General features: G+C 36.3%; 2 protein-coding genes and 4 pseudogenes across 5 annotated transcripts; 1 reads left to right on the forward strand and 5 right to left on the reverse strand.

The window, feature by feature from the left end:
* Nucleotides 1–51,502: 51,502 nt before the first annotated feature.
* NAV3 (neuron navigator 3) lies at nucleotides 51,503–907,070 on the reverse strand. Of its 4 annotated transcripts, XM_037846473.1 has the most exons (40): nucleotides 907,008–907,070; nucleotides 657,670–658,076; nucleotides 299,279–299,396; nucleotides 298,577–298,629; nucleotides 282,359–282,431; nucleotides 279,401–279,578; nucleotides 258,195–258,263; nucleotides 254,970–255,109; nucleotides 243,834–244,860; nucleotides 230,679–230,794; nucleotides 211,031–211,139; nucleotides 209,934–210,317; nucleotides 200,954–201,073; nucleotides 151,962–152,094; nucleotides 150,939–151,209; nucleotides 149,295–150,003; nucleotides 147,195–147,325; nucleotides 146,837–147,050; nucleotides 142,354–142,395; nucleotides 140,785–140,945; nucleotides 133,067–133,255; nucleotides 129,118–129,170; nucleotides 122,624–122,647; nucleotides 119,882–119,959; nucleotides 107,284–107,367; nucleotides 98,639–98,750; nucleotides 92,314–92,435; nucleotides 90,539–90,711; nucleotides 89,072–89,225; nucleotides 87,804–87,978; nucleotides 83,034–83,131; nucleotides 80,815–80,910; nucleotides 80,371–80,539; nucleotides 78,925–79,160; nucleotides 71,183–71,337; nucleotides 70,054–70,125; nucleotides 69,290–69,486; nucleotides 68,234–68,352; nucleotides 60,870–61,073; nucleotides 51,503–54,120 (listed from the first exon to the last, which is right to left on the reverse strand). In XM_037846473.1, exons 2-40 carry the CDS (start codon nucleotides 657,739–657,741, stop codon nucleotides 54,001–54,003), a joined length of 6,750 nt encoding a protein of 2,249 aa, XP_037702401.1. In that variant the 5' UTR covers nucleotides 657,742–658,076; nucleotides 907,008–907,070; the 3' UTR covers nucleotides 51,503–54,000. The 4 variants fall into 4 exon arrangements, with proteins under 4 accessions (XP_037702401.1, XP_037702400.1, XP_037702403.1 ...); XM_037846472.1 differs by having other exon boundaries at nucleotides 146,837–147,325; XM_037846475.1 differs by lacking the exons at nucleotides 657,670–658,076; nucleotides 907,008–907,070 and adding an exon at nucleotides 409,614–409,856 and having other exon boundaries at nucleotides 146,837–147,325.
* Nucleotides 213,959–215,933, reverse strand: LOC119541555 (annotated as a pseudogene).
* LOC119541556 lies at nucleotides 287,004–295,419 on the reverse strand (annotated as a pseudogene).
* Nucleotides 382,794–383,807, reverse strand: LOC119542019 (annotated as a pseudogene).
* Nucleotides 760,742–761,570, reverse strand: LOC119542631 (annotated as a pseudogene).
* Nucleotides 907,071–1,050,641: 143,571 nt separating the features above from the next.
* Nucleotides 1,050,642–1,050,920, forward strand: LOC119543375 (60S ribosomal protein L37a-like). The gene has a single exon (XM_037848187.1). It carries the CDS (start codon nucleotides 1,050,642–1,050,644, stop codon nucleotides 1,050,918–1,050,920), a length of 279 nt encoding a protein of 92 aa, XP_037704115.1.
* Nucleotides 1,050,921–1,153,433: the final 102,513 nt, after the last annotated feature.

The raw sequence follows: 1,153,433 nt of genomic DNA on the forward strand, positions 1-1,153,433 counted from the left end.
CAGCAAAGGGAGGGGAAAGTAGAAAGGGAAGGAAAAACGGCCATCTAGCCATCCAGAACTTTAGGTGTAAAGGCCCTGAGGAAGAATGTATCAGAAAACACTTGAAAAACAGAAGGAAGGTCACTGTGACTAAGCTGGACAGAGCAAGGGCAAAGAAAATAATTAAATGGGGCTGGTGGATTAGGTAGGAGCCAGATCAATCAGAGACTTGTCAGCCATATTAGACATTTTGGACTGTACCTGTTACGACTTAACTTGTGCCCTCCCCCCCAATAAAATATATTGAAATCTAATTCTTAGTACCTCGGAATGTGACTTTATTTGGAAATAAAATCATCACAGTCAGAATTAGTTAAAATAAAATGAGGTCATACTGGGAAGGGTGGGCCCCTAATCCAGTATGGTGTCTTTGTAAGAAGAAGAGGCAGACATGGTAGAGAGAAGATGGCCATGTGAAGACAGAGTCTGAGACTCGAATTATGTTGTGAAAAAGCTAAGGATTGTTGGCCACAGCCAGAAGCCAAGGGAGAGGCATGGAACAGATTCTTCCCTAGGGACTTCAGAGGAAGCATGGCCCTTCTGACACCTTGATTTCAGGCTTCTAGCCTCCAGCAGTGTGAGGCATTAAATGTCTCTTGTTCTATGTCACCAAGTTTGTGGCACTTTGCTATGGCAGCCCTAGGGAACACAGAGAATTCCCTGAGAGAAAGAGAGAGGATCAGTGTATTATTACTGTATTTTTGATTTGTAACTCTACTGTTTACTTCCTACAGTATCTAAAAGACAAAGTATAATGATAAATCAGTGGTTTTGGACTCAATATAAAATATGTAATTTTTGACAAGAACTACATAATGGTGGGAGAATGGAGGAGTGTAAGAACATAGTTTATGTGTCTTATTGAAGTTTAGTTGGTATCAAAGAAAAGATTATTATAGATTTAAGATGTTAAATTTAAGCCCCATGGTAAATACAAAGAAAGTTATCAGAGAATATGATCATAGAGATGAAAAGTAGGGTATGAGTTATGAGAAGTGGGGGAAGGAGCATTGGGGAGTTAATAAGAAATGAGCATAGGGTTTCTGTTTGGGGTGAGGGGAAATTTCTAGTAATGGATGGTAGGAAGGTGATGGCATTGCAACATTGTGAATGTGATTAATCCCACTAATGGAATGCTAGGGAGGGGTTGGAATGGGAAGATTTATGCAGAATATGTTTCCACAACTGAAAAAAAAAAAGACAGTCTAAATAGATAATGACAATTAAATGCCAAGGATGATCCTGGATGGGATCTGAGGATGGAGAAGAGGAGGCTCAAAGGAACACAGTTGGGACATAAGAAAAAAATGAAATATAGAATATAAGCTTTGTATCAATATTGAATTTCTTGAACGTCTTAGCTGTGCTTAACATGATTGCATAAATGAATGTTCTTGTTCATGGGAAATGTATATGTTAATTATATTGTTTTTTCAATGTGTGCACTTACTCTCATGTTCAGAAGACAGAGCAATAGATGATGGACGATAGGGAGGGAGGGAGGGAAAAAAGAAATGGTAGAGTGAGAGGATGTTAAAGTTGGTGGCTCTGGGGTATCAGTGGAGGGGGTTGGGGTATGCAAGAATTCTGTGTATGGGGTTTATATTGTTTTTGCAACTGTTCCTGTACATTTGAATTTATTTCAAAATAAAATTCAACAACAACAAAAAAAGACACAAACACACATGCACACACACAGAGGTGTATGAGCAAGCCCACAGGCCATCTCTCAGTATTTCTGAATGCTCTCTTCTCTATCTGATGTCTGTTAATCAACCCCAATGACCTACACAGTAGAGAGTGATGAAGCACTGCCACCGTGGATCTGTGCCACAGATGTAATAATGCAGACCCAGGAATGGGGCAGGGCATAGAAGTGGCACAAGTGGCAAAAGCATTTTCTGACCCAAGGACGCTGGTCCGTGACAACTCAGCAAGAGTAGCTGAGAGATGAGAAGAGCAGGACTAAGGAAAGTCACCATGGTTTGTTTTTTTTCCCCTGTTGACATTTAATTTAATACAATGAGAAAGACAGTAAAACCAAACCAGCCACTCTGATGCAGCTTGAGCATCAATGTCTCCTCAGTCCTTCAGATTTCTGACCTCACATAAAGTCACATAAATTAACGGTACACCCAAGGAAGGAGGGAATGGGTGGTTAGCAATACCAGTAGTTTGAAATTAAACAGCAAGACTTAGGGAAATAAACCCAAATGCAATTATCATTTTTACTTAAGATCTGACAGGCACCGAGCCAGATTTCTGTTTACCGGTATCTGGTCACTGAACAGAAACAAAGTTCCTCTTTAGCTTTGAATTCTTCCCAGGCTTTGTTAGCCAATCTTGCTCATGGGCTATGCTTTTTTCTTAAAATTTAAATACACTTTTCCTCCCACCCCTAAGATAGAATGCCAAATTCTATTCTCTGATCAGCTATTGATTTTGTGCCATCTGTCACCCATGAAGCATGGCATCTCTCAGCTTAAATTGTTCTAGGCAACCACCTCTTCCAAAGTGCTAGACACGAACCTGTTTATTCCCTGTCGCCATGATTTGTTTGTGATTTTTTCATTATTTATAATTTACATCTAAATGGATTCATAAAATATAATGGAAATTTGCATTTGAGCTGATAGGTTGAACAGACGGTTTTTAAGCTATTATTTTCCTCAATTGGGAGGTTCTAATGGACCTGCCAGTCGCCCAAGTGAGCTATCCAATAAAACATCATTTCCCACAAGTTTTCTCTCCTTCCTTCTGGCAAATCTAACCCTACAGTTTTGCTTCTTTAGGGAAAAAATGTCAACGAAGAAAATCTACAGCATTCTTCAATTTGAACTTTGCCACTTATTAAAAATAGTGCAGTGTCAAAGGATACTCTAACAACTCATGGTCAAAATAGAAGCTTGATATAAAATTATCATAGAATTATAATTATATTCATTTTAAGATCATGTAGCAATGAATGAATGGAACATTTGCTATATTTCACATATATAATTTCTATTTCCCTAATTCTTTGGCCTTTCCCTTTTCTGTTCAGCTAACCATCTATTTTACATACATTCTCTTCTCATTAAGTGTCCTTTGTCTTCAGTGAGAATAAATATATTCAAGCTGAATCAAGAAAGAAAAAATTGGGGTCATTATAATAATAAGCCTGGTAGATGCAGAAATAGAAACCAAAGTACCATTGAATCTAAATGGGGCCACGGCAGGAATGTCAAGGATGAAGACTACTATCTCTTTCTCTCAGGTCATGGAGTTTACCATACATAGATACTGAGTAACCTCTCTGTGCCAGGCACTGTCTCAACAGCAGAAACTAAATGAGAAATGATCTCTGCCCTCTTGGCACTTATAGTTTAGTAGAAAATGGAGACATTAAACCAAGTTTGAAAAAAAAATTTTTAATAGTAAAATTGTACAAAGTAGAAATACTAGATGCAGAGCTCAACTAAGTTTGAGAGACTAGGAAAGGGTTTAGGTTGAAATTTGAGGAATAAACAGAAGGCAACAAGGCAAGTAGTACTGTGAACTTTTAGTACAACCATGTGTTGTCTAAATCCCTTCTTTTTATGTACCTGTTTCATTCTTCTACTTATGCAACTTCATATGCCTACTTGCAAGTTTTTCTACATACCAAAAATATTGATAACTTCAGCTCTGGATATTTATACACTCATGGGCTACTATAGGCAGACTATGGTCTCTATTGTTAAAATGGAGGATCTGATTGGCTTAGCCTGGCTTATGGAAGGGATTGGCTTATATTAGAGATAGCCAATGGACTAATCAGCTGAGTAGGGGGAGGGCAAAATGGAGAGACTCAAAGTAAATGGCTGTGGTTGTGGTCAGGAAACATAAGCAAGAGGGAAAAGTGGATTGTCATCCAGCAAGCTGACTGGCATGTCTAAGATATTAATAAGTGCACACACATATGTCGTGACTTACGGGCAGTGCTCTATGTTGTTTATAATTGGTAGCAGGAGTTGGATCACCTTCTCCCTGTGCGATTACTGGATAGCACATGGCTGGAGTTGAGCAATGACCACAGGCAACAGCAGACTATGGCCGTAGAAAAAATCTAATCTCCATGGGAAAAGTGTTCATAGCCTTGGCTCGAATAGCTATGGATTCTAACCCTTATGAATTACTATAGATGTTTTGAAAGGAATTATATTGAATGTTATATGATTTTGATACCCACAATAAAATTACTCTATTAGTATTAATCTAGTAATAAATTATTGGGTTCTAGAACCAGAAGCATTAATCTAGCAATAAATTATTGGGTTCTAGAATCAGACCCCAGTTTGAATCCAAACATGATTAATTACTAGTTGTGGGATTTTATAAAGGTTGCCTAACATTTTTAAGATGCAAGGTTCTTCATCCATAAAACTGAGATTATAGCAATACCTAAGCACCCGTTAAGAATTCCATGGTATTAGCATATAATAGACTATTTTTAAAAAAGAATGGCTCAAATGCATATGGTTTAATCTCTCTCCTAAAAGATCCAGGCAGTCCAAAGCTGGTATAGTAACTCCAGGAGGTCATCCAGGATCCAGGTTTCTTCTATCTTTCCACTCCACTATGCTTATCACTAGCTTTCATCCTTAAGCCACCATGGTCCAAGCCAGCTGTTGAATCATTAGGCATTATCTATGCCTTGCAGACTATGTAAAGGAGAAAGCAGAGAAGGAGGGGTATTCAAAAGGAAGCACCTCCCAAAAGAGTAAGTTACACTCAACAGTTCTGTGTACATCTCATTGGCCAGTACTCAGTCAGATGGCTGCATGACACTATAAAGTAGGCTTGGAAACAGAGTCTTTTAGCTGGCACTTGGTTGCATTAGGTATAATGTATGTACTAAGAAGGAACGAAAAATAGATTGGTAGGCAACCAGCAGTCTCTGCAGTAACATTCCTTACAGGATTATTGTGAGGATTAAATGAGCAAATGCATGTTAAATTTTTAGCATAGTGCCTGATCCATTGTCAGTACTCAGAGGTTACCATTATTACTGTTAGCTGACTGCCAGAAACCTATGTTCCTATTATTTAAAGCTCATTAGAAATATGCAATCAGATTAAAAAGGAAATTCTATTCAGAACTGATTAAATTTTAAAGGAAATGAATCTAAAAACCTCAAGGGCAAAATATGAAGGAAAAACAGTTTAAGCCAACAGGCAAAAATCTATAGTTTGGAGAATGTATCAGTAAATTTTAAAAAAATATTAACCTAAAGATCCAAAGCAGGAAACTGCAGAAAACTAGTTATAGGGAAGGAAAATGGTTTCCTTTAATTCTAGAATAATTCTCAATAAACTACTTAGAAGAGAGGATAATAGAATGGGGGCACTTCCTCAGTTCTTCACAGATTTTCACATAGTTCAGTACAAGTGCTTATGTGGGTGGAGAACGGAGGGTGGCGGGGAAGCAGTGTTCCTGTTCTTCCTTAGAAGGCTTTAGGCTTTGCTCTCTCACTTTCCTTTTTCTATTTCTGCCAGCCTTTTTTTCCCTCCTCTCTTTTCCACTAAATCTCTACCTCTCTGTTCCCTGTCTCTTTCCCTTTGCATTTTTCTCTTATAGTGTTCTACCAGGCAACTTTGCTTTTTTGTTTGTTTCATGCAATCGTGATTTTTTTTAATTCCCTTTTAGAATGCACACTATCCTGAGTCACTGCTTTCAGGCAAGAGATGCTGCCGTGTTCTCTTAATGCTAATCTGGTTGTCTGAGAACTAAGATGGAAGTATACTGGTAGAAATATGGTATGGTGCTAAGGAGACTGGGTTTCAGTATCACACAGACCTAGGTGTGTTTTCACCTTAGGCAAGTGAATAAACTGTTCTCAGCCTCAGTTTCCTTTTCTCTAAAACTAGTATAACATTAGCACATATTATAAGGATTTTAAAAAACTGATTAAATCTGGCAATGAATGTAAACTTCCTAGGACTTTAAAAAACACAGAGCAAATTTAGCTCTAATAATAATGATGATGTTGATAAAACGAGATGCAATAATTTCCCAGTTAAGCTTCTAGCATCTACAAAATATTGTCATTAAACAAATAACAGACTTGTACTATATACTTTAAGGTCAATGAGAAATTTCTATATGAAGCAAAACAAACAAAACCCAGAAAAAAATATGCTCTGTTTTATTCAATTATTATGTAAGTTCAATTCCCTGATAAGATACTGCAAATTGTCCAAAGCCCTGTTCCTGTGGTTCTAGTCCAATAGACCATTCTGTTATGCATTTTCTGTATGATGAAACATGACGTCTTCCTCGCAACTTTTCTTCATTTGGACTAACTCAGAAATACATCATTTCTGTGATTAATTTTTTTTTCTTGTAGCTTGAAGTTATTTCTTCATCATTCATAATTCTCCAGACAGAACAGTCCAGACTTTATCAGGCAATCTATACAATATTAGTCCTTGCTGATACCACCTTTAGTCTAATTAGTTTGGGTATGTTTACTTTTTGCCTGACCATCTGACATAAATGTGCCCACTTATTCCCTGCCTTCCAAAGCCCATATGTTGTTTTTCTAATAGTCCTTTTCCCAAGGCACTAACTTGTATCTTGTCAGACTTTCCCTACATCTATCAAAAGTAAAGTTTCTTAAACTGTGTTGCCTGATGGATCTTTTTGAGAATCTGATGAAAGTGATGAACACATTCTCTGAAAGATAAAACACACATGTACATTCAGCACACAAGTTCAAGAGATTCAAAGACCTCTTACTACCCATCAGTGAACTACTCAGTATCCACTCAGAGAAAATTTTATTTTGTCAGTAAATCTGAATGTCTGTATAAAATCCCTATTAAATTTTATCACATAAACGAAACACATGAAAGCATAAACAAAATTCAGTTTTGCCATAAACCCCAACTCAAACTGGCAATTTGGTTCGAACAATATTTTTCTCCTCACTTCCAGTTTTGTTATCACCTTTTATCTTAGAAGGCCACTTATACCTCTCAAAATCTTGATCTTCACAAATGATTTACAAATAAATGCAGTGATTATCTTTATGCTACAGGACTAAAATAGAAAAAAAAATTACGGTAAATCTGAGTCACACAGTGAATGCCCATCTCATTACCAACTCTTATAAAGCCAAATCCATTTTTCAATTTCTAATTGAATTAATATATTATCCCTATCCATGAAAAAAATTATAATTTCCTTTATACTACCATTATAATCACTAGAAAACTGAGAATAACATCTTCTCTGACAGACTGTTAATTCCTGAAGGACAAGGATAATAGTAGCCAATTACTGCTACCATTTGTGAAACTTAATATTTGCCACTGTGTCCAAAATAGTGTTATCCTGCTTTACAGACACTTAAGATTTTTTCAGGGACTTAAGATCCATGTAGTTAGTCAGTGGTGGTAAACCTGAACCTGCAATCCAGTTCCATCTAAATCCAAAGTCCAGCTTAATTCCACCGCGCACTTCCACCAGAGAACACATCTAGATACCCCCATCTGTCTGTTTATTCATCCTTTCAGCCAACATTTTATTGAATAACTACAGACATAATTAGTCTAATTAGTGATTTTAGCTAAGGAAATATATACCTGATTATAGCTTATGTGCTTTAAACTTATGCAAATTCAACTATATTCCCTTGGTGAAAAATGAAAAAAGAAAAAGACATAGAGAATAATTTAAATAGTTCAAGTGGTTCTGTTCACCATTATCCTCAGTGAGTGTGTGCCCAGAGTGGGCCCGCGGGGGAGACATGGATCTGCAGAATGCTCAACAGGTCACAGTCCCAACATGCTTCTCATAGCAAGTCCAACAAAGTGGGGTTTGAATCATCAGTATATGGTATTGCAAATTTATATTTTGTACATATATTCTTTACTATGTACTTTACTGTATACAGTAATGTTTACATATAAATATATCCAAAATCATTGTACTCTGAGCTCTTTTGCAAATCATAGGGGTAATTTTTGCTATATATAAAGTCCTGACTTTAAAATCTAACCCCCAGGTAAAACAGAACTCTACCATTCTCATATTGTATTCTAGGTGAAGAAAGGATGCACCAACAGTAAGAAGACAGTCTCCATGACAGCTCTAAAATGGGAATCCAGAGAGAAAATGTTGAGAGGTCTTAAACTGTATCTGGAGCAGAGGATGTCCTGGGCATGAACACAAGCATCCAGTTAATTTTGCAGTATTAGAGGTGGATGAATTAGAGATGAATCTGATCACACCATAAATTAACAATACAAAAATGATTGAGATCATCCAAGCAAATCTCCCCTTACACTGTTTTCATCTTTTCTATATGCAACTCTATAATTATAATTTAGTTTTCTTATAGATCTGCCCAAAAAGAGAATGCAATTTGCTGCATTTGTGATTACATTTCTCCTTTCATGTAACTGTTTGTAATTCTCTTTTTTTGTTTACCAGTATTTTATGAGCTTGAATTGACTCAGTACCCTGGCATCTACTCATAGTGAGGCCTAAAATCTAACTTCTGAGCCTTCTAAGGATAAGACCCTGGAATGTGGGAATCCCACCAAGATACTATATGTGCAAAAACCTGAAAAGTTTCACGTGGCATGGAAGAAGTAGGAGATGATGGAGGAAGAGTGAGTTATGACAGGTTGTGAAGGGTTTTGAATGCCATGTCAGAAGTTAACTTGCAGGCAAATGGTGAGTCTTCGATGACTTATAAGCAGGGAAGGAACATGTTTTTTGGTGAAATTTTTTGTTTCTCTTCTTTGGCGGGAGAGCAAGGTTGTGTGTCCTCTGATACATTAGTTCTCTCTTGTCTTGCAACACCATGTGTCCCTCTTCTACTTCTTTTCCCTTCATTCAAAATGTCAAGCATTTTTCCCTTCCCTTTTGCCTCCCCCACCCCACTTACAAATACTGCCCCTTCAAATTCTACCTACTTGTAAATCCATCCCCAGGGTCCATGTTCTGATGATCAGGACATATTTTTAGTATTTGCAGACCTAATGACTTCGTCTTTCTTATGGTTGTTTATATGGAAGCCAACTGTGCCCTGTAGCCTTTCCCTGTGACTCACAAATACACCCTGTGCTCAGCATTAGATGTGTTAGTCTGACTTCTAGGACAGGATGATAAATGTGGGCTGACTCCCATCCTAGGGGCATCTTGATATTAAACGCATCCCACTGCAGATAATGATCTGCCCATCCATTGCTCCCCCTTTTGCCCTGAACACATATAAACATTCCTAGACTAGGTATGTAAGCTTTATGGCACTTGGCCCACCCTGCTGCTGTATTTGTCCCTGAAAATGAATGTTCCTCTATAGCGCATAAACAAGAGAGGTGTCCATAGACCATCTCCCTGTGATGACAGTGGAGCAAGACCCACTTGCCATGGGGTCCAGTGCCCACTAGTGAAGTTGTTCTTGCTTTGTCTCTTTTCTATGTGATCTACATTAGTTCTGTTGTCTGACTGGCCCACCTTCCTCCCCCATCAGGCAATAGAAGATGGGTGATTCTGCCTGGGAGGACAATCATGCCAATCCCCAGTGGGCAGTGAGTAACCATGGTTCTATCCAGTGCCTGGGTGAGTCATTCTTTTGTTGGTGACCCTGACACCTGCAGATCACAGAATAGGTCGGGATCCCAGGACTGCTATTTCTGGTGGTGAGACCCTGGTAACAGATGTCTCTCTTCTGACCAACAGTTTTGGACAAACTTGGTCAGTCCTACCTTCCCTCTACTTTCTCCCATCATGGTTTTCAACCTTCTTTGCTCACTGCAAGGCAGTGTGACAGACTCCAGGCTGAGTTTTGCTTTTTCTGCTATTTTTCTTAGAATTAGTGTGACGATGAGTGTTTTTTGTCTCTAAATGATGATGAAGGTGTGGTTTTTGTGTAGTTCCACTTTTTCTTCCTTGTTCTTTATGGTTTTGGAGGAGATATTGGGAGATGCAGACCTAGGCAGTCCTTATTGCCTTCCACTACCCAGAATTTGTCAGAGATAATTTTGCTACTAATGTGGAGGATGGATTGGAAAAGGGTTAAAAAGGGAGAAATTAAATAGTATGCTATTTTAATAATATAAGTAAAATACAGTGAAGGCCATTGATAACTTTGTAATGAAGAGAATATGGAGTGTTCAGATGATATTAAGAAGGTAAATGTAGGGCAGAAGAAGGAGAGAAGGGTGACCCCTAGGTTTCTGGCCTGAGCCACTGAACACTACTATGGAAGAACCATCCTGAGATAAGGAAAACAGGATGAGGACTGATTTGGGGAAAAGGGAGTATATGTAATGGGGATTTAATAAATTAAATTTCAGAAATATGAGTTTGGGATGCCTGAAAAATATCTTGCTCTTGCTCACTGGGAATTTAGAAATAGAGAACAAAAATACGTTGGAGCTAAAGACAGAAATCTGGGAGTCAATAGCAGAAAGCTGCTGGTAGAACCTGTGTTCATGTGTAAGATTTTTCAGGGAAAAGATGGGAGAGAGAAAAGAATAGAGGAGAGAATGCTAGGATAAAACCTTGGGAAACACCGTCATTGGAGGTATAAGTAAAGGAAGAGGAACCACTGGAGAAGTCGGGAAAAGAGAAGTCAGCAGGACATGGGAGAACCAGGAGAAAAGCCTGTTCTAGAAATGGAGGGAGAAATAAGTTTAGATGGAACTATTGGTCCATCTTGTGAATACTGAACAGGGATGAAGGAAGGGACATTGCAGGAACATTAAGTTCCTCTAAGAGTGAAAGTCTATTGAATCTTTTGAGCACTTAGGAGGTCATTGGTGATTTTGCAAAGAACATTTTTTATATGTTGGCAAGGGTGAATATCACATTATAGTGGGTTGAGCAGTGAGTAATAAGTAAAGAATTGGAGGCAGAAAGTAAGACCTTTTATCCGTAGTGCCTTATTCATTGCATCCCTGAAGAACAAAAAAGACTAATAGTTAAAAGTAACACATATACAAGATTTCTGTAACATTTCAATGTACCTGACCCAGTGATACTTTTGACTCTACGTGCACATGCCTTCTCTCCCCTGTTAAATGGAAACTACATGTGAAGACATGTAACTAATCATCTTTGCATCGTGCAGGTACTGCATACCTACAATGAATTTTAAGAATCTGTTGACCAAATGAAAAAACCAATGAAACACATGAAGAGCCAATAAACCCTCTGTTCCAAATTCCAGGCAAAATATTTTGTCCCTGTTTCCAGGTGCCTCTTCCCGTAAAAATGTTTAGTCTCCTATTTGAAGCAATGAAGAGATGCCAAATCTTAGCTTAATTTATAATCTCTGAATGATAGTCACTGGCAGCCACAGCAGAGGAGCAATTAGGAGACACAGAAGACTCTGACAACCAGCTGAGGTATGTAAATGGTGGCTCGGACAGTCTTCTTCCAAAACCGGCTTTGAAACGTAAATGTGCTTCACCATTTGTCTGTCATCTTACAAGTAAGGAGACATTTTTTTCCTATGTAACTACCCACAGGCACTTATTTAATTTTATTACTGCTCTCTGCAGTGCTGCCAGGAAAATCTCCTTTGAGCCCATTTTGATTAATAGTATGGTTTGCACTTATTGTTTGATTTCCAAGCTCATCTCAAAATGAGACTCCAGTGTGGACTTCGAGATCTTCTCCACCTCAGCTCTGTTTTGAAAGGAAGATTCTGATTGATGTGGGTCTCAGAGAACACACCACTGAGCACGAATACAAAAGCAACAGCATGTACACAGAGCCACAGAAAAGAAGAGCAAACAACCCAGAACAAATGTACCAGAGCTTAGTTTCTAAGAGAAAAGATCCAAAGGACAAATGCAGACCAAAATATCCAACACAAGATTTTAGAAGCCTTTTGACTTTCACTCCAGGTGTGGCTTCCTATATAGGCCAATAATTTTTTTTGGAAATTGAGTAAAAAGGTACAATAGGAAGGTTTCCTGTTAGACTTGTATCCAAACATCTGCCTCCTGGACATCCTGAATTTCTCCAGCTGGCTATGATGAATGTACATTTAATATTTGCATGAAATTGGCTTGAATTCCCCAAATCACTTACAATTATTTGGGTAGAGTTGGGGCAGGCAAGTTTGCATTTCTCCACATTATTTTGGCTGAATTCCAGATTTCCATTTCAACTCACACTCCTATGTGTATGTCCCTTGTTCTACAGCTCACTGCCTCACTGAGAAATACTCAAATGTCTTTACCCTCACAAAATCCTCCAACCTGAAGCTTCATGCATTTCAGACTCTACTTGAGAATTTGGAGGTGAGGGGTAGTTACACGGCTACACTGCAGGACACATGACTTAATGCTGATTATCAGACATCCCTAGCCTTAAAAATCCTTGAACTACCCCAGAGAATTTGTAGTGGTCATTATTTCTACCAGGATTTTAGTCTTGCACCATGTGGCTGTCCCTCTTTCTCCCCAGACCAAGCTCACTCACCCGTAGCTCCCACCAAAGGTTTCAGATAATTTCTCTGGCAGATAAGTTTAGCTAGCCCTTTGTTTTATCACAAACCATCTGCTCTTTCCCAAAGGGCCACATCCTCATATTTATGACCGAATCTGACTCTTTTTTCCTTGGGAAAAATTCTCTGCCAACAGTTAAAATAATATATTTTTTCCTCCCTCTGCTTCTTCAAAATAAGAACTTGTGTGCTTATATCATCACATTCTCATGAAAAATAGAAATTTAGAGATATCAGGATTTATCTTCTTATGTTCCCACCCACCCATCCCCCACCCCCCACCCCCCACCAAGGATTTATCCTACTCCTCCACCGCATTGGAGTATTTTCTCTTCCAGAAAGCTCAGCAAACTAGGAAGGGAAAGTGTAAACCTTTAGTTTTGAGCACCTCTCCTCCATTCCCCCACCCTCATTTTGTTTCACTAGGTCCAGAAGTCTGTTCTCCTGCAGACAAGTCTTTGATTTCAGGATATTCAAGACATCCACACTCTCAAGCTTTTCCTCAGAGTCCATTATATCCTACATAAACTTCCTGTCTTACATGCCTTTCCTTTCACTCACTCCTTGAATTAATAGGTACCCATTTGTTTTACTTTATTTCCTGAATGAGCTACTGCTATTTCCTAAACACTCCCAGGTGCTCCGTATAAAGCAGTGAACAGAACAGACAAAAAAAGTCTACCCTCATACAATATACATTCACTGGGGAAAGACAGAAACAAACAAAATAACAGGGAACTTATTAAATATGATGAAAGACATAGAGAAAAATTAAAAATAGGGAAAGGGGATGGAGAGTATGGGGTGGGGGTTGCAATTTTAAATAAGGTTGTCAGAGAACAGCTCACTTGAACGAGTATTAGTATATTAGTTTTTTAATGCTGCCTTAACAAATTACCACAATTGAGTTATATGAAACTACAACATTTATTCTTCTACAATTCTGGAGGTCAGAAGTCTGAAATCACTTTCAATGGGCAGAAATCAAACTGCCGGCAGGGATACACTCCCTCTGGAGTCTCTAAGGGAGAATCTGCTTCTTTGTCTTGTCCAGGTTCTAGAGTTCCATTCCTTGCATTTCTTGGCTCATGGCCACTTTTTCCTCCTTTAAATCCAGCAGTGTAGCATCTTGCTTCAGTGGTCACATTGCCATCTTCTTTTGAGTCAAATCCCTCTCTTCCACCCTCTTAAAGGACACATAATCCAGGATAATCTCCACCTCTTGAGGTCCTTAACTGAATTCACATCTGAAAAATACCTTTTGCCTTATAATACAACATTCACAGGTTTCAGGGTTTAGAACCTGGATATCTTTGAGGACTATTATAGAGCCTACCACAGGAGGTAAAAGAGCAAGCCATGAAAACGTGTGTGGGTGGTGGTAATGGTGGTGGAGTGGGGGATCTTTCCATGCAGATGAATGGTGACTACAGGAGCCATGAGACAGACATGTGCTGATGTATTCCATGAGCAGCAAGGTGGTCGGTGTGGCTAGAGAGCAGTGAGCAAGCAGAGTAGCAGATGAAGTTAGAGAAACCAGGTGGAGGGTCTGGTGACAGAGTAGATTGGGAAACTGGGTTATAGCGTTACAGTCCATTGAGAGGATGTTGGTTTTACTCTGAGGTGGGAGACAGCTAATAAGAAGAATCCTTCCTGGTGAATATATTAGATAATGCTGAAATGCGTGACTCATTTTCCAACCATTGGCACAACCTCATGACAGAGTTATATTTTTCAACATTTCTCTTTACTCCTACTCAAATTGCACATATACACTCAAAAGTTTGCCTATTCTGAATTCTCAGAAGTTGAAGGAGAGCCAAGCTTCCCAGAATCATTCAAATGTGTCTTCCTCTGAAAGCATTTAAAAGCTGTCTATAAAAATTGAAGGTTTCACCACTTCTTAATTTTCCACAAGGAATGCACCAGGGGCTTTTTCTTTATGACATAATATATTAATTCTTGGCATTTCAAGACCCCTGCATCATGTTTTGAGCATTTGACTTACAAGGACCATAGGTGTTTGAAAAGCGGAGTGAGAGTGGGGAAAATGAATGAGAGGTGAGAGTAAGAAGATTCATTTGCACAGCTTTCTCTGTATATAATCTCTTGCATTATCCTTAGAACAAACTGGTGATGGTTTTTAAGCTTTTATATTATGTACTTATAACCCACCTCTTAGGAAAATAAATGAAACCAAGAATTATTCCTAATATGTATATTAACATAAGTATCAGAAAAGACTCTGAGCACAAGTGGGCATCACTTGAACATGTTAAGGTAGTCATTGATGGAAAACTCACCAAACATAGAAAAGAACTTCTAATGAGGCTCCCCATCACTGAGAACACAATGAGCTTGTTCAGATGGCACTGTGGCCTGCAAACATTGGCTTGTCTCCCATGTTGCTCCCTGGCACAGGAGACTGACAGTGTTTAGTGTCGCTTGGTGCTGACTATTGTTTCTTATGTGTGGTAGGAGAGCCAATTTGGAAGTCAAAAACTGAACCTTGTCTCTTTCTCTTTGCATTTCTGCCACAACAGCCCAATTCTCCAGGCAATGTGCATGCCTCTGAATGCCTGGGGGAAAGATCATAAGCAAGGCAGTTTAGTTTCAATATTTTAATGTATTATCTCACTGCACAAAGCATCTAAATTTCCAGTTGCATACACTTCCCAGTAAGCAATGAACAAGTGAATGACCAAGCAAGTGAAAAGAAAATTTAGAAACTGGAGAGTGGCCACATAGATCTGTATGCTTAATGAGGTCTTTAAAAACTCAGAAGGGAATAGAAAATGTGTAAATTTTAAATATCTCGATTTATTTGGATATTTCCAACCCTATGTATTCTCTTTGGAGGTACAGATAAATCCACACATAATCTTAGATACTTTTGTTGCAGGGTCTAAACCTGGGATCTTTTTAGAAGAGTTTTTTCTCTGTCCAGTAACTATTCAAAACTACCCATGGAGCAAATGACAAACCACTTATCTGGTTAGTGATCTTAGTCCTAATACTAAATTTCCAACAGAGCTTTAGTTACATTTGGCAGGGAGAAATGTATCTTCTGGGGCACAGTTGATGTAATTGAATGGCAGTGAAGAGAACTAGGTGGGGCAATGGGGAAGCCATTTGCCCAGTCAGAACAGATATCAACCACCAAGAGAGGTAATGGTCTGCAATCTCCACCTGTTCTTTGGGGTCCTGAAGAGCAGGTGTTTCACAGTTTCAATATGAACATGAATCATTCAATATGAATTGAACAACTATTTTCTAGCACCTATTATTATGCCAGCCTCTAATTTAGGTATTGGCGTTCACATTCTAATGTTTGTGTACACGTCTAGTGACTCTATTATGCTGATATTTCTCTTTTGCATTAGCATAGAAGATAACAACCTGGTGTGCAAAGATTATTGTTCACTAGGACATGAGCTTCCGTTTAAGCAAGTTATTCAATGGATGGAATCCCAGTTTCCTCATCTGTAAAATGTGGATATTAGTTCAGCAGCCTAGCACTTAAGTCCTTACGAAGATTAAACACAATAATGCATTAACATGCCCACAGAAGAATAGATTCAAATAAAAAATTAATAATGGCCATTGAAGAAAGGCAGGAAAACAGCCAAGAGAATGAAAGTAACATAAACATAGAAAAAGCATCGGAGAGAAAGTTGTCCAATGGAATAATATCCATATTATCAGAGGCTCTAAAGAAGAAAATAAAACAATGGAAAAGAGTTAATATTCAAAACTGCAATCCCAGAAAGCATTCTAGAAGTAGAAAGGTACCTGAACCTACACATTGAAAGGGCTCAAAAATTACCCAGAAAAATTTATTCAGTGCAATCAACTTTGAGACATATCCTAGTAGAAGTATTAGAATTCAAAGGTAAAAATAAAATCCTCAAGGCATGCAGGTAAAAAAATCAAACAACTTATAAGACAAAGGAATTAGACTAGCATTTGACTCTTGAAAAGGAACATACAAAACAAGGCAACAATGAGACTTCATTTAAAAAAAAATTAATAAAGAAAGTGTGAACCAAGGATTTTATTTCCAGCTAAGTTATCCTTTAAATATCAAAGCCGTATAACAAAACAAACCAACAAGCCACACACACACACACACACACACACACCAGTTTTCAATACACAAGTATTTAGGGAATTCTGTACCCATCAGTCCTTTTCATAAAAGCTACCATAACACTATTTGCCAAACTCTGGCCCAAGGGCCTATTTTGCTGGGAATACAGCCATGCTCATTCCTTTATGTAGTGCCTCTGGGCTACTTTTGCACTACAATGACAGACTAGAGTAGTTGTGACAGAAACAGTATGTGAATTCTTGGCCTACAAAGCCTAAAATATTTACTTTCTGGCCCTTTACACACAAAAAGTTTGCCAACTCCTGCCTGCTAGAGAATAAACTCCATCTAAACAAATAATGACCAGGAAAACTTCTGCAAAAGGGCCAGTGGGAAGCATTTTAAAACATAAGAATACATATTTAAGACTATAACAAAGGTTGGAATGAGAAAGGAAGACTGTTATATGTGTGACAAAGTAGAAATGCTGTGACTAAAAATGGAGAAGAAAGGAAAGAAGAAAATAGAAAAAGCTCATTGTACTATAGGCAACCTGTGAGTGCTGAAGGATACTGATAAAACAAAAATGGATAAACCAGATGGTAAAATGATAAACAAGACGAAAAAAGGCATTCAAAAGGTTTGTGTTAAAATGTGCCAACCTTCCTAAGTAATCATACCCAAAAGTTCTTAAATAAAAGAGCAAACTATATGCAACTCATAGACTAATAATCTCAGAGAGCAACACATTTCCTAGCCACATCTCAGTGACTTGATACTAAACATATCAATCAGTCTTAACAGTAATTGTGATTGTACTTAATACACAAATCGAAAAAGATTTTCAGTTTGGCTCACAAAACAAACCTAGCTTTATGATGTATGAAAGATGCTGCTACACAAAGCAGTCTCACTGCTGAAACAAAGTGATGCAGAAAGGCTAAAAATAAACGGAGGGGTAAAAGTATTTCAAACTGATGAGAGCAAAGCGAGAGCAGGGAATAGCAAAGATCTTGTTTCTGGCATCAGAGTAGAATTCAAGCCTTGAAGCGCTACATGTGACAAAGAATGAGATGTGTTAATGCTAAAAAACACAATCTGCAAGGATGCTATATCACATATGGATATTTTTGTTCAAAATATACCACTGATCATCTTTATTAAAAAAAAACACACACACATTACAAATGCAACAAGACATAGAAAGAAGCACACTAGTGATAGGAGACTTTAATACATCACTTTTAGTACAAGACACATCAAATGGACAACAAATAAGTAAAGAGGGATCTAAATAACATATTCAATATGGAAGATCTAATAAATATGTATCAAATTCTACTCCCTGATAATAGAGAATATACATTTTCCTCTAGTGTCCATGGAATCAAATAAAATAAAAATTGGTCATTTATTAGTTCACAAAGAAAACATCAGTAACTTCCATAAAGCAGGTATATTATAAAACACACTCTCTGATTCTGTGATCACAATGCAAAATTAGAATTTGCTAACAACAACAACAAACAAAAACAACATCAAAAAAAATCCCTTCTACCTGGGGATTATAAAACAAACAAACAACTTCTAAACAACTCCTGAGTGAAAGAGCAAACACGACTGAAACTACAGATTAAAAAAATAATAATGACAATGAAAACATATGAGAATCTATGGACACATTTTAAAGTATTCAGAGGAAAACTCATTGCACTAAATAACTCTCAATAAAAATGAAAGAATAAAATTAAACAAATTAAATTCCCAGCTCATAAAAAAAGAAAAATAACAATAAACTAAATGAATGCATAAGGAAAGAAATAATACAGACTACAGCAAAAATTAATGAAGAAGAGAACAGAAATAAGTAGATCTAATTAATAAATCAAAATCCTAGATTTTTGAAAAAGTTAACAAAATAGACAAAACACCAGCTAACCTGATAAATAAAAAAGACAGAAAATACAAATATAAAAATAAATGACAAGGGGAAAAAACAATCATTGAAACAGACAAATTTTTAAAATCATGAGACACTTTGCAGACTTTTATAAAATTAAATTTGATAATCTAAATGAAGCAAATAATTTCCTAGGGAAAGATATGTTTTCAAAATTGGCCATGTTCAAGTTAGAAATCTTAAACCAACCAAATTCTTTAAAAGAAATAGCGAAAGTTAGTAAATAACTAAACAACCAAAAAGCACTAGGCCTAATGTTTCATGAGGGAATTCCATCAAACCTTCAAAAACCAAATAGTCCCAATGCTCTATGAATTATTCCAAAGCAACACAAAAATTGTTTTCTAATTCCTTTTATGAAGCAAGTAGAATACTTCTATTTAAAACAAATAGACATACAAAGAAAGAAAATTATAGATCAATAGTACTCATAAACATTGATGAAAAACTTTTAAACAAAATATTAGTAAGCAGATTCCAAAACCCAAGAAAATAATAGAAATGCCCAAGTGGGATTTATTCCAAGAATTTAATTTTGTTTTAATATTAGGAAATATATTAATATAATGTGCCATATTACTAAATCTGAGGGAAACATTGTTATTATCTCCATGGATTCTGAGAATGCCTTTGACAAAATTCAACACACATTCATGATTAAAAAAAGAAAACACTCAAGAAAATAGAAATTGAGAGATAGAAATACTTTCTTAATACGTGTAGTACATGCATATGTGTGTGTGTACACCTTACTCCTTCAACTAGTATCTGGTAATTTTCAGGGGAATCACTACAGGCATTTCTAATACCTCTTTTATTGTAAATATTATATTAGAAATATTAGCCAATGCAATTTAAAAAGAGGAATGAACAAGAAAGTAACAATGGGTAAGAAGTGCAACCATCTCTATTTGCGGATGATATGACATCATTTCTGAATAAGCCCCAGAGAATTAGTGACAGACCTACTTTGAAAACAGAAGAATTCAGTGAAGTAACAAGATATAACATTACCATCCCAAATCAATATCTTTCATATACACATATAATAAAGAGTTAAAGGATAGATGTAATGCTAGAGAAAAACCCATTTAAAATAGCATCAAAGAATAGTGAATATTTAAGAATAAATTTAGTGAGAAACACAAGAGCTTTATCAGGGAAATTTTAAAACACTCCCCAAAGATAATACAGATAAAACACTCCCAAAATATACAATTGAAAAAATAGAAATTCATCCTTTCTTTGTAAATAGAATGCCTTATCATAAATGTATAATGTATTAATTTATAAATTTAATGCACTTTAAATTGAAATATAAACAAGCTATTTTTTGCAGTTAAAAAAATTAATACTAAAGTTCATATGGAAAACAAACATGCCAAAAGAGCCAGGAAAACATGACTAAAGAAAATTTATTTGGAGCGATCTGACCTTAATAGTATTCAAACTTTATAAGTCTCTAAAAGTGTGGTATTGGTGCATTAATAAACACATATATAAATAAAAGGATTAGAATGGAATATCCATAATTGGATCCAAATGTGTATGGGAAACTAATATATGAAAAGTTAGCACCTCAAATCCCTGGAGTCTTTTAAAATAAATGGTGCTGGGATAACTGAGGAGCCTTTTGGGAAAAAGATAAAATTATATACATATCTCACACTTAAACGAGAATAAACTCCAAATGGATTAGGGAGCTAAATGTCAAAATTGAAAACATATAAATAATAGTAGGAAACGTGTTTCTTTTTAACCTCAGTATAGGGAAAGGCAATAAGAAATATACTGGCAAATATGACTATATAATTTTTTTTTTAATTTACATGCCAGAAACCACAATATGCAAATTTTAAAGGAAATGAGCAAACTGGAAAAAAAAAATTAGCAACATATGCCACAGAGGAAGGGTTAAATAGCCCTAATATATAAACAAATAACCCTTAAAATTAAGGGAAGACCAAAAACCCAATAAAAATGTCAAAAAGATCTGAACACACAATTCTTTAAAAATAATGCAAAAATGACCCTCAAACTTAGGGAAAAAATGTTGAAACTCAGTCATAATTTGATTATCTTAGATTTTCTGAGCTGCTATCACAAATACCACACAGTGTGTTCACTTAAACAAATGGAATTTACTGACTCACCGTTTTGAGGCTAGAAGTCCAAAATCATGGCATCAGCAAGGCAGTGCTTTTTTGCCAAAGACTTCGGTGTTCTGGTGCTGGCTGTCAGCGATAATCACGGTTCCCTAGCGTCATCCCTGCCTCGTGTAACATGGCCATGCCCTCATTTCTCTTCCGGGTTTGTTGACTTCCGGTTGACAGCTTCTTCCTCTGGATTTGTCTGACAACCTCTGAATGTTTTCTGCTTATAAACAACTCCAGTAATTCATGTTAATATCCAACCTTATTCAGTTGGGCCACACCAAAGTTAAAATAACATCTTCAAGAGATCTTATTTACCATATGCTCATAGCCACAAGAATGGGATTAAGATTAAGGACGTGTAGAAATTTGGGTCCATAATTTGGTCTACCACATAGAAAAATGCAAATTAAGATGACACTAAGCTACTGTTTTTTTCACTTATCAGATTGGAAAAAATATATTAAAATACATCAGTATATTCTGTTCATGAGGCTATGGTGAAAAAGGCTCTCTCACATACTGCTGGTAGGAATAAAAATTGGTACAACCCTTTGGGAAGAAAATTCAACAATAACTAACAAAACTGCATTTGCACTTATTTTTCAACCCAATATTCTCACTTTTAGGACACTACCTTGAAGCTACACCTCCAACAATACAAAAATATATACTCACTAATTCATTCATTGCAGCATTGTTTGTAATTGCAAAATATTTTTAAAACTCTAAATGTTCATACATAGGTGAGTGGTGGAGCAAACTCTAATATATCCACACAGCAGAGTATTATGCAACTGTAAAAAGAAGAATGAAGAGGAGCTCTAAGAACTCATACAGAATGACTTTGAGAATATACTAAGTGAAAAAAACACAAATAACAAAAGAATATATGTAGTATGCTACCTTCGTGTAAAAAGAAGATGATATAAGAAAATACAGGTGAATCTGCTCATTATGGAAAAGAAATACTGGAAGGATAAACCAGAAATTCAAATGATTGGTTACCTATAAAGTGTAGGTGAAAAGGGGGGCAAGAATGGGAAGGAATGGGGTAGCAGGAATGGGAGAGGGTGACTGTTTTTTGAGTATAACTTTTTGTATTGTTCTGATTCATAGGACTATAGTATTGTTTCACATACTCAAAAAATAAAATAAAATAAAATAAAACCAACAGGATGGGGGAAACACAAAATGGAACACAAATAACAACAAATGAACCTTAAATGTATAACAAATGAATACCAACCACAGTGAAGGGGATGAAGAAGATAAGAATTAACCTAAGTAATTTTGGAAAAGATTATCTATACTGAATACTGAAAGGCTAAAAAACAATTTATCTAAATATTTCTCAAAAGGGTGTTGGTTAGGAATCCTGAAACTATTTTTTGTGTATACTAGAATTGAACAATTAAGTAAATGTATAAATATATTTTAGATCTCACTGTTGGAGAAAGAAATTAAAAATAAGGAAAGAGTGAAAGCTCAATAATGAACCATTAGTATTGGATTAGAATCTAATGTATAAGTAAAAATTCCTGGTTCGAAGACCCCCATTTCCTATTAAGGTCACATTTACAGTTCCAGAAATTACGACTTGAACATGTCTTTTAGGGGGACACCAATCTACAAAAGTTTCTAAACATTATTCTCCAGTAAACTGAAACCATGGCTTCTTGGTGAAATATTTTCTTCCAGGACCAGGGCAATGAAAACATATGATCAACCTGAACATCATGTGGTATCAGATTGCAAGGAATTGCTAAAACGTAATAATAATAATAATAAGATGGGGCCTTGTCAAAAGAACACAAGCTCCAATCTGAAAGAGTTCCTAATAGCTAAAGCTGGAATAATTGGAGCAAAAAATAAATAAATAAAAATACAGTATTAGATTATAACCCATACAAATAAATATCCATAAAACCATATTAATACAAATAATATATTAAGTAAATTGGAAGAAAAAACAGCTCTTCTCTATAGTAGAATACCAATTAATAACATATAGAGAAAATCACAAGACAAACACAGTAGTAATAATTGTGGCTGACAAGATCAACTGATACACCCTAAAATTAGTGAAAAGTTGCAAGAGAGGATTTGCATAGGCTCAAAGTAGTCCCCCAGAGATCCAAAGATATTTATTAGCTACAAAGGGAAAGATAGTAAATTTACAGTGGAGGGATCTTGCAGAAATCACCTTGAGCAAGTGGTCAAGGTCAACATCACTGGTAAGAGGACATATCACCATCATGAATCTCATGATACAATGCAATGAGAAGGACACAAGATTGTTTCTATGGCATTCTTGCCAAAAATGTATACCTTCATCCCAATCATGAGAAAACATCACACACACATAAATTGAAGAATAACTTTCAACAAAATTACTGATCAATACTCTTCAAAGATTTCAAGGTCACGATCAAAGATTTCAAGTTCACGAAAGACAAGGAAAGTCTGTGGAGCTGTTATAAACTACAAGAGACTAAGGAGAAATTACAATCACATACAAAATGCAATCCTGATGGAATCCTGGAACATATGACATTAGTGGGAAAACTGGCCAAATTTGAATTAAATCTTTAGTTTACTTTATAGTATCATCTCATGTTAATTTCCTCATTTTGATTGTTGCAACATGGTTGAGGGTTACTGGTAAGGGGTATATGGGAACTCGGTACTATTTTTGCACATTTTCTGTAAGTCTAAAATTACTTCAAAATAAAAAGCTAATATATATATATATATATATATATATATATATATATATATATGTTTGGAGTCTGACTTACCCCAACAACAACATCCTGAAAAGGCTGTTTCTCCTCCCAACCCTAAGTTTTGGAACTACCCTATTATCTACCTTTTAAGAGTTGTGGTTTGTTCAGCTTTTCCACTGAGTGTATAAGCAGCTATTCCATAGCTATCCAATAAATCCATTTTTGATTCAAGACAAAGTCAAGTTCTGTTTGCTCGTAATCAAAGAAACATAACTGGTACTGGCTAGTTTATAGGACAGACTTTTCAGCTGTATTGTCGAGGTTTATTTTATCCATGTACAAATGGAAGATTTACTGAGGGAAACAATTTAAGGAGGATTCCATGTGAGCTTTCTCTTTTTTTTTTTCTTTTAATATAAAATGCTAATATCCTGTAATCTTATGAATTAAAATGTCTTGAAATTTAAGGAAATTCTTAATTTCAAATAGAAGGATGAAAGTAGAAGAAATGGTAAAAGAAGACAAAAATGACTTCTGGTCTCAATTTTAAAATATCATGACTCACCTTCCTTTCGCTCTGCCTGAGAGCCACTTCTGCACTGTGCTATATAAACCTAGGAGTGACATCAAACAGAGTGGGAGGTGTTCTCACTAGCAAATATCTATTTTCTCACTGTGAAATTCCAACTCCAACTTTCTAGCCTATTTCTCTCTTCATCTCTCGGTGTCTCTCTCCATCTATTGTGGCCCTTCATTTTTCTAACTACCTCCACCAGGGATTAAATAGCATTCCTTTGAACAAGTAAATATTACAATGCCTTCTTGCTCTCTGAGTTTCCAATAAACACTCCCTGATTCTGACGTGGGTCAATGTTAGAATGCAAATACACTTTGTGATAGTTAGGGCTAGCTTCAGAACTATGCAAAATTGTGAAGGAACTGAAATTTGTCCATACTTTATTCTCAGCCTCATTTTTTTCTTTTTTTTTGCTCAGACATGCATTTATATATTCATTTAAAAATTTTAAAATGTGGGTAGGCAAATGTGAATACATCTTCTAGGATCCTGTAATTTGGTAGGAAGACAGATATGCAAGCAAATACAGTGTTATATAAGGGCTATAATATTTGTGTGAAGCTTCTTTGGTTTAAAAACAACAACAATCTAAATAAAGTATGGGATTTAGTTAAAACAACAACCAACACCACCAAAGAAATGATGGTATAGACCTAGCACTCATTTACATAAATTCTTCATTAATCTAGTTATGGTTTATCAGTTTCTCCCCTATACTCCCACAGCATTAGTTTTTTGTTTTTTTTTTCTTTCTTTCTTGTGCTAACTGTAGCTGTCTGCTTTATCCAAAAGTTATCTTCAAATATCTGTTTCTTCCAGTACTTTAGTGGCATTTTAAGGGTGAGGAATTTGCTATATATATCCTTGTATCTCTAACACCTCTAATGTACCATCTACATTGAGGATTTGTGATTACCCACTAAAAATTTCACAACTAAAGTTAAAAACCTTATTTGGCAAAATAGTTTTGGTTGGTTTTTGTGAATCTAGTCAAGCAAAAATATTGGATCCTATGTTGCCTGTCATTGTGTGCTGAAGGGCAGAGGAATAAGCATATTTATTTATTCATTTCTTTCTACCTGACATCTCTGTGATGGTTAGGTTCATGTGTGAACTTGGCCAGGTGATGGTGCCCAGTTGTCTGATCAAGCAAGCACTGGCCTATCTATTACTACAAGGACATTTGTGGCTGGTTTATTAAATCATCAGTCCATTGATTGCATCTGTGGTTGATTACGTCAACAAAGGGAGTGTCTTCCTCAATGAGAAAATTCAATCAACTGGATTTAATCCAATCAGTTGAAGACTTTTAAGGGAGAAGAGACAGAACCTTCACTTCTTCTTCAGTCAGCCAGAGACTTCTGGGGAGTTCATTGAAGACCTTCATCAGAGTTGCCAGCTCGCTGCCTGCCCTACAGAATTTGGACTCCTGCATCCCCACAGTTGTGTGAGATACTTTTACAAAATCTCATATTTACAGATATCTCCCATTGAGATACTGACATCTTCTGTTTCTCCAGAGAACCATAACTAATACACTCACTCACTTTGCTTTCAGTGTTTAGTCTAGAGTAGTCTAGAAGTCTAGAGTAACTCCTAAACTTTTTTCCTTTGGTTTAACTGTTCCTTGGAACCTTTAATTCTCTAAGCCTTGGTTTTGCATTCCTCTTTTTGGACACATATTGAAGTGTTATCTGTTGGAGATGGTCACAAGTCATTAAATCTTTGAGGCACTAAATTAGCGAGAGTCATCCCTAGATTAAAATTCAGATAAAGAATTCATTCTTTCCTGATTTGTCATGTAATTTCCTTATTTCTGGTCAGTGTATATGCTGGATGCTACACGTGATAGTCCTTAGTATTATCTACATTTCCAGTTCTCCCCATTTTGGACAAATAGTAGAATTATATTTTCCTCTTTCACTTAGATGTGGTTAAATGAATTGATTTGACTGATGAAATATAGAAAGAAGGATGTACAACACTTCTAGGAAGAAGCTTGGAGTACTGGTACTCAAATGTCCACATTCCTTTCCATGGCTGTGATGATAGTGGGAGCATATCAGTGCATACTCCATCAACCTGGATGTCTGAGCGTCTGTTTTGAACAGAGCACCCTGCTGACTGACACTGGACATGTAGCATAAACGAGAAATAAACTTTTGTTGTCTTAAGCTCTAACATTCTAAGGTTGTTTACTATGGCATCAGAACCTGGCCTAATCTGATTGGCTTATTACCTGACTAACATGACTAAATACTATGCACATAATGATGTTCCCTCCAGGAATGTAAGGTATGGCTGCAAAAAAGAAGAGAAAATAGACAATTACAGTCCTGGATGAAATAAGCATTCAATCATTATTCACTCAACAAATATTTAAGTGCCTACTATGTACCACTGACAATAATGGAGAGCAAAAAGGTTGTGACCTTGTCTTTATTGATCTTATGTAAAGTGTTATGAAGAAATGGTAACGGTTAAGGACTGGTTGGGGAACTCAAAAATGAAGAAGGGAGCTTTAAGCTGAAATACGAACAATGAAAAGGAATTAACAAGATAAGGACATGTGAGAAGAGTGTTCCTAATGGAGGGAGAAGCATGTGCAAAGGCCCAGTGTCAAAAGGGAATTGGTGAATAGGAAGAACTTAAACTAGGTTAGTGTGACTAGAGCTGAGTGGACAAGGAAAGGGGTGTTATAAAATGAGGCTGGAGTATATGTAGCCCATGTTAAAGAGTTTGACATAATCTTAAAAGCATTGCAGAAGCTATTGAAAGGTCATTGAGAGGTCATTTGGGAGCCAATTTGGTGTTGAGTCAAAATGGCTATTAATAGATCATAGATTTTTACAGTAATTTATGTAGAAATAGAGAGAAGTGGGAGGATTCAGGAGAAATCTAGCAGGCAAAATCAGCAGAACTCAGTACTGGACAGGAATTGAAGTTAGAAAGAAGTAGGAATCAAGAATGATTCCTAGACTTCTGTTCTGAGTAACTAAATTACTGGTGTTCCCCTTCACAGAGGACAGTAAAAAAGCAATGAACTTAAGAGAGTAAATCATGAATTTCAATTACCATTGAGACATGCAAGAAAAAAATGTATGGGAGGCATAAAGCCACACAGAGGAGGAACAGTTAAGGTACACTTTGGAGCAACAGAAAGTTTCCTGGATGAAAGGGAAAGGAAAACACTCAATTTGTTCACTAGAACCCATGCTCCTTTTCTACTTCTTTGGACTTGGCTCCAGCAATTCTCCTATTTCTCTTGATCTGCATATATACATGTTCTAATTTTTTCCATCTAAATAAAGTTCTCTTTTGACTCCACTTTCTCCTCCAACTACTATCCACTTGTCTTCAATTTCTTTCCTCTCACTATATATTAAGCCCACTTTGATCAGGTTTTACCCCACCACAACTGCATTCCTCAAGGTTCTGAATCATGTCCACAGTCCCAAATCCAATGAATATGTCTTATTGTTGACTCATGTGACCTATCAACAACATTCAATACTATTGATAACTTTTTATGTAAAATACTTTCTTCTTTTGCTAACCTGGTACTCTTTCTACCTTCCTCTACTCTCCTATTAATTATCTTTTGCAAGTCTCTGATGAACTCTAAATTTTGGACTATCTCATTCACTTTCTCCATGATTTCATTCAGAAGCATGGTTTCACATACCATCTACATTGTGACAACACCCAAGTTTGGATCTACATCTCAAGCCTTTTATTAGCTAGAAGCTAGTGTCTACTTCACACAAAAATCTTATAGGTTCTATTTCTTGCGTAAGATCTCACCACCAACACCACTTCCACACACCTGGGATTGCTTTGTGAAGCACAGAGGATGGAGGGCCTTGAACTCACAAATATACTTTAAAAGGCTATTGGAAAGGAAGGAATGATTTGAAAAGAAATCAAATATACATTTGAAAATAAGGGGGAAATCACAGTATTTTTTCAGAATATCAAAGAAGAGTATGTACTTGAACATTATTTAAAGGCTCTAGGGGTCCAAGTAAATAAAAGAGAGGATCTTTTTGTTATTTGAGAATGTTTTATTGTTTAGACTTGGTTACCTGAAGGTTTGTTGATTAAAGAGGGCCAAACTTCATAATCTCCACCCAGACTTCTCCCTGGAACTGCAGACTCATGTACACAACCTCTCACTGAAATCTCCCCTTGGATGTCAAATAGACACTGCGAAGTGTAAAAAGAAATAAAGCAAAATAGTTTCTATGGCTAAGAGATTTAAAATGGAGTCAGGAAGTCACTCTGGAGGTTGTTCTTATGCAAATCTCAGCTAGATATCACAAACTGCCAAAGTATGCATAGCCACAAGCAACAATGTACCTCAAAACCCTAAGGACATCTGGACACCAGAAACAAACCAGAAGATAAAGAACTTAGTAAACTGTCTAACCTCAAAGCTCTGAATATCCACCAATCACAAATAATTTATGTAAACTTTTTCTTTTTCTTGAAATACCCTTGCCCCGAAGCACCAAGAGGGGACACAATTTGGGTTGCTACCTGAATCTGTACTCCCCAAAATGCAATTCTAAGACCCCAAATAAATGCCTTTGATGCCTTGCAGCTTAATTTGTTATCTCTTGGTCAACAGCGGTTAACATGTTAAACTTGAGCTCCTGGACTATCCACTAACTAACTGCCTCCTGCCTTCCCCATCTCAGTTAATAGCAGCTTCATCATTTCAGCTTCACAGGCCAGAGCCTTTGAGGTCATCTTTGAATCCTCTCTTTCTCTCACAGCCCTCTTTACCCAGAATCCCACCATCCTCCACCCTGTTCACTACTTCCACCACCCTGGTCCAACTTATCACCATCTATTGCCTGGAATATTACAACGGCCTCCTACCAAGTTTCCCTGTTTTTAGCATTTGCATGCTCCATGCCTGCTCCACACCTTGGGGTCTTTGCCCTTGCTCCTCTCTGCCTGAAAGGATCTTCCTTCAAGTATTCATATGACTGATTGAATCACTTCCTTCTGGTCCTAAGCGAAAGTTACCATCTCAGCCCAACTTTCCCTGGTCCTGTCTATCACCTGTCACAACACATGCCTCCTCACTTCCTCCTTCCCTGGCTTTTTGTTTAACCCAGTTGTAACGTTTACTTGTTGTCTTTTTCCCACTAAAATATAAATTCCACAAGGTAAGCAATTGTGTGTGTGTGTGTGTGTGTGTGTTTGGTGAGGCTGCAAGTGGGAAGTTTCTCACTGTCTCTTAGGACCCAGCCCAGAACACTGCCTGGTACATAGTAGATACTCAACAATATTAGTATAATGACTAAAAGTGACTTAGATGGAAAGAAAGTTTTATATTTTGGGGTGTCAGCAATATGAGTGCATTAGGGATTATTCAAGACAAAGGGAAGAACAAATGCAGAAGCCTTGGGCTAAAACAAATTGCACATTAAGGAGACAATAAAAATTCACTTAGACTGAAATGTAAAGTTCAAGGTTAGGGCAATTAGTGTAAGATGAATGTGGATTAGTTATTCCCATAAGGAATTTTATACTAGATAAAGGGGAACCATTGAAAGATTTTTAAGAAGGGGAAAGACAAAGTTATATTTTCACTCAGAAAAATCAGAGACTGGAGTTTAGATAATGTATTAGAGAGAGACTAGGAAAAGGAGTGGTTATTTCTAAAATGATCTTGCCTATGATAAGAATACTCCCAGGGTTGCAACATCTTCTTAAGGAGAAGGAGCAGAGGGGTAACAAAATTACTAAAGATGGGAATATATCTCCTACATTACATACAAACAAAAATTGTTAGAAAAAAGGTGATGTGATTATAGGTTTTTAAGTCTATGTGTTGCACTGAAATGAAAAATCATTTTGAAGTAATAAACAAATATAATTGTAACAATGATTTCAGTACACATGGGGGCTGAGGAACTAATTATTTCTACCCTCTAAAGTGCCTAGTGCTGTTTATCAAGTTTGCAAGATAAATGCTTTAATTCATTACATTTACATAAATCCTCCTGCAGCACCCTTTTTATCAGTGCTCTAACAAAATGAATTGATTTCCTAACACTTTCTAACTTTTTTCAGTTAGAATACTTAGATTTGCACTTTATTAAATTTAGCTTTTTTCAGGTAGAGTATCTTATCAACTTATCACCAAAAAAATGTGGATTCAAGAATCAATCAAAATTTGAAAATATAATTTCTGTCTTTATGAATAGAGTCTGCCTCTTATAACCTTCTGCATGATACCCACTGCTTTCATTAAATCAAAACTAGTAACCCCAGTAGGTTTAGCTGTGGAGCCTTAGAAATAACTGAAAAATTAAATAGCAAGTTGGTACAAAACCTCAGCACATCATGAGGAGGATTACTAAATAAATATGGGTGGTTTTTTTTTCTCTAAAAAATGAAAATCTCCTAGCATGAGTTTTCCTAAATGTAAATTGGTCATGATCATCCTTTTACTTAGAGCATAATGCTTACTAAGTTGAATCACAATACCACTCTGAAATCAAGGAGAAAAATTCCACCCTTTATAATGCTCACTAAAAATGTCAAAGTAACAATTAATACACATTTCTGCGCTTTTACTTTCTTTAAGTACCTCCTATAAGAGAACGATGTAGCATTTGGGAGATGGTAGTGTTAGAAACAAGCATTACACTTTAAAAATGCTCACCTGGTTGTGGAGGAGAAAAGAATTTATTCACGATCTTGCAAGAACAGAAGCACAGCCACACACATGGCACACACATGGTGACAGTTATATCCTACCCCTAATACGCAGGTCCCTCCCCTGTTTCCCCATTGGCTGGGTACTCCAGAGGTTACAGACTATCCAAGAGAGCTAACTAGCCTGTCTTTGAGATTTTGAATTGTACAGCCTATCCAAGAGAGCTCATTCAGTTTAAATTTCCTGCTGAGAGATCCCACTTTTGACCATACCCCCACCTTCTTTTACATTCCAGTAACCCCTGGTTATCTTTCTCATAAAAGGAACTAGCACTGATTCTAGACTTACCTCATGGTGCTCTCTCTCTTTTTTTCCTTCCCTTCACTATGAGGCTAGTTTAAGCCAGCTCTTCTGCCCAATCTCCATTTCCTCTATTCCATGTAATCTCTATGTGAAAGCTAAACTTAACCCTTTCTTACAGTAGGAAAAAGCAGAAGGATATAATTATTCCTTTAAGTACATTAAAAAATAGAATAGAATAAATCCAAGACTGATCTACAAACAAGCAGCCCTTAGATAATCCCAAATATTAGCCTGGCTAAGAGATTGTCTGCTTCTCCCTCTTCCTTTCATCCTTGGGTACGGAATGGTTCACATTTGATTTATTAGGCTATGTTTTACCCATTTCTGAACCTTTCTGGTACAAAATCGACACCACTCACTTTAAGTCCCAGGACAATGTGGTGGAGTTCCGTGCTCTCTGCTGATCTCCTCCACTGACAGGCACCATGTATCACTGTCTGACCATAGTTTTAAAGGTTAAACCCAAAGGATAACAAGAAGGCAAACCTGAAGGGTGTGCATATGTGCATGTGTGTGTGCGTGTATGTTGGCTGAGTGAGTTAGGGAATGTCTTCTCTTGGTTTCACTTTCTCTTTGGAGGAAGTCCAATAGATAACGTTTCTGACCCCCACCTCTTCCCTATGGGAAGAGTGAATTGTCTTCCTGGTAAACTTGGGAACAGATCTGTCTGGCTTTGTGGGCAGGGCAACCGGGCACAGAGTAAGCATTCTGTTTGTAAAATTAACTAATCTCACAAGAAATAAACTAGATACTTTCCAAATTTAGGTGAGGAGCAGGTAGATTATTTTTGACCATCTTAAATGCTAACAGTTTGTCAGGTCAGTTTTTTAAAAATTGAAGACACTTAATTTATAAATCCATTAAAAATATTTAAAGGGGATTTAATTGACTAAGTTCCTCAAGGAATTAAGAGAGTTTAAACCATCGAATATTAAAAACTAATTGAATATTAAAAACTAATTGAATATTAAAAACTAACTAAAAGAGTAACAGTGAGTTCATTTTCAAATAAAATGTATTAGATTTATAAATGACATGATACAATTTGTAAAAAGATCTTTCAGTTCTGAGCACAATGTGATTTTTGAATTTGTAACCCTAATGAACTGATTGTGAATTTAAATGCAAAATGTAAAAGTCTATTCATCGCTAAAAGGCATTCTAAAAATTCACATTACCTGTTAAAATACTTCACTGATTAATCAAAACTTCCAGAGATTATCTTAAAAAGCATGACCATAGATGTGAATGTCTATGATAGGACTTTGAACATTGACTATGGGGAAATCTATCAATGCAAACTTCCCTGGATAGTTTCTTTTTCTTTCTTTCTTTTATTTTTTAAGAAATCAACAATCAAAATATATGGCCTCTTTCAGCCCTGAGAACAGAAAGCCAGAACTCTGAGCCTGAGTGTGCACTGAGCCTCCAGGGGGGCGAGGCCTCTCCAAAGCCCTATTGGCCGCCCCTGACCAGGACTAAAGGGGCCGAGACAAATGGCTTCCTAGATCTCACCAAAGAACATCGAGATGGTCGAGCCCTGGGTGTCTCTTGACATGGTGAATAAGACCGTTAATTTTTTTCAATTAATATGAGAGCCATCTATTCCGTCTTAACCTGTCACTCTGGCCCTCTCTCCTCTAAAACCTATCCCATAGTGGGAGTAGATAAAAATCTCGAGCTCGAGCCTTTACCCCACCTCTCTCTTGCCATATTGGGAAAAACCTGAACTTTGCTTAATGATTGAAAGCTTAAAAACTTTACAAGCTAAAGAAAATGCAGCTAACCACACATTCTAGCTTAGCTCTCTCCTATCCAACTTCCCATCTCTTCTGCATTCATTCTGGGACCTTGTTTCCTGCAACTTCTAACCAGGTTTATTAGCAGAACTGTTCCAGCTGTGACAAACCAGGCTCCTCCTCCAACGAAAACACCCTCACCAGCTACTACCCCACAATGAACCTTAGGGACAACTCTATGCCCCCAGTCAACTGGAAGCAGATACAGCAGCACTGATCTGTGTCCTTCAGCATCCCTAGGGAAAAAAAAAAAAAAAAAAAGCCTGGAAAGTTAGGTTTAGGCCCAGGGCCCTTACCTCACCCCCACCCTTAGGAATTTTGCAATAAAATCACTGCCCCCCACCCCACCCCCTAGGAACCCTGCAGGTCTTCAATAAGCCACCACCCCAGCCCTTAGGAATCCTGAATATTTAAAATTTTAAACTTTCCTGCTCCCAAGACCCCACTCTCAAACCAGCCAATGGAAACCTGCCAATTACCCCCTTTCCCAAAAGCAGCCACTGAAAGAGTGCAAACCTAAACCTGCCAGCCTCCCCTTTCCTGGACAAAGAACTTCCCACGAACCCTCCTTTATAAGCACTACTGTCCCTTTGCTCGGGGCTGTCACCATTTTCTTAGGCTTTGGCTCACCTGCGCAGGCCAGACAATAAAGCTCCTTTTGATCGGGAAAAAGAAAAAAAGGAAAAAGGATACGGCCCCTTTAAAAATAAACTTTCTGTATTTTAAAATGTCAAGAAAAATATTATTTGCTCATTTTTAAATTGGTATTTCTTTTAGCTAGCATATTCGATTAAAATAGTTCATTCATTACTCAATGACCCAATTCTACGCATGGGTAGAATTTTATTTTTGAATGTTTTCAGGAATATGAGACAACTTTACCCAGAAGCAAGCATGATAATTGTGCCTATATAGAGCATTGGCCCCTAACTTTACTATTTTAAATTATTATAGAGGTAGAAGGCACTGTGCTTAATACCTTAATCTAATCCACTAGGAGTGTTCCTATTCCACTATGAGTGTTGAGACACGCATATAAAGTACTATTATAAACAAAAAGCTGAACTGAGAGACATAATAAATAATATGCTATAAGATTTCATTTCTTGCTAGAGCTCCCAAAGGTATATTTGCTTACTCTCATAGTGTAAGTAGGAATTTGACAGTGGATGTGATGCAAATGTGTTATACATAACCAAATGTTCATTTTCAGATATGTGACTTCCCAGTCATAAAGTTGTTCCTATGGAAAATACAATATGCTTCAAGGCAATCTAATTTATTCTGTGGGTTTCAGGAAATAATTTAGTGAGAAAATGGAAACGTCCTTTATTCAGACATATGAAGGCACGCTACCCCTCCTCTTTGAATATTGCATAGATAATATTGCCATTTAAATAGATATCATTGACGGGAAATCAGGAGCAATTAATTTAAAAAAAAAATAGCTAATTGCAACATATTGAAGAGGAAAAACCTGGGACTATTCTCAGAAGGCTAAGTGAAAAATAGTTGCAGGGAAAGTGTAGTTAAAGAAAGATATAAACTAAACAAGGAAAAAGAATACAGGAAGGTGGGAAGGTGAGAAGACAGAGTGGAAAGATATACAGAGGACTTCTGTAGATGGTTTTAAGGGAGAAGAGGAAGAAAACAGTGAGCAAGAGCACTTAGATTCAGATTGGCAGGTAGTAATGAGTTTGGTTTCTCCCATCACTAACAGGGGGAGACATTTCTCTAGGCCACTTCATGGGGTAGGGAAAGAGGGCATTAGAGAAAACAGCATGCCCCAGGGCTAAGCTGTTGTACCCAGAAAGAGTTGACCTAGCTCTGCTAGCTGTTGAAAAAAATTTCACATGCATAGCTGAGGAAGAAATACAGACCTTTCTATCTTTTATCCAGTTCAAATAAAAGCCAGGACACAACAAACATAACAAAAGACGTGCCATGCAGATTACTTAATATAATTCTGCATTCATCAAAAGCCTTTCTCTCTTTAGAAGTCTGTTCTCCACAAACAGTTTAGGTGTCTCACAGAGCTAATGAAATGTATCATCAAAGAAGTATTTGTATTCACATACATTAGCAAAAGCATAGGCAGGGCCACCTACTGGGTATGCTGTAAAGTGTAAGTAGAGGTCCCCCTACTTACTTAGAGCTTGCTACTGTGTGAGCAATTCCTTCCAGCAGGGTCATTCAGGTTTAGCCATTCTATTCTTTGAAGGTCCAGGTTAAAATGTAAGTCTGTTACCTGAAAAGAAAACTAGACTCTTTTGTAGGAATGGTCCTCATCTGTAATGGTTAATAATAACACTAGCTGGCAACTTCTGTGTTTCTCGTCAGCTTCTCTTCTTTGAAAAGCACCTGTTTTAGTTTTCCTTCACTGTTCAAGCAAATACCATATACAATGGGTTGGCTTAGACAACAAGAGTTTATTCTCTCACAGTTTTGAGGCAAGGAAAAGTCCAAACCAAGACATTGTCGAGGTGATGATTTCTTCCCAGAGACTGTGACGTTCTGGGGCTGACCACCCATGATCCGTGGTCCTTAGCTTTTTCTGTCACATGGCAGTGCACTTGGTAGGCTCTCCTCCCGTCTTCCTTCTCTTCCAGATTGGGTTGATTTCAGCTTTTGGCTGTTCACTGTGTAACTTCTCTCTGTGACTGAATTTCTTTCTGCTTATAAAGGACTCCAGTAGTAGGATTAAGACCCATCCTGATTGATTTGGGCCACAACTTAATCAAATAACCTCATGAAAAGTTCCTACACCCACAGGAATGGATTAAGTTTAAAAGCATGTTTTTTTTGGGGTACATAGCTTCAAACCACCACATACCACATTCATATGTGCTGGCCCTAGACAATTATATTTTACTAATACCACATATGTGAACCTGCTGTACTGATCATAGCTCATTGGACAAGCAGGGACACATGACTGAAGCTGGGCCAATCAGTATCTTTTGCTCAAGAATGGAAAAGGAGATACACAGAAATTAGGAACTGCAAATTGAGATTAATGGCATAGCCCTAAGATTTTTTTTTCCTCAAAACAGAAATAGGTAGGCATTGCTTTTAGAGAAAAATATCATGGAAACCAAGTATGAGCATACTAATTTATTACAGTGTTACTTGATCAGGAGCATACACATATACAACACATATACTTATAATCCATACACATTGATAAGATGACAGAAAATTACAAATATAAGCAAAATAATATAATTGATAATAGTCAAATTAATGGCATAAATTTAATATGAAAGGTGTGTTGTTTTGCTTAAAGTAAATTGCTGAATGCTTAATGTGCCATGTGATGAACTTATTTTCCCTTGACTGAACTTTCATTCAGATAGCAGGTTGTAACTGTATGGGTAGAATGTATCACAGGTATCTTAAGTGCCCATGGCTTATACAATGATTTTGACTCTGTTCTTTTATCACTAGACCTTACATTAAACATTTGAGTAATATTGCTCTAAACTAATAGAAATTTCTGCAATGATAAAAATGTTCCATATCTGCACTGTCAGATATAGTAGCCACTAGCCACATATAACTGTCATACTATTTGAAATGTGGCTAATGTGAATGAAATATTGGATTTTAAATCTTTTTAAATTTTTATTAATTTACATTTAAATAGCTACAAGTGGCTAGTGGCTATTGTAATGGGTAGCACAACTCTACATTTTTCAGAACCTCCTTTCAAATGCTGGCTCTCCAAAATACCACTAAAACAACTTGTTGTATAGTAAATTAGCCCACAATTTAGTGGCTTAAAATTACAAACCTTTACTAGTGCACACAGTTTTTGTGGGTCAGGGATTTGGGAGCAGGTTAGCTGAGTGATTCTGGCTCGTGTATATCATGAAGGTGCAATCAACTTGTTCACTGGGGCTGCAGTCATCTGAAAGCTTGACTGGGGCTGAAGGATCTGTTTCCAGGATGAAAGTTGGCAGGAAGTTGGCAGGATGGTTGATGGCAGGAAGTTAGAGGGTGTTACCTGGTTGTTGGCAGGAGGCCTCAGTTCCTTGCCAGGTGGGCCTCTCCATAGGTCTGCTTAATGTGTCCTCACAACATGGTAGCTGGCTTCCCACAAGAGAGAGGAAGGCAGAGTGTTTTTCATGATCTAGTTTCCAAAGCTGCACACTGTCACTTTCTCTTTATCCCATTTATTAGAAGGCAGATACTACATATAGCCAACACTGAAAAGGAGGGGAAATAGGCCCTAACTCTTGAAGTGAAGAGCATCAAATAATTTGTGTACATAATTTAAATCTACCATAGACTTTTAACTTATCTTAAGCAATGTAGTTAAAAAAGTAGAAAAGACTTTATTTGAATTTATGTCATTCTCTGGACCCAATATTTTAATTACAGTTTTCCACTGCCTAGAACAACCATTCCTTCAAACACATGATTTCTTAAAGGGGCATTTAGAAACCAACTGCATCTAAATGCAAGTCTCTGGGTTAATTATTGATTAAATAACTATCAAATAATTGTAAATATTTTAAAAATTATGTGCATTCAAAAATTCCTTTGTAAGTTCTGAAATGCTAATTTGCATTATATTTTCATCTTTAAAAAATTTTCCTCTTTCCTAAGTAATTGGGTATATATCATGCTTTTGGGGAAAGGTAGAGCAATCAACAAGGAATTGGAATATCAAGAGTCATTGCCATATTGCAAAGCCCAGGTAAACCTCCTCTTCCAGGAAGCCTCAGAGCGACAGCTATGCACAACCTCCTATTTTAGGCTCTCTTTTACAGACCTACTAAAGTTGTGTTTCAGGGAAGTGTCACAATCAAAGAAGTGTAGGCTGAAGGATATTTCCAATCATTACCTGTTCGCTCAGAGAACAAACAAAGTATCCAAGTACATAGTTGACAAGAATTTTACTAAAATCCTGGTCTTCTTTTATTCTCCAGTACAACTATTCAGTCCAGAGTCTCTCATTATTCTGACCGAGAAGAATTCTTTGTCTTCTATACCATTCCATTCCCCCTTTCTCTTACTCTGCCATTCCACCCATAATGTGCCCTTTCACAAGATTCTTTCTTTAGGCCTATCATTACTAAGGAGTATATTAGCTCTTTTTTTTTTTCTCAATGCTTTTGCTGAGAAAAATTGTCAGTGAGGCTATGTTCCATTTGCTTCTTTTTTACTCATAGACTGAAAGGACCAAGGACACTGGGGTAGAAGAGATGGCAAAATAATGTATTCATCTAGAAACTTCCTTTGCATATAGGGAGAAGCAGGAAACACACACACATGAGCATTTTCTCTGCCACTCTGTACACAGCTTCCTGGACCAGGACCCAAAGGTAGCCATCTATAGGTCAGACAGAAATCCAAGAAGTGGCTTGGCAGGAAAATGCCCAGACTGAGAGAGCCACATTTAGTGGTGGTTGGGTAAACCACTCTTTTACCTTTCTTTCACATAATTTGAATGTGAAATACTTCAAAAGGAAGTAAGTTAGTAGAAAGAGCAGAGCAGAGAGATCAAATGCTGTAAGGCAGTGTGGTAGGTTGAATAATGTACCCCACATTATTGGATTCAGATTAAGAACATATGTTTGTTGGGGTACATTATTCAACCTACTGTCTCTATAGGTGTGAACCCACTGCAAATAGGATCTTTTGAAAGTATTATTTCTAGTTAATGTGTGGCCAACTGAAGCACGGTGGGCCTTATTCTGATTTACTGGAGGCCTTAAAAAGAGAACACAGAAGTGGCGCAAGCAAGAAATGAGAGGACACCACCATGTCATGGGAGGCAGAAATACAAGCCAAAGAACCCCAAGGATTGCTGGCAGACAGCAACAGAACGCTACAGTCTTTGGGGAGAAACTATGCCTTGCTAATATCTTGATTTGGAATTTTTTTCTAGCCTCAAAACCATGAGCCAATAAATTCCTGTTGTTTAAGCAACTCATTGAGTAGTATTTGTCATAGCAGCTTTGCAAACCAACGTAGTCAGTAAGCCTCGCACAAACATTAGATGTGAGGCAGAGAGAAGGAAAATAGATTTGTGATAAAGTCCAGTTAACTGAGATGAGTCAAGTGTGCTTCCTCTTTGCAACCCAGAGGAAGGTAATGCACTTATTAAATAGGATAAAACTGTGTTTTCTATTTTGATACATCATTTATTTGGGGTTTATTATTTACTTTTTTTTCACATCAATGTGAGCACCATCCTGGATTATAAGTATAATAATAATGATTGACATTTATTGGCTATTTACTATTTATTAAGCACTGTTCTAAATGCTGTGAATATATTAACACATCTCCATATTATCCCCATTTTACATGAAGAATTTGAGACATAGAGTATCTAAATTTCTAGTCACATAGCTTGTAAAAGGCAGAGGTGGGATTTGATTCCACACAGACTGGCTCCAAAGACTGTGCTTCTAAATGGTATACTCATCTACTGCTGTAAATGAAATGGTTCCCTGTTCAATATAGGATAATTTTGACACTTCCTACCCTGACATGCAAGGCTCTCCACAGCCCAGATCACAACAAACTTTTCATCTTTATCTGATTCCATTACTTGAACCCTTGTAAATCCCAGCCTCACCTCATCCAAGCCCCCCAAGCAAGTAGCCCACAGGTGTTGCATTTGTCTCTCTCTATACCTTTATGTCTTCTGAAACTGGGAAACATTTTATGAGAGTGTGAGCATGGAGAACCAGCACATGGGTAGCAGCAGGCCTCCCAACTGCCACAGTTTCATACATCTGAATTCTGAAGCTGTAGAATCCAACTCTGATGAACAATGTGATCTTTCAGACTATTTTATGTGTTTGTTTAGGATCTTAGCTGAAGAACAAGGAAAATGAAATTTAGTGCTAAGCTGGGTGAACATGGTCTGACTTGTGGATAATTTATTTTTTATGACAGATTCCATTTTCTGTTGCTGGCATGATTACAAAAGAATATATTTGTCCACTAAGAGTACCTTTATGTTTTTTTGCACATGCTTACTCAGTGGTAGCATTTAATTTGTAATATTATTCACTTATCAGACCAAAAGACAGTACATGCTCAGAATTATTAAGTTTATTGAAATGTTATTATAAGAATCAGTCTTCAGAGGCAAAAGAAATATCACTGCTTAGCTGGAGATTGTCTCATTATCTTCAAAGTGCAGATATCATTGAGATGATTAGTTTCCTGGACAAATTTAGATTTGAAGAGGTGTGAATATGTGCTCTGTCAGAAATGTTGTGTCACAGAATTGTTTGTGTGCAAGGCAGTTGTTGAAAACTGAAGTACTTATAGAGTGAAACTGCCTAAGTTAATAAGGTTGAGTAAGTAAGGTGGAGAGAGTGGTGAACTTGATTAGAGAATGCTCATCTGAAAGAGTCCAGCCAGTTTTTAGATCTGGCCAACTGTTAGGTCTGGCCAATTATGGAATGGTGAAATGTACCCTAATGTTGCTGATATTCTGATTTTTAAGAGAAACCAGATAGCTGGATATCTGTACAAAAGATCCTGATGTTTAAATGAGACAGAATTCTAAGAATGACCACCAATGACCTTCTGTGATAGATTGAATTATCTACCCCAATTTAGACAAGTTCTTAATCTGCATTCCTGTGGATATAAATCTACTATAAAGAGGTCCTCTTGAACATGTTGTTTTTACTTAAGATATAGCTCAAATGAATGAGGTTGGATTTTAATTCAGATTAATGGAGTCCTTTATAAGCAGCAGAAATGCAGATTGTCAGAGAAAGCCAAGGAAGAAGCTGGAAGCCAGATGTCAGCAGGAAACTGGAAGAAAAAAGAGAGGACATCGCCATGTGGTGGGAAAGCCAAGGAACCCAAGTACTGCTGGCCAATCAGAATGCTACCATCCCTGGGAGGAAGAAAGCCTTCTTGCCAATGCCTTGATTTGGACTTCTGGCCTTTGAAACTGTGAGCTAATAAATTCCTGTTGTTAAGCCAATTCACTGTGTGGTATTTGTTATAGCAGCCTGACAAACAAGGACATCCTTTTCCTTGCATAATCCTCTCCCTTTTGAGTGTGGGTGGAAACTGTGAATATGATGAGATATTATCCCTGAGGTTATGTTATGTTATATGGTGAAGGGTGAATATTTAGGTGGGTCTAATCTAATAACATGTGCCATCTGGTATCAGAAGGGTAAGTCAGAAAGAATCATAGGACAAAAATGATACAAAAAGCCATTGTTGGCTTTGAAATGGAGGGAACCATGTGTAAGGACCTGGGAGCAGATTCTAGGAGATGACAGGACAGCCAGCCAGATAATCGTGGCTACAGTTCCACAACTATAAAGAACTGAATTCTTCTAATAAACTGAATGAGCTTGGAAGTAGAATGTTCCCCAGAGCCTCCAGATAAGAGCTTATCCTAGCCAATACCTTGATTTTGATCTTGTGAGACTCTGAGCAGAGAACCCAATTGCACTCACCTTAACTTATGACCTACAGAACTGTGAGCTAATAAATGGGTGTTGTTTTAGGTCAGGAAGGATGTGATTATTTGTTACCCAGCAATAGAAAACTAATACAGTAAGTGCAGTGAGTTAGGCCACTATAGAGTTAGAGAGACCACAGTCTGTACAAGATGGCCCTCACCTCTGAACAACAATTGTAATTTTGGAGAGTTCCTAAAACTTCTCAAGTTCAGTAATTCACTGCAAGGACTCACAGGACTCACTAAAAGCTGTTACACTAAAATTTACATATTATTACAGGGAAAGGATACAGCTTAAAATCAGTCAAGGAAAGCAGCAGAGTCCAGGAGAAATACCAAATACAGAGCTTCTGTTGTTCTCTCCTGGGGAGTCATGGACAGCGTTATTCTCCTTTTATCCATGCATGACAAGACTTGAGTGTTGCCAATCATGGAAGCTCACCTGATCCTCAGTCTCCAGAGTTTCTATTGGGGATCCATCATGTAGGCATAATTGACTGATTGATTGCTCACATGGTTAGTTTCAGTCTCCAGTTTGATTGATATAACCCAAAGCCCTACCCTAAATTGCATTTTCACCATCTGATTTGGCACAAGGTCTCTACCTAAATTACATGGTTATTATCGAGTATGGCCAGCCCCGTTCTACGACGATCCAGTGGGGACAGCCTCCACCCTAAATCTCACTGTTAGACTTTCTGGCATAACCCAAGGTCCCCAGACAAACAAAGACACTTCTATCAGGCATGCCATTCCAAGGGCTTAGACATTATCTCCCTGAAGCTGAGGGTAAAGATCAGACATGTTTTGGGTAAGGTTAAATTTTTTACTACGTCATGCTACTAAAATTATTTTTACATCTGGAGTAGGCCAATTAGTACATCAGCCACTGAGATATAAATTTGCAACCTCTGCTACAACTATCGTGTTGTGAGAGAGTTCATATGGAAGGGATTCTGAGCATTTCTTTACTTCCAATGTAATAACTATACAGTGTGCTTCTGCTTGTCATCACTTAAAGCTGCTCTCAAAAGAAATAATCTTTTGATTGAAATGCAAATAAAAATCATCCACAAAGTGATGATGGGTGAAAGTATAAAATGATGAAATGCTTAGAAACATCAGTAGAGACAACTTATTGGCTTTGCAGACATTTTCTGCATTTGGTGATTTGAGGGAAATGGCATTACTCAAGAAAAAAAGAAATTTTCATATGCATTTTTTCCCTAAAAATGATTTGAGGGTAATTGTTTCTTTAAAACTCTTCATTGTATCCCTCCACAAATCTGCTCCATTTATTCTTGATTAGAGATGTATCTTAAAAATAGAGGGCATACATTTGCATTTCCAAAGATTCCTTTGCTTGAACAGCATGCAGTAAATGCAGGGAAATTTCAGAAATTCCACAAGATGCAGTTTCCCTTTTGGGAAACAAGTTATGGAAGATTATTCCTAAAGACCCTGGAAATAAATTTATTCTCATCATTTCAAGGCCAAAGTGCTTTTTAAAACATCAAGACAATTTATCAGTAAGTACCTTCTCTTGCAGCCCTCACAAGACTCTATTTATAAATTCAATTCAACAACATTAATTGAATTTCTATTTTTTCAAGGCATTGTTTTGAACTGAATGATAAGAATAAAGATGAAGATGACTAGTAAAAATGCAGTAGCTAGCTAGTTTTAAGTACATTACTATCTCCGCTTTTTCAGTCTCTCTGTTACAGTTAGAAAGTGAGCATGTATGAGTTCTATTGATGATGCTTCCAAAATTTCCTAGCTCCACTCTCCTGTGCCCCAAATACCAAAACCAGTTGAAGACAAAAATCAGTTAGACTCATACACCTGCAGGTAGAGAAAATGGAGAATGTCAGGCTCTCCAACATCCTGTCCTTCTGCTTACAGCAATCCAACCCAGGGCTACTTACTGCATAAAAACCTTTAAGCTGGGTCTGAACACAAGCAGATTTAAGAGGCCATTCTGCCCTGCTTGGCAGAGAAATGTGGCTGCTACATGTCTCACCGTTCACATAAGCCACTTCCCCTGCTCTAGGAAGGTTCTAGGAAGGGGTAGGACTTTCAAGAGCAAATCTGGAAAATTTGGGGAAGAACCCTGGCTAAAAATCTTTACAAGGATTTTTTTTGTTCCTTGATCTCCCTTACCCCCACCCTACCCTTAGGGGTGGGGATGAAGAGAGATTCCTTCCATGGCTCTTCCCTGGTGAAAATTCTCTTTCCTAGGGCTCAAGGTCTAAATGTGGAGAGAAGAGAAACATTTTTCCTTTCATTAGCACTTTATTATGTTTTTAAAATCAGCCACTTGTTTATTCAAATTCAGAAGATAATGTATGTTCAATAAATAAAAAAATGCCTTATCTTTAGAGGCCACAGATCGCTATTAACCATCTGTTGAGAAATACTAAAATTTATATTAAAATATAATTAACACTGTCATTTCCTTTGGAAATTTCCAACTGAGATTCCGTACATATTTGATTAAATAAGGCATCATTAAACTATCTTGTTACCCTTTGATTGCAAAGTAGTATTTACTCTGAGTTTTACTTATTCTTTGGCTTAGGTCTCATGTTCTATATGAAGAGTAATATGAAGTAATTTAATAGATACTTTAAAATATCTTCTAGAAATTGCACTATTTGTAACTATATCTCTACGGAATTATTAACACATCATGTGATGCTAGGAGTTACAATTGTTTGGCAACAAAATATATTTTTTTCCCAATGCAACACTTGGGTTGATTTCCAAATGAAAAAGGTGATGATGTAAAATTGTTTGAAGCATTTTCCTATGATTTTTTTCAAACTCCTATTCCTTTCTTGCTTTCCTGACATTGTTGAAATCTGCAACTTGACCTTTCTTTGCAATTAATGGCCACACAGTAACTGTAGGTCTGATTCTAGCAGTATCAATATTTGCTTGGCTGGAGAAATGTTTTCATCTGTTTGCACATGATCTCTTCTCCAGTTCTCTGAAGGTCTTGCATATCTTTTGCAATTCATTCTGTCATAAGGAAATTTGCAGAGCAGACTGCAAATCCATGGTGTCCTGCCGGAGTAATGTGGAAAGCTTCTCTCATGGAGTTAGCACACCAGCTGGGAATGCAAAACTTTTCTCCACTCTTGTTCTATGCTAAGGGCATTTGGAAATTTTATTTTCAATTTGATAATTCAGGTAACAGTAGTATCAGTTATAATTTTGTTCTATAGGAGAATTAATTCATTTTATTTAAATCCCAATGTGTTGGTTGGTCTTTGGGATATTAATAATTTCAGATTTTGGAATGTGCCCCAGTATGACTTTTTTTCTCAAACCAGTTACTAGAACTATTCATTGATCCTGAAAAAAAGCAAACAGTTAAAGGGCATAATAATTTCTTTAAAAAGGCTAACTACTGTGTTGTGTTTCCTGGGGACTACTTATAGCATATTCCCTATAGTCAGGCTAGTGGTTTCTGCAGACAGACTAAATTTCGAGTAACAGATCTTCAACAAAATATACATAGCCTAGGAAATATGGTGTTTCTGAGAGTGCAAAGAGATCGTCACTGAACTTTAAAATAAAACAAACAAAATCTTTACATTTGAAAAGGACTTTTACAAGTTTTGGGATTTCTTGGAAGCCAGATTAGTAATCACAATATTGTTTGGTGAGCAGAGAATGTGGACAAAAGAGATGGAGAGCCCTGAGGGATGTTTTGTCCAGATCAGGAAAAGTACTGCTTTAGACTGTTTCTTTTCCCTTATATTTAGTGTATTGATTGTATGTTGGAATAATGATCTTTTTTATTATAATTAATTTCACTTATCTCTTTTTAGTGGTGACTGGAAAATTTAAAATTACATATGGGGATTGCATTATATTTCTTCTGGAAGCACCGCTCTAGTGTAAAGGGCACAAAGTCACATGTGAGCACAGAAGAGGTGAATTTACTGCCTCCATTGAGAAGCCATGAAATTGGAAAAGGCTCTCCACTAACTTCCGGACAGTGGCCAGATTAGAGGATTTATCTTCAACCACTGTGAGTCTAACTCTGGCTCTTCGTAGTGTTTGCTTTCTGCCTCTGAAGTTCAACCACTACCAGCTTTCTGGGCAGCACTGCTCCATCACTGTCTGTGTCTCTAGCCCCACCAGCAACTGGCTAAAGAGTCCACCCAGCCCTTACACCCTGAAGCAACCCAAGGAAGGGCTAGACAAGAGAATTTAAGGAGCTTATCATGGAAGTCATTTTTGGTCCGGCTTCTACTCTCTACAACACCATTCTCTGAAGCCTGATTATATTCAGCTGCCTCTGCCACAGCTGGCACACCAAGTTAGGACCAAAGCAGACTGAACACAACCACTGAAGATACTCATAAGCATTCCAGTGTTCTTGGATGGCCTATGACCAGATTTCTTGACTTTCTGTTATCCCTTGGGAATAAGGTTCACTGAGAATTGAAAAGTGCACATTCTTTGTATAACAAGTTAAGAATAAAGCCACTTCAGTGCCATTGGGTGCATTTTATTATCCATCACCTGCTTCAAGCTATAAAGACTATTTGAATACACTGAATACAGATAATGGATCAATTGATTCTTCCTGGAGAAATCACAAAACATGAATAGGATACAGATTTTCTGACTCTTAATTCAATGTTTTTTTCCTTATATTATACTGACTCCTTTATAAATGTCACATTAAATGGGCATAAATGTATTTTGCATATCGAAAAATTAAACTCAATGGACTATAAAGAGGTCTAAATTCAGTGGACAATAGAGTGCTCTACCGTGTCCATTAAGTTCTCTTCTCAGTCTTCTCTACTTGGTCAAGATTTTTCATGTTGGGAAACATCACAAGGCAAAATTCACATCTTCACTTCTTGTTTCTATGCAAATGATTCCTATTTTGATCTTTTAGTCCCCATCAGTTTTCAAGGCTTTAGCCTTATATTTCCGACTGCTTCTTGTATTTTCTCTGTTCCCCTCAAGCTCACATTTAAACTATATATAATTAAGCATGATAAAAAGACTTGAAATGCAGAAATAAAAATAAAAGTTTATAGAAAGTGTCTAGCACATTAAATTTAAAGGAAAAATATACCAAGTGTTATGCAGCACGTTGCCTGATCTGGATGGTAAAGTCCTCAGGCTATCCACTTCCTTCCCTGATCACCAAACAGCCTTTTCTACTCATTTGGCTTCCCAGAAAGCGCCACACCTGTAAAAGTAGTTCTCAAATTTCATGCTTTTGCCTAACGTACATTAAAGTTCAGTTGCTGTCTCCATGTTCAGGAATATTTTTATTTGATATGTATTTATTGAGAATGTACTATAGGCTAGGCCCTGAGATTGCAACTTAATAAGTGGGACACCATATATGTGTGGTTTTAGAGGAGCAAATAACTCAGATTCTTGACCTCATCTGAGGATTCAGAAAGGCTTGTTTGAGGAAAGGCATCTCAGAACATGTAAGGTCCTTGTGATAAGGGAATGCAAATTACTCTAAAGGAAATATTGTTCCCAGCCTCATGTGGGATAAAATGTTATTCTTTTATAATACTAGTTATCTCCTTCTTTGAATAAATTAAGATTCTGATAAAATGGTTAGCAATTTTCAATAGTTGCTCAATTATTTATGGGATTAATATTTATTAATATCAATATCATATAGTTATCTATATGCTAATTGACATAATATATTAATTAAATTAATTCTGTAGGGAAATTGGCCCCCCACCCATCTACCTGACAGTCAAGAATCTGAGGATCTTTAAATGAATAGTCTTTTCTTTTTGAATCTAATCTACATTTCCTTTGTCTGTGCTAGAAAATAAACTTTTAAACTGGCCAACTAGAGGTTTTTCCCATGCAGCAAGATTATAATAAAACTTTGATACATGCTCATAGCTAAATTGTCTGACAAATTGTTATTATTTTAACTATAACTTCTAGGTTCTGTAATTAGGCTAGTGTCATAGAAAACAGAAGGGAAATGGGAGCAGTAGACATGATAAAAAAGGAAGCTGAGGGGTAAGCAAGCTCCAGATTGAGCAAGGAATTGTAGGTCTTCAGTATTTGAATCCTATCCTTTAAAAAAATATATATATAAAAGAGGTGAGGTAATACTCATGTTTACATTTTGTAAAGATCAGTCTATAGCAGTCCTATCCAGTAGAAATATCAAGCAAGCCGCTAATATGAACCACATATCTAATTTTAAATTTTCTAGAAAAGTAAAAAGAATCATAGGATAGAAATTATAATAATTATCACTCTGATATGTTGAAAATATTATCCTTTTAACATGCAATCAACAAAATTACATTATTCTTTTTTCATACAAAATCTTTGAAACTGGTATATATTTTACATTGTACAGCCCTCTCAATTTGTGTAGCTACATTTAAAGTGCTCAATAGCCATATATATCTAGTGGCACAGGTCTATAATATGGAGAATTGATGGGAGAAGACAAAATTTGTGTCAGGAGACAGTTTAGGAGACTGCATTAGTTTCCCATGGCTGTTGTGACAAATTATCACAAACTTGCTGGCTTAAAGCAACAGAGATTTATTCTTTCATGTTTCCTTAAATGGCGGAAGAAAAGAGGGCCTGAGGTTAAAGCAGGGGAAGGCTGAAGTTTAATGACCTGGTTGAGGAGAAGCCTATAGAGAAGTTGGAGTAAAAGAAGAAAAAAAAAAAAGATGAATGATATGATATGGAATTCTTGTAAGAATTTTGAAAAGGAAGGCCTGAAGAAAACCACAAAGGAAGGATGAGGGAAGATAGGCAAAAGTTATAAGAAGGAAGGCATCATCGATAATTTGAATGCCATTAAGAAGTTAAGTGAGGTGAGGCTGAACAATGCTGATTGGATTTAGTCATTGAGAATCTGTCAAAAACTGTTTTTCTGGAGTGATGTGTGGGGTGAGGGAGAGCAAACAGAATTATAATCTTATTAGAGAAAGCTGATTTTATTCCTTCCTTGGAGTTTTTTCAAAACTCTGATTTGAGTGCAATATGGGTAAATGTTTGAGATAGATAATATAGAGATGATAGAAAGACAGAGAGATAGGTTAGTCGAGATAGATATAATTAATAGTGATAATTGTGGGTTATCTGTAAATAACAATCTTGCAAGATTGTGTTATTTCTGTATTAGACAAGTATGTCCTTAGAAAGATCACTAGATGCCCTCTCTTCAAGTTGATATTGAGTCTTTTAATCAATACTCAGGCTAGAATTGTTTGATCCCCTATGTGACCTTTAAATATCTTGACCCTTTTCCCAGGGATATCATGTGACTTTGCCAAAGGCCCTTGCTATTGTCTTCCTATATTTCAGTTATTTTCAAAAATATGTATCTAAAAATAGATACTACATAGCAATATATTAAGTGAACATATGATTAGGATGGTTGATACATGTTTACATACAATTTGTATATATCCCTACATAAAATTTCTCTTAAGATGGAAATGCTTATGTAAAAAGAATAACTAAATAAATAATAAGATAGAAAAGAAAACAAATAATATGGGAGTTTTTGTGATCATAGTAATATTATATGATAATACTATTTTCCTATTTCTTAGTAAGAAAAAATAGATATTTTTATGATAAAGTTTCCAACAAAATAGCAGAAAGCAGAATATGTTCAAAGGTTTAAAAGGAGGAGCTTTAAAATTTTATCACATAAGTAAGAATATCTGCTCTGTTCTGTAGAACATCTGAAATTTGTATACTGAAATTTGAAATACAATAATTTTAAGAATGTCAAGCCTTCAAATCGAATTATTATTTGTTTAGATTAATCTTATTCTGGCCACCAGGATTTTGCAGAGAAGTTCTGATGACTAAAGACTGCAAATTCCAAACCACATTTGTGCCAACTCAGTTTTATCCAAATCCAAAATTATTTACTCAGTTGTTCATCAGCTTCAACTCTACCATGCCCTCCTAAAATATTGAAGTAAAGGTTAAAAATTTCAATGATACAGGCAAGGTTTCTTTTTGTTTCTGTTTTTGATTTTTTTACAATTTCATTTTGTAATAAAAAAATAACTTGGAAAACAACTTGAGAACTTTGATTTTTCCTCTAATTAAATTCTAATTCAGCATGTGCTGTTATGTTTAATGTCCCTGAATATGTTTTCTTACTGATGAACTCCTGGGTAACTGGAGAGATAATGTATAGTTCACGCAGAGAAGAGATACTCATATTATTTTCATTGAACTAAAAAAAAATACTGAATTCAGTAATGCAATATTTTACCTATTACGTGGTACCAAAACAAGCAAACAAAATAAACACAATTGAATTAAGGCCACAGAAATAGACATTGTTTACAGTGATCCATTTCTTATAAAAATAATATATTTTAATGTGAAATGCCAAAAGTCTGAAATAAAAGTATTTGAATTTTTCTAATTTCAACCATAATTCACTGGCATCCTTCATTTTATTGGTGTCTGAAAACATATCCTGAAGCTACCATTCACTGGACTGTTCAATGGACTTCTCACCGCTACCCTTACAATAGTCAACTAGGTACCCATCAATTAAGAAGCCTAACAAAGTTTCTTGGCTTTATTATTCACAGTTTATGTGAATAACAAACTTTTATTGAAAAAATATTAGCAGCTAGCCCATTTATAGCACTTACGATGTGCCAGATATTTTTCTGAGTGCTTTACATATTTTAGAACATTCAGTCTTCAAAACAATGTTGTGAGCAGATAGTACTATCATCCCATTTTGTAGATGAGGAAACTGAATGAAAGATATACTATTAATAAGACTCTAATATTAGAGTGAATTCATTTACAAACTGAATCCTGAGAATATTTGCAATTTCACTGAAATTGATCATTTCTTATAATGGCAATGTTAATACAGCAGCTAACTTTTATGAAAAATGTCCTGAATGCTATGCGTTGTTCTAAGTGCTTTACAGATCTAACTTCAATCCTTGCAACAGCCTGACAGAGTAGGTATTATTACTACTCCCATTTTACAGAAGTGGAAATTGAATTAAAAGATAACATTCTATTTTTTTTAAACTATTTTAAAGAATATTTAGAAATTTCTAAATTTCTTTACACATTGTTAGAATTATTGAAAAAAGAATAAAAATTAGTTATAACTATTATTTAATAATAATAATGGTTGTTAAAGCAACTAAATTTTATGAGAGAACTTTTGTGTTAGGCATTACTCAAAGTGTTTTGCATGAATAACCTATTTGATCCTTACAGTGTAAGAGCTGGATACTACTATTATAACCGTTTTATTGGTGAGGAAATTGAGGCACATGGAGTTTGAGTAAATTGGCTAAAGTCACACAGAGAAGAATGACAGGGTTGGGATTCTCATCTGTGTAGTCTGATTCTGCATGTGTCATAACTGTATTCAAGTTTAGAATTAATTAAGTTTTTTATATGGGAAAAAAATGAACTGTGAAAATTTCCTGCATCTGCCAAAGGCACTGATTTTAATCTATTATTGATAACTAATCCATTTTATCTAATACTCTTTTATAGTTTATGACTATTTTAATTCTAAAGGTAGAATTTAACCAAATATACAGTCAAATAAATTGGGATTCAGAAGATGCCCAAGGTACTTTGAAAAAAAAAAAAGAAAAGAATAATTCTAGAGGGTGTTCCTTTTTATTTTCGTAATCTTCTCTCTCAAAAAATAACCAAGCACCAAAAGAATGATTCCGCTTTAAAGTCATCTTTAGAGCTAAAAGGTCAAAAAATGACTTTATGGAATAAAAACAATGAAATACTTAATAAGTTGATTCGACTAAGTGAATATTAACATTTTTCTTAATACCAATTCTTATTTTATAATCAGACATTTAGGTAGTCTATTCAGATTTTTATAAAAAATATTCACTAACTTTCATTTTAAAAGATATATGTGTGTGTGTGTGTGTGTATACACACACACACACACACACATATATATTGTCTTCAGTTTACTTATTTACTTAAAAGCTATGATGCCGTTTTCAGGTATATATGACAAAATTCACATCCATCTCTATTGAAGGCATATTAACAGTGCAGGTCACATTTTAGAACCTGACACTCCCTTAGTGCATAATTACTCAATGTTTCTTCATATACAGACGCTACACATTGTTGTCAATAAATAATTCCACTTTAATGGCAAAGTAATAATTTAGACAGATACAGGGTGCACATTTGCAAAAAAATATATGCAAGCTGGTTTACAAGCTAGAGGAACAATAAACCAATAGAAAATACATCATCCAGTTAAGTCCATTGACACCAAGAACTTATTATCAGGGCTTTACAAAGACTACAAAACTTTTCAGATGATTTAGTTCACTGTTTCTGTCTATTTACATGTTATGTTACATCAAAAATGTACAAAATATAAAATGTATACAGACAAATGTTTCATAAACTAGTTTAAGTTGTAAACTAGGTTGACCTACTGGGATGTATTGCAGGAAGTTCTGTTTATGCTCATGTTTGGACCATGTTTCTCGAAATGGCAGGGAAAGATTAGCAATTTTCTTAGATCACATATTATACAAGGGCGACTAGTCACTCATCCAGCTACATATATCGATGTTCCACAACAAATTTCATCCATGTTTGAGGCTTCAAAGTCAGGATGGCAATCCTATCTGCATAAATTTCGGTTCAGATTTCCCTTAGGGCAATAGCACCATATAAGAACCTATAGATTCAGTGACACTCTGAAAACTGCACAAATGTCTTGTGGTTTTGTTTTTGTTGTTCTTCTACAGCAACTGACCCACGGGTGGTCACAGAGAATAGCACCAATTACACATCCTAAAGGTAACACATTTTCACATGCATAGAACAAGTCTACACGATGGCCTAGCCCTTGGGTTTTAGAAGTTTAAAACCTGTCTTTTGTGTGTGGTGGTAAGTTCTCCAATGACTCAGATCAGTTTTCATGCACTCTCTTTAAAGCCTGCCACGGCAGATGCACTTTCAGACAGTTTTACTTTTCCAAAAATGTATTAGCTTCATGTACAGTTTTGAAGCATGCTCACTCTAGCACTGATAGCTCCTGCATAGTTATAACAACTGTAAATACAGGACAAACACGCCAGATAATTATAGCTTTGAGGGTTTGCATTCTGTATTTGTTTGCAATGTACAGGAAATCTCAGCAAGTGAAACACCTCTTAACACCAACAGGATAAAATACAATTTGTGTGTGTGTTTATTTTCATTTGTGCAAGTTTTAAAAATTATTTACAATACCCACCCAGTAGACTGTGCAAATCTAACCTTCTTTTACAGTATAAACGCTTCCTCTTCCACAGTGGCTTCACTGCATCAGTGTTCTTTAATGCTGAATTTCTCATGTACAACAATAGCAATCAAAACAACATGCGTCAAAACTATTGGAAAAAAAAAAAAAGAATAGGGAAGGAAAGCCAAATAGTTGTGCTCATGCTGCATCTAGTGCTTCCAGCTCTGCTGGATAAGAATTCAAAATCTTCTGCCTTCTAAAACTCTTTCTCCTAGAACTGGATGGAATTTAGCCACCTGTCTCAGCTTTTAAGTGACGGTGAAAGTGGATTTCTGGATTACTTGAATATGTTGGAGGATAGGCAAAGCAACCTATTCACAAGGTAAAAATACTGATCTTTCTCCTATCCATTTCTTCAGAAAGAAAAAAAAAAGATATACAGAGATGAGGCTACTGTGTTAACTGGTGTTGCTTGTTGGTAAATGAAAAGACAGCAGAAATTACCAATGGTTTAGGATTTAAACCAACTGTTAAACTGATGTAGAAATCTGTTTTAAGGCAGTGAGACAGCACCATAGGAAAATGTTCCTTCTTTCACTGAAAAGGCTCAAACAAATAAAGCCCTAAAAAGCCTTTTGTCAGTGTTGACTAATAATTGGTATAAAACTCTTGTTAAGGGAGTGGGCAGGTGGCTTAAAAAGACCACTGGGGTAAAAACAACTTTATAAAACCTGTGACTCATACACTAAAAAGTTGGTGGAGCACATCATGTGAACATGGCAGTTAGGAATTAAATTGGCACTTCTCCAGCTTGTCACAGTAGTGTTTTTCTGGTGGTTGCACAATTCCATTTGTGCTTATGGAGGACTGGCCTCTTGGGTTCGTTTCAGAATTGGGGGGAGCGCACAACACAAACACTACTGGGGCCTTGTGACCAGCACCATGTGGCACAAAGGAGGTGGGACGGATCAGAAGAATGGGCCCTGCCTGGGGAGTACAGCCCCTCAGAGGAAATGAAAGGAAGGGACAAAAAAAGGCTGGCATTGTAAACTTTTAAAGAGGAGAAAAATAAATTCCAGTTTGGCTATCTCGTGTGCAATCTATTCAGTTGCCCTGTCGTTAGGGTCCTTTCCAGTTGAGTAATGGAGCCTTATATCATTCCACTGATATAAAAATGCCTAGAAATAAAATAAAGTTAAGCATCCATTTCAATTTAGCGTCTTGGCAGTTCAGACTTAGTTCTCCTGCCTCCTGGTAGACAACAACTCTGGGTCAGGGACCTTGACAGGGTGTTTTCATATTGGCAGTGGCTTATTGAAAATGCCTTTCTTTTTAAACATTTTTAAAAAGTATATAGTCTTTTTCCTTAACTTTTTTTTTCACCATCTCTAGAGCGTAGATTCAAGAGCTGAATCCAAAACGTCTTCATGGTGGCTGGTGCTATCACTGTCGCAGCTTTGTGTGCCCGAGTAATTGGCTGCTTCTTGGAGTTTCATTAGCATATTCATCTGAAGAAAGAAAAAAAGAGACATTCTGGTAGACAATGATGCATTAAGCAAGCTAGCCCCATAAGAAATAAGACCCTCAGCCACACTGAGGCACCGTCGCATCATATCCAAGTGAAATGTGAAAACAATTTCAGATTTCCACTCACTGCCCTTGGCTCCTACACTATTTTTCCCAAACGTGACAAATACCAAACCAGAAGGACAAAATAAGGCCACTAGGTAACTCTTTTATTTAGGGCTATGAATGTATACTGCTCCGGCAGGGAGGCTGGAAAAGATGCTGTATCACAGCTGGACATCTGGGCTCGTTGCTGGAGAATATGCCAAGCTTCCCAGCTTTTTGGCTAAGAGTAGCAGAAAGCATTGAATGGCAAGTGAAAGTGGTGAATGTTCATGCACACACAGATGCACACAAAGGCACACATACACGTTCCCTTGAGAGAAGGAGGGGATGGGATGGAATGAAGCCAGCTGCAGCACACAAGCACACCATGTGCTGTTTAGGAACCGACCTCGAGAAGAGGTGACTGAATGAAGTGGAGCAAGGGTGCTTAAAGAGTGAGAGGGAAAAAATCACTGTCAAGTTTTTGTTGTTGTTGAATTTCGGGTTAAAATATGATTGATATATCACTGATAAGAAAATCACCTACTGGAACGGTAGCAGCTGTCTCGAGTTCCCAGCCTTATAGGAGAATGGTAATGTTTGTTCTAGTAAATGGGACATATGCATGAAAGCACCTGGGAAGAAAGGCAGCCAGCATTTCCAGGTAAGATAAAATACAATGCAGGCACATGGCTTGGATTTTTATATATATGCAGCTTCAATTCTAGGGATGGAAGTCAAAAAAATTATTTAAAAGCAAATTGTGGATAAATGGTTCAACAATTTTAGGAAGCACAGAAAAATTGGCATGTGTCTTCATGAGGGAAATGGAGTTTTTTTTTTTCATTGAGAAACTGAGAAATTCTTATAATTCTATAAATTATAATAATCTTGATATTGCTTCATGCATACTGACTTTATTTTATAAAGTAATCAAAATTGTCCTTTTTCCCAACTTAAAGAAACAGGGACTCTGATCCAATAGAAATGAGAAATCTAAAAAAGATTCCTTGGTCATATGTTAAGCTATGTATATTTATATATGCTCACTCTAAAATGTATTCAATAAATGTTTGTGAAATGAATTATAAACTGGTAATCACCAGTTTCAGTGAGGCTGCCTTTCTGACAAAGAGACTACAGTTACACATATTTTAAAGTCTTTTTAATATTCCTCAAGATAATATTTTTCAACAGATTTTTGGTAAAAGCTCTCTGAGTTTATTAAATCAGCTATATAAGAATATGAAAGTGGCTGGTGATAACTTCCCAACCCTAGTAAGCCAAATGTCTCTGTGACACAAAAGCCCCCCACCTTGTGCACACACACACGTACATACACTCTTACATACTTTCATGTGTATTCTCATTCCCTCCCTCCTTTCTTTTGTCCATTCGTTCCTTATACTCTCATTAGTAGCTGTCTGTGTATTCAAGCATTTCGTTAAGATTATTTTTAAAACAGAACTGTGATTTTAACACACTCATGATTTACAAAGAGCAGAAATGCTACATGAAGTCTGTTTAAAGGATTATGATGCTGTCTCAGTCACAAATGTCTGAAATCACTTGAATGCTGAATAGAAGTTCTGCAGTGTAATAATGGTATTATTAAAGTCTTAATTTTTTTAAAAAAAGGGTGAAATATAATATGTATGTTCCATTAGAAGAAGTTCCAAATCTTGGATTTTTAATAACAACATAAAACGGGATTTACTTTGCCTTCTCACAGTGTCCTTTGTACCTTCAAGTCAAAGGAGATGACAAGAAAGAGGTAAGGGTATACAATTCAAAGGTCACTGTGACAGATCATAATCCATAATGTGTAAGAAAAGCATTACTTTCTTCCTTCCTCCCTACATCCATAGTCATAAATATCTCTACATCATTTCTAACACCTATGTCAGATCCTTGTCTACCCTGGGATTACAGTTCAACCAGTTTCCCAGCCGCCATTCTCTCTCCTCCAATCTGTCTTCTACTCTGTTACCAAAGTGATCTTTACAAACGGCAACTCTAACAAGGAATCTCACTGCCCAAATCCTTTGGTGGCTCTGCATTGTCCGTGTGATAAAGTTTTAACTTCTCACAAAGATAAACAGGCCTTGACATGATCTTAGCAATTGCAGATTTCTGGAGCCTCAATTCCTTCCATCTCTATAGTTCTCGTCACACCAAACATGTATACAGATCCCTAAATTTATCATTTGATTTTACTGTTCCATAATGATTCACATGCTGTTTGCTAAACTTTGTTGTCCTCCATCCAAACCACTTGATGAATCCCTTTTCCTCCTTCAAGATGCAGCTAAAGTATTTCCTCCTCTGTGATGCTCTCTCCAAATCACTTCCTCAGTTGACTCAAAACTTTACTTAGCATGTACCTCAATCATTATTTTCCTGCAATTTGTATATGTAGATGTCTGTCTCCCTTATTGGACTGTGAGTTCCTTGAGATTTGAAAATGTGTCTTATTTACATCCCGATTGCCAAGTCTTAGCTCCAAGTACATACTCAATAATGGGTGTTGAAAGAATGAACCTGTACTTTGTGCTTTTTAAATAATGTGTAATGTCCTAAAAACTTGCAAGCTTATTCAGATTCAATAACAGATTTCAGACATTAAATAGATTTTACCCCTCAGATTTCTATTTTAGATTAAACTGTAAATATATTTCATGTTATATCAGTAATTATAGAAGTATAGATAGATAAAAGTAAATACAGAGAGTTTATTTGTTTACCAGAACGTGTGCGCCTAATCCAAAGATTTATTTTTAGATGATAAGACTTTTGCCATTTACCATGTCAGATTTCTAAGGTGTTTGGTAGAGTAGAAAATTAGGAACCAAGGTTTTTTAAAATCCTGATTCTCTTGATAGAACAGGATACCTAGATCTCTTTCTTATACTATTTGGCAAGAGCACTCAGGAAACAAAGTGCTTAGTAGATATAGCTGACCTGGACTGAGATCATGAGAAAGGTGAGGGTGTCATCTAAGGGTCCCATACTCTACAGAGTAACCATGGAAACAAACCTTATGAACTCCTGTCTTTACAGAATATCAAATCTCCGCAGAGATGGGGCCAGGATTCATGAAAAACTCAGATGAAATAATCCATCATTCTGCATTAAATGTTATATTTATTTTATTAAATTTTAGCCATTCTACTAGCAATTATTCCATATAAGCTCACAATTGTGCTAGATTCAAACCAATTCCACCACCACTGTTGATTTCTAATTATAAAGGGTCAGGTTCCTGTTATAAAATCAGGCACTTAGGAGGTTATAGTGTAGATCAGAAGTTCTAACCAGGGGGCCCGTGGACTCTAAAGGGGTCTATGTTTACACTTCTAATACTTCAATGAAACACCATGAAATAGTATGCAAAATTTTCTGAGTGTATGTGCATTTTTCTGGGGAGAGGATCTTGAAAATTTATCAGATTTTTCAAATGTAACCCTTACATGTTAAGAATGGTCAGTTTAGATGAAGATGATGATATGTGTGTATTGGGGATGTTGGTGTAAGGCCATTCCATAAAATGCCAAGTTAGTTTATTTCCTTGGGTATAGTCATAGGTTATTACTTTTAATCATTTTTTCTTTAAGATTTAAGTAACAGAATAAAATTTATCTCAGTATCTTTTGTATCTGTATTGGTTGTGCACGTCCAATGATCTTTTTAGTCACAGAATGGTAAGTAACAAACACATTACATTTGATACCAATTTATAGAAAGTAATCTACAAAAATAAAATAAACATATAAAAATAAAGCATTTTTCTGAAGAATGACATATACTTAATATTTTCAGAGTATTTATATCCTAGACCTTTATAGAGTTTATTCAAAATACTTTAGTATTTTCAAAAGTAAATAAATCACACACAACTGCAGAGAGCAAGGCAGGGAGAATAACTTTCCTTTGACTTCCAAATCAGTTTCTCCTTATCTAATGTAGGAAACAGAAGAATAATTCTAAGTTTAGTCAGAGTAGTTTATACTTATAAAATATTTTTTAGTTCTCCAAGTGTGTATTACAGTATATTCTTTACATCCTTTCTTTTAAGAACAAAACTCAGTTTTTTCTCAACTACCTAATAAATTAAGTCATATTGTCATACTTATGTATTTTTTAACAAGTTTTATGCATAACAAACGGAACTTTCCTATTAATCTCATACATCTATTTTTTTCATATATTTTCTTTGTGATTACCCTGGGGCTTAAATTTAACATACTAGAGCTATAACAAACACGTTTGATTTGATACCAACTAAACTTCAATAGTATACACAAATACTGCTCCTATACCCCTCCATCCCTCCACCTTTTAGTTGTATGTGTTACAAATCATATCTTCATACATTGTATATACAAAACCATAGATTTATTTTTTAAGCATTTTATTTTAGAACTTGTAAGAAGTAAAAATTAGGTTACATACCAAAAAATATATTTAAAAAATAGTACTGGCATTTATAATTACTCATATGCTTACCTTTACCAAAATTCTTTATTTCTTTATGCCACTTTGATCCACTGTCTAGTGTCCTTTCCTTTCAGTCTGAAGAGTTCCCTGTAGTGTTGCTCATAAGGCAGTTCTGGTGGTGATGAACTCCCACAGGTTTTATGTACCTTGGAATTGTTAATCTCTTCCTAATTTTTGAAAAATAGTTTCACCAGATATAAAGTACTTGGCTGGCAATTATTTTCTTTCAGCACTTTAAATATTTCATCCCTACCTTCTAGCCACCATGGTTTCTGATGAGAAATCAACACTTAATTTTATTGGTACTTCTCTGTATATAACATGCTGCTTTTCTTTAGTAGCTTTCAGAACTCTCTTTTTGTCCTTGACATTTTGACTACTATATGTTTAGGCATAGCTCTCTTTGAGTTTATCCTATTCAGGGTTTGTTAGGGTCCCTGGATGTGCATATTCATGTCTTAGGTTAGATTTCAGAAGTTTTCTGTCATTATTTCTTTGAATATTCTTTGCTTTATTCTCTCTTCTCCTTCTGGGGCTTCCATAATGCATATATTGGCACACTTGATGGTGTCTCACAGTTCATTTAGGCTCTGTTCACTTTTTTCCATTCTTTTTTGTCTCTGATGTTCAGCCCAAATCATTTCAATTGCTTGACTTTGAGTTCACCAATTCTTTCTTCTACCAATTGCTATCTGCTGCTGAAACCCTCTAGGGGATTTTTCATTTCAGTTATTGTGGTCTTCAACTCCAGTATTTCTGATTGTTTCATTTCAAAAATTTCTCTCTCTTTATTGAGACTCTCATATTATTCATTCATCATTTTTCTGAAATCCTTTAGTCCTTTTTCTATATTTTCCTTGATCTCCTTGCACATACTGAGAATCATTTTTTAAAATCTTTGGTATATCAAAAGTCTGGTCTTCTTTGTTGATGGTGTATGGATTTTTACTTTTTTACTTTGGATGTGCAATTATTCCCTGTTTATTTGTCTTGTAATTTATTTATTTATTTTTTTTGCACACTGAACTTTTAACACTTTAAGTGTTAACTCTGGAATTTTGTCCCTGAGCTGTCTGCTCCTTAAGTTTGTATGCAGTTAGTGCTATGACAGAGATTTTTATTGAGTGTTAGGAGCTAAAAACAAAAAACAAAGAACAACAAATATACCAAATGCAAAAACTACTTTTCACAGTCTTCACAAATTGGCTCTTCATCAGCTAGTGTTCTCCTTCAAAGTTTAGCTTCCCTATCAAGATCAGGCTGAGGCAAATGTGAAGTGCAGGGTCCACTCAGTCTTTTCTGAGCCCAAGTCTTGTCTTCTCCTGTTCTGGTGCTTGCTCACAGTCTTGGGAATTCCTCTGTTTACAGGAATTCGAATTGCCCCTCTACTCCTTATGAAATAAGACTTTTTTCCCCTCCAGGGTGGTCTATTATATGGCTTAAAGCAGGTGATCCTTTGCCCCAGGATGCTTTGCCTTAATTGTTTCTTATACTGCCTTAGCTGTCTACAAGCTACTTCTGCCTGCAAGACAAGTTCTGGGAGGGTTAACTGGAGGTGAGTTTCCTGATTCAGTCTTTCAGGCTGCAGCCAGATAGACTGGCACCTACATAAAGGCATCACAATATGCACACAAAGGTTACTCGGCTCCATCTGGAGCAGGGCCTGGGATCCACAATGGGAGTGCATGCTGGCTCTACACTGCACAGAGGAGTGGTTGAGGGAAGGGCCTGGAAGGGTGCCATGAGCTTCTCCTACCATTTTTTAAGCTGTGTTTTCTTGCTTTGGTACTGAACTAGTTATTGCAACCCTCTAACTGTTTGTCCAGAGTATCGAGGAAGATGGCTCTGCCAGTTACTGTTAGCTGTTCAAAGATCCTGTGGGTGAAGGGCACCCCAGAACATCTTACACAACCATCTTGATTGATCGGAAGCTCTTGACTACTTTTAAGCATATGTGTTTGGTCTTTTGTTTAAGAATTTCACCCAGTGAAAGTAAGCCAAAGGTAAAAGTGTTAAAACTGAGTACCCAAATTAGGAAAATCCCAACTATTATGTAGGATAACTAATATCTTTGTTACAAATGACTGAATACTAATGAGCACACACTGTGGTCAAGATTGTACAGGAAGAATAAAACACAGCTTCTTACCAGGGGATCCCCTTCTGTGTCAGTTTGTGGAATGTGCTTTGAGGTTGTGGCTTCCTTAGTGGATGTACAGCCCTCATACCCAACATCTTCTGGTCGCAACTGAAGTAATGCTGGGCCCTCCTGAGGCAGAGATGCTGAGCTCCATGGGTATGTGTCCAGCACCCATTTTGCAGGATCTTCCCATGGTGCACGTTTCCCATACATCTAAAAGTTGACCACATATTTAGCATATATAAAATGCATTTCTATTCATTAAAAATGGTCACTGCAAAATGAGTGATTCCTTTGCTCTTTGATCTCTCATGGGACTGGCAAGTGAATTATTTCCCAGATTTTAAACATGTATCTGTCTAAAGAGCTCACTTTAAATGCAAAGTCTAGCCAAAACAAAGTTGAACATCTGGGATAAATATTGCATTTGGAGAGGCAGGGGAGTTTATTTTAAATACTCATAGATATGACTGCCAGCATTTATCTTTGTTAGTAATTTTACAAACCGAGACAAAACACAACATTGAGGAAGAATAGCTCCAGTTATGGAGGACTGAACAAAAAACTGATTCAAGACACTAACTAGAGTGGTCTACTAAAGTGCACTTTGGAAAGATAAAGGATCAAAGAAAAAAAATATTTCTTCCTTTGTCCTGTTCACTCTACTCAAACATTCTTTAAGAATGAGAATATTTTTTCTGATAACTGTTTTTCTTCAGATTAAATTTCTGTAAGAATCCTATTGCTTTCTTGAAAGACTTTTTTTTAGGTGTTTATTTATAAGACCATTAGTAAAAGAGGAGAAAAATGGGAAACTTATGCCTCAACTTTGCAAGAACTCATACGGAGACAGAATCCCCATAAGAAAGAGATGATATGCTCTGGTAAGGTCCTTGCAGTGGAGTAGAGAGGAGAATATAAATTCAAGAGATTAAAAAATTTTTAAACTGGAACCAAAGCCAAAACCAACCGGGAAAGGGCACATTGAGGAAACAGAGGTTGATGGGACTTTTTAGAGGAGGATAAGGCCATAGAAAAGTTAGAATTAAGAAAAGAGGGCAGTATCTTAGGCACTCTAGTTCTTTAATGTACATCCTCTCCCCACCTAGCCTGCTCCACCAAGGACAGTCCTGGTTGCGCATGGTTGTTCCCAATGGAATGCTATGGGGCTGTTCTATGTGGTTTGTTGTGGTTCAGGGTGACAAATGCAAAATGATGAACTCTGACATCAGGAAAGGGCTGTGGCCTGCCTTGGAGTTGTGTTTTGGGTTTCTCCCAGAGGAGTTGTTTGAGGCTATGGCACCCTTGCCTAAAAAATATGAATCCAGATCCTGATATCTGCATATTTCCATAGGTGATTGGTGTTATATCCATTGCATGGGTAGCAAACATTAGATTTCTTTATTTCAATAATTTTCTTGTTTTGAAGTGGATGGTTTCTCTCAACTGATAACCTACTTTCAGAGGATGCAAAAAATAACTTGCTATATAACTAAAGCTGAAGAGAAATTTTTAATGCTTGAAAAGCTTAACTATGCTAAAATAAGATTATGAGAGTCTAAAATCAATCTTAAATGCCACCAGCATTTTGTAGAATCATCAGTAACAGAAAAATTGGAGGTGAGCAATAAAAAGCTAACTAGATCCAAGTCTATATTTCAGGGTAAAATAGACAAAGAAAAAGTATTTACAGAAGAGAAATCTACATATCCAGAATGAGATGACTTAATTAATGAACTTTCAAGAAGGATAGAATTACTAGAATAAAAATGGCAATCCATTTCCTCAAAATATCATTTCCAACAGCAGCGTCTTGTAGAAAGTGTTCCCTGTATGGTTCTTTACCAAAGCATCAGCCTTCATCTGAAAATAGATCTTTCTATTCCTCCTCAATCAGATTTTCACCTTTGCTACCAGGCTTTGTTTCACCACCTGTTCCACCAATTCAAGATTCTTTGTTGCCAATGGACCCAATGGGATAGTTCATGACACAAGTGCTTCTTTTCCTCCTGCTGCTCCTGAAAGCATATATGGACCACCAAGAATACCTTCCACCAATGGATTTTCCTGGCTTAGAATATCTTTCAATGGAAATGGGAACTGTCTGTCCATAAAAGGGTTTTCCTTTCCCATATATTAGATTTCCCCTCCTACATTTTGGATTTCAACCTACATTAGGGTTGATTCAGTTTTCATCTAACCTACTACTAAACATCCAGAACCACAGAAAGAAAGTTGAGATATTTTTATCCCTGTTCAAAAGTAATTTTTAAGTATCTCTGTTTTTGTTTGGGAAACTGGTATTTCTTAAGTGATTATACTTTTGCCCAAATGGAAGCTTTACAGAATTATAATTCTCAGATCCTATTTCATAAATAATAATGATTTAAATATTAAAAAAGAACTCATTCACTTTTTAATGAGATCTAAGAAAGCTGAGCATTCTTAGGTATTACTGATTGTGGGTTTTAAAAAACTTTCTATGTATTAGCAAACAAATATGAAGTAAGGAGAATTTCATGTATAATTAATTGGATCACAGTTTATTAATATTGAAACTGTAGCCAGAGAACAAACAATTCACTTAAATAGTAATTTTAACTTAAGCTTTTTAGAATATTGAAGAAAAATTTTCATCCAGTTTTTTTTTTTTTTTTTTTTTTTTTTTTTTTAGTATAAATGATAAAAACTGGCAGACTTCCATCCTAGGCAGCAAACAGTTTAAAAGGAATCATGGAAAGTGACAAGATATACTTTAATTAAAAACAAACCAAAATGAGAGTCGGAAGAAGATGGCAGCATACATAGAGAGGAGTGGAAGCTAGTTAGTCCCCCTGGAACAACTAATAAACAACCAGGAACAACTAGTAAATAATCTGGAAAAACTGCTGGGGGAAAAATGTGACTGTCCACACATCATACACCAACCTGGATTTGGAGGAATGCCCATGATCACAGCATAAAATCTGTAAGTAAAAACTGTGGACCCGAGCTGAGATCCCCTCCCCCAAACTGCAAGGCCTCACTGTGCTAGAGAGCAGCACTCTCTGAACAAGTGAATATACCTCAGTCCAGCTCCAACTGAGGTTTTAATTAACAAATGTGGACTGTTCAATACAGGCTATGAATCCCCAACAGGCAGACAGAGGCTTTTGGTGACAACTGACCTTGGAGAGCCAGAGGACCTCTCTGGGAGGGAGGGGGAGCCCAGAGGACTGGGTGTTATCTCTGGCTGATGGGTGAAACTGAGGGTGGCCACAGACTGGCCCTGAAGGGGGGCTTTCTGACCGTTTTTCGGCTCAGTGGAGAAAGCCGCAGCCATTTTCAGTTCCCGGTACTCTGACCCAGACAAGGGTGGAGATAGCAGGATCAGAGAGACTATTTGAATGCAAATGATATCTCCCCAGGGGGTGTATCTTCCCTAAGAGAAAAAAAGTGATGCCAAGCTCTACTACCTGCCTTCCATTCAGAACCAGACCCCAGAGCCTGGGGGAAAACAACCATGGGCCACAACTCCTTACACCAGTCTGGAGTGACAGGCTGACAGGTGCCACCTGCTGGGCAGAAAAGCACAGTGGCTTGAGGCCTCAAAGGGTGTATCAGTCTTCTAAGACACACCCTTAGGGAGACCTGATACTGAATATTGCCCCCTTCTGAGATCTGAACCCATTCTGGTCTGGGAAAATCTGATTGGGGTAAACAAGGAAACCAGATGCCTAGACAACAGAAAACTACAACCTACACTAAGAAAAACAAAGTTAAGGCCCAGTCAAAGGACCAAATTTACACTTCAACTGAGATACAGGAATTTAAACAACTAATGCTAAATCGGTTCAAAAAGTTTAGGGAAGATATGGCCAAAGAGGTGAAGCGTATAATGAAAACACTGGGTGTACACAAGGTAGAAATCAAAAGTTTGAAAATACAATGGGCAGAATCAAAGGAAATGAAAGGCACAACACAAGAGATGAAAGACACAATGGAGACATACAACAGCAGATCTCAAGAGGCAGAAGAAAACACTAAGGAACTGGAGAACATGACACCTGAAAGCCTACACACAAAAGAACAGATAGAGAAAATAATGGGAAAATATGAGCAACGTCTCTGGGAATTGAATGACAACAAGAAATGCAGGAATGTATGTGTCATTGGTGTTCCAGAAAGAGAAGAGAAGAGAAAAGGGGCAGAAGCAATAATAGAGGAAATAATCAATGAAAACTTCCCATCTCTTAGGAAAGACATAAAATTATAGATCCAAGAAGCTCAGCATACCCCAAACAGAATAGATCTGAATAGGCCTACAGCAACACACTTAATAATCAGATTATCAAAAGTCAAAGATAAAGAGAGATTCCTGAAAGCAGCAAGAGAAAAGCAATCCATCACATACAAAGGAAGCTTGATAGGACTAAGTGTGGATTTCTCAACAGAAACCATGGAGGCAAGAGGGAAGTGGGGTGATACATTTAAGATACTGAAAGAGAAAAACCACCAACCAAGAATCCTGTATCTGGCAAAACTGTCCCTCAAATATGAGGGAGAGCTTAAAATACTCTCTGACAAACAGACAATGACAGAGTTTGTGAACAAGATACCTGCTCTACAGGGAGCACTACAGACAGAAAGGAAAAAAACAGGAGTTAGAGGTTTGGAACACAATTTTGGGAGATAGTAGCACAGCAATGGAAGTATACTGAACAAAGAAGACTGTGAATATGGTTGAAAGAGGAGGGTTAGGAGCATGTGGGACACCAGAAGGAAGGAGGAAAGATAGAGACTGAGACTGTATAATTCAGTAAAACCTAGGGTGCTCAATGATTTTGATAAAATGTACAAATTTGTTTTTGCATGAGGGAGAACAAATGAATGTCAACACTGCAAGGTGTTAAAAATAGGGTGGGATGGGGGGAAAATACAATCAATGCAAACTAGAGACTATAATTAACAGAAACATTGTATTATCCTTCCTTGAACATAACAAAGACAATATACCAAAGCTAAATGCCTATGGGGGGGTGGCGCACAAGGGAAGGGTATGGGACTCTTGGCATTGGTGATGTGGTCTGATTCTTTATTATACTTTGATTTGATGCTATCTTTCCTTTTGTTGCTTCCTAGCTGTCATATTTTTTTTCCTTTCTTTTTTTTGCTTTTGTCTCTCTACCTTCTTTGACTCTTCCTCCTTCTTTGTGGAAGAAATGGAGATGTCCTTATATAGATAGTGGTGATAGTGGTGAATACATAAATATGTGACTATACAGGGAAACATCAATTGTTTACTTAGGATGGAATGTATGGTATGTGAATAAAACCATCTTAAAAAATATGGGTTGATGAAGAAAACTTGAGGGCACTATATTGAGTGAAATAAGACAGACACAGAAGGACAAATATTGCAGGGTCTCACTGATATGAACTAGTCATAATATGTAAACTCATAGACATGAAATATAAGTTACCAGGATATAGAAAGGGGTTAAAGAATGGGGAGTGGTTGCTTATTATGAGCAGAATGTTCAACTAGGGTGAACTTAAACATTTAGACATGGACAGAGGTAATGGTTGTACATTGTGAGAATGACTAACAGTGCTGAATGTCTGTGAATGTGGTGGAAAGGGTAAGCTCAGAGTCACATATGTCACCAGAAGGAAAGTTGAAGGTTAAAAGATGGGAATGTATAAACAGTGAATCTTGTGGTAGACAATACCTGTGCTTAACTGTACAAATATTAGAAATCTCTCTCATGAACTAGAGCAAATGTATGACACTATAACTAGAAATTAATAATAGAGGGGCATATAGGAAAAAAATTTACGTATTGCAAACTACATACTACGGTTAGTAGTATTTTAACATTCTTTCATCAACAGTAACAAATGTACTATACCAATACTATGATTCAATAATGGAGGGGGTTGGTTAGTGGTATGGGAGGATTTGAGTTTCCTTTTTTGTCTTTATTTCTTTTCTGGAGCAATGAAAATGTTCTAAAAATTGAAAAAAATTAATTGTGGGATGGATGCAAAGCTGTATGATGATACTGTGGGCAGCTGATTGTACATTTTGGATCTTTGGATAATTGTATGGTTTGTGAACAATCTCAATTTAAAAAAAAACAAAAACAAAAACAAACAAACAAACAAACAAAAACAACCAAAACCACTACAAAAAATAGTGGTATAATCTATTTTCTTGGAGCCACTTTCTGGGGCTGGGTTGACTTCTACCTATGAAATTTTGCTATTTAAATCTAAAGTAACTGATCAACAGTCTTCTTTAGGATCTTAGCTTTTATCTCTGACACTTTAGAACATCCTTATAAGATTTATTACACTCACTGGGATAATAGTGACGTTTCTAAAGTACTTCCAAGCCACTCAATTAGATTAGGAGAGCATGATGGTAAAAGGAAGTGAAAGGAAGAAAAATAGATGACCAAGGATTTGCATAGAGTAAAATAAAGACTTAAAACTGCATTAAAGATGGCAAAAACATGAAAAATATAAACTATATCTTATTTCTTATAGCAGTTGTGATAACCAGAACTACAGGTTCTTAAGCAAAAACTGCCTAAACCTGGGATAAGTTATTGAAAATGGGACTGGATTCTTTCATGATAAGTTGAGTGACTATGTGGTACAATTCTTAAACATTTAACATTGCATTTTATAATTCTACAATTTCTTAAACTTCAACTCCAATGTATGGAAATACCTAGAGACTGATGGAAAAGGGATTATGTAACTTATTGAAGACAAGGTTTTGTGTTTAGTGAGGTATTTTGACTTTTTAATCAAGACTAAACAGAAGTCCTGGTTGCAGGGCCTCATGATGTAAGATAGGTGAGAGGAACAGCAGACACGCTGCCAAATCACTTGTCAGATAAAAGAACCAAAAATCTTAAAATTTAGAATGTACCCTCAAAAATGGTAAAGAATATTGGCAAGTAATGTAAAAGGATTTCAAACAACAAAACATACTAAAAACAGGGAACCTATAAGAAAAACTACTTGGTGCAAATTATGTGATTAGCTTATAAATGGCCAAGGACCATGTAAATCACGGCTCTCTCCTAAGATTAAGAGCTGTGCTATCTAATGAGAACAATCTGCAAACAGTCATGGCAATAAATTTGGCCTTGAATGTGGAGCTGTTGGAATAATTTTGCTTTCTTCTTTCCCTATATATCTGTTCTCAGATCAGGTGAAAGTAGTATACATTTTGATCTTTAAAATTTTACCACTATATTTGTATAGCTTATGCCTTTAGTTTTGCAATCATGAACAGATGACTTTTTTTTTGCTTTTTAATAAATTTAGGGTTTTTTTTTTTATTTGTTTTTAATAGTAAAGAAAATTGAGTCTTATACCTGAATACCTTCTCTCACTGCCTCCAGAATATAAGGTACCAAAGAATAATTCCAGAGATCCATGAACCACACTCTAGAACCTTCTACATCCATGGGGCAAGGAAGGAAAAGTCGGGGGCCTGAGAAAAAACAAATAACAACATATTTTTGAGAAGCATTGTATTTAACTGTCCATATACTTATTTAGACCCTATTTTGGGAGCCTTATATTTCCTGCAGGATTTTTAGAAAATTATGAGCTTGGCCAGTTTCATTATCATTAAAGTATGTTTTACTGAAGATCCAATCTCCCAGCCCTTTCTTTCTTTTTACAATAAGATCCTAATCTGAAGAACAACATATTAGAGTTAGGAGAGATCTTCAATGTTAACATCCAGTCAACACACCTCATTTTACAAATGAGGAAATGGTACTGAAATGAATTGTGCAATACAAAATATGTCATTATTTGTACAAGTGGTTAACAGCCTGGATAGTCTGACCTGAAATCTAGATATCTTTTTTCTAATTCTGTCTTTAGTGAGTATATTAGTATATCTATAACAATGGGAAAGGGACTTCTATATGTGTAACTTAAGAAGGATACAAAAATGAATGAATTTGTGCCAATTAAAGAGAAATAAACTACTTTGTCTTCACGAAAAATAGAGAACACCTAAATTATCTATAAAACATCTAAATTATCTCTAATTAAAATCTTCTCTCAGAACTGTATTTGATGAGCCATAGCTATAATTTGTTTTTAGCATAACAATGATACCCTAAAAGAGATGTTGTTTATTTCAAATCATCTGACTTTTACATATTTTTCTGAATTAGACTTATTTGATTTCAGTAATAACTTTGTAAATCATAATTGTCTGATAAAATGAATCTGTGATTAGAAATAAAAGTTTAGAAGAAAGCGAACTTTCAGAAGGGAAAAAAAGTAAACTTGAATCTTTGGAAGCTTGAAAAAGATCAGTTTGACTTGTTATTTTCAACCATCCAATCTGGACATCTTTACTGAGTACTCTTAGTTCCTGGAGAATGGCATATTGTAATTTTGGAACTCACCAATGGTAACATCAGAAGAACTGTGTGTTTCCAAAAAACTGTTCAGATGATGCCACGTCTTAGGAATCCAGTCTATAATTTTGACTAGGTCATTATTGCGTATGTTCCTTTCAATTTCTATCTCAATCAGTTTCCTTCGAAGATATCTGCCTAGAAAGCCTTTCACCGGTTCTGTATGGTTTGCACATAGTACCCACCTACAAAAACAGTGCAAACAGACAAAAATACCACAAGTCAACACCAGAAATCTTTATATAAATTAAATTTTAAGTCCACAGTGATTCCCTTTCCAATATAAAGTACAATATAAAGTAACAGTGTTCCTATTTCAATTGGTGACCATATTCTAATGATCAAAGGGCTTAAGAGATTTAGTATTAAGGCTTGAATGCAGCTAGCTCTTCTTTATGAGCTAAAGAGAAGCTCAGTGCATCAGAGATGCGTGGGAGTAATCATGAGCTCTCTCCTGGAAGAGAATCAAAAATCCTGAAATAGGAATTCTCTTCATATTCCTCATACTTAGAAGAAGAGCATTCTACATTAGCTGGTGACATAGTGAGCAGAAAAACTTTCTCTTTTTTTTTAAGAAATACTTCTGATTACAAAGAGAGGACCACAAAATGTCTACTTGAGAAAGAGTATCTGAAGAAGAGGGAATTACTTTCACACAACAGGTCACCACTGGCAGAAATTGTCAATGTAAAAATGGAAAAATAACTCAAAACAAACAAAAAGACACAATAAAAACCACAATTTATCTTTACCTGAAATTGTGATGCAGCTCTAGATTTGGCGATGAAGAAACTCCCTGATTCATTGTTCCAATAATATAGGGACTGGAAAAAAAAAAAAAAAAAAAAGAACAAAAAGAAAGGAAAAGAAAGGAAATTTACATGTTTTGGGGGTAAATGAGATTAATCCATACAAACTGCCTTAGAAAACAATTTAGATAAATATGGATTATCCTATTTTAAAATGGACTTAAAAGGGTACTTTTGTAATGTCAGGTTGGAAAAGGACAAAGATCATTTGGCTGGAAATTAAGATTTTAAGTTATAATTTCAGCTCTGGCATCCCCTCTCTGGGCCAGAGTTTACTCGGCAATAAAATGAAGAGGTTAGAATGTTACAAACACAACCATTTCATCCACTTTAGCATCTTATGAGTCTAATAAACTCCATTAATTTTCATATCTCAATATCTTTAGTTATTTTTTAAAGGTTCTTAATAACATGAGAAAATTTGTATTTTTGCTTCAACCCTTATTTTATGCCAATCTGGTTTCAATAGCTTTAATCTCTAGCATAGACTGATTGAGATATTTGGCATCACTATAACTAACATTACTTATTTTGATGTTCTTATATGCCCTTTCTTTAGGGGCGGGGCTGCAATTAATCTCTAGTGGGTGTTCAGATTTTTATACCATTCCTTTCAAAGTAAATATATAAAAATTAGATTCATTAATGGAGGGAGCTACATTTAAATATATTACATTCTTCTCTATAGAAAGGTTGTATTTAAACTTTGATATGGATTGGACATGAAACCAGAGCTCTAAAAGCTCCTCCTGGTTCTTAATTTCCTTGATTAAAACTAGTCCATCATAGATAGTTCTCATCCCCCAGACTTTTAGGATGTCTGTAGAAGCTCACTTAATCAAGGAAATAATGATTCCAGCCTTCACAAAAGTGTCTTGGATATAGTTGTTGAATGAATAAATAAATATTTTAAGGAATATGTATGATGCTTTAGAAACATGCTATGATTTTAATGAGGATTTATCAAATTATTGGCATCCATGATAGGTGTGAAAAGGGAGACTGGCATAAGAAAGCAAATTTGACCATCATTTTTTCATATTTTATCATTAAAATTTTTTGATAAGCATACCATTTGTTGTATTTACAGTTGAGAAAACCATTGAAGATGTCACTCAGAGAGCCCACATGGTGAAGATTATCAAGAATTATTACAACTGGGAGCTCTACACCATTATTATCAGCACTGCACTGTTCAGCCAGATTAGCTAAATACTGTTGCAATTCCTTTAAAAAAAAAATAAAGAAAACAAGTATGGCAATAATAAATTTATACTAATGGCAAACAATTCATATTTTAGGAATAACACTCTTTATATTCCATCTAGTACCTTTCATTAAAAACAGAGTGTTCACTGATATAAAACCTTAATCTACAAAGCAAAGAACATATACTGCTGAAAGAATAAATTGTTTAAAGCAAAGAGACAAGAGAAGAAGAGAAGCAAGCACAGAAGAGCCAACAGAGACACCTGCAGTAAGTGTAAAACTGTGAACACAAAGACATGTCCTTTGTTGTTTTTTTTCACTACAAAGAGGGAAAAAGAAAAACTTTTATGAAAAAACACAAATACGGAGACCTGATTCTTATTTTTGGTATCTCAATGATAAAACTGAATTTAGCAAACCTTATACTTCCAAGAATAGACTAAATCCAAAAATGTTTTAATTCCAATTTGTTTAGATGGGGTGCATAAAAAATGCAGTCCCAGGACTTGGATAAAAGTGTGGTTCCTTAATCCCTCTCCTCCCTCTCTTTCTCCTTCTCTTTTTCCTCCTCTCTCTCTCTCTTTTCCCCTGCCCACCATGTCCCCCACTCTCGCTCTCTATCGCTCTCTCCATGGAAGGAATGCTATGATTTTAAACAACCACATTTTTTTCCCCATGGGATAATTTGATGTTAGTATTTAGCATTTGGTGAGCATTGTGGTTCTTTTACAGGTATTATTCCTGTCTAAGTAGCTTTTACTCTAAATATGATAACCAGTTGGCTGATTGACTGCTCTCACAGATGGGTAGGCCAGACATATAATTAGGTTTCTTAGAGTTATCCTAATCAGTAAAAGCATTTCCATAATATTTGCATATTTACAATGACATTTTCAATTTGTAAATCTTGCTGAGGGTTAAAAACAATTCCACTATCCCATTTTCTGGCAGCTAGGTAAATATGTGGACCATTTACTTTAGATGCAACTTCCCTATAACATCACTTTTAGAATTAAAAGTAGAATTAAAAGTAGGAAAGGATAAAGCAACAATGTCCAGGATTTTAAGACATTTAGCAATATATTCATGCAAGACTGAATATAAAATGTATTAAAGAACTATTATACTAGTTGTCTTACATAGAGCAATTCATATTGAGTAAATGTCATCTAAATCAGAAAATACAGAAAACTATTTTTTAAACTGGTAAATAGTCTGGGCAATTTCATTTACCTTAAAAGAGAAAATGGAATTTATATCACTGATCTAGCTATATTTTGTCATTTATTCATTCATAAAATATTCACTATCTATCTACCATGTTTAGAGCCCTAGATCAAGCCCGGGGGCTGTACAAAAATAACAAAGCATTTTACTGCTATAATGGTGTTCAAATAAGTTTAATATTTATTAAGAACTGCATCTGAGGGTTAAAAAGGGTAACCGGATAAATAAAATGTGGTAAATACATACAATGGACTATTATTCAGCCATAGAAAGGAATGAAGTCTTGGTACATGCAACAAACGACATGGATGAACCTTGAAGACATCACCTTGAGTGAAATATGCCAGACACAAAAGGACAAATATTGTATGATCTCACTGATTTGAAATAGAATAAGCAAACTAGGCAGAACCTAGAATAAAAGTTGCTAGGGGATGGGGTGGGGATAAGGAATGGGAAGTTCCTATTCAGAACAGGGTTCCAAAACAGAAGTGTTTTGGTAATGGGTGGTGGTGATGGTAGAACAACATTGGGAATATAATTAATGGCACTGAAATATATATCTGAATGTATTAAAATGGGAAATGTTAGAGTACATGATAACAGAATCAAATTTTTTTAAAAAATCCATGGAAGTACACTAGACAGTGAAGCCTAAGTTAAACCATGGACTAGAGTTAATAGCACAATTATAAAAATGTGCTATCATCAATTATAACACATGTTCAGCACCAATGCAAGGTGTGGTATAGGGAATCCTGTATTTTTATGTATGCTTTTTCTGTAAACCTACCACTTCCTTAATAACGAAAAAAAAAAAAAAAAAATAGAACCCCTACACACACACACACACACACACACAAAGGTAATCAGACTATCTTACCCTGTAGGCTCTAAGAATTTCTACATAAAGGACTGAAATTTAAATATTATAAATCATTTCAGTATAATGTCTTAAGTGTATGAATTATGGAGGAGATTTAGGATAGCTGGTGGCTGTCAAGGAAACCTTTTAGTAGGAGGTAACCCTGGAGCATAGTGAGGGCAGCAGAAACACACATGAGTAATGAACTTAAAAAAGACTATGTGAAACATTCCATGAGAGAGGTTAAAGCAGGAATGCAGCCTGTAGGAGGAAGAGGGATTAATTCCAATTGGGGATCCTGATCGGTTTCATAGGGAGAGCACTGGAGATGGCTGTTAAATAATGAGTAGAATTCCAATAGCAAGTTTGCAGTTATTCATTCCTTTAATACACATTTAGCAAGCACCTATGATGGGCTAGGTACTCTGGCACCAAGGATTCAGAGCTAAAGCATAATTCAGTATTACAGGAATTTAGAGTTAATAAGCAAAGAGACAGGTCAACAAGAGAATTACAATACAGTATAAGTGCACAAAACACTATAGTGTGACTGAATAGAGGCCTCTAACCTAGCCTTGAGGTTGAGAGAACAATGGGCATACAAGGGGGGAGACCAATGAAGTCTAAAGAATAAAAAAGGAAATCTAGAAGATATGAGCATGTGATGTTTTTGGGAAATAATAAGTATTCTGTTGTTGCAGAAGAATATGGCACACCGTGGTAGTGACAGAGATGCGGAAAGAGAAAATCAAAAGATTTTAAACCACGCAGAGGAATTTGGATTTTACTATGTAAGCAACAGTAGAACCACAGATTTTTTTTTTTAAGTAATGGAGAGTGATTTACTCAAACAGTATTTAAGAAGGGAAATGGAAATGTTAAGGATATGATGATTAATTAGAAATGGAAAAAGCATTCAAGAAATTTATGGCCCAGAATAGAAGGTTATGCATGTACACATATAACAATAATTCACAGTTTAAAAGAATACAATATTTAAAAATATATAGACCAATATTTTATTTAGAGCATATAAAGATTACTTAAGGAAAGCTGCTGGGAAAGAGTTTTTGATGGTGGTATCATTTGCTATTAATCCCTTATCCTTATGATTGAGTACTATTTTGATGTTTAAAAATGGGAGAGGAGCTTTCCAAATAGAAGTAAAGAAATAATCCATGTCAAAAGCATCTATATAGGAAAGACCTAGTAGTATATGGTTTGCAAAAGCAAATATTGGCGAATAAATTGGAGAGAAAAGTTTGCAACCTTGAACGACTGGTAAGATTACTGGACTTTTCCTGTAGGCAATGAAGAAACAGTGATTGTTCTGGGGATCTGAGGAACACAGTCAGAATCATGATATAAGAGTGTGGCAAGGAGGAAGAGAAACCAGTCAAGAGAATATTGAAATAGTTGAAGACCAGAGATACTATCAGACTGAAGAGTAATAGTAGAAGTGTGGGAAGGTTTTTGATCATATGCAAATAGCAATGGGAAATCGGAGAATTTTAATGTGGTAAGATTATAATTGTGAAAAGATATTCTATTTGCCATGTGGTGAATGAATAAGGCCAAAAAGGGAGTGAAGGGAAATTTAATGGAGGATTTGGATCAAACTGTTAGGAAGCTATTGAGGTAGTGAGGTGATAGAGAGTGCTAGTTTGGGTGGGAGGGTAGTGGTGGTGGAGATGAACTGAAGAGGTAATTTATGATATTTTCCCAGAGCTGAAATTTGTATTCCTAGACATGTGCATGTAGCAGGCTAATAGAAACATTTTTGTAAGCTAATAGAAACATAGGCCTACTATTTGGGAGAGCTAAAAGGGTCCTTTTGGAGTCAACTACGCAGGTGGTAGTTGAAGCCTTGGGAGTCATCCAGATGAGAAGATAGAAGAGAACGTTGGGAAATATTTTCATTTAACTGGTAGGTTAAGAAAGAATAGTTGGTGAAAGAAACTGAGAAGGAGCTTACTGCAGGGTAAGAAGAAAACAAGGTGAGAATGATCATCATGAAGGTTGGAAGAATTTCTAGATGGAAGAGGTCAACTGCAGCAATGTTTTCTTCTTAACTTCTTTAAATAGAAAACAGAAAAAAGACATTGTATTTGGTATCTAGGAAATTACTGGGTGATTATTGGAGAAGCAAGGCTATAAGACTCTAATATGGCTCTCTTTCATCTTGGGTGGGGTAGTAGATCCCTTTTGGAATCCAATTAAAGCTATTGAACAATTGTATGTACATATAGGCATGCACACAGAAGTTTGTCAGTTAACTTAAGGGCTTTTCACAGAAGTCTCTGAAATCACTTCATGATTCTGAAATCACCTGCTTGATTGAGGTAAAATCTTAGACTGAGGTACTGATGCATTAGCAGCACAAGTTTTATGTCCAAGATCTAGTCCGGCAGAAGAAGAAAATAGGTATATCTACCCGATGGGCATTGATAATATTAATCCCATACTTAGAAAGATATACACGGAACACAGCAGTTATATAAAAATTGTTGATGACTGCTTCCTTTGATTTCAACTTTAGATAACACTAAAAATGAATCTGCCAAGTCAAGTTTTCTGATCTTTTCCCACCTAACATTCCAAGCGGCTTTAGCTGACTATGTATTCTTCACTAAATCCATCTCTAGCCTTCTGGGCCTGCTATATAAAATGTCACAAAATATAATTGTTTATGTGTACTGCTCTCAATCAAAATACTCCAGCTGGCAGCTTGAGAGAAGGTTTGAAGAGTGGGAAGAGGGACAGAATGTAAAATGCAGAGGTACCAGAAACATGAAAAGATTTTTTTTTTTCATTTGATGGTTCACTGTTTGATTTTTTGGAATCATGCAAATGCTTTTTAGCTTTTTCTTTCCATTCCTACCTATGGCATAGCATAAAGCATGCCAGAAATTACACAGCTTCATTTGAATTGTTCTAGGGAAAGAATTTATTATTTTATGCCTCATTCACATTGTACTTTGGTAATTCTATGTGTTGGCAGCTATCCCTAATACAACCTGCTGGTCATCCCTCCCTTTCTTTATACCACCTTCACTTACCCATACCCCCTCTACCCCCCCAAAATAACAGTGTGGATTGTCTGAAAATTTGGCAAGAATTAGCCAAATTCTCTGGCAATGACTCCATCTAGCATTACTGACAGTCCATTCATATCTTACAGACATAAAAGAAACGATAACCCTTTGTTGTATTTTGTACGTTCGTGATGCTGAATCCCATGTGGTTTTGTTCCATGGGTTTCTTCCTATTACTGTTTCTTAGCATCATTAGCTCTGTTCAAATGCTCTTGGCAATGCTTTATTTCTCATTATTTTGCAATAACAAAATTGAACTGACCAAATAATGGCACAAATGTTTTTCTTCTGAAAAAGTAGAAAATAAGTATTTTGGAAATATTTTATCACAATTCTTAAAAGCACAGTCAACATTATACTGACAAAGAATATCTCCAAGCACTATAGTGATATAAAAGAAATGAATGTAACAATCGATTTGGAGGGAGGCAAATTTTATAATTAAAATAAATTATCCTACTTTATTTTAATATATCAAACTACATCCTTAAAAATGAGCCTTTAACATATATACGGAGGTTTTTTTCCACAATGAAGCTGAAAGTTAATCTATTTGATTCAAAACTTAATATTAAGTGATCTCAAAAACTATCACAATGCCTTGGTCTGATCCAATATATCTCTTTTACTCTTATTTTCTAACCACTCTTTTTTCATAAAGAAAGTAACTTCTAAAGAGTTCTCTCATATCAACATTGAAGAAGAAACCAAAGAGAACACTGAGGATGACTAAGAGACCTCAGTCATCCTTTTCATCTGTTTGGTGGAACAGAAAAAAAAAGTTAAAAGCTTTTATTTAAAGATATGAAGAGACACAAAATTCGCAGGAGACATTAAACATGTAGGCTGAAGCAAACAGTCATGCCCTTTCTACTGGTGCCTAGAGGAGTCAAAAACTCGGCCTCAGGTGCGATGCCTCTCTTCACTTGACATGACAATGGGTGGTTCCACCAGGACTTGAATAGAGCTGGGTTCCAAGGAAGTATTTAGAATTTAGGTATTGTATTTACTTAACCTGAAGAGATTCCATTTTCCTTTATGTACATCATTGCTCTCCTCAAAGAATACATATAAGACAATTTTAAACAAAGGCATGTAGTATCTGTGTGTGTGTGTGTGTATTCATGTGTAAGAAACACTCACTGGGAGCCAAGGGCTGTAAATAACAATGGCAGGCAAGCCCTGCATTGTGCTCACTTCTGTTCTCTTTCTCCCTTTCCCTTTCTCTCTCTCTCTCTGTCTCTCTTTCACACACACACACACACACACACACACACACACACACACTCATTTAGTCCTTACCACAACCCTACTATTATCTCCATTTTACAGCTGAGGAAACAAAAGCACAAAGAAATTTAGTGAGCTGCCAAGATCCCACAGCTGGTCAGTGTTAAGGATTTAATAAGCTATTCCATCAAGAATTTTACGTTTACTACGTTATATGTCTGGTTTATTTCAAGAATCTAATGGGTTTGTGTTGCTTCAGAAATTAGATTTGTTTCTGATAATTTGCAGGCCTGGGGTGTCTGAGAGACTGTGTCAGTTTAGATCACTTAACCAAGTTATGTTTAGAAAAATTTATGGCTCCCATATCATCTGGATCCTCTTAAGTCATACCTTTTAACAGTTGTAGTTTCACAAGAGAAGCTTAGGTTGAATTGATTCAGAATGTAATAAATAAGTACATGTAAAAATGGTCTACTGCTAGAAATATGTTAGGAATCAACCATTTCCTTTTTAGAGTATTTTATTCAGAAGATATAAAAGTACTGGCTAAGTCTAATAGTCTTTCATGCCTACTTAATAGGTGACCGTGTTGAGGCTTACCTATGGTACATTTTAGACATTACTTGATGGTGAAACAGACCATTGTTCAGTTTCCTAAGATTCCTAAGCAAAAATTCTACAGAGATATGACATAAGCACATATGTTCCCGGATATCTGCCTGGAACATTCTAATTATCCCCAAATTGCCATACCTGCAGCACCAAAGTCAACTCCCACTTATCTGTTAAAACTCAGAGCAAGTATTGCCTTCTAAGTAAAGCTCTGATTCCTCCAGGAAGAGGTATCCTTCCCTTTTGCATCCATCATAGTTTTCACAGACTTTTTTCTATTCAAACACTTCCTAAGTTTCTAAAATAAATCAGACAATAGGGACCCTCTCATTTTTTCTGTACATCCCCAATGTCTTGTGTAATGCCTAATAGCCAGTTGAACCTGGAAATATTATTGAAGAACAGTCTAGTTCAAATTCAAGAAACAGGGTTTGGTCATCTACCAGATTCTAGTTTTATTCAAAGAGATGGATATTTTTCCCACATACAATATGGAAGTTCCCCACAATCTTAACAGTTAATTGCATAAGACTTCAGAGTATAAACAAAAGCCATTCTCAGGATTTTGCGACTTACCTTACTAGACTTGTGGTCCACATTAAAAGTAGCAATTGCATCCTCTGTTTTTTTTCTCCCTGATTTGGATATTACATATTCAGCAAGTTTGTTTGCTAAATAAGTCTTTCCAGTGCCACTTGGTCCTGAGAGAATAATTCTGTGATGCTCCATCAATAAGTTAAAGTACCTTTGGGTAATTGGTTTAGGAATCAGGGTATCAAAAACAAAACTGTCCAAACTGTTTTCTTCTACCCCTGAAGGAAGAAACGAAGGGGAGAACATACCTTATTGTGGTACATATACCAGAATGCTAAATATTGGGTCAACCATCAACAGAGTTTTGTTAACTGTAGGAATACAGTGTTTGCAAACTATTTCCAAAATATTTCCCACAAATATATGTTCCCATTCGAAGACAGATGCATATCAGTAATAAGGCACAGTAAACATCCAAAGGAAGGAAACTATTTCCTTTTGTTCAAGCTTCCCCTCCATTGTCTACTTTATGTTCTCTACTTCTGTTTCCAGAGAGCTCTTCCATTATTGTTAATTTTATCGTAAACTCTTCTCTTTGGAGGTGGTAGTTCTGTTAAGAATAAATATTAAGATTATATACATACACATATATGTATGCATATCTTTCCTTTTTCTTACTCTTTTTCCTTTCTTTCTATTTCCTTCCATCTCTCATTTCATATCCCAGATGGACCCCTAAGCTTTTGAAGAATACAAATTTTGATGTTTGGCAGGCAATTAGGAATGGGAACAAGAGTATCTCCTTTTACTAACCCAATTACCACAATAAAAAAATCAAATGTTGGCATATTTCTCTATTAACATCTGTTTATATAGATGTGTTCTGATTCTTTAACATCTATAAGCAAAGAAATAGTGAGCAAAATATGCTTAAGTTATCATATTTGCCTATGTTTAATCATATCACCCACAGCAAAGAAAAGAGAGTTTCTCATCCCTGGTTCTCTATCCCAAGGAAATATTTATCGGGCAGACATTTTAAAATCAAATGCTGAATGCATTATTTTGGGATATAAAATAAATTTTTGAACCCCCCCTAAGTGGAAAATGCTAATGAAGAAAACCTAGAAATTTGAAATTCTCTAAATAACATTCCTTTTCTTGAGTCTCAGGGAATCTTTAACATTATTTTCTAAGTTTTACATCCCAGGACTCAAAGAAATTCATTTATTTGGATTTTAGTGTTAATAGGATTTTAGTGTTTTAAAACATCAATCCAGGATGATTGTATGGTGTGTGAATGTATTTCAATAAAACTGAATTTAATAAAAAAAGAAAAAAATCAATCCAGTTCTTTACTAACCAAAACTATTAAATAGTGGTTAATGCAGTTTTTAAATATGAAAATTTGAAGGGAAACTGCAAAAAAGGGAAATTCTGGTTAAAAAAAAAGGATAATTGTGCTCATCTTTTCTTTTTTATTTTTACCTTTTAGGTTCACAGTGATGATGTTATTATCTCCAACAAGATATCCACAAGGCAGCAGTTCAGGCACTTCTAGGCTATGGGATCTAATTAAATCTCCTATACAGTAGTTAGCAATGCAGTCCGAGCTCAGACCAAGGCTAGAGGATGTATCAATTCGGAACACATATTCCTAAAATGGCATACACCAAAACGGAAGGTCACAACAGAGGTTCAACTCATACACAACAAATACAAAACTCATGGGGTATGAAGTTAGCTGTCAAAAAATTTTTAAATGGGTAATATAAGAACTGTTAATATCAAATAGCACAAGGAGGGAGAGTTTTTCTTAATATCTGAATTAGAGGAGAGGAGATTAGATATGTCTAAGCCAGGAGAATCAAGGGAAGCATCTAAAATGAGACACGTTTAAAAATTAATATCAGGCCATCTTTTCCAACTCACCTTAAAGAGACGTCTAATTACACCGTCTAAGACATCCCACTTGGTTTTTCCACTAACACCAATAGCTCCTATCAAATATGCCTGAGACTTCTGATCCTAAATAAGAACAAAATAAAACAAGATAAGATCCGACTGTGTCTCACGTTTTGTTACTACATTTTCTAACAAAATTTATTAATATAGTTGGTAGTTAAGACTAGAATATTTATTAAGCTTATGGGTTTTGTAGTAACATACATATGAAGGACTATATAAAATAAAACACAGCCCAATGAACTAACCAATCCACCAACCAACAGGGGGAAAAAGACAATGAAAACAAAGTAACAGTAACAACAAGACTGTATGAAGTGGTATGCCAAGGAAAACTAATTCATGAACCGGCTCAATAGAAGGGAAAGGGAAAAGGGACAGGAAGAAATAGTTTTCTGTTTTAATGCAGTGAGTGCTAAAAAGCAGCAGCCTGGTGGGAGGGAAATGGTGATGGAGGCAGAACAGAACTATATCATATGAGTTCTAGCCCTTCATCCCACTATTTTTGTGAAATTATCTGTGATAAGCCAAAGACTCAGTTTTCTCATTTATTAATTTAGGTTATCTCTAAAATCCAGTCCAGTTTTTAAAAACAACATAACCATGGATATATAATAACATACATATTTCAAAGCAGGTCCCATTTTGAATTTATCAGAAAATTCACTATTTTAATCAACTTGCCAGGGAATTCTACAGGACTTATTTTGTCAAGCAAAGAATCCTTTTCCAATACAAATACTGTTCCCCAATTAATCTTTTTTTGAGGAATTTCTACATATATTGGAAAAGTAAACAATTCAGGTTTTAAATTCTAACTGGAGCTTTTACAATGATTGGAAATAGCAGTAAAGGTATCAGTAGATATAATTTGATTGTTTACATATTACAATCCTGGTTCCAGCCATCAACTGTGTGGTGCTTAAGGGGTGGTAGAATAATTACTGAGCCAGGTGTAAGAAGACATGGATTTTACAAAGTACAAACTTTACCATTTAATTAAGAAGTGTGACCTTAGATCAGTCACTTAGCTGACTGAGAGCCTCCATTTTTTCATCTTCAATTTATAACCCTATAAGTGTAAATTACTATCCAATTATTTATACATAGACTCACAATCCAATATGTTTCTCAGAAACAGCTGAGACATTCATAGTGGAATCATTGCGATATTTTTTACTACTTTCTTGGGGCTTTATTAGAAACAGTATTCAAACACACTGTCTTTTAGAATTATTTGGAAAAGGAAAACTTGTTTTCCAGTATGATTAGAACCCAGTAAAAATGGACACTTATATAATACTTTATAAGGAGTTGCTTTTAAATTAGAAATGGTTTAGGTTTCAGGGAGACTATTACAGTGTCTCCAGTAAGAACCCGCCTGGGAAAAGCAGGCACAAATCTACAGTTGAAGCAGAAAGTTTATGGCATTGAAACCCTTGGAAGGCACATTTGTTTAGTGTAGAAATTCACAAGTGTTATCTCACTTATCAAACATAAATACTTTAATGCTTTAAAATTTCAAAGGATATTTGTTTTGTTTTTATATTTGTTAGAAAAAAATTAGACATAATTGGATCAGCATAGAGGAATCTTTTTAGTTCTAAGAAAGGACTAGAGTCACAGTGACATTACCAATTTGAAGGCAATATTTGATGCCAGAAAATAAAATGCTTGCTTGATCAGCTAGGTCCTTGTTTAAAAATGATTCAGACAAGTAGCCTCAATGGGACTTCTCATCCTGAGTGAGTTCAGTAGAAAGTGTCTTCCTGGAGTCTAGAATGCTCACATAGCTTATAGTCTTTTCTTTGTACAAAGACCATATTGACAGTGCAAGTGACATTCAATACACACCATAAATGTTATACAGAATCCTGCAAGTGACACTGAAAGAATATGTTAGACAACATGCTTCTGTCAAAGAAGCTGACCTTTTTTTTAAAGTTCTGGAACCAAAGGTGATGTGGGGTGGGCAATCAATATTACATGTGGACCACATTTCTACCTATATGATGATGTCATTTCTTTACTGTCCTTAATTTTTATGCTTATATAACATATTTAGCTAATGCCAAGGAAAACATCTTTGATTTTATATTTACTAGAACAAATATGCAAACATAAATACATTTGGCTCATCTAATCCTCAGCCTTTTGGAATAAAGAATTTAAGATTAAAAAAATACCTTTGCTCGACCATAGCCTTTGCTTATGGAGACTATAATTTTCACACTGCGGCCGTCTTTATGTCCAGCTGCATCACCAGCATCATCTAGCAAAATATCTGCCCAAATATAAAAGAAACACACACAATAGGGCAACATTAGCACTGTTTTGATTCCTGTTACTGTCTTCTCCCTCATTATTTTATATAATTCAATGGGAATATTTAGCCTCTTTGCTTCTCATTGTAGTCTTACTGGGTTGAAAAACCTGAGCTTTCAAGAAGATGGATTACTGTAGTTGTACTAAAGTTTCTACCTAGGAATTTATTTCTGCTTCCACAGATCTTCACTCAAGTGTTGGACTACTGCCTTTATTTGAGGAAATAAGAGGTTTCTTCTTCTTTCACACAAAGTTTGAGTAATATGTGAGTAATATTCAGTCATCATTGTAATGGTGACAGACAAAAAAGCAATCTGATTTTTCTATCCAACCTAAAACATCCAAGCTCAATACCCATGTAATTTATGAATGCAAAGGTGCTGAGATTGGCTGCCAACTCAGATTATTTTCAAGCATTTGGCACATCCAACTATATTACTGCTTACCTTGTATCTATAATTAACAGGTACTGTTAGTGAATTTCAACCATGGCATTATATAGTTCTTTACAGAAATATATTATTATCACTCTCCTATGCCCTTTATGATTATAGTTTTAAAACCAAAATAGCATCTCTAATAATCAGCTAAGAGTTACAGAAGCAAGATAAAGCTAGCTAACCTTTAAAATATTGGCCTTCAAATGTGATTAAAGATTAATTTTCAAAATATATTATGCCAGATCTATGGCTAATTTGGGGAATTATTAAGGTGTCATGAATATATTTTTTCATTTGACAATGATGTTATTATAGCATCATGCGTAATATGAAGATAGTGTTCTGTGGACAAAGGAAACTTGGTTACGTGCTGAAGAGAACACGTGCTTGGTAAAGAGAAGACTCAACTGCTCTGATTCTAAATTTATATAGACAAGTGCTGTGACTGTAACATCATAGAAACAACAATTTAACAGAATAGCTTCTGAAAATGCAATGGAAAATAAAATTCTATTATAAGAATATGAATTTTGCAAAGGAAGGATTAAAAAATTGCTTTAAAACCATAACAAGTAAAAAACAACTTTTAGAGCTTGAAGAATATGGAGAGTTCAGCTAGAAATTTTTAAATCATCAGAGGATCTCCCTTACTATAATTTAATTGTTTGACCAGATTAACATCCTCATAGTCTCTCACTTTTTCCTCTATCCCACTGAAAAATCAAAGTCTTCCTGAAGTGTCACTTTAATTCTATTACTCCTTTCCTCAGAAGTTTAGAGTGGCTTGCCATTGATTATTCATATCTAAACAACTTGTAGTTCATGACCAAATTACCTCTGGGGTACTTTGCTTAATTATTCATAAAGGTTCATAAATATTCAACAAGTATTTATTAAGCATAAAAGATATCAGGAACTGTACTGGGTACTGGGAATGAACACTATGGTAAGAATAAAAATGAGTTCTCTGCTCTTTTGGAGTATATATTCTAAACAAGATAATTTCAGAATGTGTTTAGTGCTTTGCAAGAAAAAGCAGAGCAGGGAAATAGAAGAGAATTGAAGGGAGCCTGCACTAGATAGGGAGGTGGTCCTGGAAGGCTTCCCTGAGGAGGTGGCATTTTGGAGCAAGATCAGAAGGCGTGTGAAGAGTTATGGAAAGAAAAGTTGAGTCATCAAGAAAAAGACTTAATGTCAGAGCTGGGTGTGTAAGGAACACATTAGCATTCAGAGTGGCAGGAGCATGGAGAACAAGGCAAGGGGTGGTGTGAAATGAAGTTAAGGTGGGTAAGGACCAGATCAGAGATGACCAGTAGTCCATGGTAAGGGGTGTAATCTGGTTGCTAATCCACATATCTGCTCAACTTTGCCTTGGATCATGCTATTTATCTCATGTCATTCTTACTCCTAAAAACTAAGCTTAAAATATGAAATTCTACCCAGCAGAAGTGGAGTAAATATTTACCAATGAATGTGTGAATGAGTGCCCTTGGCTTTCGTAATTTAAGCTAAATTAATACAGAGGTTATAAGGTGAGCAGTGGATTCACCCAGACACGAGTTCAAATGCTAACTCTTTCTAATACTAGTTGTGTGACCATGGGCAAATTATTATGGGAACTTTCCTAAGCCTTGGTTTCTTCATCGGTAAAATAGGGCTAAAACAGCACCTGCTTTACAGGCTTACTAAGAGCAGGGAAGAGATGCTTTTAAAGCACTTCTCTCGGTATTTAGTGAGTTTACTGTTCTGATCATCATTCCTTGTCTCTGTGTTTATTTTAACGCCTTCTCTGGGCAGTGGGAGGATCACATCATGAATCATTCTGGGTCTCCCCCTGTGCACAGGATATTGAAAGGAGCTAATGGTTACCTGAAGAAACCACTCCAGGACAAAAAGGTATGAAATGAGGGCCCTCATGGGGCCCATATTTTTTAATGGAAACTAAATTAGAATCTAATGACAAAATTTTAAAGGAAGAATAAAAAGATCTGTCATTTTGATAACAACCAAGTGAAATTCTGACAAAACCTGAATGATTTTCAGACTTTTGTCTACTGGATGTATGGCATATGCCATTATATCTCAAGAACTAGACATTTGTCAATTATCCTTTCTCCTTCCTACTTCTTCCTTTTCTTTGTTTATCATGAACCCTAGAAAGTTTTTCTGTTAAAAAGCTCAATCACAAAGGTACTTCCAATTACTAGATTTTTAATCCACCATATAAGAATGAAGGAAAATGAGAACAGTATTCTATTCACCTGATTTCATTTTTTTGTTAGTTCAGACATGAGTATCACTAATAAAAAAAGAATTAAATAATTCATATAAGACTAAAATGATGAAATGGACAATTAAGTACTCTTTAGAAAAAAAATCTTAATCCCCCAATTACCCCATATTCTCAACCATAGCCATAAGTGGGGTAAGTCTGATGAACACAGCATTTATAAATTTAATTTACTTGATATATTTACCTTTATGATTTCTAGTCTTTCTAAGATATTAATTCATTTTCAATTCTATATGTCTCTCCTTTCTAAATGGCTTCTAATATTACTCTTTCCTCCTCCAAATCGCATCATATTTCCACAGAGAATAAAACAAAATCATGTAACACAGGCAGTGAAATGCTGCCATTACAAATGGTTCTTCAGGGTGTCTGGTAAGGCACGATCCCTCATCTCTCTTTTGGAGTCAAGCCTGAGGACACAAATGAACTGGTCACCATCAGATGTGGATCCTACTTCACTTCTTTGTTAGGTTTATCACAGAAAAGACAATATATAGAATATTGCTCAGGACTTGTATATTACATACATCTTAATTTTTTGTTCTTTTTTTTTAGCATCTTCTGAAGAATGTGGATAATAACACTTTACATACTATTTATGCATTCAAGTTATTTCTGTTGAATTCCATAGTCTTATTTTACCTAATGATCTAAAGTTTGTTTAATTTAGAAATATCTCTGTTCTTTCTTGGACAATACCAGTAGCTTTACCTGATGCTTATTCCCACAACTTACTTCCTTTCTCAAATGACATGCTGGAAATGTTGTTTACGTGAATTACATACAGTTCCCATTAGCCTTTAGGTATAAGATTTTGAAGGGAAGACAAATAAAGAAGAAAAAACACGTTCTTAATACTTTGCATGTGTTTCTATAAAGCCAGATTAATAATTAGAGCATGATAATTCTGACTTTTTAGAAGCAAGATATGAGATTGTTTAAAAATGTAATCAATATCAGTATGCTGTGTCATTTCAGTCGTCATCCTTGTCGTCATTACCGTCGTTGTAGTCTTCTTCTTGCTCTTCTGCTTCTTCCTCCTTTTTTAATTCTATATTTTAGTGTATTAAGGTAAGCAGTGAAGGGTCTGGGTTCTGTAATGGACCTGGGAACATTTATTCTATTGGTTTCCAAGCGTCATCTGCTGGCTGTGCCTTGTAATTACCACAAATTCTCACTTAAACCTTTTCCAAACTAAATCCCATCCATAATTCAATGCCATAGGAGCAGTTTTATTTCACAATTGAGTAGTTCATTCGATATTAAGATGGCATTATGTCACATGACTCTATTTTCAATTGAATCAAAACCGTACCATCTTCCATCATTAGTACCATTGATGCAATAACAGAATCCAGTGTGCTCTTCTTGTTTGTTGAAAATTTAATAGACTTGCAGACTGAGTAATGTAGTAGCTTTATGTTCTCTCTGGGAAACATCATGCAGGATGATCTAGCCAAATATAGGAATAGGTCCTGGTACACTTGTAAATGGGCTTTTTACACTTAAAAAACTATAAAATTTGCATGGGGTGTTATTATGTTTATATTCATGAGTACTAATGATCATCACTAAGACTATTTATTATTCCTTCATCCTATTCATAATCATGGTGAAAGAGCATTCTCAACCACATGTGATTTTAAGAAAATTCTTATGAAATCCATATCTCTAAGACTTCCCTTCATTCTGTCACAAGAATATTCTTTTAAAGTTACAACTAGGCAGAATAAATGTAAGAGATAACTTGGACTATCTTTGAGAATTAGAAGTGTTAACATTTTTAAGGGGATGTGGGTGAGCACTGTAGTGGTTAAGGTTCTCAAAACTCCAGGCTGTCCTCTTTTTCTTAAACCATGGTCATGCTTTGATTCAGGCAGACATAAGCATAAAATCACCTGAGGTAACAGACTCTGTGATGTTCAAATTGTTCAGAGAAAGTCCTAACGACTGCCGTGAAGATGAAGAGGAGGTGCTGCTAGAGGATTCTGATGGTGGCCGAGCAGGCTTAGCTGTGTTACCAGTTTCTGCCTTCAGCCGGTCATTTTCAGCCTTCAGAATTTCAATTTCATTCTGTTGTGAAGATGGAAAACATGAAATAAATAGAGCTAGTTTGACTGAGAAACATGGTACTGCCTCTTTCATCAGAGTTAGTTTATTAAACAGAGCATGAGGTAAGATGCTAAATGAACACATGTAAATTGTGAAAATAGAATTATTTCCTTCAAAAGAAGAAAAATAAACTTTTCTGTTTCTCACATAAATGTATTCATATATTCACAAATAGAGATCCCTTAACCATTAGATTTTAAAAATTATTCCTTGAATAGATCATCTATTTGAGGGGTTTCTCAGAATTTGGTCTCATTTCAATTTAGAATAATATAATTGGATAACCCATAACATTTCTCATTTTAAAAGTAATACCAAAATCTCATAGATTTGACATGAATTTCTGAATCATGGAGAGTTGAAAACAGAGCAAGACAAAAGCAACCTAAATAAGGCAATTTAGAATTACTTCAGAACCCTCTCTAATATCTGAAGAAAGTTCTTCTTTCTTTGAAATGGTGCACTAAGCTCAGAAAAACAAAAGCCTTTTGATGAAGATATGCAGTGGCAGATGAGCTTTTCAGCAATGAGCTTTTCTTATTTCAGTCTTCTGTGGTACCAAGTGATTACTGGATTACAATAATAAAATGAAAACAGTCTGAGCACAGCCTGGCTCTGAATTTAGCCTTCAGATGCTTCCAAGAAATATGAAAGCTTTACATTTACAGATGGCATTCTACATCACTTTTACTTCCATATTCAGAAACCCTGTGTTATATTTTTATAGTTTCCTCATTACTTTTGTTTTCCAACAGAAAATAGGTAAAGGTATTTGAAAGTCAGATTTCAAAGGAACAGAAAGAAGCAAACATAAAGGTAAATCATAGAAAAATGAAGAAGCAAGAATTGTAGTAGCTTCTGTAAAAGTTAAGCACTCAACCTGAATATAATCATTAGGACATGCATCTTGAGTGGTCTCAGAGTGCAACTGGCCAGTTTTCACTCCCACATTTCAACCTCTGGATTTGAAAAACTTTTTATAATAATGAAGAGAAGAAAATAGACAGCATTTTTATCTCTCCTGTTTGCTCCTTGAAGGTGCTTCAGCTCTGACCTGCATCCGGTTCATGGCTTCCCGGATCTGGTCTAGATGATGAGCAGAGCTGAGGGCCTCTAGCCGAATATCCGTTAATTTTAGTTCCTTTTCTCTAAGCTCGCTCTTCAGCTGCAGAATTATCTCTGCCTCAGCCTCTGTGCATTCACAGATCCTGAAGAAGGAAACAAACATAAATCAGTGGACAGGGAAAGCCAGAGGATTAGGAAAAGCAATGTGTCTTTTAAAGGCCCATCTGCATTATTATCCAGCAGTTACAGAAATTATTTGCTGCTGCAAAACCTAAAGAAACAGAGAAAGAGTTTGCAGAGAATAATCTTATTTGACTGCCACAGCACCTTCTTCAAGTTACTATGAAAATCTAATATAAATATTGTGGAAAATAAATCAGAGAGATTAGTTTTGGGCATTTAAATAATGGATGAGTATTAAATAATCTTGGTAGGCTCGGCTGATTTAGGAGTTCACAGCTAATGAAGCTAAATCACAGGTTTCAAAGCACATAAGTAGGCTAGCTGGGGGCCATTCGAAGGACATGCATACTATATCTTTTGTTTTGTTCTGTTTTGTTTGTTTTGTGGACAGATTTGCAGAAAATCTGTAAAAAAAGACTTTGCTTCATATGAACAAATATCTTTTCCACTTAAAATGTGAGCACTAGGTTGCTAGTCACAAAATGATAGTGCTATGCTCTTTCTTCCTATACAGTGATGAAATTATGTAACCAAAGCATAGTAGCCCCTGTTCTGCTTGACAGTCCTATGCTAGCAACTGCTGGGGGCATACAAGGAAATCTGAATTAAACAGTGTACAAAACCAATAGAATTATCTCATCAGAGCATTTTTTTCACATTCTAAGTGTCGTATTCTTCCTTGTACTTTCAAATAGTGGGCTATCACAAAGTTGTTATGTAGATTATCTCATGGAATTAAAGAAAAACGATTTGCAGTTGGATCTTAAGGAACTAAATTCTACTTGAAAAACAGCAAGACAGAGATTTTTATTGTTGAAATGCATGCAAGTGATATTTTAAAAAATGCAAAAGCAAACACCACATAGGTTAGATCCTAGGTCTTTGCAGGTTTCATGCATCACACTCCATTTTACCGGGATCTATGCTTGTAGATCACAGGGCCATTTTGCCGTTTCTTGGGTGGCCAGACAAGCGGTGACCTGCATTTGTGCACAGTTAGACAGACACATGGACAAATGCAAGTGGAAAGAGGTGAGAATAATGATTTAGAAAACTGGAGAATGAGATCAAGAACTACCAGAATTCTAACATATGAAAAGTGAAAGAAAAACAAGTGCTGTCCAACATTCTAAGCAAGGTCTGAAAATGACTGGTATGGATTCGGTGCTGCAGTTGTGAAAGCACAACCTGATAATATTTAGAGCACAAAAACGGGCTGGCTTGAAGTAGTTTTTAAAAAATACTTCAGCATTCTGAGGCAGGAGAGACTTACGCTGAAGCAGACTGTGAGGGCTTCATGGATGTTGAACCACAGTCACCGGCACTATGGGGCAACTTGGGGGATGCTGGAAGGGATGAGTCAGTGAGCTCTTCAATGTCCGAATGTGAGGAAGGAGGCTTGGTGGACTTTTTCTTACCAAAGGCTTGTTTGAATGAGCTTCTCAGCTGAAAGAAGGACAGAAATTACCTTTCTTGTCTTTTTGTACTTGGAGAGCTTTGGCTTTGGGGGTTAGTTTGCAGATGCCATCCTAGCCACTGCCTGGGGTCAGTACGTAAAAGCAGAGTATTAAAAGTTGCAGCACAGTATCTCTAAAAAAATTATTGTGTCTTGTGTTTTTGCTATATTCTTGTATTAATCCAGCGCAGCGCAAACATGGAAGGCTTGTACATAGTGCAGGGTCAGGTCATTTAAAACTAAGTACCTTGGAGGGATGTCCATTCCTGAGGTTTTTCCCTTCAAGGCAATTTGTTTTAAATGGCCACTTTAGAGCTACAATCATGTCATATCCTGCTGGCAGTATAAACTTAAAAAGCAAAATGAAATCAAATTCACCTAACACTTCATTAATTGTGATTTTCTATTCAAATTTTCAATTCCCATACTATTCAAAACCAGAATTGGTATCCCCTACAGCTCTATTCAGAAAGTGGTTTTACGTCTCTTTAAAATTTGAGATTAAAATGAAAAGACACAAAGAAAAGACATACAAGGTAATCTGGTTTTAAAAGGTATAAAAGCCTACTGCCAAAATGAATAGCATTCATGCCAAGGTAGGGTTTTTTTTATAGATGCATGCCAAATTGCCCACAGTTTATATTCACCTCACTTCCTCTAGAGTTCACCTTGCAGAAACATGAAAGAGTGTGGAATTACAAATCAAGGGAATGAAGGCTGATCAGTATTTTAAAATATTACCTGCATAAACATTTTTTTTTAAAAAAACAAAAGAGATATTTCTTTCATTATTCATAGAAGGCACTCCAGTAAAATCCTCTGATAGTTATATTTTGGGTTTTATCAAGAGTTGTACTTATTTAAAATCAAACTTTATGGTAGTACAAGAAACATTTACAGGGGCAGCATCTTCCCCTCATTAGTTTTCAGCAATTGCTTAATATGATCATAAATTATATCTCTATTAAACCTAAGGCACAGTTCTGTTAAAATGCAGTTCTATATTTCTGCTATATTCCTTTGATGAAAAAAAAAATCAACCAGTTACTAACGTTAACCTATTATGTGGGAGAAACTTTATCCACAGTGGAAGCTCTTTTGATGCGAGGACATTAGGGACTCCTTCCCTTTTCCCAGCTCCAATTCTCCTCATCTTCCCCCATCACCACTACCACTATCATTGTCACCGCTATCTTCTTTTTCTTCCGTGTCTTCATCTCCACTCTCACAACAAACCTCTGCTCTAAGTCATTTGTTTATAGATATCATCTAATTTTTCCTCATATCTCAATAAAATCATTATTAATTATCCTATTTTGAGAGATGAGACCATGTAGGGCTCCAAAGTTGAAGTAACCTGCTCAATATCAAAATAATAATTCTCAGAGTGAAATTTCAGACCCAACTTTACTCCCAACTCCAAAATGTCTGCTATTCAGCACACTGTCACCCTGATCTTGGTGACATATGTAGAATTGGAGGTGCTGAATAGGACTCTTTATAAACGTGCAGCTCTCTAAAGCCCCAAAGGAAAAAGCCTGATTCACTGTGCAGTAATAAACTTCTGAATTAGATTAATGATGATGGCTTACCCAGTTTTTCTTCTTCTTTTTCTTAGAGTCAGCATCATTACCACTGCCAATGCTGGAATGGCTTGTGGCACTGTTGATACTAGAAACACTTTCAGAGGAATGCTGTCTTCTGATGCGGAGATCTAGCAACAGATAGAGAGCATCATGTCTGCTCATAAAGACTCTAAGCTGAACAAATGTAACTTTTAGAGGAAATTCTCGAATAAAGGTCAACAAGGCTTTGAACAGATCATTTGGATGCAGTTTTGGTTTTATAGGGTTAATGAAGTGCAACAGTGTTTGCTTTACTTAACTGCAGTATCTGCATTAAGAGTCAATGGGAATCTGATATGTCTTTAGCACTGGTGGATTAATGAGCTCCGAGTTTTGCCAAAAATGAAATGCTATGCTAGTGATTTCTACTGAACACCTGGATCAAACAGCACTTCCAAATGGCTTTTTCAAAATGATTAGTTTCATGGAGTAAATGGAATCTCATAAAACAATGAGAATTAATTGTGTCTTTTAATATTTGTGCTTTGAATAAAGTTACTGAAGCCAAATATATTAATTTTCCATTTCATAGAATCATGCCATGTTAGAGCCAAAACAAACCTTGGAAGTCGTCTAACAAGCCACTTAATCTCACAGATGAGAAAACTGAAGTGCGTGGAAGTTAAGTAACTTGACAAAGGTCAAAGAGCTAATGAGGGAAAGATCCTCGAGAGAGACTCTTGGTAGAAAGGGTTTGTGAATTAAACAGAGAAAAGATTTAAGACAGTGTCATTCTTCCATACTGCCCATGGTTCCTGCCCATGACTTGGAATAGTCACAGAAGTAATAACAACAAATAATAGTAATAGAGCTGGCTTTTATCATGGGGTTATTCTACCCCTGGAGTACGTAATTTTATTCTTAAAACCAACCACTGAAATGAATTTAATTACTAAAGGCGATTTACCCCTAGTCATGTAGCTGAAAAGCAGTGGAGCCAACCTCAGACCTAGGTGATTCCAACATCTGTTGTTGCTAACTGCTAAACTTCTAGAAAACATGCAGTGCTTTTCTACTTACACAAGATATTTTTAAGAGTATTGAATTTGATATTGATCACTTTTTGAAGGTATCCACTCAGTCCATACAATTGGGCTGTAAGATTTTTTCCATACTTATTTCAATTAGAACTTTATTTGAAATTTTATCTACTTATTGAACTCATGCTAAGTGTTAGTGAAAACACTAGGAGAATTCAAAGATTATTTCTAAGGTCAAATTTGCTTTTTGTCATTGCTATTACTATATTTAATTGGCATCAAAGGAGACCAGCCAATCAAAAAATCTCAGTGGAATCTGTAAGATGTCAAAGGGTTTCTATAGAAATAATAGTGTAACATCAACACTTTTTCGGTTGACTGGTTTATTTAATAGTGAAAATACCCATGGCAATGACACTGTAACTATTTACATTCAAAGATATAATAAATGACTGTATGTGTGGGTTTTATATGTATCCTCACATGCATATACACATATATCAGTTAGTATCTTAATTTTTCAATTAAGGTAATAACAATGCCAACAAATTTAAGAGGAAAGAAAATAATAAATAGCTACTTTTCAGAATCCCTAGGTTTGGTCTGTTAAAAATATTTCACATTTTTAAAAAATGATGATGAGAACATTTATTATTTTTGCAAGCCGGGATATTACAAACACCAAAATATAAATCAAAGCATTTCTATAGGATGTTTTTATTCAGTAATATCAAATAAACAATTAAATAATAAATCTAGTATCCCTTAATCAACTAATATGGAAATTAAATTAATTGAAAATAGAAGAATATGAATAGGTATTTTTTTCATATTTTCGTTGATTAATCCCGAAGAAAGTGAAATAGATAAACCACTGGTCTGGTATATTATTAATATAATCATAGGGTCAAAAGTAGTCTTTGGGGGTATTAGTTTCTTTCTGTTATGATTACATTTACCAGTAAAGATTAGCAAAGGCATAATTTCAATAATAATATGGAATGAAAGGAAGGCATGTTATTTTTCTCTACCAGTTCCTTCCTGGTGTGTATAAGTCATTTAGTAAATGGAACATCACAGAGGTCATTAAAGAAATATCAACAATCTGAAAGAATGGAGAAGCCTATATGAAAATTACATGTTTCAGTTATGTGCTTGTTCATTAATTTCCACTTCTCATTTTCTCCATCACCACCACCTCCATTCAAGCTTCCCCCATCACTAGCCTGTGCTACAGCAAGAATAGCTGCCCAACTTACCCACCTTCAAACCATTCTACAAACTGTGGCTAACCTTTTTAAAAGAAAGACATGATCACTCCCTTACTTAAGACCTTTCAATAGACTCCCATTTTACTAAGAATAGAAAAAATTCCAACTCTCAAGTAGGGTCTAAAAGTCCCAGAGTAATCTATTCTCTACTAATCTTTCCAACCTTGTCCTACTTATTTCACCTCTGCTCATTATCTTCATTTTATCAGTTCCATAAATGCACAAGGGACTAATCTATTTTCTACTCAGGGCCTTCCTGGAATGCTCTTTTGCCAATATTTAGAATATGACTCCAAAATTATACCTTGGGTCTCCTCTTAAATACAAGTTGCTATCTTGGAAAGCCCTTCTTGACTATGCAACCTCTTGTAGGTTCCCTGGTTCTCTCTCTATAGAATCTATTCTTGTCCCTCTCAGAACTGAGATAACTATTTATGTACACATGCCCAGCTACTCCAACAATCACAAACAATAATGTATTTTTTGCTTTCCCACTCAACTGTAAGTTCAGCAGAAACAAAGGCCATGTCTGTTTTGTTTATCATTGTATATCCAGGGCCTTGTATGAAGCATAGCAAGTGGTAGGTAATCAGTAAGCACTTGTTGAATAAATTTATTCTTTCTTATTATTCTTTCAACACAATTAATGTTTGCATAATATTATTCCAAAAAATATTTACTGTTTACCACAATTTAATGTATGTTTTGCTGAATTATACTTGGTACATCTTAAGGAAAAAATATTCCATATTGACTTAAAAAGCAAAAGCATATTTTGTAAAAGTAAAAGTAAAATTTTCCATTACATTCAACTTTCAGGACTATAACAATTATGCTTTAAAAAACAGCCTAAGAATAGTTTATCTTACTTTGTAGTGCACTTGAGTGTACTTGAGCATAAACAGCATCCTTTTTATTTTTGTCTTTCAAGATCTGATAGAGTACCTAGCACACAGCAAGTGCTTAGATAATGTTTTTGAATAAATAAATAAATTTGTTGTAGTATGGTATTACTTATCAGGCTTTGTTAAGAAATATGATGTGTAATCATGATGCATTACTATATAGAAAACAGAAGAGTACATTAATAAGTTGATAGGTGATTTTGCCACAGTTTGACCTGATTTTAACAGTACTGTCTCCTCCAAATATTTATCTTAAGATCTTATGTTAAAAATTTACCTGAAAAAAAATTTAAGGTCCCAAATTTCAATATGACCTCAGAATAAAAATGTATAGGCTACACAATCACTTTAACAAAGATATAAAGATAAATATTTAGATGAAATGACTTTTTTCTCCATGTAATAATAATGTTCAATGTGTTAAGAATCACTTTGCACTGAATTGAAAACTGAGTTTTAATATTACAGAAACACAATTTAAATATCCTGTATACATTCAACCCTTTAAAACTATTTGCTTTTGTTAGTTTTAAATCTTGGTGAATTATTTTTTATAATCATTTGGATATTAACTTTATTATTTTATTCACTTTAGTCTCTCCTCCCTCACTGCTGAGCAAAGGAATTCCTAGTTTTTCAATTCTGGTAGATATATCAAACTACCTGTTACCTAAGATAAAAGGAATCCTTCCAGAAAGTTTCATTTCAGTGACTTGTGCTGTGTTAAAGAAAGGATTAAGCTTCTTTAAATCTCTCTGGACCTATTTATGACATGAAGATTTAGAACATAGGCTGCTTTATTATAGCTCTAAGATGAGCTTTAACTATGCAGTAATTTTCCATATAAATTTCCATATAAATCAACTGTCCCAGCATGGAGAGTTGCTACATTCTGAACAGAAGTTGCCCCTAGAGAACTAGTTTGTCCTTCAATTTAAGTCTACCTCAGCTTATGTTATTGTTTTCCCAAAATTTAAATTAAAAAAAAAATGTCAAATTAAATTATTTTTTCTACAAAATTTGATTAAACCCCTTTTATGTGCAAGCCATCATCAACAGGCACTAGGATTAACAGAACAAAGCACACTGCCAACAATGAGGAAAGACAGACCAAAACTAAATTAAGGCAATGAAGTATCATGTAAATTTTGACAGGGGAACTATGGTTATTTCGAGAAGTATACAACAGGGAACCCTGTCCAGTTTAGGGACAAGGAAGGATATTGAAGCCAACTTTTAGAGGATCTAAATGAGTTTTTATGGTGAACAAACAGGGTAGAATGTTCCAAGTGGATTACACAGGAGGTGTGAAGGACTTCTTAAAAAAATTGAAAGAAGTTCAGAGTAGCTGAAATATGCAGTATTTCAAATGTGCATTAATTCAAGACGACAAAAGAGCCAAGAGATAAAATCTAGAACAGTATATTAATCAATAAATATTCACTGAATGAATGAGGCTAGTGGAGAGAGACCATGTCATGCTATGGAATTTGTATTTCACCAAAACCTGTGGGATACCTGTAAACATATGATTTTAGATGGTGGTTCTGGTTTCAACAAGAAGCCTGGTATATAGTGGGTAAGATTAAGAGCAGGAAGGCTATTTAGGAGGCTGTGATCACAGTTCAGAGGAGAAATGAGGGATGACAATAGCTGCGAACAGAGAAAACTGAGCAGATCCAGGAGGAATTTAAGGGGCAGGATTAATAGAATTTGGTGGTCTTTTGAATCAGGAAAGGAGGAATAATGAATGACACCTAGATTTCTGGCTATATGGAAGGATGGTGGTGCTGTTTGCTGAGAAACGAAACACTGATGGAGAAACAGGTCTGAGAGGGAGGATGATGAGCCCATCTTTGCAGACATTGAATATAAGGTGCCAAACAGACATCTAAAGATATCCAAACAGAGTTCTCAACTTGGCAGTTCAGATCTGTAACTCAAGAGATGAGCCTGGCCTAGAGAGAGAGATTTGACAGTTATCAGAACATGGGTAACAACTATAGCTAGAGTATCAGATGAGGCAGTATAGAATTTTAGATAGGATTATAGAACCATAATGTATAGAATTGTAATGGAAAAGAGCTTAGGACTGGATCCCAGGGAATATCAACAATTAAGGAATGGATACCAAAGAATTGAAACTATAAAAGAAAATAAGAGATTTCAAAGAGGTAAAAGGAAAACTAAGACGGCATGATGTCAAGGACATTAAAGAAAATAATGTTTCAAGTAGGAGTGAATGGGCATCACTATCAAATGCTGTTTCCAAGTCAACATAAGAATTTTAAATGTTTTATTGGATTCAGTGTCATACAAGTCACTGTTTATCTTGGAACAAATAGTCCTGGTGGAGTGGCGGGAAGAGAATCCAGACTCCAATGGGCTGACAGGTGATTGGTGACTGAAGATACTGAGAAATTCCATTAAATTTTCCAGAATTAATCTGGAAATAGAAAGAGAGCTGGTAGGACATTTGAGATTTAGAAAGGGATTTTTAGGATGAGAGAGACTTGTGCATATTAAATACCAGTGAAAAGAGTAAGGTTATGAATAAATAGATCCTATATAAAGAAAAAAAAAAACCGACATGAAGTTCTTTAGTAAAGAGTATTTCTTCAGTGATAAACCAAGGAGTGGAAGGTAGTGCCAGAGAAGAGTATGTTATCATTGTTTAGAATTACTGGGTCACACTATTCTTATTGTTTTTTAATTATCCACAAGATACATACCTTTTCTGATCCCAACCCAGGATGAGTTGCTTCCCTCAACAATTATTTGGCCAATCACCACATTGATAATTTTATTTTTGTGTACGGACCTGTATTTTCATACTGGGTTTGTTTTGCTTGAAGCCAGATAGGCATGTACTAACCAACCTCCCCATCCCCAGCTTCCCCAAAGCATATGGAGAGAAATGCAAATATAAATACAGAAGCAAATTATTTAAGGTCAATTTAATACCTATTTGCTAATGAAAGCGAAAATTCCCAAATTCTGGAATTCTAAACTCATTGGTATCATGTTACCCATTATAAAAGACAATGTCACTAAGTAAAAGTAGCTTTATTCTAATTAATGAATAAAATAGATGCTTATTATATTAGATGAAAAATGGCAGTGTATCTAATTATACCTTTGGGAGGGTGATCTGGACCATTTAGTGCTCCCTGAATGGCTGCCTGGGCAGCAGAGTTCTGGGCCTTCAGCATTTCGATGGTTTCTCTTAGTTCTATAAGTTCAGACTCCTGTGGAATAAACAGAGTTTGCAAGCTTTAATACCTAGAGGAAAAAATAAAATGCCCTTGCTCATAATTCACCATCAAATTGTTTCAGTTTTACATAGTGCTAATCTCCTAGGAGATCTGGATGCTTGGCTGACCTTGTCAAGTTATATCTAACAACTTCTCACTTTGCTAAAATAAAGGGGATCCCCCCCCTCAATTTCTTGGTTATTCTTTTAAATGCGTGATCTGAATAATCTCTACTCCTTTCAAAGGGTGGCACCCAGAGCTGGCCAGAACAAATTAAAACAAGATAGCATAACACTCATTTTAGATACTAAACATATTAATTGGCTTAAGATAGACATCTAGATATCATTATTGCACTGTTGCATCATATTGTATTCACTGCAACTGGAAACCCTGAATTTTAGTCAAATGAGTGAATTTAGATTTGTTTCATTTATTTTCCACTTAGCCAACTGAATCTTTGTATTCAAGTGTAACTCCTGGAACTCCTCTTGATCTATTAAATGGCATCTTATTAAATTCAAGTCAGTCTGCTGCATAACAAGGTCATCTTAGATTCGGAAGCTTCTCATCCAATAACATATTTTGATTTCTGGTATGGAGACCCAAACTCACTAAGCCAAAGCAACACGGAAATTACAAAAATAAGTGAACGGACATATATAAAATAAACTGCCCTTAAATGATAGTTAAATTATAACAGCAAAAAAAGATAGCTTGCTAGGCAAACTTTAGAAAACATATATTTTCTTGATGAACATAGAGTAATTTTAGGATATATTCCAACAAAAACCATTAACTCTGATCCTTTACAGAAGTGAACTATTTCACCAGAAATGAGGACTTTGAGATAGATAAGATAACCAAACCAAACCAAACCAAACGAACAAACAAAAAGGAACTGGACTGCCCTTTAAGATTAGTTTATTTCCATCAGAAGACCAATTACAAGGGTAGGTGACGGCAATCATAAAAATTAGATCCCTTTTAGCCTGTTAGAGTGTGAATTTCTCAGTAACGATTTGTCATTCATCATTTTCTTCAGCATTGTGGGCAGAAAGCCAGAATCAGGCTGATTTCTTCAGTCCATGGTATCCTCATTCAGTGTCTCCCAGAATATATGAAAAATGGCAAGGATTGTTGACAGCTACCTTTGCAGGAAACTGTTTCGTGCCTGGGAATGTCAAGTAACTATTCTAACCTTAGATTAAAAAAAAAAAGATGATGCTGATTTAAATGATATCCAAGTTTGAAATAGATACCTGGCATCTCATGTATGGATATCTGACATATTCCTGATGGAGGACAATTAGATTTTCTTAAAAACAAACCATTTTATAGAATTTTAATAGCTTATAAGTCAAAGAATCCCATAATGAGCAAGCAATAGCAACTTCCTAGATTTATAGATAGGTCTTTTCATACTTGACCGTGATCCCATTTCCATTTATTTATCACAAAGGGAAAAGAACATATCGTGGAAAATTTCCAGTGTCATGTCAAAAAAATCAGACCCAATTTGTTATAATTTTTCAGTTTCTTCAAGTTCTGTATTCTGTGCCTTGACAACTAGTAATAGATAAGTTTAACAAAATTTAATGTATTTTTCCATTTAAGTTAAATCTCCCTAGAGATAAAATATTTACTGGAAATTCATTTTACCATAAATGTATTTGCAAAAAGACTACGTATGGTATATATTTAATGAATCACATGACTGAAATATTAATTTTATAACATATATAATAGGATGTCTGTTAAATTTTTATTAAAATCAGATTTGCATTCTTAAATTTAAAATCAACAATTATTTTATGGTGAACTAAAATCTGCTAAATCATTTGGCTTTAGCTTTAAATGAGAAAAAAGGAAATAAAAGTGTCTTATGCAAATGTCTAAGAAATTGAACTTAATGATTTAGCTAACTTATTTCAATGTGAAAACTTTAAGCTTTTCTAGAGAAAACTGTTCTAGGGAATGTTGCTATTTCAGATAACTGCAATTAATATGTTACAAAATGATCACTTTCTAATAATTAGTATCTTCATGGAAACAACAGACCTTAACAGGCTGCTTGTTACTCAGTGTGACACACTAAACCCAAAGGAAGAATAACTAGGTAAGAATTATATTCATTGTATAGTTTGGGAAGACTACATCCATGAAAAAATTAGTTTAGGCAAATTCATATTAGCAGTTCCTTAGGACTTTGTAAGTGCAAGCAAGCACCTACAAAATAGTCCAATAGTCTTCAATTAAAAAGCAAAATTCTACATTTATGTAATCTGTTCAAACCTAAATTATAACTCCTTTCCTGCAAAAAAAATCTTTCCTCCTTTCTTATTTCAGTTAATGAGATCTTGCCTCACGTTGTTACTCAAGCTACAACCATTTCTTTTCCTTGAATCTTTGCAAATGATTTTCCCTTTGCTTTAAATATTCTTCTTCAGTCTTAAAAGCCATGGTGAAAAGCCATGGTAAAAGCCTCCATACACGTAAAATTTTTTAATTTTCCTCCCAGGAAAAATGAAAAGATACCTTCTCCATGCTTCCAGAGCATTTCATGCATTAGCTTATTTAGTTGCTGTGGTGTTTATCTTTTCTGCTGATTTATGATCTTAGTAAATGTTGGGATATTTTTTTGAAAAGTGCTGTTTTATGTAAAACAAATGTTTCTCCCCTCCAAACAATAATATAAAATCTCAACTTTACCATGTACATTTTTCTTATAAGAGGATGTTTGATCACCAAGGGAATGAAGTGCCGTATCAAAATGTCAATTACTTTATCATTCACAGTCAACAGAGGGTCTTAATATGACTAGACAGTGAAATAATCTTCCTTGGATGGCAAGGAAAACAGGTTTTCCTTTCTATCTTTTCCAATAGAATCATAAAGATGCACTCGAAGCATTTAAAAATAAAAACTTGGTTGAGAAATAGAAATTGTTTTTCAATAGTTTATTTCCAGCCATTCGTTTTTTCCCCTTCTAAATTATAGTTAGTTGTTCATATTTATTTTTTAAGCTATATTTTCCTAAGATTTCTATAATGCATGGAAACTGAAACATTGCCTCCATGCAGAGCAATGCACTCCCCTCTCTCCCACTTTTTTTTTTCTTGGCCATGGTGGGGAGTGTGGATCAGGAGTATGATTAGAAATGAGTTCCAGAGTAAAATGAATACCAAATCATTAGATATTTGAAATATTTTCTGCATAGGCTCTTTTTAGAGGGCAGCCTAATAGAAGATACTTAAACTTTAAGAATCCCTATTAAACCTTCAGAAAAACCCTGAAAAAAAATGTATACACCATCAGAATATGGATTTAAAGTCTAATCCTCCAATTCAGTAGTTTCCAATTTCATTCTCTCCTCGTTAATTACGGAAAAGAATATCTGAGACTGGATAATTTCACAAAGGGTCTTGGAACTAAGTTGATCAGATCATGTATTGTTGGTACTTCCCACTTTTCAAAAGTAATATTTTAAAACTGGAGAGCCAAACTAAAATACCACTGCCCTTCAATGAGCTATTAAAATAATGTTGCCACAAACACCTGCTGACCATGTAAGATTCTAGTTTTCCAGGAACAATTTTCTTGTGTAAAAGAAGCTGGATGGGGTCAATATCCTTTTAGCTGTTTAGCTATTTTGTATGTCTCTGAGGCTAAAAATTTAAGGTCAGATTTGAAAAGCTTCAAAATACAATCACGAAATTTTGTGTCTTAATACCAACTTTCCTCAGCATCCTTTCCAAGCTAATTTCCTAACTATATCTGACCTCTTTCCAAATTTCTCCTGGGTGCAAGCCTTATTGAGAATCCCAGCACTAAATCTTGGCCACAAATATTGTCAACCAACTTGACCTTCTAGGAAAGACAAAAAATTCCACTAACACTGTATTTTGCTTCCTCACATTCACACCCAATCTCACAATACCTTTGAACACATTTCACCCCTTAGTATTTACCTTGAAATCTTGTAAAGTTTGCTACTGAAAGAACCTGGCAGGCTCTACTGCATCTTGGTTCAGATGATCTAAATTCACCAATTTCCAGTAGTAGAAGCAATTTGGAAATTATGTATTCACATTATTGTATGCTCTAAGAGGCTACTGGGTGTATTTTTCCTGACTCTCATGGTATAGTTTTAGAAATATTTCTAGACAATTAAGTATGTTAACCTAAACTGGGGAAAATTTAATGTAAAGTCTCAGCTCAACTAATTTTTAAATTTTTTATATTATTTTCAAAAGAACTCACTTTGAATTTCCTCATTTTTGATGCTAAATAACTGTTCATTTAGTCATCCAGAAAAGTAGTTTCATAGCAGCAAGAATGAAAAAATCTTAGGCTTTACAGTTGAGTCAATATCTGAGCTCCCTCACTCAAATAAAAAAGACACTACTCTGACCTCTTAAGACAGCTAACCTATTATACCTTCAAATGTGTTTTATTTGCCTGGTATCACAGCTATACAGAACTGATTTGAAAGTCTTCCAAATTTTAAATTTCTAAATATTTATCAGTGAGTATAGCTTTAGTAAATTTGAAACAGGATTTAACAGTAGTTCTGTATAATTTTCTCCCGTAAAAATACAGATTTGCACAATTCTTGTCAATTTTATGATTTCTATTGTAACCTTTCTCAACTGGGGTTCCATGAGATTAAACCCTTTAAAATGATTTGAGTGACTATTTTCTCAATTTTTGCAGAGATGGTACATAGCTAGTACCATTCTAGACAAAAGGAAGAGAGGTTAGTTCATTACACATCATGTATATAATGGATGCCTTAGAGCATTAAGAATTCTGGTAGAGAAACTCCATGAAAATTTACCTGTAAATAGGGTAAAATTCCTGATCAAACTATTACACTGTCACTGTATTAAAATATTAGGACATAAGTTAGGAATAGAGCAATACTTAGAGATAATGTCACCCTCCAGCCATTATTAAAAATTATCTTATTTCTTCCATATCTATAGATTTTCTATTATATGTCATGGTTTTCTAGTGGCTATTAGGAAATGCTACTAGATCAATCTTCGTTAAATAATCTTCATCATGTGAATCTGTTGTCAAAACCTTTGAATGGCTCTTTGCTGTCCAAGACTAGATTTCTAGATTCTTTTCCAGCCTTGGCTCCAAGTTGCCCCTACAATGCTCATTTTTTCCCTTAACGTTGCTCGTAATTTCCCTCTTTGCTGCTCACACTCATGTTCCTTCCTCTGTGACATACTTTCCTACATTTCTCACTTAATAAATCCTCTCCAAACTCCCCAAACCTGAGGGGGTTCTTGTTTGCTCCCTCCACTCTGAAACCAGCTTGAAGATGTGACAGTTCTCTGTAAGAACATTCATTACATTGTACTTTTATATTTCTAATGGCACCTATAATTTTCTGCCTTCGGAATTACTCATACATATCTTTTCTTTCTTACCAGGCAGAAAGTGGTCTGACAGACAAATTTGGCAAAAGAAGTAGTGTGATTTGGCATCTGGATACAATGAAAATTGTTAGGTGTTCAAGGGAGTGATTCTGGTCTATAGCCAAATTAAAATTTCAATGCAGTTTTCAGTTGAATAATACCATGTGATTGTTGAAAATAACACACTTTGAAGTCAGAAGAAGGCAGAAAGCTATGATTTGCATCTTAGGTAGGGTAATCTATTTTTTAAGTATGTAACCAAGATCACGCAACCACCTTGACTTTGGTTATCTCACGCATTAATGTCCCACCCTACTCCCCAACTTCCTCAATCTCAGCTTTACTTTTTTCAATGGCATCACCTAAAATAGCCTATGTTTTAATTATATTTTTAAATCATCATTTGCTGCCTACTAGATGGACATACATTCTGTTTTGTTGCTTGCTGTATTCTCAGCAGTGAAATAGTATCTCATAGACAGTAGGCATTCAATATAAATTTGATGAATGACCAAATGGATAAATGAACCTTGGGACTCCAGGAACAGAGTTTGAAAACCTCTAGTCTATATTCTCTAAGATTTTACCCAGGACTTTCAGATCGCCAGAGAATAATATACCCTTTTTATCTCAATTCCTCGAAGAAATGCCTTTACTGAAAATATGATTACATGTTATGCCCTCAGCTTTTAGGAAATGTCCATTTGTACAGTGATTTTGTCTGTTGTTATTCCATGACCCAATTTAAGCACTCTTGCAATAAATTCCTCCGTGAATTCAGTGCCCAAATTTTCCGACTCTTCAATCTAAATTATTCTCTTCTGGTCAGAAAATGGGAACTAAACATGCCAAGCAATCTCCCTTTGTGCCCTAGCCTCCTTAACATTCAATTAAGTTCAGTGCTTTGCAGAAGCAATTGTCTAGACTCAGGCATCAAGTTGGATACATTCCTCTACCCCTTTTTGTTAGATTCTGTCATTTTTATTTGAATTTTGTAATTTCATAGGCCACTCAAAACCACTTTGGAAATAAGCAAGCTATAAAACTCAGATTAATAAATAAAATAAAATAGTTACTAACATTGTTGCATGTGTACAGCTTTTATTTAGAATGGGTGTCACTTTATTTTCAGTTAAACAAATGTTAAGGACAATCTCAGACTGTGGTATTGTCTGAGAAAATTTCATAATTTTGACAATGTTATTTTAAAGATGTGAGCACACAATTATGAAACTCCTTTGAGTGTAGAAGTGCATTTTAAAATATTCAGACATTATTCATAGGCATTATAAATTAATCTACCTGTATATTTTTCCAACATCTATGAGAATATTTACTTATAAATATACAAGAGTTGAAAGTAAAAATCTACCAATTTTGTCTTAAAAATTATTGAGACCTCAATAATAACCTTGCTTTCCAATATATCTTGCATTTGACCAATGATGAATTTAGTTTATCTTATATTTTTCAAGGGAAAAAAAGAGAAATTTCAAGGAAGATATTTGTTGATTGTCTACTGTGTGTCATGTTATCAAGTATCTCACTCAATTCTCCTAATGATTTTACAAGGTAGTTATTATAATCCTCATCCTTTAAATGATGAATTGGAGTTTCAGAAAGATTAGATAATCTTGGTCAAGATTACACAGCTCTTAAGAAAATACGGCCAGGATTCATACTCAGGTTTACTGAGTGCCAATGCCTATATTCTTTTCTACCTGGCTACCCTAAATGGTCTAGTAATCCTACTTGCTGGGTTGTCATGTCACATATTGAGGTGGCAAACTGCACACACAAAAAATAATAAAATAAAATAAAATAAAATAAAATAAAATAAAATAAAATAAAATATCTAAGCTCAAAAGGAGTTTGTCAGCTGCCCTTCTAGTAAAGGTTTGACAGGGATGGATAGTGTTTTCTTTACAGGCAGGGAGTATCTATGAAATAGAAGAATTGGAGATAAGAGGAAAATAGAATGCAGCATGCTAATTAAATCAGACAATTATAGGAATTTTAAATTTTCTCCTTTGATTTAATTGGACTATTTCATTTTTTAACGCTTTTTATAAAAATCGTGAACTTTCAAAATTTAGTAATACATGCTAGTTCTATAAAGCTAGTAGCATACTTTACAGAAGCTAAAGACAAAATTGAAGTCATCCCTATGGATAGATATAGGAATTGATTAGGAAAATATGCAAAAAATTTAGGTTATGGATCTCTTCATAATTAGATGAAAACCGTGGGCAATACCCACATTGTGTACCTGTGTGGTCTTTACAAACAATTTTAAACAATTCCAGAGGCTTTGCCTGTTTGACACCCATCCAAGGACCCAGGTTAAAACCACCTGAACTAAATGGCAGAAAGATAAGTTACTGTGATCAGAAGGAAAGTGATCAGATTATTTCATGGCAGCTTCAGCATTTCTGATGCATCTGCCTTTGTGAACTAAATTCTTTGTTCTTTGTCTTTTCATATTCCTGTTTCCACACCATAAAATCCTTTGAGTTTACTTTAAAGCTTTTGATATAACTTAAATAACTCTATTTCAAAGGCAGCATGCTCCAGACGCCAACTCATCCTTTTCATTCCAAAATTACACAGGACTGTACCCTGTCCCATGGCTGCTGAAACTGAAAGCTCCTTAGTTTGTAGAGTCCTTAATATTTATTCCAGGCCTCTTTCCTGGTCTCTCATTCTATGACCATGATCTATAACTGGGCTTATAGAAAATGCATCTGTGAAAATTCTTATCACAGTGGAATTTTTGTCAACTGCATAACAAATTGTTCCTAGAATATTCTAACTCTTCTCCCATACAACTGTCTCTTAACATTTGGTATTCTTTTAATAGTTTCAGTGTGAAGCAAAAGAATAGACTGCCTAGGAAAAACTTCATGTGTGTTTTCCAATATGGATTACCTGAATCATAAATCTTTAAAATTAAAATTTAAAAAGTAAAGGTATTATCATCTCATTTTTTCCAATTTTGTGTAGAATGGATGCTTAATAGCATCTCAGGTATTGTTTAAACATCCTATGCAAATTGCCATATTCTCTCAAGCCCCAGTAACAATTCCTGAGCATACCTTCTGTTCCGCTGTCATAGTTAGACTTTGCAACCGGCCAGTCATATTCCCTAAACTCTTTTCAAAAGCTGCAACGAGGTGAGCCTGTGAACAAAAAGATAAGAGTACATTTTAAATGTCAGAATCTTCTGTGGATGGATGAAAACCTAAATTTCACAAAATGTTTAATTTCAGGTATTCTAACTCTTTAAATACCATGACCATCCTGGTTTGCTCTCAGATGATGACTCTCCTTTAACACAAACCTCCATTTACTATTTCTAAACTTCAGCTTTTTAAACTCAGTGTTTCAGTCTCTTGACATTTCAAGCTGAAAGGCTTTTGCAAATAAAATACCTTATGATTTGCACGTCATGGAAGGATTTGACACTCAAAATTCTGAATTAAATTCTGAGTTGACATATTTTTTTAGACTTAAAGCTCAGAAGGAGGCCACTGTAATAGTTGACGGGTAAATGTTCATCATTTTGAATCTTCCATGATGACCTTTGAAGATATTGTTAGCTATTCTATTGCAATAATATTCTCCTTCAAGTGTGAGACATTTGCTGACAGCACTAACATTATTCTTCCTCTTTTTCTACTTACAAAGACTTGAATCAAAAAGAGTTGTCTTCATTTTCCAAGCTCTTTTCAATATATGGGCTTTTCTCTCTACTTTATTCCCTTTAACTAAGGAAGTACAGGTAGGCCAGCTAGAAATAATACTCAGTCATATTTTATTTAACATTAAGCTTTTGTGGCTTTGGGTTTTATTTTAAATTTCAGAAAATTATATATATTGCAGACTATAACCATAGCTTGTATGATTAGGTAGTGTTTGACCGTCTTAGCACAGCTCTAAAATAGGACAATTACTATTGACTTGCCATTATGCAACACAACTTGAATCACAGAATGTTAAGCACAATGAAGTGTTTCCATCTTTCACCGTCACTTTGGGTAGAAATACAGATATGCTATCTCAGATTGTTAAAACTTTCTTGGACCCTAAAAGGATATGATGATAGAATATTTACAACCCATAATCTAATGAATTACCTGTGGGGCAGAATTTGGCAATCTTTGGCAAAAGAGACTTTTTTTAGAGAATGAGTAAGAGGACTCCAATAAATCATACAATAAATACACCTCCTTGTAGCTATAGCAGAGCAGGAAGAATGAAGCACTCACATACTATTAGACGGATCACAAGAGTTGAAGAATTAGGGCATTAGAAGTTTATTGCATGATTATTAATGGCCAGTATGTACAAGTCCCTTATTTTAGCATCATAATACGAAGTTATCTTTGTTCCTAGCTCATCCTGGTTGCCTTTCTTTACCTGACACTGCAATACAGGGAAGCATCATTTGTAGAAAATACTTCCAGTACTCTTCAGTCCATCAAGACAACTTATGTTCTCATTCTCTCTCTATCTCTCAGAATTAGACTCCAAGGTTTGTTAGCAGATTTAATTGGATAAATAGCACTCTAAGAAAAAAGAGGAATAACATCTTGTAGTTTAAAATTTCTCAATGATAAGGAATGTCAGAATATTGGAATTACTACCACCAGAAATTAGCATAAGGATAATTTTTTTTAAGTTTCTCTCTCTCTTTTTTTAAAATTGTGAGTGAAATCCCAAACATATAGAAATGTGAACAAAATGAAAAAATATATCTCAGTGATTAATTACATAGTCAACATTCAGGTACCTACCAGCCAGGTCAAGAAATAGGACATTTCAAGACTCCATGAGCCCTCTATCACTTTCCAATCCTGTTTCCTCCCAAAGATAACCACTATGTGACTTTTGTGGTAATTCTTTTCTTGATTTTCTTTATAGTTTCACCACCTAAGCCTGCATTCCCAAACCCTATATTCTAGTTTTGCCTATTAAAATGTTATCTAGCAGAGAACCTAAGATGGCGGCTAGGACAGACAGGGCAAAAAAACACTGCCATGAAAAATACTAGATAAAAGCCAGAAAGTGACCCAGAACACCAGTTCCAGCAATGCGCCAGCTGGACAAGGTCTGCTAAATCCACAAGGACCATGCAATTGATGAAACAGGGAGTCTGAGTTCTGAAACGAGTTAGTAAGACTGCTGAATATCCAGCAGCCATGCTGCGGTGTGGGGAAACCATGGGTTGGCATTTGGAGGTGGACTAGTTCTTTTTTAAAAAACCCAAAAGTGGCTGCTGATACAGCAGCGAGAACCACACAGTGAAGCGTGGCAGGAACAGGCTGTGCGAATGCTTCAATATCTGGCATGGAAGATGGCCTTTCATGCACCCACTGCTAATTGTCTCAGAGTGAGGCAGGCAGAAGTGAGCCAAAAGGGGAAAACAACCATGCCCCTTGCAGCCATCTTCCTGGTGGGCTGGGAGCACTCCTGCCCGGCGCCAGAGCCATAGCCCAGAGCTGTGCCAAAAAACCCAGTGTGACAGGAAGTGTTTCCAGCAACACACGCACACGCCACAATATCGGGAGTGGACAATAGCCTTTCGTGCACCCACAGTTAATTGTCCCAGAGTTGGGAAGGCGGAGCTCTGCAAAAAGGGGGAAATTAACAAGCCTCATACGGTCATCCTTACAGCAGGCTGGGAACGCACCTACACGGCCTGGCGGCCCAGAACTTCCCTTGAGGGACAGCGTGCATTTGTGATGTAGCACAACCTTCCCTCAGCAGAGGCCCTAGAAGGGCATGGCTTGGAAGAGGGACCCACTCAGAAATCCCAGGGATCTACGCTAATACCAAGGACTTGTGGGTCAGCAGCAGAGACAATCTGTGGTGAGACTGAAATGAAGGTTTAGACTCTTGCAACAGCCTTAAATCTCTAGGAACACCTGGGAGGTTTGATTATCAAAGCTGCCCTCCCTCCCTAACCACTCCGACACGTGTCCCACATTCAGGGTGGACATCATCAACAACACACCCAAACTTGGTGCACCAATTGGACCCCATAAGAATCAGACCCCTACACATCACAAAGACAAAGTTGGGGAGAACTGACTTGAGGGGAACAGGTTACCCACAGCTGGTTAATTAGAGAAAGTGTACGCCACCAAGCTGTAGATCTGACAAATTAGAGATTAGGCTTTGAATAATCCTGCACATCCTAAAAGAACACTATCAAGTAAAGCAAATGCCACAGAGGCGAAAAACAACAGAAAATCTTAAAGCATATGAAAAAACCAGATGATATGGATAACCCAAACCCAAACACCCAAAACAAAAGATCAGAGGAGATACAGTACTTGGAGCAATTAATCAAAGAACTAAAGACAAACAACGAGAGCATGGCACAGGATATAAAGGACATGAAGTAGAGCATGGCACAGGATATAAAGAACATGAAGAAGACTCTAGAAGAGCATAAAGAAGAAATTGCAAGAGTAAATAAAAAAATAGATGATCTTATGGAAATAAAAGAAACTATTGACCAAATTAAAAAGATTCTGGATACTCACAGTACAAGACTAGAGGAAGCTGAACAACGAATCAGCAACCTCGAGGACCACAGAACAGAAAATGAAAGAACAAAAGAAAGAATGGGGAAAAAAATCAAAAAAATTGAAACGGACCTCAGGGATATAATAGATAAAATAAAACGTCCAAATATAAGACTCATTGGTGTCCCGGAAGGTGAAGAGAAGGGTAAAGGTCTAGAAAGAGTATTCAAAGAAATTGTTGGGGAAAACTTCCAAACCTTCTACACAGTATAAATACACAAAGCATAAATGCCCAGAGAACTCCAAATAGAAAAAATCCAAATAAACCCATTCCAAGACATATTTGGATCATACTGTCAAATACTGAGGAGAAGGAGCAAGTTCTGAAAACAGCAAGAGAAAAGCAATTCACCACATACAAAGAAAACAACGTAAGACTAAGTAGTGACTACTCAGCAGCCACCATTGAGGTGAGAAGGCAATGTCATGACATATTTAAAATTCTGAGTGAGAAAAATTTCCAACCAAGAATACTTTATCCAGAAAAGCTCTCCTTCAAATTTGAGGGAGAGCGTAAATTTTTCACAGACAAACAAATGCTGAGAGATTTTGCTAATAAAAGACATGCCCTACTTCAGATACTAAAGAGAGCCCTACCAACAGAGAAACAAAGAAAGGAGAGAGAGAGATGGAGAAAGGTTTAGTACTAAAGAGATTCAATACTGGTTCATTAAAGGACAATAAGAGAGAGAGGGAAAAAATATATCTGACAAACATAAACCAAAGGATAGGATGGCTGATTCAAGAAATGCCTTCACAGTAATAACGTTGAGTGTAAATGGATTAAACTCCCCAATTAAAAGATATAGATTGGCAGAATGGATCAAAAAATATGAACCATCAATATGTTGCATACAAGAGACTCATCTTAGACACACGGACACAAAGAAATTGAAAGTGAAAGGATGGAAAAAATATTTCATGTAAGCTACAGCCAAAAGAAAGCAGGAGTAGCAATATTAAGCTCAGATAAAATAGACTTTAAATGCAAGGATGTTATGAGAGACAAAGAAGGCCACTACATACTAATATAAGGCGCAATTCAACAAGAAGAAATAACAATCATAAACGTTTATGCACCCAATCATGGTGCCACAAAATACATGAGACAAACACTGGCAAAACTAAAGGATGCAATGGATGTTTCCACAATAATTGTGGGAGACTTCAACACATCACTCTCTCCTACAGATAGATCAACCACACAGAAGACCAATAAGAAAACTGAAAACCTAAACAATCAGATAAATGAATTTGATTTAACAGACATATATAGAACATTACATCCCAAATCACCAGGATACACATTCTCCTCTGGTGATCACGGGACTTTCTCCAGAATAGTCCATATGCTGGGACATAAACCAAGCCTCAATAAATTTTCAAATAAAACTGAAATTATTCAAAGCACATTCTCTGACCACAATGAAATATAATTAGAAGGCAATAACCACCAGAGACTTAGAAAATTCACAAACACCTGGAGGTTAAACAATATACTCCTAAAGTAAATGGTTTATAATGTAGAATGTAGGGGAACTAGTGATAGAGAGCAATTAATGAAGGGAGAACAACAACCCAATAAGAACAGATAAGTTATCATGGGTAAATTTAACGTTCTGGGAATGCCCAGGAATGACTATGGTTTGCTAATTTCTTATGGGTATGGTAAGAACAAGTTCACAGAAATGTTGCTATATTAGGTTATTTTCTTGGGGTAGAATAGGAACATGTTGGACTCCCTTGTTATGGTTTGTTTGAAAATTTTTTTTATTGTAAGTTTTTTTAATTTTATTTTTTGATATAGTTGATTTAAAAAAAAAAGTTAATTAAAAAAAATGAAAAAAATATGCAGAGCCCCCTTGAAGAGCTGGTGGAGAATGCAGGGGTGTTGGGCTCCCCCACCTTGATGGTTGCTGATGTGCTCACAGACATAGGGGACTGGTGGTTTGATGGGCTGAGCCCTCTATCACAGGATTTGCCCTTGGGAAGACTGTTGCTGCAAAGGAGAGGCTAGGCCTCCCTATTATTATGCCTAAGAGCCTCCTTCTGAATGCCTCTTTGTTGCTCAGAGGTGGTCCTCTCTCTCCAGCTAAGACAACTTGGCAGGTGAAATCACTGCCCTCCCCCCCATGTGGGATAGGACACCCAGGGTAGTGAATCCCCCTGGCAACATGGAATATGACTCCCGGCGAGGAATGCAGACCCGGCATCATGGGATGGAGAACATCTTCTTGACCAAAAGGGGGATGTGAAAGGAAATGAAATAAGCTTCAGTGGCAGAGAGATTCCAAAAGGAGCCGAGAGGTCACTCTGGTGGGGACTCTTACGTACACTTTAGACAACCCTTTTTAGGTTCTAATGAATTGGAATAGCTAGCAGTAAATACCTGAAACTATCAAACTACAATCCAGAACTCGTGAATCTTGAAGACGATTGTATAAAAATGTAGCTTATGAGGGGTGACAATGTGATTAAGAAAGCCATATGGACCACACGCCCTCTATCTTGTTTATGGATGGATGAGTGAACAAATGGGGGAAGGGGGGAAAAAAGGGAAAAGAGGCACCCAGTGTTCTTTTTTGCTTTGATTTTTTTTTTTCACTTTGATTTTTATTCTTATTGTTTTTCTGTGTGTGGTAATGAAGGTGCCAGGAATTAATTTTGGTGATGGATGCACAGCTGTGTGGTGGTGCTGTAAACAGTTGAATGTAGGCTTTGTTTTGTATGACTGCATGGTGTGTGAACATGTCTTGGTAGATATGAATTAAAAAAAAAATGTTACCTAAGTGGAATCATATGCTATGATTATTTTGTTACTTTTCTTTTTGCTTAATATTATGTTTATGAGATTCATCTATGTTATGAGCACCAGGAGTTAACTTTTTGGTAAAGCATCCCTACTTCTGAATTTACCATAGCTTATTTGCCCATGATGGCAATTTTTGTTGATTCTAGTTCAGGCTATTAGATATACCACTGTAAACATACAATGAATTATTAAGATCTAAAACTAAACTAGCTTGTTTTCTTTTAAGTCAGAAAAATTCTAGTAGAAAGCCTTTGCTAGTATTTACTAAATGAAATGCAACATTCTACTCAATTTTGCAAATTTTAAATCTCTCAAAGTGGTGTATTGTAAAGTTTTATTGTTGAATTGTGAGTCCTTGAATATATAAACTTGAAGAAACTTGTCACTTTACCTTTTGGCCATGTTTTACCAGTTTAATAGGAGCTTAAAAACTGACAAGTTTTTAAACTGTATAAAATAGATTGCTTAAATTTTGAGGCTACAATTAAATAGAAAATATTTACCATTAGAATGTCAGTTTTCAATCCCTGGAAAAGTTGCTTTTCATTAATTATTCACAAAAATATCTTATAACTGGTTACAAAAGAACATTTCAATTTGAGCTATATTCTTCTCAATTTAAAGTATGTTAAGAGTATGTTTGTAGAATACTGCTTTGAATTTATGCCACTTTGGCTTAATTAATCAGATTAATTCTGCTATTTTTGAAGTAATAAAATGTTAGGTTTCTCACCAAATGGGATAGATGGTAAGGGAGTAATAGAGGGAAATAACGGGAAAATTTTTTCTACCAATGATAATGAGGTGAAAATAGAAAGTAAAATTTAAAAATATTGGACAATATATCTTGTCTGAAAAATATGAGGCTTTTCAAAAAGTATAGATTTTTAGGGGGGTTATTAATCATAGTTTACTTGGTTCTGACTTCTCTTTTAGCAGTTGCATAATTTTCAGGCCAAAGTAAAATTGTATCCATAAGATGATGAATAGTCCCTGACTTTTGTCAGTTGCAGTCCGTCAAGGTAATGAAACAGAGAATACTATTACATTACTTAAGGGAAGATATTTTAAATATATACTATTTTAAATTTTGGAATCACACAAAGTGATCTGAGTAGACATGTAAAGAGAGTTATTGCTATGCTAAATAATAAGATGACATCATTTTGCATAACTGCATTGCATTTTTTTTCCACAGATAATTGACTAACAGTCCATCTACCAAATAAAAAATAGTCCAAAATTTAAATCCATGTTTATCTTTAGATAGAAATATATAAATACATAAAATAAGACTTCACATATGAAAATCAGCAGTTAGATGAACCAAGAATGATTCTGGAACTCTATCATAAATAAGGTTTCATATTTCTTTTACACTGTTTAAAATTGTCTTTTCAATGTTTGTCACAGTTGGCATGCACAAAATAGTTTTCTCTTAGAAGAGATGCAGGAGAGCAAGAGTAACTGCCCGGTTATATAAAAATATTAAGTAGGGCAAAGAAGTAGGACATAGTCCCAAGTGAAATAACACTTGAGAGACTTTTGGTTAAAAGATGTATGAGCTGAAAGGCAAAAAAGTACCTTTTGTTTGGTGACATATTCAGTGATATTTTTGAAAAATGTTAGTAATAACCCTTTTAGTGTCCATTTCCAAATTATCTAAGAGACGAGATTTGTAATGATAAAGTATATGTAAAAACAGAACAAAACAAAACAAGTAAAGGTATCCCTCCTGTCTTGGCTGCAGGAAAGTATGGGGGCGAGGCCCCAGGGTACCTGCTGATTGTACGAGGTGAGATGTGGAGGTGAGATGTGAGCTGCCATCTGTTACTGCCTATTGAGGAGGAGATCTGTTTTCTTGCTGTTCGTTGGTGGGGTATTGATTCAGAGGAGGCAGCTAATAGCCCTTGCCCACATACACTGTCTCCTTTCTAAAGACATCCTGATAGAATAGTGTTACAATCTTCCTGCATCTTTATGGAGCTTTGATCAGGGCAATTTTACAATTGGGAGGGAAAGGTTCATTCTGTCAGTCAAATGAGAGGCTGATATGACCGGACATTTTTCTGTCTTAAAACTCCCTACTTTTAACAAAGAAAAAAAAAGCATTTTATCAGAGCAGCAGATGAGGTTGATTTTAAAATTAAAATACAGATTGTGGTGAGAATTCCATATAAATATACTCATATCAGATCAAACTTATCAGCTGCAAGAAATACCCAAAATTAAGGGAAAGCATTTAAGTCCTGATAGAATTATTCATATTATTATTACGTAAAAATGAATACTGGACACAAAAATGATTATTAAACAAAAATTAACAGATAATGATATTCTCCCCCAAACCAAACTCATTGTAATTAGTCATTATAAATTATGGCTATTACATTTCTATGCAACAACCCTCATTGCAAATATCTCAGTCACATTTAACCAAAAGGTAAAATGTTTACTTGTAAGCTGAAAAAACTAATAAATAAATAAAAGGCTTCATCCTAATTCCAAATAGGAACTGTAAATTTAAAAATAAATCTTGATTTATATTGAAAAAATTTTATACAGAAATAATTTTATATATAGTCCCGATGACTAATTTAATTTATAGACATGTATGTTTAAAAACACACATACACACACATACATATATATATATATATATTTAAAAGATCAACAGAAATTAACCCAGAGGAAATGAAATGAAAAACACTACGAAAGAAGTTTAAGCACTGTATTTCTCAGAACCAAGAAAAAGTCAAGTGTTAAATAATTTTTTATGGTTCACTATGGTCCTTGAAACCACATGATAAAAAGAATGATTAAGAGAAGTAGTACAAGATGATCTGTAGTTAATACTGGACTTATGAGTAATTCAAATTCCAGTATGAGTGAAGGAGATTTTCCCTTAAAAACACAAATGGACGTTAAGTATACAAGACTCCATCCTTGTAGCTGGAATACCATAAAAATGTTTAAAATAAGAATAACATTCAACTCATTTTATGAAAATTTATACATGCATCCATTTGTATTATTTCTCTTTATATTTTTTACTCTAATATTTAATCTTAGAGTGAATTTTAATAAACTGCTTTATTTACAGAAGATAATCCATATCCTCATTATCTGAATCTTTTGACTTTTATCTTTTCACATAATCAGCAAATAACTTTATCTTATGATAAAAAGCTTCATGGTGATTAAGGTTAAAACTCCCTGGAAATTAAAAACCATACATCTTTTTGAAAAATTGTGGTAGATCTTCAAGGTGATTTTTAGTTTAAATTTTTACTTTTTTGTTTTGAAATGATTCACAAGAAGTTTGAAAGACAGAAGAGAGAGTTCCCTTATATGCTTCATCTAGTTTTTCCCAGTGGTTACATCTTATAATATGATAGTACAATATAAAAACCAGGAATTTAATGTAGTACACATATGTGGAATCACATATGTATATTCAAGTAACCAACACTTCAATCAAGATACAAAATCATTCCATCACCACAAATATCTCCCTCTTCCTGCCCCTTTATAGTCACACACAGCACTCACAATCCCACCATCCTCATCCTAATCCCTGGCAACAACTAATCTGTTCTCCTTTTCTATAATTTTGGTATTTTGAAGTATTATATAAATGGAATTACACAATATGTGACCTTTTGAAAGTGGTTCTCTTCACTCAGCATATTGCCTTTGATATACATTTAAATTCTAAGTATCAATAATCATTTATTTTTAATGTTGATTAGTATTCCATGCGATGGATATATCTCAGCATGTTTATCTTTTTACCCATTAAGAGACATTTTGGTTCTTTCCAGTCTGTTGACTATCAAAATAAAGCTGTTATAAAAAGTTATATTTAGGTTTTTGTGTGAATCTGAAGTGATTTGAGAAGAATTACAAAATACATTCCAAAGTTAAAAAAAAAATGAAAAAAGATGTATATTTGCTCACTTCTATGTGCAAACTTTATGTCAGATATGGCTGGGGAAAGTTGGGGATATTTGGTCATCTTCTCTGAGGCTAGTACTTTTTTAAACAAAAGCATGTATTTATGTATTTGACACTGCTTCCTCTAATTGTGTTTCTTACCCTCCTTTTTTTTTACTCATCATTATTCCCCTAGGGAGACATCATAGATATTTTTTTCCTAATGAGTCCCTTCTCCCATGTGATTTTAATATCACAAATGTTCTACAGATCTGCTTAAGTACTATATGTATATCTATGTGTTATATATAAAAAGTATAAGATTGTTTTTCACTACCCAAGAACCAATTTTCACCCTGTTGGTTTTAACATCAACCTTTAGCTGGGCATGCATCTTGTAAGATCATAAAAACATAGCAATGGAAATAGTGAGGCATGCATGATTAGAGCAGTAATGGTAGGTAGCCAGTGGGTTGGTTACCATCTTTTTAAAGTGCTTTTTCCCCTTTCTAACAATGGCACAGAGTTGACCCCAAGGGCTGTCTCCCTATGTTAGAATCTGGTTCCTCTTCTCTATGTGTGTGTGTACAAGCCTTCTCAAGGATATATCATATGCATACATACAGGGTCATATGATAGAAAAATGTTGAAAAGACATGCAGGAAACCCACTGACCATGATTGGGAATGGGAGTCTCAGAGGAGAAAACAAGCATATATTCTTATTAAACACTCTTTATAATCTGGGTTTTGTTTTAGTTTTGATGGTATGCATGTATTACACTTTAGTTGGAAATAGTTAAAACTTACTGGTATATCAGCCCAAATTACATTATGCAGAGTAGCTATATATTTGCAATATCTGAGTTATGTGACTAAGCTCACCTAAGAGATATTCAAAAAATAAAATAAAACACTGAACAATAGTTCAAGGCATTTTTAAGTGGCTGAACAACCCAATTCATGGAATCTATCACCGAGCCTTTCTCACTGCAGATAAACACAATCCAGCATATTTTTGGCAAATATATCATTTTATGTAATCTTGGTACAAATCCCCCTACTTAGACAGGAATGTTTTATGCTACCACACATCTAGCCCAAATTATAAAATTCACAGCTGCCTCTGAACGATTTCTTTAAGAGTTACTCTTAGAAATACAATATGGCTTAAATAATACTATTATCTTTCAGTATCATCAAAAATTTTTCTAAAACAGCTATTATTTTTAGGTATTTTGTAACAACTTCTATTAAAAAATACAATCTGAAATAATTTTATTTTTCCCAAAGTTGAAAAGATAAAATCAATTCAAGTCCACTGCTTAAATGAATACATTGTGAGTGAAATAACTTGCTTATAATTTAAGGTACACAATGAAAAGGAAAAAAGAAAATGCAAGCTTTTTACCATTAAAACGTCTCCTGTTCTAATTATACAGAGCCAGCCTACACCTGCTCATTCTTGAGAGGTCATCCTTTGTCTAAGAGAAAACAAAACTTAATAGAATTGTCTTGTTGAGAGGAGGGGTAGTTGGCAGGGAACAGGCCCAACGCAAAGCAGCACAGCAGAACCAAGCAGACTAATGAAGCTGAGGGTACAGGACATAAGGCAAAATAGAGGTAGCTTCCTTACTCTTCACCGTAGCTTCTAACTCTATTGTTCCCTAGGTCAAGGCACAATACCACACATTGCCTTTTATTATTCTGCACCCACTCTGAGAACTCCCTGGCACATGGAAGAATATTCAATATATGTTAATGTAATAGATGGTCTCCATTGTGATCATTTTTGCCATTCCGGGCTTCTCTGGAGCTGGTACAAGTGTATCCGTTTAGATGGCTCTAAGATGTCTGCCAAGGTGTTTTGAGAGAACTATATCTCATGTAAAATGTAGCTAAGCTACCCAAATTTAGACCTCAGTTATTTTTTTAATTACTTGGATGCTTAACTTATTGGTCAATAAATTGAGTTGAAGGAGGTGAGGAATATGAATATTTTATTTTCCAAAGGCAAACACTATCAACCCCTATCATACTGTGGTTTCAGAGAGACTCATGTATCGTGAGTGATTAAAAATAAGAAATAAGAAAAGAAACAACTCTTACAGCTGTTATTGGTTCCATTATTATAAGAAATAAGAATTCATTTGAACCACAATATTATTCTCATCAATTTGGGCTTACATTTTATTACGTATTGCAAAGAAAAGTTTACATGGGCCTCACTCTTCAGTGAATTAAATCTGTAGTATTCTGGACATTTAAAATTTTTAAGTCTGTTACTAAAATTATCCCATTTTACCATAAAAAAATCTGTTTTAATATATTTAAAAAATCAAAACTGACTTACATTTGCTGAAAGTTGAGATGTGAGGGTAGCAACTTTTTCTTGTGATGCAACCAGCTCTCTCCGCAGTTTATGGATTTGCTTAAGATACATTTTAAAAAAAAAAGCAATTCAATATGCTAGCAAATTTTAACTTACAACTAAGAATACAATCCAATAAAGCAAATATTACACTTAGTTTATTCTGTCCCCATTGCATCAGCACCAATTCCTGAAAATAAATGTGAATACTGGTTATATAGTAACAGTCAAAGGCCACTTACAAGGAGAAGGACAAGTGCCTAAATTCAAAATTGGGACCCAGATTTGCAAATCAATGGATGTTTGCTTGTTTCATTTTCCATCTCTGCCTGACTCAAGAGACAGTTTACTGTCTCTTGTCAATGTGTTGTAAAAAAAAAGTCAATGTGTTGCAATAAAACTCAGGTAGAAATAGAAAAAGATCTTTTCTTCTTAAAAATTAAACATATATAGTTTGGTATCTTCTGAGAGTCTGTAAAATATCATTCAACCACTGAAATGTGGACTAAATTTAACATTTAATTTTTAGTCTATTTTTGAAAATAATTAAATTAGCTGGAATTTTAATGATTAACACTCAGAGAAGTCTTCCCAATCTTTATTACAGTATTTTTTTTTCAATGAGTTATTAGTTCAGAACAAAAAGGCTTTAGAGATTATCTGTATTTTCTTAAATAAGGAAAAAAAATACTGTTCAACTAACTAGATAAACCAATAAAATAAATATTCTAAAATGTTTTAGTTAAGTTTGAACTCCAATAAAAAAAACAAAAAAGGTAAGGGTGTATCATATTATTTTAGAATTTTAGTTTAAGCACCTCCACAATTTAATCTGCATGCTTTATGCTGCCATGAAATATAAACAGTGATTAGAAAAAGTATAAGATTTACAATCCTCTGAAACTAGATTCTACAAGTATACTTCTGGTCACAAGGGATATTAGATACGCAGGATGCCAAATATTCTATTCTGATGTGTCTTATTTCTTCACCAACAAGTCCTCTATTGCAGTTTGAATTTTGGAATGCTGTCTCAGTTTGAATGAACATTCTTAACAGAGTTCATTAACTGTCTTTTTTTTTTTTTTTTTTCCCTGCACATTAGAATCTATGAAGATGAAATGGTGTTTAATACTGAAAACCCAAAAAAGGAGAGATCTTTAAGCTGGAATGAGAGATAGTGGACATTAACATAATTTCAGTAAATGTGCTTTCATTTCACATCTGTTTTTTCAGGGATATACCCAGCTCAAAATCTCCTTTGAGTTACATTCATAGGATAATGATTACAACTAGTCCCAGAAAGCAGAACATTTATTTTTATTCTTAAATCAAGACAAGCTTAAAAAGCCTTCCCCCACGTAATAGTCTCTATTACATGTTACAATTTCCTTTAAAATGTAATTCAGGAAAACTTAAATTAATGTAAATTATTTTTAAAAAACGTGACCCATTATGGGGCATGAATGATAGAAGGGGAGTTGAATACCTACTAATAAGGCAAATTGATGTGGCGTTTCTTACATCTCAGAAGCTACATGTGACCAATGTTAGGAGCTTTGCCAAGTTCATGTGATGTATGTAAAAATAGCTTAAGTTTTTAAAATTCATATTCATTTATATCATATAGCAATTATAAAGACCAAATTGGTATAATCAAAACTTTTTCAGTAATTTTTACAATAAAATTAAAAATAGCATGGATTTTACTTAAAGAGACTAATGAAGTAAGACTTCAAAGGAAAGAGTTCATCTGCAAAGGCTATTGCCAAAGCATTTATTTTCTCTGTGGTCTGGATGCTTCAGGGTAAACCAATCAAATAGTCATTACTTCATCTTGAATAAAGTCCTAATTAAAGTCCTCCTGCTCTCCTTGGCCAGGACACCTCTTACACAAAGGGAAGTAAAAGAATAATCCCTCCAGGTTGCAATTTAGTCTGTACATGATTGAAATGAAACATGTATTTGTGAAATGAGTGTGATTAGAACAATATACCACACTAGACTTATGAAATAGCCATCAAAGTCAGTGAGGTCTTGGCATGGAATTGATGGGTTGGAATACTGGTATCTATGTTATGGAGGCCTGGCACCTAAGAATCAAGTTCCATTAATCCTGTGCAGATGGTATAACAGTGGGGAAAAGAGACTCTAATAAAATAGAAAGAGCACACATTCATTCAATCATCAAAGATTTAACAAGTGCCAACTTCTAGAGACATGTTATTAGGTGTTGAGCTAAGCCTCCAATCTCATATCACAGAGCTGAGTTTGCTTCCAAAAACTTGCTTTCATTTTATCTTTTTCTCTTTATTTTTTTCATGAGAGAAGTTGTAGGTTTACAGAAAAATCATGCAGAAAATAGAATTCCTATATATCTCCCCTTACACACACACAGTTATTCCTATTGTTAATAACTTGCACTGTAGTGTAGTACCTTTGTGACAATTGATGAAACAATGTTATGATTATGCTATTAACTATTAACTATAGTCCGTAGTTTACATTATGGTTCACTGTTTGTGTTGCACAGTCCTATTTTTTGTTTCGTTTTGTTTTAAGAGGAAGTAACCAAGACTATTTTTCACCTTGCATAGTCAATTCTATCAGCAATCCTGGAGAGTTGTGCTATTGTGTCACAGTGTCCCCTAGTGGTAACAACACTAATTTCCTCATACATGTAAATCAAAATAGTTGAATATAAAATGCTACAAGGAGTTTTACCTCTGAATGAGCCTTTTCTTCAGCCTGTAAAAAAGAAAAGAAAAAAAAAGGTCACTGTAACAAAATAATATCAATTCATTCCATAAGTATAAATGAACAAAAAAATTATTTTGTGTATTTAAAATATGACCTAGCATAAGAATATAATAAAATGTATAAAATTATAAAACTAAAATAGTAAAAGAGGAAACTTTAGGATTTCAAACAAACATTTCTTTATATATATACCATATGGTATTTTTAAAATATAGGTTATTTGATTCATGGATATATAATATGCCTTAAATGTAAAGGATAAAATTAATGAAGTGTTAAGATCCAGACCATAAGCAACCAAAACATAATAGTTTTGAAATGGCTATCTAAAAAAGATAGGTGAAGGAAAAAATGGAATCTTGGATTTTATTTTATTTGTATAGACTCTAGAAAATGGATTCTTAAGAAATCTCATGAGATCTCCATCTGAGAGAGGGTTAGAATTAGGGAGGGCCTTGGCTGAGCAAAGCGCAAATTCCCAAAAGCAGGCAGGCCTCAAGGAGAATGATATCACCTGGAGCCAAATAACCCACCCAAATGCACTATCCACCACCAGGTACCATCCTGGAGAGAAGCGAGGGAAAGAGAAAGCTCTGAACAAGTAAAGGGGAGGGGGGAGTAAGTAAAGCTAATCTGTAAAAGCAACTGGGCTCCGCCTTTCTCACCACTGTCTTTTGCGAGAGGGCCTGTGTGTTCCTCTCACATGCGTACCTAATAAATTTTCTGCCTGCTTACACTATGCTGTGCTGTGCCCTTGAATTCTTTCTTGTAGCATGGCCAAGAACCTGGAAGCTGAAATCTGGCAACACATCAAGTCTTAGGAGTCAGAATTTTATTCTGTGATTTACAGATCAGAAAGAACAACAAAGCTGGGGGACATGTTGACTTCTACTGCTACGAACAGAAAATCAAGATAATTAGTTACCATTTTCGTTTCCCTAATGATGACTAAGTTAATTGGGCTGCAAGTCAGTGAAATATTGAAACATCAAGTGCTAAGGTGGTGATAAAAGTAGCTGATAAACATTTTCGGCTATGTAGTTTATGGAAATGAGAACTGCTGTAGGAACTTGCATGGTGTTTCTGGCCTCGGTTGTAGAAAGCTTGTAGCTCTGGTTTTCTTCTTCACGCTGGGCTAAAACATGTCAGAAAATGAGCTATGGGAGTCATTATGCTTGGGAAGCTCCTACATTCTGGAAAAAGCTGGGAAATGAAAAATATCACTGACTAGTACAATTCTGCTCATTGACTTGAGAAGATTCCAAACTCAAACTCATATCTCCTATCTACTTTACGGACATTTCCTGATTAACTGATGTAAAAGTAGCAGAGCTGCTTTTTATCTCTTCATTTCCTACAGAAAATAAAGTAAAATAAAACAAAGTAAAATAATCATAAGGATATATTTTATGCATAAGCATCTGCTTTAACTCAAGTTTTTGTTTTTCTATATTTTTCCATCTTAAAAAAATTAAATGTATAGCTAGTGATATATTGATTAAATAATATAGTGGTTAACTAGTAGACTCTTAATAGAATTAAAAGTAAACTTTAAGTTTCAGAAAGAAATGCTGACATAAATCTTGTACATCTCGAATTTGGCTTTTAAGTAAAGATTTATTTTTTTTTTTAATTGTGAGCACTTCAATGTGTTATATATATTTAGCTTTTTGAGTCAGAAGTAGGGAAGGAATTTTAAGAGATAAATTTCATAAAATCATAAGAAAGCTGGAGGTTGGCTGCCTTAAGATATGTGGCACAATTAACTATGTACCTTAGTTTTCCCTGATGTTTAAACGATTCTTTGCATATTTCATTCCCAGTTTATTCTGCCCAAATCCTGTTTCTAGGTTTGCTAGGATGTATAAAACTGGCCAATAATAAAAATTTGTATTTTTGTGTTAAGTAAAATAAAACGGCTGCTGGCATTGCAAGTTGCCCAGAGAAAATGCTTTCCAAAAAGGGCTTGTCCAGAAGACCAAAAAAAAAAAAAAAAAGATTATCTGCAGGGGTTTTCCATGTAACACACCCTACAAGATTGCTGATAAGCAACTGCTGGTGATAAAACTACTTTTGGTCCAGTAGAGACAGCTTAACAGAATGGACAAGCATACCATATTAATCAATGTATATTTGCTCTGCACTATGTAAAATGGAAACTTAACATCAGCCAATCAGAACATATCCTTACTTGCTTCTGCATTCACCCTGTATAAGCTTCCCTTTTCCACCCCTTGGAGGAATGCCCTTCTACTTTCTGAATGGGATACTGCTCTATTCATGAATTGTTGGATAAAGACATCAGACCTTGAATTGTGTGAAAAATTTTTCTTTTATCATTTGAAAAAAGCAATTTATTACACATTTTAAAAACCCAAGAAAAACACTCATATTTTTTCATTTAAAAACATCCCAGTATGTTACATATTCTAGTAGTAAGCACAGCCATTATTTATTAATTCTATATACATTGTGCATAAGGATCTTTCTCTTTGCAGATTTTTTCAAAACTAATATTTTCTTTCTTCCTTGTCTTCTTTCATACCCTCTGGTTATTAATAGCAGGTAAGTATTGCTATAAAGTTGAAATAGCCAGAATACAAATATTATATGTCTTTCAGTGGCTTAGGCACTGGGATTAATAATGTTATATTGGAATTTGATTACTTGCCATTTTTCTATGATGGTTTCAAAACAGGCCCAATTCCTGAAGGATGGTAAATAATATAAAACACCTTGCCAAAATAAACATATATCGGTCTGACTTTTGATTCTCTAAACCATTCACTGGCTACTCATCATACAAACTTAATAGTTTAAAAATATTTCTTTAGTATCAGCTATGTGTTAGGCAATATGTCAAGCACCAAAGGGATACACAATAAGCCAAACATGGGCCTTGCTCTCATTAAACCTAAAAAAATTAGACTGCAAGTACATAAGAGGTTCAATATATTTTTAAATAACAAATATATTCAGCCAACAAAAATTCAAATGTATTTAACAGGACCAGGCATATGAAGAGTAAAAAGGACCCTAGGTATTAAAAAAAAGTCACACAGCCTTCTTAGGCTTTTATTTTCCCACTTTTGATAGAGATGTGGCTACTGAGGAGTATTTCTCCATGAGAGCAACAATGAAATGGTAACTATAACAATTTAACCTCAGATTTAGTGTCAGAAAGAAAAGAAGAGGTGATGGAGGCTGCAGCTTGCCCGAGAGCCAACACCTAACAGGGTCAATGCAAGAAGATGGTAATCCTGGAGGAATTTAGTTTCAGTGTTGCTAGATATTCTGATTTTTTAAAAAGGAATTTGGAAACTTGGGTTTTTAGGTAAAAACTCCAGATTTCACAGTATTGGCTTAGATTAAGACTAATTCTAAGTTTGCCATAGGTAACACCCTGTCGATTCAGACTGGTTTTGTAGTTTCCAACCTCTCTGACTCTTTCAGCTCAGACATTCTCAACTTTATAATAAGATACTTTTGGAAAATTAATCAAATTGTCATGTTTCAAGAATTTAAAAGAGTTATTCATGAAGAAAGAATCCTTCCTATGAGATTTGTTAAGACTGGAGATTTTATAGGTAAATATTTTTGCAATAAGCTATCTGTTACTATATGTTTTACTATTTTCAAGCTCTGTAAGTTGCCTACTCTCACAATATTAGAGCATAACATGGTTTATGCGCAAGTTTAATTAAGAACATTATTTTGTATTTCATAGTGCCTAATATTTTCCCCCCAAAATAATCTCTTTTGCTTCTGAGTTCTTTAGTTATATTATGGACTACCATGCACCGCTTTGTGGGTTGTGCATTGCAAAGCAACAAAATTCTGACCTAAAGTTACCTACACCTAATTATAATAGTAAAAATCATGCCCACTCAACATGATAAGTCAACATTTTTGAATTTGTGATGTATGAATAAGTATGATTTGAAACAGTGCATGCTCCATTTAACCCAGCCTCCTGACCTATGTAATCTCACCCCTTCCTATCTCATTTCCCTAAGCTAACCTCTTCCAAATCACAACAAAGTCACAAGCTTCTGTAGCTTGAGGACACAGGTCCATGCCATGTAATAAAACTCTTTGTTTTCTCGAAATCCTGGTGTCATGGCACTGACTTCTGTGTGCATCAGGTCACAAGCCCCTTGGTTGATAACACCTAGAACTGTGAAGTTTACAACTTCCTCTATGGTATACAATGTCCGTGGTCTTCTCTAATTATCTCAGAAAATGCACTTGACAGATGTGATGGATCTAGCCATTGTTCTCTAATTTTATTTACTAGATGTAGTCCAAAGAAGAGTAGCAACTTGCCTGATGTCATAAAATAGTTACTGGTAGAGCCAGGCAATAACGCAAATTACCTGAATCCTTACCCAGAGTTAAGAAGGCATGAAAACTAACAATCAATTGCTTTTGCATTTCATAGCTTGAAAAGCATTCACAGATATTTTCTTATTGCCAATTAAATCTCAATGCATGATCATGGAAATATGAGGGTGAGGGGAATGCCTCCTCACCATGTTTGATTCTTCTCTGAATTAGTCCTTCAGAATGTATTTATTTGAACTGTTTCACAACTTATTTGTTAACAAATATATAATATACAGTACATGTATAAATATATATATATATATATATATAATTTTCATAATTTCAAATGCAACTATTTAAATTTCCCAATTACCTAGAAATATTACTTTCTCATATGGCTCTGATCAGCTAATCCCTTCTTTTCACCCTTAACATCAGGGGCCTTATTTCACCTCTAAATGTTGGCCTATAGACATATGTACATATTATCTTTATTTTAATTTGTTTCCATTTCATATGGTACTCTTAATCCAATACCTCTCATGTATGGCTCTAATTGCCTTTATTGTTTGATATACCACTCCCATCTATCTGCAATATTTTAAATTACCCCCCTTTCTTCCCTTCAGACCTGCACTCTCGAGTTTGTGGCCACTAGCCCCATGTGGCTATTTAAATTTTAATTAATTAAAATAAAAAATCCAGTTCTTCAATCACATCAGGCACATTTGAAGCATTCAGTAATCATGTGGGTCTAGTGGCTAATATATTAGATAGTGTAAATATAGAATTTTTTATCATCACAGAAAATTCTTTGGTCAACACTGATTTAGACAAAACAAAATTCTTCTGTTTTCATCCAAATCTATGCTTGGTTTCTTCTTGAGTCTTTCTCGGTCTTTGCAAAAGTAATTTTATGCAAATATCTTTATGTATCTTTAAAATATGATTATAACAATGCTGCATATTTTGATGTAATATAGCAACTTCAATCGCAACCATTTAAGTCAGAATACATTTCTCCAAGAAGTGGCAGAATTGGCCCAAGTAGGAGCCAATGGACTCACAGCATTTCTTTTACATATTTTTCCCAATGAATGTTCACATTTCTCACTTCTTTATCCATTTGCCTAAAACTATAGATTTACCAAAATATTAATAGTGGTTTCTTCATTTATAGAATCTACTGTCAATTTTAACATTAATAAGAGAGTAAGAAAAATCTTGCTTCTGCCAATGATACACTGATCTTGAGTGACTATCTAAAGTAGTAAATATCAAAGATTAACTTATAGAGAGGCCCATAACGTTTGAAACTTATGAAACTGAGCAGAAAATTAGCATTGCTATTAATGCTGACCTGCTCAGTGACAGTGGGGGCTGTGCATTTTTCATGAATCTTTCAATATAGGATTGAGGATTATTAATAGTATTCAACACTCATAGAGATTCAGCAAGCTGCCTTTAAACCATACTTCACTTGTACCTCGACATTAAGGAACTCTCTTGTAAAATGTGACTTCCTGTATAATTTTCATTTGATAAAGATGAAATGATATCAAGTGGACAGAAAAATTCAATTTGGGAAAAAGAGAGTATAATTTCATACATTGGGAAAGGAAGCTAAACCATTAGCATTTCTCCCTAAGGCATAAAGAATTTTAAAAAATCACAGTATTTCAAAAGATCTATTACAAAACATTTCTAGCCCTTTTAGATTTTTATCCTTTGGCACAATTTTCTCAAAAGGTGAACTTTAAAACTAACATAGAGAAAATACCAAAGAACATCAATTACCAGTCATGGCTCAAAGAACTGAACAAGGAAAAAGTTAATATTATGAAATTATACTAGAATATAGTAGATGGTCTCAGGACTCTGGGTCAGACTACAATAGGTTTTATTAAATTCATCTTTTCCATCTACTTATTAATTATAGTGAGTACATAAAAGTTACGTAAAAGGACACACAATTTTCCACAGAAGGGCTGGTAGACCATTTGCCAACTTATTGTATGTGCAGTAGCTTAGAGGGTGCCTTTATTCCACTGTGCAACTTCTGTGTGTCAGTCTGTTTAATAATCTGTGTGCCTGGCAATGGCAGAAGCTGTATCTCAACAGACAATACTTACGGTAGAGTAAAGAGAAGAAGTGCTGGAGACCAGTGATAATGAGGAGCCATGGACTAGAGAAAACAAAAAGAACAAAAGAGGTAAAAATAATAAAGTACACTCATAAACTCCAGGCCTTTACTAAAAATATAAAGAACTGGTAGCTAGCGAATAAAATAATAACAACTATCAAAAAGAATCTGAGGACAAAAATAATTAGACATATAAAGATCCCATATCTATCCCCCAAAGTAACTCATTCACCATGTTATAGGGAAGAGTTGATAAGCATGAGCTCTACAAGCATGTTTTCCACATATTGAAAACAATAGTAATAATAGTAATAATGATAATAATTATAATAATAGTAAACTTCCAATAGACAATAGTCAGAAAATCACGGAAACCCAAACTAAAATTGCCATAAACCAAAATAACTTTCTAATGTATTTTATTTGTTTTCATTTGTATACAATGAAGATCCATTTTTTAAATTTTGCTACATATACTTTCAGGGAAATAAGCATTTTATAAATTTGCTATTTCAGCAATGCCTGTGATGAGTTGATAATGCCCTTTTACAGTCAAGATTATTGTTATTTTAGTAATTTTAGTAATAGAAAATTACTTCTTATTTCAATGTGGTGTCTCACAGAAATCCAAAATGGAAATGGCAATTGCATCCTGTCTTTTATCTGCAAGCATCAAAATACCATTTTTAAACAATTAACAGCCTGTGTTATACTCCTGTAGTTCCAATTTATTAAACCAAAAAGATGGATAAAATTGTGTACGATAATATCTGGAGAAAGGGTATTCCTCTTTTCATTATAGTATAGTAGAGAATTATATCTCTGTATCCATCCATTAAACAAACATTCGTTGAGCACACACAATGTGGCAGGCCCTTGCTAGATTCTGGGGCAAAAAAAAAAAAAAAGAGAATAAGGCACAAACCTAAGGAGCTTAAAAAGTAGAAAGATATATAACCAAAAAGATAACCAAAATGGAGTAAGATAAATGCTATTGAGAAGAACGTGCTGGTTACTACAAGAACATGTGGGTCATCTATTCCTGAATTGTAATGGCTATCTCCAGATTCTGAGATGCTGATCCCTTTGTGTATAACCTGATCAATCCCTGGAACTTTGGGATTGAAACTCAGAGCTAGAACTCGGCAGATATGAATGTCAGTATTAGCATTTATAGCAACTGTTAAAAAAGCTGAAAAAGAGTCCAGACTTCAACTAGAGATAGGAATGAAGCAGATGTGGTTAGGACTAGGGCAAATCGGGCCAAAGGGTAAAGGACAACATTGATTGTGTTTTAAAACTTCAAATTCCATGTGAGCCCAAGGGAAGAGATGTTTAGTTGGTGCAAGATCTATATTTCCTAAACAATTTAACTTGTAGAGTTTGTTCAAATACCGTAACATGGAACTTTCAATAGGAAGTGAGACCTGGTAGGTTTGCATAGGATAGTGTGAAATAGTGACACATCCCAAAGTAATTTGGACAGAGAATAAAAATATATATGCAGGGTCCCCTGAGGAGCTGGGGGAAAATGCAGAGGTGTTGGACTTCCTCACCTGGACTGTTGCTGATACTCTCACAAACATTGAGGACTGGCGGTTTGATGTGCTGAGTCCTCTGTCATGGGACTTGCCCTTATGAGGCTCGTTACTGCAAAGGAGAGGCTAAACCTGCTTATAATTGTGCCTAAGAGTCTCCCCTGGCGTACCTCTTTGTTGCTCAGATGTGGCCCTCTCTCTAGCTAAGCCAACTCAGCAGTGAACTCACTGCCCTCCCCCTTACATGATATCTGGCTCCCAGGGATGTAAATCTCCCTGGCAATGTGGGATATGACTCCCTGGCAATGTGAGATATGACTCCCAGCACTGTGGGATTGAGAACATCTTGATCAAAAGGGGAAGTGAAATAAAATGAAACAAGGTTTCAGTGGCTGAGAGATTCCAAATGGAGTCAAGAGGTCACTCTGGTGGGCATTCTTATGCACTATATAGATAACACTTTTTAGGTTTTAATGCATTGGAATAGCAAGTTAATACCTGAAACTATCAAACTACAACCCAGTAGCCTTGACTCTTGAAAACCATTGTATAGTAATTTAGCTTACAAGGGGTGACAGTGTGATTGTGAAAGCCTTGTGGATCACAGTCCTTTTATCCAGTGTGCAGAAGGGTGAGTAGAAACATGGGGACACAAAACTAAATGAAAACTAGGGAGGGGGGTGGTGGTGGATGATGAACACACAACCCAGTCTGGGGAGGGCTGGGAAAAGGGCACTGGATTAGTAGCAATGAGAATGGAAAGAAGGGGATGCATCTGAGAGAAATGAGGAAGTAACTCTTTAAAACCTATAGCGTGTAGAGATGTGGGTCCAAAGAGGAATGAAGCACAAATCCTCCAGATTTCTAGCCTGGACAAACACCATTCTATGAGACATGCAAAATGTTAGTTTCAACTCAAGTATTTAAAAAGAAAAACACATTCTTTCAACCTCCAATGACACATGAACTAAGAGTATTAGCCTGGTATATCAGAAGGAATGGGGACAAAGAATCAAGAGTTCTACTGCTATGTATAGGTCTCTAAGCTTATGGCTCAGTCTCCTCAGAAGTTACTGTGAGCTTTGGGTGGACATTACTAAGGTCCTTCCATCTTTCTAATTCAATAATTCCTTGATTCTAGAGCATAATGGAAGAATCATAATAGTTCTGTGTTCAATGAATGGGCATCAAAAGGCTGTCGGCAATTCAGATTATTCAATCCTCATTCATGGAAGTCCAAATTTCCCAGGACATAACCAGCATTATATTTGGAAATGAGGCACTCTAGAAAGCAATCAGTATGCTTAAAAGTTATTTTTATAGTGTTGTAAGGGTTCTGTCAACAGAGGGAGTGACAGAACCATTTTGAAACAGCAATGGCCTTAAATTTCAGATTAGTTCTACTTTGTCTATCTACACTGCAGAAATTAGCAAACTCTTGGAGAGTAATTTGCTGTCACAGTATACACAGTGATTTGGTTAATATTCTAAATGAAAGTGACAACTGTGGTCGACTAATTTAGTGCCAAAATGTTAAATGCACATTGATGACCAGAAAAACGTGAGGCAATTTTCATAGCCACTTAAACTTTTAATCAGAAGAAGATACTTTAAATAAAATGGTGGGAAGAAGGAAGATGTAAAAAGATATAACTATCTTTTACTCTAATTTCATCCACATAACAAATTTTTGAGATTATGTATGCAGAAACTAGGGATCATCAAGTTAAGAAACTTGCCCCAAATCATACCACAAACAAATGGCTAGAAAGAGGCTTAAATCTTAGTTTGTTTCAAGATTTGGAGTTCCTTCTCTTATAGATAATTATTCAGGACCAGGATAGTAGGGCTGATTTCTTGTCTGATTTTACTGTGCTCAGTTTGAATTTTTACTTCTAGTTCCATTCTATTAGGCCAGATCACAATTTTATTGTCAGTGGATAAAGAAATGTAACTTATAAAGCAAAGAGGAGATACAATATGAATTCGTAAAAACAAGACTAATACCAGAAGGAGTTTTTGAGAACAAAAGTAGCTAACATATAATAGTTTCCTAACCGAATTTTTCTGGTTTATGCATCTCTATGTTACTTCAAATGATGTATCAAACAAAACATTGGGTAATATTCTCTAAAATTACGTTGTTTCTGCTTGAGAACATTGAAATTATCCTGAAATGTTCCACAGCCAATTATTAAATCTAAATAATTTCTGGTGTATTTCCAAATGCATAAAGAAACAGAAGGTAATGAAGAGGAACTTCTTCAAGCTTCAGGGCTCTCCAAATGAAAGTTATACTTATTCAGTTATTTATTTTTCAGAAGTCCTTTTATGTTAGTAATTTTAATAATTTTCATTTCAGAATTAAAGTCATTCCATCCCTCTCTCCCCCACACTTACCTTCTTCCATGCTGTCTCTGAATGATCCTGAATGGCTGATAGCACGTGGCCTCTCCTCTAGAGACGTCGCACTCCCACAAAGCTGCGAGTCATCATAGAGATCAAAGGAAGAGTCTTGGGCTGGGATGCTGTTTGAGCGCATCATGCTGGGCCCAGAAAGGTTAAATTGAGACAGATTGGTTGGGCTTACTGAAAAACAAAGCACATACAGTCTATTTTGGGAGGCTTGAATGATGAAAGTAGTAGACTATAGAAAGTGAGAATGTGATCCCAATGCTTATGGAAACATGAATTCATATGGTATCCTTCATCAAGGTATGTCGAGAGCCTGCCTCTGAAATGTTCAGTTATAGCTACAGTACAGTCCCTCTTTTCTTCTAGCATTTTCATGGCAAGCAGTATATCAATTTCTAAAACAACATTAAACCAAACCACCAAGTCTCCTCTACATTTCATGTTAGAAATGTAATAAGATGGGATTTTCTGCTGCCTGTGATAAAGCAAAGATTGTCTTTTTGAAGTCTGAAAGTTTCTTTTACAGAAGAGTATGTTATTTTAACACATAAGATACTGAAGTTTTTAAAAAGGGCCTTTAGACTTTTCCAGGCAAAGAATTTTTAATGCTGAATTTATGTAAGTTCACAGATGGACTTATTGCCAATGTCACTATTATCAGAGTTAGTTTTTAAAAGAGAAAAAGTAAAATAATCTTCTTTAAATGAAACACCACATAAAGTACTTGGTTTTAGTAGCCTGTCATAGGTTTAATCACACAAAACTTTTCTACCAGAATGCCACTGTGAGACTGTTGAAAGTCACAACATGCTGTGCTTCAAAAGTTTTATCTTAAGTCTGTAATTCAAATTAAAAATTAATTTGCCCATTGCCAAAAAGATCTAATGGCATTCAGCTTTTTAGGTCAGCTTATAATCATCAATTTAAACAAAGATGGGGTTGACTGAATGTACAGTTGCTTTGGAATATACAGTTTAATACATGAAATAGAGTAAAGCAGAAAACAAATTGAGAAATATATTTATCATAAATGGTCATATTTAAAAAAAGTAAATTTGTTATAAGTATATGAGGAAGCAGGCAGGAATCTCTTAAGATATGAAGGGAACTACTGAGTACTTTCAAAACTTTGAGGAATTTATATTATTGGTTTGTAATTGGTCTGTATCATTTCAAAATTTGCTATGATTGTTTTTCTTTGACAGAGCACAACACACCTTAATATAATGTAAGGTACTGGCTCTCAAAATATTGTAAAATAGGGGGGAGATTTCTTAGGGTAACTTAAAGGGAGTATTTCCTATTTGCTAGGCATTGTGCTGCATACTTTATAGGTATTAATTGAATTAATCCACACAATAACTGTCTGAGATAGCTAGTTATGGAATGGGATGAAAGAGGAAGAAAAGGGAAGGAAACATGGAAATAAAAACTGTATCTATGTGTCCATGGATGTACAACTGTACAAAGCCATCCTTAGGAAGGCAAGATGTGAGGGAGGAGGAGAAGGATATGGGGAGGGAGGAAGGAAAGAAAAAAAGAGAGAAGCAAGCAGAAGAGAAAAGGGGAGACAGAAGAAATCTTTCAGGCACATCCCTTCACCCAGCACCATCTATTAGTTCCAGTTTGATTTAATCGCTGACAACAGCCAGTAGGTACACTGAAGGACATTTAAGACTTGAATGTTTGCCTTTAAGGTACCTGGATCGGGGTAAATAATCCTATTCTATAAATACAGAATGAACTGACTCTTTGATAGATGAATGAGGTATTCACCATATTTACAAGTGTACCATTTTAAAAAATAGATAGATTGATAGATAAATAAATGGAGGGAGGGACAGAGGCAATGAGGGAGTAGGGAAGGGATTAGAAGGACATTTCATTCACTGTTTGGCTTTGCATAATTCTAACCAATAAAATTGGAGAGATATCCAAGTAAAGTACTCTTCTTTAATGTAAAAACATAACACTTAATTCTTCCAAGATGAAATATTAATGTGGACTAAGATGGATTAAAAAGAGAATAGTTGGTATTTACAAACATTTTTTGATAGCCTCTCCACTGGAAGTGTACCTATGTTATTTTAAAATGTTCAATTACATTAATATCTATGAAGGATCTGCTTTGTTGATGTTGTAGCAAAGAGAAAGATAAATATGACATTGCCCCTGATTTCAAGAGGCTCATAATTTAGTGGGAGTAACTGAAAGGTAGAAAAGTAAATAGGTAACAAAGACCAAGAAAATGTATATAATAGAAGACAAAGGTAAGACAGACAAACTTTCTAGAACAGAACACAGATTGCTCAGGGCTTCTAGTGGTGGCTTTGCTTTCCATCTGACTGCAGGCAAATTTTAGAGTTTTAACCCCGCAATTTCTTTATGATTAAAAAAAAAAAAAAAAAAACAAAGAATAAATTAACTCTAAGATCCATTCAAAGCCAGGGAAGACACCAGGATTTCTAAATAGTAGAGATACATATGGGCAATCAACTAGGGGGAAGAGGACTATTGACCTTGTCTTAAATTGTATTTGCACAGCAGTCACTGTTTTTATTAAGATTGTATGTTTATTTGTGGTGATTTAAGGAGAACAGGGAATGATAGAAATGCGGCATGGGTTTTTACATACCAACAATTACTTCCTGATTTTGCTAATATATTAGCCAATGATCTTAGGATACTGTTTTAAATAAGAAAAGAGTTGTCATATGGAATCAATTTTTAAATTATTTTGTAGGATCAGAGTGTAGAGTTAGGAAAAACAGGTGGAGATTCCAAAAAATTTTATTTGACCTGTTAAAGGGAGAACATAAAAATTGTGTTATTTCTAGATTTAGGTAATTTCCTTCTGTTGTTGGTTTTAAAGTAGAAGACAGAGAAGTCATAAAAATTTACATAATAGGTGAGTGATAAAACTAGATGTGGGTATTTTCCAACTTTGAGATTTTATGCTTCTACAAGGATAGAAAAAAATGGATTATTTCTGAATAGGTGAGGGGGGAAATATGGAGGAGAGAAATAGAAAGGCATTCAAGATAGAGGGATCTTGGAAGCAAAAGCATAGAAACTATTCCCATGCAAAGGTGTTTAATCAGCACCCTATATGCAAGGTACATCAAATACATAGAAACTCTGAGTGGTGGGTTGATATTAATGCTTCTGCATGGTAACCGTTGGCGTGAGGTGAAAAATGAATCTAAGCAATTGTTCTCACTCATGGAAACACTATAAGGATTCTCACCAGGTTATGATATACCTTACAAAGACTTTGTGACCAGTAGTAAATGATGTTTCATTTACAGATTGCTTTTGTTATATTCTGATAAGCTTTCTTTGTGTGGGAATGGTTTCTTGTTATAGCCAGCATGTCAGGAAATATAAATCATAGCTGACTTTTGCAGTAGCTCATAGTAATCTACTGAAGAATGGTATAAATGTGGTGATTTAAAATTCCTAGTGTTTATTACATGATTTTTACTACATTTTTTTCTAAAAATGTTATGCATTAATATATTTTAATAAAGTAAAAAGTAAGAATAAAGAAAACATAGGTACTGCAACCACTGAATATTCATAATAGTCATGTACCTTACTGATCACTCAGAAAAGATAAATATCTAATTGAAAACAAGTGATGACTAAAATAAAATGTGGGGTAATGCTAACCAAATTAATAAGTTAAATAGTTACATTTCATGTATTTATAATATACTAATAAAATAAATTTATGAATTTATGATTACATTTTAATAGTCCCCATTTTTTTTGCCTTATAAATATAAGCTCAGGTTATCCAAAAATAAAATAGAAACTATTTAAAATAACTTCCATATTTCAAAAATTAGACTCTGGGTAGGCACATGAGAGTAGGTCTTAGGGAATGGGGAGATCTTTCTATACATGTCCCAGTGGGTGAAAATTTTGAGAGCTATATGGAAGTGAAGGCAGTAAGATTAAGTAGATATCAACTGCAATTGTCTGGGTGAGAAGTAAAAAAACTTGAGCAAGAAAAATGCCATTTAAAAAGAGAGTTGGTTATGAGACATTTTGGAAATAAACTGACAGGTTTTGGTCTATTGAAAATGTACCATATATGAAGATGTGAATGGTGAAGATTCAACTAAGATTCAAGTGTTGAATATATTGAAATTCTGCACTGGTGTGGTTGAGGCGAGGGGTAATACTGTGAAATGGTAAGGGAAATAGAATGATACGCTTTAAGATTGACTTTGGTTGGAGGTAGCTATGTAGTTTATCACACTGATGGGATTTTCACTTTAAGGCTCAAAAAGAACCAAGGGAAAGGGATGTTGAATGAATTGTGTTACCTTATGTCCCAGTTTTTGCCCAGGGTTTACAGCTAATACCTGGCACCTTTATTAATAGTGTCCCCTTTCACTCTCAAAAGAATGAAAAGATGTTTGGACAATAAATGATACAGCTATGCTAAGATGGGAACATCCTTGGAAGAATGAATCATAGTTGGCAAAGCACTAAGGAAGTCAAGAGCATAGCATCAGAGAAGTCAAGGCCTGAAGGTGCTTTAGTAGGAGAACTGGCAGCACCATCTGATGTTGCTGAGAAAGGATCTCTAGTAGAAGGCACAATGGGCTAAGCCAGGAAGACCCTATCTTAGGCAGGTAAACTTGACCTTTCTGACTCCCAGTTTCTATAAAAACAAAACAAAAGGGATGTATTTGTTAAGTGGTTTTCAAACTTAAATCCTTAGACCATCAAAATATCACAGAGGCACTGTTATCAGTAAAAGTATAATTCACATTTCCTCAATTAATTATACTTCAACTCTTTTAAAACTCTATAATAAAACACATTCTCAGCTGTGCCACACATTGTGACCATGGACATATTGGCTTCAGTTGCCATGTTCACTTTGATTTATGCAACTTTGGAATAAACTCATTTATCTGCAAATATCTACCAATCTTGTAAATGAATCCTTGATTCAGAATCCTCTACTAGTCCTTTAAAAATCTAGGCTGTGCATGTCCCTCACATAAGACTGTGTTGTTACTATCTTGTGGATTACACCCAATTAAATGTAAAGTTCAGATATATCTGCTGAGAGCTGTTCTTAATAGTGTAAAGCATACTTTCTAATAAAAACGATGGTGTAGCAGAGATAAACTTAAGTGTTATACAATTCATATACACTATTTCATTCACTCCTTACAATATAATTTATGTCTTACGTATGTATCCAACAGGTAATAAATTTGAAGTCAAGTGACTTCACCAAAGTTAGACACAGTAGGTGGCAGATCTGATCCTCAAACTCAAGTCTGTCTACTCCTGAGGCCTGTGTTTATAACCAGAAAGCATCCCTGCTTTCTAGCAAACAAACCTTTCATCAGTCCCATTCCAGTTTTAAAAGATAAATAATGATTTAAGAGTTTCTATAAAGTTTTGGAACCTTCCTGTCTGTCTTTTCTATGCATCCTAAGAAATGTGAGTAGTTGTTAGATATTGTTAGAAATTCATCTCCAGAAGACCATTTTCCTAAAATTTCTTATTTTGACATTATGAATCAATGTAATTAAAGAACACCCAAGATTTCCAGCTAAGCAGTTTTAAAAAAATTTACCACATACAATAATTTATCTGTATGAATGTATATTTTCTCTATACTCCCTAAATACTTTAATCTGTAGTCTCAGATTTCAAACCAATGTCTGTTAACAGCTAAATTGTTTATACTTGAACTTTATAATATTATAAATTTGAACTCATATAATCAATTTGAACTAATAAACCTTTGATTTATATGTTTGTAGTATTGGGGTCTTACATTAGATTTCATTTGAAAGAACAATAATTTGTAAAAGCAGGAAATAGAAAGATTGCATATAGACTGACAGTGAAGATAATACTTTGAATTCTTCCTTGAGAGTAAATTAAGGTCAAGGGAGGGAATTATTTAAGTGGGGAGAGATTTGAACTTGATAGTGGATTAAAGAGGAAGGAATATCAGTATGTGGAATGTAGAAGGTGCTTTAAAATATTGATTGAATGAATGCACTAGTGAGTGAATAGGAATGCCTGTGAAGAATCAAGAGGTAGAGGACATTTGTGAATCAAAGTCCTGAGGAAAATGAGAATGGAAGGATTATAACCATGGGTAAAAGGTATCACTTTGCAATTTTCAGCACTGCTTCATTAATATCGATGAAAAGGATTCATGATGCAGAGACCATTTGGTAAGAATGGGCAAGTGTTAGGAAAAGTCATGTTGGAAGACTCCAATCTTCTCAGAAAAGTGATGAGTTTGTGTGTGTGTGTGTGTGTGTGTGTGTGTGTGTGTGAAGAATGGAGTAGATGGATTTAATCAGGATAATTAAAATGAGAAAGTAGTAGAGTCAGGAGCCAACTAATCAAATAAACATCTATTAGGTTAAATGAAATGAATGACAAAAGATATGAGGGAAGTAGCAAACTCATAGCATTTTTGGTAGATTTGGGTTTACGATGTTACATAAAATTAGATTTCATTTATTATCACTATGTCTCTGTAAAAAACATTTTCAACACATATTTTGAGGATAAAGTATTACACCTTTTGCTGAATTTTCTAACTATAAATCAAAGTAAAAGCTACACACCATTTGGCATTATGGGGCAAATAAGTCTCATCGCTGTGTAGGTTTAGCAAAAAAGAAGTTTGGTGCTTGATATGAATTTTATTAGCTCATATGGAACCATGACCAAAATAATTGCTTTCCATTGCTTAAAGCCCTACTAAGTATATCTGGAAGTGTTATCATTGGAAAGACATCCCCTTGAGTGTCCCGACAGGGCTGAAAGTCCAAATTATTAAAGTGGTTGGACATTTTGTGAGTCCATTACTAGGGAGAACATTTTTTTTTCAAGTTTAAAGAAAAAAAAATAATGATACTACTTTACATGTGACTTTATGGAAGATAAATCTATTTTTAAAAGTACTGACTCCCTTAAATGATACCTGATAATTTAGATTTTTTTCATTAATTTTTCATGTTTCCCTGTGTTTTCTTTGACATTTATGCAAATGATTTTATATTTCATCCAAATGATCCTATACAGAAGTAATCCAGTGGCGAAACTAGTTGGTGATGTATTTTTCTTTGCATTTATCTAACACAGAAAATCAACATGGGGTATTTTCTTAGAAATTCTTATGTGCATTTTAGGGAGAGTTTTAATTAAAAATGTTAAAAAGACGTGCTCTTGAGTCATGGAAATACATATTTTTTCTTCTTCTTAATCATTTCTGTTTTCTCTGAAAATATTAATTTCATTATAAAAAGATTTTAACATAAAAATAAGATATTTTCCTGGCTTTTAAGAGAAAGTTATGGTAGAATGGAGAGGGTTTTAGGCTTGAAGCCAGGTGTTCTGGGGTTAATTCCCATCTCTGCCCCTTACTAGTGGTGACACTTCAGTCAATTCAGAGGACCTCTGCAAGCCCCAGGAGCCTCGTTTGTAAAATGACAATATTACTTAAGTCAAGCAGTTGACACGAGCAACAAATGGCATAATGTTTGAAAATTACTCTGTAAACAGTAAATACCCATACAAATAAAAAGCACTGTTAATGTGCCTTTATCACCTTTTGTTGGACAATTTTTATGCAGATACCAGGGCTCATATGAGGGTGGGTAGTGAAAGGAGAAAAATGGACTGGATATTTTGGAATATTTTACCCAAGTTGGAAAAGTGGTATTTTCCTGTTGCAGAAGATGACATGGCAGAAGGTGAGACCAGTGGCGACTGGTTACCAGTATCCTGCAGCCCTCCAGTAGAATGGGAACGCAACCATTCTTTGCCTTCTTCTTGACTGGCCTGCCGAGATGATGGGGTATATCTGCAAAACAACACAGCTAAGACACTTAAGCACATCTACAAGGGCAAGGCAACACCAGGCCAGGAAAACAATTGAAAGAAGCTTATTATTCAAACTGAACAACATTCTCAAACAGATTGAATCTAATTATAATTGCTCAGTTCTTCCAGATGATTTGATACCATCTGTTTGAAGCTCACAGGAAAAAAGAAAGAATTTTTGAGAAGAAAATTATGCTTCTGTGAGATATGAAGTTGAAAAATCACGAACAATGAGCAGACAGCCAAGTTAATTGAGGACTCAAAAGCACAGTGCTTAGAAAGATATGAAGAGGATGAACATAGATTAAAAATGGTGGAGAGGGTAGGACAGAAGTCAAGGAAAGTGGAATGATGGTCACAGAAAGTCATGGGAAATGGAATACAAATTAACAGTTATTTTTTAAAAAAGGAAAAACATTTTTGTTAAAATGCCACTGGTCATCATGTTTGGATTAAAAAAAAAAATAGAGGGATATATGTGCTCACTTTACTGGAAAATAAATTCTAGAACAAAATATTTGGAAATGGAGTTATTGCCAGCTGTTTGCTATTGATTGCTAATTGGAGAAGAGAAGGATAATAGGGAAAGACCTATTTTGGCCAGTTCTCACTATTTCACTAGAGTAAGGAAATTTTTTGCACCAAAGAGCAGTCAATCTATTTGCACCTCTTTTAGGAGTTCACTCTAATGTGTGTATGGTAAAGAATGGCCATGAATTCGATTTTCATTTTCTTTTCTATCATTCACTGAATAATTATTTTGAGATTACATGATACTAGACTAATTTAGATTCAAATTGATCTGATAGATCACCCTGATGAATAGAAATTACTCTAAAACTATTTTGAGCCTTCACCAAAATGATTCTTTAAAAATCATAATTTAATTACATTATTTAGCCCCTCTGATGATGAAGATATGTATTCTTTGATTCAAATTAAAGCAACTTTCAACCTTCTAACATTAACTGGCCTTATCTGTAGCCTATATGGGTTTTGAAGTTTTGCAAGTATATGCCTCCAAGATGCAAAATTCAGGGAAGTTAATTTCATTTTAACATCTGAGAGTGACTTCTGCATTCTACCAAAACTTGCTGTCCCCCAAACATGAAAGCCTGGGACAAGTCTTTTGAAAAGACTTATTGTTTCCAAATAGTGGTATTTATATGGGGTTTATTTGTTCTGAGTCTTGGCCTCTACTAACATCTCTACCTGAGCACTCTCTCACCAGATTCCTCAGGACAAAGAAAGTATCAAGATTGAAAGTGATTTCACCCTCAATGCCAGGTGCTATATTTCAAACAAAGAAGGAAAGGGGAAGAGAGACAGCACATAAAGTTTACATAACAACAGAAAAAAGCAGCAATTGTGCTGAAAGAAATATATACCTTAGTCCCTTTTTGGGTAGTGTATTTCTGTCAAGCTGCATGCTGTTAAAACAAAGAAAACCCCTAAGGACATAATGTAAACAAAACTTCCAAATTACACATCTGACAAAAATGGTTCTCTGAATTGCACAAAACAATTTTTGTAACACATTTAATGTCTAACCCATTGGAAAAGTCTAAGCCAAGGGTGACCAGATGTCCATTTCTATAACATATTTGAGTTTCTTTCTAAGTACCATCTAAAGATAATTTAGTCATAGGATTGTTAGAAGACAGATTAAATCATATGTTAGCACAATTCCATTCTGGATTCTATTTACCTAATGCTATGGCAGACTAGTCTTCTGCTATAGTTTCACACGCAGGAGAATCATAGAGGTGGACATGAGATATATCTGCTCTGCCTAAGTTAGAATGACAAGCTCCCATGGGCAGAGAATAAGTAAAACACTGATAATTTTTATATTTTGTCTTTTCAAATATTTTAAATAAAAATAAAGGCATATATTTCCCATTTATATGCAAGAGAAGAAAAATAACGTATGATGAGTGTTGAAACTCAATGTTTCTGTATCATTAAATAAAAATTAAATGAAAATAAAGTATAGAATCTTTTGGAAATTATAAAACAGATACTCAAAAGATATGTTTCATCAGTCTCTATTTTAAGGAATTCTTAAGCCATCATAGGAAGCAATAAAAGAATGTGTTCAGAGAAAATGAGAAATAGCCTCTCTAAGGGAAAGAGTGTCTGTTAACAATTAATTGGAAGAAGCCTAGGAATTTCTGTTACACTCTCTGGTGTGTGGATAACGAGGTCTAAAATTAATTTAGATTTGCAGAATTTTATCTCTCTTTCATTAGACTCTAAAATGATCAAAATTAAATACATAGGATATGCATAATGGAGATGATATAACATGAATGCAGACATGTTGAGGTGAAATTTAAGCACTCAAAATCAAAGCTAAAATGTTTTCTTCAGTACGTACTCCATAATTTAGCACTACAATAGAAAGCATCCAAAGTCATCATACAACTTCAATTTTATTTATTGAGAATATTCAAATAATATAATTACTATATAATGGAGAGGGCAATTTCAGTATTAATCCATGACTATAGAAGATTTCATAGCAGTGTGGACAAAAAAAAAAACAAAAAAACAAAAAACAAAAGTGTGTGTGTGTTGGGGTTGGGGGGGATATCATATTGAAGAAATATTAGAAATTTCAAAATCTGAACTACATTGTGCTAAAGCATCAACGTGTTCATAAGCCATTTCCTGTGTGCAAATTTATTATTGTATTAAAGGAAACTGGAACTAGGCATTTTCTTCAATGCTACCCAATTGTTTAAAAAATAATGTTTATGTGGTACTGAACAATTTAATGTAAGAAAAATCAGGAAAATACATTTAACATCTTAAAGTAAAAGCCTTAAATAGAAATATCCATTGAAGCTGAATACTAATGATTTTATAATGTAGATTTTTTCCATAATCCTCAAAGGTTACAAACTCATATGTCTGCACAGGCCAGGCAGGTAGTAAATACGAGTGAAGTGGAGATCCAACATGGTCTGAAGGGGACAGGTGTTGTTTGGCTAAAGCCAATAGTGCCTGTGCAGGAATGTGAAAACAAGGTTGCCAGATTTGACTTTTAAAGACAAGCCAGAAAACTGGGTTCTTACGAAAAATACCTAAATATGTAAAGCTGGTTACTACTTTAAAAAAGAATTTTAGCTTTGGTTAGGTTGCAAACACACACAAAAATAAATGTGGATTAGTTATAGCCCAAGGGCGAGCAATGAGCTAGAACAGTTACAGAGGGAAAATTGCTATTTATTTATTATTTTATTAATTTTTAATGAAGAACAATTTGAACAAACATTAAAATATTTATGTAAAACTACTGACTTAATAGCACTAGGGTATACAAATCAATAATCTATTCTAAAATTATAGATTAACAGGTAAGTCATGAATTTATATACATTATTATGTATCTCTAATTCACTTGCCTTAGACATTTACACTCTAACACACTTTATCTCAGGTATTGCTTTTAGTTTCCTTAGCATTCCCAACATTCTGTGGAACACTTATTTAAAATTAAGCCAGGATCACCTACATATCTAATTTTTTTTCAATAGATCATAAACTTTAAGGATCATATTAAACTGCCATTGCTTGGAATTCTGCTCCAAAAAGAGAAAAAGCACAATTTCTAACATCAAAAATAATTTCAATCCTGTAATTTACTAGGAGGAACAGACTAATATTTGTATTATCTACTTTAGCTATGAAGATACTAAAATTTACTCTTTACAATTTAATATTCATCAATAACATTTTATTAAGAGTCAAGGGAAAACATTTTAATGTGTTAAAATTATTTTACTTAAGGTGCAATTTTGAAAAATTGTTTACCTTCCTTTTTTAACATTTAGGCCATCCCCATTTGAAAAATTTGCCTATTACAAAGAATGAACATCAACAAAAATCATCTGCATATTTGCTAGCATATTTCTATAATGAGACTATATTGACTTCTGCCAAAATATAGGTCAAAATCAAGTATCAAAATTGTATGTGTGTGTGTGTATATATATATATATATATATGTATATATAACTCAACAGTCTGACCAGCTGATTTTGAGGGCTACTTGATTATAAATAGTTACATGGCTATTTTTCTGAGTCTTTACTGTTTGAATGCCAAAGGAATAAGTTGATGGCCAAATGGTCAATCTGCTACAGTCATCTTTATAATTAAAAAACAAATATCAGTAGTTTGGAGGATGTCTTTTTAATAAATGATTACCCATTTGCAATCTGATTTAGAATTTGCTTACCAAATTGTTATTTGCATTTTTCACATACCTGTAGGCCATCTAAGCTACGTTCATTAAAACTCTAGGTTGCTAATAACATATTCTCAAGATACTGTGATTTACTTGTCAGATGTTTATAAAATGACATATGGGGATGCCTGTTTACCTTAAATGCACTGAAACTAGAATCTAAGGAAGTATAGGAAGCCTGTCTTCTTAGGATCAAAATCAAATGAAACAAGACATTGGTTTTCATATATGTTGTTTATGATAGCAGAACCAGAGGAGAGACAGGATACAAATACCTACATTTTAGTTTCTGTCACCCAGCTGTTTGTCACATCTCTTTTGACCCAGTTTTTTTAAGAGGAAAATGAATGTTTTAAGTAGCTGCTCATCATGGCAAGGATCAAGGAAGGATCAATGTTTCAGTTCTAAAATTCTTTTCTCAAGGGAAAGTCCCACCAGAATAACTGTCCATGTACTCTTGTCAAGGACAGTGGAAGTAACATGGGATGGAACCAACAGGAAGAAAGAACATTTTGTTCTGGGTTTTTATTTCACAAAGGCAAGAGAAACAAGGGAGAGTAGAATGGGAAAGATTAAGGCCCAGCTGCTGTACCCTGCATAGAGTCAAGGTAAGGGACATAGTTGGTCAACAAAAATGATTTTGGGAATAAGTCTGGAAGTCTGCAGAAGAGGATATATGTCAGCATCAATATCAGAGTAAAAAAGAGTTTAGAAAAAGGTATCAAGCATTTTCAATGATCAATATTGCCTCTATAAAATAACACAATTAAGATAAGTAACCAAGATAGTTTTTGAAAGCCTTAGGTATGCCAAAAAACAAACAACATTAAGTTCATTTAGGGAGAGCATGGCAGTTTTAAGACATTTTCCTGGGAATAAGAGACCAAAAAAATTGAGAAAGAATTTCTTGGAGGAAGAATCTACAGCTATTTGGGTCAACAGCGATGCTTTCTAGTTAGTATAGAACTATGTTGGGTAAGGAATACTTTCAGTTAAAAAGAAAAAAAAGCAACTCATAAAACAGATCAGAAACACTCTGTCATATGATTTATTTTTAAAGGGTCTATTCAAAAATGTCACTGGGATTATACTTTTCTCTAAGAATTCATGGCTGACAATTGTTTTTTCCAATTCTATTTAGAATTCCCCCAGGGATCCATTTGCTATTTTTCCAGAGAAGTGCTAATAAGGTAAATTTAACAGATTGCTCAGATCATAATTGTAGAATCCATTTAAACATGGTTTTTCAAAATGCTTAAACTATGAGGGGGAGCTTGTGTTGTCCTGGAGCTGAAGCCAAATCATTCAAATGTCTTGAGTAGACATCATTTAATACATAAATATATGCCTTGAATTTTATTTGACTTTCATACTGAGTACATATGTGTGCATTGATATAAAGAAACTTAATTATCTGATCATCTTACATTTAATGGTTTTATTCTTCTGCAAATTTAGTAATGAGAGCAAACGAAAAGCTACTCGTATCAATCTTATATCCCTCTGTACTAAACAAGGCACTCTCACTGAAATCAAGGGGATTTAAATGTGGGGGTGGGGTGGGGTGGGCACCGGGGGGTGGTGAGGACTTCAGCAATGCCTCCAGGAAAGCTCACCTTTCTGAGAGAGTAGATCTCACACTACCCGTTCTCATGAGCAGGCTCTGAACCTCGTGAGTGCCTGTGGTCAGTCCAGACAAGGAGCCATGGTGGCTGAGGGGGAGGTCAATGGACTCAGAGCTCGTATGGAGGCTAGTCATAGACTGGTAACTCGGAGTGTCCTTGCTGCCAGCAGAGGAACTGCTCAGATTGGCAGCCCACACGAGACCACCTGATGTGAAAGAGTGAACCGATGCTGGGCTGGAGGCCAACGAGTGACTTAAGCTTATCACATCTGTAGTTAAGTCTGAGGGTTTATTGAAGAGAGGGCTGCTGCTGCCACTCAGCCCACCAGCACTGCCCATGCTGCCCGTACCAGACGACGGTGACTCCAGACTGCCTTGCCGCGCTAATGTGGTACTAGGGCTGGGCATTACTGAGGAGGATTTCACACCCTCAGTATTAGGTGCAGAGGCAGATTTGCCACCTGCCTTGGCACCAAACAACCTAAAAGAAAAACAAATAACAACTTCAGTTGTTCCGAGAAACTAATATCCACATTTAATAGTTAGGGTTACAGTACACAGAGCCAAGTGTGCTTGGGTGTACTGAGCTACCAAGCACTTCCTGTCTCTATGTTAGTGAACTTTATAAGCTTGGATTTGTTAATCAAGTGCGGAAAAATTTCATTATCACCAGAGGTGTGAGTCAGTACTGGGCTGCTACTCAGGGGGTAGGAGAAAGAGGGCAAAACAGAAGTAAGTCAAACATGAAATCCCTGGCTTTTACAATTTATAATGATCATGAGAATCATTCACACAAATTTAATAGTTTGACCATACTTTCTGTTACCTATTTACAGAACCATTATAATGAAACAACTTCTACGCATTCAGTATAGAACACTTATAAAGGTTTTCTTTTTCCATTTTTTTTTCCTTTTTAACAGTTTATTCAAAATTTAAAAGGGATGCTTAAGGCGGGTTTTGGAGATTATGTTACATATCTGGTGATTTGAGGGACTGTCAGGGAGCAATTGGTTAGAAACAATATAGGACACTGTTGGCAACATGTCAGTTTATCTGCATATCCCCCAGGAAACACCGAAGGGTTTTTATGTCAGTTGCCAGTGGTATTCAAATATATATTTATAGTAGTGATGTGAAGCGTAGTTGGTGCTCAGTTAAATGGTGGAGTCCCCTTAAGAAAACATTTTAGTTTTGTAAATGAAGCAAATGACATAATTAATTTATGTAAATATGGAAATAAAGTGATATGAAGTAATGGCATAATGATTACTATTAAGTTGCAATGAAATCCATATTTCTATAGCGAAATATTTTATGACGAATATGAGAAATTGTTTCATAGGTAATGGGCCACTGGAGGGCACTATGAGCTCTCACTTCAGCATTGGAAATACTTACTCTATCAGTCATAATTAATTTTTTCCAATCAAAATCAACATTTCAAAAAGCCAGTTCTTTTGGATTAATATTTCTACTGAGAAATAGGCTTTCAAACAATCATGTATTTGAAATTGCCTGAAATGTAAAAGTAAATGTTTAAAAGCCCTTTATTTCCAAGGTTCTTGGTTTAGTCAGTAGAATAAACACAAACATTAAAAAGGTATTTAACATGTAATGGACTAGAGGTCATACTCTATCATTTTGCAGATGAGAAAACACACCCAGAGAGGTTTAGCTATTTGTCCCAAGCCTCTAACTGTATCTATTTTCCTGCCATTTAAAACACATTGGTACTTAGAAACAGTGATCTCTCAGAGCGGAACTTCACATAATCAATACCCAATATAGTGCTGCAGAAACGTAGTCATACTGCTTATCAGAGTCATGTCAAAGAAAGCTGGTGAAAGGCTGGAAAACTTAATCCAGTCTTATTTTTTATCCCATACCAAATCTCTGAAAGTTGTCAAATTCTCTCAGTCTTAACTTTGACTTTCTTTAACAGTCAAGATATGGTACTATACAAATATGTCCAATGTAATCTGTTAACAAGAGTATAACTTCAGCTACATTCATGATCATCAACTCATTAATAGCCAGTAAAGTAATAAACACTGGAAATGAATACCAATAGTCATAAAGACCTATTTGGCTTTGTTTGGTTTTAATTGTGGAAAGGTGGAATGGAAATCTATGCAAATTTTACAAGCTATTACATTACGCTTTATTACTACCCCTGGGTCTTGTCATCTGCTTTTACATCTCATACAAATGTTGTTTGTGTAGCTAAAATCAAAACGACGGTGAAACCAGGAAGTATGACCATTTTTTCAAACTGAGTGCCATCTTTTGTTAGCTATTTATATGACCAGTTTTTTAGAACTCACTGTACCTCAGAAACTGAGTAAAATATTCTGAGACATACATACCATTACACACACACACACACACACACACACACACACACACAGCCTTTTGTATTTTCCCAGCATCATTTTATGCATCCTTACCTTCGAAATGTAGGTGAGGCAATATCAGGATACTTGGAACCTGGCTGCCTAAGGCCTTGTGTCCCACAGGCATTAGCAGAGGTGGGGCTGGATTTGGGGGAACCTGACAAAGAAACACTCTCTGAATCTGAGACTGCGACTTTTTCCTTTTCCTTGTCTGTCTGATTGGTGGTGACGGGACTGGAGCGCCCTGACCCAATCTTAGTTGGCTCCCTCAGTTTCGAGGTGGTGGCACCAGCTGATTTGCTGCTGACATTAGAATCAATACTGCTGGTGCTGGATCTGTGGCCCCCTCGGCCGGGAATGCCACTGGTACTGGATTTTGAAGGGCGGGGCAAACTGCGGTATTGTAGTGTGCTCTTTGAGCTAATGTGCAGCACAACGTCATCCTGATTCTGCGAACCGTCCAAACTGGTTTTTCTCCCAGCATTTGACTTCCCACCGATGGCGGCAGATTTGGGAATTTTACCCAGTGTTGCTGAGCCACTTGTTATGGTTGCTCCACTGGAAGTGATCATGGTAGATGACCCTACTGCACTTGGCTTCTTAAATCCAAATGAGCTGATGGCAGTTGATCTTCCAATGCCTGAGGGGGGCTTTTTCCCCTCATCGCCACTGCTTTTTCCTGCATCTGAAGGAGACCTCTGAAGAGATGACCCTTTCAGGGGAGTTTTCCCTTTCTCAGAAGCTTTGGCATCATCAGTTTTCCCTGATTAATGAGAAACACACAAATACACATGTCTGCACATTTTAATTTCATAATAAAATTCCTTTAACTACTGTGTAAAATGTGAATGCTTCTTTATATTACCTCACTTCTAAAAAGCTTATTTAAATTGAATAGGCAAATTCTGAGTGTGCAGTTACAAAAATGTGGCTGTCAGAGGAAATGCGATAAGAAATCAAGGAGCTAAAATGGAAATGTATTTTTTGTCATTTATTAACATACTATATCTTGCAACTTTCTTACTTTATAAGAATCGCACCCAATCCTATCAAACTAACTGCTACAAAAAATTCATTTGAATATCTGTGAGATGATTATATTTGGAATGTCACGTTATGTCTGTACTTCAGGTGGCACTATTTAAAATTAGGCACTATTTATGCGGTAGTGAGACAGTCTTCAAAAAAAAAAAAAAAACAGTGCCATTTGGCAGATCTCTCTCTCTTCTTTTATAAAGCTTTTTTTTACAAAGTTTATTTTATGAACTTGGTTTCAAATCTCTAGCATTCCAACCCATTAGATTAGGTTGACTGCTTTTGCCTCTAAGATTGTGTAGTAAAACTCAGTGGCATACTTAACATGAATACTCCAAACTTTCAAAGAAGTTGGAACAAAAGCAACCTTATTATTCATTAAACAGTCTTACTTTATTTCCACATGACCATAAATGACTATGGCAAAATAAGAAGACACCCAATGATCAGAAATCTTGAGGGTATCCTTTACAGAATACCTAAATTGTTACATTCATGTGGGCTTACATGACAAAGTAGGTAAAATCTAAGGAGGAAAATTTTTTACCTGGAAGGAGAAGAATCTCATTTTAAAAAGAAGGCTCTTTTTAAAAAGAACAAAGACTGAATGGAAACAATATATTAAAACAATTTTACGTAACAGCTGCAAAACGACAAACCTACCAGGAGTCTTGAGTGCACCTGTTCCAGCCTTCCGCCTCGAGGGTGACCCTCCTTGGGCAGACATGCCTCTTCTCCAAGAACCTGTCTGTGAAACAGACAACGAAGCTTTCTGCCCTGCCTTCTCAGGGTCTTCTGGAAGCCCTGAGGAAACACCCTTCCACTTGCCACCATCATCCCCATGGCACTCAAAGTCCTCTTCTGTTTTTTTCAGCTCCTCAGTACTATCCCAGGTCTCATCTGTGGTGGAGCGTTTCTCTGAATCTGTCTTCAGCTATAAAGAAGATATTACGGAAAAGCTTTATGCTGAAAATCTATTAATTAAGAAATCAGAATCTACTCTCAGACAACTGTGAAAAAATAAGCATTGATTTATATTTCTAAAGAATTCCAGAGATTCCTCTATTTCTATCTATGTCTTCACTCAAGTTTCATTAATTTTAGATATCATAATTTTCACTTGCACATACTAAAGAATGTCAGACTAAATGTGTGCAGGAAACCCCTAATTAAAACTCCAGAGGAAGGAATTGTCTATGTCAAAGACAACAAGGAAACATAAGACAAGATAAAACTTTATTTAATATTCATTATTGACTTAACACTCACAAGAGACCCAGTAATTTTTTCAGAGATCAATATAAAATTAATCAAGAACCTACTCAAAATTAGACTACTAAAACACTGATTAGATTTTTAAACAAATCTTTCAATATTACAAAGAGAGATATGGCAACGTTGGTTGTTCTGGACTATACTGTAATCAATAGAAAATACATGTAAGCTAATTTAGATGATTAAAAACAGGTTCTGGTCCACATGGCACTTCCCGAGTATTGCAGGTGTAAGGGACCCTAAGATAAACGCATTTCAAGATCCAAGGGTGCCAACTGAGTCCATGTTCCATGTTTTCTCTGCCTTATTAAGAATATGCAATTATGTCAGATTTAATTATCATTAAGTAATTTGGAGAAAAAACCTGGCAGGAGCCGAGCACTTGGAAACAAAACAAGAGGACATTCTCACCTGCATATTCTTCCTCGAAGGGACCGTGATGTTGGAGTACGAGCTGACTGAGGATGTCGTGTTCAGGTCATCTGTGCTGATGTTGTCAAGGGTGTCACTGAGACCACTGCTCACGGAACTGCTGTCATCCCAGCTAAACGCAAGACACGCAGCAGCAATTAGCTAAGCACAGGAGGCACAATGCCCGTCAGCTACATTTCCATGCAACATTTATCATGCAGTAGAAAGGCAAAGACAATCCCTTTTTTTTTTCCTATCTTATGATGAAAAATTATTCATTTGCCATCTTGGGAACACCACATTTATAAGAATTGAGTGCATACCTCAGAATAATCTTATCAGGTATTTCAACAGATTAGCATCAAGAGCAGATCTGTGTTCTGGGAGAATGTACATGGAATGAATGAAAACTGCTACAAATATCGCATGATATCAAGAATGAATAACATTATGGCTAACATTTTTTTTTCCTGAATAAGTAACCAGGAGTCACAAAACATGTAAGAATTCATCCTTTATTCTAAGACTCAAAAAAACCTTTGCTTTAGTCAAGAACCAGAAAGTAATTTTTCATTCTTCCTTCTACCTTAGCGGCTGCTTCCAATCATTCTTGAATATTGAGATTTTTTCAGTTATAGCATCTCTCCTTCCATCCCTTGTAATTCAGTCTTGGACAATATGTAATAACTTCTGCCTTTCTCCCTTTGCCTTACCCAATACAATTTCATCTCCTAAACCCTGTTAATGATCAAAAATTCATATCTGGCTAAGTCATTCCTCTGCTTAACTTCTTTCTTTGCCAAAGACTTACCTTAGCCAAGGCAGCAGATTCCAAAATGGAATGTACCTGCCTAACAGGGTGTGGAAGACAGTCCACTGGTGTATGAGAAACATATCTGGAATTCTGCATATTTTGTTTTGATATAAAGATTAATAAATAAAATAGGCCTCATTAATATTCATGTGTAGACTAACATGGGCACCCTCAGTCAGCGTGTCAGATACAGCAGTCATAAGAAGGGGTAAGCAAGGACCCTGAAGGACAGTGGGAGAAGCACAACGAGAAGGGGGCATCTCAGGTGTCTATTTATCGGCTGGCTCTTAGTCTATTGTGATGTTTTGCAGGTTATTTGTGCTCTGTTAAAGGAATTCATACACACTGAATGCAGATATTAGAAATAGATAAGAGCTAAGCCTCACAAAATGGACAAGAGGCTTCAAAAGCCTCCAGCAAATAATCTACACATTGAAGAAAAGATTAATAATGAAAATGCAACTGGATATGGCAGGCAGTTCAGGCATATGCACTCACAGAGGCAAAATGAGGGAAACAATCTTCTGGCAAGTGTGGTAGCAGAGCTGATTCTTCTCTGGCAGCTCTGGTATCTACCTGGCCTCTACTTCCGGTGTCAGCAGTGCCCAGTGGGGGTAGCAATGATGCCCTGGTGCTGTGGTTGGCTAAGAGCCTGCATAAAATCTGGTTCTCTTTGTACTAGATGTTTCTTAAGACCTTTAATCCAGGGAGCCTCCTTTAATGTTTTAATTCTTCAAACTAGTCTGTAGTTTGAAACTAAGAACCCCAATCAATATGTTAATAATTTTTAAAAATTTACTTATTTGTTCTTCACTATATCCTTAAAATTTTTTCATATTTTTATATGTTTTATAGTATATATATATATAATGTCTCCTCACAAGAATACATGCATATAAATGATAAAAATATAAATATATACACTTAAGAGACCACTGTTCTAAAGCAAGTTTCAAGCTTCTTAAAAAGATACACAAGGCCGGTTATTATCTGCCCCAAGCCAACTTTGTCAGCTTAAACTTTTGTATCCCCCTTCTTCACATTCTGTATGTTGACTTGGAACTGCATTCACTTCCTATTGTCATCAGATTATTTCCAACCTCTTGGGTCAAGCTACCCTCTCTGTCTCACTTACACATATTTACCATTTATGACTCAGTTTCAGTATAGTATCTTCTAGGAAGCCCTTTTCTATTCTCTGCTCTCAGAATGGAATAAGTAGCCCTCTGCTACACTGCCAAAATCCCATGTACATACCTCTAGGACTAGATTTTGCACATTATTTTATAAATCTATAAAAAGGTCTAAATGGACCATTAGCCTGTTAGTTTTCTAAGTGCAGAGCAATGCATTACTTTTCTTTGAATCTCTACTCTTTAGGCAGTGTCTAACACATAAATGTTGAATAAAATTCTCACGTTATTGAGATAAAGACAATTACTGAGGTAATCTCATACTTACATGAATTTCTAAGGAACATGTTGCTCAATATATTCTGTCTTCAAAGACTAAACTTAAACACAAAGGTTTCTAATTATTATATTTAAAGGGACCCTCCTCTGTAAAAGATGATAGATGGGAAAATTTATAATAACACTTTCTACCAATATAAACCCTACAGTCATTGAATATAAAGTTAAATTCAGCAACTAACACTGGAATCACAGCAACCACTTAAGTATTGTTTAAAACCATCAAATGTCTCAAAGGAACATAATTCCTTTTTTGGTTAAAATGGCACAATTGAAAGATCTTAAAATGTTATAGAGTCTCTATCTCTCAGTAGAAAAATTAAAATATAATAATATAATTTATTAGACATGAAGAAGAAATTTCAAAATTTAGACTAGTGAAATGGAAAGAATGATGGATTCACAGGATTAAGATCATGGACTTGATACTTTTTTAGATGTGCATATTTAGTATATGTACTTAAATTTGCCATTTTGACTTTGCTACCTCACGAGGTTGTTTGGGGAAACAAATGAACCACTTAAATGAATCATTTCTTATGTCTTACATTTTACCATTTCCTCAAACCACTTTAAATATAAATTCTCAAACAATGAAATCTCACTTTTTGACCACAATCTTCCATACTTTTAGCAACTCAAAATCTACCAATTCCTAATTTTTATATCCGGTTTTGTAACTACTTCCTATTTTCCCCTTTTAACAACCCTCCTGCATTTTTTATTCCACTAATCTCTTTACCAAATTATGCAGGATCCAAAGATTCTGGAGCAAACAGACTACTTTAGTGATGGTTTAAAGTGTGTTCCACTCTAGTTCTCCTTAATAGTCTTCCATATTTGCCCTGACCCTATATATAATTATACAACAATATTATTATTATATAATATTTTATGTAATTATATATAATCAAAACATATATTTTTCCATTTCCATTTTTTTAAAATGACAAAAAAGTCAACTAATATTAATGATTGAATCTCCACAACTTAATTTTCCTAACCTCAAGTGATTTCTCAGTGCTACTCAAAAACTCTAGTCTAGACTTCATTCCTGACTACTAGTCTGCATTTCCTGATGTCTTTGGGACAGCATCTCCAAGAAGTCCTATAAACATCTTAAATTCACTCTGCCTAGATTGCATCATTTCCTTTAAAAATTCTTTCCCCTAACTTATTGATAGTACTTTTCAAACCCTCAGCCTTTAAACATAGCTGTTATTATCTTTCTTCTCTCGCCAACTCCATTCTAAGTCAAGTGGTCTCTACTTCTGTAAAACCCTTTTCAATTATATGTATCATGGCTTTCCTTTTGTTCACATCTCCACTGCCCATACCCTTTCTTCTTCTATCAAATCCATTACTGAGAATCTTATTTTGTTCATCAAATGATGACTAATCCATAGCTCCTTTCCGTGTTTACCAGGAAGAACAACAATATAAACAAATCGTTATAATATAAAATGGTAAGTGCTGTAATGGAGGTGAATGCAAAGTGTGTAGCAGGAGAGAGACATTATCTCTTCTTCAAAAGTTGAGGAATTTCTTCATGATAGAGATGTTGTAGGAGGAAGGAATGAGCAGAAGATGAAATACTATGTGAATCACTATATTGTAACATTTAACACGTTATAATTTTTTTTTTTCTCTTTTGCTTGTCCACCTTCTTGGTCATTATATGAATTCCCTGAAATCAAGGACCGCCTTTTACTTATTACTATAACCCTACTGATGAATAGATGGCTCATACATGTTAGTTAAATGAATAGAACACTTTTACCTTTAAAAATGCTGCTTCTATCCAATGCTATATTGGTGTGAATCAAAAAATAAATGCAGATTTTGAGACATATTTGCTCAACATATGTCTTTTCTAAGCAGTCTTGAAGGAAAAAATTTTGATTGATAGCAACATTATTTTCCTAATCTTAAAATTCTGTGACTTTCATCTTGATTTCATAGATACAAAACCTCTCCCTAGCTAGGAAAAAATTAATCCAGTTTATTATGGTACATTTAAGGTGATAAAGCTTCACAGAAAATATGTTTTACTGAAAAAAAATAATCTACTGACATAATTAGCTCTGAGTAGTAGGTCTCAAATCTCATCAAAATATTCTTCATTTTTTCATTTAATTTTATTAATAAGATGTGCTGAGTTCTTAACTATATTCATTATAAAACGGCAACTGTGCACCTCCTCCAAGTTATAGATCTATCATTCTGCTGAACTTTTCCTTCAACAATCTATGACACCTTGATAAATTACAAATCTACATATCTTTTCCAAATAGTTTGCAGTTGCACAGGCAACTTTAAGGCCAAATAATCAGCTATTGTATTTTGTACAAAAGAACAAAAATAGCTAAGAATTTTTCAGTAGTTTTTTCCCGAGTAGCGTTCCATTATATGGATATACCACAAGTTGTTTATCCACTGCTTGTTGATAGACATTTGGACATTTTGTAGTTTTGAAATACTACGAATAAAGCAGCTAAGAACATTTGCATACAAGTCTTTGCATGAACATATGCTTTCATTTTTCTCTTGGGAAAATACCTAGGAGGCAATTGTTGGTTTATATGATGAGTGTATGTAAGAAACTGAAAACTCTTTTCCAAAGTGGTTATACAATTTTGTACTCTCACCAACAAGGTATGAGAATTCCATTTTTCTGATAACTAATGGCATTGAGCATCTTCACAGGTGTTATTAGGAATTAGAATATTTTTGGTGTCTGTTCAAATCTTCTGCCTACTTTTTTTGGGGTCACTGTATCCTTATTGTTGAGTTGTAAGAGTTCTTTCCATATTTTTGATCCAAGTTCTTGTCAGATACATGTATTATGGATATTTCCTCTCAGTCTGGCTGTGGCTTGACTTTTAATTTTTAATGCTGATTTTCAAAGACCATAAGTTTATAATTTTGATAAAGTTAAAGGATTCATTTTTTAAAAAAATATAGTTCATGTATTTTTTTCCTTATTGGGAAATCATTGCCTACCACAAAGATTTTCTCTTGTTTGCTTCCAGAATTCTACATTAGTTTTGGCTTTTAGATTTAGGTCTAGTTTATGTTTTGTGTTAATTTTGTATACAACATAAGGTATAGGTTATTGTTCATTTTTTTTTTTTTTACATATGGATAACTGGTTTTTCTAACACCATTTGTTGAAAAGACTATTCTTTCTCATATTTAATTACCTTGGCCGCTTTGCAAAAAATTAAATGATCATATATGTTTGGATCTTTTTAAAGATTTTCTGTTCTGTTCTATTGATATATATGTGTATCTTTTGGCCAACATCACACTCTCTTGGGTAATATAACTTTGCAATACGTCTTGAATTGGATAGTATCACTCCTTCAGTTTTGTTCTCCTTTTTTAAGTTGCTTTGGCTATACTAGTCATTTGCATTTCTATTTAAATTTTAGAATTATCTTGTTAATTTCTACATAAAGGCTGCTGGTGTTCTGAATGGGATTATAATGAATGTATAAATCAATTTGAGAAATATTGGTATTTTAATAAGATTGAGTCAATATACAAACAAGAAGTAGCTCTCTATGTATTTTGGTCTTCTTTATTATCTCTCAGCAAAGTTTTGTAGCTCTCAGTATAGAATACTTTTATTTTTTTTAAATTCCTAAATATTTTATAGTTTGATGCTACTGTAAAGGGTATATTTAAAAATTCATTTTCCAATTCTTTGTTTCTACTCTATAAAACACAATTGATTTTTGAATCTTGCCTTTGTATACCATGAACTTGCTAAATTCATGAATTAGTTCTAGTAGTTTTATTTTTTTATCAATTAATTTGTTTTTTCTTTATGCACAATAAAGTCATTTGTGAATAAAGGCAGTTTTAATATTTTTCACTTCAAATCTGTATGTCCACTTGCTTTACATACTTAAATATTTTGAAGCATCAAAAAAATTCAAGCCTTTTTCTCATAACTACCAGAAATATACTTTTCCTCTATGATAATACCATTTTCCTAAGAGTTAAGTCCAAGAGAGAATTCAAGAAACAATTGATAATGCATCATACAGGAAACATAACAACTAATGGAAAATGGGATAGATTAGTTAGTAAACATTATTTTGATAAAATTTGTAATGTTGAATATATAAAATTTGGATTTATATCATAATCCAAAATAATCTCAAACAACTTCAGAATGAAAAAAATGTAAAGGACTATTTGGCAAAAATACATTTCTGTTTTGTATATGAAGAAGAATATTCAAAATGTAAAGCAAGGGACAGGACCATAAAGAAACAGACGACTTAAACAATGATTCTTCTACATGTTAAAAGCATGAGATTAAAGTTAAAAGGTAAAACACAGAAAAAGTTTGCCAACACATGATAGGAAATGCTCACAAGTCTTAACATCTGAAGCACAAACAAACCAATAAGAAAAATACCATGTTGACTGAAAAATGGATGGAGAAAATTAATAGAAAATTCACAAAAGAAAAATTTCAAATATCACAAAGCACATAACAAAATTTAACTTCATTAATAAGTAAAGATGCACGCTAAATAAATAGTAATTAATACTATTTTGAGCATTTTTATACAGTAACTCAGTTAATCCTCACAATGACCCAGTGAGATTGACACTATTATCATTCCCACTTTATGATAAGGAAACTGAGGTTAAGTAATTCACCCAAATTTCTGCACATAGTAAACAGTGGAACTAGGTTTTGAATCAAATCAATCTGACACTGTAGTCTAGTCACTAAACTACCGTAGTAATAAGCTAATAAGGATATACTATTTTTGTTTCATAAAATCAGAAAAGATTATTTTAAATATTATTGCTCAATGTTGCCAAGGTTGATGTGACAGATACATTTATTAAATACTAATAAATCTAAACTGTTGTAATAAGTTTAGAATAGTCTGGCAAAATATATCAGCTATCCTGAATTTATTCAAAATGTGCTTTACTAAAATCATTTCTAGGAATCTATTCTAAGTAAATAATCAGAGATGTGAACAAAGATTCAAGTAAAAAAAAAACAACTTCATCCCAGCAGTCATTTTTCTTTGCAGTGAAAAAGATAAATGAATAAAATAGATAAAATTTAAATGTGTTATACTAAGTGGAATAACCCAGATTCACAAGGTTACATACTACATGATTGCATTTATGTGACATTTTGGGAAAGACAGAACTATAGAGATCAGGTCATAACAGCGATTTCCGGTGGCTAAGAGTGGGGGAGGATTTGACCACAAAGGGACAAGACGTGGGAATATTTTGGGGTGATGGAACTGTTTAGAATCTTGATTGTGGTGTTGGTTATAAGACTCAATGCACATGTCAAAACTCAGAACTCTACAAAACAAAAAAGCAAATTTTACTGTCTGTAAATTTTCATAAATGTAGCCAATTAACCTGTTGGCCAATTACTATTTGGATGTACACTAGATTACTAACTATTCTAAGAAGAAAATTATTTGGGCCATGTGTTTTAGTGTTTGTATTGTCAATGCTCAACAACTCCACAGGGCCAGGGGTCTATTTTAGTTATCTGGTAGTACATGTGTAGCTCTAACCCCCGTGTTCACTGCTGGATTCACCCTTGGAAGCAGACCTGCTTGAAAACAAATGTGTTATATGTTCTTCTGTGGGACAGGCAGCCTGCTTCCGAACCTTAAAGACTAGGGTCATTTTTTCTTCTTTTTATGATGAGGAACTCTGGAATATTAAATAATTGTTAAAATATTTTTGCAGATTTAAAACTGATCCCAGAGGAAAATACTAGTCTTGTCTGCAGGTACTTTTGCAACAGACTTCTGTTTTTGGTGTAGTAGCACTTCATATGGCAGGTATTCATATCAGGCTCTTTGACATTTCATATTGCCAGGTCCAATCTCCTACATATACATGTGCTCATAAAACATTGAGATTTCCTTTCAGTAAACAACTACCCTCTATGCTTCAGGCATTTAACAATGACATCAATCTCAATTTACCAGTTTATTCAATTTATCCATTACTAAAGGAATATGATTACTACTGATTCCTTTAGATTTGCTCAGCTCCAAACCTAATTCAGCTACAATCATGAGAAAGCCATCATCTAAGGTGACATTATTTCTGATTTCTATAAAAACACCTTCACAGCACTAAACTGTTAACAGCGTATCTTTTTGTCTGTTTTATTAAAAGTTGGACTAATACTCATATAAACAATGTTTCTGCACATTTTGAATGTTTCAATTACATATGCCTGCTTATTTAGAAAATATGATTCTGGATATTATAGTATTTGCCAGAATCCGAGTGTTCTTAAGTGACTGCTATCAGAAAATTATGGAACAAGTACTTGATGCGTGCCGTAGTGTTTTGACAACCTGAAATTCTTCCTCCCAGAGGTACCAGCATGTCTCACTGCCTCATTCACTCAACTCCTTGCTAATAGATCACCTTCTTAGAGAAGCATTCCTTGGACACCAAATCTAAAATTCCCCATTGATGTACTTCCTATCTTCTCACTGTATGCTTTCCTTTTACCATTACACCATCCAATCTACTCCATATTTAACCAATTCATCTTTATATTGTCAGACAACAATGGCCCTTGCCCACCTAATATTAATGTTGACAGTACTCTACCTGATTGGACTCTAGATGTCCAGGCATGAATAAACCTTTGTATACTGGGCTTGAAATCCTGGATGCAACTCCCAGTCATGATTAGTCTTCCAGCTGTCACACAGATTTAGATCAGCCTTAAGCCAGGTCCTAATTCCTCACTCCACCCCACTCTGAATTTTAAATTAAAGCCCATACATCCCTGGTTCCATTTACAAGCACTATGAGAATACAAATAGTTTAAAATTATTCAGTAAATTCGCTATTTTTATACCCAACTTAAACACAAATTCTGGACTCAAGTTTGTCATTGGTAAACAAATGTAATTTAAGTGCCCATTTACATGCTTGAGTCCTGTGGTCATTTAATAAATATGTATGATTTTATGCTAGATGTATTTAGGCAGAATCAGACATTTAGATAAGAGTAGGGAATCCCCTTTATTCCACAACTGTCTATCATAAAATGTGGATTCTTTAGGTGTAAGTGAGGTAGCAGAGGTCCAATGTCAATTTCTCATGAAATACACATATTGAGAAAAATAATCTGCTCTCTCCCAACCTATAATTAGCAAAGAGTATAATAATATATAACAAGAGTTCTAAGGATTCTACTATTTCTTAAAACTAAAAATAATTGCTTTATGAGAAGGAAAATAAAGTAACCTTAGCTATCTGTGAGACTATTTTGTCACAACCTTCTGGATATGTTTCTTATTGTCGAGAGAAAAGCAGATATGACAATTGCATAACAAAACGAAGGCAACCAATAAAAAAACTTCCTATCGCATCCAGGTTAGCTTTGTTTTCCATTGTTTACAGAAATTTAAATAATATTCATAATTCATACAGATCTCTTTTAAAAAAATTTAGACATAATGACTTTTGTACTTAATAATAAAAAGATGCTGAGAATTAACTAACTTACCAAGTCTGGGTTTTGGTAGCAATATGTTAAATCAATGAACTCCTCAAAGCTAAATGAACACAAAACTACTTGGGCCTACACCATACATTCTTTATCAGCGAACATAATACATAATCCGTCAAGTCTGAGCATTGAATCCACTGAAGTGTAAATTCTGTTTTATTTCAGGGCCATTGATAGAAAGCAATGTAGTATATTTCAACAAAGATTTATTCAGCATTTCCTTAGTAAAATCTTTTATTGCCAAGAAGAAAAGAACAAGTCTTTAAAAGAGAATTTTGAATTGGTTAAAAAAAACCCTCATTATATATAAACATTAATATACTAAAATGATATTATATTAAATTCCTTTCAACCTATAAAATGTACATTTATATGGCAGGTATTAATATTTTTTTTTCTGTCTTTAAAGGTGCTTCAGCCTGTCACAGCTCATCAATTGTTTAATCCGTTATAGATTGAGTAACTGGTTTATAATCCAATTGAAATGTTATTTCCTTGATGAATCCTTCCGTGATTTCCAAGGATAATTAATTCCTCCACTTCTTTGATTTTTCTAGTGTGCTTCCATGTATTGTAATTTATCTGCTCACAGAGCTGTTTCAGCCACAGAACAGTGGTTGAGGTCAAGGACAGTGGCTTCTCTCTCTTGTAGTCTCAATGCCCAGTTTGGGATCTGACCCACGAAAGGTTCTTAATATTTGTAGAATCAACCAATCAATGATCTAGTCCTACATAGTCACAAACTACAGCCTTAATCTGTTATTCACTCATTCATTCTAACAAGAAAACACACATGTAATTATAAATCATGGTAAAAACCCCAAGAGATGCGATGAGAGGAAAACCAATAAGAGAGACTTAGTAAGTTTGGGTGAATAAAGAACAGTCTCTGATGAGATAACATCAAATAGATATGAAGTACACAACAGAAAGGTACAGAGAAGCCACCTCTGGAAGGAGTGCAGTAAAAAGTAATAAAGGAAGAGGGTATAGCAAGGGCAAAGATCTAGGAGCAACAAAAACCTTGGCATATTTAAGGAACTGAAAAGAGAACACTGGGACTTGTGCAGAGTGGGCAAGGAGAAATGTGTCAGCACTGAGACTGGAGAGGTAGGCAGGCCCGGTCCTTGGATGATCTTATAGACAATGGTAAGAAATAGGAATTTCTTAGGAAAAAAAACCACCAACTGGACTAAAAACATAATTCTAAGCCCCTGTTCTGTTTGCACTTAGTACTACTATTTTCATACATCAAGAGCAGCAAGGATGAATTTACTATATCATAGCTTAACTGTATAATACTTGATAAACTAGCAATCCATGTAAACATAAGGCTAAAGTCTTTCCATTTTCATTATATTTAGTGTGCATAAAATGCTCTGTGCATTCATAAAATATTTATAGAGGCTAGTATTAGTATTGTGTGAGCTTTGTGTAAGGGAAGCAATCAATAAATTCTTTTTCCAGATCTTTTCATTCCCTTTTCTTTTCTCTAGAAAACAAATAATGAAGATTACGGTTATTCTATTATCAGATAGCGGTAGACAAACGAACAATGAAAACTCTTGTTCTTTATAAAAGAGAGCACTAGGTAGACTTGGTTAAACATTATGAATGATGTTAGTTTAAAATGAATTATGTAGTCAGGCAAATTTTTATGTTTTAATGGTACCTGAGGCAGATAAGGAATATCTATTTTTTATTACATGGGCTGAAATAACAGGACATAAAATAATCTTATTAAAAATTCACTTGTTTAAACACATTCTTAGAAAAATGTTCATGATGGTTTTGCTAGTTTATGCCAAAGTTCATTTTTAAGATGCTGTTATGAGTGAAATAAGTGAGTCTATTAAAAAAAAAACTATTGGCAATAAGTTGCAAATATAATATATAATACATATGAAAATTAACTAAAAAATCATTAAAGAACATTTTGTATCTTTTTATATCTTGTATAGATTAAAAAACCAATACATGCTCATTGTTGAAGACTGAGCAATTCAGAAATAGATGAGACAAAGTTTAAATCATCTATAATCACACCCAAATTAAATGACCTGTAATCACACCCAGATTAAATCACCTGTAATCATACTACTAATCCTCAGCTAAATTGTCTCCCCTCTTAAAAACCTTTATCACTTGAAATACTTTTGGCATTAGCTATCTCTTTCAGAAGAATGGAAGTGTCCAAATTACTATAATTTCAAGGTTGAATGAGAAGGGAAACATTATGTAGAAATAAAAGAGCTCAGATAAAGCTCAATAGCTACACAGCTGTGAACAGGATTGAAAATAGAAATATGTCCTGTTTATCTTATATTAAACATTATATGCTAAAGTAACAAGGATGCAACAAATAAAACATTTTTATTTTTAAGAGGAAAATATTATTAACAATGAAGAAATATATTTGCTCAGATAGATATAAAATGTATTATAACAAAAACGTTCCAGATTCTTCCATTTAAAAACATTCATAACATTGACTTGGTAAAGAACATTCCTTAAAAAAGCCACTCCAGTGACTGAGTATCTCTAGCAGGGGGTGAAAGATAATAGTTCAGAATTAGAGAGATGCTTGCCAGGAAATTGACATCCCAGCACTGAAGAACAGATGGCAGCAGTAACAATGAAAATGTGCAGCAGATACTGTCTGGCACGTTTTCAAAATGGCCATTTATATTTCCTAGCACAAACAGCCAACTGCTGTCTCCTTAGATTGTCTATCTGAATGGATGCAGAAGAGAAGGAAAAAGTGCAAGAATGACACGTGAATATCATAACAGATGAACAGGCCCGAAAAGCAAGGGTGAGCTGATGACACAACCGTGGCCGGGTGTGCTCGTTTCCAGAGCTCTCCCGAGTGGTCTCCTCATTGCCGATGCTTGGTTTAGCACATGTCCATGTCTAAGCCCCTGGCAGCTGCCCCTGGTCCACTGCCTCATTTCCCACATGCTGATGTCTGTATTCCTGAGCCCTGTTTAGTAACTTCCATTTGATTTCTGTTTCCTGACAGAGGAGTATTTGATTCCATAGATTTTTGTAACAAATCCTAGACTATTATACCTGATCCAGATTTTCCCTGGGTTCCAGCCAGCGGGAAATGAGGATTCACAAAAGGTGAGGTTTAAAAGATGAGGCTCTGGTTGGTAAACAGGTGCTCTCTCACCTGAGGCAGGCGAACTGGGGTCAGGGCCTACACAGCAAGCCAAGAGAAAGGCCCTGCGTCCTGGCACGGTAAGGAAGAGGGGATTTACGAGAGCAGACAATGAGCAGACCATAAATAGGAGAAGAGATATGAGACCCAGGATCAGAGTAAGATTTTGATGCATGGAGCAGCCCTTTCCTCTCAAACAGCGAGCTTTTATTCTATTAGCAGAAATCAATTTCCCAGGATTTGCTGAAGGCAAACAGAAGGGCCTGCCAGAGAGAATGATATAAAGACTTGGAGAAAAGCAGCTCCTTTTCAGGCAGTTTGTGATATAAGCTGTGTTGTCATTCCCTGCTCCTCTCAAGAGAGGAGAACTAGGTTTCATTCTATATGCCTGGGGGAAGTCAGGCAATTGACTGGGGCATATTCTATAAGGTGCTGATTCATAGAATTGATTTTGAAGGATATAATCATACTCTCTTTACCAAATAGTGACTCTACTACCACCATTTCTTAGCTTCAGGGATATGATATATTGAATGCTCTTCTTAGGTGGGTATAAGTTGAAATTTTAGGATCATAATTTTATACCAAACCTCCATCTCCTATATTACACATGGGTTACTTCTAGGACAGCCACTAGTTTGTGTAGCAAGCACTTTGTACAGTTCCATGGGGGCAGGGCTTGGTAAGGTGAGTGTGGTTTGGATTATAGCTATTCAGTCACTGAGCTTTACATAAGTGGGGAGTGTACAACCAGTACAAACAGTCATGACCATTCTGAGAACAATCATGAAAGCATCTGCCCAAGACAGAAACAGATTGCTCCATCTTGCATAACCTTAACTGAAATCTAATTGGTCACCAAGCTCAATCAGATCTATATTTGCCTTATTTGCTTAATGACCTTACCATTTCTCAGTAGACTCTTACTATAATCTGATCATTGGTATCTCTGCCTCTGGTCTGGGTTTCCAAAGAATCCTCCAAAGAGGTGGAATAAATTACCAAAGACTCTTCAAAATCTTCTGTCTGCCTACTTTTTAGCCTAGGGTCCCATCACTTTCCTTCACAGAACCACACTGAGCTACTCCACATTTCTTCAAGTATTCACTATGTTTCATCAATTCATACATTCCTTAACACATTTCTCTTCCCAGAGAAGCTCCTACACATCCTCAGCTAAATTATCTTCCCTCTCAAAAACCTTCTTCAAACAGCCAAGGTTCTTAAATGACCTTCTCCTGTATTCTTCGAAGGCCCAACATGAATATTTACAATCCTCATTATAGCACTTATCTTACCAAATAGATATTGCTTATTTTGTCTATTTTTTCATTGAATGTGATCTGCTTGAAGATAGTTTTGAACAGATTCATAGTTACATATATAACGTATTTTGTAAAAATGTACAAAAAGTACACACTGAAAGTAACAACAGAACATGTAATTGGGCGATTTCATTCCCAGAGAGCTAAAAGATTACAGATCCCCAAATCACTCCTTGTCTTTTAGGTATAATATTTGAAAAAGAATCCCAGAAATTTCATTATATTTTCTTCTTCAAATGTTAACACACACAGACTGGCTTAAGTCCAATGAGAATTAAAATGAGGCCCAAGCTGGACCAAATTTGACATTCCTAAATTTGAGTCTTTACATTGATCTTCCTTTTCTTTATCAATATTTACTCCTCAGGAGATCTCATTCAGTCTCATTAGACACACTGCGATTTCTTCAGTTAAACTCTATATGAAGTAGCTAATTCATATCGAGGAGGCAAGATGTATGAAAGAAACATATCTTAGACATTAGAATCATTGCTTATCTCACTCTACAAATGGCACATATAAACTAAGACCAAGAGAACAGCAAATGTAACTCTCCCATCTGTGCTTAATCTGGGCATAGGTTCTTTGTGTAAAATTGTTAAATGAAACACCCAGATTACTTCAATTGTATTTATATTAATATTCACTCATATTTGTTCTCTTCTTCTTTCTTTGCTTTTCCTTCACAAGTTCAGTTTGATTGATTAAGGATGTTTATAGATGTTGCTTCTAGCAATTGGAAGATCGTGTGGTGCTTACGTGACTTGCAAGGCACCCTGGTACTGAGTTCTCATGCTGTGCTGAGGTAGTGTACTGATAAAGTACATGCATTACATGAAATATCAGATATATTCTACATCAAATCAAGAAATAGTTTCTTCATATCTTTTATCTGCAAGGCATTGTACTAGTCATTCTATGATTCAGATTTATAACTTGGCAATTAAAAACACTACTACATTTCTTCAATTTTTATCATATTCTTAAGTTTTTTAGTATAACTAAAATATTACACATTTATAATGGTGCATTTATAAAGTATTCTAATTATGACCTCAAAAGATCAAATGCTTTAGGATATTATAAAAATAAAGCATAATGATAAGAGTGTTAATGTCATCCTCGAAGTTTAAATATTCAATTTGAAATCATTTTAGTAATTACTTTATCAAGTACAATTTTTAGTTTGGAAAATAATTTTCTTTTCATTAAAATGTTATGCCATTACATCCACTGAATCATTTCAATTAAAAATAAACAGTCCATTACTATAAAACCTGAACAAAACGTTAAACCTCAGGCATTTGAAGTTTATATTTTCTATATTGCTTTTTGAATAAGGGACAAGCAGACTCCACAGCAGCATGCTAGTAGGAAATTCCCAATTGGCTCAAGACTTCACAAACAATTTTTTGTACAGTATTTTAATATAAATTCTTAAATGAAGAGACACCTAGCATGAATGCCTAATCCTCAGATAGTATTCAAAATTGGTACTTTGGAAATTCTCCAAAAAACAAGACAGGAATAAAATAAAATAATTCTTATTTTTAAGACATCTCTGTAAATAGCAGTCTTTTGAGTATGCTCTGGGGTTAAAACATCTCCTAAATGTAAAAGTATAGATGACTTGGGATAAGATGCGACATTTATAGGAAAGCAAGAAGCTTGTACACTTTAGTTCTATTTCTCTAAGGGTTTGATTTTTTACTTAATGCACTGCTGGCTTTTATTTTCTTCTTCTTTTAATCCCCAGAGTCTCTTTGTTTTGGCAAACTGAAGCTCAGGGTTTATGGCTTCTGTCCCTATGGCTTTTCCATTGCTCTGGCAAATCTCTACCATAGTGATGCGTTTTTACTTTCCAAAAACAATGTTTGGATTTTGTTGTATTACTTCCATCACAACTTTATATCCCATGGGATTTAAGGGTACTTTGGATTTCCTAACCACAACTTAAAATGCCCTCTCTCTTCATTTATACCATAATCGATTTATTGAACACCTTCTATATTCTGGCTACTGCATTAAATGTTGATTACTAAAGGGCAACAGAAAGTTAATTAATTTCTATCCTCAATAAACATACACAATGCAGAAAAAGAAATATGGGGAAACTGAGACCCTGAATGCTAGTCTATTTTCAGCCAAATAACAGAAGAAATAAACATACATTGTGTAAATCCCATATCTGAATTTCCTTATTCCCACACAAGGCAGCCAGACAAATTTAGCCACCACAACTTGAAAATGATACTGAATGAATCACATGCATTGTTTACTCTTGAATTATTTCTTCTTTTATTTATTCATTCATCCCCCAGGGATTTGAAGGGTGCTTACTGGGGCTATGAGGATGAACAGAACCACAAATTCAACCAACCATGATTTGATAAAATGAAAATTAATGAAGGAAGCAGAAATGATTTAGCAAGTTTCCTTAGGGAATTCAACCAACCAACTAACTCTTAATCAATATGTGAAAGTCATATATATACCTTGCTTTGTGCTCAGTAACAGGGAAAAACCAAAGCCTACGGCCTCTAACATGAAACAGCCTTAGAATTTGGCTTAAGTCCCACATTAATATGGATGAAATGGTTTGAAGAATAAAGAATACTCTCAAAGGGTGAAATTAATTTCTCTTCGGCATTAAAACAATCTTACCATACTGAGGGTAATTGAGTGTTCAAAGACATATTTATTTAACCGGCCCTCCATCAATATAATGCAACTATTTCATATGGGGCTCAACTGACCTCTCCTTGCCCTGCCCCTCCTTTGCCCTCTCAGGTACTAATTTGCAATGTAATTTAAAAAGCCCTTAACTTGAATGTGCATTGTCTAAGAATTCAAGAAATTCAGCAAAACTCTAGGGTCTATGGAATCTGTATTCTGGTTTATCTTGTGCATTACTGTTTCCCCAGGGCTTCATAAGGAGTAGGTGTGGATATTTGCTGGATGAATAAGGAATAAATGCTACAGGCTGAAAAAATACTAGGAAAACTAAATCGTCATTTTCTTTCTTAGCATTATCGGCTACTCTTTAATTTGGGGCGAGTGTTGTTTTGAGAATGGACTGAGCATGATTACATGTATCAGTCTAGGTTTCAAATTGAAAATATCAAAGGGAAGAAAAGGAGAAACTGCACAAGACATTGCAGCCCATTAACAGATGAATTACATGCAAGACCCTGATTAACACTGTCTTCAGTTAACATTTATTTTGAATTGCAATTTGGTTAACTGAACATGCTGAACAATGGGGATTTATCATAAGGGCAATTCCTGAATCACTAATTTTCTACAGTTAAACACTGTCAACATTTATCAAAAAATGGTGCATTTTAGTAGGACAGGGCCAGTAATGCACCTTCAAGGAATCCATTATGATCCTCTTCTGAAGCCAACATTAGGTTTAAAAAACCAAGATTATCAATAAATGTTACATTTTCAATTGAGCATCTCAATTCCAAAACATCAATAAGAATCAATAGGTACTGTTTCTATGATGTTAAACACTTCAAGCACACACTCTAAACAAAGTCTCACTAATTAATTATGTTAGCAATCAGTTGTATTTCAAAAAGCCCTTTTAAATGTAACTACATAGTTTTCATTTATATTATGCAATTTTCCTGGATAAGAGTTGAGTAAAAAGCTGAAATTTATAACTCTTTGGATATGTTCCTTGACACATTCACACACGCAAAGCACAGAAATAGCAACGACACTTGGCAAGATACCATTCATCTTGCACTTTTTATTGTTAGAGTTTGGAAGTAAAAGAGCAGATTCCATGAAAAGACTGTTAACGGAATTTTCACATCTTTTTTCCTCTTATCTCTGAAATCAATGAAGTTTAGAAATATAAAAGCAACTATTATAGGATCTGTTTTATCACTTTAAAGATAGGTCATAAAGACTGTTATATGATGTGTCAACCATAGCAGTTTTTGTTCTAGAGAAACTAAAAATATGTGGTGGTGATTTAAAGCAGAGCCTACAGAAGAAGGATTGACCCTGGGTTACTTTGTAATAAAGTTCACAATATGATGGACACAGAGCTCTTTTAAGGGGTCATTGGTACCATGATCACTGGGAAAATATTCCAAAACCTCATCAGACATTTTATATTAATCTAATGATTTGGAATCATGTAAGACAAGATTCCTGGGATGACATCTAACAAGTGTCTTCAGACAATGTTGTTAGTCTTAATAGCAGAGGGTTAAAATTCAGAGAAGCTTAAATTAGAATTTTGGACAAATACCTTAACACCCTTGGGTTTTCTATTGCTTAGTATTACAGCATCCACATTAATTTGCAGACCTGGATCCAAAGAACTATGGTTATAGAAACATTTGCGTTCAATTCAATTTTGAAAATATTTTTGGCTGGGAGCCTGTACACAAAGTATGGTACCAATCACTTGATGCAGGGCGTGGTAGAGATAACAAGATACGCAGAAACTTAGATAATGATTCTGTTACAAAAAGCAGAGTGGGGGACTGACAAAATAAGCAAATGAGATCATATAGGACACAGACCAGAGGAAAAGACAGAGAGAGCTTGAATCAGGGCTTGAGAAAAGATAAACTTGAATAGATGTCGAGTAGAGGGATTGAGGAGAACAGCTCAGCTGGAAGTCAAGAGCTAAGTTGAAGAAGAATGGAATAGGAGGTTGGAGACATACACTGGAATATCTGGGATGTGAAGTTGTTCTTTATTATATGAGTTGGTACAGTGGGAGGAAGAATTGTCAAGTAGGATAGTTGTATAGTGTTCATGACAGGAATCAGCCTCCACATGGTGATGAGTGAAAAAGAAACCAACTTCATCCTAAAGTGCCTAGTATCTCATCATAACTCCAGAGTACTAATTTCCATTCTTGACCCTGTCACTATGCATCCACTCAAACTGGATAAAAATTTCAAAAAATCATTCATGGTAGTAAACCAAAAATTCATCATCTACGCTAATAAACATAACTAAAATGAAGTTCTATTTCCACTTAAAATTAGGATGGAAAAATAGAGAAAAGAATTCTTGGAAAGCCAAATATACTATGTTTTTGACAAGACTGAGTATCAGGGGATTTAAGGATTTGTTTTTGACAAACCAGAAACCCCAATATGCCTGTTTAACCAAGTAAAGTGCCTTGGTTCTTTTAATAAGTTAAATGGTGTTTTTAATACGTTAAAATGTCCATCTGAATGCTTTATTAATAATTACAGCTTCACAATATGGTTAAGTATTTGTCTATTGTTTCTTTCACCTGTATTATTTTAATTTCTCTACTTGAGTTAAAACTTCAGAGAGCAGAAATATGAGACTATAAATGGGTTGAATGCCATAAACTATTTTGTGTGTGTGAGTGAGTGGGGAGTGGTTGTACTTATGGGACGCCTTCTGGATGTATAAAATAACTTCCAAACTCATCAGTGCAGTACAGGACAGAATATACATGAGAAGAACAACATAATCTTTAATCCTCCTTGAGTCTGGTGGTTTTCAGCTAGAAGTTTGATTTCTAAAATTAGATCATAAGTGTCAATGTCTGTTACAAAATCAGCTCTCATAGAAGATTTATGTATCTTGGCAGTTTAGCAAAGAAATCCTCGATTTCAGTGAGATCAACAGAACCATTTTTAGAAAATCACTGCTGGACCTGAAGCTAATTTTCTCTAATTCTACAACATCTGTAAGCCTTCTATGGGAGTCTGGGTTTTAATCAGCCCTGCAGCCTAACAAATGACTAGTGATACTTAAAAATAAATAAATACCAAAACCCATTTGACAGGAAAACCACAGTATGGCACAAAATAACAATATGGGTTACAGGCCCCAAAGTACATATTGTTTCACTGACAACTTTTAAGATTTAATAGGCAATTAGTACAAAAATAGGAAAAAATGTTTGTGCCATAAAGGGACTCTTCCTCACTAAAGATTATTAGAATCTTTTTTTCACTAATATGAAAGAAACCCAGTGAAACCACTACTATCCCAATTTACAGTTTGTGATGTATCTCAATAGAAAGAATTAATAGGAGAAAATGCAAAGTGAATCTGGGCCACAATGGGCTGCAGAAATGCTGCCAGTAGAGTGGATATCTTTCCAAATTGTTAATTGTAGCCAAATTCCAGGGTTTATCTTCTTTTATTACTTCAGACTAAATGGAATGGTCCCTCCACAATGTTTAAGCCCTTGAAAAATTTTCATTACTATCTGACTTCTCATTACATATAACAAAAGTTTAAGAGGTTAAATGTAAATTGTATCAACATGGTAAAAATAGCCCCTGATAATTTTACTGTGATAAAAATACTGATAGCAATAAACATTCATGCTGTTCAGCCACACTTTTGCAAGGAACAGGAGTGAGCATCTGGGCATAATGAATTTATAAATAAATATGTAAGTACTCAAAGTGCTGCATACATTTTATAATTGAATTTAATCTTATTTGCATTTTCATGTAATTGACTGATAATACACATCTCAGATATTCTTGTTAATTTGTCAAAAGAAATTTTAACACTAGTAAATAAAGAAAATATGCATCAAGAAAAGACTTCAAGTAAAGCAAAGGTAAATAAAGCCAGGGTTAATGGTTTATTTTATGTAATTCTGTTAATACAACTAATACCAATTCAGTCTTTAAAATGTGTCGGAGCTGTCTTAACATTTTGCAGGCATAATCTTATTTAAGCCTTTTAACAATCTCATAAGGTAAATGCTATTGTTATCATTTTGCTGAGAAGGAAACAGGCTTAGAGAGAAGCAACTTGCTTGGTCTCAAAGAGTAACAAAATGGCTGAGAAGGAACATAAACCCAGATTTTGGGCTCCTGAGCCTGTGCTTTTGATATTTATGTCGTATTTTCTCTCCAGTAAATTCACAGGACTCTGAACTCCCTGCTCATGAGTCTGGACAACTTAATAGTGGACCATAATCTACATTTTGGCAGGATGCATTTTACTCAATATTTGAGTTTGGAATTTTTGTAATTTGTGAATAGCTACTCTGGTTCCTATAGTTATATGTCTTTATCTTCCTTTGCCAAAATGTAGGTGTTCCCAAATGATCTGTTCTTGGCTCTGTTCAAAATCTCCAGCCCTGACCTTTTACCCAAGTGCCAGTTTTCCATTTCAAATTGCCTGCTTTATATCTCCGTATGGATGTACAGCCCCCACACAATATGCTCCTTACTGAATTCATCTTATTCCTTCCCAAACTCACCCTTTCTACTAGACTTTCTATTTCTGCCCATCATTCCCACAGTACTTCAGAGGATGGAAACTACTTTGAATCCTCCCTCTCATAAATTATATCATTGTTCAGAAATATTCTATCCCCCTTTCTTTTTTTGTGGATTACACATGTCTGTCCCATTGATTTTGATCTTGGCCATGCAATGTGCTTTGGCCAACAGAACATGAGTAGATTCAGCATATGGCCCATCCTTTAAGAGGCATGTACATTTCTGCCAGGTCTCTTGCCCTTCCCTCTGCTTCAAGAACAGATATCTCAACAGGGGCTGCTCTTCAGCCTGTGCACAGGAATGAAAACTCAAGTAAAGAAGGGTCTCAGCAGCCTCTCCACAGTTCTGACATGTATGAAAAAGGAATAAATGTTTTTGTATTGTCAGACACTGATGTTTGGCATTATTTGGCATTACTGCAAAACTAGCTCTTCTTTTTACCTTCAACAGGACATCAAATCAGTTGTCAATTTGCATTCATTTTACATCTGTAAATGCCTTCTACCCCTTCCTTTCTCTCTTTTGATACCACCACCGCCCTAATTATGTTAAACATTGCCATCCCTTTGATGATTGTAATTCCTAATGCATCTAGTTTCTATTTTATCTTTAATGTAGTTTCTCTTCTATAAAGATGACTTTACCTCAAGTGAAATGTGATCAACTCATTCCCCCACTCAAACAACATAAATGATTCTACAAGGGGAAAATGTAATCAACTGTATTAAATAGTGCTGGTAGGTCAAGTCAGAAAATGAATGAGAATTGACTGCTAGATTTAGCAACGTGTTTGATATTAATGAGAGTCACTGGTAATCTTTATGAGAAAGTCTTTGACGACCTTAGTAAGAACAATTTTGAAAGAGCAATGGGGTGAAAGTTTGAATGAAAGGATTCAAGGTAGAACAGAAACAGAGGAATTGGATATAGCAAGAGAATTTTAAAAATATCTTTTCAAGGGTTTTGATATAAAGGAGAGCAGAGAAATAGGTTCATGTCTCAAAGGGAATATGGAATTAAGGGGGTTTGTTTCGTTGTGTCTTATTTTGTTTATGGCGAGAGAAACTTCAACATGTTGGTGTACTGATGGGAATGATTTAGTGGAGACAAACAAAACAAAACAAAACAAAACAAAACGATAATGCAGGACAGCTTGGGGATAACTGAAGCTATAAGCTTGAGCAGGAGAGAGGTTATGGGATCCAGAGCCTAGGTGGAGTGTTTGGCCTTGGACAGTAGTTGAGTTAGTTCCTACACTGTAACAGGGGATAAGGCAAACATGAGTATTAGCTAGGTGGCAGAGGTACATTTGTATTGCTTCTGTTTCTCAGTGAAATGGGAAGCATGCGAACTGTGAATGAGGATGAGAGGAAGGGATTAGAATCTAGAGAAGACAGAAGACTCCGTGTATTGGTTAAGAGAATGGAGGAGGGAGAGGACTAGGGGAAATGTAGGATTACTGGGTACTCTAGGAGCCTACTTGAGATTTCTGGTCCTGAATGTACCATGAAATCATTCTTCATGGATTTTGAATTTTCTTCCAGTCATATTCAACTGAGCAGCTGCAGAGTAAGTAGAATATTGGATTTAAATATGGTTCCAGTTTGGCTAGTCAAATAGGCAAAGGGAGAAAGGGGCAGTGGAGTAGAGGAGATATGTATGGAAGTAATTTTTTGATGGCCGTGGAATCTATAAATATATAAATAAGAATATCAGGACACAGGGAGGGTGTGGGATATCGACAAGTTGAGGATCAATGAACTGTAAGTATCAGTAGGATTATATTGCTGTTGGACCTAGGATAATAAAGGGAATGAATTGGAACAAGAGGAATGGTTATAAGAGTGTGGAATGTTCAAATTTGTTTCAATGGGAATGATGAAATTTTTATTAATGACAAGTTCTAGGGTATGACCTCAGGGGTGTGGCTAAGGAAGAATGGAGGGCAAAATTATTGGAGGGTAAAGTATCAAGGTCTGAGAACCTAGGCTATTGGAAAGAATATGCAGATACTGATTTCCTAATGAATTCTGATAGGAGAGGTGTTAGAGAGAGTGGCACAAAAACAAGAGTTAAAAACTTGAATACATGAGCAATAGTGACTTAAGTTTCTTGGAATTACAAGAGCAAGGAATGGCATGTGGTCTAGATTGACTTTGGAACTTCAAAACTGGGTATCCTAGGGAGGGTGGAATGAAAACAGTTTAGAGAAAGGAGCATGCGTAACCCACCTCCAGGCCCAGCAGGAGTGATATGGGACAGGACTGCAGGGGAAGGGAGTCCTTGGGGAGAGTCAGCTTTCAGTGAAAGGAAAAAGGTGAAAGGCATGTTTCAAGCAGTGGTTAATGAAAGAGGTGACTTAACTGACAGTGGATCTTGAATTCTAAGAACATAGTGGGAGACGTTCAGGAATTGGGAAGATGTGGAAAATGGAGTTTATGAAAGAGGATTTCCAGAACTATATGGTTATGAGGATATGGGAATGACATCATATTGCTGTGGCAACATTAAATGTATTAGTATAAAAGTGTGATACATGTCACAACACAGTTTATAAATCGAGCATCTTCTGTTAACATGCTAACAGTAGAAGAACTATATCACATATTGCTTTTGCTTAATAAATAGATGAACAGAAATCACACACAGCATGCCTAGAAAGCAAACACAATTCCAAAGCATTGAACACATAACTTGTCACCCCCAAGTTAAAACTCAGAAAAATAAAAAAGTTAACTGATATGAAAAAACAGGTTGTTCTTAAAATATATGTACAAATATATTTTTAAAATGACCATTAATTTGATAAAACAATTCATCAGCTTATACATTTATATTTGAACATGTGCTTGTATAAGGGAATGAGATGAATTAAATAGCACTCAGGAAAACATCTAATTAACAGTCTGGTCTACAGGACGGTTAGCATTTTTCGATGAAAAATGATCTTTGTGGTGTAGTAAGTGACAGAAATTAACAGTGTAAGTTACAAAGGGGAAGATACAGGGGACTGTGGAAGGCCCATCACCAAGGATGCCTCACTTCGGGCAGATAAACAAAGGCTAGGTTTTTCTCTTGGGTAGGGAGAAACATCATCATTTCCACATAGAAACAACATAGCACCTCAGACAAGTCTCTTTCCCACTTCCAGACCTGCCCCTACCAGATTCCCCACCTGGCCAAATAGGTCTAGACCAGGATTCTGTAGGTGGAGCAGTAAGACATACAAAATTTAGGGGCAAAAAGAGCCCAGTTCAGAATCACAAAGGTTTTAGAGAAAAAACAGCAAGATAGATGACGTGAGTAAATGCTGGCGGTGAGCAAGAGATTATCAACAAGAAAGACAGCTGACATCAGCTGAGGGATGAATCAAAGGAGAGACATTTTCCCTGCTCTTCTCCGGCCATTCCTATCCTGTAAAGGGTTACAATCACCACTTTGTAACCCTCAAGCTCTGCTGAGGACCAAGGTCTGCGTTCTGCAGTAGGCTCCCTGTGAAACTTGCAGTGCTGAGTTAACAGGCTGATTAGTTGTACCTATGCATGGGGAATATAAATGCCATGAGAGTGTCTGCTAACTCTGACCAATACAGACCCTTTCAAGAAAAGAACACTGCTGTGAGTCTGAAAAATCAACCTCATTCTTTCTGAATTTATTATAATTCCATACAGTTCATAATACATTAGAGATTTTATAGCAATATAAATAACTGAATGTTTGATATGCACATTAAACAAAGTCATACACCCTGATAGGTTTTCCTCCTACAGAAAAATCAAATTCTGACTCCTTTATTTCTGGTTTTATTGCTTTTCCTCTGCTTATTTGCTAGCTTCTTATATGGATACAGTCTTGAAAACATATTAGACTCCATTTGTGATTGCTAAATTGTCTGTGGTTGACAGGATTTTGAATTAGCCTATGTGTTATTATTGGGCACATGTGCTCAGCTAAATAAAGTCATAAGTCAAGTTTAGGATAATTAGACGGTGCTGATTGAACCTGCAGTATGCACTTGACTTCCATGATTAATTCTGCATTGAAGACCACATAGACTATTGTATTTTTCATAACAGAGCATCATAGCAGAGAAGAGAGTCCAGGGTACCTAGCGACCTCCATTATCAACTTCAACACTATTATCTTACCAGGAATAATTGGTTCAGTATCTTGGAAAAACTCCAAGCAGCAGCTGATCAAGCATTATGAACTATTTTAGATAGAAATTGAATTGTACTAGGAAAAAAGTGAAATCTAAAAGTCATAATCAATACTGACACCCACTGTGTTAATGAGTTCCTGTCATGGCAATAACAATGGAATCAGGATTGTAAGACAAGCACCTCTTAAAAGAGTGATGATTAAGCCTTTGTCCAAAAAAGAACATTTATGCATGTGGAAATTTATTTTAAAAGGCACATTTCAAGGTAGAAAACATTTAAAAGTCAATTTAAGGCTCACTTTATATAGCACACACAATTTTTCAAAGGGTTTCCTATAGATCTTCAGATAATGTGAGTATCCTACTCTGTTCATGTGGTTCACTTGCCAAGGGGATATGATATTCTCATTTTCTACATTCTACTGGGTTTTTGCACCTTTATACTGAGCCCACACTAAGAGAATACTGATTATATGAGAGGTATTTTTAATTGAGAAAAATTAACTATACTCTTCCTCAAAATATTCTACTCTGAAATGAGAGTTTCAAGAAAGCCCATGAGCATACAGTTTGAGATTCTATAGCCAACATTATACGAAAAAAAAGGTCCATAGACTTAAAACCTAAACAAAACACATTTAGTATAGCAACTTCATTAGCTCTGCATGCTTCAGTTGTCTCATTTGCAAAATGTGGTATACAGTATCTTCAAATAAGATCCTTGGCACAGCGTTGGGCATATGGTTAGTTAAAGAAATATAAGTCAGCTTCCCCCCTGCTGGCTGGTAGGGGAGAGAACAGCCATCACTTACATGCATGAAGTGATGGAAACTCGATCTAGAGGACAGATCTAATCACTTCTCCAGCGTTCTTTGGAGATGGTTTCATTCTGGATTTAAGAATACAGAGTATCTAGCCATTCTCTAACTAATTAAAGAAGTCTCATGTTCACTTTCTTACATGTAAAGAAGTGAGAGTTTTTTAAAGTTACCTCAACGCTTTCTTTTGTGAAGGAAAGGAAAAAGGAGAATTGTACCTAGAACTGTTTAAGATACTTTTTATATATTCTTTTATTTATTCTTTATGATAGCTTTAGTAAAGAAGATCTGTGACTATAAAATAGATATCAAATATCAAATAACAAATAGTAAAAAATACTCCCTCCCTTTGCTCATAAAAATATCATCAGCCTTGAAAATATTGGATGATTCAGTGTCAGGCTAAATAAAACCTCAAAGAGATAAGGCAATGCATGCTTTTAAAAACACATTTCTTTCAAAATTTGATGATATGGACTAATTTTTCCCAAGGACAGTTTCAGGTAATCAAGCCATAAATCTAAGTTTTTATACATGAAAACCTCAACCACCCTTCATTTTCATTTAAAAATAAATCTTTACAATTCCTGTGCTAACCTATCCTCTCAGTATGTCACCTCTGCATGCTGTAACAGTTGAATAAAGGTATGACACTTCCTAATACCAAGGCACAAAAGCTGGGGATTTCAAATGACAGTTTTATTTCAGAGTTCAATCTGACTACTCTTTGGACACAGGAGGGTGTTATTTGTGTGTGAGCCTTTTTAAAAAAAAAAAAAAAAAAATATATATATATATATATATATATATATAGGGAATCACAGAATTGAAGGCTGTTACAATCCAGCAGAACATTTATTAGAAATATGATCAAAATTATTTTTTCCTTATAATCAAATTTTTCTAAATCGCTGCCCAGTTGGTTGTTAAATATTCAGGTGATTGGTGCTATTTCACAATTCCTTCTAGGCATTTTGTAGGTTTGGGACAGTGAGTTTTATAGGGTCATTATTCTATTGTCTCAGTATTATCCTCTTCATCTATTATCATGCTTCACGGTTATAGAGAGAGAAGCCAAAGCTTTCAGTTTAGAAGGATAGAAATAGTTAGATACAGCTCTCATATTTTTTACTTTACCTCCTAGTAGCAATAGAGTTTGATGTAGTAGAAAGAAAACTAGGATAGACGTCAGGCCTAAGAAAGGGCTAGAATAGGAGTCCACAAACTGTCACCAAACTATGGGTCAAAATCCACAAGCTAAGAATGTTGTTTGTATACCCTGTGACACTAAGAACAGTTTTCAGATTTTTAAATAGTTGAAAAAAAATTGTGCCAATTTGCTTTCTCTCTTATTATATAACTGCCTACTTAATAGCCTTAATTTCGCCTCATCCCACAAAACCAAATATATTTATATCTGGTACTTTATAGAAAATGTTTCCTGACACCTGGCCTAGACAAAAATCAAGCTATGTTCAGTACCAACTGCATCACTGAATTATTGGCAGTTCAGTTAACTTCTTCAAGCTTTCATATTTTTATTTGTTGGAATAGGTTTTTAAACAACTTGCCTGGCTTCAGAGAATTCGTATCAAGCTGTAAACAAGAAATGAATGTGAAAAGAACTTAAGAGAAGTCTAAAGGTCTATACAAATATAACTGTAGTGTTTCTAAAAGAAATATTAAGTTAAAATAGATAACAGATTTTAGAAATCTAGTTTCATAATTTTTTTTTAAAATCAGAGATGAGAATTGTGATGTTTTAGATGCAAGTCTAAACATACCAAAAGCAGAATTTCTGAAAGGAAATGCCATGAGATCTCCTAGTATTCTACTTTGTAATTTGATGTCTTGGTCAAAATAGTTTTTAACAGATCACAAGCTAGATGCAGATCATCACCACCCAGACCTGACCTAAAAGCAATGCTAAAGGGAGTTCTTCATACTGAAAGGAACGGACACTAGACAGTGGTTCAAAGTGGCATAAAGAGATAAAACCTGCAGTAAAGGTAACCATTTGGGTAATTATATATACCAGTATCATTATAGTGTATTATTTGGTATGTAACTCTTCTTCTTACTTCCTATAAGTGCAAAAATGCAAATGCATAAAAACTAATGATAAATATGTTTTTGCATTACAATATACAAAAATATAAGTGGTAAAAACTACAAAAAAAGGTGGGGGGACACAGCAGTATAGGAAAAGTATGTGTGTATGCTATTCAAGTTAGGTTGGTATCAAACCAAATATGATTGTTCTGTATTTAGGATGTTAAATTTGAACCACATGGTAACCACAGGGAAAACATATGAAAATATATCAAGATAAAAATGAGAAGGCACTCAATATGGTATAACACAAAAAATCAAATAAAAAATAAAAGTAAGCACTAATGGAAGAACTGAGGCATAACAAAAGTATAAGACACAAAAAGACTAAACAGCAAAACAGCAGAAGAAAGTCTTGTATTATCCACAGTGACTTTAAATGAAAATGCATTAAACTCTCCAGTCAAAAGGCAGACATTGGCAGAAGGGATAAAAAAGCATGACACATTGTTCAAATACCATAATTACGTGGAATTTTTAATAGGAAGTGAGACCTGGTAGGTTTGCATAAGTTAGCGTGAAATACCGACACATCCCAAAGTAATTTGGATAGAGAATAAAAATATATATGCAGGGGCCCCCTGAGGAGTTGGAGGAAAATGCTGAGGCGATGGGCTTCCTCACCTGGATTGTTGCTGATGTTCTCACAAACACTGAGGACTGGTGGTTTGATGTGCCAAGCCCTCTATCATGGGACTTGCACTTATGAAGCTCATTATTGCAAAGGAGAGGCTAAATCTGCTTATAATTGTGCCTAAGAGTCTCCCCCTGAGAACCTCTTTGTTGCTCAGATGTGGCCCTCTCTCTCTAGCTAAGCCAACTTGGCAGGTAAACTCACTGCCCTTCCCCCCTAGGTGGGTTCTGACTCCCAGGGGTATAAATCTCGCTGGCAACGTGGGATATGACACCCGGGGATGTATCTGGACCCAACATCATGGGATTGAGAACATCTTCTTGACCAAAAGGGAGATGTGAAATGAAACAAAATAAAGTTTCAGTGGCTGTGAGATTCCAAATGGAGTCAAGAGGTCAGTCTGGTGGGCATTCTTATGCACTATATAGATAACCCTTTTTAGGTTTTAATGCATTGGAATAGCTAGAAATAAATACCCAAAACTATCACACTACAACCCAGTAGCCTTGACTCTTGAAGACGATTATATAGCAACATAGCTTACAAGGGGTGACAGTGTGATTGTGAAAGCCTTGTGGATCACACTTCCTTTATCCAGTGTATGGATGGATAAGTAGAAAAATGGGGAAAAAAAATTAAATGAAAAATAGAGTGTGTGTAGGGGGGTGATTTGGGTGTTCTTCTTTACTTTTATTTTTTATTCTTATTTTTACTTTTTCTGGTACAAGGAAAATGTTCAAAAAATAGATTGGGGTGATGAATGCACAACTATATGATGGTACTGGGAACAACTGATTGTACCCTTTGGATGATTGTATGGTATGTGAATATACCTCAATAAAATTGAATTTAAAAATAAAAAAGAAAAGAAAATCAGAAAAAAAAAGCATGACACAACCACATACTGTCTGCAACAGACTCACTTTAAATTCAAAGATCAAGTAAGTTGAAAGTGAAGGGATAGAAAAAATATATATCATGCAAGTAGTAACCAAAAGAGAGCTGAGAAAGCTATACAAATATGAGATAAAATAGACTTTAAGTCAAAAACAGCCACAAGGGACAAAGATGAGCATAATATAGTGATAAAGGGACAATTCAACAGGAAGATCCAAACAATTATAAATATATATGCCACAGTACAGCAGATCCCCAAAATATATGAAGCAAATACTAACAGATCTGAAGGGAGAGATTGATGATTCATTAACAGCAGGAGACTTTAATACACCACTCTCAATAATGGCTAGAACATCTAGTCAGAAGATCAGTAAGGAAATACGAGACTTGAATGGAATTCTAGAACTAGACCTAACTGGCATATACAGAATACTTCACCCAAGAAAAACAGAATGCACATTCTTGCCAAGTACACATGGATCATTCTCCAGGATAGACCATATGTGGGGTCATAAAACAAGTCTCAATAACATTAAAAAATACTGAAATAATACAATGTGTATTCTCCAACCACAACAGAATGAAGCTAGAAATCAATAACGGGGAAATGGAAAACTTGCAAATATGTGGAAATTGAACAACATACTTTTAAACAACCAGTGGGTTGAAGAGGAAATCACAAGTGAAATTAGGAAATATCTTGAGGTAAATGAAAATGAAAATACAACATATGAAAACTTACGGGATGCAGCAAAGGCAGTGCTGAGAGGGAAATTTATAACTCTAAATGCTTACATTAAGAGAAGAAGAAAAACTTCATATCAGAGACCTAACCTCAAAACTGGAAGAACTAGAAAAAGAGGAGCAAATTAACCCAAAACAAGCAGAAGGAAGGAAATAATCAAGATTAGAGTGGAGATAAATGAAATAGAAAACAAAAAATCAATAGAGAGACTCAACAAAGCCAAAGGTTGGTTCTTTGAAAAGATCAATAAAATCAACAAATCCTTACTTAGAATGACCAAAAAAAAAGACAGGATATAAATAACTAAAATCAGAAATGTAAATGGGGACTTTACTACTGACCCTTCTGAAATAAAAAGCACTGTAAGAGGATATACAAACAACTGTATGCCAATAAATTGGATAACCTAGATGAAATGGACAAATTATTAGAAACAGACAAACTGTCTACATTGACTCAGGAAGAAACAGAAGCTCTCAAAAAAGCAATTATTAATAAAGGGATTGAATCATTAATCAAAAACCTCCCAATGATGAAAAGCCCAGGACCAGAAGGCTTCAAAGGGGAATTTTACCAAACAGTCTAAGAAGACTTAACTCCAATTCTGCTCAAATCCTTTCAAAAAATTAAAAAGGTGGGAACAGTCCCTAATTTACCATATGGGGTCAACATCACCTTCATATGAAAGCCAGATAAAGGTACCACAAGAAAAGAAAACTACAGACCTATGTCTCTTATGAATATAAATCCAAAATCCTCACCTAAATACTAGCAAACTGAATCCAAGCATATTGAAAGTTTCATATACCATGACCAAGTGGGATTTATCCCTGGTATGCAAGGTTGGATCAACATAAGGAAAGCAATCAGTATAATACCACCACATTAACAGAATGAAGGAAAAAAACCACATGATCCTCTCAATTGATGCAGAAAAGACATTTGACAAAATTCAGCACTGCTTCTCGAGAAAAAAACACTTAGAACACTAGGAATAGAAGGAAATTTCCTCAAACTGATAAAGGGGATATTTGAAAAGTCCACAGCTAACATCCTACTTAATGGTCAAAAACCAAAAGCTTTCCCTCTCAGATCAGGAACAAGATGAGGATGCCCACTCTTACCACTGTTATTCAACGTTGTTCTGGAAGTTCTTGCCAGAGCCATTAGGCAAATAAGTAGGTAAGTAAATAAGTGAAATCCAGATTCAAAAGGAAGAAGTAAAACTTTCCCTCTTTGCAGTCGATATGATGCTATATACAGAAAATCCTGAAAAATCCACAATAAATCTCTTAGAGCTAATAAATGAATTCAGCAAAGTGGCTGGGTACAAGATTAAAATCCCAAATTTAGTAGATTTCTATACATAAGCAATGAATACTGGAAGGAGAAATAAAAAGAAAAATTCCAATCACAATAACAACTGAAAGAATCAAATATCTAAGAATAAATCTAATCAAGGGTGTAAAGTACTTGTACACATAAAACTCAAACACATTGCTAAAAGAAATCAAAGATAACCTAAATAAATGGAAAGGCATTCTGTTTTCATGAATTGGAAGACTAAATACCCATAAGATGTCAAAACTACCCAAAGCAATTTATAGATTCAATGCAATCTCTATCAAAATTCCAAAAACTTTCTTTGCAGAAATGGAAAAGCCAAACATCAGCTTTATATGGAAGAGTAAGGGGACCCGAATAGTTCAAGCCATTTTGAAAAAGAAGAATGAAGTTGGAGGGCTCAGACTTCTTGATCTTAAAACTTATTACTAAGCCACAGTAATTAAAACAACATGGTAATCGTATAAGGACAAACATGTAGACCAATGGAGTCAAATTGAGAGCTCAGAAATCAACCCTTCAAATTTATGGCCAACTGATTTTTGACAAGGGGGCAAAGACCACTTAGTTGGGGAAAAATAGTCTCTTCAACAAATTGTGCCAGGAAAACTGGCTCTTCATTTGCAGGGGAAAAAAAAGAAGAAGAGGACCCTACCTCATACTACATACAAAAATCAACTTAAGATGGATCAAAGACCTAAATATAAGAGTTGGAACTATGAAAATTCTAGAAGAAAATGTAGGGAATCATCTTCAGGACCCTGCATTAGGCAATGGATTCTTATACTTTTCACCCAAAGCACAAGCAACAAAAGAAAAAACAGATAAATAGGACCTCATCAAAATTAAAAACTTTGGTGCCTCAAAGGACTTTATCATGAAAGTAAAATGACAACCTACACAGTGGGAGGAAATATTTGGAATCCACATATCCAATAAAGGTTTAACATCCAGAATATATAAGGACATCCTTCAACTTAACAACAAAAAGACAACCCAATTCTAAAATGGGCAAAAGAATTAAGTAGACATCTCTCCAAAGAAGACAGACAAATGGCAAGGAAGCATGTGAAAAGATGATCAACATCATTGGTCATCAGGGAAATGCAAATAAAAACCACCATGAGATATTATTTCACGCACATTAGAATGGCTGCTATCAAGAGAAACAGAAAATAACAAATCTAGGAGAGAATGCAGAGAAATAGAAACACTCATTTAATTGCTGGTGGCAATGTAAAATGGGGCAGCCACTGTGGAAGACACTTTGTTGGTTCCTTAGAAGGCTACGTATAAAAATACCATATGACCAAGCAATCCCACTACTCGGCATCTACCCAAAAGAACTGAAAGCAGAGACTCAAACAGGTATTTTCACACCAACTTTCATGACAGCCTTATTCACAATTGCCAAAAGATGGAAGTGACCACAGTGTCCATCAACAGATGAGTGGATAAATAAAATGTGGTATATACACATAATGGAATATTATTCAGCCATAGAAAGCAATGAAGTCTTGATACATGTGATAACATGGATAAATCTTGAAGACATGGTGTTAAGTGAAATAAGCCAGACACAAAAGGACAAATAATGTATGAGCTCACTGATTTGAAATAATTAGAATAAGCAAATCCTTAGAGTCAGAATCTAGAATATAGATTACCAGGAGACAGGGTGAGGATAGGAAAGGGAAAATTAAAGCTTAAAATGTACAGAATTCCTATTTGGAATGATGGCAAAGTTTTGGTAATGGATGGTGGTGACCATAGCATGACACTGTGAACATTATTAACAGTATTGAAATATATATTGTGATGAAAAGGAGAAATGTTAGATTGCATACACGGTAACAGAATAAAAATTTTAAAAAAGAAACCATGGAACTGCACTACACAAACAGGGGACCCTATATTAAACCATGGGATTTAATAGCACAATTATAAAAATATGCTCTCATTAATTGTAACAAATATTCTACACTAGCGCAAGGTGCTGGTGGTGGGGTAATGTGCAGGAATCTTGTATTTTAGGCATGATTGTTCTGTAAACCTAAAACTTCTCTAATAAAAAACAATTTAAAACCACACACACACACACTCATACACCTATGAATATACAATGTTCCATAATTTACCTATTGAGAAAGAGGTGAAAAATAAGCACTTCACTCAGTGAAACTTTTTTTTTCAACTGGTGGTCTACAAACTTTTGGGGCTGTTAGGGAGTGTTCATGGTTAAAGAGTGTTTATGGTTTTAATTTCTACTGTTTAAATCAACAATAAATAAATAATTGAACTGAAAAAAAAAAGATCACCAGTAGAAATCCTTGAATTTCTTAAACCAACAAAAAACAAGCAGCAATGTTCCAGATGGAATGGTTTTGAGATACATTCACACTTAATAAATTCTCCTCTGTAATGCCTTCTAAGGTCAACACTCCTACCTACAGATTCCTTTTTATCCAAGTGCTAAAAAATTTCAGTAAGATAAAGCATTTCATTAACTTATTCATTCATTGCTTCATTCTTTCATTTAGTAAACATGTATTGAGCATTAACAGTTTATCAGGCTTTGTGTTAGGTGCTAACAATATAAAGCTAGTTCAGACATGGAATAAACACTTTCGATACAATGTGGAGAGCATTATAATACAAGGAAATACGTGATGCAATTGGATTTCAGGACCACAGATACATATTTTGTGCTAAGAACTGCCTTTGGCACTGGAGGTACAGGGATGAATAGGACACAGTCCTTGCCCTTGGAAATTTTATAGGCTTCTGGGATACAAAGGCACATAAAGAGATTCCCAAAATAATATGGTAAATTATGACTGAAATACACCTAGTGCAGTGAGAAGGAACACTGAGCTCATTGTAATGTTTTAAGAAAGCTCACAAAAGAGACAACATCTGAGCTGAGTCTTAGAGGATGAATAAGTTATGATTGGAAGGCCGAATGGGTGTTCCAGGGATGAGTAAAGGCACAGAACAGCTGGTTTCTGGGGGGAGGAACTAGTAGTACAACATTGTCACAGCATAAACCATAGGTCAGGTCAGGCAAGCTATGAGATAAAGTGGTGGGTCAGGGGCCAGAATTCCCAGGCTTAGAACAGAAGACACGAAGAGGTAGAGGCAAATGCATTGGAATTCCAGGGTTTGAGCATGTTAAGATTTAAGGATGGATTCAGGCGATGTTTCTTTGGCCACGGTGACTGGTTCAGAAAAGGGCAAATTATCTATACTATCCAATCCTAGTGACTCTTAGGAACCTAAAAGGAGCTTGCTTTTGCCCACTGGTCTTGAATTGTGAATTATGTAGTGCTGGGAGTGTGTGGTAATAATGAGAGGAGACTCTCTCTGATATTCAAGCCATTTCATGCAAAATATCACAGCCAAGGCAAAAGATAAAGGGAAATGGATACTGTTATCTCCAGCCACATCCAAAGTCAGACCTATGAACTTATTTGTTATGGGAACAATGCATACCTTTGTTTCCTTAAGCCAGTTTTAATATGACTTTCTGCAACTTACAATCAAAAGAGGCCTGGTATTGTAACCAGCAATTTTCTTCATTTTAGAAGTATGAAAATGAGGTTAAGAGAGGTAAATAATTTTCCAGAGTAAAAAAGACAATGAGTAGCTTAGCTAGGATCAGAAGCCAGAGATCCAAACTCCAAAACCCTTTTATTCCAATTATGCTAAATTCTATCTTACTATACTACATTTTCTCCAAATGTATACTGCTGATAGTAATTTCAGGACTTGTAATTAAGCAGCACATTGCAGATATGTGGAGAAAGTAGACAGTAAATGATGATCTTGATGAGATGGACTCGCATGGCTGCCAGGGTTATGGAATCCAACTAGGGGGAAAAAGCTGGGAATCTCAGTGTTTATTATGCAATATTCATTTAATTATCATGTTTTCAGCCCTCACCTGTGCCATCTGGATTCCCTTTCTCTTACCCTCCCCAGAGAATAATTCTCCAGTCTTTTGCTAGGGTGGAAAAGGGTCAGTTGCCCAGTTTGTACAGTTGGGCTGGGAATCTGAGGGGCTAACTGCTTCTTAAAAAGCCTTTGATGCGACTCCTTCTGTTTTTATTTCACACTCATTTCTACATCCCAAGGCAACTGATCCTAAAGTTCCCGAACCTTTTGGAGTTCTTGTGGTGTAAATTAGATTGCTTCTTGGCTTCTCCCACTATATGCTGAGTGCTCTCTTGGGGCTGCCAAATCAGCTACCATGTTCACTCTGTCTTGTCAGTTTCACAGCTTTGTAGCTATTGCCTCCTCTTCTGTACCTTGGCCCTTGTGAGCTTACATATTTTAGAAAATTTTTTCACTAATATATTTGTAGGGTTTCATGAATCAGTAGAGCTGGTAACATAATTGAAAATTGAAATATCTCTGCCATAAAAATCAACTATGCAAACATACAATATTTAATAGTCAATTGGAATTTGAACCGTGTCTCTCTCAGTTTTTATTGTGACTAAACAGTTCTAACCACTAGCCAGTCAAACTGGAGAGAGGTCAGGGGACAATCAAGTCACTTTAGTCAAAACTGAGATTGAAAAAGATTTCAAAATAAACAAAATATTTTTGATGCCATTATTTGCATCCACTTGTTTTTATTTTACTTGGATTTAAATCTGAGCTCTGACATTTAATGAGGGTGTGACCTTGAGTAAGCTGCTCGATTCTTTGTGCCTTGGATACCTCATTTGTGAAAAGTAGATAATTATAATTCCAAACTTAGAAGATTGTTATGAAGAATTAAATTAGCTAATATATGTAAAATAGTTAGAACTATGCCTGGCACCATCTAGGCACTCAATAGGGAGACTATCATTATAATTATTTTTATTTTTACTTTGTGACTATTTGGGCTATGAAGTGGAAATGGCTAGTACAAACTTTCTGGGGATGGAGTAAAATATAATGCTCTAGAAACAAATGTTAAACATGAAAGAAACAAATGATAGTTTTGTTCTTTAAGAAATAAGGAACCTCCAGATATTTAATTAAACTGGAAGAGGAAGCAGAGTTTTAGTCAATAGGGTTTATCATCTATCTTGTCAGCAGGAAACGATGACTGAGAGATGAGAATATTTTTAAACGACAGCAAATTCATGAATGGTAACAGCTTACAAATACCTCTACACATAAAGAAAAAATCTTAAATTCTAAAATTTTATCTTAAAGAATGAAATTTACATGGAAAAATAAAATAAAATTCCAAATGTACATATGTATATCCTTACACACACATATACACACAGAAACATTGCACAAGTGTATACGTGGAGCTCTTTCTCCTAGTAGATTCAAAATCCTATCTTTTTTTTTTTATTTTTAGAAATAAATACCTGGATATAAGCACACAGCCAGAGCAGGTAAGTTCTGCTAAAGATTTTGCCAATAAAATCAGACACTTGATGGATGTCTTAAATGGTTGACTGTACTAACTACTCAGTAATATTTATTCTATATGATAGAACAGTATACAATCATTAAAAATCATATGTAAGATAATATTTAATGTGATGTGGTAATATACCATTAAGTGAAGAAAGCAGGATAAAAAATTGTAATTGTACTGTGTAAACAGGGAGGCCGGAAAAGCCCGATGGGAAATATATCAAAGCAATCACTGGCTGTTTTAGGGTGGGAGGATTATAGATTATTTTTATATTCTTCTTTATACTTTTGTGCATTATGGGAATTTTTCTCAATAATCACAATTTTTAAAATAATAACAAAATAACTAATTTGGAAAATAAACATTTGTTTGTAAGGAAAGCAATTTCATTTATAGCTTATTAAAAAAAAAAAAACAACATATGGAAGCTCTGTTGACACTTAAAAATATCCAGCCTATTACACATGATTTTAACTGTTTCAAACACAAATTAAGTCAAGCAAGAAAAATAGTATGTAAATGGAGCACACATGACTCTAATAAATAAATCCATGCCACCTACTCTCTGTATAGCCAGAGTGGGGAAGATGCAGAATCTAACAGCTGCCAGGCAGAAGCCCTCAATTTAATGATCTTAAATTCAATGTCTCACCCCATTAGTTAGTCTATTAAAAAAGAATTCATCCCCAGTTCTTGAAGTGAAAGAAAACAAGTGTTTCAAAGTCATCTTCTTAAATCAAATTAAACCATTAAATTAACTGACACAATCTCTCCTGCTTTATTGCTCTTTAAGAAAAAATACGATATAATCAGAGATTCAAATTGCTTTTCCCTCCACATAAGTATTATTTTAGTATTTTTCTGTATATCAACTGAACATAGCTCCACCTTTTGTTTTTCTATTTCTTCTAGTCTATTAGAAATAGATATTTCAACAGATACTAGATTTAAGATCGTGAGGTATTCACATCTAAAAAAAGAACAAAACTGCTAAATTGACTTACTGATATTAACAAGTTGGCAAGCCTTTTAGAAGCTCTAAAACATGTGGGGAGATTGTTCTGTCATTTGTGTTTTAGATCTATTGACAATGTGCAGTAGAAATAGAATATGATTTCATGCTGAAGTAACTTACCAACCTTTCTGAAGCTCAATTTTAAAAATCTGCTCATATTTCATTAGATATATTTAGGCCAAAAGGGAAAATTGAAATAAATTTACAAAATTAGAAAATGTCATCCAAGGATGATAAAAACCAATTTGAAATTAAAAATTGTGTGCATAATAGTAAGAGCATAGGTCCTGGATTCAAATCCTGTCACTACCTTTCAATAAGTGTCTATAGGCAAGTTACTCGATCTAAGAGCTCATTGCCTCACTTATAAAATAGAAGTAATAAAGCCCATTTCATCGGGCTGTTATAAAAATGAAATAAAATAATGTATTTAAATAATCTGGAATGTTGGCTACACATATTATGCCCTCAATACTGATAGTTCATACTGCCATTGTTATTATCAAGCTTGAATCATCATCATCATTACCATCACCAGCAACATCATCATCATCTTTATCTGATTCATTAACAAATTATCCTGGAAGGCAATAAGGTAAAATACTGAATAAATAAGAGTGCAGGAGTTATCTCTTTCATTGGGAACTTCATTCTATAAAGTTAAAGTTTAGTTTGGTCAAGTTTAATTTCAGGATCAGACTGACAAAGAGGTGGTAAGATATCTATGTACCTGTATGTATGCTTTGAAAGACATAAAACTATCTCAACCAAAAATATCTAAACGTGGGTAATAAGTGTCCTTTGGCTTTTAGGTTTTAACAATTCCCTATGCTCATTCTAATGTAAGACCCTTGACTGAATACAAAGCCTGGCAGAGAGTATGTTCTCAAGGTATGTTTGTGGTGTGGATTATTTCTAGGATGGGAAGCTTATCAGGTCATTCACAACGATGTCTGCTAATTCTGAGTATTGGGACACAGGAGAGAAACCCAGCACGAATTCCTAAGCCTGAAATGGTGAAAAGATGTCAAAAGGGAAGTTGAGAGGGCAATAAAAAACACTTTTTCTACTTTCCCATGTTTTGCATTAGACTCTGTTTACCGTAAGGAAAACTTAGGCAAAAAGGCCATTGACTATGAAATGAAAATAATTATATTTACTTTTTCTATTTCCATCTTAACCTAATCTTTTCTGTATTTGCTTTTAATTAATATTGAAAGCTGGCAAACTAATGAAGGAAATACTTTAAATGTGGGAGTATTACTGATTCAATGATTATGCTGGAACAAATCACCACAGAACAGAATGAATTTTAGAGTGTATACAGACTAGTGACAAGCATCATGAATCTGACCTTGGAGATACTTGCTTGGTGGCTTAGGATAAATGTCTGTTGCCTTTATTATTCCTATTCAGGGGAGGCATAGAACTATCAGAGGCCTCCTAACCTTAGAAACAACTGCCCATCTGATTTATGAGAATTTTTCATGACCACATTTATATAGAGTTAGTACAATTTTCTGCAGGTTGATAAAAATTGTTGATTTAGGTATTCAGAGTTTTGATGTTTGATAACCCAAAAGGCATGAAAAATCATGAGGGCCCTTAATGCTTTCTGTAAACTCTTTCTTCATCTGTGGTTTCATCATCTGAATTGTAGGTTCACAAATCAAGCCAACCCCTGAGTTACTATGGTAGAAGAATAGTAATTTCATAACTTCTATGGTATAATAAGCTTTTATATTTTCAAAGGGTCATTATTAAACATGTAAAAATCAGTAAATAAAGGATGAATACCTACAATTTGTGAGTTTATAATTGTAATTAACAATCACTATATTTAGGAATACAGTTTAGATAATAATATAATAGGCAATTCAGAATGAACCTGGGAAAGTCATCTTTGTTACCACAATTTGCAGAACTTTGCTCCATATTCAGTGAGGACTTTGGTACCTGGAGCTTTGTCTTCCTTTCTTGTGAGACGCATTCTATCATCAGGTTGAATTTAATGGTCATCTGGATGAATGAATCATCTAAATAACCAAATTTGGACATCTATGACCATTCTACTTTAGTAAGTCAGGCTATAACTTGGAACTTGCCCAATCATCCAGGAAACTTCTACCAAGCAAATGTTAGACTGTATTTTATTTTATTTTTGAGCAAAACTCTTCTATTAACCAATCCCTTTCATTCCCTTGCTTTTATTAAATATGCTTGCAGACCACTTCCAAACTTCTAATCCCCTTAGAAATAATTTTTCTCACAGTCTAACAGCATCTTCTGCTTCATTGCTATCACAACTCAGCTTGAACTCAATAGTGAGTCATTTAAACCACACTCTTAGCACACTTTATCACTTTCAATCTGTCAATTCTCAATTCCTGATCAATGCAATATCTCCCTTTTTATTCTTGCACCCAAGCTGCTGAGTTAAAAGTACACAAAATGCATACTGATAGAATCTATTATAAATTTATGGATTTAGATTTTAACTAGGTGATTTTGTCACAATTCCTAAAAAAAAAAAATGGACAAACTGGACTTCATTAATATGAAAACTTTTGCTTTATAAGATAGCATTAAGAAGATGAAATGATAAGCTACACACTAAGTGAAAATATTTACAAATCATATTTCTGATAATGGACTTGTACCTAGAATATATTAAAACTCTTACAACTCAACAATTACAACAAACAACTCAATTAAATGCACAAAAGATTTGAAAAGATATTTCTCCAAAGAAGTGGCATATAATAAACTTACTGACAATAACAACTGCTGATGAGGATGAGGAATCCTTGAACTTTGCTAGTGGAATGTAAAATCTTACAGCAACTTCGGAAAACAGGCCATTTCATAAAAAAATTAAACCCAATTTTACCTTACAACCCAGCAATTCAATTCCTATGTATCTGCTTAAAAGAAACAAAACACATCTCCACACTGAGACTTATTTATGAATGTTTATAGAAACATTATTTATAATAGCCAAGAGTAAAAAAAAAAAATCCAACATCCATCAGCTAGTGAAGGGATAAACAAAATATGGTATTTCCATATAATAGTATTCCATGCAGCAAAAAAAAAGGAACAAACTAATGAAATAGCTACAACATCTATGGCACTCAAAAACATTTTCCTAAATGAAAAGAGCCAGACGAAACAGACCATATATTGTATTATTCCATTTATATGAAATGTCAAGAAAAAACAAATCTTTATGCAGATAAAAAGCCGATTGATAGTTGCCTGGGGCTGGGGGTTGGAGTGGAGATTCACTGCTTATGGGCATAACGGATCTTTTTGAGGATGATGAGAATGTTCTAAAATTGATCATGGTGATGGTTGCACAACTATGAATTTAAAAATCATAACTAATACATTTAAAATGGATTGATTTTATGATTCGTAAATCTAACAGCCAATAAAGCTGTTAATTTTGGGGGCATCTTCAACACTTCTCAGTAATGCTTTTAGTTTGTCGGAAATTTTAAGCCATAGTCAGTGTTTATCTCAAATTTCCGTAAGATTCTAAACATCTCATCCTGCATATGTGTATTTTTCACATTCTCAGCAATGAATCAGCCTCTTGTTTTAAAGAAAAAATAATATCTAGAATTTATAAACTCCAGATATGTTCCCGCAATTTAATTTTTCTACAAATTAATGTTAATGACCTCCTTTTTTGTTTCAAAGGGAGACATATCCTCCTCTAAGCTATCTTCTCTCTGCTTGTGTTCTTGGTCCTATTCCTCTTTCTAGATTCTTCCAACATCTTACTTAATAATTATTGCCTTATTTGGTCTAGGAATTTACTCTCTTCTCTATGCCAGCTCAAGTTCTTTCATCCCCCAAACAAAACAGATCAGCAAGAAAGTTAATCTTTATTCTGTCCCTTGTGTTCAATTTTCTTTGACTTTTCCTTTTACCTTTACTGCTACTTTTCTTGAAGGAGACCTCTCCCTTCATTGTATCAACCTCCTATTTTCCTATTTTCTCCTCAACCTTTTATACTCTAGTATGTTCCCTCATGACTTGAGTGAAACTAACTTTGATGAGGTCACCAGTCAAAACTAGTTGCCAAACCACATCACCATGGGATTTAATAGTGTTGCCCATTCCCTCCTCTCTCCATTTCAAAAATACCAGTAACCCTATTTGTTGTTCGGCCTTTTTCTTAGTGTTCATTTCTCTAACTGCCTTTTTAATGGCTGCTCATTCCAGAGTCACTCTTTAGATGCCAAGGGTTCACTTTCAGGATTTATTTTCTCTAATCCAGAGATATAAATGTGTTTTTAGCCTGCATAGTATTGATTTTCAGTGTTTTAAAACAAAATTTAATTAGTTTTGCAAACAAAGGCTTCAGGCAGGCCTGATGCTGGCTCCACTGAGGGATGCTATGGCTGGGAAACAGACCTTCGATTTGTTCTGCCTTGCAATAAAAACTCGGAAATATGCCTAGATTGTTTTGCCTACATGCACCTGCGGGGCAGTCTGCTCATGATTGGTAGCCTTCTCATTTCTTTGCAGGTGTTATCACCAGCTGTGTCTCTGTGGGAATCTTTAAGAGGCCTAGGAAGTTAACACAACCATATGCGAGAATATCACTGTTCCCTGTTTCTCTGTGATTTACTAGATTATCTGGCATTAAAAAAACTTTATATCTTTGTATCTATTGATCTCACAGGTCTGTTATAACAGTTACCAGTATTTAACAATTGGAGGACTTCTCACAAAAGTGCAGATTCTTGGCTTCATTTGAAAAATCAAATAGTTTTGGCAACACTTGGTCTCCTTTCCATGTTTGTGCATTTCCACATGGCAGCAACCTCTGGAGCTGATAGTGGCTTTCCTCTTTAGATAGTGGCTTTCCTCTTTAGACAGGCCATGCTCACCAAGGCCTTCCTATTTCACTCATTTCCTGTGATCTACCTGATCCCCGTATGATTTGAATTTATGATGTGTACACTATGAGTACCCACTACACTTTAATCAAGCATATACACAGTGGCTGAACCCATATTTCCAAGGATCTATCCACCTGGGAGTTACACACACAAAATCCAAGCTCCTCTCCCTCTTGACTTATATAATTTCCTCCTAACCAGTCTCCTTGCCTGTGTGTCATCCTGCCTCTATATTCTTCTCTGCTCTGAGGGGATTCTTTTTAAGATACAATGATTATAGCATGTGCTTTTGCTTTGAATTAAAAAAAAAAACTAATTAGAAATAATAAACTACTCCTTATCACTACATTTCCAAATGCACTAGCAGAATACCATTAGAAACGGCTCCTTAACCCAAATTCTTCCATTCCTCTATGCTTTCACTCCCAAGGGTCCTTCTGATCTTCCCTAGGCTATATGTCAAGGAGTCTTATGCCTTCTTTAAGATTTCATTTAAACAATACTGCTACTTGAAGTCTTTCCTTATACTCCCAGGTAGAAATAAATATTTCACTTTGATGCTTCTAAAGCACTTTGGATATACACCTATTGTGACCTGGCCTATTTTATCATCACATAAATTTTGGGTTTCCATTTTTCTCTATCCAACCATTAAACTCAGGGCCTTTCACCTTTCTTATTTTGTTTTATTTTTGCCCATGGCACTATTACAAGAGAAGGCATGTAGAAGGTAATTTTATATTTGTTAATGCCCTTACAGAAGCTAGTGTAAAGACAGCTATAGGAGTTAATAAAGACCAAAACAACAACCAACTCTTGGCCACCCCACCCCCTCAATTTACCTTTTATATAACAAAACACAAATTGTATAAAATTATATGTGAATTAGGATTGGCCTCATTATACCAGAGCCATATGAAGAAAGCCTATATCTTTGAATTTATTTGTGAAGTGTTGGGAGAGTCTCCGACATTTCTACAAGAATTATATGCATTCTGTGATCTTTTCTTAGTCAGTTTGATAAGGAAATGGGGTTGGGTACAATCACTGGTGTTGGAATGATATAGAAAGTAAAGGGATTGGAGTATTTTTGATCAACAAAATACTTAAAATATGCTACAGTTGGCTGTTGAAAGCACTCCTCTTTTCTTTGAGGTCTTTTTCAGTCTGCTTGTAAGAGCAATTCAGTTCTCTATTGTCCATCCATGTTTTTACTACAAGTTGATCAAAGGGGAATTTATAACCTTCATACAGCAACACAAACAAATCAAGTCCATTGGTATGCTAGCCAACCTGCTACTTTGGTGTTATGTAAGCACGTTTTCATTTATAAAGCTTTAAAAAGGAATAGCTAAGAAATAAGAAAAAAAAATAGTAAAACACCATTGATTTTTTAGGCTTATTTTTAAGCTTTCATATCAATGAACTAGACTTGATATTTAACAATTTGTTAAAATGAATCAATCAGTAATACATTTCATAATATCTGAAAGAACCTTGACTAATGTAATTGGGAAACTATAAGGATAGGAGGTAAAAGACCTGACTCCTTGTAATAGTAGCCAGGTGCTCTTGGGTAAATCACTTAAAATCTCTGAATTTTCATTATTATATCACTAAATGAGGACTTAGACTAAATCAGCATTTCTTAAAATGTTGGAGGAATAATTACAATCACTATACAGAAAAAAAATGGGGGAATCAACGATAAGGGGGAAAAACAACTTAAGGCACACTGAATAAAATAAAGTTAAGCAGGATTTATTTTGAACTACAGGACTTCTCAATACTTTGATATGTTAACGTACCCTGTGATTCTCCAAGAAGGGATATGGTTCTCAATGCATCTGACCCCAGAAAACTGATTTTTGATTTGGAACATCATTGTCATCTCATGGGACAAAAAAACACTATTTGGAAAACACCAAACTATATGAAATTTGAAAGGTGTTTAATCAGTGTGATTAATCTTTTGCTATCCTTAGTTGTTTGTTATTCACCTCACATTTCTCTATTTATAAGCTAACATGGTTATTTCAGTGATTTACATGGCAGATATTTATTTAGGCATTGGGAGTTCAAAGATGAATTAGACACTGTCCCTACATTCAAGTGTCTCATGTTGTATGAGTGAAGTACACATATAAACATGCAATTACAGATGTGACTGCATAACAGACAAAAGAACACAGAGTAGGTGTCTTTTTAACATTATCAAAAGATGGTGATAGAAAACATGTTTTGGCTTTTAAAAATGCTATCTGCTATATTGTGTTTACATTTACTAGTAGGATAAAATTTTCCTGACTTGGCATTTTCTTCTGATTTAATGACTTGTACTTAATGTAATATGTTTAAACGTACTTGTCATTGTCTTCTGACATGTAGGATAAAAGATGCCAGGATTAACAGGTTAAAGCAAATCAGTTAAGAACAAGTTTTTCTATGACCCTAATGACAGCAATTTCCTTTCTTTGTTGAAGAAAAACAAAGTATTACCTTACAGGTGCTGCTGTTTACCCTACTTGGAATAAATATCAGAATTAAGAAAATTTTATGAGACAACATCCAATATAAGGTGTTTTAAGTTAACAGAAAGACTTAGACAACTACAATATTCAAGACCATGTATTTTTAAACTATATACATTCTGAATCACTTCCCAGATAAAACAGGATATTATGAGATATTCAGTCTCTTGTGTATAATATAAAGGAAACTCCTATCTCTGTTGAGAAGAGGGTTTGCACTCTAAACTTTTTCCTATTTAAATTATACAAGTGACTAAAGTGATTTTTTTATATAATTCTCAAAAAGTTGAATCTATCAAACATAACTTATTTTAGGTGTAACATGCCATTATTTGGGTTAATTTAAAGAATAGTATATTTTTGGTATATTTTAGCATTTTGATATTCTCTTTCTCTTGTAGAACACAACTTGCAGAGTAAACAAAAACTCCAAAATTTCTTTTTATGTTTACGTGTTTACACCAAGTGTTTATGATTTCATAGGTCTGACATCTGTAAGACAGCAGTTCTCAAACTTCAGTGTGCATCGAATCACCTGGAGGGTTTATTAAAGCTCAGATGACTGGGCCCCACCTCCAGAGCTTCTGATGCCGTAGGTCTTGGATGGAGCTGAGAATCTGCATTTGTAATAAGTTCCCAAGTGATGCTGATGCTCCCAGTCCAGGTAACACACTTTACGAACCATTGCTTTTGCAAGCCCTAATTTATTAAATCCCATCTGAGTCTTTTTGAAGTTGGTCTGAGGTCCTTCAGTTAGGCCCCAATCTGGAATCTGAAAGATCAGGGAGTGCTGGTTATTCTAATCCTCTCCAAATTAATGCCATCCTTGTGTTAATTCCTAGGTTTTACCACTGCAAGTTCATTTTCCAAAGATCAGCAGTTTATCCCTCCTTTGTTATTTTCCACTGTCAGCTAACAATGTCTAGGTTGTTAGTTTGCAATGTGTGGTCTAAGCTTCAGATTTCTTCTCTTCTAACTATTCTCTCCTATTTTTTCTACATAATCCATTCCCTCTCTCTGATGGTTTATTTGTAGTACGTGGTTCTTTCCTGGCCACATTTGCCTCTCTACACAATTGGACCCTACTGCCAGACATATTCATTTATGACTTGTGATTCATTAACTCCACAAGCATTTGTTTAAAGGCTCAGTATGTATAGAATATGACAAAAATTTTTAACTCATGAAGTTACATTATAATGGGGAAGACAGAAAATAAATATATAAACACATAAATAAGTATGATACATTCAGGGAGTGATATTACCCTAAAGAAAATAATATAAGGTGATCAGTAAAAAAGTGACTGGAAAGGAGATATATCTTATCTACCCAAGTAGTGAGGAAACACTTCTTTAAGAGGGTAACATTAAGCTCAAACTGAAATTATGGGATGAAGGCAACAATGCAATGAGCATGGAAAAGGGTGTTCCAGGTAGAGGAAAAATAAATCCCAAAGCTCTTAGACGGAAGTGAGCTCAGACTGTTCAAGAGATCCAGAGTGGTTAAAAGTTAGTGAAGGAGCCAGGGAGGAAAAATGTTTGAGGAGGAGTTTAGGTCAGCAGGCAGGAGCAAATTTTTCATGATTTATATTTTTTTTAATTTTTATTGTGGTAATATATATAAAACTCACAACTTTCCATTTTAACCATTTTCATGTTTACAGTTCAGTGGTAGTAATTACACTGACAATATTGTGCTAGTGTCATCAAAATCCATTACTCCAATTTTTCATCATCTCAACCAGAAACTCTTTACCTATTAAACAATAACATCCTCTTATACTTATCCCAACCCTTGGTAACCTGCAATTTACTATATGTCTCTATGAATTTATGTATTTCAAGATTTCATATAAGTGAGATCATGAGCTATTTCTGGGATGAGAGCTGAGGCTATTCCTCTGGCCAACATGAGTTAAGATATCAAAAGAATTTGAGTGAGAAGAAATGGAATGTCAGAATTCATTGTTGTTGGTTGTATACAAATATGAATCATAAGTCATACACGGTTCTTTTTTCAGAATGTGAGTATCATAAGTCTTAACCTTTTGTCCTCTTCATAAATGCTGGATTAAAGAACCACTCCAGGTACTGATCTCTAGTAGTACCAGAAATGGAAAATCTCTTCCTGCTCAAGATTCTGACTGAAGAGGGGCCAAAATCAGGTCAGGAATATATCTTGCGACACTATTTTACAAAGGCAATGTTTTCAAACGATGATTTTGATAAAATTGGCAAAACAATTTTCAGCCAAAAAAAAAGAACTAGTATACTAGTATATGAACACACACACACACACACACATGCACACACACACACCTTTAAGCAATTTGAGACAACAGAGAAGCAGAAATTAGCCCAAAGCAAGAATTGCTCTGTATTTTCAACAATTCCCTCAAGAAATTCATCAAGCCTATTGTACCTGATAATTTCAAGTATGTTTGAATCATTTGATCATTAGCCTCCAGGTAAATCTAAGGGTATCTGAGCTGAAAGGAATTCATCAGCCAGAGTTCATTTCAAGTAAGGCAAATAAGTACACGTTTAAATTTTGGTTTTACAGATACTAAATTTTGTCGTTACATAACCTGAACTTTTAAAAATATTGTTATCGGCAACACAATTTTTTCAGTGATACAGAGAGAAAAAAGTCTTGCAAATGAAACCACCTAGTTTTTAAATATTCCCAAGAACTTATATCATAATAAAAAATTGTATTATATTGTATAACTCTTATGGTCTGATTTATAAAACTGTTTTACTCACTCCTCGACATCACATATATTGAAAACATTACCTGTCTGCATCCACTGTCACATCATGAACCCCTCTCTGGATGACATCCCTAGAAGTTACTGTGTCTGGTATCCGGTTCAGACTTCTGGTATACAGGTTGAGCCCTCCATCTGTCATGTATCTGAAAATAAATGCCCACTTAATCAATAGAAAATTATATGACCGCATCTGTATAACACAGCAAAAAGTTCACAATCATTACTTAAATATGCTCTCTCCTAGTTTCTTCTATATAAACATTCTACTGACCAGGAAGCATTAAAATGTCTCCAAGTTTGTTAGAAAATTAACCTTCATTATTGTAAAAGTAACTTGTCTACAAACCTTCCTTTTTTATTCTCTTTTGTTATCAATATTTTGAACAGGCTTGTAGATAATAAAACTCAAAATAAAAGCAAGATGATTTTATTTTGTAAATACCATTTTAGAAGAGGTGAAAGTTATAGGAGTAATGGAACATTACTAAACTTAACATTAGGTTAATTTATTTGATAAATAAGAATTAGACCATAATTGATCACTAGCTTAAAATAATAACCAAGAGGCATTAAATGTTTAAGATGTTCCAGGAACTATTCTAAATAATTTACATGTAATATCAATACCTCACTTTAAAGAAGATAATAAACATGCATCGAAAGATTAACTACTTGCCCAAGGTCACTCAACCAGCCATGGCAGGGCTTAGAGATGAATGTAGAAATCTATTCCAGAAACCATGATCTTAACTACCATGCAATGCTGTCTGAGCTGAAGGACACGGTCTGCCCCACCCCTTTTCTCTGAGAATTACCACCTTGCCATCTTCAACCACCACCATCATTCAAGGTTTGGTAGATCCCGATAGTCATGTTACTACTAAGTAATCCTTCTTCCTTGGCCATGGAAGATTAGTATCCTATCCCATTCCGGGCAAATCAGACTTTCATCTCTTGAGAATTGGGCTTAAGAGATAACTTAACAATCTTTCTATGTGGATAGAGTTGATAATAATGGAAACTGGGAGTCCCAAATATCTACCTTCTATCAGGCACAAAGATCCACAGAGAAAGTTGGTCAGCAAAGTAAGTCTAATGAAGCAGAGGCACTTGGTTGTGTGGATTTTACTTTATGACCTGCCTTTGGGTTCTAATGGACATCCCTACTTCCCTATAATTAAGTCCCCTAGTTGCTCAAGCTAACACGAGTTGATTTCATTTTTTGGAAACAAAATAATTTATCAAGACAATCATGGCCTTTCAATCCCATATTTAATTGGAGATTCACCAAATAATGTAAAGTCAGGATTACAGAGTTGAACCAATTACTTACATAATTAATAAGTTCTGTAATTATTCTGAAATTCTTCTTTCTGAAGAAGTATATAAAGCCTAAGAGTCAAAACACTATAAATAGTATTTATTGCTCACAAATTTTTCTCTACATTTTGAAAAGGAATTACAAGAATTTTACATAGAAAACAATAACACTAAGTTTTACTGCATTATTTTTATAAGATGCTCTACATGGTTGATTTTCTTGATAACTGAAGAATTTAATACCACTAAAATAAAATGTAAAAACAGAACTTTGGCTCTAAAATGTACATAACATTAACATGTCTTTTTAAACAGGGAAGACGAGTTATAATTTAACTTTTTCTTTGGATGACTAATTTATGGTTATAAGCATCAATTCCTGTATTGTGGACAGTGATATTTAATTTGGCAATAGAAGTGAATGGCTACTTGTCCTCCCTAATTTTTAGTTTGTCAGCTGCCACTTCTTGGTGTTGTCAGCGTTTCAGTATTTATTCTTACTTCAATTTCTTATCTTATTTTCCACACAGTTCTCAAACCAATGTGTCTGTCAGCTTTTAATTGTCTCTTTTCCTAAGGTGACATCTCTGAAATTCCTGATAAAGTAAAAGAGTTTAGTGACAAATCTTTTCCTAATTCACTTTTCCTTTTGAACTTGTGTTTAAAAAGGTTGAGGTGGTAGAAATTTCTGAGATAAGTACGTGAAATACTTTTTTTTTTTTTTTTTTAACCTATTAACATGCTTAATCCTCAATCTAAACTCTGGAGAAAGAGTCAACTTCCACCTCAATGGTTTGTTTTATTCTTCTGTATACCTACAAAGATATTTAGCAAAGTGCTTTGTTTCTAGTTTGAAATCAGTAAATATGCTAAATATTTGTTCAACTGAATTTAGAAGGTTGCTATTTTCTAGTGTTTAAAAACATGATTACTTGTTCTCTGAGATTTTCAGGCTTTGTTCCCCTCTTCCACCTTTATCTAGACCTTCTCTACCTTTATTTCTATTCCAATGATTTATTCAATTTTGATTCCATTCCCAGAGTTTTAACTCAGTGTGGGGCCCTGTCCAGAATGGGAACTGTGGCTGATACATTTAGCAAGTTCATAGGGACTAGACTCCTTCAGCCCCTTCCTACCTGACATTTATACTCACTGACCAGGGGAGGAGAGCTGCAGCCCTGTGGGTTTTCTCGTCAGAGTCGATTGGCTATTTTGTGGGTTTTTTGTCCTCAGCATTATCAGATGCCCTTTGTTTCTCTCTGTTTCTTCTCACACAGATGCTGATATCGTGCAGGTCATTTGGCTGTTGATGGACTGTCCCCAGTTGCTTGGGGTTTGAGAAGATATGTTGTCACCATCTTTTTGTAAATACTGCTCATGGGTTTTCGGTTTTGCCATGTAGTTACTCTGTTGTTTTTATGTGGGGATCTGAGAAGATTCAAACCTATGCTTCCAGCACATTTGCCATCTTTCTAGAAGACTATGTGTTTATATTCAATATAATATAGCTGCTATATGTGACAATGAGTTACTTTTTAATCACATGTACACACAGGGAATCTAAATGGTTTTCTACTCAAAAGAATTCCCCTTTCAGCATATTCCTTTAGACAAGCATAGAGATATACTACTGAGAATTGTCCACAGATCAAATGTGCTAGCTAAGAAAACTATGATCGTAATGAACGGCTGCTATGAACTTTGGTATGCTTTTTGTAAAAAATCAAGCTCCTAGGATTGAAACACATGGGTATAGACATGTAGACAATCTCACAGATTACTCTGTCTTGATGGTTAAGGATACAGGCTAGAGCCAGAATGCTTAGGTTCAAGCCCCAGTGCTGCTACTTACTAGAAGTGTGGACTTGGGCAAGTCACTTAAACTAGCCATGCCTCAGATGCTTTATTTGTAAAATGGGAGTAGTAATGATATACTTACTTCTTAGGGTTGTGTGCCGGTTTGAATGTATTATGTCCCCCAGAAAAAGCCATATTCTTTGATACAATCTTGTGGGACAGACATAATAGTGGGGATTAAGTTGGAACATTTGGATTAGGTTGTTTGCATGGAGATGCGCCCCACCCAACTGTAGATGACTCTGATGAGACATTCCCATGGAGGCATGGCCCCACCCATTCAGGGTGGGCCTTGATCAGTAGAGTCATATAAATGAGCTGACTCAAAGAGAAGGAACTCAGTGCAGCTGTGAGTGACATTTTGAAGAGGAGCAAGCTTGTTAGAGAGGAACTTCCTGGGAGGAAGCCATTTTGAAATCAGAACTTTGGAGCAGATGCCAGCCACGTGCCTTCCCAGCTAACAGAGGTTTTCTGGATGTCATTGGCCATCCTCCAGTGAAGGTACCCGAGTACTGATGTGTTACCTTGGACACTTTATGGCCTTAAGACTGTAACTGTGTAGCCAAATAAACCCCGTTTTTATAAAACCCAATCCATCCCTGGTGTTTTGCATTCTGCAGCATTAGCAAACTACAACAGGTTGTAAATGAGGATCTAAATGACTTATATATAAAATGTTTAGAACATTGCCTGGCACATAGTAAGTGTTAAATAAATGTTGGCTAGTATTATCAGCCATTGTCCCATCAAAATTTTTACATTCACCAAAAATAACTCTCATATCTTGAATATGAAATTAGTAGAAGCTTTAAGATTTGGACTGTTTTTGGTTCACAAGAAAGATCTTTTCACCAGTTTAGGCCACCTTGCCTTTTCCACTATTATACATTATTAGCTATCACAAAGTTTACTAATGGAGGATGGAAGAAAGACAAAGGCAAAAAAAGGAATACAATATTACCCCTCTTTTTTTGTTATTTCAATCCCTAGATTTTAAAAATTACTTTGTGTTTTGGTTATGTGGCTTAAAGTGGAATTTTAGGTTATATTCTTGCCCAAACTAATTATCACTGTGACAATTGCAGATAATGTCAAGTTCACTCAGTTAAAATATGTAACTTTCTTTCCATTTTTTTCAGGGTGTTTCTTTTTTGTTTCCTAAAGAGACTTTTTCAAAGAAGCTCATTATGAGTAAGAGAACTTTCTCTGACTAATTCCTAATTACTGGCAGATTCATATCCCCAAGTGTTTAAAGTAATTTTAAAAAGAGAAGAAAGTGATAAGCCTTTACAAGCTTCAAAAATTTTGAATTCTCAAAATGCCTATTACCTAATTTTCTAAGTTCTACCTAGAGTACACACAAAAAATGAAATTTCATCCCTGTTAACTCCTTGACATTCCTTGTGGTTATATGAGAAAAATCGTATATTGAACATCACCAATTACTACTAAATCTTTGAGCATTTTGTAACTTTAATCAGTATGATTTTTATAAATTGGGAAAAGAAAGCTAACCTTGCATTTCAATTCTTTATAAGTTGTAGCACAGACCTTTTTATGCCCTTTCTTCTTACTGAAATTAATCAAATCAATTTAAATTAATTAATTGAATCAAATTAAAATTCTCCTTGGATGTCTAGGGTCCTCTTTTTTTCCAATTATTTTAATCCTAGGCTGTGACATTGGACTGTCTCCTACAATGCCAGCAATGACACACTGTGTGCACTGGGCGATGAGCACTGAATAAGAACAGCACATTCAGGATATTGTCCACACAATATCCCCCAACTACCCCTGAACTGAGATAAGCCACATCCTCTGCTGACCATGTCTCATCTTCCTCCACACAGAACAGAACTCTTAGACATTAAATTTCAGTTTCCTGTATTATACCATAGGGCATAGAAAATTAATAAGTTTTAGCAAGTTACTATTACCAAAGGAAGTTTTCATAAAGAATTTGTAGTATTTTTACTTAGTTTTATTTTTTTCCTTCCACTTTGGCCACTGAATATGGAAGTCTTTGTTGGTCAACCATGTAGACCACTGATGCATATTTCAAGAGAATCATTTGAGGAGCTACCCAAGAACTCCTTTGAAAGACTATGGAAGAAAAATGGAGGATACCAGAAGTTCGAATCAGGTTGCAACAGAGGAACGAAACAAGTAGTATGCCAAAGGATATAACAGTTTTTTCTCTCAGTAGTAAGATCAGCAGAAACTAGCCACTTTCTTGTTAATCCTGTTTCCTCCTTGTCTTGAACACAGCTGTACCATATTTCCTGCCCTCTCTTACAACTAGTTGTGTCCATGTGGCTGTTCTGTATAAGGCAATGAGAGTATCAGTGATGTAAAACAGTTCTAGGCCTGGTAAATGCAGAACATTTTCACATGATAATTCTTTGTCTCTTTTTCCTTCTGTCTGTTGAATGTCAATGCCCAAGGAGACATTGCAAACTAGGTTGCATGATAGCTAAATGACCACCTGTTTTAGTCTCAGAATGACTGCATGACATGCATTCTTAAACTGAAGAGCAGAAACACCAGTGACAATTTTATGAGAGTGAGAAATGCACTTCTTTGTCACACTACTGAGATTTTAATATTGTCTGTTACATAGTTTATTGCTAACTAATACAACTACAGTCTTGGAAAACACAAAATGCTTTTAAGCATAGTGTATGCCTAAAATATGTATTATTACATGCAGAACTCAGTTGCAAAAAACATTGCCTTAGGAAAACTACTTATCTCAGAATATATGTATATAAATGTGTGTGTATATTTTCATTCATATTAAGTGACCATCTAAAAATATAAAAACACTATCATGTAAATCACATGTGGGCAGACAATCTGTGCAGCGTTCACCACTGCACACCTAGTTCCTAGAATGTTGCTTGACACATAGGAGGAGCTCAATAAATATTTCTTGAATACATACATACATGATTCAGCTCATAATCCCTATTTCTCCTCATTCTTTGTGCATGAGTCCTTATGCCTTCTACAGTTTCCACTTTCTTCTATATGAGATGACTCCCTACATTATACCTCTACCTAGGGCATTTTTTTTTTCTGTTTTTTCAACCATAAGCCTTTATATTAGACTGTCTCAAACTCCACATTTTTAACTCTACACTTATCTCTCCTCTGATTTCTCACCAAACAAATAAGTTCTCACTGCCTATTTTCTCCAATGGTATCATAATTACCCTGTCTTCGATCTGATAATCTGAGCACCTTGTCCGAATGCTTTCCCTATCTTACACCCTCATGAGTAGTCCATCATTGTTTATGTAAATTTTTCCTTTGCAGTTCCTCCCTCATCAATTTTTTTCCCTCATTCCATCCCTATCAATGCCTCCATCATCATGCCCTGTCTGTGACTAGTAGGTAATCTCTAAATTAAAGTAAGAGTGCTTTCCATTGCCTACTGTCCTCAGTTAAACTTCTAAGCCTAATAATATTGAGGCCTGTAACAACAGTCCCTCTCTCAAATCTTATCTTTGTATTTGTCTTCCACGAATCTCCATTAAGGGGAATGGCACTGAATACCATCTTATCCAACTATTCCTCTGATCTTGAAAATTATGTTTCAGTCAAGTTTATTGAATTACTTATATATTTCACAATATTTATACTTCACTTACACATTTTCTCTTTTTAAAAATAATATTCCTTGCCTCTACAGCTATTTTAATCAGGGAACATAACTCAAATATTTCCTTTTTTTAAATTCCCTCCTTCATTTTTCATGCCAGATTTAGAGTTTTCTCCTTATTCTGAACTCTTAACTCATTTTAATCTACATGAACCTTTGAAATTACTAACATTTACAGCTTTCTCCTTATTCTGAACTCTCAACTCATTTTAATCTCCATGAACCTTTTGAAATTACTAACACATTGCATTGTGTATGTCCGTTCATTTTTGACTTAAACTGCTCTCTGGATATGCCTTCCCTCTCCAGCTAAGTATTCATATGTGTTTCTGTGTGGGTGTATAAATAAACAAATAAATAATATGTGTATAAAACTAAACCTTGATCCAAATGCCTTCCAGTAGTGAACATAAAATGAGCACACATATGTGTGTACCTTTAAAGAGACAGTGAAAGAAAAGAAGGGTAGTGATAGGAGGGGCAGTGGCAAAAAAGGAGAAGACGGGTGAGATGGGGGAGAAAAAATTTTGTGCCTTCAATATTCCTTTGCTGCCATTAGATTTTCTGAACTGCTGGATATTCCCTCTTAGGCAATGTTAAACAAATACAAAAATGAAAAAGATAATACAAAACAACAGAAATTAATCTTATTGACAATAAATGACATGATGACGATGATGATGATACATTTATTGAGCACTTCTAACGTACCAGGTATAGTGCAAAGTACAATTTTATATATTACTTCCTTCATTCCTAACAACTTGCTGAAAATTCTTCAATTATGTCCTTATTACAGATGATAATAAAAAAGTCTGGTTAAGATCCCAATTGTTCCCATCATAGCAAAGGGCAAAGAGGTAGTGAAATTAGACACCGACCTCAGTGGCAACTCAATTACTTCCTATTTTAATTAATCCTAATTTTCTCCATAGTTCTAAATCTGTTTGAAACTGACATAGGTTGGAGACCAGGAATGGACTGGGGGGCATCAGATTATCAGGGCAGAACTATTGATGAAAAGCTAACATGGACTTTTGGGTCTTTTCACAAAATCAACTATTGAACACCAGCTTTTCATGAATTAAGTCAGGAAAGGTAACATAGAAAAATGATATTCTGCACTGGTCCTATCAGAAGCATAAGGACAAGGAATAAGTCAAAGTCCAGACACATATGAAAATTATAGGTAAAGTAATTGGGAAGTATGTCCATGTGTTACAGAGCATGGGTTTTGAATTCAGACATAGTTGGGTTCTAATGCAAAAGTCTGAACTTTCCCTAAACTTACGCAATTGGGGCCAAATAGCCTCAGTTTCCTTACTCATAAAACAGATATCCACTTCATCATGGTTATTGAGGGTTAGGTAATTAAATGAAAGAAAATCTTCAAAGAACTTAACAGAAGTGTAGTCAGTAATAGGAAATACTCAAAATGGCAATTAAAATTCTTAACAGAAGTAGTTTTAATAGACTATCTCATTGCTTCCCTTGGGGATCATCCTTTGAGTCAGTAAAAATAACCCAAATTACTAAAATACGCTGAGTTTTATCATCACAATTTTTTTTTGGAGGGGGGAGGTAGCATAATAGGAAACAGAAGAAAAATGGTGACAAAGTTTTTTTCTTTAAATCTGATAACACCAAAAGAGAATAAATAGATTGAAACATTCAACTCTGAAATGATTTTTCCCTCAAGTTAAATTAGAGGTGCATAACTGAGGAATGTTAGAAAATATTTATTCCTCAAAGCAGTAACAGGCAGCTTCTGAAAAGCCACACACACACACACACACACACACACACACACACACACAAAAACAAAAAAAACCCAAGCATCTCAGTAATTCTTCCTGTCTCCTTCTCACATTATTTGCTACAAAATCTTATTTAAGAAGCATGTGAAAATCACTCTTTGAAAAACACAGGCCACAGGCTTTTCTCTAAACTAACAATGGAAAAACTTCCTGGCTTATTATGAAAAGAAAATACAAAAATGTTGGATACTTTATTTTTATTGAACGAGCATAAGAGAAGGCCTGAAACACCCAAAACAACCTCAAATATCTCACATTTTTAATAATATTGCGAGCTAACCTACATACCCTGGTAATGAATCCCACTCTCTTCACCCAGTGCTGTTAGAGACAAGGGCCACTTACCCACTGTTGATGTCATCAGTCCTGAGACTTTTCCCGAGGATATCCCCATCACTCATATATCCACCAACATCAACTTCAGAAGACATATCCAGGTCACTGCTTGCTTTCTCGCTCATGTCAATTTGTGACATGTTTCCCAGCCGGGAGACAGCAGCTCGACGGAGAGGCGTTGTATACATGAACCTGGAGGGGTCTGTGTGGATGAATCGACTGGTGCTGCTGCGAGGGTAGCCAGCACCCAGGGAGGGGGCATCTCCCGCCTGGAGTCTAGGACAAGCCTGGCCCAACCTCCAGGTCATGGGAGTGGGTCGACTTGTCAAGCTGGGTATGGTCCTTCCATTCACTTCTGTCGTCACAGTGCTGTCAAATGTTGTCTCTAGAGTGCTGTCAAATAAAATAGGGAAATTACTCTACTGAAGTTCACCAGGGGCATAGACCAAGAATGCATGAAGATAGGAAAGGCTAGAGTGGAGAGCTGGTTCTTAGAATATGTCATTTTCCTGAAAACCAAATTATATGTTCATTTTGAGAGGCTAATTATCTCTGCAGATGTCAAAATGGGGAAAGGGACATTTGTTCTCAGTTTTTGTGCGTTTGTTGGTTTTTGCTTTGTTTCCAGAAGAAAGGCTATAATTACATTTCTGATAAAACAAAATTTCATTTCACGTTCTCAACAAACCCTTAAACTCAAACCACTGTGACCTTTGCAGAACTATACGAGGCTAACTACAATTAACGTTTGAAAATCTCCCTACAAGGCTTCCCTAGATGCATTTGAACAGTAACCTCTGCCACTCTTCTCTAGGGCAGGCATGAAAATCCATTTAATGCTGATGGTGGTAGCTGCAGTAGCTAATTCAGTTTGAAAGGGGAATTATAACAAAGAAAAGATGGATGGGAGGAAAAAAAAAATCCCTGGGTATATGCTAAGAATTATGTGCTAATCAGTGTAAGGACAGCAGTTGATTGCCATGTAAAATTTAAGTGAGAAAATAGGAAGGAATAACTGAAAATCCTTTTTGATCACTATAAGAAGTTAAGCTTTCTATTACATTTTTTTTTTTATTGGCACAAAGATAAGCAGAATTGAGAAAAACCTGTGGCTTATCTGGGTCCCACGAAGACTAGACATAGTCTCTTCTAAATTCTGCCTCAAATCTGCTATGTTTTTAACTGTTCTCATTCTTCTTGTTTCAGGATCTTCACCTAGAAAAGCAACATAATAATAAATTTGTTATTCATGACATTACTGTCCTCAGAATAATTTTAGACATAGATAACATAAATTGTCTTCTTAAAAGTAAAGCCATAGAAAATTCCAAATAACTGTTATCATCTGAAAATCATAATTCTCCTTCCCCCAAATTAATTATGAATAGAAACAAATATAGTATTTATAGTATTAAAATGAATAATATTAAAGTGATGATAATACAATAATACTTTATAGGACAAATGGTTTTCTTAATCATGGCAGAGTGAGATGGTAACTTGGAAATAAACTGTATAGTATTCAATGTTACTAAGCTTAATTTTAAAACCTGAAATTATTAGAATCTTAATTACTTTAATAATTATCCATTTCTAGGAATACTTAATAGTTGAGATAAACTGGCCCTATATAGCAAGTTTGGACTTTGGGGAATAACATGGAGAACACTTCTTATAGAAATAGTTATTTTTTAAGCATTTTATTTCATTGGATTCATGCACCAAGATTTGCATTGTCAGGTGGCTTTATTTTTAATTATATCTCCATTTTCTATAGGGTACCAAAACTTCCACACTGTGACACTAGAGTTCAAGTAACATCAGGCATCTAAACCCAAAATGTGTCTAATGGGTATGACACAAAAACTCACCAGCCTGATCAATGCTGGCCTTCTATAACCACCACCTATCATCTAGTGGCAGTCGTGCCATTGAACCATTTTGCTTATGTCCATGTACTACTTCCTGGGTCAGTGACCAATGAGTCTGTGACCCAGGAACCTAGTGAGTCTGGGTAATAAGAACACAGGAAGAGAGTAGGGTAAGCATGGTTTTTATTCTTTTCATCTCAGAAGGATTCCCAGTGATGAGAAGTCTAATAAGAAAGAGAAAGAAGGAAGGAGAGAAGGAGGGAAGGGATGGAGAGAGGAAGAGAATAGAAGAGGGGAGGAGAGGAGAGGACAGAAGAGGAGAGGAGGGAAGAGGAGAAGAGGAGAGAAAAGGGAGAGAAGGAAGGAAGAAGGGAGAAAGGGGGAGGGGAAGGGGAGATAGGTAAAGGAAGGGAAGGGAATGGAAAATTAGAGAAGAAGTAGAAGGGAAGGGAAAGGGGTGGAAAGAAAAAGAAAGGGAGAGGAAAATGGAAGGGAGAAAAGAACAGCATATGTTAAATTGCACTTGGAACACTGTCACATAAGTCAATATGTAGCTATTACATATATACTATGTGTGTGTGTATATATAGATATATATAATATTGATAATATGTTGTAAGAGTATAGGTAGATATACAACCTGTTAATTTTCTTCCTTACCATTCATGCCGATTTTTAAAAATACACAAAAGAGTGTCCATTTAACATTTCTAATCATAATCGTAAAGTTGGTAGGATTTCAGCCATTGTCTTGTCTTACCTCTCAATAAGTAAACTCCTTGCCATCTCACTTAGGATGTGTCCATCTGCCTCTGCCTGAAAACCTCCAATGCTAAAAAGGCCTCCTCATCTCCAGACAGAGATGGCGCCTTCCAATATTGGACAGTCTAATTGTGAAAACATTTCTTAGGATTAGCCACAATACACTTCCCTTTAACTTCCATCTACTTTCTTCTAGTGCTCCCTGGTTTTGGCCTCTGATACCAGCTGAACAACTTTACAACATCTTTACCATGGCAGCCATTCAAATAATGGAAGTCAATGGATGCTAACTTCTCTGCTATTTCTTCAGCTAAACATTACTACTTTGTTTACTTATCCTAATCCTGGATGGTTGCCAAAACAACCACCATTCTGCTGCCAATATGTCAACCTTTACTTTTTAATTCACAAATTATTTGAAACATTAAAATATGCTTAGTAAAATCATTATTAGTTCAAATTTAGAAAATACTGAAATACTGCCCTATGGGGAAAAATATATATATATATTTTGAAATGCAAAGAATTTACTTACATTTGGTATTTTATATTATAGCCAATATTAAAGACTATTATCAGTATGAACCATAACACACTATTGTGGCTCCCTGTAAGCTCTTAATTATATCTAATACTGACAGGACACTAAGAACCAGCAAGATGAAGATGAAAAAGATGGTTTGGTTATTAAGAATGTTTATCAGTAGATATGTCATAGAAATAGCAGCAAAAATATAAGGCCAAAAGATACAGTTACACTTTTTGTCTATATTAGTGAACTGAGTTATAGAGGAATTAAAAAAAACTAAGCTCTCTAATTCTATGAAGCAGTCATGTACACTCAAACTTGTAAAGAAAGATTCAAGCAAAGAGGTCATGGTGTACAACCATTCTGCTGTATCTTGTAAACTAAGGTGCCTCACCCCAGCCTGACCTCAGCCAAGGGCATATGCATTAATAACTTACATGAGTATATAGTGCCTTTAGATCCTTTCACATCTATTAGCCATTTGATCCTCAAAACAACCCTGTGATAAAGGCAGGTCAGGGATTATAATCTCTTCCCCATTTTGCAGATGAGGAAACTGTTGTAAGAGAGGTAAACTAAATTGCATCACACCACATGGGGAATCAGTGACAGAGCCAAGTACTAACGAGCTCCCTGGACTTGGCTCCATCCTTTCTCCATTGGGCCACCCCTCCCGCTTCTGGAAGGTCTCTCAGTTGGTGGAGGACTTGGGGAAGGAGCATGTACACGTCTATTACTCTGCATATTTGTGGTCCATCCACTCCTTCTTTTCTGAGACTATGTGCATAGGAAAAGGAGCCAGGGAACCAGAAGGTGGGTGTTGGAACTAGATTTTTAACAGTTTAGGAAATATACCCTTCTGTAATTAATATCTAACTTTTGGTATTAGAAATTAACCTTTGAAGCAATTTTTCCAGTCCTAGCTGGAAAGCACCAGTTGCCTCTTCCACTGCTTTTGCCAAGCAACTGACTGTGATCACAATGTCCCTGTGCAGCACATTGGCAGTGTCTTCCTGAGCACTGGCCTCCTCACCAATAGCAATCAGCCTGTCCAATTTCTCTTCCTCACACTTTAAGAGTTCTCATGCCAATCTTCTGTTTTCTGCCAACTCAGCAGCAATAGTCCTGGCCACAGAAAGCCTTCTTCTCCTTGCCCACCTTGGAGGTGGCTCAGTGGACAAAAGCCTATCTCCATCAGAAACCAAACGGACTCTGGATGAGGAGACCGGAGGCCACTGTGCAGAGGCTACACCAGGAGGGTTCGGCAGGGACTGGGCTCACAGGACACACCCAGTCTGGTCATGGTGTTGCTCTGACAGGGAGCAACTGCACCTCTGAAAGGGTGATGGGAGCTGCTGTAGCTGGGGGTCCCTTGAGAGCACCCTGTATCTGAGGATTCATCTCTGGAGTCCTCAAGGTCACTGGTTTCTCGCATCTGGTCACTGATTTTCAGCTGACAATCCACATCTGATTTCTTAATTGTTTTCAAGATGGGCTGATGATCTGTTATGTCGTTTTTTCTTTCAGAATGCTGGTCCCCTCTTCCCCTGGGTTCTTAGAGGCCACTAAATTCTGATCACAGTGCTTGGCCCAAGCAGCATCCTCCATTAAGTTGTCTGGGTCAGTCACTATCTGGTTCTGGAGAAGCTGATCCAAAGTGTCATAAAGTGGACAGTGTGGTGGGTCACCCACACTGGTGGCCTGGGCAACGTACAGCTTTAAATATAGTGCCTTCAGAACTTTAAACTTGGAACAGCACTGATGTTTGGTGCAGCGGAAGCCTTCCTGTTGCATTTGCTTAATCACAGCCTGATAGACATCTGCGTTATGATGTACAGCCTGAAGGCACTGAATATACTCTGCCTTGCCCAGTATGGAGAGAAGAGTTCATATATCCTGTCTGGACCACCGGATGCCCGCACCTGCTATTGGTACTGGCCCTGGTGGATGGGAAGGAAGGCTAGCTGAAGGAAGCTCCTGGACAGCAACATGCAAATCGGAAGGTGTGGTGTGGGGAAGCTCTATGTGCTCTCAGTTTATTCCCAGGAGCCAGCTGATTCTTCCCTATCAGGGCTAACTGCTGAGAAGCCAGGTCCAAGGACCACATTTCTGGTTTCTGCCAAGGATTTGCTTTACTTTCATTACTGTATTTGAAATATTTCTTATTCTTCTTTGTTTTGCTGCTAGTCCAACAACCTCTTCATTTTCTGAATAAGCAATAATTGCTTAATGGCCTTAAGACTATAACTGTGTAACCAAATAAACCCCCTTCAAAAAAGCCAATCCTCTCTGGTGTTTTGCAAACAGCAGCGTTAGCAAACCAGAACAGCCCTAAACCCGTGGTTTAATGTATCTAATTTCATTTAGTATAGAAGTCTTAGATCCTAAGGGATGGGAAGAAAGAGATGAGAAACTGCAAGAGGAAGAGAGTGTGGAGATGATCCTTTGGGGAGTGGAGAAAGGGTATGCAAGTCATTGTCCTATGCAAGTTCCTAGAATATATATTTTCCCTATCTCTGATCTCCTTCCTTCTGGGAGAACTTTTCAGTTTTACTCTAGCTGTATCTCAACCACTTGCCAGCTGACATACTATCAATAATAGTAATATTTGAATTATTTTTAGTATCTTTCCTTTATATTATCTTTAAGAACACTGTCTTTCAGACATTCTGTTTCACTAAATATTTTTTTCATATTCACTTCATCTCCTCTTAAATGTCCTTCTTTCAATCCTACAAGAATCTTAGATCCTTGGATTCTTCCAGTTGAATACATTGTTTGTTTATATAACTTCTCTCCTGTTTTAGAACCATAGGCAGCCTCCTGCTCTCCTTTGGCTTTTCTCATCATGACATCCACTCATGGCAATGCACCACTCACAGCAATCAGACAAATGGGGCTTTTCCTCCCAACACTTTTGATAAAATCACAGTTGTCACCTCAGTCATGTTGTGAATGATAATAACCAACTCAAAATTTACTTCAGGAAATGTTTTCAGTGGCTCACAAAAGGCAAGATAAAACTGAATGCACTTACAAAACCCCTAAGGACTGCACAGTCTGAAATATCCTGTAAATCTGTATCCAAAAGATGTTAAGAGGCTTTTAGCAAAAAAAAAAAAAAAAAAAAAAAAATCATAATTGAAAAATTCAAATGTAAAAGCATGAATAAAATTAAATGTTTAGTAATGTTTAGTAACATTTGAAATTTAGCAGAAAAACACTCATGAGAAATTTATTTAATCATAAAAATGTTGTATCTCCTCAATTGTATAATCTCAAAGTCAACTATTATTTCTGAAAGAGGCTTCCTTGTGTCAGACTTTATAATGATAGGGGTTTGCACACATTTTCCACAACAGTGTATTGTGAAATTCACTTGAGGTTTTAACATTGGTGCAAACTGCCTTCTTACTGCTTGAAGGTCTTCTCTGTGAGTAGAACACAGAATAATCAGCTCAGTTTTGTGCCTCTGCATTATTACTTAGTGGCTGATGGACCATTTAATCTATGTGGTCCAGCTTCTACTTCGTAGGCCCTAATCATGCACATTGTAATTAACACTGCCAGCTCTGTCATCTTGTAATAGGAATTCAAATTATATATGGATGAACCTGATTTATAGAAATTTTTCTCCTCTATGCCACCTACATTATAAATGGTATTATCAAGAGTAGAGATGCCTAATTTATTTTGAGAAATAATCCAGTTTTGTGGCTGATCCCAACAGTTACATGGTTGAAAAACGTTAAACTAATCTGGTTAATCCAGATATCTTAGGGAAAAACAGCAAATATGGCTTTATAAACAGCTTTATAGTTACCTTTGAAGCACTCTCCAGTATGGTTATAGTACATACCCTAGGCTGTCTGAATTATTAGGATATCCTAGAGTAAAGAGTTGAACTCAAAGAACCCTGCCTTAAAACTAACTTGGAAGAGGCCATTTTGAGTTAGAAACAGAACCTAGGCAAGCACTTGGCAGGGATCCTATAATTCCTATGTACTGTGGGCTGGGATACACTCACCAAATTTTACATGCATCATCATTTTAGGAAATTGTCCTGAGTTACGATTATTAATAACAAAGCTAGTTGAACAAACTCATCCTCTTACTTTCTCACTTGCATTTTTGAATTCTGGCTTAAGAAAAAGAAAAAAAAGGGGAAAAAATCCCCTTAAAGAAAATAACAATCGCATAAACTACAAAAAGAAGATGCTCAATTAAAAAAAAAAAAACACACACACAACATACACAGACCTCTTTGAGAGATTACTGTCTGACAGTCATGCCCCAAGTTATTTGTGCACAAAAAGGCATGTGTTATGTATATACCCACCCACAGCATGCTATAATTTAACAGAGCAACTGGCAAATACTGTCAGGGAACTGCACTCTATTCATGTCTTTGAAAATACTTACGTAAGATGCACTTAGAATAAGATAAATTCTACTAAGGGCAAAATATGAATATTATTTGATTTTACAGTTCCAGAGGATCAAATAAAAAAGATTCATAAGGATTAGGATTCCCTCTTGCCTTTGTACTATATACAGCTTTTATGAGAAAAGCAGTTCATCACAGAAATCACACAATAGCAAAGAAGTACATCTTCAGTAGCTGAGCACCTGGTGTATTCAGATTCAGAAATCATTATTCCAACAACTGTGGAAACATTACTCTTTTAAAGCCAAACTGACATGAAAAAATTGAGCAATATTTGCCTCTGCTGTCTCTCTAAGCTTCCTTCTTCTAAAGCTGGTTCACTAAAAGACTCTGGAAAACCCCATAAAGCATCTAACAGGAGGGTCTACATAGAGAATAAAAACAATCAGGAATTTAGCATCAGTTATATGGATAAGAAACAAAAGATCACTATCCAGGTTTAATTCTTTTGAATTTATGGAATTCTATATAGAATCTTTTATGGAAATAAACACTGACATAAAGAGGGGACTGTACCATGTAAATATACTTTGGCAGAGAATTACATTTCAAATAACAATTAAAATGTATCCATTTTAGCTGTTTAAGCAGGTTTCAGAATTGACATTTAAAGTGTAATCACAAAGCTACTTATTTCAGACATCTTCATATTTAGTTACAAAAGATTATGTCAGAAGTTACTGCCGAAACTCATGTCATCAAAAAGGCCGAGTGTGTAAAGCAGGCAAACAGTTCACAGACATCTACATAGTAGTTTAGTTATAATGTACAAAATAAGTAGCATTTTTTGTTAAACACAACCACACACAAGGAAGTGACTGAAGCTGGCAGAAGAGGTATCTGCATTTCTGAAAGTGTTACTAGAATGCATTGTGCTTGTCACTGAGGTATAACTACGGGCCGTATCTGCAGATACCACCAAGGCAGCAGCAGAAACTTGAGTATATGGAAAATATACTCACAAGGCCCTTCATTCTTTATTCCACATTTCTGGTGAGGTCACCCTGAAGGAAGCTGAATTAATAGGCCCTATTAATGACAAAGATAACAAACACAGTCTGGAATTTTAAAATGTTAATATTTTTTATGGTTGTTTAGAATGCATAGGCTGGTAGGACAATAACCCAGGCAGATCACTGCTATTTACTTTCAACAAATAGACTTTGTAACTGGTCCTCAAAACTCAGCTTCACAAGGAAAACAATTTGAAGAAACAAGCAATTTTTAAAAAAATTATACATAAAGCATTCTGAACAAATGAAAGATATTAAGCTAATGCAAATGTGCAGTTTCTTAAAATGTCATAGTTATTTTAGGAGTAAACCAACTTACCTAATATGTCAGTGTAAAGTGCCTGTTCCAGATCCCCCAGCATTGTGAGGATAACATCCTCATCCAGGTGAGCAGTGCCTTCTCGCAGGCAGCTTTCTCCCTCCTCTTCCGCCCAGCTTCTGCTGATGCTGCTTGGCTTGGAGGACCCATTTTCATCCTCGGACCTGCTATCTTCATCACTCTCCCCTTCCAAGTCTGTTTTTGCAGACCAGTCCTCCAAGCCCTCACCACCTGACTGGATGCGCCCAGCAGGCAGGAGGTTCCAGGCTCCTGAGCTGCCGGTGTGGTACAGGGACTGCACAGATCGTGAGAGAAATCTGGACAGCGAGCGCCTCTCTGCATAGTCGGATTCTCTCTGGCTCGCCTTTGCAGCATTTCCGAACCAGTTGGAAATGCGCACAGTGGGTCTCCTCTCCCCCTCACTGGTGAGGGAAAGATTGGTCAGAGACTTCTGCTTCTGAAGGCAAGCTCTCGTTCTCCTTACTTCTTTGCTGCTAAATACAGAGAGTTCAGTGGGGCGCTGCATGGTCCTTCAGTGGCTTTGCCTTTTCAATTGGACTTCATATTCTTTTCTTGCACAGAGATCTTTACTGGCCCTTTTGGTTTCAATTAATACTTGCAGCTCAATAAAAGCCCAAGCTCAAACATTCACATAAGATTCCACAGGTATAATACATATACTGATTTGCCCACATCATTTCACTAATCAGCAGTACTTACAAACATTTTGCTTGAATATATCTGAAGCAGAAAAGAGTTCGCCAAATACTCTGATCCAGCTTAAAAGTAACACAGGAAGCCAACTACATTTTCCCTTCTTCATCCAATCGCATGTCTCAGCAGGACGATGGGTCCACATTTCCCTCTACTGCTTCTGTGTTCCGAAACGCAAGGTAGTGGAATACAAATGATGTCTCGCCCATTTTTTTTTCCTCTGTTCTCACCAGCAATTGACTGATCTATGTCTGCAGCCCTTTACTCTCGATGAGCTGACACAGTGCAGCAAGTACAGCCTCTGCATCAGAGCCCAATAAGAGTAGAAATTAAGCACTGACGCCCAGCCCTGCACGAGCCTCTCCTGTTTTAGCATTCCACCTGCATTCTCAGATCTATGGCTCTTCCTTACTGCTGCAGTGGATGCTGCTGGCTGCCATGGCAGCAAACATCCTGCTAAATTAAAACAGAGGCACGGAGCGGCTGTGAAGCCTAGAATGCCACAGGTTTCAGAGCCATGCTGAACGAGATGCTATACTATTAACCCTATGCACATTTAAATCGCTCTCAGCCACCAATCCTCAGACACAGACACACACCCACACACACAAAGATGCCGAGAATGACAGACTAATTCTCCATAGCTGCAGGCAGCTGAAGCAGACAGATCTGCCTTCTGAATGTTGGGATTTATGCTGTAAAAGCAAAAATCAAATTCAAGGGTGTAAAGGACCTAAAAAATGGAACATGACACTCTTCACCCACTGACAGATAATGCTTTCAAGGGAAACACTTCATCTCATCTTTTAAAGAATAAATCCAAGGACTTTTTTTTCTGAAGCTATTTAGTAAAACCTTCATGTGACAATAAAAATCAAGATTTTTTTCCTACCCTTTTGTAAAGCATAGCAAAAAATAATACAAAATATTTTCCCCTATATTTTGACTCAAAGCAATGATTGAAAGTTTATGGCCAAGTGTGTAGAACATAATGATGTCACTGAAAACATAAAATTTGCCCTAAGTCTTTTGAAATTGAGCATTTTTCCAAAGCTATCCCATAAACCTATTATGGCACAATCAGCTTTTAAATTTTAAAATTGTGATTAAACAAAAAACCCCAAAAATTCACGGCACCACCACCTTGAAACTCTGACATTATAAAAACTTTTAAAAAATAAGTATTAGGTATGGTAGAGGTAATATGCACCATTGACAGCTAAAGAGATGAGAATTAAAGATAAACTTATGTTTGTACCCACAAACATCCCTTATTAAAAAGGGAAACATGGAGAAATATATAGAAATATCAAATTGTTTCATTCAAATTGGCATATAAATCCTTATCATTTTTAGAGCTAATACGGTGAAATTAATTCTGACTTTCTACCTCATACTGCTAATGTTTGTTAAAGGAAATGCCTAGTCTCTAAATATATAAATTAGCATTACAATATGCATAGCCTATACCTTTATATATGTTAGCCTAATTTTCAAAGGTAATTATTCCATATGTCCTGGCTTAAGGGAAATCATACCCAGATCCATTTTACAAATATTTAAAAGTAATTAGAGCGATTTACCAAAGAACAGCAATTATCAGTGACAGAATTTTGCAATTAATGAACAAACCTGTGAATGGTGAATACTGATTCTCAGTTCTTCACTCTTTAAAAATAAATTGTGTTCTCTTAAAATAAATGACACAAATGTTGAGTCATAGAAACTGACAATTTGTTTCCAAAAACATACTTTTTACATATTTTTTTAAAATACAGAAACGCCTCTCTCTTGGAATTCTTAAACAGAATTTTTTTTTCTTTCTTTTGGTTTATCATGGCCCAGTGAATTGCCAGGTTATGATACCACGTGAAATGCGGTGGAGTTATGAAACTTCAATTTGTTTGATATGTGTTACTGATAGACGGTAGTATACATGAAAGCCTTGCAGATTCACAAAACCCTAACGCTACTACAAATGTTGCAAGAGTTACCCTTATCCATCAATAAATGAAAGCAATAATTATGCTTCTCCTTATACAAGGGTGTGTGTACCAGTCAGCTAGGCTAGCAGTTCTCAAACTTCAGGTGAACAATTCAAGGTCTCATTAAATAAAACAGATTGCTGGACTCTACGCTCACCCTACTGATTCTGAAAAGGGAATTGACAACTTATATTTCCTATATATTCCCAGATAATGTGGATATTGCTGACTTTAGAATCCCACTTTGATAACTACGCTTGGAATAGAGGGTTTCAACTGGGAGTGATTTTGCTTCCCAGGGGACATTTGGTAATGTCTGGAGACATTTCTGATTGTCTCAACGCAGAGATGGGGCGGGGGGGGGAGTGCTCCTGGCATGCAGTGGGTAGAGGCTATGATGCTGCTGTATATTCCAAAGTGCACAGGACAGCCTCCACAGTAAAGAATTGTGCATCCCTCAATGTCAATAGTGCTAAGGTTGAAGAATCCTGACTTTAGAATAAATTATGCTGCATCTACAAACAACTTCAAAATGTCAGTGGCTTATTAAAACAAAGACACATTTTTGCTTCTATTCATGTCCACTCTGAGCTGACTGTAGCTCTGGTCCATGTCCTCTTTCTTCTAGGATCCAGGACGAGAGAGCAACCCCAGTCCAGGTTATGTGGGTCCCATGACAGAAGGAAAAGAGAGATGATAGAACCAAGCAATGGCCTTAAAACTTCTGCTCAGAAATGACCCATGACATAATTCCACCAACATTTCATTGTCAAAGCAAATCTCATGACCCAGACTGATTCAGTCGTGTAGGAAATATAAACCTTCTGCAGAGGTGAATCCAGGAATAGGTGGGTCAAGTACTTTGGAGCCAGTAAGGAGAGACTAATAGAAAGGGATTGCAAATATTTTGAGAAACATGCCCACAGAAAATATATCTTTGTTTAAAGATAACATTGTCAACTTGTAGTTACAGCATTTTTGCCTCTAGAAGTACATCTGTCCATAGCTTTATCCTGAACGACAGCAGGGAACCCTTTTATTGCCACTCGAGAGAGAGCTATCACTGGTTGCCTTGGGTGTGCATTCACACATGGGTATAGTCATACTTATGTATATTCACAGATACAAATAAATGTTATAAAAAAGGTGGGGAAGAAGGCCTCAGTTCAAAGCAGACAGATCTGTCCAATCAATACTCAAAATGAGAATCACTCTAATTTTGTTAAAACCTAACAAAGTATAGCTACTATAATACTGTGAAAAGGAATGTTTTTGAACTCTTTTATGTGATTATAAAATGGCTATTTAAGTAAAAGATCCAAACTTATTTGAGTTTCATCTTCTTGATCTTTATAAACATTCAAGAAAAAAGGCAATTTAAGTGATCAACTACAAAGGTCTTAAATGTCAGATATTTCCCATTATTCAACATGAAATCTGGTAAGTGAGAAAAAAGCACATGTAACCATTAGCTTATTCCTCTGTTTATCCTAAATTCTCACTTATAAAATAATTTCCTGAATTCATCCAATTATTTTGATATTACTTTTTTACAAATGAAATGTCAGCTTCACTGATACTGAATCAGTCTGCCATCTACCAGCATTTCTCAGTTGAATACAAATTCTAGATAAAGGTTAAAAAGTGCATTAAACAGATGTTATACATGTTGGTAGATAGCCTTATGCAAAAGAAGGGCAAGTATGAACCTACATAGAAAAAGAAGAAAAAAAAATCTAAAAACTTTCTTGAATGGTACCAGTGGAAAAAATCTTAAGCACACTTGAATTTGGAAGTATTTCTGAGCACTTGATAGAAGAGATGGGCTCCGAGGCCAAACTTCTTTTTGTCAATGAATGTGAGAATGAAGTCAAAACCAAAGCCTGTACTATCAATCCAGCCATTTAATCACAAAGGTTTTATAACTTAAGTGAATTATTGAATAGATGGAAATTTACAAACTAAGCTTCTTGACTAACTTAGTGAATTCCTTTAGCAAATCTACTTTGCAGTATGAACTATTTAAGTTTGTTCCTTAACAATAGTATCTCAAATCTTTACAGGTCACAGATTTTGGTGTACTATAAGTAGGGATAATTTTCACATTTGCTTAAGCACAAAAGGGGTTTTGTTCCTCTTGTAACATAATTGAAAAGTGCACGGAAGAGGGGAGAGAGAGATTCGGACACGAGTTGTTCAGGGGCTCAGACTTTTCCTATAACGGCCCTGGGCTCATTCTCTCTTTCTCTAGGTACTGTTTAACCGATGTTTGTTTCACTTGAGGGTAAAGAGAGCTTCCAAGAGCTACAAGCTTTCTTTAATTAGCTTTAGGTCTTGTGGAAAAAGAGAGCTTCTCTTTCCCGATGCTCTCAGGAAGTGTTCTGAGACTGAATCTCATTGGTGCTGAATGAACTAGACTGGGTCAGATGTGCATTCCTAAAATGGTCATTGTGAACCAAGGATACGGGTTGTTCTGATTGATTGTGCCTTGATCCATTTCACCTGAATCTCAAGGATAGAAAATGATTGTTACTGTCATAATACAGGGTCCTAAATAGTCAGGCCAGCCTGATCCGGCATCAAACAGAGAATCAAGTTTCTTCGTTTTGGTGAGAAGGTGAGTTTATTGAAGATGCATCAACAAGAAACTGGAGGAAACAAAAGCCTTTCAAGTCCAGTTCAGAGTGAGAAGAGTGGTTTGGGCTCTTATAACCCCAAACAGACAAAGAAAAGGCCAGAACCCAGAAGAAAGCAGAAAGGGAAAAAAAAAAATAGAAGAGAGAACGCTGTTTTGTCAGAATCTCCTGTTATCTTGAAGTCCTCCCCTCATTCAGGTTTGTTTTTAAAAAAGATAGTTCTTATCAGAACATATGGCAGTTTCCTCCTGTGTGCAATGCTGGGGAAGTCCCTGGGAGCAAAGAGCAAGTTTTGTTGTTGTTGAGATTAGAGAAATAACAAGTTATTTTAACAAGGGCTTTTTAAGGTCAGAATAACTTAAGGCTGCTTGAATGAAGTGATCTTAATAAACAGTTTTTTTTTTTCCTATTGGCTATTGAAGACTATACCATCTATTGGATATTGAAGACTATACTAAGCATTTTCCAGCTAAAGAATTATATTGAGTATTTTCTACTTATCCAGCCATCATCATCAGAAAGGAAATCAAGGTGCTATTATCTGAAGTTGGGGCAATGGATACTGGCTAGGCAAAGCTATATCAGGACTCCAAGGAATATTGTGAAGTCAATGACACCTAAGCTATAGAACCCCTTATGTACCTGGTCCCTTCCAATGCCTTATATGTAATTTCCGTATTTTAATTTTTGTTACTTTTTTAAGCCAGGATCCCTTGCATTGTATAGGCTTCAAAATTCCCAAAGCCTGGATCTGACCTTGCCAAGACTAACTCCATCAGAGTTCTGTATCACAAAAGGCAACTTCACTTGGGAAGCAGGACAGAATTACTCCAGACGGAGGCCCCAACACCAGTCATTAGCAGTAGGGGTTAAGCAATAACAATGCACTGAAAGTTTGGGTGATAGAAAACCAGCGAGCTACCAGATCCTAAAATGAATTTAGGAAAGAAATGCCCAGTTTTACAAAAGGAAACTAATGAAAATAATAAGGTAGGTAGAAATTTTTTCAAATTGCTATCACTAAAGGTGTTTCTTCCTGAAATGATATTCCCTGTTATTAGAGATTAAATTGTGCCCCTGCCCTACCAAGGCATGTTCATGTCCTAAACCCAGTCCTGTGAATTTGAACTCATTTGTAAATAGGGTTCAAAGATGTTATTAGCTTAGATGAGACCAAACTGGATTAGGGTGGACCCCAACCAAGATGCCTGGTGTCCTTTTAAGGAAAGGAGAGCTGGACACAGAAGGAGGCAGCCACGTGGAGACTGAGGAAGAGATCATCATGGAGTGCTGGCAAGACACTGCCCGAAGCCAGGAGAGAGGCATAGAATAGATTCTTTCCCACAGACTTCAGAGGAAGCAAAGCCTTGTCAACACCTTGATTTTGGACTTCTGGCCTCCAGAATTTAAGACAATAAATTTCTGGTTTTTTAAGCCATCCAGATTGTGGCATTTTGTTACAGCAGCCCTAGGAAACTAAAACACCTGAATTCATTGCCCATAGAATGCCACAAATCTTGTTTGACAGCACCCTTGTCTGATCTTCTTTTAAGCCCTTTTCAACTCTTTACAGCTAAATTAGTTGCTTCCTAGTGTCTATTAATTCCCTTCCTTGTGGTGGTAAAATTTATCTGTCTCTTGTTCTTAAAGATGAAGACTTATATCTTAGTCATGTTTGTTTTCCCAACTCTTGGGCTGCCTGGCATGTATAAGGTGCTTAGTGATGATTACTGAAAGGATAGAGGAGTGAATAAAACCATATCTTACAACAAGCCTGTGAGTTTATCAGGCATCATCACAGTCACCTAACAGATAAGGGAACCAAGGAATGATTCAATCAGCTAAATAATGGCAATGCAGAGGACAGTAGCAATTTTTAATTCCTAGAACATCTCCCATTGTACATCTTATGCTGAATTTGAAGGAATAGTCTGTGGGCCTAAGTTAGGGCTTGGCAATAAATTCAAGTGCTTATGTGGTTTTTGGTTTATCAAGTAGCCAGGATGTAGTAGCAACAGAAGAATAAGAAAGAGAATGAGAGCTGTGGCAGGAAGGCCTGAAAAATGAATGGAAAGAGACTCTGAGAAAGGAAAGTAATTGTTGAAGTGAGAAACTGGTGATACAGACTTCTGAAAGATTCATTCTTCTATGGGTTTATTACATATTCATCCTTTCTCTTTCTTTTTTTTTTTAACAAAAGGACTTGTTCTTTTAAAAATCACAGCTCATTAGAGAACATTTCTGGACTATTATGCTGCTTCTTTAGAATAACTAAAACTTTTCTTCCACATATTCTTTGATTTTTCAGTTATGGTGTAATAAAATTAAATATTGTAGATAGTCTCTTTTCAACTCATGCCAATCTCTTCAGTTGAGTACTTTTCAACCTTTCCCCGTTATTTAACACAGTGTTCTTTCCCATTGGCTTCTATCATGTAGTTTTATCACAGCGAGCTTTAACAATACCTCTGAGATCATATTTACCTTTGCATGTCAAAAAGTCAGGCTCAGTGTGACTATTTCCTGAATGCTCTATACTATCATATTGCTTTCTATAGCCAAAGGAATCATTCCTACCTTTCCACAAATTATTAGGCTCCTTCCCTATTTTAGTTCTCATTGCTATGATATTCCCATGACATTTATTTTGTTTTGCAAACATTTATTGAGCAGTTACCATGTACCAGCCACTATTCTCAATATTGGGTATATCAGTTAATAAAACAGACAAAATGGAGATGGAGAGTAATTGAACTCTGAATATATTTTAAAAACCCAATTATTCCTTATCTTAATCTATCTGCATCTGGTATCTTCTGATAGCAAATCAGGATGGTAAGGGATCATGTGGCATCTGAAATTATTTTGTTTCTGAATCTCTGAGAAAATAGAAAAGGTTCAAATAGTAAGAAATATTTCAAAAAGTTGATTCAAATATACTACTCTGTTCAAATAGCAAACAATATTCATGGAGCTGCAGGTTTTCCAATGGATTGGGTGTCAGGTATAAAAGAAGGGAAGGAATCAAGGATGATATACTAAGGTTTCAGGACTGACCAACTGGAATGACAGACTTATCATTAACCCAAATCAAGAAAACTGAAGGTCAAAAAAATTTGATGGATAAAATTTTGAGGGATAATATCAGTTCAGTTTTGGACATATTTTTGAGGTGTCTAAAGGATATTTGAGTGGAGAGGTTGTGTAGGCAGTTAGATATGAGAGTCTGCAATGCAGGGGAGAGGACACAGGTAGGGAGAGACATTTGTGAGCCATCAGTGTACAGATGTAATTTAAAGCCATGAGACACTCCCAAGTCATCAAGGGAGTAGAGAAGTCCAAGGACTGAGACCTGGATCATTTCAATCATGAGGGCAAGTTAAAAAAAATGAAGAAGAAGAAGAACTAGAATAGGAGACCTAGAAAGAACAAAGAGTGACACTGGAGGAAAACCAAGAGAATGTGGTACCCTGGAAGCCAAGGAAGATATTTTCCCAGAGTAGGACAAATACTACTGAGAGGTGAAATATGATGAGGGCTGAGACTCAATCCTTGGATTTGATCAGGTGGTCATTATTGGCAACCTTAAAAAGAGCAGTTTCAGTGGAGAAATGAAGCTGAAAGCCTAATTGGAATAGGCTTATGAGAGAATGAGAGGAGAGAAATTAGAAACAGTGATTGGAGGCTGCTCTTTGTACAAGCATGTCACAAAGAGGAAGAGATAAATGTGGATAGTACTTGGAGGGCAAACTGGGGTCAAGAGAATTTTTTAAATTATAAGTGGAGAATTGGTATCAACCTATGGGCTAAAAGGAATGATTTGTGGAGAGGGGCTATTCAAGAGGTAGAAGAGAGAATAATTCAAGGAAAGTCAGAGTATATGGATATAAATGTGGGTACAGGAATAGATGTAGTGGCAGGGATGTGTGAAGCTCTTTTCTGCCTGCTTTAATTTTTTCAGTGAAGTAAGCAACACATTCATCAGTTAAGATAAAGGATGGGAGAGGTGGTATTGTAAATTTAAGAAGAAAAGAAAAGGTATACGAGGTATATGATTGCCGTTTAAAGCAGACTAGAGAAATACGGAATGGTTGGTAGGTAGCATTAAGTATTCACTTGACATCTGTGGTCATGAATTTTAAAGTGAGTCAAATCAACATGTGGTGTGTTTTTCCCCAGGTTCATTTGATGAAATCGTTTGATGAAATCAAATGAATATAATAAAGGGAAAGGGGGCAAGAGAGTTAAAGGTATATGCTAAAGTGAAACTACATTCAGTAACCATAGGGATTCAACTGACGGAGAACAAAGAAAGAGTTTGTTTGAGGGACAGTAAAAGGAAATGAAATCAACAAATTGGAAATCCTGATAGAGAATGATGAAGTCAGGATACAAAAGGAAGAGGGATGAAAAGACAGGAGGATGTAGTCAGTGATAGTGGGATGCAAGAGTATTGAAAGGATCAATTATGTGGATATTAAAGCCACCAAAAATTAAGGCAGAACTCATAATGGAGACAGTGATAATGATCTAGAAGCTAAAAAAAAGGAAGTATATTCAATCCCATTTCTTTATGACAGTCATCCTCTTATCAATGTCCTACTGAAAACTCTCATCAAGATTACTCCAATTATAGTAATTGATTTATAACTAACTATCCATAAATAAAGATCATCTTCTTTCACATAATCTCAAGTTTGCATTAAGGGACATTTTTCACTATCCACCACAAGCTAATTTTAATCAGATAAACTTAGGTAAGATAAGCTTCATTTCTGCATTTTTGATTTTCTTTTGTTATAATTCTATCTAAATCAAATCTATGATTCTATATAAACATTTTATTATTACTGCAGAATAATATTATGCCTTCTAATAAATCCATTAAATTGCTATATTAAAGTCTAGTTTATATTCTACTTTCAAGTATTCTAATAAAATATCAGAACATTAAATGGAAATATTAACTGGGAATATGAAAAAATGATCAGATGGCAGACAAAATAAGAAACTGGAGAATGAAATAAATACGGATTATTGGTTCAGAGATACTCAGTGATACATTGATTTCAGAAAAACAGTGTTCCTTGTTGAAATTTGCATGAAAATTACACATCAAACTGTACAACAAATTCATTTTCTCCTATAGATCTGCACCGTAGTATTTCTTAGGCATATTGATACTAATTGAAGGCTTTCATATATAAAGATATCTGTGAAGCATAAGTTTCCTCAGGCCATACTATGTTTACAAAAAATCTGGTCACAACAAAGACACACAGCATTATATTGGCCATGTGACTACTTGGAATTATGGAATGTTTCCCCAATATTTAGAAGAATATATAAATACCATCCCCACAGACATGTCATGACATTATCATTTCGACACCTTCCCTGCACTGGCCCTTTGTTGTCATCTTCATATGAAACCTCTGCTGCTAAATGATGTTGCTGGTGTTAATTCTCTAAAGTACCCTTGGGATGCTATCTGTCATTATCAATATCCACTGGTGAGCACTACAGTATTGGCTAATGCTTCCCAGAGAGTGCGTCAGGTCTGCCAAAGTGGGGGAGCTTTTCCACTCCAAAATCTGTCATATTGTTACCTCCATGAATTTCTGAGTAATACCTCAAGTAGTCCTTGGAGTACTACCATAATTTTTAAATTAAATAATCCTTTTGTTTTTTTCCAGCCTCATGACTACACAAGGCTGGTTTACCCAAACAACAGGCACACCTCTATTTCCATGCATTCTTATCCTTAGAAAAAGATAAAATGTCCTTAAATGCTCTCTCTCCTTAGGAACAGTATATTCTTCTAAGAGGCTGCTTTGCTCCTGATGAAAACAGACCCACATAAACAAAATTACTCCAAAGGCCTTCCATATGTCCAGACTTGTCTCAAGTCCATATGTCAGACTGGGGCTCAAGCTGAGAATCCTATTGTACATATTCAAAAATCTGACAAACTGTACACATATGTGGTTTTTGTTCCTTATGTTACTTATATAAAATGCAATATTTTCCTAATTAGAACTTTTTTTTCCAGAATGAAAATTTGGAGCCAATATGCAGAAATGATTCTAAATAATTCAGAATTGAAAACAGAACAGGTTTGGATTGGACATGGAAAATTTACATTGACACCAGATCTTCAATATCTTTTCAATCTCCAATAGTATCTAAGGACCACCTTATTGACAATAGAAGATTATCCAGTTTTCTTTTATTATAATCAACTTGACTGAGGGACTAATGGACTTGTAAAAGCTCGGGCTTCTAAAATACTATTGTTCTTTACAGAACAATAAAGAGATCATCCTAAACAGAGTAGTCAAATAGTTTTAACAACATCTGTTGAATGAGATGTACATAGTCCATTTTTGCATAAGAAAAAACAGTATTTAGTACAAAGATTTACAGAGATATTACAAAAATTGTGAAATCTGACCTACCCATTAATCAGATCACTTACCAGATATCTCCTCTAGGCATTGCTTAGCAGTCTTACTATATGATAAATCCATTTTAGTAGGACTGGTACAGGAGTCAGCAGATGATAAAGAGGTACCTTCATTTTCTGAATGTGCTCTGAAATTAACCAAGAAGACAGAAACAAACAGCAATTGTAGTCACCAGTGACTCATCAAAGTGGAAGTTCTCTCACACAAGAAGAAACCAACATATTAAAAGTTTTCTATCAAAGAAAGTAAGATTTTCTTTATGGCTGGGACCTTCCAAGCTTGTCTATTTATAGGAGAATTTCTTTTTTTTTTTTTTTTTTTTGCACGTGATCCAAGACGGAGTGAGATATTAAAACAGATTTCTTAGATTTTTCTGAATTTGGGAGCTTGTTACTACCAATAGATGATTATATTTTGGGGGCTAAAGACTTGAAAAGATCCCACTTTTTTTTTTTTTTTTTTTTTTTGCTGATTTAGACACTGGTGAAACTGTGTTCTTGGGAGAATAACTAATAAAAACTGAAAAAACCTCTAAAATTTTTTTCCCATGAAAATCCTTTTATGAATTATGTTTTTTTGTGTATTGCTCATAGTTATTTACCTGATAACATCTTCAATAGCATACTTTCCAGAAGAAACACTAACTATATATGCATGTTCACAAGTCTGACCAATTGGTTTAAGCTCAGACCAATATTGAACATATGTTTTAAACATTATTAAATATGCAAAGTAAAAATAATTATTGAAGTTGTTCTGGGCCATAAAAGCGATTATGATGGTTCAGTTACCAAAGATTGCAGAAACATCAGTCAATCAAAATCAAATTCTCATTCTTACAACTAACTACCTTTTGCATTACATGTTTTATATTTGTGTGTTATGTGCATGGATGTTTATTTGTGTGTGGTTCATCTATAAAGGGTAGATCCAATCAAATGGAAAAGTACTCAACTGAGTGTCTTTATACTTTTTGATATTCCAGTCTTCACGTATTGTTTCTTCCTCTTATGCACAGACAACTATTTTAATGCAGATTCTCAATGCAGATTCAAAATCTATATATATTTGATACCAACCGCCACATTTTAAAAAATTCACAGCACAAACTGCTAAGACATAGGAGGCAAGCCAAAAAAAGTATTGTATGCCGGACTGTGTTCTTTGTATACTTCCTGTTTGCTTTGGAGTCCCAAATTTCTAGTACTGGGTTTGGCCCATGTAATGTGATCACTAAATATTTCTTACTTTAAAAACATATATAGAGAATATTATCTTTGAAATAAAATTTTAGTATTATTTTTATGAATCAGTTTTTTATTAGTATTTTACTTTTATTTTAAATTGTTTTTTTCTTGAGAGGAAATAAAGGGTAATCACTACGGCCAGAAATATTTGATATTTATCTGATAATTCTAGAAACTCTGAGAAATTCATTAGGATTTTAAGAAATCATGGAAAACTTCATGCTATATGTATGGGTATATGTGTACATATATGAATTTGTATATAAAAGAAAAAGCCATGCAAGAATTCCTTTCAAACTTGTGTCTTGGCCTCCAGTGGCTTCTGGCTGACTGATCCTATTTTATCCCAACTGAAAACTGAATGTAAGAAGCATGAGGAAAACAAGAACGAGGATATATTATTGAGTAAAGATATCAATGTCACTTAAATCAACAGAAATGTTTAGCCTTTACTTTACTTGGATATCTTGGCAGCATTCAATGCAACTGACAAGCCTTCTTCCATGAAACTATCCTCCTTCCTTGGCTTCCATGATAAAAATTCTTTAGTTGTTTCTATTTTCTATTGATGCTACTTTGTTCCTCTTTTGTTCTCCTCTACCTAATTGTTAAATGTTGTGGTTCTGGGTAGTAAATAGGAGATACAAGAAGCAAAACTGTTGGGGATCCTCAACACAAGCTCATATGCTTCTTTCAGTTTTCATTCTATGGTCTCTCTAGATGATCTAATCATATCATTGTTTTAATTATTACCTATGCACATATGAATTTCAAATTTATAACTCTAACTTAGTACTTTCCTCTGAATTCCAGATGTGTGTAATAACTGCCTAATTGATTTTCCTCTTTGTTGTAACAAAGATACCTCAACCCCATCACATACAGAATTGAACTCATGCACTTTTCTCAACAAACCTGGTCCTTGTTCATTGTATGCCTGTACAAAACCCCTAACGGGGCCTTTAAGTTGGACAAAGTCTGGTCTTTGACTCTCCAGCATTACCTTGCAGTCTCCCCTTCATTCTCTCCATTGCGGCCAGTCTTTTCTCCACTTCTCATAGCTCTCTGGCTCATCAAGACCTTTGCACTTGATATTCCCTTTGTCAATAATTTATTTTCTTCTCCACTTCATCCAATTAACACTTTTCCTTCAAGTCTTAGTTCAAGTTTCTCTTTCTTACGGAATCCTTCCTAATTTCACTGATCAGAATTCCCCAATTATTAATACTTATAATTCTCTGTACCTTCCTTTACAGTACTTTACACACTTGTAATTTGACATCTGTGCAATTATTTGATTAATGTTTACCTCCCAAACTAGACTTCATTCTCTAGGTTTAAGCTCACCATCATATCCCAACATCTCATTCCACATCTGATAAATAGGCTGCGTGCAACAATATTTGATAAACTAATAAATAAATCATCTCATTACTGATAACCAAACTGGATTATTGGGTAAAGTATTTGGAAGGAAGCATAATAGAATGGTGCATGCACTGGGTTTAGATGTAAAACTTGACTCTATCACTAAATAGTTATTAACTCATATGACCTCAGGGAAATTACTTAACCTCTCTGAACCTGTTTGCTCATCTGCAAAGGCAGAGAAAAATACGTACCTTGCAAAATAATTGTGAAAAGTATTATTATTACTAAAGCTCTGAGAAAGCATTCTCTTGAGACTTGTGGGCCATGGGAAATATATCTGGCTCTCTGTGCAGCCCTTTTCTTTTCTTCTCTGGACTCCAGGTTCTCCCATATCCCTTGTCTAGCCATAGTTGCCCTTCCCCACCCCCCTAACTTCTGAAGTTACTATAGTCTGTTCTTCCCCTTGGGCTCCTTTCTCCAGGCCACTGTAAGGGTCTTACCTCTTCCTCGGTCTGCTGTCTCTGAACCCAAGGAAAAAAATATCCTCTGAAGTTTTCTAAAGATTTTTATTTCTTGCTAAAGAAGTTTAAATGGAAAGCATGTAGTGAGACTGGGGACTCCAGGGAAGCCTGGCTACCAGCCAAAATGCCTCACAGAGGCACAGTGCTTTCACGAACTGGCTGAGAGCCAGGGTCGGGCTACAGTTCTGCAGGCTCAGTATTCACATATTGATCTCTCAGAAGCTGAGTCACACTGAGTAGTTCACAGAGATGCCTGTTTAAAGCTCAGTGCCAATTGCTCTTCTTAGAACAAGACCAACAACTGTCGCAGGAGCCAGAATGTCTGTGGCCATGCGTTATACAGACTCGGTATCTCCCTGTAGGAAAATCTATACAAACAAAAAATTATTCAGAGTGTGCTTTGGAAGGAGACTACTTCAATACAAACAGATCTTAGAAGTATTCCTCAGGAACACTCTTCTCAAGATAGCTTATAGCTATCTTCCTCCATATATGAGATAACACTCAACTTTGTTGGCTAAGTCCCCATTCTGTTTCTCTGAGACACTCTTTTATAAAATATATTTATATTTCAGACAGCTCAATCTTGTCTTAGAATCTTTATTTTATTTTATTTTTTTAAGGTGGCAGTGTGTATTTCTGGATGAGTCACTCTTTATTGACTTGTTAATTTAAATCACAAGGGATAATCTACTTCAATTTATTTGTAAGTTCTTTGGTGAGTTTCTCACAGTATTTCCTATATGAATTATCTACATTAGTAATGATAGGAAAACAGATTGATAAAGGAAAGGATTATGGAGAAGTTAAAGTTTGAATAATAGTAAATAGGACTTAGAAGCTCTCCTTGCTTTGCATTCATATGTAAATAGTCCAGATCCCTCTGTTTTACATAGGTTAAAGCCCCAACATTTCTCCAGGACTTCCACCACAACCTTTGTTAGAGTGGAATTAGATTCAGTCTACAGAAGGGCAACCAGTGCTGACTGGCAAGAACTTAACTTATATACCAGTGATCAAAGAAGTTCAGTTAAATCTCTGGAGACTCCCAACATGGACTCTCTGTTTCTGAATGCTTCATAGTAGTAAAACAAAAAAAAGATTAGGGTTGATATCATGAAACAATTCATGAAGACATCAGAATCAGTAGTGTTCTCTAATTGGAAGCTACATTTTGAAAGATACAGAGAATATTGCAGTGGGATCACTCACTGTTCCCACAAAAACTGACAATAGATATCCCTCATGTGATGGGGAAAATTAGTGAGTACCATACTGTTTCTTCAAAGTATTAGGAGGCAGAGTCCTATGTAGACTATCTTCCTAAGAAACTGACAACATGGCCATCATTTTAGAAATATCTATTGAACCTAAAAAATATTGCATTGTAAAAACACCACTTAATTTATTTAGAATTCTTATAAGCCAGGTATCCTAGTGCTAGTGTCTGTTGCTAAGAGACACAGTAGTTAAAAGTCTACCAGCTATTAGCCTCAAAGCTATTTTCTGTTTATGTGCACTTACTTAGTCAGGTACTGTGCCTGGTGTTTCACCTTTAGCACATTCCTTAAAATTCACAATTATCCTGTAATATAGATGCTACAAGTAAAGAAATTAAGGCTCCTAGAATTTAAATAATTTGTCCTAGGTCACAATCTGGTCAAGACTTAATCCACACTTGAAGATGGCTACCTGTAAATCTTGATCTATTAACCACTACCCTATAGTTTCAATTCAAAGCCTCTGGACTCTGAGTATTTTATTGCATATTTCAGGTGCCCTCAGCTGACAAATAGCTCAGTCACTAAATAATGAACAGAAAATATTTGAATGCAAGCATAGCTATGGTATGCTTAAATTTTACTCTTCAAGAAAAAGGAGGAACTATGTTTATTATTTAAAAGAACTCAGCAATAAATCCTGGATACTAATTATCAAGCTTCAAATATTCAATTTCATAAATATGGTGTTTACATATTGGTTGATATTCAAGAAAGGAAGAAACCTATTTGTTTATATTAAATTTATCTTGATATGGTTTAATCACAAATGTCAACATAAAAGAACTGCTTTGAGTAAACAAAATTAATTAATGGTATTGTGATTCCTAAAGGAAATGATAAGCAGTTATCTTTCAAAAACCAGCAGTAGGCTTACTTTCTTCTTTCCTTCCCCGTGGGAAGGCAGCCTGGTGTCAGCCAGATCCCAGACCAGGTAAGTGTCAGAGTAAAGAGTAGTTCAGTGTGAATGAGAGCTTTGTTAAATATAGGGATGATGAGAAAATAAGAAAACATATTGAGGATAACAGGGATCAAGTTTTTCATGACTGATGCAAAGAAAATACAGATATGAAAAGGGTAAAGCTAGAATAAATCCTATGATTTGGGGTTGGAATTAGAAGTGTCAATGTGAACTCATGGTTTTCAACATACTGTCAATTCTCATTATTAGCGGTAGTTATGTTCTATAAAGTTGCCACGACACAGAATTAGTGAATTTTAAGCCATTGTCCTTAGGAGAAATACAAGGTTGGATGCCTATGAGCCTCTGGTCACAATATTTTCCTCAACTGATCAATACATAAACCTGTTTTATGTGGATTTCTGTTTAAAGACACCTTATTTAATATATATTGTTGATTTATTAGTATGGGATTCATGGTTAACAATACTATAACCCATGCTTGAGCAAAGCTTATCTAATACATGTATTTTCTCCATAAGGCACATTGTGGCCTTTTTTGCATAGGAACACTAGACAGTACTTCAACACTACATTTGGGGGCCATTTTAAACAGCAAAATCACCAAAAAAGGCACAAAAATGTAAAAAAAAAAAAAAAAAAGCATGGCACCAAATATACCATGAAAAGGATGCTTGTTTCAGTATGAGAGCTACAACAAAAGAAGGCAGAGTATTGCTTTGTTCAACCTCAGCTGGGAATGTGCATGTTAAGCAACTTGAATTTTTCAACACTTTGCTCATATCCCTGAAAGTGTTATGAGTACTGATTTTGGGATTACAACTAAATGTTAGTGAGTAGGTGAATCTGAGTCTGTGAATAATGATGACCAACTATATTTCCTAACTTTGACCTCTGATAAAACCTAGAAGCAGTAAGAACTTGGTTTCTAAACATCATTAAAACAAGTCAGGATAAAGGCTATTTCCAAGGCTGGGACAGAGAAAGGACAAGATGAAACTGGAAGATCCTGTGCCAGAAAGAAAGGAAGTTCTCAGAGTTATGTGGTGTGTTAAAAGGACACAGGATCCAGATTAAATAGGCTCTCAGTGGTCAAATGTAGGAAAATATTAAACAAAATAAATAATGACAACAATAGATTGTAACTCATTGAATAAAATAGGAATTTTAGTCCAGATAATACAAATAAATAAATGAATAAATAATGGAGAGAAGAAAAAATATCTTTCTTAAGGGAAAATGCCAACTAGTAAAAGCAGAAGGAATGATGGAATTAGAAAATTATCATTTGGCAAACATCAGAGTAAATAATTCAGGCAAGAAATCACAATGTATGCTAAAATTTGTGGGTGAAAGTAGATTGAGGAGTAGGATTTTTACACAGTCTCATACTTCACACAAATAAGCTTATTAAATACAAATGGGTACAAAGTAACTTTAGATTTGAAAATTCTGGCAGACATCATCTTAATCAAATAACAAAATTTAACAATAACCAAAATGGGCATTATAGATATTGTATGACATCTGATAGGATGCAATGGTAGAACACAACACCATTTCTGTGAAAGAATATATAAATATATTCATTCTAATCACAAGGGAATATCAGACAAACACAAATTAAGAAACATTCTACAAAATGCCTGGCCTTTCAATTGTCAATGTCATGAAAGTCAAGGAAATGCTAAAGATCTGTTCCAGACTGAGGGAGATTAGCACGAGATGACAACTGTTTGCAACGTATCATCCTGGATTATATCCTTTTGCTAAAAGTGATAACTTTAGGGCAATTGGTGAAATTGAATAATATCTCAGGATGCTCTAGATGAAGGGTACATGGGAGTTCCTTGTACTATTCTTGTACATTTTCTGCAAGTTTAAAATCATTTCCAATTAAAATATATATATATATGAAAAGAAGAAACAGCAACGGTTTGCTGAAGCAGCCTGGCAGCAAAGTACTTCTTAGAAAAGGCAGTTTCTAAAACAAGACACTGAGAGAATGCCATCTCTTAGCAGTATTATACAGAAAATTTCCTCTTCTAGCAGTGTCTGCATAGTTCATCTTTAAAATACTGCATGTGGGAGAGTTTAAACAGCTGCAGAATGCATGTATATATGTGTGTGTGTGTGTGTGTATATATATATATATATATATGTATCAAACCTAGCAAAAGACAAGCTTGCAAGGTAGGAATTAATAAACTCTAGCCTGTGCTGATGACCAATTATGCACAGTTCACAGAAAACCACAATTGCAATAGAATTCGTAATAGTAGCTAGAGGGCTTTAAAAGCTTTATCTGCATGACAGTTATATGTTCTACATTTCAAACTTTCTAAACACACAGCTCCTCCTATTCAATCTTCTGGTTTAACAGATAAACCAAACTTAAAACCATGTGAGTACGCATTTTCAAAAGTCATGTTTTATATACTTTGTCATTCAGAAGACAGCATATTCAACCATCACTTTCCCATTTCACTTCCTAGGCAAATGTGAAATCTCAGAAAACCTGTTATGACAAAAATCTCTTCTAAGAACCCATGATGCTGTTGTATAAAATACACTATATTATAGTAAAAGAAAGAAAACCTTTAAATTCAGACTACTTTCAACTAATTTTATATATCAAGTATGTAGAGAGGTTCTCCCACTTATATTTAAGTTAGGGGTTTAAGAAGCATGATTATTTTCTCCTCTTTATACTCTTTATACTAGTGTCTTGCCTTATCTAGAGTTTGTTATCCTTTCTTTACTTTTTCTTAATTACTCATAGTCCTTTTTCTGCTCCCTTTCCCCCTAGGGGTTTGCTTTATGGCCAATGTATCGTTTTCTCGGCATTTACTACAAATGGTTAGAAAATAAGGAAAATCACGAAGACCTCAAAAAAGCAAGTGACAATCTGGTCAATAGCTATTTTGAAATGGCTTTGGAAGGCTCCTGTTAAAAAGTCAGAGTTTCAGGGAAAATGTACAGGTCTCTCTTTCGTCCTTAGTTAGCTAATTACTTTACCATTTTACTTCACATACCCTTACAGCCTTGGGGAATATGGCTCTAAAGTGACGAATTCAAAAACAATGGAAGGATAAGACATATGGGAAGACAGGAGGCAATGAAAACCTCACCCATTTTTGATGCTTCCAGGGAACTAATGTTACACTTTTTGGACACCAGTGAAGGAAAAACAAATTCTAAGAATACAGCATAAAGTGTAACACCAAGGAAGAAGAGGAACAATGAAAAGGAGCCTTTTATTCTTACTATGCACTGTTCCCCTTTCCTTTATCTCCTATAATTGGGAACTTCAATTCAGGTCTAAACAAAGCTACCTCTGTCAGTTTGTAAATTTCCCCTTCATCTATCCACCAAACCTGGTTTACACCCACTGACCTCTTGTACAACGCATCTAGTTTACACACTGAAGACATAGTGATTTTCCTGATTATGCTGCACACATGCAGACACACACACTTACACACACACTGCAAGTTTCTGACATTTAAGGCTTTCTACTACGATAGGACTCCAATCAATCCTTTTTTTTTTTTTAAATCTCCCACTGCCCTTACTCATACAATTCATTTTCTAGAAAACCTGGCCTACTTGCTGAACACCCATGCATTTTAATTTGTTTATATGGTTATATGACACCTTCATCCTTACATTTAAATTCCTGTCCCTTTCATATCTGCACTCCCAAATCCTACCTATCTTTTAGGAGTCAGGGCAAGTGCCACTCTTCTTGATTTCAATACCTAGAAGTAATTTTCCACTTTTTGAAATTTCAATGTACCAAATCTGTTTCATTTCTTAGAAGTTTTACACTTCCTGCCTCATTTTGTAGTTATGATTGAGCTGGTCTCTTGCCTTTTATACTGTGGGCAATGGAAAGAAAATGATATATGGGTATGAGATATTTCCTTTATCCTTGATGCTTCATGCATAATAGATATTCAGTAGGCATTTGTAAAAGAAGAAAGAAAATAGGTGAGTGAATGTCCTGAAGAGTAGGTATGGTTTTATTCTTTAATATTTTAAAGCTGTTCATATTTTAATTAAACCCTACCACTTATAGGAAGTAAGGTACTTCAGAGTGTTTCTATTCCATTGTATATTTTATGGAGTGTCTACTGTGGGTAAGCTTTGTCCTTGGCAATTATACTACCAAATAAGAAAGACAAGACTCCAGCACTCAAAGAGCTTGCATAGCAGATAACAATTGAGGTGGCTGAAATAATGCTTGTTAATAAGTAAACAAGAAAGTATCAAATAATAATAAATACTATTAAGAAAATATAAGAGGATGATGGGATGGAATGCAGGCATGGGGCATGGTAGATGTTCCTTTAGACTAAATGTTTGGAGAAGGCTTCTGTGATGAGGCAGCATTTAAGCAGAGTTCTGGATGATGAGAAGGAGTACTGCCAGGATCTGGAGACTGTCAGTACAGGCGGAGGGAACCTCCATGACAAAGGCACTATTCAGGATGAAGTTTGGTTTGTTGAGAAATGGAATGAAGGCTAGGGGAAGCATGGTGAGGTTTGGCTTGAGGATTAGGCAGAGGCCAGATTAGGTAGAGCCTCGTAGATCAGGGTAAACTGATTGTATTCTATTTTTTTAAGTGTAATGGAAATCCAATAGATGGTTTCATGAATTGAGATGACATACATGATTTATAATTTTAGAAGGCCAGTGTGCCTTCTGTGGGAAGGACGTTATTGCATAGGGCCAAGAGTGGAAGCTTGAAACCCGGTGACAAATGGTGGTGACTTGGCTTGGGCCAGGACAGGGGGACTAGAAGCAGAAAAAGAATAACTGATTCATGTTGTATTTTGGAGGAAGAGTCAATAGGAGTAACTGAAGATGAGATGTGTGGGGAGGAGGTGATTGAAAGAGAACCATATATGAATTCTTTCCAAATTGTTCCCTTAGTCTGTCATTCCAATAACCATGAATCCTAATACCTAGTCTCTGTGGCACTTTTGGTGACTAACATTTGAATAGCACTTCACAGTTCACCTTTTATTTTTTTGCACAATGAATGGGTTATAACATCATAGAATGTTAAATGGATGATGATGCAAAATTCTTCCTTCCACCAGGCAATTCCAATTCATCCTTTAAGTCTCAATTCTTATTTTATCTCCCTTTATAAAGCATTCGTTGACTCCACTTCCACATGAGACTAAGGAAAACTCTATCTTCTACAGTATTTTATATGTTGTATATATTTCCACAATAGCAATGATTTTATATTTTCAACTATAGTCTCACCATTGTCCCCAATACACTGAGTTCACAGCGGGCAGAGACTTTTTTTTAAAGTCATTGCATTCCCTACTACATAGTATTTGCAGATCAGATCGGTGATGGGTACCTAAATGAAAAAGTATTTGGTGATTACCCTTATGCTAAACCATTATCATTCTGACACTTCCTTAATATCTCCAGTGGTTACCTTAACACTTAAAAAGGCAGCCTATTCCAATTTCAGACAGCTCTAATTATTGGAAATTTCTAAAACTGAGATAAAACTTAAAAAAAAAAAATTGCCTTTTTATCTTAGTTCTATCCACTTATTAAATAAAGAGAACAAATTCAAAACTACATTTATCACATTATAATGAATAATAATTGAGTTACAAACACAAAGAATATTCTTATTTGGATAGGAATGTGACTAATATGAAATCCATTAACTTCCCAAACCCAGCATTATTTCACAAGGCTCTGAATAATCAATTTGTAAGAATGAATATTGTGAAGCATATATTAAAGTACCAGAATGAATAATTAATAACCTAGCATGACCTAGAAATGGGCTATAAGAGGAAAAAATCACCCCATATATACAGGTTATTGAATTATCTATAAATATCCCATACATATAACATAAAATATGTATATGAATTTTAATTTATACTGGTTAATAGCAATTAAGCACTTCACATTAAAAATGAGCTCTGAGATAATTTTCCAAATTTACTATTGACATTTTCCCAGCAAGAATTTTCTCAGTATCAAGACCAATTATTTCTATACATGCAGAAAGAATCAATAACTGATTAAAAGGAAAATATTTTGGAGTCAGTCAGACTTGGTTTCAAAGGCCAACTCTGGCTAGCTCTGTGGCCTTAAGAAGGTATTAGTATTATTATTTAAAATCTCTGCTTCTTCATTTCTATCAAATGGGGGAGAAAATTCCTTTTGAGGGTTTGTGATGAAATTTAAATGAATAAATTCATTATAAAGCTTGTAATACTGAGACTTTCACCAAGTAAACACTCTATATATAAACATCTTTCATTGGCAGTTGAAAAGCCTGAATATTGACTACTCTACCTTGAGGGTACTTATAATATATGAAAATATAACATCAAATTATAAAATAATTTATGAAATTATTCTGAATTGAAAAGGACTTCAAGCAACTTTTACCTCACTTGTAGACTGTAATGTGAAGTTTTCTTACTACATGGTTTTATTTATTTTCAACTATTTTATACTACTGACAATAATAAATGCAACAACTAACATTCATAAGTCATTTATTCCCAATTTGAGTCTGTGCTAAAAATTGCATGTGGATTATTGTCTTTAATCTTTAAAATATCACAATGAGATGGAGCTATTCACCAGCCACACTTTAAAGGCATAGAATACTGAAGCTTGGAGAAGGCCATTCACGCTGGCATATTTAACAACACTTAAATAGGGTTTACCATGTGGCAGGTACTGTTTTAAGCCCTTTATAAATATTAACTCATTTAATCTTAAAAATAAGTAAAATAAGTTCTATTATTATCATCCACATTTTACAGATTGGGAAATCAAGGATTAAAGTCTTTAGATATGACCAGAAGAATTGAAAAAGCGGCAGATATTACTCTTCCTAGCCATCTCCTCGCTGACCAGCTAGTGAATAAAACTGGAGACACAACAGTAACTGAAATATTTATAATTGATTAAAACAAATCATAGACCAAAAGGTAAAGTGTGCTGCTTTTATAACTATGTAAGTAGGATACTTATTTTTAAAGGTAGCAAAAATTACATATGTCAATAAATACATATAAAATTAAAATGCAAAATAGTTAAAAAATAATAAATAATATACAAAAATAAAAATTATACAGGGTATCAATTTTACCTGGCAACATATGCCTAGCTATAGACAATGCAAATTTTATGCTGAGAAAGCAATGCCTCATAAGCAACATTTAATGAAGATTTACAATGTGCCAGGATATATATTAAATGCTTTAAGTACATTATCTCTGTTAATCCTCCCAACTCTATGAGATAGATACTATTATTCCCAGTTGACAGTTCAGGAAAATGAAGATAAGAGCTGTGAAGAACTTATCCAAATTCGTATAGCTGGGAAATGTCAGGGTTGGGAATTAAATCCAGATCTGTCTAATAGTAGAGCCCGAGTCCTTAACCACTAGGCTACACTCTCTGCTAAGGGGGACAAAAACAACAAAAAATCTGTATACTCTATAAAATAGAGAATTACTTCAAGAGACTAATAGTAATAAACAGAAGAGAAAGTCACGGCAGCCAGGATCTATCTTGTCTCTGACAACAAGTAGTTTAATTTTTGAGGGTCTCAATTTCTTAAAAAAAACAAATGACAATAGGAATAGATCATATTGAAGGTCTTTTTCCACACTAAAATTCCATATTAAATTCTAGGACTCTAGCTTCAGAACAAAACACTGCTCCAAAACGATTACAAAACCTGACTCTTGCAACCTTTTGTTATCACACTGTGAGAATGCAGACCTGGCAATGTGCTTACAGCTATGGACCTTACCTATAAATGAATGGAGCCACAGTGGCAGTATTCGGGTGGCTGTGCTGCTGCTGCTGAGGGAGTTGGACAGCACCATTTCCCGTGTTCTGTCCACTGCTTTGTGCCACAGGTAGGGTACAGGAACCAGAAGGAGAACCTTGGCCAGTTTCCTTCCCTTCCAAAGGAGCAGGGCAATTGGATGTGCTTGCTTTCTCAGTGGTTATGGGCTTAGTTAAAGACTGGGAAGGGCTTCCCTTGGTAGTCCTGAATTTTTCAGACTCTTTGCTTGCTGCACTGCTGGGTGATGTGGTTTGCTTGGCTGTTGGTACCTTTGAGCCTGGTTTTGGAATCCCACTGGAAGATGGGATTAAGCTTTCCTTCTTGCCTGCTGTTGTCTTGCTACCTTTTGGGATCAAGCTTGCAATTTTAGAGGTCTTTTTTGGAGCTGTCTCCATCACCTGATCCTTCTCTTCCTTGACTGATTTTTCAGTGCAAACTTTATTTTTGTCCCTGCTCTTTTCCTCTTTTTCCTTTGGCTGTAGCAAAGACTTTTTATTGCTGAGATTTTTGCTTCCAGCTTTTGGAGGAGCCAATTTAGGTGACACTTTGGGGCTGCTATTTGTCGAGCCACCACTATTCAGACCGCTGGTAATACCTTCCATTTCACCAGATTCAGAAAAGGCATCATCATCCTTCCCACCATCACTTAGTCCTGAACTGGGAGACTGTGGGGGCCGTAAAGCAGTCCGGGAATTGACCAGCTTGAATTTTTCAAGCATGGATTTCTGTCCCGAGGTTGCTGTTTTGGCCCCTTCTGAGACAGGTGGCTTGAGTCTGTCTGAAGATGGTGTGGGAGAGGTGGCTGGGCTTGACTGCTTTACAGCCAGCATGGTGGAGGTTGCGCTGTGCTTGACATTCATGGACTTGCTGCGCCAGGGCTTGCTGGCACTCGGAGAAGGGATGGCGGAGGCAGGGGGCTGCCCAGCAGTGCTGGAGGGCTGCATGTTGCCATTTACACCTGAAGATGGTTGAGGTCCTTTGGAGAAATCTGGACATTGTTCGAAAAATAAAAATGAAAAGAATGATTAGCTTTGATCATTTATGTCAAATCATTAAATATTTGCTAAATACAGATGCATGGAAGCATCCCTCCTCTGAACTGAAAACAGACCTCCTCGGTGGCATCAATCACTTCTGTGATGTGGCCGTTTTTGCATCATATATCAAAAGTGAAGAGTGCTTGACTGACATTGATTTCTGGAAATAGTTGCTTTTGTTTCCCCTCTGAAATTACTTACATTCAGATGGATTTTGCTAGCCACAGATATCTAAAGATGAATAAAGCAATATTCTCTACTTTTTCCAACCACCACTGTAGCTCATACTAGTAAATGGATATTCCACATAGACTTGTAAAAATGTTTTATAATGAATATTGAGAAACTGCTTTTAGCTACAGAAAGCTTAGTTTATTTTTATCTGATTAAATATGCTTATGAATCATCAGTTAGTTTTTGCTAACTGTCTGTATTTTTATTTGTATAAAAGCAGCTTTGGAATTTATGAATCTATGTGTCAGATAATCTAGTAAGCACTGTTATAAAGTTAATCATTACAACAGCCCTGCAAGGTATATATAACTATCATCATCCCCATTTTACAGATGAAGAACCTGAGGCAAAGAGGGACTAAATAACACAGCTTGGGTTTGAACTGATTTCAGAGTCTTTGCTTAACTGGCACAGCTATGGCATACTGTAGTGATGTGAACAAATCTTAAATTCTAATAGAAAATCAAGCTACTTTTTGAAAGCTAAAGGAAAATAAGTTCTCCATCACATAAATTCTTTACAGTACACTAGTGTTTGCCTAACTTCCAGAGGTTACATTATGACATGAATTTTTTTTATAATTATTCTCACAATGATTAATGCCTGATTATAGGTCTTAGATTTAAGCATGAAAAACTAAAGCAAAGTAGGAAATTTATAACATGGTATAAAATAAAAAAGAACTGAGCCTGGAGTTAGGAGATCTCAATTTGAATGTTAACATTTAGGTACCATGTAATTTTGGTCAAGACACTTAACCTAATCAAGAATTTCATTTACCCATGAATGCCTCCGTCTTCATCTTCTGTATGTGTGTGTACACATGTGTGTGTACTCATGTGGCAGGGGGGATTAAGTGAGATACTGCATGTAAGAGTGCCACAATTTGGCACCGTTAACATACTAGATATTGGCAAATTGAAACAAAGCTATTTTGATGAAATGCTCAATTGGAAGTATTTTATAAAGAATATCCATTTTCATAATATTTAGGAACTGGAGTTGATTAAATTTCATAAAATATTCATAAAGGTAAACCTGAAATGCTTTTACTTTAAAATGTTTTCTTCAAAGATGTCAAAACGTAGGATACACAACACATAATCTGATCAATTGGTATGGAATAATAGGTCTTACTCATTTCTCAGTACAGAAAATTGAGCCACACCAAAAGAGGAAATAATAAAGAAGTTAAAGACAGGTAGAGAGGTCAAATTGATAGGTGATTCTTTTGTGTGAGTGAGGCAGGTTTTACCTGTAAAAAATAATTTTGCCTTAAATAATATAGTCTGTGAAATTTATATAACTATAATATCATAAATGTATTTTATATAAAATGTTCTCATACAACTCGGTATATAGACATTGACTTCTAATTCTCACTACACTTCTATAACTCTTCATTCCGACTGGAAAAAAATGAATACAAGACTGAACATATGTACTCTAGATTAAAATGTAAAAATTCAGTAACTCAAAATGCTTCATTTAAAATTGTAAAGCATCTTATGAAAAATTGTTTTTTCCAATATGCATGTAAAGTATGTAATTATGTCCATGTCTGGAATATCTGTAGAAATTCATTGGTTTCATACACAAACAATACAGAGCTCTGAAAAACAATAGTTGTGTTGACTATTTCAAGAAAAACAAATCCAACCAGCTTAAAACCTCCAGTTTCACATAACATTTCACTTCCCATGAGTGGCTTTCAATCCTTTGTTAATTATCTGGGTTATAACTATGGATAATTCCAAACTTGTTTCACTCACAGATCCATTTCAAGTGTTATCATCGCACCAGAATCTGAACGGTTCTCACAGTGGACAGAACACCTGACAGGTAGGAATGCCTATCAAATATTTCCCCAGACTAATTGCTACTTATTGGCCAAGTCTCGGCTTTGACCTCACTTCCCCTGAGGGAAACATTACCTTACCCTTATCTTTGACCACTGTATCAAAAAACCTGGATTAGGTGGCTTTTCTACATTTTTTCCATAGTTTATTCTTTCCTCTGTTATAGCTATTACCACTCTGCTGAAATGCCTGTTCCCTCCACTACACTGTACATTCCATAAAAGCAAAGAGCTTGCCTGTTTTCACAGTTTTATACTGTGCCTATTTCCCTCACTATATGCCAGGCACTGAACTAAGTATTTGAAATGTATTAATTCAATGAATCCTCCCAACAACTGCATGAAGTTTTCAATATTAACCCCATTTTACACATGAAGAAACTGAGGTATAAAGAACTTAAATAACTTGGACACATTACATAATTTGTGACAAAATTGATAGCTCAGATACTAAGTTAATTCTTTCAACCATTCTGTTACACTGTTTTCTCAAAAGTAGTAGAGTAAGTTCAATGGCTTATCAGTTGCAACAATTAATCCTTGAATATGGAAAAATAGGGCCCAACAAAAATAGTAATTGTTAAATTAATGCTTCTAATAGGATTATAGCAGTGAACTTTATTTCTTAAGTACCCAGATTCAGCTGGGAACTATGAACGCCTCCAATCAAAATGAATGTCATCAACTGCAGTGAATAGTGAATATGCCCATGCATTTTACACAGTGACCTCACTGTTTTACTGATTCTTGTCTGTCATATATCTCTCTATTTTTCTATATATTTCCAGCAACACTAATCAACACTATTTAGTTCCTTCTATTTATAGGACTCTAATCCAGGCATAACATCCGAGTGGCTACTTCAAAACACACCCCAAAACACAAAATAATCTAGTTGGGGAAAATAAAACAGACTCATAGAAGATAAAGGCCACTACATGCCAAATGAGTGGAAGGTGTGTAAGAAAGCGGTAGAGAAGATCAGAGTTGAAAAGGGTCACAGAGAGCTGCATAATCTTGAATAAGAGCAAGATGATGAGATAAAGGCGACTGAAGGCATTCAAGGCAGGAGAAACATTAATAAAACTTTTTTAAGGAGCTATGTAAAATTTTATTCTCTTTATTTACTTTTAAAAATAGGCATACACATATACTGGGATAAAAATTTGGAGAGACAGTCAAAAAATCTGAGGCTATTTTGCTAGGAATGTTGTTAAGAGATACATGATGACATCACATTGAATTAATCTTTAGTTCTTACACTAATTTCAAAAATTGTTTGCCATATTTCATATCATATAATGAAGAAAATTATATTAATAATTATTACAACCATAATAACACTAATTGACATTTTATTAAAGGCTCTTTAACTGAACTATTTCACATCAGTGTTCACAGCAACCTTACAAGGGGGAAAGTGCTCATATTTCTAATTCACATTTGTGGAAACCAAGGCTTGGAGAGACGAGGCAACCCATTCAATGCTGCCCAACTAGTGAGGGGTATGTGGTGGAGTTAGGATTTGATCCCACATTGTGTGACTCTAGATCCCATGCTCTAATTGTCTTAGAACGATGGACATTCCAAGTGTTGAACACAGTGGTTCTCAAATTTTAATGTGCAGGGATCCTATTAGATGTGTGATTCAGCAGGTCTGCAGTGGGCCCTGAGATTCTGTATTTCTAACCAGCTTCCAGATGATGTCAATGCTGCTGGTGACAGATCATGATTTCAGTAGCAAGGGTTGAACCGACTCACAAACCATGACAATTGCCAACATCTTCAGTTTTAAAGGGTCATTTCTTGTGACAGTGCCCTTAATTGACTAAAATCTTGAAATGTCCCAAAGCTGCACAGCATTAATATTACCCATTCTTTGAACTTTCAGAATCTTGGCGAGCTCTAAATTCACTTGGGAGCTTGGCAGTTTGGGGTAGGAATTGCTAAAAACAAAATGAGCCCATCAGGTTTTCCCAGTAACCTTTTTTTAAATTGTCACTTTAGCCACACATTTAGCATTCTTGCAAACTATGGATCTGCAAGGAGATAAGAATCAGGAGACTCCTACCCCTATGTGCCTGGGAGCTAAGGTGGGGATGAGAGGAGGGTATAGAAGGGAATCAGTCAGGATGCTTTTTAAGCATGCTGATGAGCAAGAAAGTGGGAGAGGGAGCTCTTTCCTCAGAAAGATAGAATGTTACAGAAGTTCCAGTAGAGAAGAGGAATTTCCAATAACACTACATCCAAAAATGAGGCAAGAGAGAACTCAAAATTATGGCATTCACATAAAATCCACTGCCATAGCTGTAGAATGGTTCTCAAACACTTCTCAAAGCTCAGTTAAAAATCTATGTCCAGCTCGTCTCTATAGAGTAGCAGTGAGGTGCTTCAGGTTTCATTAAGAGGGTAAGTCATAGGTCATTGTGCATCAGGAATGCAACGGACAGTACACTTCTCTGAATTCCTTACAATGCAAGTTGCAAAACAACAGCAGCTGAAAGGTGCAAAACAGCAGCAACTGAAATAGCAGTATCTGTAGCATCTACAGAATGAGTGCAGCCACAAATTCTAGTCTCTCTGATAATTTATTTAGTCAATATACAATACCTTGGTCTTGCTGATATTTTTTTGAATGTTGATAACTAATTTTCTCATTATGTATGAGTTGTTACCTGGGTATAGGGAAAAAAAACACAGGTATTTAATGTGTGCCCTTAAAAATGTTCCTGAAATGGATTTGTATCCCTGCTTACAGCCCTGCCTCTTGTCTCTGGACCCCAAGTAGCAATTTTCCACTCCCCATCCTCTCCTTCTCCTTCTTCTTCCACTAATACCTCCACTAGATCTAAATAATATCGTTTATCAACTGCTTACTTTATTCCAAGTAGCTTATAAGCTCTTCATGCATGATTTCTCATTTAAATCCACAATAATCTTCAATATATTAGGATTTCTCTTGTTAGATATGAGAAAACTGAGGCTTACAGAAAGAAAGTAACTTGTTACAAATTACAAATATAGTAAACTTAGAAAAGACAAAGTCCAGTTTGGCACTCAGGTTTATTCGGCTCCCAAATTTGGGGGCTTTCAATCATCTCTTCCTGCTACCTGTTTGCTGCAGAAATTATGATAATAAACTATAGGTTTGTTATAAAGGGGGCAGTTAATTGGGAAACTCCTGAAAGCATGTTTTCCTTCTTCTTCAGAGGGCAGAATATAGATGCACAGAACATCACACAAAACACTCAGTAGATTACATATTGTCTTCTTTTGCATCCTACTTTCATTCATTCTTATGAGTTGATATGAGAACAGATTTTAATTCATGCTCAGAAGACATCTAAACTTACAGTTACTTTTTATTATCTCATCCTGCAATTAAATTACATTTACAGCTTGAAAACAGGCCAATCCAATTCTAAAGTTTATACATTAAGTCCAAGTGGGGCAACAAGCATATAGGAAGCTTAGGCTGTGACATTTCTCCACATAACTTCAGCTAGCATTGGACTTAGTGGACATAGGAAATAATTTAGACTCTCATTTCACAATAACATACCAGAATCTTTTGCAATGCTTAAGAAGTTGAAAAAAAAACAGCATCCAATTCCAAACATGACTTGCTCCCAAGTGGTGCCTCTTAAACTTTACCCAACTGCCTTCCATAAATGATTACTTGTGAGATGCCTCATCCATCAGTTTCACAATGACTCGACAGAAACATGGGATGGCCTCATAGGGATCTGGAGGGGCTGTCCATTCTGCACAGGCTTGCCTTGCCGTTTGCAATGTTAGAGTGCCACTTTGTGGAGTGTCGTGAAATCAAGGGATGCCTCCATTCACCAGCCGGTTTCAGAAATGTGTGTAATCTAGGTATGTATAATATGTATACATCTCAACATGCGTGCATGTATATAAAAACAAACATATACAATCAACTGTATTTAATTATATTGCATGATATATGTGCCTAATTATGTTATCTCATGAAAATCCCTAAGAATAACCTGAAATTATGATAAATTGACATTATATTTTAAGCTTGTACAGGTAGTAAGGAAATGAAGCAAAAGCTCAATACATAATTAAACCACCAGTAAAATAATATAACTCTTGCCTTGAAAATAAAACAGTATAGTCCTTTGACCTTGAAGTAATTTCAGAGTAAGTTAAAAAAAATACAAAACAGAGAACGTGCTTAAGAATTATACACCTATGTTTTAGCTGACAATAAACAGCTAAAATTTTATGACTAATGCAAAATTCACAGTAGACCTTACTGTTTTACAAAGTACAACTAAAATGCTGGTAAATTCTTGGCATCAATACTATTACATTGAGTGTAAATGAAAGTAAACTCTTCTATACCAGCAGCCGTTTTATCAGAATCCATGATAATAGAAAGAAACCCCCTTTTCCTCTAGATACCCTTGTACATTGTAAGAATCACATGGGAAAAACAGTAAAAGGGTGTCCTCTGGTGCCATGGCATGTTTCTTAGCAACATGAAAAACACCTCTCTTCTAACAAACTGTGTTGAGACACAAGTGTTCACAGATCATAATTCAGAAACTGTATTCCAAATAAAGCCAAAGATATTTCCATTTCTAATAATACTAAACTTCTAACATCTTTCAGACTTACTACCCAGATTTTACAAAACAAGTATGATGTACATATGAAAATAATTTGCTGCAAGCATACAAAGGTTATGTGCCAGAGCATAGTTTTTATGTGATCCCTGATTTCCAGTAAACAGGTATTTCTTTTCTTTACAGCATGTATCTGTCAAGAGTATTCTCATAGGGTATATAGGCAAATTGATAAATGCTGGTGTCAGAACATATTATTCATTGTCAGTTTCTGAATGGCAGGTCATCAAGAGGAGAAACTGAAGAACTTTAACCAAATGCTTCTCTAAAAATTATGCTGTCTTCATTTCACCTTGTGTTCTGAGATATTTGTCCCCACATTCCACTTCAACAAAATAGAGGAATGGCATAGCATTCTATTGCAACATTTCTCTTTCAGCCTTCTCTGCGTGTGATAATCTATGATGAAGTTTAATGATATTTTAATTCATTTGGTGAAATGAGCACACTGTTTTTTGAATTGCATCATTATTAAAATTATATTAGATATATCTTTTGAAGTAAGCTTTGTGATTCTCTTCTGGTTTCCTTTCATTAGAAAAATCCCACAATTTGCAAATAAGCTATTTTTTAAAAAAGCATACATGTGAAAAGTTACTGCATTTACAACAGTGTTTTTTTTTTTTAAATAGTGGAGTGAAGTTGCTTTGGTTGTGAATATACTTTTATAATCTATTATAAATTGGAGATATTCCAAAATTGATTGATACAACTCATCAGCCAAGACTTGTTAAAGAGAGTGAAAATATCTTTCCTCTCAGAAGCATTCAGAGAACAGATTACAGAGGATTTGTTAATCCTTCAAGGAAAAATTCTTAACTTTTTAAATTTAAATGTTACCGATTTCTAATAACTGAAAGAGAATAGGAGTTAGATTAGAATATCCAAACCATTGTTTTCTGAATTCCCTTATTCTAATATTGTAACCTTTGAAAATTCTTAAGTTTCCAATTTAATTGGTCATATCCAGGATATGTATGCAAACTAGTTTGTGACAGAGATCAACTTGCCAGCAGATAGAATCTTGTATTTTAGACAAGTTGTCCTACCACTACAAATATTAATGTCAAAAAAGTTAAATCAAACATTTTTTATCAAAAAAGACATAGTGTCTCAAATAGTCTAAAGAAAAAATTACAAAAGGTTTTATATATAAGGTTTATTACTGTTTTGCTTGTTCTTATAATTTCATATTTTGGAACTATAAAACAGCATGATACAATGATGAATTTAGAAACATTAAAATTGTTGTATTGACATAGCATTGTAACCCTATGAGACAAATGCTACATTGTATATAAAACTAATACCAGATGGCTATATCATATCATACACAATTTAAGCAAAAGACATTTAATGCCTACACTTAATGTATTTTAAAATAGCCGTGAATGTGAGATACCACACTATAAGCATTTTAGAATTTTACATTCGTTGGAGTTAAAAGCGATGGCTAATTTACCATGAAAAATCTTGTATTCTGCTGTAGATATGTATGTACTTAAGAAAATCTGCTTTATATGGTCAAAGACATCATAATGCATGACATCTATCTCCACCTTGTGGTTATTGTAAATATTGCTAACGTTCTAGTTTTGTACCATTTCCTAGACAGAGGTTGAATGGCCATGGAAAAATACTAATACTTGTTTATCTTTGGATTTTCTTTTAGACATCAGAAATAAAAAAAGTATTACATATGACAGAAAAATTCATATACATTATGTTTCAAAGTCTTAGGTCTTCTAACTTATTTCTAGGTTTCTTTGCCAATGTTATTAGTAATTTCCTACAAAAATATCATATAACTCTGATATCATGTATCAAAATTAGACACCCGAACAGCCCATTAAACACTTCTCTACTTATAAGCATGTTTAACTTCCCCAGAGTTCCATAACATATATAGGAAGTATTAGCCTAAACCCTGTTTCTAGGAAAGTCAGAAAACTAGGGAACATGTTTTGCTAACAGAAAATTATCATTTCCCATCTTCTCATGGACAGTATAAATCTTCAATAATGTTTCTTAGGATTTTAAATCAGAGGCTTTATTGTATATTTTCATGAAAAATTCTTAATTTCCAAATACAGATTTTTTTTTTTTTTCATTTAATTCAGGAGCTGGGGATACTGCATGGATCAAGACAGGTAGCTCTGCTATTAAGTGCCTAAAATCTTATCAGTTTTGCTTTAAATGGGGGGGGGGGAATAAAATTTCACAAGAGTCTAATTTATAGATTAACCCTCCATCATTTGTAAGGTAATTTACGTCTGAGAAAGAGAAAGTTGCCAATCAGATTATCTCTCTAAAGCTATTTGAAAATATCTAATCTGAGCAAAAAATTCCCTACGTGGTCAGACCAAATTTGCCATCTCTTCTACTAACTAAAGATAAATTCATCACTTTTTAAACTTCATGTCTGGTTCTATGTATTGTCAAATATCATGAAGAGAAGTTTAACGTTCTACTGATTTGAAAACACTACCTCAAAATCCTTTGGAATGCCCTAGCCCCCACCCAGCCACCTACTTAAAGCTGTATAAGTTTTTGATTTCCCCATGGATTAAATGTGAATTGCACACCCTCTTCCCGCAGTGATCTGCAGCAAGCCAGCGCCTCCTTAAATGCACACCTTGCATGTTACAGAGAACCGTATGGCATATAGCTAATTTATAATCTATATTTAACACAGATTTCCATTTAGCATCCTTTCTATCTAATGATTTTGTGATTTGATATGTTTAATATGCACTATTACAAGAAAATAAAACAAGCATGAATAATTTGTCTCTTTGGAGAAAAACAAGGCCATATTATTTCTGTGTCCTGCTGTTTTCAAAGAGAAATACCCATCATAATTATTTCCCGACTTCTGATATTCCAACCTTAATTGCCCAAAACACTTATGGCACTTATGCTATGTTAACTGAAGCTATGTATTTGAACAGATTTAATATAGACTTATGATTTCAGGATAAATTTTCATAATATATGAAAAGACATATGAAAATGTTATCTTATATGAGTCTTGGGAGGAACTGTTTTGTGAAACAGATTTTATTTTTGGCTATGTAATTAACCACTTTAAAATAAATGATTTCATTTCCTTAAAATGTTTTTCAGATGAGAAAAGCCCTGAAGAAAAGTGGCATTTAGAAGGCGGCAATTAGAAAACCTAAGGAAACTCCACTGATAGGTAACATTCCTATTCCAAAAGCTGTTATGCTGCTCAACTATTAGATTTAACATGTAATTTAAGAGATTTGTTGGTTACATATGTGCTGTAATGATGTAACAGGCAAACACTTACCTTTTTCATTTCCATTTGCATAATTTGGAGGCTTGTTTTTGTCAATGCTGTTAAAGCTTTGACTTCTTCTATTTAAATTAGAGGCTCCCTGTACCTTGCTGCTGCTGCCTGCAGCCGGCACCCTAGAGGGCCCTGGAAGCCTGAAATAGTATAAGAAAAATTACATCATTATTGTACATTATGGAAAGACAGGGAGCAGGAGGTTCTGAGCAGGAAAGGGTTAAAGGGGAAGTCACAGTATAGGATATTCTAAATTTACTCAGCAGACAATGATGGTTTAAGTGACAAATAAATTACCCACACAAGGTTAGATAATCTTCAGAGAAGTCTTGTTTCATTTGCCAATAAACATGTCCCAAAGTATATTAACAATTTGGAAAAACTAGAAATAAAGTAACCTTTAACTGGAAAAGTTATACTTACCCCACTGCCCCAATGAACAAAACTTTGCCTTAATAGGAGCATAACAAATACATGAAAAATGAGGGAAACAATAACACAACTTTATTATGTTCTCAGGGTATGCTGTCTGTAATTGTTGCTATATTGTTCTCTTCAATGTAGGGGACATTTGTTTTTAACTTTAGGTAGCTGTATCCTAAGTCAGCCTGTACATTAATAATAAGAATGAAGATACTAAACAAATTGAAAGAGCAAGTGCTTATTGGATACCTAAGCTAGTTGGCTCCTTGAATTAAAGCATGGTGTGGAGACCAAGGGTTGATTCCTAGTTGACCAACCTGCATCACAAAAAGACTCTTTCATTCTCTTACCAAACATAAGAACCTAGATTTTAGCTAGTTGTTTGTAAGTGTGGCCAAAACTGATCACAGAGGCGATATGACAAGAAAGGATCCTGGTCTCAGAAGAATGACAATTTAAAATACACCTAGAGTAATAGTAGCTTCAGCTACTCTAGGTATGAAGAACAAGATATGAGAAAATAGGCATACACTATCATTAGGGGCAGCTGGACAGGAGGTTATGATCTACAGGCATTTTATTGGGACTATAATTAAATATCAGTTTGGATCATTCACTTCACTGTCTAAGCAGTTTCCATGTTAAAATGTCAAGTATTAATTATTTCATGAACTGTGCCTAAAATGCACAATTAATAAATTTCAATTTTATACTACCATATATTGTATACATACAATAAACTCAATCTACATAAATTAAAAACCAGAATTATCCACATCAAGAATAAAGCATGGTATTGAAGTTTGCCAATGTCTTTGTCAGTATTTGCTGCCACCATGTGAGTGTCATTATGTACTACTCTAAAATTTGTTTTAAATAAAATCGAACATAAGCAATCCAGAAACTATAAATGAAGCACTGCATTTTTTAGAGTTTTCTTCTACGAAATGTTTAAACAAAAGAATGCTTACATCTGTAAAATTAGTGCCAATATACCAAAATTTCACAATCTGCTTGCCATAATACTCAAATTTTAACTCACCTCTATAATACTACTGGACTATATTCTGTCCACAGATTATTAGAAAATCAAGACTGTAGATAATGGAAACACTTTTCTAATAGTAAAAGGTATTGTGAAATGGAGTGAACATCAGGAAAACACAAATACCAGCTTAAAAACAGAAGTGCTGATCTCTGGGAATAGTTAATAGCTTCAGAATGTTGACTGTGTTTTATAGTTTAAATACATATGGCTAAAAAACAGTTCTTTCAGCTATTTTGCTAATTAGAGGTTGTGTCATACACAAAATTGGAATATTTTCCAAATGATTCCAGCATTTCACTTTTGGTCATATGGATCTACAAGAGTTTGTAAGTATAACACATAACCACAGACACTAGAAATTTACAGTACCAGTGACTGAACTCTGCACAAAGAACTCAACTAATTAATTTGGCCAAATGTCCCAATCATAATAAAGCTGAGATCTGTTCCTGTACACATACCCATAGACTTGGAAAGTTCACTCCAATTATGAACAAATATTGTCACAAAACTCTGCCCTGTTTGCAGTGAAACTTTTCTAGTAAGCAATTAAAATGCATTTTAACCTTTCCTGTGACCCATGAAGCCAAGTGCTCTTCAATCCTTCGAAGAACAAATTAAAACAAATTAAAAACTCCAGTTTTCTTTTCATTATTCTAATTTGACAGGAAGCCAGAGCCTCCAGATCATTCATCAGAGTAATAAAAAGAGAAATGAGACTGAAGAAAAAAAAAAAAAAAAAAAGTTCTATTAAAACGAAGTACTAAAAATATATTTTACATATACAAGTCTAACAAGAGGTAATAAAAAAAAGGTTCATTGAACAAGATTAGGTCACTGTTTTTGCACATCCCAATTTATATCATTTATTCTAACTTTTAATTAATTACCTTTTTAAATTTTTTATCTCCAGAATCATTTTAACTACTATGGAAATGGCAAGGGGAAAAGCAAATACCTCAAGTAAGGTCATCGGAAGCAGTCCTTGTGTCACACATTACGTAATATGATTCATTAATGCAGTAATGACAGTAAGCCACCACTGAGATGCTTCCCCAGTGAGTGAGATGGCACATGTAATCACATAATAATCAAGGGTGCAAAACATTTGCTGTGGCTTTACTCAGCTGTTCCATGCCTTCAGCAATTTAACATTTAAAAAATAAACTCTTGAAACACGTTTACATGTATTTTCCAAACATTGCATAACGCACTGCCACTTAATATAACAAACTCTCTTTAAAATACTAACGTCACAGAGAAGCAAAAATTTCAACTATTATAGTTAGAAAAAATAGTCCAGGCTCACCTGGTGCTAACTTCCCTACCAAAACTGGCCAGTGTTTTTCAATTCTCTTTTAAAACATATAATAATTAATGCATGTCCATCTCAAAAAGTAATTACAATTTTGTTATGAAACACCCAAATTTTGTGGCCTGGAAAAACCAGGGCCTTCAAAGAATTTTTTTTAACTTTCTCTAGTTTAGCACCTAGACTTCAGCTCAGACACTGTACTGTGTTAACTGAACTAAGATTAAGGTAGCTAAAACCCATTTAGTGATCTCACAAAACATACCCATTCCTGAGGTATGTGTGGAAATCCACTATGGAAGAATTCAGTGCTCTAAACTTTTCATCCAGAAGTGTGCCCCCCCCGCCCTTTTTTTTTTTAAATTTAGAGTGACAGAACAAAATCTCACTGGTCATTTACGTGAAATCACTAGAAAGCAATAAATTAGAGATATTAACTGACCTAGTAGGCTTTTTTTGACTGGTTGCAATTCCACTGTGATTAGACTGAGTTGCATATCTGGCTGCCAGACTGTATGAGGAGAAACAGAGAAATTGAATTAAAGAGATTCTTTGAACATGGGAAGAAAGCACAAACTTACAAGAAAACTATGAGTTCATGAAATACAACTGGAACATGTATAAACATGTGAAAAGAACAAATTAATCAGAAAATTATGATAATGCAACATATACACCATGAACTTCAGTTATGAACGCGCTATGAAATAATGCAGTGCACCACTTGTAATAAAATGTGTCATCATTGACTTTGAAATTATATTATTTTATTACTATTATTTAATCTTATAACAATTCAATCTTTGTAGATGACTGAAAACTTCAGGAAGTTAAAGTCTGACTTATGTGACAGAAAGACCTCTTTCTCAGAAAGGTTAAAGTGAAAAGAAGAATATGAGATGAGAGTAATTAGCTTATTTAGTAAACTCTTCTAATTTGTTTTTAATTTAAATTTATTTTTAAAACTAAATATTTTTAAAAATCTGGTTTCTGTCTAATAAGTTGTTGATCTCTAGCATTAGGTAGACTATCTTCAGGAAGTAAACAAAAATGCTTTGTGTAAAGGAAGATCTATACAAAAAACTGAAATTAAAGTGGAGTTAAAATATTCCTCAAAAACAAACTTAATACTTAATGCCAATTTCTGGACATCCTTGAATTAAATTTCTTCATGATTTTTAAAATCAAAAGCTTTGATGAAAGATGTTAAGAAAGCAATCCTTAAACCAAGTTATAAGAACAATAAAAATCTCAAAATCTGTGCTTCCAATTAGTTATATCAAAGAGTTCAATGGTATACTGATAGAATAGTGTCTTGTTCTTGTATTCATTTAAAAAGTTTAGAAAAACAGTTGAGAAACAAAACAAAAAATTGAACTTTAAGCTAAACTGATTTTGGAGTTACCTAAGAATTCTGAAAGATATAGTGATAATAACAAGAACCAAGACTTGTTGACATATCCTGTGACAGAAATGGGTTGATGCCTGAGTGGAGAATCCTTCTCAGGTGAATTGCAGATGATTCTATATGAGTCTGATTGCTGTGCATATACAGTCTCCCAGGCCCCACATGCAGAAAACAGGAGCAACATGGGGGTGTTGCCATCAGGGTGGAAGAGGTCGCTTGGAACCCAGTTGTAGTTGATCATTTTCTTGCTGCTAAGCAGAGTGTACTGTAGCCAAGGGAAGGATTCCTTAAGATGATCACACTTCCCACATTAACTATTACTCTACTGAGCCAGTCTGTGGTGGGAGCATATAGGTCCTTAAGACTGCTTGGCTTGAGGAAAACTGTGCCCAGGTTCCTCATATGTATGGCGCTCTCCAGGTTCACAGAGCACTTGTTTTTCACAATTGATATGTGATGTATTGTTATTTGAATATGCTGTGTTTTGTATTCTAACTATACTGGGCACTGAGACAATCACCCAAACTACCTCAGTAAAATAATGTGAGAGAGTAATTAAAAAATAAAAACCAAACTGTCTCAATGCAATATCAGATATTAATTTAAAAATAAAAGCACCCATAACGAAGAAAAGTCTTTTGTGAACTTCTCTGTCATACTCTGCAGGGTATGAGTAAAAGAACCTCCAAAAGGATTTTACCACTATGTCTTATCCTGTACCCTCCAAATTGAAGACATGTCTAAGCAAATAGAGACAAGAATAAAACAACAATGTACTTTCAGGGAATAGAAGCCATCTCATTGATTTTTCTTCCATGATTTTAAAGTACCATAATATAGTTTCTACTATAGAAATGGGGGAAGGGAGGACATCAACAAAGTCCAGAAAAGGTAAGTGAATTCGCCAAAATCAATTTTGTTTTATAGCCTGTGTGCATTTTGTGATTTATTATTGGAATAAGATACTTATTCTAATAATATATACTTGCTGCCTATATTTTTGTACCAAGTCTTCACACTTTAGTCCCTTGAAACTTGTCTTCTGCCCTGCTTCTCTAGCACTTGCAAAACTGTTATCTTGCAGAACATAAGAGTTATACTCAGTTCTCATCACACTCTAATAGCATTATGTTTGACCATGTGGCTTGCTCCACCTTTTTGAATCTCTTTCATAGACTACCATTCCGATTTGCTCACCTAGTTTGCCCACCATCAATCTTGTCCATTTTCTCTTTCCTTCACTGGGCCCTGTTCCCTTTCCCATGTCTTAAAGGCAGGCTTTTAATCCCATCCCATGGCTATGTCCTCTTTCCTCAAACATTTTTAGGTATACTTTCACTTAGCAATTTATTTCTTACTTAAGATTTCAACTGAAATTCTATCCCCTAGCACTAATGTCTGCTTCATACCCCCAGCCATCAATATAAACTGAATAAAAGACTTGTCCACTTGCATGATCTTCAGTCTCACCATTTTCCTTCTCTTAACCCCCAAGTTCAAATATGTTTCTTCATTTTGCTTTATTTCTGTTCACAACCACCACCATTTTCTTCAGTCATGGTGGCTTTAAACATCAATAGTTTACTCTCCCCTTTCTCAATTATTGCAGATGTGCAATAGCTACATAGTCATGCTGATTCAACCTCTACAAATTCATTTGCTTCTATGTCCTCCTTCAATCCACATGTTCAACATACTAACTCAAGTCCTCAACACCTCCTACAATACCTCTGGCCTAGAGAAGTTCAAATGCTGCCTGTTATCTAATTCATTCTCTAGAATGTACTTGTCCAGAATGGAATATTAGGACCAGAAGAGACCACAAAATTATGTAGGCCTGTTTCTTGGTATTATAGTTAAAGGGGAAAAAAACCCCAAAGAGATTTAATAAATTTCCTCAAACCATGAAATCGATCAGTGGACACTGAAAGCAAACAGTGACAAAGACCTCTATAGCATAGTTCTTATGTTTCTACCCTTATGTTCTACTGTCTGTCATCTAACACATCTTCAAACCCAAATAAATTCTTACCATTACTACATAATAGTTCAAAAAGCACCAAATCACCAAATCAATAGCATAAGTGTAGAAATAGGGAGTGGGTCACAAATACAATTATTGATTGGACAACAGAGAGAATTTTTCAAAGACCTCTGTGCCAGGAACAAAATAATAAAAACTTGGATTGTGGTGCACTTTACAGGACAAATGATCTAATTTCTTTAACAAATAAATATCAAGAAAAAATGTGTGGAGGAAAAATATATAAAGAGATAAGAAATTAAAAACAATTGTAACATATAGAACCTTATCTGGATCCTGATTCAAACAAACATTGTAAAAATTTATGAGAAATTGGGATAATTTTAACAACTGATATTGAATGACATTAAGTAAATATAAATTATTAATGTGTGATAATGGTATTGTGACTATATTAAAAATAAACTTCATTTTTAGAAATATTTTGAATATTGATTTATGAAATGAATAATGAATAGCTGATTCAAAATAAATCAATAGTGGAAGTAGGCTTTTGGAATGGTTGGGTATAAATGAAACGTGATTGGCTGTAAGTTGGTAATAGTTGATGCTGAATGATGAGTCCATGTAGGTGTATTACTTTTTTTTTTTTTACTTTTATGTTTGATATTATCCACAGAACAAAATAATAAGAATAATAAAACCTGTGATTTTGCCTATGTGTGAATTTGGAAAATCCATTGTCCCTCTACAAGCCACATGTTTTTAATTTGTAAATAAGGCTGTTAATTAGATGATCTCTAAGCTATATCTTCCAGTCCCTGCATTTCATAATTCTATAAAATTAAATTTGTTTTTTTAATAGCAAATTGATTCTGATTATGAAATGCATATAAGATTCTCTCTAATCTGTGCATAGAATTTAGTATGTTAAAAAATAAAAGCTAGTTGTGCTATTCTCATCGATTATTAATATCATCCTCAAGGAAAATGTACTCACTTTGCTGAAGGTAAGATAGTATCACTGACATAAATGCTTAACATCTTTAAAAGCTAGTAGATGTATCGATAGGAGAACCTCACCATTCCATAAAGTCTATTTCCAGAATAGAGAATAAAGAAAATATTATTTCAAAATTAACTCATTCTCATCACCAATATCATGAGTCTTTCTTTTATTTTTCATGATCCCCAGCTACTATCAGATCATGTTGTACAATATACATTTCTAACAGCTGCCATTATGAAAAACCATTGGCTTGGAACTATTTAGGTCTCTACCATTTTTAGATGTTAACAAACCAAGCATAAACTTCTTGGAATAGTAATTTCTCTACAGCTTCCACCTGGAACCCAATGGATAAAGGCATAGGTTGTCATAACACCTAATAATTCCACAGTATTTTATAATGTTCAAGGCAATTGTGCATATGCATATGCATGTAGGTGCAATTTAGTTAGAAATTTGTTACTGCTGGTTCTAATTATGTTTTACTTCCGACTTGCTCTTGCATTCACGTCTTTGATAATGTCACTTAAGTATGTTACCTCTCCCTATGTTTCTTCGTGAAAAGAAGACAAGAAGACATGAAAGGAAGCTTAGATGAAAATTTTCATTCAGTTCTCTAAAAATTAAGCTATTACTTCAGTCTTAAAATCACCTGTAATCTGGGGTGCACTGGACTATCAAACTCTCAGTCTCAATATTCCTTTCCCTTTCTTTCTTTCAGGTTTTATATTTCAAACTTTTAGATGGTTAATCTCTCTCATATCTCTTTTGATCACTGCCTCGACAAGTTCTCTTTTTAAACAGATACTTTTACTTTTCTTAACAGTTTTCTCTGTCTCTGCCTGCCTAAGCAGCAGAAAAGCATTTTTTTTTTCACAGTGCTTAACACCATTTCCCAATTTTCAGATTTACAGTACAGACTCGTGCACACAGTGGGTGAGTAGACACAGCTAAACTTGCAGTTTATTAGTAAAACAGACACAAGGGACATGTAGACACAGCTCTGAAGAGAGAAGTTGGGATATAATAGGCGTCAGAACACCAGTAAACCAAAGATTTTCAGACATCTAAAGTAAAGATTGCATATTATTTTTCTGAAATGTCAAATGAAACTCCTTCTAGCTAATGAGTGGGCAAAAAATGTTAAAAACAGAAGCACAGAAGAAATAAAAGTGCTGGAACTCACTGTTGTTCTACTAAAGCAATTATCTGCTCATCTTTCTGGTAAAGTAGAATATCAAGAGAATGTGGTGTGTGTTTTTTTTCCTTCCCATCTTAACATGGAATGAAAGAAGAGGAGACTATATGTAGTCAATAAAAGAATAAGACAGAATTCATCTGGTGTTCAATACACAGCAGGAATCAAATTGTAAGACTTTTTTATTCCAACTTCAGTGTAAATCCCAGTGTTGAATTGTAATATGAATTGATTATAAGGAAGGAAAGCTTTTCAAGCACACAGGTCCTGAACTGCAGTTACCCATTTTTACTCATCACTAGACCCTCGCTACTCGAAGTGTGGTCTGTGATCCAACACCACTGGCATCACCTGGGACTCCAGACCTGCTGAATCAGAATCTGTAGTTTAAAGGGATCCCCAGCTAATTCCTATGCATAATAAAATTGGAGATTCCATGCTCTATAGAATATCCAACCTTATAAGGATAAAATTTGTGGTTTCTGAAGTCAAACAGCAAAATCTAAACACTCCAGGACATGCTGCTTCTTAAATCCTCATTTTCCATCATGCTGCTGCTTTAGACACTGTTGAAAGCCCCCTTCCACCAGAAATACTCCCCTTGCTTATTTTTCCTGACTCAACATCTAACTCTCCAGCTAGTCCTCCTACTTCCCCAATACAGGTCCATTCACTGTTCCTAACCACCCAAATTTTCTGCTATGACCATGGATATTTTCAAGATCATAATCCTAGGCATCAGCTAATCCACTCCTCCATTCCTTTTATAGAAAATCTATACTTTGAAGTCTAATCTCAATCCTAAACTTCAGAGCTTCTTTTAAAAATATCTCCTTGATATCTACTAGGTAGTCCACCTAGATTTCTTACTTGGTTCTCTCCCAAATATCCCAATAATGTTTAAAATTTAACTGACTCTTTTTCTTTACAAAGAAGCCTGTCTCTCTGACTTGGCTTTTCAGATTTAGCATCACCCAAATTTTCCCCATTGACCAATATGGAAAACTTGGAGTTATCCTAATCTTTTCCCTCTCCTTTGACCTCTTGTCATCTCTTTAATGGACTCTAAAAATACCTCTTCACCAGATTCCTTGTTATCAGTTGCTTGTTATATCCAGCAAAATCAAATCATTTTTCTCACAGACAACAGAATTAACTTCTCTAACATAGAAAGGATGTTAGTCTCTCTCTGAAATTGCTGTTGCCTTCTCATTATCTGCAGGATAAAACCCAAGCCCTGGGATTTGATTTATAAAGCTCTTCATTATATTTCCTCAACCTAATTTACAGCTTTATCCTCTGCACCTTCTCTACCCAATTTTCTGCACTGTGACCACATCTCTCCCACTTGCCATTTGATATTTGAGTTGTCTCAACTGGTGTTCAATTGCCATGATCAATTTTAAATATATTTTTCTTTTCTTATTCATTCTAAAAATATTCTTTTATTTTTAATTAAAAATATTTTTACTTTTTTAAAATACTTTTTTATTGTGAAATTCACCATACATCCAGAACAGTGACAGACATTCTTTTAACACCTACTGTTTGCCCATGGAGAACCATGGAGAGCCATGTCAACTTGCTAAGGAATTTGGCTTTTCTTCTGGTTGTAGTGGGAAATTGCCAAAAGCTCTTATTGCAGAATAAATAATACATTTTCAGACTACATAGATCCCTCTCTTAGATATGTAAAGGAGAAATTAAAGAGAGAAGGAGGTTGGGAGATTTAGCAAGACTGGAAAAAGGAAGACCAAATAGGAAATCACTGTTTTAATCCAGGCAAGATTTGTAAGGGCCTAAATGAAGGCAGAGGCACAGGAAACATAAGTAAAGGATTACGAGGGAAGTTATTATTGTGGACATAAGAACTGATGGAGAGGAAAATCTAAGATGACTCCTGAACCTCTGTCTTGAGTAGAAGAATAAAATTACCTAGGAAGTAGAGTGTAGGGAGGTTGAGCATCCCCCATAATGAATGTAAAGAAAAAACAAAAAGGGGGAAAAAAAAGAAAAAAAACAAGACTCCAACTGTAAATTACGTCAATATGCAAGTGGTAGAGGGTAAATATTCAGGAGTAAGTAACTCATCTTCACATTAAAGATAAAGATCACTTTATGCTCTTATATTAGTGATTCTATTACAAAGTACATAAATACTTTTGGATGTTGAATTAATGAATAAATAAGATATCAACCTATGATGGTTATTTTTATGTCTCATCTTGGCTAGGCTATAGTGCCCAGTTATTCACTCAATTACTAATCTAGGTGCTGCTGTGCAGGTAAATTGTAGAAGTGGTTAGCATCGACAATCGGTTGATTTTAGATACTAGAGATTACCCTTAATAAGGTGGGTGGGACTCATCCAATTAGTTGAAAACCTCAAAAGCAAAAGGTGAGGTTTCCCAGAGAAGTAGAAATTCTGCCTCAAGACTGTTTCATCAAATTCTGACTGAGTTTCCAATCTGCTGGCCTGCCCTACAGATTTTTAACCTTTTTGTCAAAATCAGACAACCGTGTGTGCCAATATGTACATGATCTCCTACTGGCTCTGTTTCTCTGGAGAAACTCTCACTGATATACATCTCAAAGGTTTTTAAATTTGCAAGTAGACATTGATATTTGACATTTTGATTTAATTCTGTGTTCTTCTTATTCTAATAAACATGTTTTCCTTTATGCAATCAATCAGTTCATCAATCATTAAAAAGACTTCTATTGAGACCCTACAACATATTGGCACTGTGCTAGAAAGATTTAATTTATAAAAGTAGGTTTAAGTGTGCAGATACTGCTTTTTCACTCTGAGAAGTATAACCCCTAGAACCATGCATAGAAACCCAAATACCCTTCATGAAAGTATAATTTGATATTTATTTGAAATGGAAGTCACTTCAAGCTTGGAAGGAGAAACAAAATATATTAGGCAGAAATGCAAAAATAGCTACATTAAAATATTGCTTTTCTGCATATCATTAAGTAGAAATGCCACTAGTAAAAAATCTAGTGTATTGGTTAATGGCATAGAATACAGAGCCAAATTACTAGCCTGAATCCCAGCTCAGCTGCTCTTTCTCTGCCTGTTGCCTCATTTGTTAAATGAGGATAATAACTTTATAGACCTAAAGGCATTTAATGAAGATTAACTTATAAAGTATTTAGAAGAAGGTCTGGCACAAATAAGTGTTATAACAGTGCAAAATAAAATACAGTGTACATTTGAGAGTCCCTTGATACACTAAGTCTCCACAGGAGGCTCTGTAAACATTCTGGTAAATCCAGTACTTTTTTTAATATAACATCTGGTATTTCACAATCCCTACAATTGCCCTGCCCACCTATGCATGATAGTCTTCCAAATACCACATTCTTTGGTCCTCACCTATTGTTTTCTATGTAACTATAGTCTTACTTAAAGCCCACAGCACATACCTGTCAGTAGAGTGGATGACATTTCATCTGTGGCTTTCAGTCTCCAGGTTTATAATTACTTTGAGAGCTTGGTTTCTTGAAAGCAAATACAACCAAGTCTTAGTCTCCCTCAAATCTCCCTGGATACCACTTACCCTTCTTGTTTCTTGAACTCAACAATATAAATCAATGTAGATCCTAACCCTATAAAGAATCATCAGAAACTGTCATAATAGGACATCCAAGAGCCACCATTTCCAAAACATGAAGCAAAAGATGGACCTTCCATAAGCCATACTTCTCAACACTGAACATAATCCAGAAAAGTGGATTAAATACATGGTTGAATAATGGTTTTGTTCTGTGATATAGTGATTAGATGAAAACACGGCTTTGATATACTTACAATATTTGGTATATTGATTATAATACTCCAACACGAATTTTGAGTGTTTTGTAGTCTAGATTTCACAAATAATTTGAAAGACAAGGATAACAAGTCTTATTAGATGAGACACTCCTTAACTGAAAAACAATTTGTTTTTAAGAAGATACCAAAAAACAGCTACCGTAACTGAATATATTGCAAAACAAAAAGAACATTCTCCTTGTTTGTTAATTATCATGTCACCCATAAAGGTTTGTGTTCCCCAGAGTTTTATGATCATCCTTCCATTTCGTCCTTAACTTTATACTTCTGAATAATCTTCATTTCTACTGTTTCAATCAATAAAACACTACTAAGCTTTGTTCCAGGTCTCTCCTGGGCTTCAGATCCATGCATTAACTGCCACCATCTAGAAATCCCATTGGAATTTCAAACTCGTGAACTTTTTTCTCCTCCACTTCCTTTCTCTTGCCTCCTTTACTATTTTATTATCATCTTTCTTATTTGAATGCATCACCATCCAATGAGTCAATTAGAAAAGAAACTTACAATTTTCTTTCCCCCTTACTTCTACTCAATCGCCAAATCTGATCAATTGTAACTCAGACATTTATTTTCCAATCAGACCACTTTCTCATCACTATAGCTGCAATGTTCTCTCCACTCCCCTCCCTAAAACAGTAAGGACCTATGTAAACTGATCTGTACCAACTTCTCTAGTCTTATCCCTCATCATACCCTATGGCAATTTAAACGCATGGCTACAATAAATTCTTTGACATTCCTCCCACTGAAAAGTGTAGTGTTTGCTCTTTCCTCTTGATCTAGGTAGGTTTATGACTGCTTCAATCGAGTACAGTGGATGTGGCACTATATTAAGATAATAGCCCATAAACCATGCAGTTTCTACTTGTTTGCTGAAATACTGAGTCACCAGGTAAAAATAATAACATCCCTGAGACTGCCATGCTGGAGAAGACATGTGTAGGTGCCACTCCAGCTAACACATGTCTACCAGGCATGTGAGTGAAGAACTCATCTTGAAAGTGTATTCTCTAGACACAGATGTTCTGACTTCCAACAGTTTGCATCACACATACCTTTTCATCCTTCCCAGTTGAGGCCCCAGACACAGTAGAACAGAGATAAGCCATCTCCACTGAACATTGTCTGATTCCTTGATTGATAAAATCCATAAGCATAATGAAATATTATGCCGTCAGACTTGGGGTAGTTTATTAAGTAGCAATAGATACTCAGAACACACTTCTACTTAAACTTTCTCCTTAGCCATACTTACAGAAATTAGTTACATTTTTCTGAATGTGACATGACCTTTCATTCTTCAGTACCTTTGTGTGGGCTCTTTCCTCTAACTGTGGTCACTGAGAAACTTGTACTTAGCTAGATCATTTAACACACCTTATTAAACCATCTGTTTAAATGTCTATTTCTATTAGTTAGTAGGCAATTTGAAGGTAAAAGCATTGCCATAGCTCAACCTCGCGTGTAGCATATCCTTGGCACGTGGTGGAGGGTGAATCTTTCTTTGTTGAAAGATCACATTTGAACTTCAAATCACCAATGAAAAAGAACACTGGGCTCTGATGACACATGTAAAGGATCACTAGCAATAATATCATCTTTCAGTATGCCATGTGGTGTTCATTGACTGTGCCAAACTGGACTGTAGTTGATTCATCAAAACATAAAATTCAGGAACAAAACAGTGATTTTTAAAATGGATGTACTTAATACAAAAAGTTGAATAAAGTGTATTTATAGGGCAAGGCAGGCTGTAGAGTAAAGACAATCTTTCTCATTATTTAGGCTTTTTATCTCCTTATCTATATTAATTATTTTAGAACCATAGTTGTTTCCTTTCCTATTTAACTTCAGCTTGGAATCATAAAAGCTCATCATAAGAGTAGCAGTCCTATACAGAATAAGTCAGACACTTAGTTCTCCTGATTCGCAAAGAAGGAGAAAAACATGATTAATCCTAACATCACATTTGCCTTCAGCAGCACTATTCCCAAGGAGAAAAGGAGGAATACAAAGAAACAAATCTCAGAATATGAAGTAAGAAATTTCTCAGGCTTGAGTTTCAAATGGCAGTTTTACCTCTCAATGTTATTTTTATTTCTTTTGTACAAAATGGTATTTTGTTCAAAAGGCAGGAATTATTTCCTTTTAAATCTACAGAAATGGTTTAAGAGAAAATTGGGAATAAACTACCCAAGATAAGGAATAATTAACTATCCAGGAAGAAGGCCTTAAACTAAGGATTTTTAGACAAAATAACAAACATTGAAGACAGTAAAGCACATTCACTAAAGATTTTTAAGACTGTGATAGAATGAAAAATGTTGCCTTATAAATTATGGGATTATATGATTGCTCAGGGTACAAATGAAAAAGTAGTTTCAGGATTAAGATTAAAAGAGTTCCTAAATCCAAAATCTTCTTTGACTTATAAAGATTTTCCCTTCTGCCAAGTCCCTTGTGAAATGCTATTAAAATAATAACAAATTAATAGGTCTAAAGAAGAAGGAGGTGTTTGGTCACTTCTGCAAATGTCCCTTTTGTAGCTCAAAACCATATATGTCCCTTCAAAAAACATTTAAAACTTTTTGCAACAACTGTCCTTACATCAGAGTATGTGATAAAAATACTTAGTCCTGATACTTAAATTTTTCAGAGTTCACTGAAAACAGTTATTGTCTAATCCATAAATGAGTCAGAAACTTAGGTTTCATCCACATGTGTTTCTTTTTAGTAGCTGGGTGGCTGAAATATCATCCCAATTGCTTTTGAGATAGGTCACTGTGATAACATATACCATTAGTGAAATATGGTACAAAAATATATTATAACCTCTGTCTTATCTTAAATTTCTGCAGAAAGTTAATAGGGCCACCTGCATGGTCTGCTTTTGTGAGATCTCAAAACAGTAACTAAAGAAGGAGATGCCTGTCTTAGTTATTAGATCATCAAAGTCTCATGCTCTTTTAGGAATGTAGAACATCAGGATAAAGGAGAATTCAGGAAACCAGGCTCATATTGCTCTCACTATGTTACCATAAATTAGATTTTCCACAACACATTTAATTCTGCATCGCTCACAACACTAGTCTTTTCCATGGATCTTTTTCTATTTAGAGTTTTTAGTATGGATTAAAATTATATTGCAATACATTCAAAGTACCAATCCTCCTTTTGCTCATTTTAATGCAACCACCTTAAGAGGCTTGGGCCCTGAATATCAGTAAGCAAACTACTTTGTTAAACTAAAAAATTAAAATTCACTTTGGTAAAGACCACCCTGATTAGTGAAAATTCCACGTTATTCACTACTTTATTTTAAAATTTTTCAGTAAGCGCAAAATATGGTTCCTAACTATTTCTCAGTGTGGATGTTCATGAAAATGACTGTTTTTATAATATTTACAAAATATTTGAACTATTTGAAAATCTATGAGGAAGACGATTTTATTGAGTCCTTGTAATTGGGCTACTCTTAACTTACTGCACAGCAAATGTAATCATCAGTACAATCAGTCTCATATTTAAAAGGGTGGCCTGGAGTCCCAAAATATCTCTGATGGTGAACTTTGTTCCAGAGTCTGTCCCACAGCCTTGCAGGGAGAGAAGACCACTTTTGTTTATAAAACTTATGAAACTGAGAAGTCAATCAGGAAGGAGGAGGGAGTGAGGGTGGCCAGAAATAGAAAAAGGTACATGACAGTGGTAAGGTTGACAGTACCCTCTACAAGGCAGAGGGATATTTACAACTTGGAATTTACAATTGATTAATTGGAAAAGTCTCATTGGCAAGATTCTTTCAGTTGCAGAAATGTATAAGCCCCATAGATCCAATTCCATGCTCACTCACTCATAATTTGGTTGTCCAAGGGGATTTGACTACACGAAAATAGTTCAATGGTCATATTGACATGATTATTATAGTCCTGTCACAGCTGCACTTTCCATTGTAAATTAATAATTTGAAATTTTGAGATAAGGTCTTTAGTGAAAACAGATTAATATATAATAAATTCATATGATATAAAATTACAAGTATAATAATCAAGTCTATATTATCAGCATCCATTTGAAGAAAAATACCCCCAAACTACTAAAATCAAATAGCTATATTTAGAACCAAACAATACTTAGCATTGTTCTTATAATTTGCTCACTTCTGTTTTTATCTAGACATATTTATGTCAAAAAGCAAAGTCTTAAATTCTCTAAATTAGGAGTCAGTCTAATACTTTAAAATACATTTTAGATTCTCATAATTCTCTTGGAAAGATAGAGTATAATTATTATGTTTTCATTTCATACCTGAAGAGAGTAAGCTCAGTTGATTTCAATTTTATTAAGGGGGAAAAAACTATTAGACTTAAGAATGATTCTGTCTATGCCTTCTGAGACTCAAACTCACACATTATTCCCCTCTCCCTAATGTGATGCCAATAACATGTTGATAAAGGAATAATAAAGGTTTAAGCTTACAACATCAAAGAGAAAAGAATAGGGAATAGGGACCATCAATGGACAAGACATTTCAACGGACTGTGGAGAACTGAAGATAAATGGAGAAGAGTTAACGGAGGAAACAGAGTAAGAGAAGCCTCACCCTGTTACACCACGGAGGGAAGATTCACTGTAGAAGAATAAAGAGGGAAGCTGGACTCAGAAGCTATCAGGAGCCTTAAAAGAGGGAAACTGATTGAAAACCTACGCCAGTCCCTCTCTGTGGACCACCCCTTGACCAGACATCTTCACTGGCAAAAAATAAACCAACCAACCAACCCTCTGAAAATTAAGCATTTTACCTGTAATAACTGAATAATCCCAGAAAAAAAGATACCGTCATAAAGTGTTCCTTTGATTTAACTGAACTGATCCCCTAAAGCAGAACCCATCATAAAATAAACCCTGGCCCATAGTCAAAGCTATCTATCACTTAATGCTCAAATTCAAACAAATATCAAGTTCCACCAGACATTCAAAGAAGGCCTTCAATAAGAAAGGATTACATCTTGATTCTGCAGAATATGTTTATAAGCACTCCACTGGTTTTCAACTTTTGGAAGCAACCTACTAAGAGCCTGGAAAACATTTATGTGTACAAAATAGATTGTAAACCTTACACGTGTGGAAACTCTTAGCGAATGGGGGAAAACTGAACAAAAGAACCAATATCCATGTTTTCTTGCTTTCTCTTATTCCCCACTACAATCAAGTGTCAACACAGAAGCCAGAGTGACCCCTTGATTTATATGCCTGTTCATATTAGAGAAAGTGATAAAGTGGGAGAACAGTGACGAGTTTGACTCAAGGTTCCTAATGTGGGTCTACATATTTTATTATGCATGTAATGCACTCTTATATTGGGGGGGAAGGGAAGGAGAAAATAGCTGGTTTGAGTGTCTGCTATATGCTAAGTACTGGATAATTTATACGTAAATTATTTCTTGTGGTTTTCCCAATAACCCTATGAGTAAGTTGTCATTCCAGTATTGCAGGTAAGAACCTTGGTATTTGAACAGGTTAAAAACACTTGCCCAATGCCATACCAGTGGGAATTGGCAGGTGGGATTCAGACCCATGTTTGCTTGACTCTAATGTAACCAAAACTATACAGATGCTTTTCCATTTATGACACTAGAAGTAGGAATGGTTGTTAAGCTTTAGAGTAGAAAGACGCATACAACATAACCAAAGAGTGTGTGTGTGGGGAGGGGGATGTATGTGTACCCTCTTAATATTACACCCTCTTGGTTCCCAAATCAATCAATTAAAGCATATTTTCTTTCCCTTCAATCATTCTTCTCTAGGACATAAAAAATATCCTGTTGTGTTTTTTCTTTTGTTTTTGTTTCGATTCATAAATGTTCCTCTTTTTTTTTTTTTTTTTTTTTTTTTTTTCAAGTTTAATTGATTCACTGACTTTCTCAAGAGCACACGATTGGCCACAGCACAGAACTGAGTCAGGCAACTAATTGAAGCCAGGTTCACAAAGGCTTACATTACTGAGCCTTCCTGTCATCTTAAATTAAACTTCCTTATATACTTCTCAAGATTTATTAGCCACAGGCCGAAAAGCTGTAAATGGTCCCAGTTTCAGAGTGAATCTCCCAGAAGGAAGTGATGTTTCCTGGAAAAGAGACCCCGTAAGGCAAATGTCCTCAATGGGAAGAGGATTCCAAGGGCAACGTGTGTGGCAGGGGTCACAGGGACCTTGAGAAGGGCTGCAAGGGAAAACAAGTCACTCAAAGAAAATTTAGCCAGGGATTTTGTGGTTTGACATGTGAATCCTATGGGAGCAAGTTCATCTAAACTGTAAGTGGACACATTCTTGAATTACTCCTACAAAATGAAAAGCAGAGGGGTAAATGATCTGGAGATTGTAATCCTCAAATTCCTAACATAGCTCCTTAAATTTTTAATTCAGAAAGACTAATCATTGTCTCTGACTTTGCCACTTCACTCATCCATCTACAACTTTTCCTATCTCCACTTTCACATTCTTTTTTTCTTTTTGTATGTTTTAATTCTGTAAAACATGAAAGTAAAATATTTATTTAATTATCTCTATTCATGAATTGGAAAAATTCACAAACTATTCAATAACAGGACAGAATAATTTAATAGTCTGGCCAAAAATTAAGTTAAAAATCCAGATTTTAAGAAAATCACCTTCCTTCTTTGAAGCTTTTAACAAATAAAAAACATCATTTTTAACATATACTATCACTTTAACACCACATGCAACCTGGTCCATTTTATAGTTTTCTTTCACTATAATTATTTTTCAGATATTCTCAGAAAATCAAACACTCACATTCTGGACATTTTGGGCTGCTCTCATGTACCAGGCATTGTATATGGTCATAGTAACACTAAACTTTCTGTTACCTTTCATTCAACCAGAACTCTAATCGTCAAAAATTAAGATGTGGGACCGGATGATTAGCAGAAATATATGAAATGGTGAAGACATATTTACTTATGGAAATGAAATTTCTGAATTTTAAAATTGATCCATTTCCACCTTGTTTTCTAGAATCACCCCACAGTTATTATTACCTATAGAAAATGCCTGAATATAACTCATATAAACTATTTAACACTTCGTAAGAAAATATTTCTTGTATTTCCCCACTTGATGGGATAGAGGGCCCTTCATCTACTTTTTGCAAAAATAAGAAAGGACAAATAGAAAGAACTGATCTTATTTTTCGTATTAAATAACTGCAAATAGGATATTTAACATTATGTAATGTAGCAAGATATTTAATCTTTACTCATAAAATACTTCCAAAGATCAGTGACACAAGAAATGAAATCTAATTTTTTATATTAAATACATTTAAATTCTTTGAGAAGTGATGACTTAACCAATAAAGTCTCTATCACTCCAAATATAACCAAATATTTATCTGTGAAGGATTTAAGGAATTTAGAACCTGAATCCAGCTTTACTTTAATACATATAAGAGAAGTGGATAATTCAAGTCAAATGATAAAGGTGAGAGTCAGTGATCAAGCAACAAGATTTCTCTCACATTCATTAGTTAAAACCACATAAAGAAGACCAATTTAGGAATAATTCACAAGTAGTGGTTTTAAAAAGTATTCTTTCCCTTGCAACACTAAGTTATATCCACAAGATATGGGCAATCCTTTATATTAACATTCATTATTAGTAAAATGTAATAGCAATCTGAACCATCTTAAAAGCAATCCTTTTGTGTCAGTTTAGTTATGGTACCAAAATTTTTTTACCCATCTGGTAATAAAAACTTTGAAACAAAAGTCAGAATATGCTTTATTAATTGCAAATTTGATGCACTGTTTCTGAATACTAGATTAGCTATCTTACATGACTCCTCTAAGCAAAACATGCCAGAAAAAGAAAGGAGTTATAAACATAAATGTCTTTTAGTAACATTATATAGCTCAAGCACTTCACTTTCACCACCTACTAGTTTTTAACTCATCCCAAATGCTAGCATATCTTGATAATCTGCTTTCTTATCCTACAGAACAGAAATATTAGAAAAGGAGTTTGCTACATAGAAGCAGAAACACTGACAGCAGTGAGATAAAATGAATGAGTGCCAGAAAGCAAGGGAGGAACATAGTATCTGTAACAAATAGATAAAGAATTTAAGAAGCCTACAATCTGGAATCAATTAAGACAGAAGCAAACAGTTCCATGCACTGGGTAATTTCTGAAGGCGCCACTGTATACCATATGGAGCCTAACTGCAGTTGAATATCATGATTCTGCGAGATCAAGAACACATTCAATTATCTGCATCATACTAATTTTTAAATATATATCAATATTAATTTTAACAGATTTACGTCTATAACTAAATCTTTTAAGTGTTGCTACTTAAAATTGGAAATGGTTATAATGCAGATTAATTCTTACATTAATTCATTTAAGATATAATTTTTGAGTACCTACTATGCATAAGGCTCTGTAATACAATATAATCAAAACATAAAAATATCGCTGTCCGCACAGTGCTTACATTCTAGTGTGCAGGGAGGGGTGATAATGAACAATACATGTCATAAACGAATAAATTGTAGTAGATTAAAGGATGAATAGAGCTACAGGAAAATAGAGTAAAGTGCAATAGAGAGTGGAGACTCAGGTTATTGTACTAAAAGGGTGGTCACTTAAGCATCTTTAAGAAGGTGACATTTGAGCAGCTGACTTGAAGGAGGATACGCAAGTGGTTGGGGAAAAGCATTCTAGGCAGAGAAAATAACTAGACCAAGTTCGCAATGTGTATGTGTGACTGGAGTATTTGAGAGCACTGTAGAATTTCCAGCTAGCGAAGGACATGTTCAAAGTGCTTTTTATATACTGACGCATTTAACCTCCAAAACAATTGGTGCCATGTTTTATTCCATTTTTGTCAAAGGATGAAACTGAAGTACAGAGAGGTTAGATAAGCTTCCCAAGGTCACACAATTAGGAAGGGTTGGAATAAGGATCCAAGTATAGGCAGTCTAATTCCAGAGGTGAACTCTTAATAACTACAAGTCTAGATGCCACTTCAACAGGACACACACATGCACACACACACACAAGTTGGAGAAGCAGCTGAGAGATGTTTTGTTTTTCTGGATGCACGTTTTATTTTTGTTCTAGTGTATTTTACATGTTAACCTTTAGATCGAAATTTATTTTTAAATTAAAAAAATGCTCAAATTGATTGAAACCATCTGGAGTTATTTTTAAAATAGAGCCATTTTAAAAATTATTAATGTATCAAATATTATGGAATCATATACAGTGGTGGCAATTTATTTTAAATATACAAACAGAATAAAACAAAACTGTCTTAATGAACTGAAACAATGTGCCCTAAGAAATTTTTATTAAGCTACAGAGAAACATATAAATACATTTTTTTACTAAATATACAAGATTAAATAGCAAGTGGTCATTTAAGCTATTTACTTGAGAAGAACTTACTTTGCAATCAATAAGAGGGCATCATAAATCACGATTTATTACTCACACCTCTAGCAAATGAAGATAAATATGTCACTGGGAATTTATTTCTTTTAATTCTGCATTAGTTACCTTGGCTCTAATACATAGAGACTATATTCCTTTCCTCTGTATATTATCACTATGGCCTTTGGAAAAATGCTTAAATATGTCAATTGTTGCACATAAGTTCATATAAATTCTAATTCATAGATTAATTCAACATAGAAAATCTATGCAAATGTGAGTAAGTATTGAGGTCTGAAATATTTATAATATTTTTAAGACATCACATGTTCTATTAAAACGAGGAATTTTAAAAATACATCATTATCAAAACTCACACAATTCTGACATAATTCTTTATACTCCTTAGATTTAGAGCTCCTCTATCTCAAGGCCCTGCCACCTCTACCCCACTATATCCTTAGTAGAGAGTACTACATTTAGTACAGTGAGTGCTTCTCAAATATTTATTCAAGTATTCAATCCAAAAAGTAATTAAATCCATTCATTAGAAGAAAAGATTTCTAAGAGTTTGTCTCAGTCTTAAGGATGCTGGTGAAAAGAACACTTTTCATAACTTTTCAATGAAAAAAATGATATGTCATACCCCAAAACGGTGTAAATTTACCATGGGTAAAATATATAGACTTATATTTTAAAATACCCAAAGGTATCATAATAGCCATGTATACCTAGCAGGAACAATAGGGAAAGAAATAACACTCCTTCCCCCTCCCAAAAGGATCATCATAACTGAGAAATTCTGGGCAAGGAATTCCACAAGACACATACAGAAATAGAGTGAGGTAAAGCAATAATAAGTGATAGTCCATATCACTTTCAGAGTCAACATGCTTTGTACAAAACCATTTTACTTCCTTTATTTTTTCAGTTATTATTCTTGCTTCTTGTCTGTTCAAATAGCTAACACGAAGCTCTAGAAAATATTACTTCCGGCGGTTTTCAAAATCTGAATTTCTTTTTACCAACAACCCACAAAAAATAGATGTTTTCCTTTTCTCTCGTTCTCTATTCTTAAGGAAATCCAAGGAAGTTACACTGAAATGTTTTTACTTTGACTTGCACAATTTCACTTGACATCACAAAAATCCAAATGAGCTCAAAGAGCAGAAGCATAGTTGCATTACTGAGTGATGAGAAATATCCCCCATCACTCCATGGACTTCATGGTATATTCTATAATTTTCTGTAAAACTAGGATTTTAAAAAAAATATTTATTTATTTTTATTCACTAATGTAAAAATCTGCCAAAATGAATAGACTTTATATGGATAAATAAATAAATAAATATTGCTTAATATTAAATGAAAAACGGTCCACATGAGCACTGGTTGAGAGAAATGAAAGAGAAGTGGTTTATTGATGAGTTTACTGATAATTTGTGAACGTATTTCTGGATTTTCATTTTAACTTTTTGAGTCAATTTTAATTACCAAAAACATACTCAGAGTAAACTAAGTATTATTAGGTTTAAAGCCTGGCTTCTAAGACGGAAAAAGTTAAATATTTACTTACGTTTGATATGTATATATATTTTTAAAGATGAAGAGTATTTTCATCTTGGAATTCCTCCCTCCTTAAAAAAAACAATCACAGCTATTTATGCAAGAGCACTAACTACCTGCCACTCAGTTAGCAAATAGGAACAAGTACATAGATTGCTAATTCCATTCTGTGATGGCATTTATCATGCGTCAACATGGTTAGGCTACACTCCTCAGTTATTCAATCTAGTGCTAATCCAGGTGTTGCTGTGAAGGTATTTTGCAGGTGTAATTAAAGTTCATAATCAGTTGACTTCAAATAAGGTAAATTATCCTAGATAATCTAGGATATTTAAATCAGATTTAAACCTAGAAAATTTAAAACTGATTCAACCAGTTGGAAGGCTTTAAAAGTAGGACTGAGAGAAGAAATTCTGCCTATGTATCGCAATTTAGGCTAGTGCTGAGTCCCAGTCTGCCCTTCCTGAAGGCTTGCCCTTAGGATTTTAGACTTGAATACCCAGCCCCCACGATCACTTAAACCAACTCTTTGCAATAAATTTCCTAGCTATAGCTGCCACTGATTCTATTTCTCTGGTTGAATCCTGACTGACACAAATCCAGAGAGGGAAATTGTAGTAATGGAAGAGGGAAGGAAGGACACTACCCAAGCTGTGTCTACATGCACCAACTGACTCAAGTCAGACAAACACATATAGGCATATGTATATTAATATGCACACATACACACATACACAATCTCACACCAAAAACAGTATGTTCCCAAACACTCAAACCTCTTTGTTTAACAGACCTGAACTTTCTGACACTTAAGTGGTTTCATCAACCACAAGGATAAACAAAAGACACTCAAAAGCATATCCTAAATCTGAAAGTAATTTATAGAACAGTAGCCACATCACATTACTTTCACAAAGACATTTCACATTTCACAAAGACATTACTTTGATACAGAACAACAATCATCTTTTGAAAACAATTTTTTTCACCTAAAAGGAGACAGCCATTGCTTGTCCAATAAAAAGAAAAGTGGTTATAACTTTTAAAACATTAGTCAAATAATCCATCCCACTGATACAGCTAAAAAATGCAGTTTTTCAAAGCCACAAACAACAGTTGGTTTACAATAAGTTGCATCTAGTCAAACTAATTTTAAAAACGTCCACTGCCTCCCTTCCTTACCTGGACTGCATATCTTGGGTTTTGGCCTGACTGGCTTCTGCCTGAGGGGAGGTGTGAGCGACTCGCTGCTGGAGCTCCACCAAGGACTGGTAATACTGTTGTTGGTGCTGTTGCTGCTTGTAGCGAGACAAACTGAAAAACAGCCCTAGAATGGCTTTTAAGTTTCCATTTCTTATTTCTGCATAAAAAGGAAAATATAAAAATGGCACAATGTAAATTGAAGATTTTTCAACAAATAAAATTCTAGATGCAATCCTCTTAGGCTGAATCTATGAAGAAAAATAGAACGTGAGTGTCTTGGTCACGGACTCAAGCACATCTGAATTTCTGAAACATGCTACCATTTCCAAATAGCTTGGAATGTCAGGGAAAGAATGAAGGGATGGAGGATGGGGGGAATAAAGGTCATTCAAAAGAGATGAGGTAGCCTTGAACTACTTTTTTTTTTTTCCCTAGCATTAGCTTTTTCTTGGAAATGGATGGGCTTTCTGTCTGGTGCTAATCATTGATTTAGCACTCTACTAGCCTTACAAATACACACAGACGTTACTGACATAGCAGTGGTTATGAACTGGAGAAAAAAGCCACTTAAATGTCATTTGTCCTGTATTTATAAATACTGATGGTGTGGGTTGACCTCATAATACCAACTGGATTTATAGCAGTTGACATTCCTTCTAAATCACCCACCACCAATTAAAAAACAATAGATAGATACAAATAGAGATATGGATATATATTCCAAAAGTACACTACATTGTAGGTTTCAATTTTTAATGCCCTGATTCTTTTATTTTTAATTCATGCTGTATATTAATAAATAATAATGATCAGCTTACATGACTTTAGATACACATAATTTAATAAATTTAAGTGGAAATTTTCATTCTAACACATGGAGCCTCCTGTAAGTTTTTCTAATAGCAAATAAAAACTTAAATGTACAAAGTAGGCTAGAGCATGTGCCTACTTTTTGCTCGTGTGCAAAAATATATTAGGAAAAGAAAAATAAGTGAAGTTGGATATGGCTGTCTATGTTCTATAATCGTGTTTTAAATAAATCTTGCTGTTTCCAAGAAAATACAACATGCTATGAGGTCATGGTTTTATGTCCTCATTTGGAGTTTAGGAATATTAATAAACTACTTGGATTGCTTGCTCTCTGTTTATCATGTCACTCAAACTATGCAGTTGAATTATTCATATAAAATATGCTTCTGAGTTCAATTTTTTTTAGACCTTCCTCACAGTTCCCATAATTTAAAAGAGTTGGCTTGGTCAAAGTCAGAAAATTATATTCTCCTGTAGGGGTGAATGGTCATCTTTGGAGTGTTTTAAAAATTTTATTGTTTGATTATGTATGTTTAATAGTTTAGAAAATAATTTTCGATCATTCATATATTTTAAAGAATGAATACAAAGCAAATAAGTTTATATTAATTGTGGATGTCATGAGAGAAGGAAGAGACATAATACAAACAAATGAAAGGATCTCTAAACTGCCTTTACCAAGCAAAATATTATCCTGGAGAATTACATTCAAATTTTGTTTTAGTAATAGAACCATCACTTAGGTTTGAACTAAGCTTTTTGGTAGTTAAATGTATAACTGGATTATACACCCCAGCATATAAATATAAAAGATAAAAGAAATTTGAAATAAAATAACACTTAAATATAAAAGAAAAATTTGAGAAAAATTAAATATTTCTACTAAATAGCCATTATATTTCAGAAGCCACATAATTTCTCAGTTTCCAATGACAGCAACATTTTAAAAACTTAGAATTTTGTAATATTTCTAATATCTGTGGGAAAAAGGCTTTGTAAAGAAATTAACCCTAATAGAAATACTTAGCCAACCCAAATTATCAGAGTGTTTAACAGTATCTAATAGGAATTAATTTTAAAATATAACTAACATTCTAATTAAAAATAATTCTTTTCAATACTGGTCACAAAGGACTGGCAAATTCATTACCTGAAACAATTGGTTTTGTTAATAGGACTTGAAAAATTTAGAAAGCCTCCCTAAAAAGAATATTAAAATTCAATTTCTCACTTACCAGAAGTAGTTGCATCACTGATAATCCACATTAGCAAAAGAGTGTCTTATTATACTTTTATGAATATGACACTGAAGATTTGGAATGATAACTGAATAGACAAGTGGAAGGAAGTAAAGATAGTGAATAGAATGACAGATGATTGATGGAAGGAGAGGGAAACAGATACATCCATTTTCTTCAATATGACAAAGCTACTCTAATGTGTGGCAAGTTTTGCAAACTTTTGCTACTTCCCTGTGTGTAAGTAAGAGAGGTTCAGAAAAAATGCATAAATGACATAGCTAATTCAGTCGTTTTCCACTTTGCTATGTTTCACTTTTAATGACGACCTTTCAAAACTTTAATGATTTTATAGCCTTCACATATACCAATTATTATGTTATATTACATATAACAATAATCATATGCAGTGCTAATTTTTTAAGAATTCATGATAACTTATTTAAACTTTCCAAATATTTAAACTATCATTATCAATATGATTATATTATGGAAATATTATTAAATAATAAAATTAAATATTATCAAATAATGTGTGAACATAAATTACACTTTTTTAAACCCACAACTACGTCCATGTATCATCCAGCATTTATCTATCTATTCAATTCCTTAGACTCTAAAAATATTATACATTAGTAATAGCATGAAGATATTTTGTTAATCCTCACTGCTCAAATACTGAATTACGTAAAGAACATCTCTAGCGAAATATGGAACTAAATAAGTCAATATATCGTTAACTATTATGTTTGTTTCTATTATTTTGGAAACTTTACTGATTTCCTTTATTGTATTAAGGGTTATACATTCTAATCCTACATTGCTTATGTTAGGAAAAATCTTTTTAAAACATTGATCTATTTGTGACAGTTGTGCTTTTTCTTACCTTCGGCAGATAGACCTTGGACATTTACTCCTCTGGCTGCTAGAAAACTAAGGCAAACATCAACATTTTCAATCTGCAACATGAAAAGCAGTGAAAAAGCAATTTAGAGGGTTATTTTAAAATAAATAAATAAGCTAGAATGAAACCAGAAAGAAACATGAAGAAAGATAAAGAGCAAGTGAATACCTTACATTCGTTACATACTAAAAATCTTTACCAGAGTTTAACTAGAATTATTTTGACTAATTGTAGAACGAATATAAAGCTTTCATTGTCCTGTTTGTTACTTACAAACAATTCATAAAGGCCTGATTAAGAATGGCATTCTGGCATATCAGCAATCCACCTACTTAACATAAAACTGGATTTTGTGTTTTACAAATAAGTTCCAGTGAAAGCATCCATAAAGGATGAGTCATGCATGTGTGTCTTAATGTTAGGATGTGGGTCATAGAGATTCAACAGCAACATTTGACAAATATGCCTAAAGATAGATGCAAGGGAGAATTAAGTGACATAATATCAAAGAAATGATGCACATTTTATCCTAAACCATAGAAAATGTTTATTTAAAAATTTTATTCATGTTTCTATATTTTGAATAATCCTCTGATTAAATATAGGCATTACATTTGCTATTTAAAAGAACGAATACCCATGGCTTTTGAATAGTTGGTTTCAATACGTTAACTTCTTGGTAACATTTGCGGTAAGAAGAAAAAAAAACACAAATGACTGAGAAATTAATTCACTGGTTTTATCTTAATATTGTTCATGGTGTAACACAGTTATTTTTCACAGAAAAGACTAGAAAGTTCCAGTTCTTTCTAAGTCATCCCCCTGGGTTTTACTCACATACCATAAATCTTGAAATTCTAAAATAAATAGGATGTTTAAACTTAATAACTTGGCAAGGTATTATTTTCTGTCTTATTAAATTCTCATCAAAAGCTATGCATCAGGACACACAAAGTTCTGCCAATGTCCTTTCTTTCTTAGCTTCACAGTAAGGTCAAAAATGTCTCTTAAAGAAAATAAAAATAAAAAGAGATTCTAGAATTTGTCCTTACAATGCACAAAGTTTACATTCCTTTTTAAATGTAATTTTGCACAAAAATTCAAGTAATAAAATCCATTGAGATGCTCTTTTCTTTAAAATGACCAGAGCCAAGGTACACACATTTTCTTTGAATAAAACAAAAAGACTTTTATGTTGATTCATTCTTCACTTCAAGATCAGTTTTACTGGAATTATTATTTAAAAAATATATATACAGCTGAAATGTTGAATATAACATGACCTAATGAAGCTTGTTGTTCTATCTATCAGTAGAGCCTATGGTGCTCATATGTGCATCAAATTCTTTCCTTTCTTCACATTTCACTCTACTACTAAAAATAAGGCTTGACAGAAAGAAAGGAAGGATGGAAGAGAAGATGACAAGGAGGGAAAGAAGATGGAAGGGAGGAAAGATGGAAGGTAGGTAGAAAGGAAGAGAAAAATAAACATTCTCTTGTTTCATTGCAAGGGCTGCTTTAAAATAATACTCATTTTTAATTCTACAAAGATCTTCACAAAATTTGATATGTCTGGCCTTTGTGAAAAGAAGTTATTTTTCGGCTGCACTAGTACTGAAAATGAATATGCAAAAGCTTATTCTTCATTTAAATGATCAAACTATTTTGAGAGGCTATTTAAGAAGGGATACTGATGTGCTTAGAAATTTTTCATGTATGCACTTTATCTTTGCTGAAAACATACTCTTCATTTCTCTCATATCTATTTACTGGGAACATCAACCTTTTGTAATATTCCTTTATAGTCATTCATTAGAATACCCACAATTTGAGATAGTTAATAAAGTTCCCTATTATTTACTATACTAGTTAAGTAATATCAATCGAATAAGGACCTCCATACATAGTTTTCAAATGACTATTAAATGCCAGTTTATTAAAGTTTGTCCTTGTCTATTGGTTAAAATAAATTTTTCTAACAGTGTAACAGCATAATAAAAATAACTTAAGAAAATAATGTATTTTCCCTATTTAATTCCAAAGACCTTCTGTAAATTCAATCATGGTTGTTAGTGCTGTGTTACACTTTTTATTTTTTTGGCACAGCATAAAAGTTATATTTAAAAAAATAATAACAAATTGCCACTGATAAATCTTTTTAAATGTCGTTTATATGGTTAGTGTCCTCATGAAAGGCCCACTTTAAAATAATTTGAGAGTACTTCTTAACTATATAATAATATACTTTGTTTAATGATCATTTTTTATTTCAACAAGTTTTAGAGATTAATTTCTCATCAATCCTGGTTTAGAAATGGATTACTCTTGAACATTTCTCATGTTTATAATTGCTTTACTTTTTTTTTTTTTTTTTGCCATATTACACCACAATTCTTTGAGCTATAAACTGTAAACCTTTTTGATAACTTACCAACAGATGAAAGCGATTTTGTCATAAAATCAATACAAGTCATTGTAGATGGTTTTATGTTTTCTGAATATTGTTTGAATAATATATCAAATAAACTATCAAAATTCACATAGTATTTTACCACCTGATAATTTGTGTCAAATTTTAATTGGAATAACACTTCATGTACCTTAATATGTGTTTTGTAAAATTTTGACTGTGATGCATAGCAAGAGATACATTGAACAGTACAACCCTGGGTACACAGCCATAAATATAATGGGAAAAAAGTTTCATGGAACAAAACCCACCCTTATTACATTTGGGTCACTTTGATGTTTTCTACTCCATTGTATTGTCTCCTGTTTAATCTATTAAAATGCTGGTTAAAACCCACTAGACACATTTCAGGATACAGTTATTGATGGCAATTTTAAAAACAGTGCACCAGAGCACTGCTACATCTACAATGGGTCTTTTAGCGGTGACTACATTCAATGGGTAATAAGAAAGTGAAAAATCATGCTCAGAAGCAAGGTTTCTGCAAGGATAAAACTAAATCAGTTAACTGATGTACAGAAAAAAACGTTCAAAATGCACATGTGCCCCTACATCTAAAATCTAAAATTTTACCGAAGCAGACCTCATCAGTCTATCTAGACACACAAATTATTTTGAAAATAAAACAAGTTAGTTGAAATTTAAGTCAATCCTTAATAAGCAACCAGGTATTTGACCAAATTAAACAACTATTTCAAAATTACTGAGTTATTGGACAGAATTGATGTTTTCCCGATAGCTTTCTCCTCACTCCCTCTATTGGTTTGTAAGCTTATAGAAATACTTGTTGAGCAATCATAGATATATTTATTTGTTTTTGAAGATAAAGGTTTTGGAGACTTCAAACTGCAGGAAGATAACAGCTTATATAGATTCAGCAACCCAGTACTGTGTTTGATATCTGATAGCTGTTATTGCATACTTGAGGAAGACAGGAGGGAAAAGTGCTTGATGGCCAATCGGTCCTTGTATTTATGGAAAAAAAAAAAAAAAGAAACTAAAGATCACTGAATCCAGAGAGACTGCATATTGGATTTTCTTTGGGATCTTTAAAAAATATACTAATCCCCTGTGCCTGACATCAGACAATACCAATCAGCATTTCTGTGGATTGGGGCAGACATCAATACATTTTTAAATTTTAACTCCTAGTTTCAGTACAACCTCATCTTTACAGATGAGACAACTGAGCTTCAGGGAAGAACATGAAGATGAGCAAAAGAAGTCAGGCAAAAGAAAAAGAGGTGCGCTGAAAATGCTCTTTGTTTTGATTTGCATGGTGATTACACAGGAGTATATGTATATTAAAATCATTCAACTGTATACTTATGGTTACACTAGTTTATACTTTTTTTATGTAGGTTTTACTTCAATTTCTTCTACAGTATTTTATACACACTTCTATGAAAGTTTTACTTCTATAAAAAAAGAAAAAAGAATAAAATGATCAGTTGCTTTGTTGAGAATAGACCGTTATAGCTTGTTAGGTGGCTGTTGCAAATAATCAGCATGAGGGTGTTTTGACCAGGCTAGTGTCAAGATGATGTGAAGAGATCAGATTCTGGATATATTTTGAAGGACTCTCAAGGGAGGCATACAAGAGAAAGAGAGGTGTCAAGGATGACTCCAAGGATTTTGTCCTCAGCAACTGGAAGGATGAAGTCTCTTGTCATCCATCCAGTGAAGGAAAATGAAGTGGACGGAAACAGGGAGTTTATTCTTGGACATGCTGACTAGTCTCTTAGGTATCCAAATGGAGATACTGAGTAGATATTTGGTCACAGAAATCTGAAGTTCAGTTGAGAGGTCCGGGGTGGAGATCTAAATTTGAGAATCATCCTCATATGGATGGTATTTAAAGCCATGAGATAGGATTAAATCACCAGGGTAATGTAGACATAAAAGAGAAAAGGAGCCAACCCAGCGCCCTAGGAGATTATCTTTAGAAGGAAGAGGAGGATGCAATTGAAGAGATTGAGTAAAAGCAACCAGTGAAGGGGGAGGAAAATCAAGAGAGAATGTGTAAATCACTTAGTATAATAGTCTGCACAAAGTAAGAACTCATAAAACAGTAGCAATGATTATTATAACTATCTTTAATATTAATAGAGGGTGACTAATTTATAAAGTGACCTCACAGCCTCTTTTTTTAAAATGCATAAAATATATAGTGGTTTATTTAGACGGTTTTAAATGACTTCACTGTGGAATTCAGCATAACTGGAACAATCATCCAAGATCTCAACAGGAATAATCTTCTTGCTAGGCAATGGCTTTTGCTTCAGGTAGAAATGCCTCCCAGTATTTTATCTGCTGTTGTTGTGTTTGTACTAATGATTCTGAGTACTTGATAATAACAGTTTTAAAATCTTTCACTCATTCTTCCTCAAATCTTCCAACTTCTTTTTGAATCATTTTAGAGATCTGTTGAAAATCTCCTTTTCCTTGTTGCACTTTGGCCTCTCACTATCTTATTTCGTTTTCAGCTCGCTGTATTTTATCTGGTTTGTTAGCAACCATCATTTTTGCCTCAGTTTCACATTTTTTGAGTAAAGTAATTTGAGCATCTTCCCTTTTCTGCCAGCACTTCATTCGATGGTCAAACACACCTTTCACTGCAGCAATAAGACAACTGTAGTCACTTAGTACTTCCGAAAACATATAGAAGTCACCAAAAGCTTGTTTTTGATGAAACTGGTCTATCTTCTCCTCAACCTTGGCAAGCTGAGACAAAGCCCTAGATAAAGCAGTGTGATCCTCAGAATTACCTAACGTGGCAGCACTTTTAGCAAAGTTAGCTGTGTTGGCTGAAAGGTCTTCTATGAAGACCAAGGCTTCAACACTGGCATGAAGTTTCCTAAGTTGCTGATCCAGGTTCTCAAATTGCTGCTGCTTTTCTTCAAACTATGCATCCAATTCGTTCATCTTGACTGTCATTTTGTTGATAGCATTGGCAGTCTTGTTCACCATCCTCAATATTCCTTCTCCACTCAGAGCCTGTGTATTAACTGCTCTAGGCAGCTCAGAACTCTCCAAAAATTGCCTTAAATCAGTATCCTGTAGTAAAGTTGGATGTTTTACAGTTTGTTGAAGATATCTTTCAAGAGCTGTTCTCTGTTTTTCTACAGATTTAGTGGATTATGAATGTTCTTTTCCCACTTTGACCTTGGTCATGCTTTACTATACTCTTTTCTGTAGCTGGTGGCACAATATAACCAACATGTAAATACTTGCTTGCTAATTTGCCATGCGAGCCGAGAAAGTCACTGAATCTTCTTCTAACAGAAAATTCACTCTTATTGAACATGGAAAAGGAAGTCTTTGTTATTACCCCTTATGCCACATAAGCATTCATGCCACCACCAACTTTCTCTGGATCTGACACACCAATTTCTATATCAAAAATACCTGCATTTGCTTCTTCAATCCCCTCCCTGGATCTATCGAAGATTATACGAGCAGATATACTCTTTGATTCAATTCTGGGAGCAATTAGTATAGCAGGGGTGACAGGGGTAACTGCAGGAGAAGGACCCAAAGACAGTATAGGTTCCCTTTCTGGACTGTCCAAAGAAACTTCTTCCATGGCTTCGGCAAAAAGATCTTCTCTGTCATCATCTAGCACAACTTCCGTGGGTTTTGGACCATTGGAGTTTGTACTAATATCTTCTGCAGGAAGACTAGCTGGTTCTGGAGACGATGGACTTGACTCAAGGGTAGAAACAGTGCTGGTGAACAGGTCCTCTCTGTCCTCCAGGTCCTCGAAGTTGGTGGGCTTCCCATCCCCCAGAGGAGGAAGCTCCCTCTCGGCGCCATCTTCACTCACTGACACTACTGCGTGACTCACAGCCTCTTTTGCTTTTGGCAACACACCAAGTTTCCTGAGAGCTATCTCTATCGCATTAAACCTATTTCCCGATTCTTTATTACTGTGGTTTCTAAACTTTGCTACATGTTAGAATCACTTGAGCTTTTAAGAATATAGATGCCCAGTTCACACCCTTATCAATTAAGTCAGAAAGTCTGTAGAAAGGAGCCACTTATCAGGACTTTTAACAACTTATCAGAACTTTAAAAAAAAATATCCTGGAGATTCCAATGTGCAGCAAAGTTTGGCATCAACAGTTTCAATATTCTCTTTCAAAGGAACTAACTGCATATCATTTCAACTTATCCCTATTTGCATGAAGGAATTTCACTTTCAGACTGTAGCAATACACTGTCTTTTGCCTGTTTGGGCCATGATACTACATAGTTCAGTAATTTTATAGTTTATTCTTAGAATGGTATATGTATGCACATACACACATAGACACACATATATACATATATGTATACATTAATACAAATTCATTCTGAGTTCTGTGAGCACCACATTTTGGCTCAGGTAACATTCACATCTCTAGCTGATGGACAGTGGCTCCCAGGACTTTTACTTGCCTATTATGATGTCACAAATAATTTCTTGGGTCCTTTCTTCTATTTGTGGTTCACATTTTCTTGGTATGAAACCTCTATTTTGTCTCATTTTCATGTTAATTTAAGCACAGCTGGATAACTATAAAAATATTAACTATTAAACAACAATAAAACAAAAAGTTTCTAAGTTCTAGATCCAGTCATTATCCTCAGAACCATTAAACATATGGGTATACTGAGCCTTGAAGCTTTTGGATTCTACTAAAATACTTAAAGTTATCACAACAGCCTAAAAAAACACAGTTTTGTTAGAGTAAATCTGAAAGTGGTCTTCTGTGAGTTTTCTCTATTTAAGAAATTAAACAAATTCAATAGAAACTGGTTCATATTTTTAGACCTGAATTTTTAGTTGTATAATTAATATTGGTATTTTTACACATCGCTATTTAAAATTTTTATGTTCTATAAAGTAAAACCATTCATTTATTCATTCACTGAACATGTATCAAGTGTACTTTGTGCCTGAACTATGCTCAGTGCTGCAGATATAAATTTCAAGACAGCCACTATCCCCATATTTTCTTAAAAAATATTGACTTATTTCCAGTATTTTCAATACTCCCATGAAAAACAGGCATCCATTTTTCAAAACAGAAATTTCTTGGTCTAATTTTATCATTGTACATTGTCCTGTATAAACTTACTAAGTATGACTACGTCTAACTACTAAATCACAAATTGGAATGAGGAAAGGAAGGGCTTTCATTATCTGTTTTTATGAAAACTCAAGACAGTCTTCACTATATCTGTGCCTTCAATTTTTAAAAAAATCTTGGTGCCAATATGTGTTCTCAACGAATTAAACACATGTATGCATTGGGAATACTTGCTTTTATTTATTTCATTGTTGAATAAACTATTCAAAAGGAAATGTAAGGTTTCTTTAGTACAACTCTTTATTGAGTTCACATACTTTAAGATTCATGTTTTATGCCAACCCAGCCTTTTAGGATTTTTACTACAAAACTGTTATAACTTGCTTTGGGATTTGTAACTGTAGGCATCTTTCACATTAACAGAGTTATTAAGAGTTAATATCTTGTCTATTCACAGGTTTCTTTCCCTTTTATTTATAGATATTTAGTGGAAATTACATTTAGGTACTAAATATCTGGATATGATTAATATCAACCTCATAGTTGTGATTAGGTTTAAGCCATGGCACAAACACTTAACACTGAGCGAGTAATTCATTCAGCAACTATTGACTGTTTATTATGGGCAAAGAGCTCTGCTGGATGGTGAAGAGATGTAAAAATGAATTACAAGGTCTTTGCCTTTGTTAGCTTGTAAAATAGCTGAGGATATAGAAAATATTCATAAATTTCCATAACATAAGGCATAGTATGATAAATTTCAAAAGACAATTATAAACAATGTTCCCTGGCAGTAAATAAAATGGAGTTATAAATTTTCACTAAGATCAGGGGAAAGCATCACAGAACTGCCATTTAGACTCTAAGGCAAAGTCAGATTTTGATAATTGTAGACAAGCATTGGAAGGAGTGGTGGGACATGCCGACTAGAGAAACCATGGGCAGATATCTTCATAAAGGATGCTTGGGAATAGATCATGCCAATCCTTACTTTCTGCAATTAGGCTCTCAGAGCTGACCTCCACTGGCTGAGATTAAAAAGACCTCATGCCCTTGGATTCTAAAACTGCTGCAATACAAAAAGTTAAATAATTTTAAATCAGGTGGCAGGCATACCATTTCAAAGACCAATTTCTCTCTACAGAAAAAATGAAACTTGGTTAGGACATGTCTGAAGCATTAGATACTATTGTTAGGAACCAGACATGGAGAATGCTGAGACTAATATACAAACCACTCTTGACTTTGGCTCTCTCTGGATGGTGAATTCTGATTGGCTGCTTTTGTGACTTGTGCTATTATTTTATATAGAAAGGGGGTCATCTGGACCAAAACATGAAAAATAACTATAATAACAATAAAGTGCTAAAAATCAAAAGTCCTGAATGCCAGGCCTTATTTTGTTGAACTTATTTTTTAATAAGTTTATAAGCAATCAGGCCAAGATTTGGGATCAAATAGATGAGTCCAATCCCTGTTCTTCCTCTTACTAAATGGGGTATATAAGCAGCTCCAATGAGCCCAGTTCCCTTGCAGATTAGCTGTGATGATTAAATCAAAAATGTAAGCAAAGCATATATCACAGCAGCAGATATAAAGTATAATCAATATGTGGTGATTATAATGCTGAACTCAAAGGTCCGTTTCTAAAATTCTATGTTTCTATGTAATGATTTCACAATATCTCTTATTATTTTAGAAACATGGCTAATACAAATCAGGAGGACAAAAAGATTTTTCAAAGTTTAACTAGGTATCCCATGATTTTTGTTTATATCTAGCCACACAAGTGAGTTTAACTGAATACACTGTTAAAATCATCTCAGCATAATTTCATGAAGCAGCTAGCTTGGACACATGTACTGAATTTCAAAAAAATTATCCAATCAAAGTTAAACTTTTCAGATGATTCAATTGAGGTCATATGAACAGGTTTCCTCCTATTATTTATAATAAATTTCCTCCTATTTAATTTCTTTTCCTCCTCTTAAAGAGATAATTCTTTAAATGTAATTATTTATCATAGGTTTTCAAGCTAAGAGTATCACAGTTCATATTTAAAATCCCTCACCTTTGGTATTTTGTTTCGCAAACTAGGATTTTAAACATTGTTCTGTTGTTACATATTTTATCACTGATTATTATATGTGACTTTTTTTTTTTTGTTAAATTTGAGTGGTGGAGGGATTGGAAAAGATGAAGCAATAAGTTCTTAAACAATATTAGATTGCTGAAGGTAAGAACACCCTAATGAAAGAATGTTTTCTAATGATAAGTTTTATTGTCTTTATGTATTTACTAGGATACTGGCTTACCAGGGGGAAACAATTTACAGCATTTTAAGTAAAAAAAAAACAAAAAAAGAATCCGGGTTAAGAGTACACTAAATGATTAAAAAAGTAGTCAGTGTTCAAATATTCAGAAGAATTACTAACTGTTTTCCAGTGGAAATAGGTACATTGATAAAGCTTACAAATTGCTCTTAAAATAAAAAACCTTATATCTTAAAATAAAAAACCTTATATCTTCTCTCCAGAAAAAAAAGTGAAAAAAAAAAATTTCATGGAATCTGGAATCCAAACAAAAACAAGTTAGTTTGTTCCAATTTCTATTTATCAAACAAATGACACAAAACCAATTTAAATTTATAAAAATCATAAGATCAAAATTTATTTAATCTATAATATAAAGTTAATACAACAAAGCATTCTTGTATTTTTAACATTTAATTTCTGAATGGTAGATCGGTTATTTCCTATTAAAATAGCTCCCATGTTGTTCTTTTTGTTTATAAATTGGATTAATACATTTTAGGTAATAACTCCTTCACGCTATTATGAAAGTAGTTTCGAAAACAATAAAGATTGAAAACCCAAAAATATTTCTAAGATAAAATACTGAAGAGAAATCATAGTCTGTGGTGTTTTGCTAAATCAATCTAGCACATCTGGGTTCCTAAGGAGTTTAGAGTTCACCACTCCAATCATCAGAGCAGAAGTCCTGAGCAATTAAGTGACTATACTCTCCACCCCCCAACAGGGTCAAAAGGAATTAGAATTCCAGTGATCACTGTCTTTTCAAAATGCCACACTTCCTCTCAATGCCTCCATGTTATTTCAGTTACTTAATTTAAACTAACATTGAAAGCAACTTCTACAGACAAAGCTGGTTTTAAAAATTGTCACAGTGATATTCTCATAAGTTAAATGTAAGTTTCTGAATACTAGTACTTTATGCTTATTCTTCCAAAGTGAGCCTATATGAAAATAATGAAATCACTAAGAAAACTATAAAGTAAAAACTTCTGCTAAATATTTCTTTAGAGATCAGACCTATATTTGTATTAGAACATTTGTCTTCATTAAGCTATCTTTTTGTAGTCATTCCAGAAGATGAATAGTTTCAAAAATGGCAGAGGTATCATGTGAATGGACTAATTTAGCAATATTCCACTTCTCTGAGTCATGTGCTAGAATCCTGCGGTATGCCATTTATAAGATTTTATTAAACCTTTAAGAGCATTCCAATATTTCATCTCTTCCCTATTTGGTTAGGAGCTTCTTCTTATCTTACCTAAAAAGATCCTTTAAAGGGGCAGCAATTACAAAGCACTGGATGAAAGAATTAAAACTTTAAAGGACAGAAAAATAATTAAAGCACAGGACATGTTCATTATCAAGAATCATTTCACTATCTACTGTAATTATAGAAATAGAATAAAGATGAATGTGAAATCCATAATAGTAACTACTCTGAAGTCCCAACCCTATGGGACATAGAATAAGATGGGTAGGGAAGACTGAAACCTCATTTTCCATCTTCTAGGAACAAAAAACTGTAAGAGTTGTGACCATTTTGAGTATCTTTAACTCAGTAAATCTTAAACAACATATACGATACGATAGAAAATAAGATTGAAGGTTGTGACAGAAAAATAACTGAGCTTCTAGGGTGAGGTTGAGGGAGGGGACAGGCAAAGGAAAGGGTGAGCTGTGAGCCTCATTTTCCAGATCCTTAGCTATGCCACCTAATCTAATGCTGGGTTTACAACTATTTCGCATAATCAAATTTCCTAATCCCTGTATACATTTTTGAAGCTCCTTGAATGCAATGGTCTATTTTAAAATAAAATAAAAAAAAGTTTCCAAACCAACTTTTCTCCTACATGTCTTACATTTTTGTCTAAGAACCTTGCACTTGTGCCTCTAAATTTCAAATAAATGTTGGGCATTTTTTCCTGCTATTTTTAATCTGCTGGGCATTCTGGACATTCCTGATATTTATAGTTTACTAGCTTATTTCCTCATGTAAGCTCACCAAAGTTGTGGCATGCAGCATATATTTTGAATCCTGACACCACCCACCTAGAAACTTCTCAACAGGTGCTGACATATCAGTAACTTTATCTTTAGATGAGGTTAAATATAGTGTTTAGTAAGCTACTAAAAACTAAGTTCTGTTTTTTTGGATGAGGTTACTTCAAATGAAATATAACCATGACTTTGAAACTTAGAATACATATGAATCCAAATCTCTCACTAGTAGTGCTAATAGCTTGTTGAAAGACAAGTTCATAATTTTTCTTAAAATGTGTGCTCTTTGGCCCATGATATTTGAAAGAATATATATTTACATTTATATATATACACAAAACAGAATTTTCCTCTATTATAAGGTAATCATCAGAGAATTACATGAAAAAAAAAAGCACAGTAGTATTATCTATAATTCTGAAATTAGCATATTGATTTGAATTTCTCTATTTTCTATTTAATTCACTTCCAAATATCCATGTCTCCACCTCTTCATAGTACATTATGACACGACACAAAGGAAAATGTAACCCCATTCCTTTCCAAGATTAAATATTCCACATGGGCTTCAAATTTCCTTCTCAGCCACTTCCTTTAGGACTTTTCATAAATACTTGTATCCTTAATCCCTTGGATTCTCCTCTCTGCCTATATTGCTTCTTCCATATCTGCTTATTTATCTCCCTTGCAGAAACTTCCCTTAACTCTGCCTTCCTCTCAAGCTATTTTTTTCTTCCCTTCAACAGGAAACTCTTATTTAAGACTCACTGAAAAGATCCATCTCTCAGTTATTCCTGAACCTGCTGTCTCCTTTTAGAAAACAGTCACATAAAGTCATGAACACCTGTCTAATGACTGGAACTAACTCCTCATGCCAGTACACCAATGAGTTGACTAGTAGCATTTGACAACATCTCCCACTTTCTGCTCATCTCACTTTGTGTCTTCTTGTTGGGGAAGCTCAAGTATCATTGCTTTGACTATCAGAACTACCTAAGGATTAACAAACCCACACCTGTGATTCACTCTCTCAATACCGGTCTCACTATCTCCACCCTCTTTTCCTTTTCTGACTCTTATACCTCTACCTATCAGAGAAATAATGATGGCCTCCAATATTAGAAACTCAGGTGTCTTCCCCTCTGACTTGACACAGATCTCCTGTGAAGTATCATCCTTTTCCATGGCTTCACCTCTTACCTACACATAGTTGTATTATACCCAATATCTTTCTTCTGGCTATCAGATACCTATGTCCAATGCCCTAGGGTCACCTCCAATTTGATGTTCAATAGATACATAGAATGCCACATGTCAGAATATCTATTAATTGTCTTTTTCCATCACCCTTTACCCTGCTTTCTCCCTCTACAATAAGCATCTTAAAAAAAAAATTACTTATTCCTTCAGACCAAAAAAGAAAAAAAAAATTGGGCCATTTCATACTCCTTATATTACTCATTTCTCGCATCCAACTGGAGACCAAAATTTACTAATTCTAGAATCCCCAGAGAGTTTCCAGAGCAATCTCTTTAAGTATTTATATCATATCATGCCCAGTACTGCTTTAAAATCTTCTAAAGGCTCCTCACCCAACTTAGAATAAACACACAAACTCCTTATCTTGGCCCTACATGATCAGGTTTCTGCCTTCCCTTCCAAACACTGTTCACTGCATTCAAACCTCAGTTATCTTCAATTTGTTTCTGGAACACACCAAGCTTACTCCTTTCTCATTTACTTTGTTCTTGCTTTTACTTATCTGTTGCTGTTATTTATTTAAACATTTTCTCCTTTACTCTTCAAGTGTAGTTCATTAAGTGTCCCAATACCTAGAACCTTAGGTAATCAGCAAATATTGTTTAAATATTATTAATTACCTGGCTCTTATAGGAATTTATCAATACATTGCAGATTCACACAAGAAAAAGATAACTTCTATTCTTGAGGTTAAAATAATCCATTAAAGTTATCAAGTTTGAAATTTAAATAAACAGAATTTGTGACTAGAAACAGTAGCAGACCTAGTTATACTTTACCTTTCATTCTTAACATAAATAGCAAACTAACCCTACAAAAGATTAGATAAACAAAAAGATGTGGCCAAAGTAGCTCTATGAGCAAGGACAGCACACAGTGTTACTAATGCAGCACCTTTCAGTTGTTTTGCAATAGTGAAACAGGCTACATCCTGTTATGTAGTAAGTCATGCTACCATAATTCTCTTTCCTCTAGTTTTGTGTCTCAGTTGAAGTCTGGAATTTTTATTCATGAATAACATAGCACCGATGCCAATTCTTAACGAAGGCAAAATGATCAACCAAAGACTTTAGACTTATTTCATACATATTCCTCTGAATTAATGTACTGAAGTGACGGTGTGCCCAATTTCACATTTGATATTCAACCACATCAGACAAAATGACAATTTAAGTCATTCTTACTCAAAATACAATGTGATTCTGACTAATACTTTTTGGCTGGAAAACTACCTTTTTGTAGCATTTGCTTTTCTCAAGATTTATCTTTTCTATTTTTTTTTTTAATCAGAAGTAGAAGTATCAACATCACATGCATGCTAGCTGTTACACATTTATTGTCTAATAAGGAGTAGGGAGCAATAAAAAATTAACAAGGTCTGACACTAATAAGAATCTTTTCCCAACTCTGGAAGCTTTAGGTACAGATGTTTCAGATAAATATCTAAGGACTAGATCTCTATCCAAAGTTATGAATCTTGGGGGTTGTTTTTTGTTTTTCTGTCATCAAGTACAAGCTTGCCTGTTTATCAGATTCTATTTAATCAGAATAAAATTGGAATGATAGCAGAATATTAAGAGTTTCTAGACTTACAATGTTTTATACTACCCAAAACCTTCTCAGAGTTGAAATAATGAAAGCAAAACTGACAGTGATAAGTTCAAGAAACATTATTTTCAGGGATAACAGAGCTTTTTATTATGAAACCCTAATAATCTTTCAAAACCAGTTACATCCATGAATGTGAAGTACTACTACCCTGCAGTTGTCTATCAGTTTAGAAAGTAAAGAATGTTCATATACGTATCTCATAACCACATTTTAATTAGTGTTCATTTTATAAATGAGAAAGCTGAGGCTCAGATAGGTTATATGTCTTTCCCCAAATCACACAGCTATTATGTAGCATAGTTTGAACATGTGCTAATTCAGCTTGCTCTTAGCAAAACTTCAGAGAATAGCTATAATAAATTTCCTTGGATCATGTTCCTGCCCAGAGTAATTAGATCAGGAAGTTTCCTATAAATTGAAGTATTTTACAGAGACTCTATCTTTTATAGTGATTTTTTCATAACAGCTACAAAGATCCATGACATTTGTAATTGGTCTTTGGAGAGCTTATAAAAAAAACAAACACCTCCTCCCCCTAAACAAAACAAAACATGCTAGTTAATCATGCTTTAAAAATAAACCCTTTTATTATTTTGCATTTCAGTTTCCTGACAATAAGGAAAGCAGGTCATGCAGTCAAAAAAAGTTCATTAAGATCTCATCAAGTTTATTTATAATGCATATTCTGTGCTAATAAAGAGTTTTTGGGGAATCTCCATCTTGTAGATTTTTGGCTATCATTCTTGACATCTGCCTGATGTACCTTTAGTCAATGCATTTTTTGTTTCAGGTTGTCCTATAATATTAAATTGTGAGAATCTAATAAAGAAAGGGATGAGTTTTATCTAGAAGTCTGCCAATCTACAATCTTACTTTAAAACCTCAAGTTCTACCCCTCAGTAAACATAAGAGGGGTCTGGGGGAGAGACAGACGTCCAAACCAGACAACTTTGTGAAAAAGATTAGGAATCCTATCTTATAATCAGTCACTGCTTAGAAAACTTCCAGCAGCACGCCTTTGGATCCATTTCCAAAAAACGTTGAAGAGTCCATGTGTTTACATTGGACTTTGTTATGAACAAGGAAAAATACTATTTATAATACATATGGCAAGTTCTGTCCTTCAAACCCGTTGTTAAGACCAAAAGGCTCCACTTAAAATTGTAAATGGGATTTATTGCCATCAAGACTAGAGTGAAATTAAATTATCCAGGACATCAGAACAAAACAAACAGGGAGCTGATGAAACACCTGAAGATAGGTTATACAGGAGTCATACTTTTTCAACTGCATTAATGTTATCTCTTGTTCATAAATTGCACCCTAGAAATAAATATGATAGGATGTGATCAAACAGTATCTGAAACAAGCAGAAGGACATGCAGGAAAAAACGTCTATTCCACTTACAAATGCAGCCAATTCTGGAAGTGAAGATAAGCAATATTTATTGAGAATAAATTTGATTCTTACCATCTGAGACTGACTCCTAGGACATCCATTGATATCTTCAACTTTTTCATTTGCTAAAGTCAAGAAATAAAATAAAGGAGAGAAAAACAAAGAATGATGTACTTAAGCAATGAAATAAAACACACAGATGTACAAATGAGACAACAAAACAAAACAAAACAAAAACAAGCAAAAATGTTGCTGCTACATTTACTCTGTCTCCCAAGCTATGAACAAGAGGACACACAACTTGTTAGCAGCCGCCAATTCCATATGCACAAATCAGGCAAAAAAAAAAAAAAAAAAGAGAGGGAGAGAGAGAGAGAGAAGGAAGTTGCTGCTAATTCTTTAGCCTGTGCCAAATGACTGCTGACATGAAACCTTTCACAATTGTCCCTGCTGGATCAGGATACAGTTTCAAGGAATCTCTTAGTTTATGAGTTACTCTAGCTAACAAAATGCACACATGGGAGACATATGGTTTAATGAAGCATTCATTTCTGACAATCCAGTATATGTAAAGATACAGTTCTAGTCATTTAAAAGTACGGCCAAACCACCTTTTTCAAACAGCTTCAAATAAACATTTTAATTTGATCAGGGGAGAGCTACATTAATCTCAGAGACACATGTACCAAGTCAGTATGCACTCAACTTAAATTGTAGTTCACCAAAACCGGGATAGGCAGGCTTTCATGTTTTCTCTCAGAGGGCAGGTCTTACCAATGATCTGGATGATTTCTGCTAGCAGTACTCCATCTGCAATGTCTTGTTGCAAATCCTTGATCAGCCGCTTGTGGCCCGATTTTGCTAGGTAGTGGTTGGCCCAGTCAGTGTAAATCTGTGGAACGGAGGGAGGGGAGAAATGAGACGGGCTGAGGAAAAGAGAGACAATAAAAATGCTTAAGACAAATGCTGGATTCAAAGGGAAGCTATTCTGGATCACATTCCAGTTTAAGAAGTCAGAGCTCAAGAGGAAATAGTTGTAAAGTAATTTTTAAACAGCTCTTTCTCCCGCTTATCTCTTGTTTCAACGGGGGATGATTCACTCTATTTCAAAATTAGGGGCCAGTCACTTGTGACAAAGCAAAAATTCCCTTCCCGGACGACTACTAAGGAAACTCCTGTTACAAAGCAGTCTGGGTTCCCACTCACTTTCCTTTGGTTCTATCACTTTGAAAATAATCCTGCCTGTCCTTGTAAAAGGTTTGAAACCACCTGGACTGATACATATAGGAACCTTACTATATAAGTTTGCTTTTCTGAGAAGACTATTGAATTTGTCACGAGATATTTTCACATCATTTAATCAAGTGATTATAAATGCCTTCCTAAGATATTTTATTTTGACTGTCATCTCCCATTCAAGCCTCTTGAAATGTGTTCATATGAGGGAAGAGAGGCAGCAAATGCAGTTATTACATAGAAATTACAACATATAATTGAGGAGTAGATAGTGAGCCACAAGGTTGACAATTTAACCTAGAGTGGATGGCTTGTCAACAAACAATAGATTATGATATAAAGAAGAGTTGAAACTGTTCAAAAACTTCACAAAAATAAAATGTTACTAATTTATCAAATGTTAGGGTACACTTAGTAATGTGTAGTATTATTTTAAAGGAAAGAAATAAGTATGAATATCAATTTCATGGGTGACTCATGGATATGTTAGCGACTTTATCACAAGGCACACTATACGTGCTTTAATAGAAAAACAAAAAATTTGAAATGAAAATAAAAGAGGGAAAATAAATAGGAAATATATACATATAAAAGCATTATGGAAGCACTAAAATTAGAACTGGGAACATATTGGGACATTGATAAAAGAAGTGAAGTGAAGGTCCTTTTCAGAAGAGGGGATGCATCATGCAGAAAAGCAGAGAGGCAAAGAAATCCAAAACTGTTGGAAACACTGTAACTAAGGCAGGATGCTTGAAATTAGGACAATTTAGGCTGGATAGGTAAGTTGAGTCTTATATTCAGGAGCACTGAATATCAACTAAAATTGTAAAACAACTTTTTTATTTTTAACAAAACCAATACACATTTTTTGGAAAAAAAATTAAATTGGAAATATAGAAATTAAGTGAACCCCTGCATACCTTTGAATAATGTGATACGAATAGTTCTTTTTTTTTTTCCTATGCAAACACCACACTACACATTACACATATACCCACACCCAGTAAGATTTTTAACAAATTTGGCTTGAAACTGACATATCACCTTGCAGTTTCAACTTTTTATGTAACAATATTTTAATAACATTTCTCAAAGTCATTCATATATATCTATCTCACTATTTTTGACATTTGATTGTGCATATCAATCCTTCTATTGAAGAATATTTAGTTTGTTTAAACTTGTTTTTTATATGTAATGCTGTAAGGAACATACTTATATGTGGAAAACAGCCTTACATATGTATCTTTGCATACTCTCACACTAGTAGTGTTACAGGACCAAAACCTAGAAGTGGTCCTGCAAAGTCTTTTTGATGGATCCCAGGTGTAGGCATTCCAAAATTACAACATAGAATAAAGATTATTTTTTTGTTTAGAAAATAATAAATGACATCTCAATGCAAATGGTGATTAAGTTTCCTGAAGGACATAATGTATTGGCGACAACCTGTTGTATAAGAAAAATATATATGATAGGGAAATTACATAACCTGTTGTATAAGAAAAATATATATGATAGGGAAATTACATTTCACCCTCTCAATGTCCATGATCACCTTTATTTTGAAAGTGCTAAAGTATGAGAAACATAACTTGCACTTCTGAATTTGAAAACAAAACCAGACAATTGTTTCATGTGGTGACAATTGCCTCAGTAAAAATGTCATGTGCTTGTATTATTGTAAAATTGCCGTTTCATTAGGACTTATACTGTTCAGAATTTAAAATATTTGAACACTTTCCCCTCATCTATACATAATTCAAATTAATTGATTAGCCTTTTAGTAGAAACTTCTGCTCAAGCCAGACTTGATTTGTACCAAGTCATCTCCAAAGGCAGTGAGTCCCAAGGTCACTGGACCGACTTTAAAGGATGGAACAAAGATGAAGGGTATGTGTTCTGGAGTCAGACAGACCTAGCTTTGCAGCCCAGAACCATGACTTGCTACCAGTAAGATCTTGGACTCATTACTTATCCTTTTCTAAACATCAGATTCCTCATCTGGAAAATAAGGTGTCTTCATTTTCAAAGTTGCTATGACAAATACCACACAATGGGTTGGCTTAAACAATGATAATTTATTGGCTCACAGTTTTAAGAGTAGACATAAAAATCCAGGTATCAGCAAAGCGATGCTTTCTTCTCAAAGACTGTAACATTCTGGTGCTGGCTGCTGGTGATCCTTGGGGTTTCTTGGTTTGTAACATGGCCTCGGGTGGCATAGCCATGTTCTCTCCTTTCTCTTCCAGTTCCAGTGACTTCCAGTTTACAGCAATTCCCCCTGGCTTCCTCTCACCATGTCTGAATTTCTTCTGCTTATAAATGGCTCCAGTAATCTGGATTAAGACCCAACCCCATCAGTTGGGCCCACTTTAATTTAAAATAACATCATCAAGAGATCCTATCTACAATGGGTTTATACCCACAGGAATGTGGATTAAGATTGGAAACTTGTCTAAATTGGGGTATATAATTTAATCTACTGCATAAGGATAAAAATAATATTTAAAAAATAAGGTTGATGATGGGACTTAATAACACAGCATTTGTAAAATGCTGGCCACAGAGTTTGTCCTGAAGAAATGTTATTATTATCAAGATTGCCTCAATCTTTATTTTGCTATTGAAGCTCTCTGATAAATATTTTTTGAAGTTATCACAGAGGTTAAAATAATTGAGAGGACTGACCATAGAAGGGTAAAGAAATTGAACTCCTCTTCTGACACTACTCAGACCTCTGACTCTTCTTCTAATTCACAGGGGTCACTTATCTGCTGTCATCCCAACTCAAGGGAATGTTTGTATGTTTAAGGCTCCCATGTTCTCATCCAGGCCTGCAGGGTCTCTATTGTGACGCCATCTCCATCAAACTCCATGTTGTACGGATTTTGTTTCATGAAGGCATTAAATTATGGAGAAAAATATTTATTTAAATAACAGAGTGGATGGTATTAAAATGAAAACAAGAAGATTTTCATTCTCCAAATGCACGTCAACAGTGCCTCAACATCGACCCAAATTCCTCCTGGCAGTTAGGTGAGCAAACAGTTGGAAAACCAGCTGGTTCACTTCAAGATATGATCGGGAAAGCCTCCAATTTAGCTCTCTGATAATTTTTGACTTAGGAATTCTCCCAGAGGAATCCCACATCCAGGTGCTTTGACTTGTCCAGAATCTCTAATATTTGAAACTTTGCTCAGACCATAGTTCCAACTTTAGCTACAATCAGTTAAATCAATTCAGACTATTCAAATGAATTTAAAATAAATCTTCATTTAAAAATAAGTCCTACACAACTTATTGTATTTATTCTTTCTAACAAACATTGTGTACCTATTGTGTATGCCCTGTAAATAAAAGATACATGAGGCTCTTCAAGGCAATCACAAGAAAGGGGAAGCCAGTGCCTTCCAAAAGGATGGTATAATCTTGATGGGGAACTATGAAACAATTACAAGACAAATTATACACATTTTTAAAATAATACATAAATTTACATTTATCTGTCTGTAAAATGTTTGTATCTGCAAGCTGAGGAAAAAAGAGTAAATATGAGGTGTGTCTTTAGTGGGACAGACTTCAAGCAAAGGACACATGATATATAAATTTATTTAAAACTCACCAATGAACTTATTATAAGGTTCTGCTGAGAGAGAATACAATCTTTTCAGCTGTCATTATAATGGTTTGCTCAAATCAACAGGACAGAATGGTACTTTTACCACAGCATGTCTTAGAAATTATAGTGCAATTTGCACAATTATATATGCATAATTATTCATTTACAGTAGTAAAAAATAAAGATCAACAGTACTAGGGCATAATTTATATTTCCCATTGTATTAATTAGGGTTCTCTAGGGAAACAGAACCAACAAGAGATATCTGTAAATATAAGATTTTAGAAAAGTGTCTCATGCAACCGTGGGGCAGGATGCAAAGTACAAATTCTGTAGGGCAGGCAGCGAACTGGCAACTCCGATGAAGGTGTTCAAAGAACTCCTCAGGAGAGAGAGCTGGCAGCCAAAGAAGTGAAGGTCCTCTTACTTTCTCCCTTAAAAGTCCTCAACAGATTGGGTTAAATCCAGCTGACTGAATTCTTTCAACTGCAGAAGACAATGCCCTTCATTGATGTAATCAGTCACAGGTGCAGACAATTGACTGATGATTTAATAAACCAGCCTTCAGATTTATTAACCAGCCACAAATGTCCTTGCAATAATGGTTACGCCAGTGCTTGCTTGACCAGACACCTGGACACCATCACCTGGCCAAGTTGACACATGAACCTAACCATCAACACCCATTTATTGGCATGCATTGTAGAGCCTGTTAAACAATAGCACATATTCTCTGAGTATTCTCTGAGGAACATTCTATATTGTTGGAATTCCTGCTCTGCCATTTAATATCTGTGTAGATATTGGACATTTAGTTTCTTTCAGTGCTAGAGTTTCCTTACCTGTAAAATAATAATGATATTATCTACTACTGAAATTATTGTAAGGATTAATGAATTGATACTTATAAAGCATTTTGAACACAGCCTTTCACTAGTATTTCTGAAATGTTAAATATATATTAATGTCCCATGGTTTTATTATGAAATAAATTTACAATAATTACAGCTAAAAGTTGGCTAATATAATAGACTGTTATCATTGTCAAATCTTATCTACCCAGGTGTAATTAACATAATTTAGGAAAACTGCAAGTTGTAATGATTTCTTAGTTTAGTCTCTTTTTTTCAAATATAGTGCTCATTCCTCACGGTCAAGCAGAAGATTGGAAAACAATATATATGACACCATATTCCTTTTGTCTAGTGAACCTGTCATAGTAACACAGCATCAGAAGATCTACTTTGAATCTTCTTGGAATCCTAAACTTCTGTTAGTGGTGATTTTTTTACTACTAACAATGTAACGCATTGCCTACATGTATTGCAGCAAATTGTCCCTAGCTTCCTTTAACTTTTATTTATTTTATCACTTGATGAATGTTTTATAACTTACCTGTCACTCAATTATAAAAGCAAAGATTGCAAATATTTTTGTTATTTCAATACTTTACACTGAGGTACATAAATATTTCAAAGGAGGAACAATGATTTATTTTGGGGGGGTTAATTTTTTTAATTTTTAATTTTATTCTTCAAATACTCCCTCATCCCCTCTCCCGCCTTCCCCTTGATAACCTCTAATCTGCTTCCCATCTCTGCAGATTTGCTATTTCTAGTCATCTCTTATAAGTGATATCAAACAATTTTTGTCCCTATGTGTATTGATTATTTCATGAGCATAATGTTTTCAAAGTTCTTCCATGTTGCAACATGTCTTACAACTTCATTTTTTCTTATAGCCAAATAATATTCCACTGTGGGTATGCACCACATTTTGCTTATCCACTAATTTTTGGCACTTGGGTTGTTTCCAGCTTTTGGCCATTGCTTATAATGCTGCTATAAACCCTTGTGTACAAGTATCTCTTTGCAACCCTGTTTTCACTCTCTTTGGGTAATTCTGTATTTAACTTTTAGAGGAAACCACATATTGCTTTCCACCGGGACTGCACCACTTCCATTTCCATCAACAACACACTAGAGTTCCAATTTTTTTGCATCCTCTTCAAAACTTGTTGGTTTCCATTTTTAAAATACTAGCCATCCTTGTGGGTGTGAAGTGGTATCTCTTGGGGTTTTAATTTGCATTTCTGTAATGGCTATTGATGTTGAGCATCTTTCCATGTGTTTATTGGCCATTTGTTTATCTTCTTTGGAGAAAAGTCTATTCAAGACCTTTGCCCATTTTTTAAAGTGGGTTGCTTATCTTTTTGTTGTGGAATTGTAGGAGTTTATATATATAGTGGACATTAAACCCTCTCTGCTATATGATTTAAAACTATTTTCTCCCATTCTGTAGTTTTCTTTTCACTTGTTTGATGATTTCTGTATATGTACAAAATTTTAAAATTTTGATGAAATAAAATTTATCTATTGTTTCTTTTGTTATTGCTGCTTTTAGCATATCTAAGAATACACTGCCAAATCCCAGGTCATGAGGATTTGTCCCTCAGTTATCTTCTAAGAGTTTTATAGTTCTAGCTCTTACATTTAGGTCCTTGATCCATTTTGAATTGAATTTTGCATATGGTGTGAGGTAGGGGGTCTAACTGCATTCCTCTGCATGTGAATATCCAGTTTCCCCAACACCATTTGCTGAAGAGACTCTAACTTCCCCATTGCATGTACTTAGCACCCTTATAAAAAAATCAATGATTTATTTTTAATGAATGCTGAATAGCCTGATGAAGGGAAAGAAAAGAGGAAAGACAGCTTCTTCATTCAAGATGAGAGTCTATTTGAAGTCACTAATCTTAGAAAATAGAGCGTATCCAGGCAACTTAAGTATTAGCTGAGATGACTTTAGCCCTGTATTTATCTGTATCCATTACTTTTTCCCCAACATTCAAGCAATAGCAATAGCTTCTTATAAACATTGCTCCCTGATATATTCAAATTAATGGCTTTGAGTAGCCAAGTAGGATTGTGTTAACCGTAGCAGGCATATGTTTTGTTGCCAACCATGGATTTCAATGGCAAGAACTGGGTTTTTGCATCTTAGTAGGCAGCAAAGGATTTAGTGCATTACCTTAAACCATAAATGGTAGATTAGGAAAGAGTACCAATGACGTAAGAGTACTTTTCCCCACACAGGAAAAAAAAAAAAAAAAAAAAAAACTGATAAGGGAAGAAAATTGGAAGGAAAGCAAAGTCCTGAGAACAGCTCTAACTGGACCACTCTCTGGGCTTAGTTGCCTAGTAACATTTGGTCCTGAGAATGGACTCACAAAACACAACATATACCACAACTCTATAGGAAAGGAACCTTTTTTCCCCAAGTTCCTGAGATCCATATGGAATTGTCTGAGAGAAAGCCAACAATCTTAGAGAACACTTAAAATAAGAACAGGAAGTATGGGCAGAACTGATATATGAAAGTAGAAAGTAAACAAAATATGAGAGAACAGATTATGATAACTCAAGTCTGGCAGGCATCATATATTCAAGCACTCACCAGACAGCAGTGTTGGTGGGTACTGATGGCAAAGAAAGAAATGTGTTACCCCCGGTGTCATGTAATAAGTAACCGTCTTTGCCCCCGCTTCCAGCCCAGATCATTCCAGAGAGAAAAGATGCAGAAGGCAAGGGGAAAAATCTGGACTTGAGTGAAACTTTCCTTAAATACTGAGTTTTAAACCAGATGTGTTTGAATTTGCATTGAATTGGCATAAAGTTTTTCCTATTGTACAGAAACAGAGACTTGAAAGGTGAATTCACTTATAAATTTTTTTTTAAAAAAAAGCTATAATTTTGTCTTCCCCATGTAACTCTTCTCTTGCTACAGCCAAAAAAATTATTCAGTATGCTCTGAATCAGCATGCTATTTCATACTTCTGTTCCTACAAAAGAACAGAAGGCACTTCACTTTTATCACTGCAAAATCCAAGAATGGTAGGCAATGTTGCACAAAGAAGCTTGGGGAATTACAATAGGATTAGGAATTGATAAGTGTTACATTTAGTCAATTTCAAAAGCTCATCACAGAGTGGCTCATCATGTGCTGTTACAGACTGATATGAGCAGGAGATCCATGAAGTTAAACCCCTATGGCTCTTACAGACCCTTCTAGAAATCTCAGTGGACTGAAGTTCTTGTGGCTGTATTATGAATTAAACCCTTTAAAAGTTTGGGTAATATGTATGTCATCACAACACATGTAATAGATACACCTACTAAATGGTTCAAATCAGCTAGTATATTTCTTGATTTTTATATTTCATGAAGTATTTTTAAAAATTCAAGTTTCAAGGTTGATTTAAAAGTGAATTTTAATGATTTAGTAACACCAGAAAATAAGTGAATTATCTAAGAAGGTAGGCAATTTCTCAAGTAAACATAAAGTGACCTCTGATATTTTCCATTTCCTTTGTCTTTTATTTTTCATATCTAATCTCCAACCGCATTCTGTTAATTCTATCTCCTCGTTACCTCTTAACCCTTCTGCTCCATTCCACTATAATTGCCCTGGTTCAGCTTCTCATCACCTCTCACCCAAATTGCGTTAACAGTCTTAGAAATGGTCTCTGAGCACAGGCAGACTGAGCATTAAACTATTCTATACACCATAACTAGTGATTGCTTTAAAATGAAAATCTGATCAAATAATTTGCCTTCCTACTTAAAATCACAGAGTAGCTCCCACTTAAGTTCAGAACAAAGTTTCATTATGAAGTCAATTTATTAAGATTTTTCTCTTTAAACACTGAACTGGTTTAAAGAAAAATGGCAAAGAAGATAAGGAAGCACACAGTTATGAAGGTGTTAGAAAGATGGCTGAAGACTGAGGAACACCGTGAAAAAGGATGAGCTTTGACAGGCAGAAAGAAGGGGAAAGCAAATCCTATGAAGAGGATACAGCTATAAAGGAACCTACAAAGGAACAAAAGTATGAAATAGCATGCTGATCCAGAAATATTGAATAATTTTGTTTGGCTGAAGCATAAGGAAGAGCTACCTGGGGAAGACAAGAGAGAAATGGACAGGAAGACAGGTAGGGATCAGGCAAAGAGGAGTCACATGTAAAGCTGAGAGAGTTGTATTAAGATTCTTAGATGAAATTTAGTCATTAAACATTTTTATGTAGGAGATTACCATAACCGTGCCTGTGTTTTTAAACTCCAGCTCTCGTGCAGCTATAAAGGAGACTCTAGAGTAGAGAAACACTGAATAAAGACGGACTATTTAAGAGACCAGTGTAAGACTTCCACTTTCAAGATGGTGAATTAAAGAGTTTTTTGTTCTGTATTTTCTAGAAAACTTTCCTCAAACAACAAGAAGAAACTGAAACTCAAACTCTTATTTCCATGACCACAATATATGAGCATGGAAAGCAGGTGAAAAGATGGTAAGTGATGTAGCAAAGAAAAGTAGAAAAAGATCAAGCCCCCAAAGGCCTGCAGAAGGAGATAATGGAGCAATGCAAACAGATTTTCCCACAGAACACCAGAATAGCTCAGGAAGTGAAGGCATCAGACCAAACAGAAGGCGGGATGAACAAGACTCAAAGAATTTTATAACCAACCCTTTCCCCTCATGCCATCAAGAGCCAGAAAATATAGATTCCAGGGAAAAGCTGGACTTATGGTTCCAGGCATAGCAGGGTGTAGGGATAGGAAGGAAAACAGGAGGGGTAAATAAAATTGTGCATACTGATGTTGAGATACCTCCCCCAACCCACTTCTCCTCAGCTCCAAAGCTCAAGAATACAGGATTATACCCCCAACCCTGATCTCAGTCAGAGACATGGAGGATCCTTCTCTGACAATAATGATCATTCTTAAGACCAACAGACATGTGGGTTCAGAGCATTCAGTGAACTGACCAGCTGGCAATTAGACGGACAGAAAACGAACTCCAGAGGACACGGAAGAACTGTGTGCGTGTGTGCACACGCACACATATAGCTTCCATGTCATTTTTTAGGGTCTCACACTTGCTATAACAGAGAGGAGGGTTACTAGACAATCGATGGAAACTTCTAAAATAAAATACAGATACCTAAATAAGCAGACAAAAAGAAGTCTGAATAAAAGGAAGACAAAGTAGGGAGCAGAAACATCTTCAAGGAAATTGAAATACATACCCTAAGCTAGATAGGTAGATTAGAGATGCTTCATCCATCAGAAAAAAGGGGATATTTTGTGCGCGTACACAGATATACACCCAGACACACACACACACACATATCCCTAGAGAACAAGTAGTAGTTTTGTCAATTGAAACTTTAAAAGTTAGATGCCTGGAAGATTAAGCTGAGAAAATTTCTAGGCAAGGAAATCAAACAATGCAAAAAGATGGGAAATAAGCTAGATAATATAGGACTATCAGAAGATTGATTTAGTGGGTCAAATGTCAGAGAGAAAATGATGGGAAGAAAGAAAACTATCAAAGTTTTCAGCACAATTAAGAAAATAAGGACTCATGGCAATATATATCAGGCATAAGGAAAAGATCCTAAACTGCTACAGGAGGGTGGGGCACAATGAAACAAATAAAAATAGAAGTACAAGTTATATTCAAAGAATCAGAAATTATAATGACATCAAAAGTCTCTACAGCACATTGGAAGCTAGAAGATATGGAAAAATTCCCATAAATTTTGGGAGAAAAGTGATTTTTCATCCTCAAATTCTATACGTGGACGAACTATCAAACAAGTAGAAAAGTAGAATAAAGATATTTCATACAAGAACATTCTAAAACAAATTGCTTCCCATGCACCCCTTGTCAGGTAGCTATCAGAATTTAGGAAAAATAAATTCTTCCAGCAAACAGGAGACTTGACATGAGGTGGGCAAAAGAAATTTCCAGGTTGAATGCAAAAAGAAGTCCCAGTCTCACTGCTTTGCAATATCTTAGAGAATAATCATTTCAGATGGAACAAAAACAAATGGTTCTAGGGCTGTTGACATAGGGAAATAATGGATTTGGTAGATTAACAGATTTGACTAGATAAAAATTATATTGGGATGCATTTTACAGAGCTTATTGGAAGATATAAAATGACTTAGCCAGGAATTCAAAATAAATTATGCAAATAGAAAAGTGAGACAATTATTACTAGTTCTAGGATACAAAAGCCACAATTTTTGTTTAGCAAAGGGACTATAATCATAAGACGGTACTTGATCTGGCACTGAATAAAAAGTACATGTCACTAATGAAAAAAATTAATATGGATTTAACCAAAAGTTGTCAGGTAAGTATATTGGGGGTAGGGGAAGGCAGCAAGAGGAGTATAAGAGAGCTAAATCCTCATATATAATTATCGAAGTTTAATAGATAATTGCTAAAATTGATTAATCAGGAGATTATAGCATATTACTTGAAAATATGGATATGAACATCATAAGATACTGCTAAATGAGTGGAAATTAGGTGATTTTTTTGGTCATTGTTAGAAAGGGGAGAAGAACCAGAAAAAGAAAATCGCTTTTGTTTGTTTAGTTATAAGACTTTCAGCATATTTCACTTTCATGGTATGATAGAAATGTAAAATTATTCTTTTACATAGGAAGAATCTGGATGAGAGTTGATGAAGCCCTAAACCAAACCTGTGGGATTATAAAAGAGGCATATTTAGGGAGTAGAATCAACAGGACTTGAAAGTCAAACACTTTGGATCAGGAAGAAGAAATCTAAAATTCTGGCTTGATATACTGCTGTCTCCAGTTTAGCAGGCACTCAAAACAGCCTAACTTATAACTTACAGGGTTATCAGCATGCATATGAATGATACCCCCAGTCTTGTGCTACATGGTGACCTTAATAGGCTAATGCAGGAGAACTCTAAAAATGCCTTCATTTTTAGGTTTTTTAAAAAAATGCAGACCTTTATTTTTTTCAAAGGTTTGATTTTAGTTTTAAAGAACAAAACTCTTTAATCATCAAAAATACATTAAAATTCTGGTATACATCACATGTATCACTAACATATTCTGCATGAAGGGATTAACAACCTAAATAAAAACAAAATTTGTATATATGCATAAACATCTCTTTCCATTATCACTTCATTTAACATTTTCAAGTTTTTAAGAGTTATTGCCTATCTGAGAAAATAATAGACATAGACAGGCTACTGTTCTTATTTTAACCATAAAGCCACATGGAACAAATAATCAGCATTAATATTCTAAATTCTCATGCACCTAACCCTACCCATACCTTCTCAGTGACACCTGGTATGCAGATATCAGAGGAACACACCACTTAACCCAAACTTCAGATTTTATTGGAATAGAAATTATACTGATATTTTCATTTACAACTACATTTATCTGTTTAAATTCTTATCCATAAATTATTGACTTGGAATGTAGTAGCATCTATCTATTTCCATATTGAAAGAAGTGAATTTTTAGATGAACAAAAATAGACCTAAATGTAAGCTGATAGGAAAAGAAGGGATAGGGTTCACTGTGCTAACTACAACATGCTCTGATTTTTTCAATGTGGTTTCTTTACAGAGAAAATAACTGAGGCCATAATACAAATTGTATCACCCATAATCAAATCAAACCATCCAACATTTACTAAACGGTACTCTCCTGGGAATTTGGGGCAATACTGAAAGGATAAAGCACACAGTTTACCCTCAAGAAATGAGGAAAGAAGGGCATAGGAAATGGGTTAATAAATTTTCACACCTAGTGGGTGTTCTCTGCAATGGTGATGCCTTAGTCTCTCCCCATTGCAGGGCCTGGTAATTGTTATGGGTGGCCAAACTCGTCCTAATTCTACCTACCTAATTCTTTGTCCAAATTATCCCTCCCCCAGATGATTGTGAAGAATCTTTGGCGTTTATATGAAGCCATATGTGTCACTCTCTAATGCCTCTCGTCACTTCAAATATATTGAACACTTTGACATTGGCCTCAGTATCTTTTCTTCTAACCTTAAGTGTTACAAACATCCCAAACAATTCCAATGTCATTGTGGACAATCCATCAAACACTGCCAGAGATCGAATGTATAATGAAGGACCATCTGCTCTGTCTTACTTGCATGGTGCCTGGTTAGTGATCTTTGCTCCTAGAAAGAATGTGACTTTTTGTAAATTTTTGAAAAAGGAGTTGGAGACTAATTATACAGCACAATTGTGGTACTAATTTAATTTGTATTTCACTTAGCTTCAATTGCCTTTCCACTCCCAACAGCAGCATAGGAATGGACTGCATAATATTCTTTCTCCAAAATGCAGTGTCTACCAATGATGGGATTGACGCTAAGGCACTATTTTAAACACTTTTAATGTTTTAAGTCATTCAATCCTCAAAGTTCCCTAAGAGAAAGTTACCCTTTTTCCATTTTAGAAATGAAGATCCTGAAACAGAGGTGAAGTATTTTCTCAAGATCACAGCAGTAAGTGCCATATAGAACTCAGAATTTCTGCTCAGAATTTGAACTCAGTCTATAAAAATGAAGTATTTTAATTATGAGATTTCCTAATTCCAGCCTCCTATAGTTATTTCTGTTGCATGTTATATTCATCTCAATATATGGGGGAAAACCTCCTTTATTTAACGTGCTACAATATCTGGCAATTGTAGCGTGTTCTATGGGAAATCCATCCCAACGGCTTGCAAAATTCTAATAATGCAGCAGACAACATGAACCAACATCTGCATATTAAACTGTACGAAAGAATATCTTAGAAAAACAGTTAAGGGAACCTTTAGTCCCACACTCTTCTAGAAGTAAAAGACATGATACTTGATATTCTTTTATCTGCTTTTTGTCTCAGTCTGAAAATCGAGGTAAATAGATAACACAAATTAATCCAAGGTAAATATTATTACCATCCTCTAAGGACCAAATAGCATAAAGGAAACTATATTTCAATGTAGGGGAAAAGAAACAAAAGGCCCACAGTTTATATAATATTTTTCTTTACCTCCTAAACCTCTCTTGCTATCAAGAAAAACACTGAGCAGAGAACATACTAATTGGAAATGCTCTTTGCAAACCATTCATTCCTGTGTTTAAATCTTTTAAATTATTAGTGATAAAGGAAGGCATCTATCTCAAAGTCTTTTCAAGATATAAAATCATTTTTTTATTTATTTAGAAAGAAGTGGGTAAGGGATGGTTTACATTTACTTAGGCTAAAAATACAGGACTCGGAAGCCAAGAGAGAACACAGTTCCTGCTGTGCTAAAAAGCCACGGTGAAAAGGAATGACTATAAAACTGCAACACCCGATGGGTACTAACATGTCCATTCAGCCACTGATAGGCAACAGCAGTGAAATTTCAGGGAACAGAATAAGACAAAAATATTTTTCTTGCTATGTCTCTTTCCTTTTTGTTACATGAACTCTAAGCAAACGCAGCATTATTTAGAAGACTTTACGAATCCCCGATAGAAGACATTCTATTTTCATAAATATATCCTATTTTCATAAATATTTAAAAATTTAAAAATTATTATAAATTATAATGAAACTATTTATGTGTATGTAAGTATATATGTGTGTATACATATATATGTGTGTTTGGATGTATGGAAACATATATATGAAACATGGTGATATATGTCTTCTAGTCTACTATTTGCTAATGGCACTTTGATGGATCCAATTTATATTCCAGTCATACACTATTACATATTGACTTCTTGCAAGTAGTTTCTCTCCAGTGACCTGCTATAGCTCCAAATCACCACAGGTAGGAGCTAAATCCCCATAGCTGTAAAAGACCGTCAACCAACAGTTGCTGCTACTTGATATGGGAGCTCTGTCACACTACAAACCCAAACTGCTCATATGATAAAAGTTACATGAACACCAAGAAAGCATCGGGACTTTAGAGGTCACTACATTAACAGCCACCTTAAAAATTTCCAAATTTCATTTTGAAATCCTTTTATTTTAAATGTACCGCAAATTGTTAGATTGCTGAGGATTCCATTTGATTTCCCTACAAATTATTATTTGTACAATACAAATTAATGTATTGGACTACAGTAAGTAAAATGCAAAATAAAAATAAAAATGGGAAAAATTAAAAAGGACTGCTTTATGACTTCTTACTGTGTTTGTGTACCAATATGAGGTCGTCAATAAAAATCCAAGATTCTAAATCAGCCAAGATATCCAGTTCAAATCTCCAAGCCAAATTTTACAAAATCTGTTCCCATATAAATTTATTCCTGTGGTTGAAGTTGTTCCTTAAGAGGTATGTGAAAAGTGATAAAACATCCATCCAACATTGAAGACTCAAGAAATAAAACTGCTCACTAGGCAGGAGAGGCTGATGGAAGTTGACGTCACACATACATGCACCCTCCAGGAAAAGAAAAACATAGAAGTTAAATTTTGAAGGATTTCAGAAGGGGAAAGTATGGGGCCGCAAGTCAGAAATTCTGGGCTCCTCTCCCAGTCCAAGCACTTACTACTGTATCTTGAGTTTCTTCTTTACTGCAAGGATCATATTCTTATCTACTCTGCCTACGGCACAGGGTTATTGTGAGGATTAAATGTAATTGAAAACATTTGCAAAAGAAATATGTGCTATACAATATAAGGCACCATTATTATAATCAATGAACCATGTTACTCAGGAACTACAATTAAAATTATATACCGCCCCCCACCCCAAACAAACATTGAGTAATTTGAAATAACTGTTGTACAAGTCAATATTGAGACCAACTACTTTTTAACTACATAAAAATAATCTATGGAACTTCATTCTCAGTCCATATATGATGTGCTATCTCATCTATCCTACAGAAGGTTATTATACTTCAGCTAAGTGTTTTGGCAATGGGTGATTGTAGATCAACTCCTTACCTGTTAAGAAGAGTTGACTCAACCAGGGATGCACTTTTCGGTTGCATCATGACTGGGAGACCCCACCCAGCCTGCCCTCATAAGGGAACCTGTCCCATTTTAGGCAGTATTCACCAAAATTTGTGCTCTACCTTCCATAGCACAGAATTTCCTTTAGAAAGGTTGAGACCAAAGCTAAAACAGTGGTCTGAAATGGCAAGGCACTTTGGAGTGGCCCATTCAGATCCAGAAAGTCATACCGAAACCTCTGTAGGAAAACAACAACTGAATGCAGGCACATCCCAACTAAAAAAAGTCAGAGTAAATACTGATAAGGGATTTTCTCAGGCATGGAAGTAAATGAATAACCAAAGGATCAAGGGCTCAGACAGAACAAGGAGCCCAGGTGATGAGAACGGCAATTAGGAAATCCATTGCAAAGCACTGACCTCCAAAAGGGCAGAGATCCTTAAAAAAAAAAAAACCTCATTGCTCATGGCGCACAGATTTTAAAACACAGAGGTAGGGAACTGCTCCACAGTAACTAGTCTAGCATCTTCTGGGAAAGCAGGTAATTGGAACTGGCAGCTGAACAAAAGAATGTCTTCAGGCAAGAGGCAGCAGATTTTGTTAAACAGATATACAGAAGCATTTGAACTCCAAGTTCACAGACAAAGATTCAGAGATGGAGCTTTGATCTAATGGCTGCAGTTCCCACCAAGTCATGAATGGCTTCCCACCCTAGCACAAATTTTATTCCCCATGCGCTCGGCTTTTTAAAGTTATTTCATTTGTCCTCCAAAGAATATTAGGAGATTGGCATTGTTATATTCATTTAACAAATGAGACAACTGAGGATCAGATCAATTAACTAATGCAGAAAGTCACAGTGCCAGATGTGAATTCGCTTCTCTCTCCAATACCCATACATTTTCGATGACATCGCACTATAGTCTCTATTGGTCTACTCAATAAAATGGATAACATTAAAACTTTTGTCAAGGTATTTGGAGGTGTCATTGCCTTTGTGTGCCCATAAAATAACTGTTTTTTTCTTAAAAATATGCAACATTAACCCTATGTTTTCCAGTAGATTTTTCATCTTTTCACATTAGAAGGGCCACATGAACTCCATGGTAAAGGAATTTAGCTATGAAACAAACTTGTAAGACAATCTTATCCAAGTCAGTTTCAAGCTGGAGTGGTTAACAACAGCATCATTTTGTGGCTGTAACATATTTGATTTTAAAATTTCCACAATTCATTGTTTACTCCAGGTTGTCAGTGTTTACGACTGGGCAAGTGTGGTTAATTCTGGGGTGCAGGATTATGAAGCATATTGTTACCTCATGCCTAATCTTCGTTCTCCAACATTTCTACCTATAATAAAAGTGAAATTTTGATCTCCATCTCTCTGACTCATCATCTATTTGACTTAGCTGAAGAACATTCATTAGTTCCTAAAGCTCCAAATTAAAATTTGAATAAATCTTAACATTTATAGAATTCCATGTCTTGAACATGCATGTACCCAGTTACAAGATTTATGATGGCAAAAAAAGCGTTTTCTGTCTTTTCTCAAAATAACCTAAATTTAAAGTTAAGCCTTTTAAAAAGGCTGTTGAATATTTCCCACACCTCTAGCCATAAATTTCACCTTCTTTACTGGCAGGTGAGTCTTGACAATGGGTTTCCTTTTCATGCTCTTATGATGAGATAGTTAGAAACCCAGATCTTTAAACATAGGGCCAAGATTGTCTGCTTAGAAATATCTGCAGCCTGTCAATTTCCTTTCGTGATAAGACTATGAGAACATAACTCACTGCCACATGGACAGGTATTTGAAGGCAACAGTTTTCAATGTCCCCTTATTTTCCAATAATTTCCTCTTTCCCAAGTATAGAGGTGTTTCAAGTGTAATTTACCACCCTTTCTTTTTGTGATAATCATTGCTGGTTAGCATTTAAATTTACACTTGCATATCAACTTGGGAAGAGATGACAAATATTTGGCTCCATGACACCAAAGGTGTTTGAATCTTGTCACATTAAAGCAAGAACAAATATTTATAACTGTCTTTCAGACAATTCAAATTTTCACAATATGTATTTCCCTACAACTTTATCTTCTTTTTCTACAACACCAAGTTAATTATGTTTCAGAAAAATACAGGGGAGGGGAGTTTCAGTGCTTTGTTTACAATACATTTTTTCCTCCTCTGGGGAGGTCTGATGACTTTTAATGTCTGTCCAGGTCACACAGGCAGCTATGTGGAATCACTATGGAGGGGAGGCGGCCCAGGCCCTGGGTACCCACATAAGTACAATATATGGTATGTTATTAATATTCTTTATTCTATATTAATAATGGGCTTTAGAGCACTAATTATTTACACTTGAGTAATAATAATAACAATGATACAATGTATTGAGCTCTCACTATGTGCTAAGCACTGTGCTATATTCTACCCAGGTATAATTAATGCATTTCTCAAAAGAACACTTTACAGAAGGTATCCTATTACAGGAGGTTAATCCTGTTTTACAGACAAGGTAGCTAAGGTTCAGAGATATTAAACAGTTTTGCCAAAGATTACACAGTTAGTAAATGGCTGAGCCTGGGTTATTAATCAGATCTAGCCAACTCTGGAGCTTTTAACACTATTCTATATTTTAAATGCATTTGATCGTTAGTACTAAAAGTGGTAACTTTTAAACCACGCCATATTTAAAATCTAATTCCCAAAACTGAAATATAAATGATTATTCAGTTTTTTATGGAAATCATGGGGTACTCATTTAAATTCCAATCACATAGCCCCCACAATGACAGAAGGCCATCAAGCGATCAAAGCTCAATTAGGTTTTCAATAAAGTTGAATAAACAGTGGCCCTTTGAAAGCCAAAATTCTGTTTATTTGATCAAATATAAAGCAAAGGGGGGGGTTAATTGCCATTGGGAACAGTGTACATGCAAACTGTCTCAATGAAAACACATCATTCTCATAAGAAAACAGATGTTTGCTAAATTAGTATGATTTATTTTGCCTTGATAGATATAAAAATGTCCTCCAGTGGTTGCTAGGTAAACTATTTTAGCTTAAGATAAAGATAAATTACAGACTTTGGATATTTTTCTTAATTATATATTTTGGTAAAACAGGTGATTAAAAAATACGTAAGTACACAAGGCAGTGCCTTTATCTGACATATTATCTCTGCTGCCCCCATCTCTACCTAAACAAAGTTACAGTAGTGCTGTGTGAGCATTTTCAGAAGTTAGGCTGGATACCTTCGTTTTCTACTCCCAGAAATTGAAGTCTAATTTAATGACATACAACTGAGTCCTGTAATATGAAACTTCTAAACAAACCAATTCACAAATAGTTACTTCCTTTGATGTAAGCAAGGTTTTGATTCATGTGGATGCCTGGTCAAGATTAGCATAAAAAGATCGTTGACCGCTTTGACCCTTTCCTCAGACAAATTCCTGATTAAGAGTCTGCTCTCCATGCATCCATTTCTTTTTACCTGTGGATACCAAATGTTTATGCTGTTTGTCCTCTTTCTGAGATATCCATACTCAGTCCAAACTTAGATTCCTTTCCCTAGTTCAATCCCTAAAGTTTCCAATTCTTCCTCTACTTTACTGTCTTTGAAATTATTCTTTATCCTATGGTAACTTCAATCCACTTGGCCAGTTGTATATATCTGATGTGGTAGACTGTAATAATGTTCATAATTGTCTACTCTCCAATAATGATGTGGGGCCAATTTCTCCAACCTTGAATCATGGTTGACCATTTGACTGGTTTGGTCAATGTGACCTTAGCAAATATGACACAGCACTTGTACATTTGGTCTTGCCTGCTTGCTGCTCTTGTAACCCTGAGCTGCCTTGTAAATAAGCTTGGGCTATCCTACTGGATCATGAGGCCACATAGAACAAGGTTCCAGTCATCTCAGCTGTGTCAGATGAAACCATCATGGACCATCCCACTGAGAGCCTTACAACCCTCAGGAAGAGTCACCTAGCTGACTGTCAGCTGACCACAAACTTGAGTGAGCCCATGGAAAAGAGATGAACTTTACTAATGAGCCCAGCCATAATTACTAACATACAAAGTTGTGAGCTAAATAAATGGTTGTTGTTTTAAGCCATGAAGTTTGGGGTTGGTTTTGCAGCAAAAGCTACATGACACATTTTCAAATAACCTAAAATAGGAGTGAATGACAGAACTATCAAAATCCTAGAAGAAAACATAGGGAAGCATCTTATGGACTTTGTATTAGGCAATGGTTTGTTAGACTTCACATCCAAAGCACAAACAACAAAAGAAAAAATACCTAAACAGGACCTCATCAAAATTAAAAACTTCTGTGCCTCAAAGGACTTTATCATGAACATAAAATGGCAACCTAAACAATGGGGGGTAAATTTGGAAACCACATATCCAATAAAGGTTTAATATCCAAAATATATAAAGAAATCCTTCAATTTAACAACAAAAAGAAAAACAGTCCAATTTTAAAATGGGCAAAAGATTTGAACAGGCATCTCTCCAAAGCAGATGTACAAATGGCCAGAAAGGCCATGAAAAGAATCTCAACATCATTAACCATCAGGGAAATGAAAATCAAAACCACCATGACATACCATTTCACTCTCATTACAATGATTACTATTTAAAAAATTGGAAAATAACAAGTGTTGGAGAGGATGCTGAGAAATGGGAACACCCACTCATTGTTGGTAGCAATGTAAAATGGTGCAGTTGCTGTGGAAGACAGCTTGGTGGTTCCTCAGAGAGCTTAGTACAGAACTATCATATGACCCAGCAATCCCACCATTAGGTATATACCCAAAAGAAATGACAGCAGGGACTCAGATATTTCCACACCAAAGTTCACAGGGTCAGTATTCACAATTGCTAAAAGATGAAAGTAACCCAAGTGCCCACCAATCAATGAATGGATAAATAAAATGTGGTATATACATACAATGGAATATTATTCAGCTGTAAAAAGGAATGAAGTCCTGATACATGTGACAACATCAATGAACATCAAAGACATGATGTTGAGTGAAATAAGGCAGACACAAAAGGACAAATGTTATATAATCTCACTGATTTGAAATACTTAGAATAAGCAAACTCACAGGGTCAGAATCTAGAATATATGCTACCAGGGGATGGGGTGGGAATAGGGTATGAGAAATTAAGGCTTAAGATGTACAGGATTCCTATTTGGAATGATGGAAATGTTTCGCCAATGGATGGTGATGATGGTAGCACAACATTGTGAATGCAAGTAACAGCACTGAAATATATATCTGATTATGATTGCCAGAAGAAATGTCAGATTGATTACATAGTAACAGAATAATAAAAAAACAAACATGGAACTACACTACACAAACAGTGAACTCTAAGTTAAAGCATGGACTTTAGTTAACAGCACAATTTTAAAAATGCATTATCATCAATTGTAACAAATGTTCTACACCAAGGCAAGGTGTAAATGAAAGGGTGGTATATGGGAATCCTGTATTTTATGCATGATTGCTCTGTAAACCCACAACTCCTCTAACAAAGAAAAAAATGTAACACAATTAGTAGCTAACAGCTCTGAACTGGTCAGCATAGAAAGTCCCTGTAATATAGTCTATAATGTACCCAACCAAATGGTTTCTCCTATGGATCACTGACTAACAGAATGCAGATATAAATTACAAGCTAATTCATTTCCTAAAAGAAAGTAGCCCTGACCACGGAAATTTGCTCAAAGGCAGGGTCATTAAGGAACAGCTCAATAATGACAGCCAGGGGGATTCCAAGGGTCAAGAGACAATGTAGCAAAGTCACAATTAACCATTCAGTAATGTTAGGACAGATGCCAGAATACTGTTTATTGAGTATAAATAAACTCAAGTGCTAATGCTGTATTTTGATCAGTTCAATCTGGGCTTTATGTAGTTTGTTGGCCCTCCTACTGGAAGACAATGCTGCTGACTGTGTTGAGGTGAGTGAAAGTTTTTCCTAGTGTCATTCTATGCTTTCCATTTTTAAGACTAGAGACTATCAATTATAAGGATCTATTTTTAAGTCACTGCCTTAGGATACAAAATGGAACCTCTATGAGTCAGGGTCTGGTCAGGAAAATAGAAAGTATTCTAGATATTTTAAAGGAAAGGAATTTAATTTGGGGCTACTGACTGAAGGGATGGAATTGCCATGAGGCCAAACAGGGAATGTTGAAATAACCCACATTTCAGCAAGAGCAGGAAGTCACTATCATCTCCACTGCTGGAGAAAAAAGGGAGGTGGTGGTGTTGCCAAATCCTAGAAACTGGGGTTAAGTGATGAGGCCAGCAGGATATGAGACCACAGAGGAGATACATACCCACTGCACAAAATGCCAACCTGCCTCCCCAAAAGCACAGTGTGTGGGAATGGGAGATGAAGCAATAGCCTGGCCTTTCTCTTCCTTCCCTTCAACCTCCCCCCAGTGCCTTCCATAGCTGTCAGCCAATTGGCAAGCAAGCTTAAAAATACAGTTTGCAGGAGAAGGGCAAGGAATGGATCACAGGGCAAATAGGCAAGGCTCAAACACCACCAGAAAGGCAATAGAAAAAAATAATGCTGTTAAAACATGCAAAGCATCAGTTGTTTTAAACTATATATAATCTCAAGGAGGCAAGTTAACCTTCAGTATTATATTTAAATACTTGAACAAGATGGATGATATAAAATGCACATATTTCACCATTTTCTTTCTCTCTCAAATTGTGTTTGTTTTTAACATATTCTGATAAAAGCTATCAGCAGTATTTTAAATCTAAAGTTAATATGCAAATTAATGGTAAAATACATGGTCTCTGGAGACAGTTTACTTAGGCTGCAATTCCTGTTTGGCAAATAATAATTTTATAATCTTGGACAAGTTAATTGAGTTGCAGTTTTCTCATATATAAAAATGGGTAATAATAATTAGTTTGTCATTTAGTTATACTGAGGGTTAAAGGCCTAATGCAGGCAAACTTCCATGGCATCTGGCATGGGATAGACCAGCAATAGATACTAGCTAATATTATTGGCTTTTATATATGAAAATACATGCTATATAAATTATATAATCAGTCAAATTTTTAAACTGCTAGCTTTATTTTTTAATATGATTCTCATATAATTAACACATAAGTTTATAAAACTAAATTAACAGTAAATATCTTCTCAGCCTGTGATGTTGCTAAAGAGGGTACTGAATTCTGTTTGCTATGTCTTCTGGTATTGAATTCTATTGTCTATGCCTTTGGTGTGTGTGCTGGTTTGAAGCTGCTATGTACCCCAGAAAAGGCCATGTTCTTTTAATTCATTCCTGTGGGTTCAGACCTATTGTGGGTGGGAACTTTTGATCAGGTTGTTTCAGTTGAGATGTGACCCACCCCATTCAAGGTGTGTTTTAATCCCCTTACTGGAGTCCTTTATAAGAGGATAGAGGACACTCAGAAAATGCCTAGAGAAAAGCCTCAGAGAAGCTAAGAGAGGGCCCACAGAAGCTCAGAGAGGAGGCCACTGGAACCAGAAGCTGAAAGCAACGAAATCTGGGAGCAAAGGACCAACAGATGCTGGCCATGTGCCTTCTCATGTGATAGAGGAGTCCTGGATGCCAGCAGCCTGTCTTTAGAGCCCACATATTGTCCCGTTGATGCTTTGAGTTGGACATTTTCATGACCTAAGAACTGTAAATTGTAAGTTAAAAATCCCCATTGTAAAAGTGAAACCATTTCTGGTATGCTGCATTTCGGCAGCTTTAGCAAACTAAAATGTGTGTGAGTGTGTGTGTGTGTAAGAGTGTGTGCGTGTGTGTGTGTGTGTTAATATTATGCTTTAAAAACATCATCGCTCTGTGACATATTTTCTAAGCCTGGACATTGAGATGAAATCAACATTCAAAATCTTCATTTTCAGTAATTTTTTCTGTTTAATAATAATGAAAATCAGCATCTTTTGTTATCTGACTCAAAACCCAGATGGAAAGATGTGCATTTAATCAAATGTAGCTTTACAAAATGTCCTGACTTTGCATATTGTAGGTAGAATGCTTTTCATAGATTAAAACACTTCTTAATACAACAGTAAAAAAATGGTAGATTTTATAGGTTAAAGTTTTGTTGAAAATATACATTAAAATCTAAGGAAAACCATTTTCTGCTTTCTTCCTATTTCAGCTAATGCCTAATTAATGTTTACTCTGATTCTACTATCTCCACACCACCTCTTTGTCTCCAGATAGTACTAGGTAGGACTAATCACTCCTTTCTCTTTGCTTCTGTACAGTTAGTTTGAAGGAACTGGACTCCACAAGAGCAACCTGGAAAGAGCTTAGTCTTTTCCTTCAAACTAGCCCTCCAGATTTACTCTTTCCTCTTCTCTGACTGAAATAATTGGGCCAGTTGTAAATATTACCAAATGGCTTTCAAGTAATAAATATTCCTTTTGTTTCCTCATTAAAAAAAAAAATCCAGTATAAATCTATACCTCATGTAACTCTGGTCCAGCCTCAGGGTATTGTATTCACTGTTCTCTTTGCTCATAATATTCTCCTCCCAATATCCATTTGGTCATTCACTCATTTCATCAACTATCTGCTTGAATGTCACCATCTCAGAGAAGCCTTCCATAACTTTCTTGATTAATAGTCTCTTCCCACTACAATTTCCATCACTCTGTTTCCATATACACTGCTTTATTTTCTTCCAGTGCTTATCACCACCTGATTCACTATCCATTTGTCTCCCAATACCCCCCACTCCTTCATTACAATGTAATATTTATTTCATTTGACATTTTATCTTGTTCACTGCTACATCTCTGGTGTCTTGGGCAGGGTTTAGCACGTAGGAAGTGCTCAATAAATATTGATGGGATAAAATGAATGAGTGAGGAATGAATAAGCTCAGAGAGTAGACATGGAAAATAACTTTAACAATCTTATAACTTCCTTTTCTTTGCAGCTCTACTAGAGAAGACAATATTGCAGTTAATTCAACTTAATTTCTCAGAGAGAAAGTGACAATCTTCAAGGATCACAGAAAATTTATCCTAACAAAAATTTGCCAATAGAAAATTGCAAAATTACATAATAAAATGCAATGAATAAACTAGGTAAATTAATTGATTCTGGTTGGAAGACCATTTCTTTCTTTTAACAAGAAGAGAGACCCAGTGGGAAATAACCTTGCTTGCATGTCTGTTTTTGTCAAACATTCAACAGTAACTGATAATCTCTACATCTGCTATTTATTTGACAGATCTCCAGAGGGCCATACAAGTGGAAATTTCAGAGAAATCCTAAACAAACTCCACAACTCTATGCAATGCCTGGAAGAATTTTTAACAATTATATAAATGTTAGTCTTAATTTAATCATACACACAAATGGCTATTGATGCATTCTTCCACATAAAGCGTGTAATGTGAATTTTGTGATTTGTCAACCATTGTATGTAAAAATGAAAATTAATTACACATTGAAATTAAGCCACTTGACTCTGGAAGGAGGCAAAAGTCAAAGCAAATTTGCAGCTGGTCGGGAAGTAAATCTAGGGTGGAGAAATTTTGGCAGAGCTTGTTGAGGATGCTTGCAAGTCATGAAGGAAGATATTTAGGTTTTGTTAGGGTGTTTTCAAGAATCTGGTATCTGGAATAAAAAAAGATGCAACACATCTCTTAAACATCTATTATGTAACTAAACAAAAATATATTTAGAAATTAATGAGCTGTATTTGGCTTGGATTATTTCACAGGCATTTAAGGGATTTATGTTTTAAATAATAGGTATTCTGCAACATAGGCATTAGACACAAAATCGAAAACACCAGATAAGTAAAACAAAGTACTATGCATTTCTTAATTTTGTAAAAGATTTTAGTTTACTATTTTGAGCTTAAAATGTCTTCTGAATGAGAACAGACTTCTTAAAATTGCTTTTTACAAGCTATTCAATTTAAAGAGCAATCTTACTTCACAATAGACTAGGGAAATCCCCATGGACTGTCACTTCATATTCATACAGTGAAAAAAAGCAAAACATTCATATCCCATAGGGCATTATCTTACCCTTTGAGAAAATTTAATCCGTTCCTGTGATAATAATTTATTTTAATGGAATCCCCCCCCAATAAAAAATTGCTCTTCAAAGATGACTTTTAGATTAAAGCAAAATCATTTATCTTATAATTTCATGACATGGAAACATCTGCAGCAAAACACTGGAGAGCACCCCTCGTACTAAGATATCAAAGTAACTGCTAAACTCAGAGGCCAGCAGAATAATAAGCAATATAAATCATCTCTGTATCTCCAAAAACATCTTATTCATTCTCAAAAGTTTCACTGGACTGACGAATGAATGAATGAGTAAATGAATGAAGGCACTATTAGTGAATCAAAGGAATGATCTCTTTACATGCTAACAATACCAGTATCTATTAGTCCACAGTAGAGATTGTTAGATGATTTTCTCTTAAAGCAGATTAAAAGCTGGTACAGATACAAATGTAAAAATGATGGGAAGCATTAACCAGTTAAACATCTGCTGAAATTTTCATTCTATTAAAAGCAGAACATCTCATAAAACTTCAACTTGGCTTCCTTAAAATGTCAAAGCTCAGAGGTAGAAAGGGACTTCTGCTCTGGATGTGATTAAGATCCATAAAGAATTAAGAAAAAAAAGAGAGTCAATTTTCAATGAATCTATCTTATATACTAGGCAAAATGTTATAAAAAGAAAATAAAAAAGTTACATGAGAACTGCCAAGATCCAGATAGGACTGAAAAAAGGACAGGGACAATGGGCAGAAAGAATGGGCATATGATTAAGGATACAAACCTTAAAAATTCTCTATAAAAATGTCTGAAGCCCAGCATAAGCTAAGAAGCACGTAAACAAAATTCTAAAGCTAAAAATTAAGATAAGCATGAACGGGTGAAAATACTCAACTCCCATTTTGCTTTCAGCCTCTCAACTCAGAAGAGTATAATACAGGTGCTATCACTCACGCACACACTCCCTGATAACTAATAAAAGAACTAATTATCCTGGTAACTAAAAAAAACCTATTAAACTACATTAAAATAGCACACACGACTCCTGTAGAATAGTTTCTAGCAAATAGTTAAACACAGATAAACGTTAGCTATCATCATCATCACCATCATTAAAACATATATTATAGGGTATATAGAATGGACTAAATATTGCAGAAACTATTTAGAATTTTCTACCCATACCCCAACATCACTACTGACTTGACTACTATCAGACTTTCCTTTTGTTCCTTCCTTAGTTTAGCCAGGTGGCTCTCCTCCCACCACAAGAACTGCTGTGTAGATGATGTATGGTGTAAAATATATGTGCATTTATGGCACAAAACCATAAACACCAGGTTTGGGGGTCAGCTATGCTATTTTAAGTTTTTTGTTTGTTTGTTTACTCTGCACATTATTTCATATCAAGAAAAGACTTTAGAATCTATATGAAACACAACTGTGACTCCAACGTAACTGGTAACTTGGAAACGGAAAACATTATTAAGGATCACTGAAATAGCTGAAGATTAAAGAGAAAGCATTAGAGAAATGATCCAGACATTTTGTACTGAAATCTTCAAGTACATATCGGTTATTTCTCAAAGTTCTCGAAAAAATACATTGTTTAAAAATCTGCAGATATGATAATGATGATGATGATGACAATGATGGTGGTAGTGGTGGTGATGATGATGAAGATACACTTTCAAGAAATGGAGAATGGGAGAAATTGCAGCAGACTATTGCATAAATAATCCAATTTTCAAAATTGGTAAAATGTATACTTGCAGATCACTAGCTTGATGGTGATATATGGACAAAATATTACTGGGCAGTTGATTTGGAGCATTTACAAATTAAAAGATATTTCTAGTAGTCAGATTTTGTTCACTAGAAACACATCAATTCAAATTAACACCCTGTAATTGTAATTGAGCTACTAAGCCTGAAGATAAAAAGATTGGCATTCAAAGATTTTAATTTTAGAAAAATTTTGCAGAGTTCCTTATTATATCATATGGACAATATGGGTAAATAGTAACTAGATGATCATTTATTCACTTTGAGTTATGGATTATTATATAAATAAAACAAAATATTTATTATGGGATCAACTTTCAGAATTCTCTCATCTGGCCAGGATGACATCCTAAGTGAAGAAGACCAAAATTGAGTATGGAATAAATAAAAGACCTGCACTAACATGTTTTTCACACACATGTTAATATTAGAGCTCCAGATATTTTCTTATCATGAATTTTTTAAGCCAGATAATTTTAGTTGAATGAATTCCATCAACATTTTGTCAGGACTACCAACCAATAAAGTTAACACAAATCAAAAATTATATCTCAATTGTTGAGAGTTTTATTTTATTCCATAATAGGGAGGACTTTTTGACAATTAGAGTAGTCCAACTGTTAATCAAATTTCCTAAAAATGTTAAAATAACTAACATTTTTTGCATAAGTATTACATTCTAGGCAGTTTACATTATGTTGCCTCAGTTAATGTCTACCATAAACTAAAGGGAGTATATATATCATTCCTTTTTCAACAGAAAAAAACATGGCTTACTGAAATTAAGTTACTTTGTCAAAATGTTCCGGTAATTAAAAGGCAGAGTTTCCATTTAAACAGAACTGTTTGACTACAAAGCCTGTGTTTGCTGAAGCTAGAGTGTATACTCTCTAGAGGTACAGAATGTTGTTATCAGTGGTATAGAAATCTTTCTGATAAACATGGCCTGCCTTCTTGGAAACCAAGTAGAGGCAAATGATTTAAAATATTCCTTTATATTAAACAAATACATTCTGTAATGAAATGTAAAATTCGTGTAGGGTATTACTATAAATAATCAAAGCTTCAGATACATTTCTCAAGTCTGAAGGACTGATTTTAGCAAACTCTTAGGGTTTCACTCTGCCAGTCTATAGGTATTTTAGGTGGAAAATTAGATAAATACTGCCAGAACTAAACATGCTTTTAATTGCAGATTGGATTATCATTTGCCGGAGATACTGGAGGAAAAGTCCAGCATAGAATACAATTTTATGAATCTAAACTGACAATAAGCCAAAATATTTTATAATCTTCCCTTAATATCTGATCTTTTAACAGAAACATAGTCACAAAATTGAGATTGAAAATCTAAACAATTCTGCCATGATGGATCAACCGTTTTGAAGTTTTCTTGGTGGCAAAATCCCATCTTCTTATTTGGATAAGTTTTATGATAATCCCAGACTTACTGATCAACAGGTTGGGTAGATTCTATGACAAAACCAGTCCTAACCCTGTTTCTTCAAAGAAACTTTAAAACTTCTTAAAGCTACAATAGTTTCCCTGGTTCTGACCTTTGACTATGATGTCTTGATGCTCTTGATCACTTTTCACATTTAGATTGCTTTGCTTCCTCCTCAGACACATTGCTGCATAGTTATTGTAAACCTAATTTGGATTGGAATGATACAGCACTACCCTTAGGGTATTCATTCATTCTTTTGTTCATTCAGAATTTCTTTATTGTGCAATACTATTTGCTAGGTACTGTACTACAGGCTGCTTGGGGTATAAAAAGATGGTCATTCGCTTCTATCTCACATGCAGAAGTTTTTGTTTTATCCCCCTGCTCTCCTGTTTGTGTCCAGAGGGTAGCATCTGTACTACCTCAGTAGCATGTGCTCTCTCTCTCTCTCTGAGCTTTACATTACTGTCTCCCACATTTTTCTTTCATGCTGCCACTTTCAAGTAAAATGGCTTGGTAGGCGCATGCTCAGATCTAGGGAAACCCCCTGATCACAGAATCTAGGGCACAGCCTATGTGTCTTCAGCTCAGTTCTTTTACAGAGGTCACATGTGGGAGTTGCCTGGAGTTTTCTATGTCACCATTTTGGGGTGCAGTGTCAATTGCTGGAACTGTGATTTCTCAGATGAAGATTTAATGCTCCTTGTGGTCAGACACTAGCTAGTTGCTGAAGTCCAGGTCAAACACAAATTTATATACTGTCAAGGGATAGTGTTAAGTATGATACATTTTTAGCAACCTATTAAAAATAAGAATACCACAAATTTCCTCTGTAATTGAACTCTCCATGGGGTGCATTTTAAGAATGTCTTAGTAGGAAAATAATGTAATCTTGACAAGAACCTTAAAATAAAAACAGTAAGGACATTGTAAAAAGGACTCAAGATTGTTAACAAAGAAATTTAAATGCTAGTTTAAAATATGATGGCATATTTTAGTTCTTCAAGGGTTCCCAACAGGGGAAAATGTATATTAAACCTATTTTTAGACATTCATTTTTGTATATTAAGGGAAATTTTGATACTTTTGAAGAATTTATAACTCCAGAGGCTGATACTAGTACAATAATATCAATAGAATCTGTGCTAGACATAAAGATTAAAGAGATTGTTCCACAATATATGAAACTTTCCTGAAAACATATTTATAGAAGAAAACTGTATTTTAAATTCTCTACTTCCATATAGTCATATTAGATAATGGGAGATGCATTCCAAAAGTGGCTGAACTGTATGCCAGTAAATAATTTTAAAAGGCAAAAGTAGGTTGTATCTGCTAATCCTTTAATAAAGAACTATTTCTAATTAAAAGAGAAATGACAAACTGGTCTGCCTTTCCTACCATGACTATAAGCACCAGAATATAATGCCACAATCTCCTAATCTCCTAATAACATACTATTTCTTTTTTATGGAATTTGATTTGGGTATCACTTGTGTTCCTTCCTCCCTTCAGTATTCACAAGGATCTATCTACCTTGACCAGGTGGGAAGGGTCATTATCTGGACGGAAACAAGCCTTTCTAAATTAAATTGATGATTTGGCAAGATCAAGGAAAACAAAATATCCCGGAAAAACATTCAGTTACACTTGTTCAGATGCATTTCCTGGGTTTTATTTCCTTTTTGAAAAAAAATAACTGGCATCTTTAATTATAAAATTGTTATAAAACCCTATACCTATATGGCATAAATCTAGTAATCATAATAGATACATTTAATGAGTACTTTCCACATGATAGGAACTGCATTAGGGGTTTTATATCTGGTATCTAATTTAAGCCTCACAATGGAACTACAAGGCAGATATCATTCCCATTTTACAGATAAGGAAACTTAGGCTGAGAGAAATCGAGCAGCTTGAGCAGGGTCAGACAACAAGTGGAAGCATCATGATTCGAATCCAATCTTTCTATTTCCAAGTCTATGTTATTATCATTGAACTATGGAATTTAAAGTTTTACTTTCATATTCTTTAAATGCAAAGTATTCAATCTGTTTTCATAGCTAAAGATAAAGCATTGCTATTATACAGAAGTAGCATAGTGCTTCCTTCTGTATCATTAATGCACAGGAGAAAAATCCCTTAGGATGGTATGCTGACTATTGCTCTGAAATAATGTGAATAGCAAAATAATGGAAGAAGCCCTCCATTTATCAGGGTCTTATAACTATATCTAAGCCAGTTATCAAAGAAAGCGTGTGCTTTAATGATGAATAGTATTTTCAGGAAAAAAAAAAGTGGAAATTTTAAACATTACAAATCTCACCATAAAATGGAATTAGTATGATCCCCAACACCTGTTGAGACACCGTAAGCTAGACAGTAACAAGGATGTATTCTTTTTCGTTAAATTATATTTTCTTCCTCTTAAACAAAACATTTGTAACACTGTTAGAAAACATATTTATATGCATCCTGGTAAGTGATGACCATTTGGAAAAAAAGAAAGAGAAAAAAAGAGGGGCAAACAAAGAAGGAGGGAGGTAAGAGGGAGACTGGAGGGAGGAAGAGAGAAGGGAGGAAAGGAAGACTTCCAAGTTTTTCAGTGAAATGCAATAAACTTAGCCTATGAAAAATCCTAAATCATGTCCACTGCAATACTTTCTTGAGGCATAGATGTTGGCTTCATATTATATTTACAATAAGGTGATTTCAATATTAAAGTATATTTTTCAGCATGTAATTAGTAGTCTGTAAGGAAACAAGCAATTCTGAATATAATTTGTTTTGGAACATCCTGCTGACAAACAAAATTTGTGATTGCTACTTGGAAAAGCTCATTATGTTTTAAAATAACAATAAAATATAAGAAATATGCTAAAAACTAAGGTTAGCCACAACTCTACAGTTTTATATGGGAACGGTTTATTTCTGGCTTTCTAGACTATTATGGAAGAGAATAATGTGGAGATTGCTGTTTGTTTAATACACTGGCCACTAACTTTAAGCCACTAACACTGAGAAAGAAAGTTCATACCCACGCCTACTTATGAGTGTGTGGCACATGTAATGTTATCAAGACAAGAAATATTGCAATTAACATGTACTGAGCCTGTCCAGTTGCCCAGCATCAGACATGTGGCCACACATTAACTATGTTTTAGGGGTTTACAGTCTTAGAAAACTGGTGCCTGAGCATTTGCTTTCTTATGTGAAAAAAATGGGTACAATAATATTTATTATACAGGGTTGTTGTGAGGAATCATATATATATATAAACAGGTAAATAAAATAATTTAATCAGGATAAAGTGTATGATAGAGGTAACTAGTGACTTGTGTGTCCACAGAAGAGAAAAACAGAAGATCTGGAGAGTGTGAAATAAGTTTCATAGCAGAGATCAGCTTCAGTTGGATCCTGAAAGATGGGAGGGCTTCCAACAATCTAGCCTGGTAGCTAGTGGAAATGACCCCAACCAAAACTCAACCTGTAGGAAGGTAAGGAGGAAGGCCTTTCCATAAAGTTGAAAAAAATTTGCAAAGATACAGACTTGAGAATAAATACATGTTACGTGAATGGATCATGATCAGCCATGACCCTAAGTCTTTGCCCATGCTATTCCTTCTGACTTGAACACTTTCTTTTTTCTTTCTCACTTTTTTTAAACAACTTTCATTCTTTAAGTCACATTTTCTCAGGGAAGATTTTCATGTCTACGGCCCCACCCTTCCCACCACTCCCTTCAACTTAGGCATCCTATTTCTATGATCCCTTAGTAGCCTGTGTGTACACCTGCCAATGATCTATGGTGTCCATGTTTTCTCCACCACTCTAGAATTCCATGATGCAAGAGTCTTGTGTTTCACCTTTGTTTACCTAGTGACAGGCTGTTCACACAGGAAACTCTGAAGTAAGGAGATAAAAGATGTGTGCCTGGGACAAGAAAGCGAATAGCCTGCAGAGTACAGAGAAGAAGGTGACTGAAAAACAGGTTTTGAAAGCGCCAGAAAGCTACGCAAACATTTCAGATTTACATTTGTATTTTAGGCTCTTTAATGGATAAGTTGCAATCAAGATAACTTAGAGAATAGGGATAATAGAGTCTGAAGACTGTGCTCAAAGGTGGCTAAAGCCATATAATTACAACAAGATGGTGGCAGAAGTGAGGAAAGAGGCAACTGCCAAGTATTGATGGAAGTTGGCAACTTTTCACCTCTGTGAAGTGTTTATTTTCTTCAAATTTATAAAATGTTAGCTGTTTTACTCCTAGTTAATAAAAACATTATGAAACAATAGTAATTTTAACACCTAACACACACACATACTCATACAAGCATTCATCTAAAAACTTTCATGTATTCAGTCATTTAGTCCCCTCACCAACCATTTGAGGTAGGTGTTATTCTATCTCTATTATTCTGGGGATGAGAGGTTAACAAACTTGCCCAAATCACATAGCTAGAGTGTGGGAGAGCAGGAATTTGAAACCAGGATGTCTAGCTCAGAGCCAGAGTTTTAACATGCTGTTAACCTGCCTCGAGACCATTTTTAATCCCTCAAATGTGACCTATTCCTGCCAGTAATCTTTCTTTCCTTGGCATCATTAACAATAGCCTCAATGTGTTATTCAAATATAAAAAGTAGTTGTTTTATGTCAATTGCAAGAAACAAACTCATGCAAAAGATTAGCCAAAAAAGAGATGTGTCAGTCATGAGGGCACTCTGCCAGGTTTGGAAAGATCATAAACAGGTATTAATTGGAAAAGCCCTTGGGAACAAATGCTTGCTTGCTCTCTTTTCTCTCTTCTATTCTGCATGTGAGTGTCTGTCCTTATCTCTAACGGTCTTTTGTGACTGCTGTACTTTGCTCCCTTCCTCTCATCACAGGTTAATTGCTTTCTCTGTTCTGCAGATGCATAGCAAATCCAGTCTGATGTTTCTGAGCTAATTAGTCCAGTCCTGAAAGTTAACTAATTTGCACTCTTGGTCCATGAGTTCCAGAGAGAAGGGATTGAATTGATGTAGCTTGGATCTGAAGTCCACTCTTGATCTCATCAGAATTGACCAAAAGTGGCAAAGTCTCCAACATGCTGCCTACACAGTAGATTGTGGGAACAGGACACAGAGAAGTGAAGAAACCTTGCAGGTGCTCACAGCATGTCTACTTCAGCAGATAACAGGGATCTAAAATGTTCTACTTAGCTCAAAAAGTCTCCATTGTGATTAACACAAAAAAACAAATAAGTGTGATAATTTTTGTGCCAATATTTTTAAGGTTTTGGTCATCCACAGTTAAGGTGGCGTTTAGTAAGCAATAAAATAATAATTTGTTGCAAAAGATAAACATATTTCTAGATTCTGAGTTATGTTATGGTTAATTCCAAAAACATGCATTAAATTTGGAGCTAAAATCCAGTGGAGCGCCTACTTTTCCATTTAAGAAAATATAAACTAAATATATTTGAATGTGAATATGAAAAAAGAAAAAATTCAAGAAGTTATAGCACCAAACATAACTTTGGACAAATTACTCAAGTTCTCTAGATTCTCACTAGTCCTATAATTTGAGGTTATTTGATTAATTTATTTTGAAGGTCTCCTCTACTTTAAAAATTATAACACTAATTTTTTTTCCTATACATATAGTATTAGCGGGAATAATCTAAAATCCAAAGAGAACTCCTTTCAAACAAAATCATTCACTGATGATATAAAGGAAAACATGGAAAAGAAAAACATTTTTCTCCCTTGTATACTGCAACTTGCAAATATAAACAGAGAAGATTTATTTTGAATTTTTTCCTCAAAGTAATCTGTATAACTTGTAATACATTTATTCATCTTGAAGCTGAATTTTGAGATTCTAATTGATATTCAAAATGCACCAAGTCCCTGAAGACATGTGTAACAGTTTGTTTTTGACAAAAGGTAAGTTTTTAATGAAATGATTTCAGATATATCCAAAGCACTTAAACACTATGGGGAGAGTATATTCCCTTTGCTATCTCTAAGAACTATTAGAATAACTTTTTGTTTCCTGATTTATACATTAAATACATACTTATTTCAAATCTTTTACTTAGCTATGTTTTTAACTTAGATGTGGTTTAATTAAAGTAACCATACTGCATGTCCAGCACAACAGGAAAACAAACTCTAAATCTTGTGCAGAAAAATTGTAGAAGGAAAATTAGAGTAGAAATCAATATAATGAGCCTAAAAGAAGTCCAGATAGAATTAAAGAGAATTTGGCAGTAATTGTACAGTTAATTTAGTAAGTACTGCTATGCCTTTCTACTCCCTATTGGCTTGGTTTCCATGACCACCTACCTTTTAGAATAATCTTTACTGTATTTTTCATAGGCTCAGTTTCAATATCAGAGTCAGAAGTACACAACATTAAAACAAACAACAAAACAGTTCATTCCAATCTAATGTCTGGTCAGCCAGTCAGACCAGTGGTTTGATGGAAATGAACCAATTTGTAGAGTGAGAACAGTGAGCTTAAAAGTCCATCAAAGTATAGCAGCATCCTAACTAGAAAAGGAGCAAAAGATAAGAGAGATGATTAAAAGACGTTCTGTTACTAACCAAATATCTAATCATATAAGGTTTCAGGAGATAATTTTTTAAAGCAATGTTTAACAACTAAAGTGTAATACCAGAAATAAAAATTAAGAATATAAATTGCTTGTTTGAGAGACAGCCTCTCTTCCTCCCCAAGCCGGTGTGTATATTCATAAGGTGGACAGCTATAGTTAAGTCCAAAAGGCACCACTTATGTGTGGCCCAGAAGACATTACTGGGGGATCTCAGAGCAGCATATTAAAGAAAACTCAGGGACACCAAACAGAAACTGAAGAAGAAGAGAGGCTTCCATTTTAAGGAGTAAGGGTAGCTCCTCTGATGGAAAAGGTCAGGAACAGCTTATCTGAATGTGAGTCAAAGGAGAGCAGTATGGCTCAAAAAATAATAATAATGATTTGTGGTTGATTCAGGGAACCAGACTGAGAAGGATATATGACAGGAATAGTCTGGTTTGGGGGATGTTACACAGAGTGAGCACTCACTGAGTATGCTTCATTTTCCACTTTAGATTTAAGGGAACTTTATAATTACTGAGTTTGTGTTAAATTCCCGTCACGCCAGAGTCTGTGCTTTCTCTTGCCCTCAAGGAGACTAGGCAGGGAGTGCAGAGCTAAGGACAACATGCTATGGGAAAAGATAAAAGAGATCAAGCAATAACGTTGCCAAGCTCTTCTTCAGAAAAGGAAGAGAGAGAGAGACACCTGGCCCCACCTACACAGAGGCTTTAATGGGATTTTAATATGGAAGAAATTGGAGGAGAATAATGAGGTCTCTTCTACTGAGAAGGCTATTTCCCAGAATCGGAAGTGAAATGAGCAAAAAGATGGTGAAGATTTCAAGAGCATAGCCAAAGGGGGAAAAGAAAGACAATTAGAACATAGCAGAGGAAACTTTAAAACAAGCAGATAGACAAGAAAAATGAGGATTAAGAAATTAAGTTGATTGGATTATGGATATCTGGTAGGTAATGAATGAGCAGTTTATTTTGAAAAAAGGCTTATCAACTTTCAAATTTCTGACGAAAAAAATGCCTCATTTTATCACCCTGATATTAAAATTTTAGACTCTGCATCCTTCCCTGCCTCTGAACTCAGATGAGCCCCACAGGAATCATCTTGTATTTCTTTTACACAGTTCATATCAGTCTCCTCAAGAAGCCCTGGACAGGTCATCCCATACCTCCCAAATGTAATATTCATAAGCCTCTGTCCATTGCATTTTCAGACCCTATATCCCACCCTTCCCATATACTGCCTTCGTCAAGGTCAATAATGACTTTTAAGTGTTAAATCCATTTGGCAATTTTAGTTCTCATCCACTTGACTTATTCGCAGCATTTGATGTAGTTGATCGTTTCCTCCTCCTTGATCCCCCTTCACTTGGCTTCTAGCACAACACATCCTCCAGATTTTCCTCCCACCTCTCTGGCTGTTTCTCTGCAGTTTTCTCATCACTCTGATCTCTGAACAGTGATGTTCTCCATCTCAGGACTAGGTCTTTTCTCAGTTTACACTCTCTCCCTTGAATATTCCATCACGTTACATGGCTTTAAATGCTCCCTGTATGTTATTGACTTCCAAAACATTAACTTGAGCTATCACCTCTCCCTGAATTCCAGATGCATATATGCAACTGCTAACTCACTATCTCCATTTGGATATCCAAAAGGGTATCTCAAGGTTAACATTTCCAAAGCTGAGCTACTGGTATGTGTGTGTATTTTGTGGGAAGGAGGGAGGAAAATAATAGTAGATTGTAGATGGTATAATTTTCAAAACTTGCTGAACAACCACTTCCTGGTCAACAACAAATGGGACTTTTTTAAATACTTGGGTATTCAGCAATATATAAAATTCTTTGAACAGAAAACAAGTATTTTCATTAGAACCTGCCTTGGTATTATTTTGACTTAAATTTCCTGTTTTTAATGTTCTCAACAGTTTTCTTCTTAATGAAAAATCTAATTCCTGAGCTATGTATAGAAGATATGAGGAGTTTTATATTCTCTGAAATATTTAGAAGTGTCTCATTAAACAAGCACTGTAATTCTGTTTAGAGTCTTCTTCCCTTTCATGCCACTCCACCCTCTGCTACCACATATATACACACTTCTTTTAACTTTATACTGTCTGGAAACTTTTACCCAAATGTTCCTTCTTTTGAAAAATACACAGGATCTGATGAGAGTCATGTTTCCCACTTCTTTTCAAAGAACTCATATAAAAGTATAAGTTATGATACATAACCGCTGCAAGTGGTATTTAATTTTATTCTGAACTTTTGTGGTCATTTAGTTTCCCTTTTGATTTCAATTTCCAGGAAAAAAAAATGTATGCTATTCTTAGGACTGGAAAACTTACAAAAACTATGAATGCGCCAATGTTAGAAAATTAATGAATTAACCATATATGGCAAAGCTGCACTTTTAATTTTAATTTTATCATCACTTCTAATACCAGCAACTGAGATCTTTTCAAGAGGTGGATAACTAAAGTTCTACCCTGAAGTTTAATTGTCAGGGTTAAATGTAAGTAGATATAAATATAGCTCATGGATCTGCCTAAAGGTTAAAACCAGTTTCACTGTGAAAATATTAATGTAATGTGTTTCTAAACCCAAATTATTTAAATTTTTATTAATATGAAATATCACTTAAAGCATGATTTAAAGAAATATGTCTTGGCTTATAAACTTATTCTGAATCTTTTTTCTTAGGGATAGAAACCTTCCTAGTCTATGTTCATAATTGTCATGCTTGGAGAGAAGTGACAACACCATCTTAACACGATCTTTTTAATCAACTGAAAAAAAAAAATGAAACATCTGGGAAAGTGCTGGGCAAAGGTCTGAAGTCAACAGACCCACCAAAGTTAAAGCTGCTGTAGTTTCTTGAAGTCAAGAAGTAAGAAGGAAGCTGCACTTCTGGGATATAGTAGATGACACGGCATGTTTGAAAGGGGCAACGAGGTCTCAGTAGTCATTAGACGAGGGACAATTAGAGTACCAATGGGCAAAAATATGTTGTCCTACAACATCCTTGATATTTTACGCTGAAAATGAGTAGCTCTTGGTCTGCAGTTTTTTTTGGAAGATATCAGTGTAAACAGAGGGGAGCAACATTCTGATTACAGTTGTAGCTTCATTTAAATATGAACAAGTAAAATGAATTTCTTAGAGCACCTTGAAGATGTTTCTTAAGCTCTGACAAACTCACTCTGCTTTAAGAATTCTAAATTGACACTGCTGTAGCCCATCTTAGCTTTATTTATGGTTCTGGACCCATGAGTGTGTCTTTGAACAAACCTCCTCCTTTGAAAGTTATACCAAGTTGGCGTATACAATTTTAATTCGCTTTTAATAAGATGCTTTGTCTATTAACATATACATTCGATAATGTCAGTATAAGTACTCCATGCAGTTTAACTGTAACATAAATATATTGATATTATGGAGTCCAACTGAATCTTTTGTTTTGTTTTTCCTTCTTTTTTTTTTTTTTTAACAATCTCAGTTACTCTGTTGGATTTATGCCTGAGGAAAACTTCATAGTGAGCAGCAGAGAAAGTTTGACTTAAGAGTAAACTCCTAAGAATATATTTAATTTGGTAGATTTCCCTTAAACTTTAAGATTACAAGATCTTAGCATGAGATTAAGTTCTAGCTGGTTATCTAGCTTTTTGTTTGAGGTTCTTGAAGAATCCAACTTCCTTTCCTTGGTATTTTTTGTTCCTTTGATTCTTCCTTTTCTTTACAAATATCCTTTTTCATACCATGCAAGGGAAAATTCTATAGTTAAATATTAAAGAAGTTCTCATATTTAAATCATTTTCAAGCATTGTTCTGTAAAACACTAGCATCCAGTGAGATATTAACAGATGTCAATTGATGGCACTGAATGATTGTCATGAAACTTGAACTCACGGACATTACTACTTTACCTACTTAACTAATATCAAAGTTGGCTCCCTAGCCAATAATCATTACTCTCCTCTTTTTTCTCATTTTTAATAGCTAGCATATATTTATTGCTTTTTACCAGGCACTGTACTAAATACTTTACACATATTTTATCTTTGTCATCGCCATTTTTAGATGAAGAACTTGATGCTTTGTAGGTTTAAATAATTTTCTCAAAATTGTACAGCTAGTAATAAATCCAGAGAGTCTGATTCTAGAGCTTGCCTCCTCTATGAAACTAAGAAAACCTTGGCAATCAAGAAAATCTTGATGCACAAAAGAAACAATTTGTTTCTTTTTTCTTTTTCTTTTCTTTTTTTTTTTTTTACCAGCAAGGAGATACAGGCAACATTTTTCAATTCACCTTTGCATTGAATCCATCTACTAAATGGTTATAGGTTCTGGAATGGGTGCTGTCTTACAACTTTACATTTCACTGTATATTAAACATAAGTCAAGTTTTAACAATTTCTTATAGTAATTATTTAACTCATGAGAACACTTTGCCTTCTATTTTAATGTTAGTTTGAATGATTTCTCCTGATTTCGTGGGTATATTGTCAAGGTAGTAATCTGACCAAAATGACAATTTAAAAAGTGTTCCATGGTCAAATAACTTTGAGAAATTCCTATGCAGGTCAATTCCTCTAACCCTATAAAATTGAGGAGTGGTTAACTCTCCTTCTCAGAGGCTTCTGCTGGAATAGTGGATGAGGAATCACACCTGTGAGGCTGTAGATCAGACAGCATCAGAGGAGAAAGGAAGAGACGAGTGAGACCCTTGATTGCAGGGGAAAATAACTGGACAAGGGCACACCAGCACTTAGAGTGAATGTTCCTTCATGGAAGGCAGCAGAGTGTAACAGAAGTGACTGGACTGGACTGGAAAGCAGGATACAAAGCCAACACTATGGCTGTCAGCACTGGGGACTAAAAGCAGGTCCTTAAACTCCCTGGGCTTCAGTTTCACTGAAAAAGTGTTTGCAAAGTTAGTTTTGTTTACGATGTATATGATATATGGCATCATATTAATTCACTTTAATTTATATTATTATAATTTCAAAAAAAATAACAAGCCACAAATAATAGCAATAGAAATTTGTTTAAGAATCCTGGATAAAATAGCTACATTTAGCTAAAAGAGAAATGAAATGCTGGCTAGTTCAAATAAACTATGTATATTTATCTGTCACGGATTTAAAAAAGGAGATTAAGACAAGGCATTTTATGGTATATTTTTAGTTCAACAGAATCTGAAAACAATGCTCACCATAAAAATATTTACTGAGTTAGTATAAAAATAATCTTTTGTAGTAAATTCATATTGACTTAGAATAAAGATATAGAAGACTAAATAAATCCCTGGAAAACAAAATTTATTTAAGTTATTTTGTTGTTTATGTTTGCTTCATTTACCAATTTTTAAGGCAGCAATATCAAGGAAAAGTTCTAATATTTCATTACGAGCATTAAATTACAAAATGGGATAATCTTGCTTACGAGAAGAAAGAACGGAAAATATTTGACTAACCACAGGCTGCTTTGGAGACCTCTCTGTGTCTAAATTATTAAATCATTTATCATATTTGAGTATTGGGCACAATTTCTTTCCTTTGAACTTGTTTCTGAAATGTTATAGATATTTCAGATGTTGATGCAACTTCAAGCTACATTTAGGAGAATTTATGTAGCTTTCATGGAGTTTAGAGGTAACTATTTAAAACACTCTTGGATGTGTTCAACAAACACTTATTGTGGAGTACATACTTTTTGCAAGAAATTCTAAGCACTTTAATTCTAACCTTAAAACTGTTATGTTGAGTCTTAGGGATATTTTTCTAAATCAAAATAGAGCATGTCATTTACCTTGAGAGGTTTATATGAATATCTAGGCATAATAGACGTTCTCACTTAATTATAAAAGAAATAGATGCATTTTCCCAATACAATACTATATTTAGCTCAAAATAATGGATAGCCAGACATTGAGTAGGCATGACCTAGTCTATAAAAATTATATTTACCCTATTTCTTAATTTCATAATTTCTAGAAAATTAAAGAAATTAAAATTGACTGCAACTTTAAATGAACTTCATTCATCAAACATTTTAACTGAGTTAAAATTTGTTTTGAGTTGAATTGTAACTTTTTTTAGAATAGGAATTTATAAAGCAAAACCTGCTGAGACTGACATGATATATTTCAAGGATTCAGCTCTAATCCTTAAGTTTTCTCTTATTTTCTCCAACCACTGGCCGATACAGTTTTGATTGTTTACCCAAGCCAGACTTCTGATAGCTGTATAACAAAAGTGGTAACTATTGAATGTATTTATACAGAGTCTAAGTTTAAAATAGATGTTCTTTGTATATCCTAGAAATGATATCATGTTCATATGACCAGTAAATCTACTGGACACATTTTCTTATGATCATATGAGGACTAGTATGTTCTTCTACCCAAAGAAGCATCCAAAGTTACTCATTAAAATACATCATGAATATAGAGATTCGAAAAACTCTCTTTCAACTACTCAATAGCCATTAACCCTAAACTGTAACTAATAGTGACAAAGATGAATGACAAGGTACTTCATTTTGAGTTCAGTATATCACAGTTTATTGACTTCAGTATAACATGAATCCATGCTCAGAAAAAGAATAGTCACTAAGTTATTATTGAAATAATTTAGCGTAATTAAAGCAGCTGAATTTGCTATGAATTGTCAACATTTAAATTTCAATCCTAGATAAATCCACCCAAAAAGTAGATGTTAACTCACCAAAGTGGGCTCACCAAATGCAGGTTTAATGAGGGCCGAGGCTATTCCAGGGTTAAAGCAATTAATTGGCCAGAACTGCCCTAAAATATTTTTGATCAATTCATCTTGTTTTGCTCATACCATATCATATCACACAAGATGGGCTCTCTTCTGAGCACTTGTTTAAATAAATGTCTTACAGGAAAACATGATCCAGGTGCATATACCAATGACCCACTTCTCTAGGAAACAAAAATCCTGAAGCTCTGGAACAGAAAGTGACTGATGCTAGTTCTTACAGCCCATGTACTTACTGCCTGATGCATAAAAATTGCTGTTTATCAACCACAAAAACTAGAATCTTCACACATTTAGCAGATAATTCAACCAGGAATTAACTGTAACCCAAAGGCTTACTTGGGGCATCTAATATTTAAGAGTCACAACTTAATGAGGCTATTAACTTGTGTTTCTCTTGGGTATTCTATGTTACTTTCAAGACAAAATCATAGCAATTGAGCTCACTGCAGAAATCTATTCAATGAGTTTACAAAATCATCAGCCCTTACAGAGAATGGGCATGAAATACATATTTAAATAACATGCCTGAATCTTTTGCAAAGCCATCATTGAAGTTCTCATTAATTATGGTATCCCCATATTCCTCATTAAAGGACCAATGAGCAGAAAGTACTTCAGGGATTCATTACCAGGAAAAAAAAATCACAGAAACATTTGTATCTTGAGCTATGCTTCATTGTTTATTTTATAATGGAAACTATATGATCCAAAAGGCTCCTATTACTCACCCCCCACTCCATTTATTTACCTGGAGACTGGACAATTAAATGCAAAATTATATTAACTTATACTTTATAAAGTTTCTAATAACATCAATTTCATTGCTTTGTTGGACTGTGTTTCTATCCCTTAAAAAACGTCTCTAATAGTCATCTAATATTCATCACATTTTGAGATGAAATATGTTTGAATTTATTTTAAATACAGCTTATTATTAATTGATTTAATAAATCATTAATATTGAATTAATTTCAAACTCTAACAAAGAAGTTACAGGAAACATTAATTCAGAATTAAAGACTACAAATACATTGGAAATAAACAAGTTTATCAAAGGGAAAATACAGTTGAATAGGTAATAACTCTATTTATCCATGTAACAAATATTTATTGACTTCCTATTAAGGACTGGGCATTTTGCTAAACACCGGTGATATGAGAAGGAACAAAGTCTCTTATCATGCTACTTATAATCTAGTGAAGATAGACAGTTACATATAAATACAAACTTTGACACAATTTATAAGATCAAGAAAGGCTTCCAGGAGGAGGTAACACACAAAAAAATGCTCTACCAGAGCTCTAAATACATTGAGTAACAATCTTTCTCTGGATACTGGTTCTGAAGTCATCACATAATTGTGGGAGCCCAGGGCCCAGCGCCTTCCCCAAGTGCCTTGAAGTCCATGCATGCAGCAGCTTGCTTGACCTAGGTCAGTTGAGGTTTGACCTACTCTCCTTGTAAAATCAGGCCTCGGGCGCTGAATATAATATTTAGCTTGCTTCCCTTCTGAAACTACCACCTCCCTGAAACTCCCTGAGGTACTACTATCTACAAGATAATCTATAATCCTCCCCTCCTCCCTGTTGAATACAATCGATCCCTCCCTCCATCACAAGACCCCACCCCCCCCACTCCTCTCATACCCATTAGAATGTCTTTGTCCTAACCCTTATAAACCACTCCCTGGCACCCCTGCTTTTGTGGAGTACCTTACCTTACATGCCAAGCCGCCATTCAGAGCAGCTGACTCCCCATCTTGCAGGTAAGCCCCCAAAATACAAGCTCATGTCTCAGAGAGTGTCTGGTGCTTTCTTTAGTCCTTCAGCTGCAAAAGCCCTTTTGGGCTGTGACAATAATGCAAAAAAATTTATCATACTCAAATTTTTCCTTAAAAATTCTTAAGATCTCTATAATGTAGAAGACACATTATTTTAAAAATCAATCTTGTATATTTCTGTAGAAATTGAAACCAATTAAGAGTTCAAATTTTCCATCTCAGAATCACCCAAGTGCACAACTATAAACGGCATGGATGTTGGACAATTTCCGATAGCATTTAAGTTGTTCGCTATTTATCTCTACTCTCATTTTCTCCCTTTTGGATCAGCAACTATAATTGAATTTCCTAAATTCAGTGCACCTGTGGAGGGATACCACTGACTAGGGTGCCTCTCTGGTTGTCCAAAATGAAATCTTCTCTAAGGCAAGGTCCGTATTTGTACGACTGGCATCAAACATTATACCGGGTACCTAATAAATGTTTAATGAACATGAAAAACTGTTGTCAAAATTCCATTAGCCTAGGAAAGAATATGCCTTTTTCAAGAAGCTTGGAATCCAAACTATGCTAACTGAAAACAATTAAAGAATGTAATACAAAGACATTTTAAGCCAACTCCTATGACTGGATCAAGTGGTAGAGCTATAAATCATGACAAATGGCAACAGCAGACTGAAATCACTATTATATAGCTCATTTTAGCCCAACAATTATTTTATGAGGGCTGGCAATGTGCTAGGCACTATTCTAGATATTTATTTAAAAAAGAAGAGATTAAGAAAAAAGTATTTCCAAGCCCAGAAAGATGAATGATTATGACTTTAAAAGTGCATCAAATTTAGTTACTTTCATTCAAGTCATGACAGTTAAAAATAATGATATCAGAAAAATTATGAGCTGTGTATATACGTCTTGGAGAAAAGAAGAGTTCAGCAAAGACTCGTCCAAGGGCAGAAACAACAAAAATGCTTAAATGACACCCAAGATCAATTTGAGATATTTTTTAAAAATTAAATAAATTATAACCATTGGAAATAAAATATGAATAAAGCATGGTATCTACACCTGAGGGACTTATAATGTGTTAAACTAACAGCAAGATATTGTATATTCAATATAACATGTTAAGTCCAAGATAGACACACAGTTTGTGGTGGTACTGGGGGAAGGTGTGGGAGTTCAAAAGAGCCATGACGATAATAGTAATAACAATAATGGAACCATGAAACAGCGGATTGTAAGAGGGGAAGTCATTCAGTGTTACTAGAGCAGAGAGGAGGTTGTAAAGTTACAGGGACCTGATCATGGAGATTTTGTATACCATGCTGTGCAATAGAACTTCATCCTGCAGCAACAGGGCATTCACAGGAAAGTAAGTGGTTGGATTTGCATTTCTTAGGGAGCAGCTGAAAGACTGGTTGGGAGGCAATAAGATTGGATTGGGACTGTCAAGGAGATGATAACTTGAATCAGGGCAGTGATCATAGAGATAGACAGGAGGTAGGGGAATTGAAGAAATATTTAAGACATAAAATAGCAGGACTTGGTGACTGATATGATGTCAGCAATGAAGAACAGATTTTTGGCTTAAATAAACAGATAAATGTTGTGCCTTTAACTGACAGGAGGAATTACCAAAAAAAAAAAAAAAAAATCTGCATTATTTGTTTCAATAAAACTGTTCTTTAAAGGAAAGACTCAGTTGTTCCCATTGTCAAGAAAGGGGAGAAAGATGCTGGGACTAGGATTCTGCCTCACTTTGGGTTAAAACAGTCTTAAATAACAGGAGAGTTAGGGAATGCCTCATATTGCAAATGGGTTATTTTGCTTTAGCAACGTCCTTTTAAGAATGTCATCCCTCCAATGTATTTAAGTGCATGTTAATGGATCATTAACTACTTAACAGAGAAGCTAAAGGAAAAAGATGCGTATAGGTAACAATTTAGAATCAGTACTAGAAATCACTTTCAATTGAAGATCAGATCATTTTTGTAAGAAAAGTGATTCACAAGATACTCCTCTGGGGAAGACAGAAACTGTAACAAGCCCGGAGCCTCCATATGTGACTAACACAGGTTATTTTTATGTAGGTATTTATTTAGGTATTTACTGTATAACAAACTAACAAGCATTTATTGAGTACCTATTCTGCACAAGGTACTGTTGTGAGCAGCTATCATTTTTTTCTTTCTTTCTGAAAATGAGAGGTAAATATACATAAATATTTGTAAAACACAAGAAGCAGTCCAACCTTTGGCAAATTACTTAGTTGCCTTAGACTTCAGATTGATCCCTTGTACAATTAGACCATTGAATTCTAAGGGTCTTTTTTTAACTCAATGACTATTACATAAATAGAGGAACTAGATCACACTTCAGTTTTAGAAAATACCTACTAACTCCTAGAAAGCCTAATATTTTATTATCTAGCCTATAAAACAAGGATAATCTCATATTTCTATGGAAGATGATGAGATGATTAAATGGCTGGGCTTTTTTACATTAAAGCAAAAGACAGAAGTTGATAACATGATATACGAGCAAAGGTAGATATTGTGTTTCATGAATATAGAAATTTTCAACAATAAAGATGAGATTCCACAGGCATACTATCCATGTTATCATCATCATCATTATCATCATCCTCATCACCACCATACTAATACTAAGACATACATATTTGTATTTTATACATTTCTGAAAATGGGATGCATCTAAAATCATTTAGTATTGTAGATGTTTCTTTTTATCCCTCTAAAGCATTATTAAATTGATGATAAAACTGAGAATTGCAGAAATAAAGAAATAGAGCTGCCATTTACTGAGAAGAGATGCTTTTTCCAGGCACCATGCTAAAGGGCACCCAGTTATTAAATGAACCAGCTGGACCTGAATGAGCTGTCAAAATATGTAAAGTCTACAGTGGGCCCCATACCTCCCAAAGAGATTACATGATGTCAGGATAATTTTAACTTCCTACAAGATATCATGAAAAAATATTACAAGTGACCAAACAATTTGTTTTGTGCCTCCTTTATAAAATAATGGCAGACAAGAGCCAGTCTTTTCGAGAAAAAGATTTCCATCTGGAGGTGTGATTTTCAATTTTCCCTATAGTAAATGGAAAGCTAAAAGATAAACAGAAAACCAATCCAGTAACTACAGGTCATAGCAAAAACCCAAACTCAACAGAGACTATCTTTGAGAGAAAGGGAAATGAAAATAACTCTTTATTGTGAAATACGCTGGTTAGCTGCACAGGCCCACTCTCTTGCTTCTTGCTCTTTCTCTTAATAAACATGTAAGAAGACAATAGCTTTTGATCCATGTATAATATCAAAAGATGTTGCTGACCAGTGTGAAAGCTGTAAAAGGCTGACCATCATATTCTAAGTATGTAAATGGATGATTAAATCTGCTCCTGATATTCAAATACATCAAGGAGGAATTTAACTGAGCTTATCATTTCCAAACGTTCTAGTGACTTAAGATTTTACCCCTGAATACAGCCAAGACAAGGGTTAAAGTGGGGAAGGGAGAGGGACAAATTTTAAAGTCAGCTCCTAAGGTCAAGATCACTATGATAAAAATTCTTAAAAAAAAAAAAAAATTATACCTGTAATGGATTCATTCTTTTGTACACTCAAGTTTGAAATCCACTGAGTTAGCCCACAGAAAAGATGAAGGTACAGATATCTGGGCATTCTGCCCTTATGATAATTATGGAATCTCTGATTATTAATTGGTGGAGTACATGGAGACAGTATTAATACATTTCACAACTCCAGGGGCACCATTCATATGATTATCTATAAAAACAATCTATATAATATATAAACAATAATGTATATTATATATACACAACACATTATATATATATATAAACATTAACTATAGATGTCCAGTGCTTAGTCTGAGCAACACTATACTGAGACTCTGCATGGAGGATTTTAATCTATTCCTGTGTGCCTGCAGAGTGTATTCCCCTTCTACTTAATATGAGCCTCTATAAAGCAAATGCATGCTAACAGAATTTTCCATTTCCTGACAATTAAGGGAAATCACTTCTTACATGATGTGACTCCACTATGAGACATAAGCTATTTGCCAAAGAAAGATCTCCTCCCTCAGGCTTCCTGATAATGTCTTCTCAGATGGAGAAACAAAATAAGAGTAACAGAATTGTAGTACTCTTTACCTCTTTATGACTTGCAAATGGAGGTTCAGATACATTATTATAAAGTACCTTAAGGAAGTTGGGAAGGCTTTGAGCTCATACTCCCCCTCACCTATTGCTGAACTCTGAAATAAAACTAATATTAATAATAACTATAACCATTTATTACACACTTAAACCAGGCACATTTTTACCAATATAATCACACTTACAATGCCCCAGTAAGGCAGAGATTATTGCCATTATGTATCAATGAGGAAAATGAGAGTAGAGAACTGAAATAATTTATCCCAAGTCCTGCTTAGTAAGTAAGAGGGCAAGCACTTGAACCTATATCCGTGTGACTTCATTATTGCCTGCTTGTACTACAAATTTTGGAAAAGATGATTTTGGATTAACATGATAAATGCTTTTTAAAAAGTTATAGTTAACTGACAGTGACTCCAATTAACTATAAGTAATAATTATGTACATCCAGCTGCAGAACACTTTACAGGTATGAAATAATTTTCACATACATAACCTCCTTCAGCCTTTATAGCCCTATGAGTCAAATAGTATTTTAATTCTCATTTAACAGCAATTCTGTGAATACGAATCTTGTACTATGTTGAGAATTGATTTACATATTTGCTAAAAAAGAAAAAAACAAAACAAAACAAAACCCAAACCTGCCAGTCTAAAACCCTATGGTTCCCTGAAGGTGTTGAAGAGAAAATTTTGAGGCAGGGGACTTTCTAGGGTTACTTGCTTAATCTGGATTGTCACAACTCTCCCTAACTAACTCATAGATTTAGAATCAGATGCATTTGGTAGCATAGAGCTACCCACCTCCAAGCACTGCCATGTTCCTTATATTTAGGGCTGCTTACCCTTTTAAGGGCTGTAAAAATACAGAAGCACTTTTCTGGGAAGGAGTATGTATAAGCAGCAGACATAAATATGCTCAACTAGGAACTGATATCTATAAATCAGGTCTGCCTTCTAAAAACATCTTACTGGACTGTATGTGGGTGATACAAAGGTTAATTTTTTTCAGTCATTTTCAGGAAGCAATTCAAGCCAGCATTTTACATTCAAAGGCTATTTCTAGAAAGTAAATGTTAGATAATGGTAGAAACTCTAAAAATCATTAGAGAACTAAAACAAAGCAAATGCAAAAATACACTGATGTAAAAGGGAATGGGGAGGAATATCTGCCACTGAGCTGTGAGATGAATATTCCTGCCACATCAAGTCAATAAAACATTTCTTAATCACTCCAAAAAGTGTGATTTTTTTCATCTGCCAGCGCACTTTGATAAAAATTCCATCATCAAAAGAGTTCTTGTAGCATAAATGTTACGAAGGGAATGCCAACCTGGTCCTACAAATAGAATTTCCACAGATTTGTACTTCAAACATATGAAAAATAAAATACATAATATTTAGCTTTACAAATTTCCCCATTTAATCACTTTATCTTTAAAATAAATTACTACTTCTGTCCAATATATTAAGCAGTCTGGAGTCACAAAGCAAGTATCCACAAGTCAAGGCTTCACAATCAGATTACATTAAACTTTCTTTTTACAACAATTTTAGATTTACCAAAGAATTGGGAAGATAGTAGAGTTCCTATATACGTGGTATCAAATTTTCCCTTTTATTAACATGTTACTTTAGTATGGGCCAGTTGTTATAAGCAATGAACCAATATCGACACATTGTTATGAACCAAAGTCCATACATTATTCCAATTTCCTTAGTTTTACACAATTATCCTTCCAGGATCCCATTCAGCATATTATCACATTAGTAGTCATGTCTCCTTAGGCTCCTCTTGGCTGTGACATTTTTGAGACTTTCCTTATTTTTGATGACTGTGGCAGTATGAGGAGCACTGGTCAGGTGTGTTGTAGGATGTCCCTCTACTGTAATTAGTCTAATGTTTTTCTCATGGTTAAACTGGGGTTACAGGTTTGTGCAAGGAAGACCACAGAGGGAAAGTGCCATTTTCATCACATTGCATAAAAGGTATAATCTATTGTGATTTATGACTGTTGATGTTGACCTTGATGACCTGGTTGAGGTATTGTTTGTCTGGTTTCTCCACTGGAATTATTCTTTCTTTCCCTTTCCAGACTGAACTCTTTGGAAGCAAGTCACTATAATAGCCCACACTTAAGAAATGGGGATATAATCCCTGAAGTGGAGTGATGACATAAATTATGTGGAATTCTTCTACACGGGAGATTTGTCTCTTTTCCATTATTTATTTATACAGTCATTTATTAACAGCAGAATGGACTCATGGATCTATGTTTTATATTTATACTTTGGGTTATAGTCCAGTACTACTTTATTTTGTTCCAGTTTTGGCCATTGGGGGCTCTATTTAGTTGGGTTCAGTGCCTCTGGACAAAATTCTAAATTCTATGTATCAGTTTTTCTTTCTTTCTTTCTTCGGGGGGGATGGCGGGAGAGGGGGAGAGAGAGAGAGAGAGAGAGAGCGAGAGAGAGAGAGAGAGAGAGAGAGAAAACAAGAAAGAGGAGCAGGAAAAACAACAGACGAGAGAGCAGAAACAACCTCCCTACCTCTCTTCTCTCTCTCTCTCTTCTCTCTCTCTCTCCCTCCTTCCCTCTCTCTCTCTCTCCCCCTCCCTCCCTCTCTCTCTCTCTCTCTCTCTTTCTTTTCTGTGCATGTGTGCTTTTCTTAGTACTTCTATACTTTCCTTTCCAGCACTACAAGATGCTCCAGAATCACCTTGTATATTTTCTGCCCCAGTTCTAGAATCAACCATTTCTCCAAAGAGACCCAGATGCTTTTATTCATAAATGTTATTAGACACCAAGATCTAAGCACTGTGGTGTGCTTCTTGCCACTAGGGTGTCCTTATATTTAGCACTCTTGGCTGACAGAGCATGGGAATATAGTATGTGTGTATATACCCCTCCATGGGTCTACATGTATCCATTAAATATTTCTATATGCAACCATCTGTATCTATATTAAGCATGAGTTCTTACTGATGTCTCAAACTTCAGTCCATTAGCACATGGGTCATTCTAGCCCTCTCCCCTTGCTTATCTGTGAATTCCCACACTAACAATATGACATTAACTAGCATCCTCATAGCGCTTCAAATTATTTTTTAAGGAGGTTGGCTAAGTGCCTATAAACAGGTGCAGCTACATGTGAATGATATCTGATCTGTTATTTCTTTTCTTTCTCAGATTCCATTTGCTGGAAGGAAACTTCCAGAGCTAGAAAAACCATGCCCTTGCCATGTGTACAGTGCCATCTTTAAAATATCAGCATTTGTGCTCAACATGATGACCCCGAAATCTCAAGACCAATGAGTTCCAAGTTGGGTTCAACTGAGAGACTGGAGAAGAATCCCCATATCAACTTTCTGCCACTATTTTACTATCTGGGCCCAAACTAGCTCCACTTATGTCCATGAACTCACTCATCTCTTATACAGCACTAGCAGTTTCTAGCTTACACCTCCTCAGGAATTCAGTTTCCTCCCAAGTAAAATGGGAAAATGAAAGCTACCAAATACTCTCTATGTACTGACAGAGAAAGATGCCTAATACATATTGATAGCTAGAAAATGCAATTACTAGAATAACTGATAGATGGATAGAAATATAGATATGATTTCATTTTTATTTTTAAAAAGTATATACATATGGAAGTTTGCAGAGGGGACACATATTGTTATTGCTTATACATTATTTTTTCTCCGTTATTTTTGTAACAGCATCCAGGTTCTCTTTGGTGATACTTGAGCTTCAGGGGGTTGGTTCATGACCAGAACTGGCCAATAAGTATGTTCCGTAAGACTTGTTCAATCAGAGATGAATACATGACCCAAGCAGGCAAATAAATAATATGTCCAAGAATTTCCCTGGAATGGTGAAGTAAATGTTTTATCTGAGCTTTCCAGTTATGTACTTTATTACATTTCCTTTTCTTTGTTGTTTGACACAGTCTGAGCTGGGATTGTGTCCCTTAGAAATGAAAAATTCTTGACTGAAACACCTATATTTCTCCATGCATAGAGAATGTAACTAGATAACACCCAAGAAGCTTTTAATAATAGTCATTTAAGAAGAGCTAGACATATTTTTATTTTCACTTAAACTATTCATATGGAGCATTTAATTTTATAATGTGTATTTAATTAACCTCTCATAAATGTGTTCTGTGAGTGGAAATAAATGCAAAGCTGTTACATTATTAAATCACTGAATAAATTCTTAGCCATTATTTTTAGATAATATTAGTATAAATTTTATCATGCTGTCTTAAATAAATAGTAACAATTGGTAATATATTATAAAGCCTTTATTATGGGCCAGGTGCTACTTTACACATAATAGAACACTGAATGCATAGAGTAACCCTACAAGTTAGAACAGCTCCATCTCATAGATGAAAAGTCTGAGGCACAGAGAAATTAAGTAATTTGCCCAAGGTCCCACTTATAGTGACAGATCCAGGATTCCAACCTAGAAAAACTGGATCCTGGGCCTGCTAGTTTAACCAAAATGCCACACTCCTTCTCAAATCTCCAAAGAAATTGATAGGGAAATCATTTTTAAGTTAATCATAATGCATAATAAAAAGCTATTTTTCACATCTGTACAAAAACATTATTGTTTTTTGGTTTCCAGGGGGAAAATATTACATGTATCTCTTTATATTTCTCTTCTATCAATGCATCACTAAGTTGTACCCATTAAATGAGAAATAGACTTAAGCGACTTGATTAACAGCATAGAAATAGTTCCAAAGAGGCCCATCTTGGAAAAAAGAACAAAAAACTGAATGAATACCAACAACAATAAACACTTATTTTCTACTTACTAGTGCCAGCCACTGTTCCAAGCACTTCACATATGTTAATTTGGTGAATACTCACTGCAATCCTCTGAGGCAAGTACTATTGTTATTCCCAGTTTACAGATGAAGAAAATGAAGCACAAAGAATGTTAGTTCTGCTGCTTTTTTATGGGCCACTTCCTTCTAGGGATAGTGTTCTCAGTCAAGGCAGAATCCCACTGAGGATCTCAGTTTTGTGTGGTTCAGTGACACATCTTTGGGACACCCGAAGCAACTCTCACATTTCGAGACTGGGCTAACTAAATATAAAATGACTAACCTCTCTGTTTATATCTACATGTGAGAATGGCATCTTGACCAGAATATAAGGTCATAACTTTCCCCTTCAACTCATTTTGTCCCTTAAATATTAAGTACAGTTGAATTAGAATGAAGTACTAGCAGTTTCTAGCTTACAACTCCTCAGGGTATAACTATTTTCTGGGAGAGACTTCCCCACTGAGGACATGTCAGTAGAGCATGATTAGATTAAGCCTAGGTGGCCCATGCCTAGATAAACCTGATCAGGTCGTCCAAGCAGCATGATAAGCAAAGAAGTAGACTTGTGAAACAAGGCTTCCAACAAGCACGTACTGTGGGAGCCCCAGGCCCCCAAGAGTCTTGAAGACTGCACACAGCAGTTTGCTTGACTCAGGACAGTTAAGGTTTGACCTATTCTCCTTGTAATATCTGGTGCTAAATGTAATCTATACCCAAAACTACCTCATCCCTGAGAGTCCCTGAGATACTGTTATCTCTACAATCTTCCCCTCCCCTCCCTGTTGATTACAATCAATCCCTCCCGATGTTGCACAACCCCCGCTCCCCACTTTATGCTCTCATACCCATTGGAATGTCGAGCCCTTAAAACCAGCTTATTCAGCCCCCCAAAGTGTGGACAATTTCCACCTTGTACTCTGAACTCACCGTCATTCAGAGCAGCTCCTGATTTCAGGGCAATGTGACTCAACCTCCCCACCCTGTAAGTAAGCCCCATAATAAAAGCTCATGTTTCAGAACATGTCCAGTGCTTTCTTCAGTCCTTTGGCTACAAAAGGCCTCTTGGGCTGTGAAACACACACATCTAATATCAGTTATGCCAAAACAAAATGATGCATTTTGGCAGATATCTCGAACACTGAAACGGACAATGTAATCATTGTATTTAGTTATTCTGGGCTATACTGTGTACTTTTCATTACGGTGTTCATACTTATGTAAGCCTGGTTGAAAGCAGGAGCTGTATTAAAACCATGCAAAAAAACACAGTAATTTCACAATTATACATGTAACCAAGAAATTAAGAATTAACAAATAATTAGGATGCCTGAATTATTATAGAATTGCTTTATTCTCACATTCTAATATATTGTAGAATAGTCAAAAGAAAATACCTGAAATTACTGAAACCCACTGAACTGTAAACCAGATGCCTCAATCTTTGATAATGATTGTATAACTGTATTACCTTTATCTTGTGATTTCAAAAACCTCATGAATGATGACCGGCCCGGCTTGTACCCCCCCTTATCCTGTTTTACAACTTTAGAGTCTTATTGATCACAAAAGTAGCCCCTAATGTTCATTAATGAAGAAACCTGAGTCAGCCCAGAACTACCTTCCCCTTCAACCCCTCAATTCCTAAATTATCTCATTAGATGAAGCTAGATCTAACCAACATTGGCCTGCCTGACATGCACAGTAGCCTAAAACTTAACCTATAAATAAGCTATGACCTCATTATAATACTAAAAACCATGCCCATCATCTTATTAAGGACACCGTGTTCTCACATATGTTCTGTGAGTAGGCCTGTAATCAATCTGTACATGCTCAATAATTAGATCATCTCTAACTGCGTCATCTCGAGCCATTATACTCATTATCCTAAAATATGCCCATATTTCATACTATAAAACTATCAGAGTCACTGCTGTCCAGGAAGACAGATTTTAGGCTGATAGGTCATTTGTTCTCCTTGCTTCAGGTAGCAATAAACTCTTTCTCCTTTTGAAACTCTGGTGTCATAGACCGGCTGTTATGTGCATTGGGCAGAGAACCCCACATTTGATTGATATCAATTTGGTGACTCTGATGGGACTGGTGGTCCATAAAGAATAAGAAGTCTGACTGCCTGAAGTTCTGGAGCCCTGGCAGGACAAGTAAGCATGGTAATCAACTCTTTTCCAGCTGCCTAGAGGCTTGGTGTGCTGGTTTGAATCTATTATGCACCCTACAAAAGCCATGTTCTTTTAATCCAATCTTGTGGGTGCAGACTTACTGTGGGTGGGATCTTTTGATTAGGTTATTTCCATGGAGATGTGACCCCACTCATTCAAGGTGGGTCTTAATTAGTTTAATCAAATCCTTAAGAGAGAGCTCAGAGCTGACACATCAGAGATGCTTAGAGAGAACGCCCAGAGACATTTTGGAGACTGCCATTGAAACCAGAACCAGGAGAGAAGCTGAGAGATGAAATCCAGAGTTTGCCCCAGAGAAGCTAAGAGAGGACCCCCAGACACTTAGACATAAATGCTCTGGGGAAACAAGAAAGGATGCACGGGACCTGCGAGAGAGAAGCTAAGACAGAAGCCCAGAGACATTTTGGAGAAAGCAACAGAAACTAAACGCTAAGCCCAGGAGAGTTCCAGCAGACTCCAGCCATGTGCCTTCCCATGTGACAGAGGAACCTCAGATGCCAGTGGTCTTTCTTCAGAAAATGTATCGTCCTACTGATACCTTAACTGGGACATTTTCATGGCCTTATAAATGTAAATTTGTGAACTAATAAACCTCCATTGTGAAAACCAATCCATTTCTGGTATTTTGCATTCCAGCAGCTTTAGCAAACCAGAATACTTGGTGACTGTGTTTCTCCTGCTCTGCTGGTGACCCAGGCTCAATAGGACATTGATTAAAGCTTCAAAGGGAGAAACAGTTTCAGAGTTCCAAGATCGGACATGTGACTAGGTGAGCAGGTCATCAAGGTAGAATTGATTGGGAAGTTAGTATGGGAGCCTGAGGTCCCTGGATCAGGATTCTAGATCCTAGGTCCTGCTTCCAGAATAATCCTCCTTGCTCTAACAGCTCCACACCTTTCCATTTTCTGAGTATCATTCTGTATGGGGTTCAAGACCCTGACCTGAGTCTTCTGTTGAGAATACTCCTATTATGTGCATATTGTAAAACAAGTAATCTAAAAATTATTAATATTTAATGAAATGAAGTGTTTAGTGTCTCTTTAATTGTTAATTGGTGTGTTATTGAATTTGTGTTGTTCAGGCATTCCGGAGTTACTGAAATTTTTTAAAATGGGAAATTATAAGTCTTGTGTTTTTCCTAAATGTAGCCCCTTGGGCTGTATTTTGAAAAATTAGAAACATTTTAGTTACAAGCTTATAAAAAAAGCAAAACAGTGGTTTATTCCATAACATGGTCTGGCCTCAATATGAATTAGAATCAGGAGAGGAGTAGCCTGAGAATGGTTCTATAGAAAAGAACACTGCATTACAGTTAGAGTTGGGCTGCAAAGTAGAGCAGAAATAGAATGAGATGAGGTATATTCAATCCTTTATTTATCTCTTTCAGAAGTTAAAGATAATGAGAAAATATATAATTTTACATGTGAAGACTAGCAGAGAAAAGAAAAATGTCCTCCCTAATTCAAGTCTGGAGGATCCAACCTAGTCTTTGTGAACTCCTCCTTTGTATCCCCCTTTTCCAGAGATAAAAGAGCCTAAGACAGAAATAGTCTCCCCCTCCCATACCTGTCGGGGTATCAGTTCAGCCAGGGCTGCTCTCTAAGACCAGCAGCTGAGCCTCTGGAAAAATGTCTACCCCCTTGGTAAGTGCCTCCAGTAGTAGACAGAGACCCAAGAAGATTTATGTATGTAAATACCTCATTCTCCTCATCAAATTTGTCTAACTGGGAAAATAATACCCCTCTTTATAGAGAAGTCCCAATGGAAATAGAAAGCTTAGTTGCTTCGATATTAGCAAACTATACCACATTCAGCTAATATTCAGGCCTTATTAAATACCTTAATAACAGGAGAGGAATGGAGAGTAGTAATAGAAAAAGCAAAGCACGAAAAAGATTGAGAGAGAGAGAGAGAGAAAGAGAGAGAGAGAGAGAGAGAGGGAGAATCCTGACAAGTCAGTGTTTGCTAAAGCAAAGTTAGCAGCACCAGTAAGGATCCTGAATGGAATCCAAATAATGCTGATGACCAGGCTAAATTAGTGCATTATAAAGAGTGTATCATTTCAAGTTTGCAAAAAGGGGCCCCTAAACCTATAAATTTACAAAAACTAATAAAACAATACAAGAACCAAGGAAAGTCCCTCAGCTTTCCTTAAAAGAATTTTTACTACTTACCAATAATACATGAATATAGATCTGAAAAGTCCAGAGAATGCCAAAATTTTAAATACAACCTTTATTATTCATTGTTTCCTGCTATAAGGAGAGAGCTACAGAAAATAGATGGAGAACTAATATTACCTGTCTCCAAGTTGGTTAAAATTGCCTTTAAAGTTATTACAACAGGGACCAAGTTAAAAAATGATTGGGGTTACAAAAGGCAAACGCACTTCTCAGGGCTCTACTAAAAGAAACACCACTTCTCTCCACATCCCACTAGGAGCCTTGGGTGACAACGCAGGTGGGAAAACAATTAATTGACTTTCTTATTAATACAGGAGATTAAATAAAAACCTAATGTGATTTCCAACCAATCAGTTACTACAACAGGAGTGTCTGGTAAAAAGGCAAAAAAAAAAAACAAAAACAAAACACATTTCTACAGTTGCTAGACTGCCTAATTAAAATGAAATATTTAAAGCATAGCTTCCTGTGTGTATCTAAAATGTCCAGTTCCCTTGTTGGGAGAAACCTGTTAACCAAGTCAGATGCCCAAACAACTTTTTCTCCAAATTGTTTACCAATAAGAGTAACTCCAGGACAAACTTGTATATTGCAAGCGCCCTGCTGTTTGCTAAGAAAGATAAGCAAATCACCCTTATCTCAGAAGAAGTCCTAAAAGCTATGAAAACAAAGACATAAGCTGATGGAAAACCAAGACGTGCAAAATAATAAAACCAATTCAAGTAAAACTCCAACAACCAGATACTGTTGGTTATATTAAACAGCATCCATTTAAACTAAAATCCATGGAAGGAATTTTTCATCAATACAGTAAGTGGATGATACCTTAATTACAAGTCATATCAGAAAAATATATAGTGCAAATTAGTGAGTTTTATATTTCTGTTTCAGATTTTGTGTGTCTTCACTTTCTATTTGTGTCTGTTTGTTCAATGTATATTTTCCTATCTAACAAACAAAAATTCTTAAAAGAGCTCCATTGAAATTGGTTAAAAGTAAATAAGTATATATTAATATATATACAAATTAGTATTCCTGGAGTCCCAGAAATTAAGAAAACCGAACTTTTAGTGCTCTGTAAACTCCTCCTGCCTTCCCCTCTGTGCCCTGGCTTCCTCTAACTCCCAAATCCCACTGAAGACTCAATAGATTTAAAAGAATTCAATGTTGTCATTCGACTAGTAAACCTGAATACTCAGATCTTTTCTGCTAAACGGGAAGAGTCTGAAAGCAGTACTCTATAGAACTTTTTAAGAGCCTGGGCTCTGAAATTCAAAGCCCAGATCTGCAAGGACTGCTGGTGAAGATCAGGTAGAAATCTAAATTGACAAAAACAATTTAAAAGAAAAACAAATCCTCTACATTCTTTCTATCTCACCTATCCCTCCCCCTAGGGCCTTCTTCTGAACCTTGACCAAATTCAAGCAGAAATAATAAAAAATAAACCAGTTAGCAGCTATGGAGGAAGGGCTGGATGCAGAAAAGATGGGGGAGCTGTAGCTTTGGCTTAAATAGTCTATCTACTGGGCCTGAGATTAACAGTTATAAGGACAGAAAGAACATTATGGAATAGGCCATGTTTTGCATAGTTTTTTGTGTATTTCCCCAATTTAGAATTACTTTTTTCTAATAAAATCATTATTAAAAGGCAAATCATTATTAAAACATATTAACAGCTTTGGAATAAGGGTAATTGAATAAAATCCAATTGTCAAATTTAAAAGCGCCAGTAAATTAAGGAAAACATCATTAAGAGCTATGAAAAGGGTTTTCTGGATTATTCTTGAAACAAATTAAACAATTATAGCATATTTTCCAAAGCCTGATAAGCAGTGTATGTTAGGTTTTTCAATTGAGAAGAGAAGAGATGAAAACTGGATCAAAATGAGCTTTATTGTCCTGTATGCGCAGGTGGGCTGAAGCCTAAGAAAATGGCTACAGCCCTGAGCCAGTGGACAGTGCAGCTTATAAAGGATGGTTGGTGGGAAGTTCTTTGTCCAGGGAAGGGGAGGCTGTCAGGTCTAGGTATGGCAGTTTCTCAGTGGCTACTTTGGGGAAAGGAGGTAGCTGGCAAGTATCCATTAGCTGATTTGAAAGTGGGGGCTTGGAAGCAGGAAAGTTTAAAATTTTAACATCCAGGATTCCTAAGGGTGGGGGCAGCGGCTTATTGCAGACCCCCAGGGTTCTTAGCACAGGGGCAATGGCTTATTGCAGGTCTGCAGAGTTCCTAGGGCCGAGTGAGGGGTGGTGGCTCTAGGGCAAAATTCTTAAGGGGAGGGGTGGGGTGAGGGCCCAGGAGCTAAACCTAACCTATGCTTTTGAAGTTGTTTATAATTTTATGATATTATAAAAACAGAGGTGTTTAATATTCCATAGAGGAGGGAAAAAAAAACACATTTTATTTTTTTATATTTTATTTTTTTGCATTACTGGATACTAAACTATTATCAAGAGAGCTGTTTCAGAAATTATGCATAATATATCTCACTAAAATAGTGATAAAACTGTAAACTAAAGAAAACAATATTTCTGGAAACCAGCCCCTATAAACTATCACTGTTATGTGAAATTCAAGCGTACAATTTTATTCTTTTTAGGTATGTTCTGCCTGAATTTATACAAGTTTATTGATAAAATAAACTAACATTATATCTATTAGATCTTTAAGATGATGAAAAATGTAAGTTTGTTTTTAATGAAATAAAATTATTATTTTGACTAACTTTATTGTATTTTAGAAGATGTACAAAAGCAGTTCACATTATCCTTTTTAAAGTATGTGGGTATGTAAAATATGCAGAACATGCTTTGTTAAAGAGACAGTATAATTTTGTCCTAAAGTAAAATAACTGGTTTTCACAGAATAAGAAGCAAAAAATATATAAGACAAGACCTGAATAAACATAGAAAGTTGTAAAGGGCTTATAAAAGCATAAATTTTGTTTGTCATAGTCAATGCTCACTAAGATTTAATAAATGTATTTAAGGGTGTGGTTTTATCCTCAGGAGAAATAACTAGTTTTCACAGAATACAAAGCAAAAATGTATAGGGCAAAATATAAATAAATATAAAAATTTTATGGAAATGAATTTTATTTATCATGGTCAATGTTGACTAAAATTTAATAAAAAGCTTTTATATCAAACATTATATTCATGCAAAACTAAGATTTAGTTTACTCTCTGTTAAAATAATGAAATTTTCCTAAATTGTTAGTCTGTTCTTACTGAAAAATTATAAAAAGGTTTTCTTAACCCTCTAAGTATTCTATCTAGGAAACAAATACTCAATGTTAACATTCTGAATCAAAGCCCAAAGGATGTCGTTTTATTTCAAACTGTTAAAAGGATTTATTCTTTTATCTTGTAAAAAGTGAGGTGCTGAAAACAGTTTCATTTAATATATTATGAGTTACTTAAGAAGTGTTTGAGAAGTATTATAAAATTAAAAGGATCTTTTAACTTTCTGTTGCTTAAATTTGTACGGGTGAAATGTTATTCATATATTTAGAAATTGTGTAAGACTCTTAAAGACTTAACTTATGTTCTTAATGTCTGTATTATGTCATGATACTGATCTGCATAATATCAGACAATAGTATATTGATATTATCATACTTTTAGTTATTTTTTTAAAAAAAGTCACATCACAGAAATTACCAAATTTCCTTATCTGTTACATTGTTTTCTCTAAAAATGCATGCAGTCTACTACAAGTTGGAACTTTATCTTCAACTAAAAAGGGACTTTGAAAGAGTAGCAAGGCAAGCCAATAAATTATGTTCTACCTGTTAATTAACATAACCCTGGTAAAAATATGGGGATAAAACAGTACAAAACTTCAACTGTAGTCTGTAATTAATTATCTCAAAAAAAGTTAAATGTCGAATATATATATATGCATACATATCTATATTATTTCTATAAATTAGGGCCTAGTTTGTAAGCTCTTCCAGCAGTCACATTTGTTCCTAAGCCTTAATTATTATTTCTAAATTCTGAGATGTTTTGTCCTGTGTGTGTAACCTAGTAGCTTCCTGGAACTTTGGGTGTCTGTATGACACCTGAGACTCAAAGTTAAGGTTCTCCAGCTCTAATTAAAGAAGCAACATTAATTCTAAAAAGATGACTCCATACATCAATTGCTAAAGAAGCTAAAGAATCAAACTTCAGTTGAAGAGGTGAGTGGGGCTAATCTAATTAAAGTCTAAGGTGAATTAGAATACAAGTTAAAAAGTAATATTATCCATATTTTAAAATTTTAATTCCTGTGAGGGACCAAAAAGGAGAAATTTACTTTATCAAATGATTTTTAAATTTTCTATAGCACACTATCTAATTTAACCTGTCTAGTCAGTTCATTTAAACAATCTCATTTAGCTTATTTAACATAGAACCTAAGATAGAGAATAAATCCTTAGTATTCTGTATGAGTTCATGTATTACCCTTACGCCTTTCAAATATTTTAGACATAAAAAGTATTTGCAAGGTCCCTTGAAATACTGGAGAAGGAAAGCAAAAAACTATTAAACCTCCCCATTTGGGGGAATTCCTGCTATTCTCTAAAGAAATAAGGAGGTCCCAATTTACTAAAACTGTAATCAAAAAACATTGCAAGTTCTAAATCTAAGAAACACTCCTTTTTTTGGAAAACATAAATTATCCCCATTTAAACTTATAACAGGGAGACCTATGAAAATAAACTCTAAAATATATGAGCCCTGCCTCATAAAAAGGAAATATGCTAATAAGACAACCCCTCAATCCTAAAACTTATTTCTGTGACAAGATAATGCCTAAGAGCCATCCCTTGAAAACTCTTTGCTGCTCAAATGTAGCCTCTCTCTAAGCCAAACACTACAAATGAACTTCATTACCTTCCCCACTACATAGAACATGACTCCCACAGGTCATCTTGCTGGCACCAAAAATGGGAAAAGAAATAAAACAAAATAAAGTTTCAGAGACTAAGAGATTTCAAATATAATTGAGAGTCATTCTGGAGTTTACTCGAATGCAGGTCTCAGCCAGAAATTGCCAACACTGTTGCTTATAACCCTAAGGAAAATCCCAGGTTATATCTAAAAATCTGTAAAAAAAAAAAAAAAAAAAAGATATTTCCCAAATGTAACATAGTTATAAATCACCTAATCATAATATTTCTACTCCTTTATTTAAACCTATAACTTTCAATTTACTTATTAAGTTTGTTTTCCAGAGATTTAAAGCCTCCAGATTGTTCCTATGTCAGTTAAGTCCTGAGACCCAGAACTACCAGTCTCTCTAAGAACAACAACCAGTTTCATTCCCCCACCCAGTAAGGTCAATGCCCCTTTTCAGCATGAAGAAATCAGAGAGGCCATTGTCTAGACATCCCTCAAGACTGAGGAATGGACAAAACAAAGGGAGGAACTGTGACTGAGAAATTAAGTATTAACAAATTATTAGGATGACTGGTTCATTTTATAGATGTCTTTTTCTTACTTTCTAGTATATTGTAGAATAGCCAAAAGAAAATATCTGAAATTATTGAAACCCACTGAACTGTAACCCAGCTGCCTTAATCTTTGATAATGATTGTATAACTATATAACCTTTATATCTTGTGATTGAAAAACCTCTTGACTGGCCCTGCTTGTACCCCGTATCTGTTTTTACAACTTTAGAGTCTTATGATTACAAAAGACAGCCCCTAATGTTTATTAATGAAGAAACCAAGTCAGCCCGGAACTAATCCCTTCCCAAGTCCTAAGTTATCTTACAAGATGGAGCTAGATCTAACAAAAAGTTACCCAGCTATTTAATAATAATTTATCTGTAAACATAAAACAGCAAAAATGTAAAATCAGAGGTATGAACAAGATCACCTCCAATCAGTTATTTTTTAAAAACCAAATGTATTAAGTTTAATACATAAATAGGTTAATACAAATGCCTAAGCCTTATACACGACAAGAAAAAAATTATAATATATAAACTAGCATAAATTTTGTGGAAGGATTACAAATTCCTATTCAAAAGTGACCATGGCCGTCTTAAAAATATAAAACAAAATCTGAAAATTTAAAAAGATTTTTTTAAATTAAAAAATAAATATTTTCAAGAAAGTAATACTGTTTTAATGATCTGGCTGCCAGGGACAAAAATATCACTTTCTCCTTTGTTTCAAAATATAGATGTCTCAAGCCTTTAAGTCCTATACACATAAAACAATCCATATAAGTATCTTGACAAGATAAAATCATCTTCCTCATCAGAAATCTATATTAATTCTATTAATGATCATCTATCATTGAGGATTTTATGAGAAAGTAGAAATAAAACTTTATAAATAATTATAGCATACAGAGCCAACCACTTTAATGAAAATGTAACCTTTACAATATAAATTTACCTCATATTAGCTGATGAAATAAACTCAAAAATTTAAACCCCAGACTATATTTAGAAAATCTTATCACAACAATTCTGATATTACTAAATATGTGCATTGTCAAAGTTTCCTATAACGGAGAGATTGCAAATTGGCTACCCACAAGTTCAATGGGACCTATGGACATATTTGATTTAGCTGTAGAAATCTGAGTTTGTTTCCATCCCTAAAAATTGAAAAAATTCACATAAAATTTTACATATCCAGTTCATCTTAAAAATTGTAAGAGCTGGCAATATTGGGTCAAGCAAGCACTGGCCTAACCATTACTGCAAGGACATTTGTGGCTGATTAATACACCAGAAGGCTGGTGTGCTGGTTTGAATGTATTATGTCCCCCAGAAAAAGCCATATTCTTTGATGCAGTCTTGTGGGGCAGATGTTTTGGTGCTGATTAGGTTTGCATGGAGGTGTCCCCCACCCAGCTGTGGGTGATAACTCTGATGAGATATTTCCATGGAGGTGTGGCCCCACCCATTCAGGGTGGGCCTTGATCAGTGGAGCCATATAAATGGGCTGACAAACAGAAGGAACTCAGTGCAGTTGTGAGTGACATTTTGAAGAGGAGCTACAGCTAAGAGGGACACTTTGAAGAAAGCACAGGAGCTGCAGATGAGAGACAGTTTGAAGACAGCCATTGAAAGCAGATTCTTGCTCTGGAGAAGCTGAGAGAGGACAAATACCCCAAGTGCAACTAAGAGTGACATTTTTGAGGAACTGCAGGCTAGAGAGGAATGTCCTGGGAGAAAGAAATTTTGAAACCAGAACTTTGGAGCAGATGCCAGCCACGTGCCTTCCCAGGTAACAGAGGTTTTCCGGACACCATTGGCCATCCTCCAGTGAACGTACCTGATTGCTGATGTGTTACCTTGGACACTTTATGGCCGTAAGACTGTAACTGTGTAACCAAATAAACCCCCTCTTATAAAAGCCAATCCATGTCTGGTGTTTTGTATTCCAGCAGCATTGGCAAACTAGAACAGGGGGTTTATTAAATCATCAGTCAATTGGCTACAGCTGTGACTGATTACATCAACAAAGGGCATGTCTTCCACAATGAGAGAAGGCAATCAGCTGGATTTAATCCAATCAGTTGAAGACTTTTAAGTGAAACAGATGGAGGACCTTCACTTCTTCTTTGGCTGACCAGTGAAGCATTTCCTGAGGAGTTCATTGAAGTTGCCAGTTTGTTTCCTGAGGAGTTCATCGAACACGTTTGTTGAAGATCCCAGTTCATTTCCTGAGGAGTTCATCGAAGTTGTCAGTTTGTTTCCTGAGGAGTTCATTGAACATCTTCATTGGAGTTGCCAGTCTGCTGCCTGCCCTACAGAATTTGGACTTGTGCATACCTACAGTTGCGTGAGACACCTTTATAAATCTTATATTTATAGATATCTCTTGTTGATTCTGTTTCCCTAGAGAACCCTACTAATACAAAGTGGACGTGGTGGTAGAGAAAGAGGTTATGCATGGGCTCAGCAACATGGACTTCCACTCACCAAGACTGACCTGGCCACAGCCACTGCTGAGTGTCCCATCTGCCAGCAGCAGAGACCCATACTCAGTCCTCGAATATGGCACCATTCCCCGAGGTGATCAACCTGCTAGCTGGTGGCAGGTTGATTACACTGGACCACTTCTATCATGGAAGGGGCAGTGATTGGTTCTTACTGGAATAGACACATATTCCAGATAACCCATGTTTGCCTTCCCTGCATGAACTGCTTCTGCCAAAACTACCATCCGTGGACTTACAGAATGCTTTATCTACTGTCATGGTATTCCACACAGCATTGCTTCTGACCAAGGAACCCACTTCACAGCAAATGAAGTGAGGGAATGGGCACATGCTCATGGAATTTTCTGGTCTTACCATACTCCCCATCATCCGGAGGCACCTGGGTTGACAGTACAGTGGAATGGCCTGTTGAAGACTCAACTACGGCACCAACTAGGTGGCAATACCTTGCAGGGCTGGGGCAGTGTTCTTTAGGAGGTTGTGTATGCTCTGAATCAGCATCCTCTCTATGGTGATGTTTCTCCCATAGCCAGGATTCATGGGTCCAGGAATCAAGGGGTGGAAACAGGAGTGGCAACACTCACTATCACTCCTAGTGATCCACTAGGAAAATTTTTGTTTCCTGTCCCTGCAAGCTTAAGCTCTGCTTGTCTATAAGTTTTTGTTCCAAAAGGAGGAGTGCTTTCGCCAGAAAACACAATAATAATTCCATTAACTAGAAGTTAAGACTGCCACCTGGCCACTTTGGGATTCTTATGCCTCTGAATCAACAGGCAAGGAAAGGGATTACTGTACTGGCTGGGGTGATTGATCTTGACTTTCAAGGGGAAATAGCACTGCACCTACACAATGGAAGTAAAGAAGAGTTTTCCTGGAATACAGGAGATCCTCTAGGGCATCTCTTAGTCTACCATGCTCTGTGATTAAAGTCAATGGAAAACTGCAACAACCCAATCCAGGCAGGACTACCAATGGCCAAGAAACTTCAGGAATGAAGGTTTGGGTCACCCCACCAGGCAAACAACCATGGCCAGCTGAAGTGCTTGCTGAGGGTAAAGGGAACATGGAATGGGTAGTGGAAGACAGTTGTGATAAATATGAACTACAGCCACATGACCAGTTATAGAAATTAAGACTATGATGGCATGAATATTTCTTCCTTGTTTTGCTGTGAGTATGTTTGTATTTGTCTATAAAACAAATATCTTTGCTTTCTTCTCTGTCTTATTCCCTTATCATATGACATAAGCTGTATTGTTCATTTTGCAGTATTTAAGTTAAAGGAAATGTCTTATTTTTAAATGTCACCCAAGGACTTGCACCCTATTCTGGAGAGTTTAGTGTGTTTCCAGTTGTACACAGGGCAGTGGAATATTGTTAGGTGAAATATATGTCTGTTCTTATTCTCTATTTAGAGATAAAGTATGGTTTAAGGTGATGTGTATAACTGCCAAATTGACAAGGGGTGAACTGTGATGGTTATGTTCATGTGTCAACTTGGCCAGGTGATGGTACCCAGGTGTCTGGTCAAGCAAGCAATGGCCTAACTGTTACTGCAAGGACATTTGTCGCTGGTTAATAAACCAGAAGGCTGGTTTATTAAATCATCAGTCAATTGGCTGCAGCTGTGACTGGTTATGTCAACGAAAGGCATGTCTTCCACAATGAGAGAAGGCAATCAGCTGGATTTAATCCAGTCAGTTGAAGACTTTTAAGTGAGACAGATAAAGGACCTTCATTTCTTCTTTGGCTGACCAGTGAAATGTTTCCTGAGGAGTTTGTCGAAGTTGCCCGTTCGTTGCCTGAGTTCATCGAACACCTTCATCGGAGTTGCCAGTTTGCTGCCTGAGGAGTTCATCAAACATCTTCATTGGAGTTACCAGTCTGTGGCCTGCCCTTCAGAATTTGGACTCGTGCATACCCATGGTTGCTTGAGATACTTTTATAAATCTTATATTTATAGATATCTCTTGTTGATTCTGTTTCCCTAGAGAACCCTAACTAATACAGTATGTTTCTTGAATTTTTACTGCATAATATATTCTGACATTTTTGTGATAGTTAAAATAGAGTGAACCAATATTTACAAGAAGTAACTCTAAAATAGTACCCAAAAATTCCCAGTGAATTCCCTGTATATCTTTGAGGAAATTATGTAGATTTTAGTGGAGCATAATAAACATATTGTGGGGTATTTTCTAAATTTTAAAATAAGACAATTCTTAGGCATTGCCATTTAGAACACAAAAGCATCTATTTTCACGTCTATATGCATAGTGAGATGCATAGTGAAAATTCATGCTGATTTTCATTGAAACTGAGAGAGAAAAATGACTTTCCACCAGAAACACACAAAGGAAAAAAAAAAAAAAACTTTTGTAGCAGGCAGTCAAAACCTTCATGCTCCAAAAGCCTGAACACATCGATTAGTAAGATTAAATTTCACTCTATAGAAAGAGCCAGAAAATGGTTTATAAGTCATCAATATTTCTTATACTTCACAATTGAAGCATATATGTTTTAAACTATAAGGGTATATGATCTTTTTATTTCTTTTAACTGAAAAATCATCTCCCCCCTTATGTTTAAATGATGTCCACAAATAGATTCATCATCCTTGGTGACAAAGACATGCCAATTAAATTGAATACATATGCATTATTTCATACTATTAAAAACTCACTATTTCAAAACAGTTTAGGAAACATTAACAAAAAAATTAAGAGTTAATTTAGCAAGAAACAGGCTGTTCACTTCATCTCTTTTATGAATGATCTCACCTTACTGTGGTTCATCCAAATTCCCCATCTTCCTGCTTCAAGTACCCAGAGAGCTTTGAACTCTTCTAAAAGTTAAAGTTACATAGATTCTTTATTTTATTTTAGCTTTCTCTCATGTCATCAGTGTTCAAGAAGTGGAAGGGCAATGATTCTATACCAGTTCATGCCATCAGAAAATATAAGAATATCTACTTCAAATTTGATCGTTTTGCATAATTTTCATGTCCAAAACAATTCAAAACCACTTATGAAACAATATAATGACATAATATACAAAGTCATGGTTGTAAAATATTGATAGAAAAAGAATCAATTAGATTTCCAAATTCATTTTCACATCTGCATTTTTTTTTTTTTTTTGAGGATTTTGGTGAAAATATAGATAGTAACAGATCTCTGCCATGAACACTCCACTCCGTGCTATGGAAAAGTCAGAGAAGCTGAAATGCTAAGTTGCTTCTGTAATATACCATATTTTTATCAAAAGACTACAAGGGCAAGGAAGAAATCATTATGGTTCTCTATAACTTGCTATCGATAGATTAACACATGAATGGAAACAAAAAAGTTGTTATAAACTATTAATTAATAATGTATTTGAAATGTACTACCTAGCATTCCATTTACACACAACCTAAATAATTATAGTCAATAAAATATATAACTCACATGAGCAGGAATATAATCAAAAGACTGTCTATATAGATAATCAAGTAACTGTTTTTCTCATTATTAATAGAAAATTTATTCATCCATTCAAAAATTTATGCACTTAACAGATATTTATTGTGCATTTGTCTGTAAAAGACTGAGTTTTGAAAACCAAGAACAGAGTGATGAATAAAACTTTCCTTGTTCTCTTAGAGTTAACATTTTAATTAGAAAATTAATCTGTAATTAAAAAACATTGTTAAGTGCTATGAAGAACAATAAAGCAGAATAAGATAGGGAGTGACACAGTGCTCTTTTGAGAAGTGTGATCAGAGAAGATCATTTTTAGGGGGAGACATTTGGGCAGAAAGCTCTAAAAAAAATAGAAGAATGAACCTTGTAAATAGCTAGGGGAAAGTATTTTAGGCAGATGGAAGAGTGAGTGTAAAAGTCCTGAGATAAGAGTATGTGTGAGGTATTTAAAAATAGCAGTTTAAATGTTTATAGCCTGTTGGTATTATGAAGGTAAGGGGTTTTCCCAAAACATATTTTTGAAGAAAAATATTTAAAAAAATTTTCCTCTCTATAAAAATAAACAAGTGACCCAAAAGACCACTGGTGGCAGCTAAAGTCTTGCCATGTAAAACTTTATTCTTGTCATTTTCCCTGTATCTGTAAAGTTCAAGTAAATATATTTTTCCTATAATGAAATATAGATTGGTTGTGCCACATTGGTTAATTTTCCTTAAATGTATATTTTTGTGCATTTTTAATGGAAGTTGTTAACTACAAGCAGAATATTTTAAAAATCAATAGGTTTCCACAATTAAAAAGGTCACAATATATAATTTAACTTGTATGGTCAGTTTATTGAAACACCCTAATTACACGGAATCTTGAATAGGAAGTGAGATCTGGTTGTTTGTACAGATTAGTATGAAGCCCCAATACATCCCAGAGTAATTTGGGCAAATATTAAAAAAGTAATTGCAAAGCCCCCTTGAGGGACTGGGGAAAAATGTGGAAATATTAAACTTCTCCACTTGGGGAATTCCTCCACTTGGGGAATTCCTGATATTCTTGCAAGCTCTGGGGACTACCAATTTAGAAGGCTGAGCCCTCAGTCTTAGGGCTTGCCTTTACGAAACTTCTTACTGCAATGGAGAGGCTAAGCCTACTTAATATTTTGCCAAAGACTCACTCCCAGAGAACCTCTTTTGTTGCTCAGATGTGGCCTCTCTCTCTAAGCCAACTCTGCAGGTAAACTCACTTCACTTCTCCCTACATGGGACATGACTCCCAGGGGTGTAAATCTCCCTGGCAATATGGGACATGACTCCTGGGGATGAGCCTGGACTTGGCATCATGGGATTGAGAAAGCCTTCTGGACAAAAAAAAGGAAGAGAAATGAAACAAAATAAACTTTCAGTGGCTGAGAGATTTCAAATCAAGTCATGAAGTCATTCTGGCAGTTATTCTTACACATTACACAGATATCGCTTTTTAGTGTTTAGTGTATTAGAATAGCTAGAAGGAAATACCTGAAACTGTTGAACTGTAATCCAGTAGCCTTGAATCTTGAAGATGACTATATCACTTTATAGTTTCTACAGTATGACCATGTGATTGTGAAAATCTTGTGGCTCACACTTCCTTTATCCACTGTGTGAACAGATGAGTAGAAAAATGGGGACAAAAAGTATATGAATAACAGGGGGTTTGTGGGGGGGAGTATGGGATGTTTCAGGCATTCTTTCTTTTATTTTTATTCTTTTTTTTTTTTGGAGTAATAAAAATGTTCAAAACTTGATTGTGGTGAAGAATACACAACTATATGTTGACACAGTGAACAACTGATTGCACACTTTGGATGATTGTATGGTATGTGAATATATCTCAATAAAATTGCATAAAAAATAAAGGGGATGATGGTGTGGATACAATATTAAAAAAAATTAAAAAGCCCACAAAGGAAAGACATACACATTTTGACAAATATAATTTAAGTAAAGTGATACAGATACCAAAGATGTTAGCTGGAAGCCAACAAAAAGTTCTATTTCACTTTTCTCAGTATTTGTGCACCTATTAAATATTTCTTTGGGTCTCTAGGATTGTCATGAAGCAGTGGTTCTGTCCTCAAATCTCTAAGTGACCTTCCTCAAGCCTGAGGTCCTTCCCCAAATCTGGGTCTTTCCCCAAACACCACTTCAAGGACCACCCTCCGCTCTAACTCTTGCATGCTGTTTCCACTAACTATACCCCCACCATCTCTTCTTTTCCTGAACATATTTGGTTTTTAGAAGTTTAACATTCCAGTGGAGTTGCAGCATATTAACTTAACTAGACTTAGGCCACAGCATTAATTTTTTCCTTGTAAGCTGGTCTCAAACAGTCCCACTTTATTTCATGTTCAATGAAAGAAATGGCAATCTGCTTCAAAGCTATAGAAAAATATTGACTGATAAATTGAAAGCTAATATAGTACACCAAACACCATGTATACAATTCTTTAATTTAGAAAATATCAAGGGCTAGTTTTTACAAATGTTATTGTCTATCCACATGCTGACTTACAGAAAATTCCTGGCATTTGATTCTGTCCACTTAGATCTGCATTGAAATGTATTGCACATGCATTTTGCTCCCTTAAATTGACTATACGCTACTGGGGAATAAAGTTGGGCATATGCAGTTTTACATACCTTCGTAAATGCTTAGATTTCAGAGCTAAAACTAACATTAATGAACTTCCTCTTGTGGGCCACTTATTTTCATATGTTAGATTATTTCATCTTCCCCACATCTGTGTGTGTTTGTGTGTATGCGCAAGTGTGTATTTCTTAAAATCTCTGTTGTCTCAAAGAAATCCTAAGGAGAGAACAAAATCCTTGATCATAAGAAAATGAAGCAATGGTTACCTAGGTTTCACCTTGCTTTTAATTTATGGATGATGAACATCTTTGAATTTAAAAAAAAAAAGGACTGTTTCTTCCTCTTCCCAATTCACCTTTAACACTGGTTACTTTTTTCCTCTCCTGCTCACTTCCTTTCCTTTTCCCAGTGTGTGACTGATTCTCCATCCACAGATTCTCCAGCATCTGTAACAGCAACACCATGACGAACTGACCTGCTGACTTATTAAAATTTCATTTTCAGACCCAATAGATCTCTCTGATCCTGATTCCTAAATGTCTCACTAATAAAAACAAAATGCTCCAATTTTCTAGGCATTACATTCTGGCTAATTAAATCTCCCAGAATATATTAATTTGATGCCATGTATACTTGCCAAAATTACAGAGATACAACAATTATTAGAAGTTTTATTTACATAACTATTTATATATATTGTTATATTGCAGTAACATATTTAGATATTTTTTCTGGGTACAAATTTTATAAACATAAAATGTGAGTTGAATAATAATAAAAGAGTGTTTGTGTTTATGTCCTATCCTAGTACAAAAATGATAGGTGCAACTGAATTGAATGACGGCACCCATACATTAATTAATTCATTCAGCACATAGTTAATGTGTGCCTGGTATGTGTTAGACACTAAGACACTAGAAATATAATGGTGGCAAAAACTCATAGTTTTTCCTCCAAGAAGTTCGTCGCCCAGGGGGAAAGAAAGGTGTTCAATGAATAATTATTGTAACACATAAGTTATTACAAATTAAGCTAAGGACCCTGAATAAAAGTAATATGATTTTATGAGAGAACATAGAGCAAAGGAAAATTAATCGAGACTTGGTGGGCAGGGGTGAAGGAGTAGGTGGTCTTGGAGTCTACCCTTTGGAAGTGAAGCTTGAACTGAAATCTGAAGAGCTAACCAGGTTAAGAGCAAGGGAAGAAAACTCCAAAGAGAAAGAGCAAAACCCTGAGGTGGGAAGGATCATGCTGTGTTCAAACCCAGTGATATGATGAGAATCCAGAATCACATCTATTAAGATAAATTTTCATTTATTCAATAAACGATCATGGGCATAATATTTCTTTGTTGCTCAGATGTGGCCCTCTCTCTCTGGCTAAGCCAACTTGAAAGGTGAAATCACTGCCCTCCCCCCTACGTGGGATCAGACACCCAGGGGAGTGAATCTCCCTGGCAACGTGGAATATGACTCCCGGGGAGGAATGTAGACCTGGCATCGTGGGACGGAGAACATCTTCTTGACCAAAAGGGGGATGTGAAAGGAAATGAAATAAGCTTCAGTGGCAGAGAGATTCCAAAAGGAGCCGAGAGGTCACTCTGGTGGGTACTCTTATGCACACTTTAGACAAACCTTTTTAGGTTCTAAAGAATTGGGGTAGCTGGTGGTGGATACCTGAAACTATCAAACTACAACCCAGAACCCATGAATCTCGAAGACAATTGTATAAAAATGTAGCTTATGAGGGGTGACAATGGGATTGGGAAAGCCATAAGGACCACATTCCACTTTGTCTAGTTTATGGATGGATGAGTAGAAAAATAGGGGAAGGAAACAAACAGACAAAGGTACCCAGTGTTCTTTTTTACTTCAATTGCTCTTTTTCACTCTAATTATTATTCTTGTTATTTTTGTGTGTGTGCTAATGAAGGTGTCAGGGATTGATTTAGGTGATGAATGTACAACTATGTAATGGTACTGTAAACAATCGAAAGTACGATTTGTTTTGTATGACTGCGTGGTATGTGAATATATCTCAATAAAATGAAGATAAAAAAAAAACGATCATGGGCATAATATATCATTGCACTGGATGATGAGTTTCATAAAAATCACTGCTATCATAACACACTTTCAATTCCAAACTGGTTTTACTAGATATTTACAAAATATTTTAAAAACTGCCTATTTAAGGTACTTATTATATGTCAACTACTTTATATTATTATTTATTCAAATCCTTACAACAGCTGGGGAATTGAGGTTTAGAGAAGCTATATAATTTGCCCAGAGTCATGGGGGCTTCTAAGGGTTAAACTTAACAAAGTCCACCTTCTTTCCACTTGACCTCCTTTCCTCTATATTAATTAACATTAGGACTTACATTTTCAGCTTATAGAGAGGGCATTCTTGCTTTCTCCTTTTTTTTTTTAAGATCCCTCCTGCTCAAGGTTAATTTTTTTTTTTTTAACAGTTATATTCACACACCATACAATTCACCCAGAGTGTACAATCAATGGCTCTTGGTATAATCACAGAGTTATGCATTCACTACCACAGTCAATTTGAGAATATTCTCATTGTGCCAGGGGGAAAAAAAAAACCCATACCTGTTATGCCCCTCTATTTTTGACACTTAGCTATGGTATAGTACCTTTGTCACAAATGATAAAAGAATATTACAATGTTACTCTTAATTATAGCCCTTAGTTTGCATTAATTATTTTTCCCCACATACCACCGTTATTAACACCTTGTAATAGTGATGTACACTTGTTCTAGTTCATGTAAGAACATTCTTATATTTGTACAATTAACCACAATCACTGTCCACAACAGTTTCACTATGTTATACAGGCTCATGTTTTATCCTTTAGCTTTCCTTCTAGTGACATACATTACCCTAGACTTCCTCTTTTAACCATACTCATGCGCAGCACTGTTAATTACATTTATAGTATTGTGCTATCATCACCTCTATCCATTTACAATCAACCTTTTAAAAAATTCTGTACACCTTAAGCATCATCTGCCCATTCTCTACCTTCTTTCTATCTCCTGGTAACCTATACTCTAGATTTTAACCCCAAAAGTTTGCTTGTTAGAATTAGTTCATGCCCATGAGACCATACAATATCTGTCCTTCTGGGTCTACCTGCTTTCTCTTCTTAAATGCCAGTTTTAAATGGTTGTTATGCTCTTCAGGAGTAGTTTTCAGATGGTGATGTTTAAGGCATTCACACAATTTTTGAAATTAACCAATCTTCATGCATGAGTTGAGTTTGGGGAGGGATGTCGCACTAGGAGGGAGTTTTAGAACTCCTAGCTCTCTATCATTTCTAATTCCATGATCAAATGCAATAGGCCTTCATAAATCTTCTGAGGAGGGTCTGAATTAGGAAACGATTTTGGAAATGAAGTAGGAACTGAATTAGGAAGCAATTTTCACTCAACAATCTCTGCCCTAGGACTTTAGCCTCCACCTTGGGTATTTCTGTGTGTAAGGTGCCATCAATGCAGCCACTCAAGTCATAGGAATTCGGGGAGCTCTCTCATGTCTGCAGGCAGACCTAAGGTCCTAACCTTACTGAGGATCCACAAAGAAAGGGACCAGGGCCTAATTTTAGTCCAAACAAACATATCCATGGGTTCTGTTTCTCTCCATACTCTAATCCAGTGATCCCACCATGCTGTTGCTGTATTCTTCTCAAATTCTTCCTAATTTTAATAACTGTCTGAGTTATAATCTCCTATAAAAAGTAGATCAGGTCTGAGGACTGGATGGAAATGACTCAAACTTGGGTGAAATCACTTCCATTTTGTTTTAGGATAGACCCAGCAAATCCACAGCGCAGAGAGTGTACCAGAAATAAAGGACAGCAGCTGGTCCACACCTTTGTGGCTGATAGACACACACAAGGTTCATGGACCTCTGCAGCCTGCATTGAATAACAATCTACTAGGTCAGTGCATTTCAGAACCGCAGGCAAACTGCTGCTTACACTGTCTGGGGCCTGAGTGGTGAAGCCACAAACAGCACTCTAGGGTCTACTCTATTATCATAAAGAAATATTTTGTTTTGCTAGAGTTGCTGAAACTAATAACTTTAACATTTTAATTTTTATCACATCAGGTCAAATCAGGGGTTTAGTGTCATAACCCTAGCCATGGCCTGCCTTCTATACTTGGAAACTTTGACATTTTATTCCAATAATCTAGAATACTCTATATGTCTGATCCTGTTTAAAAGCACATCTTCTGTTCCATCCATTTCCTCATACCTATCTATTTACTACTTTTCGAGAGCCATTCAACAATCATTTTGCTGAAAACATTTGGCAGTTATATGCTAATTTCATTTTACTTTAAACAATAGCCTCTTAATACCTTATAGTACTAGTCTATAGTTTAATAGCAAAATCTTTTATTTAAAAAACAAGAACTTAAACCCTATATATGAAGTTCAGCTTAGAAATTCCAGACACTCTTTTACAGAAGGGGGTTAGTGGAAATCAATCATGTAACAAGAAATGCAAAGGTCAAGGAGAACAAAGAATAATTATGGTACCTTGGAATTAATCCATTTCAACCTTGAGTGATGGCATGTATCATTTCTAGATTCTGGCTACCTTTTAAGCTATTACATGTATTGCTTATTTTGATTGTCATGTTATTAAGATTAATTGTCACTAAGTTGTTTGCATGTTCTTAATAAAAATGGATTTTCATAGTTTTATTTGGTTACATTAAAGAGGAAGCTAAATATAAGACAGCAATTTTCAAAAATTTTTCTTCATTTTTGAAGGGATGGATGTTTCAAGTTATTTGTAGGAAGAATTTGAGCTCAGACAAAAGCTTTGACTTGGTATTGAAATTTCTCTTCATTTAATGCTATTCCTCACTGAGTATTCAAGAAGAATACAGAGCAGTGGAATATTTTCCATGCATCAAACATGAGATTTTAAATCGTAATCAAAAGGCATATTCTTGCAACTAACTGAGTAAATCTGTTCTAAGTCACTTCACAAACTTCTTATCTGATTATAATTAAACTGTAAAATCCTATTGGCATTGATGTGGAGAAGAAAATGTTTGATTCAGCATCCTGTGCTTGCTGGATCATCTCACTTCTTTTATTCTGTGACTGTATAGACCAGAAGTCTGCAGAGTTTGCATGAGTCAGTAGCCACTTAAACTAACTCATGCTGTTATTTTTTTTTTTAAACTGCTTTCTTGTATCTAGCAGCATTGTCTGAGCCCTTAAAGCCATTCTAAATAAACTTTGAGCATTATGTATCAATCTCAGTTCTCTGATACAATGTAGACAAAAAATGGTCTAACATCCACAAAATTCCTTCACCAATATTCATATTTAATTAAGTTGACCAATTATTCAATACGAAAATAACTGTATGTGTTTGTGTGTGTGTGTGTAAGAATTATTATTCTACAATGGATCTGGATTTTTGCTTTTTTTAAAGTTAAAATATTTTCTGCCTTCAAACCATCTGCATAGAATTTGTATTAATTGCTCTTCATAAAATATATTTGGTAAAACTGTTATCATGTATTTTTCCAGTTGCAGGCTGACAAAGTCCCATGAAGTGGGACAACAATGAAGAATGAATTGACAAATGAATTGTCATTTCATTCACTTAAAATATGTATATTTATTACCTACTGTGCACAAAGTAAGCAATCACCAATCTTAGAAAAATGGGAAAATGAGGAAGTTTGCTTCAGAGTAGTAACTAAGCAAATGGATTAGAGTGATAAAAATATGTATACAGAAGAACAGAATAAATCAGTTGCAAATTTTATGTTGTAGAAAGTTATATAGAAGTTTCCATTTGTTCATTTGTTTGTTGCCAGATAAATTATCTTAAGAATTATAAACATCTCTAAATATTGCTGTTAAAGGCATTCCTTAAAATAGTAATGCATATAAAATTCAAATAGAACTGCTTTATATTACTACTATCAACAGCAGTAACCAAATAGATTGTAAGAGGTCAAATATTATCTGATGAGCATAATTCCTATGTTTCAAAGATAGTTATAGTTCTAAAGAATCTCAAATTCTCCCTGGGAAAATATATTTGTAATAACAGAAATTTGATGACAAATCAAAATGCCATTATATTTGTCAGGAAAAGGTTTGAAATGTCTGGTGGCCTTACAGATGTAATCAGGGTAAAGAGAAGCATCTCTTCTTTTTCCTTGTTCAATAGAAATGTCTCACATATTGTTTTTTTCTTCTTCAAAACAAAATAAAATAAAATAAACATAGAATAACAACATGCAGTCTCATCAAAATGAGCCACAAAAGAGTTTTGGACTGTAAAGTGAGTACATTTTAGTTCAATCACCTATTTTAAAAGAAGCTAATAGAAAAATAAATATACCTTAGACTCTCTCCCCCATTCACATCTCATCTAAATTCACCATTTTTTTGACAATATGTATGTGTTTCTCAAAGATCTTATAATGGTGCATACAGTATCCACAGAGAATTGTCACCAAGCCAAACCTGGAGCAGAGTAAATGCTCTGAACCTTTGCAGTGTTATTTCTGGGTTGGCTCATTCACTTATTCTTTGAACAACTTCTTACAGAGCATTGGCTTTGTGCAAGACACTATTTTAAACACAGAGGGGGCTAGAAAGGAAAAAGAAGGAAGACAAGGCCTCTGCCCTCATAAAGCACAACTTCTAAAAAAAAAAAAATAAGCCAATGAATAAACAAATTACAGATTAATAATATGAATGAAATTAAACTGGTTAATGTGATATATAGTATGTGGGGCAGAGATGACTTTAGCTAGGAAAGGGTTTTCTTAGGTGTGAACAGAGACTCCCTTTGAATATAGGACTGAGGGGAATCTACTTCTATGGAAATTGGCCTCAACAATTTTTATATCTTTGTTTTCTCAGTCATTTCAAGAAATTACATCTCGTGACACCAAGGCTCTATAATGCTTGCTAAGAAGAGTGGATTTTTGTATACCAAGGCCCTACACCCTACTGCACCAGGGAAATCCTTTCAGTAAACATATGCTGGTATGCATTTAATACTCTTAGGGGTGGATAGAATAAGAATTATTTGATATGAAAAGCATCCAAAGTCATATATAATAAAGTACATTTTATATTCTATAACCTATATACTAAAGTTCACGATTATACTTAGATGTATTTGCAAACCATTAGCACCTACTTCTGACAAGATGATTGACTGATAAAGTAAGGGGAAGTGTAACTTAGCAGAACCCAGTAAAAGTTTGGAAGTGGAAAGAAAAATAAAATATAAATAAGGAGTGCATGAAGAAGTTATAGGACGGTAAAAGTATAAACTAGATTAGAAGTGCCCCAATCACAGTACTTAAAGGAGTCTTCAGGTTTATGTATTTGCTAAGATGTAACAAAGATATGCCCCACTACTGACCAGTTTACATTATAATCTCTGGTATATGTTATAAAAGGCATAGTTTTACAGTTACAGCTGAACTAAAAAATACAGATGTTTAAGTATTTAAGAATCTGTTACTATTAACTTAATCATCCTACATAACTCCCTTTAACGATTGTTTCCTGGTTTTGTCTTCTGATTTAAAAGTTCTATTGAAATTAAACTCAATTGTAAACAAACTGTCTTTACGTATCAGTTTTAGACTTAATTCTAAATATCCCCAACTTTTGAGGTTTTTCATATTCTCAATGTAGCCTTAAAATATGACTCTGTCATTATAAGAATTTCTTTACTATGCAGACAATTCAAATTGTTTCACTCCAAATGATTATTTAAAGACTGCAGGAATATTGCTAACCTGATGAATCCCATACACATTTATGTCAATGAATGCAAGGAACTATAATAAAAAGAAAATTGAAGAGACGGACATGTCATAACTCAAGCCAAAAGGTTTTTAAAATACCTTACTATGCTTTCAGTGGAATCACTTATGCTATTATTTATTTTAGGAAAAATAGTTGAAATAATTACAAAGACTTCAAAAAGTTGTCCATCAAATAGTGACTGTAAAGAAGAAAGTACTAAGTAATCAACAATACCTCGGTGGTCCTGCAAAAGTTCAGCTAGAGGTGAGAGAATGTCTTCATATCTTTTGCCATAATCTGATTCATTTAACAGTCCTTAGATAAATACATTACAAATTAATCTTGTCGTAAAGTATGTATTCTGATCTGCATATCTTTAGCAGAATTGATAGTAGTTTACACTTTAAATTTCATTTCTCTATTATTTGGACAGTTGATACTCCCAACCCTTACATTTTAAATGTAAACCTGTTGTAGTTTACATTTATGAGCAGCTGCTAATGATTTAACAGAAAATTTCAAGATAGCGATTTCTATGCATACAGTTCATCAAGTTACCAGAAAAAGCTTTCATTAAAAAAGAAGAAAAGGAATTCATAATGGTAACATGCCATGTTTAATATGATAGAAATAAAGAAATGGAATACTGTATTTCTTTTTTTTAAGATGAGAGTAAAAGGAAGTTGAAGATTTCATGACCTTCTAAAATTGAGTGTGACAGTATCCTCCTTCATCCTCTTCCATTCAAGTCCTAAAATAAATAGTTGCTTCATCCAAAAAACTGCCTGATTAAAATGGAAACATTAGATGAGCTATTGTTTAATCAAAATAATGTTAAAAACAAATGTCATACACCACCACCAATGAAACTATACTTTCCCTTGGGCTTTCATTTATTGATGAATTCAAGCAAAAGAGAGTACTGATGTTTCCATTTTATAATTTTTTTGTTATAATTTATTTGGTACACTACTGGGTCTTAAGGAACTATTACAAGAATGATTATTAATTTAATAAAAGTTTTCACTTTTTTATTCTATCTCAAAACAGAGCATCAAGCCAAAGTAAACACTGTCAATTTTTCAATAAATTCTACAGGCTGGCCACAGTGGATTTTGCATCGGTTATAAATGATCCTCCAATTTTTTCTTCACCTCTCTGCAAACTCTTTTGGCACTAAAGAACTGGAACCAAATTCATATCGTTAACAAGCAGAACTGATTCAAGGAGGCAAGATATCTCATTTTATTTGTCATTAAACTTTAGATTATTAAAATGTTGCACCATATTTTCCTTCGGATGAAAGTTTCTTCAGGGACAATAGAGCTGCTCTTTTCTATACAATTAACTGAAAATCATTTTTAAAACATTATTTTAATGACATAAAAAGGAAAATTAGGAGACTTAATTTATCCAGTACTCCTCCGAAGACCCATGAACAGAAACAATTAATTTTAATGTGTGTTCCATATCTAGAGAAATCTCAGAAGAACTTCATTTGCCTGTTATTTAAAATAATGATCATACTAATATTATCTATTGGAAACACTAGAAAACATGTCAGAATGAGACAACAGAAAAGGCGTTTTTTACTGGTTTTGTTTTGTTTTGTTTTTTTTAATTGTTGTATGCGGAATTTCTTCCTCACCTTCAATGGTATTTGTTTTAAAGGGAATTTAGACAATCACAATTTACATCAATTGACAAAAATGATTGAAATCCTATCCGATATTTAGTCACATTGATATTAGCCTGGGAGGGTGGTATTTTTTCTGATGGCTCAAAGGAATAACCTTCATTTTTTATAGTCACGGAATCTAAATACAGTATATGATAGACTACAGAATAGTAAACAACCTTCAGGAAAATTATTTAAGACCCAGAAAGTTTCTTTACATCTTCCTTTAAGATGTCTGTTTTTCCCATAATCTCCTCCCTCCCCATCCCCAACAATGTGAAATCAAATTGGCCATCATGAATGTCTGGCCAGAAGGTAATAGCATCCTATATAGTTATGCATCCTATTGCTTATGGAGCAGATTGCAAATGTCCAGGGATTTCAGCAAGCCATATTTCATTTGTTAGTTAACTGTCTCTGCTTTTGTTTCTTTTTTTCCCCAAAAAACAACATGGGAGTGTATTTGCAATATGGAAGCCTCTCTTTAAGAATGTATTTCTCTAAGGGAGACATACAAGCTTGTTTCACTAGCTAATCATTTAAAATGTCTTAGCATTTGACCAGAATGTAAACGGCATCAATTTAGTCCACTGAATGTCATTACAATCATGGTAGATGCCATGATAGAAAGACTGACCAAACAAATCATAGAACTTCTGGCCATGACTGTTTAAATAACACAGTTTCATGCTGGCAGATGCATATAATCATCTGCTTAAGACATAAGAAGAGAAAAAGATTATGTACATTACCTCTTTTTAAGTTGGAGAGGATTTTAATCAATTTTGACCTGTAAATCCCTCAGGGCTAAATGGTTTTGCAATCACTTATTAATTTTATCTCTGCTACATGGGAGATCACCATTGTTATGGTTTCAAGCTGAACTCTCTGGCTGAAGAACATGTTCAGGACAAACGTCTCTGTGATAAAGAAAATAATTAATGAGATTTTCCAATGCTATGCTTTTAAATTACTCTTCTGCATTTTTTCACAGACAAACATCAAATGAATATTGCAGAGTAGAGCCAAATGATTCAGACTAAAATGATCAAGTTTACCCATTCTGTGAAGGATAGTTCTGATCTTCAAGCCCTTTATTTCCCTTTTATAGGCTAATTAAAACAACTTGACTAAGAATTACTGAAATGTTAAGTTCATTGTCTTTCAAGTCTTCTAAGACACTGCCAGCAACCCTTCCCATTTTGTTTGAAACCCATATGGAACTCTATTTAAGATTTTCAACCTGATTTTAGGCATCCACATCTGCATCTAATATTTTGACAGTAAAAACTAACTTCATTCTTATTTGAATATCAAATACAGACTTGGGAGTATTATATTTTATTCAAATAGAATAATGCCAATTTATTCCAACCTCAAAGTAATAATACTTTATTGAATAATGGCAATTCATGCCCTATACCTAGAAGATATTTAACAAAAAAGAAATATTGCCTAACTAGAAAAATAAATATAAGCATTTTTTTTGTTTGGATACTCGTAATTGTTCTGCTTTGTGTAGCAATAATTTGGAAATGACTAATTTAAATCAAAATGAAAAAGATATAGTGGTCATTATTTAAATCTCAGTAATTTTTTTTTCACTGTTCTTGATTTATTTGGTGTTTTAGATAGTGTGACACTTTTGGATAGTTGGTTGCATTGTTTACAGGTAGATCTTTTTACATTACATGGCAGTGTACACTACTTTGATACATTTGGTACACAAAGTAAGATCCTTTAGAACAGTTATGCACAAAACATGCAATGTTGGATTTACACATTGGAGTCCGGGATGGGATTGACTTGGGGGAAAGAAGTTGAACGGCATGTTGGATGAAGGAACCGGAAGGTATATAACACATAGTAACCGTGCATTCTTCTGGTTCAAAAGACAACTGCAGCATGTGCAACACTGGTACTAGTGCCTCAGAGGTGAACTATTTTATACTAACCAGTTTGGAACTACCCAAGATAAGTATCCTTTCTGAACCATTCCTACTTCTAATTTTAAGAAATTGGTATTTTCCCTAGGTCATTTTAATATCACTGCTTTAATCACAGATCAGATAAAAAGGACGACATGCACAACCCCCAACAAAAATCCTGTTGTAACCTAGACAGTAAGTGGTACAACATTAGAAGACTTTAAAATAGCATCTCTTTTTGGATTCCCCAAATTGTATCTGCACTCTTCTTCAAATGAGCCTTTTCTTTAGGAGTCAGAGTAACCTTGACAATGTCTGAGATTCCATTCTGTCTCAAGATGCAAGGAACACTAAGGAAGACATCATTTTGTATTCCATAGAGACCCTTAATCATGGTTGAAACTAGATGTACCTGTCTATGATTCTTCATTACACTTTCTGCCAAATGTGCCATAGACAGCCCCGTGGCCCAGGAGGTGTAAACTTTCAGTTTGATCACCTCATAAGCACTGTCGGCCACCTGTTTATGAACCTCTTTCCCTGTTCCTGATCTGCATCAGTGCCTAAATCAGGGTGCAGATTTTTCAAAGGAGATCCCAGCAACGTTCACTTCACTCCAAACGGGCACACTAGAGTCATCTCCATGCTCTCCAAGGACCCAGCCATGGCAGCTTAATGGGTGAACTCCCAGCCTCTCCCCCATTAGGTAATGAAACTGGGCTGAATCCAGATTGCAACCACTTCCAGTAACACAGTTTTTTGGGAAAAAGCCACTTATTTTCCAAGCAACATAAGTCAAGATATCCACTGGATTGGAGACAACAAGCAACTTGCAGTTCGGGTTGTATTTTACAATATTAGGAATGATGTATTTAAAGATGTTCATGTTATGCTGGACCAAATTAAGATAGCTTTCTCCCTTTTGCTGACGTGCCCCAGCTGTGATGACAACCAGTTTGGAGTTTGCAGTCACACTATAGTCTTTGCCAGAGACAGTTTTTGGTGTTCTAAGAAAAAAGGCTGCCTTGTTGGAGATCCATCATCTTCCCCCTCAATTTGTCTTCTATGACATCAAATCAAGCACAAGTTCATCTGCCATTTCCTTCCTTAAGATACTGAATGCACAGGTCATGTCAACAGCACCAACCTCAACAACTGTAATCTTATTCTGAGGGGTCTGTTCTTCCTTAAGAAGATTCTGAATCAGCTGATCCTTGAGAATTGCCATTTAAGACTTGGAATGCAAAAGAACTGGGAGTACACAGCATGCGATAGTTAGATACAGACCTAAATCTCAGTAATATTTTAATAAAGATTCTCCAATTTTAAAATAACATGACAAATAGTTTAAGAAATGCAAGTATATATATATGCATATTTAAAAATACTTCACTTATATATTTACTTTTATAAATATATATACACATACATATATACATATATTCTATTATGATGAAATAGAATTAAGTGTAAAAGAAAAGTGAAAATAGTGAAAAGTGTGGGCAAGAGAAGGAAAAGAGAAATTCAAGAATTATGAGGTATGTCAGGGTTCAAATGCAGGGCAAGGTGATCAATTTAAATATTTTCTAGAAAAGTAGAATGATATTGCAAAAGGATTATCAATTTAGTTTTTGCTATCACCCAAGAAACTGTTCTTCCAAGTGAGCCACATTTCCCCTTGGCTTAAGCCTGAAAGATTACTCACTCTGTGTAAAATCTTTGCCCTAGGGGCCAAAGCCATATCTTAAGGGACTATATATTTCTTTAGACCCAACAGTAATACTAAGGCAAGAGTTTTATGTTAGATCATTTCTGAGACATGTTTGCAATAATAGTTTCCAGGGATCTGTAATGTAGTTTCTAAGGTGGGAACCTGGGAACATAACTGAATAGCAAGGAAAGTTTATGAGTATTATACATAATAATAAATATCAGAAAAACTGGTATTTAACTCTTCCTTCTCCACAAAATTGAACAGAGATTTCAACCAGTTGAAACTGACTTCTACATTTCATTCTGTGTTGAAGTGACTGAACCTATTTTATTGTGAATTACATTTTAATTCATTTAAAAATAGAGTTAAGAGGCTACTGTTTCTATAATAATAGTGAAACTAAATGAGAAGAAATACCTGCCAACTTCTAATGCCAGTCAATCAAAACAAAAGGTTTATGAACTTAGGCTAGGGTACAGAACTTGCATCTCCCTTTTACAGGAAACTATTACAGAATTATCCGGAGCAACTTCTCCTCTGTTAAGCACTGTATATGCATTGTATCTTTAATGAGATTTTTAAATAATATACTTGACTTAATTTGGGTTTTTGGTAGCACAGCTATTGTTATATAGATAAGCATTCTTATGTAGCAGGATTTTTCCTTTTAAATCTTTTCCTGAGATTTAATATGAACAAACTTTTGATTTGTGAGCCTTTGCTTTCCCTAAAGAAAAGTGGTCAGACTAAAATGAAAGTGAAGAGGCTCCCCTAGTTCTGGAAATCCAATTCCCACAGTGTGAAAAACCACAATGAGATAGTGATAATAAAATATGACTGAGTTCTCAATCTGTCTTCAACAGAACTGGTTTTTCACCAATTCTCCTAGTAAACCTCTATTAAAATTCTGTAGGTAAACAGCTGACAGCTTAGATATAAATTTAACATGGTGGCTCTATGTATTATACTTCCTGAGAACTGAGATAGTGTTGATCTTTGTAAATCTTAATTAACAATCACAGTCCTTGCCAAACATTTCCTGGAACATACGCATTTTGAGTCAATTCTTCATCCACATGGAATCCAATCCCCTCTAAGTCCCTTGTCTCCCATTTTCATTTTCTTTTCATGTTTTCCACCTCCCATGAACAGTGAATTTTTCAAGTCATACTCCAGAGCTTAAAATACTGCAATGTACTTTGCAATGTGAATGATGGATAGCTTTTTGAAATACTATAAGCTATTGTGCTCTATTTCAGAATCCACTGCCAAAAGTAAAAATTGTAGGCCAGATTCCTAACTCCATTGGAAATCCTTTATAGAAGCGACCCCTTGAATTTCCTAGGCCCATGGAAAGAAAAAAAAAGTTTTTGTTCTTGGGAAATTGCATGAATAGCACTTGGTAACTAATGCAAATTTCCTTTTTATTCATGTAATGTGCCTTTAAAATACATTAAAAACAAACAAATGACAACAACAACAAAACTCATCAACTTGGTGTCATAAAAACACAACCAACCTAAGGCATAGAGAGTATGTGAGGGTGAGACGTAGTCAAATTTCATCTACATATTTGGAAGAGTTTTATGTCCTCTCAAATTTCAGATATGGTTTTATACCTGAATATTTATTTAATTTTTGTGAGAACATTCAAATATAACTAATTCCTTTGAGAAAGAGATTATTGAAGCCAACCTTTTTCTAAAATCTCAAGAATTTTTTTGTTCACTAAAGAATTCAATAAATGCCATATATAACTAAAGACAATGCTTTAAAATTCAGACAAAGAATTGTTAGTAACTAATATTTTAACAATTATCATTAAAAATACAGCTGAATAATTGAAAGAAATAAAATTGATATTTTTATTTTAGTTGCTGAATTAATGAAACTTTTAATATCTAAAAAGTTTCAACCTTGCTATCTACTGCAACTATTATCACTAAAAATAAAATACAAAACACTATTATGCCCTCAAAGAAAATCAAGACCAAAATCTTGGAGTATATGAAAATAGCACTTACAAAAACCCGACGCAAGGCATATTATTATCTCCATTTTAGCATTTAAGGACATAAGGCTCAGAGAGGTTAACTAACATAATGAAGGTTATACCATTACTAAATGGCAGGGCTGGAAGTTTTATGTATTTCTATTTAGTTCCAACTTCCATGCTTGAATTCTTCCCCAGATTTATCAGATATTTGTGGGTTTGAATTTCTCTTGGATGACTTCTCATTTTTCAGATTATCAAAATGAATACATTGATGGAAGATGTTAAGGATTTTATTCAGTGCAAAACCAGTAAAATATTTCTAAATATTTCATAAAGCTAAATTAAGTCTAAACAAGTAGTGTTTAATCATTTTTATCCTTTCATTGTCCAAAGCAAATCTAAAAATTCAGAACCACTCAAGTTTTAAAAAGCTTATTTTTAGAAAATATCACTTCTTACTTCAATTAAAAATAATCAAATTTTAATATGCATAGCTCCACAACATCAAATTATCTAGGGAAATTTTTTTCAAATGCCATTCCCTGATACTTAAACATTTAATGTTACTTAGAAAAGAGATAATTATTTGGATTTTCCTTTCAACTAACATTTTCATGTTATGTGATCACAACCCATTGTAAAATATTTTAATCGTAAGAATTTTATTTGTTATTTCACTGTTTATTATATCAATTAAAACTCTGTACCATTCTTTCCACTTGAAAATATTCCAAAAGATAATATTTAAAAATTATTTTTGAAGCTAAAACTTTAATTTTAAGATTGAGCTAAGCCAAATATAGACTTAATTCAAACAAGTAGAGGGTACCAATGTCTAACTTTACATATTAGAACAAAGACAAAACCTGAGATGCCAACAACGAGCATGCAAAATTTATGAGCCACTCATCAGGATTTCCTACTAATTCTCACCCCATCAACATCATTTCCTAAAGTTTTATTTATACACAGAGTTACACAGCTACAGGCTATAAGAACAAATAAGAAAAAGAATCCTCTGTTATACAGAAAACCAACACCTGCAAGATTTCCCAATTCACTGGGAAAAGGAATTACATAGGCTTCACTTCTTACTTTATAGTTATATGCAAGGATAAAATGGCTGTCTCAAAAATTATATTGATGTAAAAACAATAGTACTCCAAAATTTATAGAAAACACAAATTTTAAAAATAAGCCTTACGTGGAAATAAGCTTTATTTTATGAAAATAAAGTCCATATCTATACCTAAATTCTCTCTAAAATTTAGAGACTTTAAATTTTTAGCTCATGACTCTATGGGTTGGCAATTTGGTTGAAGCTCACTTGATGGTTCTTCTGCTAATTTTAGCTGGACTCACTTATGTATCCACAGTTAGCTGGCATTTGATGACCTCATTTTTATGTCTGGCAGTTGGATGGCTGTTGGTTGGGGACCTGAGCCACATGTTATTATCTAGTAGGCTAGCCCAGGCTTGTTCACACAGAGTTTTCTAGAGCAGCATGTGGGACAACTACAGGTCTCTTGAGGTCTAAACTCAGAATGGTCAAAGTATATCTTTAAATACATTCTACTGCTCAGCGTTAAGTCCAAAGGCCAAATCAGATTCAAGATGTGGGGAAATAGCCTCCTATACTCTACTCTAATGGGAAGAGTTGAAAAATATTATAGAATTTGTATACTCCACCACAATATCATTGAGAAAAGACCTTTTGATAAATTAGAAAAATAATTTAATACCATTTAGAAATATCACAGATTCATTAAGCATAGCTTATGTCCAACTAATATTTCATTTTTTGACATTATTACCAAGTTGGTAACTCAAGGAAATAGCAAAGTCAAAGATATTTTGATTTCAGGACATTTTTGATGATGATTTCATTAGTAGTTTTTTGCATAAAATATACTAATATTCATGCAATATAATAGAACAACTGCATGATTTCACATTTAGACAATTATTATTAAAGAATGTTGATTACTTGACCATTGTTTAATAGTTTTAGAGGACATTCAAAGGATGTGCTTTTAAGCATTTCTAAGCATTAGATGATTACAATTAAAAACTTAGATGGAATCATACCTAAATTAAAGATTTAGAAAAGCTAGTAGGAATATCTAGCATAATTGATTAAAAATAAACAAAACATACAATTAAATATATAACATATATAACATATAGTTAAGTATATAATCATATGTTATCCAAGGATAATCACCATGAGTGTTTATTTCCAATTATGTCAACACACAAACATACACACACACAAATACATAACTCGGATTATACTGCTCATATATCTTTCCATCCCACCTTTTCATTCCCCTTTATATCAAAACATCCTATGTTTTACATTAGAAAACATGTTTTCTAATACCTAGAAATTTTTACGTAATCACAAAATAACTGAAAAGGTTGGAGCATATTTGGTTTAATAACAATCATAAGAATAAGATCTAGGGAATTTATTTAGATTTATTCAAATTAAAGTTTACTATATACCAATAGTGTGACTCATTGCCAAATATATGATAAAGCTGCCTTAGAGTGAATCTTCAAAAACAGGCTGCCTTTCAGAACCATGATTTCTTTGCTGGTAAACCACATGCTGATTATTGCCATCCATTAATTTTTTAATTTCAGTTTTAAAGATGTCAGTAACTAATTAGGCAAGGCTAAAAGAAGATTAACTAGGATGGTGAGAAGTAAGGAATCCATATTTTGTATGGAATAATTGAAGGCCTCTACTCCAAGAAGAAGAAAATAATCATTATCCTACCACCTGTTGAGCTCAAAAAAAAAAAAAAAAACAAAAAAAAAACACCCTTTAACATGTCTGCTTCTAAAAGTCAATTCTGAGCTCCTCTTGGTATCTCTGGAACCTATAAAAGTCTAGAACTATGTTATAGGAACCCATAAAACATCTGTTGAATAAGTAAGTGAATGGAACAATAGATGAGTGAACTGGAACCAATAAATGAAAGTTAAAGAGGGAAATTTTTACCTCAGTATAAGAAAAAAATTATACCTTATGATATACTAGCTCCTGGTCAATGGAAACATTCTGCCAAACTAACTGCAGAAGAGATTCCTACATTAAAGTGAGCTTACTAGATTACTTGATAAATTCAGAAATGATCTCATAAAATAATATTTGACATTGTTTTTTATGTAAATAAGATTGTCTATATTCTATAGAATGACCCATACCATATGATTTAATATCTTGATTTAAATGTAGCTATCAGAGATATTACACACATTCAAGTCTGTATCTCAAATAGTGGTTTTCACATGGCAGAATAGCTTTATGAACTTCCAAAAAGCAGAGTTTCTTAAACAAAACATAAAAAATAAAAAAAATTGTATTACATTAAAATTAAGAACTACTGTTAATCAAAGACATTATTGAGATCATGAAAAAGCAATCTACAGAGTCGAAGAAGATATCCGCAGGCCGTGAATCCAACAAAATATTAATCCAGAAAATATAAAGAATTCCTATCAATTACTAAGAAAAGAGACTCATCACTCTATAGAAAAGGGTACAAAAGAGAACACCTAAATGGTCAATTAATATATGAAAAGGTGATAAATTTCATTAATTATCAGGGAAATGTAAATCAAAACTACAATGAAATCTCACTATACAGAAAAAAAACAAGGTTTGTGTGCCCTCATGCAATGGGGATGCCTAGCGTGTGCAGAGATGTACAGCAAACAGATGTAATAGTAGGTGGGAGAAAAGCAATTTGGTGTAATCATTTTGGAAAACTGTTGCAGTATCCACTAAAGTTGAATATATACATTCTCTATGACCTAGAAATTTCATTCCTAGGTATTTACCCCAAATAAATTATCTCATGATCATATTATGCAAGAATGTTTACAGCATCATATTTTAAAAAGCTACCAATTTTAAACTATTCAAATAAATTATGGAAAAATCACACACTGGAATAATATATATCCATAAGGATACAATATCTAAAACCATATGCAACAATATCAATGAACTCTCAACCCATAATTATGGATAAAAGAGGCATGACAAAAAAGTGCATATTACATGGTTCCATGTGCACATGAAGTACAACACAGGCAAAATTCATCTATGTCATTAGAAATCAGGATAGTGGACACCTTTGTTGAAAAACAACCCAAAGGGGCTTCTGAGATGGTGGTAATATCTGTTTTCTGTTTTGTGCTAGCTGTGCAGGTGTCTTCTCTTTCTGAAAATTCAGTGAACTGCACACTTATATGTGCACATACATACCCATACACAAACATATCCTAAAAAGGATATATATATATATATATATATATATATATAGTTCAACAAAAATAAAATAAAAACGTTAAAAAATGTAGCCTTTTAGCAAAGTATTTTACTAAATACTTTTTACAATCTTACAATGAATGATATGCTCTATTACATTTGTTAAGCAAAACAGACATTTTCAGAATTTAAAATAGAATTTTGAGTATCAGTTGCTCCACTGTTAAACAAGAATTGTGTGATGAGCATGCCATATCTAATCATACTAAAAAAAACTTTATATTTCTTAAGGATCATCATTTTTGTTCTACTCTCACTCTGCTCTCTTAGATGAAGCTGTTGCTCAATTCCTGCTATTTAGCAACAGCTCTAACCCATCCAAGCTAAATCCATGGGAATTACATAAGAGGGAATAGTTGTGCTATCATACTCACGTCATTTAGCCCCTTTATGCTTTGGTTTCCTTATCTGTAAAGTAGGGCTAATAGTAGTAAGGATGAAGACTAAGTAAAAATGTACTTAAAGCACCTCTAATAGTCTGTGGCAAGTACTACTAAATTAATGATAGTGATTATTATTACTGATCTTTCATGAAGTTGCAATAACAGTAGACTTTGATGACAATATTAGAAAATGCTTTCAATATTCTAGGAAAAAAGAAAATAAGTTGTGACTCTCACAAAATAAAGATGTATACATTTATTGTATTTGTAAGAGAACATTTTTGAGATACTGAAACAGCATAATTTTATTTCTAGTTATTCCTATTTCTTAGTCGACCTATGGCTCCTACATCCATTGAAAGAATGACATGTGTTACTTCCAGAATCCAGTCCATAACAAAGAAATCATTGCTCAATTTCATTTCAGTTTTTTTTTTTTTGAAGTCCATTGTGATAAAATTGTCTTGAAAATCAGGATTTGTTCAGTGAAAAAAAAGTGTTTTATAAATTATAGAAACCCCACTTCACCTATCAAATGGAAATCCTTGGAGAGTAGAGAATAGAGTTGTACTACAAAACACAATACAGAGGATGCAGGATATATTGTCAGAGAAGCTAACTGTGATTGAGAAAATAAATAAAATAGCAGGAAGGAAGGAAGGCGATTCACAAGAGTTACATCTGGAGATAAGACACCATTAGAATTGCTGAGGAAGGAATTGTGTCTCCATGCCCCAGGGGCTAGGCTCAGGATTGACTAATGCATAAGAAAAATTCCCAGATAGGTTTAAAGCTGAGGGGAGTCATAACCCACTTCCTATTTGGTAGCTGTGAGGTCCACACACAGTGCAGGGTGCCGCTTTGTTAATGTGGGATCCCCAAAACAGAAAGAAAATGTCAACAGGGCAAAGCTAGGCAGATATTGCTTGAGAAAGCAATCCTGACTTGCATGAATCCAGAAGTTCTGGGAGCACCAGAAATTCTAAGAGGCTATAAGAAACTTGACATCAAGATAAGACAATGCAGAATATGGGCAATGGTTATCAGCAGTGGGTGTCTACACAATACCCAAAATCCAAGTTTCAGCAGAAAGAAGCAATAGGCTGGATGGGGACACCTCACCAGACACCAGCAATGATCCCATGGAAACCAGAGACCCTTTCTCACTCCATCCCAGATTGCCCTGGGACACACAAACTTCCCTAAAAGCACTGCACCTGTCCATCTGAAGATGCCATTTAGTAAATAAGAAGAATGGAGAGGAACCTTACAAGAGGTAGGGAAAATAGCACTGACAAGAGGTTTGAACTTCAAATTGACTAAACATTTATGCAAATAAGGCTTTTTAAACCAGAAGAAAGGAGTTTAATTTAGGTTTCTCCCAACCTTGCCAACATCTTTCCCTACCACCATCATGGGTGCAAGAAGCACTGAGTTACAGAGAATACTGAAAGTTACATTTTCCTATACATCTGGTAAGTAATGTATGAACATTTATGTAGATACAGTCATGAAGCCCTTTAAGTAAAGCTTATAAATTACAATGCACTTGACTGAATTTACATTATTACATTGGATTTACGATTACTTAGAGAAAGATCCAGATCATACATCACCTGCGACAAGGAAAACTCTATTAACATCCATAAACCTTCTCTGGCAGTAGAGCTTGGACACTGCTACCAAATAAAGTGATCTCACCAGTTATGTCCTCATTGATAAGGAAATCAAAGAATGCCAAGTAACTTTTAGGTGTTGGAACATGACCTTGAATATGGTCCTTCTCCTTACTGATTCCCTAGCACACAACTATGATTGGATTTCTATGGAACTATGAGTCTTGGATTTGTTGTTTAAAGTTACATTCATTTTTAAAGCAGGTTTGTTAAAGTAACCTGAGTAAAAGTTATCAACAAATGGGAACTCAGGATATAAATACAGAATTTTATATTCACTTTAAAAAATGATACAGCTTTGAGATAGTCCATTTCCATTTGCAGGGTTTTAATTTCACCCAGGAACATGAAGGAAACATGCATATTAAAAGATTTCCCACTACCCTTTCCTACTTTTAATATTCTAAATTTGCAAAGATAGTTTTGGAGACACACTAAACCACTAAATTGGGTTATCATTGAGCAGGGTGGACCAAAGAAATAATAAAAGAACTATATTTAGGCCCAACTATGGAGGTTTTGATCTTGGATCACAGATATACAAAAACAGCAGAGCCAGTATTTATATAAAAGAAAACATCAAAGAGGGTCTAGCATAGCTCTTTTTAAAACTTAGGCATGAGGCAAGCCATAAGTCAAAGGAATAAAGCTACAAAAATCATTATTCATTCCTCTCTTCAATGCATATTTTTGAATCCCTGCTGCATGCAAGACACTGTGTTAGGGATGTCAGAGGATATAAACATGAATCTAATAGGTGGCCTCTCCTCAAAGCAAGGGTTTAAATGAGAAAATTATATTTCAACCAAATTAAGGGATACTTCGAATGAATGCTGACATCACAGCTGTGCTCAGGAAGATTAATTTGGCAACAATGTCTAGGAGGACTAGGAACACTTCTATAGCAACAAAAATCAAAGAATACATTACTATTACATAATCATTCCTGAGACAGTCAAAACATTTGATCTACTAACCTTAACTAACTAGAATACATAGAACAATCTTTCTTTTTGAGTATATATCATCAAACGGATGAGGCTGAGAAGACTGATATGCCTTTATTAAGGAAATTTCTCTTCATTTACCTGGGTTCTGACATCTAAAATAAAGAACAGCAATGGAATTTAAATCGTCTCGTGTTCCAGAACATATAAGAAACCTAACATACATTCTGTTCAATAGATAACAAGGTAGGTACCTCTTTGTCCTTTATGCCAGGGCCAGGAAAAACTGTCCCAAATGTTTAGTAAATTATGTGCTGTATTAAAAACAGCATGAGCTTGTTATTCATTATTTGTAGTGGAGGACCAAATTCCTGTATGTCTCCAACATGATCTATTTCCAGCAGAGAAAAGTTTTTGAATTATTTGCAATAAAATACTTGGAGTACAATGGAAGGAGGGTAAGAGCTTCCCACTGATTTTTCCCATTTGGCATTCTTCAGCAAACCTGAGAAGTTACTCCACAGGATAGATCTTGTATTCATTCAGTGGCCTAGCTTTGCAGCTAGTAGCAAAATTCATTGGCTTAACTCAGAGCAGTCTTGTTATTTTAACATGGCTGTTTCTATTTATAAAGTTACACAGTCCAGTTGGTTACTTATTCCTCCCTGTCTGAGACACAGTTTACAAAAAGAAACCACAGTCATTACATAAATGCATTGCCAGGAAATCCAAGTGTTGTTTTTTGGTAGAGAGTAAAAGTTCCGCACCTTGACTTATGTCTTACTCATCCTAAATCGCATCTGCTCTTTGAGGCACTTTCTCCTGGATAAAGAATGTGCTCTGAAGTTTACTGCATTCATTAGAAGGCCATCTTTGCTATTCTGACTATTCATGTTGTGGTTTTACAGATGTCCTGTAAATCAAAGCCTGCTGCTCAATAGGAAGTACCTACTGCCAAGTCCTTTGGAGAGTAGCAACACATCACAAGAGGACCCAGGTGGAGAGAAATTTGAATGAAAGCTTTACACAGCATTTGAAAGCAAGAATGCAGAAGACAGGGCAGACATTGGGACTCACTCTAACTCTCCTTCCAACTTAATAGACGCTTCACCTACTGGAGATGTTCAAACAAGACAATGTTGTCACAGGTTTTTTTTTCCTACGGGAAGTTTTCAATGGAAGAGGAAACAAGCTACATGCATAACAGAATGTACATGGGGATAGGAAGCCTGAGTTTTTCTTGGATATCCTTAAAATATTAAGTGTAATTAAAACTCAATTACCATTGATCAAGGCTGCAGAAGAGATAGGAAAATTACCAGTGCTTCTTATATTCATACTTTATGCAGAATTTTAAAATAATTTTTCACGTAGAATGAATTGTAGATAAAGTTAGCACTTGGGGCTTTCTCCACATATTCTGCCTAGAAGGATTTCTTTCCTAATGAGCCTCTCCAGCATTACTGTTCAATTGGATTTTTTTTTTCTTCTTACCCTTTTAATTCTCCCAGTTTGATTCACATAGAATCATACATCAGGGCTAAAAGAATTATGTTTAATGACTGATAGAATTAGTTATCTGCCTGGGATAACTAGAAAAAAAAAAGTGACGTAATTCCTCCCTTAAGGTTTAAATGTTTTGTTATCTTGTTGTCAATTTTCCTCACCCAATAAAAACAGAAGGAAAATGGGTGACCTTAAAAAACGTATTTCAGAAACCTAAGATTCTCACATGCACAATGCCTCTGAATAATTTGGGGTGTAGACAGATGTTCTCTTCCTTTTTGTACTTCCCAAACATTGTCAGTGGTCTATTGTTAAGTGTGGACTTTCTCCAAGAACACATCCTGTCTGTTTTATGGAGGAGAAGCATGAAGCTAAAGCAAAATGAAAGCCTCCTTATTTATGGGTAGTCTCTGAAGGTGTAGGAAAAACAAACTAACTACGGTATCTCAAGATATCGCTACATTCAACTCAGGGTCCGTAGGACTTATATTGGAAATTACCTGGATGAATCAGGGAACTAAACCATAAGCTTTTCTCATAAAAGAAAAGAAGAGTATATTCAAGGTCAAAACTAGTTAAAACGTATAATATAAGGAATGAGGAGCATACAGAAATATTTGAACTTCATTAAACAACAACAATTCTTTGAATAACAAAGACCTTTATAGAAGCTACTTCCAATTTGAGTAATTATTGTTAAGGTAAGGACATGCTCTACTAATCTGAAACAGAGAACTGACAGGGTCTGACAATGAATCTTTGAATATATCAATAATATATTTTTAAATTGATAGAAATGATATATTTTAAATGATTATAAAATCTATAAGCATAAAAATTAGACAATTATAAGAATTAGAATAAAATCAAAGGAAAACAATCAGAAAAATGTGATTCATAGTTAGTATAACCCACTATCCCAGTTTGCGCAGAGGTGACAAATTCCCAGGATGAGAGATTTTGAGTGTTACCAGGACATTACCAGGAAAACCAGGACATTTGGTCACTCTATATGAACATTAATTTCTTTTCTTTTTTTTAATGAATAATAAAAAAGATAATAGAAAAAAGTAAAATATCATAGAATACAGTGTAATAGTAGGGTCAGACAACACCACTGCCAAGAATCCCATATCCCTCCCTTATACCTTGCCCCCACCCCCTAAACACAATTAGCTTTGGTATATTGCCTTTGTTAAATTTAATGGAAGCATCTTACAATGTTACTGTTGGCCACAGACTCCAGTTTGCTTTGATGATATTTTTTCCCAGTGCCATCCCTTTTTCAACACTCTGCATGGTTGACATTTTCTTGTTCTCCCGCATGTACATTTAGTCACAATCATTGAGCACTCCAGTTTTTGCTAAGTTATACCGTCCCAGTCTTTATAGTCTATTTTTCCCTCTGGTGTCTGATATTTTTCTTATTTATCCTTTGGTAGATTTTTCTATCAGAATTACATTCCAGTATATAGCATCCTAATTCTCAATATCTCAGGCTTATTAATTATGAAAAAATAGAATCGATGAAGTTCTAAGGAACAAGCTTCTTGACACGAACTCACAGAGTTCATAACTAAAGCAATAAACAGAATCTAAACCTTAACTACAATTTTTAACTCAACAGACGTTGTTACAAAAACTCCCTGCTATTTTGTAGAAGATCTGTTTGGGGTACTTGTTTCCTCTAAGTGAATCCATGTTATCAACTGCATAAACCTCTCACTCTCTCTTTCCCCCAAGGTTAATTAAACAAGAATTTGAGATCTGGCTCAAAAGTCGGTAACCTTTAATACACACTTTAGAGTGCAATGAATTTTTAAAGGTAATATTTTGGTACACTTAATATTTTAAAGAATTAGCCTTGTCAAACCTAAATATGGTGAAATGAAAGCAACAACAATAAAAAAAACAAAAAAGCAAATCTCTTCAGAGAATATCAACTAATATCCAAAAACGTCAATGGATAAGAAAAGTTTACATCTTTTGTTTTCTTTCTTTCTTTTTCTTTCTTTCTTTCTTTCTCTCTGTCAGCATTCATCAATCTATTTAAATAGGGGTGGAAAAAACAATAATATTGAAGTAAAATATGATCATATATAGATATAGTTCTTTCAGACAGTACCCCTTTTACCAATAAAAGAAATTATTAAAGTGCTTTGGTCCTTTTAAGTGCCACAGCAAAATCTGAAATGAAGACATTCAAGATTAGGATGGTACAGGCTATTGGTTAAAGCTCAAGTGCACTTGGTCCCTCTCTTCTAGAGAAGTCCCAGGCTGTACTGAACCCCAATCTTAGTATGAGCAAAACTGAGCTCCAGCCCATAAATCACAACTGAGATTTCTTCTATACAAAACAAAAGTGACTAAATTTGGAAACCAAATATATATTCCACAGGATCCATTATTATTTCATTAAGGCAGATGGAACCAAGGGCTTTTGAATAACATACAGATTAACAGAACTCTATGTATATTTCTCCTGGGATTTACTAATATTCTAGAAAAAACAGCTTGTGCTAAAAATTAGTTGTTTGTGTTTATAATTTTTCACCAACTTCCAAAAAAAAGATAGGAAGTGTTTTAATATTAGAGGTACAAAGTTACATTATTTTGAATAATATCTTACATATAGAGCATATTTCATATATACTATGCTTTGAATTCTGGCTATAATTAAGTGAGGTTGATATTTTGTTCTAATGTTAAAGTTGAGGAAGCTGAGTGAAACACATGTAAAACCATATGTGGTGAACAACAGAGCCAAGATCCCAAACCAGGCTTTCTGACTCGAAGTTTAGTGCTGTCCCATTACACTACTGCCACCCTACTGCTGTATGCAGTGTGCACTCTGTGCATTTACATTATATGATCATTAAACATGTACATGTATAATATATATGTATATGTGTATATACACATCCTCAATGAGTACATATACAATATAACCATTAAGATAACAAAAAGTTTAATTAATGCTCATATAGGATGTTCGGAAAAGGGGAGAAACCAATAACTAAAATCTAGAATAAAACTGTTACTGAGAAAGTTGATATTTCAATTACATAATATTATGCATACAAATGTCCCTAGGATGGATTTATTGCATACTCAGAAACCAAGATGTGACTCTCTTGAGCAAATATTGCTTTGAGCACTATTTCACTTTGAGCACTGTTAAAAGCAACATCACTTTTTAAACTTATTATCACCAGCTAGAAAGCTCAGAGCCAAATGTGTGGACAACCTCTAAAAACTGTACAGAACATCATGGAACAAAGTGTATATACCAAACTTTCCTACAGCTTTATCCTCTTCTATTGTTCTTTTCTTCTTGCAATATCATTTCTTTGCACAGGTTTTAAAATCTTGTACACTATGTGTGTGTGTGTGTGTGTATTAATTCTACCAAATCTTTTTTTCAAATAAAGTAGGGTCTAAATCAAGACTTCTCACCCTGGGGATAAAGTTGCCTCCAAGGGGATATTTGGCAATGTCAGGAGACATTTTTGAGTATCACAACAGGAGGAGGCATCTAGTGGGCAGAGGTCAGGGATGCTGCTAAACATCCTGCAACACACAGGGCAACCTCTCCCCCTTCCACATAAAAGATTATATGGTCCAAGATGTTAATAGTGCCAAGGTTGGGAAACCTGGTAAAAAAAAAAAAAACAAACATCCCCAAAACCTATAATAGAAGGTATGACTATTGAAAAATCTGCATTATAATTGCTTCAAATATTTCTAGGCAATGTTACATAGGAATTTAAATTGCCCAAAAGAGTGAATATAAATTCCTTGAAAGAGTCCAGTTTGTTCTAAGTACATACTCCACAAAGCTCATGTTAAATGAAGCATACACACACACACACACACAAATACATTGCCTCATTGCCTTGTACACAGTAAGGATGCAGTAAATAGCTGATGGACTGACTGACTAGTTGAATGATTAACAAACACACGAAAAATCACCTACAATCCATGATATAGATTTACAAGTGGTAACTGGAAGGATTTACATTTGTGAAATAGTAGCTTTGCTTTGGAATACATCAGGTCTAGCCAGAATTAAAGGAAATTGCTGAGAGAACCTATTGTTGGAGATGATGATAAACCTTGTGTTCAGTGGAAGAAGGCAACACACAAGCATGGATGTCAAAAGCCAGCCAAAGGAAAGAAGAAACAGCTATAAAAAGCAGATGTTTGAAAAGAAAGGGAAGTAGAAACCTGTGTAGAGCTAGTTCCATATGAACAACTAAGTCTAAAGACTAGTTAAGTCATTTAGAAATTCACCTTGCCTTTAAAAAGAGTTTGATCTATGTGCTGATCTTTATATTTATTTATCATGGTCTAAAAGGATTATAATATGAGTTGCTTTTTTCAATATTGATGAACAGATTTTTAATGACCTGTTCACACATTCCCACACTGTCCCCATAGGAACCAATTTGCAATGTGCTGAGAGAAGCTATGTGGAGTCTCCAGGCCAAAAGAATAGACGCTCTCTCCACTACTCAGCCATCCGGTTAGGCAACATCTAGAAACCAGCAAATGCCTCCTCACTGCCATGATGCCTGACTCCACCCTGGCTTGTTAAACTTCACTCTGGAGTTCCAATCTGACAATGCCTTTGGCTTTTCTGTTTCTGGCTTTGATTAAGAGTGTCCAGGTTCTGCAAGAGAAGAATGCTAAAAACAGAGTACCAAAGCAGTGGGGCTAAAGCAAATAGAACCAAGTAGACAAAGTTGTCTTTATTTCCATGCTGCTATCACAAATATCACAAACTGGGTTGGCTTAAACAATGGGAACTTACTGTCTCACAGTTTCAGAGGCTTGCTTCCTCCTGGGGTCAATAGCTTTTAGGCTGGCCAGCAATCCTTAAGTTCCTTGGCTTTCCTGTCACGTGACAATGTCCTTTCTTTCTCTTCCTGGTTCCTGGCTCTGGGATCCTTCCTGTGGCTTTCTCTTCATAAACCCTTCAGTAATAGGATTAAGATCCTCCCTGTTTCATTTGGCCACAACTTAACTAAGTAAAATCTGCAAGAGATCCTATTTACAATAGGCTCACACCTATGGGGATGTGGATTAAGATTAAGAACATGTATTAACTGGAGCGCATCATTCAACCTACCACAAGGGCCAAGAGAGAGCTGCTTTCAGGGATGCGAATTGTGTTCAGCAGGTTGGAATAGGAGGTTATCAGAATTATCAGGTGGGGAGCAGGGGAAGAGTCAGGAGACCATAGAGAGCTTTTTATATGCTACTTTGTATAGCTGGGCATGGTCTCTGGGGTAAATTGAATTTTATACCGCAAGAAATGGCATGTTATTAATCCACATTCCTGTGTGTGTGACACCATTTGTAAATAGCATCTTTGAATATGTTAAGTTGAGTCAGGGTGTGGGGTACTTTGTGAATAGGGTTTCTAAAATCCTATTTAGGTATGGCCCAATTGAATCTGGGTGGCTTTTAATCCACATTACTGTAGATAAACAAACTAAGATACTCTGCTTTTAAAAAGATCGGTTAACATCAAGATTTTTTTCTTTCTTTACATTTAAGTAACTTGAGTGTAATTTATGAGCCCCATTCAATGTTTTGCTTTCAAAGACATAGCCCTATAATTCAAACAACTGATGTTATTGACAATCTGGAAGTTACTTCTGGGCACCTTATAATATTCATAATATGAGAAATTCTTGCTTAATCTTGAATATCTGACTAAAGCCTGGCTAATAGTTTATGAAACCAATTCCCTTAATTTTTGTGTACACAGCTATACTATATTTTCTAGCTCTTCTGCAACTAGTTATTGTCAGATGACCTAGTTCTGCCCAGGGGAATAGAATGGAAGTGATATGTGTCATTTCCAATCCTGTGACACCCTCTGTCCTCTTCCACTGATGTTAGTAGAAGTGAAATGGTGGACCCTGAAGCTGGGAGCAGCCTGCGTGTCTGAGTTACAATATGCAACATCAGCAAACTTTTTCCTGCAAGGATAGATTGTAAATATGGTTTTATTGACTTTATGTCTCTGTCATGACTACTCAACTGTGTCATTATCATGCAAAAGCAGCCATAGACAGCGTGTAAGTACACATCATGGTATGCGTTCAATTAAAACTTCACTTACAAAATCAAACAGTGGGCCAGATTTGGCCTGTCGGCCATAGTTTGTCATCCCCTGATTATATGGACTGGTTAAAGGGGCAAAAAATAAACTATTACTGTGGTAAGCCTCTGAGATTTGGGGTTTACCTGTTACAGAAGCTAGCATTACATTAACTAACATGCCATTTTGATTATAAAAATTACTCTAACACATTTCACTACAAAACGCTGTGAACCCACCACCAAAGATTGTCACAGTTTTATAAAAGAGACCGTTTTCAGCATCAAAAGATGACAATAGAGACCACTTTTTTTTTCTCTGTTATGTGTGTGTATATGGAGACTGCAATATATTATTTTACTTGGAAAATGGTGAATTTTTGCCACCACCTTCTCAACTTGTAACTTTTTCACCAAACACAATTACAACACTTCTTAAATAAATGATTCAATTTACTGGGAGCAGTGAGCATGTCTTGCATGTCACCAGTTAATGAACTATTCCATGGATACTGAATTTCTCTATTGGCTCTAGTGAACAGGGAATCAAAACAAAAACAAAAACAAAAACAAAACACTTCTTCAAGCAAAAATGGAGCAACAGTGGTGGTTAGGGGAAGAGGAGAGTTCAAAGTGAAATTTGTCAAATACATTAGTTCAGCAGTCCTGGTAAGAATCCATGATTTTCTTTGTTTTCCTTTACATGACTCACTGTCCACAGAGAAAAGAATAACATTGATTTTGACTGTGGCTTATGCATTGTTGCAGGATAGACACAGAGAAGGAGATTGGGAGAACAAGCCCATAAGAGTCAAGCAGACCAGTTTTGAAATTCTAGCTCCACCTTATCATCTCTCTGAGCATCTACACGTTTAATTTGAATAATAATAAATTGTGTAAAACGTCTAGTACATGTAGGTACTCAAAAAGTGTAAGTAATTATCATTAGTTTTACCTGTTGCTTGATGCTGAGTTCATGAATTAATATTTCCAACTTAGCTATACATTTCTGTTAGAAGAAAAATGTATCTATCCTTCAAGACTCAGAATCATGAGTTGTCAATAATTAATAAAGTAATCCTAACAGATACAGCCTCTTGTACCAGATGCTCCTGAGCTTGACTTCCATTTCAGCTAAAATTTAGCTCCATCACACTTTTCTTCTCTCCTATATTTTCAAACTCTTCCCCCTTTATTGGAACTTCCTATCTTTTCCTTCACCATCATATTTTATGATATAAACTTAATCAGGTCACTTCAATACTAAATGCAACCCCCCCCACCCTCTATAGAATAAACCCAAACTTTTTGCCTTGATATTTAACGTCCATCTTCCTGTAGTAGCATCTCAAACTCATCTCTTTTGCTTCCTTTCTACATTCTAGAAATGGTGAAATATCTGTAGTTTCCTAAATACAGCACAGTGTTTCATACCTTGGTAAATGCTATTCTATTGAAAATGCTCTTTATTCCATATAGACCTGGCTAAATCAAAAGTCATTCTAAAAGATGACTGAAACGTTACTTTCCCCAAATAAATGAGAATTAATCACTGTCTCCTCTGCCCTTAATATGATTAATTTTTTAAGTTAGGAGATAACATTTATAATATTATAAACTAATAGGTAACAGGTATTGACCACCAACTATGTACTTGGCACTTTTTTCACATCTAGTTTATCTGTAGTATCTCAATCTTTATAACAATCTTATGAAGTAGTTAATATATTTTTATCTTTATTTTACTTATGCAGAAACCAACGTTTAGATATTAACTGACCTGCCAATATTTACAATGAAGTAAATATTGGAGATTCCCAAAAAGAGAATTCTGGTCAATGGGTATCAAATATTGCAAACAGGACAAAGATAAGAGGTAAACTGTTAACCAAGAAGAGATGCCTTTTAAGAAGCTATTGGTGAACTCTAGAGAAACAGAACAGATGTGAGAGACCAGTAGAGTGGGAGCAAATAAAAGGCTTTGGATAGCAGTGATGAACATAAACTTCACTTTTGAAAAATATATCAGCAAGGTAGGAAAGATGGAGTGATCTTCTGAAGCAGGGAAATGATGACAATAGTGATGAAGAAAAATAGTAGAGACCTAAGCATTTTTGGAAGTTGAGTCTGAAGTAGCGGTTCTCAACTGGGGCAATTTTACTATCCTCCCGGGGGATATTTGGCAATGTCTGGGGACATTCTTGATTGTCACAACTGGGGGAATGCTATTGGCAGGGACACTGCTAAACATCCTGCACTGTACAGTCCCCTTCCACACCCACTCCCCACCCCCCACAGCACAGAATTATCTGATCAAAAATGTCAGATAGTGCTGAAGTTGAAAAATCCTTGTCCAAAAGAGTCATGGAGAGGAAGAGATTGAAAATCTAAGAGAAACGTGACAACTTATAGGACAAAGAAGAAAGGAGAAAGGAAGTAGATTTTTAAAAATTATACTTGGAAAGCCTTATCATTTACAATTATCCTCATTTTATTTTTTACAGATACAAAAATTAAAGTCCAGAGGGCTTAAATGATTTTTCCATTAAAAATGTGAAGTTAAATTCACATCTTTGAGATCCTAGTCCAATATTCATTTCATAATGCTGTCAAATATATTAAATTCAAGACTGGCAAAGGGCATCTGTTGCAGATATGATGGTATATCAACCACATAGTAATTATTTTGCTTTGCTTAAAAATTAATGACAAATCTATCAACTCTGTGTTTCAAAAAGCAATAAATTTAGATTCTTCTTTTTAATGAAGAAAAGATAGCTGTGCACTGGAAAGGAAGACACTAAGAAGAAGGTGTTTGGCAATATAACATTATATTGATGCTTTAAAAAAAAACAAAACGTTATACTAGAGTTTCAGTAACATTTCATTGATATGACTGACACCCAGATTTTAAATAATTTCACTGTTAAAAGCATGATAAATAATTCTTTATAGACTTGGTAAAGCCAAGCTAAAATAGGAGAAAATCATGTTAGATTGTCACATTTGTTACAGATTACCACTCAAGGGCAATAAATGGATGGTACTGAAAAGGAGGGGCTTCTGCCAGTAGAGAAAATGCTAAAATTCTAGAGTCATTACAACATTCTTCATCCCACTGCTACCACAAAGGCAAAAACAATTAAGACGACCATAACAGTTTAATCATGAAACTTGAAGCACAAGTTATTACAAGAAAAAGAAATAATAATGTATCTTTAAATACAAATAAGTTAATGTGAAAGCACAGCAGAAACAGGCAAGGAAGGCAGAATCATCCAGGGATCTGTGAGCTGATCTACGCAGCTGTAGACCTGGTCAGCTCTGGAAGCTCTACCATGTGAGCAAGCCAACAGGAGTGTCTACACTCGTCAGCACTCAGGCATCTTCCCCAAGAAGGAAACAGCTGGAGGCCGGAGCTAGCAGTCCACTCTACTGACATCTGCTGCTATACTTCTATGGTGGGATTCATTTTGTTTATTTCTGTTATCCAAACAATTCAGGAGAGGCCATGTGTCAACTTTATTGTCTCCTGATACTCGTAGGCACTTGAGCACAGCCAATGATCTCTCTGCTATTCACTAGCAATGCTAATTTAATGCTTATATCAAACCCAGCAGAAGCCTTTATTGTCACAGTTTAGTTTATCGGTTAAAAGTAAAGTCTTCCAGAATCAGCCTCAGTTTGAGTCCATAGTCTACCACACTCTAGCAATGAGATATTGGCAAGTAACTTAATACCTCTAAGCATCGGTTTCCTGGTCTGTAAAAGGGAGACAATAACAGGGCCTACATTATAAGGTAATTGTGAGGATCAAATGGGACACTCCATATAATGCACTTGGTCTCATTCCTGGCATACATAAAGCTTTCTTCATATTTGACCCTCTCTGCTGTGATTTCCCCTAAACATCATTGCCAGAGTAATTTTTTCTTCCCCATTGTCTACATAATGAAGACTGATTCCATCTACAATCTAATCCTACCCCGTTCCTTTCCACAAATATTCTTTCCAGTTATAATGGTTTACTCACTGGGAATTCTTGAATGTAACTCTTTCCTAAACAAACAAACAAACAAACAAATAAAAAAATAGTTTTCTCTTTGTATCTGAGTTCTAGATCCTATTAAATTCCAACTCCTTGCTGAGGTCTTTTCTGAATGCTCCATCCAAATAAGTTGTCTCTCAATCCCAAAATCCTACAAAAAGAATTTCCCATCATTAGCACTTATCATCCATGCAAGGTATTTCCTTGTTTATACTGCCATTTATGTTTTTTTTAAATATTAAATTTTACTAATGCTTTTGAGCACCTTCTGTTTTCAAAGGAGAGTGCTGGCACCATGTGAACAAAACAATAAGAAATAATGCCTACTCTGACTGCCCTTAAAACTCGTAGAGTGATTTTCCTAAAGTCAACAATATATATAAATGCCACTACTATTTCAAGAAGTTCTTTAGATCTCTCCAACTGAATATAAACTCTCCTTCCTTTTAACCTCCATAAACATTTGTTTAAACTTTCCTTTGACTCTTGAAATGAGTCTTAAATAGTGGATGAGATTTGGAGGATAGTTTAAACCAAGAAAAAATATTGCAACTATATTATGGAGAGAGAACATACTGTAGTTGAGAATAAAGGCTATTTAGGGTTACACTTGGATTTGAATTCCGGGTTTTCATACTCAACTGTTTGATCTTGCGAGTGTCTCCTATTCTTTCCAAGTCTTAATTCATTTCTCTGTAAAATGTGGGTAATAATGTCTTCCTTTGATATGTCATGGGTATAGTGTGATAAATTTTATATAAATACAAGGGAAAGAACAAGTATGCAAAACATTAAATCTCTGTATAATATTGAAGAAGAATTTTGAACTTGTAGAAGTAGTTCAAGAAGGAGGGGATGAGTAGGCCCCAAATGGGAAAGAAATTGGAAATGAGAGTAGGAATAAAAGAGAGGTGGAAGACCATGGTGGAAGGAAGCCAGGGATTGAGAACTGATTGCCTGTGAGGAGTTCTGCACGGTAGGTACAGTCTTAAGAATTTTCATGAACAGGGATGTCTAATGCTTAATCGTATTTTGTTTGCTGAGTTATGACAAAATAGGTCCTTCTTTCCAAACCCATTACTCCCAGATTCTTGAGTAATACTTCCAAGGCAAAGTGATTCTGCTCTTCATATGTATGAATGCTCAGGCAGTAAGGAAATCATAGCCATATGAGGAGAGATGCTAGAAAACTCAAGAAAAGTAAGAAATCAGACCAGGAGGTAATGAGGAAAAACATAAGCCCTTGAGATATTGTGATAGTTTCCAAACGTATGTAGCACCTGGAACAAATGTTAGTCTCTAGGCTAAGCAGTCTAGAGAATGTGGTTTTTCCATGCAGGCGACATCTGAGATATGGTGGACAGATGGAGCTATGACTGAAGAAGAAGAGAAAATAGAGGAGGTAACAATAATTGAGATATGAACTGCCTGGATAAAGATTTGTAGGCCATAACCAATGATGGTTACCAAAGTTTTTTAATTAAGCAGAATGGTGAATGTGTTGGATGGATGATGGTGGAGAGACTCAGGAAGAGAGAAGACCAATTTGGAATTATTTCAACAATTTATAGAAAATGTAATAGGACCAAAGCACAGGTGTTGGCAATGGGGATGTGAAAGGGGATACATCCAAGATATAATTCAGAAGTGAAATCTCCAATTTTTGGCAAATTGTGGGTTATGAGGTAGGGGTATATATTACCAAATATTAGCCTAGGGATTGTGATTGGATGACTGGTATGCTATTGTTTATACAAATCAAAACAGGGATAGAAGAAGGATGTGCTGGATCAAGGACACACTTGTGGCATTGTCATATATAGATTTGCCCTCTCTAACAACTGCAAGGCTGTTTGGTGCTGGGACTAGCAGAGTAACCCACATAAATATTTCTTAATGGCAGTCATATATTGGGGGTATTATCCATCCCCTCTTCTTTTTTAGAAATAGAACCCATTTTAGCTGGGTTTAGCTGGACCTACGACTGCCTGAAATAAACACTACATTTTCTACTCTCCATTGCAGCTAGGAGGCCTTGAGACTATATAAAAACCAGTGAGATGTGAAAGATTCCTTAATGAAACAAGGTGTGTCTTCTTAATCCCCTTATTCCTTCTTGGTAATAATAGAGCTCAAATATCCATGCAAGACTGTGAGGAGGGAGCACAGACAGACAATGGTGGGGAAAACAGAGAGTCTGATTCCCTGACAACTTCATGTAGTCACCCTACCATCCATGTACTGCTTACCCCTAGATCTTTACATGAAAAATAAATAAACTCCTATTTTGTTTAAGCTATTTTCATTTTGACTTTTCTACTCTTTGCAGCCAAGTGTAAGTCTTTCAAATAAACTACCTTGATTATTTTTGCTATTTTCTTTAGTTTTGTATTTTCCCAAAGTTTACGAGAAGTCCTAAATATACTTTTTCTAACATTTTGAAATACTCCAAAATGCTGACCAGGCACACTTTACATCTGAAAAGTTTTTAATCTGATAAGTGGCATGGTAAAAACATTCCTATAAGTACAACATTTCTTACCACAGAGTCTTATTGGAATATCATATTTTTGATTGATATGTTTGCTAACCAAGGAGATCAACCAAAATTCTATTGAAAACAGTACTCATAGTGGTCAAGTCTTGGGCCAAGGCCATTTACTAAAGTGGAAGTTTGACTGAGCCTACAGAAATGAGAGCCATGGTCACCAAACAAAATGGGTTTATCTATTCTTTCCAGCTAACTAGACAAGTCACTGGAGTACACAGAACATTAGAAAAGAATTATATGGACCTCACTTTTAATTATTTGCAGGAAATTAAATATTTTTAGTTAGTTGTTGTTGTTGTTGTGGTTGATAATGTACACTTTCCTACTTTTACCCTGAATTGCTCACTTTGGACTGAGAACCACAGGATTATAATTAAATACTTTTCTAACAGATTTTTCCTACTTAGACAATGTTTTCTTAAAACACAAAAGGAAAAACATAGTTTTATAGTTGGAAGGACTTTAAAAATCATCCATTTCAAACCCCTTGTTTGATAGATGAACTGATCCAAAGAGATTAACTAACTTATCTAAATATTTCTCAAGATTATTATATTTATTTAGTCCTTGATTCATTCATTCATGTATTCACTAATCCAATTACTATTTAATTCTTACTATGCATAAAGCATTGGGGAGGGAGGTGGAACACAGAAAAAGATATGGGCCCTGCTCTCAATAATTTTTTTAATTTAGTGTGGAAAGAAAGCAATTATCCAGACAATTAAAATACACAATAATAACTTCAGGTGTTGTAAGCATTTCTACAAACAAAGAATCACAGGAGAGGAAAAGAGGGAAAGGAGGGCCTAACAAAGACTAGATGGAAGAATCTGCATTTGGGCTACACCTTAAAGGCACTGAACAGGTTAAGACAGATGAAAGGGTCATTTCAGACAAAAAAAGAGGCATTCATTTTCACTTCTAGAGTTGATTTCTATGTGTTGTTATTTTAAGAAATTATTTTTTACACTGCATATGTCTAGGAAAGTAAAAAGGAAACACTTCCTAAGAAGCCAAAAGTGAGAATGGTACTTTGGAAAGCTTGGCATTATAGTTAATACTGCACTAAAAGTGATATTTATTAAGTTACAAATGAATTCCCATGTAGTTGATCAACTGCAGAGCCATGCTAGCCCTCAGCATCTGGTGAAAACAATTGCAGTAAGGTTCAGAAAGCAGGAGCTTTGAGCTACTGCTTACAAAATATCATAAATCAAATGACTGAAAAAGATGGCAATAATAAGTAAAAGAGTAAGGTTTCAGTTTACGAGTGAAAATCCAGAAAAATGAACAGTCTCAAGTCACCTCGGATACAGGTATTCAAACATAAAGGGTTTAAACTGCAAATGGCATTGAGAAAAGTGATAGTATCTTTATGGGTTAATACAAATCAACCTTCCTTTATAGTGTAATATGTTTGAAAAATAGGTGCTCTTCTTTCACATCTGTGATTGGTTAGGCTTATCAGTGATTTAGCCATGTCTAATACTAACAGACACTTCTCCAATAAGTAATTCCAAGTGATTCTACAATAGGCATAGTCAGAGAATTCTGTTCATGATTTTTACATCAACTATAAACTATAAACACAGTTTTTACATAGACTAAATATTCAACTTTTCAGCTATTCAAACTACTTGCTTTCTTACACTCGTGTTCCTCTACTAGTCCCCATTTCACAACATGCTTTGTATTCCACCTAAAAGGAAATTTGCATTTGAGCTATGTAAATATGTAGGTAACCTTCAGCCACTAACCTTACTGTCTTCTGTCTCCTTGGCTTTTCTTTGCAGGACGTTCTTCTCTCCAAATTCACAGGTTGATTTTAATGTGAGCTGACAAGAAAGCATGGAGCTTTCTGTTCCAGGAAGTTCCAAACGTCTTGAAGAACAGTGCTGCGACCCAGTGGTGCCAAGATTTGATATCGGAAGAGCAGTATGAACAGGCACTGACCCAACAGCTGGCTGCCTCAGTTTTGAGGCAACCCCAAGTACAGGCATGGCTTCTATAAAAGTATCTTCTTGCTGCCAAAGAAAATGCTTCTAACCTCAGTCTGGTAGACTCCAACTTTAGTATTTCCAGAGCAAATACTTTAAACAAAACTAGCAGTCATCTTGATTTTTTTTAAGCTAATAATATAACTTTCAGGAAAAGGCAAAACTTCCTTCATCTTTATTTAAGTATCTCTTTCTTTTTTGCTGGCTCGGATTCTCTCTCTCTCTCAATCTCTCTCTCTCTCCAGTGAGTCAGTGTCTATGTAATACTAAATACTCCTTTGGGGAGTAAACTTTTCTTGAAGGTAACAGCTACAAAGATCTTCCTCTGGGATTAGAGAGCCTAGTTCTGCTTTTTCTCCCCACTACAGCAGAGTCTGATCATTGAGAGTAAAAAGAGGAGAAAAACAAAAGGAAAAGCCCTTCAGTCCAACTGTCAGAGCAGCCAGGAGACACAATAGTGGAAGGACAGGAGTCCTTCCTGACTTTAGAAATAACCAGCCTACATTCTTTTTTTTTTTTAAAGAAAATCCTATTTCCCTTCAGCTAAAAAAAAGATGGGGAATGGACACAATTAACGGCCAAAACAAACAGCTGTTGGAAGAACTTTTAGCCCGGAAACAATCTCAGCAATGAAGCTGTTTGTCTGATTTCCAGCTATTTTTCACTCCTGACAGCCATGAGCCACGGTGTTTATTCTGTTTCATCCCATGAAATCAGGTTAAATTCATGCAATAGCGCAGCTAGGTAACGCTACTAAATCATTCAGCAGACCACGCCTGTACCTGGGTTATGAAAATTCAGCAAATACAGAGGGCAGGACACCAGAGATACAGTAATTAGTGTTTCTAAATTTAATAATGATAATAAAAATAGCTTCTGCTTATGTGGAAAATACTTAGTAGCAGTTACTGGACTAAACACTTTCTATGCATTATCATATTTAATCACTGGAATTACTCAATTAATAGGACATTCACTTTCTTCACTTTATAGAAAGGATAACTAAGACTCAGATACATTGAGTAATTTGACCAAGGTCATTCAGGTAGAAAGTGAAGGAGCCTGTACTATTTAAGTAACTTTAAAACCTATCTTTAAAAACAATTTAAAATAATAGTTATTCAAGATAAGTAAGCCCACTGTAAAATGCTAAGCTTCTAAAACAATATCCAAAGATCAGTGACTACTTCTGTTCATAAAATTAATTATTATAAGTAGGCCTTGCTCTGTTTCTGGTAAAAGCATGTCAGGAAAGCAAAAGGTAAGTTTGTAAGAAAATATCTACCATACGTGCATGATTGTCCTGAAAGTAGTTACACTTAGGTGATGGGTACAAAGAGAAATTTCTCTGTTTAGTAAAACTCATTTCTAAATGGAAGTGCTAAAATTTCGATAGCAATTTCCCTATCTAATAACAAGAATTAATTTGATTTTACTTCTATCACTTTTCTGTTGAAGAATTCTGTAAGGCACTGACAGATTAACTCCTATTTTTATCTTTATTTTATTTAGAAAATATATTTTATATTCACAAAATACTGTAAGAAGCAGCAATACTGAAAAGCAGAGTTATTTTTAAAAAAAGAGCAGCCACATATATCCTTGGTAAATAGTGACAATTATCAACATAATAACCATTAGATAAGAAAATATCTCTCTACAGTAAAGAAATTATTTTCTTTGCTACTGTTTCCAGCTATATAGATTACTGTATACTTTTAGGTCATAAGTAGTAAATTAAAGATAAAAGATAATTCATGGTTCAATCAAATTGAAAAACAGTGTTTGCATTCAATTCAGTTTTATTTTGAAACACACTTTGTACATTAGAGAACATCATTTCACTGTGATTGAAATATAGGGTGGGAAATAGTAGCCACTCTTCACTAATTCTATGAAATCACACCTACCAGCAAGAGCAAGAAAAATAAATTAACTTATTATAGAGAATTTACTGTGTGCCAGGAGCTGTCATCTCATTTGATCCTAAAACAACTTATCACCATTTTGAGGACTAAGGAGAGAAAGGCACTGAGAAGTGAAGTAATTAGCTTAAAGTCATAGTTACTCAGTTCAAGAGGCTATGAATCTCAAAGTAGGGTTTCTCCGACTGTAATCATCACACTACCACCTGGAATGCTTGCTAAAAATACAGATTCCTGGATCCATTCCAAACCCATCAAGTAAAAATCACGAGAGAGAGAGAGAGAGAGAGAGAGAGAGAGAGAGAGAGAGAAACACTGAGAATTTTATTTTTAAATAAGTTGATTCTCCCGCACACTAACTTTTGATCTGCATTGTAGGGGATTTTACTTTGGTAGTTCAGGTAATGCGTTCTGGAGTCAGACTTCAAGTTACTGCTTCTTCATTTACTAGCTTCATTTACTAGCTGGAAGTTGCTGTGCCTCAAGTTTGTCATCAGTAAAATGGATTACAGAATTACTATAAGAATTAAAGGAAATACGTATGGTCATGAGAACAGAACCTGCCATATAGCAACTGCTTTATGTGTTTGCTATTAATGTTATAAAAAAAATAATAGCTTGAAAATTAGAGAGGTAAGGTCAAGAAGCATAACTGAAATTAATTTGGCCAGGGCCATGAAAGTTAACATGACTAATCTCAAAGGAAAAATCCTGAAAACTAAAATGAGATAAATCACTTGATTTTTTTTTCCCCATCAAATCTAACAGGAAAAGTGGCAATGCCCCTGAGACCCACTGTCTTTTTAAAACCAAGAGAGAGCTTTAGGTAATAAGAGAATTCCGATCTGGCTAAGTTTTAATATCAGTAATTTTTCAAAATATTAAAGAAGTCCCACTAAATGAGAATTTGCTAACCCACTATTTATTGATGAGTGAGTGAGAAAGAGAATGAGGGAGTGAGAGAGAGAGAGAATAGCCAATTGCCACAACATTTAAAGGCTTGCTTGATTGGAAGTCAACTCAGATGTTTACTAAATAAAGACAGAAGGGTCATATTTCTATTCTTAACAGTTTGATTGAAGAATAGTTTACATATAATGAAATTAATCAATGAAGTCATCAATTCAATGTGACCAGCATCATGATCTCGCTGTAGACTTTCCTTCATCCCCCAAACTTTTTTCATTTCCCTTTGAAGTCAGTAATCTACTTCCAACCCATGCAACCACTGAAGTGTTTTCTGACCCTATAGTTTTGCCTTTGCTAGCATTTCATATAAATGGAATCATGTAGTTTTGTGTCTGGTTTCTTTCTCTTAATATAAAGCTTTTGACATTTATCCATGTTGTTATGTGCATCAGTTCTTTATATGGCTGAGATGTATTCCAATTTTATGTATACACCATGATTTATTTGTGCATTCAGCAGTTTAAGAACATTTAGGTTGTTTCCAGTTTGGGGATGTTATGAATAAAGCTCTGTAAATACTTGCATGTAACTCTTCAACGTTTATTTTCTTCTCTCATGGGTAAATAACCTGGAGACAACCGGGAGGAGGATTGCTGGGTTGACTGCTAAGTATGCATTCAACTGCATAAGAAACTGCAATTTCTGCAAATTGTTTTCCAAGACATAACATTTTGAACTTCTACTAGCAACGTATGAAAGTTCTAGTTGATCTGCATCCTTACAAATACACTTAATATTGTCAGTCTTTAATTTTAGCTATTCTAGTGAGGTGCAGCATTATCTATGCAGTTTGTGTAGTTTTAATTTGAAATGTCTTAATAAATTACTGATGTTGAGCATCTTTTTATGTTTTTATCACTGCCCATATATAATTTTTGGTGAAAGTTCTGTTCAAAACTTTTGCTATATTTTGTTTATCTTACTATTAATTTTAATAGTTCTTCATATATTGTGGACACATGTTCTTTATTACATGTATATTTTGAAAATATTTTCTCCTGGTCATAGTTTGCCTTTTGTTGGAAGACAATTCTCCACGGATCTCATATTTTTGCAGTCTTGTAAGCAAAAGTCCTAGCTATCCATTTGTTCTGAACTATCTCCTCCAGGATTTTAAATAGCAAAGAGCCTTGGAAGATAGAGACACTGTTTCACTTTGGGGCAAAAAGTAGACCTATTGAAAGTCCATTATAATAAAGATAATATATCCCTCCAGGCGGAAAGATTAGACAGGTTTTCTTGCAGCCAATTATAAAAGATTTGGGTTTCCTAAGCTCAAGGTTCCTCTCCTGTAACACAACACCACAGCAACACCTGGCCCTCATCACATTGCCCCATGGCAACTGGAGCTTGGAGAACTGGACAAGAAAATAATGATGCTCTTTGCCAGCTGCTATCACTGTGAGTAATGAACTGTCCTTGGTCTCTTACAAAGGAGTCTCATATCTTCTGCCAGTGACCAAGAATATGCACCAAGTTACTTCTTAGTTTGCACACAGGGTAAAATCTCGGACCCCTCAAGTTCTTGATATCTTTCTGTTCTCTTAAAATTGCCTATTGACAAGGTTATCAGGTTTAGCTCTGTGTACTTTGAAACTCTAAACATTGGCTTTATACACATTTAGGACTGGTATTTTCTCTTGAAGAATTGATCACTTTAATATACATAAGGGGAAATCCTTTTGAATCTTTGGTAATAATCCTTATTCTAAAGCCTATATTGTATGATATTTCAATATTTCTTTTGATTAGATTTTGGTATAATTTTTCCATACTTTTAATCTGTGTCTTTATAGTTAAAGTATATCCTATAGACAGTACATATTTCATCTTGCTCTTTTTATCCCATCTTACAATCTGTACCTTTTCATTAAAGTTTTTAAATATGTCTATTTAAAGTAATTATCATAATTGGATCAAATCTACCATCTTTCTGTTAGTTTTCTATTTGCTCTTTGTTCTTTTTTCCCCCCTTTTCCTGCCTTTCTTGGTCAGTTGGTTTTTGTTTTGTTTAATGCTGTTTGTTTACTGTCTTTCCCTCCTTTCTAGGAATCCAATTACACATTTGTAGAACCACTTGCCTTTGCCCTACAGTTTACTAATTAATCTATTATTTTGTCTTTTTTTATTCTGTGCTTAATTTTGCTTTCAATTAACTTCTCTTGTTATGTCTTCAAGTTCTGATTTTTATTTCTGCAGTGACTATTCTGCATTAATCTATTCAGTGTCTTTTTCATTTTAGACACTGTATTTTTCTTCTCTAGAAGCTCCATTTGGGTCTCTTATACTACTACGATTTTGCTCATCATATTAATGTCTTTTACCTTGTTAAACATTTGGAGCGGATTTATAATAGCTGTTTTAACATCCTTGACTGCTGATTTCATCATCTTTGTCATTTTTGGGTGTGGTTCTATTGATTGATTTTTTTTTTAATTGTCTATGAGTCATGTTATACTGCTTTTTATGCTTTCACATGCCTGGTAAGTTTTTATTGGATGACAGTCATTTTGAATTTCACTTTGTTGTGTCTAGATTTCAAGTAGTGCTTGACTTCGCAATGACACACAAGTTACTTTTGATATTTTCTTACAAGCTACATTAAAGCAGTGCAGAGAAGCTTTTAGTCTGGGGCTAAATTAGTCCCACACTTAATACAATATACTTTTGAGGACTACCAAATGCCTCATGTAATGAGCAATCTCTCTACCACGTTTAGAGGGAATATCAACTATTCCCAGCCTTGTGCTAGCTCTAGGAATTGTTTGTCCTACTGCCTTCAGGTGGTGCTTTCCTCAACCTTGGATTGTTTTTCCTCTCATACATGTACAGATAAGTCCTCTGTTGAAGACTGGAAGGGGCTCCTATGTAAGTGTCCATTGTGTTCTCTTTTCCTCTGTGCACTCTGTACAGCTCATTTTTCTCTGGAACTTTTTCCTCAAAATTTTAGCCCTTTGTACTTTCCCATATTTTGTTCTCTGTCTTCACAACTCATCAAACCACTGGACTCTGTTAGAGTTCCCATTCCCTTCCATGTGGTCTGGACATTGCTTCCAGGAAGTAACCTGTACAGTCATAGTCCACCTCTTTTTATTATCCCTCGCTCAGAAATTGCAGTCCTGTGCTGCCTGTTATCCAATGGCTGAAAATGTTATCTTATATATTTTTGTTCTGTTTCTAGTTGTTTAAGGTTGGGGGCTAAATATGATCCCTGTTTATCTATAATGGTTAGAAGCTTAACTCAAGAGTCAAATTTTTAATTCCATTTTTTTCCAATCCTTCCTAAAAAGTTTTTCGGTGGTATTAGTTTCATATTAGATCTCATGAACCTGGTTTTGATCATACTTCTTGATCTAGTTGAGAAGTGCCCCTAAAACTAGAGAAGAAATCATTTGGACTGACAGGTTGTGAAATGTCTGATTGATTGGGTTAGACTGTTTTCCAGATTTAATGAAAAATTTTAAATAGTACAAAATAATATATGATACAGTGAGCATGGAGTTAAAATTTTGTTCAGACCTGTCTTAAAACACTTAAAACATCGAGGTCTGTTTTAGACTTTTCTTTCCAGAATCCCCACTGGCATTTTTTTTTCATATATTTGGGAAAAATTTGATGCTTAGAGAAATATTACACATACAGTATAGTTGAGAGAGGCAATAAGCCAGATATGCCTTTATTGTGGTTTTGAAGCAGGGCAAAGGAAGGTAAACCAGCTGGCTAAGCCATAAAGGCAGGTGGTAAGCACAAAGGAGGCACTAATAAAACAGTTCATGGATTTTTGGAAATGCACACAATATCCACTAAAATGAGGAACATCTAACGAGAGTTGGAAATAGGCTATATTTTCTCTGTGGCATATATTTGCCATCTTACAGGCTTCCTTACAATATGCTGCTGATGTAACTGATTGAGCAAATAATACCCATCAAATTCAGAAGGCTTCTTAACTATAAAGTACAATCAAAATCAAGTGTAGTAAACTTTGATATGACTTTGCACATTGATATTCTCCCTTTTAGGATATTTCCTCCAAGAGTCAAAAGTATATACATCTGGGAAAGGGACAGTTATTTTATTAAAAAGAAATCACTTGAATAGTTTAGCTAGATTAATTTATGTGCTTCAATAAGACAACAGAACTCCAAATTTAAATGAATACCCAAAGAAAAATTAACAACTTTAAAAATTGTTATACTTGAAAGAACTATACCTGTCAGCATATATGTGTACAAATGCAACATATTACAAAGGTAAAGAAAAGATCCATAAAACGAATTCATGAGAGTTTGGTCCTGAAAAATTAAGTCAAATAATTATTTTAGCTATTAAAAAATATAAAAACCCAATTTTATAAGAGTTTCTGTTTACTACTGTTTCCCTGCCAAATTTATTACTTTCATATATTTTTGTATATCATATGCAATTAAAAATTGGCTAAAATTGAGAGGGTTGAAAGATACACCAAAAAGATAAAATTGGAGAATACACATAAAAAGCCATCAATAAGAACACTATTTGCAAAAGTTGTAACCTGTAGTTGTGAAGAACTTGTAGGCATATCACTTGGAATATTACACATTCTCACTTCCCAAGCATGACATATTGCTATTGTTCTTACCCCTTCAGACTCTAAGTGTTAACCACCCCCTGTTTCATTTCAGATATATTGAGGGTACACCAATTTTCTTTCAGGAATTGAAATAAATCTTTTATAAATTTTCTTTAAAAATTTTTCCTTATTGCTTTATGTAATTTTATGTTTTAATACAGAGTGGCAAAATAATCAGCCTGTGATTTTAATCCAAAAAAATGAGTTAAAGTAAATCATTGCCTATGATCAAGAGATATCTCCCTTTGTCCAGCAAAGGTTCTAGGTTTCGGATATAATTGTCTTTTACATTCATACAAGGAGACCACCCAAGAAAGCCACCCAAATGAATAGCTTCACAAAGGTGGTCTTTATCAGGGCATGCAGCATTTTACTAGGAGGGTGGGGATATTTTAAAACATCTCTGTGTGTGTGTGTGTGTGTGTGTGTGTGTGTGTGTGTGTGTGTGTGTGTGTGTGTGAGACAGATAAAAAGGGAAAGAGACAGGGAGAGAAAGGAGGGGGAGTGATTGAGAATCTTCAGAGGTTCAGCAAGAAAGTCTGTTATTCAACCTACATGGAAGATATGAATATAAGAATGGTGAATTAAAGATTGTAAGAATGAAAAACATGAGGTCTGATTATTATTCTTTGCCTATTCTATTTATGTTATTCAGCTGCTGTGTCTATATTTATTAAGTATAAATAAATTATAATTAGGTTAGTTAAGGAAAGATTGTGGCAGCATTTAATCACATACCATTATGAGCATTTGTTCATTCCACTGAACACAACTCTCACTTCAGGTATAGCACCTTTCATACCTGGAGTTGTGCAGTGCACAACTTTCCCAGATGTATACAGTGACCCTGTATTCAATAGTCCACATATACATCCCGTCAACTTACTAAACAGAATTTTCCTTTAAATACAGAAATAAAATGAGAGCAATAACAGGAAAATCATGTTTCTCTCTTTATCAGAATCCAATCCTTTAGTTTCAGAAGTATATGTCATATATCATAAAGGGGGCAAACTTCAAATTAGCTTTTAAAAACTGAGTGAGCACTGAGAAGTTTTCCTTTTCCTTCTATCAGAATAGTTGTTCTAATTTGCTAATGTTGCTGGAATGCAAAACACCAGAGATGGATTGGCCTTTATAAAGGGGGTTTATTTGGTTACAAAGTTACAGCCTTAAGGCCATAAAGTGTCCAAGGTAACAACACATCAGCAATCGGGTACCTTCACTGGAGGATGGCCAATGGTGTTCGGAAAACTTCTGTTAGCTGGGAAGGCACGTGGCTGGTGTCTGCTCCAAGTTCTGGTTTCAAAATGGCTTTCTCCCAGGATGTTCCTCCCTAGGCTTCAGCTCCTCAAAAATGTCACTCTTAGTTGCTCTTGGGGTGTTTGTCCTGTCTTAGCTTCTCCAGAGCAAAAGTCTGCTTTCAAAGGCCATCTCCAAAATGTTGCTCTGTAAGCTGCAGCTCCTCTCTCAGCTCCTGTGTGTTCTTTAAAGTGTCCCTCTTGGCTGTAGCAAGCTTGTTCCTTCTGTCTGAGCTTATATAGTGCTCTAGTAAACTAATCAAGGCCCATGCTGAATGGGCAGGGCTACATCTCCATGGAAATTATCCACCCAGAATTACCACCTACCGTTGGGTAAGTCACATCTCCATGGAAACACTCAAAGAATTACAATCTAATCAACAGTAATACGTCTGCCCCCACAAGACTGCATCAAAGATAATGGCATCTGGGGGGACATAATACATTCAAACAGGCACAATAATTTTCTTTATATATTTATTTTCACTGACATTATATTCACTTACTAACCTAACCATTCATTTTATTTGGCCATCAGTTTTCTTACTATAATGTTGATTTAAGAAATACATTTCCTTCACTTATATATATTCTGAGTCTCAAGGATTCCTTTATTTGATATCTTATAATGGAAAAATTATTTCTGCTAGCAATTGAAACCCTTGCCCTATTTTTACAAAAACATATCCCTTGGTTTTTGTTGTTCTAGTTGCACCACATATATTTATGTTGTCCTAAAATGTAATGCTTGGACTGTGAAAACAGCTGAATGGATAATGTTGAAAAGCATAATGTTGAAAAGCAGGATAGATTTCTGTAAAAATGACTTTTAATTCAGGAAATTTCTTACCATTATCAAAATAATATAAGAAACCCATGACTGGTTTCTATTTTATAAGTTGAAAATTCAGTAAGGCTAAGCAATTTTGTTCTATTTTCTTTGTTTTGTTTTCATTTTCCCCCTGCACTAAATATTTTCAGTATTTTTTTTTTATTCCTCCACAAGAAATTTTAAAGCTATGGGGGGAGGGGAAAGGGTGAGAATAGAAAAAACAGATAACTAGGTTTAGCATCTAAAACTTGTCTTTTTTTTTAAATTCAATTGTTTTGTTTCGTTTTGTTTATAACAAATTGGAGAGATTCAACAAACTTAAAAGAAATGAGAATATAGAGAAATTTGTTGATAACCTGTTACTAAGTAGCTGGTAATAAACTAGATTTTCATCTAATAGAAGAGGACATTTGACATGTAGGATCTTTGGCTTAAAATCTTCATTATCAGTCAACTCTTACACTTTCAGGATGAGTACCATATTTATATCATATTTATGTTAGAATTTAGTTCAGACATGAAGGAAAAGGGGGGTGAGAGAGGGAGAACCATCAGCAAACTTTATAAGATTCCCATAGGCATTATAAAAAAAGTCCAGAATCATCTAATGCAGTCTCCAGTCCTCTTTTTAATAAGTTCTACAACAGCAACAAGAGGCTTGGAAATCAGTCATTTCCACTATCACTGACAGATAATCTTCTTAGTCATTGGAAATGACTGCAATAGTTTTGAAGAATATGGAGGACATTTTCACAGCCAAAATAAAAGGGCATTGAGTACCATTACTTTTGCTGAAAGTGGGATGGGCTGAAATCTATCAACAACTGTTTTACAATGCAAATTGCAAGTGAACATGGAATACAGAATCAGAGAAATGAGCTATTTGTTAACTTTTAAAATAATCTAACTTTTTCATTAATTATTACGCTTGGTTTTCTAGAAAATCTATTTCTTTTCATATTCTTCATCAGAAGTAAAATAAAATCTCTCATACATTTCTGGAATTGATAGAATTAAAGTTTATTTTCTCAAATGCAGTTCAAATAAAAGACTAAATGTCAAAGATGAAAGTATAATACACCATTTGTCTCTTCCTCTATATACATTTTCTGACAGAAACCATCAGATACTAACTGGGTTCCTACAAATGTACTCCTTTAGTTCAGACTTTACTAACAGAAGTGTTAACTTTTAAATAAGGTCACTGAAATAAAGGGCTTTAGTGCTCACACACACTTCAGCCCTGGGATAACACTGCCAACTTTCCACACTTTCTGACAAAAAACAGGCAAACAAAACAAAACATAAATACTTTGAATGAACATAAGATTGAAAGTTTCACAATTTTAATGGATGGAATGAACTTGTCTCCCCAAAGCCAATTTTCTAATTGCTCATTAGAAACTATACCATTTTCATAGAATGGTTTTTAAAACCATACCTGAGAGCATAGTCATTTTTAGAAGTTTTATTTCCAAAATTCTTTCAGCAATAATGGAGTATTTTGTGTTTTCTACTATAAAAATCCCTGGAATTCTCATGTAACAAGGTATTCAAGATTTCTCTAAGAATAACATTAGGAAAAATGAATTTGATTGTATAGCTTAATGAGAAGTATTTAAATTATTAAACTTCCAATTTCTCTTAAATTGTTTTTAATTATATTCATTAGGAAGAAATCCTTACTTTCCCTCTAAAAGCTTAGCCTCTACATGTATTTCTTTCACCACACACTTCAGCTTCTAATTCACCTGCATATTATATTTTATCTACAATATATGATCTCAGTAGCCCAAAACTATTGTTAAGATCAAGACTTAAAGATACAGGCTTCCTTCATGCGGTTGGACAAACTATACAAAATACAAAAATAAAAAAATATTACCTGGCAGTTGAAAGCTGCATAAAAACATATTTGCCAAACTTAAAAATTACTTTTAAGGGTTAAAATGAAATAAATAGGAGACCAGTGGTGATATTTTTTTGCTCACCAGCTTGCATCTATCAGTTGGTTTTAAGAGCTATCTTACGTAATAAGCATATGGTAACCATAACTGCTACAGTGTACATAAACAAGAAAAATAATCAAAATAATACACCATGAAAACTATAATAAAGGTGAAGTGACCATTTAATTGCACATCTGGCAATGCTAAAATCTGGAAAAAAAAGAAAATGCCTTGCTAGAAAACCTCAAGAGAGGTTAATTTTGCCTCTGCTGTAAAACGTACAGTGTGGTCTTGACAGAATCACTGGAAGAAATTTGCAAAGCATTTTAATCAACAGTGCCATCAAGGAAACTATACTGAAAGAAACAGAAAGAAAAAGAAGAAAGAAACTTCTTATATTAAGTAAACTCAGCAACTTTTCCTTTTGGATTTTTCTGGAAAGGATTTGACTTAAACAAAGCACCCTGGCAAAGAAACAGGGCTTATTATTCTTTCATGGAGAATATGTGATAAAAATGTAAAATTACTAGTGAATATTAAAGAAAGTGCAGCACTTCCAGGAAAACTCAAAATATTCTGTTTCACTTAGATAAGCTTTAAATTTTGCTTGTTCTCTTCCTTTCTCTCCCATTTTATTGGTGTCATGTCCTCAGCCCCTAAAAAGGTTCCTGCCTAAATTGATCACTAAAGTATAAAGAGTAAATAAGGATTAAGGGTCAAAAAACAGCCAATCCAGATATGGAGAGAGTATAATAGATTGGAGAGGAGAATGAAAAATTAAAATGGAAAAGAGCAACTGCAGTTTGATAGTAGCAGGTTAAAAAATAAAATAAACTAAAACTCTGTGCAAGCGCAATTTGCCCAACCAGTTTGTCAATCAAGAATTCACAGAGCTGCTAAAACATACATGATACATAACTATTCTCTTTGAAAGGTTAGCTTTAAATGTTCACTGGAAAACTTCTTTTGCCATAGTTTAGGGATCATAAAGATATAACAGAGGTGAGCTGAAACAAAAAGTCCTAAAATGGCATTATTTATTTCAAATAAACATTGAACCTTTGTCTACTGATATTAAATTTATATTTTTCTCCAATTCTGGCTTGGGGAATAGGGGTGGGAGGACAGTAGATAATAAAACAATAAAAATGGAGCTAAATAGAACAGGACATTGTAACCGTAAGTGAAGTTCAAGGCCTGCTAGGCATAGTAGGGTGCAGGGAAGAAACTAGCTAAGTCGGTATGGAGTCCACAACTGGCTACCATGAGAGACTGATGCAGAGGCTACCTGATGGCTTTACATTCCATTTTTCTAGTAATTTGTGCTTAAATTGAATAAAGAACTTCTGCATAGTCCCAAATGATATATTTTTATCACAGTAAAATGCATGATAAAATGACAGTCTGTTTCCACACTTTCTGAGTCTAATAATTTAAAGTCTTCATTCTGAATTCCTGCCAAAGAATACCATGTTCATCTCCCCTTTAGATGACTTGCCATTATACATGAATCTCTACCACATCATTCTTAATTATTCTTCCATCAGGCATCTTCCTGCCTTTGAAATTCTATCTTACAGTTTCCAATAAACTTCTCCTGCTTTTTCTCCCTGTCCTCTACAAGCAGTTGATATATGAGACCAGCTTGACACATAACATAAATGCATATCAATTTCTCAGCTCCATTGGTGCATACATACATACTAAGATCCAAAATGCCATGATCTATTAATATAAAATTATCCAGCTTTCCTTATATATTAGATTAGTATTTTATTGGTACATCTAAAAATTTCTAAGTACCACATTCACGTTCTAATTTTGGTAGACCATACTTGGCAATCTAAAAATTACAGTGTACAGTTTAGAAAGGATGTGGAGATGAGATGTAGCAGGGGTGGGGGAGACTTGAGGAATTATGACATCTCAGGAAGCCATGAACACACTTTATATTATAACCAATACACTTTAATATAAAGTGATAATTACAACAAACTTTAATATAACTTTAACATCTGCAACTTAATGGATGTGATACACCGGATAATTTGGAAAACCATACATTAGGGAAGATATATCAGGATTTTTTAATGTATTATATTTAATCTAATCATAATAGAGACTCACACACATATTTACACATTATTTAAAAGTGAAACTCATACATATATTTAAAAGGGAAAATAAATCTTTTCTCTGTACCATTGAAAAAATGTATATACTGTAATTTTAGCAATGAGAAAATAGAAGTATAATAGCATAGCAGTATCTTTAAGGTACAAGATATTTATGTTTCAAAAATTCACTTGGACTTTTAAAGTAATTGCATCACTTTTCACCCTAGAATTTTCCTGATCAAGGCACACTCTCATTTGCTTCAACATAAACAATATAAGTCACAGTTATTCTATAATTAAAGACTGTACTTGGTTAAATCATAAGTTATGACTAAAATTACTGTCTGGAAATTACTTGCTTGTGCATTATTTATTTTTTCAGCCTAAAAATTTTGCTTTGAAATAATGAAGAATGCCTGTCTGCAGTGAATACAGCCAGAACTAAAATTCAAGAAACATATAACCCTTACACCATCAGGGCTCTTCAACCTATTGCAGTGCTATCCTTGCTCTGTTGGCCAAGATAAGTCCCCTTTCCTGATAGCTTTCACGAACATCTTCATTAGTAGTGCCAATTTCAATGAAAGCACTGAGAGCAATGAGAGTTGCATGTATCTCAACACTACAAGAAAATTAAAAATTAGTTCTTCCTCCCTGTGGAGAATTGAATCATGCCCCCCAAAATGCACATGTTCAGGTCACAACCTCTGGTCCTGTGGATATGAACCCATTTGTAAATAAGACCTCTAAAGAAGTTATTAGTCAAGGTGTGCCCAAACTGAATGAGGATGGGCCAACATCTAGTATTGCTGAAGTCCTGAGAAGCAAATGAATTTGAACACAGAAAGAGAAGGCACAGGGAGCAGCCAGAAGCTGGAAGTCAATGAAACTCTGAAGAGAAAGGAGATGATACTGGCATGTGCATTCTCATGCAAAGGAAAAGGCAAGGAACCCCAAAGTTTGCCAGTCAGCTAGAAGATACTGACTCCAGGAAGAAGCAAGCCTTCTAGCCTCTGAATCCATGAGATGATAAATTCCTGTTCACTAAGCCAACCTATTGTATGGTATTTGTTTTAGCAGCTGGCAAACAAAAACACACTCACATCCCAAAATTGGGGATTTACACTTAACATTTTGGCAAAGTTCCTGACTTCACTGATTAGCAGCAGCAGGATTCCAATCCACATTTAAAACCAAGAACAAGGTGAAAAGCTTAGAGAGTCTTAACTTTTTCTTAAAGCTTGCACATCCAGTATTTTACTGCTCTGCTGTTGTTGGTTTTTAATCACAGGTGAGTCCCACTAATGGGCAATTTCAGTCTAATTAGGGAAAAAAGTGGGCATGTGCCATTAAGAACATTCTTTCTCAACTTACAAACTGCTTCTCCACAGTCATTTCCAAGGAATCTGTTTTTAACTCCCTTCTATAACTGCCTCTGCTTACCACACATCAGCTGTTTTTACTGGCTCCAACCCAATCATTCCCTTTGAATTCAACCTCCTCTTATTATTGTTGTTTTCTTGGTATAACATTTCAATTACTTTGGTGTTGCTTTATTTATTTCTCTTTTAATTTACATGGTGTAGAGGGAGAAGAGTTTGGTGTAAATAGAGTTCAATGTCAGCCCATAGCAGAGAAAGCAAAATGTCTGATTTGGAAACCATATCTTCCCAAAGGAGTGGGATCATGCAGATTCTTGAGAAATTGGGTCGCATGGCAGGAGATATTAGGAGATGTTAGAATCTTTTCCCAACATTGGAGTCTTCCTTCAACATACGTAGGGCCATGAGTATTCTTGGCCAGTACACTTTAGATTACCTTCTGGAGAGTGGGTTTTGTGTGACCATCAGCCTCTGGCAGGATATTAAAGCAGTGGTTCTCAAACTTCAGGGGACTTCAATATCTCCTAGAGGGCTTACTAAACCATATCTGGCTGGAACCCACTCCCTGTGTCCAAAACAGATCTGAGGTGGGGCCAGAGGATGTGCTTTTCTAATAAGTTCCTAAATGCTGAAGATGATGATCTGGGGACCACACTCTGTGAACCACTGTTTTATAGTATTTTATAAAGAGAAGAGCAAGAAAAAGGATTTATTTTTGACACTTCAGATATATTTACATTATTAAATCCAAGTGAAAAAACATATTACTTAAAAAATGAGGGTACTGAAGTTTTAGAGTTTTCCATTCTTCAGTAAAATATTTTGGTTAAGTGGCAGACAATCTTTTGACTGCTTGCTATTAGTCATGTGGCTGTAGCTAATACTGGCCATGTGGTTGCTGATCAGTTTTCCTTCATGCTTCCTGTCTTAGTTTGCTAATGCTGCAGAATGCAAAACACCAGAGATGGATAGGCTTTTATAAAATGGGGGTTTATTTCACTACACAGTTACAGTCTTAAGGCCACAAAGCATCCAAGCAATCAGGTACCTTCACCGGAGAATACCCAATGGCATCCGGAAAACCTCTGTTAGCTAGGAAGGCAGCTGGCGTCTGCTCCAAAGCTCCGGCCTCAAAACGGCTTTCTCCCAGGACGTTCCTCTCTAGCAAGCTTGCTCCTCTTCAAAACATCACTCCCAGCTGCACTCCATTCCCTCCCCCCGAGTCAGCTCATCTATATAGCTCCACCGATCAAGGCCCACCCTGAATGGGCGGGGCCATGCCTCCATGGGAACATCTCATCAGAATCATTACCCACAGCTGGGTGGGGCACATTCCAAGCAAATCCAACCATCACCAAAAATGTCTGTCCCACAAGACCACAAAGATAATGACATTTGGGGGACACAATACATTCAAACCGGCACACTTCCTTTGAACCTTCACTTAGATACATTTATTCTGTTTTCTCTATGCTCTTTTATTTTGGTGGGACCTTCTTTCTCCTAGGCTATTTCCTGTGGGATAGCTTTAGGAGTTGGATAGCTGCTCCACGTATGTATTTGTTACAACAAAATGAATATTCTTATCTTAAAAATATAACCATTTTAAGTTTTGGAGGATGTGGAATTCCCCACAAAACCGAAGGGAATGCTAAATCAGTCAGGCCTGGTGATCTGAGTGCAAGAACTAAGACGTATTTTCTTCAGAGTCTTCCTGGGATCAATTTCAGATTTGTTTATGTTACTTTGCTCAGGATCACATTCCTGTGAAAGGAATCTGACTCCCTAAACTTGCATCCTTGCCCCCTGGCTAGGAAAGGTAGAACACCTTGATATATAGCCCCACAAAGACAATGCCCAATATTGATGGCTGGTTCCTTAGAGTAAAATCAGTGTTTGATCAGCAAAAGAAGTAATGAACGTTGGGCAGGCAAAATCAAAATGTGTCCACTGCAAACAGACTCTTTGCTTGTATGTAAATCTTCCCAGGTACTCAGGAGCTGAGTACCCATTCATTACCATTACCCAGTAGCGTTTGGTGACTTGTTATTTATGAAGCATGTACGTGTCAACCCTGAGATTTGCTCAATGATCAGATGTGATTTTTATTACATCAGAAATGAAGTTCCTGAGTCCTTTAATTCGATGACATCTCTGATCTCTGAAATGGTCATGAAAGCAGGTGGGATCAAACTCATTTAATAAACAGCACTTCATTGTTTAAGTTATTTATTTAAATGTTTCATTAAACGGTTGGATTTTCTTCATATTGGGATTTCCAGACACTTTCAATTCAAAGAGGGTAGGAAGTGAGAGGAAGCAGTATAATTGGTAGTTCAAGTTTGTTCCAATTAAAGAATTTGAATGGTCTGGAGTTTAACAACAGGATACAGCATTATTGTCTCAAGCTAGAGACAGTAAAATAACACCACGGAAAATGGAGACATTTCTCAATGAGTGAAGGAATACAAGGAGAATGGGATAAAATTTTCTATGCTTATGTTTGACAATATGTCCAATATGATGAAAAAAGGTCAAGGTTGAGGGTAAATGAAATTATGGTGATGATCAAATCTGGGCTGACAGTGGAATTTGTCAGCATCTCTAAAGTTGAGTCATCTTAACAGAGGATTAATTTTGGATATTAAGAAGATAAAAAGCCTAAGGGCTAAACCAAAGTAAGAAGTAAACTTCTATTTTAAACTCATATACAGTAGAAAATAATTGTAATGGGATATATTTGGGGATGAAACAATCAGAAACTTGAAAACAAGCCTTCCAGTATTGTAAATATCTAACAAAACTGAATATAGTTTTAATATTCACAAATGATATCTTCTGTAATGTTGAATAGATATCAGGTCATAATTTACTCTAAAATCACTAAAATATAATAAATACATGTAAATGTCACCTTTTCCCATATAATTCAAGAACCATGATTTTAATAATCCAAGTTTTGTTTGATGTTTAAACTCTTTGTTAATGAAGACTTCTCTTCACAGCTGCCAGTACCTAGGGGTCTGTAATGACAGGCAGACTTGTTTACTGCCATGCCTTCCTCTGACAAGTGTGAAGCTTCTGGAATATCTTGACTCAGGAATGTGCAATTGAACTTAGTTTCTTCCCTTTGATTTATTCTCTGCTCTTGGGAGACAAATGCTTTAAAAACATAACCCACATCTCAAACTCAGGACCTTAGCCAGCACCATGTAACTGGGCATGTGTGAAAGCCCCGTGTAATCAGCCACAACTTTCTCTCCTCCCCTATCCCTTCTGGATCCTGAATCACTTTGGTTCTTGCCTTAGCTACTCTTCAAAAAACAATATGATTATAGGCACACAGTAATAGCAAAATTACATTGATTGGAATTAAAAGACCACCAGCTTTCCTTCAATAAATACTTCTAACTTCTTTTTCTACTCTGCCTATGGAATCTCAGTGACTTTTCCTTACATCTTCAGAGATAGGTACATACCTACTTTGAAAAAAAGCACAGAACAAATAAAGAATAAACTGTTTAAAATAAGAATTAAAAATTTAAGTTATGAAACTATGTTCAAAACAAACTGTCAAAGTGATTATGAAAATTGAGAGGTAAGTGCTAAAAATCATTGTATCTAAAGGAAAACAGGCAGTGGGGATTTAAAAATGTGCAGACTAGCATAGGTTTTAGATGTCCATTTTTCTCCCCTTGAAATTCTGATGCCGTGGTGAATACAGAACACATGCTCAAAGTCATTTTCAGCTCCCCTCTGCCTACATAAAAATGCTACCTTCATTCCTCGAGTATTTAAAACCCACCTACTCATTTTAATTTCTCATTCATTACTCCCCAATAGAATTGTCCTCTTCAGTTAAGACAATGTCTTCACACTTTTCAGTAAATGTGAAGTTTTCACTTTAAAGCTTATTTTATACTCCCAAATAGTGAATGCTTTTCTTCCTTTTTTTTTGCATCCATCCATGTCCTTCCCCTCTTCTATAGCCAATTCAAATTCCATTTACTTATTAAGACCTTCCTTGAAAATTCCAACCCCAAGTTCACCTGACATTTCAGTTTATCTGTTGTATTTGCTATTCATTCAGTCATTCAGTCAACAAATGCTTATTAAGTACCCACCATATGTTGGGCTCTGCGTCAGGTACTGGGAAAGTGCAAGTGAGCAAAAATAGACATAGCTCCTTCTGATGATTAGGAAAGAATTACATAATTATAAAATTGAACTAAAGAATGCCTCATAGCAAACATTTCTTAATGTACTTTGAAAGAAAGAAACATTTTGAAAACTTATAACTAAAGAATTCGACAGAGACTTGGGAATGACAATGGTCAGAAAAAGCTTCACTTAATATATGCTTTATCATATACTCTCTTAATCATTAATACCTGTAATTAGTTTTTTCAATTAGAGTATAAGGTCCTGGAAAGCAGGGGCTTTTATATTCTAGAGAATATGGCCAGATACTAGGCAATTTGAACTGCTCTTAAATGATACTACAAAGGACGGATGATGAGTAACCATTAGTGGATAATCGGAGTAGATGGTCTAGAATCGAATGTGGAGAAATTGGCATCAGTATAGAATTTCAAATCACACTGAAAAAGAAGGCAAAAGCTAGATGAATCCTGAGCAGAACATTTGAACAGTCAGGCAGTTGAGAATCTGGTTTTAATAGATGGTTGATTTAATGTTTTTACAACGGCAAAGGTGACAAGCCAATAAAAATATTTGGCAGTTCAATTTTTGCTTCACTGGAACAACCAGGAACTCAACCAAAAGCAGATATGATATACCGACCAAGCATGTATCTGTCAAACATTAAAGCCAAACTGATTTGTTATTCACCATGGAGAAAGCCACATAGCAGTGGTTTCACTATTAAAGGGAAATTAGCATTTTAACCTAATTTAAAAAGCAGAGTTCAAATATAAAGAATAAAAAACACACAACAACAAAGTCTTTTTTTATTCTTAATTATTTTCATAACTTTATAAAACAAAAAGACAGGATCTCACTCTTCAGGTTCATTGACCAAAATGTTAAAAGCACAAGTGAGAAAGCGCAACCACATACAAGGTGATTTTTGTTTTTAAAATCTCATTGAATAAAGGATGTCATATAATAAATTACTTCTGTGAGTTGTCAAAGCACTAGGTGTACAAGAAGAGTGCAGTTTTTAAGTTGTTTTCAGTTTCATTAATGTGGCTTACTTGAAACCTATTTGCATTGCTCTAGCGTCCATTTCTAGAAAGCAGATAACTGAATCTCTCAGAGAAGAGTTTGTGTTCCCTCTGAATACGTGGGAGTAGTGGTAAATGCATTTCTTCTTTTTATATCTTGCCTTCCTAAAAGCTGCAGATAACTTTGATTGAGCTATGAACAGATACCACACAATTAATCTATCATGAAATTCATGACACAAATAACTTTTCAAATCCCCTTATGTTTGGTTTCCTATGAGTCAGTTTTTATAGTGGGAAGATTAATTGTATTTGCTTAAAAAAAAAGGTTATTAATGTCTTATTAGCTGACTTCTGTCCAGCAAGCCTTGAAAATCTAGGCTAAGTTGGGAAAGGAGAGAATGGCAGAAAAAGGTGATGTAGGTAGCACTGGAATATCAAACAAGCCCTCTGGGCTGGAATCATTTCTTATATTCTGCATTTATGCAAGCACTTTAAGGCCAAACACTCCTTTTAAAAGATGGCTTCTTTTAAATATTGGTTTAGCCCATTTTGGTATCCATATGTATAATTCAAGTATGTTCAAATGGGGCCTCAGAGATGAAATAATTCATTCATTCATTCAGCAAATATTTAGTAATCAACAACTTTAAGCAAAAATGCTACAAAGAATAGAGAGACATAACACATTATGTCTCTCACTAAGCAGCTTACTAACTGAAAAGGAAGCTAAGACAAGCTCTATTTTGTTTAGAAATAACTGTAATGTTGATTGTCACTAATGTGCTAAGTGAGTTATGAGCAAAGGGCTGGGGAATAGGGTAGCTAAAACATCATTTTGCTGGAGAATAAACTGGAGTAATGAAGGTCAAGTTACAGCAAGGATTCCAGGTTGTGCTATCAGTAAGAACAAAACCCAAGAAAGAAAAATGTATGTACCACAATTTCCAATTTGGATAGAAAACACTACTTTTTAGGATCTTAGTATAATTAAATATCCCAAGTTGCTATTTTATTCACCAAAGAAAGAATGAAAAAAACATATTATTGTTTTATAAGTCTCTGAAAAGCAGTACTGGAAGTATATACTAACAAAACATAAATTTCTAGAAATTCTGAAATCATGGGGAAAGCAAATATCTCCCTCTCCTTCTGGATGTATATGTGTATAAAAGAGATGCAAGTAAATGGTAAGGATGTGAATCAAAAAAAGGCAGAAGAAAACAAAATTCATGTAATTATGTTTTTCATCCATTACATACCTAGATCCACTTTCAGCTTAGGGGTCGTTTTGCTCATAAAGACAGGATATTTAAGATACACGAAGTAATGTAATAAATGGGGTAAAGGAACTAACACTTATTGAGCAATATCTATGGGCCAGCCACTCTGCTGGGTTACTGTCATGTATTTAGTTCACTGAATACTCAAAATCACACTCTGAGGTAGGTTATTATATCGGGTTTCTGGTGTGGTAACTAAGACTCCTTTAGATTATATATTGTACCCAAGGTCATTCCGGATTGGATTCTGGATAAGAAAATATTTTTTGTAAAGATTCTAATGCTCAGACAAGCAAAACAGTGAAACATATCAGTTCTGGTAAGGATGGTTGTTATGTTTTTCCCTGTTGCTCTCTAATAAAATCATAAAATCCTCTCTGAATAATTGTAATGTTCTAAAAAGTGATGGAGAACATCCTAGATGAATAGAAGGACTTAAGACTAAAGAAAAATCTAGTAACTGCTAGCATCTCTGTTCCATGCCAATCATAGAAATAAGGACTTTTCTATTTATGCGTTTTATCTCACAAATCTGTGTCCACTAATAAGCAGATCTAAAACATGTTCCTCCAACTAATTGTTCACAACTCATTCTGGTATGAACTCAGCTATGTAAGCCAATTCCACAGATGCCGAAGCATGTCGTTACTTCAAATTCCAAAGGCAGGGTCATTTAGTGATTTCTAAGTAAAATGATAAATGTTTCATAGGCCATAATAGCTTCTACTGTAATTAAATATGGGGACAATGTTGATTTTCTTGCTTTTATTTGATAGTAAAAATTGGAAAATTAAGGCTAAAATCCAACCACTTTTGTGAGGCAAATACCAGAGTTATTTTAGAAATATTTAGTAACAATAACTAGGACCCATTTGCCTTACACCAAGAAAAAGCACTTTCCTATGACAACAGCCAGCGTGAAGTTGGTGTGATTTGTAGATCTGAATACCTCGTTTTGTTAGGCTTGGGAGTGGAATTCCATTTTCCATTTCTACATCGGGAACAGATTCATTACTAAAGCCCACTCATAAATACAGTAGGTTCCTTCCCACCCTACCCTTCTCCCTCTTGGCTTTTACCTATTTTTAGCAAGCTAAACTGAAACTTCACAGAGAATGCAGAGCTTAAGGCCTTGAGTCATTTGATAATACCATCACCGATGTTCCACAACAGTAAAAGTCTAATATTTTTAAGCTATTACTCAGCCATTTTTTGACATGTTTTAACTCAATTATAATTCTTAGCGACATAATGGATGTGATAGTGAAAATAATGCCTTATAGGACACATCTAATTTTGTCATTAATTTTTCGTAACACTGACTTTTAGTATTCATTGAGATTACTGTTGATATTCTGAGAAATCAAAAGATATGATAGTATTGTAAATTATAAATACAGATAATATAAATCATTGAAGTTGCATATATTTAATATAGATATCAATATAGATATAATAAATACAGATAGTATAAAACATTGAAGTTGCATATATTTATTTAATATTATACATATCAATATAGATAAAGATAGATATAAATATATAGATATATGCACATGTACAAACACATAGCATCAGTGCCTCTATATAGTACAGTGGTCAAAAAGTATACATCCTGATGTGAGACCAACGGATATCAGTTATCAGTTCTACCACTAACTAGCGTATGACCCTGTGAGAATTTATTAGCCTCTCAGTACTTCAATTTCCTGTTTGATTAAAAAAATGGGATAATATTACTACCTACACTCAAAGAGTTATGAGGAGGATAAAATATGATAATATATGCAAAGAACTTAGTATAGTGTTTGACATACTTTAAGGACTCATTTAATGATAGATGCTGTCACCATCATTAGCATCATCAATCAGGGGAGTAATAAACCTTCTTAGTACTTGTCTACAGACATAGCTATTAAAGTTTGGCCTGGTCACATTTTGATGTAAAAATTACAATCAGAAAATAATTCTTAAACATGGATCATGTTGAATTTAAGATCTTTTAAAATCAAGTTCAATGGTAAATCTACTTTCCTTCATGAACAGGAAAATTAATTGAAACATTTACCATAATGTGAAAGTAGAATTAAAGACAAAGGAAGCTCAAGAGTTGATATTGTGGGAGATTTGTTAATTACCACGGCCCACAAGAATCACACCTCCTGATATCCACACCCTTGTGTTGTCTTCTCCCACACTGACTCTGTGCTTGGCCATGTGACTTGCTTTGGCCAAAGGAAAATTAGCAAAAGCTACACAGAGATATTAACAGGACTTGTACATGGATATGTGCTCCCTCTCCTGCTTTGCATGCCCAGGCTAGCCTGATGGATGTATTTGGCCCAGCCAAGAACCAAGTGCCACTTGGTACCAGGTGCCACTCATGTGAACAAGGCCATCAAGGGACCAGCCAGCTGGACTGCAAAGGCAAGACTGCAACCAAACATATGAAGCAGAGCAAAGCTGTCCCAGGTGTGCCACGAACCTGCTACAAAATGGTGGCTTGGGGGTGTTTTGTTATGCACCAAAGACTGACACAGTGTTTTTTTTTTTTTCTTTTCCAATGAAGTAATTTCTAACTGTTCATGTGAATGAAAGAGTAGTTCCATTTCATTAATTCATTAATTCATTCACTGAGACATATTTAGGGACCATCAACATTGATCAGTCAGAAACAAAGACTGATCCTATGTGAATCTTGCCCTCAAGAACATATAGTTTAATTAGGGAGATTGATTAAACTCTCTCCCCATGGAAATACAAAATCAGAGGTAAGAAGTCCTTCCAACTTCCAACAGTAATCATAGCAATCATTATATTTTAAATAAAAATAATAATAAAATAAAACTGTCACTTACATATTCAGGCATCATACATTTTCTCATTTAATCCTCACAAGTGCCCATAGATGCATTTTTATCCATATTCTCATTCCTCTGATGAGGTTAGTAAGGCCCAAGAAGTTAAATAATTTGTACAAGGCTACAGAACTATTAAATGGAATAATTTCCATAATTTCTACATACAGTTTCATAGTTGTATTTTATGTATAGTTATGCATATTGCTATGCTTATAATTTTAAGATAAGATTGTTTTACTTAACATTAAATTTATTTATATAATATTAATAATGGGTTTATAAAGGAAAAAAATCAATGGAAATGCTTAATTTCAAGTTGCCTTTGCTAAAGTAAATTTAAATCTCCAGTTTGTGTCATTTAACTACTCTGAATCTCCTTTCTTTCTCAGTTACCAAATGAAGGTGTTTTAAAAAGTAATCTTTAAACTACTTTGTACATTTAAAAAATTCTATGGTCAAGCCTGAAGTACAGATAATTAAATAAATAAACTAACTTGTTCTCTGATTTATCTACTCAGAACATGTAATGAAATATAGACAAATAATAAATTTAATCACTTAAATATAGCCATATACGTATATATTGAGAATCCACAAGTGTTGCTTTTACAGAATGAACACATGTAAAAACAGATTAGAGAAAACAACGAATTGGAGCCAGAGGATCTCAGTTACTACTCTTACTAGCTCTGTTACTTGCTAGCTGGGAAAGCTGACCTCTCTGTGTTTCAGTTTTCTAATTTATACAACAGTGCCAATAATGCATATTCCATGAAGATTCTGTGAGGAGTAAATGAAATAATAAAATACAGCAATAACAATAGACAGTAATAATGATAACAATAAAATGACAATATAATAGGTACTGTTTATTTAGCATTTATTCATTTGTTCTAGGCATCATAAACACATTATTTCCATTCTCACAGACCACATGAAAATGGAAGTTGAAAATGTTTACTAAGGTCATACATCTTAAAAGCAAGCCACTACTCAAATCCAGGTGTCTGACTGTATTGCATTGTGATCTGCAAAATATAATAGTTGATGTTAAAATAGCATCATTTTAGATAGCTGACTAGATAGATTTTCTAGATCAACAGTTAGTTAGTAGATAGATCTTGACTTTTGGACTGCTAGAAAGTGAAGGGGTCTCAAAAATCACCTAGTTTAATTACAGTAAGGAAATGGAGACCATAAGAAGTTTATTTACCCAAGATTTTCCTAACAGCTAGAAGATGGCATGAATAGATTTCCTGACCTCAAGTCCAGTGCTTTTCTTCCCTAAGACAATAAGTTGGAAACTAGACCTTAAAAAGAAGATAATAAGTAATAATTATCACTTCTTTTTCAGTTCTTAGGGAAAATACCACCATTTCAATGACATGTTCTTGATGTCAATGTAGCATCCTCCAATTCCTTATATTATACCTTTGTTGTTTGTTTGTTTTTTCCCTTCATAAGATTGATTACTGGTTGTAATTACTTTATTTACTAAACGACTTTGATTGATTGACCAGTTGATTGTCTATGTTTTCCCACTAGAATATAATCTTATTGATGGCATCCTCATTTGGGTGGAAGCAACTTGGTATTAGCAAGTCCTAAGAAAGGTCTTTATTTTCTGAGATGGCTAGGCACATGTGACTACACGTAGCCTCTCAGAAGACTCCTGCATTTGAAACAGGGATGAACAAGCTCACAGTTACTGGACTAGAAGGGCCATGGTAACATGTCTTCAGAGAGACGTGGCTCTCAATAATAATTGGTGGGAAGAGATGACTTGGTGAGCTTATTCCTTCATGTGTTAGCATGGGTCTTCTGTGAAACAGATGCCAAGGCAGGGTTAAAAGTGTGAGGATTTTATTAAGAGAAATACATGAGAGAAAATTGAGAGGAAAACTTAAAAGGCTATGATTACCTTAAAACACAGTACAAGTCTGAACCTAAACAGAGAAGAGAGAAAAGAAATATTGGAAATGGAAGTGTCTTAGGTTGCTGTGCAATCTAAGGGAGATTCAGCCAGACTGCCAGGGAGACTGAGCCAGAGCTGACCATCAAAGGAATCATATGTTCCAGGAACAGGCCTGCCTTAGTGTCCCTGGGATGCTCAGTCATTGGCTTAGAGCAGTCTCAGGAAAGGGTGCACAAAAATGGATACGATTTTTCAGAGCACAGCAGCAAGGGCCTTGGTTCAATGATGCCCTCTATTTGTGACCTGAGAGGTATATTTTAATGGCCACCAAAACCCACATCAAGTGCCTTAGAACTATATGTTTTTTTGGGCACCAGGGTAGGTAGGAGTATGAGAGGGCCCTAGAAATGACTGAAGCTTAATTTTCTGCAAGCCTGACATGATATTAGGTAAAATAGAAATTAAATTGTACTAAGAAACAAAGATTGCTTGCCCACCTGTGTTTGTGAAATAAGCTTTACCCTTGTTGCATGTAGGAGGATAAAAGATTCAAAACAGAGGGAAAAAGCAGATGGTACAGAGATTTGAGAGAGAGAGAGAATAACCATGTGGAGGAATTGGAAGAAAGCAATCTAGCTAAAGATTCAAAGTGAGGAAGGGAATAAAGATAGATGGTGCTGATGATGCTATACTCAGAAGGCTTTCACAGTAGTACACCACAGATATTAGGAGTGGTAGGCTCAGCCATGCACCCGTGGTGAACCAAGGGATACTCATTTAACCTCTGATAGTCTTAGCTCCTCTTCTGTAAGATGAGAAGAATAAAAGCACCTATATCATAAGGGAGGTATGAGGATTAAATGAGATAATATTTTTAAAGCACCCAGAGTGAATTTCTAAGAGCTAAGCCTGGTGGATCTGATCACAGAACTTGTTCCATGATGAAAGAAAAATACTGTAGTCTATTATTAGGGTCAACCCTTTAGGATGAATGAAGAAGGAAAGTATGTCAAAATCATTGAGAAATCTTTTCCTACAGGAGCAAAGAAAGCACTATGTTGAGACCATGGTTCTTGCCTAACTTTAGCGCTCCACCTTTCCCTCCTCCTTTGAGGGAAAACATTAAAAGGGCATATGTGAGGGGAGAGGGTGGTGGGGGTAGAGAGGAATGCCTTTATAAATATGAGGTAAGTGAAGGAGAGTATGAAGGTAAGGCAGACCTGAGCCAGAATGGGTTGTCCTGAATAGAGTGGTAAGGTGGAGAGAGACTCTAGTTTGTATTCCTGAATGTTTGTATATTGCCTAGACACTGGGTTAGATATCACTGGACCTGCTGAGGAGCTCCCTTGCTTGTGAACCCCATTGGTTGGAGCATAATGTCCAGGATCAGAGAGCCAGATAGAGGATGTGGCAGAGCCTCAAAGGCCCCAAGCCTCTAAAGTCAGCAGGTGCAAAGAGCAAATCTGGCCAGACCAGAGAGCAAAAGTGGCCCCAGCCAAGCCACAGAGCCAGAATGCAAATTACACCAGTAGCTGACCTCAGTTGCAATGACCAGAAACCAAACAGACAAAGGTCACTAACCTGGAGATCAGAGGAAGAATCATAAGCTACTGTACCCAAGAACCCCAACTCTTTACTCACAAGATAATGCAAATCACGTATCCTCCAACACTTTATACCCAGACCAATCTCAGAAAGAAGTTTAAAAGGGCGGGCAGAAGACTAAGAAATCAGAGATTGTTTTCAGCTAGAAATGCCAAGCATCTCCTACAGAACCAGTTTAATATATCTCCCAGCCGCCATTTCAGTACAAGCCAAGATTGGAAAAGGAGTAAAGCAGAAAGGATTTGTGGAAAGTCCTATTGTCTGATGGCTTTGACCCCTGCGTGCTTCATGCAAAGCCAACAGAATTTTTGCGAGATCTTTATAGACAGAGCCATTGCCGGTCTGGACTGGAGGAGACAGACAAGGATAAAATTAAAGGAAAAATCTCTTCAAAGACAGAGCCATGGAGGTTGAGGTCTGGAGTCAGGAGGTCTCGGGCTGGGAGAGCGGAGCAGCCCACATGCATGGAAAGGGTGAGTTTGCCCTGGAGGTCGAGGGCGGGCTTTCCGCCTCGATACTCTGGAAGAGTTCTGCCACCCGAGGTCCCAAAGAGGGTGGAGCACATTCCCAGGGAATTGGGGAGAGCCTGGCTGCCACCCCACTGTTCTGAAGGGGTTGAGCGTGTGCCCCGGAGATGGAAGGGAATCCGGGAGCTGCCCCGATGTTTGAGGAGGGTGGAGCCGAGAAGGTGGTCTCCCCAGTGTGTGGATATGTTGGAGCACTCACCCAAGCATTTGGAGAGGAAACAGCTGCCAAAAAGGCCCTTGGGAAGGGTTAGGCTCCCGCTCTCTCAAGCCCCAAGGATGCAACATTGTTCTGTAAATGACTCTCAGACTTTGAAATCTAATGGAGTTTGTCCTGTGGGTTTTAGGAACTGTTTTGCTCCTGTTAACCCTGTTTTCCTTACTGTTTCTCCTTATGGCAATGGAAATGTTTATCCTATGAATGTTCTTCCTTTGTATATTGGGAGCACATAACTTGTTCTAAGTTCACAGATCCACAGCTAAAGAAAGATTGTGCCTTGGGACTGACCACGCCTAAACTGATTTTGATGGGATTTTGTACTTGACTATTGTTACTGAGATGATGTAAGTTTCTGTGATATTGTGATGAAATGAATGTGTTTTGTATTTGGAAAGATAATGTCATTTTGGGGTCCAGGGGGTGGAATGTGCCGGTTTGAATGTATTGTGTCCCCCAAATGCCATTATCTTTGTGGTCTTGTGTGGGGCAGACCCTTGGGTGCTGGTTGGATTTGCTTGGAGTGTGCCCCACCCAGCTGTCGGTGCTAATTTTGATGAGATGTTCCCATGGAGGCTTGGCCCCACCCATTCGGGGTGGGCCTTGATCGGTGGAGCTATATAAATGAGCTGACTCAAAGAGGAAAGAGAGTGCAGCGGGGAGTGATGTTTTGAAGAGGAGCAAGCTTGCTAGAGAGGAACGTCCTGGGAGAAAGCCGTTTTGAGGCCAGAGCTTTGGAGCAGATGCCGGCTGCCTTCCTAGCTAGCAGAGGTTTTTCGGATACCATTGGCCGTCCTCCGGTGAAGGTACCCGATTGCTGGTGTGTTACCTTGGAAGCTTTGTGGCCTTAAGACTGTAACTGTGTAGCAAAATAAACCCCCATTTTATAAAAGCCTATCCATCTCTGGTGTTTTGCATTCTGCAGCATTAGCAAACTAGGACAATATCACATATATTTTTCTGGTGAGTCAGAGGATTTGGGCTTCTAAAGAGGACCAGCTCAGTTTAAGAGACATGTGCCCACTGTATATCTCAGGTGTAGCATAAGTTTGCTCTCCTTTTTCATGGTTATTAATATTACAAATGGCAGAGGGGCTCATTAAAGGGAGTTCCTGGTGGTGTGGGCTGCTGGGATGGTAAGAGAAATCTTCAAAGAGGTGGCAGCTGCTAAAGAGAAACTTGCTGAATCTTGAACGTTCTGTGTTCTCGCCTGGAAGATACAGGGCAGATGAGGAAAAGAAAGGCATTCAGGCAGTGGGAACAGGAGGATAAAGCTAAGGAGAAGGTACTAGCAAAGAGCACGAGGGAAAACAAAGTAGTTCAGTAATAGCTGGAGTGTAGCTAGAGGAAGGGGCTGATGACGAATAGGCCCAGTGAACTAATCAGGAGGCTTTTCATGAAGAGCTGTGTATGCCATGCGAGGATGAGCAGGGGAGAAACACAGAGTCAGAAATACATCCCAGAAAAGCTCATTTTTTGCACAGAAGTGGAGAATTTATTAGAGGGATTTGAAATTTAAATAAAAGGAAGCAGGTGAGTATTATGTTTAGAGTATTCCAATCAAGAAATGATTAGAGCCTGAAGTAAGGCACTGACAAGGGAAATAGAAAGAAAAGCATGGACTATTAGATTTGTTAAGTAGGTAATAGTCACAGCTTTGCGACTGAATTAATGTGGATGCTGTAAGGAGAGAGAAGGACAAGTCTATGGAGGATCTAGAACTTTGGCTGGGAAAGACAGGGTAGCAAATGATTCCATTCATGAGATTAGGAAAAGCAGGAAGAGAAATGAGTTTGGGAAACTAGGGAATGGAGAAGATAATGAGTTGAGTTAGGTGGCAAACTTAAGATTTTCATTTTGTTTTTGTTTTGTTTTATCCTGCTGTAAGAATTTAATCTCTTGGAATCTCAATTACTGTGTGTTAGATATGGAAAAACTATTATTTACCCATCATGAAAGCAGTAATCATGCCTGGAATTTCTACAAATGCTACATAATAGAAGGAAGGAGAAGGGAAAGGGGGTGGAAGGAGGAGGAGGAAACACCTGAAAAAGTCTTTGTTCGAAAAAAACTAAATGCTTTCAAGAGATTTCCATGTGCAAAACTCATTAAGTCAAAGTATACTGACAGATACATAGACTTTTAGAGCTGAAAGACACCTTAGAGATCATGTAATTCAAGTTAGCTATTTTATAGATGAGGCAACAGGGGCAGAGATGGATCAAGAAACTTGGCCAAAATAAGACAAGTGAGCCCATCGCAGTCTTTTTCTTCCCCGTGGGCTGTGCTGCTGCCTTCATTGACCTGTGGCAAAAACTACCCCAGATGGGGAAGTGAGTACAGCACATTTTCACCTGCTATATTTCTTTCTCACATTCAGGATTTATAATTCTACTATAAACATCGCAATATCATTCCAAAGAATCTCTCATAACAGAAAGAAAAAAATACATATATACATATAATGTGCGTCTATAAAATACAGAGCAAAAACACTTTTTATGTCTACAATACACCCTACCATTGTGTGAGGATTATTCATATTTTAAAGATGAGAACACAGAGGCACAGAGATGTCAAACATCTTACTCAAGACCACAGAGCCAACAAATTGTGGAGTCAGGACTTGAACCCTGGCAGTCCAGCTCCAGAGCCTATATTCTTCCTCACTATAATACACTGCTATCCAATCAGTTTTATTTTTCCCTGAGTTCAAATAACAGGACTGATAAAACTTTGTAAAAATCCTCAAAATGTTATCAAATATGTTGCCATTTAAATCTAGAACACAGCTTTATCAAGGTGAATGTATAACTAATTTTGAAATGTGTTATCTACAGAATTATCAAACTGTACATTCCACGTTAACTTGAAGATCTACAAAACAAGCCAGGTGAGACACACTTACATACAATAAAGCTTTCAATAAAAATTTCTAAATAAAAAAGAAGATTGTTTTTAAAAGCTGCTTAACCTGGTCCAAGGAATTGCTATTAGATGGAGGCTTATGAAATCAGATCCCTTAGAAAATGACTACATCATAAAGGAAGTGATACCTGTAACACAATGTTGATTGCACCAGTGCTTTTGCCCAAATTATCAACTAGTCATCTAAGCAAAGTGCTGCTGGCCTTAAAAGTCAGGTGAGACAGGTGAGACACACAAGCTGGTATCCAAGAACCTGTCAGCTTCTACCCAGTCCTCACTGGCATTCATCAGCTCTTCAACCTCAGGATATCACTGTTCAGGCAGATTGGAGGTCAAAGGCAGTACTTTTCAATCAACTTAAAGTAACAGGTAATTCTAAACATCAAAACCCTTCTTAGATATGGTTAATTAATGGGGAACAAGGGAAGGAGTTTGAGCAGAGGCATGGCATGAACAGAACTGGCGATGATGTGTACAGAGAGACTGAAGATCAAGACATCCTTTAAAAAAAACGCAATACTCCAAGGGTGTGAAAATAAATGCCTTAACTTTGACATGGTGGGGAATTGGAAAACGGAGGACTAAGGAATTGAAAATGAGAAAGGTTAGTGAGTAACTGCATGTGGAGATAGGAAAGAAGGAAGTATTAAAGATTCATAAATTTCTTTCATATTATCCTTGCATCTGTAATAGTAACCTCAACTCTCAACATCAGTTTTAGTAGGACCTGGTTAAAAGGTCCTTTAGAACCTGTACTCTCCACCTTGAATACTTCCTCTATCCAAACAGCTTCAAAATGTTTTTAAAAAAGAAGCTGATTGTTTGCACTACATGGCTATTGACAAGCTGCCCACATGAACAAAAATATTTTATTTGGCCCATTTGATAGTGAAATAGAATGACTGTTCACAAACATTCCCTTTAAATTATCACAGTGTTACAAAAAGTCATTTCAGCTTTAACATATGAGCAACATTAAAATGACACATGAAGAATATTAAAATACATGTATAACAATCACCATTTGGAAATGATAGCAGGCAAAGGGATGTATAATGAAACATCCAAAAACATAAAGCTTTACCTCAGAAAAAAGCCAATGCAAATAAAATAACATTGATGATCTCTTATTTCACTATAATCAGAAGTATCTTATTCTTTACCATACTTTTCAAAAAGAAATAAATAGTACCACATTGCAGTTAGGAACATAACAAAATAGACACTTCCCTTATTTTTGAGGAATGACTTAAATAGGGACTTTTTTTAAAAGCACTATTTGGCAAAAGTCTCAACTGCAATGATTTTTACTGGAAGTATTTCATGGGCACCCACAGCTTAGGTGAGAGAATTTGATCCCAAATCCCAAGCCAAAATTTTTATAAATCTACACTTATCAAGATCACTCAGTTCTTACTAAGCCTTAAGTTGTTTAAGGTTTAATATGACAAACATCTCCTCATCCCAGTATACACAGTCCCTCCTACTGGGTTTGTGCCAGAAGTAGAATGAGAACAGGATAATCACAGGGTTTTTTGGATTCCAGATGCCCTTCACAAATTCCTCCTGATAAAAGGTATTTTGACTCTAATAGAGCAGTACACAAGTATTTCTTTCATCAGAAAGACCATGGAGCAAGTAGCCCACACATACCCAGCACATTAATGCTTACAAACAAGGTGGGAATTGTCATGAGACTTTGCTTCTTCTTATATTGGCCCTGCTAGCTGGAATATTGACTCTTCAAGGATCAGGCCATTTTCCACCTTCTCCTCAAACCCATATCCAATAGAGCAATTTGTTATCAGTACTGAGATTTGTTTTTCAGAAGCTTATCTTCTTTCTTTGCCCCTTTACCTTCTTCATTGCCTCTCCCTACCTCTTAATTCCTCACGTCAGCATCTCCTTGGAAGAAATCTCTCTAACATTCAAACTCTTTTCCAATTAGCACCCCATTCTCCACTTAGGGGATGACGCCCCCCATCGTGCATGGTCTTGTGACTGCCTCCGATTGAGGAAGTCAAAGGCGTAATATCCTCACTACCCTGCTGAGGCCAGACAATGACAGAGTCCAGGTCAATCTGAGGCTCTCTGAGTTTTGTAAATGTTAAGTAAGTGATATGATGATCGATACTGGGATAGTTTTCAGAGTGGAGGCATGAGACTACCTGAACTTCACTGTGGCTCCTACTGATCAGCTCTCTGATGTGCCTATAGTTCCTGACCATTTTCCAAGTCTGGAGCTCCAGCTTCCCCCTGATTCACCGAACCTGCATTATTCACATAAACCCATTTTGCCTCTGTGAGTAGGCTTCTGTGGCTTGATGCTAAAAGCTCTGACTGAGGTGTCTTCTAATGCAATTCTGCCTGAATAGATCCTTTCAAATTATTGCACATCTAGCCATACAAGACATTCTCTACCCTCATTCTATTTCCTGGTAATTTATATTCTAGATTCTAACACTATGAGTTTGCTTATTATAATTGGTTCATATTAGTGAGATTATAAAATATTTGTCCTTTCCCATATGGCTGATTTCACACAACACAATGTTCTTACTATTCAATCCACAGGTTGTGCATGCAACAGGACTTCATTCCTTCTTACAGCCGAAAAAATCCCATCATATGTATAGACCACATTTTGTTTATCTTTCATTGGTTGATGGACACTTGGGATGCTTCTATCTTTTGGCAATTGTGGATAATGCCATTATGAACATTGGTGTGCAAATGTCTGTTTGTGTCCCTGCTTTCAGTTCTTCTGGCTATATACCTAGTAGCGGGATTGCCAGATCATATGGCAATTCTATACTTAGCTTCCTGAGGAACTGTCAAACTGTCATACACAGTGCCTGCACCATTTTCCATTCCCACTAGCAGAGAATGTGTTCCTATTTTTCCATATATTCTCCATCACCTGTAGTTTTCTGTTTGTTTCATAGTGGCCATTTTAGTAGGTGTGAAATGATATCTCATTGCGGTTTTGATTTGAATTTCCCTAATAACTTGTGATGTTGAGCATCTTTTCATGTGCTTTTAAGCCATTTGTATTTCCAATCTGGAAAATTGTTCAAGTCTTTTGCCCATTTTTAATTGGGTTTCTTTTTATTGTTGAGTTGTAGGATTTCTTTTTGTATTCTGGATATTAAACCCTTATCAGATAAGCAGTTTCCAAATATTTTCTCCCATTGAATAGGCGGCCTTATCACTTTCTTCACAAAGTCCTTCGAAGAACAAAAGGTTTTTCTTTTTTTTTTTTAATTCTGAGGAAGTTCCATTTAAGTTTCTTTCATTGCTTGTGCTTTGGGTGTAAAGTTTAAGAAAGCATGTCTACCACAAGATCTTGAAGATGCTTCCCTACATTTTCTTCCGGGAATTTTACGGTACTGGCTCTTACATTTACATCTATGATCAATTCTGAGTTAATTTTTATATACTGCGTGAGATAGGGAACCCCTTTCATTCTTTTGATATGGATATCCAGTTCTCCCAGAACTAATTATTGAAGAGACTCTTCTATCCCAGTTGATCATAATTGGCAGCCTTGTCAAAAGTCAATTGATCACAGATGTGAAGGTCTATTTCTGAATTTTCATTTTTATCCCATTGGTTAATATATCTGTCCTTCTGCCAGAACCATGCTGTCTTAACCACTGTAGCTTCGTAATATGTTTTAATATCAGGAAGTGTAAGTCCTCCAAATTTGTTCTTTTCCAAGATGGTTTTGGCTAGTCAGGTCCACTTGCCCTTCCAAATAAATTTAATAACTGGATTTTTCATTTCTGCCAAGCAGGCTGCTAGAATTTTGATTGGGATTATGTTGAATCTATAAATCAATTTGGATAGAATTGACATCTTAATGATAGTTATTGTTCAAATCCATGAACACAGAATGTCCTTCCATTTACATAAGGCTTTTTTGATTTTTTTAGCAATGTTTAGTAGTTCTCTGTACAGGCCCTTAACATCCTTGGTTACATTTATTCCAAGATACTTAATCATTTTAGTTGCTATCGTAAACAGAATTTTCTTCTTGATTTCCTCCTCAGATTGTTCACTCCTAGTGTATTAAAACACCACTGTTTTTTTGCATCATGGTCTTGTAACCTGCCATTTTGCTGAATTTGTTTATTAGTTCTAGTAGCTTCGTTTTAGATTTTTGGGGATTTTTTTATATATAGTATCATGTCATCTGCAACTAGTGAAAATTTTACTTCTTCCTTTCTAATTTGGATGTCTTTTGTATCTTTTTCTTGCCTACATGCTCTAGATAGAACTTCTAGCAAAATGTTGAATAACAATGGTGACAGTGGGCATCTTTGGTCTTATTCCAAATCTTAGAGGGAAAGCTTTAGTCTTTCAACATTAAGGATAATGTTAGTTCTGGGTTTTTCATATATGCCCTTTATCATGTTGAGGAAGTTTCCTAACTTTCAAATTCCTAACTTTCAAAATGTTTTTACCAAGAAAAGAAGCTAGATTCTGTCAAATGCCTTTTCTGCTTTAATCTAGTTGATCATGTGTTTTTCCCCCTTCAATTTGTTAAGCTGACATATTACATTAATTGATGTTCTTGTGTTGAATCACCCTTGTACACCTGGGATAAAAACCATTGGATCATGGTGTATAATTCTTTCAATGTGCTGTTGGAGTCAATTTGCAAGTATTTTGTTGAAGATTTTTGCATCTAGATCCAGTAGTCTGTAATTTTCTTTTCTTGTAGTATCTTTATCTGTTTTTGTTAGATCATGGTGTATAATTCTTTCAATGTGCTGTTGGAGTCAATTTGCAAGTATTTTGTTGAAGATTTTTGCATCTAGATCCAGTAGTCTGTAATTTTCTTTTCTTGTAGTATCTTTATCTGTTTTTGTTATTAGGTTGATGGCAGCTTCAAAGAATTAGTTAGGTAATGTTCCTTCCTTTTCAATTTTTTGGAAGAGTTTGAGCAGGATTATATTACTTCTTGGGATGACTGAGAGAATTTATTTGTGAAGTATCTGGTCCTGGGTTTTCCTCTGTTGAAAGGTTTTTGATGACTGATTCAATCACTTTACTTGTAATTGATGTACTGAGATCTTCTATTTCTTCCAGAGTGAGCTTGGGGTATTCATGTGTTTCTAGGAATTTGTACATTTCAACTAGGTTGTCTAATTTATTCTCATACAATTGTTTATAGAATCCTCTTATGATCCTTTCTATTTCTGTAGGAGTCAGTAGCAATATTCACCCTCCACCCTTATTCATGATTTCATTTTTTTTTTTTTTTGCATCTTCTCTCTTTCTTTGTCAGTCTGGCTATGAGTGTGTAAATTTTATTGAATTTTCAAAGAAACAACTTTGGTTTTGTTAATGCTCTCTATTGCTATTTTTAAATTCTCTATTTATTTATTTCTGCTCTAATCTTTGTTGTTGCTTTTTTTCTACCAGCTTTGAGTTTAGTTTCCTGTTTTTTCCTAGTTCCTCCATGTGTACAGTTAGGTCTTTTGATTTCAGCTCTTTCTTCTTTTTTAATGGTAGGCATTTAGGGCTATAAATTTCCCTCTCAGCACTGCCTTCACTTCATCCCATAAGTTCTGATATGCTGTACAGATGTTTTCATTCTTCTCAAGATATTTACTGATTTCTCCTGCAATTTCTTCTTTGACCCACTGACTGTTTAAGAGTGTGTTGCTTAACCTCCATATATTTGTGAATTTTCCAGTCTTCTGCCTATTACTGATTTCCTGTTTCATTCCATTATGGTCAGAGAAACTGCTTTGTGTAAGTTCAATCTTTTTAAATTTATTGAGACTTGTTTTGTGACCTAACATGTGGTCTATCCTGGAGAATGATCCATGAGCACCTGAGAAGAATCTATATCTCATTCTTTTGGGGTATCATGTTCTGTATATGTATTTTAAGTCTAGTTCATTTATCATATTATTCAAGTTCTGTTTCCTTATTTATCTTCTGTCTAGATGTTTTATCTATTATGAGAGTAGTGTATTAAAGTTTCCAACAATTATTGTAGAAATTTTCCCTTCTTTGTGCCAGTGTTTGCCTCACGTATTTTGGGGGACCCTGCTTAGGTGCATAAATATTTATGATTGCTATTTATTTTTGGTTAACATATAGTGTCCCTTTTATTAATACATAGTGTCCCTCTTTGTCACTTATAACAGTTGTGCATTTGAAATTTATTTAGTCTGACATTAGTATAGCTATCCCAGCCCTTTTTTGATTACCGTCTGAGTAGAATGTCTTTTTTCAACCTTTCACTTCCAACCAATTTGTGTCCTTGGGTCTAAGGTGAATCTCCTGTAGATGGCATATAGATAGATCATACTTTTTTTTAATCCATTCTATCAATCTGTGTCTTTTGATTGGGGAGTTTAATCCATTTTCAATGTTATTACTATAAAGGCAGTATGTACCTCAACCATTTTATCCTTTGATTTTTATGTCATATCTTTTTTTTTGTTTCTGTTTGTACCTTTTTAGTTACCATTAATGATAATCTTCATTTCTATACTCCAAGCCTCTCTCTTTTCTTTCAGTCTGCAGAACCCACTTTAGTATTTCTTCTAGGGCAGATCTCTTCTTGATGAACTCTCTCCGTTTCTGTTACTCTGTGAATACTTTAAATCTCCCTCATTTTTGTAGGGCAGATTTGCCAGATAAAGAATTCTTGGCTGGTAAGTTTTCTCTTTCAGTACCTCAAATATATCATACCATTGCATTTAATCTTACTGCTATTCCCTTGTACATGATGAATCACTTTTCTCTTGCTGTGTTCAGGATTCTCTCTTTATCTTTGGCATTTGAAATTCTGATTAGTACGTGTTTTAGACTAAGTCTATTAGGATGTATACTGTTTGCAGTACATTGTGCTTCTTTGACATATATATTTATGTCTTTCATAAGAGTTGGGAAATTTTCAGCTTTATTTCCTTAAATATTCTTTCTGGCCCTTTTCTTTTTCTTCTCTTTCTGGGAAACCCATGACATGTATGTTTGTGTGCTCAATTCCCTGAGATGCTGCTCAGCTGTTTCCATTCTTTTTCTCTATCTGTTCCTCTGACTGTAAGGTTTTGAATGTCCTATCTTCTAGTTCTCTGGCTCTTCCTTCTGCCTGTTCCACTTAGCTGTGTAAGTCTTTAATGTGTTTTTATTCTCTTCTGTTGTGCCTTTCGTTCCCATAGGTTCTGTTATTTCTTTTCATATTTTCAAATACTTCTTTATGCTCCCCATTTTCTTCTTAATATCCTTTATCTCTTTAGTCATATTCCTTCATCTCCTTGAACTGATTTAGGAGATCTGTTTGAATAGCTTTGACTAGTTGTCCCAAATTCTGTGTCTCCTTCAACTTTTTACTTTGTTCCTTTGACTGGGCCATATGTCCTGTTTCTTAGTATGGCTTATAATTTTTTGCTGATGTCTAGGCATTTGATTATCTTGATAAGTTTACTCCAAAGGCCAGTTTCTCCAGCTTGTCTAGGGTTTTGTTGTTGATTGGGTTTGTGTTAAGGCTCTTCTCTGACACTTGTCTCAACTTATTCTAGAGCTTTAGAATTTCCCATGTTTAACTGATCAGATTTATTGAAGTCTTCTACATCCAATTCCTGCCATGGTTATGTGGCACAATTTTTAAGATTACTCTGTGCAATTGTTTCACCCCCAAGAGAAAGCTTCCTTTCTTCTGTTCCTTCTCTGGGAATTTTGATCTATTATGTTTGCTTTTGTTTTGCCTCTACAGATTTGTGTTTGTTTGTTTGCTTATTCTCGTTTACTTGCCTCTAGTTGCTGTTTCCTGGAGGTTGAATTCTGGGTGGTGGGTAATTCTGAAAAGGATTTTCCCCCAAGTTGGTATTTCCCAGCCAAAACAGGCAAGGGACCCACCAAAGGGCACAGACCAGTTCCAAATGCACCTGGGAAGAGGGTCAGGAAAGATGTCAAAAAGCATTTTTGTCATTTCTTTCTTGCCTGTCCTGCCCATCATATGGTGCTCTTCAGCAAACCATTTGCTGCAACCCTAGGGAGGAGGTACTCCTTTTAGTTTTCCATCATTTCTGCCCCTTCGGGTGTGGGGTTGAAACAATGGCTGAAGCGTTTTCCTGTCTGAAAAGGCTTGAACAGTGTTTCAGAGCAGAACCCAGAAAACTAAATTCACTGATCAAAAGCTGCGATCAGTACTTTTCCATGCCCCACCCACCCCACTCCGCACTCTTGGGGAGAAGGGCTTCAACATCCCTATCCATCTGCAGCCACCAGCCATGTATTGGATCCAAAGCAGGTCACCTTGAGGGTGGGGGGTGGGTGCCAGCTGCTGCCTCAGAGTGACTTACTCACAGTTTTTAACCACAATTTCTCAGTCTCTTTATCCTGCTCTTCCCTGGATGTCGTACAAGTCTCCTCTGGCCTTCAGAGCCCCAGAGTAGTTGTTTCACATAGTTTCTGCCTATCCACTAGCTATTTTTAGAGGAGGAGAGAGTCCTGTAGATCTCCACTCCGCCATCTTCAAGGAAGTATCTCCTTTTGTTGCCTTCTACTTGAATTTTCCTTCTCTTCATTGATAACTCTGTTGCACAGTCTAACAACTTTGATTTGAGTTTCTTTCCAAGAAATTGTTGGATTCTCTGCTCAGTTCAGTGTTCAAAACCGTCTGACAGCAAGCAAGGTCCAGTAGGATCAGCTCCTACTTCTCTGTGGTATATCCATATATAAGAGAATAGTTCTATTGAGGTCACTGGCATTGCTGCCCTTCTTTTTAGCTTATACTGCTTACTAACTGCTATTACTGAACATCAGGTACTAGCCTAGACCCTTTATATATATAATTTCATTTAATCCTAAGAATGTCCCTACTATAAAAGCATTATTACTCTTCATTCATTGATGAAAAATTTGAATGTCAGAGGCATCATGTCTTACATAAGGTCACATGGCTAATATGTTGTATAACCAGATGGAAGCCCAAGTATCCTGTGATCCCAATCTTACATTTCCCTCTCTCTCTCTCTCTCTCTCTCTCTCTCTCTCTCTCACTCTCACACACACACACACACACACACACACACACAGAAAAGTAAAATAAAATAATAAATTCACCCTGGTAATTGAGCCCTCCATGATTTGCCTCTATCTGCCTTTCCAGAGCCATCCCTTCTCAGGCAAATTAAACTAAGCTTATTAATAGACCTAGTTGACCATCCTTATATTAATGCAGTTTCTTCTAAATATCATCCTAGCCTTTTAAACTCCATTTTCAGTCCTACTCATTCTATAGGACCCATATCAAATGCTCCCTTTTCTATGATTCCTGCCTCATTCTCCCATTTGGAGATAATGGCCCCTTATTTTCAATTCCATATTATTACATTTTATCCCTCATCTCAGACATACTATTCTGCCTTGTATAAATGTTTTCTCTGTACAACCCACCTCCCACCCCAAGTGGATATTGATTTCTCTTTTCTCTATGCCTTCTGTGCACTGTACTCTTCTATGATAAATTCAACTGCTGACTTCACTTAACTGGACATCTGCTTGAACACATTGTCAGCACATCCTGTGGAAAGGGAATGTCATTTCCAGACATTGGCACTCAGAGACAATCTCCATCTGCCACTGCTTCTCTTCCGTCACAGTTCTAGACTCCATGTGATCCATCGAGGGAGGTTCTCCTACCAGGCCTGGAAATTTCATGTGCTCATACTTTACAGTACAAAGGAGAGGATTTGGCCCCATAGTTCTAATAAGTAAACCATTAAACAGTAACTAGAACTGGTTAATACAGCACCTTTTAAGATGGTCTCCTTAATATTACAAACTGAAAAACAAACAAGATAAGGATGACACAAAGTAATTTAAAAATATGTTCCAAGGCTGACTCTTGATGAACTTCCTAACAATATGAGAAAAACTATGGCTAAGGTAACTTTCTTTCCCCTTGTTTCCTCCCACCTATACCCTCCCCCACCAAATTTCAACTTCAGAGAGTTTGTAAATACAGCCCGGGGTACTGAATTGACATATGTTCTATTTTCCACAATAAGAGGATGAAAAAGATAACTTTTCAAATAAAAAGAGAAAAAATAAAGTATGCTCTCAAATGTGGGAAGCACAAATGAGTAAGAAACATTCTAGAATTATAGCAACATGTTATTTGGTCACTTCTCATCTGTTACTACTTTAAATTCTGCTAGGATTTTCTTAGAATCTTCCACTACTAATGAGATGATTCTTTGTGAGAGGCATAGCTATGAAAGACTCAAGGATTTGTACAGGATTAAAACCGTGTGATGAAGTTTGATTGGATTTGTTTTCTGTGTGACTGCAAAAAGTAAGCCACCCGCTTATAAACTGTTTGTACAAGATATGATATCTTTGATTACGTTCTCCTTAGGACCAGTCCCATTGTAACTGTGACTGGTCAAATTCATGAAGCAAGTTTTAATTTTAAATCTTATTTGAATCAGGCTCTTCTAGTTATAAGTGATCATAATTATTATCTCATAAAATGCTTTATCATTATTTTTTAAGGAAATGGAGGACCTTTCATTTAAAAAATTGGAAAGGAAAAGTAAGAACAAAAGAGAAAGAAAAAAATAAAAAAGAACAAAAAGGATAAGACAGCTTTCATAAGGAATTTCACTGTGTTATCTCGGTTGAAGTAGGGACAGGGAATCAGAGCTCTGTTATGTGAAGATGCCCACCTCCTTCACTAAACTTCTCCAGAGCTGATTTCTGAGGACTCCTGGGGATCTAAGGAAATGATTATTAGTTAAATTGCTTTAATGTTATAAATGGGAGATATAGCAGATAGCCTACCGGCCTTTATGTAATCCCCTCCCCTTAAGCATGGGTGGGACTTGTGACTTGCCACTTACCAACAAATTTTGACAAAGGTAAAGGGAGATCACTCCTATGATTATGTTAGGCTATACGTAAGACTCCTTTTTGTTAGCAGACCTGCCCTAGTATCTCTCTCTCCCCCCTTTCTTGGTTTGAAGAAGTTAGATGCTGTGAATCATACAGCCTCAGGAAATTGAATGCTTTGCCATGAACTATGCCAGTGGGGAAGCAGATGCTTCCATAGTGGAATCTCTAGATGAAAACCCAGTCCTGGCCAACAACTCAAATGCAGTTTTGTAAGACCCCGAGTAGAGGACCCAGCAAACCAATGCCCAGACTTCTGACCCACAGAAACTGTGAGATAATAAACGTGTGTTGTTTTCAACTACTAAGTTTGTGGTAATTGTCACACATCATAGAATACAAATGCAAGGGAATCAACACTTGAAAAGTATATCTGAGCCAGAGGCAAAGATAAAACTGATTTCTTGTGATTAGATTTCTCTGTCGCCATGCTGCTTCCCAGGAAGATGAATGAAATGCTCAAAATAGTGAGAGGTAGATTTATAGGAAGATTTAAACATACTAGATTTCTTGAGCAGAAGGAGTCATTGAGGGGAAAAGTAATGGCTCCTTCCAAATCTGTGGGGGCCCTGTAAAGAGAGAGACAAACGTGTTCTCCCTGTCCTTAGGTAAACTGATTCTGATTATGGCTGGAACAAGTGCCACAAAGACACCTTGATGCAGAAACACTGTGTTTTGCCTAATTCCAAAGGGTACCACTCATACTTTATTCACATTGAACCTCATGGAACTGCGTAACATGGTGGCTCAGCTATACATATTAGTTCTTTCTGACAAGCAGTTTAGAAAAGTTGGAAGTTCTCTTCTTCAGCAGTACAGGATGACTTAAGTATATATATTACAAGTGATATAGAACTCATTTTGGGAATATGTCCATTTTATTGGAATGGTTGGTTTTATCCCCTTGAGATGTTATTTTAGTCTAGGTTTCACCCAACTTATGTGTAGAAACTAAACATTTAATCCATACCCTCTGGGTGAGATTTTTCAGTGTCGTGACAAAATTTCAAACCAAAACCACAAATCTCAGTGTTTTCATGACTTTTATCCAAAACCGACACTTGTAGTGGAAATAAGTAATGTGACCAATTGCCACAGAAGTGTCATTACAAAACAATATTAAGTATGGACTCTGATAATTTATACCTCACATTTATCTTCACAGAGTGGCACAAGGCATGTACATAAGAGACGTTTTTTTACATGTACATGTTCAAAGCCTATTAATAGAGGGCTATTTTTAATAATTTGACAAAATTACAAATTCCAATAAGGAAATTATATGTTACAATTGAACTTAGTCATTTAAGACATTTAATCTCAATAATCATTAGACAAACTAACTCTGTTTATCTTTGTCCCAGAGAAGATAGTTGATGTTATATAACTATATACATATTTATTAATTGGGATTTTGAACTCTTTTGCTGAAACGAAAGTTTTCTTTTTAATTAGTACATACAATTTCCTTCCCCAAGCAAACTTTTTTCTGCATTAAAAATTTTTTTTTTCCATTTAAATGTAATGCATGTTCATTATAAAAACCTGGGAAATAGAACTGAAAACAAAATAGATTAGAGAAGAAAACCACCCATAATTTTAGCAAAGAGAACGGTAGTATTTTTGGTGTAATACCTTTTAGTCTTTTTTCCATGCATAATTTTTAATATAAGTTGCAATTATACTGGTTAAACTTTTCTGTATTCTGCTTTAATATTTTGACAGTATAACCAAGTTTTTTTCTAGGTAATTACTAATTCTTTGCAAATATCCATTGAAATGGCTACACAATATTTCACTGAAAAAGTATATGATTGCTTACTTAATCCTTGTTTTTCTTTTATAAATTTGTGTTTCAATATCAGTATACACCTAGTAGAATTTGAACTACTGGGCTGGATGGATAGGAAAAATAATCAGAGATTGTTGCTTTTTAAAGGCACTGGATGTGAGAAGTGCAGTAACTTCATGAGATCATATTTGCCCACTGTGGTAGGTTGAATTATGTACTACAGGAAAAACAAAAAACAAAAACATGTTCTTAATCTTAATCCATTCCTATGGGAGTGAACTCATTGTAAATAGGGCCTTTAAAGGTGTTCTTTTTTGTTAAGGTGTAGTCAACTGAATCAAGGGGTTTTAATCCTATTACTGGAAGTATGGAAAGAAAGCCACGAGCAAGGAGATGAAGCTGGAAATCAGTGGAACTCAGAAAAGAAGAGAGAAAATACAGCCATGTGCATTGCCATGTGACAAAAAAGACAAGGACCCAAGGATTTCAGGCAGCTAGCACCAAAACTATAAGCCAATAAATTCCTGTTGTTAAGCTAACCCACGGTATGATAGTTGTGTTAGCATTCAGGAAACTAAGACATCCATCTATTGAACAAGTGAATGAATGAAGAGTAGCTCTCCACAATCAAAAAACTGGAATTCATCACTGAAGTTGATACATTTCAGAAATTTTATGAAAAAAAAATACACATATATACTTATGCATTTGAGCATATTGTCAGAGAGACAACAGCTTTCATCATATTTCCAAGAGGTCTTTGACCTACTAAAAATATTTGGTATTAAATATGGAAAGAGTTCAAAACATCAAGAAAAGAATACTTTGTAATATAACACATATTCATCCTATTGCCTTATCTTTCTTTTCTGTGAAATTAGAACTGCTTGTTTTTATTTACATGTTTATCAAAGGTTGCCAACCTAGAATTTACCCCATCAGCTCTCAACTTGTTCTCCTTGGTCAGAAAAAAGTGGCCCATGAAATTCCTATGTGACATACTAAGCGCATTGCTGCTAATGGGCAGGCAGACACCTTCCCCAATATCCCTTGCTCTAGGGGTGATGTGGGCTATGTTCACCCACTGAAGAATGACTGCTCCTTACATGAGGACATTTTGTTGCTTTCTTGTCCTTCCTTTGAGTTTGTAAATTTCTAATCCAGAGAGGCAGATGACCTGCATCTCCTACAAGGAATCCTCACAAATGCTATTTCTCTCAATCCAGCTTTTGATAAGAATTTTGGAGCAGTGACTTCAAAATCCTGTCCTCTGAGAAGTACCTGGAATTCAACTACTTTAAGTGGCTGTTTGAGTAAAGATTATGCAGCAAGTTAGCAACGGAGGATCAGCATCAACCCAGGAAAGCTAATGAAGTCCACCCTACTTCTGCATAGAAGTGGATCAAGAGAGAGCAACAGTCATGTAACAGATTGAGCTTCCTATTAGACCTCTCCTAGCTTGTGAGAGTATAACCATCTGAGTAGAAGATGACGTGGTTATTCTTTCTAGTCTCCCTTCCAGGATGTTCACGCATGCCATTCACCTGAGAGTGGAAATCACTGCTAGAAACTGTTATTCAATTTTTAAGAAAACCATTTCATTCACATTGATTTAGTAATATTAATGAAAACATTTTGAGTGAATGCAAGCAATTTTAGCTCAGGTTCAGTTTCTAATCATGAGTTCAACAGTTGAAGTCAGTACAATAAAAATATAACAGATTTTCTTAGCAACATAATAAAAAGTGTAGTACTGGTAAATAGTGGAAAAATATCTAATGCCCACTACCTCCTAATACAGAAAGTTAGCCTGCATATCTACCAAATATTATTGCCTTTCTAAAATTTATAACATGACATCAGGGGTTGGCTGACATAAATAAAAAATAGGACATATTGTATTGTATTTACATAATTAAGTAGATGATTATACCAAAGCCGTATATTATATATACTCAGCAAACTTGCATATAAAGTTGTCAAATACATATTTGAGGGTTTAACTTACGAGAATTATTCTATTACAATAACAACCGTATCCCCCCACTAAATAGTATTCCCTGTTTGCCTATCCTGCTTTATTTTTTTCCAAAGCTCATATCGCTACCTAATATACTATTTCTTTTACTTCTTTATCCTATTTATTGCCTGACTTTCCCCCTAGATTTTAACCTCCATTAGGACAAGGATTGTTTTTCTTATTTATTGGCCTAGCGATTGTATATTTCTGGTGTGTATAAATGTTCCTAGCACTTAATAAGTATGCATTAAATATATGTGAATGAATAAAAGGAATGAATTCTAGTCAATATTCCTTAATATGTATGAGACTTTCCAAAAAGCAAAGTCATATATTAGAGATTTTAAATAGAGTTTTCTGATGGAAAATGTTATTGTTCTTGTGGTAGTTTGGAGTTTGTATATACTCCAGAAATGATCATGGTCTTTTAATCGATTCCTGTGGGCACAGACTTATTGCAGGTGGGACCTTTTGATTAGGTTATTTCAAAATTGAGATGTGACCCACCTCATTCAAGATGGATCTTAATCCTCTTACTGGAGGCCTTTAAAAGAGAATAAAACACAATGAGATGAAATTCAGAGAAACTCACAGAAAAAGCCCCAGAGAAGCTGAAATGAAGTCACTGAAGCCAGAAACTAGAAGCAACGAAACCAAGGAGAGAAGGACTAGCAGACATTGCCATGTCTGTGCCTTGCTATCTGACGCAGGAGCCCAAGCTTGCTGGTAGCTGGTCTTTCAAGAAGGTATTGTCCTGTTGATGCCTTAATTTGGGCATTTTTCTCAGCCAAAAAACTGTAAGCTTGTAAGCTAATAAATCCCCATTGTAAAAGCCCACCCATTTCTGGTATATTGCATTCTGTTAGCTTTAGCAAACCAAAACAGTTCTTATCACTCTTCCTTTGATATCTTGGTGGTAGCAATCATAAACTATTTGCTTTTGCCTGTAATGATTTCATTAAATTGTTATTTCTAAGAAAAAATCAACCAGGCAAAACAACAACTTAAAAGCTGATGATCTTGGCAAAGAGAGTTATTTCAAGATAATACAGTAAATGATCAACACTTCAGGGACAAAAAAGATATCTGATAATTTATTACCAAAGACCACGAGCCCCAGATAAATATCACATAATGATGTTACATCCATGTTATCGATGTCTTTGTAGCCAATGGGAGCATACTGTTGTTTCTGCCATTTAGATAACTGAAACATTGAGATAATAATCTCAAGAACTAATTCATTTTTTCACTATGACTATTCCTACATAAAATATATAGGCTATTGAAATGTCTAGATTTATCTGTGGTACATGAAGAGTCATAAAGCAAAAAATGAAAGGAGACAGGAACAGCTGGTGGAAAGCCAAGCAATCTGTTTAGTGCATTAAGTCAGGTCTGGGTGCTATCATGTAACCTGTGTCCCAAAAGCATACTTTGGCCATCAACAGTCATCCTAAACCTCAGTAAGAATTCAACACAGATTCCAGCTGCTTGAACCATCAAGGATTTTCCTTTTAAATCAGATTATCGTGTAACTGTAAGCTTATTCATTGAAACAGAATCTCTCGAACCAAGGAGAAATGAAATTTAAGATAAAAGGATAACCAAACACAAAACTCAGTTCAGCTTCAAGTCATATGAAAATCCTTACCTAGCAGCATCTCCTTACTAATTTTGCTCAGCGAAGTCATTATCAGCATTGACAATATTTAACACTAGCCTTAACAAGGATTTGCTAGTGAGGTTGCCTTGTAGAAAACAGACATTCGTAGAATAAGCGGCAAGAAGAGTTGAAGTCAAAATTTATGTTTAACAACATTTAATTTGATGATGCCATTGCTTTTTCCTAATTAACTAGGATTTAAAATTAAAGTGATCACCCCTTATTTTTCTTTTGAAATTATATTTATGTTTTATTATCTTATGTTCAGAGAGTACAAAACATACACATTTTTTTGAAAGCCTTGACAGAATCAGTATAACTTAGAGATCAGACAGATCTAAGATGGATTACCAGTTTGTCCCTCAATAGCACTGACACCCTGGGCAAGTTATACAACCTCTCCAAGCCCCAGTATCCTCAACTGTAAAATGGAGCTAACGATATTACCAGATTCAGGGTTGATGTGAGATCTAAATGTGCTCATCATGTAAAGTCCTTAGGACAGTGTCTGGGTACTTCATAAAAGGATGATAAACACTGCCTTTATTAGAAATTGCAAATGTTGAAAATGTATTATTAATTTTTCATGCTTGGTTGCATTCTAGGATAACCTGAATACAAATGGTAAAGCCTTAGACTTCTGATAAAATAAAAAATGGCTAAGAAGCTCCAGAAGTTGTGGCATAGGTACAATTGTGAGGCTAGCATTAGCTTTCAGATCTGAAGCTCTTGACAACTATTGAGGCAAGCTGCCTCTAAGTCAAATTCAACTTTCTGGGTCTATTTCTCAAGAGCTCTGGAGCAGTCCAGGCAAGTCTCCTGGCTACTTGAAAGTCCAAATGATTGATTGGACTCTTTCCATAACATACTTAAACCAGTAACATCCATCTCTAATGCTACTTCAGCAGCAAATTCTGGGAGGTCTCAAACTCAGACTTGTCTTCATTTGGAATTGCTCCATCTCCAAGAATGCAAACAAAATCTACCCTCCTCCCACATTCACTTTAACGTCCTCATTTCTGATTTCTTCAGTCCTAACAGAGTCCTCCTCAATGTCACTTTGTGTATCTCATGGCTAGAGAGACAACACGCCCCCACCCCCTGCCAGTCTTTTAAAATCTCCAATGCCCCAAATCCCCAAATCTATATTTATAGCCTTGAACACTCTCTTGAGGTCTAGTTTTACATTCTCATGTACCTCCTGGCATCTCAAGTACAACATACACAAATGCAAACCCATCATTTTCTCTAAAAAGACAATTCCTCCCTATTATTTGCCTAACTCTATAAAAAGAAATGTCTGTCCCATAAATTTAATATTCCTTCTTGCATCTGATAAAAAGAAAAAAGAAACAACCCAAATTTCTTAATTATTAGTCAACTGTTCATTTCACTAGACAGACTTACTGAAAGTAAGTAACTGTCTGATAGTAGGAACTTGTGATTAACTGAGAGCAACTAACTTACAATAACTAATAGTAAACAAGTGATAGTAACTGATAGTAAGGGTTTTTTATTAATAACATTTACTGTCCAATTAACTAAGAAGATCAATGCAGGGTATACTCAATTAATGTCTAATAATAATGACTGTAACTGCCTTTGAGAAGCACTTCTTGTTGAAATATCTGCCTTTCTAGAATGACAGCATATTTTAAACATTGGCAACAAAAACATTAATTTAATTACAAAAGGAAACCATGTTAATTGAGATAATTACTAAGTTATTATTTCAGTGATTCAAATTTCACTTTACTGATTTATAAGAATGTATTAACCTGATTCTTATTAACCCATGATCACAATGGTCTCTCCAACCCCCTGTGACTTCTTGATGGGTTTACTATTTAACTCTTCCAGGAAAAGGAACTGTATAGAGGAAGCTTCAGGTGCCAAAGTATTTATCTGGCTAACAGTATGAAACAGATCAACATTGTGACTATAGCACTATCAGAAAATGCTTCTGACAGATTGCATGACCACTCTGGGAGCAGAGTTCTGTTAGTTATCACTGACAAACTAGGCATTTTACATATGTCTAAAGTTATAGTAGAAATTGTATTTGAAAGCTCAGAAGCCATATATGGCTAAGCTTTATATCAAATGTAATTTATATCAAACAGCATTTGACTAAGAAGCATCACCTAAATATATGGCAATATAATGTAGTTAAAAGCACAGGCTCTGGAGCTGACCTGCCTGAATTTAAATTTGAGCTATCTGCTTAAAATATGAGTTACTTTAAGCAAATTACTTAACATCTCTATGTCTCAGTTTCCTCAACTGTAAAATTGCATTGAGGAGAATTAATTTATGAAAAGGGTTTAAAAGAATGCCTGGCTTATAGTAAGTGTTCATTAAATATTTGCTATTACTGCTTTTTTGAAGAAAGGCAATGAACATCCATGAGCAAAATGAATTTAAGAAGACCTCATAAATATTCATTAAGCACCCACCTTGAGCCAGGTTTGTGCCGGCTATTTTACAAAGATGCTCTTATATGGTTCTCACAAGAGTTCTGTAGGAAATGATGACCATGCCAATTATGGAGAGGTCAAAATTGAGATTCAGTGATAATGACAAAAAACTACCATAAAAGAAGCCAAGATTGGAACATGCTCTCTGACTCCCTGAATTTCCACCTCACTTCCTAATAGTCATTTTCCCCTTTTAATAAAATTCTTAATAGACTAACTATAGAACACCAGAATTTTTAAGCTGGAAGACATTTTAGATATAATCTAGTTAATATCATTTTAAAAAAATAAAGACAGTTTATGTACCTTCCTTGGGGCCATATAATTACCCTCTCCCCCCCCACCCCCCCCCAACTATCAATACATATTTTTTTAATGCTAAAACCATCCTCTTTGAATATTAAAACATTCCCTTGGCCATTATCCCCATTAGAGAGCAGTTTGATGACTTTGTATTCAGACCACAATAACCGGGGAATGAAATGGGCCAGTAAACTAGGGAAAATGTGAGCCAGATTCTGAGACTGAGATAAAAAGAGTTTTGCTGGTGAATTACAGTTGTGCCAAAGGGGAGAGTTAAGTTTCTCTTGGGGAGGAAATGGTGAGAGAGAAAAAGGTGGTGTTGATGTGTGAAAGGAAATGGCAGATTTTCCACAACTTCTTTAAAAGTAATTATAACTACCATTCCTTTACTGTCTGCTCTGTTCACCAATAAATGTAATCTAAGTTTTTCTACCTGGGATGAAAAAAAAAAAAAAAAAAGCCTCCTGGGTAAAAGTTCAGTTGCCACTTCCTTTCTCTCTTCACTCCAAGAAATTGGACCACTCAACATCTCCTCTTTCTCACATGCCTTAAATTTCTCAGCCTCTGGCACTTTCTCCCTCCCTAAAATTCCAACCAAAAAGAACTTGCTCTCCAGTTTAACAATCATTTCACATTTTTAATTAGATTGCATGTCCCTCCTTCAGACTTCACCATTGACTCTTTCCTCCATTAGGTTGTTCTCTTCTTGTTTCTGTGCTATAACTCTCTTGCTTCTCCCTCTTCTCTCACTCTTAGATTTTAGTACTCTGTTCCTATCTAGTCAGCTTCCTAAAGGTCTCATTTGCTGCCTTCTACACCAAGTCTACATGCCTACATGAGTGATTGCTTTGATTTCATTTTCTTCACATCTATCTTCTCTTCTTTTACAGTCTCAGCACTTAACATCTCCCCAAATGAACACCAGGCTCCAGCCATACCGTTCCTTGAGTATCCCATGTTCTTTCAGACATGCACATTTTTGTCCATGCTATTTTTAAAAATTTGGACTGTTCTTTGTTCTTTGGCTACCTGACAACTCAGCTTAAACATCAACGTAACTGAATGCCTTAACTTAGCTGCTGTTGCTTCTGTGTTCTCATGAGTCTCTATAGTACCTATCATATTCTTTTGGAATTGGGTTAATGCCTCCAGTAGAATGTACTCTTCAAAGTCACCTCCTTGGAATAGACCATTTTTCTTTATCACCTAAGTAATTGGCATCATATGCGTATTCAGGACAGGAAAACAGCTAAGGAAGAATAGAATGGAATGATACTAACAACAACGAAGAATTTTATTGGGTTTAAAAAACAGAATAAAACCAATTTAATAAACTGGTGTTTATTTTTTAATCCTATAGGAAAAAAAGAAAATTAATTTCATGTTCCAATCAATATCAAGTTAAATAAGGTTGATTTTCATTTTGGAACATGATTAAAGTGATTTTGAAATGTTTCAAAATTAAATTTGTCTTTAAATCCTGGAATCAAATTGTCCAAACACAGTTTGTTTTCATCTTCCCTTCAAAATCACCAGTGGCTGGTACCAGTTACAAAATGACATTAAAACATGCAACAAAATGAGTATTATTGTCTATGTGGTAACATTTGCCTTTGACGAGTGGCAAATGGAGTGATTTTATTGATTTTGAACAGATTCTATTGCTTAGTATATGAATGCCAAACAAACACATAAACAACCAAGTGATATCATGTGCAACATAATTGGAAAAGACATTGCCTGTGCACAGATGGTCACACGCTTCAAAAAGGGTCATCTAAAATGTTGTTATGTTTCAGAAGTTATTCATCCACTTGTGGGAATAAAGAAATTCAGAAGGCAGAGTTGGGAGAAGAAAAAAAACTTAGGGAAGAGAGGAAAACAGTTTTACAAAATAAAACAGCTATCATGTACAGTGCCACCTTTACAACTGGGCAAATGACCCCCTGCTCCAAGCCCCAAGTCTCAGATTTCCATCACTTTGGAGCACTTTCTTTGAAATGTTCTAAATCCCTCTCTGGTGCTTAGAACCCTGCAGTGCTATCTGGATGGGGTGTGCTGAATCGAGACCAGAACCACACAGAATCCATTCCTATTTCTTCCCATTGGAGTACTCTCCAATGCTTTACCCCGAGTATGGGGTCAACCAGATTCTCCGAGGAAATATCCCAGGGCTTGATGGCCAGGTCCTGGTTCCAGGAGGGTGGTCTGGCAAAAGATCCCTCCCACTTGTCAATGCAGTGTTTCTTTCATGGGATTGCACAAGATTAGGCCACAAAAATGGTGCAGAAACACTGATACAGGGTGATGATTATTCATGTTGGACAAAGAGTGAGTTCAAGGCTCTCAACAAGCAGTAGTCCACCACTAGGCCTTAGGGCTTGAGCTTCATGTGTTGGCCTATATATTCACTCCTGCCACCATGTACCAACAATAGTGAAGCCACTGGTCTAAAGCATCTGAGGGTGAAAGGATAGCAGCAGGCTTTCTTTACCCTGTAGGCCCTTTGACAGTAGCACCCAGAGTTACCACCCTTTCTCATTTGCAAGCTCTATTCTATTATCAGGGAGTCTTCCAGCATGGCCATGTCTATCACCTCCTCCAAGGACTTTCAAGACCATTGTTACCTAATGCCAATGGTGCTTTCTGATCAATGTCCTCTCTCGCCTTCTACTGATGTGATGATGTCATGCTTCTCCAGGCTGGTCCTAAGTTGTATGGTCCAGGGACAGAAATCACTTGCATAAATGGGACCACTATTTCCTCTCTCCCCAAGGCCCCTGAACTATCCACCACATTGGTGGCAGGGTGTAGAAGGCAGCGGTCTACATTGAAAGTTATTACATTCTAGAAATGCAATGCTTATGGCATAAAGACCACAAGAGAAGACATAGTCAGAAGAAGCATGCTTCATGATCTAAAATTCTAAATGGTAAACTGAAATGACTAGAGAAGAAATTATGGTTCACATTGCCTTGTGGACTCTTGACTAAGACTTCCATTTGTGGTATTGTGTACACTCCGGACAGTGTCACCAGAAGCCAGTATTCTTGGAAGGCACAGTGGATGGTGCATTGTGTTGAGCAGTGAAGTAACCCAGCATTAAGTAAATGGTATTAGGAAACTGCAGAAGCAAGAAGACCTATATTGTTTCAATATAAATGGGTTCTGAAGAGTCATGGCATTGGTAGAAATAATAGTATTATTACATTTTTCTCAAAGTGGGAATATTCAATTAGCCAGAAATTGTGCATTTGGCAATAAAGAACATGAAGCAATGGGTGGAATTTTGAGGAAGCAGAGTTCAATTGACTAATACCTTTCTCATGATAAGAGAATCAAGAAACACAGATCAAATATCAAGAATATTGGGAGATAATAGCTGTACCATGGTATAGTTTAAAAAATGGTCTTTAAGGTGCTACTGAATTATCTTATACCTCTACTTCTTTGGTAAGAGGCAGGGGAATCCATAAAGTGCTTTCCAACCAATTTTTCATGTAACTACAGATTTCTACTAGACACCATTAGGATTTCTCAAATAAAAGCAGAAAACTGATAGAGTTATATGAATTAAAAATGTTAATTTGAATATTAACTGGAAATTTTGGGAAAAAACAAAACTCTTGAAACACAATTTCCATAAATTTAGTTCCCCAGCAAAGCTCTATCATTTAGAACTACTTCCGACACTGCCTCCTAGTATTGATGACTGCCTGACTTGCACTTGAGTTCTGCTCATTATGCCTTTGGCTACTGTGCAGTTGGACTGTCTATCCCCTGCTCCATTCTACTGAAGATTTCCCGGACTCTCATGACCCAGGGCTATTACCCACCCTACTCTCCCTTCTCTGCATGTTCTGGGTTGTTCTGGACTCACACTGAAGACTGCCTACAAGTCAACACTGACAAAAGTCCCAAAGAAAACCTTACATCATTGATAATGTTTCTTTTGCTTTATACCAAGAATTTCATCTAAAATGGAATTCATTTTCAATGCAACTTTTTCATAATTATGGCTTTGAAGCTCCACTTACTGACAGCAAGAGTAATATTAAAAACAAGGCTAGAGCCATCTTTTCAACCTCTCCAACTGCTGATACTACAAGTGACACTAAACAATAGCCAAAACCAACATCGAAGGCTTAGAGATGCTAATGCAGGATAACATTTTACTTTGAAATTCACATGTACCAGCAAGAAAACATTTTCTAAGCAAACTTGCATGCTGCTTTGGGGTTCCTTAGAACTCCATCTTCCCACTCCTACTTCATGTAAGACAGTAGGACTAAGGCCAAGATATTTCCCCAGCATAAAAATGATCTACACCTGAATGTGTAACTAAACTCCCAACAAAAGGAAACTTATTTTGGAGTATGATTCAAAAGGTTTTACATGGCTACTCAGGGACTTAAAAGACTCTGCTTTCCTCATGCACACAGATATTTCCTCTCAAATCTGGATTTAATACTGATTCTAAAAAAGATTCAAAATGTTAAACATACTCTACCACAGAGAACTTCTGATTTTGACAGGGTCAGAAGGTCTAGAATGTTCAAATCACCACTAAAAAAGTTCCAGCTCCCTCTGATTTATAACTGATCCTGGAAACAAGTACACATACATCAATACATGCAAACTAAAGAGAGTACTTTTAATCCACTTAAAAGTGATTAAACCTGCTGCACACTGAAACATGACTTCAAGCAAAAGTTATATGAAATAGCTTCAGAAACCAGAAAAACAGCAGTAAAGGCAGATAAAACTGCCTTCACTAGAAAAAGTAGTTGGTTCCTTTGGAAGCAAACTGGGGTAATAACCTAGAAATTAAAAAAAAAAAAAAAAAAAAAAAAAAAAAAAAAAAAAAAAACAACTTTATTTTAACTCTTGCACATTTGCTACTGCAGTGCTAAATATGCCCACCATGGTTAATAAATTTTTGTTTATTTGAACAAACATAGCAGCTAACCAAAACAAGGAAATTTAATTCATTTAGAGCTTTTATTCTCAGGTTAACTTTAGCTACACTGGGCTTGGGGAATGGTTATGTTTGACAACTTACCTAAGAGTCAACAGGTCACATTTAGAGCTTAATATTTACTTTAATTAACATAGTTTCTTTGCCTACCAGATAAAGTTCAACTATGAAAATTCCTAAGTCATTCAAAGAATACAAATATCTGATATCAGTTCCCAGCTCCACCATTATAAGCAGTGTGAATTTAGGCACATTATGTAACTTCTGGGCCCTAAGTTCCTTTTAACACCTTTTTTTTTTTTTTTTAAGAGCTAGATAACATTTGTAAAACAACCAGAACAATCCTAGCACTCCGTGGCCATCAATAAATATTACCTATGATAAATCTTCCTACTAATTAAAAGTACAACTTTAAAATGATGAAACATTGTTTTTGCCCATTAAACTTGAAAAAAATTACTGGATTAAAGATGCCGTGAGAAATCACTGCAAGTACACTGCAGGTGTGTTGTCCAATATGTTAGCTAGTAGCCACAAGTGGCAACTGACCACTTGAAATACATGTCAGATCTTGAATAGTATGAAAAAAGAATGTAAAACACCTCGTGAACTATGTTTACATTGATTAGATTTTGAAATGAATACTTTAACTTACATGAAAAATCTTAGCTTCTTAAATAAAATCTTAGATTCTTAATCTTTTCAAATATTGAGAAATTATTTTACTCCCTATTAAATGCATTATTTGGAATTCAAAGAAACCAAGTTTTCCTTTATCCTTACCCCATCTGCCTAGGTAAATTTTACATTTCAAATAAACCAATTTCTGCTTATGAGAAAGAACAGCTGAAGGAAATTCTTTTAAAATCTATTATAATCATGGATATTTTACAGTTCTTTGCATTGTCAGCTCTTTCACTCTATTTAGACTGCATATATTTCTTAGGAAATAAATGGATACATTCAGTAATTATCTTCTGAGCAACTTTTATATGCCAGGTCTTATGTATATAGTGAGAAACAGATGTTATGAGGCACTTGTATTGTTTCCTCTGGTCAATCTCATTATTTCTTCTCTTGAGTGATTAGGTTATAAATATCATTTACGCATTCATCATTAGTTAACCACCTAGGATGGGCCACGTACCATTCTTGGTGCCGGAGGGTAAAGTGAAGAAAACAGTCTCTAGAGGAGTTTATATTCTGGAGGGAGGACATATAAACTAGTAAGTACACAAATAGATATGTCAGGTGATGAGAAATAAAAATAGGAAACATATGCCAAGGTAAATGAATAGAGTGAGGGAAGGGTTGCCATCTTAGAGTAACCAGAGGCCTCTCTGATGAGGTGACATTTCAGCAGAATGAAATGATGAGGCAGGCTTCACAGTTATTTAAAGAAAGAGCATTCCAGTGGGAATAGCAGGTGCAGAGGGACCAAGCCTGGATCCCACAAAGGTGTTTTTACGTCAGCAAGAAGCTGAAGGTAGGTAGAGCAAAGTAAGCAAGAGATAGAGAGAGGCATGGGGCCAGATCATTTTGGACTATTTGAGCCACAAAACAGGACTTCTGGTTTGTTTTTTTTAAATTCTGAGTGAAATGAGAAATCTTGGAGGGTTTCGATGGTGATGAGACAAGATAAGATTTGCATGAGGATTTATAATGTGCCAAGCATTGTACCAGGTGATTCATATTTTTATGCAATTTAATCCCAGAAGTACTGTTATCTCCACTTTACTACTGACCAAGATCACATGGCTAATAAATCACAAAGGCAGAATTCCAGTCATATCTCTGTTACTTAAGAAGTCCAAGTCATCTGAAATTTGGCATCATAAAAGCTGAGGGAGAAGAAAGTTTCAACATTATAAAAAGTATTCTATGCTTATAGAAATACATAAAGAATAGCAGCTAAGAACATAAATAGATTTGTCTTTCAACTTATGAATTTTGATATTCAAGTTTGTACAATTACTAACCATTTGAGCACATATAATAGTAGATGCTCAATATATATTTAATGAATAAATGATATTTTATAATTAGAGAGGTGAAAGCACATTTCAACATGTAAAATAGCAATATTAAGGTAGTATGTTAGACTGCATTATTGTCTAAATAGTCTGGGTCCCTCTCTATTATGCCTATCACTGAAGGAGGATCAAATTTCCATTGTATTAGCTTCAGGCTTGGCCACATGATTTCCTTTGGCTAATGAAATGTGAGTGGAAGAGAAATGTACATTTTCTGAACAGAAGCTATAAGAGACAGGGTGGAGCCCCATAAACTCTTGTTTTCTATCTGCCAAAATCCTGACATGCCCTAGATAGAGGATGATCCTTACGCTTAGTTCTAGAATGAAGAGGACATGCAGGAGAGCTCAGACATTATTTAAAAGGAGCAAAAAATTAAACTTTGTCTTCATGGGGTTGTTTGTTACTGTACTGTAACCTAGTAAATGCCAACTAATAGAGGTAAAAGGTGAAAGAAGTAAAAGGTAAAAAGGTGAGACTGTAAGACTTCCATGTTATGGATGTGGCAACTAAGATCTTATGCCAAAGGTAAAGTTAGGAGTTTCTGATGAGTGGAATGACATATAAAAGTCCTTTCAAGAATGAAACAAATGTACCAAATATAATTTTGTAAAAGGCAGGGAATGGTTAAATAGTCAAATTAAAAGTGCCAACTAGACATAGATCATGAGCAACTGCAGATACTGTATACCTCAAACGCTTCCAAAGTTCATCTAGATATTAGTTATTAGAAATTCTTTACTTTCAAATAAGAAAATAGAAATAATTAAGAATGAATATCAAAATATCATTTTTAAACCATTGATGAAATAATCTCAAAAGAAAGCTAACCAAGAATCTTTATACAGTCATATAATCCTTGTCATAAAATATTGAGTTACAGATTTTTTTTTCCTATGAGATTCTAGACTCAAACTACACAGCTTCTGAAGGAGCTTGTCTTACTGACATCATCAAATGTAACAAGAGACTAGCCAAGATAATCTAGACATTTTCAAGCACTCTTTCATTTCCATGTTCAGAATAATGAGTAGGGTAACATGTTGAGTGGAAAAATAAAAGTACATGCTCCCTAGAGATGGGAGAAGGAGTTCAAATTTTAAAAATAAATTTGAGAGTTAAATCAGCATGCTACGCATAAACTTCAAAAGCCATCTGAGCCAATACTCTGGAAAATTTTCCTACACTAGGATTTTCAAATTTTCATAACTCTACTTTATTTCTACTCTATTTTTTCTATTTTATTTTTAACAAGTTATTAAAAATTCTTGTTTTTAATAACATTAATAATAATAAAAGTGACATATTAAGAATAAACAGTGGCAGTTTTTGTGTGTATCTCACATAATTCTCACTCATTTCTATGAGGATGATACTCTTATTACCTGTATTTTAGAGACCAAAATTAGAAAGAGAAGTGTGATTTGTGCTTGTAAGTAACAGTACCCAGAATCAAAAGTTGATATTTCTATTCCAAAGTCAATGCTGTGCTAGTATTTTAGACTTTTTCCTGTGCTTTCCCATAAAACATATTAGGATATTTAAAATGATTTTATCTTTCAATATTTTTTCAAGATTATTTCTAATTTGATTTATTATTTTAACCTGTTAAATGTTTTACCCAATATTTTCTTAAAAAGAGAGACTGTAACCCCCACCAGATGTAAGTAGAGGGCTTTGTGACCATCACATCCTCAGCACATAGTACATGGTAGATATGAATGAGTAGAGAGATCAAAATACCTGTGGTCTTCGTTAAATCAGTGTTGTATTTTATTTATTTCTAAGGCAGAGGAGTCTTATTAAGAAAATGTAAAGTAGAAATTATCAGTTGTGATATAAGAGAACTAGATCAATTCCAGAAATAGTCCATTTAGGTTAAAAACAAACAAGCTCTGCAACTACAAGATGTTTCAGGAAAAAGACATAGACATATCGAGATGGTAAAGTTCACATATGCATGAAAAAGTCCAACTGTGGGTCTAGTGTCATAGCAAACTGGGAAACAAGGGTAAATTAAATTATTTGATTTTTTTCCTTTATTTCAGTAAAGAAACTTTCCCTGACATTGGTAAAAATTATTCAGAATATCATATTTAAATCTTTTGATAAAAGACTCTCTAGTCATGCCAATTCTCTATTCAAATGTTTATTTTCTTCCTTCACTAATTATTACCTGGCTATGTCTTTGGTTTTAATGCAAATCGGGGACAGTATTATAAAAAACATGGCTCTGGCAATACTTCTGTCCCAAGGCAGAAGGAAAAACAAAACAAAACAAAACAAAACAAAAGACCTCATAGAACCATTGGTCTCATGAGAAATTCAGGCGAAGTTTCACATAAACAGCTAATCCACTGGAAGCACAGCCAAAAGGAACATTAACATTTTCCTGAGATTTTTACACAGTCTCACTAATACTGATCAGCAACACTGCCATCCTGCCTGTTTTGATAGCAGCAAGAAACATGACATTGTGATTATGAAACTTGCTTTCTGCAGCTATTGAAGTTTTAATGGGTAAGAATGAGATATTCAATTAAACACAAAGTCTGGGCTTTGCAGAAATAAAAGCTACAATTCTGTGCTATGAATTGAGAGCATGGAAGAGAACGATTAGGTAATGTAGCCCTTTAGGAAAAATGGAGGTCATCATAATAATCCAATGTGCAGAAATGGTAAAAGCCATACCTTGTATTGAGTACAGCTGTAAAAGTAGTTTACATATATTATCTCTTTCCCATGTTATAATTCCAGAATTAACCCCACTGATAATTTAATTCATCTCTTTGACACTGGTTACATGTGACTAGGGGCTTTGGTACTTCTAGTCTAGGTCCACATCAGCTTGAGTAGAATCTGTGAGTAAATGGCTGAAATAGGAGCTCCAAATGTATGAAGTTGGCAGTAGGGTACAGTGATATGAAAATATGAGATGCCTGTAATTCCTTTGGAGGTGCTCGCTCAGAAATATTTATTAAATTATTTCAGGGATAAACCTAAAATGATGGTTTCAGAAACAAACTCAGGTGTAGGTAGCCAAACTTTTCTCCATATGTCACAATCACAGTCAGAATTATGTGCAATGTAATGGTACTAAAAGGGGCAGTCTGACTAATGAGAAAAACTTTGGAACTTTGTTAGCTGTTCATAAGGTAGAATAACAAAATACCTTTCATTCATTTTTTTAAATATAATTCCATGTATTATTACCTCAAACACTAATTATCTTTATCTGTAAAATAATGTCACTTTGGAATAGAATTATTATACAATAGGTACAATGTTTGTGTTGTATTTCTTATAAAGCAGTTGGTTCAGTGCTGTAGAACAACCAGGATGTACCTCCTATTCTTCTTCTTCCCCTTTCCTACCAAATTGTGGCAAAGGATCAAAAGAATACAGCACTTCATTTTTAATGCTATCATCACTGGCAATAGGATCTAACTAGTAAAAACTGCAAAACCAGGAGAAGATCCAGACCTAGGGATTGCCTTTAGAAATGAGAGAGAAAAGAAACACACATGTGTTTCATCCAAGAAGCTGTCATTAGACTCAGGGATGCAGGTTTATTTATTTATTTATTTATTTTGGCTACTGCTAAGCTCAGCAATTGCTACTGCTCCACTTCTGACTGGTTATCTACTCTAAAGAGAAGTGATTTGGAGAATTTTAAAGGAACATTTACTGTGAAAAGCTTGGTCATAAAATTCAATCGAACAGAATTTTATTAGGTGCTTATAATGTGCCAGGTAGGACGCTCATGAAAATGGTAAGTAGTTTTCTCCACTGCGTAGGTTCTCAGCACCAAATAAATATGAATAAAGGGATTGAATTGACAGGTAAAGGTTGGTTTACTATTTCTATGTATTTTCAACTTCTAGCTTCACATAGCTCTTATAGACAATAGTTTTCAAAATTTCCAAAATTTGGAGGAAACGAGCTTATAAAACCTGTTATTCTCAAAATGTGACTGAAAGGTTCATATGTTAGAGATGTATTAGCACCTTCAGGTCAAAGGGTTACCATTTGGTTTGCTATATAAAAAGTATAAGACTGTCATTGGCTTAGTGAGTTACAGCAGAGTGGTAACGAGGCCAAAATGCCCAAAGTCTACTCTTTAAATACCTTAATCCTACAGTCTCACCAAAAAGGAATTTAACTAGTATATTCAATTTTGAGAGATGATGACGATGAAGATGACGATGATATTCCATGCCAGTGACTGTACTAAACCACTTAACTTATATAATCCTTATATATAAGAACTGTATGAGTTCACAACTCTTAAAATCTTTATTTTATAGTTGAGGAAAAAGGCTCAGAGAAACCAAGTGACTTGCCTATGATTCCACAGTATATATGTGGAAGAGTCAGGATTCAAACTCAGGCAGCCTGTATCGAAGTCCTTTACAGTACTGAGTTAGTTCTGCAGAATTGCAGGGGTGAAAGGCCATTGGGCTTGAAGGTAGTGTCTGTCCTGGATTGTTCTGCATTCCTTTAAACTGAGACATTTTGAAGTCTTTTAGTTTACCTATAAACCAAGGAAAATGGACTCTTGTCTGGATTTTTTTTTTTTTTTTTAAATAGCTATGGCAGGCCTGAACTTGTGGGTACTGGCAGATGCAGGTAATATAATAACTGTCCCTATAAGAGAAATACAAACATCCTGTCTATATATATTCCTTTAGAGAACGTCAAACAAATAGTTTCCTCCCCAGCTTCCATGTCAAAATGCAGCTTGTTTCATGTTTTACACCAAAGAGAATATCTGTGCCAAGATTAAATTAAGAACAAAAGTTGAAGTAATGGTGCATCAGTTGTGGGTTTGGCAATGGCAAGAAAAGATAGCCTCAAAGAAAACTCATACCTTTTATGGAAACCAAATATTGACCACAATTGGCACACAGAAAACTGCACAGACAAACAAAACTGCTGGATAAACAAATCGAAATTACATAGGAAGCTGACACCCATTCTTTACAGTGGAAAACCAAAGATAAAAATGAGTCACAAATTTTATATTCTTGGAAAGGATAAATGTTCACCCATCTGGTAATATGTTTTAAAAAATATTTCCCTGAAGATGTCTAATATTTCCAATATTTTCTTAAATAACAAACTAAGAATAACTTCAATGTGTTAATGTCACAGAACAACTGGCTCTAAATTCAGTTGTGAAAGAGAATCAGTTGAATAATGTGTTATTTAGGAATATAAATTATGTGATCATATTCATACAATATATCCAGATTATAAAAACATTTTGCATATATTTGTGTGTGCGTCTCAACAAGCATAAGTATTGGGTTTGAGGAAACAGGAGTTCTTTCAAAGATAGCTCAAGTCAAGACTGGCATTTTGAAGTAAAGAGGATTGAAGGGGGTGCTTCATTGGTGAACTTTTTTGTCTCTTTTTTTACCCAGTGTCCTCACATTTACTTCCCCTGACCCACACTAAATTAAAATTTCGTAGTTTCAGCAGATTCTAAAGAAATAGGATTAAATTTGTTCAAATTAAGATTTCCAACATCTTTTCTAAACGACACATACCAGAAGCCCATCTCCCTTAAAATAAAAGAAAAAAAAGAAAAGAAAGATTTCTCTAATCTGTGAGATTACAGGCATCACAAAGCAAAAAAAGAAAGGGAAGTCACAGAGTCAGACAGAGGCATCTTCTTTTCCACTTATAAATGAGCTATATTTTAAAAAATATTGTAACCTTGTTAGTTCATGAAACCCCTCAAGTGGATAGACTATCACTTCTTGTGAGTTTTGTGTTGTTCTGCCTTTTATTATTATTTTTTACATGACTTGAGATAAACTCAAAGTGAAATTATTTCAGACCTTCCCTTTGTAGGGCATTGTGATATGTTATTCGGCAACTTGTCACTGTGTATCACAATAATTTAAATTCATTTCAGTCTTTCAAATGGAGCCATGCTTTAAAAGGCATAGAAAGCCAATCACGAATGACAGTCCCAGTCAAATCCCAACTCACTACTTGCCCAGGGTTATCTTTGTTTTTTTGCCTTCTGGAGATTTTCATTTATATTAAAATAATCATGTCATTTTAGATTGTTAAAAGGGAAAAAGAACTTATTCTGTTCAATCTCTGCTCACCCCAAGACTCCCCTTTAACTCATCTCTCTCTGGCTGGCCATGCAGCAGCTGCCATGTACTTCCCAGAAGAGTTAAATCTGCTTCTTGAAGCCTTAACTTGAAAGAAAGTAATTCTAGTATCTGTTCCATTGGCAATTCAAATGTATGAAGAAAACTGGTCAGTCTTGTTCGGACATACACTGAATTATCAAGCACTCTCTTAAAACATGGTCTTGAGAAGGCAGCACAACCCTCCAGATGTAGCCTGAACATCATAGAATGCAATGTGGTCATGACTTCCTTTGAACTTGACAACTTTTCTATCCTGCTTAAGGTTTTATTTTTAGCAGTTACTTTCTACCACTCACTCATATTAAACTTACAGTCATATAAAAAGCCCTGGCCTGACGTTTTCAAAAAATTACATTTCCTATTAAGCCTCTGTCTTAAATTGCCCTCTATCTTAAGTCTTCACTCTCTTAAATTATATAAGCTGAGTTCTTAAAAATAAATGCTCACATTTAAATGTAATCCCATAATTTTGATGTAAAACCATCTCAACCTATAAACTTTGTGCACTGATTCTTCATCCATCATATTAATTCTCCCTCCCATCTTTCTATCATCTGTAAGAATTGATTACATAGTTGTAAGTTCATCTAAGTCTTCATATTAAAAAAATTTTTTTAATGTTAGGCTCAGTCCCAGGGCTGAGCCTTGTGGGTTCAGCTCGTCAGATGTCCCTCAATATAACAGAAGAGTGAGAAATGGGACATTCCCCTTCCATTTACAATTATTTTTCCTCTGCTCATCAGTGCTCATCATGTTCATCAGTGCAGCCTGGTTAGACAGGCCCTCTTTAGAAATATATTTCATATCAAGTTTTTTCTCATTGTGCCTGTCATTTTTAAAGAATAGCATCTCTTTTCAGTAGCTCTGAGTAAAACTGTGGTGAGAGACTCTTTCCCCCTTTACTTTGTTATATGGAGAGTTCATGGTCAAGCATGTAGAGCGGTTTCACAGCACAGGCTAACACATCGCATTTATCTTCACTTAAAATGCCAATTTGAACATTACACACAATCTTGAAAGTTCAGTATACAAACATTTTTTGTCATCTAGAATAATAGGAATCTCAGATTTGACAGTGAGTAAAGCAAAATACAACAAAACATGCACACTGAAATTTAGCAACCAAATCGGTCAGGCAGTTTTATAGAAACATCACATGACATTGAACAACTGATGCTTTAATTTTCCATCTTAGAATCACAGACTGTATTTTACTATAAAATTACTAGTAGAAAGGTGGTAGCACTGGCAACCTACTGTTCTATGAAATAAAAATGAAGCAAACTTATACTGCTGTCAATATTTTTACATGCCGATTTCTGATTACATTCTGAATGTGGTTTAAAAATCTGTAATTGATTTAATTCGGCAAATGGTGAATAGAATTGGTCCACTTCAGTCTTTATTTTCCTTAAATCTTCACAAAATATAAACAACAGACTTAAGAAACTGTCACATAAATATATGTTAGAATCCAATAAGATGTTTACTTGAAGAGTCTATATTAAATATAGTAAAATACGACTTCCAAGGTATCCAACATTTTGGAGGATTATTACCATACCTGTCAAAATGTGATTTAATCTGAAAAGTGGCCATTTAACTTTTAGATTTTTCCTGCTTATAAATAACTCTGTTCATACTATATGACATTTAGCAGAACTAAGCAGTAGAAATAATAATCCTGGAAAAATGAGTCATCATTTCATCTTTCCAAAGCATGAGAATAGCTGAAATGCTGTATGTGAGAAAAGAGTTGGCTATTGTCTCAAATCCCAAATCCAAAGGCAGAGGAATCTTCCTGCCTGGCGTATAGGCCTTCATTCTGGACTCAGTCATTAAGTCACTGTTTAGCAGTAATTATGTGACTGTGCCACATAATGTTCTAATCATTTTCTAATCCTCTATTCCTCCTTTTCCAAATAGGTTGGCATTTCTTGGAAGGCAAATTCTTTAATTTCTATATATCTCCCATAGTTATGTAATATAGAATATAAATAAATATGCATACCTATATATACATACGCATATGCATATATATTCTTATAGATAAATTGAAAAAAAAGAAAAACCTCTGTAACTTTGTAATAGGCCAGCAACCCTACATTTATAAGGCTGTCATTACTGCTTACACCACCTGTGGCTTTTCTTGTAAATTAATTTATGTATTGTCTAAGGTTGCTTTCATGCTATGACAGCAGGGTTGAGTAGTTGTGACAGAGAACATATGGCCTACAAAGCCAAAAATATTTACTATCTAGCCCTGTAAGAAATGTTTGCAGCACAGATCAGAGTAAATTTAATTAACGACAGGGTAGAAGCAGTACTCTTTAGTAACAGTTTTTCTTTTGACTATTATTTTACTGTTAACATTACAGACTTGCTGACTGAGCATCAGGTTACCACTCTTCACTAATGGATCCCAGGATACATTCCCATATTTTGACCTTAAGCTTTCTACCAATCTTATTATGCCTTGCCTGGATTTCTAGTTTAAGTTTTCATAGTCAGGCCTTCTTGACCCCTGGTCCATTTTCCCAGATAAATCCCTGGTCTCCTAATTGCTTTGAGAGTTCCATGTTGTCCCATTTATTTGGGAAGTTTATTTTTCTCTGTCCCTTCTATTAAGGACTACCAGAAGAGGTTAAAAAGCCATCCTGACTGACTCAGAATGCATATGTAACCTCAATGAGACCTCACCATTGCTCAGCAAGCTTTTGATTCTGTTCTAATTGACTCCTTATTGCATTCTCCACCACAGTTGACCCCAACCTTTCTACTATCATCAAACCTCCTCAGTCTTCCTTCTCTCTCTTTGTGCCCATAACTCATTCAAGGAGTATTTACTGAACAGATGACCCTGCTTCATAATTTACACAGAAGACTGTGGCCTCTGGACATGACTTCTTAAAATCTCCTTTCTCTTCACCTAAAAATGTGGCTGGCATTATCTTCACCCATCCTCTCGTCCTATTCCACTTTCCAAGGCATGTAATGTATATGTGCAGAAGGTCCCCAGTCTTCTCCTTGGCAGTTTGGTGCATCAATTGATCTTTGCTCTTTCATTACTGTCCTGCTCTCTAACCCATCATTCTGAGCCAAATATTCCCAGTTTTCATAAAAACCAGTGAACGCCACTTGACTAAGTGAGCCAAACTGCTATTAAGATAACTAGAGAAAAAGAGAAAAACTCAGTTGCATGCAGAATGAATTATGCAGTACCTACCACTAGAGGTGTTGGTTTAATTACTAACCCATTCAACAATGTATAATTATTAAAATCAGCAAAAAATATTGCATCACTAGGTTTTAACCAAAAACAGTGCATCCATCCTAGATTGTTAACTTTGTTAATAAAATGAAGCTATATTAGAGAGTTCCTCATCACTCTTTTTTAGCATATCACTGTCAAAATTGAGGCACAGAGATTTGGTTCTTGTTCATGCCTTGATTTGAAGTACAAATCTTACCCAGGGATAGGTGGCATTACCTAGTGTTAGTGGACATTCTTATGATCTATTTTAGAACCACTGGACACTTGTAAGTGCGTGCCTTCAAAAGAGTCCACCACTTCTGATTTTAAATAAAATACTTAAATACTTTAAATATTATTATTAGTTTCTCAACATACCTTCCCCAAATGTTTTATTAATATACCATTGAAAACACTGTAAACAATTCACACTACAATCAAAAACCAAGTATGACAAGGAAGCTTTCCAGACCCTTGGAGGAAGTTCCACACTGTTTTCGTGCAATCAAGTTAGATTGTGGAAAAATATGCTTCCACTCATTAAACAGAGAAGCCTATAAGGAAGTTAGAAACATATGAGGCCTCCATGCATGGCTAAAGCCTCTGGTTTAAAAACCCAAAGTCTTAAAAAATTAGAACTGGACGGTCATTTCTGTACTATGTGGATACTTGTGCCATCTTTCTTTACTGTCTTTCCTTCACTTCAGTTTTTCATATTCCACCTGGAGTCTAAAGTCCAAGTAGGCTAGGAAAGGGAAGGAGAAGTTTTTGTAGCCTGGGAGTATTAGTCTCTTAAAAAAAATAATAATTAAAACTGTGAGAAAGTCTTTTCTTTCATTGTTGACTTGCTTTGGCACCTTTGTCAAAACCAATTCACCATGTATGTGTGGGGCTTTTTCTTGGTACTCTAGTATCTTGCACTGATCTATACAACTATCCTTTTATCATATAACACTGTTTTAATTATTATAGCTTTATAGTAAAGTCTTAAAATCAGGTAGTGTAAGTAAGTAGCTTTCTTCTTTTAGAAAGAAATGCTCTGTCTATTCTGCATAGTTTGCATTTCCATGTAATTTTTGTCTATGGGCCTATAAAAAAAAAAGCTGGGACTGTTTTGAATCTATAGATGAGTTTGGGTAAAATTAACATTTTAATAATATTAAGTGTGACAATCTGTTAAGATGGATCATTAACTATTTTACGTCAGCTGATCTTCCCTTAAACATTCTACCTCATCTTCTCATATTACACTGACAAAGCCAAGCAGTGTTTTAAAATCACACTTCTAATTTCCATAATTAATGATTTACAAAGATATGATTGTTAGTTTAATTTTCAGCATGAAGTTCCTTTTTTCTTGCTCTGTAATTTTTATTTCATCTGAGGGCTTTTTCTTATGTTTAAGATTTGAAACTTATCAATAAGCTTATACATAAATGGAATCATACACTGTATCCTTTTGTGCTTGCCTTTTTCCATTCAATATATTCCTCAAATCAATCTAAATTGTTGTGTGTATCAGTACTTTGTTTCTTTTTATTGCTGAGTAGAATTCCGTTTTATGGATACAGCACATTTTGTTTATCAATTCATTTGTTGACAACATATTTAGGCTGTTTTTAGTTTCTGACAATTATGAATAAAGCATCTATGAATATTTGTATATAAGTCTTTGTGTGGACATATGTTTTCTTTTTTGGATAACTATCCAGAAATGAATTTCTGTGTCTGGAATGTATATGTTTAACTTCATAACATTGATACTATTAAAAGCAATAAACTAAGATAAATAAATTAACTGAGGAAGAGCTGCAAGGATATTAAAATTGTACCAGCTGAACTAAGGAATCAAAAAGAGCACAACTGATCCTGTGATGAATCAGGAAAGCAGAGGTCAAGCTTGAGAAGAAAGACCTCCCCAAACAGAGAGAAAACAGCAAAGAGTTAAAAATTATGTGAGAAGACAATTTGCATAGAAGGTTGAGAATGGATCAGTAATCAAAGATAATTGGGTTTAGTTGAGGAAGCCAGAAAAACAAGCAATAAGATTTTCAATATTTATTAAGAATGATGTATGACTGCGTGGTATGTGAATATATCTCAATAAAATGATTAAAAAAAAAAAAAGAATGAATGGTAATAATGAAAGGAAACTTCATGAAGCTGTATATGCAAATCAAGAGAACTGTGTTCTTGACAAAAGAAATTAAATTAATTAAGATCCAACATCCAGACACACATTGGATTTTCTTTTGTATAAGAGCAAATTACTGGCCAAAAGCATGAAGGCAGAGAAAAAAAGTTATCAATTAAAAAGAAAGAGGTTAATTTGTCATCATACTCATTTACAAAATTAAATCCCTGAAAAAAAGTGAGCAACATCTATTATTTTAAGGGGAAAATCATTTACTAGCCAATAATTCCATTTTCAACCACACTGACATTTATGTATAAAATTAAGAGAAAGGCATTTTCAGAAATGCAAACAATCAGAAAATATAGTACCAAAAACAAACTATTTGAACATGCACTCCAGATTATTGAGTAATGTACGAAAATTAAGAGCCTGGAATAGGTAAGTGAAGGTCAAGAGTACTGGAAGTGAGAATAAAGAATATTTTTTAAAAAATAAAGTCTAATTGTTTTAAATATCGTTTAAAAAAACTGAGTGAAAATATAAAAAATATAAAATATATATAAAATATATAAAATGAAAATATTTTCTGGATATTTGGATTCTCTTCAGCTGATAATAAACAAACTACCTTGCAAACTTCTGTGCACTTCTTTATATCAGAAAGGCTGTGGATTGGAAGGTTGCTCAGAAGTCCTCTAGTCCTTTGCTCCCAAGCAGGATTCAGGTCACCACATTCCTGATACAGAGCTACCCAGTTTCCACTTAAGTACTTTCAGTGCTTGGGAGTTGACTTCTTTGCAGATTTGCCTACATTGTGGTAGGATAGCTCTAAAGGGAGAAGATGCTTCTCTTCTAGGAGATATAATTCACCTTCCAGCATTATTCACTCATTTGTTGTATTTCTGCTTTCTTGAAGCCTACTGGCAAGCCTTCTTGTTGCCAGGGTAATCCAGCAGTTTCTCCCCATTGAAAACTTGCAACAGCTGCTTACCTCCCTCCCTCCACCCCCAACACAGCCGGGTTATCTTTGTTTAGTGACTTCAAGAAATGAACCCAGTTTATTTTTATCAGTGAATGGGATCTATCAGTACAGTACAATGGGTGAAACACTTCCTTTATCTAGAAATAAACCTTTATTAGTATCTGATGGATTCTAATTCTGTTGTTGTTGTTTGCAAACTTATTAACATAGTGATTCAAATTCTCTTCCCTCCACACACCCACACACATTTTCACACATTTTCTTACTTTTTTTGTGTGTGCCAAATCAGTTTCCTCCAACCAATACTGTATGTTTTTTGACTTGTATAATTGCCCTTATCTCTATTATATATCATCTTATCACTTTCTAGGTGGCTATTTTCATAGACATTAAATCATTCTGAAATTTTGTACCAGTTTTTGAAATATTAGAAATGTCACATTAAAGAGAAATGACCACACATTCACTGAAGCACATTTAAGCTTTACATACTGTTTGTTTTCTCGTGTTTACATAGGGATACTAATTATATGGCAAAAGGTATAATAAGATAAGACATATAAATCTACCAAGTGTAGGAATGGACATATACTTGGTACATAATGATGGTAATTATCAGTTCCCAATCTAAGATCTGGGAGTAAAGTAGAATCTTGCATCTTTTTTTTTTCTTTATGCATAACTGAAAGAATAGCTAATGTGATTAATTGATATTAATGGTTACTAATAAGTTAATTTTAAGAAATCAAAGCTTGTAAATTTTGTTTTAAGGTACTGGTGATATTCTTCTAATTCATATAAATGACCGATAAATCAAACAGCTTTTAAATTTTGTGCCAAAATTTAATTTAAACAGATTGAATGTATAATATAAAAGTCACTGCCTGAATCATTATAAAACACTAGAACATTTGTCTGTTAGACTTGAATGTTTAAACCTCCAGAACCATAGCCACTCTCTAAGAGACAATTATCCATGTGGATCTGAATTTTCCATCATCTGACATTATTCCAATTTACTATTACTGTAATTTTCTGGGATATGAAAGGTTGAGTAGAATAGTTGAGGTTAAAATAAAATCTGTTTACTTCTCACAAACTTATTTTTCATATCATTTAAAAATTTGCTACTAAAGAAATAGTTAAGCTATGGGTGGATTTGGTTTAAATTAGTAAGATACAATTTTCACTACCAGATAGGACTACCCAATTTAATCAGTTTTTCCAATAAAATGTATCTTCTTATGATCTGGTGTGACCATAATGGTCAATATACAGTCATTCAATGAATGTTGACTTTGCCCTTACTAAATGTGACTTCATGCTAAATGCTGGAGATAACACAGAAAAATAAAGGAGTACAAATTTAATTAACTTCATGAAGAAACATATTATTTAGGTAAAGATGTGAAATATACACAAAAATGATATATATTTTAGAAATATATAAGGCCTTTTAAAGAATATATATACTCTCTATTTTAAAGCAATGATATATTTTCGAACTATAATTTATCAAAAGACATAATGATAAAAATCAGGCTAACATTTCTATGCTATTTAAGATGTGCCAGGCACTATTTTAAATTATTCCCTTTAAATCTCACAAGCCTCTGAGGTGGGTACCTTTATTATCCAGATTGAACTAAAGAGGAAACATATAAAAATGCTAATTACTTGCCTCAAATGACATAGCCAATTAGTGCTGGAGCCAGGATTTGAGCCCAGGTCCAATTTGAGAACCCACAATCTTAACCACTCTGCTATTCTGCTTCAAATTATACTTTTTTTCCAAGTAATTTATTGAGGTATAATTTATATTCAGAAAATGCGCAAATCTTAAGTGTACAGCTCAATAAATTTTGGTAAACATATATGCCTGTGTAACCATTACCCACATCGAAATGTATGTACATGTATTGTGTGTGTGTGCACATTTTACCTCAAGCTTCTGTTAATTATACTTTAGTTAACTTATTTAGCAAAGCTAATTAAACTTTAGTAAAGGGTAATTGTTATTGGGAAGTAATAATAATAGCTAATATTTACTGAACACTTGCTAATCGGTTGCTGCCGTTCAAAGGTAAAACGCATATATGCTTATATGTCAAGCATATAAGGCCTCATATAGCCCTACTAAAGGACCCTTTGATATAGATGCTCCAACGGTCTCTATTTCACAGATGAGCAAATGCAGCACAGAGAGGTTAAGAAGGAAGCAGCAAGACATTTTCACTCTACTAACCGATCAATTAAATTTGTGAGGTAAAAATAGATGACAGGAAACACGTTAGAAGACATTTGAAAAGCCCAAGAAAGAATTTGATAATTACCAGTTAAAGTTTTATTTGCCACCGGGAATCCAATTAGACCTGGACAGGGGTGCATATGGTAAGAGATCACTACTGAACAAATGGAAAGAAGTTAAATTAGAGATCTAGGAAAATTAGAAGGAAAACTGGCTTGAAGACAGGAAATATCTTTGAAGGATATCCAAATTAAGAAGGATGGAAAGGGGTTGTCAAGGGAGAAGAGAGTACAGTCAGCAGAATTGAGGAGTGGGGTGTAATTATTTGACCTGTCACCAAAATGGAACACAGGAAAACACGCTTGCACCTTTCCAGAATATGGTCAGATTCAATTATCAGATCGATATGAAATACCGTTTACACTTATGATTCAAGAAAAACAGTAGCTGTTGAATTCTTATATGACAGGGGTTGTAAACAGTTGTTGAAAACCCCAATGAATGTCTATGAGCCCCATGCAGAAGTTGCATACTTCAAGCATATTCCTTAATGCATGACAGTTCATAGTTTTTATATAGTTGTAGTTGCTATGTTTAGATCACATCATCAGGTTTGGCTCTGCCCCTTTGACTTTTGTTTCCTTGGATTGAATCCTCTTCCTTCTTTCCATGTCATTTTTCTTCAGTGTTTCTCAATTCTGTCTGTGTACACCAGACTCTGCTGAAAAGCTTTTACAACAGTACAGATGTCCACATCCTCTGTGGGTGGAAGGTATGTAAACGGGGCACCTGGGAACTTTTACAAGGTATGAAGGTCTCCTTCATGGCAGATTATTGGAATGTTGAGTTTGGAAATCTACCCTAGTGGACTCAGATATCTTTTTTCCCATTTTCTTAAAGAAACACTCCTAAACATACCTTAGGTGAGTTCAGCCTCTCCGAAGGCTTCAAATGCCATAGGTACATTAATGACTCCTGAATCGTCTTCTCCATCCTAGATCCTTCTCCTGTTCCAAACCTGCATAACCATCTGATTACTACATATTTCTACCTTGATACCTCAGAAAACATCAACTCAATATATCTCTTTAAACAATATTCCTTCTGCCTTTCTCATCTGAGTCAAGAGTTTTACTTCCCACAGAATCATACTAAATTTCTCCTTTCCCCCATATCTCTGTTTATTCACCCTTCTGTCAGAGTTAGATGGAGGTCAAAGTAAATCTTAGGAGAAAAAAATTAAAACAGCCTAAATTTAGGCTCAAATCACTTCTCACCTGAACTACTCCACTGCTTTGAATTGGCCTGATTGCCTCTAGTTTTAACCTCCTGAAATTCATCCTCCTCATTACTGCCCAAGAGACTTCCCCAACCATTTCACTCCCTCATCTAAAACCATGCACTGCGTCCACCCAGCCTCTGGGAAAATGCAAGACTCTGATGGTGGCATACAAAGTCCCCTAAAAGCAGTAGGAATTCACACTGCATCTTGAATTTTGGTTTCCCTAGGAGAGTATTACAGTCCTTATTTGAAGTAGTTACATTCTATTATCAGCCCTGAATTAGGGAATACCGAACCATTGCTTCTATGGGAAAAGCAAAGTTAGGCTCTTGCAAGCCTCTGGTTCACATTTTCATCTACTGATCTATACATAACCTTGTTTTATGCATGCTTCTGTTTAAAGACACCGAATTTAATATATATTGTTGATTCATTATCACTGAACTCATTGTCAATGTACTGTAACTCAAACCTGAATGAAGCTTATTAACACATATTTTTTCCATAGGGTGCATCTCATGCTACTTAGGAATGCTAGACAACACTTCAGTGCTACACTTGAGGTTTTAAACCACAAAACCACCAACAAAAAGCATAAAAATGCAAAAACTGTGGCACGAAATATATCATGAAAAGGACATCTGTTTACAGTATGAGAGCTTAAACAGAGGCAGAGTATCTCCTTGTTCAACATTAGTTGGGAACATGTGCATTGAGTGACTCAGAATCTCTCAGCACTCTGCATATATTCACAAATGACTATAAAGGATATGGCGAGTATTGATTTTTAGGCTAAAAATACATTTTAATAAGTAAACAAATTTGCAAATACAGAATCTGCAAATAATGTGGGTTGACTGGGTATTGGAGGCTCCCAATAAACCACACTTTCTGGTATTCATAGCCCTGAGTAGTCCTCTCCCTGTGAATCTTGGACTAGCCCTGTGATTCAGTTCAACCACTTCCAAGTCTAAGCCTTTGCACTCCTGGGGCCCTAAACTGCCATATAAAAGGTACATCTATCCTCCTGTATAGGGATCACATGGAAAGGAGAGGTCTTGGGATTACATAGAAGGAGAAAGAAACCACGGAGTCCCAGCAGCCAAGTTGATCCCAGGACTCAGTGAATCTGTGAACTGAATGTATCCACATAAGTTACCACCATCAAGGTCACCAGGAAAAACCACTCAGCTGAGTCAAACCCAGACTGCAAAATCATGAGCTAATAAAATGATTGTTGTTTGAAGCCACTAAATTTGCGGTATTCATTGTGTAGCAATAGAAATCTGAAACAGTTTGCTTCTGGCTCCAGGAAAGGTTTTCATATCTATTCCTCCTATAGATGTGTGTACATGTTGACATTCACTAGGATAAAATTGTTTTAATAGAATTTAAGAGAGTATTTGTTAAGACTGAACAAATAAGGTGACTTGTTTTTTTCTTTTTAATAGCTTCAAATCTAAATAAAGTGAAAGATGTTAAGTTGGGTATATCTGTACAAAGTATGTAATAGTGGACAAAAGTTAAAGATTTTTCTGAGTCTTTGCAAAATATAGTGAATATGCACTGCAAGAAGACATAAATTAACTGACATTAACAAGCTCGGTAAATGCAGTTTAGACTGTTTTTGGATAGCAGATGGGAAGTGTGGACATCAGAAGAATGCAAGCATATTAAGTGAACCTATGAATGGTAGTGCTAAAAAAAGATTTAATTGTGATTTTTATAACTTTTTAAAGATTTAGATTTATTTTTAAGCTCAAGGAGTAGTAGGTCTCATTTATTACATATGACACCTCATTCGTTTTATGAAAGGGAGTGTTTAGAGTGTTACAAAAGCAGATGCAAATGACAGGTATTCCATGCATTGGGACAACAACTCTTGAACCCTGAAAAATTAAACTTTAAAATCCCATGTAAGGAAGTGGATGTTTATAATTTTTCTTTCCAAAATCGAAATATGCAATTTTTTTTCTGATTATAATGACACAATAATATCTAATAATATAAGAAGTTCCAGCAATCACATCAAATCTAAAGAAAAACAATCACCCAAAATTCCAAGGTCTTTTAGTGAAGCTAAGAAAATGAGTGGACTCCTGCCAGAGAGCATCTTCTTGTTTAGAGGAAGATTTAACGTTTCCCTCTTATCATTATGTCATTAAAATTCAGCTAACTGTTGTTGAGCTCCTACTGTGATCAGTGCCATGCACTCCCCTGTATGTTAGCTCATCTATTAATAATATTGTTTACACACAAGCTTGTAGTATTGAAATTCAAACCCTATTTAAGAGCTTTAAATCAAAGGTTAGTATTCAAAGGTAAAGATTATGTCTAACACTTTTAGTATTAAAATATTATTAACTTAAATGTTCAGTGCACAGTTTTGATATGTATCTCATCGAAAAACACTGTCAAATTTTACATCATAATTTTCCCAGTTTTTCTTTAAAATATCTTTATCACATTGTGTCTAAATATTTACAATCATGGGAATAATACCATGTTCTTTATATCTGTGTAGAGAAAGGCTTACAAGTACTATTCAAGCGCGCGTACACAGTGTATCCACTGACATCTGTGTATCAATTTGCATATTATTAGTTTTATCAGAGAGAAAATTGATTCAAACTTAATCTTGTCCTTGGGAAAATGAATTATATCTGACTCTTCTTGTTAAACATCAAAGCTATCAAGGGGAGAAAAAAGATTTTCAAAGGCAATTGAAGGAAGTAACATGGCTACTGCCCTTCAGTAGTTATTGTCTCTGCTTCTTAATGTTTCCTTTTATTTAAAGGAACTGGTCAAAGTTGATACCTTAGGCAGTCTGTGTCTATCAGCGAATATTTTAATAGCAATTTGCTGGAGGCGATGGCTTTGGGTTGTGCAGTGTCCCTGGAACTTGCAGCTTAAAATCCCAGATAGGCTGACTCATCCCTTCCACATTTGGAGGTTAAAAAAAAATAAAATAAAATAAAAAGGCACACATCACAATTTACTGTTTGCAGATCTTTGAGGCCAGGTTGTGGATCATCTGCACAAGCTGTAAAGCTATATCCAAATGTGCAAATCTAAAACCTCAAACTCTCAATTGCACTTACTCTGTCTGACTTCTATAATGGTCATCAGCCAATGCTTCAAATCTCAGATTCATTCTAGGCCAGGTATTATTCATGTGTAGATCAAGCTATTGGCAAGATTTTCTTTAAAGACTGTTATTGTGGCTAGCAGGTATGAGGAATCTGTGGAAATAAAGAGCTGGATGAACATGGCCAATTATTTCAAGAAGTTCACAGTCTTCATGAAGATAAAAAATTAATTATGCAAATGAAAAGAACCATGAAGACAACAGGAATTCAGAGAAAGTGGAGATGAGTGATTCACGGAAGACAGTATTTAACAAAAGTAAAGGCTATCAAGTGGTCGGGTTGCTAGACTTTTTGCATCAAACTCTTACATTCCTCCTTACACTAGTGGACAAAGATATTTCTACAGTTATCCACTTCAAATGGCCCCTTCTGCATGCTGGATGACAGACTCTCCCATCTCTAGTGAAATGTTCCTCCACTTTCCTTTCCAGGGTCTTCAAATCTAATCTCTCTTTTTCAATACTTTCCCTTACGTATATAAAAAAGTTAAAAAATCTCATCTTCAAAAAAAAAAAAAAAAAAACTCTTGACCCTATCTTTCCATGCTTTGTCTCTTAGCTTCTTAAATGCCTAGTCTGTGCCGATTGAGTCTACTCCTTCATTTCTCATTTATTGACCAACTGAAGACAAGCTCTTAGCCCAATTTATTTTACCAACTGGAAACAAGCTCCTAGTCCAACCTTTTCAATAAATCTAATCTAATCCAGGTCATGAATTGCTTGCTAATTGCCAAATTCTTTTAGTGGACTTTAAGTGATCACTCTCTCTCTGAAACTGCTCAAATAATCCTCAGCTTTTATGAAACCATTCTTTGCTGGTTTCTCTCAGAATTCTGGCCCCCTGTTCATCTCCTCTGTAGTCTTCGTTTCTAGCCATCAGTTAAATGCCACTGTGGTGGTTTGAAACTGCATACACCACAGAAAACATGTTCTTAAACCTAATCCATTCCTGTGGGTATAAACCCATTGTAAGTAGGACCTTTTGATGAGATGTTCCAGTTTGCTAAGGCAGCCATTATGCAAAATACTAGAAATGGATTGGCTTTTATAAAGGGGGTTTATTTGGTTACAAATTTATAGTCTGAAGGCCATGAAAATGTCCAAATTAAGGCATCAACACAAGTATACCTTCACCAAAGGAAGGCCAATGGCGTATGGAAAACCTCTGTTATCTGGAAAGGCACATGGCTGGCGTCTGCTGATCCTGTGTTATGTTAGAACAGATACACACCTAGATATGGATTTGCCTTCCCTGCATGCTTCTACCAAAACTACCATCCATGGGCTTTCAGAATGCCTTACCCACCATCACATTATGCCACATCATTGCTTCTGATCAAGGAACCCCCTTCACAGCAAATGAAGTCTGGAAATTGGCTCAAGGAATTCACTTGTCTTATCGTATTCCCCCAACATCCTGAAGCAGCTAGATTGATAGAAGGGTGGAAACTTTTTGAAGACTTAATTACTGTGCCAACTGGGTGCCAATACCTTGCAGGACCGGGGCAATGTTCTCCAGGAGGTTGTATATGTTCTAAATCAGCATTAATTTTATTGTGTTGTTTCTCCCATAGCCAGGATTCATGGGTCCAGGAATCAAGGGATAAATAGGGATATGGCACCACTCACTATTACCCCTAGTGATCCACTAGAAAAATTTTTTGCTTCCTGCCTATGCAACCTTAAGCTCTGGTGGTTTACAGGTCTTAGTTCCGAAAGGAGGATGACAGTAGATTATCAAAAAATTCACCATCACAAGTATCTACATTTTCAATTAATCATCTTGTCTTCAGACCTTTTTCTCAAACATATCCTATCTTGTACCTAATAACCCAAAATCTAGACTATTTCTGGTTCAATTTCACCAAAGAATTGAAGAGGAGTGGTCGCATGGCTGTACATGGTACAGAACGTGGGAGACTAATCATTGTCACAGAATTTCAGCTCCCCCTCTCCCTTATCCTCCTCCTCAGTGATTCTTGTTGCCTCCAATTTCTGCCCCTTCTAGAATCCTAAGATAAACTATGTCTGATTCTTGTTGACTCTCCCTTCATTCAGTAGTTACATTTTAGCTTTCTGTACTCTATAAATCAAGTGTCCTTTGCACTTCATTGACCTCACTCATCTGCTCCCCATTTTCTTTACAGGTTTTAATCCTTTACTAAAACTTTAGTGCCATCTGAGAGGATACAAAAATAAACATGTGAACTCAATCTTCCATGTTAAGTAGAAGACATCCTTTTACTCTTCAATTATGAAATCTGCTTTCTGCCCCTTTTTGCCACTGGAACTGCTTTGGTAAGGATTTTCTACATTTTAAGACCAATATACTGATGACTGCCAAACTTATATTTCCAACCCAGGCCTTTCTTCAGGTTAATATACACAAATGTTTTTTTGGACATTATTTACAAAACTGGATTAATTATTTTCTCTACCACCCTCAAGCTACCATCCACCTTACTACCCAAGCTAAAAACCTGGGCATTTTCTTCCTCTCCTCATCCTGCCTGTTAAGTCACAAAATTCAATCAGTGTGACCATATTAATGTGTTTTCTATAACTGTCTCCCCTCCATTCACAGTGTGAAGGCATTGGTGCAATTCTTCATCAGTATTTACCTGGGTTACAGCAATAGTCTAACTATTCTGTCTCCAATATGGTTGCAAGTATTAGCTTTCTTAAACACAAATCTACCCATGTCAATACCTGTTCAAAATTAATAAATGAACACTATATAAGTAAAAAAAAACAAAAAACAAAAACAAAAGAACCTTTGATTCCAAGCCATAGTAACCAACTCAAAACAGCCTAGGCATTTATTGGCTCAGAAGACCAAATTGCTGAAAAGGGAGGCTTGTCCCAACAGGACTGGAGTGTGACAGGAATTGGAATACCATCAGGATGCTCACTGGATCTCTTCTCTGCTTCGCTGTGTGTTAGGTTTATGAAATCAAACCAACTATCTTTACAAGAATGGAATCATGGGTACTTGCAGTCTGGAGTGCAGATTTCACCAGCTTTGCCACTAGAGGAGTGAGATTTCTAGTACCTTAATTCCAATTTTTTAAATCCTTAAGAAAGATACCGAATGGCTCACTTGGGTTCCTTGACCGTTTCTGTTGCCAGTAGGTATGGAGATGTTTTACAACCTTCATCAGAATGAAGAGGGCAGCAGTTCCCCCCAAAAAAGAGTACTTAGGAGAGTGTTGGGCAACAGGAGTTGTCCAAAATGTCTGGGCTTCAATCCCAGCTCAAACACGTAATAGCTTTGTAACCAAAAACAAGCCACATCTTCTCAGTGCCTTAGTTTTCACAAATAATCGGTGAGAGTAGTGACAGAAACTATGTCTGAGAGTTGTTGATTTAAAACCTGAGAAATCCTTAGAAAAGTGCCAGCTCCATAGTAAATCCTAAATAAATTAGTCACATATAAACAATACTCTTAGCATATGGGCCGGTTTGAATGTATTGTGTCCCCCAAATGCCATTGTCTTTGTGGTCTTGTGGGGCAGACGTTTTGGTGCTGGTTGGATTTGCTTGGAATGTGCCCCACCCAGCTGTGGGTAATGATTCTGATGAGATGTTCCCATGGAGGTGTGGCCCTGCCCATTCAGGGTGGGCCTTGATCAGTGGAGCTATATAAATGAGCTGACTCAAAGAGAGGGAAGTGAGTTCAGCTGTGAGTGATGTTTTGAAGAGGAGCAAGCTTGCTAGAGAGGAACGTCCTGGGAGAAAGCCATTTTGAGGCCAGAGTTTTGGAGCACACGCCAGCTGCCTTCCTAGCTAACAGAGGTTTTCTGGACGCCATTGGCCATCCTCCGGTGAAGGTACCCGATTGCTGAGGTGTTACCTTGGAAGCTTTGTGGCCTTAAGACTGTAACTGTGTGGCAAAATAAATCCCTGTTTTATAAAAGCCTATCCATCTCTGGTGTTTTGCATTCTGCAGCATTAGCAAACTAGAACAGCATAGCAAACAAAGCCCTTCACAACCTGGCACTGCTTAATACTACAGCATTACTTCTTTTGTTCTTAATTTCATTTTACATTAATTTCATCTTACATCGCTTTTCTCTTTCTAGCTTTTTAAAGTGGCCTCTTTCCCTTTTTCTAATACAAGTTTATTTAAAAATATACTAAGCATTGCCCAAGTGGCATTCCATAAATTTTTAAAATGCAATTTTATTGAGCTATATTCACACACTATATAATCCATCCAAAGTATATAATCAATGGCTCATAGTATCATCATATAGTTGTGCATTCATCACTACAATCAATTTTAGAACATTTCCATCACTCCAAAATACAGAAGAAAATAAAAAATAAAAATAAAAAAGAACACACAAAACATCCCATACCTCTTATACCCCTATGTTATCTATATATTTTTGGGTAAAAGGAGTGTCAGTCACAAGGTTTTCACAATCACACAGTCACACAATAAAAGCTGTATAGTTATACAGTCATCAAGAATCAAGTCTACTGGATCACAGTTCAACAGATTCAGGTATTTCCATCTAGCTATTCTAATACACTAGAAACTACAAAGGGATATCTATATAATGCATGAGAATAACCTCCAGAATGATCTCTTGACTCTATCTGAAATCTCTCAGCCACTGAAACTTTATTTTGTTTCATTTCTTTTCCCCCTCTTGGTAAGAAGGCATTCTCAGTCCCATGATGCCAGGGCTCCCATGGGAGTCATGCCCCATGTTGCTAGGGAAGCATCACTCCTTATATCACTCCTCATACTTGCACTTCCAGACTAAGCTGAACAATGTACATCTCCATGCTTCTTGGGCCTTGCCCATGCTGTTCTCTCTCCCTGGAATGCCTTTCCCTCATCTTCTCTGCCTACTTATTATTTAAGTCTCATTTCAATATTACAACATTTATTTATACATGTGACTTGGTAATGTTACCTGTAAATGCTACAAAAAGTAGATAAAGATTTATGCAAAAAATATTTTAATTACTTCTCTTAATAGCTGAAACAGAAAACAACCCCTTCCCAATCTTTACTCCATTTTCACTCTGTGGGCCAAAAACTTCCAGAGATATATCTCCAGCTCAGATTCAACTCTCATACCAACATGTTTATGACTCAAAGAACTCTCAAACTCAGTATATCCAAAGTTGAACTCAATCTTCTAATTACAATTGCTTCCTACTACAATAGCCTATATCTGTTCTAGTACATGGAATTATCACCCTTCTGGTGGCTTCTGCCACCCTTACTAGCCACAACATCAACAAGCCCTGTGGACATTTCTAAACACAGTCCTCCCTCCCCACCTCCACATCAGCTCCCTTTAATCATAATTTGTACTACAACCAGCAGTATCATTTTGAATGCAACTTTACTGTGTTTTTTCTTTATTTACAATTTTTCAATAGGTTGCTTTTGTCTTAAGAAGAAGTTCAAAGTTCTTTTGGTTTCTGAAGTCCTGCATGATCTGGCCTTTGCCCATTTCTCCATCTCATACTGGATCATTCTCCAAACACCTGCCAGTTTGTCTGACTTCTTTGGATTCTTCAAAAAGGCAGGCAGCTTCCTGAATTGTGATCCTTACTAATGTTCTTCTTTTACTTCAAACACTCTTCTCCTGAAAACTTTCTTCTGGAAAACCATCACATAATATCCACACTCGGAATGTTCCTCCAATTTTTATGACACAGTGTTCTTCATTTTCAAGTTCATGTCAGATTTTAATTAACTAATTCTATGATTAATTCCTTAGTTGCCTTTCTCCTCCATTATCACTAAAGTTCCAAAAATGCAGAAAGTTTGTCTTGTTTATTATTAAAACCCCAATTCTTTGCAATGTGCATGTCACATAATGGGTACACAAATAACTATTTTTTTGAATCAGTGAAATGGCTAACATTAAGTGGTAGGTAAGTAAATTACGGTAAATTCATTCAATGTAATACTGTGTGACTACTTAAATGATATTCACTAAAAAAGTATTTATGACATGAGAAAATGCAAAACACAACATCAAGTGAAAAAGGCTAAATACAAATTCTATACATCACATTTCAATTCTGTAAAAAACACATAGGAGAGGCACAATGATGTTATCAACATGGCTAGGTAAGACATCCCCTGGAAAAATCTCCCCTCGGAATCAACTAGTAAAAGGACAAATCCCACTTGCTTGGGATTTGGAAACTCTGAGGATGATAGAAACTGAATTGAAGAAAAATAATTGCCAAAAATAGGGTAGGAGATTTTCATCTTGCACTTGCTAGTCTGGACCCTACCCCTCACTCCACCCTGCACAACTCAGGACTTGCTTAGAGGAAGCATGTCCTGGGTCCCTCCTGTCACAGATGCAGACCATACAGCCACTTATGGCAGCAAGTTAGAAGCCCATGTGTTTCCAGGCCCAGGGACCCAAGTTCACAGAGATCCAGAGCAGAACACAAAGCAGCTGAGGAGTGCTGCATACAAAAATGCCCCCAAGTAAAAAATATAAAAATTTAAGAAAAAAGAGACTTTTAGCAAGAGGTGCACACACCCAATCCAGTCTCAGTTTGCTGGACCACCTAGATACAAAATGGACCTTTCTGGATTGACCCCATCTGGTCCCCTCCAGGGTAGATATCCCTAAAAGGGAAGAAATTGATGGAAGAGCCTCAAGTTAAAAAAAAGAGGTGGGAACTGAACTGCTGTAAGACAGGATGTGCCCAATAACTGAAAAGTGTAAGGAAAAGGGGACACTGACTAAGGAAGAGAATTTGAACAAATCATAGGAGCTGAGGAGAGAATTCTGCACAAAAACAAATAGGACAGGTCAAGAGTCCCCAGAAAGGAAGAGAGGAAAGGAAGCTTTCTTGGGGAGGTGAAACCATTGCATAAAAACTGCAATATTAAAATTGTCACACATATCCAGAGCAAGAATCAGGTGAAGAAAAGCTGAGAAAATGTGAATAGTTAAACATGGACTACTCTCTAAAGTTCCAGAATAAGTTGGACCCAACATCAAAGAAGAAACTTAACACAAAGCTAATCAACAATAAAACCCTAGAGGGAGAAACTGACCTTTAGAGTTAACACATCAAAATAACTGAATGTCCAGACATCAGCAAAGAATTACAAGCCATACTAAGAAACAAGAAGATATGGCTCAATCAAGGGAACAAATTAAAACTTCACAGGAGACACAAAATATGGAACAACTAATCAAAGATGTTCAAACAAAGCTCCTTAATCATTTCAAGGAGATGAAGGAAAATATGGATATAGAGCTGAAGGATATCAAGACAATGTGTAAGCTAAAGAAGAATTTGAAAGTTTAAAAGGAAACATAACAGAAATTATGGAGATGAAAGGCACAATAATGGAGATTAGAAACAATATAGGCATAGAAAGCAGGTTTGAACAGGCAGGACTAGAAGACAGGACAATCAAAATCATACTGTTAGAAGAACAGATAGAAAAAAGAACAGAAAAATTGAACAGGTTCTCAGGGATTTGAGTGACAGCTTGAAGCATAAAAACATACACATCATGGTATCCCAGAAGGAGAAGAGAAGGGAAAAGGATCAGAAAGAATACTTGAGGAACTAATGGCTGAAAATTCCCCAACTCTTACAAAAAACATAAATATACATGTCCAAGAAGTGCAACATACTCCAAACAGAATAAACTCTAATAGAAGTACTCTGAGACATACTAATCCAAATGTCAAATGCAAAAGACCAAGAATTCTGAAAGCAATTCTTGAGAAAAGCAATCTGTTACATACAAGGGATCCTTAATAAAACTAAGTACCAATTTCTCATCAAAAACCATGGAGGTGAGAAGGCAGTGTTATTATATATTTAAGATACTGAAAAAAAATAAAAAATTCCAGCCCCCACTTTTTTCCCAATTCAGTTTTATTGAGATATATTCACATACCCTACAGTCATCCACAGTGTACAGTTGTTCACAGTACCCTCATATAGTTTCTCATTATCACAAAAATCAATTTTTGAACATTTTTTACTCCATAAAAATATAAATATAAGAATAAAAATACAAGTAAAAAAGAACACCCAAAACATCCCACCCCCATTATTTATTTAATTTTTGTTCTCATTTTTCTACTCATCTGTCCATACACTCAGCACCCAATTTTTTATCTTGCAAAATTGTCCTTCAAAAATGAGAAACAGAAACTGAGAGAGTTTGTTAACAAAAGACGTGCCCTACACAAATTACCAAAGGGTGTTCTGCAGGTTGAAAAGAAAAGACAGAAACAGTGGCTTGGGTTAGTGTTAAGAAATAAAGACCATCAGTAAAGATAACTAAAAGGGTAAATGAAATACTCAAATTACTGAATCCTCAATATATAATGCTATTCTTTAATTCCTATAAGAGGCAGAATAAAATTGAACAAGAAAAGGCATATTTCCTGATAAAGAACAAGCAAACTATAAAGAGGTAATGTGGGAAAAAAACAACATAAAGAAGGAAAACAGGTAGATATTGGAGCAAAAAAAATGTACATGCTACTGAAACTAAGTTGTCGTCTTATCAAATTCGTGGGTTATAGATGTAGGTAGGTACTGTAATACAAACCCTAGAGTAAACACAAAGCGAAATTATTTAAAATATACAAAGAAAGGGAAATGAGAACTGGATTAGTCAGGTACATCACAAAAGATCAACTATACAGAAAAGGAGGTTGCAATAAAGGAAAAGAGAGACCAAAAAAAAAAAAAAAAACAAAGATATGACACACAAAAACCAAAGGACAAAATGGCTGAAGTAAGAACTGCCTTTATAGTAATAAAACTGAATGTTAATGGGTTAAACTCCCCTGTCAAAAGACCGAGATTGGCAGACTGGATAAAAAAAGGATGATCCAAATATATGTGGCTTATAAGAGAATCACCTTAGACCAAAATACAGTAACATGTTGAAAATGAAATGATGGAAAAAGATAGTCCATGCAAATAGTAACCAAATGATCTCAGGTAGCCATACTAATATTGGAAAAAATAGAGTTTAAGTCAAAAGCTGATAAAAGAGACAAAAAAATGGCACTATATATTATTAAAAGGCTCAATTCACCAAGGAAAAATAACAATCATAAATATTTATGCACCTTACTATAGTGTTGCAAAATACATGAAGCAAACACTAGCAAAACTGAAGGGAGAAATAGATACCTTTACAATAATAGTTGGGGACTTCAATATACCACCTTCATAACAGATAAAATATCTAGACAGAAGATCAATAAGGAAACAGAGAACTTGAATAATATGATAAATGAACTAGACCTAAAAGACAGATACATAACACAGCACCCCAAAAGAACAGGATCTCAAGTGTACATGGATCGTTCTTCAGGACAGAAAACATGTTGGGTCACAAAACAAGTTTCAATAAATTTAAAGAGATTGAAATTATACAAAGCACCTTCTCTGACCATAACAAAATGAAGCTGGATATCAGTAACAAGTAGAGAACTGGAAAATACACAAATATATGGAAGTTAAAAGACATACTCTTAAACAATCAGTGGGTCTAAGAAGAAATTTCAAGGGAAGTCACTAAATATCTTAAGATGAATGAAAACAGGAACACAATGTATAAAAACTTATGGAATGCAGGGAAGGAAGTTCTAAGAGGGAAACTTATAGCCCTAAATGCATACCTTAAAAAAAAACAGGAGGAGCTGAAATCAAAGACCTAACTGTACACCTGGAGAAACTAGGAAAAGAATAGGAAACTAAACCAAAAGCCAGCAGAAAGAAAGTAATAACAAAGTTTAGAGCAGAAATAAGTGAAACAGAGAATAAAAAACAATAGAAAGCATTAATAAAACCAAATTTGGTTCTTTGAAAAATCAATAAAATCGACAAATCTTTAGCTAGAATGACACAGAAAAGGAGAGAAGATGCAAATAAATAAAATCAGAAATGAGAGGGATGACATTACTACTGACCCCACAGAAATAAAAAGGATCATAAAAGGATACTATAAACAATTCTATAAGAACAAATTAGACAACTTGGTAAAATAGGAATAGAGGGAAAATTCCTCAACCTGATAAAGGGCATGTATGAAAAGACCACATACTCAATGGTCAAAGACAGAAAGCTTTCCCTCTAAGATATGGAATAAAACAAGGATTCCCACTGTCATCACTGTTATTCAATATTGTGCTAGAAGTTCTAGCCAGAGCAGTTAGGCAAGAGAAATAATAAAAGCATCCAAATTGGAAACGAAGAAGTAAAACTTTCACTGTTTGCTGATGATATGTTCCTATATACATAGAAAGTCCAGTAAAAAATCTAAAAGAAAGCTATTAGAGCTAATAAAGAAATTCAGCAAAGTGCTGGGGTACAAGATCAACATGCAAAAATCATAGTGTTTCTACACAATAGTAATGTGAAAACTAAGAAGGAAATCCAGAAGAAAATTCTATTTACACTAGCAACAAAAAGAATCAAATATCTAGAATTGATTAAATAAGGTAAAGGACTTGTACACAGAAAACCACAAAACATTGCTAAAGGAAATCCAAAAGATCTCATAAATGGAAGGAATTCCATGCTTTTGCACTGTGAAATTAAATATTGTTAAGATGTCAATTCTACTCAAAGTGATTTACAGATTCAATGCAATCCCAATCAAAATTCCAACAGCTTACTTTGCAGAAATGGAAAAGCCAATTATCAAATTTATTTAGAAGGGTAAGGGGGCCCAAATAGCCAAAAACATCTTGAAAAAGAAGAATGAAGTTGGAGGACTCACAATTCCTAACTTTAAAACTTATTACAAAGCTAGAGTGGTCAAAACAGCATGGTGCTGGCACAAGAAAAGATAGGCCAATGGAATTGAATTGAGGGTTCAGAAATAGACCCCAACATCTAAGGCCAATTGATTTTTGACCAGGCTGCCAAGTCTACTTAATTGTGAAATAATAGTCTCTTCAACAAATGGTGCTGGGAAAATTCAATATCCATACGCAAAAGAATGAAAGAGGACCCTATCTCACATAATATACAAAAATTAACTCAAAATGAATCATAGACCTAAATAGAGGAACCAGGACTATAAAACTCCTAGAAGAAAATGTAGGGAAGCATCTTCAAGATCTTGTGTTAAGCAGTTCCTTAGAAAGCTCAGAGTAGAACTACCATATGACGCGGCAATCTCTCTACTAGGTCTATACCCAAAATAATTGAAAGCAGGGATTTGAACAGACATTTGCACACCGATGTTCATAGTGGCATTATCCAAAATTGCCAAAAGATGGAAGCAACCCAAGGTTAGATTAAATGATGAGTGGATAAACAATTGTAACAAAGTTACCACACTAATGCAAAGTGTTAGCAATGGGGAGGAGTTTATAGGAATGCTGTATTTTCAACGTGATTTTTCAGTTAACCTATAATTTCTCTAATTAAAAAAACATTTTTAAGAGACTAACGACCCCTCCCCCAAACAAAAACAAATAGAAGATAGATGTGGTATGCATAGTAATGCCCCTCCAAAGATGTCCATATTTTTTAATCCCAGGTCCTGTGTATATGTTATGTTATACGGGGGGGTGGGGAGGAGTGTTAAGGTTGCAGATGGAGTTAAGATTGCTCATCAACTGCACTTAGAATAAGGAAATTATCCTCTATTTTTGGTTCTACCCAATGTAATTATACAGGTCATTTAAATGTTGGAGACTGAGGCAGAAGAGACAGAGTCAGAATGATGCAACAGGAGAAAGACTCCACCATCCATTATTGCCTTTGAAGATAAGGGGAAATGAACCAAGGAATGTAGACAGCCTCTAGAAGATGGACAAGGCAAGGAAGCAGTTTTTCCCCAGAGCCTCCAGAAAGAATGCAGCCCTGCCAACACCTTGGTTGTAGCCCAGCGACATCCATTTTAGACTTTGAACTTGAGAACTCTAAGATGCTAAATTTGAGTGGTTTTAAGCCGCAATATTAGTGGTAATTTGTTACAGCAGCCATAGGAAACTAATGCAATATAATACATGATTATAGGAGACTTTACACGGTTCTTCCTTTTTTTTTTTTTTTATCTTTTTCTTATATTATATGGTTTTGCTTTAGCAGGTAAGCTCTTTGCAGCTACCATGTCCTCTGCTTTCAGCCATATTTTATCATTATAGATGGCAGTATGTGATAAAATTTATTTATACTGAGCACTAGAGAAACTACTTAGCTCACAAATGCAAGCATTTTTTCCAAGATATGTAATGGAAAAGTAAATGGCAAATATCCAGAGAAATTTCTTATTTTCTCCTGCTAAAATGATGAATGAATCAATTTTTATCAGTTAAATTAATATTACAAAATAACTTTTAAAAAATTTCTAGAGAACTTGACTTCTAGCCCTGAAATATAGAAAGTATTGACAGTAAAATATTACTATCCCTTTAGTATATTACCCTCCTCCTATACTTTTAGAGCAGTAATAAAATAAGCATGGATTTTAGAATCTAGGAAGCAAGGTATAGTTTCTGAATGAGGAAAAAAGGGAAATCTTCATCTGAAAATCATTTATTGTCAGCATCTCCTAGATGCTTAAACTATCTTGAAATAAACTATCTGCACAGAATAAACTTGGATACCTATTAATATTTTATATTTAGGAATGTTGGAAGAAAGCAAATTCTTTTAAGGTTAGTGAATTTACTCACAAGATTAGAAAATGTACTCAACTCTAGAATTATGCATTCAACATCATGTTCAGTTCTACCATATTTAGATTAGCAAAGAAAATAAACATTCTTCATAAAATTAACTTAAAAGAGGAATTTCAAGTAATAAACATTTATATTCAATTATACAATTACTATGCTTTCAACTTATACAAATTTACTTCTAAAAACTTGTTATTTCTTGTAAATGGATTTAAAATCTGCTTCTGTTTATGCACATGGCCAAATCTCTGAAACCTTATAGATACAAAACTGAAACTATATGAAAATCTGTCACTGAGCAGACGAAATTTTCTAATAAATACATAGAAAGGACACCACCAAGAGCAAATAAAAAATACTGCAAAGCATTCATAAAAGCCTGGTTTTATTTCCCTCTAGCACCTTCTAGTGGCAAACACAGTGCATTGCTGAATTCTATAGCAATATACAGTTTAAGGTATTATTTAATAACTTGGTTTCCAAAGCAATCTAAATAAATATTTCTGTTTCTCAATGCATATCAGAAAAGGTAATTTATAAGTATCCTTCCAGAACGAATTGGCTTTGACTTAATTTATTTGCAGGCACTGCAAGTTTTATTCAATCTCTTTGATCTTGGGTGGGAGGCGGAAAAGGGGAAGAAAAAGCATCAACTGATAGGGCTTTAGACAAATGTACAGGTGCCCACATAAATGGTCACAACCAGGATTATACGTAAAAGAAGCAATTTTAAGAGAATAGTCTGCCTCATTAGTTGAGAATGTGGTACTTTCTAGTATCAATTATAATATCTAACATTTCTTGAGATCTTACATGTATACCTGAGATGATGTTAAAATGCATTACATATAATGTCATTCAGTTTCATGATAAGCTAATGAGATAAGTGCTGTCATCCACATTTAGCAGATATAAAAATGTTATAATTTATTTGGTATATTTTAAAATAATGAATAGAAAAACTCCATAGGCAAAGACTAAAAGGCACTCTCATAGTTAAAAAATAAATGAATGGATACATGAATCCATTACTAAAATGACATACATCGAGGACCCATTATGTGCCAAATATTGGGAATTCTACATGAAAAAGACTCATTCCTATATCAAAGGCACTTACTGCATAAATTGTACAAGGTAGAAATGAAACAGTTTGTGTAGCATGGGAACAGTTATAAAAGAGATAAATGTACAAGATATCAGGACTGCCAAGAAGAAAAGCTCCCAGCTCTCTGTGTGGAGGCTCAGGAAGGGCATCAGTCAGCTAATCATCAGGACCTTTCAATTAATCCTCCTTTACCCCTACTTCACTAAGCAACCAATGGTTTATGATTTGACTTCACACCTAGATTTTCTGCAGGTATCAGATACATATGACAGGATAATCAGGGCCTTCAGACCATCTGTCATAATTTTAAAGTTACATTTATATTTATATAAATGGGCAGAGACCATGTCTATTTTGTTTACCATTGAATTTCCAATAGCCAATAGTATAACTTCATCAATAACTGCTTAATTAATTTGCCTGTCCTAAATGGCTGCCAGTATCCTTTAGGAACATCTCATCATAATCCTTTAGCACAACACTAGTTGTTCTGAACATTGAAATGTTTTCAATACTTGTCCATTGCAGTAAATGAAAAAATGAAGCAATAAAATTCTACAAAATTGTAAGGTAGTTACGGCATATGATGGTCTCTTGCTTAGTTTACTTTATTAATAGATACTTCAAACAGAGGCAGGGCTATGTAAAGGAAAGAGGCCCAGAATGAAGGAGGGAGGTGTTTAGATATGTCACAAGCACCCAAGAGGACAGAGAGCCTGCTGTTGTTACTTCTGCATCCTAGCACCCGTCACAGTGCTTGGTATATAGTAGGAACTCAAATATTTGTCAAAGAACAGAACATAATATATAGATAACGGTGAATATTTTACAGTTAATCACAAATTAAAAAAAAATATTTCATAAGAATCTAGAAGGCCAAAGGAAAAATATTTAACATCTCTAGAGCTGACCACTGAAAACCACAGCCATGCTCCTTTCTAAAAATCACTCAGAAAGATACTTTATACAATTTCACCTGGACCTAACCTCATTGAGTCTTATCCCAAGCATGCATGGCAAAGAGGGAAAAAAAAAGCAAGCATTTCCACAGTGGGAGAGCTGAACTTCATGAGTAAGGTTTTGGCTTTAGAAAACTGCTCTTCCCATAAACATTGTATGATTTCCAAGGAAAAAGACAAAATTTCTATCAATAATGCCATAAGATAAATATTTGGCTTAATTCAAGAATAGTTCAGATCATTCTTTTATTCAAAACATTTCCCTATATAAATAAAGCATGGAAACAGCCTGGGCGTTCTTCAGAAGACTCTGAAGAATTCAATGACCCATATAATAATATCACTTAACAAAATATCTCCCAGACTATATAACAGAGCAGTTTTCATTTTTTTTTTATTACAGCAAATTACGTGTAATCTGAGTGCTGCCCATTAAAAAAAGTCCCATAGCCCTATAGGACTCAAAGTTATTGCTAAACAGCATTAGCAGCATAATACTTTGTAAAAGCAAAGGTTTAAGCGTCAAAAAGCTGAAAGCTATCCCATACCATATCAACACAATTTTAATACTACCTGGTGTTTTAACAAATAAATACACAGCATGTGATTTTCTTAAAAGGATACAAGTATATTAATTACAGGAAGTCTTGAGTTCCCTTTTTTCTTGAACAAAGGGTGTTTTGAATTCCTATCAAATGGAGTATGTCAGTCACATCCCAAAACACAATGTAGAAAAATACTACAAACAAGACTGTACTCATTTTCATGTCTTTCCTTGTCTACAGAAATCCCATTTTTACAATCAAACAAGAGGATAAACTAGAAATGTGCATCATGCTGAAAGGATTGCTTGTGAGCATTGTTGTTGCTTTTTTCAATGCAAACATTTGTCCAGCAGAAAATTGAATTGGGTTTTCAGTTTCATTTAAAGATACAGGGCATGTTGTTGATGGCGATTGTTGGCTCAGTGTAAAAACTCAATTCTTCCAGGTGTGCTATTCTTGAATTTCATGCCAATAGAAAACCCGAGCAGAGCAGTTGTTTTGAAGGCCTAGTTAGAGTAGGCTCTTGTGAATCAGAAAAGCCTGTGAAGAGACTCTTTCCTTCAGATCATAGACCTTGGGATTTTAAACAAAGCATTATGTAGTGGCAGTACAGGCAAATGTATTTTACCTCCCAAATATCAGATAATGGCCATGAACTCCCTTGAATTCCTTGGAAAATGTGCTATTATGTAAGTTGCCACATTTGTATAGCGTACTTTCCAAAAATGTCTGTTCAGGGACTGTTACAGCTTTCAGCACTTCAGATCTTGAATATAATCTTTTATTTCAACATAAAAGGGTAAATAATAAGAATCCCTGGTTTCAAAAAGAAAAAGAAACTAAAAGCTACTCTCTTCATCCTTTGATTCAAAATGTTTCATATTTTTACCCATGTTCCTTACTTATAACTAGCACTAATTCAAATGTAAAATATCTACCTAAATGATAGAATTTTAGGATTTTAGCATATCTGGAATGAAAATGGAGGTATTCACATATAAAAAAATTAAGCTAAATATAAAGAGGAGAGACAACAAAATTTTTATTACCCAGAACTTGAAATACACTTAAATTTCTTTGCTATGGTGGCTGTACTTTGAAAAAAGTAACAACTGTCAAAATGTGTCAACGGCATGAATTAGGTTGGAAAAAATAACATCTAGATCTTCAGGATATAACCTGTAGTCAGTATGTACAATAAATAACATTCGTTTAGTATTTTACAGCCTCACGATGCACTTAGGAAGTTACTGATGAATATTAGACTACTATCTACAATTAACAAGGAATAGACTTTCAGAGAGGTTAAATACTCCCCAGCGTACCCAACCAGGAAGCAGGGGGTCCATTCGATTGGGTTGTGGACCACAGTCTTCTCTCTCTAAAGCACATGCTCCTCCTGTTAATCCCCGGATTCCGGCCCCACCCCCACCCTCAACAAAATCTGTTGCTAAATCAGAGCGCAGTGCTGAATTTATGTCCATGACCCTGAAGAATAAGAATTTATGTGTGAAATATTTCTGTTGGTTAAGACCTCAACATCATAAAGAATCAAAGATGCTCATGTCCAATTTTCAGCAAGCCACAAAGCACAGTTGCTTTTCCTTTTTACCATAATCTCTCCTATCCTAACTATAACAGGTAGTTTCCTAAAAGCCTTGTTTGATAGGATTTCCGCTGTCAACACGAGGTCTCTAATTTGCTACCCAGATGGAGTTTGCTTCATGGATATCTTGTTTAAAATTCATGACAACCTTTTGAGGTGAAATTGTATACAACTTCTTACAGGTAAGAAAACTGAGGCATAGCAATTTTAAGTAAAGAAAGAGTCAGTAGTATAGCTTGCATAAAAGTAGATACATCTGGCTAGGAGTCTCCCACAATTTTAGTCCAAGAGAAGAACCAGGAACTTGAGTTGTTTCTAAGGGCAAAAAATAATTTCCTTATCACTCCAGACCATAAGACGGGAATAATATATAAATTCAAATAGTTATATGGAAATAAGACTATAAACAAATATTTTTACTAAAACTGAACTCTGAAAAAATTACAGAAACACTAGCAATCAGTGATTTTTAATATTTTTGCCAAATGTACTTTTCACAAATCTTTATCAATTATGCCACTTATATAATAATTTCTCCCTCAAAACCATATTCTTGAGAACAAGGACCATTTTTTATCCATTCTTTTTTTCTCTAGAAAAAGTACATTTTTAAATATATTTATATATATATTATTTTGATAGATTAAAAGAATTATATAATGTAGACATTTTACAAAGTATATTGTACTAACCAAATTAAAATCCCCTTGTCATATGGTAGAGAAAGAGATGTATTATTTTCTCAGTGAAATCCCAATGTATATGAATGTCTCATTCCTTATCTCTGGTAATTTGCATTTAAGAAATTATTTCAGTTGCTTATTTCTATGTCATAACTGAAAAACATGAAAGAAAGCTAAAGCCATGTTAATTTCTTCTACTTCTGTAAATCAATGTGCTCATTCAGGAATGGATAAATGTAATTGGCCAAACGTAAATAAAAGAAAACCTCATTAATCTTTTTCTGGAAATGCAATTAGATTTCCTGATGTCCAAAATTATTGAAAGCGCTTAGCTATTACAATATTTAATTTTACCTTTTATTTATAAAACAAAGTATTGATCTCAAGATTTACACAGTATGGAAGGAAATCTGAAATGAGACAGTATGAATTGCATTTTAAGAGTCTGACAAATTCTAAGAGGTTCAAAGTTACAGTTATAAGTTTTGCACACTGAAAATATAACTTGTAGATATATGTTGAAGGTGAAGTACAATGCTTTTCTTTTTGCCTCTATATCTTAATAATGGCCTTAGTTTTCACAGCTCTGAAAATTTGTACTCTAGTTATGAAATAGTAATCTATAACGTACCTAGAGTATAATCTTATAATGACACAAGCTCTCATAATGCAAATAAATGGTATTCCACAACAGTGAAGGCGACTATAATTGTTTTCTTCACACTCAGAAAAATGGCACACTATGAAGAAAAAATACATGTCATGGAGTAAAAAAAAAAAAAAGACCGAGCCAGCAAAGCTTTAGTACTCAGCCTGCATGTGCCTAGTTAATGAGACAACCTGTGGTGTGGTAACAAAAGACAATAGAGAAAGGACTTTACTTCCAAAATAAACAATAGTTAATATACCTAAAAAGTGTCCTTGGTAATGGTAGATTTTATTTCACTGACAATATCTATATAACAGTAATTTAATAATCCCATTTCTCTTTTTTTGGTAAAAAAAAAAATGTTTTATCAACCATATATTTTGAAATTTATTTTTAAATAATTTATTATATATACGTACATATATACATAAATATTGTATTTTGGGACATTTAAAAAATTAAGCTTCAAATAATACAAATATAAGGATGTAGAGAGTAAGAGTAAACCTTCAAAGCTAAGTTTAATACTTAAAAGGTACATATTTACCTAAGATTTTTTCACTGTATGCCCACTATATATTAGTGATCATTAACCAAATGAATATGTCATTTTTAATGGTAAGATAAGGGAATAGGACACAGTTTATTCAAATTTCATTCTTGAATTATACTTGCTATTAAATACCCCTTCATTAGCCCATGTATTTAATATCACAATTGATGGATTACCAAAGCAATCCTTGGCAGGTAGGATTATAGTTTGTTTTACAGTTTTTACATTTACAACATTAATGGGGGAGACAAATCAATTTATCAAGTGTGATCTGCCATTTATCTGCACTTATAAGGTATCTAATACCTTGGCATTAATCTAAATTAAGTATCATAGGTTACCAAATAATGAAAAGCAAATATAATACGTTTAAGTAAAGACACTTTACGAATCTGAAAACTAAGAGAGGGAAATATATCTATTTAATTCATTATGCTAAGTGAAATTTTAATAACTTTCATATAAACTTCTCTGGAGTCTATTTTAGATGGCAAAGTTTCCCAACTTTTTAATATCTTTTATAAAAGAAATGAATTAAATGTCTTTGAAAATGTCCTTCTCTTAGCACATAAGATTTGAAAGTGTAATCTTTTGATCCCAAAGTATATGTATAGAACTATTCCTATAAACAAAACTGTGTGTATGATATGGAGTATAATATATTTCAACAATTTTCCAATACCTAGTAGACTGATGACTTTCTATTAGGTCCTATTACAGAAGTCCCTAAGGAAGCTAATGTTCTAGGGTGGCTGTTGGCCTTCAAATATTTACTGGAGGAATAAGAAAAGAATGGGGTTTAACCCACAGCTGGCTGTACCTTAAATTCCAGAAAGCTTTGATAGGCTATAGGACACAAGACCCAAAGATCCGAAACTAGCCCTATCAACCTGTGAGTCGGCACAGGGCTCAACACAGTTCAGTTCAGCATGTATCCATCAAGCTAACAACAAAGAGAAGCTCAACTAGTCAGTTACCTAGGATGAGCTTGAGCATAGAATAGAGTGTGGGATCCTTCCCCATCCCATTCATTCAGTATTACTTTAGATATTTCTTCACAGATTCATTTTCAAATTTCTATGTCATAATGATTTTACATTTTCATGCCTTATATCTCTAACCTCTGTGTAACATTCTCAGAATCAAAGTCAGTAACACTAATTACTCCAAAGAAACTCCATGTACATTATAAATGTATATATACATATATATGTACAATGCATATTATACATATAATAAATTGTATTTCCAGCAGAAAACCTAGAAAATGTCTTTTATTTCCAGAAAATAGTATTATTTTCTACCATGATGAAAGAAAGTATTTCCTCAATGCAATAATGTTATATTACAAAAATTACTATTAAATTATTGAAATAATAGTAACAGATCTTTTCGGCTACTTAATTACACTAGGAAATATTACCCTCTCCATTTCAGAAATGGTGAAAATATATCTAAATGATTAATTAAAATCACAATAGCCCACAATAGCCACTTATATGGTAAGAGTTGGACCTGAGATTCAGATCCAGATTATTTGAAAATAGAGCACAATCCCTTGGTCATTACATATTACATACATTTACTTCATCTCCATATCTGGTTTGCACATTTCCATAATTAATCTTAGACTGGAGGGAAATAAAAAGCAAGGATGCAACAGGGGTAATAAAGACACCAAAAGATCATATAGAAAAATCGAAGGAACATAAAAGGAAATTTTAAGAGTGCTTCCACTCAACATTAGACAAATTTCGCATATTCTATAGATTTCACAAAATACCATTACTACAGCTGGATTCATTCACTTTCACCTAAATGTATAATTAAGAATGGACATATTATTAGAAATAAATTTGGGAATAATATTTCATGATATGAAAATGGTTCACTCTGTAAGGTAAAAACAGGACATAAAACTGAATATACATTATAAACCCAAACTTTAAAAGTCTACTCTCAAGGTATAGATACACATATATAGTATAACGTAATAAGATGAATTTCTGCAGACACCATATCTTTTTAGTTGAATATATTTTATTTTTATAATTGGATAAAAAGCAGTACTTAAATGCTCAGATACAAATACATACACATCATCCTCCTCCTTTAATAGAACTAATTGCTTATGGTTTTTAAATCCTAGATGAATGTGCAAACACAGAGCAAATGTAACCAATTAAAATGCCATTTTCAGTCCTAGCATTCTCTCAGTTGGAAGCAGCTGATCCTTGCTGACTGCAGAGGACCGGACCTGAGCTGGCTTTCCTGGTTATCCTGGCACTAAAAGGTGCTCAGCGTCTGAATAGAAGGCAGCTTGGACCACCATCAAAAACATCTGTGAGTCCTGAAACCATCACAGAGACAACTGCAACAGGACTGAGTCAATGAATGGCTCACTTTGTTGAGAAAACTAATTATAAAGCATGATCTGTGAAAGTTCACCCTATGCAATTTTGTTAAATGATTTCCATCAAATTGCTTGCCTGTTTAATAATCTGAGTAATTTGTGTGTATGAGTTTGTTTTGTGTCTATGCAAATTTGGGTTCATAAGACCCTGAAGCAAAGGTTGCTATCTCAGAGGGATGTGAATTGTTTGACATTTTATAGGAGTCTTATTTGAACAGAAATATCAACAGTTTGGGACCAATGACAACCACTAGTTAAGACAAAGCCAAAAGGCAAAACTAAAGCTGCAAATGCCTTTAGTGGGACTCTATAAACATGCTCTAGTGTAAGATATCAGTTTGATTTTTATCTTACTGGAATTTCAATTCTAATGTGAAGTGGCCTTTCATTGGGAAAATTAACATTTTGGACTTCAAAATATGTTGGTCTCTAACTCTATTTAGAGTATGGCCTCTTCCTATTTCACAAGCTTTGATTTAAGAATGGGGATTTCCATATATTTCATTTTGGCAAGAGCCTGGGTGCATTTGAACTGATGCTTTCTGGAAACTGAGTATTCTTAAGCAGAACAAATTCATGAGGGGGAAATATTATATGATAAACACAGAATGCCATTCCCCCTCTACTTAAACTGCAATATCTTTCATTGGTCCAGCATTTTTTCTTCCTCCTGGCTTCCATTTAGTTTCTGCTGTGTATTTTAATAAAAATATATATCTCTTTCCTTCTGAAAAGGACATTGCAGCTTACAGGGTGGACCAAAGTTAGACATGATATAACATAATAATGGAAAATAAAATAGGACAGCAAAAACCAGTGTTTGCTTTTAACATGCTCAAGTTACAGGTGGTTTAAATGACCTGGAGGCTGAAGGACAGAAGCAGACAAGACTTAATTCAAAAGAACTAAAAGCTTTTTAATGGAGCTATGGGTTTTGGGGGGTAAAAAAAAGAGAGAGAGGACAGAATGTGTTCATTGGAAGTAGAAGGGCTATTGTAACAGCCTACCAGAAAAATAAGTGCAGGAGGCAATGAATAGGAAATGAAGTGCAAGGCAAGGGGAAAAGAACCTTAGCTCAGCCCTACTGGTTGGCATAGAGACTGTGCAGTACAAAATGTCTTAAAAGCAAACTTGATGGGTTGGTAGTGGTTAGTGGGATAGAGGTTTTATCTCAAGCTATTAGGGAATACCTATGGGTGACGTTGAAAACCTGTCTTCTCCTAAAACCTAGGGCTGGAAAAGAGCTTAGTCTAGGACCAGCGTTGGCAATAGGGGAAGGGAGTGCTTAAGAATGGGGACTAGAGCTGATGAAAGGGCAGCATCCCCAAAGGGACTGTTAAATGTTTCATGCCTGCATCTGACTAAATATACCAAGCAACTACATATGTCTTGCTACAGTAAAAAACAGCTTTCAATCTTGTAATTTTTTTTCCAATTAGAAAAGGAAGGGTCAAGGTACTTAATAGACGGTAGGATTGTATCTGTGATGGTTAATTTTATGTGTTAAGTTGGCTAGGTTATGGTGTCCAATTGTTTCAACAAACACTGGTCCAGATGCTGCTGAGGAGGGATTTTGTGGATGGAATGAGCATCTACAATAAGTTGACTTTAGGTAAAGGGGATTACCCTCCATAATGTGAATAGGCCTTATTCAATAAATTGGAAGCCTTAAAAGCAAAGAACTGAGGGTTCTAGAGAGGAGAAGAAATTCTGCTTAAAGACTACAACATCACTTCCCCTCAAATTGCCAGCCTGTCAGCTTCCCCTAAGAATTTGAACTCAAAACTTCAGTATCTACTTTTACCAGAATTTCCAGCCTGTCAGCTTCCCCTAAGAAATTCAGACTCATGAATTCAACATCACTCTTACTGGAATTACCCTGCCTCACGGAATTCGTACTCTGCACCCCCCACAATTGCATGAAACAATTCTTTAATATAGATAGACAGATAGAGCTATGTCTAGATATCTACATCTATACATTCTCTTGGTTTGGTTTCTTTGATATCCCTAATACAGTACTGAAGCCCTAGAAAGGAGATGTAGAAAGAAAATCAGCAGATAGGCAGCAGAAGCTTAGAAGGACATGCGCCTCTTTTGGCTCCCAGGTATTGGTGATTAAAATAAAAAGGTCCCAAGGATCACAGCAATGAGGATTCTGGCCCCAAAGCTTCAATCTTTGGGCCACCACATACAGAGACCCCCTGCTTGACTGACATTCTGGCTAACCTCCTTCTGGCAGCAGAAAAAAAACAAGATTGGCAAGCCATCAGGGGCACCTGCCTTTTCCCCTGCCCCAATCCTCCATGCCACAGTAGATCCTATTTGTCATTTCCTCCAGCTTTTAAGCTCTAATTTTTAGATCAATTCAAAGTTCTTGCCCTTACTCCCAAATTCCAAAAGTAAAGAGATGGAAACAGAAAATTATCACAATTTTCTTCTAGGTTTGACCAATTCTCCTTAAGTCGGGAAAAGAAAATCATAACAAAAATATCAAAGAAAGACTGGGAATTACCCATGGGACTAGTGATGCACAGAAAGTGAAAGGCAGGGCAGAGGCCACAGCAAAAAATCTCCACTTTAATTCAGAAGCACATTACAATGGTGAAGATCACTTGGCTCATATCGGTAATTCCAATGCAAGGCAACCAAAAGGCTGCAGACCATTGGGGGGTTCTAAATGGGTTGGGTGTTTTCACAAAATGCAAAGCACTCAAATAATTTTATTGTATACCAAATAGATTTAATCAGCAATTATTCCCAAAATACAGAATTTTACAGCTGCTTACCTTCTTTGAGAAATGAAAAATGACACAGTATTTCATGATACTTTTAATTCAGTTAGTTTTATAAGGTCGATGGTTTGGGATTGAATCAAGAATTATGACAGTACAAAAATTTTGATGAACAAAAACTGAATAACTTAAAAAATCTTAGAAACATTTTTTTTTAATTATGCTTGAAGTAGATGTCAGAAAAAAATGACAAAGAAATTTTGCCAAACATATTAGATTTATTTATTTAATCCACTGCCAAGAGCTAGAACAAGGAAAAAACTCAAATTATTTCTAGAAATACATGTAATATGAAATGTTATTTTTTAATAAAAGTCAGTAGAATGCTATAAAAATTCAAGAGAGCAAAAACAAAGCACTCAATTCCCTGTCTGTGTGCATGTTTGAAATACTCTTACAGGACTTTGTTTTCTAAAAGTTACAAATACCATTTCTATGAATTGCTCATTAAAAAGAAATTGTGAAATATATTGTATTTCCAAGCACTTTTTAGTAATTTCTATTGGCATCTGTGGGGGGAAAAGGGTTATAAATTACCTTACTATCCATTTTCCAGATGAAGTGTTTGGTACAAAGAAGACAAATGAGTTTCAACATCATACATAATATTGGCAGATTCAGTGTTTAACTTGGTTTTCCATTTCTGTTTTTAATCCACTGAATCGGTAAACTGCAGGGCATCCAAAATATTAATTATTTGATGAGAACACCAAACAGGTAACAGTTGTACAGAATCAAGTCCAGGAAAACTCAGCAGTTTTATATTCACAAGATAAATCAATATTCTGTCTTGTAATTTTGCTTTACAATTGAAAAAGTTTGCGCAAAAGCATTTCTTTTCTGAAATGATCTTAGGTGTTATGCAAATAGTTGAATCTTTTATTGGCTCAAAGTACATTATACTTGGAATACATTAGGATATTCAAAAGAAAAAATGCACTCCCTAATAAAAATAATCATTGGCTTTTTTGAAAAGTTAGAATGTACTAAATAACTACTACTTTCAAAATGAAGTTTTCTATAACTAAGACACATACTGCTATAATTTCAAAAAGTAAAGCAAGCTGACTTTCGTCTTTGCTGAGGCTCATATTGGGCCCATGTTACAGAAGCTCATGATTCCAAAACATTTGATCTGGATTCATGTAGTGTAACCATGTCTGTAGGGTCTGGCTCAGTCTTCAATATTGACAGATTGAACAGACATATCCTGAAAAATAGCATATATATGGAAAGAAAAATAAACTTTTAAATTAAACAAGATCTACTGAGTGTCTGTTCCATGCTAGGCCTAATGCTAATTGATAGAAAAACAAAATTAACATGGAGGAGGATGCATTTAGTATGGAAGGTGGACATGTGTAGTAGAAAGGGGGCTTATATTCAAAAGCCCCTTGCCAGACTATGATTGTGGGCATGTTACTTAATTTCTCAAAACCTCAGTTTTTAAACTCTTAAATGGGCATACGACTAATTCAAATTTGTTGTTGTGTTAATTAAGCAGAGATTTTATATTTGGAAGACTGTTTATACTTTAAAACACTATGTTTGATATGATTCCTTACTGGATCTGGCAAATATTTTTATGTATTTAAAATATTTGATTGAATTTACACACACACACACACACACACTGTTCTCCTTCCACGCTACTGGATGTCTCTTAAAAGTGGAGATGTTTATAAATTTAATGCCATACAGAGTAGGCACATAGTAGACACTCGATCACTGTCAAATGAAGATGCTTTGAAACATAGAGGAAAAGGCAATTAAAACTACTTTTTAGTAAAAGAATGGAGGTAGTAATTCAAGTTGAGCCAAGAAAGAGGGAGCAGGAATTTAGTAGGTAGGCAAAAGAAAAAAGGCATATCAAACAGGGGAAACCTGAATTGCATTTTCAAGGAATAGTAAAAAATGTAATGTGTCTAGAATATAACAAGTAATATAAGAAAAAAAATGCCAATAATCCAAGAAGGATGGTCTGAAGCCAAATTGTAAAAGGTCCTTAATATTGTGCTAAAGAGATTGTAAGTTAGTTTGCCCACATTGGGAAGGCATCGACAGCTGTAAGCCATGAATGACATTACCAAACTAGGTTTGGAGAAAGAAAACTCAGGTAACTGTGGGTTGAGTAGCAGATTGTGGGTGGGAGCAGGGGTCAAGTGATGGTGGGAAGAAGCAAAAAGACTTCCAGAGATTGGGGGAAAGACTCACAGGTTGCAAAAATGTTTAAGTTTAGGCAAAAAGGAAAATCAAACATTAGCATAGTTGTTTCAAAAGGACCACATATCTGACTGTAACATCAAAGAAGCTGGTAATGTAGCATGAATGGATAACATTAATATATATATATATATATATATATATTGAAAGACTGGATTCTCTAAACTTAAGGCACCATTTGAAGTTTTGAGAATTACTTTAGAAAACCTGCTCAAGACTGAGAGAATGTTTCATCTCCATGGCAATCATAGAAAATATATCAGTTTTCTTGGACCTGCTCACTATCATTATGCAAAAGAACACACTTTTTGGCCCAAATATTTTAATTCTGGTTCTGCTGTAGTTCTTGGTTTCTAGTGTTGGAAGATTTATCAGGAACAACTGAATAAAATAATCATAATAATTTTCCAATAGTTAGATATTAGAGTATGTGCATTAAATATAGAATTTCTAAGTATGTCTCAGTATAGGATTGATGAACAGATTGAACTGGCTCCTAATTTGAAGAAAATCTTCTTATGTGGGAAAGAGAAAACTAGCTCAGTCTTTGAACAATTATTGGGAAATATGGCATATACTCTTAGAAGTTTAATTTACTCATTAAAATTATAGTTTTTCTTATTCAGCAGTCATAACAGAGATCTGTAAATGTTAATTTAGTTCCCCAAAATGATTAACTAGGCTCTATGGAATATTTGCATAGTGATGTCTACCTGAAATTTCATTAACTTTTTATTAATTCATATCTCTTAGCTACACAACAGGGTAATCTTTCTTGATATGAACTATGAATCATAAAAGCTAAAGGTTGTTAGTAATAACCTTCCTTTTTCATAAAAGTATTGTATTTCCTCAATTACAGATATCATGACCTGTAAATCCACAATCTATAATAATAGCTTTGGAGGGGAAAACATAACCATATATGTTTAAATTCATCAAGTGTAAGACCCATTCCAATTTAAGAAATAAATATATGTAAGAAAATACATAACTTATCAGAACTAAAATTATATGGCTATTGTAAAATATCTGGAAACTCATATAAGACAAAGAAAAAATATCAACTGTTATTCCACTATAAGAAATTTCCATTATTAGTAACAGAGAGCTCAGTCTGTAACTAGGACACAAGCTCCATGAAGGCATAAACTTGGACTCTTTGTTAGGAGCACTTATAGCAGTACCCATGATTTCAGAGGTGCTGAGTCCATCCCTGGCCCCAGGGGTGGCAAATCACCCAGGTAAACCAGTGAATGCGCCATATCCAGCTGGATCTACTGATAACCTTACCTTATTTCTTTTCTGAGAACCCTTGCCTGAGAATGGAGCCACCCAGAGGAAAGCAATGCCAAGAAATGGAGAGCATCCTAATAATATAATTTGGGGGCCAGGCATAAAGTCATTTCATAATTTTTAATTTCCAAGTTTGGTTAGCTAATAAATTCATTTTTAATTTTAAGTTAGTTGGAACTAGTTTCTGTCATTTCACTTATGTGAGAAAGAGTCCATGACAAATGCAATGTGCAAATGTGACAAAGACATGATCACCTTTATGCAAACCTAGAAAGAGGTTTAGGATAATTTCAGGATAACAATAAGATCCCTCCACTCTGCTTTTCCCTGTGTGCCAGTTTGTATATATTATGTCCCCCAGAAAAAGCCATATTCTTTGATGCAATCTGGTGTGGGCACATGTGTTGGTGTTGATTAGATTGTAATTTTTTGATTGAGTGTTTCCATGGAGATAAAACCCATCCAACTGTAGGTGATAACTCTGGGTGGATAATTTCCATGGAGGTGTGGCCCTGCCCATTCAGCATGGGTCTTGATTAGTTCACTGGAGCCCTATATATGCTCAGACAGAAGGAGAGAGCTTGCTACAGCCAAGAGGGACACTTCGAAGAATGCACAGGAACTGAGAGAGGAGCTGCAGATGAGAGACAGTTTGAAGACTGCGGTTGAAAGCAGACTTTTGCTCTGGAGAAGCTAAGAGAGGAAAAATGCCACAAGAGCAACTAAGAGTGACATTTTTGAGGAACTGCAGCCTAGAGAGGAATGTCCTGGGAGAAAGCCATTTTGAAACCAGAACTCTGGATGGAGCAGACGCCAGCCACGTGCCTTCCCAGCTAACAGAGGTTTTCCGGACACCACTGGCCATCCTCCAGTGAAGGTACCTGATTGTTGATGACTTACCTTGGACACTTTATGGCCTTAAGACTGTAACTTTGTAACCAAATAAACCCCCCTTTATAAAAGCCAGTCCATCTCTGGTGTTTTGCATTCCGGCAGCATTAGCAAACCAGAATACCCTATCTCTTGCACCTTAGAAAATGACATTATTAGCTACAAAGTTTCTGAAATACACCATAAAACCTTTCATTTTACAAATATAAACTAGATTTAAAATTCAAATGCCTAGGGAGAAATAATGCTATTCCAATAACTAATATTGAAGTGGAAAGTTACTAAGTATGCTAAGGGTCTTTGGTTTGATAGGACAGGAAGTAGAGAACTGTGAATTTCTGAGATGTGGAAAGTAAAAAATTTCTCATACATCTTCATTAGTTCATTTAGATTTTTTTTTGTAATTTATCTTTTATCCAGTCTAGTTTCCTAATGTCCAGTCTGTTAAAGTGAAGTTCTTTGACTCCACTTAAGCAAATATTTAAGGTTAATTTATATATATATATACACATATATTTTTTTTCTTTCTTTCTTTTTTTCTTATTACCCTAGAACAATTCATGAGTATGGAAAATCTGCAGACTCATTAACAGAATCATTTTTACCAGGAAAATGGTGATGTATTTTGCTTTATATGAGACCCCATGGAATGGCATAGAATTTTTGAAGGGTTTAAGAGTAACAATTGCTGAAGTACCCATGGAATTTCCAAAGCATGTGCAAACAACACTGTTTGGAAATAAAGCAAACAGGAATCAGAGCTGCTTGAACTGAATACCATTTGGGATATTGGAGCACTGATTTGTGCCTTAAAATGTAAGCTCTTTTAGAAATATCTTACAAAACCCCAGACTGACACTACTGAAACTAATCCAACTTATATGAATCACTTGCCAATTATTTTTAAGTAATCCATAAAAAGAAATTTTAATACCCTTAAATATTATTAAAACTAAGAGAGAAGAAAGTTATTTACCAATTTAAAAGTGACAATGAACAAGAGTCATGAAAATAAAATAGCAAAGGCTTTCAGCTGCACATCCAATTATATGTTCATTCAATACATGTTTAATTGACCTTCTATGGCTCAGATTAGTCATACGAGCTCAAGATGGCAGTGACCTCATCAAGATCATCCATTCCACTCTCTAGCTTTAAAAGTAAGGGAAATGTTACTTGAGAAATCAAAAGTGGTGTACAAAATCATGCAAGAGATTGCTGGCAAATCCAGGTGTGGTATTAAAAACAAGTCTGGTGGTCCTACAGTCTTTCAACTTCTGCAGTGTTTTAAGTGATTGATGTTGCTGAAGATATCATCATTTTCATCTGCTCATTAGTCATTCTTCTACTGAAAGGACCTTAATTTTCCACTGGAAAGTTACAGCCTTCTCATTGAATTTAACCTTGTGGAATTGTCAAAAAGAGATTCTATTCTCTTCTGACCAAGGTGGGTGTACAGGACCCATCCAGACAAAATGGACTTGTTTTCCCAGGAGTCTGAGTCCTCAAACTGCTTGTAGAAATGGAAACTAGTACAGAATTTTGGAGAAATCTTGATTTTGGAGAAATTGCTTATAAAGGTAAACATGCCTTACCATATGATCTAGTAAGTTCATTTCTAGATATTTTCTAAGAGAAATGTAAATAGATATTTAAAAAACAGTTCATGTGCAAATTCTCATAGAAGCTTCATTCAGAAAAGCCAAAAACTAGAAACAGTTCAACTGTACTACAACAGATGAATGTATAAATGAATTTTGGCAAATCCATACAATGGAATGCTATGCAACAATAAAAGTAAATAAACTACCAATATGTGTAATAAAATGGATGAATCTCAAAAATATTATGATAAGTAAAAGGAGCCAGACACACAATCTTATTTGTTGTAATACTCCATTTATATCATTGTGGAATGGGAAAAAACTTTAGGAACATAAAACAGATCAGTTGTTGCCAAAGGATGGATTGTCTTAAAAGATGCATAAGGAATCTTTGAGATAAAGGAATGTTCTTTATCTGCATTGTTGTGTTACATAGAGGACTATAAATTGATCAAAACTTATCAAAATATACACTTCAAAAAAAGTAAATTTTATGTGTTTATCATATACCATAATGATAAAAGTAAAAGAAATGAGGGTGAAATACTTTTCAGATAAACAAATTGAAAGCAACTGGTCACCAGCAAACCATTCCATTTTAAGAGATGTTAAAGAAAGGTATTCAAGCTGAAGGATAATACCAGATGGAAAATCAGATTTAAGGAAGGAATAGAGACAATGGAAATTTCTGATACAGAGATAAATATAAACACTATCTATTTTCCATTCCACAAATTCATTTGAAATACATTTGTCTACTTAAAGCAAAAATAATATTACTGTATGTCGGATTTTGTAATATATGTAGAATTAAAATATATGACAATAGCACAAAGAACAGAAGTAAATAGAAATATACTGTCATATAGGTATTACACTTTATGTGAATGATACAAATTAACCATAAATAGAATTTGATAAGGATAAATATGATAATACTAGAGCAACCACTAAAATAATTCAGAAAGTTATAATAAAAAACAAAAAAGGAAGTATAGAATAGTAAAAAAAATAAATAAAATTTGATAACTCAGAAATAAAGCCGGGGAAGAACAGAGGGACAAAAAATATATGTAGAAAATAGAAAACTAATAGCAAGAGTACCATCTTAATACCAGCCATAAGAATAAATATAATAAATGTAACCATACTAAACACTCCAATCAAAAGGCAAAAATTGGAAGAACAGATAAAAAGGCAAGACCCAACCACACACTCTGCAAGAAATAGACTTAAAATAGAAAAGCGAAAAGAGGTAGAGAGTAAAGCAAAGTAAAGTAAAACAAAACAAAAACAAAAGTTACACCACACAAACAGTAAGCATAAGAAAGTAGGATACTAATGTAACACAAAGTAAACTTCAACACATGACCTATTACCAGAGTTACCAGGACATTTTAAATAACAAGTAGATCAATTGATCAGAAAGATAGGAAAGTCCTAAATGTATATGCACCTAATCATAGAATTTCAAAATGCAAAAAGCAAACTGACATAATTAAAGAATAAATTCACAGCCACAGTTGGAGATATCAATGCTCTTCTCTCAGTAATTGATAGAACTAGAAAAATCAATAAGCATATAAGAAGAAAGAACATTATCAACTAATGATATAACTGATATTTATAGAATTCTATGCCCAATAACTAAAAATATATATTCTCAGGTTCACACGGAGCATTCACAGGTAAACCATATGCTAGGTCATAAAATATGCCTTAACAAATTTCAAAAAATTGAAATCCTAAAAAAGTACTTAAAAATTTATGGGTCAAAAAAGAAATCACAATGGAAAGTAAAAAAACTGGGCTCAAGGTAAGGAAAATAAAACAAAAATTACTGCGATGCAGTTCAAGAAGCATTAGAGGGAAATTTTTAACATACGAAGCTGCAAAAATAATAAGCAACATAAATTAAATAACAAGAAATAATAACAAAAAGAACTAATATCAAAAGTTGTTTCTTTGAAAAGATTAATAAAATTGATAAATCTCTAGCACAACTGATCAAGGAAAAAAGAGAAATGCAAATTACTAATAATGGGTGTAAAGCAGAGATATCACCAACGAGCCTACAGATCTTTGTACAATCCTATAGGGAATATTATGCCAAACTTTTTGCCAATAAATTTAACAACTTACCTTAAATGGACAAACTATTTTAACAAAATGCAACTATCAAAACTGACACAAAATGAATAGAAAATCTAAATAGCTATGTATCATTAAAAAATTGAATTCACACTCAAACTTCAAACAAAGTAAATTCTAGGTCCAGATGGCTTCACTGATGAATTTACTCAAAATTTGGGGAATAATTAATATCAATATTACACAAATTCTTTCAGAAATAAGGAAGGAGATAATACTCCCAACACATTTTAAGAAATCAGCATTACCCAAGTATCCATCCTCACATGGAAAAAAAAAAAACAATCACAAGAAAAGAAAATTTCACATAATAAACTTTCTCATCATTGATGAAAAATTTCCTTAAAATATTGGCAAATTAAGTCCAGTAATATAAAAAGGATAATATATTATGACTATGTGGGGTTTATCACAGGAATGCAAGGTTGGTTCAACATTTGAAAACCAATCAATGCAATTTACTCTGTTAACAGGATAAAGAAGGAAAAACATAATCATCTTGATAGCTGTATGAAAAGCATGAGACAAAGTTCAACACCCATTCACAATAAAAATTCTCAATTAGGAATAGAAGAGAACTTCCTTAATCTGATTCTTTATCAGGTATTTATAAAAAACATAGTTAACATCTCACTTAATGGTAGAAGACTGATTGCTTTTTACCTATTATGAAGAATATGACAAAAATGTGTGTTCTGTCCATTTCTATTCAATATTTCAGTGAGTGTCCTAGCCAGTGAAGTAATGTCCTCTTCTCCCATAAAAAAGGAAAAGAAGAAAATAATAAAGAAATAAACTATCATAAATATTGGAAAGAATTAAAACTGTTTTTATTATTTGATTTTCAAAAGACATGATTATTTTTATCAAAACTCCTAAAGAAACACACATACCCCAACAGTTAGAACTATTTTTTAATTTGTCTCCTCATAAAAGTCCTGATCTGTCCCTCCAAACTTCCTCCTAAACTCTCATTCCTGCTCCCACTTCTAAACAGCATTAAAATGGTGCTTGCTCACAGGCTCTTTCCAACTCCAAGTTCGCTTCAAGGATTAGTTTTTTTTATATATTACTCCCATTCTTCCTGAAATTCATATTTTGCCCTCTTCTTACCCCTTCTTCATTTTTTACTAAAAGTGTTAATCATTTCAATACAAATTAGGAATTAAGGTCTTGACCATACTAAGTTAATATCAAAAATGCAGAGGTAAAATCCCAGAATTTCAGAGGGAAAGAAAAAGTAATATAAATAAAATGAAAATTTAAATTCAGGATCTGGCCTGTAGGCATGTGTCAAAACAGAACTGGCCAGATCAGAACTTCATGAGCTCTCATACCATCCAAGGCAATTTTAAAACATGGCAGCAAATTCTTTGACTTATGCTTAATCTAGAGATGAGGACTATATCCATTTCCCTTGAATTTGGACAGGCTTGTGACTCTTTCAACTAATGCAATAGATAGAAGGGGGACTATGTGATTTCAGAGGCTTTGCCATAAAAACGATAAAGCTTCTGCCTTGTTCACCAGGACAATCATTCTTGGTGCCTTGAGCCATCAAGTAAGAAGTTCAACTACCTTAAGACCACCAAGCTGTGATAAAGCCCAGCCCCACATAGAAGCCACATGTAAGTGCTTAGTTTAGCCTAGACTTCAATTCACCCCAACCAAGCTGATAGAAATGAGAATAACAAATCAAAGCAGCTCCAGATGGTTCCAGCCTCAGGCTGCTCAAATAAATTCCTGCCTTTAAGTCTTTTTAGTTGAGGCCCAGATATCCTCAAGCACATCCCTTCTGTGCTCTGCCCAATCCCTGATCACAGAATCCAAGAGCATAATAAAGTGATTATTGCTTTACTCTGTTAAATTTGGGGGTAGTCTGTTATGTAGCAATCAATACTGGAACACTGGCCAACTACAAGATTTCCTGGTGGCACCGTATTAGAAGACCTTGGTATCCACAGGAAGTTGAGACATCCAGGCCATTGAGAATCGCACATAAACAACATCTGTCCCTTGTTTAAGCAAAAAGACCAAGGTTAGGAAATATGAGATAAAGGCCAGATAACCCAGACACTCTTCTGCCTTGACAGCCAGCATGCCTCCCTTTGTTTCATATGCTGCAAGATTCCTATGCTAAGAATAAATAATTCTCTTTGTGTCTCATGACACCTGAATCAAATAAAAGTAGATAAAAAATATTAAATGAAATTATAGTGTAACTTCTATAACTAACAATGCATTATGTTTCTAGAGTATGCATGAGTACTACATAGTGAGGTTTAGATTTAAGTTAGAATGGCCTGACTACACAGAGATGAAACATTCGCACATGGAGCACTTAGAAGAAATTGTGCAGAACCATGCTAGGCAATCTGTCTCTACAAAATAATAAACGGAAACTCTGCCATTCCAACCCTGTCAAATAAGGCTGATAGATGAATCATTTTATAATTATTTACTGGTGTATATAAAGTCCAGAAATTAGGACTTGAACATCAATAATCAAACTATTCAGGTAGACAGTTGTCCACCAGCCTTCAGGAGGATACCTCAATTGTATTCTCACCCCTTAAACACTGGTGATCTTGAGGGTTTGTCTTTAATCCCGTCTTCTCACTTCCTACACACTCTGGTGACCACACCTATTCTACAGCTTCAACTAATAACATTCCGACTCTGAATCTACAAATCGATTCTTCACCTCAGGCATCTTTCATAAACTCTTGGTTTTAAATTTAAATTAATTAGTTAGCATATTCAGTTAAATATCTCACAAACTCCACACACAAATTTAACATATTCAAAACCTTATTCTCCATCTACACCCCTCCTCAGCTCCCAATCCGTTTCATCTACATTCTCTATTTCCTTTAAGAGTTATCAGTCACTCATCTTTCAATGTTAGATAATAGAAAAATAGTTAAGTGAAAGAAAAATAAACGGAAAAATGCCTTAGAGACAAGAAGCTGACAGAAAGATATACACACCAGTTTCCCCCAAAGCCAAAAATATCACCCAAGATATAAAAACTTACTGTGGGAGAACAATGTAACAGGGTCAGAGGTACATGCAGCTGAATGATGGGCAGGTAAATAGAGAATCCAGCTACCAGTTGTTTAAGCTAAAAATCTTAATCATCCTCTTCTCCTTCTCTATCACCTGTAGTCACCACATCCTGGGTCATTCCCAATCTCATGCCACCTTATGTTTTCAGCATTACCTCCATTCCCTTCCTGCATAAAAACTTTCTATTATTAATTCTTATCTAGCATTCTAAAAACTAGTTAGGTTCTTGTATAATGCTGTGCCTCTTACAAACGCTGTTTTCTCTAACTAGACTATCCTCTTACTGAATTTTAATGTATAAATTCCTACTTATCTTTCTAGTACCAGTTCAGTTATCATCTATTTTGGGAATATCTAAGTTCCCAGATATCTGTTCCTACCTCTTTTTTCTCATATTCATAACAAATACTTTAGCTCTTAGCTCATGGAGTTGTATATAATTTTATATAATTTTCTCCCTCCCATTCTAGGTTATAAGCATTTGAGGGCAGGAAAATATCTTATTAATCTTTTTATGCACTTAGGATCTGCCATATAATAGGCATTCACTGAAAATTTATTTAATGCATGAGTGATTAAGAGAATGAGTCATAATAGAATAAAGATCATTGAGTCTATGTCAGTCTGAAGCAATGAAAATGTGAAATGAAAGGAGATTTCTGCAAGTTTAATGTGAGGAATGAGGATTTAGGGGAAAAAAATACACAAGCATTATTACCTTCATTTTACAGATGAGAAATTGAGAAGCAGAAATTAAGCCACTTGCTCACATTTAAAATTAAGGTTAAAGTCTAAAACTGTCTAGTTCACTGTCCCTGATTTTGGCCACTATGTTTAGTCAGTTGGTTGAAACCATTTTAACCTGCCCATCATTTTAGGGACATGCTCAAAGATCAGCACTAGGACAGTTGTGGGGTGAAGGAAGAGGGGGTGGAAGATGACACTGTGATAATGCATTTAGAGGCACAGGAAGGGCTGGGAGAGTTAACAGGCTCAAGGAAGCCTGAAGAGGCAGGTGAGTAGATAGTAACAGGGCTGAGGGAGTTAATTAAGCATCCCAGGCTCCTACAGGACAGGAGAGTTACAGAAGATACCACAAGGTACTGATCCTTCTGGAGAAGGAAACTGGGTCAAAAACCGAGAAACACAGTTCTATAATAAGGCGAAGAGCCCAGCTGCCAGAGGGAGGGTCCCAGCAAGAGGTTTTCAGTTTTATCACCAAAGATGAAGCTAATGAGCTAAATATATGCTTATTGTGTAAGCTTAATATTTTGAACTGGTAGTAGGCAGAAAAAGTTAGGGAATGCTATGAACCAAAATCTATAACCAAGCAGAAGCTAGTTACCACAAGAAACATTAGATTAAAAATAGAGAGATGAGTGTAGGAAGTCTATACACACATCACTCCATGTCCTTATCTACTCATTCAGCAAATGCATTTGTACCCGATGCGTCTCAGGCACGCTGACTGACAAGGATAAATAGAAGTAAAAGGCATTGTCTCTGCCCTCAAGGAACAACACATCATGTACACTCGAGAGAGCCAGAAGACCTTTACTCAATACCAAGAGAGCAGAGCTGTTTGAGGTATACTTTAGTGATTAAAAAATCTTTAGGATTAGGGCTGTGACTTGCCAGACCTCTCTACTTAGAATGGAGCCAGTGTGTCCTGTTGAGGAGCCAGAGAGAAATTCTAAAATAGGCAGTAACTAGCTAAGGGGCTTTCTAAGTAGCAGAATTCCTGTAAATAAATCAAGGGGATGGATGGTTCTCAAGCACTCATTTACTCCATTAGCTATTGAATTTTTAATGGAAGATGTTGTGTCTTACATCCATGAATAGTCATGGAACCATGGGAAGTATCTTTCTCCTCAGTGTCCCCAATCTGTAAAAGGTATGCCAGCTCTAAGAGCACTGCTGCTCTCCACCACATACCCACAGATCTACACCCAGGTACAGCTAAGGAACTTCCTTTAATAGAATTCACTCCAAGGATAAGGAGGATCCCTGTGTGGGTCATTAGAGTTCACCTGCCATGGAGAAAAGAAAAGAAATATGCAGTGTGCCTGAAGTTGAAGCAGTCTAGGAGAAGATGCAAGAAAGCATATTGATATAGAAAACTTTGTTCTCCTTTTTTAACTTCCCAAATTCGTCAAGTGCTAGCCTGGTATATTAGTTATGTATTGCTGGTTAACAAATTATCACACACTTAGTGGATTTCATAACATATATGAATCATGTCACATATCTTTGGGTCACAAGTCCAGGTACTGCTTAACTAGGTCCTCTGCTTCTGGGTCTCTTAAAAGTCTGCAATCAAGGTGTCAGCTATAGGTTGGGTCTCAGCTGAAGCTCAACTGGGGAAGAATCTGCTTCCAAACTCACATTGTTGTTGAAAGGATTCAGTTATTTGCAGGCTATGAGAACAAGGGTCTCAGTTCCTTGCTGACTGTTGACCAGATGACACCTTGAATTCCTTACCTCATGGGAATTTGCAACATGGAAGTTTGTTTCAACAAAGCCAGCAAGGGAGAGACTCAGCTAACAAGATGAAAATCATAATCCCAGAAGTGGCAATTTAACACCTTTGCCATATACTACTGGTTAGAAGCAAGTCACTAGGCCAGTCCAAAGTCAAAGGGAGGGGATTAAACAAGGACTTGAGTACCAGGAGGAGAGATCATTGGGGGCCGTCTTAGACTCTGTCTGACACATTAGGTAAGATTTAAGAGGTGTTTTTGCTACTTCTCTTTTTATTCTCTTCATACACTGTCGTCTGTACAACCAAAGGTAAAGAGATGGATATAAAGAGATTCATCTATAACTTAGAGCCAAGGTTATGGACATGAAAAATTATAGCTTCAAAGTGAGGAGAGACTCACTTATAATCTCCCCTGGGGTAGAAAATACGGGTCATGATGACATCTGATCACAAAATTTGACCTTTTCTCATCTGAGGCACTGAGGGCCAAGATTATTTTTAATTCTTTCTTTAAAATATTTAACGAGAATGTATGATAATTTCTGTCAGAGAAAAAAAGATTGATAAAAAGTTTACGGAGTTTTGCACTTTCCTTTCCCTTCTTGCAATTTATATGAAGTATCCTTTGGAAGGGATATTTAGAGTCTTAGGTAAAATACTTTACAAACAATACTCACAAATTATTAATCGCATTTTGTTCCAACCAGGGAAAGAAGGAACAGTCATTTGACCAAATTTAAGTAACTCTTGGCCTATAAAAAACAGGATATTTCAAGGATGTTGTGGAATGGCTTGTAAAGTCCCTAGGATAGTTTCTGGCATTTATGAGTTTTTGTTATTACTATAAGCATTATTCTTTACCCAATGGGATAGCACAACTCCATAGGATACTTGCTGTGTCTCTTAGTTTGATATTTGAGTCTCTTTTCATGTGAACTGCTATCTCACAGTTTGATACTCAAAAGGTCCCCAAAATATCTTAACACCCTTATAGTCATGACCAAAAAGGGAGCTCGTCATCTGCAGTCCATTTGGGGCTTTCCTTTCTGGTCTCCATTTTCTAATCTAAGACACGTTCTTATATCCCAGGTGATAACACCCTGAGTGACCTTAGCCTTCAGGTCAGACAATCACCTTTGACACACAGGCTTCCCCCTCTGCATTATTTTCCTAGGGCTGCCCTAACAAAGTACCACACCCCGGTGGTTTAGAAAAACAGACATTTGTTGTCTCACTGCTTGGGATGCCAATAGTCCAAAGTCAAGATCACGGCATGGTTGGTTCCTTCTTAGGGCTCTGAGGAATAATGTGTTCTTTGTCTCTTCTAACTTCTAGGAGTTGCTAGCAAAGTTTAGCATTCCTTGGCTTGTACACACATCACTCCAATCTCTGCCTCTGTTGTCACATGGCATTTTCCCTGTGTCTCCTTCCCTCTTCCTATAAGGAATCCAGTCATACTGGATTTAGGGCCCAGCCTAATCCACTATGATTTCATTCTAACTTGATTAAATCTACAAAGACCCCTATTTCTACATATTGTCATATTCATAGGTTCCAGGTGGACATGAATTTGGGGTGGGGTGGTGTTCTAGTTTGCTAATGCTGCCAGAATGCAAAACACCAGAGATGGATTGGCTTTTATAAAAGGGGGTTTACTGTTACACAGTTACAATCTTAAGGCCATAAAGTGTCCAAGGTAACACATCAGCAATCGGGTACCTTCACCAGAGGATGGCCAATGGTGTCCGGAAAACCTCTGTTAGCTGGGAAGGCACATGGCTGGTGTCTGCTCCAGAGTTCTGGTTTCAAAATGGCCTTCTCCCAGGATGTTCCTCTCTAGGCTGCAGTTCCTCAAAAATGTCACTCTTAGTTGCACTTGGGGTATTTGTCCTCTCTTAGCTTCTTCGGAGCAAGAGTCTGCTTTCAACGGCCGTCTTCAAAATGTCTCTCATCTGCAGCTCCTGTGCTTTCTTCAAAGTGTCCCTCTTGGCTGTAGTAGCTTGCTGCTTCTGTCTGATCTTATATAGTGCTCCAGTAATTTAATTCAGACCCACCCTGAATGGGCGGGCCAACACCTCCATGGAAATTATCCAACCAGAGTCATCACCCACAATTGGGTGGGGCACATCTCCATGGAAACACTCAAAGAATTACAATCTAATTAACACTGATAGGTCTGCCCACACAAGATTACATCAAAGATAATGGCTTTTGGGGGACATAATACATTCCAACTGGCACAGGTGGGGAACATGAGTATTGGACCCAGTACACTTTCTAAGTCTCATTAGCATAACATAATCTCTATTTAAAACAATACCAGGAATGGGGGGTGGTAGGTGGGATATGGACAAATGATGCCTAAGAAGGCTCCAAGCACAGATTATTTGGAGAGGTGGCAAAACTTTCCAGGAAATTATGGCCATAGATTTTGCTCCCTTTTATTTTCTACATTGATAAAAAATGTTTGGTTTATATTAATTTATTTATTTAGCAAATATTTATTGCTTTAAGTGCACTGATTTAAGTTCAGGAAATACATCAACAACAAAACAGAAAAAACTTGGTCTTTAAAGAGCTTACATTCAAGTAGGGGGACAACTTCGATGAATTGGAGATTTTGATAAAAGATTCTACTTATTATATGCTGTGTGCCAGTAAATTGGCTAAGTGGTTTACATGAATTATATCTTTAATAATCTCTACTACAGAATATATTGTATAATTTAATACCCTTGTGTATTAGATATTATTTTATGTCCATATATGAACCCTGTTCTAGTTTGCTAATGCTGCCGGAATGCAAAACCCCAGAAATGGATCGGCTTTTATAAAAGGGGGTTTATTTGGTTACACAGTTACAGTCTTAAGGCCATAAAGTGTCCAAGGTAAATCATCATCAGGTACCTTCACTGGAGGATGGCCAATAGCATCCGGAAAACCTCTGTTAGCTGGGAAGGCACGTGGCTGGCATCTGCTCCAGAGTTCTGGTTTCAGAATGGCTTTCTCCCAGAATGTTCCTCTCTAGGCTGCAGCTCCTCAAAAATGTCACTCTTAGTTGCTCTTGGGGTGTTTGTCCTCTCTTAGCTTCTCCGAAGCAAGAGTCTGTTTTCAACAGCCATCTTCAAACTGTCTCTTATCTGCAGCTACTCTCTCAGCTTCTGTGCATTCTTCAAAGTGTCCCTCTTGGCTGTAGCAAGTTCACTCCTTCTGTCTGAGCTTATATAATGCTCTAGTAAACTAATCAAGGCCCATGCTGAATGGATGGGGCCACACCTCCATGGAAATTATCCAGTCAGAGTTATCACCCGCAGTTGGGTGGGGCACATCTCTATGGAAACAACCTAATCCAAACGTTTCAACTTAATCAATGCTAATAATTCTTCCCCCACAAGACTACATCAAAAAACATGGCTTTTTCTGGGGGACATAATATATACAAATCGGTACACACTCTGTCCACGTTTACATAATAAGTGATGGACATGTGCTGGACCCTGGCCTTTCTGATTCTAAAGTTCTACCCTTAACCACACAGCACACTTAATTCAGAGAGCCATCAGTTTGGAAAACATAGAAAGAATTATAGGACTAGGGCCAAAGTACTAGAATTTAGGTATCTAGAAAGGTTAGGCAAATTTGAGACAGCTCAAGGAAAGCCCAGGCATGTTAGGGGTAGCCTACAGTTGTAGACTTTCATCTGTCAAAGCACACCCGGACATTGATATTGAACACGCAAATTTATGCTAGGTTTTGGGGCATGACAAGTTATAACTTCAAAGCTAAAATATCACCTTTTTTTTGTAGCATTTTATGAAGAGATTACGGAACCTGATAACATCTCATCAAAAAATTCAGTTGCACGTAACAGAAAATAGAGACATACACAGGAGACATACAGGAGGTATAGATTATAGGTACTATAAGGCTTGATATTCAGGATGAAGTTTTGGATTGTACTGATGTAGCAAAACCCCAGGGGTCTGCAAAGTATCCCAGTTATTCCACTGATAAGAGGCATAACATTCTAAGTATTGCTTTATGTCCTACTAGAGCAATCTGTCAAATGGGATTTAAGATCATAAGAAGAAGGAGATGCCTATTTAATTGAAGGACATTAAAAAGTCACACAGAGAAAGCTCTGTGGTCCACAAGTCATGGGACATAATGAGTATTTAGAAGAAGAGTGAAAGCCCAGAGCAGAAGCAATATTGGATCATTTTGAGCACGGCTACTGGGAAAAGAAGGATGTGAACCTACCCCACCCCGGGCCAATCAGAGACTGGCAGCTATAGGAGACCTCTGTGTTTTTCAGTCCAGTCACCTGTCTTTCTATCAGGCATGCAGGTGTATAAAGATGTTGCCTCATGCCACACAAACCAGTGGAAGAATCTGTTCAGCTCTAAAATTACACCAAAAGAGTAGGAAGGTCTAACTGTAATATAAGTTCCCAGACTCTGCAGCAGGTTACTGAAGCTACAATAACTAGGCAGCAGGTTGTCAGTAAAGGAGCCTCTGTGATTCCAAGGTTGGCATGAATGGCAGCTTCAGAAAGTCGTCATTAAAAGAAGCTGAATAATGAAGTTGGAGCGAGTGATTACTAGATTACAGACTGGATTACAAGGTATGGGGATTTGCAGGTCAGGATTCCAAGATTTTATCATGACCCAGTATTTGGGGCACTGGGTTGCTCATTGGTGTGATGGTCCTTGATCATGGGATATAGCGATACAGAGTTAAACTGCAGAAGTCTACCTGCCCTGGCCCTGACTACCTGTCCTTGCTCTCCCCTCTGCTCTGGATGTTCTGGATTTATTTCTGTCTTTGGAGGGCCTTTGTACATGCTGCTACTCTAACAAGAATGCTCGCTCTCCACCCTTCTCCAACTATGTTTGCTTGGTTAACTCCTTTTTATCCTTCAGATTTCAACTAAGGCCTAATTTGCTCAAAGAAGCCTTTAATGGCTCAGTCTTCCCTGTTGTATGACCTTAAACCTATGGGCCTCTCCTCCACAGCTGTTACCATAGGTATATTTTTGTGATTTTTTGATTAATATCTCTCTCTCAGTAAATTATTAAGCTCTATAAGGACAAAGTAAATCCTTTTTTAAAAAATTTTATATGTATTTTTGCACACCTTTATCTCTAGCACCATAACAGGACTCAATAACAACTACAAAACATGAACATCTGGTTGAACTGATGAAACATAATCACTATACCTCTATACCAACTGTTTAAAGAGCATCTTTGTTCTAAGCATTGACAGGAGCTGGGAATCATCACTTAATGCTGGTGCAGGATGTTGACAGGGAGGAGCTTTTGGACATACCAAGAGCAGTTCACAGTGCCAGATTCAAGTGTATAATATCCCATGCTCAATAAAGTGTTTTGACAAATTCATTTGATCCTAACCACAATTCTATAAGGTTTGTTAGCATCAACTCATATTACAGATTGGCACAGTGTTTTAGGTTCCTCAATGCTAAAGCAAATACCATGCAATGGCTTAAACAATGGGAATTTATTGGCTCACAGTTTTGTTTTTTTCTGTTGGTTTGTTTTTTTCTTCTCTCTCTCTCTCTCTCTCTTTCAGCAACAACACAAACCTGGCTCACAGTTTTGAGGCTTGGAGAAGTCCATATCAAGGTATCATCAAGGCAATGCTTTCTTCCCAAAGACTGGCCTTCTTGGGCTGGCTGGTAATCCTTAGTTCCTGACTCCTCTGTTACATGACAATGCACATGGCAGCCTCTCCTGGCCTCTACCTTCTCTTCTAGGTTCCATTAACTTTTAGCTTCTGGCTGGTACCTTTGTGGCTTTCTCTCTGTCGGAGTTTCATTCTTTTTAGAAAGGACTCCAGTAATAGGATTAAGACTCATCCTGACTGAGCTGGGCTACAGCTTAACTGAAGTAATGTCATCAAAAGGTCCTAGTTACAATGGGCTCACAGACACACAAAAGGATTAAGTTTAAGAACACGTCTTTTCTGGGGTACATAGCTCCAAGCCGCCACACACAGTAAGAGTTAGAGGGAACATGATTTGCCCTACCGTAAAACTATTAAATGGAAAAGCAGCACTTTTAACCAAAGTTGTTCGAATCCTAGTCCCTTTCCCCTTCAAAAATATTATCATTTATAAATAAGTCCTTATATAGTCAAACCATAAATGTAAAATATCTCATTATGAATTTCTTATGTAGCATTAAAATATAGACACTATATACTTATATAACACAATATTCTTCCTGTTTAAATAGATATATTTCATACTTAGTACTCTCAGTACTCATTGTTCTTGTCCCTCATTTACATATTCCAAAATTTATTGAGACACAATATTGGGCAAAGGAATTTTCAAATTTGGTTGAATACTAGAATCACTAGAGGGAACTTTATATAAATACAGAGTAGACCTTGGGTTACCATTTGGGATCATTGCTAAAGATATGCTAAAGGATCATTCAAAAAGTGTGGCCTCTATCCTCACCGAGCTTAGAGTTTAATTAAGGAAGAATACACACACACACATATAAATTTGACAGAGAAGTCATATAAGAGCCTAAGCTTTAGATTCTGACAGATCATAGTTCAAATCCCAGATCCTCCATTTACTAGATGTATGACCTTGAGCAAGTTACTAACTAAGCCCTAATTATTTCATATAAAAGTGATGATGATACCAACCTCAGAGAAAATCTAGCATAAGGCAATCACTCAGAAATGGAAACAATAATAATAAAATATACCTCAACAAATATACAGCAGACTTTCAGAAAGATGGCGGAGTAAGTGAGATGGAACGGGCTTCTCCTCCATGAAAGTAACTAGAGAGGGGCCAGAGAATGCCAGGGACCATGGTTTCGGGGTGTGACCAGCCACAGAGGGCCCCCTGCAGTATGTGGAGGGGATGCCGACAAAAACACAAGAGAGACAGCTACTTGAGGGACGACGTATGTTTGTTCCCATCTGGACAGCCTCCCGGCCCAGCAGCAGCAAAACCACCGCCAGGCAAGGGAGTGAGCAGTGGCTCTCCACTCCCGTGCACTTACCTGGACAGTTGGCTAGGGGCGATCCTCCACAGTCGGACAGCTAGGAGCTCCTGTGAGGGAACCCACTGGGCAGCTTTTGCTCTCCCACAACAGAAGTCCAGGGGGTGCACGGGTGAGAAGTGGGGGAAGGGAGAGGTGCCATACTGTAACCGAGAAGTTAGGATTTAAGGACTGAATATGATTACTGAATCATTATATAGATAGTCCCTTTTTACTTTCTGGTATATTAGAGTAGACAGAGGGAAATACCTGAAACCTAAATTGTAATCCAGCTACCTTGATCTCTGATAATGATTGTATAGCCGTTATATTGTGCCCTTGTGATTGTAAAAACCTTATGACTAACCTTCACTGGTACCCATTTATCCAGTTTTTTGACTTTAAATTCTTATGATCACTAAAGACAGCCCCTAATGTTTATTAATGAAGGGTCTTGGGTCAGCCCAGAACTAACCCACTCCTAGTCCAAAGTTATCTTGAAAACCAAAGCTGGATCTAACCAAAATGGGCCTGCCTGGCATGTGTAGTAGTTTAGACTTTAACCTACAAGTCACCTATACCCAATTATAATACTAAAAATTACACCCATCATCCTATTAAGGCTGCCATCGTCTTATATACGGTCTGTGACTAAGCATATAATCAAGCTGCACATGCTTAACATTAGATCGCCTCTAATTATATAATCGGGAGCCATCATACTCATTATCCTAAAACCTGCCCCATCTTTTAATACTATAAAACTATCAGAATTACTGCTGTTCAGGGAGACAGATTTTGGACTGACAGGCCATCTGTTCTGCTTCACGCCTAGCCATAAAGTCTTTCTCTCTTTGAAACCCCAGTGTCTCAGGAATAGGTCATTTAAGTGCATGGGGCAAAAGAATCCACCACCTTGTTCTGGTAACAATACTGACAATCAAGAGCCTCTCCCATACCCCAGAGACTCTCTACAGGGTGGACAAGGAGCGGGCAGGCAGGTCCCATGTTCCATCTGTGGGATGCCCTTGAGTGGACTCCCTGCCTACCTGCTCAGGGCCCAGGTGGCAGCCCTGGGACAGGCAGTCTCCAGTGCACACGGAGAAGGAGTGCACTGACTGGTTCCCCATCTGGTTTGGACTCCGCCCACCACTCAGGAGAAGTTTGGGAAAAACGGCTTGACAGTGCCACCTGCTGGTAGGATTGGGAGACTACTCCAGCAAGCTGTAGCTTTACCAAATTATATATAAATGCTCAAATAATCCTGCATGTCCCAAAATAACCTTACCAAGGCAAGCAAATGCCCCAAAGCGAACAGAAAATTACAAAGCACTTGAAGAATCTAGAAGATATGGACAAACCAAATGAACAAATTAAAAAGCCAGAAGAGACACAAAATTTAGAGCAATTAATTAAATAAGTACAAACAAATCTCCAAAACAACTTCAACAAGATGGCGAAAGATATAAAGGAAATCAAGAAGACCCTACAAAAGCATAAAGAAGAATTTGAAAGAGTAAATAAAAAAATAGTAGACCTTATGGAAATAAGACACTGTGGATCAAATTAAAAATATACTAGAGACACACAATAGCAGATTTAAAGGGACAGAAGAAAGGATAAGTGAACTTGAAGACAGGGTAATTGAATGTGAGCACACACTAGAACAAATGGGAAGAAAATTGAAAAATAAACATACAGTATTATATGAAATTCTAAAAAGGGAAAATTACTTTTGGCATAAAGGGTCTTTGTCATTAATGTCTGCTTGATCATATCAAATTCTATTATTCACTTCCGACTATACTATGACATGATCATTTCATTCTTTAACATGTACAGAAGGCATAAGAGTGAATAACTATAATAATGATTACTTACTGTCCTTTACTATCAGAAGTCGCAACTTTCCTAAACCATTGCTTTCATTACTTTGATATGAGAATTCAATAACAGAAGAAGTCCCAACACTATGTTTAAAAACAAGATAAACAAATCATAGACATCACAAGATTTTTAATTAAATGAGATGGCATTAAAAATGGGGTTTATTTTTCTTTTGAAGAATCACCAAGTTTCACAATGGTGACCTCAACATTCTATTTTATATTTTTGTAGAACTCCATTTGAGAAGTAGCAATATTCAACATTCTATAGGGATAATGCCAGATCCTCCCATCTGAGTTGCCATTGTGATACCTTAATAATTAAAGATGTAGGTTCAAATGTATTAGGCAGAAATAACGGATGCCATTTAAAATGGAATGTTTTACCCTAATTGAATTGTAAAGCTGTGTTTCATGACAATAATTGAGTTGCTCTAGAATGGTCAGATCCCTTCTGACCAGCTCTGCCACCTGTTGCCCCATATTATGATTTTAATTACTTGGTTTCTCATGCTATTGTTTATTTTTACTTCAAAATTATAATTTTGCATTTTAAGAACTATTTTAAGTATTCTTGGATTTTAAAAAATGGTTGGAAAGATGTTTACTCACATAACGGTTATCAGGATAATGTTACTTGCTTTCTGTTAGTACATCCATGACAATAACAAACTTTCTACTCTATTAAATTTAGGTTTCCATTTAATCTGATTTTAGTTTTCATTTACTAAGTCTTGATTGAATGTGTACTCCAATGATGTACCAAGCAATGCTGCAGGTGATGGGAAAACAAAGAATAACAGATAGCTTCCTAAAATTTTGTTTTCCTTTCTCTTTCTAAGACAACTGTGATTCACTGATTTTTTTCTGATATTATTTCATCCAGAATATTTTTTTTCTTTTACTAATTGTATTAACATTAGAAAGATAATGTTACTTAACTTGGATTAGAATTGGAAGATTAATGTAAGGAAAATAACAGATATAATAAAAATATATAAAAAATAAATTTAGAACACAATTTATTGCTAAGCTTTTGTGCTGGTTTGGATGTATTATGCCCCTCAAAATGCCATGTTCTTTAATGCAATCTTGTGAGGGCAGACACATTAGTGTTGATTAGGTTGGAATACTTTGAGTGTTTCCATGGAGATGTGATTCTATCAACTGTGAGGGAACCATTTGATTGAATTATTTCCATGGAGATACGGACCCTGCCCATACAGGGTGGGTCTTGATTTAATCACTGGGGTCCTATAAAAGAGCTCACAAATGGAAGGACCTTAGAGCAGCTGAGAGTGACATTTTGGAGAGCACCTCAGAGAGACATTTTGGAGATGACTGCTGAAAGCAGACTTTTGCTGACACTTTGGGGATGTTAGCCCAGTGTTTGCTCTGGAGATGCTAATAGAGGACAAAATACCCCAAGAGGAACATTTTAAAGAAAGTACAGGAGCTGACAGAAGAGCTGGAACACAACCTGGGATCAGAAGATGCTAGCCACGTGACTTCCCAGCTAACAGAGGTTTTCTGGACACCATTGGCCTTCCTTCAGTGAAGGTATACTCATGTTGATGCCTTAATTTGAACATTTTTATGGCCTTCAGACTGTAAATTTGTAACCAAATAAACCCCTTTTATAAAAGCCAATCCATTTCTAATATTATGCATAACAGCAGCATTAGCAAACCATAACAATTTTAGGTGTGGTTTAAGACTTTGGTTTTATTTTTAGCAATCTGAACTACAGAATCATAAACTCAGAAAATCTTTAACACTGAATAAATGCTTTTTATAGAAGGAAAGGAGGAAAAAATAATCAACATTTGAGTGAATATTATGCTAGGAGCGACATATATATTTTATTATTTATTATTCACAGCATCCAAGGTTCTAGTTACCATAATCCCCATTTTAACTGAGGAGAAAACTAACTGAGGTGCACTTGTCTAGTATCCTTCTATTATATGACAGAGCTCAGATTTGGAACACATAGCTGCCTGGCTGCAAAACCTGAACTCTTTCCATTCCACCATATAGCCCCATATAAAGCAGAGATGAGATAAGAGTGCCTTTGGCAGGGGAAAGAATTAAAAATGTAAATTTTATGATTTAAAATATATTTACATTAGAATGATGATTACAAAGTACAAAATACTCAAATGACTTGTGCGTTTTAATTACCTTGTTAGTAATGACAACTAAAAATTATCCTTTCTAACTGCATTTTCCAGAACAAATTAAAAAAAAAAGGAAAAAACAAAAACAAAAACAAAACCACTTTATGTTCCAAGCCTCACGTTACCAACATTAAATTTATCTGCCTCTTTTGCCATGTCTCATTTGTCAGTGTGACCCGGGCCTTCCCTGGGGCATCAGGCTGAGGCAGTCTATTTCTCAAGTGTGCTCTAGGAACCATCTACATCAGCATAACTTGTGATACTGTGAAAAGTATCCAGCCCTACTAGAGAAAAGGTTGAGAAAAGGACCGAAGAATCTGTACTTCACCAAGTACCATAAATTATTCTGATACAGAGAGCTCCCAAAGCACTGAATCTTATATATGCTAAAGTGTGAAGTCTTAATATATGCTAAAAAGGAAAAAAGCTGAATGCTAGTGATTAGTCATTTTCTTTTCAGAAAGACAAATGGGAAAATCTACTTATGATCTTATATATTTTTAATATGGTCATCCCACTTGGAGATAGGGATTACAAGTAACTTTAACCCTCCGAAATCTAATCACTGACTTGGTGATAAATAAATTAGTCCTAAACTAAAATGATTTCTGGACAATTCAGATATTCAATTTTATCATAAAATTCTAGTGGTACAAAAAATATGCATTTACTAAAAATGTTAACTCCCCATTTAAATTAGTGCCTCAAAAAAAAATAGCTAAAAATGAAATTCTACTTTCACAAAGGTCACTTTGGGATCTCACCTTTATGATAAATCTTTAAATCAGTCTAGGTCCCTTTTCATTTCCCTTTTCACTATATCTGAACACTGAGATAGTGTTTCTACAATCAGCTCTCAGAGAAAAACATCTAAGTATAGTGCACTGCTACAGTTGCTAAGGTAACGACCATCTGCTAGTCTGTTAAAAGTTTTGAGTTCACAGACATCTTAACCCACCTCCCTGAAACATCCAATACAAAAGCCACTGCCTGGAGAAATCTGGGCTCTCTTGTATTGGTTTTACATCTCAGATTAGATAGTGTATGACATCAAAAAAGATTGATTTTTTTACTTTACAATTTTCATTGCACTTCATATTCCAAAATGGAATCTTAGATGAGCTCATCTTGATTCATTCAGTGATTGTAGCCCCACTTGTACTTGGATACTGGTATATAATGTTGAGCTTTCTGCGTTTTTCCCACCCCCTAGCAGCAGATGTTCAAGACATAAGAATAACATATTTTGCTTTGGAAAAGAAGCAGCAGTTTCAGCAGGAAACGTTATCTTTTTTTACACTTGTTAACGCTTGGAAATAATCTGCCGAGTGTGTTGAGATCTTCCATGCTCATTTCTGTTGATGAGGTCTTTAATAATGCTCTGAAACCCATCACCTCCTTAACACTTCTACCAGTCCAGTTCTAGACCTAGACTACCCCAGTTATCCACTTCCTATTATGCTTATTTCAGTTGAGCCTTTCTGAAAAAGTTTTGGAACCATATAAATTTAGCCCATCACTAGTTTAGACTTTGCAGTTTCAGCTGGCTTCTTGCCATTTCCTAGTTATCCTTTTATTCGCCTCTCATTGATTATGTACCACACTCTCAGAGCAGCTAGTGTTAACTCTCCTCTAAAACCTCCACATCCCTAGTGAATTTCTCTTTTACTTCCTCTCCTTCATTACCGAGTCCATAATCATCTCTACAGTATAAATTCCATTAATTCCATTCTACTGAAGCTTTATTCTCCAAAGTCACAAAGGACATAACCATCACTTTAATCATTTAATTGCAATTAAAGTAATTGCGATAAATTATTTTTTGTAACAACACTGCATTATTTGACTTTTTTTTTTGTTTTTTTGTTTTTTGCAAAATTCCACTCTTCTAGTCATGTTTCTGTCAGTTCTGTCTCCGTCACTTACTGATTCCTCAATAAAAATCAAATGAACAAATATTCATTGAACATCTACTATTATCCTGTTCTTCAGCTAGGCTTTGAAGATAAAACATTGGACACGATAGACAAGATCCTTATCATCATGGCACCTGTGGCCTAGTAGGGAAAGAAGGCATAAAAAGTAATAACAATATTAAGAAAGAAGTAGTGCAGGATGCAATGAGTGCATATAGTAAGCAGATCTAACTTAATCTCAGAGGTCAGGGATGGTCTTCCTGAAGAAGAATCCGTAACTTTCTTAATCATACACCACTCCCACCATCTCATCATCTCATTAAAAGATGATTTTAATAATTTTTAAGCAAAGACAAAAAATGTAAATATATTTATGTTGTTTTGCATTTCGCGTACTGATAATAAGCGTATGCATTATATACCCCAGAAGAACAAATTATCAGAGTACTTTATGTTAATAGAAATGTAAATATATGTGTGTTTGTGTGTGTGTATATATATGTGTATACGAGAAAAATAAAAATGTGATCAATAAAATACTTTCAAGTGTTTTTTTTTTTTTTTTTTTAACATTAGGATAATACTGTGTGGGGAAAGTGGGTTGGAAAGAAAATTTCAAGAGGAAAACAATAATTAAAAATTTACAACTGCAAAAACTAAGTTTATACATATACTTTTAAAAACTATATCAGTGTCTTTCAATTAGCTATAGTACTTCTATTCCATTGGATACACTTAAAAGACTGGCATACCTTTATGTAAAATCAATATTAACAAATGCTGGAAATTTTGTCCTTTTGTAAGATATGATGAAAATGAAATCTGAATTACAGTACAGGGTTCGGACAAATATTTGGGGGGTGGGACTCTGAGTCAAAAATGTTGAGAACTCTATGTGGGCAGTATTTTATTTAAACGTTGGTATTAATCAGTTGCATGATATGTAAGACTCTGTCCTGATCCTCAAGTAGCATATAATCAAGAAAGGCATCACTACGTCTGTGGTACAGAGAGGTTATGGAACCTACCTAAAGTTTCAGTGGTGGAGACTAAGGATGCAAGTTTTCTGGCATATTTTTCTTTTCACTATGTTAGAAGGTTTCCATATGTTTTCTTTTTTGCTCAAATTTGGCCTTATATCGAGCAACTAAATAATCCATTAAAACACTGGCAGATATACACTTGATTAATTAAATCTTTTCCATTATCTCCAGGCATTTCCTGGGTCCATTTCCAAACTCCTGATTGTTCACAGATTCAGACATTTGAGGTGTTTTTAGAGCTTGGATTCTCAGAAATGAATTTGGGATAGACCCAAAGGTGGAAGAAGAAAGTGAACACTTAAGGGCTCACTGATGAAGATGGGCTCTCACACAGCTTTCTTCCACATGTCCTTTCAAACACACACATGTAAGAATGGAAGTAATGACCAGTATGTCCAAATAACATATCCATAACAAAAATCAAGTATCAGGCCTAAGATAATAAAATGCATCAGGCCTCTTCTTTCTGTTTTGTAATTGATTTACTTGGCATAAAAAAAAAATAAAAAGAAAGAAAGTAAATGGAACATTGCTTATCAGCTGCTTATCTTCTAGCCTGGAATGGAAGCAGAAAGCAGGACTGGCCAGAGGTAACACATTAGGAAATGTCAGCAGGGGAAAACAAATTTTTAACCTCTTTGAAATGCATATATACTAATAAATCTCAGGAAATTACTGATAAAGTTAATATAAGATGTACAGAAGCTAATGGGATAGTGAAGCTGCAAAGAATGTTATAGACTCAAGATCCCACCAAGAGGCAGCATTGAGTCATGGACACGTACAGTAGTTTTTCTTTTTCCCTTTCAACTTTATGTTTGCATATTACAACATAAATCTTAATCAGAAAAGAAGAATCGTGATTTGAAAACTTCATCAGAGCTTTTACAAGGAAAGCTGTTTTAAAAGGGTAAAAGACTGACATAGAGAAATAGGCAGTCGTGTAGTATTAAGAGCTTGTACTGTGAAGTCAGCTGGACCTTTTTAAAATCCTGGCCTCCCTTGCCATGTACTAATCACCTGGGATAAGTTCATCTAGCCACTTTCGCTCAGTGTCCTCATCTGAAAGTGGGGATAACAATAAAGGGAAATAATACATGCTTGCCATGGACTCATTACTGATTTTGAGGCTTAAATTGTCCTTACAAATCAAAGTGTGATATTTAAAATGTCACATATACAGAAGGTATAAAACAAATTTGTTAAAGAGCCAAACCGTAAAACCAACTTTAGAACAAAGTCGCTGATTTTCATGGAAAAAAATCCCTTAATAATCACTTTGGCTAAGCTCTGGATATTCATATAGCAGGACTCTTAACATCAGGAGTGATAGGGAAAGAGGATTCTATATCTAGATAGCAGAATCAATCCATTCCTCTCTAATTAAACCTTGACTGTCAAAATCTAGACACTTCTGTTTAATGTGCAATGCTGAAAAGACACTATCAGACTGGCAATAATAGCACATGTCTGTAGTAAACATTTAAATGTTTTCTAAAATTTCTTAAGCATTCTAAATGGTAAGAGGGTAAAGGAGGTGAAATGTACTTAGCACATTTGAGTTTTTCTAGTTATTAAGTATTATATATAAAAACTTTGAAAGTTGCTAATGGATGGAACTTCCCATTAGGTTCAGAGACTACACAAAGGAGTTTAACACACATTGAACCTAATTATCTTACTAATGAGGTTTGAAATGGGTTGGCAATGACTTGACAAAAAAAAAAAAAAAAAAACACTCTTAGAGTTCTCTGAGGCTTAGTAGAGTGGAAATCCAAATCTTCGGGGCCATTCCAAAAGGCTCTTGGGAAGAGAAAGACGTTAAACTGGGTGACTGGGTAGGAAAGATAAAAGTGAATAAGAAAGAAAGGTATAAATGAGGTAAAGGAACAGTGTGTGTAGGTGGTGTGTGTGTGTGTGTGTGTGTGTGTTACAAGGAGTATTTGGGGAACCTTTCATTGAGGACACTGAATGAACAAGGAAAGCAAGTCAGAGTGAACTATCAGACAATGCAGTTGGAAACATCAATCAGCAGATGGCACACAGGCCAGGAAACCTGTTTCACTGCACAAAAGAATTGCTGTAAGATGCTTTACAAATTTCATGGCATTTCACACCTTGCATATAAGAAGCACAGTTAAAAAGATTTATACATACTCATGTTTGATTTCTTCAGAAACCCATTCATAAAACAGTCATTTTTCAATGAGATCTTAAGAATAATAGACTCAATATAAGTACATGGTAACTATAATTAAAAATTCCAGCTTCAAAACCTTGAAAAGGATGAATTAAATTGAGAATTAACAGTAAATGATTTTAATACTTACTATAACAGTGTGGTACTGTCATGAGAACAATGACCCAAATTACTTTTGACAAAAGTGTCAATGGATTAAGTAGAGATATATATAGAAAAAAAATGAACCTTGATTCATATCTTAAGCCATATGCAAAAATTAACTTAAGATGGATTACAGACCTAAATGTAAAAGATAAACTATAAAGATCATCAAAGGAAACGGGACAATATCTTTGTGACTGGTTAGGACAAAATTTCAAGGATAGAACACAAAAAGGACTAACCATAAAGGAAAACTTAAAACAAATCTGAGTTCTTTAAAATTAAAACCTCTGCTCCTAAAAAGACACCATTAAGAAAATAAAAAGGCAAACCATAAAATAAGAAAATGATTGTGATACATGTATCATATACTTGCATCCAAATTATCTAAAGAATACTTCTAAATACTAACAACACCAACAACAACAATAAAAAATTAGTCAAAAGTGGTCAAAAGACTTGGACAGGGGCTTCGCAAAGAAGTATGTATGAATGCCAATAAACACATGAATACATGCTTAACATAGTTATCAGCGAGACCAAATTAAAACCACAAGATACCACTTTAAAATGTAACACAGCTAAATACAAAAATCTTTAATTTCAGTTAAAAACAAATAAAAAGATCCAGAGTTACTGAACTGAAAATTCAAAATGAGTTAACATCGAATAGTAACTGCTTAGAAGTATAATATAGATAATCATAGTTAAGATGAGTTGGTTCACAAGTAAAAGAATGTTAATTCAAACTAGATTGTTTTAAAAAAAGTTTTGGAATTATTTAAAAGATAATGGGATACTTAAAGAATCTCAAAGGAAGCAGGAGCTTACAAGGCTCTAGAAAAAGAAACCAGAAAGCCTTCAAGAACCTAGGCACAGTATCATCTCTTCTCTATCTCCTCTCTGTCCTTTATTTCCTTCCGATCTTCCCAAGACTAAATTTCCTGACTTTTTAGGGCACCATTTGGTAAAAAGCGGTTGAGACACTGCTCCTGAGTTTTTATAGACTTCTTAATTGTAGCCATATAAAGAGAAGCAAATACACGAAGAATCAATGAAGCAGCGGAAACAGATCCACCAATATCAATAAAAGGACCATTAGAAAACAGGTTGTGCCAAGTAATGAGACAAATAAGCACCAGTTAGAACTCTGCATGGGCTTGGGAGAATTCCTTGAAAGGAGTAGAGAATCCCTATGCTTCTTTTTAGTCTCCAAAGAAAAACCATATTAAATGTGTGATATTTATAGTGATGACCTTAAGGAATCAGTAAAAGGCTAAGCAATACTTACAACATTCTACTTCCTGAGTCAGACAACAGAATACTTAAGACTTCCTTGGAAACAAATAATTTCCATTGAAAATACGATCAAGTTAACATTATGTGTTTAAATGATCAAACTTCAATTATGAGAATAGTTCATTTATCCATTGCCCTGGTGATGCTGAATGGATAAGGGATTCTGCCTTTGATCCTTTCTCAAATAAGGTAGGGGATTACACATTTTAAAAATGTAACATTACTCTGTTATGTCTATTGTCTCCTCCTAATAGATCACTCCCATTTGTCTACCAGCCTTATTTCATGTATCGGAGTTCATGGGTAATTAATGACATACATTAATTTATAAATGTAGATCAAATATTAATTCCTTAAAATAGAAGCTAAATTGTCAAGCTCCTAAAATCCAATGCTGACGAGGCCTAACATCACAACCTGTTAACTCACCTTTAGAAAAATCATGTTATTTAGCGATCTCAAAGTTGTAAGAAATAAAATTTTCAAATTTAATTTAATTTTTTGAAAAAAAAAAGAAAACTTGTCCACTTACTATGAGAAAACTAAACAGAGACTGGTAAAATAAAGAGGTTCACAAACTTGGGGAAACACCTTGGAATTTTTAAAATGATTTTATCTTGTTTTTATTTCAGTAAAACGAAATTTATTTGCCGCTTTAGTAGTTTGTTCAGAACTAATAAAAGGTTTGGCTCCGAAATGCAACCATTTATGTAGTAATAGCAGTGGCAGCTGCCAACATTTCCTGCATGCTTGCTATTTTCCAAGCACTGTATAAATTACTTCACTTGCACATTTCATTTTAACTTATCATCACTACTATGTAGGCACTATTACATACCCATTTTACAGACAAGGACAGGAAGTTTAGAGATATTAATAGACTTGCCAAAGAGTTATCAAGGAAGCCAAGATTGGAAGCAAAGCCCATGGCTCAGGCTCAGGACCAGCGCTATAATTTGCAAGATACAGCACAAAATGAAAACATAGGGACCCATTCAAAAGTGATTAAGAATTACTTGATCGTGACAGCAGAGCCTTAAACTCAGTCTGGGGGCCCTTCTAAGCACACCCATGGAGCTGGCCCTACCTCCGCTCCATTAGACCACAAATTAGGTGAAATTCTTTCCTTTCTCTCGTCTATCAACATTATCTTCTTCAAGGAAAATATCTTTGTAATGGCTAGCCAATTAAATAAACTAAGGCTCAGATTTCAAACAAATACTTTTTGAATAAATGAACTTACTCTTTGGCCTTAAACCGAATCTTTACTTAAATAACTCCTACTGAAAATGTCTCTGATTAAATGTGGGGGTGGGTTAAGAAAAGACAAATGGATCATCAGAAATCCATCAGCCCCACTGGTAGAAGACCATTCAGGTTTCAACTGTGCTGTTTAAAAGTTTTTATGACTATGAGAAGCCATTTTAAAACCCAATTATCATTTCAATCTAGAGCTGACAATGAAATTTGGGGGCTATAAGCAAAGCTTTTAGAATACACTCCATGTTTTTACCCTACCCATGTCCTTAACTCTCCATAACAAACACATTACCAGCAGAGAAAAAAAAAAAATCTTGTTTTCTACTCAATCCATACCCAGTGAAGGACAATGTGACCAATGCTGAAACTGTGTCTTTCAAAAGACATTAAAGTGTTAGGCTTGTAGGTCTCACAGAAAATTTCTGCAAAGGGAAAGAAAACCCCATTCCTTTCTGACTTTGCGGGATTATGGCAGGAAAAATAAAAATAAAAACCATGATGGATTTTATAAGACATGCATGATGGCTATGCAAAGTGAGCACCAAGGACAGGTATCTTTTGCCAGAAAGACACCAGAGGAGGTCATCACCTTGCAAGCTACCCTTTGTTGAGCTGGGGAGCAGCCATAGCAAGCTGGTATAGTCCTGACAGGCAGAAGGTGGCCTTAAAGTTAACCTTCCAAAGCTGTTTCCTATGTGAAATAGATGCTGCATTGAGAGCCTATGGCCTTACCATTGAGCCCTCCATGGTGAGTGAGACACTGGAGAACTCCCCAGGTCAGAGGGCCAAATGTAGGCTAAAGCTGACTGCTGAGGGAAAGCGAGAGACACTGACCAGGTCCAAAGTACAGGACAGAATGCATGCATCAACCATGCAGATTAGAGACAGGATCCCCCAAGGCCACAGATACAAGCTAGTGCACAGCAGAGGGTCAATATCCCATGCACTGCCAAAGATCTTGTAAAGCACAGTGTTACCAGAATGGCACCTGGAAATCATCATAGGGAGGGAAGCAGGTTAAGAGGGAAGTGGTCTGAGTAGCACATTTTTATCAAAATGAGAAGCTGAAGTTTACTTACAGAGACCGTTTAAATTGTTCAAGTGGGACAAATTTAAACTGTGTAGGTGATGGTCAGTCTTATGTGTCAACCTGACTAGAATTATTCATCAAATTCTAATCTATAAGTTGCTGTGATTAAAGATGTGATTAAAGTCCATACTCAGCTGACTTTAAGTTAGGGGAATTATCCTAGATAATATGAATGAGCCTGATTCAATCACTTGAAAGGTCTTAAGAGTAGAGCAGAGGATCGCTGAAGAAGAAGAAAAAATTTTACCTATGGACTGCAGCTTCCACTCCTTCCCAAGAGTTCCAGCCTGCCCTTCTTGACAGCCAGCCCCACCGGTTTTGGACTTGCCTAGCCACTCCGCATAATCATGTAAGCTAATTCCTTACCATATATTTCTTTATATTTATATATATAAAGGATATATACATATAAAGGATCCTACTAGTGCTGTTCTTCTGGATGAACCCTGACTGATACAACCAGATGTTCACAAAAGCCAAATTAATGATGAATGATTTAAAATATTACATTTTCTCCTGACATCTGGGTTGTAGTGTGAGTTATTTAGTATGTGCAAATAAGCCCTGCATACAAAGATGTCATGCATGCCCCCTGCCTCTGCCTGGAATGCACTAACCACTAACCTCTTCTCTTTCCTTCTAGGCTCAACTTAAGATCTTTTTCTTCAGGAATGCTTTCTTTGACCACCCATCTATCAGGTCAGGTTTTGCTGTTAGATAAGCTCATTATACCTGTTCTTTTCTTGTAGTATTTAGTGCAGTTGTAATGAATATTTAATTCTTTGATGCGCATCTGTCTTTCCTTTTAGAGTGTGAGCCCCATGAAGACAGAGGTGACATCTGACTTGGCCACAAATGTATTCTTACTATCAAGTGTACTGCTTAGGGCACACAGTAGGTGCTCAAAACATAAAAACTGAATGAATGCACAGATATTAGTGGATGTAGAATTTAACGAATAAACAGATTCAAATTTGAGTATTATTTGAAAATATTCGTATTTGGTAGCTGATCCTTAAAGAGTATATGTGTAGGATTCAGAATGTGCAATAAAGGGGTAAGAAATACAAGTGTCATTATAGTTGTCTGTGTGGACAGCTCATTGAACATCACTATCGCCTTTTATTTCATATGATCCAAATCACATGAACCAAGGATGGAACAAAGCCAGCACTGCATGAAGAAAACCTCCTAAAACTGTTCACCAGTATTACATTTATGCAGAAACATAGACTTTATAGTTCTCTGAGACATCTAAATGGCGCAATATTTTATGATATTCTTAATAGTATTTTAAGATCCCTTTGGAAGTAATGATTAATCTCATGACTTGGGGTATTAATTTGGAACTTAATTGCAAGTAATGATACTACAGGGAGTTGTAAATATTTTTAATAAAAATATATATTCACATTCTGAAGAGTAATCAAATTCTTGTTCTCTTGGTTGAATTTAAACATTGATCACTACCTTAAAAGGCACAATAACAATGTGTATTGATCATAAACTTAGTAAAAAAAATAGATCCTACTTGCAGTTCTTCCATGAATTTCACAGGATAAGAAATGAAAGCTTTCCTGTTGAATATCCTCCCTATTAGAGAAGGATAGTCAAGGATATTCAACAACTTTTTCACATATTTCTAAGTAAATGAATCTTAGGATATGTTGAAATCAAACATCCTAACAATTCTGGGGTATTTGCTTTCAAATGAATTTGATTCTATTTGTGCATCAGAATACTGGGATGGGTTTTCAACAAATTATTGCATACTTCATATTCACCATTAAATACCTTCATTGGCTCAAGAAAGATTTCATGCTGAAAAGTAGACTTAGGAACTTGAAATGTATGTTTTACTTGATACATAATATTAAAAAAAAATCTTCTGAATGGATCTCACTAGTGTTTACTAATTATACTCCTTTCAATGAATGAAAAGAAATTACTAATATGGCTATTAAGCTCTGTTGAATCATTCATGAACCACACCAAGAATTAGTCTCTCATAATGAATCTGATTACAAAGAGTAAGTTTTAAATCACAAATACACACACACACACACACACACACACACACACACACATACATATGAAAAGCAAAAACTATCAGTGGTGGTGAGCTGTATGTTTTAGTTACTCCTCCAGGAAAGTAGGTAAAAAGCCAGGAACTGCGTGGACTGGACACCACAGAGCAATCTGTCTTTGGGCATACTTCATACAACACTCATGAAAACGTGGAACTGCTGAGATCAGCGAAATCTGTAAGTTTTTGCGGCCAGGGGACCCGCGCCCCTCCCTGCCAGGCTCAGTCCCGGGGGAGGAGGGGCTGTCAGCTCCGGGAAGGAGAAGGGAGAATTGCAGTGGCTGCCCTTATCGGAAACTCATTCTACTGATTCAAACTCCAACCATAGATAGACTGAGACCAGACACCAGAGACTCTGAGAGCAGCCAGCCCAGCAGAGAGGAGACAGACATAGAATAAAAACAACACGAAAAACTCCAAAATAAAAGCAGAGGATTTTTGGAGTTCTGGTGAACACAGAAAGGGGAAGGGCGGAGATCAGGCCTTGAGGCGCATATGCAAATCCCGAAGCAAGGCTGATCTCTCTGCCCTGTGCACCTTTCCTTAATGGCCCTGGTTGCTTTGTCTATTAGCATTTCAATAACCCATTAGATCTCTGAGGAGGGCCGTTTTTTTTTTTTTTTTTTTTTTTTTCTTTTTTAAATCCTTTTTGCTTTTTCTAAAACAATTACTCTAAGAAGCTCAATACAGAAAGCTTCAAAGAATTGAAATTTGGGCACGTCAAGTCAAGAGCAGAATTGAGAGAGCTCTGAGACAAAAGGCAATATTCCAGTGGCTGAGAAAATTCACTAAACAACACAACTTCCCAAGAAAAGGGGGATGTCCGCTCACAGCCACCATCCTGGTGGACAGGAAACACTCCTGCCCATCGCCAGCCCCATAGCCCAGAGCTGCCCCAGACAACCCAGTGTGACGGAAGTGCTTCAAATAACAGGCACACACCACAAAACTGGGCGTGGACATTAGCCTTCCCTGCAACCTCAGCTGAATGTCCCAGAGCTGGGAAGGGGGAGCAGTGTGAATTAACAGAGCCCCATTCAGCCATCATTTGAGCAGACTGGGAGCCTCCCAACACAGCCCAGCAGCCCAGAACTGCCCTGGGGGGACGGCACTCACCTGTGACATAGCACAGTCATCCCTCAACAGAGGACCCGGGGTGCACAGCCTGGAAGAGGGGCCCACTTGCAAGTCTCAGGAGCCATACGCCAATACCAAAGACTTGTGGGTCAGTGGCAGAGACAAACTGTGGCAGGACTGAACTGAAGGATTAGACTATTGCAGCAGCTTTAAAACTCCAGGATCATCAGGGAGATTTGATTGTTAGGGCCACCCCCCCTCCCCGACTGCCCAGAAACACGCCCCACATACAGGGCAGGCAACACCAACTACACACGCAAGCTTGGTACACCAATTGGGCCCCACAAGACTCACTCCCCCACTCACCAAAAAGGCTAAGCAGGGGAGATCTGGCTTGTGGAGAACAGGTGGCTCGTGGACGCCACCTGCTGGTTAGTTAGAGAAAGTGTACTCCACGAAGCTGTAGATCTGATAAATTAGAGATAAGGACTTCAACTGGTCTACAAACCCTAAAAGAACCCTATCAAGTTCAGCAAATGCCACGAGGCCAAAAACAACAGAAAATTATAAAGCATATGAAAAAACCAGACGATATAGATAACACAAGTCCAAGCACCCAAATCAAAAGACCAGAAGAGACACACCACCTAGAGCAGCTACTCAAAGAACTACAGATGAACAATGAGACCCTAGTACGGGATATGAAGGAAATCAAGAAGACCCTAGAAGAGCATAAAGAAGACATTGCAAGACTAAATAAAAAAATGGATGATCTTATGGAAATTAAAGAAACTGTTGACCAAATTAAAAAGATTCTGGACACTCATAGTACAAGACTAGAGGAAGTTGAACAAAGAATCAGTGACCTGGAAGATGACAGAATGGAAAATGAAAGCATAAAAGAAAGAATGGGGAAAAAAATTGAAAAACTCGAAATGGACCTCAGGGATATGATAGATAATATGAAACGTACGAATATAAGACTCATTGGTGTCCCAGAAGGGGAAGAAAAGGGTAAAGGTCTAGGAAGAGTATTCAAAGAAATTGTTGGGGAAAACTTCCCAAATCTTCTAAACAACATAAATACACAAATCATAAATGCTCAGCGAACTCCAAATAGAATAAATCCAAAAAAACCCACTCCGAGACATATACTGATCACACTGTCAAACATAGAAGAGAAGGAGCAAGTTCTGAAAGCAGCAAGAGAAAAGCAATTCACCACATACAAAGGAAACAGCATAAGACTAAGTAGTGACTACTCAGCAGCCACCATGGAGGCAAGAAGGCAGTGGCACGATATATTTAAAATTCTGAGTGAGAGGAATTTACAGCCAAGAATACTTTATCCAGCAAAGCTCTCCTTCAAATTTGAGGGAGAGCTTAAATTTTTCACAGACAAAGAAATGCTGAGAGAATTTGCTAACAAGAGACCTGCCCTACTGGAGATACTAAAGGGAGCCCTACAGACAGAGAAACAAAGACAGGACAGAGAGACCTGGAGAAAGGTTCAGTACTAAAGAGATTCGGTATGGGTACAATAAAGGATATTAATAGAGAGAGGGAAAAATATGGCAAACATAATCCAAAGGATAAGATGGCCGATTCAAGAAATGCCTTCACGGTTTTAACGTTGAATGTAAATGGATTAAACTCCCCAATTAAAAGATATAGATTCGCAGAATGGATCAAAAAAAATGAACCATCAATATGTTGCATACAAGAGACTCATCTTAGACACAGGGACACAAAGAAACTGAAAGTGAAAGGATGGAAAAAAATATTTCATGCAAGCTACAGCCAAAAGAAAGCAGGTGTAGCAATATTAATCTCAGATAAAATAGACTTCAAATGCAGGGATGTTTTGAGAGACAAAGAAGGCCACTACATACTAATAAAAGGAGCAATTCAGCAAGAAGAAATAATAATCGTAAATGTCTATGCACCCAATCAAGGTGCCACAAAATACATGAGAGAAACATTGGCAAAACTAAAGGAAGCAATTGATGTTTCCACAATAATTGTGGGAGACTTCAACACATCACTCTCTCCTATAGATAGATCAACCAGACAGAAGACCAATAAGGAAATTGAAAACCTAAACAATATGATAAATGAATTAGATTTAACAGACATCTACAGGACATTACATCCCAAATCACCAGGATACACATACTTTTCTAGTGCTCACGGAACTTTCTCCAGAATAGATCATATGCTGGGACATAAAACAAGCCTCAATAAATTTAAAAAGATTGAAATTATTCAAAGCACATTCTCTGACCACAATGGAATACAATTAGAAGTCAATAACCATCAGAGACTTAGAAAATTCACAAATACCTGGAGGTTAAACAACACACTCCTAAACAATCAGTGGGTTAAAGAAGAAATAGCAAGAGAAATTGCTAAATATATAGAGACGAATGAAAATGAGAACACAACATACCAAAACCTATGGGATGCAGCAAAAGCAGTGCTAAGGGGGAAATTTATAGCACTAAATGCATATATTAAAAAGGAAGAAAGAGCCAAAATCAAAGAACTAATGGATCAACTGAAGAAGCTAGAAAATGAACAGCAAACCAATCCTAAACCAAGTACAAGAAAAGAAATAACAAGGATTAAAGCAGAAATAAATGACATAGAGAACAAAAAAACAATAGAAAGGATAAATATCACCAAAAGTTGGTTCTTTGAGAAGATCAACAAGATTGACAAGCCCCTAGCTAGACTGACAAAATCAAAAAGAGAGAAGACCCATATAAACAAAATAATGAATGAAAAAGGTAACATATCTGCAGATCCTGAAGAAATTAAAAAAATTATAAGAGGATATTATGAACAACTGTATGGCAACAAACTGGATAATGTAGAAGAAATGGACAATTTCCTGGAAACATATGAACAACCTAGACTGACCAGAGAAGAAATAGAAGACCTCAACCAACCCATCACAAGCAAAGAGATCCAATCAGTCATCAAAAATCTTCCCACAAATAAATGCCCAGGGCCAGATGGCTTCACAGGGGAATTCTACCAAACTTTCCAGAAAGAACTGACACCAATCTTACTCAAACTCTTTCAAAACATTGAAAAAAATGGAACACTACCTAACTCATTTTATGAAGCTAACATCAATCTAATACCAAAACCAGGCAAAGATGCCACAAAAAAGGAAAACTACCGGCCAATCTCCCTAATGAATATAGATGCAAAAATCCTCAACAAAATACTTGCAAATCGAATCCAAAGACACATTAAAAAAATCATACACCATGACCAAGTGGGGTTCATTCCAGGCATGCAAGGATGGTTCAACATAAGAAAAACAATCAATGTATTACAACACATTAAAAACTCGAAAGGGAAAAATCAATTGATCATCTCAATAGATGCTGAAAAAGCATTTGACAAAATCCAACATCCCTTTTTGATAAAAACACTTCAAAAGTTAGGAATTGAAGGAAACTTCCTCAACATGATAAAGAGCATATATGAAAAACCCACAGCCAGCATAGTACTCAATGGTGAGAGACTGAAAGCCTTCCCTCTAAGATCAGGAACAAGACAAGGATGCCCGCTGTCACCACTGTTATTCAACATTGTGCTGGAAGTGCTAGCCAGGGCAATCCGGCAAGACAAAGAAATAAAAGGCATCCAAATTGGAAAAGAAGAAGTAAAACTGTCATTGTTTGCAGATGATATGATCTTATATCTAGAAAACCCTGAGAAATCGATGATACACCTACTAGAGCTAATAAACAAATTTAGCAAAGTAGCAGGATACAAGATTAATGCACATAAGTCAGTAATGTTTCTATATGCTAGAAATGAACAAACTGAAGAGACACTCAAGAAAAAGATACCATTTTCAATAGCAACTAAAAAAATCAAGTACCTAGGAATCAACTTAACCAAAGATGTAAAAGACCTATACAAAGAAAACTACATAACTCTACTAAAAGAAATAGAAGGGGACCTTAAAAGATGGAAAAATATTCCATGTTCATGGATAGGAAGGCTAAATGTCATTAAGATGTCAATTCTACCCAAACTCATCTACAGATTCAATGCAATCCCAATCAAAATTCCAACAACCTACTTTGCAGACTTGGAAAAGCTAGTTATCAAATTTATTTGGAAAGGGAAGATGCCTCGAATTGCTAAAGACACTCTAAAAAAGAAAAACGAAGTGGGAGGACTTACACTCCCTGACTTTGAAGCTTATTATAAAGCCACAGTTGCCAAAACAGCATGGTACTGGCACAAAGATAGACATATAGATCAATGGAATCGAATTGAGAATTCAGAGATAGACCCTCATATCTATGGCCGACTGATCTTTGATAAGGCCCCCAAAGTCACCGAACTGAGCCATAATGGTCTTTTCAACAAATGGGGCTGGGAGAGTTGGATATCCATATCCAAAAGAATGAAAGAGGACCCCTACCTCACCCCCTACACAAAAATTAACTCAAAATGGACCAAAGATCTCAATATAAAAGAAAGTACCATAAAACTCCTAGAAGATAATGTAGGAAAACATCTTCAAGACCTTGTATTAGGAGGCCACTTCCTAGACTTTACACCCAAAGCACAAGCAACAAAAGAGAAAATAGACAAATGGGAACTCCTCAAGCTTAGAAGTTTCTGCACCTCAAAGGAATTTCTCAAAAAGGTAAAGAGGCAGCCAACTCAATGGGAAAAAATTTTTGGAAACCATGTATCTGACAAAAGACTGATATCTTGCATATACAAAGAAATCCTACAACTCAATGACAATAGTACAGACAGCCCAATTATAAAATGGGCAAAAGATATGAAAAGACAGTTCTCTCCAGAGGAAATACAAATGGCCAAGAAACACATGAAAAAATGTTCAGCTTCACTAGCTATTAGAGAGATGCAAATTAAGACCACAATGAGATACCATCTAACACCGGTTAGAATGGCTGCCATTAAACAAACAGGAAACTACAAATGCTGGAGGGGATGTGGAGAAATTGGAACTCTTATTCATTGTTGGTGGGACTGTATAATGGTTCAGCCACTCTGGAAGTCAGTCTGGCAGTTCCTTAGAAAACTAGATATAGAGCTACCATTCGATCCAGCGATTGCACTTCTCGGTATATACCCGGAAGATCGGAAAGCAGTGACACGAACAGATATCTGCACGCCAATGTTCATAGCAGCATTATTCACAATTGCCAAGAGATGGAAACAACCCAAATGTCCTTCAACAGATGAGTGGATAAATAAAATGTGGTATATACACACGATGGAATACTACGCGGCAGTAAGAAGGAACGATCTGGTGAAACATATGACAACATGGATGAACCTTGAAGACATAATGCTGAGCGAAATAAGCCAGGCACAAAAAGACAAATATTATATGCTACCACTAATGTGAACTTTGAAAAATGTAAAACAAATGGTTTATAATGTAGAATGTAGGGGAACTAGCAGTAGAGAGCAATTAAGGAAGGGGGAACAATAATCCAAGAAGAACAGATAAGCTATTTAACGTTCTGGGGATGCCCAGAAATGACTATGGTCTGTTAATTTCTGATGGATGTAGTAGGAACAAGTTCACTGAAATGTTGCTATATTATGTAACTTTCTTGGGGTAAAGTAGGAACATGTTGGAAGTTAAGCAGTTATCTTAGGTTAGTTGTCTTTTTCTTACTCCCTTGTTATGGTCTCTTTGAAATGTTCTTTTATTGTATGTTTGTTTTCTTTTTAACTTTTTTTTTCATACAGTTGATTTAAAAAAGAAGGGAAAGTTAAAAAAAAAAAAAAAAAGAAAAAAGACAAACAAGGAAAAAAAAAAAAAAAAGATGTAGTGCCCCCTTGAGGAGCCTGTGGAGAATGCAGGGGTATTTGCCTACCCCACCTTCATGGTTGCTAACATGACCACAGACATAGGGGACTGGTGGTTTGATGGGTTGAGCCCTCTACCATAAGTTTTACCCTTGGGAAGATGGTTGCTGCAAAGGAGAGGCTAGGCCTCCCTGTATTTGTGCCTAAGAGTCTCCTCCTGAATGCCTCTTTGTTGCTCAGATGTGGCCCTCTCTCTCTGGCTAAGGCAACTTGAAAGGTGAAATCACTGCCCTCCCCCCTACGTGGGATCAGACACCCAGGGAAGTGAATCTCCCTGGCAACGTGGAATATGACTCCCGGGGAGGAATGTAGACCCGGCATCGTGGGATGGAGAACATCTTCTTGACCAAAAGGGGGATGTGAAAGGAAATGAAATAAGCTTCAGTGGCAGAGAGATTCCAACACGAGCCGAGAGATCACTCTGGTGGGCACTCTTACGCACACTTTAGACAACCTTTTTTAGGTTCTAAAGAATTGGGGTAGCTGGTGGTGGATACCTGAAACTATTAAACTACAACCCAGAACCCATGAATCTCGAAGACAGTTGTATAAAAATGTAGCTTATGAGGGGCGACAGTGGGATTGGGAATGCCATAAGGACCAAACTCCACTTTGTCTAGTTTATGGATGGATGTGTAGAAAAGTAGGGGAAGCAAACAAACAGACAAAGGTACCCAGTGTTCTTTTTTACTTCAATTGCTCTTTTTCACTCTAATTATTATTCTTGTTATTTTTGTGTGTGTGCTAATGAAGGTGTCAGGGATTGATTTAGGTGATGAATGTACAACTATGTAATGGTACTGTAAACAATCGAAAGTATAATTTGTTTTGTATGACTGCGTGGTATGTGAATATATCTCAATAAAATGATAATAAAAAAAAAAAAAAAAAAAAAAAACTATCAGTGGGGTGTTTTATCCAAATGAGAGAAGAGTGGTCCAATAAAAATTATGAGTGAAAAAACTGATATCCCCATAAAATTATATCCCTGGTTTCATGATTATATGTGAAATTTTAAAAAGACAATATCATTTATAGAAAATATATTTGATTACTACTAAATATGAGAAAACACAAGTAATTACTAATTTCTACATTTCATAAATGTGCAAACATAAAAAGAAAAATAAGGGTGGGAGGAAGAAGAGTAAGAACAAAGGGCAAACATATTTTATTTGGAAGCCTTCATTTTCTTCTTTTATTAATACCCTCCAAAATAGTCACAACTTTTTAAATCCATTTCATGCTTCCTACAAGTAGGAGCTCTTTTTCGACAAAATTCCTTGCATTTTCACTCCATATTCTCCACAATTAGGAATGCATTTTTTGGGATCTGGACATGGATTAATAAATTAAAAAAAAAAAAAAAAAGAACCTCTCTGCATTCTAAAAATCAATCTATAAGCTATTGTTTGAGTAATTCAGTACTCAGTACTCACAGACTCCTTTTTAGTTCATATGCCTGTGCTCAATAAACTCTTCATTTATAAGATGGCCTTATTTTTAAATGACCATTGAATTTATTTTGTTTCTCTCTGAAGTTATATATGAAACATATACAAGTCTACTTCCAGAAGAAATCCAGTATTACCAACATGATAACCAGAGCACAGGAAATGTTCAATACAAGTATGATGAATCAAATAAACTAAAATAATTTCTTCTAAAAAAATCCTATCCTCCTATCTGATGTGAATATCAAAGAATTCTAAATCAAATAAAAATACTTAATCCAGATAAAATTAATCTCAAAGAAGCACAAAATATCCCTTTAAATAAGATTTAATTCATAATTCTATTTAATACTTTTAGCAGAATATTTAGACTTATATAGCATAAACCAATTGCTCTTAATCTATTAATTCATTCTCAGAATGCATTAAACTGAGAGTCATTTCCCAGTGGATATTTTTTTATAGGCTATATTTAGGGCATTTGGTTTCTTATTTAACAGACATCAGATTAGGTTACCAAATCCCTTCGTTTAAGTGATCTGATTTTTTTTTTTTTTGTAGTCTAGGCAAAATTATAATTTCTTTCTTTCATTCATTCATTCATTTTAGAAGTATTTGTTGCTTGCTGCTATGTACAAGGCATTTAGTTTAACGTAAGAAGTTACATACACACCAAGAACTAATGTTCAGTTACAAGTGAATGGTAGTCCTTACCAAAATAAATGTTTACATCATAATCTCCAAAACATGTGAAAGTGAACTTATTTGGAAAAAAAAATCTCTTTGCAAGTGCATTAAGTTAAGGAGCTTGGGCTGGAAGCACGCTGGCTTACACAGGTGGGGCTTAATTTCTTTGACAAGCATCCTTATAGGAGACACACAGAGGAGACGATACAGAGACAGGAGGAAAGTGCTGTGTGATGATGGAAGCAGATATTGGAGTTAGGAAGCCACAGCGAAGGAAAACCTGGGGCATCCAGAAGCTTGGAAAAGATGAAGAGACTGTCCCTAGAGCCTTTGGAGGTACACTGCTGACACCTTTATTTCATATTTGTGGCCCCAGATCTGTGAGAGAGTAAATTTGTTGTTATAATCCACCTAGTTTGTGGTGACTTGTTAGGGCAGCCTAGGAAACTAATACAATGGGTGGTTTGAGGGACTGAATAAAGAAGTATCTGACTGAACTGCAAACGTGCAATTTAATGGACCCCCTGACACTGCGTGTCTACTTCAATATACTTGAAAGAATTGTTAAATTTGGAATTTTCGAAAGACAGTGGAAATTATTTGATTAAAAAAAAAACTATACATATAAATTGTGATTAATGGAAAATAAGCTATTTTCAATCCAGTTTACATAGGTTCCTCAGTTTCCCCATCTGTAAATAAGAATAAACAACTTCATCCTAAGCACTACTTATTTATTGAATAAATGAATTAAATTGTAGTGTGTAAAGATTTTGAGATGTCACATGGTGTGTATTTCTTTTCAAATTTGGAATTGATCAAAGTACTATCTCGTGTGATTCCAGGGAAACCATATTTCAGTTTGCAGTAAAATGGTTATGATCAAAGGCTCTAAAATCAGACAGATTGGCAGGGATCCCAGTCTGCTCTCTTTGAATAATTGAGTAATTACTGATCAAGTAATCCTATGGAAGTTACTTCAACTCTCTGAACCTCAGTTACTTTAACTGTAAAATAAGAATAATCATGTTTTCTTCTAGAATTTTAATGAGGTGAATGAAATAATAGGGATAATGTACCAAGTATAAGCCTGGCATACAGTAGGTGTTTAATAGTTCTTACTTTATAGCTCATATTCAGCATATCAAATATTATCAAGACACATGAGCTCTACTTTTGGTAAGTTTATTATATCATGCTCATTCAGTCTTTATCTTCCCAAGATACTGGGATATTTTACCAATAATGGAGAGTTTCTCAAAACTTCCTGGCAGAAAAGAATAAATGTTATAATCTTTAGATAAGGAAAAGGTAATTCAGAGAGATTACTCACTTTCTTCAGAGTGATATGTAACTTTTAAAAAAAAGTAAATCCTTACACAAAACTTATAATATGAAAAGCAGCCACAGAGTCCATAATACTTTTGGTCCATAGTACTGAAAATGCATAATGGGACACATAAAATTTCTGTTATGCTCACTACATACAAGAAGTTGTGGATTACTGATAATCATCTCTGGTTTACATAGAAATATTAGAGTTGGATTTCTTAAAAAAAATAAGAGCTATACTATGAAGCATGTCCTTGATTAGTCTTTAGGGAAACAGTAACCCAATGAAATTGTAACCAAAATTTTATTTGCATATGTGTCTACATGCTTGTTTCAGGGGAAAGTGTCCAAGACTTTCATAGATTCTCAAAAGGGTCCAAGAACCACAGAAGATCAAGAATACCCACTCCAAAAAGTTGACACACATTATAACTCTTTAGTGTAGTACACTAGAGCAGTGCAAACTTGATCACAGGAAAAATCCTTCAATATTTATACATTTAATCATATCAGACACATTTTAATCTAGATAGTTTCTCCTCTGACATATGTACAGTGTACACATACATAGTAAGGTATTTTTATGATAAACAATGTATTTTAATAATATTGCATCTAAAAGTGATTGTGAACTGGCTTGTACATTTTTTCTCACTCTGGAGGAACTACTCTCTAAGCAATTTTGTACATGAAATGTACTAGTAATTGTACTCTACCTGCATTCCAGGGTTTAAAATGTTTACTGTAAATTTTTGTTCATCTAAAGACTCTACTTGGGACCTGATTCACTAAAATTTGCCACTTCACTTTAAAAAGTTTCTCTTATTAATTTTCTTTGAGTCACTTCTGTTGTGTACACAAAATCACTTGAATCTATTTAAGTGCTTGGAGGATAATCTTGAATTTGTAGCACCTTATCTATGATGTTTCTTTTGCAATGGGAATAGCTAAGCATTTGTTAACCCTGCCCCAGGCTTTGACAACTAAAGAAAACCCATGGCTCTTATAGAAAACAAACAAAAAATGTGTCTAAGGAGAAACTATTTGGATTAAAAAGGTTTGTTTGTTTATTTATTTGTGTTGGGAGGAGGGTTGTTTTATTTTTCAACCAAAACAAATATAAATAAATGGAGGGGCAAAGATACTACATCTTAACTGGTAAAGAATTTTGAATGAAAATAGATTCATAGAATAATACAACACTCTACTTTTGAAGGCAAACAAAATAGATGAGTTAGGAATTATATTAGTATCATAAGTGAGAACAATTCCATCTATCAATTTAGCAAAGGATACAATTAAAATAATACATTTTCACTAAATCATTTGTCATTATTAATGACACTGTCAAAATTATCTATTACTTTAATATAATTACAATTGTACATTATGTGTCAAAATGAAGAAGTCTTTTAAAATAGTTTCAAGCACTGAGAGGAAGTACTGGATCCTGGTTAATTAAATATTTGGCCAATTCTACCAGGAAATAAAACCAAGAAAATTTAAAGAGAACTTCATTCTTTACTAAATAGCACAATTATTTGGTGCAAGACGCAAAACTGTTCTGAAATATGTTAAGGAGGACGATTCCTGTGGTTATTTCAAAGAATTTATAATTCTTATACTACTAAAATAATTTGGAACCAAACATCTCCATTAATTAATTATTTAAAATATTATTAGTAATTTCAGGTATGTATTTTACATTTTGGCACACACACAAAAAAATGGAATAATTACTTTATGTTTCACATATTTATTTCCATCAAACTCTGCACATGCCAAAGAATTAATACTAAGAATTTGTTTATATGCCATCATTTCTGGAAAACATTACACCAGTGCTCTTCAAGCAGATTTAATAATTGCTAAAATATATTGAGCACTTTTATCAATCAGACACTGCTGTTCAAAACAGTATACATACATACATACATACACACACACATACCCCCACAAACATAATTTCTGCATGCTTACGTCTGAGTATGTTTGCATATATGCACATACCTACAAATACACATGTTGTATACAGGGCTAAAGTGATAAATATATATTCATCCTCATAACGACCCAAGAAGGTAGGTACTACTATTATCTCAATCTTGCACATTGCAAACATGGTATCAGAGTAAATAACTTGCATATGGGCTGAACCAAAATGTGAACCTAGGAAATGTGGTCCAGAATCCTTACTCTTACTCACTGCTTACAGCTGTCTCTGGGAGTAGTGGTGATAAAGAAGTATGACATATGGTGGGGAAGTATGACATTTTGGGGAGGAATAGTGACATGTATGATACCTATTTAGTAAAAGCTCTTGGGTTAACACTGATCATACATGAAACTGAATGTGGCTGAGGGTATCCAAACATGCACTCATAGACCCACTGACATATACTTGAAAGATACACTGCTAGCTATGCAGTATAACACCTACTTGCAGTTGAAAAAGTTAGCTTTGTAAATTACATCTCTTTTGCTTATTGTTTTGAAGAATACTTTTTTCTTTGACTCTGTAATTTCCAAACTGATGCACTCAGTTTTAAAACTGACAAATTCAAAACTCCATACACTTGCCATTGGCTTGAAAAGTGAAGTCTGTTTTGACACACCTCAAAGAGTAGTCAGAATATGATATATGTTTTGCACTCTACCAGTTACTGCTGTGGGGAAAAGAGGTGTTTATGTTTTATGTAGTGAAAAATATTGACTCAAAAATTATTTAACAAAAATGTTCTTCGTAGTAAAGTATGATACTTCTAAAATGCTTCAAATTATTAGTTTAAAAAAAAACTTAACGGAATAAAAGATCTGTGCTAATGTATTCTTGAAGAGTATAATTTACAGCATTTAAGTGAAAATTAAAAAGATGGGTTGTTGCTTTGAATTGCAAACTATGCAATAAACATGATAAGGCATCAGCATTCTTTTTTAATAAATTCAGAGCCTAATGTAAAGAATGCATTCTTAATGGATTTAGTATTGATCACATATTCACTTAAAATTCTCATCCATTTAAAAAAAAGAAAAAGGTGAATTTTACCACGAAAATTCTCTTTGAGAAACAAATCTACTTTATCGTCAATTCGTGTTCTGTTTATTCCTATTTTTTTACATTGTTTAAAGTCTAGGAATGAGGTGTAAAGGATGAAATATTTGCAACATTTTAGTTCTTAGGATATGGAAATACATTATCATTCACCTAGGTATAGTGTATCATTTTTATAAAGTTAAAATACCTACTAAATATAGTTAGGAAAAGCATAATACTTAGAGAAAAATATGTGGAAATTCATTCTGTTATTCGACAAGCATTAATGCTTCACTATGTGCTAGACACAGCTCTCTGCTCTCAAGTAGATTATCGGCTATTTTGGGGGGACATTCAGAAAGGCATACCTTTAAAAAAGTCCTAAGGATACTACAAAAAAATCTACTATAACTAGTAAGTGAATTTAGCAAGCTTACAGCATTCAAGATCAATATACAAATTAATTCTATTTCTATATACTATCAACAATCTGAAAATGTAATTAAAAAGAATAACTTATTCACACTAGCACTTAAAGAATAAAATGCTTAGGAATAAATTTAATAGAAGTGAAAGACTTATAATCTGAAAACTATAAAGTATTACTGGGAGAAACTAAGATTTTAAAAAATGATACTAATTATGCTCAAAAAGCTAAAGGAAAACATGGACAAAAAACTGAAAGAAATAAGGAAAACAATAGATGAACACAAAGAGAACAGCAACAGAGAGATGGAAATTATGAAAAGGAACTAAACAGAGCTGAAGACCACAGTAATAGAAATAGAAATTCTCCATTGGGGTTCAACAGTAGATTGGTGAACTTGAAGATAAGACAATTGAAATCATCTAGTCCGAAAAGCAGAAAGAGGAAAGAATGAATAAAAGTGAACAGAGCCTGAGGCAACTGTGGGACAGCATCAAGTGTACCAATATATACATTATGGGAGTTCTAGAAGGAAAAGAAAGAGGGAAAGGAACAGAGAGAATATTCAGAAAAATAAGGCCTGAAAACTTCCCAAATTTAACAAAAGACAGGAATATACACATCCATGATGTTCAACGAACTCTAAACAGGATATACCCAAATAAACCCATTCTGTGCCATGTTACAAACTGTTGAATGCCAATGATAAAAAAGAGCATTCTGAAAGCTGCAAGAGAGAAGCAATGTGTCACATACAAGGGAGCCTAAATAAAATTAAGTGCCTATTTCTTACCAAGAACAGTGGAGGCAAGAAGGCAGTGGAAAGACATATTTAAAATGCTGAAAGAAAAGAAAAAATGCCAACCAAGAATTCTATACTTGGCAAAAGTGTCTTTCAAAAATGAGTGAGGGATTAACACATTCCCAGCTTTAAAAAAAGCTGAGGGATTTCATCACCACTAGGCTAGCTCTAAAAGAAATGCTAAAGAGAGTTCTGCAAGTTGAAAGCAAAGGACACAATTGACTTAAGGGACAAGAAATAAAGATCTTTAATAAAAATAATGATATGGGTAAATATAAATACCAATAATATTGCATTTTTGATTTGTTATTTCACTTTTTACTTCCTACCCTACAGGATCTAAAAGGTGAATGCCTAAAATGTAATGATAAATCAATTGGTTTTGGACTTATAATGCATAAATATGTAATTTATGACAAGAAATAAATAAAGATGGGGGTACCAAGGCATATAGGAACATGGTTTATATATGCTATTGAAGTTAAGTTGTTATCAAAGTAAACAAGATTGTTACAGGGTGTTAAATTTAAGACCATCATAACCACAAAGAAAATCTCTGAGAATATGCAAGGTCATAGAGACAGACAGTAGCGTACACATTACCAGGGATAAAGAGCAGGGGCAATGGGGAGTTATACAAAATGAGTGCAGCATTTCTGTTTGGGGTAAAGGGAAAGTTTTAGTAATGCATGGTGGTGAGGGTCCTGCAACACTGTGAATGTGATTAATGTCATTGAATGATATGTTTGGGAGGGGTTGGAATGGAAAGATTTAGGTTGTATGTATTTTCCTACAATTAAAAAAAAAAGAAAGATAAACTAAAGGGATAATGACAGCACAAGAAACAAGAATAAAAAATAGATAAATGGGACCTCATGAAAATTAAAAACTTTTGTGCCTGAAAGAACACATGCTTCAGGAAAGTAAAAGGACAACCTACACAATGGGAGAAAATGTTTGGAAGTTACATATCTGATAAAAGTTTAATATCCGGAATATATAACAACAAAAAGACAAACACAATTTAAAAATGGGCAAAAGACTTGAATAGGCATCTCTTCAAAGAAGATATACAAATGGCCAAAAAGCACATGAAAAGATGCTCAAAATCTTTAGTCACCAGGGAAATGAAAGTCAAAACTACGAGATACCATTTCACACTCATTAGAATGGCTATTATTTAAAAAACCAAAAATTAAAAGTGTTGGAGAGGATACAGAGAAATAGGAACACACATTCATTCCTGGTGGCAATGTAAAATGGTGCAGTCACTGTGGAAGAAAGTTTGGCAGTTACTCAGAAAGTTATGTATGGAATTTCCATATGATCCAACAATCCCACTACTAGGGATATACCCCAAAGAATTGAAAGCAGGGAATCAAACAGATATTTGCACACCAGGGTTCATAGCAGATTATTCACAAATGTCAAAGGATGGAAGCAACCCAAGGGTCCATCAACCGATGAATGGATGAACAAAATGTGGCATGTATCAGATATTATTCAGCAGGAAAAAGGAATGAAGTTCTGATATATGCAACAACATGGAAGAATCTTGAAGTCACCATGTTAATAAAATAAGCCAGATACAAAAAGACAAAATAGTGTATGATCATACTGATAGGACATAATTAGAATAAGGAAACTTACAGAATCTGAATTTAGAACACAGATTACCTGGGGATGGGGCAGGGATAGGGAATGGGAAATTAAGTCTTAAATGTACACAGTTCCTATTTGGAACAACAGAAATGTTTTGGTAATGGATAGTGGTAATGGTAGCACAACACTGTGAATGTCAGTAACAGCACTGAAATATATATATCTGAATGTGGTTAAAAGGGCAAATATTAGGTTGTATATATGGTAAAAGAGTAAAATTTTTTAAAAAATCCATGGAACCTGTTGTCACAAATATTAGGACTGGCAGTTTGATGTGCTGAGCCCTCTATCATGGGACTTGCTCTTATGAAGCTAGTTACTGCAAAGGAGAGGCTAAACTTGCATATAATTGTGCCTAAGAGTCTCCCCCTGAGGGCCTCTTTGTTGCTCAGATGTGGCCCTCTCTCTCTCTCTAACTGAGCCACCTTGGCAGATGAACACACTGCCCTCCCGCCTACATGGGACCCAACTCCCAGGGTTGTAAATCTCCCTGGCAATGGAGGATATGACTCCCAGGGATGAATGTGGACCTGGCATTGTGGGATTGAGAATATCTTCTTGATCATAAGGGGGATGCAAAATGAGACGAAATGGTTTCAGTGCCTGAGAGATTTCAAATGGAGTCGAGAGGTCACTCTGATGGACATTCTTATGCACTACAAAGGTAACACCTCTTAGGTTTTAATGTATTGAAATAGCCAGAAGTAAACTATCAAACCTGAAACTATCAAATTCCAACCCAGTAGCCTTACTCTTGAAGATGATTGTATAACAATGTAGATTACAAGGGGTGACAGTGTGATTATGAAAACCTTGTGGGTCACACTCCCTTTATCTAGTGTATGGATGGATGAGTGGAAAAATGGGGATAAAAACTAAATGAAAAATAGGGTGGGGGGGATGGTTTGGGTGTTCTTTTATACTTTTATTTTTTATTCTTATTCTGATTCTATCTGATGTAAGGAAAATGTTCAGAAATAGATTGTGGTGATGAATGCATAACTATATGATCATACTGTAAAAAGTTGATAGTACACCATGGATGACTGTATGGTATGTGAATATATCTCAATAAAACTGAATTAAAAAAAAATCCATGGAACCACACTACAAAAACAGTGAACCCTACATTGAACCACAGGCTATAGTTAATAGTACAATTATAAAAATGTGCTATCAATTGTAACAAATGTTCCAAACAAATGCAAGGTGTGAATAATAGAGTGGTTTATGGGAATCCTGTACTTTTTGCATGAATGTTCTGTAAAGCCACAACTTCTCTATAATTAAAAAAAAAAAAAAGAATGACACTAAATGCAATACAGGATACTGGGTGGGATCTAAGACTCGAGGAAAAAAGGCTCAATGGGGCATTATTAGGCCATAAGAAAAAAACGGAATATAGAATCTAAGCTTTATATTACTGTTAAATTTCTTGAACTTAATAACTGTACGTAAGATGATTACATAAGCAAATATCCTTGTTTGTAGGAAATGTCCATGGGAGTATTACGTGTTGAAGCATTATGACGTATGCAACCTGCTCTCAAATGTTCAGAAAATAAATTAGACTGATAGGTAGATAAATGGAAGGAAGGGAGGGAGGAAGGGAAGGCAAATGTGGCAAAATCTTAAAATTGGTAGATATACACATCTTGGGTGGTGGTGGTGGTTGGAGTTCTCTCTATGGGTTTTTAATTATTTTTGCAACTGTCCTGTAAGTTTGAAATTATTTCCAAATAAAAAGTTTATATACATATATATATTTATGTAACAACAAATTTATTCTCTCACAGTTTTGGGGGTTAGAAGTCCAAAATCAATATATCAACAGGGTCAGGTTCTTTCTGAAGGGTTGAAGAAAGAATTCTTCTTTGCCTCTTCCTAGCTTCTGGTGGTTGCTTGCCAATCCTTGGCATTTCTTGGCTTGTATTTGCATAATTCCAGATTCTGTCTCCATCTTTCTACGGCCTTCTCCCCAATGTGTCTCTGTGTCTATGTGTCCAAATTTCCCTCATCTTTAAAGAAACCAGTCATTAGATTATGGCCAACCCTAATCCAGTATGGTCTCATTTTACCTTGACTACATCTACAAAGGCCTTAATTCCAAATACTGTCACAATCAGGTACCAGGGTTTAAGATTTCAACATGTCTTTTTTGGGGTAAACAATTCAACCCACAACATATATCCATATGAAAAAATGAACTCAGAATCTGGCCTCACTCCATGTACAAAAGTTAACTCAAAATGGATCTCATAAAGCTAAATGTAAAAGCCAAAACTGTAAAATCATCTAGAAGAAATTAGGAGAAAATCTTTGTGATCTGGGTTTAGGCAAAGATTTCTTATAAAGGATAATAAAAGCACAATCCATGGAAGAAACAAATTGTTAACTTGAGTTTCAACTAATCCTTTTCTCTTCCCAAGACACCACCAAAAAAATGAAAAGACAAGCCACAGACAGAGAGAAAACATTTGCAATTCATATATCTCATAAAGGACTTGTATATACAATATATAAATAACCTTACAACTCAATAAATAACCTCATTAAAAATGGGCAAAAGATCTGAAAAGACATTTCGACGAGAAGTATGCAAATGGCTAGTCAGCACATAAAACCTGCTTAACATCATTAGTCATTATGAAACGCAAATATAAAACCACCAAGAGATACCACTATACACACACTAGAATGGTTTAAATGAAAACATACAATAAATTTAAAATGATTGGCAAATCAAAGGGTTATCAAGGACATGGAAAATTGAAAATCTCACACACCGCTGGTGGGAATGTAAAATGCTACGTCCACTTTGGAAAACAGTTTGCCAATGGCTCAAAGTTAGACAAACACTTGCCATATGACTCAACTGTTTCTCCCCCAAAGAAATAAAAACATAAATTCACACAACGACTTAAATGAGAATATTCAAAGCATCATTATTCATAATTGCTTCAAACTGGAAGCATTACAAATATCCATCAACTGGTGAATGGATAAACAAAATGTGGTATTATCCAGACAATGGAATACTGTTCAGCAATAAAAATAAATGAACTGGTTCATGCAACATAGATCTATCATTAAAATATTATGGAAAGTGAAAGATGTCACACCCAAAAGACTACATATTATATTATTTCACTTTATGAAATTTCCTGAAAAGGCAGTACTATAGGGAAACACTTGTAGGATAAAAATGAGGAAATTTGTCTGAACCACTTGAATATACAGAATTGGTTCAACAGAAGTGAATCTTTCTGATGTTTTCCCTACTTCCCAGTTCCAATAAATTAATTTTATGACACCAAACATTAGACTTAAATTCTGAGATTAAAAAAAATCCATTCAAAATTGAAAAATGGGAATGAAATCTGCTTAATAAAAATTTTCTATTTCAATATTGACAAACCACATCTTCAAACTGATAGTGGTAGTTGAAATAAAGAACTTCAATTAGACTTTGTTTCACCTACTATAACTTATTTCTGATGCTTTGATTTTATTTATGTAATTATCATAAAATAAGATGGCTAACATAAAATAAGATGGCTTACTTCAGGGGATATCTGTATGTTTTTCCTTGATTCAGAAAACAACTTTTTTTCCCAACACTCCTCCCACATATCTGCATGTATCTGTTTGCAAACTTAAAAGTAAAGATTTATGTATGCTCTAATACATGTATGCATATCATTTACATATATAGATGTAGATATATAGATTTATTTTGCATTCACACAAAGGCACGATTATATGGCAATAGTGCCTTCTGAAGACTCCTGTAAGCAATATCCCATATCAAGAAGCAACGCAATTAAAAGGATGTAATACTTTTGTTTTACACATGTCAAATAAAGGTATAGGCTATAAAAATCTCAGTCCTTAAAAGATTTTGAACATATGATAATATCAGAGAATTCATTAATTTTCACTTATTTTAATTTCATCAAATAATTTTAGAAAATAAGGACTGTTCTTTCTCAAATCACAAAGAACAAATCAGAGTAAGTAAAGTCATTTTTCAGTCAGTCTCTTGTTTTCAAATACATGTTTGTCTATATCATCAAGATATTAAGCCCATTATCATTTTCTTTAGGATACTACTCAATGTTTAATCATTTATTTAATTAATCAATAAATGCTCAATGAGCATCCTGAATGTATGGCAGTATGTTAGGTATGAGTGTTAGAAAAGGGATCAGGGGCAGCCTCTGGCCCCAGCAGCTTAAGACTCCCCAGGAGGCAGTTACAGTCCAACCAAGCATTGTGTACAACTCTGTTCTTTGGAACACAAGTGCCTCAACGTCTATGGTAGTGTAAGTTTGAGAAATGTTGAGTTCTACAATCCTTCTTGGAAATTAGCAGTATTAAAGGCTCCAAACAGTCCCATGATAAAGAAACCCGTTTTACTTTTTATATTTCAGAATTTCTTGAATTTATTTTACTATGTAACTTTTTTTAGCCATTCAATCCTATTAACATTCATTGAACACAATTTTAGTACTAAATACTTTATAAATTCCCTATGCAAGGTCTATAAACTCTTTCATAAAAGAAAAGCACATTTAGCATTATTTCAGACTCATGCTGATTATAGCATTTGTGGATAAATAAACATTAACTGCTTGATAATGTACTGTACTATTTTATCAGCTAGTATAGAGTATGGGAGTTACATTGCACAGTCTATAATTCATAAATCTTTCTTTTATCAAAGATGATACCATTCACTTTTTCCCTAGGGCTTAGGTATGTCCCTTATCCTTTTTTTTTTACAGTAAAAGATTATGATCTTTTTGTCTCAGTAATTGGTTGAGTCTTCTATTGTACAGCATCAGGGTTTATGGATTTTGGTGCATTTTGATGGATGGGTGTATTGTTTTCTCTTGATACTCCATACCTAAACCTTTTTGATTTTCTAGTTTGGCTTTCAAATGTTCCTATCAATCATTCACATCTTTACTGCTTCTGAAAGAGGGAAGGGAAAAATGTGCAGAATTGTTGGATTTGTGGTCTGAAGATATTCATTCAGTCAACACTTATTTATTGATTGTGCTCATAAAGAGGTAAACAAATCAGGTAATTTAACTTTTCCTCACAGAACCTGTAGTTTTGTTCCCAGCATCCACTACATAATCCCCAGAAAATGTCAAAATAATGTGTTAAATGCCCCTGATGTAAAATGAAGATAATATTAACAAATACTTCATTGGGTTGTTGAAAGATCTAGAATATTGACTAGAACTTTCACATCATAAACAGATACCACTTTGTATTAGAACCCTCTATCCTTTCACTGTCCACTGGTTATATAAACTGATGTATTTTTAAAAAAAAAACATATAATTCTTTTAGGGCTCATATGACTGACTTCTAAGAGAGTGTAAAGATTAAATCAAACTAAACACATATATATAAGGAAAAATGTCAAGATTTGAGATTATGAGGAGAGAAAGAGTCAAATTCAAAACTTTTCTTTAAAATTACAGTTACTTGGTACTAGGAAGGTAGTACTACATAGAATAATAAGAAATTTGAACTTTAGGGAGTAGGCTCTATGGACTTTAACATATGGCATGGTGTAGAAGAGTGAATGTTCTCCAGTGAAATGGTTTGAATGCCTGACCATGGGCAGGTTATTTAAACATCCCCGAACCACAATTTCTCACCTGTAAAATGGAGATCATAATGATTTTGACTATTATTTGTTAAACCCTCTTCTAAGTTCTTAAAGTTCCACTGTTGTTAGAGATCTAGGAGATAGAAGCATTATACTTATTTTATAGACAAGGTAAGTAGAGAGCGGTTAAATCGCAGAAGGTAGAGTAGAAAGCCATGTTTTGTTTTGTTATTTTACCTTCCCAGTGTCACTCTATTTCCTTCTTGTGATTGTGCCCCATTGCTGCATTGAAAGATATTCTTTCTCCACCAATCTTGATGGACATAGTACCCTGCCTATCCCTGGCCACAAATAGACAATGACCCAAGCCAGGCTCACAAGATTCTTCTTGAAAGCAGATTCTCTAGCCCAGAACACGAGTTGCTGCTGTGTACAGTCCAGAGCACCTCTGACCCTTCCCTTTTCTAAAGCCTGGATTTTCAGCTTTTTCTTTCACTATAGGAGCTACCACACACCTGTTCAATAAATTCAAGTTTTGCTTAAATGGCCCCATTTTAACTGTTGTTTGTAACCAAAGAAACCTAAAATATAATGAGCCCCAGATCTGCTACAAATCTGATCCCAACCCCAGGAAGTCTTAATTATAGAAGGGCCACTGGTCATCTAATGAAGTTGTCACCTAGATAATATCTGAACATGTGGATATGGATTCAGGAAGTTGAGGGCAAGGGAAAGACCAGAAAAATGATGGACAAGGTTTAAGAGGTTTATTAAAAGTTATTTTAAAATCCCCATGGCTGTCAAAGAATCTACTCTAATTATCATTCATATAAGCACCAAGAACTATTAAGGAAAAGTAAAGGCATGGGAAAATATTTTAGAAGTAACAAATGGAATCACCATCTAGTAGGAAGACACAAGAATGCATCAGTTAGCATAAATCTGATGGGATTATGAGCTCACAGAGCAAAAGTAGTTGAAATGTTACTTCAATACTTGTAAAATCAGTATAAACATAGTGGGGAATTCCCTTGGGTTCTTATGGCCAACAATTTCTAAGAAATCGACAAAATTATGTTTGCTAAGTAGGATGCAGCTGGACTGAAAAATAGTAAAGCTTTACAATTAATTTGACCAAAGAGATGATTGAATAGTCTTGGGCATTTGTCATGAAAATGTATCAGCAATGTGCAATGTATTTGTACATTAATGACTAAAATGATGATTAGTTAGATTTAATAACAATTTGAGTTCTCTGGATGAATTTATTCTGGATTTAAAATATCTGCTAAAAATATATGAGAAATGGGGTTTGGGATCCTCGGTGCTAATTCAATCACATCAAAATACCTGGAAACAAATGGACACATTTGAAGCTTTTCCTTTCACTGCCAATGTCTTCATTTTGACTCTTAATCCTACTGCTGACCTAATAATAGGTGCTTAGGCCATCTCTATAATCTTTATTGGTTTCTTATTAATCAATTACATAATGGGAAATTTAAGTCATCGTCTTACTAATATTTTCCCGATAATTCATACAGACTTCAAGAACATTTTCAGGTTTATAACTTCCATGAAACAAAACACCTTTTTTTACAAAAGTGAATTATGATTTGTAAATTTTTTCTCCTTTAAAGACCTTAAAAAGACCTTAAAACAAGAAAACTACTTTAGGTGATTATTTGTTTAAGGAGTATTTTTTTTTTTTTTTTTTTGTAGGATTCATGGGATAAGTAACATATTACTGACTGCTTCTTTGCTGCATTCCTAGAGGTTAGGACATAGCTTGGCACTTAGGCGACATTTGGCATATATCTGTAAAGGGGGTGGGAAGTAGAAAGTTTGACAAGGGTCAAACTGAAGGAGACAAGCTTAGAAGACAAGAGAGGGGGTAGGGTGAAGGAAGACCAGGTATATACCACTGAAATTAAACATCTCACATTATGTCAAAAAGATTTTGTTTGGACATATTCTGGCCAAAATACTTCATGAAGGTAGCTAGGAATTCAAGGTTATTTTGGTAAAGGAGGTAAAACTATTGCAAAGGGAAAACACAAATGCAGACAGTCATTTTTAGAATAAAGAGCTATTAAATCATCCATTTTCAAATATGTATGTAAAAATATTTGGTCATACAAAATATAGCCAATAGATATCATTATAGACAAAATGATCTCATATTTGTCACATTGCAGAATTGAAGACTGAGTGCTCACATTAAGTCTATAAAAACAAAATCATTTTAAAATAAGATTATAAAAGTCACAAGAGTATATAGTTACAGTGCACATAAATTTCATTCCTTAATTTTAAGATTAAAATTGAAAATTCATCTTTATGTTTCTAATTTACTCTTCCCCCTAGTTTGTTGGGTAGCACTTTGTGGATCAAAGATAATCCACGGATTCAGCTATATAATTAAATGTAAACAATCTGATGTGCTAATTTGTACCTTTTACTTAAATAGGGTAAAATTAAAACAATGTAAGTACCAATGGAACAAAGAAATAATAGTTACTATACAAGGTTACATTTAACCAATTATCTCTATATTTTATTACTACTATTGAATTTAGAAATAGAAATAAGCAAACATGATCAGACTGTGAATAACTTAAGGTCCATGCTGACCTATATTTACTAAATTATTCTCAGTGCTGAGTAGAAGGTCTATCAAAGAGTAGGTGCTCAATAAACATCTGTTGATTGAATGAATTGCTGAATGAAGGGGTCCATCTGTCTGGCATTGAGTATTCTGCCAAGGTAACTGGTTTGAACAACGTCCAGACCAAACTATATTCTGAAAGTGATTCTGGAAATCCATATATTGGGGAAAATCTGTGAATTCAGCAGATCATCTGGGCCACATCTCTTACCTTTCCTGGTTCCAAATGGCTCACTCTATGACTTTACTGAATGAGTCAGTGATGTCAGAACAAAAATGTGATGCAATCAGAAGATTTCTAATCAACCATGGAAGAAAAACCATTTCTCCTTAGCAGACACATTGAAAAATGAAATCTTCTAGCAAAAGTTTAAAGTTCAGGATGCTACCATCATAGAAATGACAGTTGAAAAGGCCTCATCAGGTCTACCCTTCATGCATGAGGCAAAAATGAGATAATTACGAAAACGAATGAAACTGTCACCAAAATTTTCACAATTAGAGATTTTATGAGCCCCACCAATCACAGATTTCTTCATAGTTTCTCTATAACTGCATGAACAATTGCAAGCTCAGGATATCTCTTCTATTGAGTGCTGAGCTATAATCAGGAAGCTGAAATACGTGAATAATCAGATTGGTCCTGATTCAACTATTACCATTTAATAACCAGTAAGTAATATATTCTAAGACTCTGCAATTTGTGAGCTATAAATACTGCTATTAAATTGCCTGTCTGCAAGGTTCACTATCTCTGATGTTTTTGACTTAAAACACCATACATGATTTAAAGTCTCCAACCAAGAGCTTTATTAATTAAATAAAACTAGGTGTGTATGTGTGTGTGTGTGTGTGTGTCTGAGAAGATAATAAAGATCAGGTCTCTAACCACAACTGAATTATAGCACAATTTAGAATCAGAACCTATTGGATAATAAATTCCAGCAGCTTCTTAGCCTTTGTACTTTCCAAAAGAAATTTCTTAGAAATCAGGCCTTTACTTTTACTGAACAAAGCTGAAATACTCAAATTTATTTTTTATGCCTTTTCAAATAGGCATGATTTTTCAAATAGCCAAAAATCTGTTTGGTCAGTAATAGAGAATCCAACATCAGGGAAAAATCAGGATCTGTTTTCTTCTCTTTTCTTAGGTCATTATTTTTGAACTGCTGCCAGGTTCTTCTCTTGGTCTTAAAGGTCCAAAATGTAATATTATTGCATTTCCCCAACTGCTTTGGGAGAAGTTGAGAGATGTGCACTGTAAATCAAAGCATAGCAAACCACATCATTTTTTAATATGGTATAGGACTGGTAGAGTTCTGCTTTTAAATCAAGCAATTTCCTGAGTTACAGTTTTATTTATCTGCAGTAGTAAAATGCAATATAGTAGTAATATTGGTGGGAAGAGTGATGCATCTATATTATATCATTTCAGCCCTTAAGGAGAGTTGGCGTAGTATAACAACAGTACTGGCTGGTAGATTGTTAATAATTCACCTTATTTTATAATTAAATAGAATAGGATCATAATCAAACAGCACTAAATAAGAAGCAACTTGATTTCTATCATATGGTTTTAAAAATGTTTTTAGAAGGATGTAAGGATGGGTAAAATGGATATGCTATCTTACTTTCCAAACTTACTTAAATTTCCGAAAAAAAAAAAAAAGTCAACCAATTTCAGCAAGGCAAAACGTGCCACAAAGTCTGCAGCTGGTTGCAGCACAGAGCATTTGCAGAAGACTAATGACTTTAGCTTATTGTGATTTTAGCTGAGGCAGGAACACAGAATACAATATATTCAGTCTACCAGCTAGGGCTTTTAAAGCTTTTCTAATGCACAAGGTAGCTATTCTCTCCTCACCAAGAAATCAGTCACTCACCCTATATTTTTTCAGTTTTATTGTACATAAGTTATATGTTTTATTTACCATTTTTCATTTCTGAATATGTAATAATTTACTTATCTGTTATCTTCTTTAGGTTATGTTCAATATTTTACTACTACCATTGTATATGCACAAGTGGGCAAATTTCTTTAAGGTATATATAGCTTATACCATATGACACTGCCATTTCTGTAGGTCAAAAACAGTCAGGTACCAGCAATTTCAGATGGTTCAACCTAATATTTAGGATGAATTGCTGGGTCAATTCAAGTCACTGGATTTTATCAAAGTGCTCTCCAAATGGTCTTCCAATTTATATTTTCTTTATCAAAGAGTATTTTAAAGAAAGTTTTGCTTTACTCTGGTCTTCTCTACAAAATGATTATACATACCCTCACTGAGGAATGGTTTCTTCCTGTATATTGCACTACAAATCTCTATGCTCTGTCTCTGTGATTAGCTTTCTAAGCTCATCATTTCTTTTGTATGGTGCACTTGGCAATTATAATCTTCTTCTTTTGTGAAGTAGTTTAAAACCATAAAATTTAGTTAAACTGGAAAAGATGTATCTCTGCAGTTGGGAAAGTGCCTGATGCAGAAATAACCAGCAAGCCTTAATCTCCAAGATCTGGACCTAAGAATTCAGATGATAGCCAGGAAGATCCTTTGCCTGGATTGTGCTCTTAGCCATGGAGTTTATTCTCAAAACCAAGATCAAATGGATCTTCTCATCAAAGTCTTTTGTCAGACCTCCAGTCAAACTTTAATGTCTGCTTCCTCTTTGCCCTCTGAGCAATGGGTGCATGTGGTATGTTTCTGTGTTGCAACCCTGCTTTCATGTGGAGTGTGGTGCAGGTGAGGAGGGGATTAACACTAAGATCTTAGGGACTTGAGTTTTAAGAATGACAGTTACTTTGGGCAGTCAGACATCATTTCCTCTAGGAAGCAGTTTACCTCTGAAGTCTGAGCTAGTTATTCCTCTATTGTGCTTCTTCAGGCACCTGATGTTTATCTCTGCCATTTCATGTAACCGGCTCTTAGTAGCCTACCTGTTCACATACCTGCTTCTCTACTCGCGTAGTTCCTGTTATCTTTCTATACCCAGCACTAAGAACCCTCATATTTAACAGATGATTAAGAAATGTGTGTCCCTTAATCTTTCTCCTTCAAAACTGACTGCACACCACGAGCCTGGCACTATTCTAGCACTTGGGTTTCAGCAATGAATAAAGTAAACAAACCCCTGCTCTCATGGAATTTATATTCTGGTTGGATGAGACAATCCACAATCACACCAGTAAATATATAATGTTTCATATTATGATACACGCTATGGGGAAAAATAAAGTGTGCTGAATAAGTGAGTGAATGAATCATTCAACTACTGCTTTTGTGTTTTTCTAAAGATTATAAATTATGTTAGAGCCAAGAGTAGGTATATTTTGTTCATTTCTGGAATATTTGTACAAAGTCAAGTGATGGGTACCTAGAGGGTATTTAATAAATATTTTTTGATTGACTAACTGAATTAATGATGTAATCTCACATAATCCTTTATACACATAAGATAAGGTTAACCAAAAACTGTTTACAGATCCTAGATCTGTTAGAAATCTAAATCCAAGGAGAGAGAGTCCAGCTACCCCAAACTTTACCTCAAGAGGCCTTTTGCCTACATCTAAGTCAGTGGTTCTAAGCCAGTGTGCCATGGCACAGGTGTGCCCTAAGCCCTTCACCAATTGTTTTGATCATATAAAATTATTTTTGCTGAATATACATACCACTACTCCAATGCCCTTTGGATAGAAATTTGAGCATGGTATGTATAATAGAGTGGAAGTATAAACCATGATCTTCATGGAAAAATAGATTCTCTGCATTGGTCCAAAGAAATATTGAATCCTTCTTAAGTATGTTGAAACTTCGCATCAAAAGTACATAAGAGAGCAGGTTCAAGATAATAAATAAATCTACTCAAACAGTAACACAACATAAAGGATAAAAAAATTCATAAACTATCTATGACCTGGTCATTGAAGACAAGGCTATATTGTTGTGGTAATTGCACTATAAATATTACTGATTTTATTGCTGCATGGAGAGTTATAATCCATTCAACTGGGATGCCAAAATTATTATTATAGAAGTGTCACAAATTCAAAAAAGAGTTTAAGAATCCCAACTCTAAAGTTGCTCTATTCACCAATAAATATTTTCAGAATATTGGGAAGGTGCTTAGTACATGAAATAATTGAAGCTCATTCCAGAATGGCCTCTATATTCCTTTGGAAGAACATGCATATCCAATACAAAGGTGAGACCATGGCTTCAAACAGAAAACAGATGCCCAAACTGGATAGGGCAGCAAACAGAAGATGTGAAGAATAGAAGAGGTGTGAGGTGGTGGAAAGCTGACAAAACAAGATTTCTGGTCTTGGTGTTGGTGAGATCCATAAAGAGCAATTCCAAAATTTTACCCTTTACATTCAATATTGGGGAAGTAAATCTCCATTATTCCTGGAATGAGACTGCATTATGGAGTGAAGTTTGGTATTTCATAAAAATCATTAAAATGTATTTTAATTAATAAGCTTAATAGGGACAAGACAATAATTTCTCTCATAAGACTTAGCTACACTGTGTTTTCCAATTAATGATAAATTGCTAAAGAATTCCCTATAGACAAGAAACATTATGTTCTATGCTCTAGTGCACAAATAAGATGATAAATGGCATCTAAGCACACCACAAAGTTGCTTTATGATGCATCAAATATTGTCTGTTGAGAACCTTTGACTTGTTAATTAAAATGTCAATTAATTCAGAAATTCTCTATAACAGTAGTCAAGTAAGGAAATAAGAAAATACTCTTTAAAATCACAAAGGCCATATCACAGTGCTATTAAAAATAATTACATTCTTTGGAATTATGGCTGACATAAATCAGTTTCTTAATAGAATACAGAACATTGTGAACTATATGCGATACATTTACAATAAGGCAACTGACTGGACTCTTCAGTTAGTTATTTAGAAGATATTTGTGAAAGGCAGCATTGAGCATAGACTATGCAACTGGACAGTCTAGATTTAAATCCAACAGCTGCACTTATTACCTGTGTAAACATTAACAAGTTTCTTGTTTCCCCTTCCATAAAATTGGAATAATAATTGTGTCTACCTCATGGGATGAATATGAAGATTAAATAAGTTAATATTTATAAAATGCTCAGAATAGTCCATTGCATCTAGTAGGTGTTACATACCTGTGTGATAAAAGTTACTTAAAAATACATCTTTGGAAAAAAACTATACTTTTGATCAATATTGGAAATTACTGAGTCTAACTGAACAATCGAAAACTGTAAAAATTCAACAGTTTTTTAGATAATAGAGGGGATTTTTGTCTTTTAACATGCTAATAAATATTTAATCTTTACAGCTGCAATTAAAGTTTCATAAACAATTTTTAAAACTTGGTGATGTTTTACATATATTGCAAATTCTGTGGCCAATATTTTGTCACAAGCATTAATAATCTTCCCAAGTCAAACCTTTATGGAGTTGATTTATTTTACATATTAAAGCCATTAAGTCATCCCTAGATACTTATAAACTGGCTGATTATTTTTTAAAGAAAAATTATTTATGCCCCTATTTCTGTTGTAATGAAGAAGTAGAATATGGAGGGCAAGAGGATGACTGTGAAGTTACACTAAGATTCAAGTTTTCCTCCAAGCGAATATTAATTCTGAAACTTTGGGAAGTTTAACCTCTCAAAGCTCCAATTTCCTCATCTTCAAAAGAGGGATAATAGTTGTTCTTAACTCATGGTGCTTGGAATGAAAGGATTAAATGATATAACTCAGCGGGAGTGTTCCTTTCAGTACCTCAACAGTAGTTAGTGTATACACTATACAGCATGTTAATCAGTTTCCAAGATGCTTCTTCTGTAAATTAGAAAAATTAGTGCTTAATCAGTCCCAATTTATCAAGAAGTTCCATGTAAAAGTCATTGTTATGAAGTCTTAGGGCACATGAATAGAGACTTCGTCTTTTATTTTTTAATCAATTATTGCTGTTAATGGAAAATATAGGCTTTATTAAAAAACTGGCATATAAACATTTCAGGAGAAAATTTTATCTAGATATATTTTCCCAACTTAAATTACATCTCTCATTTTATATAATTAATACCCTCATTTAGAAGGTGACGTTCTCCTCATTTGCTAGGTTTATAAGTTGAAGATCAACATTTATAGTAAGTCTTTGGGTACAAATGATTTACTTTCTTATATTTTTCTTTTACACTTTTCTTTTATTGTCAGTAAATTTAATCAGATAGATAAAATATATATTTTTAAAGTACTGTTGAAATCTTAGCATATTTAAGAATAGAACATGGAATCCCCATCATTAACATATACATAGAATATTCTTAAGGCAATTCCGAAATGGGAAAAAGATGATGCCTACTCTAGTTTCATAACATGAGTTTCTTGTTTTATATATTATAACATATATATTTTGGTGCTTGACTATGCAAAAATTGCTATGTCTATTAAAGGTGAAAATGTTGCAAGGGAAAGAGCACTATTTTTCAACATTTTTCACAACCGTTTTGCTTGCACTGGTTGTGGTCCCAAGTTAAGATTAAATTGCATGCTGGTCCTGGAAGTAATGTTCACAGTATGACAACATTTTGGAACAAAAATGATTTGTTCATGCTGTTACACAAAATTATCAAAAATCATCTATGTAAAAGCAACTCCCGTAAAATGGCAAATGTTCAATAAATGCTATTGAAAATTAAAGTGAATTATCAAATCATCAAAACAGCAAGGCATGCACTTAACACTAGAAAGAATGTTCTATGTATGAGGACCATGCAGTCTGAAAGCAGAATCTCAGGTTACTAAAATAGGCACTGTTTACAGAGGACTTGTTCCATGCCAGACATCATTTAAGCTCTTTAACAACATATCTCATTTTAATCCTCATATAAATCCAAGTGACATTTGTAAAACAATCTTAATAGGAAGATTTGCCAATGTGGCTGGAAACATGATTAAAACCTATAAAAACAAGCAAGACATGGAAATAGGAAGAAATATCCCATTTACAACAGCAACAAATTTATTAAATATCTAGAAATTAATTTAACAAAACAGACCGGGTTTACATTAAGAATACAATCAAATATTTTTGAGGATACAAAATGAGATCTGAACAATTAGAAATTTATATTTTGGGATGGGAAGATGTGACATCATGAAAATATTATATCTCACAAAATAAACATATAAATTTAATGAAATTCCAACTAGAACTGGAATGCTATTTTTTAATAGAATATAATGATTATATTTTAATATCCTTACCCCAAAGAAGAAAGTTAAAGAGGAAGATGGAAATAGGGATCCTGCAAACCTCTCCATCAATAAAATAATGGTGCACAATTGAAATATTTCTTGACTTTGAACTTCGTATTTGTAAGAAGAATCAAACACTAAAAACAACTTCAATACTAACATAAAATATTATTTTTGGATTTAAACTGGTTTAGTTTCTTCTTTCAATTTTTAAGTGGATTCTTTAATGCTCATAAAATGCTTTGAAGCCTTTTAGATTCTATTTCTGGCATAAGTGTTCCAGTTTGCCAATGTTGCCAGATTGCAAAATACCAGAAATGGATTGGCTTGTATAAAGGGGGTTTATTTGGTTGCACAGTTACAGTCTTAAGGCCACAAAGTGTCCAAGGTAATGTATTAACAATCGGGTACCTTCACTGGAGGATGGCCAATGGCGTCCAGAAAACCTCTGTTAGCTGGGAAGGCACATGGCTGGCGTCTGCTCCAGGTTCTGGTTTCAAAATGGCTTTCTCCCAGGACATTCCTCTCTGGGCTGCAGCTCCTATTCAAAACATCACTCTCAGTTGCTCTTGGGGTGTTTGTCCTCTCTTAGCTTCTCCAGAGCAAGAGTCTGCTTTCAAAGGCCGTCTTCAAACTGTCTCTCATCTGCAGCAAGCATCTGGGCAGGTGTGGCTCTTTTTAAAGTATTCCAGTGATCCAATTAAGACCCACCCTGAATGGGTGGGGTAACACCTCCATGGAAATTATCCAATCAAACATTATCACCTACAGTTGGGTGGGTCTCCATGAGACACTCAATCAAAGAATTACAATCTCATCAACACTAATACTTCTCCCCACACAAGATTGCATCAAAGATAATGGTATTCTGGGGGACACAGTACATTCAAACTGTCACAAGTGTCAAGAACAACATACAGTTTTTGTTGATGAACATCTTCACAGATCTAAAAAGAATTCCAAATTTCTATATGCCTATTAAACATGCCTATAAAAACCATCACTTTAATTTCTTCCTCATGAATAAGACTTGATATGCAACAATTCTAGATTAACTTCAGAAAAATATTTTTATAAATTGGAAAATTTTATAATTTTATATAGGTATACATATTGGCTTTAACAATGTGCATTAAGAAAACAAGAAGTGTTTAATAGTCTAATGACTACAATGGTAATTAGTTTTTGGAAACTTTTCTCTGTATGTTAAAACTATAACATAAGAAGATTTGTAGATCTTAAGACTATAACTGCAATTGAAACTTAAGAAATTAAATGGAGATGACAATAGAACACAACTCATTGGGATACTGTGAGAATGATGAGACAATGCTTTAAAGCATTTAACATGCTAGCCAGAATATTATAAAATAAATCAATAAAATTCACCTCATAACTGATTTTTAAATATTTAAACATATTTAAAATATTTTACGTAAAATATTTAAAAATATTTTTCACTTCTTTCTGAATGGGAACCTCTAAATCAAAATTGCAAATATTTAGAAAAAAAATTGTTCAAATTAATGTCACTATAGGAAAGAAAAGGCCAATTGCAGTGAGAGATAATATTTCTGAATGCTTACCAGGCAAAATGCTAAACATTATTGAAGCTTCAAAATCATGAGATTGTGTGCATGCATTTCCTATGACACATTCGCCATTGTAATTAGTCAAAAAGACTTACAGGAGCTTTATTCAAAAACCAATCCATAGCTTGATAGAATTGGGGGAGAGGGGAAAACCAGAAACGTGATACATAGCTTTTAAAAGATTTTTCAGTCCTGATAGTATAAGGCATGATCTTTAGATTTTTTCTTTGCAAGTCATATATCCAATAAACACTGCAGATAATAATAAATATCTGACAGTGATATATATTCATATATTGATAGTACAAATATTTATGTATTTTTTACAAAAAACATCAAAAGCATGCTCATTTCTTCTCAAAGCAAAATGCATAAGCATTGGCATTCTTATTTTAGTTGGATAGGCAGAGGAAGAGTATGGTTAAGGGCCCACGTGTGTCTCTTGGTGGAACAGGTAGGTCAGAAAACAGTTTTCTTGATTCCTCATCCTCATTTCAATCCTTCTCCAAAACTCCAAATCATGCAGGCAAGACCAGACAGAGGAGCCCTAGTTCTGCTTCCTGCTACATTCTACCCACTACCCAGCTGATAATCAGAAATGTGGAAGGAACTAATGACTTCTGGTTGCCTGTAATGTGCCAGGCTATGCTAGTTATTTACCCAAACAGCACATAGTGATTTAAGAGAACTGACATAGCACTGACTGGTCAGGTGATTTAGACACCCCTGTGCCTCAGCATCACCTCCTATTAGGTGGAACTATATGAAATTACATTTTTTTTTTCTTTTTAAGGTCAACGTGTGGAATGCCAACAGTTTAATCAAGTTCAGTCAAATAAAATAGAGGAACTTATCACGCTTCTCTGACATAATTCATGTAAGAGCAAGAAACTGAGTAAGAACACAGGCAATGTCAAGTATCATCATGCTCCTCAAAGTGGGGAACCTGGGGTCACTAGTCACAGCCTTAGTGTTGGGGATTCTATAATTTGATTTCATATCTTTAACTCTAGAGTCATTGATGTCTCTTCTAAAGCAAGCTGTGAACCACTTTCTGAAACTCTACTGAAACTATCAAAGCTTTCCTCTTCATAAAAATTAACATAATGTCAATCCTGCTTTCCAGGGATACTATAAATTAATGCAACACTGATTTAATCGGTATAAAAATGGCCTTTGTTTCTCTTTTCTCTTTTCATATTGGCTTATTTCCTTGGAGAAGCTACTTGCCAAACGGTGCCCTAGTGTCCTGAAAGAGTTAACGCAGCTTGTACATTTGCATAATTTACAACCAGGGAGTAGCTGAGGGACTGGGAGAATCTGGCTCAGTAGGTCATTTAGAAATTCATTAAAATTCATTCACTCCTTATGTTTTTCCTGGTTACATCCAGAAACCGAAAACATCAAAAATACATTTCCAAAAGTAAAGTAGAAAATGAGGTAGAATATGCATACATCTGTAACTCTAACTCTAAATCACCCCATTGTTTGGGGGCTTTTTCCTTAAAGAAACTTATTCACACATTCACATTAGGCAGTTAATTGAATGGAACAGAAGTTGCTATGGAAACAGTATGGTATGCCCTACTACTTAGTAAGGAAATGAACACTACTAATTATCACCAAATGTATGATATTTCTGCCTTTGTACTCTATAGTTTTTAATGTACAATCTGTTCAATGAGCAGCAAGTTGTTCACCCAGCATGCAGAGGGTGAAAGAAGGCTAAAAATAGTGGCTAAAGTCTCAGGTGTGAATCTGCAAATTTTATTGAAATAAAGCAATGAAAGATTTATGTTTCTTCCATACTTCTTAGCAAGAATGGGAGGCTTATTGGGGATCAAAACTTGAAATATAAACAGTTAAGAAATAGGAAAATGCTGCCAAGAAAAATACATCCAATTCTTCCCTCATTTCATTCACATCACACACAATTAAATACAAAAGACATTTATCTAATGTTTACTATGGTCAAGGTAATGGGGAGGAATGGAGGCAGTGGTTTGAACATACAACTTTACTGTTACAAAGCTAACTCTATCAGGTTCCAAAAAAGAATTACCAAAAGGCACGCTATTTGAAGCACAGAAGATAAGGAGGTAGCCTAGGAGACTAAAGAAAATCATGTTTATCTGGGATCCTTGAAGGATAGCAAAACTCCTGGCTCACTAAGGTGTTTGTAGCTACCAGAATTAATAACTTGCTAATCTAAAGGGACAGTCGACCCCTCAACTCAACCAATAAAATGATACAAACTCTGTTTTAGGAGCTCTTTCACCCAGAGTAAGAAGAATCTGTAGATGTGTGGCCTGTTCATACTCCTACTCTTCAGAGCATCCAAAAGATGGTCCAGATGAAGGTTTCCTATCTAACCTTGATCCTGGTTAAGTTTAGTTCTTGAATCCATTGCTAGATCCTGATTGTTGTTTTTCTGTCTATCTTGCTTCCATAACAACTTGTGCTAAATCTATGGATGAGTATCCTTCAGCAACTACTCCTGTAAGCATTGTTGCTGTGGGATGTCCCAGTCCAGACTCCCTTAGAAAGACCTTGGTTATGCCTGAATGGACATTTTGAGGCTACTGGACCTGGTAGGTAATATTGTTTGCAATATCCTGTCAAGAACCCACCCCCTGTACTTGTTAGTTCCTCCTGTCTTCCTCCAAGCCTGCTTTGTTCCCATCTCTAAAGTGCTAGGCACTCCCAGCACACGCACCAGGAAGAAGTAACAGGCAGAATTTCATTTTAAGAACAGAGCTTTAATTAATATAAAAAAGTTAATATGGTATACTGTACATATGACAGTAACACAGGATACATGTAGAAGAACAAAGCATTATGCTTGGAAAGGTAGGCTGATACCACATTGCAGAGGATGTTTAATGATTTGGACTTTATTACAGGAAAAATCAGAGTAAAAATTGTATTGCAATAATCCAAGCAAGAGATAAAGAAAACAGAGAGACAAGGAACTGTACCTATAACTCTCAAATATCATCAGGGCAGATTCAAAATGTCAAACTAAAGGTCACTTATCAAAATTATACTTTGCAAGCCACATTATTTTCTTCGCTGTGTGATTAACACAGCTTTCTCAGAATTTCTATTTAACTTCATTGAGCACATAAAATTTATAATTAGACATTAATCAAGCTGCAGATATTTACTGAATACTTATGCCCAAGCCAGTAGGAACCCTGTTACTAGTTTCTAAAGACTGACAGTGTTTATGGGCTCAAAAATAAATCAGCCCTCATTTTTACAACTTTATTATTTCCATGCAAGGATAAAATTATGAAGTATTCAAGATATCAACCAAAATTGGAAAAATTGTTGTTTTAGGCATTCTTAAGAACTTTTATCAATATGGTAAAATGATTTACCAATTTATCAATATATGAGCAATTAAAGTTTACTACTATGCAAAATTTTGTATCTGCAAAGTATTTGAAATTCAATTATGAAATTTAAAATTCTGGAACATGCAGAAGATCCTTTTAGATTTTTTATTCCAGAAAAGCAATTTGCAAAGAGGAAAAAAATAACAGCATGTGGGTAACATAATAGTTTAATGATATAAATAATAATTTAAAACTCTTGTGTCTCTTGCTGGTAATTGTGTTTCTTCTCTCAGGTTACAAATCTAAAACATGTTAGACAAGAATAAGGTAATATAATTTTAAGCTTTTTACATATGAATTTATCTATTGAGTTTTGCTTTTTCATTCATTTTATGTAGATCTAATTTTCAATTAGTCATTTTAGCTTGTTGAGTTCATGGATTATTCAGGTTTTTGCTTCTATAGTTGCCTCTTTATAAATTCAAATCATTACATAGCTGTTCTTATTAGCAATGGTATTAATAGATAATAAAAATCATTAGCATTTATTAAGAACTTACTATGTGCCGAGGATTGCTCAGATCATTTTATATCTAGTAAACTGCTAAATCCTAAGCAATATCCTTTAAAATAGACATTATTATTAGTTTTAATTCACAAATGAGAAAAAAGAAGGTAACAAACTTAAAGTTGCAGAGCTCATTAATGATGGTGCCAGTATTTAAATCTAGGCAGTCTGCTTCCAGATTTCAGATTCTTAACAGCCTTGCTATTGTTTATACTCTATTCCTCTATAAAATATTTCCTACATATGTTTGTAAACCTTATCCTACATGTTGACTATTTTGCTACAAAGCCATGGAAAGGAAAAATCAAAGTTAGAAAAATCCACTGAGACACTGAGAATTAGGGAGGGAATAGGTGACTGCCTAGGATTATACTGCAACATTACAGAGGGCTTGAAGATGAAACTGTTATTTAGATAATATCAATTTTAAATTTTTGCAATAAAATGTCAGCTCCTCAAATAAATTGCCCATAATTTGAGAGTAATTAGTAAATCTTGGAGTCATCCTTGACTCCACCTCTGTATCTCTCCCAACCTAAATTCAATTTTTTCAGCATACCCTATAATAACTACCTTCACAATACATACTTCCAACAGCTACTTCTCATCTCCTGCATGCCCACCACCTAGGCCAAGACAACTATAATCCTTCACAGATGATGGTATTAACCTCCCTATTCTACTGTTGCCCTACCACTGGCTTTTTGACATAAAATACAAAATGATGCTTTTGAAACATAGGTAAAACCATATCACTTTTCAACTCAGGATCTTCCAGTGGCTTCTTAGCTCACTTCAAGCAAAAGTTGTTCCATGGGCTACCACAGAGTTCCATGTGTTTGTCCCTTGGCTACCTCTACAACTTCATCTTCCGTTACTTTATCCTTGCTCTTCTGGTCTTCTTATTGCACTCATGATGACGCATTAGGCTCAGAAGTTTCACACTAGCTGCCTGCTCTGCTGAATTGCTTCCCCATCCTCTTTTCTCCTTGCCCTGATATTCACATGTTTTATTTTGCCCTTTATTTAGTTTCTACTCAAAATGTCACCTTTAGTTGGGGATTAAATTGTATCTCCCAAAAAAGGCATGTCCAGGTTCCAACCTCTGGTCCTGTGGGTGTGTACCCATTTGTAAATAGGACCTTTGAAGGTGTTATTAGTTAAGGTGTGCCCAAACTGAATGAGGGTGGCCTTAATCCAATATGGAAGACATCCTTATAAGCAAAGGAATTTGGACACAGAAAAGGAAGCCACAGGGAGTAATCAAAAGCTGGAAGTCAACGGAACCCAGAAGAGAAAGGAGAAGACACTGACATGTGTACTGCCATGTGGCAGAAAAGCAAAGGAACCCCCAAAATTACTGGCCGGCGAGAAGATACCAACCCCAGGAGGAAGCAGATCTTCTATCTTCTGAAACTGTGAGCCAATAAATTCCTGTTGTTAAGTCAACCCACTGTATGGTATTTAATCTAGCAGCTGAGAAACTAAAACACCTCCTCAGAGAGTCCTTTCCTGGACAGCCTATCCTAAAATAACACTCTTCTGTTCTTTACTATCCCCTTACTCTGCAGTGCTTCAGGCAATGCTTGGCAATATTTTCTGTCTTTCCTATTATTATGTAAGGCCGATTGAGACTTCGCTTTATGCTTGATTCCTAGTGCAGTGGCTGACATATAATGTGTACTCAGAAAAAAAAATTTGTTGAAAGAATGGATGAATTTACTTACATACGGGATTTATTTCTATAATCATTTTACTTGTGTAGTAGAACACAAATCTGGATCTTTGTAGTCTTATTTTCTTTTTGGAGATTGATTTTTAAACTCATACCCTGAGTTTTTATTTTTTACAGATATTTAAATCTGTAATTCTCCACTGGGAAATGTCAATAATTTAAAGGTTGAAATGTTCGTCTTTTTGTTCCTTATACGAATTACCCTCCTGGCTCTTTTTCAACAGAGGAGAGTGTAAGAGAAATTCTAGCATTTGAGTATTCTTATAGCCTAGGATGGCAAGTGTATAAAGACATCCCTACCCGCGGAGAACATCTTGCACCCTGATAATGTCGAGCAGGAGTAAAACAGACTCCCCTGAAGGTCTTCATCCCTAACTATGTTGTCTATCGGATAACATATCTCCAAACTCTCACTGTCTCTGTTACACCATTCATGCAAGGGTTGTGCACTCTGGATGGGGAGTTCTCTGTTGTGCAGGACATCGCCCATAATTTCATGATTCACTTTCCTGACTCTGTCTCAATGCCAGAGGCATCACCTGGGCATTGTAAAAAACAAAAATGGCCCCTAACTTTTTCACATTCTCAGCTAAGAGCCTGTGATAGACTATAAGCCATGGAGGTTTATTATTTGTTCTTCCATAACATATTCTTCCCTATGTCTATGCCTTAATCCCATGTTTCCTTCTAATTCACTGAATATATTATTATCAGATTAACCTCCCTGAGGTATATCTCAAATCAAGGTGCTCTCATTGCCCTCCGGGATCTAAAAGACACTGGGCAAAAACAGATTGTTATTATTTATTTACTTATATATTTTTTACTATGGTCTTAAAGAATTTTAATATAAGAATCAATCTACTTTCAGTAACAGAATAATTCTATATTTCAATTTGAAAAGAACACATTCATGCTTGTATAAATGTATTCTGGCCTCAAAGCCCATCCCCTACCAGGACATCCAAAGCAGACACTTGGGTGAATCACTCCTCTCCCTGCCCTGATGTTTGCTAAGTCACACTCTGTCCACTTGGTTTGGTATCCAACACTTTCTGTTATGAAATAATTTTCTAACATAAATATTAACAATTACCAACTACAAATCACTGTTTTCTCGGGGCACATACAAATATGTACTTCATGTCCCTATCTAGATGACAATAGAATGGACTCCTACCTCTGCATCTAAATCTCGATATTGTTTTAGACACCAGATAATACAGTGGAAAATAAATTTTTCTAAACTAAATATACACATGTGTAAATATTCATATGCATTCATATGGACATGCACACATACATATACATTTCAGCCAAATTGACGTGTCATAAATTCTCCGCATTAAGGTTTATTAGTAAATAGAACAAAATTAATGTGATTAATATAAAACAATCTGCCAAAGCCAGGAATTAAAATGTGAGGGCTTCATTGCTTTTCTAAATATGTTAGAACAAATACAACTAGCTTATGCATCATCTTTTGTTACTGCTCACATAATTACTTCTCCCTCAACTTCTAACAAAAATTTCACATGGATGAACACCATGCAGAACACAATACACTTTCAAAAATGTGGAATGATGGAAAACGTTCCAAGTTTGAAGTCAAAAGCTATGGGTTTTCTGCTTCACCTAATAATGAATGGGGTAAGGATTATGTAAGAAAGATAAAGAAGCCAGAACATTCTCCTCAGAAGACCACAAACCTGAAATTTGGATGTGCCAGCCCACCACCACCACACCCAACCCAGATCGCAGATGCCTATATGCTGTATTTGCACAAATTTGACAATCCATCTGATATAAAACGTGGGGCAGCGAAACATGAACTGTGTGGTAATCATATGGGGGCCATCTTCATTTGCTGGGTCTTTTTGACTTCAAAGAGGGTTTGCAATAGTTTTGTGGTTCAGTGCTAGAATTCAATGCCAATTGTGTTAACTTCTGGCTTCACTGTCAGGGTTTAAACACAGTGAGTACTATATTTTATCCAGAAGGCTATAATGGTTCATTTCTCAGTTGTGACAGGGTTGCCAAATCAGAGGTTTTGTTGGGTAGAAGGACATTGCTCAAATGTGTAGTGTTTATAACCACAGCAACAAAATAGGGCCACACAATTGTAGAAAGGCTTCAAATATTAACCATATCCTGGGATACTGTAATTATACATCTGGAAAATATAGGGGAAATTATTTTGTAAATGATACACTTTTCTACAAAATTGTTTGCTTATCACCTCCCTCAGAAAGACTGAGTATCAGAACGAAATCAAACATAAAAATTCGAATCATTTACAAATAGCTTATCCAAATGCATGAAAAATTGAGCCACTTGTTCATTCTCTCTTCAGTTTCCCCAACTTCTCTACCACTTACACTGCCATGTCCACAACTGTTTCAAACCTTTGCAAGGATATCACCTAAGTTTCTCAACTTTTTAACTGACCCCAAATATTTTATACCTATTGACTTCCATTTGCTACATTTTCAACTTTTCATTTAATTATTTCATATAAATGCCAAAGGTTTTGTTTTTGTACTTCTTCAGAAGTCAGCTATTTGTTTCCTTTTTCTTAATAGCACAAAAATGGAGATGCAAAATCAGAAGTATTAATTTGAAGACTGGGTACACAGATAAGTAAGTCTTCGCATGAATCGTAGTTCATTGGGCAATCTGCATTTTTGACTCATCAATGCCAACATCATGATTTTTTTAAACCTACCTTTTATTAACCATCTATTATGTTTGAAGTAATATGTGATAAGTAATTTTCATCATCTTTAATCCTTATAAATCTCCGTTTGTAAAGATGAGAAAACCAACGCTCAGGGAAATAAGTAATCTGCCTAATGTTGCATAGCTTGTGAGTGGCAAATTTGGGGACAGGAGGAGGGAAAAGCTGAATCTCAAGTTTGTGTGACTGTAATATCTGTAATATTTCCAAAAACAGCTCTTGTTTTCATGATTTGGTCTATTTGATACTTCCAAAGTAAAACCCTCTTTAATTTTACAATGAAGAAAATTTACTTGTTTGTATTTTAGTAATATAAGTAAATTCAGAATTCTCTTTTGATACACCCTCTACCTTTTACCCAACTATGGTGTTTATCTAAACATGTGAAAACTTCCAAGCCACGTGTGTGTGTGTGTGTGTGTGTGTGTGTGTGTGTGTATGTGTGTGTGTGAGAGAGAGAGAGAGAGAGAGAGAGAGAGAGTGAAAGGAAGAGAGAGGGGAGAGAGATTGTAACACTTTTTAATGTCATAGCGGCTATAACATAAAATTTTGTCATATAAAATTGCAATCCCCCTCACCCCACAATGAACCACCCTCATTTGGAGAATGGAATGCCTCCCTGTGTTCCCCTAAACAAAAAAAAGAAAGAGAGAGATACATATAAAGAAAAATGGTGATTTAAAGAAAGTAATTTGCACCATGACAACTCTACTTATTCATTTTTCTTTCCCACTTGCCCCTTGTGACAGCAAAGACATTTATCCCTTCAATAGTCCAAATAGAATTAATTTCATGCATCATGTGTGAATCCACCTGACAGGACACATCATCTGCAGTGAACACAGAATGACTTCTTACAAGGGCCAAGCACACCTGCAATCAAAGCCCCAAGACAAGAGAGTGTGCTAAGATTCACAGAGAGATTTTTAAAACATAAATTTTGTTTACTTTACAAGTAGAGGCAATTGTCAGAATAAAGGAAAATAATGAAACGCAATCACTCAGGTCAGAACAAAGGGCCAGCAGAAAAGACTTAGTGCCTCTGATTTCCAGATCTGCCTGATGCAGTTTATGGCCTTAATTAGCAGAAGCTTATGGAATCTAAAATATGTTACTGATGGATAGGTATTCTTTTTAAATATTTCAGGAATCTTTGTGGCTTCTGACAGTGTTCATAAACTGAAGGGGGCAGGGGGAGAGAACTCTAGTTTCTGAGGAAGCATGAAGAATCACGGATGGCAGTGATCTTTATACTATGCAATGTTTTTTCAAAGATGGACAGAGTGTAAAAAAAACCTTTTATGAAGGATGAGTATTACACTAGAAGATTTCAATGTAGTACTAACCTGATTTATAAAAATTGTTCTTTGCAAGGATTATGACAAAACTTATTTAGTGAGCAAACCTCCTGAGACAACTCGTGTCCCTTAAATATGCTGTACCTCTTGGCTACATAACAACACAGCTTATCCTGATAATGTAGCAAAAAGAAAGAAGACTCTTGCATACTAACACCAACTAAACAGGCTACTAACACACAGTTTATTTAGACTCTGCATGCTTTCGACTCTTGATTTGTAAACCCAGGATAACAATATTTACTACCTTATCTTCCTTCCTTTCTTCTTCCTTCTTTATCTTTTTCCCTGGGTATCACTAAAATCAATGAATAAATTTAATAAAATACTGACAAAGAAATATGCAAAGATTACTACACTTTCATAATAAGGAAGAATCTATTCAAGCTATTTTGTTAATATGAGAAACCACATAAATATGTTTAAAAATACACTGCAACAGTTTAGAAACGAATTTAACTGAATGGTCTACAATTTGCCTAACACTTTAATTTTATAAATGTTTTCCAGATATCTCATTTATAACTAAAATTAATCAATTAATAGAATCATTACTGTTTAAGAATATTGAAAACAGATGAACAAATAAAAAACATTTTCTGTTTAAAATAGACAAAATAATAGGTAGAGCACTTAATCCTTCAATTGCATTTTAGCAATGCCTGACTATTAAGAAGTCTAAAACTGTTCCAAAGAAGTACTGTATTACTTAACTGTTGCTCAGCATAACAACTTACCCCGAAACTTAGTGGCTTAAAACAATAAATATTTGTTGTTTTCATAGTTTCTGTGGTTCAGGAATTTGGTGACAATTTAGCTAGGTTCTGGCTCAGTAACTCTTATGTGGTTGCAGTAAGATGCTGGTTGGGGCCACAGTCAACTGAAGGCTTTTCTGAGGCTGAAAGATCTGCTTCCATGACAGCTTGCTCACATGGTGTAAGCAGGAGGCTCCAGTGCTTAAGCATCCTCATCAGAGGGCAGCTGGCTTTCCCCCAGAGCAAGTGATCCAAGGAACAAATAGAAGCCGAAATGAGTAATCTTGGAGGTCACACTCCATCACTTCCACAACATTCTACTGGTTACCCCAGTCAGCCCTATTCAACCTAGTGAGATAACTACTCAAGAGTGTGAATGTCAGGAGATGGGGATCACCAGGGGCCGCCTGGAGCCTACTGGGCTACTACAATGACCTATTCTGTAAGATGGCCAAATTTGTGACTTGTCTGATCCACCCTAGCAAGTGTTCAGACAGAGATCTTCCAATAGGTTGGTAAATCAGTGGGAAAAACTCTGAAATGTTTCAAAGATATAGTCACAGAAGATGTCCTTGGGAAGCTTAAAAAATGGACAAGATAAACAAAAACTTAGCACTGTGTGAATGCTGTAATCAATTCTACTATGTTCTTTGTGAGTTATAAAAAAAGTTACAAAACTAGTGACAAGTTAAAATAAGCAGTAGTTCAAGTCTAATGTCAGTAGTTTAGGATTATAAATTATCAAAGAAATGTAGAAAAGATGTTACACTTTTATGCAGATCATCATTTCCAACTACACAGTTAACAAGAAGTCTTTGAAAAGAAGGTGAATACATGGAACATATGTTAATACATAATTGTGCATGTAGTGGAAATAGCAGGCTTTGAAGTTAGGAAGCCCTGCTTTCCCTGCTGGGTTCTGATATTTACCGCGCCAACTTAGCCAAGCAACTTATCATTTCTGAGGCTCATTTCTTTACCTTTAAACTTGTCCTACTTACCCCATGGTCTATTTTTGGGATCACAAAAATCTGTGTATATGTTGGTGAGAGCACCATGTCATATATATGTTAGAAAGGAGTACAGTTTGCTTTTGATTACTGCACTTGAATCATCAGGACAGCTGAACGTGCATCAGGATCTGAGGATCTGCCCAAGGATGAGAAGATCCCTCTCTAATATAATTAAAGTCACTAACAGGAAAACAAGGGACACAAAACAAACAAACAAAAAAAATCACTCCATTAGATAAAACTATATTTTCATTATTTGTAAAAAAGTTTAAAGAAATTAGAAAATAACCAAGTTTTCCTAGTCTATGACCTGAAGGAATCCTAAAATTAGACAAGACTAGCATGTAGTCCTCAAGGAAGAATAAAGGGCTTATTAAAATAGATACTTCATTAAAATGGTCTAGAGAACACTACATGAAGTTTTTCTAATAGTGAAATAAATTTTTAAAAATTATAAATTTTTGTGGCCTGAGAAATGCAGGTTGAGTAAAGAAAATCTGATTCACTTTTTTAAATATTTCAAAGAAACAAATAATCTTTATATTTCTCTCTGTATCTCAAAATGTACATATGGAGAAAACGTAATCCTTCTGTTGGAATGTCCTCCCTTCTCTTCGCAGAGCTATCTGTTGGCTGGCCTAGTCCTCCAGGACTCAGCTCAGGACTCAACTTTTCCTCTCACCTTAAATCAAAACTAGAGATGATAAAGCTTAGTGAGGAAGGAATGCCAAAAGCTGAGATAGGCTGAAAGCATGGCCTCTTAACACCAAACAGTTAGCCAACACATGAATGATAAGAAAGCAAAACAGTCTTACTGCTGATATGGAGAAAGTTTTAGTGGTCTGGATAGAAGATCAAACCAGTCACAACTTTCCCTTTAGCCAAAGCCTAATCCAGAGAAAGACCCTAAGTCTCTTCAATTCTATGAAGCCTGAGAGAGGTGACGAAGCTGCAGAAAAAAAGTCTGATGCTATCTTAGATTGGTTCATGAGGTTTAAGGAAAGAAGCCATCTCTGTAACATAAAAGTGCAAGGTGAAGCATCAAGTGCCAATGTAGAAGCTGCAGCAACTTACCCAGGAGATCTTGCTAAGATAATTGATGAAGGTTGCTACACTAAACAACAGATTTTCATGTAGATGAAACAGGCTTCTATTGGAAGAAGATGTCACCTAGGACTTGCATAGCTAGAGAAAAGAAGCCAATGCCTGGCTTCAAAGTTTCAAAGGATAGGCTGACTCTTGTTAAGGGCTAATGCAGCTGGTGACATTAAGTTGAAGTCAATTCTCACTTACTATTCTGAAAATCCTAGAACACTTATGAATTATGCTAAATCTACTCTGCATGTACTCTATAAATGGAACAACAAAGTCTAGATGACAGCATATTTGTTTATAATATGACTTACTGATGATTTTAAGCCCATTGTTGAGACCTACTGCTCAGGTTTCCTTCAAGATATGACTGCTTATTGACAATTCATCTGGTCACCCAAAGCTCTGATGGAGATGTCTGATGAGATTAATGTTGTTTTCATACCTGCTAACACAACATCCATTCTGCCCCCATGTATTAAGGAAGAATTTCAGCTATCGAGTCTTATTATTTAAGAAATACATTTTATAAGCCTATAGCTGCCACAGACAGTGATTCCTCTGATGGATATGCACAAAGTCAATTGAAAATCTTCTGGAAGGGATTCACCATTCTAGATGCCACTAAGAATGTTTATGATTCATGGGAAGAGGTTAAAAAAAAAATCAACATTTGTGGGAGTTTGGAAGGAGGTGATTCCAACTCTCATGGATGACTTTGAAGGATTCAAGACTTCAGCAGAGGAAGTAACTGCAGATATGGTGGAAACAGCAAAAGAACTAGAGTTAGAAGTGGAGCCTGAAGATGTGACTGAAAATTGCTGCAATCTCATGATAAAAGTTAAACAGATGAGGAATTTCTTCTTTTGGATGAGCAAAGAAAGTGGTTTCTTGAGATGGAATCTACTCCTGGTGAAGATGCTGTGAACACTGTTGAAATGACAATGAAGGATTCAGAATACTACTTCAACTTAGTTAATAATTAGTTAGCAGGGTTTGAGAGGATTGACTCCAGTTGTAAAAAAAGCTTCTAGTGTGGGTAAAACGCTATCAATCAGCATAGCTTTCTACAAAGAAATCTTTCATGAAGCAAGAGTCAATTGATATGGCAAACTTCATTACCATCTTATTTTAAGAACTTGCCATAGCCACTCCAACTGTGAGCTGCCACCACCCTGTTTAGTCATCAGCAGTAATCATCATCGAGGCAAGACCCTCAACCAGCAAAAAAATGATAACCTGCCAAAGGTTCAGATGGTGGTTAGTATTTTCTAGCAATGAAGTATTTTTTAAGTTAAGTATGTACATTTTTTTTAGACATAACGCTATTGCACACAACAGACCACAGTATAGCATAAACATAACTTTTAAATGCAGTGGAAGACCAAAAAATTGTGTGATGCTTTATTGTGATATTCACTTTATTGTGGTGTGAGAAATCAAATCCATGAAATCTCCAAGGTATTTTCTGTATTATCATTGCTGCTATTTTATAGATGGTCAAACTGGAATACTTATTGCTGAAGATACAGTCAGATATGTGGGAACCAGGCTATTTAACTCCAGAACAGAGGTTCTCAACCCCAAATAAATAAGGCCTCATCCTATTGACTTTCACATGCTCATTGCATAGCACAGTGCCGGGTCCACATAGGTATTCAATTCCAGTTTTTGAAAGAAAAATATATTAAAGATAAAAATGATTACACTGTAATACAGCAATAAATATTTTAAAACAGTAATAAGTTTCTTCTTACTTACTTATTACAGTGAGACTGAGGACAAAAGAGTCCTAGAAGATACAATGCAGGGCTCTGAATGCCCACATTGAAAGGCCAGCATTTGCATTTTGAAAAGCTATGTGTTCAAGAAGCATCTGTGCCCAGAGTTCCTTCCCCTATAAACCAGTAGTTCTCAACTGGGGGAGATTTTGTCCCTTGGGGATATTTGAAACTGGCTGGAGAGATTTTTGGTTATCACAACTGGAGTTGGGGTGGTTATAGGCCAGGGATGCTGTTAAGCATCCTACAATGTCTGGGGCACCCCTCTGACATCAAAGAATTCTTTAATCTAAAATGTCAGTAGTGGTATAGACCAAGCTGGCCTTGAATATATATTTATTTCCAGAACTTTAATGCACTTATTAATATTTAGAGATGCACCACTTAACCCCAAATTCCATGTAAGTAGCAGGAAAGAAATGTAGTTTCAAAGGTCAAAAGAGAGACTTCAAAGCTTCGGAAAACAATGACTTCTGGAAGGATGAACACTGGCCTTACAGAACAGTAGAACATCAAAAATGAATGTTGGTGGGAAGGAGAGTTACTCATTGAATACTGTGTGAAAGCCATGGGCTGGGCATCTGGAATCACCCCAGATCGTTATGAGATGTCAAACAAGAAGAAACTGAGGCACTGAGGCTTAGAAAGGCAAAATGGCCTCACTGGGTCCACAGTTTTAGTGAGGTGGCAAGACATGGACTCATCTGTTTGATTCAAAGCCAATGCTCCCTCTTTCCAAGATCACGCACTTAATATTATCAGAGGAAGCCCAGCGGTAGGAACAGAAAACCAAGTTCATCCTGATATGTATTATATCAACAAGCAGCTGTCAGGTAAACTTGGTTTGTAGTTAAAGAAATGGATTCTTTGGAGCAAAACCCTGAAATTCCTAATGGGACAAAAAGACAAACTACAAAGAAGTAAAGCTCCAGGCAATTGCATATGAGACATAAAATCAAATGATGATGTGCATGGGTGTATTTATTTTCCACATGCTACTCTTACAGCCTCACCCACAAACACTGAGAATAACACTCTTTCCTAACTTACAGACAACAAATTGGAAGAGTGCTAGCTGCCTGAATATCATGAATTTCCCTCTGTTATTCTCTATAAAGGAAACACTAAATATTGTAATGGCAACGTAGAACACTGGGAAAACAAGACCGCATATTTCAAGGACAGAGGAAACCCTGAGTCTCTGAAAACAATTTTCCTGTAAAAAGGCTGTTTCCCTCTCCCTTCAATACTGTACCCCAATGCTCTTAAACTATGTACCAATATAATGAAGTTTCTTAGATATTGCAAACACTGGTAAGTAGAAAGTATTAAAAACAAAAAAAAAAGAACAGATTAAGAGAAGAGGAATCATATGTTCATAAAATCAACTCATTGCATTGCTTAGAATTCTATTCTGAGCAAAGTATGCAAGTAACTGACCAATAAATACATAAATACAATTCAGATTATTCTGTTCTCATGCAAGATGAGTCTAGAGGTCAATGAGGGATTGATAATTGCTGCTAACAGAGACGGCAGGGGTTGGCAGGTTAAAAGTGAGAATAAAGGAAACAGGTTATTGATATATCTCTGGCAAACTGTAATTCTATAAAACAATGAAGCAGAATTAGAGAAAGAATATTTCGTTGCTCTAAAGTCTGTTGGGATGTCTTTTGAATCCACAAGAGGTTGTGATGCGTTTGGATGAACGCATGCCCTCCTGAAGCCAAATTACACAGGAGAAGCAGCACAGAGGCCACCCAGGGATGCAAGTGTCTCTGCCTCCCACCTCCAGGCTGGGTTAGGACATGCTAAATCTGGGGACAATAGACTGCAAAAAGCAAGGGTGAGTTGATAAGCTCTCACCCGTGAGAACACACCATTTGCCTTCACATAACCACAACCACCTCTGCTAGAAGGAAAGGTACCATTTTAGAAATTACAGATTTATCCAGAAGTGGATCAGATATTTAGGCTTTGCTCTCCAAAAACTCAAAATTACTTGTTTTCTATAGGTACAGACAACGATTGGAAGGCACTGATGAGGAACTCCTGCCACCATCAGGACCAAATGATGGATGTATTCTGCTCAAGTCACACAGTGCATGTATTTAAAATAATACTTTAATATAAAATAATTTCTCCAACAATCACTCTCTCTTAAGTCTGTCTACGCTTTCTACTTGGAATTTTGAACTTTTAGGGTATAGTCTTTCCTAGTTACTAACCTAAAGATATTTTTTTACAATCGTTCATTAAGCATCTAAACTAGGAAAGTACAGTAAAATCGTACCAATAAATACTGGAATTTTTTTTCTCTTTAGCTCATTAACAGCATTTACAGGATAAAAAAGTGATAGCAGACATCTTCAAATAAATGAACACCAGCTTCCTGAATCAACACGTTAAAACATAAAGAGAAGCTCATTCCCTTTTCTCCCAATTGGAATAGAACTGCAAATATGTTTGCTGTAAAAGACTATACTTGATAAGCTATCCTCAATTATTTCTCTTCTGTTTTTATGGTAGCAGTTTTCTCTCATTTTTAATGAGATTAAAAATTTTCTGTAATCATTTAATGAGATCTAATGCACTTTTATATTTCAAGAAAAAAATGTTATGTACAATAGGTAGAGCATGATTCAATTTGTGTGTATGTGTGTGTGTGTGTATATATATAAGACATAGAATTTAACACTGGTTGCCTCTCAGGAGTAGAACTGGAGCTAGAGATAAGATTTCTAAAAGACTATATTTTATACATTTTTATTTGTTTGAATTTTCCTCTGAGTTCTCGTATTTCTTTTAAAATAAAAATTAATTTAAAAATTTTAAAGTAAGAAAGTATTTTGGAAGAGAATCAATAGCTAGTATACATATTTAGCATTCCCTTCTTTTTCCCATTCCCACCAAATTCAGTTGAAGTTATAATTCCCTTTTCCCAGAAAGTAAGGCATAAAAATCTAGGCCTTGCAACTAATTTTCTTCAACTCTAGGAAAAAGTTTTCTGACAGAATGAAAAGATAAACAAAACGGAACATTAAAACACATGAAAATTTGGAAAACGAGATTGCTTGTCAGGACCAAGATTTCACTGGGAATCTTCTTGCAGGATGCCCTGATTAAAATGCTTTTATTTTCAGTTTCTAATGTGGGTTATGGGACACAGGACTAAACTCTGCTCCTCTAACACTGGCATTTAAAATGAAAAAAAAAAAATTATTGAAGCAGTGAAAATTAGCAAACATGAATAGTACTATTAAGCAGAAGCAGGGAATTTTTAAAAAGAGATCTTTTAAAAGTTTTGATCTGAAACTTGGACATCCTTCTTTCTTAAAGGTTTAATTCTTAATTCTCTTACTCTATTTTTTTTGTCTCTTATTTCTAAAAGTTTGCAGATCACACAAATCTTGTTCAAATATATTTGGACTTAAAATAACCCACTTGCAAACAAAAAGGTAAAAAAAAAAAAAAAAAAAAAAGGTGCTTTGCCTCTCTGTGAGTGCAGGAAGTTTGGGCTCATGGTTTCAGGACTTTCTGCAGAACCTGACTTTTTTAGTGCTGTACACAGACAGAAAGCCCTACAGTGCCAAGCATGTATACGATGTTCTTTGAAATTTTCTTCTGAGTCTCAATAGATGGGAGTCCTACTGGCTCCAGACAAAATTCTAGATGAACTCTCAACTACACAGGGTGACAGCTCCATCACCTGTTCCATCTGTGATGAGAGTAATTCTTTCATTGTACTTGGGCCTCAGTCTTTTTATCTATAAATGTGAAATGGAATGTGCTACATAAATAGTTAGGGCTCTTCCAACACTAAAATTCTGATTGTGAATGAAATTTCTCAGTGGTCGCTACTTCCTATTTGTCCATTAGCAAACAAATTGAACAATATTGCATAGAGAACCAAAGACCCTTATCTACATAGTATCTGACAAAGGTGATATAAAGATCAAATGAAAGGTGTAGTTGAGTAAAAATATCAGGAACAGGGCAGGAAGATACTTTCAGACAAAATATTTTCTATGTAGTGACAGCATTCAAGGTTAATTAATTGAGACCTAGGGGAAGACTTTTTTTTTTTAGGAAGTATACAAGTATTAATGTATCTTAGAAATCAATAATTTAAAGGCATAATTTATCCTCCTGAAAGTAGTACTCATCAGAGCCCTATTTCATTTTAAACAGAATTGTTATTCAGGAATGCCTTGTGAGATTAAAAATGGAAAAAAAATGGAAAGGAGAAACGTAGAGCCATGAATAAAACGTAGAAAAAGATTATGGAAGAAGCAATTTTCAAGTTAATACACATTCAAAAATATATTTTGAACTTCCCTCTCATACAAATAACTGAACCACAAGATATGTTGTATGGGCAGGAAATGAGATGAGGTCTCAAAGGAATTTACAATCTGATTTTGATTCAAGTATGTAATAACGTGATGAGAAGCAGAAAGAAAATGTTGGGCAGAAAGCTGAGGAGAGAAATCCCTTCCACCTGGAACCTCAAGGATTGTTCTCCAAAGGCAGTAACCAAATGATGGTTAGCAGGTTGGCAGGGGAAGAGGCTAGGAAAGTGGCAATTTCAGATGAGGTACTAGCAGAAACCAGTGGTTCCCAAATGTGATCCCTGAACGAGCAGCATCAGCATAACATGGGGATTTGTTATAAATTAATCTTCTCAAGTCCCACCCACAAACTTATTGTATCAGAAACTCTGGCTATGGGCTCCACAATCTGAGTTTTAACAAGTCCTCCAGAGATCTGATGTAAAGTGTGAGAATCACTAAAGGCATAATGAAACAAATGCAATGTTTTTCAAATGCTTAATAGTGGATAAGCAGCATCAGAATCAAGTAGAAAGGGAAAAAGAAAGTGAGTTCCACAGGGAAGTTTCTCATTCTGAAGGGAAAAATTCTCTGGGTAATATTGCTTGTGTGGACAGGTTTGGGAGACGACTGGAGCACAGGAAAGAAAATGAAAACTTAACGTGAGGCCTGAGGGTTGAGAGGCTTAAATGCAAGTTTGCCGGATCAGACCTTCAGAGGGAAGTCACAGAAAGCCAGATAACTTCTGTTTTAACTTTTATTTGAAAGATTACACCTGTATACAGAAAAGTGCACAAGTCATAAATGTAAAATCCAATGAAATGTCACAAAGTAAACAGTAGTACAGGTTTTTGGAGCAGATAATTAAAGCAATGCTGCAGAAGGATTTATATAGTGGCGGTCAGCAGTCCTCACTTAAGAGGCAGAGATGCAGGCAGAGGGACCAGATAAAAGGTTATATCTACCTCCAAAGGCAATATGCAACAGGTAGAGTGGTGGCAGGGAAAACACAGAATCTGATTGGGGACACCTTAACGGTGGCTGTAGAAAGATCCAAACTAAAGCCAGACCTTCTGACTTTCAGTCCAGGGATATTTCTCTGATATCGCACTACATGTCAGAAAAAAATTTAGCCAAATTTCAATGGGAGGATTTACAAGACTTAAATAACTAGATGAAAATGAAATATAGAATTCCCAGTTCATTCTGGAATCCTCAGGTTTATGTGACTGGGGAAATGTTGCTACCACCCTGGACAAATCAGGTTTTAAACCTAGAATGCATCATTGCTACATTCACGCAACCTCTGCTGTGTACCATTTTGAACCTCAGCAAGACTGAACGATTCTCTTTCTCTTATTAGCATCTTGTTATGGCCCAACTCCACATCTAAAACAAAGCAAATATTTTGAACATAAGATAAAACAGTGTGTTTACATTACATGGAAAGGATAATACTGCCTCAACTGACACTGGTAATTAATTCTAATAGGGCTTTCTTAGAAGGCTTTTGGCAGAACATTATAGGCTGACAGTTCATAAAAGACAAGGACTTCACTGTTTACCACAGCAAATATGGGAACAATAATGATATTGCACCATCTCGCCTCATTTCCCTGCTTCTATTTAAGAAAAAGGAATGTTTGAATAACATTATAGTAATCCATATGTTGACATTTTAATGAATTTTATGGAAATAATATAAATGCAGTGACACCCCCCTAAAATTTTCTTCCTTTATTATCTGTTTGAAAATCATTAGAAACCTGGCATCAGAAAACCAATGAAAACATTTTCAGATGGTTCCATTCCCTTTGAAAGGGTTTCAGCAATTTCTTCTTATTGGATCTTTTTCTCTGCATGTTAATGTTTAAGTTTTAATATGAGTTTCTCCATGAAAAAACAAAAAGTTAGGCACTTTCACAGCATTGTAGTTCAACCACCTTTGCCCAAATCACCTTGAAATAGATAATTTGATTCATTTCCCACAAATATTTATCTAGCACCAACTATTTCCTGAGCAACTCTGTGAAATGCTGGGTTGAATTCCAAACTAGGACAAGCAGAGTTCTTGCTCTCAGAATGTTTACATTCTGTTTAGGAAGACAAGATGTGTAAATGAAAACAAGTTAAATACTATTGCAAGGCAATGTCAGATTAAGAGGCAACAGGACCAGGCAATTGGATTTGTATGGGGTTGGGGCAGAAGAAAGTAGTACTGCCATGGAAGCAAATGCTTGATAATCACACATTGAACAAGAAAAAGTCTTAAGTTTTGTAACAGTTGGCTCCACTCTCACGACACTGGTTCTAGTTTTCTGGGTAGAATTTCCCCCACCCCTCCACCCCTCCTTTAAGGCCTTCATTCATTTCTCCATCTCCTCTCAAAATGTAACTGCTCACATGAAATCAAGATTTTAAGAAAGTCAGAAACATTAGGGATAATGCTAGGCAAAATTAAAGTCTGTGAAGTTTGGCTTCCTCCATTTTCCTTTTTTTTCATAGTTTCTATCTCTGACCTAGTTTTTCATTTATCTTCCCATTATCAAAAGACTAAAGTTCCTCAGTGACTTAAGGGTATAAACTGGTGGAATTTGAAGGTGGTAGAAGATTCTTTCTAAATTGAAGCATGAAGATAACTGTCCACTGTGACTTTTGGTAAGGTAATTCTTGGATTTTAGCTAATTGTATGCAGCCAGAATTATTACTAACAGATTTAAATAAGCTGTGTAAATGTGTGTAAAACTATTTTTGAATTAATAAAGAGCAACATTTTTTCAGATTTCTTCGAAAAATAACTTTTAAAAACTTTAGTCTCATTTCCCTATACTTTATTAAAATGCTCCAGAGAATTGGAATTCCATTCATTAATTGCAGTAAATATCTCTTTATTACTCCCTTGCATTTGTTTGTCTGCTCTCTCCAGTCGGGTTTCTGGGGTAGGATACATAATCCTGGAAAAGAAAATCAGTATATTTTAGGCCCTGCCCACAGTTATTGGTTGAGGGATGACATAGAACCTAAAGTGGTCCAATCAGAGTGAATTTCGGGACTAGGAGTTTGGGACACAGACCTACACTCTCAGCCTAAATATGACAAGGCAGCCATTTTGTTCCTTTGGGGAAATCACCATAAGGGTGAGGTTTTGACATGGAATAATAAAGAGCTAAAAGAACTGAGGAGAGATGTGGTGGGAATCTTGATCAAATCAAGCCTAAATTATTGAATCAAAGTCCTTTATTGCTCAAGGCATTTTTACCAGAGTTTCCTTTACCTGCAATGTGTAACTCACAAATTCAGTAAATATGTATTGAGCACATACTATGGACTTGGTACTTGGACTTCAGCAAAGAAGGAGACATTGCTCCTTCCTTGAAATTGCTCACAATCAGAAAAGTCAAAATAAAATAAACAGACTAAACCAATAAAGGATGATAATGAATTGAGAAGAGTAAACAGAGGATACTGGAACATTATGAAAGAGAGGTACCTAACCCACCACTGGTTCAATCAAGACAAGTTTAAAAAGTCAGACTAAACCAAAATAAAAATAAACTAAGAATAGGCTATTTTATATATAACTGCCAGCCAGTTAAAAGTACAACTAGTTCCTTTGGCTTCAGTGTCAAAAGCCTATGGTTTAAATGCCAAATAGCTGCAATGCTCTCATATGACATTGATCCCACTGAAGTCACCTACTCATTCCTGAAACAAATTTGCATTTATTGTGTGGCAAAATAAAGACATATCAATGGACAAAATACAAACATTAGTTCTCAAGCTGCTCCCAGGTAATTCATTTTACCTGTGAGGTTTTTAAAGAAGAATCTCAAGGGAACTGAAAATCAACAAAGTCAGTGAGGCCAAAATTAACTGCTATTTTTAAAAGCCAGGGTGGTAAAATTTTGGTTGATTATTAAAATATATTCCGGTATGAGCAAAATGTTCCCTATGGAATCACAGGCAATAAAGGATATGAAAGCAAGTTAAAGATTATAAAGCACTCAAGACGAATACCAGTTATTGCCATTCTTCTAGTGTGAACACTTTTACCACAATCAGAGATGCAGGAAGTATGATTATTTCATGCACTTACCTCTAGAAAAAGATTATATCTTTAATTTTAGGGAACAAAATGAATAGGTTAAAGAAATTCCAATACATAACAATTTGTTAAGACAAGGAACAATCTCATTCTTCTTACTTGGGTTTGTGTAAATACAGCCAAATAGCTTGGGGCTTTGTTACCCCGACTTTTTGTCACAGAGAACAAATTGACTATCTTAATCTTCCAGTGTAAAAGAAAAGCGGTTGAGAGAACTAATATTCATAGGTACTTTCCAAGGGCATAAGCTATTGATTTTATTCTCATAACTACCCTGCTGGGTGATTACTCTTTTTTTTACAGGTGAGGAAACTGAGACTCTGAAAGCTTACATGACTTGACTGAATGAATGTAAAGCATTTGCTAGGTATGATTTTAATTTACGGTGTAATCATATTTAGGATTGCTGCAGCTAAGGGACATTTCTACAGCATGGAAAATTGTGCTACTTTTAAACTGATTCATCCTCACACATGTTACAACTCCTTCCTTCCTGTCCCCTTGGTATTGAATCCTCAGTCTAGTCTTCATAATTTAAAGCACAGCTTAATTTAAATATTAGGCTCTAAATAAATATTGAATGAATGGCAATAAGTCAACTCCCAAAACAAATAACCATTACATAGTCATACATTTTTTTGTTACAAAAAACTTAAGTTTATTTAAATTTAGAGTTTAAAGGGAAAAAGTTTATTTATGCACAAAGTGTACTGCTAATACGAGTCTAGTTCTGTGCCAATGAATAAATCCTCTTAAGAAATTACCTAAACAGCCATACCAAAGCTAACTGGAATTTTACCAACAAGCATTGTTTATACAAAAAGTTTAAACCTGTCTATCTAAATAAGGACAGAAGAAATAGAAATGAACTGAGTATTATACCAGCACAAATGAAACAGTCTAGTACATATTCAAAGAGAAAGAAATGTCATCAGAGTAAAAGCATGTGCCCAATTTAGCTAATGATCAACTACATTCTAGAGAACTGTTTTTCCCAAAGTGCCCCAAAATAGCTACATAAGAATAAATTTATTGTTTCTAGAGGAAGAAAATAGTCATTTATTGTAAAATATTTTATTTGTGGCTACCATGAGCTAGACACTGTTCTAGGCTCTGTTTCCAGCATTACTGTTCATAGTTTTAATAAAGTATTTATCGGTACATATGATTTTAAGAGCTCTTCATCCATAATGAGATTATTCTTCCTTTTCCTGTTCCTTTCACATCTTTTTTCTAAACTTCACTTACTTCCCTAGCCAGATAGGAACTCTGATCAATTTTTCCGGCATCTGTGACTCATTTTTTCTCTTGTCTTTCTGCTATACCCACTGACCCCTTCACCCCAGCAAAAGAAATCTCCACTCCATCTTGACTGCTTGCAATTGAAAGTGTTTCTAGAGAAAACAGTCTATGAAGATTGGCTGTACAATTAATGGTTTTTTATTCCATCTGGGCTATTGGCACTGTTCTGCCTTCATCATGCTTAATGTGTTCCTTTTCATCTTCCTTAAAGAGTTCACTGCAGTTTTTCACTCTTCTTAAGTCCTCCACCCTTCATGCCATTGTACTCAGTTGATAACCAGCTTTCTAATTCATGGAGAAAAATAGAAACATCAAACAGGAACTCTTCCAACTTGTCTTCTCAAACTCCGCCTCTTAAATTACCTAATTCACACTCTTTTCTTACACCCTTTGCTCCTATCTTTCTTCTGAAGGACTTTCCTACATACATTAAAATCTTCCTCTTGTACTTTATCTCCCTTCCACTGGTTTCTTCCGTCAACCTATAGAAACAGTTAAATCTACCATGTGAGAGAAAGAAAGGGAAGGAAGAAGGGAAGGAAGAAGTTGACTGGGAGGAAGAATATAATTCATTATAGATTTGCCCTCAGTTCAAGATTCTACCCTGCATCTCTTTGATTCATCATGAGGATCCAGCTTCTGCTCATATGCAACCTCTTTGAAACCACAGTCCACACTTCAGTGTTAATTTGCTCACTTTTCATTACTCCACAGCTTAATGTGCATGACTCCACAACTGATGATCCTCTGGCTTCTGTTACTATCAAAGAGTTCATTAATATCATACCCCATGCCCTAATTTTAGTTATCACCTTACATGACCTCTCTTTAGCACTTGTTAATTCTCAACACTTACTCCTTCCTTGGTTTCCACATACCAATGAACAAGAGGTGTGGGGCTTACAGGTGAACCTGAGGACCAGCAACTTTTAGTCAGTTCTAAAGTCTACAATCCTTGAAGGCCAACTTGTACAAATCAGGAAGTTTAGGATTCCCACAGCATTGTTCCTACTGTTACCCTAATAATAATAAATAGAATAAAAACAAAGGGTAATATCAAGATAACACTTGTACACTCACTGCTGGGATTGACTGGAGAAGCTGTGTGGGGAATTATTGCAAGGAGCTAAGGGATAATCTACAATTTAAGTCTCTGAATTGAAAGCTAATAGCTTTAAATTTTCTTAGAATTCTCTGAATCTCCCATTGCACTGAGAAATAGCTATCCCATGAAAAAAGTAAACAGGAGATGTAGCTCATGTTTGAAGGCCATTGTGACTGAAACCTTATGGAACTTGGAAGCTACTTTCTGGTAGGTAGTAGGTGGCAGAGTGGATTCACATTGACAGGCATGAACATCTTTGCAATGATGTTGGGAACTGCTCCTACAGCAGTGCTGAAAATGGGTCCACAAGTTCATTCTTCCCTATCTCTCCATCCAGCTCCCCCTCTTCTCTCTTAATGACTTTTTTGAAGTATTCTGGCTTCTGCTGTTATCCATTCCTCCAAATGTTGTTCTTTAGATTATATGCTGTCTTCAATCTTCACTATCAATTCCCTCCCCAGTTCATTTCACATGTCTTCAAATTGCTGATGACTGTCAAAGCTACATTTCTCTCATGATCAAAACCTATTTTAAAGCTCTTTGACATAGCTATCAGATGGTCTCACAGACACCTAAAACTCAATATATCCAAAACAGAACTCATTATCTAGCCATATCTTCTTAAGTCTGGTCTACATCCTCCATTTCAGATTTCTGTTAGTGTGGTCATCAGGCACTCTGCAGCTGAACCTCATTGTACCTCATTATCTACTCTCTCACTCTTTTCCTTTAATAACAGATACCCTAAGTTTTACCTGACCATATGGTCACCCAGAATAAAGACAACATTTTCCAGTCTTCATTACTTCTGGCAATGGCCAAGTGACTAAGCTGTGGCCAAAAGAATGTGAGCAGGCTTCCAGATCATGCTTTCCCTCTTACTAATTTATGGACTTTGGAACTAACAGTCTAGGGATAAGACCTCTTCAACCATATGGATGAGAGAACTAGCATAAGGGAAAGTAGATAAACAAGAAAAAATGTCTGGATCTGCAACTCTGTGGAGTCCCATATTATCCCCAATGTTAAACATGAACTGTTGAACTGAAAGAGAAATAGATTTCTATCTTGCTTATGCTACAGCTGTTAAATTGAATCTTTGTTATAGCACTAAACTATTGTCCTAGTTTGCTAATGCTGCAGAATGCAAAACACCAGAGATGGATAGGCTTTTATAAAACAGGGGTTTATTTCACTACACAGTTACAGTCTTAAGGCCACAAAGCATCCAAGGTAACACCTCAGCAATCGGGTACCTTCACCGGAGGATGGCCAATGGCGTCCGGAAAACCTCCGCTAGCTAGGAAGGCAGCTGGCATCTGCTCCAAAGCTCTGGTCTCAAAACGGCTTTCTCCCAGGATGTTCCTTTCTAGCAAGCTTGCTTCTCTTCAAAACATCACTCCCAGCTGCACTCTCTTTCCTCCCCTCCCCACCCAGTCAGCTCATTTATATAGCTCCACCGATCAAGGCCCACCCTGAATGGGCGGGGCCACACCTCCATGGGAACATCTCATCAGAATCATTGCCCACAGCTGGGTGGGGCACATTCCAAGCAAATCCAACCATCACCAAAACTCCTGCCCCACAAGATTAAAAAGACAATGGAATTTGGGGGACACAATACATTCAAACCGGCACAACTATCATCCTAAATAATGCACAACCCATCTTACAAGCTAGAAACCTCAAAGCCATTGCTCCTCACTATATCTCATCCTCTTCCTTCAATCATTTATCAAATCTTATTGATTCTACCTCACAAAAACTTATTCAACTCCTTTAATTTCATGGACATTGCTTGAACTCTAGCCATCAAAACTTCTGGCCTAGATTTTCTCAGTCTCATAACGAATGTGGTCTATTGTCTAATAGCCTACAGCATAATCTTTCCATCAAGCAAATCTTTTGATATTACTCTTCTGCACAGAAACTTCTTAAGACTTCCAAGTATCTATCAAACACAATTCAAATCCCTTAACATGGCATACATAGTTCTTTGAAATCCTACTTCCTTCTAACCATACCTCACCATGCACAATGTACTCCTGCCACAAGGAATTCCCCATTCTTTTCTAAATGATCTGGGCCTTTTTTTGGCACTATGTCTTTGTTCGTGGTGCCTCTTCTGTTTAAACATTCTTTTCCCTCTTCTTGGGCAGAAAAGCACTTACTTAACCATCAAGTCCCAGCATAATTGTCAAACCCTCAATGAAGACTCCAAAATCTGTAGTAGTAAAGATTATTGGTATATTATATGAGTTTGCTCATACTTTTGTAACAGCAGTAATGAATTACATTTTAATTTACCTGTTTGTGTGTCAGACTCACTTGATATTTCTGGAGGACAGAAACAGTTTCTTATTCATCTTTGTATCGTTAACACTCCAAAATGTATTAAACAGTAAATGTTTACTGAATGACTGAATGAATCCTTCAAAACTTCAAGTAAGCAATTGCCTACACAGTTTTGATTTAATGGATACAAGAAGCATCCAATCAGTATAAAAATACACCATGGTAAGTGCCTTCCTTTACATTCAGCCTGGAATCCATCCATTGTAATACCTGTTTTTGGTTACAAAAGGGGAAGGTATTATTTGAAACAACAGCATAGCATTCCTAAAGTTCTTGAGTTTTGAAGCCACCATGCCTGGTTCAAATCCTGACTCTGGCATTCACCAGCTGTATGACCCTGGCAAGTCACTTAGCCTCTCTGAGCTTCAGTTTCCTGAAGTGGAGGCAATAAATGTACCTACCTCATAGGATTTTTGTGAGGATAAAATGAGTTAATACATATAAACCACTTAAAACAGGTACTGGCACAGTAAGCACTAAATAAGGGTTAGTTATTGTATTAACTTGAAAAAGAAAATGGTACAAGGAAGCCTAAGGAATGTCCTGAGAGATCTGAGTGGACAATAGGTGTGGCTGACTATTTGCATCTTTTTTCATCATTACCTAGTAGGCATACATTTCTAACACTGGTTAATTATTAGAGAATATCTATCAAGTTTCAGTGTTTATAGGATGCCTGGCAGAAGCCTGCTACTTTTCTATCTAAAGGACATCCATTGCAACTTCTCCTGGGCCAAACACCATACTTATTTTTCTGACCAATTTTCTGTGTATTTCTCTCCAACTCTGCCATCCAGTGGATGTTTTTCTTTTTGCTCCCAATTCACATACTCATTCCATGATTTATGATGTGTTTTGTTTTCTCTTTTGAGACTTGATGACTGTGTTTGAGGTAAACCATCTTTTCCCTTGGTCTGCTCTCAAAACTATTTCTATTTGTAGTTTCTCTCCATTGCCAGAGTAGCCCATACCAAATTGACCTACCCAAATCCCACATCAGAGGTTGGAGTCGGGGCTTGGGAAAGACTAGAAGATGGCAGCGATATTTGGAGAAAAGACAGTTACAGAGAGCAGAAGGACCTGGGTTGAAAACTTTAGTTAAATATAGGGTTGAGAGGCAGGGCAAGATGGTGGCATAGGGAGGTGTAGAATTTAGGTAGACCCCAAGAGCAACCAGCAAATAGCCAGGAACAACCAGAAAATAATCTGGAACAACTGATGGGTGGACATCCATGACCAGACAACATTATACACCAGTCAGGAACAGATGGAACAGCTGAGATCGCAGCACGGAACTGTAAGTAAAACTCCCCAAACTGCGGAGCTGGCACACATCCCCCACCCAGGCATGGCAGGCTGAGTGGCAAAACTTCACTGTGGGAAAAAGCAGTCCCTGCTGGAAGCAAGGGAATGTAGCTCAACCAAGCTTCAATTGTGGTTTAACAAACTTGGACTACTGAATACATGCTATGAGCACAGATAAACCCAGAGCAAGCAGGAAAGGAACCCAGAAGTTTATCCTGGCAGAGAGGAGGCAGGGCTGACAGAAAAAAAAATACATAAATAAATAAAAACAGGGGCTTTTGAAGCCCACTGAGCTCAGAATATTGGAAAATGGCTGTGTCCTAAGAAAAGGGGCACACAGAACCGGGTACTAACTCTGATTCTTGCCTGGTGATCTGGAGGGCTGGGGACTGGCTCCGAAAAGGGTACATCTTGTTTTTGTTTTTGTTTTTGTTTTCTTTCAGTCTAAGCAGCTCACTAGAGAAAGCCTCAGGCAGTTTCAATTGTCAGCACTGACCCAGGCAAGAGTGGAGTTAAGATAGTCAGAGAGTCAAAGGAAAAAGTCAAGTGTAGGAGAAAATTTCCTAAAGGGCTTATTATCCCTAAGAAAAGGGTGGGAGGCGGGTGTGCCCAGCTCAAGTGGTAGCCTTCCTTCAGACAATGCAGACTCCAGGGCCTCGGGAAAACAAGAAAAACAGAAACAGCCTAAGTTTGGCTTCTGACACCCTCGGTCCCTGGCCAGGACAGGGTCCACTGAGAATTAAATTCATTGCACCTCTTTACGCTGCTGGGGAGCTGTGAGCTGACAGGTGCCACCTGCTGGGCAAGATAGGAAAAGCACAGAGGCTAGAGGCCTCACAGGAAAGTCTGACAATCTGCTGGATCTCACCCACAGGGAAACCTGATACTGAATACAGCCTCCTCCTAAGACCTGGGCCTGTCTTGTCTGGGAAAATCTGATTAGGGTAATCAAGGAAACCAGATGCCTAGATAACAAAAAATTACAAATCACACCAGTAAAAATGAAGATATGGCCTAGTCAAAGGTACAAACTTACACTTCAACTCAGATACAGAAATTGAAACAACTAATTATTAATCAGACAAATCTCCTAAATCAATTCAAAATCAAATCAAGGAGTTGAGGGAAGATATGGCAAGAGAGATGAAGGATATAAAGAAGACATTGGGCAAACATAAGGAAGAACTCGAAAGTTTGAAAAAACAATTGGGAGAACATAGGGGAATGAAAAGCACGATAGAAGAGAAGAGAAAAACAATGGAGACATACAACAGGAGATTTGAAGAGGCATAAGAAAGGATTCAGGAACTGGAGGGCAGGACATCTGAAATCCTACATGCAAGGAACAGACAAGGAAAAGAATGGAAAAATATGAGCAGGGGCTCAGGGAACTGAATGACAACATGAAGCTCATGAATACACATGTCATGGGTGTCCCAGAAGGAGAAGAGAAGGGAAAAGGGGCAGAAAGAATCATGGAAGAAATAATCACTGAAAATTCCCCATCTGTTATGAAAGATATAAAATTATAGCTCCAAGAAGTGCAGCGTACCCCAAACAGAATAGATCCAAGTAGAATGACTCCAGAACACTCAGTCAGATTATCAAATGTCAAAGACAAAGAGAGAATTCTGAAAGCAGCAAGAGAAAAGCAATCCATCTCATAAAACGTAAGCTCAATAAGACCATGTGTGGATTTCTCAGTAGAAAACATGGAGGCAAGAAGACAGTGGTATGATATATTTAAGATACTGAAAGAGAAAAACTGCCAACCAAAAATTCTATATCTGGAAAAACTGTCCTTCCGAAATGAGGGAGAGTTTAAAATATTTTCAGAAAAACAGACACTGAGAGAGTTTGTGAACAAGATACCCACTGTACAAGAAATACTAAAAGGAAGCACTATAGGCAGATATGAAAAAACAGAGGAGAGAGGACTAGAGAAGAGTGTAGAAATGAATATTATCTATAAGGGTAAAAAGAGAGAGAGAAGTAAAAATAAAAATAAAAGAAGATATAATATGTAAAATCCAAAAGACAAAATGGTAGACAATAAACATTATGTTGAATGAATTAAGCCAGAAACAAAAGAATGGATACTGTATGGTGTCACTAATACAGACTAACATTGATGAGCAAAATTTGAGAGTTGAGAATACAGGTTATTAGAGAAAGAGGTTAGAGATTGGGCATTTGATGCTGAAAGAGTAAAGAATGTTCAATAGGATTGATTGTATACATCCAGAAATAGAATGGATAGCATAATAGTGTGTGAGGGTAACACAATATTGTAAGTACTCTAAACAAAATGAGTGTGAATATGTTGAAAGAGGAAGGCTAAGGATATGTTTGACACCAGAAGGAAAGATAGAAGATAAAGACTGGGATTCTATAACTTAGTGAAACCTAGAGTGGTAAACGATGGTGATTAAATGTACAAATATAAGAATGCTTTTAAATGAGGGAGAACAAATGAATGTTAACATTGCAAGGTGCTGAAAATTGGCTGGTATAGGGCAAAAAATACAACCAATGCAAACTAGAGTCCATAGTTAACATTGAAAGATGCTTCCATTAATTGTAACAAAGGTGATATAACAAAGCTAAATGTCTATAAGAGGGGGATATAAGGGAGTGATACAGGATTCTTAGCAGTGGTGATGTTGTTTGATCTTTTCATTGTATTTTATTTTTGTTTTTCTTCTATCTTTTGTATTTTCATTCTTTTTTTTTTTTTTCTCCTTTCCCTTTTCCTTTGGGGAAAACATGGAAATGTCCTCATATAGATTTTGGTGGTGAATGCAAAATTATGTGGTTATACTGTGAATCACTGATTGTTTATTTAGGGTAAATTGTATGGTGTGTGAATAAAACTTAAAAAAATAAACAGAAGGATACAAGTGCTGGAGGAAATGTGGAGAGAAGGATGTACTTATTCCCTGTTGGTAAGGAAGTAGAATGGCACAGCCCAGCTAGAGGGCAGTGTGGTGGTTCTAGAGGAAGCTAACTAAGGGTTTGCCGTATGGTCCCGCAAGTCCACTATTGGGTGTATACTTGGAAGAGCTGAGAGCAGGGACATGAGTGGACATTGCATACTGGTGTTTATGGCAGCCATATTCACAATTTGCAATGGATGGAGGTGGCCTAAGGGTACATCAACTAATAAACCAAATGGTGAACTATGGTGCATACATACAATGGAATACCAAGCCACTGTAAGAAGAAATGAAGTTGTGAGGTATGCACCTAGGCGAATGGACCTTGAGGACAGTATGTAGAGTGAAACAAGCCAGAATTGAAAAGACAAACATTATAACACCTCACTAATTTGGACTAACTATAATGTGCAAACTCTGAGAACTGAATCTGAGATCATAGGTTATCAGGGGAAGGCTTATGGTAAAGGTTTCTAGATTGTAAGCTCTTACAGCAGTCACATCTATGATGCTTCTAATGGTTATCTCCAAATTCTGAGACGTTGAGCTGGTCAGTCCCTGTAACTTCAGGTATCTGTGTGACACTTGAAACTCAGGGCCAGAGTTCAGCAGCTATGAATGTCAGCATTACCCCATACAGCAAATGTTTAAAAAGCTGAAAAAGAGATCAGACTTCAATTAGAGGTGTGAATGAAAGGGACTTGATTAGAATTAAGATAAACCAGACTAAAGGGAAAAGGATGATATTTACTGTGTTTTAAAACCTCAACTTCTGTGTGAGACCAAAGGAAACGATGATTATCTGGAGTAAAATCTATACTTTCTGTAGTGTGCTATATAAGTTAACTTGTATGGTCAATTTATTCAAACACTGTAATTACAGGGAACCTTGAATAGGGGGTGAGATCTGGTTGTTTTGTACAGGTTAGCATGAAACCCTGATACATCCCAGAGTAATCTGGGCAGAGAATAAAAAGTACTTGCAAAGCTCCCTTGAGGGCCTCGGGAAAAGGTGGAAACATTAAACTTCCCCACCTAGGGAATTCCTGATATTCTCGTAAGCATTGGGGACTACCATTGTAGCAGGCCAAGTCCTCAATCTTGGGTCTTACCCTGTGGAAAGCCGCCTCCCGAATCGGGCCTAGCGTATGCGCTGCAGCCTGCTCTAGAGTTACCCCCGCCCATCGAGTGAGCCAAGATGGCGCCTGCATCCTGTTTCCGCATAGTGACGCATGTATCCGCCACCCGCTCCTACCAATCGAAATCCTGTATACGCGATACTAGCCTAGAAGCTTATTGGTTGTTAATTGTGTATAAAAGGTCTTACCCGGACGGGGTAGGGTGAGACAGCCCACAAGGAGCCGTGCCTGACGGCCACATCGAGGCTGCTCTCCCACGAGGCGCCGTGCCCCGTGTGGGAACCAGTAACACAGAATGTTCATCTAGCTGTAGTAAAGGGCTTGCTTTCACAACTGCCGTGTGGTTCGAGTCGTGATTCATGACCAGGTTAGTTCGCGCAGTCTGCATCTCTCTCTCTCCTTCCCTGTTTCCCCTCGCCGGCCGGGAACCGGGGACCGAGCGGGGCAGCGCCGGACAAGTGGTGGCCCGTACGGGGAAGCTCCTCCTCCTGCCTCGCTCTCGACGGTCCCTCTGTGAGGAGAGCAGCGCTGCGCGTCGAGCTTACGGCGGACTTCCCGCGCCTGATCAACGCGAGAAGGTGAGTGCGTCTTATTACATGATAGTTAGGGCCCGTGGGTTTTCAGGTGACCCCGGGGGACTCGGAAGAGCTCTCCGAGTGACTGAAGTATAGTGCCGACTGCAATCATGGGGCAGTCCGGAAGTTCACCTCTCTTAGCTCCCTTAAAGAACCTTTTGAAACAACGGGGTATCTCGGTCAGGAAAAGCTCCCTTCAGCGTTTTCTTGATGATGTTGATACTTTTGCCCCTTGGTTTGCCTGCACCGGCAGCCTTAGCCTACCCTCTTGGATGAAGCTCGGTCGCGACATAGACCGAGCGCGCCAGACGGGCGTGTGTATGGACCCGATTCTAGTACCCATATGGGAGACCGTCCGTGCGGTCCTTGAACTAGAATCGGCTACCGGCCTAAGCCCGTCCTCTGTCTTGCAAGAAGCACGGTGCGCGCTCCAAGAAACCCAGTCAGTTTCGTCAGCGGACGGCTCCTGTAAGGGCAAACCGCCGGAGTCCAGTGACTCTGACTCAGAGTCAGATAGCGATACTGACGAGAAGGCGGAAGCATCCCCGCTAATTGAGTGGGAGGAGCCTCCCGCCACACCCGTGCGGCCTTCCGCCCCGCCAATGTCTACCGCTGCACCCCCAGGGACACCCCAGCTCCCAACTGACGCCTTGGGCGGTCCCACCAAAGGACCTCGCCGAGAGCTCCCTCTAGTGGCCATGCCCAGTAAATGTAATTATCCTTTGCTGCCAGACCCGGAAACCCCGATGGGTCGGTCAGGGGAGGGGCAACCTTTGCCGTACCCCCCGCCCGAGTATACAGGCCCTCAGGACCCTTTGCCATTAGGTAGTGGTGGGAGACATTTCTGGAGATGGAACCCTTTCACAACATTTAGACCTTTTGGCATGCTGGGTGGCTACCAGCCACTTGAGCCGCAGCCAGTCTCAGAAATGTACCCGGTTATTATCAATCCCCAAGGTGGCAATCGGCACGAATCATATGATTACAAACTATTGAGGGAATTGAGGCAGGCCGTCCATCAGTATGGCCCCAATGCCCCTTATACCTTGAACATGATCGAGAACCTCTCTGCTCTAAATCATACACCCGCAGATATTTTTCAGCTAGCCCGTGCTTGCTTGCCGTCAGGCCGATTCATAGATTGGAAAGCATGGTTTGAGGAGTTAGCTGAAGAGCAGGCCGCAAGGAATGCGGCGGGGAGACGTGGCGGGTGGAATGCTGACATGCTGTTGGGGAGAGGCGCCCATGCCCAGAACCAAACGGGTTTCCCACAAGAGGTCTATGCCCAGATCTTCCGCTGTTTTGTGGGTGCCTGGAAAAAGCTAACAGGTGAGGGAGAGGCTCAGGCCTCACTCAGCAATATACACCAAGGCCCCACAGAACCATTTGCGGATTTTGTAGCCAGGATGCAAACCGCAGCTGAGAGAATCTTCTCAGATCCAGGAGTAGCAGAGACTGTGGTTAAGCAAATGATTTTTGAGCAGTGCAACAAGGAGTGCAAAGTTATCCTGGCACAAAACAGAGCAAAAAATTTGACAGAGTGGGTCAGGCTCTGTAGAGATGCTGGCAGCCCTTTAACTAATGCAGGTCTAGCTGCCATGCTAGCCAGCTCCCTACAGGTGGCTACAAAAAGCCCGAGAACCTTAGGGGCAAAGTCTAACGGGTGCTATGGCTGTGGCCAATCAGGGCACTTTAAGAGAGATTGTCCCAATAGACGTCAACCCCCTGCCACTCAACGGTTTGGCGAACCAGGTGCAGCAACCAGGCCGTGTGGCCGTTGCCACAAAGGCCCCCCACCGCGCAGAAGACTGTAAATCGGTTTTCGATGCGCAGGGTAGACGCCTCTCTGGCCGCCCCGAGCAGATTCCAAAAAACGGGAAGAGGGGGTCCGCCCTTTCGACGGACCCCCTTGCATGCCATTCGACAACACAGGATCCGATCAAATTCGTGCGTCCCCCGGCTCAGCAGGACTGGACCTCTGTGCCACCTCCAGACTCGTACTAACCCCCTCCATGGGTGTCCAGTTAGTAGGGACCTCCTTCAAGGGGCCCTTACCGGCTGGTACTGTAGGGCTCATATTGGGAAGAGCATCCACGGCCCTGAAAGGATTACTTGTAGATTCAGATTTCACAGGCCGTGCCCAAGTTATGGTTCAATCTCAGCGGGGCACCTTAGTCATTGCAGAAGGTGATAAGCTGGCGCAGCTCCTGCTCTTACCCAGCTTACATGCAGTCTTTCCAAGCAGAATCAGACAGAGAGGGGAAAAAGGGTTCGGATCCAGTGGAGCGATTTTTGAGGGACTCCATATGTCCCTGGAGTCTCGACCTATGCTAACCATTAAGGTGCAAGGCAGATCTTTCTTGGGCCTGCTCGATACAGGGGCCGATCGGTCTATCATAAGACAACAAGAATGGCCCCCCACCTGGCCAACGAGCAGGGCGGAAGAGCCCATTAGAGGAATAGGCCAAATTTCAGCGCCCATGCTCAGTGCAGCTGCCCTTCATTGGGCCGATGAAGAAGGACACCAAGGCAGTTTCCAGCCTTATGTATTAGCCCTGCCTGTGTCTTTGTGGGGAAGAGACATTCTGACCCAAATGGACGTTACTTTAATTAGCGGCTACTCCCCAGTGTTTTTCCCCAGGAACCAGGACGTCAACCAGTGTGGGTTCCGGAAAGACTGGTGAGAACCGTGACATCACCTGAAGAAGCCAAGGAACAGCTGTCAGAAACGCCAACGAATATACAACCTGAACCATTAGACCAAGCCTCCGACCCTGCTGATGATGGCGACGACCGACAAGACGATAATAGTAGGACTGACCACCCCGCGGTTGCCCAAAAAGAGGATCGGGCTTGCTCCTACAGTCTGCAACCGTTCCAAAGACCCGGATGCCTCGCCGCCCCGCTATCCTAGTGTATCGCCCAAGTTATGTCTGGCTCCCCGTCAAGGCAACCGACTGGGTTGGCCCTGTTTCTCAAGTTGTTTCACTTAACAATATCCCCTTCTCTAAGTCTAGGCGTCCAAGAGGCATAAAAGAATGGCTATAGAATGCTGCCAGTGTAGCTTCCTCTTTGTTTGTCCCAACGATCGGGCAGGCTGTGCTACAAGCATGGACAGATCGGCAGCTCGCCATAACGATGGAAACGGTAAATGGCTTGGTCAACCTTACCCGAGACGTGCTACGCCGCCACAATCAGATGCTGAACTTAAATTTCCAGGCCATTCAGAAACTCCAAGCGGAGATAGATGAACTTGGACTGGAAACAGATGGACTCTGGAGAGTGCTTCAGCAAACATGTGACACCCGGTGGCTTACGGTTAAACTCTGTGTCACTCCTGTCAGGGCCAACGTGACCGGAAGCATTTCCAGAGTCTCTGATTGGCTGAAAAGGTCATATTTTCCTGAATTTGTTAATCTCTCCCAACAGGTGGAATCTAGTTTAGACACAATTGGGGGGATCAAGTTAAAACCCGTTAAAGTCGATCTCTCCGGGTTAGGCGAGGTTCTACAGAAACTATTGCACAGTGTTTCTTCCTGGTTCTCTTGGCCCAATTTAACTAATTGGATCCTCATTGCAGTGGGATTATTGGTGGGATTAGTCGTTGTTAAATGTTTGCTAGAACGCCTGTTTCAAGCGCAGCAGCAATTGCGTGTTACCACTATGATGGCTATGACTCCCACCTCTGTTACCCCCGATAGTGACCGATTTATTAACCATACCCCTTCCTGGTCGCCTCAGGTGGGGCGCTTTGGAGCAAAATTTGTAGCGAATCGCATGGCTGTTTCTCGGGTGTAAAAGGCGACACCAGTAGTCATAATTTTGTCTCAGGTGGGTCTCTAGGGCAGAGTCCTAGTTGTGGCCAGACTGGACCCTAGCCATTGCACAGAGACACCTAGTGACACCCCCGACTCTGGTTACTGCTGTTCCTGCCCCCGTCGTTGTTCCCCAGTTGCCAGGCAAAGCACTGCAGGGAGAGTCACGTTGCTTCCAGCTTACGGACTCTCCGGTCTCCATATGACGTGAGCATTCTGGTTGGTGCTAGAGGCTCCGCCGCTGGATGGCTGAGGCCTAGTCCAGACTCCCCAAAGCACCAAAGAGGTTGTGAACCATTTGGGTTCACGGGAGCACGCTCATCACTGGAGACACTGGGTCAAAAATAAATAAGAAAGGGGGAGATGTGGAAAGCCGCCTCCCGAATCGGGCCTAGCGTATGCGCTGCAGCCTGCTCTAGAGTTACCCCCGCCCATCGAGTGAGCCAAGATGGCGCCTGCATCCTGTTTCCGCATAGTGACGCATGTATCCGCCACCCGCTCCTACCAATCGAAATCCTGTATACGCGATACTAGCCTAGAAACTTATTGGTTGTTAATTGTGTATAAAAGGTCTTACCCGGACGGGGTAGGGTGAGACAGCCCACAAGGAGCCGTGCCTGACGGCCACATCGAGGCTGCTCTCCCACGAGGCGCCGTGCCCCGTGTGGGAACCAGTAACACAGAATGTTCATCTAGCTGTAGTAAAGGGCTTGCTTTCACAACTGCCGTGTGGTTCGAGTCGTGATTCATGACCAGGTTAGTTCGCGCAGTCTGCATCTCTCTCTCTCCTTCCCTGTTTCCCCTCGCCGGCCAGGAACCGGGGACCGAGCGGGGCAGCGCCGGACATTACCCTTATGAAGCTTGTTACTGCAAAGGAAAGGCTAAGCCTACTTATAGTGGTGCCTAAGAGTCACCCCCAGAAAACCTTTTTGTTTCTCAGATGTGGCCTGTCTCTCTCTAAGCCCACTCAGCTGGTAAATTCACTGCCTACCCCCCATATGTGGGACATGATTCCCCGGGGTGTAAATCTCCCTGGCAACATGGGACATGACTCCCGGGGATGAGCCTGGACCCAGCATTGTGGGATTGAGAAAGCCTTCTTGACTAAAAGAGGGAAGAGAAATTACACAAAATAAAGTTTCAGTAGCTGAGAGATCTGAAATGGAGTCAAGAGGTCATTCTGGAAGTCATTCTTATGCATTATATAGATATCCCTTTTTTAGCTTTTAATGTACTGGAATAGCTTGTAGGAAATACCTGAAACTGTTGAACTGCAATCCAGTATCCTTGATTCTTGAAGACAATTGTATAACTAATACCTTATACAATGTGACTATGTGATTGTGAAAACCTTGTGGCTCACGCTCCCTCTATCCAATGTATGGAAAAATGAATATAAAAAAAGGGGGGACAAAAAGTAAATGAATAATAGGGGGAGAAAGGTGTATGAGATGTTTTGGTTGTTCTTTTTTTACTTTTATTTTTATTTGTATTTCTAGTCTTATTTTTTGGAGTAATGAAAATGTTCAAAAAATTGATTGTGGTGATGAGTGCACAACTATGTGATGATGTTGTGAACAACTGATTGTACACTTTGGATGACTGTATGGTATGTGGATATATCTCAATAAAATTGCATAAAAAATAGGGTTGAGATGTATGGGGACACTGCTCAGTACTAGATCCCAGGGCTAGGCCCACCACATCAGCATTCAAATGTAGAAAAGAGCTAAAAGAAGAGAAGGATGGAAAAGATAAGCTTTACCACTTTTGCTGGCCCAGGTTCTAAATATTTAAGCACAAACATCAAAACTCTAATTTGGCATTCCCTGGGTAATCTTACATTTACACAGCATTACTTTGACCACATATATTACACATTTGCTTAAACATCAGTGTTTCCTAATGTACTCTTGACACAAGCACTGCTACAAAGAAGAAAATCTGTGATGTGTATTTTTTCAAAGATCTGATAGGTTTCTTTAATAATTAAAAAGCCGCTGTACTGGCCTAATGGCAAAATATTTCTACAAATTGACTTTCTATTCACATAGTGAGAGGAAAGGATTAGACGAAACCAAAGATAATCATTAATGTGCCTTCCTGCTCTAAATTTCTCAGTTTTTGTTTGTGTTAGGTGTCCTATAAACTGGAAACAAAGCCAGATTAAAAATTTAAAATTTCTCAAATATGAATCACAACACTTTTTTTACAGAAGTAAATCTCATTTTGAGTTTTCTTTTAATAATAGTATTATGTTTAAAGAAATAAGAAAGCCTGAGAAAAATATCGGGAGTTTGTAAATTATAATTGTTAAGAAGACTATGATAAGCAATGATATATCAATTATTTGAATATATTTGAATAAATATATATTACTGCTACTAAAAAACTGAACAGCATTAAGTATTCTATCTTGGAATCATTTTTAGACTACAGAGTTTTCTTTCATATTTGAATAGTGAGTAATTTACGGTATGCAGATTATTTTTTAATAACTGGAATCAACAGATCCAAAGTAGAACATCACTCCAGAAGCAGTGCTTAAAATTGTTAGAAGATTTCTGGAGGACAGGTAGGTACTACTACAAAAAACTTCAAATGTACTGTTTCACTTTTACAGATTTATCCCCCTCAAATAAAGAATATACGGAAAGATTTAGCAAATGCTTAGTTATTAAGACTGTCAATGATGGAATGTATAATTGCCACAAATAGAAATGAAAACACTTTAATTCCCAACAAAAATGAAATGTTTAGTAGTTTGAGATGCATCCACACAAAGAAAACTATTCAGCCATTTAAAAATGATTCTGTACACTAAACTTATATAATTTTAAAATGGCCATCTTATTATGAAATGAGTATTTCCAGTAACAAAATAGTGGGTATTTTGTGACAAAATGTGGTCACAAATTTGATGAAGTGAATATATTAAACCATAGTCAAAGAAAACATTCTGAAAAGAAAAGTCTAACCTTCCATAATGAATTTTTATTGCTATATAAGTTTATTTTTTAAAGCTGTATTTATATGAAGGTGGCATAAATTTTTATACAAACAAAATATAGAAGCAGCAAGACATGGATTTCTTTAAGACCCAGCATCTTTCTACAAACTTATTCTATCTGCCCCTCTCTTGTTCCTACCTTTCCCTTCTTTCCTTCCATCTGGTCAGAGAGGTAGGAGGTTTTCCAGCTCCTTTCCAAGACAAACTCCATCAAAAAACCCCCATCTATTCCTTGCATGCACACCTGACAATATCTTGCTACCAGATCAACTGTCATTTCCTCGGTTAAAGTTTTCTGATCATCACAAGCAGACTTGGGTGCTGCTTTATCTTACTGTATTTTGTAGACACCTGATTTCTTACTGGATTTCAATTGTTTGCATGTATCAGAAGCCATGTATGGAGACCAGATGCCATGTATTTTCAAATTTATATCCCCAGTATCTGGTGCAGTGCACAACACCCAGTATTTGTTTAATGACCTTTGAATAAAAGTCTCTTAAAAAATTCTCCTTGAAAATACAACTGAATAACTCAGGATTCTCTACATTTCAATCATATACATGATCACTATGCCAGCCCAAATCTTATTATTAATGTCACTGAAGATCACTAAGCCTAGAAAATAAAAATTTTTTAAATTTGAATATTTATTGTCTGCTCTGTGAACCTGGTAAAGACTTCATGGCTTAGTGGAGGAAACAGGCAGAGAAAAATGTCACTTCATATCATATGAGTAGTACTGAACAGAGTCCAAAGTGCTGTGGGAATACATAGGAGTGAGCAACAATATATCATATTAGTAGTACCACGTTTACCCTAACAAAGAGAAAACAGGTTGAAGAAAGGATTTATTACTTTAGGTCCTATATACCATTAAATTCTTACTATTCGTTACCTTGAAAGAGCTCTTCAGGGTTTTCACAATACATGTGAGACACAGCCATAAGACTTTAGCCCAGCAAATGCTTACCAATTTTAGAGTATAATAATGGGCACAGACCTCTATCTGCTTATTTTGCTCTTTGAGTTGAAGAAAGTGATCCTGATTCCATTCCCTTGTATCAACAGAGAATGCACTAAATGGATAAATACAAGAGTACCCAAGTCTTAACTCCATGAGAAGCCCCTTCATGGTCCCTCTTTACCAATAACTATAATTTACCTCTCTCCATCCCTTTGGCAAAGAGAAAATGCATATAGAGGCCCAAATACACCAATCTAATTCAGATCTCTGTATCTTCAAACACAACCGAGACTTTGTTACATCCAGGTCTACCTCTGCCATAGGTAATCACTACTTCTTTGCTACTTCTGTACATTATATAAACTTCTCTTACTTCATAAATTACTCTGTAATGTATTTAAATTGTCTTTCTTTTAGATTCTGAGTATCTTAAAAGCTGAGTCATTTATATTCTCTATTCTCAGCATCTAGTACAGCATCTGGAAATAAATTATTGCTTCATGAGTGGATTATTTAACTAATCTTTAATTAAAAATACAAAGATGTGCTACAATATTCTGATTTATTTAATCAGTGAAATTGGCTTAACATTTAATGATCAGAAATCAATCTGAGAATTAAAAATTTATGCAATTTTACTTGATATCTAAGAAATCGGAACTGTAAATTATATACCCTGGCAACATTTCATTTAAAGTTTTGTTTTACAGTTTTTTAAAGTGTAAAATATTTATTTTTGACATATCAATCCACAAATATTAAGATGGATACGATTAAAGGCTAAACATTGATCAAATCCAGGATTTCCACAAAATAAAACTCATCAATATGACGTGCTCAAACAATTGAAAACTACCATTTTTCTGAGTTCCTATCATTCATCATACACTTGCAAAAGACTTTACAATACATATCCTCATTTATCGTCCCATAAATCATATCATGGATACTATTTTATCCTTTCTGAGTACAAGAAATTCAGATAGATCAAGCATTTTGCCCAAGACCAAATAGCCAGGAAAGTGGTAGAGCTGGGAGTTGGACCTAGATTTGCTTGGCCCCAGAGCCCAACCTCTCAGTCAACTCCTAGTTATCTGACTGAAATAACATGTTATTCAAAGATTGCCAAAAAGGGCCAAAAACTTTAACAAAAACTGTAATTCCAGTAAATCCCAAGTGAACTCAAATAAGTCTCCTTCCACCCGAGACACACAATTTTACAGTTCAGCACATTGCTTTCCCTTCCACTTCATTTGTCCAGACAAATCTATCTGCCACAGAGTTAATTAGAACTATGTGAATATGACAAATATTTAAGTAAAACTCATACATGACAAAGGAAATACCCTTCACATCTGTATATGATGGTTTATTTCTTCCAAAAACTTTTGCCAGGGACTAAAGTGATATACCAAAAATACATATAAATTATGGAGGGATTTGTTCAGCAAGTATTTACTTAATATACACTAAATGCCAGGAGCTAAGACTAGAAAATAAAAATCAGTCATACATATTTTTGCCCCAAAGCACTCTGAGTCTATTACAAAGCCCATCTTTGTAGGTATAATGAATTAACAGCTGTAGTTTTAGGAATACAAAAAAAGGAAATTTGTGTCAACACATTATACCATTCATGATTAGTGCTATTGACCATTTCCTTGGAAAACTTTTTTGCTAATTTTCTGCAAGAAAATATACGCTACCACAAGATAATTAGAAGTAAATAAACAACAAAAATATCCATAGCAACATTTTATGGTCCCAACTACAATTTGTAACTTATAACCCACTTAGAGAAATTGGTTGGGGTAAGAGAGAACACACTGTGAACTTTTTGTTGTTGTTAAAATTGCACGTTTTCGAGAAAAACAATTAAACCACCAACCACACAGTTATACATGCAGGCCTGTTAGACAAAAAACAAGCCAAATGACAGTATTTATCATAATCAGTACTGCATTCCAATCAGTAGGATCTTGTACCATAGAAGCACTTTTCAAGAGTTTTATTTTGGTCATGAATTCTTCTCTTCTCAAAATGGGGTTTTACTAACTGGAATTTATAAAGCAAAACTCCATTTAAGAAAAGAGAATAGCTAATTACAAATCATATGAAATGAAACAATCATCCTACTTTATACCGTCTGGTTTCCATTTTGAATCTAGTAAAGAGGTGCTGAAAACAATGGTCTCTAACCTTCAGTCCATCTGTGAAAAGAGCCTCATCTCTTCCTTATTTCCTTTTATTGACTCACTTGCATGTTGCTGTCTATGTGTTTTATGCCCCAGAGCAACCTGATCTGGCGCTTCAGTGCCTTAAAACCCAACAGTGAACTTAACTCCAGTTGGGGAACATTCTTTCCAAGTAAATATCCAGGCTGTGCTGCCAGATGTTCATCTAACAAAATCAATTACTGTACAGTATTTCTGTCCAGTCTTGCCGCCGGCAGACCATTTTCATACACAAGAGTTTTTGACAAGTCAGTGGAAACTGGTTAAAATAATTGGGCACATTTATTTGAACACGGGAGGAAGGGCTAAGCTATTTTGTTTTTCTATTTTTCTCAGCACAGCTAGATGATTATAGAATTATATGAGTAGAAGTTCTTTTCTCTGTGGCAATAGTTTTAATACAGTAGACCAGCTATTATTATTCCTTCTCTCTCTCTCCACCCCCGTGGGCAACAGGGATGATTAAATAAAGTGTCTGTGATTGTAAATGCGTGAGGTAACACACATAATTCCTCTGCTAAAGACATAAAATTAGATAATGTCTTTTTGTTGTTGTTATAACAAGCATGGAAACTTGATATGATTTTCCTTCTGTGATTTTGTTCATCATGAGTGTCATGTAGAGCTGCTGAAAATGAGAATATCACTTATTTTTTGTAAACACTATGGGCCAGGGGCTGTGTCAATGTATGTGTAAGTTTCATATGTTTTAGATTGCAAAGGTAAAATAATTATGTGACATTAGAGAGGAAGAAAAAGATCAAGAAAATGATATTAAGACATTTGACAATTTAACAAACTCTAAATACCTCATTTCACTTCCTTCTACCCCAAACAACCTCACCAATAAGTAAACCAACAGTGCCTGTTTTCTCTCTCTCCCTTCATCTCTCTGTCCCCCTCTCTCTCCTTTCTTTCCCAAAACAGAGAGAGAGAGAGAAAGAGAATAATAATGAAGGGAAGGAAGGAGGGAGAGAAGAAGGGAGAGAGAGAGGGGACAAAAGAGGGACAGAATCAATAAAGGGAAGGTAAATCTGTTCGAACAAGATGTAATCAGCTCTATATTGTTAAAAACCTAAGGGAGAAAAATGTGTAAACACACAGACACAAACACTCCACAGAGTTAATAAGTGTAAATAGTGTTGGTGGCACAATGGTGCTACTTATCAAAAGACCTATTATTTTACACAACCGTGATCATTACTGGACACCCAAGGGCAATGAGGGCTTCTCTTGCCTCTGAAAGGCCCAGTGTTCTCTGAAAGCTGGCTTCCATCCCTGTGCAGGCTGGCAAAAAAACAGGACTGTTCTCATGGCACAGCACCAAGTCCTTTAACTCAGAGACTCATGTCATTTAGAAGCTCAGTTTTTACCACCTCCATCTGCTGCCCAAGAAGAATTAGATCCCAATTGTCTAGGCCACTGAGAAACGATATTTGTAGAATTCCTCTGGCATTTCCAAAAGCCTCTGGCCTTTCCACTCAAATGTCAGCATTTTCTTTTCATTTAATGTGCTTTGCTAAACAAAAACAAATTATGACACTGTATGAAATGGCTTGATAAAAGTGGGGCAAATTCAGAATATTCAGTATATGGACAACCTGGATAATCAACTGCCAGAAGAAATCACTCAGCCAAAACATTTAGAGGAATTTAGGAGAGTTTAGTGATTTAATGTATGTGAACAAGTACAACAAATGTAGCTACATCAACAAGATATTAGACCAAATGACTAGTAACAACTGTTAGGCTACAGGGCATAATCTGATTATCTTCATTAAACGAGGTTAGAAAATGAATTCCCCCTTGAGGCTTTACTATACTATAGAAAGGATTAGGTGAGCACTTTTGGATCTCAATAGGAAAGGTAAATGGTAGGGGACTACTCTGATTAAACATCAGAGGGACAGAGACCCTTTAATGAGTCATAATAAGATTTAGATGAGACCAAAGAATGACCATTTCTCTCTTTGTAAGCTTTGTCCATGAAGTCCCCAGAGATGGCATATATCCACAGCAATATAACATTCTGAAATTGATATATTACCTTTCTGAGGCTGTTTTAGGGCAGGAGCAATATTCAACAAGTTCTAAGAAGGAACACCCCTCTCTGGTGGACCCTTTAGCCTGAGTGTGGACAGTGCCCCATCAGCCCCAAACTGGCTTCCAGCTCCGTGTTGACTTTCACTAAGCTTGCTAATGACAGGCAGCAGCTGGCCTTCAATTTTCTGATCAGGAAACCTGGGAGGGAAGCCCAATGAGTGAGGAAGGATCCAAAGCTGATTTCAGAGCCAGACACTATGCAAAGCACCCATGTTGCCTGCCCAACAAGCCACCCAGAATTTCTGGTTTCTAACAAAGCAGCAATCTACTATAGATTCTATTTCAGATGTAAGGCAGACCTTGTTTCAATTGAATGAAAAGTGTATTTCACAATTCACAAACCACATCAGAAATTCATAACATTCTTTATATTTTACTGAAAGTCAGGAGCACATTCAGTAAATATGGTGTATGTACATATACACATTTGCACACACTTAGATATACACATGTACACATAGTGTTAAATAGATACACACACTCATATACACACACATATATACATATATAAATACACATACAAATCCCAGAAGCCAAGCATACATAAATACACATGTGCAACACGTGCATACAACTTGATATTTATATGGGATTGCCTCCTGTTGCATTCATTTTTCAGATATGCAAGTTTAGAATTATTTGTTATATGTTTAGATTTAAAATCAACTAACACCCTCAATATGGCTGATAAAATTGTTATATATATTGTTCTTATCATTTATTTTAACAATATTGTCTATAATGGTCGGTTCTGTGGACTCAAGATTTTAGTTATGCTCCAACTGCCTGCTTCTTCCATCTGTGTAGGGTTGATACTGTTGACTATATGTTTTATACACTTTCCAGATATATCTTCAACTTTGGTCTTTGTACAAAATAATTAAATAAGACAGCACAAGCATTTCACATACTGTAAAGTTTCCTTTAGGAAGTAATCCTACATATCTACAAAGGAAATCTGGCTAAGAGTCATCCAATTATTCACAACTGTAAAACATTAGACAAATAACTTTCAATATATTCTGGATGGATGGAAGTGATAGATATTTATAAAAGTCACCACCTTCTTTTTAAATTGAAAATGATTCATCATTGATAGATTTCATTAAGATCTCAATTTTAATGAGGGAATTTATATAAAATAACTATACATGAGGAAGAAATATGTATCTCATATGCTTCTGCCTTCTCTTCAGATTTTCCAGTTGAATGTCTATTAGCATTCAGAGGGACTAGTCTGGTGGAATGACACAACTGTCTGTGTGATAACAGTATTTCCTCCTCCTCCTCCTCTTCTATTACTTGACCTATTCTTACACATTAGGCACTGTACAATGGGATTTATGTGGCTGTTCTGGTTTGCTAATGCTACAGTTATGCAAAATACCAGAAATGGATTGGCTTTTATAAAGGGGGTCTATTTGGTTACAAAGTTACAGTCTGAAGGCCATGAAAATGTCCAAATGAAGGCATCAACACAAGTATACCTTCACTGAAGGAAGGCCAATGGCATCAGGAAAACCTGGGCTGGCGTCTGCTGATCCCAGGTTGTGTTCCAGCTCCACTCCCAGCTCCTGTGCGTTCTTCAAAGTGTCTCTCTTGGCTGCAGCACTTCCTTCTGTGAACATTTTATAGGACTCTAGTGATTCAATTAAGACCCACCCTGAATGGGTGGGGTAACACCTCCATGGAAATTATCCAATCAAAGGTCTCGCCCACAGTTGATTGAGACATATCTCCCTGGAAACACTCAAAGAATTCCAACCTAATCAATACTAATATGTCTTCCCACACAAGACTGTATCAAAGAACATGGCATTTTGGGGGACATAATACATCCAAACTGGCACAGTAGTCATCGCTCTTGTTATCACAACCACTTAATGATATGGATATTATTATTATCTCCATCTTCCAGATAAACAGACTGAAGCTAAAAGGGCTATGAGCACATGGAAAGAAGGCATAATCTTAGCACTCAAACCCAGACCTGTAGGATTCCACAGCCTGCTCTTTAATCACTATATAATTTTATGTCTATTCAAAACTTCTACATAAGTTTCTATGTATACATTCCTGATTATCAATCTCCATGAGGAAGTACCTTGCTGTGAATAATGAAAACTACAATTGTAAGATACTAACTTCATTCCTCCTACTGGAGAAACTGCTGTTGAATCTTTTCATCTTAATCATGGAGGGCCTGAACAAAAGGCAATCTAGGAGCATTACCCATCTTCTATGAAACATCTATCATCCTGTCCACCAGCAATTCATTCTGCTCTGGTCCTGACCTAAAGTGCCAAATGCAGATTTGAGTGCACAAACTCTACCGGGAATTCTTTGTATTTACCCTATGGAATGATGGTGCAACTCTATACATAGGCAATTTTTATTCCCTTCAGAGATTTAAGGTTGTGTTTTAGTCTTGTGACATCCAATGTTCCGGTTTGCTAAAGCTGTCATTATGCAAAATACTAGAAATGGATAGGCTTTTATAAAGGTGGTTTATTTGGTTATAAATTTACAGTCCTAATGCCACAAAAGTGTCCAGACTAAGGCATCAAGAGTATACCTTCACTGAGGAAAGGCCGATGGCATCCAGAACACTTGTGCCAGCTGGGAAGGCACATGGCTTGCGTCTGCTGGTCCTATGCTCCCATGCTGTGTTTCAAAACGGCTTTCTCCAAAATGTCTCCGGGCTTCTGTCTCTCTTAGCTTCTCTCAGCTCTCTGCTTAGTTCTCCTGGGGCATTTCTCTCTAAGTATTTGAAGATCTTCTCTTAGCTTCTCTGGGGCAAACTCCTGGCTTCATCTCCTTTTTTTTTTTTTAAATTGAGATTGTTCACATACCATACAACTATCCGAAGGCCAAAGCGTACAATCAATTGCCCATGGTACCATCATACAGCTGTGCATCCATCACCACAGTTAATTTTTTTTTCAATTTTTAGAACATTTTCATTACTCCAGAAAAGAAATAAGGACACACAAAGAAAGGAAACTCAAATCCTCCCATACTGGTAACCACCCCCTCCATTATTGATTCATAGTATTGATATAGTATATTTGTTAATGTTGAAGAAAGAATGTTTAAAATATTACTGTATTAGTTAGGTTTCTCTAGGGAAACAGAATCAATGAGCGGTGTCTCTATCAAATTGTAAAAGTGACTCATGCAACTGTGGGTATGCACGAGTCCAAATTCTGTAGAGCAGTCAGCAAACTGTCAACTCCGAGGAAGATGTCCGATGAACTCCTCAGGAAACAAACCGGCAACTTCAACGAACTCCTCAGGAAATGCTTCACTGGGCAGCCAAAGAAGAAGTGAAGGTCCTCTATCTGTCTTGCTTGTAAGTCTTCAACTGATTAATTGGATTAAATCCAGCCAATTGCATTCTCTCCTTGTGGAAGGCACGCCCTTTGGCGAGTCATCAGTCACAGCTGCAGTCAATTAACTGATGATTTAATAAACCACCCTGTTGGTTTATTAACCAGCCTCAAACGTCCTCACAGCAATTGTTAGGCCAGTGTTTGCTTGACCAGACAGCTGGGTACTATCACCTGGCCAAGCTGACACATGAACCTAACCATCACAACTACTAACTGTAGTATATAGTTTGCAATAGATATATATTTTTTCCTATATGCCCCTCTATTATTAACTTCTAGTTACAGTGTCATACATTTGTTCTAGTTCATGAGAGAGATCTCTAATATTTGTACAGTTAATCACAGACATTGTCCATAACAAGATTCACTGTTTTATACATTCCCATCTTTCAACCTCCAACTTTCCATCTGGTGACATACGTGACTCTGAGCTTCCCCTTTCCACCCCATTCACACACCATTCAGCACTGTTAGTTATTCTCACAATGTGCTACCATCACCTCTGTCCATTTCCAAACGTTTAAGTTCAACCTAGTTGAACATTCTGCTCATAATAAGCAACCATTCCCCATTCTTAGCCTCATTCTATATCCTGATAACGTACATTTCATGTCTATGAGTTTACATATTATAATTAGTTCATATCAGTGAGACCCTGTGTTGTAGTTTTCTAATGCTGCCAGAATGCAAAACACCAGAGACAGATCGACTTTTATAAAAGGGGGTTTATTTGGTTACACAGTTACAGTCTTAAGGCCATAAAGTGCCCCAGGTAACACAACAACAAACAGGTACCTTCACTGGAGGATGGCCAATGGTGTCCGGAAAACCTCTGTTAGCTGGGAAGGCATGTGGCTGGCTCTGCTCCCAAGTTCTGGTTTCAAAATGGCTTTCTCCCAGGATGTTCCTCTCTAGGCTGCAGTTCCTCAAAGATGTCACTCTTAGTTGCACTTGGGGTATTCTCCTCTCTTAGCTTCTCCAGAGCAAGAGTCTGCTTTCAATGGCCATCTTCAAAATATCTCTCATCTGCAGCTCCTGTGCTTTCTTCAAAGTGTCCCTCTTGGCTGTAGCTCCTCTTCAAAATGTCACTCACAGCTGCACTGAGTTCCCTCTGCTCATAAGCTCATTTATATGGCTCCACTGATCAAGGCCCAACCTCAATGGGTGGGGCCATGCCTCCATGGAAATATCTCATCAGTTATCAGTTACAGTTGGGTGGGGTGCATTTCCATGGAAACAACCTAATCCAAATGTTCCAAGTTAATTCCCCCTAATATGTCTGCCCCAAAGATTGCATCAAAGAATATGGCTTTTTCTGGGGGACATAATATATTCAAACCAGCACACCCTGCAATATTTGTCCTTGTGTGTCTGTCTTTTTTCACTCAATATAGTGCCCTCAAGGTTTCTTCATCAACCCATTTTTTTAAGAGAGTTCTGTTCACATACCATACATTCTGTCCTAATGTATGATTTAGCTCATATGCATTTAGCTTTGGTATATTGCCTATGTTATATTAAAGGAAGCATAATACAATGTTTCTGCTAACTATAGTCTCTAGTTTGCATTGATTATATTTTCCCCCAAAACCCACCCCGTTTTTAACACCTTGCAATGTTGACATTCATTTGTTCTACCTCACGTAAAAATATATTTGTACCTTTTATCACAATCATTGAGCACCCTAGGTTTCACTGAGTTATACAGTCCCAGTCTTTATCTTTCCTCTTTCCTACTGGTGTCCCACATGCTTCTAACCTTCCTCTTTCAACCATACTCAACACATACTTCCTCTTTCAACCATACTCATCTTTGTTGAGTGTACTTACATTGCTGTGCTACTGTCTCCCAAAACTGTTTTCCAAACCTCTCACTCCCGTCCTCCTTTCTGTCCGTAGTGCTCCATTTAGTGTTTCCTGTAGAGCAGGTATCTTGCTCACAAACTCTGTCATTGTCTGTTTGTCAGAGAATATTTTAAGCTCTCCCTCGTATTTGAAGTACAGTTTTGCCAGATATAGGATTCTTGGCCAGTCAGTGTCTTTTCTCTTTAAGTATCTTAAATATGTCACCCCACTTCCTTCTTGCCTCCATGGTTTCTATTTGGAAATCCACACAGTCTTATCAAGCTTCCTTTGTATATGACGGATCACTTTTCTCTTGCTGCTTTCAGGATTCTCTTTTTATCTTTGACATTTGATAATTTGATTGTTAAGTGTCTTGCGTAGACCTATTCAGATGTATTCTGTTTGGAGCATGCTGCACTTCTTGGATCCATAATTTTATGTCTTTCACAAGATATGGGAAATTTTCATTGATTATTTCCTCTATTATTGCTTCTGCCCCTTTTCCCGTCTCTTCTCCTTCTGGGAAACCCATGACAAGTTCATTCTTGCATTTTGTTTTGTCCTTAAGTTCCCAGAGACATTGCTCATATTTTTCCATTCTTTTCTCTAGCTGTTCTTTTGTGTCTAGGCTTTCAGGTGTATTGTTCTCCAGTTCTTGAGTGTTTTCCTCTGCCTCTTGAGATCTGCTGTTTTATGTCTCCATTGTGTCCTTCATCTCATGTGTTGTGCCTTTCATTTCCATAGACTGTCAGTTGTTTTTTCGAACTTTCAATTTCTACCTTATGTACGCCCAGTGTTTTCATTATATGCTTCATCGCTTTTGCCATATCTTCTCTAAACTTTCTGAATTGATCCAGCACTAGTTGTTTAAATTCCTGTACCTCAGTTGAAGTGTAAGTTTGTCCTTTTGACTGGGCCATAACTTCGCCCCTCCTAGTGTAGCTTGTAGTTTTCTGTTGTCTTGGCATCTGGCCTCTTTGGTTAGCCCAATCAGGTTTTCCTAGACTAGAACGGGCTAAGGTCTTGGAAGGAGGCCATAGTTTCAGGTCTCCCTGAGGGTGTGTCTTAGAAAATTGGTACACCCTGTGAGGCCTCAAGTCACTGTGTTTTTCTGCCCAGCAGGTGGCACCTGTCAGCGTGTCACTCCCAACTGGTGTAAGGAGGTGTGGCCCGTGGCTGTTTTCCCCCAGGCTCTGGGGTCTGTTTCTGAATGGGAGGCAGGTAGTAGAGCTTGGCACTGCCTCTTTCCTCTTAGGGAAGATATACCCCCTGGGGGGAGGTCATTTACATTTGAATAGTCTCTGACTCTGCTATCTCCACCCTTGTCTGAGTCTGAGTGCTGGGAATTGAAAATGGCTGAGGCTTTCTCCACTGAGCCAAAAAAGGGACAGAAAGACCAGATCCCCTTCAGGGTCAGTCTGTGGGTGCACTCAGTTTCACTTGTCGGCCAGAGATAGCACTTGGTCCTCTGGGATCCCCCTCCAGAGAGGTCCTCCGGCTCTCCAATTTCAGTCATTACCAAAAACCTCTGTCTGCTTGCTGGGGATTTGTAGCTTGTATTGAGCAGTCCATGCTTGCTAATTAAAACCTCAGTTGGAGCTCAGCTGAGGTATATTTGCTTGCTCAGAGAGTGCTGCTCTTTAGCACAGCTAGGCTTTGCAATTTGGGAGAGTGCTACTCTCTAGTGCCATAAGGCTTTGCAGCTCAGGCCATGGGGGGAAAGGGATCCCAGCTTGGATCTGCAGTTTTCACTTACAGATTTTATGCTGTGATCTCAGGCATGCCTCCCAATTCAGGTTGGTGTATAATGAGTGGACTTTCACATTTGTCCCTCCACAGTTATTCCAGATTATTCACTATTTGTTCCTGATTGTTTATTAGTTGTTCCAGGGGGACTGACTAGCTTCCACTCCTCTCTATGCCGCCATCTTCCCATCACCCTTTGGGCTTCATCTTTTAGCTTAGCCTCTCCAAATATCCTTGTGTCTGCATTTCCAAGCATCTCCAAGCATCACAGTCTGTGTCAGCTCTTAGCATCTCTTAAGTATTACAGTGACCCACCCAGAATGAGTGGGGTCACATCTCCATGGAAATAATTTAATCAAAAGTCTCACCAACAGTTGGGTGAGTCACATCTCCATGGAAACAATCAAAAGTTTCCACCCAACAAGATTGGGTTAAAACATCATGGCTCTTCTGGAGTCCATAACAATTTCAAACTGGCACACCCAAGAATTATAGTAGCCAATACATCTAATCTTTTTTTGGATGCTTATTCTGGACCAAGCTTATATAAGTGATTCCCCTTAATGTTCTCAATAACTTTGAGAAAAGCCTTTTTTTGGTCCATGTTTTAGAGATGAGGAAACTGAAGCACAAATAATTTAAGGAACTTGATCAAGTTCAAGCAAGAAAGAACAGAGCTGGTGTTCAAGCCCAGCCTGTCAGATTCTGGAGTCCATACCTTTAAATTCTATTGCTTGTAAAATATACTGGTGGACAGGTAAATTCAAGGGCAGTTTAAGACAACCCATATTAAAGTTCTTTATATCATTTTTAAGTGACAAATGAACTGTTTTAAACTAAGCCTCTGTTACCATTTGTGCTGGTATGAATGTAGTATGTTCCCCAAAACGCCATTATCTTTGATGTAATCTTGTATGGGCAGATGTATCAGTGTTGATTAGATTGTAATTCTCTGAGTGTTTCCATGGAGATGCGCCCCACCCAACTGTGGGTGATGACTCTGATTGGATAATTTCCATGATGGTGTTACCCCACCCAATCAGGGTGGGTCTAAATTAAATCACTGGAGCCATACAAATGAACTGACAAACAGAAGGAACTCAGCGCAGCTGAGAGTGACATTTTAAAGAGGAGCTACAGCCAAGAGGGACACTTTGAAGAATGCACAGAAGCTGAGAGAGTAGCTGCAGATGAGAGACAGTTTGAAGACAGCCGTTGAAACTAGACTCTTGATCCAGAGAAGCTAAGAGAGGACAAACACCCAAAGAGTAACTAAGAGTGACATTTTTGAGGAACTGCAGCCTAGCAAGGAACATCCTGAGAGAAGCCATTTTGAAACCAGAAATTTGGAGCAGACGCCAGCCACGTGCCTTCCCAGCTAACAGAGGTTTTCCGGACACCATTGGCCATCCTCCAGTGAAGGTACCCGATTGTTCATGTGTTACCTTGGACACTTTATGGCCTTAAGACTGTAACTGTGTAACCAAATAAACCCCCTTTTATAAAAACCAATCCATCTCTGGTGTTTTGCATTCTGGCAGCATTAGCAAACTACTATAACACCATTTCATATAGGAATATTTCTTAGTACCATGTCCTAAGGCATGGGATTGTGTATGTTTGCTGGTAAAGTTCAAACTGGACAATTATGAGTTAAAGCACTATTCCCCAGTCTCTATTAATACCTTTGTCAGAGAGGATCAGGAACAAGGGCTTTGGTGGTCCTTCTCTACCACAGAAGAGGATACAACTATCCTCTTCCATAATATGGGACTTCAGCAGCAGCAATCCCTCACCTCCTTACACATCACTCAAGCAAGTGCTCATAAGAGTCCAGATATAGCAAGAAGTAAAAGTGGGAAATGAATTCCAAAAGGAGTATAATTTTAATTTTATTTTGAAGTTTGACCCAACTAAGAGTAACTAGTTTTAGATACTTAAAACTATAACATGAGATTTCTCAACATATGACAGCGCTCTTATATTTTATCAGTAACATTTTCAGATAGTCACACACATAGATTTTATGTAAACATATATACATATACACATGCATATTATGCATATACATAGTCATACAAATGTTCAGGCAAAAAAAATAGTGATGATCCAAGCATGGAAAATATTACATTTAAAGTTTATTTTAAATAAAGTATAGTTTTGAAGATTCCTTTTTACTAAAATTATGTCCAATATTTGTTGGAATTTTTAGTTTTACTTTTGCCATCTCCAAAACAGAGATAATCAAAGTGATTTTAAGGGAGCATTGATATTTTCCCTGTGTCAGATAAGGATGAATAGTAATCTCTGAGGGGGCCATGTTCTGGAAAGGGGAGTTAACATTAGAAACCAATTCTATGGATAAGGGAAGTGAGGTTCAGTATAATTAAATAGCCAAACCAAAATCATCGAGCTATTAAGTAATGGAGCCAGGATTTGAACTCAGCAGCTGCTACTTTCTAAGGCCTGTGATTTACCTATTACCTACTGCCAAGCTCTTCCTACAGGGGAAAAATAAAATATTTCCTCAAGGAGGTAACTGTTGCCTCCTTTTTAAGAACCTTTATCTTAAGCCTCTGTTCAGCAAGCTACTTAGGCTTTGATGGGCTGGATGTCCCTGCACTACCTCTAATGCTGGTGTAAGTGCAGACTCCCGTCTGCTGGGCTGCCTTTATGAAAGCTTTGATTCATCACTCAAGTCTGGATAATCTCTTCAGCTTGCTACTACCAGTAATTTCCAGGTTTTGCCTTGTTGGACCCAGTCCTACCTTATAGCCCATCACTGTGATCCCTAACTACTACAAATCCAGACAGACAGCTGAAACTTCACTCCAGAAGGCATTTACACTTTTAAAAGGAGAATCAAGTTTTGCTTTCCAATCAAACAGAAAGCAATTTTGTTTCAAAATTACAATTTTTTTCCATTAAAAAAAGGAAAAAAAAAAAGGCATTTTTACAGTTAAAACCTACCCTTTTCATGAGAATTACTTTCTTCATAAGTACCTCCCCAAATAAGACTTTTATTGGAATGATCAGGATCATTCATTTATTAATTCAATCATCAAACATGGCAGGTAGTGTGCAATAGCCCTGTGCTAGGCACTGGGGACACACAGATGCTTGAGACCTGGGATTTAAGGAGCCTAAAATGTTGTGGTTACAAGCAAAGTTTTCCTGGAAGAACTACAGCACAGGTGGGGTATGAATATCAGTGTCTGAAAGTTTCAAGGAGACAGCAAATGAAGCTCAATACATTTGCTCTGCTGGTTTGTTCCCATCCCATTACTGGTCAAATATAACAGGAAACATTTCTTTATTGGCTCACACAGTAAGACAAGCTTTTCTGAGACTATTAAATTTGAGAAAGATTGACATACAAAAATTAATTTGTTAAAAAAGCATGTGGAAATTGAATACTGTTAAACATTATAATAGACAGTCTAGTTTTAAAATTGAATTTAAATCTACTTGATGGAATCAGGACCATTATATATGTGTCTTTGGTCATAGCTCTGACTTCAACAAGCAGTGTGACTTTAAGAAAGTTATACAGCAGATTTGGGCCTTAGATTCCTCATCTTCAAAGTGAACTAAGTGATCCCTAAGATTTTCTTTGGTTTAAAATTCTGTAACTATTACATGGAACACTTATACTTCTATCTACTAAGACTTAATGTTCCTAGTAAACTAAGTATTCATGCATCTTATTTATCTTTATTTAAGGTATTAATCATATCTTATTTAAAAATCAATGTTACTCTTTAACATGTAATGACCATAATAGTTTCAGAAAGCTGTTCTGGGATCCCTTTTGTTTTACACTCTGTCACTAAAATGGTCTGATATTGTCTCCCTGAAAATGGAGCAACACTGCCTGGAATAAAAATTTAACTAATGAGGACTTTGGTAACTGGGTAACATTTTACCTGTTTTAACTTTAGTAAAATTTCTGTCCAACAAGGGCTTAGGAAACATATGGCTCTGTTGATTTTAATCTTTTGGCAAGGAGAAAATGAGTATATGTGATAGATGAGTTGAGCCACAATACATATGGATACAATCATAATTTTAAATTATTTGCTAAAATTATGGAAAATATTACATATGTATTTTTATATTTTATGATGCTTTTTTGACCCTAATACTTATTTGTTGGCTGACCTTATTGTGTTATAAAATTGGAAACAGTATTTAGTCTCCCAATAGATCAAGGAAAACATTTTTGGAAAATCTGCATGTTGGTTCAATGGTGAAAATTCATTATTAAATAATTTATTATGGATCATATTTTTTGATAATTCAAATTTTTCTTTACATATAATGCAAAACTGATTATCTCATCCATTGCTCACTTATATTGCTTCTTAAGGTAAGGAACTTCTAGTTACTCCATATAAACAGAAATAAGCCATATAAATAATTCAAATATTAATTTATCAGGTGAACTAATTGACCTTTAAAATCATTTCAAATGCTCAATTATAGTAAACTTATGGCAGGAGAAAAGGTTATTGTCCTTTCTATCACAGAACATTAATGGCCTCCCATTACAATTTTGTATAATAAAAAGAGGGCAAAAAAGCCTTCCATGACTGCTCTTGTTCCTCTGACTTTCGTTGTCTATCTCTGCCTCTGATTCTCCTAACTTTCCATCCTCCTTTGAAATTTAGCCAGGACATTTCAGCAGCTCTGTTCTATAGAACTTTATGCAATGATGGACATATTCTACATTTGTGCTGTCTAATGCGGTAACCACTAACCACATGTGACAACTGAGCACTAGTGAAGCCAAAGACATGAATTTTTAATTTAATTTAAATTTAACTAATTTAAATTGAAATAGCTACATGAGGCTAGTGGCTTAATCCATAAGACAGTGCAGACAGAGCAATCAAATCTTTTTTAAGTTCTGGTTTCTCTTTTGCAAATATTAGTTGCTCTAGCTTTACTTGCTCTTGGAAATCATGTTAAATTTCTATCAAGTGTTCTGTGAGAATTCAAGAGAAAAATTTAAAATACTTCAGTTAATCAACATTCTATTAGAACTAAGTTCTTCCCTATAAAAGTTTATTTTTAATTAGGTTTGTAAACAAGAGTATGAAAAGCCTATTATCCTTGGGAAAAGAAAACAACATGTGCTAACAGGTTCCTAGACCCTCTGAACACCGGAAAGAATCTAGTCATATCAAGTCAGCTGATCACAACTTTCACCTTCATATTTGGAAAAGCGCTCTTCTAGGAAACCAAAAATAAAGCCTTTCTTTCAAAGTACAATATCACTTTGGCCAAATGATATTACAAGACTTTATAGAATACAGCTCATGTGCAAGGTCAGAATAAAATAACCTTACAACAAGTTTTTGAAAATGGGCATTTATAATATTTCAAGGTTAGGAAATCAACAACCTATTGACACCATGTATTTTAGACAGTAAGATGTCTCACAAGAGAATAACTCAATTTTATTTTTAGTTTTGTTTTATCTTCCCTAGAGAGAGAAATGCTGGAAAATTATGGTGGAGTCATTGAAATTGACTCTTTCTAGAGTCCTAGCAATGTTTACTGAAGCCCATTACCCAGGTAAAAGGAGGATAATCAAACACTTTGTATTTGATAGTAGAAAAAAAAAAAAATTGTGGCTGACATCTAAGGGTGAAGGTCTGGGAGGAGAAGACCCTGGAATCAGTTCTGATGCAGAGTCTCTAGGCCTGCAGATACTTAGAAGGTGGTTATATATGTGACCTGAATAGGATGAACATTAAAAACTGCAACCACAGTTGCCCAAACACAGTCCAGCTTAGCCCTAGGAATCAGGATCATCTTCTCTCAGAGAACAACTTGGATCAGGGACAGATCAGTCAGGCTATGCAGAAACACCTGTCACTGCCATCTGGCAGCAAGAAACAATGGCATGGACTGATGAGAACTGGGTTTATTTCTACCTGGACCCTACTCCTCCCCATTTCCAACTGCATCATCCCCCAGCATTCTCAAATAAGCCTCAAGAGGTGGACACCAAAGTGTGTGCTAATATGCTAGTGGGGGTAGGGAGACAGCGCTGGCGTTTACTGTAAATCATAAATGAAATTTGACCATTCTTCTACCCGACATTTGTGAAAAAATAATCAAATTCTAAATGTTAATAACTTCAGCTTTAATTTTTAATGCAGCCTGTGTACAGATTGAGAGTCTAAATATTCCGTAAATGTCTGTATCTGTCAGTATCCAAAAATTCTAAATCTTAGATAAGTCATCATTTAAGCCCATACATATTATGGATGGTGTTCTGGGTTGAATTACATCCTAAAAAAAAAAAGACATATTGAAATCCTAAACCCCAGTACCCCAGAATGGGATCATATTTGAAAATAGGGTTGTTACTAAAGTAGAGTGGGCCCCTAAATCAATGTAATTGGTGTCCTTATAAGGGGAGAGGAGACAGAGAGAGAGAAGACAGCCACTGAGTTACGCTATATCACAGGGAACCTCAAAGATTGCTGGTCACTGCAGAAAGCCAGGAGAGAGGCATGGATCAATTCCTCCCTGCAGACTTCAGACAGAGGAGGGCCCCTCCAACGTCTTGATTTTGGACTTCTAGCTTCCAGAACTGAGAGACAATACATTTATGTTGTTTTAAGCCACTTAGTTTGTGGAACTTTGTTACAGTAGCCCCAGACAGATAGATTCATAAGTAAATATCTAGATAATTTGTAATGGAAATTGCAAAAGTTTTCAAGCCATTATTATTCTCAGGTGTGAGAGCCAGAAGCCTTCAAGAAAGTCAGTGGAAAATGCATGTGGCCCAATGGATAATAATACTTTGAATGGTCCACTCTTCCTTCATAGGGAGAAATGAAGGCTAAAGGGTGTGAATTGACAGAGAATATACAAGCATTGCTCTAATAAAAAAGACCTTGCCCTGAGTTAAGGTTTTCCTTTTTACTTATTTTATGGATTACTAGTCTGACAGCTGCTTTGGAGTAGGATCAATGTTTCCTTGTTTCGTTTGTTTTTTGGTCAACAGTTGCATCCCAATTTGGTAAGTGCTCATTAAATATGTGAATGAATGTCTGCTTATGGACCCACATAGTCTTTTCTTCTTTATTCCACAGCAACAGATAGTTGCTGAGTATGCATCTTACACAAGTTACCCAGTCCAATGGGGGACAAGACTGGCAATGCCCCTTACCTAGTAGAAGGAGACTGTAAATAAGCAAGCAAATACATGATCAATAGGATAAACTGAAATAACTGCTAAGAAGGGAGCCAACAGGGAGCTATAACAGAACATAATGATGCAGTGGGTTGGGGAACTCTTTCTCTGAGGAAATTACATCAATACCAGATACCTGAATGAAGAGAAGAAGCTATCTATACAACAAGCAGAGCAAAGAGTACTGTGGGCTGTGAGAGAAGTCAGGGCAAAGGCCACAAGGTGAGAAAGTACTAGGTACTGTATGTTCAAAGATTTTAGAGACAAATCATCAATAGGGCCAGAGCAGAATGTATGAACGAGGGGCAGGGGAAGTGGCTGTGGAAGGGATGGGATTAGATTATGCAGGGCACCATGGGCCAGATTAAGGAGTTCAGATTGCACTCAGACTGCATTTAAAAAGTGTCTGAAGGTGAGTGACAAACCTGGATCCATGGTGCATTCTAAAAGATCATTGTTATACTCTTGTACACTTTTAGTGTCATAATTTAGTACCTGGACCACTAATTTAGTACCTGATGATGGATATGAAAGAACTTTGTAAAATGGCAAGTGCTACAGAAATGTTATGGCACATTTTTATTTATTATTAATTTGTGTTTTCCCCCAAAGCAATGTGGGAATTACTGCATTAGTTGATAATTACATAAAAATATTTTACAGAGTACACTAAAACATTAATCATGACGTTCACATTGTTTTTCAAGTATAACCCTAAATCCTTTCCCAATGCTAATTAGAAAATAACATCTACATACAAGGTGTTGTTTATCTGTTATTTGCAAACATTACAATTTGCCAATACCAGCAACTGTTAAAAGATAGAGGCTCTTCTCGCTGAGATAGCATGAGGCAAAACTACTACATGGTACCTAAAAATTTTGTTTAATCAAGCAGCTGGTAAATGTTTAAATGGAAAACCTCTAATTGTAATGAAAAAATGTGAAGTATAAAATTAACTACCAGGAGCCAAAAATGAAAAGCAGGCAGGAGAATTCATGTGGTTGTAGTCACATTCTTAAAAGGATGCTGTACCACAGAACTGAATGCACACATTTTGATGAGTACTGTGAAGAGATAAGCATGTGTGAAAACACCAATAGAACAACGTGATGCTTCTAACCGATAGAACCATGTGATGTCATTTAAACATATTTATCAAAGTAGAAAATCAAAGGAGACATTTACACAGATCACTGTTCTCATCTCCATTTTTTATCAGGCATTCAAAAACACTGTAAATTAAATCCAAAGATGGGCACATTTCTATTTTATTCTTTGTTTTCCATTCCCTGATCAGTGGTGTGCATAGGACTTGAAATGACTAGCAATCCCATCTATGGGAAGGGCTCCACTTTCCATTCATTTCCACCATGGTGAGTAAATATTGAATGTGAATGTGGTCCAAAAGAGCATCCTGCTCACCCCAGGAGGGCCCGATGGCTCACATACGTGCATGTACTCACATGTGTCACTGGCACAGCCAGGAGACCAGGTAGCCAATCTCTGTGGGTTATCTAATAGCTGATGGGTTGGCAACTAAGAAGCCATCATTCAGTGCGGCCTGTATGGACTGATGATGATCTTTCATTTTGTAGCCTATCAAATTTAAATGTACCCTGCATTCCTTGTAATGTATTTTCCTAACAAATGAAATGAAGCTTCTTAATGTAATTTTAAGAAATCAATCATCTTTAATAAGATGGATGGGGAACCCTGAATTTTAGTTCCCAAATCTGACAAGTGTAATATGATCAAACCAGGTTTAATGCCAACAAGTAACAGCAGTTTCCCAAATATGGACTCTTGTATTTTTTTCAAGTCATTTTGAGAGTCAGAGTAGCTCTTGAGAAACATGGGCTCAAGGAAAGTATATCATACTCAGACTCATGTAGCATAAATGTTTAATAGAAAAACAAAAAAGATTTCTGTACCTTTATATCCTTCAAAAAGATTTTAGTGATGCATTAAAAACTAAGTATTTTTGAGAAGGAGGTAAATGATTTGATACATAATTCCCATACACATAGAAAATGTGCTAAATGGAGGTGAATAAAAATTAAAAATAAAATCATAGACTACTAAGCAAAATTTTAAAAAAGATACAGTGAACTTGGGAAAATTCCTGTCTTTATAGTGGACATAAACTAATCTGACCAGCAGCATCACTGAATTGTTGTGAGAGCAGAAGAAAATACAGGGAAAAGTGCTTTGTAAATTACAGGTTTCTCATTCAGATATTAGTATCAAACCCACTTTGTGGAGCAAAGGAGAGGTGATGGGTGTAAATGAATAGCCCATTAGTAATGCAGTTAATGTACTAAAGTAGTATTACTGACACCTACCACAGAGCTAACCAAAAGGTACTACATAAATGTACAGATACACATTAAATTCAGCCAAAATATTTTATCATTTAAGCCTGTTTTCAAATTTTAATGGCGAAATTCCTTTTTCAAACAAAATATTATGATAAAATCCATAAATGAAATAGACAATAGAAAAACAATAGAGAGAATCAACAAAACTGTAAGTTGGTTCTTTGAAAAGAACAACAAAATTGACAAATCTTTAATTGGACAGAGAAACAAAGACAGAGGACACACATTACAAAAATCAGAAATGAAAGGGGGGAGCATTACAACTGACCTTTTTATAGAAATAGAAAGGATTATAAGAGATTACTACAAACAAGTGTATGCCAACAAATTGGATAATCTAGATGACATGGACAAACTCCTAGATTCAAAATTAACTAAACAGACTCAAGAAGAAATAGAAGATCTCAACCAACTAGTAATAATAGTTTAAATAAGTAATCAAAAACTTCCAACAAAGAAAAGTTCAGGGCCAGATGCCTTCACTGGTGAATTTTACCAAATATCCAAAGAACAATGAACACCAATACTTCCCACACTCTTCCAAAAAAAAAAAAAAAAAAAATTGAAAAGGAGAGCATACTTCTTAACTCATTATGTGGGGCTATCACCCTAAGACAGATAAACACATCAGGAGGAAAGAAAATTATAGACCAATATCCATTATGAATATATATTCAAAACTCCTAAATAAAATGCTAGCAAACTGAATCCAACAGCACAGTGAAAGGATTATACACCATTATTGAGTGGGATTTATCCCAGGAAAGCAAGGGTGGTTCAACATAAGAAAAGCAATCAATGTAACACGCCACATTACTGTAGAAAAGGCGGTGGGCAAACCCAGCACACTTTCTTCATAAAAATACCCAGAAAACTAGGAATAGAAGGGAACTTCATCAACATGATAAAGGACATTTATGAAAACCCCATAGCTAACTTCATATACAACAGTAAAGACTGAAAGCTCTCCACCTCAGGTCAGGACCAAAACAAAGATGTCTGCTTTCACCATGGCCATTCAGTGCTGTATTGGGAACTCTAGACCTAGCAATTGTACAAGAAAAAGAAGTAAAAAGCTTTCAAACTGGAAAGGAGTAAGTAAAACTATCCCTATTCACAGTTTGATATAATCCTTTATACCAAAAATCCCAAAGAATCCAGAAGAATGCTACTAGAGTAATAAATGAATTCAGCAAAGAGGGGGTACAAGACCAACACCAAAAAATCAGTGGTGTTTCTAAACACCAGCAATGAACAATCCAAAAGGAAATCAAGAAAACAATAGCATTTACAATAACAACTAAAAAGGATAAAATAACTGGAAATAAATTTAACCAATATGTAAGGGACTTAGACATAGAAACTGAAAATCATTAAAGAAAGAAACTAAAGAAAACCTAAATAAATGGAAAGATATGTCTCACTTATGCATTGAAGACTTAATATTATTGAGATGTCAATAATACCCAAAGCAATTTACAGATTCAACAAATGCCAATAAAAATTCCAATGGTTTTCTTTGCAGAAATGGAGAAGCTAATCAGATGGTAGGATAAGGGGTCTTTTATAGCTAAAACAAATCTTGATAAAGGAGGATATAGTTGGGAGGACTCATACTTCCTGATTCCAAAATTTATTACAATGTTATAGAAATCAAAAAGATGTGGTACTAGCACAAGGACAGACATACAGACCAATGGAATACAACTGGGAGATCAGAAACAAACCCACACATCTAAGACCAAGTGATTTTTCACAAAGTTGTCAAGTCTACTCAATGGGGAGAAAATAATCTCTTCAACAAATAGTGCTGGGGAAACTGAATATCTCACATACAACAAAATGAAATGGAGCCCTACCTTGCACAACATACAAAAATTAATAAAAAATTAACTCAAATGGATCAACGACCTAAATATAAGGGCTAAAACTATAAAACTTTTAGAAGAAAACAGGGCAACATCTTCAGGACCTTGTTTTTGGCAATGGATTCTTAAAAATTATACCAAAAGCATGACCAACAAAAGAAAAAAAGAGACAAATAGGACCTCATCAAAATTAAATTTAAAGTGTTTGTACATCAAAGGACATTACCAATAAAGTGTAAAGACCACATATTGAATGGGATAAAATATTTGGAAACCATATATTTGATAAGGGTTTACTATCCAGAATATATGAAGAACTACTACAACTCAACAACAAACAAGACAGACAACCCAATTTAAAAATGGGCAAAGGACTTGAATAGATTTCTCTAAAGAAGATACACAAACAGCCAATAAGCACATGAAAAGATGCTCAATATCATTAGTCATCAGGAAAATGCAAATCAAAATCACAATGAGATTCTACTTCACATACACTAGAATGACTATTAAAATTTGAAAAATAACAAGTGCTGGCAAGGAGTAGAGAAATAGGAACACTTGTACATTGTTGGTGGGAATGTAAAATTGTACACTCACTGTGGGAAAGTTTAGTGGTTTCTCAAAAAGTTAAACATAGAACTAGCATATGACCAACCAATCTCTCTTCCAAGTATATACCCAAAAGAATTGAAAGCTAGGACATGGGCAGATATTTGTACACCAATGAACATAGCAACATTATTCACAATAGAAGTGTCTATCAACAGATGAAGGGATAAACAAAATGTGGTATATACATGCAATGGAATATTATCTAGCTGTAAAAAGCAATTAAGTTCTGTTTAGATGCTACAACAAGGATGAGCTTTGAAGACATCATGTTGAATGATATAAGCCAAATACAAAAGGACAGATATGGTATGATTCCACTTATATGAAATAGTGGAATACGCAAATTGAGATGGAAAGTAGAGTGCAGATTACCAGGGGCATGTTGGGATGGGTAATAGGAAGTTAATACATAATGGATGCAGGGTTTCTGTCTGGAGTGATGGAAAAGTTTTGGTAACGGATGGTGGTGATGATAGCACTGAATTATATGCTTGGGTACTGTAGGTATATGAAATTTTAGGTTTCATATATGTTACCACAATTTAAAAACAGAGAGAGTCTAGGGAGACACAGACAATTAACATGCAATGCATAATCCTGGACTTGATCTAATAATGGAGGAGAAAAGGCTCCAAAGGACATTGTTGGGACAATCAAAAATATTGGAACTTAGACCATATGTTTTATATCAATGTTCTATTTTGAACTTGGAAACTGTACTTAATATGGCTACTTAAGTGAATGTCCTTGCTCTTAGGAAATATATATGGAAGTATTAAGTGTTAAAGGAGCATGATGTATGCTATTCTCTCCAATGTTAAATAGATAGATGAAAGAGAGAGCAAGAGAAGGAAAGAAGGAAGGGACTAAGGAACGAAGGGATAGAGGAAGGGGAGGATGGAAGAAAAATATATATCAGAGGTGGCAAAAGTTGGTAAATCTGGTATTTGGGTAGGGGGTATACCAGGGTTCCATATGTTGTTTTTGTAATTTTTTGCAACTTTTCTATAAACTTGAAATTATCTCAAAATAAAAAGTTAAGAAAACGAACTATGACTCAAGGGTAACTTCATCAACATGCTGTAACTAGAAAGTATTCTGATTTATTAAATTTATCACCCTCAGGAAAATAAAATGTGAGCTCACAAACTCCTTTACTGACTGGCTCTTAGGATTGATCTCTAGTCACAGATTGGAGGTGCTCTACTTGGCAATGTATCCATAATTTAAGATAAACTATCTTAAGGAATTACCAGACTTAGCCATGGCTTAAGAAGAGCCATTAATACAAAGCGTAACATACGCCGGGAAAGACTGCAGGACCCACAAGGGAATTCTATCATGGAACTAGGGTGATGGATCAAGAATTCAACATTTCTGTTCAAGGCCTCATCAGAGCTATCTTTAGAGTCCATATTTCTGCCAACAGTCTCTTCAAAGTAGTCTAGGTCTTTTCTATCAACTCCTCACAATTTTTCCAGAATCTTCCCTTTATCCATTTAAAAAGCCATTCCAACATATTTGGTATTTGCAAACTCTGCAGCATCCCACTCTTCTGGTACCAAAATCTGTTCCAGTTTGCTAATGCTACCGTTATGCAAAATACCAGAAATGGATTGGCTTTTGTGAAGTGGATTTATTCAGGTACAAATTTAAAGTTCTAAGGCCACAAAAGTGTCCAGATTAAGGCATCAACAGAGGATACCTTCAATGAAGAATGGCTGATGGCATCCAGAATACCTGTCAGCTGGGAAAGCACGTGCCTGGCGTCTGCTGGTCCTTTGCTCCCAGGTTGTGTTTCAGCTCCTCTCTCTCAGCTCCTGTGCATCCTTGCTTCTCTCAAAGCATCTGGGGTCCTCTCTTAGACTCTCTGGGGTAAACTCGGGGCTTTATCTCTTAGCTTAGCTTCTCCAAGAATCCTTCTGTCTGTATCTCCAAGGATCTCTCAGCGTCAGCAAGCATCTGGGTCTGTATCAGCTGTTAGCTTCTCTATTAAATACCCCAGTGAACTAATCAAGACCCACCCTGAATGGGCAGGTCTACATCTTGAAAATAATTTAATCGAAGGTATTATCCACAGTTGGGTGAGTCAAATCTCCATGGAAACAATCAATCAAAAGGTCACACCCTAATCAAGACTAACAGGTCTGGCCCCACAAGATTGCATTAAATAACATGGCTTTTCTGGGGTCCATAACAGTTTTGAAACCGGCAGAGTTTCACTTCCATCTTTTCTATTTTTTTTTTTTTTTTTTTTTTTGTGACCATACCCAAATAAAGAAACTTGTTACTTTTCGGGAAGCCTGGTATTAAGAGTGCTTAAATTGTTTGTTAAATGCAGATGGGAGCAACAATCGAAAATGGAATGCTGTAAATTGAGCTAACCTGGGAATTCATTCAGCATTTGCACTTCCAAGGCCCCAGAAAGTCAAGGGAAAAGGAAGTAACACCTAGATCCCTCAGCTCACATTTTGGCCTCTGCTCATATAAGATGGACCACATCCAACTCTTTAGTCTAGCCCTAATAGCTAAGAGGTTTTTTAGTATTTTCTAGGTGTGAAGTATTGGTTGCAAATGCTTTATGTATTATTATCTTTAATACTCCAAATCATCTTATGAAATAATGCTGATAAGGAAACTGAGGGAAGCAAGAGGCTGAGTAATTTGACAAAGTGGCTAAGCCAAGAATCAAACTCAGGCAGTCTTATTCCAGAGCCTTTGCTCTTAAGTCTTTGCTAGAGTAATCTTCACTAGATCCTCCCAAAGATGTTGCCAGGTCTCATTGGTCAGTCATGAGTGATGAAGTGGGCCAATGTTTCACTAGTAGGCAGGGGTTATTTTCTGCTAAAGGCAGAATTGTGGGCACCATCATTTCTTTTCTGTTATCATGTCATTTGTGATAAACTCACCGAACAAGGTCATTGTCTTTGGCAGGCTCAGGGTAGGCTTTTCGGTTCATCTTAAACCACACAAACTAATTTGGTTAGTATTCTCAGGTCTGCTCAATGGAGCAGTGATTCCAGCTTTGAGGGACTAGACAACCCCGATTTGGCTTGTGGACCTAAGACACCACAGCTTCTCAGAGAAGATTGGCATTAGGAGTGTGTGGGTTCATTTACACAAATGCTTGGTCTTTTCTTCCTCCCCACCTATTGTTTGTATGTATAATGTTCCTTTGGCAGGGAACCCTAGAGGAGGGGTGGGAATGAATAGGATTCCACATAAAAACCCACCATATCCCAAACACAGACACCTGGCTCAATAAATGTCTCATAATGCCATTTTGCTTGCTTTTTAATGAGTGAGGTGAAGGTGGGAGATGAAGACTGATGCTGGCAGCTATTTCAGCAACTGCTTGGAACAATATCAGCTGCAAAGGCCATCAACAATGGGGAAGCAGTTGGTAGTAGCAGCGGCTGTTCTCATGTCTGAGTCACCTGACTGAGTGTTTATAACTCAGGGCCACCCATACCAAACAAGTGTTGAAATTATCATCTGACTGGATATGCACCTAGTATATCCAAAAATAAAATAGGAATTGAGTGAAAACAATGGAGGAATTCTTGAAAATTTTAAATTCCAAGCAGCTGTGCTAACATAGAGTCCAGCACTGGCTGATTAAAACAAATACACTGGTATGGATAGCAGAACTCTCAATATAGAATGTCTTAGTTCAGGTTTCCCAAAGCAGAATGACAGAATGATTCAAGTGCAAGTAGTTTATCTGGCTAATAATTACAGGAAATACTGGGAGGAAGGCAGAAGATAAAGGGTACCTTAATAAACACTTCACCATGGCAATCAACTAAGCTTGACCCTACTGGGAGATTCCCAGAAATGGTCTCCAGGAAAGTGCTTCTCAAATATTAGTGGTATGTAAGAATCACCTGGACATCTGGTTACAACGCAGATTCAGATTCAATAGGGCTAAGCATGTGGGGCTGGAGACTATTTCTTGTAAGTTCCCGATGATACTGATTTTTGCTTGGTCTGCAGAACCATTTTGCGGAGCAAAGACAGATTTTTTTTTAATGTTACTTTTTTCACTCAATTTTTCCAAATTTGCATTCAAAATAGACAAATTCCTTATCTCACTACTTTTGAAACACATTAGAGTTGCTTGGTTTTATATAACTCTTATCCCAGGCATTTCAGCAAGTTTCAGCAAGTTTTTAACTCTCCACCCCAAATAAAGTAACTGAGCTGCACAGCGCATTGTCCCAGAAGCTTCCCATACCTGATGAAAGACCCCACTCAGCCCTCAACCTAGATCTGGAAGCAATCTTACTCCTACAAAAGAATATCATCAGTTCAGATTGCACATTCACTAAATATCATCAGTCTTTGAGATAATTTGTCAGTCCCTATGTAAGGAAAGCATATAAAATCCGTTCCTCCTTTCCTGATGCTATTAAATCAGATAAGCCTGCTCACCAGCATGCACCTACTGTCCATAGAAACAGCTCGGGCAGGTCAGCCCATCCCAGCTTGTCTCTGACCTTTTTGCTCTGCTGACGTCCTCTTCTCTTGCTCCCTGCTCCATTCTAGTGTCAAATCATGTTCTAATTTCCCAGTTAGTTTCAAATCTTTGGCCCTTGGAATCTATTTCCTGCTTTTTTGTTTTGTCTCTCTTTAATGATACACTTGCTTGCACCCATGGGTTTTTACCTACCTGACCACCTAGGGGTAAGCTTTCTGGAATCTCAGTTCACCTAGTTATACTCACCTGGACCCCCAAGAGAGGCATTTGGACACTGCTGACTAGTATTTTAAAATAGGTGTATTCTGTTCAAATGTGGACATTTTTATGGTCAAATGGAGAAAATTTGCAGCCTTTTTACAAAAACGGTCTAAAAGGGAAATTGACAGTGAAAGAATTGGCTATTGAAAAGAGGCCACAAAATATATTTGCTTTATAAAGTTATGTACATTTATAAAAACACATAAAAATCTAATGATGTGCAGTATGTATAGAAACATGGAAGCAAATTTGTGCATTAGTGCATTCCATTTTTAAAGTTTTCTGCATTGGGGCATTGGGTATGTACACAGGTTTTCAATATATTTTAGAAGAAAAAAGAAGTCTTAATCCAGTTGTCACTTTATTAAACAAAAAAAAAGCCAGGAGAAACATGTTCAAAACACTATCTTATATTTTGGGTCTTATATTTTGGGTCTGTTTGCTTCTTTATCTATACGAAGATATATATAGTCACTACATCTGTTAACATCTTAAATCCACCAATGGGGAAATAGCATATGTTCTTTTTTAACAAAGGGGTGGGATCAAAAGCATGCTTTAATAGGATTCATTTTACTCATTTGCAGTTCTTTCTGTTATCCAAAGTCTATTTACATGGAAAATGTGTACTGCCAGGACCAAAAATGCCAGTATCCATATCAACCTACGGACATCTATTTGAGGCTTTTACAGCAAGTTCCTTCCATGTTCAGGTTCCTTTCAAGAGGGAAGATTCCAAAATCATTTCTGAGAACTAATTCATCCTTAGAACACTCCAGGTGAATAGCAGGTAGACAGCTGCTTGCAGCATCGTTTTATAAAAGGTAATCAGACAGAGAGAGAAATGAGGTGCAGCATTAATTGGCATCACCTTTTAGCATGCCATAAGTCCAGCATTAGTTTCTTTGTGAGCCTCACACTTGTATTTGTATCTGTATATTAATTCCAGATTGTATAATAATATTGGCAGAATGCTGTTCAATGGATTTCAAAATTGAAAAGTTTGAATAATCAGTTATCGGATAATATCTAAACAAATGTATGGAATCCCCCAGTACTATCCACTTCTGGGGTACTAACTATGCTTCAGGATCAACAAATTAGTAAACAATGAGGTTTTATCCAGAAACCTCCTCCTCTGCCATGATCCCTTTAACCTATCTTATGGACACTAACAAAAATGAAACCAGGGAGATTTATAAAAATACAGCACCATTTAATATGCCCATCATTCAAGAAGATCAGAGAAAGGGAAGGCTGAATCTGTCTGGACTGAGCCCTCTCGTCTTTCATGACTTTTCTTCATCTTTTCCCTTAAGAAGACAGATCTTTAATCATTTTCCAATATAAATAATTTCAAGCAGTCCTCAACACCTGTGAGCATAATCTTAATACACTTCTTGACCCTTACTTAAATGATGCTACTTTATCATCACTACAAGAAAATGCAAAAAAAAAAAAAAATTACGGTCTAAAGAATCAGCACAGTAAGGAAATATAGAAAATAAGAATTAGGCTAGCTTTAAATTGGTAAGTTATTTTTACTCTGTAAAGCACTGGCAATCATAAGCGGGTGAAGCTTTCAGTAAAATTATTAAAGCAACCTAATACGCAGATACGTGTACCTGGCCCACACTTCATTTGATGTGAGTTGAAAGAGAAAGAATGAAAACAGTCTGCCTGGATTAACACTGATGAAGCACTCATTGTCACTTACAAATGACACTTTCTCTAAACCCCTGCTTAAACCTGATTTCTTTTTTTTTTAATCAATTAGAGAAGTTGTGAGTTTACAAAACAATCACACAAAAAATACAGGATTCCATACACCCCCTCCACCACCACCACCTTGCATTGGTGTGGAGAAGTTGTAACTACTGATGATAACTACTGTCAAAAAAAAAGAGAGCTAACTTTGTTACAATTGATGAAAGATTATTAAAATAGTTCTATTGTTCATTATTTGCATGGGATGTATTTTTCCCATATAGCACCCTATTACCATCTTGTGTTGGTATTGTATATTTGTTCTAATTCATGAGAGAACATTCTTATATTATTAACTATAGTCCATCATCTACAATAGGATTCACTGTGTTGTACATTTGACAACTTTATTTTTCATTTTTATTCTAGTAATCTATATATCCTAAAGCTTCTTCTTTTAACCACATCTATATAGTTGATACACTAACAATGTGCTACCATCACCATTCCATTATGACCAGAGAAAGTACTTAGTATAATTTCAATCTTCTTAAATTTAATAAGACTTGTTTTATGACACAAAATGTGGTCTATCTTGGAGAATGATACATGTGCACTTCAGAAGAATATATATTCTGTTGTTTTGGGGTGAATGTTCTGTATATGTCCATTAGATCTAGTTCTTTTATCAAAGTATTCAAGTTCTCTGTTTCCTTAGAGATGCTCTGTCTAGATGTTCTATCTATTGATGACAGTGGTGTATTGAAGTCCCCCACTATTATTATAGAAATATCTATTTCTCCATTCAGTTTTTCCAATGTTTGCCTCATGTATTTGAGGGCACCATGGTTAGCTGCATAAATGTTTATGACTGTTATTTCTTCTTGGTGCATTGCTCCTTTTATTAATATATAGTGTCTTTTGGTGTCATATCAGTTTTCAATTTAAAGTCTACTTTGTCTGATATTAGTATAGCTACCCCACCCCCTTTTATGCTCATCATGTGGGATACAGTTTTCAGCCTTTACTTGCAACATATTTATGTCTTTGGGTATAAGGTGTGTCTCTTGTAAAAAGCATTTAGTTGGATGATACCTTTTTATCCACTCTACCCATCTGTGTCTTTTGATTGGGGAGTTTAATCCATTAACATTCAAAGTTATTAAAATAAAGTCAGTACTTGCATTTTATCCTTTAGTTTTTATGTATCTTTTTTTGTCTCTCTTTTTACTTTTAGTCACCCTTACTGATAATCTTCATTTTTCCATTCTACTCCAAGCCTCTCTCTCCTGTATTTTCCTTCATCCTGCAGAACTTCCTTTTGTATTGTTTTTGTAGGGCAGGTCTCTTAGTTTCTGTTTTGAATATTTTAGACTATCGCTCATTTTCGAAGGACATTTCTGTTGGATAAAGAATCCTTGGCACAAGTTTCACCCACAGGAGAAAAACTTGCTTTCCTCTGCTCTTTCTCTGGGAATCATGATCTGCTCTGTTTGTTTTAGTTTTGCCTCTGTAGTGTTTTTTGTTTTTGTTTTTGTTTGTTTGTTTTGTTTCTTTAACATTCCTTTGTCTGTAGCTGCTTTTGCCTAGAAAACAAATTCTGGGACAAAAGTTACCCAGGAGATGTTCCCAAGTCCGTATTACCCAGCCAAAACAGGACCAGGGACTCTCCAAGGGGGCACAGACCAGCTCCAAAATGCCCTGGAGAGGGGATCAGGACAGATGTCAAAAACCTCTTTAACTGACAGCTCCCCAAAGCTGTGCTTCCCTCGCTTGCCCAACAGATGGCACCATTCAGCAAACTGTTTCCCAAAGCCCTGAGGAAGCCCTGCATCTTTTAACCTCCACCGCCTCTGCCCATCAGGGGTGGGGTTAAAACAATGGCTTCTGCCGCCTTTGTCCAGGACAGGTTGAATCAGTAGCTCAGACCTGGGACCCAGTGATCCGAATTCACAAATCAAAGGCTGTGATCAGTGTTCAGTGTGCCCCACACAACCTCCCCTGTTTTGGGGGAACAGGATTTTTATGTTCCTTACTGTCAGTAGCAGCTAGCGTGGGACTGGATCCTGAGGTGGCCTGCAGTGAGAGTGGGGGATGTGCGCCAGCAGCCACTGCACAGACAACTACTTACAGCTCTTTACAGTAGTCTATCAGCCTCTTCCCTGGATGCTGTACAGTGTTTGTCTGACTCCAGAGCCTCAGTACAGTTGTTTCAGACAGTTCCTACCTGTTTACTAGCTGTTTGGGAGGAAGGACTGAGTCCTGGAGCTCCCTACTCCGCCATCTTTCTTAAACTTGATCTAAGTCTAAAAAATCACAGGGCTGCCACTAAAATAATAGCCTCTTTCCACCTCAGCACCCCTCTTCTCTGTCAATTAACATAATCATTTATCAAATTTTACATGATTCCCCACATCTCAAACAACTATATTCAATATACTGGGGGTGTTTCACTTCTGAAATAATTGGCATCTCCTAGAAATAAAGACATAATGTATTGAAATTTATCTTGAGCTTTTTGCCTGTTAGGGTGAATATAATGCTGACTAACTGAATATATAAAATATATGTTTAGGAAGTGAACAACTGAAATGGCATCAATCTTAGACATTTCCATGAAAGTCAGTACATGTTACTTTTAATAATACTATTCATTCTTTTGGATTAGAAAATAGAACAAAATAATTCTAACAGGTCCCCAAATATTTACGGCCTTTCTATAGAAATAATCCATTGCCATGATTTCAAAATGTGTCTCCTGCTATCATTCTAAGCATTACTCAGTAAACTGTTGACAATGATAAATGTGTTGTTTTTAATACACAAAATAATCATGGAACAATAAATCAGTGTCCTAGGGCTGTCTCTACTGGAAAATACTGCAATTAGATTGGCAATAAAATCTACTGAGTTCTGCTTTTCTGTTCAAGGTCACAATTAGTTACACTGCAGTGACATTTGTACCTACTGGGCTTTCACTATTCTAGGTGCTTTTGCAGAAATAATCCCATAAAGCAATAAAATCAGTGGGGAGCAAAACACTAACACCACTGGCATCAATCTGTGAACAAAGTTCAAAAGATGAAGCTTTCAAAGGTAAAACACCTCATTATGGGCATTCAGAAGCCCTGGGATACCACACCACTTTTCCCATGCAGGGCATTCCAGAAACTGCCTGCAAAGAGCAGGATTATGGGCCAAGCCTAACCGCAAGTTCTAGGAAAAAAACAAATCACAGAAATCAAAAAGACAGATGAATTGCATCTAGCTTATACTAATCCGAGGTGATCTGAGATTCTTAGACGTATTTTCCTCAACTCCTATAAAATCCAAATCACTGGTTTATCCACAATGAAGAGGACCTCATATGACTTACAGATATGATATATTTTTTAAATTTTTTAAGTACAATTTCCTTTGTTCAGATTTAGTAAAATGATGAGGAATTATTTGAAAGAAGCCCATGAAGTCATACACACTTCTGAACTCTTCAATATTAAATATATTCTTGAGGAACTGATAATTATTTTTTAGGACCAAAACTCCTCAGGAGGTAAAAGCTGCTTCCATCTTTGTAGGAAGATACTTTTGTAACAAATCAGAAGGGATCAAGTATGTGCTCAGCATATCGTAACTCCATAATAACCTTTTCCCTAATATTTACCTGTTGACTTCAGTTGAACACATTTACAAACTCACATATTTAGTGTCCATATTTAGTGTCCTAAGTTTATATTTAGAAGTAGGGCATAATAACTACATACCCACATTTATCAAGAACAAAAGATAATGAGCTATTTGTAGACTGAACAAGAGATCAGTTGTATAGTGGTTGAAATAGGTACCTACATTCAACCCAATTCAGTGCAGCTTTCTTTGAATGCCCCCCTTATGCCAAACATTGTTAAAAGCACACACTTTTCAGCTATACCCAAAATTGCTTCAACTCTGGATTACATCATGAATTAGAATAAATGCATTTTATTTCACTGATGTGGAACATTGTGCCTGCTAAATTAATTTATCACCAAGGACTAAAAACACAAGATAATTTCTTATAATCTATACTGGTGATTGTATAGCAGCAAGGTTGTGCACAGACCTTAGTCTACAAAGATTTATAATGCTAAGTTCATTTTTCTCCTTAATACAAATGCACCAAAGTGACATTAAGACTAGATGTTTCTATTGACATTAAAGAAATCTGTATCTTAAGAATATACGTACATATTTGAGCACCTGACTTGCTTTCAGCCCTTACATATCACTGCTCCTCTGGGAATGCCCACACCAGGTGGGTGGCCAGGAGGTCATCACAACCATGTTTCCCATCTTCACACTGCTCACCAAAAATGTGCACTCCTGCCTCATCTCTGCACTGACTAGAAGGTGAGGCTCCAGTGAGATGGGGATCCTGTTGTCCCACAACACCAAGCTGGAATTTTCCCACAGAATCGTGACTTTTCATGGCTCTGCCTAACTCTATTATTATTAGTACATTCTTTATGAACTTAACAGTCCTTTGTAAATTGGCCTGGGAAACCAAGCACCATTACAGACCACAACTTAAAGTTCCACACAAGGAATTTTCAGAATGACTTTTAGAATGCATTTCACTCTTCAGCTTGCAATCCCTTTTGTGTTTACAGAAAATATCTCTCATTCAGGAAACAGAAGTATAGCACCTGCAGAGGCACTTGTCTTTCCTGTCACAGCAACAGGGTATCTATCAAAGATTAGAGTCATAAAATATTAATTGCTAACTAACTACATACCTCTTTCTTCACTTACCCAATGCAGTAGGCAAATTATCATCAGAGTTAATGACATTTTTAAGGTGAGGATAGAAAAAAATGATTAAGCAGCTCTTTAGTCTTTCAAGGTTGCAGAGTATGCTTTAGATTCACTTACCCTGACTTTTTTTTTTTTTTTTTTTTTTCTGAATTAGCACCTTAGTGGTATCAGGGAAAAAAAATACTGATCATTTGTAACACCAACAGCATTCTTGGTAACACACTTATTTTTGCAGAAACATATCTATACTGAAGTGAAAATTGTTTCCAAGCTCCTTGGATTTTAGAGTACTTTGAATTTTCTGAGATTTACTTACACTGCAGGTAGAACCAATGAATGAACCAAACTGGGCATAAATAATCCGTCCATCTCTTTGTTGATTAGTGACAGAGCCTTCACTGCAGTCCGCATTCAACTGGCATCGGTCATAATGGCAGAGCCAAATTAATAAGCTATGGACTCTGTTTAGCCTCTTCTAAATGTCTTGTCTTCAAAACTGTGAAAGAGCTAGTTGCATTCTGGGATGTACAAGGTGAGTAGTAAACAAACTTTCTAAGAGAGATGGAAAAACAAACCTTAATCATGCCCCTTAGATCCAGGTCTAACCAAAAATCTGTTTTCTATTATGTCATTATTCCTTGCTTTTTTTCCTTAGCCACTGGGTCCCCACACACCTGTTCTGAACTAACAGAGTCAATGAAAGCACTGCAAAAGGTATTATATTTTATTATGAGTTGGTCTTTCTCTCCTGGGCACCATCCTTGACCCTTCTGATAAGTGCTCTCTAGATGGTTCTCACCACAGTACAGGAGTTTAGCAGATAAGTGTTTCTAAAAAGGCAGAAAAATGAGGTTTAAGTGCAACCCTCAGTATTCAATTCCCAGCTTCTTACTCAAAAGCTCTCTAAACCTGTTTTTTTTAAAAATAACACCATCCTTTCTGGCTATTTTCCATAAGTTTCTTCAAAATCACACACAAAGAACCAAACCAAAACTGGTATTTGCCCTAAGCTCTATTTCCAGGCTAGTTGAAAAGTGATAAAACCTACGTTTTTGTGCACTAGGACATGAAATTGGAGCATTTCAAATGCTACCTATGCTTTCTAATGGCAGCAATGCAGGTGTTTCTTTTTACAAGAGCACCAACTTACTCCATTACTCCAGAAATGCCACATGCCCTACGCATCACCCAAGATCTCAGAGGCTGCTCACATATGGTAAGGCCAGGAGGTTACCAGCACAAAGTCAAGAGAAAACACAGTGAAACCATTTGCCCACTCATTGGATGGTCAAATTCAGAAGACATTAGAAACAACCACCAATTGGTAATGAAGTTCATATCTACAGCAACCCTTAGCTGTGTGGCAGGATATCTGACCATTAAACAATGTTATTTTATCTCATAAGGCACAATCATTTTCAATTCACAAAATTCTCCTTAAGCATGAACAAAAGACCAAACAAAAGGAAATTCATATGTATTACCTTCTTCTGATCTTCTAGCTTGTGACTCACCGGATTCTTCCCATGTCTGTTCATTTCTGAAGATAAATCCATCACATTAGGTCCTTGCCCTTCAAAATGGAATCTCTTCAAAAAAGCAGCCAACTAATCCAAGAGGCAATCACCAGGGAAACACTGGCATGCCACATTGCCCATCACACACCTTCTCTGAACTTCACAGACTCCAAGGAATGATAAAAAAAATCCATTCATTGTATGGAAAAAATAAATTTTGCAATTTTCTCCTGGGGCCTTCCAAATCAGCATATCGTTTTTAAATGATGACTTCTCAAAAGTGAAATATTCATCCAGGAATTTTAACTCCAATTGCTATCTTTTTCTTTCTTCACAGTTTTCCATTTTAATAAAAATTTATAGTTTCTATGAACCTGTGATAAAAAATAAGCACACAGTTAATTCCCCTCCACAATGTATAGCACAATTAGCAAAACAATTCTTACCTGAAATTTTCAATTTGGAACAAATTTTAGGCATGGATTGTATTTGACTTAAAAATAATAGTAGGTTAAAGGAATCATTCTTTACCACAATAGAATTTAGAATATCAGTTATACACCTAAACCAAGCAGAATATTAGAAACAGAAATCCACAGCACATTTAAGCTAAAAAGTAATAGGAATACACATATACTCAAACATTTGTATATGTTACACTGATTCATTCATTAATTTCAACATTCAAAGAATCACAGAATTTTAGAAAGGCGCCCAATTTGAGCAAACACACTGCTAGATACTTTGATACTTTTCATAAATAATTATACTTAAGCTTTAACTCAAATACGTAAAATAGCTATTCCTCCATTTTAAGATGAGAAAATTGAGGTTGAGAGGTTAAGCTAATTTGTGAAAGTCTAGAATAACTGGTAAATAACAAGACTAGAATTAGAATTCAGAGCTCTTTGACTCCAAAAGTCATTTTTTGTCCTATGTACTCTCCCAACTAATACTACATTATTTTGCCAAAGAAGATACCATAAATGAGTTTGTCAAGTGCCTTGTTGAATTACAGATACATCATGCACAAGTCATGCTCTTTAAAGGGGTTGGTCATCTAAGCCAGTGTTTTCCAAACCAGCTAGAAAACAGACTCACCTGGGAATAATTTTCTTTTTTAATTTTTTAACCTTATTTATTGAAAAATTAAAAAAAAAAACCAACCAAAAAAACCCCACAACATTTCAAACAAAATAAAGCAAAGGATTAAGAAAAACAAATAACCTAAAATAACTACTTTGCTTCCAATGTGTTCCTACTATACCCCGAGAAAATTAACAAACCATAACCAAACAATGGAATAAGAAAAACAAATAATCTAAAATAAGTACATTGCTTCCAACATGTCCCCACCATAACTCAAGAAAATTAACAAACCATAATCAAACAAAGGCATAAGAAAAACCAAGTAACCTAAAATAACTACATTGAAGCTAATTTTTTAAAATGCAAAAGCTTTTTTTTTACTTTATCAAAAAATTAAAAAAAAAAAATTCAAACAAAACCAAACAAAGGAATAAGAAAAACAGATAACCTAAAATAAATGTATTGCTTCCAATAGGTCCCTACTGTACCACCTGGGAATAATCTTAAACCCATAGATTCCGGGGTTCCCCCTTACGTTGCTAATTTAGAAGCTACAGTGTATGTAGCACATGGAAGTATTCCCTCTTTTAATCTCTTCTACAGCACTCTGATGCAGAAAAACCACTGGTTTGAACTGTCCCTCTAACTCAGTGTTTCCTAAACTTGCCTGAATATTGGAATCACCCGGGAAGCTTAAAAAATACTGATTCTTATGTCCCATCCCTTGAGACTGGGGCTTTAATTGGCCTGGAATACGTCCTGGGTTTTGGAATAAGTTCCCTAATGTATAAATCTCCTTTACATAAATGACCAACCACCGTTTACATCCATTAAGCAAGAGGAAGCTTCCTGTCTCAGGAGGCAGACTTTTCCATTTCAAAGCAGTGCTAGTCTTTAAACGGTTCTAATTCAGAGATGAAGTCTGCCTCCTCACATTTCTATCCATTTGTAATTATGTATATCCTTTGTCATCATCAATGCACAAAAAGATACATTTATTTCCCTTTTATATGGCAGTATTTAAAGTGTAATTTTAGTCATATTAACTACCCTTAGGGTTTGTGCACTATTGTGCATAACAGTGAAGGAAGCAGCATATGCAACAATTCTTTTTCCTCCCTTATCACTTTCTTCCTAAGAGTCTGCACTTTGTACATGTTGCATAAACTGAGCCATCCAGAACTAAGTACAAGAGTCAAACGCTGCTTTTCTCCCCCTAAGAACTCAACTCCAGATCCAACAAAACATGCTAGGTGTGACAGACATGCTTTTTACCTCAATCTATGTTCCTGTGTGTGAACCCATTTGTAAATAGATCCTTTGAAGATGTATCATCAGTTAAGATGTGGACTCATTTGTGCATAGGATCTTCTAAGATCCTACTTAGATGAGGCCCATCTGAATCAGGGTGGGCCTTGATCAGCAACACTGTAGTCCTTTATAAGCAAAAGAAATTTGGACACAGAGACAACAGGAAGAAGGAGAAAGTCAGCAGAAGCCGAAAAAGCCGAAACGAAATAGAGATTGTCAAGTGACAGGAGGCAGAGATGCAAGACAAAGGATTGTGGCAAGCCAGCACCAGAATGCTACAGATGTCTGAGAGAATGCATGGCCTTGATGATGTCTTGATTTTAGACTTCTACCCTCCAAAACCGTGAGACAATAAATTCCTTTTGCTAATCCAACCATTGTGTAGTGTATGTCATAGCAGCTCTGGCAAACTATGACACTAGGCCAAGAATGAAAGAGATGATGAAGTAGACAGATACTGTTTGACATATCAGCTTCTGAACTTCCTGTTGAACCTCTCCACCCATTGCTTACTCACTGGCTATTCCTTTGTCAACCCTTGCTCCGTCTTCAACTCCTTGCCTGCTATTCCACGTAAGCCCTTTAGTTTGTGCACTATTGTGCATAACAGCAAAGAAAGTAGCACATGCAAGGCCTTGGAAATAAGAGGGAATATGGCCAATTTGAGGAGCTGAAGAAAATTCAATGAGGATCCACTGAAAGTTTTTAAGATAAAAAACAGCAAGCAAAAAAATAGGAGAGAGCAAAACTTGTGGCAGAGAAACTGTATAGGCATTATTGGAGCAATTGAAGAAAGAGAAAATAGCATTCTGAAATAGTTTAGGAGCTGGGAGGATAGAAAGAATGCTGAAACAGACTGATATAATATTTAAAAGGTAGAGCTGACAGAATTGGTGACTGACTGAATGTGAGTGAGGTGTGGGTGTGCGATTCAAGGATATGTGAGCATCATTATCATCAATTTGGACAGGGAGGATAAAAGATTTTATAAAACAAAAACTACTTGCTAAAATCCAGAAAATTATAAGCCAATGTCACTAATGGACATAGATGAAACACTTGTAAAAAATATTAGCAAACTGAATCTAGCAATATGCCAAAATGAATCATTTTCATTTTCAACTTGCAAGATCAAGTTGAAAATCAAAAGATTGGCTTGATCACTGAAAATCAAGCAGTGTAATTCACCACATTAGTAATACATGGAAGAAAATAGTATATTCATTTATACCATTATATACCGGTGCAGAATATCATTTGATAAATTAAACATTGTTTCATGACAAAAAACTCTTGGAAAATTAGGAATAGACGGAACTTTAATAATCATCTTTTCTCTGACAAATCACACAAAAATCTCTATCAATATGATGAAAGTTAAACGTGAAAAATGGAAACAACATGAGAAAACTGGCTAACATGATTTTTATTCAACATTGTACTTAAAGTATGAACCATGCAATGAGCCAAGAAAATACTAAAATGAAAGAAAAAAGATTGAAGATGGGGATGGAGAGAAGAAGGGAAGCGTCCATAATCATGGAAGAAAGAAATAAAACTTATTATTTGTTCATGTTAGTTTGAATATATAGAAAATATTAAAGAATCAAGAGATAAATTACTAGAGTAATACTGTGAGTTCTGGCAGGCACAAGTCAATATGCAAATATTTATATTTCTGTATAACAGCAAACAAACATTGCAAAAATGAAACTTTTAAAGATACTATTTACTTTTTATAGTATTTATTATTTAGCATTAAAATATTGAATACCTGGAGTAAATTTCACAAAAGATAGAAAAAACATTAAGATTAAAGCAATAAAATGACATCAAGAGAAAAAGAAATCTAAATAAATACAGAGCCATGCCATATTCATGGATTCAAGACACAATACAGTACCTGATGCCAATTCATGCCTACAAGATTTATAGATTCTTTGTATAACCAATCAAAATCCCAATAAATCTTTCCCAGTGCTATCCTGTTGTTCTAGTACCAACATATTAAAAAGTCCCTCTTTGCCCCAGTGAGTTGACATACCACATTGCATACACTAAATTTCCAAGTAATTGTTTCTATTTATGTTTTCTATATAATTCTATTGGTCTGTCCTTTACATGTGCCAGTACTACTCTGTTTTAGTTTTTAAAAGGCTTTGTGGTATGTTTTAATATCTGGCAGGACTAGTTCCCCTCCAGCCTTTCCTTCTGTAGTGTTTTCTTAACTATTTTTGGCATGTTTTGCTTTCCCATATGAACTATTTCGTATCATCTTGTCTAGATCCATAAAAAGCAAAAAGTTTGTTGATAATTTTATTGGAGTTGATATTTTATGGGAATTAATAAATTAAAGAGAACTGAAATCTTTATGATGTTGTGTCATTCCTATCCAAGAAAACAAATCCCAATATTTAAAATAACTTGAGAAGATCCTCTAAATGCACACGGAAATGCAAAAGACCAAAAAAAAATCCAAGACACTTATGAATAACAAGTTGGAACATTTGTTCTACCAGATGTTAAGACGTATTATAAACCAACAGTATAAAAAATGGTATATAATTGGTGCAAGGATAGATAAATCAACCAATGGAACATACATAGAATCCAGAAACAGACACTTATACATATAAATCACTTGATTTATAGCTAAGGTGGAATTGCAAAGTGGTGGAAAAAAAGGTTTTTCAATAAAGAGTGCTGGGTCAATTGGATGTTCATGTGGAAAAAAAATTAAACTTGACCTCTGTATCACATCAATAATGGATTCCAGGTGGAGTGTAAATCTAAATGTGACAGAACTACAAAGCTTCTGGGCGAGTATCTTCATGATCTTAGAGTGGAGAAAGATTTCTTAAACAAGAACCAAAAGCACTGAACATAAAGAAAAACAATGAAAAATCAGAGTATGTTAAAATAACTTTTATTCATTGGATGACACTAATAAGAAAATATAAATACACCACACATTAGGAGAAGGTACCTGTTATTGGCATAACTGCATGTATAAACATCCTCAAATCAATAAGAAAAAAGCAACAGACAAAAAGATTTGAGCAGCCATTTCAAAAAAATCATAGAAAAAATATTAGGGCTGTCATGGGTTACAGATGGGTGAAGGAGTAGGTATGTTTAAGAGATAACAGGAAAGAGCCTTTTGGTGATGTTACAGTGCTATATCTTGATTGTGGGGGTGGTTACACAAGGTTGCACATGTAATAAAATTGTATAGCACAACACACTCCCCCACACACAAGTGCAAGTAAAATTGGTGAAATATGAATAAACTATGGATCGTACCAATGCCATATTCCCAGTTTTGGTATTTTTTCTACCTTTATGCAAGATGGTACTTTGGGGGGAAACTAGTTAAAAGGTATGAAGGACCTCACTGCACATTTTTTTGCCATTTCCTGTGAATCTAAAAGTATTTCAAAATAAAAAAGTAAAAAAAGAGGAAGTCCAAATGGCAAAGAAGTACATGAAAGAGCGAGCACCCTTATTAATAATCAGGAAAATGCTAATTAAAGCCAAAATAAGACCAAAATAGTGGTAATATCAACTGTTAGCAAAGAAATGGATCAAGAACACTGCTGATCAAAGTGTAAACTGGTAAACTCTTTTGGAAAAAAAGTTTGGTTTCATCCACTAAGTTTGAAGATGCACATATTTTATGACCCAACAGTACTCAAAGCACACACTCAACAAAAATGTATGTGCATGTGCATAGACAGACCGATACAAGGAAGTCCCTTTATCGTGCAGCACCACCCCCCCCCAAAAAAAAACTGGAAAAGACTCAAAAGTCCATCAACATATCAGCATTAGAATGGATAAATAACTTATGCTATATTTATGTAACAAAACAATGTAATTAAATGAACAAACTATAGCCACAGATATCAATATGAATGAATCTCAAAAACATTAAGATTCTAAGGAAGTCAAAAATTAAAGAAACATACTGTATGATTTCATTTATATAAAGTTCAAAAAACTGGTAAAACTGGATGGTGGTTACCTTTGGTGAGGGGGAGGGAAGGGGACTTGATTGGAGTTTGACTGGAGTACTACCAATATCCATTTGTGGACTTGTGTGAGCATTTACATGGATATTAGCTTTGTAACAATTCATTGAGTTGTACATTTATATTTCATAAAGCTTTTTGCATATCTAATATGCCTCATAATAAAATTTGTTAAAAAGATTCACAGACATATGTCTTTAGTATCCTCATGAATGGTCTCTCCAATAAACAACAAAAAAGAACATAAGTTTGAATGGATGAAACTCATTAGTATCTATTATTCTTATATTTAAAGGTTATGGACCAGCCGTTGGATTATAGCATAGCATTTTGGCTGGGCACAATGTTGAGCTTATCATTACATGGTCAGTCAAAAGTCAGAAAACATATTTGCCTCAACTTCCAATATATCTCCCACTCCCTTTACAGTACAGATTCATTAAAGCCTATCAAAAGTAGTTTTTACACCTGTGTTTCTTTATATTAGTATGAAATAATACTGTCAAAACATAATAAATGTTCTAAAGTATTCAAATAATGTAGCCACCCTATCTAATACTTTACCCACAGTGCTAAAAGACTTTAAGGAAAAAAAAAAAAAACCTAAACCATGCAGCACTAAGTGCCTACTGTGTGCTCAGCACAGTAAGGCTGCAAAATTGGAAAATTTAATATTCCAATCTGTGTCTTAAGGGGCTTAAAGTCTAGTGGAGAGTCAGATGTAACTAAAACTAAGCAGAAGCATCAACATACTCTTTTCAACCTATTCCTAGCTCAAAACCTTAGAATACTGATGAGTTTACAGCAATGGTAAAAGGCAACTTTGTGTGGAGAGAATTAATAAAAAATTATGCACATAAAAATTAACTTCAATATGATTTTAGTTGATTTTAAATGCATAAAATCTAATAGGACTTATTTTTGTGAAATGAAAAGCCATTTTAATGAAACCAAGGCAGCTGGCAAAGAAAAAGAACAGATTTATGTATATTAAGATGATTCTGAAAGGTTGTTTTCTCATATGAAAGTAATTGTCACTATGTTGTATTACTTTCCTGCCACTCTTACAATGATTCAGTGGTTGGGTTTGATAGTGAAATCCTATCACTTTATGCATAAGTATAAACAGTTTCATTTTTCTGCAGCTTAAGAGAAGGTCTCCCTATTACTCAGACTCACCCAGGAGTCACTCACTCAGATTGAAGATGAAAAAGGACCAAGAAAGTAAGATTGTGAAAGGATCTTTGAGAAAAAAATATTTTGGAGAGTGACTGGGGTGTGTGGACCATGCAGAGACCTTGATGTATGTTCCCTGCAGTTGAGGGGTATCAAGGCCCTGTACCTATGCAAGCTAAAGTGACCTGTGGCAGCAGGGTGGAGGGATGCATCTGAAAAATATACACAGACCTCTCTTAACAAGGATCAAAAATGTACAATTCTTAGGAACAAGATGTAGAATTTGTGATATGAATGTTTGCCAGAGTTCATTTATGAGAGAGATCCCTCTCAAAAGAGTGACCTGACAGAGTAAGGGGACCTCTGCAGGAGGATGCTGCATGTACTGCTGGGAGCAGAAGCTGGGGAGAGATCTGGAATGTCCAGCTCAAGAAGAGGCCACTACCCACATAAAGAGAGGTAAGATCAAAGGGGCTCAAAAGTAGATCCTTCCAAGAACACTGATAAATAACCATGAGAAAGTCAGTTTTAAACATCTCCCAGGTCTATAGAGAATGAAGCCATTTTACAACAGTTGGTACTGTAGCAATAATAAATTTTCTGACCTTCATACCTCTCCCCTCTTCTCCACCTCCCCAACAAAACCCTAGTGACTAGGGGAGGAGGTAAAAGAAGAAAGTCGTTTCCAAATGGTAAAGTGTGGTAGGGAGAGGCACTGGTCAGTCTCCAGCCATGGTTTGGGTAAAGAGGAAGAAGCTTTTGAATAAAGATGTAAATGTTGATATTGAAATAAATATTCTAAATTCTGAGTTGAGATTTGTTTCATGGCCCAAAACATAAATCCCATTTTTTTCTAAAGGTAAACAACAAATCACAGATGCATAAACCATTAAAAATGTCTGGAGAGTTCTTCAGGAATTTTAACAATTGGGCAGAGGAGAAATGTCAGTTTACTCTTTGAACTTTCATATTGAACTGCTACAACATCTACAAGTGGCAGCATTTCTAAAAGACAGTGAAAAGGATCCAAGCCCAAATGGAAAGAATGAAGAAGTTGCTTCAGTAGAGGAGAGTCTTAGGGCCAGTAATTCCACTTATTCTCCCACCAACATTTCCCAAACCAAGGCTCCAGGGTTACACACCATATAGGACAGTACTGCTATAAAAAATTTGAAACTATTGGAATAGTACAACAGCTCAAATAAAACACTGAAAAATTTGGTAAACTTCAACTAGAATCAGGGAGAGAAGGAAGTCAAATAGCTACAGCAGAAAATACCATACTTAACAAAGAACTATCAGAAGAATATAAAGAATATACAGGGTAGGATACCATTTATATGAAATTTAAAAACATGTAAACAAATAACTATCATTTATAAATACAGAAGAATATAGGAAAAGTGTAAAAATATACATGAAACAATAAATGCCTTAAAAGTCAGGAACAAGACAAAAGATGCCTACCATCACCTTTTCAATAAAATATTATACCACAGGTCCTCATCACCATGGTGAGAGAAAAATTAAATAAGAAATATAAGGATAGGAAAGTAGAAAATTATTATTTTTATATAATATTATTGGCTATATAGAAAATTCAAAAAAATTATAAACAAATTATTCAAAAGTTATAAGGCCATCATATATAATATACTAGCAAAATATACCTTTATATCAATGGAAGGAAGGAAGGAAGGAAGGAAGGAAGGAAGGAAGGAGGGAGAAAGATTTTAAAACAGATTTCATTAGTAAGAGAAACAGAATATAATGTTCTTAAGGATAAAAACTAGCAAAAGATATGACTTTTATATAGAAAGGTCTTTTTGTTTAATTGAAAGACATGAAAAGTATCTATGTAAATGGAGAAATAACCCATGTTCATGGATAACAGAATTCAATGTCTGAAAGACGTCAATTGTCCCCCAATTATTCCATAAATTCAATTCATTTCCAATCAAAATCTAAACAGGGATTTTAATCTAACTTAAAAAGCTGAGAAAAAAAAACATATATAGGAGCAATGGGATAAGAATAGCCAAGACAATTTTGAAAAGAGCATATTTTCATAGATATCAATGTTTATATACAAAGCCATGGAATTTAAGACAGTGGGTTATTGGCTAAAGGGAAAAACAAATAGATCACTGAAGTAGCATAGCTCAGAAACAAAAACAAGCATGACCACATATTAATATGCAGAACAATGAGGAAAGAATTGACAATTAAAAAAAAATAATTCTGGGACAATTGGTTATCCACATGGGAACAAATAAAGAGATTTCTTAAACAAGACATAAAAAATACACACTCTAATGGAAAAAAATTGACAAAATGACTAAAATAAACTGTACAATGAAAATCAGCATATAAAATAGAAAAGAAAAGCCACAGGCAGGAAAAAATATATTGTTATATGTATGTGTGTATGTACTAAAAACAGAATTCTTACAAAGAAATTACAACAAAGAAGGAAAATGACACAATAGAAAAAGGAGCAAAGTATATGAATATGCAATTCACACAAGGGCAAACATGGATGACCAATAAGCATATGAGAAAAAGTAACTGGGGAAATTGCATTTTTTAAAAAGACACTATACCCCACTGAAGAGACTGTTATTAAAAAAACAGCAACACCCAGTGTTGGAAAACGTGATAATACTAGAAGTTCCATTAACTGCTGGTGCAAGTGTAACTGGTGATAGTAATTCAGCAAAATCTAGTGAAGTTGAATGTCAGCAGACCCCCTGATCCAGCAAATCAGTTCTTAGAGAGGAATCTGTTGACCAAGATACAGATATGACAAAGTTCAATAAAGCATCCCTTTTCACTGGTGAAAAGCAAAATAGAAATATTCCAAATATCTAAAATTAAGATAAATAATTTGTGGTATATATTTGTAGAATGGCATGGATTATACAATTTAAAATGAATGCACTAGATCTCCATATAACTAAATAGATACGTTTGATAACATAATCATGAATCAAATAATGTATTTCTGCTTCACAGGAATACATTATGATACTGTTTACAAGAAGTTTAAAAACATGCAAAACCACTAAATATCATTTAGAAATACATACCAATATAGTAAAAGCATAAACTCTATAAGAAATTACAAATCCTAAATTCAAGAGACCAGTATTTTTCAGGGGTGAGTGTGGTTGGGGAGGGGTACACAGGGAGCTTTAATAATGACATAATATAACATTTCTTCAAAAGTTTTCTAAAGCAAAATGTTGAAATGTAACAAAACTAGATGTTGAGTACACAAAGGTTATCAATATTCACTCTGCTTCTCTAAACACTTAAAATAGTTCATAATAAAAACAAGAACTGCTAAACAACTAAATTGAGAAGTTATAGAATATAAAATTATTTATTGTACACAAATTGATCAACCAAACAATCAACTATTGAACTATATCAAGCAGTTTTCTGTAGTCGCAGGACCTCCCCATAGGGGCATTTGGCAATGTGTTGGAGGACCCTGTGTGGCTGGCCCATCAACTGGAGGACACTGCTAGTATTTATTGGGGGCAGGATGCTAAACATCCTGCAATGCATGGTATAATCCAGCACAAGGAAAATTTGTCCCCAGATCACCTGCTACTGGACAAAGGCACCAAGTGCCTCAGAAGAGTGCCTGGCTTGGCAACAGTGTTAGCTCAAGGCCCTCACTGTGACAAGATGGCCTCTTGATAGTCTTCCTTTGGTAAACATATTTCCAGAGCCTCCTATGTGTCAGTGATGGTTCTAGGACCAGGAAGAGAAAAGATGCATAAAGTTCTATACCTCTATTCTCTCCACCCCCACTTCATAAAGCTGAATTCCCTGCTTATCCTCTTAGCCAAGGAGTAAGACTCTATCAAGTTAACCCCGGGAAATCTTTACACTCCATCTGATTCTACTGTTACACAATTAAAGGGCTAATGGCTGTCCCATAAATGCCCCCCCCCAAAAAAATTAATCTCTTTTTGTATCTTCACAGAGAATCTGACAATAAGAAAGTCAACACTAATGTAACACAATTCTATTGGTTAGTTTTCAGAAAACTGCAACCCAATTATTTAAAACAAAACAAGCTTTTCTCTTATATACAAAGTGCTCAGGAAAAATATTAAAACATACTGCCTTATATTGTGCTTCACAAACTAAGTTCTTGTGAAATTCCTTCTTCCTTAGTTGTGATACATAGGAGAAATAAAAACAGCAGGGGAAAACATTATGTGCCTTTCAACATGGCTGTTCTGCTTCATTTCTGTAGACTGGAAATAGGAGGTTATTTGCCTTTATCAAATAAATTAGCTCTGAAGCCCACATTTAAAAGAACATACCCTGGTTGAGCAGGAAGTTTGGACTTGATTAGTTTGAGATAAAATGATGCAAGGAAAGCTAAATATCATTCTGAGTCAATAATTGTATGTATTATAGAAACAAGACAGTATAAAACATTGATATTCTCAGGAACTAAGGATAAGTAGAAAAAGCTTGCATCTTTAAGCTATATTTGCTTTTGCCTGAAAACACAATGTAGTAATTCAAGGCCAAGTGACAGGAAATTAGGGTTTCCTGGCTGACATCAATTCAATCTTCAATAATAGTTCTGAAATGGAGTTTCGGAGCTCTAAAGAGAGGGAAAACACACATACAATATTTGTAACAACTCAGGTCACAACCCAGATGATATAGCACACATCATGTGGATAAAATTATGATGTATGCTTACAAACATGCAGAGCCTTATTACGTAATTTTAATCAAACCTAATATTTGATTGGAGTCTAACATTTAAACTGTATGTGGACTGATTATTTAGAGAATACAGGCTCCCACAGGAAGATCTGAAACTCATGATTTTCTCATTGCAACAGCAAACAGAGAATCATTTTACCCAGATAACAAAAAAATGTTAATATACTAAGGATTGGTGACTTAAGAAAAGTTTTTTAAAATTAAAATTTGATTTCTAGACTTCTTGCTATGAAAGAAGTGCTATCTACATCATTCCCTCTAGGAGAAAGAAGCGTTTCTCACCTTCCCTACCCAAGCTCATTCTCCATCATATAAGTCTTTAGTTCAAACTGTCCTGAGAGCAGAGACTGTTAATTGTTAAAAATATCCATTCTCTACTTGTCTTCAAGGTTTTAACTGTGAACTTGACCTCAAAATGATAGCTTATAGGGGGAACTTCCAAGGAAGATGGCGAAGTGGGGAGTTCCAGAGCTCACTCCTCCTTCAAATCAGCTAGTAGACAGGAAAGAATTGTCTGAAACAACTGTTCTGTGGTTTTAAGGCCAGGGGAGCATGATACAGCATCGAGGGAAGAATGCAAGGAAGGGTCTGTGAAATGGCGGTAAAGAAAAGTCAGTCACTCACTCCAAGACAGCTCCCAGCACCAATACCCATTCTCCAGTCAGGCTGTCTTGGGGTCTGGTCCCTGGCTGGCTGCTGTGGATGGAGAGGGATGCAGAAGTCCTCTTCCCCAAAAGCAAGGAGCAGGGCATGGCCAAGCGCTGATCACAGCTTTTGATCAGCAAATTCAGATCGCACAGTCCCAGCTCTGGACAGGGATGGACATGGCCACTGTTTCAACTTCATCCTCAACAGGGGCAGAGGTGATGGAGGTTTATACACAGTACCTCTTTAAAGCTGTGGGGAACAGTTTGCTGAAGAGCACCAACTGCTAGGCAGGCCAGAAATGTGCAACTTCAGAGAGTCGTCAAAAAGACTTCTGGTGTCTTTCCTGACCATCCCTCCAGAGCTCTTTGGAGTTGGTCTGCACCCCGGTCATGGGTCCCTGGACCTATTGTCACAGGGAAATACTGAATTGGGAAAGTCCTCTCTGGGATGAATCCCCTGACAGAATTTGTCCTCTAGGCAAAAGCAGAAAGAGGAAATGAAGGGAGTAGAAAAAGCACTACAGTGGCAAAACAAAAACAAACAGAATGATCAAGGTTCTTGGAGAAGGGGCAGAGGAAAGGAAGCCTTTTCCTCAGGATAAAACAAGTGCACAAATAGGGCAATCTTAAAAATTTTACTGCAATCCAGGGAAAGAATCAGTTGAAGAAGAGATGGAAGAATCTGATCAGTTAACACCAGCTACTGTAAAAGGTCTAGAATAAGATGAACCAAGAGTCAAAGAACAGACTTAACACAAAGATGATCAACAATAAAATTCTTAGAAACACATGAATAGCCTACTTTGACTCTGGAAGAAATAGAATACCTCATCAGACCAACTACAAGTAGAGAGATTGAATTAGTTGTCAAAGACCTCCTAACAAAGAAAATCCTAGGAGCAAATGGCTTCACAGTTGAATTCTAACAATCATTCCAAGAATTAATACCAATCCTGTTCAAATTCTTCCAAAAATTTGAAGAGAAGGGAACACTACCTAACTCATTCTATGAGACCAACATAACCCTAATACCAAAGCCAGATAAAGATACTACAAGAAAAGAATATTACAGACCAATTCCTCTTATAAATATTGATACAAAAATACTTGCAAATTGAATCCAACAGCACATTAAAAGAATCATATGCCATGATCAAGTGGGTTTATCCCCAAGTATGCAAGTGTAGTACAACATAAGAAAATCAGTTAATGTAATAACCACATTAACAAATTGAAGAGAAAAAAATACATAATCATTTTGATTGACACAGAAAATGCATCTGACAAAACCCAGCATCCTTTCTTGATAAAACACTTCAAAAAATAGGAATAAAAGAAAATGTCCTCAACATGAGAAAGACCATCTATGAAAAGCCCATTGTTAATATCATACTAAATGATGAAAGACAGAAAGCTTTCCCCTTAAGTTCTGGAATAAGACAACAATGCCCACTCTTACCACTATTATTCAACATTGTACCAGAAGTTGTAGCCAGAGCACTTAGACAAGAAAAACAAACAAAAGGCATCCAAGTTGGAAAGGAAGAAATAAAATGTTCACTATTTGCAGATGACATGATACTATATATATATATAAAAAAAAAAATCCCAAAAATTCTACAAAAAAGCTACTAGAGCTAATAAATGAGTTCAGCAAAGTGCTGGGGTAAAAGATCAACAAGCAAAAATCAATAATGTTTCTAAATACAAGTAATGAGCAATATGAAGAGGAAGTCAAGAAGAAAATTGCATTTACAATAGCAATTAAAAGAATCAAATATCTAGGAATTAATATAACCAAGCTGTATAGGATATATACAAAGAAAACTACAAATCTTTGCTAAAAGAAATCAAAGAAGCTCTAAATAAATGGAAGGACTTTCCATTTGCATGGATTGGGAAACTAAATATTGTTAAGATGTCAATTCTAACCAAAATGAATTGCCTATTCAATTCAATCCCAATCAAAATTCCAACAGCCTACTTGGCAGAAATGGAAAAGCCAATTACCAAATTTGTTTGGAAAGGTAAGAGACCCCAAATAGCCAAAACCATCTTGAAAAAGAAGAACAAGTCTGGAGGACTCACACTTCCTATCATTAAAGCTTATTGCAAAGATAGAGTGGTCAAAACAGCATGGTACTGGCATTGGATATATATATTGACCAGTGTAATCGAACTGAGAGTTTAGAAATAAGACCCTCACCTTTATGGCCAATTGATATTTGACAAGGCTGCCAAGTCCACTCAACTAGAAAGGAATAGTCTCTTCAGCAATTGGTGCTGGGAGAACTGCATATCCTTATGCAAAAGAATGGAAGAGAACCACTAACTTACACTGTATATAAAAATTAACTCAAAAATGGATCAAAGGCCTAAACATGAGAGCAAGGACTATAAACTTCTAGAAGAAAATATAGGGAAGCATCCTCAAGATCTTGTGGTAGGCAATTGTTTCTTATACTTTACACTCAAAGCACAATATGAAAGAAAAAGTAGATAAATGGAACCTCCTCAAAATTAAAAACTTTTGTGTTTCAAAGGACTCTGCCAAGAAAGTGAAAAGGCAGCCTATTAAATGGGAGAATATTTGGAAATCACATATCTGATAAGATTTTAATAACTAGAATACATAAAAAAATTCTACAACTCAACAAAAAGACAAACAACCCAATTTAAAAAATGGGCAAAATAAACTTGCATGTAACTGTGCCTAAGAGTGTCCCTCTGTGTACCTCTTTGCTGCTCAGATGTGGCCCCCTCTCTCTCTCTAGCTAAGCCATCTCGGCAGATGAACTAACTGTCCTCCCTGCTACGTGGGACCTGACTCCCAGGGGTGTAAATCTCCCTGGCAACACAGGATACGACTTCTGGGAATAAACCTGGACCCAGCATTGTGGGATTGAGAACATCTTCTTGACCAAAAGGGGGATGCAAAATGAAACGAAGTAAAGTTTCAGTGGCTGAGAAATTTCAAGTGGAGTCGAGAGGTCACTCTGGTGGACATTCTCATGCACTATATAGATAATGCCTCTTAGGTTTTAATGTATTGGAATAGCTAGAAGTAAATACCTGAAACTATCAAACTCCAACCCAGTAGTCTGGACTCCTGAAGACGATTGTATAACAATGTAGCTTACAAGAAGTGACAGTGTGATTGTGAAAACCTTGTGGATCACACACACTTCATCTAGTGTATGGATGGATGAGTAGATAAATGGGGACGAAAACTAACTAAAAAATAGGGTGGGATGGTGGGGGGATGATTTGGGTGTTCTTTTTTACTTTTATTTTTTATTCTTATTCTGATTATTTCTGAAGTAAAGAAAATGTTCAAAAAATAGATTGGGGTGATGAATGTATAACTATATGATGGTACTGTGAACAGCTGATTGTACACCATGGATGATTGTATGGTATGTGAATATATTTCAATAAAACTGAATTTAATTTTTAAAAAATGGGAAAAAGACATGAATAGACATTTTTTTCCAAAGAGAAATTTCAAATGGCTAAAGCTTATGGGAAAATATGCTTAACATCACTAGCTCCTAGTTTTGATGCAAATCAAACCACAATAAGATACAATTTCAAACCCACTAGAATGGCCACTATTGATAAAAACAGAACACAAGTTTGGAGAGGACGTGGAGATAAGATCACACATTCACATGCTGGTGCGACTGCTGTGGAGGACAGTTTGGCGGTTCCTCAGGAAGCTAAGTATAAAACTGCCATATGATCCGGCAATCCCACTACTAAGTATTTACCCAGAAGAACTGTAAGCAGGGACTCGAACAGACATTTGCACCCCGATGTTCATAGTGGTATTATTCAGAATTGACAAAAGAGGAAAGCAAATGATGTGTCCATCAGCTTTATAAATGGATAAACAAAATGTGGTATATACATACAATGGAATATTATTCAGCTGTAAGAAGGAATGAAGTCCCGATGAATGTAACAAAATGGTTGAACCTTGAGGTCCTTACGTTGAATGAAATAAGCCAGATACAAAAGGAAAAATACTCTGCAATCTCACTGATATGAATTAACTATAATAATCAAACTCAGAATTAGAATCTACCAGAGGATAGAATGGGGGTACAGAATGGGGAGCTGATGCTTTGTGAAGAATCTCTATTTAGGTTAATTGTAAATGTTGGAAATGGATAACAATGATGGTAGTGCATTACTGTGAGTGAAATTAATAGCACTTAATTGTGCTTGTAAATGTGGTTAAAAGGGGGAGTTTTGGATAGTGAAGGAAAGTTAGGAGACAAAATATAGAACTGTTTAACACAGTGAACCCTGTTGTGGATAATGAACTGTGGTTAATAGTACAAATATAAGAAAGTTCTTTCATGAATATAATAAATGTATGACACTATTACAAGGTGTTAATATAGGATTGGATACAAAACATGCCAGTGCACAAGGGTACTCAGAAGGATATAAAGTATGTTTTATGCAATTGATCAGTTTCCAGATATTGGAAGTTTTATACGGAGTCATATTCAAATTATAGAAGAGATTCATATAATTAATTTATTTTAATATGCTCAAAAACTTTAGGTCTTCAGGTATAAACATGAAACACAAAGATATACTCTGTTATGTATATATATTCATGATAAGTTGAGTATAAATATCTTGAGAAATATAAAATATAGTCAAGAGCTATACTCACATTGCCTTCTAGTACCCCTCTAGCAATGTTTTCCTTAAGTGCACAGACAAGACTGCCTTATTTTTTATTCTTCAGCAATAACTTAACTTAGCACAGAGTTTAATAAATGATATTGCAAAATAAGAAGGAAACAGTAAGAAGGAGAGGAAGGGAAGGAGGAATACATTAGGCAACCAAAGGAATTTTATAGTCAATCCTAATTATTCATCATTTTTCTCTCTGGAAATATGGATCTTATTTTCAGATTAATAGTTTAGTAACAGAGAAGACTGTTCAATAAATGGGAAGTGTGTGTATAAAAATATTTAAATCACCCTTAACACATCCACACTAACACAGATTTTATGTTTTAGAAGTTAGAATTAAACTGGACTTAATGTTTCTATATTATTTTTTAAAAGAATATCCTAAGCAACTAGTATAAAATAGCTACTTCAAAGTACTTTGGTTACATGTAATTTATTTACAAGCTATGAATATGTATGATGGTTCATTTTATTTGTCAACTTGGTTAGGTTATGGTGCCCAGTTGATTGGTCAAACACTGGATGAAAGGTCACTGTGGAGGTATTCTGTATGGGATTAGTATTTATAAGCAGTTAACCTTAGATATAGGAGATTATCTATATAATGTGGTGAGCCTCATTCAATCGATTGGAGATCTTAACAGCACAAACCAAGAGTTGCAGACATCAGAAGGAATTCTAGTTCAACTACATCCTCCACTTCTTCTTGAGTTTCCAGCCTAAGAAATTCAGACTCAAGAATTCAACATCGTACTCACTAGAACTTCCAGCCTCCAGCCTGCCTAAAATTGACTTGCCAGCACCCACAATCACATGAACCAAAACCTTATAAGAAATCTCTTCATAAGTGTGTGTGTTTCTACAATCTCTCTCTCACACACACACATCCTGTTCGTTCTGTTCCTCTGGAGAACCCTGAGTGACACAGTGTGTTAATTACAAATCACTCTTATTCATAAAAGCTAGTCAGGCATTCCTTCATTCAATTAATATGCATTTAGAACCTACTAAATGCCAGGCATAAAATCTACTATATAGTATAAAGACACAATAAAATGGCATTTCCTCAAACATACTCTGTAACAGAGACATTTGAAAATGACAAGCTAATCCTGTTCCCAACTACCTAAATTAGTCAAATTTTAATATAATTGTTATTTAAATTTTTGGAGCATAGTTTCAGAAAAGAAAGGACAATGGAAAAATATTCATGAAAAATGATTGGTTTTCAGGTTGTTCCTAAAGAAGTGAAAGGACATAACAGGGTTTACAAAATGATAGCCTCTACCTGGCCAGGAATTTAGGCATCAGGGTATAGGTGGGCAGGGGGAGGGGGGGGCAGATGGATTTCAGGAGGGATGTTACGGTTCCATTTTGTTTGCTTTGAAAATTCTTAGGCGAAACATGCATTGCCAATTTGCTACAGGCCTTGCCAACACTTAATGTTTTATAACTAGTTGCTTTATAAATTCATAGTAAATGACAGAATGTGATTAGTGCATTTGAGACTGCAACCCTTAATTCAGAAGGGTAGAGAAGAGGAAGAACTTTCCATTTGAGGGAACAGGGGAGGAGAGAATGGTCCAGGTTTGTTTGGGGAGCAGGAGTAGATCATATGATTTCATGCATGGGTTTAGACCTATTCAGGAAGAATGAAGCCATCACTTGCTTTATTAAATGGTATAGCTTTAACCGAGACAGTCAAATTTGGGAGAGTAACAAACAGGAAACAATTTAAAAACAAAATAAAGTGAAAAAAAGATAAACAAAAAACAGGTGACCTTGGTGCTATTCTCAAATGAAAAATCACTGATTCTAATGGATGGCCCATTTTATTGTCTTAAATTACAAGCAGGAAACACTGCAGAAATATCTTTACCTATTGTCAGGATTCAATCATGTCCCCCATAAAGACATGTTCAAGTCCTAAATGCCAATCCTGTGGGTGTGAACCCATTTGTAAACAGGACCTTTGAAGATATGTTTAGTGGGGGCAGGCTGAATGAGGATAGGCCTTAATCCAATACGGCTGAAGTCTTTATAAGCAAAGGAAATTGCACACAGAAATGGGAACCAGAGGAGGATACAGTAAGAAACAGATTGGCATGTGATGAAGGATTCCCAGAAAGCTATCAACAGAATGCTACAAACTTTGGAGAGAGCAGGGCCTTGCCAACCCATTGATTTTAGACATCTAGCCTCCAAAACTGTGAGTCAATGAATTCCTCTTGTTTAAGCCAACCAGTGTGTGGTATTTATCATAGCACCCCTGGCAATACAAGACAACTATTTTGGCATTAAAATGTAAACATGTATTATATTTCATAAAAGATTTCAGAAATATTAGTTCACATGGTAGATGACTGTTTTTGATTAACAAAAAATGGCTAAGTTAAGGCACAACATGTATTTTCTTTTGATCGCCTCTCATAGAGGTAGTCTTACTAAATTTGCTCAGAAATGGTACAGAAAAAAAATAAAACTCTTTGGCATCTCAATAAAAGTAATTTCGTGGTATGCCTGTAAGAAGACTGGTGCTTTTCCAGGACCTAAAACATGTTGTGAGCCCAAAAGAAGGAAATGACATTTCTATCTGATTTAAACTCTTCTTTAATGGTGATCATAGAAAAGTATTTGTATTGGTGCTGTGGGTAATGGAGTTATTATTTGACCTGATGCTCTTCTTTCAAGTGGACCACAGATTATATAATAACAGCTTACACATATGTTACCTCCTATAAGTCTTTCACTGTACTAAGTGCTGCATGTGTACTGGCTCATTGCTTCCTCACCAAAACCGTGTGGGATTGACCTTTTTATTGTGTCCAAATCAAGATGAGGAAATTGAAGAATAGAAATATGAAATAACCTACTGAGGGCCATATAGGCAGTAAATGGTAGAACTAGGCAGCCTGATTTCAAGTTAAAAATGTACTTTTAACCACTTTGCTTTCCTGCTTGGAACAAGCTGGCCTTCAGGTATTATTTGTTCGATGAGTGAATAGAAGGTAGTAAAAATACCTACCTCATAGATGCAGCGGAAGAACTGGTTTTTAAAATTTATTATTAATCACTTTTGTATAGTATGCTATAACTTATAAAGTATTTTTCCATCTCATATCATTAGAAAACTCCTTTTAGTCAACAAAGCACAGTACAATGATTTGCAAAATAATAGCAGCAAACAGCTGTGATTTAAGTTACTTGTTTCCATCTGGCTTTCAGGTTCCTCTTCTGTAAAATAAGAAACCTAAAGAACATCTAAATTTCCTTGATTCTCTAACTCAGAATGGTTTGTTCACGGTCAACAATTCTGTCCAAGGAAAGGGCATATTTCTAATTGCAAATTCAAGTTTTTCCAAGTAAAATGAATTCTCTTTGTTAGACGTCTTCCGTCAGGACTCTTGCTTCCTGTAAAATTCTGAGCTGTTCCACTCCAGCTATTGCTCTTTTTGTCCTTTATCCTCACCTTTATCCCATTTTGTGTACCCAGGGATTCACTGCTTACTCTTAAAATCTCAATCTCCCACCCCCTCATCAACGATACCTTGGTATTTCATTTCTTCAGGGGCAGTTTAATCAGATAAACTTGGAAGACATAGCACCCACAGAAACAGGCTGCCTTTGTCTTTTATACAAATGCTTTAACACTTTCACTAAAAATGCACAGGCCTCCTTAAGAAAGGTCTTAGTGGGCTTCTTGATAAGTAGGTCAAGCATTCTGACAAGCTGATAAGAAGGATTTTTTTGTCCCTTTCATAGTCCAATGTGGGCAGCTGCCTATTCTACACCAATATTCCTATTACTGGGATTTTATTGCTTCTGAACTACCTGAGGCATGAGGTATCGTGTATTATTTTTCTCTTCTTCTCTGACAAGTAGAGAGAATGAAGAAATTTCTTTCAAAGAATTAAAGAGACAGTCAAAAGACACACATTTCTGACACAGAAGGGCATGCCCACTTAAATTAGGATAGGGATATATTGAAGGTGCTATGTTTTAAATTTTGAAATCACTTTAAATTATAGACAAATGCAAAAATAACAGAGTTGCAGCATACCCTTCACCCAGCTTCTCCTAGTGTTAACATATTATGTAAACATAGTATGATTATCAAAATCAAGAAATTAACAATGATAAAATACTATTAGCTAACTGTAGATCTTATTTGAATTTCCCCACTTTTCTCACTAGTATCTTTTTTCTGTTCTAGGAATCAATCCAAGATTCCACTTGCATCTAGTTGCCATATTCCTTAGTTTCCTCAAATCAGTATGTCTTATTACTGGTGATATTAACCTTGATCACTTGATCTTCTAGGTTTCACCACTGTGAAGTTACCATTTTTTTTATCCCCATCTTGTGGGGAAATATTTGAGACTATATTCTGTTTCTCATTGTACTGTTGTCTATAAATTTCAGCATCCAGCAAGGATCTTGCCTCCAAAAATAATTACCATCATGTTTGCCAATATGAATTTTCTATTTTCCTGATTACTTCACTTATTAACTGTAATTATTTCATAAAGAACTGACCCTTCTCCACCATTTATTTATATAGCCAATTGTTTATTTTTAACAGTGTGAATTCATGGATATTTGTTTCAGTCTATGGATTATAATCCAATACTCTACTTTTTTGCTCAAATTCTTCCAGGTTTGGACATTAGGATCCCCTTCAGGTTGGTTCTCGTTTTCCTTAAACAAACATCCCCCATCACTTTTTAAGTACTTACTTTCTGACAATACAAGATGTTCCAGCCTCATCTTGCATTTTCCCTGTCCCAACCCTAAAACCAACCATTTCTCCAAGGAGACAAACTGTATTTTATTGGAAAATGGTATTTAGAAACCAAGGTCAGAGTTTTAGATGGACTCAAACTGCTGCTCATGTGTCATCGTTTTTAGGCCCTTTCAAGCAGACAAAACTAGGAAATATAGTTATGTATACTAACACATACATCTATATTTTTGTTTGTATCTATCTCACTGCTTGTATATTAAAACCATGAGCTCAAACTCATTGCTCTGATTCTGATAAAAAAAATAAGAGTTCGTTGTAGCTTCTCTTCTCCCTTGTGTTATTTGTAACTTCTTTCTCTCACATTGAGATACCTGGCTCTCATTATACACAATATATTTACTTATTTGTTCAATCCCAATATACACATAAAGTAATTTAGAATTTCTGCCCCATATCCCTGTGAGAAATGAATTTATAAACTCGAGTACACTATTTGTGCAAAGGTCTTTTTGTTTTGTTTTTTGTCTTTAACCTTATAGTATACAAAGTACAATTTTCCAAAGTTATTTAGGTTAATTCAGGGTGATTCTCTCATTCACTGGTAATACAGACATGTTCAGTTGTTTCTATACCATTTTTGTTTCCTCCACATCCTGGTTGAGTTTAATTATTTATTTTTTTAATATGTGAAAGATTGCCCTGGTCTAAGACTCAGAGTTATAAAATGAGCTATTCTTGGAGAAGTTTTGCTCTCACCTCAATCCTCACGTCACTCTTCTCACTCCCTCCCTGTAGGTAATAATCTCAATAGTTTCTGTTTTAGCCTTCCTATATTTATATTTCTTTTAGACAAGTGACCAGATACATTGCATTTTCTTACATCCACTATTCTTTACATGAATGAAGGGTAGCATATTATAGATACTCTTTTGAACTTTGCTTTTTCATTTAATATAACCTAGAAGTCAGCCATATTAGTTTACAGAGATCTTCCTCATTCTTTTTTAACATGGGATAGTACTCCATTGTGTTCATGTGCTTGCTATAACTTATTCAACCATTTTCCTATATGTGGACATTTAGGTTGTTTATAATATTCTGCAAGTATAATTGAAGTGTGTCTTCAGAGGGAATTCTTAAAAGTAGAGTTGTTGGTCCAAAGTTAATGGTATATGTAATTTTGTCAGGCACTGTCAAATTCCTATCCAGAAAGTTTGTACAAACTTGCATTTCAAACTAGTAATGTTTGAAAGCCTATTTCCTCAAAGCCTCACCAATGCAATGTGTTGTCATACTTTTTAATCTTCACCAATATGATAGTTGAAAAATGGCATATTGGTATTTTTATTGGCATTTATCTAATTATCAATGAATCTAAACATTTTAATGCCTCAGGGTCATTTTATATATTTTTCTTTTTTGAATATGAATTGTCAGTCCATGTCTGTATCCTATTTATCTTTTTCCAATAATTTTGAAATGCAACCCAGGAGCAAACAACCAGTAGACGCCAGCCACATGCCTTCCTAGCAGACAGAGGTGTTCCAGATGCCATTGGCCGTCTTTAGGTGAAGGTTTCCTCTTGTTGATGCCTTAGTTTGGACACTTTTATGGCCTTAGAACTGTAAATTTGTAACCTTACAAATCTCCTTTATAAAAGCCAATCCATGTCTGGTATTTTGCATAACAGCAGCTCTAACAAACTGGAACACCAGGTAATAATTGATAAGTGCCAGAAGGAAAGGATGGAGGAAGTGATTTGCAATAAGAATAACTGGGTTTGTATTCCACAATTCCACTAAACTTAGGCTAAGTTTCTTAACTGTAAAATAGGGAAAATGCCATCTACCTCATATTAAGAGGATCAAATAATATAATATATATGAAAGCACCTACTTCTCACACTATTAGGCATACTCAAAAAATATTTCAAATCAATCAGATACAGACAACAGTTGCTATTCAGACCAGAAGAAGAAGAGATTATAAACTATGTACCATAAATAGTATGTCTATAAAAATGGATGGACTTGTACCAAAGACAGTATGGAATATTTCTCCTTCTGACTAAAATTAAGAAAAATTAAGCATTTTCAGAGTTTTTCTATAAATCATCTTACCTACTTATATGTTTAATAGTGGATCAGTCTCATTTATTTGAATACCAGAACAAAATTAACTGACTAAATCTTTTATATTAAAAGTTTACAAGATATGTGTGTGTGTGTGTGTGTGTGTGTGTGTGTGTGTGTGTATAATATATCCATATCCAAGTAAGGCAATTTGATTATTACCTCCCTAAATAGAAACATCTCCCTCTATTATAATATCACAGGATATATATGTCTGTAAACATTCACTTGTACAGATGACACCCATACACACATGGAGTTTGGATTATATATATATATACACACACACTACATTTAAACATTATATATATATATGTATATATATATATATAATGTTTGAGAACAAAAAGACACCCAAATACACAAAAGAGCAATTAAATACATAGAATACACTCTCTCTAAAATTTATGCTGCTTACTGAGGTACTGTTAGAAGATATGATTGAAAATAAAAATGAATTCATGCAATATAACTTAAAGATATCCCTTCATTGTGAAAGTTTGGTAAATCCTGAAATTTACTTTGAATTTACAAGTCAACAACTACATTATCTATAGCATTAAAATAAAAAGGATAAAGTGTCTCTGTTATTTGAAGAATGGTGTCAAAGTTATTGATCAGAGTTTAAAATATTTAGGATATATTTAGATGTATAGTTTGCATTCACATTTGGACAGATAATGGTGTACTTCCCACAACTCATTATAAATTTTAGTCTTATACAGGGTTCAGTGATAAAGTTATGTGTGAGCTTTGCCTTGGCTCACCAATTTCAAAGATTAAAGGCAAATTCAATGCAAACTCAGAAAATAAAACCATAAAACAAAAAAATTCTAAAGACACCATGTTCTGAGCAATTTAAGCCCGTCACCTTACTACCTGTTATGGCATGCCTTCTCTCTTATTCTCTTGATTGACGCATTTTCATTCATTCATTTAGTAATCATCTATTAGTCATAGAATATAGACCACAGAATATTGGGGATATAAAAAGGAATAAATAATATGCAGCACATACTAACAAAGAGTCAACAATCAGGCTGGGGTGGGGGGAAAGTGACTGCCCTTATTCTTTTCCTAGTTCCAGGCCAGATTTTAAAGATGAAATACAGTTTCTTTAAAGAGTACAGCCTTCTCCATCTGCCAATTGTAACAGGTGGTAAACTATTACTCAGGGCCAATATCAGAATCAGTAGCTTGGGCTCATACAAAGCATTGGGTAGTTAATATACCTCATGCCTTTGCTAGGGACCACAGGCTTTTCATGAATATATACATCATTCCCTTCTTCTTTTACTAATGGGATCCCAAATTAAAAGCTGCAAATTAACTACCCAGCTAGAGAGACAATTCTCAGACTCCCTTGCAGCTATGTGTGATCATTTGACAAATTTCACACAAATGGGACCTAAGGACAACTGACATGTGCCAATACACTTAGAAAAAATGGATATATACTCACTTGACCTTTCTTCTTCCCACAAGAGTATGGATGTGATGGCCAGAGTTAGAGAAGCCATTGTAAACCATTACATGAAAGTTCCTTCTTGAGAATTGCACAGCAATGAGATAGGATGAGCTTGAGTTCCTGGATGGCTGGTAGTGGCACACTACCGGTCTTAGACAGACTATATTTGGACTCTTACATAAGAATGAAACACACACACACACACACACACACACACACACATATACACACACACACACACATACAATGTAAACAAACCACGATACTTCTTGCATTTAAGCTACACTGGCATAGAGGGGAGGATTATTTATTATAGCATCTTGGACTGTATCCTGATACCCATCCTTACTCCATGTAGCATCACGCTAACAGTATCTGAGTGACTGTCCTGTCCTCTTCAGGAATTGGGTCTGCTCTTTCACACAAGCCCTCACTTCCTCTTTTTCAGTTTTGTTTGGATAAAGCTATTGTCGTGACCCATCCTGATTTAGCCTTCTATGCTGTCTTGCTCAGCAATGCCCCGGTATGAATACATCTGTGACATGCTCACATCCTTCCTGAAGAGAAGCAGTTTGCCTCATTTTCTAAATTGTTATGATCCCCAATATTTGGCCTAGTCCTTACACCACCGAAACACTTTCCTGAGAACATATATAAACAAAAAAAATTACAACCAAAAAAGAGAATGTCTATATTAAGAGAAGATAAAGACTTGACATTCTCATGTTTAACATTCATACTTTCAACATTTGATTTCAACTCTTTGTAGTGAACTTAAAGGGCCATGGCATTTAGTAATCTGTAATTTTTGTATTAACTTATTCACTGCTATTTTGGAATTGTACATTCTATGGACAGGGAGGACCGAAGGAGGTAGAGGGAAGTAGAAAGGGTAGAGGAAAAGGGAGAAAAAAAAGAAGGGACAAAAAAGGACATGGAAGGAGAAAGGAAGAAAATTAAAAGAAAGACAGCAAGAATCTGGAGAGACAGGGAGAAAGTGAGATGGGAGAGTAAGGACGAGGAGGTGAAAAATGGGAGAGATGAGAGACTTCAGTCAAAACTTGTAGCTTTGATGCTTAGAGAATAAATCTAACTAAACGTGTGTGTTAAGAGGGCAGGTAACAGTGAAATAGATCTGCACTTCTGTAGCCATAGCCAGAAGAGGAATTAACTCAAAATACTCCACAAAAATCCCTACCTGTCAAAGGAAACTCAAAGCAATTATAAGAAACAAATGATGTGTGGAAAGCCGCCTCCCGAATCGGGCCTAGCGTATGCGCTGCAGCCTGCTCTAGAGTTACCCCCGCCCATCGAGTGAGCCAAGATGGCGCCTGCATCCTGTTTCCGCATAGTGACGCATGTATCCGCCACCCGCTCCTACCAATCGAAATCCTGTATACGCGATACTAGCCTAGAAGCTTATTGGTTGTTAATTGTGTATAAAAGGTCTTACCCGGACGGGGTAGGGTGAGACAGCCCACAAGGAGCCGTGCCTGACGGCCACATCGAGGCTGCTCTCCCACGAGGCGCCGTGCCCCGTGTGGGAACCAGTAACACAGAATGTTCATCTAGCTGTAGTAAAGGGCTTGCTTTCACAACTGCCGTGTGGTTCGAGTCGTGATTCATGACCAGGTTAGTTCGCGCAGTCTGCATCTCTCTCTCTCCTTCCCTGTTTCCCCTCGCCGGCCGGGAACCGGGGACCGAGCGGGGCAGCGCCGGACAAGTGGTGGCCCGTACGGGGAGCTCCTCCTCCTGCCTCGCTCTCGACGGTCCCTCTGTGAGGAGAGCAGCGCTGCGCGTCGAGCTTACGGCGGACTTCCCGCGCCTGATCAACGCGAGAAGGTGAGTGCGTCTTATTACATGATAGTTAGGGCCCGTGGGTTTTCAGGTGACCCCGGGGGACTCGGAAGAGCTCTCCGAGTGACTGAAGTATAGTGCCGACTGCAATCATGGGGCAGTCCGGAAGTTCACCTCTCTTAGCTCCCTTAAAGAACCTTTTGAAACAACGGGGTATCTCGGTCAGGAAAAGCTCCCTTCAGCGTTTTCTTGATGATGTTGATACTTTTGCCCCTTGGTTTGCCTGCACCGGCAGCCTTAGCCTACCCTCTTGGATGAAGCTCGGTCGCGACATAGACCGAGCGCGCCAGACGGGCGTGTGTATGGACCCGATTCTAGTACCCATATGGGAGACCGTCCGTGCGGTCCTTGAACTAGAATCGGCTACCGGCCTAAGCCCGTCCTCTGTCTTGCAAGAAGCACGGTGCGCGCTCCAAGAAACCCAGTCACTTTCGTCAGCGGACGGCTCCTGTAAGGGCAAACCGCCGGAGTCCAGTGACTCTGACTCAGAGTCAGATAGCGATACTGACGAGAAGGCGGAAGCATCCCCGCTAATTGAGTGGGAGGAGCCTCCCGCCACACCCGTGCGGCCTTCCGCCCCGCCAATGTCTACCGCTGCACCCCCAGGGACACCCCAGCTCCCAACTGACGCCTTGGGCGGTCCCACCAAAGGACCTTGCCGAGAGCTCCCTCTAGTGGCCATGCCCAGTAAATGTAATTATCCTTTGCTGCCAGACCCGGAAACCCCGATGGGTCGGTCAGGGGAGGGGCAACCTTTGCCGTACCCCCCGCCCGAGTATACAGGCCCTCAGGACCCTTTGCCATTAGGTAGTGGTGGGAGACATTTCTGGAGATGGAACCCTTTCACAACATTTAGACCTTTTGGCATGCTGGGTGGCTACCAGCCACTTGAGCCGCAGCCAGTCTCAGAAATGTACCCGGTTATTATCAATCCCCAAGGTGGCAATCGGCACGAATCATATGATTACAAACTATTGAGGGAATTGAGGCAGGCCGTCCATCAGTATGGCCCCAATGCCCCTTATACCTTGAACATGATCGAGAACCTCTCTGCTCTAAATCATACACCCGCAGATATTTTTCAGCTAGCCCGTGCTTGCTTGCCGTCAGGCCGATTCATAGATTGGAAAGCATGGTTTGAGGAGTTAGCTGAAGAGCAGGCCGCAAGGAATGCGGCAAGGCGAGCACTATGCCAGGTGGAACAGGCGCTCAGTGGCGCTGCATTGAAGAGAATAGACCCTGATGAGCCTTTTGAAGCCTGCGTGCTGCCGACAGAATTACAGCCCACTGCGGTACTGTGGCAGCGGGGGCCGCTGCTCTGGGTCCACCCTGGAGTTTCCCCCAAAAAAGTCCTAGAGCACTATCCTACAGCGGTTGCAGACTTGGCCCTAGAATGCATTAAAAGGGCTGTGCAGCATTTCGGTCAGCAGCCCAAAAATCTCAGGGTGCCTTATTCTTCCCAGCAGCTTGAGATACTCACCGGATGCATAGATCAATGGGCCATTCTCCGGTGTACATTTCTTGGTCCCATTAACAATCAGTTCCCTAAGGCTCCTCTCTTGCAGTTTGTCACCCGGCACCCAGTGATTTTTCCCAAAGTAACCTCTCCTAGGCCACTAGCAGGCGCCCCCACCGTATACACGGACGGCTCCAGCTCTGGAACAGGGGCGTATTGTGTGGAGGGGGACACTCCTAAAACAGTGCTCTTCCAACCACAAAAGCCTCAATGGGTAGAACTGCAGGTTATCATTGCAGTCCTGGAAAGCCTTTCCGAGCCCTTAAATGTCGTCTCGGATTCTGCTTATGTTGTGAACTCTGTACAAATTTTAGAAACGGTTGGCATTGTTAAACATTCCTCTACAGTAAGGACGTTCTTTGCCAAACTACAGGAGGTTATATGGACCAGGCAACACCCTTTTTACATAACCCATATTAGAGCCCACACAGGTTTGCCTGGCCCTATGGCCCAGGGGAACCATAGCGCAGATGTAGCCACTCGACAGCTGCACATCTTTCCGACGCTGGTACCGTATCAACAAGCCCGAGAATTCCATGCCAAGTTTCACATCAATGCAGGTACCCTAGCTAAGCGGTTCAGCATACCACGTGCAGCTGCTCGAGATATTGTCCGAGCCTGCAACAATTGTGCAGAGCAGAGAGCAGTCCCCTCGGTTGGGGTCAACCCTAGGGGTCTCACCCCAGGGGATACTTGGCAGATGGATGTCACTCATCATTCAGAGTATGGTAAGATCAAGTACTTACATGTGTCGGTGGACACATGCTCCCAAGTTTTATTTGCCTCTGCTGAACCAGGAGAAAGAGTCTCCCACGTCATTGCACACTGCCTTGCTGCATGGGCAGCTTGGGGTAAGCCAAAGACGTTAAAGACGGATAACGGGCCTGCCTACACTAGTAAATCCTTCCAAAAATTTTGTGACAACATGGATGTCCAATTAAAACATGGCATCCCCTATAACCCTCAGGGGCAAGGAATCATTGAAAGAGCGCACAGATCTCTCAAAGACTTGCTTAAAAAACAGAAAGAGGGTATAGGCCACGGCCTGTCCCCAAAAGCTCGACTGTCTGTAGCCTTGCTCACATATAATTTTTTAAACGAAAATTCACAAGGAATGACACCTGCCCTGCAACACACCACCCCGAGTCCTCCGCATAGAGGTCTAGTCCGTTGGAAGGATGTCCTGTCGGGGCAGTGGAAAGGCCCTGACCCGGTGCTCAGCTGGGCCAGAGGCTCTGTTTGTGTTTTTCCCCAGGAACCAGGACGTCAACCAGTGTGGGTTCCGGAAAGACTGGTGAGAACCGTGACATCACCTGAAGAAGCCAAGGAACAGCTGTCAGAAACGCCAACGAATATACAACCTGAACCATTAGACCAAGCCTCCGACCCTGCTGATGATGGCGACGACCGACAAGACGATAATAGTAGGACTGACCACCCCGCGGTTGCCCAAAAAGAGGATCGGTAACTCTGTTCTTTGCTCTCCTATAGCAATCCTTCTAATCTGCCTTTTTCTTTTTAGTGGAACTATATTTCCTCCACAAGCTTCAACGAGTCCTTCCCCCTCACCAATGACACACTGATCCTCTCTTTTGCTAACCTCTCTGTCAAGGTTGTCAACACCACAGTTGCGGCGAATGCTACTTGTGAAACTGGTAATGGCGAGTTAAGTAAGGGAGTCTTGCTTGAATTTCTTAACGTTACAGGGAAGAGCCGCCAGTCTTGTGAAGGGATCTTGAGTAAAAAGGAGACTCAAAGGTGCCTTTTCCTTCCAGGGCTTGCTCCTACAGTCTGCAAACCGTTCCAAAGACCCGGATGCCTCGCCGCCCCGCTATCCTAGTGTATCGCCCAAGTTATGTCTGGCTCCCCGTCAAGGCAACCGACTGGGTTGGCCCTGTTTCTCAAGTTGTTTCACTTAACAATATCCCCTTCTCTAAGTCTAGGCGTCCAAGAGGCATAAAAGAATGGCTATCGAATGCTGCCAGTGTAGCTTCCTCTTTGTTTGTCCCAACGATCGGGCAGGCTGTGCTACAAGCATGGACAGATCGGCAGCTCGCCATAACGATGGAAACGGTAAATGGCTTGGTCAACCTTACCCGAGACGTGCTACGCCGCCACAATCAGATGCTGAACTTAAATTTCCAGGCCATTCAGAAACTCCAAGCGGAGATAGATGAACTTGGACTGGAAATAGATGGACTCTGGAGAGTGCTTCAGCAAACATGTGACACCCGGTGGCTTACGGTTAAACTCTGTGTCACTCCTGTCAGGGCCAACGTGACCGGAAGCATTTCCAGAGTCTCTGATTGGCTGAAAAGGTCATATTTTCCTGAATTTGTTAATCTCTCCCAACAGGTGGAATCTAGTTTAGACACAATTGGGGGGATCAAGTTAAAACCCGTTAAAGTCGATCTCTCCGGGTTAGGCGAGGTTCTACAGAAACTATTGCACAGTGTTTCTTCCTGGTTCTCTTGGCCCAATTTAACTAATTGGATCCTCATTGCAGTGGGATTATTGGTGGGATTAGTCGTTGTTAAATGTTTGCTAGAACGCCTGTTTCAAGCGCAGCAGCAATTGCGTGTTACCACTATGATGGCTATGACTCCCACCTCTGTTACCCCCGATAGTGACCGATTTATTAACCATACCCCTTCCTGGTCGCCTCAGGTGGGGCGCTTTGGAGCAAAATTTGTAGCGAATCGCATGGCTGTTTCTCGGGTGTAAAAGGCGACACCAGTAGTCATAATTTTGTCTCAGGTGGGTCTCTAGGGCAGAGTCCTAGTTGTGGCCAGACTGGACCCTAGCCATTGCACAGAGACACCTAGTGACACCCCCGACTCTGGTTACTGCTGTTCCTGCCCCCGTCGTTGTTCCCCAGTTGCCAGGCAAAGCACTGCAGGGAGAGTCACGTTGCTTCCAGCTTACGGACTCTCCGGTCTCCATATGACGTGAGCATTCTGGTTGGTGCTAGAGGCTCCGCCGCTGGATGGCTGAGGCCTAGTCCAGACTCCCCAAAGCACCAAAGAGGTTGTGAACCATTTGGGTTCACGGGAGCACGCTCATCACTGGAGACACTGGGTCAAAAATAAATAAGAAAGGGGGAGATGTGGAAAGCCGCCTCCCGAATCAGGCCTAGCGTATGCGCTGCAGCCTGCTCTAGAGTTACCCCCGCCCATCGAGTGAGCCAAGATGGCGCCTGCATCCTGTTTCCGCATAGTGACGCATGTATCCGCCACCCGCTCCTACCAATCGAAATCCTGTATACGCGATACTAGCCTAGAAGCTTATTGGTTGTTAATTGTGTATAAAAGGTCTTACCCGGACGGGGTAGGGTGAGACAGCCCACAAGGAGCCGTGCCTGACGGCCACATCGAGGCTGCTCTCCCACGAGGCGCCGTGCCCCGTGTGGGAACCAGTAACACAGAATGTTCATCTAGCTGTAGTAAAGGGCTTGCTTTCACAACTGCCGTGTGGTTCGAGTCGTGATTCATGACCAGGTTAGTTCGCGCAGTCTGCATCTCTCTCTCTCCTTCCCTGTTTCCCCTCGCCGGCCGGGAACCGGGGACCGAGCGGGGCAGCGCCGGACAATGATGTACCTTCCACATCTCAGAAAAGACCTCTTACAGGTATCTGGCTTGAACAAATAAAAAGGAGAAGTGACTCCAAGCTAATTGTTCAGTGAGAATGCCCAATTTTCTATAAAAACAACAAAAATGCTTTATTGATCCAAAAATTGGAAAAAAGAGTCATCTTGGACAAGTTTGGAGAAATAGAAGGGTTATTCTCATTTCATTCTGGTTTCCAGACAAACCTTTTACTCTGGAACGAAATGTTTTTCCCCTTGTTAAAGGAAAATAAAATGCAGAAAAAAGGAGTAATTTAAAAGGACAGTGGGTCCTAGAAATCAAACCCATGGAAATCAGAGAATCCTGAAAAGATGTTTTAGAATTTGACTGCGATTAAAAATCAAGCCCTTTGAAATAATGGGAATACCTTATCTCCAAGGAGTAATTCAATCAAATATTTAGCTACCAACTTAATGCTAGGGATGGTCTTGGTCTGTTGATCTGATGAGCTGGCTAAAAAAGTATATCACTGTTATTAGACAAATTTCTCAAAATATTATTGCTGCTTTGTACATGGATCCAGGAATCAGGAACCCTTTCTATAGAAATTTATTTATCATATAATAACTGAAAACTCAATGCACATAATTTTACTAATTTCTTAAGGGTTTGAGTTAAAAAATTAAAATGCAAGTCAACAAAATATTTAAAATATTAAATGACACTGGAGTAATATTATTTTTTAACAAATGTTGAGATACCTTCTGATATTTAAAAAATACCTATGAAATTATAGCAAAGTCAATAAAGGAATATGATATAATACACAGATATTAAAAACTAAAGACATTTACTTCTTAGCTGTATCAGCCAAGTACAGGTTTTGAAGTAGGCATTAAAGAAAAAAAGACATTGATCACAAAAATTGTTTGCCTGGTAATATAGTTAAATAGTCCCATTCAAATAAAATCAAGCAGGAAACAAACCTGAAAGTATAATTCATAACAAATCTAAACTACAAAACACAAGGACTTTAAAAAGCCCACGTTATGCTTTAAGATATTCTATTTCTTAAAATTTCTAACCTCTTGCCCTATACCATGAGTAAGCAGGGCCACTAAATTTGTTAAGAATATACACAAATCTGTTTGCTCCAAGATTCTACACTACAATACCCTGACGCTTTTGCAGGGTAGACTGTTTTTACTAAGCATCATATTTCTCTTTTCTCTGAACTCTTGCCACCAGAGCTTGGTGTCCAGAACTGCTTCAGAGGCAGTATATCAAGTTTTATTATTATTACAGTGTAGAAAGAATAAAAGAACACTCAAATGTTAATGGGGAATAAATATTTAAAATAAACAGGCATTAGGAGAGTGTATAGTACATGTAGAGACATACTTTTGGTGCCGAATACTTTGCATTTTCTCAATGCACTGGAAAAATTATTCAAGAATGACTAACCATGCAAAGGAAGGCTAGTCCCAGAGACATGCAGTTTTACTGAGAACAGCTTTAGAAATTATGCAACCGATTGCTTTGTGAATCTAAATGAGTTTCCCACAGCCAATGCAATTCCTTCTGACACCTGGAACTATAACTTTCTCTGGTGTTCTGAAAACTAGTATAGAAGTGACTAAGGCCAACTGTCCCAGGAATGCTTCTCACAAATTCTAAGGGAACAATTCAGTGGAATCATGAATTTCAGCCAAGGATTGACATTAAAGTTAGATACTTTAAAGCAAATAAGAGATGTAAAATTGAAACTTAAGCTTAGGAGTTAGCATTCTAGAAGGCTTAGTAACACCTGGAGGATCCCTTAACTCATGTTACCTAAAGATCTGCCCTATTTGTTGTCATCTTTTTTGTTTGCTTGTTTTTAAGATAAACATATGTTTTATTGGTCTGGAGTATGAAAAGGAAGTCGTACATATAAAATTGATACATGCTTGGCTTTGGGGTGGTAGGATATATAATGGAGAAGTTAGGGAAAAAGGAGGCAGGAGGTGAGTCAATTCTTTTGCTCCTCACTCTGAGTAAAGATATTCTGAGGTTTTGCTCAGTATTTCCTCTATTTCTTCTTTTGAAGGATGGGGGTTGTAAACAGTTCAAAAGAAAGGAGGATGAGAATGAGACAGCATCCTCTGTTTTTTATACTTATTTTCCAATATCTTATACTGCAGAAGACACTTAAGCTGGGTCTAAACATAATTGCAAATGCAAGGGAATCCTAACTAGTAGCCATAGTTCAGTGTCAATATACAAAGCAGTTGTGTGTTGGGGTTGAAACCCAAAAAATGTATATATGAGTGGTTTCATTTACTTACTGACCATTCAATAAGAAGTAAACAATTTTCAAACTGACACTTTGTTCATGAGGGTTCAAGGGCTTTTTAGGAGAGCAACTTGAGTTCCTATTTAACAACTGTGGATGGTTTAATTTTGTTTAAATAAAAAGTGTGGCTATGTATGAGTGTATTTTTATGGACATGCATATGTACACACAATGATTTCTCTGAAAAGTGGGACTACATGGGGTTTATATTCTTCTTCTTACAGACATTTTCAAAAATACACAAAAGTAAAGAGAATAGCATAATGAACTTCTGTGTACTCATTACCCAGCTTCAGTATTTATCCACTCAAGGTCAATATAGTTTCTTCTGGATCCCTCCTCTTCTCCCCACCAAAAGTCATTCTGAAGCAAATCCCATCATATATCATTTCATTACAAATGCTTCTCATTAATTTCCTTTCCTACTGTATATAGTACCCATGAATATTTCTTTCCTATGAATACTTCTTTCTTTATTGTAGGAAAAAAAACAACAATAAACGCTATTAAATGAAAGCATGGAATTGAAAGTAGGACCAAGAGACTTTAAAGGGCTAAATAGAAATTGTAAACCAATATCAACAAAGAGTATAGCCCATGTTTATAACATCTATTGACCTGGCATTGGACACTTCCTACTAAACTTTCCTATTTCTTTTAATGTTTTACCTTTTACTTTGTCACAATTTGGAAGGGCATACCAAGCTGTGCCTTGCTGGTAAACAGCATATCAAAAACGGATGACTATTCACACAGCAAGGATACTAACTTTTTTTTCTAAGTACATGGATGTATATTTTCCTTCTGCACTCCCTCTTTCATGTTTTCAGTTCCTGCATGTATTATCATCCATTTGCATATTCCTTGTGTAACCCAAAGAGAATTCAAATGTTGAAGGAGTCTTGACCTAAGGTGTTTATGCATTTAAACCTAATGGGGGTTATCTACAATTAATAAATGTAGCTTGAAATTACTTTACTTTCTGTTCAAAACTGCTATGGGGGAGGGGGGTTGAAATAAACATGATTTTTCAAAAAGCATAATGCCTTGTGTTCTAGTTTGCCAATGCTGCCAGAATGCAAAACACCAGAAATGGATTGGCTTTCATAAAGGGGGTTTATTTGGCTACAAGTTACAGTCTTAAGGCCCTAAAGTGTCCAAGGTCACTCATCAACAATCAGGTACCTTCACTGGAGGATGGCCAATGGTGTTCAGAAAATCTCTGTTAGCTGGGAAGGCACGTCACTGGCGACTGCTCCAATTTCTGGTTTCAAAATGGCTTTCTCCCAGGACGTCCCTCTCTAGGCTGCAGCTCCTCTTCAAAATGACAGTCACTCTTAGCTGCTCTTGGGGTATTTGTCCTCTCTTAGCTTCTCCAGAGCAAGAGTCTGCTTTCAATGGCCATCTTCAAACTGTCTCTCATCTGCACTACTGTCTCAGCTTATGTGCATTCTTCAGTGTCCCTCTTGGCTGTAGCAAGCCCACTCCTTCTGTATGAGCTTGTATAGTGCTCTAGCAAACTAATCAAGGCCCAAGCTGAATGGGGAGGGCCACACCTCCATGGAAACTATCCTGTCAGAGTCATCACCCACAGTTGCGTGGCACACATTTCCATTGAAACAACCTAATCCAAATGTTCCAACTTAATCCCCACTAATATGTCTGCCCCACAAGATTGCATCAAAAACTATGGCTTTTTTTAGGGGACATAATACATTCAAACCGGCATACCCTGACCCCTTTAAAACTTGAGATCTGAAGTAGAAAGTAAAATGTAAATTTTTTTTCTAAAGCAACTATATGAATCCTGTTGGAAAGCATAAGGCAACTTACAATAAATAGGTCACCAGAAAGGCCCCTCACTACAAATGCTCATCATCGAAGGGAGGTGCATTCCCTGCAATCACTCCTGTTCTTCCAGCTTGGGCAAAGATACATTAGCAGTCAAGCACAGAGTAGAGTAAACTGAGTTCTTGCAAAAAGTGATGAAGAAGGACCAAGTGGGGAAACTAAGAACAAAAATGAACACATTTTCTCCAAGAAGTTGTTAGCTAACAACAAAAATCTACCCTCTAGTTTAATACAGCCAATGCTACACAAATCACATCCTCAACCCCATAATCAGAGGTCAAGAAATGAAGTAAAGAGACTTAAGCGTGGGGGCGGAGGAGCATAACACTTTCCATTTAAACTCATTTCCATCTAGCCAATTCCATGTTACATCACAGCAGTTTCAGGAGATAACTAAAGATACCTTCTGATTTAATCCTTATGAATTCAACTAAACACACATAGAGATCCTACTATGTACCATTTTAAAATTATGTCCCTCTGGCAGCTTCTTTTGGCCTACTCAAATAATCTAAAAGTGATGTTGCTAAAATTTCTAATTAAAGCCAAAAGGTACCACTGATGAAAGATATAATATATATATAAGTCCTCTCTGGGAAGTCCTCTGTCTTGCTTTTTTTTCTCTTTTCTGATTATGAAAATGTGGCTAGTGTTACAACCATGCTCCCTGCTGAATCAGACCAGGAATTGAGTGTCTTACTGGCAATGCTACTTTTACATCTGGTTGTTGTCAGCCTAGCAGGTCCAGCTACTGATCATCATTCAGAGTTGAATTCAATCGATCAGTTACCACACACACACACAAAAGGCAGAGGTCAGCAGCCAAAGTCACACATCTCCCGGGGAAGATCTGAGGCACACATGTCAGTAACCTGGCAGATGAATAAAGGGCATTCAGCTGAACCCCAGACCATCATTGATATCACAACCTGGATTCATATCACATAGGACAATTAGGAAGCCATGATCCGTACAGCTGTTGTGTAAAGCAACAGAGAAGCCAGAAAGAACAGTGTGTTGTGGAAGTACCTGGCTTTTTTTTGAGCTAAACAATTTCTTAGGGGGCAGACTGTAAGAGAGAGAATATATTATTTATTGAACACACATACTACAGAAGAACAAGAAGGCAAAATGATGCCTTAAATGAAATAACAAATCAATAAAAATTCATTCCATTCTACTTCAAATAAGAATCTCAGAGGATTGTTCCTTGATTCTGTAATAAAACAGGTATATTGCTTTGTACCAGCACAGCAATAAAAGTTCATCTCCTATACTTCTTGCTATTTCAGTGGAAGGCTAAGGGTGCTTAACACTTTAAAATAAAGATGATCCATGTGATGTTACAGTTAGCAATGTAAATAGTCAGCTAACACTGCAGTTCATACATCTCCATATTTTAATATTAATTTATAACGGACAGTAGACAGATCTTGCTATTCCTTTGCGGATCTCACTATTTCTTTATTTAACATCTGAATTTTTAAATTCTACATTTGACAGTGTTAACAATCACATAAAATTTCTAGCAAACCCTAATAAACAGACATATAGACAAGTAAAATGTTCTGAATGATATTTATGACTGTCTATACATTCTACAATTTGTTTTTAATAAATTGTTATCTTTGGATTGAAAAATCACAACCTACAAATTTATTTTTGCTCAAGATGAGTACTTACAGACTTTTAGAGGTGAGGTTTACCATGAAGAAGAATGCTTTGGGGGCGGGGGATTGCCTAGCCTTTCCCCAAGAAAGGAATTTTAAAGTTTCTTCAGAAATAGCAAACGTTCCAATCACACATGGCCTCACACATCACATCAGTTATACTGACGGTTTAGTCTCCCTGAGTAACAATGCCAAAAAGAATGATGCTGCCTAATTCACAATGTTTTTCCTCCCAAACGGTGTGTACAACCGCATTTATCTTTTTATAGTATTCTGCACAATCCCAAGTATTTCTTTCCTAGTCCACCATTATCTTTTTAACTTACTTTATATTTTTAAAAAGCTAATATAAAACTTAGCATTTATCAGACATTTTACTAGGAGCTTTACAAACAGTAACTAATTTCATCTTCTCAACAACCCTATGAGGAGGATGCTATTATTATCCCCATTTTACAGATGAGGATATTGAGGCACAGAGACTAGTAATTTTCCAAAGGCCACACAGATATTACATGGAAAGTTGAAAATTAAAACCAGGAATCTGACTTCACAAAGATTAATTCTACTTCTAAGACTTTCTACTGACCATGATAATTTTGATGAGGCAAAGACCATTTTATACATCACTTTGGATATCTTAATTCAGACTGATAAAATGATTTCTAAGATTCACTTGAAGCCTAAACATATATAAATAGTAAAGATGATTCTGAAAGACAGTAATGTTTTGCACTATCACTTACCTAAAAGACATGAGAATTTAGTATACAAATAAGATAGCAATTCAAAGTGATGAGAAGAAATACTCCACAAGAGGCATAGCCAACTAGCTAGTATTTATTCTGTAGAGACAACTTACTTACGATGTCTATAAATATTTTATGTAATACAAATTTTATTTTAGTATATGAAAATATATTCATTATAATTAAAGTACAATATTCTGATGTTCTGAATTCCAGGTAAATATTCTATAAAACCAAAGGAAGAGAACAATCATGTAACTGAGAAAGATCTGCCACAGAAAACACAGGTAAAGTTTAGACAGCAGCTGCTTTATACACTGAAAACAATTTAAAATCAATAACCGCTGACTTTGTAAAAACTCTGATAGATATTTCTAGTGCCCACCCATATCTAGTTCCCCTCTCTTTCCAGTCATATACAGTCTGGTGGGCTATGGGACTAGTTCTACCCAACAAGACAGAAGAATTAAGTCACAGTGCTGTGACAAAGAACACTATATATGACAGATGGTCCGGGTGAAAAACCATGGTCCTCCCTCAGCTTAGATCACTGAGCTTGCACACCATCAACTTAAATTGAAGGTGTAGCATGAGAATGAGAAGAAATATACTTTTGTTTTGTTGAGCTACAGAGATTTCAGGATTGCTTGTTTATACCTACAGCATAGGCAAGTCCATCCTGATTAGTACAAATGTTAACATGGCAAAATAATATACCATGGAGGATGTAAACAATAATGATAGGTAATTAATAAAGCCATAGTGGGAGTTAAAATCACATTAAAGATGGTAAATAATAAACAATGTAAAAATCAAATGAGGAATTGGTCAAAATTGACATGTTTCCACAAACGGAAAGGAAAAATACTGAACTGACTACAACGAGAGAGTGAGTCATGATAAAATTAAAGAATTGCTTTTCAACATATGGATGACAAGTATTCTTGATGAGGAGACTAGGACAAATGAAACACACATAATAACACAGCACATTAAAGAAAAACATTTAAGCTAAATAAAGACTTGAATGTTCAAATGAAAAGACTCAAATTGTACAAGTGGAAATCAACCAAAGAAAGAATCATGGGGCCGAACTGTATTAAAGAATGATTCCAATAAATATACAGGAAAAAATATAATAAGAGAAAACAATTGGACAGGCCTCAGATATTTGCGCTGAAACAATACATTATAAAATAAATAAATAAAATGATGTCAGTATGATCTTGCAGCTCACAATTTTAAACACTGAGCCAACCTATATCCATATTACAAGTCTATAGAAAAAGAGAGACTATTGGATTTTTTTATTAGCATTATTTGCAAGAGTAACTCCAAATTATGGGATCAAAAGGATTGAAAAGTCGTCTGGGTTAAGGGGTAAGTAGAAGGTCAAGAAGGAAGGATATTTAGCTGTGAAGGAATGATCATTGTAGAAAACATGAGGGAAGGAAAGGCTTTTATAATTTATCATGGAAGTGACTTGACTATATGCTGAGGGGAAAGAGTTTGTTTTGCCAGTAGCATGGGTGAAAGTACAACATGAGTAAATCTTGTGACATGATAACCAATATAGCATATATGATATTATACTACTGTGCTTATAAAAAGTAGGACACTATCCTTATCACAATCAGAACACACACAGAGAACTGTATTCCACTTAGGGTATTATTCTTTAGGAGGTTTATACACAAAGAGGAGAGTATCCAAGATATTAAAGGGACTCCAAACCATTTCATATGATGCACAGTTGAAAAACACTGGAAATGTTTGTCTGGGAAAAAAGTTTTGAAAGGACATAATTCTTTATATATTTGCAAACTATGATGCGGAAAATGAAGGATACAGTCTATAAATGCTTAGAATTGGAGACAATTCTAAGACTGTCACCAAAGCAAAAGTATCCCAGGTGCCTAGAAGAATAAGGAAAGAAAAAAAAATACCCATAGGTATCATAGGAAAGCAAGACTTTCATTTCTTTCCCCTTTTTAAATTTATTTTTTAGTCTAAAACTTTTAAAGATTGTAAACAACAGTGAAATCCTTGGCACCTTTTAAAAATGTGACCATAAAAGAGATCCATGTAGGGAAAAAATGAAAACTTATGAGAGTATAAAAAGACTCTAGAGTGTTTAAATAATAAATCACTTTTGCTCTACATGTATGAGCTTGTGTAGGTATTAGTGTCAGCCCCGTCTACATTTATGTTCAACTAAGAAAACTGAAGAAAATATAACACATCTCATTTTCTTTATATATTTTCTTGATGCTCCAATAAAATATTTTTTTTGCAGCTGACAAGTAATTTGAAGAGCGCCATCAGCAATGGGAAACATATGCGTGAGAGAAATGCTTTGGTTTGGATTTATTAATAATGACTTGATTACATTTTACTACAGAAAGCTCTATCTGTTGTGGTAATGAGAAAATTATTACCGTGCAAAAGCATCTATCAACAAATACTTCATTCATGTATTGGTCCTCTGCATATTGTTTATATAGAACAAAATTATAAATGTAGAACTTTCTGATTGCTTTTTTACACATTAATGAGAATAGGATTAATTTCCAGTACATCTTGCCTTCTAGGCCAAGAGCATATCTCTGTGGTTTTAACACTTCAAAATGTCTTACAAGCATTCACATTTACAATTTATGTTACATACATTGAAATTAGTCAAAGTCTATATTGAATCAACACAATCAGACATCTTAATAAGATACAGAAGGAACAGAAGGCAAAGTACTTCCAAGGGCTTAAATATAAAGCGAGGACAAACCTAAAACGAAGACACTTGAAAATTAAAAAAAAAAAAATTGAAAACTGATGTAGCTGTGTTATAATATATGCAATGTGCCAAAAAGAAAGTCAGTTTTTTTTTTAAAAGTGACAGAAATAAAGAGGGCTTCAAGGAAGAAAAGATATATACGTATATAAACACATATTTTATGTTTAAGTACATTAGTGATGTTGCCAAAAAATGCAACTTGGGAACAACAGAGTTGATAATATAAAATGTACTCTTCCAGTCCTAGAGACGCTATTCAATTGAGAAGACAGAGGTTCACAGGCATCAATCAATTTAAGGCCACTGCAGTAGCTGTCACCACCAGATAGCCCGTTACCCAAGTCAGAAACCTATGCATTATTCTTGAAAGTCTCCCTTTTCCTCAACTAGCACATTCTCGCCATCACTGAGTCCCGCTGACTCATCCGTTTAAATTCCTTCCAATGTGACATCTTTATAGCTCTACTGGCTCAGCCTAAAGCTTCAAGCCTCTTTCATTCCTCATGTAGATTCCTCTAATAAACTCTGAATTGTTTTACCTTTCCCCCGCGATGCCCTCCTACAATTCACTATCTCCTTCCATAACAGCACTTCCCTCCTTAAATGACATTCATTGGCTCCCTGTTTGGTCCAGGATGAAGTCTCAACTGCACATATGATTTACAAAGGCCTAAGAATCTGGCACTGTGTATCTCCCCACCTTCAACACATCACTGTCTGTTCTCCACCCCTCCTTGTCATCTCTGCTCCACCCTCACTGAAATGCTGAATGCCACGTTCCCTTAGCCAAGGCACATTCTTTCTCGCCTTTGTTTTTCTGGAAACTTGCTCATATCCCTTTTTACCTAATTCCTGCTCAAAATTCAGGCCTCAGTTTAGATATTCCTTCCTCCAGTACTTTTTCGACCCTGACCTCCAATTCTTCATTAGGTGTTCATTCTAATGCGGCTTCCTTAGCCCTCTGCACTTACTCCTACCACAGTGCTTGCCATGATATAGTGTAATCATCCACACAGATGCCTGTATCCCCTGCTGGAATACACACCCACAGGCACTTTTCTATCTGGATTTAACACTGTATTCTTGGCACTGACATGGTCTCTGACGTAAACAGTGTTCAATCAATGAGACTACTGGAAATGGCAAGCTGAAATGACATGCCTTAATGAACACAGTTAATTAAATGTCCTCATAGACCCTCATTAAATAATAATGAGGTGCTTTCTTGCATATTCAAATACTTCAATCTTTGGAGCGTTCAGTGTTATACTGGAATAAAGTTACTAAGCATAACATTTGGGAATAAAAGAGAAAAATGATAACAGAAAAGGTTTATAAAATAGAAACCACCACCAACTGTATAATTTCACACAAAATTAAAGATAATTCTTCCTTTTTAAAACAAGGCATTACAGCTTTCAAATTCCACATTTATTCCACCCTTGACCACTGAGCAGGAGCAAGGCAGAGCATGGATCTAACCTCAGCTCCAATGGTAAGAAAGAATCAGTCTCTACATCAATCATGTTATTCTATTTCCCGTGCCAGTAATTATTTTAGAGATGTACCTGGGACCCAACTCCAGTCAATGTAATGGAAAGCTTCAGGGAGAGTTTAGAGAGTCATAGGAAGTAGCTATTGAAGATAATGAGATGCATGCATGTTCAGAGGCCACCACAGCCATCTTGTATTATATGAGAAGCCAGCATAGTGACACCACACGGAGGGAAGGAAAAAGCCCAGTGACCACAGAAAATCAGAGTGGAGTCCTAACTGAACCACACCTGAAGCCAACCTTACCTCTGGACTTCCTTGGCATGAGCCAGGAAAACTTATTGTTTAATACTGTGAGCTGGGTTATGTTACCTAAAACTTCCCAAAAGAGTCACTTACTCTTCTTGAGCCCACAGTTTACTCATCTGTGAAGTAAGTGCTTGACCCAGACAAATTCTAAGGTGATGTTTTCAAACATGGTCCATTAACCATATGCATCAAAATCACCTGAGACACTAAAAAATACAAATTTACTAGACCCTTCATTAGACATCCTAAACCAGAATCTCAGAAATGGGTAGAAAACTCTATTTTAACAAAGCACCCCCCAGGTAGACCACAAAACTTGAGACCCACTGCCCTGATATCTTTTCTAGCACTGAGGTTTATGAGTATTTTAACAGTTCAATGAGTTTATAACTGATACACCAAAATCATTTTTCTTAAAATGGTTGTTAGGTAGGTAAGAACATACATGCAAAAATAATTTATGTTTTAAAGAAACTGTAAATTGCATAATTCAAGTAAATCAGCAATCAAGCTCTAAAAAGAGCATTGGAAATTGACATCATAAGGTTTGCAACTTAAACATGAGAAATTGGCTTCCTTACCTTGCCTAACAGCTATGGTAAGAGATCAGTCTCTCTAGCCCAGAGTGTCACTAGTAGGTCTAATGTTGGCCTAGGGTTGCTCTGGAAAGCTTAAAACAAAAAAGATGGACTCCTGTTTTTAGTTTTCTATTTTGTGCTTTTCATGCCTCCTTCAATAAACAAACAAATAATACAATACAATATTATGCTAATCAGTAAGATTTATTAAGTAGTTAACACATGCCAGAACTCTGATAAGTATGCATGTATGTACATGTATAATGCATGTAAGAAATAGAAGATAATATAAAAAGGCCAATCATGGTATAGTGTAGAACAATGAGACTTTTCATTTTAAAACAACTTTTTATTGCTATTTTATCATCATTTCATTTCAAAAAAATATTTTAAAAATACAAAGATCAACACATTGAAGACTGGTCTTCAATCAAGTTGCACTTAATTTTTGGTATTGATATCTTCCTACTCTTTAGCAGAAGAAGGAAGATAGAGTCAAGTCTAATATCTCTGACAATGAGAGGGGAGAAACATGAAAAGAAAAAATAATCCTCACAGGTTTTTTTGTATGTAACATGTTTGAAAAATTACTTGATGTCAGTTACCTTGGAAGTACTACCTTTATTTCCGACTCTCTTGATCAAAACCCACATTTAAAAAAAAAAAGAGAGAGGAAAATGTTGGAAATAAAAGGTCATTGTACTATACTAGAAACTGGTAACCACTTTACCATTTTTTTAACTCTCAAAATGTCATTCTCGGCTTGGTTCAATGTGCTCTTGATTTAAAGCTGTTATTGGATTTCTTCTTTTGGGCACCTGCCTACACAATACTTATGAAATACACAAAAAGAACTCATCTTAACATCTTGTGTTTTTTTGTTTGTTATTTTTTTTTTAAGGAAAAGAGAGCTGGGTGTCACTATATGTTTTGTAGAGAAGCTTAAATTATCAACTAAAATATGTTACATGTAAGTTTTCAACTAAAATAAATTACATCTATATTATTGGCTAAAATAAAGAAAGTTCTTGTTCTAATATTTCAAACCCAAATCATGTTTTCTTACATAATATTTATTCTAGAGATATGTTGCTGTATTCCTAAAATTGTGACATATTTAAATTGTCTGGGTTTCTGAATAACAGCAGGTTTCCTTGGGCCTTCTGTTGACCCATTAATCAGTATTTCTTCAGAAACTTTCAAAATGCAGAAGTAACAGATTTCCTTTCCAACATAATTTATTGGCACATGAAATTAAGAACCTACATACTATTGGCACAGTATGTAGCACTATTATTTGAATGATTCAGATAATTTTTTTTAAGAAATGTCTTTCTAAATGGATTTTATTGGTAATTTGGCCTCAACAACTGTCTGATTCAATTTACACATGAATGGGCTTGTGATAGGCTGATTCCAACAACTTATGAAAGGTCTAAAAATTCTATATACTTTCAATCAGTTGTTCATACCACCATTGGGAAACCATGTTCCATGAATATTTTCATGTTTCTGCCCAGTGAAAGGACCATGCCTTGGAAGTCAGAGGTACTGAATTTCTCCAAAGATTTAAAGGTTTATTTTCCTCAGAACTATTTTCTTAAATACTACATGCAATCAAAAAGTATGGGGACCTTTCCCCCACTCCTTAGAGAGAATTTGTCTTTCTGGAGGGAACGAGGGGAGGATGGGAGGAGGGGCAGATGTGCCAGGTATCCTATATAAACTCTGAGTCTCATAACTCAGGGGTTCCTCTCCTTTGGGGCAATTCATCTGGTCCTTGTTGCATCACCCTGTGGGGAATTGGGTGTGGGGACCAGAGCAGGCAAGAAGTTCTGTAAGTAAATGTTCTGTTCTCTGACCCAGAAGTCTCATGTTTCTGTTACATACACACACACACACACACACACACATACACACACAGAGTGTGAGCAGGCTAGCCAGCCAGTTTATGAGTGACATTTGAGATCTGTAGTTTCCAATTCAACAACCTCCCAACTATGTTTTATTCACACTCATGATTTTTCACCTGTACTATCTCTGCAGTCTACCTTCCCTCTTGACCCTTCCTTCCCACTATTGTCATAATAACTTCATATAACATGGATCTCTCTGATCATCACTGCCCTACTTAAAAATTGCCATAGAAACCACTAGAATATTTCAGTGTTTAAGAGCAAAAGTTTTGGAATCAGACACCGCATGGCTTCAAACCCTGCTATGCTAATGATTTGCCATGTGACGTTAGTTAAGTTACTTAACCTCTGTGAGTCTCAGATTCTTTATCTATAAAATGAGAATGAAGATAATATATGTAAATCACTTTATCCCTTGCCATGTTTAGCCTTCAATAAATGGTAGCTTTTATCATTGTTACCACAGATTGAGAATCAAGTCTAAACTGCATAGGATTTACCCCCAGGAGGACATGATAATCTGCGTCTGGCCATTCTCAACTATGTACCTTAAACTCCAGACATGCTGCACCTCTCCTCACCCTCAAGGCATGCTCTACTGTCACAACTCTGGGGCTTTATTTATGCTCTTTGCCTAGAGGCATTTATTCTTCTCCACTATGGGAGCGACTGCTCATCCTTTGAATCCCTGGTCCTCTGTGGAGGCTCCTTTGCCTTAGGCCGAGTTAGTCATTCCGTCCTCTATGCTCCAGCAGTGCATCTCTATCTGGGCTCTCCTTGCACTGGCTATAATCAACAGAGGTGTTTAAACATCTGTCTCTCACACTAGACAACGTGTTATTCAAGACACATTCAGTGTGTAATTCTTCTTGTCTTTCCATACCCAATAAATCTTTAATATGTAAGTAGCATTTTAGGAATGTATTGTTGAGTGGTCGGAAATTTTAAAACATGCACATTTTTAATTGAAATTATGTGCAAATTTGTGATACAGACATATATGTTGAGCCATGGCATAAGATTTTTTCTTTCATCATGAAGTGAAATAAGCTACATTGCGTCTTGACTTTCTTACCAATAATCTTCCAATTTCTAGGTAAAACAAATGAAAAGATAAGGCTATACTAGCCTCTACTTTTTTTTTCAATTGGGTGACAATGAACAGAAATGTTGCTTACTATAGGTGGTTGAACTAATTATTTTTTACTATATCAAACATTGTATAAAATCATAAGTTTTTCAGGACATATTAAAAGATATAGACTTGCACTGAATAAGCACGTAGCAAACTCTGAAATGCAGATTTAATAGCAGAATCTCCCCATCTTTCCCTCCCTCTCTCTCTCACTCTCTGCCTCTACCTCCCTCATTAATTGCAAACACACTTATATTGAAAAATAGTAAATATAATTTTGATCCTCACTATAAAAAACACTGTGATATTTCATTGCTATATTCAGAAACAAAGTAATTGATATTAACACATGCAATAAAAATAGCAAGAATAACATTTGAATTCTTGAAATGTTTAGATCTTTTTCTTCCTTGAATACAATATTAAACATGAAGCCTCTAATATTGGCTAAACTGACCTCTCACATAATATTATTAACAAGTGTGCCAAATAAATGCCACAAATGTTAGAACCAGAAAAAAAAAAATCATTAAGCATGTTTTTGCCTAACAAACATGTGATGTCTGCTACATTATCTAGAATAGAACTAGGAATGCGTTATGTACTTATTTCATAACATTTTCTTTAAATTATGGAGCTGTAGACACTTGATATTTATAAAACAAAATAACACATACCACGGATGGTGAAATTATACCGAGAGAAAAATCTTCCTTCTACCGTTCTTCCCAGATAAACTTTAAGGGGTCTTTGCCTCATTATATAGAAGGAATATAACAATTTTCTTATATTAGTATAGGCCAGATTATTAGGATAGATAGGACATTTTTCAAGCTTGGGCATGATCTTGTTTTTAGTCAACAAAATTATTAAGACAAATAAAGTCTAGACATCTTGAAGAATGGTTTATTTGCAAAAAGTGATCAACTATTTCCTTTATGCCATTAGAATCAGATGGATATTAAGTCCTTGATTACACTGAGGGTTCAAATATTTTCAAACAAAACTAAACTAACTTGCGTATAATGTAACTACTTACATATAATGTAAGTCATTAAATGTAAAAACTAAATGCATACACACATAGTTGCTTTCGTGAACATACAATAGAGAGAATATTCTTAAATTTCTATCTTTACCAAAAAGTGCATTAAATAACACACATCCGTAAAATTCAAAGTCATCAAATTCCACTAGCAGAAACAGTGAATGAAAGCAATAGAGGATGTGAAAATATATCAGAATGGTCCCTCAAACCTCTGCTTTTACATTTATTTTAACTCAATCTTCCAACTTGGTCACTGAACTCATTTGCACTGCTTGTTTTAATGCCATTTCTTGACATTATATTTTATTTACTAAATACATGTGTCAAAATAATCTACTCATATCTCATTCTTTATTTTTATGTTGAGAACCATGCTTCCTTTTCTCTCATAAAAGGAATTATGAGACTATAAGGTGTGCATGTACATGAGGAAAATATATTTTCTGCTTTTAGCTGAATTAAATTATATTGCATGATGATGTTAATTACTCCCAAGTAAAATAAAACAGAAATATTATAAATTTATTCTAAACATAAAATTATCTTTGAGGTATTTTAAACATACAGATTGAAAACAGACCAGAACTTTTAATAATGTTTAAATATCTAGAAATAGATTGTTTTTATTATTTACAAGAAATACACAAAATACAATAAGCAAAAAAGTTCCTACTTAAGATTCTTGCATTGCTCTAAATGACAAGTAGGCCATTAGTTAGCTATCTGAGTTTGTAAAACTACAGCACTGTCACAAAAGCATGTCACAAATAAAACTAATTTTTAATATGAGAGGTAAAGACTTTTGAAATGCACTTTAATATCTTTGTTGAAAGTCCACAGAATTAAAATTCAGAGTAGAATGCTCCGTCCCATCCTTTGACCTCTGGTAAATTTTAACAGTAGAGGCAGAGGCCTGAGGCTCTAAGCAAGTGACTTTCTCCAATAAGTAAAATTTACCACAGTCATCTTTGCATCTAGCACATGGGCTAGCACACAGTAGGTGCCCAATAATGCTTGAGTTCAAACATATGCAGATGTTCAATAAACAATATTTTGAACTTCTTTTTTTCTCTTGGTCATGGCTTCCAGAATGAGAAGGAAGGCCCAGATCTCCCATGCCTTGCACCCAGAGCCAGCATACGCTGAGCAGCACAAGTACAAAATCAACCTGGGTACCAGGAAATAGCACTCACCCTTGAAAATCAAGGCCAAGTGTGCTGTTCTCTAGTAATCAAGTAGCTTCCCAGTCCAGACTTTGCTTTCACTGTATTTTTTAAATAACATCTTTACTGAGATATAATTCACATACCATTAAAGTATACAGTGCAGTTGTTTTTTTAGTATATTTACAGAATTGTGCAATCATCACTACTATCTAATTTCAGAACCTTTTCATCACCCCCAAAAAAACCTGTTCCCATTAATAGTCATTCCCCCACTACCTCAGCCTTTCAGCTTCTAGCAATCACTCATCTATTTTATGTTTCTATGGATTTATCTATTCGGAATATTTCTGACAAAGAATCATACAATATGTGGACTTTTGTGACTGGCTTCTTTCACATAACAATGTTTCCAAGATTCATCCACCTTGGGGCATGTATCAATACTTCATGCTTTTTATTCCTGAATAATGTTCCCTGGTAAAGTTATACCACATTTTGTTTATATATTCCTCAGTTGATGGCTATTTGGATTGTTGAGTTGTGTGGTAACTATATGTTTAACATTTTGAGGAACTGCCAACCTCTTTTCCAAAGTGTCAGTACCATTTTACAATCCTATCAGTATTGTAGGATGGTTCTATTATCTCCATATTCTCACAACACTTACTGTTTGTCTTTTTTATTTTAGCATCCTAGGTGGATGTGAAGTGGTTTAGATTTGCATTTCCCTAATGACCGATAATGTTGAGCATCTTTTCATGTTCTTATTGGACATTTGTTTATTTTTTTTGGAGAACTGTCTTTTCAAATCATTTATTTTTGCTTAAGATAAACATAGCAAGTTTCTATTGCTTGACACTAGTGAACCCTAACTTACATAACCAATTCCAAAGATATCACCAAAGACTTTGTTCTTTTTTTTCTAGTACGATTTCTCTTAGGATAAAAAATAAAGCTTTCTTTGACAGTCTGTTTGAATCTGTGTCAATATGAATTTACACAACTGGTTCATTTAGTGGGTTTGTTTTACCAGGTGGTTTCTAACATCATTAATATCATCACAACTTGTCTTTTTGTCTTGGGAGTATCGTATAATCCCACTAACCTGCATAAGGCTCTGTACATGAACACATTCCTTAGATGCATTTTACTAAAGTTAGCCAAGCTGCTTTCCAAGCACTTTTCAAGGGAATATTAATTAGTGACTAATACCAAAATCAGGAAAAGTATTTAATTTTGGCAGATATTTTCAATTTAAAGATAAGAGAAAGGGATGAATTAAAAGATGCACCCCATACCCACCCCCAAACATTGTGGATGAAGGTTCAGTTTGCAGGAACTACCATGATAACATGATGAAGTATCCTGTCACTGGACTACTAATGGCTTGGTAGCATTAATGATGCACAAATCCTCACTTCCCAGTGTCACATTTCCTACAGGGTTTAGGAAACAAATACTGTGATGTAGGAAACTGTGCTATACAACTATCAGTGAATTCCTACAAGTTGATTTAATTCTTTGGAAAATTTAGCTAAAGTCATTCATTTACTTTTAAACACACTGGTTTAAACTTCCCATAGTGTTTATGGTCACTCTCTTTTCATCTTTTCCATAAACTTGTCCCTGTTATATCATATTCACCCTTTCCCTCTTATGTTCTTCAGCTTTTTATGACCCAGAGATATCAGAGCATATTCATGAGCATGCCTCCTTGGGGTGTTCCCACTCTAATGCTGGTACATCACTGTTTCTTGTTTGTAATCACTGTTTATACAGAGGGCTAGCAACTAAACTCTGTATTTCTTTAAGCATACACACATATATTAGTACCTTTTTTGTTGTTAATCTCCATAGTTTATTTTTTCCATAAGATTTGACAATATTCAATTCAATCATGAATCATTTATTAAGTGCGTTGAGTTCATTAAGCGCATATTATATGTCAATATGGAAAGCAAGATATATATTGTGGTTTTAAAATGTGGTTACAATTTCTTTAACACTTTCCATCAAGAAGTAGGTCTTTCTCCCAGAGGTGTAAATCTCCCTGGAAACATGGGACATGACTACTGGGGATGAGCCTGAATCCAGCATTGCAGAATTGAGAACACCTTCCTGACAAAAAGGAGGAAGAGAAATGAAACAAAATAAAGTTTCAGTGGCCAAGAGATTTCAAATGGAGTTGAGAAGTTATTCTGGAGGATATTCTTATGCATTATACAGATATCTCTTTTTAATTATTAGTGTATTGGAATAGCTAAAAGGAAATACCTGAAACTGTTGAACTGCAACCTAGTAGCCTTGATGCTTGAAGACGATTGTATAACTGTATAGCTTATACGGTGTGACTGTGTGATTGCGTAAACCTGGTGGCTCACACTCCCTTTATCCAGTGTATGGACAGATGAGTAGAAAAATGGGGATGAAAGTAAATGAATAATAGGGGGGAGGAGAGATTTGACATGTTTTAGGTGTTTTTTTTAATTTTACTTTTATTTTTGTTTTTTGGAGTAATGGAAATGTTCAAAAATTGTGGTGATGAATGCACTCCACATTATATGATGATACCACGAACAGCTGATTGTACACTTAGGATAATTATATGGTATGTGAATATATCTCAATAAAATTGCTTTAAAAAGAAAAAAGAGAAGTAGGTCATTATCTCCTTGCCTTGTCTACTGGCTGTGAGTCTGGGTCTCTGGTCTCTTTGTGGTGAGATTTGGTCTGCATGTCTATGTACACGTGGGCTTCCTGTCTGCTGACACGTCTTCTGACCCAGTCCCTGTTGCCAAAGATCAGACCTCGATCACCTTTGCTCTGGATGGGACTGACTGCATTGTCCTCCTCCCCTCCCCAGAAGGATGTCTATGCTCTAATCACTGGAACCTGTGCATATGTTATAATACATGGCAAAGGGTATTTAGGTTGCAGATGGGATTAAAATTGCTAATTTGCTGGTTTTGAGACAGGAAAATTTTCCTGGGTTATCTGGGTGGGTCCATTGTAATTATAAGGTTCTTCATAAGTGAAAGAGGGGCAGGAGTGTCAAAGATACATTTGACTATAAAATGCTGCTGGCCTTGAAGATGGAGGAAGGAGCCAGGGTCCAAGCAATGCAGGCAATGTCTACAAGAGGGAAAAGACAAGGAAACAGATTCTCTGCTAGAGCCTACAGAAGGAACACAACTGTACCAGTTCGGCTATATTATGTTCCCCAGAAAAAGCCATGTTCTTTGATGCAATCTCTTGGGGGCAGATGTATTAGTGTTGATAAAGTTGGAACCTTTGAATTAGGTTGTTTCCATGGAGATGTGACCCACAGAACTGTAGGTGTTAACTCTGATTAGATAATTTCCATGGATATGTAGCCCTGCCCATTCAGCATGGGCCTTGATTAGTTTACTAGGGTCCTATATAAGAAGCTCAGACAGAAGCAGCTCGCTGCTGCAACTTACAGAGACATTTGAAGACAGTATTTGAAAGCAGACTTTTGCTCTGGAGAAGCTAAGAGAGGACAAATGCCCCAACAGCAACATTTTGAAGAATGCACAGAAGCTGAGAGAAGAGCTGGAATGCAACCTGGGAGCAAGCAGACGCCAGCTATGTGCCTTCCCAGCTAACAGAGGTTTTCTAGATGTCAATGGCCTTTTTCCAAAGAAGGTACCCTATTGCTGTTGCCTTACCTGTAACTGGCCTTAAGACTGTAATTGTGTAACCAAATAAACCCCCTTTATAAACCCCCTTTATAAAAGCCTCTTTATAAAAGCCAATCCATTGTTGGTATTGTGCATAATGGCAGCATTAGCAAACTGGAACAGATTTTGATACCAGAGAAGTGGGGTGCTGCTGCTGCTGAGTTTGCAAATACCAAACATGTTGGAAAGGCTTTTTAAATGAGTAAGAGGAAGTTTATGGAAGAAATGTGAGGAGCTTGATAGAAAAGGCCTAGACTGCTTTGAAGAGACTGTTGGTAGAAATATGGACTCTAAAGATACTTCTGACAAGGCCTTAAACAGAAGTGCTGAAAGTGTCATTGCAATCTGGAAGGAAGGTGTCCTAGTTTGCTAATGCTGCAGAATGCAAAACACCAGAGATGGATAGGCTTTTATAAAATGGGGGTTTATTTGGCTATACAGTTATAGTCTTAAGGCCATAAAGTGTCCAAGGTAACACATCAGTAATCAGGTACCTTCACTGGAGGATGGCAAATGGCGTCCGGAAAACCTCTGTTAGCTGGGAAGGCACGTGGCTGGCATCTGCTCCAAAGTTCTGGTTTCAAAATGGCTTTCCCCCAGGACTTCCTCTCTAGCAGGCTTGCTCCTCTTCAAAGTGTCACTCACAGCTGCACTGAGTTCCATCTCTGAGTCAGCACGTTTATATGGCTCCACTAATCAAGGCCCACCCTGAATGGGTGGGGCCACGCCTCCATGGGAGTATCCCACCAGAGTCACCACCCACAGCTGGGTGGGGCACATCTCCATGCAAACAACCTAATTCAAACGTTCCAACTTAATCCCCACTATTCTGTCTGCCCCACAAGATTGCATCAAAGTATATGGCTTTTCTGGGGGACATAATACATTCAAACCAGCATAGAAGGCGAACCTTCTTTTAAAGTGGCAGAGAATTTGGCAAAATTGAGTCCTGGTGTCGGATGGAAGGAAGAATTTGAGAGTGATGAGGTAGGATACTTGGCTGATGAGATTTTGAAACTAAAAGATGAAGATACATCATGGCTTCTCCATGCAGCTTATAATAAAATTTGAGATCCCAGAAGCTACAGCGCAATGTGAGGATTTAACCAAACATGGAACCCAACCTCCATTTCAGTACAAGCCAAGATTGGAGATGGAATTATCCAGAAAGGATTGTTGCCTGATGGTTTTGACCCCTGTGTACTCCATGCCAAGCCAACAAGATTTTTGAGAGATCTATTTAGCCAGAGCCATGGCCTGTCTGGACTGGAGGGGACAGAGGAACAAATTGAAGGAAAAATGTCTTCAAAGGCAGAACCATGGAGACTGACGTCTGGAGTCAAGAAGTCTCAGGCAGGAAGAACAGAGCAGCCCACACATGTGGTAAGGGCGAGTTTGCCCCCAAGGTCGATGGCAAGCGTTCGGCCTCAATGCTCAGGATGAGTGTTGCCACCCCAGGCCTCAGAGAGAATGGAGCACATTCCCTGGGGATCGGAGGGAGCCTGGCCACCATCCCACTGTTCAGAGTGGGTAGAGCCTTTGCCCCGGACAGGGTGGGGCTGAGAAAAAGGTGGTTTCCTCATTGTGTAGATATGTTGGAGCACTCACCCCAGCATTTGGAGAGAAAATGGCTGCTGCGTAAGCCTTTGGAAAGTGTGGGACTGCCCCTCTCTCAAGCCTCGAGGATAAAAGGTCATTCTATAAATGACTCTCAGATTTTGAAATCTAATGGAGTTTGCCCTGTGGGTTTTAGGAACTGTTTTGGTCCCTTAAACCTGTTTTCCTTACATTTCTCCTTATGGCAATGGGGAAGTTCATCCTCTGAATGTCCCTCCTTTGTATATCGGAAGCAGATAACTTGTTCTAAGTTTCACAGGTACAGACCCAGAGAGAAATTTTGCTTTTGGACAGACCATGCTTATAACTGATTTTGATGGGATCTTATACTTACCTATTGTTACTGAAATGATTTATGTTTTTGTGATATTGTGATGGGATGAATGCATTTTGTATATGGAAAGATCGTGTCATTTTGGGGTCCAGGGGATGGAATGTGCTGGTTTGATGTATTATGTCCCCCAAAATGCCATTATCTTTGATGCAATCTTGTGTGGGCAGACATATTAGTGTTGATTAGATTGTAACTCTTTGATTGAGTGTTTCCACAGAGATAGAACCCACCCAACTGTAGGTGATAACTCTGATTAGATAATTTCCATGGAGGTGTGGCCCTGTCCATTCAGTGTGGGCTTTGATTAGTTTACCAGAGCACTATGTAAGCTCAGACAGAAGGAGTGAGCTTGCTACAGCCAAGAGGGACACTTTAAAGAACACACAGGAGCTGAGAGAGGAGCTGTAGCTTATAGAGACATTTTGGAAATGGCCTTTGAAAGCAGACTTTTGCTCTGGAGAAGCTAAGAGAGGACAAACATCCCAAGAGCAACTGAGAGTGACATTTTGAAGAGGAGCTGCAGCTTACAGAGACATTTTGAAGATGGCCTTTGAAAGCTGTCATTTTGGAGAAAGCCATTTTGAAACACAACCTGGGAGCAAAAGAAGAAAATGCTAGCCATGTGCCTTCACAGATATTGGGGGGTTCCAGATGCCATAGACCATCCTTCAGTGAAGGTACCCTATTGTTGATGCCTTAGCTTGGGCACTTTTATGGCCTTAAGACTGTAACTTTGTAACCAAATAAACCCCCTTTATAAAACCAATCCATTTCTGGTGTTTTGCATTCCAGTAGCATTAGCAAACCAGAACAACCACCATGCTGACACCTTGATTTTAGCTGAGTGAGACTTAATTTGGAGACTTTGGAACTGTAAAATAATAGGTTTGTATTGTTTTAAACCATTAAGTTTGTGGCAATTTGTTACAGCAGTGATAGGAAACTAATGCAACTGCTTTGAACAATGGAGTATAGTAGACCTGATACTACATGACTTCTTTTTTTAATGCATTTTTAAATCATGAACTTTAACATATATACATAACAGTGATAACTTTCAAAGTACAATTTAACTAAGTAGTTAGAGAGCAAATTTCAAAGAATGTCATGGGTCACAGTTCCACAATCTCAGCTATTTCCATTACTGTAAAATATAATATATAATATACATACAGAAAGGTGTTAACTTTCGATGTACAGCTCAACAAGCAGTTATATAGGTAACTCCAAAAATTGTTATGGGTTACAGTTCCACAGTTTCAGTTCTTCCCTTATAAAATATAGGGTATATACAGAAAGGTGAAGACTTTCAAAGCACAATTCAATGAATAACTATAGAGTAAATTTCAAAGAATGTTACAAGTTTCAGTTCCACCATGTCATTTGCCTCCTTCCAGCTATTCCAACACCCCAGCATCTAAAATATATTAACAGGAGATGCTACCCAAACAAATTTCTCTCTTCTATTTTTTCTCCTTTGGCTTTATTCCAAATTCTAACCATTTCTTTGTCTGTTTTGGGTTATAAAAACCCAAACCACTCTTCTCACTCTGAACTGGTCTTTAAAAGTTTTTTCCTCCAGTTCCTTGTCAATGCATCTTCAATAAGCTCCCCTCGTCACCAAAGCAAGAAAACTTGTTTCTCTGTTTAATGCAACATCAAGCAAGCCTAACTATTTAAAACCATGTTTTCTAATGGTATCATATATCATATATATATAAAGTTTCAATATTTATAGACCTTTGTTAAATCTTATCTTGTTTGTTGCTACCCCTTCTTCTCACTTAATCTCTTTTTCTGTATTGAAGGGTGACTAGGCAGTGAGCACCCTAACTTGTTCATATTGAAAGGGGGTGTTGACAGTATGGGGAAGGGGGCTACATCTGACTTTTATTCTTAAAGAGGCTCTTGCCTCTGGGTTTTAGGCCTTGTCTGGTATAGGAACACTCTGGTGGATTTAAGTTTCTGAGAGATAAACTTAGTGAGTGAATATTTTATAAAATTTCAGGTAGGGACTACTTTGGGTAAGGGCATGGCATACTGTGGCCATTTGGAAGGTCTAGCTGGAGCTTGCATTAGAGAAACCTCCAGGATAGCCTCTCAACTCTATCTGAGATGTCTCAGCCACTGTAACCTCAGCTTGTTACCTTTTTCCCCCTTTTGGTCAAGTAAGCACTTTCAGTCCCTCGCTGCCAGGGCCAGGCTCATTCCTGGGAGTCAACTACATGACTTCTGATGCTGGGCCATCAAAGACCACACAGTTCCTACCTTCTTACTTGCTTTCAGCACCCTGAGCTGCCATGTAAGACATCTAGACATTCTGAATCCACCGTATGTTGAAGACGCCCAGGCCACATAGAGGCCATATTATAGAACTCTGATTGACAGCCCCAGCTGAGCCCAGGCTTCATGTCATCCCAGTCCAGGCACCAGACATGACAGTGAGGAAACCTCAAGGTGATTCTAGCTCCTAGCCTTCAAAGTAGCCCCTGCCCTTCTAGCTTTCCTAGTTAAGGCCTCTGGACCATAGAATGCAGACAGCCATTCCACTGTGCTTTGTCCAAATTTCTGACCCATGTAATCCATAATCCATTAGCATATAAAACAATGATTCTTTTATACCACTAAGTCCTGAAGTGGTTGTTAAACAGTAACTGGAACATATGTTGGAACCTGGAAATGGGGTGCTACTATAATAAAATTTGAAACATGTGGCAATAGATAACCAAAACAACAGACAAAAGATATGGTTTCTCCTCTTACTGAATTCTCAGTCTATTGGGAGGTACAGACTGGTAAATAGGCAATGACACTGAAGTATCAAAAGTGCCATGATATGGATGAAATGGCTGCATTGGGTACATGCAACTGGAACATATAACCTCATATAACATCATTTGGGATGCTCAGGGAAGATTTCCTCTGAGGTGTGACATCTAAACTAAAGACTGAAAAGCAGGGAGAGCATGTTCTAAACCAAAAGAAGAACACAATGTGAATGCTAGGGGTTCACACAGGCATGCAACATTTGACACCATAAAGTTTATTCCTGGAGCATAGAATATGAGGGAATAAGGAGTGAACCTCCACTGAAAAAACAGGAGGGGCCAGGTCTAGAAAGACTAAAAGGCATGTTTAGTAGTTTGTTCATTATCCTAAAGGGGAGGCCATTGATGATTTAAGCATGATGACGGCATTATTATATTTTAAGTTTAGAAATATCATGTTGAGTACAGTGGGGAGAATGGGTTGAAAGATGGTAATAGAGAAAACGCAGAAAGCCGCTGCAGCAAGCCAGGGCAGAGAGAGAACGGGCTAAAAAAAAAAACAAAAAACAAAGCAGTGGCTGTGAAGATGGAAAGTAGTGGACAGATTCTAGAATGAGTTAAATGGTAAGAAAAGAGGAATGCAGGAGCCAAGGATGGAGCCCAGTTTTCCAGCTTGAGCAAGTGATTTAATGATGGTACCAAACCATGAGGAAGAGAATCCAGAAGAAGAACAGCTTGTGAAACAAGATGGTAAGTCATAATGAAATATTTGACTCCTTCTAAATATAAAATGAAAAAAGTTATATCATAAACATGAGAAATGACAGACTTCTGATATATGAGACTATTTCTTCATGGATATTTTAAAAATAAATGCTTAAAAATACTAAGAGAATCAAATTTGTCCATTAAAGCTTAAAGCATTAAAACAATTCACAATGTGGGAAAGGGTCAAACCAAAAAAAAAAAAAAAAAAAAAAAAAAAGTCAGTAGTTGCTCTCTCCCAGTTTAATATTCAAAACATAGATACTCCCATCAGAAGAAACTATCCTTTATGAGACTGCCTCTTCAAAAAGAAAAGGTACTGAAACCTAGCTTTCTATCTTTCAGGAAATGGGAAATCAATGAGAATCATCAGTCTGATGTGTTTGAAATTCCTTAACAAGCTATCACATGACTAGTTGGTCAAATTATCTCTAGTATCACAGCACAATATCCCACACTGAGAGGCCAGATAAGCTATGCCCATTGACTAAAAATAAACACATACATCCTAACTGCAATTTTCCTCTTAGTTCAGGGGGTAAAATAACGCAAAATTCATTCTGATTGACAGAATACTTTCAGATATAATTATAATTTCCACCAATTTCTGAACATGTTGTGTTTTCAATACGAAATCCAACACAATTAGATGATTCACACATTAGTAAGAACCTAGCGCACTGGTGATAACAAATGTCTATATTGTTGCACATGCAGATGATAAATTGGTAGAATCCATTTGTTTATTTTGTTACAGAATAATATTAATAAGGCCAAAGTCAAGAGCTTAGTCTGTTTTCAGAGAATTTAGTATCGCTTTCTTTAGCCTAGCACTGAAAACATAGGCCAATATGTTTGTAAATTCATACCACTGATTCCAAGGAAATTCTTGCATCAAGACTGCTTTATGAAATGTCCACTGACACTTCTAGAAAATCAAAGTTTAAGCCTGGGTGACTGTGCATCAGCCTTAGTTAGAGCCATTAAAGCTCTTACATTGGCCCACATACCATTTAGTCAGCACCATGCCAAAAAGGTTGTTCCAGTTTGCTGGAGCTGCTGTTATGCAAAATACCAGAAATGGATTGGCTTTTATAAAGGGAATTTATTAGGTTACTAATTTACTGTTCTAAGGCCATAAAAGTGTCCATACTAAGGCATCAACAAGAGGATACCTTCACAGAAGAATGGCCAATGGTGTCCACAACACCTGTCAACAGGGAAGGGACATGGCTGGCGTCTGCTGGTCTTTTGCTCCTGGGTTGTGTTTCAAAATGGCTTTCTCCAAAATGTCTCTCTCCCAAATGTCTCTGGGCTTCTGTCTTCGTTCCTCTGTCTCCTTCTGCCAGGGCATTTCTCTCTGAGCATCTGTGGGTCCTCTCTTAGCTTCTTCAGGGCAGATTCTGGGATTTATCTCTTTGCTTAGCACCTCCAAACATCCTTCTGTCTGTATCTCCAAGCATCTCCAAGCATCTGTGTCAGCACTTGAGATCTCTTAAGTACTCCAATGAACTAATCAAGACCCACCCTGAATGGGTGGGTTGTGACCCTCCATGGAAATAATTCAATCAAAGGTCTCACCCACAGTTGGGTGAGTCACATCTCCATGGAAAACACTCAATCAAAAGGATCCACTAAACAAGATTGCGTCAAAAGATATGGCTCTTCTGGGGTCCACAACGGTTTCAAACCAGCACAAGGGTGTTCTAACAAACTGGCATTTTTTTCACACCTCTACTATTGAAGCACTGGCCTTGATCTCTTTCTTGCCATACTTCATTATCTCTTAATACTGTAGATTTGTGATTTTCTAATTAGCTTTTGCATTTAGAGCTCTGCCTTGGCCCTTGTACCTGACAATCATCACCGTTTTTCCAGCGACATCACTCGACCTTCTTACTCACCCATGATTTGGACCATTCCCTCACCACATAGCCTTGATTGTAGCAAACATATGCTACAATCCAGCCTGGCAAATGAGCAACTCTAAGATCAAGCTCTCATCACATTCACTCCAACTCCTCAAGCAAATCTCATGAAGACCTCTCTAAGCTTTAGGGCTGCAGTGCCAATTGCCTATTTAGTAGTCACTTGAATGTTTCCCAGGCATCTTAAACTTAAAACTAAATTTGGACGCTATTCCCCATTTTTCCACATGTTTTGATAAATGATTGCTTCTTCCTGTTGTTGCTAATCCCAGAAATATGGACCACATCCTTAGGACCTCTCTTTCCTTCAACCCCACCTGAAAACCCGTCCTGTCAATTCTACCTCCAAAACCCAGTAAAAGCACCCAACTAATTTCCAGTTATCTGACTGCTCTTAGAACCAGTTTTTACAATTAACCAACTAGTACAAATTTTGTTCAGTAATGCAAATAATAATAATAGGTAACATTTGCTGATATCAACTCTGTACCAAAAGCAATTATCCCCATTTTATGGATAATAAAACTGAGGGCTTTATTTGTGTATCTCAGCTCTTTCCACTTGTCTCCATTGCCACCTTCACCATCCTTGCCTGTATCACTTCAATAACCTCTTAGCTAGTCTCTACACCTCCAGTCACTCCCCCAACTTACATTAACCAATGCATAGAAGAGAAGAAAAAATAACAACTCTGATTATGCCATTCCTCTACTTCCTACTCTTCAGTGCCTATACATGAAAAAAAAAAAAAAAAAAAAAATTCAAAGTCCTTACAAGGGCTTCAAGACTCTTCATGGTCCTGTATTTACATATTTTTTCATCTTTCTCTCACAAAACACTCCTCCTTGCTCGTTGCATTCCAGCTGCTCTGATCTTTTAGTTCTTTCCATTGTGAAGCTCTTTTCCATCTCAAAAATTCTTCCATGCCACTTACTCTGCTGGGAGCATCCCTTCCTTCACTCTCTGGCTTCTCTTCACCTTGCAGATCTAAACTTGAGCATCATCTCCTCAGAAAATTCCTCTCTGATTTCCCAATCTAAATTCTTGCTAATAATTTCTCACATTATCCACTATTTTTTCTTTCACAAGACTTATCACAATCGATAAATATACATTTATTGTGTGATTGTTTACTCCAATCTTTTCACAGGGGCAAGGGCCAGGTCTCTTTTGTTCACCTCCCCAGTACTTCCCACAATGCCTTAGACATAGCAGATAGTCTCACAATTATTTGTTTATTAAACCAATCTATCAATCCTTATATCTGACCTAGAGACAGAGACAGTTCTCTGTGCTCACCTGACCCACACATCACCATCCACAAAGCGTTGCCTAAAAATAGTCAAAACAGTCATTCTTCAGTTATATGCTATGAAATATCTTCAGAGATGGGGGATTCTTCAGTGACTTCAATTACATTCTGCTCCTACTTTAATCATCAATATATTTAAGATGTCTAATTTATGAACTAGGAATTCTATTCCTTTTTAAGGTTTTAACAAATCTCCCAATAATGTCTGTGTAATGTCAGTGCTGACACTCAAGTCCTCCACTTAGGAAATTATTAACGTTAAATATATAGGCCACTTGATTGTATATATGACCATAGTCCACCAGCAAAAAAAATAATTCCTACAACAGAGCTCTCTAAGGAAGCCAGTGGCCTATCTACGCTAACAGTGCTCTTATCCCATGAACCGCACTTGAGAAGAAGCCATCAAGTCCTCACTAAGGCTCTATTCTAGTGTTCTTTTAGAAACAACTCCAACAAATATGTCTTGCAGTCAAAATCAGCAAATAAGGAAAACTGACTTTCTAGAAGTAGGCACATTGCCAGTATTGAGAAATAACAGAAGATATGAGAATTCAAAAATAGACAGTTGCCTGGATCTATTTTGTGCATGGTAAAGTAGGGCTACATATTTTCATATACCAGGAGGACAGTGTTGTGCCCCTGGAGGGTATAACAAAAATTCCTAATGATGACACTGTATTATGAAGAAAACTTTATGTTATAGTCACTGTGTACTGCTTTAGAAGACAAGTAGGAGGATAATGCACTGTAAGGAAAAATCATCTGAAAAATCCATTTATCTGGACTATATCACTTCCTGAAAACATGGCAGAAAATCAAGGTTAATTACCATATCTGAGAGCTTTATATTCTATACCTCATTAAAATAAAAAGAGGCTCTGTAAAGTTTGGAACTTAAAATTTACTTTCCAAATCCTCACCTAAAGAATAGGCACAAAGCACACTGACAAAATGGAAAACCTACGTCCTACAATGCCAAAATTTTAACAGTAGCCCTATGAGTGCAGAGATGCATAAAGTATCAGGACCAGTCTCCCAGGTGCAAGAGCAGCATGCCCTGCCTCCTATTGATCCTCTCAAGGTGGCTCCTCCCATGCCCACCGTTGACAAACAAGGGAGTATACCTGACTCTGATGGTATATTGACAGATTGGTACTTGGGCAACATGCTACCTGGATGGCCATGACTGTCTACACAAGCACTGACATCATCTGGTGGGAGACTGGAACTTTGCAAAGCAGCCAGTGGGCTGAGCTGCGGGCTGTATGGATGGTAACTGTCCATGAACCAGGAGACACCTTGACTGGCTGCCCAGATAATTGGGCCATATATCAAGGCCTAACAATATGGATGGCCACATGGAAGCAGGAGCAATGGACGGTTGTCAACCACTGCCTATGGGGGAAGGAACTGTGGGAAGGCATCTGGATGGCCTGCCAGAAATGTAAGGTAACTGCTTTCTACATTTCTGCCCATGATATTAACTCATTGCCAGGTAATGCAGAAGTGGATGCCCTAGCGAAATTCTGCAACCTAACAGCAACGAAGCATGAGGTGACTGAATGGCTGCATCAGAGAACTGAGCACCAAGGGTACCAGATCCTGTAGAAGCTGGCGCAGCAGTTTCAGCTGCCTATCACCCGACCACATCGGCTGAGACAAGATCCTTCTCACATGGTGGCAAGTAGACTATATTGGCCCCCTTCCTCTGTCCAAAGGGGCAAAACATGCCTTCACCACTGTAGATACGGCTACGGGACTGCTGCTGGCCTTCCCAGTGGGCAAGGCCAACTAATGAGCTACCATACATAGCTTAAAAAAATTAAGTGCCTTTTTCGGGGTCCCCACACACATGGACAGTGACAGGGGGACCCCCTTCACCAGGCAATTAACCCAGGCCTGGACTACAGAACATAATGTCCTTTGGATGTTTCCCTTGCCCTATAATCCCACAGCAGCTGGGTTAACTGAAAGAATGAATGGCCTTTTAAAGGAACACTTAAAGGATGATAGAAACTCCTTACAACAATGGACTCAACGACTGTACCAGCATTAACTCCAGACCCAAAGCAGTGGCTCCTGCTCCTGTGGAAATGGTAACCAGGAGGCCCATGCAGGCCTTACAAATTCAAATAAGGGGGGCCGGCTGCCCTCAAGCCACAGCAAGGCAGCGATAATAATCTGTTCTTGCCTATGCCACAAACACTAGTAATTGGGGAAAATAAGGTCAATAGGCTCTGGTTCTGGCCCATGCAGCCAAGCTGGTTGAGAATCCTAAGCCCATGGGGTATTGTGCTAAAAGTTATTAGTATTTCCCATCTGGGATCCCCATTCCCCAGGGAACTGTATGCCTAACTTTGCAACCCCAAACTAACTGTAGATCTGACCCCGAAGGGCTCCCCGCAGGGGAAGAAAGTATGGCATTTAAAAAAAAAACCCTCACCTGAAACTCTTCTATCCACTAATGAAAACTCAGCTTATATATTGTTCCTATATGTGCTATTAATTCTTGTTTAAAAATTGTATATTACTGTTTCAATAATGCATTAACTAAAGTGTTGTATTTAGCGTTATTCTAACAAGTTTTAATTTTAGTGGTAAATGTATGCTGTAGAATGTCTGCTTGAAAAATGGTTTCCAAAGTTATTTTGGTAAGTTAAGTATAAGAGGTATAAAGAATGTTTTGTATGAAAAGGAAAAGGAAAGTAGTTTTGTCCTAAATGACTGGTTGTTTCAGAATGGAAAAGAGAAAATGTAGGACAAAAAAAAAAAAAATGTAGAAAGTTGCAGGAAGTTTGCAGAAAGGTTAATTTATTTCTGTGGACAAAGTTAGAAAATGGTTAAAAAACAAACAAACAAACAAACAAAACTAGATATAGAATAAAGCAGACTGCCTGGTAGTTTTATCCTTTAGCTATTTTAGCCCCAGGTGTACCTGTGCTTTAATTAATATTCAATGTTTTGTATATGCACCCGATAACTCACAAAATGTAACACAAACTCTTGATCACATGCCAGATAATATACAAAATATTGAACATTTATCTGATAATCCTTTGTCCGAATGGTTTAATTCTTTAACTTGGCCATAGTGCCACTTGTTAATAGGATTACTGCCCATATGTATTGGTTTACTTGTACTCTGCTGTTCACTGTAATGTTGTTGCGAATCATGGCTGCAATGTCTGTCCTGTGGTCAACGCAAATCACTACGTGGGGGTGGAATGTGGGAACCCCAGGCACAGGGCATTCACTAAGGGCCTTGAAGATTGCATGCAGCAGCTTGTGTGACCTAGGTCAGTTGAGGTTTGACCTATTCTCCCTGTAATATCTGTTGCTAAATGTAATCTATACCTGACACTACCTCCTCCCTGAGACTCCCTGAGACACTGGTAACTACAAGAAAATCTATAATCCCTCCCTACGTTGCATGACCCTGCTCCTAGCCTTATGCTGTCATATATGTTGGAATATCGAGCCCTTATAACCAGCTTATTCAGCCCTCCAGAGCGTGGACTATTTCCACATTGTGTTCTGAACTCGCCGCCATTCAGAGAAGCTCCTGAATCCATTCAGAGAAGCTCCTGATTTCAGGGCAATGTGACTGGACTTCCCCACCCTGTAGGTGAGCCCTATATTAAAAGCTCATGTCTCAGGGGGAAAAAAAAAAAAGAATAGGCAAAACATGAAAACATAAAATACCATAATGAAAGACGCATGTTCTACTTCAGTGATTCTATAATCATGAAGTACCCGTCTATTGATATATGGCTTAGATTAGTAAGAAACATAAGAAAATAGTACAGCATACAAAATTTTACAAAATGATCAAGTTCATTAACTGGACAATCCTCTAAATGTATGAAATAGGTTGATGTAGACTAACATTTTCAATTAATACAATAATGCTAAATGATTGCACATATATATTTGATTCCCATGCACAATGATCTTTGGGTTTTCCCAAAGCATGCTACCCACAAATTGCAAAAATAAGAACCCAAAATAAATGCAGTAAACGGAAACTTGCATTAACAAGAATCAGGTACACAAATTCAATTCAAACACTCTGATTACTAGAAATATAGTTACCAATCAAAACCATATAGAGATTATAAAACTTCAAAGACAGAAATCATAATAGAAATAATGTTTATTATGTGCCAGACATTGTTCTACGGTGAGAACTTTATCAGAAGGATGTTATTTAACCCTCAGAATGAGACCAGGGGTAAAAATTGTTATGATAGCCATTTAAAGTTGAGAAACCTAATGCCCAGAGATGGTTTATAAATTGCTTAAAATCACACAGCTAGTAAAGATGAAGCTAGGATGCAAATGTTGGCAGCCCATTTTCAGTCTCTTTTCCATGACTACCAAAGCAACAGTAATGAGGTCTTTAACTGTGTCCATAAAAGAAACAGTTCTATCTTTATAACATTAATTTGAACAAATGCAAATGTGATATTAAATAAAATTCTTGGGAACCCTTTTTGGGTAAATCTAAGTGTTTGTTATATGTGAAGAAAGATACAAAAAAAGGAGCCAATGATATAATACAAAATAAGGTGTATTCAAAGGTCTTAAAAAAAAACCTACTTCAGCAAGTTAAAGATATTTTACTGAATGTCTGAAACAAGAGGTTATAGAGAGAATAACAATATGCTCCTCTTCAGAGTCTTCATATACCACAAGTCAGTGGTCTAGAAATAGTGTGCTACTGTATAAATTAAAAATCTAACATAGTCACATCCAGTATTTCAAAATCAGCACAAGCAAAAGGAATGCATTATAGATGTAAATGAGGATCAGCTGAATTTAATTTCTTCTCAAAATCTCAGATAAACTTATATAAAAGGATTGTTGCTTACAAAAGGTGTATTTTGCCTAGCTACTGTATTTCCAGCTAAACAACTACAATTCTCTAACAAATGAGTAGTAATAAATATAACTTGTTAGCATTAGAACTCTTTTTTGGCTGGAAATTTGCAAAAGATTCTAAAAGACACAAAAGCCTTCCATTCACTGGCTAGATCATTCAAATAATTCTGAGACTACTGATGGCTACCTTAGATCTATTCTTCATATTTCATTCCATCTAAATATCTAATATCTAATTAAGCAAATTTTCATAGTCAAATATGAATTATTAATCTTATAGATGATTTATGGCCTTTTACTTTCTTCCTACTTTATGGCCAATTTCTCTACTGATTAGCAACTTCTAGTGAAAAGTAGAAAAGAGAAATAAAAGTGGCAAAATTTTAAGAAATCCAAGTGCAGTATGAATACTGTAAACCCTTTGCCTCACAATTCCTTCCTCTTCCCCTATCCTTGTCCAACTCTAAAGTCTCAGCCTTTTGCCCTCACCTGCCCCATTAAGGACCTCTCTCTGATTCCAGCACTTTCCTGGAACTGAATTTAAACAGGCTGCTCTTTTTAGAAATTGATTGTTTTGATTTGTGAGCTCTCCAGGTTTGGCACTTCACCAGATTCTGGGCTGGCTAAAACACAGAGCAAAATTACATAACGCAATGTATTTGAAACCTGAACTCACAAGTCATCAAGAATTATGTTGGTATGTGCCCTTGTCCTGGTGACAAAACGCTCCTGAACACCTCTGAGAGAAGCACTCATGCCCTGCAGAGAGGAAAGCCTTGGAAGCCTGCAGCTCCCAAGGAGGCTATCCTCCATCGTGTGAGGACATCTGGGAAGCTGAAGTCCACTATATGCACTGGATTCTGAAAACAGGACAGCAGAATCCAAAGCTACTTTACTCAAAACTCCCAGCATGCTATTATTATTTTGAGAGAAGGAATAATAGCTCATAGGCAAGATTGTTTAGAGATGGCTGTGTAATAAATACAAGTATTTTTGATAGGGCTTGGGCAATTCATTCATTCACCCCCACATTCTAATTATTTCACCCATCCACCTACACAACACCATGATATAGTGGAAACATTTCTGGCTCTGGGGCAGTATATACCTGTGCTTAACTCTACCAATTACTTGTTAAAGGCCCTTGTACAAGTTTCTTAATTGTAAGCTTCAGTTTCTCCATCTGTAGAAGAGAAATAATGACAGATTTGTTCAGGGTTGTTCTGAACAAACCATTCATGGAATAAACATTTATTAACTGTTTTCTGTCTGTCAGTGACTCTGCTAAGGGCTGGGGATACACCAGTGAATAAGAGAGACATGGTCCCTGACCTCAGGATGTTTGCAAAAGGCCTGGATAACTTTCATAAGCACACGAAAGGTGCTCCATAAATGGTTGCTACTACTGTCACTGTTAGTAGTATTTTTTTTAATGTTGTGGGCCCAGGCAAATGCTGCCAACACTGAGCTGAGAGCTGCACACTTCTCTCCAATAGTACTGTACTATTCCAATGCTCTCTACAATGTCTTGAACTGAAAGAACTTTAAAGGAGGATATAATTATGAGAGAAAGAGCAAGATAACCACTCAACCATCCCAGTGAGACCACTCAAGCATAGGTACAACTCCTTTGTGAAAAGAACTTTGGCTTAAACTAGACAGTACAGAAGGCTCCTCTTGTGGATCATGATTTGGGAATAGAAAAAGATTTCTCACATGAAGGGTTGACCAGCCAAAGGCTCTTCCACTGCTTAAAAACCCTTCTTTGTTGTGGCTTGTTCCTCTTCTACCTCTAGGGCCTGCCTTTCATTACCTCCTCTGTACACCCAGGGAATAGGACCACTCCCTCATTTTCAAGTTTGCATACCTTTAGAAGGTCCAATTACCTACTGTCCAGAGCAAACTCAAACTTTCTCTGGGGACCTGAAGATGGAAGGGGGCATTGTGGCTGGAGAAAAGAGGCTCATGGGCTGAGCAAACAGGTCCCACGCCATTTACTAAAATTATCAATGGGAAAACTAATTAAAATTAGACAGTATGTGGCAATAAAATAATAATATAAACAATGCAAAAGCTATATACATTGTCTAATATGCCAGGCAATTCTATTCTGTTCAGATTCATGAAAGGTACCATACAGAAATGAAAGGGAAAAAGTCACTGGTTATAATAAATGAAACAAACTAAAAAGCATATTTATCATGAATGGCCTTTCTATGAATACCAATATTTCATTGAATATCCAAAGTTTTTTCGTATACAATCATCTGATATTTATTAAATACAGACCATGTGCCGGATACTGTCAAACTCTGTTAGGAAGAGTCCATTTGATTTGAAAACTAGAGATCACAGATGACGTAGACAAAACAGTTTCAGTAGAGAGGGCAGAAGCTACAAAGAAATGGGGTTAAAGAATGTTGAAACGTTCAAAGATAAATGTTTAAGGTAAAAGTAAACCTCTTCTTTCAAGAGCCTTTGAAGAGGAGCAAAGACAGCGAGAAAGAGCACAAGCCCTTGAGCCTCAAGATACTTGTGTTTGCCTGAGGGAGCAAAATACGTGTGAGCATATGTGGGTGCTCTTGTGTGCAAGTTTATTTTAGAACTGAGTCAACCTAGCTTGTTTCCAGCCTTGGTGAAGGAGCTTATAATGAGGGAGAGTTTGAAAATTAAATCAAAAGAGGAATCAATTGATAGAAACAGTTCTTGGAGAAGAAAAAAATGAAATGGATCAAAAGAAATTAGCCTTGAGTAGGAGAAGCTTTGGAAGTAATTAAAGAAAAGGTCTTGATGCAAAACTTAAGCTACAAAGTATGTGGAGTGCATAAAAATGAAGTACTCGTATGTCCAAGAAAAATTCCATAAATGGAATTCCATATATGGAAAGACAAACACATGAAGAGTATAGCCACATATCTTACAAGAGGCAACACAAAATGCCATTTATGGTATAGTATTTTTTCCATTATTGTTTATATAGAACAACACTCATGAAAGAGCTTTTTATTGCATTCCCTAAAAAATATGTTCCCTTTTTTATGGGAATATTTACATTATAATATCATCTTCACTATCACGAGTAAAGAGCTATCTAACTTACAGTAGAATCCCCAGTCTATTATCAAAATCATTATTTGTCATTGGGAGGATAAAATGTTTTAATTAAAGATACAAAGAATCTCCCTACTGCACAGAATCAAAAGATGCATTAGAGTTTCAATAAAGGAAAGGAAAATCAGAGTGTAACTTTATCACAAAAAATGTATGTCCCTTGCTTCCAAAGAATAGTATATGAAAAAGAAACAAATAGTAACTTTTCAGTGGAGAAACCTGGCAAATACTACCATAACAAGTGACTAAGGTTAACACCTCCAGGAATAAGCCGTGTGGATGGGATGTATTCCCAGATGTGAGGTGACAAAAAGGGAACTTCACCTCTACAGTATTCTTCCCCGGACCCTATAACCCTAGTCTAATCATGAGAAAAACATCATACAAACCTATGTTGAGGGACAGTCTAAAAACTACCTGACCAGTACTCCCAGAAAACTGTCAAGATCATACCATAAAAACAGGGCAAGTCTGAAAAATTGTCACAGTTCTGAGAAAACTAAGAAGACATGACGACTAAATGCAATGTGACATCCTGGATTGGATCCTCAAACAGAAAATAAAGGACCTTACTGGGAAAACTAGTGAAATCTGAATAAATCCTGGAATTTAGTCAATAGTAAAGTGCCAGCGTTGATTTCTTCATTCTGACAAATACACCACAGTAATATAAGATGTTAACCATGGGGGAAAGTAGAGAGGGGTTTATGGGAACTCTCTATTATCTTCATAACTTTCCTGTAAATCTAAAATTATTCCAAAATTAAAAGGTTATTTAAAAATTATTTCCAAAAAAAGAAAAGAGAACACTGCTGTCCATTTCTGTCCATTCTGAAGCACCTCAAATTGTAATTAAACCACTGCTGAACCAGAAGCAATCATTTCTCAAGTTAAATTATGAGAACAAAATAAAGGTTAATTTGAAATGTAGTTATAAAAATCTTAAATTTACCAACATAAAATCTACTGCCTAGGTTGTAAAAACTATTCTGTTTATAGTTTATTCCCTTCTGTTCTTGAGCTATTTTTGCCATTTTATTGGATTTAGTTTTAGAATATCTTTCTGAAAATATCATTTTTTAAATCATGGACCCAGATTTCATACAAGGTTGAAACAAATTGTTATATTTTAGAATTTGAAAGCATCTTTGGCAATAATTCTAATATGAAAAGTAAACATGTAATCTCTCCCCAAAATATAAGGACTATGGCTTCGTTCATTAAAGTATAGCTCTTATTTCCTTATTTAATACTTCCACTCAATTCTAAAACAGCTATTTATTTTTTAACAGCTTTATTGAGATATAATTCACATACCATAAAATTCACCCATTTTAAAGGTATAATTCAGTGGGTTTGGTACAGAGTTGCACAATCTATTTTTTTAATGTTTTCATCACCTCACAAAGAAACCTTATTCCCCATCTCCAGCCTAGGCTACCCTAATCTATTTAATGCCTGTAAATATTTGCCTATTCTGTATATTTCATTTAAGTGAAATCATACAATATATGACCCTATGTGATTGGTTCTTTCAGTTAGTATAGTGTTTTCAAGGTTCATCCATGTTCTAGCAATCTAGCAAATATCAGTGTTTTACTCCTTTTCTTTTTTTTTTTTTGGAATACTACATATTGTTTATCCATTCATAAGTTGATGGAAATTTGGGTTATTTTCATTTTTTGGTTATTATGAATGATGCAGCTATGAACATTCATACATGAGATTCTGTGTAGACACATGTTTTTATTTTTCTTGGACATATACCTAGGAGTGGAATTGCTGGGTCACATGGAAACTCTAAGTTTAACATTTTGAGGAACTGCCAAAATGTTTTCCAAAGGTGCTGCATCATTTTACATTCCCATCACAGTATATGAGGGTTCCAACTTCTCTACATCCTCACCGACACTTGTTATTGGTTTATTAAAACACGTATTTCTAATACCTAAGATGTTCCTTGTTTTGTTTTGCTTTTTTAATCCCTATTAAAATTCTTTGTTGTGGTCTACTCCCCATTCCATGTGAAACTCACATGCTGCCAAGTAACTCTACAAAAATTTTAAATGAGACAAAATATACCCAGCCCATAATCCATCTTAATCCTATTATTTTCAAAATATTACATTTCTTTCCCCTCTGACCTAATAATTACCCTTCTTTCTTTCATTAGCCATTACTTTAATATGACTTTTTAAAATATAAATTCCCACAAAAGTAATTCTTAGGAAAGCAACTAACATGACAAACATTTATGTGTGTAATGGAATCCAAATGATTAATTTAGAACTGTCCCCAGACTTGCCTCTTTCCCCAACCCATCAAAGATAACTATGCAGTTTTGTATTGCTAGCAATGATCCATTAGCAGATCATAAAAACAACTTGACATGTCATAACCAGAAATTTTTAAGTGAAAGAGAAGAGTAATAGTATAGAAATATTAGAGTCCACTGCTTTATTCTGTAGCACTTTTCACTTATTAGGTGTATATTGTTCTGAACTGAGAAGTATAATGTATTTCTTTCTGAAAGGTGGTGGTTGAGAAAGTTTGAAAGCCACTGCTAAATGAGAAATTTGATTTTTCCTTACCTGTTTCCTAAATAAAAAGAATTCTTTCCTAAATTGAAAGAATTGAGAGATGGTAAAAGGTGATATTTTTTAGAATCCTTTCCTAAATTGAAAGAATAGAAAGAAGGTGAAAGATGTTAACAAATTAGGAAATGAAAAATTAATTTGGGGAATGAATTTGAAGAGAGGAGCTATGCATTAGAGAGAAGGGAAGCATAATAGATGTTGTTGGTGAGCCACATACTTAGGTTCTTTTAATGTTCTATGAAGGTCACAGCAAAAGAAGAGTAGAATACATTTGTATTTATTTTAGGCTATTAAACTTTGTCTCTTACATATCAGGCTGCTCTGACACTAAGTAATGGATTTCTAGGTTATTAAGAGGTACAAATACGTGCACGGCTACAAATATCTCCTCATGTAAACAACGATTTATCATCATTGGAAAAGATGATTTAATATCTCCTTATGGAAAGGGAATTTGGTCTGTTTGAGAGACAACAATAAGTTTACAGTTAAGAATATAAGCTTTGGAGTCAGGCAGACGTCAGTTAATCCCAGCTTTACTTCTAATGATAAGTGGTACACTGGGGAAATTATTCAACCTATGAAACTCAGTTTTTGTTTGAAACTCATTAGGATGCCTTAAAAAATTAATCACTATGAGACATACTAAAGAACTCAGTACTGTATCCTATGACCCAGCCTACAACAAATAATCAATAAATCAATTATTAAAATGAATTGGTGACCCATAAAAATATTTTCAAATCAGCTAAGCCAAAGATATAACCAATCTTAAGAGATAATGAAGAGATGCAAAAGAAAACTTTGCTGATAAAAGGAAGCAGACAAGGAACAGTACCATTCAGAAATTCCATCACCACTGCCATTTTGTGTAATTATTATATAAATATCAATTTTTAAAATTGACATGTGACAAGGAGAAAAGCCAGATTGTTCCTGTTTTCCAATTTCTAATAATAAATGGTAATTTAAGCTGTAATGAACTGTATAACAGTAAAACAACAGCACAAGAAAACCTCAAGTGTATGTCAGCCATGTAGAATCATACAACACCAAGACATAGACAGAAACAGGATAATGAAAATCATGTTCTTACTTATGCATTTTATATAACACTCATTAAACTACACTATACCTCTGAAAGTTAAGCAGATCAGCATAAACACTATTTATTATATGTGAAGCAATTGGGAAAACTGGAGGTTGAAAGATCTGATAAAGAAAGTCGACAAGGAGAGGATTGTAGAAACTGGTGGAGTAGGGCTCTCCAGGACTCAGTCCTTCCAAGAGAGCAACTATTAAAGAGGCAGGAACTGTCTCAAACAACTATTTTGCAACTGGGGAGGCCAGGAGGAACACTGCAAAGCATCCAGGGAAGAGTGGGAAGAAAAGGCTGATAAATTACAATAAAGAATAGTAAATTGTACACTCCACATAGTGGCTACTGGAGTCCACACCCAATTTGTGGCTTGCTGGTGACAGAAAGGGATATAAAAATCCTCTTCTCCAAACCAGGGGTGGGCACAGCAGATAACCTATCATGTCTTTTAATTAGGAACTTTGGATCGCTGAGGACCTGGCTCTGAGGGCAGACATTGTTCCAACCTGACGCAGACAAAGGCAGTAGCGGGGGGGACTTAAAGACACTACACTTCCTCGGGATGTTGGGGGACAGTTAGTTGAAGGGCTGATTTGTTGGGCAGGCCAAGAAACCTCAGCTTTATGGAGCCATGGAAGAAGCTCTTAACATCCTTCCAGACTCCCTCCCCAGGGTACACTGGAGGCAGTCTGTGCCTTCTTTGGGGATCCCTGGCCCTGTTTGGCTGGGAAAGACTGAACTGGAAAACTCCTCTCTGACATGCTCCTCCTCCCTAATTTGCCCTCCAAGCAAAAGCACCTTGAGACAACAAAAGGAATACAAGAAACTACAGATTTTGGCAGTATGGAGCAAAGGCTTCCCAGCTTCAAACACCCTGGTGACAGATGTCTGTCTCCTTGAAAGCAGAGGGGACAACTAAACTCCTAGAAACAGGGAGCTCCAAAACAACAAACAAGCAAAAGTGCAAGACAAGATAGAAGCCCAGAAATATAGGGCAAACCCTACCCACTGCATTCGCCTTGGGCAGACCTTCCTGATAGGTGGGCTTTAGTTCAAGAAAATCCTTATCTTATCATTGGCATCTTACAAAACTGATAAACAGACATCCAGAGTTAGTTAACATGTTTAATTATTAAAATGAACAGTGTGCAAAAGAGTACAAGACACACAAAGAAACACTAAATGATGGCCCATCCAAAGGAAGAGGATAAAAATCCAGAAAACAACAATAAGGAAGACCAGAATGTGGACATGCCAAACAAAGCCTATTTAAAAAATGATCTTAAAATGCTCAAGGACAATTATCGCTACATCCCTTGTCTGATTCCCTTTCTTGGTCATGGCGGCATCTCTTTGTGAAGTTGTTATCTCTGTGGGGGGTTGTTGTTTGTGGATGCAATGTCTGTCCTATGGTCAACATAGTGTGCTATGTCAGTGCTAAGATTAATGCACATAAGTCAGTAATGTTCTTATACACAATAAATGAGCTAATGGAAGAGACACTCAGGAAAAAGATTCCATTCACATTAGCAACTAAAAAAATCAAGTACCTAGGAATAAACTTAACCAAAGATGTAAAAGTCCTCTACACAGAAAATTACATAACTTCACTAAAAGAAATAAAAGGAGACCTAAAAAGATGGAGAGATATCCTGTGTTTATGAATAGGAAGGCCAAATGTCATAAGGATGCCAATCCTACCCAAACTGATCTACAGATTCAAGGCAATTCCAATCAAAATTCCAACAACTTACTTTGTAGATTTGGAAAAGTCAGTTATCAATTTGGAAGGGAAAGGGGTCTAGAATTGCTAAAAACAATCTAAAAAGAAAAATGAAGTGGGGGGACTTACACTTCCTGACTTTGAAGCCTACTATAAAGCCACAGTAGTCAAAACAGCATGGTATTGGCACAAAGAAAGACATATTGATCAACAGAATCAAATTGAGAATTTGGAAATAGACCTCCAGATCTACAGTTGACTGATTTTTGACAAGGCCCCCAAATCCACTGAAGTGGGACAGAATAGTCTCTTCAATAAATGCTGCTGGGAGAACTGGATATCCATATCCAAAAGAATGAAAGAGGACCCCTACCTCATACCCTATACAAAAATTAACTCAAAGTGACTCAAAGCCCTCAATAAGAGATGGTACCATAAAACTCCTAGAAGATAATGTAGGGAAACATTTTCAAGACCTAGTATTAGGGGGTCACTTCTTAGACCTTCCTTACACCCAAAGCACAAGCAATGAAAGAAAAAAACAGATAAATGGGAATGCCTCAAAATAAAAAGCTTCCATACCTCAAAGAAATGTGTCAAAAAGGAGAAGAGGCAGCCAATGCAATGGGAGAAAATATTTGGAACCATGTATCTGATAAGAGACTGATATCTTACATATATAAAGAAATTCTACAACTCAAAGACAATAGTACAAACAGTCCAATTATAAAATGAGCAAAAGGTATGAAAAGACATTTCTCCAAAGAGGAAATACAAATGCCTAAAAAAAAAATATGAAAAAAAAATGCTCATCTTCACTAGCTATTAGGGAGATGCAAACCAAGATCACAATGAGATATCATCTCACATCCATAAGAATGGCTGCCATTAAACAAACAGGAAACTACAAATGGTGGAGAGAATCTGGAGAAACTGGAACTCTTATTCATTGCTTGTGGGGACTGTATAATGGTACAGCCACTCTGGAAGACAGTTTGGCATTTCCTCAGAAAACTAAATATCAAGTTACCCTATGATCCAGCAATTTCACTTCTTGGTATATACCCAGAAGATCTGAAAGCAGTGACATGAACAGATATTGCACACCAATGTACACAGAGGCATTGTTCACGATTGCCAAGAGATGGAAACAATCCAAATGTCCTTCAACAGAAGAATGGATAAACAAAATGTGGTATATACATATGATAGAATACTACACAGCAGTACAAAGGAACAAGGTCATGAAACATTTGACAACACAGATGCACCTTGAAGACATAATGCTGAGTGAAATAAGCCAGACACAAAAGAAAAGATATTGTATGTTATCACTAATGTGAACTCTGTGGAAAATGTAAAGTGTCTTATAATACAGAATATAGGAGACCTAGAGATAGAAGCTAGTAAGGGGAAATGATAATCTAATATGTACAGATATGATAATGAAGGTGAACTTAATGGTGTGGAAATGGTCAGGTGTGACTACGGTTCACTAATGAGATTAAAAGTATCAGTGACATCTTAAATGGCTGTTTAAACGCATGTAACCCACAGAGTAACACTACAAACCTAAATAAGTGTTAGCATAATATACGTATAAAGTATGACACTGGTGCAGAGGGTTAACAACAGAGTGGTTTATGGAAAAATTACACATTACATATTAAAGACTATATTTAATAGAAATATATTACCAACACTACACTAATACCAGGGATGAACAATTAGCAGCTGATAAGAGCTCTGGGATATATTATGTTATGATAATTATTTAAAGTTGAGAGTGATGATTGTATAACTAAGTGAAGATAATGTAAGAAACCGACCATTTAGCTTGGGATAGAACATATAATAAGTGAAACTAGGAACTGACTAGTTAATAAATCAAGCCCTCGACTTGAGGTTTGCTTTCGTGAAACTTAGGGTTGTAAATGGGAGGCTGAGCCCTCCTATAATTATGCCTAAGAGGCACCTCCAGGGAACCTCTTTTGTTGCTCAGGTGTGGCCTTTCTCTCTCTAAACCCAACTTGGCAAATAAATTCATTAATCTCCCCTCCACAAGGGAAATGACTCCCCAGGGGAATGAATCTCCCTGCAACATGGGACATCACATCCAGGAATGAGCCGGCCCCTGGCAGCAAGGGATTGAAAATGCTTACTTGACCAAAAGGGGGAAAAAGAAAGGTAAAAAGCTGAGGTCACAGTGGCTGAGAAATGCCAAATAGAGTTGAGAGGCTATCCTGAAGGTTTCTCTTATGCAAGCTCCAGCAAGACATCCCAAATGGCCACAGTATGCCATGCCCTTATCAAAAGTAGTCCCTAAATACCTAGGTCCCTACCTGAGATTCTATAAAATATTCACTTGCTAAGTTTTATCTCTCAGAAACTTAAATCCACAAGAGTGTTCCTATGCCAGACAAGTCCTAAACCCCAGAGGTAACAGCCTCTTTAAGAACAACAATCAGAAGCAGCCCCCTTCCCCATACTGTCCACACACCCTTTCAGTATGAACAAGTTAGGCTGCTCACTGTCTAGACACTCTTCAAGATGGAAAAAGAGATTAAGTGAGAGGAAGGGGTAGCAACAAACAAGATAAGATTTAACAAAGGTCTATGAATAATGAAACTTAGATATAGATATAGATATAGATACAGATATAGATATAGATATAGATAGATGGATGCTGGGGTGTTAGAATAGCTGGAAGGAGGTAAATGACATGGTGGAACTGTAACCTATAACATCCTTTGAAATTTAGCTATTTGTTGAATTGTGCTTTGAAAGTCTTCATCTTTCTGTATATACTGTAACCCATAACAATTTGAAATTACCTATATAACTGCTTGTTGAGCTGGACATTGAAAGTTATACCTTTCTGTATGCGTGTTATATTTTACAATAATGGAAATAGCTGAAGTTGTGAAACTGTGACTCATTATATTCTTTGAAATTTGCTTTCTACCTGTTAAATCATACTTTAAAAGTTACCACTGTTATGTATACATGTTAAAGTTCACAATAAAAATGCATTAAAAATCAATAACGGGGAGAAATGGAAAATTCACAAGTATGTGGAAATGAAACAACATGTTCTTAAACAACTAATGGCTTAAAGAGGAAATCACACATCATATTAGGAAATATCTTGAGGTAAATGAAAATGATACTATAACATACTAACATTTATGGGATGCAGTGAAGGCAGTGCTGATAGGGAACTTTATAGCTGTAAATGCTTACCTTAAAAAAGAAGAAAGACTTTAAATAACAGACATAAAGGCAAAACTAGAAGAACTCAAAAAGAAGAACAAACTAAACTCAAAGTGAGCAGAAGGAAGGAAATAACAAAGATGATAGCAGAGATAACAGAAATAAAGAAACAATAAAAAACAACAGAATCAACAAAACCTAAAGTTGGTTCTTTGAAAATATCAGTAAAATTGACAAAATTTAGCTAGACCAGCAAAAAAAAAAAAGAGACGATACAAATAACACAAATCAGAAATTAAAGGGTGACATCACTACCAACCTTGCTGAAATAAAAAGGACTATGAGAGGATACTATAAACAACTGTACGCCAAGAAATTAGATAACCTACACAAAATGGACAAATTCTTAGAAACACACTAACTATTTCTTGACTTAAGAAGAAATAGAAGACACAACAAACCAATTATTAGTAAAGAGATTGAATCAGTCATCAAAAACTCACCAACAAAATAAAATCAAGGGCCAAATGGCTTCAGAGGGGAATTCTACCAAACATTCCAAGAAGACTCAAGTTCAATTCTGCTCAAACTCTTCAAAAATTGAAGAGTAGTGAATACTCCATAATTCAGTGCACAAGACCAACCTCACTCTCATACCAAAGCCAGATAAAGATACCACAAGAAAAGAAAACTACAAACATTTCTTTTTAATGTGGGTGCAAAGATCCTCAATAAAATACTAGTGAACCAAATCCAAAAACATATTAAAAGAATTATACTCCATGGATCAAATAGGATTTATCCCTGATAGGCAAGGTTGGTTCAGCATAAGAAAATCAATTTATGTAATACACTACATGAACACAATAAAGGGAAAAAACCACATGATCATCTCAATTGATGCAGAAAAGACATTTGACAAAATCCAGCACCCTTTCATGATGAAAACACTTAAAACACTAGGAATAGAAGGAAACTTCCTTAAAATGAAAAAAGGGCATATATGAAAAACCCACAGCTAACATCTTGCTTAATGGCAAAAGACTGAACGCTTCCCCTCTAAGACAAGGAACAAGACAAGGATGCCCACTGTTACTGCTGTTATTCAACACTGTATCGGAAGTTCTTGACAGAGCAATCAGGTAAAGAAAAGAAGTAACAGGCATCCAAATTGGAAAGGAATAAAGGAAACTTTCCCTATTTGCAGATGGCATGATCTTATATACAGAAAATCCTGAAAAATCCATAACAAAGTTCCTAGGGCTAATAAATAAATTTAGCAAAGTGGCAGTGTACAAGATCAACACCCAAAATTCATTGGTGTTTATATACCCAAGCAATGAACAATCAGAAGGAGAAATAAAGAAAAAAATTCCATTCATAATAGCAGCTAAAAGAATCAAATATCTAGGAATAAATTTAACCAAGAATGTAAGGAACTTTTATGGAGAAAACTACAAAACATTACTAAAAGTAATCAAAGAAGACCTAAATAAATGAAAGGGCATTCTGTGCTCATGGACTGGGAGACTAAATATTAAGATGTCAATCCTACCTAAAGCAATTTATATATTCAATGCAATCCCAATCAAAATTTCAATAGCCTTCTTTTCAGAAATGGAATAGCTAATCATCAAATTTATATGGAAGGGTAAGAGGCCCCAAATAGCTAAAGCCATCTTGAAAAAGAATGAAGTTGGAGTACTCATTGTTCTTGGACATCAAAACATATTACAAATCTACAGTACTGGCACTGGTATTGGCACAAGGACAGACATGTAGACCAGTGAAATCAAACTGAAATCTCAGAAATCAATTCTCATATTTCTGGCCAACTGATTTTTGAAAAAGGGGAAAAGACCATCAATTGGGAAAGGAGAGCCACTTCAACAAATCTTGCTGGGGAATATGGATCTCCATTTGCAAAAAGGAGGACCCCTACCTCACACCACATACAAAAATTAACTGAAAATGGATCAAAGACTAAATATAAGAGGCAGAAATACCAAACTTCTACAAGAAAACGTAGGGAAGTATCTTCAGGACTTGGTGTTAGGCAAGGGTTTCTTAGACTTTAAACCCAAAGCACAACCAATGAAAGAAAAAATAGATAAATGGGACCTCAAAAAAATTAAAAACTTCTGTGCCTCAAAAGACTTTATCATGAAAGTAAAATGACAACCTACCCAATGGGAGTAAGTATTTAGAAACTACATAACCAATAAAGGATTAACATCCAGATTATATAAAGAAATCCTTCAACCTAACAACAAAAAGACAAACAACCCAATTAAAAAATAGGTGAAAGACTTGAATAGATATCTTTCCAAAGAAGGTATACAAATAGCCAGAAAGCACACAAAAAAATGTTCAATATCATTAGTCATCAGGGAAATGCAAAATCAAAACCATAATGAGATACCATTTCACAACCATTAGAATGGCTGCTATAAAAAAAGAAAAACAAAATAACTAGTGTTGGAGAGGATGTAGAACTAGGAACACTTGTTTATTGCTGATGGCAGTGTAAAATGGTGCAGCCACTGAGGAAGACAGTTTGGCTGTTCCTCAGAAAGCTAAGTATACAACTACCTTATGATCTGGCAATTCCACCGCTAGGTATACACCAAAAGAATTGAAAGCGAGGACTCGAGCAGATATTTGCACACCGATCTTCATAGCAGCATTAGTCATAATTACCAAAAGTTGGAAGCAACCAGTGTCCATTAAACTGATGAATAGATAAAATGTGGTATAAAAATTATTCAACCATAAAAAGGAATGAAGTCCTGATACATGTGACAACATGGATGAACCCTGAAGATGTCATGTTGAATGCTATAAGCCAGACACAAAAGCACAAATATTTTATAATCTCACTGATTTAAAATAATTAGAATAAGCAAACTAAAAGTTGAAATCTAGAATATAGTTACCAGAGGATGGGGTAGGGAAGGGAATGGGAAGTTAAGGCTTAAAATATACAGTGTTCTTAATTGGAATGATGGAAATATTTTGGTGATGGATGGTAGTGATGGTAGCACAACATTGTGAATGTAATTAACAGCCCTGAAATAGATATCTGAATGTAATTAAAATGAGAAATGTTAGATTGTATATATAGTAACAATAAAAAATTTTAAAAATCCGTGGAACTACACTACACAGTGAACCTTAAGTTAAATCATGGACTATAGTTAATACTACAGTTATAAAAATGAGCTATCAATTGTAGCAAATATTCCACACCAATGCAAGTTGTTAATAATGGGGTGCTATATGGGGATGCTGTGTTTTATGCATGGTCGTTTTGTAAACCCACAACTTCTCTAACAAAAAAAAGCAGCCATAGACAGTAAAGAGAGCCTACAAAATTAAACCAAAAGTGGAATAGCTACTTGAAACCCATGGTCCTATTTTAACTTGGTTAATTCATTTCTAATTACCTCATCCAAAAAACATCACTTTCTAAGGATCTCTAATGCTTGCTTACACAATGGAATTGTATACATGCTAGAGAGATTATACGGTAATCAATGATAAAGGGCCTCCTATAAAGGGTGAGGCTTCTAAAATACCTCTAAATTATCTAGTAGGTCATATGTTCCAATGGAGCCTGATTGTAAATATTTCAAAGATACTAAGGTCAAAACCAAATCTGTGAGTTAGTATCTAGTCTAGTAGCTGTTATATATTAGATGCAAATGTTCAACAAGTGCCTGTTGAAAGGAGACAGTCAAGCAAGCATAAGATCTATTATCTTAAGTAAAAGTAACTATTTCACTCAATTCTCTAATAGAATTTCCCCAATGTTCTAAAAGAACGATTATTTTAATTATCAAATAAAATTGCTAATATTCCTTGCTTACAAAGATCTGTACTCAATATTAGAGCTCCAGGTATTTCAAGGAGCTCTGAGTGCATAATAATACTTGGGGGAGAGGGGGCAGGGAAAGGTACAAGAGGAGGAAAAATAATGAGAGAACCAAAGTAAACTAATTGGATAGCACTGGAGACTGTTATGACACAAACTTATTTCTCTGATAATCAATGATTAAAGGAAAAAATTGAAATTTGTCCCACCATTCAGGTTTGAACTGTATTTTACAGTAACCATTGGGGAATGTCCTATATGGAGGAATCCCAGCTAACATATGCAGATGGAATGAAAGAATTAGATGCTACCATTTTTCAAGATCTAATGAAATAAATGCTTCAAGTAATAGTCTTTGATGAGTGTTAAACCCATTAAATTCAAAGTTGAAGGAAATTTACCATGAAGTGATCAGTCTGTCATCTTCCACCACCTGAACCCTACATAAGCTTTACTAAAAGTGAAATGACCAAATATTGTTTACCCCATGATATTATTCAATATGAAGTATAGAGCACCACTTAATAAATTTTTCTTGCAAAAAAAAAAAGTCAATTATATTTAGATACATCTATCTAACTTCTCTCTACAGAGAATGTGAGGAATAGGAGAAAATGTATAGACACGATCTGTCCAATCTAAAATGTGTTACTTTCTACAGGGCAACTGACTGACTGCATCTACATGTTAATGGAAATGGAAGAGGGAAGAAAGGATGGTGGGAGAGATGGAGGGATGGAGAAGAGGTATGATGGAGAAGGGAAGGAAAAAGTCAGACCTTGATTAAAAGAACCCAGACACTTAAAAGACATAACCAAATCCAATGAATCATCTTGTTTGGAACCTGTAAAAAATACACACATTTCTTAGGCAACCAAGTAAATTTGGTTTTGATTATGAACTGAGAATAGATGGCCTTAAGTAAATATTGCTCATTTTATTTGAAGTAATAATTGCATTGTGATTATGTGTTTAGTGGTCTAAGAACAGTGGAAGTGATATTTCTAAGCACTCAATAGATGGCTTATTCACATTATATGAAGATGGTAAGCTCCAAGAAGGCAGAAACCATGATTATTTTATTCACTGCTATATCCTTAGGGACTAACACATGTTCAAACACAAAATGTTTATCGAATGACTGTACTGAGGATAGTTTAAGAAGACAACTTAGATTCTTATATGAGTCTTCACAAATACACAGTAGGGAATTATATGTATCTATAGGAAATAAGATATAGCTTTTGAGAGATTGCAAATTGCTTAAAGTACCAAGAAGAAGTATAAGAGATGCAGCTCAAATGGAAAAGAAGAAGAAAATTATGATATCCTCCACATACCATGCTAAGAACCTTGGGTTTTACCCAATTGATGAAGGACATTATAGAAAGGGTTTTGACTAGACACAAATTAGCATAAGGCTTTAGAAGGTTTTCTTTAGAACAGGGTTCTTCAACCTCAGCACTTTTGACACTTTGGGTAATTTTCTTGTTATCGGGTACTACCCTGTGCATTATAGGATGTTTCACAACATCACAAGCATTTACCAACTAGATGCCAGTAGCAACCCCTAGTTATGAAAACCAAATTTCAATGGGATCGTGAGCAATTTAGCCTCATTTGCGTACCACTGCTCTAGAAGTTTTTGTGAATCAGAAGAGGGGGAAACTCAAGGCAGAGCAATGGATTACAATGCTACCAGAGAGAGAAAAAGTGTCCGAACTAATGCACTAGCCTTAGGACTAGGGACAAAGAAAAGAAAACAAAACGGTGTGCCTGTTTAAATGTATTATGTCCCCCAGAAAAGGCCATATTCTTTGATGCAATCTTGTGAGGCAGACATTTTAGTGCTGATTAGATCAGAATTCTTTGAGTGTTTCCATGGAGATGCACCCCACCCAACCGTGGGTGATGACTCTGATTGGATAATTTCCATGGAGGTGTTACCCCACCCACTCAGGGTGGGTCCAAATTAAATCACTGGAGCCATATAAATGAGCTGACAAACAGAACTCACTGCAGCTGAGAGTGGCATTTTGAAGAGGAGCTACAGCCAAGAGGGACACTTTGAAGAAGGCACAGGAGCTTCAGATGAGAGACAGTTTGAAGATGGCCATTGAAAGCAGACTCTTGCTCCGGAGAAGCTAAGAGAGGACAAATACCCCAAGTGCAACTAAGAGTGACATTTTCGAGAAACTGCAGCCCAGAGAGGAACGTCCTGGGAGAAAGCCATTTTGAAACCAGAACTTTGGAGCAGATACCAGCCACGTGCCTTCCCAGCTAACAGAGGTTTTCTGGACACCATTGGCCATCCTCCAGTGAAGGCACCCGATTGCTGATGTGTTACCTTGGACACTTTATGGCCCTAAGACTGTAACTGTATAACCAAATAAACCCCCTTTTATAAAAGCCAATCCATTTCTGGTGTCTTGCATTCTGGCAGCATTAGCAAACTAGAACAAAGAGATTAGAATTTTGAGAGAGAAATATAATCTAGCCAATTAAAAGTGGTGAAGCTAAGCAATGGATCAAAGATGATGTCCAACTGTCTTGAGTACTTGGAATGATGAGCCCAATCATTCAAACAAAGACTATAGCTAAGGGGTGGACTCATGTACAAGTTCATACAAGTACTTAACCATGTACCTAACCACTCTCTACATGCACACATGGTGAACAAAACCAACAATGCCTCTCTTCTCATGGAACTTATATTCTAATAGCAACAGACAAGTGAACGAATAGATGGATAATTTCTGAGAGCTATAACTACTAAGAAAGGGTGATGCTTGTGGACATGTATAATGACTCTGAAGCAGGAGAGACAGATGGATGTATTATTAGTACAGTGGTTTTACCATGCAGATTTTTTAATTGGAAGACATGGTCTGTGATGCAATTATGCTATTAATTGATTGTGTTACTTTGGAAAGGTTTCTTGGCCTATCTAAGCCTCAGTTTACCCAATCCTGACTTGAGGATAACAATAGTACTTAATAGGGTTGTTATGAGGTTTAAATAAGATATGTGTGTGTTCACATGTGTGTGCATCTGTACATGGTATCTGTATTCATGTGCATGTATTTATAATCTTAGCGCGATGCCAGGTACATATAAGCATTCAGTAAATAATTATTATTATAAACATGAAGTTGTATGTGGTGAATCAGTGTTTGAAACCCTTTCCCAAGCCATTAAGCGCTTATGTTTTCCATGCTTCTCTACGCCTTCATTCAATAAATTGTCATCATGTGCCCACTTTGAGGTTGATACTGTTCAAGGATCCAGGGATCCAGCAGTGAACAAGAGAGACAAGGTTCCAAGGCTTTGGCACCAAAGCTGTTACTAGCAGTTTTATCATTCTAAGCAGCTGAGTCTCTTAACAGCCTGTCTGGCCAGCTCTTTCATGTAAATTTAGCAAGAGTTCCCAAGATGGCCTCATATTTGTCCATTTCAAGGATAATGTATAATAGCCAAAAGTTTCACTAGGGTCTGAAGGTATAGAGAAAATTATATAGCTGTTTCACCCTTGATATTAAATTTAAAGTTGTTTGAGAGAAAAACATTCTGGCTCTAAGAAAGCAATTCCAGTCAACAATGGCAGCCAAGCTGGAATCTTGCTAAAGCAGCATCCTGGGGCCAGTTGGGCTCTAAATAATGACACTTACATCTTCTAAGTGGAAGCAATGTGAGGAAAAACAAAGAACAGAGAACAGAACGCTGCCGATATTTTTTTAATCAATGGATTCCAGGAGATGGGGAGAGCTAATTGTCATCCTATGTCCACTTATAAGCAATAAGCATGTAGTCAGGGATTCTCAACCTGGATCAACGTTAGAGTCACTTAGGACAGGTTTTAGAAATGGCCTATACCTGTCCCCGCCTCTCAGATTTTTATTTAATTGGGTTGGGGTGGGGCCAGGGTATCAGTATGTTTACAAAGTTCCCCAGGTGACTCTGAAATTTTGTGACATTTTAGTGAACCATTGATCTAAGTGAACAGTTTTCAAGGTGTGATTTAAAACTGCAAATGCTTGAGGAAAGGGGAAGGTAGGAGAAAGTCAAACTAATTAAAAGAAAAAAAATCAAAGTTATATTTTTAACCACTTGAGACAGTTAATTTCATTTGTCAACTTGGCTAGATTAGTGTCCAGTTGTTTGGTAAGGCAAGCACTGGCCTGATTGTTGCTATTTCATAGACGGATTTGCATCATTAGTCAGTTGATTGCATTTAAAATCAACAAAGGAGGTTGCCCTCAGCAATGTGGGGAGTTTCCTCATCCAAACAGCTGGAGATCTTAAAGAAACTGAGTATTTCAAAATTCATAAAAAATTTCTGCCTTTTCTTCAAATAGCAAGCTGCCCCTGGGGAATACAACTTCACTTTCATTGGAATTTCTACCTGCAGACTTGCCAATCCCCTTGATCACGTTAGCCAATTTCTATAATAAATCACTTTACATGTAATAAATAGTAATAACATGTTACATTTTATAATATATAATAATTGAGTACTTATATATTGAGTACAATATGCATTATTGTATGTATGTGTGTGTATGTATGTGTGTGTATATATATATATATATATATATATATATATATATATACGCACTTTGGTTCATGTTTCTCTGGAGAACCCCGACTAATACACATTCCTCCCTGGGTCTTCCTCAAATGGTTGTTACATCTTTTAATTACAACTTGCCACAGAAGACCACTGATTAAACTAATATTAATAACATAATCATAATATTAATATCCCAAATTAAGTAATAATTTGAATTAAACTAAGTATTTAAGATACTATCTAATTAATGCATTGCTGACAAGTTGATCAGGATCAATCATTCTGATCATCTTTTTGTGACCTCTGTCATCTCTTCCAAATTTTCTGTTAATTGCAATGCCATGCTATAATTTAATATACAATAATTTATTATAGGTGCTCTGTATTATGATAGGTACCATAGGATAATTGGTACCAAAAAGAGGCCAACTAAAAGGGAAACGTAATCTCATAATAAATGATTAGGAAAAATTGACGTGAGAATATTCCTTGAAAACAAAACTGAAAATAGATTCATCTATATTTTTAAACGGACCAAAAATAAATTAAATACAAATTTTAGAGGCGTTATATTTTTTACAAAATTGGATGAAAACAATAGAAGACATTGTTCACTTCAGTTATGATTTGCTCAAAAAGAGGATCCCTTCATGTTCAATGATTCACATTGTATTTGCATTATATTTCAGTGAGTGACTGCCCGTGGTAGAAGGTGATGTCTAGCTTATTGAAAGATGTCAGCAGTAAGCATAATGGATGTTTGAGTGGAGTCTACTTATTCAGATAAATAGCAGTAACCATCTTCATTTTACAACCATTTTTGTTCTCTACCCGATTTTATAAACATATAGCATGATTCCCAATATATTACTCTAAAATCATCATAGAGCAGAATAATCTGATTAATCATTAAACTACAGATGACCAAATTAGGAATGATTCAAAGGATCACATTAAAAAGTGATCTCACACACAAAATAGCTACAAGCAGCACAACTGTTATCAAGATCCATTATTGTTTTGCAAGACTTTATTGATGTTAAAGTAGACTATATATGAGATACTAAGGCTTTTGTCTAAGGTGGAAATATAATATTCTACAGTCCCAGTGCATTTCAAGTAGTATTAAATTATAAGGTGACATTGTAAATGTTTTACACAGCATTTTGCAGTGTAAAACTTCATATAACAAGAAGATATCATTAGCCCACTTTATAGATGTGCAAATTGAGGCTAGGATGTTTGGTAAAAGGTGGAAGTGAGATTCAAAGCCAGATCTCTCTGCTCCAAATAAAAAGGTTTTGGTTTTCTAAATTGTACCACAGTGTCTTTTAAAGAATATCCTTAAGTATGTTTGGCAAAAAGATCAGACACTGTTTTCCTTATTACTACTAGGGGGTGGGGGCATTTCTCAATAATTTATGGGACCAGAAAGACAACTTTATTTTTATTTTATTATCTAGGAGGGGGAAGTGGGCAGATCTGTCATAAAAATGGCAGGATTTTCTAAAAGTCACCATTTTGAAGCAATTTCCATCATTCTTAAGTCACATCTGTCCATTCATATTAACACCACAGGTAGCAAACTCTTCAAAAACACTTGAGGAAACTTCATCACCAAATCTAAATTTCAGCTTTTTTCTAATGTTTACTTAGCCAGAGGCTTACAATTAATTCAGGCAACTCCAAAACGTCCCAAACCACCCAATTAAGTAATGATCTTATCTCATCATCCCTAGTGGAAATTAACAGCTAGTGACTTAAATCACCTCATTGCCTGGCACACACAATTGCTTGTATATCTTTCTTAAACTGAACTGTTATTCTCCCCATTAGATGGTCTGGTGACCAAGCTACAAATTCATGTTTGTGTGATCATTTGATTAATGTCTGGCCCCATCTTAATATTATCAAGTCATGAGGGCGGCCCTATATCTTTTTCTTTCAGTATTTATACCCTGGGAACACAGCATGCTGCCTGACAAAAAGCTGGCCCTCATCCTTTTATAAGGGTTTAATGTAAAATCCTTAAAATTGTGTCAGGCAAACAGTAAGCAAGCTAAGCATTTGCTACTGTTTGCAGAATAAATAAATCAATTGTTGACAAATTCACCACAACCTAATACAGCAAACAAGACAACTTTACAGTCTATGTTTTTAATAGAATTTTTAAAATGACAACTGAGACTTAGAGAAATAAGTTAAGTTGACCCAAAACACTTGGCACAGACACACTCTTAAATGCCATCTCATAGTTATTAAATAAATCAGAGGGAGGTTTGATTCAGGGAAGAGACACATACCTAATCATGGCAGCTCCTAAAATATGAATCAAATCAGAAACTTGGTACCATATGGAGCAGACAAACCAGCCCTCCTGACTAGCATCCAATTTCTTTATTAGGCATGGCAGATTGTGTTTTCCAAAGATGGTGGCAACAGTATCCTCCTTCCTTCATTTTCTTCTTCAATGTGAACTATCCATTCCCAAACCAAGAGGTGAAGTCTATTTACCCTGCCCTTGAACCTGGACCATCTTTAGTGACTTTTCAACCAACAGAACATGGCCAAAGTGAAGTTCTGGGACTTACAAGGTGAGCTTATAGGAAGCCTTGCCACTTCCATATAGACTTGTTGGAACCACCCAGCTAAGGCCAGTCAACTCACAGAACCATGATAAGTAATAATAAATTGTTGGTGGTTAACATCACCAAATAGGGGATGATTTGTTACACAGCAATAGATAACTTAACAATTCAGGAAAAATGCATGTGGTTCCTGCTATATATAGGTATTGTGCTAGCTTTATACTACGTGTTGCAAAACCATTTTAAGGATGCGTTATCAGAGTTGCCATAAGTGTTCACTGAAAGTGTCCAATGGCCCCAGGTAATCACAATCCCCATATTGTGTTCTCTCACTTCTAACAGATGAGCTGCTTACTTCCATGTGATTATACTACAACTTATCTGGACTCTCTGTCTGGAATGATCAGCCCATCCCACTCCCTTCATTAAGCTGACCACTACTCAATCTCAGACTGGGTAAATTTTCCTTTTTTTTTTTTTTTTTTACACATTTATAATAAGCTGTACTTTGTGACTGTAGTATTTACCACAACTCTAATTAATGAATTATTTGTAATAGTTGGCTTAATATAAATTTCTCCCAATAAACAATGACCTCCATGAGGGATAGGACCCTGTGCTTCTTAATTATTATTATGTCCCTAGGATCTGGCAGAGTACTCTGCACATAGGAAGTATATGTGTGCAGGTGTGTGTGTGTGTGTGTGTGTATGTGTGTGTGTGTGTCAAATTAGTTAACAAATGAGTTCAATGGGAGATACAAGCCTTCCCTCAGATCTGAGGTTTCCTAACTTTATTTTTGTCAAAAGTGACAGCTGTGGTATCCAATGAGCTCTGAAAGTTCTAGGAAAATGACTGGGCAGGCTCTGGTAGGGAAGTCTTTGCACAGTAAAATAAAGCTTGGTGATAGCACATCTCGGCCAATATCTTCGACATCTGAGTGCACACTTTGCAAGTGGTCCTGAAGACCTCTGGTATCCAACTCAGTTGTGGTGGCATTACCCAAGGTTGTGGTGAAATGAAAATCTGGAATTAGACAAGTCTACAATCACATACTCGTTCTGCAAATTATTAGTTATGTCATATCAGACAACTTACTCCACTGGGTCTCATTTACCTCATATATAATAAATGGATAAATTATTTTTTATGAAGTTAATATGAACATCAATAATGCATGGACAATTTTTCACATGTAGGTTACCTAATAAGGCTAGTTTCCCTTCTTTTTGGTATATGGAACCACTATTCCACAATTTTTCCTAGTAGATATCACACTGCACATGTGCATCAGTGTCTCAAGAATAGAGAACACTGCTTACCGAATTTTGATCTAAGTCATTGATTAAATGAAAGGAAACATTCTTAAAGCCTTAAGATGCCATATGAGTAAGGTGAGGTACAGACTAGCTGGAGGTTCCCTTCTGCAGTATTTGAAAGACACATTGGTTTTTGCCTATGCATTTTCAGGCTGAACCCAGGATTACTTTTCACATTTGAAATTGCAAATTTGAGAAGCAGTTCATATTCCAGAGAAGAAAGAATAGTATTTCACACTTCACAGTGACTATAAATACGAGTAAAAAGAATGACAGCCTCATTGTCAACATTGCAGAACCTGGAGTTGACAGCATATGCCAAAAAGCTAAGTCATCCTCATCTTAGTTTTATTACTACCAACTGGCAGGATCATATGAAAAAAATTGCAAATGAGGCAGATACAGAAGGTGTCAGGGGGGGAAAAAGTACTTAATTTTTATTTGAGTACTACCCTTCAAGATGATAAAGCTCTATAAGCTCATTTCAAAACATTTCGCTACATACATTCAGTATCTACTGGTTTTGACTATGTAAAATCTGTAGTCAACCTAGTGCTTAAAAATAAAAGAATAGACTTGAAAAGTTTTACAAGAACATTTAAAACAGAGTAAGGGCAGTTAAAATACAATTTTTTAAAGCAAGATCAGAAACTGCTTAGAGGAAGGAAATAGGGATTCTGCGAAAATGGTATAAAACAGTTCTGCAATTGAAGATCACATTTAGCACTTAGCTAAATTTTATACTAGTTTTACAGTTCTTTTTGTCTGCAATAAGTTCATCTGAGGAGGCATATTTTGTTGGCATTAAATCCTAGGAAGAATGTATTTTGTAGATCCTTACATGTGAGGAGAATTTTGAGAAATGGGACAAAAATACATCTTTAGCTCTGACTTTATAGAAGATGGCCAAGCTATCCACATGTGGTCATTTCTTGTAACAACCCTTGATGAAAACTAAGGACATAACAATAGCCTCATGAAGTTTAAATAATAAACCTCTTAATGTTGCTTTCTGGAGATGCTATCTGACCAAAAATTTAGGGAAAGCAGTGAAGTGGTTTCTCATTGGGAATGGATTCTCATCTTTGACTCAAAGATTGGGTGAGGGTGGCAAGAAAGAGAGAGAGGATAAGAAGGCATAATTAGCAAGTGTTGCTTTTATCAGATAAAGATATTTTTACATCTCCCTTCATGATCACTTCAAAAAGAAAGCCTATTTTGAGTAGCAAAAAATGGTAGGAAGACTATCTCTATAAATTAAAAGGTTAATCCTTTAAAATGTTATGAAATGTATTAGAAGTTCACAACATAATTTTCAAGTTTTTCCCCTATTTTGTCACAATCAGTGAAAGCTTTGTCACAAGACAGCACAGAACAGATATTTGGGCATCAATACCTTAACCAATTTTCCTAAAATCAGTCGGCTTCAGGGATGAGGCACCTACGCAGTCCTATAGGGCTCTGCACTCGGAGGGGGCCAACACTTGGGATTTAATGCTGTGCAGTCATCATCTTGAATTCTTAATTTTCTAACAATGGGCCTGTATTTTATCTTGCACTGGATCCCACAGATCAGGTAGCCAATCCTGCATAAAAGTATTGCTGGCATCATGTATGTTTCATGGTCACCTAGCTAGCAGTTGATTCAGGATTTAGTTTCTAGCAAATGGCCAAACACGATACTCTCAACTGAAAGGAGAATGAAAGCCTTCAGAAACAAGAGAGATAAGAGGCAAGCAGACATTTTACAATGAAAATTGAGATGTCTAATTCCACCCAGATGGAAGGTTATTCCAGGCTACAGATGGATATACATGAAAAAAAAAACCAAAATTGTGCTAAATAAAAGTTTGAAGCACTCAAGTGGCAGGACCAGTACTAAGTGTAGACAGCATAGTTCTGTATATGAGAACACACACAAAAAAGTTGATTCAGGCAAGGTAAATATGAATTTTTTTTATTATCATTTCCTCTAGCACATATTAGCACTTCTTGAAGGACCTGCCAGAATGAATCAGCCCTAAAAGCTACACTCAAGTTGTCTTCCCAGCCACACTGTTGAAAATTATTTACTCTTGTCCATGTGAATTTGTACAATCTGTGCTGAAAACAATAATAATCTACATTTTGAATAGTTGAAGTAAAAATGTTTTCCCCAACAATAATTAGCCAAAGTGTGGTTAATATGGAATTAAGCTCAGCTAGTTCTAACACATTTAGCTAATAGAAGTATGACCCTGTGTAAGCTTACTTAATCTCTCTAAACCTTGCTTTCTTTATCTGTAAAATGGGTATAAGATCATTATGGTGACTACATCCATAGTTTAATATAATAGTTAAGAGCAGCCATTATAGAGCCAGAAACCTGGCTTCATATGCCTGGCCCTGCCACTCACTTGGTTGGACAAGTCACTTCATCTCTGTGTCTCAGGGGTTCATGCCTAGTCTGGAAACCAGAGAGACCTGGTAGGTAGATAACCCACTATTACCCTTGCTAACTCTGACAGTACTGTGAATGTGTCCCAACATTGTTCCAAGTCTATGGCAAATCCTGGCTGACCCAGGTTCTGCGTTGTCAGCTTTTCTGCAGATGCTGAATAACGTACCAGTACCTGTCCCCTCTAGCACCTGGTTCTCCAGCACCAAATAGCAGAATGTCTCTTGAGATATGGACCTTGGACAAATCATGTACCCACACATGCATACATTTTGATGAAATGGGGGCTCAGGTGTATTTAGCATGTTACTTAATTCACTACACATATCTATAGTCATGGATTATTATTCTTGAAGGATTTCAATCATGATATATTGAAATTATCTGACCTGTCCCCCACTAGAATACAAATTCTTAAGGATAAGGATAGTGACTTGTTCATCATCTTCATTCCACCAATGCTTGTCATTCAGCACACAGTTCTATGGGAACTATGGTAATGATTAAATGAAGCAGAGTCTAAAATATATCTAGTAAACAGCATAGCCCAAATTAGAAACTCAATAACTATTAGAGCCTCTCAAATTATACCTACTCTTCCCTTTCCACCAAGTAGGCCTGGGCTAAGCTAATAGCCATTTATTTTTGAGTTAAGTATTTTACTTGATTCTTTTTCCTTGAACATTTATAAAACATGTATGATAAATATAGGAAAATTCAGTTCTGCAATACAATTTTTTCAATTCTAGCCCAAAGGTTGCCCCTAGCACAATGCTTTACATACTCTGGTGGCTTGATAAATATTTGAGGAATGGATAAATAAATTAATGAGGACTTTTCAAATCAGCCCTGACACCTCCCATCCAGTTGTATGTAGCTAAGAATTTATAGCAAACCAGCAATTCTGAATTCACAAAGATCAGCGCACATACAGACCAGTAGAAGAGGTATCCTTAATGCCAACTTTATTCAGATACCCACACTTGGAGGCAGTGCCCTTTGCTTTGCAAGAACACCTGTGAGTAGCTAACCTAGAGAATTTCTTCTGAGCTTGAGCAAATGAAAAGATTTAGTGTCTCAAGTACAGTTATAGAAGATATTCTAGACTGTAGTATAAAGAATTTAAAAGTCTCTGGCACTCCATAATCCTTAATTAAAAGCTCAGCTGAACATATCTGCTCTCCATTTGATATATTTTCAACTATGATTAGTTACTATGACTTTATAAAGTCAAGTAAATGAAAACATCATGTATGTATAAGAATCACAAATAGACATATAAAAGTATGTTAATGGCTGTCCATGGTTTCTATATTAGTTTTTTATTGTTTTCCTTTGCTTCTAAAATGTGGAAAGACCCTCAAACGTAAGTTACAGCCATATAGTAGAGTATTGCATAGTGAGGTCGCTCTCAAACCTTAAAAGATTCAGGATCACCTGGGGTCTTGTTAAATACAGATTTCTAGGCTCCACCCCCAGAGTCTCTTATTCAGTAGAGCTAGTTGTGCTGGTTTGGATGTATTATGTCCCCCAAAATGCCATGTTCTTTTGATGCAGTCTTGTGGGGGCAGATGTATTTAGTGTTGATTAGATTGTAATTCTTTGATTGAGTGTTTCCATGGAGATGAAACCCACCCAATTGTAGGTGAAAACTCTGATTGGATAATTTCCACGAGGTGTGGCCCTGCCCATTCAGGGTGGGCCTTGATTAGTTTACTAGAGCACTATATAAGTTCAGACAGAAGGAGCAAGCTTGCTACAACCAAGAGGGACATTTTGAAGAACACACAGTTGCTGAGAGAGGAGCTCTAGCTTACAGAGACATTTTGGAGACGGCCTTTGAAAGCAGTCTTTTGCTCCTGAGAATCTAAGAGAGGACAAATGTCCCAAGAGCAACTGAGAGTGACATTTTAAAGAGGAGCTGCAGCCTAGAGAGGAGCTGCAGCCTAGAAAGGGACGTCCTGGGGAAAAGCCATTGTGAAACCAGAACTCCATAGCAGACGCCAGCCACGTGCCTTCCCAGCTAACAGAGGTTTTCCAAACACCGTTGGCCATCCTCCAGTGAAGGTACCCGATCGTTGATGCGTTGCCTTGGACACTCTAGGGCCTTAAGACTCTAACTGTGTAACCAAATAAACCCCCTTTTATAAAAGCCAATCCATTTCTGCTGTTTTGCATTCTGGCAGCATTAGCAAACCAGAACGTCTTTTGGTACCAGAGAAGTAGGGTGCTGTTGAGATTGCAAATACCAAACATGTTGGAATGGCTTTTTAAACGGGTAAGGGGAAGATTCTGGAAGAACTGTGAGGAGCTTGATAGAAAAGGCCTCAACTGCTTTGTACAGACTATTGGTAGAAATATGGACTCTAAAGATACTTCTGATGAGGCCTTGAGCAGAAATGATGAATATGTTGTTGAAAACTGGAAGAAGGTGATCCTTGTTTTAAAGTGGCAAAAAGTTTGGCAAAATTGAGTCCTAGTTTCAGATGGAAGGCAGAATTTGAAAGCAATGACCTGGGATACTTAGCTGAAGAGATTTCGAAGCTAAAAGTTGAAGATGTATCCTGGTTTCTCCTTGTAGCTTATAGTAAAATGCAAGAGGAGAGAGATAAGCTGAGAAATGAACTCTTGGGTTCAAAGAAACCAGAAACTAATGGTCTGGAAAACTCTGTGTTTCCAGAAAGTGAGACCCCAAAAGCTACAGCCTAGAGAGCAACTGAGAGTGACATTTTGAAGAGGAGCTGCAGCTAAGAGAGACAAAACTCCCCAAGAGCAACGTTTTGGAAAACACTATTTTGAAACACAACCTGGGAGCAAGCAGACGCCAACCACGTGCCTTCCCAACTAACAAAGGTTTTCCGGATGCCAATGGCCATCCTTCAGTGAAGGTACCCATTGTTGATGTGTTACCTTGGACACTTTACGGCCTTAAGACTGTAACTTTGTAACCAAATAAACCCCCTTTATAAAAGTCACTCCATTTCTGGTGTTTTGCAAAAAGGGCAGCAATGACAACCCGGAACACTAGTCTTGTGCCCCAAAATTTGCATTTCTACAAGTTTCTAGGTGATACTTATGGTCTAGGAACCACCCTTTGGGGAACTACCGACATATGGCAGAGGTAGTACTGAAGATACACAGCATCAGGGTTAAGAAAACAGATTTTGGAACTAGACAGGTTAGAATTACAATTCCCCATCTTTATTAAATTGTATATTAGTGGTGGGCCGTCTTCCTTTAAATAACATCCTTATTTAGAAGGTCTCCAATGTAATGAGTTCCACCTCCCCAATGTTGAAGTCAAAGTCAAATTGCAGCCAGAACTGAGACATGTGATATGTGATCCACCAGTCAAGATGCACCCACTGAGCCATCAATTCAGAAGTGAGCAATGTGTGGAAACAGGCTCTGCATGCAGCTTCTATTTTGCTGGCAAAGGGAATAGCAGGCATTGTGTTTTCTGTGGCAGCCGTGGTTGCAAGGTCATGTTTCTGATGCTCAAAAGGCATCAGTGCAACAAGGTCAAGTTTCTGGCACTTATTGCTTGGTGCAGCAGCCTCCTCAACAGGACATGGCTGTTGAGGAGCATGGCTTTAGATACTGTTCCAGGAAACACATCTTTGCATTCTGTCTCGAGCTGCTCAAATATTCTGTGGGCCATCTAATATCCTATAATAAATTCCTTTCTGCCAGAATGGATTCTAAGGTTTGCATCTGAGAACCCAGCTTAATAATACCCACATTCTATTATTGGACCTTGAACCAATAAATATCTTTAGGGTCTCAATTTTCTTCTCTGTAAGGTGAAAATACCACAAAATGGAGAATGGTTCAAACACTCTATTACACAGCGTGGATATATGTATGCATTGATTTTCTGAAAGGTATTTTTTAACCTCAAGTGTATTTTGTTTTGTCACAAAGCTCCAATTTCATAATACTTAATTTTTATAAAATGTAGTAATGGATAATTTTTCACAAGCAAAATATTCCTAACTGACAAAAATCTAGCAAGAAAAATGAAGTTATCTTGGAGTATTATTTTTCTCTCATCTCTTCTTTTCCCCTCTTAGAATTTTGGATAATATTTTAAAATCACATATTCAATACTTCAAACTGAAAAACAGTTCTTAGTAAATTTCCCAGAAGAAACAGAAAACAGTATTGGAGGTGAGGGTCCCAAAATACAGGCTTTACCCAGGCTATGCCTAAAAGAGAGGGAGAGAAACCAAAATGTGTTTCCCTGCTGCTTCTTTTTCCAGAGCCCCAAGAAGACCTCCTGGCAAAGCTGTCACATCTAATCTTATCTTACTTTCCTAGATGCAGTTTACTATTTGTTTTTCAGCTGGCAAGCTAAGGAGTATATCTGCAGTTTCTAGTTTTGATTGCAATTTTCTTTTAACTCCAATCTTCAATACAGATACTGTTATCAAACAATCTCCCTACTTAAATTCATTTGACTGATGCAGAGTGCAAAGTAGAAAGCTGACAACACATTTACCTTCAGCCCCCGCCCTCATTTTCATTCTCATTCTAAATTCCTAGAGGTCATGGTGGTTTTAATCAAGAACGATGGGCTCATAAAATAGAGGCCTATAGCACTTGGATTAAGAAAACAAACTTTGGGAGAGATTTTGTAAATGTGCCCAAGATTACACACCTAGCAAGTGTTGGGAAGACTATTTGATCTCAGATCTTCGTGATTCCAGTAGCCCCATCTCCTAATCACTTTGCAATAGTGCCTCTATCTTTAAATACATATGAAATAGGAGTACGCTTATATCTGAAGATCCTAACTTCTTAATGATTAAAATTGTTTTTTTAGAATATGTAAGTATTTACTCAAGTGGAAGTTACCTGGTCATCTATCAGAATTCTTGCTTTGATAAGACACTGGTATCTTAGCCCTGATTCCTTAAAATCCAACTCAGAGACAAATCTTACATGCTACGGCTTTTGAGGGAGATGCAATTCCAAAGCAGCAAGGAAGACGGATAATGCAGGGAAAGAGGGAAAGAAAACACAAGGTATGGCCATCATGCAGTGCCATAAGAAAATAAAGTGCACAGGATACATGTCTTCTGGATAGACCATTTGGAACTATGGCACCTTAAAACAATCAGTTAGGAGGGAATTTATCTACAGGCTTTTCTGATTTCCCCTCTCCCTTAACACTCCCTATTTGTTATCTGCCCTGTATGCAACTGCTGGGAAAGAAACCAGATCCAACATTCACCGCAGGCAGCACTTTTTCTAAGCCTGTAAGTGTAAGAGGAACCTCTGTGAATCTTGTCAAGTTGGACCTGGCACAGCGAACATAATTAACAGCACTGAATTATATATCTGAATGTGGTTAAAAGAGGAGATTTAGGTTGTATATATGTTACTAGAGTAAAAATTAAAAACAGGATTATACAATACAGTGAACTTGATGGACTATAGTTGATAGTACAATTATAAAAATGCTCTTTCAAAAAATGTTGGACCTGGGTGTCAGAGCAACTGAGGCCAGCCCCCACCATGGCAAAGGAAGTATCATGAGATGATGTGGCAAGTTACGAAGGCCTGGGAAGGCACATGAACTGGGTCCAATGGAGTTGGATAGATAGACATACTCTACGGTCCTTCCAACTCTAAGAGCCTATGATTCAAAAAGGCCTAATGGAGCCTTTCAGTTAACAGTCAAATACACTAACCAACTGTACCACAAAGACAAGTGAGACTATGTGTTCATCCCCATGATGATCCAGCACTCATTCCATTTTCATTGCTGAGTGGCATTCCATCACGGTATAACAGAACTGCTATGCCATTCACCACATGATGGGCATTTGGGTTGTTTCCAGTTTGGCTATTGTAAACAAAGCTGCTTTGAACATTCAGAAGAAGGAAGAAAAAAAAAAAACCTTGGTGGGGTCAGTGACCTGTTGTAAAGCAGACAAGTGAGCAACAGAAAACTGAAATTCAAACTTAGTTCTAGCCTGTTGTATTCTTTTCAGATCCTTTAAGACTGCCCCAGAATCCTTTTGTTCCCACAGGGTCCGTGAAGCCAGCAGTAGCAAACAAATAACTACAGACCCAGACAGGTACCACAAAACAGTAAAATGTGCCACTTACTTGTCTATTAGACCACAAAACATATTCCCTGGCATTTTTCTTTAAATGGGTGGTCCTTTGGTCTGTGCTTCATGTTTCCAATTTTGATTAGAACAAGGAATGGAGAAGTGTTTCTTTACCATAAGCAAAATAGCATAAAGCATGATGATAAATGAAAATTGCCAGGGTGTGCTCAATCCAGCTTGTACCAGATTGTATCTCTTCCCTCATTCTCCTTCAGTGATAACACTTTGGTAACTGGAAACTGGCCACAGTGGGAAGTCAGCAAATGCTACAAAATCAGGGCTTTTTTTTATTTTTCTGGAAAGCCAGGTTGTAAACACTGATCAGCACACTACTGAACAGACCTCAGTTTTAGAGAGACAACAGGAAGGCATGGGGCCTAGAGCAAAGTGAATAGTACGTGCTCCCTTTAAAGATGGCAGTATGATTAAGCCCTAGAAAAATATTGCCATGAGAGAAGACAGGCTCAGCATGGTTGAACTTCCAAGTCTTCCAAAGAAGTCAGAAATCTAGGTATTTAAAATAAAAGCTCCCATTTCAATTTTTAAACATCAGATTAAGTTTTTTGTGTTGTTTTATTTTTTGTTTCTTTTTTTTTTCTTTTTTTTTTTTTTTGCTTTTTGTTTTGTTTTTTCCTAAATACTTCCCAGAAAAATTGGGATTCTGGTCTCAAGTTTGCAAATCCCATTTTAAACCATGTATAATCCTAAATGATAGGATCCTACACATCTTTAACTAAATATTAATAATAAAGATTTGGCTAGAATCTACCTTTTTTTTTTCTTTCAGAAAAAGGTAGCAAAAGACTCTCCCTGGAGTTTATCCCATACAAATTAGTCCTTGATGTAACTGGCAGCAACAGCATTTGGAACTTATCGGGCTTTCAGAAATGCATTCATCTAACTAGGAGTGCTGTGGGACTAGAGTCTTATATTCCCTCTTCCAAACTGATCTTTTGATGAAACTCTATTCATATTCCTTTACAAAGTTCCAGTTGGCTTCCAGGCTCTGATTTTAATACGAACCTCTCCTTGAACAGCCTCCCAGTGGGATAACCAGCAACACATAAAATATTTTGATCCTATTTGAGGGAATCTCTTTATTATCTAAAAATGAAAACAGATGAAAAATACAGGAAAAAAGACCTTGTTCTGTTGGAAATGATGCCATTAAGTGGCAAGAATGTAATGAGGTCCAAGCATATCTTGGGTGTTCAGATACATCTAAAAGATAGACACAGGAAAGTAGTCACTTGCTTTGTGGCAGGAGCTTCAATGTGCATGGATTGCCATTGTTTGCAACTTGGCTTCACAGACTCCTGGTGAACCTGAAGCTCTGGCACAAAAAGTGACCCTATCCCTTGAATTTATATTCATGCTGAATGGGAAGGCTGTTGTTTTCATTTCTCAGAGTATTATTTTACTGAATTCTTGCTGTCCGCAAAAGCTACCTGGCTAGATGTCTTGCTGTCAGATGTTCTATATACATATCTAGATCAGTGGAGTTTCATTACTATGCACAGCCGAGGGATTTTGGAAGCAATGCATTGTAGTGCTCTATAGGGCATACAGGAAACAGGTATGCAATGGAGCAGCTGGATGCAAAAGAAAGATGCCTCTATTCTATCCAAAATGTATAAAACTTTAGGTTAGTCTAAATTGTAATTCTTTGACACCACATTCTGTCTGCTAGTCCACAAAGTCTTTGGAGCTATTTTTTTTTAAATTTGTATTTACAATTCCCATATTATCTAAATAGTAGAATGTGGTAGTATCTTTCGACTTTGCCATGTCAAGCAATATTGCTGTCACTATGTACAGGGTGTCTGAAAGGTCAAGAGACACAGGAAAAACTTATTTCTAAACAGTTTCTTAGCTACATTTTAAAAATATATGCCCAATGTTTTACTTTTACTTTCAGAAACCATTTTGGGTAAAGAAACTCTAAATTTAAAGCAATGGGTCCAATTTTTAATACATTGCACAGTGTTCTTAAAAATCTAGGAACACAGGGAAATATGAATTTTATTTTTATTACAATTGCTAAGACCTTGTGTACAATAAAAAATGTCTTTCCCTTATTCAGTAAAAGGAAGATTGTGCATGTAATTACACATTTTTATGCCTCAACCAGAAGGAAAAAAATGCATCCAAATTTCAAGTCCCCCTCAGTCCTTTCACAATTGTACAACTGTGCAATTCAGCACATTTCTGAAGCAGAGTGGAGGTTCCTACAAAATGGACACAAATCCAATGAGCTTAGTTTCCCTACAGCTAAAACAAATACCATACAATGGGTTGGCTTAAAAACAGAAATTTATTGGTTTCAGAAGCTAGAAGGCATGCTTCCTCCTGGGGTCAGTATCTTCAGGCTGGCCAGCAATCTTTGGGGTTCCTTGGTGTTTCTGTCACATGACAATTCACACCAGGCATGTTCTCTTCCCGGTTCTGACTTCCAGCTGCTGGCTGCTCCCTGTGGCTTCTCTGTGTCCAATTTCCATTGCTTATAAGGGTTTCAACCATATTGGCTTAAGTCCCACCCTCATTCAGTTTTGGCATACCTTATCTAATAACATTGTCAAAGGTCCTATGTACAAACGGGTTCACATTCACTGGGCCAGAGACTGGGACCTCAAATGTCTTTTGGGAGTGTGCACGATTCAACCCCCAAAAGGCCATTACTGTTTTATTCTGAGTCTGTGAGTAAACAGGAAGAAACAACAGACAATAAACAAATAGGCTACTTTTTAAATTAAATATTTTGGCTCAAGTTGAAAGATTATATCGTTTATAGGGCAATATATGAAAATAGCAAATCAATGTTCTCTAACCCACTATCACCTGGAAAGTGACTGCTTTAATGCATTAGGCACAATTTTACATAAAAAATCCATGATCTGCCCGGGCTTCATCTAGTAAAAAAATGCAAGACTCATTGCAAGGAGTGTGCAATTAGACCAGATTCAAGGGGCAAAGCTGACGGTGACCTGGACTCTGGCACGTCTTCCAGATCCGTCTTCCAGGCTACATCTTCCAGATCGCGGCACCGAACATCCTTCTGCCAGCATCCGCTTCCAGCTTCACAGCATCTGCGACAAACTCTTGGATCCCCTCCAGGAAATTCCCCTGCTTGGCCAAGGGTGCCGGCCTTAGCTTGGAGCGGTCCTTGAGAAGCTCCCCTCGGAGCTCAGGTGAGATGGTGAGGAAGTCGCAGCCCGCCAGCGTCTCAATCTCTCTGGTGTTGCGGAAAGAGGCACCCATCACAATGGTCTTCTAGCCACATTTCTTGTAGTAGTTGTAGATTTTGGTGGTGCTCTTCGCCCCAAGGCCTCCAGGGGCTCATACATTGTGTCCGTATTTGCCACTTGCCAGTGCAAGTTGTGCCCCAGGAAGGGGAGTTCAGTGTACGTGTGCCTGGTGGAGGCCACGGCCTGGCAAAGGAGAAGAGCAGCATCATGTTGCAGCAGTTGCTGAGCCGCTCCTGGAGCTCCTTCCCAGCCTGAATCCCTTCCCACCTCAACGACAGCTTTATAAGGATCTGGTCCTTGCTTAATCTCGTCTCATTGTAGAGCTTGTTGAGGTACCTGGTGGGTGTCGTCTTGTCCTTGTCAGGAGAAACCCTGGCATCCACTTTGCTGGACACAGCACCAGAGGTCTTCTTTAGTGTTTCTGCCCCAACGAACACAACAAATTTATCAGCAGCGTTCTTAGTCTTTTCCTGTTGTGATCCACCCAGCTTCTTCCCGTAGTCCATGACCTCCTCCACCGGGTCCTTATAGGCAAACATCTGAGTAGTAAATATGTAATCTAGTGAAGTATTGAAAGAAAATATTTTCCCATAGTGCACAACCATGTCTATGAAGAAAATTAATAAATATTACTTTGGTGAGGTTACTAAAGAGAAATTTTTCAATTGGTAAACTTTATTATCCAGAGTTAGAGAAATTATCAACTTTAGTTTTTTTTACTAGGACTACTTTATTTTCTACTCAGATTTCATTTACCCAGTAAAAAGGAAGGAGACATATTCCCATCTTAATGTCTTAAGATACTAAATCAGTATCTTAAGCCATTAAAGTTTGCATAGACAACCTTTGTATTTTATGACAACCTCCAATTAAAGATTATGTATATTATCTAGTGACATCAGGCTTTGTGACCAAGGGTAAAAATATTCTTTGTGCTGCTATGTCAGAGGTCAAACGTTTCTGTGTACCACAACATCTGAACTTGTTTATCTTTGCTATTAGTAACAGAAAGCTACTTTGTTATAAACTTCTTAAAATTTACAGATTTCATTAGCAGACATTTTCTTTCTTGAAATACTAGAGAGTAACTGAAAATAAAACACAGCTCTACCAACCAACCCTGGGTGTGTTCAGTCAAATATATAAATCGTGGGTAGGATGATTGACAGGTTCACTTAATATTGGGCAAGTCAACCATCCTCCATCTTCCAGAGTATGCTAAGTGTCTATATCCCAAAAATATCAGCAGTCAGAGGAAGCAAGCTCACAAATGAACAAAGAAATAATCCAATATTTACTGATGAACTACTGTAATAATCAATGGGTATAAATGTCTCTAGAAACTTCTGGACATAAGAAGCTGGGTTTTCTCCTGGAGGTAAGAGCAGGTTAATACTGAAGAGATTTGAAACAGGTTACCTGCATGTCTTGTCTCACAGGTCCTTATTGTTGGGTTCTGGCAGGCTCTGTGAGCTTGAGAAGAATCTCATGAGCAAATGGGAAGGGAGAAGTTGACAAAGGTTTTGTTGAGAACCTTCGGGACAGAGTTCAGAAGAGTCTATTTATATCCCTGATGGATTCATATATCAAAATGAAGCAAGTCAGTGTTTGGGAGGTAGGGAACAGGCTAGCACAGTTCCACTAAAGCTATTGGCAGCAGCCTTCAATTCTGCCTGCCTGGAGCAGAAAATGCCAGTTTTTGACTGTTCCTGCAGATTGCCTGAATTCAGACTCTCAGGCTGTATTTCTTACAGATCAATATTTGCTATAAAAATTATTAGTATCCAATGTGTTAAATTCCTTTTAATAAATCAACACTTGGGCAGAATATCCATCTGTTGGTCTAAGTAGCTACACATTCCCATTTCCCAAGCCTGTTCCAAGCCATTTATTATGCACACACACAAAAAGGGTCAACAACCAAACCCATCTCCTTATTAATGACTCTGACCACCTTACAGCTAAATTCCTATCCATAGCCTCATGTTTCACAAACCAGTCTACATGCATTATTGGAAAGGTCCTGCCACATCCAGCTCTTGAACTCAGCTGACCTCTGTCAGATTCAGCCTGACAACACTGCAGAGGTGATACGCATTTCAAATCCACAGAACCCCAGAAAATCTCACTCCTTGTACATGTGAGTAGGTGTGTATACACTTTCCTAATGTGATTTTCAAAGTTAACCCCTCAAACAGAATTACATAGAAGAAAAATAGCAAATACCACTGCAAATCCATTTCTTGTAATACAGCCGTGATTTTAGCCTCTTTCCCTTGGAGAAGGTTTGGAGACACATAGCATTTGAAGAGAGCTTCATGATGTATCCCTGCTTCAGAGAGCCAGCTGTTGCCAGGCTATAGTTCTGAAATCCTATTTCTTGAATTTTATCTTTTATTCCATGTAAATCCCTTCCCTTTCCTCTCTATTACAATTATCTTCACTACATTCTAATCCTTTCTAAATGGAAATGGATTATATTAGACTTGACTTCTCACCCTTTGATCCATGGAGGCTTTTCACTGTCCTCTGTCTCCTCTGCAGCCTGTTTGTACAACCTGGACCTTTCTCTCCCCATTCAAACTATTTTTCACACTCATATTACCACTTCTTTGTTCTTTGCTTTTCATCTTTCCTTGCAAGTGAGATTATCTACGTCTATTCTTCCTAAAACCTCTGTTCTCTTTTTGTATTTTCTAGAGGAAATGTCACCTCTAATCCTGTATTCAGCTCTTCCCATACCTCATTTTCTTTCATGATTAATTTATGTTAATGCTGGGATTTATTATAGTTGACTCCACCCAAATCACAAGTGGGTTTGGATAATATAAAGGTAATCAATCAACGATCACAAAGTGCTTTTAAAAATGCTCTTCCAGGCTCTGCAACTTATATGCACTTATAAGTAGAGACTTATTTAATAAAGGAAAAGGAAAATAAAGCTTCATCACCTGATTCTTCTTGTACATATAGATTTCTCGTCACCCCAAAATATATCAAGGAGGGACAACTGCTGTAAATCTGGTTTCTTTAAATAAAGGAAATAATTCTTTGAAGCAAAATAATCTCATTTAGAGTCTGGATCATACAACTAGAGAATTTCTCCCCTGCCCCATCCCACCAAGGAAAATTAGACTGAAAATCATATAGTATATCCATATCAGATGAAGCATCCTGGATGGACTGAAGTTATTTTCATCATACTCTGAACAGGTGAGCTTGTAAGAAATATGTCATTAAAATCCAAAATTGTGGAGCCCTCGGACTATTTATGTTAATGAGCATGTCATCTGCAAGTTATATAAATATCTCATTAAAAACTGCAAAGGATTAAACAATCGTCTGTCATATTTTCATAATGAAATACTGTAGATTCTCATAATTCATTCTGTGCAGATACATAGATTCCTAGTTACATATTTGTAATAATGTGTATTTAAGTCATCGTATCAGCCTTTCTAGTCTGTTTTAACTACAGCCCTGATTCTCATTTCACCAACTTTATTTAAATTTAATATGTGGGATATTTACATAAAGGAAACACTCTAGAAGTTTTTAATCTTTTTTTTTGGGGGGGGAGTAGGGGGGCAGTTATATACTGCTGAGAAGTAGATAAAAGGCATAGACTCTCTTCCCAGAGAAGCATATGGGCACCTATGCATGTATACACCCTACACCCACACAAAAACAGAATTTTATCTGTAATTTCAAGGACTTTCCAGACCTCCTAATAACTCAGGACCCGGGATAGAACCTTAACACTAGGACTATTTTATTAAAATTTTTCAATGCCCATGTACACTATGCATGAAAAAATCCTTCCAAGATTATAAACAGCAATTTGCAAATGTGAGAAGTGCCCAGAAACTATATGTACTGCCTTTTTTAAGAAATAGAGAAAATAATTTTTTTAAAAAGTCCACACTTACTCCAATACAGTCACTACTATCCAAAAGGGGTAATTATGCATTTGAAATGTGGCCAGTTTAAATTGAGATGTGCATATGTTAGTTAACCAGATTTCTAAAACTTAGTACCAAAAATTTAAATATGCCATTAATAATTTTCATTTGATTACATGTTGAAATGATAAACTTTGGGAAATACTGGGTAAAATAAATTATATGACTAAGATTAATTTCACCTGTTTCCTTTTATTTTTTTAATGTAATTACTAGAAAATTTTAAATCCCATTTATGGCTTGTATTATATTTTTATTGGACAACACTGGTCTAGACAATGTAAATCAATGGTTATTCATTATACACATAAGCCCACTCTAGGATTTGACTGTCATACTCTTCCACCAACAGAAAATAATTACCTGACTTATAGTGAATGTCTGATCTATGGACCTGAAAATCTGCTACTGCTCACTGCCTTCCTCCTCCATGACTACCACTAATACTGCCCGTTCTACCTTCTGTCTCTGTCACCTTCACGTCTTCTTTACTGCCCTCCTGGCCCTCCTGGCTTGGTCGTTCCCCATCAGTCACAGTCACCATTGCCCAGAACTAGAAAAACTGGAATGTCCTCTTCTCTCCCATGCCATGTATTATGGAATATTGGCCCCAGAGAAGCTGAAAATTCTGGTGACCACCCCAGAATCGGATGCTCCTTGCCCTGAAGAAGTTTAAAATCAGGTATGAGACAAGACAATCAAACAAAAATCAAGCCCATTTAAGGAAGAAATGTAATCAAATGCTGAATTGTGTGGGATGGACCATAACTACAGTTCAAGAAGATTTCTTAAAGAAAAAAAAAAAATAAAAGCATAAATTATCACCTATCAAGTTCCCCTCTTAAATTTCACTAATAGGACCACAGACTCATCAAATTATATCTACACTATTCCAAAGCAATTGACTGAAATGTGAAAATTTGGAGAAAGTTTTTATTTACAGGGAAAAAATGAAAAATGTGTAAAATGTGTTGGAATTGAATATTTTGATGACGGCAAGCATCATTTGATTACTTGGATATCACACCTCATATGCCATATACCCACATACAAGGTCCAGATACTTTTTGCAAGCATATGAGATATCACATATGAAGAATTCAGGCCCCTGAGAACTGAAAGAAAATAATCCTGAAGAAACTTCAAAGTAGGAAACTAGAAAATTTTAATCTGAAATTTAAAAGCATATAAACCAGAATTTCAATTGCTACTGACCTAAATGGATGAAATATGTTCCTAGCATTTTGTTTGATATCTTAAATATGATCAAGATATGTAGGGTCACAAACTTTCGTCAATGATATGTACTAATCACCAACTATGTGATTTTTCTAAGCAAGCATTTTTCAACCAATTCATTTACAATTCAAAGGGCAGCCCTGAACATATTTCTGCCTGTTACAACATATTTTTAATCTTGGGCAAACATGTGGCATGTGACAGGGCAGAGTTCACAAGTCTTAAATCTCCATCCTTTCTGGAAAATCCATATGTCATATAATGTTTCCTGATTGCAATTCGCCTTCCAGTTTAACCTTGTCCTTTGCCCATAATTATTAAAAGACCTGTATTATGGCATTAATTCAATTTGTTCCTGTTTATATAGTAGGACAATCAATTGTTGCAGCATTTCACACATAATCTCCTAGTCTGTACTCTCATTTTAAGCAAGAATCTGCATACAGTCTACATCTCTGTAGAGAGGAATTTAACACTAGTTGTCAATATACTCATGTAAAAATAATTGCAATAAAAGCAATAACAACAAAGAACTATAGCCACTGCAAGAAAAATAAATAAAAAGAGGATAGGGAAAATAAGAGGACATGATAAATTATTTCCAGTTTGGGGAAATCTATAAATGTGAGATTTTTATATCAATCATAACAATATCCAATACATACTAGAAAATTATTGTTGAGCCAGAAAATGTGAGAGTACATCACTTAATTGCTACTAGTCACATGAAGATAATCTAACTCCTGTATTTTTTTCTATATCAGAATTCACCGAAAAGTATTTTTAATATCTTGTATACAAATTAAATGTAGTATGAGTGGACTGAAATGAATTTTGAGCAAACTGTCCTGTAGCCATGTTCCATAAATGTGATTTTTATCTACATGATGCCTGGACATATAAGCACTCAATAATTATTTGCTAAATGAATGAATGATGAATAAATCAAATCCTGGATTTTTCTTTAACCAATATTTACTGAAAACAATTAAATTGCTTGCTGTTCAAGGCAAAATGTAGATTCTCATTGGTTTCTTTCCCCCTAGACAACATGGTGCAGAAATTTCCCAAGACGTACCCTTGACTAAAGATCAACAGATGTGAAGAGGGGTGGAGGATGGACAGGTAGAAGATTCATCAAGCCAATTTAATAACGTCTGTTCTCAGTAGCAATAATTAGCTCAGCAAAAAATCAGCTTTAGATCTGTTGTCTCATACTTTTAAATTAATGATTTAGGAGGAAGACAAATTTGGCATATGACAGTTCCTGGATATACTGCAAACACCAGTGAGAACACAAAAATGAGAAAAACAGAGTAAATATCAATAGGAAAGAGAGACATAATCCACCTTCAATTGAATTGTGGTCAGTAAAAGATATCCATTCCAAACTGATGGAGATAATGCAAATAAAAAAATCATATACCCACATGAACAATCATAATGGGAAGCATAAAATTAGAAATAAATTTAAGTATTGTCATGCTATAACATTGCATAACATTAGGGATAGCTTACTGAAGTATTCTCCACAACTTTATTTAGTCCACTGTGACAGTACAAAATTAAGACTAGGTCTACAGACATTTACTAGATAAGACAGGAATAATATTTCTAAAGTTTATGTATCCATAATTCACCAAATTGAATTTCTTTCCAAAAGTTAGCTAATGAAATATGTGACAACTGTATCTGAGCTCATTTTTTTTCACTTCATATATCCATAACAAAATCAAAAAACTATTTTTCAAAGCTTTCTGGATTCTCTGCACTTGTAGAAAAAATGGACTGTTACTATATAAGTTGGCAACAAATTATTTCCCTAGTGCTTATTCATTCAAGGAAAACACATTCTCATGACCCTTGCAATAGAAAATTAAAGTGAATAATTGGAAGAATTATTGTATAGTTGAAGACCATAGTATGTATATTGGCTGCTTACCACCAGATAATTTTACCTTTCATCAACATTTCACGAACTCTCTAATGAACATTACCATTGAATGACTCAAGTAACAGTAACACAGTGTTGACACTAGGCTCTTTTCGGTATAAAAAAACAGAATTAACAAGGAAATAACTTGATTACAAAGAAGTAATGGCTGAATTTCTGGTTTCCTACTTGCTCTCATGAAAATTTAATACAGGAACATGAGGCTCAATTTATTCACCTTTATTTGGTTATTAGCAGGTAAAACGCATAAGGAAACCATGTGACAATATTTACTAGCATTGGACTTTAATCAAGGTTATCCAAGAACAAGGGTTTATGAGAATCTGCTTTTCTACTTTTTTTTTTTTTTTTTTTTTTTTTTGCTGTGGAACAAAAAAGGCTTACTGGCAACCATGTATCATGCTTGCCTTTACCTTCATTTACAATTACTGTTTGCATTTTCCTGCTCCAGTTATCTCATACTGAGATGTTATATCCTTTTCTGAAGAAAGCAAAGACTCAGCATTGGCTCATGGGGAGTGAGTTGCTGTAAAGTGCATCATTGCAACAGGTTCAGGCACAAGACTTTCGGCAAATTACTGCTTTATTACTTATACAGCACAAAGGGTCCACAAGAGCACGGAGAGAGATCCCGTCGTGGCTGGTCCCCCAGGATGGCCAACCGCACAGGTTAGGGTCGGCGACTCCACACACCCAGCATCACATCAGAGATCAGAGACACTAGTGAGGCCCAAGTGATTGGGTTTTTATACACCCCAGGGGGAAGGGGCTGTGCCAATGAGGAAAAGGCATTCATCAAGCAATCCCTGTGCTCTGGCAAGCAGCTGGGGCTGTTTAAGATTAACATCTTCCCCAGCCTGCCTGTGGTCTCTTGCAAAAGAGAAATATACCTAACACATGCACAGAAACAAGCAAAAATGGAAACATAAGGAGCACCTAGATAAAAACAAGCAAGAAGGGAAACATACAGAACACCTGCAAACAAACAAGCAAGGGTTGGGGGGTGGTAGGCAAGGGCTGGGAGATGGCCGCTGAGTGTATCTGTGACTTCCTTGGCATCATCAAGACCAATGCTTATTCAAGCCATGCAGTTCGACATATTAACACATTAATATTTATAAACAAGTGTAAAGGAAGCAGAAGGGATTGGGATCATTCTTAGCTATGGGGAGGCGGCAAGCTGGAAGGAAGGAGGAGATGGTTGTTTGTGGAATGTCCCACAGCATGAGCAGTGGTACCCACTTCAGTCTCGGGCTGGCCTCAGTGTATTTCCCACATGTGGTTCTAATACCTCTTCACTAAGTGCTATAGATAGTTGAGAGGATCTTGCCAAGAATCTAACTGTAAAGGATATTTATGGATTAATACTAACAGTGAAAACTTACTAGGATTACACTATATGCTAGACACTTCATATTCCTTGAACCAGTTATTTCTAGCTACAATCCTATAAAATCAATACTACTTTCATCCTTATTTTTTAGATTAGTAAACCAAGCCTCAGCCAGGTTAAGTAACTTGATCAAAATCATACAACTTCTATGTGGCACTGTGGTGGTTTGGAGCTGGATGTATGCCCAGAAAATCATGCTCTTAAAATTAATCCATTCTTGCGGGTGTGGACCCATTGTAAGTTGGACTTTTTGATGAGGCCACTTCAGTTAAGGTGTGACCCACCTCATTCAGGATGGGTCTTAATCCTCTTATTGGAATCCTTTATAAACTGAATAAATACAGAAAGCGAGAGAGCGAGCGAGCAAGAGAACACAAGAGAGCGTGTGAGAGCATGAGAGAGCACAAGCACAAGAGCCACAGAAGAAGCTAAAAGCAAAAAACCCGGAAGAGAAGGGAGTGATGACCAGCAGATACTGCCATTTGCCTTGTCATATGGCAAAGGAGCCAAGGGTTGCCAGCAGGCAGTCTTTGGGAAGAAAGCATCTTCTGGATGATGCCTTGATTTGCACATTTTCTTGGCCTCAGAACAGTAAGCTAAGAAATTCCCATTGTTTAAACCCAACCCATTTCATAGTATTTGCTTTAAGCAACCTAGGAAACTAAAACAGGCATGAACAAACAAAGCAATCTACTCTTTAGATATGTGTAAGACCATCAAAAGATAAAATTGTATCATAATTGTAAGATAATAGCTGAGAAGATTTAGGAAGGCAGGCTCAGGAGCAAGAGTGACCCAATTATTCTTTCTACATACTTCCAAGATTTCCAGTATACCAATCAGCTGTTGAGGTAGACGTGGCCCTTTGCTAAGCAAAAGCAGTCTTCCCATTAAAAAAATGAATAAAATGTCCATACTCCTAAGGATTTTATCTCCAGTCAGATAGCCAGATTCAAATTTCTCAGGAATGAAAAGAAACTGGATGTGGAATGGTGTTTAAGCAGGGATAAAAAAGAAAGGAAAGAGATTCCATTAGGAAACAAAAGGAAGCTGTGTCAATAAGGAGCAACAACCCACTTTAGGACCCCTCATGGGAAAGTGGAAACAGGATTTTGCAATGAAGATGATGATGATGATGGTGATAATAATAATAGCTGGTAATAATAACAGCAGCAGGAGCAGCAGCACCAACAACTACAAATCTTAACACTTATAGGTGCTTACAGTGTACCAGGTATTGCTCTAAGAGATTTAAGTCAAATAACTCATTTAATCCTCACAATAACTCTATGAGGTAGGTATCCATATTAAGCCCATTTTCAAAACAGGAAAACTGAGATCAATGTCATACAACTAGCAAGTGTCTGGAACAGGGATTAAAACTCTGTAGCTGGATTCCAAGCTTGTCCTTCCTGAAGCCTTTCTGAATTTTAACATGAAAATTATAACTTTGAATAGAATAAGAACATGAAAGGCAGACCATAGAAAGAATGGACCAAGTTGGGAGCAGAGGTGGGAAGGAGAAGGCACAGTCATTATTTACACAAAAAGCAACAGAGGCTGGATTTAAAAAACAAAAACAAAACAAAACAAAAAAACCTTGTTGGTTCAAGGCAAAGACACATCCATACAGCAGCCCTACAGCCATATGTGATATTGTCAGATGTACACCACAGAGGCTTCATCCTCAATAGTCTATTCCTTCCATCATCCATTGTAAACTGTTGAAGGAACCAAATGAGTCTCTTTGTTGCTATTGAGTTCTAATAGCCCTGAATAAACTATATGTGTTACTAAAAGTTACCGATGGTGATTATTTGAATCATTTACTACACAGGACCACCAAGAAGTACAGTATCTGAAAGTGTGCATATCAAGCAGAAGGGCGTATTTTATAAAGAGAATCTAGGATTAAGCCATGCTAAAGGAAAATTAAGACTATGACTATTGTTTTTGTCTTGGTATTTTACAAATATTTTTATTGTGAAATGTAACATATACAGAAATATAGTTTAGCAAGTAGTTATAGAGAAAATTTCAATGTATGGTACGGGTTACACCTAGGAAATTCCTGATACTCTCTCAAGAATTAGGGATTCCCAATTTAATAAGCCACATCCTTGATTTTGAGACTTGCTCTTATGAAACTTATTTCTGTAATGGAGAAGCTAAGCCTACCTATAATTATGCCTAAGAGTCACTTCCAGAAAACTTCTTCCGTTGCTCAGATGTGGCCTCTCTCTCTCTCTCTCTCCCTCTCTCTCTCTCTCTCTCTCTCTCTCTCTCTCTCCCTCTCTCAGCCCAACTCTGCAAATAAACTCATTACACTCCCCTTTACATGGGACATGACTTCCAGGGGTGTAAGTCTCCCTGGCAATATGGGACATGACTCAATATGGCCCTAGCATTGTGGAAGTGACAATGCCCTGTTGACCCAAAGTGGGGAAAGAAATGTAACAAAATAAGGTCCCAGTGGACAACAGATTGCCTTGGTATTTAAGGGGACCCTTTCCTACAAATAACTCGCAAAGCTCTTATGTACAATATCACCTAAATTTTAAGGCCATAAAGTAATTTACACTCAATACAGAATTAGCCTTAATGAGACAGCCGTTTTGCAAAAGTTGAAACTGAATCCAAATTAATTTTAAACAACAGTATACAGGTAGTGGGCTGTTTGAATAACTTTGAACTATGTCCTTAATCTCATCCTTGAAGTTTTTAGAAACCTAAAGTTCAGAGTGAATCTATGTGGCCCTGATTCTAAGGAAGATAGAGAAAAACCAATAAAATCCCCAAAACCGAGTTTAGAACTTTTATCACAGAAAACTACCACCTGAAAAGCATAATGAAGCACTGACATTTCTTCCACAAGGTTTTAATTACATCAACTTCATTATGTTTAACATTTTTCTGACTCAGATCACAGCTATGAATCTTGCCTCTGATCCTGGCTCAATATTCTCACAGCAGTTCATTGCCAGTCAAGTTTGCTCCTGTTTTCTATTGCCTGCACCCATTGCCAAGTTGAGATCGATGAAACCTATTAACATGTTCTCTACTTGGCACTTTAATTTTGGATGGTAATGTATTATTAATGCAATCATCCTTACAAGCCTGTTTCAGCATCAAAAGTAAAAGTGAAAGGTTCACAATAGAGCAGTTTAATATGAATAAATATTAAACTGTATTCAAATATAAATAATTGAGTGTATATTTGATACAAAATTTGAATTGAAATGGATCATCCCAAAGCAGGAGGCCATCAATGGAGAACAGAGATCCTTTATACCTCTGAAAAACAAAACATGATTCCAGCCACAAACCACGGAATTCATGGCATATAACTAAGATCGTTTATTTCTACATCTTAGGATAAGTCCCTTCTTCATGTTTTATGCCATGCTTGGCTTTTTCTATGAATAAAAGCAATCCTCCTTCTCCAAGTCAGGTAACTACAATATAGCACCTCTAGTGTTTCTCCCCCATAGAAGGTTGAATGACTACATGTCAAGTACCAATTTAATTTAGTAAAATGTAAATACCTTCAAGAGAAAATAGCGAAGGTGTTGATGAATTCATGTATTTCCAAAGAGCAGAATTAACAATTAAGAGGATAATGTAATTTGTTATTTTAATTTGTCTCACCAAGAACCATCTACTATTTGAAAATTAATGTTTGGTTTTCTTAGTGCTTGCTTAATAAATATTAATATGAGAACATGATCATCATAATCAAAATATATTTATTAATTTCCAACATGCACCAGGTTATTTAAGTGACTTTACTTCCTATATACTAGGAGCTTACGAATTAAAACAGTCAACAAAACAAATATTGTAGAAGAGTAGCAAAAGCGGGACATCAAGGTAATGGTTGTAATATACATAGGTAGCTGTCTACTAACTATGAACAGATCAAAGTGAACAGCAAAGTAAGGGCAAGAACTGAATGACACTATCAGATCACTGTGATATTACCAAATTCTCATAGATAAATCAGAGTAACTTGACTGGGTTGTGGCCTTCAAGAAACCTGCATATCTTCTAACGGTTTGGCAGTTTGAGACTAAAGATTGATGATTTGATGCAGTAATCCACTCCACATATTTAAGGTGTTTGTTTCATACCAGAATAGTGCATTTCTCCACTCCTAAAATTATGGCAACATCTCCAAATAAGCATCCTGTTTTCTTTCTTTTTTAAACAGTCTGCTGGTATTTCCTCTCCTGTACAAATTAACAACCACAGATAATATTTGAGGGGTACCAAATGGAAAAATACTTAGAAGGTTGTTACAGTAGGTCAGGCAAGAAAGGATGAGAGCCCAAACTATGCAAGATGCAATGAAGATGGAAAGGATAGATTAGAAATATAATTATGAGACCAAATTGATTAGGTTTTGTGATTGGTTAGCTATGTGCATGAACAAGAGTATGGAATCAAATATGATAGGTAGTTCTGTGGTTTGGATGATTTCAGAGACAGTGGATTCTTCCAACTGAGATAAAGAAAACAGGAAAAGTAATTGACTATGTAAGTGAAGGATTTGGTCTGAAGCCTATTGGGATGTCCAGGTAAAAATATCAAGCAAGATTTTCATGCTTGAAACTCCACTAAAGGATCTGGACTAGAAACAGATTTGGCAGAAATTGGCAACTTCCAGTGATGTTCAGTAGAAAAATCCACATATGAAATTTTAAATTTCCTAATAGCCATATTTAAAATGTAAGAGGAACAAATGAAGAATGTGTTTTATTTAACCCAATGTATCAAAAATATTTCAACATTTGGCACTAGGCACATTTAAAGGGCTCAATAGCCACATGCAGCTAGTGACTACCATATTAAACAGTGCAGGCCTGGGGGTAAGTTGAAGGCTTCAGAATAGATGCTATTACACAGAAAGTGTAAGTACAATAGTAGTGGAGGAGTAAGTCTAGAACCCTGGATAATCCCCACACAGATGATGGAATAATAGCCTACAAAAGAGATGAGCAATTCAGATGTGGCCCTCTCTCTCTAGCTAAGCCAACTCAGCAGGTGAAATCACTGCCCTCCCCCCTACGTGGGATCAGACACCCAGGAGAGTGAATCTCCCTGGCAACGTGGAATATGACTCCCGGGGAGGAATCTAGACCCAGCATCATGGGATGGAGAACATCTTCTTGACCAAAAGGGGGATGTGAAAGGAAATGAAATAAGCTTCAGTGGCAGAGATTCCAAAAGGAGCCAAGAGGTCACTCTAGTGGGCACTCTAATGCACAATATAGACAACCCTTTTTAGGTTCTGATGAATTGGAATAGCTAGCAGTAAATAACTGAAACTATCAAACTACAACCCAGAACCCATGAATCTTGTACACAATTGTATAAAAATGTAGTATATGAGGGTTGACAATGTGATTGGGAAAGCCATATGGACCACACTCCCCTTTGTCCAGTTTATGGATGGATGAGTAGAAAAATGGGGGAAGAAAAAAAAAAAGGCACCTAGTGTTATTTTTTACTTTAATTGTTCTTTTTCACTTTAATTTTTATTCTTATTATTTTTGTGTGTGGTAATAAAAATGTCAAAAATTAATTTTGGTGATGAATGCACAACTATATAATGGATGTTTTGTTTTGTAAAAAAAAAAAAAAAAGAGAGAGAGAGATGAGCAGGAACCTAAGAGATCTCCACACAAATAGGGGATTAATAAATAGTGTCATATGCAACAAGGAAGTCCAGTTACATAGACCTTAAAATCCTATAATTACCGATAGTTTTGATCTTAGCAACACCATTTCAGTAGTGTATGGCAATAGAAGTTAGGGCAGATTTAGATTTTGTGGAATTTGAGAACTAAGCAATTTGAGAATTTCCTTTAAAAGAACAAAATTAAATACAGAGTTACATAGGCCCCTCTAGAAACCTCAGAAAACAGTCCATGAAAATAAAGAGCACTTAAAGCTTCAGTAGCTTCATGGCAAATTTACCTCTCAATGGGAGCAAGACATCACTGGAATGTGAGAATGTTTCAGACAAGTATGAAAGATGGAAGAAAAGAAACTACATGGTACCACAGGCACATTCAGGATCAAGATGAATGTTCAGGTATAGTACTGATTACATAAAATTTAGCATGAGCTAAAAGGTAAAAGGGTAGGAACACAATAGAGGCTAGAACAGAGCCAAAGATGTAGCTCATGTAATTTAAAGGCAGTCCATGCTAGAATATCTGTAGTCTGAGCTCCTTGTTGACTATTCTAAACATAAAAGAAATTCAAAGAATTGCTGAATTCTTCCTTCCAATTAATTTAGATTATGCATAAAGTGCCTTCAAGTGATTTCTTTAAATGAAGGGTTAAACTACAGATTTATAAGATTTTGTCTGCCTTTTTGCCATGCTCCCCTGACCACTTCTAGCCTATCTAACATTTCTACCATTCTTTTGCCTTTACTCAAGTTTTAGAGTTCCTAAAAGTAAAAAGAAAAAAGGAGAAAATCTTCATTGTTCATGAAACAGTAAATACAGACTTACATCATGTTACTTCTTTACTATATTCATTTTCAGAATGAAGATACATACTGTAATTTTGTATAATTTAGAAATTCACCAAGGCATAAGCATCTACAAAGTTTGAGTAAGGCTTTTGGGGCCTCACATAATAGAATGAATGAAAGATTAAAATTGAATATTCTTTGCAGTTTCAAAAATAAAGCTTTCATTTAGAGTGGTCCTCCACCATATGGGATCCCCTCACTGTTCAAAGCAAAATCGCGTCACCATGACTACGAGCACAAACTTTCCATAATGTCTTTAGAAGTCTTATGATATACCCTTTCCTCCAAGGTCTCCCTTTGTCTCACAAAAAAATAAACTGTTAAAGCTATACTGCACAGTAAACTATTGCTATGCCAAAACAGAAAAAAGCAATTATCAGATAGTCCTTTGATGAACTGAAGGAGTAACAACACACAAAACAAACTCTCTCTACAAAACTCAGTTGAATCAGAATGGCTGTGGACCACTGGGAAATTACAACAATATTCAACCACTCCAAAAGGGAAGATAAACACCCACTATTGCCAAGCCCTTCAGAATGTATACAGCAATTACAATGTATAAATCAACCTATTTGGACCTCAAACAACACTAGGGGAAAGAAGTTCAGAGAAATAAATGACTTGCCCTAGTCCTGAAGCAAGAAGGAGAATTCAAGATTTCTGACGTTACCGCTTTGATCTTCCCTAGAATCACAGGTTCAATCAGTCAAAGAGGAAGTCAGAGGAACAGAATAAAAGAACAAGCTACTGGCTCATTTATTTATTCATCTGCTAGGAACTATCACTGAATTCCAATGAACAAGCTAGATCTCTTTCTGCAGAAAGGACTATTATCAATATGCATCACTTTTTAGCCACAGACACACAAAGTAATACTGATTAATAGCAAGAGTGTTCTTCAACCCCAAGAGTGGGTAATTGTCTCACGAAAAAAAATCTATGCCAAATGGCTGGCCCAAATTTATTTTTTTTATCTTGTTCTCCTTCAAATATACCAGAAGTATGTGTATTTTCCAGTTTGCAGGTTTTCTCACTCTTTTAAAACATTCAGCCATTTGGTCTTTGGAATGTTTCAGCTCATTAGCACAGAATTTCAGAAATCTAAAGAGAATAATTAACTGGGATAGGATCCTTAACTATCTCATATATATTTTTAATTTGACATTCAGTGAACAGTAAAATTATTATAGCCCCACCAGTTGTGACATGCAATATCTTTGTAAGCTTAACCAAGAAAAACATATCAAAGTCAGTGCATTGGGTAAATTATAGTATTCAGTCATCAGAGAAGGCCCCAGATCAAAGCAAAATTAATTCCATTATCATGTGTTTTTCAAAGTGAAATTAGATATAGGCTTAAATAATAGTTGAAGAAAGACAAGAGAATTGCCACAAGTAAACAATATGAATGATACTCATTCTTTTCCAAATGCCAAGCACATCTGAGAACATGTAGAATAATAGGAACAGGAAAAGGGGGAAAAGCAAAACAAAACATAGTTTCTCTAATGAATTGTACGTGGACACCAAGAGAAACACATCTTTCTGGGTCTGTTTCACATTTGTCTATTGCCAGCCTGTGTCTGTGGGGTAACAATGGTCAAATATCTGTAAGCCTTACCTTTTTATCTTTCCAAAGAAAGGAGATAGCTCCTCCAAGGCATGCTATTTCTGCGGAGGCCAGTAGGTGGGTTCTCCTACCTCATCAATCCAGCCACTGTAAGATGTGCCAATGGGTTTTATAATTCAGCATTAGCGAGGGATGATATTTGAACAGTGGAAAAGCACTTGCCTAGAAAAGATCTGGGCCAACAGCTTCTGGGGAGAGAATATTAAGTTCAGAAGCCATAAGGCAGAAAGGAGCTTTAGGGGCCTTTGGAACAGTTTCTCTCCCAGAATTATAACAGGAGAGCATGTACCAGTAGAAACTGTTTTGTTAACAATACACAGCATTGCTCTTCAGACAGAGGATTCCACTTCCTGCTGCTGTACGTGGAACAGAAGTCTTGATCAAGAACATACTTCAATTGGCACTATCATTTTTTTTATTGCAGTAGAGTGTACAAAATGGCTAATGTGTTTATTCTATCTCAAATCTCTACAACAATCTCACCTCTCCAGTAGTAGACATGTTGTTTTTTCTGATCATCAGTATGTATCTACTGTGTTTAAAGTTTAGAAAATTGGCAGGCTGAGACCTCATTCAAGCAAATAGTAAAGACTATTAAGATTTTCCCGAAGTTGATTGTTAGAGATGGTTGTCAAGAAGACTTTTAAGGTTCAACAGCAGAAATTAACCTTGTTAAATTATTTGTATGGTAATTCCCCAATGAGTTTCTGCTCTAAGTCTTCTCGTTGCTAGTTTTTAACCACATGGCTTAGTCCTTACTCGGGACTATGGACCTGAACACCAGAGGGTCCCCATCACTAAGAGGCCACAACAAGCCATCGAAAAGCACTAAAGACATTCTTTCCAGAGTGACTACCAAAAGGTACAACTATTAAATGCATCATCTGAAGAGTCATCCGACATTGCTTCTTTAAATCTACATCTCACCAGAGTAGCAAAGGAAGACAGCAACTATCTCTTTGGCCAGGACAACTGAGAAGTGGGATCAACTGGGATTCCTTACACATGAATCACATAACACAGAGACTGACAAAAGGATATCATTTTGCTTCTAACTAGTGGAGACTGGATATAATGTATGCGAGAGAGAAATTTTCTTTAATATCAATGTTTACTTTTTGTCCTTTCCCATTCCTATACTTGTTTACTGAAAGGAATTTTAAGGAGTATTGATCAGATTTGTTTTTCATAAGATAGGGACTGACAGAGCTACAATATTGAGTCCTTTATTTTTAGATTTTCTGGGACTTTTGTTTTATTTTGTTTATTGCTTAGCTTCACATTCTTTCTATCCTTGCCATCTCAATGTGTGATAGCAACCTCTCCTCTCTCCACATCCTATTGTTATTCTAAATAGAGAGGCTCATCCCGCTGTATAGAATCAAATTATCAATACTCATCCTCCTTCTGACTTTTCTCTTGCAATTAGTAATCTCAGTATTAATCTCATGTCTCTGCAAGTCCAAAACACCTTGGAAAAAAATTAATGGTCATTACAAAAGAGATTACCTTAAAGAGCGGTGTTAGCTTTGAAAGTGGGCCATGAACAATTAGCCAAATAAAACAGAAACGGATGACCAAAAGACTTAGTTTTCACAAGCAATTCTAGAGGAAACGTGTAGATCTAAGAAACGATTATCAGATGTCTTCTGATTAAATGGTGTTTTGTTTCAAATTACATTCAAAGGTACATATTAACATGTGATTTTAGAGAACTGGACAAAACCTTGATTTTCTTATGGTTGCTGCATATTTGTACATAAAGCCAGTTAAATTATATCTTCCAGGTTACATTCCCAGGCCTTGAAATAACTAGATGTTACAGAAACAAGAGCATCACAAAATATGGAGAGTTTCCTAAATAGCAAGTATCATTTCCTCTCCTTTTTTACAACCAAGATAGAGGAATTTAACTGTAGTTGAGTGTTGAAAGTATGGATTCCAACTGTGTTCTTCCAAATTTGGTGTGAATTGATAAACCATCCCCTAGTCAATTATACTTTTCATACCAGTGTGCTCAAACAGACCTCAGTTTTAGGACAAATACTCATGCAAACTGCATTTTGGCACATCCCCACCTGGCAGCATTCACCCCTGAAGCAAAATAGAGGCACTGCCCCAAACCCCTCAGCAACATGGATGAAATGGTGCTAGATTTAAAATAAAATAAATATTTTATTTGCATATATGCATATGCATCCACAATATACTTTTATGATAGTATTTTAAGTAATTAAAAAAACCATAAAGTATCAATTAAAAATAAATTAGAAATGGCTATTTCCCTAAGATGATTATATTTAGTGGGAAAATATTTTTATCTTATTAAGTATTAAACTAACTATCCCGTGATGATAATATTCAAGGCTAATGTTTTATTGAGTACATACTTAATGAAAGGCATTATTACATGCAAAAGTCCACTTAATCATCACATTTCAACTAAGTTACTATAGCTATATTCTAGTTGAGGAATCTGAGGATCAAAGAGACTGGGTAATTCTCTGCTTCCTAACCTACAAAGTGGGGATAATAATAATACTTGCAGGATAGCGTTGAGAATGATAATTGAAAGAATCGATATTTATTAATATGTACAACAGTGCTTGATACAGAGTGCTATGTGTTTGCTTATAATTATAATATTAAAAGTGGTATTGGTGGTAGAAAATTGAGCAATATCTCACAGCTGTCTTGTGGTAAAACTGAAGTTTGAACTGTCTTAAAAAGTCTAGCTCCTAGGATGTGACTCCCGGGGATGAATCTGGACCTGGCATCATGGGATTGAGAACATCTTCTTGACTAAAAGGGGGGTGCAAAATGAAACAAAATAAAGCTTCAGTGGCTGAGAGATTCAAATGGAGTGGAGAGGTCACTCTGGTGGACATTCTTACACACTATATAGATAACATTTTTTAGGTTTTTTGTATTGGAATAGCTAGAAATAAATACCTGAAACTATCAAACTCCAACCCAGTAGCCTTGACTCTTGAAGACGATTATATAACAATGTAGATTACAAGGGGTGACAGTGTGATTGTGAAAACCATGTGGATCACACTCCCTTTATCCAGTGTATGGAAAGATGAGTAGATAAATGGGGACAAAAACTAAATGAAAAAATAGGGTGGGATGGGGGGATGATGTGGGTGTTCTTTTTATTTTGACTCTTATTCTGATTTTTTCTGGTATAAGGAAAATGTTCAAAAATAGATTGGGGTGATAAATGCACAACTATATGATGGTACTGTGAACAGTTGATTGTACACCATAGATGATTATATGGTATGTGAATATTTCTCAATAAAACGGAATTAAAAAAAAAAAAAAAGTCTAGCTCCTAACCACGATTTTACCCTGCCTCACATGAAGAAGGATGAAATGGCATATGAAGAGTTCAAAAATGAAATATTTGCAGAACCATCCCACATATGACACAAGGATGATAGGAAATGATTAACTGTGGTGATGGCATAAAAAGAAGGAGGTAAGTTCTGAGGTAAACAAAGTTCTGATTATTTAGGGCCTGACAGAGTGTAACCAACTTCCTGAATTGCACTTGAAAGCAAATTGGCAGCCAGAGCAGAGAGAGTGCAGCCTCAGTATAATGTACTCCCTGCCGCTCGCTCGCTCAGCGCTAAATACCACCAGAGTTTGTTCTATTTGCTTAGTTTAGAAATCAATAACACCATACACAAAGTTGCTAAATGCACATAAAACAAAAATACAACACTTCTAGAAAAAAATAAATCAAAACAAAACAACACTGCCATTCTTTCTGAACCCACGGGTTCCAGCCAAGGTTCAGGAGAGTCCCACTGATCAAAGCATGCCCTTGACAGCTTACTGGATGGTAAAAGTTTCATGCTGAAAAACAAGTTACTTTAGGACTATGTTACACATTGTGGATCGAAACAGCTCCTAGGCGTGGTCATTAAATACAGCTTAATAAAGAGCCACTTGGAAACCATGGATAGAAAAGTTATAGTACTTGAGCTTCAACCTTAGCCTTTTCTCAGAAGGATTGCTTGGGACAGATAATTGGAAAGAATATGGTTTCGAGGGAAAATTGTTTAATCTAATGAGGCTTTAATCCTAATATCATGAACCCAAGAACATACCCAAGGCATACTGCAGTTTTGCAGTCTAGATTTAGAGTTCTCCAGAATCAAAGGATAAACTTTAGACACTGCACCAAACTCTTGTGCCTCTTGTTCCTATAGCAGAAGTTCCCCAACTGGGGGGTGGTATTGACAACAGCACATTCACCCTGAGAGGGGTAGTATTAACAGAAACTTATGGTCCAAATCTAAGTCATTCACATATAACTCTACCCATCCACATATGACATGTACTTTTGATGAGATCCAAGGAAACCACTTGATAAGAATAAAAGGTAAACTAGTCAACCACTACAAATAGTTTAACAGTCTTACATGATTGCAAAAGTCAAGGTGTAAGACTAGATAGAGTTTAGTTCCATTCTGACTCACCCTAATGTTGCTACTTTTCAGTGCTTAGAAAGGAATGCCCTACTTATACTGCTACTGTCCCAGTTGTTTTACACGCTCTTATGATTTGGAATGTGTAAGTTATTAAAGTGCCTTGAGCTTAACGGAGTTGTAATGCATCTGATAACCCCTGAGGTTTAAAAGCAATAAGGAGAACACTCAACCACTTTCTTTTTCTTAGCTTGGGGAATCTAAAACTGTCTTCAGCAAAAGCATTAGGAATACAGAGAATAAATAATAACTAAAAATAATGCCAAAGAACCAGTAGATATCAAATCAACATGGCCAATTGCCTTAGCTCAAGAGTTAAGTACCTCTACTTGGTGGAATAGAGATAATGTCTGACCTATGAAGCAGGAGTCTCTTGAGAAATAACTGCTAAAAGCTTATCACATAGCTAACAAATAAGACATTCTATCTATGTTCCTACCAGAAAGAGCTTTACGTTAACTAGAATCTCAAGTTCACAGTATGAAGCTACTGTAGCTCACTAATGCCTAAATGGAATCTACTTATGGGTATCTACTTATCTACTTATTGGAACCTATAATCAAATCAAAGGGGAGTTTAATGAAAAAGCAATGAGTATCAAAAAGAAATATCTCTGCAGATTTTGTAATTTAGAGGACATAAAACAGCTTCAACAGTTTCACAGTGCAGGTTTGGAGGCAGGCCTCTTATTTTCGCCACTGTTCTTCCAGCTGTCAAATTTAATCTACCCAAGAACAGGACATGTCAATAGCAGGCAATTTGTAAAAACAAAGGTAATGAAAAAGCAACAAGAACAATGATGATAAAACTCAAAGGCAGTGAAAATGAAAAGTATTTCACTTTGATCTTCTGTTTTGACAGAGACAATGCAAAGAGTGCATCATAACATTTCCTGGGCACCTAGGAGTACTGTATATCTTTGTCTTTTTGAATCTTTATGGAGTCATGTGACTGAGTACTGACCAACAGAACCTGGGCAAAAGGGAAACATATCTCTGCTAGACCCACCTAAAACCCCTAAATTCCCTCTTAACCCACATATTTTCTCTCTTCACTCATTGGCCAGCTGGATGGGGTATGCATCTGAGAATTCCAAGGAAGCTCAAGGAATAGACAGAGCTACAAGGTTGAAGAATCTTGTATCTCTGAGTCATCAGTTGGGAGAAAATAGCCAAAGTGAGCTTCCTCACTTGCAACTGCTGGTAATGGCCCATATTAATATAGAGGGTATTGTTCCAGCTGATTTTAAGATTCCCAAATTCTTACCAAAATGTCAGTAGGGTGTGATACTATATTCCTAAAAATTAAAGCTAACATTCCTTGAGCACTACATATGTACCAGGCACTTTCTAAGTGCTTACTGAACATTATCTCATACAGTTCTCACAAGAATCCTCTGAGCTTTTTAATCCCCACGAGGAATCTGTAACTATGAGAGATTCAGTAAACTGCCAAGGTTATACAGCAAGAAGAGACAGAACGGTCTCTCTCCAGAGCTTATACAACAAATCTTCAAATGTCCCAAGCACAATACTACACATTTGGAATACAGAGAAGAAGATAGAATAACTGACTTGGAGCAACTATCAGCCAAGAGGGGAAATGGCTGAAAGAAAATATTTTGAGAACCGAGTGAACTATTCTGATAAAGGACAAAAACAAAGTACACATGAAATGAAAAGAATTCCCAGGTAACTCGTATGGCACTGTCACTATTCTTCATTGGACTGAACAGATTCAACCTATAATTATCACTCTGAGGTCTCCCCAATCCTGAACCCCTTGAGGAAGCAACTGAAGAATCGAATCATCTGACACCCAATTCCTTCACCCTGGCTCTTTGAAAGACTTATCCAGCCTTCTAAGCAGCCTGGGATTTAGTTACAAATTAAGCCACTTGCTGATTAATTTTTTTCTGCCTATTTGGCAAAATGCCAATGAGTTTAAGTAAGCAAATGATAGACCCCTTAGACTCAACTCTTGTGTTTCCCAGAGTGCTTCAAAAGTTTTTGGGTCTACCTTGCTGCTTCCCTTGGCTTAATGTCTTATTACAGGATCTCTTTTCCTGGTCAATCAAACTATGGCCAATTTGTAGATCCCACCTCCAATGCATGGAGAATGACTCCTCAAGTGCTTGATACTAACATCCTTTCCAGATACTTATTTTTAAATATGCTAAAATATTAATTCATTTAACATAGTTACTGAATGTTGATTACTTACCAGGCAATGTGCTAGGTGCAGAGAATAAAAAGGTGAGCTAAAATGTAGTCCTGCCACCATAGAGCATGCAGTTTAGTGCCTTCAGACAGCAGCAGAAATCTCTCTAAAATGGGGCTACCCTTATTAATTGGGGGAGTTTCCCAGAGGGATAACTGATGTGTCATTTATACACATCCTGTGTAAAATTGTCCCTAAAATAGGAGTCATCTAATTAGAAATGGTAGTATGAAATTTGTCTCTGACTTTACGAAGTGATCAGTGGCACCCCCTTTGCCCTGAAACATATTCAGGTCAGCCTCAACTCACTGGCAAAGGCTATTAGGGATGATGGAACTGCCTTAGACTTCTGCTTTGCAAGCCATGATGGACTAACTACAATCACTAATACATCCCGCTGTGCCAGGCATAGCAGGATGCATTAGTCCAAGCCAAGTGAAAAGATAAATACAAAAACTTCAGGAGAAAGCCACCAGTTTTTGTGAGACAGACTATGGTATTTCATGAGATGTGCTCATTTGGCTAGGTGTGGGATCCTGAGGATATGGCTGAAGTCCATACTGCAGGTTGACTTCATCCTGTTGCTTGGAGTTCCAAGGATAGGAGTCTTAATTAAATGCATCATGATAAAAATTAAATAGATTTGATCCCCATGTACATCACTCAGATTAATTAGAATGGACATTGGAATAGCATACTCATGGGAAAATTCTCCAGAAGCCAAGATGATGTACAAACAAGGGATGGATATTATTGGGAGATAATTTTCCACAGGCCCCTCACATTTATGCACATCTTACAAGGGGAAGCGCTGACAACTTTTGTTCCATACTACTGTTTGTGTAGCAAATAGCCTTGTAAGATAGCAACAATGTTTCTCTCTGGAATAAAGAGAAGGTTTGCTTGCTGTCCAGTAAAACTAATATAACAACTCCATCCAAGGCAAAGATGAGGGATTTTTGCTTAGAGTTCTTATAAAAAATTCTGCTTTCCTAATCTTGGTTGAGGTTCTTGCATAATGCAATTTACTGTGTACAAACATGTGCAGACATCATCTGACCTTCTTTGCACTGCCCTGTGGAAATAGGGCTCACACAACTAGTACAAATGCTGATTCTGCCATTACTGCTATACTGTGGAAATAAAATCCTTTGCCTTGAACCAGAAGACTTGTATCTTCTGCCAGCAAACATGATATAATGCAGGCTAACTTATGAGCTTGAAAAATATAGTAAAACTCAGAATTTTCACATATAATGACTCATAACCCTCTCAGGTAGATATTACTGTGTGCCCATTTTTCAGATGAGGAAATTGTCATACTGCCACATAAACTTTGGCAACTTAGACTACTCATTTACATTTAGATTAACCAAATGATATCTAAATGTATGAGTCTAGGTATGATGTCTGGGGACTATGACTATCTATACCTCTAGAATTGATCTTAAATAGTCTTTTTTTAGACACTCAGTTTTAAATGTGCTACATTCATTTATTTATTCAAAGGTGATTGTTTTATTGATGAGCACTAGTCCTGTTATAAGCCAACCAGCAGATGGTATTCCCCAAGTCCCAGAGTATGGCACGTGGTCTAAACTGTTGCAAAGTAAAGCACATAACTCTTGTTCTAGTGTTGAGAAAGAGCACTCTTTCCAATTCTGGAAGGTGTGCAGACTAAAGCTGGGATGGCCATTTTTTTTCCAATGAAAAACAAACTCAAAAAGAAGGACCAGGTCAAAAAAAATCACATATAAATGGAATGTTGTGGCCCATTTCAAATCATACCTGAAGAAAAATATATTAGTAAAATTTTGGTCACATAAGTCAATAAATACTCTTAATTTAAGCCAATTTACAATGCATTTTCTAAAAACTTGCAACTATAAGGTCACTGATTGATAAAGTCCACCTGGCATTAGAGCCCACCTTCAAAACCATTATACTATATCGGCTCTCATTTATCTCAAGGCCATATACTTCAAAAATTATGATTTGTGGACCCCTGCAAGGTATCAAGAAATTAGATGAAAAATAAAAGGTACTGAATAGCAAATAACTATCCCAAAGTTTCTTATGTGTTATAGGCAGAAAATAAGGCCTCTGCCATTCAGGGTTTCAGGCGTAAGAGCTATTTGAAGCAGATACACTAAGAAATAACTATTAAGAGCAAAAGAGGAGAAAATAAAATCACTGAAAGCCATCTGAAGCATCTGGAACAGGCATGAACATCTTTTACTTCTTAATATGGTTATTAAACATCCAAAAATAGATGTCAGGATACTGTATCCAGAATCTCAAAGTTAGTTTCAACTGATAAGAGATCAGTATGTTTGAAGAATTTCAAGTAGTGGAATTTTTTTCCAGCATAGAGTAGTGGGAGAATAATCTGGAAAGGCAGGCTCCTAGGAGTCAACTCATAAAGGGCATCATGGTTTTATGTATAGGTTAAGCAGTTTCATTTTTAACCTGAAATTCAGATGTTGTTGTAATTTGGAAGACAGAGATCATATATGAGGCCCACAAATATTTTCAGACCATGATAACATTGTGTGTTTGTGTGAGTGTATACTAATATCCTGGAAAAAAATCTGTATCTATCTTTACAAGGGGTCAATGCTGAAGAAAAGTTATGAACTCCGTTGGGCGCATCTGCATGGGGATGACTTCCTCAAAGGTTTTTTGAGAGATGAGTCTGGCTGCAAGATAGTATATGGATCAGACAGAGGGTACACAATATTGACTGAAGGAAAATCTGGTAAGAGACTATGAAAACTTCCCAGACTAGACCTGACCATGGCATTGAGGGGTTGAAAAGGTCTTTTGACCAAAAGAGGGGAAAGAAAGTCAATAAAATAAGGTTTCAGTGGATAAGAGAATTCCAATAGAGTCAAGAGGCTGTGCTGGAGGTTACTCCTATGCAAGCTTCAGCTAGATATACCAAATGGCCACAGTATGATAAGCTCAAGTCAACAGTAGTCCCGAAAACCCTAAAGAATATTTGAATCCCTACCTGAGACTATAAAAGTTTCACTCATGAAGTTTATTCTTCAGAAATTAAAATCTTCCAGAGAACTCCTATGCCAGCTAAGTCCCAAAACCCAGAGGCAATAACCTCTTCAAGAACATCCACCAGATGTGTCCCCTTTTCCCGTGACATTGACACCCCTTTTCAACATGAACAAGTTATGGTGGTCACTGCCTAGACTTCCCTGAAGATCAGGAAAGTGATTAAACTAGAGGCAGGGGTAGCAACAGACAAGATAAAATTTAACAAAGGATTACGAATACTGAATCTCTATATAATTTTCTTCTTCTTAATTGCTAGGCTATTAGAATAGCTAGAAGGAAAAAATTGAAATGGTGGAACAGTAACTCACAGCATCCTTTGACATTTGTTCTATAGCCACTTGTTAAATTGTAATTTGAAAGTTATCACCTTTTTGTATATATATTTCACTGTTACTCACAACATTTTTGGAAATATCCTATATAACCACTTGTTAAATCATACTTTGAAAGATATTACCTTTTTGCATAGATGTTATATTTCACAATAAGGAAATAACTGAAACTGAGAACTGTAACCTATAATATTCTTTGAAATTTGCTCTCTAACTACTTCTTAAATTGCATTTAGAAAGTTATCACTTCTATGTATATATGTTATATTCCACAATAAAAAGTATGATAAAAAATTTCCCAGGCTGGAAATGAATAAAGACAAGACTTAAATCAAGCAACTGAGGAAAAGAGTTCCTGCTGAGTAACACCAACAGGCAACAATGTCCCTGCTATAATTATGTACAACTGTAATAGATCTAAAAATGTATACATTTAAAAGTATAAGAATGTGCTTATGAAGACGAGTATTATATAAACAATTACTTCTCTGGTAAGTCTCTGGATTAATTTCAATTAACATTAAATTTGAGATTGGTTTTGTTTTACATCATGATGAAGGTCTTGCAGTTTACAGATGATAATTATTTCTGGCTAGTAAAATGTCAGTCTCAGAAATAAACTGCATGAAGATCACACAAGTCCATGAGAGTGGGAAGAAAGGGAGCAAATGTTCTTAACCAAAATAATCCAACCCATACTTGTATGATGATAACTTATAAGACGAGAAACCACAAATGCAATCAAGAAATATACAAATGAAAAGATGCTCAATATTACTAACAATCAAGAAAACAAAACCCAGTTTTTACATCTACAAATGGTAAAAATATTACAGTCTGATCATGCTAAGTGTGGACAAGGAAATGGACCAACTCTTGCACTGCTAGTGAAAGAATACCTTGGTAAAAACAACTCTGGAGAGCAACATGTCAATACTCAGTGAAGGTGAAGATGCCTATACCTGTGATGGGTGGAATAATGGCCTCTCAAAGATGTCCATGTCCTAATTTCTGAAAGCTATGAATAGATTACCTGCCAAAAGGGGCTTTGCTGGTGTGATTAAGTTAAGGATCTTGAGATGGCGACTTTATCCGAGTGGGCCAAAAGTAATCACAAGGGTCCTTATTAGAGGGTGGCAGCAAAGTCAGAATCAGAGAGAGACTTGAAGAAGCTATACTGAGGCTTTGAAAATGGAGGAAAGGGCATGAGTCAGGCAATGCAGGTGAAATCTAGAAAGCTGGAAAAAGCAAGGGAATGTATTCTCCCCCAAAACCTACACATGGTGCACACTCCTGTCAACGCCTGGATTTTAGCAGTAAGACCCATTTCAGACTTCCAACCTCTACAACTGTAAGATAATACTTTGTGTCATTTAAGCCAAAAGCCTGTGATCATTTGTTACAGCAGCAATAGGAAACTAATAAAGTATCCTTAACCCAGAAATTCCTCCCTTAGATAATGGACTCTAGAGAAACTCTCACACGTATACAAGGAAATGTGTACAAAAATGCTTATTGCAACATTGTTTAGAAGTATAAACTAGAAGCTACCTAAATGTCCATCAGGCAAAAGAATACACTGAGATATAATAGAGTATTATTCAACAGTGAAAATGAATAAACTAGAGCTACATGTGTCAACATGGACACATCTCAAAAAGTAACATGGAGTGAAAAACTTTAGTTTACCTTTTAAATTAGAATTCAGAAAGAGAATAAAATATTCCTAAGAATTATAAACATCAAATTCAGGGCATGAACCCCTCTGGAAGCAAGAGGATATCCTAGTTTGAAGAAAATTTAAAGCAAATGTGGCAAAATATTGAGACATTTGTACGCAGTAGTTTGTCATTCTGTTTCCTTTACCTGTTGATGACTCTGACAGTTTTTGATCCAACATTTTACTGCAACCTCCCTCCCCAACCTCCGACTGCCATGCCCCAAATCAGCCAAATATCCCTGAAGATACAGCAGAAAACAATGCTCTGTTTTCTCTTTTAAGTATCAGAAATGAAATAGAATAGTCGTCTGCACCCAGATCCTAGAGCTCACAGTAAAACGCAAGTTTAGGAGGCTTATGGAAGGAATGTAAAGCAGCTCTTCTCAAACTTTCTGGTCTTGAAGCCCTGTAAAACCCTTTAAAATTATTGAGACCCCAGTGATCTTCTTTCTATACAGGTTTTATCTATCAACATCTACCTATTAGAAAGTAAAACTGAGAAACTTTTTAAGTATTTGTTTTAAAATAATATACCCATTACATGTTAAAATATGAATACACATTTTCTTTGTGAAAATTAACCATATTTTCCAAAACAAAAAAAGTAGTGAGAAGAGAGACATTATTTACTTTTTTGTCCCTCTCCAAATTGTCTGGCTTAGTAAATGCAAGATGAATTATATTGAGTTTTTTTTATTGGTTGGAGTAAATAAAGATAATCTGGCCTCACACAGAATTGTATTTGGAAAGGGGGGACTTTGGGGGCCCCATAAAAAGGTTTGGGGGACTTCCAGGGGTACCTGGGTCATACTATGAGAACTGTTGGTATAAAGAATATTCTTTCTCGACAGCTAAATAAGGATATGGTCAAAAGTGTGACATTATTATACAAGAACAGGTTAAAGACTACCTGGTCATCTGAAGACTAATCAAATGATAAATTCCAGAACGTTAACTTCTACCCACCCCATCCACTCATCTGGAAGCTTGAAAGACCATTTTTAGGACAAAAATAAGGAAGTGCTACTTTTACCATTAAGTGATGAACATATGAGGCTTGAATAAATAATAGATGATGAAAATATAAACACTTTAAAAGAAATTAGATTTTGATTAAAAGGACTTCGAAATACTAGCTAATTCATAATGGTTAAGAGAACATAGTGAAATTTCTATTCCCATAAGTGTTCAGCACCCAAAAGAAGTGAAGGTATCCTGGACAAGTACAAATAAATATGTACTTCTCTGTCATACCTACTGTTACCTCCTAAGGAAGAGAAACATCAGCTTAGAAAAAGAAAATCAGAATTCCAAATCATTTGCAATGCTGTTGTACAACTATATGACAAAATTGAAATAGAAATACTTTAGGCAATAATCATTTGTCACAGTAGGGATATTTTAGCTTAAGTGTTTACTTGGGTATCTAAATAAGGTTCTTTCAGTCCCATGAATCAATCAATAAGAGCATATTAAAAACAACAGCACCACCACCACCACCCCCTTAGTACTTTGGGGAGTACAGGGAAAACCACAGACGAAGAACAATAATCAATGAGAACCATAAATATAGACCAGCCACAAGTCCATAACCCATTTTCATCCTCTTAAGCACACCTCAGGTTACTCAAGCAACATTTTCTAGGGCAGATTCTAGTAACTCCTGATATAAATATAAGTGCCTGAGGCTTATTGTTAACATAACTAACCTGGAGCTTATTTGATAAAATTCCAGAAGGAAAAAGGCAGAGAGGACAGGGGATTTTCATATATCTATGGTTTGTAACTCTGGGAAATATTTAACTCTACGTTAATACACTCATAGCTCCTACATATGTGGTTCCTGTTTTAAGTATTACCTGAATTACACTGTCAGAAAACAAATGCAATTATTTTTCTTCAAATCAACAATTTAAAAGTCAGCCATAGGCTTATTGTTTAAAAAGCTTTTTAAAAATCGAGTGGAGATGTTAACTAGATAAAGTGTTAGCAGTAGCTAAAATCAAGATAAGAGTAATTTCTTCTCTTATTCTTCGAATAATGGAGAATGAAAGATTCAAAAGGACATTATAGTGACATCGGAAAAACCAGAATATAGACTATGAGTCATAGCAATATTAAAATTTTTAACCTGGAAAAAAGAAAAAATAGTAAGCTAAAGAAAAGCATTATTGTTAGCATTGTAAATTAAACAAATTAGTAAATTATCAAGGCTGCTGGATGTACTCAGTTAATTTTCCCATTACAATTTCTGTCTAGCATGGAGAGACCCAGGGTGTCTTATGGGACTCCACCATGATTAGCATAATCTTGCCACTTACAAATTCAAGTATTGCTATCAACACTGTAAATTTGAATCTTGGAACAATGCCCAGAATTTGTTAACTGAAAACCAAGCATAACCCTGAAAGAAAAAAGTTGCCTCCCTCCATTGTTAAAGCACATTTTGCTTCTCTAGAGTTTTGGCAGCACATCCTCAGCGTCTATATTTCTCAGCGATGCTCTGTGATGCCAAGTAATATATGTCATTAACACAATGGGTGGTCAATCTTCAAAAGTACTTTAAACAAAACAAAGCCTAACACGATTCACTTTAACTTAAACAAATTTTGATACATAGCACCCTAAAGATAAGAAAAGAAGGTCCCAAAACCATATGGTATATCACCATAGGGATACAGGTATACAGTGCCCAGGAAGCTATCATTATCCAAAGACTGAAGCTAGATTGATTTAGATACAGAAATTTTTGGATTTTGTAATGCAACATGATGCACATATCATATATCATATGCATATATCACTACCTGGGTGGTTTGGAGCATCATCCTATATTCAAACACATTAATATTCCTGAAATGAAACATACAATATACATTAACTGGAATATATAAAGACTATAAATGGCCTCACAGCAGTTCGGGTCAGCCACTTGACTTGCACGCATATGCTGTAGAAAAACAGAGCAAAGAAAAAGAAGATTAAAAAAAACAGTATAATAGAAAAAATGAAAATATTTGAAAGACAAAGAAATGACATGAAAGAGGAAAGATGACAGAGAGAGGGAGGAGAAACAGGGAGAGCAGAAGAGAGGGAGAGAGAGGGACAGAGAAGAAGAAAGAAAAAGAGAGAGGAAGAGGAAGGGAGAGAGAAAAGGAAAGTTGAGAGTTAGGTTCAGGCTTTCATGATGCAAACAGCCAAAAAACACTTTTAAGATTTCAATATATCAAAGGAGCAAATTAAAGGACCAAGATCACACTACTGGTTAGTGGGAGAGACTAACGAGGACTTGGACTAGTTCTTTAATTTGTTTTTCTGGCCATTGTGGTAGGCACAATGACTTTCCCAGAATGTCCACACTTCAATTCCTGAAAACTGTGTATAGGTTACATGGCAAAGGGGAGTTATGCAGATGTAATTAAGATTGTGAATTTACTATAGAGATTATCCTAGATTATCCAGGTGGGCAAAATCTAATCACATGAGCCCTAAAAAGCAGAGAAGATTCTCTGGGTGAAGTTTGAGTAAAGGGACAGAAAAAAAGTCCAAGAGCTTTGAAATATGACTGGTCATTGCTGGAGGAGAAGGTGTAGGGGGAGGCACATGGAAAGCATGAGAAAGAATTCAGTCAGCTTCTAAAAAACAAAGACAAGTCCCCCACTGACAGCCAGCAAGGAAATGAGGACCTCTGTCCTACGATTGCAAGGATCTGAATTTGGCCAACAGTGAGAATGAGCTTGGATGCAGATTTATTCCGTTTCCAGAAAGGAACTCAGCCCGCCCAACACCTTGATTTCAGCCTTAAGAGTCTTAGCAGAGAACACAGCTGAGCCACACTATAACTGGACTTCTGAAACACAACTGTGAGATAATAAAGGGTGTTGTCTAAGCCACTCAATTTGTCGTAATTTATTATGCCAGCAATAGAAAACTAATACAGCCATCCATGTGGAAAGTGACTTCGTCAACTCCAGTTCGTAGCTGGTTGTAGGGAGGGAGGCTTTACAAGTATGAATTCAGAGTGAAGTTAAACAGAAAAAGGCAACAAGGAAGATTAAATCTGGGATTAAATGTTTAAATGCAATAAAAATATATCAAAATATTTGCAATAAAAATATCAAATATTTTTACTGGGTAAACTATATGCTGGCAGTAAGTGGGTTGAAATTTTCTAAAAAAACTTTTTATGTAGTAATATACTCATAAAATTCAAGATTTCCCCTTTAACCATTTTCAAGTGTACAATTCAGTAATATTAATTACACTTACAATATTATGCTACCATCACAACACCCCTTACCCAAATTTTTTCATCCCCTCAAACAGAATTCTGCATCCATTAAGCAATAACTCCCTATTTCCCTCAACCTCCAGCCCCTGGTAACATGTAATCTACTATCTGTCTCTAAGGATTTGCTTATGCTAAGTATTTCATATAAGTGAGATCATACGATATTTATCTTTTGGTATCTGTTTTTTTTTCACTCATCACGATGACATCAACTTTTCTAATATCTATGGTATTAACATCAATACGAATTATAACTGCATGGTGCTTTTAAACAAACAGGTTTATAAAACCGAATACATAGGCAGAAAAATATCTTATGGGAGATAGAATGTTATTTAAATATGAAAAATTGACAATAATTTGCATTTTAATGTATAAATGACAAAATTATGTCTCAACTGACAGGAGAATCTTAATTGCTTAAAATTTTATTTTGCTTTCATTTGATGAATTTGAAAAGATATAAACCATTCTGGAGATGACAATTTCTCTAAGAGCCCTGACTCATCTTACTGTAGTGTAAACCATACAGGTCAACATAGTTCAAGTATAATGATCTCTCCTATGATTCCAGATCTTAGAATCCAAACCAAAGTCAAAAATAATAATACATTGTATACACTTATTTGGCCAATTATATTTATAAAGAAAATCCTGTAACATAAATTAAGGAAGATGAATATTATTTTATAATTAGAGACTGCATTCAAGTTCAAGGTTTGAATAGCTAACTTTTTATACAAATGATTATAAATATTTTATTGACCCACTTTTGATTCTGATGCCCTAAAAATTTCCAAAGTTCACTGAAAGCAAGAAATCCAAAACCAATAACATTTAATATTAGTTAATATTACCTTAGTGCTATATAAAATTATCCTATTATTTTCTCATCATGCCTAGTATCATAAAATTCAGAAAGAACTCATCAGTAAGATTTTGACATATATCATTAAAGCAACTCTAGGTCTCTGATAATTTTCAATATTTCCCAGGCACATTTTTCTTTCTTTTGCTATAAATTTTCTTATAGTGAACATACATTTTCTAAATCAAGTTGTAGCTTTTTCAACCATAGTCAAAGTAGGGATTATTTTCTCAAAACTGGTTACGCAACGTACCTTAACTCCCTTAAGTTTACCAAGTATTAGTGTGCCTATAAATTTGTAACTGCTTACATTTGTTTTTTTTATTCAACCCATTAACTTAAGTTTGTTGGAGTAGAAAATTAGAAACTCAACATAGACAGCAAACAAAGTAAAATTTAAACCTAACCATAAAAAGGCTGGGTGTGTATATTAATATGTATTTATATATGTTCAGAATACAAAGGACATGTCACGACCACACTATTAAGAAAAACAATCAGCAGTATGTATTAACATTTACAGGATATTTAATAACTACAGGTTTGTGTTCAATAAGAAACAAAAGCAACTGATAAAATTCAGAAGAGACATCATTCAGTAGCTAAATTTAGGTTACTCGGCATTATCTCATAGTTAATGTTTTGTTTTTATAATATATTTATCCTGAGTTGATGTAGCAAGCCAACAAAATAGGTCACCCACCACACCCTACTTTCCTAAGTCACTTTTATACCACATTTGTGGTTTTCATGAGTCAAGTTCCAACCTAAAAGGTTTAAAATATCTTCCTGATTAATGGACATAGTCTTTTCCCTTAAAGACTCTTGATAAAAGAAAAACTAAATTAGGTTTGCATCCCCCTGCAGATGAGCATTGGTCCAGAAGATGTGTCTGAGATGACATAGGCCAGACTTGAAACAGAGCCTTATACCACCAAGAATATGAATAAAAGATGATGGTCCCCCAGGCCTGGAGCTAATGTGTATGCCTCAGGACACAATGCTCTGTGTCACATACATGATTCTGAAAAACAAAAACAAAATAAGATTTTTGCAGACTGACCCTTTTTCCAGGATTGTATTCGTTTGAAACCATCTATAAGGTTTGCTATTTTCTTGGCCCTAGTTTTGCTTACAGCAAATGGTAGCCTGTCCCAGAAAACTGAAAACCTACCAGTTTCAGATTAGGAAATGTTTTCATTGTGTTAATCATTTTCTTCCCTGATAGAAGATCCAAATAGGCATTGCTTAGACACAGAAACCCTTTGACTAATCTTGGTATCAAACATACCATCAAATGATAATCTGGCATCTTTCATTTCTCGCTACTCCATTAAAGCAACAGACAACTTATGGTGTTGGTGCATAATTTTTCTCACATTAGAATGTCTTACAGAGAAATACAAGTAATGGCAAAGAAAAGAAGAACTGACATTTTAATCCCATGAAGCTCAATTAATGACAACAAGCATTGTGGTGATGAAAAGTAAAGAGGTGGAAAAGCAATTGGAAGGAGATGATTACAAAAGTAGTAGAGGTGCTATTGTAAATTTCATCATGTATAGCTTACAGAAGACTTGAAATTTCATGCAGCTGAAGGTCAAAACTGGGGGTTAGGTGAGGATATTCTCAGTCGGTGAAGCTATACAGAATTGAAGATAGTCTGATAAATCCAAGGTTCTCATGACCCCTGGCAGCACTCACATCTCATCACAGTAATGAATGTTCCCTTGATGCCTTGGAGAGCATCAATCACATCAGCAGACTGCGCTGGCTGTAAACCATCTAGGTGATTTATGAGCATGGGTAGCCTGACTGTGCCCTTTCAGTTCTGTGGGACGCAACAGGAGGCCTCCCAGGTCATTTATAGGTGGAAGAACTTTCATTTGCTGTTCTATTCCATCTTTCTGGGGGCTGAACTCTAATTATCTCATGGGAATGGGGGCAAGAATTTGCCTATAACCTTCCAAGACCTTTCAGGACTCACCTTTTCCCTGTAAGGAGCTCCAAAAAAACTTTTCATAAAGTGATGCGTAGTTTCCTGCATGTATAAGGTAGGTAACGTATTGGAGTAGGTAGACCGACTCCCAACTTAAAAATAAAAAAAAAAGTAATTCAATGGCTCCTTGATGCATACAGGATCAAGTTTTAACTCCTTGAAGGGATATTTGCCACCCTCCATGGTCTAGATAGGGTTTACCAGTCTCAGCTCTATTGACATTTTTGGCCAGATAATTCTTTAATGTACAGGACTGTCCTGTACACCATAGAATGTTTAGCAGCACCACTGGCCTCTATCCACCCCACCCCCACCAGCTGTGACAACCAAAAATGTCTACAGACATTGCCAAATGTCACCTGGGGAGCACAACCACACCCAGTTGAAAATCACTGATGTAGCCCCAAACTATATTTCCACGTGTCTTCTACCAACATGTCCCCATATAGAACTCAGTTGCTCAATTGTCCTGTAGAACATTTCTCGGACTTTCTTACTTTGTGTTTTTCCAGAATGCTTTATCTGTATCTTCTTCAGAATCCAGTTTATATTCCAAATCCTACAAAATCCTTATGGCCACCTCAGTTGAAATCCTTGGGTTTATTTTTAAAGACCGTGATCTTATCACTGGCTCTACATTTAATCATTATGACCTCACAGCACACAAGTCTCCTAATCCCTAGCCTATTTCTCAATATTTAAATAGAGATAATAATATTTAGTCTGTATGCCTGGCTATCATGAGAAGTAAGATGGCGTGCATGGAGTACTTTGAAAATTACATGATACAAAACAAATGTAAGGTATCATCAATAAATCATAAAATGTCTTCAGATATTTCTTCTGTAAAACAACTCCAGTTATTGCTATTTACTATAATTTACATGTTCACCTCTCTAAAAAATCTTCAACTACATTCATTATATGAAGACAAAAATTTTCCCAATATCATAAAGTTTTCAACAATATCCAAGACAATTAGGCATTTTATAAATATTTGCTTAAGTAAAAGAAATTAAAAATCAGCATCTCTTTAGTCACACAGCCATTGTAAGAAAGAGAATTTAACTTTAGATTCCATAACTTTCTAACAGTCATCAATACCTCACGCCTTCAAAAAAAAGTCCCATATGGTAAAAAAGACTGTTTTGCCTGCTGTTCAGCACCCCCCAAAGCCTGAATTAGAAGACCTGAGAACAACCTCTCAGATTTAGGAAATAACATTGACACATTTGAAGGATGGAAAGGGGCAATAATCAGGAATGAGGTAAGAGAATTCTCCCTTCTTCCACCCTATCCATCTCAAAGACTTTTTAACATTTTTGTCTCCTTTGACACTGGCAAAGCCACTTATATTTATAAAAGTTCCCAAAGTCAGCAATATGCATGATTCAAATGCTGAGCTATCAAATGTGTATCACAGTTTCATGAATATCTTCATTATTTGAAGGTGAATTTAATTTTTGGTTATAGCCAAGTCATTCAGAAAATAAAAAGGCTAGAGAATAAGATTGGCAACCAATCTGTGTAACACTGTGCTTTGGAAAAAATTAAATTTATAAAGTTACCCTATATAACTCAAACTCTGTACCCAATTCCAAAATAGATATAAATATTTGTGATAATGGCAATATGCATTGAAATAAATGTGTAACATCTCACACGGTGATTTTAAAGCAATATTCATTTGTATATTTTGACAGCTAATTAAAAAAATGGTTATATTAGTATAAAGCAACAGATCACATAGAAACATAGTTACAGAACTACCTTTGAAATAGAAATAAAATAATATGGAATCATTCCAGTGGTGTTCTGCATTTTATGTAATAAATTAAGTGTGAGTTATATTTTGATTTCAATACTTGTAAATCTGATTGTATTATTAGTACTTTGAAGGAGTTTTTAACAAATCCTTTCACAGAACATAGGACCTTTTTTCCAATTTAGATGATGAGTAATCTAAGATTCTCATAGTTGATTTATTCAAAATGGACAATATCCAATACAAATTTATTCTAAGTTAGCAAGGAGGATTTATTTTAAAATCTTTACAGCCTCTAATGTTGAAACGCATCTTCCAAAAGAAAAGGCACACTTTAAATGTGGTGCCTGTATTTCCTGCTTGCATTAAGCAATGAATACCCATGGGTGGCTATTTTAAAAACAAGACCATACATAGTTCACTTCAAATTGTACTCCAGCATCACACCGGCAAAGGTTGCGGGAACCATCTGAGTTGCAGATTAAGTCTGTACATAAATACACAGAGGTACTCATGTGGTTTATAAGTTCTATCTAGGATAAAAGCCTTTTATAAAAATCAATACATTCCCTAATTGATCCACTAGAAGTTTCATTTTGACAGTGGGGAGTAGGGTCAGAAATGGTATCTGGTTGATTTAATTCAGCACTTTACAACAGTGGACTGTGATTCAAATATGGTTAGAATGAAATCTATCGGGATTTAGAGTTTGATTTTAGAGGCTAAGTTCTAAAGCAGCAAACTTGACAGCTAATTGATAACTTGGAATGGTAGATGAGCTGTAAAGTTGGGCCAATTTCTCAGGAGTTAAAGAAAGAGGACTAACGAAACCTTTGTTCTCATAATGGATCTGAATAAAAACATTTCAAAAATATCAGGATATGAGAACCAAGTCATTTAAATCTCTATAGATCCAATGAAAACAAAAGTTAGTTTTTCAAACTATGAGATCAATTTTTAAAATATTCAACTAATGGTTTGTAGACTCTTAGAAGGTCATGTTCAACAGCCTTCTGTAGTGCTTGGTTTAATGTTATCACATATGCTAAATCCAGAAGATTGCTTTCGTAACACCTCAATATCAAAATTTAAGGAAGATATATTATAAAAGTGCTTAACAGAAAACAGCAAGTATTCTTATACAAAATAAATTATGATAGCTAAAAAAGACCCCCCTTTTCATCAAAAAACATAAAATCTGAAAGCCTAAATGGCCCACAATTAGTATTACCAAGGGCCATATCAACCCATTAGAGACTACATTCAATATAATGCTGATAAAAATGTGATGAAAATAAGGAATATTCTATCTGTAACTTAGCCTATCTCCTCTCACCATAAAGACTCTCTTTCATGAGAGTAAAATATCTAAGAAAGAAGGTACAAGATGAAGACAGGAATCCAAGGTCAAGGGAAATACACCCATTGCACAAAAGGCTTCAACTAGTCTAAATAAAATAGCAGTTGCATTTCCAAACAGGTTGTCAAATTCCATAAGTTCATGAAAGTTAAGGGCTGTCACAAATTCACTTTTAAAATGCTATTAATAGCAGCTAACACAGTATGGCCCTTACCATGTTCCAAGCTCTGTTCTAAGTTAATGACAACTATTTAACTCTCCCAATATAAGGAAGGTACTATTACCGCCCCCAAAGTCACACAGCTAAGAAGTGGTAGAAGCAGGATTAGCCCATGATCTTAAATACTGATGTATGTACACTGCATTTGCTGAGACAAGCAACTATATACCATCAAAAAAAAAAAAAAAAAAAAAAAAAGAATGCAGCCCAACTCCTTCTAAATTAGAAAAGGCTAGTAATCATAAGTAAAAGATTTACCCCAAAACAACAGATGCAGATGGGAACCCGATTTACCATGGGGGACTGTCCTAGTTTGCTAATGCTGCAGAATGCAAAACACCAGAGATGGATAGGCTTTTATAAAACGGGGGTTTATTTTGCTACACAGTTACAGTCTTAAGGCCACAAAGCGTCCAAGGTAACACCTCAGCAATCGGGTACCTTCACCGGAGGATGGCCAATGGCGTCCGGAAAACCTCTGCCGGCTAGGAAAGCAGCTGGCGTCTGCTCCAAAGCTCCGGCCTCAAAACGGCTTTCTCCCAGGACATTCCTTTCCAGCAAGCTTGCTTCTCTTCAAAACATCACTCCCAGCTGCACTCTGTTTCCTCCCCCGGATTCAGCTCATTTATATAGCTCCACTGATCAAGGCCCACCCTGAATGGGCAGGGCCACGCCTCCATGGGAACATCTCATCAGAATCATCTCCCACAGCTGGGTGGGGCACATTCCAAGCAAATCCAACCAGCACCAAAAACGTCTTCCCACAAGACCACAAAGATAATGGCATTTGAGGGACACAATATTCAAACCGGCACAGGGACCTTAGGAAAAAATCAGTTCTTTGGGGATTATATCTAAGGTAACAGTTATCCCTATTCCCCTATGGAACAGTAAAAATGCATAATTGCTTAGTCAACAAGTATTTGCTGCATACCTGTTAAGTGCCCAGTACTGCTACATATTGTGGGGGGATGAACAAGAAGTCAAAGACATGTTATTTGACCTCCCAGAACTAATAAGGTTTATTGTAAATATATTGCTGAATGCAGGAAAAATGTAAGTCCAGAATCAATTAATAAACAAAACCATAGGAAATGAAGTACACATATTGCAGCACAAATGGTAACTACTCTAAAAATTTTACTTTCTACTTTGTGGGAGTGTTGTAAAGACTTTCCAAAGTTGACACCAACCTATTCACATTGAACAAGCTCTCACATAAGCCGCATGAAGGTATCAAAAAACTTACTTGAAACAAATGTTCAGAATCCATCATAGAGAATTCCACTGTAGGAATAAACAGAAAAAGAGCATTCTAAGTTTATTTTAGATGTATATTAATGCAAAGATTTGAGCTAATTTCATTGTGGTTATTTCTGTGGACTTTCCTGGCTTTTCTCACCTCCACCCACATGATACAAGTGGGGAATGCAAACGATGGTAAGTATAATTTTGTTGTGCTCCTTGTTGTCATAAGGTGTCTACAAGGCACTGGAGGAGGTGCTGAAAATAGAGCTCCTATGTATTTTTCTGTCATGCAGACCTTAGATTTTTGCTTCAAAAGAACCAGAGAAAAATTAACATCTGCCTGAAATGTTTTACTTCCCCTATTGAATACACAAGCCAGAAAACTCCCACTTATTCTCTATTTCCATCTTATTTAACAGCACACCACTTCTTGACTACTGGGCCCAGCAAAAACCAGACTCATGGATCCTTCTCACCTAAAGAAAATATTAAACTTACGAGTTCCTAACAACAGCAAGCTACAGAGAACTGCAGTGGCCCAAGGGCAAATATGGTGATACAGAAGGCTAGGAAGTTTGCGGAAATGTGTAATGACAACTGTCAATCCTCAGGATATACAACTAACAACCCCCTTCTCATTGACAACATCCAAAATCCAAAATTTTAAAGGAAATGCAATCAAACTTTAGGCACTGCTTACCAATTAAAAAGTGAGCACCTACAAAATTTTATAATAGTTATATATCTCCTTTTAGACCTACTCCTAGGTCTTAGTGATGAACCAGCTTTCTGCTGTAAGGAACAAATAATGTACCAATGCTCCATACTGCAGGTGGAGTAAACAGTTTTACATTCGTTCTTGTATTTATCAAAACAACCAGAAAGTATTTTACCATCTAATGTTACTTCTGAAAGATTATTATGACGGGGAGAAAAAACTAGAGAAGACACAATCCATTTCTAGAGCTTTCAGAGGACTTCTATAGGTGGGCATTCATTGAATGCAATGGGTTGGAACACTCCCAGAGTCAAAGACCTTGACCTCACAATGCGGAGAGGCTCGAACTTCAACATTTGCTAAGTGCAAATGCTTTCTGAAGGACCACACAGAGATGATTTCCTTGTCATAAAGACTCCAGAGATTGAGAAATTAGAAAAGAAATTAATTTGTATTGTATAGTTACTTGTGTTCACATTTTTTTATACGATTGAAAAATCAAGGATGTTCTCAATGAGAATAATGTCATGATAAAGGCTTACACTCATACCACAGTTAATATGTGAGTGCCAGGCATTATTCTAAGCATATCCCATACATTAACTCATGTTAACTTCACCAAAACTGTATGAGTAGGTGCTGAGATTACCCTCATTTTACAGTTAAGAAGTTGAGGCTCAGGGACTAACAGCAAGGAAGTGGCAAAAGGAGTGCAGAGTCTGTGCCCTGAATTCCACACTGCTTCTCAACCCCACCCTAAACGCCATCCCCAGGCCACTTAAATTTGCTCAACTGAAGGACCACATGTGAACCTTCTACAGGATTAGCTTTTAAAATCTGTTTCTTTCATAGCTACAATTATGTAGTGTTTCTCTCTCAACATCTTTTCTGAAAATATATCTTCCCCAGGGCTACTTAGTAGCATTTCAACAATAAAGTCAAAGCTTAATTAAGATGTCACAGGAAACTATTTCTCATTATCTTACAGCAGAATCAGAGGATTTTTCAACAACTTTACACACCAGACTTGTGGCAGTGAAGCACAGATTTCATCTTAACTATCACTGTACCTCCTGGTGAGGTGATAATGCATTCAGTGGGCAACAATGTTCAAAATGCTTAGTGATGAAAGCAATAAATGCTTTCTAAGTCTCTCAGCTTGTCATAAAAATCAAAGAAAGCTCAAGTCAAGAACAATACAATGGTATAAACATCTAGTCTGCATTTGTGAATTTCAATGCAGTACTTATATTCTAATAAACTACTTTGGTGATGAATAAAGTCCAGCACAAGCATTTCCTTGACAGAATGTAAGAGTTAGTAATATAAGTTTATTACAATTCTAGCACCCTTTTATAGGGAACCATTTTATAGAACCCAAGGTCAACCCCTTTTGGAATGGATTAACTAGTTACAATAATCATTGACTCATCACACTGTATACAAAATTAACAAAGAGGATACAACTTCCTAATCTCAGGGACCAAATACTACACTCAATATTTAAATTTATATCATCTAAATAATAGAAAAAAGAATACTAACAGCAAGAAAGAATTTGGGGAACTAATTTGGAGCCTCCTCATCAGACAATGAGGAAAGAAGGGGTCTGAGATGGGCTGGAGGGTACACATCTTGACTAAAGATCCAAACAAAGTTTTTTAAAAACCTTGCTTGTTTTATAAAAAAAAAAAACACCACTACAGATTGAATTCAGTCCTTGTAGGTGTCAGTTCCTAGCGCCTGCTTTAAATAATAGTCTCATCTCTTTCTTCCTCACCAAGGACCTCCTCTGTTTTTTTCCCTCTCAGACTCTGTATTTTGAAAGAATTTGTTGTAACTTTAGCCTAAACAAGAAAAATGCTTAATTATTCAGCCATAACAATAATAAATATATTGTTCCTCCTAAAATTTGAGCTATAAAAATAATTTACAGACTGTGCTGATTTGAATGTATTATGTCCCCCAAATGCCATTATCTTTGATGTAATCTTGTGTGGGCAGACCTATCAGTGTTAATTAGATTGTAATTCTTTGAGTGTTTCCATGGAATGTGCCCCACCCAACTGTGGATGATAACGCTGATGAGATATTCCCGTGGAGGCGTGGCCCCACCCATTCAGGGTGGGCCTTGATTAGTGGAGCCATAATGAGCTGATGGGCAGAAGGAACTCAGTGCAGCTGAGAGACGGTTTGAAGATGGCTGTTGAAAGCAGACTCTTGCTCCAGAGGAGCCAAGAGAGGAAAAACACCCCAAGAGCAACTAAGAGTGACATTTTTGAGGAACTGCAGCCTAGAGAGGAATGTTGTGGGAGAAAACCATTTTGAAACCAGACCTTGGAGCAGATACCAGCCATGTGCCTTCCCAGCTAACAGAGGTTTTCCGGACACCATTGGTCATCCTCCAGTGAAGGTACCCGATTGCTGATGTGTTACCTTGGACACTTTATGGCCTTAAGACTGTAACTGTGTAACCAAATAAACCTCCTTTTATAAAAGCCAATCTATTTCTGGTGTTCTGCATTCTGGCGGCATTAGCAAACTAGAACATAGACTCCATTAGACAGTGGTTAAATGCAGACTTTAAGGCCAGAACAGTATTGGTATGAATCTCATTTCAGCCACCTGTTAGATTATGACCTTGGACGAGTTACTTAACCTCTTGGTATCTACATTTCTTTATCTATAAAACAGGGTAAAAGGGCAGCACCTACCTCACAGAACTGGTGGGAGGATTAAGTGAGTAAACAGTTGATAAACCTAGCATTTAGTAATTCCTGCACAAGTGCAATCAACTTCAATTACAATTTTGGACACAGGAGATTCCTTGAGGTCTCTAGACTTACCAAAGATAAAACCACTTCATTGATGTCTTCTTTCCAAAAAAAAAAAAAAAGTCACAGATAAGAAAACAAATGAAAGCATTCTTGTATTAATTTATTATGAAGCAAAGTGCTTTGGTGGAATGATTTATTAACAACTGGCAATTCCTTATGGATAAGGGTTCTTTTATGACAAATGGGCTCAACAGAGCTTTGCTACAATCCTGACAGATGCTTCTTATGCTGACATTAAGTTTTAATCCTCCATTTGAAGTTTCATCTGATTCTTCATCACTTTATTATAGGAACATGTTTTCAAAGTGTTATGCTACATCTTTACTACTTTTATTACTTTATGCCTCCACATGGAAGATCCCTGAGTATCATCTGTGGTGTATCATGGACAGCTTGTACTCTCAAATTTGCTCTATTCACATAGCCACGCCTCATTTCGCTGTTGCTAGTTCACTTCTTGAGATCAGTATAATCTATCAGATGGAAATAATGGGCATGTTTGGATTTGAATGGTAGCTAATCTTTAATTTATTGAATAACTTTTAATCTATTGAATTATGACTACGTGACAGGCCCAGTGACAAATACATCACATGCAAAAATTCTTACAAAAAACTCTGTAAGATAATGTATTAGCCATGTTTTCTAGCTTCTGTAAACTTGATGTTTTAACATTTATAGATGTTCTCAGGAGACCAAGCCCCAACCCTATAGCTAGCTCTGTTACTCTTAGTTAATTCTGGCTCCAGCCCACTGACAGTAAACAACTTCAAACTTCTGGTGTGGCACCACTTTCAGATACAGGCATACCACATTTTATTGCATTTCTTTGCTGATTATTGCATTTTTTACAAATTGAAATTATGTAGCAACCCTGCATCAAGCAAGTCTAGCAACCATTTTTCTAATAATGTGCTCATTTTGTGACTCGGTCACGTTTTGGTAATTCTTGCAATATTTCAAAATTTTCATTGTTGTTATATCTGTTATGGTGACCTGTAATCAGTGATCTTTGATATCAATATTGTAATTCTGGGAAGGCATCATAAATTGCACCCTATTGATGTTGAACTTGACCAATAAATGTTGTGTGTGTTCTGACCAGCTGTTCTCCATTTTCTCTCCCTTTTCCCAGGCCTCCTTATTCCCTGAAACCAAAAATATTGAAATTAGCCCAATTAGCCCTACAATGGCCTCTAAGTGTTCAAGTGTGAGGAAGAGTCTGATGCATGTCCCTCTCCTTATATCAAAAGCTAAAAATGTTAAAGCTTAAAGAAGAAGGCATGCACAAAGCTGAGATAGGGAGGAAGCTAGGCCTCTTGCATCAAACAGCCAAATTGTGAATGCAAAGGAAAAATTCTTGGAGGAAATTAAAATGCTACCCCAGTGGACACACAAAAGATAAGAGAGCAAAATAGTCTTACTGCTGATATGGAAAACTTTTAGTGGTCTGGTTAGAAGATGAAACCAGCCACAACATTCCCTTAAGTCAAAGCCTAATCCAGAGAAAGGGTGTAACTCTTTAATTCCATGGAGTCTGAGATAGGTGAGGAAGGAGCAGAAGAAAAGTCTGATGCTAGCAGAGGTTGGTTCATGAGGTTTAAGGAAAGAAGCCATCTCGGTAACATAAAAGTGCAAGGTAAAGCAGCAAGTGCAGATGTAGAAGCTGCAGCAACTTATCCAGAAGATCTAGCTAAGATAATTGATGAAGGCAGCTACAGTAAACAACATATTTTCAATTTGGATTAAACATCCTTGTATTGGAAGATGATGACTTCTAGGACTTTCATAGCTAGAAAGAAGTCAATGCCTGGCTTCAAAGCTTCAAAGGATAGGCTTACTCTCTTGCTAGGGGGTAACAAAACTGGTGATGTTAAGTTGAAGCCAATGGTAACTTTCCATTCTGAAAATCCTAGGGCACTTAAGAATTATGCTAAATCTACTCTGTCTGTACTCTGTAAATGGAACAAAGTGTAGATGATAGCACATCTGTTTACAACACGATGATTTCAAGCCCACTGTTAAGATTTACTGCTCAGGATAAAAGGTTCCCTTCAAAACAGGAAAGCCAAGTGGTGGGGCAAGATGGTAGCATAAGGATGTGTGGAATTTAGACAGTCCCCTAGAGCAACTAGTAAACAGCCAGGAACAACTAGCAAATAGTCTGAAACAACTGTTTGGGGGACATCCATGACCAAACATACCTCATATACCAGTATAGAATGGGTAGAATGGCTGAGATTGCAGCATAGAACTGTAAGTAAAGCTCCCCAAACTGTGGAACTGGTGTCCTTCATCCACTGTCACAGTAGGCTGAACTGGAACACTCCCCTGTGGGAAAAAGAAGCTATCTCTGCTGGGAGCAAGTGAAGGTAACTCAACCAAGCTCCAATTGTGGTTTTAATTAATGAATTTGGACTACTGAATACAAGCTATGAGCACAGATAAACCCGGAGCAAGCAGGAAATGAAACCTGATGTCTCCTCTGGCAGAGAGGAGGCAGGGCTGATGGAAAAAATACATAAATAAATAAAAACAGAGGCTTTTGGAATTGGCTGAGCTCAGAATACTGGAAAAGAGTATGTCCCAAGAGAAATGGCACATAGAACCTGGCACCAACTCTGGTTCTTGACTGGTAACTGGGGGACTGGAGACTGGCTCTAAAAAGAGGATTTCTTTTTGGTTTGTTTTTTTTTCTCTCATTCTAAGCAGCTCATTAGAGAAAGCCTCTGGCATTTTCAATTGTCAGTATTGACCTAGGCAAGGGTAGAGTTAAGATAGTTACAGAGACAAAGGAGGAAGTCAAGTGAAGAAGATAATTTCCTAAAGAGCTTATCTTCCCTAAGAAAAGGGGGGCAGGGCCCACTTCAAGGGGCTGCCCTCCCTCAGAGAATTCAGACCCCAGGGCCTGGGGGAAAAAAAAAAAAAAAACAGAAACAGCTTAAACTTGGCTACAGATTCACCCTCAGTCCCTGGCAGGGACAGGGTCTGCAGAGAATTAAAGGCACTGCACCTCTTTATGCCAGTGAGAAGCTGTGGGCTGATAAGCACCAACTACTGGGCAGGATAGGGAAAGCACAAACTCTAGAGGCCTCACAGGAAATTCTGAAAATCATTTGGGTCTCCTCCTCAGGGAAACTTAATATGATTACACCCTCTTTCTGAGACCTGGGCCTTTCTGGTCTGGGAAAATCTGATTGGGGTAATCAAGGAAACCAGATGCCTAGACAACAAAAAATTACAAGTCACACTAGGAAAAACCAAGATATGGCCCAGTCAAAGGAACAAACAAGATACAGGAGCTAAAACAACTAATTAAAGATGTTCAAACAAATATGCTAAATCAATTCAAAAATAAAATATAAAAGTTGAGGGAAGATATGGCAAAAGAGATGAAGGATATTAAGAAGACATTGGGCAGACATGTTGAAGAACTTGAAAGAATGAAAAAACAATTGGCATGCCCTTACCAAAAGTAGTCCCCATATACCTAGGTTCATACTTGAGATTCTATAAAGGATTCACTCACTAAGTTTTATCTCTCAGAAACTTAAATCCACCAGAGTGTTTGTATACCAGACAAGTCCTAAAACCCAGAGGCAACAGCCTTTTTAAGAACAATAATCAGATGCAGCCCCCTTCCCCATACTGTCAACGCACCCCCTTTCAATATGAACACGTTAGGGTGGTCACTGCCTAGACACCCTTAAAGATGGAGAAAAAGACTAAGTGAGAGGAAGGGTAGTAACAAACAAGATAAGATTTAACAAAGGTCTATGAATACTGGAACTTTAGATAGATAGATAGATATACTGCTGGGGAGCTGGAATGGCTAAAGGAGTTAGGTAACATGGTGGAACTGTACTCTATAAAATCCTTTGGGGTTTGCTCTGTAGCTACTAATTGAATTTTGCTTTGAAAGTCTTCACCTTTATGTATGTACCCTATATTGTATAGTAAGGAAAGAACTGAAACTGTGGACCTGTAACCCATAACAATTTTTGAGATTACCTGTATAACTGCTTGCTGAGCAGTACATCAAAAGTTAACACCTTTCCATATGTATATTATATTTTACAATAATGGAGATAGCTGAAGGCATGGAGCTGTGACCCATGACATTCTTTGAGGTTTGCTCTCTAACTACTTGTTAAATAGTACCTTGAGAGTTGTCACTGTTATGTATCTATGTTGGAGTTCACAATGAAAAAATGCATTATAAAAGTAGACATCCAAAAAAACCCAACAAAACAAACAAACAAAACAACTGGCAGAACTTATGGGAGCGATGAAAAACACAACGGAGACACACAACAGCAGATATGAAGAAGCAGAAGAAAGGATTCATGAACTAGAGGATGAGACAGCTGAATTCCTACAAACAAAAGACAGATAGGGAAAACAATGGAAAAATATGGGCAGGGTCTCAGACAATTGAAGGACAACATGAGTGTATCAACATAGGTGCCATGGGGTGTCCGAAAAGGAGAAGAGAAGGGAAAGGGGACAGAAAGAACAATGGAGGAAAAAAAATCACTGAAAAATTCCCATCTCTTATGAAAGACATAAAATTACAAATCCAAGAAGCACAGTGTACCGCAAACAGAATAGATCCAAATAGACCTACTCCAAGGCACTTATTAATCAGATTATCAAATGTCAAAGACAAAAAGAGAATTCTGAAAGCAGCAAGAGAACAGTGATCCATCACATACAAGGGAGCTTGATAAGATTATGTGCAGATTTCTCAGGAGAAACCATAGAGGCAAGAAGGCAGTGGTATGATCTATTCAAGATACTGAAAGAGAAGAACTACCAACCAAGAATTCTATATCCAGCAAAACTGTCATTAAAAAAATGAGGGAGAGTTTAAAATATCTTTGGACAAACGGACACTGAGAGAGTTTGTGAACAAGAGACCTGCTCTACAAGAAATACTAAAGGGAGCACTACAGGCAGACAGGAAAAACAGGGAGAGAGAGTTTGGGAGAATAGTGTAGAAATGAAGACTATCATTAAGGGTAAAAAGACAGAGCACAGAAAAAATAAAATAAAATATGACATACAAAATCCAAAAGACAAAATGGTAGACAGTAGACATAAGGTTGAGTGAAATAGCCAGAAACAAAAGTACAGATACTGTATGGTCTCACTAATATGAACTAACATTAATGAGTGAACTTTGAGAATTAAAGTTGAGAACACAGGTTGTTCCAGTTTGCTAATGCTGCCAGTTTGCAAAATACCAGAAATGGATTGGCTTTTATAAAGGGAGTTTATTTGGTTACAAAATTACAGTCTTAAGGCCATAAAAGTGTCCAAGCTAAGACATCAACACAAGTATACCTTCAGCGAAGGAAGGCCAATAGCATCTGGAACACTTCTGTTGTCTGGGAAGGCACATTTCTAGTGTCTGCTGATCTCGAGTTACATTCCAGCTCCTCTCTCAGTTCCTATGCTTTCTTCAAAATGTTGTTCTTGGGCCATTTTGTCCTCTCTTAGCTTGTCTGGAGCAAACTCTGACTAGCATAAGTCTACTTTCAATGGCCATCTCCAAAATGTCTCTCTCAGTTGCTTTCCAAAATGTCACTCACAGCTGCTCTGAGGTCCCTCTGTTTGTCAGCAATTTTCATTGGACTCCAGTGAACTAATCAAGACCCACCTGGAATGGGCAGGGTCATGTTTCCATGGAAACATTCAATCAGAAGGTTCCAACCTAATCAACACTAATACATCTCCCCCATGATTGCATTAAAGAATATGGCTTTTTCTGGGGAACATAACATATACAAACCAGCACACAAGGTTTTCAAAATCACATGGTCACACTGTATAAGCTATATAGTTATACAATCAGGGGATAGAAAGAGGGTAGAGATCACGCATTTGATGCTGAAGGAGTACAGAAGGTTCAACATTATTGATTGTATAGATCCAGAAAGGGATAGCACAATACTGTGTGATGGTGGCACAATGTTGTAAGTACTCTGAACAAAGATGAATATGAGTATGGTTGAAAGAGGAAGGCTAGGGGCATGTATCACACCAGAAGGAAAGAAAGAAGATAAAGACTGAGATTGTATAACTTAGCAAAACCTAAAGTGCTCAGTGATGGTGATTAAATGTGCAAATATAAGAATTATTACATGAGGGAGAACAAATGAATGTCAACACTGCAAGGTGTTGACAACTGGACAGTATAGGGGAAAAATACGATCAATGCAAACTAGAGTCTATAGTTAACAGTAACATTGTAAGATGCTTCCATTAATTATAACAAAGGAGATAAGGCAGTAGTATGAGATTCCTAGTGGTGGTGTTGACTGACCTTTTTATTGTATTTTAACTTATTTTTACTTCCCTCTTATCTTTTTTTTATTCTTCATTTTTTTCTCCTCTTCCTCTTTCTTTGCAGAAGAAATGGAAATACCCTCACATAGTTTGTAGTGGTGAGTGCATAACTGTGTGATTATACCAGGAATCAATGACTGTTCACTTAGGGTGGATTGTATGATATTTGAATAAAACTGTTTAAAAAATAAACAGAAGGATATAAGTGCTGGAGAAAGTGTGGAGAGAGGTATGTCCCTATTCCCTGTTAGTGGGGAAACAGAATGCTGCAGCCCATCTGGAAGGCACTGTGGTGGTTCCACAGGAAGCTAAGTATGGAATTGCCATATGGTCCTGCAACCTTGTTATTAGGAATATACTTAAAAAAACTGAGAGCAAGGACATGAATGGACATTTGTACACTGGTGTTTATGGCAGCAGTATTCATGATTCTCAATGGATGGAGGTGGCCTAAGGGTACTTTGATAAATGGAATGATGAAATGTAGTGTATACCTACAGTGGAATATTGAGCGGTGGCAAGAAGGAATGAAATGGTGAGGTACGCAACTACTAGGTGAACGGACCTTGAGGACAGTATGTTGAGTGAAACAAGCCAGAATCAAAGCAACAAACACTGTAATACCTCACTGATACAAACTAACTATAATGTGCAAACTTTGAGAACTGAATCTGAGAGAACAGGTTATCAGGGGAAGGCTTATTGTAAAGGTTCCTATCTTGTAAGTTCTTACAGCAGTCACATCCATTCCTGAGTTGTTATGGTTATTTCTAAATTCTGAGATGCTGAGCTGTTTGCATATAGCCTGGTCAGTCCCTGGAGCTTTGGGTATCTGTGTGACACCTGAGATTCAAAGCTAGAGTTTGGCAGCTATGAATGTCAGCATTACTCCATACAGCAACTATTAAAGAAGCTGAAAAAGAAATCAGACTTCAATCACAGATATGAATGAAATGGATTTGTTTAGGACTAAGATAAATCAGACTAAAGGGTAGAGAATGATATTGACTGTGTTTTAAAACTTCAACTTCTATGTGAAAGCAGAGGAAGAAATGTTTATTTGGTGTAAAATCTATATTTTCTGTAGCACACTATATAACTTAACTTGTATGGTCAGTTTATTCAAACACCAGAATTACATGTGAACCTTGAATAGGGGGTGAGATCTGATTGGGTTTATACAGGTTAGCGTGAAGCCCCAATACATCCCAGAGTAATTTGGGCAGAGAATAAAAAGTGTTTGCAAAGGCCCTTTGAGGCACTGGGGAAAATGTAGAAATACTAAACTTCCCCAACTGGGGAATTCTTAACTATTCTTGCAAGCACTGGGGACTACTAGTTTACTAGGCTGAGCCCTTGATCTTGGAGCTTGCCCTTATGAAGCTTGTTAGTGCAAAGGAGAGGCTAAGCCTATTTACAATTGTGCCTAAGAGCCACCCCCAGAGAACCTCTTTCGTTGCTCAGATGTGGCCTTCTCTCTAAGGTAAATTCACTGCCTTCCCCCTATATGAGACATGACTCCCAGGGTGTAAATCTCCCTGGCAACCTGGGACATGACTCCCAGGGATGAGCCTGGACCCTGCATTGTAGGACTGAGAAATACTTCTGGACTAAAAGAGGGGAGAGAAATGAAAAAAAAAAAAAAAAAAAAAGTTTCAGTGGCTGAGAGATTCAAATGGGGTGAAGAGGTCATTCTGGAGGTTATTCTAATGCATTATACAGATATCCCTTTTTGTTTTGTTTTTAGCTAGAAGGAAATACCTGAAACTGTTGAACTGCAACCCAGTCTCCTTGATTCTTGAAGATGACTGTATAACAATATAGTTTACACAGTGTGACCATGTGATTGTGAAAACCTTGTGGCTCACACTCCCTTTACACAGTGTATGGACAGGTGAGTAGTAAAATGGGGACAAAAAATAAATGAATAATAGGGGAAAGGAAGGGTATGAGATATTTTGGATGTTCTTTTTACTTTTATTTCTATCTTTAATTTTATTTATAAAAATTATTTTTATTTTTTGGAGTAATGAAGATGTTAAAAAATTATGGTGATGAATGCACAACTATATGATAATACTGTGAACAATTGATTGTACACTTCCGATGATTGTATGGTATGTGGATATATCTCAATAAAATTGCTTTAAAAAAAAATGCACCCAAGAGCTCCAATGGAGCTAACACATCAATTCTGAAGCCCATGGATTAAGGAGGAATTTCACCTTTCAAATCTTATTATTCAAGAAATACATTTCATAAGGCTATAGCTGCTATAGATAGTGATTCCTCTGAGGATCTGGGCAAAATTAATCGAAAACCTTCTGGAAAGGATTCACCATTCTAGATATCACTAAGTGATTCATGGGAGGAGGTCAAAATAGCAACATTTGTGGGAGCTTGAAAGGAGATGATTCCAACCCTCATAAATGACTTTGAGGAGTTCAAGACTTCGGCAGAAGAAGTAACTGCAGATGTTTTGGAATTAGCAAGAGAACTAGAATTAGAAGTGGGCCTGAAGAAATGATGGAATTGCTGCTATCTCATGAAAAACCTGAACTGATGAGGAGTTGTTTCTTCTGGATGAGCAAAGAAAGTGGTTTCTTGAGATGTAATCTACCCCAGTGAAGATGCTATGAACACTGTTGAAATGACAATGAAAGATTTAGAATACTACATCAACTTAGTTAATAAAGCAGCAGCAGGATTTGAGAGGATTGACTCAATTTTGAAAGAACTTCTAGTGTGGGTAAAATGCTATCCATCAGCACAGCATTCTACAGAGAAATGTTTCAGGAAAAAAAAAGACTCAACTGATGCCACAAACTTGTCACAGCCACCCCAACCTTCAGAAACCACCATCCTTCTCAGTCTGCAGCCATCAACATTGAGGCAAGACCTTCCACCAGCAAAAAGATGACATCTCGCTGAAGGCTCAGATGATAGTTAACACTTTTTTAGCAAAAATGTATTTTAATTAAGGTGTGTGTGTGTGTATATATATATATATATATATATATATATATATATACACATACATTGGTTTTTAAAGACATAATGCTATTGCACACTTAATAGACTACAGTATAGTGTAAATATAACTTCTATATTCACTGGGAAACCAAAAAATTTGAGTGACTCACTTTATTGTGAGTTTCACTTTATTGTAGTGGTCTGGAACTGAACCTGCGAAATCTCCAAGGTATGCCTATATAGCCAGTCAATCTCACATTAGCGTACCCCTACCTCACACTTTCACACTTCTCCAGAAATCACAATAAAGGCATTTATTTGGTTCTGCTCTCGCTCTCTCTGCCTTGTGACCAACTCTTGTGTTTTCCCCATACAGCGCCCCCCCCCCCGCCCCAGCATACTGTGTTCTCCTCAGAGATGTAAGACTATAATAATTCACTCATGCTATTCTGATCTCTCTGACTTGATCTGCCTAGAGCTTTGCCATACTAGCAAAACAGCAAAAACAGGCATGATTATTATCCACATTATACTAAGAGGGAAACCAAAGCAGAGTTACATAACTTGACCAAGGCCCCAGAAGTAGAAAGCAGCAAGGCTCGAATTCAAACACAGGCAGCTTGTTCCAGAGACTGTGTTCTTCCCTGCCTGGTACATAAGGTACCTCTGATTTGTAAGATGTGACTTTGGATCAGATACTTAACCTCTGGGTCTTAAATTTCTTATCTGTAATACAAGTGTATCAATATCTAACTCACAGTCTGTTACAAAGTCTAAATAAGATAAACAGGAAATGTCTGGCATAATGACCATTATAGAGTTGCCCTCTCAATAAAAGGTAGCTGTTATGCATTCGTGTATATATGTTTATCTGTGTTTGTATGTATTTACACACATACACGTATATAAGCATATATATACACACACACATACATATACATGTTATTTCTTACTAACATAACCAAATACATAAGTGCAGCTCCCCTTGCCTCTGGTAATTCTGGAGAACAACAGAAGAGATTAAAAGGGGGATGTGGTGATTTGAATTTCTGTTCACTCATATTCTATGGCCCTCTTATGATGCCCCACTTTACAGGAAGATTATACATCCCACCTGGTTTAACTTGGCTATAGCCACATGAGTTGATTTAGCCAATGAAGTGGGGCAAATATGATGCATACTACATCTGGTTTAAGAACTAGTGCATTATTCATTATCTGTTTTCTCTCTGCCATCAGAACTCTGTGTTCTGGAAATTAATTGAAGAAAATGTGGAATAGAGTTGCAGCTAATAGAACTACTGCATTATTAGTAAGAGATAAACTTTTGGTTTTGTAAGCTGCTATAATTCGGAAGTTGTTGTTGTATCATACCCATCCTACGCTAATTGACATAGGCGGTGCTTCCATCAGAGTTCAAAGCATGTAGATTAATAAACACACCATCATCCCACAGGCCTGCCATCCTCCTCCTAACTCGCACACCTCCTCTATAGCCACAATCACTGAAGCAAAGAAGTAGGAATCCTTGCCTCTTTTGTTTGCCCTTAGGATATTTATATATTTACCCATCCTTCCCTGGTTTTCTTAATATTATTTATTTAGGGGTAGAGGGAAAGATAAACAAAAGATAAACCATAGTCAAACTTTCCTAACTAAAACCTTAATGCCTTCAAATATTTAGGTCTTTAGTTTGCTTAAAAGGATGATCCCAACTTAAAATTCTAAGATCCACAAAATTATTCCAAGTGCCATAAAAGAGTAAGTAATCACTTAGAAATTCTACTGAATAAACAGTAGAAAGAAGCCTCAATTTAGAGTCAGAAGACCTAGATATGAGTTCTGGTTCTGCTCTGTAGCAACTACATTTTGAGATACCAGTCTTATCCACACTCCTTTATTTATAAGTGACCCAAACCGACCCTCCCAACTAACGTGCAGCCATGTTTGTGACAAGTGAATAGTTTGTCTTCATATCAAGTGGCTTCAGACTGAGAATTCCCAGTCTTCAAGACCAGGTATCATTTGCTTCAAATGAACTTCAATTTCAAGCCTTCAATGTCTAAGAAATTGCATTATAATGAATATCTCCTTACTTTTACTAGAATGAGAGATTTGTTTTTTTCACTTGTAATAAAAAATATCCTGAATAAAACATGTGTGCCTCTAAGTGAATTATTCTCTGAGACTGAGTTTCCTCAGCTGTTAAATGGGAATGCTAAAACATCCTCACTTGGTTGTCAGGGGATTCCAATAATGTGAATATGTGCAAATACACAGGAATGGTGAATTATGAGATATTTCAGATGAGCAATTCAAATCATTCCTAAAGTAAACATTCTTTTAAATTCTCAGTCTATGAAATCATCAGTAATCTAATGTTTATTATATCAACCATAGCTGCCATATTTTTAAAATATGTCAAATTTTATGAGTAGAATATTTAAGTACAATATATAATGTATTGAAACTGCCTATATAATTAATAGAGATATGGTATTTTCTTGTTCAGTGTGCAGGCATAAAAATCATAAGTTTATTATTTTAGACAATAATAGCGTATTTTAGCTACATCTCCTGATATTATACTTTTTTGTTCATTGCAGCTATCTGGTCCTTGTTTAAAAATGTGACATCCTTTGAAAGCATTGTTTCTTTGGAAAAGTATAATGTGTTTTAGTACACAGTTTCTTGACACTGCTTATGTCAGAAATCTAGAACTGACAGTAACCTACATTTAGGGAGAGAGGGATATGTTGGGTTTAAGCATATCCCTTAGATGTCCAGGGGATATTTGTTTATTTTCTTCTCTGTACATAAGCTAGAGAACAATATGTACTGGAGGAACCATCATTCTGCTTACCTACTTAACCACATGAATGTGATGTTTAATAACATCTCTCTTCTGGTGGTGTTTTCTTTGCAGGAAAACATTGACATTTTCCTCCAAAATGACTTTGAAAAAATTAGGGAATGATGCTGGGAAATATATTTTAACATATGGGATTAATTCTAAGTAATTTATGACTCTGCTTCCAAAAGCAAGACAGTGGTTTTGAATATTAATCGTGGTTAGTATAATAACCACTCAATAAACCATGATCCTCATTTTAGATGCGATTCTGTTAATTCCCTAATACTCTTTTATTTGAGATATCAAAAATTGTACTTACATGTCTAAAATATTGAATTGCTTTGCCAGACACAGTTTTTAACACAGGAAATTATTTTATTTTCCTGTATCACCTTTTTGTGGATACAAGTTTGTAGAGTTATGATTTGCTCCATAAAGACTTTATTAAAAATAAAGTACCTTAATCTTACAAATATTTTCAAGTTCTCTCTTTTTTATCTGTTTCGGCAAATTGCTTAGTAATGTAATTAAACGTCTCCAACTGAAAGGACACTTAATAGAGTGGCATCAGCATATTGAAGGTTAATGACTAATGTAGCAATGATACCAGCTTGAACTTGATTTCATTCAAGCTCAGCTACATAGTGACAAATAGATTAAAAATTGTTTTCAACTATTTTTGGTGCCATTTTGTTATATCTTAATGTTATTTATTGCACTTTTCTCAATATTAAAATGCTTAGCTCACTGGAATTTTCTCAGTAGTGATTTAAGAGAACCTAACCACGCAGTTTTACTGATTGAATCAAGTAAACTAAGTATATGGAATAATTCAGAAGGAACTAGAAAAATCTTGGGATAAGAGTCCAAAAATGCAAATATCATCAAGGCAAAATTTAGCACTAAGCATGCTTCTTGTTTGCATAAACATCCCAGAAAATAATTGTAATTTCAAATAAAGCAGGCAGTTATATAACTCAGAATATTTTTAAATCAAACAAAAAATATTTGCAATATTTCCAAAGTATTTAAAATTCTAAAGCAGTGATTAACTAAATGTAGTCAATAGATCATTGTGGCCTGTGGGCATTCACTAGGTTGTACTTCAGAAGACATTTATACAACTCATGTTTTGAATATAATACTAAATGTGATGAGTAATTTATTATACTTGCTTCTAATGAGGCATTGAGAAAGAAGTTCATCCATCACCCCACTTAAAATAGGTACTTCATTTCTCCTGTCTTTTTCTCTTCTCTGTTACAAGAAGAAATATATGACATGACATCTGGGCCTTTTGTCTGGAGTCCCACACGTTGAAAACATTAACTAAAAAATAAATAAATGAATAATCAAAAGTTTGCTTCAATTGAAGGATAGTATATCTTGTGACATAGGAAATAAGCAAAGAATTGATTCATCTGGTTAGTGGAGGAGACTGTAACTTGATCATGGAAGTCACAAACAAATAAACAACAATTACTAAATACTTATGTTTTGAGAAAGGAAGACATATTGCCTAGTAGGGGAAGATACATTGCGTAGTTGTTAAAATCCCGAGTTCTAAAATCTGACTAGATTCAAGCTCTTACTGTATCATCTACTACTAGATGACCCTGGTCAATTTATTTAACATCTCTGTTTCTTCATCTTACAGGTAGGGTTGATTTGAAGGTCAAATGAAGTAAGGTATATAAAGCACCTACTATGTGTAACATATATGTACACATAGTAAACCCTGAATAAATGTTATCTGTTATGTAAATAATTTCAGTATCAAAGAAGGTTCCTAGGCTCTAACTATATACAGTGCACTAACAATTGGGACACAAAAGAGGAATTCATCAATTTCATAAAAACAAGGTCAGAAAAATATTCAGAAAGGAGGTAACTTCATCTGAGTTGTTAAAAACAAGTTATCAGGCATAAAAATTAGGGAAGCACATTTCATGAAAAAAGAAAAGCTTACAGAAAGGCCTAGAGATGTGACAGCACATTCAGAAGCTGCAAGTAGTTTTATGGCCAGAACTGGAGTATATGACAGATGAGTGAGAGCTGAAATTGTTGGCCAGCATCTGTGACACGGTGAAGACAAGGATGTGCCATACTAAGGCATTAGGCTTGATCCTACAGGCAGTGGGAACTACTGATCATTATAGTAAATACACTCTTTCTAACCAAAGATGGAGCCCCTCATACTGAAGAAAAGACACTGAAGCCATCCCAGGCAACCACTTAGGTTCTACAGCAGCAATTACATTGCCTAGAGAGGAATGAAGAACCTTGATTTCTGCATTGTACAGATTGGTGCAGTAGAAAAATACATACAGCAGCAGGTGAAACAATAAAATGACAGTTAATGAAGACTAGTGTCTAAACTTTGAGCAATTTCAAGAAGAAACTATCTCCAATTAGTTTATTAGTGCTAACATGAAGACACAATTGTCCTAGGGTAGTGTTGTCCAATAGAACTTTCCACAATAATGAAAAGGCTCCATTCTGCCTTGTTCAATATGGTAGTCAATAGCCCCATGTGGAATTTCAAATATGGTTGTGCAACTAAGGACCTGAATTTTAAATTTTATTTAAATTTTAATTAATTAAAATAGCCACATATGGCTAGTAGCTACCATGTAGGACAGCACAAGTCCAGGAAACCTCAACATAAAATGTGGGATAATATGGTACAAAGAAGAGAATCAGTGAAAAACAATAGCAGATGAATAAGGGAAAAAGAAGCATCTTGACCAGATGAATCCAAACAGGGTTGGGGGTTACCAGTTCCCTAGGGAAAGGAAGAACCTGAATTCACATCAAAATTACACTACACTTTAATTTTAATTCTCTTAGTATGTTTTCACAATTAAGTTTACTGTTTAGTATACTTCCTTAACTATACAAAATGTGGGTTTATTTTAGGTTTTTTTTTTTTTAATAAATGAGATCAGAAATAGACCTTAGTTCCTTGTGTATTATGATACTGAGTAAGTTTGGTCCCTCCTTTTCAATATTAAAGTAAGTCCTTTAGGTTTTCTAAAGAAAGCTACCTGAGCAGATGAGTCAAGTAGAAATTACAATTAAAATTCTGTTTCAAGTGTGCAAACCAGGTAAGCAACACCCCCAACCCCATAAAAGTGGTTCTTACACAAGGTCTTTTCATGCTTGTGTGGACTGCACGTTACAATAACTAACTTAAATACTTAAGACTTGCACACATACTAAGATCATTCAAACTGGCAAATGTTTTACCACACAGAGGCTTAGCTGTCAAGATATCTTAGCAGTATTTTTAATGGTAGATATAAGAACTTATCAAATGCCATAAAATATTTAATAAGAGGCAATAATTCAGAAAAAGGGAGGATCCTTATTTCTATTAGCATGGACGAATCTGTACTTGAGCTCAGAAATTTAGATGTTTAAGTACTAGGAGAAAATATATGTTGGAGGGACATTAAGGATTTTAACCATGAAAGCACTCAGAACAGAGTCATTTTATCTGACAGTTTTCTGAGCTTTTAGTAAAATTAATCTAAAAGACACAGAAAAACAAATTTTTTGGGTGGCTGTTAATAATTAAACTACCAGCTTTAATAATGAATGATACATCTATATCAAGAGAAATATTGATCACTTCATGACTAGGGTAGCTAATGATGGCCGAACTTTGACTATTTGCAATATAACAGAATTTTAACTTGATTTTATGTTAAAGCTGCATGATCTTAGCAAGTTTTAATAATGAATTGGGAGAGAGAGTTTGATGTTTAGGCTCAAAATGCTGCATGCTGAATATGAGAAATGAAGCAATATGTCAAGAAAAGCAAAAACCTGAATCTTGTCTCTATTGACCTTGAAAATTTTTTAGGGTCCTTGGATAGAAAATAATTTACTCAAATATGGAAATTGCATAGATCTTAGAACACCCTATAGCTTTTTAGAAGATTCAAATCATTCACCCTACTAACCGCATTCATGCTGGTGATCTTTTTGTCTCCAACTTATCTTTTCAGAGATTCTATTCTTGAGGAAAAAGAAGAAGAAAAATCTGTATCTTGAGAAAATGAATTATCTGGAACATTAGGGAAAAATAAACAACACTTTTTTTCAAATTAGTTTCATTGTAGTGCTCAGCCTATTTGTTTCTGCTTGAATACAGCAGTTTTTTTCTTATTTCTATATGTAAGAGTTCTTTGAATTACAGTTTGTTTTTTTTTTAATTCAGAAAAGAATAAAGAAATGGCAGCGTGTCCACCACCCAGAATTAAGAAATGTTGGCCTACTTTATACTATCCCCATTGTTTTCATATATATTATACATCATCTACTTCAATTCTGTAACGGTGATAGAACAGTGACCATCCAAATATTTCATATGAAGAAGCAAGAAAATTAACTAAACTCAAATATAATTAAAAGTTAGTTTAATAAAGTTAGAACACTATTTTTATAAAATTCTAACTTGGTGCCTTTTTATTTTTCTAAATTTTAGTAGTACATTAAATTGAGAAGTCAAACAGAATAGATTTCTTTCCATAATTCACAGATAATTCCAAAGAATTAAAGACTGCCAGAAAGTTTATTCTCTTTCACTAAGTATGTGATATCAGTCAAAATCCTGGACTCTATCTTCCTGCAGGTAAATCTGAGTTTCAGCCTTAAAAATATTATGCAACTTGTTTCCTTGCTCTTATGAAAAACAGAGAAGAAAACGTCTTTCCTCCTTCACAGGGCTATGACAGGCCTCACATCCAAATTATATTCATACCCTATAAATCTGGGACTAGGGTTTCAGAGTTGCAATAAATCAGATATATAATCTCACTTCACTGGTTATTGAATAATCCCTTGTAAATTGTTGAGAACATCCTTCAAGTTGAACTACATAAGCCAGGTACCACATTAGGGACAAAGATACCAGCTGACAAGACACATCCCTAGCTTCAAGAATTTGAGGACAAATCATTTCAATTTACTACAGTCAGTTCCTTTTCTCTATCTTCTTAATGCATTTATAGGTTACATTAGAATGTATCTTTCTTGGTAAAATGTCTGTAAGTGTAAATGGTTTCAATCCTGCCAATCAAAAGTGCTACATCACTTAATTTGCTATGACTTAGATTGTTTCCCCGCCCCCATGGAAGTGGTTTTAGAATGCTTTAAGACATTTCTGCATAAGGCAGAAGACATACGAAGTTGTCCACAAGAGGGTCCTAACAGGTTGCCCAAAGAAACAATATGTTGTTGCTTCATGAGCCCTGCCTGGGGTGACGAGTTTCATCTACACAAAATGGAAGATCTGAAGTTTGAAAAAAATCATGGTTTAATTATTTTTGTCTAAAATTGTAAGCCTTTATTCAAGAGAAAAGCAATTCCAGTTCTCAATGGGATTTCTAATGAAAAGTTTGCTGTAAGTTTAAATGACTAAACTAAGTACATCTCTGCAGCTGCTCCAATTAAACGAGGATAACTTAAGTAAACAAAAGCTTTAGTATGATCTCAATAAAAACAACAGTATCTTGCAGATTCATGCTTGGAACTGATTCAACTAAGTGGTCTTTTCTCCCAGAAACTGAATGTATACCACGATGACATTCTCTAATATATTCTCAAGTCTGTCTTCTTTTCCACTTCCAAAATGTCAGGAAATGCCTGTAATCTATAAAAATGTTCCACCCAGACACTATTGCTTGAACACTGGTCAACGATGTGCAGTTTTGAAATGATGAGCTGCATTTCCTTTTATTGGTCAGATATTAAGAACATCTGTTGGTTGAGTTCAGTGGAGGGGGAATATTGGTTGCCCACTAGAGATAGAAGTTTGCAACCATCACAAAGACTCCCTTTGTTGTCCAACACTCTGCTTCTTCTGAACAAACTGAAATGAATAGAAAGTTCTTGGCTTTCTTTCTTTACAGGCAATGCCTCATGTCAGATTATAATCATTGATAATGCAATGTTTCACACTTCTGTGTTGCTGTTAATCTGAAGAGACTGCAAAATCTTTAAGAAATACAGGGTTTTCTACATCCATTTTTGAAATTGAGTCATGATTGAGACACAACAGAGAAACTCATCAAGCCATCCAGATTTACTCTGCAAGCAAAGAATACCAGAGGCTGGATGATTCAAAAGAGGCCCTAAGAAGGTACAGAGAACCATCTTCTAGTGCTGTGACTTTCAACTTCTGAAGAAATTCGTAACTTTTCAAACCATCCCTCTGGCTCCACAGAGCCCCTATCTAACTTTCCTATGAATCTACACATCAGGAACATTTTCATTCTATTCAACAAATGCTATGCCAGACACTACAATGTGTTGAGCATTATGCTGCAAACTGCAACACAAATGCCAATGAGAGCTAATCTTTTTCTTTTTTTTTAATAGCAATGGCATTTACAAAACTCAAAACAGACACATTTAATGAGATACTTGAGTTTGGAAGTTTGGAAAAATCATTACTTAGATGTTAACATTAGTTCTACACAGTTATTTGACCCACAGTAAGAGTGAAGAAGTGTCATCTCATCTTTTGTGGAATCACTGTCATGGAGAGGCATCACTAAATTCTATTCATAAGTTGGAATACGGAAGATGAAGTAGGGGGAGAGCCATATAATTAAGATAAAAAGCCACATGCTTTGAGGATTCTACCCCTGGAAAGCTGTAGAACAATCTGACTTTCATTTCCATGTTTTGGTACAGTAAACAGATCCTAGGGGTTCTCTGCAATTCCTGAGATTAGGCCTAACTTCTTGACACCAAACAAGTTTTCAAGCCATAGGACAAAGAATCATAATAAAACTATTCTTCCCTGTAGATTCTCCAACTTTCTCAATCCTATATTCCATCTGAGTTAGGTGGGGCAAGGCTACTCATTTGAATATCTCCCAGCCTATCTGTGGTCTTAATCCCAGGATCACCACCACTCAACCAACTTATTTTCAAGAGTTTACGTGGATTCAAATATTGTTCTAGTTCTAAGTTGTTAATGAAAATGTTTTATTCCCCATAAAATTTTCCTAGTATAATTTGGTAAATGGCTTCCTGTTTCCGTAATCATTAATGTGGTGTTGACTCAAGAGTATACAGGATGTACATACTTTCAAGGTCCAGAATAATATCTGTGTCTCACAATTTTCAAACCTCAGCCAGTTGGGATAGAAAAATACCCCAGGGGACTTCAGGCAGCTTAATATTAGTTGCTAGAATACTTATTTTGTCTCAAATGTGGTGACAAAATAGTGTTGATAAAAGTGAAGCAAATATGCTATTTTGCTTTGTTTCAAGAATAGTTCTCTTGCTTTTACAAAACTTCAAAGCAAATCACCAAATTTACTGGCTAAAACCAAGAATTCAGCTTACTAGTTGGTATTTTCATGCATCCGTTTTGAAAGAAACTTGTACTTTGTATAAAGTACTGGCAATATCTACATGAAGTTTTGTAAATTTCTAAAACCTTTGGTCCAGTCCCAAAGGACATAAATTATCTTAACCATTAAATTACTAAAATACTGTAGTCATTTTTTAAATAGGATTGTATGGTTTGGCACTAAATTAGCAGTTTCCAGTGTTTTCTGAGGAACCTGGTAACTTTATGTAATCCACAAAGAAGAGTTGCGTGGTCAAATAAGTTTGGGAAACACTAAAGCCTTCTGCTGGATATTCTCAAAGCACAATAGCATATTCAAGGTTATGAGAAGCCCACCAGTAGGGAACTTTGTTTGCCTATTTTAACCCAGAATTCCCTATATTTCTTAGCCACAGAAACCTCTCATGCGATATTTTTTCTCACATGTAGTCTGTGGCACCGGTGTCCCAGAAATACACACTTTCCCTAAATGTACTGCTGCTTTAATCCATGAGATTTCTCCACTTTACATTATATATATATATATATATATATATATATATATATATATATATATATATATAGCATATATAACGAGTAATGACAGATTATTCAGAGATTTGTTTTTAATAACCTGGCTCCTTTGTCTGTATCTCATAACTTGACTTTCAGCTCCTTGTAGGAAAGGATGACATTTCTTCCTGTTATATTCCCAACACCTACTAGGTGTTCAAGTAACAGTTGGTAAATGAAGGAATGAACATGTTTATGTTCCAGATTTCCATCAGGTGCAGTATTTGCTGAAGTACCTACTTTAAATCTGTTTTTCAATGTTGTCTTGATATAATGAACTAGTTCAGTTATAAAATATTTTATTTAATAGCATTTTTCATAATGGGTTGTTAGGTATTGTTTCTAAAAGTTGAATTTTAGGCTTCTTTCAGCAAATCTCTATCCTTTGGAAAAAATCTAGACTTAAGCAAAGTGATAAAGAAAAATTAAGTCAGTGTCTGATAAGCATTACTCTGAAATGGAAGAAATCTACAGAGTGGACATCACAACATTTCCATTGACTATACTATGACTGATATCTTCCATACCTGAAAAATTATATACAATTATTTTTCTTTCCAGGTATTATATATCTATGCAGAATGCTGGAATAATTGTCCTTCTCAGAAGTTCTAGGTCAAGATCCAGCTTGTTTTGAATAAAGTTGATATGGTCACAAAAGTAAGGCAATTACATATTTTAAACTGAAGGTATCCATATGTTTCTTTTTTCAGTACAAAATAATTTTTTTTTAAACCACAGAATTCTTAACCCCAGAGTCACACCATAAATTTCCCAGAATTGTAAGCTGTTAACATTTTTCTACACAATGCAGTCCAACCAGAAAAGAGGATAATTTCCAACTAGCATAGGTGCAAACATATAGTAGGGTCCTGTTACATTGTACCTCTGATTACCATTTTCTTTAGTTTTCCCCCAGTCATTCCATCAAAAAAAGCAGAAAGAGTATATGGACTTTTGCCACTTGGCTCTGTGAAGAGGTTCAAACTCAAATTAGGTTTTTTAAAGAAACATTACTGCATGTTGAGCTCTTTTCACTTTCTTATTGCACACACACACAGTGAAATTCCTCACAGGAGAAACTGAGAGCTAGAGTTATTCAGGAGCCAGCAAAGATAAACAGTAGCTGACAGGTCCATGTATAAAAGCTGAGTCTAGAATTCAGAACTAAAAACGTCCATAAACAAAAACTACTTCCTGAATTCAGATAGCTTTCCATGTATTCAGGTATAGTCAACGAGGGCAGCAGCATTCGTTTTACTAATCTTCCCTTAGAAGTAGAGTCTTAGAAAAAACAAAGTTACTAAGGGCTCTGCTAGTTGTGGCTGTGAAAGGCCCCTAGCCATGGTAGCAAGAGTCAGAGTCCATGGGTTAAGCACACATCTGGATGAGGAACATAGAAGTTAGTTTTCTCTTACATTCTTCAAAGATACATAGGAGGCAAGAAACATTGTACAAATATCTAATTTTGGCATTCACTGTCAATATTAGAGGACATATTATATTATTTTCTTCCAGTTATTCAATGAAACAAATTCTCAACTAATATATATACTCTCACACCTTTAAGTTATACCTGCCAATACTATCAATAAAACATTCATAATTATTGTCTGAAGTTACTAAACACACACATACATATATTCCATATTATCTGATTAGGATTTATAAGATCTCATTAAAATCACACAACAAATTATATAATCCTTGATGCTCAAACTTCTTTGGGATATATATATTTTTAGATATAACCAACCAAAGAACAAAAAAAAAAAAAAAGCAGAGACTTAAGGAATAATTATTTCTAGATAAGTGGCTCAAACAGATGAATTAAGAGATGACAGTAAAGAATTTTTATGTTAAATTGGCTGATTGGTTAAGATTGATTCAATATCTACTCCATATCTTTATATTGAGTGACCAGTAGAAGAGTCTCTCTTCTTCTGGTATAGCAGTGTTTATTCCAAGAATATGTATTTTAGTGTACACATTTGGAGTCATGTCTATCTATCAAGGGGTACCCTCTTTTAAGTGGAACTGATCAGTGTAAACCCATAGAGATTTTAATGATTTCACCATAGTAAGTTACTGCTTTGTTACTGCTTACAAATAAACCACCATATATACAGCTTTGCCTGATGCATGACAGCTGGCCAAGACATACTGAAAAATAGTACACAGCGAAGAACAGCATTCCAATACTCTAGATTCAACATCTCATTATTTATTAGGTATACATATCTAATGTCTTGGCACCACACTAAAAATGCACTAATGCTAATCAAACAAGCACTGTAGCTTATAAGCAGTGGATATTTAAAACCTAGTGCTGTAAGGCCTTCTAGTTTAGTCATCAGAATTGTAATGACCTTTAACCTTGGGCTCAAAAACTAGATTTTGTAGTAATCTGCTTTGTTTAAACGTCAAGAGATCCCAATCTACTTCTCTAATATCACTGCAATGAAAATAATACAAGAAATAGAAATGCCAAAATACTTTAAATTTTATGCTGCTATTGGAACTTCGGGATATTACTACTTCAGACAAAATCAGGAATGTCTGAGTGCAGAAAAATCCAAGCAATCTTTGATGTTCCATATCAGACAGAAATGCTACAGACTGTCTCCTCTGCAAACATCACGCTGCATGCCCTGGAACTATGCCCAAAAGAAAGAGGCATTAATGAGTTATTTTCTATTGTTAATCATTGTATGGCAGTGCCTTATAATTAAACAAACTACTGAAGGACAACTTAAAACCTAATCAAGATTTTTTAAAAATCCTTACATTATCACATTTTTATAAGTCATTTTTGTACCTACCTAGCCAAGTACATTTTGTCATGTCCCTCCTATAATAAATGAACTTGAATTTATTTTGACTTACATGTTTCTTTACACACTGGAAGAATGAGTTTGAAACGGACCTCCTCCCAAATTAGTTTATATTAAATTGGTATGTGAGAGAACATAGAATCAGTGTGACTTTTTTAAGGCTGCATTTTTCGTATTTACTTTAATCATTTAAAACCTTGCAAAATATCCACTTAAGTTTTTATGAAAACATTTGAATCCTAAAGTAGAACACTAAACTGTTTAATATAAAAATGCCAGAATAAGCACTCCTAGATCAAACGTGACACACTAAATCAAATTCAACAGAGTATGCAGGCATTTGAATTGATTTTGTAGTACGTGTCTGGCAAAACTACAAAATTATAAGATGTTGATTTCCTTCCCCAAAATTCTTCTTTCCATCCCAAAATTAGAAAACTTAACTGTAAGGCAATACATTGCCTATCATAAATACTGATATAAATATATTGGAAAAGACCTGCCTATAATAAAAATTTCAGATAGTATAAAAGGGTGAAAAATGAAATATACCTCATTTCTATTTCTCAGGGGTGATCCACTTAATTTATTACATAATCTTCTATGCATTTTCTGTATATACACAAAGAAGAGCATTCTAAAATTTTGATTTTAATATGTTTTTAACATCTTCCCAAGTAGATCTATGTCAATTTCTGTAATGATGACACCTGGATTTGCCATAATTTAATCAGTTCCAAATTTATGAGCATTTCCACAGTCTGCAGTTTTGGATTTTACAAAACAATACCATGACGAGCATCCTTGTTTATATATCTTAAGCATTTTCTCTTTGGCTACACAAGTACACTAATGGTAGAACCTCTGTGTCAAAGGACTGCCAAACCGCCCTCTGTAAATTCTGTCCTGATAAATGCTTCTCCCAACCATTGGCATATGAAATAACCCACTTCCCCACACTCTCACCACTCAGGGAAAAGGTTGCGTAACATCTGTCCAGCCAACCTGTGCCAAGCATCTTATTCCTCTCAACACAATCCTCTGATGAGGTTTTTTACCAGATGAGGAAACAAAGGTTTGGCAAAGTTTGGTTGAGGCAAAACCAGGATTAAAATCCTTGTGTGCCTACTTCCTGTGTCATGATTTTCCCAGTCCACTATGTTCCAATGTTGTGGGAACTTAATTAAAATTCTGTAACTTGTCCCACCAGCTGTCTTGTGATGTTTCACTGAAAATATCAAGCAGTATTTGACTAAGAAGCAAGAGTATCTTCATAATTTCTATTTAGAATGCACCTAGAACCAATATTCTGATTGCATTCGTCTTAAAAATGGAAAAAGCAGTAGAGACTAGTTTAGGAGATGATATAAGGAATATTTTTCTTTTCAGTCTCCAGAGACTTTGTTTGTTTGGTTTGATTGTCCAATGATACCAAGGTTCTGGATCTCCTAAATACTGGGAATTAACAATATTGTAAATCAAATTGGTCCGTATTATATAGCAAAGTAAACTCAGTCTTGATTATCTATTTACAATTGAACTTTTTCCAGAAAGGATTAAGAGTATATATAGGAATATTTGGGAAAGGCGGTTTTTAAAGAGAGTTGGTAAAATGTGTCTGCATAAAGTACTTAGAGAAGATTAACAAAAAATAAAAATTAAAAAACAAATGTAGTCAAGTAGTAAAAAGAACATGTACCAAAGAACCAGGACTTAGTTTTAAAAGCTTTCTCCGGCAAAAATACCTATCTCATAAGTTATTAGAGGAGTCAATGTAACTGGCACAATGCTTTTCCCCACAATTTTTTATTCAAGAAACATTTGCTAAGCATCTATTATGTGCCAGAGATTATCCTAGGTTCTGAGCTGTCCAATACAGCAGCTGCTAGCCACATGTGGCTATTAAACATGTGATGTGTTGTCCAGGTGATCTGAAATGTGCTATAAACATAAATGCACACTGAATTTCTAAGATTTAGTATAAAATAGACAAACTATCTTAAAATAATAATTGTATGTAAAACAAGAATTACATACATGCTCCACATTACATTGCTACTAAACAGCATGGTTCTAAACACACATTTTCCAAACTTTAATTTGCACACACCACTTACCTGTGGTGCTTGATAGAATGCAGATTCATCACTTTAGCAAGTCTGGGGTAAGGCCTGAGGTGCAAAATTCCTAACAAGCTCCCCGGTAATTCTAATGCTGCTTGCTGGTCTGCAGACCTTACTCTGGACATGTACTACTCAAAGCATGGTACACTGGCCAGTGATGGTCTGCAAGTGTCTGTTACCAATCCAAGAGGAGAGGAGAACAGGAATTGCGGAACTGAGAGCACACATTTAGAAATGTTAATAGTAAGTTCACATTATCACAGCATCTAGCTACATGATCAGTGGACTTGTCATACTTAACAGGATATAGGTCAGTCTGGATGTTACCAAACTCCTACAGTGAGTACCATGTGGCACAAACTGAGTTCTAGTCATGAACAGCAGGACCACTGGTGGTCCATGACAACAGATTAGAATATGAAAAGCCAATCCTTTAACAAAGTAGTTTGAGAAGCACTGCTGTAGAGTGTAAATGATCCTGGCCAAAGAGGGTTTGTATAGCATATCAGGATATGGCATATTAGAAAATGTAAAAACTCCATAGTTAAATAAATTTAATAAATACTGCATTAAACCAAGTTAAATTTGTTTCTTTACTGCAGGATTTCTTAGAGCCTTCAATATGCTAATGAGTCTTTCTGTCTCCAAGAGCACAGTATATAGTACTTCCCAATGGTTTTGGTATCAGAACACTTTGCCTTTATACCACCATCATCAGCACATCTCAAGCAATAGTGCTTTTCGGGAGACCAATATATAAAAGCACTCTCCTAAATGAGGTATTGAAGGCATCTTGCTTTTTCATCCATTTGAGAAACAAAGATTAAATAATAATTAAAATTAACTTGTGGTACATTCATTACCATTACCATTCATTTCATGAAGACTTCAAGAAATTTGCAAAAAGTTATTTTTGTTTCTCTAAGATGAGACTTGGATTATTAACAGCACAATGGTTGTCTTGCATTGAAACACATCAGTATAAAATAACTTAAATTTATTAAAAAAACACTGGAATATGACATTATTTTAGGGTCTTGACACATTACCATTTAACATTTTATCATAAGCCTAATTTGGAATGTAATTTAGATATTTGTGGTGGTAGAGTCTCTCCCTCTCACCGCTAATGAATCCTTACTGAAATATTACAACCCCGTTTGGTACACAAAGTTCCTAAGTAGGCTGAGTTTTCTTTTTACAAAATCATACTTCCTTATTAAGTATAAGCTGTGCCTAAGTCAGAGGATGTATCTATCCAATTTCTTGACAAATTTCACCTCCCATGCCTAAAGGAATCTAAGAAGAAATGCCAGAACAAAGTGGAATGAGGCTGCAGTTTACAAATAAAACACTGAAAACTAAAAATCATCCTCAGCAACTTTTAACTGCACCAGCTACAAGAACACCCTTCGCCATAAAAGCCACAAATCTGTAAAATACCCATATTAATTTTACTGAGAGAATAATGTAATAGTTTTTTGGTTATTCATTAGGGAATGGCTCATAATAGCTGCATCAAGTTCACTACAGTTATGAAGTTAACAGGAATACATGATATTATTTCACTAATGCATCCTTAGGACCTAAAAAAAACAGTAATTTGCAGATAGTAAATAATAAATAAACATGTTTTAATAAATATGCAGGGCTCTTATATAAAAAAACAATACTTAAATACCAAATGAGTATGTATCTGTTGTAGAAAGATTGGAAAGGTATAGAACCTAAAGAAGAAAACAAAACATACTTATAATCCTCACAGCTTCGTTTTAACTTTCATTTGCACTTTGGTATGTATAATTCAAGGCAGTTATTTTTTCAATAAACACAGATCATACTCCATGCTGCACTGTTTCCTAACATTATCTTGTGAATATATTACCATGGTAATAAATAAAAATAAACAGCTTCATTATAAATTGCTACATCAGAGTTCATATCTGAATGTAAAAAATTTTAGAAATGTTCTACTACTGAAGACTTAAGCTATCCCTCCTCCTCCCTTTTCTCATCCCCTCTGTCTGTAAAGAAGTAATCTTTTGGCCAAATCTTTGTGCATATCCCCAACAGTCTCATTAGGAAATAGTCATGAAATAATATGTACACTTTAAATCCTTTGTTATGCATTTCCAAACTCTCCTCCAGAAAGGGAAGCTCTAACCCCCCAACAGGTAGTACAAAAGATTAACTTTCAGAGTTGTAACTGAAAATCAGAGGCTATGACTCAAGAATTCCACTTTCATCACCATCAACCTCAACATCAACAAATGGCATCCATTAAGTAACAATATGGCTGTGGTCACCATGAGAGACTTCAAAAACCTCAACTTTCCTTCAAGAAACCAGCCTAGAAAATTACTATAAAATGAGGACTTGTCTTAAGCACACTGGAAGTGAAAATTCCCAGAGCCCAATACAGGAGAAATAACATAATGTGTAAAATTAAGCATGTAGATGATTGAATTCTATCAGTAAAATGTAGGTTTTGTAATTTTGTGCCAATGAAAACATTAAGATAATACAGCAAAAGAATCACTCATTTATCTCACTCAGAAGTCAGGTTCTATATAATGTTTGAAGGAGTAGAGGTGAGGTGCACTGGGAAAAAAGACAATATATTCCACGTCTTCTGAGGGAAGGGAGTCCACATCACCATACATGGATAGAGTTCTAAGCAAAGTTACACATAATAATGTCAGAAAGGTTTTACCAGGTAAGTGATAATTAAGTCAGTTCTGCTTAAGCTATCACAGAAATTGAACATATTAAAGAATCATATATGCAAAGCACAAAAATGAAAACACATATAAAATTCCAATGCATCTGACAGTCTAAGAAAAAGTAAATAAGACGAAAGCATGCTAGTATTAAAACTGCTTTTATTTTTATGTTAATACCATAACACTTAACAAAAAAGAAAAAATGTAAAGAAAATAGGGAAGTCTTTCTCTGAGATTATGACCCAACAAGAGTACAGTAATACAGAAGCCCTTTAAATTTTATGTTGGTGCAGGGGAGAGAATTAATACTCGCTTATTACATTATATTGCGATTTCATGATAATTAGTTCTATTATAAAAGAAATTATATTACACATGTGTGGGTTTTTTGCATCATAAATACCTACCTTTACACATCATGGAACTGTGAGAGTTTGAGATGCTGGCTCTGAATCCACAAAAGATATCTGATGGCAAATAGACTATTCAAGAAGCCTAAACAATACACAATCATGACTCAATGATCTTAGTTTGCAGATGTGAACATGTCTTTATTAAAAGGGTTATTTCTCAAGACGAGTGCAACAACATCAATTAATCTCCATTTCTGAACCTCTACATGCACAATGAGGGGATCAGGACTTGAAACAGTGCCATGGTGGGGAAGGGAAATGGAGGAGAAGAAATGGGCTTTGAATTAATGAGCTGGCATACACACCCTGGCCTTAATGGGCAGTGCTGACAGGGTTCAATTATAGCAGAGTGTGCAGCTTCATTACTGCCAGGGGCTGTCACTTAGGGCACTGGTGCAGAGGAGCATCCAGCTGACTACAGACAGACAAAGGAAGGGAACACAAGAACAAAAGACATTTATAAAGCATCTTCAGGGGCAAAGACCCTACCCCCGCCGCTCCCCAACACGTGTAACACACAGATGCATACAAAACACACACACACACTCAGAGTTCTCAGCACCATTTAGAAACCAGCAAGTACACGCTCAGATTCTTTATATTTACTCAGGGTGAAGTTTCCTCCAGCTTGGCTTGCTAATTGATTATTACACCTAGGGCTTTTAGGCAAGAATATAATTGAATTAAAAGCTAGTGTCAAGGCAATTTTAAAAAATGGGACCTTAAATAGTATTCCTCCTGAAAAAATAAAAACTTATTTTTACTGGTCAGTGGCCCCTTTTATCCCCATTATTCTGCATTGTCTTACTAGCCATTATCATCCTGTACCACATAATTTTTATTACAGAGTCAAAATTAAAAATTTAAAAGGAGGTATTTTGATTCCATGAATAGCTATATGTAAATCTCCTAGGCTACTTAAATTCTCTTCATGTCCTGGGGTTTAAATGGAGGAGGAGGAAATGTGCTAAATGGAAATTTGAGAAGGCCAGACTAATAAAAGTTTCAAGAATGTGTGGGATAAAGTCTTGCCACAGAAAATGTATTTCTAAAATGCATGCCATGAATTCACTTACAAAAGACAGAAGGCTGCCTCTCTTTCCCATGAAAAATTCCCTTCTGCCTCTATAAATACAAATACACATTTAACTAACTGATTCAAAAATAATGACTTGACGTGAACAAAACAGAGGTATTAATATAAAACAATTATACATCTACTATACATTAACGCAAATTTTTTCAATGAATTTTTAACACAAAACATATATATTTAGCATATGATGTTCAGTATGATTTTAAGATAGTTACTTGAACAAATTATGACACTGACATTTTTTCCCCTAGAAAAGCAACTCCAGGTGGATCTTGAAAACCTATCTTTAAATAATAATTAGCCTACTTTTCAATTATATATGACCATTCAGAAACAAAATCAATCTCAGTGAAGATAACTCAGGAAATGCTTTAATGGCTTTTAAAAAGAAAGAAACAATAGAAAACTCTCATGATTACTGACAAGACTGTTTCCAACTCCCCTTCCTGAATCCATTAAAAATGCTTACAATTGAGTTTAAGCCTGGTAGTACATTCCCCAAATCAGAAGGAGTAATCCATAAATGTGCAGAGCACAGATCACAGGTCAAATGAAGTCAAAATAATAAGAAATATACAGGAAAAAACATATTAAATGAATGGGCATTTTCCATAACAATGAAACTATCCCTTGAGAAAGACCAATATGCCTTCACATTAAAGAAAAAAAAAAAGATGATTAAAAGCAGTCATTTTTCTATACGGGATTCAAATTAAGGCCTTTTCTAGTATAAGTGAACACCAGAAGAAAGGCACAATTATGATTCTGAATGGAAAACACAATGGAAAGAGCCAAATGATTAATATTTCCATTTTTTTATATTACCACGAATATTCTCATTCTCACCCTTAGAGGTAATTCGAACACAAGCAAGATTAACTTATTTAAACAAAGCACCATTTTATCAGGGATGGCTACACTCTCGTGGGAGTTTCCAATTTGAAACAACACCTTAGATCAAATCTTTTCTGGGTATCCTAGTTATTCAAAATCCAGGATTTCCTGGTGCCAGGTGCTACTCCCAAGTAGTGAGGAACAGGGAGGGGGGACCATTAGCCACCTGCCCGGGAATGGTATAAGAGTCATTCCCTCATAACTGGCTGGAGTCCATCCACACAGCTCCTCACTCCACCACACATACCTCTCAATCCGGCCTCACCACTCTTGTCAGTTTGAAGATCTCAGTAGTTCCTCACTAACTAAAATGTCGAGATGTCTTGCCATGAGCATCCAACAAAATACCAACAAACAAAAAATTTGATTGTGTAACATCCATTTTATACCAAGAGGAGCCAGGAATCACTGCTTTGGGGAGTTCCATGTAGCAATGACCAACCAGCCCCATGAACCAGGACAGGTCACACAGTCCTGTCAGTTTAGAGGTAGAGAAATTAAGGCAGCCCTTACAGAGTTTTAATAGGATAGAAATATAGAAATATTAAACTATATATGAAGCGTCCACGTGCAAAGAGCCTGGCTACTGGAAAATGTGAATTTTCTCCCTCCCTACTCTTTACTGTAATGCATTACTTAATTATGTCCTAAGACCCATAGCACTTTGCGGCTTACATTTCATCTCAGATCTGCCAAGCTAAACCACAAGAGTGTAGGATGAGTACCGCCACAGCTTAAGTGCTGTGCAACCACTAAAAATATACTTTATATATACCTCTGATCTCACTGACATAATTGGCAGAGACCAAAATATACTGCAACTCATATCATCATTTCCTGCCTACAGTGCTTGTAGTTCAAAGAAAGATCTTGTCTGTTGGCCCTCATTATAGTCTTAAAAAGCCTTATGCAATTTTTATTCAGAAGATTTGTCGTTACTAAAATATGCTTTTTCTCTTTGGAAAATTTCAAATGCTATCGTAAGATTCTTTCTTCCCCCTATGATCTGGAAGGTTGCATACCAAGCTATAAGCATGGTTATCAATGCAGAGGGGAAGGAAATAAAGTTAGGAGGGAATATTTATAAAAGGGTAAAATCTACTAAATATTTTTACACTCTACTGTACATTGATTTAAATTTTTACTTTGTAGTCTTAACTTTTTGTAACACCATGCATACTTTTGTTTTTAGAAAAATTAAGAATTAACAAGAAAATAATTACTGGCAATTCTCCAGCTGAGAGACGGGTGGCTTCCTGCTTATTTTCAGTAGAAATTGAGTCTAACTGCTTCTCATATCTTAACTCAGTAAGATCTCATTCTTTTTTAGTAGTATTTCCATCTTCAGGAATGCATTCACAGTCCTGGATCACTGGCATCTGGAGAGGACACTTAACAGCAGTAGATTCTCACCTGACCTAGAAGATAGATACAGCTAAGCCAGACTTGGCAAGCATCCCATTAATAAAATGGCTTTTCTCTTGGGAGCAAGATTTGGTTGATTTTCTATCCCAGAAGACTGATTCAGCCAACAACATCCATTTACCCAGACTTGACTCAGCTCCCACCCTCACCAGACTTCCCAGCCTCTCATCTATTCCTATGTTTAATAGCTACCAGATTCCATAGTCATCCAGTGTTAGCTCCACCCCTACCCTTAAATTACCCATTCCATACACAGTCCATAAAAGCCAACCCCAAGCAACAATGATGGTTCTAGCTACGGCAATCACTCAAGCTCTCAATCATCCTTTCCTTTACCTGAGCCTCCCATCACTAAAGCAAACAAAAACTTATACATCCTCCTTTGATCGTGATTCCCTGGATACACTTGAGCCTCCCTGGCTCAGGAGCTCTCACTCTTTGTACTCTAATTTCAGTAACACATCTGGCCCCATTGCATTTAGGGGACTCTGTAGACCACTGCACTACTTTATTGTGCTTACCGAAAAGCTCAGGAGCTTGGTAGAACGCAGATTTCGAATCAGCAGATGTGAGGTGGTGCCTGGGCTGCTAGCCTTGCTAATTTTAATAGCTCATCTTGACTAGATCTCTCTCTTAGTTTCCTGGATCTTGTTATTCCTAATTGTTAGGCCTAGCTTGCTCTCCTAGTATGGATATTCCTCTTGCTATGTGTAAGTTGCCATTTTCCACACAGTTATAAACAACATTCCATTTCAAACATAAGGCCATAATTAATCAATACCTAGACAGCTATTCTTCATGGAAAAAGTCAATTCAGTTACTGTGGGTCATGAAGTCCAATAAAAAATCATAATTATCATTTATATATCTGGGCCATTAAAAATACTAAATTCCACACTCATTTAAATGAGCATTGTTTGTGTTCAATATACAAACTAAGATAAAAATGTAATCTGATCTGATTCTCATACTATAATCCCATTTACATCATAATATATTGGCCACCCATTTATATCACCAAAATATATAGGCCATGATCAAGGTTTCCTGTACATTTCCCAGACTATAGAACACTTGAACTCTGCAGGAAACAAATCAGCATTACTTTACCCCAATGTTGCTTCTTCTTCTAACAGTACAGGTTATGTAATAATAAGATTATCTCAGGTACAAGAAAACCACATGCTTCTATCACTGTCCACTAAGGACCCTTTTGCATAAATATTTAAAAAAATCAGCCCTTTTCAAAAGATTTAAGGGAGGGCAGTGTCAAACAATGTTTAACACTACAGTTAGCAGCTCCAACTGCTCTCAACCCTCTAAGCACACATAAATAAAGCTAGATTTCATTATGGGCCTGACAGCAGTGTATAGCCCTACATTTTTTATTTCAATCCCAAACAAAAGCGTTAAGAAAAGAGGTGCTTATGAAGTAAAAGAATGCATCATAAACTATCATCTTAAGAAATGAATCAGAAAGCTAATACCACTGAATCAAGAAATACCTTCAATGTATTCCTTAACACTTTCTCAAAAATATATGAAAATTGTTTCTAATATATCTCTCCTTACATTTTAATTTGTGTCCATAATTTGGGCCATATTTTCAGCACTGGAAGTCTGATTACCAAAATCAAGGTACATTTCCCAATGATATTTTTTAAACCAATGAGTTCTCTCTGCTATGGCTCCTCTACCTCAAATAATGACTCCCTCATTACCTTCTTCCATCTCTCAGGACATTAGTGACTCCTTCTAGTTACAAACAGTGTATTTCAGTTTTTCATGTGCAAGAACACCCCCAGCATACTCAGTAGAGAACCTAGTATAGCCCCTGACTTCTGGACTTTGTATTCTGAAACAACCAGTTCCATGTTCTTCAGATTTGCTTCCAAGAAAACCAGATCCTTATTACACATTAGCAGAATAGTGGATACAAATGACACAAATGTTAAGCATATGAATGCATATTTACCACTTCAATGACAAGAACTAAAAAAGAAATTGGGAATGGACATTGGAAATAATTTTTCCCAGTACCCAAAATCCTGGTACTTCACAGACAGTTAACTATTTATCCTTTTTCTAATGTACTACAGAATTCAAAATCTCTCTGGGCTTTTCCCACAAGCATTCATCTTTACTCCTAATACAAAGTCCTCCTGCTGTTATAGATGATCTTCTTTAGTATTTAGAAATGTTGACATTTACTGTCCTCCTTCCAACTGTTTCTCATAAACAATCTGTATTTAAATCACCATTTATTTATCCATATTTGAAATAGTTTTCCATTCTTGTTAACTTGTACTCATAGGTCCTATTTCCCAAACCATTAGTCATGCTCCAGATGTTTCCAGTAAAGAATATTGGAGAAGGATTACCCTGTGATTACTATATGCTACATTGCTATTTGAACTTCCCTGCCTCCAATTTAGTAGTCTGAAGAAGGGAGAGCAAATTTGAGTTTAATTAGTGGATAGGAGATATGCCTCTCAGGAATTGCACCAACTACATTAATACAGGGAGAACTACCAGTTTTAAATACCAATGAATGTATGGAATTCTGAGTGAAAGTAAAAAATAAAAAAAAGAAGAAAAAAAATCCAAAGTATAAAGCTTATACTGCCATGAAGAAACGGCACTAAATGCAGATGACCTAGTCATAGTTGGTTCCTTTGAGTAGAGTATTCAGCACAAAAGGAAACGCCCACATTCCTAATACAGAATTTTAACACATTTTTAATTAATCACTGTTCTGGAACTCATACTTTCTGTAAATTAAATCACTCATGACCTTCTCCAAATACAATAAACTCTGGCATTTTCTTTCCAAAGATGATAGCATTGCATATATTTTTCTAATTAAGAGAGAAGGGAAACAACTTTACTGAAAGAAGTTATAAAATTGGATGTAACTTGACAAAATGACAGATTAGGTGGGGCAACACTTATACTCCCTTCATGATTTTGTTTTTGCTTTATAAATCAAAATCTGGAATTTAAATGCCAGTCAGACACATTCCACCTGGGATCTGAAAATATGCTATATTCTTCCTGCTTGTAATTCTGCCACAGTAATAGAAATTTTACAATCATAATTTACCTCACTGACAGTTTTGGAGATAATGGAAGAAAAAGATTCCAGCTCTTTCTTTAGAGTTGGATTGCCTCTTTGATGCTAACAGCAGTTTTATTTTTCCCATAAAAGAGGTAAGTATGAACCAAACACTGTAGCTAATGACAAATTCAATCAGAATGTGCCATTTACACATAATCATCTTTCTGGACATTGTCCTGTTTTAATGTAAAACCAATCTTATATTTCCTGAAGTTAGATACCACTCATTTTTTTTTTTTTTTTACCATTTCATTTCCACCCAGAAATAATATCTGTTGAAAGTTACCCATTGTTTCTCTAACTTGGAAGTATACCTATTTTCTTGTTGCATTTTCTTGAAGGATGTGGCAAAAATGACAAGACAGTTGTAAATGGCAGCTGGCAATTCTGAGGCCATTCTCCTGTGTCTGCTCAAGGACCAATAATCATTGATCAGTAAGTTCTCTTTCTCATTTCATCACCACTGCTCGTCTACAGTGATACAGCAGAAACCATCTTGATCTGTGCAGGACTATTGAGATATTTCACTGGGAAGAAAGAGTGTGGGGTCTCACTCTCATCCTTGAAAGGCTACCCTCTTTAGAGAAAAGTAAGAATTTTACAGGCAAAATTCAGTTAACTGGGGACCTATGAGATGGCTTCAGAACCAATACTAGTCTTCTAAAACAAGAAGCTTAAGAGAAACAGCAAGAAGGCATACATTTACAGAACATTTCTGCTTTGATAAACTTAAGAAATTATCTAGTCTACTTCTCTCAATTTATAGATGTAAAAACAGAGTCCTGGGAGGAGTGAGAGATGTGACTTGCCCAAAGTCACAAAGATTTGGAAGCCAGAGGAACTCAATCTCTTGACTACCTTAAATATTTTACTATTAGAATAAGGGTTTGGTTGTATCAAACCACCATTAACAACATACTCCTAACTCTACTGTTCCTCCCCTCTCCCCCAACATTAAGCCATTTACAGTCCCCAAAACTTCCCTGGAGAATTTGGCCTATGGAACCCACAGAAGCAAAAGCACACAGGTGTGCCACCTGTACATGGGAAGGTCCTCCATGGAAATTTCAATCTGTTTTCTGTAGAATCACAAACTACATAAAAGAACCAGGAACTGTACACTCCAGAGGAATTTTCTGCATTTCCTACATGTGACCTGAATCCAGAACTGATCTCCCAGGAAAGCTTAAATGGGGCAATGTGTTCCAAGAATCTATCCAGAATGAAACAGAATTAATCCAAAGGCATTCCAGGACACTCCCCACATGGTGGCACCATTCTCCAAAGCCGCAGGAGGTTTGCTGCCCACCCACTCACTCTCTCTGCAGCTGACCCTTGTGGAGAGATGCCCAGAGCAAATGGACCTCACACGCCGTCTGTATTCCAAGCCCGTGCCTCTAGTATTGTGTATTGACTCCATTCTAATCATTACGCTTTTGCAAACTGAAACGGGAAAACTATAATTTGGAAATGGCTGCTGTTATGTTTGTTTCTTTTTTCACAGCCCCAGCACATAGCACAATGCCTAGCACGTTGTCGGCACTTACAGGTTTCTTGAAGAATTTTTGTTTTCATATTATGATCTATTTGTGATTCTAAGTCCTATTTTGCATAAATTTGAACTGGCTCTGTTTACATGTTCCTAAAGATTATGCCAAACAAATTTTGGAAATATTGAAAGGTTTGGATATATTATTTTATGATATTTATGTAACATCTAGAAAAAAAAAAGACCTAAGAAATCCAGTTAATCTTGTGAAAAGACTTTAAATGACAAAATCACTTTTGAATCTAACTCAGATACCAAAAAGTTATGTCCACAAACAAAGAAAATACCCAAGTAACAAAGAAGAGGAGTAAACTAGCCATATCCTACTTTATCTATAGTACACTCATACTCTCTACAGTTGTTTCTTTATGTTACACGATGTTCACTGTAACGAGGCACAGAAAGGAGAGTCCTCCTATTGCTTTTTCGTATTAAATAGCAATCATTTCCACCTTCCTGGCTTCTCAAGGATGTCATCTAGCATTTTTACAGATCATAAATAAATTCTCATAGCCCTCTTCTCATTTGCAAGGTTACAAATTTTTTTCTACAGTCCTTCTGAACTTTCCCCAAATCTTCCTCTTTATAATGTCCTCACCTCTGATGCAGATAATTTTTTTCAGCTGCTCTTCTCCTACAACGTTATTTAAATATTCAGAATAAATTAACTGTCTCCCACAACTAGAACTATACCTCACTCTCTACAAAGACCTTTCACATAATTTACACACATAATTTTTAAACTGAATTTCTGTCCTCCAGCAGCTTGTATCAACACACATCTTTTCTGTCCCTTTATTCAACTTCTTTATTCATTCCCAAACCATTAATACAGAAAAAACTATATCAACAAAAATAACAACATTAGTATAATTAGAAGACACAGTTATATCCAGTAGAGGAAAACTCCAAGGGGCTGCAAGGATGGCAAGAAGGTAGGTTGTGCTGGTTTGAATCTATTATGTACCCCACAAAAGCCACATTCTTTTAATCCAATATTGTGGGTGCAGACTTATTGTAGGTGGGATCTTTTGATTAGTTTCTTTCCATGGAGATGTGACCCCACCTATTCAAGGTGGGTGTTAATTAGTTTACTGGAGTCCTTAAGAGAGCTCAGGGAGAGAGACAGCTCAGAGCTGACACAGACCCCAGACATTGAAAGATGCAGACAGAAAGACATTTGGAGATGCTGAGCCAAGAGATGAAGCCCAGAGTCTGCCCCAGAGAAGCTAAGTGAGAACCTACAACTTCTTAAAGTAAAGGCCACTGGAATCAGAAGCTGAAAGCAAGGCAACCCAGGAGCAAAACACCAGCAGACACCAGCCATGTGACTTCCCAGCTGACAGGCTGACAGGTATTCTGGATGCCATCAGCCTTTCTTCAGAGGAGGTATTGTCCTATTGATGCCTTATTTAGGACATTTTCATGGCCTTAGAACTGTAAAATTTTTAACTAATCAACCCCCACTGCAAAAGCCAATCTATCTCTGGTATTTTGCATTCTGTCAGCTTCAGCAAACTGGAACATAGGTCAATCTCTATTTAAAAACTCTTAAAATTGGATATTAGTTATCACTATATAGAGAAAGTGGTTGGCTAGGAGACATGATTTATGAGATGCTAGAAAGGCTCTTGTATATAAAACTCTCACTCATCTGCCTAAAATTTTTTTAATTTTTGCATAACCCTTGAGATTTACTTCAAGTCAGAAAGTTTTACTTTTAACAAAACACAAATACTAAGAGGAGTGAATACTATCAATTATACAGTGATTCCTATCAATTACTCTCAATTTCATATACATTAGATTGATCACCTAGCTCTCCTAACAATTAGCTGAGATCCAATATATATGGGAATCTTTGTGATGTGGGGACTGAAAGGAGAATGTTTTGTATTATATAAAATAAATAAGGAATAAGTTTGCAGTCTGAAAAAGGGAACATCAGGAGACAAGAGGAAGTAAAGAAAGAAAGAGGAGATTTAGTAAGATAAATGTCACTTTCCTTACAATTTTGGCAAAACCCAAGCCTTTCTTCTACATACTAAAGAGAAACAAAACTATTTACCACTTTGACTTTCTGAGGATTGTTGTGGCCCTTGAGACTTTTGTAATCATCATGCACTTTAAAAATATACCTTTAAACCTCTAAGTCTTTGCACTCACACAGAGCAGTCTGGCAATTACTTCAACCTAAGCAAATTGAGTTCTCAGTGCAAGAGAAAATGAATAAGCTGGAAGCATGAATGAGAGAGAGAAAAAGAAATATGAGGCAGTCATCAGTCCAAAGGAGGCAGTAACCAGCAGAGAAACAAACATGGCAAGTTTTATACTGGTGGTTCTCAACCAGGAATGATTTGTCCCTTGGGAGACATTTGGAACACCTGGAGACAATTTTGGCTGTCACAACTGGAGGAGGAGGAGGTGAAAGGGGTGGTGAGGATATGTCTAGCATCTACTTGATTGATTAGTAGATGGGGTCAAGGATGTTGCTAAATATCCTGTAACACATGGAACAGGTTCCTGCAACAAATAATTATCAAGCCCCAAAATATCAATAGTGCCAAGGTTGATAAACCTTGACCTAGACTGATACAAAAATATGAAAAAAAAAAAAAATGATTTCAGGAACAATCAAGCAAGGATCTTTTACCATACAAAAAGGTTCTCCAGAGAACATTTCACTTCACTTGTGATCTGAGCATCCCAGAATCAAGCCTACGTTTCCTCCAAGAATTTATTAAGATATACACAGATATTAGTGTGAATGGGTCTAAATGATATCCAAGACTTCAGTCCCAACTGAAAACCAAAGATTATGAGCAGAAGTCAGTGTATCAGTATCAAAATGTACAAGGCAATTTGATATTATGAAGAGTTGTGAATTGGAAAAGAACCAAAAGTTTTAAGAACTGAATCCAGATTTAGAAGACAACAAAACTTTGGGATTTTTCAGCACATACAATGAAAAGTTTGGAAGTCCAAATAAATCCTGATAATGATAGTGATTGCAGCTAGCATTGATTCAAAATTTCCTTTATGCCATATACCTTGCTGAATTCTTTACATACATATCATGTGGTCGTTGTCAACTATCCACTGTACAATTAAGAAAACTGAGGCTCAAAGTGGCAAGGTAATAATTAGAAAGGGCCAAATTTAGGATTCAAACCTAGGTATGTCTGACTCCAGAGTCTAGCTTTGACCACTACCCAATTAATCCAAGAGAAGACAAAAAAAAATCCATTTACTTATCCTTTTTAGTGCCTTTGTTCTGAAAACACAGCAATGAAGAAAATGGGTACGTGCCTTGATCTCATAGAACAAACTAGTGAAGATAGAGAATCTCCAGAGTGAAAATCCATTTTCAGACTTCAATCAACCCCTTAAGCCCACAAAGCTGTGGCAGAAACAGGAACTTTCTATTTGTTCAAAAGGCTTTGACTCCCTTTAACCAGGCCCAATGCAAAGAATAGTTTAATCACATTCTGAGTCCTCTGCTCTGTTAGGAGCCAAAATGAAACCTCTCCTACTTTTCAGACAGACAGAGCTCTCTCTTAAAAACCATTCAATGGCAAATTCTAAACAAAGAGTCTATATAAGGACTCACTGCTTTCTACTCTAGGGGAAAACAGGTTTAGGGCCTTCTTGATGGGAATTTGAAGTCCTCAAATGCCAGGCCCCCACTCAAAGAATGATGAGAGGCATCAAAATACTGTAAAATAAACAAGGGAAGAGGCTGCAGAAACAGCTGTCTGAGGAAACAGCTGTGGCCTATACATGAAACACATTCATATATTATGGACAGAGCAGAGCAGGAAAATTCCCCAGAAAGGATACAGAAGATTGTATTTCAAGTCACAGTTTTATCACTTACTGGTTGTGACCCTGAGCAAGTCAATTAACCCTATCCGAATCTCCATTTCCTCACCTATTAAATGAGAGTAATGGCTTTCCTGCCTAACTCAGAGAATGGCAAGTAACAAAATAATACATATGCAAGGGCACTATAAACCCATTATGCTTGGTATCCAATTTTATTCATCTCCAATTGTTGGAGATCAAACATTTGCTTAGAAACCCAGGTGCCAGCAGAAAGCACATCAACCCCTCTGTGTTATAACACCCCTGTTTCCACATGCCCAACATCAGGGGTCCTGGGACCAAAGGGGCCTCACCTGACTGAGGTGATCTCACCACAAGATGGTGCTGGAACTTCCTGTTTTAGGTTTCCATCTTTATTATTGCTTATAGTCACAGAATCAAAAAACCAACTTATTTGCAGCCATATACTGTCATGTTTCACATTTAGCACATTTCTTATAGTTACATTACACATAGTCACCCACCCAAACTCACCCAACATGTTGGAGACAGAAGGAAGGGCTCTATAACATGGTATCTGGGAAAAGGTGATGTTAGTCCCTTTCCAGTCTACAGTGCAAATACAAGCCACAGTTTGGCTAACAACAACAATAAATAAAAATAATAATAAAAATGTGAGTGGAAAATTGAAAGGATATCAATTCAAGTACTACTGAAATATTCTGACTGAATACTCAGTCATTTAACGTGATGAATAATACATCTAAGTAACTAAGGGCATAGACTTTAGCTGCTAGTAGCTATGATTTGAAAACTGTCCAAATATGTTCCTTCACCCTGACGTATGTCTCCTTCCCAGTACAAGTTCAAGGTGTCTATAGCAATATATGAAATGAACTAATTCAATTATGTTTGTTATATATATATTATATTATTCCCGGGTTCATACACTCAACCATGTGACTTTGAACAAGTGTCCATGTGACACTACACAAGTCACATAAGTCTTGTGTATAAAAAGAAGACAATAATAAACCTACTTCCTGGGATCATTGAAGGGATAAAATGAGAAACTAGCTCATGTAACACCCTACCTGACATTACCCTAAGTTCTCAGGAAACATTACCAACTGTTTATTATGGGAAATGATTATCAAGTCAGTGATCTTTAAGGTCTTTATTTTTTCCTAAATAGGTAATTGATGTAAAAGAATTCCTAATTCCCCTCAGATACACTTTAATTTTAAAATAGTTGCTGAGCACAGATTTGAACGGGGAGCACCCGAGGATAAATTTTTAGGAAGTGAGACTTCCTACATATAAACTTACCAGCAACAACATATTAAGTAAAAATGGCCAATTTCCTTAGAAACCAAATCACAGCAAACCTCAAGGAAAATCAGGGTTGAGCAGCTGTAGGACAAAACTGAATTCTTTCAGCTTCAGCATTAATTCAGAACAAACTTGACAGTTGATGATGGGAAGGCAAAGAAAAAGACCTGACTACAGACAACAAAGAGGGCAACTCTCAGGAGCAAGCAAGGATCAGAGTCAAACATTATGGTAATGGTGAAAATCCTTCTGGGGTACAAGTGTACAAAGGGGGTATACTGGAGAGCACAGAACTGACGGGAAAACTAGTATGTTCATGAAAGATCAAATGGACTTGATGGAGGTTTAAAAAACTGACTTTAAAAAAAATTTTATTTTAATTTTTTAAAAATTAAAAAGATGCTAGAGAAAGGAATGGATGGCCTTATTCTGAAACCCCAACCTGACTCATTTCCTGCCACTCACCATCTCCCTTATTACTTTCCAACAGTATAAGATAAAATCATTTTTGCTATAACACTTGTTTTGAAAACATGAATTTGTTTCAATGTGATTAATATATTCGGAAACAATTTGAGCATAATCAAAATTTGCATTTGCTTATGTGCAATTCCATCTTTGAGAAACACCAGGTGAATGGAGAAAACCATGCCCAGCTAAACAGAGCCATGTAGGAATAAGAAAAATGTGCACATGGATACATCTCAGCATTTACCAACTACCTCGGTTCCTGTGTTGTGAGCCACACCCATCTACATCTAGTGTTATAACTTTCACTATGATTTCAGATAACCCTCCTTCCACCACTTCACAATAACCCACAAGCTGTAACCCTGCAGACCCCAACTTCCACAAGCAAACCTCAGGTTTTTTCAAGGTAATGTGCCACATTTATTGTCATTTCAATGTGTTTTTTAACTATTTAATACAGTGAAACATTGCTACCATTTGATTAAGTTCTTTTTTTTTTTTCTTTTGATGTGTCACTGATAAAGTTTTCAAGTGTTACAATCTAATGCCATTTTCCCCAAAACCTCTGCTGTTATTGGGCACTGTTGGGTAGCAGAGTGATTTTTAGGAATGCATACATTGCATTACAGCAGAACTGATTGGACTTTATCTTGTAGTGACCCATACATACTCTGTTATTTTACATAACCATGTAAAATTCCTCCCACTGACTGGAGTTCTGCCTTGCCTCTTAGCCCCATAACCATGCCCACCTCTTCTAGCTAAATCCTATTCTCCCTTTAGACTAAGCTTAGGTAGCCCCTTATAAAGACAGCCTTTCCTGGTGGCAGGTCTGGCCACATGCCCTTGCTCTGGGCTCTTGAATCATTTCCCATGCATGCTTCTATCATTACACTGACCAATATATATGCAGAAATTATACCTTACAGGTGTTACCACTCCTGGTAAAAACCTGAAAATCGGGGACATGTATGTATTTGGGTATCTTCAACAAGACTCAGAATAGGAACTGAATAAATGTTTCCTGGGTTCAATGGAATCAGCAGAACAAAATATTCTCAAGTTTAACAACATATCTGGTATCCCATGACTCAGGAACAATTGTTATAGTCTACAATCTCAGGAAGGAAGGAAGGAAAGAAAAATGAGAGGAACTATGTGTCATTCAAAACAAGCTGAGTGTCTTCAAGACTGTCAGATCAATAAAAGATGTGTAAAATTAAAAGTACTCAATGAAAAATTCCATATAAAAGAAGACACAGAAGAATATAATATTCATACTTAGGGAGGAAGGTAGCATGTGGGAGAAATGTCTTTTGAAATAAATTGTGGGTTTCATATATGGGAAAAGAATGAGACTATCTCCACCTACTCAGTGACCCTTGTCAAAATTTTCAGAATAAGTGTTATATAATATGCTCCTCTTACTAAGCGTCCTTTTATCTTTTAAGTAGGATTTTCCCTGTATGTTGTGGAAGGGTAGGGAAGGCTTACTAACTTTGACATAAGGTATGTTTAAGCCAACCAGGAGGCATAGTCCATGATCTTCACTGAATGAAGACTAAAATGAGATATAATAAACGTTCCTTTTAATTTGGACATTTTATATATGAGACAGATTGCCTTTAAAAACTTTATCATAGATTCAAAACCAAGATATAACAAATTTACACTCAGAAAAGAACTTAACCCAGTAACTTTAAATAATTTTTGCAGAGATGGAAACCATAGCCAAATTTCACCAAATAAAAATCATTCTTTATACTGCTTTTAAAGTTGTATACCACATGCAGTACAGCAACAACCTTGAGCCTAAGAGTCACTTGCTGCTCATATGTAGACACAAGAATAAGATAAAGTAGAAACTGAGTTAAATATACTTAAAGTCTTTCAACTTATTACTACCCCCCCCCAAAAAAAGTTATCCTCTAATTGGTAAGAAAATGAAAATGGAAAAAATAAAAAAAGACAAAAATATCACAGAGAAGTGCTACAAAGGGGGAACCTCAATTCACATAACAGAGTAAGTTCAAGCAAAAAGAAAAAGACATTTCAAAGGGGAAAAAAAGTAAACAAATAAATAGCATGAGGGAAATTACAAACAACCAAGACTCTGCTGAGCAAGCTTTATTTATAAAACCTGTATAAAATGAGACTCTTTCAAAAAAGGCTAACATAGGCAACTACTGGACCACAAAACCTCAAGGGTAATTTAAATTAACTGATTACCGACCCTGACAAAGGAATGAAATACTTTAAGAAAAGAAAAAAAAATGCCCTTGAACAAGAGCAGCAAGGGTATACATGAAAAACTGTTTCAATGCAGTGGACAGAGAAACGGCTATCAAAATCAATTTTTTTCATTTATTTATACAACACCTCCCAAAAAACAATCCTTGAGGGCTATGTGAGCTTCAAAATAACCCTTAATCATACCTACATCTGTTATTCTCTTTGATGCCATACAATTCAGTTAATTTTTAATGATTTCTAATAGTCCTTGAGCACTTTTTCAAGTCAGATACTAAGTGCTTTACATATATTAATTTACCATAAGAATTATATAAATGATTACTAGTATTTACATTTTACAGCTAATGAAAATGAGGCACAGAAGAGATTAAGAAACTCTCTTAAGGTTATACAAAAAACCAGAGTTCGAACCCAAACAATCTAGGTCTAAAGTCCATGCTATCACTGTCTATACCAAACAATAAACAGATTATCATCAGGGAGGGGGGGATACATTTAAATGTTTTAAATGAATACTTTAAGAATCTATTTTAGAAGTGCTGAACAAAACCAACCTATTTTGTTTGCTTCATGACGTGATTTCCTATTGTACTTGCGTGGATCAAGGGTAGAATGTGCAGCCAACACAGCATTTGCAGTTACTCAGCTATAACCATCGGACTGGATCCAAGAAACTTACCCCTCAGTTTGATGGAGTGCTACAAAGTGTCATTCACCTAGCTAGGAAGATAAGCAAAATGTACATGGCTACTAGGACCAGCTCCAAAATGGGAAAACATTGAACTACAATTCTCTAAAGTCAGCACTTTTTCCTCTATTCACAACTGCAAACAAAAGTTCCCTCTTTACCCTCTGGGTAATTTAAACCACAATTTATCAATAGCTGAAATTAACTGGGGCCCCATGTGACCTCACCTAACAACATGCTTCCTATGTTACTCTTTTTTGGCAATTGCTCTTGGTAAACGATGGCAGTGCTGCTCCCTCCTAGCCTGTGGATACAAGGAAGGAGGGGATGAAGCCAGATGCCATAAATAAAGACATCTTATGGATTTCATCACATTTTCGAAAGAGAGTATTTGAATGCTCCATGATGTTAAAGAGGTAATGCCAAAAAAAAAAAAAAAAAAAAAAAAAAAAAAAAAAAAGATTTTTAGAGAAGTCACCAGGTCTAGAATAGTAAGGACATACTTGGAAACCCAGTGCTTAGAACTAAATACCCATATCCAAAAGTACATGAGGATTTTAATATCCCAAACTATATCTCAATGGTATCAACAGCTTACATCCTCACTGCCTCCAATAAATAATCCCTAACACACAAAAGCTAAGTCTAGGAGCCCTTAAAGCACTTTTCACGCACCCCTATCGTGGCATATTGTACATTATAGTATGATTGCTAATTGCCTGCTAACTTGGTCACTTCACTGATGGGCTCTTTCCCATGTGAGTTCTATACTAGCAGACATTCTGTCTCGTTCACAGTGTATCTGCCATGCCCATACTATACCTGGCACATAATAGACACTCAACAAACATGCTTTAAAAAATAATAGTAAATGAACAATAGGGGCAGATGCTAAGCCCAAACTTGTCTTGAGGTCCAAAGATATCAAGAGCTTGAGTCAGATCCTAAGGAACGCAAGACCATTTAAAAGCAATCAAAGCTATCACAAATATATTATGAAATAGCACTTCTGGAAGGATATTAATAAAGAAAAGTGGGAAAGAATGCCAGAAAAAAGTGAATATTGAAGATGACGTTTCTGAATTAACTTTTCGTCCACATTAATGAGTTAAGATCCAAAGAGAATACAAGTAGCTAGATAATCAGGATGAGATTTTGCCTTATTTTATTTCTGATTTATATTCTGCTTTATTTATTCGCCTACATTTTATTTCATGGTCTGTCTACCATGAACTGAACACCAATCTGGAAATTATTAAAATCTGTATTTAACTGAGTTTGGAAATATTTCTTAGTTCCCTAGTGACTCTGAGGTAGAAAAAAATAGCTGAAGGATAAGCAACATTTTTATAGATGAACAACTGTTTGCCTCAAATGCCCTTCCTCCAAATAACCATTTACGTATTTTAACATTTTTAATACATTGTTTGCCTCACAGGAGTGAGGTCAAATGTTTCTTAGAATTCTTGAACAAATTGTAAAATCATTTCAGTCACACATATTAAAGTTTTCATAGGTGCCAAATTCAGAACTTGATAGAAAACTGGAAAAGAAAAAAAAAGAGAAAAATAAAAGGTACAGAAAAGAATGATAAAAAAGCACTTATATCATGGCACACAAGATCTGTTAACATAAAACATAAAAAGATTTGCATTCTGCTGTCATACTCCAGAACCAGAAATATCAGCTAGAGCCACAGGAATCTGCATCCATTTTACCTGGTGGATCAAGGTCTAGTGTTTATAACATAGCAGTGCTGGGAAAACTGTCTGCACATTGCTGAGTACCCACCACCAGCAACTGATGTTTGCATTTGGGGAAAGAAACAGTGAAAAAATAAGATGCTTCCTCAAGGCACTAGCACATTAAAAAATGAGCAGAGACAGGAATACTTCAAAGGTATTCATTTATTTATTCATGCATGCATTCATTCATTCTACTAACCAATGTTTCTTAAACTTCTACCATGTAACAGGCCTTATGTTGGATTCTGGGGATATAAAAATAAAATAAATAAATCAAACTCTGCAAACAAGATTCAAGGAGAGAAAAAACACAGGCAGAACATAGCAGAAACAAATATACATACTACTGTGATGACATTACTATCATGCTCAGGAAAGAACACTGTAACAGAAGAAGAAATGACACCTCCGCTGACTGATAAAAGATGGAGGAATTTGCACGTGTGGGTCTTTGTCCATGTCTGTGGATGGGCATTAGGTGGCAGGAGTAGAGGGAAGAAAGGAGATGAGAAGACATGGAAAGAAAGGACAATTCATTATAAGAGACAGCGTAAAGAAAGATATGAAAGTTAGACATAGCATTGTACAGTTTTACATGACTAAAGCAGAAGTTATGAGGGAAGAGTGGTAAGAAATGAGGCATGGCGCGTTAAGAAATGTGGACTTTTTCCCATAGGAAATGGACGGGTAATAGGTTTTAAACAGTAAGATAAGGTGCTCATGGTTGTGCTTGCCTAGATGGAAGTACCTGGCTCAAACAGTACAATTCTGACACAAGTCATTTTAGCACCAGGTCTTGGTCAACAAGTGACTGCTCTCAGAGAGAAGATGAGAATAAAACCTGTTAGGTGGGGCAAGGCACTGACCAAAATGGGAGCCATCCATGCATTTATGGGTAGAGAACATAGCCCTGATGAGGGCCCAGGGGATTCAGGGGACAGGATAGAGAGTGATTAGGATAAGGATTCCTAAAAGATGCATGAACAACCTCAATTGCCACTAATTAAGCACTAGGAAACATTGTCAGTGGGATAGTATATTGTTAGGATGATGTTATACAATTTGGAATTATACAGCAAATCCCTTAAAAATATGCATATCCTTTGGCTCAGTAATTATACATCTTGAAAAATAGCCTAAAGATTAATCTAAATTTGGGGAAATATTTATACAGAAAGATTATAATCACAGCCATTTTATGGTAGCAAATAATTGAAAAAATATCCAACAATAGGGGAATGAGTGAGTAAACTACAATAGATTAGTGAACTATTACACACTCATTAAAAATTCATTGTAAGCATAACTTTAATAGCACCAAGAAAATAGCTTCCTTTGCAATGCTAAATGAGAACAGCAAGATACAAAGTTGTATATAATATGATCACCTCTTTCAAAGAGCTACCAGTACATTAAAAAGTGAGTGGGCTAGATATTCATTTTTAAAATGCTAGGAATATTTAATTTTAAGTGCTAAACTGAGAGAAGCACCAGCCTTTTTTTCCTGAAGAAACAGAAAAAGTGACCCTTATAAATCAGAAAACATTGGGGGAAATCCGATGGAGAAAGAGCTGGAGAAGAGACTCCTATAATTCTCTGTATGAACCAACACAAGTCCCAGGTGTGCATCAGACCTGCATGCAAGTGCAAACACAAAGAAACACAGCAAAGGCTTTGAGCACTTAAATCACCACTCAAATCCAGATAAACCCTAGAGTGATGAACGCGCAAAGGAGACCCAAAGAAGCATAGCAAAACCTTTGGAAACAAAATTGGCATTGGAAAAAATCACCTACTGTGGGTGAGAGAGTACATGGTCTGAATGCAAAAATTAAAAGATAGGGAGCATCAGCCTAAACAACAACAAAGCCCTAATTACTTGCTGTCTATGAAACCTACATTAGAGATAATGATATAGATGAGTCAAAAGTAAAATCAGGGAAGAACATATACCATGCAAATTCTAATCAAAAGAAAACTGGCATAGCTGTATTAATATCAGCCAAACTAGACATCAGGGAAAATATTACCAAAGTAAAAAGGAATATTTCATGATGCTAAAAGTATTAATTATGCACAATTAGGTCTCCCATTCTCTACCCTTACGCTATCTCCTGGAAACCTATAATGTAGATTTTAACTCCATGAGCTTGCTCATTATAATTAGTTCATCATAGTGAGACCATTCAATATTATATCTGGCTTTATTCACTCAACCTAATGTTCCCATGGTTCATCCATGTTGTTGCATGCATCAGGACTTCATTCCTTCTTACAGCTGAATAATATTTCATTGTATATATATACCACATTTTGTTTATCCATTCATTGGTTGATGGGGACTTGGGTTGCTTCCATCTTCAGGTAAGGTTAATCATAAATGTTTGGAAATGGATAGAGGTGATGTAGCACATTATTTTGAGTATAACTAACAATGCAGAATTATGGGTGTGATTGAGGTTGAAAGAGGAAGTTCAGGGTTGTGTATGTCACTAGAAGGAAAGCTAGAGGATGAAACATGGGACTATATAACACAGTGAACCCTGCTGTGGATGATGACTGTCTTAATAACACAAATATAACAACGTTCTTCCATGAATTAGAACAAATGTATGTCACTGTTATAGGGTATTAATAATAGGGTGGTATATGGGGAAAAAATATAACTAATGTAAACTATGAACTATAGCTAACCATAATAATGTAATATTCTTTCATCAGTTGTAACAAAGGTACCATACCAATACAAAGCACCAATAATAGGGGAGTATACAGGGTATGGGATTTTTCTTTTTGGAGCAATGAGAACGTTCTCAAATTGATTGTGGTGATGAATGCACAACTCTGATTATACCAAGAGCCACTGATTGTACACTTTGGGTGGACTGTACGGTATGTGAATAAAACTGTTATAAAAAAGGTATCAATTCAACAAAGAGATCTGATAAACCTAAATATGTGTGCACCTAACAACAGAAAGCCAAAATAAAGCACAAATTGATGGAGAAGAAAAGAGAAATAGATATATCCATAATTATACTTGGAAATTTAAACAGTCCTCTCTCATGAGCTGATAGACAGAAAATAGGCAAAGACATAGAAGAAACAAACAAGATCAGTCAGCTTGACTCTGGAGACATTAATAGAACACTATATCCAATAACAGCTGAATATATATTCTTTTCAAGTGAAGATGGAATATTCACCAAGACAGACCATAACCTGGGCCATAAATGGAACGCAAACAAATTTAGAAGAATTTGAACCACATAAAGTATAGTTTCTGACTATATCATAATTAAACCAAAAATCAATAATAGAAAGATATCTGAGAAATCTCCAAATATTAGAATTTAAACAACACATTTCTAAATAAAGAAGTGTCAAGGGAAATTAGAATATATTTTGAACTAAGTACAAATTGAATAAAATTAAACATACCAAATTTGTGGAATTCAGCTAAAGCAGTACTCAGGGAAATTGATATTACATGCTTATATAAGAAAAAAAAAAGACCACATATCATTGGTATAAGCTTACACACCAAGAAACCAGAAAAAGAGCACATTAAACCCAAAACAAGCAGGAAGGAAATAATAGAGGCAACAGAAAAAAATAATGAAATTTTTTAAAAAGAGAAAAATCAACAAAATCAAGAGCTGTTTCTCTGAATAGTTCAAAAAATTGATAAAATTCTAGCCAGAAGTATAAAGAAAAAAGAAAAAAGGCACATTACCAATAAAGGTAATGAAAGAAGGAATATCACTATAGACCCTAAAGACTTTAAGAAGATAAGAACTTGAAAATACATCTGACAATTTAGATGAAATAGATAATTCCTTGAAAGACACAAACTACCAAACTTAAATAAATAACCTGAATAGTCCTATAAGTGTTGAATAAAATTCAGTTAACAGTGGAGGAGGGGTAAGATGATGGCATAGAGAGGAGTGGAATCTAATCAGTCCCCTGGAACAACTAATAACAAGGAACAACCAGTAAATAATTTGGAATAACTGCTGGGGGACAATCATGACTGTCCACACATTGTACATGAACCTGGATTGGGAGGAATGCCTGAAATTGCAACATAGAATCTGTAAGTAAAAACTCTAGAACTGTGCCAGGAGCCTCCTCTCCCATGGCAGACTAAGCTGCAAAACCTCACTGTGGGAGAAACTAGCAGCACTCGCTCAGCCAGCAAATATAGCCCAGCTGAGCTCCAACTGGGGTTTTAATTAACAAACGTGGATTGTATAATATAAGATACAACCCCCCAACAAGCAGACAGAGGCTTTTAGTGATGACTGACCTCAAAGAACCAGAAGACTCATCTGACCCGGGAGGGGGAGCCCAGAAGACCGGGTGTTACCTCTGGCTGATGAGTGAAACTAGGAGGCTGTGTACTGGCTCCAAAAGGGGCTTTCTGTCCCTTGCTCTCTCTCAACCTGAGGGGCTCAGAAGAGAGAGCCATAGCCATTTTCAGGCAGCACTCTGACCCAGACAGGATGGAGATAACAGAGTCAGAGACTATTCAAATGCAGACGATAACTGCCCAGGGGGGGTGTATCTTCCCTAAAGAAAGGCAGTGGGGCCCAGCTTTCCCTTCAGAACCAGACACCAGAGCCGGGGGGGCGGGAACAGCCAAAACAGAAACTAAGGAGGCCACACCTCCTTACAGCAGTCAGGAGCGACAGGCTGACAGGCGCCACCTGCTGGGCAGGTTAGGAAAAGCACAGCGACTGGAAACCTCACAGGAAAGTCTGTCATTCCTCTAAGATACACCCTGAAAATAACCCCATTCTGACACCTGAACCTGTTCTGGTCTGCGAAAATCTGACTGGGGCAACCAAGGAAACCAGAAGCCTAGATAACAGAAAACCACAATCTATACTAGGAAAAAATGAAGATATGGCCCAAAGGAAGAAACTTACACCTCAATCAAGATACAGTTGAGATACTGTTTCACTTTAATGAAACAATCTATTAAAGATTTTCAAAGAGATATGCTAAATCAAATCAAAAACCAAATCAATGAGTTCAGGGAAGATACAACAAAAGAGATGAAGGCTATAAAAAAAACACTGGGTGAACATAAGGTAGAAATCAAAAGTTCAAAAAATAACTGCCAGCATCTATGGAAATGAAAGGCAAGACACAAGAGATGAAAAACACAATGGAGACATACAACAGCAGATTTCAAGAGGCAGAAGAAAACACTCAGGAACTGAAGAACAAGGCACCTGAAAGCCTACAAAAGAACAGATAGAGAAAAGAATGGAAAAATACGAGTAATGTCTCCAGGAATTAAATGACAACGTGAAGTGCAAGAATGTATGTGTCATGGGTGTCCCAGAAGGAGAAGAGAAGGGAAAAGGGGCCAAAGCAATAATAGAGGAAATAATCAATGAAAATTTCTCTTCTCTTATGAAAGACATAAAATTACAGATCCAAGAAGTGCAGCATACCCCAAACAGAATAGATCTGAATAGACCCATGCCAAGACACTGAATAATCCAATTATAAAACTTCAAAGACAAAAAGAGAATCCTGAAAACAGCAAGACAAAAGCAATCCATCACATACAAAGGAAGCTTGATAAGACTATTTGTGGATTTCTCAATAGAAACCATGGAGGCAAGAAGGAAGTGGTGTGATATATTTAAGATACTGGAAGAGAAAAACCACCAACAAAGAATCCTATACCTGGCAAAACTGTCCTTCAAACATGGGGAGAGTTTAAAACATTCTCTGACAAATAGACAATGACAGAGTCTGTGAACAAGATACCTGCACTACAGGAAACACTAAAGGGAACACTACAGATAGACAGGAAAAAACAGTAGTGAGAGGTTTGTAACACAATTTTGGGTGATGGTAGCACAGCAATGGAAGCACAATGAACAAAGATGACTGTGAGTATGGTTCAAAGAGGAAGGTTAGGAGCATGTGGGACACCAGAAGGAAAGAGGAAAGATAAAGGCTGGGACTGTATAAGCCAGTGAAATCTAGAATGCTTAAAAATTGTGTCAAAATGTACAAATATGTTTTTACATGAGGGAGAACAAATGAATGTTAACCTTACAAGGTGTTAAAAATAGGGTGGTATTGAGGGAAATAATACAGTCAAGGCAAACTAGAGACTACAGTTAACAGAAACTTTGTAATTTGTTTCCTTTAATGCCAGAAAGGCTATATACCAAAGCTATAAATGCCTATAAGAGGGGGACGTAAGAGAGGGGTATGGGACTCTTGGCATTGGTGATGTTGTCTGACTCTTTTATTCTATTTTAATTCTATCTTTTTGTTGCTTTTTAGCTGTCATGTTTTTTTTTCTTTCTTTTTCTTTTTCTTTTGTCTCCCTACCTTGTTTGACTCTTCCTCCTTCTTTGTGGAAGAAATGGAGATGTTCTTATATAGATAGTGGTGATGGTGGTGAATATATAAATATGTGTCTATATAGGAAACCATTAATTGTTTACTTAGGACAGAAAGTATGGTGGGTGAACGATACTGTCTTAAAAACAAAACAAAACAAAAAAACGGGTTGATGAAGAAACCTTGAAGCCACTACATGAGTGAAATAAGTCAGACACATAAGGACAAATATTGCAGGGTCTCACTGATATGAACTAATTATAATATGTAAACACATAGACATGAAATATAAGTTAACAGGATATAGATCAAGGCTAAAGAATGGGTAGTGGTTGCTTATTATAGCAGAATATTCAAATAGGTTGAACCTAAGTATTTGGAAGTGGACAGAGGTGACGGTAGCACATTATTGTGAGAATAACTAACAGTGCTGAATGGTGTGTGAATGTGGTGTGTGAATGTGGCTGAATGTGTGTGAATGTGGTGGAAGGGGAAGCTTAGAGCAGGGACCACCTGCTGAGCAGAAAATCACAGTGACTTGAGGCCTCACAATGTGTACCAATCTTCTAAGACACCCTCAGGGAGACATGATACTATTGCCTCCTTCTGAGACCTGAGCCCATTCTGGTCTGGGAAAACCTGACTGGGGTAACCAAGAAAACCAGATGCCTAGACAACAGAAAACTACAACCTACACTAAGAAAAACAAAGTTATGGCCCAGTCAAAGGAACAAACTTACACTTCAATTGAGATACAGGAATTGAAACAACTAATACTAAATCAATTCAAAAAGTTTAGGGAAGAAACAGCAAAAGAGATGAAGTGTATAATGAAAACACTGGGCGTACGTAAGGTAGAAATCAAAAGTTTGAAAAAACAACTGGCAGAATCCATGGAAATGAAAGGCACAGCACAAGAGATGAAAGACACAATGGAAACATACAACAGCAGCTCTCAAGAGGCAGAAGAAAACACTCAGGAACTGGAGAACAAGGCACCTGAAAGCCTACACACAAAAGAACAGATAGAGAAAAAAATGAAAAAATATGAGCAATGTCTCTGGGAACTCAAGGACAAAATGAAATGCAGGAATGTACATATCACTGGTGTCCCAGAAGGAGAAGAGAAGGGAAAAGGGACAGAAGCAATAATAGAGGAAATAATCAATGAAAATTTCCTATCTCTTATGAAAGACATAAAAGTACGGATCCAAGAAGCACAGCATACCCCGAACAGAATAGATCTGAATAGGCCTATGCCAAGACACTTAATAATCAGATTATCAAATGTCAAGGACAAAGAGAGAATCCTGAAAGCAGCAAGAGAAAAGCGATCCATCACATACAAAGGAAACTTGATAAGACTACTTGTGGATTTCTCAATAGAAACCATGGAGTTAAGAAGGAAGTATCGTGATATATTTAAGATGCTGAAAGAAAAAACCACCAACCAAGAATCCTATATCTGGCAAAACTGTCCTTCAGATATGAGGGAGAGCTTGAAATATTCTCAAACAGACAATGACAGAGTTTGTGAACAAGATACCTGCTCTACAGGATACACTAAAGGAAGCACTGCAGGCAGAAAGGAAAAGATAGGAGGGAGAGGTTTGGAAAACAATTTTGGAAGATAGTAGCACGGCAATGTAAGTACACTGAACAAAGATGACTGTGCACATGGTTGAAAGAGGGGATACCAGAACAAAAGACGAGAGATAAAGACTGGGACTGTATAACTCAGTGAAACCTAGGGTGCTCAACGATTGTAATAAAAGGTACAAATGTGTTTTTACATGAGGTAGAACAAATGAATGTCAACTTTGCAAGGTGTTAAAAATAGGGTGGGATGGGAGGAAGATGGGAATGTATAAAACAGTAAATCTTGTGGTGGACAACATCTGTGATTAACTGTACAAATATTAGAAATCTCTCTCATGAAATAGAACAAATGTATGACACTATAACTAGAAGCTAATAATAGAGGGGTATATGGGGGAAAATATACCTATTGCAAACTATGTACTACAGTTATTTTAACATTCTTTCATCAACAGTAACAAATGTGCTATACTAATACTATGAGTCAATAATGTAGGGGTGTGTTTCAGCGTAGGGGAGGAATTGTGTTTTCTTTTTTTGTCTATTTTCTGGAGTAATGAAAATGTTCTAAAAATTGGAAAAAAAATTATTATGGTGAGGGATGCACAGCTGTATGATGGTACCATGGGCAACTGATTGTGCACTTTGGATCTTTGGATAATTGTATGGTATGTGAACAATCTCAATAAAACTAAATTTAAAAAATACAATTAAAAGTTAACTTACTTCCAGCAAAGATAATTCCAGACTCAGACTGTTTTGCTGGGAAATCCTACCAAATATTTAAGGCAGAAATAAAATCTCTTTCAGAGAATAAAAGATGGAGGAAGGAACATTTCCCACTCATTTTATGAGGCCAGCAATATACTGATACAAAAACAGACAAAAAAGACATTACAAGAAAAGAAAACTACAGGCAAAGTTTCTTCATGAACATATATCTGAATACCATCAGGAACATCTTCACAAATTGAATCCAGAAAAAAAATATATATATATATATATCATATAATCATATTCATGATTACCTGAAGTTTATCCCAGAAAAGCAAGTCCGTGTCATCATTCTAAAAGTAAATTTAATTCACCATATTAACAGTCTAAATAATAAAAACCATATGATTATATCCATAGAGCCAGAAAAAAATCACTTGACAAAATTCGATACCCTTTCAGGATTAAGAAAAACACAATCAGCAAAATAGGAATAAAAGGGAGCTTTCTTAACCTAATAAAGGCATCTACCAAAAGAGCCTACATCTAACATCAAACTTAATGGCAAACAATTGAATGCTTCCCTCTAAAATTGGGGGCAAGAAAAAGATATATGCTCTCACCATTCCTATCCAACATCTCACTTGAAGTCCTAGCCAGTGTAATAGGCAAGAAAAAAGAAATTAAAAGTATACAGATTGGAAAAGAAAAAACAAAACTCTTCATATTTGTTGCCAACACATAATCTATGTAGAAAATTCCAAGGAATCCTCATAAGAAGCTCCTATAAGTAATACTAAGTTTGGCCAGGTCATAGAAAACAAGATAGAGATGCAAAAACCAAAACTATGTCTGTAAGTAGCAACGAGAAAATGGAAATCAATTTTTTAAAAGTAACATTTACAATGGCACCCCCAAAGATAAAATATTAGGAAAGTTTAACAAAATATGCAGTATTTGTATTCTGAAAATTATTTTTTAAAAACTGATGAAAGAGAAATAAAGAAGATCTAAATAAATGGAGAGAGAAACCATATTCTTGAACTGGAAGACTGAATGTTGTTCAAATGTCAATTTTTCCCCAAACAATCTATTGTCAATGAAATCTAATCAAAATGCAAGATGATTTTTATTTTAGATTTTGACAAGGTGATTCTAAAATTTATATGGAAAGGCAAAAGAACCAGAATAGCAAAGACAATTCTGAAAAAAGAAAACAAAGTTGGAGGACTCACAACCTGTTTCCAAAGCTTATTATAAATCTGTAGTAATCAAAAAAGTATGGTATTACCAAACAGTAGACATATAGTTCAATGGAACAGAAAGGAAAGTCCAGAAATAAAACCACCTAAATATGGCCAATTAACTTCCAACAAGGATACAAAGGCAATTCTTTAGAGACAGAAAATAATTTTTAACAGTTTCTTCTGGAACAATTAGAACATTAATATGTAAAAAACAAACCTTGGCATATATTTACACCATGTTCTAGTTTGCTAATGCTGCCAGAATGCAAAACACCAGAAATGGATTGGCTTTTATAAAAGGGGGTTTATTTGCTTACACAGTTACAGTCTGAAGGCCATAAAGTGTCCAAGGTAACACATCAGCAATCAGGTTCACTAGAGGATGGCCAACGGTGTCTGGAAAACCTCTGTTGGCTGGGAAGGCACGTGGCTGGCGTCTGATCCAAAGTTCTGGTTTCAAAATGGCTTTCTCCCAGGACATTCCTCTCTAGGCTGCAGTTCCTCTAAAATGTCACTCTTAGTTGTCAGCTTCTCCAGAGCAAGAGTCTGCTTTCAACGGCCATCTTCAAAACGTCTTTCATCTGCAGCTCCTGTGCTTTCTTCAAAGTGTCCCTCTTGGCTGTAGGTCCTCTTCAGAATGTCACTCTCAGCTGCACTGAGTTCCCTCTGCCAGTCAGCTCATTTATATGGCTCCACTGATCAAGGACGACCCTGAATGGGTGGGGCCATGCCTCCATGGAAATTATCTCATCAGAGTTATCACCTGCAGTTGGGTGGGGTACATTTCCATGCAAACAACCTAAACCAAATGTTCCAACTTAATCCCCACTAATATGTCTGCCCCACAAGATTGCATCAAAGAATATGGCTTTTTCTGGGGGACATAATACATTCTAACCAGCACACACTGTAATCCAAAATTTACTGAAAATGGATCATAGACCTAAATGTAATTGATAATACTATAAAACATTTATAAGAAAACATAGGAGAAAATGTTCTTCAAACTTGGGTTAAGAAAATAGTTCTTAGATATAACACCAAAAGCATGATCCAAAGAAGAAAGAATTAACTGATTGGACTTTAAATGTAAAACTTTTTGCTCTCTAAAAGACCCTGTTGAGAAAATGAAAAGACAAGCCACAGACTGGGAAACAACATTTGAGAATAACAACTGAAAAAGTATTTGTATCTAGAATATAAAAGGAATTTTCAATTCAACATTAAAAAAATTTTTAGAAGTACAAAAGACTTGAACAGATGTTTCATTTAAAAAGATACACAGATAGCAAATAAGTACATTAAAAATGCTCACATTATTAGTCATTAGTGAAATGCAATTTCAAACTACAATGAGATACTACTACACACCTATTAAAATGGCTAAATTTAAAAAAAAAAAATAAAAAATTGAAAATGCCAAGTGCTGACAAGGAGGCACAGTGACCGAAGCTCTCTTACTCAGCTGGTGGGAGGAATTCAAAATGTTATAGCCACTTTGAAAAAAAGTTTGGCAATTTCTTATAAAGTTAAATATACACTCACCATATGATCCAACAATTTCACTCCTCGGTACTTAACCAAGAGAAATAAATAATTACATTTGCACAAACATCCGCATGCAAACATATGTATACAGCAGCCTCATTCATAACTGACCAAACCTGGACCCTCCCAAATAAATATCTTTCAACTGGTAAATGGGTGAGCAAATGAAGGTACATCCATACAAAAGATTATCAAGCAATAAAAAGGAACTATTTATACACAAAACAGCTTAGATGAATCTCAAATGCATTATGCTCAGGAAAGCAGCCCAAATCCAAAGGGTTACATACTATATGATTCCATTTATATGAAGTTCTGAAAAAGGTAAAATTATAGGGAAGGAGAATAAAGCAGTGGTTGCCACAGTTCATAAGGAGGACAAGGTTTGACAACAGAGAGGCAGTTTGGGGGAATTTGGGGGGTTGAGGAATTATTCTGGATCTTAACTGTGGTGGTAGTTACATTACTCAACACAATTTGCCATAACTCATAGAACTATACATCAAAAAGTGATCTTTCTGAGTGTAAAATTAAAAACTAGGTAACTTTCATACCCTCCTGTTGCCTTTCATTCAGCTACAAGTCTCCCAAGTCCTATAAGAACATGCAGAAATCACTTTGGAATAAGAAAACCAATAAGCAAGCATACACATGGACAGACACCTACACACATAGCAAGAACTTAACACATAATTCCATGGTTCATCAATTAGCATTTTTCCATTTCAACTCCTTAGCAGTGAAGCAAAATACATGTGCTAGTATGACTAGTCTCAAGATGCCTAAATATAAAGCATTAACCTTAATCTAGCTCTGCAAATGGTAATGTTTATTTGTTTACCATTGGAAAGGCAAAGCCATGATGAATAAAACATTTCAATAAAAAGGTGAGTTTTCATCTAACAGAAACAAGAATACCAAGGTACTGAATGTTGTTCAGAACTGAATAGGAGTGACAGAGGAAAAGTCAATGTCATCAGAAATTCTACCAAAATATGTCTTACCATGGAAATTCTTGCTTTACATTACCTGAAATAACAATATCCACAGAATTTTATCTTCTATCTACACACATTCATAAACCTTTGAAATATAAAGCACAAAACAACAACAAAAACACCCAATCACAGCCAATTGACAGCATTGGACAAATAAAAGTAACAAAATTGAAAACTTTTTAATGCTTTTAGGGAAAAGAAAAAAACCTTTTTAATGAAAAACATCTTTCAGCTCATCAAATAATTGCCATAATTTCTTCCAAAGAATGTTATTCACATTGGCAACAACATGAAGTCATAACTGAGACACCTCACTGTAGTGGCCCTTTGCAGCTTGCAAGCAGTCACTCTCCACAGCAGCAGAGAGCTGAGCCTTTATTGAAAATCTAACTGGAGTTGCCCAGGTATGGAGCATCAGACTCAGGAGTCTATAGTTTAAAAGGCCAACCTAACAATAACAAACCAAGTGAAATGAATCAATTGCCCACATTTGGGTAGTGTTCTAGTTTGCTAATGCTGCCAGGATGCAAAACACCAGAAATGGATTGGCTCTTATAAAGGGGGTTTATTTGGTTACACAGTTACAGTCTTAAGGCCATAAAGTGTCCAAGGCAGCACATCAACAATCGGGTGCCTTCACTGGAGGATGGCCAATGGTGTCCGGAAAGCCTCTGTTAGCTGGGAAGGCACGTGGCTAGTGTCTGCTCCAAGTTCTGGGTTCAAAATGGCTTTCTCCCAGGATGTACCCCTCTAGGCTGCAGTTCCTCAAAAATGTCACTCTTAGTTGCACTTGGGGTATTTGTCCTCTCTTAGCTTCTCTGGAGCAAGAGTCTGCTTTCAACGGCCATCTTTAAACTGTCTCTCATCTGCAGCTCCTGTGCTTTCTTCAAAGTGTCCCTCTTGGCTATAGCTCCTCTTCAAAACATCACTCACAGCTGCACTGAGCTCCTTCTGTTATGTCAGCTCAATTATATGGCTCCACTGATCAACTTAGACCCACCCTGAATAGGTGGAGCAACACCTCCATGGAAATTATCCAATCAGAGTCATCACCCACAGCTGAGTGGGGTGCATTCCAAAGAAACACTCAAAGAATTAGAATCTAATCAACACTGATAATGTCTGCCCACACAAGATTACATCAAAGATAATGGCGTTTGGGGGACATAGTATGTTCAAATTGGCACAGGTAGCAAGCTTTACACTATACTGTAGGAGGAGGCAAAAAGTCTAAATCCTAGGATGTTGCCCTGAAGAGTGAGAGTGACAGGAAAACAAAGGCGGACACATCAGCAAAGACAGACAAGGAGGTGTGACCCCATTCCTAGGATTAGCATTAAGGATTAGCACATTAGCATTTGCCTTCCCAATTCTAATCATCACTAGGATTCTCCTCTGTCCATGGTGGAAGCCCCTCAGGGATTTGGTTACAGATTTAAATTTGGGGAAAACAGCACTTCTCATTTTCTCTTCCATACTTGCCTCCAGGAGTCAAGATATACCTCAGTTTCATAAGTATAAATGGAGAGAGAAATTAATCTCTAATAAGAAATAAGATATGAATACATTAGTATGAATGTCACATACGCCACCAATGAATACATTATATACAGTAGAGGTACATGGAAATGAATACCGACCTTAAAGTTTTTTTCCTTACTCTAACCTAAACCTTTAGCTGTTTCCTCATCAGAGCTGTTAGCAAGTAAGAGTGGTGAGCAGCAACCAGTCCACACCAGATCCTTCACATCCACTACCTCCTTGAATCCTTGCTACAACGCGATGACATAGGTGTTATCTCTCCTCTACAGACAAGGAAATGGATCCCAAGAGGGAAAGCTATTTGCCCAAAATTACAGAATTCATATAGGATGGGGCCTGAAATCAAACCACAACTATGATACCAAAGAGTGTTCTGCTTACTCAAATCTGCTTCCATTAGAGCTAACAGCACAGGTTCCTCTCTTCCTTGTTGCTCTCTAAGGGCACCAGTGGAAGGGCACTGGTGCCAGGAAAAGGCTTGCCTATGCATAGTTTTCTTGATAGTGACGTCAAATGGAATTCCAAAGGCCTGAATTTGTATGGGTTGTTGTAGCACCAGGCCCAGAGTCTGACACCCAGCAGGCTCTGAAGAAGTGTTTACTAAACTGAATGCAATTCTAAGAAGATGAACTACAAAGTAGAAACATCTGAAACACACCAATGAAACTGGAAGAAGCTGTGCCATCTGGTACATTCATGCAAACAGCCCAGGAGGGAAAAAAAGGAAGAAACAGACTTTGGCATCAGAGATAGATGGGTTAAAAACCCAGCTCAGCCACTTTCTAGGTGCTTTAATCTTTCTGGGGCTCAGTCTTCTTATCAGTAAAATGGAAATTATAGCACTCCCTGGGCTAGCTCTCAGGTGAGCAGTAAGTATTATTTCCCATCCTTTTCAGAGCACAATTTTCCTGAACTTTTTCATAATTTACATACATGCTAGAACAAGTGCCTCTCCTCTGTACCGGTTTGCTAGAGCTGCCTATGCAAAATGCCAGAAATGGATTGGCTTTTATAAAGGGGATTTATTAGGTTACAGATTTACAGTTTTAAAGCCATAAAAGTGTCCAAACTGCATCAACAAAAGGATACCTTCATTTAAAAAAGGCTGATAGTGTCCAGAACACCTCTGTAAGCTGGGAATGCACATGGCTGGCGTCTGCTGGTCCTTTGCTCCCAGGTTCTGGTTTCAAAATGGCTTTCTCCAAATGTTTCTGGGCTTTTGCTGTAGCTCCTCTTTTTCAGCTCCTGTGCATTGTAGCTTCTTTCACCCAGGGCATTTCTCTCTAAGGATCTGGGGGGGTCCTCTATTAGCTTCTCCAGGGCAAACTCTGGGCTTCATCTCTTAGCTTAGCATCTCCAAACATCCTTCTTTCCACATCTCCAAGCATCTCCAAGCCCAGCATGTGTGTCAGCTCTTAGCTTCTCCCAGGGGCAAACCCTGGACCACACGTCCTAGCTTCTCTCTCCAAAATGTCTCTCTCAGCTTCTCCTCTTTAAGGACTCCAGTGATCTAATCAAGACTCATCCTGAAAGAAGGGGTAACACCTCCATGGAAAAAATCTAATCAAAAGGTCTCACCCACAGCTGGGCCAGTCACAGCTCCATGGAAACACTCAATCAAAAGTTTCCACCCTAATCAAAAGACTAAGTAGTCTGCCCCCACAAGATTGCATTAAAGAACTTGGCTTTTCTGGGGACATAATATATCCAAACTTGCACAGCCTCTGAATAAGAATGTAATGTAATAAGAATAATGGAAATGAATGAAGATAGACAGTAACGTATGACTGATGCCTTTATAAACACTCTTTCAGATGGAACCTCAGAAGCTAGCAGGCTGGCTTCTGAGTCTTTTCTCCCCAGCATGCCACTTTAACTCTAGCCCATAAATAGTGGAAAGTAGTTCCATATCTTACAGACACTCAGCATCCCACATGAAACAGCAGCTCTCACCATCCAGTTCAGTCTCTACTGTGCAGCACATATCGCTGAGTTCCACTACATTTCGGCAGCCACAGGCTCCTATTGCAGGCTGCCATTCAAATAAAATGAAGGATGGCAGAGAGAAACCTTTTTTGAAAACTGCTGAATATTTGTTGTGCCTCTTCTTCTCCTAGTCACTACTAAATGTACTGATTCAAAACTCTGTGTGCATGAAAGGAGATAAGAAACACATGAGGGATCATCCAGCTTTCCCACCATCCTTCATCCCTTTCTGCCTTCTCTTCTGCTTTCAAACACCACGTACTATGTTCAGCTCAAACCTTATACTTTAACTATAAGCAGTTATAATAAATTGTAACAACAGATGGGTGCTTACTAGTAATCTTATGTTGGATCAATATTTTTAAAAGGAGGGAAGAAAAGAGAAGGGAAGGAAATTCTAATCTTTAATGAAAAAACTGTGTAGAAGCGTCTGCCCTATTAGGCTCTTAATGAGTTTTTATCCCTCTCACAAGGGGATTACCATAATTAGCTGTCACTAACATTTGGTAATGTCCTTTCAGTTAGCCTGTAGAAAAGATGCTAACATGCAATGATATTTATGGAAAAACTAGAAAAATTATTGTAATAAATTATTACAATAAATGTGGGGTCTTCCTCCCCTGCTGAGTAGTTTTGAATATATGTACTTCAGTAAAATGCTCAACAATTGTATATTAAAAGCATTTGGGGGAACCACTATTAAAAGTAAATGTAATTGAAAATGTTCACTACTTCCATATAAAATATATGGGATATAGGAACTTCACTCTTCGGGAACAAATGCTTTTACTTACCGAAAGTTGTGATTACAGTTCTGAGAATTCACAGGTAGTTCTTATAATCAGAAGCATTTCCTTTCATAACTTGCCCTTCTATTCTAGTTGCTTCACAACAAAGTATCGAAAATTTACCAAGGTGTTACCTATATCTAAACCTAAATGTCACGTTCAGGAATTTCAAACACAATAGGTACATATACTTTAAAATAGAGATGGCAGAAAACATTATCCCTAGACCCCACATTTCCATTTCTGAAAATAATGCATAAAGAAATTATATCAAATGGAAATGTTGAATAGTACATATTATAACAGTTAAAATATTAGAACTAAGTGATTTCAACCAACATGAATACATAATTACATCTGTCTACATGTACAGCTCAGCATGAAATGTCTCACTAGAAAAAATGTTTAGTTTTATGGTGCTGAAAAACTAGCTTTTACCTTTAAAAAGAAAAACTGCACAATTTTGTAAAATAGCCTTCTAAATGTAATAATTTATGCTAAACAACAATGACAACAAGTTTAAATCTACAGTCATAAAAAGCTCCTTTATATATGATATGGCTTTCTCCCAAATGTGGTCTAACAGCAGCCCCTTTCAATATACAAAGACAATAATATGGTCAGATCAAATCTATACTGTCAACAGGTTCATGGTCACAAACACTTGATGAGCTGAACATTGTACCTACCCTTCAGTAATGCTTGCAGAGTGACAGGGTCTGACGGTTACCATAGTGATCATGTGGCAGCTTCTGATTTATTACCTTGTTCTGAAGGACTGTGATGGCTCTTCGGCTATACCTTCAGCAGCTATTTTAGATTTGAGAGCCAAGCTATGATAAATGTCCACTATCTGAAAGATATACCCAACAGAACGTAACCTTGGAGAGCAGTGCTTTAAATGCAAATTGACAGCTTTGCCTTCTTTTTAGAATATGAAACAGTGATTCCAAAGCCACGGAAAAGGGAGACCTATGCCCTCGGACACACTGATTCTTCTCCTTGGGGAATGCCATTTTCAGGGATACTACCCAGTGAATACTTAAGCAGTCTGGAATAGAAAATGAGGCAATAAATTCTGCTGAGGCTAGCCCGAGCAGCACATTGATTACAAAAGCATGCATGCGTCTGAGCAATTAGTGAGGCATTCAGTTATGTGGCACCAAATGTTCAATGTATTTAGAAAGTTATCACCACAGGTCAATAAATTATGTCATTTCATCTCAACTAATTGACACAGCTCATGCTTTCCCACAGAACCCTGAAAAGAGCATTTCAGGGAATAAATCTCACAGTCAGGTGTCCATTTGCCAATGTTTCCTGGTTAAACATGCCAAAAGATGATGAGTTTCCACAAAACTGCTGGGTTTTATCTGATTTTTGTTTTAGGAAAACACACCACACACCATACCAGTGATATATCACAGAAGTTTGTCCAGCAACTAGGTAGTACATAGATATCAGCTCCTGCTGTGCATGTGAATTACCATCCATGAAAGACTATGATATATACCATTTTATTCTATTACATTGTCTCTATTTTTTTTTTTTCATTTGATGCATGGCAATAAAATACTGAGAGAAAATGGCCTTTCAAGCTTATCAAGCCAATAGGCACCACACACAAATTTGTGTATTACCAAGTCCCACATGGACACCAAGTTATTGATTCTGCCATCTAAATCCCTTGCTTCGACAGGGAGGATATTGCTTTTAGGATAAATAAAACAATCTCCACAATAATTTATGTTCAGTTCCTAAGGCTTTGTTTGTAGAAACCTTTCTAAGAATGAATACACACAGCATTTTCACAGCATAACCAATCAGCACATAGGAAGACTAGTTTGCTTTCTCTTTTGCAGGACTAACATTGAAGTACTGCCATGCCCAGGGATGTGTTCTTCCTGACTCAAAAACCTGAGGTGGAAATGTATTTTCCATTTTCTGCTTTGTTGATTCATCAAATCTGTACAATTTCCACGTATGTAGTATATTACTAGGCTTCCCATGAATCATGACTGACTTAGCCAAAGACATACTTGATACTCAGCATTATTTTGTCTCACTGGTGGATGAGGTAGAGGGGAAAAACCAAATAAGTCAAAAGGCCTCTTATTTTCAAATAACTGGAATGCAGACATGTATTTTAAGAGTAGTCTCATGAACTATTTTCAAATAACAAAGCATGTACCCCAGACAAATAAAGTCTTTATCTTTATTTTTAAGGGGGAGCAAAAATTGATTGCTTGGGAGTAGCTCTTTGATTTTGTAATGAGAAAAGAAAATCCAATAGGTTACAGAGAACTCTCCATCCACTCACCTACATAGTGTGCCCCCAGCTCTTTAAAGCAAATGGTTACACATCAGTGAACATAGCAAGCAACTTAATTGAATCTGATGTGAGTGTTTGCACAACTAGGAATTCAAGGTACCACACACATGGGACCAGTTTGGGATTACTATCTTTGGACCTCAAATCAAACACACAAGAAGGAGAATTCATAGTAACATAAGGTATTAAAAAGTCACAAGATAGCACCTAGAATGGAGCATTTCATTATTTAAAAAGAAACTTTACCCATGTTGATATTAGTAAGTCCCAAAATTAGAAGGGAATTTTTAGATGCCTCATAGTAGCTCTGTTGGGCACAGGAACAAATTAGGAAACAAAAAGATCTGCAAGGCTTGCTTGGCCTTAATTGTGCCAACAGTGAACTAATATTTTCATATTGTTCTCCACTGCACTACTGTGCTTGAAGCTATGGCAACAGCCCCAACAATCCCAGGACCTAATCTTCCACACCTACTTTTCAGGTCCCAATCCTCATCTGCAATACAGCTATTCCACCCCATCCCACCCCAACCCCAACCGGAACAGGTTCCCTCAGGACAGAACAAGGAAAATACAACTGGTTTTTATAGCACCTCTATATCCTGTTTCCTCCCCACCACATTAAACTTCCAAGTATAATGAAGGCAGGTAATTAAAAGTGAAGCCGAATGTAAATCTACCAACTCCTTCCTGTCACTTAATTCTGAACCAATTCGATCCCTACCCACCCAAAACCATTGCTAGAAAAGAAGAAAAAAAAGTGTCGACAAGAGGTCTCCGGTCTTCAACGCCTTCTGTTTCAGCAGCTCCTGTGAATTCTCTCACTTCATTTTCCTCACCTGCACAGCCCACTAGGAGTTAACAACTGTCAGGCAGGCAAGAGTCATTCAGGCCCAGAGGTCAGCAATCTTATTAAATCCCTGTGCTACCACTGGGACTAAGCAATACCCACACCCTTCAGTGCAAAGCAGGAGGCAAAAAAGACTGAAGAGGAAGAGTTAGAAGAGACAGAGAAGAAAAAGAAAAGAGAATAGGAATTGGATGAGAGCAAACCAAAGAGGGAAAAACTAGCAAATATTTCCCCAAGTAGTTTCTGCCTACCTTTCTTCTAGGTATTCACCATTTAAGAAGGTATTTGGTGTAATTAAATAATCTTTTGCAGCTCAGAAACGATCGGCTCTAAGAGCACAATTCTACATTTTAGCATTAGACGTTATTCTACTGTGAAGACACTGCCCACACCCAGAAGTGCTGGTGTAGTCATCCTTTGGCATTTTGTAGACAAGTGCTAAAATTCTGCAAGTATGAAACATATTGACATTTATTTTTATAAAGGCAATGCACAAGATAGAATTCACCATCTTTCATTTTAATGAAAGAAAAATTGGGCTGGAGAGAAGGCAGCACATGATAAAGCTTCTCATTTTTAATCTCATTTATAAATGCTAAATATATTATTAAACAATCTTTCTAGCTTTAAGTCTCAGCTATGCAGGTTTATGTTTCTTCTGTTTCTGAATGTTTATATTAGAGAGAGAACCAGTGAGAGAGAAGTGAGTTTGTTATAAAGACCATAATATTAGATGCGGAGCCTATTGACCATTTTCAATGACCTAGTGACCATTTCAAATTAAAAAATGATGCTTGCTTTATTTATTAAGATAAAGCTTTTATTTCACAATACACAAAACTTCACATATCTCAAGAGAAAGTCTTTATCATTACATCCAAGAATGTGCTCACAGTGTCCAGAATTTTTAAAAAACAGCATGTAACAAAAGAGACATAGCTCATCTAAATATTTCAAGATGGTAAGGAGATACAGCCACATCATGGGAGAAGCAGTTCAAGGTCTGTCATTATCTAACCTGGAAATGCAGACTCAACCTAAGAAGGGATATATATAGGAGGAGAATTAGGCATGCTCTTTTTTTTCAATATGTCTTATTTTTATTACATGATTTCTTTTTTTTTTACGGGAAAAATTGTAGGTTTACAGAAAAACCATGCATAAAACACAGTTTCCTATATACTTCCCTATTATTAACACCTTGCATTAATGTGGTACATTTGTTATAATTCATGAAAGGATGTTTTTATAATCGTACTATTAACTATAGTCTGTTGTTTATGATAGGGTTTACTGTTGGTGTTGTACAGTCCTGTGTCTGTTTGGTGTTTTTTTTTTTTTTATGTTTATTCTAAAAACATATATACAACCTAAAATTTCCCCATTTAACCACATTAAAATATATTATTTCAGTGCTCTTAATTACTTTCTGACAATACTGCACTACTATCACCACCCTACGATCAACCCAAATAGAAATGGCATAAGATGATCAAGTTAGTAATAATGAACAGGAGGTTTAGACAAACAGATGCCAACTTAACATAAAGGGAATATTTTATTTTGAAAAATTATTATTTTAAAAGTGGAAAAACTTCATATGTTAGTATATATTTTCTAGAGAGAACACCTAGAAGGAAGGTTATAGAGGAAATTCAAGCTTGAAAACAAAAACAACTATAAAACTTCAGGCCCTTTTCGGACCTATAATATTAGATGACTAGAAATATTAACCAGATACAGGGTAATGATATACTCTTACTTTGAAACTCTCAATGGACTAATTAGCTACCCAGTCACTTGCTGCCAATGCCAACTGGTCAACTACAAAATTTAAATTACTAAGATTTACTTTTTCTAAAAATGTGGTTTTAATCATAAGCAAAGCACCAGGAAAATACTCTAAACCTTCACTATGGCACCTAACACAACTCAGATACTTAATTTCCCTTTCCTTCTCTGAATCCCAAGGCCATTTTCCACTGGCAGAAAAGATGCAACTGAAACAGACTGAATAAACACAACAGAAGGATTAGTTCTGATCTCTCAAATCAACAACAAGCCACTTTTGTGCCCCTTCAGCTGACATCACAAATCATGTTAATATAATACAATTTTCTGCAGTTCCCATATAAACAATCCTTTAAGTGGTGGGCTAAGGGCAAAAATGCTTGATGAATCAGTCTCTTCTCACTGGTGTTTCTGATGACAATTTCTTCTTGTGAAAATCTCTGAACTAATACTCTACTTACCGATGTTTATGAGTACTTAACTTGTTAGCTGTTCTGTGGTACAAAAGCTGGATAGCTTTAAGTCCCCTTCCAAGCCTGAGTCTAGAAACTAGTGCAACTTGGAAAACCAAAGCTGAATCAAAGCACATATGCAATAAACCAAATCTGAAGAAGTCTGAAATATTATTGTTTTTTTTTTCCTTCCCCAGGAAGGCAAAGTGTTTTGAGTGTTTATGATGTGAAAGTTGCAGGAGGGAAAGCAGGGGACAGAGGATACAGAAATAAAAGACACAGTCTCATACTCAAGGGGCTCAGAGTATACTAGACAAGATTACACTAATATACAAATACAGAAATCATAATATAATTCAGTAAAAAAAAAAAAAAAAAAATGACCACAAGGTAGGAAGTTCAAAAATAGTGGGTAGTGCAAAGTTGTTGGAAAGAAAAGTTAGAGGCAATTTTGGAGGGCCAAGAATGCTAGGCTGAGGCTGAGCAGGGTGGTGCACAAGGCATGGTTCCCAATATCCGGATCAGAGCAGAGGGTGGTGAGCAGAGAGGACTGAGATTAGAGACCAAACCCAGACCTCATAGGCAAGCGCAGGTCCAGGTAATGCCAGCGGGGCTCAAAAGGGAACTCCCCAAAGAAAGGCAGAACATGGGTCAAAGCATCTGGAATTAGAGAATAGGCCTAGATTCAAGACCTCGTCAGGAAAGGTCAAGGCAGGCAAGGTCTGGGTACTCCAAGAGCTGGGCAAGGAATCATGACAGAATCTCAGGCATGACAGGATAATAGCTTGTGACACTAGGTTCAAAGTTTGTTCAAAAGGGAGGAAACTAGTGAACAAAGAGCAGGGCCAGAATAATGGCTAATTTTATGCTAAGCCAATCAAGATAATGCCTAGGCTTCTGAAATTCCCTCTGACTAAGAAAGAGATCCCCCTCAAAGACTAAGCTGGGAATAAGTCTGCAAGCAATCAAGGGCTGAAACATCCCAGCTACAGAGTTGGGGAGACTGGAATGGGAGGAAGCTGAAGAGCCAGGTGTGCCACTTCAGCTCTTCATCTAAAAGGAAGCAGAAGAGGGACAAAATACTGTACACCTTACAGAACAGCAGCAAGTACTAGAAGACAAAGTTTTCCCCGCAAAAACTGTGTAATTTAAATTCATAGAAAAAGCAGAGCAAAACTCAGCAACAGTTTCCTCTAAAATGTCCAATCTTAGAGAATTAATAAAAGATTTGTGGCTTGTCCTAAGGAAAATAAATATGGATTTATTTATTTATTTATTTTTATTTCCTGGAGAAATAAAATTAATTAAACCAATGAAGAAAAAAATGACCTTGAGCAGTTTACTTAATAGCTAATGTTTTTTCATCTGTAAATTGAACATGATAATAGTGTCATTGTCAGCATTAAATGAGATGATGAAAGGGAAGACCTTATTCAGGTATATATTATCATAGTTCCTACTACTATTATTATTGCATTTCATTGAATCTTCAACACTACCAATTGTAAAACACACTGTAGTGCTATAATAAGAAAATAATAAATACTATATTAAAAATAATAAAAATATAAAGATACAGCAGGAAAGAAAAAAAAAAGACTCCCAATTAACCAACATAACCAACATGCAGCATTGATTTTAAGATATATCCTGATTTCAGAGATTTTGAAACATGGTAAGTGTTTCAACATCAAAGAAAAATGATACTAACTAAAAGTAATTAAATTAACAGTTCCCTTTTAAGGCAGGATTCTACCTGGAGAATTACCCATGTTTGCAGTGAAGATTAACTGAATTATTAACTCAATCACAGAACTGAAGAATACCATGATGCCATGTCAGTTCCAGCAGCACAAATAGGATAATGGCCCAGAACAGGATCCTGGAAAACATCCTTCTTACCCAACCCGTTATTTTATACCTTCCCTGTCTTTCCCAACCCATAAGAGACTATTACTCCCATAACAATCAGCACAGGTGCTTGGTTTTTTCCTCCCAGTTGGGAAAGTGCTTTATAAACTTTTAAGAGCAAAATCCATCTTATTTAATTTTGAATCCTTGCCCAGAGCTCATTTGATGCATGGGTGAGTGAATGACCCCTCAAGACATCTGAAACAACCAACAGAACTGGCATAAACTGATAGTCACCTATAAATGGTAGAATGTAAAGGCAGAGCATAAAAGTGACAAATACTCTAGTTCACACTTCTCAATCCCAGTTTTAAACTAAATATATCCTGTCAAAGAACTGTTTGCTGGTGTTACCAAGAGAGTTATGAATAACTTGATCTCCTAATTAGAAGAAACAGTGTAGTGTAAACAAGATTAAAATAAAACTCTAAAGAATACTTGTAGAATAAAACTCTAGACAAATAGAGTGACTGGAGATGGGGTATACAGATGTGAAACTGTAGCTCTTATTAGTACAAACAGGAATCTCCACGGTGTTTGTTACTGTTAATGGAGGTAACAATGAAACTACAAGTTCCCATTTCCCGTGTGTTCACTCTATGTCAGGCATTATGTCAAACGCCTAAGATACATTATCTCATTTAACTTTCATTACAATCCTTCACAATATATTTCTAATATATTACCAAGTCTTGAAGATTCAGCACCTGAATTTCTTTATTCATCCTTTAGTCTCATCCCTGCTGCCACTACATTAACTTAGGCCCTCACCTCTTTATGATAAACTGCTAAACACACATTTTTACTAAACTTCTACTCTCAAGTCTCAGCTGTGTTTCAATCCAACCCTCAAACTGCTGTATATTTATATTTATAATATGCAAGCCTATCAGTCTCACTCCATCGCCATGGGTTCTAAATCCTTAGCACAGTATCTAAGTCCCTGTGTGATACAGTCCTTGTCTGCCTTTGGAACTACTGCCACTTCCAACAGAGCACTCTAGGTCATCTTTCACTTTCAGTTTTTGGTTTTCTGGATACACCACGCTGCTTCACATCTCCATGCCTCCTGCCAAACTCTTACAGATCCTATAAAACTCTACTCAAACATCTCCTCTGTGAAGGCTTCTGTGACACAATCCCTCATCCCCCAGCAACTACCACCCACCAAGAAGTGGCATTCAAACAGCAGGCAATTCCTCTTCACGCTCCCATAGCACATGGCTCTTTCAGCAAGCGGGGGACGGAAGGGGTGTTGCTCAGCAGAAGAGTCTAGAACTCGGTGAATTTCACCACAATCCAAGGAACGGTAAGGTCCTCATATAGCTTAATCCCATCAGTGACGCAAAATTGACCTGACTAGAGAAGCTAACTCATACTCACTAACCAACCAAAACCCAAATGAAATAAACAGAAAGTCTTCAGATCAGCAGCTAATCAGGACAGCAAAAGAGCATGTCATATGACAGTGCCAACAGATTTTTTCTTGTCTTTATTACACCTAACTATTAATGGGTTCTGATCCTATTTGTGCTCACAGAATGTCTTATTTTTATAGCTTTATTGAAGCAACATAGATGATTTCATTGCCAGCCCTGCCTTGGGAGATAATTTTCAAAAAGCCCAATAATTATATCTCCTATCCTTTTCATTTTAATCATCATAAAGACATACTTTTACCACAGCATGCCAAATGAGTAACCATGCAAACGGAACCCAAGAAAATATGCAAACTCTTAAAATTTCTGAAGCCGAGAAGTATTTTTAATACATTGTCTTTATCTGACTTCCCTCCTAACAATGAAAACTGAGTGTGTACCAAGAATTACATTTTAATGGGCAAATATGCCTTACGTATGTTCCACTTTACTCCAGCTCTTCCTAATAATTTCTTCCTAGAAATTACATACTCATATGAAACTAGTTATTATGTTTATTGAAAATAAACAGTCAGCATTTCAGCAGTCACAGAAATGAGTGGCTATTTCTTCTTCCTGAGCTCTTTAATACCTAAACATTTTAAATCATCTTATACAACTTGGAGTTACTATCTCGATTGCCTCTAACTCTAATTTGTAACACCAAGGAAGAAAATTCTTGAAAAATTTCAGCAAAAGTATACATTTGCGTGCTCCATTATCAACTTACCCTAGCATAAAATTCCTTTGACTAAAAATATAGACAGTGCTGGATGAGTCTACCCCCCTTTCATAGGACCACATCCCTTTTTCCAACCAGAACATAAATGCAAAACTCATTTACCCTAAAAATTCAGACAAAGCTGTTGCTCCAAAAATTAAAAAGAGAGAGGAAAAGAAAACAGACACAACAGTGTCTGACAAATGGAACATGGGGGAGCTTCTTCAGACAGAAATTAACAATTGCCTCAAAATCATCAAGTTGCATTGTTATTTGGATAATGTTAACCATGGGTAGACAACAGAGTACACAAAGGCTGTTTTGAATCAGAAAAAGCCGCTGACTCTGCTAAATTACATACAACACACTGACCACCAGCACTCAGGAGATTTTGGTCAAATACCCAGCAAGCCAGCAGGGCCAAGAACAGATCTCAGAATATCTATGAAATAAACAATAAACGATGGCATGGGTCCTGCCTACCCAGTTAGCTCGAATATACTTTCTTCCAACTCTTTTGGATTGGAATAACTTAACATTGGATAAGAAGTCTTTATCTAAATAAACAGGCCAAACATTAGAGAGCCAATAGCAGTGAGGACATAGCTCTTTTCCATCTTGCTTCTTAAAGAGGGAATGCCATCAAGAAGGGTTAATATCACTTTTCTAATTATTTTTATTTATCTTAATTTCTTAAGATTACCATTAACAAAACAAGTAAGCACATTCTTAGGGAGTTGGGAGATCCAGACTCTACAGTCATTTCTTGTGTAATGACCTTGGGTAACTCACTTCTTTAGACATAAATTTCCGTGTCATTTAAAGAAAGAAAGTATAACTGCCTTATTTCTAAGATTCTCTCCATTGTATACAAAGAGCTTAAGAGTTTTCTTTATTATTAAGCACTAGACTTCCACATTTTAAAACATAATAGTCTAGGAAATGATACAGACTTCAACATACATATTAGTCCCTGTTTCCTCGAAGACTGAACTCTAGCCATCCTGTAAAATGGTGATCACTATGTTTCTTTAGAATTCTCCAAGGGAGACCTCATAACCTCCCTTAGCAGACACTCATATTTCGAGAAGCACAGGAGAAGAGGCGGAATAGAATGTTCTACACATTGTTCAAATCAATTCATAGATGGAACTCTGTGTGGTGCAAACCACAAGAAATGGCTTTTTAACATACCTGAGGGGAGAAAATGTATCAGCTCTCAATAACGAATAAAAGTGCCATGAGTGTCCCATAGCTGAGTCACCATGCAGAAGACTAGGAAGAAAAGACGTAATTCTGACTTTGGTTTCCTCTTCATCATTATTGCCCTAAAGCAACCAGTGTTCTGTGAGATGTCCAAAGATGTTCAGCTGGAAAGGGAGCCCTATTTATCAAATGCTCAGTGAAACTGTTAATCAAATAGGTTTCTCTGCTGCTAGACTTCTCAAAGCCTTGGAACGTAAATATAGATTTTTTTCTCCCAGAAGGAAATAAAGAATGCATCATTACCCTGCCTTTTACTTTTCTTCTAAGGAATATCTATTAATCTTCCAAAAACATAGATGAATACTTTCCTACCTATTAGAATACAAAACAAAATCTTGATATGTTTTCCCTCAAATTCTCACCAACCCACCTCCGTTTCTCCATATGCAAAACTTAAATACTACTACTGGTTACTTATCAGCAAGGAAAGATTAGACATTAACAGTTCCATGCATATAGAATGCTTGAATGAGAAAATGAATGTCCTCTTTGTATAGCCTATACTCTTTCCAGAGTGTGTCAAATTCACCATATAAAGAGTATTAAATTTAACATTATTTCAAGTATTTTTGTCGTATGGCAGAAATATATTATTATGAGACTATGATATTATGCTCCAAGAATATGGATTCAACCACCTACCCATTTCTTTCTTCACCACTCTCCCCTCCCCTCTACATATACATATATAATATCTGATAAGATTGCTCAGGAACAGAAAGCAGCACAATCAGTGTTACTCCAGCAGCTTCCCTTTATACAACCCTGCAGCTTAAGGGAAGGTCAGCAGCATTAAAAAAAAGAAAAAAAAACTGATGACTTTGAAATGTGTGTCACGAAAGAGAGTTATTTATCAATATACGCCTGACAAGAATAAGGTGAGAGCCCATTTCAGCTGGCTGGAATGACTGCTGTACATCATACTCTGATGCAGTAAGCCAAGACAAAATGAGTATTACCAAGTTGTTATGATAATTACACTGTGGCTGGTTCCATAAAACATGGGCTTTCCCTCCCAGGGACTGTGCTTAAAATTCAATATGAGTTAGGGTCTCTACTCCAAACAAGCAGCAGTGGTCACTTGGACCCACAATAAACCACACCAAGAACAAACTCCACTTGAGAGGGCATAAAAGCAATCACAAACCAGGAAGACTCAGCTACTCCAGGCTCAAGGTTTCCCCATTAACTCTCAACAACATGACATCACAATCTAAGTGACAGCATTTGCCCAGCTGCCTTCACGTGTAAATAAGCAGCATCTTTAAAGGGAAACAAAACAAAGAAATCAACACAAAGGTTACAGAAGCCCCGGCTGAAAGTAAAGATCAAAGGAAGAACAGGGGCCTGATATCACTGGCACCTGCAGAATTAAGACAGGTTAGGAGTCAGAGATTCTGTTTGCATTCTCACCCCTTTATGAATCACATCTGCAAAGGCCCTTTTGCCATGTGACCTAGAGAAACCACCCTCTTTTCACTTAAGTCTATCTCTACTAAGGGGTAACAACCATGTAATCGCGTCATGGTGAAGAGTAGAAGCATCAGCATCAAAATGCCTGGATTTGAATCATTTCTCTGTGGCCGACTTGCTGTGTGCTATCTCAAAAAGCCTCGCTGCCTTCAAATGTCAAGTGAGGATAACACCGCCTACCCCTTAAAGTTGTTGGGAACATTAAATAAGACAGCGCTCCTGCCTGGAACTTAGTAAGAACTTAAGACATGCTAACTATTGTTGATGTGGTGGTTGCTGGTGGTGGTGATTACTACCTATGGGAGACAGAATGACCCCAAAGACATCCACATCCTAATCCCTAGAACCTGTGAATATGTTTCCTAGCCTGGCAAAAGGACTTTGCAGATGTGATTGGTACAGGATCTTGAGATGAGATAATCTTGGTTCATCCAGGAAGACTCAATGTGATCACAAGGGTCCTTATAAGGGAAAGAGGAAGGCAGCGAGTCAGAAATTTGATGATGAAATCAGAAGTCAGAGAGAGATTTAAAGATGCCACACTGTGGGCTTTGAAGATGAAAATATGAATTTAAACAGGAAAGGCAAAACAAAAGGATGCAGCCCAAAAGGAATTCCATGTTGTCTTAGGTGAGATATTATTTATCTTCTGATAGGATTTGCATTTGCCTAGCACCATATGAACCTGAAGAGGTGGCATGAGATTAGAGCTAAGGGTAAATGATGGGTGGAATATACACTTATGGAATGTCAGAATCAAAGCAGGCCTAAGAGATTAGCTGAGTAACAGCGATTTTCAAACTGTGCTCCAGGGATCGCTCGGGCTTCTTGGATGGGGTGTGCATGGAAGGGAGGCTGGGAAAGTAGAATCCATCCCCTTTCCATGCTTCATTTCCATGCTTTAACATTTTGGCTTCTTGAAGCAAAAATCTTTGGAAACATCTAATCTAATCCAACCCCACCATTTCTCCAATGAACAGACAATTGAAGAAGGGGTGACTGGCTTTCCTGAGATAATTCTGGTTTATGCTCAATGACCCCTTGTAATCTTGAATAGTATCTCCACAGAGAGACAGTAAATTACATAGTCCCCCAAGCTACAGGGGTTACATATTGCCTAAGGTCCCAAGCTCATTGGTGCTTCAGTCAGGAACAGGGCATGTCTCCTAAGGCTCTTCCTACTACCACTAATAATTTTCCTTATCAGACAGAACAATTTTTGCTTGTGTACTTTTGTTTCATCAAAAGGGGAAAGCATTCCATTATAACCGAACAACAGGCATGGAAAAAAGTATTTGAATTGTCACCAGGTATTTTTCCTCATTTTATACCATACTGATTCTTTGTCTTGGATATTAATCAAATGGCGTAGAACCCAGTTGTATGATCCTTTTGAACAGTCATGTTAGATTGCTGCATTTCTTAATATTTTATTTTTAGTAGAGTTATGATTCTTAATCTGAGGTGCAAGAACTCTCTGGAGATGATCCAGAGAGGTATACCAGAGGGTAAGGTAATTCCCAATATAAACAGTGCACTTGTTTCTTGAGTTTCTATTTTTCCTGTTTTTGGGCAATTTAAATAACAGAAAAGTTAAGTGCAAAAATCTACATTCATTTTTAGTATGAAATGTGAGATTCCAAAGCAATTTCCCAATTGTTTCCATAAACCACCGGTGAACCTTAGGGCATATATTTAGTCTTCTTCTGTCTTTAGAGTTGATAAGCATTACTCTAGGGGTTGCATGACAACACTTAATGGCTGACATCCCTGACCTGCCAGGCCAGTCTCTATCACTGCCTTTCAGAATGTGATACCTCTGTTTACAGAACATCTCTTATTTTCTGCTTCCCTGAAAAGAGCTCTACCTTTTCCCCCAGCCTTTTGGGCCAAGACCCATTTTGTCTATTAATATCCCAACAGGACTTCCAGCTAGCTTGGGGAAAGAGAAACTTCTGAAACTCACTCAAATTCTGACCAAGTCACATACACTTCAGCCTAGCCATGCTGCCTTGGCATCCAGAGACTTGCCTAGAAAATGTGCAGAGAGAAAAAACAAAACAAGTATTATGCCAAGCTCTTTATCAGTATCCTTCCAGTATTGTATTCTCTCAAGTTCCCAGCAATATGCTAGGTTGTTGACATGTGAAAATCTTGTCAACTTCTGCTTTTTTCCTAATGCTTCCGTTTTTCCCCCTAATAAAACCCTATTGGCAGAAGAAGTAGGCAAAAGGCAATAGAAAATAGTGATGAAAAAAGTTATCTGTATCTTCCAATGGTCCCTGGATTGGAATGTATGTTATTTTCTCACCTCTTGCAGTTTTTTAAAAAATATTTATTGCATGCATTCAGTGTAACAGATACCTACCTGAGATATGACTTCCTATTGTAACTGAGACTGCACTGGTAGTAGGAAGATGACTAGATTCTTTCACCTTTGCAATTACATTACTTTTGAATTTCCTAGTACAGAAACAAAGATCTGAAAGGAAACAGACATGATCCCTGTCTGTGCTCCACTAACCCACATGGGCAAATCTCTTAACCTCACTGGGCCTCAATGGGGTGAACATATATTCTACCAATTTTGTAGGATTATAAATTAAAGTCTTTTAGAAAAACTTAAACATTATACAGACTTAAAGAAGTATTATTCTTTAAAGAAGGACCATAGGAAGTTTGAACACTCTTTTCAGAGAGGGCCAGGAAATTGCCCCTATACCAAACTGATGGCATCACTGTGGGGTCAAGTCATGCTCCAGGCTCTTCCTTCTCTGAACATCATAAAACCTGCAAAACTTGGTGAGAAAAGGCCAATGCAGAAAGAGAACATGGAGATCAGTGAATTTGTTCAGGGTGGAGGCATAGTGTTGAACGACTTTTCTTTCCTAAACACTCTCAAGTTTTCCAAAATTCTTCCTAAACTAATGAGCAATTATTTCAAAATTTGAAATGAAACCAACAAGCACTGAGGTTGTGAGGCATGCACCACACAAATGTTACTCCAACTGAGGTCTAGGATCAAACCTAGAAAAAGGCCAGAGCATGTAAGACTTTAATCTTGTTAGCATGGTCTCCTCAAAGGACTATTCTGTTGGGGGGAAAAAATAATTCTAGGGCTATAAATGTATACAGTTATTCCTCCCCAGTCATTTGTTTGGCAGAAAAATCTGATGTGTTTTTGTAATTAGCTGATTAAAAGTGGTATTTGATTGAACTCCAGCTATACAAAGTGATTTGACTAGACTGAAGGACACATTCAAACCCTTTGATTGACAATGTTTGCATTTAGGATTATATCTCTTTACTCAAGGAGAAGATAAACATTTCTATTTACATAATCCCAACATCTCTAACAACATATTTATTCATTCCAGAGGCAGGTTTTATTAGTCCATTTCTAGAATGGAAAAACATAGTGATGCTTTAAATCATACAGTCCTGAGACAAACGAGCAAATTATCCACCATGATTATTTATAGTGAGAATAGAAACAAAAATTATCATACTTGATCCATTTATGATGTATAGAAGAAAGGTAGTGCATCATCTAACAATAATTCACCATCGTTATTGACTTTGCAGTAGCCCATTTTAAGTGACACACTGACCCTAAAACACAAGTAGGAAAGAAGTGCTTTGCATAAGCCAAGTTCCTTCCATTCGTCTATTTCTAACAAAACAAGCAAATCACGCTTTTTCCTTCAACTGTTATTACTGATTTTAAAATATTTTAACAGCTTTTCCCAGTGTGGTAGAGGAGTAACTAAAGCCTATCATAGTTGAGAATGCACTGGAAGTGACAAGAGTACTAGAATCTCTGTCCCATTGCCTTAGTAACTATATGCCTTTCTTACTCCTAGCTGTCAATTCAAAAGTCTAGAAATTAAAAAATCTGGATCTTAATTCCATTCCACCACTAATCAGTTTTGTGAATTGAAATAAACCATCAAACTTTACCCTGAACCTCCATTTAGTCACCTATAAATTGGGGACAAATACATGTACTATGTACCTTCCAAACTTGAAACTATCATACACTGAAATACTTTGGAAAAAGTCAGAACTATATAAATGCAACAAATTGGCATATCCAGTTAACATTAAATTATCATAGCAAGAGTAAAATATCCTTCTCTAGTCTTCCTAGATATTTTCTGTAAATCAGTATGTAGAAAGAGAAATGATTTATAGCATTTTTTAGATTGTTTTTAACTAGACTACAAAATAGAATTTGAGTACTTTCAGTCACCAGGCCTTGGGGACTCTTCTATTACTTCTCTGATTTGGTCTGACCCTGACAATGGGCTACTTTAATTCACTCCCCATTACCACAACTAGCTAGCACTAGAGAGTTTTAATCTAATGAATCAGGCCCTCATAAATGATTGGGGGGGGTGGGGGTGGGGGGACAACCTGAATGGGCAGCGAAGAGTGGATCTGGTGTACAAGTAAGATAAACTTAAAAAAAAAAAAAAAAAAAAAAAAAAAAAAGGTGGCTGGAATCAATACATTCCAATAAAGCTAATCAATTCACAGTAAGTTGGTAGAATTTTACCATTTGGCTTGATCATTTAGAGGCTCCAAAGCCTCCTTCTTTAACATGCAATGATAAACTGTGTTTCCAACTAGAAACAGAAACTAGCAGTTAAATTATTTCACCCCCTTCTATTTTATCTTCTCTCAGTCCACTAAAGGTTTAATATCCATGCAAAATACTACACTTTAAACTACTTGGCTACACACACAAGATATACTCAACATAAACCATTTGTGCACACAGTATTCCCATCACACCCAACTAAAGAGATAAGCATGTTTGGAGGCTGAAATGTAAATGGGATTATTTATTTGCTGGGCATGATAGGATGGAAAATAAAACTTAATAATACAACCCTTTCAATTAGAACTCAGCCAATTTATCGTCCGCTGCCTAGATGCTGAGTTTCAATCTATTCTTTCAGTATAATTCAGAGAAAAATAAATGTCTGATGACATGATCTTATATTTGGAAAATCCCAAGAAATCTATGACAAAACCACTTGAGCTAATAAACAAATTCAACAAAGCAGCAGGATATAAAATCAATGCACAAAAATCAGTAGTGTTTCTCTTCACTAGGAATGAGCTAACCAAGGAGGCAAATGAGAGAAAAATTCCATTCACAATAGCAACTAAAAGAATCAGGTACCTACAATTTTAACCAAGGATGTAAATGACCTGTACTCAGAAAACCACAACATTACTTAGAGAAATCAAAGTTGACCTAAATAGGTGGAAAGACATTCTGTGTTCATGAATAGGAAGGTTAAATGTCATTGAGATGTCAGTTCTACCCAAATTGATCTACACATTCAATGCAACACCAATCAAAATTCTAACAACCTATTTTACAGAACTGGAAAGTTAGTCATCAAATTTATTTGGAATGGAAAGGAGTCTCAAATAGCCAAAAACATCCTGAAAAAGAAGAATGAAGTGGGAGGACTTATACTTCCTGGCTTTAAAGCTTATAAAGCCCCTGTGGTCAAAAGAGCATGGTACTGGCACAAAGATACATATACTGATCAATGGAATTGAATTGAGAGTTCAGAAATAGACCCTCAGATCTACGGTAATTTGATTTTTGACAAGGCCCCCAAATTCACTGAACTGGGACAGAATAGTCTCTTCAATAAATGGTACTGTGAGAACTGAATATCAATTCCAAAAGAATGAAAGAGAACCCCTACCTCATACCCTATACAAAAATTAACTCAAAGTGGATCAAAAACCTAAATATAAGAGCCAGTACCATAAAACTCCTAGAAGAAAATATAGGGAAACATCTTCAAGACTTAGTGATAGGAGGTAGCTTCTTAGAACTTACACCCAAAGCACAAGCAATGAAAGAAAAATAGATAAATGAGAAATCCACAAGACTGAAAACTTCTATGTTTCAAAGGGCTTTGTCAAAAGAGTGAAAAGGCAGCCAACTCAATGGGAGAGAATATTTGGTAACCATATATCTGACAAGGGTTTGATACCCAGTTTAAATAAAGAAATCCTACAACTCAACAATAAAACAACAAACAACCCAATCATAAAATGGGCAAAAGATAGACACTTCTCCAAAGAGGAAATACAAATGGCTAAAAAGTACATGAAAAGATGTTCATCTTCATTAGCTATAAGGGAAATACAAATCAAAACCACAAGAAGCTATCATCTCACACCTATAAGAATGGCTGCTATTAAACAAACAGGAAACTACAAGTGTTGGAGAAGATGTGGAGAAATAGGAACACTTATTCACTGCTGATGGGAGTGTAAAATGGTATAGCCACTGTGGAAGACAGTTTGGTAGTTCTCAGAAAATTAAATATTGAGTTGCCATATGACCCAGCAATTCCACTATTCAGTATATGCTCAAAAGATCTGAAAGCAGGTGAACAGACATTTGCCCACTGTGCTGGTTTGAATCTATTGTGTCCCCCACAAAAGCCATGGTTCTTTGATGCAGTCTTGTGGGGGCAGACTTATGAGACTTTTGATTAGGGTGGAACCTTTTGATTGTTTCCATAGAGATGTGACTCACCCAACTGTGGGCGAGATCTTTGATTAAATTATTTCCATGGAGGTGTGGACCCCATCCATTCAGGGTGGGTCTTGATTAGCTCACTGGAGAACTTAAGAGAGCTGACACTTGAAGATGCTTGGAAATGCAGACAGAAGGATGTCTGGAGATGCTAAGCTAAGAGATGAAGCCCAGAGTTTGCCCCAGAGAAGCTAAGAGAAGACTCCCAGATGCTTAGAGAGAAACACTTCAGGAGAACCAAGAAGATAGCTGAGAGAAGCTAAGAGAGACAGAAGCCCAGAGACATTTTGGAGAAAGCCATTTTGAAATGCATCCCAGGAGCAAAGGACCAGCAGACACCAGCCACATGCCTTCCCAGCTGACAGAGGTGTTCCAGACGCCACTGGCCTTCCTTCAGTGAAGTTATCCTCTTGTTTATGCCTTAGCTTGGACACTTTAATGGCCTTAGAACTGTAAATTTGTAACCTAATAAATTCCCTTTATAAAAGCCAATCCATTTCTGGTATTTCATATAATGGGAGCTTCAGCAAACCGGAACACACAACTATGTTCAAAGTGGCATTGTTCACAGTTGCCAAAAGATGGAAACAATCCAAATGCCAATGAACAGATGAATGGAACAGACAAAATATGGTATATACATACAATGGAATATTATGCAACAGTAAGAAGAAATGAGGTCCTGAAGCATGCAACAACATGGATAAGTATTGAGGACACAATGCTGAGTGAAATAAGTCAGACAGAAAAGGATAGCTATTGTATGATTTCGCTAATATGAACTAACTTGAATATGTAAACTCAGAGTGATAAAATGTAGAATACAGGAAACCTGGAAATAGACAGAAGCTAGAGAAGGAGGAGCAGTAACCTGATAGGTTCAGAAGGTATAATGAGGTTGAACTTCAAATGTTTGGAAATAGATATGGGGTAGGGTAGCTCGTTATTGGGAATATAAGAAAAAGTGCTGAATTGTAGGTGAATTTGGTTGAAAGGGATTGTTTAGGGTCATCTATGTCACCGATTAACAATACATATTTAAATAAATTCTTGCATGAACTAGTACAAATGTATGACACTGTAAAAAGAGCTAATAATAGAGGGGTATTTCAGGAAAATATGCCAATTGCAAGCTATGGACTATAGTTAACAGTAATGCCTTAAAATTCTTTCATTAACAGTAACAAGTGTACTACACCAATACTAGGGGTCAATAATAGGGAAATATAAGGGATATTGGGTTTTTGGGGTTTTCTTCTTCTTGTGTCTATCTGATAATTTTCTTTTTGGAGCAATGAAAATGGCCTAAAATTAGGTGTAACAATTACTGCACAACTAAGTGATAATACTGTGAGATACTGATTCTATACTTTGGATGAAATATATGATAAGTGGATACATATCATTAAAATCTGCAAAAAAAAATAAAAGTCTGAATATCAGACATACAACACAAATTCTCTTAAGCTATAAGCAGGAAAGACATATAATGAACCTTTTTCTTTCTACCAGGTCATCCTTCTAATTCATGGAATTCAATTAATCTTTAGGTCTAATTCAATTCAATCTGTGTTCCTCTGCAAGTAAATCTTTAAGGGTCTCTAACAACAGTATAAAGAGGGAGCTCAAAATGCAAATGAGAAAACAAACCATGAGTATCACAAAAGAAGCATTTTTCTGATTTAAATACCTTTTAGAGGGCAATAAACAGTTTTATCATAAACTTGAACTGTAACTCTAAGAAAAATTTGAAACTAAAAGCAGGTACCAGAGGTTAATTTTCAAGGGCTTTAGTATACAATTTACCACTCACTTCTTTCTTCATTAAAAACTTTGCTGGACTGTTCTTTCCTTTAGTGTTAGTGATTCACACAACTGGGAGAGTAATAATTACTCATCATTCAATCTTTAAGTATCTGCTCAGCAAAAAAGGACCAAGATGCGACTTCTGCTTTGTATTACATTTCAGAGATTATATAAGAAGCCAACACATCTGAAGTTCAAACATTTAAAAGTCCTGCTGTTTAGGTCTATCTGATGCAATAGAATGTTTCAATACTAACTGGTAAGTCAGTAAAATAAAACCACTTACTTCCCCACTAAAGAACTAACATCATGGTTAGTACCTTAAAAGCTTGCCAACATAACTGGCAGATAGTTTAACAGGAGGACAATTTATTAAATAACAAAGAAAATAATTAGCAATTAATAAAATCATAGATAGGCTATGAAGTATCAGCCTATCTTTCCACCTTATAAAAATGTTATTTTGACTTTTTTTCACTACAGAAAGACAAGTAATATATATATGACAATATGTACCAAAATGCAAGAGTTCTTACGTTGTTAGAATCTGCACTTCAGTTTTTATTTGTGAAGTACTTTACACTTACTCACTAATACATACATTTTTACCAGACTAAATCAGTGTCTGACTCTTTTCTGAAGATTTCTGATTCAAGTGTACATTTAAGTGGTTATCAGGTAAATCATAACAAAAAGTATAGTAAATTAGGGGTATTCAACAGTTTATCTGAACACACAGTTTCATGGTACCTACATTTAATCGACAATTATTTGGCCTTAAGAGGAAGTAAAATACTACACACTGCAGTTAACCATTATGGATCCTTTCAGTTCCCACATTCCAAACTTCCTCCTGGACACCTAGTCAGTCTTCTTAATAAAATATTAAAATGCATAATAAATGTACACTTATTGAACATTTACAATGTAGATGGATTTAGGAACCACATCCCATCTAATTCTCACATCAATTCTGAAATAAGTTATTATCAATCCCACTTTACAGATAAAGAAACAGATTTGAGGAAGTTAAATAGCTTGACCATATTTATACAGCCTACAAGAAAGAGGATCAAATTGTGAAGACTCAGCTCTTAGCTGGTACATGGTATTGCTTCTGTATTGAAGATCATTTTATATTAAACTCCTATAATCTCAACATAAGCTCTTAAAAGGAGTTATAACTATGTCACACCCATCAATATTAACTGCTACCTCCAAGATAAAGTATAAACTCCTGGGTCTAGAATCTATACACTTCATGGGCTACCTGCCCCTCCAGCTTCATCATGCTGCACTGCCATATACACACATTTTTGCTGCTGGGACTGATGGTCCCAAAAAGTTTTCATGTTCCCCATGCCTTTGTAGACATGCACAGGCAGTTGCCACCCCCTGAAACATCCTTCTCCACTGTGTCCATCTGGAAGATTCCCACTCATTTTTCATGACTCATTTCAAGCATCTCTTCTCTCGGCAATTATCCCTAACACCCTGCTACCAGCAGAATGGTCACTCCCACCTCTGTTTTCCCATGCACCTTTTTCATACATCTACAATCAGTATAAAAATTCCATACTCACACTTTCATCTCAGCAGCAGCGAGCTCCTTGAGAGTAACTATTTCATCTCTCATCTTTGTCTCTCAACACTGAACAGAGTAGACATTCTGTCAGTGCCTTAACTGTACGTAGCTTCTATTAGGGGTGATGGAAAAGTTTTGGTAATGGATGGTGGTGACGGTAGCACAGCATAGTAAATATAATTAACAGCACTAAGTTATATATTTGAATGTGGTCAAAGAGGGAAATTTTATGTTGTATATATGTTACTAGAATAAAAATTTTTTTAAATTTCACAGGACTGTACAACACAAATAAGGAACCCTAATGTAAACCATGAACTATAGTTAATATTACAATCATAATAATATTCATTCATCAATTGTAACAAATGTCCCACACTAACATAAGGTATTAATAATAGGGGGGCTAAATGGGAACTCTATTTTCGACATGATTTTCCTGTAAACCTACAACTTCTCTAACAATAGCAATACGTAAAGGAATGAATATATAAGTGGGATTAGTGGAGTCAAGCAAGAGACATCCCTAAACACAAGCTCTAGAGTTCTAGGACTTTGTGGCTGGCAAGACTAAACAACCAAGCATGAGATTTAGAGAAAGTAATTTCTACTTCTGGAAATGAGGTTTAAAAAAATCATGGGAAACCTTATCTGTTAGTACCAATCCAAAGTGGAATGAATGTGACACTCGTAGAACAGTAAAATAGCTCAATACAGCTGAAATGTAAGGTAAAGAGGGCGAGATGCAAGAGGAGGAGATGGGGACAGATCCCAGAAACCCAAAAACCACACAACAGTTTGAATTTTGCTTGAATATCTTCCCAGTTAGAATATCCTTACTTCTCTCTCTGCATGTCCAAACCCTACCCTTCAAGGTTCAAACTCAACTTCTTCCATGGAGCACTGCATTTTCCTCAACTAAAAGGAGCCCTTCCCTCCTTTATGTGTTCTTTGCTTATAGCACTTACCACCTTTTTCTTTGCACAAGTCTTATCTTTCTTGCTAGAAATAAACTCACTAAGGACAAGGTCTATATCCTTTTATTCTCACCCACTCCCAGAACCTAACATATAGTAGGATAAATAAGGTACTTTAGGTTCTGAAACTATTTTAAATGTATTGTTCATGAAAATTCAGTTAAGCAAAAAAGCATTAAAACAAATTTATGGCTATCTAGCATAACAATTGCAAGATAGATATCAGGTGAGAAAATTTCTCTCCAGAATTCCCAATATGCTAGATTTTACATTTAGACCCATGATCTAGATAAAAGTTATTTATAATTTTTCATAAATAGCCATCTCATTATTGATCACACAGAGAAGAGGTCTCTGAACAGTTATTTGTCTAGAGAACCTTGTAAAGCTGTATTTGAATTGCAACCACTTTTGTAAGCTAAGAAAATATTTCAAATGTAGCATACAGGAAATGTGGGTGAAGGAAAGCAATGCGTTGGGGGTAAGGGAAGCACGGATACTGAGGCAAAGAGGGAAAATATTTAGATTCATACTTGATAATAAACTACAGTTCAGAAGCTATCAACATTCTAGGAAACTAAGGGGAAAACTTCACAAACACACATACATGTGCACATGTGTGCACCCACACACACACACAGTTGCCAGACAGAATAAGAATTGTTCTCCCAGCACTTGGACATCAAAAGAATCAATAGGAATTGATGTTCCTGAAGATTCAGCTACAGATCAAGGACATGGCAAGGTGCATACTGGAAGTTAGCACTTTAATTTAAATCAGAGCTAGTATTATCATTCTGAAACATTTCATTGAAATATAACCTTCAAACACGAAGCAGACAATGGCAACCATTTCATAATGGAATATATACAGCATCACAAGAAAAACAAATACTGCATTTTCAGTGTGAGTTTCTGTCCTGTATTCTAAAATATGCTTTATACTGTGTGTGTGTGTGGCATGGGGGCAGGGGTGGTGATGGTTCTGGGCACACAAATTTCCATATGTAGTCATTGGCCTTGGATGCTGTCATCAATAATATTTCCTTCTCATCTAAAATTTTAATATAATTAAGTGGTTGACAGTGAGGTACATGGATGAGCCCAAGGGTCTCCAGCCTTTCTGTGTTGAGGCATTTATTCCAGTGTCACCTCCCTTGGTGTCACACACACTGTCGAGCATTGGGGTGTAGGAGAAGAATTTCTGGCAGCCAGAAGGAAGAGGCATTATAGCTGCTACATTCATAAATTCACCTTCACTACTTCCTCTTCTCTAGCCCCAATCACCCAAAAGGAAAGTAAGAATGACAGAAAACAGCTGCTCAATAATAAATGCAATCAACAAGGACCAGCATGTATTTACATAATACTTTAGAAGAATTTGAATTCCTTCACATCACCCCAATCTGATTAACAGGGAACCAAGGTCCATGGTCAGCTAAATTGGCCACAGCTACCATGAACCAGGGTGAGATCCATGATAGCAACAGAAATGAATAAAAAGAAATCTGCAAATGCTCAAAGTATTAGGACTATAACAACTAAAAGGCTTTCTTCTAAGGAGCTTTTCCTCCCACTATTAAAATCTTCCAACATAATAATTTCATCCAGTTGAAACATCAAGATTCCTGATTCCTTCTACAGTTCCACAATCCCTAACTGCAATTCATAATCCACAAAGCTCTGAAATCAAAAGGTTTTTTATAACCTGATCTGAAGCAAAATAAGTCTTTAACCCATTGTATTAGATTTCTATTGCTGCTATAACAACCTATCACAAATTAGAGGCTTAAAACAACACAAATGTATTGTCTTACAGTTCTGGAGGTCAGAGTCTGAAACAAGTCTCTCTGGAATAAAATCAAGGGGTTGGCACAGGTCCTTCCTTTTTGGAAGCTCTAGGGAAGAATCCGATCCCTGAACTTTTCCAGCTTCTAGAGGCCACCTGCAGTCCACGGCTCGCAGCCCCCTTCTTCTTTCAGTGTAGCATCTCTCTCCCCTGCTTCAGTCAACACATCTCTTACTCTGACCACAGCCAGAAAAAGGTTCTCTGCTTTAAAGAATCCATGTAATTAGATTGAGTTCATCCAAAAAATCCAAGAGAATCTCCCCACCTCAAAACCTTAATTTAATCACATCTGCAAAACTCCATTTTGCTATTCACAGGTTCTAGTAATTGGGACATGGATCATGATGGGAGAGAGGCATTATTCTGCCTACCATACCCTATATTTATAGTGAATATTCATATACTTTCACATAGTTGTGTGTTTGAGCAAGGCATGCTACCCCAGACCAGTCCAAGCTTGTTACATGATGTCCAGTGTATATTTTATCTTTCTAAAATCTGTTCAAGTCCAAATTCTGAAATATTCCTAACCTCAGAGAAGAGACTGTGACCTGTACCAAGATTTATCCATAACACTGGCCCTCTTCTGCCTCACCAGCGCCACCTCTGTCCACCCCCTTCAAGGAAGACTAATTCTAATAGGCCTGACCCGGAAACACTGACGACCGTAATTATTAATGGGCAGTCACGATGCTTTGCAGAGCATAAAGCCAAGGTCTATTCCCACTCCCTCCCTCTCTCTTTCTCTCTCTCTCTCTCTCTCTTCTCTCAGCTTCCTAGTTATAAATTGAAATTAGAACCTCTCCTGGGGCATGGCCATGTCTTATTCTCTGATTTGCTTCCTAAACTCTGGCCAGATCAGAGGCTATCATGTCTAAAACTACATATTGAAGAGGCAGAAGAAGATCCTGCTTTGTCTCCAAGGTCTCAGGTATGTGCTCCAAACAGCTTTTTTCCAAAGACCTATAAATTAAAGATAGTTGGCACTATCTCAGGCTGTTATTGAAGTGTTATTCTGGTTACCATTTGGCTGCAAATATTTTCCCTGGGGACCCTGCAAAGGGATAGAGGTAACTGGCAGGTCAGATTCGGGCATTCCTGGGACCCTAACCACACCATTATCAAAACCCCACGTCAATTCTTAAAATATGAAATTAGCAAGCACTAAACCAGGAAGTTTACATAGAAGTTCATGGATGCTTTCCCATTATGGCAATTAAAAAAAAAAAAAAAAAAAAAAAAAAAATTCCAGAGAACTACCCTGCAGTAATTTATAAAAAGATATTTATCCTATGGGGAACAGCCTGAGTAGACATTAGTTGGCAGAAAGGAAAAAAAGCTATAGGTAATGGCATAATTTCTAATGTAACTTCCTGTGACATTACTGAGAGTTTATCTGCGGTAGGCAGAAAAGCCCTTGTGGTTATTGAGTTCATATATAGGGGACCTTCAAAAGCACATTAGCATTCATTAACAGTGTAGAACTCAGGATAACTCTCAATTACGGTAACATAATCCAACCCAATCTTGTGTTGAGCACAGCCTGACCATAATAAATTGTGATGTCTAGATATAAATAAGCAGCTAAACACTGAAAAATTTTTAAAAATATGTAAGGTGAATACATGCCAACTTCCTTAAGGAAAAGAACCTTGTCTTAATCATTTCTGAACCCCCATTATACTCATCACAATGTAGAATGCAATTAATACATATCTATAAACTTTATTTTATTTAAACATCATGTTTGTTTCATGGAGTAAATGAATGCAATGCCAAGTGTGCAAAGCACCATAAAACAAGCACACAAGATGGGACACATAAGCCAACAAATAAACAAATTTATGCTTATCAGAAGACAAATAAGAAAATATTCCCAGATGCCATCCATGTCTGCCATATATTCTTTTCAGCAATAACTAGGAGTGGTTTAATTTCTACATATTTTTATGAAGAGCAGAAAAATTGGATCTGTGTTGTTTATCATCAATTCCGAAGATATCTTCTATTGCACACTGTGCTAAAACATAGAAAGAACTAGTGATTTTATCAACTTTATCCTGAGGTTTGTGATGCAACTCATTTGTGATGCCCTAAAAATAATTTCTGAATGACTTCATATTGGGTTTATTGAATCATCCCAGATTATGCTTTTGCCAAAGACAAAAAAACAAATCAATTTAAATCCCCAGAGAGCATGATATTGGTGTAAGTCCCCAAACACCATCACTGTTTTATGCTAACATAACCTTGTGTCTAAAAAAAATTATTGGGGACAAGAATCCTAGTGGCCATTCTATCTAATAAATCAAACAGGAAGAAAGTATAAATAACTATGTTCAAACCAAAATGAGATTGGCAGTTCATTATGAAAACCCCCTAATATCCATACCAATCTAAGAGGTCAAAACTTTACTTCTTTATATTCACAAAGATTCTGAGTACCTACTGATATATATTAAAGATTCAGTTGCCTTTTAAAACTTTATGGGATAGTCATTTATGTAGAAAAGGTAAAAGATTAAATTCATGACTTTTGTGTTCTTGTATCCACACCATTTTATCTGCAAGAAGGTACCAAACCTTTGTATCTATACATAACCTATTATAGCCTTTGATAATACCCAATTTAAGATTTCTTTGGTATTATAATATAATAATGAGAAAAACTGATTCATACATACAATACAGAACCATGGTTAAGAAGGGTAACTTTACACTACACATGAAAGGCCGAAGTTCAAATTCATGAAGAACAGCTAAGATAAGCAACAAATTCTCAGGGCCTCACTTAGAGCACTTTAATCTTACATATTTCAGAAGGTAACAAAATAAAAGCTTCTGTGACAACCAGAGACCAAAGCAAAAAGGGCTTTGTGCCTCTATGCAAAGCTCGCTGGGCGTAACTTAAAGGTAAACTAGAATACTATCTCAAAGTTTACCCAAGAATCAGCTAAAATGTGTCTCAGAAATCAAGCCTTCAACATACACTCTTCTCTTCCCTCTCCTCTCCCTGCCTCACATTCTCCCAAATTCCGAAACAGTTTATTGTTGACAGATATATTGCCAAAAGGAAGAACCAAGATGGCAATTAATGCAGGACGAGACATTGTGTCTTCCTCATTCATTTATGGATAATGTCCACAGAAGATTCAGACCCAGAAGTTAAAAGTATAAATGAAGCCTAGGGCACCAGTATTTCACAGTGGTAATGCAGTTCCGAATTGCATTCTGACAACTATAACTTGATTACAACTGGCACTTCTACATATCTATAAAATAATAAATATTATTTATAATGTCAGTTCAAGGTTTTTGTATTTTTTATCTATTGCTTCATAACAAATTAATACAACATTTAGCAGATTAAAACAACAATACACATTTAATATTTCACAAAGTCAGAAATTCTGGAGCTCCTCAGCTGGTTACCTCTGGCTTTGGATCTCTCAAGCGACTGCAATCAAGATGTTCTTTAGTACTGGGAACCATCGATTGTATATTTTGGATGGATTGTATGATGTGTGAATGTATATCAATAAAATTGCATTCAAATTTTTTAAAAAAAGATGTTATTTAGGACAATACCAGGTCTAAAGAACCCTCTTCCAAGACAGCTCATTCATATGCATAGTAGGTTAGTACTGGCTATTAGCAGTAGACCTCACTTCCTTGCCACATGAATCTCTATGGATTGCTTAAGTGTCCTCAAAATATGGCGTCCCCCTGAGTGAGTGATCCAAGAGAGGCAGGCAGAAGTGGCAACATCTTCCATGACTTAGCCTCAGTAGTCATATACCATCACTTCTAGCACATTTTATTGATCACATAGGACAACTATGATATAATGTGGGAAGGCACTCCGAAAGGGCATGAATAGCAGGAGGCAAGGATCATTGGGGATCAATGAGGCCATACTATTTAAATAAGTTTTCAAATAAAAGAAAAATTAATGCTCAACATTTAGAATTGTTCATTATAACCCAATTTCTTGAAAATTTTTCTTACACATCTTAATTTCTTGAAAATTACTTCTTAGGAATCAGATCACTGGATAATATTTTATAAATTCTTTGAGGGAAGCATTTATTTTCTCTTGAACCAAGATAATCCCACATTTTTTAACCCTGACTTAGTGTATTTGCTAAGTTCCAAGACACTTTTCAGGTATTTTATGTGTATTATTTTATTGAATTGTCATTAAATGTTCAGTGCTATAACTATATAATTTTAGTATCAATATTATTTATACATGTATCAATGTTATACACAAAAATAGACATTCCAGATTCTCAAAACCAAAGTGATTTAGAATTTTCATGGCCAAAACAAATCACAGAATCATAAAACTGGGAGAGATCTTAAGAGGTTGCCTAATTTGTTGAAGCTGGGTAATGAGTACATGGGAATCCATTATACCACTCATTCAACTTTTCTGTTTGTTCAAAGCTTTCTATAATAAAAAAAAAAAAAAATTAAAGAGGTATCCTAATAAAACGCATTCATTTTGTAGATGTCTAAAAATGTAAAGAAAGTTACCTATGCAATGGAGCTCTTAACACAGGCACCCACAAAACAAAAAGAAACATCCTACCTTTAACCAAATGACAACTTCTCATTAACAAGATTTCACAAAAAATTATTCAGCAAACTTCTTTAGTAAAAGTTGGTAGTTTTAGGATTACAGTCAGCAGTTGTAGCTTGTGAATAAACAGCACTATAATGTTAAAGGTAGAAGTTTTAGGTTTGTCAGGGTTTTCTCTGTAGCTGACATATTACCACTAGAGCTAATCCTGATTTAGAATTCAAATTTTTGAGTGAAAACTCCATTCAAAATCTTGAAACTGCATATAAAAAAGGGTTAAGATAAGATTTTCTGGAAACAAGGACAATGAAGCCAAATCAGGGAGGAAAAAGTATTCTTATCTCCCAAGCACCTAGTCATTTTTTCAGTTTGAGACTATCAGGAGAAAAACTAAGGGAGAGTCCAGTGGAAGGGGTATGGCTCCTATGTAGATAGGCATTATGGTTCACATTTAGACTTGGAAGAAAAATAAATCTAAACAAGAAAAGAAACTGCACCCTTTGAATGCATTCAACAACAGCAGCATCAACAGCAATAACAGAGGCAGCCAATATTTAATGAGTATTTGCTATATGCCAAAAGCTCTCTAAATATTTTTAATATACAATTTGCTTATTAGAGAAGTTCTGGGTTTACAGAAAAATCATGCAGAAGATACAGAGTTCAAGTATAACCCACATATTAGTACCTCTTGTATTAGTGTGGTACCTTTGTTACAACTGATGAAGGAATATTATTATAACTGTAATATTAACTATAATTCTCAGTTTATATTAGAGTTCACTGCTTGTGTTGTACGACCTAAAATTTCCCCCTCTAACCACATTCAAATATATAATTCAGATATATAATTCAGTGCTGTTAATTATGTTCACAGTGTCATGCTACCATCACCAAAATCTATTACCAAACTTTTCCATCACCCTAAACAAAATTTCTATACCAATTTATTAGTAACTCTTAATTCCCTCTTCCCACCCCAGTTTCTAGTAACATGTATCCTACTTTCTAACTCTATGAATTTGCTTATTCTAATTATTTCAAATCCATGAGATCATGCAATAATTCATCCTTTTGTGCCTAGCTCTTTCACCTGACACATCTTCCGGATTCATCCATGTTGTTCCACATATCAACACTGCATTCCATTTTATAGCTGAATAATATTGCATTGTGTGTATATACCACATTTTTTAATCCATTCATCTGTTGATGGACACTGGTCTGCTTCCATCATATGGCAATTAATAATGCCAATATGAACATGAATTTGCAAATATCTGTTTGAGTCCCTGACTTCAATTCTTTTGGGCACATACCTAGAAGTGGGATTGCCAGGTCCTATTGTAATTGTATACTTAGCTTCCTGAGGAATTGTGCCAGACTGTGTTCCACAGCAGCTGCACCATTTTACAATTCCATGAACAATGAATAAGTGTCCCATTTCTCCACATCCTCTCCAACAGTCGTAATTTTTCGTTTTTTTAAATAGTAGCCATTCTAGTGGGTGTAAAATTGTATCTCACCAGGGTTTTGATTTACATTTTCCTAATGGCTAAGGATGTAGAGTATCTTTTCATGTGCTTTTAGGTCATTTGTATATCTTCTTTGGAGAAATCTTGAAATCTTTGGAGAAACCTTGAAATCTCTAAGTCCCACTAGCTCAAGTACTTATCCAAACAAGCCCGACTAGCAAATGTCCCAACTGCTAGCACTCTTAAGAAAATTATGTTGCATAAATTAGCAAAAAGTATCATTGTACAAACACTGTAATCTAATGACATGAACAAACACCTTTTAAATCCTTGCAGGGACCAAGCTTATTTCCTCCAAACATTTCAAAATCCTTTTAAAATGAGTGAATAGTAAACATATATATTTTAAAGACCTGGAGCTTGTTTCTTTTAAACAAGACCATTCAGCTACTTAACCAACTTAAATAAAGCATTAAATCCACAATTGATGCCACCGTAATGCTTATTCTGAGACTTCATCTGGGACAGAGAAGAATGATGACCTATGGAAACATCACCACCAGAGGCTCATATCAGATATTATTGTTGACAGTCAGACTTGGGAGGAAAAACGAAGTCTGAGCAGAAAGATAGCTCTGGGGATTTTTTCTTACCCTGAGGTCCACTTAACCTTATAGAAAATTACTTTCCCTTACAAAATGAGGTGGGGGTGGAGAGAGATTGTAAATGGCGCAAAAAAAGTGGGGGAAATGTTATTGCCCCCTTGCATTAATGTAACTTAAAGGGTGCTGCCTGTTGGGATATTCAGTTCTGCATTTCAGGTTACGTGATTAGTCACTGAGTATCTACTGCCAATATCCACACATCACTTGGAGAAATACATTAGCCTTCTCCTGAATGGAAGCAAAAATTCAGCATCATTATGCTCCCATCTATGGTTCAAGGAAAGATCTCTACTGAGTAGTCTTTTCTGTTGCCTCTGAATTTGCACATATGTCTTTTAAGAGTCCATGACTGCTATATGTATACCCTCGTATGTGTACATGATTACATCTTTTGTTTGAAAATTCAAACACAGGAGAAAGATGATTATGCCATTTTTCTTATGGAGAAAATGAAGCTAAGTGACAACTGTGACTAAAGAGGCCACCTCAAGAATAACTCTGTGATAGTCGGGCAAGATGGCAGCATAGAGAGGAGTGGAAGCTAAGTAGTCCCCCTGGAACAACTACAAAAAACCAGAAACAACTAGCAAATAATCCAGAATAACTGCGGGGGGACAAACGAGACCATCCACTCATCATATACCAACCTGAATTGGGAGGAATGGCCGAGAACACAGCATAAAATCTGTAAGTAAAACCTGCGGATCCAAGTCGCGAGACCCCCTCTCCCATAGTCCGAGCTGCAAAGCCTCCTGGTGCCAGAGAGAAGCTCTCTCCCAGCAAGCGAATATAGCTCAGCTGAGCTCCAACTGGGGTTTTAAGTAGCGAGTGTGAACTGCTCACTACAGGTACGCATCCCCAAAAAACAGACAGAGGCTTTGGGTGACGACTGACCTGGGAGAGCCAGAGGGTCGCCTTGGACTGGGTCTGAAGGGGACTATCTGTTTCTTTTTTGGCTCAGTGGAGAAAGCCCCAGTCATTTTCAGTTTCCAGGGCTGTGACTCTGGGAAGGGTGGAGACAGCACAAGCAGACAGCAAGACCACTGAAATGCTAATGACCTCCACCTGAGGGGTCTGTCTTCTCTAGGAGGAAAGGGGTGGGGCCCTTTCCATTCAGAATCAGACCCCAGAGCCTGGGGGAACACGGCCATACCTCCTCACACCAGTCAAGAATTACAGGCTAACAGGCATCACCTGCTGGGCAGAAAAGCACAGTGACCTGAGGCATCAAAGGGTGGAGCAATTTTCTAAGACACACCTGCAGGGAAACCAGATACTGAATATTTCTTCCCTCTGGGACCTGAGCCTGTTCTGGTCTGGGAAAACCTGATTTGGATAACCAAGGAAACCATGCCTAGACAACAGAAAATTACAACCTACACTAAGAAAAACAAAGTTATGGCCCAGTCAAAGGAACAAACGTACACTTCAACTGAGATACAGGAATTTAAACAACTAATGCTAAATCAATTCAAAAAGTTTAGAGAACATATTGCAAAAGAGATAGAGGCTGTAAAGGAAGCACTGGGCATGTATACGGCAGAAATCAAAAGTTCAAGAAAACAACTAGTAGAATCTATGGAAATGAAAGGCACAACACAAGAGATGAAAGACACAATGGAAACATACAACAGCAGATCTCAAGAGGCAGAAGAAAACACTCAGGAACTGGAGAACAAAACACCTGAAAGCCTACACGCAAAGGAGCAGATGGAGAAAAGAATGAAAAAATATGAGCAACGTCTCCGGGAACTCAAGGATGAAACAAAGTACAATAATGTACATATCACTGGTGTCCCAGAAGGAGAAGAGAAGGGAAAGGGGGCAGAAGCAATAATAGAGGAAATAATTACTGAAAATTTCCCATCTCTTAGGAGAGACATAAAATTGCAGATCCAAGAAGCGCAGCGTACTCCAAACAGAAGAGATATGAATAGGCCTATGCCAAGGCACTTAATAATCAGATTATCAAATGTCAAAGACAAAGAGAGAATCCTGAAAGCAGCAAGAGAAAAGCGATCCATCACATACAAAGGAAGCTTAATAAGACTATGTGCGGATCTCTCAGCAGAAACCATGGAGGCAAGAAGGAAGTGGTGTGATATATTTAAGATACTGAAAGAGAAAAACCGCCAACCAAGAATCCTGTATCCAGCAAAGCTGTCCTTCAAATATGAGGGAGAGCTCAAAATATTTTCTGACAAACAGACAATGAGAGACTTTGTGAACAAGACACCTGTCCTACAGGAAATACTAAAGGGAACACTACAGGGTGATAGAAGACAGGAGTGTGTGGTTTGGAACACAATCTTGGGAGATGGTAGCACAACAATGTAAGTACACTGAACAAAGGTAACTATGAATACGGTTGAGAGAGGAAGGTGGGGAGCATGTGAGACACCACAAGAAAGGAGGAAAGATAACGACTGGGACTGTGTAACTTGGTGAAATCTAGAGTATTCAACAATTGTGATAAAATGTACAAATATGTTCTTTTACGAGGGAGAACAAGCAAATGTCAACCTTGCAAGGTGTTAAAAATGGGGAGGCATTGGGGAAGGGATGCAATCAGCATAAACTAGAGACTGTAACTAATAAAATCATTGTATTATGCTTCCTTTAATGTAACAAAAGTAATATACCAAGGTGAATGCAGATAAGAGGGGGGAATAGGGGAGGCATGTTAGACACTTGACATTGGCGGTATTGTCTGATTTTTTATTCTACTTTGATTTAAGGTTATTTTTCCTTTTGCTGCTTCCTAGCTGTCATTTTTTTTTTCCTCTTTCTTTTGCCTCTCTACCTTCTTTGACTCTCCCTCCTGCCTTGTGGAAGAAATGTAGATGCTCTTATATAGATAGTGGTGAAGGTGGTGAACACATAAATGTATGACCATGCAGAAAACCATCGATTATTTACCTGGGATGGAATGTATGGTGAGTGAACAAAACCATATTAAAAAAAAAAATGGGTTGATGACAAAACCTCGAGGGCAATATACTGAGTGAAATATGCCAGACACATTAGGACAATTATTGCAGGGTCTCACTGATAGAAACTAATTATAACATATAAACTCATAGATATGAAATATAAGGTACCAAGATATAGGATGAGGCTTAAGAATGGGGAGTGGTTGCTTAGTATGAGCAGAATGTTCAACTAGGATGAACTTAAATGTTTGGAAATAAACAGAGGTGTAGGTAGCAAGATGTGAGAATAACTAACAGTGCCGAATGGCGTGTAAATGAGGTGGAAACGGGAAGCTCAGAGTCATATATGTCACCAGAAGGAAAGTTGGATGTCAAAAGATGGGAATGTATAAAGCTGAATCCTGTGGTGGGCAATGTCCATGATCAACTGTACAAATACTAGAAATCACTTCCATGAACCAGAACAAATGTATGACAATACAATTAGAAGTTAATAATAGAGGGGCATATAGGGAAGAACTATATACCTATTACAAACTATATACTACAGTTAGTAGTATTTCAACATTTTTTCATAAACAGTAACAAATGTACTATATCAATACTACAGGTCAACAATTGAGGGGGGTTGCTTAGGGATAGGGGAGGATTAGAGTTTCCTTTTCTTTCTTTCTTTTTTCATCTTTCACTTTATTTCTTGTCTGGAGTAATGAAAAGTTTCTAAAAATTGAACAAAAATTAAGTGTGATGGATGCACAGCTGTATGAGGGTACCCAGGGGCAAGTGATTGCACACTTCAGATCTTTGGATAATTGTATGGTATCTGAACAATCTCAATAAAAATGAAAAAAAAAAAAAAGAATAACTCCATCCTGTCATATAAAGTAGGACTATAACCGTTACCATTCCTACTTCTACACACAACTCCGTGACTCCCAACACTTCTGAGGTTGACAGTCCCTCATTTTTGACTTGGTGATATGCTCACTAATTATCCCAGCTCCACACAAAGTCAGATGTACATGCACACCACTCTATAACTTATTTTCATTAAAAAAAAAAAAAGTAAGATCAAAAGAATGATTTTCTGAGACTGTTAACACTCCTCAAGTAAACAAGGAGTAAATGGGCATCGCAAAACTAGGCCTGGGGATTGTTGTTATAATCAGAATCAAAAAGTTAATGTTAATCTATACAGAGGAACCAGGGCACTAATTCTTCTCATTTCCAGTCCTAGAATGATTATAAAGTGTTGGATCTGTGTCCTCACTTCAGCTTGCACCCAGGACAACCATTTCATGTTGCCGTGGGTTTCAGGGATGGTTCACCTGGGGCCCTCCAGACAACTTGAGAGATGTGTTGTCTTATACCCATTTCAGAATTAACAAAATATATTCTTGGTAATTTGCAGTGTTTGGCAATACAGTCTATTAAAATATCAGATGAAAAACACTGGTTACACCCTGGCATGAAAATAGCAACTTGAGTTAAGTAAACTTGAGGGAATTGTTCCCTAATAGAGAACAGGTAACTCATCACTGCCAACCTTTCATTAAATAATCCATATATAGATCATAGGGGGAGCAAAACCAGTTTCAGGATCAATGTTCTATAAATAAGAGTAATTTATGACTTGTCACTAATATGATATACCTTTTAACCTCAAATCACACAAGGGTTAATCTGAAGAAACTTTAAGTCAAATCCTTCATATACACACACACAGAAGGGAGCATCACACCAAAATATTAAATGACCAGGAAGGCATAACATCTCTTAAACCAAGAAGAAGAAAAATGCACATTTTATTGCACCTATAATTAATTGTGTATTCACGAGCCACTCAGCCTGCCAGAGGCATCTTGTAAAAGTGTCAACGGAACCCCACACCCCCACTCAGGAAACACCAAAAGTGGAAGTCCAGGTAACAAGAACAATGTAAGATCATTACTACAATCACTGCTCACTAGGAGGAAGAATAAAATGTTGGTGGGGAAAAAAAAAAACCACATTCTTTTTGGATTTCACCAGCAAAGGAATTTTAATTCTTTTTTAATTATTCCTCTAAACTTTGTAATATTACTCTAAATATGATCTCTGGTATGAAAAGTATCAGGTATAGAACTAAGAAGATGAAAATACATTTAAAACACACAGCTTCTTAATTGGCTGAACACAAAGACAACAGAATGGCATGGCACGGCGATGATTATTTTTTTCTTGGTTTAGGTATAGTTTCCATTATATCAGTTTTTCTTCTCCCTGATTAGTTTTCTGCTCCAAGAACCTTCATCCTATATTAATAGCTGGATATAAAAACAAATGTGCAAACAAAGGAAAGGAGGCAAAGGGGGCTCTCTAAAAGTGAGACCTTCTTTCTATGTAAACTGTCTACCACTGAAAGAGAGCGGAGGAAAACCATTAATTAGTATTGTTTTATCTATGAAGTATTTTGACCTCAGGAAAACTTATGAGCATAACAACTAGATATTTGAGAAATAAAAAATCAATATAAATTATTTTTCTAATTAAATAGAAGACTTCCTCTGTTTTTTCCCTTTGTTTTTACATGATACAGACATCTTGTTTCAAAGAAAAATAAAACCATAGTGAGAAAGTGCCTCATCATAAATGAGGCAGAATGGTTTCTACACAGAGTTGACCTTTTTGTTTTTAAATAATAAAAATTAACTTATACCTACCTAGTATAGTTATGCATGCACTACCACAACTACCCAAAACAAAAAGCCTGGTTTTATTGTTTTCTCATGTTTTTACTAATAAAGTCTGGGTCTAGTTATGTATTTCACACAGGAGTTGCTATGCCTATTCTATTCTTCGGTGGGGTCTGTCTAGCCCCCCTGGTTCTCTTAGCTCCTCCTACCAAAGGATGCCACTTCATTCAGTTTGGCCTTTGGGAAAAGAGCCTCTGAACCTTAATTATGAGCCATTCATTCCAGTGACTCAGAAGCACAAAACTGAAAAAGGATCAAAGAAGAGATAATTAAGGTGATAGAAGTTGCATGTTCCCCATAAATTGGGGGGTGAGGGGACAATGTCTTCCAAATCTCTTAAAATTAAATGTCAAAGAGGGGAAAGAGTTTATTAATAATTTAGGAAAGAAGTTTCTCTAGAATAAGACTAGATATTTTTTAAAAATGCATTTTCTTATACACCTGGCTTATTTAGATTTAACACAAGCAGCCTTTACAATATATGTCATACTTGAAGCACTGAAGCAAGCTGCAGAACTCTCATTCTGTCATACAGACGCCCAGCTTAGAAGGCATTTCTGCAGAATCGGGAAAGATCAATAGACTCAGGAAACAAATATGTTGATGGATGAGGAAGGGTCTGAAAACGACCAGGTTGAGGTAGCGACGCTGCAGGTTTCACAGCCCTTCCCATTTTAGCAGAACGAACGGGTTACAAATGATGCCCTTTTATTTTAAGGGTAAAGGAAATAAAGAAATGAAGGGGGGGTGGAGAGAAGGGAGGGCAATAGAATAGAACGGGAAATGAGGAAAGGAAGAAAATAAATGAGGATGGGCAAAGAGAAAGAAACACCCGAGGAGGGGAGGAGGAACAAGAAGGAAAGCTGTGATGTATTGACGCTCGCCAGTCACCCAGCCAAGCGCTCCATCACCCCCAAGCCTGCATCCCTAGCAGGCTCCTCTAAGAGAAACGCTGAGCTCCAGGGTTCCTCTGCCCTGGTGCTGACAGCTCTCCCGGCAACCCCAGCCGAACTCATGCAACGCCGAGATGCCCAAAGTAGCACACCGCAGCCAGCCCCTGCGAACCCGCCACTCCCTGGACCGCTCTCGCCACCCCCACCCGACTTCTCCCTGAGCCCCATCACTAGTCTCAGGGAAAAAGCAAAGAGTGCAGCGATGGGAAAATCAAATGGCAACCAATTTTTTTTAAATAAAAATCTAATAATGGGTCCTGGGGGAGCAGCAGAGAAGGGGACCCGTCGCAGGCACCTGGAAAGGAACACGCTGTTGCAAATATCCCTGGCTGCGTTGGGCTCGGAAATTTTCCACAAAAGGAACTTTGCAAGGAGCGCAGTGGTTTGCAATGCAAAAGAAAGAAATCGCAGCATTACCTGGCCGAGGTCATGCCGGAGGGCCACGGAAATCCTCAGGTTTGCAATAGGTGTTGAGCCCCTTGATCAGGTTACTATGGAAATCGTCTTAAGGAGGAGAAAAGGAAGAAAAAAAAAACCCAGGCACATCCTTGTCACCCCAAAGGAAATTGCTATGGTCACCTAGAGCGGACGCGGGACCGGGCGCGGCACCTCTCACAGCCAGCTAGCTCTTTCTTCCCTTCTCGGCCCGGCCGCGCCTCCCCGCCCCGCGCCGCCGCCCGCGGGCCGAGCTGAGCGATCCGTGGCGCGCTGCCGGGAGCGAAAGCGCGAGCTCGCTGGCTGCTGCCAGCCGGGTTGGGCGGCGAGTGGCGCTGTTTCCCAGCCACGCAGCTGGAATTTAAAGAGACAGAAGTGTCGCCAGGTCTGGGGCCCTAGCCCTGAGAGAAACCCTGAGGACACCCACTGTCTCCGCCCAAGCAAGCCCTTGCAAAAAAAAAAAAAAAAAGTTTCCTGCAGGGAATGCTAGAGGAGTGCATGAAAACCAGCCTTAGCCTCCTCTGCTCAGGCAGAGCACTGGCTAGAAGGAGAGAGTAAAAGGAGGGATTTTTTTTCCTCTCTCTCCCTTGAAGACTAGGGGGCAATGATTTGTATGCTCAACAAGTCATGCACCTATTCTCAGCCGCTCATTTCGGTCCTTATGCACCGACTTTTCATTGAAAGCATACAGAAATGAATAGGGGTTCACTCCTTGTTTCATAGCCGACTCTAAGCAAAGACGCAAGGGTTCAGAGGAAAGTGGAGATAGGAAGATAAAGCTGTCAAACATCTGGAAGAATATTTTGTCTTCCTCTCTCAGCCAACGACGCATCTCCTTTTCTCTTCCCTCCCAGCTCTGGAGAACAGGCTTGCAGGTATATTCCAACTTCTATACACCCCAGCTTTACCAATGGGCCACCTTTCCTCCCACACTTTTCTCTACAGATATGAATGCAATTGTCTGTTTCTGTTGCTGAGAATAAGCAGGAATCTAGCATAAGCAAAATCTAGTCTGGCCCCTTTTCTTACAGCTAGCAGAAAACCAGCTTTCACTGGGCAGTTCTCTCACTGGTTTTACAAATAAACCCCAGAACTGTGATATTCAAAAAGTAAAGACCAAACAGAATGAGTCGATAAATTTGCAGAGTTTGATGTAACCACATATTTGTTTGTGGAATCATAAAAAATACGATCCAAACGACCTATTTTGTTGTTCTGACCATCACCTTTCACTTCTTTATATACTAAACAGTCTCTTTGTGGCATCATTTCAACCCCAGTTTTTCCCAAGTGGGAAAGGCAGTAAAGGATTCTCCTTGTAGCCCTGTTTAGATCAACCAGGGTGACTACACACACTCTCCCTTGCATAGAGTAAGTAGATGCTCAATAATTATGGTTGGTGTTGTATTGGGTTGATAAAAGGTCTTCTCTGAAGAAATGAATCCAATTCTAGATTATCAACAGCATGTGGGCAGGAGCCAAATATTCTTTATATCCTAGACCTAACGTATTTTTATGATCAAGGTACTTAACCAGGCAGCTACATTCTAACTCAAGTGTCTCAAATTTCTTCCCTGTCTTCCTATGACTTAACTCCAGTATTCATGCCTCCTTCATGCACCCTTCTCATTCCTCCTTTACCTTGCTGCCAGACTGTCTTCAAAAAATAATAGTAGTCATATGTAAAATCCTTCCACAGTTCCCAACTTCCTTCAGGAATAATGGCCAAATTTCTAATTATGATATAGAACATCTCTCAAGCTTTAGTGTGCATCACAATCACTAGATCTTTTTAAAACAAAGATTCCTAGGGTGCCCAACTTTTCTCATTTAGTATGTTCAGGGTAGGGCAGAAGAATTTTTATTTCTAACGGGTTCCAAGATGATGCTGATGGTCTGGGGACCACACTTTGAGAATCACCAGCACAGATCTTTCATGATCTGGCATCTGCCTATCCTTCCTGCCATATCCCTCATGCTTGCCCCATTGTCCCCAAGCAGATCAACCATACTAACCTATGTCATGCTTTCTCACACAGCACCCACTCACACACACATCCTTATGCATATGCTATTCTCTGCCAGGAATTCTCTCCCCTTGCCTCCCCTCTTCCCCCATGTCATCCACCCCCAAACCTAAGTAACCCTTGCTTAATCCCTAGGACTAATCTCCTTCAGGATGCTTCCCAAATGCTCCCCCCTCCCACATCTAAATTTAGGTACCACTCTTCTAAGCTGCTTCTAGATCCACTTTTCACACCTTAGGTATAATATTCATGTGGTTTTTTGTCTGATTCCTCACTAGATTGGGTGTGCTTAGGGCAAGGACTATATTAATCCTGTATTCCCAAGTGCCAAGTACATTGGGCAAGATGGTATAGCTGTCCAATAAATACTGAGAGAGAAAGGGAAATATTTGGTGGTGACGGTGATGGTGATGATGATGATGATGATGATGATGATGATGATGATGATGATGATGATGGACAAAGACAAAGAAGAGAATGACATTATGGAACCTAGTAAGACTCCTTTTTTGTTAATGTTAGAAAGGACAAGGGAAAAAAAAGGAACATTTCTGAATTTCTACTACATATCAGATACTGGGTTAAAAATGCTTTAATGTTATCTCATCTGCTTCTCAAAACAACTCTCAAGATAAATATTATGTTACATATGAGAATCTAATTCATGGGAAAGTTAATTAAGTAACTTGCTCAACATCACACAATGTTCGATGGCTACTCTATACCCCATAAAGGTGGGTATAAATAAGTTTAATGAATATCCTGTTAATATTCAGGAGTATCTTGTTACTTTAATAAGTATCATTTAAGCACTCACTGCCCAGACCCCCAGAAGGGGATCTGCTTTAAAGACCAGGGCAGGGCTTCTAAGGCTTTATTGGTGCTTCCCTAATTCAACAATCCACTGTAAGGAGGGCTTCTCTGGCTGCTGAGTGTTTCTGTGAGGTCTTGCTCTACCTATGTACCATACCCTTAATGATATGTAAATTTTAACCCAATCAACCAAACAAGACAGGTAAACATCTGTTATAGTGGTAGGCCCAGAGTCCTTATCTATTTTTTCCCCACTATACTGCAACTTAACTATAATAGAAATACACATTAACTGGCAAGAAATGTGTGAATAAAATTGTGCTCACTTAAGATATTTGTCCAAACAAAAATATATACATTTTGAACAAAAATGAGTTTGTTTGAAACTAAATAGATTTCATGACCATTTAAGATAAGGATTTAATTCAAAATTTAACTGATAACCATCATAACTAATGAAATCAGTTCACTGTAAACTTGGGAACCATAAAATGACTATAGAACAAATCAGCAGTCCTCTCCATAGAGATGTCTGTTTCCTTGAATATTGTATCCTTTATATAGGATTATTCTAAAATCATGAAATGCTTAGAGCTCGAAGGTATCTTTAGGGCAATGGTTCTTAACTGCTTATGAGAATCCCTTATTCTAATAAGCATAATTCAATAGTCAATATAAATATTCTATATATATTTATATATGAATATTCAATATTAAATAGAAATAAGTTCAGTTCCAATATAAATAATTCAATAAATTGCTGCCTATTAGAATTGCTTGAGGAGTTCTTAAGACTCCCAATGCCCAGGTGCACCTCAGCCAATTATATCACAATCTGTAGGATAGGGATCCAGGCATCAGTGTTTTAGAGCTCCCTGCTTTAGGGATTCATCAGTGGAATTCAAACCTAGCTGCTCATTAGAATCACCTGGGAAATTTTAAAGACTACCATGCCTAGGCCCAATTATACAGATTCTGATTAATTAGGTCCAAGGTGTGCCCAGCCCCTCTCTGTTCTCTCCCAGGCGATTCTAATGTTCAGTCATGGTTGAGAACCACTGTCTCAGGCCAATGGTTCTCAAAGAGGGATCCAGAACAGCAGCATCAGCAACGCCTGGGAACTTGTTAGAAATGCAAATCTTCACGCCCCACCACAAACCTGATGAATGAGAAATACCAGGGGTAGGGCTCAGCAATCCCTATTTAAACTAGCCCTCCAGATGATTCTGATACACTCTAAAATTTGAGAACCACTGCCTTACAACATGTTATTAGTAGCAGTTTTAGAATTAAGAACTCAGCATTATTTTCAACAAGTATCTGTTGCTTTTCAAGTCTAGTGGTTCTAACAGCATTTCTAACAAGCATATAACAAGTATTTCTAACAAGTTTTCAGGTGATGCTAATGCTGTAGGTCCAGGAATTACATTTTGAAAGTCACTGTTATGTGTCAGGCCCTGGAACTAAATATTAAGAATCTTGACAGGTTTGGGAATATTTGGAACCAATATTTTTGTGGTTCTATTAAAGAGTACAGCTTATAAAAAGAGATTTCTTGTACCTAATTCTTGAAAGTAAAATGTTATAGGAGGATGGTGTGTGTAATATATTTTTTGTCCTACTCTTGTCTGTTCAGAAAGACACCGGCATTCTGAACCTCACTAGGGGCGCCTTAGTTAGGGATGTGGTTTTAAAGAGCTCAGGGACTATATTTGATTGTAGGAACATTTTAAGGAGGGGGTGGGGGTGGGGTTGTATTCCTTCTCTCCTCAAACTAATCCACCAGATCCAAGGCATAGGAAGAGAGCCAATCAAAAATTTACCCTCTCTGTCTACACAAATGAGCCTGATTTGCCTTCCAAAGAGGCTACCCTTCCTCCTTTAGTTGCTTTAAGTAGAAGAAAAATCTGATCACTCTCAAAAGGCAAATACTGTTCTTCTTGGTGCTTGAGTGTGAATGTAGCTAAGTAAACCCCATCCATCCTAACCTGCAAACGTTACAGGGACCCGGACTCCCACAGCCTGGACTTCAGGTGGAACACGCAGAGAAGCCCAGATCACTGAAAGCAAGCACCACGTCACTAATCCTTGCCTCTAGTCAGGCAACCAAAGAAAACCCCCAACCAGAGCTTGAAGAATACAGACTACGCACCAGACCATGAAATCTCCTTTCATCCTTTTAGCTGCGTGCATTGATTTCAGCCTACTAAACTGGATCCTTGAGAGAGGATCTTTCTGGGATAAGTTTTGTTTTTTGTTTTTTTAATAGAAGGAGGCCCTATCTCTACTTGGCAATTGCTTTTGAAAAGTTCTGAAATAGACTGTTAAACCATGTTTTCTTCTTTGGAATCAATGTCATTTCTCCGCTCTTTTAGGATCTCTCCTCATCCCAGAGAAAATATCCTAAAAGAGCTCAGAACTGCCCGCCAAAACATGAGGGGCTGAATTGTTGCCAAGGGCAAAGGCTTTCTAAGAGGATCTACCAGGATGTGTTTTGCCTGTGATTTTTCAAATAGCCACAATGTTAAATACTACATCAGCCACTGACCTACTTACTTACTCTAGAAGGATCTTAAAGTTTGAATGAAGTGTCCTCCTACCAAGGCTGGAGGAAATATAGTCACCTGCCAAACTGTAAAATGTCACCAAGATTTCTTTTTTAGGCATATATACTTATATAAGCAATGCAGCTTCCAGAAATGTAATTAAATTGCTTAGCTGAACAGAGAACAGCTGTAAGTGGCCTTTAAAAATATCAGTTGCAAGAGGGAAATGTAAAGGGAACAAAAGGTAGATAAAGATGTTGAAAAGAGGCTGAGGAAAGGGCATGCAACAATAATTGGGAAGAGGGTTGCTGAGAGTGGCAACGTAGCCTTCATTTTGGAAATATCAGACATCTGAGGCTGTTTCATTATGGAATTGATATCCCTGGAAAAAAAAATTATAAAAGGCAAGATTTTCAAATCACAGTACTCTTGAGAATGAATTACTACCTGAACTTGAAAATTGCAGTGAGATCTTTTAAGAGAATCTCCTTGTTCTTAAGAGATTGCAGCTGAGCTTAAACCCAAATGGCTAAAAATATTCCCTATATAAGAATAAGAATGTATTTACATATATGTATATATACATGTATGTATATACACACATATGGAAAGAGATGCCAATGTGGCAAAATGTCAATGAGAGGTGTATGTCAGTGAATTGTAATTTTTTCAAAATAAAAAGTTTAATTACAAAAGAACAGATTAATAAATTTGCTGCAAAGTAAGATACCCAAAGGCACAATATAAGAAGGTCCTGAAAATAGATTCCAGTCTGTTCTAAAACTATTAACAGGAGATTGGCAACCTGTTCTTCTTTGTATCACAATTATTATCATTAGGGATGTGACATACGCATTTTAACACATCATATATTCTGAGTAATGCAGCAAACTACTCTGTACCATGGTAACCTTTTCAAAATTCTGCAAATTGATTTCCAGGCCATTCCTGCTTCCCCTTATTTATAGCCTTGGTAACCTAGAAGAAAATGAGCAAGACTGGCCAGCTGTGAGTCCTGCATTTCTGTGCTCATCTATGCTCAGATTCTCATTTCTCTCTCTCCGAAAGGCCTCATGACAATACTTGCTGACCTGGGGAGCAGCAGTACTGAGAACCTTCTGTAAGAATAGATTTAAGAGGTATAAGCAGTTGTGTGAACTCCTCAGTAATCAGTTGAACACCAGTAGCAGATATATACTTTTCTGTATTGTGAACTATGACAGCAGAATTATAAACCTCTACAAAATGGCAAACACACACAACTTTTGAAATCATGACACATCCGGATTAATATTAATTAAATCACCTTTGCCTATTGTTTTTGATCCATAAATATGTCCTTCCTTATGCTAAATTTACATCAGTGCTGATCACAATGATTCATGCTAATATTTCCTCTAAAAATCACTGCAACAACCCCAGCCCACATCACACCCAGATCAAATAAGAGGAAGTTGTTGGCACCTGCCTGAAGTCTGAGATTTAGAATTCCCCTGGAGACACATATTCCCATAAACACCCAACAAAAAGAGAAACAAAATAAGCAGAATATGTTCAACTTCTTTAAGCCTACCACCCAATTTCTGTTTAAACAATGCTGATTTTCTGGATGATGGGGAAAAAAGTAAGTTTGATTTCTAGCACTTGGTTAACAGTTACTTGCACATTCTTATCTTTTGGCAAAACAAAAATGGGAGAAATAGCTGGAAAATAAATGAAAGAGTGATATATTTTACATGTTGGAGGATATAGAGAAAAGAGAACGTTAGAAAAAGTTAATACTCCTTACCACATACTGACAGCACAAATCAAAATCCAATAAGTCCTTGCTAAGTTGATACACCAAGAGAAGAAGGTTTTCTTTTCCTTTCAGGGGTAAAGAATCAGTTAGAAGAACTTCTATTTGAGTGGCTCAATAGAGAGATACAGAAATTATATATTGAATTATACTTATCAGTGAATACAAAGCCACACTTTCAAGGGACATTCAATAAGTATTAAATCACAAATGGAAAGTTATTGTCACTCTTTAGTTATTCAGCCCTATAGGGAGTCTAATTGAATATGTGAAAAGTTAAGAAACACTAGTTTAGCTCCTCAAATAAATAGGTCTTTGTTGAATTTATCTCCCCTAAAGGGAATCCTATTTATTTTATGTATTCAAAGTTCCAAATCCTTAACTAGAAGTTATATGGAACATGAGAGGGAGGGAACAGTCCCGAACTCTTGTAATAACTGGAGGTGGGTGCAGATCAGTAGCATTTTGCTTATTTTTATTCCATCAAGCACAGTGACAGGAGGGTACCTTTTTCTCATACCAAGGGATTGGTTAGGACCATTTTGGGGGGTGGGGGTGGAATTTCATTGGCTTCTACCTAATGCTTTTGGCAAGGTGCCTTTAAGAAGAAAAAGACAGCACGGACCAGCTTATGAATTTTCTTATTCAACTCACAGAATGACTCCTTACAATAGCTGTTGGGAATTCAAACACAGCAAAGTCAACTTTCTACAAATAATGTAGATAATGGACAGATAGCAGGTACAGCCCGCAGGCAAAGTAACTAGTTAAGAATATCATGGAGACAGCTTTGTTCCATAACTTCCACTGATCCAAAGCCACTTACAGCAGAGTGCAATCCTAAAATACTCAAGATACACAGTACATTTTGTGTTGTATATGAATGAATATGTACATATATTTGTGTATGCATATATACACATATATACAAGTATTTAAGTTTGTACTGTAAGTCTGATTTAGTGCATGAAAAAATTTTAAACCTGAGTTCCTAATATATTCAAGTGTATATGTAAGGATTCAGTCTACGTGTGTGATAAGAGCTGTCTTATCTGTATCAATTTCATTATTGGTATCAAAAGTGTTTGTGTGCACAAATTAATTTGATTTCCTACTCTCTAAAAATTCCCAAATATTTTCTGATTCTTAAAAGGAGTGTATTATTTAACGATAAGGACCACAACTCTGTTTTCAACAATCAAGATTCTCTATTTTGAAACCTCTGACATTTTAGTCACGGTATAACATAAACAGCTGATTCAAGCTGCAATCCAAGATACTGAAAGGATGGATGGGGACTAAATCATGTGATTTAAAATGCAGAGTCATATCTTAGCTCGTGTAGGAACTGTCATAGGAAAACAGATGTGAAATGCTAATGTCTGTCTCCTTGATGTTTGGCAGACTAGTGAGGTTTTCCTAGTTATTTATAAACTTGTCAAAGTCATAAGCACTTGGGAAGCCAGTTTCATACCTAGATTTGTCAGAAATCTTACCTAAAAGGAGAACATTTACTACTGTTATCAAACAATTCTGATCTGTGTTAATGCTAGTTATCATCAATCTGCCTTAGAATCAAAGTCTATTTTAGTCTCCACCCTAGTTGTACACAGTATCCAGTTAGAAGGGCAGCTGTTGGAGCAAAAGATAAATGATTATAAACTTTACAAGAAAATTGCTCTACTGTCTCTAAAAATTTCTAGATAAGGACCATTTCTTTCTTTCCATTGCTACCAAATAGGGTATGAGTAGAGAAATATAAAATAAATGCTGGTCATAAGAACAAATGCCCAAAGAATATTTCATTAACTTAACAATGAAGCAAAATTGAACAAAATCTCATAGTGAATGACATATTACACAGTTGGAAAACAGATAGTTCTTTCAATTTTTTTTTCTGAGCTATGAGACCTTTAAGAAGTTATGAGATTTTCATGAGGAAAGGTTAAAGTTATTGCAGATATGTATTTATTCCATTGAGGGCAAATGTAAACCATTGGCAAAGCACATACGTTGAAACATATATATAGCCATAAAGTTTACTCAGGAGCATCTGACTTCCTTTGAGAGTTTTATAAGATGACTCAATCAATATATATTCATTTGAAAACAGAGATCCAAAGTCTGTAGTCAAGATTTATGACCATTTCATTCCTTTTTTTTATTTTCTAAAATTTTCACCAGCCTTTCTTCAGGCTGTTATATCCTGATGTCTGTGGGAGGTTTCCAACTCTGTTTCTCAAAGTTCCAAAGAGAGTTTACAAAATGTTATTTCTGCAGACTGTTCTAACTTTTGAAATCCTTCTAAACTCCTAATAGGAATTCTCTGTGAGGATGTATTCTACCTATGCTAGTTGATTATATTTGTGTCCAAGAAAGCAATTTTATATAAATAAATTTAGAACTAATTGTTAAGATTACATCCAATAGTTTTGTGATTTGTGAATTTTCCAGAAACATGTAGAATAATCAAAGCAATAATACATGTTTTCCTAACTTGGCTCATAGAGTCTATTTGGACTTACAATATCTTTAATATAGTTCTTCTTGTGCTATTATGAGTTAATAATTCAAATTCAGAATTTTTAAATTTCTCTGATTTCCTCTCTTTGAATATACTTGACAATTTTGCTTAAAATATTTGCTTGTTGCCAAACAATAAATTTAATATAGCTCAGGTATTATCAAGTGATAGAATAAGACATATCTTAATAATTAATCAACATATTATTATGTACCTACAATGTACAAGACACTATAACCCTATTATAGGAAACTGTAAAAGTCATAGATAAGTATGCCTGCACTAAAGAAACTTTCTGTCTACCTAGAGTGACAGCCTACAAGAAAGAAACACTTAAATAGTAATACTAGAGACTATACACTTCAAAATGAATAAGTCTATCATTAAGAATAGGTGAAGAGAATTTTGCAAACCTTAATCTAGATGTTCTGAGAAAAGAGGGTTAAACTGAGCTAGTAGAGATTTTAATGAGGCCTCAAAGAACCTTGGTATTCAAAATGTGGTCCAGGGACCCAGCTGCAAATGTATCATGTGGGAGCTGCTTAGATATGCAGAATCATAGGCCTCAGCCCAGACCTAATGAATCAGAATCTTCATTTTGATAAGATCCCAAGATAATTCATATGCCCAGTAAGTTTGAGGCTGCTGTCTTATGGAGGAGTAATCCATAATCTGGGCCTTGGAGACAAAAAGGAGATTGAAGCCATAGGCAGAATCCAGAGACCCTGAAAGTTCAACTGAATTCTTCTTTGTGTTTGCTGTGATCAAGTGAAGAATTAAAGAAGGGAATACCAATACTATGGTGAAGAAGCCATAGCCTAAAGAAAACACACCAAGTATTTTGGGGATCATTCGTGCAAGCTCCTTTCTCCTATTTAAAAAAAAAAAAAAAAAAAAAAAGCTAAAGGCAACATTCTTACATGAACCCAAAGGAGAGGGAGGCAACCCAGTGAGTCAGGGGTCAGAGCCTGAGACTCACTGCATTATGTCCTGCTAGTGAGACTGGTTTCTGTACCCCAAAAGCATGAATTAGCCTGGCTGCTCATTCACTTCAGAGCTCTCCTGTACTTCTTGTTCCTGTGCAATAAGCACACCACAGCACGGTTTGCACACCCACACATCTCGGGGGTGAGGGTGTGGAGGAAGTCTCCATCTTCTTTCTCTGCTTTGCATGAAAATGGACAGATGAGGCAGCTTTGAGGTCCTTGATGGGAAGCTGATTGGTTAAGTAGATTCAAAATACGCAAGTTTTCTGCCTGAAGGTCAAAGTCCCAAGATCTAGATTCAGTATAGGTGGTAAGAGGTTCTTCTTAAGCTCAAAACCCGTGGATTCAAAGTTAAAAGAGAGGGTAAGCGTATCTCATACAAACTAGACAATTTTGAGGGTAAAAGAGAAGAACATTCAAAATTACACCAGAATAACAGGTGGAAATTGAGACTATCTTGAGCAAACTGAACATATGGTTATTCTATAAATTATAGGATGCTTGCACGTGAAACTTATATAAAATGCCCCAAAAACTCAGAATGTAAGTACAATCAAATCTTTCACCTTTCAAAATAATATCTTGAGCCCCTAATTTATTAGCATGAAGTCATGTGTCTTATGTCTTAGAACACTCCTCCCATCAATCAAAATTTCCACGTTTCACAATTCCAACTTGCACACTCAATCAGGAAACACATGGCATCTCCTGCATTGCTTCTTGCTGCTATATGGTTGTCCCTGTTTAAGCTGATCTTTTCAATATCCAAGTATCAGATACAAATCACTGCTGCAATGATACTTTAAAAATCCAGATCCTAGGACAGGCCACTGTGGTTATTCAAGGAGCAGGAGCCCACACCCTCAGTGCTAACCTAGGACAACAGTGCCCCTCACCTGAGATCCCAAGGCTGTAGCTCTTAGCTCTCAGCTCTGTGGGGTCTGGATTGATTCAACATCAATCACCCAGCCATCCTCTCCCTCCCCAAGGTGCTGAGCAGCTTTTCCTACTATATTCTCCAAACAAAAGGGTTACTCTTCTGAGGCAGGCAACCCTCTGTGAATCAAAGATAATTTTCCCTTCTATGAGAGAACCCTTATACGTTGGCCGAGGGAGGAAGAGATGAAGATTGATAATACCTTTTGTGTTTCCACAGCAAGTTTCTGGCACCTCTCTTGTGAGAGATGGGGGGGGGGGGGGGAGATAAACTCCACTACTTACAGATTAATAAACTACACTACTTATAGATTAATAAAATTGAAACATCTATTTGTCAGATGGATGCCATTGTGATTTACTAACAAATATCTGGAAAAAGGTATCAACCTTGGTGTTGGCTACAGAAAGGAAGAAATATCAACTAGAGTAATTTCCTAAGAAAAACTATACAGGAAACTAGAAACTAATTGAGCTTCTGGATTAAACATAATGTTAATAATAATAATAATAATAATAATAATAATAATAATATAAAGAGAAAAGAAAAGTCAAGAGCAAAACAAACAGTTTGAGCATGGGTGATGAGAATAACAGTGAGGCATAAGAAGGCAGGAAAATAAGGAAATACAGCTGATTTCAGTTCAAAGATAATAAATTTTGTTTGAGCAATATTGGTTTTGTGGTAACAGTAGGACAGCCAAGCGGAACTAATAGACAATTTGAAACTAAAAAACAAAAGAAAACAAAAACAGCACAGCTTGAAGATTAGAGGCTACAATACAGAGTTGGGAGTCACTTCTTAGAGGATTGGTTGTGGCTTGTGGATAAGCTCTTCAATGAGAGAAAGTGGGATGAAAAAGATGAGTCATCAAAGAAATAAAAAAATATATGGTCAAGATAGTAGCGTGACTTGGGAACAGAAGTCAATGTCAGGTGTGATGGTTAGGTTCATGTGTCAACTTGGCCAGGTAATGGTACCCAGGTGACTGGTCAAGCAAGCACTGGCCTAAACAGTTACTGCAAGGACATTTGTGGCTGGTTAATAAACCAGAAGGCTGGTTTATTAAATCATCAATCAATTGGCTGCAGCTGTGACTGATAACATCAACAAAAGGAGTGTCTTCCACAATGAGAGAATGCAATCAGCTGGATTTAATCCAATCAGTTGAAGACTTTTAGGCGAGACAGAGAGTGGACCTTCACTTCTTCAGCTGACCAGCAAAGCATTTCCTGAGTTCGCCGAAGTCGGCAGTTAGTTGCCTGAGGAGTTCATCAAACACCTTCATTGGAGTTGCCAGTCTACTGCCTGCCTTACAGAATTTGGACTTGTACATCCCCACAGTTCGTGAGACACTTTTATAAATCTTATATTTATAGATATCTCTTGTTGATTCTGTTTCCATAGAGAACCGTAAGTAATACATCAGGATAACTCAGAAATCTGAAGAGTGAGATATCATGGAAAACCTGAAGTGAGAAATTCAACTAAATGGAAGTTAGTGGTATCAAAATGTCATGGAGAGACCAGAGAAAACAAACATTGAAAATAAACTCTTAGATTTGATAAAAAAGAAAAAGGCACAAATATTTGAGCGGTAACTATGGACCAGGTGCTTTTGTTTAGATAAACATTTTAAAAAGAAAGAGGTCAGCAGTGACCTTTGGATGTAAAGACCAGAAAGAGAATTTTAGCAGGGAAAGGAATGTGCAATACACAATGGTGCCTCATAGGAACATAGTAGGGTCAAGCTAGAAATCTATTTTGATTTATTCTCTTGTATTAAGATGGAACAAACTTTGCTAGTTTGAGGGCAAAGAGGAAGAAACTCTTGAGAGAGGGGCTATGATAGAAACTAAGTAATTGCAAGAATAAATGTTGAAAACTTGAAGATTTAGCATTAATTAGCAATTTTACATTCTCCATAAAAGAGTTAATTGTTTAATTATGCATGGAGTGAGTCTATGTCTCTTTATCAGCTCTCCCTGTTTCCCTACACCTTTGCTTTTTTGGCTTTACATTCTTATAAACAAAGTCTTTTTCATTTCAGTATACCCTTGTGAACAGTTAACTAATTTTACAAAGAAATATTAATTTAGACTAATCAGCCTAATTGTTCACCCAATCTTATGTTATAAATTATTTTAAAAGCCACCAGGGAATTTTAAATCTTCCCTAAAAAAACAACTGGATGTCATTCTCATTCATTTATCTCATTGAGGTTATATTCCTACTCCCCCCAAAATTATCCTGACTCATAGAACACTGATGTAATCTACAAATTATCTAAATGTATCTATGAAGTAGAATAACTACCAAAAAAGTAATTCTCCCATTTCTTACATTACTAAGCTCTTTCCAGTATCAAGTATTATAATGCAACATTGGAAACTGGCAGATTATTTCCTGTATTCAAAGAGTTTCTTATCTAAAACAGCAGTAGCCTATAGACCCTCTTCATTCCTCTAAGCACTAGAAGCCCAATTCCCCAGGATGGAGAACCAGTCTCAACTGCATCAGCTGCTCCCTTGACATCTCTTGGCTAACCTCCTGTGCCTAAATGTCCCTTGGGCAAGATATAATTTCACTGTGATATGATGTCATTTTCTCTTACAAGTAAATCCTATCCTAGACATGCAGATACAATAGCAATTTCATCTCTGCCCAACAGCTAGTCACTTTTGGGTGATGATTACTAAGTAGAGAATTACTTCCTTGGAAATAAGCAGCACACACTGTCAAATGAATCACACTTAGATATCTCCCTATTGTACTCAGAAAGTGGGCTGAAAAGGAAAGAAGCAGAGACTCTTTATTTCTTTCCACATAAAATAAAAAGCAAAGCAAAATTCAGCCAGAACAACAACAACAACAACAACAAAAATCTGGTCTTGGGTGGGCAACAGAAATGGTACTAAAAATATTTGGAAACTATAAAATTATTGAACCACTGTCAATATTTCTTAAATTCAAATTCAAATGGCTTTTCTGACTTGGAAGAAGGTGAAAATAAAAGTGAAGTAAAGTATTTCTGAAGAAACACCTGTTTCACAAACATGTTGAAAGACTCTCATGAGATATTGATGTAGGTGAACTTATTTTGAAAATTTATAAAGTGCTATATAAATGTTATTAGAAAATCCAAGATATTACTAAAATAATTGTTGCTACTGACCACAGTTTATCATAGACCAGATTTAATAACTGTTAAATTCACTCTAAGTAAGTAAATGTTAAAATATTTTGAGGGGCTTACATTGATAATCATAATTTTATTTCCAACATAAATTCCAGAAATCTGCTTATCAGTGCTAAAGGATAAACAGAAATCCACTGCGGTATATTATATAAAAACTGATAGTATCTCTAAAAATTTTCTAGGAATCTAAATTTCAAAAGTAAATTTATTTTCTTCCTATCATTGCAAAATTATTCACCAAATGTTATGCAAAATTCTTGGGAAAAAAACGTTGTTAAAATCCCCCTATTATGTCTCTCCAGAAGTATTAATGTCAAATAATTATAATTATAAGGTTCTTTTGCACTCTTCTTCAGCAAAACAAATTACAGGTGAAGACTTCAAAACAGTCTAAAGAAGTACTAAAGAATTTAATGTGCATACAAATCACCTGGGATCTTGAATGCAGAAACTGACTCAGCAGGCCTAGGTCTGAGACTCTGCATTTCTGTATGCTTTCCAGGTCCTACCAACACTGCCAATCCATAGGCCACACTTTGAGTAGCAAGAGCCTAAAAAACATTATCAAAGTTAGGTGCTATTGCCACTCTAATATATATATATGTTATTGCAACCAAATAACATAGTTAAAATAATTCCAAAGAATGTATTTCCACTCTCTAATTTACTATGAGCCTGGCCCAAATAAGTTATGGAGGTAAATAGTTTGATTGATTGTAGTACCTGCCTTTAAAAGATAATAAAAATAATCCTCCTTATTTGAGGAAAACAAATATTTATCTCAGAAATGCAGTTTTAAAAGTTCAGGCACACGGCACTGGCATCCACGCCCAGAGCAAGTCAGCGAACAGTGAGCCGGGGACCCGCCGGGCTGAACCAGCCGAGCAGCCAGAGAGCCAAGATCATGATGGCCGCATGGCCCCAAGCCCCATAGCCGCCGCCCGCTGGCCAGTGTCCCCACCGCCCTCCCTGATCCATGGCGCTGAAGCAGATTCAGAAAGACTTTTTTATACTCTTAAAAATTATTGAGGAGAGGAGCTAAGATGGAGGCATAGAGAGGAGTGGAAGACTGTTAGTCCCCCCTGGAACAATTCATAAATGACCAAAAAACTAGTAAATAACCTGAAATCACTGCGGGGAGACAAACGTGACTGTCCACTCATCATCCACCAACCTGAATTGGGAGGAATGCCCGAAATCGCAGCATAAAATCTGTAAGTAAAAACTGCGGACCTGCACTGAGAGCCGAGAGCCAAGAGCCCCTCACAGAAGCCTCGTGGTGCTAGAGAGCAGCACTCTCCAAACAAGTGAGTGGACCTCAGCCCAGCCCCAACTGGGGTTTTAATGTTAACTGCTCAATACAGACAGCAAATCCCCAACAAGCAGACAGAGGCTTTTGGTGACAACTGACCTTGGGAGAGTCGGGGGACATATCTGTCTCAGGACAGGGAGCCCAGAGGATCAGATGCTATTTCTGGCTGAAGGGTGAATCTGGGAGCTTTCTGTCCCTTTCTCTCTCTGTGGAGAAAGCTTCAGCCATTTTCAGCCCTCAGTGCTTTGCAGTAAAGAAAGCCTCAGCCATTTTAAAATCTCAGCACTTTGACCAGCAGAGTCACAGAAACAAAGAACTTATTGATATGCAGTGACCTCTCTGGAGGGGGCATAGCTTCCAAGAGGAAAGGGAGGGGCCCAGCTCTACTGCCTGCCTTACCGGAACCAGACCCCAAAGCCTAGGCGAGGAGAGCTGTGGGCCACACCCTCTTACACCAGCCAGTGACAGGCTGACAGGTGCACCTGCTGGGCAGAAAAGCACAGGTGTGTCAATCCTCTAAGAAAAACCATCAGAGAAACTGAATACTGAATATTTCCTCCTTCTGTGACCTGAGGCTGTTCTGGTCTGGGAAAACCTGATTGGGGTGGCCTAGGGGGTCAGATGCCTAGACAACAGAAAACTACAACCTACACTAAGAAAAACGAAGTTATGGCCCAGTCAAAGGAACAAACGTACACTTCAACTGAGATACAGGAATTTAAACAACTAATGCTAAATCAATTCAAAAAGTTTAGAGAAGATTTCGCAAAAGAGATAGAAGCTATAAAGAAAACACTGGGCATACGTAAGGCAGAAATCGAAAGTTCAAAAAAACAACTAGTAGAATCTATGGAAATGAAAGGCACAACACAAGAGATGAAAGACAATGGAAACATACAACAGCAGATCTCAAGAGGCAGAAGAAAACACTCAGGAACTGGAGAACAAAACACCTGAAAGCCTACACGCAAAGGAGCAGATGGAGAAAAGAATGAAAAAATTTGAGCAATGTCTCTGGGAACTTAAGGATGAAACAAAGTACAAGAATGTACGTATCATTGATGTCCCAGAAGGAGAAGAGAAGGGAAAAGGGGCAGAAGCAATAATAGAGGAAATAATCAATGAAAATTTCCCATCTCTTATGAAAGACATAAAATTACAGATCCAAGAAGCGCAGCGTACTCCAAACAGAAGAGATCTGAATAGGCCTACGCCAAGACACTTAATAATCAGATTATCAAATGCCAAAGACAAAGAGAGAATCCTGAAAGCAGCAAGAGAAAAGCAATCCATCACATACAAAGGAAGCTCAATAAGACTATGTGCGGATCTCTCAGCAGAAACCATGGAGGCAAGAAGGAAGTAGTGTGATATATTTGAGATACTGAAAGAGGAAAACCGCCAACCAAGAATCCTATATCCAGCAAAGCTGTCCTTCAAATATGAGGGAGAGCTCAAAATATTTTCTGACAAACAGACAATGAGAGACTTTGTGAACAAGACACCCGCCCTACAGGAAATACTAAAGGGAACACTACAGGGTGATAGGAGAAGACAGGAGTGCGTAGTTTGGAACACAATTTTTGGAGATGGTAGCACAACAATGTAAGTACACGGAACAAAGATAACTATGAATATGGTTGAGAGAGGAAGGTTGGGAGCATGTGAGACACCAGAAGAAAGCAGGAAAGATAAAGACCGGGACTGTGTAACTTGGTGAAATCTAATGTGTTCAACAATTGTGATAAAATGTACAAATATGTTCTTTTACGAGGGAGAACAAGCAAATGTCAACTTTGCAAGGTGTTAAAAATGGGGATGCATTGGGGGAGGGATGCAATCAATGTAAACTAGAGACTGTAACTAACAGAATCATTGTATTATGCTTCCTTTAATGTAACAAAGGTGATATACCAAGGTAAATGCAGATAAGAGGGGGGGATAGGGGAGGCATGTTAGACACTTTACATTGGTGGTGTTGTCTGACCCTTTCCACTACTTTGATTTAAGGTTATTTTTCCTTTTGCTGCTTCCTAGATGTCGTTTTTTTTCCCTCTTTCTTTTGCCTCTCTACCTTCTTTGACTCTCCCTCCTGCCTCGTGGAAGAAATGTAGATGCCCTTATATAGATAGTGGTGAAGGTGGTGAACACATAAATATTTGACCATACAGAGAACCATTGATTGTTTACTTAGGATGGAATGTACGGTGTGTGAACAACCCATCTTAAAAAAAAAAAAAAAAAAAAAATGGGTTGATGACAAAAGCTCGAGGGCAATAAACTGAGTGAAATAAGCCAGACACATAAAGACAAATATTGCAGGGTCTCACTGATAGGAACTAGTTATAATATGTAAACTCATAGACATGAAATAAAAGGTACCAAGATATAGGACAAGGCTTAAGAATGGGGAGTGGTTGCTTAGTATGAGCAGAATGTTCAACTAGGATGAACTTAAATGTTTGGAAATGAACAGGGGTGTTGGTAGCAAGATGCGAGAATAACTAACAGCGCCGAATGGTGTGTGAATGAGGTGGGAAGGGGAAGCTCAGAGTCATATATGTCACCAGAAGGAAAGTTGGAGGTCAAAAAATGGGAATGAATAAAACCGAATCCTACGGTGGGCAATGTCCATGATTAACTGTACAAATATTAGAAATCTCTTCCATGAACCAGAACAAATGTATGGCAATACAATTAGAAGTTAATAATAGAGGGGCATATAGGGAAGAAATATATATCTATTATAAACTACAGTAAGTAGTATTTCAAAATTCTTTCATGAACAGTAACAAATGTACTATGCCAACACTATGAGTCAACAATTGAGGGGGGTTGGTTAGGGACATAGGAGGATTCGAGTTTCCTTTTCTTTTTTCTTTTTTCATCTTTCATTTTATTTCTTGTCTGGAGTAATGAAGTTTCTAAAAATTGAACAAAAATTAAGTGCGATGATGGATGCACAGCTGTATGAGGGTACCAGGGGCAACTGATCGTACACTTTGGATCTTTGGATAATTGTATGGTATCTGAACAATCCAAATAAAAATTTAAAAGTTCAAGTAGGCCCAAATTGCATCTCTGTATCAACATTGCATTATGAATTGGCATTAGAATTACAAGATTATGACAAAGATATGTTTTATAGGAAAAAGAGGGTTATCATAAAATATGTGAAAATGTTAAGAAAAAATTAAACCACTTTCCTTACTGTAAAACTTCTTAGAGTTTTAAAATGCTATTTATTAGAATATCTACTTGCAAATATATAGAGAGAGATATCCTTCTATATATTCCAAGAGAGAAAATATACCATACTTCATTGAATCTAAGATGCCACCTAATGTTAAAACATAGCATTTTTATATACCATTAAATAGGTATTAAATAGGAAAAATGTGGCCAATTAAATAGGACAATGCTTTCTTATTCACTTATAATTTTTAAAACGGAATGAGCTCTGTAGACTTCGAGGTAGCATTTAATCATATCATTCACCTGCATATATAAAAAGGAAAATATTGGTAAAGGTAATTGATTACAGTATTAACAAAATTCCTTAACATTTAGGCTCTGACTCCTCTGTATCACTTTTCAACTCAGATTCACATTTTTTCCCACATGTATTATTGTTTCCTGTGCCATCAAGAGCACCTGTGACACAATATTTCTTAATAGTGTTTCACTATTGTCTCTAGAATATTCTTCCTAGCCACTGACACCTATTCTGAAAGTTTTGATGTTGGCACTTTATTGATCAGAAAGTGTCAAAGAAATTTTTAGAGACAAGCCAGGACTCATATGGTCTGTAAACTTACTGAAATGTCCGAAAGTTGCCATTTTCCAGTCATAGTACAGGAATAACAACAAAGTTTGTTGTCTGTGTGTGTATTGGCAAAGTCAGCTAAGTCACCCCTGCTACCTAGCCAACAGTATTTGTAAAATACATCTTGAATTCAGAGATGTTAAAACTGGAAGAAAAAAAACAAGCCTTCATTTTAGAATCAATGGAAATATATTCCTTCCCAAATATATTCAAATAACTCCTCACTTTTTAAAGAACTCTTTCAAGGGACTAATATTCCATGAATCTTATTTTTGGAAAACGCTGCCTGAGATTATTCCATCCCTATGACACATTATAGCACACTGTGGCACATGTTGATTTAAATGATTCCTTTTTTCTTAGTGTATATAAGCTTTCTGAATAAGATTCATTCATTATACTCCAGGTGTTCAAGAAAAATTTCTAGAGGAAGATCCCGGACTGAATAACTTAGAAATGTTCCCAGTCTGCTTCCCAAATGAGCTTAAATCTCATGTTCTCCCTGACTAAAATCTTCCTCCAAGGAATTTCTTACCTTTTAATCTCAAATAAATACCTACTTTTCTGACATACTTCATTGATCATTATAACCCTATTCTAACAAGCTGTTGTTTGACAACACTTCCTAGTCGAACAGGGAAGAGAAAATCTGAGCTCTAATCACAGCACTGCCAGTTGCTGACTAAGCATGTTACTCCAATCCTCAATTTTTCATTGGTCAAATGAAGATAACACTTTTCCTACCAGCTTCACAGGCTGTTTTAGTGATCATTACAAAAACTTATAACAAAAAGCACTGTAAAGAGCACATGGTACAATCTCTGCTTTTGTTATACAAATCACATTGAAATTCTGTTTACTCCTCAACTAGACTCCAGTTTTCTTCTTTATCTGACATATTTTAACATCTCTGAATTCAAGATGTATTTTACAAATACTGTTGGCTAGGTAGCAGGGGTGACTTAGCTGACTTTGCCGATACACACACAGATAAGCTCCCCAGAAAAAGTGTGCGTACTTCCTGACTATCCTTGCCACTGAAAAACATCATTGAACAGTAACAGTCATGAAATTTCTGATATTCTATTTGAGATAACCATAATATGAGCTCCCCAGGACTCAGTGAATCTATTCATTGTGGATCTGCCTATATTAATTAAAAATTGAAGGTTTGCTTTTGTTTGCACCAAATATAGGAATAATAATACTATTACTATTAAAGAACTCTTAAAGCATACAATTCTTTGACTGGCATTCTCTCACTGGAACTTTATAAAGCCCTGACAGCTTTTAGTATCATCCTGTTTTACAAAAGAGAAAACTAAGGTTCTGAGAGGTTTACTGCCCAGAGTAAATCATCTTGCTCACAAGTTCATGGCAGAGCTAAGGTTTTAACCTCACAATGCTGGGCTTTCTCATACATCAGGATTTCTGACCTCAGCACTATTGACAGTTTGGGCCAGACAGTTTCTTTTGTTGGGGGGGACGGGGGCCTGTCTTGTACATGATTGACAGCATCCCCTGATTCTACCCACTAGATACCAGTAGCACCCCCCAACACACACATACACACACGCACAAAGAGTGATAACTAAAAATGTCTCCAAACATTGGCAAATACCCCTTGAGAACCTGTCATATATCATGTCACCTTTATACTGCACCTTTATAATTTTTTGAATAATTTCCACGTTTTATCATATTACTGTAGTTTGGATAACAACTTGGAATCAGAGCATTTTTTTTCCCAGAGACTTCGAAACACTTCCTGGATAATCTATTATCTCATTAGTTTTCATAAATATTTCTAGAAAATAGGGAGAAACAGATGAGGAAATGAAGCAGAGAGAGATTAGGGTCAAATTTGCTAATGTCAATGAGTTACAAACTTACTAAAATAATCTAGTCCATGTCCAGAGCCTTCCCCACTGGTCACAGGATGGTTGAGAGGATGAGTTTAATTGCTTCATGCTTTGCAAACCATAACATTTACAGTTGAGTTCTGGCGGAAAATTGAAAAGTAAAAGAGAACTTAGCTGGATTTTCAGATACTTGTGTTGATTTTTTTAAAAATTGAGGAATCTAGTAAAAGGAAAATAAAAGATAAATATGGAATTCCATAAGGTCATTTAATAAAGTTGCTTCTTGGTGCATAAGTGTCCTTTAAAATTCACCATGCATGCTACATGTTAACTTTTTAAAAAATCCGTAGTTATAGAGCCCTGAACAGAAATACAGAGCATTAGCTCTCATAATGAATGATATTAATTGCACTCTTGTATACTGGGCCCGATTCTGCAAATAACTATGAGATCATGCTCACTTAACAGAGCTTAGTCAGAGAGTAACAGTCTGCTGATTTCCCCAAATTGTTGCTTTTTTTTTTTTTTTTGATACCTCTGCATTTTCATTATAGGCAATGCTGACATTTTAACCAGAGCATCCAGTAAGCTATGAATCACCAGCAGACACCAAATGACTCAGTTATAGAATTACAACCATGATTTGTATAAAAAGCCTTTTAAAGAATAATATATCATAAGTGAACAATCCCCTTCTGGATTTCTCTTGCAACAGTCATACTCTTTCTTCTAAAGGTTAACATGAAGATGTCCAGTCATTTACTCATTTTTCTGATTGTCATTTACAACTGTAAGCTGAATTCACCAGAATTATATCCTTTGTTGAATGTCCTAGATTTTATTTGAACATTTTTTATTTATTAAAAAGTAACACTGTCATGGTTTAAAAATTTTTAAATAGCAAACAAGGGTATAGGATGCAAAATAATTTTCCACCAAGCCCAAGTCTCTGTCCCAGTTCTCAGAAACATTATCAATAGTTTCGCATGTATCCTTTCAGAAATGTTTACTGTATATTCAAATTTCTTTTTAAAGAGAGCCCTTGTTACTAAAGCACAAATTGTTTCCTACCTAATCAAGAGCTCTCATTTAATTTTTACATCAGAGTTTCTGACAGAGTTGACCCTAACCTGCCCAAAATCTCCAAAGTAGATTTTATCAGGTCTTTAGACTTGGCAGGCATCACTCACAACTTGGAAACAGAAGCATATTTTTAAAAACATCATTTATGCAAAATCCTCAGTGAAACTTACCCTGAATATTGTTTATCATAATCAGCTCAAACTTTATCCTATAAGTACCATTTCTATTTTATTCTCAGAAAATAATGTATCTTCTTCAAATAAAGTTTCAAATGGCAAATCTCAATTTCAAAAATAAAATATCCCAAGGGTTCTCTATTATATATTCTCAGGAACCACTGAACCCTTATCTTTACTTTGATTTTACTTTTTAAGAATTTAGATTGTTAATGAACTTAGCTGTCATAGAGGAAAACTATCTATAGGTATGGATAAGCCAGATTCATATTTACACTTGATCAAAATAAAACCACATGACAACTATATAAGCTAGCACAAGACCCAAAAGAAATTAGGCAAGATGTATTATGCATGGCATTGGAGCTACTCTTTGAGCTACAGCTGCCCCATGCTTTATGCCATAGATTTACTGTGAAATTTAGTAAGAGAGGGCCCAGATGATATTTTATGCTATTTGTCAAAGTGTCTGAAGCCTAAGGATTCTGTAAACCAGTGGATACCCCACAGAAATGGGTGAGGGTGTTGGGTATGGTTAGAAAATGCTGCATGATTCTGACTTTGTCCCCTTCCCCTAACACACACACATAACACATGTTTTTAGTCAGGTCCCTCAGGACGAACTGGCCAGGACAATTAAGTAAGCAAGAAATTTATTAGGGAACTACCTATAAGAGAAAATGGGGAGAGGCTGGCCAGCAGTCAAAACTTGATGCAGGTCTTCCTGAGTGAAGGAGAGAGGAAAAAGAGAAAGGAAGGTCAGGTGGAAGTGTCTTAGTTTGTAATACATATTAAGGAAAATTTCGTAAGGCCTTCAGGGAATCCTCAAGCCAAAGTTGCGTGTCAGAAGAGTCTCACAACTCCCAGGGACTGGCTTGCCTTAGTATCCCAGCCCTGTGCAATCACTGGCTGGGAACAGCCTGTGGGAGGTATGGACTCAGCACAAACATGGTGACAGATTCCAGAGCATCTGGGGCCTTTAGTCAATTATCTTCCTGCAATCAATGATCCCAGAAGCTCATTCTCCTGGCTGTACACACCATCTAAGATAAGACCCACTACTCCAACCATATCTTAAGGCGGACCTCTAGCTTCATATACATGTAAAATTGAATATCTTTATCTTCAGAGTTTCAGCATGGCTTCCAACTCCAAGACTGTCCTCAAGAGAAATGTTTCAAATTCAAAAAGGACAACATAGGGTGAGCAAAGCAATCTGATTAGGCTAATCCACTCTAAGAAGGAAATGACTGCTATGCTCCCTGCTTAACCCTTCTAAAAGCTTTAACTTGCCAAGCTGAATTGATCTTTAACATTTTTGAGTTAAAATTTGTGTATAGTAAAACACACAGATGTTAAGTGTAAAAATTGATGAGTTTCAATCTTATACATATTCTTGTAACTACTACCCCACTCATGAAAGAGCATTTCAGTCACCCCAGAAAGTTTTCTCATGCCCCCTTTAGAGCAATTCCAACCTTCCCATGAACAACCACTGTTCTAATTCTATCCTGATTAGTTTTGCCTGTTCTTAAACTTCATATAAACGGAATCATACAGTATATGCTTTTTGTGCCTGGCTTTTTTCACTATTTGAGTTTCATCTATGTTGTAAATATGGTCAGCAGATAATTTTTTATTGCTAAGTAGTATTGCATTGTATGGATATATCATAATCTGTTCTTCCATTCTCCTAGTAACAGACATTTGGATTGTGTCCAGTTTGGGGCTATTACGAATAAAGCCTCTCTGAACATTCACTTAAAAGTTTTTGTGTGGTCATGTGTTTTCATTTCCTAGGGTCATAACCCAGGAGTGGAATCTCTGGGTCATAAGGTTGAGGTATATTTACTTTATAAGAAAGTTCTAAACAGTTTTACAATGTTTGTATCATTTTATATTCCCTAATTGGTGGGATTTTAAGAAGTATGGGTGATAATTTTAAGACTTTTCTCAAATCACGCTACTCAACCAACTCCAGTTAAACAAAAGACTGACCCTAGACGTGAAAAAAGAAATAACTCATAGATCCCTTTCCTCTGGCTAAAACATGCAAATGCTCTTAACACCCCCATATTCAGGAAATATCAAAAGTTACTCAAAATCAAAAAGATGCTAAGTGCAATCAAGATTCAAACTTATCTCCTTGAGTTCCACTTCCTTTCTTAGAAACATAAGGGCTTTGACAATCAGATGCCCCTTGGTTACATATCTGGGAAACCTGAAAGGAGCTTCAAGGGAACTTCCTCAAATGCCTTCCTCCCAAGATGATCCCAAGAAATTATTGTTGTCACTGCCAATTAAAAGATAAGGAAAAGAGAGTCCATGTTTATATAATTTATCTAGGATCACACAGATTAGTGTCTTTCATCATCTCTTAGTTGTCGGCTTCTTGAAAACAGACTATTACTGTTATACCTTGTGAAGACTAAGAGCCAGGCCAACAGAAAATGATGAATGAATGAATGAATTGATCCCAACCAATTCTTCTGGCTTCAAGTTCAGAGTTCCATTCATTAGGCAATATATGCTAGTACCCTAATTTCCTTATTTTTAAAACCAAGAGGCTCTGCAAGATGACTTCTACGATTACATTCAATTCAGAAAGACTAGGATTCCACATGTCTGCGCTCAATACAAGCCTTTATCAGAAAGGCACCAGCAATTTTGTGTGCACCTTAAATTATCAAAGAGACAGATCTGAATCCTTGAATGCAGAAGTGGTATCTACTGTGACTCATGAGTAAAAAGTTTCATGGGATGAAGTTTGTCAAGAACTTTTGAGTCAATCCAAAGGTGACTTTGAACACGTTACCCTTCTCAAATAGCACAGGCTTGAAAATCAGAGCATTCCCAATCTTGGTGGGGAAACTGTTAGGAGTTCTGGAAAAATTACTTTCATGAAAAATATAAGCCCCTTATTTGCATATGTGATAACAGCACTGTAGACAAAGCAGAATACAGAAACATAAATTAGCGTAAAGAGAAAAAAAAAGCGAGAAAATTATCCAACACACATATAAATCAATGTTCAAAAAATAAGTAAAGAAATATACCCCATCATCGCTTGATCATGCATACAACTCCAACTGTTCCTAAGAGAGTCAGGAACTTTGATTTGATCTTTTGCCAATCTCATCTCTGTAGTAATCCTGAGCATCACCACCTGCCCCCATATCAGATTGAAGATTTAGATTAAAGCATTAGTTTTGCCAGGTTTTGGTGCCTTATATCAGCCAAGGGTCTTTTTCTATAGAAGAAACTCTAAAAGAAATAAAACCCTCCACTTTCTCTTCAGAAGTAGAAAACATGCCAATCCTATCCTTTCAATCCAGGGTTACATTTTCAGTACAGACATATAGGCAACTGATAAATTAAAAGTCCCTCTCTTTGTATGTGAAATGTCAAGAAATAATTCATTATTCAATCCCTTTACTCTACTGCACATGTATCAACAAAACTTAATCTATAGGTAAAGATCACTCTGAATAGCAAGCTTCTCTGATATGTCATTTTACATAATTTAATGGAAACTCCAGCTTTCAATCCACTGGGTATATATTACCATCTTCAGAATGTTTTCTTAGACACAATATTCAATCTCCCATCAAACTGAGTGATCTTACCCAAAATGATAATGAAAAGACCTCAAAGGTCCTTCAGGTAAGCAATTAACACCTTTGGAATAGGCTGATTTATCTGTTTTTGAAAGGCTTTAGTATATACAAATTGTGCAATCATTCTTCAATTCAGAACCCTGTTGCTTCTGAAAAGAGAATACCCTTGCTCCTGTGGAGATAAAAATTGACCCCATTTTCATGTCTGGAGTAGCTCCTATTTGGACATATTAATTTGTTTCACTATATGCATGGCAGGAAATACTATAATTAATTTTCTAACAACTATTAACTTGAAAGGAAAAAATAAGCCAAATTATATCATTTTAAATGTACCCTCCACTCCCAATTCCCTTCTTTAATACTTCACTGACTTTTCATTATTACTGGGGAAAAGACCAAACCTTGTAGTGGCCCCATGGCCCTGAACAACCTTGCATACCACTTTCTCTCCAGTGCCACCCATCCCTGCTCTCTGGATCTCTGTGCACCAGCTACACACACCTTCCTTCAGTTTCTCTAGCAGGCTTTGTGCTTCCTTCCACCACGGGTACTTTGAACATGCTGAAAACCCATCCACACTCCCTGTCCCTACCTACACTTTCCTCTACCTGCGTTACGGTACTGTGTTCTTCCATCAAATCTCAGCTCAATGATCACATCCCCCAGGAATGCTCTCAGGCAGCTCACTGACCAGGCCTTATGTTTTTATGTGTCTCTTCTTCATTATAATTATCAAGGTAATAGTTTTAATTTTTTTATGATTCTGTGATAAACATCACCTTCTACATTAGATCGTAAGTCCATGAGTCAAAGACCATTACTTTTTTTTGTAGACATCAGCATAGCTCTTGGCACATGGTATCCAACAAATATTTGTTTAAAGAACAGACAATTTTAAGAAACTGAAAGTAACATTTAATCTCTATAAGGAACAAAAATTTTAGAAAGGAAGATGCTAAGCGAAGATAATTATTACACATGAAGTAGAACACTAAAAGAAGTCAAAGGGAAATCTAATATTGGCTTTAAAGATGAAAAATTATGCTGTTTTGATGGGGAGAGAAGAACTCACATAAAAATCAATTTGGTGATACTATATCAAGATCCCTTTTATTTTGCTGGGTTGTTTGAAAATGACTCATTCTTCCTCTCAAGCAACAAAAGTTCAATTTCACATTTTGAAAATGTCTGCAGCACAATTGTTACTTCAACATTTGGACTAGAATGAAACTATTTATAAACTTGTATATAAAAAGATATTTTCCTCTAACTTGCCTTCTTACTCAGGACCAATAAACATCCTGTTTGTTTACTCTAAATGTGAACAGCGTAGGTAACTATTAAGCTATTTCACTCAAGCAGGCAGAAAAATCTAGAGGAAATCCCATTCACTGAAAATATGCAAAAACCCAAAAATAATGAAAACTGGAGTTACCAAACTTTACTTTGGTTTTTACTGAAACTTTATCCTTCTGGAATTACATTCTCTGTTTTACCACAAAACTGCTGAATGTCTATGATATGGGTGCCTCAGTGTAAAGTAAGCAAAATTACAGTACTAACTCAGAATCAGTCATGCCAAGGGCTGGCTTGAAATGGACATCCACAAATCGGGTGTGAAGCATAGGTATATTACAGAGCCCATTTTCCCCTAACAGAAGGAATTCGTTATCCTCCATGCACCCAGCCACTATGCCTGGTACATCTGTTGCTTGTTCGTTTGTTGATTGAGATAACAAATGAATAAATTTGATAGCATCATAGTATGCATCTGTAATGTAGAATACACTCAAAAAGAAAAAAAGTCTTGTTATGCTAGTTGCCTATAAGATGAGCCACTTACCTGATACTATCTACTCTGGGAACCAGAAACTCAGCTTCAAGAATTAGAGAATTTCCACTTCTAGTGAAATGACTGAATAATTTAATAAAGTCTGGAAAGGGTCTTTAACTTGGACAATTTTAGAGAATATAAAAGGTTAAGTGAGAATAAGCAAACCAAAAGCAGATGAGAATTTTAGAATAAACGTTGAGTTTTGTAATCAGTAATTAGGAATAGGATCCACTGAAATTCTGCTAAAAAGTCCTTATCAGATAAGTCGCCATTCTATTTTGGTCTGAATACCTCTTTTTTGCATTTCTCAAGTTCTGCTTTTCCTCTAATTGTTGCAATAAATAACCCACAAATCTCACTGACTTTAATCAACAAAATCTCCTTGTTGCTTAGTACAGACTGACTGAAGGTAAAAAGATGGTCTGCCCATAGTCACTGAAGGATCAGTCTCCTTCCAGTTAGTGACCCTACCAGGCTCTATCTAGAGAGCTACACTTTGAATCCTTTACCGGATTCTCTATATGCAGCTGATGAGAGACTTTTGAGAAGGATATGAAGGCTTTCACGTGAGATGTATAGGCCAGGCCTGAACATGATATGCATCTCTTTTGCACACTGCCATAGGTCAGAAATTAGTTACATGCAAGGGGAAGTTGGTAAGTTTAAAAAGCAAAATACCAAGGAAGAAAATTTTAAACAGCTAGCCAGTTTCTGCCACAGCATCCCATATCTCCTCGTCCCAGGTGCTATACTGGGATGCCACTTCTATGCATCAAGGACCTCATTCTCTGTCTCCATTTATGGACTTGCTTAAAGTTGACTTGGCTCAGTTGTTTACACATTTTTTATACCTAGGAATACTTTTCCAACCAATGTGCTCTACAGAAAGTTTGCCATGAATTAGATATTAACCTGGGAATTGTTTTTCTCTATCTAACCTTGAGAACCTTTTACTATGAGTCCGCCTCATGTGTATCCTTGCCCTGCAGGGAATGAAGGATGCCTGAAATGTTCTTCTATATGGGAGGAAAGGAGATAAATCTCTTTTACACCACATTGAATAGAAAAACACATTGAAATTCCTCCCAGTTGCAACAGCTAAAAACCATTCCTTAATTTTTTTAGCTCCCTCCTCCCCCATCTTACACAATATTACCTATATTTACATATTTGTTTTGAGCTTAGTCCTAAAGCATTATTCTTCCTTCGCCAATATACTTGTTTCCTGGGCTCAAAAATTACTGATAATGAATGGCCTGGAAATGAATGTGTTTCCTAGACAAATTACCTTACAATCTTGAAAAGCTTCATTTACATCCATGTATGTTCAACCCAATAGGATGGTTAACCCAAACCTTTGTACTTTTTCAACTGGAGGAAGTGAGAAAAGAACTGCACTTCAATTTTGTTTCAATGATAAGAAAATTAGTTATTTTATATTAAACCTTAATATGATCTGGAAATCTCCAATTTTTTTTTAATCATCAGAAATGACTTTAATGGATTTTCTCTAGTAAGTCATTAATACAAATCCATTTTGTTTTATTGAGGTCAAGCTACATTCCCTGTATGGTTTCCTAGGAAAAGGAAATTAAGTAAAAATTAGCTCACTGTGGTTGTACTCACTTTATATTGCTGCATAAAGGAGAGCGCTGACTAGAGCAAACTGGTACCTTACAAAGAGATTACACACTTTATTAGGCCAGAGTTCCTGTGATGGTAAGGGAAAAAATAATGTGGGAAAGAATCTATAAATAAAATAGTCAAAGAACCACTGAAGGTAGAGGCTATTAACTTTTGGAAACATTTTAAAAGATTATTCTATGTTATGTGTAAATGCATTAGTTATTAAGCCACACAGGAAGTCAATTTTCAGCGCATTATTTCCTTACATCCTTTCTTTAGCTTCAGGTAGAGCTAACCACAAATATATATAATTTTTCTCATGGGTATAATTTTCTAAAAGCCTGAACCCTACTTTATCTCTTCAGTTACAAGTACTATACATGCACATATATTCATACCTACATATATATACACACGTATAGTACAGCTATATAAATGCATGATCCATATACAGGATACAAATATGTAAACACACATAAGTAAATATAACACATATGGTAGATATTGTAAGTTGGCTCTCTCAAACTCCATTCTATCTTTCTTCTAGTGTGTGTGGGGGGGGGGTTGCGGCTAGAAAGTGTAAAACTACATTTTTAGACCCCTTTGCAGTGAAAGTTCTGGTTGCAAATTAGGTTATACTAATTAGATGTGCCTTTGCGAAATTTAAAAGACAAAAGGAAGGTGGAATAATTTTCCTGTCCCTTTTTGATTCTTTCTGCTGGCAAGCAATGTCATTGAAATGGAAGTTGCCTTCTGCAACCATCTTCCAGGGTTTATTCTCCAATTATCCAAGTGTTAAGAGTAGCTACATCAGCTTTTAACTTCTTGCTTTCTAATCTTCGATCGCTGAAATGGGTCCATTCTCCGGATACCTGGTTGATGAGAGGAAATTGCAGCAGCTTTAGTACAGCTCTGCTTTATTACTGATTAATATTTAGACCATGGTTATCAGTATGCCTTGAACTCGTAGCACTACGTATCAGAGGTAGCAGATCCTCCAGTTAAATTCTCAATTGTTCTGGAAGTCATTCCCAGAGGCCCATTGTAGAACCCACTCCTTTCCTTCTAATAAGGTATAAAATTCTAAATTCATTTATTATATTCCTCCCTAATTAAAGAGAACAGAGTGTTTTTTGTTTACCAAACTCTGACTGAAAAATTAAAAAGTCATATAGTATCAGCATATTCAATTGTTCTCTGTCTAGTCCATTTGCCTTTATCTGAGCTGGGTGTTTCAGCTGAGTCCTTGCAGGTAAGTCGCCTAGGGCAACTTCTTAAGAGTCTGCTCACATTTTCCCTTAGGATAAAGTGGTTCCCTCCAAAGCAGCTACAGTGTTCTGTCATTGTCCTAGGTATTCTAGGAATTTTCAGAGTGCTTTCTCGCCCGTCTATCTAATTTCAGATTCATCTCTGTTGTAGATTGAATCATGCACCCCAACAAAAGGCATATTCTTAATCTGTGTTCCTCTGGGTGTGAACCCATTTGTAAATAGAACCCTTTGAAGATACATTATCAGTTAAGGTGTGGACTTATTGGGGAATAGGATCTTGGAAGATCCTATTTAGGTGTAGCCAAACTGAATCAGGGCAGGCTTTAATACACATGACCGGAGGTCTTATTGAGAGGAAATTTGGACAGAGGAGCCAGAAGCCAAAAACTGATCAAGCAGACAAAAGGAAAGAGAGATTGCCACATGATGGAAGCAGAGATGCAAACCAAGGAACCCCAAGTACTGCAGAAAGCCAGCACTGGCACATTACAGACTTCAGAAAAGCATGACCTTTCTGATGTCTTCCTTTATTTTGGACTGCTAGCCTCTGAAACCACGAGACAATAAATGCTTCTACTTTAAGCCAATCCACTGTGTGGTATTTGCCATAGCAGCATGGGAAATGAAGACAGTCTCATGCTTTTTGCTAAATTCCATCTCTGTCTTGACTCTGATACCAAAGCCACTTGTATGTTCAAGATATTTAATGACACATTTTCTGCAGCTTTGATGAGGCTGTATTTTCCTTGTTATATTGCATAAATACAAAGCTTTACAACAAATTACTCCACTTCATGTTTATGAAAAAAGAACAATGAAACCAAAAAAAAAGATGTGAAAATATAGTAGTTCATTATGATCGCCATTCTCTCTGTGGGAGAATTAACCAATCAAGAAGATGAATCAATGATCCAGAATTAGCTCCAGGAAAGTCAGCATTTTTTGCTATTTTTCTCTTCCCATCGAGGAATGCCATTAAGGATTTTTCTTCCAGCCCTATCCTTCCCTGTCTCCATCTGCTACTGTTTGACTGTCAACTCTATAGCATAGAGCCACTGAGTGTTGCAACTCATTCTCTTTCTGTTCTCATTCCACTTCTGTTGAGTCCCATGCTGCTCCTAGCCAGACTCACAGGAACACAGCCAGGCAACGCTGTGTTAAGACTCCTGTGACAGACTGTACAAGAGGAAGAAGCTGCCTTCCTGCCCCAGCCATGGCCTTCGAGTAGAGTGAGAGCAGTATCTCAGAGGCGCAGCAAAGAGAAATATTCCTTCTTCGACAAACTGGTTAAGAGTATTATTTAATTTCCACATATGTGAATTTTCCAATTTTCCACATTGATTCCTAACTTTATTCCACTGTGGTTGAAGATACACTTCATGATTTCAATACTTTTTAATTTGAGACTTGTTTTGTGGCCTAATATATAGTCTATCCTATAGAATGATCCATACGCAACTGAAAAGAATGAGTATTCTGTTGTAGGTTAAAGTGCTCTATATATGTCAGTTAGGTCTAGTCAGTTTATATATTTTTTCAAATCTTCTATTTCCTTTCTGATCTTCTGTCTAGATATTCTATCCATTATTGAAAGTGGTATATTGAAGCCTCCTAGTATTAACGTAGAACTGTCTACTTCTCACTTCAGATCTGTCAATGTTTGTTTCATATATTTTGAGGTTCTATCAGGTGCATATGTATTTATAAATGTTCTATCTTCCTGATGAATTGACAGTTTTATCCATATATAGCATCTTTGTCCCTTTTAACAGTTTGACTAAGTCTATTTTGTCTGATACTTATATAGTCACCCCATCCCTCTACTGGTTACTACTTGCATGGAACATTTTTTTTCCATTCCTTTACTTTCAGCCTTATGTCCTTGAAATAAGTTGTCTCTTATAAACAGCATATAATTAGGTCATGCTTTTTATCCATTCTCCAAATCTCTACCTTGTGACTACAGAGCTTAACCCATTTACATTTAAAGTAACTAGTGATAATTCAGGACTTACAAAACCAAATAGCAAATTGGCATTAGTCATATACATTTTCTGCCCCTGAATTCTTCCATTATTGCACACGTTTGTATTTAGTTGATCTTTTATAGTGAACCACTTAGAATCCTTTCTCATTTCCTTCCATGTATGTTTTTCAGATATTTTTTGTGGTTACCACAGGGATTAAATTTGCCATTCAAAATATGTTCAACAATCTTGTATGATTTGACACCAAACTGGCTTCATTAGCATACACAAATGATATTCCTTTAACACTTTTCTCCCATCTTTTTATTCTTGTCACAAATTACCTCTTTATACACTGTGCCCAGACCACAGATTTTTCCTTACTTTTTGCACTTTAGATTCTGTAAGAAGTAAAAGATGGAGTTAAAACTAAAAATGGAATAGTAATGGCATCTCTATTCACCCATGTAATTATCTCTACCAGAGATCTTTATTTGTTCATATGGCTTCAATCTTCCTAGTGTCCTTTCCATTCAACCTGAAGAACTCCCTTTAACATTTCTTAGAAGTCAGGACTAGGGAGTGGTAAGTCCCTCACTTTTTGCTTATATGGGAATGTCTTAATCTAGTGCTCATTTTATAAAAAGCTTTGCCGGACATAGAATTCTTGGTTGGGAATATTTTTCTTTAAACACTTTAAATGTGCCATTCCACCACCTTCCAGCCTCCATGGTTTCTGATGAGAAATCAGCACAATCTTACTGAGGCTCCCTTGTGTGATGCATCGCTTCTGTCTTGCTGCTTTCGGGATTCTCTGTCTTTGGCATTTGACAGTATGATAATGATGGGTTTTGGTGTGGATCTCAGTGTATGCTGATTGGAGTTCATTGAACTTCTTGAATGTGCATATTCGTATCTTTCATTATGTTTGTGAAGTTTAAATCCATTATTTCTCTGAATATTATTTCTGTTCCTTTCTCTATTTCTTCTTCTGGAACTCCCAAAATGCATTTAGACTTCTCTCCATTTTATTTTCTACTCCTCCAACCAGGTAATTTCAATTGTCCTACCTTCAAGTTCATTGATTCTTTATTCTTCCAGCTCCAATCTGCTGTGTAACCGCTCTAGGGAATTTTTTCATTTTCATTGTTGAATTCAGTTCTATTCAGTTCTACTATTTGTTTGGTTCCTTTTTAAGATGTCTATTAATTGAGGTTCTCATTTTGTTCATGTCTATTTCCTATAGTTTTTTAATAATCGTTTTGAATTACAGAAGTTATAGGTTTACAGAAAAACCATGTAGAAAATACAAGGTTCCATGTACCTACCACCCAATATTAACACTTTGCACTAGTGTGGTAACTTTGTTACAATTGATGAAAGAATATTTTAAATGTACTATTAACTATAGTCCACAGTTTAAATTAGAGTGTATTTTTCCCCCATTTACCACCTTATTATTAACACCTTGCATTAGTGCAATATATTTGTGCTGGCTTGAATCTATTATGTCCCCCACAAAAACCATGTTCTTTAATGCAATCTTGTGGGGGCAGACTTACTAGTCTTTTGATTAGGGTGGGACATTTGATTAGACTGTTTCCATGGAGATGAGACCCACCCAATTATATGTGAGACCTTATGATTAGATCATTTCCATGGAGGTAAGACCCACCTGAAATGGGCAAGGTCACAATTAGATCACTGAAGTCCTTTACAGAGCTCAAGTTGGGAAGGAGCTCAGAGGAACTGAGAGGGACATTTTGGAGAGAAGCTAAGTTATGTGATCCAGAGATCCCCCTCAAGAAAGCTAAGAACCAACACAAACCCAGACACTTGGAGATGCATACAGAAGGATGTTTGGAGATGCTAAGACATGAAGCCCAGAGTTTGCCCCAGAAAAACTAAAAGAGGACCTCCAGACACTTTGAAACACCTTGGGAGAACAAGCAAGAATGCACAGGGGCTGAGAGAGAGAAGCCAAGAGAGACAGAAGCCCAGAGACAATTTGGAGAAAGACATTTTGAAACTAGAACCAGGGAGCAAAAGACCAGCAGACACCAGCCATGCGTCCTCCCAGCTGACAGAGGTGTTCTGGGTGCCATCGGCCTTTCTTCAGTGAAGGTATCCTCTTGTTTACACCTTAGTTTGGACACTTTTATGGCCTGAGAACTGTAAATGTGTAACCTAATAATCCCCTTTATAAAAGCCAATCCATTTCTGGTATTCTGCATAATGGCAGCTTTAGCAAACCGGAGTAATATTACACTCACAATGTTGTACTACCATTACCACCATCCATTTCCAAAACTTTACCAGCAAGCCAAAGAGAAATTCTGTACAACATATACATTAACTCCTCATTCCCTACCCCCAGCCCAGAATCTGATAAACTATACTCTAGATTTCAACAATGAGTGTGCTTATCCAAATTATTTCATGTCAGCAAAATCATACTGTATTTGTCCTTTTGTGTCTAACTTATTTCACTCAAGATGATGTCTTCAAGGTTCATCCAGGTTCATACACGTATCAGAACTTCATTCCTTTCTACAAACCACATTCCATTGTGTGTATATACCACATTTTGTTTATCCATTCATTGGTTGATGGACAAGTGCATTGCTTCCATCTTATGGCAATCAGGAATAATGCTGCTATGAATATCATTGTGAAAATATGTTTGAGTCTCTGCTTTCAATTAATTTGGGTATATACCTAGTAGAGGAATTGCCATGTCATGTGGTAATTCTATACTTACATTTCTGAGGAACTGCCAGATGATATTCCACAGTGGCTACACCACTTCATATTCCCATGAACAATATGTGAGTATCCCTATTTCTCCATACCCTTTCTAATGCTTGTAATTTTCTGTGTGTTTTTTTTTAATAGTAGCCATTCTAGAGAGTATAAAATGGTATCATGTTGTGGTTTTGCTTTGCATTTCCCTTATAGCTAATGATGCTGAGCGCCTTTTCATGTGCTTTTTAGCCATTGGTATTTCCTCTTTGGAGACGTGTCAATTCAAGTCTTCTGCCCATTTTTTAAATTGGGTTATCTTTTTATTGTTGATGGTATGATTTCTTTATATATTCTGGATATTAAACCTTTATCAGATATATGGTTCCAAATATTTTCTCCCAGTGAGTATGTTATCTTTTCACTTTCATGATAAAGTATATTGATGCACAAAAGTCATTAGTTTAGATAAGGCCCCATTCATCTATTTTTTCTTTTGTTACTTGTGCTTTGGTTATCAAGTCTAATAAATCATTGTTTACAAGTTCCTGAAGATGTTTCCCTACATTTTCTTCTAGATGTTTTGTAGTCTTCGTTCTTATATTTAGATCTTTGATCCATTTTGAGTTAATTTTTGTATACGGTATGAAATAGGGCACATTCATTTTTTTGCAAATGGATATATCCAGTTCTCCCAGCACCATTTATTGAAGAGACTATTCTTTCCCTATTGAGTGGATTTGGCAGTCTTGCCACAATCAATTGGCCATAGATGTGAGGGCCTATTTCTAAAATCTCAATTCCATTGGTTTATATATCTATCCTTATGTGAATACTATGCTGTTTTGACCTTTGTAATTCTTCAATAGGCTTTAAAGTCAGGAAGTGTGAGTCTTCCAACTTCGTTCTTTTTCAAAATGGTTTTGGCTATCCAGAGCCTGTACCCTTCCAGACATATTTGGTAGTTGGCTTTTCCATTTCTGCAAAGCAGGCTGTTTTGGTTTGCTAAAGCTGCCAGAATGCAATATACCAGAAATGGATTGGCTTTTATAATGAGGGTTTATTAGTTCACAAATTTATAGTTCTAAAGCCATGAAAATGTCCCAATTAAGGCATGAACAGGATGATACCTTTTCTGAAGAAAAGCCAATGGCATCTGGGTTTCCTCTGTCACATGGGAAGGCACATGGCAGGAGACTGCTGGTCCTTCTGTCCCAGGTTTAGCTTCTGGTTTCTGTGGCTTTCTCCAAAATGTCTCTGGGCTTCTGTGTAGGCTCTCTACAAAATGTCTCTCTGGGCATTTCTCTCTTTGCTTCTTTGATCTCTCTCAGTTTCATCTTTTATCCTCTCATAGAGGACTCCAGCAAGGGGATTAAGACCCACCTGGAATGGGCTGGGTTATATCTCCATGAGAACAACCTAATCAAAAGGTCCCACCCACAAAAGGTCTACCCTCATAAGAAAGGATTAAAAGAACATAGTCTTTTCCGGGGTACATAACAGCTCTAAACCAACATATAGGCTGCTGAAATTTTGATTAGGATTGTGTTTAATCTATAAATCATTTTGGGTAGAACTGATATCTTAATATTTAGTTTTCTGATCTGTGAGCATGGAACATCCTTCCATTTATTTAGATCTTCCTTGATTTCTTTTACCAAAGTTCTGTTGTTTTCTGTGTATAAGTCCTGGGTTAAATTTATTCCTAGTTATTTGATTCTTTCAGTTGCTATTATGAATGGAATTTCCTGATTTCTTCCCTAGATTTCTCATTACTAGTGTATAGAGACACTACTGATTCCTCTGTGCTTATCTTGGACCCTACCACTTTGCTGTGTTTACTAGTTCTAGCAGCATTGTTGTAGATTTTTCAGGACTTTCTGTAAATAGGATCACTTCATGTGCAAATAGTGACTGTTTTAATTCTTCATTTCCAATTTGGATACCTTTTATTTCTTTTTCTTGGCCAAACTGCTCTGGCTAGAACTTTCAGTGCTATGTTGAGTAACAGTGGTGACAGAGGCCATCATTGTCTTTTTTCCTGCTCTTAGAGGGAAAGCACTCAGTCTTTCACCACTGAGTATGATGTTGACTGTGGGTTTTTCATGTGTTCTTTATCATGTTGAGGAAGTTTCCTTCTATTCCTAGTTTAAGTGTTTTTATCAAGAAAGGATGCTGAACTTCTTCAAATGTCTTTATGCATCAATTGGGAGGATCTTAGTTTTGTTGGTTTTTTTCCCTTCCTTTTGTTAATGTAGTGTGTTATCTTAATTGGTTTTCTTATATTGAACCATCCTTGCACACCTGGAATGAAACCCACTTCATCATGGTGCATAATTCTTTTAACGGGCTGTTGGATTCAATTTGTTAGTATTTTGTTGAGAAATTTTACATCTATACTCAGAAAAGAAATTTGTAATTCTTTTCTTTTAGTATCATTGCCTGGGTTTTGGTATTAGGGTGATGTTGGTCTCACAGAATAAGCTAGGGAGTGTTGTCTCTGTTCAATTTTTTTTTAAGAATTTGAGGTTAGTATTAATTCTTCTTGGAATGATTCGTATAATTCATCTACGAAGTTTCTGGTCCTAGGATTTTCTTTGTTGGGAGGTTTTGGTGACTGACTTAATCTCTTGAACTGGTATGTTGACATCTGTTCCTTCTAGAATCAATATAGGTTGCTTGTGTGTCTCCAATAATTTGCCCATGTCATCTAGATTGTCTAATTTGTTGGCATACCATTGTTCATAGGATCCTCTTATGATCCTTTTTATTTCTTTGGGTCAGTAGTAATGTCCCCCCTCTCATTTATGATTTATTTGCATCTTTTTTCTTTGCCAGTCTAATAAAGGCTTTGTCACATTTATTGATCTTTTCAAAGAAACTTAACTTTGTTAATACTCTCTGTTAAGTCTCTATTTCTGCACCAATCTTTATTTCTTTCCTTCTACTTCCTTTGGGTTTTGTTTGCTGTTCTTCTTCTATTTCCTACAGGTGTGCAGTTAGGTCTTTCTTTTTTAATGGTAAACATTTAGGACTATAAATTGCTTCTCAGCACTGCCTTTACTGCATACCATAAAAGTTTTCATATACTGTGTTCTCATTTTCACTCATCTCAAGGTATTTACTCACTTCCCTTGTAACTTCTTCTTTGACCCACTGGCTGTTTAAGAGTGTGCTACTTCCATATATTCGTGGATTGTCCATTTCTCCACCCATTATTGATTTCCACCTTCATGCCATTATGGTCAAAGATGCTCTGTGTAACTTCAATGTTTTTAAGTTTATAGAGATAGAGTCTTGTTTTGTGACCAAATATGTAGTCTATCCTGGAGCATGATCCACGTGCACTGAAGAATATATACCCTTCTGTTTGGGGGTGCAATGTTCTGTATTGTTTTAGGTCTAGTTCCTTTATCATATTATCGAAGTTTTCTATTTTCTTATTGATCTGTCTAGATGGTCTATCTATCGATTAGACTGCTGAACTGAAGTCTCCAACCATTATATTAGAAGTGTGTATTCTCCCTTCAGTTTTGCCAGTGTTTGCCTCATGTATTTTGGGGCACCATGCTTCAGTGCAAAAATATTTATGATTATTTCTTCTTGATGGATTGGCTCTTTTATTAACATATAGTGTCCCTCCTTGTCTCTTTTACTAGCTTTGACTAAAAGTCTATTGTATCCAATATCAATATAGCTACCCCAGCTCTTTTTTTGGTTAATATTTACATGGAATAACATTTTCCATTCTTTAACTTTCAACTTGTTTGTGTCTTTGGTTCTAAGGTGAGTCTCTTGTAAATAACATAGTTGGATTGTGCTTTTTTCTGCCAATCTTTGTCTTCTGACTGGGGAGTTTCCCCATTAACATTCAGTGTTATTACTATAATGGCAGTATGCACTGTAGCCATTTTGTCCCTTGATTTTTATATGTCATCTTTTTTTTTTTTGTCTTTTCTCCTTTATTGCAACCTCCTTTTTTGTATAGTTGATATTCTGTGACATTTCTGACTGATCCATTTCTCATTTTTGTTTCTGTATATTTTTTTAAATACTTGTTTTGTGGCTGCACTGGGGCTTGTATTATAAAACCTAGGTCTATAATCTAATTTGAAAAGACACCAACTTAGCTTCAATAGCATACATGTTCTTTGCTCCTCTATTCCTTCATTTCCCTTCTTTGTGTTGTTTTTTGTCCCATATTACCTCTTTTTAGTTTGTATGTCCATTATCAGGAAATAAGTCTTTTTCTTGTTCAATTGTATTCTAACTCACAGGAATTAAAAGTAGAGTTATATATTGAGGATACTACTGAGTTTTGCATTTACCCTTTTAGTTACCTCTACTGAAGACCTTCACTTCTTCACACAACTCCAAGCCACTCTCTTCTGTCTTTTCCTTTCAACCTGTGGAACTCACTTTAGCAATTCTTGCAGAGCAGATATTTTGTTGATGAATTCTCTCAGTTTCTGTTTCTCAATATTTTAAACTCTGAATATTTTAAACTCCCTCATTTTGGGATGTCAGTTTTTCTGGATAAAGAACTTTCAGCTGGCAGTTTCTCTTTCAGAATCTTAAATACATCATACCATTGTATTCTCACTTCCATGGTTTCTGATGAGAAATCTACACTTAGTCCTTTATATGCGATGAATTGAGTCCTCCTGCTGCTCAGAATTTACTCTTTATCTTTGGCATTTGACATTCTGATTAGTATGTGTCTCAGAGTAGGGCTATTAGGGTTTATTCTCTTTTGAGTATATTGCATTTCTTGGGCATGTATATTCATGTCTTTCATAAGAGTTGGGAAATTTTGGGCATTATTTCCTCAAATATTCTTTCTACCCTTTTTCCCTTTTCTTCTGGGACACCCATGATGCATATGGTTGCACACTTCCTACTGTCCCTCATATCCTTGAGACATTGCTCAATTTGTTCTACTCTTTTCTCTATCTGTTCTTCTGAATGAACTATTTCCATTTTCCTGTCCTCTAGTTTTTTAATTCCTCTGCCTGTTCAAATCTGCTGTTGTGTGCTTCTAGTGCATTTTTAAAATCTGTTATTGTGCCTTTCATCCCCACAGTATCTGATGTGCTTTTTAAACTTTCACATTCTTCTTTATGCTCCCACAGTGTCTTCTTAAAATCCTTTAGGTCTCTTATCAATATTCTTCTACATCTCCTTGACTTGATTGAGGATATTTGTTTGAATTTCTTTGGTTAGTTGTTCCAAATTCTGTGTCTCCTCTGAAGTTTTAATTTATTCCCTTGACTGAGCCATATCTTCCTGAGTCTTAGTATAGCTTATAATTGTAAGCTATACTTTTTTTTCCCCTAATATCTGGGCATCTGATTATTTCAATATGTTAACTCTGAAGGTCAATTTCTCTCTCCTGCCTGGGGTTTTATTGTTGATTGGCTTTGTGTTAAGGCTCTTTTTTGATGCTTGGACCAACTTATTTTGTTCACATTTTCTCAGCTCTTCTTCACCTGATTTTTACCCTGGATATGTACCATGATTTTTTTTGATAAGATATTTTTTAAAATTCATTTATTTATTTATTTATTTTATTACTCATCTGCCCATACACTGAATCCAAGGATCATCAGTCATGAGGTTTTCACAATCACATGGTCACACAATAAAAGCTATATAGTTATACTATCATCAAGAATTGAGGCTACAGCATTACAGTTCAATAGTTTCAGGTATTTCCTTCTAGCTATTCTAATACAGTAGAAACTAAGAAGGAATATCTATATACTGCATAAGAATAACCTCCAGAATTACCTCTCAACCATATTTGAAATCTCTTAGCCACTGAAACTTTTTTTTGTTTCATTTATTTTCCCCCTTTGGTCAAGAAGGCATTGTCAATCCCATGATGCCAGGGCCAGGCTCATCCCTGGGAGTCATGTCCACATAGAGGGTAGGGCAGTGAGTTTACCCACAGAGTTTGCTTAGAGAGAAAGGCCACATCTGAGCAACAGAAGAGGTTCTCTGGGGTGACTCTTAGGCATAGTTATAAATAGGCTTAGTTTCATCATTGGAGAGAAGTTTTATAAGGAAAAACCTCTAGATCAAGGGTTTGGTTTATGAAATTGGGAGCTCCTATTGCTTAAGAGAATAGCAGGAATTCCCCAGGTGGGGAAGTATAATAATTCCACATTTTTCTCCAGCCCTCAAAGGGAATTCACAAATACTTTTTTATTTTCTGCCCCAAATATTCTGGGATGTATTGGGGTATTACATTAGACTGTACAGAATAACAAGAACCCATTCCCTTTTCTATGTTCCATGTAATTACATTGTTTAAATAAACTGACCAGACAGGTTAGATAGTGTGCTACAATTATTAATATTGTAATTTTTGTGCAATTGATTCACCTCCAGGAGAAAGCTTCCATTCCTCTCTTCCTTCTCTAGGAATCTTGACCTGTTCTGTTTGATTTGTTCAGAATCTTCTCCCCAGCTCTTATGATTTGTTTAAATTCTCTCCCTCACTCAGTGTCCCCTTTTCCTTATACTTTGAAGTTCTGGGACTCATCCTGTCTTATAGCAGTTCAGTTCCCCCCTCCCTTTCTTTCATGATGCTTTTCTGCCTTCTGCTCCTTCCCTGTTAGGGTATCTCACCCTGGGAGGAACCAGATGGGGCCAATCCAGAAAGGTCTGTTTTACATTTAGGTAGTCCAGCAAACAGAAACTGGATTAGTGTGTGCACCTCTTGCCAACAGTTCCGCCATAGTCTTTTTATTTTTCCCCCCTGGGGGCACTTTTCCCTGAGGCATATGGCATGTCTCAGCTGCACGTGTTCCACCCTGAGTCTCTGTGGACTTGCAGCCATATGCCTGGGTATGTGTGGGGTTCTAACTCACTGCTGTGAGTGGCTACATGGTCTGCATCTGCAGCAGGAAAGACCTGGTTTGTGCTGCCTCTGAGTGACTCCTAAGTTGCATGGGACAGAGTGAGAGGGAGGAGTCTAGAATGGCAGGTCTGGGACAAAAGTCACCTACCTGATTTCGGAGATCATTCTTTTTTCTTTGATTCATCATTTGTGGAGTTTTCTCCAGTCTCTATTGTCCTCCAGAGGTCCAAGCATGTGGGATTTGTCCTTTTATTAATTGATTCTGAGGAAAGACTTTTCCATGGGGATAGCTTATGTCACCATGTTGATGACATCACTGTCTCCTTTAGCTGTTGTCTATCTTTTCCTTTAGGTATTTGAGCACTTGTAAGAGTTTTTTGTTTTTTTGTTTGTTTTGTTTTGTTTTAAGTATTTTTCTGATATGTCCAAGGTCTGAGCTTCCTCTTTGATGGCTCCTAATGAATTATTTTGTTCCTCTGAATGGGCCATCACTTCCTTTTTCTTTGTATGCCTCAATTTTTTTGAAGCTATTTGGATATTAATATTTTAATGGGTTAACTCTGACATGTAGTCACTGATATTTCTGTTTCTTAAGCTTACTTCTTTAGTGCTATGGCAGAAAGCTCCCTAATTGGCAGGAGCTAACAACAACCAAAAAAAAAAAAAAAAAAAACTAATCAAAAAAAATAAAAATGAAAGAAAACACCTTTTCTAGTCTTCACAGAATGGCTCTGTGCAAGTGCTCTCCTTCGGAGTTTACTCAACATTACAATGAGCCTGAAGAACAGAACATGTCAGAAACATAGGGTCCTCTCTGGTCTTTCCTGATCACACATCTTTTCCTGGGTATGCATGTATGTCCTTATGAATTCCCTCATTTACACAGAAACTCTAAAGGTCCCTCTTCTCTCATGAATTTGCATTCTTTCCTCCTGAACCCAGGATCTCTAGCATATGACTTAAAGCTGATAGTCCTTTGTTACAGGTAGCTGCAGTTTGAGTGTTCTTATAACATTTTCATGGCCCTGATAGGTGCTTCTAAGTCCAGAGAAAGTTCCAAGACTGGTCAGACAGAATTGAGTATCCTGGTTCAGTTCTTCAGCTGCCAAATATGTCAATACAGACATATATTCACTCTAATATATGCATGAAGGTTACTCTTCCCACCAGAATGAGGACCAAAGACCCAAACTTGGGAGTATGGCTGAATGCATATTGAGATGGGGAGGAGTTGGGGGAAGGGTCACCAAAGGCAACATGAGGTTTCCCTACAATTTTTTTAATTGCCTTTTTCTTCACTTGGCAATTGCCCAATTATTACAACCCTTCAACATTTTTTACAACTTTGAGAAAGATGGTTCTGCCAGCTTTTGCTTTTTGTTCTCATTTCTATGGGAGGATGGAATCCAGGAGCATCTCACTCCACCATATTTGTGATGTCACTCCTCCCAATTGAATCTTTACAGGGAGTGCAATCCAGCTTAACAGTATTAAGTAAAAGCATCCTATCATTTATTCATCCAAGAAACACAGATTGAAGTGTTTACTAGTGACATGTACCAAAGCAAATTAGTAGCAATGGAGAAAAGAAGAGGCTGTATTAGAGAGCTAGTTAGATGGTGGGATTCACAAAAATTGAGGAATTTCATCCCAACAAGAGTGTCATGGTCATAATAAAATATGAAAACTGTCTCCTCCACACAATTCTATGTCATGACAAACAATTGAAATCAAACCTTCATACCACTCAAAATTGACACTGCCAAACTGCTGCTAGGGATCTACCAGGAAAGCTCAAACCCATCACTATTAGCCTTTCTGAGCTTTACCAGGATACCCAACAGGTTTAAGTCTAAACTTTAGCAGAGATTTTCCCTTCTTTTCCCCAAGTGATAACACTTTCATAATGTGTTTTCCCACATCTTACACAAGTAGTAAGACAGCCACCATACCATCGTCAAATGGATTTATTGGTGCCCTATTTATTTCAGACTAAATGTTCTCATTTTCAACACCCATATTCATTGCCAGAAATACTTGATGTTGGTGGAAACTGAAACATCATAAGTACTGATTTATACCATATGCATGTACTGTCTCCTTTTTTATAGATAATAGCTTAATCATTACAAAGATTTTGACGTTTTTAATCAGTCAACCGAGATCAATTTTGAAAATCCCATTTTAAAGCCTCTTAATCAATGGTTAGATGGAAGTAAAGCACTTGTACTTTGTTCTGCCATCACAGTTCGGATGTTTCATATATATATATAACTTCAAAATTAGACTAAGGAAGACAGAGTAAATGATGGCATAGAAAGGAGGGGAAGTTAGTTAGTCCCACCACAGCAACTAATAAACAACCAGGAACAACTAGTAAATCATCTGGAATAACTGCTGGGGGACAAGCGTGACTGTCCACACATCGTGCACCAACCTGGATTGGGAGGAATGCATGATATTGCAGCATGGAATCTGTGAGTAGAAGCTGCAGGCATGAACCAGGATCCCCTCCCCATTGGCAGCCCGAATGGCAAAGCCTTGCTGTGATAGAGAGTAGCACTCTCTGAACAAGTGAATGTACCTCAGTCCAGCTCCAACTGGGGTTTTATTTGGCAAATGTGGACTGCTCAATGCAAGCTACAAATCCCCAACAAGGAGACAGAGGCTTTTAGTGACAACTCACCTGAAAGAGCCAAGGAACTTCTCTGTCTCGGAAGAGGGAGCCCAGAGGACTAGGCACTATATCTGGCCAAAGGGTGAAACTGGAGGCCATGGACTGACCCTGAAAGGGGGCTTTCTGTCCCTTTTTCTCTCTCTCAATCTGAGAGGCTCAGTGGAGAAAGCCTCAGCTATTTTCAGCTCACAGTGCTCTGCAGTACAGAAAGCCTCGGCCATTTTCAGCTCATAGTGCTCTGACACAGACAACGGTGGAGATAACAGAGTCAGAGAGACAAAGAATATATTTATACAGAAACGAAAACTCCCTGGGGGGGGGGGGGGCGTATCTTCCTTAAGAGGAAAGAGGTGGTGCCCAGCTCTACTACCTGCCTTCCACTCAAAACCAGACCCCAGAGCCTGGGGGAAAACAGCCATGGGCCACAACCTCCTTACACCAGTCTGGAGTGACAGGCTGACAGGTGCCACCTGCTGGGCAGAAAAGCACAGTGACCTGAGGCATCAAGGGGTGTGTCATTCCTCTAAGACACACCCTCAGGGAGAACAGATACTGAATATTTCTTCCTTCTGGGACCTGAGCCTGCTTTGGTCTGGGAAAAACTGATTGGTGTAACCAAGGAAACCAGATGCCTAGACAACAGAAAACTACAACCTACACTAAGAAAAATGAAGTTATGGCCCAGTAAAAGGAACAAATGTACACTTCAACTGAGATACAGGAATTGAAATAACTAATGCCAAATCAATTCAAAAAGTTGAGGGAAGATATGGCAAAAAAGATGAAGGCTATAAAGAAAACACTGAGCATACACAAGGTAGAAATTGAAAGTTCGAAAAAACAACTGGCCGAATCTATGGAAATGAAAGGCACAACACAAGAGATGAAAGACACAATGGAGACATACAACAGCAGATCTCAAGAGGCAGAAGAAAACACTCAGGAACTGGAAAACAAGGTACCTGAAAGCTACACACAAAAGAACAGATAGGGAAAAGAATGGAAAAATATGAGCAATGTCTCAGGGAACTGAATGACAACATGAAATGCAGGAATGTATGGTGTCCCAGAAGGTGAAGAGAAGGGAAAAGGGGCAGAAGCAATAATAGAGTAAATAATGAAAATTTCCTATCTCTTATGAAAGACATAAAATTACAGATCCAAGAAATGCAGCATACCCCAAACAGAATAGATCTGAACAGCCCTACACCAAGACACTTAATAATCAGATTATCAAACATCAAAGACAAAGAGAGAATCCTGAAAGCAGCAAGAGAAGAGCGATCCATCACATACAAAGGAAGCTTGGTAAGACTATGTGCAGATTTCTCAGCAGAAACAATGGAGGCAAGAAGGAAGTGGTGTGATATATTTAAGATACTGAAAGAGAAAAACTGCCAACCAAGAATCCTCTATCTGGCAAAACTGTCCTCAAATATGAGGGAGAGTTCAAAATATTCTCTGACAAACAGATAATGACAGAGTTTGTGAACAAGATACCTGCTCTACAGGAAATACTAAAGGGAGCACTACAGACGGACAGGAAAAGACAGAAGTGAAAGGTTTGGAACACAATTTTGGGTGATAGTAGCCCAGCATTGTAAGTACACTGAACAAAGATAACTATGAATATGGTTGAGAGAGGAGGATTGGGAGCATGTGGGATACCAGAAAGAGGGAGGATAGATGAAGACTGGGACTGTGTAACTCAGTGAATCCTAGAGTGTTCAACAATTGTGATAAAATGTACAGGTATGTTTTTTCATGAGGGAGAACAGATGAATGTCATCCATGCAGGGTGTTGAAGATGGGGCGGTATTGGGGGAGGGGTGTAGTCAATGTAAACTGGAGACTGTGGTTAATAGAAACATTGTATCATACTTCCTTTAATGTGGCAGAGGCAATGTACCAAGGCTGGATGCATATAGGAGGTGGTCATGGGGGAGGGGTATGGGACTCTTGGCATTGGTAGTATTGTCCGACTCTTTATTCTACTTTATTTTAATGTTATCTTTCCTTTTGTTGCTTCCTAGCTGTCATGTTTTTTTGTATTTTTTTTTTTCTTTTTCTTTTGTCTACCTTCTTTGACTCTTCCTCCTGCTTTGTGGAAGAAACGGAAATGTTCTTATATAGATAGTGGTAAGGTTGGTGAATATATAAATATGTGACTATACAGGGAACCATTGATTGTTTACTTAGGATGGAATGTATGGTGTGTAAACAAAACCATCTTTAAAAAAATGGGTTGATAAATCTTGAGGGCACTATATTGAATGAAATATGTCAGACACATAAGGACAAACATTGCAGGGTCTTACTGATATGAACTAATTATAATATGTAAACTCATAGACATGAAATATAAGTTACCAGGATATAGAACAGGGCTAAAGAATGGGGAGCGGTTGCTTATTATGAGCTGAATGTTCAACTATGTTGAACTTAAATGTTTGGAAATGAACAGAGGTGATGGTAGCACGTTGTGAGAATAACTAACAGTGCTGAATGGTGCGTGAATGGGGTGGAAATGGGAAGCTTAGAGTCATGTATGTGATCAGAAGGAAAGTTGGAGGTTAAAAGATGGGAATGTATTAAACAGTTAACCTTGTGGTGGGCAATGTCTGTGATTAACTGTACAAATATTAGAAATCTCTTTCATGAACCAGAATAAATGTGTGACACTATAACTAGAAGTTAATAATAGAGGGGCATATAGGAAAAAATATATACCTATTGCAAACTATATACTGCAGTTAGTAGTATTTTAACATTCTCTTATCAACAGTAACAAATGTACTATACCAATGGAAGGGTGGTAGTTAGGGATATGGGAGGATTTCAGTTTCTTTTTTTTGTCTTTCTTTTCTAAAGTAATGAAAATGTTCCAAAAACTGAAAAAAAAATTAAATGTGGTGATGGATACACAGCTGTATGATGGTACTGGGGGTAATTGAATGTACATTTTGGATCCTTGGATAATTGCATGGTATGTGATCAAAAAAAAAAAAAAAAAAAAAAACCTCAAAAAAAATTAAATTAAGGTTGTATTTCAAATCCACCCTAGATGGCATGTACTTCATTACAATTCATGCATTCATTTATGCATTTAACAAATATTTATTGCATGCCTATTATGTCCCAGGAGTTCTTTAAGACACCAGAAATTCTAGACAGATAATTCTTTCATTAGATGGTGTACAGTTTAGTGAGAGATTCAGTCAACAGACTGTTTTTTTTAACATGGTAATATATTGAATGATGAATTGTTAGAACTGGCCAATGGATACATAGAAAAGAACTACCTATCCCAAACTGGGGGAGATGGAGAAGACTCTCCCCGTTGCAAGAGATGTCTAAGCTGAAGTCTGGAGGCTGGTTAGGAATTATCTAAGAGAAAAGGGAGTAGGGAAAAAGTACAGCAAACAGGTAGACGGAGAAGAGAGAGAATGAGAGACTGAATGGGCTTTTTGAATCATACATGTTGTCAGGGTCTGCCATCAGGCAACCTTCCTTCTCCACTCAGTCTGAAAATACACTGTTCTTGGAAATGATCTCAGGAATAGCTGTTGCTCCCTGTGTCACCCCAACCCTCTCTCTGCTTCCAGTTTCACTACTGCTTTGAATAAATGAAAGGATACCCGTGTGGCTGAAAAATCAAAGCATGCAGAAGGTATACAGAGACACAAAGAGCTGCAGAATCCCTGGTATTATTTGGAAATTGTTTCTTAGCTTTTGTTTTGCCTTGACACCTGTTGACTGAGGGAGCCTTCAGTGTCCATGTGGCTGGTGAGTCCCTGACACTTTTATAACTATTCCTTATCTGGTCCATAGGACTACCCAGTCACTGATACCTCAAAATAACATGCAGGCACAGCCATGCCAGTGCTACTCAGGAGTTGACAACAGATGACTTTTCTGGCCTCTGCAACCATGTGTACCACCTTCAGTGTGCTGTCAGTTTTGACTTTTCCCATGGAAGGGAGTATGGGTAGAATGCTTTCTCTGCAAGCCACAAATCCAAGGTCTGACTGTAAGGATCTTCCAGGAGACGGAAAAACAAAGAATTGAAACCACTGCAATTCTGGAATCACAAGGCAGCACTAAGAGGAAACTAAACTAGTTTTTCTGATTACATTTCCTACATTGTACTCAACTTGAAGAAAATAAACTTGTACCATTATTACAAACATTATTGTGTTTGACTTGTTTTTCCCTTAATATAACATTTAAGTATTCTACTTCCCTTCCTCCTACCTATGGCACAAGGATTTGTATTGTTCCTGGGTGATGTTTCCCATAACAAGTAGAGGGAAAAAACATAAATTAAGAATTTCCTTACCAAGGATTTCAAAATAACAGAGTGTTTACTGAAAATTGCCTCATATTTGCTGGCACCGTGGCAGTGTAATTCAGAAACAAACCATGGCTTGGGAAACAGAATTAGTGATTTTTCTTTGAACTTTCTTAGCAGCCACCAATTAAATATCATTTTCATTTGATGGATGGGTGAGCCCAGACTTTGTTGAGTTGATGTCGAAAAACATATAGCTTTCTTCTCTTAATAGTTTGAGACAATCTAGATTTAAGCAATCAAAACATATTCATAGAACTTTCAAGTAGTATCGCCTTTTGACAGTGCCTAGACATACACGTGATTTCATACACAGGGGTTGATTAGTCTGCTTTCAGTGACACCCATATTGAGCAGCCAACTAAAAAGAATGGGAAGAAGGAGGATATAAGTGTGCTCAAGTCAGTAGACAGAGGATTTGGAGTTACTTTATTGATGCATTTTATGATTGTTTTCATGTAAAATGAGGTTTGTCTTCATTTCTTTTTTTTTTTTTAGCAGCTTTATTTATAATAAAGTCTTCATTTCTTTTTTTTTAAGCAGCTTTATTTATAATAAAGTCTTCATTTCTTGAAAAGACCTACATTTTTGAAAACTTGGCATCATTTCAAAATGACTCTAAATTTTAGAATTTTGAATTTTGAATCATACTTCAGAAAAGATTTTTAAATTGTAAAGTCACATAAATGTAATGTTTGTGTTTCTTTTAAAAATACTTACTCTCAGGGACTTTTAAGTCAGAAAAAAGGAAAAAAGAAAAGTGGATTCTCTGATTTTCATCAGAAACTGTTGTGCCCCCAGCCTCAAAATACCAAATACCAGTTTAAGAGCAAGGCATGTCTCCTTTGGAAAAAAAAAAAAAAAAAAAAAAGTACTGCAAAAAACCTTAATTTCCTTAGTATCTCATAGGTTATAAGGGCTTCTATTTGTATGGGATTTATAGTTTACAAACCATTTCACATACATGTACTCATTTAATCCTCATAATAATTCTGTGAGACATTTGATTTTCTCTACTTTTTACGAAATCAGAGGCTTAGTAAAGAAGCAAGCCGCCCTGCCCCCTGTCCCACCGGAAAATAAAGCAGCTAGCCCAAGGGCACAAACAGAGTACAGTGGTGGAATCAATATACAAATCCATTTCTTCTTACTCTATAGCTCTTTCCCTAATGAGACAAAATATCAGCCCTGCCTGTAACCAAATTATCACCAGTTCTTAATTAGTGAAACTAGGATAATAAGATTTCATTGTATCATTCATAATACAAAGTTGCAATTCTAAGGCCAGCATAAAAATGACATGCTTATGTTAACACATATCAATTATGCTCATGGTTTAGAATTTGGAAACCTAATTATTATCTGGTCTTATTTTTAGTTGAGCATTTTATATGGATTATATATATATATATACATATGGTTGGGTTGTAAGACATTTCAGGAACCCCCAAACATTTTGAAAGTGAAAAACCCAATTCACTGACCTTCATTTCTAAAGATTTCTTCCACCTCTACCTCAACCACACGCTTCTGTTATCATGGAAGCTGTAACTTTTAGAAAACTTCCAATTCATACATCCCACTCCGGTTACGACTTTCCAACCTTCCAGGTTTTTGTTCAACTATTCCTGCTATGATCCTTCTTTCACCTGGTCAGGCCCTGAAGTCCGTTGTATTCAGTGACATTTTTGCTAGTATTCCAAAAGCCCCTGCTCCTCTGGATTTTTCTTGTACCATCTGGCAAAATACCAACCCTTTGGTACCCAATCTGATTTTTCCATGTCTGCATCCAGACAACTGAGCACCACTGGAGGTCATTCAACAGTACAATTTACACCACTCAAAGTTCACAATTATCATCATCAAACTGACCCCTCAGTACTACTGGGCCTCTCTATTTGGTTTCTACTGTCTACTCAGTCTCCTACTCTCTCAACTAGTTTAAACCTTCTCCACTCCTCAGCAAATCACCAACATCCCTGAACTCCCCAGACTTTTGTTCTCAAGGAGATGACCTCTGTTTTGTTTAGTCAATGCAAGAAGATAGAACTTAGAGAAGGAAATTCTTCAACTTCCTTCTATCAAACCTACAAACTTAGACACTTGAACCTAGCTTTTATTCTTTCCTTTGACAAATGTTTATGTACATCTCAGCTACTGTCCTGAAAACTAGAGCCATAGCTGTAACCTGGACAAAGTCCTTCTGTTCCAATGAATTTCCCACCAGTGAACAGGTAAATAAGATCATTCATTTCAAGGAAGGAAAAGGTGAAAAGGTGTTATGAGGAATATGAGATAGGAAAATGGATTAGACAATGACTGAGGATAGTATTACAGAGTGACAACATATGATAGGGTACCCAGGGAAAGTCTGGCTGAGTAGGTGGCATTTTAGCTATGACTTAACTAGAATCAGTTATAGAAAGAGGAAAATCAAGAACCAAGGTTGTGAAGCAGGAACAAATTTGATATATGTTCAAGAAACCAAAAATAGGTCTATGTGGTGTGGGCCCAGTGGGCAAGGGGAAGAATGATATGACAAGAGATCTTCTCCTGGTCCCTTCAGCTATGTTCTGGTTTGCTAATGCTGCCATTATGCAAAATACCAGAAATGGATTGGCTTTTATAAAGGGGGTTTATTTGTTTACAAAGTTACATTCTGAAGGCCATGAAAATGTCCAAATTAAGGCATCAACACAAGTAAACCTTCACCAAAGGAAGGCCAATGGCATCTGGAAAACTTCTGTTAGCTAGGAAGATATGTGGCTGGTGTCTGCTGATCCTGGGTTATGTTCCAGCTCCTCTCTCAGCTCCTATGCATTCTTCAAAATATTGCTCTTGGGACTTTGTCCTCTCTTAGCTTCTCCAGAGCAAACTCTGGGCTAGCATCTCCAAAGTTTCAGCAAAAGTCTGCTTTCAGCGGCTGTCTGAAAATGTCCCTCTCAGATGCTCTCCAAAATGTCCTTCTCAGATGCTCTGACGTCCTTCTGTTTGTGAGCTCTTTTATAGGACTCCAGTGATTAAATCAAGACTCACTCTGAATGGCCGGGGTCCATATCTCCATGGAAATAATCCAATCAAATATTTCAATCACAGTTGAGTCACATCTCCATGGAAACACTCAATCAAAGGATTACAACCTAATCAAAACTAATACATCACCCCCCGTAAGACTGCATCGAAGAATATGGTGTTTTGGGGGACATAATACATCCAAACCCGTACAAGCTACAAGAGAAACTGACCTGAATCCAGTCTTTCCATATGAGCTTTCCAAGAACCCTCTCTACTGATTTACAATATCTGTCTCTTTCCAATCAGCATTTAAACATGCTCATGACATCTTAAAAAGCATCCCCACCTTCCCCCTGAGATTCAAAGCCTATTCCAACTTCCCCAAAAAGAGTAGTTTATATTTTTTATTCCCCTTTTCCCTTCCCACTCACTTTTCAATACACAGTCTGTTTTTATCCCAATCCCTGACTAAAACAGCTTTCTCTAAAGACAGAAGTGATCTCCATTTCACTTGATTTCTCACCAACATTTGATTCTGCTGACCTTGACCTTCTCTTTGAATTAGTCTCCTCCCTAGGCCTGAATGATCCCAACATTCTCCTGGTTTTCCTTTTACTATTTGGTAGTTCAGTCTCAGTAATTTTTTAGACTCATCTTCCTTCTCCCTTCCAGAATCAGTATCAGGTTCTCCAATTTCAGTGTTCCAAAGAAACATCTGTTTCTGCCAGTTACTGTGATTGTTGCTAGGTCCCACCCCCAACATTTTTAGTCATTAGGTTTATTTGCATTTCTAAAAGAGTCACAGCTGATTTTGATGCTGCTGGTCTGAAGACTACACTTTGAAAGCCACTGTATTAAATATTACAGTTTCTCCAGGCTTAGTATTACCCACCTTCTCTTTTCACTTTCTACTTTTCCCATGGATGATTTTGTGCACACCCATAGTTTTAGTTTCAATGTTTATTTCAATGACGTAAATATATCCATCCAGGATCACCTGACTTAGATTTAACCCAAATATCCAACTGGAATAAAAAATCTCCACTTGCATGATTCAAAGTTACCCTCAACTAAATGTATACCCAAAAATGAACTTGAAATAAACTAGTTACTTACCCAGCTTCCCAATCTAAGGAAACTGTGCCTCATCCATCCTTTTATGAAAGTCAGAATCTAGGAGTCATCTTCAACACCTCCTTCTCATTTGCCCCTCCCATACGTAAAACTTTAACTCCTATGTATTTTACCTTCTAAATATCTCGAGTTGTTCATGGTTCTCCAATGTCATTACCATCCTTGTCTAAACTTTTGCCCTCTTACCCTGGACTGCTGGCTTTAGCAATCTATTTGCCTTCTTCCAATCCATTCTTCACAGCTTTTACCTAGATCGATCTCTTCAAAAGGTTTATGACACCTCCTTGCCTAGATTTCAATGGCTTCACATTGTTGCTAGGATAAAAATACTATTGCGGCCCACAAGGTCTGCTGACTGCTTATATGTCTCCATCTCATTTCACATCTTGTTCCTTGTTCTCCGCCCTCCAAACCTGGCTCCCTCAGTTGCTTAAAGAACCATGCCTTTTCAGGCCACAGGCTCTTTGCCTATACTTTCTCTATGAAGAGTTCTGTTGCATTCTTCTTCTCCTAGAATTCCTAGTAATTCTTAATCACCCTCCTCAGTCAAGATCAGTTTCTCCTATTATATGCCAGTACCTTCACTTCAAAGCCATTTTTCACACTTGTATATATATATATATATATCTATTTGCATGGTTGTTTCATTAAAATATCTCTCTGCGTGTAGTCTTTAAACTCCATGAGGTCAAGGACAGGGTCTGTAGTTGCACACAAGGACACCTCCAGGGCCTCACTACAGTAGACAGAAAGATTTTCAATAAATATATATTGGACAAATAAATAAATGAGATCATCTGCTTATATTTTAAACAAGGAATTTGTCCCTGTTTTCCTAAAAGGCTTTGTTCTGGGCCTTAGGGGATCCTTCTCCAGCATCAGAATTTCATTAGCTGATATCAGCATCTCAGTTATTGTTATGCAAAAGCTACTAAGTGTGCATCCCCAAAGTCTGTATTTTGCTTAGATTCTCCTAGGAAATGTGAGTGTGTGTGTGCACAGGCAGTGGATATTTAATATTAACTGGCCTCCTACCTGTTGCTCAGAAAGCAACTTGTGATTTGCCACCACTCTAATTTTCTCACTAATATTGTATCATGACTTCCAAATCCTCAATAGGTTTAGAGCAGCTGTTAGGGAATATAAATAGTAAATTTTTATTGTGCATGGAAAATTAGCCTGCATAGGAGACAAATAGCATCAGTTTCTTTACTCCATTTACTGTACTACAATTATCTGAATCTCAACTTCATTAGATTGCAAAAAAAACTGCAGCAGCTTTAATTAATGCTCTTGCCACTGTTTTTATTGATCATTGCAAATATCTGTATGTCTCTTCAAATGTTGTCTTCTGGGGGTCTGGGTACTTCAAAGGACCCTCTGCTGTTGCTGCTGCAAGAGAGCTCATTAAAACTTGTATAAAAAAAAAAAAAAAAAAAAAAAAGACTACCCCTTTGCTCTTATTTCACCAGGTTTAACATCACCAGGACTTATGCTTATTTCAGATCTCATCCCTGCTCCTTGTTTGGAGAATCCATGCTTTTCTCTAATACAGCTTAGTGTTTCTAGTGATCAATTCAAATTTCTTTTGCAACCCCTTTGTTTGGGTGGCACACAGTGTAAGCTTCCTGCAGGTACTACAGTCAGAATACCATTTTTGCTAAGCCACATAATCAATTACTAATAAAATTCAGTGGAGTTTTTAGATCTATGTTTTGAAAAAGCAAAATCTGACATCATTTTGATGCAACATGGTTTTTTGTTTGTTTGTTTGTTTGTTTTAGTTCTTGTTTACCTGTTTCAGAAGAATGTATGAGAACTATAAAATGCATTATTTAAACTTCCAGATACTCAGTAGCAACCCTTTCTCAGTATAATTAGGACCAATAGGTTGTGAAATGCCTAGAGCAAATCCATTAAACTTAACTGCTTCTCTTCTCAATCTATACTACACTGGCTGACAGAAAGTATAATCACCACATTTGATGGGGGTTAATGATTTGGTAATGCATTCGTTGTGTCAAATGTCAGGTGTTTAATGTGACTGAGAACTCTGAAAAAGAAAAGAACAAACATTTACAATCACCTTCCTGTCTCCCAACCCCTACCCATGCGTGGTATTGTATCTAACAGAGCAATCATTAGTTCATACAGGTGGTGTCAGAATAGAGACCCTGCAAGATCAAAAGCTCTTTTGTATAGGTTTCTGTCTAGACTGCAGCCATGAGGGATCTTTATCACCATCCTTTGTGAGTGGGGACATGTGTCAGCAAAAATGCTGTTTCAGCCGCAGCCTCATTTTTCTGGGTAGGTGGTCAGAGATTCCTAGGGAAGGACAGGAAGTTAGCTGTATGTATTCTCAGTGTTCCCAAGGGCCAGGTGAGCTGCTCTGATGCCCTGGTATTTAGCAAGCAGACGGCAGTTAATGAAGGAATAAAGCAAGCTTTTAGAAATGAACAATGAGAATCTCAAGAGATAAAAATTTTAAAAAGGAACCAAACAGAACAATTGGAGTTGAAGCTCACAATAACAGAAGTGAAAATGTTTCAGGAGGGTTTCGACAATAGTTTGGAGCTGACAAAAGAAAGAATCAGTGAATTTGAAGAAAAGACAATTGAAACAAGTCAGGCTGATAAAAAGAAAAAAGAAAAAAGAATTGTAAAAGAGAAAATCACCTAAGACCTGTTGATACCATCAAATATATCAATATACACATTATGGGGGACCCAGAAGGAGAAGAGAGAGGGGCAGGAGGAATATTCAAAGAAATAATGACAGAAAACATCCCAAACTTAGCCAAAAATGTGAATATAAACCTCCAAGCAGTCCAGAGAACACTAAACAGGGTAAACTTGAAGAGAAACTTGCCCCATTACATACTGATCAAAGTGTCAAGTGCCAAGGACAAGGACAGTTCTGAAAGCTGCAGGAGAAAAGCAACTGTGTTATGTATAAGAGAATCTGGATTAGATTAGGTACACATTTCTCATCAGAAACCATAGAGGCAGGAAGGCAGTGGCTTGAAATCCTTGAATTACTGAAAGAAAACAGCTGCCAACCAAGAATTTTATATCCAGTGAGACTTCCTTTCAAAAATGATTAAGACATTACCATATTAAAAAAAAAAAAAAAAAAAAAAAAACCTGAAGGAGTTTGTCACCACTAGACCTTCCCTGCAAGCAATGCTAAAAAGGAGTTTTTCACACTGAAAGGAAAGGACAGTAGACAGCGATTCAAAGCAACATAAAGGGAAAGGACAGTAGACAGTGATTCAAAGCAACATAAAGGAATAAAGACCTCCAGTAAAGATAACTATATGGGTAATTATAAATGTCAGTACTGTATTATATTTTTTTGTTCATAATGTCACTTCTGATTTCCTACAGACCCTAAAATGCAAATGGATAAAAAGTAATGATAAATCTATGCTTTTGGACATATTCTGCACAACTATATAATTTGTAACAAGTATTTAGGTGGAAGAATGGAAGGGTATAGGAACAGTGTACGTGTACGCTATTGGAATCAAGTTGACATCAAATCAACTATGATTGTTACAGATTTAGGATGTTAAATTTTAACCTCATGGTAACCACAGGAAAATGTATGAACAATATATCCTGGAAAATGAGGAAGAATTCAATAGGGTACAATATAAAAATCTAATAAATAATGAAGTATACATTAACGGAAGAATTGAGGGACAAAAAAGAAGGCCTTAGACCTACAAACACTGCACAATCAGTAGTGATTTAAAATGTAAATGGATTAAACTCCCCAGTCAAAAGGCAGATGGATATATCCATCTTTCTTATGGACAAAAAAGCTTGACAACTATATTCTGTTTACAAGAGATTCACCTTAAATTCAAAGACAAGTGGTTTTAAAGTGAAAGGATGAGAAATATATATATACACACCATGCAACTAGTAACCAAAAAAGAACTGGTGCAGATGTGGCCTCTTTCTTTCAGCCAACTCTGCAAATAAACTCACTACCCGCCCCCCCCCCCCCGACCTTGGGACATGACTCGCCGGGGTTTAAATCTCTCTGGCAATATGGGACAGGACTTCCTGGGATGAGCCTGGACCTTGCATCATGGGATTGAAAAAGCCTTCTTGACCAAAAGGGGGAAGAGAAATCAAACAAAATACAAGTTTCAGTGGCTGCGTGATTTCAAATAGTCGAGAGGTCATTCTGGAGGTTATTCTTATTCATTTCATGGATATCCCTTTTTAGTTATTAGTGTATTAGAATAGCTAGAAGGAAATATCTGAAACTGTTGAACTGTAATCCAGAATCCTTGATTCTTGAAGATGACTGTATGAGTATATAGCTTACACAGTGTGACTGTGTGATTGTGAAAACATTGTGGCTCACACTCCCCTTACCCAGTAAATGGACAGTAGAAAAATGGGGGACAAAAAGTAAATGAATAATAGGCGGGGGAAGGGACATAGAGTTGAGAGGTCATTCTGGAGATTATTCTTATGCATTATATAGACACCCCTTTTAGTTTTTAGTGTATTAGAATAGCTACATAGAAATACTTAAAGCTGTTGAACTGTAATCTAGTACCCTTGATTTTTTTTCTTTTTTTTATTGTGAACTGTAACATACATACATAACAGTGATAACTTTCAAAGTACAGTTTCACAAGTTGTTAGCAGATTTCAAAGAATGTCATGGGTCAGAGTTCCACAACTTCAGCCATTTCCATTATTGTAAAATGTAACATACATACAGAAAGATGTCAACTCTCAATGTACAGCTCAACAAGCAGTTATGTAAGTAATTTCAAAAACTGTGATGACTTACAGTTCCACAATCTCAATCTCCTTGATTCTTGAAGATGATTGTATAACTCTATAGCTTTTATTGTGCGACGATGTGATAGTGAAAACGTGGTGACTGACACTCCCTTTAACTGGTATATGGGCAGATGAGTAATAAAATAATGACAAAAATATATAAATAATGGGGGGATATAAGAGGTATGGGATGGTTTTGGAGTTCTTTTTTTATTTCTTATACAAATATACTTTGTCACATTTTGGAGTAACGGAAATGTTGAAAGTTGATTGTGGCAATGAATGCACAATTGTATGATGATACTATGAGCCACTGATTGTTTACTTTGAATGGATTATATGGTGTGTGAGTACCTCTCAATAAAATTACATTTTAAAAAAGCTTGTGGAGCTACTAACAACAGGTAATACAGCAATATAGACTTTAAGTCAAAAACTGTTACAAAGGAAAAAATTGGTCAATATATACTGATAAAGTGGTCAATTGAACAAGACGTAACCATTATAACCATCTGTATACCTAAGAGCAGAGCCCCAAAATATATGAAACAAATATGACAGATTTGAAGGGAGAAATAGACAGTTCTACATTAATAGGAAACCTCAACACACCACTCTCAAAAATGGATAGAACATCTAGAAAGAAGATCAATAAGGAAGTACAGGACTTGAATGATACACTAAACAAACTAGATCTAACAGACATATATAGAACACTGTGCCCAACAGCCACAGAATACACATTGTTTTTGGGTGCACATGGGTCAATCTCCAGACAAGTTTATAATACTAGGTCACAAAATAAGTGCTCATAAATTAAAATAAATATTGAAATCATACAATGTGTCTTCTCCAACCACAACAGAATGAAGCTAGAAAGAAATAACAGGAGAAAAAGGAAATTCACAAATATGTGGCTATGAAACAGTGTACTCTTAACCAACAGGTTACGAGGAAATAACAAGGGAAATTAGGAAATATCTTAAGGCAAATGGAAATAAATACAGCATACCAAAATTTATGAGATGCAGCAAAGGCAGTGCTGAGAGGGAAATTTATAGCTCTAAATGCTTACATTAAAAGAAGGACTTCAAATCAGAGACCTAACCTCAAAACCAGAAAAACTAGAAAAAGAAGTGCAAACTTAGCCTAAAGAGAGCAGAAGAAAGGAAATACAGAATAGAACAGAGATAAATATGCTAAGGAAGTAAAAAATAGAGAATCAACAAAACCAAAATTTGGTTCTTTGAAAAAATCAATAAAATTGGCAAACTCTTAGCTAGACTGACAAAGAAAAAAAGAGACAAGACAAAAATAACTAAAATCAGAATTGAAAATGGTGACATTACTGCTGATCCCACTGAAATAAAAAGGACCATAAGAAGATACTATGAACAATTTTATGCCAACATATTAGATAACCTAGATGAAATGGACAAATTTGTAGGAACAAATTACCTACACTAACTCAAGAAGAAAAAATAGATCTCAACAAGTCAAAAACCAGAAGAGATTGAATCAGTAATCACAAATCTCCCAAAGAAGAACTTAGGACCAGATGTCTTCACAGGGGAATTTTAGCAAATGTTCCAAGAAGAATTAGGACAAATTCTGCTCAAACTCTTACAAAAAACTGAAGAGGAGGGAACACCCCCCAATTCATTCTATGAGGCCAACATCACCCTCATACCAAAGCAAGATAAAGAGACCACAAGAAAACAAAATTACATACCAATATCCTTTATGAATATATATGAAAAAATCCTCAATAAAATACTATCAAATCAAATAACAACCGCATATTAAAACAATTACACAACATGATCAAGTGGGATTTATCCCTGGTATGCAAGGGTGGTTCAACATATGAAACCAATTAAAGTACTACACCACAGAAACAGATTGAAGAGGGAAAAAAAACTAACATGATCATCTCAATTGACACAGAAAATGCATTTGACAAAATCCAGGACCCTTTAATTCTAAAAACACTTGAAACACTAGAATACAAGGAAACTTCCTCAATATGATAAAGCTATATATGAAAATCCAAGCTAACATCTTACTTAAGGGAGAAAACTGAAAGATTTGCCTCTAAAATCAGGAACAAGACAAGGAAGTCCACTGTCACCACTGTTATTTAACATTCTTCTAGAAGTTCCAGCCAGAGTAATTAGGCAAGAAGAAGAAATAGGTATCCAAATTGGAACGGAAGTAAAACTTTCCCTATTGCAAATGTCATGATCCTATATACAGAAAATACTGAAAAATCCACAAAGAAAGCTCCTAGAATTAAAATTAATTCAGCAAAGTGGTGGCAGTACAAGACCAACACAGAGAAGTCAGTAGTGTTTCTATACAAAATGAACCATCAGAAGAAGAAAACAAGAAAAAAAATCCATTCACAATAGCAACTAAAAGAATCAAATACATAGGAATAAATCTAACCAAGGGTGCAAAGGACTTCTACATAGAAAACTACAAAACATTGCTAAAAAGAAATCAAAGACTTAAATAAATGGAAGGATATTCCATGTTCATGGATTGGAAGACTAAATATTATTAAGATGACAATTCTTCCAAAAGCAATTTGAAGATTCAACAGAATCCCAATCAAAATTCCAACACCCCTATTTGCAGAAATTGAAAAGTGAATCATCAAATTCATATGGAATGGTAAGGAGCCCTGAATAGCCAAAGACTTCTTGTAAAAGAGAAAAACAAACTTGAACTACTCATACTTCCTAAACTTAGAACTTACTACAAAGCCACTATAATCAAAACAGCATGGCTCTCAAGGACACAAAATACCTATACACAGAAAACTACAAAAAATTGCTAAAAGAAATCAAGGAAGACCTAAATAAATGGAAGGGCATAACATGTTCATGGATTAGAAGACTAAATATAGTTAAGGTGTCAATTTTACACAAATGTATAGATTCAGTGCAATACCAATTAAAATCTCAACAACTTGTTTTGCAGACAGGAAAAACAATACTCAAATTTATTTGGAAGGGCAGGATGCCCCAAATAGCTAAAACTGTCTTAAGAAAAATGAAGTGGGAGGTCTCACATTACTTGACTTTAAAGCATACAACAAAACTTCAATGGTCAAAACATGATATTGACATAAAGATAGATATACTGACAAATGGAATAGAATTGAGTGTTCAGAAATAGACCCTTCATCCATGGACAATTTATCTTTGATAAGGCAGTCAAGTCAACTCAACTGGGACAGAGCAGCCTCTTCAACAAATGGTGCTTGGAGAACTGGATATCAAAATCCAGAAGAATGAAAGAGGATCCCTAACTCACAACTTATCCAAAAATTAACTCAAAATGGATCAAAGACCTAAACATTAGTGCTAAGACCAAAAATCTTTAAGAAAACGTAGGGAAATATCTTAAAGATCTTATGATAGGACGTAGTTTCCAAGACCTTATACCCGAAGTGCGCGCAATGAAAGAAATAGATAAATGGGATCTCCTCAAAACTGAATAGTTTTGAACAAAGGACTTTGTCAGGGAAGTAAAAAGGCAGCCTATACAAAGAAGACCATATTTGGAAACCACATATCAGATAAGGGTTTAGTATCCAGAATATATAAAGAGACCCAACAACCTAACAACAAAAAGAAACAACCCAATTTAAAAAATGGGCAAAAGACATGGGCAGACACTTTTCTGAAGAGGAAATACAAATGGCCAGAAAACATATGAAAAGATGCTCAACTTCACTATTAGGTGAATTCAAATCAAAACCACTACAAGATATCTCATACCTGATAGAATGGCCATTATCAAAAAAACAGAAAACTACAAGTGTTGGAGAGGACGTGGAGAAAGATGTACACATCTTCACTGTTAGTGGGAATGTAGAATGGTGCAACCATCCTGGAGGGCAGTTTGGCAATTCCTGATCCAGCAATCCCATTACTAGGTTTATACTCAGAGGAACTGAAAGCAGGGACTCAAAAGGACATTTGTACACTGATGCTTAAAGCATCATTATTCACAATTGTCAAGAAATGGAAACAACCCAAATGTCCATCAACAGATGAGTGGATAAACCAACTGTGCTGTATACACATGATGGAATATTGTGCAGCTGTAAGATAAAATAATGTTAAGATGCATGCAACAACATGGGTGAATCTTGAGGACCTTATGTTGAGCAAAATTTACCAGAAACAAAAGGACGAATACTGTGTGGTCTCACTAATATGAATTAACTCTCTGATGAGCAAACTCAAAGTTAATAACACAGGTTATCAGGAGATGGAAAGAGGATAGAGATTGAGCATTTGATGCTGAAGGAGGATAGAATATTCAACAGGACTGATTTTAAAGGTCCAGAAATGGATAGCACAATACTATGTGATGGTAGCACAATATTGTAAGTAAAATGAACAAAGCTGACTGTGAGTATGGTTGAAAGGGGAAGGCAAGGGGTATGTATGACAGCAGAAGGAAAGACAGAGAATAAAACTGGAACTGTATAACTTAGCAAAACCTAGTCGACAATGATGGTACAGATTAAAGGTACAGCTATAAGAAAGTTTTTACATGAGGTAAAAAAGTAAAGGTCAATATTGTAAGGTGTTGAAAATGGAATGGTATATTGGAAAAAATACAATCAATGAAAACTAGGGTCTATACTTAGAAGTGACATTGTAATATTCTTCCATTAATTTTAACAAAGGCAATATACCAAAGCTAAATATCAATAGAGTGGGATATAAGGGAGGGGTATGGAATTCTTGTTGTTTCTCCTTTTTTATTCCTTCTTCTTCTTCTTTATTTGCAGAAGAAATGGAAATATTCTCATATAGATTGTGGTGGTGAATGCCAAACTATGTGATTATACCAGGAGCTATTGATTATTCACTTAGGATGAATTGTATGCTGTGTGAATAAAAGTGTTTAAAAAATAAACAGAAAGATACAAGTGCTGAAGAAGATGTGGAGAGAGAGATGTACCCATTCACTGTTGGTAAGAAAGTAGAACAGTGCAGCCCCTCTGGAGGGCAGTGTAGTGGTTCCACAGGAGGCTAAGTATAGGGTTGCTATATTATCCTGCAACCCCATTATTTGGTATATACTTGGAAGAACTGAAAGCAGGGACATGGAAAAGGCATTTGCACACTCATGTTTATGGCAGCAGTATTCATGATTTGCAATGGATGGAGGTGGCCTAAGGATACATCGATGGGGGTACAGAAGGGTGAACTCTGGTGTATACGTACAACAGAATATTGAGCGGCTGCAAAAAGGAATGAAGTTATGAGGCAAGCAACTAGGTGAATGACCCTTGAGGACATTATGTTGAATGAAATAAGCCAGAAATGAATTTGAGAGCATAGGGTTATTGAAGGATAGAACATGACATGGGAACAAACTGGGCAATCAATGATGCAGGAGTACAGAATGTTCAATTAAGTTCCTAGATTTAGGAGGTTCCTAGATTGTAAGCTTTTACAGCAGTGACATCTTTTCCTTAGTTTAAACTGTTATTTAAGAGATGTTTAGTTTTTACAAAATTTATTTTCTCTGTAGCTCACCTTCTAATTTAACCTGTGTGGTCAGTTTATTTAAACAACATGATTACATGGAACCTAGAATAGGAAATGAGATTTTGTTATTCCATACAGGTTAACGTAATACCCCGATATATCTCTGAGTATTTCAGGCAGAAAATAAAGTATTTGTTAAGTCCCCTTGAGGGTCTGGGGAAAAATGTGGAAATATCAAACTTTCCCACCTGGGGAATCTCTGATATTCTCAGAAGGATTATTCCCAATTTAATAAGTCAAGCCCTCAAGCTTGGGGCTTGCCCTTATGAAATTTATTCCTGCAAAGGAGAAGCTAAGCCTACTTGTAATTATGCCTAAGAGTCACCTCCAGAGAACCTCTTTTGTTGCTCAAATGTGGCCTCTCCCTCTCAGCCAACTCAGTAGGTAAACTCACAAACCACCCCACTACCTGAGACAGGACTCCCAGGGGTGTAAATCTTCCTGGTGATGCAGGACATGACTCCCAGGGATGAGCCTGACCCTGGTATCATGGGATTGACAATGCCTTCTTCACCAAGGGGGGGGTGGGGGGGGTGGGAATGAAACAAAATAAAGTTTCAGTGCAAAGAGATTTCAAATAGAGTTGTGAGTTCATTCTGGAGATTATTCTTTTGCATTATATAGATTTTCCTTTTTAGTTTCTACTTTATTAGAATAGCTAGAAGAAAATGCCTGAAACTGTTGAACTGTAATCTAGTAGACTTGATTCTTGATGATGATTCTATAGCTATATAGCTTTTATCATGTGACCATGTGACTTTGAAATCCATGTGACTGACACTCCCTTTATCCAGTGTATGGGCAGACGAGTAATAAAGACAAAAAATATATAAATAATAGGGGGGATAAGGGGTATGGGATGTTTGGGGTGTTCTTTTTTATTTCTATTTTTTTCTTTATGTAGGAGTGATGAAAATGTTCTAAAATTGATTGTGGTGATGAATGCACAACTATATGATGATACTGTGAGCCACTGATTGAATACTTTGGATGGATTATATTGTGTGTGAATATATCTCAATAAAACTGCATTTAAAAAAAAGCATGGTATTGATGGTACTGACTTAAGGACAGACATATAGATCAATGGAATAAAATTGAGAATTCAGAAAATTGAGAGTTCAGAATCAACCTTCTCATTTACATCCAACTGCTTTGACAAGGAGGCAAAGACCACTCAATTTGGAAACAATAGGCTCTTCCACAAATGGTCCTGGGAAAACTGGATATCCATATGCAAAAGAATAAAGGTGGACTCTTACACCATATACAAAAACCAACTCAGAATATATCAAAAAACTCAATTTAAGAGCCAGAACTATAAACTCCTAGAATAAAATACTGGGAAGCAAATTCAGAACCTTGTGTTAGGCAATGGTTTCTTAGACTATATACCCAAAGAACAAGCAACAAAAAGATAAGTGAGACCTCATGAAAATTAAAACTTTTGCACCTTAAAGGACTTTATCATGAAAGTAAAATGACAACCTACACAATGGAAGAAAATATTTGGAAACCACATGTTCTTAAAGATTCAGTATCCAGAATATATAAAGAATTCCTTCAATGCAACAACAAAAAGACAAACAACCCAATTTAAAGATGGGCAAAAATCTTGGATAGACATTTCTCCAAAGAAGATATGGATGCTCAACATCAACCATTAGGGAAATGCAAATCAAAACCAAAACCACAATGAAATACCCAATAGAACGACTACTAAAAAAAAAAAAAAGGGGAAATTACAAGTGTTGGAGATGTGGAGAAATAGCACACTCATTCATTGCTGGTGGCAACGTAAAATGGTGCAGCTGCTGTGGAAGACAGCTTGGTTGTTCCTCAGAAAGTTATTATAGAGTTACCACATGAACCAGCAATCCCACTTTTAGGTATATATCCAAAAGATCTGAAAGCTGGGATGTGAACAGATGTTTGCATACCACTGTTCATAGCAGCATTATTCACAATTGCGAAAAGATGGAAGCAACCCAAGTGCCTATTAACCAATGAATGGATAAACAAAATGTGTTATGATTACAATGGAGTATTATTTAGCATTAAAAAGGAATGAAGCGCTGATTCATGCAACAACATGGATGAACCTTGAAGACATCATTTTGAGTGAAATAAGCCAGACACATAAGGAAAAATATTGGATGATCTCACTGATATGAAGTAATCTGAATAAGCACACTCCAAGTCAGAATTTCAAATAAAGGTTACCAGGGGAGAGGGGGCATGGGGAGTAGGTAATGGGAGTTAACATTTAAAATATACAGAGTTTATTTGAGATGAAAGAAAAGTTTTGGTAATGGATGGTGCTGATGGTAGTACAACATTGTGAACATAATTAACAGGACTGAATTATATATTTGAAAGTGGTTAAGAGGGGAAACATTAGGTTAATATATTAAAGATTTTTTTTAAAAAATCTATGAAACTGTACAACACAGTGAACCCCAAGTTAAACCATGGACTATATTTAACAGTACAATTATAAAAGTATGATTTCATCAACAGCAACAAATGCACCCCACCAATACAAGTTGTTAATAGGGTGGTGCATGGGAACTCTGTATTTTATGCATGATTTTTCCATAAATCCACAACTTCTCTAATAAAAAAAAAAGATCAAACTGTTTGATGAAATCTGTGCTCCAAAGTGAGGTACGATTCTATAGTTCTGTACCTAATTTGACTACACTAGCTCTTGTTCACCTGCTCTTTAACCAAGCTTAACCCCTACCCACCTACCAGCCAAGCCAAGGGGTCAGTAGACACCCTTCCTACTAGTGTTCCTAACTCTTATGTAGCAATACTCCCCTATCGTTAACATGTTTGAGATCAACAGTATCCCTCACCTCTGATCTCATGTTTACTCTACTGCAAACACTTAGATCTTGAATCCAGAACTTCATTCTACCTCAAGTTATAAACTGCATGTTAGCAATTATTTCCCCAATGTATGAAGTAAGTTTTCCAAACAGAGAGACTTGAAAATTTTCTTTGCCTTTGCATGTGCTATGTTGGCTGACAGAAGACTCTCTAGCCTACCTAGCTCTCTCTAAAACCCAAACTCTGACCTGGGCCATGTGGTCCACAGCCTGAGAATTCCACTGTTGTGAACACAATTCCAAAAGAGGCATTTCAGAGATATTTTAACTAGTATTGTTACCACTGGAGTACATAATAAGTAATGAACAACCTTCCAGATGACTACTTTTAAGGATTATACTCCCATGAATGCATGCATGACAAGACAAGCACTTTGTTTTTTCCTAATTTTTAAGGAAAGTTTTCTAACATATTTGTCTTGCTTCAGCAACCATCAAGTTTCTTCTTTTCTTATTTTATTCCTCTTCCCATTTTTTTTTCTGGAATATTTTAAAAAAATTCAACATGTCATATAATTTCCCCTATAAATACTTCAGTATTTCTAATAGATAAGGCTTTTAAAAAGAGACAGCCACTATTCCATTATTAGACAAAAAATTAACAAATTCTTAAATTGTACACATCTTAATATTATATACATCCTAATCCACATTCAGTTTTCCCTATTATCTGTTTTTTTAAACCTTATTTAAATCAATATCCAAAGTTCACATATCACATTTATTTAATGTATCTCTAAAAGTTCTTATAATCTTAACCTATAGATATTTCAGCTTTAGGCAATAATATGTACACATGGCCATCATAAATACATTGCCCTTCATACATTTATATTCCATACCTAAATTATAAACAAAGCAAAACTTCTCCTTATAAGAATTTCATAGATGCATTGAGATCAAATTCCTAAGCAAAACACTAAATTTCCTTTCATCAGAACCTAATAAATGGAATCAAGTTCTTCAGTTGTCCGAACAGGGTAGACATTTGACATCTGGAGGCAGTACCCTGATTTAGATTAACTGAAACTCTCCCTTCTGACCTTTGAGTTTGATTTCACGAAAATGATAGCATATTTATTATTGAAATGTTGAGTTATTTATAGATATTGTTTACAGTACCTTGTCTTGGATTTTCCAAGATTAATTAGCAAAAGGAAAGTTTAATTATAGATGACTCTTCATTCTATCATTTTTCTCTCCCTTTTTTTGCCACCTAAAATGTTAGCTCAATATATAGCATATCATAGAAAAACAGAAAAAAATAATGGTAAGCATTTTCGAAAGTACTATCCTTACGATAAGTGTCCCTTAATTTATAACATAAAGACAAAATGCTAATTCATTGGCATTAGCTTTTTCACCTCCAATTTGCATAAACCTATTCCTGGGTCTTTATATTAAATTCATTTTGTTTTCATTCAGTGTGATTTCTTTTTAGTGGCATCAATAAATACGAAAATAGATTCAGAAAAAAGGTGCTATAAAATTTGTAGTTAGGAATAACTAATGGACAAGTAAAAAAAATCCTGGTTTAAAAATCAGCACTCATAACTACATATTTCAGAGCACAGTACTATTACTTCGTGGTGATTTGCAAGGTCATTGAGTCACTTTAAGCTACTATATAAAATATACAAATGCAGCCCAGATACAACAGTTTAATATAGTCTTGCTTCAGATGGAACTAATTCTATGTTCAAGTTATTCTCCTCTGGTAAAAGTGAAGAATTCAGTTGATCACTGGAATAGCAAAACAGAAAATTAATGTATTTAGAAGTAGACTGACCCAGATAACATTCCAAAGCATTAGCATTTATTTGTGCAATCTCCAATTGACTTACCGTGCCTTAGCTTCTTAAGATAAACATCTTCCTTTGTTTTAGAAGAGATTTGAACCTGGCTTCAGAAAGCATCCAATCAGACAACTGCTAATGAAAGACCCGGTTCTGTAGCTCACATTCTCATGTGTATACCCTAATGACATCAGTGTTAATTTTAGATACAAAAATCCCCTATTTTTTTATCTAAAGAAATGTAGCATTGTTATTGTTATCTGCATTTTAATATAGTAACTACACACACACACACACACACGCCCATGAGTACAACAGAGTAGTTGCAATTGGGGATACAACATTTAATATGGATGAGTAAAGTTTATAAGAGCAGCCACCCAGTATTCTACATATTTCTTTTGATATAAGCCGGTAGCTTACACTAAAAAGCTGTAACAATCATTTCCAGAGAAAAAATTTACCCTTTGGTAATAATGGAGGCAATTCAATACAGGAATGAAAAATTAATATTTAATATCTAGAATTAAAGCTCCTGCCCAAGATCTAAGTGGCAGAAAACTAAAGAATCACAATTTTGAGTATTTCTTCAAGTATAATCAAGACTCCCTTCCTAAAAATGCCAAGAATTCGTATTACTTACTTTTTCAAAAAGTCTTTCTGAAAATTATGTCAAAGAAACTGTAGCAGTCAATTTGTGTTTTAGTGCTTACAGGAAATTGCTTTTTTGCAAATGTCTCAGGATAATTCCCTTTTTAAACCAAAAATTAAAATCTCTATATTGTAAATCATGATATGCTAGATTGCCTTGTGAGTTCAGTTGTTCAAGTACAGGTTTTTCTGAAAGGCGGCAATACTTACTGTCCTCTATATTGTCCAGATAGACAACGAATTCTGCAGATTATATAGAACAGCTGGGACACTGCGGCTTCCCCACCTGAGACCACAGCAGGTTTCAATTCCATGACAGCTGGGAGGAACAGAGGAACACTAACAGAGAATCAGTTTGAAGACTAAGAAGAATGAATGCCCTTGTTTTTCTAAGCATGTACCTCAATGCTTCCCAAAGCTACATACAATTTATTATTATAGCTCCTGTTTTGAACAATGTGGTCTTATTTGTTCCCTTTCAAGAACCCTTTCAATTAATATAGACAAAAGACAGTAAGCCACACTGTGTCTAATGGCACATAGTTTTTTGTTAGTCAAGTTTTTATTAGAACTTAAACATTAAGTGAAATGTTTTAATTTAATAACCTCTTAATATCCAAGACAAGCAGAGGTTAAAAAACATTTATGGAAGATTATGCATATTGCTAATTGAACTCAAAGACAACTCGCATTCGAACCAATCATTTGATTTTTAAAAGGCATCACATTAATTGAGGGATTTGTAACAGCACTTATGTTTTTTCCTAGAAAATTAATCATACTCTGCTGAAAGATTATAAAATAGCCTACACACACACACAAATAAGATCTTTAGCAACTAAATCAGTGCAAATTGATTCTGATTATTTTCTACTGTGGTTTGGACATAACATTTCACTTCCCCTATTATGCTAACTTTTGGGTTTTTTTTTTTGTGATTTCTCACAATACATAGAACAGGACCTTAAACATAAAAAAGGGTGCTCAGAAATAGCACTTACACTTATATTATACTTCAACAAAGAGAACAGTTTCACAGAATGTCCTAAAACTTTCACCATTCATCCAATTTAACCACATAACCCTTCCCTGGGAAAGAAAAAAGTATTTGTCATTATCCTTTACTACTTTCTCTACTTCTATGGTTAATAGCCTCTAGTCAAGTGGCTATTTGCAAAGTTAAAGTGGACTATTTGTCCTTTCCAGATATTAAAATGTCTTCTTAAAGTTATCCTGGGGAATAAGAATGCTAGGCGTGCACCCACAAATTTCCTAACCCAGTTAAGTTTAAATTATATTAAATTCTGATTCAGTAGAACATTAACAACCTACAACTTCATGCAAAGCAAAGTCTTCATTGCAGAAGGTATGGTTATGGAGGACATAATGTATGAAACAGCTTTTTGTTGTTGTTGAACAAAACTCGCAATGATGACTAGAATATCCTAAGGAAAACTTCCTCCTGACAGAGGCATTTCTCTTTCAGTTGGTACCACTTCTTTTCCCGACAGATGGCCAGGTTTCAGGCCTTCTTGGTGGGTTGGCACTGGCCTTTCTCAACATTAAAAAGAGAGAATATTATTTTGCCTGCAAACTTGTACCAGAATACATACTGTTCCTATATATCATATATATAGAATGTATTCTTAAAGGTGCTACTCTAAGGAAGCCCACCGAGCTAGTGTTTCTTGCTGTTCCACTGGCCTGTGTAAGGAATTCAGATAAGGACGTTTCCACGAATGGTTCTCCACCTCAAATGACAAAGCCCAGAGCAACAGAAGCAGAGCAGGACTTGCCCACAAACGACATTACCAACAGTTCAAACTTTACATCCTAAATTTCTGCATAAGCTTCTTAATTCTCTGGGCCTTCATGAAAGAGAGATTCTTACATCGAGTTCCAGAAATTGCCTTGCATATATAGGAGTGACTTTGCTTTCAAATTCTGCTCAATGAAAACACAAATCAAATGCCTGTTTGGGAGAAGGTAGCAGGTTATATATGATGTCGTACAGGACATGATTTCCCACACAAGCTCCAAATGATAATTGTATATGAAGGTAACAGTGTGATTTTGAAAGGTTATTAAAGTCAGAACCCTGCTGAGTCCAATAGGGATAACTTACCTTTCAGGTTTGTTTACTTTAAGCTGGTACCTTTTTTAACTAAGGTGGCTGGTTATATTAATTGTAACTTAAAAGCCTCTAAATTCCCATAATGCCTAAGTCAGTCTTGATACATGTTGTACTACTGTCCCACTAAAATACGGGAGCATAGAACAAAGAGAAAAAAAAAATCAGAAACAAGTAAAAAGAGTCCTGATAATCCCTCTGTTTCCAGAATCAGGGAAAAATATTCACTGCAAGATCAATGGAACTAGATTACAAGACCAAATTTGTGCCCTACTTCTGTTATACCACCAGAAAAGGACAGGTCTGTCTACCTATATAAATATAAACCTTTCCATCTTCTGTCTCCCCAGTTTCAGAAACACAAAGTTTACACGAAGCAGAAAGCTATGCATCCATCTTTCTGTCATAGGAGTAGATAGAGGAAATCGAAGTGTCATTGTCTGGCCCCACTGTCTACACATCCTGTTCCATATCCAACTGGATATTGAAAATATAAAGATACAGAGCAGAAAGCTGTGGGAGGAGATTGAGTGTGGAGACAATCCTGGGAGTGTATAGTTAGCTCAAAAATCAAGAGCACAAGAATGGTAATAAAGGACAAAAGAACTACAACCAGTTTTACTTAGTGTAGTGTAAACATAATCATAAGTTTGGTTACCAAACTGTTTCTAAATATCAATGATTGTACTTTAAAGAAAATACAGGTTATTAAGAAGTAATTTAATAAGGACAATTTCAGTTTTAAATCCTAGATTATATAAAACAACTAAACAGGAAGAATAGAGGATAAGTAATTGCTCGGGCCCCACAACTTGGAAACATCCTTGGCTTCTCCTTTTACTCTCAAACCATATTTAATCCATCAGTAAATCCTACTCACCCTACACACCACACCTTCAAAATACATCTAGTACCTAATCACTTCTCACCCCCTACACCAAGCCACCTTCATCTCACACCTGTATTATTAAAATAGCCCTCTAACTGATCTCCTACCTCTCACATAGCCCTGGTGTCAACCTTTATCAACAGTGAAGTGAGAATGGGTCTTTTGAAAGTATAAGTCGGAGATAGCCATGCCCTTTCCAGTTCTTTCCCATCTCTCTCAGAGTAAAAGTTCTGAGTCCTACATTGGCCACAGGACCTCATACGTGCTGGCCCTAAGTTACTTCTCCAACTTCATCTCCTACTATCCTTCCCCAAACTCACTCTGTGCCATGTACATGCCAAGTGCACCCCGGCCTCAACATCGCTGACCATGACATACTTTTGCAAAGACACCTTTCCACTAGATATCAATATGGCTCTTTCCTATAGCTACAAGTAAAGTTATAAAGCTCTTCACATAGTCTGTATGAATGGCAACCTTTAAAGTTATGCATATATGACCTACACAACCATACAGTGGTCCTACTCACTTTCTCACCTCTAAGATCTTTGCTCAAATGTCACCTTCTCAAAGAAGCATTTCCTGACCATCCTGTTTAAAAATGTAACACTCCTCCAGAAATCTCCACCCCCATATTTAGACTTATTTCTCTCTGTAGCATTTGTCACCATTTGACATATCACCACATTTCATTTAGTTTAAGATAGCTTTAATTATAATGTTCACTATTCTTTTATAATATACTGGAAAAAACTACAACCAGTCAAAATATATCATTACTTTTAAGAAGCATCCTGGTTTCAAGGATTTAAAAAATGTACTCTTGGAATCAATGAACTATGGTCATTTATTTATTGTGTTTTACCTGTCTCTCCCCACTAGAATTAAGCTACAAGGAAAGAGGGATTTTTATATTTATTTTTCACAATTTAACAATGTTTAGGGGAGCTATAATAGATATTTGAGAAATATATTTTGGTTGAATGAAAAGAAAAGTGGATTAAAGTTTACATTTCCTATAAGGAAAATTTAAAAGATAATGGCATACATTTGACACTTATCATTGGCTATAAGTATAAATTGAAAACAATTTTAGATAAAATACTATAAAATTTAAGAGTCAAAAGATGGAATGGTACAATAATCAATAAAGATCTAAAATTATTAACTTTAACAGACTGCATAGCATGGCCCCACATATACACATACATATATACATGCATGCAACACATACAGACATCAAAAACTGGTTGAGTCAAAACAGTAATGAGGAACAAAGTTGGTCATTATATACTGAAAAGGGGGTAAATTCAACAAGACACAACAATTATAAACATATGCATCTAAAAGTAGGGCCCCAAAATATGAAGCAAATACTGACAGATTTGAAGGGAGAAATAGACCATTCTAAGTTAATAGTAGGATACTTTAGTACACTACTCTCAATAATGGATAGAACATCTAAACAGAGATCAAAAAGGAAACAGACTTGCACAATACTCTAAACTCTAAACCAGCAAGACCTAACAGACATGCTACAGAACACTTCACCCAATAGCAACAGAAATACACATTCTCTTTGCATGCACGTGGGTCATCCTCTAGGATAGGCCATATTTAGGTCAAAAAATAAGTCAATAAATTAAAAAAACTAGTGAAATCATACAACATATCTTCTTGGACCAAAACACAATAAAGCTAGAAATCAATAACAGAGGGAGAAATGGAAAATTCACAAATGAGGAAGTTAATATACTCAAACAACAAATAAGTTAAAGAGGAAACAGAAGCAAAATTAGGGAATATCTTGAGGAGAATGAAAATGACAAGACAACATACCAAATTGTATGGGATGCAGTGGAGGTAGTGCGGAGAAGGAAATCTATAGCTCTAAAGCTTACATTAAGAAGAAAGACTTCATATCACACTTCACCTCAAATCTGGAAACCCTGAAAAAATTAGAGAAAGAGTAAATTTAACCTAAAGAAAGCAGAAGAAAGGAAATAAAGATGTGAGCAGAGATAACTGTAATAAACAACAGAGAATCAATAAAACCAAAATTAGTTTTTTTAAAAGTTCAATAAAATTGACAAACCTTTAGGTAGACTGACAAAGAAAACAGAGAAAGGACACAAATGATTAAAATCAGAAATGGAAAGAGAATATTACTAAACACTTCACTGAAATAAAAAGGTGTAGAAGAGGATACTATTAACTGTATACCAATAAATCAGATATACTAGATGAAATGGACAAATTTTTTAAACACACACACAAACTACCTACAGCAGCTCAAGAAGAAATAGAAGATCAAAAAAAGACTAGTAAACAGACTGAATCTGACAAAATCCAGCACCCCTCCATGATATAAACACTTAGAAAACTAGGAACACAAAGAAACTTCCTCAACATGATAAAGGGCATATATGAAAACCCCACAGCTAACATCTTACTTAATGGGGATCACCGAACGCTTTCCTTCTAAGATCAGGAACAAGACAAGGATGCCCACTGTCACCATTGTTATTTAACATTGTGCTAGAAATTCTAGCTAGAGAATTAGACAAGAAAAGAAATAAAAGACATCCAAATCAGAAAGGAAGACATATAACTTTCACTATTTGAGGATGACACGAGCCTATACTTAGAATGTCCTGAGAAATCTACAAGAAAGCTACTAGAGCTAGTAAGTTCAGCAATATGGCAGCATACAAGATCGACAAGCAAAAAATTTTTTTTTAAATTCCGTTTGCAATAATTAAAAGAATCAAATATCTAGGAATAAACTTAACCAATGATATAAAGGACCTATACACAAAAAACTACAAAACATTGCTGAAAGAAATCAAGTAAGACCTAAATAGATGGAAGGACATAAAAAGTTCATGGATTAGAAAACTAAATATAGTTAAGATGTCTATTCCACACAAATTAATTTACAGATTCAATGCAATAACTTTTCAGAAATGAAATGAAAAAAACAATCTTCAAATTTATTTGGAAGGGCAAGGTGACCTGAATAGCTAAAAACATCTTGAGAAAGAAAAATGAAGTTGGAGGTCTCACACTTCCTGACTTCATATTCCAAAGCTACAGTGATCAAAACAGCTTGGGACTGACATAAGGATAAATAAACTGGCCAATGGAAATTGAATTAAGAGTTTAGAAATAGACCCTCACTCCCATGATTCAACTGATTTTTGAGAAGGCTGCCAAGTCCACTCAACTGGGACAGAACAGTCCCTTTGACAAATGGTGTTGGGAGAACTGGATATCCATATCAAAAGAATTAACAAAGACCCACGTCTCACACCTTATACAAAGATTAACTTGAAAGGGATCAAAGTTTAGAGCTAGAACCAACTATAAAACTCCTAGAAGAAAATGTAGGGAAGCATTTTAAAGACTTTGTGATAGACATAGGGAATCATTTTAAAGATATTGTGATAGGAAGTGGCTTCTTAGACCTTACATCCAAAGCATAAGCAATGAAAGAAGAAATAGATAAATGGGATCTCCTCAAAATTGAATACTTCAGTGCTTCAAAAGACTGTCAGTAAAGTAAAAAGGCAGCGTACTCAATGGAAGAAAATATTTGGAAACTACATATCCAATAAGGGTTTAATATCTAGAATATATAAAGAAATCCCACAACTCAACAATAAAAAGACAAGCCACCCAATTTAAAAATGGGCAAAAGACATGGATAGTGACTTTTTCAAAGAAATACAAATGACTAAAAAGCAGATAAAAAGATGCTCAACATCACTACCTATCAGAGAAATACCACAATGAGATCACTTCACATCTACTAAAATGGGTATAATCAAACAAAATAGAAAACTACAAATGCTGGAGAGGATGTGGAGGAATAGCAGAACTTACTCACTGCTAGTGGTAATTTAGAATAGTGCAGCTGCTGTGGAAGGCAGTCTGACAGCTCCTCAGGAAGCTGAATATAGAAACGCCATATGATCCAGAAATCCCGTTCCTAGGTATGAACTTGGAAGAACTGAAAGGAGGGACAGTAATAGACATTTGCTATTATAAAGTTTATAGCAGCATTATTCACAATTGCCAATAGATGGAAACAGCCCAAGTGTTCATCAACAGATGTGCGGATAAACCAGTAAGTACATATCATGGAATATTATGCAGCTGTAAGAAGGAATGAAGCACAGATACATACAACAACATGGGTGAATCTTGAGGAAATTATGTTGAACAATTATAAGCCAAACATAAAAGAACAAATATAGTATGGCATCACTAATATGACATACTTGTAAGGAGAATATTCTGGGAGTTAAAATCTAGAGTATAGGTTACCAGGAGATAAAAGAGGGCATAGAATGGGCAGATAATGCTTAATCTGTAAAGAGTTTTTAATATGGTTGATTATAAATGTTCAGAAATGGATAGCACAACACTATGTGATGGTAGCACAATACTGTAAGTGTAACTAACAATACTGAGTGTGAATATGGTTGAAAAGGGAAGGTTAGGGTCATGTACATTACTAGAAGGAAAGCTAGAGGATAGAATATAGTTCTGTATAACATAGAGAAACCTACAGTGCAGGCATAGAGAGGTGTGGAATTTAGTTAGTCCTCTAAAGCAACTGGTAAATAACCAGGAACAACTAGTAAATAGTCTGGAACAACTGTTGGGGGACATCCATGACTGTTCACACCAGTCAGGAATGAGTTGAATGGCTGAGATTGCAGCATAAAAACTGTGAATAAAACTGTGGAGCCACTGCCCCTCCCCCTGGCACAGCAGGCTGAGTTGCAAAATTTAACTGTGGGAGAAAGAAGCAGTCCCCACTGGGAGCAAGGGATTGTAGCTCAACCAAGTTCCAATTGCAGTCTTAATTTAACAAATTTGGACTATTTAATACAAACTACAAGCACAGAAAAGCCCTGAGCAAGCAGTAATCTGTTGTTCCTCCTGGCAATAAAGGAGGCAGGGCTGAAGAAAAACCTATGAATATACAAAACCAAATAAAAACAGAGGCTTTTGGAGTACCAGAGCTCAGTATTCTGAGCTCAGAATACTGGAAAATGGCTGTGTCCAAAGAAAAGGGGCACAGAGAACTGGGTACAAACTCCAGTCAACCAGTGAAACTGACAGGCTGGGAAATGGCTCTGAAAAGGGGCTCTTGCTTTTATTCCTTTTTGTTTCCTCTTATTCTAAGTAGCTCATTAGATAAACCCTCAGGCACTTTCAATTGTCAGCTCAAACCCAGGCAAGGATGGAGTTAAGAGACAAATGAGGAATACAAGTGTAAAAGAGAACTCCCTGGGGGGTGTATCTTCCCTAAGAAAAGGGAGGTAAGGCCCAGTTCAAGTGGCAGCAAACCCTCAGAGAACTCAAGACCCCAGGGCCGGGGGGTAAACAAACAAACCAGAAACAACTTAAGCTTGGCTTCTGACACCTTGGCACCTGGCCAGGACAGGGTCCACTGTGAATTAAAGGGGCCACAGCTCTTTATGCTGGTGGGGAGCTGCAGGCTGACAAGCACCAACTGCTGGGCAGGACAGGACAGGAAAAGCACAGAGTCTAGAGGCCCCATGGGAAAGTTGGATGACCTGCTCCTCAGGGAAACTTGACACTGATTACATCTTCGTTGTGAGACCTGGGCCCATCTGGTCTGGAAAAATCTGATTGGGGTAATCAAGGAAACCAGATGCCTAGACAACAAAAGATTTCAAGTCACCTTAGGAAAAACAAAGATATGGCCCAAAGGAACAAACTTACACTTCAAATGAGATACAGGAATTGAAACAACTAATTACCAATCAAACAAATCTCCTAAATCAATCCAAAAATGAAATCAACGAGTTGAGAGAAGATACAACAAAAGAGATGATGGATACAAAGAAGACATTGCAAGAACATAAGGAAGAAACTGAAAGTGTGAAAAAAAAAAAACAACTGGCAGAACTTATGGGAATGAAAGGCACAATACAAGAGATAAAAAACACAATGGAGACATACAACAGCAGATTTAAAGAGGCAGAAGGAAAGATTCATGAATGGGAGGATAGGACATCTGAAATCCTACACACAAAAGAACAGATAGAGAAAATAATAGAAAAATATGAGCAGGGTCTTAGGTAATTGACTGACAACACGAAGCACATGAATGTATTTGTCTTAGGTGTCCCAGAAGGAGAAGAGAAGGGAAAGGGGGCAGAAACAATAATGAAGGAAATAATCACTGAAAATTTCCCATCTCTTATGAAAGACATAAAATTATGGATCCAAGAAGCACAGTGTACCCCAAACAGAATAGATCCAAATAGATCTACATCAAGACACTTAATACTCAGATTATCAAATGTCAAAGACAAAGAGAGAATTCTGAAAGCAGCAAAAGAATAGTGATCGATCACATACAAGGGAAGCTCGATAAAACTATGTGCAGATTTCTCGTAGAAACCATGGAGATGAGAAGTCAATGGTATGATATATTTAAGATACTTAAGAAGAGGAACTACCAACCAAGAATTCTATATCTGGCAAAGATGTCCTTCAAAAATGAGGGAGAGCTTAAAATATTCTCAGATAGACCCAGAGTTTGTGAACAAGATACCTGCTCTATAGGAAATGCTAAAGGGAGCACTACAGACAGATAGGAAAAGAAAGGAGAGAGAGGTTTGGAGCACAATATTGGGTGATGGTAACACAATAAGAACACTGAACAAAGATGACTGTTAGTAAGGTTGAGGGAGGAAGATTAGGGGCAGGTAAAATGGCAGGGGGAAGGATAGAAGATAAAGACTGGGACAGTATAACTTAGTGAAACCTAGAGTGGTCAATGATTGTGATTAAACGTACAAATATGTTTTAACATGACGGAGAACAAATGAATGTCAACCCTGCAAGGTGTTAAAAATGGAGTGGTACTGGAGAAAAAAAATACAATCAATGCAAACTAGAGTTCAGAGTTAATGGTAACATTGTAATATGCTTCCAATAATTGTAACCAAGGCAATATACAAAGCTAAATGCCAATAAAAGAGGGATATAAGGGAGAGATATGGGGATTCTTGGTGTTGGTGTTGTTTTCTGACTTTTTTATTGTATTTTATTTTAATTTTATTTTATCTTTTGTTGTTTTTTAGTTGTCACCTTTTTTCTCTCTTTTACTTTTTTATTTTTCCTTTTTTAACCTCTTCCTCTTTCTTTGTGGAAGAAATGAAAATGTTCTTATACAGATAATGGTGGTAAATGCATAACTATGGGATTATACAAGGAACCATTTATTGTTTACTTAGGATGGAAAGTATGGTATGTGAATAAAACCATCTAAAAAATAAACAGAGGGATACAAGTGCTGGAGAAAATGTGGAGAAAGAGATATACCTAATCACTGTTGGTTGGGGAAGTAGAATGGTGCAGCCCATCTAGAGGGCAGTGTGGTGGTTCCACAGGAAGCTAAGCATGGGGTTGCCATATGGTCCTGCAACTTGGTTATTGGGTATATACTTGGAAGAACTGAAAAGAGGGACATGAAAGGACATTTGCATAGTGGGGTTTATGGTTTCAGTATTCACTTTTTGCAGTGGATGGAGGTGGATGACTGATGAATGGAATGGAGATCTGTGAATGGAATATTGAGCTGCTACAAGAAGGTATGAAGTTGTGAGGTGAATGGACATTGAGGACAGTATGTTGAATGAAATAAACCAGAAATGAAAAGAAAAATATAATGCCTCACTAATATGGACTAAATATAATGTGTGAACTGTGAGAATTGAGTATGAGAACATAGATTATCAGAGGAAGATTTTTGTAAAGGTTCCTAGACTGTAAGCTCTTACAACAGTTACATCTATTCCTGAGCTGTAATGATTATTTCTAAATTCTGAGATGCTGAGCTGTTTCTGCATAACCTGGTCGGTCCCTGGAACTTTAGGTATCTGTGTGACACTTGAGACTCAAGGCCAGAGTCTGGTAGCTATGAATGTCAGCATTAGCCCATACAGCAAATGTTAAAGAGTCTGAAAAAAGACATCAGACTTCAGTTAGAGATATGACTGAAATGGACTTGTTTAGGACTGAGGTAAATCAAACTGAAGGGTAAAGGATGATATTGACAGTGTTTTTGAAGCTTCAGCTTCTGTGTGGGACCAAAGGAAGAGATGTTTATTAGGTGCAATATCTATATTTTTTGTAACACATTAGACAATTTGACTTGTATGGTCACTTTATTCAAACAACATAATTACGTGGACCATTCATTGGGGAGTGAGGTCTCGGTGGGTGCAGGTTAGTGTGAATACATAAATCTCAGAACAATTCTGGCAGAGAACGAAGATGTATTTGCAAAGCCCCCGTGAAGGACTGTGGGAAGATTTGGAAATATTAAATTTCCCCACCTGGGGAATTAATGATATTCTCATAAGCATTGGGGCTACTAAGTTAGAAGGCCAAGCCCTCAATCTTGGGGCTTGCCCTTATGAAGTTTGTTACTACAAGGGAGAGGCTAAGCCTACATAAGATGGTACCCCAGAGAACCTCTTTTGTTGGTCAGATGTGACCTCTCTCTCTGTGCCAACTCAGCAGGTAAACTCACTGCCTTCCCCACTAAGAAGGACATGATTCCCACTCACTGGCAATGTGGGACATGACTCATGGTGATGAACTTGGCCCTGAGTATTGTGGGATTGAGAAAGCCTTCTCGGACCAAAAAGGGAAAGTGAAATGAATTAAAATAAAGTCTCAGTGGCTGAGAGATCTCAAATAGAGCTGAGAGGTTATTCTTATGCATTATATAGATATCCCTTTTTAGTTTTTAGTGTATTGGAATAGCTAGAAGGAAATACCTGAAACTGTTGAACTGCAACCAATAGCCTTGATTCTTGATGACGATTATGTAAACTATATAGCTTACACTATATGACTGTGATGGTGAAGTCTTTGTGGGTCCCACTCCCTTTATACAGTGTATGAACAGATGAGTAGAAAAATGGGGACAAAGGATAAATGGATGATGGGGGGGTGGGGGATGGGATGCTTTGGGTGTTCTTTTTCACTTTAACTTTTATTATTCATTTTTGTGTATGGTAATGAAAATGTTCAAAAATTGAATGTGGTGATGAATCCACAACTATATAATGGTGCTGTGAACAACTGATTGTATACCGGGGATGACTGTATGGTATGTGAATATATCTCAATAAAATTGAATTTAAAAAAAATCCTATAGTGGATGATGACTGCAGTTCATTGTACAAATATAAGAAAGTTTTTAACACAAACTAGAACAAATGCACATCACTATTGCAAGGTGTGAATAATAGGGTGGCATATGGGAAAAGTACAATTAATGCAAACTAAGGACGATAGTTAACAGTAACATTGTAATAGTCTTTCATCAATTGTGACAAATGCATTATACCAAAGCTAAGCATCAATAATAGGGAGGTATAAGGGTTATGGAATTTTTTTTCCAGAGAAATGAAAATATTCTCATATTGATTGTGGGATTATTGCATAACTATGTGATTATACCAAGAGCCACTGATTGTACACTTTGGATGGACTGGATGGTGTGTGACTAAAACTGTTTAAAAGGAATCCATGGAACAACACTACACAAACAGCAAACCCTGTGTTACGCCATGGACTAAAGTTTAAAGTACAATTATAAAAATGTACCACATCAATGAAAGGTGTTAATAGGGTAGTATATTGGAATCCTGTATTATGCATCATTGTTCTGTAAACTCACAACTTCTAATTTTAAAAAACTGGCTGAAATACAAGAAGAAAAAGACAAAAGTACAATTGTTTATGGAAATACCTTTTCTGTCTTTGACATATTTTTAAAAAGATAAAAATAACATGGAAAATGAATAAGTAATCAGATTGAACAAATAGTTATAGTTAACTATGCAAAAATTTTTATTTTCAAGTGTTAAGGGAATATTTATTAAAACTGTTCATGTCCTTGGTCACAAAATACAGTCAAAAGAACAAATTCAGAAACAAATGAAGTAGCAAGGCAACAACAAACAAAACAGAAAGCCATGAAGCCTATGAAGTATAACTATATATACTAACAGTATGTATAGTTACTTTTGATAGCCATGAAGCCTATCAAGCATAACTCCTATACCAAAAAACAAAGATTCAAATCTTTCCCCATCCTATAACTGGTGATACATCCTTTTCTCCCCTTTAATTAGAGTAGGTTTTATTATTCTCTCACTTATTTTTTAATCTTCTGTGACACTCTTTTAATTAACTTGACCGAAGTTTTATCTTTAGTTACTTGTAATATATACATCACATTTTAATTCTACTTGTTGTTGACAAAGATATACAATATGCTAACAAAGGATATCCAATATATACTAGCAAATGACATCCAAAATAGAAAGACACAGAAAAATTAAAAATAGAAATATGGGAGTAATAAATAAGAAAAACACCAATGGACTAACAAAACAAACTAATGGAAAGCAAGATGAAAAAAAGCAATGAACGTAAAAGCAAAAATAAAACAAAACTATGGAACAAAAAGTCTAAAAGCTGATTCTTAGATCAAAAGAATGAAACAAATTTGTCAAATATGAACTTTCAGAGGGAAAACAAACTGAGAAATACAAGGGAAAACGGGCCTAAAACAACAGATACTCTCGGGTGTGTGTGAGTGTGTGTGTATTTAAACTAAGTATAAATCTAAGCAAATGAATTTAAGTATCTTTATAAACTTATGTTGATTAATAGGTACTATTAATTAATCTATTCAGGCATTTAGTGAACTAAAGAATTTATATAATTATCCAAAGAAAAATGGTAACAGTGCCAAACAGTATCACAAGTGAGTTTCCCTTCTAACTTTCTGGGAAAAGAGATTTCCCTTGCTTTAAAAGTTGTCCCAAAACACAGAAAAAAACATAGAAAGCTTTCACTACCCAACTCTGATACCTAAATTCAATGAAGACACCCCCTTTAAAAACTTTACAGATTCAACTTATGAATATAAATAAAATCTTAAATAGAACAGTAAAAGTATCACTCATTATATGGGCACTCTCTTTAAAAACCTTACAGATTTAGTCTGCATATAAATAAAATCTCAATTCAACAAAACAGTAAAAGAATGTAGCATTCAATATATAGCTTATATGAACATTCCTATAATGTTTCAATATTAAGAAATCAATATAATACAAGAAATATAGATAATTCCAATATATGCCAAAGGACATCTGATGTAAGTTAACCTACATTCCTTGTTTAGAAAAAAAAACACTATTTGTGAAACAGAAATAAAAGAATACTTAATTTAACATAATCTCTTAAATTATGGCAGAAAATGCTGGGTACCAATTCACTATCCTTTTCCAGTTTTTCCATTATTAACAGAACCTCTATTTGGTTAAGAATAGCAATGTACCTAAATGATTCTGTCTCCTTTCAGAAAGGGTGTTAAGTTATACAGTTCTGGTCAATAAGATATATAGTTTTGTAATCAGAGCTGTCATGTGCCATTTTGCCTTTCTCCCACTGCCCTTCTTTCTGGTGCCATTTGCTGGAGCTACAGCTGCCACCTTGTGACCATGAGGAAAAGACATAGGTCCCAATAGCCCTGAGACACTGAACATGCCAGCAACTGCCTGTCTCTGGACTTCGTGTCACTTGAGAAAAATCAACACTGCAGCTGTCAATCTGTGAAACTGGAATACCACCAACCTTATAGGTTGTTTTGTGAATGAAATAAACTATTAAACAGAATGTGGTTACAATGATGCTGGGCACAAGTACTATATATGTCATCTATTAACTTTAAACAGTTACAAGTCAGAAATACAAAGAGAATGTAGTTTAACCACAGTAGCAACAGAAGTACCTTGAAATAACATTAAGCACAAGTGTCTTTAACCTATTAAAAATTGCAAACTTATCTGAGGTACACAGAAAATATTTGGTCAAGCAGAGAGACAAAATTTTCTTTTATGATAAGACTAACAACATGTGAAAGAATTTTCCTAAATCGATGTAGAAATTTACTGCAATTCAGAAAAAAGAAATCACTGGGTTATTTTTAGTTATTTGCTTTCTCTACATTTCTTCAAGAATAAACAGGCAAGAATAATAGCAAAGGACATTCTAGGGAAAAGGGGGTGTTATAGAGGACTTGCCCTACCATATATTAGAATATATAATAAAAATACATATGTTATAAAACTATGTTTTCCAGAGTATGACTTGATTGGAAAAACAAGGGAAAGATTTCTATTTCTGACAATATAGCAGATTGTTACATTAAAAAAAAAAAAAAAAACAAAACACCTTCTGACAAAAACAAGTTGGGAAAAATTATAACGGCCTCTTCAAAGCATTGCAAGCTTGCAGGATTATAAGGTGTCTTAGTTTGCTAGATCTGCTAAGACAAATACAAATAAATCCTGACTTAAACAGGAATTTATCATCCAAGTTTTGGAGGGTAGAAGGCCAAAATCAAAGTCTTGACAGGCCATGTTTTCTCCCAGAGTCTAAAATGTTCTGGTGCTGGCTTGCCATAATCCTTCCAGCTCCTTCGCTTGTATTTCTGCCTCTATTGCAAAATCAGCCTCATTCTCTGGCTTCTTCAGAATGAATCTAAATTTCCTCTGCTTATAAGGACTCCAATCACATGGATTAAAGCCCACTCTGATTCAATTTGGTTTCACCTAACTAGGATCTTCAAAGATCTTATTCACAATGAGCCCACAGCCCAACTAATAACATCATCAAAGGTCCTATTTACAAATGGGGTCACATGCATAGGACCAGGGTTTGGACTTGAACATGTCTTTGTGGGGGGCATGATTCAAAACCCAACATAAGGATACCACAAGCCAAAATGATCAGATTGCTGGAAAGCAGAGTGGCAAGCTGAACTGATACTGAAATCAAGGCTGACCTTGGCTCTTTCCCTGATCTTGAAACTAAGAAGATGAGGATTTAAAAGCCACACAAGGGACAAGAGACAAGCAAAGCACAGGAGGACCCTAGCAAGGAAGGAGTTGCAACCGCTATGCCCCCTCCCATCTCCTTCACAAAGCTGGGTCCCTCAAAGGCCACCCCTTTGGGGATATATGGATGGTAAAGAAGACCTACTACTAGCAAAAGAATACAAAAGACATCTATCCCAGCCTGAGTTCTGAGGAAGGGGATAAAACAGCTGTCAAGAAATTAATAACACAGAACCACCTTCATAAGAATTTGCTCTTTGATTTTATACAACATGTGTCCTCCCAGAAACCTCAACCCAATAAATTACCTTAAAGTGGCTCCAGGTTGGTAACAGGCTAATCTACCCAACAAAGGCAAACATTAATCCTGCATGGAAGATGCCTCCCTCACAAGTGCCAACATTTGAAGTCCTATGACCATGACTTCACAGTCCAACCCTACAAAACACACAACAAAACAAGTCACCCATGACAGGTCAACACAGGCACAGAATTGAGCTGTGGAGAATTTCAGATAGACTTATTGGATACAAACTTTAAAATAATTATGTGTAAAATGGGTGAGAAATAAGAGGGAACTAAGAATATGAGAAAGGATCAAAAGATCACTTAATTTCTAACTAAGAAATTAAAATTATGATAGATTAGTTATGAATATTATGAATGATCCTCTGATCTAAACAACTAAAAAGCTGGATATGATAAAAATATTTTAATATATTACTGAGGTGGGAAGGAATCTGCAGCTCTTCAAAATTCATTTAAAATTGGAATCCTAGAAGAAAAGTGACACACACCACAACCAGCTATTGCTGAGGATTCCTGCTGATACCTGGAAAGCCCTGAGAAGTAGAAAAAAATGAGGGAAAAAAATGATGGAAAAAAAAAGCAATCCAAAGAAACTCACAGAAGAGTATATTTATTATGATTGTGTTTATATTACATTATGTATAAAACAGAAAAAAATTAAAGAATGCATTGTTTAGGGGTATATCCATAAGTGAAAAAAAATTTTTAAAAGAACTATTAACACAATTTATCTCCATCATGGAGGAAGGGTGATATGATCAGGAAGAAGCATAAAAGGGCCTTCACAGATGTTTATTCATCCTTAAACTATACAGTTTTATACACTCATATGCATATTTTATATTTTTTTAACAAAAAAGATCAGGATATGATACAAAAGACCAGGTTTAGATTTGAAAAAAATCAAATAAAACTTCCAGAAATAAATATGTAGTGCTTGTATATGTACATATGTATTTTTATATATGCATAAAATCACTTAACTTAAAAACTAAATGGATTACATGGTAGAAACAAAGAACTGGCAAACTGGAAGACAGAGCTGATGAAATCATCCAGAATGTAGCACAGTACGCATGAAAGAGAAGATAAAAGTAAAAGATTAAGAAAGCTGAAACTATGTATCATTGGAATCCCAGAAGGAGAAAACAAAGAGAATAGGATAGAGGCAATACTTAATAAGGATTGCTTTTACAGTATTGATAAGGATTCTTGTTTTTCATCCTCATATTCAGAAGGCATCAGAGACTACAAGATAATCCCTATTTCTACTGATATTTAACATAGGCGAGTAAAAACAATGATATCAAGCATTCCTAAATTCTGTCATAAGTGTTTATCTTAAGATAGCCTGTCACGTATTCAGAGTATATGTTAGCATGCACATGATGACAGTGGGGGGAGGAGAAAACAATGTTGAACACACATTTTTTTTTCCTTGGTACCAAATTGTACCTTATGTCAGCACGGCTCATGACCACTAGATCTATTCTGGAAATATTTCTAGAAGTTTCAGCTGTAGTATTTGTTTTTAAGAAAAGAGAGACAGAGAGAGACAGAGACAGAGAGAGCCAGATTTGCCTTAGACACAGAGCATCTTTATCAAGCCAAAAATGAAGTAATTGCAAAAGGAACAGAAATATTTGAAAGGGAGCCATTCTGGTAAGTGTTGGACATGTGGTCATCATAAACCTATTCAGTCTGAAAAGTCACTTTGTACTTACTGATGTTATACACTAGGTTAAAATACTGGTTTGTGAGGAGAACCTAAGATGGCAGCTAGGTGAGACAGGGCAAAAAAACACTTCCATGAAAAATACTAGATAAAAGCCAGAAAGTGACCCAGAACACCAGTTCCAGCTATGCACCAGCCGGACAAGATCTGCTAAATCAACAGGGACCGTGCATTTGGTGAAACCGGGAGTCTGCATTCTGAAATGACTGAGTGAGCCAGCTGAAAGTCCCATAGCTGCACTGCGGTGTGAGGAAACCATGGGTTGGTGTTTGGAGTTGGACTAGTTCTTTTTTTAAAAAAAAACAAAAAACCAGGAGCAGCTGTGGTTACGACGGTGAGAACCACGCAGTGAAGCATGTCAGGAGTGGGCTGGGCCAAGTCTCGGTGTCTGGCGTGGAGGATAGCCCACTGCTGATTGACTCAGGGCCAGGGGGGCAGAGGGGAGCCAAAAAGGGAAAGAAACCACGCCTCTTGCAGCCATCTCCCCGGCAGGCTGGAGACACTCCTGCCCAGGCCAGAGCTATAGCCCAGAGCCGGGCCAAGGGCCCCAGCGTGACAGAGAGTGATTCCGAAACCACCGCGCACATGCCATGGTACTGGCTGTGGACAGTGGACTTTAGTTGCACCCACAGCTAATTGCCCCGGAGCTGGGAAGGCAGAGCTGTGCGAAAAGGGGGAAATTAACATGCCCCATTCAACCATCTTTACAGCAGGCTAGGAACGCTCCTGCACAGCCCAGCAGCCCAGGGCTTCCCTGGAGGCCAGCACACACTTGTGATGTGGCACACTTTCCTTCAGCAGAGGTCCTGGAAGAGCATGGCTGAGAAGGGGGACCTACTCAGAAATCCCAGGGACCCTACGCCAGAACCAAGGACTTGTGGGTCAGCGGCAGAGACAATCTGTGGCAAGACTGAAATAAAAGCTTAGACTCTTGCAACAGTCTTAAATCTCTGGGAACACCTGGGAGGTTTGACTATTAAAGCTGCCCTGCCTCCCTAACCATCCAGACACACGCCCCACATTCAGGGCAGACAGCACCAACTACACACCCAAACTTAGTGCACCACTTGAACCCCACAAGAATCAGATCCCCACACACCACAAAGACAAAGTTGGGGACAACTGACTTGAGGGGAATAGGTGACTCACAGACGCCATCTGCTGGTTAGAGAAAGTGTACACCACCAAACTGTAGATCTGACAAATTAGAGATCAGTATTCTTTATATCCTGAAAGAACTCTGTAAGTAAAGCAAATGCCAAGAGGCCAAAAACACAGGCAAATCTTAAAGCATATGATAAAACCAGATGATATGATGAACCCAAACCCAAACACTCAAATCAAAAGATCAGACAAGACACAGTACTTGGTGCAATTAATCAAAGAACTACAGACAAACCACCAGAGCATGGCACAGGATATAAAGGACATGAAGAAGAGCATGGCACAGGATATAAAGGACATAAAGAAGACCCTAGAAGAGCATAAAGAAGAAATTGCAAGAGTAAATAAAAAAATAGAAGATCTTATGGAAATAAAAGAAACTGTTAGCCAAATTAAAAAGACTCTGGATACTCATAATACAAGATTAGAGGAAGTTGAACAAAGACTCAGTGTCCTCGAGGACCACAGAATGGAAAATGAAATAACAAAAGAAAGAATAGGGGAAAAAATCAAAAAAATTGAAATGGATCTCAGGGATATGATAGATAAAACGTTCAAATTTAAGACTCATTGGTGTCCCAGAAGGGGAAGAGAAAGTTAAAAGTCTAGAAAGAGTATTCAAAGAAAGTGTTGGGGACAACTTCCCAAACCTTCTACACAATATAAATACACAAAGCATAAATGCCCAGAGAACTCCAAATAGAATAAATCCAAATAAACCCACTCTGAGACATATTCTGATCAGACTCTCAAATACTGAAGAGAAGGAACAAGTTCTGAAAGCAGCAAGAGAAAAGCAATTCACCACATACAAAGGAGACAACATAAGACTAAGTAGTGACTACTCAGTGGCTACCATGGAGGTGAGAAGGCAGTAGCATGACATATTTAAAATTCTGAGAGAGAAAAATTTCCTCCAAGAATACTTTATCCAGCAAAACTCTCCTTCAAATTTGAGGGAGAGCTTAAAGTTTTCACAAACAAATGCTGAGAGATTTTGCTAATAAAAGACCTTCCCTACTTCAGATACTAAAGAGAGCCCTACCAACAGAGAAACAAAGAAAGGAGAGAGAGATATAGAGAAATTTAACAAATATATATAGAACATTATATCCCAAATCACCAGGATACACATTCTTCTCTAACGAGCATGGATCTTTCTCTAGCATAGACCATAGGCTGGGATATAAAACAAGCCTCAATAAATTAAAAAAAAATTGAATTTATTCAAAGCACATTCCCTGACCACAGTGGAATATAAAGAGAAGTCAATAACCATCAGAGACTTAGAAAATTCACAAAAAACTGGAGGGTAAAAATGAGGGGGAGATGAAAACATTCCCAGATAACCAAAAGCTGAGGGACTTCATCACCAGTAGATCAGTCCTATGAGAAAAGCTAAAGGGAATTGAGCAGGTTGAAAGGAAGGGACACTAAACAATTGACTGAAACCACATGAAGAAATAAAGATTTCCAATAAAGATCACATGGTAAATATAAATACCAATATTACTGTATTTTTGATTTGTAACTCCACTATTTACTTCCTACAAGATCTAAAATACACAAACTGTAATGACAAATCAGTGGTTTTGTACTCAATGTAAAATATGTAATTTTTGACAAGAACTACATAAAGGTAGGGGAATGGAGGAGTATAGGAACATGGTTTATGTGTCCTATTGAAGTTAAGTTGGTATCAAAGAAAAAACAAGATTGTTATAGATTTAAGAGGTTAAATTTAAGCCCCACAATAAACACAAAGAAAGTATCAGAGAATATGACCATAGAGATGAAAAGTAGAGTATGGGTTACGAGAAGTGGGGGACGGGGCAATGGGGAGTTAAGATACGAGTGTAGGGTTTCTGTTTGGGGTGAAGGGAAATTTCTAGTAATGGATGGAAGGAAGCTAATGGCATTGCAACATTCTAAATGTGATTAATCCCACTAATGGAATGCTAGGGAGGGGTTGGAATGGGAAGATTTAGGCTGTATATATGTTTCTGCAATTGAAAAAAAAAAAAGGCAGTCTAAATAGATAATGACAAAATGACAATTAAATGCCAAGGATGATCCTGGATGGGATCTTAGGATGCGAGGAGAGAAGGCTCAAAGGGACACAGTTGGAACATAAGAGAAAAAAAGGAAATATAGAATGTAAGCTTTGCATCTATGTTGAATTTCTGGAACTTCTTAGCTGCGCTTAATAGGATTGCATATAAGAATGTTCTTGTTCATGGGAAATGTATATGTGAATTATATTGCTTGTTCAAGGATGTGTGCAGCTTGCTCCCATAAGTTCAGAAGACAGAACAATAGATGATGGATGATAGATAGGGAGGGAGGGAGGGAAAGAAAGAACTGGTGTGACAGGATGTTAAAGTTGGTGGATTGGGGTATCGGGGGAGGGGGATCAGGGTATGCTGGAGTTCTGTGTATGGGGTTTGTATTGTTTTTGCAACTGTTCCTGTAAGTTTGAATTTATTTCAAAATAAAATTAAAAATAATAATAAAAATAATAATAAAAAAATAAAATACAGGTTCATCCCACTTACTCTTTCCACTGGATATATTTAAAGTGGACCCCAAGAAATTAGCTGAATTAACCTACCTACCTAGTCTTGGATTTATTTCTGTGAAAACCATAAAAACAACTTGTATCTCTGCACTATCTTCTCTATACTTACCCAGATTTGTCGTGATGCAGGAACAAGCTCATTCCTTGCCAAGACTTTTAGGCACATTAGTTTCCACTAATTTTCTGATGACGATTTGAATAAATCAATAGTTAAAAGACGTCATTTAAAATAAGCCAACACATGGAAGCCATTCCCAAACTGTACCTTTGACTATAATACTTATGCCATTATACCAGAAAAACAACACCCTGCTAATGACCACACTGATGCACACTGTTTTACTTCCAAAGCCTTAAACTTTGTCATTCTGTTATTGTGTTGTGAATGTTTCTTTTCACATTAGATCATTGTGCTTTGGCATTCAGGGTAAAGAAGCTGAGCTAAAACTGTGTTGGGTACCCAAAAACTATAAATAAGTTGATGTGTAAATTCAGGATAAGTAAAATATATGATTTACACTAAGGCAAATTTTATAGTATCCTGAAGCTTGTTTATACAGCCTTAACTGATAATCTTGACAAATATCATGAAGTCAACCCAATTATAGGTAGTCAGGATAAGGACTGAAACAGTTGAGGAAAGCATTAGGAACTCAGGTCTTAGTTTAAAAAAAAAAAAAAAAGTCTTAGCTTATTGAGTAAACAATCCTGGACTGTTCTAGTATACCTGTACAGTCCAATAAAGTAGCCACTAGCCACATGTGGCCATGAAATGTGATTAGTCTGGATTAATGTGTGCAATAAGTATAAAATCCACACTGGATTTTTAAGATCTAGTATGAAAAAATATATAAAATATGTCATTAGACTTCTTAAAATTGATTACATTAACTAATATTTTGGGCATACTGTGTTAATATATTGTGACAATTTTACTTGTTTCTTTTTAATGTGGTTATTAGAAAATGTAAAACATGTAGTTCATATTTGTTGCATTCATCATATTTCTATTCAACAGTGCTGTAGCACATTATCAAAGATGAAGTTCTTGGTCATTCACAGTTGCTCTTTCTGCCTGAAAGATCACAAGGGTTACTCATTTGCATTAAAGTACTATGTGCCCAGAAACACTGGTTTTAAAGTTTATGTATTAGGCCAATAGGGCTAGCATATGCATCAGTATTGGACTTATATGGTAAAAAGTTTCTTCAAAGATGCATATGACTGTGACAACATAATTTTAATGACTTTAATGATATCTTGAAATTCTAGGGATCTCGAGTTTTTTATACAACTTATCTCTTTACTGCTTTTAGTATATACCATAAATATGTAGTATATACTTTATATTTCAATATGTAATATTTAATATTTCATTATTATAGACTTTATCCTCTTTCTTTTTAAATTTAAGATTTTCACTAAGTTCAGTAACAGAAAATTTCTTTTACTTGTAATTATTGGTTTTATTTTATAATGGTATAACAAAAATTCCAACTTCAATTTGGTTTTTAAAGGAAAATATTAAAGGTGCCAGGGAGTAGAATAAAATCTATTTGCCTGTTTGTAAATCATAAATTGGCTCACTCTTCCCCACCTTACTATTTTCAGTGGATTATGTTACTATAGAAATTATGATTTCCTTTCTTAGTAACATGTCTTTCCATATTTTATATATTTTGTTCTCATATTTTATAAGTTTTCTAAATGAGAGTATATTTCTTCAGAATTTAGAAACAAATATTTAAAGAAAGCAATAAATTTATATGAGAGTTCAGAGGTAACAGAAAGTAGAATAGACATTTGTTGTTTGTCTTTGTCTGTCATTCCTCCTCCTTCTTTTAGTTACCCCCTGATTCTTTCTCGGGTACCCCCCTTTCTCACTTTAAGTGTAATAGATTGGGTGAAGCCAACTGTCTTCCCTGTGCTTACAGCATCACATCCCCCGGGCCACAGGGATAGGCAGCAGAGTCAATTCAAAATTGTTTCCAAGGCTTTTGCTGGGGCAGCCAATAGAGAGACAGTCATTTTTGCTAAAGGAATCAGACATAAATCTGGAGCTGCTGTAAGTCTTCTTGCACTAAAAGGGGAGAGTCTGCTTAAACACAGAGATAATAGAGAGAAAAGGAGAATTAAGGAGAAAGAAGTCCTGGAACCCATTGTGCCTAAAAACAGTTCACACCTTTGAAAAGCTTCAGATCTGCATGCCAAAGAATTCCTGTCTGATTCCTTAAAACAGATGAAGTTGGGTTGTCTGCCACTGGGCTGCTATTCCACTGGTATACACCTATATGGCTGGGCCATTTGTTTATGGAACAACATGATGGGCTGGTACCCATTCCAACCATTCTGACTGGTCGCTGCCCACATCCTTCTTGTGGTGAAATATTTTGAATATTTTGAATATCACTTTTAATCAAAAGAGTCTGATTAATAAAATAGGATTTAGAAACAAGAGGTTAAAAAGATAGAGTGCATGGACCAAAAACCCAATCTACTCACAAAGATTGAGTTCAGACAGGTACTTTATCATCAACTTTCTGAAAGATACCAATCTACCTTCTCAGCCTGAACAATTAATTTACTTCCTTGATACCTATTAAAGACACTTTCTTTGCAAACCATTCTATGTTAGGAAATAATAATAATACTTCATAAATGTAGGATATTATTACTCCATTTGATTTGTATATCTGATTGTTAGGTTGTGTTCTCTGTATATACTGTACCAACCCAATTTCCACACTGGAAAGAGGTATATTATTATTATAGATAGTACAATTTCAATGCTTATTATCCTTAATTTCTATTGTACTTATTAATCTGTACATTTTCTTAGTTTGTTATTCTCTTCTTACTATTCTTTGTAATACAAATCAGAAAAGTTGACTTCCTCCACCATATCCCCTTATAAAAACATCCAATTGTCTGATCCACAGTATGTTTTAATATTTGTTTAATTGAACAAGGGGCTTTTCACTTTTATACTTTAATTTTGTTATGTGATTAATCTTTTTTTTTCTTTATTGAAATTGTTCACATACCATCAACAATCCAAAGATCCAAAGTACACAACCAATCGCCCACGGCACCACCACACAGCTGTGCATCCATCGCCACAATCAATTTTTTTTCAACTTTTAGAACATTTTCATTACTCCAGAAAAGAAATAAAGAAAAAAAAAAAAGAAAACTCAAATCCTCCCATACCCCTAACCACCCCCCCATTACTGATTCATAGTTTTGATATAGTACATTTGTTACTGTTGATGAAAGAATGTTAAAATACTACTAACTGTAGTATATAGTTTCCAACAGGTATATACTTTTTCCTATATGCCCCTCTATTATTAACTTCTAGTTCTAGTGTCATACATTTGCTCTAGTTCGTGGGAGAGATTTCTAATATTTGTACTGTTAATCACAGACATTGTCCACCACAAGATTCACTGTGTTATACATTCCCATCTTTTAACCTCCAACTTTCCTTCTGGTGATATATGTGACTCTGAGTTTACCCTTTCCACCACCTTCACATACCTTTCAGCACTGTTAGTTATTCTCACAACATGCTACCATCACCTCTGCCCATTTCCAAACATTTAAGTTCACTCTGGTTGAACATTCTGCTCATAATAAGTAACCACTCCCCATTCTTTAGCCTCATTCTATATCCTGTTAACTTATATTTCATGTCTATGTGTTTACATATTATAATTAGTTCATATCAGTGAGACCCTGCAATATTTGTCTTTATGTGTCCTATCTCACTCAATATAATGCCCTCAAGGTTTCTTCATCAACCCATTTTTTTTAAGACACATAAAAAAACATACACACCATACATTCTGTCCTAAGTAAACAATAGTTGGTTCCTTGTATAGTCACGTATTTATGTGATCAGCACCCTGGCCACTATCTATGTAAGAACATCTCCATTTCTTCCACAAAGAACAAGGAAGAGTCAAAGAAGGCAGAGATACAAAGGAAAAAAAAGAGAGAGAGAGAGAGAGAGAGAGAGAGAAAACATGACAGCTAGAAAGCAACAAAAGGAAAGATAGCATTAACCTAAAGTAGAATAAAGAATCAGACAACATCACCAATGCCAGGAGTCCCATACCCTTCCCCTGCCCCTGCCCACTCATATGCATTCAGCTTTGGTATATTGCCTTTGTTATAGTAAAGGAAGCATAATACAATGTTTCTGTTAATTACTGTCTCTAGTTTGCATTGATTGAATCTTCCCCCCAATCCCACCCTATCTTTAACACCTTGCAATGTTGACATTCATTTGTTCTACCTCATGTAAAAACATATTTGTACCTTTTATTACAATCGTGGCGCACCCTAGGTTTCACCGAGTTACACGGTCCCAGTCTGTATCTTTCGTCTTTCATTCTGGTGTCCCATATGGTCCTAACCTTCCTCTTTCAACCACACTCACAGTCATCTTTGTTCAGTGTACTTACATTGCTGTGCTACTATCTCCCAAAACTGTTCTCCAAACCTCTCACTCCTGTCTTTTCCTTTCTGTCTGCAGTGTTTCCTTAAGTGTTTCCTACAGAGCAGTTATCTTGTTCACAAACTCTGTCATTGTCTGCTTGTCAGAGAATATTTTAAGCTCTCCCTCATATTTGAAGGACAGTTTTGCCAGATACAGGATTCTTGGTTGGTGGTTTTTCTCTTTCAGTATCTTAAATATATCACCCCACTTCCTTCTTGCCTCCATGGTTTCTACTGAGAAATCCACACATAGTCTTATCAAGCTTCCTTTGTCTGTGATCGATCACTTTTCTCTTTTTGCTTTCAGGATTCTCTCTTTGTCTTTGACATTTGATAATCTGATTATTAAGTGTCTTGGCATAGGTCTATTTAGATCTATTCTGTTTGGGGTACGCTGTGCTTCTTGGATCTGCAATTTTATGTCTTTCATAAGAGATGGGAAATTTTCAGTGATTACTTCCTTCATAGGGAAAATAATATTACCTCTTTCACAAAGGTAGCATGAGAATCAAATGAGGTAAGTAAATGAAATTGCATGGAAAGTATCGTACCAATGCAAGTAGCACTGGAAGTAATTAGTGAGTCCAGCAGGAATCTGACACTGATGCATTATTCCACTTCTTGTAGTGCTCTCAGAAAAGTGGCGATTCTTTTATGGACAGCTCAACTTAGAATATGATAAAGTTAAATCTCTATTACATATCTACTAACATATAGATATTAAAAATAAAAGAGACCATATACTATTAGTCATGAGTGCTTTGTGCTTTGGTCAGGTTGATTGATGGTACATAAATGCTCATGCTTGCCCATTTCTCTTGCCTCTGATAAGACTTCACATTGTAGTTCAAAAAATGGTGCCACAAATTTAAAATTTTGTTTTGATCAAAGTTTAGCAAGATCTTCTCTTTGATAGGACAACAACAGAGGGAAATCACGGAAAATTCCAAAATCAGATTTTAAAGTTAGTCATAATTTGAAGTACTTAAGAAGTATTTTGCTTTACAAATACTACCCTTAGATCTAGAAGTCAGAATTGCTCTGCCGCTCACAGTGAAGCCTCACAACTCATTTAGCTTCTTTGAACCTCAGTTGCTTTGTATGTCAAGTGAGGGACTTGATTGAAATGGTCCTTTTCAGTTCTAAAATGAACTTAATTCTATGAAAATGTTTCTGAGTGTCATTAAATAAAGGATAGTTCTGTCCTTACTATAACATTGTATGACATTTTATTTTTCTTTTTATTATCTTTTGTATTATTCACACACACAAAAACCACTGTTTCATTGTAATCAATATGTTCAAGTGCTGACTGAGGTGATAAATGTACAACTATATGATGATACCATGAACAACTGATTGTGTACTGTGGATAATTGCATGTTATGTGAATATATCTCTATAAAATTGTAGGAAAAAAAATATAAATAAGGGTAAAAGTGCTGGAGAAAATATGGAGGGGTGATGTATCCATTTACTGTTGATGAGGCAAAATGGTGTAGCATTTCTGGAAGTCACTGTGGTGGTTCCACAAGAAGCTAAGTATGTGGGGGCCACAAGGTCTTGCAACCTCATTATGGGGTATGTACTTGGAAGATCTGAGAGCAGAGACATGAATGGACACTTGCACATTGGTGTTTATGGAGGCAGTATTCATGATTTTCAGTGGGTGGAGGTGGCCTAAGGATACACTGACTGAGGAAGAGAATGGTGAACTGTGGTGTATGCATACAATGGAATATTGAACAACTGTGAGAAGGAGTGAAGTTGTGAGAAACGCAATGAGGTGAATGGATCCTATAGACAGCATATGGAGTGAAGTATGCTAGAAACAAAGGCAAACACCATAATGCCTCACCAATATGGACTAACTACAATGTGTAAACTCAGAATTGAATCTAAGCGCACAGCCTAACAGGGAAATGATTATTGTAATGGTCCCTAGATTGTAAGTTCTTATAGCAGTCAAATCTATACCTGAAATGTAATGGCTATCTCCAAATTCTGAGATGTTGATCCCTTAATGTATAACCTGATTGGTCTCTGGAACATTGGGTATCTGTGTGACACCTGAAACTCAGAGGTAGAGCTTGGCAGATGTGAATGCCAGTATTAATGCATACAGCAATTGTTTGTTTTTAAAAAAAAAAAAAAAAAAAAAGCTGAAAAAGAGCCTAGACTTCAATTAGAGATATGAATGAAGCAGATCTGGTTAAGACTGGGGTAAATTGGGCCAAAAAGGGAAGAGATGTTTATTTGGTGTAGAATCTATATTTTCTAAACAATGTAACTTCTACAGCTTGTTCAAACACCACAATTACATGGAACTTTGAATAGAAAGTAAGATATGGTAGGTCTGTATAGGTTAGAGTGAAACAGCAACACATCCCAAAGTAATTTGGGCAGAGAATAAAAATATATATTTGGGGCCCCCCGGAGGAGCTGGGTGAGGATGCAGAGGTTTTGGACTTCCTCACCTGGATTGTTGCTGATGTTCACACAAACATTGGGGACTGATGGCTTGATATGCTGAGCCCTCTGTCTTGGGGCTTGCCCCTATGAAGCTTGTTACTGCAAAGGAGAGACTAAATCTGCTTATAATTGTGCCTAAGAGTCTCCCCCTGAGTGCCTCTTTGTTGCTCAGATGTGGCCCCCTCTCTCTAACTAAGCCACCTAGGCAGGTGATCTCACTGCCCTCCCCCCACCTGGGACCTGACTCCCAGGGATGTAAATCTCCCTGGCAACGCCGGATATGACTCTCAAGGATGAATCTGGACTCGGCATCATGGGATTGAGAACATCTTCTTGACCAAAAGGGGGATGCAAAATGAAACAAAAAGCTTCGGTGGCTGAGAGATTTCAAATGGAGTCAAGAGGTCACTTTTGTGGACATTCTTATGCACATATAGATAACACTTCTTAGGTTTTAATGTACTGGAGTAGCTAGAAGTAAATACCTGAAACTACCAAACTCCAACCCAGTAGCCTTGACTCTTTAAGACAATTGTATAACAATGTAGATTACAAGGAGTGACAGTGTGATTGTGAAAACCTTGTGGATCACACTCCCTTTATTCAGTATATGGATGGATGAGTAAATAAATGGGGACACAAACTAAATGAAAAATAGGGTGGGATGGGGGATGATTTGGGTGTTCTTTTTTGCTTTTATTTTTTATTCTTATTCTGATTCTTTCTGGTGTAAAGAAAATGTTCAAAAATAGATTGGGGAGATGATTGCACAACTATACGATGGCACTATGAACTATTAACAGTTGATTGTACACTATGGATGATTGTATGATATGTGAATATATCTCAATAAAACTGAATTTAAAAAAAAAAGGATGGTTGACATTACTAAAAGTTCATGCTATTCAATTTCAACTCAGCCCTCATTGCTACAGTTAAATAATGCACATGGACCCAAGATGGAGTCACTCACGCTAAACACCACATCAGCAAACAAAAATTTTACCTAGTTCCTGTTTCTTAAAGTGTTTGGCTCCCCCAGAACCTGAAACCTAAGACCAACCAGTCATAGTCGGTCAGCTGCAGTTTATCTGTGTCCAGGCCTCTCTGGTTTACTGTTAACCAAATAAAGATAAATATCTTGATGTACCCAACGGAGTCATTTATATAGCTAGCTTCCTTGTTGGTTGTGCAAGCCTGTCCATATAACGCTGCCTTTTCTACCTCTCAGCAGAGCTCCCCTCTATTTCCTGGATGAGATGCTGCCGGATTCATGAATTGCTCAATAAAGCTGTGAGATCCTAAATTTCATGCCAAGTCTTTTTTTCCTACAATAGTCTTTGTAAGCACTCAATAGTAAATTAATCACAATAATGGTCCCCAAACTTCACCAGTCTCCTCAAACCTCCATCCCACCCTACCATGCACATTGGGCAAATCTGGACCCAAATTGAATTCTTCATGTAGACATGGACCAGTCATGAGCAACTGGCAGCATGATGATGATGTCCTCTCAAGATAATTTTGATACTGAAGGACCACCTCATGCTTGTCAATGTTGAGCATCATCATTTGGAATGTGATGTCTTTTCTATATTTTGATTCACTTGCCATTTTTTTCCCCACTTGTATCTATTTGAGACCCAAAGTTGGAAATATATATAAAGGCCACAAATCAAAAAGAAGATTGGTGAGTATGCCTATTATATTAATTCAATTCCACCTCCCTATTTTGCTAAGAAATTGTTAAATGGCCTAAGTGCTAAAATCAAATGGTTTGCCCTGATAATAGGGTCACTTCACAGTAACAGTGGAGTTGACAGGATATGTTAAAATTAGAATGAGCTTGAGAAAGAAATATACACTTTGACCAAAGTGGGAAAACTAACTGCCAAGGGAAATGGAAAGTTCTAAAATACCAGATATCTCTGTAGGATCCAAATTTGGAATTCTGTCACCTTTTAATTATTTCTTCAGAAGTATAAAGTCTTATAATGCATGTGGTTTGGCATATGGCAGTTATTTTGTGTTTCTAGATCAAGTCTGCCTTTTCAATCAGTATCCAAGCTTTTTCAGTTCTATGACATTTGGGGTACAAGGCTCTCAAGAAGAGTAAAGAAAAATTACTTGTCATCTCCACCTTCATCTCATTAAAAAGATATATCAGACAAGATTTAGGGTCCAAGGAAGCATAACTGCTTTTTTTTCTTTCTGAAAGGCTTTCTAAGTGCTTTTTGTGTGGGAGTAGGGGATACAGATGGGGGCCACCATATTAAAAGAACTTTTTTTTTTATTGTTAAACTATGTTTTCATCAAGGATGTTTTGGGATTTTCCTCTATAGTCATATTTCTCTATATTTCACCATCCATGTCCTGAGCCTTCCTATTGAGAATCACATATGGCACTTGTACTTGATCTCAGGTTATCAAGACAATAGGAGAATGTATTACGAGAGACAATTATTCATTTAGCAATGATCATTAAACTGAAGATAACTGTGATGGGAGAACAACTAAAATTCAAATGAGGAAGACCTCTAACATCAAAAGGTAGAAGTAATATATGTTTCAACATTGAAACATTAACTTTCATTTAAATTTCATTTTTATCCATCATGGATTGCAGAAATAATAGTCAGGATTACTCACTAGATAGAATAACTTATGTCGTGGCAAATTATTGATTTGTAAACAACATACAGCATCTTTGAACGTGAATAGTTTACTAGTTTCTCTGCATTTCAATTGTTTATAAATTATTAAAACACAAGTAAACTATAAATAGATAATTTTATCAGGAACATACAAATAATGTGAAATGCCTAAAAACATACCCCTTTCTTCTATCTGTGAGAAAACCATTAAGCAAAATTGAGTTTAAAAACTGCTTTATATAACATGCTAAAATGCTATTTAAAAAATAGTGACAACCCTCTTTGAAAAGAGATTTCTATACAAAAAAATTAATTCTGACAGACCATATTACATATTAATTAAGTTTTCATGGGAAAATGGGGAAGCTAGCAGTGTGGCTAAAAGTGAAAACAAGAGAACATAGATGTCCTGCATTGCAAACTATTTCCTGGCATAAGTTTATGGGTCCTGAAATTAGAAGAGGCAACCCAAAGTTACCACTAAACAGACTTTTCTCCCTTTTATATTGTACCCAGGTAGGAGCACCCAGAGGAGAGGGAAAAAAATAGTTAAATTGAAGCATCAGCAGGAACCTATTAGATTTAAAAATTCTCAAGCTGAGAAAGCACAGAAATATGACATCGTGAATCACTTGTGACAAGCCTCCCCTTCACAGCTATAGAACAGCAAGTTAGACTTAATGGCAAGAAACAACCTGCCTTTCTCTCTGAAACAACCAGTAGGTTTTCTGATTGGAAGGCTAGAACCCGTGGTGATTCAAGGTCTGCATTCTGAAGACTTCCACAGCTGAGTCACACAAAAGTGAGGGAGGGTCATGGAGTCACAGCCTGGAAAACTGGCAAAACAATTACTCCAGCAGCCCTTCCTTCTTCTTCCTTGCCGTAAGACTATTCATAGTGTTGGGAATGGGTGTGTGTTAATGTGCCCAGCCCCAGGAGAGGACTTAGGGTTTAATCTCTCATTTCATAGCAATCCTAGTCTCCTTTCCTAGTTAACCATATTGCTAATGTTCCTTATAACTTGAGAGTTTAAGGAGGACAGGATGGGACATATGTAACCCATCTTGTAACCCAATGGCCAAAACACCCACAAGCTGAGGGTGCCAGAGCAGTAAGACAGAAAAAAAATCCTGATTCCTTGTTAGGAACTTTGAGCTTCTGCACAAAATCTAACACTATGTACTCCCAGACTTCTCACTTTGTGAGAAAATTAAAAGCCTTTATTTTGAAGTCTGAGAATTTTATTATTTGCAGCTGAATTACACAGATACTTTGACTTTACGAATAAGATTATCCCTTCTTCCCATGACTATGTGGCTGGAGAGTCACCGCCCACTTTGCAGTGGCCACCGTGGAAGGAAGAATGAAGATCAAGAGAGAACGCTCTGATTAGTAGAGAGAATTCAAGTTCAAGGGCCCATCTGAAAGCTATTTCTATCACTGGTAATGAAGTTTCTCACAATGAAGTGTGTTAGGACACATGGTCTTCATTAATAGAGGTCATACTAGACATTAAAAAAAAAAAAAAACTCCAGTAAAATAGTCAACCAACTCTTCAATCAATTTTGTGTCTTGCCTGTGACATTTTGTTTCATTTGGCATTTATATCTATCAGCTTATTAGAAACAGACATTCTATTACTAAGAGACATTAGGGAATTCAGTAATGCCTAGAAATTTCCCAAATGATAATTCATATATATTGAACCACATCTGTTTTATGGTTTCATTTAAATATGTGTGTGTGTACATAGACAGAAAGACACAAGCTGAGAGAGACTGCATTTAAAGCTAGGAGTTAAAACGTAAATTCCCCTCAGATTCTGAATGCCTCAAATTTAGAAACAGGGTCTGCCTTTATCCTTAAAAGTCCAGTACAATACACTTACGGGGGCACTAATATGAATTGGCAAAAATTTTAACTTGATAAATATGCATTTTATACTGAAGACATGTTGTGTTATTTAGATGTTTATATAACTTCTTACTCCTATTCTCAGTATAACTTGTGTCTCCCTAAATATCTGAAGAAGCATAGAAAAGGGTGATGCTAATAAAAGTGTAGTTCTTTGCCTAATTTGAAGTTTTGCTTTGTCATCCATCCTCCATTCCTAGCTTTGATTGTATTGTTGATTTGGCATATAAGTTTTCTTAGCTCTTCCTTTCCCTGCAAAGTCTATACCCATGCCCAAGGTCTTTATCTTTTGCCTTTATTATGGGTACCAAAAATAGGCTGGAGCATCTTTTTGTAGAGTGAAAAAAGTTCTCACACTTGCATAACTCATGCAGTTGAAATGGCCTGAAATCCACAGCCCCCAGAAAAGCATCTTTGAAAAGATTCCATGCCTGAAAATCAGTAACTGCAAATAAGAACTTAAAGAACAGTTAAGGGAAAGCTACTGTGAAACTGTACTGGAAAGACAAAAATATCTAGAATGAGAAGACATTCACTCTGGAAACTTTGTGGTTGTGAAAATATTTCATGTCTGAGTTTAAAAAGACCCTTTAAATTTTCCTGGTTTTACAGATGCTTGAAACTCCTAAATTGCCTATGTAACTTTTGGTAGGAAAATGAGGCTTCCAGAATAGCTTTCTCACTGAATAAACTATTAGGATAATTTAGTTTGCAGAAGAAATGAGCAAGAATTAAGTATGTCTAAGTCCATTACCACCCCTCTCCCCTCCAAAAAAAAAATAATATATATGGTAAGAGAAAGGTCCAGAGACAGGAGCAAAATGATAAGAAGAGGCCAACACATCAGGTTTGGAAGAACAGGGAGAATAAACAGGTAGGGAGCAGGAAGGGCTAAGGGAAGAGGGATGATTTGGGCAGTTGTTCCCTTTCCCTCCATTCGTCTCATTCTCTGTGTCTTGGTCTCTTCTCACGCCCCCCGTCCCCCGCCACGAGGACATGGAGGGTCCTGTTCTACAATCCCTGTAGGACCTGGCCTAGAACAAGGAAGGCCTCTCAGCGTGTGTGTGTGTGTGTGTGGGGGGGGGGGGATGGGGGGACTTGTGAAAGTGAACTGTCCCCCAAAAAGCATGAGCCACTAATAGGCTCAAGAGTTCCTTGGGGAAATGGTCTCGGGCATGTCACTGTCTGAATGTTGGCAGTTATCTCCTTTACATTCCCACACAGTCCTCTCAAGACCCGTGGGAATTTCGGTTTTCCCTTTTCTCTCTTTCCATCTGGAAAATACCGCGATGTTGTCTGTGTTCCCTTTCTACTGCCTTTCTCATACTGGGGCCTTCTGAGTTGGGTTTTGCTGCAAGCCCTTTCTCGTTACACAGGGCATAAGGTTTGTCCTCACATATCCCATCTTCCTTTTGCACAGACACTCTGTCTGAAAACAACTTTTGTTGGCTGAATTTAACAGAGTTCATATGATGTCAATGAAACCTGATTTGGAACTCCAAGCTCCCAACATCCAGATTATCTGGGTTATTATTAATATCCAGGACAAATGCTGCCTGGAGCCACAATCCTGAGACTATGTCCCAAAGAGTTTCTGATGGCAGGAGGGTGTGAGGTGGCGTGTGGATCACAGAGAGAACCGGGAAATATCAGATCCAAGGCCACAAATATCTGCCCATCTCTCTCTCTCTTTTTCTCTCTCTCTCACACACACACACACACATACACACATATTTAAAACTATATGCCAGGCCCTACTTTTTATTACCTGCCACTAAGGTAATGCCATTAAAGTAATTAGTGCTATTTCTGAGGACTATTGCAGTATCACAGGTGTTTAAAAAGATCAAAGCACAATCAGCACTGAAAACTGTAAAGAATCCACTTCAGGGATTCAGTTCATTTGCCTAGTACAGTGAATTTTCTTTAGTGCCCCTCAAAAAATAATTTTCTTTTCTTCTGTGTATTGGAACAAAGAGTTATCACTGGGAAAATGAAGACACTGTTACAGCCAGCTCTTGTGGGTTGAAATTTAAGCAAGATTAGGTATCCCTGAACATTCCTACAGTATCTTTCTCCTATGATTTACTGAACAACCAATTAAGTAGTTATTTGGAATATAAGTCTTCCATATAAGAGTAGTTTTAAATAAAGATTGCCTTCCTAGTTTTGTGGATAGCTGTGGACCACAAATAAAAGATCTTTTTTTTCACATGGAAACCGACTACAAACATTAGTATTATTTTCATTTTGCCTTTTTCCTACTCCTTTTTTTACAAATGTTGAAACAAATGGTTGAAAGAACTTTTGTCAATAGGAATCAATACTAGGCATCTTTGACCACTAAGGAATGAAGAAAACAAAAGTAAAAAATACAACTATAAAACACTTGAACAGTAAGACTTTTAATTTTAATGCAATCTAGAGTTACTTTGACCTTAGATATGATCAAAATTGATCCAGTATTTAATCAAATGATAAGAATATAAATTAGCAACCTAATTTCAACTTTTTTTTACAACTCCGGAGAATACAATGTCACCCCACAGATATTTGTATCCTCTGTCTCCGTCAGAACTAAAATCCACTTGTTCACTCAGCTCCTATAGTCCTTGATTCAATTCATTTCAACACATTATTGTGTGAAATTCTGGAGCAGGGTGCTATGTTAGACAAAACAATATGAAGGTAAGTAAGATAAATTCCCTGCCCTCAAGGAGTTTAGGGCCTAATGGGTTGGGAGAGACAGGTACAATGTCATAAGGCTGTGGAACCAGTTGCTATATGGCGTATCATGGGAACACAGGCTCAACACAACAGGCTCCCAGCACAAAGGGTCCAAAAAAGCAGGGGACAAGAACTCACCTTGCCAGGTCCACAGGGAGGCCAACTGCTCAGCAGCTCCTCAGACCTCTCTTGGCATTGGAGATTAGGGACACCTGTACTGAGTGCTGAGCTTTTATAGGTGCCCGGGGGGCTGGCGTGAGGGTACTGGTGGGGTGGGGGTGCTCTGCCAATGAGTGACCTTTGTGCCCTGGCAAGCAGCTGGGACCGGCTAAGAGTTAACAGCTCCCCCCAGCTGCTGGCAGTCTCTTGTGAAATAGAAATATACTGTACACCTGCATGCAAACAAACACAAATGAGAATGTAATAAACACCTGCATGCAAATAAGCACGTGGGGAAAAGGAGGGGCTAAGTGAGGGCTGGGAGATGGCTGCTGAGTGTGTCCTTAACTTTCCCAGCAGAGGCAAAAGAGAGTAAGTATCAAAGTAAAGTATAAAGTTCCATCTTCAAATATAGAAGGGGCAATTCTGTGTAAAATTTCAAAATTGGCCAGTCTGCACTGCCACATATAAACCTACCACTGGCCAGTTCCCTAGGAAGTACCTGTTCTCAGAAGCAATTTGGTCATTGCCTGGGAAACATCTGGTTTCAGATCTCTGTAAAGCTGAAGAAAATAATGCTTAAAACCTCTCTTTTTTACAGGTTTATTCTGTGGATGTAGTGTATGATATTTTTTAAGTCTCAACTTTCAGAAGACACTACCACAATGAAATTTGAATAGCTAATCTAATCCTTTGGGGTACATAAAAATGTGAGAGTGCTTCCACACATATCCTCGTATAAAAAGCAGCATAAGATTGAGAAAGCCATCTTGCATTCTCCTTAAACCCTACAGAGAACACTGCGATCTTAAATAAAACAGTTTGCTCTCAGGTTCAGAATCAATATTGGTAAAATCAGGGATGCAGATGAAGACAGACCCATGCCCTGAGCAAACCCTGTTTCCCTCTAGATGTAGGAAAGGAAAATTAGTCTACAGAATCATTAAATGTCTTAGAAAACTATTGCATCTTGGTATATAAATGTTAATTGAAAGAGTTGATACAGAGTTAATGTTAATGGTAAGAGTTCAAGAGTTAATTGAAAGTTGATGTATCAAGCTGAAAGGATTTGGGAAGAAAAAGATTAAAGAAAAAGTCAAAGAAGTTAAGAGGAGAGTAGGGTAGGATAGGAGACATGATAGCCATCTTCAAATACATAAAGGAATCATGATTCTAAAAAGCAAAGCTTAGACAAAAGCTGTCTGGAGATTTAAAAACATATATGCAATTTGGGGTCACTAGAAGGAAAATTTTCTAGCAGTAGAACTTTTAAAAATGGGTGATCTCAGAAGGTAACACTCTTAGATCTCTAGCAATGCTCAAATTGGTCTGGAAAACTACATAATAACAATAACTACCATTTATTGAATTCCTCACCATGTGCCAGGCTCCATACTAAGTGCTTTACATGAATTATCCCATGTAATCCTCACCACAACCCTATGTGGTATTTTAGTATTTCCATTTTAGAGGGAAGAGCCTGAGGCTTAGAGGATATAAATAATTTTTCCAAGGTCACACAGGTAGTAAGTAGCTGAGCAGGGACTGAAATTCAATTCTGTCTTCCAAGGCGATCATATCATACTTCCTTTCATCAAGATGTTGTATAAAACTTTGAAGCAGATTTTAATTTTTTCAACAGGTAGGTAAAGTCAATGATCTTATGTTTTATTTTTCCAAACCCAAAGATTCTACTACTCAACAAATATGAGGCATAGATAGATTAAATGGTATGTGAATGTTACCAAGCTAGTTACTGATAGAATTGTCTAGAACTGCTTCCTCAATGTTAATCAGCTCAACGTTCTTTCCACAATATCATTCTGTCTTCAAAGTATGGATCTAAGTGTATGAAGAAGAAAAGAGTAAACATATACCATGGAAAAATCCTCTCCAACTAAAGCTGAGGACAAACAAAACTGATGGAAAGGGCATTTGCCCTTCAAATAGTAGAACAACCTGTAAAGGAAAAGAACTGCAGCTTCCTGTTTCACAAGTATGTGAGAAAGCTCCTCAAAGCTTGAGAAGAATTGAGATGATAAATGTGAAAGACTTTTATGCAAGCTCCAACACATTTCCAGTTCTACTTTGAACAATAAGAAAGCTTCAGTGATGATTCTTCTCCAGACTTACTAAACAGTGAGTTACATGATCTGCCTTATACCCCAACATTTCTTGTTTCTTTCCATATTCTTTTGGAAATTCTAAAGTACTTTTCCAACGGAGACTCAAACAGATATTTGTACAACCAATGTTCATAGCAGCGTTAGTCACTATAGCCAAAAGGTGGAAAACAACCCAAGTGATTATCAATGATGAAAGAATAAACAAAATGTGGTGCATACACACAATGGAATATTATACAGCCCTAAGAAGGAATGAAGTTCTGAGCATGCTGCCAAATGAATGAGCCTTGAAAACATTATGCTGAGTGAAATAAGACAGTTACAAATGGGCAAATACTGTATGATTTCACTGATATGAAATATGTAGAAAGAGCAAATTCGTAGAGACAAGAAGTAGATTAGAGGTTACCAGGGGACACGAAAAGAAGGGAAAAGGAAGTTGTTGCTTGGTGGATACAGAGTGCGAATTTTTGAAAATTTAAGAATAAAATTAATTTTTTAAAATTACTTCTCCATTGTCTGTGTCACCAAAGCTTCTAAATAACCCTTTGCAGTAAATAGGAAACATATTAGTCGATACCCATTTTACACAACTGAAGCCCATGAAGGTGATTTAAATGACCCGGAATCATAAAACTGGTGCCTGGCTCAGCTGGAATTATGGAAATGTGCTGATTCACAGAGCAGTGTTCTTTGTCTGACACCACACTGGCTCCCTGCTCTAGTCTAAAGGACAGGGGAACAGGATAATGGAGAGGACTTCAAAAGCAGTGGTATACTTAGACACATGTACACCTTATATTACATTTCCTCTATGCATTCTTTTTTTTTTCCCAAAAGAGACAATCTGGCTTACAGTATTATAAGTATTACACTTACTTAATCCATTAAAGTAGCATTTTTATGTCTCAAATTTATATCTGTTTAAGGTAACTGAGTGGTTAAAAAAAGACATATTTGGAGACTAAAATATATGTAGATTAATTTAAATACTCCTTTTGCAAAGGATTGCTATAAAGAAAGTGCTGAGTAGACTACATTCACAGGAAACAGATAATAAGCATATTAATAATTTTAACATGATTCTAAGGCATATTCCAGTGGAATATCATTTTTAATTTGGTGTTTTACTTAATCTATATCCCTTTTTTTCACATATCAAGATACGGAAGAAGAAAGTGATTTCCTCAAGGACAATGAGGTAGAAACCACAGTGTACAGTAGAACACTCTACCTTGGCAGAGCTTAGGACCCAAGGAATCAAACAGATTTAGCAATGAATGAACTTCAGGAAGGCTAATACTTAGGCACAAAAGGCTATTATCATCTCTATACTGGGGCCAAGTGGTAGGAAGGGAGAATGGTAAGGAGGGAAAAACCTGGCTTGCATCATTTGGAGATGGCAGGCTAAAACTCTCTTTTCAAATGTCCCTTTTCATTTTTGAGCATAGCAGCCTCTCCAGAAGGGCAGGCTCCCCGCCCACCTTGAACTGTTAAAGCAATTGTGCAAAAAAGAAGGAAACATCATTGGATTATTTCTTTTATCAATAGAAAATGCACTTCTTGGTCATAAAAACAAGGGACCAAGAGGACTAGCATCCAGACCAGAACTATGAGGAAAAAAAAAAATCCTGCTTCTATGCATCACTCTCATCCAATGAAAGTCTATAAAACAATTTAGGAATGAAAAATCACATCAAGTCTTTAAAAGTGAGTAACAGATTACTGGGGATTAGAAGCTAATTCATATATGTAGGGCACTTGTTTTCTTGAGGATAGGGGGGTGATAAAATATAATGGACAAAGTTGGGGCATTTTAATCAATGACATGAATGCTGAGTTACCAAGGTAACAGCACAATGCATGCTTTAGCAAGCTGGATTAAACCAATGGGGAAGAGGTAATTTAAAATGAAATATTGCCAAGAAAAGATACCACTCAACATGGTCATTATTGTATATGGAGCCCCTTCCCCTTTAAAATAAAATATACCATAAGAAAATTTATAAAATCTAAGAACAAAAGGACATATGTGCATCCTGGAAATATACACTGGACTAAGAGTCAAGAAGAAGTTAAAAAGTCTATATACTATCCCCATTTTAGGAAACTAAGGATCTCCAGGTGCCTTAGCTTATACAATCAATGATTGTGGAAATTATTTGACACAGCTTTCTGATTCCAGTGTCTGCACTCTTCTCACCAAGATGCTTCACCTAGACCTTGAGCTGGAGCATATCAGGGCCAAGTGGGCATCTGTGTGAACGGAAAGCCTCCTGTTTCAATGGCTGTAGCTCAGTCCCCAAAATTCTATTTTTAAGATGACATTGCTAATGATGCCATGGTTGGATGTACAGACCCAGAGTTCAGGAGAAGTGTCAAGGCTCTAGAAACAGACTCAGATATCATCAGCCTATAAATTGTGGTTTATCCATTGGTTTTGGATGTTCCAGAGATCATTTAAAGATGAGAAGACCAAAAAAGCTAACTTAGTCCTGAGAAAGATAGATAGTTAAAAGGTTCAAAGAGAAAGAAAACTCTAGGAAAAAGGCCTTAGTTTCCAGAAAGGAAACCCAGAAGGAAAGACTGAACAGCAGGAGGAAAACCAGTAGAAACTAGTGCTATAGAAGCCAGGGAGCAGAGAATTGTAAGAAAGAGTGTGTCTTACTCCATAAAATATTACAGGAAAGTCAAATAAAATAGAATGAAATTATTGTACAATGTTTATAGGATAAAGTCCAAGCCCCTGAATACAACCTCAAGGCTGCCATCTCTCCATCTTTGTCTCTCATCACTATCTGCGTCAAACATGACACTATAAAAATACTGCTTTTAGGTCCCTCCATATCCACACCATACACCTTTTCCCCTCTGGGCATTGGCCATGCTATTCCTTCTGCCTGAAGAACAGTCTTCTCATCCTCCTATTTTCTTGGTCTGTCTAATTCCAGATAATCCTTTTTGACTAACCAAAAAAATCTTTAGAAAAACTTTTCTATCCTCTCCCTTCCACTGGACGAAGATAGATTCTGCTCCTCTGAATATATTCCCATCACAGCACTTCCAACTATTTTTCAAATGTTTGTGTTTACATTTCACACTCTTACAAGTGACTTTAAGTTTTACTCTTGCATGGGCCACAAGTCACTCATGCTTTTATCCACAGAAACTAGCATAGTGTCTGGTACAAAATTGACATCAAGAAATGAAAATTGGGGAACCACAACAGTAGGGAAAAAAAAATTTGATAATTATAAACTTTCTTGCAGAAACAGTCCTAAAGCTAAAAGAAAACACCCCAGATTATAGAACTCAATAAATCCAGAGGTATAAGAGAGCTAATAGGCTTTTTCATCCCAAGGCTTATGAGGAAACTTTTATACCCAAGTCAGGCCACAGTTCCTGTGGATAAGAAATGAAACTACACAGGCCTCATACTTTGTATTGTGAAAGAATCCCAACTCTTCCCCAAGTCTCCTTTCCCCAGTTAGTTCACAAAGCCCACCAGAGCTCCCCAAACCTGTCCTTCCACCTCCCACATGGAGTGTCATTTTCCTCCTCCCTTGCTCCACATTTCTATGGCAATGTCTATAATATTAATAGTAGTAGTAATAATAACAACTCCCATTTATTGGGCACTTAGAATATGCCAAGTCCTATGTCAAGTACTTCAATGCCTTATGTGATTTTTTAATCCTTAGAACAACTGAGGTTTAGAGAGGTGAAGGAATTTGCCCAAGGACATACACAAGGAAATAGCAGAGCTAGGACTCTGATCCAAGTCTGTCTGACACCCCAACCTGCAGTCTTTACCACTGCACCATACTTAGAAGCCTCTGTGAAGGGCACACCACTGCCAACTCTGTTCCCAGTGGAAGAGATGGCCCAGCTGCTGCAAATATTGTATGCATAGACTCCCTGCTTAATGCAGGTGACACTGCTATCTTTTTCTCGTGTCTATATGTAGGCTAACAAGCACCCACTGAAAAGGCTGTTATGTTTGCTTCATTCACCCCATTGCTGGCATGAAATCAGGCACAGCTCTTCATCAAAGACTCTTCAAATATCTTTGAAATAAGACCCTGGTGAGCCAGCCCCAATCGGCCCATGAACTTGTCTAGGCATGCCTGAGTCCAAAAGAGAACATAGCTTAGGCCCAAACTAAAATCCCTGACATACATAAATCTGCTTGAAATTTAGTTTGATGGTATTAAAACGTTGAGTTGCAAAGGAACCTGAACTTTAAGTAAGAGAGACCAGGTTGCAAAATACAGTTGTAGGACAGGCAGAAGAACTGGGAGCTACCACGAACAGCTGCTAAGCCTGGGACTCTCAGGCTGGGAAAAACTGAAAACGGCCTTTCTTTAAGAAAGAGAAGTCTGACAACATTAAATGCTCAAAGACAATTTGCCATGGCTGGGGGTGGGAAGGTTGTTCAAAGGGCCAATTTAAAGTGATCTATAAGTTACAGAGAAAATGAACCATTTTATCAACAAAAAGCTTCAGCTAATCAGGGTTTATAACAATTATATTGGGAAAAGAAGATTTCCTCTTTTTCTTCTCTGATAAAAAGCACTAGGTAACTGACTTACCTTCATTTCTACTGTGGCTGCCCAAAAGTTTGGTGCCAAATTTAAGATTTAATTTTAGCAACAATAATTATCCAATACAAACTTTACAAGTTACATAATTATGCCTTATTCCCCTTCTACAAAATAAATGTTTAGTGCATGCCTAACTTTTCTTTTGTATTTACATTTAACCATTTTTATTATATGTAGACCCTTGGGGACAAATTTTCATTGTAGACAAATAATGGATGGTTGACAGATGATTAAGAGAGAGAGAGACAGACAGAAAAACAGATGACTGACAAATGAAAATAGAATACGAGGTAAACTAGGCAGGCTTTCATGAGTCATTAAATGTAGGAGATTAAAGAATTAAAGGAACCAAAGATGACTCCTAGGTTGTCTAGCTCAGGTGGCTGGGAGAAGGTGGTATCAACTGAGAATAAAAATACATCATTAGAGCAGGGAAGGATAATGAATTCAGTTTGTACATGGTGAGTTTTTAAGGGCCTAGAAATACACAGGAGGTAGTTAAATATAAGTCTAAAGCTAGGAAAATAGTTCTGAACTGGAGACATCGTTTTTTGCAGCAGCAGCAGTATAAAGAAAATAGATCAACATAAGCATGAAAAGATCACCTAAGGAGAATGTCCTCCCTTCCTGCTTTTAGCCATAATAAGAGTAGAAACAATTCAAGGACAGAATTCCCATAAACATCAGCACTGAGGGAGAAAACAATGTAAGAAATAGGCAAATAGTTATGAATGAAAACAACAAAGCACAGTGTTTGGAAAATGAAGGGACTAGAGTGTCAAATGAAGCAGAGAGGACCAGTAAAAAAATATTAAAAACACTAAAAATTTTCAGCGATTAGAAGATTGCTCAGGGCCTTAGGAGTAGCAGACTCAGTAACATAGTTGGAGCAGAAGCCACTCTTTTGGGAAGTACAGACACAAAGAAAGGAAGAGGCAGAAGGCAAAAACCCTGAAAGAAATCACAGAAGATATTAAAGGAAAGTTCAAAGCAAAGGGAGCTTGTGTTTTGCTTTCTGGTTGGAAGTTGGCTTGGAGGCTTTGTGGGCAGAGATTAGAAAGGGCTGAGGAAGGTAACTAGCAGCTCCACTAGAGCGCTGCCCACACAGAGCACCACACACTCTGGCACATGCAGAGTAACTGGTTCTCTGTACCTGCCCCCCCAAGGGTACACAGAAGTGCAAAGAGAACCAGTGAACCGGAAATATGCCTGGGGAAGGGATGAGAAGGCCACAGAATGCAAGATCCATAGGAATGGAGGCTATGGTAGATGCCACTGATTTATGTGAACACCAGGACATGTTCCCCAAAGAACCAGGTGTGATCAGCTGGGCCCCAGCCAACACTGCGGGAAGATCAGCTTAGTCATATTGCATCCCAAACCAGCAATGGCACAGGGAAAGTTCCAACCAGAAGCTTCTACCTGCATGCCACAGGGTCTGTAGGCATCTCTCTGTACTCCAATCCTCTCTTGAGAAAGAGAACTTCTCTTAAGAAAGGGGAGAAAAGGAGCAGAAATTTGACTTGAATGATTGTTTATCCAAATTATGAATCTGAAACAACCCAAAAGATACTCTTTCTTTTATTAAAGGATAACTTAAAGTTTGGGTGGTTTTATTTTCTGGCTTTATTTTTCTTGCTATGAGGGAAATGGAAGCTAGAGTGTAATATCAATTATAAAAAATAATAAACATTCTATTTTTGCATGTTAAATATAGTGTATAAATTTTGACCCTTCATGATATTGTCTGTATTTTAAAACTTCAACTTCTATGTGAGACCAAAGGAAGAGATGTTTATTTTGTCCAAAATTTAAATTTTCTGTAGCACACTAACTTAACTTGTCTGGCCAGTTTAATTAAACAACCTAAATACATGGAGCCTAGAATAGGGAATGAAAAAAAATTTGTTTTTTGACCATTCTGCACTTGTCAAAAAACAAAACAAAACAAAAAAAGCCCTAGCTAATACAGCCAGGATGATGGTAGGATTTGCGTTGGAGAGGATGATGGTGAAAGCAGTTGCCCATGGTTTTAATTAATATGAGGGAATAGCCAGTAGGAAAGTAGGTGCTGGGCATAAGGAAGCACAGAGGAGGTCTCCCCAGATGGCAGAAACCTTGGAGTGGCAGAACCTGCTTTTGTGAAGGTATAAAAATAATGGAATTGTAGATGCCATTTTCTTGAGAAGGCAGAAAATGGACACCATCTCTTAACTTTGTGGTCACCAGCATTTGAGGAAATGCAGGATTCTTGGGAAAGCCATATTTTGGTTCTGGTACAAAAGTAGCAAGAACATTTTGTAAAGAAACTGGAGATGTAGGAGAGCTGGTTTATCATGGAATGGGGGTTGGGTACGGAGAGCACTGGAATTTCCTCTTTCATTATGGGAGGCACAGATCATGAAGCTAGGCATGAGAGGACTATAGAAATGTACATGCCTGGGGCATGAAGAGATAAACTATCTTCAGTGTTTCAAAGAAAATTCTGATGCAAACAGCTTCAGTACTAATATTAGCTGAGGTCCCAAGTATAACTGGAGGCCCTGGAGGCCAGCCCTATTTGACTTAATTTGAAATCACTAAGGTCAAAACGGGTTGATCCCTCTCAAGCATGAAGGCCCAGTGTGTGGGTTTTGAGGCTGATTCTGATAAAAGCTCTGATTAGAGGCCTCATCAATAGGCAATGATATAGACTGAGTAGAAATTTCAGGCCAGAGAGCAGTCCCTGCTATCCTGAACAGAGAGACCAAGCTACCTCCAACACTCACTGAAATTCATCTGACAATAATGATCTCCATCACTGACCAAAGTGCAGACATTCTGTAAATCACCAAACTTTTCTCTACCCAAATCTCTTTATTATCTTGCCCCAGCAGAACCTGTTTGGCAAGATAGTATCTACTATCAAAAGGCAAATATTGATCAGTAGGTGAAATGAAATATTTAAGAGGTTGGAAGGAAAGGCATCAAAGAGTTAAATGGTAAATTGTGGAGAAATTGTGTAGATCATCTATAGCTTCTAGAGAGAGAGCCAGACCTTGTGGAGAGAGAACAAAATAAGAAGAGCACATTGGCAGAAATGTGGAGCAATTTGCATTCTTTGAACCTCAAGAGTGAGAGCAGCCAAGAATCCAAAGAGTTTGATGAAGTGGAAGCAAAAGTCTTAGTCAAACTCAGCTGTACCTTATTCCACTCCTGGTTGCCCTGCCAACAGATGCCCCAGCTGATTGTAATGACTTCCAGAAAAAAATCAATTCAAATAAAGAAATGATAATTAGAGGCAGATTACACTTGATCGACACTTGGGAGAAGAACTAGGGAAGTGATGCTCGACCTTGGCTGCACAATGGAATCATCAGGGGAGCTTTAAAAATGCTGATTCCTGCTCCGCCCCAAATTCTGAATTAATTGGTCAGGGTGTAATCTGGCCATTTGGTTTTTATAAGATCCCCAGGTGATACTAATATGTACCTAAAATTAAAAACTACTGGTCTACTGGTCTTGGGGGTATTCTGAGAGAAGTTTTTACCAGAGACAAATAATGGTATCCTGAAGGGGAAGAATTATATATATATAATAGTTAACTTAAGCTTGTGCACATCAGAGTGCTTCTGGGTTCCATGGACCTTTGTTTCCTCTACTGGTCCTGGCCAAGTAATAAATCATGCAGTTGCCTAACATACAGATCCACCTGATATACACAGCAGCAGCGCTGCCAGGAAGGGAACTTGAGATCCGGGGAAGGGAAAAGGCAGGTGCTCACCCTCTTGGCTTCTGGGTATAGGGCAGCTTGGCTGCTCTCCTGCCCATCTCAGTTCTCCAGAGGACCACACACATTCCAAGTGGGGAATACAACTGGGAGACAACACCATTTAGTAAGCAGCCATAAATTTACTCAAGTTTTCTGGTTTAAAGACGCAGTATTTGTGCATCATAAAAATACCAGCATCCCACTGGAAAGGTGGTGTGAATATGAGTCTAGATTTATATATTGACATTTTGGGTCAATGAATGAACCGTCAGGTCAAAACAAGGCAGTCATAAATGACATTATAGTAAAATTGGAAAATGATGCAAAATGAAGGTAAGGGCAAAAATATAAAGTTTTATTTAGACAGAGCAGCCTTGTCCCACATGAATGTATGAAAGATGTCCTTTAGGTTCTTAAATTTTGAAAATAGTCCTCTGACTCCATTAATTCATTTGAGGGACTTAAGGACCCAGACGAATCAGAAAAGAAACATCGAGTCTCAAAGGAAGTAATCACCTGCATAACAGAGCCAGAGACCCATGTACCCTAATTTGCTGCTAGAATAAGTCCACTCCACTATAACAGTGTTTGTCCACATTTCTAAAGCTCTTTCATTTAATGATTTGGTTTCTTGTTTGTTTATAGCTTGCTATTTGTTCTTATTCTGGCAATATGATTTGTTATATTGTGTCAGATGTGTTCTCGTCATAGGGAAGAAGAAAATTAGCTTCAAAGACATCCCTTGACACATCTAAATCATACAGGACTAAATTTTCAAATATTCCAGATGAGAAAAACTACTAAGCAAATATTGCACATAAGGGGATTTAGGAAATTTACACATGGCTTTTAAACTGTGGCAGTGTAAGCTATTTTTATGAACATCTGCCTTTTCCAAGCTGGTAATTTAATACCTAAAAGAGCTGATGTATGTACAGGTGACCAGCCCACTGCCTGATGGAGAGTTGACACTCAGCCTTTAATTAAACGTGAATCTGAGTCTTGCTTGTATCCCAAAGCAACTCTTAGACAGAAGAACTATAGCATGGAGATGATACTACCTTCAGAATTTAAAATGAGGAGAATATTTGGGAGAACACAACTGAACATTTTAGAATTAGAAATGCCAAAAAATAGGGGAAGATAGGCTCTGTCTGCTGTGGTTTGGCTGTTTCAAGCATAGCTTAAAAGGAATATGCCAGAGAAGACTGAAGAGATTAGTTCTTTAACAGACTTCAATCTACCAGCCTCATCTCAGACAGACTTATTCTGACCCTATCAACATGATCTTAGTTTATCTGGCTTTCTGACTATTTTATCTTTCCACATTTGTAAGACTCTCAGTGACAGACACTCCTGCTCCATTCTAAAACTGCATTTTACGTTTGCCACCAGACATGTACTGATACTTTTGTAGTTCTGGTATTTGATAATGGACCTTACTTGCCTCACCTTTGTTAAGTCCTGTGATCTGTGAACCAGCCTCACAACCAACATTAACTTGAATCAACTCCAGAGTACTGGAGCAAACAACTTACTCTAGATCACTTACTTTAGATTTTAGACGGCAAATTTTAAAAAGTTCTGAAAATAGATAACCATATCTCATGCCAACTCCAAAATAAATAACAGAACAACAGGGATGAGTGACTCTAAAATAAAATCTGATTAACACATTTAAATATTATTTTCCCTCATTCTCTTCTTGACCTTCAAATGTTAAAGTGCCTTGGGTTTGGTCCTTGGCCATTTTTCTTCTTTTAAGTGCACTCACTCTTTAAGTGATTTTATTGAATCCCAGGGCTTTAAACATGTTAATTCACTGTGGACTTTCAAATCTATGTCTACAGCCCACCCCCCTGGTCTGGGCTCCTATCTCACATATTCTTCTGCACCTGGGCATCTTCACTTGGAGATATGTAAACATTTCATACATGACATGACTATACTTGGACTCTTGATTTCCCATCCAAAGCCTGCTCTTTCTCTCAGCCTTGCCCATCTCAGTGCATGGCACACCATCCACCATGTTGGAAGAAAGGAAAGAAAGGAAAGAAAGGAAGAAAGAGAAAGAAAGAAAGAAAGAAAGAAAGAAAGAAAGAAAGAAAGAAAGAAAGAAAGAAAGAAAGAAAGAAAGGAGGGAGGGAGGGAGGGAGGGGAGACAATTCGTTAATAGGGGGATAATGTGATCCTAGGAAATAGGTAGGTAGAAATGAAAACTTTTAAAAAGAATTTTGGTGGACAAAATGTTTTTAAAAACTGCCTTCAGGGATGGTTTATGCTTTAGTTTTTGGTCCATATTTTAAACTAAACTTTAAGAATGAGAAACAGATGTAACAGAGGGTCAACATTTTAAAATATGGATGATAAAGCAGCAACTACCATTTAAAATGTCTCTATGCCTTAACATGCAATCAAGCTCATCAATATTCTGCTGAGTTCAAAGAATTCTGCTGACAGCTATATTGGCTATTTTTGCAATATGACTGTTGAGATACAGGGACTGAATAAAATCCTGAACAGTATGTTAAGTGAAGCAGGTTTGGGGTGTAACCATTTGTGGAAAGTTGTTTAAATGTATATTGGGTGATGTTTGCTTATTCTAAGGCAGATTTGAAAACCAAATCTGATGAGTTAGAACACTTCTTATGTAAATCTAAAATGCCAAGAAAGAAAAGAGAATAGGAAGACCCTCCAATACCTTTCCCTTATCACTTTCTTTGGGTGTGTATGATCATTGCTGAGTGCATATCCCTTCCATGAATCTAGTCCCTGGAAGATAACCAGCATTTGGTTATGCTTAGCCTTTCTACCCTCAGTATATCAACAGAGCAATGGAACAATTGTTAATTCCCCTCAAGCACCATCAATCAAGTCTACACATATTTATTGGATACCCTCTGATGTAAGACCTTGTGCTGTGCCCTGCAAAACATTTCCCTAACTTCATCCTTTCCTGGAAATTGGAACTCTTTAATGTGTTTTTAATTACTACTTGTTACTTTTTAACTAAAAATCTTTATCAGAATGCTCATTTTTAAGAAGAGGATAAACTATTTCAGAGTATAATCAAGGCTTGAAAGTGATGCTATGCTCACTTCCTCTAATTCTGGGTAATTTTTTTCCCCTTCTTTTTTGCTCTGTCATGTAGTCGGAGTACAAGCTGACTCCAGCAATTTCACCAGATACCACAGACTAATGGCTATGGGACTGCTGCCAGTTGCCCTGTAGCCATGTGCTTCCCACTGGCTTATCTTTACTCATTATTTTGTTCTTAATATCATTGTGCAAAGAATCTGAAGATTATGAAATAACATGATTTTCCAATATGCTGCTGTGTTCAAGCATGTGACAAATTAACAAGGGGATAGTGCAGTGAAAGCATTTGCATTTCATTTCCATTCAGGGCACAGAGCTAATACAGCACAAAGAGAGAATACAATTTGGTTTATTCTTAAGAGTTTGGGAGAGCACAGAACTAAACAAAGCTGAAGCAGAACACAGTAGGATTTATTAAATCCACAAAACTGAATAAAATAACACCCTAAACAGTGAACCAAGCTGCCCTTTTTCCTCCTTTCAAATTGTCAGAATACAAACACAAAATTTCCATAAATACAACAAAATATCACAGTGGAAAAGCACTTTGTATTCCAGAATCCCACAGATACAAATTTCCATTAAGGAAAATCTGCAATTAAGACAAACAAACAAAGTTAATGAGAGTTACACAAGAAAAAGAGATGAGAAATTATGGTCTAATACCAGTTTTTTCACTCAATGATCTTGGCCAACACATGTATTTTACAGGGTTTTATTTGCCATTTGTAAAAATATTACAATAAAATAAACCTATGTTCCTATTCACCTCACGGTGAAAATGAGAAGTTTTCTGATGTGTCATTTACAAAACACATTTAACTGTTCAAGGAGAATTTTAAAAAGAAATCTAGGAAGAATAAAGTAGTTTTTCAATTGTGTATAAATATAATTCAATTAGAAAATTGCCTTTCTGTAGATACTCACTATAGGATGGTTTGTACTGGATTTATTGGATGGATAGTACTGTTTTGATAGAACTAGGCCCAGATCCAAGAACAGAGATTTAAATCTTAAATATGAAACAGTCCTTTGTTTTGCTTTTCCTATTCTTTGCAAAGCTCATTTTGTGGCTTTAAAAATATTTACTCAAGGGATACTGTCATCAGGAGCTATAACCAAGAAGTTGCCAACTTGATGTTATTTGGGGAGGTGCCAAAAAGACCCTTGCAAAAACATCTCCTGATTCCCTCCCTGATGCCTGAAAATGCAACAGTTGTAACTCACTCCGTTGTACTGATGGTTGACATCTTCCTGTAGTAACTTTCAAGGTAGAGAGGGAAATGACGAGGTAGGACTGCTCAAATAACCGCAACAAGAATCACTGTACCATACTGTTATTTCCTTCTACAGTTCTCCATATTATTTACCAAGATATCCTGATGTTTTCAATTGGTTTACTGAAACCTAGCTATATCATTGCTATATGTGTTCCCAAACTTATTGAGAGGAGTAGAGGTTCTCTGAGAAGTCCTTGGGTGAAGCCCAAGGGATAAACACAGCCATGGTCCTGAACAGGCAGAAGAAAGGAAGCAACGTCACCAGCTATAATTCCCTCCACATTAGATATCCTGGGAACCCACATGGAGGAAAATCACGTTGGCTTTTAGTGGCCGGTTGCTTCTAAATGCTCATCAATCATTTTTCAGAAAGTCCTCTTTAGAATTTAATCAGACATTTCCCTTTTAAAAAAAAATAGGACATTTACCCATCTTAGACACTCTATCATTCTCCAAGTTTTAAGTGACTGCTAAGAATTTCAGGGAGATCTAAAATGACCCTCAAAAGGTTCTACAGCCTCCTTAGATATAAGTTGTCAAGGCCTGAACATTTTATTTCATCTAAGGTAGTGTGATGTTTTCTCTTTACATCTTAACCTATAATACACCATAATTTCTTCTTTATGTTGTTTAATAAATGCTTTCCTGTTTCACGGCCCTTGTTTCTGTTAGAGAAAATGGAAATAAAACTGAATTCAATTCATTATGCCTTCTTTCTTCATCAGGTGGCATCTGTTAATACAGCCAGCTTCTCCTAAATTGAGGGGGAGGAGAACTGGCAAGTCTCTGTTTTGTCAAAATAAATAAATACAATTGACTATTCAACTATGTGAACATATAGATTTGATTTTAAAGTGCTACCCAATAAGGAAATGAAAAGAATTAGAGGTCCCAATTCCACATCATTCTGAAGGCAAAGAACCTCTTCTTTGGAAAGAAACACATTATTTGAAATCCATAACATTTTTTCAGGTTTGATTAATTTTATTCTTGCACTGCATATGAAAATAATAGGGACTTTTCTATCTTGGCATCTGTAAATTCCCAAGTGTCATTATCAAAAGGTTTCATGAAATTATTTTATGTATCAAATCCACCAAAGTATTGTTTCTTGCTGTTCCAATTCCTTTTCTCAAGAAAAAGAAGGATGAAAACTTAAACGTGAGTTTAAGATGAGTAAATAATGAAGTCAATGGGTGATAAAAAGATATTAATTTATCCTTGGAATAAGTGCAAAATAAATAGCATGTTTCCCCTATGACACAAATTACTAAACTATTTCTTTTTGTGATTAGCTGGGCCCGGGGCCAGGGCCAGGGTTGGGGGTGGGGACTAGAATGTCGCGGCAATCATTCTTTCCCTTCACCAAAGGGGACGTTTCATTGATCCTTGTCTTTCCAACATGTTCACTTCTCTGCAGCATGACAATCTGATAAGGCTCAGAAAGGATAAGAAAACTTAACTTCAATATTTTCCTGCTGCGCTTGAGAGTGCTTTGCAGACCCTAGCAAGATGAAAATCTTAGTTGCAGCATGAGAAAGAGGATAACTTCCTAAGTCCCTATATCTGACAGAGAAGCGGCTCCAAAGAAGGAATTGATTAAGAAATTTGAGGTAGGGACTTCATGTTTAAAGGGACTATCTCTAACAATAAGTTCCCTTGCTTTCCACATAAGCTTTCTATAACTAATATATCTTCATTAGAACCAGTTTCTCTTTAATCCCTTAAAATGGATATGTTGAGGAATTTGATACATTGATAATTTACCAAAAAGGGGGACCACAGTGGAATACTCTTAGTTATGTTCTGTGGAATAAATATATTTCTGAATAATTGTTATGTAGCAAGAGTTTCAAAGGAAGACTTTCTGTGCACACCTACTTCTAGGCTTGGCAGACAGGAAAATAGCACACTCTTAGACATTACTCAGATGGGGGTATTTACTTCCCAGATGTGCTGTTCTTGCAGCTGTTCAACCATAAGTAAGTCAATTCACCTGAGACTCAGTTTTCTCATCTGTAAGTATAATAATATAAAACTTATAAATCATTGTGAGGAATTAAATAACATATCAAGAGCTCCTAGCACATAATATGCATTCAATAAATAGCACTTGCAGTTATAATAATAAAAATGGTAAAACCATTATTATTATTCTGTCATAAACATTCACCACTTGGTGGCAGTTACCCTAACCTGCTCCTCCTCTTTATCTATGTGAATTTAGTAGTCCCTTGGAGGATCCATTAAGACTGACAATGGGCTCAAGACAAGAGGAGAAAGAAAGCTTCTAGAATATTCTGTGTAGTCAAAGAACTCATCCTGAGCTCAAACAGGCTTGGGACACTAAGAAATGGAAGCAAGTGGAAGGCAACTCCCAGGCCACAATGAATAAGGCTACTGAAATGTCTTCAGAACCAACCTTTGGAGATGCTTATCTTGCATCATTCTGGCAGCAGAGGAATGGCTTTAAGAAAACTGACAAAATGGAGTGACCCTTGTTGGAAAGACAGGAAAAGTCCCTATAATGAAGGGGCAGCCTTCGTGATGACAGCAAGGTACCGTGTGTGGCCATAACCTGCGAGGGGAGCATCAACAGCTCTCAGTGTCCAGTGGGACGCAAAAAGGGACAAAAATATGGCAGCAAACTCTCATGAGCTGCCTCAGAACTATACTGGGAGGAGGGAAGGGCATGGTCGGGGAAAGGTCTGGGAAGGGGCAGGCTCCTGCCAAGTGTAGGACAGGGGTGTTCCTACCTTCGCCATTGTTACATGCCTTGCTTCTCCATCATCTGCCCTCCACAGAAACAACATGTTTCACTTCCAAATTGAGGCAGTGCAAAGTCCCTACATCACCTCCATGGAGCCTGTGAGTTGGTTTAATGGAGCATCCAGATCCAAGCAGCTTGGACTACATAAGAGACAGTTATCCCAGAACTGATTCACAGAGGATTTTGCATGAGTAAGAAATAAATTCTATGTGTTAAGACACAGAGATTTTGAGATTGTCTATTACCACAGCCTGAGCCTAGCCTGTCCTGAATACTACACCAAGTACGGTATCTCCCCTAGGAGCCAATCTATTACTTATCAACTTAACCACAAAATAAGGTATATGTGCTTTTCAAGAGCAATAAGACTGTTTTTCTGGAGCTCAAGTCTTGAGAGGAATTTATTTCATGCATTTTTGTGTGTTTGGAGTTGGATTCTCCATATCGTCTGGTTTTATCATATGCATTAAGAATTTCTGTTGTTTTTGGCCTCTTGGCATTTGCTTTGCTTGATACGGTTCTTTCAAGTTGTAAAAAAAAATACCAATCCAATTTTTCAGAAACACAGTTTGGTGGCGTACACTTTCTCTAACTATCCAGCAGATGGTGTCTGTGAGTCACCTATACTCCTCAAGTCAGTTCTCCACCTTGTCCCTGCAGTGTGTGGGGAAATGATTCTTGTGGGGTTCAGTTGGAGAACTCACTTTGGGTGTGTTGCTGGAGCCGTCTGCCCTAAATGTGGGGCGTGTGTACAGATGACCAGGGAGGAAGCTTTAATATTCAGATCCCCCAGGTTCCCGGAGATTCAAGGCTGCCGCAAGAGTCTAAGCCTTCATTTCATTTCAGCCCCAGACCCTCTCTCTCGCTGTCCCACAAACCACTGGACTTGGCGTAGTGTCCCTGGGTTCTCTGAGCGGGCCTCCCCGCCCAACCGCGATCCTCCAAGGCCTCTGCCAAGGGAATGCCATGCTACGTCACCAGTGCACGCCGTCCCTCAAGGGAAGCCCCGGGCCGCTGTGCCATGGAGGGGAGCTTTCAGCCTGATGCAAAGATGGCCGAATGGGGTGTCTCAATCCCCCCCTCCTCACACAGTTCCTCCTTCCCAGCTCCAGGACAACTGGTGGGGCTCTGGGCTGTGGGCATGGCCCCAGGCAGGAGTTTATCCAGCCCTCCAGGGAGCCAGCTGCTAGCCGTGGAGTTTTTTTCTGCTTCCGGCTCTCCCCTCTGTTCCCCCAGCCCCAAGGGTATCTGCAGCGGGTTATCTTCCAGGCCAGACACTGAGAGGCCAGCCCAGCCCCCTCTTGCTGTGTTTTACTGCGTGGTTCCCACTATCGCAACTGCAGCCACTCCTGCATTTTTCCCTTTTTTTTTTTTTGTTTTTAAAAGGGCCCATCGGTCTCCAAACACCAACCCCTGGCTTCCCCAGACCGCCGCATGGCTGCAGGTCTTCCAGCCAACTTACTCACTCGTTTCAGAATGCAGACTCCCGGTTTCACCAAGTATATGGCCCCTCTGGAACTAGCAGATCTCGTCCAGCTGGCTCATCGCTGTAATCGGTATTCTGGGTCACTTTCTGATTTTTATCTAGTGTTTTTCACAGAGGTGTTTTTTTGCCCTGTCTCACCTAACCACCATCTTAGTTTCTCCATTTCATGCATTTTTAAGAAAAGAATATTGAGCAACCTAATGAAAAATATCTTCAAAAGTGGATTATACAAACCCCACCCCAAACTTGATGACAGTGTGAAATCTCCAGGGCTCCATCCACCCACAGAAGCTTTGAACAGCCAGCAAGACCTGTGTGCTAGTTTGGATGTATTATGTCCCCCAAAATGCTATGTTCCTTGATGCAGTCTTGTGGGGGCAAGCATATTAGTGTTGATTAGGCTGGAAACTATTGATTGAGTGTTTCCATGGAGATGTAACTCAATCAACTGTGGGCAAGACCTTTGATTGGATAATTTCCATAGAGGTATTACCCCACTCATCCAGGGTGGGTCTTAACTAAATCACTGGAGTCCTATAAAAGAGTTCACAGACAGAGACATTTTAGAGACAGCCATTGAAAGCAGACTTTTGCTGAAACTTTGCTCTGGAGAAGCTAAGAGAGGACAAAACACCTCAAGAGCAAAATTTTGCAGATTGCACAGGAACTGAGAGAGGAGTTGAAACAGCAGACACCAGCCACATGCCTTCCCAGCTAACAGAGGTTTTCCAGACACCACTGGCCTTCCTTTGGTGAAGTTATACTTGTGTTGATATCTTAATTTGGACATTTTCATGGCCTTTAGACTATAAATTTGTAACCAAATAAACCCCCTTTATAAAAGCAAATCCATTTCTCGTATTTTGCATAATGGCAGCATTAGCAAACCAGAACAACCTGATAAACATCTTTCTCAAAACTCCAGTCAACAGTTAAAGGACTGCAGTAACAGGGCAAGTGACTTATCAAGAAAAAGGCTACTTAAAAGCGGTAGGATCTGTGCCACCATGGCTGGCCCCCTGCCCACCTCTTGCCGGCTCAGCACAGAGCTGGCCCATGATTCTAATATGGATCCTTGGTCCCCATTCTGAAGAGAGGAGGGTAACCCTCATGCACATTCTGGGAGTGTGAGTATGAATGTCTGGCCCAGACTTGTCTGGTGGTGGACTGAGGAGACTAACCATCCCAGAACTTGCCCTGCAGGTAGAAGGCAAGTCACAGAGCTCTCCTCAAAGAAGACTTTGGCAGGATAGTCAAGTCATGTTACCTGTGGTTAGGGATTACTGGCTATAGGACATACTGTGCAGTGCCCAGGATAGTGACGAAACTGTTTCTTAGGGAAGAGGGGACATTCAGAACTGTGTAAATGTGAGAATTCCTAGGGGCACATGTGCATGCCCAAAACAAGATATTTATGCAGAAAATATCAGGGATGCCCCTAAATTCTGGCCTGGAGCTATTCTCTAAACCCATTGTATGGCTAAACCCAAAGGAGAGTGCACAGGTTAATCTGCAAAAACTAAGAAAGGTGTTTTCTTTTGATTTTTTTTAGATCCTGGCATTCAAGGAAAGCTCTGTCATAACACTAGCTGGATACAAGTTAATGGAAGAGATGCTGCAGAGTCTAAATTCCAGGGAAAACACATTAAAATATCAAACGCACAGGTTTAAACAAAAGATTACAAAACATACAAAGAAATAAGAGGTGATGGCCCAGATAAAAGGAGAAGAGCAAAGCATTAAAAACCATCAATGAGGAGGACCATTCTGGGAACATACCAGACAAAGACTTTTAAAAATAGGTCCTAAATATGTTCCAAGAGCTAAAGGAATATATGAGCAAAGGACACAAAGAAATTAAGAAAATAATAGATCAACAGAAAGAGAATAGCAATAGAAAGCTGGAAATTGTGAAAAAGAACCATACAGAACTGAAGACAACAGTAACAGAAATTGAAAATTCCCTAGAGGGGGTCAACAGCAGAATGGAGTTAGCAGAAGAAATAATCAGTGACCTTGAAGATAAGACATTCGAAATTTCCAGTATGAGAAACATAAAGAAGAAAAGAATGAAGAAAAATGAACAAAGCCTAAGGAACCTGTGAGAAACCATCAACATACCAATATACACATGGTGGGACTCCCAGAGGAGAAGAAAGAGAGAAAGGGACATAGAAAATAATAAAAAAATAATAATAATGGTTGAAAACCTCCAAAAGTACAAAAGTCATGAATATACCCATGCTCAAACTTCAATGAACTCAAAACAGATAAATCCAAATAGACCCACACCACAGCATATTATAATCAAACTGTTGAATGACAAAGATGAGAATTCTGAAAGATGCAAGAGAAAAGCAACATGTCACATACAAGGGAGCCTCAATAAGATTGTGCCTCACATTAGAAATCATGAAAGCAAAAAGGCAGTGGGATGACATATTTAAAGTGCTGAAAACACAAAATTTTCAACAACGAATTATATATCTGGCAAAACTATCTTTTAAAAATGAGGGAGAGGGGCCTCAGGTCTCTTACTACGGTCATCGCGGAGCACTGCTTCGATGAAGGCGGTCGTGGTGTAGAAAAAGACACTGAAGTTGAAGAAATTAAAGCTCAGAAAGCTTAAATGACTTGCCCAAGGCCACATGGGAAGCAGAATTTGTGGCTCAAGAGCAGGTGCTCAGCCATTCTGTCTTCCTTTATAGAGGAAGCCCTTGAGAAGAGACAAGGGGAAGGAGAGAGCTGCTTCTTGGGGGACAAGTATAAAGATAAGCTGGTAGACTTTGAGGAAGATGGTGGGGTGGGTGAGTCAGAGCAGACTTCTCCTCCATGAAAGAAACTAGAGAGGGGACAGAGGAAGCCCGGGACCTTGTTTTCAAGTGTAACTGGCCGTAGAGGGGTCCCTAGAGTATGTGGTGGGCACATGGACAAAAATGCAGAGAGATGGCAACTCAAGGGATGGGGTTAGTTTGTTCAGGAGGGACTGCCTCCGGTGGCCAGCAGCAGTGAGATGGCTGCGAGCAAGGGAGTGAGCAGCAGCTCTCCACTCCCATGCACACAGCTTGGCAGTTAGCTAGGGAGGTGATCCACCACATCCATACAACTGGGAGTCCTGTGAGGGAACCTAGGAGGCAGCATTTACTCACCCCCCATGAAAGTCTGTGGGGGGTTCGGGGACAAGAAGCAGGGATAGGAGAGGGCGCACTATGGACACATCAGGAACCCTCCCACACCCCAGGGGATAGTGGGTGCATGGCAGGAAATAAATGAGGCACATTTGATCTAGAGGGTGCCCCTGAGTGGACTCTCTGCTGAACTGCACTCTCTGCCCACACTACACCCCCAGGGAAAGCAGTACACAGTGCACACAGAGAACTGGTGTACTGATTGGTTCCCCACCCAGTTTGGACTCTGCCCACTGAACAGAAAAGTTCAGGAAGGCTGGCTTGAGAGTAAAAGGTGGCTCAAGAGTGCCACCTGCAGGTAGGATAGGGAAACTGCACTCCGGCAAGTAGTAGCTCTACCAAATTATATATAAATGCTCAAATAATCCTACATTTCCCAAAATAACTTTATCAAGACAAGCAAATACCCCAAAGTCAACAGAAACTAATAAACCACTTGAAGAATCTAGAAGACATGAACAAACCAAATGAAAAAATTAAAAAGCTAGAAGAGTCACAAAATTTGGAGCAATTAATTAAAGAAGTACACAAAAATCTCCAAAACAACTTCAATGAGATGGCTAAAGACATAAAGGACATCAAGAAGACTCTAGAAGAGCATAATGAATTTGAAAGAGTAAATTTATAAAATAGCAGATGTTAGGGAAATAAAAGATACTGTTAATCAGATTAAAAATATACTAGAGACACACAAGAGCAGATTTGAAGAGGAAGAAGAAAGGATAAGTGAACTTGAGGACAAAGCAATTGAATATGAGCTCACAAAAGAACAAAAGGTGGAAAATTTGAAAAATTAGAAATGGACCTCAGGGAAATGATGGACAACATAAGGCAAACAAATATAAGAATCACTGGTGTCCCAGAAGGAGAAGAGAAGAGTAAAGGGCTAGGAAGAGTATCTCAACAAATAGTTGGGGAAAATTTCCCAGCACTTCTAAATGACATAAATATGCAAATCAAAGATGCTCAATGAACACCAACTAGCATAAATCCAAATAAATCCACTCTGAGACATATACTGATCAGATTGCCAAATGTTGAAGGGAAGGAGAAAGTTCTGAAAGCAGCAAGAGAGAAGCAATTCACCACATACAAGGGAAACAACATAAGACTAAGTACTGAATACTCAGTGGGCACCATGGAAGTGAGAAGGCAGTGTTATGACATATTTAAGATTCTGAAAGAGAAAAATTGCCAACTAAGAATTCTTTATCCAGCAAAGCTCTCCTTCAAAATTCAGGGAGAGTTTAAAATTTTCATAGGTAAACAAATGCTGGGAGAATTTGTTAACAAGAAGCCTGCCCTGCAAGAAATACTAAAAGTAGCTCTACTGGCCAAGAAAAAAAGAAAGGAGATAGAGTCTAGAGAAGGGTGCAGAACTGAAGGGTATTAGTAAGGGTAATTTAAAGGGGAAAAAGAGAGAAGTGGGAAAGAATAGATCTGACAACTAAAAACCAAAAGATAAGATGGCTGGTTCAAGAACCCCCTTCACAGTAATAACTTTGAGTGCGAATGGATTAAATTCTTCAATTAAAAGATATAGATTGGTAGAATAGATTAAAAAGTAAGACCCATCTTAGACCCTGTGACACAAAGAGACTGAAAGTGAAAGGATGAAAAAAAATATTCTATGCAAGCTGCAACCAAAAGAAAGCAGGGGTAGCTACACTAATATTGGACAAAATAGACTTTAAATGCAAAAATGTCATAAGAGAGGATCTAAGATGGCAGCATAGAGAGGAGTAGAAGCTAAGTAGTCCCTCTGGAACAACTGAAAAAACCAGAAACAACTAGTAAATAATCCAGAATAACTGCAGGGGGACAAACGTGACCGTCCACTCATCATACACCAACCTGAATTGGGAGGAATGCCCAAGATCACAGCATAAAATCTGTAAGTAAAAACTGCAGATCCAAATTGGGAGACCCCTCCCCCACAGCCCAAGCTACAAAACCTCATGATGCCAGAGAGAAGCTTTCTCCCAGCAAGCAAATATAGCTCAGCTGAGCTCCAACTGAGGTTTTAATTAGCGAGTGTGAACTGCTCACTATGAGGTACAAATCCCCAACAAGTAGACAGAGGCTACGGGTGACAACTGACCTTGGAGAGTCAGAAGGTCACCTCGGACTAGCTCTGTTCATTTTTCGACTCAGTGGAGAAAGCCTCAGCCATTTTCAGTTCCCAGTTCTGTGACCCAGACAAGGGTATATAGCACAGGCAGAGAGAGACCACTGAAATGCTAATGACCTCCCCCTAGGGCGTCTATCTTCTCTAAGAGGAAAGGGGTGGGGCCCAGCTCTACTACCTGTCTTTCATTCAGAACTTACACCAGTCAAGAATTATAGGCTAACAGGCACCACCTGCTGTATGGTGGTGCTGTGGGCAACTGATTGTACACTTTGGATCTTTGGATGGTTGTATGGTATCTGAACAATTTCAATAAAAATAAATAAAAAACATGTCATAAGAGACAAAGGGAAAATTTGCCAAGAAGAAATAATCATAAATGTTTATGCGCCCAATCAAGGAGCTCCAAATACATGAGACAAACATTGGCAAAACTGAAGGGAGGATTAGACATGTCTACAAGAATAGTGGGAGACTTTAATACACCACTCTCTTCTGTAGATAGAACAACTAGATAGAGGACCAATAAGGAAATTGAGAACATTACCTATACAATATGATAAATGAATTAAACTTAACAGACGCATATAGATCGTTACATCCCAAAGTACCAGGATATACATTCTTCTCTAGTGCCCATGGAATGTTCTTCAGGATAGATCATATGCTGGGGGCACAAAACAAGTCCTAATAAATTTAAAAAGATTGAAATGATTCAAAACACATTCTCTGACCATAATGGAATGCAACTAGAAATCAATAACCACCAAAGACCCAGATCTTTCACAAATATATGGAAGTTAAACAACACATTCCTAAACAACCAGTGGGTCAAAGAAGAACTTGCAAGAGAAATGGGTAAATTTCTAGAGACAAATGAAAATGAGAACACAACATATCAAAACCTATGGGATGCAGCGAAGGCAGTGCTGAGAGGGAAAGTTAAAGCTCTAAATGAATATATCAAAAAGCAAAAAAGAGCTAAAACCAAAGATGTAACTGAACAACTAAAGAGGCTAGAGAGTGATCTGTAAACTAACCCTAAAGCAAGTAGAAGAAAAGAAACAACAAAGATTAAAGCAGAAATAAATGAACTGGAGAACAATAAAACAATAGAGAGAATAAATACAACCAAAAGTTGGTTCTTTGAGAGGATCAACAAGATTGACAAATGTTTAGCTAGGCTGACATAGTCTGAAAAAGAAAAGACCCAAATAAACAGGATCAGAAATGAGAGTGGGATAATTACTACAGATCCTGAAGAAATAAAACAAATCATAAGAGGATACCATGAACAACTGTATGCCAACAAACCAGACAACTTAGAGGAAATGGACAATTTCCTGGAAACACAGGAACAACCTAGACTCACCCAAGAAGAAATAGAAGACCTCAACAAACCAATAACAGGCAAAAAGATCCAATCAGTCATCAAAAACCTACCTACAAATGAAAGACCAGGGCCAGATGGCTTTACAGGGGAATTTTACCAAACTTTCCAAAAAGAATTGACACCATTCCTGCTCAGACTCTTTCAACAAACTGAAGAAAAAGGAACACTACCTATATCATTTTATGAAGCTAATATTACCCTAATACTAAAACTAGATAAAGATACTACAAGAAAGGAAAACTACAGGCCAATCTCCCTTAGGAATATAGAGGCAAAAAATCCTAAACAAAATACTTGCAAATCAAATCCAAAGACACATTAAAAGAATTATAGACCACAATCAAGTGGGGTTCATTCCTGGCATGCAAGGGTGGTTCAACATAAGAAAATCAATCAATGAAATACAACACATTAACAAATCAAAAGGGAAAAATCAAATGATAATCTTGATAGATGCTGAAAAAGCATTTGACAAAATTCAACACTCCTTTTTTATAAAAACACTTCAAAAGGTAGGATTGAAGGAAATTTCCTAAATATGATAAAGGGCATATATGAAAACCATATCCAGCGTAGTACTCAATGGTGAGAAACTGAAAGCTTTCCCCCCAAGATCAGGAAAGAGACAACGATGTCCACTGTCACCACTATTATTCAACATTGTGCTAGAAGTTCTAGCCAAAGCAATTCACCAAGACAGAGAAATAAAAGGTATCCAAATTAGAAAGGAAGAAGTAAAACTGTCATTATTTTCAGATGATATGATCTTATATTTGAAAAATCCTGAGAAATCAATGAGAAAGCTACTTGAGCTAATAATCAAATTCAGCAGAGTGGTGGGATACAAGATTAACGCACATGAATCAGTAATGTTCCTATACAGTAGTAATGACCTGACTGAAGAGGCAATCAAAAAAAAAAAAAAAAATTTCCATTCACAATAGCAACTAAAAAAATCAAGTACCTAAGGATACCCTTAGCAAAGGACATAAAAGACCTCTATACAGAAAATTATAAAATTTTACTAAAAGAAAGAAAAAAAGGACCTAAATAGGTGGAAAGATATTCTGTGCTCATGGATAGGAAGGCTAAACGTCACTGAGATGTCAATTCTATCCAAACAGATCTAAAGATTCAACACAATTCCAATCAAAATTTCAACAACCTACTTTGCAGAATCAGAAATGCTATTTATCACATTTATTTGGAAGGGAAAGGGGCCTGAAATTGCCAAAAACACCCTAAAACAAAAAAGAAGAAGAACGAAGTGGAAGGACTTACACTTTCAGATTTTGAAGCCTACTATATAGCCACAGTGGTCAAAACAGCATGGTATTGGCATAAAGATAGATATATTGATCAATGGAATTGCATTGAGAGTTTGGAAATAGAGCCCCAGATCTATGGTTGACTGATTTGTGATAAGGCCCCCAAATCCACAGAACTGGGATAGAACAGTCTCTTCAACAAATGGGGCTGGGAGAACTGGATATCTATAACCAAAAGAAAGAAAGAGGACCCCTACATCACACCCTAAACAAAAATTACTCAAAGTGGACAGAGACCTCAATGTAAGAGATGGTACAATAAAACTCTTAGAAGATAATATAGGGAAACATCTTCAAGACCTATTAATAGGAGGTACCTTCTTACTCCTTACACCCAAATCACAAGCAACAAAAGAAAAAACAGATAAATGGGAACTTCTCAAAATCAAAAGCTTCTGTGCCTCAAAAGACTATATAAAAAGAGGTGAAGAGGCAGCCAACTCAATGGGAAAAAATACTTGGAAAATGTATGTATGATAACAGACTGATATCTGCATATATAAGTAAATCCTACAACTCAATAAGAATAGTACAAACAGCCCAATTATAGAATGGGCAAAAATTATGAAAAGGCATTTTTCAGAAGAGGAAATATAAATGGCTAAAAAATACATGAAAAAATGTTCATCTTCACTAGCTATTAAGGAGATGCAAATTAAGACCACAATGAAATATCAATAAGAATAGTTGCCATTAAAATACAGGAAACAATAAATGCTGGAGAGGATATAGAGAAATTGGAACTCTTATTCATTACTGGTGGGAATGTATAATGGTACAGCCACTGTGGAAGACAGTTTGGTGGTTTCTCAGAAAACTAGATATCAAATTACCTTATGATCCAGCAATTCCACTTTTCAGTATATACCCAGAAGGTCTGAAAGCAGTGACATGAACAGATGTTTGTACACTGATGTTCATAACAGGATTGTTCACAATTGCCAAGAGATAGAAACAATCCAAGCATCTTTCAACAGATGAGTAGATAAACAAAATGTGGTATATACATATGATGGAACACCATGCAGCAGTAAGAAGCAACAAGGTCCTGAAACATACAGCAACATGGATGAACCTTGAAGATAAAATGCTGAGTGAAATAAGTCAGACACAAAAGGAGAGATATTGTATGTTACCACTACTATGAACTCCCTGAACAATGTAAAATCAATGTCTTATAACGTAGAATATTGGGGACCCAGTGATAGACAGAAGCTAGTGGAGGGGGAATGGCAATCTAACATGTTCAGATATATTAATGAGGGTGAATTCAAAGGTATGGGAATGGATAAGGGTGATGATTGTTAATGGGATTGTAAGTATCAGAGTTGTATTGAAGGTGAATAAGATTGAGAGGGGGTGTTTTAAAGGCATATATCCCACAGATTAGCACTACAAATATTGATAGGTGCTTGCATTATATACTTCTAAGGTATGAAACTGGCACAGAGAGTTGACAACAGAATGGTATATGGGAAAAAATTTACCTATTGCATACTAGGGACTATAATTAATAGGAATACCTCACTAGTATCACACAAATACTAGGGACAAATAATTAAGTGCTGAAAAGAGCTATGGAGTGTTTGGGGTCATGAGATTGTTTAAAATAGAGAGTGATGATAATAATTGTACAACCAAGTGATGATAATGTGAGATATGGATGGGTTATCATGGACATAACATATGCTATGTGAATTTCATGGGTTGGACCCTCAGTCTTAGGGCATTCTCTTGTGAAACTTATGGCTGTAGAGGGCAGTCTAAGCCTGCCTATGGTCGTGCCTGGGAGTCATCTCCAGAGGGCGTCTTTTGTTGCTTGGGTGTAGACTTTCTCTAAGCCCAACTCTGCGAGTGAACTCATCTCCCTGCCCCTGACATGGGTTAGAACTCCCCAGTTGAATGAGTCTCCCTGGCAATGTGGGACACGGATTCCAGGGATGTGCCTGACCCTGGTGTCAGGGGCTTGGGGGTGCCTTTTTGGCCAAAAAATGGAAAAGAAAGGCAGCAAGGTAGGGTTTTGGTGGCTGGGAGAATTCAGGTAGAATTGAGAGGCTGTCATGGGGGTTACTCCTATGCAAGCATCAGCTAGATGTGCCAAATGGCCACAGTATGACAAGCCTAAGGCATTAGTAGTCCTGAAAACCCTAAAGAATACCCGGATCCCTATCTGAGACTCTATAAAAGTTTCACTCACAAGTTTATTCTTCAGAAACTTAAATCCTCCGGAGAACTTCTATGCCAGCTAAGTCCCAAAACCCAGATGCAATAGCCTCTTCAAGAACATCAACCAGACATGTCCCCTTTTCCCATAATGTTGACACCCTTTTTCAATATGAACAAGTTAGGGTGGTCACTGCCTAGACATCCCTGAAGACTGGGAAAGTAATTAAACTAGAGGAAGGGGTAGCAACTGACAAGATGCAATTTAACAAAGGATTATGAATACTGAATAGCTATATAATTTTCTTTTTCTTAGTTGCTGGGGTATAGGAATAGCTAGAGAGGAAAGAACTGACATGGTGGAAATGTAACTCAGCGTTCTTTGAAATTCCTCTAGAGTTACTTGTTAAATTGTAATTTGAAAGTTATCACCTTTTTGTATATGTTATATTTCACAACAAAGAAATAACTGAAACTATGGTGCTGTAACTCATAACATTTTTGGAAATTTTCAATATAACTAATTGTTAAATCATACTTTGAAAGTTAGTACCTTTTTGCATATATATGTTATATTTCACAATAAGGAAATAACTGAAACTGTGGTACTGTAACCCATAAGATTCTTTGAAATTTCCTTCTAACTACTTGTTAAATTGCACTTGGAAAGGTATCACTTCTATGTATACATATTATATACTCCACAATAAAAAATATGATTTCAAAAAATGAGGGAGAGATGAAGACATTCCCAGATAAGCAAAAGCTAAGGGAGTTTACCACAACTAAACAAGCCCACAAGAGATGCTAAAGAGAGTTCTGCGGGTTGAAAGGAAAGGGTGATAGATAACAGATTGAAGCCACATGAGGAAATAAAGATCCCTGTTAAGGATAATGACATGGGTAAATATAAATGCCAGTACAATTGTATATTTGGTTTGTAACTCCACTTTTACTCCTACAAGACCTGAAAGGCAAATGCATAAAACGGAATGATGGAGGAGGAGGGGCAAGATGGTGGCATAGAGAGGAGTAGAATTTAGTCAGTCCCCTGGAACAACTAATAAACAACCAGGAACAACTAGTAAATAATTTGGAATAACTGCTGGGGGACAAACATGATTGTCCACACATCATACACCAACCTGGATTGTGAGGAATGCCTGATATCACAGCATAGAATCTGTAAGTAAAAGCTACAGAACCATGCCAGGAACTCCTTCCCCCCACGGCAGGCTAAGCTGTGAAACCTCACTGTGGTAGAAAGGAGCTCTCTCCCAGCAAGCAAATATAGCTCAGCTGAGCTCCAACTGGGGTTTTAATTAACAAATGTGGACTGCTGAATATAAGCTACAAACCCCCAATGAGTAAACACAGGCTTTTAGTGTCGACTCTCCTTAAAGAACCAGAAGACTCATCTGTCCTGGGAGGGGAAGCCCAGAAGACTAAGTGCTTCCTTTCAGAAGAAAAGAGGAAAGATCAAGACTGGGACTGTAAAACCGGTGAAACCTAGACTGTTCAACAATTGTGATAAAATTTACAAATACATTTTCACAAGAGGGAGAACAAATGAATGTCAATCTTGCAAGGTGTTAAAAATAGGGTGGTATTGGGGGAAAAATACAATCAATACAAACTAGAGACTACAGTTAACAGAAACATTGTATTATGCTTCCTTTAATGTAACAAAGACAATATACCAAAGCTAAATGCCTATAAGAGGGGGACATACGGAGGGGTATGGGACTCTTGGCATTGGTGATGTTGTCTGACTCTTTTATTCTACTTTAGTTTAATTCTGTCTTTCCTTTCATTGCTTTTTAGCTGTCATGTTTTTTTCTTTTTCTTTTTCTTTTTCTTTTTCTTTTTCTTTTTCTTGTCTCTCTACCTTCTTTGACCTTTCCTCCATCTTTGTGGAAGAAATGGAGATGTCTTTATATAGATAGTGGTGATGGTGGTGAATACATAAAAATGTGACTATACAGGGAACCATTGATTGTTTACTTAGAATGCAAAGTATGGTGGGTGAACAAAACTGTCTTTAAAAAAAATGGGTTGATGAAGAAACTTTGAGGGCACTACACTGAGTGAAATAAGTCAGACACATAAGGACAAATATTGTGTGGTCTCACTGATACAAACAAATAATATGTAAACACATAGACATGAAATATAAGTTAACAGGATACAGAACGAGGCTAAAGAATGGGGAGCGGTTGCTTATTATGAACAGAATGTTCAACTAGGTTGAACCTAAGTGTTTGGAAGTGGACAGAGGTGATGGTAGCACGTTATTGTAAGAATAACTAACAGTGCTGAATGATGTGTGAATGTGGTGGAAAGGGGACGCTTAGAGTCACGTATGTCATCAGAAGGAAAGTTGAAGGTTAAAAGATGGGAATGTATAAAACAGTGAATCTTGTGGTGGACAATGTCCATGACAAACTGTACAAATATTAGAAATCTCTTTCATGAACTAGAACAAATGTGTGACACTATAACTAGAAGTTAATAATAGAGGGGTATATAGGACAAAAATATACCTTGCAAACTATGTACTACAGTTAATATTTATTTTAACATTCTTTCATCAATAGAAACAAATGTACTATACCTATACTAGGAGTCAATAATGGAGGGGGGTTGATTAGGGGTATGGGAGGAATTGAGTTTTCTTTTTTTTGTCTTTATTTCTTTTCTGGAGTAATGAAAATATTCTAAAAATTGGAAAAAAATAATTGTGGTCACGGATGCGCAGCTGTATGACAGTACTATGGGCAATTGATCGTGTACTTTGGATCTTTGGATAATTGTATGGTATATGAACAATCTCAATAAAATTAAATTTTAAAAAATGTAATGAAGAATCAGTGGTTTGAGACTCATATTTTATACACATGTAATTTGTGACAAGAATTACATAAAAGTGGGGTGTGTACAAAGGGGGATGGGAATATAGTTTTATATACTATTTAAGTTAAGTGGGTAGCAAAGCCAATGAAATTGTTATAGAGTTAGAATGTTAAATTCAAGCTCCATGGTAACTACAAAGAAAATATCAGAGAATATGCAAGCTCATAGTGACAGAAATTAAAATACAGGTTGCCAGGAATGGAGGAGCAGGATGGATTCTATGATCTGATAACATAATGGGTATAGGGTTTCTGTTTGGGGAGATGGTAAAGTTTTAGTAATGGAATGTGGTGAGGGTACCACAGTATTGAATGGTATGCTGGGAGTGGTTAAGAAGAGAATGTTTATGTTGTATACATGGAAGGAAGGGAGGGACGGAGGGAGGGAAGGAGGGAAAGAAAGAGCAACTAAAGAGATAATGACAATTAAAGGCAATACATGATGGAGGGAGGGAGGGAGGGAGGGAAAGAAGGAAGGAAGGAAGGGAAAGAAAGAGCAACTAAAGAGATTATGACAATTAAATGTAATACATGATCTTGGATGAGACCTAGCAAGGCAGGAAAAAAGGCTCAAAGGACCATTATTGGGACAATATGAAAAAATTGAAATATAGACTAAGTTTTACATCAATGTTAAATTTCTTGAACTTGATAACTACACTTAAGGTGGTTACATAAATGAATACATTATTGTTAGGAAATGTATATAGTAGTAATAAGTGTTCAAACAGTAAGATGTATACAACCTATACTCAAGTGTTCAGAAGATGAATGTATGGGTGGATAAAAAGATAGATAGATAGATAGAAAAATAGTTGCAGCAAATGTGGCCAAATGTTAATATTGGTGGCTCTGAGTATATGGGGAAATAGGGGTATGATGGAGTTTGCTATAGGGGGTTGTATTATTTTTGAAACTCTCTTAAATGTTTGAAAATAACTCAAAATAAAATTTTTAAAGTGGATTATACACCTGGTAGAGATATTCTCTTTTATATCAATCTTTAATTTATTAAAAACTTAGGCATATTATTACATTGTAAAATCTTTGGCAGGTCTAAAGTAATGTGGTCCAGGTAGTTTCTGGTGATCTAAGAGTTTCCAAAGACATAGCTGAGATAGAGGTCACAAATTTGTGGCCTGTGGCCCAAAGCTTGACTGCAGAAGCGTTCTGCTTGGCTTGTTGATTTTTAAGATTTTTTAAACCAGTTGCCAACATTGAAAACTCAAGAGCTTCCACATAAAAATCTTGATTTCTGGATTCTTAAAAAACAAACAAACAAAACAAGACAAAACAGTTTGGCAACAATAAGTCCACCTTCCCAAGTGGTAAAACATTCAACTGGAGTTGGGTAGCTACTGTGTTTTTAGCTGCAGCTTGTTCTCCAGGTCACCAAATCCCTCTTCCCCCAATCCACTCATTCCACTCATTTTCATTACCTAATTGGCCCTTTTGGACATTCGAGTTCATGACTCTAGGACTGAAGGATCTAGAATACCATAACCACTATAGAGCCTCAAGGCCATTTGTTGGAAAATTTAGGAAATAAGACTCCAGACCACACTCCTCCCCTTTAAACCTATCAACTCCTTTTGTATATCTCGTACATACTGTCTTCTGTATTAGCTTCCCAGCAGGAAACAGAAAGCTCACTGAAGGTGCTATAATTTGAGGAGAATTTAATCAAGTGTGGACAGGATGTGGGATGGGGGAACCATGGGGGTTAGGGAGGCACCCTGGGCCTGAAGGGCAAGCAGAGAGCGTGGTTACAGTGCTGCGTTGTGTGGAAAGGGCCTCCTGACAGGAACTGTGACCTCTGGAAAAGGGACTGAGCCAGAGGTGGAAGCCCCACAGGGGGGAAGCAGGGGAAAGAATACCTCAGCCTGCTTCTCTGCCTCCTGATCTCTTGCTGCTGCTTCCCATTGGCTGAAACCAAGTGGAAGCCAGAGGTCAAGGGAGTCCATTGGTTTAATTCTTAGAGGAACCTCCTGGGGCACAGAGAAGGAAGAAAAAGGGTAATAAGAGGATCAACAGGGACAAAGAGAAGACGTGTAACACAGCTTCCAGGCAGAAATTTGAGGGAAGAAATGTTCTACTGATGCTAAATAGTAGATGATAGATAGATAGATAGATAGATAGATAGATAGATACAGATAGATATAGATAGATAGATAAAGATATAGATACCATTTAACTAGAAAAGTAGATGACTAACTTAATCCTTAGACCAGTAGTTCTCAGCTGATGGTAAATTATCAGTTCTATAATGTGAAGGAGCCTATATGGAATGTAGGTTTTCCATAAAATTTACCCATTCATTTGTATTTTCTCAAATGTCCACATTAACAATAAAATATATTCCTGATAATAGCACTGCAATTTATAATCCTTGTGTTTTCCAAGTCACTATAGCACCCAATTGTACACTTTAAAGTGTTATTTCAATTTGAAAACACTAATGTAATTACTGTTTTGGTTTGTTGATGCTTTAAAAGTTTAACAATAACATTTATTCCCAATAATAAAACTGCAATGTTTACTTCCTTAAAACAGCATAGATTATATTTCCAACAGTAGAATGTATAAGTATCCTTTTGGAAAAAGTAGGATTTCTCATCTCTCATGGTGGGACCAGTTCTTCTGATAGAGTCAATGGTGACCTCTAATATTTGAAAGGTTATAAATCACTGCCCAAAACCCCTCTCACCTCCATCTGACTCCTGGTGTAATGCTAAAGATAACAGATTGTGACTTCTAACATACTCTTAAAAAACTCACTTAAGAATGATACAATCATCTTTTAAATCACATATTGAAGGAAACTGACACTCAAAAGACGTCAATAAATGAACAGCTGTAAGTACCAGAGGTGGTTTTATGAACTACATCCAGATTGCTTCTGAGATGATGCTGCCAGAATTCTATCTTCATTAGAAAGTGTCCTGCCACTACTTCTCCCCAAGCCCTATAGGCAATTGGGCAAGGCATTACTTGAAAAAAAAATAATGGAAAGTTTCCATCAACTCACTTTGGAGTGGTGAAAAGACCTCACTTGAAATACTTAGGTTATTTTAATTAGATATGCTATTTTAAGAAATAACTATATACATCTATTTTCATATTTCATTGCCATGCTCCAATGCAAAGTTAGAGCCTAGTTATGTCAAAAAGAAGTATATTCTTTCGTCAGCCTTCAACTTTGCTCCACTTAGGGAGAGCTTCAGGGCTAGCACTTGGTTTTCTATTCATTCATTCATTCATTCATTCCCTTTGCTTTTTGGAGCACCCACTATGTGCTAGGCTCCCTTCTCACTGCTATTCACTTCCAAGAACATTACTATCATTGGCGTCTTGACTAGTATTGGCCTTGGCCTAGGATTGCCTTTCAGAGCATCAAAAGTTGCTCCAAAATCTCTCCTCACTGCTGTTTTTCCTTTTAAAAAGAAGATAGAAATATTTTGGGACTATGCAAATGCTGAACACCATAGGGAATTTGTAGTAATTGTTTTTTAATTGCTTGTGAGATATTTCACAAGATTAATGCATAAACAGCGTTGGGTGTTTTCTAAAGACTTAGTTCCAATATTATGGCTGTTCATTCATCTTCACACGGACAACTTTTCTGACATTTGGGTCTTGTCTGGGACGCTAAATTGGTTTTAGAAGAGATCTAAGTAATGTCCAATATGGGAAAATGCTGGACATAGAAGGTCAATTGAAGTAGACATAAGGGTATAAGTAAGTTCAGAATGGGGTTACTGAGCAACTGTTGAGATGGAAGGAAATAGGCCGTTACCAAAACAAGGATTGAGACATGAACTTGAATTAGAGAAAAAAGGCAGAAAATCAAGCACAAGGACATAAGGTCAAAGTTGGGCTGATACTAAGGAAACGTGAAGCTGGGTCACCCGTGGGTAAAACACAGGCCCTTGAATCATTCCTGTCTTAACATAAGGTACGGCCTCAGAACCAAGGTGTGTAGTTAACCCTATAGGAAGAGCAAAGAAAAGCCACAGCACAGGTTGCAAAGCAGGTGCTGACTGCACTGAGTTTTCATTCACTGATTATTGGTTCCAAACTTTCACAGAAACACCCTATCTAAGGATTTAGGTTTAGTTGTTTTTAGCACCAAAGCCAAATGACAACTTCTTAGGCTCGGAAAGACTTTTATAACATTTATTCATGCATTTAACAATCATGTATTGAGTGCCTACCCTTGTGCTCTGCACTGTGTTGAGGATAAAGTGATGAACAAGGGATTGGGAGGACATGGGGACAGGGAAGAAAAGCAGGGGACAGGTCCTGCAAGGTGTATAGGCTATGTTAAGGAGGTCGAGTTTTCATCTACATGCAAAGGTTAATTTTGGTCTGAGTTTGTTTTTTAGTAAATATCATTTTGGCCACTGAGTGGAAAATAGATTTTAAAGGAGCAAATATAACACTGAGGGATCACTTTGGAGATTATTGCAGTGATCCAAGTGAGAGGTGTTGATGCTTGGTCTAGAGTGGTTACAATGGAATAGTGAAAATAGATTAGATAGATAGACAGATATAGATATAAATGTGCATGTGTGTGTGTGTGTGTGTGTGTGTGTGTGTGTGTTTGGAGGTGGAACTGACAGGACTTGACAATGGATGAATGGATGAAGGATGGGTAAAAATAAAAAATAAACCCAAGTTTGTGGCCTAAGCAACTGATGATTAGTGGTATCGCCATCCAAGGTGGAGAAGACTGGTGAAGGAGCAGGCTTTAGAGAAAAAAATGAAAGTTTCTACTTGGAAAATATTAATATTGAGATTTTGGACATCCAAGTGGAGCTTGTGTATAGGCCTGGAGCAGGAGATCAATCAGGGCTAAAGGGAACCTGAAAGTATGTTCCAATTTTCTTTCCAGTTCTGTTTTTGACCTTGAAATGTCATTTACATTCTCCTATTTAATTTTTTCCATCAGTAAAATAGATATTTTAAATAAATAAAACAAAATTTGTTACGTATTTATCAATGCTTTTGAATACTTTTTAAAGTTTTTTCCACCAAGACATCTGAAAATATGACATGGAAAATCTTTGTTTTTTATTCAAAAATAAACACGTAAAAAGACAATTCTATGGAGATGGGAGCATAAACATTTCATTTTTAGAGTTCTAGTTAAAAATAAGAAAACTGAAAAATAATTATACTATCTAATGCTTACACATATTTCTTATTATAAAATTAACTGAGCTCTCTGGGCTCGGAGTTAGTTTGCAGCAACATGGCAAAACACACCAAGAAGGTCAGAATTGTCAGTAAATATGGGACCCATTATGGCATCTCCCTCAGGAAAATGGTGAAGAAAATTGAAATCAGCCAGCACACCGAGGACACTTGCTCCTTCTGTGGCAAAACCAAAATGAAAAGAAGAGCTGCGGGGATTTGGCAGTGTGGTTCCTGCATGAAAACAGTAGTTCATGGTGCCTGGACCTGCAAAACCACATCTGCAGGCACAGTAAAGTCTGCTATCAGGAGACTGAAGGAATCAAAAGACCAGTAGAAGCACCACAGTTTGAAATATCTCCAGCCTATAATAAATGAGTTAATTTATATAAAAAAATTAACTGAAAGTTATTGCTCATAATAATTTTTAACTTGAAATGAAGGCACATTTTCACTTTAAGACAAAAATAGTTACTGCCAAAATTGTAGAAGTATGTGTATATAGCAGAAAAATAAACATTTGAAAGCAATTTGGCATATGCTTATGTCCCAAATTTATTTGAGCTCTGAATATTTCATACCTCTTTAAAACAAATATATAGTTCCCGTTGAATTTTCTTTCTTCCCTAAGGTGCCTCTACATATAAGCCCAAATATGATAAATTATATATATCCCACATGTAATAATAAGTATTCATATGAATCATGTCCAGAGAAATTACCTCATTCTTTTCTTTCTGTTCCTTCCTCTAATTAACCACATAGAGAGATAAGGGTTACCTGGTCATGAGGCATGTTACCCAGTTCACCGAGATTGATTTAACTGCCCTGGCTGAGAGGCAGCTGACCTCTCCCTTCCTCCCACCTGTTCATTTTTCTAGCAGAAAAGGAAGCCCCTACTCAGTCCTAGAAAGCAGAGACCAGCTTTCACAACCTGTATGTGGAAAATGACCCCATTTCTATTCATCAGTCCTAAGTTAAATCAGCACTTCAGAAAGTTCAACAGTCCCCTGGCACTGGTAAGGAAGCTCTTCTGAAGCACCATGGCACTGTTTGAGTAAGTCTGAGAGAACATAAGTGCTAGCTCTAAGAAATGCCCACTTCAAGTCATGTATGAGCCATCAGAGATAGCCTGAGTGATTTAACTTACCTCATGACTTCAAGAGAATTCTCTATTTACTACATCTTCATAATGTGATCATACATTTACTATATTCGCCTCCTATGACTAAGAAGACTTTGTTTTTCTTCTTGTTAAAGAGAACAGAGTACCTTTTGGATAATATGTCCACACTTACTTTCCTTTTGCTGCAAAATAGATTATGTGTTTGCTTACGTATTAATTCAGAAAAAAAAAAGATATAATTTCTGGTGGGAATATATTGCTATTTTTAAGAACAGTAATCAGAGAGATTCCTTCTCCAATAGTTTCTAAATTATTTAAGGAGTCAACCTTTAATAACCAGAAATACCCAAAGGCTCAAAGACCTATTTTAATACTACTAATTTTTCTTTTTCTAAATATTAAATCTTATCTGTATCAGAACAGTATGCAATGACATATAATGAGGTTAGAGATATTTCTCCATTGTAGTAGTCAGGATTCCCCACCTCATCAGACCTTGGAGGGGCCTGAGGCACTGAACAGCACACATAACTTTCCATTTTTACAGAGTATTTATCAAGTTGCACTGCTGCCTCTGTGATTTCAGGGAACAAAATGGCGGGGAAATGAGACCAGGAGAGTTTGGGAAATCTATTCCTACCCTATCTTCCTCCTTAATCACCATATCCACATCTCTCTTCCCCTCTCTCCTTCAGTAATCTCATTCATACCTAAGGATTCCCAAATGTGTGCCTCCAGACCTTTTGTCAGGCTCATAAATCTGACAACCCACTATTATCTTAACTTGGATCTCCCACAGGCAAATCAAACTCAACTCTACTGAAATGGAACGCATTATCATCCCCTCTTCAAACCTTACTGCTCCTATTTCTTTCTCTCTAAGACACTATACCCTGTCAATCCAGATAGAAACCTGGGAGTCATCCTGGACTCTCCAAATTCTTCCCTCATCTATACCCAGTTCCTGAATGAGTTCTGTCAGTTAGACTTCCTTAACATCACTCCTATCTGTCTCCACACAGAGCTGCAATAATGTAATTATACCTATGGAGAGAATTAGGCATAAGGAAAAATATGGTCAGATCCACTTGAGGTCGAAGAGGTTAGGAAAGTCCTCATGGAGAAGGTGAATTTGAGCAAGGGCTTAAAGGGGGGATAAGTATGGAGGCCATTCCAGGCAGTGGCAGGAACATGACCAAAGGCTTGACAACACAGACTCGGAAGCCTTTCAGTAAGCCTAGAACATAAAGTTGAGTGCAAGTGCAATAAGGGGCTTTGGCAAAAATGAAAAGTGAAGCAATATGTAGGGCCTAAGAAGTTTAGGTTTGTTCTCTTAGGCAGCTGGGAGCCACTGCAGGGATTTAAACAGAGGAATGGCAAAATCATACCTGCATTTTAGAAAGCTCTCCGGTGCACTGGGGAGGGTGGATGAGAAGCAAGCAAGACTGGAAACAGGAGGCTGTTGCTATAATCCCCGTGACAGGAAACACCAGTCTGAACTACAACAGTAACTGTAGGGATGGCAACAGACAGAAGCGTTGAAGATATAAGACTCTAGCCCTTACTCTGGTCTAACTGGAGCATCTTTGTGCTTATCTCATATATGTCAATCTTCCACATAAGCTTTTCATTTGAAGAAAAGATCCTGCATTTGAAAACCTCTGGTCTGTGGGGTGAAACATGGCCCCCAGAGCCCTCAGTGACATGACATCTGAGTAGCCAGCTCCACCTCTTCTCTTTCCACTCCAGGGCTAGTCTGCCAACTCCAGCTACAGCAACTGCTTGTGGTTCTCCAGACACAGTTCTTCCTTATCTCTGTGCTGCTTTCCTCTACTTGAAATGTCCATTCCTTCCCACATTCTCTTTTCCCTAACTGCTTAGCCATCACCTCTTCTAAGAAGTCATCTCTGACCCCTTCAAATTCTAAACTTCTGTCACTGCCCATCTCACCCTACATCCTACATCCTCTAAGATCAGACTCTTCCCTGATTTCACCCCACGGTTGTCCTCTAAGTTTTTATTGCACTTCTTGCCTAAACCAATTATTCTATGCTTAAATACTGGCTTCTCTTTTTAATGTACTCTCCATTTGTATAATTTTTAGTTCTTATCTCCCCATATAAATTCCACACCTCTGAGGGCAAAGTCAATGCCTTTTTCGTTTCTTGTTGATTGGCTGGTTGGTTGTAGAGAAGAAAGATGAAACCTCCTTACACCTGGCTGTAAAAAAATACTTAGCTATTTCCCCAGCTAAACTTGTTTAATGATTTATCTTCTCTCTCTCTCCCTCTCTCTCTCTCTGTCTCACACACACACACACATGCACACACACATTTCTAACTCTCTTAATCATATTAGAAATCTGACGTCTCTGCACTCCACTTCACAAGTGCTGATTATGAGTCATGTTATAATGACATTCTTTTTCATACTTCCATTGACAAAACTCTGCTCAAGAAGGTCTAAAATAAATGTATGTTATACCAAATTCAGGCCTACAGGAAAGCTTCAGGTTAAGGGATTCCCGATTATGCAGAGGTTTTGGCATGAGAAATCCATTTAGAAAGTAACCATGGTTGCTAAATGTCATTATATTTTCTTGTCCTGACACTTCACAATCTTACACTCTCAACACAGATACAGATGATATGGTCAAGAAAATAATACTTTTGTACATAAACTCTCAAAAGTAGTTAATGAAAATGCTTGGTGAAAAGTGAAACAAAATTCTTGATAAAAGAGTTAATTCAGATGAACTCTTTTCTTAAAGGTAAGACTGTGGTTTCATTCCTCCCAAATGACAGAAATCGACCCCCAGTGAATAATATGGTACTTTGCTAGTTTCAAGATATTGGGAGGATAGTTGTGATTCTCATAAATAACTAAGGCCTCACACAAAATAAATGATGCTAAAGAGTTTGGACTCTATCTCAGCACTAATTAATCTTGGACATAGGCACAGGAAAAAAGAAAACATAATTAAAGACATCTCAAAAGTTTTCTTCCTGTGGATCAACTAAATTCTTTGTATGCTTGTAGAATTCCCAGGGCAAAGGTAGAGTACGGGTACCTAACCACAGAGAACAGAAATACTCCATACCCCTGACAGATAACTTGCTATACTTCACTTGAACATACCCAATTACAGTAAACTCACTATCTTTAAAGGCAGTCAACTCCATTGTTGAACAGCTAAATCTTAGGTTTAACCAAAAGATATTTTTTAAAGAACCTTCTACAGATTCCCTCTTGGAGAAAGATCAAAGGATTCTGTAAGTGCTATATCTCCACAAATGCCTTTCAAAAAATTTTAGAGTATAATTAACAGTTATCTCCAGGTTAAACATACCCCATTCTTTCTTTGGTTTCCTGGTCTAAGTTTTTTCAGTTTTTATACAGTGGGAACAAAACTAAGCCCATGTAGTATCTCTTTAAGAAACAAAACGATGAAAGTGACTCATATCTTTTAAAATATTTCTCAGCAGAGAAATCCAGGTGACAGGGAACACCAGTCTGAATTACAACAGTAACTGTAGGGATGGCAACAGACAGAAGCATTGAAGACACACAACCCTAGCCTTCACTCTGGTCTTTTTCTCTGTTTTCTTTTTTTTCCAGTGGACTTGCAAAGAAAAGATAAGAAACATGCATGGAGTTGGCTTGGGAGAAAGGAATTTCTCATCTTTTCTTCTTTAGGGTTTTTCCCTTGATCATTAGCTACTCAGGCCTGCTGCAGAACACCTAGGCATGTGATGGGAGTGGGGGAAAAACCACAGATCCCCTGAAAAATGAATAATGGTCCCACTAAATTCTCAAAGGAGTCCAAGAACCAAAAAAAGGTTAAGAATCACTGAGGGAAAGAGCCTTCAATAAACCTGAGACTCTAGAAACAAAAGGGTTAAATATTTTAACAGCCAGCAAGTTAGTTTGGAGATAGAAATAAAGAGATTTCATGGGACCTTAAACCTCGGTAGACAATGGAAGGTGTTTGTTCATTTAACTTTTCCAGAAACGACTTCCTGCCAAGCAGTAGGCTACAACACTTCCACACAATAGTCTGCACTTCCCACACAAACTGCTAAGAAAATTCTGATTTCCGTGGACTGTTTCTGAGGACTGCCATTATATTACAGTTGAGAAAATGAGTGGGAGGGAGGAGGGAAACACTGCATTCAATTCTCTTACAATCTATTTTTAACATGCCTGAGAAGGTTTCAAACTATTAATGTAATGAGACTAGATTCAAAAACAAAAAAGAGCAGTAGGGCAGTAAAGGTTCACCATCAACCGAGTGTGGAGGGCTGATTCTTTAGGGGAGCTACCAGCTGTTTCAATATCACATGTGATGTTTACAGAATTCCTCAATGTACATTTAATCTGAGGAAATCCTGATACAAAGCAAATGTAAAATAATATGAATGAATTAGCCTTTCCCCTGATAATGTTTTTCAGCCCTCTATGGTGGTATTTTATCTCTGCTGTCCTTGCACCGAGTTTTATGTCTTACATGCTTATTGGAGAAATTTTGTAATCCTCTACCCTACTAGTGCTCTATTTTTTTCATAAAATATAAAATATAGATTTGTTCATCATGTTTGGGATTCAAGACAGGTATTGATTGGCTAGAACTTTCAAGGAACAGCTTGAGCTAGTGTAACATTATTCAAGGTCAAGACGACACTGTGGTAATATGTATTAATGCTCTATTTAATTTCACAGAGACAATTCAATCAACAAATATTGTTTAGTGCAAAGTTGGAATATTATTTTTAAATTGTTTTTCAAAATTCTTCCCCCTCTTCATTTTCTGGAAGGTCATTTTGCCAGCCTGCCTACTGGTGAGTTAAGCAGGTATTGGGTAAAAAAATGATAGGAGTGCTATTAGCCATAGCAGTATTACTGAATGCTTGCTAATGATCAAACACTATACTGATCACTTTACAAACAGCATCTCATTTAATCCTTATTTCTTCATTTACACATGATAAAACTGAGATTCAGAAAAGTTAGTAATTTTCCGAGACAATATTGTTAGTAAGTGGTAGAGCTGAAATTTGAATCAAGTTCCCTCTTTCTCCAAACCTCCAAGCTCTTAACCCCTAGGTTATACTACTTTCATCCAAAGTCCTGGTATACCCTGTGAATTACAAGAAAATCATATCAAGCAGGATAGACCTCTTTATTCTTAGAAAAATTTGTCTGGTACTGGGTCCTAAAATGTACTTCTCAGCCTTATTTGTCTTCCCATCATGGGGAGGGTGGGGGAAAGAAGAGAATATGACATCTAATACCTCATCCTGTATATGGTTATCTCAGGCTTGCAGCTATAATTCAATCAAGGAGAAATAACATGCAATTACTCCAGCTCTTCTAAGTATACCTTAATAATGTATCAAATTCTAAGCCATCATAGTAGTAATGTCATTGGCTGCTATTATTTCAGAATACTGACTGCCCTGTAGAATGAGAGCATGACATTTCCCTGACCATGATAATATGATTATATTTCTTAATCATAAGTGTATAGATATAGTAAACACATTCATTAAAATGTCTAAAATAGTAGCATAACTTAAACTTGTCTTAAAATTCAAGAACAATTAAAAATGAGAACACTTGACAATACTTCAATGAGAAGAGGAGGAAGAAAGAAATAAAGATGCTCAGATTCATATAGAGAGACTTATGGAATTGATTTCCAAGATTTGTTTCCCTCATTCAACTTTCTCAACTGTCTCAGTTTCTCAGCTTTCTCTCCTTGGCCTACTTGCCTTCTGTTTTGTGCCTCCTTCTGCCCACAGATCCCTTATGCCACAGTATACGCTAGGACAAAAAGCATGGTACTGATAAAAGGTCTATCTCAATAACAAGAAAAAAAAAACTGAAATTTCTGTATCTAGTTAATTTTTTCTCATTAAATAAATCATACAGAAAAATATATTGTTGTAGGTAATTTTGGAAAATACAGAAAATACAAAGAATATGAAAATCACCCATATTCATGCAACCTAGAGATAGCAACTATTAATATTTTGCTGTATTCCTTTCTGATGTTTTTCTATGTATATATTGCTTAACTCATTCATCTGACAAAAATTATTGAATACCTACTATGTGCCAGGCAATCCTCTAGATGTTACAGCAGTAAAGAAAACAGACACAGAATTCCAGCCTAATGGAGCTTATATTCTAGAAGGAGAAGACAGAATATAAACCAAATAAATGAGTAAATTGTATGGTACATTATAAGATGACAGTGTTATGGACAAAAATATAGCAGGGATGGGTATAAGGAATGTTGGTCTTGAAGAGCGTTTCCATATTAAATAAGGTAATTTCAGACACTAGGGTGATATTTGAGCAAAAACTTGAAGGAGGGGTAAATCCATGCAGATATCTTACAGAAGAGTCTTCCAGGCAGAGGTAACAAACCAAGAGAGGTAGGAAAATGCCCAAGTATTAGAGGAACAGCAAGAAGGCCAGGGTGGCCTAAGTGAATGAGAGGGGGAGTAAATAGTGAGAAAAGAGACAAGAGGTAATGGGGGACCAGATTGCATAGGGCCTTGTAGGACATCAATATAAAAGTATACAATAATATGTAAATACATATTAAGGTACATAGGTAAATTAATATGGGATATGAAAATAAGCATTTATTACTTGCTCACAATTTTGTGGCTTACCTGTCATGGCTTTGTTTCCTTCTCCTGAAACCAGTGGGCTATCTGGAGTTTGTTCATCTCATGACAATGATAAAAGCACAAAAGGGCAAGAGAAACCACTCAATCATAGTTCAAGCCTTGGTTTGCATCATGTCTGCTAATATACCATTGGCCAAAACACATCATAAGGCCAAACCAACATTAAAGAACAGAGAAGTACACTTCTTCTATGGAAGACAGGGATTAGGGAAAGAAAGTGAATATTTCTTTCCTATTGTTTGTAAATATTCATATTTATTTCATATTTAAAATACACTCATTCTTATCTTAAGTCGTCAAAAAAATTTCACCCGTTGATAACATCAAGCTCAAATTCCAGGATCCCATGATCAACATCAGGTCCAGATTTGGCTCTTCTTGATCCGAAACCTGTGATCTGAATAGACAGTCCATCTTCCATAAGCACACCCAAAATACAATGGTGGAATAAAGACAGGATAACCACAATAAACACTCCCATTTGTAAAAGGTAAGAATGGGAGGCACATAGCAATCACTGGTCTATAGCAATTCTAAAATCCTACTATAAATATGTTGCCATTTTCTTCTAAGGGAGAATGTGTTCCTTGATTAGCCCCAAATTCTGCTTCCTGAGAGTATCTTCCTTCCCAGTCCACTGTTGTCCAAAGCTTTTTTGACTCAGCCCTCTAAGGGTGATGGTGGGGGTCCTTCCTTTTACATTATCCTTCTTTGCCATTACTAAAAGTGGCATTGGAGAACATACCATTCTTGGAGCCTGAGTAGCTTTCTTAACCTGCTGTCTGCTTGTACACTGCTAAGAGATCTTTTTTTCTATCTCATATAATCTCAGTCCCTTTTTGTCCAGGCTGGTATTGTTTTGCCAATACAATTCTCTCAAAAAAAAAAAAACCTGTGGGTTTTCAATGGATTTTATTCCCATCAGCACTGTTTGCCAAAATCCACACCCACAATTCTTTTTGAGACATGCCTCTCTTTTAAGACCAGATTACAGGCACAAATCAGCTTCTGCAAGACACACTTGGCAGAAAATGACAACAATCATTTATTTCTCAGTCATGAATTTGCAGGTCACTTGGGGCAGCTCTGCTTCAGGATGTAGCAACTAGCTGGCATGGCTCTGCTTCACACTATGGGGCATCTGGGGTGTTTCTGCCCCATGTGTCTCTCATTCTCTTCCTGGGACCAGCAGGCTGTCAAGGTTATGTTTTTCCATGGCAATGACAGAAGTACAAAAGAGTAAGCCCCACTGTAAACACATAGTTCAAGCCTTTCTTTGAATCATTTCTGCTAACATTTCACCAACCAAATAAAGTCACATGGCCAAGTCTTGAATTAATGGGTAAGGAAGTACAGTACACTCTTTCCATGGAGACCAGGGATGGAGGGAATAGTTTTTTAACAATAAGGTAATGTTCCACCTGTGGCCTCCAAGTAAACCCTGGAACCGGATGAAAGCATGGGAAAGGCAAACAAATATATAACCTCATTAGCCCAAAGTAATACATCTCTTTAGTTCCTGTTCCATTTTAACAAAACTAGTGATATGGTCCCATGTAGTTGCATGGGACTGAAAAATCCAGTTTCTGGATGGGCAGCTGCTTCCAAACAACAGCTCTACACAGTGGAAAGTCAGCTATCCATATCTACCACAATGGGGAAATGTTTTTACTCTTTTGTATACAAAAACACATAGTAAAATATATACACTGTGATGTCACCACTAAGATCTAGAGAAAGAGAGCTAGATGTAAAAACATATTAAATATAGATCTACATATGAGCATAGATATAGAGGTAGCTGAATTGCATAGTGAAGTTATAGGTAGGTTTTTTCACTTATATACAAATATGTAAATAGTCTTTTAACAAGAAAGTATTACTTTTATAATAAGAAAATAATAAAGCACTATAAAATACCCAAATTTCTTTTTTACAGCTGTTTCGGTTTGCTAATGCTGCTGGGATACAAAATACCAGAAATGGATTGGCTTTTATAAAGGGGGTTTATTTGGTTACAAAGTTACAGTCTTAAGGCCATAAAGTGTCCAAGGTAAGGCATCAACAAAGGGTACCTTCACTGAAGAAAGGCCATTGGCATCTGGAAAAACTCTTTTAGCTGGGAAGACACGTGACTGGTGTCCACTTGCTCCCAGGTTGTGTTTCAAAATGGCATTCTCCAAAGTGTTGCTCTTGGGGCATTTTGTCCTCTCTTAGCTGCAGCTGCTCTCCAAAATGTCACTTTCAGTTGCTCTTGGGGCATTTGTCCTCTCTTAGCTTCTCCAGAGCAAAAGTCTGGTTTCAAAGGCTGCCTTCAAAATGTCTCTGTAAGTTGCAGCTCCTCTCTCAGCTCCTGTGCATTCTTCAAAGTATCCTTCTTGGCTAGAGCAAGAGTCTGGCCCTGTATGGCTCTTTTTAAAGTACTCCAGTGATATAATTAACACCCACCCTGAATGGGTAGGGTAACAACTCCATGGAAATCATCCAATCAAACATTTCACTCACAGTTGATTGAGTCACATCTCCATGGAAACACTTATTCAAAGGATTCCAATCTAATCAACACTAAATACATCTGCCCCCACAAGATTGCATCAAAGATAATGGCATTTTGGAGGACATAATACATTCAAACTGGCACAACAGCATAGTGACCTTTGCTACTTTTTCAAAGATCAATAGTAAGACATTATCAAGCTTTTTAACTTTTTCCTTTAAAATGCTTCATTTGGAAAAAAAAGCATGTACCCATTTTTAATCTTTGGCATCTCTTTGGGAAAGATGATCATGCTTTGATTTTTGATCTGTCACTGATCTTGCTAATTCTATGAGAATGTTCACGAAACTCTTTATTACTGTGGATATATTGATAATAGAGAACATTACTTTCCAGCACACAGGCTGAGCAAGGATTATAGGCTTTTTCTCTGTAATTTTAGAAGGAATTATTTTGGATGGCCTTGGTGTCAATTTCTAAAGTAACAAGTATGTTTCTGAGATATTACAAAAAAAAAAAAAAACCTCAAGGGGCATGGAAATTAATGTTCTAATCTTTCACCTGTAGGTCCTTAATCTGAATAGATTCATACTGACAAACAGTCACTGTAGTATTACATTTGGTCATCTCTACCCAGAGAAGGAAGCTGAATGTGTACACTACCCAAACCATTCACTTAAGTTGCTTTTCATGAAGGCAACTGTAAACCATAGTTCCCTTTATAAATTCTCTTTATAAATGATTTCTTAGCAATTGTGAACTGAAGGCTTCAATCACAAAAAGTCTAAATGAATCATGAGTTTTAAAAATTTTATTCCAAGTCTTATTTTCTCTTAGTGATCAGTACACTAAGTAGACAGAAAATCAGTCAAGATACAGCTAATACATAAGTGATGATGGAAGACTGAATGCTTTCTCTCCAAGATTATGGAAAAGACAAAGATGCCACTGTCACCACTCCTAGTCAACATCATAGTGAAGGTCCTAGGCAATGCAATCAGCAAGGAAAAAAATTAAATGCAGATTGGAAAAGAAGAAATAAAGCCATCCCTATTTGCAGACAACATGATTGACTATGCAGAAAATTCCAAGAAGCCACCAAAAAAAAAAAAAAAGCTACCAGAACTAATAAAGTGAGTTTAGCAAGGACATAGGATGTAAGTTTCTCATACAAAAATAATCATATTTCTATGTACTAGCAATGTAAAATTATAAATTGCAATAAATAAATAAATTCCTTGGGAAAACTCTTGTTCTAGTTTGCTAATGCTGCAGAATGCAAAACACCAGAGATGGATTGGCTTTTATAAAAAGGGGGTTTATTTGGCTATACAGTTACAGTCTTAAAGCCATAAAGTGTCCAAGGTAACACATCAGTAATCAGGTACCTTCACTGGAGGATGGCAGATGGCATCCGGAAAACCTCTGTTAGCTGGGAAGGCACGTGGCTGGCATCTGCTCCAAAGTTCTAGTTTCAAAATGGCTTTCTCCCAGGACATTCCTCTCTAGCAAGCTTGCTCCTCTTCAAACTGTCACTCACAGCTGCACTCCGTTCAGTCTCTTTGAGTCAGCACATTTATATGGCTCCACTGATTAAGGCCCACCCTGAATGGGCGGGGCCACACCTCCGTGGAAATATCCCATCAGTTATCATCTACAGTTGGGTGGGGCGTATCTCCGAATCCAAACATTCCAACTTAATCCCCACTATTATGTCTGCTCCACAAGATTGCATTAAAGAATATGCCTTTTTCTGGGGGACATAATACATTCAAACCGGCACAACTCTTTTCCTAAAAGATGACTCTACTAATTAAAATTAAAAAGCTGAAATAGCATGTAATATTTTAGTGTTAGCAAAGTTTGGGAAATAGTACTTTTTCCTGCATGATGAATTAAAATTGATTATTTGTGTTATCTTAGAAATATCTGACAAACTATTATGAAGAAAAATATTCTTGTTTTCAAAACTAAATTTGATCTTCATGGTGTCATGTTCAACAGTATTTGTATTGATAAAAGTTGTTCAGATCTTCCTTTTTGCCTTTGAAATACTATATAATCAAACTGTTGAATGGACATTGTTTTATCATATTGCAAGATAGTCTGATTCTGAATACATCCACTTCCATGTTGCTTACTGCATACTTGAGAGCTATGTGGCATTTATGCCAAAACTACTCCCTCCCATGACTGTGACAAATGTCACAGCATCTTGGTCTTCTAGCTTTTGACCAGGGTTAGAATCTTTCTCAACACAGCCACCACCTAAGAGCCACAACCAGTTCAAACAGAATTGACAAGCTATTCGAAACATATTTAACATCCTAGAGTTAAAACACCAAGTCCAAATCCCCTTGAAAATTAAGCCTGTCATAATCTAACACCCTCCTTTTCCAAGCCTGCCATTTCTTCTTTGCCAGCTCAGTTTCTACCTCATCATAAAGCCTTCCCTCAAATACTTGAGCCCACAATTAATATTTACTTTTGTGAGCTCCTGTTCTATATATACTCTACATTGCATTTTAATGCTTAATATATCCCCCTTTTGGGGTCATGACTTATGGCTTTGACTCCCCAAATTGACAGACATCCTTTCCTATGATTGTTGTATAGTCCTCCTATCACAGAAGAAGGCAATATAGGAGCTCAACAGCTAGCAAAGGTGATTTGTTTGATTAGTTACTGGCATCCACACGCAAAAGAAAACCTAAGCTGAAGCATCACCAGAGCACACTTTGAACAGATAGCCGCATCCATCTCAAGTTATGCCTTTGAAAGCATCAAAGTATTTCCCAGAAGTAAGTTCACAGACTTCATGTTGTAATAAGAGCTCTCTCTAGAGGAATCCATCATTCTGTATCAATACTTTCCCTAAGTCATAGTGATTTTTAACCTAGAGATCTGAAAACCATAAATACAAATTTTATAGAACCCTATCAAGTTAAACAGGGACTATCATTTTCCAGGTCAGAATGGAGAATCATAAATGAAAGAAGAAATCTTGATATAAATGGAGAATCATCAGGACTAGTTTTATTAAGATCAATGTCATGGTTAGATAAGATCAGCTCTGTGTGGCCAGACAAATGAGGAATTTTAAGTACTTTAGATGATACCCAGATGTACATATGAACAAAAAAGGATGATTAGAACTGTGATAAATTTTGTATTAGTATCTCCATTCAGTCTGCAAAGTTAGAACTCATTTTTTGAAACATTCTGTCATTAAATGCAAGTTCAAAATTAAGGGAGCCTACAGTGGAATGCTGGTTTTCAAAACAGGGTATATTAATACAAAATTCACTTTTCAACATGTGCCATTTCTAATCTGCACACATTTGAACCTCTCTTTATGCATCCCAGGTTCTCTGAAGTATAGAAATACCATGATATCAACTGACTCCCTTTGTTTATTTAATAGTTTTCAGGTGGTTCCTTCCCACCCCAAATAGTTGGCACATTCTTCCTCAAATTTGAACTATTTTAAAAACCAGACCCTGACACAGGCCCATGAAGAGTCATCTATTCTACATGGGCAAACAAAGAAGCGAAAGGGGAAAGCCAGTAGAAGGGACCCTAGTGATTCTGAAAAAGAGCTACTGCCAGGATCTTCTCTAAATACTAAAAACTTTCTAGGACAACTTGTTTATATAGTTCTACATAGTGCTTTTTTTTTTTTCTTTTCTGAGCAATTTCCCATGTCTTCCAAATTTCTCCACATACATCATTTTAATGTGTGCTCAGCATCTTTGTATATACGCAGGGGGAAAAAAAGATTAAAATGAAATTAACCAAAATGTTAATAGTGATTTACTCTGAATTTACTGTGACATTTAGTTTCAACTTTATTTTTTGTTGTATTTTGCAAATTTTCCACAATTAGAATGTACTAATATTATACTTGGAAAAAGAAAGTTAATTTGAAAAATGCACTTACACCTCACTGTTCCTGGTGTCCCTGCCACAGGGCTGAGCTCCTTTTAGGTGACTCTATCTTATAATGAATCCTTATGAGATTGCCTAAGATTCTGGCAAACTTCTATAACCTCTTGTGGCAAGAATAAAGCAAAAGAGAAAATGCTGCTCACTTCACTGAAGGACATAGAGAATCTAGTACTTTAACACCACACTCCACACACAGATATACACACACATATGCACACACACCCACTATCTTCTTTTTTGAATACAAAATTAGGGTTTCTTTGTAGAAAAAATGAAGTATTTTTAAATCCTCCTTCACTAATTTTATGTTTTGCCTCTTTTTTCATCTTTTAGTTTTAGCCTTTTTTTTCATTTTATAAACTTCTCATCACTTTTCTTCTGCCTACTCTTTGAAGGCAAGGAAATTTTGTAATAATATACTACATTTGACCAAGATATCGTATTAGAATTTTTTTATATTCTGAGAAATATAACAAAGCAGAATTATTTTCCAGTCTTCTAATAACATCATGCAAAATTTAAAAGTTAGATAGATATTCTAGATCAGTTGACAAGTTTTGTCTAATGATTCTAAAGGAAATAAATTTCCTTCTACTTTGTACATATATAAAAGTAAAAATCATAGAGCCTAATCTTTTGTTCTATAAAGCACAAAATGGTGACTCAAATATCAATGCACAAATTCTAACTTTAAAAAGAGCTATCTGTGCTACCATAAAATATTTTCATAAGTCCAGGGCATTCACATTTTGTGTTAATTTTACTGATATGCAAGTTTTAACAAGTAGAAATCTGCCTCTCAAAATTTAACATAATTTTTTTAAAAAACCTTAATTTTATATCACTACACTGATTTCACCTCTTTATATTCATGGATATAATATATATGTAAGTCTAAGATCCCTGGAGAACAAAGGTCAAGTAGAGGCATTGATCTCATTTGCATAAAAAACTCTTTGTAGTTCATCTGGTTGCCTGTTCCACGACGGAGTTTATAATTTAGTTTATAATTTCCTTAACAGCAGAACCTGTGGCTTTTTGAATGCTCACAGTAATCCCCTAGAGCCATTGTTTACAATGATTTTTTTATTCAAATGCTGTCACTGCAGGGAGTTTTCTTCTCTAGTACACTGAACTTTTGACAGTCCATATGGTCTTAACGAATTTCCCAGGTGCTGAACACCACCCAACCTGTATTTTTGGCAGCCTACAGAGGTACTTAAGTCTGCCTTTGTCATGCTTCCTAATTTTGCTTAAGATGTTTGTCAGAGGAGAAAGTTTGAGGGGGGTGGTAGAAACAAGTTTAAATGCCTACATTATCACTGCAAATGTATTGTCAAGGAGAATTTACTTACGTGAGCAAGAAACAAAAGTCATTCACTTAATGATATCTATGGAACACTATTATGGGAATATGTATTTGAGTCTTATTCGTTTTACTTCCAGATTGTAGGAACAAGTTTGATCTCTTTCATCCATGTAAAAAGTAGTATATAATATGTACTTCCCCTAGCTAATAAATCTGCATAAATTTAGGGTGATCACCAAATCAGTCCAATCATTATCCTTGCTTATTATGGGACTACAAATCAGTTTTAAAATAGCAGATATATTTACTGGCTAGCAGAATTGAAATAAAGGTTAATCAGTTAATGTTATGTATGGAAAATATTAAGATTGCCTACATAGGAAGAAAGATTTAGACTCATCAAACTGTATTTAAAAGTTAAATTTGTATTTACATCTTTCGCATTTCCCTAATTTATTAAGCACTTACTTTACATACATTATCCACAGAACCCTAGGAGGTAGGCATTTTTATTAAACCCATTTTGTAGAGCAATGATTAGAACCCAGGTTTGTCTAACTTCAAAATCCATTGCAGTTAAGTGCTTATGCAAGTTTTGCCCAATTTGAAAAATACTTCAGTTCTCAGAGTGCACATTTTGGCACTTTATAAAACAGCAGCTCAGAAATTACCTTTTTCCTATGCTTTGGGTCCTCCATTGTAAGCATCAGTTTTTGTGGAAGACAGAGTTCCACCTGCTACTGCCAATGCCTAGAAGGCCAGATACCTGTGCTCTCAGACCCCTGGCAACTAGGGCACAGACTAATGTGCTAAACTCAACACATCTAGTGTCCCACCTGGGATTTTGAGCCCTCCATAAGGAATCAAAAAGAGACTATTGGAATTCATTTCCAGCTTTGGCAGCATCCAGTACCTAGTTTCCAGTGAACATGGTGGCAGCAGAATCAAAAGAATCCAAGAGTCTAATGGTGGTGTCACCAGGGGCACTGTTTGGTGTAAGCAGACCATTTCCATGGTGTAATCTAGCTTATGAGGGTGGCTGCATTGTTCTGAGCCTAGCTCTGTGCCCGGTTCTCCAGCTTTTTCATCAAATCTCTGATCTACCTTATGATCAGTCAACAAATCTCTTTCAACTTTAGTTAACCAAAATTGTCTCTGTATCTTTCATGCTTACAAGTTGCCATTCAACTGAAGACTACATTTCTCAAATACTCTTGAACTAGGTTGGTTTTTGTAACAAAGTTTTCGAATATGGGATGTGAGTGATAATAATGAATACAACTTCTAATTCACGATATTAAAGGAAAAGCATTCTCTCCATTTTTTCTCCCTTTGCTGCTGGCTAGAAGGCAGGTGTGTTAATTTCCTAGCACTTCTGTAACAAATCATCACAAACTGGGTGGCTTAAAACAACTGGAATTTATTCTCAAGTTCTGGAGACTGGCAGTCTGAAATCAGCGTGTCAACAGGGTTGGTTCCTTCTGAGGCTCCGAAGAAGAAACTGTCCTGTGCCTCTCTTGTAGCTTCTGGTGGCTGCTGGCAACCCTTAGCTTGTAGATGCATCACTCCAACCTCTACCTTCATCTTCACATCTGTGTGAACTTCTCCTCTCTATGCCTCTGTCTTTTCTGTCTTGTATAAGGATAATTGTCATTGGATTTAGGGCCTGTCCTAATCCAGGATCCTCACCTTAATTACATCTGCAGAGACCCTTATGCCAACCAAGGTCACATTCTGGTCATATTCTCATGGATGCATCTTTTGGAGAGATATACCATTCAATCCACTGCAGTTGCATAATACTGGGAGCTTCAGCAGCATATTAGACCATGAGATGGAAGCCACAAGTTGATACTGGCAGAGCAACAATGTAGAAGGAATGTGGGTCCTAGATGCTGTGTACCCATCATGTATCAGTCTGGCCTGCTTACTCTTGGACCATTACTTTTGAAAGCAATGAACTATCTGGTTTAAGTCATTGAAGTTTTGGCCTTTGCTGCATTCTAATACAGACATCAACATTTTCAATTGCATTACTCAACTTCTTACCAGTCATCCCTAACCCTAGGTTTTGCTGAAGCTTTCTCATGAGGAAAGAAGTACTACTTCATTGCCTCCCACTTTGAGCTTTTTGAAATTCAGCATCTGTCAGCCAAATACAACAGCTCCTTAGCAGTAATGGAAATAAGAAGAAACTACAGGGGGATTACTTGGCCATTTCACAAAGGCAGAAATGGGAGCCCCAGTGTTGCATTAAGAGTCATAGGAAATTCTAATGACCATGAAAAGGTCATGTCTTAGTTTTACATGCTGCTTGAAAAGTGGTATGGAGCCTTTCAGTAGTTTACTTAAATAATGGTCATGCTGGTTTTTATTCTGAGGTTCATGCCACACTACCTAAATAGAAGAATATGTAAAAGAAAACAGCTGTGTTGTCATTTATGATACTCTCTTGTTATTGACATAATTACAATTGAGGTTACTTTTTATTAATCACACTGAACAAATGTTCCAAAAGTAAGTCTCTCTTTTTCCCATTAAACATAATCACTATTTCATATATTAAAGTTAACAAAATCAAACGTAATTCAGTATGAAATCAATCTCCCTTTCTTTACTCAGCTCATAGTTGACCATTCCCATGTGCATAAGATAAAAGGGTAGGGAAGCAAGTGGCTTTGCTAAACATTTTGGTATGCAGAGAAACCATTACAGCACTGATGCTATGGGACTGCAATCACGTTCACTTCAGAATGAAACATGCTGACTGCAATAAATTACTGGTATGTTAGAACCTTGATTTGACCCAAAGTGCTTAATAATGGGTGTTTTCTGTATCTAATCCCTGCTCTCTTTGGGACAAAAATAAAAACCTGGACTCTTTTCCCATATGTGGTTCATGTTCCACAGCTGGGGAGGGAGGGAAAAGGGTAGAGAGACACAGAGAGAGAGAAAGAGAGTGGAACCCTCTACATTGTTGCAAAAATGTAAGTTTACTGTCTCTATGTCTCTAGGAAGTAGGATCAAGTCATTAGTAATTATAAGCACTAATATTGCTATCACCATTTTTTCTTTATTCATTCAAAAATCTGGATAACTTGAAGTACAATTGAAATTGTTAAAAAAAATGACACACATAAGACATATCATAGAGTCATCTTCTTGAACCATATCAATTTCCTTTCACATGTATTAGAAATCCAGGAGATTTGATAACTTATCCCCTCTGTTCTGATACTTATCAGGACAAGTATCTCTTAATAGCATGAAGAGGACCAGCTAAGAGCTCAGCTGCCTAAGATGATTGCTTTAAAGTCCTTGTAACATCAGCCTAAAGCAGCCTAAGAGATGAGCAAAGAGATTAATCACAGACTTTTAAACATGGGTAAGCAAATCACAGCCAAATGAATCATGTTTCACTAAGAATCTGTAATCCTTGGATGCTGGGGTTTCTTCTACCACATACATTCCATAATGGCTATAAATTCCATTAGCACTAAATACCCACTGAGCTCTAAGCCAAGAAGAGGAATGAAATCCTGTCTTCAATATCACAAAAGCCAATTGGTTTGTTTTAACAGCTGTATGCCAGAAATTATGGTAGATGATAAGGATATAGCAATGAATAAGACACTGTTCCTAAATTCTAAAAGCTTACCATCTAAAGGTGATAACAGAACTGAAACAGATCCTTTCGATGTGTAAATAGCACATAGACAAAGCAATAAAAGTGCCTGGGTTCAAACTGAATTCTACCACATACTTACATGTTACTTAACCTCCCTGTGCCTCAATTTTCTCATCTGTAAAATGGAGATAATAACTATACCTACCCCATAGAGTTGTTGTCAGGATTAATTGAGAAAATACATTTTAAACACTTAGAATGAACTCTGCTAGAAAATAAGTACTCCATAACTGTGAGCTGTGATGATTTAAAAATTTGCAGTTTTGGGAAGCACAAAAGTGAGAAACTCTTCCACACCTGAGTGTTATAGGGACACCGCCTGAGGAGGAAGTGCCAAAAGAAGAGCGAGATTCCTGGCAGAGGAAATAATACGATTTTTTTTTTAAAAAAAAGGCAAGCACTCTTTGGTATTGCCAAAATGTAAATTCAGAGGAATTTCCTCAAAAGTTCAACCAAACCATTTGCTGTTCTGTATATTACAATCTGGATGAAAGACTTAGATTTTACCAAGATATTTTGGCACCACAGAGAGAGGAGGAATAAGGCCCAATCCAGATCAAGCTGGCCCCATAAAAGGTGGAAATCCAAAGAAGCATATTAAGGAAGGGAGTTGCATGATCTGATTTGCCTTCTTAAAAGATCACTCTTCCTATGTTAGGAGAAAGGATTGGAGTGGGGCAAGAGTAGAAGCATAGACACCATTCAGGGACTATTTTTGAAGTTTAGGCAAAAGAAGACTTAACTAAGAGTAGAAACTGTCAGACTAGAAAGAAGAAGGTGGATTCAAAATATATTTTAGATGCAAAATCTTCAGCATTCAATGCTTGATTAGTGGTGGGGAGTAAAGGAGGAGATAATGAAAATAAGTCCCAGGTTTTATATTCAAGAGATTGGGAGTATGTATGGCCATTTATTTAAATGAAAAACAAAAAATAAAAAAATAAAAAATAAGAGGCAAAACAATTTCTGGGAAGATCATCGGTTCAGTTTTGAACAAGTTTGATTTGAGATGCCTAAATGATACCCAAATAGAGACGTAGAGTAAGTACTTGGACATTTATGTGACATTCTCAGGAGACAGGTCTGGCATAGAGTCTTGAACATACACACTATATTTGAGGTACTTGAAGCAGAATGAAATTGCCCAGAGAGACAAGAAATGGAGGTCCTTCATTCAGCATATAATGATTGGGTAAAGAAGGAGAAATCTCCAACAGAAAATGGGAAGGGGCAGCCAAAGGTGATAGAAAAGTCAGGAAATTTAATTTCATGGTAGCCAAGGAAACATTTATCAGGAAGTAGAAGTTGATAAAATGTACCAAAAACTAAAGAGAGTAGAAGTAAGGTAGGAAATGAATATTCTCCATTGAAATCTTTAGGTCTCTTGGTAGTCTTGACAAGAGTCGATTAGTGAAGTGGTATGGGTGGAAGCCAGATTGTACTGAGATGAAGAGTCAATGGGAGAGGACGAAGTTTGGTTGTGAAGTGGAGCAGCATACTAAGGCAATAGCTGGAAGGTATTAGAGGACCCAGGGAATACTTGGCTGGTTTCTTTTTCAATATAGGGGAGACCAGAGTATGTTTAAATGCCTAATGTCCAAGAGTAGATGACCAAGGTTGGAATTCTGAGTACAGCCTTCTGAACTTTCAAGACATTGCTCAATTATTCCTGCTTCTGGGGTATCTTTCCTAAGAGTCTAAACAATGTTAGGTGATGTGCCCAGAGAAAAATGCCTACAGACCCCTATTAAAACACATCATGCTATAATTATTGGTTTACATATGTTTCATTCAGTGTTCTAGTTTGCTAATGCTGCTGGAATGCAAAACACCAGAAATGGATTGGCTTTTATAAAAGGGGGTTTATTTGGTTACACAGTTTTAAGGCCATAAAGTGTGCAAGGTAATGCATTAAAATTGGGTACCTTCACTGGAAGATGGCCAAAGGTGTCTAGAAAACCTCTGTTAGATGGGAAGGCACATGGCTGGTGTCTGCTCCAAATTTCTGGTTTCAAAATGACTTTCTCCCAGGACTTTCCTGTCTAGGCTGCAGTTCCTCAAAAATATCACTCTTAGTTACTCTTGGGGCGTTTGTCCTCTCTTAGCTTCTCCAGAGCAAAAGTCTGCCTTCAAAGGCCATCTCCAAAATGTCTCTGTAAGCTGTAGCTTCTCTCTCAGCTCCTGTGCTTTCTTCAGTGTATCCCTCTTGGCTGTAACAAGCTTGCTCCTCTGTTTGAACTTATATGGTGCTCCAATAAACTAATCAAGGCCCATGCTGAATGGGCAGGGCCACACCTCTATGGAAACTATCCAGTCAGAGTCATCACCCACAGTTGGGTGGGGCACATCTCCATGGAAACACTCACAGAATTACAATCTAATCAACACTGATACATGTGCCCGCACAAGATTACATCAAAGGTAATGGTGTTTCAGAAGACATAACACATTCAAACTGGCACACTCAGTAAAGTAAAGTCCACTTAAGGACAGAAATTACTAATCAATACAATGCTTAATGTACTCAATTCACTTGTCAAACAATAAGGTCTAGCCCATGAATAAAATCTGTTCAATTTCTTTCTTAAACACAAAGGTGAAATTCTTCTATTTTAAAAAACTTCAGGCCAATGAGAGAGATTATGGGTTTTCTGAAAGGCCTAAATGAAGAGAATTCCAAACTAGATTTGAATTTAACTTAGGCTATACACATAAGGCTATAAAGATAAAATGGTTTCTTCTCTAACTTACCTATAAGTACCATATTTTGTGCATTTTTGTATTCTCCATTGAGTCCAGAAAGGTACTAAACATAAACTTGGTGGTTAATAAATATGTTTTGATTTATCTTTCTTTTATGTGCATGAATTTTTGTACATACAAACCAAAAAGACAGCTACAATGAATATTTTGATAAAACAGTAATTTCTCTTCAGTGTTATCTGAACATCTTGGATCACCCATCAATTTGATAAAGGCTGTTCAAATAAAACAGCAGGCAAGTGAATCACAGAAAATAAGACAATCCATTTGCCACATAAAATAGATGTACTGGTCTCCCTACAATATGAAATCTTCTTTAGCTGTCAGGTGATTAAACTGCCAAGTTTAAGTTATAATTGTTTAAATTTGTTGGAGTTGGAAACTGATGTTAAAGTTAATCCTCTCTCAAGAGCACTTCTGATGCTCAGAGAAGTTGTACAGTAAGATTAAAACAGAACTTTTTCTATTTAGAAAATTTTACAAGCCAACCAATCTATTGTTCTCTGTGATGAATCTGTCCAGAACAATTTCCTTCCATGCAAAGTACAGTCATTTTATTTTGTTAATGCTGCTCCTACTGCCTCAGGCACAGATGTACTAAAAGAGCCAAAAAATCAGAAAAACAGCTAGAACTCCAACATATTGACATTCAATCTTTCTTGACTACAGAAATACAGCAAAGGATGCTATTTCCTTTTCCAGTGCATCAGACAGTGTCCCAAGACATAAATTTTCATGGCAGAGGTCACTGACTCATCTATATCTGTATCTTCAGTTGTAAACCAATAATTTTGTGGAAAAAAAAACGTAAAAATACTTGATGGGGTCATTTCAAACTATAAATAATCTTTGGTTAGTCCTTGAGTGAAAACACAGGCCCTGTCATCAGAGAATGATTCTTTCAGGCAGGGAACAGAGTAAAACTCTTCTTTAAATTATTCGAGTATAGGAAATTGAGAATTGCACACACTTGCTTTGAGTTATTAAGCAGATGCTGCAGGGGACTAGGACACTTGGATTCTGTGTAACTTTCGGGAAAGATGGTAGCATGAGCATGTGAATCTAGCTTTCCTTCCAAATTCCCACCAAAGTGACCAACAGAATATTCAGATTGGAAACACTACCTCAGCACTGGAAGCTAGAAGAAAGTATCATCTCTCCCTAAGAGAAAGTTTTTTCTGCCAGATGGAAAAAAAAAGATGGGAAGTCCTGTGGGAATAAAAATATTAGGCAACAAATAATGATACTTCAACCAACCCCCATTAACTAGAGGGAGCATCCAGAGACAACAGCAGGAAATAAGACCACGAGTAGACTCCCTCTTTCTTTCCTTTTCAGATTGGCAGCATTGGGCCTGATAAAAGAAAAACTCTCCATGCAATTTAGGATCACACAGCTTTATTGAGGAACTTATGAATAAGACAGCATCCCACTTAGAAAACATCAGGGAGCACCTCCAAAGGAGTGGACAGGGGAAGTTCATATAAGACAAACAAGGAAGCAAGTGAGGAAGTGTTCTGATTGGCTCACAATAAGTTTCCATTTTACATAGAGGAGTCTTACCAAGTGGGAGCAGGCATACATTGATTAGTATGGTATGCGTGTCCAATCTAAGAAGCTATCTCTACTGGACCAAAACTAGTTTTATCAGCAGGTATTTCTTATCTGCATTTCTGTAGGTTCTGCTCTATTTTCTCAGAAATTCCCTGCAGGTCAATTGTTTTTGCCTTCTGGAAAAGCCCTTCTCCTGGCAACACCCAATGCAGGCAGCCATTTTATTTTACTTAAGCCCTCCAGCCAACATTGGAAGAGTCCATGGCTGTCTTAGTTTTCCAAAGCTGCTATCACAAATATCACAAACCACTTGGCTTATACAACAAGCATATATTGGCTCACAGTTTTGAGGCTAGGAGAAGTTCAAAGTAGAGGCATCAGTAAGGCAATGCTTCCTCCCCAAGTCTGTGATATTCTGGTGCTGGCTGCAGGCAATCCCTGGGGTTCCTCCACTCATATCCTGCCTCGAGTCACATGGTGATGTCCCCTTCTTTTCTTCTGGGTTCTGTTGGCTTCCAGCCTCTGGCTTTTGCTCTTCCCCATGGCTTTCTCTGACTTTGACTTTTAGTTTCTTTCTAAGACCTCCAGTAATCCGGATTAAAACCCAACCTCATTCAGTTAGGCCATACCTTAATTTAAAATGACACCCTTAAGAGATCCTATTTACAATGGGTTTACAACCACAGGAATGAGGATTAGGATTACAAACAAGTCTAAATTGGGGCATAATTCAATGCAAAAATATGGTTTTCTCCCACCACAGACAGAACCATAGCAAGCAAGGAAGTAGGTGCCTGGAATATGGGAAACAATTAATACATAATGAAGTGGTATCTCCAAGAGGTATCACCCTGCCTTAACTACCAATAGCACCAGCCCCCTCCCTGATCCTTTCATACTGGTAATTTGCTGTGATGTTTTTGTTGACTCAGTTGTTTGCTTCTCCCCTACCTCCTTCTGTCTAGACTTAAAGGACCTCTGTAAAACATTTGTGAAAAACAGGAAGGATACCAATTTCTAACTGAACCCACTCAACTCCTACAAAAGTTGGCAAGCATAGTCATCCTTCTGGAATTTAAAAAAAAAAAAAACTGAAAAAAAAAAAAAAACTGAAAAATCATTGGACCTAAAAATAAGGGAAGTATAAATGAAGGGAAATAGAAAAATTACAATATCCATTCATTTAATGGGTATTTTTTGAACACTTACCGTGTACCAAGCACTGTGCTAGGTTAAAAAACAAAAACAAAAATGCCCTTATTCTTTCCTGCTTTTAAGGAAAAAGCTGACTGCCTCTAATATCAATTAGCTACCAGAATCAAATAAACCCTTAGGAAATATCTAATCTATATATCAGAAAGATTCAAAGGACAGTTGAACTGATAGGGCAGTAATGAGGAGAGACATATAAGAGATTAAGTATTTGTTAAAAATGAAAGCATAATCACTAAACTAAAACCCACAAGTGAGGCGGTTAAAACAGAAATCAAATTAGTAAATAAACCAGTAAAACTGTAAAATATATTTGAGAAAGTCACCCAGAACTCTTAAGAAAACCCTAAAAAAATTAAACTATGAGAGAAAATAGGAGAGAGAGAGAGAGAGAGAGAGAGATAGAGATAGAGATAGAGATAGAGATAGAGATAGAGATAGAGGGTGATAGAGATAGAGATCTTGGTGCTTCAACCTGTAATTAACTGGAATCCCAAGAGAAAGAAATCAATAAACAAAGCAATGATAGAGGAAAAATGTCCTGACCTAAGAAAGGCCAAACATTTTTGGTAGAAATTGACAAGCTATTTCCAATATTTATATGAAAATTCAAAGGATCTAGAAAAACTAAAACAATGTTTAAAAATAACAAATTTGGAAGATAACACTACCTGATTTCAAGACTTTCTATAAAGTTACAGTAATCAAGAGAGTGAAGTATTGATGTAAGGATAGGTCAAAAATGCAAAGGGACAGAATATAAAATCCACAAACATACCTATCCTTATATGTTCAACAGACTTCTGACAAAGGCAAAAAAATCAGTTCAATGAGAGAAGGAAAATCTTTTCAACAAATACAGCTGAAATAAATGGATATCTATTTGGAAAAAAAATTGAGTCTTGATCCCCATGTTTTACCACACAAAAAATTAATTCAGGATGGATCAGGAGCCTAAATGTATAAACTAAAACTATAAAGTTTCTAGAAGAAAACATAGCACATTTTCACAAGTTTGGATAAGCAAAAAATACTTCTTATAAAACATTAACCTTAAAGAAAAAAACTGAAAATGAGTCTTTATCAAAATTTAAAACTACTGCTCATCACAAGTCCCCATTAAGAAAATGGACAAGCAAGCTATAGAGTGGTGGAAGATGTTCTCAATACTTAACATCTAATAAATTATATGTATCCAGAATATATAAGAAACTTCTATAATTCAATAATAAAAACAGAAACAACTCAATAAAAATGAGCAAAATACTTAAAAAGATGCCTCATGAATAAAACATATGAATGGCCAATAATAAATGGAATTTTATTCAATATCATCAGACCATGGGGAAATTCAAACGGCAGGTACATTCTACATACTAGAATGGGTAAAATAAAAGAGTGACGACACCAAATGTTGTTGAGGATGTGGATCAACCAAAACTTGCATTCATTTCTGGTGGTAATATAAAATGGTACAGCGGCTTTGAAAAATATTTTGGCAGTGTCTTACAATGTTTAAAATATGCCTACCTTATTGCCCAGGTATTTTTCCAAGAGAAACGAAAATTTATGTCCACAAAAAGACTTCTGCAAGAATATTCATAGCAGTTTGGTTCATAATGGCCCAAACTGGAAACAACCCAAATATCCATCAACAAGTTTTGCATTTCACTCTAGGTAAATTCTATGTCAATTAAAAAAAAATGTTTAAAAAAGTCTGAGTCTGAAAATTTAGAAATGCTTCATGTTTCAAGCAAACTTAGTTAACAGACTCTTACTTAGAGTGATTTTCAAATTTCAAAAATAAAGAAGAGTCACATGGCCCAAAATGGAATAAAAACCAGGTTGCATATTGGTTTTTTTTTTCAGTAACATTAAATTATAAAAGACTATGTAAAAGCATCTTTACCGTTGTAAATTATAAAAGGAAATAGGTAATGGTGCCTGGTTTCAATGTCTGGCAGAGCTGTCATTAATATATGAAGGCAACAAAATGACAATCTCAGATATGGAAGGACTCAGAAAATATTTAAGTCACCCAGATACTCTTCCAAAAAAATCTTACTTCAAGCTCTGAAAATCAGTAGTGTGGGGAGGAAACAAGATTAAGTATGAGAAAATTATCAAAGGAAACAATTGGCTGCGACATAAAAACTAGTTAAATATACAGTGATACCTAAAGACCAAAAATTATTTTAGATGTGCGTATAAAATTGATCACCAAACACATGTTTTAAGTGACATTAATCCTTTATATTGAAAAGGGAAAGCAGAAAACAAAGAGTCTAAGTTTATAACACCAATTTAAAAATAATTGGAAAGGAAAAAATAAAGACTCCAAACCCCACATTTCCACATAAGTAAGTAAAAAATATTTTTCCATTATTTAATTTATTAGTTTAATATACATTCAAGACACTTGGTGCAGTTTTATGGTAAGCAGCAGTTGAAATTAAAAACAGACTAAACGCCTTCCAAATCACAGGTAGGAGTCCAAATCATTATAGAAAATAAGAAAACAAAACAGTCCACAAGACCAAAAAAAGAAAAATCAGAATTAAAATTAAAAAAAAAATAGGCTAGAAACAGCACATGCACATATAAAGAAAATATGACAAAGGATGACAATAAAGGTTAATGGCTTGAAAGTCCCTTAGTATAAAGAGATTCTAAAAAAGATTGAATACTTCATATATACAGGAAATGAAAAAGGAGTTTTTATTGTAGAGGAGAAATAGAAAAGAATACAATTTCTTATTTACCACTTCCACATAATATAAACTAGGCACTTCTACAGCAGAGTGAAACCTTTCATGTCCCTTCCAAGGCTTACCCTTGAGAGCTGTAACTTTGACTCTTCAATCTCATGTTCAGTATTTTTCTTTTACCTGTCTTTACGTTTTCCAAACACTCAACCTGTTATTTCATTCTCACAGGATCTTGCTCTCTCTTGGTTGGATACTGTGATATAAAGAGAAGAGAATGATATAAAGAAAAGAGAATGGAAGCAAGGAATTCAGAATTTGAGTCCAGGCCCCTTCATTTCCTAGTTTATGCTAACATGCATGTAATCTTTCTCACTCCAATTTCCTCTTCCATAAAATTAAGATAATACACCACTCAGAAAAGTATTATGAATATTAAATAAGTGATATTTCAGTGTCATGCCTCAAATATGGTGGTTCAAGAGCATTTATACTGAAAATATTTTGAAAGATTAACTTCCCCAGGACATTTGCTTTTTAAGTCAAAGCTTTTGATATGTATTGGGAAGTGTGCTAAGGAATTTCACATAAATTATATTTAATTACTTGAAAAGAAATGAATTTCTACAGGTAAAACTTGAGTTTGTAAGTCTTGAAACTTGAGCCAGTTTATGGGACTCCTGTGTCCCCTTGATAACCAAAAAGATACCGAGAATTTATACACTCCTTGGAAACTTGTATTTTTTGCAAAATCATGAGGCATAGAATTTGGTCCTTGAAGGAGGGTTGTCCAAAGAGTGTCATTTTTAAATATGAAAGCAAACAGAAAAGAATAAGTATCTATAAATAGAATTCTGCTGCTTCTACACGAAATAAAAGATTTGGAGGTTTTTTTCACTTTTGTGTCCACTTATAACCTTCCTACCAATCTTTAGCAGAATGCTGCAGCTTCAGAGCACTTCAGTGAGTGGTTTTCTCCAACTGTTTTGTTCACACAGCTCAACAGAGATGATTGTAAAGAAAAATACTTCAGTTAGAAATAAAGTGTATTGGTCAAAAGATGTTGAAAGAAGCCACAATGTCTATGCATTAGCTGGACTTCAAGAAGCTCCTTTACTTGGACTTATATCCTTATGTTAACATTTAAAGTTAGACAGTGTGCCAGTTTGAATGTATTATGGCCCCCAAATGCCATTATCTTTGATGTAAACTTGTGTGGGCAGACCTATCGGTGTTAATTAGATTGAAATTCTTTGAGTGTTTGCATGAAAATGTGCCCCACTTAACTGTAGGTGAAAACTCTGATGAGATATTTCCATGGAGGCATGGCCCCACCCCTTCAGGGTGGGCCTTGATCAGTGGAGCCATATAAATGAGCTGACAAACAGAAGGAACTCAGTGCTGTTGTGAGTGACATTTTGAAGGGGAGCTACAGCCAAGAGGGACACTTTGAAGAAAGCACAGGAGCTGCAGATGAGAGACAGTTTGAAGACGGCCATTGAAAGCAGACTCTTGCTCCAGAGAACCTGAGAGAGGACAAATATCCCAAGTGCAACTAAAAGTGACATTTTTGAGGAACTGCAGCCTAGAGAGGAACGTCCTGGGAGAAAGCTATTTTGAAACCAGAACTTTGGAGCAGACGCCAGCCATGTGCCTTCCCAGCTAACAGGTTTTCTGGATACCATTGGCCATCCTCCAGTGAAGGTATCCAATTGCTGATGTGTTACCTTGGGACAGTTTATGGCCTTCAGACTGTAACTGTATAACCAAATAAACCCCCTTTTAGAAAAGCCAATCCATCTCTGGTATTTTGCATTCCGGCAGCATTAGCAAACTAAAACAGACAGTATTTAGTAAAAGATTCAAAGTTAAATTATCCCATTTCCTGCAAGTTGCTTAAATAAGGCTTAGTGAGTCTGCATGGGGAATGGTGTTGAAAACCATTCATTTGCAACCTTTGATCATCGTAACAACATATCTTCACTTACGTGCTTTTCAAAATATATTTGAGCTCATGCCAGTTTTGGAATTTGTGGTGCAGTGAAAATCTGTCAATGCTCTTCATTTGCTACTCTGGAACAAGAAAATGTTAATATCTATACTACTTATCTCACTGGATTATTTGGGAGTATCAGAAATGATAATAGGCATGTAAGCACTTGATAGTGTATAATATGCTATGGTGAACTGTCTGCAAAAATGACCACAATTACTGTCTTCCCTGTATCAATGCCTCTATGCAATATGAACATGTAGCTTCTTCCATTAAGAAGTACAGTCTATTTCTTCACCCCTACAACCAGAGCTGATCTTGTAACTTGCTTTGGCCAATAGAATGTGTGTGAAGTAATTTGTACCAGTTCTCACCCAGGCCTCCACAAGTCTGCCCACTCTCTTGGAAACCAGGAGAGAACCTGTGGAACAGGGCAGAGCCATCCCAGCTAAGGACACCCTGGATCAGCCAGCTTCCATTCAACACAAGCCAAAAATAGGTGAACCTGGCCTCCATCTAGAGAGCCGACAAGGCAACTCTGAGACCCATGAACTGAATAAATGGTTAACTGCCTTAAGTGAATGCATTTTGAAGTAGTTTTTAAAATAGCAACAGATACCCATGTTAAGAATGATATTTACAGATATGAAGGTGTCAGAAAAATGTTTTTGTTTTCTTATCTTCCAGACAAAAGAGGTCCACACAATGAAGTTTGAAGGAAAGTTCACCTAAAATTCCTTTCAAAGTGAGACAGGTAACTTTTATGGAGAACAAGTTTAGTCTATTATTAAAAGCCTAAGTGGTATGATTTTGTAGTCTATCCTTTTATGCAGCCTATGTTTCTGAGGTAAATATACTCAATAGTCCTCTAAAACAGAAAAATTTTCCAAACAAATTTGCCATTGCTAATTCATTAAATTACAGACATTCTCATGAGAAAAATATCCATCGTGTTGAAAAGTATCATGTCTTCCATCCTCATGGCAAAATGTCACCTAGTGGAACTTAAATTTAAAAAGAAAACAGTTAAACAGGGACAGAAAAAAATGGTGGCATTGGGAGACATGGAATTTCATTCATCTTCTAGAGCAGCTAGTAAATAGCCAAGAACTTCTGGAACAACTGTTTGGGGAACTTCTGTGATCAGTCACACATCGTGCACCAATCTGGAATGGGTGGAAGGGCTGAGCTCACAGTGCAGAACTGAAAGTAAAGTCTCCCAATCCCTTTAATGAATATAGATACAAAAATCCTCAACAAAACACTTGCAAATCAAATCCAGAAGCCAATTAAAAGAATTATACACCATGACAATAGGTTTTATTCCAGGTATACAAGGGTCATTCAACACAAGAAAATCAATTAGTGTAATACACCACATAAATAACCCAAAGGAGAAAACCACACTATCATCTAGATTTATGCAGAAAAGGCATCTGACAAAATTAAACATCTTTTCTTGATGTCAAAGGATAAGAATAGAGGGAAACTTCCTCAGTATGAAAATGGAATATAGGTAAAAACCACAGGTAATATCATACTTAATGGGGAAAGACTGAAAGCTTTCCCTCTAAGTTCAGCAACAAGACAAGGATGCCCACTGTCACCATTGTTGATATTCAACATTGTGCTGGAAGTTCTAGCTAGAGCAATTAGGCAAGAAAAAGAAATAAAAGGCATCCAAATTGGGAAGGAAGAAGTAAAACATTCACTGTTTGCAGATGACATGATCATATATGTAGAAAATCCAAAAAAACTCTACAGCAAAGCTACTACAGCTAATAAATGAATACAGCAAAGTGGCAGGATACAAGATCAACATGAAAAAATCAGTAGTGCTTCTATATACTAGTAAGAAGCACTCTGAGGAAGAAATGAAGAAAAATTCCATTTACAATAGCAACCAAAAGAATAAAATATTTAGGAATAAATTTAACCAAGGACATAAAAGGTCTATACACAGAAAACTACAAAAAGTTGCTAAAAGAAATCAGGCAAGACCTAAATAAATGGAAGGACATACCGTGTTCATGGATTGGAAGACTAAATAAAATTAAGATGTCAATTCTACCCAAATTGATTTACATATTTAATGCAATACCAATTAAAATCCCAACAACTTATTTTGCAGAAATAGAGAAAACAATACTCAAATTTATTTTGAAAGGCAGAGTGCCCCAAATAGCTAAAAATAACTTGAGAAAGAAAAATGAAGTGGGAAGTCTCACACTACATGACTTTAAAGCATATTATAAAGCTACAGTGATCAAAACAGCATGGTACTGGCATAAAGACAGGTATACTGACCAATGGAATCTAATTGAGTGTTCAGAAATAGACTCTCTCATCTATGAACAATTGATCTTTGTTAAGGCAGTCAGGTTGACTAACTGGGTTCAGAGGAGCCTCTTCAACAAATTGTGCTTGGAGAACTGGATATAAAAATCCAGAAGAATGAAAGAGGACTCCTATCTCACAACTTATACAAAAATTAACTCAAAACTGATCAAAGCCCTAAACATTAGAACTAAGACCATAAAACTTTTAGAAGAAAATATAGGGAAATATCTTAAAGATCTTGTGATAGAAGGTAGTTTCCTAGACCTTACACCCAAAGCATGAGCAATGAAAGAAAAAATAGATAAATGGTATCTCCTCAAAACTGAACACTTTTGTGCATCAAAGGACTTTGTTAGAAAAGTAAAAAGGAAGCCTATACAATGAGAGACAATATTGGAAACCACATATCAGATAAGGGTTTAACATCCAGAATATATAAAGAGATTCTAAAATTCAACAACATAAAGACAAACAACCCAGTTTAAAAAATGGGCAAAAGATAAGGACAGACACTTTTCTGTAAAGGAAATACAAATGGCTTGAAAACATGAAAAGATGCTCAACTTCACTGGCTATTAGGGAACTGCAAATCAAAACCACAATGAGATATCATCTCACACCTTCTAGAATGGCTATTATTAAAAAAACCAGAAAACTACATGTTGAAAGAGGCACACTTACTCACTGTTGGTGGGAATTTAGAATGGTTCAACCTCTTTGGAAGGCAATCTGGCAGTTGCTCAGGAAACTAAGTATAGAATTGCCATGTGATCCAGCAATCCCATTACTAGTATATACTCAGAGGAACTGAACGCTAGGACTCAAACAAACATTTGTACAGTGATGTTTATAGCAACATTTATTCACAACTGCCAAAAGATGGAAACAGCCCAAATGTCCGTCAGTGAATGAGTGGTAAACAAACTGTGGTATATTCATACAATGGAATATTATGTAGCTGTAATGCAGAATAAAGTTATGATACATGCAATAACATGGATGAGCAGTGAGGACATTATGATGAGTGAAATTAGCCAGAAACAAAAGGACAAATACTGTCTGGTCTCACTAATATGAACTAACTATAATGTGCAAACTCTGAGAGTTAAAGTTAAGAACACAGATTATTAAGAGGTAGAAAAAGGGTGGAGATTGGCCATTTGATGCTGAAGAAGTACAGAATGTTCAACAAGGTTAGTTGTAAAGATTCAGAAATGGATAGCACAATACTATCTGATGGTAGCACAATATTGTAAGTATAATGAACAAAGCTGAGTGTGAGTATGGTTGAAAGAAGAAGGCTAAGGGCATGTATGACACCAGGAGCACAGATAGAAGATAAAAACTGGGACTGCATAACTTAGCAGAAACAGATGGTGATTAAATGTAGAAATATAAGGAAGTCTTTACATGAGGGAGAACAAGCGAATGTTAACATTGCAAGGTGTTGAAAATGCAATGGTATATGGGAAAAAATACAACCAATGCAAACTAGGGTCTATAGTTAACAGTTACATTGTAATATTCTTCCATTAATTGTAACAAAGACAACAAACCAAAGCTAAATGTAATAGAGGGGGATATAAGAAAGGAGTATGGGATTCTAGTTGTTGTTTCTCCTTTTTTAATTCTTTATTCTTTTATTTTTTTCCTCATCTTCTTTCTTTGTGGAAGAAAGAGAAATGTTCTTATATAGATTATGGTGGTGAACACACAACTATGTGATTATACTGGGAGCTACTGATTGTTCACTTAGGATGGATTGCATGATGTGCAAATAAAACAGTTTAAAAAACAACAACAAAAGATACAAGTGCTGGAGAAGCTGTGGAGAGAGATATACCTATTCACTGTTGGTAGGGAAGTAGAATGGTGCAGTCCCTCTGGAGGGCAGTGTGGTAGTTCCACAGAAGGTTAAGTATAGTGTTGCCATATGATCCTGCAACCCCGTCATTTAGTTTATACTTAGAAGAACTGAAAACAGTGATATTTGCACTCTGGTATTCATGGCAGCAGTATTCACAATTTACAGTTTACACTGATTGTACCTTGGTGGCCCAAGGGTACATTGACGAGTGAACAGAAGGGTAAACTGTGTTGTATACATGCAATGGAATATTGAACGGCTGCAAGAAGGAATGGTTATCAAGTGATAGAATGTGGGCAGAGATTGGGCAATCGATGATGCAGGAGTACAGAACGTTCAATAAGACTTATTGTAAAGATTCCTAGACTGTAAGCTCTTATAGCACTCACATCGATTCCTGAGTTTTAACTGTTATTTAAGAGATGTTTAGTTGTTATAAAATTTATATTCTCCATAGCATAATATCTAATTTAACCCATATGGTCAGTTTATTTAAACAACAATTACATGAAACATAGAATAGGAAATGAGATCATGTCATACTATATACAGGTTAATGTAATACCCCAATACATCCCAGAGTATTTTGGACAGAAAATAAAAAAGTATTTGCAAATTTCCCTTGAGGGACTGGGGGAAAATGTGGAAATATCAAACCTCCCATCTGGGGAATTACTGATATTGTCACAAGCATTAGGAACTCCGAATTTAAAATGTCAAGACCGCAATCTTGGGGCTTGTCCTTATGAAACTTAATTCTATAAAGGAGAAGCTAAGCCTCCTTATAATTACACCTAAGAGTCACCCCCAGAGAACCTCTTTTGTTGCTCAGATGTGGCCTCTTTCTCTCTCTCTCTCAGCCAACTCTGCAAATAAACTCACTACCCTCCCCACTATGTGGGACATGACTCCCAGGGGTGTAAATCTCCCTGGCAATGTGGGACATGATTCCCACCATAAGCCTGGCTGTGACATCATGGGATTGAGAATGCCCTCTTGACCAAAAGGGGGAAAAGAAATTAAACAAAATAGTTTCAGTGACCAAGAGATTCAAATAGACTTGAAAGGTTATTCTGGAGGTTATTCTTATGCATTATATAGATATTCCTTTTTAGTTTCTAGTGTATTAGAATAGCTAGAAGGAAATACCTGAATCTGTTGAACAGTAATCCAGTAGACTTGATTCTTGATGATGTTCATATAACTATATAGCTTTAACTGTGTGATCGTGTGATTGTGAAAACCTTGTGAATGACACTTCCTTTATTCAGTGTATGGGCAGATGAGTAATAAAATAAAGACAAGAAAATATATGAATAATGGAGGATAAGGGATATGGGATGCTTCGGATGTTCTTTTTTATTCTTTTTCCTTCATTTTGGAGTTAACGAAAATGTGCTAAAATTGATTGTGATGATGAATGCACAACTCTATGATGATACCATAAGCCACTGATTGTAAACTTTGGATGGTGTGTGGATATATTTCAATAAAATTGCACCTAAAACAACAAAACCTGGAGGGAAAAAAAGAAACCAGTTAGAGATAATCTTGTTCAGATTCCCACTTAATTCCAGAACCCATTCTCTATAACATCCCTGATGGTTGTCAGCTGGCCTTTCCTTGACCCATTCCTGTGATATAAAAGGGACTTATGTCACACTTCCATTTCTGGGATCTGTAGTAGCTACAGCTCATATTTTCTTTATATCAATGAATTAACTAATTAATTAAATATAGTTATGCACTAGACCACTGATGGGGGTGTCAGAACCAAGGATTGTAATCAACCCAATTCTCTTCACCTCTTCACCAATCCAAAATAAAATAAGGAACTCACTATTTTTTAAATTCAGTTTTATTAAGATATATTGACAATCATCCATGGTGTACAATCAACTGTTCAAAGTACCATCATATAGTTGTGCATTCATCATCGCAATCTAATTTTGAACATTTTCCTTATACCAAAGAAAGTAAAAATAAGAATAAAAAATAAAAGTAAAAGAGAACACCCAAATCATTCCCCCCACCCTTTTTTTCATTTAGTTTTTGTCCCTATTTCTCTACTCATCCATCCATACACTGGATAAAAGAAGTGTGATCTACAAGGCTTTCACAATCACCCTGTCACCCTTTGTAAGCTGCATTGTTATACAATCATCTTCAAGAGTCAAGACTACTGGCTTGCAGTTTGATAATTTCAGGTATTTACTTCTAGCTATTCCAATACATTAAAACCTAAGAAGGTTATCTATATAGTGTGTAAGAATGTCCACCAGAGTGACCTCTCGACTCCATTTGGAATCTCTCAGCCACTGAAACTTTATTTCGTTTCATTTCGCATCCCCCTTTTGGTCAAGAAGATGTTCTCAATCCCATGATGTTGGGTCCAGATTCATTCCCGGGAGTTATATCCTGCATTGCCAAGGAGATTTACAGGAACTCACTATTTTTGAGGCATTCTTTTCCATACCAGGAGGGACCTAATCATTAGAACATTTTTCTCATCCACCCATTTGCACTAGCTCTGTCGTTTAGGCTAAACAAAAAAAGTCTGCAATCCATATTACCTAAGTCATACTATCCTGTCAGAAAGAACCCCTAAATCAGTATTTCTAAGACTCCACTTATATCCTGAAGGAATTCCAGACTCCTCATATTCCTCCCAGGTGGTTCTCAGAATACCCAAGAAGATCTCACATGGGCTCCAAGGACCAGTCCTCTTTGGCTACTATGTGGCATGTGCCATTTTCTTCCTTTTATACTTCAGCTGACTATAATTATATTTCTTATTACTGCCCAAAAGCATCAGCCATGTTTGGGGTCCATACTGAAGGCAACACCACTGCTTACATGTAACAGAGGAATGGCTACCTCTTCTGGTGTCAGTGCCAGATTTCAGGATCTGATGTCCAGCAGCTTGGTGTCTGTCCTGAGGGGGCTGCCATTTGCCTCTGTGAAAGCTCCTGGCACCATCTTTTCTCATGTAGAGTCCTTTTGCGCCAAAGATGCTGATGCCCCATGCTCTCAATGGACCACAGAGATTATGACAGGAAAACTCAAAGTTTTTGCTCCTTTTTGTTTTATTTTTTAATTTTGGTTTCCATCCTCAAGAAGTTGCATCTGTAGCTGCTAAGTCATTGAACAATCCATAGGACAGAACCTATGCTAATTCATTAAATTAGGCACCTTGGAAATCATCTTGTCAAGCCTCTCTCCTAATTGAACACCCAAGAAAACGCCTTCTGTCCAGCCATATCCTCTTGCCCTTAAGAAAGTTATAACTCAGTTATCTTCTCTTGTTATGAGTTCTTACTCCAAAACACCTGAACTCCTCAAGTAGTGAGGAGGTAGGGCAGATAAAGACTCACTTGTATTTTGTTTTCCCTGCTTCAGTAATAAAGGGTCAGAAATTCCTTATAGCCATAGAGACACATAAAGGATATCCTCCCAACAGGGGAAGGTAAATAAACCTTTGTGGTATTTCTGATGTCTGGAATTTTTCTGACCAATAAACAGATTCAGTTGTCAGAGAAGAGGAAAGGCATGAGGATAGCCTACAAATAAGGGTCAGTCCACATTGGCAGGGTGGTAACCAGTGTACAAGGTAGGAAGAAAGAAAAGGGAGTGATGCTTTGGGTCTGAGAGGCAGCAGACAACTTGAGTTCTGGTATCTGTCAGGGGTGTGGGAAGGTATACTGGTTTGAAATTGTTATGGACCCCAGAAGAGCCATGATCTTTTAATCCAATCTTGTTGGGTGGAAACTTTTGATTCAGTGTTTCCATGGAGATGTGACTCACCCAACTGTGGGTGAGACCTTTGATTAACTTATCTCTATGGAGATATGGATCCTGCGCATTCATGGTGGGTCTTAATTAGATCACTGGAGTCCTTTAAGAGAGCTCATGGACAGAAGGATCTCAGAGTGCTGAGAAAGACATTTTGGAAACAAGCTAAGAGCTTAGATGCTTAGACACACTGGGACATGCAGACAGAAGGATGTTTGGAGATGCTAAGGTTAGAGATGAAGTCCAGAGTCTTCCCTGGAGAAACTAAGAGAGGACTCCCAGATACTTAGAGAGAAATGCCCCAGGACAACCAAGAGAGTGCTGAGACAAGCTGAGAGAAACAATTTGGAGAAAGCCATTTTGAAATACAAGCCGGGAGCAAATGACCAGCAGATGCCAGTCACGTGCCTTCCCAGCTGTCAGAGGTGTTCCAGATGCCATTGGCCTTCTTTCAGTGAAGGTATCCTCTTGTTGATGCCTTAATTTGGACACTTTTATGGCCTTAGAACTGTAAATTTGTAACTAATAAATCCCCTTTATAAAAGCCAATCCATTTTTGGTATTTTGCATAACAGCAGCTTTAGCAAACTGGACAGAGGGGTTCAAAACAATGGGAAGGACTGCCATGAATAAGATGATACTGTTACCCCAGCTGGGGCCAGCCCAGACCACCCATCCCAGCACCCTGTCAAAAAAGGTGACTCACTCAGGCTCCCAGTCTGCTCCTCACATTGAGTCTCTGGTCACCCTCTTTCAGCACACCCCATCATTATCTTTCAGCCCTGGGACATAGGATCTCCAGAAACACCCCCGGTCACCTAATAGGGAGGGAAGGAAGGGGTGGATCAGAATGCTGCTCTACATATCAGAGGGTGCAAAAGTCAAGGACATTGGGGAATCCTAACCAGTTAGTGTACTCCAAGCCAAAAGAAAAGGGGAATGAAAACCATGACTGTATTCTTACAAATGCACACTGGAAGGTGTCTTCCACCACCAACAACCCCCAGGCTAGCCCAGTCAATGCTGAATTCTATAACAATAACAGATTACCCTCAGTCTAGTAACCTTATCTTATATTTAACCCTTCTTCTATATTCCAGGCTTTAAAATACTTGATAGCAGCTACCATGCCTTCTCTGTGTTCTTTCCTCTGGGTTAAGTTCTCACAGATCCTTCAATTAAAAAATAAGTATGCCTGAATGGAGCCATTTGAACAAAATTCCCGGCAGCCTCATTGAAACTGGGAACCCATCTGCAGTCATCGATGTGAACACCAAATGGAGAAATCCCTTTGATACTGTCAACAAGATAACCATCAACACAGTGGGCCCTGTTAACAAAGTCATCAGCATTGGTGTGATGAGAATTACACAAATTAAAAACTGCACCCGAGTGAAAAAAAAAATATTGTTTTGTTTTGCAAGTGAACTGTCTGCATTGTTCATAATTGCTTCATAGGTACTTGTATCATTGCCCATAGATTGTAATCTCTTTGAGCACAGAACCAGCATCTCATACCATTTCCAAAAAAATATCCTTCCCAGGGTGGGCACACAGTTTTTACTTAGTACATCCTTAATGATATATTTATATATTTGAATATATTCTTGATCTTCATCTTTAAATTTAAAGTCAAAGGAGAGAGGTGTCTACAGAAGACTGCACTGGAGTATACAGCTCATACCAAGAAATAGGCAGGTCAAAGGGTGGAATGCTACAATGGAAGAGATTCACTTTTATGCAGTACAACCCAATTCACAAACTTTCACACATCTTTAATAGACCACATCCCTTATTTGATTGACACTGGGATCATAGATCTAGAAGTGTGAACTTTAATTGAAGAGAGTTCTAGCAGCTCATTTTCCAATATGATTAAAAGGATCAATGGGATAACATTTTTAGTGAAATCCGAAATGGCCTAAGACAGGAGAAAATGGGAAAGAAACAGTTCAAATGCAGCCATCCATCATAAAACTTTTATTTAACTTTGTGTATCTTTATTCAATAAATATTTATTTAATACCTACTGTGTGCCAAGGTACCAGACTGACACCAGGAACAAGACTCTATTATTTAACCATTGCTGCAATAATTCTGCACAGGACAAACAAAAAGCTCAAAACCTTGATGGGTTACAACAGCAAATATTTATTTTTTTTTGCTCACAGGTCTGCAGATTACTGAGGGTCCAGCTGGCATTCAGCTGGGCTTAGATCCAGGTTGATTTGGGTTCTAATCTGCTCCAAGTGTTTTCATTCTGGGACTAGAAGCTACCCATAGCATATTCTTCACACAGAGGAGAACAGGACTGTAAGAAGAGCCAGTGGAAACATGCCATGTCTCTCAAGGGCTGGTCTGCAAACAGTTATGTCTACCCACATTCTTTTGGCCAAAGGAAGATACTTGACCAAGCACAACATCAATGTAGTGGGAAAATAAAATCAGCCTACTCCAGTAAAAAAAAGCTAAAAGTCACATGACAAAAGACATGGGAGGAAGGGAAGAATTAGGAAAAATAATCTAATCATCAAGACATGACTTTATGTGACTTATCAACATGGTGACATAAACAGCTACTGAAAAATTCTCTCCAGAGATTCAGTGAACAAAAAGGACAATTCTGAATTGTTTGAAATTCTGGAGGATACAGACTGGAGAAGGACCCTGCAAATGCCAAATTGAAGACAGAAAAGAAATATCAGAAATGGAAATGTCCTCATATAGATTGTATAGTATGTGAATAAAATTGTTTAAAAAACAAACAAAGGGATACAAAAGTGCTGGATAAAACGTGGAGAAAGGAACGTACCTAATCACTGTTAGTGGGGAAGTAGAATGGTGCAGCCCATCAGGAGAGCAATGTGCTAGTTCCACAGGAAAGTAAGTAATGGGGTTGCCATATATTCCTGCAACTCCTTTATTGGTTATATACTTGGATTGAGTGGGGTCACAAATGGACATTTGCACACTGGTGTTTATGGTGGAATGGATGGAGGGGGCCTTAAGGTACATCAACTGACAAATGGAATGGTGAACATTAGTGTATACATACAATGGAATATTGCACTGCTACAAGAAGGAATGAAGTTGTGAGGTATGCAACTAGGTGAATGGAACTTGAGGACAGAATGTTGAGTGAAATAAACCAGAATTGAAAAGACAGACATTGTAACACCTCACTAATACAGACTACCTATAAAGTACAAACTCTGAGAATTGAATCTGAGAGCATAGGTTATCAGGGGAAGGCTTATGGTAAAGGTTCCTAGACTGTAAGGTCTTACAGCAGTTACATCTATTCCCAAGTTGTAATGGTTATTTCTAAATTCTAAGATGCTGAGCTCTTTGTGTATAACCTGGTGGGTCCCTGGAACTTTGGGTATCTGTGTGACACCTGTGACTCAGAGCCAGCGTTCCACAGCTATGAATGTCAGCATTACCCCATACAGCAAATGTTAAAGAAGCTGAAAAAGAGATCAGACTTCCATTAGAGACATGAACAAAATGGACTTGGTTGGGACTAAGGTAAATCAAACTAAAGGATAATGGAGGATATTGAAAGTGCTTTAAAACTTTAACTTCTGTATGAGACCAAAGAAAGAGATGTTTATTCCATGCAAAATCTATATCTTCTATAACAAACTATATAATTTAACTTGTACAGTCAGTTTATTGAAACACCATAATTACATGGCACTTTGAATAGGGAGTGAGATCTGATTGGTTTGTACAGATTAGTATGAAGCCTCACTATATCCCAGAGTAATTTGGGCAGAGAATGAAAATGTATTTGCAAAGCCCCCTTCAGGGACTGGGGAAAAAATGTGGAAATATTAAACCTCCCCACCTGAGGAATTACTGATATTCTACAAGCATTGTGGGCTACCAATTTAGAAAGCCAAGCCCTTGGTCTTGGGGCTTGCCCTTATGAAGCTTGTTACTGCAAAGAGAGGCTAAGCCTACTTATAGTTGTGCCTAAGAGTCACCCCCAGAGAACTTCTTTTGTTGCTTGGATGTGGCCTCTCTCTAGCTAAGCCAACTCTGAAGGCAAACTCACTGTCCTCCCCTCTGCATGGGATATGACTCCCAGGGGTGTAAATCTCCCTGACAATGTGGGACATGACTCCTGGGGATAAGCCTGGTCACGGTACTGAGAAAGACTTCTTGACCAAAAGGGGGCAAAGAAATGAAACAAAATAAAGTTTCAGTGGCTGAGATATTTCAAATGGAATTGAGAGGTCATTCTGGAAGGGTTTTCTTATGTGTTATGTAGATATCCCTCTTTAGTTTTTAGTGAATTGGAATAGCTGTAAGGAAATACCTGAAACTGTTGAACTACAACGCAGTAGCCTTGATTCTTGAAGACAATTGTGTAACTATGTAGCTTACATAGTGTGACTGGGTGATTGTGAAAACCTTGTGGCTCACACTCCCTTTATCCAGTGTATGGACAGATGAGTAAGAAAACAGGGACAAAAGTTAAATGAATATGGGGGGATGAGATGTTTTGGGTGTTCTATTTTACTTTAATTTTTATTCTTTTTTTTTTTTGGAGTAATGAAAATATTCACAAATTGTGGCAATGAATACACAACTATATGATGGTATGGTGAACAACTGATTGCACATTTTGAATGAGTGTATGGTATGTGAATATATCTCAATAAAATTGAATTTTATAAAAAGACATGACTGTGCTCATGGGCCTCAAGTAAGGGGAGAGGGTAGTAAAAAATAAATTAAGTGCAGTGTAAATCCACTAAATAATTTTTCAATGAAGTTATATACACTGAGTATATTTTAAGATCACACTTGCTGCGGGTTGGAGAAAAAGGGCAAGAAGGTAAGCGGAGACCAGTTAGGAAGCTACAGCAATCGTCTGAGTGAGAGATGATGGTGCCCTCAGCCATGGTGGTGACAGAAGCAATCAAGAGAGGTGGATAGTCAAGATATATTTATGTATTCAGCAGACTTGGTCACTATTAGATGTTGTATGTGGAGTAAGAGGCAGGTGTAAAGGATGACACTTGAGTTTATGGTTTGAGCAACAAAGGAAATAATGCCAAATGAGGAAGTTTGTGGGGAGTGAGTCATGGTCTTTGTAGTTAACTCCCCAAATCCATTCCGTCTAAATGCCTAGTCTAAACCAGTAGTCCTAAACAGGGCATGCATCCTGTCCCCTCACCTCCCCACCTGCAGATTCTTCAAAAATGGTAGAGAGGTATTTTGGGTTTTGATAGTGACTGGGATGTATTACTGGTTTTTTGCATTCAGGGTCCCAGAACTACAAACATCCGGAGATTCATGGGACAGTCTTATAAAACAAAGATTCAAATTGCCCTGCCTGAAGCATAAATATACCCCTGTTGAGACATACTGGCCTAAGCCTATTATGACAACCCCATTCCACTTAAATCAATGATTGGTTTAAGAATAAAACTGTGATTCATCCTAGGAAATTTACTAGGGATCTTCCATGGAAGTCTCCTCTCATAAGACAGATACACAGAAATAAATAGTCCCTTTCTGCCTCTGAACACTGTTTGGATATGATGTCTGGAACTTCTGCAAACAGTGCATGAACATGAGGGAGGTTGATAAGAGGGCAAAACCAGAAGAATGAAAGAACAAAATAATGGGAAGAAATGGGACCTTGGCAATATCACTGAGCTGCTGAGTCAAACAACTCTGGATCCTCCCATCTCTAATCAGGATGTTAGATAATAAATTTCCTTATAGCTTAAGCCAACTTGAGTTGGATTTTTAATACTTGAGTGAGAAAGTATCCTAAGTAATAGAGGAAGGAAACTGATTTAAGAAACAAAAAAACGAAACAAAACAACAACAACAAAAATACCTCAAGAAACTGTCTTTTTTTTTGCTAGGCAGCTATGACAAATACCAAACAATGGGTAGGCTGAAACAACAACATTTATTGGCTCCTGGTTTCAGAGTATAGAAGTACAGTATCAAGGCATTGGCAAAGCCAGTCTTTCTCCCCAAAGTCAGTAGCATCTAGTGCTGGCTGCTGGCAATCCTTGAGGTTCTTTGGCTTCTTATCTTTGCCTCCCATCACATGACAGTGTCCTCCTTTTTTATCTTCTCTTCTGGTTTTCCACTGAGTTACAGCCTCTGGCTCCTCTCATGTTTCTCTGACTTCTAGCTTCCACTTTCTTCTCTTTATAAGACTTCCAGGAATATGGATTAAGACCCAGCCTGATTCAGTTGGTCACACCTTAACTAAAAATAACATCTTCAAAAGGTCCTACTTACACATGAGTTCACACCAGGTATGTGGATTAAGATTAAGAACATGCCTTTGCTGGGGTACATAATTCAGTCTACCACAAATACAAATACAGTTTTAGACAAATGTGATATACCTGTGAGAGAAGTGAATATGGGAGTCTAGAAATCTCAATATGTGGATTTGGAGCTTATAAGCAAGAATAGACCAATCCTTGGTTTCCATACTGGCAGACATTGCTGCATATCTCTATGTAATGACTGCATTATATATATATATACATATATATGATGTGTAAAATGCAGCAAACCAGACAATCATGGAGTACATCATTAAAGATGGCATCCCTAAAATTACTGAGCCCTTAATGAATTATTTTGACCTTGCCCTAAGGTATAGGCAAGATGATCACTCATTTCAGAGCCGTGAAGCATCTAGTTACACATATCTTCTGGTTGTTTGATGAATACTTCATTGCTTCTCCCTAACCAAATTGTGATCTCCTAGAAAACATAAACTGAAATTTTTTATTCCATATCCACCATAGCATCAAATTAAATGCAAGGCATCAAGCAGGTACTCAACAACTGTTCACTGAATTATAATTTCTGAAAACTTTGTATTCATTTTTATAGCTGTTGGTTAAAGAAGGATTTTGAGGATGAAGTCACCTGTCTTACACCAAAGGTTGTAAACTGGAGAACCACAGACATGCATTGCATGCCTTAATGCTTCAAAAAGTTTGAATTATGTAGTTGTCAGTACTTTAAAATTGAGAGATTTCACATTAAAATTTGGACTTCTGGTTTCACTTGAAGATCCAATAGCACTGATTTTCCTGCCTATCAGTAATGAGTTGGGGGCAAGGAAAAGGCTCTACCCCCCATCACCCATCTTCCAATAGCCAGCTTCACTCACTTTTGAGTAGGTGCTCCTTGCTTAATCTCTCTGGGATCAGAATTCACTTTCATAAAATCAGTCAGTTGAACCAAGTAAACTGGTTCTAATGTTCTATGATCCTAAAAGCCTGTCTTCTACAACAATAAAGTAGTGCATTTTCAGAATGTTCTTCCCTTCCTTATCATTCCTCTTCAGTATTTAGCCATAATATTGGCTGTCCCTAGTTTTAGCCTAAATGTACTGCCTGGTATAAACAGAACAGTCAAAGTTGTTCTGGTCAGCTTCCACGTGGTTTGGCTAAAGATAAACCTACTGTTTTCCTTGTTTACCACAAGAGAGCCACATCTATGAGTAAGGTGAAAACCAAAAAAAAAAAAGAAAAAAAACAAAAAAGAACTAATATTAACTGCTCTCTGAATGAAATGACTCAACCAGCAAAACAGGAGCAGTGCCTCATTTCTGTTTCAGTAATGAAGAAAAAAGGGTAGCTTTAAAAAAAAAAAAAAAATTACCTGCTTGGTGATCCCTTAAAAACAAAAATAGAATTGTTTAAATTTAAGATATAAAGGGATAATAATAGATAACTTTAACTAGATATTAACTTTAATCATGACCTCCTATTTTCTTTTTCAATGAAAGAGTATTGCCTATTTTCAAACCCCATTGAGATACTGTGAGAACGTTTTTCAGTTGTTGGGCCATCCTGCTGTTCTATTCACTCTGTTGGGCTAGCCCACAGACATCCCTCATTTAATCCATTTTAAAGACACACACAGAGGTTAGACATCAGGATGTCAGCTTTTTTCCCCTTCTTATCTAAAACTTATTAAAATAAAATGAAGCCATGATCAACAGCTGTATTAAGCAATAATTATAAATATTGGTACAGGGCTACCCTCTTCTAAACTCCAGAAACCATGTATCTATAATACTCTTCCTCAAAGCTCTATGTTGAAAGACTCAATTTGTATTAACCCCTAGTAGATGATATTAATGTAAAAAAGCAATATTTGGTATTTCTAACTGCAGAGAAAGTAGAAAGTAGGCACTCCTGGGGCAATGAACTGGACAAATACCCTTCATGTCATTCAACCAAGGCAAGAGATGCAGTAAAGGAGAAATGTAAATCGGTTGTTCAGTCATGGAAGCACTATGACTGTTAGGGTTAGCCTATACTAAGGATGAGAAACGAGATCACCACTCCATTTACCTTCAAAATTTTCTTTTTCTCCCTTGAACATATAATATTCTGATGCCTCTACTACACAGAGACAATGCACTTCTTATCCTCACTCAATCATGTGCTTAAACAGGGTATGCAATTAAAGACAGACAAGCAGCAATAAGTAGTAATAGGCAGAATGATCTTTTATTCATTCAGAATATTAAGGAAAAGATATCTAAGTTTTAAGATATCTTTATGTTGACTTGGTAAACTTTTTTCACCTATGCATAAATATATTTAATATAGTAGAGTACATTTGAAAATTTTCAAATATAGTTATAGCAAGGAACTATTATTCAAAACAAGCCTCAACTTCCACACATAGGGAGAGATATCATTTACTAAAATCTTTAGGCTCTGCATTCTCTAAGCATTGCAGCTGGTATGTGATGCAGTTCTTACACGTAACATTACCCTGAATAAGGCTTCCCCATCCCATATTCTCCCTACAAGAGACAAGAGAATACCCAATAAAGCTTGAATCCACAGAGTAAGACAAATTAGCACTGGCAAACTGTCTGCTTGTCACTGTTTCAGAAGAAAATTTAAAGTTTCATGATGCTTACTTTACCCACATTTTGATAAATTCCATTCTAAATCATATTTTACTGTTTCTGGCCAGTTCCAATGTTGTCTTTAAGCTTCAAAAAATAGAATTTGAATCCCATTATTCCAAACTGGTTATTTTAATCTTTTCCACACTTATTGGAAGAATATAAGTACCTACGCTATCTAAAAATAAAGTATATATTGTTATATATCACAGACTTAAGCTAGAATACAGAAATGGAATGATAATTAGAACTTTATTCCTGAACAAACTGCTGTATGGCACGTAAAGATTATGTGTACAAACTAAAACTTTGTCCTGTGGATTCTTTGGTTTAGAAATTACTAAATATGAAATTGAGTTATTTAATAATACCAGATAGAGATAAGTACTAATTTAAAAATTCTTACAGAGCAGATTAAAAGTTAATGTTATATAATTACAAGAAGATAGAGAAATAAGTCCATCATGTTTAGTTCTTTGAATAGATAAAATATATATAAATCAAACACTTAACAACCTTCAACCTTATTTTAAAAATAAAATATGGTGAAACATTAAAACTAATTCAGAAAATTCCCTGTATTGGCTACTTAGTATTTTTATCTCTTCACAGTCATTCACTTATTCAATAAACATTTATTAAACCTTCACTACATGTTAGCAACTGATTGAAATTTTTTAAATAAAAATTGAATGACATTTTCCATAATAACAAATATATTATAAATTTCTTACATTCTGATGTCTATTCACAAAAATATAAAACAGATATTGAACTAATTAGCCAGCTAGGGAAGTAAGTCTAGCTTAGCACTCCCCTTACCTAGAAGAGAAGGCTTTGGGGCTGTAACCTCCTTAGGGAAGACGCTGTCACACAGGCCTGTCTGGGAAGGATTAAGAAAGCCAGAGCAGCTGGGACCCATTTTCAATTCTAAAACCTGCATGAAAGGCTTTATGTGAATGGCTAAAAATCTAAGTTCAGATAAGCTGAAAGAGCCTAAGGGGATGCATTAGTCTTGGTGTTAAACCAAAGAAAATAAATTAGATCACAAAATGGTCAGGTTTAACTTTTGATTCTGTAAGTCTAGGATAATGAAAAACAAAGATCTGTACCTTCATTTATCAATCCTCTTACAATCTGAAAATGGGAGAATTAAAAGTCATATACACATTAACAAAAGTTGAACTACAATAATCAAGAGTATAATTTGTGATAAAATCTTTCATGTTCCAAAATTTTAGACAATCTTTGATAAGTTCCATTATTGAAATTTAAAAGATCGATACCTTTTTATAAGATAAGATAGTATACTCCACTTTCTGTTCTTTTGTCGTCTCTTACTGGGAGTGCCCCTTCATTGGTTAAGTAGTACCTTTTTGTGAGCATCTTCGTACACAAGAAGGGTTAAATATCAACTTATAATAGGCTCTTAGGTTATATTCTTAGATATAAAAGTATATCAACCTGTTGTTTAAATTTGAATTTCAGTCAATGAGATTGTTAGAGTCCTAGGAATTTAGAGTGGGGTCAAAATTAAACTGACAATAAAGAGACAATCCTATTTTATTTTCCATCTCTCTTTAAAGAATATCAAATGATTATAGTAACAATTATTAAGTTTTTAGATATATGGAAATATAGCACCTATGAAATAACACCTTGGTGTTTATGAAGTGTCAATTTCTAAAACAAATATAGAAACCCTGCAATTATCACAAGCCTTCTTCCCCATTACATGGCAAAAGTGTACAGGTTTAGTAAAAATAAAAAAACAGTATATTGCTCAAGATTTGATTGTCAGAAATGTTTGTTTAGTAGCCCTTTGCTGATTCTAGTCAAATATAGCCTGGCTTCAGATTTCACATGGTAGGAATACCATAGAGGTACAGGTATCATTTAAATATCATAACTTCAGGTTCTGAATAAAAGTCATTTCTAAATTCTATGTTTCACTTATTAAAAAAAAAAAAAAAAGCCTTATTCCAATGTTCTTTGATTGTGGTAGCATATAATTCTCATATTCTCAAAATTTTTCTTCATCTAAGAAACTTTCTCATTCAGTGGGAATTATCAGTGTTTGAAGTTCTGGCAAGCCTACTCTCTCATACTTTCCCTTGTGTATTTAGCACCCTCTAGTAATGGGCTATATTATATTATGTCCCCCAAAAAAGACATGTTCAAGTCTTAATCTGCATTCTTGTAGGTGTGAACCCATTTGTAAATAAGACCTTCTGAACATCTTTTATTAGTTAAGATGTGGCCAAATTGAATCAGGGTATGTCTTAATCTGTATGACTGCAGGCTTTATAAAAGAGAGGAAACACAAACACAGTCAGTCAGAGAAAGCCACAAGAAGAAGCCAGAGGACTGCCATCACCAGAACACTACCAACTCAGAGAGAAAGCATGGCCTTGCCAATATCTTCATTTGGACTTCTAGCCTTCAAACTATCAGCCAATAAATTCTTGTTTATGCCCACCCATTGTGTGGCATTGTCATAGCAGCCCTGGCAAACCAAGACACATTCCTCCCTACCCCTTCCCCAAAACTAGATTTTGGGCCAAATTTTGGGAAGCGTGAATCTGCAACAGACTCTTACAATACAAAAAAACTGCATGGAGCATAATGGACTATAACGCACCCTGTGGAATATCAGAGACAGAATGTATGCACTGGCTCCACCCCCTGATTATTATGTGCTAATGAGTGACTGCCTGATCCCATCTGACCAACCAATACATCATTCTCCCTCCCATAGTGAGAAGCCAGTGTGGGCTACAGAGAAAATCAGGACATTTTCCCTTTAATACTGTGCCCCTCCACTCCCCCTTTCTGGGGTTTAGGATGGGATTCCTCTGAAGGAAATCAGAGAAAAGGCGACTATGTGTTCTCCTAAGTGTCTCCAAAGGCAATAACTTTGCAAAAATTTATTATAATGCTTTTATATTATATGGCTTTAAAAAAAAAAAAAAAAGCTGGGTTTTTTTTTGCCACAACAATTTCCAAAATTAACAAACAGGTTACGTAAGATTATTTGGCCAGTTTCTCTCTTCTCCAGTGAAAAGCCACTAATAATTATGATGATGGAATCAGCCATCTGTTCTATTGACTTGATAGAAAGTAATCATAAGATGTGCAGATTTTATCAAGTGTATCACCTCACATGTGTATTAGGATATTTATTTAATAAGACCCATTATTTATTTAATGAGAGCTGAACTGATCCTGGGGGAAACTGACCCATGTACTAGCACTGGAGGGACCCCTCTTATGAGGTTCATTCATGCATTCATTCACCTGCCACTGCCAGGCAACGTCAAAGCACTGAAACAACAGGTATGTCTCTGTTCTTATAGATTTTCATTCTAGAACATGGTTACAGTCAATAAGTCAAAGAAATACATAAACAGGATAATTTTATGTAGTGATAAGTTTAATGGAAGACACAGAAACCACTTGATATGACAGTTATTGGAATTAGTGCCAACTAGAGATTGGAGCAGAGGAGATTGAACAGTCTCTGAGCAGAAACAATTGGAGCCAAGGTCTAAATGAGAAGAAGGACCCAGCCAGATTTGAAAGGCAGAGTGTTCAAGATCTTAAATTGCATGCAATGGCCTAGAAATGAGATCTATAGGTTCAGTGACAGTTTTCATAGAATACACCATATTATATTCCAACAATATTATTCTATAAGTTGTTACCATACAGTTAAGCAGCTTACTCCTTTGTAAATAACCCATGGTAAATGAGTGGGAAATGGCATACGACTAATGATGAATTCTAGGCTATTTATTCATGTTGAGGGATAAATGAAAGACATATATCCAATGCCTACTAAATGCCAAGCACTGATAAGAGTTCTTTTATATTCTGCTCACTTTGAATAAATACATCTATTTTTCATTCAGCAAATTTGTATTGAGCTCCTCTATGTGCCAGGCACTGTACTCGGCATTAGATTCAATTTATTAACCCAACATTAACACTTAGGCTGGTTGAGAGAAGTAGCCAAATAAGCAATTGCTATACCACTTGATCAGTGCCATCAAGTGAGTAAATTGTACTATAGGTGCACATGGAGTTGCTCTTAAGCTACTTGGGGAGAGTTATCAAAAGAGGCTTCCTAGTTGAAGCGACATTTAAATGCAGCATTACTGAAGTGCAGGAAATAAGCCACATGGCTGGAGGCAGCCTAGGGAAGAAAAAGGGTTCTTCCAAGGCTGGAGCCATTAGAAAGTGAGGAAAACTGTCAAGAGATAAGACTGAGGATCAGCAGTGGCAAAATCACACAGAGCCCTGTATGCTGAGTTAAGGAATTTGGACTTTATATGGCGGCAACGGGGAACCACTGAAGAGCTTTAAGCATGGTAAATTATCAGATTTGTGGGTTTTTATAAAAATCTCTCTAGCTTCAATGTGGAGATTTCAAGGTGGTGAGGAAGAAAAGCAAGTTGAACACAAAGTGAACGTAATCCATTCAAGTAGTTTTCTGTGAATTGCATTGCTTTAAATGAGCTTAAACCTTACTTACAAACTTCAGTCACATTTTTAATACTCAGGTGGTGAATTTAATCACATAAGGTTACATTGTATTACTTCATATATTTTGAAATGTGAGTTTTTCACTGAGTCAGCATGGCCATATCACTTAGCTCAGGAAAACATGTCAATCCTTATGCTCCTCAAAACTGCCATTAACACGCATGGCATCAGATTGTTCTAGGTGGAATGAAATTAAATCACGACTCTCTGCAATGTATTCTAATCAGCTATTCCATTAACTGTTTTCAAATGGTAATCAACTCAGCTCAAAATGAACAGTTACATATTCAGCTTGCTCCATGAATTCTATGAATGCATTTACCAATACAAGTTATAATTATATTACTTTCAGAAGTCATTTACAGCAATTGAACAAACTAAGAAGATTTCTAAGATTCCTCTGTGACAGCGCAATTAAACAATATGAACTGCAGGACTCTACTTTGCATTCTAAAATTTAGTTATGATGTTATGTTTTCAAGAAGTGATATTTTCAGAACAAATATAGACACTCTTAAGTTAAAGTCTTTAAAAATTGAAATTATGGGCCACTATAGTTGTTTGAAACTGAATGTACCCCAGAAAATCATGTTCCTAAAGCCAACCCATTCCTGTGGATGTAAACCCATTGTACGTAGGATCTTTTGATGAGGCCACTTCAGTTACGGTGTAACCCACCTCATTCAAGATGAGACATAATTCTAATACAGAATTCCTTTATAAAAGGAATGAAGGGAGACAGAGAGAGAGAAAGAGAGAGAGGGAGGGGGAGAGAGAGAGAGAGAGAGAGAGAGAGAGAGAGAGAGAGAGAGAGAGAGAAAGCCACTGAAGCAAGAAGCTGAAATCAATGAAATCCAGAAGAGAAAGGAGAGACCAGCAGACACTGCCACGTGCCTTGCTGTGTGGCAGAGAAGCCAAGGATAACTGGCAACCGGACTTTGGAAAGAATCATTGCCTTGATGATGCTTTGATTTGGACATTTTCACAGCCTCAAACTGTAAGCTATAAATTCCCATTGTTTAAGCCAACACATTTCATGATATCTGCTTTAAGCAGCCCAGGAAACTAAAACAACCACCAAGTGAAATCATCAGATAATACAGTATATTTTGTTATTTGCCAAATTAAATACATCTCTGGCAAAGAGGAATTCTCTCTCTTTTAATGAGGAGGCAAGAGGGAATGTCTGTAGCAAAAACACTACTTGGGTAAAGGTAATCTATTTTTAGAGAGCTTACTATGTGAACTTTACATATTTTAAGTCCCTCTTCCTCTGTCAGAATATGTCACATTCAGGTAGTTAGCTCATTTATAAAAGGGGGTATGATGTTATTTTAATTATCTTTTGTTACATAACACACCATTCCAAATTTAGGACTTAAATTAAGAGAGAACATTTATTATCGCATGAATCTGTGGGTTGACCAGGGGGTTCTACTTCTATGGTGATGGCAGAGGCTCTGGGTTAGGTAGAAGTTTCACAGTGGCCTCACTCACAAGATAGGCTGTTGGCTGGGAGCTCAGTTGGGGATGCTGGCCAAGGGCCTTGATTCTGTTCCATGTAAGGCTTCTCTAAATACTTGCTTGGACTTCTTATCATAGCAATTGGGCTCCAAGAAAGAGCATTCTGAGAGTGAGCATTCCAAAAGTATCAACTCAATATACAAGCATTTATTATGGTAGGCAGAATAATAGCCCCTCAAAGATTCCCATGCTCTAATTCCAAGCCTGTGAATATGTTACCCTATATGGCAAAAAGGACTTTGAAGATATGCTTATGTTAAGTATCTTTAGATGGGAAGATTTCCTGGATTATCCAGGTGGGTCCAATATAATTACACGGGTGCTTATAAGAAGGAAAAAGGTGTGTCAGAGTCAAAGAAAGAGATTTAAAGATGTTATGCTGCTGACCTTGAAGATGGAGGAAGGGGGAAAGAGCCAAGGAACGCAGACAACCACTAGAAGCTGGAAAAGGCAAGGAAAAAGATTCTCTGTTATAGCTTCCAGAAGGAAAGCAGCTCTGTTGACGCCTTAATTCTAGTCTAGTGAGATGCTTGACCTATAGAACTCTAGGGTAATAAATCTGCGCTGTTTTAAGTCAGTGAATTTGTGGTGATTTGTTACAGCAGCAATAGGAAACAAATACACTTGTCAAGCATCTGTTTTATCACATTTGCTAATAACCTGTGGCTACAGCCCAGAGCCATTGGGCTGAATTCATGGAGGCATGGGTCAATGGGACATTCCCCACCCTAGGGGCAATCTAGTACAAGTATAATTTCCCTCAAAATATTTCCTGTGGACTAGTTTTCTGTTGCTACTGTAACTACTACAAATTTATTACAAACTACCACAAATTTAGTGGTTTAAAACAACACCATCCTATATCAAAGTTTCTATAGGACAGAAGCCTGACACAGGTCCGCTCAGGCTAAAGTCAAGGTGTCAACAGGGCTGAATTTAGTGCCTTCCAGTTGTAAGACTGAGGTACCCATTTCCTTCCTGACTGTCTACCAGGGACCATCAACAGCAACTAGAGGCTTCTCTCCAACATTCACACATAGCCCCCTAGATCTCAGAACCAGCAACAGTGTTTTGAATCCTTCTCACACACTGGGATCTCGCTCATTTTTCTTCTGCTGACTCTCTCTCTTCTGCCTTGAGCCTGTATAAGTTGTCTGCTTTTAAAGGTTCATGCAATTAGGTAGAGTTCACCCAGATAGTCTCCCTATTTTAAAGCCCATAGCCTTAATTACATCTTCAAAGCCCCTTTTGAAACGTAGTATAGCATATTCACAGGTTTCAGGGACCAGGGCATGGACATCTTTGGGGACCATTATTCTGTCCACCACAGTTCTCTAAACCCAGAGTCTTCATGCCAAGGAAAGGTTTGAAGTGCAACACCAATCTGCTCTGTGCCCTATGAATAAACCCCTATAAGCATGATTAGCACAAATAAACCCACCATGATTCTGCTGTGCACTGGCTCCATTAGCATTTCCAAGAGGCAATTTATTTGACGTTACTCCTCCAAAATTAGTCACACTTGGGTATTTTCATAACCCGCGCTACTTCATTATTAAAAGAGCAAGGTTGCTCAAGAGAGCAACAAAGCTGTTTTTGCAAAAGCCACATAAACTGCCTTCCTTGACAATGAAGGAGAACAATTCAAAATCAAATCAATTCAAAATGATCTCATGACATCATATGGTAGACTATGTACTTACAGTGACTGTAGCATCTCGACATCCCTCTTTACTCTTCAAAGCTTTTCAGACTATGTCAGTATTCTGCATCTACTAAAAACTTCTTCAGTGCCAAATGCAATGTAATTTAGGGTGACTGGGGTGAATTGTGATTATCCTATATTATAAATATGAGCTGTTTCTCTTACATATACATACATAGAGATTAAAATGCAAAGATAGGTAGAGGCAACATATACTTTTAAAAAGTTCCAAACACTTTATTGATTCATTTCAAAATATTAATTTTTAACATATTATATTATAGAGCCAAGGACAATCTTGAGACAACAAGGCCATAAAAATAAAATTAAGGAATGTTGTGAGATGTAAAGTTAGTCAGGAGACATATATACCAACATTTCTGTTAATCATTATTCAACTAGGAAAGAAACGTTATATGAATGAGCTGATGGAAGGAAAAGATACTTTCCACTTACTGAAACCTTCTTACCAGTGGTGCAAATGTAAATCCTGTTTCCCCAGGGAAAATTTCAGGGTGCCTCCTCTCCCACCACCAATGTCGGAGACTGTTTGGGGAATATTAGGGCCTCCTGGGAAGAAAATAAGTTTGAAGCTTTTGTCCTAACTTTATAGAGCAAGGGGGAAGGGAGCCTCCTTCTGGTCAATTAAATAGGAGAGAATTTTTTCAGTGAAAGTTTTTCTTTGCGTATTTTATGGCTGAAATTGCAACCAGCTTCTCTTATTGAAGAAGAATCTGCCATATTAATACAAGAGGAGCAAATAAAAATAAAACAATCACTCTCTGCACTACCTCAGCAAGAAAGCACCCAAATATACATGCACTTCCAAGCAAAGGAAATTCTTCAGTTTCAATTACTAGATAATCATTTTACACAATGGTCAAATTCCAAAGAAAACACAGCCTACACATTGAATATATTCTCAAATTATGGGTAGAGTTAGAACAAAATCTGCAAACTGAATAACTTGAAAGTGAATTTTTAAATGACCTTTTAAAAGATATTTCTTATTTTAATGTAGACTAGATTTAAACTCCTAATATTAATATATAATAAGTATCATAAGTCCTTATTCATACATTTTATTTTAAAAATACATCAATTTGATTAATGGAGTCATTTTTCTGTCCAATCATTTTAAATCGAATTCCCAAAGTAAATTATGAGCTCATTGAGGCAATCATCCTGCCAAGAGAGTATCTGGCACATAGTAGGAAGCCAGTAAATATTGAAAATAATAAACATGTATTTTATCAAGGCATACATAGTACTGATTTTCAACCACAGGCAGACTTCTCAATTCAAATGTTAACAACAGTCCAGTTTGTGCCTCATCCTACACACCTGAGAGTCACTTTTCCTGCCATTAATTGAAATGTATTCTGGAGAATGAAGTTAAATAATAGTAATCAAGTTTACTATGAAAGTAAACCCATGCTATCACCAATATACTCTGAAACCACACAATAATGATTTTAGAGTCACTGCATTCCTTGTTACCTCAGTTTATGCTGATATTTAATTGTATGTCATAATGTAGAAATTAATCACTTATCAAGAAGAATCAGGGTGGGAGGGGCTCAGGTACCTCCTTTTGCACAGTGGCAGATATTGTATGGAGGCTTTCCCTGCACTAGACAAGGTGCTGGACTGTGGGTATAGAGAAGTGAAAAATATATGTTTGTTGTTCCTGTCCTCAAGAAGCTTACAGTGTGGTAGAGAAGAAGTTTGAACGCATAAATGCAAGAAAATATTATAAGTGCTGAGAAAGAAAGACTGAAAACACAAATGAGGATATTGTCAATTCAGAGACGGGAGAAAAGCTCAGAAAATTTGCCCCACTGTACCAAGCACATCCAATCCTTGCTGCCAAAGGCACCTGAATATCTCCACCTTCCTGTGAGATCTGTAGGAAATGTTAAAAAAAAATTAAATGCAGGAAAAGAAAGGTCCCAGGGCAACCTGAGACAGACTCATAATGGGACATCATTTGCAATAGGCTATTCCTCAACCACCATGGGTACTTTCAGACATCAGATAGCAGATGCCAGAATGTAACTTCCTATTGGATGCCACACATGTGCACATGTGCACATACACACATATGCACACACATACACGTGGTACATGTGTGCACATATATAAATAGGACACAGGTGATGCACATGTACACACATATACACAGGATACGCACGTGTACACACATATACACGGGATACGCATCATACACACACGCATGCATATATACAAGATACACATGATAGATTGCTTTATACTGTAGATATTTTTTCATTTTGGTTTTCATTCACCAGTCTCAGGAATAGTCAAGGGCTTGGGACCTTCACTCACCAGTACCAAAGCCACCTCCCCACCCAGCCAGTTCTCCAAAAAGATTCACAGGTCTTATGCAAATAAAACTCCTGGAGGTACATTCTAAAATACAAAGCTCAAAGGGCCAATGAACTTATTCTTTCCCCCTTCACCACTGTTTCTGTCCAGTTGAGCACAGAAGTCACTATTATGACACCAGGATTTTGAGAAGACAAAAAGGTTTGTTGCATAGTCAACCAGCATGGAGACTGAAAGCAAGCCTCAGATCAGTGTCCCCAAGTAAAATGGGAGCTGGGGTTTTATACCATCTGGGAAAGCAAGCTTAAGGGAATGGCTTAGGATGGGGTGAGATGATGTGGAATAGGAGGTGGGCTAAAGTGGTGCATGCTCAGTTCCAAATCATGCTACTTCATGCATAGCATGTTCAAAAATGGTGCCTTAGCATGATCGGTGGGAGTGATTTTTACTATTACAATTAGGCAGAGTTGACATTAGGTCAGGGCTTCTCCTGATTGCGTATGCCCCAGTGACTCGAACTGTCTAGAACCAACCTTAGCAGGTGCTGCAAAACAAAATGAAACAGTAACTTTTCTTGCGGCAAAGCAAGCTGCTTCAGAATTAACATGGAGAGGTGGGAACCCAAACAAAATAATTCAAAACTTTTTCAAACCATTAAGGGAGGGGCTGCTTCAGTGGAAAGGGGGTTGGTAAGTGATGGTTTCACCACCACCTCCCTGCCTGTCACCCCCAGTCAGCTATGACCTTTGCCACTTGGGCACGTCATCTCCCAGCAAGGATGATATCTCCTACATCTTTCTTGGTATCCTCCAGAGCTCCTGCCATAGTCCTCACAGGCAGCTCAGTAAATGATTGATGATTATGATGATAATGACAACAAACACAAAATCTCTCCAAAGGTGACCCAAATGTTAAAGGCTCAATATTTTACTACGTGTTAGAAGTTCTTTAAAAAATCTGGTTGGGGGGGTGGGGGGCATAATAGTAGTATGAGATATGTTCTATGTATTTTATTTTCTCATTTTCTCTTCCCTACAATATCAAGGTAACAGAGGGTTGAGTGACATGTATTCTTTATTTGTGCTGTTGGAGAAGAAATACAGAGGCTCCCATTGTGCCAAATAAGGCATCTTGCCTGCTTAACATAAGTCACCATATGGAATAGATTCTACCTGAAGTATGCCTGGATGGTGTCCAAGTCACTGTGAGACCTGATGTCCAATTTATTCAGGATACTGACTTACCAGGTAATGTCCCAAGGCATTGCCACAGATGCCAGGCCTGTGCTTGTAGAATCAGGAATCTGCGTCCAGAAACCAGAGGGAAATCTTTGATCTCACTGAGAGGGCTACAGTTCTGTTGTTTCCACTCCATTCTGGATCCATAAAGCCCAGATTTGTTGCAAGCATATTTATTTGGAAAAGTCTGAATGGACAAAGTGCTCCTTTGCTTCAAGAAAAACCAAAGAACAATCGCAACAATTTATGGGAGGTTTTATTTGACTACTGGGTCAGTGGTTTAATTTTGCATATGTTCTCATAAATGTAACCAGCAGTGTTTTATGAGAGGATCATCTTGTAAACTAAAAGTGCTGGCAGAGGAAAATCAGTTTGCTGCACCCAAGGCATTAGGGAAATTGGCAGCCGTGAAATACACCTTCTAATACTTTCCTCTCCAGCCTTTCCGCTAACCACTAGAGGGGCCATACCTTTGCTCAAACACTCTCTTCTCAAGTGGATGCTCTTCTGTCAACCAGTTACCTCCCGGGTAAATTTCAATGTCAAGGAGGAGAAACTGGAAGTAACAACAGCACTTATCCCAGTGCTATTTTGTTAAAGAAAAACATTATCTGATTTAGTAATCTGTCTCTCACGGCTTATGTACTCCAAACAATGGCAAATTAATGAAAAACCAATTGAATAGAGAAATTCTTTGTTTTGTGTGTGCATTTGCGTGTGTGTTTGCACGCATTCACATGTTTTGTTTTCTATGGCCAAGACCCACGTGGAAAAGTGTGCTTTTGGGAACTTTACAGCCTCATGCATTGACCTCAACCCTATTAGGGAACGGAAATCCAACAGTGCAGACAAACAATATGAAGTTGCTTCACTTATGATGCAAGTTGGTGTTGTAATTAAATTGCCTCAAGACAGCCTCTTTATTTTTGTGAGCAGCCCTGAACAGTGGTGTTCCCTAATGTGATTAGCCAAGCATTATGAGAGAACGTAATGGCTGCAGCTACCCCTTCTGATTAAGACTACCAGATACGGACACTGTGCCAGGTGTATTAACTCTAACCCTTCTCCCATACTGCTAAATCTTGCAAGACAGATATTCTTATCCCCGTTTTACAGAGAAGAAAACTGAATCTCAGATAAGTCAGAAAGTGGAAAAACTGATATGCGAACTTTTATTAGCCTAATTCCAAAGTCAAGCTTTTCCCACTGTACACACAGCCACTGCCTTTACAGCAGCCATCCAGACTGATTTGCTAAGCAACCATGAGTTTCTGGGTAGTTAAAACTCTTGAGAGATGAATGCTATTTCTATGGCTTTTCAGCTAGCAGATGACAAAATAATCTACCCACTCTACTGAGCTAGGGCCAGAGAGCATGCCTTCCCCCACCTGAGACATCAAGAGGGAGGGCGAACAATAGAAATAAGGCTTCCCACAGCAACCTCTAAGAAACTTCTGATCCCCATCATTCATTCATTCAACAAATGTTGGCTGAGGGACTATTCCATGCCAGGCACTGTGATGGGTGCTGGAGTTAAAATAACAAGTGAAAGACAATGCCTACCCTCAAGAAGCTCCTAATACTAGGGGAGACAGACTAGCAAAAAAGCAACTTCTATACAGAGCGATAAACAAAGAAGGAAGATATTTGCAAGCCCTTATATATTTTTTGTTTTGGGCTGCCCCAAGTCATTCCTTGTCTGACAACTGTGAGGAAAGGGGCAAGTTATTATAATAAGTCAATGCTTGTTTTTAAAAACATAAGTTTTTCAAAAAGGTAAGAGGAGAATACCTCATGTACTGTGATTAAAGAAATAATATTCCTAGTGGAATTCTTTCTGCCTAAAGTCAGAGGAGGAATAAAGAGCTTCACCCAAACCAAGTTGGAAGGAGAGGACAGAGGTATCATTCAAAGCAAGCGATACGAAAACTAAAGTGATGAGAGTGAGGTTAATAGTGATCAAAATATTTGGGTGGTTAGTTTGACTACTGGCCAGAGTCTTGGTGTGGTCAACAGAATAGAAGTTTTCTGGTCAATTCACTCATTTTGTGAATATTTGACCAGTTGTGTGGGGATGAGGGGGAACGGGGCAGGTGTGGAACGGATGTCCTGTAGGACTATAATTTCCAACCATTTTTCCATCATGACATACACAAAGAATAATGGCCACCTCCAGCACATCCCCATGGGATCCAGTTAGGATGCAAGACAAAAGTGCAGAAATGTGAAAAACAATTGCCAAAAGAATGTATTTTGTCATCCAGTGAAAATTGACAGCAGAACTATGTGCCATGCACAGGTCTGGTAGTGGAGAAAGAGTGATGAATAAAGCAAACATGGTCCCTACATTCACAGAGCTTACATTCTGTTGCAGGAAACAGACAATAGCCAAATAAATTTATAATACCAGGTAGTATTCTGTGCTTTGAAGAAAAATAGAGGAGTATAAGGGGATATGGGGTGCTGATATAGACAGGAAAGTCACAGATTTCTCTGTGGGGGTGACATTTGAATTGTGAGCTGAATGAAGTGAGGAACCAGCCATAGGGTGTTTGGGAGAAGAGCTGTCAAGGCAGAGGGAACTGCCAGTAGAAAGGTTCTGAGATGGAAATGTGCTTCGCAAGCTCCAGGTACAGCAAGGAGAAGAGGGTGCCTGGAGCCCAGTGAGCATGGGGTAGGAAAAGAGGTTATGAGGCTAGAGAACAGTCTGGGTCCAGATAATGTAGAGCCTGCAGGAGTTTGATTCCAAATGTGATGGGAAGCCACTGGAGTTTGAGCACAGGAGTAATGATTGACTTAGGTTTTAAAAGGATCACTATAGCCATTGTGCTATAGGAAGACATAAAGAAACTCCAAGAGACATAAGGAAACTCCAAGAGACTTCTTAGGGAAGCCATGGCAACAGTTCAGGCAAAAGATATCAGAAGCTTAGACTGAGCTGGTAGCAGTACCAAAAATAAGAAGTGGTCCCATTTTGGATGTATTTTACAAATAGAGACAACAGGAATTTGCTTCTGGAGTGAATATAGAATATGAAAGAAAGGAAGGAGTCAGGGAGGACTTCAAGGTCTTAGGCTTGAGCAACTTCTGCATGGTGGTGCTACTTATTGAAAAGGAAGAGCCTGGAGGCAAAATCAATATTGCAGATTTGGACATATTAGGTTTGAGATGCCTATTATGTGGGCACATGATGGGGTAGCCAGATGTGGATTGTGGAGGAAAAGCCAGAGTGGGTCTATATATTTGGGAGTCGATCACATATGAGATATTTAAAGCCTTAGCTCTCGACAGAATAATTTATAAAGTGACCTGGATAGAATCACTGGAGAAAGTATAGGTGGAAAATAGAAGAGGGTCAGACACCAAATCCTGGAGTATTCCAAAATTTGACATCAGGAACAGCAAGAAGAGTTAGGAAAGGATGGGGAGTAAGGAGGAGGGGTCAGTGAAATAGGAAGAAAATTAGGAGAGTGTGATAGCCAAGATATCAAATGAAAAATTTGTTTCAAGAAGTGGGGTATGATCCATTGTGTTAAATACAATTGATGGTTTTCAAGGAGATGCAGACTGAGAATTGACACATGATTTGACAGCAATCAACTTCCAAGAGTTTATTAACGACTTAACAAGAGTGGTTTTGCTGACTTGCAGTGGTTTCTAGAGGGTGAAGGTAAACAAATAAAAACACATATAGAGAGGCGGGGCAAGATGGCAGACTGGTGAGCTGTAAGTTTTAGTTACTCCACCAGGAAAGTAGGTAAAAAGCCAGGAACTGCGTGGACTGGACACCACAGAGAAATCTGTCTTTGGGCATACTTCATACAACACTCATGAAAACATGGAACTGCTGAGATCAGCGAAATCTGTAAGTTTTTGCGGCCAGGGGACCCGCGCCCCTCCCTGCCAGGCTCAGTCCCGGGGGAGGAGGGGCTGTCAGCTCCGGGAAGGAGAAGGGAGAACTGCAGTGGCTGCTCTTATCGGAAACTCATTCTACTGATTCAAACTCCAACCATAGATAGACTGAGACCAGACACCAGAGACTCTGAGAGCAGCCAGCCCAGCAGAGAGGAGACAGGCATAGAAAAAAAACAACACGAAAAACTCCAAAATAAAAGCAGAGGATTTTTGGAGTTCTGGTGAACACAGAAAGGGGAAGGGCGGAGCTCAGGCCTTGAGGCGCATATGCAAATCCCGAAGAAAAGCTGATCTCTCTGCCCTGTGGACCTTTCCTTAATGGCCCTGGTTGCTTTGTCTATTAGCATTTCAATAACCCATTAGATCTCTGAGGAGGGCCGGTTTTTTTTTTTTTTTTTTTTTTTTTTTAAATCCTTTTTTCTTTTTCTAAAACAATTACTCTAAGAAGCCCAATACAGAAAGCTTCAAAGAACTGCAATTTGGGCAGGTCAAGTCAAGAGCAGAACTAAGAGAGCTCTGAGACAAAAAGCAATAATCCAGTGGCTGAGAAAATTCACTAAACAACACAACTTCCCAAGAAAAGGGGGGTGTCCACTCACAGCCACCATCCTGGTGGACAGGAAACACTCCTGCCCATCGCCAGCCCCATAGCCCAGAGCTGCCCCAGACAACCCAGTGTGACGGAAGTGCTTCAAATAACAGGCACACACCACAAAACTGGGCGTGGACATTAGCCTTCCCTGCAACCTCAGCTGATTGTCCCAGAGCTGGGAAGGTGGAGCAGTGTGAATTAACAAAGCCCCATTCAGCCATCATTTCAGCAGACTGGGAGCCTCCCTACACAGCCCAGCAGCCCAGAACTGCCCTGGGGGGACGGCACTCACCTGTGACATAGCACAGTCATCCCTCAACAGAGGACCCGGGGTGCACAGCCTGGAAGAGGGGCCCACTTGCAAGTCTCAGGAGCCATACGCCAATACCAAAGACTTGTGGGTCAGTGGCAGAGACAAACTGTGGCAGGACTGAACTGAAGGATTAGACTATTGCAGCAGCTTTAAAACTCTAGGATCATCAGGGAGATTTGATTGTTAGGGCCACCCCCCCTCCCCGACTGCCCAGAAACACGCCCCACATACAGGGCAGGCAACACCAACTACACACGCAAGCTTGGGACACCAATTGGGCCCCACAAGACTCACTCCCCCACTCACCAAAAAGGCTAAGCAGGGGAGAACTGGCTTGTGGAGAACAGGTGGCTCGTGGACGCCACCTGCTGGTTAGTTAGAGAAAGTGTACTCCACGAAGCTGTAGATCTGATAAATTAGACATAAGGACTTCAATAGGTCTACAAACCCTAAAAGAACCCTATCAAGTTCAGCAAATGCCACGAGGCCAAAAACAACAGAAAATTATAAAGCATATGAAAAAACCAGACGATATGGATAACCCAAGCCCAAGCACCCAAATCAAAAGACCAGAAGAGACACAGCACCTAGAGCAGCTACTCAAAGAACTAAAGATGAACAATGAGACCATAGTACGGGATATGAAGCAAATCAAGAAGACCCTAGAAGAGCATAAAGAAGACATTGCAAGACTAAATAAAAAAATGGATGATCTTATGGAAATTAAAGAAACTGTTGACCAAATTAAAAAGATTCTGGACACTCATAGTACAAGACTAGAGGAAGTTGAACAACGAATCAGTGACCTGGAAGATGACAGAATGGAAAATGAAAGCATAAAAGAAAGAATGGGGAAAAAAATTGAAAAAATCGAAATGGATCTCAGGGATATGATAGATAATATGAAACGTCCAAATATAAGACTCATTGGTGTCCCAAAAGGGGAAGAAAAGGGTAAAGGTCTAGGAAGAGTATTCAAAGAAATTGTTGGGGAAAACTTCCCAAATCTTCTAAACAACATAAATACACAAATCATAAATGCTCAGCGAACTCCAAATAGAATAAATCCAAAAAAACCCACTCCGAGACATATACTGATCACACTGTCAAACATAGAAGAGAAGGAGCAAGTTCTGAAAGCAGCAAGAGAAAAGCAATTCACCACATACAAAGGAAACAGCATAAGACTAAGTAGTGACTACTCAGCAGCCACCATGGAGGCGACAAGACAGTGGCACGATATATTTAAAATTCTGAGTGAGAGGAATTTCCAGCCAAGAATACTTTATCCAGCAAAGCTCTCCTTCAAATTTGAGGGAGAGCTTAAATTTTTCACAGACAAAGAAATGCTGAGAGAATTTGCTAACAAGAGACCTGCCCTACTGGAGATACTAAAGGGAGCCCTACAGACAGAGAAACAAAGACAGGACAGAGAGACTTGGAGAAAGGTTCAGTACTAAAGAGATTCGGTATGGGTACAATAAAGGATATTAATAGAGAGAGGGAAAAATATGGCAAACATAATCCAAAGGATAAGATGGCCGATTCAAGAAATGCCTTCACGGTTTTAACGTTGAATGTAAATGGATTAAACTCCCCAATTAAAAGATATAGATTCGCAGAATGGATCAAAAAAAATGAACCATCAATATGTTGCATACAAGAGACTCATCTTAGACACAGGGACACAAAGAAACTGAAAGTGAAAGGATGGAAAAAAATATTTCATGCAAGCTACAGCCAAAAGAAAGCAGGTGTAGCAATATTAATCTCAGATAAAATAGACTTCAAATGCAGGGATGTTTTGAGAGACAAAGAAGGCCACTACATACTAATAAAAGGGGCAATTCAGCAAGAAGAAATAACAATCGTAAATGTCTATGCACCCAATCAAGGTGCCACAAAATACATGAGAGAAACATTGGCAAAACTAAAGGAAGCAATTGATGCTTCCACAATAATTGTGGGAGACTTCAACACATCACTCTCTCCTATAGATAGATCAACCAGACAGAAGACCAATAAGGAAATTGAAAACCTAAACAATCTGATAAATGAATTAGATTTAACAGACATCTACAGGACATTACATCCCAAATCACCAGGATACACATACTTTTCTAGTGCTCACGGAACTTTCTCCAGAATAGATCATATGCTGGGACATAAAACAAGCCTCAATAAATTTAAAAAGATTGAAATTATTCAAAGCACATTCTCTGACCACAATGGAATACAATTAGAAGTCAATAACCATCAGAGACTTAGAAAATTCACAAATACCTGGAGGTTAAACAACACACTCCTAAACAATCAGTGGGTTAAAGAAGAAATAGCAAGAGAAATTGCTAAATATATAGAGACGAATGAAAATGAGAACACAACATACCAAAACCTATGGGATGCAGCAAAAGCAGTGCTAAGGGGGAAATTTATAGCACTAAATGCATATATTAAAAAGGAAGAAAGAGCCAAAATCAAAGAACTAATGGATCAACTGAAGAAGCTAGAAAATGAACAGCAAACCAATCCTAAACCAAGTAGAAGAAAAGAAATAACAAGGATTAAAGCAGAAATAAATGACATAGAGAACAAAAAAACAATAGAGAGGATAAATATCACCAAAAGTTGGTTCTTTGAGAAGATCAACAAGATTGACAAGCCCCTAGCTAGACTGACAAAATCAAAAAGAGAGAAGACCCATATAAACAAAATAATGAATGAAAAAGGTGACATAACTGCAGATCCTGAAGAAATTAAAAAAATTATAAGAGGATATTATGAACAACTGTATGGCAACAAACTGGATAATGTAGAAGAAATGGACAATTTCCTGGAAACATATGAACAACCTAGACTGACCAGAGAAGAAATAGAAGACCTCAACCAACCCATCACAAGCAAAGAGATCCAATCAGTCATCAAAAATCTTCCCACAAATAAATGCCCAGGGCCAGATGGCTTCACAGGGGAATTCTACCAAACTTTCCAGAAAGAACTGACACCAATCTTACTCAAACTCTTTCAAAACATTGACGAAAATGGAACACTACCTAACTCATTTTATGAAGCTAACATCAATCTAATACCAAAACCAGGCAAAGATGCTACAAAAAAGGAAAACTACCGGCCAATCTCCCTAATGAATATAGATGCAAAAATCCTCAACAAAATACTTGCAAATCGAATCCAAAGACACATTAAAAAAATCATACACCATGACCAAGTGGGGTTCATTCCAGGCATGCAAGGATGGTTCAACATAAGAAAAACAATCAATGTATTACAACACATTAAAAACTCGAAAGGGAAAAATCAATTGATCATCTCAATAGATGCTGAAAAAGCATCTGACAAAATCCAACATCCCTTTTTGATAAAAACACTTCAAAAGGTAGGAATTGAAGGAAACTTCCTCAACATGATAAAGAGCATATATGAAAAACCCACAGCCAGCATAGTACTCAATGGTGAGGGACTGAAAGCCTTCCCTCTAAGATCAGGAACAAGACAAGGATGCCCGCTGTCACCACTGTTATTCAACATTGTGCTGGAAGTGCTAGCCAGGGCAATCCGGCAAGACAAAGAAATAAAAGGCATCCAAATTGGAAAAGAAGAAGTAAAACTGTCATTGTTTGCAGATGATATGATCTTATATCTAGAAAACCCTGAGAAATCAACGATACACCTACTAGAGCTAATAAACAAATTTAGCAAAGTAGCGGGATACAAAATTAATGCACATAAGTCAGTAATGTTTCTATATGCTAGAAATGAACAAACGGAAGAGACACTCAAGAAAAAGATACCATTTTCAATAGCAACTAAAAAAATCAAGTACCTAGGAATCAACTTAACCAAAGATGTAAAAGACCTATACAAAGAAAACTACATAACTCTACTAAAAGAAATAGAAGGGGACCTTAAAAGATGGAAAAATATTCCATGTTCATGGATAGGAAGGCTAAATGTCATTAAGATGTCAATTCTACCCAAACTCATCTACAGATTCAATGCAATCCCAATCAAAATTCCAACAACCTACTTTGCAGACTTGGAAAAGCTAGTTATCAAATTTATTTGGAAAGGGAAGATGCCTCGAATTGCTAAAGACACTCTAAAAAAGAAAAACGAAGTGGGAGGACTTACACTCCCTGACTTTGAAGCTTATTATAAAGCCACAGTTGCCAAGACAGCATGGTACTGGCACAAAGATAGACATATAGATCAATGGAATCGAATTGAGAATTCAGAGATAGACCCTCAGATCTATGGCCGACTGATCTTTGATAAGGCCCCCAAAGTCACCGAACTGAGCCATAATGGTCTTTTCAACAAATGGGGCTGGGAGAGTTGGATATCCATATCCAAAAGAATGAAAGAGGACCCCTACCTCACCCCCTACACAAAAATTAACTCAAAATGGACCAAAGATCTCAATATAAAAGAAAGTACCATAAAACTCCTAGAAGATAATGTAGGAAAACATCTTCAAGACCTTGTATTAGGAGGCCACTTCCTAGACTTTACACCCAAAGCACAAGCAACAAAAGAGAAAATAGATAAATGGGAACTCCTCAAGCTTAGAAGTTTCTGCACCTCAAAGGAATTTCTCAAAAAGGTAAAGAGGCAGCCAACTCAATGGGAAAAAATTTTTGGAAACCATGTATCTGACAAAAGACTGATATCTTGCATATACAAAGAAATCCTACAACTCAATGACAATAGTACAGACAGCCCAATTATAAAATGGGCAAAAGATATGAAAAGACAGTTCTCTGAAGAGGAAATACAAATGGCCAAGAAACACATGAAAAAATGTTCAGCTTCACTAGCTATTAGAGAGATGCAAATTAAAACCACAATGAGATACCATCTAACACCGGTTAGAATGGCTGCCATTAAACAAACAGGAAACTACAAATGCTGGAGGGGATGTGGAGAAATTGGAACTCTTATTCATTGTTGGTGGGACTGTATAATGGTTCAGCCACTCTGGAAGTCAGTCTGGCAGTTCCTTAGAAAACTAGATATAGAGCTACCATTCGATCCGGCGATTGCACTTCTCGGTATATACCCGGAAGATCGGAAAGCAGTGACACGAACAGATATCTGCACGCCAATGTTCATAGCAGCATTATTCACAATTGCCAAGAGATGGAAACAACCCAAATGTCCTTCAACAGATGAGTGGATAAATAAAATGTGGTATATACACACGATGGAATACTACGCGGCAGTAAGAAGGAACGATCTGGTGAAACATATGACAACATGGATGAACCTTGAAGACATAATGCTGAGCGAAATAAGCCAGGCACAAAAAGAGAAATATTATATGCTACCACTAATGTGAACTTTGAAAAATGTAAAACAAATGGTTTATAATGTAGAATGTAGGGGAACTAGCAGTAGAGAGCAATTAAGGAAGGGGGAACAATAATCCAAGAAAAACAGATAAGCTATTTAACGTTCTGGGGATGCCCAGAAATGACTATGGTCTGTTAATTTCTGATGGATGTAGTAGGAACAAGTTCACTGAAATGTTGCTATATTATGTAACTTTCTTGGGGTAAAGTAGGAACATGTTGGAAGTTAAGCAGTTATCTTAGGTTAGTTGTCTTTTTCTTACTCCCTTGTTACGGTCTCTTTGAAATGTTCTTTTATTGTATGTTTGTTTTCTTTTTACCTTTTTTTTTCATACAGTTGATTTAAAAAAGAAGGGTAAGCTAAAAAAAAAAAAAAAAAGAAAAAAGAAAAAAGACAAACAAGGAAAAAAAAAAAAAAAATTTTTTGCCCCCTTGAGGAGCCGGTGGAGAATGCAGGGGTATTCGCCTACCCCACCTCCATGGTTGCTAACATGACCACAGACATAGGGGACTGGTGGTTTGATGGGTTGAGCCCTCTACCATAAGTTTTACCCTTGGGAAGACGGTTGCTGCAAAGGAGAGGCTAGGCCTCCCTATATTTGTGCCTAAGACTCTCCTCCTGAGTGCCTCTTTGTTGCTCAGATGTGGCCCTCTCTCTGGCTAAGCCAACTTGAAAGGTGAAATCACTGCCCTCCCCACTACGTGGGACCAGACACCCAGGGGAGTGAATCTCCCTGGCAACGTGGAATATGACCCCCGGAGAGGAATGTAGACCCGGCATCGTGGGATGGAGAACATCTTCTTGACCAAAAGGGGGATGTGAAAGGAAATGAAATAAGCTTCAGTGGCAGAGAGATTCCAAAACGAGCCGAGAGATCACTCTGGTGGGCACTCTTACGCACACTTTAAACAACCTTTTTTAGGTTCTAAAGAATTGGGATAGCTGGTGGTGGATACCTGAAACTATTAAACTACAACCCAGAACCCATGAATCTCGAAGACAGTTGTATAAAAATGTAGCTTATGAGGGGTGACAATGGGATTGGGAATGCCATAAGGACCAAACTCCACTTTGTCTAGTTTATGGATGGATGTGTAGAAAAGTAGGGGAAGGAAACAAACAGACAAAGGTACCCAGTGTTCTTTTTTACTTCAATTGCTCTTTTTCACTCTAATTATTATTCTTGTTATTTTTGTGTGTGTGCTAATGAAGGTGTCAGGGATTGATTTAGGTGATGAATGTACAACTATGTAATGGTACTGTAAACAATTGAAAGTACAATTTGTTTTGTATGACTGCGTGGTATGTGAATATATCTCAATAAAATGATGATTAAAAAAAATACATTACTATAAAAAAAACAAACAAACAAAAAAAAAACACATATAAAGGGAAGCAGAGAAATGGGGCAGAATCCAGAGGAGCATGAGGGGTCAAGGGAGAGATTTGTAAGATGGAAAATATTACATGTTTACATGCTGGTGGAAATAATCCAGTAGAGTGGGGAAAAAAAAATAAGGGGATGGGTGCAACAGCAAAAATAAAGGCATGGTTACAACAGTAGCTAAGGGGGCATGAGATTCAGTGCGAAGACTAAGAGATGGCCTCAAACAGGAGCAAGGTAGTTCATCAATTTTATCAAGAGAGAAGGCAGAAGGTACAGATGCAGGTATGTGAACATATTTGATGAAGGGAAGAAAAAATAGTTTTCTTCTGATTACTTCTTTCCATACAATAAAACAAATATAAAGAAAGGTCCTCATATGAATGTGAGAAGAATAAAAGAGGTAAATGAAGTTTGAGGACAGAATAAAAGGATTTGAAATAACAGTTTTGAAGAAGGAGACAAACAAGTGACAAGGGAAATACAGTGTGGGTTGTTGGCTGTGCTGAGGGCCAAGTGGAAGTTTGCAGTCATTCATTTAAAGTTCAACCAGTCAGCATCATTGTATTTTTTTCTCCATCCACATTCAGCTCTGCTGCAGGATGGAATAGGAAGAAAGTTGAATTTACCAATAGTTTTAATTTTGCCAGGCAAAAATGGAAGGGGAAGTGGGGCAAGTATGTTAAACATGTATATGTGGAAATTATTTAACAATGGGACAAGGTATCTTGACTGGGTAAAGGTTGGATGTTGGACAGTGGCGTGGCAGGAAGATCAACAGACTGGGGATCCTAGTGGTGTCCAAGAATTGCTAAGGTACAGACACTGGAATAAGTGAGGTGGAAAAATAAGAGTTCAGAGAATGGCATACTTTGGCATTTAGTAAGTAGAGATGATGGGAATACTGATAGTGGGAAATTTAGTAAACTAATGGCTAAAATCCTTAATGCATGGGGGAAGTTAACAGAGAAGTAAATAGAATACTGTAAAAAAAAAAAAGTTGGGACCAATACATAGCCTAATTCCAAGCACTTCAAAGGAATGAAGATTTTGGAGAGGAAATGGAAACAATGGTATGGAAGCAGGCTTGAAGAAAAAGGTGGGCACCTACTCTAAATAACTTCAGTCACAGATTAGCAACTAAGAGAGAAATACTTATGCAGCAGAGCCTATATGCAAGTAATGTAAAGGGAGTACCTTATTAAGCTAACACTAGCTGCTGTAAGAAACAGATAAAACCTGAAAAGTAAGTGGCTTCACTTAATAGAAGTTTATTTCTTGCTCAATAAACTCAGAAGTTTATTACTTGAAAGGGGACAGGCTCTGGTCCATGAAGTTATTCAAGAATTCAAGTTGATGGAGATTCTCCCATCTTCAATACATGGTTTCTAAGGTGGTCATGGGTGTTGAAATCAAACTGGCAAAAGAGAGAGAGAAGAGGATTGCATGGGAAGTTGTTATGGGCCAGGCTTCAAAATGGTGCACATCGGTTGTTTCTATTCAGTAACTTGGCTAGTAATGGAATCTGTATGTTGTGCCCAGAATAAAGAGAAATGGATTTGATGACTATCTAGACAAGTCTCTGGCAGAAGTCTGGGGAACAGCTTAGCCAGCATATTTTGCTTGAACTTTATCAGAAAAAAAAATATGTGGTGTAAAAAAATGTCATGGAATTGGAAGAATTTGTTTTAAAATCTGGTTTTATCATACATTGCCCTATGACCTTGAGCAAATCATGTGAGTTTAATCCTCACTTATAAAATTGGGATAAATAACAGCTCTCCTGTCTCAAAAGGTACTTTTAAGTATCAAACAGAGATACCATATATTAAACATGTCTTATAAACTCTGAAGCACTGCATAAATGTAAACAATTATTATTACTACTAGGACATAACTGATATCTGTCCTATTCTGGCTCCTTCAAATTAACTACACATCTCTGAGCAAGTTGGCATTATAATCCTGTAAAAAGCTGCTTCCAATATCTACATTTCCTCTCCCAAATCTCATTTCATTTGTCCACTTAACTCCTGGCTCTTGGGCACCCATGACCACCCAGTTCCCAATGTTGGTACCATACTTTGTTCCCATTTCTTGAGTATCCCATATTATCAAAACCCAAGTTCTGGGAGTCCATTTACCCTTTGGTACATCTCCAGGATACAACTCTCCTCCTGATAACTCACACATCTTCATAGAGGGTGATACAAGTGGGCTTCTTCAATTTTTGTTTGCTGCCATTGTGCTTTTGCAGGATCACTGCACACAGTCACACGTGAGGTGTACTATATAACCCAGGACACCACTGTTCATATAGTTCAGTCGAGTTATCGTTACAATTTCCCAACAGATGGCAACAAAATGTCTTGATCTAGCAAAACAATATTCCATCAGATAGAAGCTGTGTGTCTTGAGAAAGAGGTCCCTTTTCTAATTCACGATAAGGAACAATATGGACTTGTGGTGGTCTTGCACAAAAGGTCTGTTCCTGCCCAATGAGGAAGAAGAATCATGTAACTCTTCCAATAAGATTAAGTAAAAAACACCAAGGAAAAGAAGCAGAATTATGCCAGAGCTTGCCTCTTGCAAACCATAGATAAAATAGTTTTACCAATTCCTAGTAACATGGAATCGTTAATTAAATGAACTACACAACATAAAACATGTGTTGTAATTTGTTATACATGACTGCATTTTCATCATTATATAAACCTGTATGTAGTTTGCCCAAAGCACTGTTTTAGGCTATAAAAAAAAAAAAAAAAAAAAAAACCCTTGTTTCAAAACCAAATCAAAACAACTCATTCCATCAAAGTTACGGTAAAAACAAATGAACCCAAGTGTTCATGCTTTTTGACCCTAGGCAGATTCTTCTGTCTTCTGGATCACACCTTAACATTGATGATTCTCATATAACTGATGCCCAAAGATCCTTCCTAATTTGAGAATTACCAGCTAGTGTCAGATGTATACAGTGAACAGCATCCAAAACGTGCGTAACCCGTGAGGAATTTGACTCAGCAAAATAAATAAGGAATATGATGCTAGGGCTTCTACCCATTTCAGTACATGCAAGGGAATCATACCCTTTCAAACTAACCCGTTTACCCTAATTAATCTCTTTGATCTCTGTCTAATTAGTCCTCTTCATATTTCAAGACCTAGCTCAAAATGTACTTTCTTCTCAAATCCTTTGTTACCCATTCCTTCCTGAGGTGACCCACTCACTTCCACTCTCTTCCCTTTGTCTGTTTTATTACTTGTTGCTCAGTCATGTACCTCCTTGTGACAACTACTGTTTTCTTAAACTGTTAACTTAGTTTTAAAAATAAAACATTTAATATATTTGAGTCTTAATGAGACACTTATAACGAATTATTTTAAAGTCAGTATCTGCATCTTACATTATACTCCCTCTGTGCCCTGGTTATAGCGGCATTTAGTAAGTACCTACTGTTTTAATCAAGCTGTGTCACAGCAGGATGCACAAGATGTGAAGAGTTGAGGCTGAATCTTAATTTAATATAAAGGATAGTGTGAGAAATAGGTAAAGACTGAAAGCATTAGAGAAGGCACAACTGGCAGTCAAGCCAAACTCTGCTGATGGTGGCCACTTTCATTTGCTTTTCCTTTATTCAACAAAAGATGATTGAGCTCCTATTTATAAGATACCATACTTATTTTGTGGCTACAAGATTAAGGATGACACAATCCCTGCCTTTAAGAACTTATAAATATTGCAGTTTCTGACCCCTTCTCCCAGAAGATGAGAGAGAAATGACAATCACATGGACATATCAGCCTAGGATCTGAGGGCCAAGGCCAGAGTTAGTAGTAGCTTAAGGAGGACATGAATGGGCAGTGTAAAAATGCATCTAAAGAAAAGAAATAAAGAAAAAGATATAAGAAGTTAAATTTGTCACCAGTACAAGAAACAAGCATAAATGCCAAACTATGAAACAGAGATCAAGGTATAGTAAATGTAATAATGGAGCAGGTGTTAAGGGCCAATGCTAGACTAGGACAAACATTAAAAGGACTTTGGCCACATTCAGAAACACAATACACAGAACTCCCTCTTAATGGATACAGTTCCAGTTACAATAGAAGGATCCACCCTGGGATAAAGGCCCAGGGTTAAGCAGACCAGATAAGTAGGCTAGACATAAAAGCAATCAAATTAAAAATATTAAATGCCATAAGGAAGGAGCCAAATATTATGAGAATGCACATGAGGTAACATAACATAGCAGTTAACAGCACAAATACTGATATCAGAGTGCCTGGGTTTAAATCACAAGACCAGTTATTTGCTACTGTAACCTTGGGCAAGATATAGAGATATGCCTTCATTTTCTCATCCATAAAATAGAAACAAAAATTATACCTACTTTATACGAGTGTTATGAGGATTAGATTAGTTGACTTACGTAAAGTGTTGAGGAGAGCCTAGCACATAGTAAGCACTATTTGTGTATTAGCAATTATAATTTAAAGGCAGGGGGATCAATTCCAGATGTGCCAGCCAGGAACTGGCATTTGAGTTAATTCTTGAATGACAGATACAACTCGGACATATGGAAAGGGTATCTGGGGGCAAATCAAAGTGACATGGAAGATCAAGCTGTGCTTTGAGAATAGAGAGAGAAAAGACAGAAAATGGTTGAAATATAAGGCATATGTCAGAAAATAATCAGAGATAGGACTAGAAAGGTAAGTTGCAATCAGGTAACTTGAATGCCAAGCTAAAAATCTGAACCGTATCCAGGAGGCAATGGAGAAACATTGTAAGATTTTGAACAGGAGAGTGATGTGATCAGAGAAGTAAGATGATTCTGGCTCCCTTTATTGTATAGACTGTGGAGTGAAGAGACTGGAGGGAAAGTGCCCAGGTAGGAAGAAAAATTACCCAGGTAAGGTATTACGAGGCAAAGAAAAAAAGGTTAGGTGCAAAAGGTAACATTAAGGTCATGAAAAGTATAGAATTGTAATAAAGTACCCTAGAAAAGAGAAATTAATAATATCTGTGAAAAACACAACCTATTATCATACAAAATGCATAACATATTTTCTACTGTGACAGCTAAGAATTAGAATCTCTATTCATTACATTATTTATCCACCTAGAATGTTTGCTTCTACTCAAACTCCTTGAAAAGCAATCAAATTCCTCCAAAAAATGATCCTTATATGGGTCTCTAATCTCATCCCCTCCAGCCCCAATGGCACACCCCGTGCTACAGCCAAATCTCATTAAGTGTTACTCCCAATCAGTGAAAATACACTGTAAATCATAAAGCACCATGTGAATTTCAGGGTCTATTTATTATTTTAATATCTTGTATTTTCTTCACAGTAGCCTTGGCTTACACAGTTTTCTCCCTCTGGAAGAGTCTTCTTTATCTGCAACTACCAAATTTCTACCTAACCTTCAAGGCCCAGTTGAAACGCTTCTTCCTCCTTGCAGCCTTCATCAGTGACTCCAGCAAGAAATGATCTCTCTCTTTTCTATATTCTCTCAGCACTTGGTATATTACTCTTACACAAGTATGATTCAATACAAAACTTCATAAATGCTATCTGTGAACATGTCATAATGCTGTCATTATTAACACACTTTTAAAATTGAAATGGTGTTTGAGAGTTTAAAAAGATATGTTCATAAAAAATATAATAAAAATACAATATCAACTAATCCTTTTAACAAATGTTTGATTCGATTATTATTATTCTCATTTGCAACTGCTGATGAAAAATTAAATGAATTACCCAAGGTCACACAGCTGGAAAGGAGCAGCACCAAGACTGGAGACCAGTTCCAGAGAATTTTCCACCAAATCCTCTCTCCCTCACTTAGCTTGTTCTTGCCCTCCTTCTCTGCCCCACTGAGCCCAAACCTCCTCCTCCTCTAGGGCAGTGATTGTGGTGTGCTTGCTCTGATCCAGGGGGCAGGATCCCCACGGAGTTGGGGGAGACAGAAGCTTGTGGGCAGAGGTTCTGTCCTTTTTACGGTTCGGTTTTCAGGTCACCATTACCTGAGCCTGGCATGTATTACCACAATCACTCTTTCTCCTTCTGCCCATTCTTTTTTTTTTTTTTACAAATGAAATCAGTTATATTGAAATATAATTATCAAAATATTACAAATGTCTGTGAACTAGTACAAATATATATATATATATGCACACACTCTACTAATGCATTAAAAGGATTTGATCTAGCATTGAGTCTAACTACTATAATTTCAAATAGCAAGGATCCTAAGTGATATTTTGAGATATCTGCAACCACTGTCATGGGCTATGACAATATTCCTATTAAACTGCCCCAAATCAGATGTTTAAAGGTCACAGAAACTGCTAATACTCCTTTGGTTTGTTGTCTGTACTCATAATTGAAAGAGACGCTAAATTTCAATTAGGGGTTAGTGCTGCCCATTCTTTACAGTGCCCCAAGGAGGAGGACCAACTGCACCAACTGACCAGAGATGCACTCAAAATGAAGCCTATGTGCTTCATATGTGCAATGGAGGAATCACATTGTCCATCTCAGAACAGTGGAGACTGGCTCCGACTGTACTGACTACCACTGACTTAGTAAAATTTCTTTAGTCCATTGTTCAAAAATACATTGGGTACTCTGCCCCAATTTGTCCAAGTGCATAAAGGAGAAATGAGAGAATCCTCAGAACTTCACATGATTTTATAATATCTGTGACTTTCCTTAAGCATCTTGTTTTTCCACCACTCAGTTATAACATATCATTTTTCATTTTTCATTTTTCTAGCTTCTGAACCAGACCAAAAGAGACAACATAGCAAAGGAAAAAAAAATGATTGAGTGGTATGAAGCACTACTTCATGAAGTATAACATTTCTCTCTGCCAAATTCTTTCCCTTGTGAAGTTTTTGCCAGACTCAATCAACTATTTTGGGTATCGTATCAAGCAAATTGGGTACTGAATCAAGCAAATTATGCTACAAATAATATCGCAAATATGATTCAAAGAAAATAATGAATGGTTAAATGCTTCAATACAGTCTTCCTAGGATAGCATTTTCTAAAGAATTGCATGACGTAGATATTTAGGAAACTATTTTCCCTTCAGAGGAATCTGAACTTTGGAAAAATCAGAATGATGCCCTACACAAATAGTACAAATTCTTGGTTTTCAAAAACACGTTTTCATTTGAATAAAAAATGTAAAGGGAGAATAATATTTAATGAAGTTTTGGAGACTTCTCTCACTCTGCTTTCCTTAAAGCATTACAGAAAATCCAATGCCCTCTTTCATCCCATCTTTATTTTAATATTTATTGCTTTTGCTAATAATAAAAATATGTGCTCATAAAAGTTCAAATATTTCAGAAGTGCGTAATATAGAATGCAAAGACTTCCGCAATTAACTAGAAGTGCTAGTCTTCAAAAACGTCTAACTACACCAGCAAATTTTTTAGATCTCTTAAACCTCCCCCCCTTTTTTAAATAAACCCCCCAGATTTACTGAAAACAAGTACCTTTCAGTAGCTCTGATTAAAACTAATCAGCTTAGGGATACCATCATTCAGGAAAGCAATATGTACAAAAATCTCAGCAAAGAGAGAATAAAACAATTTGAAACAACTTGAACAGGACTGGATTTCTAGAATGGTCATTTAGCAAAACAATAAAAAACACAACAATGAGCCATACATGAGAAAATGATGTACCCACAAGCCTAGGGGTAGAGGGCTCTCAGTTCCCATATTCTTGGAACACATCCCATTATTCTTTGGGAAGGAGAAGTTGCCTGGAGCCTGAAACCTCACTGCTGACTGCTGTATAACTAGTCCATGCTCAGAGCACAGGCTAAATACATGGAATGAGGGCACCAGATAAGTTACACCTACTCCCCCAATAAGTCCAAGAAAAGAGCTGTTCTCTCTGGTGTCAAGGACCACCGGATCATGGATATTTTAGAAATAATCTGCAGCTGGTCATATAAAAACTCTAGACTAATTACGCCCTGAAATTCCCTGATGCAAATTCCCAATAACTACCCAGGTAGAGGAGAAAAACATGGAAGCTGCCTCCAAACTAATATTTGGGCTTTGGTAAACAGGGATAAAAACAAAACATTGTCTCACAGGTCAGCTTTTAAAAGAACTACAGGGCATGGCAGGTGAAAGATTCCATAGCACCATTTAGCATCCATCATAGAAAGAAAAAGAGGGGATGGGGCACAGGAAGGGGGAAGTGTACTTCTGTGGGCACTGCTGGGATTCGTTAAACCCCTTCTGACCTCTCTTCTTTCAGGCGATCACTGTTCCTTCTTCCTCGCTTTAACCCTACTTCTTCAGCTCTTGTGCAATAAAACATCCTCCATATTTTTAAAAAAAGTCTTTTGACCCTTCATCCTCTTTATCTCTACTATTTTTCTTTTTCGTCTTATCTAAACATCTTCAGAGTAGCATATACTCATTTCTCAAATCACTATCATCTGGTTTCTTTCTCTTCTACTCAGCTGAAACCACAAGAGCCTAATGTCCAAATATAACGAAAACATTTGTTATCTCAAATATTCTCTCTTCAACTTTAAAACTGCTAATCTCTCCCTCCTTGAAATACTTACCCAATTGGTTCAGTTGCGCTTCTCTGTCCTCGTTCTTGTCCTACTTCCCTGATAATACTTTTTTGATCTCCTTCATTATTCTCTCTTCCTCAACTTGTCCTTAATATGCTAAAGCTCTGTCTATGGCCCACTTTCTTTTCATGCTACATAAGTTGTCTCATCTGTGTTATCTAATCTGCTCTCACAGAGTTTACAATCACCTGTTACATACCAGTAACTCCCAAACATTATTCATCTTCTGCCCTGACTCATACTCTGCCCTTTCTCAAACTGTATGTCCCAAAGGCACCTCAAAATCAACATTATCCAGAATTCATCTCCTTCCCTTTTTTCTAAACCAAAGATCTCCACCTGCTGTATCCCATATATCAGCTATTGGCACCATCACCACACTATCACCTAAGCAAGAATCTGAGCAGAGTCATCTTTTACCTTTCTCTCTTCTGCATTCTCCTTATAGACAACCACCCAAACATACCTTTACTCTGTTTCCTCCTCTCTTGTTTAGACCCTCATCTTTTCCCTCATAACTTTTATAAGACTAATTTTTGATACTCCAATTTTGGCTCAAGTACATACCCCATACTGCTTCCAGCATAACCTTTATAAAATTCAAGTCTGTCCTATTTTTTCCCCACACTAAATGATTAATGATTCCCCATAGCCTTCAGGGTGAAAATCCAAGAACTTTAGCATAGCATTAAAATCTTTTATAGCATGGCTTCTGTAATTTTTCTGCTACCATCTCATGATTTATGATCCACCAAGGCTAAACTACTTATGATCACTTGCACATACTGTGCTGTTTCTTTACTTTTCCCTCTGATCTTTCTCACTGTTCATACTCATTTGTCCAACTAATTGTTACTCATTCACTTCATTTTAAAGAAGAATCAACAAAAGTTACCATTCACTGTTTCTGAAATTTAAAAGGACATCCATAGTGGATTTCTCTTTTTAGTAATGGTGGACTAAATTTTTCAGAACAACTTCCTAATGGAGCAGGAGAGAATTTAAAAACCTGGAAAAAACAATGTTTTAAAGAACTGATCTCAGGGCTACCAAGACAGAGAGGGCTCAAGGGACAAAAATACAGGAGAGAAGAAAATCACATAGACATTACCTCAATTTTTTTCCTTGAAGGCATTTTTGGATTCCCAAGAAGTAGCTGAGAGACTTACAAGCTGAGCAGAGCTTCTGGAAAACCCTTCAGACAAACAAGAAAAAAATTACAATTCAGAGCCTGCCAAGGAGGAAAAGTTCTGACAAACTTCTCAAGATTTCAATCTGGATCCTTTCCAAATGAGTGCTACACCTTAGAAGTAGGGGTGAACCAGAAACAGACCAGCTCTAACAAAGAGTGAATGCCAGTCTTTAAATTAGCTCAATATCTGATTGAATTAAAATGATCTGCTCCACAGCCAAAAACTAAAAGGAAAAGCAAACAATAGAAAAACACCTACAGAAGAGTTGTCAGACATGGGCTTTTAAATAGCCATGATTAATATCGTCAAGAACTTACATTATTAAATGGTGAATTTAGACACAAAAATTTTTAATATCTTGAAAAATACAACACATGAAATTAAAAACTCAATACAGATTAACAGCGGATTAAACATAGCTAAGGAGAATTTAATAATACAAAAAAGAGTGTAAGTACTCTTAACAATGTTTTTAATATGGAACATTGTGAAAAAATTGTACTTACATGGAATTAATCACTTTAAGGAATAATTGGTTCAGAATTAATATGAAAAAACAAGATTCAAACAATTCAAAAAGAAGGTAAAAGACAATTTCAGTGCAATAACAATAATATTAACATTAGACACCTACATGGAAAAAACAGCAGTTAATAAAGCAATAGAATGACATTATGAAAGTCCTAAAATAATGTAAATAGTAACAAAAATCTCATGTCAAGTGAATACATCCCTCAAACAAAAACTGAAAGAATTCACATCCATCAAATCCACACTAAAATAAATAATAAAAGGGGTTCTTCTGACAGAAGGAAATGGCCCCAGATGGAATCAAAGAGACAAAAGAAGTGAAAAGCAACAGAAAAAATAAATATTTTGAGTAAATTTAAATGAATTATAGCAGCATATAATAAAAATAATATCATATAGACTATAATAGATAAAGATAGATGATAGATGATACAAAGATTACATAGATTAGATAGAGATATATGGTATAAATATTGAGTAACAGACGATAGGTAGGTAGATAGATAGATAGATAGATAGATAGATAGATAGATAGATAGATAGATTTTTTAAACTTTTTGTTTTGAAATACTCTCAAAGTTACAGGAAATTTCAAAAATAACACAAACTCCATGCATAGAACCCCAGAACACTCCTACCTGCCCCCCCGCACACACACAGAATCACAGATCCACCAATTTTTGCCATATCATTTCTATCTGCCTGTCTGTCTTTCTGTATGTCTACCTCACTGTCTATTATTTATCAATCCATTTTCTGAACACTTGAGCATAGGCTGTATACATCATGTTACTTGAATGCTTAATACTGCCATGAACATTTCCTAAGAACAAGGCTATTCACTTACATAATTACCTTAAGTGCAGTTATCAAGTTAAGAGATTTAACATTAATATAAAGCTTACCTTCTATATTCCAATTTTTTCTTATGTCCCAATAATGTCCCTTTGAGCCTTTTCTCCTCCTTTGCTAGAGCTTACCCAGGATCATGTATTGCATTTATTTGTCATATGTCTTTAGTTGCTCTTTTAAAAAAAAAAAAAAAATTGAACATATATACAACACAAACTTTCCCATCTCAACCACTCCCAAACATACCATTCAACAGGATAAATCACATTCAAAATATTATGGTCCACTCACCAACTTCCATTACTAAAACTTTCCCAACTCCCTGAACAGAAACCCTAAATCCATTATGCATTAACTCCCCATTATCCCTGCCCCCTGCCCCTGGCAACCTGTACTCTAATTTCTGCCTCTGTGAGCTTGCATATTCTCTGATATTTAATTTGTAGTTACCAGGGGTTTTGCACTTAACATCCTAAATCTATAACAATCTCATTTGCTTTGCTACCCACTTAATTTCAGTAGAATACACAAGCTGTTCCTGTATCCTTCTCTCTCCCCACTTTTATGTAAATCTTGTCACAAATTACATGTTTATACATTACGAGTCCAAAACTACTGATTTCTCATCACATTTTATGCATTTGCCTTTTAGGCCCTATAAGAATAAAAAAGTAGAGTTACAAACCAAAAATACAATATTACTGACTTTTATAATACCTATGTCCTTATCCTTACCAGAAATCTTTATTTTTCAAGTGGCTTCAATCTATCATCTATTGTCATTTCATTTCAATCTGCAGAACTCTCTTTAGAATCCTACAGGGCTGGTCTAATAGTGAAAAACTCCCTCAGTTTTTGTATATCTGGGAATGTCTTCATCTCTCCTCATTTTTGAAAGACAGTTTTGCCAGACATAGAATTCAATTTTTGTTTTCAGCACTTTAAATATATCATTCCACTGTCTTTTCGCCTCCATGGTTTCCAATGAGAAGTCAGCGCTTAATCTTATTGAGGCTACTACTTTGTAGTCAAGTGTTGCTTCTATGCTGTTCCTTTCTGAATTCTTTCTTCATCTTTGGCATTTGAAAACTTGATTATAATATACAGCAGTGTGGGTCTATTTGGATTTGTCCTGTTTGGAGTTTGTTGGTTGTCTTGGATGTGTATATTAATCTCTTTTGTTAACTTGGGAAGTTTTCAGCCATATTTCTTTGAATACTCTCTCTGCCCCTTTCTCTCTTTCTTCTCCTTCTGGGACTCCCACAGTGCATATATTGGTATGCTTGATGGTGTCCCACAGGTTCCTCAGGCTCTGTTCACTTTTCTTCATTCTTTCTTCTTTCTACTCAGACTAAATGATTTCAGTCTGTCTTATCTTCAAGTTCTTTGTTTCTTTCCTCTGCCAGCTCCAATCTGCTTTTGAACCCTTCTAGGGAATTTCTAATTTCTATACCTGTGATCTTTAACTCTTTTTTTGGTTCCTATTCATAATTTCCATCTTTCTATTGAGATTCTCTTTGTGTTCATCTATCATTTTCCTGATTTCCTTTAGTTCTTTGTACATACGTATTTTCCTTTAGCTCTTTGAACATATATAGAATGATTTTTTTATTGGGATTGTTCTTATACCATACAATTATCCAAAGATCCGAAGTGTACAATCAGTTGCCCCTGGTACCATCATACAGCTGTGCATCCATCACCACAATTAATTTTTGTTCAATTTTTAGAACATTTTCATTACTCCAGAAGAGAAATAAAGACAAAAGAAAATAAAAGAAAAGGAAACTCAAATCCTCACAAATCCCTAACTACCCCGCCCCCTCCACTGTTGACAGGTAGTATTGGTATAGTACATTTGTTACTGTTTATAAAAGAATGTTGAAATACTACTAACTTCAGTATATAGTTTGCAATAGGTATATACTTTTTCCCTATATGCCCCTCTACTATTAACTTCTAGTTGTGGTGTCATACATTTGTTCCAGTTCATGAAAGAGATTTCTAATATTTGTACAGTTAACCTCAGACATTGCCCACCACAAGGTTTACTGTTTTATAAATTCCCATCTTTTAACCTCCAACTTTCCTTCTGGTGACATACATGACTCTGAGCTTCCCCTTTCCACCACATTCATGTATCATTCAGCACTGTTAGTTATTTTCACAATGTGCTACCATCACCTCTGTTCATTTCCAAACATTTAAGTTCATCCTAATTGAATATATTCTACTCATACTAAGCAACCACTCCCCATTCTTTAGCCTCATTATTTATCTTGGTAACATATTTCATGTCTATGAGTTTAACATTATAATTAGTTCCTATCATTGAGACCCTGCAATATTTGTCCTAATGTGTCTGGTTTATTTCACTCAGTATATTGCCCTCAAGTTTTCGTCATCAATCCATTTTTTTTAAGACGGTTTTGTTCACATGCCATACATTCCATCCTAAGTAAACATCGATGGTTCCCTGTATAGTCACATGTCTATGTGTTCACTATCCTCACCACTATTTAAGAACATCTCTATTTCTTCCACAAAGCAGGAGGAAGAGTCAAAGAAGGTAGAGAGGCAAAAGAAAAAGAAAAAAGAAAGAGAAAAAAAAAACAACAGCTAGGAAGCAGCAAAAGGAAAGATAACCTTAGATCAGAGTGGAATAAAGAGTCAGATAACACCACCAATGCCAAGAGTCTCACACCCCTCCCCAATGCCCCCCTCTTATCTGCATTTACCTTGGTATATTGCCTTTGTTACATTAAAGGAAGTATAATACAATGATTCTGTTAATTATAGTCCCTAGTTTACATTGACTGTATTTTTTCTCCAATATCTCCCTATTTTTAACACCTTGCAAGGTTGACATTCATTTGTTCTCCCTTGTGAAAAAACATATTTGTACATTTTATCATAATTGTTGAACACTCTAGGTTTCACTGAGCTATACAGTCCCAATCTTTATCTTTTGTCTTTTCTTCTGGTGTCCCACCCACATGTTCCTAACCTTCCTCTTTCAACCATATTCATAGTTATCTTTGTTCAGTGTACTTACATTGCTGTGCTATCATCACCCAAAATTGTGTTCCAAACCTCTCACTACTGTCTTATCCTATCAGTCTGTAGTGCTCCCTTTAGTATTTCCTGTAGGTCAGGTATCTTGTTCACAAACTCTGTCATTCTGTTTGTCAGAGAATATTTTGAACTCTCCCTCATATGTGAAGGACAGTTTTGCTGGATATAGGATTCTTGGTTGGCAGTTTTTCTCTTTCAGTATCTTAAATACATCACACCACTTCCTTCTTGCCTCCATGGTTTCTGCTGAGAAATCTGCACATAGTCTTATCAAGCTTCCTTTGTATGAGATGGATCACTTTTCTCTTGCTGCTTTCAGGATTTTCTCTTTGTCTTTGACATTTGATAATCTGATTATTAAGTGTCTTGGCATAGGCCTATTCAGATCTATTCTGTTCGGAGTATGCTGCACTTCTTGGATCTGTAATTTTATGTCTTTCATAACAGATGGGAAATTTTCATTGATTATTTCCTCTATTATTGATTCTACTCCTTTTCCCTTCTCATCTCCTTCTGGGACACCAACAATACATACATTCTTGTATTTCATTTTGTCCTTAAATTCCCAGAGATGTTGCTCATATTTTTCAATTATTTTCTCTATCTGTTCTTTTGTGTGTAGGCTTTTAGGTGCCTTGTTCTCCAGGTTCTGGGTGTTTTCTTCTGCCTCTTGAGATCTGCTGTTGTATGTCTCCATTGTGTCTTTCATCTTTTGTGTTATGCCTTTCATTTCCACAGATTCTGCCAGTTGTTTTTCCAAACTTTTGATTTCCGCCTTATGTACACCCAGTGTTTTCTTTATAGCCTTTATCTCTTTTGTCATGTCTTCTCTAAACTTTTTGAATTGATTTATCATTAGTTGCTTCAATTCCTGTATCTCAGTTGAAGTGTAAGTTTGCTCCTTTGACTGGGCCATAGCTTTATTTTTCTTAGTGTAGGTTGTAGTTTTCTATTGTCTAGGCATCTGACCTCCTTGGCCACCCCAACCAGCTTTTCCCAGATGAAAACAGGCTCAGGTCCCAGAAGGAGGAAATATTCAGTATCCAGTCTCCCTGATGGTGTGTCTTAGAGTATTGACACACCCTGTGCTTTTCTTCCCAGCAGGTGGCGCCTGTCAGCCTGTCACTCCAGACTAGCGTAAGGAGGTGTGGCTCATGGCTGTTTTTCCCCAGGCTCTGGGGTCTGGTTCTGAATGGAAAGTGAGTAGTAGCACTTGGCACCACCTCTTTCCTCTTGGGAAGATATGCCCCCTAGGGAGAGGTCATTTGCATATAAATAGGTTCTTTGTTTCTCTGACTCTGCTATCTCCACCCTTGTCTGGGTCAGAGTGCTGGTAGTTTAAAATGGCTGAGGCTTTCTCTACTGCAGAGCACTGCGAGCCAGATATGGTTGAGACTTTCTCCACTGAGCCACCCAGGTTGAGAGAGAGAAAGGGACAGGGTCAGTTTAGGGCCCCCAGATTCACCCATTGGCCAGAGATAGCACCCAATCCTTTGGGCTCCCTGTCCTGAGACAGGTATGTCCCCTGGCTCTCCAAGGTCAGTTGTCACCAAAAGCCTCTGTCTGCTTGTTGGGGATTCGCAGTCTGTATTGAGTGGTTAACATTAAAACGCCAGTTGGAGCTGGTCTGAGGTATATTCACTTTTTCAGAGAGTGCTGCTCTCTAGCACTGCGAGGTTTTGCAGCTCAGGCTGCCATGAGGGAGGGGCTTTCAGTGTGGATCTTCAGTTTTTACTTACAGATTTTATGCTGCAATCTTGAATTCCTGAACCTCCCAATTCAGGTTGGTGTATGACAAGTGGACAGTCACATTTGTCTCCCCGCAGTTATTCCAGGTTATTTACTAGTTGTTCCTGTTGTTTATTAGTTGTTCCAGGGGGACTAACTAGCTTCCACTCCTCTCTATGCTGCCATCTTAGCTCCTCTACTAGAATGATTTTTTAAAAGTCCTTTCCTGGTATGTTCCAGATGTGGTCCTCCTCAATGATGGTTTCCAATGCTCTACTCTTCTCCTTTACCTGGTCATCACTTCCTGTTTCTTTATATGTTTTATGACCTTTTGTTGTCAGCAGGGGTTTTGTGTTGGAAACTATAAAGGTGATTCTAAAGCATATGGAGGAAAGCAAATGGTCAACTATAGTTGAAACAATCTTGAAAAAGTGTAAGCTTGGGGACTTAAACTACTAGATATCAAATCCTCTTACAAAGCTACAGAAATTAAAACAGTGTGGCACTAGCACAAGGACAGACAAATAATATAATGAATGAAAAGTCCACAAATAATACATATAGACATATGAATATGTGATTTATTACAATTTATTGCAAAGCACTGAGAAAAAGGTAGTTTCCAACAACTGGAAAAACTGGGTATATATGTGAAAAATAAATCTTGATCTCTACCTCACACCTTGCACAAAATCAAGATATGAAGGGTAAAATAATAATGCTTCTAGATAATAACATGGGACATCATCTTTATGATGAGAAAGTCAAAGATTTCTTAAACAGAACACAAAATCATTAAACGTCAAGGAAAAGGATAAGTAAACTCAAACTACATTGAATTAATAACTTCCATTTATAAAAAGACATCATTACTAGAGAGCGAAGGAAAGCCAGAGTGTGAGAATGTATTTATCAAGAATACATACTCATACCCAGAATATATATTTAAAAATGCATATAAAACAATAAAAAATACAGACAGACCTATAGAAACAATGGGCAAAAACATGAACAATCACTTCACAAAACAGAGTATTCAAATTACCAGAAAATTCATGAAAGGGATCAACCTCCTCAGTCATCAGATAAATGCAAATGAAAGCCACAAAAGATACCTCTATATACCCACATGACTAAAATTTTTAAAAGACTGACAATACCAAGTATCGTCGAGGATGTAGAACAACTTGAACCTTCACACACTGCTGATAGCAATATAAATTAGTACAACCATGTTAGAAAACTGTTTGGCAGTATTTGCTAAAGCTGAACAACACATACCCTATGACCAAGCAATTCCACTCGTAGGTAAATACCCCACAGAAGTATATATCAAAAGATATGCAGAAGAGCGATCATAGAAACCCCAAATTGAAAATAACAGATGTTTCCATCAAATAATAGAATGAATGATTTGTTATTTTTATACAATGTAATCCTGTACAGCAATAAAAATGAATGAACCCACAACAACAACATGGATGAATTCCCAAACATCACATTGTACGAAAATGCCATATTCAGAAGAGTACATACAATGAAACTTCATTTATATAATTTATTTATATAAATGAAACTTCATTTATATAATGTACAAAAACAGGCAAAACAAATACATGATGCTAGAAGTTAAGATAATGGTTTTCTTTGCAGTGAAGGGAGGGGGTAATGACTGGATGCTGGCAATGTTCTAATTCTTGATCTGAAAAGTGGTTACATGGAGATATTCACTTTGTGATCAATAACTTGTACATTACTAATTTGTGCAATTTTTGGTACATACATACATATATATTTATGTTATATTTTAATTAAAAACTTCAAGAAGGAAAATAGGACATTTATGTCTAAAGAGAAAATAGTATGCATGTAGAATTGAAAAAGGGGACTATAAATATAAAGCTATAATTTAGAGAAGCAAACAATTTTTGAGAAACTGGATATTTCAGTATAGATGCCTTAAATGCTATTATCACTAAATTACTGGAGAACTACCAACCACAGGTAAGTGTCCAACACATGCATATTATTTACTGCCACAAACAAGGAACTCACACAACAATTTATTTAGGCACAATCAGAAAGTTTCTCTTTCCGTTAAAATAAATAAATAAATAAATAAAAAGGCTTTACATTTCCAGGAAAGCCAAAATCAAAATTAGGTTTTGGTGTTTTGCTCCAGCCAACATCACCAGGAGCATGCTATTCAATATCATTAGTTGCAGAGTCTGATGAATGTTTTGCACTAAGAATGCTAGAAAGCCTTTCCTGAACTTTGCAATGAGTGAATCTCTCTACAAATCTTTTCACTGTCTATGAGAACCTAGAAGACCTTCGAGGCTTGTCATCTTTGGGTTCTGTGGTAGAGTGGGATGCACAGACAGGAGAGTACCTTTCAACAAACTGAAAAATATTTTCACAGTGCCCAGGTGTGTTTCCAGTCTTGGAGATCAAGAGAGCACTCAATTTGAGAGACTTTTAAAAATTATTTCTTGAAATAAATATTATAGTTATTGAAATATAACTTTAATCTTTAAAAATGGAAACAGGATTAACTCTCAACATTAGATCAGTGCATTTAGATGGTAAAAAAAAAAAAAAAATGGCATCTAAATGAGCCACCTTCAGCTCATGGCACAACAGGAGAATCGGAAGAAACATGGGTTCAGAAAACATAGAGTATAGAGTATGGCAACCACCATCTGGCCACCAGTTGCCTCCCACCTGCAGTTATACGGGACAACAGAACACCATCCTTCCTCATACACAGGTGCTGCACAAGGCCCATGGGCAGCCTAGGTGGCCAGCCTCAGCCAGCAGCAGTCAACAGAGAGCACACCGGTGCTGCTTCTCCCTGAGAAGAATGAGCCCCCTACTCTTATCTGCTATATTTCATATTTAACATAATTATTGACACATCTAAACACACGCTTTCCCTGGCCTCACAGAATTTTACGTCTAGTAGGGAACTCAGATATTTTTAAAGTCTGAAGAATTATACCACAAATCTGGTAAATAGACCTTTGCTTTGTTCTCCTGGATGTGAGTTTCCGCTTCAGTAAACTACCCAAACCCAGAGTCCCTATAGAAATAGTGTCACCCTAACTTTCTCTTGTTAGTGGCCTTCCAGGAACCAGAATCTGCCCCTGAACCTGTCAGGTGTTGCTGAAACATTTCCCTGAAGTCAACTACTTGCCTGCTGGTGGGGCTTCCTGCCTGCCTATCTTCCTGGCTACCTGGAATTCCAAATGACTTGCATATTTCCCACTATTGGGTCCACCTATCAGTTGGGAATTGCTTATCTTCTTGGGTTAGACTCCAACTCTCATCTTTATCAAATGCTTCCTGACAGAAATTAAGATCAGACAGAGGACTTTCTTCCAAGCTCTCACAATTGCATCTAATGTCTCCGTGATGTAAAGGCTCTAAAACAGCCCTGAATGATCCTCACTTCCTGGTATTCACACACTTGTGTAATCCTCCCCCTTAAGTTTGAGTGGAATCCGTGACTTTCTTGTGACCAACAGCAAAGGTGATGGGATGTCACGTCCATGATTACACTGCACAAGACTGTAACTTCCGTCTTCCTAGCCAACTCTCTAAGGTGACTCTCACAAGTTTCCATAGGGAGAGGTATGCATGGTAAAGTAGTCTCCATGCAATATCCAGCCACAGCCTGCAGCCCTAAGTCCAAGAAGGAACTGAATCCTGCCAACAATCATGTGAGCTTGTAGGAGGAGCCTTCAAGCCTCAGATGAGACCCCAGCCATGGCCTGCACGTTTATTGCAGTCTTGCAAGAGACCCTGACACAAAAGACCCAGCTAAATCATGCCTGGTGTCCCAAGTCACAGAAACTGTGAGACAATAATTGTGTGCTGGTTTAAGCCACTAAGTTTGTGGTAATTGATGACAAAACAATATAGTTTCTAATATTTGATCCACACCCAAAATGTCCCTGAAGTTAAGATGGTTTCCCAAACCAGTCTCAAGTTGTTATATTTTTAATAAAAAGCCTCTATATTTATAGGCCTGTGAACTGAAGGAAAGAGCAATATTTTTTGGAGATTAATTTCTAATTCTTTTGATATCTTCCATTTTTGAGTGTCTAAGTGTATATATAGCTGGTGAACAGTTGATGAACTTCTAAACATTTTGTCTATGCCAATTGGCAGAGGCTTTGTTCATTTTCATTTCCTATGACAGATTACATTTTCCAAGGAGAGCTGCAACAATATCTTCCATCCCAAATCCTCCCATGTAATGTGATCTTGCCACTCCTCCATCAAGTGTGGATTCTAATTTCCTTCCCCTTTAATCTGGGTGATCCTTTATGACTTGCTTGTAACCAACAAAATATGAGGAATAATGTGTGATTTCAGAGTCTAGATCATAAAAGACTGCAGTTCCCCCAGATTCTCTTGTCATTCTTCCTCTCAGGGCATTTCTTTCAGGTTTCTCCCTCTCAGAACCCAACTAACACACTGTGAGAAGCCTAAGCCACATGGAGAGGCCACATGTAGCAGTTTGAGTTGACATTTCCAGCTGAGCCCAGTCTTTGAGTCAAGGCAGCCCACACCCATGCATGAAGAAGCTTACTGATGGTTCCCCAGCAATTTGGGCCATCTCAGTCATTTGAGGAATCCCATCTAAGAATCCACACATCGTGGAGCAGAGACAAACCATCCCTGCCATGCCTTATCTGAATTCCTGACCCACAGAATCCAAGAGCATAATAAAATAGCTGTTTTATATATCACTAAGATTGAAGTGTTCATCATATAGCATTAGATAATAAGAATATTTCCTGTTACATAACCCTCTTTCAAATAAGTCTCTAAATCACAGGAAAATGCTGATTTTAAGTGTTTTGTTTCTCTCTCATCCTTTATGCAAAATAAAAGGAAAATTACAGTCCTGTTCCTGAATCCAAACACATTTTCATTCATTATGTCACTGAGCTCTAAATCTAGAGACTCCTCTCTTTCTGTCTTTAGTCAAGACTATATTAAAAATATTCAAAACAAATGGCTCCCTAACCTATTCTTGGACAAGGCAGCTACATTTTTAGTATGTATTTTCCTTTGCCACTATCAATGTGTCAGAGTCACATAAGTAATAATAATGATATCAAATTAATAGCAATAAACATGATTCCTCTAGCTGTAGCCTCACCTGCTTTTAAGGACCTCTATTCTCTGAAAGCTCCTTTTCCTCATCCCCCTGTTTCACAGACTCCCCAGAAGCTTTCTCTCAAATGAGTGAAACAAGTTCCCTTTGTCTACACCTTGTGCCCACCATGTTCCCCACAGTTCTCCAGCAGTTTCTCCACAGTTCTACAAAAATCTTTCGGAGCATCCAGTGATCAACCTGCCACTGACCACAAAGCCCAGTAGGGTGGTGCCGCCACAGTCTGCTGCCAGGGTCTTCTGTCCATGGTGCTGATTTCTATGCCAGTGTATGTACCTTAATGACCTAAAGCTGTCACACTGCCTGATGCAACTAATGAAACCATTCAACCCACATGCCAGGACTGGAACCTCAGACATAGGATTTCTCCAAGTGCTACCTGGAAAGACTTTGAGTGCTCCCACGGTACTGGGAGCAAAGTTTGGCTGAAGCCACAATTGTTATTAATATGTTGGTGTCCTTAATGTACCAAAGTTGTTCCTGTCCACACTCCTTTTTAATGGACACCAAAGCAATGCTTCTTGGTGCACCTGATGAGTTACTACGTTTTTAGTGAAAATGGCCTTTTCCACTTTTTTCTTCAAGAATGAATTTATGAGAGCAAGCTCAAAAGCAAATTTCAATAGCAGACAGCATACAGTACTCAGAATTGGTCCTCTCATTTAACTACCAAGCTTGCCTGTCAATTCTCTTTTCTATTTGGATAAACACTTTCTCAAGAGTTTTCTCAGACCTTCTTCCAAACAGATTCTGAGTAAACCTGCCCTGATGTGTCTGAATTCTAAGATAAGCAGCACTTAGGCTTTAGTTGAGAATGACCATTACATCAAATTTCTTTAATAACCTAGTTATAGTTTAGTTGAGTTGAGTTGAGGAAAAGTTATGAGTTCCTGGTTCACTCCTGCTAGTTAAGAATCCAGAACACCAACTCTAATTAAAACATTTTATTTTCAGTTATAGGCTTACTTGGATTTACTAATCCTAATCTGTAAAGAGTGTAGTAGTTAAGGGATGGCTTTGGAACAAGACTATCTGGGTTCAAATCCCACTTCTGCCAATTCTAGCTGCAAGACCTTGGAAATGTTACTCAATTGCTTTGTCTGTGCCTCAGTCTTCCTAGCTATAAAATATGAATATTGATAGTACACACCTCATTTGGTTATTATGGAGAGTAATTCACATTAATGAACATCACAGACATAGAACAGTGTTTGGTATACAGCAAGCATTACATATGGGTTTGCTAATATTATACAATTTTTAACTGCTATAACTTCACTAAGTATTATCCTTGCAAAGATCTCATTTAGTGGCACTAGATGAGTAAGAATTGACGTGATCTGGGTTTGTGCCAAGGATTTTATTTATTTAACACTTATGTATGTCCTGTATTGGAAAAAGGGAATGCATAGAAGAAACTGTGTAAATGTTTGTTCTTATTTGTAATAAGGCACTACATTCTGGCACATTTGGAAGAGTATGTTGTTTGGGAGATAGTTTAAAAGCAAATGTGTTTTATTGCATATAGATATCTTTCCTGTATAAAGACAACTGTTCATTTTAGCCAACAGCTGGCAAAGATATATGGTGTTAAAGTACATTAGACACATGTATCCAATATGTAAGTTCCTATATTTCAGGCTATATGATTTAATTACAGTCTATTAATTTAATTATCAGAATTATTCTTCTTTTGATTGAAAGTAAAACTTCAACAAAGATAAATCTTCTCACTGATAACTTGTACATTTTCTTTATTCATTAGCCAAAAATACTGAGCACTCAAATTAATGAGTTTAAAAAATAAAAAATAAAGTGCAAACGAAAACTTACAGTCACACAAAAACCTGTACATGAATAGTCATGGCCGCTTTATTCATAACAGACAAAAACTTGAAACAACAAAAATGTCTTTCAATGAATGAATGGGTAAACACATTATGTGTGGTGGATTGAATTATGTACCCCAGTTTGGACATGTCCTTGACCTTGTGCCACATTCTGCTGATTATGGACCCACTGTAAATAGGATCTCTTAAAGCTGTTAATTCAGTTAAGATATGGCCCAAATGAATCAGATTGGGCTTTAATCTGGATTACTTGAGTCCTTTATACACAGAACAAAATTCAGACATGGAGGGAGAAAGCCACAGAAAGAAGCCAGAAGTCAGTGGAACCCCAAGGAGAAAGAAGAAGTCATTGCCATATGCATTGCTATGTGACAGAAAAGCTGAGGACCAAGGATCACCAACAGTCAGCCTCAGAATGCCACAGTCTTCAGGGGAAAGCATTGCCTTGCTGACATCTTGATTGTAGGCTTCACCTTGCCTCAAAACTGTGAGCCAATAAATTCACGTTATTTAAGCCAACCCATGATATAGCATTTGCTTTAGCAGCCAGGAAGCTACACACTATGATCTATGTAGTCCTTAAAATACTACTCAGCAATCAAAGGGAAAAAAAATGATACACTCAACCACTTGGATAGATCTCAAAGGAATTAAATGCTGAGTGAAAAAAAGCCAACCTCAAAAGGTTACATGCTATATGATTCCATTTAAACAATGCTCTTGAAATGACAAAACTGCAGAGAAGGAGAACAGATAAGTGGTTGCAGGGATTGGAGGGGAGAGGGAGGGCAGGGGAGGAGGAAAAGTAGTGGATGTGGCTAAAAAAAGGTAGCACAAGGAATCCTTCTGTATCTTGGCTGTGGTGGTGGTCCCACAAATCTATACGTATGATAAAATTGCAAAGAACTAAATATACTCATACACACACACACACACACACACACACAAATGGGTGCATTTAAAAAACAGGTGAAATCTGACTAAGATGGATGGATTTCATCAATGTCAAATTCCTGGTTGTGATATTGTACTATAGTTATGCAAAATGTTACCACTGGGTGAAATGGAATAAAAAGTAAATAGAATCTCTCTGTATTGTTTCTTACAAATTCACGTGAATCTACAATTATCTCAGAATAAAAAGTTTAAAAGAAAGCAAGTACTCTGATGAACTTTCATAAGATACTGTATAAGACATCAACTTACAAATGAGATTTAAATCTAAATGTGGTATAATTTCATTACAATATCTTCCCAATATCTGCCACTTTAAAAGCACCAATTCCATGATTCTGAATGAATAAATATTCACTCACAGCCTACTAAGCTTTAGGCACAATTCTAAGCATTTCACCCAAGAAAATATTATATGACCTTCAATGCTACACTGTTTTGTAGGTACTCTGGTCCCTACTTTACAAATAAAGAAACAGAGTCAATGATGTTAAGGAACTTTCTCAGAGCCCCGCAGCTAATATACAGCAGATCTAGCATTTGATCCCAGTATTCTGCTTTTTCCACCAATATATCAGAGTAGTCTACATTATACAGAAATGTTCTTCATAGTACAAGACAGCAGCTATTAAAAATGAAGTTAGCAATGTAAAAGGTAAATTTTATGTTGATTTTTCTATCACAATGAGATGGTGAATAGTTTCTTGTTGCTAGAATCCATAAATAATTTTTTTAGCTTTATTTTAGCCCCTGGCCATAAGGTAAATCTGCTTACTTTCCCACCAACACCTTGAAAAGAACATCCCAGGTCTTTCCTCTCACTCATCTCATAAAAATGTTAACCCTGATTCAATAACTAAGTCCTCCTTGTCCATTCCAACCACTGGTCTGCTGAGCAGTTGCAGACAATAGTGGAGAGTGGTACCATTTAGAATTCAAAGGCTCCAACCTTAACTGGGCTCTCATTTTGAGCCACGGTCTACTCCCCTACAATATGGCCCCAGCCCTACCCCTAGAGCCATAAAGAGAAAATCTATTCCATTTTCCACATATTAATCAAACATCTGAAACCAGTTATTATGTTTCCAGAGTCATCTTTTCTCCAAGCTGGTCCCAGTTTCTTGTCAGTTACTAAGCTGGCAGCTTTTCTCTGAACATACTCCAATTTATCTATGTTCCTTTTAAGGCATGGTTCCTATAGTTGACTATAATATGCTTACAGGTGAGGCTATTCACAGAGCTAAGCAAACCAATCCCCGTAATCATGCTAAACACTGTGCTTCCTCTACTGCAGCAAGTTTACATCAGTTTTCTTGACATCCAGCTACTACTTATAAAATGAAATTTTTACATACTCCTTCTAAGCCATATTTCCCCTTTACAAGAATTGTACAGTTGTCTTCAGAAACTTAAACCCTCCAGAGAGCTCCTATACCAGCTAAGTACCAAAACCCAGAAGCAACAGCCTCTTCAAGAACATCAACCAGTTGCATCCCCTTTTCCCATAATGTCAATACCCCTTTTCAACATAAACAGATTAGGGCAGTCACTGCCTAGACATCCCTGAAGATCAGAAAGTGATTAAACTAGAGGAAGGGGTAGCAACAGATAAGATAAAATTTGACAAAGGATTATGAACACTGAATCTCTATATAATTTTCTTTTTCTTAGTTGGTAGGGTATTAGAATAGCTAGAAGGAAAGAACTGAAATGGTGGAATTGTAACCCATAATATTCTTTGAAATTTGCTATATAGCTACTTGTTAAATTTTAATTTGAAAGTTATCACCTTTTTGTATATATGTTATATTTCACAATAAGGAAATAACTGAAACTATGGTACTATAACCCATAATATTCTTGGAAATTTCCTACATAACTACTTGTAAATCATACTTTGAAAGTTATCACCCTTTTGCATATATGTTATATTTCACAATAAGAAAATAACTGAAACTGTGGAACTATAACCCATGAAATTTGCTACTTGTTCAATTGCACTTGGAAAGTTATCACTTCTATGTATATATGTTATATTCCACAATAAAAAAATAAGAATTGTGTGGTTGGGTGTTATCTGTTTCTTTCTTTGCTTTATTTTTACCAAGTTATAGGTCATTACAAACATTTAACAAACATATTAAATATGTTTTGTCTGGCATTTTGCTAACTGCTGAAGTTATAGATGTAAACAGTCTCTGACTTCAAAAAGCTCAGATTTCAGCAGAGTGGGAAGAGTGGACAAGCAAGACAATCTGTGATTTTCACAGTGTGATGAGAATTATGAAGTAAGTATAATATTGTTACTGGAGTTCAGCAAAGAATCCTCTCAGTTAACCTAAGGTAGGGGGGAGTTGAGAAATGACTCACAGTTCACAGAAATTCTCAAGCTGGGTCTCAGAGAACAGGAAGGAGGCATTCAAACAAACTGCAGCAGGGAAGGGATCAAGAGTGTGTTTCTGGGGGCAAGATGGCAGAGTGGTGAGGTGTGGGTTTTACTTACTCCTCCAGGGCAGTAGGTAGAAAGCCAGGAACTGCATGGACCGGACACTGCAGAGCAATTTGACTTTGGGCATACTTCATACAACACTCATGAACATGTGGAACAGCTGAGATCCATGAAGTCTGTAAGTTCTCGCAGCCAGGAGACCCATGCCCCTCCCTGCCAGGCTCAGTCCCATGGGAGGAGAGGCCATCAGTGCTGGGAACCAGGAGGGAGAACTACAGTTGCAGCTCTGATTGAAAAACTCAGACTGCTGATCAAAAGGTCCAAACATAGATAGACTGAGACCAGACACTGGAGAATCTGGGAGCAGTCAGCCCAGCAGAGAGGAGATAGGGCTAGCAAAAACAGCAAAAAAAAAAAACCCAAAAAAATAAAAACAAAGACTTTTTGGAGTTCCTGTGAACATAAAACGGAGAAGGGCAGGGCTCAAACAGAATCAGACACATATGCAAATCCAGAGGGCAAGGACCCTTGTCTGCAGAGCTGGTTTCTCTGTTTTCTTGATTGTTCCTTAATGGCCCTAATCTCCTTGTCTCTTAGCATTTCAATACCCCATTAGATCTGCAGGGAGGGCCCTTCTTTTTTCCCTCCTTTTCTAAAACAATTACTCTAAGAAGCCCATTACAGAAAGCCTAAAACACTTGCAATTTGGGACCAGGCAAGAGCAGAGCTAAGATAGCTCTGAGGGACAAAGTAACAAGTCTAGTGGCTGAGAAAATTCCCTAAACACCATAAATTCCCAAGAAAAGGGGGGTGTCCCCTTATAGCCATCTTCCCGGTGGGCTGGGAATGCTCCTGCCCAGCACTGGTGCCACAGCCCAATGCTGCTCCAAACAACCCAGTGTGACAGGAAGTGTTTCCAGCAATACATGCACATGCCACAATATCTGGCATGGACAGTAGCCTTTTGCACACCCATAGCTAATTGTCCTGGAGTTGAGAAGGCAGAGCTGTGTAAAAAGGGGGAAATTAACACACCCCATTCAGCCATACTTTCAGCAGGCTGAGAATGCCCCTACCTGGCCCTGTAGCCCAGAACTTCCCTTGGGGAATGGCGCTCACCTGTGGCATAGCACAGTCTTCCCTCAGCAGAGGCCCTAGGAGGGCATGACTTGGAAGAGGGACCCACTCGCAAGTCCCAGGGGCCATATGCCAATACCAAGGACTTGTGGGACAATGGCAGAGACAAACTGTGGTGAGACTGAACTGAAGGATTAGACTATTGCAACAGCTTTAAATCTCCAGGAACACCTGGGAGATTTGATTATTAAAGATGCCCTCCCTCCCTAACTGCTCAGACACATGCCCCACATTCAGAGCAGGCAGCACCAACTACACACACAAACTTGGTGCACCAATTAGACCCCCACAAGACTCACATCCCCACTCACCACAAAGACTAATTTGGAGAGAACTGGCTTGAGGGGGATAGGTGGCTCATGGACACCAACTGCTGGTTAGTTAGAGAAAGTGTACTCCACCAAGCTGTAGATCTGACAAGTTAGAGATAACTGTTTGAATCAGTCTACATATCTTAAAAGAACCTGATCAAATTAAGCAAATGCCAAGAGGCTAAAAACAACAGAAAATTTTAAAGCATATGAAAAAAAACAGACGATATGGATAACCCAAACTCAAACACCCAAATCAAAAGATCAGAGGAGACACAGTACTTGGAGCAATTAATCAAAGAACTAAAGACAAACAATGAGAGTATGGCACAAGATATAAAGGACATGAAGAAGACCCTAGAGGAGCATAAAGAAGAAATTGCAAGGGTAAATAAAAAAAAATAGATGATCTTATGGAAATAAAAGAAACTGTCAACCAAATTAAAAAGATTCTGGATACTCATAGTGCAAAACTAGAGGAAGCTGAACAGCAAATTAATGACCTCAAGGATGACAGAATGGAAAATGAACAAACAAAAGAAAGAATGGGGGAAAAAATAAAAAAAATCAAAATAGACCCCAGGGATATGACAGATAGTATAAAACAGCCAAATACAAGACTCATTGGCATTTCAGAAGGGGAAGAGAAGGGTGAAGGTCTAGAAAGAGTATTCAAAGAAATTGTTGGAGAAAACTTCCCAAACCTTCCAAACACCATAAATACACAAATCATAAATGCCCAGCGAACTCCAAATAGAATAAATCCAAATAAACACACTCTGAGACATATTCTGATCAGATTGTCAAATACTGAAGAGAAGGAGCAAGTTCTGAAAGCAGCAAGAGAAAAGCAAATCACCACTTACAAAAGAAACAGCATAAGACTAAGCAGTGACTACTCAGCAGCCACCATGGAGGCGAGCAGGCAGTGGCATGACATGTTTAAAATTCTGAGAGAGAAAAATTGCTAACCAAGAATACTTTATCCAGCAAAGCTCGCCTTCAAATTTGAGGGAGAGCTTAAATTTTTCACAGACAAACAAATGCCGAGAGAATTTGCTAACAAGAGACCTATCTTACTTGAGATACTAAAGGGAGCTCTACTGACAGAGAAACAAAGAAAGGAGAGAGAGAGAAGGAGAAAGGTTCAGTGCTAAAGAGATTCAGTATGGGTACATTACAGGACATTAAGAGAGAGAGGGAAAAAATATATCTGACAAACATAAACCAAAGGATAGGATGGCTGATTCAAGAAATGTCTTCACAGTAATAACATTGAATGTAAATGGATTAAACTCCCCAATTAAAAGATATAGATTCGCAGAATGGATCAAAAAATATGAACAATCAATATGTTGCATACAAGAGACTCATCTTAGACACAGGGACACAAAGAAATTGAAAGTGAAAAGATGGAAAAAAATATTTCATGCAAGCTATAGCCAAAAGAAAGCAGGAGTAGCAATATTAGTCTCAGATAAAATAGACTTTAAATGCAAGGATGTCATGAGAGACAAAGAAGGTCACTACATAATAATAAAAGGGGGAATTCAACAAAAAGAAATAACAATTATAAATATTTATGCACCCAATCAAGATGCCACAAAATATATGCAACAAACACTGGCAAAACTAAATGAAGCAATTGGTGTTTCCACAATAATTGTGGGAGATTTCAACACATCACTCTCTCCTATAGATAGATCAATCAGACAGAAGACCAACAAGGAAACTGAAAACCTAGACAACCTGATAAATGAATTTGATTTATCGGACATATATAGAACATTATATCCGAAATCACCAGGATACACATTCTTCTCTAGTGCTCATGGAACTTTCTCCAGAATAGATCATATGTTGGGACATAAGCCTTAATAAATTTTAAAAAAAAATTGAAATTATTCAAAGCAAATTCTCTGACAACAGTGGAATACAATTAGAAGTCAAAAGCCATCAGAGACTTAGAAAATTCACAAATACCTGGAGGTTAAACAACACACTCCTAAACACTCAGTGGGTTAAAGAAGAACCAGCAAGAGAAATTGCTAAATATATAGAGATGAATGAAAATGAGAACATAACATATCAAAACCTATGGGATGCAGCAAAAGTGGTGCTTTGGGGGAAATTTACAGCACTAAATACATTCATCAAAAAGGAAGAAAGAGCTAAAATCAAAGAACTAATGGATAACTGAGGAAGCTAGAAAATGAACAGCAAACCAATCCTAAACCAAGTAGAAGAAAAGAAATAATAAGGAATAAAGCAAAAATAAATGACACAGAGAACAAAAAATAAATAAATAAAGAGAATAAATAACACCAAAAGTTGGTTCTTTGAGCAGATCAACAAGATTGACAAGCACCTAGCTAGACTGACAAAATCAAAAAGAGAGAAGACCCATATAAAGAAAATAATGAATGAGAAAGGAGACATAGCAGATCCCGAAGAAATTTAAAAAATTATAAGAGGATACTATGAACAACTGTATGGCAACAAACTGGATGATGCAGAGGAAATGGACAATTTCCTGGAAACATATGAACAACCTAGACTGACCAGAGAAGAAATAGAAAACCTCAACCAACCCATCACAAGCAAAGAGATCCAATCAGTCATCAAAATGCTTCCCACAAATAAATGCCCAGGGCCAGATGGCTTTACAGGGGAATTCTATCAAACTTTCCAAAAAGAAATGACACCAACGTTACTTAAACTCTTTCAAAACATCAAAGAAAATGGAATACTACCTAACACATTTTATGACTCTAACATCACTCTAATACCAAAACAAGGCAAACATGCTACAAAAAAGGAAAACTATAGGCTAATCTCCCTAATGAATATAGATGCAAAAATTCTCAACAAAATACTTGCAAATCTAATTGAAAGACACGTTAAAAAAATCATACACCGTGACCAAGTGGGGTTCATTCTAGGCATGCAAGGGTAGTTCAACATAAGAAAATCAATCAATATATTACAACACATTAACAAATCAAAAGAGAAAAATCAAATGATCATCTCAATAGATGCTGAAAAAGCATTTGACAAAATCTAACATCCCTTCTTGATAAAAACACATCAAAAGTAGAAATTGAAGGAAACTTCCTCAATAGGATAAAGAGCATATACGAAAAACCCACAGCCAGCATAGTACTCAATGGTGAGAGACTGAAAGCCTTCCCTCTAAGATCAGGAACAAGACAAGGATTCTGGCTGTCACCACTGTTATTCAACATTGTGCTAGAAGTGCTAGCCAGGGCAATCCAGCAAGAGAAAGAAATAAAACGCATCCAAATTGGAAAGGAAGAAGTAAAACTGTCATTATTTGCAGATGATATGATCTTATATTTGGAAAACCCTGAGAAATTGATGATACAGCTACTAGAGCTAATAAACAAATTTAGCAAAGTAGCAGGATACAAGATTCACACATATAAGTCAGTAACGTTTCTATATGCTAGAAATGAACAAACTGAAGAGACACTCAAGAAAAAGATACCATTTTCAATAGCAACTAAAAAAATCAAGTACCTGAGAATAAACTTAACCAAAGATGTAAAAGACTTATACAAAGAAAACTATATAACTCTACTAAAAGAAATAGAACGGGACCTTAAAAGACAGAAGAATATTCCGTGTTCATGGATAGGAAGGCTAAATGTCATTAAGATGTCAATTCTACCCAAACTCATCTACAGATTCAATGCAATTCCAATAAAAATTCCAACAACCTACTTTGCAGACTTGGAAAAGCTAGTTGTCAAATTTATTTGGAAAGAGAAGATGCCTCAAATTGCTAAAAACACTCTAAAAAAGAAAAATGAAGTGGGAGGACTTACACTCCCTGACTTTGAAGCTTGTTATAAAGCCACAGTAGTCAAAAAAGCATGGTACTGGCACAAAGACAGACATATTGATCAATGGAATCAAACTGAGAATTCGGAGATAGACCCCCAGATCTATGGCTGACTGATCTTTGATAAGGTCCCCAAAGCCACTGAACTGGGACATAACAGTCTTTTCAACAAATGGGGCTGGGAGAGTTGGATATCCATACCCAAAAAAATGAAAGAGAACCCCTACCTCACACCCTACACAAAAATTGATTCAAAGAAGATCAAAGACCTCAACAAAAAAGACAGTACCATAAAATTCCTAGAAGATAATGTAGGGAAACATCTTCAAGACCTTGTATTAGGCAGCCACTTCCTAGACCTTATGCCCAAAGCTCAAGCAACAAAAGAAAGAATAGATAAATGGGAACTCCCCAAGCTTAGAATTTTTCTGTACCTCAAAGGAATTTGTCAAAAAGGTGAAGAGGCAGCCAACTCAATGGGAAAAAATTTTTGGAAACCAGTATCTGACAAAAGACTGGTATCTTGCATATATAAAGAAATCCTACAACTCAATGACAATAGTACAGACAGCCCAATTATAAAATGGGCAAAAGATATGAAAAGACAGTTCTCTGAAGAGGAAATACAAATGGCCAAGAAACACATGAAAAAATGTTCAGCTTCACCAGCTATTAGAGAGATGCAAATTAAGACCACAACAAGATACAATTTCACACCAATTAGAATGGCTGCCATTAAACAAATAGGAAACTACAAATGCTGGAAAGGATATGGAGAAACTGGAACTCTTATTCATTGTTGGTGGGACTGTATAATGGTTCAGCCACTCTGGAAGTCAGTCTGGCAGTTCCTTAGAAAACTAGATATAGAGTTACCCTTCAATCCAGCGATTGCACTTCTCGGTATATACTCGGAAGACCTGAAAGCAGTGACACGAACAGCTATCTGCATGCCAATGTTCATAGAAGCATTGTTCACAACTGCCAAGAGATGGAAACAACCCAAATGTCCTTCAACATATTAGTCGATAAATAAAATGTGGTATATACACACGATGGAATACTATGCAGCTGTAAGAAGGAACAATGTCGTGAAACATATGACATGGATGAAACCTGAAGACATAATGCTGAGCAAAATAAGCCAGGCACAAAAAGAGAAATATTATATGCTACCCCTAATGTGAACATTGAAAAATGTAAAATAAATGGCTTATAATGTAGAATGTAGGGGAACTAAAGATAGAGAGCAATTTAATGAAGGGGGAATGATAACCCAATAAAAACAGTTAAGTTATCATGGGTAAATTTAATGTTATGGGAATGCCCAGGAATGACTATGGTTTGTTAATTTCTAGGGGAAGGTATGGTAGGAACAAGTTCACAGAAATGTTGCTATATTCGGTTATTTTCTTGGGGTAGAGTAGGAACATGTTGGAAGTAAAGTAGTTATTTTAGGTTAGTTGTCTTTTTCTCACTCCCTTGTTATGGTTTGTTGAAATTTTTTTCTTTTTTTTTTTATATAGTTACTAGTTAATTTACAAAAAGAGTTAATTAAAAAAAAAAAACAATGAAAAAAATATGCAGAGCCCCCAGCAGGAGCTGGTAGAAAATGCAGGGGTATTGGGCTTCCCCACCTCGATGGTTGCTGATGTGCTCACAGACATAGGGGACTGGTGGTTTGATGGGTTGAGCCCTCTACCACAGGACTTGCCCTTGGGAAAACTGTTAC

Source organism: Choloepus didactylus, chromosome 8, assembly GCF_015220235.1.
Source record: "Choloepus didactylus isolate mChoDid1 chromosome 8, mChoDid1.pri, whole genome shotgun sequence".
In the NCBI taxonomy this organism is placed as follows: Eukaryota; Metazoa; Chordata; class Mammalia; order Pilosa; family Megalonychidae; genus Choloepus; species Choloepus didactylus.

Bases quoted from the DNA above. Each gene is read 5' to 3' on its own strand.
- LOC119543375 (XM_037848187.1), top strand. From the start codon at position 1,050,642: ATGGCAAAACACACCAAGAAGGTCAGAATTGTCAGTAAATATGGGACC.
- NAV3 (XM_037846475.1), bottom strand. From the start codon at position 409,856: ATGCCTGTACTTGGGGTTGCCTCAAAACTGAGGCAGCCAGCTGTTGGG. The intron at 258,264-279,400 runs GTAAGGAAGGGA...CTCCTCATACAG, and splicing joins ACCCAAGATATGCAGTCCAG to TCTGGCAGCCAGATATGCAA. The intron at 89,226-90,538 runs GTAAGTCTCTCC...TTCCTTCTTCAG, and splicing joins CCCTCACAGTCTGCTTCAGC to GATCTGTGAATGCACAGAGG.